The 988,148-nt window shown below is 38.3% G+C and overlaps 4 protein-coding genes across 7 annotated transcripts in view; 1 reads left to right on the top strand and 3 right to left on the bottom strand.

Moving 5' to 3' along the window:
• Window positions 1-19,605, bottom strand: part of Sas10 (UTP3 small subunit processome component Sas10) — a 234,556-nt gene extending 214,951 nt beyond the window's left edge. The window contains exon 1 of the mRNA XM_090383933.1: window positions 19,483-19,605. Coding sequence (XP_090240059.1) covers window positions 19,483-19,502 — 20 coding nt within the window. The 5' untranslated portion in view covers window positions 19,503-19,605. The remainder of the gene's footprint in view (window positions 1-19,482) is intronic.
• Window positions 19,606-70,327: 50,722 nt separating this feature from the next.
• On the bottom strand, window positions 70,328-597,551 carry LOC150079288 (neprilysin-2-like). 3 transcript variants are annotated; one of them, XM_090383670.1, is made up of 21 exons: window positions 597,345-597,551; window positions 389,178-389,320; window positions 382,726-382,851; window positions 378,919-379,080; window positions 371,117-371,200; window positions 356,422-356,633; window positions 340,136-340,315; window positions 305,730-305,816; window positions 304,409-304,533; window positions 288,795-289,017; window positions 253,833-253,931; window positions 234,228-234,305; window positions 219,311-219,414; window positions 203,331-203,395; window positions 183,211-183,262; window positions 166,226-166,293; window positions 133,087-133,217; window positions 110,270-110,335; window positions 104,947-105,042; window positions 88,960-89,036; window positions 70,328-70,948 (listed from the first exon to the last, which is right to left on the bottom strand). In XM_090383670.1, exons 1-21 carry the CDS (start codon window positions 597,407-597,409, stop codon window positions 70,849-70,851), a joined length of 2,343 nt encoding a protein of 780 aa, XP_090239796.1. In that variant the 5' UTR covers window positions 597,410-597,551; the 3' UTR covers window positions 70,328-70,848. The 3 variants fall into 3 exon arrangements, with proteins under 3 accessions (XP_090239796.1, XP_090239795.1, XP_090239797.1); XM_090383669.1 differs by having other exon boundaries at window positions 70,329-70,948; window positions 389,187-389,320; XM_090383671.1 differs by lacking the exon at window positions 104,947-105,042 and having other exon boundaries at window positions 70,329-70,948; window positions 389,187-389,320.
• Window positions 597,552-632,824: 35,273 nt separating this feature from the next.
• Window positions 632,825-650,161, top strand: LOC150079287 (uncharacterized). Its single transcript, XM_090383022.1, has 3 exons — window positions 632,825-634,850; window positions 637,388-637,675; window positions 650,088-650,161. Exons 1-3 carry the CDS (start codon window positions 632,825-632,827, stop codon window positions 650,159-650,161), a joined length of 2,388 nt encoding a protein of 795 aa, XP_090239148.1.
• A 128,032-nt stretch (window positions 650,162-778,193) lies between these two features.
• On the bottom strand, window positions 778,194-900,780 carry LOC150079286 (uncharacterized). 2 transcript variants are annotated; one of them, XR_016547565.1, is made up of 8 exons: window positions 900,266-900,779; window positions 865,308-865,450; window positions 851,527-851,651; window positions 842,586-842,682; window positions 827,366-827,513; window positions 803,516-803,619; window positions 785,911-786,156; window positions 778,342-778,446 (listed from the first exon to the last, which is right to left on the bottom strand). XR_016547565.1 is itself a non-coding variant. In XM_090383567.1 (7 exons), exons 1-7 carry the CDS (start codon window positions 900,303-900,305, stop codon window positions 778,309-778,311), a joined length of 795 nt encoding a protein of 264 aa, XP_090239693.1. In that variant the 5' UTR covers window positions 900,306-900,780; the 3' UTR covers window positions 778,194-778,308. The 2 variants fall into 2 exon arrangements, 1 of the variants encoding a protein (XP_090239693.1); XM_090383567.1 differs by lacking the exon at window positions 785,911-786,156 and having other exon boundaries at window positions 778,194-778,446; window positions 900,266-900,780.
• Between the last annotated feature and the right edge of the window lie 87,368 nt (window positions 900,781-988,148).

Here is a 988,148-nt window from a genome sequence, read left to right as displayed (position 1 = left end):
TATCCATCCAAAATTTATTCTTCTCTTGACTTCCAGGAATTTATCATTATTACAGCTAATAACTTGTCCCAGATAAGTATATGACTCCACCTTTTCAATTACTGCTCCTTCAATCATTATTTCCCTTTCCGTGGCATACTTGTTCATCATTACTTTTGTTTTAGCCATATTCATCTTTAGTCCAAAATCCTTACTAACTGTGCATAACTGATTAAGATTTTCCTCTAATTCTTTGGGATCGTGGCTTATGATCTGCAAATCGTAAATGGTTTAGGTACTCTCCGTTCACATTGACTCCTTTCTGCGACCAGTCTAATCTTCTGAAAGCTTCCTCAAGGGCAGCAGTAAACAGCTTCGGAGATATTGTGTCTCCTTGTCGAACTCCTTTCTCGATTTTAAATTTCCTACTGTCTTTGTCTAGTCTAATAAAGGATGTAGCACTCTCATATATTTTCTTCAAAATCATAATATATGGAGTATCTATGCCTTGTCTTTCCAGTGCCCCAAACATTGCCTTATGCTGTATGGAGTCAAATGCCTTTTCATAATCCACAAATGCCAGGCATAATGGTGTTTTATATTCATTTGCTTTCTCCATTAGCTGTGATATTACATGAAGGTGATCCATAGTTGAGAATCCTGTCCTAAAGCCAGCTTGCTCTTTCGGTTGATTCTCATCAAGTATTCTTTCTAATCTGTTAGTAATGACCCTTGTGAACAACTTGTAGATATGGGATAACAAGCTAATTGGTCTATAATTTCCAATTTCTGATTTATCTCCTTTCTTATGCAGCAAAACTATGATTGCATTATTCCACTGCTTAGGCATCACACCTTTTCTAATGCACTTTGTGAAGAGCCTTGCCAGTTTTTGTGTTATGTCTCTTCCTCCCAATTTTAACAACTCTACAGTAACTTCATCTTCCCCCGGGGCTTTCCGATTCTTCATTTTCTTCAATGCATGTTCTACCTCATCAGGAAGAATATCGGGTATGTCGTATGTGTTGCTACTTTGCAATCCATCTTCCCCACTGCTGGTATCATTCCCTCGCTCCTTGTATAATTCTCTATAGTAGTCTTCTGCTATTTGAATTATGCCTTCTCTGCTGTTTATAAGTACACCATCGCTATTCTTCAGTTTCAGTATCATTTGTCTTTCTGTATTACTGCTCATGGCTGCTGATTTCAATCCTTTGTTTTCCCTTAATGCTTGTTCTACTTTTCTTGTGTTAAATCTTCTTATGTCCTCTCTGAGTCTCTTTATAATGGCTTTGCATAACTCAGTACACTCAATTTTCTCCCTGTCAGTGTTTTTCTTGCTCTTCATTTGTCGTCTTTGGTTCATCATGACAAGTGTTTCTTGACTAATTTTTTTCTTCTTTGGATTTCTGTTTCCCTATAGGTTTCTTGGGCTTTATCACTTTCAGAAAGTTGTAATATTCCTCGTCGATATCTTGGTCCTGAGCAGTCTGCAGAAGCTCAAACTTGTTCTTAAGTTCCAGTACATACTGCTTTTTCTCCTCCTCTGTTATCTCAAAGACCTTTGTATTATTTACTCGAGTCAGTTTTTTCCTTTCCTTTCCTACATCTATATCAAGTGTACATCTTACCATTCTGTGATCACTTCCAACATTTACCTTATTCAGGACGGTAACATCATTCACAATATATCTTCTGTTAGTGAGGATGAAGTCGATTTCATTAGTTGTTAATCCATTTGGACTCTTCCATGTCCACTTTCTGTTCACCCTTTTCTTGAAAAAAGTGTTCATTACTGACATTCCTTGAGATTCTGCAAATTCCACAAGTCTTTCACCTCTTTTATTTCTTTCACCAATTCCAAAATTTCCTATAATTCCTCTTTCTGCACTGTTTTGCCTTTTTCCAACCTTAGCATTGAAGTCCCCCATAATAATAGTGTAGTGGGTTTTCTGCTCATCTAGAAGACTCTCAATTTCAGTGTACATTTCTTCAACCTCTTCATCATCATGGCTCGATGTTGGTGCATAAATCATTATAATCTTTAGCTTGTACCTCTTAGAAATCTTGAGTATTAGTCTTGACACCCTTGGTGATGTACTTTTGAATTCCAAAATGTTGTTTTTAAAATGTTTATGGACCAGAAACCCAACTCCACCTTCACTCCTTTCACTGTTTCCATTGGTGTACAGCAGATTTCCACTTGATAAACTTATAAGTGATTCATTTCTTCTTCTTGTTTCAGCCAAACCGATGATATTCCAATTCACATTTTCTAATTCCTTTTCCAGCTCTAATATCCTGTCTTCACCGATGAGTGATCGTACGTTATAACAGGCCAAGTTCAATTTCCATGCATGGCAGCCTGGTCGTACCCAGAGATTCTTAGCACCCTCTGCTTCCACTCTGATCCTCTCGCTGCCGTAAGAGGGAGAGTGAAAGCTGCTGGGGACTGAGGGCCATTTGTATTGTGCTCTCATTGCTGGAGGGTTTGGTCTTTTCCTCTTCACGCTGACCAGGCATATTGAAGAGAACCACTCTACACGTTCATTGCCACCTAAGTGACGTAACAGGGCTTACCATCGAGAAGGTGTGCATGAGTGGATTTTAGGGGGGGCAGGCCAACCGGACTTCTCCTAAATCTTCTGTAATAGAGAGATATTGGATCCATCAGTGTTTTAGGCTGAGTGTCTGATAACACACAGGATACCTGTTCCCCTCTAAGCCCCCCGTAATACTCCCCCATAAATAGCGTAATGTAGAAGCTAAACTTTGTTGAAGGCAAAAAAAAGCGAATTATGGTAAAACAATAGTATCTTGATATTGCATTCGCAAAACTAATGGCTCAAAAGAAATAAGATATAGGGTGCTAGAATAGTGGAAAGTAATCTGAGGAAGAGGGAATTTAGGTGTGCTTGGGCAGTTCGGGGTTTTGAATCCCATTACTATAGTAGGACCCTGAACATAGTTCTGGGAGCATGCTTCATGTGTTTAAGTCAATTGTGTTAATAATGGTAAAATAATATCACTTAAAATTATAATAATTAATAATAATAATAAACATTATACAGGAACTCGACTTAAGGAAATTCGACTTTTCGTAAGTTTTTCCCGGCCGATGCAAACTTAAAAAAATCGTAGAAACGTATCATGCATGCTGTAAGAATAAATAGAGATATCGTGAAAATATCGTAATGTGAACCCTATATTACATTGTTTTGTTTTTTTTATAATTCGTTCCAAGTCCTTGGAAGTTGAAAATTTTGCTTATTACCAAGCTATTTATCTTTCTAAAAGGTCATATTCATAATGGAAATTGCACTACACTTCATCGTTATCATATGTTCCCGTTATAAGAATCAACTTTGAACGCCTTTGTGATAATTTTCTAAATCATGTTTCTTTCACGATCAAAAAACAATAAAATAATTTGCACTTTCCGGTTTATTGGGATTTACTGTTAATGCATCTAATTATAAACAGGTAGTAAGCTCGATTTTATTGCATTTGCGATAATACCGTTAACTGCAATTGTGTGGATTTTTATGCTATTATGGTGAAATGTGTTCCCCTTCACTGAAATCTTCAATCATATAAAAAACAAATTTTCAGAAACTTCTCTTCATTCCTATTTACGTATTAAAATGATGAAGGGAAAGCAACCAACAAAAAGTGCAAGTGGTGGTAGTGCCATGAAATGAAACAAAATTGATTTAGAAATGAAGATGAAAATGATTAAGAAGTACGAAGCAGGACAAAGTCTGTCATCTATTGCAAGGAAATTATTTCTCGCTGCTTCAAAAGTGAACATTATTTTAAAGGACAGTGTGTGTATAAAAGAACATGTCAAAGGATCAGTGCACTTAAGATAAACCATGATCACAAAACAGCGTTCAGGTGCTATATCAAAAATGGAACAGCTGTTAATAATATGGATGGAAAATCAGATTCAGTATTGAGTGGCCCTGAGTCTAATGACCATTCAAGCAAAAGCAACAAGTATTTATAAATTTATAAAGGATAAGTACGGCAAACCCCAACCCAAGTTCGTGGCAAGCAACAGGTGGTTAATAAGTTCAAGCATCGTGCTGGTTCCCACAATGTTAAAGTATGCAGTGAAGTCGCCAGTGCCGATTCTGTGATGCATTGGAAAAAATTATTGATGAAGGCGGGCAGCTATTCAACACAGCAAATTTTTGACGTTGACAAGACTGCTCTGTATTGGAAAAAAAATGCCGGATCGAACATACACTGCCAAAGAGGAAAATACAATGGCGGGTAGGTTTCGAGGCGCCAAAAGATAGGATAACGCTCTTGCTTGGGGCTAATGCAGAGGGAGATTACAGATTAAAACCACTGCTTCTGTACCATTCTGGAAATCCTTGTGCATTTAAGGGCATCAATAAAGCCACCCTACCCATGCATTTCCGATCAAACCAGAGAGCACGGATAACAATATCTCTCTCTCTCTCTCTCTCTCTCTCTCTCTCTCTCTCTTTGAGGATTGGTTTAAATGCTGCTGCATTCCCAAGGTTGAAAAATATTGTAAAGACAACGAAGTTCCTTTCAAAGTTTGCTTCTATTAGATAATGCTCCTGGACATCTTATGCGTCTAGATCATTTCAATTCAAACATGAGTCATATTTCTACCGCCAAAAACAACTTCATTCATCAAACCTATCAATCAGGGTGTCATTTCGAATATAAAAGCATACTATTTATGCACAACATTTACTCAGGCATTGTCTGCAGTAGGTGATGAGAAAAATTAAGTTAAGAGACTTTTGGAAATCTTACAATATTGACCATGCCATCCCTGGCACGGTCAACATTAATAAAGCCTGGGCGAAAATTACTAAAAGTTGTTTAAATGGCGCATGGAAGAAAATATGCCCACGGCATGTAAAAGGCTTCGAAGGATTTGAAAAAGACGAATAATATGAAGAGGTTACAGATAAGATAGTAAAGTTTGCAGAGCTACTTCAGTTGAAGGTTGATGCCAAAGACGTGGAAGAGTTAATAGAGGAAGAAGAAAAGGAATTATCTAACGAAGAACTTATTGACTTGCAGGCAGCGATAGTGAAAGAAGAAAATGCTGATGAAGCTCAAGGTGAACCAAATGAGGAGCCAAGACGCTTCATCACCAGAGAGATGGCAATGGCGTGGTTTGAGATGGGTCCTGACAGTGAACGATTCTTAAAAGTTAAGAGGGGTCAATGATATGCTTGCTTGCTACAAAGAAATCTACGATGAAAAGAAAAAAGCCACCGTGCAGTCATCCATTAATATGTTCTTTCGTAATGTTGAGTGGCTGATCCCTTCTAAATCTCCACTGTCCTCAACCTCTGCAGTGGTGTACTTATCACCCGAAGACATCTATTCTGGTAACAATGCTCGACAGGTAAAACTTACTGACGTTATGCCTGACTCCTCTCTTTTTTGTAATTATATAATTTTGGAATTTTTTTAAATTGCATGCTTTTGTAATTTTTCCTGCACATGAGATAAATTGAATAAATACAATAAATAATTCTATTTACATGTTCGTCAAACATTTCTTTTTTGATTCAATCAATTCAATGAGCACAACTGCGAGTGCTGCACAAGCATTTAGGGAAATTCTGACTTACGTAGCATTCCGCGGAATGCAACCCTTACGTAAGTCATGGAATTCCTGTATTAATACTCCCTTGGTAACCAATCGGTGGGCACAAGTTTGCCAGACTGTGACACACCAAAGAAGTTAGGGGGTTATAAACTGAACATTATGTACACAGCCTGAATGCAGAGGATGTCAGCTTGCCAATAAGTTATTAATATCAAAGAGGTGGTTAAGCAATTTTTTTGTCTTAATATATGGAGCGCTTTATTAAAATGATAATGAAGGTAGGCTGTAAGAAACATTATCCAACATTTTATTAATAAAATACTGGATAATATGTTTAATGTGCATTAATGTGATAATGTGTATGTACTACTGGGTAATAAACTACTGGCTAATCCTATATAAATATCCATTTTTAATAAATCAGAAATCTATTACTATTACATTATATCAGCGGTTCTTAAACTGTGGGTCGCAAAAAGATTCTGAGAGTCGCAGCAAACATTGATAAACATAAATAAATTAAATATTTATTATAGAACTATTGAAATTATTATACACTACAACCTTTCATTCTATATTTGTTTAGTTTATTGCAGAATAAACATCATCAAGTATGATTACACGAACACAATTTCAATAATCATCCATATAATTAACTCAGATCTTAAAACTAGACTCTAATGTTAGGGTTTTTATACTCCAGTGCAGTGTTTCTCAGCCTTTTCATTGCTGCGGCACACTTTTAAAGGCACTAAAGTTTTGCGGCACACTACAATCTCATATATTCCACAAAAGAGAAGTTATTTCTGTAGGTGTATTTAATAGTACATTTATTATTTGTTTTAAATGCTTTTAATATCTGTTTTTTGAAAATACATGAATTTCATGAAATTTAAATGAAATTTGTTGAAAGAATAAAGTGCACTAAGAATCAAAACGTGATGTCACATTGACTGCCGGGACGAGCAATGTAAATAAATGAATTTTTTGTTTGAATTATTTTTATTTATAAAAATTGGATTTATTAATTTTTTTTTAAATTTGCATTTTCCGTGGCACAATCGAAGCATACTCGCAGCACACAGGTTAAGAAACACTGCTCTAGTGACAAGAGTATAAAAAATCTAAATTTAACCAGTACCAGCTGGGGTCGCTAATTGTCTTATGAAAAGGGATCCCAGATAAAAAAAAGTTTAAAATCTGTGCATTATATACAGTAAATAAACCCCCGCTATTTGCGAGGGTATGTTCCTGAGAAATTCCGCGAATACTGAAAACGCGAATACTGAGTTATGTCTGAGTTATAAGGGGTTCCTTTCCAAAGTATGAAATATATAAGAAAAACTAGTCTAAAATTTTTTCTATGTATGTATTATATGTACCTTCATAATATGACTATGTACATAGACAGTACAGCGAAATGCAAGCATGTGGCATCGAAATGAAAATAAGAAACAATTAATATTAAATGTAATATTTATTAGAAATTTCAAACAAATCTTTCAAACCAGCAACTTTGCTAGCTAAAAACTTATCCTGCCAGTACTATCACCAGTTTCGCTAGTGTTGATAAAGGAGTTTTGTCTTTTCACGAATGATGAGTGAACTTAACGGAATTTTATTTTGAGTTCGGTCTTCTATCCACTGATTTAAAGCTTTTTCCATTTTTACTAATTTAAAATCACGAGTTACAGAGCAAATTTTTGAAGCAATTAGCGTGTTTTCACGGACACTATGGCGGATTTTTTTCTTCCGATTTCTTGATTGATCGTACCGTTGACTCATTGATTTTATAATGTTTTGCCACTGAGGAGACACTCACCATTAGAAATTTTGTCTAATAACTCAATTTTATTCGCTAATGTCATCACCTTCGTTGAACTTTTCACGTTTCCCTTGTTTTCCATTCGTAGCCATATTTTGTACGGGTTAGAAAGAACTTGTCCACATCACTTTCTTCCGTTAACACACTCAAAAAAGTCTGTTTTACACTGCAAACAGGTAGATTTATCACTTTTTAAGCATATAAATTTATAAATTGATGAAATCTTCCATGACAAGCGCATAACACATACTGAACAAGGATTAGTGAGAAACATCCGCGCTCACAATTTCGTCACCCTCCTCCCCCCCCCACGCACTGAGTGCTGTTTTGACAGGGAAAGATAATTTTAGCCATGCCTATGTTTTTTTTATGGTGGAAAATGTTCATAGCGCTTTAAAATTCACATTTTTTTAGGTTTCATTTTATATTAAATCAGCGACCGCGAATACAGATATCGCAAAGAGCAGGTGTTTACCGTATATATATATATATATATAGATAGTTATCTCTTTCACTCCATTCTATTTCCTTTCATGGTTTATTTTCTTTTAGTTATTATATATATACTGACAGAAAGAGAGGAAGAAAAAATGTACTCTACTTTGTCACTCAATTTAATTCTCAATTTATATACAGGATAGGCCATGTGTTAGTTTACCAAGAAGAGATGAAATTTAATGAGAATTAAATTACTGAAATGAAAACAGTTGAACAATTCATTTAAATGTCACAAATAATATCATGTAAATATAATATTAATAAAGTAATATGTACATGATTTATTGCAGAAGCCTAGTGATCAGGAGCAGTAGTGCAGTAGCACCCGCTCTGAGTTCAAACCCCTGACTGCTGAATACAGTCGATCTGCCAGTCCACACTGGACCAGCGAGGCAGATTAAGGTCTTCAACACGAATTGCTGAGGAGGCTTCCATCCTGCAGTGGATTGATAATGGTTGCTGCTTTGCTTATGTACATAATATTGTCTTTATGATTGGAATTTTACAAACTGCAATCTTGGAAATGCTTGTAAAATTTCTCTATAAACTGACATATTGTAAGACGTAAATTTTACATGTATATCTGTAAGAAAATAATTCATGGTGATATATGATTATAGTTGGGTAAAACTGGCAATATATTAAAAAAAAAATATATATATATATATAAATAAAATTTAAGCGAACGTAGTTGAAGAGTAAATTTAATTAATAAAGCGAAAGAGAGAAGAATAAATTCAATTTTATTCCTTAGATATTATAATCCTCTAAAGAGTAGTTGGAAGGAGTTAGTATGTAATAGCAATCAAGAACATGCTGTAGGGAATGCACAGTCGTGCTTAAGGAATGTAATCAGTATTGTATCCAAAAAGATATATCTACCGAGTAGACTCGATGTCCATACCAGTGTGAATAATCAAGAACGCGGTTAGATTGAAGAACTTTCAAAAAAGGAAAATTCGAGAAGGAACCCTTGGTAAGCGGAAGTAGAGAACATGCTGGAGGGAATGCACAGTCACGCTTAAGGAATGTGATCAGTATTGTATCCAAAAAGATATATCTACCGAGTAGACTCGATGTCCATACCAGTGTGAATAATCAAGAACGCGGTTAGATTGAAGAACTTTCAAAACAGGAAAATTCGAGAAGGAACCCTTGGTAAGGGAAGTAGAGGATCGGGTGGTCAGATGCTGGAAAATGAGTGGGCGAGCTTTCGAGTCTACCCTGTGATTGGAGGGGAATCAAGGAAGAGAAGGGGTGAGAAAGATTGAAAGGAGAGTCTGAAGAAGGTTCATGATGTGAAGAGAAGAGAGATAGTTTCTGTGTAAGGGGGAGCGAAGCCTATAGGGAGTGTAAAGCTAAGAAAGGTAATGTGCCTGCAGTGAGAGAGAACCACCGAGTAAAAGTGAAATCCCTACAAAGAGATTAAATCCATGGGAAGTGAGGAGCCAGTCCTCTTAGCCGACCACAGTCTGCCCAGCAGTGCCGACTACCCAACTGGAATAAAGGCCATCTCCTAGAGAGGATAGCTGCCGACACGCAGGAATCGGGAGCCCTTTGGAAAAGTGGAAGTAGCTGAAGTATACACCTGATTGAGATATCGACCTAGGACGAGACAAGAGCGGTATGAGAGTAAAGTAAGTGAACTGCTACTATTCATGCTATGTAAACTATAGGGTGAACCATAAGACTTATATAAGTGGGTCTGTAATTGGGCAGAATACAATAAAGGGTCTGGCAGTGAAAGAGAGAACTTCTAAGGCAATATAAGTGAGTGTCGAAACTAAGGTTCCTATATATTTATATACAGTTGTGCCCCCGTATCTGCTGATACAGTTACCTGTGGTTAACCACGTAAAAAAAAACGAAAAAAACTTAACACATACTACTCGAGTGTCTAATATGATGCTTCGCTTTATTTTTTACAATGTCGCGTATGGTTTGGTCACCAACATTATAATGGTTCTTTAGACATTTAATTAGCACATGCACAGTTTTCAAACTTTTGAATAATTTCAAGTTTTTGTTTAATTTGAAAGCACAACTCTTGCGTTTGCTCATCATTTTTGCGATTTCTAAACAAAAAAAAAAAAAGTTACTATGAAAAAAATAAAAATAAAAATTCCGACATCCCTGGCATAAATAACGAAACAAAATTTGTCCTTTTGCAGTGCGACAGAACACAACAATCAACGCAACGTACTAAATCAAACTAAACATTTGGTCTTTTTTTTTTATTTTTTCCTTTTTTTTTTGTTTTGAGCCGTAGGTGTGAAGACAGCAGGGGTTGCAAGATAATAGGTACACTTATCTCCCAATGACGACTTATAATGCCAGTTCTTGTTGCTTATTTACAACTTGAAAAATATCCCTATTCTAGTTATTACTTGAATTTTATGATTTCTGGTTGATTTTTTTTATTTGGAGTCGAAGTATCCCGGTAAATCAAGAGTTTGCTATACTTTATTATCATATTTAATGTTGGTAATGTCTTACTGTGTGTTTAATATATCAATTAAACTTTATTATATGTATGTACGTACAAGAAAATCACATTATATATTGAGTCAGCAGGTGTTCGCTTATATCCGTGGTTTCAGCCATCGATGGTAGGCCTTGGAACATATCCCTGCAGATACAGGGGTATTACTGTGTGTGTGTGTGTGTGTTATTTGGTTTTTAGGAGCTTAGCAACTAAGGCCATATTGCTTCAGGGATATGCGGTGGTCATTCCCTGACCTTTCCGCATCCTCCGTATTTGGTGGTCACGGGCTCGAACCCCAGTCTAATCAAGAAGCGCGTGATACGCACTGCTGGTCCTGCTCACCTGGCTACAGAAACGCTGTGTGTGTGTGTGTGTGTGTGTGTGTGTGTGTGTGTGTGTGTGTGTGTGTGTGTGTGTGTGTGTGTGTGTGTGTGTGTGTGTGTGTGTGTGTCGAGGTGCATATATCCCTGGAAACAGACAGTGTTTAAGGTGAGAGTGAGAACAAAATGATTAAAGTCCTGTTAACTCAAAAAAGGATTATTCTAAATTAAAGTGGAACAACTAAGAAAAATTGCTATGAGGAGTGTTATATTATTATTAGCCATATGGCGCAAGGAAGCCTGAGGCTTATGCTGCACCAGCCAAAAAAAAAAAAAATTTCCGAGTTACCCTGAGAGAGAGAGAGAGAGAGAGAGAGAAGGAATCATCAAGAAAGAGAAGAATGATGATATCCAGCTCAGGACCCTGGGTGTGCCAAGCCCATACTCACCAGATGTGAGCCCTTGGGGCTATCTGGTGTCTAAGCATAACATGATGTATTTGTGTTCATTAAGAAGGTAGGGAGGCATCCTAATGAACATTTAGAAAGAGGAAGGACAGCTAATGCTCTGTAGAAAGGGAACTTTATATCAATTAGAGAAACATACACATAAAAATATATTTCGGTATTGAAGGTGGAAACTAATATAGATCACAAGATGGTAAGAAAAATGTAGCTTACATCTAGCCATAAACCTATAAGTAATTATAAATATTCTGAGTAGTACTATTGTTGAAATCAATCGGAATAGTTGTAGAAATAGAAGGTACCCGGAGATGTGAATAAATTATATACTATATAAGATATACTTGACCTGTTACAGGGCCAGAATAAGTTTTGGAATTAGACAAGATATATCTATGTTGTTGGCCTAGGGTAAGATAGCCCCATTGTTAAGACCAAATAATTATCTGCTTGGATAATGATTGATCTGTTTTCATTTAAAAAAGAATATACGGAAAAAATTAGGAATTATGAAATTTTGCAACATGTATTAAAGTTGTTTCAAGGGTTTATATTGTCTGTAATTATTCACAGACATGGACACTTGCTTGAGGAGTTATTCAAGGAGAGGGTCAGATGTCAATTAAACTCTAACAGGTAGTTAAATGATTTTATAATAACTGAGGGCACAGTGGAGGAGAAATTGTTGAAGTTAAACATAAGCAAAGCACCTGGGGTATATGGGATCTATCCAGTTAAATTAAAGGAGGTGGCAAAGGAAGTAAGTAAATCCTTAATCATAACCATCGCCTTATACAAAGGGATAATCACCTCCTTGTCTCTGCTAGCAAAATTCCTGGCCCATCTGCACCGCTCAGAGAACTTCATATCTAAGTGCACAATTACCCTCAGGTCTTTTTCATTCTCCACCTCCCTGAGTGTAGTACCACACAGTTGGTACATTTCTCTTGGGTTACTGCTACCCATATGCAGTACTTTGTATTTGTCAGTGTTAAACTTCATTTGCCACTTCTCAGCCCATCTGCCTAACTTTTCCAGATCCTGTTGCAGTAGCATACTATCTTTACTGTCATAACAACCCTACCAACCTTTGTATCATCTGCAAACTTGGACGAGAGAAATATGGATGAGAGAAACTGATTTTCACAATATGACCTCAGAAGTTTCATTTTTATCTGGTATAATTTCTTTTATTAATTAAACGTAATTTGCATTACCACTGGGAAAATTATGTAAAGAAACAAGCTTATGCAGTATTATCAAAAAAATAGAATGGCCAATGTCACCTTTCCTTCATTTCATTTGCTCATTTCTTTTAATATTTGTTACATAATCCCTTCTTAAATTTAGATTAACTAACAAGTTCCACAGGAGTATGTGAGTATTCATTCCAATAGAAAATCACTTTTTGATTTTTGACTAAAGGAAAATTATTGTATATCTATTCTACAATTACCTCCTCTCAATTTGAATAATACTATAGAGTTCAGTGTTGGGTCCATTGTTTTCTATATTTATTAATGATATTGATGATGGTATATCAGGCTTAATGTCCAAGTTTGCAGACGATACGAAGGTCAGCAGAGTTGTTAATGACACTAATGACAGTACGATACTGCAACAGTATCTAGAAAAGTTGAGTAGATGGGCTCAGAGGTGGCAACTGAAGTTTAACATTGACTGACAAATCTAAAGTACCGCATATGGGAAGCAGTAACCCCAGAGTAACGTATCAACTATGTGATAATACACTGACAGTAGTACAGAATGAAAAGGACCTGGGGGTAATTGTGCAGGCAGATATGAAGTTTACTGAGCAGTGCAGATAGTCTGCAAGAGTAGCTCATGGTGTCTTGTCAATGGTATACAGGAATTTGTATAGCAAGGATAAGGAGGTGATTATCCCCTTGTATAAGGCAATGGTCAGGCCACACCTTGGGTACTGTATACAAGCCTGGAGGCCTCATGTTAAGAAGGATGTAGAGCTGCTGGAACAAGTACAGAAAAGGGCAACAAGACTGGTGAGGGGGAACAAAGGGGTGCTCTTACGAAGAAAGGCTTAAGTTCTGCAAATTGCAGCTTCTGGAGACTAAGCACCTGCAAGGTGATCTGATTGAGGTGTATAAGGCCTTGAATGGCTTGAACAGGTTATTTGTTGTTATTTGGTTTTTAGGAGTATTAGCAACTAAGGCCATAGTGCTCCGGGAATATGTGGTGGTCATTCCCTGACCTTTCTGCATCCTCCGTATTTGGTGGTGATGGGATCGAACCCCGGCTTGAACAGGCTCAATGCTGATGGGATTCTTCCACTTGCTCATATTACAAACCTGAGGGGGTCATAGATTCAAACTGAGGAAAGACAGTTGTAGAATAGATGTGCAGAAATTTGCCTTTAGCCAGCAGGTAGTTGATTGATGGAACAAACTTCCATCTGTCATTGTGGAAGTTGATAGCTTAAATAAATTCAAGGCAGAACTAGACAAACATTTGGAATGAATATTTCAGAAATGGGAAAGGCTTTTTTTTTGGCTGATGCTGTATAAGTTGCTTTCTTGCATCACATGCCTCTACTAATACTAATAAAACAGTTTCAATTATTAAGTTATTAATAAGTATATTTTGCTGAGTTAGCTTATAGGAATGGGAAATGGTGATGTGATTGCTAGTCATTATGCATAAAAATACCCAAATCATCAACCTGACAGATGTACAATCCTTTCAATCAATGAAAGACCACACAAAATTGGTCAACTACAGTCAAGTCATAGGGATTCTGGCATATAAAAATCTGCAGACAATTTGGACTTGGTGGAAGAAAGACTGTTAAACAATCCAAGTACAAGGACAGTGATGCACATATGAGAACTTCAGAACACTTTGTGTGGAAAACTTTACTAGAACAAGAAATGCATCCCATTATATCCCATCATGCAACGAGTATATGAGCTAATGCCTACAGACCTTCCAGCACAATAATCCATCAGATAGCCACATATGGTAAGCACTATGTGTGGTTATTACAGAAGTATGCAAACAATCCCATGTGCCTTACAAAAGTCCCACACAGTAGGGAAGCGATTATCAGTCCACATATTTAACAAATACAATAGTTGTATTTAAGCAACAAAAGACAGCATTTATTACTGAGGTGTATTACATAGGTCAGAGGTCGGCAACCTGCAGTTCACGAGCTGCATGTGGCTCTTTGAACATGCAACTGCAGCTCTTTATAACTTTTAACCCACATGTATGACAAGCTATGTATTTCCGCCAGCAAATATTTTCAGACATGAACTACATTAAAAATAAATCAAGAAACCATCTGAACAATGCGAGTCTCTCAGCTTGTTTAAAGATGAAAATCAAGGCATACTTGCGTAATGTTGAGGGACTCGCTAGGAGCTCAGCAGCAAAAGTCACATTAGTTCGTACCTAATTCATGTTTGTTACATTTTGTCAGTATTAATAAATATTTCAAAAAATGTTTTTTTTTTAATAAAACACCTTCTCACTCTATTCCATTTCTTAAAAATCTCCCCCCTCCCTCCACTCATCCCAGTTTGAGCTGAGGTGCGGCTCTTCAGATTCTTTTTTTTTCTTAAATTAAATCAAAAATGGTTCTTCACTCAAGGAATTTTAAGGAACATAGGTTGTTCCTTAAAAGAATATGTATTTTGAAACAATGTTGTAACCTAATCACTTTCATAATGATAAGGGATATTCAGTAATATATGAAAAAAAAAAAAATATATATATATATACAGTTGTGTTCCACTGCAACACAAAAGGACAAATTTTGTTTCGTTATTTATGTCAGGGATATCAGAATTCTTTTTTCAGTTTTTTTTTTTTTTTGTTTGTTTAGAAATCACAAAAATGATGGGTAAATGCAAGAGTTGCATTTTCAGTTAAACAAAAACTTGAAATTATTCAAAAGTTTGAAAACGGTACATCTGTTAAATCTCTAAGGAATAATTATAATAAGGATGTATCAAAATGGCCAAACATTAACAAGTATCGCACGGAATTCAGATTTGTCAATAATAACATGGTAGCAATATGTTATTAGTCATTCCTGAGTTATGTAAAACTTGACGAAGTAAGAAGTCCTGGAACGTATCCTTACGTATGTCGGGGACTTTTGTATTTTTGGATTAACCAGGAAATCGATTATCCGGGATTTGTTTTTTACCATCTATCCTGGAAAATCGAGTCTACTGTAATACATATTGGCATTAACAGACCCAGTAAAAGTATTGTGTCTATAGAGGTGTGTGTTCATGACCCACATGTTGTGTAGGCTGGAAATCCCAGAATAACTCTCAGTGAAACTCATTACACCACCACTTCAAAGCAATTAACTATAGGTGGAAATGAATAGGACTTCAAAAATTCCTCCATTCATCAAAGGGAACTGATCCCAGACCTCTCCAAACAAGTGGTTAGTCCACAATGTATTCTGTCAACTAGGCTGCCATTCAACAGATGGCAATGGGTACTTATTCTTACCCATGTTGTAGATGTGCTTTTGGAAACTGTTACCCTGGACATATACCAATGCATGGAGTTCATACACAGTGGTTCACGTAGACATTTCATCCAACTGGCATGGTGCCTCCTGTACCGCCATTACCCAGAATATTGGTTAAGCCATAGTCATGATGCTTCAATGAAATCATACCTTGCCACCAAATCTAAATCCAAATGATTTTATTCTGAGGTCATAACAAATGCATAGTGTAAGCCACTGAAATGCTCATCAAGCATGTTCAGGATCTGCACTAATACCATTAGAAATATGCCACACATTATGGAGTGTGTATGAGTTTTGCTCAGACAACAAGTATACGTTGCTGCAAATGGTGGTCGCATTGTACATTTATTGCAAATAAGAATTGCATTATCACACGGTGCAAGATTTGCTGAAACATGAATCATCGTCCTACAGACTAAATGCAAGAGGTAGTACCGTAGAAATAACCCCAGGGGCTCACATCTAGTGAGTATGGGCATGGCACACCCAGGGACCTGAGCTGGATATCATCATTCTTCTTATTCTTGGTGACTCTTTTCTACTTCTACTTTCTTTCTCTCTCTCTCTCGGAGTAACTCGGATTTTTTTTTTTTGGCTGGTGCAGCATAAGCCTCAGGCTTCCTTACACCATACAGCTGATGATGATGATAATAATTTCCAATTTTTTAAATAAATTTTATTTTCTGAATTCACTTTGATTAAGTCATAATCAAAGTGGTAAATTTTGGTAAATAATGTTTTACATTATTTACCATATTCCAATGTCATTCTGAATCAATTTCTCTGATGCCAAAAGTGATGTCACAAAATTTTATGTAATTTCTCTTAAAAATTATGCAGCTTCCAAAAAATAAAAAACATCTTTTTTTTAAGATTTTCTATTTTCTCTATTGTCAGGAACCCCACTGTAAAATTTATGACTTGTAATCCTGAAGCAATATATATATATATCAAATACAATTTTCGAAAGAACCACATGACTGAAGTCTGTTACATATTCCTCCCACCAAAAATCATAACTACTTTCCATCCAAATCAGTCATTTGCTAACCCTAGCAAATTAAAATATGCAGAGGCATCCTTGTCTTATTCCTCTGCCTAAATTTTCATATTTCACCTTACACCAACATAACAGAGGCAATACAAAGTAATATTCTTGACAAAGCAATATACATGACAATACAAAGCAATATTCTTGACCTGGTTGTCAGGAGCGATTCATCACATATTGAGAATCTTCAAGTAAAGGAACCTTCAGGTAGCAGTGATCACAGCACATTGATGTGGAATTTATTCAAAGGAATAACTACTGTCAAAGGGTGAAGAGGAAGAGTTTTTTTTTCATAAAAAAGTAATTATAATTGATCCTTACATCATTTTTTTTCACTGTGACTCACTAAATATTGGTCTGTCTCGAACAATATCTCTTATATTGTATAAAATGCTTAGTGGCCTCCATGATTACTTCTCTGAACAGACCCCATTTACAACATCAAGCACACTGTGGATGACCACCCAGGTGTGAACCAATGTAAGTAAGGGTCGAGTTGTAGCACCCCATACCACACGGAGGAATGCCACCCCCTCTGTGTTACCAGGCAATACTAGGTGGTAGATGACTCATCAACCATTGCAATGCCACCACTTTGCTTATTGGAGGCTTGAAGTGGTGGAACCCATGTTTAGTGTCCAGAGCTAAGTTCCGGTCAACCCTCCCCGATCTCTTCCATCATGCAGTATGACTGATGTCTTTGTCTTTTGAGGTTATGAGGAACAACATGGCAAGCTCCAAACTCTCTTACATTTTGAGGGTACAGCTCTAAAACGGTGTTATGCGGGGGGGGGCATTGTCGAGGCCACATTATGTCAAAGATCTGGATATATTCTTACCATGTGTACATCATATCCAAAAATTTCATTAATTCATACAGCGTGTCCCCCCCACTTTTTCTTACTATTGAATATACCATGAATTGTCAAACTAATACAGCAAACTTATCTGCAAAAAGATCTAAACCTCCTAGTTCATTTCATATATATAATATTAGTGTAGATACACCATAGATAACTTTTAAGAAATTACAATAGTAGTGTGGGAGGCATCATTTGCTCTGTATCTCATATTGTGCTCTTCCTTCACAACGAGTTGCCATGGTATTGCACTACCTCAAATAAGTAACGCTTCACTGATTCTTACATTATTTTCTAATTAGTCCTCGGGGTAAAGAGAGGGGCTTTTGTGTTCGTAAAGGTGACTATCAGGGTACCGGCCCACTCATTGATGATAGGCCAATAGCTTTGAAACAGTGCCGTCTGGGTGGTGGTGATACTAACTGAGAATAAGTAACAATAGCCTCCTCTATTAGTGAAGCGTTACTTATTCGAGGTAGTGCAATACCATGGCAACTTGTTGTGAAGGAAGAGCACAATATGAGATACAGAGTAAATGATACCTCCCACACTACCATCGTAGTTTCTTAAGAGTTATCTGTGGTGTATTTAACTCTTACTCTTAACATATTATGCCTTGTTGCATTTAGTTATTTTAAATATATATATTGACTAATTATAATATTAAGAATATTACAAAAATTAAATTGAAAAAAAGTAGGAATAGCAGGAAAGTAGGAATTTTCTTAATATTCTTAACATTATAATTAGTCAATATATTTCACATGGTAGTAGTGAGTCAGTTAGTTAACGCACACTTGTATTGCCCTCTATATTCTAATTTGTTATATATTTCAGTTCAACAGTTACTGTGTCAGTCATATGGTGGCCACATGAGTGCTATTTTCTGTTTCTGTTATAATTTCTCACTGCATAAAGGCTACCATTATTCAAATCGAATGCATCCGTCGATCAATCAGTGTAATGGTTCATGTATGCTTGGATTTGTCTAATGTTCGAAATGCAGTGATTCCCTGACCATTATTGGCCTTGTGGTCCTCTGCCGAGATGTGGCATAATGGTCAGTATTTCATTTTGTTAATGATTTTATTTGGTACAGAACTATAGTTGGCTTTCATTTCATTTTTAGTGATATTTCACATAATTCTGAAAAGGGTGCCAATCTGGGGAGGCTGTTAAATTATCTTAAACTGGATCCTACATTAACTTTTGTTACGTAATATTGTAACATTCGGCTTATTCTAAATTATTTTAGAAATGTTTCCTTCTGCAATATCCTTTCTCCTTCCTCCCCCCATTGTGTTATTTTATGATATATGGTTTATTTTATTTTATTTTTTGTTTATTTGGTTTGGCGTGCTACTGGCAGTGAATTGATTATTTTATTATATATATGTGTTTTTTTCTTAGTAAAAATTTTATACCTTTATTCTGTTTGTTTGGTTTTTTTTTTTTTGCACCAAGCGAGCTTAAAACTTGATGCATCATTTATGCACCAAGCCTGCCTCAAATGTTGGACAGTACTGCATGGATGAACATTTAAAAAGCTTACTAAACACAAACAGGAAAGAAGAATGTAAAACAATCAGCAGAGGAATCGCTTCAGGACCGAAAACGACTGGACATCAAAAAAAAAAGCAATATTTTCTTCCCTTTTTTGGGAAGAGGGTGGCTTTATTACAACCATTGAAATTTTTTTTCTTTTTTTCAGAAAACCCAAAAACAGTGACCTTTGTCGATACGCTTCTTCAAAAACCAATCAACAAAAAAATCATAAACCTACTTTATGGGTTACTACTTTGTTAACCAGAACTGAAAAAATGAACGAATACAATATTCAAAATACACTAATACTAACCGTTTTTTCACCTTGGGCATTTTCTTATCTGTAGGTCTTATTTCAAATGACAACTACAACATTTCTACAAAGTACCAATATTTTGAGATTAAGAAAAAACCCACAAAGACCACGTGCAAATACTATTTTGACAGAATTACAAAATTCAAAAACCATACGCCCTCTAACGAAAACAAATACGAAAGAAAATTTATAACCATAAAATCATCAATTTATTTCTATTATTATTATTATTATTATTAGCTATATGGTGCAAGGAAGCCTGAGGCTTATGCTGTACCACCCAAAAAAAAAAAAAAAATACCCCAGTTACCCTAAGAGAGAGAGAGACAGAGAAATGTATAAGGGAATCACCAAGAAAGAGAAGAATGATGATTTCCAGCCCAGAGCCCTAGGTGTGACAAGCCCATACTCACTAGACGTGAGCCCCTGTGGTTATTTAAAAACATTCCATAAATAGTGATAATTCCCTACCTTTCGGGGACTAACAATCACCTTTCTAGCAAACAAATTTCATGCAATACTAATAACTTTTATACATTTTGATTTTAGGGAATTAACAGAAATCAACGTATTATATTATATTATTATGGAAGTATTATTAACACACGTTCGAATAGTAACTGGCCATGAAAATATGTTCTCGTGGTCAGTAATTAAAATACTGACCTAAAATACTGAAGACAGATGGTAGTAATCAATGGGTGCTGCTCTTCGTGGACTAATGTTATTAGTGGAGTCCCACAGGGCTCGGTGTTGGGTCCACTGTTGTTTTGTATATTTATCAATGATATTGATGAAGGTATATCAGGCTTAATGTCGAAGTTTGCAGATGATACAAAGGTTGGCAGGGTTGTTAATGACAGTAACGGCTACTGCAAGATAATTTGGGCTAAAAAGTGGCAACTGAATTTTAACCTTGACAAATGCAAAGTACTGCATATGGGTAGAAGTAACCCCACAGAAATGTAACAACAGTGTGGTACTACACTTAAGGTGGTAGAAAATGAAAAAGACTTGGGAGTAATTGTGTAGTCAGATATGAAGTTTTCTGAGCAATGCAGACAGACTGCCAGGACAGGTCATGGGGTTTTGTCAATGATATATAGGAATTTTGCTAGTAGGGAAAAGGAGGTGATTGTCCCTCTGTATAAGGCAATGGTCAGGCCACGCCTTGAGTACTGCGTACAGATTTGGGGGCCTCATTTTAAGAAGGATGTAGTTTTACTTGACCGTGTACAGAGAAGGGCAACAACATTGGTGAGGGGAATGAAGGGATCCTTTTACCAAGAGAGGCTTAAGTTCTGCAAATTGCAGTGGCTGGAGACGAGGCACCTGCGCGGTGATCTGATTGAGGTGTATAAAGCCTTGAATGGGTTGAGCACGCTGAATTCTGATGGGATCCTTCCACTTGTTCAGATTACGAACCTAAGGGGGCATAAATTAAAATTAAGAAAAGACAGATGTAGAATAAATGTGCGGAAATGTTCCTTTAGCCAGTGGTTGGTTAATTACTGGAACAAACTTCCATTTGTCGTTGTGGAAATTGATAGGTTGAATAAATTTAAAGAGGAACTGGATAAGCATTTGGAGGGAATGGTGTGATTTTTTTTTTTTTTTTTTTTTTGCTGGTGCTGCATAAGTTCATACACTTGCTTTCTTGCAACACATGCCACTACTACTACTACTACTATTACTAAATAAAGAGATGAGCGAAAACACTATGACCAGAGCGTCGTTATGCAAATCGAAGCAACTACAGGTAAATTACGGTGCATGCGCGCGGCGGGACGCGGTGGGAAAAACGCCTGATACTGAGCTCCGTTAACCAGTGTTACTCTTGTTTTTGAGATGGGAAAGACAGCGGACTTAAGCGATTTTGACAAAGTCAAAATTGCAATGGCCAGACGACTGGTTAGTTCAGAGCATATCGAAAACAAACCAAACTATTATATTTTGGCCACACGAATAATTAAATACATCTGCCGTGCTGTGTCTTATGTTTGTTAATGGCGTGTGTTCTATGGTCGATTTGTCCGTTTGCTGGGCGAAAAACCCCAGTTTCTGGGAGAAAACCTTGTTATCTACCCATCAGACCGACTAACTCAGCCACGGAGTAAAAAAAAAAAACCCATTAAAGTTCCTTGCGTCGTTGAAGGGATTCAAAACCGGGCCTTTACCGCCCGGTGTCGGGCGGACGGTGACGATACCACTGTGCTACTCGCGCAGACAGAGCATAACCGAAACAGCAGAGCTGGTGTGCCCTCACGGTCAGGCGTGGCCAGTGCCTACCGAAAGTGATAGAAGAAAGGAAAACCCACGACCCACGCGAGGTGTTGGACGACAACGGCTCATCGATGCTCGAGGTGAGCGAAGGCGCTCCTGGATGGTACGTGACAACACAAGGGCTGACTCTCCAGTGCATTCCAATTACCGGCAATTCGCCGGTAATTGGAATGCAGGTGACGGGAGTAATGTGTCACAATACAGAGTACATTGAATCCTGCTGAAAATGGGGTTGTGTGGGCACTCGGAGCAGCCTACGTAGCCGCAGGCTGCTCCGAGTGCCCATGCAAATAACGGTTCACCGGCGACAGCGCCTACAATGGGCACGCGACCATAGAAACTGGACCTTGAGTGATTGGAAGAATCGTCTGGTCCGATAAATCACGTTTCCTGTTGCACCATGTGAACAGCAACTTCGATCTGCGGTGTCTCAACTACAGCCCTTACAGGAGTTAAACGATCGGGTGGCTAGGTGTTCGTCACAGACACCAGAAGACACATTTCTAAATCTTGTAGCGTCCATGTCTCGGCGGGTCCCAGCTGTTTTGGCTGCACGGGAAGGACGAAAGTCATATTAGGTAGATGGTCATAATGTTTTGGCCATAATGTTATATATACACTTATTTGGAAATAAGTGTGTGTATACAGGGTGATTCACTACCAGTGCGACAAACTTGCAGGAGGTGTAGGGGGCACAAAGACGAATCGGAATCACATAGCATTGCAGGGTCCGAAATGCCTTCGTCATGCGGTAGAGGACGTTGAATGGGAGGTCGCGTGAACAGCGATCCCGCTGTTCACGCGACCAGTATTCAAATCCAGTGTTCACGCGACGAGTATTCAAACGTTGAACTGGCCGATATGCACCTCGCGTATGGAGCTGCGGACTGTAACAGGCGCGCCTCTCTGCGCTTGCACCAGGAACGTTCCCCCACAGCCGTGCTCCTCATCGTACGATTTTCGCACGTGTGCACAGAAGGTTACGTGAGACTAGTTGTTTCACGAGAGGTACCATGAATCGAGAGCGAACAAACGAGGACGCCAGACAATGAGGAGAATGTCCTACGTCTTGCAGAAGGCAATCCGAGTACGAGTACTCGAGCGATAGGCCAACGATTGGGTATTTCCCAATCCACTGTATGGAGGATACTATCAACAAACCAAATGAGATCATGCCATCTACAACGCGTCCAATCATTGGAGCCTGCGAATTATCCACTCCGGAGGACTTTTGCCACTTGGTTTCTTCAACAGAAACGGTTCGCAAATGCTGACTTCCAGCGGAATCGCTGTTCACGCGACCTCCCGTTCAACGTCCTCTACCGCATGACGAAGGCATTTCGGACTCTGCAATGCTGTGTGATTCCGATTCGTCTTTGTGCCCCCTACACCTCCTGCAAGTTTGTCGCACTGGTAGTCAATCACCCTGTATATAAATATATATATACACACTGGTGTTCAAAAAAATTGCACCACCTAGAAAATTCACATTTCTAACCATTTTCCGCGATGGTATGCTACATTATCGAGTAACATCACAAATAGAAATATAAACAAAAGATATTTATTAATCGTTAAGGAAAAGTTAAGTAATATTGAGAGGTGGTCTCAAAATATTACAAAATGAGCATTTGCAGCCTTTATAAAACAGTTTTGGTAAGCACGACAATTATGGCAGAAATGTTAACAGAAGCACTCAATTTGCTTCAGTCCTTTTAAATAGAAAACAAAATGAAAAGTTCACCAGATGTAAACTGATATTTATTTGAATCACCTCGGGCCCTGATGACAGCAACACACCGTCCAGGCATTGACAAAATCGATTTCTGAACAAAATCAACTGATAGCTCGTGGTTCCAAACACGAATAATGGCTTCCTGAAGTTCACAAAAGGTAGTAGTAGTAGTAGTAGCGGCATGTGAAGAAAGCTTAGGCAGAATCAGCCAAAAAAAAAAAAAAATTACAAAACAATTCCTTCTAAATGTTTGTTCAGTTCCACCTTAAATTTATTTAACCTGTCAACTTCAACAACGACAGATGGATGTTTGATCCAGCAATTAACCACCCGCTGGCTAAAAGAAATTTCAGCACATCTATTTTACATCTGTCTTTCCTCAATTTGAATTTATGCCCCCTTAGGTTCGTAATCTGAACAAGTGGAAGAATCCCATCAGAATTCAGCATACCCAATCCATTCAAGGCCTTATACACCTCAATCAGATCACTTCGCAGGTGCCTAGTCTCCAGCCGCTGCAATTTGCAGAATTCAAGCATCTCTTGGTAAGAGGATCCCTTCATGCCCCTCACCAATCTTGTTGCCCTTTTCTGTACACGCTCAAGCAAATCTGCATCCTTCCTAAAACGACGCCTCCAGACCTGTACGCAGTACTCAGACGTGGCATGACCATTGCTTATACAGAGGGACAATCACCTCCTTTTCACCACTAGCAAAATTCCTATATATCATTGACAAAACACCATGACCTGCTCTGCCGCATGTCTGCATTGCTCAGAAAATCACATATCTGTCTGCACAATTACTCTCGGGCCTTTTTCATTTTCTACCACCTTAAGTGTAGTGCCACAGTTTTTTTTTTTTTTTTTTTTTTATGAAAACCCCAAACACGAAAGGTATCAAAACGTATAGTACTTAGTACCGTGCATGGGTTGAAGGAAAAGTATGGGGGGAGGGGGATACCGGAAACTTTGCTCTAGAGACTAAGCATGGGTTTCACTACTTCAAGCCTCCAATAAGCAAAGTGGTGGTTTTTCACCAGTTGATGAAAGTCATCTACCACCTAGAGACGCTGGTAAGTTTCTCTGGGGTTACTTCTACCCATATGAAGTACTTGGCATTTGTCAAGGTTAAACTTCTCAGCCCATATGCCCAAATTTTCTTGATCCTGTTGCAGTAGCACACTACAATTACTGTCATTAACAACCATGCCAACCTTTGTATCAGCTGCAAACTTCGACACTAAGCCTGATATACCTTCAACAATATCATTGATATATATACAAAAGAACAGGGGACCCAACACCGAACGCTGTGGGACTCCACTAATAACATTAGCCCACGAAGAGCAGCACCCTTTGATTACCACACTCCGTCTTCTCCCACTCAACCATCCTTTTATCCATTGTAGCAACTTACCCTTAATACCATTCTGCTGCAATTTGTACAGTAGTCTTCCATGCGAAACAGGGTAAAAAGCTTTCCTCAAATCCAAGTATATGATATCAAAATTCTTTTTTGAATCCAGTTCCTTTGTTACCCCATCATAATAACCAATCAAATTTGACAGACAAGACTTTCCCTTAACAAATCCATGCTGTGAAGAAGAAGAAGAAGATCCCTACAGCTGGAATGAATATACACCTGATCAACTCGTCTTGCCCAAATTGAAGGACTGAAACGACCTCCATCGCTAATGGGATGTGACCTCTGTCCCATGGATGACAACACTGCTTTAGATCATCTTGATTTAGACTCTTCACAAACTATGATATTATGCAGTGACCAAATGGACAGAAGCCCTGAAGCTGCTGCCATTAAGCTTTCCTTGCCATGCTGTCTTGCGTGGTTCTTTTCTTCCATCACCCAGGCAGGGGGGAGGTTACCCCTGGTCGCCTGCCCCCTTGCCATCCCTCTTTCCCCTCTGGTGGGGCATGGGCCTGCTCCACTGATTTGGGGGTCATCTTCTCTATCTCTGTCTTTTCCCCCAGCTTTCAGTCTCCCTCCCCCTTCTCTAACTTATAACCAGCGTCTGAATCATCTCTAAGTTGCCTGAGCCCTACACCCAAAAACTTAATAACAACGTCAGTTGCATAATCAATAATCCTTTTGGCTGACCCCTATCTGTAGCGGTTTTTTTTTTTTTTCTTTTAGGTCCTAGCCACTGAAATCTCAGGAAATTAGGTGGCAGGACCTGCCAGAGTAAATAACTACAATACTAGTGTACCTGGTCTGCCTCCACGTGGCAGAGTGTGGACAACGTTGGAACCCTTTAGGGGCCCAGCGGCTAAATGACCAGAGGAACAACGGTACACGACACTACACTTATACAAAATCCATACACTTTAAACCTCTGGCTTTGACAGTGTTCGTTTCACACCCACAATGTATACGACGCGGAGATGAGGGAAACCCCTGGTGCCGTTTGACACTAAACACACTCTACACTCTACTACACTACCTAATAGAATCCTAAGTGCAGTGATGCGTATTAAGCTTTACATTTTTACGTTAGAGCTACCTAGTTACCACAATTAAAATTTTCAATTCCCTACCACTCTCTATACAAAAACAATGGCTCCAGGATTCGAACGAAACAACGGTTTTACGTATATTAAGTAGTAATCTACAAAAAAAACTTATCTAAATTAAAAATAAACATAAACAGGGTAACTATAACTATAAGGTTACGTGTAAAGTACAATATAAAATAACAATTAGGTAAATAAAATGGCAAACACTTATCGCTTTTTCGGAACCTCCAAGGTCTTTGATTTTTTTTTTTTTTTGGCAACTGCAGATTCCACACGATGCGAACAGTTCTCTATAGGATTCAGGGCCAAGCTGTTTCCTGGCCAGCTAACAGTTGTAATAGACCATTCTTCCAACCATATTTTCACCTGTAACAAATATAGACACATTACTGTCGAACATCTAATCAGAGGCGGATTTAACGGCGGGCGCACCGGGCGCGCGACCTGGGCCCCGACTTCTGAAGAGCTCACGCAAAACCCCAACTTTATACGCAAAACACCAACAAATTAGTTGAACTAATGTGTTCAACTATTCGTTCAAAACTTTGTGATTATTATTATGCTATTATTAATTATATTATACATATATTATATTCAAATTTTATTGGAAATAAAACATTAATAGCACACAATATTTTTTATTTATTTAAAAAAATGGTTAGCATGTATTTTTATTTTTCCTGTCTCTCTTTTTTTTTAGGGGCCCCAATATTTTCTTCTGCGCCCGGGGCATCAACCGACCTTAATCCGCTACTGCCTCTAATGCAGAAATGAAGCTAAAGTTCCAGCTAAAGAAATAAAGCTAAAGTAACTACAGAAGTGCCTACTTACACTTTTTGCCCAATAACAAGGAGTAGAGTCATCCTGAAAGATGCATTTACTTGTCAGGTTGAAATGGTCTCTAATGGTTGGCACCAATTTGCCTTCCAGTATAGTCAGGTATCAATTGGCATTTACGGAACCTTTTACACACTGCAGATGATACGAAATGCACCCCCATATCATTTGGCTAGTAGGCAATTTCACGGTAGACTCCATACAGTCTGGATAGAATTCTTCACCACGTCTACGGCGAATCGTTTGTCTCCCATAAGAGTCATGCAGTTGAATTTGTTCTCATCCGAGTGAAAATAACTGACTTCTACTGCTCGTGTGTCCATTTGACATGCTCTTTACGCCAAATTAATCGGGTCTTTTTCATTTTTTGTGTGAGGTTTTCTTCTTAGGGCGAGGGGCTGAAAGTCCATTTTTGAAGAGGCGTCTTCTGACTGTTACTGCACTTGCTACCTGGGCACCTCCGTAGCCAGGTGGGCAGGAGCGGCAGTGTGTAGCACACACTTCTTGATTAGACCGGGGTTCGAGCCTGTGACCACCAAATACGGAGGATGCGGAAAGGTCAGGGAATGACCACCACATATCCTCAGAGCAATATGGCCTTAGTTGCTAATGCTCCTAAAAACCAAATAACAACAACAACAGCACTTGCTACCACTCCTGTATTTCTTCCCATTCTCCTTTTAGTTCAGACGAAGAAGCTTTACGGTTTTTAAGGCATAATAGTTTCAAAACGCAGTCCCCTGTGTGCCTGATGCCCAGGAGTGTGCTCTGGCCTTGAGTTGGGCAGCTAAGAGCTTGACGGGCCCTCATATTAATTTTTCGAAGGCATCTACTCTACACCTCAAGCTCTCATTGATGCCCATTAGAACGCTGATTTGACTCCTAATTTCTAGACACTCTCTGCACCTGGCACACACACAAAGACATCATCCTTGGCTAGATCGTAAAGTAGGTGGGAAAACGAGTCTCTATGCCAAAACTGGCATAGACACTCGTTTGCGTACGGTTCCTTTTTTCCTATCAGCAGAACCAGTATTCTTGAGTTTGGAAAGAAATCTACTGACTGTCGACTGATTACAAGACACATCATATAAGCAATATGATGAGAAGAACATCCTTCCTCATGTAAAGCAACAATAGCACTCTTTCTTCGTGGGGTCAAGTGCACATAACTCGCCATCCTGACACAAGCAAGGAATGACTGCAACTCTTGCAGAGCGTGCTTATATAGCTGAAAGTAACAGCTGATGCAATATTACGTTATCAACTATTCGTCTTGCATAGGAAGAAATTAGTTTGTTTTGTTTTTTCACGAGAAGATCACGATAAGGCATCTCCTTCTCGTGATCTGCTCTTGGTGGGGGATGTTGTTCCCTGACGTGCAGAAGCCTGCTAGCCTTCTATCACTGAAGCCTGCTATCACTCTCCCGCTAGCCTTTCCTTATCCATCCCGTGTGGAAGAAAAAAGAATAATTAAAAAACTTTCTTTTTCTTTCTTTTTTTTCCCCATTATTCTGCTTGCTGACATCCTGGCCGACGCGCTCTACTCCTTTCCTTGACCAGGATGTGGGATTTAAAAATTTTTTTCACACAACCATTCCCTCTAAATGTTTGTCCAGTTCCTCTTTAAATTTATTTAACCTATCAACTTCCACAACGACAGATGGAAGTTTGTTCCAGAAATTAACCACCCGCTGGCTAAAGGCAAATTTTAGCACATCTATTCTACATATGTCATGGGACTGAAGTTCCAAAACATACAGTTCTGTATTTCACTGTTAAAATTTTTTCATATTATAAATTTGAACATCACAGATTGCAGTGTATTGTTTCAAATCTCATAGTTAGAGTTCTGCATTGAAAAATGCTCTTCAATGGCCATATCAGATCTACTGAACATTACTGTGTACCCTTTCATAAACAAACAAAAAAAGAATTCTCTAACTTTCTTCATCAAATGTGATTAAAAATCATTATACAAATAATTCAAAAGATAATAAATAAATAAAATTAAGTGATTATGTTGTAATAGGGTTTACGAGCATTTGTGACTAAGGCCATATTGCTCCGTGTATACTGCTGTAAATTGTTGTTTGTTCTCCCATGTTTCCGGGAGAAAGAACCATGCTACCCTTGCCTCAGTCAGACTAACTCAGCCCTGTTGTGAAAAAAAAGGCCCATAAAAATTCCTCCCATCACTGACGGGACTCAATCAGGTCTTTTCCAGTGTGCGGAGGACAGCAATTCTACAAACTGGCTACCCACAAGGTAAGTGATTATAATAATATGTTTAAAAACTAAACTAAGTAGAAAGCATGAAGCAATATTCAAAGCTGAGTAGAAAGTAATGAAAGGTTTAGTCCTTTAATCAGTATAACTTGATTTGTTTACTATATGTATTTTTTGACTAAATGTTTGTTATCAGTTCAATATGAGATTTTTACAATAGTCTAATTTAATTTTTTTGCCTAATAACTTAGCTGAATGTGTCTTCCAAGTGATTTATAAGAAAATATTTGTACACAACCATAATTAGACAATTTTAATTAGTTACCACAGGTGCAATATAACTGCAAAATTTATTAAATTTATAAGGTCATCTTTAATTCCACAAAACAGCTGTATGAAAATTCACAGTACTATTTTTATCTTATTAAGTCGCAGTTCCTTTAAAAGAACCAACAATCTGTGTGAATAAGTGAAAATGTCAGAATAATAAATGTATTGTTTTTTCTTCAGAAAGAATTCACATATGAATGATTATTTAGAAAAGAGATATGTTATATTTTAATAATAACTGATAACATTTCAACCATGTGTGTGTGTGTCTGTTATTGCTGTTATAGTAAATTTTTGGAGCATCAGTTACTATGGCCATATTGCTCCACGTAAACTTCCTACAAATTGCATGTGTTTTGTGGTTGATTTTCTATTTTCTGGACAAAAAAACCAAAGCTTCTGTGAGAAAAAAAACCAAGATACCCATACCTGAAACTGGCTAACTCAGCCACATTGTGAAAAAGACCCATAAAAATTCCTCACATCATCGATGGGATTCGAACGAGAACTGCGATGGAGCTATTGCTGCACCTATTCAATCTCTGCCTACACACTAGCACCTTCCCTGATGACTGGAAAGTTGCAAATATGAAACTGATCCTTAAAAATCCGACAAAACCACCACATCTACCAAGTTCATACAGGTTCATACCAAGTTCATACCATAGCCCTATTGTCCGTATGCAGCAAGCTCCTAGAGCTTCTCCTCAATGTACGGTTCCAAAGCCACTATGAGAAAGCAAACCTAGTATCGCCAAACCAATATGGTTTCAGACCAGGGCGTTTCACGGTTGATGCTCTACAGGCACTGCTCACTGAGGCCCACCAAGCAGACAGGAAATACTTTCTGATGATCACAATTGATTTCGCGGGAGCGTTCGATACCCTTTGGTGGCCGAGTGTCCTCCGCAGACTCAGGCAAGCAAATGTACCGGACAATTTGTTCAATTTCATGAAAAGCTACCTCTTAAATAGGGTGATCACAGTAAATGCACCTTATCAGAAACTCACAAGACGGATACACCGTGGCTGCCTCCAGGGCTCGGTCCTGGGGCCGACCTTATGGAACATGGTGATGGACGAATTTCTATGCCTTGACCTCGGGGAGGTTCGTTCACAAGCATTTGCTGATGACCTCATCCTGATGGTGGCTGCAAATTCCAGGGCCCAGCTTGAGACCTTGGCAAACCATACACTCCAAATCCTCCAGGACTGGGCAAAAACACACTGCTTGACCATATCACCATCAAAAACAAACTCTCTGCTTCTTAAATGAACTCTCTGTATTACAAGCCCACCACAGATTAAAACTGGAAACAGGACCATAAAGTTGTCAGAGCAACTGAAATATCTTGGCATAGTACTGGATAGAAAACTCTCTTTCCAAGCTCATCTCAAATACATCAGAACCAAAGTGAGAAACTATACTGCCATGGTTGCTAGGATATCCCGTCTTGACTGGGGTCTCAGCAAGCGAACCCTCTCGTTGTATTACAAGGCTATCTTCATCCCTGTGATTACGTATGCAGCCGGAATTTGGTTTGGCAAGGCTACGACTCCAGTAAACAGACAAATCCTGGATTCCACTCAACGCACGGTCCTGCTCTCCATCTCTCATGCCTGCTGCACTGTGAGTACTCACGCCCTCCAGGTCCAGGCCCTCCCCCTCGACCTGGAGGGGGTGAGAACTGGAATGTTGTATCATCTTTCTAAGGGCGTGTCTCAGACCTGCTTGGGACTCAAGCTGAATCTTACCAACAACCAAATATTTGAGAAGAGGAGACTTCAAGCAAGCATGCAGCGGGTGTGGCAGGACCGCTGGACAAATTCAACCAAGGGGGAAATCACCAGGAGATTCATCCCCGATGTTAGCAGAATCTATCCAAAATCCCCAATATGGTTTTTTCCAGGCCTGTGTGCCACGTATTTGCTTACTGGCCATGGTTCAATAAAGGCAAAACTAACAACATTTGGCCTAGAAGAGGACCCAACATGCACCTGTGGAGAAATTGAGGACTGGGATCACCTCATGCACGAGTGCCCCCTCTACCATGACCTCCGCTGCCAGCTTATCACAAAGCTGACTTATATACCAAAAGCCAAAGAAAACCACTTACTGGATACTAAGGAAGAGTATCAAGCTCTCACTAACTGCGGACAGCAGCTTTTCTTGAGGAGAAGACAACTAATTGCAGCAACATGATAACCCTCTACTAAATGAACCCAGGGACCCTGATGGTACCGGAACAAGGCAGCTAAACTTGACCAGCATTACCATCATTGGTGTGAACTACCATACATTCTCCAAAATGTCACCCACCAAAGATAACTTCCAAATAACTACCTTTGAATAGAGACAACCCACAAATTAAGACAATCTAAGAAAGACAAAAGGTTCTTATATTTCTGGACTTAACTCTCACCAACGTGACCAACAAGACAATCTCCTAGATAAAGACTGACAACGCCACCAGCGTGCCATTAGATGTAAACTGCTTTTCTTGGCCAACTAGCATTCCAAACCGGGTACCCTAACTTGGTTCACTTTAATACCCCCTCCCCTGGTAGGAAGAGGGAGGGAGGGAGGGGACAGGTTTCTGTCTCCTCCCACTCCCTGCTATCCCCTTTTTTTCTCCAGGTGGGGCCAGTCTCTACTGACCTTTCTGGGGTTGCCTTTCCCATCATCCCCACATTTCTATCTGTCCCCCCCACCTCAGTCTTCACCCCTACTCTAACTAAATATGCATTTTATTTTATTATTTTTAATTTTTATTTTATTATTTTTATTTTATTATTATTATTTTTATTTTTTTATTTATTATTTTATTATTTTTTATTGATTTATTTATTATTTTATTTTTTATTGATTTATTTTTTATTATTTTTATATATTTTTTTTATTTATTATTTTTATATATTTTTTTTATTTATTATTTTTATATATTTTTTCATTTATTATTTTGTTTTATTTTTTATTTATTTATTTATTATTATTATTTTATTATTTTTTTAAAGGCCCTTGCCACTGAAATATTAAGAAATGAGGTGGCAGGGCCTGCCAGAGTACTTCTAATGCGATCCCTCTATGCCTGACCTGCCTCCTCGGGGCTAAGTGTGGGCAACGGCGGGTTCCACTAGGGGCCCAATGACTAAAAGGTCAGAGGAACAACACAACATAAACATGTACCTTACACTTTTTAAAATCGCTGGTCTTCACAGAACAGTGTTTCACAAACAGAGTACACAACACGGCGATGGGGGAAACCCCTTGGGCCGTTAGACAATGAACACTTTACACTTTTGTGCTACCCATGATGGCATGTGTGATCTGATCCCAATAACTCCAAACCCCTACAGAGCTGGTCGAAACTGGTGCTATGAACATGTGACTTGGAGCCCTGACAAATGGGGTACAGTTCTGTTCTCTGAGGAGTCCTGTTTTAGCCTACAAGCAGATTCTAGACATGATTTCATAAGGAGACGAGGAATGTGATTCCATCCCTTTAAGATCAAAGGGAACACCTATCATGGGGCGGCGTTCTAAATATCAACGATAAAGTAGTTTTTTTCTATTTTTTTTTTTTTTCTAGTTTATACCCCGGCACAACAATGTGCTCAGATGCGTCTACAATAAATCATGATTAAAATCACTAATCGTGTTTAGCCGTCTCAGACTTAAATAACGTTCTAGAAAAAGAGCGAGTACTGCTGCGATCTCGGTCTTGACCACCGCACTACGCAACTGATCCGGGTTTTCTTATACTCTGTATCAGACCGCAGACTAACTCACATGCTATCAATGTGGTGCAAATTATTTTTTGCCGACAAATCCCTTCGTGGCTGCAGTGTATCCATCTACAAAGGGTTTATTTCAGTGGGATAATGCGCCCAAGATATTATCCAGAATCACACAGAATTAGTTCTACACTGATGAGAATGAATTCAGCCTACCGAGGTAGCCTATCGCGACACTAGTACTCAATTAAATTGAGCATCTGTGGAAAAAGGAGAAACGAGCTCTTCGGATGGGATGAATTAGCAATAATCCATTTTGCATCAACTGACAAAACCTCTGGGTCAACATAGACAATCATCTCTGTAGCTTGCTTTCCGTAATAAGCAAATGAACATGAGTCGAAGTTGTTCTCAGGACTAAAGAACACCTATCTGTTATTAGATGGTGGGCCGACTCAAATAGACACTTAGTATAAATTTAATGAATATTAGTAACACTTAATTGAAATAATCTGAGAGGTAAAACGATTTAGCATTAGCATCAGTAATGGCATATGTTGCAAGACAGAAAGCTTATACTGCATCAGCCAAACAAAAAAAAAAAAAAAAAAAATTCCCATTCGCTATTCATTTACTCCAAAAGTTCAACAACAAATGACAAATTTCTGCACATTTATCCTGCAACTGTCTTTCCTCAATTTGAATTTATCCCCATGAAATTGCGTGATCTGAGGAAGAATCCCATCGGCAATGAGATTGCTCAAACCGTTCAAACCCATATACACCTCAACCAAATCACCTCGCAGTTGCCTACTCTCCAGATGCTGCAACTTGCAGAACTTAAGCTTTTTTTTGGTAAGAGCACCCCTTACTCGAGCAGCTCTACATCCTTCCTAAAATAAGGATTCCAGACCTGTGTGTAGTACTCAAGTTGAGGCCTGACCATTGCCTTAAACGAAAGGGAAATCACCTCCTTATTCCTGCTAGCAAAGTTCCTGAATATCATTGAAAAGACCCCACGAACTGCTCTGGCTGCCTGTCTGCACTGCGCTGAAAACTTCATTTCTGACTGCACAATTACTTTCAGATCTTTTTCATTCTTCACTACCCTGAGTGTATTAGCTCACTGCACAATTACCCCCAGATATTTTTCATTCTTCACTACCCTGAGTGTAGTAGCACAAGGCTGGTATGTTACTCTGGGGTGAGAGCTACCCATATATAGTACTTTGCACTTGTAAATTTTAAACATCAGCAAACTAAACGGACAGGTTAATGCAATTGCGTCGTTTTAGCGAACAACTGAACTAAATGAAATGGCATCATTTTGATACATCTCATAATAAAGTGTGAAAACCTTCATTAAGTGTTGCCCTGATATTGTACTACCTCGAATTCAATGTTAAAATAGTAGACCAGGCCCAGTACCAAGTGACTATGGGCGGCCATTGGGGAGCAGCTGTCCAGGTGCCAGCTGCTCCCTGGTGGCAAAGAGGCCAGCCATACAGGACTGTTTCACAGAGGTTCTGCATTTCAGTTTATCAGATGGAAATGGACAGAAGTCTAGGTGCCACCTTAGACATCATAATAATACCTCGAATTAGCATCGCTTCACAAATGGAGAAGGCTAATGTTACCTGTTCTCGGTGGATACCACCATCCAGACGACACCGTTTGCAAAAGGGTATGGGATAAAAACTCTGTTATCATATCTCTGTACCTATTAGACCTAAGAGCACAAAAAGTTAGATAAAAGGACCAGTTGAAGAAAACAAGAAGTAAAAACGGCGTTAAAGAATGAAAGGGACAGAAACTCCTCAAACTTACACTACACATGAACTTCTGGCGATTTCTCATTAGGGAAGACTATTGTTACCTATTCTCAGTAACTCTGGGCATAATCGAATTCCCCAGACGGCCGTCTGAAGGCTTTTTAGCCACCCATTGGAGGGTGGGTAGGTACGCTGGTGTTGCAATAAGCAGAAATAGCTGGTGTTGCAATACGTTATGACGTATAACTCCATAAGTTCTCCAAATCGCAGCACATGGAGACTAGGCTCATGTGATGTGATCTGATTGTGGTGTATAAGGCCTTGAATGGGTTGAACAAACTCAAAGCTGATGAGATTCTTCCTCTTGCTCAGATTACGAACCTGAGGGGGAATAGATTCAAAAATACAGTTGTAGAATAGATGTGAGCAAATTTGTCTTTAGTCAGCGGGTAGATTGCTGGAACAGACCTTCATCTCTTGTTGTGGAAGTTGAGAGCTTAAATAAATATAAAGCTGAGGTGAACAAGCATTTGGAGTGAATAAATGGGTCAAATGGGAGTTTTTTTTTTCCTTTATTATTATTTTTTCTTGGCTTAAGCTGCATAAGCTTGCTTGCTTTCCTGTATCGTATGCCCCAACTAATACTAATGCTAATATAACATATGCCAAATGGTGTGCAATAGTCCAGACTAAGACAATTTTTTTGGACTAAATCCTCAAACTACTGAAAGATTCACTAAACGGACAAGTTAGTGCAATTACACCATATTAGTACGTAGTGACCCATAGAACTAGGCGAGATGGCATCTTTCTGGTTATATTTCATATTGTGAAAACCTTAAGAACAAATTTCCCAGATATCGTACTACCTAGAATGATACCGTACCAGAACGATACTGTTACCAGATATCGTTCTGGTACATTGGTGTTGTTGAGGTAGCACGATATCTGGTACAAGGTATCGTACTACCTCAACACCAGCGTACCTATCAACTCTCGATAGGTGGGTAGGTACGCTGGTGTTCCAACAAATGGCAACCTAATTATGAAGTATAAGTTCACAATGTAACCCCATCAGTTCTGCAAATTGCAGCGCCTGGAGACTAGGCACATGCGAAGTGATCTGATTGAGGAGGTTGGGCAAGTCAATGCTGCTGGGATTCTTCCTTTTGCTCAGATTAAGAACCTGAGGGGGTATAGATTGAAATTGTGGAAAGACAGTTGTAGAAGAGATGTGCGGAAATTTTCTTTTAGCCAGCGGGCAGTTGAATTGATTGATGGAACAGACTTCCATCTCTTGTTGTAGTAGTAGTAGCAGTGGCATGTGATGCAAGAAAGCAAATGTATGAGCTTATGCAGCATCAGCCAAAGAAAAAAAAAAAAAATCACACCATTCCCTCCAAATGCCTGTCCAGTTCCTCCTTAAATTTATTCAACCTATCAACTTCCACAACGACAGATGGAAGTTTGTTCCAGCAATTAACCACCCGCTGGCTAAAGGCAAATTTCCGCACATCTATTCTACATCTGTCTTTTCTTAATTTGAATTTATGCCCCCTTAGGTTCGTAATCTGAACAAGTGGATCCCATCAGAATTCAGCGTGCTCAACCCATTCAAGGCCTTATATACCTCAATCAGATCACCGCGCAGGTGCCTAGTCTCCAGCCACTGCAATTTGCAGAACTTAAGCCTCTCTTGGTAAGAGGATCCCTTCATTCCCCTCACCAATCTTGTTGCCCTTCTCTGTACACGCTCAAGTAAATCTACATCCTTCCTAAAATGAGGCCTCCAGACCTGTACGAAGTACTCAAGGCGTGGCCTGACCATTGCCTTATACAGAGGGATAATCACCTCCTTTTCCCTGCTAGCAAAATTCCTATATATCATTGACAAAACCCCATGACCTGCTCTGGCAGCCTGTCTGCATTGCTCAGAAAACTTCATATCTGACTGCACAATTACTCCCAGGTCTTTTTCATTTTCTACCACTTTAAGTGTAGTACCACACAGTTGGTACGTTTCTCTGGGGTTACTTCTACCCATATGCAATACTTTGCATTTTTCAAGGTTAAATTTCAGTTGCCACTTCTTAGCCCATCTGCCCAAATTATCTAGATCCTGTTGCAGTAGCACACTGCCATTACTGTCATTAACAACCCTGCCAACCTTTGTATCATCTGCAAACTTTGACACTAAGCCTGATATACCTTCATCAATATCATTGATAAATATACAAAACAACAGTGGACCTAACACCGAACCCTGTGGGACACCACTAATAACATTAGTCCACGAAGAGCAGCACCCATTGATTACCACCCTCTGTCTTCTCCCACTTAACCATCCTTTTATCCATTGTAGCAACTTACCCTTAAATTCCATTCTACTCCAATTTGTACAATAGTCTTTCATGCACAACAGTGTCAAAAGAGCTCTTGAAATCCAAATATATGATATCAAAATTATTTTTTGCATCCAGTTCCTTTGTAACCACATCATAATATCCTATCAAATTTGTCAGACAAGACTTTCCCTTAACAAACCCATGCTGTGTCTGAATTATTGCTGCAGTCTTGTCTAGATGATCCTGCAATGCATCTTGTGGAACTTGATAGCTTAAATAAGTTTAAGGCTAAGCTGGACACAAGAGCTTATCTCTATCACCCTCCAAGAGTTCTTCTCACACCTCAAATCTTTTAATCTCTCACTCAACCCTTCAAAATCTAGCTGCCTGCAAATTTCGATTAGGAAGAACATCTTTCTGATAAATGCCTAGCTTAATTCTTAAACCGTTCCTATTTCACTGGACCATAAGGATGTGGGAATTTTTTATGACTCCAAATTCAACTTCTGTACTCATTTAAATTACTGTTGAAACAATTCACGACAGTCATTTGGTTGGCAAAACAAAACCTACAAAATATCCACTCTGCCCATATTATAATTCAATTCTTCTCCAAAATGATCAAGCCTAAATTTCTTTATGCTTTCTCTGTCTGGGCTGGTGTGGCCTATGCAAATCTCTTCCCTTGAACACTGGTTTCTCAAATGGACTTTTTTTAACTCCCACTATGAACCTGTTTCTTCTAGATCTTTCATGGCTGACTGTATTAACTACACTGATTTTTTGCTTTCAATTTGGAAAAACAACCTATCATTCTTTGCAAAATTATATAACTCTGCCATTGATTGTCCAGACATTTGGTAAGTCATAGCATGGAGAATTCCTAGAAAAGCTGCGAGATCCAAACCCACACTTGCCCCTCCATTAATCCAACTCTGTTTGACTGAAAAGCACTTTCGCTTCAACACTCTTTTCTTTATCAACACACTGAATTTAGACCCTGTCTTAAAAGGTCAAAAGAAAACTCTTCTGTTGCAAGCAGCTAAACTTATACTAAGAAATCTAAATCAAACAAAAAAATAACTATCATGTTGCATCTTTCCTATTCTCTCACCTGGACTTTACAGTTTAGAAATCACGTGCCTTCTGCATATCACATAAATCTAGTTTTATGTACTACTAAACTACATCTACTGCATTAGCAATGCTAACATCTGGAGTATTATGTGTTAGTATTTTCATGTCATTTGTATGTACTTGACTGTTAGATTTTGTATAATAATTTATTATTACTCCTTTTAGTTGTATTATATTTTAACATATGTTCTTATATGCTGTAAACCCCTATAGCTGTTTCATTGGTTGTCCCAAAGAAAGCTTTCACCTTAATTCTGATCTTTATAGGTGGTACAGCTTGACACATTGGTCCATCACTTTGCCCAGTTTGCCTCTGAATAAACCTGCAACCACTGGTCTGTTCCTCTACATGTTGCCTCTATATTGAATTAACTCCTGATGAAGAGGAATTTATTAAAAGGAATTTATTAAATAGTCGAATTATCGATATCAAATGGAACAATCTCACTCATCCCCTTCCTTCTAGAGTTTACATAAGAAGTCTTTGCTGTTTTTTTTTGCACCCTTTGCCAAAGATTTTTCGAAATCTGCCTTTGCTTGCCTAACCTCCTTTGTGACTTGATTATACACTAGCTCATATCTACATAGGTTCCTGTTACCCGATATATTTTATGCATTCCATGCATTTTTCTTCTCTGCCACAAGTATCATTAGTTCATCTGACATCCATTTAGGCCTAAACTTTGAACAGTGTTTCTTAGTTGATATGAAAAGCCAAGTAGCTTCAAAGATTAATTCCTTGAATGCTTCCCATTTAGAATCTGCTGTTCGTAACATGATCATCTGGTCCCACTGTATAGCATTCAAAACTGTCGAGACCACCATAGTCACCTTTACGAAATCAAACACCCTTCCTTTTAGCCTTGATGGTAGTTATATTTTTAAATAAATTCCACATTAGTACACTGTGATCACTGCCACCAAGTTATTCCTTTATCTGCTGATTGTTAATGCATGAATAATGACTACTAATATGAGATCAAGGGTATTAATCCCTCTGATTTGATATCGATAAGACAATCCCTCTGGTTGCCCCTCAAATATCCTGCTATAAAAAACAGTCATCCAAGAAATCCACAAAAGTCTTGCTAGTATACAAATGACCAACTCACAAGTTCCAGTCAATATCTGGGAAGTTAAAAAATCCCCAATTATAAGACATTCTGATTTACTCGCCCACTCTATTTCTTTGTACAGTTGTTCGTTGTACTCATCAGGGTCATTAGTCATCTCATTTTTGTTTTCACAGTGCTATTGTCACACCAAACTGACTCAACATTGCACTGGCCACTCACATCAACTGAGTGTACTGCCTTAGATTTTGTCTTTCTTAACTAACAGCATAACCCCTCCTCCCTTCCTATCCTGTCAATCCATTCTGTACATATTGTACTCCTCAAATTCAAATTCTGCATTCATTATATCTGTGTGACACCATGTTTCTGATATCCCAACATCTGCCTTTGATGTCTTGACCAGCACTTAAAATTCATCAAATTTATTTACTATACTCCTAGCATTGGTGTCCATGCAAGTTACATGCAGCTGTTCTTACTCTTAGTTACGGAATACATATAAATTAATGGATGACATGGAAGCCTGTGATAGATATAAGTTGGTCTGTAACCTAGTCACAAAAGAGATTAGGCTGGCAAAGGCAGATTAGGAGAAATCTTTGGAAAAGGATGCAAAGAAAAACAGCAAAGAGTTCTTTACCTATGTGAACACAGAAGGAAAGCGATGAATCAGATTGGTCCACTGGATATTGATGGTTCAACTGTTGATGATGCATGGGTTTGTTAATGGGAAGTCTTGTCTGACTAATTTGATTGGATACTATGATGTAGTCACAAAGGAAGTGGATGCAAAGAATAACTTTGATATCATATATTTGGATCTTAGAAAAGCCTTTGATACAGTCACACTAGGCCTCTGTAGCCGAGTGGTCAGGAGCGGGAGTGCAGTAGCACACGCTCTTTGAATAGACCGGGGTCCAAGCCACTGACTGCTGAATACGGTTGATCTGCCAACCCGCACTGGACCAGTGTGGCAGATTATGGTCCATTTCCCTCAGCATGAATTGTTGAGGAGGCTTCCATCCTGCAGTGGGTTGATAATGGCTGCACTTTACTTTTTTTTTTTAATGTTGCACATGGAGACTGCTGCACAAATTGGAGCAGTGTGGCATTGGAGACAAATTGCTGCTATGGATAAAGGGATGGTTGAGTGGGAAAAGACAGAGAGTGGTAATCAATTGACACTGCTCTTCGTGGACTAATGTTATTAGTCTCGGGGTTCAGTGTTGAGTCCATTGTTGTTTTCTGTATTTATTTTTTATATTGATGATGGTATATCAGGCTTAATGTCCAAGTTTGCAGACAATATGAAGGTTGGCAAAGTTGTCAATGACACTAATGACAGTACACTGCTGCAACAGGATCTAGAAAAGTTGAGTAGATGGGCTGAGAGGTGGCAGATGAAGTTGAACATTGACAAATGTAAAGTATTACATATGGGAAGCAGTAATCCCTGAGTAACATATCAACTCTGTGGTACAACACTGACAGTGGTAGAGAATGAAAAAGACCTGGGGGTAATTGTACAGGCAGATATGAAGTTTTCTGAGCAGTGCAGACGGTCTGTAAGAGTAGATCATGGTGTCTTGTCAAGGATATACAGGAATTTTTCTAGCAGGGATACAGAGTACTGTATATAGGTCTGGAGGCCTCACTTTAAGAAGGACGTAGAGCTGTTGGAACGAGTACAGAGAAGGGCAACAAGATTAGTGAATGGAACAAACGGTTGCTCTTACGAAGAAAGGCTTAAGTTTTGCAAATTACAGTGTCTGGAGACTAGGCACCTGCGAGGTGATTTGATTGAGGTGTATAATGCCTTGAATGGTCCTCTTGCTCAGAATCAGAATAATCGCCTGAGAGGGCATAAATTCAAATTGAGGAAAGACACTTATACGATAGTTCGCCTTTAGACTGCGGGTGGATGATTGCTGGAACAAACTTCCATCTATCATTGTAGAAGTTGATAGCTTAAATGGATTCAAGGCTGAACTTGACAAATATTTGGAGCGGGTGGATTGGTGAAATAAGGGTTTTTTTGGCTGATGCTATATAAGCTTGCTTTCTTGCATCGTATGCCTCTACTAATGCTAATGCTAATCCTAACACAGCCATGATAACTTGTTCCATGATAACTCCCAGCAGTTCTTGAAAATGCCAACACCTTGTTTTCCTTGCTGTTGCTCATTGCAATAGAAGCAGTGCAAAGAATCACTTTCGTTTCTGTGTGTGGCTACTGTTAATCTATTATATTAATCCTTCATTGTAGTAAAGATACAATACAATATATATGCATCACGACATGCCAGTAGTTTCAGATAGATAGAAATATGTAAAATAGTAAGTAGAGTACTTCGGTAAACATGGCCTTAATGCTGTCTGGTTTAGTAGTCGGTTCCAGTCGAGTTATAAAGATTCGACCACGAGTCTGAACTGCTGTGATATTGTACGAATTAGCAAGAGTCCCCTTCGAGGAAAGTTCTATGGCATCTCTATTGCTGTGTTGTCTTCCATGTTCCGTGTTCTGAATGGAGGACGGTATATGATACCGACCTCCATTAGTGGACCTTGAGGTTATCACACATTCTCTCAGATATGCCAGACAAGCTGCACTTGCTACCTGGGAGTCTAAAACGCTGATGGAACTGATATTCAGGTGACACTCAAGTCAAGCGGACCCAATTTTGGCAAAGACCGGAAGGTCTGTGACAGCCAAATCCTCTGCTTGCACCTTCACGATGGTGGGACTGTTAGTAATCCTAGGTATAACCTCCACGCTCAAGTACATGGTAGGTGGCCACCCAGGTGTGAACCAACGTAAGCAGGGGTCGAGGTGTGGCGCCCACACCATATGGAGGAATGCCGCCCCTCTATGTTACCAAGCAGTACTAGGTGGTAGATGACTCTCATCAACCGGTGCAATACCACCACTTTGCTTATTGGAGGCTTGAAGTGGTGGAACCCATGTTTAGTCTCTAGAGCTAAGTTCCGGTCAACGCTTCCCTATCTCTTCCATCATGCAGTATGATTGATGACTTTTGAGGTTATGATGAACGTCGTGGCGAGATCCAATATTCCTTACATTTCGAGGGTACAGCTCTAAAATGGTGTTCGCAGACCGGCCGCTAGTTAGTACACTGGACCGAACCTATTGGTAACTCTCTAGGAGGCTTACGGATCAGCTAGTGTATAATCTTGCTACCTCTACTCTGCCAGATAGTGACTGGAGGGAATCCAAGTAGTGTGTATGTGGGAAGCATTGTTGAGGCCACGTTATGTCAAGGATCTGGGTATATTCTTACCATGTGTACACCATATCCAAAAATTTCATTACTTCATACAGCATGTCCCACCCACTTTTTCTTACTATTGAATACACCATGAATTGCCAAACTAACAGAACAAGCTTATCTGCGAAAAGATCTAAACCTCCCAAGCACTTCCTAATTCATTTCACAAATATACGTGGTCTCAATTCTAATCTTAACGATATCCATTTCCACTTGGAGTCTGCCAAACCCATGTACTTTTTCTGACAGAATCTCAGTTATCGGTTGATTCAACTACTGCTCCTCTCAGATGCCCAAATTATTCGCTGCATGATTCCTTTTGCCTCAAAGGTGGTACTTGTGCATTTGTTTATTCTGACATTCCCTGTCAGAGATTTGGCAATTTGGAATCAACTCTCTTGGATCTTCTCTGGCTTAAAATCTCTCTACCTTATTGTGTAAAATTCATCTGTTGTCTCTACCGTTCTCCCAACTCCACTAATCACTTGGAGCTCTTTGACTTCCTTTCTTTGCAACTTGACTTTCTCCAATTCAACTTTCCTAACAGTGAGGTTATTTTCCTTGGTGATTTTAATGTTCACAACTCCAGCTATCTTCCTTTTCTAGTCACACCGACCCAGCTGGTCGAGACGCTGAAGCTTTTGCAATTACTAATGACCTTGCACAGATTGTTCATTTACCTACAAGAATACCAGACAATCCTAATCATACAGCCAACACGCTTCATATTTTTCTCACAAACAACCCTTCTAAGTACACGGTTGAAGTGAGAGGTCCTTTAGGCACTTCAGATCACAACTTGGTGATTGTCTCTTCTCCAATGGAGCCTTTACCTCATGGCTATTCCCAACCTCGTGTTGTTTGGCATTACAAGAATGCAAAATGGGATGACCTGTGAGATTTATTTTCTTCTTTTCCTTGGTTGGATTACTGTTTCAAAACTTCATATGTCAACGTTTGCTCAGATCGTGTCAGTGAAATTATTCTTGCAGGAATGGAATCCTTTATCCCACACTCCACTTTAAAATCTCGTCCTTTATCTAAACCTTGGTTTTCCAATAAATGAGCTAAGGCTGTTCAAGAGAAGAATGTTGCATATCGTAATTGGCTTGTTTCTAATTCTTCAGTTTCATTTTCTGCCTACACCAAAGCTAGCAACAATTGTAAAGCAGTTATTAAGCAGTCCAAACTAGAGTTCAAACAGGCTAAGAGTAGAAAACTTGCTTCTTGCCCTAATGGTAGCCGAGCATTCTGGTCCCTTGCCAAAGCTATTTGCTGCAACTTTTGCCCATCTTTGCTTCCACCTCTGTCCAAACCAGATGGTTCACTTCAGCCAAGGAGAAAGCTGGCCTGCTAGCATCCCATTTTTCTTCCAACTCATATATTAATGATCTTGGTAAAACATCTCCCACCATTCCCAACACGCTCTATTCAATGACTCCTGTGGTCTTCCTCAAAAGGATGTTAGAAGGATTTTGACAAATCCTGATGCTAAGAAAGCTCCAGGTCCCGATGGTATTTCTCTACTTGTTCTCAAAACCTGTGCTCCTGAACTTACTCCTATTCTTTGGTGCCTTTTTCCTTCTGCTTGGAAATTTGCTCATATCCAGCAATTTCCTAAAAGAGGGTGACAAATCCCTCCCATCCAATTATTGTTCCGTTGCAATTAGTTCTACTCTTTCTAAAGTAATGGCGAAATCAATTAACCGCCAACTCTTAAACTACCTAGAAACCTTCCGTCTGATCAAAGATTGCCAGCATGGATTCCGTCAGTGTCGATCCACTGGTGATGTTCTGGCTTATGTTACCCATTTATGCATTAATTCAATGCAATGGTTTGGTGAAACAGAAGTAGTTGCTCTTGACATCTCAAAGGGTTTTGATCGTGTTTGGCATAAAGGTCTTTTAAACAAGCTTCCATCTTATAGTTTGGTAACCGTTTTTAGTTGGTTATCTAGTTTTCTCTCTGATTGCTTACTGACGGTGATGGTAGATGGCTCTCTGTCTTCTAACTTCTGCACTAATCCGGTGTTCCCCAAGGTTCAGTTCTTTCCCCCACTCTTTTCCTCTTGTATATTAATGACCTTCTTCCATTGACTGGAAATCCTATCCATAGTTTTGCCGATGATAGCACATCGCATTCCACTTTCCATTTTGAGAAGCCTTTCCCTGTTCAATCAGCTTCAACTTCTCGAATATCTGCTACCAATTCCCTAAATGCCGATCTTCAGGTAATTCTCCAGTGGGGCAAAGACAACTTAGTTGATTTCAACCCTTCTAAAACTCAGTCTTGTATTATATCTCGCAAAAAGGATTCTTCTGCTCCTATGCTTATCTTTAGTGACACTCCAATTTCTAGGCAAAATGATATATCTCTTTTGGGAATTACCCTGACTTCTAATCTCTCTTTACACAAGCACATTACAAATATTGCTTCCTCTGCATCTAAAAAACTTGGTTTTCTCTTTCACTCTCGGCATTACTTTTCTTCCAAACAGCTGCTCATTCTGTAAAAATCAAAAATCTGTCCTGCAATGGAATATTGTTCCCACATTTTGAACTGAAATTGAAATTTTATTTAAATTAATAGAAATCATGACTCGAATCAGAGCAGCAAAGCAAAAGGTTCAAGCTAATGAAAGTGCTGTGGCTCAGAGGAGAACTGAGGGGGGCAGTTGCCATCTGAATCACAGCCTTTTAAAATGCACTGCTTGCATGATGTTTGTTGAGTATTCAGGTACGGGACATGATATTGCCATGGGGGATGTCTTTCTGTGTGCGGGATGCAAGGAGTGTATTGAAATCAGGCAACAACTGAGCGTTGGGCCTATATGAGAGCTTGAAGAACAGGGTGGATGCCCTCGAAGGAACTAAATTGAGAGGCCCATGAAGCTCTCAGCTGCCCACATCAACGACAGAGCTTGCACTTGGTCATTGTGCAACACAGCAGCAACCCCCAAAGCAGAATGCGCTGGTCCCACAGGAACTAGTAGTTGTTGGTGACTCTATTGTCAGGGAAACGGGGAACATGCTTTGTAAAAAGGATAAGTGGAACAGGACCAGGGTATGTCTGCCAGGGGCAAAGGTTCATGACGTTGTAGAGAGGATATCATCTTTTAAGGACACAAAAGGTGATATAGTTGTACATGTTGGCACTAATGATATCAAGAGTAGGCGACTGGCAGAATTACTTAACAAGTACAGGTCACTGTTGAAAACAAGCCGTGAATTAGGGTTGAATTTGAAAGTGTCTGCAATTCTGCCCAGACACGATAGGAGGGAGTATATGATGAGAACCTTGTCGATCAATTCGGCCCTGGAAAGATTGTCCAAGGCTCAAGGGGTAGAATTTTTTTCAGCCTAAACTGTACTTGTTAACAGGAGAGACTACTTCTACAGGGATGGGATACACTTAAATAGAAAGGGTGCAAGAATATTTGCTGATGCTATTAAGGCAGTGTTAGGTGGGTCGGAAAACTGCTAGCTTGGTGGGAGACAAAGACTAAAAAATTAACAGTAGCCACTGGCAGAGGTGAAAGAGATTCTTGCACTGCTTCTATTGGAATGAACAGAAGCCTGAAAAACAAGATGCAGGATATTTCAGAGATTGCTGGGAGTCATTGCTGTACAAGTAAACACATGGGTTGTGTTAGGGTAGCTAAGAATAGAAACAGGTGCATGTATACTTGCATGTACACCAATGCTAGGAGTTTAGCAAATAAATTTGATGAATTTGAGGTATTGCTCAAAACATCAAAGGCAGATATTGTTGGGATATCAGAGATGTGGTGTCACACAGATATAAAGAATGCAGAACTTGAATTTGGAGAGTACAACGTCTACAGAAAGGATAGACACGATAGGAAGGGAGGAGGGGTTATGCTATTAGTTAAGAAACACATAAAATCCAAGGAAGTGAAGCCAGTCGACGTCGCTGGACAGTGCAGTGTCGAGTCAGTTTGGTGTGACATAAGCATTGGGGCCGACCGGGCTAGCCGGGTGGGTCAAGTGCCTGCCTAGCAACCCAAAGGTCGCGGGTTCGATTCCTGCTTCGGGCTTGGATCAAAGTACTGCAAAAACCTTGGGAGGTGCATTATGGCCACAGAAGCCTATGCGCCAACAACTACCAAAAAAAAAAAATAAAAAAATAAATAAAAAATAAGCATTGGGAGATTAAAATTGAGAGTAGGAGTGTGCTATAGTCCTAATGACTCTTATGAGTATAATAAGAAACTGTACAGGGAAATAGAGTGGGCCAGTAAATCAGAGAGTCTTATAATGGGGGATTTTAATTTCCCAGATATTGACTGGAATTTGGGGGCTGGTCACTCACACACTAGCAAGGCTTTTGTGGATTTATTGGATGATTATTTTCTACTTCAGCATGTTCGGGAGGCAACTACAGGGAGCAATACTCTTGATTTGATTATCAGTAGTGATTCTTCATGCATTAAGAATCTGCAGGTAAATGAACCACTAGGTGGCAGTGATCACAGTGTGCTGAAGTAGGATTTACTCAAAGAGGTAACTACCATTAGGGGTAAAGGGAAGGGTCATTGCTTTCATAAAGGCGACTACGATGGACTGAGACAGTATTTAAATTCTATACAGTGGGACCAACTGATGATGTTACCAACAGCAAATTCAAAATGGGAAACATTCAAAGAACTTATCTTGGAAGCTACTAGGCTTTACGTACCAACTAAGAAATATTGTTCAAAGTTTAGGCCTAAATGGATGTCAGATGAACTAATGAGACACATGGTAGAGAAGAAAAATGCATGGGATACATACAAATTAACACGTGACACAGAAACCTATGATAGATACAAGTTGATCTTTAACCAAGTTACAAAGGAGGTTATGCAGGCGAAGGCAGATTACGAGAAATCTTTGGCAAGGGATGCAAAGAGTTCTTTACTTATGTAAACTCTAGAAGGAAGGGGATGAATCAGATTGGTCCCCTTGATATCGATGGGTCAACTGTTGATGATCCTGCTCGGGTAGCTAACAAACTAAATGAATATTTTGCATCGACATTCACACATGAGGAATTATTCAGCAAGAGGAATGCCAGAGGTGTATTCAACTCTGGCAGTAAGCTAGAGTATCTTGTAATAACTGAGAATAAAGTGGAGGAGAAATTGTTGAAGAAAAAGACAAGAAAGGTACCAGGGGTGGATGGGATCTATCCAGTTATATTAAAGGAGGCAGCAAAGGAAGTAAGGAAACCCTTAGCCATAATTATGAGAGCTTCCTTGGACTCAGGGGAGGTACCCACAGACTGGAGATATCCAAATGTTACCCCAATTCACAAAGGAGGATCAAAGGCTGACACAAGTAAATATAGATCTGTGAGTTTAACTTCTGTTCCAGGAAAATTAATGGAGGCACTAGTTAAAGAAGCACTGCAGGATCATCTAGACAAGACTTCAGTTATAGCTCGGACACAGCATGGTTTTGTTAAGGGGAAGTCTTGCCTGACCAATTTGATTGGATACTATGATGCTGTCACAAAAGAACTGGATGCAGGGAATAACTTTGATATTATATACTTGGATCTTAGAAAGGCTTTTGATACTGTTGCACATGGAAGACTGCTGCACAAATTGGAGCAGTGTGGCATTGGAGGCAAATTGCTGCTATGGATAAAGGGGTGGTTGAGAGAGAGAGAGAGAGAGAGAGAGAGAGAGAGAGAGAGAGAGAGTGGTAATCAATGGGCACTGCTCATCGTGGACTAATGTTATCAGTGGAGTCCCTCAGGGTTCAGTGTTGGGTCCATTATTGTTTTCTGTATTTATAAATGATATTGATGATGGTATATCAGGCTTAATGTCCAAGTTTGCAGATGATACGAAGGTTGGCAGGGTTGTCAAGGACACTACTTACGCTCTGCTGCTGCAACAGGATCTGGAAAGGTTGGGCAGATGGGCTGAGAGGTGGCAAATGAAGTTTAACATTGACAAATGTAAAGTACTACATATGGGAAACAGCAACCCCAGAGCAATGTATCAACTCTGTGGTACTACACTGACAGTGGTAGAGAATGAAAGGGACCTGGGGGTGGTTGTGCAGGCAGATATGAAGTTCTCTGGGCAGTGCAGATGGGCTGCAAGGGTAGCTCATGGTGTACTGTCAATGATATATAGGAATTTTTCTAGCAGGGATAAGGATGTCATTATTCCCTTGTATAAGGCAATGTTCAGGCCACACCTAGAGTACTGTACACAGGTCTGGAGGCCTTATTTCAGTAAGGATGTAGAGCTGCTGGAACGAGTACAGAGAAGGGCAACAAGATTAGTGAATGGAACAAAGGGGATGCACTTATGAAGAAAGTATTAAGTTTTGCAAAATACAGTGTCTGGTGACTAGGCACCAGCGAGGTGATCTGATAGAGGTGTATAAATGCCTTGAATGGTTTGAGCATGCCCAATGCTGATGGGATTCTTCTTCTTGCTCAGAATAATCGCCTGAGAGGGCATAAATTCAAATTGAGGAAAGACAGATGTAGGATAGACGTGCAGAAATTTGCCTTTAGCCTGCGGGCGGTTGGTTGGTGGAACAGACTTCCATCCCTTGTCGTTGAAATTGATAGCCTAAATAAGTTTAAGGCTCAGCTGGACAGGTATTTCGAACAAACAGAGGGGTGAAGTGGAAGTGTTTTTTTTTTTTTTATGCTGCATAATCTTGCTTTCTTGCATCAAATACCTCTACTAATGCTAATGCTAATATCTGGGGTGGTGCTCCCAAAACCTCTCTCAGGCTTCTTGATTCCATTCAGAAGAGGGCAGTCATGTTAATTAATGATTCATCTCTAACAGAGTCTCTCCACTCGCTGTCTCATAGACGTACTGTTTCTGCTGCATGCCTCTTCTACAGATACTTCCATGGGTACTATTCTTCTGAACTGGCTTCTATAATTGCCGCTCTCTCTCTTTCAAAACTGTCCGAACACGTGCAGCCAACATCCATTTACTGTCCAACTTCAAACTCACAGAACCAACTTTTAATCTTCCTCGTTTATTCATTCAACTGCCGTTTTCTGGAACGACTTTCCTTCATACATATTTCCTGAAAATTACAGTCTACAGAAGTTCAAGTCCAATGTCAACAAATATCTTCTTTCGTCTTCTCAACCCCCAAGCACGGTACTAAGTACTATAGGTTCTAATACCTCTCGTGTTTGGGGTTTACGTAAAAAGAAAAATATATATAATGATAATAAAATATGAAAACTAAATTAATAAAATAAAATAAGAACAGATATCATGTAAGCCATTTCTCCATACATCTAGATACGAGCATACGTGGTCCATAGATAGAGTGGCACTGATGGCCATCGCTGGGGTTTGCTGCTCTGAAGGTAATTCGATTCCACATGGCTCATTTAAGTAGCCAAAAATCAGCTGCATATAGTGATTTTAAAGTAGTTTGTTCACAGACCCCAAATTTCTGCTCCATAAAGGATGCATTAGAAAATTGCAGTCTGGATGTATCTCTTTGTAGTGCCTGGGTTTATGATCTACATTTCTTTTGCCATTCAGCAATTTCAACTCAATTTCAGGTGTAGATATTCAAGATGGTATTTGAACCATAACTTTTTGTCAAAGATCACTCCAAGTTCATAATACTTTACGACAATTTTGATTATTTTTCTTTCATGCATAGGCTGAATGATGTTGGTTCGGACTTCAATGAAAAGATTGTGCAAGTGGACTTGTTTGGATCAATTTTCGAACTGAAGAATTTTAGGTAGTTTCCTCGTTGTGTGAGCTCTTGTTAATTGCATTTATGACATCTTGCAGGTTACCCGAAGGTTTGTGGTTAGCATCTTTCAGTCGTCCAGATACGATATTATGTTGGTCGTATTATTTAGAAATGGAAGAATAATAACGGCAGAACAGGAGGCCTGATGAAATGCTTCCTTGTGGTATCCCTGTATTGATGTTCCTTTGATAGTTCTAGCCACCAACAGTCAGTGTAATGGTGCTGCCGGTCAGTAGCCACATCAGGATCTTGAGGGGTTCGCCTTCAATATTGTAGAAGGATTAGAGACGTTTTAGGAGTGCGGAAATGCTGACACTGTCAAAAGCTGCTTCTGAATCGATAAGTTATCAATACTTCAGATCTTTCTTTGAATGCAGTCATGATATGGTTGTTTGTCATTTGGAGGTTACTGATAGTTGATCTATCAGGCAGTGAGTAATGTTTCTGAGGTAGAATGTGACTAGTCACTGTTGTGAGCATTGTTGCCTCTAGCAGTTTGAGGAGGCATGAGAACAGAGAGAGTGGCCTTAAGTGCGTAGCTGTAGTCATTGTATTGATCTTTGGCAATGGCCTTATGGTATAGACATTCCACATGGATGGGAAGAATTCTCCAAAGAGTATGACATTGAATATTGATTAGTGGGTTGAGAATGAATGGGCTCAAGCACTTAATCATGAACTAATGGGTTTGGTCTACCCCCAAAGCATTTATTGCAGGCATGTTGTTGATTGCAGTAATAGGCTGATGCTTAGTAATAGCTATATTACAGAGCATGCTCCTTTGTACTCCGTCATAGGGCATACAAAGCACTGCATCAAGATCAAGGCCATTTCCGTGAAATCTTGTGATAAAATTCATCCACACCTCGAGATTAATCGGTTCTGAAACCTCATTAAAGTATTGAGAATGTGGAGGAATTCCTTCTGCAAGTGTAGCATCCATATGTATAATTTCCATTGATTTAAGGCGACTGAAGTTTGCCCTTGCTCTAGAGTATGTTACCATATGTTACCATGGGTTGTGTTACGGTAGCTAAGAATAGAAACAGGTGCAGGTATACTTGCGTGTACACCAATGCTAGGAGTTTAGTAAATAAATTTGATGAATTTGAGGTATTGCTAAAAACATCGAAGGCAGATATTGTTGGGATATCAGAGACGTGGTGTCACACAGATATAAGGGATGCAGAACTGCAATTTGGGGAGTACAATGTCTACAGAAAGGATAGACAGGATAGGAAGGGGGGGAGGGGTTATGCTATTAGTTAAGAAACACATAAAAACCAAGGAAGTGAAGCCAGTGGACATCGCTGGACAGTGCAGTGTGGAGTCAGTTTGGTGTGACATAAACATTGAGAGATCAAAATTGAGAGTAGGAGTGTGCTATAGGCCTAATGACTCTGATGAGTATAATAAGGAACTGTACAGGGAAATAGAGTGGGCCAGTAAATCAGAGTGTCTTATAATGGGAGATTTTAATTTCCCAGATATTGACTGGAATTTGGGGGCTGGTTACTCACACACTAGCAGGGCTTTTGTGGATTTATTGGATGATTGTTTTCTACATAAGCATCTTTGGGAGGCAACTAGAGGGAGTAATATTCTTGATTTGATTATCAACAGTGATTCTTCATGCATTAAGAATCTGCAGATGGATGAACCACTGGGTGGCAGTGATCACAGTGTGCTGAAGTGGGATTTACTCAAAGAGGTAACTACCATTAGGGGTAAAGGGAAGAGTTATTGCTTCCGTAAAGGCGACTACGATGGACTGAGACAGTATTTAAATTCTATACAGTGGGACCAACTGATGATGTTACCAACAGCAAATTCAAAATGGGAAGCATTCAAAGAACTTATCTTGGAAGCTACTAGGCTTTACATACCAACTAAGAAATATTGTTCAAGGTTTAGGCCAAAATGGATGTCACATGAACTAATAAGGCATATGGCAGAGAAGAAAAATGCATGGGATACATACAAATTAACACATGACACAGAAGCCTATGATAGATACAAGTTGATATGCAACCAAGTTACAAACGAGGTTAGGCAGGCTAAGGCAGATTACGAGAAATCCTTGGCAAGGGATGCAAAGAAAAACAGCAAAGAGTTCTTTACTTATGTAAACTCTAGAAGGAAGGGGATGAATCAGATTGGTCCACTTGATATTGATGGGTCAAGTGTTGATGATCCTGCTCAGGTAGCTAACAAACTAAATGAATATTTTGCATCGACATTCACACATGAGGAGTTATTCAGCGAGGGGAATGCCAGAGGTGTATTCAACTCTAGCAGTAAGCTACAGAATCTTGAAATAACTGGGAGTAAAGTGGAGGAGAAACTGTTGAAGATAAACACAAGAAAGGCACCCGGGGTGGATGGGATCTATCCAGTTATATTAAAGGAGGCAGCAAAGGAAGTAAGCAAACCCTTAGCCATAATTATGAGAGCTTCCTTGGACTCAGGGGAGGTACCCATAGACTGGAAATGTGCAAATGTGACCCCAATTCACAAAGGAGGATCAAAGGCTGACACAAGTAATTATAGACCTGTGAGCTTAACTTCTGTTCCGGGAAAATTAATGGAGGCACTGGTTCAAGAAGCACTGCAGGATCATTTAGACAAGACTTCAGTTATAGCTCAGACACAGCATGGTTTTGTTAAATGGAAGTCTTGCCTGACCAACTTGATTGGATACTATGATGCAGTCACAAAAGAACTCGATGCAGGGAATAACTTTGATATTATATACTTGGATCTTAGAAAGGCTTTTGATACTGTTGCACATGGAAGACTGCTACACAAATTGGAGCAGTGTGACATTGGAGGCAAATTGCTGCTATGGATAAAGGGGTGGTTGAGGGGGAGAAGACAGAGAGTGGTAATCAATGGACACTGCTCATCGTGGACTGATGTTATTAGTGGAGTCCCTCAGGGCTCAGTGTTGGGTCCATTATTGTTTTCTGTATTTATAAATGATATTGATGATGGTATATCGGGCTTAATGTCCAAGTTTGCAGACGATACAAAGGTTGGCAGGGTTGTCAAGGACACCACTGACACTATGCTGCTGCAACAGGATCTGGAAAGGTTGAGCAGATGGGCTGAGAGGTGGCAAATGAAGTTTAACATTGACAAATGTAAAGTACTACACATGGGAAACAGCAACCCCAGAGCAACGTATCAACTCTGTGGTACTAAACTGACAGTGGTAGAGAATGAAAGGGACTTGGGGGTGGTTGTGCAGGCAGATATGAAGTTCTCTGAGCAGTGCAGACAGGCTGCAAGAGTAGCTCATGGAGTATTATCAATGATATGCAGGAATTTTTCCAGCAGGGATAAGGAGGTGATTATTCCATTGTATAAGGCGATGGTCAGGCCACACCTAGAGTACTGTATACAGGTCTGGAGGCCTCATTTCAAGAGGGATGTAGAGCTGCTGGAACGAGTACAGAGAAGGGCAACAAAATTAGTGAATGGAACAAAGGGGTGCTCTTACGAAGAAAGGCTTAAGTTTTGCAAATTACAGTGTCTGGAGACTAGGCACCAGCGAGGTGATCTGATAGAGGTGTATAAAGCCTTGAATGGTTTAAGCATGCTCAATGCTGATGGGATTCTTCCTCTAGCTCAGAAAAATCACCTGAGAGGGCATAAATTCAAATTGAGGAAAGACAGATGTAGGATAGACGTGCGGAAATTTGCCTTTAGCCAGCGGGTGGTTGGTTGGTGGAACAGACTTCCATCCCTTGTGGTGGAGGTTGATAGCCTAAATAAGTTTAAGGCTCAGCTGGACAGGTATTTTGAACGAACAGAAGGGTGAAGTGGAAGTGGGTTTTTTTTTTTTTTTTTGGCTGATGCTGCATAAGCTTGCTTTCTTGCATCAAATGCCTCTACTAATGCTAATGCTAATATCTGCCACAATGCCCAAATTTTTACACCTCTTGGGAAGCAATTATTATTATTAGCCATAGGGTGGAAGGAAGCCTGAGGCTTATGCTGCACCAGACAAAATAAAAAAAAAAAATTTCTGATTTGCCGTGAGAGAGTGAGAGACAGAGAGAGAAGTAGAAGAGAATCACCAAATCACTAAGAAAGAGAAGAATGATGATATCCAGCTCAGGACCCTGGTTGTGCCAAGCCCATACTTACCTGATGTGAGCCCCTGCAGTTAATTGTCTCAGTGTCATTGAGTGTGGGTGTCCAACACCCTTTAGACATTATGAGATTGTATCTTTCATAGAGGCTGCATATTTGGAGATTGCGGCAATCTGTGTCAGGAGTTCGAAGCCCAGTTCATCTGTCAATCCCTCCAAGCTAGCAATTTTGCGACACACCTAACACACTGCCTCTATAGCAGCAGCAAATATTCTTGCACATTTTCTATTTAAGTGTATCACATGCCTGTAGAAGCAGTCTCTCCTGTTAACAAGCACAGACCACACTGAGAAATATTCTATTATATTAGGCTTGCACTATCTTTCCAGGGCTGAACTGATTGACAAGACTCTCGTCATTTACTACCCCCTATTGTGTCTGGGTAGAATTGCAGAGACTTTCAGATTTAACCGTAACTCACGACTTTTTTCAACGGTGATCTTTACTTGTTAAGTAAATTTGCAGATCTCCTACTCACAATGTCATTGGTGCCAACATGTACAATAATATCGCCTTTTGTGCCCTTAAAGTCTGATAGCTGCTCTACAACATCAACTTTTTTCTCTGGCAGACATATCCTGGTCCTATGTCATCTGTCCTTTTTTCACAATACATTTCCCATTTCCCTGACAATAAGTCACCGACAATTAGCTCCTGTGGGTTCAGCATTCTGCCATGAAGATTGTCACTGTGTTTTTTGTCTGATTTACAAAAGTGAGCTGTGGTGCTGAGTTGGGCAGCTGAGAGCTTGATTGGCCCACACAGCCTAGAACCTAAGCTGTGGGCATTGAATCCCAGTAATTAGCATTAGTAGAGGCATATGATGCAAGAAAGTAAGCTTATGCAGCTCAGCCAAAAAAAACCACCCATTTCGTCCCTCCATTCGTTCCAAATGCCTGTCCAGCTCAGCATTAAACTTATTTAGGCTATCTACTTCCCCAACAGAAGATGGAAGTCTGTTCCACCAATCAATCACCTGCTGACTAAAAGCAAATTTCCGGACATCTATTATTATTAATTATTATTATTGGCCATATGACACAAGGGAGCCTGAGGCTTATACTGCACCAGCCAAAAAAAAAAAAAAAATTCTGAATTAACCTGAGAGAGAGAGAGAGAGAGAGAGAGAGAGAGAGAGAGAGAGAAAAAAACAAGAGTCAGAAGTAGAAGGGAATCACCAAGAAAGAGAAGAATGATGATATCCAGCTCAGAACCCTGAGTGTGCCAAGCCCATACTCACAAGATGTGAGCCCCAACTGTTTTTCCTCAATTTGAGTCTATGCCCCCTGAGATTCTTATTCAGAGTAAGAGAAAGAATACCATCAGTAATTAGCTTGCTCAAACCATTCAAGGCCTTATACACTCAATCAGATCACCTCGCAGGTACCTAGTCTCCAGGCACTGCAATTTGCAGAACTTAGGCATTTCTTGGAAAGAGCATCCTTTTATTCCCCTCACCAATCTTGTCGCCCTTCTTTGTACAACAACAACAACAACGTTCTAGCTACTGTACATCCTTCCTAAAATGAGGCTTCCAGACTGTACACAGTACTCTAAGTGTGACCTGACCATTGCCTTGTACAACAGGATAATCACCTCCGTCCCTGCTAGCAAAATTCCTATATATCATTGACAAGACTCCATGACCTGCCCTGGCAGCCCATCTGCACTTCTCAGCAAACTTCATATTTGACTGGAAAATTACCCCCAGGTCTTTTTCACTTTCCTGAGTGCAGTACCACACAGTTGGTACGTTTCTCTTGGGTTACTGCGACCCACATACAGTACTTTGCATTTGTCATTGTTAAACTTCAGTTGCCAGACAAGACCTCCATTTAACAAACCCATGCTGTGTCTTAACTATTACTGCAGTCTTGTCTAGATGATCCTGCAATGCTTCTTTAACCAGTGATTCCATTATTTTCCCTGAACACAGGTTAAACTAAGAGGTCTGTAGTTTCCTGTGTCACCTTTTGAACCCCCTTTGTGAATTGGTGATACATTTGCACACCTCCAGTCCATGGGGAATTCCCTTGAGTCCTAGGAAGCTCTCATAATTATAGCTAAGGGTTTGCTTACTTCCTTTACTGCCTCCTTTAATATAACTGGATAGATCCCGTCCACCCCAGGGGCCTTCCTTATGTTTAATTTCAACAATTTCTCCTCCACTTTGCTCTCAGTTATTACAAAATCACTTAGCTCCCTGTTAGAGTTTGATAAACTTCTGGCACTCCACTCATTGAATAACTCCTCATGTGTGAACGTAGATCGAAAATACTCATTCAGTTTATGAGCTGCCCGAGCATGATCATCAATAGTCAACCCATCTATGTTAAGTGGTCCAATCTGATTCATCCCTTTCCTTCTAGAGCAGGCCTGGGCAAACTTTTTGGCTGAAGGGCCACCTTAGGAATTCAAAAAGAAAGCGGGCCGCACTTAAAATACTATTTTTAGATATATATTATTTGTTATCATGAAGAACAAATATAACAAAAAAAATTATTCTCCAACAACCAAGAATTTAATGAGATGAATGGAACTGTTTTGCATCTTTTAACAATATTTTAATTTTGGTGATGCTTGATCGTAAAGAATTTTTATTTAGATTCATGATGGAAAATGTTTGTTCACATATGTAGGTTGATCCAAAAATAACCAACATTTTTTGGGCAAAATCTTTGTAAGTTCGTCGAATTTGTCCGAATTAAGAGTATTGTAAAATTTCCAGATTTCCTCACATTGGTGCAATTCCCTTAAATCGGTATCACACTGCAGATCTATAATATGAAGTTGTAGTTCACTCGGTGCACTATCAATTTCTATTGAAAATGGGTCGCGCACTATTGCCAAACTTGCCTCAATTTTTCAGAAGTCGCCAAATCTTTGTGAGAAGTCGTCATTCAAAGCGTTGATAATTTCACAATATTTTTCAAATTTATTTTCTTGAATCTTCAGCAACTTCATGGTTGGAAAGTGGTCTACCTTGTTAATCAATAAATGTCGAAGTAACAACTGGAGTTTTAATTGAAATCCATTCAAACTTTTTACCATATCATGGGCGTATAAATTTTTCCCTTGTAACCCGGTGTTGAAAGTATTTAAGTGTGTCATGATGTCCAGGGTAAATGCAAAATCACAAATCCAGTTATTATCAGTTAATTCAGGAAAGTCCATAATATTTTTCAGTTTTAAAAATAGAATGATGTCATCTTTAAGATCCCACACTCGCCAAAGAACTTTTCCTAAGCTAAGCCATCGAATTTGGCTATGATAATGAATATCTGTGTACTCGAATTCAATATCTTGAAGAAAATTAACGAATTGTCGGTGTTTCAGGCCCCTCGATCGTATTAAATTTACTAGTTTAATAATATAAATTGTGACATGTTCAACTTTTAACACATTTTTACATAATACTTGTTGATGTATAATACAATGAACTGTAAATTATAATCAGGATAATTTTCACAAATTTTATCCTGAATTTTCTTTAACACTCCAACATTTTTACCTGTCAAATTTTGTGCTCCATCAGCTGTTACGCTTACCATTTTGTTCCATTGTAAATTATATCTTGTTAAGCATTTTACAACTTTTTCAAATATTTTGTTGTTTGGTCTTTAAGAGATTCCACTGAAAGAAGTTCTTCAATAATTTCAAAATTAGAAGTACATCCACATATGAAAATTAATAACTGTGCAGTATTCTTTTGGTCGTTACTTTCATCGAGAGCTATCGAGTACCATGTTATGGATTCTAATACTGATAATAATTGCTCATTCAAATTTGTATCAATACATTCAATTCTTCTTACTATGGTTCACCGAGATAAACTTATATTCTCAAATTTGTGTTTAATGTTATGTTTGTTTGTTATTTGGTTTTTAGGAGCATTAGGAACAAAGGCCATATTGCTCCTGGAATACGCGGCGGTCATTCCCTGACCTTTCTGCATCCTTCGTATTTGGCGGTAACGGGCTCGAACCCCGTTCTAATCAAGAAGTGTGTGCTACGCACTGCTGCTCCTTCCCACCTGGCTACAGAGGTGCTTTTGTGTTTAATGTCAGGACATATAATTCCACAAGCTTCAGTTATACATTCTTTAATATAGTCTCCATCAGAAAAAGGCTTGTTGCTTTTTGCAATTATATGAGAAATAACAAAACTTGCCTCTACAGTAGCTTCTTGTTCCTTAGCCGCATAAACACATTTTGCTGTCTAGATAAATTTTGAATAAATCCATCAGCAGTTTTTTTTTCTCGTTTCCGGAGTTAAATTGGCATCATATTTGAAATGTTTAGTAGTGAAATGTCTTTTAATATTGTACTTTTTCAACACTGAGACACTCTCCCGGCAGATGAGACAAATAGTCTCGTTATTTATGTTAGCAAAAAAATATTTTGGTTTCCACTCTTCATTGAAGACACGATGCTCTTGTTGAATTTTTCGTTTTTTATTCATTTTTAAAAGGGCGTAAATATTATTTTTATTGCTACTGGCACCAAGATGATAACCGAAGATAACACAAAAAAACTAACTGCGGGATGACCGTCAGAGAAAACAGATTGGAACAGCGGCCAGTCAGCAGTCCTATGCTATTACTCCACCACCACAGCAAAGCCGTTGTCGTCATCACCGGTTGTCTGTGACCATAGTTTCGCATTGTTAGTTTATAACCACAAATTATACCATTATAAAAGCGCCCATTAGCTCGCTCCGGTTCGCGCACAATTTCAAATTCTATAATATATTACATATACAAATTTATTTTTCAAAAAGGCGTCGCAAATGGAATAAAATAAGTAAACTTTTTTTGAAAATATAATAAAAGCCGCGGGCCGCACAAAAATGTGTGGTGGGTCACATGTGCCCCACGGGCCATAGTTTTCCCGGGCCTGTTCTAGAGTTTGCATAAGTAAAGAACTGTTTGATGTTTTTCTTTGCATCCTTTGCCACAGATTTCTCGTAATCTGCCTTCACCTGCCTAACCTCCTTTGTGACTTGATTACTAACTAATTTATATCTGCCATGGGCTTCTGTGCCACCTGATACTTTATATGCATCCCATTCATTCTTCTTCTCTGCTACGAGCTCCATTAAATTCATCTGACATCCATTTAGGCCTAAACCTTGAACAGTATTTCTTAGTTGGAATGAAAAGCCTAGTAGCCTCCAAAATTAAGTCCCCGAAGGTTTCCCATTTAGAACTCAACATTGGTAACCTCATCAGTTGATCCCACTGTACAAAATTTAAAAACTGTGAGACCTCTGTAGTCACCTTTATGAAAGTAAAAGCCCTTCCCTTTAGCCTTAATGGTAATTACATCTTTAAGTAATTCCCACATCAGTACATTGTGATCATTTCACTCAGTGGTTCCTTTATTTGCAAATTCTTAATGCATGATTAATCACTGCTGATAATCAGATCAAGATTATCCCTCTGGTTGCCTCTTGAACATGTTGCTGTAGAAAACAGCCATCCAATAAATCCACAAAAATCTTGCTAGTGTGCGAGTGACCAATCCACAAGTTCCAATCAATATCTGGAAAGTTAAAATCCCCCATTATAAGACATTCTGATTTACTTGCCCACTCTATTTCTCTGCACAATTTCTCATTATACTCGTCAGATTTATTAGGCCTGTAACACACACCTACTCTCATTTTTCCTTTCCTAGTGCTTATGTCACACCAAACAGACTCGACAGTGCACTGTCCACCAACATCAGTTGGATGCACTTCCTTAGATTTTGTGTTTCTTAGCTAACAGCATAACCCCTCCTCCCTTCCTGTCCTGTCTATTCTTTCTGTACACATTGTACTCCCCAAATTCCAATTCTGCACTGCTTATATCTGTGTGACACCATGTCTCTGATATCACAATAATATCTGCCTTTGATGTCTTGACTAGCCCTTCAAGCTCATCAAATTTATTAACTATACTCCTAGCATTAGTGTACATGAGTATACATGTGTCTCTTCCTAATCTTAGTTACCCTAACACAGCCCATGTATTTACTTGTCCCACTATGACTCCCAGCAGTCCTGGAAATCTCCATTGCCTTGCTTTCCATGCTGCTGCTCATTCCAATAGAAGCATGAAAGAATCACTTTTGCCTCTGCCTGCGGCTATTGTTAACCTTTTAGTCTGTGTATCCCCCAAAGCTAGCAGTTTTTCGACCCACCTAACACTGCCTCGATAGCATCAGCAAATATTCTTGCAGCCTTTCTATTTAAGTGTATCCCATCCCTATAGAAGCATTCTCTCCTGTCAACAAGCACAGACTAGGCTGAAAAAAATTCTACCACTTGAGCCTTGCACAATCTCTCCAGGGCCAAATTGATCGACAAGGCTCTCATCATATACTCACTCCTATCATGTCTGGGCAGAATTGCAGACACTTTTACATTCAACCTTAACTCGTGACTTTTTTTTCAACATTGACATGTACTTGTTGAGTAAATCTACAGATAATGCTTTGAGTAATGCTACTCAAAGTGGACAAAGTGGGGTCCCTCAGGGTTTCACAACAGGATCACTCTTGTTTCTGATTTTTTTAATGATGTAAACAAGGGAATAAAGAGTACATTATTGAAATTTACAGATAATACAAAGGTAGGAAGAGTTGTTAACAATGCAAGTCAGACTTGCTACTTGGTTGATGGAGCAATGGAAATTGTTTTAATGGTGCCAAATGTAAGGTTCTACATTTGGAAAACAGTAACACGAAGTTAAGTAAGGCACTATGTGGGGTAGAACTGAAATGTGCAAATGAGGAATGATACTTAGGTATTTTTTTGTAATCGGTTATGAAGGTTTGTATGTATTGTAAGTAGGTGCCCAGGAAGACACAGAGTGTCTTATCAATGATTTACTGTATCAAAGATACAGTAAACCTTGATCAAAGATGAAGGTTATAGTTCCATTATTCAAGTTAATAAGACAGCATTTGGAATGTCGTGTTTAGGTCTGGAAGCTACATTTAAGGAAACTTCTTGAAAGGATCCACTGGAGGCAGCTCATCTGGTGAATATAGCAAAGTGGTGTCCATATGAGGAGAGATTACAAAGGTGTGGGTTACACAGCTTGAAAACAAGGCACCTGAGGAAGGGAGGGGGGGGAGCATTTGAATGATAATGCGATTTATACATAAATATAGGTTGTAAAATCCAAGGTACTTTAAATATAAACTATTGGGGAAACTAGAAGACCTGATCTGTAGAAATTTAAGTTTGGTCAGAGTGCTGTCAACCAACGGAATAAATATTACAGTAGCATACATAGTTCGGTATTTCGCTACTGAAGAAATCCCCATGGTTTTATACCTTAACTCCCCTTAAGTGGCCCACATTCACTGCACAGTGGCAAGTATAGCTAAATCTGTTCAAATAAAAGTTATGTGAATGCAGAGATAAGATGTAAAATCTCTCAGAGGGCATTTTGACCATGGCTCTGTCCACAGTCTAAGCTTAAATGAAGTTTCTTGCTGCTGACCTACCCTTTAGAATTTCCTGGGCGCCTGAAATTGACAGATACTATAAATTTCCATGTTTGTGGTTATAGCAGTTAATTTTTTTTTTTTAGCAAAGGGCTTTAAAATATTGGCTATTTGATAAAGTACATGTTTTCCCCAATCAAGTTTATTGCTTCACTACTGCAAGAAATTCCCATGGCTTTATACTTTCACTCCTCATAAGTGGTCCTCAATCACTGGAAGCATAACTACCACAAATTATTCACTGACTGTGACAAGTATAGCTAAATCTGATTAGAGAAAGTTATGTGAATGAAGAAATAGAATGTAAAAACTCTGGGTATTTTTGGCCACAGCCCCACAGTCTGTGAATTTAAATGGAATTTTTGCTACTGACCCACCCTTTAGAATTTTCCTGAAAGTCGTATGATTGTAAATTTTTAACGTGTGTGTTTGTGTGTGTGTGTATATATATATATATATATATATATTTATTTATTTGATTTATTTTTTGATCACAGTTTGGGTTTTCTGTAAGGTTTGATACTATCACTTCAAATATACTCCTTAAAGATGCCCATTTTTAGGTAGTTTAGTGAGCATCATCAAATGATGCAAAGAAGCAGATTTTTTTCTGCATCAGCCAAAAAAATAAAATAATGATATAAAATAATACTATTGCCCCTAGGTGAGCTTCATGAGATCCAATCTTCTGTTTTTCTAAGACATTTTTATGACAAGTATATTCTTGCACCCTGTTCTGGCATTTGTCTTATGAGGGAAAACAGACCTTCCTCATTATTCCTTTTATTCAACCACTTCAGCACTTTATACACCCATCAATCAGATTTTCCCTTAAATGTCTAGTTGTACAACTTTGCAGTCAACACCTTCTAAGCTCTGTTCTTTATATACACTGATTTGCACTCATCACTAATCCGACTGAGCTTCTTTGAATTCCTTCCAGAACTGCTCTCTGTTTTTAGGTGTGGTCTCCAGACGTGAATGCAATATTCCAAATGCGGTTTAATCATCATTTTACACAGAGGGATAATGACATCCAAGATGTCCTTGCTAATCATAAAGGGCCTAAAAATCTTCTGTTTTTAGGCCCTTTGTCCCACAGATAGGACATTGTCTTTCTAGCTGCCTGTTTACACTGCATTCAAAATTTTATGTAAGATTGAATTGTAACACCTGTCTTTTTCATTTTGAACCAGTTTTAGCTCCACCCCTACCCCCAGCTTATAAGTGACTCAATATATATACTACTGATTCAAGTCTTTTTTGGAAACAGCATGGCCTGACTCAGATTGTTAACCGATATTTCCACTTTCAAATAATGAGAAAATTTTGTAATTATATAAATGATATTTGGAAGTATCTTTTATGAAAATCAGAAATGGAGGGGGATCCATACTGAGCCTTAATGGACCCAACTTGTTACACTGGTCCATTCCGAAGATTGACTATATATGACAACCCTCTGGCTCCCATCTTTTAGCCAACCTGCAATCCACTGCAATCCTACTAGTAACTCCAATTTCTTCTAGTTTCTATTTTATTTCTTCCAGCAGCCTTCCACTAGGGACAGTATCAAAAGCTTTATTGTCTAGATATATAATGTCAAAATTGTTACCTTCATCCAAAAGTTTTAATAATCATATCATAGTAATTTGTCAGATTTACTACGCATGACCTACTATTCTTGCAGAGATGATCCGGAATCACACATTTAAGCACAGAATCCACGACCTTCTATATTTTATGAAAGTAAACTCACTGGCCTATAGTTCAGCATTTCCCAAACTTTTTTTAGTCATGGAACACTTTTCATCTCACAATATATTTATGGAATACAAGTTTAGTGGGAGCCAAAGAACTGTTTCTTAATATTTTATTACATACAACGCACTCTGCATCAGGAGCATCTTTATTTGCAATACATGTAAAGCCGAAATTCAAATACCTATCATCATACTTTCGTTTGGTCTTTTATTAGTTGGTTCCTGTTTTTTCACTTCGGATTTTTGGGAAACAAAAGGCTGGGTTTGTTCGTCCTCACTTTGAAGTGTGACAATATTATGTTTGTTTTCATTGACCACAGTTGCAATCCTTGCTTGAAGTACTTGCTTCTCATTTTAAAGTTCCTGTTTTTTCAACCACAAATTTGTTGTCATTTATTTTAATAATAATATTTTGAAAAACTGATAATAATTATCAAAATATATGGCAAAGGTAAAAAAACCCCACATGAAAAGCACGCAAAAGTTTGATAAATTTACCTGAAAAAGGACTTTGCCGTGATGGCATTGTATTGTTGCTCGCTCAGTAAACATACAGTGGATGTTATCGGTCAGGAGTAGAAAGTGAATCCCATGGGAGATTGACCAACAACTTCGAAAAAGAGTACCGGTGAAACTACATTACGAACATTTTTTACGACGCCAGAACTTCCAATATGACTCTGTTCGTGATTCAATTAGTGATTCTAAAAAAAGATCAGGTTACCCCCCCCCCCACTTCGGGAGGGTTTCAATCTCCCATGGGATTCAACTTCTACTCCAGACCGATAACACCCACCTGTTTACCGAGCGAGCAACAATACAAATGCCATTACGGCAAAGTACTTTTACTGGTAAATTTCATTGAAGTTTTGCATGCTTCTCGTGTGGGCTTTCTTTACCTTAGCCAAAAATATTTATACAAGTGAGTTTAGTTATGCTTACTAGTTTTCCACACTACTACAGAAGTAATCTCACAACTGCGAAGACAGTTCGCACCGCACCACCACCACCAGCACTGTGTAGACTTGCAAATACGTGTCAGTGGAAGGCTACTTTGTTTCACCTACCCGAATGATGCACGATATCGGTTCGCTTCCCCTCTCCCTCAACCCGTGTACTCCAGGCTAAATTGCATACAAATGGCATATTAGATCACCACATTCCTACTTTTTTGTAGTTGTCATTACCTCTACACATACTTCTCTATGCAAAGACCACCAAAATATAGCGTTCCGCAGTCTATTTGATTATTAGTCAATGCCAGTACAGTATATTAATAACCAAAAAAAAAATAATGTTAAAAATTAGAATAATACAAAAGTGGTGTATGCTACAAATATGCAAAATTATTTATTTTATTATTTTTTTTTAATTATTAATTACAATTTTTCACAGAACACTTGTTCACATATCACGGAACACTAGCGTTCCGTAGAACACAATTTGGGAAATGCTGCTATAGTTAATGCCCTCGTGGGTAGCACAGTTGATAGAATCACCATCAACTCTACACTGGGTGGAATAATACTGAGTTTGAATCCCGTTAATGATGGGAGATATTTTATGGGTCTTTTCACAACATGGCTGAGATAGCTGGACTCAGGCAAGGGTTGCATGGTTTTCTCTCCTGGAAACTAGGGTTTTTCAACTAGCAAACAGAAAATCTCCCTCAGAACACAAACAATTAAACTATACACGAAGCGATGTGGCCTTAGTTGCCAATGCTCCTAAAATCCAACAGCAACAACTATAATTAATCAATTCCTATTTTGCACATCCTTTGTGGTCTGGGGAGTCATTAGCATTTATCATTCCAAGAGGATTTCTAATGATGCTCTCATTAGTATTATCAAAAATTTGATAAACTCACATGCAGCCTTTTTAATTACAAAATCTAACCCCCCCCCCCCAGCAGCTTTTCTAGCTTGTTGTTGTTGTTGTTGTTTGGTTTTTAGGAGCATTAGCAACTAAGGCCATATTGCTCTGGGGATATGGGGTGGTCATTCCCTGACCTTTCTGCATCCTCCATATTTGGTGGTCACGGGCTCGAACGCCAGTCTGATCAAGAAGCATGTGCTACGCACTGCTGCTATTGCCCACCTGGCTACAGAGGTGCCGCTTTTCTAGCAAACACTTCTGAGATAATTATATCATTTATTTTACAGCAATATGACTTTATACCATTCCCCAAAGACAGGAGAGACTTTTGACTAAATAACATTGAAAAGTATCTTCAATACATCTGCTATTTCTGCTGGCCTTTCTATACACCCTCAACTACAATCAATTAAGGGGTCTCTCCAATTTTGTATTTTATAGTGATCTATCTGATTTAGTATTTTACAGGTTGTAGTTAAGTGATAGATCACTTAACTGCAACCAGGGAAGCGATTTAATCTCTTCTCTTCAGTATTCACATATGAGAAAAATCCTTATCCCAGTTCTTAGCTCACTTTGCTAGCAATTTTTCATAATCAGCTTTCATCTGCCTTGCCCCATCACTGGTTTTGTTATTTATTAGCTTAAAATGCTCACACAAATCAGAATCATATGATTATTGCATACTTGTTTCTTTTGCTCAATTATATTCATAACCTGATCTGTCATCCATAGGCATCTTACATCTACAGGCCTTGAATATTGCTTACAGCATATTTGTAACTAACATCATATAGTAGTCTCTCCAATTAATCAAGCCCCACAAATATCTGATTAGATTATAATTCTATCTCACGAAATTGAAGCTCCTGCCTTTATCTCTTGATCACAGATTTTTTAAAATACACCCATTTTATGGTATTATGGTCACTTGCTGTTATTGGTTCCTCCATTGTCAAGTTTTTGATATGGTTAGGATGATTAGTGAGAACCAGATCTAGGATACCTTGTAATTCATTGGATGTACTGGAATAAGCACACAGCTTGTTCAAAAACTGTTACCATATTCCATATATCCAGTCCATGAGACAGAGGGGGGGGGAGTGAAGTTGTCCATAATGAGATAATCATACTTATTAGCCTATTCAATGTACCTTAAGGGATTTTTGTCACACTCCTCAGAGTCATTTGGCTTGTAACGTACCCCAACTATCATCTTTCCTCTAATGCAATTATTTCTCATTATACTCACTTGACATCTGCATTACCTTTATCTCACTCACTCACCCTGAGGCAGTTTTTGACAAGAAGCATCTTCCCATTCCTCCATCCCTCTCTACCCCTCTCCTAAGCACACAATATTCACCAAAATGAAATTCATCTAATTATGATTAGTAGTAGCAAATTATGCAAGAAAGTAAGCTTATACTGCATCAGCCAAAAATAAAAACCAGCATTTTCTATTTTAACTATCCATCCCTTCTAACAGTTCAACTAGTTCTTCCGTGAATTTATTTAACCTATACATCTGAAGGCAATTTCATGCACATCTGACCAACTATTCTTCCAGAATTTGAATTTATATTGTATATAGATCATGTATATAGTCTGAGTAAGAGGAAAGATTCCATCAGCATTGAGCTTATTCAATCCATTCTCAAGGTTTAAAACACCTAAATTAGAACTCCTTGCAGGTGCCAAGTCAGGTGCTGCAGTTGCTGCAACTGCAGGTTTGCAAGTTGCAAAACTGAAACCTTTCCTCATAAGAGCACCCTTTTGCTTCCCTTGCCAATCTTTTGCTCTTCTCTGCACCTGTTCCAATAGATCCACATTCCTCCTAAATTGAGGTTTTCAGACCTGCATGCAGTACTCAAAATGTGGCCTAACCATACTTTATACAATGGGATAATCACCTCCTTATCCCAAAAGTCTTGTATCTCTGAGTAACACAAGGTCTCAGTAAGTCCAATTACATTAGCATCAGGTAACTTGATCAAAAACTCAAATTCATTTAATTTGTTTACCTGTAACTATTGCTGGCATTCCTCAAAGACAGGAGAGACTTTTGACTAAATAACATTGAAAAGTATCTGTTCAATACATCTGCTATTTCTGCTGGACTTTCTATACACCCTCAACTACAATCAATTAAGGGGTCTCTCAGATTTTGTATTTTTTAGTGATACCATTCAATTACAAAATACTGAACATATTTAAATTAGAGAAATCATTAATAATAATAAAATTTTATATTTTTCTAGAATTTTAGAGGTCATTCTCCAAATTGAAACAGATGCATGAACGGTGTGTGGAAGACACAATATGAAAATCTGTATTTTTGTCAGCTGTTACATTTAGCTTGTTTGTTAGTTATGTTATTTGGTTTTTAGGAGCATTAGCAACTAAGGCCATATTGCTCCGGGATATGCGGTGGTCATTCCCTGACCTTTCTGCATCCTCCGTATTTGGTGGTGACGGGCTTGAACCCCAGTCTAAACAAGAAGCGTGTGCTACGCACTGCTGCTCCTTCCCACCTGGCTACGGAGGCGCCTGTTACATTTAGCTTGTGAAACTGAAGCTCTACAGCAAGAAATATACAGTAGAACCAGGATAAGAAATTCCCACAAAAGAAGTTTTCCCCTGTACTAGGTTTGGTTTCTTAATTCCCAATTTCAACTCTATATTTGGTAATGTATGATTTTCCCGAGAAAGAAGTTTCCTGGGTAAAACTTTTTGCAGGCGCCTCCGTAGCCAGGTGGGAAGGAGCAGCAGTGCGTAGCACACGCTTCTTGATTAGACCGGGGTTCGAGCCCGTCACCACCAAATATGGAGGATGCGGAAAGGTCAGGGAATGACCACCGCATATTCCGGAGCAATATGGCCTTAGTTGCTAATGCTCCTAAAAACCAAATAACAACAAACAAAACTTTTTGCCTGCATAAAAAGTATGTGATAAACAATACACGGTATATTATTATAATAACGTTTTCTCATTTAATACATTTTTTAAATATAGAAATTCTTTATTTTTATATTATAGAAATATAAAACAATATAAACATTTTGATAATCAAACAAGTTAGTGCACAGCATCATTTTAGTTCGTAGTAAATCACTGAAGTCGGTGAGATGCTTTCATTTTTTTACATCTCATATTGTGAATGGGCAAATTACTGCTATGGATAAAGTAATGATTCATTGGGAGAAGACAGGGGTGGTGTTATCCACCAAGAATCCACTAGTGCAGTGTTGCCTATTCGAAAATCCACTGTCGAAGGTAGTTCAATATCAGGGCAACTTGTTGTGAAGGCATTCACAATATGAGATATAAAAAAAACAATGGCATTTCACCTACTTCAGTGATTTACTATGAACTAAAATGATACTATGTGCTAACCTGTTCGATTAGCGAATTTTCCATAGTCAGCAGCTTTCAGCACTAAATCCTTTTTAGTATAAACATTTATATATATTGGAAGTGACATATTGCAATTGTTTGCATCGATATCTAATTGGATATATCAAGTACGTTAAGAGTTAAGTTCTGATGGTGGTTAACAGTTCTGATTAACTTAGTGGATTGTTGCTCTGTCTTATTGTAATTGTGACCTTTTAAGGTATGTTGAAACTCTAAAGGAGCTCATTCTTCCAACTTGGTAATAGTTTAATGAACAGAATGTTAAGCAATTAGAAATCTTCTGTTTTAAATTTTACAATCCAAAAAGAAAAAGAAAATGTCACTGAACAGAAATATCAATCAAGCAAACTTCATTTCTTATCAAGGTGAAGTGCTATATTTACTATAATATTTATTTATTTAATAGAAATTTAAGATGTTTAAACCTGTGTTTTGCAATTTTATTTGGTTTCTAACTTTTTTTAGTGTTTTACTTACCAGACTGAACATTTTTTTGAGTGCTCTGCCCCATCCCTATTTTTCCCATAAGCCCTGTTGTTTTTAATGCACGAAATACCATAATGTTCCTAAAAATACCATAATTTTTACGAACACATGTGCTGCATTACAGCAGAACTGACTGTATAAACTTTTTTGGTTTTTTGAATTGCTTTCTAGCTTGAGTAAAGAAAAAAAAAAAAAACCACTTAAAAAGGACTAAAATTAATTGTGTTGGCTACTGCAAAACCTGAATTTTTTGTTTAAAACAAATTACCAACATTTAAAGAAAATATCTGTACAGCTTATAAATTATTTTATTGTTGTTCAGTTGTTGTTCATTATCAAATAACAGAATCATTATGTTTACAATTTCATAGTGTTCTCTGTGGAATATTTCACTGTGATAACAACAGAGTTTATCACTTGTACTAGTAAATTAGCCTATGAGTAGGATGAAGGTTGTTGCAAAGAGGAATACCATAAGATAACGTTTATAAGAATACTTGGGCTGTTAATCCAAATGACCTAGTTACTTAAACAGAAGTATATTTGTTAAACAAAAAAAAAAAAAAAAAAAAAGAGAAAAACTCAGAGCTGTGGTTGATACTGAATAAAATACTTTTTCCTGAGCATCCAGCTAAAACTTTGTATCTTTTCATATTTCATGTAAAATGGTCAGTAATTTTTTACTTTTTCAAGATCATCAATTAATAACAACAAAAAGCTTTCATAATGTCCCAGCACAAAAATATACATAAGATGCATGATGCAATATGTTTACTCCATGTCTGTCAACTTTTAGACAGGACTTCAAAATAGTATATATATTTTTTAACTCTATGTAGCGAAAGATTTCATTTGTACATACTATAATACAAGGGCGGACACATGAGGCCATAACCAGAAATTATCTATATACAGAGATCTGGTAGCAGACATGTCTGTGGACTGAAAAATGGAACATTTTTCACACTTTTTCTGCTTCCTCTCATGGATGACATGTTACATTTGCTCTTTTTTTCTCCTCTTCATTCACAGCAGCATGGTCATCAGTATGTGCATGGCACTCTGAGTGCATGGCAGTCAAGTTTGTTTATGAATCACCACACAGAACATTTCCTTCTGGGGTTCATAGGTGAATCCAGTGGGCAGTTGAATTCTTTGGAAAATTCTTGAGAGTTTGAGAGTGGGCCAATTATCCTGAAATGTAAAACAATATTCATGTTTCATCTCTGATGCATATCAGTAATAGGTTACATCAAATTCAGTCATCAAGTTTCTTTATAACAGTGGCAATATTTCTTGTTAATGAAAGTAAACCTTATCTAGATGTTTCTGATGGAGGTAGAGAACTTAAGTAGATTTAAACATGTATTAGATAACTATTTGGAAGAAGCAGATAAAATATAACACTTAGCCTTATTGATATAATAATGTTATTTAAAAGAGAATAAACTATAATTCATAAAACTATAATAACTACTTCTTTTTTTTATAAAACCGCATACACAAAAGATATTAGAACCTATAGTACTATAGAACCTAGAGTATCATGCATGAGTTGAAGGTTATGAAACTGAAATAAGTTACTTATTGACATTAGACTTGAATTTCTAATTTAAGTGGAAGTGGAAGGAAGGCAATTTTCATGAAATACATCTCACAGGGCTTAAAGTAGAGGAACCACTGTCAGGAAGTGATCGTGTAATCATCAGTTGGAAGATGAAGAAAGATGTTGCAGTAGTTAAAGGCATGCATTTTAACTTCAGAAGAGGGAACTTTATGGCATCTAGGAATTGGGCAGATTGCTGAGGGAGGGCAAATACATTTGAATTATGGAATGCTTTAAAAGCAAAAATCACAGAAGCCATGAATGCATACATATCATTAAAAAAATACTTCAGGAGGAGGATGCTGAAATGGATGTCTGTAGAGCTGGTTGGTCAAATAGTGCAGGAAAAGATAGCATGGAATAGTTACAGAGGGATCAAAGTACTGAAGCCCATAACAGGTACAAGTTGATCTATAATAGCACAAATGAGATAAGCGAGGCCAAAGCAGCAGATGAGGAAGCATTGGCTAAGAGAAAAAAAAGATTGGGGACAAGGAATTTTTCATGAATGTGAATACAGTGAAGAAGAAAGCTAATCAAATCACACCCTTGTGCATTGGGTGTGGGAAATTCTTTGACTCCCCCCCCCAGCTGATGTTGTGGATGAACTGAATAGGTATTTTGCACCAGTCTTTACTGACGAAAGACCCTTCATGCTGAAAAGAGGCTGAGCCATATGAAATTAGTAATTTCATAATTACAGATGATTGTTTATTAGAATAACTTTTGAGCATAAAGGCAAGTAAGGCTCCTGAAGTTGATGGCATATACCTGGTAGTTTTGAGGAAGCATGTGAGGGAGTGTATTGAATAATTATGGGGGCATCTCAGATTGAAGAAGTATCAATACATAAAGGCAATTCCAAGAGCAAAGTTGGTAATTACAGACTGGTTAGTCTGACTTTAGTGGAAGGAAAAATCTTAGAGGAAATGATATACAGGTACAATTAGATAGACATGGCAATCTGAAGGACATGGTTTTGTTAAAGGAAAATCATGTTTAATTAACCTAATAGGCTGTTTTGACATAGTCACTCATGAGTTAGATCTAGAGAACAATTTTAACATAGTTTATTTGGATTTTAGCAAAGCATTTGACTCAGTCAGTCCCTCATGAGAGGTTACTTGTATAAGCTTGAACAGGTTGAGGTTACTAAGATTTGAAGGACTGCTGGGTGGCTGCAGGGCAGAAGGTAGCCACCTTCTGCTGAAGGTTGTGATTAATGGATATTCTTCAGATTGGTGTAATGTCAGGAGTGGGTCCCTCAAGGATTGGTTCTTGGATCACTGTTGTTTCTCATTTTCATAAATGAAATCGATGAAGGGATAGAAGGCATGATGTCAAAATTTGCAGATGATGTAAAGATTGGTAGAGTGCCAAGTGCTAAGCAGCACTCAATCATGACTTGAAGAGGCTTCGGGAGTAGTGAGAAAAGTGGCAGCTAAGTTTAATGCCACAAAATGCAAGGTCTTAAATTTCGAGAAGAGCAACCCCAAAATAAATTATACACTTGGTGGTTGAATTAAAAACAGTAGAGGCAGAAAGATATCTGGAAGTTATGATATGGGCAGATATGAAGGTTTCTGAACAGTGTAACCAGGCAGCCAGGAAAGCCCATTGTGTCCTATTAATGATTTATTGAACATTATCCTGTAGAGATAGGCAGGTCATAGTCCCACCATATAAGGCAATTGTAAGACATTTGGAATACTGTGTTCAAGTATGTAGACCTCATATGAAAAAAGACATTGAGCTTCTGGAAAGGGTCCAAAGATGGACAACTCACAAGATGAGATTGGCAAAAGGACAACTGTATGAGGAAAGACTCTGATTATGTGGGCTACAGAGTTTGGAAACCGGGCACCTGACTGAGGGTTATAAGGCACTGAGAGGGATTAGCAAAATTAATGAACATGGCATTTTCACTGTTATAAAGAATTCCAGTACTGGGGCCAAAAATTTAAATTAGAGGAGTTAAGGTTTACATTAAACTGTGGGAAGTTTTCTTTTAGCCAGTGAGTCATTAATTGCTGGAAAAAGTTGCCCTTGCAGGCAGTTGAGGCTGACAGTTAGGATAAATTCAAAAGTCAACTAGATAGTACCCACATGAGGAGGGAAGCATATAATTTGTATTTTCTTATCTAGTTAGTGGGGATTTTTTGTTTTGCCAGTGCAGAAAAAGGCTGTGGCTTTCTTGCACTATATGACAAATACTATTTCTATTACTTGTGAAGGGAAGTTATTCCAGAAAATGGAAGCCGAAGGAATAAATGAGGAAAAAGAAAAATTGGTAGAAGAAAGGTAGACGGTAAAAGGATGCTATGCTCACTGTTTTCTGCATGTGTTTGGACTAGTTTGGAAGAGAGTGGAGAAACTATAGAAGCCAATTCAGAAGAACACTGCCCATGGAAGTATTTAGAGAAAAGGCATGAAGCAGAAGATGGATGCCTGTGTGACATGAAGTTGAGAGACTCTGTAAGAGATTGGTCATTATTTAACCTAACTGCCTTTTGAATGGAGTCTAAAAGCCTGAGAGAGGTTTTGGGGGCATCACACCTGATGATGAAACAATATTCCATGGTGGGATGGATTTAAGATTTTTACAGAGTGAGTAGATGATTAAAAGAAAAGTAACTAAGAGCAAAAGAGAAAACCCAGTTTTTTTTAAATGCAGAAAAAGCAATACTTGTGATGTGCTTATGACAAGCAAGAAAAGAAATCAGGGTAATACCTAACAGAAATATCTGATCTTGTCTAGAAATCTGAGTGACATCGAGGATAAGCACAAGAGCAGAAGAATCCTTTTTGTGAGATATAAGACAAGACTGAGTTTTAGAAGGATTGAATTAGCTAAGTTATCTTTTCTCAACTGGAAAATTACCTGAAGATCAGCATGTAGGAATTGACAGTGGATATTCAAGAAGTTGAAGCTGTTTGTGCAGGGCAAGGTTCCTGAAACTGGAAGGTGAAATGCAATGTGCTATTGTCAGAAAAACTATGGATGGGATTTCCAGTTAATGGAAGAAGCACATTAATATACAAGAGGAAAGAACTGAACCTTGAGGAACACCAGCGTTAGTGGAGAAGTTAGAAGATAGAGCCATCATGCAGTGAGCAGTCAAAGAGAAAACTGGATAACCAACTACAAAAACAGATGGCAAAATGGATGCTTATGCCAAACATGATAAAAGGCATTTGAAATGTCAAGAGTAACTACTTGAGTTTCAAATTTTTTTTTTAATTTTTCCACATATGGATAACATAAGCCAGTATATTTCCAGTGGATCGAAACTGATGGAATCCAAACTTGCATTCATTGATCAGTTGAAAGGATTCTAGATAGTTTAGGAGTTGAGAGTTGATGGATTTCTCAATTACTTTAGAAAGAGTAGAAGATGGTGCAATGGGAAAATAATTAACATTAGCAGAGGCATATAATGCAAAAAAGAAATCTTATAGTATCAGCCAAACAAAAAAAAAAAAAAAAAAACCTTCCCATTTCACCCATCTATTCGATTCGCTCCAAAAGTTTGTCCACTACTTCCTTCCTTAAATTTATTTAAGCTTTCAACTTCCACAATGACCAATTTAAATTTGTTCCAGCAATCAACCACCTGCTGGATAAAGGCAAATTTTTGCATATCTATTCTACAACTGTATTTTCTCAATTTTGAGTTTATGTTCTCTCAGGTGCAAGGAAGTATGCCATTGGCAGAGAGCCTGTTCAAACCATTCAAGGACTTATACAACTCAATCAGATCACCTAGCAGCTGCGTAGTCTCCAGACACTGCAATCTGCAGAACTTAAGCCTTTCTTGGTAAGAGCACTCCTTTGTTCCCTTCACCAATCTTTTCTGTACTCATTCTAGAAACTCTACGTTCTTCCTAAAATGAGGTTTCTAGACCTGTATGTAGCACTAAAGGTGTGGCCTGACCATTGCCTTATACACAGGAGTAATCACCTTATCCCTGGTAGCAAAACTCCTGCATATCATTGACAAGACTGCATGAGCTGCTCTGGCAGTCTGTCTGCACTGTTCAGAAATCTTCATGTCTGACTGCACAATTACTTCCAGGTCTCTTTCATTCTCCACTACCCATTTTGTACGCCATTCTGGGGTTACTGCTACCCATATGCAATACTTTGCATTTGTCAATGTCAAACTTCAGTTGCTACTTCTCAGGTCAGTTGCCCAACTTTTCTAGATCCTCTTGCAGTAGCATACTATCATTATCAACCCTGCCAGCAAACATCGACATTAAGCCCTTCATTAATATCATCGAAAAATATACAAAACAACAATGGGCCCAACACCGAACCCTGAGGGGACACCACTAATAACATTAGTCCACGAAGAGCAGTGTCCACTGATTACCACTCTCTGTCTTCTACTACTCACCATCCTTTTATTCATTGTAGCAACTTGGTCTTAATGCCATACTGCTCTAATTTGTACAATAGTCTTCCAAGTGCAACAGTATCAAAAGCTTTCCTGAAATCCAAGTACATGATATCAAAATTATTTTTTGCATCCAGTTCCTTTGTAACCACATTATAGTATCGAATCAGATTGGTCACAAAAGACTTCCCCTTCAGAAACCCATGTTGTGTCTGAATTATTATGGTAGTCCTGTCTAGATGATCCTGGAGTGCTTCTTTAACCAGTAACTCCATTATTTTTCCTGGAACAGAAGTTAAGCTAACCAGTCTGTAAATACCAGTGTCACCCTTTGATCCCCCTTTGTGAATTAGAGATACATTTGCACAATTCCAGTCCATGGAGACCTCTCCTGAGTCCAAGGATGCTCTCATAATTAGGGATAAGGGTTTGCTTACTTCCTTTGCTGTCTCTTTAATATAAATGGATAGATCCCATCCACCCCAGGTGCCTTTCTTATGTTTAAGTTCAACACTTTCTCCTTCGTTTTGCTCTCAGTTATTACAAAATGATTTAGCTGCCTGATTGAATTTAATAAGCTTCTGTCCTCCACTTCCCTACAGAATTCCTCATGTGTGAATGTAGATGCAAAATACTCATTCACTTTGTCAGCTAATTGACCAGAATCATCAACAGTGGAAGCATTGATAAGAAGTGGATCAATCTGATTCATCCCCTTCCTTCTAGAGTTTATATAAGTAAAGAAGTCTTTGTTGTTTTTCTTTACCAGAGATTTCTTGTAATCCACCTTAGCTTGCCTAACCACCTTTGTCACTTGATTACAGAGTAGCTTATATCTACCGTAGGCTTCTGAGTTGCCTGATAATTTATATGCATCCCAACAGGGACGGACTTTGGCTTAGGCACACTAGGAAACTGCCTAGGGCCCGTAAAATGGTTTTGTTATACATTTTTTCATTATTTTATTTTAAATAAATTTATAATGTTCCACTTGTTTCATGCCGATTAATCAAAGCATTTTTGCATGGCATGCTATCTGGTGAATCATCATGTATACATGATTCATCAGATAGCACGCTTAGGGCTCCGCCACTGCAGCCCATGCATTTTTTTTCTCTGCCACAAGTCTCATTAGTTCATCCAACATCCATTCGGGCCTAACTGTTGAACATTATTTCTTAGTTGGTATGAAAAGCCTAGTAGCTTCCAAGATTAATTCCTCGAAGCTTCTCATTTAGAATTTGATGTTGGTATCATAATCATCAGTTGGTCTCACTGTATAGAAATGAAAAAATGTCTGAGACCACTGTAGTCACCTTTACAAAAGCAAAAACCCTTCCTTTTTCCTCTGATGATAGTTACATCTTTAAGTAAATCCCACATCGGTACACTATGATCACTGCCACCGAGTGGTTCCTTTATCTGCAAATTCTTAATGCATGAATAATCACTGCTGTTAATCAGTTCATGAGTATTACTCCCTCTGGTTGCCTCACAAACATGACGCTGTAGAAAACAATCATCTAGTAAATCTACAAAAGTCTTGCTAGTGTGCGACTGACCAACCACAAGTTCCAGTCAATATCTGGGAAGTTAAAATCCCTCATTATAAGACATTCTGATTTACTGGCCCACTATTTCTCTCTGTAGTTGTTTGTTGTACTCATCAAAGTGTACAACAAGTGTTGTACTCATCATTAGTCCTTTAACACATTACTACTCTCATTTTTGCTTTCCTAGTGTTTATTTCACACCAAACTGACTCAACATTACACTGTCCACCAATCTCAACTGAATTCACTACTTTGGATTTTATGCATTTCCTAACTAACAGCATAACCTCCCTCCTCCCTTCCTACCCTGTTTATCCTTTCTGTACACACTGTACTTGCCAAATTCCAATTCTGCATTCCTTATATCTGTGACACGATGTCTCTGATATCCCAACACTATCTGCCTTTGTTATCTTGACCAGCACTTCAAATTCATCAAATTTATTTACTATACTGCTGGCACTGGTGTACATGCAAGTATATATGCACCCATTCTTACTCTTAGTTACCCTAACACAGACCATGTATTTACTTGTTTCATGATGACCACCAGCAGTTCTTGAAATCCCCAGCAACTTGCTTTCCAGGCTGCTGCTCATTCCAATAGAAGCAGTGCAAGAATCACTTCCACCTCTGTCTACAGCTACTGTTAATCTATTAACTATTAATCTGTATATCCCAACCCCCTAACTCGCATATTTTCCGACCCATCTAACAATGCCTCAATAGCATCTGCAAATATTCTTGCACCCTTTCTATTTAACTGTGTCCTTATAGAAGCAATCTCCCCTGTTAACAAGCACAGACCATACTGAGAAAAATTCTATCCCATGAGCCTTTCACCATGTCTCCAGGTCCAAATTCATTGTAAATTCTCTCATCATATATTCCCTCCTATCGTGTCTGTGCAGAATTGCAGACACTTTCCAATTTAATCCTAACTTGCAATTTTTTTTCAACATTAACCTGTATTTATTAAGTCCGCAGATCTCCTACACTTAAAGTCATTAGTGACAACGTGTACAACAATATCACCCTTTGTGCCCTTAAAAGATGATATCTGTTCTACATCAACTTTTGCCCCTGGCAGACATACTCTGGTCCTATTCCAGAAGTTAAACTAACCAGTTAGTTTAACTTCTGTTCCGGGTAAAATAATGGAGTCACTGGTTAAAGATGCATTGCAGGATCATCTAGACAAGACTGCAGCAATAATTCAGACACAGCATAATATCCTATCAAATTTGTCTTGTCTGACAAATTTGATAGGATATTATGATATGGTTACAAAGGAACTGGATGCAAAAAATAATTTTGATATCATATATTTGGATTTCAGGAAAGCTTTTGACACTGTTGCGCATGGAAGACTATTGTACAAATTGGAGCAGAATGGTATTAAGAGTAAGTTGCTACAATGGATAAAAGGATGGTTAAGTGGGAGAAGCCAGAGGGTGGTAATCAATTGGTGCTGCTCTTCGTGGACTAATGTTATTAGTGGAGTCCCACAGGGTTCGGTGTGGAGTCCACTGTTGTTTTGTATATTTATTATACAAAACAACAGGCTTAATGTCGAGGTTGGCAGGGTTGTTAATGACAGCAATGGCAGTGTGCTACTGCAACAGGATCCAGATAATTTGGGCAGATGGGCTAAGAAGTGGCAACTGAAGTTTAACCTTGACAAATGCAAAGTACTGCATATGGGTAGAAGTAACCCTAGAGAAACGTACCAACTGTGTGGTACTACACTTAAGGTGGTAGAAAATGAAAAAGACCTGGGAGCAATTGTGCAGTCAGATATGAAGTTTTCTGAGCAATGGAGACAGGCTGCCAGGGCAGGTCATGGATTTTTGTCAATGATATATAGGAATTTTTCTAGCAGGGAAAAGGAGGCGATTGTCCCTCAGTATAAGGCAGTCAGGCAATGGCCTTGAGTACTGCATACAGGTCTGGAGGCCTCATTTTAGGAAGGATGTAGATTTACTTCAGCGTATACAGAGAAGGGCAACAAGACTGGTGAGGGGAATGAAGGAATCTTCTCACCAAGAGAGGCTTAAGTTCTGCAAATTGCAGCGGTATGGAGACTAGGTACCTGCATGGTGATCTGATTGAGGTGTATAAGGCCTTGAATGGGTTGAGCAAGCTGAATTCTGATGGGATCCTTCCACTTGTTCAGATTACGAACCTAAGGGGGCATAAATTCAAATTAAGAAAGGACAGATGTAGAATAGATGTGCGGAAATTTGCCTTTAGCCAGCGGGTGCTTAATTGCTGGAACAAACTTCCATCTGTCATTGTGGAAGTTGATAGGTTGAATAAATTTAAGGAGGAAGTGGACAGGCATTTGGAGGGAATGGTGTGATTTTTTTTTTTTTTTTTTTTGGCTGATGCTGCATAAGCTCATACACTTGCTTTCTTGCATCACATGCCACTAATACTACTACTACTACTACTACCACCTATACTTTTTGCACAATATAATTCCTCTTTCCCTGACAGTTGAGTCACCAACAACTAGCTCCTGTGGGACCAAACACATTCAGCCCCGAAGACTGCCACCCTGTTGCCTGATGCACAAGAGTGAGCTCTGGGGTTGAGTTGGGCAGCTGCAAGCTTGATGGTCCTCCCCCCATTTTAATTCCTTTGAGGGCATCTACCCTACACCTCAAACTCTCATAGATGCCCGTCAGAATGCTGAGTTGGTGCCTAATTTCATGACACTCTATACCTGGCATACACACAAAGATATCCTTCTTGGCTAGATCATGTCTTGTTCCAGAAAGTCCACAAACATTTCACATTTTGCACATTTTTTAAGACTGTGATGCATTGGAGAATTGACCCCTTCAGTTTCCCCCCCACAAGCTACAGCGCTTTGTGCTCCCACTTTTGTGCTCATTGCTTTGCTGCTCTAGTCTGGGACATGATTTCCATTTAAATACAATTTAATTAACAATGAAATTTAATAAGAATAAATAAATTAAATTAAACTAAGCTAACAGATTCCTAATTGTTGTTGTTATTTGGTTTTTAGGAGCATTAGCAACTAAGGCCATATTGCTCAGGAGATATGCGGTGGTCATTCCCTGACCTTTCCGCATCCTCCATATTTGGTGGGCACGGGCTCGAACCCCGGTCTAATCAAGAAGCGTGTGCTACGCACTGCTGCTCCTGCCCACCTGGCTACGGAGGTGCCAGATTCCTAATACAGTACTACGTATTACTTTATCTAGTTTTACGTTATAACTTATGCTATCAAGTTTGAGATATATGGTACACTATTCTGAATCGATCTAATATACTACAACAAAGGCAACAAGCTTTGAATGGTACATGGGTCTATGGATACTACATAGTAACCTACAAAATCTCTACCTAAATTCAAAATAAACTAAGGTGCATGACTAGAACTATAAATCTGCTTCTAGAAAATATATTAATGTGACAATTAAGTAAATAAAATGGCAAAAATTTATCTAAAACTTATCCATTTGCTGGAGCTCTAAAACCTTCTCCCACACATGGTTATTCTCGTTCTATTAGATACCCAGAATTTTCATGCCAGGATGTCTATTAAATCAAATATTCGCCTTTGGCGACACTGTTCACAAAGAAATATCCATGAAAAACATTTTGTTCTGTTAATTTTGTTGAGCAGTGTATATAGAGAGATAACTTGAAATTTTACAGAAAAAAAAAAAAAAAAAAAAAATTGAAATTTTTATTGGCCCAACTAATACGATGGCTTGACAAATCTGTTTAGAAGGGGTAGAATGATTTGTCACCCTTTATACAAATTGACTGCATCTGACAAACTTTCCAAGAAGAAGAAAAAACACTACTGGAATAGGAAAGCATAAAAGCTGATGTAGAAAAAGAGTAAGCTTGGGAGCACAGGTTTTGAGAAAAGTGGAGAAATACCATCACATTTCTTCGCATCAAGTCTTAAAAATTCTTCTTAACCTCCTTTTGACAAAAATCAGAGAAGGTATTGATTGAATGGAATGTACCAAAAATGGTAATAGGTGGTTTACCAAAATCATTGATACAAGAATTAGAAAAGAAAAGCAGATGCCAGTAGGTCAGCTTTATCTTTAGCTAAGGTGGCACTAGCACCAATGGATTTTAACAGAGATGGGAATACAGATAGACAAAAGTAGTGGATAACAGCTTTGGCAAGATTACTCAACTGGCATTTGGACAAGAAGCAAGTTTTCTACCCTTAGCCTGTTCAAAATTAAGTGTGGAATTATTAATAATTGATTCACAATTATTTTGAGTTTTAGTATAGGCAGAAAATGAAATTGGAGATGTGGATGCAATCCAGTTGTGATATGCAACATTCTTATCTTGACAAGCCTTAGCACATTTATTGGAAAAATCATGGTTTAGTTAAAGGACAATATTTTAAATTGGAGTGTAGTATAAAGGATTTCATCCCTACAAGAATAATTTCACTGACATGATCTGAACAAATATTAAAAATTAAAAGATTTAAAAAGTTTTAAATCAGATCATCCCATTTTGCATTCTTTTAATGCCAAGCAACATGAGGTCGAGAATGGCCTTGAGAGGAAGGCCCTATTGGAGAAGAGACCATCAAGTTGTGATCAGGTGTCTAGAGGACCACTCACCTTGACCTTATACTTGGAAGGGTCATTCGTGAGAAAAAGATTAAGAGTGTTGGCAGTGTGGTTATAATTGTCTGGTATTCTAGTAGGTAAATGAAAAATATGAGCTAGGTCATTAGTAATTGAACAATGCTTAGCATCTCAACCAGATGGGTTTATGTGACTAGAAAACTGAAGCCAACTGGAGTTGTGAACATTGCAATCACCAAGGAAAATTACCTCATTGTTAGGAATGTTGGACTGGAGAAAGTTGAATCTCAAAGAAAGGAGTCAAAGAGTTCCAAATGATTAGTGGAGTTGAAGAACAATACAGGAAACAGATGAATTTGACAGAATGGGGTAGAGAGATTTTGAGACAGAGAAGATCAAAGAGATGAGGTTCCAAATTAGTAAGTTTTTGATAGGGAATATCAGTGTAGAGATATGCACAGGTACCACCTTTGAAGCAAAAGAAATTGTACAGTGAATAATTAGGACAATATTCTTACTTAAAGTAGAAATAATCACACGAAAAGTATAAAAGTTGCTAAAAATAAATAAAATAAAATTATTAATTTTTTTAATGTATGGTTTCACCCTTTCTTTGCAAAAACCAACAACAGTCACCTATCATGATTGGATCTTGCCTTCCTTGAGAGCACTGTTTCATTATACAGGAGGTCAGAAAAGTCTGGAACCGCTCAGAAAATACTTTAATTACAAAATAATTTACATAATTTGATTTGTTCCATGCCTACCCTCTGTCTCTAAGCATATTTTCAATCAAAACTTTGTTGTTTTGGGCTCTTTATAGCAAGTGTGTTGTAATGAATTTGCAGATTTCTTCAAGTTAATGATGGGGATGATTTGTATTAGAAATATTCAGCCTGTCAACTTGTGACTTTACACAGTTTCAAAAATAATAGTAATAATCTTCACCATATAGTGCAAGAAAGCCACAGGCTTTTGCTGCACTGGCAAAAAGAAAAACAAAAAAAAAAACCAAGAAAGTAGACAAAAAAACAAATTATATGCTACCCTCCTCACACAAAAAAGTATCCAGGTTGACCTTTCAATTTATTCACAATGTCAGCCTCAACTACCTGCGAGAGCAACTTGTTCCAGCTATCAATGACTCACTGGCTAAAAAGAAAACTTGCTAATCTAAATGTCAAGCCCTGTAATTTGAATTTATGACCCCTAGTTGCGGAATTCTTTAGAACAGCGAGAATTCCACCTTCATTCATTTTTACTAATGCCTCTCAGAGCCTTATAAACCTCAATCAGGTCACTGCTGAGAGTACTTTCTATTGGTCCCATTCTATCAATCCAATTTAATTCTAAATTAATTTAAATTAATGTCCTATGGTTCCTGATTTTTGGATATAATGTACTTATATCTTAGTGGAATCTCTTTGATCTTATATATCTCTTTGACCCTGTTCTGGAGCCAAGCAGCACTTAAGTTACTTGAGGGGGAGGAAATCAATCAAAAGTAAAAAATGTATTTAAGAAACATCTGGAAACCTAAATTTGTATAGTTGTCTGACTATACAAATTTAGTATAGTCAGAAAACTATAAACAACTGGTAGACAAACTATACTACAAACTATACTAGTTTGTCTACCAGTTGTTTATAGTTTTTCCTTTTTTATTACCTGAAAACCTGTAAACTAAGAATTTAGAAGACTTCTGTACTCGAATGGGATTTAGTTTTCAGAAGAAATGTTGTAATGCAACAATTTTCTAATTTTCCTTCTTTGGGTTTGTGCCAACTGAGTATTCACTAATTGTACATATTTGACACTTCTGCATTCTCTCAGAAATGAACAATTTTTTTTTTTTTTTTTTTTTTTTGGGCTGGCTGATCCTTGACAACATAGTGCTCTTCTGTTGCTCAACAATCTCACAAGCAGAAGAAAGAGCAATACGTGGTAAATATGTCCCAATCCAATTAAAAGTCCAGTGAACTTAAAATAACTACATAACAGCCAGAATTGTTCCTTATAATTGATTCATTCTGTATTTGGGACATACTCTGGTAAGCTTTCTTCATATTCCAACAGAATTTGAATATAAAAAACTGCCTTTAAACTTTATTTTAGATGAATAATGAATAGCTGCCATTTTCATCATTGTGTTCAAACCTTGAATCTTCCATAAAACTGTTTATATCTGGGTATACACAAAGGGATATCTCATCAGCAAAAAATGTAGACAGTTTTTTTTTTTTTTTTTTTACTTCTGCTAAATATGAAAAATTCTTGTACCATCAGACAGCAAATTCCACGTTTTGTATCATAACCCAAAACTCCTGAATATTGTTTTAAGAGATTTAAATCATGCACTAGATCATTCAGCAACGCTTTTTTCAATTAGAAAAAATTAGTAGGAAGATCTCAATATGGAATTGGCTTCATTGCAGAAACATGGTTGGATCAATAACATTCTTTATTATTTTCAACCAACATACACTGATGAACCATAATGTAAAACATTATAGTTTATCATTGTAAAATTAAAAATGTATATGAAAATGTGTGTATACATGTAGTAACCAAATGAAAACTAAACGAAAATTCTGAAGGAGATAAAATAAATTAAAAAAAATAAATAATAAATAAAACAATGGCAGCTTTTGACATGATAGAATGTTCCTCTCAATTTTAAGTGGAAAAGAATGTTACAATAAATAAAGGAAATGATGCCAGTGCAAGATGGGAGGATCACATCTCTAGTTACTGCTCAGAATATCTTGTTATGCTATCTGCTATCCTTTTAAACAACAATTTGTTTGAAAATAAGTTTGATTCTAAGGCCTGATGTATAATTAAAGCAAGTAGGAATGCTATAATGATTCCAGGCAGAGGCAAAAATCAACCACGTAAACTTAGTATCAGTATTAGCATATAATGCAAAGAAGCAAACTTAAATGGCATCAGTTAGTTAGTTAGTTATTTGGTTTTTAGGAGCAGCATTAGCAACTAAGGCCATATTGCTCCGGGATACGCGGTGGCCATTCCCTGACCTTTCCGCATCCTCCGTATTTGGTGGCGATGGGTTCGAACCCCGGTCTAATCAAGAAGCGTGTGCTATGCACTGCTGCTCTTTCCCACCTGGCTACAGAGGCACCTAAATGGCATCAGTGGGGATCAGGGGAACTTCACACACACACACACACACACAACCTGTCCATCATCACTAATAATTTGCCTAATTCTTCTTTAAATTTATTCAAATTACTCAGTTCCATCACATCAGATGGAAGTTTCTTCTAAAAGTCAACTATCATCTGGCTGAAAGCAAAATTCTGCACATTTTTCCTGCAAATATCCTTACTTTAATTAAATTTATGCCACCTCATATGTGTTATATGAGCAAGAGTAGGAATGCCATGAATGTTTAAATAACTCAATCCATTCAAAGCCTTAAACACTTACATCAGATCATCTCTTCGTAGGCACCTAGTTTCCAGGCACTGCATTTTCAAGAACTTAATTTTATCAAATTAAGATAGGAGAACCCTTCCCCCCCCCTCTGATTAATCTTGTTGCTCCTTTCTACACCTGTTCCAACAGATCTACAACCTTGCTAAAATGCAGGTTGAAGACCTGTATGTAGTATTCAAGATGTGGCCTAACCACAGCATATATGGGATAATCACCTCCTATCCCTCCTGGCAAAATATTGGTATATCATTGACAATAAAAACCTTATGAGCTGTCCTAGTAGCCTGTCAGCAATGTTCAGAGAGCTTCATATCTGACTGCACAATTATCTCTAAGTCTTTTTCATTCTCCACTACCCAGAGTGGTACCTCACAGTTGTTATATTAATATGGGATTACTGCCACCCATATGCACTACCTTACATTTGCCAAAGTTAAAAGTTCAATTGCCATATCTCATCCCATCAGACTAATTTTTTTAAACCTTGTTGCAGTAGCATACCATGATTACTGTCATTAACCACACTACCAACCCTTGTATCATCTGCAAACTTAGATATTAAGCCTGATATATATTTATCAATATCATTAAAAATATAGAAAACAATGAGGGGGGGGGGTTCAACATTAGTCCACTAAGAGCAGTATCCATTTATAACTGCTCCATCTTCTCCCACTCAATCATCACAGTCATAGCATTATCCATAATACCAAATTGCTCCAATTTGTACAGTAGCCTTTCATGTGAAACAGTATCAAAGGCTTTTGTGAAATGTAAGTAGATGATGCCAAAATTATTTTTTGAATCCAGTTCCTTTGTTACTACATCACAGTAAACAGGGTATGTCTGCCAAGGACAAAAGTTTATGATGCTGTAGGGCAGATATCATATTGTTGTACATGTCGGCACTGTTGAAGAGATCTTTAGCCTTATTTAGCATGTAAAAGACAATGTTGAAAAAAAGTCGCAAGTTAGGATTAAATTTGGAAGTGTCTGCAATTCTGCCCAGACATGACAGGAGGGCATATACGTTGAGAGCACTTGTCAATCAATTCAGCCCTGGAGGGATTGTGTAAGGCATATGGGGTAGAATTTTTCTTGTCAATCACTTCAATTCAGCCCTGGAGGGATTGTGTAAGGCATATGGGGTAGAATTTTTCTTAGTGTGGTGTATGCTTGTTAACAGTAGAGACTGCTTCTACAGGGTTGGGTATGCTTAACTAGAAAGAGTGCAAGAATATTTGCTGATGTTATCGAGGCAGTGTTAAGGGGGTTGGAAAACTGGAAGCTTGGGGGATTCACAGACTAATAGATTAACAATAGCTGGAGGCAGAGGTAAAAGTGATTCTTGCACCTCTTCTTGGAAGCCTGGAAAGCAAGTTGTTGGGAATTTCAAGGACTGCTGGGAGTCATCATGGAACAAGAAAATACATGGGCTGTGTTAAGGTAACTAAGAATAAGAACAGGTGAATGTATACCTGCATGTACACCAATGCTAGGAGTATAGTAAATAAATTTGATGAATTTGAAGTGCTGGTCAAAACATCAAAGACAGATGTCGTTGAGATATCAGAGATGTGGTGTCACACAGATATAAGGAATGGAGAATTTGAATTTGGGGAGTAAAATTTATACAGAAAGGGAGAATGGGTTGTGCTGTTAGTTAAGAAACATAAAATATAATTGCAGTGCAATGTCTTATAATGGGGGATTTTAACTTCTCAGATATTGACTGGAACTTGTGGGTTGGTCACTTGCACACTAGAAAGACTTTTGTGAATTTATTAGATGACTGTTTTCTGCAGCAGCATGCCTTCTACACCTCAGATAGTGATCTATCTGAGGTGTATAAGGCTTTGAATGGTTTGAGCAAGCTGATGGGTTTCTTCCTCTTGCTCAGGTTATGCACCTCAGAAGGCATATATTGAAATTGAGGAAAGACAGCTGATGAATAGATGTGTGGAAATTTGCTTTTAGCCAGCAGGTGGTTGATTGCTGCAACAAACTTTCATCTGTCATTGTGGAAGTTAATAGCTTAAATAAATTCAAGGAAGAAGTGGACAAACTTTTGGAGCAAATGGATGGGTGCAATGGGAAGAGTTTTTTTTTTTTTTTTTTTTAGCTGATGCTGTATAAGCTTGTATTCTTGCATCATATGCCTCTACTAATGGTACTGGATTGGTCAGACAAGATTGTTCCTTCAAGAATCCCTGCTGCAACTAGATTCACGAAGAGTCCAGGAGAGGGTGGTGACTGTCTCTACAAATTTCTGCTGTGAATTACAAGCTCCCAAAAAGCATAAGTGTTTTGCTATTTTATTTACTTAATTGTCATATTATAGTGTACTTTATATATAAGCATCTTTATAGTTCTAGTTATGCTCATTATTTTTATTTTTAATTTAGAGTTTTTGTAGGTTACTACTTAATATACATAAAACCGTTGTTTTGTTTGAATGATGCAGCCATTGTTTTCATATAGAGTGAGTGGTAGGGAATTTTAATTGTGGTAAATAGGTAGCTCTAATGTAAAACTAGATAGTGCAATACGTATCATGGCATTTAGTAATCTATTAGATAGCGTAGTATTGATAATTAATTAATCGAATTTATTAATCTTATTAATTTACTGTCATTGTTAATTTTAATATCATGCCTAGACTAGACTAAGATTTAGTTTCTCATTACTTTTTATTATTTCAATTAAGTGAGTTTTATGTTTCAGCAGTGCATGTGCAAGTTATGCAAGTACTAATATGATAATCACCCTTAAATAATGTTTGTGCATATCAGCAAAGAATATATCAGGATAATACAAAGTTGAAGATACACTTTTATTAGGATTACTTACGTTTCCATGGTCAGTGATAAATTCATACAAATATTTTGAATTTTTTTTTTTTTTTTTTTTTCAACACAAAACTGTGATAAGCAATAAAATTTATATCCAGATTGCAGATTCAGAATTATAATTAATTGAAAAAGTCAGTTTTCTTTTATATTACCCAATCTTTGACCAGTGTTATTTTATTTAATTTTTTTTATAGTAGATGCTATACAAGCTTTCTTTTTATAGCAATTTGTTTTTCTTTGTATCACTCTGCCTTCTAATTCTAATAATATGAACCTGACAAATGCAAGTTTTTAAATAACCTGAGTTTATTTGGTTTCTGATGGTAAGTAGTCAAAAAGAATCGTCTTTCTCATCCCAAGAAACTGTGGTGATCACTTTTCCTGCTAATCCCCCTCAATTTCTTTAGCCTTGGAGTCCTGTATGTGCAGTCATAGCTGCACTGAGACCTAGGTACATTACAGTGATGGTCCAGATCCCATTGCACATCAAATTCCCCCATTTTTTTTTCTAACCAACTGGTACTATTCTACCATCTCTTGGAGAAAACTAACTATTCAAAAGTGATGTAAAATATTCCACTACAATACTGATATAACTATCTTACATATGGCAATGGCCTAAATAGAAAAATAACAAGTGACATTACTTTTTGACTGATTTTCATATTTAAATAAAATTAGGATATTTGTACATTATTCTCTATCTACAGAATAAAAAAAATTATTATTATTACCTAAACTCTGCTGGACTATGTGATCCTGTTAAAATCCTAAGTTTAAGAACCTGTGGTCTGTACTTTCCACACCAAACCTATACCAAAATGATGGGAATACATGAGATAAATAACAATTTAAAGCAGTTTACTTCTTAATTAAAAAGTAATCTTTCCTGCTTAATTATCTTCACAGTGCAATACTATGAAGGAGATTAATTAATGAATATTTGCTTAATAAAGCCATTTAGTATTTTTCTGTTTTGATATTTTCCTTATTCAATTTTGGAAAACAAAGTAAGTAATATGGCTGTTCAGGGGTACTTTGTCACAAGGACTTTAACTATGATATTTGAAATGCAATACTGAGTTCTATGCTAATGAATTAATGCATTTTTTTAGAATTTAAACATTTCTTTGTGATCCTTGTATCAGGATGATCAGTCACCAATGTGATGTGAAGGAACTGGTGGCAAACTTGTTCAACTATGCTAGGCATTTTTGGTCTTGTAGTATATTAATTTAATAGTTTTTTTTTATCTCTGAAGCTACTGAAGAACAAAAAAAAATAAATCCTATAACACACAGATGTATATTTTATTATTAAATTTTTATAAAATAGCAGATAGAGATTTAGCTATGTTTTTGTTTTTTTTTTTTTAGTAACTTATCTCTGCATTTTCTGCTTAGTTTAAATGAAGTTTGTGAGAAAGGGAATGAAAAGGAAAAAAAAAAAAGACATCACATGTTAAGATATGCACATCTTTAACAGGTAATACATAATTTTATTTCCTTTCTCATGAACTTCACTTAAACTCAGCAGAAAATATGGAAATAATAAAAAAAAAGGATATGTAATTGTAATTAAATCCATAAGTAAATTTAAGTGAAAATAAGTAAATTTTATGGAATTATAAGAACAGTAATGTTTACTTGCAGCTGGGTTGTCAAAACATGTGAAATAACTATAGATCACTGTTCATTTCTCTAATTTTTTCCTTCACTTTCTGGTGGCAAATGATTGCTGAATGCATCTAATACTAATATTATATTTTTCAATATCTGTCTGTGTCTCTTAAAGAAAACTTTCAGTTCCCAATTAATTAACTTGACAATCCATGTTCCTAATATCTTATTTTTACTTCTGCAGGCATTTTAAATTTAGGGAATATGAATAGAGGAATTTTTTTCTCCTAGAACTACTAATAGTTGCAGTCTATAGTTTTGAGTTACAGTAAAACCTTGCTTAAACAGATTATATGGGGCAAGGTCTGTAGGTTGGACACCAATAAAACAGTGGTGTCCAACCTACAGCCTGAAGGCCATATCCAGTCCTCGAATAATTTTTATACAGCCCATGCTGAAAGTGAACTAAAACAATATTTTAAGACAGTTGTGCCACTGCATGTACAATGCATGCAAGCGCAAGCTCGACTGTGTCAAGCATGTACATGTAGTCCATTGCATTCATATATACGCTAAATACAGTTGTATGCGTATCAATTTTTTCGTATTGTGAAATTTTATTATTTTAATATAACTTGTTCATTGTATTGAATTAAAAAATCATCCTTAAAAATGTTCCAAAAGAGGAAAGTTGATTTGGAGTATCGTGTTTTTAATCAAAGGTGGACTGAAGACTATTTCTTCATTGAGTATGGGGGAAAAAGCAGCGTGTTTGGTGTGTATGGAGACTGTCAGTTTTTAAAGGATACAATTTAAAACGACACTGATTCCCAACATAACTTTTATGATCAATATAAAGGAGTGTTTGTGAAAAGAAAAGTATTCAAAGTTACAAAAAGAATTAAGAAAACAACAAAACATACTGAAAACATATTGGTCAAGAAATTTATCTGCTGTAAGTGCCAGTTATCAAGTTGCACATTTGATTGCTTTTGAAAGTAAACTGTTCAGTGATTGTGAATTTGTTAAATGTTGTTTGTTAAAAGTTTTTGAAGAAATTTGTCTGGAGAAACAAACAATGATACAAGACATTAGTTTGTCTCGACAAACAATTCTGTGAAGAGTAGAAGAAATTGGAAAGAATTTGTTCGAAGAACTTTTGGAAAACATGAAACAAATGAAATATTTTAGTGTGACACTGGATGATGGTACTGGTGTATGTAAATGACACAGCCCAAATCCTTATCTTCATATGTGTAATTAATAATAATTTTGTATCAGTTGAAGATTCAGCTGATCTACAGAGTGCACATAGAACAACTACAGGTGAAAATCTTTTTGAAAATTTTTGCCAATCTATTGAAAAGTTAGGATTAAATATTAAAAACCTGGTGTCACAACTGATGGTGCAAAAAATATGAATGGTAAAAACATTGGGGTTATGGGTAGAATAACCAAGAAAATGATAGATGTCGGAGCTGAATCTGCGATTGGAATTCACTGCATTGTGCATCAAGAAGCACTCTGTGGGAAAGTATTGGATCTCCAACACATTATGAATGTGGTTATTTCAACTGTAAATTTTATAAGATCACATAGCCTTAATCACCCAATATTTCAACAATTTCTTTCAGAAATTGAAGCTGAATGCGAAGATGTAATTTTACATTGTGCAGTGAGATGGCTTAGTCATGGCAAAGTATTATATGATTTCTATTGCATCATGAAATTGATATTTTTCTGATAGAAAAAGGGAAACAAATAAAGCAACTATCAAATATGGAGTGGCTGTTTGATGTTACAATCTTACGGATATTTCTAGTCATTTAAATGCACTTAATTTAAAACTACAAGGGGAAGAAAAAATTGGTCTCCAGTTTGTATGGTGACATCAAATCATTTCTGAATATCTTGTTATCATTTAAATCGGTGGAGTAGGTGGATTTTTGGCTGTTGTAAAGGGATAAGTATTTTTAATTTTTACCGTATTCTTCATTAATTAACATACTACATTGTGTTTTACAGAGATATTATATAGGTTTAGTAGCATTTGTTAGCTTCTTATTTTGAATTTAATTAGAGATTTTTGGAAGTTATAACTCACACTGGCGCCAATATTGTTGAACTAGCTGCCATATTGTAGTTGATAAGAAATAGCGTAATGTATATATATTTCGAACTGATAGCGTAACACGAAGCACTGTATTAGGAATCTGTTAGCTTATTATAGTATTATCAATTAATCAAAAATATTATTAATCTTATTAAATTTCATTGTTAGTTAAATTGTATTTAAATGGAAATCATGACCCAGACTACAGCTGGGTCATGATTTCCATTTAAAGGCGCTGATTCTTCATGCATTAAAAATTGCAGATAAAGGAACTACTGGGTGGCAGTGATCAGAATGTACTGATGTGGGAAGCAAAGATCACAGACTAGTGAGAGTACTGTGACTCAAGGGAGAAAAGAAAGGGACGATTCTCCAATGTATCAGTCTCAAAAAATGTGCAGAATGCCGACCTTTCTAAAACAGGACATGATATAGCCAAGGAGGATGCCTTTGTGTGTGCTAGGTGTCTTAGAGTATCAAAACATTAGGTGCCAACTCAGCATTCTGATGGGCATCTATGAGAGCTTGAGGTGTATGGTAAATACCCTCGAAGAAATTAATATGAGAAGCCCATCAAGCTCTCAGCTGCCCAGCTCAGTGGCAGAGCTCACTCGTGCATCAGGTAGCAAAGAGGCCTGATGCACAGGAGTGAGCATCAGGCCTCTGTTTTCTGCCTTGGATCAGAATCAGGAGATGCCTGATTCTGATCCAAGGCAGAATGCGCTGGTCCCACAGGAACTAGTTATTGTTGGTGACTCTATTGTCAGGGAGACGGGGAATATACTATGCAAGAAGGATAGGTGGAACAGGGCCAGGGTATGTCTGCTAGGGGCAAAAGTTGATAATGTTGTAGAGCAGATATCATCTTTTAAGGGCAAAAAAGGTGATATTGTTGCACACGTTGGAACTAATGACCTTAAGAGTAAGAGATCTGCAGATTTACTCAACAAGTACAGGTCAACGTTGAAAAAAATGTCGCGAGTTAGGGTTGAATGTTAAAGTGTCTGCAATTCTGCCCAGACACGATAGGAGGGAGTATATGATGAGAGCCTTGTCGATCAATTCGGCCCTAGAGAGAGATTGTGCAAGGCTCAGGGGGTAGAATTATTTTCAGCCTGGTCTGTGCTTGTTGACAGGAGAGACTGCTTCTACAGGAATGGGTACACTTAAATAGAAAGGGTGCAAGAATATCTGCTGATGCTATCGAGGCAGTGTTAGTTGTGTCAGAAAACTGCTAGCTTGGGGGGGGGGATACACAGACTAAAAGGTTAACAGTGGCTGCAGGCAGAAGCAAAAGTGATTCTTGCACTGCTTCTATTAGAATGAGCAGCAGCCTAGAGAAAAAGGTAATGGAGATTTCCAGAACTGCTGGGAGTCATAGTGGAACAAGTAAATACATGGGCTCTGTTAGGGTGACTAAGAGTAGAAACAGGTGCATGTATACTTGCATGTACACCATTGCTAGGAGTATAGTTAATAAATTTGATGAGCTTGTGCTAGTCAAGACAGCAAAGGCAGATATTGTTGGAATATCAGAGATGTGGTGTCACACAGACATAAGCAGTGCAGAATTGGAATTTGGGGACTACAATATGTACAGAAAAGATAGACAGGAGAGGAAGGGAGGAGGGGCTATGCTGTTAGTGTAAGAAACACAAAATCTAAAGAAGTGCATCCAATTGGTGTTGGTGGACAATGCACTGTCGAGTCTGTTTGGTGTGACATAAGCACTGGGAAAGGAAAAATGCGAGTAGGTGTGTGTGTTATAGGCCTAATAAATCTGATGAATATAACGAACAATTGTGAAGAGAAATAGATTAGCCAATAAATCATAATGTCTTACAATGGATTTTAACCTTCCAAATATTGACTGGAACTTGTGGGTTGGTGACACACACACTAGCAAGACTTTTGTGGATTTATTGGATGGCTGTTTTCTACAGCAACATATTCGAGAGGCAACCAGGAGTAATACTCTTGATCTGATCATCAGCAGTGATTATTCATGGTGTTGTTGTTATTTGGTTTTTAGGAGCATAAGCAACTAAGGCCATATTGCTCCGGGAATATGCAGTGGTCATTCCCTGACCTTTCCGCATCCTTCGTATTTGGTGGTCACGGGCTTGAACCCCAGTCTAATCAAGAAGCGTGTGCTACGCACTGCTGCTCTTGCCCACCTGGCTACGAAGGCGCTGATTCTTCATGCATTAAAAATTGCAGATAAAGGAACTACTGGGTGGCAGTGATCAGAATGTACTGATGTGGGAATTACTTAAAGATGTAACTACCATCATGGCTAAAGAGAAGGGGTTTTGCTTTTGTAAAGGTGACTACAGGAGCCTCAGACAGTTTTTAAATTCTCGGAAAAGGTTATCAACTGATTATGCTACAAACGTTGAATTCTAAATGGGAAGCCTTCAGGGACTTAATTATGGAGGCTACTAGCTTTTCATTCCAACTAAGAAATACTGTTCAAAGTTTAGGCCTAAATGGATGTCAGATGAACTAATGAGGCTCGGGGCAGAGAAGAAAAATGTATGGGATTCATATGAAGTATCAGGTGATAGAGAAGCCTATGGCAGATATAAACTAGTCTGTAATCAAGTCACAAAGGAGGTCAGGCAGGCGAAGGCAGATCACGAGAAATCCTTGGCAAAAGATGCAAAGAAAAATAGCAAAGAGTTTTTTACTTATGTAAAGTCTAGAAGGAAAGGGATGACTCAGATTGGACCATTTAACATAGATGAGTTGACTATTGATGATAATGTTCAAGTAGCTGATAAACTGAATGAGAATTTTGCATCAACATTCACACATGAGGAGTTATTCAATGAGGGGAGTGCCAGATGTTTGTCAAACTCTAACAGGGAGCTAAGTGATTTTGTAATAACTGAGAGCCAAGTGGAGGAGAAATTGTTGAAGTTAAACATAAAAAAGGCACCTGCGGTGAACGGGATCTATCCAGTTATAATGAGGGAGGCAGCAGGAGGAAGTAAGCAAACCCTTAGCTATAATTATGAGAGCTTCCTTGGACTCAGGGGAGGTTCCCATGGATTGGAGGCATGCAAAGGTATCACCAATTCACAAAGGGGATTCAAAAGGTGACAGAGGTAACTACAGACCTCTTAGTTTAACTTGAGTTCAGGGAAAATAATGGAATCACTGGTTAAAGAAGCATTGCAGGATCATCTAGACAAGACTGCAGTAATAGTTAAGACACAGCATGGGTTTTGTTAAAGGGAGGTCTTGTCTGACCAATTTGATTGGATACTATGATGTAGTCACAAAGGAACTGAATGCCAAAAATAAATTTGATATCATATACAGCATTGGATTTCAGGAAAGTTTTGATACTGTTCCACGTGGAAGCCTGCTGTACAAATTGGAGAGGTATGGCATTAAGGATAAGTTGCTACAATGGATAAAGGGATGGTTGAGTGGGAGATGACAGAGAGTGGTAATCAATGGACACTGCTCTTCGTGGTCAAATGTCATTAGTGGAGTTCCCCAGGGTTCGGTATTGGGCCCATTGTTGTTTTGTTTATTTATCAATGATATTCATGAAGGTATATTAGGTTACATGTCCAAGTTTGCAGATGATACAAATGTTGGTAGGGTTGTTAATGACAGTAAAGACAGTATGCTACTCCAATTGGATCTAGATAAGTTGGGCAAATGGGCTGAGAAGTGGCAACTGAAGTTTTACATTGACAAATGCAAAGTACTGCATAGGGGTAGCAATAACCCAAGAGAAACGTACCAAATGTGTGGTACTAAACTCAGAGAAGGGAAAGTGAAAATGACCTGGGGATAATTGTGTAGTCAAATATAAAGTTTGCTGAGCAGTGCAGATGGGCTGCCAGGCAGGTCATGGAGTCTTGTCAATGATATATAGGAATTTTGCTAGCAGGGACAAGGAGGTGATTATCCCGTTATACAAGGCCACACATAGAGTAGAGAAGACGGTATGCTACTCCAACTGGATCTAGATAAGTTGGGCAAATGGGCTGAGAAGTGGCAACTGAAGTTTTACATTGACAAATGCAAAGTACTGCATAGGGGTAGCAATAACCCAAGAGAAACGTACCAAATGTGTGGTACTAAACTCAGAGAAGGGAAAGTGAAAAAGACCTGGGGATAATTGTGTAGTCAAATATAAAGTTTGCTGAGCAGTGCAGATGGGCTGCCAGGCAGGTCATGGAGTCTTGTCAATGATATATAGGAATTTTGCTAGCAGGGACAAGGAGGTGATTATCCCGTTATACAAGGCCACACATAGAGTAGAGAAGACGGTATGCTACTCCAACTGGATCTAGATAAGTTGGGCAAATGGGCTGAGAAGTGGCAACTGAAGTTTTACATTGACAAATGGAAAGTACTGCATATGGGTAGCAATAACCCAAGAGAAACGTACCAAATGTGTGGTACTATACTCAGGGAAGGGAAAGTGAAAAAGACCTGGGGATAATTGTGTAGTCAAATATAAAGTTTGCTGAGCAGTGCAGATGGGCTGCCAGGCAGGTCATGGAGTCTTGTCAATGATATAGCAGGGACAAGGAGGTGATTATTAGGGCTTGCAAACCGGTTTTATAAAACCGGTTAAATCGGTTTTCATATTGAGTTGTTAAAACCGAAACCGAGCTTCTAAAACCGGATTCGAATATTTTCTTAGTTAGCCCTCGAATATAGTTTTTTGTTACATGCATTTTCTTTTGTTTGTTCGTTTGTTTGGATCGTTCAACTGCTTTATGTTTTAAACATGTTTTTTAATTTATTTTATTTTATGTTTAGGTACGAATCTCATGGGCAAGTGGCCGAAATCTAGGAGGGGGTACCTTTTTATCTTCCTACCTGTATCATGGCATGATGCAGGTGTACTCATTTACGACTGAGTGAGTCAGTCAGAGCGATATCGTAAAAGAAAATGCTCAACATTTCTCCGTTCCATCTATCTTGTTCGCCAGGCAAGTTATGGAACGCACCTTATTGATGGTTACCCACTAGAAACAGATTCGCTGAATATTGCATCAAATTTAATCGTAGAAAGTTTTTTGCTTCTTTATTCCTATTAAATTTGCGATCAAATGTTCTTCAAAAAACAGCTTCACCAAATTTAGCTTTTATGTAATTTTGAAAATACAATAGATTTAATTGGGGAAAAAAAATTGCGAGTAAATAAATAAAAAATTTCTTTCGTGAAAATTTTGAAACTTGCCTCGTTTAGACTCTTCATTCAGTGCTTGCGGGAGTGACGCATAGTATTGTGCCTTTGTTATCTTCAATATTTTTATTTAAAATTGTCGGTGATATAAATTCCTACTAATTAATATTTATTACTCTTAATATGTCTAAGATGAAATCAAATGTATGGAATTATTTTGCTCGAAAAAGCAAAGATGAAGCACAATGTTCAGAATGTCAGAAGATAATGAAGTCGTCTGGAGGATCTACATCATCTTTGATGTTGCATTTAAAGAAAATGCATCAGATTGACATTAAACAAGATAACAGTGAATCTCCCGTAAAAATGGTAAGAACGTTAGAAAACTTTATCGTTAAAAAATCTAGGGAAGAAGAGATTTCAAATTAGATGGATTTTCTTTTAATTCAATTGCCAAGAGTGAGTTTATACAATCAAGCCTTCAGAGAAATAAATACGATAAATGACCATCAGCCTCAGTGAATGGAATTAAAAATATGGTTGTGAATTATTATAAAACTAAGAACGAACTCATTCATCATTTCAAAAATTCATTGGTTTTGAGTGCACGGTATTCATCGACTCTAGACGAATATACGTCTATACAAAATAAAAGGTATATGAATATAAATGTGCATTCAAAAGACAATCATTGGTCGTTAGGTCTTATTGAGATTAATGGTTCACTTGACAGCAGAAGAACTGAGGAAATTGTGAATGGACACTTGAAGGAATTTGGGTTGAACTTGGATGAGGATATTGTTGCCTGCACCACCGATGGAGCAGCAATGATGATTAAGTTTGGCAAGCAAATTACGCCTAATCATCAACAATGTATAGCCCATTGTATACATCTGTCAGTTATAGATGTACTTTATGAAAAATCAATCAATTATGGTGCTACAGTCTCTGAGTCTCCCAAAGACAATGAAGAAAATGAAAATAATGAAGAAAGTAGTGATGATGAAGATGTTGAAGAAAGACAGCAAGGCATGCTTTATCAAACCGACTTTACTGATGACATCATTTATTTCATCAATCCAATGGCCAATTAGCACAAAGTATTAACAAAGTCAGAAAAATTTGCAAGCCTTTTCGCAAATCGCCTACCAAAAATGACCAACCCACAAATTCCAGTCAATATCTGGGAAATTAAAATCCCCCATTATAAGACTCTCTGATTTACTGGCCCACTCTATTTCCCTGTACAATATCTTATTATACTCATCAGAGTCATTAGGCCTAAAGCACACACCTATTCTCAATTTTGATTTCCCTATGCTTATGTCACACCAAATTGACTCGACACTGCCCTGTCCATTGATGTCAACTGGCTTCACTTCCTTGGACTTTATGTGTTTCTTAACTAATAGCATAACCCCTCCTCCCCTCCTGTCCTGTCTATCCTTTCTATACACATTGTATTCCCCAAATTCCAGTTCATAAAAGGCAGATATTGTTCCAACAATATCTGCCTTTTATGTTTCGAGCAATACCTCAAATTCATCAAATTTATTTACCAAACTCCTAGCATTGGTGTACACGCAGGTATACATGCACCTGTTTCTATTCTTAGCTACCCTAACACAACCCATGTGTTTCCTTGTACCGCAATGACTCCCAGCAGTCTCTGAAATATCCTGCATCTTGTTTTTCAGGCTTCTGCTCATTTCAATAGAAGCAGTGCAAGAATCACTTCCACCTCTGCCAGTGGCTACTGTTAATCTATTAGTCCTTGTGTAATAGAGGTGTATAAAGCCTTGAATGGTTTGAGCATGCTCAATGCTGATGGGATTCTTCCTCTAGCTCAGAATAATCACCTGAGAAGGCATAAATTCAAATTGAGGAAAGACAGATGTAGGATAGACGTGCGGAAATTTGCCTTTAGCCAGCGGGTGGTTGGTTGGTGGAACAGACTTCCATCCCTTGTAGTGGCGGTTGATAGCCTAAATAAGTTTAAGGCTCAGCTGGACAGGTATTTTGAACGAACAGAGGGGTGAAGTGGAAGTGGGTTTTTTTTTTTTTTTTTTTTTTTGGCTGATGCTGCATAAACTTGCTTTCTTGCATCAAATGCCTCTACTAATGCTAATGCTAAAATTATTTTTTGCATCCAGTTCCTTTGTAACCACATCATAATATCCTATCAAATTTGTCAGACAAGACTTTCCCTTAACAAACCCATGCTGTGTCTGAAGTATTGCTGCAGTCTTGTCTAGATGATCCTGCAATGCATCTTTAGCCAGTGACTCCATTATTTTACCCGGAACAGAAGTTAAACTAACTGGTCTGTAATTACTCGTGTCACCCTTTGATCCCCCTTTGTGAATTGGATATACATTTGCACATCTCCAGTCCGTGGGAACCTCCCCTGAGTCCAAGGATGCTCTCATAATTATGGCTAACGGTTTGCTTAGTTGCTTTGCTGCCTCCTTTAATAATATTGGATAGATCCCACCCTCCCCAGGTGGATGGGACCTTATGTTTAACTTCAAGAATTTTTCCTCCACTTTGCTTTCAGTTATTACAAAATCATTAAGTATCCTGCTACAATTTGATAACCTTCTGCCATTTTCAAACCTTAATAATTCCTTATATGTGAATGTAGATGCAAAATACTCATTCAGTTTGTTTGCTATCTGAGCAGGATCATCAACAGTTGAACTATCGATGTCAAGTGGACCAATCAGTTTCATCCCCTTCCTTTTGGAGTTTATATAAGTAAAGAAATCCTTGCTGTTTTTCTTAGCATCATTTGCCAAGGATTTCTCGTAATCTGCCTTCGCCTGCCTAACCTCCTTTGTCACCTGATTACAGACTAGCTTATATCTGCCATAGGCTTCTGAGGTCACCGAGACAGGTACAGGTCACTGTTGAAAAAAAGCCGTGAATTAGAGTTGAATTTGAAAGTGTCTGCAATTCTGCCCAGACAAGATAGGAGGGAGTATATGATGAGAGCACTGACGATCAATTCGGCTCTGGAAAGATTGTGCAAATCTCAAGGGGTAGAATTTTTTTCAGCCTGGACTGTACTTGTTAACAGGAGAGACTGTTTCTATAGGGATGGGATACACTTAAATAGAAAGGGTACAAGAATATTTGCTGATGCTATCGAGGCAGTGTTAAGTGGATCGGAAAACTGCTAGCTTGGGAGGAGACAAAGACTAAAAAATTAACAGTAGCCACTTGCAGAAGTGAAAGAGATTCTTGCACTGCTTCAATTGGAATGAACAGAAGCCTGAAAAACATGATGCAGAATATTTCAGAGACTTCTGGGAGTCATTACGGTACAATTAAACACATGGGTTGTGTTAGGGTAGCTAAGAATAGAAACAGGTGCATGTATACTTGCATGTACACCAATGCTAGGAGTGTAGTAAATAAATTTGATGAATTTGAGGTACTGCTCAAAACATCAAAGGCAGATATTGTTGGGATATCAGAGACGTTGTGTCACACAGATATAAGGAATGCAGAACTGGAATTTGGAGAGTACAACATCTACAGAAAGGATAGACAGGATAGGAAGGGAGGAGGAGTTATGCTATTAGTTAAGAAACACGTAAAATCCAAGGAAGTGAAGCCAGTCGACATCGCTGGACCGTGCAGTGTCGAGTCAGTTTGGTGTGACATAAGCATTGGGAGATCAAAATTGAGAGTAGGAGTGTGCTGTAGGCCTAATGACTCTGATGAGTATAATAAGAAACTGTACAGGGAAATAGAGTGGGCCAGTAAATCAGAGAGTCTTATAATGGGGGATTTTAATTTCCCAGATATTGATTGGAATTTGGGGGCTGGTCACTCACACACTATCAAGGCTTTTGTGGATTTATTGGATGATTGTTTTCTACATCAGCATGATCACGAGGCAACTAGAGGGAGTAAGACTCTTGATCTGATTACCAGTAGTGATTCTTCATGCATTAAGAATCTGCATATAAATGAACCACTAGGTGGCAGTGATCACAGTGTGCTGAAGTGGGATTTACTCAAAGAGGTAACTACCATTAGGGGTAAAGGGAAGGTTTATTGCTTTCGTAAAAGCGAGTACGATGGTCTGAGTATTTAAATTCTATACAGTGGGACCAACTGATGATTTTACCAACAGCAAATTCAAAATGGGAAGCATTAAAAGAACTTATCTTGGAAGCTACTAGGCTTTACATACCAACTAAGAAATATTGTTCAAGATTTAGGCCTAAATGGATGTCAGATGAACTAATGAGACATATGGTAGAGAAGAAAAATGCATGGGATACATACAAATTAACACGTGACACAGCCTATGGTAGATACAAGTTAATCTGTAACCAAGTTACAAAGGAGGTTAGGCAGGCGAATGCAGATTATGAGAAATCTTTGGCAAGGGATGCAAAGAAAAACAGCAAAGAGTTCTTTACTTATGTAAACTCTAGAAGGAAGGGGATGAATCAGACAGGTCCACTTGATATCGATGGGTCAACTGTTGATGTTCCTGCTCAGGTAGCTAACAAATTAAATGAATATTTTGCATCAACATTCACACATGAGGAGTTATTCAGTGAGGGGAATGCCAGAGGTAGGTGTATTCAACTCTGGCAGTAAGCTAGAGAATTTTGTAATAGCTGAGAGTAAAGTGGAGGAGAAATGAAAAGTAAAGTGTTGAAGATAAAGACAAGAAAGGCACCTGGAGTGGATGGGATCTATCCAGTTATATTAAAGGAGGCAGTAAAGGAAGTAAGCAAACCCCAGCCATAATTATGAGAGCTTCCTTGGACTCAGGGGAGGTACCCACAGACTGGAGTTGTGCAAATGTGACCCCAATTCACAAAAAAGGATCAAAGGCTGACACAAGTAATTATAGATCTGTGAGTTTAACTTCTGTTCCAAGAAAATTAATGGAGGCACTGGCTAAAGAAGCACTGCAGGATCATCTAGACAAGACTTCACTTATAGCTCGGACACAGCATGGTTTTGTTAAATTCTTGCTTGACCAATTTGATTGGATACTATGATGCAGTCACAAAAGAACTGGATGTAGGGAATAACTTTGATATTATATACTTGGATCTTAGAAAGGCTTTTGATACTGTTGCACATGGAAGACTGCTGGACAAATGGAGAAGTGTGGCACTGGAGGCAAATTGCTGCTATGGATAAAGGGGTGGTTGAGGGAGAGAAGACAGAGAGTGGTAATCAATGGACACTGCTCATCGTGGACTAATGTTATCAGTGGAGTCCCTCAGGGTTCAGTGTTGGGTCCATTATTGTTTTCTGTATTTATAAATGATATTGTTGATGGTATATCAAGCTTAATGTCCAAGTTTGCAGATGATACGAAGGTTTTCAGGGTTGTCAAGGACATTACTGACACTATGCTGCTGCAACAGGATCTGGGAAGGTTGAGCAGATGGGCTGAGAGGTGGCAAATGAAGTTTAACATTGACAAATGTAAAGTACTACATATAGGAAACAGCAACCCCAGAGCAATGTATCAACTCTGTGGTACTACACTGACAGTTGTAGAGAATGAAAGGGACCTGGGGGTGGTTGTGCAGGCAGATATGAAGTTCTCTGAGCAGTGCAGATGGGCTGCAAGAGTAGCTCATGGTGTATTTTCAATGATATATAGGAATTTTTCTAGCAGGGATAAGGAGGTGATTATTCCCTTGTATAAGGCAATGGTCAGGCCACACCTAGAGTACTGTACACAGGTCTGGAGGCCTCATTTCAGGAAGGACGTAGAGCTGCTGGAAAGAGTACAGAGAAGGGTAACAAGATTAGTGAATGGAACAAAGGGGTGCTCTTACAAAGAAAAGCTTAAGTTTTGCAAATTACAGTGTCTGGAGACTAGGTACCAGCGAGGTGATCTGATAGAGGTGTATAAAGTCTTGAATGGTTTGAGCATGCTCAACGCTGATGGGATTCTTCCTCTTGCTCAGAATAATCACCTGAGAGGGCATAAATTCAAATTGAGGAAAGACAGATGTAAGATAGACGTGCGGAAATTTGCCTTTAGCCAGCGGGTGGTTGGTTGGTGGAACAGACTTCCAATCCTTGTCGTGGAAGTTGATAGCTTAAATAAGTTTAAGGCTCAGCTGGACAGGTATTTTGAATGAACAGAGTGGTGAAGTGAAGGTTTTTTTTTTTTTTTTTTTTTTTTGGCTGATGCTGCATAAGCTTGCTTTCTTGCATCAAATGCCTCAAATAATGCTAATGCTAATTTTCAAAGAATCGTTGCCTCTCGTTATTACAATTACTTTTTGAAGAGTTTGAAAATTGATTTGATGATATAAGATCCCATGAAAAAGACATAAGGTTGTTTGAGAATAAATTTTCTTCTATGGCTGAAAACTACAATCCCAATTTGCAACTTAAAATTATTGATCTTCAAGCCAAAACATGGTTCAAAAATAAGTATATGGGCTGTGAAAATAAACTACTTGAATTCTATAAGGCTCTCCTATCTGAATATTTCCTGCTAATAATAATAATAAAAAAATTCACAGGTCTATATTACTTGTGTCAGCCTTGGATCCCCCTTTGTGAATTGGGATCACATTTGCACATCTCCAGTCTATAGGTACCTCCCCTGAGTCCAAAGAAGCTCTCATAATTATGGCTAAGGGTTTGCTTACTTCCTTTGCTGCCTCCTTTAATATAACTGGATAGATCCCATCCACCCCAGGCGCCTTTCTTGTGTTTATCTTCAACAATTTCTCCTCCACTTTACTCTCAGTTATTACAAGATTATCAAGCTTACTGCCAGAGTTGAATTCACCTATGGTATTCCCCTCCCTGAATAAGTCCTCGTGTGTGAATGTCGATGCAAAATATTCATTTAGTTTGTTAGCTACCTGAGCAGGATCATCAACAGTTGAACCATCGATATCAAGTGGACCAATCTGATTCATTCCCTTCCTTCTAGAGTTTACATAAGTAAAGAACTCTTTGCTGTTTTTCTTTGCATCCCTTGCTAAAGATTTCTCGTAATCTGCCTTCGCCTGCCTAACCTCCTTTGTAACTTGGTTACAGATCAACTTATATCTATCATAGTCTTCTGTGTCACGTGTTAATTTATATGTATCCCATGCATTTTTCTTCTCTGCCATATGTCTCATTGGTTCATCTGACATCCATTTAGGCCTAAATCTTGAACAATATTTCTTAGTTGGTACGTAAAGCCTAGTAGCTTCCAAGATAAGTTCTTTGAATGCTTCCCATTTTGAGTTTGCTGTTGGTAACGTCATCAGTTGGTCCCACTGTAGAGAATTTAAATACTGTCTCAGACCATGTATGCTTAACTTACAAAATGAGAGCTCCAGTTATACATGAGTAAGAAAAACTATTGTGAAACTTAAAACACCTTTCTTGCTATATTTTCATTTTCCCATTAGTCTGAGTATCCTTTGTTCATACACCTAACTCTTGAGGAAGAGTGGTAACTCTTTCTCAAGAGTTACCACTTTTATTCTTTGTGTTTATTTTTCATGTTCATGCTTACTTGTTTTCCTTTACCTTTGCAGCTTGCTGGAGATGTTATGGTTACATAATATAATGATATAACGATATAATGTGAACTAATAGGAGATCATTCAAATATGTTTGATATGTTAAATGTATTAACCAATTTATTAAAAAGCCAGTTCTGGCTTTTAACACAACTGTCAAAATGTCAATGACCACAGCCTGAGAAATTTTTAATATTTAGCAAAATATAGTAATTGATCTTTAATAAATATTAAAGATTAATTACTATATTTTGTTTAATATAATGTATAGGAAATATGCATGAATAATTAATATTGCTTACATTTGCAGCACTTATCCAAAATAACTGATTTGGTGTATAATTTAATCCTGGGAGGAGCAATTCATGGTTATTGTTTGCAACCCATTCTTGATATGCCTGCAAAACAATAACCATATATAACATCAGAAGTCATCATATGATAATGATGACTGCCATATACAAGACTGATAATAATCATTTCAAAAATAACTTATATAGAGTACATATGCTGAGAATATATAATTTAAAGTATTAATTTAATTATTAATAATACAAGGAACTTATAGTATTAATTTATTTTTATATTTTTCAATTTCTTTAGGAATTTATCCTTTGGTTTTTAATAGCTACCACATTATTCTTATTCATAACAAAAGGGTAAAGAATTTTACAAATTCTCTGGATAAAATATTTGATTCTGTTCTTTCTCAGAAAATCTTGGCATTTTTCAAAAGGCTAATTGTTCCCCAGCAACACAATTTTTGGGAAGGTGAATCTGTTTTAATCAATCCTAATTTTATTAGAAGCATAACACTTCACTGTACGAGATGTAACAAAGTAAATAAAATATTTTAAAAGAGTTAATTTAACTGCTCTACAGAGATTACAATTCACATGGGAAAGGTTTTGAATTTGATTAACTAGGTAGAACTGAATAAATTCCAAAAATAACAGTTTGCCATACATTACAGCCCATTTTTCTAGGGCCCTTCCTTTATGGCTTAATTATAGAAATAAAAATCAATGTACTTGAATAACCTGCTTCATCTTATATGAGTGTCCTACTTGGGTTTGTTCTTCTAGGTGGTTTGGAAAAGATACTGCTTGATAATACACTCAAGCAGTGTCTTTCCTCAGTACAGCACACAGGGATATAAGTTTGGATGCCTTTATAGTCCTTGAGGTTGTCACAGACATTCTCTCAGATATGCCAGACAAGCTGTACTTGCTACCTGGGAGTCTAAAACGCTGATGGAACTGATATTCGGGTGATACTCAAGTCAAGTGGACCCAATTTCAGCAAAGTCCGGACGGTCTGTGACAGTCAAATCCTATGCTTGCACCTTCACGATGGTTGGAACTGTTAGTAATCCTGGGTATAACCTCCATGCACAAGTACATGGTGGGTGACCACCCAGGTGTGAACCAACGTAAATAGGGGTCGAGGTGTGGCGCCCACACCACATGGAGGAACGGCGCCCCCTCTATGTTACCAGGCAGTACTAGGTGGTAGATGACTCTCATCAACCGGTAAAATACCACCACTTTGCTTATTGGAGGCTTGAAGTGGTGGAACCCATGTTTAGTCTCTAGAGCTAAGTTCCGGTCAACCCTTCCCTATCTCTTCCATCATGCAGTATGATTGATGACTTTTGAGGTTATGATGAACGTCGTGGCGAGATCCACTATTTCTTACATTATGAGGGTACAGCTCTAAAACAGTGTTCGCAGGCCGGCCGCTAGTTAGTACACCGGACCGAACCTATTGGTAACTCTCTAGGAGGCTTCCAGATCGGCTAGTGTATAATCTTGCTACCTCTACTCTGCCAGATAGTGACTGGGGAGTATTGTCGAGGCCACGTATGTCAAGGATCTGGGTATATTCTTACCAAGTATATATCATACCAGAAAATTTCATTACTTCATACAGCATATCCCACCCAATTTTTCTTACTATTGAATACACCATGAATTGTCAAACTAATAGTGCAAGCTTATCTGCGAAAGGATCTAAACCACCCAAGCACTTCCCAATTCATTTCACAAATATACGTGGTCTCAATTCTAATCTCAACAATGTCCATTTCCACTTGCAGTCTGCCAAACCCCATGTACTTTTTCTGACAGAATCTCAGTTATCGATTGATTCAACTACTGCTCATCTCAGATGCCCAAATTATTCGCTGTATGAATCCTTTTGCCTCCAAGGTGGTACTTGTGCATATGTCCATTCTGATATTCCTTCTCAGAGACTTGGCAATTTGGAATCTCCTCTCTTTGATCTTCTCTGACTTAAAATCTCTCCACCTCATTGTGTCAAATTCATCTGTTGTCTCTACCGTTCTCCCAACTCCACTAATCACTTGGAGCTCTTTGGCTTCCTCTCTTTGCAACTTGACTTTCTCCAGTCCAAATTTCCTAACAGTGAGGTAATTTTCCTTGGTGATTTTAATGTTCACAACTCTAGCTGGCTTCCATTTTCTAGTCACACCGACCCAGCTGGTCGAGATGCTGAGGCTTTTGCAATTACTAATGATCTTGCACAGATTGTTCATTTACCTACAACAATACCGGACAATCCTAATCATACAGCCAATACGCTTGATCTTTTTCTCACAAACAACCCTTCTAAGTACACGGTCGAAGTGAAAGGTCCTTTAGGCACTTCAGATCACAACTTGGTGATTATCTCTTCTGCAATGGAGCCTTTACCTCATGGCCATTCCCAACCTCGTGTTGTTTGGCATTACAAGAATGCAAAATGGGATGACCTGCGAGACTTCTTTTCTTCTTTTCCTTGGTCGGATTGCTGTTTCAAAACTTCTGATGTCAATGTTTGCTCAGATCGTGTCAGTGAAATTATCCTTGCAGGAATGGAATTCTTTATCCCACAATCCACTTTAAAATCTCGTCCTTTATCTAAACCTTGGTTTTCTGATAAATGTGCTAAGGCTGTTCAAGAGAAGAATGTTGCATATCGTAATTGGCATGTTTCTAATTCTTCAGTTTCATTTTCTGCCTACACCAAAGCTCACAACAATTGTAAAGCAGTTTATTAATCAGTCCACACTAGAGTTTGAACAGGCTAAGAGTAGAAAACTTTCTTCTTGCCCTAATGGTAGCTGAGCATTCTGGTCCCTTGCCAAAGCAACTTGGCAAGGGCTACAACTTTTGCCCATCTTTGCTCCCACCACTGTCCAAACCAAATGGTTCTGTTGTCACTTCTGCCAAGGATAAAGCTGATCTGCTAGCATCCCATTTTTCTTCCAACTCATATATTAATGATCTTGGAAAAACACCTCCCACCATTCCCAACACGCTCCATTCAATAACTCCTGTGGTCTTCCGACAAAAGGATGTTAGAAGGATTTTGACGAATCTTGATGCTAAGAAAGCTCCAGGTCCCGATGGTATTTCTCCACTTGTTCTCAAAACCTGTGCTCCTGAACTTACTCCTATTCTTTGCTGCCTTTTTTCACTTTCTTATTCCACAGGTGTTTTTCCTTCTGCTTTGAAATTTGCTCATATCCAGCCAGTTCCTAAAAAGGGTGACAAATCTCTCCCATCCAATTATCGTCCCATTGCAATTACTTCTACTCTTTCTAAAGTAATGGAGAAATCAATTAACTGCCAACTCTTAAACTACCTAGAAACCTTCAATCTGATCAACGATCGCCAGTATGGATTCCGTCAATGTCAATCCACTGGAGATATTCTGGCTTATGTTATCCATTTATGGACTAATTCAATGGAAAGATTCGGTGAAACACAAGTAGTTGCTCTTGACATCTCAAAGGCTTTTGATCGTGTTTGGCATAAAGGTCTTCTAAACAAGCTTCCATGTTATGGTTTGCCAACTGTTTTTAGTAAGTGGTTATCCAGTTTTCTCTCTGATCGCTCACTGAGGGTGATGGTAGATGGCTCTCTGTCTTCTAACTTCTCCACTAATGCCGGTATCCCCCAAGGTTCACTTCTTTCCCCCACTCTTTTCCTCTTGTATATTAACGACTTTCTTCCATTGACTGGAAATCCTATCCATAGTTTTGCCGATGATAGCACATTGCATTCAACTTTCCATTTTGAGAAACCTTGTCCTGCTCAATCAGCTTCAACTTCTCGAAAATCTGCTACCAATTCCTTAAATGCCAATCTTCAGGTAATTCTCCAGTGCGGCAAAGACAACTTAGTTGATTTAAACTCTTCTAAAACTCAGTCTTGTCTTATATCTCGCAAAAAAGGATTCTTCTGCTCCTATGCTTATCTTTAGTGACACTCCGATTTCTAGGCAAAATGATATATCTCTTTTGGGGATTACCCTGACTTCTAATCTCTCTTCGCACAAGCACATTACAAATATTGCTTCCTCTGCATCTAAAAAACTTGGTTTTCTCTTTCGCTCTCGGCGTTACTTTTCTTCCAAACAGCTGCTCACTCTGTATAAATCGCAAATCCGCCCTGCCATGGAATATTGTTCCCACATCTGGGGTGGTGCCCACAAAACCTCTATCAGGCTTCTTGATTCCATTCAGAAGAGGGCAGTTAGGTTAATTAATGATTTATCTCTAACAGAGTCTCTCCACTCGCTTTCTCATAGACGCACTGTTTCTGCTGCATGCCTCTTCTACAGATACTTCCATGGGCACTGTTCTTCTGAATTGGCTTCTATAATTCCTGCTCTCTCTTTCAAAACAGTCCGAACACGTGCCGCCACCAGCCAACATCCATTTACTGTCCAACTTCAAACCCACAGAACCAACTTTTCATCTTCCTCATTTATTCATTCAACTGCCGTTTTCTGGAACAACCTTCCTTCATACGTATTTCCTGAAAATTACAATCTACAGAAGTTCAAGTCCAATGTCAACAAATATCTTCTTTCGTCTTCTTAACCTCAAACCCAAGCACGGTACTAAGTACTGTAGGTTCTAATACCTCTCGTGTTTGGGGTTCATATAAAAAAAAAAAAAAAAAATTATTCAGGGCTGGAGTGTGAAAATATGATCCCTAAGGCAAGAAAATAAAATGTCTCCTTATTTATAGTTCTTGCCTCTAGCCAGAGACAAAACTATAAATAACCAAAAATTCCATCTCTTCTCCCCACCTCTCCATAGCAACAATTAAATGTTTCTAGAACAATTAAATTTCCTTACAAAAATATTACCTGAGGCTGTCTCTTCAAATCCTGTTCTATTTTAAACTATGAGAATTGATGTTTAGTGGTAGTGCAATATATAGGAAACTTTCAATGATAACTTTACAGATTGATGAACAAAACTGTAAAAAGACTATTATCATTTTATAGTTGCATCAACAGATTTGAACAATAGTCTTTTCACGTCCTAGTAATTTAAGGCACATAGGTATGTTTTGTTAGTATTTACTATTTTGTCTAGATATAAAAAAAAAAAAAAAAAAAAAATCACCTATTCAGTGATCTGTAATTAAGGAAAACGTGTAGTCCAATCTGGTACAATTTTTTTTTGAATGGGCAGATTTTGTAGTCTTCAATACTCTTGGTATTAGAATTTTTAAAGGTTTTTGTATAATTTGGCTTAATTCCAGGATTTCTCACATTACAAGAACATTATTTTAACACATCCACAAACAAATCACATTAACATACCCTAAAAGCTTCCTTTAAACCACCATTGTCAGCAATATTTTCTCCCTGGGTATTGATACCATTTACCTATTATGAAAGAAAGTGAAAGAGAATTACTTCCTCATTGATATTATCAGAATATGTGAAATATATATTTCGCATATGCTGATAAATGTATTTCAAATATATGCTGATATATACTATATATACAACTCAAATTTATCACATATGCTGATAAATATTATCAGCATATGTGAAATGTGCTGATAATATTTAATCCATACAGGTTATCAAAATACATTCATTTCACATCTCCATATAATATTAAAATAGTATCCTCAAAAAGATTCTACTAGCAACATAAATAGCTACATGTTAGCATTTAATATGTAAATACTATTTACATATTTAACAATTAAATACATAAATAGTATTTAAACATGAAACACAAGGGGGTACAAAATGTTTTTCCCCTGACCATGTTGTATGTGGCCGAGGAGGTTGAAATTTGAAACATATTATTATTATTATTATTATTATTATTATTAGCTGCATGGTGCAAGGAAGCCTGAAGCTTATGCTGCACCAGTCAAAAATTCCCGAGTTACCTAAGAGAGAGAGAGAGAGTCAGAAGTAGAAGTAGAAGGGAATCACCAAGAAAGAGAAGAATGATGATATCCAGCTCAGGACCCTGGGTGTGCCAAGCCCATACTCACCAGATGTGAGCCCCTGGGGTTATATATTTCACATAGGCTGATAAATATATTTCAAATATGTGCTGATATATGTTATATATGCTTGATTATCCTCAAATTTTTTATATGTGGCAACTGAAGTTTAACATTTGAAAAATGCAAAGTACTTCATATGAGGCAGCAATCCCAAAGTAATGTACCAACTGTGCGGTACTACACTCAGGGCAGTAGAGAATGAAAAAGACCAGTGGGTAATTGTGCAATCTGATAGGAAGTTTTCTGAGCAGTGCAGACAGGCTACCAGAGTAGCTCATGAATTCTTATCAATGATATATACAGGAGTTTTGCTAGCAGGGATAAGGAAGTGATTATCCCCTTGTATAAGGCAGTGGTCAGGCCGCACCTTGAATACTGCATACACAGGTCTGGAGGCCTCATTTTAGGAAGGATGTAGAGTTGCTGGAATGAGTACAAAGAAGGGCAACGAGATTGGTGATGGGAACAAAGAGTTGCTCTTACCAAGAAAGGTTTAAGTTCTGCAAATTGCAGTATCTGGAAACTAGGCACCTGTGAAATTATCTGATTGAGGTGTACATGGCCTTGAATGATTTGAACAAGCTCAATGCTGATGGGATTATTCCTCTTGCTCAGATTGCATACTTGAGGAAGCATAAATTCAAACTGAGGAAAGGCAGTTCTAGAATAGATGTGTGGAAATTTGCCTTTAGCCAGCAGGTGCTTGTGGAAGTTGATAGCTTAAATAAATTCAAGGAAAAATTGGACAAACTTTTGGAGCGAATGGATGGGTGAAATGGGAAGGTTTTTTTTTTTTTTTTGGCTGATGTTGTATAAGCTTGCTTTCTTGTGCCTCCACTAATGCTAATGCTAATATATTACTCCTCTCTCTAGTTAGCACCCAAAGCAACACATTTCTCCCATCTTTTGCAGCACTTCCTTATGCCATTTTTATAGAAGCTCTCACTTTCCTCTTGGAACCATGCTTCTGTCAAAGAAATTGCCTCTGCATTGTCAAAAAAAATGCTTTCCGTGCAAGAATGAATTCAGCTGCAGAAAGAGGAAGCAGTCAGAAGATGCCAACTCAGGGAATGAGGTGGGTGTAGCAAGATATGAAGTCCTAAATTCAGGCAAGACGAGTGGTTGCAACAGCAGTGTGAAAAACTAGTTTAGAAGTGTTTTCATCTTTGATGGAAAAAAAAAATTAATTGTTGATCAATGTAATTTGTTCATTTTCATGAAGCAACAGCACACCTTTGCTGAGCATTTGATGTTGCTGTTCCTTAATTGCAGCATGTACTGCTTCAGTAAGTTTCTGCAATAATTATGCATTGATGGTAGTACTTTTCTCCAGTTAATCTATGAGAACAATGCCCATCTCATCCCAGGAAACTGGTAGCAACACCTTCCCTGCAGATGGTTGCACTCTGGCCTTTTTGAGAGTCAGCGATGATGAATGTTTCCATTATTTGGAAACATGTTTTATTTCTGGGTCAAAGTGATGTATCCACAATTTATCCGTAGTCACCAATTGGGGGAAAAAATAGGTCAGGATCACTGTCACACATGAATCAATTCAGCAGAGCAGGCCTGCCTATTTTCTTTCTGATGATATGTGAGCAAGAGAGGAATCTATCATGCTGAGCCCTTACTCATATTCAAATCATTGTGAATTATGTTCTCCACTAATCTATAACTTATCCCACTCTAAGCAACTATCTGTTTAATCGTTATCTTGCAGTCACTGAAGATCAGCTGTTCAATTTTCTACACAAATTCAGCAGTGTGTGATGTGGATGGCCACCCACTTATTTCATCATCATGGATTCTCTCCCAGCACACTTGAACTGTCTCCACCAATGTTTTACAACATTATACGATGAACAGATATCTCTTCATGGATAGTCCTTAGCTGTTTGCCTTGCAAAAACAGCAGTTTGATAATGTATTGATATCCATCTTTATCCATGATGACACTCTGTCAGACATTTAGCTCTGTAACAAAAGAAACATATGAGTTAGAGCACTGAAACTTCTGGTACATGAAAATAGACAAAACAGCAATACAGCCAACAAATCAATATTCATAGAATACACAGAGGCCAGGTTGGAAATGTTTTGATACTTCCCTTTGTATATTCATATCCATTAATATGATATACAGCTAAAACCATTTACAATGAACTTAAAGGAGGTTGAAGAAAACTTCATTATTCTTGTAAAAAATGTATCAATTTCCCATGATACTTTATTTTTATGAGCAGGAAAGGAAAGGATTAACACACAAAGTTCTTAGTATTAGCTTTAACACCCTATACTTAAAAATTTCAAATCTAAATCTAAAGGAACTGAAGCTTATTTGTTATATGCATATATTCTTTAAAAAAAAGGCATCACACTGTATATAAAATTCATTTATTGCCTGAAGATAATTCTCATTCTTGTTAATGTTCTGGGAAAAAAGCTGCTGTGTAGTAGAGATCTGTTAGCTTGCTCATAAATTCAAGACATTTTTGTGATAATTTAGAGATTTCTTGCTTAAAAAACATTGTAATATGTAGTAAAAGAGTAGTTTTAAGTGTGTTAATTACAGAAATTTGTTTATTTTTGTATTTATTTAAATATTTGGAATGTTAAACATAAAAGTAAATTCAGTTCACTGTCATTGTAAAAATCACAATACTGCTGTAGTGAGAAGTCTGTAAACAGAACTGGAGACTAATTACATCTCTTGAATATATTCTTTTGTGAGATTCTGTGGGCTTATAATTAATAATGTGGCATTTTATAAATTTTAGGTAATACATATACTGCCATAGTAGCTCAGAATAGTGTTTTGTTATTACAATTGTACAAGCTTATCATGCAATATTACTGCATAAGTAGTTTGGTATTCAGGTTTAATGGTCTATGACTAGTTCTTGAAATGAGATTATGCCTAGGAGTAGAGCAGCAAAGTATATGATTATGTGACAACATAATCATATACTTTGATTATGACAACATTACCAACAGCAAATTCTAAATAGATAGCATTCAGGAAAGTAATTGTAAACTAGGCTTTTTATACCAACTAAGATAGCTCTTAGTTGGTATAAAAAGCTTGTTCAAGGCTTAGACCTAAATGGATGTCAGCTGAACTGATGAGACTCATGACAGAGAAAGACAAATGCATGGGATGCATATAAATTATCAGGTGATAAAGAAGCCTACAGTAGATATAAACTATTCTGCAATCAAGTCAAAAAGGAGGTTAGACTACCTAAGACATATTAAGCAAAGAAATGCAGCAATGACTTCTTTACTTATGTAAGCACTAGAACGAAGGAGATGAGTCACATTAGTCAACCAGATATTAACTGATGATGATCCTGCTCAGGTTGCTGACAAACTGAATAGGTATTTTGCATCTACATTTGCACAAGCAATTTTTTAAAGGTGAAGATACCAGAAGTTTCTCATTCAAATTCTAATAGAGAGCTAAATGATTTTGTGATCAGTTGGGAATAAAGAAAAGAGAAATTGTTTACTTAATAGGTTTGTATCCTTTCTAAATGTAAAGAAGGCACCTAGGATGGATGGGACCTATCCAGTTATATTAAGGGAGGCAGCAAAGGAGGTAAGCAAACTTTTAGCCATAATTATGAGAGCATGTTTGGATGCAGGAGAGATCTTTTTATGGACTAGAGCTGTGCAAATGTATCACCAATTCGCAATGGAGAGGGGATCAAAGGCTTAACTTCTGTTCTAGAGAAAATAATGGTTAAAGAAGTAATGTAGGAGATTCTAGATGGGAACGCAGTTTTAGTGCAGTCACAGCATGGGCATGGGGAGATTTTGTCTAGCCAATCTGATTGGATGTTGTGACACAGTAACAAAGGAACTAAAAGGAAAAAAATAATTTTGACATCATATACTTAAATTTCTTACTTAGAAAAGGTTTTGATACTGCTGCACATAAAAGACTGATATAAAAATTGGAGTGGTGTGGCATTAAGGGAAAGTTGCTGCTATGGATAAAGGGATGTTTGAGTAGGAGAAGACAGAAGGTTGTTATTAATGGGCATTGCTGCTCTTGGGTGAATATTATTAGTGTAGTCCCCTATGGTTCAGTGCTAGGCTCATTGCTGTTTTCTCTATTTATTACTGATATTGATGAGGGGATATCAGGCTTACTGTCTAAGTTTTCAGACAGCATGAAGGTTGGCAGGATGATAATGAAGGGGCATAAATTCAAATTGCAGAAGATGGTTGCTGGATGGATGTGCATAAGTTTTCCTTCAACCAGTGGGTAGATGATTGTTGGAAGAAACTTCCATCTGATGTTGTAGAAGTAGGTAGTTGGAATAAATTTATGAAAGAAATCAACAAACTATTATAGGAGATGGACAGGTGATATGGGAAGTTTAATTTTTTTTTGTTGATGCTGTATAAGCCTGCATAGTCTACACACATATTTTATCTGCACATTAGGTGCAGAGAGAGAGAAAATTAAGCAGAAGTTTGGCTTTTTGTTGGTCAAATTTGAGTTTGAAGAGAAGGGCTGCTGCTCTCAAAAGAACTAAATCATGGAAATCATCAAAGCACTCAGCTGCCCACCCAACATTAGTGCCTACCCTCATGCAATATGCATGGTGGGATCGCCAGGAGCAGGATGCTCTTATCCCATAGGAGGTGGGAATAGTTATACATTTTCCTGACAATATATTCACTATTCTTGGTGAATATAATGTCAGGGAAATGGATGATAATTTGTCATTGGTGAAATTTTAAAATTTACATGTTGCTACAAATGATGTTTGGCTTAGGCATTCTGAAGCTTTACTTAATAGGTTGAGAAAAAGCTGAAAGTTAGAGCAGAATTTGAAAGCGACTTGAATTTTGGCACAGCACAATAGGAAGGAGTTTATGATGAGAGCCTTATTAATCAATTCTGACCTTGAGTTACTGAGCAAGATTCTTGAGGTAGAATTTTTCTCAGCATGGGCAATGCTTGTTAACAGATGTTACTCATTTTACAAGGATGAGATACACTTAAATAGAAGGGTTGTAAGAATAATTACTGATGCTACTGAATAGTGATGTAACCAGAGTTTCTGGCACCCAGGGCAAATAAAAAATGGTGCCCCTGAACACACACACACACACACACAATTGGAATTTTTGCATTTTTTAACCACAAAAATGGCACCTCTCATTTGCAGGTGGGGCACGTGCCCTGGCATCCAGGGCACGTGCCCCACCTGCCTCACCCTAGTTACACCACTACTATTGAATCAATGTTAGGTGGGTTGGAAAACTACTAGTTTAGGCAGGAGGAGTACACACACACACACTAACAGTTTAACAGCGCCTACGAGCAGAGGTAAAACTAATTTGTGCATTTTTTCTATTTTGACATGTAGTAGCCTGAAAAACATAAATGACAAGTTACATGGCTTTCTTGGGCACCACATGGGACTAGCAATTATATGGATTGCAAAAGGGTTACTAAAAAAAAAAAAACAAACAGGCACATGTTTAAGGTTGTATACTTATTCTGGGTGTATAATAAATAAAGCAAATTTGGTGACTTTGACGTATTGGTTAAGCCATCAAATGCTGGCATGATAGGTATAACAGAAACACTGTGTCACACTGATATTGGGAATACAGAACTCAAATGATTATAAAGTGTACAGAAAAGCCAGATATGACAGAAGAGGAAGGAATTATACATTAGTTAAGAAGCACAGGGTGTAAAATAGTACAAATAGACACAGAGGTACTGTTCAAGGTTTAGACCTAAATTGATGTTGGATAAACTGATGAGACTAGTGGCAGAGTAGAAAAATGAACGGGATTAATATAAAAATCAGGGAATACAGAAACCAGCAGTAATCTCCCATCATGGCAGTATCCCAGAGACATTGGTAACACTTTTCCATTATGAATATGTCATGATGCCCTTGCTTATCACTTATCTCCCAAATTCTGAGGAAAAAAAAAAAACTGATGGCAATGAAAAAATGAATTTTCAAAGATGTTCAGCATCACTTATCTTTATTATATTGAAGTACAGATGACACAGAGATTCATAATTATCTTCTTTCCTTCTTCTAAGAAATCCATCCACAACTGCTTTAACTGATCACTAAGCTGCTAGTTCAGTATCATGTTGCTTTGTTTCAAATACATCATCTTTTGAAGAGTTTCTTTATTTGAGGTCCAAATAAAATTCCTTCTTTCAGTTTGTATCCTTTCTTTCTTTGGTCGAGAAACACTTTCTTTGGTAGCAGAATAAACAACTTTCTTTATCCATCGTTCTTCCCAAGGGGCTCACATCTGGTGAGTAGGGACTTGGCACATCCAGGGTCCTGAGCTGGATGCTGGATATCATCATTCTTCTCTTTTTTGGTGATTCTCTCCTACTTCTCTCTCTCTCTCTCTCTCTCTCTCAGGGTACTAAAAATTTTTTTGGCTGGTGTAGCATAAGCCTCAGGCTTCCTTATAATAATAATAATTCAAAGGAATGGGCCCCACAAGAACCCATGTGATGCCTAGGCAGAGGCCAAATAAAATCCTGTAGAGAGTAACAGACCACCTCAATTGGCAAATAATGCCACATTGCCTTGACAACAATGATGCAATGCTTGAGGCTATCCACACAGCCGTATACTGTGCTGCCATAGCAGCTACTAGGATTAATGGAAAAGAAACCAGAGACCAACAGCAGAAGAACCGAAAACAGAAGGAACCGCCAGCTTGGGAAAGAAGACTTTAGCAGAAGATAGAAGAATTAAGAGTCAAGATAAGTCAGTTGACCCAGTACCAACAGGGTAACAGAAGTAAGAAATTGATTGGAAAGGTGAAGAGCATCCTCAAGAGAGACAGCGTCCACAGCAAACATGAGACCAGAAATCAGAGAATAGGAGAATACTTGGACATACTGAAGCAGAACCTCCTCGCACTCAGCAAGAGACTACATCGATACAAAGAGAGCTCCCAGAGGAAAATAAACAACCGAATCTTTGATGAGGACCAAAGAGGCGTCAACAGGAAACTGGGTGAAGATGAGAAAGCAGGAAATGGACCACCTGAGAAGAAGATGATCGAGGAGTTCTGGGGAAATAACTGGAGCAGTGAAGTAAGACATAACAGCAGAGCACCCTGGTTAGAAGTAGAACGGAAGAAAATCAAGGACATACAAGAGATGAGAGAGTGGGAGATTCGAGAAGCAGTAAAAGAGTCGATCAGGAACACCCACAACTGGCGAACCCCAGGAATTTATAACATCCACAACTACTGGTACAAGAAGCTCACCTGCACACACAAGCACCTAGCAGAGTGGTTCACTCGAATGATAAGGCACATGGAGACAATTCTGAAATTTCTTACTGAAGGAGTCAATATCTGAAGCCTAAAGGCGAAGATTCAAGAAACCTGACAAAATACAGGCCAATCACCTGCCTCCCAACGATGTACAAGGTCCTGACCAGCTGCATAATTAAGAAGATATCAGACCACTTAGAGTGTCAGAACATAATGGCTGAACAGCAGAAAGGATGCAAGGAGTAATTAACCATTGATGCCGCAGTTATGGAGCAAGCCTACAAGAAGCACCGCAATCTATACACGGCCTACATCGATATTACCGCAAGGCCTTCAACTCCTTACCTCATAGCTAGCTAATAGAAACCCTGAAGATCTACAAGGTCAATCCGATAGTGACAAACTTCCTAGGAGCAACAGTGGCAAAATGGAGTACCACCATTAAGGTCGAGAACATCACAACCAGGCCAATCTCCATTAGAAAAGGAATCTTTCAGGGAGATGCTCTGAGCCCACTTTGGTTCTGTCTAGCACTTAACCTGCTCACCATGCTTAACGGCAGCAAGTATGGATATAACCTTAAAGAAGGAAGAAAGAACCTATACACCCTCACCCACCTAATGTACATGGATGACATCAAGCTCTACATGGCAACCAAGAAGCAACTCCAGCAACTACTCCAGATCACCAAAGAATTCAGCAAGGACATCAGGATGGAATTTGGTCTAGGCAAATGCAAGACCCACACACTGCACCAGGGAAAATTAGTTGGCCGAAACTGCCAGCTGCTGACTGGTAAAGAGATCAAAGTTATGACAGAAGGAGAGACCTACAAATACCTACAAATATCAGCAGTTAGAGCACAAGGAAATCAAGAAGTGCCTGACCAAAAAATATCATCAGAGACTCAGAAGCTTGCTGCAACCAAAATTAAACAGAGGGAACACAGTTAAAGCCATAAACACCTATGCAGCTCCAATACTAACATACACCTTCGGGGTCATAGATTGGAATAACACCGAGCTAGAAGATATCATGCGAAAGACAAGGACAGTGATGACCAAGAGCCGTCAACACCACCCGAAGTCAGCAGTGGAGAGACAAACAATTGCTTGGAAAGAGGAAGGAAGGGGCCTGATAGACCTGACAGAGCAACAGAAAGCAGCGATAGTTAACATGAAGGATTACTTCGAGAACAACATAGCACCACTCCACCAAGCCATAAGGAAGATAGATAAGAGGCATAACCCATTCAACCTAAGCGAGGAACCCCCTCCTGCCCAGACAATACAAGAAATGAAGTTAGAAAGATGGGCAAAGAAGACACTCCATGGCAGACACTACAACTGACCGCCATCAAGATCACATCGATAACATTGCTTCCAATGCATGGCTCACAAGCGGGATGCTCTTCCCCGAGACTGAAGGATTCATGCTGGCCATCCAAGACCAGGTAATCAACACCAGAAACTATAGAAAATACATCGTAAAGGAGCCTGGAATGTCAGATGACACATGTCGACCGATGATGCCACCTGGCCTCAGAAATGATTCAATGTATCACTGCGGGATGCAAAGTGATCACTCACACTGAGTACACTCATAAACACGACCAGGCAGCCAGGATAATACATCAGAAGCTAGCGAGGAAATACCAGTTGATCAAAGAAATTGTACGTACTACAAATACGAACCCCAGACAGTACTAGAGACCTTAACTCATAGGCTGTACTGGGACCGCGCAATAAAAATGGATAAGATAATCCTGCACAACAGACCAGACATAACCCTTGTGGACAAGTAGGAAAAGGCTACCTATCTAATTGACATAGAAGTGCCCAATGTTGGCAACCTCCAGAAAACCCATGAAGAAAAAATCAGGAAGTACAAGAACCTGAGACGAGATCAAAGAGATGTGGCATATGCAACAAGTAACGACGATCCCAATCATCGTGTCAACCACAGGTATGGTGCCAAAGACTCTACACAGCAGCCTAGCAGCAATAGATCTCCCAGCACACACCTACAAGGAATTCCAGAAAGTCGCAATCCTGAACACCTGTAGGATAGTCAAAGTTCCTCGACCAACAGTAACACCAGACATAACAACAACTACCCTGTGCACTTGGTAGCAATATCCATCATGAGGTGGAACCCCCAATCAGGGAGAAATAATATAAAAGCAATAATAATAATAATAAAACTCTTCATTAATCAAAGCTTTATATGCAAAAGTAAAAAAAAAATAACTTTTTTGGTCCAACCAGTGGAACAAATTTCGTATTACTTCTCCTTGGTAAAAAGATTCCTCTCTTTTTCCACTGCTGCACAGTATGTTTTTCTGTCGTATGACTGTCCCAGACACATCACAAAACAACAGCAATTTGTAAATTTTCATCCAGACCAGTAAGTAATCAAATTACCTTAAGTAATTAAATTGTGAGTAATTAAATAACCATCAAATTACCTTAAATTATTACAGACGTTCCAAGGAAAGCCATGATACTTCACTGAACTCAGGATCTTGGGCACGTTCAGATATTTCTTTCAAGATAACACACGAAGTAGAGGAACTGAGTGGGAATGCATTTTCATTCTGCAGCAGATTAGCATTTTTTTAGCATTAGTTGAAGCTTACGATGCAAAAAACGAAGCTTATAGAGCATCAGCCAAAAAAAAAAAAACCTTCCCATTTCACCCATCCGGTCACTCCCAATGTTTGTCTAGTTCAGTCTTAAATTTATTTAAGCTATCAACTTCCACAGCAACAGATGGAAGTCTTTCCAGCAATCAACCACCTTCTGGCTAAAAGCAAACTTCCGCACATTTATTCTACAACTGTCTTTCCTCAATTTGAATCTATGACCCCCTCAGGTTCTTAATCTGAGTAAGCAGAAGTATCCCATCAGCACTAGCCTGTTCAAACCATTCAAGGCTTTATACACCTCAAATCAGATCACCTCACAGGTGCCTAGTCTCCAGACACTCTAATCTGTAAAACTTAAGCTTTTCTTCGTAAGAGAAAAGTTTCGTTCCATTCACTTCTTGTTGCCCTTCTCTGTGCTCGTTCCAACAGACCTGTATACAGTACTCAAGATGTGGCCTGACCATTGCCTGATACAAGGGGATAATCACCTCCTTATCCCTGATAGAAAAAATTCCTGTATATCATTGACAAAACTTGATGACCTGCTCTGGCAGCCCATTTGAACTGATCAGAGAACTTCTTGTCTGACTGCACAATTACCCCCAAGTCTTTTCATTCTCCACCTCCCTGAGCGAAGTACCACACAGTTGGTACATTTCTTTTAGGTTACTGCTACCCATATGCAGTACTTTGCATTTGTCAATATTAAGCTTCAGTTGCCACTTCTCAGCCCTATCTACCTAACTATTCTAGATCCTGTTGCAATAGCATACTGTCTTTACTGCCATTAACAATCCTGTCAACCTTTGTATAATATGCAAACTTGGACATTAAGAGACAAATATAACCTTCATCGATATCATTAATAAATAAACAAAACAACAATAGGCTGAGTATCGAACCCTGGGGGACTCCACTATAACATTAGTCCACGTAGAGCAGTGTCCATTTATTACCACTCTCTGCTGTCTCCCACTCAACCAACCCTTTATTCATTGTATCAAATTGCCCTTAGTGCAATACCACTCCAATTTGTATAGTAGTCTTCCATGTGCAACAGTATCAAAAGCTTTCCTGAAACCCAAGTACAGTAAACCCCGCTATTCGATGGGGTTACGTTCCTGAGAAATGCCGCGAATACCGAAAACGCGAATAGTGAGTTATGGCTCCCATAGTAATAAAGGGGTTCCGTTCCGAAGTATGAAATATATAAGAAAAAACTAGTCTAAAATTTTGTCTATGTATGTATTATATGTACCTTCATAATATGACTATGTACATAGACAGTACATAGTGAAATGCAAGCATATGGCATTGAAATGAAAATAAGAAACAATTTAATATTAAATGTAATATTCATTAGAAATTTCAAACCAGTGCCTTTTCTAGCTAAAAAACTTATCCCGCCAGTGCTATCACCAGTTTCGCTAAAGTGTTGATAAAGGAGTTTTGCCTTTTTGCGAATGATGAGTGAACTTAACGGAATTTTATTTTGAGTTCGATCTTCTATCCACAGATTTAAAGCCTTTTCCATTTTTTATAATTTAACATCATGAGTTACAGAGCAAATTTTTGAAGCAATTAATGCATTTTCACGGACACTACAACAGATTTTTTTCTTCCGATTTTTTGATTGATAATACGTTGACTTATTGATTTTATAATGTTTTGCCACTGAGAAGACACTTTCACCATTACAAATTTTGTCCAATAACTCAATTTTATTCGCTAATGTCATCACCTTCTTTGTCTTTTCACATTTCCCTTGTTATTCGTAGCCATATTTTTGTACGGGTTAGAAAGAACTTGTCCACAATAAAGTCACTTTCTTCCGTTAACACACTCGAAAAAGTCTGTTTTACACTGCAAAACAGTAGATTTACCACTTTTGTAAACATATCAATTTAGAAATTGAAAATTTATTCAATTTATAAACATATAAATTAAAAGCAAACAACGAAACTTTCCATGGCAAGCACATAACACATGCTGAACAAGGATTAGCGAGAAACATCCACGCTTGCGATTTTGTCACCCCTCTCCTCCCACCCACTGAGCACTGTTTTGACCGGGAAAGGTAATTTTAGCCACGCCCATGTTTTTTATGGCGGAAAATGTTCACGGCGCTTTAAAATTCACATTTTTTTAGGTTTCATTTTATATTAAATCAGCGACCGCGAATACAGATACCGCGAATAGAGGGGGTTTACAGTATATGATATCAAAATTATTTTTTGCATCCAGTTCCTTTGTGACCACATCATAGTATCCAGTCAAACTGGCCAGACAAGACTTCCCCTTAACAAACCCATGCTATGTCTGAACTATTACTGCAGTCTTGTCTAGGTCAGTGTTTCTCAAAGGGTGTGCTGCGTCACATTAGTGCGGCGCAAAATTTTCCAAGTATGCCACGAAATCTTAAAAAAAAATTAGCGTCGTTTTTATTTTAACATCATTGTCCGAATATAAGTACAATATCATTAATAAGAATAAAGTACATGAAGGATCTTTTTATGACGAATTGAAATTGACATATCCGAATACAGGGGCATCTGCATTCAGGCGCCAACACTATTTGAATAAGACCAATTATCTGTCACCCGCAGACCACGTGAATCAGACTGATGCGATACTATATAAGTGCGCAGCATCCCTGAATTACCTCAAAAAGTCAAAATACGGGATCCCGTCTCTAGTCTCTCTAGTTCTCTGGGAGTTGTACGCATAGGCATGCGGCGTATTACGTGTTTATATATATCGTGTTAATATTGTCATATTAAACTGTGTTTGTGTTGTAAAGTAAATAATTTAGCTTTAGGCAATTTCTTAAGGTAATTTAAATGTATATAAAAATTAAAAATTCTACAAAACTGTTTTTTGTTTATTAGAAAAAATTGAAAATGGATATACGAAAATTTTTAAATAAAAACAAAACTATTGATGTCGGCGACAGTAGTTCTGCAGCAGATACAAATATATCCATTGAAAATAGTGATAATATGAACAGTACCAGCACCAATGAATCTCAGCCAAAAAGATCAAAAATTAGTACAAGAAAATATAATGAAGATTACTTAAATTTTGGTTTTACGTGGACAGGGGACATAAATTTCCCCTTACCTTTATGTGTTGTATGTGGACATAAAAAAGCAAACAGTAGAATGGTTCCTAGCAAGCTAAAACGCCATATGGAAAAAGTTAATCAAAATTTGATGTCTAAAGACAAAGGTATTTTGAACGATTAATGACAAATAGTGCCGAACAAATATAAAAATTGGAAAACACAATAAAAGTGCCTGACAAAGCACAAATTGCCTCCTATGAAATAGCACAACTTATTGCACAAAAAGGGAAACCTCATTCGAATGGAGAAACGTTGATCGGTCCTGCTTGTAATATAATGGTGAAATGTATGTTTGGCAAAGATGCAGAAGCTGAAATAAATAAAATTCCTCTTTCCAACGATACTATAAGTCGAAGAATAATCGATATGTTGGAAAATATAGTAGAAAATGTTCAACAAAAACTTGATGATCAAATTTTTGCTCTGAAAATAGATGAGTCAACAGATATCAGCGGGAAAGCACAATTAATGGGATTTGTTCAATTCATTAACAGAGATTTAATTATGAACCAATTTTTATTTCATCAAGAATTGCCAGGAAGAACGACAGGAAGGGAAATATTTAATTGTAAAGATAACTTTTGTTGAAAATACAAAGTTATCATGGAATTTTTGTACAGGCATTTGTACAGATGGTGCTACATCAATGATCGGACCTGAAAAAGGTTTTGTGGCGTTTGCAAAACAAAAAAATTCAAATCTTATTTCTACACATTGCATTATTCATCAAGAAGCTTTAGTAGGCAAAACTCTCCCGACAGAATTAAGCATTGTACTAGATGACGTAATAAAAATTGTTAACTATATTAAAAGCAGACCTTTAAAAATCACAAATTTTCAAAGAATTATGCGACAGCATGTAACTACAATTGTTTATTACTACATAATGATATTCGTTGGCTTTCTAGAGGAAACGTTTTAGCCTGTGTATTTGAATTGTGAGCAGAACTTTGTACATTTTTTAAAAATGAAATAAGTACTTCAGGAAAACAAAAGAATCGTATGAAATTTTAATTGTTTTAACAATGAATTGTGGTGTGCAAAACTGGCTTACATTGAACATATATTTGCACATCCTAATATTTTAAATACTAGTTTACAAGGGCGAAACGAAAATATAACCAACAGATAAGTTAATTGCTTTTGATAAAAAAATATGCTTGTGGATGAATAAACTTGATGAAAATAATTTAGCTATGTTTCCTAAGATTCCTGAACAGATGAGAAATTTTCTTGCACCAGTGGTGAAAAACCATTTGGATTTGCTTCAAAAGGCAATGAAAACATATTTTCCATCTATTAAATCGGAAAAATATGACTGGATTTGAAATCCTTTTATTAATGATACATCAAACTGGAATCTTTGTCTTGAAGAGGAAGAACTGATTTCCTTTTCATCTGATCGAACATTAAAAATCAAACATTTGGAATTTCATTTGGATACTTTTTTGTAAAATGACAGGAAGGGAAATATTTAATTGTAAAGATAACTTTTTCGAAAATACAAAGTTATCATGGAATTTTTGTACAGGCATTTGTACAGATGGTGCTGTATCAATGATCATAAGAGCAATAAAGATTTTACTCCAATTTTCTACGTCGTATTTATGTGAGTTAGGATTTTCAACTCTCACTAACATGAAAAATAAAAAACGATCAAGATTGGAAAATGTCGAAGATGACCTGCGAGTTGCTCTGTCTGAAATAAGACCTGATATAGCAGAAATAACAAAACATCGTCAATCACATATTTCACATTGACTATAATTTTTTAAATAAAAATTCATTTGATCTCTATCAAATATTTGAATAGTTTAAAGCTTTGCTGAAGGCATACATATTTTCTTTTTGTAATTATTTATTTAATTATTTTTATATTTTATTTTGGTTGTAAGAACTGTTTGCATAGCACAGATATAATATAAGTATAAATAAAAAAATTGTTAATATTATTATTTGTTCTATTTATTTAATTTAGAAATTTCTTCTTCTATGACTACGTAGGTGTGCCGCGAAATTTTTCTTCTTTGGAAAATGTGCCACGAGAGTAAAAAGATTGAGAAACACTGGTCTAGGTGATGCTGCATCACTTCTTTAACTAGTGACTCCATTATTTTCGAAGAGACAGAAGTTAAACTAACAGGTCTATAATTATTTGTGTCACCCTTTGAACCTCCTTTGTGAATTGGGGATATATTTGCACATCACCAGTCCACAGGGACCTCCCCTAATCTAAGGATGCTCTCAAAATTATGGCTAAGGGTTTGCTTACTTCTCTTGCTGCCTCCTTCAATATAACTGGATAGATTCCATCAATCCCAGGTGCCTTTTTTATGTTTAACTTTAACAATTTCTCCTCCACCTTGCTCTCCGTTATTACAAAATCATTTAGCTCCCTGTTAGAGTTTAGTAAACTTCTGTCCTCCCCTTCCTTAGAGAATACCTCATGTGTGAATGTAGATGCAAAATACTCATTGTTTGTAAGCTATCTGAGCAGGATCATCAACATTCGAACCATAACATCAAGTGAACCAATCTGATTCATCCCCTTCCTTCTGGAGTTTACATAAGTAAAGAAGTCTTTGCTGTTTTTCTATCCATTCTTTGCCAAAGATTTCTTGTAATCTGCCTTCGCCTGCCTAACCTCCTTTGTGACTTGATTACAGACAAGCTTATATCTACCATAGTCTTCTGTGTCACCTGCTAATTTATATGCATCCCACACATTTTTCTTCTCTGCCATGAGCCTCATTAATTCATTTGACATCCATTTGGGCCTAAATCTTCAACAGCATTTCTTAGTTTGTATGAAAAGCATAATAGCGTCCAAGATTAATTCCTCGAAGGCTTTCCATTTAGAATTCATTGTTTTTAACATCATCAGTTGATCCCACTGTATAGATTTTAAAAACTACCTGAGACTATTGTAGTCACCTTTACGAAAACAAAAAACCAGTTACATATTTAAGTAAATCCCACATCAGTAGACTGTAATCACTGTCACCTAGTGGTCTTTGATCTGCAAATTTTTAATGCAGAGTCATCATCTGCTGATAATCAGATCAAGAGTATTACTCCCTCTAGTTGCCTCCCGAACACGCTGATGTAGAAAACAATCATCCAATAAATCCACAAAAGCCTTGCATGTGTGAGTGACCAACCCACAAATTCCAGCCAATATCTGGGAAATTAAAATCCTCCATTACATGACTTCTGATTTACTGGCCCACTCTATTTCTCTGTGTAGTTGTTTGTTGTACTCATCACAGTGATTAGTCCTATAATGCACTCCTACTCGCATTCTCCCTTTCACAGTGTTTATGTCACACCAAACTGACTCAACATTGCACTGTCCTCCCATGTCAACTGGATGGAGTACCTTAGATTTTATGCATTTCTTAACTAACTGCATTACCACTCCTCCCTTCCTACCCTGTCTATCCTTTCTGCACACATTGTACTCCCCAAATTCCAATTCTACACTGCTTATATCTGTGTGACACCATGTCTCTGTTAACCCAACAATATCTGCCTTTGATGTCTTGATCAGCACTTCAAATTCATCAAGTTTCTTTATTATACTTCTAGTATTGGTGTACATGCAAGTATACCTGCACCTGTTCTTACTCTTAGTTACCTTAACACAGCCCATGTATTTACTTGTTTCATGATGAATCCCAGCAGCTCTTGAAATCCCCAGAAACTTGCTCTCTAGGCGGCTGCTGCTCATTACAATAGAAGCAGTGCAAGAATTGCTTTTGCCTCTGCCTGAAGCTACTGTTAATATTTTAGTCTGTGATTCAAACACCCCCCCCCCCCCGCCAAGCTAGCAGTTTTCCGACCCAGTTTTCTGAATATAAGAGAGGCAATAAAAAAACAGCAATATTCTTGATCTGGTTATCAGCAGTGATCCTTCATATATTAAAAACTTCAAATAAACAAACCAGGTGGCATATATTGATAATGATATTGAATTCTCTGAGCACTGCAAACAAGGTGCTAAAACAGCCCATGGGATTATGTCAGTGATATATAGAAACTTTGTCAGTAGGGAAATGTGATTATCACATTGTATAAGGCAGCAGTTCTCAAACTTTCTGAGCCCACACCTCTCTTGATCTGTAAAATTTTCCAGACACCTCCCTTGAAGTAAAACATGTATAATTGCACAATACTTATTTTTAATATGTTAATAGAATAATTATTAATACATGAAATAATATTCGGGATATTATTTTATTCTTAAAAAACATTAATGTGATGTTTGTGCTTGCTTTTTATTGCATAATTCATCAAACCTAGGTATAATTTTCGAAATGGTGACACACATTTCTTTTTCAACATTTAATTTTGATCTGTACTTAGATTAGAATGCCAATGCAAAAAACACTTCACAATGGTAAGAACTTGCAAATGGCATTAGTATTAGCATTAGTATTTCAGATGCATTAGTATTGCAAATGGCATTAGTATTTCAGGTATTCATATAAAGATAACGACAGATAGATAAATTTGATATTATTTATATTAATAATACAGATCAAATAGTAGTAGATATCTAATAGTAAAAAAATTCATTCTAATACATTTTTAATATTTGCCATGGTAATCTTACATAAACTATTACATCGTCAGTGAAGCCCCTGGTAAATTATGGCACCTACCCAGGGCATCGCGATGCACAGTTTGAGAACTGCTGGTATAAGGTAATGGTAATGGTAAGATCACATCTGCAGTACTGCATACAGTTCAGAAACTCCATTTTAGGAAGGACATAGATCTGTTGAAAAGGAGCAGAAAAGGACAATAAGAATAATTGGAGGCACAAACAAATATTCTTACCAAGAAAGACTAGATAGTGTAAATTTTTTTTTTTTTTTTTATGTAAATCCCAAACATGAGAGGTGTTAGAACCTAAAGTACTTAGTACCATGCTTGGGTTGGAGGTTGATAAGACGAAAGAAGATATTTGTTGACATTGGACTTGAATTTCTGTAGACTGTAATTTTCAGGAAATACGTATGAAGGAAGGTTGTTCCAGAAAACAGCAGTTGAATGAATAAACGAGGAAGATGAAAAGAGTTTAAAGTTGGACAGTAAACGGATGTTGACTGGTGGCGGCACGTGTTCAGACTGTTTTGAAAGAGAGAGCGGGAATTATAGAAGCCAATTCAGAAGAACAGTGCCCATGGAAGTATCTGTAGAAGAGGCATGCAGCAGAAACAGTACGTCTATGAGACAGCGAGTGGAGAGACTCTGTTAGAGATGAATCATTAATTAACCTAACTGCCCTCTTCTGAATGGAATCACGTAGCCTGAGAGAGGTTTTGGGAGCACCACCCCCAGATGTGGGAACAATATTCCATGGCAGGGTGGATTTATGATTTATACAGTGTGAGCAGCTGTTTGGAAGAAAAGTAACGCCGAGAGTGAAAGAGAAAACCAAGTTTTTTAGATGCAGAAGAAGCAATATTTGTAATGTGCTTGTGCCAAGAGAGATTAGAAGTCAGGGTAATCCCCAAAAGAGATATATCATTTTGCCTAGAAATTGGAGTGTCACTAAAGATAAGCATAGGAGCAGAAGAATCCTTTTTGCGAGATATAAGACAAGACTGAGTTTTAGAAGGGTTGAAATCAACTAAGTTGTCTTTGCCCCACTGGACAATTACCTGAAGATCGGCATTTAAGGAATTGGTAGCAGATTTTCGGGAAGTTGAAGCTGATTGAGCAGAAAAAGGTTTCTCAAAATGGAAAGTAGAATGCAATGTGCTATCATCGGCAAAACTATGGATAGGATTTCCAGTCAATGGAAATTGACTGGAAATCATCACCCTCAGTGAGCGGTCAGGGAAAAACTGGATAACAAATTACAAAAACAGTTGGCAAACCATAAGATGGAAGTTTGTTTAGCTTCTTTTCTGAACTTTTCCATTGAATTTGTCCATAAGCCAGAATATCATCAGTGGATTGACACTGACGGAATCCATTCTGGTGATCGTTGATCAGACGGAAGGTTTTCAGATAGTTTAAGAGTTAGCAGTTAATTGATTTCTCCATTACTTTTGAAAGAATAGAAGTAATTGCAATGGGATGATAATTGGATGGGAGGGATGTGTCACCCTTTTTAGGAACTGGCTGGATATGAGCAAATTTCCAAGCAGAAGGAAAACATCTTTGGAATAAGAAAGTGCAAAAAGGTGGCAAAGAACAGGAGTACGTTTAGGAGCACTGAGCCTGCATCAGAGCCTAGAGCTTTCTTAGCATCAAGATTCGTCAAAATCCTTCTGACGTCCTTTTGCAGGAAGACCACAAGAGGCATTGAATGAAGTGTGTTGGGAATGGTGGGAGGTCTTTTACAAAGATCATTAATACATAAGTTGGAAGAAAAATGGGAGGCTAGCAGGTCAGCTTTATCCTTGGCTGAAGTGACAATAGAACCTTCTGGTTTTGACAGAGGTGGAGCAGAGATGGGCAAAAGTTGTGGCCCAATAGCTTTGGCAAGAGACCAGAATGCTCGACTTCTATTAGGGCAAGAAGCAAGTTTTCTACTTTTAGCTTGTTCAAACTCAAGTTTGGACTGATTAATAACTGCTTTACAATTATTGCAAGCTTTGGTGTAGGCAGAAAATGAAACTGAAGAATTGCAAACAAGCCAATTACGATATGGAACATTCTTTTCTTGAACAGGCAATGTGCTATTGGAAAATGAAGGTTTAGATAAAGGACGAGATTTTAAAGTGGAGTGTGGAATAAAAGATTCCATTCCTAAAAGAATAATTTCGCTGACACAATCTGAGCAAACATTGACATCAGAAGTTTTGAAGCAGTAATCCTACCAAGGAAAAGAAAAAAAGGAATCACACGGGTCATCCCATTTTGCAATTTTGTAATGCTAAAGAACAGGATGTTGGGAATAGCCACGAGATAAAGACTCCATTGGAGAAGAGACAATCACCAAGTTGTAATAGGCGCCTCCCTAGCCAGGTGGGAAGGAGCAGCAGTGCGTAGCACAGGCTTCCTGATTAGACCGGGGTTCGAGCCCATCACCACCAAATATGGAGGATGCGGAAAGGTCAGGGAATGACCACCGCATATCCCGGAGCAATATGGCCTTAGTTGCTAACGCTCCTAAAAACCACATAACAACAACAACAACCAAGTTGTAATCTGAGGTGCCTAAAGGAACACTCATTTTGACTGTGTACTTAGAAGGTTGTTTGTGAGAAAAAGATCAAACATGTTGGCTGTATGGTTAGGATTATCCGGTATTCTGGTAGGTAAATGAACATCTGTGTGAGGTCATTAGTAACTGCAAAAGCCTCATCATCTCAACCAGCTCTGTCAGTGTGACTAGAAAACGGAAGCCAGCTGGAGTTGTGAACATTAAAATCACCAGGAAAATTACATCACTGTTAGGAAAACTGCACTGGAAAAAGTCAAGTTGCAAAGAGAGGAAGTCAAAGAGTTCCATGTGATTAGTGGAGTTGGGAGAATGGTAGAGACAGCAGATGAATTTGACGGAATGAGGTAGAGAGATTAAGCCAGAGAAGATCGAAAAGAGAAGATTCCAAATTACCAAATCTCTGACAAGGAATATCAGAATGGACATATGCACAAGTACCACATTTGAGGAGAACCAATCATACAGTGAATAATTTGGGCAACTGAGATGAACAGTGGTTGAATCAACCGATAACTGAAGTTCTGTCAAAAAAAGTACATGGGGTTTGGCAGACTGTAAGTGGAAATGGACATCATTGGGATTAGAACTGACACCACGTGTATTTGTGAAATGAACTAGGCGTTTAGATATTTTCGCAGATATGTTTGCTGTATTAGTTTGACAATTCATAGTATATTCAATAGTAGGAAAAAGTGGGGGGAGGGGGGACATGCTGTATGAAGTAATGAAATTTTTGGATATGGTGTGCACATGGTAAGAATATATCCAGATCCTTGACATAACGTGGCCTCGACAATGCCCCCTGCATACACTACTCGGACTCCTTCCAGTCACTATCTGGCAGAGTAGAGGTAGCAAGATTATACACTAGCTGATTCTGAAGCCTCCTAGAGAGTTACCAATAGGTTTGGTCTGGTGTACTAACTAGCGGCCTGCCTGTGAACACCATTTTAGAGCTGTACCCTTGCAATGTAAGGAAGTTTGGGTCGCCATGGTGTTCATCATAACTTCAAAAGACATCAATCATACTGCATGATGGAAGAGATGGGGAAAGGTTGACCGGAACTTAGGCTCTGGAGACTAAACATGGGTTCCACCACTTGAAGTCTCCAATAAGCAAAGTGGTGGTATTGCATTGGTTGATGAGAGTCATCTATCATCTAGTATTGCCTGGTAACACAGAGGGGCAGCATTCCTCCATGTGGTGTAGGCACCACACCTCAACCCCTGCTTACACACCTGGGTGGTCACCCATAGTGTGGTTGCACATGGGGGTTATACCCAGGATTACTAAGAGTCCCACCATCATGAATGTGCAAGCAGAGGATTTGGCTGTCACAGACCGTCCAGACTTCGCCGGAATTGGGTCCACTTGATTTGAGTGTCACGTGAATATCAGTTCCATCAGCATTTTAGACTCCCTGGTAGTAAATAAGCAAACACAGCTTATTTGGCATATCCGAGACCTCAAGGACTAATGTTTAAGACATTAAAGTTTATCGTTTAAATGTATGTTATTTCACATCATATGAGGAATTCAGAACAGCAGGATATGAATGGTTCCAAAAAAAATTCTCTGAGAGAATTTGATTGTTTGTTTGTTTAGGGATTTATTAGGCGCATCGGCAACTATGGCCATAGTGCACCACAGAGAGAATTTGATGCTGAAGAAGTGTCGAGAATGTAATGGGAACTACAGTGAAGACAATATTCATTTTCTATATTATGAAATTAAAACATGAAATTAAATTATACTATTGTCTTTTTATATCGGAAAATTTTTGCATTTTTCATTTAAATCACCCTTATAAAACTTTATACTCAATTAAAGAATTAAATTTAACTTATAATTTTAGAACTAACCTTGAGTCCTATCTCTGGTACAGAATAATTACCATATTGATTTATGATGCATGTTGCCCGTTCCCGGAATCTGTGATCTGTCTCTGGATCCCACCAGTTGACATTATTACCTTCTTTGTCAAACTGACGGCCTATTCAGAAGAAACATGACATAATATTAACATTTTTGCTGTTTTACAAGAGGAATACAACAAAATTAAAATTTTGAATGTGACTCATGTATAACTGTGCCTCACCATAAAAGCTACTTTAAAAATAAACAAGGTCTTGCAATCAGCTTATCACAATTTTTTTAAAAGTATATCTCTATTTTGAATAAAATACTCTGGTTATAAAATTATTACAATTCTTTTATAATCCAAATAATCCAAACAAATATGTTTACATTACATCTGACACTCAATAATTTTGGGACTAAAAAAGAGATAAAGCTAGAAATAGTATAAAAGCATGCTTTATATTCTTTATTCTGACACTATATTAGATAATAAGAATAATAGCTTTACTAATGGTAGTGTTGCCGTGAAGGGGGAAAAAATTATTGATCACTCCCAATACAGAGCAATATCAGGGAGAAACCAAAGCCATATGGAAAAATAATAATGTGGTGCATTTTGTATATCAAATTTTCTTTTTTATGGCTGTACTTCTCCAATTAAAAAATAGAAAAATATAACAATATTTGGGATTTTTGGATTTGGTGGGGCATGATGTGAATTATGGGTAACATGTCTGAACTAATATTTTTTAATTTGGCTCTTTATATCCTTTATGTGTATTTTTCTGGAAACTACTTTTTTTTGGGTTGCTATAGTAGGAAAAGCCAAAAATTAAGGGAAAGGGTTATAATAGAAGATTATTTTTTAAAAAAGCATGCAAATCAAGAAATTCAAACCATTGCAAAGTGGGATAAATTAGGTAAATCCTAATTAATAAAAAACAATTTCCATTTCAACAAAAGTTAAAAACAGAATTTTTTTTAATAAGAAAAAATTGTGCCTGTGAAATGCCACAGGGATGGGATTTAGGGATGTAATTGACAGAGATTTAATTTTAGAATAAGAACATCAACAAAATGAAATATATGTTGAAAATTGGTTGTTAAGGATAATCAGTGCTTTTTTTGGGACGGTATGCAATGGTACGGCATACGGCACCTTTATTAACAGTGATGTGGGACATTTGGATGCAGTGCACTTCAAAATTTTAATATTCTGTAAGTTTTTTTTCATAAGCTTGCTTTCTTGCATCAAATGCCTCTACTAATGCTAAATGCTAATGATAATATGTTTATCTCATCATCATCAGCCATTTTCAATCCACTGCAGGATGAAGGCCTCTCCAGCAACTTTCCAGTTCCTTCTGTTTTGAGCACTGGCCATCCATTTACTACCCACAAACTCATTAATTTCATCTATCCATCTCCACCTTTGTCTTCCAGGTTTTCTTCTAGTTCCTCTTGGATACCATTCTGTTATTTTCTTAGTCCATCTGTCATCATGTCTTTGAGCTATGTGTCCTGCCCAAGACCATTTTAGTTCTTTAGTTTTGATAAGAATGTCCTTTACTTGCGTTTGCTGCCTAATCCATGTGTTTCTCTTCTTATCTTACAATCTGATTCCCAATATAATTTGTTCCATTCTTCGCTGTGTAGTTCTCAGCTTCTCTTCCATTCTTTTGGTGAGTGCCCAAGTTTCACTTCCATAAGTCATGGTAGGGAGTATACATTGGTTCATTATTTTACGTTTCAGACAAACTGGGATATTGCTCTTCAGTATGTGACTATATTTCCTGAATGCTATCCATTCAAAATTTATTCTTCTCTTGACTTCCAGCCATTTATCATTATTACAGCTAATAACTTGTCCCAGATAAGTATATGTCTCCACCATTTCAATTACTGCTCCTTCAATCATTATTTCCCTTTCTGTGGCATACTTGTTCATCATTACTTTTGTTTTAGCCATATTCATCTTTAGTCCAAATTCCTTACTAACTGTGCATAACTGATTAAGATTTTCCTCTAATTATTTGGGATCATGGCTTATGACCACAATGTCATCTGCAAATCGTAAATGGTTTAGGTACTCTCCGTTCACATTGACTCCTTTCTGCAACCAGTCTAATCTTCTGAAAGCTTCCTCAAGGGCAGCAGTAAACAGCTTCGGAGATATTGTGTCTCCTTGTCGAACTCCTTTCTTGATTTTTAAGTTTGCTACTGTCTTTGTCTAATCTAATAAAGGAGGTAGCGTTCTCATATATTTTCTTCAAAATCGTAATATATGGGGTATCTATGCCTTGTCTTTCCAGTGCCCAAAATATTGCCTTATGCTATATGGAGTCAAATGCCTTTTCATAATCCACAAATGCCAGGCATAATGGTGTTTTATATTCATTTGCTTTCTCCATTAACTGTGATATTACGTGAAGGTGAGCCATAGTTGAGAATCCTGTCCTAAAGCCAGCTTGCTCTTTTGGTTGATTCTCATCAAGTATTCTTTCTAATCTGTTAGTAATGACCCTTGTGAACAACTTGTAGATGTGGGATAACAAGCTAATTGGTCTATAATTTCCAATTTCTGATTTATCTCCTTTCTTATGCAGCAAAACTATGATTGCATTATTCCACTGCTTAAGCGTCACACCTTTTCTAATGCACTTTGTGAAGAGCCTTGCCAGTTTTTGTGTTATGTCTCTTCCTCCCAATTTTAACAACTCTACAATAACTTCATCTTCCCCCGGGGCTTTCTGATTCTTCATTTTCTTCAATGCATGTTCCACCTCATCAGGAAGAATATCGGGTATGTCATATGTGTTGCTACTTTGCAATCCATCTTTCCCACTTATGGCCTCATTCCACTGCTCCTTGTATAATTCTCTATAGTGTATAACTCTCTTGTATAACTCTCTATTCTGCTATTTGAATTATGTCTTCTCTGCTGTTTATAAGTACACCATTGCTATTCTTCTTTTGGCGCCTCCGTAGCCAGGTGGGAAGGAGCACACGCTTCTTGATTAGACCGGGGTTCGAACCCGTCACCACCAAATAAGGAGGATGCGGAAAGGTCAAGGGAATGACCAGCGTATATTTCCGGAGCAATATGGCCTTAGTTGGTAATGCTCCTAAAAACCAAATAACAAACAAACAAGCTATTCTTCAGTTTCAGTATCATTTGTCTTTCTGTATTTCTGCTCATGGCTGCTGATTTAAATCCTTTGTTTTCCCTTAATGCTTGTTCTACTTTTCTTGTGTTAAATCTTCTTATGTCCTCTCTGAGTCTCTTTCTAATGGCTTTGCATAACTCAGTATACTCAATTTTCTCCCTGTCAGTGTTTTGCTTGCTCTTCATTTGTCGTCTTCGGTTCGTCATGACAAGTGTTTCTTGACTAATTTTTTCTTCTTTGGATTTCTTTTTCCCTATAGGTTTCTTGGGCTTTATCACTTTCAGAAAGTTGTAATATTCCTCGTCGATATCTTGGTCCTGAGCAGTCTGCAGAAGCTCAAACTTGTTCTTAAGTTCCAGTACATACTGCTTTTTCTCCTCTTCTATTATCTCAAAGACCTTTGTATTATTTACTCGAGTAAGTTTTTCCTTTCCTTTCCTACATCTATATAAAGTGTACATCTTACCATTCTGTGATCACTTCCAACATTTACCTTATTCAGGATGGTAAAATCATTCACAATATATCTTCTGTTTGTGAGTATGAAGTCGATTTCATTAGTAGTTAATCCATTTGGACTCTTCCATGTCCACTTTCTGTTCACCCTTTTCTTGAAAAAAGTGTTCATTACTGACAGTCCTTGAGATTCTGCAAATTCCACAAGTCTTTCACCTCTTTCATTTCTTTCACCAATTCCAAAATTTCCTATAGTTCCCCTTTCTGCACTGTTTTGTCTTTTTCCAACCTTAGCATTGAAGTTCCCCATAATAATAGTGTAGTGGGTTTTCTGCTCATCTAGAAGACTCTCAATTTCGGTGTACATTTCTTCAACCTCTTCATCATCATGGCTCGATGTTGGTGCATAAATCATTATAACCTTTAGCTTGTACCTCTTAGAAATCTTGAGTATTAGTCTTGACATCCTTGGTGATGTACTTTTGAATTCCAAAATGTTGTTTTTAAAATCGTTATGTACCAGAAACCCAACTCCACCTTCCCTCCTTTCACTGTTTCCATTGGTGTACAGCAGATTTCCACTTGATAAACTTATAAGTGATTCATTTCTTCTTATTGTTTCAGCCAAACCGATGATATTCCAATTTGCATTTTCTAATTCCTTTTCCAGCTCTAATATCCTGTCTTCACCGACGAGTGATCTTACGTTATAACAGGCCAAGTTCAGTTTCCGTGCATGGCAGCCTGGTTGTAACCAGAGATTCTTAGCACCCTCTGCTTCCGCTCTGATCCTCTTGCTGCCGTAAGAGGGAGAGTGAAAGCTACTGGGGACTGAGGGCCATTTCTTTTGTCATGCTGTCATATTCTGGAGGGTTTGGTCTTTTCCTCTTCACGCTGACCAGGGGTCTTGAAGAGAACCACTCTACACGTTCGTTGCCACCTAAGTGACGTAACAGGGCTTACCATTGAGAAGGTGTGCATGAGTGGATTTTAGGGAGGCAGGCCAACTGGACTTCTCCTAAATCTTCTGTAATACAGAGGTATTGGATCCATCAGTGTTTTAGGCTGAGTGTCTGATAACACACAGGATACCTGTTCCCCTCTAAGCCCCTTTGTTTACCTACTATACAAATAAGCTTAAAATTATTTAAATAAATTTGCATTTTTCACTACCTATTGTTAAGATATTTTCTATATCAAACTGTATAATCATTTTTATAATTCTAAATTACTCAGTCGGCTTCTGTTTAACGAAGTCCTTTTATAGCAAATTATTTTGAATTCCCCTTGGAAGTTACATTTAAAATAGTTTCCACATTGAGTGAAGAAAATTTTCATATAGCGAACGGATTAGGAGAGAATTAACTCGGTACGCCCTGTTCGCATTTCTGGCCTTCAGGCAATTCAGGCAATTAGTGCTGCTGCACGAATTAAGAGAGCTAAAGCATTCTACAACTTAGTGGTATCTGGTAAAACCTATCAGACTACCTGTCCCACATACGGAGGAGTCAGCTAGTCAAGAGTGAGCAGATCAAGGTTTATTCCCAATGGGCTCTGGCCCACCTTCTACTGCAGTGGTGTCCAACCTTTTCCCGTACAGGAGCCATATTCAAAAAAATTCAAATTTAGATTTCTTTAGTGTGTTACATTTTCCATATCTTGTTGCATGTAAAAGTAAAATTGAAAATATTCGAAACTTTTATTAAGTACAAAACACAATTACATTTACTGAACAAAAGATTTAATGAGAAAATTTTTTTGATAATTAACAAAATTTAAAATGCTGTTTTAGTTCACTCTGTGAATCAACACAGAATCCAACCTCTGTGAATCAACTGTAAGAGTCCCGTTCGAGAATTTGGAGAGAGTGATTTTATTTTACCCCAACGAATAATCATCTGTTGATCGCGGAAGTGCGTTATCCACATTTTTCCGTATCTCTGTTTACATGGTCACAGTACCTGAATATCCAAATGACGCTGACATTTTGGACAGTTTCAAAAAAGAAATATATCAAATTTAAGAACTAGTGACAATACCGATGACAAGAGAAGGAAAACGAGGACAAATAAGGTATTAAACCTTCTAAGCATGAATTGTTGGAATTTGGTGAAAATAAAGTTTTTGCCAAATGAAAATTCAATTAGAAAATTACAGTTAAACAAAAGATATACAATTCGTGGATTTCAGGAATACCTAATTGAAAAGATGGTTTCAGAAGAATTGAAGAATTTCGTGAACTCTCTCAGTATAGTACCCATTCCATCGTGTGAATGTGAAAAAGGATTTTCACAAATGAATCTGATCGCCAGTCCAACCAGAGCTTCGTTGATGACAAAAACAGTTTCTTAAAACTGTAGGCCCACTGCTGATTTGCTTCGATCCAGCAAAATATGTCGATTCAGAAACGTCATTCAGCAAAAGACACACAAAGAAGAAGTAAATAAGTCGGCATAGGGTGTTGGCTGAGAACTTAATAATAAAAATTTGGAATATTCTACAAAAACTTTATTATGAAATTATTTTTACTTGTTATTTATTTTTGCTTATTATTTTTAGGGTCTTGTAGTCTAACGAAGGACCCTTATAATGTCACTCGGTCGTCTGTCTGTCCATCCGTCTGTCACAGCATTATATCTCTGGAACCACTCAACCTATTGGATTGAAATTTTGCATGGATTTATACATCATGTGGGCCAACATAATGCCATATTGATTGCTGTTGACAAAAATTTGTCTGAGAAATGGAGGGGTAAAATGTGGGGGGACATAAAATGTCGACAACCTATAGCTTATTATACACTGTTGGAAAGAGCTCAACTAGTAGGTTTAAAATATAATTTTAAAATATTTTTAAAATTAAAAATGTCAGCACCAGACAGAAAAATGTGAGTAATTTTCATGTCCCCCCCATCTATTTCCGTCACTAACGGAGCTAAAAATTTTAAAAATCACATTAGCTATGCATTATTCGATGCTTATCAAAGGAAAACTATTCCGATTGAAATCTATCATTTACTTTTCATGTTAAAATTAAAAAAAAAAGCAATTTTTTATTTCACTTCGATAGCGTGCTTCTTTGTACTAAGTACCTCTCCTTTTGGTGACAAAAAGGTTGCTAAATAGTTGGTTAATAATTCTGTAAACATCATTTATAAATTGTGTGAAGAGAAGTATTTTTTAAGAATTTTCAAATCTGGAGTTGTCCCGGCAAGGAGGTATTCCAAGAGCCAATGTTGAGGCGGCAGTGGTGGGGAGGTGCCTGCACGGAGTCTTGCACTGCCCTCACCTGCCAGTCTCTTTTCCTCCAAGATTTTAATCGCTTCTCCAGGAAGAAGTCGGAGTCACTTCTCTCACCCTTATCATTCACAACAACTGGAAAGACTCAAATAGACAACGTTTGCATTAGTTCCTCAGTTTTAGACCAAGCCAGGGTACTAGAAACTTTTTCAATTACCAAAAGTTCTCTATTTGAGATACTACACTAACGACCATTCGTGACTATGGACCCTTCATCCTGAGTGCCCAGCACTAAGTAGTTGACTGATTTATTTACTTATTTTTTTTATATACTTGAATAATAAATTTATGCTTAATAAACTGTGTTAATATACTAATATACTCCAAAAACATTACTACTAAAGTAAGAATATCAGGAAAAAAAAAATTTTAGAGTACTTTTCAGATCCTTTTAATTTTCAATTTTTCCTGATAGCAAAGAATGAGTAGCGGCACCTATTTTTTATAAAAAAAGCACTGAGGATAATAATAAGTTAGGGACAATAGTAAGCCACAGTAGGCTGGTGGCAAGGGTGTGCTGCCAATTTTTTAACAATGGACTCACTCAAGAAGAATTTTAGTTAAGGAACATGCCAGTTAAAACAGTCTGTTACAGATTATCAAACTATTTTTTTTTTTTTTTTTTAAATGGGCTTGGATAATCTTCAAAAATTTAAAAGGGAGCTTGCATGACTTCCCATCCCTCTCTAAGACTAGGTCAACACCATTAGTTGTATTACAGATATCATGGAAATTAATGGCTATTAATTATATCATAATTAAGAGTCTTAGCAAGTTAATTTTATTTATTTTATTAATTGTAAATATGAAATTAAAAAAAATACAGAAATAAATTACTAATGTAAGCATGCCATAATATTTGCGATATTTTCAATCAATTACAACCATGCAAAGTTTGAGTTGTTAATGTAAGATGAAGGTAATTTTAGAATATATATCGGCGCCTCCGTAGCCAGGTGGGAAGGAGCAGCAGTGCGTAGCACACTCTTCTTGATTAGACAGGGGTTCGAGTGCGTCACCACCAAATACGGAGGATGCGGAAAGGTCAGGGAATGACCACTGCATATCCCGGAGCAATATGGCCTTAGTTGCTAATGCTCCTAAAAAAAAAAAAACCAAATAAAAAATAGAATATATAATATATTGTTGGATTACAATGTTACCTGATATCTTCTTTTTTGTTATTGTTACTTTATAATCTGTTTAACTTTTAATCTCAATGTTATTCTTTCTTAAAATCTAAACAAAGTTTTAATTAAGAGGTTTCTTGATTAGACAGGGGTTCGAGCGCGTCACCACCAAATACGGAGGATGCGGAAAGGTCAGGGTAACTGTAAATACAGAAAACTTTCTATATTTACAGTTTTATATTATATATTTTTTTGTGCTCATACATTTTATTTAGAGTTCAATCCCTGTTTTTTAAGACACTTAGGAAAGGAATAAAAGAATGCTCTTACCAGAACTTCATAAATGACTGCAGTGGTGGTGGGCAGCTTATGAAGTTCTGCTAAGGTTGCCTGAAATGTATTCTATGCATTAAAGAAAATCATCCAGGTTTGGCTTGCACTATTCAATGATTATACTATACTAATCCACTCCCCTGTTGCATACTTTTAATTTTTTCACTGTCTTTTTCCCTCCTTATAGGCTTCAGGTCAGGATTTAATAGTCCCAGAACACAACAATTATTTATTACTGTATTGTTACTTTTCCATAGGTATCTTAATCCAAAATTTACATGGTATAACAGTTTTATTTCTTTAATTATTCTTTGATGATAGCATACTGTGTATTATCTCCTTCAATTTATTAGTATCTAATATCCTCAAAATTTGATCTTTCTCAAATGGTGTTGTTGACCAAATGACCTGCCGACCAAAGCACATGTAAAACTTAAAATGCTTTCATATTTTACTGGCATATTCAAACTTTGCAATGATGAAGTAAAAAACCAAAACTGCCATTTTAGATTAGACATATCTATGACAACTTTGTTAATTTCAAAGGAATAAGTATATTTTTCTGTCATAAAATTTTCTAGCGACAACCGACAAACTGAGTTAAAATAAATTTATTGAAATAAATAAATAATATATACATAAAATACTAAAACAGAGAAAAAATATTAAAAAAAAAAAAAAAAAAAAATATATATATATATATATATATATAAAATAAAATAAAAGCATTAAAATACAATATGATAAAAGTGTTAAAATACACAGCATTCGAGACGAAGTGCCTCTTCATCAGCTTAGTCAGTGAATGGTGTACTTCAGTATATATTGTTGGTTACAACAGCAAAAGTCAGATAAGCATGATCATGCATCACGAGTCCGGTGTTAGTAGAACAGAATTATGTACATGTGATGATCCCCAGCTCTCATCACACTGCAAAACAGTACATTCCATAATGGGGTGCGAGTGCACTCCCCTAGTATGATTCACGATACTATTACTGCTAGCTATGTATAGTGCCTTAAGCCATGAGTGCCGGCGGTAATTACGTGATGATTACGTGGTAATTACGTGATGATTATGCTGCTCAACCCAATAAACCTTGGCAACCACAGAGCATTCAAAATTAGCGGTTCAAAGAGCCACCTCATGTTCAGAAACCCGATCTTTCAATCTTCTGCCGGACTCACCTACATAACACCTCCACAATCCGGACACGTAATGTGGTGTACGGAACCACTCCAAAGGAGAGGGGGAACAAGTGTTTTCACCTTAGAAATAATAGACTGTAATTTCCTCCCTGGGAGTTGCACACATCGTATATGATGGAGACACAAAATCCTAATGAGATGTTCCGATATGCCCAGATAACAGCGAAAGTAGGGGGTAGAAATAAATTCTATGATGCCAGGAGGGTTAGATCGTACAACAAATTCATGAGCCTTGAGCTCACATCTATCTAGAACTTGAGGTGGATAACCACAATTTGAAATTTCTGCCCTAATTTTGGAAATCTCCAATTGCTTGTCACCAATTGAACTGTTGTTGTTGTTGTTGTTATTTGGTTTTTAGGAGCATTAGCAACTAAGGCCATATTGCTCCGGGATATGCGGTGGTCATTCCCTGACCTTTCTGCATTCTCCGTATTTGGTGGCGACGGGACCAACTGAACTAGAGTGTGTCCAAGCATGGGAGAATAAAGTGTTAACAGTGCTATGCAAATGACCAGGCACGTGCACAGACCCATAATTAGTATATTGACCTGCACACATTGGCTTTTTAAAAATGGAAGTTACAAAATGCGAGCCCATGAGTTGGACTAAAACATCCAAAAAAAAAAAAAAAAGGAAGAGTATTATCAACCTCTAGTTCAATCGTAAACTGAATGACAGGCGAGAGGGAATTGAGATATTGCAGCAGTTGAGTTTCTGATCCCTGAGGGACAATAGCAAAGATATCGTCAATATAACAACACCAGAGAGTGATAGGAACAGGTAAGTTCAAGAAAATCTGACTCTCAAGTTCTTCCATGGCAATATTGGCCACGATACGACTAACAGGGGCATTCATAGTTGTGCCCTATATTTGGCGAAACAGAGAGTCATTGAACATGATCATGCCTTCCATTAAACACAGATTGAGAGTGGTACAAATATCCTCTGTAGAGAGCGAGGTTCTGTCTCCCAATGTGGTATCCCTGCTCAAAAAAACATCTCACACAGGCAATAGCTTATTGTACAGGAACAGAAGTGAACAGAGAAACCACATCAAAGGAGTCCATAATCTCGCTCTCAGAAATAGTAAAATCTTTAATAATACGCAAAAAATGCATACTACAAGAAATGGTGTAAACAGTTTTCCCCTTTGAGGCGCCTCCATAGCCAGGTGGGAAGGAGCAGCAGTGCGTAGCACACACTTCTTGATTAGACCGGGGTTCGAGCCCGTCACCACCAAATACGGAGGATGCGGAAAGGTCAGGGAATGACCACCGCATATCCCGGAGCAATATGGCCTTAGTTGCTAATGTTCCTAAAAAACAAATAACAAACAAACAAACAACAACAGTTTTCCCAACAAGGTGCTTCCGTAGCCAGGTGGGAAGGAGCAGCAGTGCGTAGCACATGCTTCTTGATTAGACCTGGGTTCGAGCCCATCACCACCAAATACGGAGGATGCGGAATGGTCAGGGAATGACCACCGCATATTCCAGGAGCAATATGGCCTTAGTTGCAAATGCTCCTAAAAACCAAACAAACAACAACAGTTTTTCCAACCAAAGGAGTGCTAATAACTTGGCAACATATTTAGAAAGTTCATACTCTCTAACAATAGACTGTAACAACAAGAAACAATGGGCCGAAAAGGAATATCAGGTTTATGGATCTTTGGAAGCTCATAAAACTATGGGAGTCGACAAACTGTTGCATGAAGCTTCCAGCAAACATTCTTGGTAATCTTGTTAGCTAAAAACCAAGAATGCACAAGTTTATTAATTTTAGATTCCAACTTCTCCAATACTTTCACAGGGGAGTCTTGCACAGTTTCATAAACCTCCTGATCCTATAATAGAGTGAGGGCTTTACAAATATACTCAGACTTGTCCAGGACAACAGTGCACCGTCCCTTACCTGCAGGCAAGACTACAATAGTGTTGAATTTGCACAAAGAAGAAAGCTTCCCGTTGACATTGTCTGATGTTCGTGATAGGCCAGATGTGTTGCAAAATTGAAGCTGTTTTAAAGCAAATTACGTTAGCAGTTTCTTCAGGTAGTTTGTCAAGAGATGCTTCAACACCCATTGCCAAATGTGTGATGGGAGGTTTACAAGGAAGGAATGCAAACTTCATGCTGAGGGCTAAGAGATCACTTAGCCCTCAGCATGAAGGCTAAGAGATCACTTTGCTCCTTAGGTAATTGTTCACTACTCAAATTCAAAATAAACTGCAAGTTATCTTTCATATGTGTGTTCCTAACAGTATATGCTTCTCATAATAAAATGTTAAATTTATTCTGCTGACGTGCACGATAGGCTTCGGTCACACATGGCTGGTGAACACAAAACACTGTAGAAAATATGGGAGGAGAGACCAAACCTCTTAATTCTTGCATAAGCCTGGATTTATTCATGATGGTCCTTTTCAATTCTTCATGAACACTACTGATTCAGATTCCCAAAGTTTTCAAACCAAAGCCAAAACAGGCATGCCTCATACGGTCACAGGAGAACGGTTCCTTGAATCTAAAACCTCTGGGAATAATACAATTATCTTTACACTGATGTGCAAAGCACAAATGCTGTTTATTATGGGATTCAGAAAAACTGATTTTGCATCTCCATCATATACACCATTTGCAACTTCTGGGCAGGAAATTACAGTCTATTGTTTCTAAGGTGAAAACACCCATTCTTCCTCTCCCATTGATTCCATATATCACATTATGTGTCCGGATTGTGGGGGGGTGTTATGTAGGTGAGTCTGGCAGAAGATTGAAAGATCGGGTTTCTGAACATGAGGTGGCTCTTCAAACCACTAATTTTGAACACTCTGTGGTGGCTAAGCATTATTGGGTTTAGCAGCACAATCTTGATCCCCGATGGAATATTGAAATCATCGATTAATGCTTGTGCTCATGGCTCAAGACACTGCACATAGCTAGCAGTAATAGTACCATGAATTGAACTAGGGGAGTGCACTTGCACCTCATTATGGAATGTATTGTTTTGCAATGTGATGAGATGTACTGTTTTACTGGTGATCATCACGTGTACGTAATTCTGTTCTACCGACACCAGACTCGTGATGCACGATCATGCTCATCTGACTTTTGCTGTTGTAACCAACAATATATACTGAAGTACACCATTCACCGACTAAGCTGATGAAGAGGCATTTCATCTTGAAAGCTACTGTGTATTTCAACACTTTATCATATTGTATTTTAAGGCTTTTATTTTATTATATATATATATATATATATATATATTTTATCTCTGTTTTAGTATTTTATGTATATATTATTTATTTATTTCATAAATTTATTTTAACTCAGGTTGTTGGTTGTCGCTAGAAAATTTTATGATATGCAACCCGAAGTTCGAGGCCTATTTTCCAATATTTTTCTGTGTTTAGATGAAGCTAAAAATTAACAGTAAATGAATTTCCACCCTTTGAAACCTGAACTTTATGCAGAATATGCAATAAATTTCTGTTACCATAAAGTCTAAAAAATCTGGCAGATATCAACATTTTAAAATCTGAAAATATTAAGAAAGTAATATGGCATTAATTTCAATGATTGTATTTGTCTTTAAGAATCCATGCAAAAAAGGGTGACATTTATCTCATTATATGATGCATATACTACTATTTTGTCCCTTAAATCTTGCTGGCCACAAAATATGTTTAAACTGCATTGACAAGTCACTACTTTTAATTCTCACGATAGAACAAGCTTGGGTTTACAATGAGATGCCCGATATTATTATTATTATTATTATTATTATTATTATTATTATTATTAGCCATATGGTGCAAAGAAGCCTGAGGCTTAAACTGCACCAGCCAAAAAAAAAAAAAATTCTGAATTACCCAGAGAGAGAGAGAGAGAGAGAGAGAGAGAGAGAGAGAGAGAGAGAGAGAGAGAGAGAGAGAATCACCAAGAAAGAGAAGAATGATGATATGCAGCTCAGGACCCTGGGTGTGTCAAGCCCATACTCACCAGATGTGAGCCCCTGGGGTTATTGCAGTACTTTCAAAGAGAAGGACTTGCTAAAAGGTTAATTGACCATTTGTTTAAAAGATTACGCTGCTATGAGAGCCTGATTGAGGACCCAACTGGTCCCAAACCTGATTGAAGTGTTTAATGAGTAAATTAAATGCAAATGGCATCTAACTCGTTTGGATGACATGCATAAAGGGGCCTAAATTTAAAATGAAAAAGGATGGTAGTAGGATAGATGTGCAAAAATTTGCTTTAAGCCAAGACAGTAATTGATTGTTGGAACAAATAAACTTCCATCTGGTTGTAGAGGTGGGTAATTTGAATAAATTTAAAGAATAAGATAAATTATTAGAGGGAATGGGGTAGTGTGAATTTTTTTTTTTTTTTTTTTTGTTTTTTTTGTTTTTTTTTGTATACTACCATGTTTACAAAATTGAAATTTTTAAAGTTGTAATATATCTAGAATAGTCATCTGTTTTATCTGAGTATTACCAATAGAGACTCAGCTACCTGATGAGGGACCAGCTAGTCCTGAAACAGTCTGCCATAGCAGTCTCATCTTTTAATCAAATAGTCAATGAAACACTTCTGCTTGAAAGTAATGTAATACCAGTGAAACTTATTACAAAAGCAGGTTTTGAGAGGTAATGAGGATGCTTCTGGCACTAGTGTGTTATAACTGCCCTCAGCTGTGTATAATATATATGCTTTTAGTAATGTTTCCTGCTGAATTTGTGTAGTTTTAATATGAATCATGTTATTTGACATCGATGATTTGACTGTTGATGATCCTGCTCAGATAGAAAACAAACTGAATGAGTATTTTGCATCTACATTCACACATGAGCAATTATTAAGGTTTGAAAATGGCAGAAGGTTATCAAATTTTAGCAGGATACTTAATGATTTTGTAATAACTGAGAGCAAAGTGGAGGAGAAATTGTTGAAGTTAAACATAAGAAAAGCACCTGGGGTGGATGGGATCTATCCAGTTATATTAAAGGAGGCGGCAAAGCAACTAAGCAAACCCTTAGCCATAATTATGAGAGCATCCTTGGACTCAGGGGAGGTTCCCACGGACTGGAGATGTGCAAATGTATCCCCAATTCACAAAGGGGGAATCGAAGGATGACACAAGTAATTACAGACCAGTTAGTTTAACTTCTCTTCCGGGTAAAATAATGGAGTCACTGGTTAAAGATGCATTGCAGGATCATCTAGACAAGACTACAGCAATAATTCAGACACAGCACGGGTTTGTTAAGGGAAAGTCTTGTCTGACAAATTTGATAGGATATTATAATGTGGTTACAAAGGAACTGGATGAAAAAAATAATTTTGATATCATATATTTGGATTTCAGGAAAGCTTTTGACACTGTTGTGCATGGAAGACTATTGTACAAATTGGAGTAGAATGGTATTAAGGGTAAGTTGCTACAATGGATAAAAGGATGGTTAAGTGGGAGAAGACAGAGGGTGGTAATCAATGGGTGCTGCTCTTTGTGGACTAATGTTATTAGTGGTGTCCCACAGGGTTCAGTGTTAGGTCCACTGTTGTTTTGTATATTTATCAATGATATTGATGAAGGTATATCAGACTTAATGTTGAAGTTTGCAGATGATACAAAGGTTGGCAGGGTTGTTAATGACAGTAATGGCAGTGTGCTACTGCAACAGGATCTAGATAATTTGGGCAGATGGGCTAAGAAGTGGCAACTGAAGTTTAACTTTGACAAATGCAAAGTACTGATATATGGGTAGAAGTAACCTCAGAGAAACGTACCAAGATGAAAAAGACCTGGGAGTAATTGTGCAGTCAGATATGAAGTTTTCTGAGCAATGCAGACAGGCTGCCAGGGCAGGTCATGGGGTTTTGTCAATGATATATAGGAATTTTACTAGCAGGGAGAAGGAGGTGATTGTCCCTCTGTATAAGGCAATGGTCAGGCCACGCCTTGAGTACTGCATACAGGTCTGGAGGCCTCATTTTAGGAAGGATGTAGAGTTGCTTGAGCGTGTACAGAGAAGGGCAACAAGATTGGTGAGGGGAATGAAGGGATTCTCTTACCAAGAGAGGCTTAAGTTCTGCAAATTGCAGTGGCTGGAGACTAGACACCTGCGCGGTGATCTGATTGAGGTGTATAAGCCCTTGAATGGGTTGAGCACGCTGAATTCTGATGAGATCCTTCCACTTGTTCAGATTACGAACCTAAGGGGGCATAAATTCAAATTAAGAAAAGACAGATGTAGAATAGATGTGCAGAAATTTGCCTTTAGCCAGCGGGTGGTTAATTGCTGGAACAAACTTCCATCTGTCGTTGTGAAAGTTGATAGGTTGAATAAATTTAAGGAGGAACTGGACAGGCATTTGGAGGGAATGGTGTGATTTTAAAATGTATCTCTGCATAAATGCTTATTTACACAGCATCAAGAAATTTAAGCAGTACTTAGGTGTGTTGTTCTGCTATTTGGATTTTCTCAGTATTTTCAGATATGAAAAGTCAGCTTTCCATAAAGTTGTTCAACTGAACTGTTATGAATGAACAGCAGGATTACAAATTACAAATTAGTCGTGATTATAAAATATAATCTATTTGTTTCTCAACTATACTTGTGTTTGAATTAAAATTTAAGAATCATTATCTGGATTATAAAGCATTCACTTAATGTGGATTAATTTAATTATGAAATTAAATGTATTATGCTAATTCATTACAATAATTTTTACTTATTTATTGTTTAATCAGTTTCACTCTATTTTATATTAATATTCTGTTAATTGTTTAAATCATTCTTCTCTTCCTTGGTGATTTCTCTCTCTCTCTCGCTCTCTCAGGATAACTCAAAATTTTTTTTTTTTTTTTGCCTGGTGCAGCAAAAGCCTCAGGCTTCCTTGCACCATATGGCTGATAAAGATGATGATGAAATCTTGTCGTCTGAAAAAATCAGACGAAAGGATACAACAGCAAACATCTTATTTCTTTGAGGCCATTATAACTTTCAATTTCTCTCTTTTAGTGCTACTTATTATTCAGCAAACTTGTCTTAGCACAAACTCTCTTGCAAATTACAGCTATGTGGCTGGTCATACAACGCTTGTGTGAGCTGGTAACTTCAACATCACTTCAGAATAGCTAAGAGTAAGAGAAACTGAAAAAGCAAAGTGCGGGTAGAGCTGGAAAAGGAATAAAGGAAAATTTAATGAAAAGGAATGCTTCATTAAATCTGTGGTTAATCTCTTCCATAAACAGTGACTTATGATGTGTACAAACAATAGATTTAATTCCACACAACACGGTTTTTTTGCCACCATTATAACTAGATGTACAGTTTGTCAGTGTATGACTAAAGCAGAGAAAAAAGTTGTGCTAGAAATCACCCAGAGTATATTCTTCTTAATACAAGTAATTTGCAGATGTTTAACGTGCTATTGGAAGTTTAGCTTACCATCAAAAATTAGGCATAGGAGACAAATATTGCTCAGAACTGGAAGGATGGTTGGCTAAGTTTAGCTGAGGTTCTGGATGCCTCTTATGCTTGTTGCAGAAATGTATGGCTGTAGATTTCTGGTTAAATAGTCTGCATCCATTTTGTGTCATCCATAGTTCAATGTTATTTATTGACATCTGCAGATGCTTCCCAATGTAATTCATATTTTGGGACTGACAGGATACAACAAGTTCAACAGAGTAGAGGTATGAATTGACACTGTTCAGAATATTGTTTGTAACATAGTTTATTTCTTCTTGTACTATTCATGTACTTAAGAAAGAGAGGAAAAACTTCTGTGGAACTCCTTCATCTTGCATGTTGGTTTGCGAGAGAATCTGCCAGTAGCAAACTTAGAAGAACCTGTGTTGAAGAAAGTTTTAAATAAAATATGGTAAATGACCTCTCAGATCAACAGACTGGAGATCTCTTGATATGCCATAGCACCATGTGCTATCAAAGTCTTTCTATATCAAGGGTACCATAACTACAGATTGATTTCTGATAAAATAAATGTGTTTCTGATGTTTGAGTCAGCCTTTACCATGAAATCTAAGGATAATCTATTTTTCAGAAAGCCAAGCTGATTGTTATTGATCATTTCAGGATGTAAGATACCAAGTGAGTTGATGGTATATTATTTTTTCTGGGGTTTTACTCAAGTAACTGGTAAGTTAAATACATCAGTAATTACGATGAACAGAATGATCTCTTCGTGGTATGGGGATTGCTATTATGTATAAATGATTCGTGGAACTGGTGATCATATATTCACAGAATATCAGATGAAAATGTTTAGCAGTGAGGATGATTTCACATCTATATATTTTGGAGAGTTGTACAGTTCTCCAACATCTAGAGGCTAAACTGCATTATGAAGGGGTCATGAAGTAAATCCCATGAATGGGATTTACTTTATGATCCCTCCATAATGCATTTACTCCATAATAGCTCATGGAATAAATCCCATGAATGGGAATTACTCCATGGGATGTTTGAAACAGACCTCTTTTGCCAAAAGAAATCATAATTTTTAACTGAGGGAAAATGCCATTTTCCCTCAGTTAAAAATTATGATTTTAGATGCTGCTTGAGGTGATAAATTTGTCTCTTGTAAGTGGATGCCCATAGGATTGATTAGTATTAGCATTAGGCATACGATGCAAGAAAGCAAGCTTATGCAGTGGCAGAAGCCAAGAAAAAAACCCTCCCATTTCACCCATCCATTTGTTCCAAATGCCTGTCCAGCTCAGCCTTAAATTTATTTAAGCTATCAACTTCCACTAAAGGCAAATTTCTGCACATCTATTCTACAACTGTCTTTCCTCAATTTAAATCTATGCCCCCTCAGGTTCTTAATCTGAGCAAGAGGAAGAATTCCATCAGCATTCAGCTTGCTCAACCCGTTCAAGGCCTTATACACCTCAATCAGATCACCTCGCACGTGCCTACTCTCTAGATGCTGCAATTTGCAGAACTTAAAAGCCTTTCTTGGTAAGAGCACCCCTTTGTTTCCCTCACCAATCTTGTTGCAATTCTTTGAACTCGTTCTAGCAACTCTATATCCTTCCTAAAATGAGGAATCCAGACCTGTACACAGTACTCTAGGTGTGGCCTGACCATTGCCTTGTACAACGAGATAATCACTTCCCTGTCCCTGCTAGTAAAATTCCTATATATCATTGACAAGACTCCATGACCTGCCCTGGCAGCCCATCTACACTGCTCAGCAAACTTCATATTTGACTGCACAATTACCCCAGGTCTTTTTCACTTTCCACTTCACTGAGTATAGTACCACACAGTTGGTACATTTCTCTTGGGTTATTGCTACCCATATGCAATACATTGCATTTGTCATGCTAAACTTCAGTTTCCCCTTCTCAGCCCATTTGCCCAACTAGTCCAGATCCAGTTGGAGTAGCATACTGTCATTACTGTCGTTAACAACCTTGTCAACCTTTGTATAATCTGAAAACTTGGACATTAAACCTGATATACCTTCATCAATATCATTGATAAATATACAAAACAACAATGGGCCCAACACCGAACCCTGGTATTGGGCCCATTGTTGATGAACTCCACTAATAACATTAGTCCACGATGAGCAGTGTCCATTGATTACCACTCTCTGTCGTCTCCCCCTCAACCACTCCTTTATTCATAACAGCAATTTGCCTCCAATGCCACATTGCTCCAATTTGTGCAGCAGTCTTCCATGTGCAACAGTATCAAAAGCCTTTCTAAGATCCAAGTATATAATATCAAAGTTATTCCCTGCATCCAGTTCTTTTGTGACTGCATCATAGTATCCAATCAAATTGGTCAGGCAAGATTTCCCCTTAACAAAACCATGCTGTGTCCAGCTATAACTGAAGTCTTGACTAGATGATCCTGCAGTGCTTCTTTGACCAGTGCCTCCATTAATTTTCCGGGGACCGAAGTTAAACTCACAGGTCTATAATTACTTGTGTCAGCCTTTGATCCTCCTTTGTAAATTGGAGTCACATATGCACATCTCCAGTCCATGGGTACCTCCCCTGAATCCAAGGAAGCTCTCATAATTATGGCTAAGGGCTTGCTTACTTCCTTTGCTGCCTCCTTTAATATAATTGGATAGATCCCATCCACCCCAGGTGCCTTCCTTATGTTTAACTTCAACAATTTCTCCTCCACTTTGCCCCCAGTTATTACAAAATCACTTAGCTCCCTCTTAGCGTTTGATAAACTTTTGGCACTCCCCTCATTGAATAACTCCTCATGTGTGAATGTTGATGCAAAATACTCATTCAGTTTATCAGCTAACTGAGCATGATCATCAATAATCAACCCATCTATGTTAAGTGGTCCAATCTGATTCATCCCTTTCCTTTTAGAATTTACATAAATAAAGAACTCTTTTCTGTTTTTATTTGCATCCTTTGCCAAAGATTTCTCATAATCTGCCTTTGCCTGCCTAACCTCCTTTGTTACTTGATTACAGACAAGCTGATATCTTCTATAGGCTTTTGTGTCGCCTGAAAATTTGTATACATCTCATACATTTTTTTTCTCTACCACAAGCCTCATTAATTCATCTGACATTCATCAGATTGAACAGTATTTGTTAGGTGGAATAAAAACCCTAGTAGCCTCCAAGTTTAAGTCCCTGAAGGCTTCCCATTTAGAATTCAATGTTGGTAACATCATCAGTTGATCCCACTGTACAGAATTTAAAAACTGTCTGAGATCCCTGTAGTCACCTTTGCGAAAGCAAAAACCCTTCCCTTTAGCCTTGATGGTAGATACATCTTAACGTAATTCCCATATAAGTATAATGTGATCACTGTCACCCAGTGGTTACTTTATCTGGAAATTCTTAATGCATGAATAATCACTGCTGATAAACAGATCAAGAGTATTACTTCCTCTGGTTGCCTCTCGAACATGCTGCTGTAGAAAACAGTCATCCAAGAAATCCAAAAAAGTCTTGCTATTGTGCGAGTGACCAATCCACAAGTTCCAATCAATATCTGGAAAGTTAAAATCCCCCATTATAAGATATTCTGATTTACTGGCCCACTCTATTTCTCTGCACAATTGCTCATTATACTCAACAGATTCATTAGGCCTATAACACACGCACACCTACTCTCATTTTGCATAGTGCTTATGTCACACCAAACAGACTCAACGTTGCATTGTCCACCAACATCAATTGGATGCACTTCCTTAGATTTTATGTGTTTCTTAACTAGCAGCATAACCCCTCCTCCCTTCCTGTCCTGTCTATCCTTTCTGTACACACTGTACTCCCCAAATTCCAATTCTGCACTGCTTATATCTGTGTGACACCACGTTTCTGATATCCCAACAATATCTGCCTTTGATGTCTTGAGTAGCACTTCAATCTCATCAAATTTATTAACTATATTCCTAGCATTGGTGTACATGCAAGTATACATGAACCTTTCTACTCTTAGTTACCCTAACAAAGCCCATGTATTTATTTGTTCCACTATGACTCCCAACAGTCCTGGAAATCTCCATTGCCTTAAGTTTCCATGCTGCTGCTCATTCCAAAACAAGCAGTGCAATACCTCAGACTAAAAGGTTAACAGTGACCGCAGGCAGAGGCAACAGCGGTCACTGTTAACCTTTTAGTCTGAGTAACCTCCCTAAGCTAGCAGTTTTCTGACCCACATAACACTACCTCGATTAGTTCAAAGATATCATCGATGTTGCTTTGCAAGCCTCTACACTTTCATTGTATGATATGGTGCACCATTTGGTTTTACTAGATGAGGATAGTTCTGTCTGCTTTTTTAAGCTCTGATTGTTTATGGTGATTGAGCTTCTCCTTCTTTCTTGAAAAGGCTGTAGTTCGGTGTCCATGTCACTTTCTACTTAAAGATCTAGGATTGGTTCAACTGAGTAAGAACTGCCATAGGGCAAGCTGCCCTTGAAAAAATTATTATGAGGGGGCCCATCAAGCTATCGGCTGCCCAACTCAACACAAGGGCTTACTGCTGTGCATCACGCAACACAGCGACAATCTCCAAGGCAGAATGTGCTGGTCCCACAGGAACTAGTTATTATTGGTGACTCTATTGTCAGGAAGATGGGGAATACATTATGCAAAAAGGATAGGTGGAACAGGAGGACCAGGGTATGTCTCCCAGTGGTGAAAGTTGATGACATCGTAGGGCAGATATCACCTTTTAAGGTCACAGAAAGTGATACTGTTTGTACATGTTGGCACTAATGACCTTAGCAGTAAGAGATCTGCAGATTTACTTAAGTACAGGTCAATGCTGAAAAAAAGTTGTGAGTTAGAGTTAAATTTGAAAGTGTGTGCAATTATGCCCAGACACAATAGGAGGAAGTATTTGATGAGAGCCTTGTCAATCAATTCAGCCCTGGAGAGACTGTGCAAGACTCATGGGGTAGAATTTTTTTCAACGTAGTCTGTGGTTGCTAAAAGGAGAGACTGCTTCTACAGAGATAGGATACACATAAATAGAAAGGGTGCAAGAATATTTGCTGATGCTATAGAGGCAGTGTTAGGTGGGTCGGAAAACTGCAAGCTTGAGGGATTCACAAACTAAAAGATTAGCAGTAGCCACAGGCAGAGGTAAAAGTGATTTTTGCACTGCTTCTATTGTAATGAGCAGCAGCCTAGAGAGCAAGTTGCTGGGGACTTCAAAAGCTGCTTGGAGTTAACAGGGAACAAGTAAATACATGGACTGTGTTAGGGTAACTAAGAGTAAGAACAGGTGCATGTAAACTTGCATGTACACCAATGCTAGAAGTATAGTAAATAAATTTGATGAATTTTAAGTGCTGATCAAGATATGTCGATCAATTCGGCCCTGGAAAGATTGTGCAAGGCTCAAGGGGTAGAATTTTTTTCTACCCCGTGCTATCGAGGCAGTGTAAGGTGGGTCGGAAAACTGCTAGCTTGGAGGGATACAAGGACTAACTTGCACTGCTTCTATCGTAATGAGCAGCAGCCTGGAAAACGGGATGCAGGATATTTCAGAGACTGCTGGGAATCATTGCGGTACAAGTAAACACATGGGTAGCATTAGGGTAGCTAAGAATAGGAACAGGTGCATGTATACTTGCGTGTATACCAATGCTAGGAGTTTGGTAAATAAATTTGATGAATTTCAAGCAGATATTGTTGGGATATCAGAAAGGTTGTGTCACACAGATATAAGGAATACAGAACTGGAATTTGGGGTGTACAATGTGTACAGAACACAAAATCCAAGGAAGTGAAGCCAGTCAACATCACTGGACAGTGCAGTGTTGAGTCAGTTTGGTGTGACATAAGCATTGGGAGATCAAAATTGAGAGTAGGAGTGTGCTATAGGCCTAATGACTTTGACGAGTATAATAAGAAACTGTACAGGGAAACAGAGTGGGCCGGTAAATCAGAGAGTCTCATAATGGGGGATTTTAATTTCCCAGATATTGACTGGAATTTGTGGGTTGGTCACTCACACACTAGCAAGGCTTTTGTGGATTTATTGGATGATTGTTTTCTACATCAGCATGTTTGGGAGGCAAATAGAGGGAGTAATACTCTTGATATGATTATCAAGAGTATTACTCCCATATGATTATCAGTAGTGATTCTTCATGCATTAAGAATCTGCAGATAAAGGAACCACTAGGTGGCAGGGATCACAGTGTGCTGAAGTGGGATTTACTCAAAGAGGTAACTACCATCAAGGGTAAAGGGAAGGGATTTTGCTTTCATAAAGGCGACTACGATGATCTCAGACAGTATTTAAATTCTATACAGTGGGCCCAACTGATAATGTTAACAACAGCAAATTCAAAATGGGAAGCATTCAAACAACTTATCTTGGAAGCTACTAGGCTTTACATACCAACTAAGAAATATTGTTCAAGGTTTAGGCCTAAATGGATGTCAGATGAACTAATGAGACATATGGCAGAGAAGAAAAATGCATGGGATACATATAAATTAACATGTGACACAGAAGCCTATGAGAGATGGTCTGTAACCAAGTTACAAAGGAGGTAAAGTAGGCGAAGGCAGATTATGAGAAATCTTTGGCAAAGGATGTGAAGAAAAATAGCAAAGAGTTCTTTACTTATGTAAACTCTAGAAGGAAGGGGATGAATCAGATTGGTCCACTTGATATCGATGGTCTGTTGATGATCCTGCTCAGGTAGCTAACAAACTAAATGAATATTTTGCATCGACATTCACAGACGAGGAGTTATTCAGCGAGGGGAATGCCAGAGGTGTATTCAAGTTTGGCAGTAAGCTAGATAATCTTGTAATAACTGAGAGTAAAGTGGAGGAGTAATTGTTGAAGATAAACACAAGAAAGGCACCTGGGGTGGATGGGAATCTATCCAGCTATATTAAAGGAGGCAGCAAAGGAAGTAAGCAAACCCTTAGCCATAATTATGAGAGCTTCCTTGGACTCAGGGGAGGTACCCATAGACTGGAGATGTGAAAATGTGACCCCAATTCACAAAGGAGGATCAAAGGCTGACACAAGTAATTATAGACCTGTAAGTTTAACTTCTGTTCCAGGAAAATTAATGGAGGCACTGGCTAAAGAAGCACTGCAGAATCATCTAGACAAGACTTCAGTTATAGCTTGGACACAGCATGGTTTTGTTATAGGAAAGTCTTGCCTGACCAACTTGATTGGATACTATGATGCAGTCACAAAAGAACTAGATGCAGGGAATAACTTTGATATTATATATTTGGATCTTATAAAGGCTTTTGATACTGTTGCACATGGAAGACTGCTGCACAAATTGGAGCAGTGTGGCATTGGAGGCAAATTGCTGCAATGGATAAAGGGATGGTTGAGGGGGAGAAGACAGACAGAGAGTGGTAATCAATAGACACTTCTAATTGTGGACTAATGTTATTAGTGGAGTCCCTCAGGGTTCAATGTTGGGTCCATTATTGTTTTCTGTATTTATAAATGATATTGATGATGGTATATCAAGCTTAATGTCCAAGTTTGCAGACGATACAAAGGTTGGCAGGGTTGTTAAGGAGACTACGGACGCTATGCTGCTGCAACAGGATCTGGAAAGGTTGAGCAAATGGGCTGAGAGGTGGCAAATGAAGTTTAACATTAACAAATGTAAAGTACTATATATAGGAAATAGCAACCCCAGAGCAACGTATCAACTCTGTGGTACTACACTGACAGTGGTAGAGAATGAAAAGGACCTGGGGGTAATTGTGAAGGCAGATATGATGTTCTCTGAGCAGTGCAGACGGGCTGCAAGAGTAGCTCATGGTGTCTTGTCAATGATATACAGGAATTTTTCTAGCAGGGATAAGGAGGTGATTATTCCCTTGTATAAGGCAATGGTCAGGCCACACCTTGAGTACTGTATACAGGTCTGGAGACCTCATTTCAAGAAGGATGTAGAGCTGCTGGAATGAGTACAGAGAAGGGCAACAAAATTAGTGAATGGAACAAAGGGTTGCTCTTACGAAGAAAGGCTTAAGTTTTGCAAATTACAGTCTCTGGAGACTAGGCACCGGCGAGGTGATCTGATAGAGGTGTATAAAGCCTTGAATGGTTTGAGCATGCTCAATGCCGAAGGGATTCTTCCTCTTGCTCAGAATAATCACCTGAGAGGGCATAAATTCAGATTGAAGAAAGACAGATGTAGGACAGATGTGTGGAAATTTGCCTTTAGCCAGCAGGTAGTTGGTTGGTGGAACAGAAATCGATCCCTTGTTGTGGAAGTTGATAGTCTAAATAAATTTAAGGCTCAGCTGGACATGTATTTCGAGCGAACATAGGGGTGAAATGGAAGTGTTTTTTTTTTTTTTTTTTTGGCTGATGCTGCATAAGCTTACTTTCTTGCATCATATGCCTCTACTAATGCTAATGCTAATATCAAAAGCAGATATTATTGGGTTAAAAGAGACATAGTGTCACACAGATATAAGCAGTGCAGAATCGGAATTTGGGGAATATATTGTGTAGAAAGGATAGACAGGTTAGGAAAGATGAAGGGGTTATGGTATTAGATAAGAATCACATAAAATCTAATTAAGTGCATCCAGTTGACATGGATGGACAGTGCAATGTTGAGTCTGTTTGGTGGGGCAAACACTGGGAAAGGGAAAATGAGAGTAAGAGTGTGTTATAGGCCAATGACTCTGATGAGTAGAATGAACAGGGTAGTTTTGCAGAGAAATAGAGTGGGCCAATAAATCAGAATGTCTTGTAATGGGGGATTTTAACTTCCCAGGTATTGACTGGAACTTGTGGGTTGGTCACTGACACACTAGGAAGTTTTTTGGATTTACTGAACGATATTTTTTAACAGCAGCATGATTGAGAGGCAAGCAGAAGTAGTAGTACTCTTGATATGATTATCAGCAATGCAGTTATTCATGCATTAAGAATCTGCACATAAAGCAACCACAAAGTGGGCAGTGATCACACAGTATACTGGTGTGAGATTGAAGAAATGGGAAGTATTCAAGGAATTAATCTTGGAAGATGCTAGGCTTTTCATACCAAAAAATAGTGTTCAAGGTTTAGACCTAAACTGATGTCAGATGAAGTAATAAGGCTCATGGCACAGAAGAAAAATGCATGGGATGCATACAAATTAGCACAGAAGCCTTTGGCAGATATAAGCTAGTCTGTAATCAAGTCACTAAGGAGGTTAGGCAGAAAGCAGATTCAGAGAAATCTTTGGCAAAGGGTGCAAAGCAAAACAGCAAAAAGATCTTTACTTATGTAAACTCTAGAAGAAAGGGGCTGAATCAGATTCATCCACTTTTCATATATGGTTCAACTATTGATGATTCTACTCAAGCAGCTGATAAACTGTATGAGTATTTTGCATCTACATTAACACACATGATGAGTTATTCAAGGAGGAGAATGCCAGAAGTTTAATAAACTCTAAGAGGGAGCTAAGTGGTTTTGCAATAACTGAGAGCAAAGTGGAAGAGAAAACTTTGAAGTTAAACATAAAAAAGGAACCTGAGGCAAATGGAATTTATCCAGTTATACTGAAGGAGGTAGCAAGGGAAATAAGCAAATCCTTAGCCATAATTATGAGAGCATCCATAGATTCAGGGGAGGTCCCCATGGACTGGAGATGTGCAAATGTATCCCCAATTCACAAAGGGGCTTCAAAGGGTGACAAATAATTATAAACCTGTTAGTTTAACTTCTGTATCTGGGAAAATAATGGAGTCACTAGTTAAAGAGGCGCCTCCGTAGCCAGGTGGGAAGGAGCAGCAGTGCGTAGCACACACTTCTTGATTAGACTGGGGCTCGAGCCTGTCACCACCAAATACGGAGGATGCGGAAAGGTCAGGGAATGACCACCGCATATTCCCGAAGCAATATGGCCTTAGTTGCTAATGCTCCAAATAACAAAACGAAAAACAAGCGCGCGAAAAAAGTTAAAGAGGTTCACCTAGACAAGACTGCAGTAATAGTTCAGACACAGCATGGGTTTGTTAAGGGTAAGTCTTCTATGACCAATTTGATTGGATACTATGATGTGATCACAAAGGAACTGGATGCAAAAAATAATTTTGATATCATATACTTGGATTTCAGGAAAGCAAATCCAATTTGTACAGCAGTCTTCCTGTTGCACATTGAAGATTGCTGTACAAATTGGAGCGGTATTGCATTAAGGGCAAGTTTCTGCAATGGATAAAGGAATGGGTGAGTGGGAGATGGCAGAGAGTGGTAATAAATGGACACTGCTCTACATGGACTAATGTTTTTAGTGGAGTCCCCCCCCCAGGAATCAGTGCTGGGTCCATTGTTGTTTTGTGTATTTATCAATGATATCAATGAAGGTATATCAAGCTTAATGTCCAATTTTGTGTATTATACAAAGGTTGGCAGAGTTGTTAAAGACAGTAAAGACAGTATGCTACTGCAACAGGGTCCAGTAAAGTTAGGCAGATGGAATGAGAAGTGGGAACTGAAATTTAACATTGACAAATGCAAAGTACTGCATATGGGTAGCAGTAACCCCAAAGAAACAGCAACTGGGTGGTACTACACTCAGGGATGTGGAGAATGAAAAAGACCTGGGGGTAATTGTGCACTCAGATATGAAGTTCTCTGAGCAGTGCAGATGGGATGCCAGAGCAGATCATGGAGTTTTGTCAATGACATAGGAATTTTACTAGCAGAGACAAGGAGGTGATTATCCCTTTGTATAAGGCAATGGTCAAGCCACACCACGAGTGCTGTATACAGGTCTGGAGGCCTCATTTTAAGAAGGATGTAGAGTTGCTAGAACGAGTACAGAGAAGGGCAACAAGATTGGTGAGAGGAACAAAGTGGCGTGCTTACGAAGAAAGGCTTAAGTTCTGCAAGTTGCAGCATCTGGAGACTAGGCACCTGCAAGGTTATCTGACTGAGGTGTATAAGTCATTGAATGGTTTGAGCAGGCTCAACGGTGACGGGATACTTCTGCTTGCTCAGATTAAGAACCTGTGGGGGGCATAGATTCAAATTGAGGAAAGACAGTTGTAGAAGAGTTGTATGGAAGTTTGCCTTTAGCCAGCAGGTAGTTGATTGCTGGAACAGACTTCCATCTGTTGTTGTGGAAGTTGATAGCTTAAATAAATTTAAGGCTGAACTAGACAAACATTTGGAGCAACTGGATGGGTGAAATGGGAAGGCTTTTTTTTTTTTTGGCTGATGCTGTATAAGCTTGACTTCTTGCATCGTATGCCTCAACTAATGCTAATGATATGAAGCTGGAATAAATGTAATGTCTGCCACTTTCTGTGATTTAGGGAACTGTTGTGAGGATGATGCAAGCATTGTTTGGACTCAATTTGCAAAGAATATGGTTGAGGGAAACAGACTTAAGTTTGTCTTGCCATATTTTTAGATTGCTGCTACACATGGATGTTTGTATTGAGCATAATTTGATTCTTTGTCTTCTGGTAAGTAACATTCCACTCTACTACATATCTGAAATTTTTTCCCCCTAGCTTCCAAAGTTCACAGGACTTGGAGGAAGCTGGATGTTCACCTTTGTAGTCTGTATGATGTTTCAGCATTACAGTCTATTTCGATATGTGCTTTGAGCAGACTGTATCTCCTCAACAAGCTGTTTCAGAGTGACTATGTTTTTGACTCTTGTATCATATTATTGAATTCAGTATGTAAAGTCATATTTGACAATTGAGATAGCTAGCTTTAACAGTGGCTGGAAAGGTAGGTATACCAAAATGTCAAGATGTTCCATGAAAAAATGGAAATGGACTCTGCCAGTATTACTGCTACAATGCCGACGGGGCTAGCCAGGTGGATAAAGTGCCTGCCTGGCAACTCAAAGGTCGAGGGTTCGAATCCCGCCTCGGGCTTGGATCAAAGTAGAAAATGCAAAAACCTTGGGAGGTACAATATGGCCACAGAAGCCGATGCGCCAACAACTAACAAAATAAAAAAAACTGCTACGATGCTGCAGCACATAGTGTTTTCGATAGCCTTATGATTAAAAATAGAACATCTTAGATGCAGATAAAGAAAAAACATGCAGATCCTTTATTGCGTTTTAATCTACATTAATATATTCCACTAATCAGAATCAAAATATGAAAATTATAGGAAATATAGGGAAAAATTGGACAGTATCAGCAAATTAACCCCAGGGGCTCATATCTGGTGAGTATGGGCTTGGCACACCCAGGGTCCTGAGCTGAATATCATCATTCTACCCCCTCTTGGTGATTCTCTTCTACTTCTGACTCTTCTTCTTCTCTCTCTCTCTCTCTCTCTCTCTCTCTCTCTCTCAGTGTAACTCAAGAATGTTTTTTTTTTTTTTTGGTTGGTGCAACAAAAGTCTCAGGCTTCCTTGTACCATATGGCTAATAATAATAAAAATGAACATAATTGCCAAGTAGGCCATGAACTTCATGTTTTTGTTGTTGTTGTTGTCGTTGTTATTTGGTTTTTAGGAGCATTAGCAACTAAGGCCATATTGCTCCGGGATATGCGGTGGTCATTCCCTGACCTTTCCGCATCCTCCGTATTTGGTGGTGACGGGCTCGAACCCCGAGTCTAATCAAGAAGCATGTGCTACGCACTGCTGCTCCTTCCCACCTGGCTACGGAGGCACCCCTGATAAACTTCATGGTTTCAGGCACTAACGTCAGTGAACAAGGTCCAAAAGAACTCAGAGCATCAGACTGTCTCCACCAAACTTCATGATCAAGAAGATGCACTTTTGAGAGAGAGCAGTCGCATTGAAACATGGGTACTTGTCTATTATCTGCCCCAGTGTAAGTTACAACTAAGTGTAACCTAACCAGTGTATATTTATGTTAATTAAATATACATAAATATAAACTGGTTAGGTTAGGTTAGGTTATGTTAGACTTACTTGTAACTTACAATGGCAGGAGGCGCCTCCAAAGCCAGGTAAGCAGGAGCAGCAGTGTGTAGCACACACTCTTGATTAGAGTGGGGTTCGAGCCCATGACCACCAAATACGGAAGATGCGGAAAGGTCAGGGAATGGCCACCGCATATCCGTGAAGCAATATGGCCTTAGTTGCTAATGCTCCTAAAAATCAAAATAACAACAACAACAACAATGGCAGGAGGATAATAGACCCAAACATGTCCATCAGAACAAATCTTTGGGTAACAAGATTAATCACTACACAGCACCTTCTGTCACTATCCTAGGGAGACCATGAATGTTATTTGTTTTTTTTTTTTTTTAGGAGCATTAGCAACTAAGGCCATATTGCTCCGGGATATGTGGTGGTCATTCCCTGACCTTTCCGCATCCTCCGTATTTGGTGGTGATGGGCTCGAACCCCGGTCAAGAAACGTGTGCTAAGCACTGCTGCTCCTTCCCACCTGGCTACGGAGGTGTCACAAACCATGAATGTCAAAACAACACCATTCTAAATGCTGTTTTGCATGCAAGTTTGGTGTCATGATCACTGTGACACTAAACTTATGTGCAGCCATTCTTAGATGTCTCCATGATATTTTCTGTAGATGAAATACACAAGGTAGGACTACCTACTATTTTTCATTCAACATGTTCTGAGTTTGTGAAGTCATCAAAACCCTTTTGTGTAGCTTTTCTACCTATGGTCTTTCATCTTTGAATAACACTCACTACAACAGATTTTGGAAATTTCAAAGTTTCAGTTACATACAAAAAAGGTAAATAATGTGTCATCTCATCATTATCCTAAGTTGACATAATGTCTATAAGTTCTGATTGATGATCTATACTGCTTTTGAACACATACTGCTGCACAGGCAGGCCAATGAGATTTATACTGATAAGTCTGAGTCATCACACATGCATGAGGGACTTCTGGCACAGTGCACAACATTTGTGGAGAGGTGTCTGAATACTTTTGTTCACATAATGTAAATACTGTATACTGTGTATATAGAGTGTCCCTAAAGTCTAAAAAAAAAAAAAAAAAATTGATTAAAGAAGAACTACTAGTCAAAAATGAATGCTATTTTTATAATAATACTCTACAATTTTTTTAACTAATACTAATACTATACAATTTCTATTTTTAAGGAATTAACAATTTAGTTTCATTAAAGGGGATGCTGATGCACCAAGTGATGTCAATGAATCTCTTGGTTTATAGTAAAGTTACAGCAGCAAATGCTAAATGTATTTATTACTACATTCCATCACTAAGTGTAGGCATGGTATTATTCCACTAATGGTTGAAAATAATATATCTGTTGGAATTACTGTAACTGTTTCGCATATTGTTTCTTTCAATGATGGTAGTTCCACAATCAAATATCAGCTGATTTTGCTGGTTGTGGAATATGGTGTGAGGCACAGTGGTGTGTAAATCTCATGGTGTAAAATGTATTTCTTTACTGAAGGGTAAGGATGATCATGTGGCATAAAAGGTTGACATAATGCCAACATACATATCACTGTTTCTAGAAAATATCGTCAAACTTAAATATTACTAGACATCAATCTTCCTTCCTACTGCAGCAAACATTGAGATCCTAGATAATTAGCAAGGGACAATAGTGCATAGTGTTACGAAGTTCCCCCAAAACCAGACAGTTAATGACTGTCTATATTGCCAATGAGGTGGGGATTCTTTAATACAAATATTGGCATGGAATGTAAAATTCACTGCGCCTTAAAATGCTTATAGCATTGGCAGTTATGAAAATTCTGAATAAAAAAAAATTATTTCTGGAAAAATTATCAATGATGAGTAGTATTTTTTTTTCTCTTTTTTAATTAGTATTTATATGGCCAAATGAAAAGACTGCATCTGCCAAAAAAAAAATTAAAATTTATCCATTTAAAATTTTTTCATTTTATTTTATTTTTTAAAATTAATTTCATATAATCTAAATAGTCAAAAATAGTGATTTTCATATACCACTCTTTAGAACATAAAGCATGTGAATATTTCTAAATGAATTTATTTTCTTGGCTGTTAATGTTGACTACTTTAAAAATGATTTGTGATTTTCATGGTTATAGTAGTTAATTTTTTATAAACACTTAAAATAGTATTCTTTTATTTACCTTCTCTTATAGTCACTTTCGTAAGACTAACTTTTCACATAAAATTAATAACATACAGATAACAGAGATCAACATTTCATTAAACTTTGCTAGTGCAAAGCTTATAAAATGTTTCACTGCCTCAAAAAATATAAAACTCTATGGCTTTATATTTTCTTCATCCCTGAAAGCAACACTAGTTACCAGAAAGTGGTGAGCATAATTGCCACAAACAACCCTTTGCATAACTGGGTGCTTCCCACAGTCTGTTCACAAAAATTGCACATGTATTGATGTGGAGTAGAAATGTACCCTGGTCAGAATGTTCTCATGTACCACACCAGTACATGAGAACATTCTGACCATGCTTAATGGGTTGAGCACACTAAAATCTGATGGGATTCTTCCACTTGTTCAGATTACAAACCTAAGGGGACATAAATTCAAATAGAGGAAAGATAGTTGTAGAATAGATGTGTGGAAATTTGCCTTTAGCCAGTGGGTGGTTAATTGCTGGAACAAACATCCATCAGTCGTTGTGGAATTTGATAGCTTAAATAAATTCAAGGAGGAACTGGACAAACTTTTAGAGGGAATGGTTGTGTGAATTTTTTTTCTGGCTGATGCTACATAAGCTCATATGCTTGCTTTCTTGCATCACATGTCTCTATTATTATTATTATTATTATGTATTTGTCTACAGTTGCTTAACTTAAAAGGTATTTATTGTTACTGACTTTTTTTTTTTTTTTTTAATAAAAAATGTTTTTTATGTGTATGGAGCAAATGTTCCATCCCATGCCATCATTGGTGGATTAAAACCATTTCTCATAATTTACTTTTTTTTTGTAATATATTTCGAAATCATTTAATATTTCAATTAAAAACATCATGGTAATACTGCATGGCTGTAACTGTACTCATTAACTGTAATGCACTATATCAGTATTACACTAACAAATTTCAATTTGTTTCTGGAAAACAAAATGCAAAATATACTAACCTCTATCATCAAATCCATGAGTAATTTCATGACCTATGACAAATCCAATAGCTCCAAAGTTTAAGTAGCTGTTAAAATAAGATATAAATGTTAGACCTCTTGTATAGAGAGAAAAAAAAAAAAAAAAAAAGCATACTTTTAAGTAGAATTTGTAGGCCATCATGCCAAATTAAGCTAAAGAAGAAGTTTTAATTCAAGAAATTTCTATTCTTCAGGTATAAGCTGATGAACTGTCCATCTGTATTGACAGAACAGATGAACAGTTCCATCCTTTTAACCAATCCAAGCACGAAACCTAAATCCTACAATTTTCTACCATACAGAGGAGAATAAAGTGGGACCTTTTCAACATAGTGTGATGCAATCATAACCACTGCATGAACTACAAGAGGGCAGGAGGAGCAACACAATTGAACCATCACAGTTTCATTAACAAATCTGTGAATGGAATTCATTATCATAGTTACTATAACAGAAATGCTTAGCACTATTTCAGTAAAGTCACTTCAATATATTCTATCTATTACAGAACCCATTACGAGAACCAGTTTAGCACAGCAATGGCAAACGTGTATTCACAGAGGTCACTCTCTATCATAATCAGTGAAGGGTAGACTTTTGGGTCACTGCTATTATTTTAATAACTGAAGTCCCTCAAAAGGTTTTCGACAGAGAATTATAATGGGAAATACTGCTTTGAGCCTGACAGAACTGTTTAAGGAATAGGATCAAGCATACAGACTGCCAATTGGCCATTAGTAACATAGTAGTCAATATCAGAAACTAGTAAGGCTACAAAAGTTCTTCTTCAGTTGGTATATGAATTTTAAGTGGAAACTGTAAAATTATTTCGATCATGCAGATTTTCAAGTCATTATCTGTAAAATGGAAATTTCAAACTTCAACTTGCATTTCTAGGATATCAAAGTCCATTTTTATAAGTCTTTATCCTTGAGTGGAAAGGGGATAAAGATGCAGCATATCATCACTTCAACTATTAGAGCAGTATAAGAGAAGCCAAAGACAGTACCTAGAAGTTGACAGCTATTGTTCAAAGGAGTCATGCTCTTTTTATTACAATTCTATAGATGAAAGGTTGGTAAACAAGAATAAACTTGACAACACTAAACGGCTAAGTTAAAGAAAGCCAACACGAGAACCATGGGAAACTTTGGGGAAACTTACCAGGCAAAAGCATTTCTTGCTATCACAGTTTCTCTCTGCATTCTCGGTAAACAGATAGTGCATGTTATCGGCAGTGGCAGTAAGTCGATAACGATGTACTGATTGGTTTTTTCTCATTATTAAAAGCAGATTATTGGAGTTCATGAGCATAATGCCTTTGCAGCTGAAATTTACTTATGGGTACACCCTCCAGACTGCCTCAGTCTTAGGGTGTTTATCTCCCCTTCCCGCTGTTTTAACCCAATACAAAAATGACTTCTACAGACTGTGTGTGTTATCGGCAGTGGCAGTAGAAGTTGTTTTGTTATCGGGTTAAAACAGCGAGAAGGAGGGATAAACACCCTAAGACTGAGGCAGTCTGGAGGGTGTACTCGAAGTAAATTTCAGCCGTGAAGGCATTACACTCATGAACTCTGATAATCTGCTTTTAATAATGAGAAAAAACTAATCAATACATCATTATCAACTTCTACTGCCACTACCGATAACACACACACACACACACACACACACACACACACACACACACACACACACACACACACACACACACACACACACACACACACACACACACACACACACACACACACACACACACACACACACACACACACATCATCTGTTTACCAAGAATGCAAGGAGAAACTGCGGTAGTAGGAAACAATTTTGCCCGGAAGGTTTTCTCGAAATTGCCCATAGTTCTTGTGTTGGCTTTCTTTACCTTCGCCCACTAAACTTGCATATTTGTAGGCTGCAGTTTTCAAGAAATGCAGAAAGGATAAATGAAGAAGGAAAAAGTTAGTTTGATAACTTTGAAGTTGAATTGTTAATGAATGGTACCTAGTTAGTACATGTTCTAATGGGTTTAGAAGAACCGATGGAATTACCGATGCTAAACTCAGGCAGAAAAATGCTGACAGTTATCTATAGAAAAAGCAGAAGCTAATTTGCGTGTGATTGGATATTAAACAAATCAGAGGGAGTTATTGAGATAGAATAGGGGGAATGATTTATAAACTTTTTAAATTGAGATGAGAATTACTAGAGCACAAACCCTTATCAGTAGGCAACAACACTGATGCTACTTGATAAATCAAGAAGGTACTCATGGATACAGTTGGAAAAGCAAATAAGAGAAACGAAATTTTTCCCAAACTAAGGATAAATCCGGAAACAAGAAATTACCAACAATCAAGAAAAACTACTGTCAACTACCAAAAGATCCATTCAAAAGATATTACTGTTATGCTTAAAATTAATTTTTGAGTACATTGTATTAATTCTGTATCTCCAATATTAATCACAGTCATGTAATGTAGCTAAGGCACCTAAATAGAAGGGAGTGTATGATGAGAGCCTTGTCAATCAATTCAGCCCTGGAGAGATTGTGTAAGGCTTATGGGGTAGAATTTTTTTCAGCATAGTCTGTGCTTGCTAAAAGGAGAGAGTGCTTTTATAGGAATGGGATACACTTAAATAGAAAGGATGCAAGAATATTTGCTGATGCTACAGAGGCAGTGTTAGGTGGGTCGGAAAACTTGGGGGAATTCACAAACTAAAAGATTAACAGTAGCCACAGGCAGAGGCAAAAGTGATTTCTGCAATTCTTCTATTGTAATGAGCAGCAGCCTAGAGAGCAAGTTGCTAGGGACTTCAAGAGCTGCTTGGAGTCATCATGGAACAAGTAAATACATGGGCTGTGTTAGGGTAACTAAGAGTAAGAACAGGTGCATGTACACCAATGCTAGAAGTATAGTAAATCAATTTGATGAATTTTTAAGTGCTGATTAAGACATCAAAGGCAGATATTGTTGGGTTAACAGAGACATGGTATCACACAGGTATAAGCAGTGCAGAACTGGAATTTGGGGAGTATATTGTGTAGAAAGGATATACAGGTAGAAAGGATGAAGAGGTTATGTTGTTAGATAAGAAACACACAAAATCTAAGGAAGTGCATCCAGTTTACATGTTTTTGTTTTGTTATTTGGTTTTAGGAGCATTAGCAACTAAGGCCATATTGCTCCGTGAATATGCAGTGGTCATTCCCTGACCTTTCTGCATCCTCCGTATTTGGTGGTGACAGGCTCGAACCCCTGTATAATCAAGAAGCGTGTGCTACACACTGCTGCTCCTTCCCACCTGGCTATGAAGGTGCCAGTTAACATGGATGGACAGTGCAATGTTGAGTCTGTTTGGTGTGACATAAACACTGGGAAACGGAAAATGAGAGTAGGAGTGTGTTATAGGCCAATGATGAGTACAACCAACAGGGTAGCTGTGCAGAGAAATAGAGTGGGTCAGTAAATGAGAAATGTCTTGTAATGGGGGATTACATTGGGGGATTTTAACTTTCCAGATATTGACTGGAACTTGTGGGTTGGTCATTCACACACTAGGGAGATTTTTTTGGATTTATTGAATGATTTTTTTTAACAGCAGCATGTTTGAGAGGCAAGCAGAAGAAGTAGTACTCTTGATATGATTATCAGCAGTGATTATTCATGCATTAAGAAACTGCAGATAAAGGAACCACAAAGTGGCAGTGATAGCAGTGTACTGGCATGAGATTTACTCAAAGATGTAGCTACCATCAAGGATAAAGAGAAGGGTTTTTGCTTTCATAAAGGTGACTATCGTGGTCTCAGACAGTTTTTAAATGCTATACAGTGGGGTTAACTGATGATGTATGTTACCAACAGCAAATTCTAAATGGGAAGTATTCAAGGAATTAATCTTGGAAGATGCTAGACTTTTCATACCAAGAAATACAGCAGGCCCCCGTTATAACGCGGTTCGCTTTACGCTGATTCGCTATAACGCTGTTCTTATATTATAACCCGTATCTGACTATAACACTGTCACAGATCACTATAACACTGTCACAGATCACTATAACGCTCTTTTACAGATTACATTTTTGACATATTTAATGAAATTGTTTCGTTTGATGGAGTCGATAGCTTGAAAATGAATAGCAAAACAGCATTAAAACGTTTCCCACGCCGACTTGAGAAATTTTCCCACGCTCAGTGAAATTTTCTCGCATGCTAATTTAATTGCAGTACAGTGGCTTGTTATGTAGTTCCGAGATCAACATTTTAAAAAATGATCAAATATATTGCTTGTAATATTTGCGTTATATGCATTTATACGAAGTCTAGTCATCACTCAGTACAGTATTAGACATCGTGCGTAACGGAAAGTTTACTTGAACATTGTATCATAATTAATTCAACCAACGCAGTTACATTTTCGAAGAGCTAATAATGACCGATAGGAATGAAAAAGCAACAACGTCTGGGCGCAGTACGAAGACTATAAATGTAAGAAAAAGACTGAATTTGAAAATTAAATTAGACGTTTTTAAGCGAATCGATTCCGGTCAACGACCAGCGGATGTGTGCCATAATTTAGGACTTGCAACTTTAACTGTAAGAACAATTATAAAAAATTAAAGAATTAATTTTAGCAGCGGGAAAGATAGCTGTTCCGCTGCAAGCAACTATGACTAGGCTGGCTATTAGGATTGAAATACAAAGACTTTAATTTTATTGAAGATAATATTCCATGCAGAATTCAGTTAAGTTAAATATTAAAAAAAAAAAAAAAGAGAGAGAGAGAGAGAGAGAAAGAGATTAGCCAATATGATGATCTGAAGAAAACTCGCCTAAAAAAAAAAAAATGTGGAACCATTTAATTAAATCTGGTAAGGGCTGGTAGAATAGATTTAAAATCCAGGGAGAAGCCTAGTGCAGATCAAGGAGCCGAAACTTTCAAAAAAGAACTTGTTAAAATTATTGAAAAGGGGTATTATGTGTTATACTTCTCAACAAGTTTTTAACATAGATGAAGTAGGACTTTTGTGGGAAACGAATGCCTAAAAGAAGTTTCATATTGAAAAAAGAAAAAAACATGCCAAGTTTCAAAGCGGCGAAGGATCAGTTGACTTTATTGTTGGGTGGTAACGCTGCGGGCCATTTAAAATTAATACCCCTTTTAGTTTCTTTGGAAGAGGGCCAAAGTTCAACTCAAAATCCACACATTTTTCATGATTAAATTCATCCATTAAATCAATTAAATTCATTATTTTAATTGGAATTTTAAGTTTACTTTTGATACGCAAGTAGTTACCACATAATTATACGTATGTAACGCAGAATATTTTATATGTGCAAATATTTGAATATTAAATATTTTGACCGACATTTGTGCATCTTTTCATTACTGTTTATTATTGATTAGGAAATATCCTATGGCACCGACCGCAGCTCATAAATACATATGTTACCTTATGGGAAAGCGGCGCTCGCTTAGCGCGGATTCACTTAGCGCTCTGTTTTTCCGGAACGAATGATCAGCGTTAAGCGGGGGTCACCTGTAGTGTTCAAGGTTTAGACTTAAATTGATGTTAGATGAACTAATAAGGCTCGTGGCGCAGAAGAAAAAGGCATGGGATGCATATAAATTAGAACAGAGCCTTTGGTAGATATAAACTAATCTGTAATCAAGTCACTAAGGAGGTTGGGCAGGCGAAGGCAGATCAAGAGAAATCTTTGGCAAAGAATGCAAAGAAAAACAGCAAAGAGATCTTTACTTATGTAAACTCTAGAAGAAAGGGGCTGAATCAGATTCGTCCACTTAACATAGATGGTTCAACTACTGATGATCCTGATCAAGCAGCTGATAAACTGAATGAGTATTTTGCATCTATATTCACACATGATGAGTTATTCAAGGAGGAGAATGCCAGAAGTTTATCAAATTCTAACAGGGAGCTAAGTGGTTTTGTAATAACTGAGAGTAAAGTGGAGAAATTGTTGAAGTTAAACATAAAAAAGGCAACTGAGGCAAATGGAATCTATCCAGTTATACTGAAGCAGACAGCAAGGGAAATAAGCAAACCCTTAGCCATAATTATGAGAGCATCCTTAGTTTCAATGGAGGTCCCCATGGACTGGAGATGTGCAAATGTATCCCTAATTCACAAAGGGGCTGCAAATGGTTACACAAATAATTATAGACCTGTTAGTTTAATTTCTGTATCTGGGAAAATAATGGAGTCACTGGTTAATGAGGTGATCAGGATCACATAGACAAGACTGCAGTAATAGTTCAGACAGAGCTGTTGTTGTTATTTTATAATTAGGAGCATTAGCAACTAAGGCCATTTTATTCCGATGATATGCAGTGGTCATTCCCTGACCTTTCTGCATCCTCCGTATTTTGTGGTAACGGGCTCAAACACTGGTCTAATCAAGAAGCATGTGCTACACACTGCTGCTCCTGCCCACCTGGCTATGGAGGTGCCTCAGCCACAGCATGGGTTTGTTAAGGGGAAGTCTTGTATGACAAATCTGATTGAATACTATGATGTGGTCACAAAGGAACTGGATGCAAAAAATAATTTTGATATCATATACTTGGATTTCAGGAAAGCTTTTGATACAGTTGCACATGGAAGACTGCTGTACAAATTGGAGTGGTTCTGCATTAAGGGCAAGTTGCTGCAATGGATAAAGGGATGGGTGAGTGGGAGATGGCAGAGAGTGGTAATAAATGGACAATGCTCTACGTGGACTAATGTTTTTAGTGGAGTTCTCCCAGGATTCGGTGCAGGGCCCATTGTTGTTTTGTGTATTTATCAATGATATCAATGAAGGCGTATCAGGCTTAATGTCCAAGTTTGCATATTATACAAAGGTTGGCAGGGTTGTTAATGACAGTAAAGACAGTATGCCACTGCAACAGGATCTAGAAAAGTAGGCAGATGGGATGAGAAGTGGCAACTGAAATTTAACATTGACAAATGCAGAGTACTGCATATGAGTAGCAGTAACCCCAGAGAAATGTACCAGCTGTGTGGTACTACACTCAGGGATGAAAAAGACCTGGGGGTAATTGTGCACTCAGATATGAAGTTCTCTGAGCAGTGCAGATGGGATGCCAGAGTAGATCATGGAGTTTTGTCAATGACATAGGAATTTTACTAGCAGAGACATGGAGGTGATTATCCCTTTGTATAAGGCAATGGTCAAGCCACATCATGGGTACTGTATATAGGTCTGGAAGCTTAATTTTAGGAAGTATGTAGAGTTGCTAGAATGAGTACAGAGAAGGGCAACAAGATTGGTGAGAGGAACAAAGGGGTGCACTTAAGAAGAAAGGCTTAAGTTCTGCAAGTTGCAGCATCTGGAGACTAGGCACCTGCAAGGTGATCTGAATGGTTTGAGCAAGCTCAATGCTGATGGGATACTTCTGCTTGCTCAGATTAAGAACCTGAGAGTGCATAGATTCAAATTGAGGAAAGACAGTTGTAGAACAGATGTGTGGAAGTTTGCCTTTAGCCAGTGGGTAGCTGATTGCTGGAACAGACTTCCATCTGTTGTTGTGGAAGTTGATAGCTTGAATAAATTTAAGGCTGAACTAGACAAACATTTGGAGTGACCGGATGGGTGAAATGGGAAGGGGTTTTTTTTTGGTTTTTTTATTTTATTTATTTATTTTTTTTTGGCTGATGCTCTATAAGCTTGCTTTCTTGCATCATAAAAAGTAAAAAAAAGTAAACTGCAGCCATTATCAACCCACTGCAGGATGGAAGCCTCCTCAACAATTCATGCTGTGGGAAATAGACCATAATCTGCCACGCGATCTAGTGCAGGTGGGCAGGTCAACCTTAGCAGTCAATGGCTCGAACCCCAGTCTACTCAAAGAGCATGTGCTACTGCACTCTCGCTCATGACACTCGGCTACGGAGGCCTTTCTTGCATCATATGCCTTAACTAATGCTAATGCTAATATGGTGTCACAGGTAGGATTTAGTTTTAGTTCCTATATAGGGAACGGCCTATTGTAGGGATAAAGATGCTTTGATGTGAAATTAAGTGCCTGTTTTTCACTTTTATGTTTCTGGACCCGGAAGATATCACAGAGATGTTAAAGAATGTTCCCCCAAGAGCACTGGCTATTGCAGTTGGCTAAGCAATAGTGCATCTAGTATATTCTAGGATCCATGAAGGGTGATGAGATGTATATTTTCCCTTCATTTTTTTTTTCTGAGATTTTAACCTTGACCACCTTAGTACTAGTGGACTGGATAACTGATGATGTGAAATGGATCCATAATTCCTTTTTACTCTGACGGTGGAAGAGCATGCTTTGCCTCATGCACGTTTAAAGGCTATAAGGTTGGTAGTGGTAGAATATCGTTGCAGGAGTGTGATGTCATGCTACACAGACACCTGCACCACTGCCAGCCCGAATCCAGTCCCTCGGACCATGAGGATAGGGGTGTGGCATTGAAACAGATGACCCTTGCAGGTGGACCCACTAGCTGATTGAACCTGGCAGAGCCATCCAGGACCCCCCATCTTGTCAAAACAGGAGCCAAAGAGGGATGTTGAAGCTGGGGTGCTCAATCACCAGAATCCCCCTTACGAAATTTCCATGGGTTGCAGCACATGGCAAACATGCCAGATTTCTATGGTGTGGAAGTTGGATCCCAGTGATGCTAATCTAGAGGACCAGCAACATCACTGGGAGGTTCCCTTCACCATGTACAGGTGCCCATGTCGAGGGGCTCACAAGAGGACAGTAATTGGTAAACTTAATTTTTGCCAATTCAGTTTCCACATTTGAAATTTCCAATAACTTTGAATTGATTTCAAACCAAGCTGAAGTTTAAAAGATGATCTACTTTCCTAATCTCTTCCTCAACAAGCAAGTAAAAATTTCTCATAAATTTCTTAATCTGGCTTTTCCATTTAATACTTGTCCCCTGGGGGAGGTCCCTAAAGTACTACCCTGTTATCTTTGCTGATCATCTCCTTACTATCTGGCTAAAATCAATATATAGCCAGGAAAATATGCTGAAATTTATCAAAACATATAATGAAGTTTGGTGGTCAAATTGTTCAAATGAATGTTAAATTAAAAGCAAGCCAGACATGGAAATGCTTGACACTTGCCAGATCATAAAATTTTCTGGGTACTCATATCATGGTTTAAAAAAAAAAAAAAAAAAAAAAAAAAAAGGAGAGAGAAAAATAAGTACCTCCCTTTTTTTTTCTTTTCTTTTTTTTTTTCTTAAAAAAAGCATATGTATAATGTATAAAGTGTATGGGAATAAAATTATTTATCCATTAAAAAATGTATTGTAAAGGCTAAAATATAACCAGTTGAGGTTTCCCTTTCTTAATGTTTCCAAATAGAAAAAGTAATCCCTTCATTAAGGGTATGTCCTGAATTCTCCTGTGCTTCTCCTTTTAAGTGCGCACACACACACAACTAATTTTCACCTTACCTTAGTTCAATTCTAGATGGAAATGAATGCTCCAATAATGTTGAACAAGTGTGTATTGTGTAATATGTAATTTATTTGCATGAAGCATATTATGTATCTCCTTCTTCTGGAAGATAAAGCAAGCATATTTTCTCTAAATAGTTCATGAATTACTTTAAACACTTCAAAATTAATTTCACACAAATTAATCAAGTTTTTTCTTACAATTACTCCTACTTGATAAAAATAACATAAAAACAAATTTAAAGTTCACAAACCGATAAGTTTTAACCTTAAAAGTTTTCTTCCTCACTATAACAGCTTTCACAATTCTTCTATTAATATTCTAGCATTCTCAGCTGTTTCCAACAACACATCTGGTTCTCTTATTTCCTTTAAAATTATGTGTGTATAGCACACTATTTCTGCTGGCATAAAAGCTCAGTTCAGTTCAACTGCCATTATGCAAAGAGATACAGCAAAGAATATTTGAAATTTTCATATCTATAAAGCATAAATAAGATGTCTTATAGTCCAACTTTCTATATTATATTTACATTTTACCAAAGATTTGGGTTACAAAATTACCCGATAATTTTAACAAGCTGTTCTTGCAAATGATCATAACTTACTCACTTATGTGTTGAGCAAATGGCTATAAAACAAAACTATTAGAGAATTTCACAAAGCCAGTATTGCAAAATAAAATTTTATATGACTTTAGCTTATCTCATAATTAACAAACAGAGAGGCACATTCTTTTCCTCTTAAATTTCAACTTAACATTAAACAAAAAAATTTATATATTTTTTTTACTTGTGTCTACAGTTAGGTGTCTATGTTGAATTACTTCTCTTTTATTATTATAACTAATATGATTTTGTTGCACAAGTTGGGAGGTGCTGGGTAAAAAAAAAAAAATTCAGAAATCAGTTGAGAAGTGAAGAATAATATTATTTTGCACTTCCTGATTGATTTCTGAATTATCTGCATCCTTATCTTGCTTATCACAATCTTGCACATGATCTTGATTTTGAATTAAATTAATTTTCCAAATTAAAATAATTCATTATCCAGCAGTAGTCTGTATTTGAAGAGATAATCTTGCTCACTTCTGAGCTGATATTGAAAATCCTTTTCAGTTGGTGGGATACACTATTATCTGGCAATATTCTTGGATAATATTGATCCTCACAGTAAAACTTCTGCTGTGATTTGTGAATTATCTGCAACCTCATCTTGTTTATTACAATCTTGCACATGATCTTCTTGATTCTGAATTAGATTAATTTCCAAATTTAAAATAACTCATTACCCAGGCTGTTTTCATTATTCAATAGTAAGTCTTTTGTATTTGATGAGATAATCTTTCTCCCCTCTGAGCTGGTATTGAAAATACTTTTCAGTTGGTGAGATACATTATTATCCAACAGAACTTGTGGGTAATATTGATCCGCATGGCAAAACTTCTGCTCTACCTAAGAAATATTTCTTATTATTGCTCAAATGAGTCAACTGTGAATGAAACAGAGGGATTCTACTATTTCTAACATCCTAAAAAAAATTGGCTAGGTGAGCCTTTCAGTAATTCGAGCATCTTGGCTGTATCCAGCACAGTACATTTAGTTCTCTTATTCCCTTTAAATTATGTGTATGCAGCACACTATTTCTGCTGATATAACATTCAGTTAAATTCAAAGTACAGTAGTTTAGAGCGATATCCCAGAGAAAAGAAAAGCACAAAGGGCCTTCAAGACCCTGTATGAATTTCAGCTATTTTATGCTCTAAATTTAACTACCCTGCTCACACAGCTGAAACTCTCAATAGCTAGCTCTCAATAAAAGTGTTTTCTTTAATTTCTCTACTGAAAATTCCAGAAATCTATTGGTTATCATGCAACAAGAAAAAAAATCAGGATCAAGTATGAAATGATACTAATTCCTGATGTAAGCAAGTGGGAACCACTTCATTTGCTGTATTATTCCAATATATAAGGTAGGGCACGTGTAAGTGCATGGTAGCACTAGTTGCATTCTCCCACACATTTACATGGGATAATTTACATAACGTTTGTTTACATGCAAAGCAAAAAAAGAAGTATGCATTCCTCACAATGAACTGTATTTTTTTTTTAAACAAAATTACATATTCTACAGAATTACTACAACAGCTGCATTATAAATTTCAAAAAACTGGTGTCAAAAAGAAAACACCACTTTGCACACCGGATAAAAAAGTTCACATTATTCATATAGAAGAAAAAAAAAAGAAGTATGCATTCCTCACAATGAACTGTATTTTTTTAAAACAAAATTACATATTCTACAGAATTACTGCAAGAGCTGCATTATAAATTGCGAAAAAAAAAAGTTCACATTACCCATATAGAATTGTTTTTCAAAAACAGTATTGTAACAATGCCTTTATTGGACTTAGCTGAGTGGTCAAGTGTGGGAGTGCAGAATTTCACTCAAATGCATGAGACATGAATCTGAATGGACGTGTGAGTTCACGCTTGTGCAACTACTAGATTTGGTTAACTGTGTTCGTCATCAAAGTGAATAACTGTAAATTACTCTAACTTAATGGTCATGCCAGAGTATAATTTTTGACTCAATGTAGCTGAGTGGTCATAAAAAAGAGTGTAGTAATATGTGTATTTGAGTGGTTCAATCTTGTGTTACAGTTAGCAATTGTATTCATTGCTGAAATGATTAATTGTAAACTCCTCATACTTCATGGTCATAACAGAGTATAAGAAAACATTTTTATTTATTTGACCTTATAACAAAATTTCAAGAAAAACAAACCTCTACTGGTATTCACATTATAAACTGAAAAACGGTATGTAACCTGAAACCTTTGCATCCATTGTTATTTTGTACACAAAAGAAAAAAGCACATGCAATTCATAATGAAGTGCTTTCTGAAATTTTCATTGTTACAAAATCTTGCTTTGATATATATTTGACTTAGCAGCAAATTTTTGTGGGAAAGTTTTCTATTGAAAGCTGTTATAAACTTTAAAAAATCAGCATGAAATTGATAATGAACAGGAATAAATGTGATGTGACCTTCAGTAATATCCAGGGGCTCACATCTGGTGAGTATGGGCTTGGCACACTCAGGATCCTGAGCTGGATATCATCATTCTTCTCTTTTTTTGGTAATTCCCTTCTACTTCTCTCTCTCTCTCTGGGCAATTCAGAAATTTTTTTTTTTTTGCCTATTGCAGCATAAGCCTCAGGCTTCCTTGCACAATGTGGCCAATAATAATAATAATACTAAAAAAAAACTCCCAATATCTTTTAAGGAAAGTGTTTTCTTTGATTCTGTCATTGAAAATTATGGAAATCTTTTCTGAATGCCTCAAAACATGAATTTAAAATTAGCACACATCTCTTCAATAATCCAGTTATTGACGCATGTGCTCTCTGTGCTTTATAGCAGCCTATCTAGTCATTACGCTTTAGTATTGCATCATGGAAGAGTCTGGCTAGCACACAATTATTGAAGCACATGGTTTTCCAAATGACATTTCACTTGTTGTTAATCAAAAATAATAAGGGAGATAATACTTAAATCTCCTAAATAAGAGAGAATAAAAAACATACCTAAAGTGCAGAGGCATTTTATTAAAAAAAATTAAAAAATGTGCTTTTAATATAAAAAATCGATTTTTCATAGTTGCATTCACAAAAGACTGAAAATAAAAGTGGTATCAAAAAGTGAACAATTTTGAATTATTTCTTGCTAATTTTTAAGCCAACCTTGTCCAAAATAAATAATGAACTGTGCATGCATTTCATTTTGAAGAGTCAAACTCTCAGGGATACTTAATTTTCTTTCAGGTAAAATGGATGCAAATTGCTGTGTTCTTTACAAACAACAATTTAAAAGTCCTAAAAATATTCATTAAACAGTAAAGGAATTTAGAAATCATTACCACAGTCTAATTCTTCATTGTTACAAATTATGAAATAAAAAAATAAATAAATGAGCAATCCATCACTTATTATCGATCAGTTTTTAGTCTTTTTCACAAAATAATAATTGGACAATTCCATTATCTAATATATTTCTCAATGTCACTGGAACACAGTAAAAACTTAGGGGAAAGGTGAAATTTCCACCCTTTGAAATTTCAAAATTATGCATATGCACTTATATATATATATATATATATATATATACAAACATTAATATTCATTTGTCTTTAAGGAAAGACAGATGTAGAATAGATGTGCAGAAATTTTCCTTCAGCCAGTAGGTGGTTAATTGTTGGAACAAACTTCCATCTGTCATTGTGGAAGTTGATAGGTTAAATAAATTTAAGGAGGAACTGGACAAACATTTAGAGAGAATTGTTTTGTAATTTTTTTTTTTTTTAGCTGATGCTGCATAAGCTCATACACTTGCTTTCTTGCATCACATGCCACTACTACTACTACTATATATATATATATATATATATATATATATATATATATATATATACACAAATTCATAAATATATAGATATATAATTTTAATTATTATTATTGTTATTGTAGTAAGTGCGAAAGTGCACTAGGAAACACACAGTTCGGATTCTGCAGGGGAAGCAATTTTCTGTTTACAAATATTGCTACAAAGGTGCTATGAACATCAAAAAGACGTGTATATATGTTTTATTGACTACGAGAAAGCCTTTGATTCAGTAGACCACGACCGCCTAATTGACCGACTGAGAAAACTTGGGCTTGAAAACAATGATATCAACTTTATTACAACTCTCTACTGGAATCAAACAGCCCGGCTTCGCTATGACAACGACCTGACAGACCCAATTCCAATAAAAAAAGGCGTCCGGCAAGGCTGTCCATTATCTCCCATTCTTTTTAACATCTATTCGGAAATGATCTTCGACCAAACACTGGCTGACAAGAACATCGGCATAAAAGTTAACGGACACTACATCAATAACTTAAGATATGCCGATGACACAGCACTAATAGCGGATTCAGAACAAGATTTACAGACCATCTTGAATGAAGTGGACATAGAAAGCCAAGCATGGGGGCTACGAATCAACAAAAAGAAAACAAAGGTGATGAAGGTCAGCAGGACTGCAAGCAATATCACGATCAAACTAAACAACGAAAAATTAGAGCAAATACACCGCTTCAAGTATCTCGGAGTACTCATTGATGACCAGCTGAACCATGAGGCCGAAATCAAAAGCAGAATTGAACAAGCCAGGCAGGCATTCACCAAATGGAGAACCCTCCTCACCGACAGAAGCTTGAACATCATGCTCAAATTACGCACATTGAAATGCTACATCTGGCCAATACTGCTCTACGGTGTAGAAACCTGGACTCTAACATCAGCCACTACAAAAAAGCTCCAGGCCTTCGAAATGTGGCTCTACCGAAGAATGCTGAAAATTCCGTGGACAGCCAAGATAACCAACGCACAGGTCCTGCAGGACATGCACACGGAACAGGACCTGCTCAAAACCATCATCAGCAGGAAATGCAAATACCTAGGTCACATCGCTAGGAACCAACAAAAATATCACCTACTACCACTCATCCTGGAGGGAAAGATCGAAGGCAAGAAACGCCCAGGCAGACCGAAAATGGCATGGCTAGATAACAACACCTGGCTTCACATGACAACAGCACAAATTCTACACGCAGCGCTAGACAGACAACAATATCAAAACGAAGTCGCAAACGCCATTCGGCAGCATTAAAGAAGAAGAAGATTATTGTTATTTATTTTTTTTTTCAAAGCACCTGTGATATGCTGCAACAACTATTAAACAAATATAGTTGAAAAAACAGTCATGTGGCACTTGATAGGTGCTGTCAAACAGTTATTCTGTGAAAACCATAATATTTCACTTCAAAAACCACACCAATTAAAATTAAATTGTCTGAAACTTTCTCTAACTTCCTGACTATAGCGGCAATTTTTGCATAATGATTCTTTTTGTGATTGGACCTGCCAGGTTCTTTGCAACCACTGCAGGGTTAGTGTCCGAGTTCTTCCACAGTATAATCACTGAAAGCCATTTTATTTTTTCATTTTTTTCAGCACACTCATGAAATCTCTGAAGTTCTCTTGAAAAATTTAAAGCAAAACTTGATGCAAATTCTTTGCTTCTTCACATCAGCCATTTCATTAATTACAGAATGCACTGGATACAGACTCAAACACAGAAGCATGTTGGAATGCCAAAACTCATCAGACTAACTTATAATGAAGCAATACAATGACACCAATCAATGCAAACCTGTATTGCATGCTATCTGGAACTTTCATATCCTATCTTGATTCCAGAATTCATAAAAACAGAAAGATATACAAACTTTCCAATCATAGTACTCTGCAAAATAATCTCGATCCAGTAAACTAGTTCAATTATGATGCAAGGAAACAAGCTTATACAACATCAGCCAAAAAATCCCTCTAATAATGTGCCGAATGCTTCCTTAAATTTATTCAAACTACCACTTCTACAGCATCTGATGGAAGTTTATACCAGAAATCAATTACTCTACTCCTGAAAGCAGATTTCTGTACTGCAGCCATCCTTTTTCAATTTATGTCCACCTTATGTGTATTATCTGAAGAAGATAAGGATGCCATCAACATTAAGTTCACTCAATCCATTTGAAGCCTCAAATACTTTAATCAGGCCTCATCACAGGTTCCTGTTTTTAAAGTGCTGCAGTTTGCAGAACTGAAGTCTTTCATAGTAGGAATACCCTTTTGTGTCCTTGACTAATCTTGCTGCTCTTCTCTACACTCATTCCAACAGTTCCATGTCTCTCTTAAAATGAGGTTTCGATACCTACAGTACTCAAGATGCGGCCTAACTATTTCTTTACAATGGGATAATCACCTTCTTGTCCCTGATGACAAGTTCCTGTATATCAGTGAAATAATCCCAAGACCTGTTCAAGCAGCCTGTCTGCACTGCTCAGAGAACTTAATGTCAGACTGTACAATTACTCCTAACTCTCTTTTATTCTCCACCACTTTGAGCATGATATCATTCAGTTATGCTATTTTGGATTACTGCTGCCTATATGACACACACAAACACGCACGCGGTTGGTCATGGCATTTCACTTACCCTTAAATCTAGTTGATCTTTACTTTTAAATGTTTCCCCAAAAATTCCTGTTGGAAATTCATTCTAGAAAAATATTTTCTATTAGTTACAGATAAAAATAAAAATTTAATGAAGGACAGTAAATTTTTATTGCACATGAATGTAAAAATGGTTGTATATAAATGGCTTGTATTGTGGAAACTTTCTCAAAAAATTGTTTGGCGAGTTAAGTCCTGGGCTAAAGCAGATGCCTGAATAAGTTTATAAATTTTTTCATGATTTTATTAGACAAGATCTGAATAATGGGTGTGTAAACAAAACAGACTTTTGAAAAAGCTATACAAGAATGTAAATCCAATTCCACTGCATATAAAAAAAAACAAACAAAAACAAAACGGGATGCTTACTTTGGTCGATCTTTATTGAAAAATATTCCCTGAAGAATTCCTGCTGGAAATTCTAGAAAAATATTGATTTTCTGTTAGTACGGATACAACAAAAATGTACAGAAAAAATATTATAGTGTAAAACATCATTACAAATCATTTCAAAAATATAATAAATGTGTATCCACACAGGATAAAGAATAATACTATTAGTATTAATAGTAGCCGTATAGTGCAAGGAAGCCCAGACTTTTGCTACACCAGTCAAAATAATAAAACGTCAAATAATAAGTAAAATCAGCAAAAAATAATAATAATAATTAAACTATCACTACTCATGTAAGTAACTATCCAGCTGATCTTTGTTTACCCGAACTATCAGCCTAGACTATCCATACAGGTGACTTATTCCAATAATTAACAATGTAAGTAATTTGAATTTATTTGAATAAGTAATTTAAATCTATGGCCCCTGTTCTGAAATCATTTATAACCTTGAAAATTTCACTTTTATTCATTTTATGTCCTCTCTCAAAGCATTGCAGACTTCAACGAGCTCTCCTATAAGCTGCCTAATTACTGCGCTTTGTACCCCCCCACATATTTAAACTCTTTCCTCATATGGGTTCCCTTCTGCAGATTTCACCAAGTGGATTGTGGTTCTGGCAGATGTTTTGTGGCAGGAATGGATATGAAATGTACCAGGAGTTGATAAAAATATGCCCCAGAGGTTGATGCTATCATATAGGCCAAAGTGTTACAGTGTATTAGGTTATTGAATTTAAAATCCTTTTTGTAACCACCCATGCAAGACCAAATGCCTTTGGTCATATGGTGTACAAGGTCTTTTAATTTACATTTCACAAATGTTTGATAAATATGAATGATACTGTTTGTACAACTAGCTGTGATGCCATAAGACAGCAGCATTGTGCACACCATAGAATGTTTTTGGCAGCACTGCAAGTGAAGTATGTATGATAGTGAAAATGTTAGTGTTAACGTTGACCACTCTATACAGAAAGACAGAATATTGCTGAAACAATAAAAAAGAAAAACAACTTGACTTACAAGTTATCACCATTGTTTATTATAGGAATGATGTGGTAATATTACTGAAACTTACAAAAAGGGAACTCTAAACAATGAGCTCATGCAAACAGATAAGTTTTTTTGGAAACTTATACCATCTTTTTAATTATTTTGAATATAAGTTGTGTTTGACAGTTTAATAGTGTTATAAAGTTCATTGGCTTATTTTTAAATTTAGCTATTCATTCTGTAAGTTACAATTTATTAATCGTAGAGTTATTGTATCAGTGTTTCGGCACAAATATCTTAGCACATAACTAGTAGTGCAATGGAATAGTAGGGTTTTAATTGTGATAAATAAATAGCTTGTAGCTTCTAATCACCTAGTTTAGCATTTTTTTTTTTTTTTTTTTTTTTGTTATTAGCTAAGAAATTTGAATTTTAGTAATGACATAACTAATTTAAAACTCTGCAAACAAGACAGTATAGCATAAAATATATCTTGAACTTGACAACGCAAAAGGTATAATGTAATGTAAAACTTATAACTGTATTTAGGAATCTGTTATCCTAGTGTAGTATTGTCAATTAATTAATTAAATTCATTAATTTTAATTGTTAATCAATTAAATTGTATTTAAACAGAAACTCATAACCCAGACTACAGCAGCAAAGCAATGGGCAAAAATTGGTGGGAATTTGTGGCCTGGGGGAGAACTGAAGAGAAGGATTATCATATGAATCATGGCCTAACAAAATGTGCAACTTGTGCAATGTTTGCAAACATTGCACAAGTTGCACAAAATACATCCCCTTGTCTGTATCATGGCAATGTTTGCATGGATGTTTTTGTGTGTGTTTGGCGCAGAATGTGAAGAAATTAGGTGCCAACTTAGCATTCTGATGGGCATTTATGAGAGTTTGAAGAGTAGCATAGATTAGCATTAGTAAAGGTACATGATGCAAGAAAGCAAGCTTATATAGCATCAGAACAAAACAAAAAACCCCAAATCTTCTAATTTCAGGCATTCACTCGCTCCAAATGTTTGTCTAGTTCTGCCTTAAATCTATTTAAGCTATCAACTTCTACAATATGTGGAAGTTTGTTCCAGCAATCAACCATATGCTGGTTAAAGGCAAACTTCCACTCATCTATCCTACAACTGTCTTTCCTCAATTTGAATTTATGCACTCTCAGGCAATTATTCTGAGCAAGAGGAAGAATCCCATCAGCATTGAGCATGCTCAAACCATTCAAGGCTTTACACCTCAACCAAATCACTTCGCAGGTGCCTAGTCTCCAGACACTGTAATTGGCAAAACCTAAGCCTTTCTTCGTAAGAGCAACCCTTTGTTCCATTCACTAATCTTGTTGCCCTTCTCTGCACTCACTCCAGCAGCTCTACATCCTTTCTAAAATGAGGCCTCCAGACCTATAAACAGTACTCAAGGTGTGGCCTGGCCATTGCCTTATACAAGGTGATAATCACCTCCATATCCCTGCTAGAAAAATTCCTGTATATCATTGACAAGACACCATGAGCTACCCTTGCAGACCACCTGCACTGTCAGAAAACTTCATATCTACCTGTGCAATTACCTCCAAGTCATTTTCATTATCTACCACTGTCAGTGTAGTACCACAGAGTTTATATGTTGCTCTGGGGTTGCTGTTTCCCATATGTAGTACTTTACATTTGTCAATGTTAAACGTCAGTTGCCACCTCTCAGCCCATCTACTCAACTTGTCTAGATCCTGTTGCAGCAGCGTATTGTCATTAGTGTCATTAACAACCCTGCCAACCTTTGTATTGTCTGCAAACTTGGACATTAAGCCTGATATACCATTATCAGTATCATTAATAAATACAGAAAATAACAATGGACCCAACACTGAACCCTGAGGGATTCGACTAATAATATTAGTCCACGAAGAGCAGCGTTCATTGATTACCACTCTGTCTTCTCCCACACAACCATCCCTTTATCCATAGCAGCAATTTACCTCCAATGCCACACTGCTCCAATTTGTGCAGCAGTCTTCCATGTGCAACAGTATCCAAAGCTTTTCTAAGATCCAAATATATGATATCAAAGTTATTCCCTGCATTCAGTTCCTTTGTGACCACATCATAGTATCCAATCAAATTGGTCAGACAAGACTTCCTCAATTTAATTTAATTGATTCACAATTAATTTTAATTGTTAATCAATTAAATTGTATTTAAACAGAAAATCATAACCCAGACTACAGCAACAAAGCAATGGGAATCATACGAATCATGGCCTACAGTCTTCTCTAGACGATCCTGCAGTGCCTCCATTAATTTCCCTGGAACAAAAGTTAAACTAACAGGTCTGTAATTACTTGTGTCACCCTTTGATCCTCCTTTCTGAACTGGGGTCACATTTGCACTTCTCCAGCCCATGGGTACCTCCCTGAGTCCAAGGAAGCTATCATAATTAAGGCTAAGGGTTTGCTTACTTCCTCTGTTGCCTCCTTTAATATAACTGGATAGATCCCATCCAGCCCAGGTGCCTTTATGTTTATCTTCAACAATTTCTCCTCTATTTTACTCTCAGTTATTACAAAATCATCTAGCTCACTGCCAGAGTTTAATTCACTTCTGGTATTCCCCTCCCTGAATAACTCCTCATGTGAGAATCTATAAAAAAATAAATAAATAAATATAAAATAAAAATAAATATGAATATAAAATAAATATGAAATAAAAATAAATATGCATATAAAATAAATATGAATATAAAATAAATATAAATATAAAATATATAAAATAAATATGAATATAAAATAAATATAAATATAAAATATACAGGGTGTTTCAGTTAAACGTTTCAGAACTTCTAAGAGGGGTAGGGTACATCCTGACAACTCGAAATCATATAGCAATGTGGGGTCGGAAATGCTTTCCTGAAGCGGTGTTGTACACAGAAGCACCATAAAAAGAAAAGAGACCGTAAGTGAGAAATCGTTTTAATAATACATGAAAAGAAGCAAAAGGTACATGGATTAAAGTAAGTGTTCGAAGTTTCTTCAACCTCGTATTGCTTTCGCACAGTGGTACCTTGAAAAATGTGCTACAAATCCCCTTTTTCCTGCTGAAGTGTTGTTTTCCGATGAGGCATCCTTCACAAGGGAAGGAATTTTCAACACGCATAACGACCATATCTGGGCGGTCGAGAACCCGCATGCAATACGACGTCGTGCAGCACAGATTCGATTTTCGGTCAATGTATGGGCCGCTATTATGGGAGATCACCTCATCGGACCTTACCTGTTACCGTGTCGTCTAACCGGACCTATCTACTTGATCTTTCTGCAGCAAGTATTGCCACAACTTTTGAGAGATGAACAGATTTCTGCATCGACGCAACACACAATGTGGTTCCAACACGATGGAGCCCCTGCCCATTATAGCGGAGATGTTCGTAACTACCTGGATGTCACATTTGGTCAACAGTGGATCGGACGTGGTGGTCCCGTGCGTTGGCCTGCTCGGTCACCCGACCTATCATGTCTTGATTTTTATTTCTGGGGTCATATGAAATCGCTAGTTTATAACACCCCTGTTGACAATGCTGAGGAGCTGGTTGCAAGAATCGCAGTAGCTGCCGAAGAAATTCGAAATTCGCCTGGAGTATTCCAGAATGTTCGGATGTCCATGCGTCGGAGATGTGAGGCGTGCATTGTAGCCCGTGGAAGAAACTTCGAACACTTACTTTAATCCATGTGCCTTTTGCTTCTTTTCATGTATTATTAAAACGATTTCTCACTTACGGTCTGTTTTCTTTATGGTGCTTCTGTGTACAACACCGCTTCAGGAAAGCATTTCCGACCCCACATTGCTATATGATTTCGAGTTGTCAGGATGTACCCTACCCCTCTTAGAAGTTCTGAAACGTTTAACTGAAACACCCTGTATAAAATAAATATGAATATAAAATAAATATAAATATAAAATATATAAAATATGTGTGAATGCAAAATACTCATTCAGTTTGTTAACTACCTGAGCAGGATCATCAACAGTTGAACCATCGATATCCAGTGGACCAATCGGATTCATCCTCTTCCTTCTAGATTTTACATAACTAAAGAGCTCTTTGCTGTTTTTCTTTGCATCCTTTGCCAAAGATTTCTTGTAATCTGCCTTTGCCTGCCTAACCTCCTTTGTGACTTGGTTACAGACCAGCTTGTATCTATCATAGGCTCACCCATTAATTTACATGTATCCCATGCATTTTTCTTCTCTGCCACATGTCTCATTAGTTCGTCTAACATCCATTTAGGCCTAAACCTTGAACAATATTTCTTAGTTGGTATGAAAAACCTAGTAACTTCCGAGATTAATTCTTTGAATGCTGCCCATTTTGAATTTGCTGTTGACAACATCAGTTGGTCCCACTGTATAGAATTTAAATACTGTCTCACACCTCCATAGTCGCCTTTACGAAAGCAAAACCCCTTCCCTTTACCCCTGATGGTAGTTACCGCTTTGAGTAAATCCCACTTCAGCACGCTATGATCACTGCTACCTAGTGGTTCCTTTATCTGGAGATACTTAATACATGAAGAATCACTACTGATAATCAGATCAAAAGTATTACTCCCTCTAACAAGCTGCTGTAGAAAACAATCATCCAATAAATCCCCAAAAACCTTGCTAGTGTGTGAATGACCAACCCACAAATTCCGGTCAATATCTGGGAAATTAAAATCCCCCATTATAAGACATTCTGATTTATTGGCCCACTCTCTGCACAATTTCTCATTATATGCCTATTTCTCTGCACACTTTCTCATTATATGCATCAGATTCATTAGGCCTATAACACACATCTACTCTCATTTTTCCTTTCCCAGTGCTTATGTCACAGCAAACAGACTCAACATTGCATTGTCCACCAATGTCAATTGGATGCACTTCCTTAGATTTTTATGTGTTTCTTAACTAACAGCATAACCCCTCCTCTCTTCCTGTTTTGTCTATCCTTTCTGTACACATTGTACTCCCCAAATTCAAATTCTGCACTGCTTATGTCTGTGTGACACCACATCTCTGATATCCCAACAATATCTGCCTTTGATGTTTTGAGCAAGACCTCAAATCCATCAAATTTATTTACCAAACACCTGGAATTGGTGTACACACAAGTATACATGCACCTGTTCCTATTTTTAGCTACCCTAACACAGCACATGTGTATACTTGTACCACAATGAATCTGTGTAGACAGGCTGCCAGGGTAGGTCATGTATCTTGTCAATGATATATAGGAATTTTGCTAGCAGGGACAGGTAGGTGATTATCCTGTTATACAAGGCAGTGGTCAGGTCACACCTAGAGTACTGTGTACAGGTCTGGAGGCCTCATTTTAGGAAGGATGTAGAGTTGCTACAATGAGTACAAAGAAGGGCAACAAGATTGGTGAGGAAAACAAAGTGGTGCTCTTACCAAGAAAGGCTTAAGTTCTGCAAATTGCTGTGCCTGGAGAGTAGGGACCTGCGAGGTCATCTGATTGAGGTGTATAAGGCCTTGAATGGGTTGAGCAAGCCGAATGCTGATGGGATTCTTCCTCTTGCTCAGATTAAGAATCTGAGGGGACACAGATTCAAATTGAGGAAAGACAGTTGTAGAATAGATGTGTGGAAATTTGTCTTTAGCCAGCAGATAGATGATTGGTGGACAGATTTCCATCTTTTGTTATGGAAGTTAATAGTCTAAATAAATTTAAGGCTGAGCTGGACAGGTATTTGGAACGAATGGAGGGGTGAAAGGGTGGGCTGATGTTGCATAAGCTTGCTTTCTTGCATCATATGCCTCTATTAATGCTAATTAGTAGAGTGCTCCAGGTTCAGTGCTAGGCCTATTGCATTCAATATTTATTAATGATACTGATGAAGGTATACATCAGGATTAAAGTCTAAGTTTGTAGATGATACAAAGGTTTGCATTGTAGTAGTAGTAGTAGTAGTAGTAGTAGTAGTGGCACATGATGCAAGAAAGCAAGTGTAGGAGCTTATGCAGCATCAGCCAAAAAAAAAAAAAAAAAATCACACCATTCCCTCCAAATACCTGTCCAGTTCCTCCTTAAATTTATTTAACCTATCAACTTCCACAATGACAGATGGAAGTTTGTTCCAGCAATTAACCACCCGCTGGCTAAATGCAAATTTCCGCACATCTATTCTACATCTGTCCTTTCTTAATTTGAACTTATGTCCCCGTAGGTTCGTAATCTGAACAAGTGGAAGGATCCCATCAGAATTCAGCGTGCTCAACCCATTCAAGGCCTTATAGACCTCAATCAGATCACCGCGCAGGTGCCTAGTCTCCAGCCACTGCAATTTGCAGAACTTAAGCCTCTCTTGGTAAGAGAATCCCTTCATTCCCCTCACCAATCGTGTTGCTCTTCTCTGTACACGCTCAAGCAAATCTACATCCTTCCTAAAATGAGGCCTCCAGACCTGTACGGAGTACTCAAGGCGTGGCCTGACCATTGCCTTATACAGAGGGACAATCACCTCCTTTTCCCTGCTAGCAAAATTCCTATATATCATTGACAAAACCCCATGACCCGCCCTAGCAGCCTGTCTGCACTGCTCAGAAAACTTCATATCTGACTGCACAATTACTCCCAGGTCTTTTTCATTTTCTACCACCTTAAGTGTAGTACCACACAGTTGGTACGTTTCTCTGGGGTTACTTCTACCCATATGCAGTACTTTGCATTTGTCAAGGTTGAACTTCAGTTGCCACTTCTTAGCCCATCTGCCCAAATTATCTAGATCCTGTTGCAGTAGCACACTGCCATTACTGTCATTAACAACCCTGCAAACTTCAACATTAAGCCTGATATACCTTCATCAATATCATTGATAAATACACAAAACAACAGTGGACCCAACACCGAACCCTGTGGGACTCCACTAATAACATTAGTCCACGAAGAGCAGCACCCATTGATTACCACCCTCTGTCTTCTCCCACTTAACCATCCTTTTATCCATTGTAGCAACTTACCCTTAATACCATTCTGCTCCAATTTGTACAGTAGTCTTCCATGCGCAACAGTGTCAAAAGCTTTCCTGAAATCCAAGTATATGATATCAAAATTATTTTTTGCATCCAGTTCCTTTGTGACCACATCATAATAACCAATCAAATTTGTCAGACAAGACTTTCCCTTAACAAACCCATGCTGTGTTTGAATTATTGCTGCAGTCTTGTCTAGATGATCCTGCAATGCATCTTTAACCAGTGACTCCATTATTTTACCCGGAACAGAAGTTAAACTAACTGGTCTGTAATTACTTGTGTCACCCTTCGATCCACCTTTGTGAATTGGGGCCACATTTGCACATGTCCAGTCCGTGGGAACCTCCCCTGAGTCCAAGGATGCTCTCATAATTATGGCTAAGGGTTTGCTTAGTTGCTTTGCCGCCTCCTTTAAAATAACTGGATAGATCCCATCCACCCCAGGTGCCTTTCTTATGTTTAACTTCAACAATTTTTCCTCCACTTTGCTCTCAGTTATTACAAAATCATTAAGCACACTGCTACAATTTGATAACCTTCTTCCATTTTCAAACTGTAATAATTCCTCACGTGTGAATGTAGATGCAAAATACTCATTCAGTTTGTTTGCTATCTGAGCAGGATCATCAACAGTCGAACCATCGATGTCAAGTGGACCAATCATATTCATCCCCTTCCTTTTAGAGTTTATATAAGTAAAGAAATCCTTGCTGTTTTTCTTAGCATCTTTTGCCAAAGATTTCTCGTAATCCGCCTTCGCCTGCCGAACCTCCTTTGTGACCTGATTACAGACTAGCTTATATCTGCCACAGGCTTCTGCGTCACCTGATAATTTATATGCATCCCATGCATTTTTCTTCTCAGTCACGAGTCTCATTAGTTCATTTGATAACCATTTAGGCCTAAACCTTGAACGATATTTCTTAATCGGTATATAAAGTCTAGTAGCTTCCACGATTAATTCCTTGAATGCTTCCCACTTAGAATTTACTGTTTGTAACATCGTCAGTTGATCCCACTGTACAGAATTTAAAAACTGTCTGAGACCACTGTACTCCCCTTTACGGAAGCAAAAACCCTTTCCTTTACCCCTGACGGTAGTTACCTCTTTGAGTAAATCCCACTTCAGCACACTGTGATCGCTGCCACCTAGTGGTTCCTTTATCTGAAAATTCTTAATACACGAATGATCACTGCTGATAACCAGATCAAGAGTGTTACTTTCTCTGGTTGCCTCTCGAACATGCTGCTGCAGAAAACAATCATCCACAAGTTCCAGTCAATATCTGGGAAGTTAAAATCCCCCATTATAAGACATTCTGATTTACTGGCCCACTCTATTTCTCTGTACAATTGTTCATTGTACTCATTCAAGTCATTAGGCCTATAACACACTCCTACTCTTATTTTTCCTTTCGCAGTGCTTATCTCACACCAAACTGACTCAACAGAGCACTGTTCATCTATATTAACTGGGTGCACTTCCTTTGATTTTATGTTTTTCTTAATTAACAGCATAACACCCCCTCCCTTTCTGTACACATTGTACTCCCCAAATTCCAGTTCTGCATTCCTTATATCTTTGTGACACCACGTCTCTGCTATCCCAACAATATCCGCCTTTGATGTCTTGACCAATACTTCAAATTCATCAAATTTATTTACTATACTTCTAGCATTGGTATACATGCAAGCATACATGCTCCTATGCCTATTCCGTGTTATCCTAACACATCCCATATACCCAACTATTCCATGATGACTGCCATCCGTCCCTGAAACCCCCAACACCCCTCGCTCCAGGTCGCTTCTTATTCTAATAGAAGTTGTGCAAGAATCACCTTCACCTCTGCCTGCGGTTACTGTTAAACTATTAGTCTTTGTATCCCCCCAAACTAGCAGTTTTCCGACCCACCTAACACTGCCTCGATAGCATCAGCAAATATTCTTGCACCCTTTCTATTTAAGTGTATCCCATCCCTGTAGAAGCAATCTCTCTTGTTAACAAGTACAGTCCAGGCTGAAAAAAATTCTACCCCTTGAGCCTTGCACAATCTTTCCAGGGCCGAATTGATCGACAAGGCTCTCATCATGTACTCCCTCCTATCGTGTCTGGGCAGAATTGCAGACACTTTCAAATTCAACCCTATTTCACGGCTTTTTTTCAACAGTGACCTGTACTTGTTGAGTAATTCCGCCGGTCTCCTACTCTTAATATCATTAGTGCCAACGTGTACAACTATATCACCTTTTGTGCCCTTGAAAGATGATATTCGCTCTACAACGTCATCAACCTTTGCCCCTGGCAGACATACCCTGGTCCTGTTCCACCTATCCTTTTTACAAAGGATGTTCCCCGTTGTAGATCTAGGAAAACTCTGTGCAGCCATCTAAGCACTGCCATCTTGACGTCACCCAGTTTGGCACTAAGTACAATATTTATTCATTAATATAGGTTTTAACTTTAACATCAAATTGCATTCAAATTAATTTAAAATAATATAATGTAATTTAAAAAATTACAATGTAGGATCCCATAGAAATTCACTGTTCGCGGGACATAGTAGGTGGTACTTATTTGGAGTCAAGGTATATAAAGATAGTTTTAAGAAAATTAGTTGTCAATATTCTTAAACCTGCTTAGATTAAAGGAATGTGAAATTTATATATATATATATATATATATATATATATATATATATATTTAAAAATTGTAGCATTTGCACATCCCCATCTATAAATGGAACCAAAAATACTGTCTCAACATGGTAAAGAAAAGTTAGCCAGTTATAGATATTTGTATTTCATAAAGTTGCCACAGATATGATAACTGACTTTTGGTGATGCAAGAGAAAGGATATATGTAAAGCATGGATTCATGTTAGAAATGGTAAAATAGTCAAGTACATCAGTATGCATTCACATGTCATCTCAGCACCAAAAGGGTAGGGGGGGAGAGAGAGAGCACAGTTACAAAAATAAAATTGTGGAACTGTAGAAAACTGCAGAAACCACAGAAACTGTAGAAAGAACAGTGCCAGTTATCAATGTAAGTTTAAGTAATCAGTTGGAAGCTTGCCAAGGGGGGGGGGGGATGCCTTATCACAGTGGTGTACTGAGAAAACTGGTGAGAAAGAAAAGGAACAAATTAGCGGCATACCCGCTATTCCATCAAACATGGAATCATTACTAATTCCTAATAGTTTCCAAATGTATTCCTGCAATGTACTTGAGACAGAAACCTTTTTGTCTGGTGACAGCAGCGAACAAGTCAAGCAAAATTCTTCTGTTTGGAAGAAAAAGAAATGCATTTTTACTAAAACATTTCAAAAAATGGTATGTTGATGGCACTTTCAAAATTTCACCACTTTTGTTTTCACAGGTCTATGTTATTATGGCAGATGTGTATGGAAGTACATCCAATGAGTATGCTCTTCTCCTAAATAAGCTACAATCTACATATGACAAACTATTTTATTATTATATGGTGCACGGAAGCCTGAGAATTATGCTGCACCAGTCAAAAAAAAATTTCTGAGTTACACCCTGAGAGAGAGAGAGAGAGAGAGAGAGAGAGAGAGAGAGAGAGAGAGAGAGAGAGAGAGAGTCAAAGGTAGAAGGGAATCACCAAGAAAGAGAAGAATGATGATATCCAGCTCAGGACCCTGGATGTGCCAAGCCCATACTCACCAGACATGAGCCCAGTGGGTTAATTTTTTGAAATGATTTCCCAGATTCAAGCCAAGTGTAAACCAGAAATAATTAACTGCAACTTTGAGGTAACTACATTCATGATTATAAAGGAGCATTTTTCACTTGCTGAAATTCGGGGTTGTATTTTTCATCTTGCAAACAACATGAAAAAGCATCTCTCTATGGGGCTTTCATGTCAATACAACAATCATGCACAATTTGCTCTACAAATTAAAATTAGTGCAGTTCCATTTGTATCAAGTGAATACATCAACAAAGCAATTGCACACCTTGCTGATATTCTCCCCGATGAACTGCAACAACACCTTGATTGGTCTTAGGACAACCACTTAGGCAGAAGACACAGACAAGGTAATGGTAGAGGCCCTCTGCTATTTCCACATGAAATGTGCAATTTATATAGAAAAATTTTAATGATGACCGAACTAACAATCATGCAGAAGTGGCACAAAGAAGACTGCAGTGCAAACCAGGAATAGAACATCCCAATATCTGTAAGTTTATCGATGGGTTGTGTAAAGGGGAAGAGATCTTTACGATGAGCAATTAATTGCAGGACAGATTCCTCCCTTGAAATTGAAAAATTACAGAGAAGCAGATTCAAGAACACAAGCCATTGTTAAAAATTTTAATAATTGAATATTTCAGAGGCACTGTCCATAACTTTGAATTGTCAAAATAATTTGCACTATACCCTTTTTTGTACTTTTGTTTTAATGAAATTTTATTCATATATTAAAATCAAAAAATATTTTGATTTTATTTTGGCCTTTATGAGTTTCATAAAATGTACTTGCCATCAAGTTTCTCTATTTAAACCTAAGTCTTTATCTACCGTGACTAAAATTTTTGTATATTAATAAATAAATAATGTACTTAGCGTCAAGTTGGGTGATGCCGAGATAGCTGGTGCTGAGTTCAATCTGCATTGAGGTGGCCATGCTCAGATGGTTGCACTGAATTGTCTGGGCCAAGTTGTCCTATTCTGAGGCAGGGTAGTTAATGACAGTAATCAGGGTGAGCTACTGCAACAAGGTTTAGGGAAATTAGGTTGCTGGGCTGAGATATGGCAGTTGAAGTTTAACATTGACAAATGCAAAGTAATGCATATGGGGAGCAGTAATCCAGAGTAACTTATAAATTATGTGGTACTACACTCAGAGTAGTGGAAAATGAAAAAGACCTGGGGGTAATTGTGCAGTCCGATATGATATTCTCTGAGCAGCGCCAACATGCTGCCAGGACAGCTCATGGGGTTTTGTCAATGATATACAGAAACTTTGCTAGCAGGGATAAGGTGATTATTCCTTTGTACAAGGCCATGGTTATGCAGCATCTTGAGTACTATATACAGGTCTGGGGGCATCACTTTAGGAAGGATGTAGAATAGATCTACTGGAATGGGTGCAGAGAAGGGAAGCCAGATTAGTTAGGGAACAAAAGGGTGCTCTTACCTAGAAAGGCTTCAGTTCTACAAATGGCAGCATCTGGAGACTAGGCACCTGTGGGACAATCTGACTGAGGTGTTTAAGACCTTGAAATGGATTGGATTGGGTAAGCTAAATGTTAATGTCATCTTGCTGAGAGAAAGAAATAACACTGCTCTATATAGGAACAGAAAGAAATAATTTTGGAATCATATGAAGTACACAGCTTGCTGAGATGATCTCTTCTCCTCTGTGGTACATGCTTTTGAATATTTTTGGATTTGTGAACTAGAATGCCAAAAGATAAATGACCAAATACAATTAATATATGTGATGTGAAAAGGATTTTACCTACTCTTTTTATCCAAGTAATTTAAGTTATTTTTTTTACATATACACACACACATAAGAGGATTGCAAACTGTCATATAGTTACAGAAATCCATAATCCTGAGCTACTTGTGTGCTATACTGGAATCCATTTACACTGGTGCTGAGAATGGTAGCAGTGACTAGTGGAGCACAATTTGACAGCACATGTGTAGTCAATCAAATCACAATTCATATTGTTTGGTTAACAGATATGAGAATGTGGAAGAAGTTATATCAAGCAATGATTACCAAATACATTCTGCTGTCTGTACAAATATAGGTATATAATATAGCACCAGCACTCACAGGCTATTTCATTTACCTACTATGGTGGGGGAGCTATGTGGATACTGGGCATGGTGAATTTTCTCAAGTGTGTGTGTGTGTGTGTGTGTGTGTGTGTGCACCGCACATATTGGTTTGTCGCAAAATTCATGACAATGATTTAAAAAAAAATTTAATTTTCTACAAATGAAGGTTCTTTCCTTCAGAGAAGTTACCTTGGGAAATTGCACATTGTCTCCAGTGCTCCTTCCATCCCTGAAAGCAGTCCTGGAAGTTGTCTTCTGTGAGATCCTTCAGTGCATTCACTGCGGTGCTCTGGATATTGTTGATTACCCCAAAATAATATCCTTTCAGGTGATTATTGATCTTTGGAAAAAGGAAAAAGTCACATGGTGACAGATCTGAGAAATATGCTGAGCGAAGGAGTACTGGAATGTTTTGGGAGATCAAAATCTCAATAACAGATATTGCAAAGTGACAGGGCATATTGTTCTAATGCAAATCCATTTTTTTTCATCTTTTTTAGGTTGAACATGCAGAACCCTTTTCTGCAGCGGTTCTAAGACTTCTATCTCATTAGAAAGTTTGGTTGACAGTTTTACCATGAACTCACTGTGCACCACTCCACACTGATAAAAAATAATAGATGAACATCAATTTTCTCAAGTGTGTGCGTGTGTGTGTGTGTGTGTGTGTGTGTGTGTGTGTGTGTGTGTGTGTGTGTGTGTGTGTGTGTGTGTGTGTGTGTGTGTGTGTGTGTGTGTGTGTGTGTGTGTGTGTGTGTGTGTGTGTGTGTGTGTGTTGATTCTGGATTTGCTCATTTGTTTTTGTTTCTGCATCTATCATGCTCAAAAATATGTTTTGTCACCTGTTATCATTCACTGAAGAAACTCTGACTCAGTTTCAACACAATTGAGAAGGTCGAGGCAGATTCTCTTCCAGTTCTGCTTCTGTTCTTCAGTGAGATTTTTTAGCACCATTTTTGCACATGCCCAAATGCACTGTTAAAATGACATATGGATGGTTCAATGACTCGTGTTCAGTTCATCTGCCATCAATCTCACAGTCAGATCCCTTACTATATCTACATTTTACTCTGGTGTTGCTGAGACAGGTCACCCTGCATGTGGTTCATCTTTAAAAGTTTTAAATCCTTCCTATTAGGCCTTATGCAATCAGAAAACTTGAGCTCAAGATAAAACTCAATTTCCATAAGCTCATTTTAACTTCTTGTATGTTTCCATTGAACTTTTAGTTTAGTACAAAATTTGATGGTGTAATGTTGCTCAATATTCTTCCACTCCATTTTTCATGATGCAGTCAATAAATACATGGTGGCTTACTTCATAATGACTTGAGACACTGAATGCGATGAGACGTGACTACTCTCACTGCATAAGGGTGTTCAACTTACATATTATATGTGGTATGACATGCAGTGCTGCCACATCACATTTTTTAAATAAGTTTCATTAATTTTGTGACATACCTTGCACACACACACACACACACACACACACACACACACACACACACACACACACACACACACACACACACACACACACACAATCAGTCACATAAATTTCACAGAAAATTTGGAGTGGTGCAATTAGAATTGAAATAAATGTCTCTATGGCCTCAAATTTCTCATGCACTGTTGTAAAATGATTATACATTTTACTGAAAAGAAAATAAATGAAAGAAAAAACTATTTAGACATGTTTTTACAAATAATCACAGAAATGTACTGTAGGCCATATGAATGCCTTTTCACTGTGATATATCTTTAATTTTTGAAATTAAAATTATGTAATAAGAATGAAAATAGCATACTAGAAGCAAACAAATACAGTTTTGATACCATTAGGTCTTCTATAACAGATAATAGCATTTTTTTATTTTTTTATTTATTTTTTTTTTTTTTTTTTTGCCCACTACACGTTATAATTACTGCCTTGCACCTGACTATCAGGGGTTTTAGACATCAATAATGGACTTTTGCAATGTTATCTTGCTTGCTCAATTTTTGTTTCAGCAGCAATTTTCTGTCCCAAATTTTCTGAAAACTGTTGAAAATTCCAGCAATATTCAGTCAGCTTCAAACCAGGCCTATTTCCTGGCACAATATGGATTGAATATTGCAGCCTTACATAAAAAAAAAAAAAAAACCATTGATAAACAGTCTGTGTTTGAACAAGTTAGAATTAGTATATTATCAATTGTATTAAAGGATTATGTAATGTGCCAACCTTATGTGCACTGTGGATGGTGCTATGTCATACTGGAATACACAATTTTCTGGTCCTTGAAAGGGGACTCCAATGATTTTTGTGTGGTGGTCACCATTAACAGTACCATTTACAAATTGTATTTGGCCCAATGGAAACTTTATTGCTGATTGAATACAGTCAGGGTGGTAAGGTTTGTTAGGTCTATGCTGAATTTAGCATTTACCATCCAACCAACAGAGGTTAAATTGGATTCATCAGAGAATATTACAGATTACTACTGCTCAATTGTCCAATTAGTATGTTCTTTAGTCGAGGTTAGTCGTTTTTTTCCAGATGGATTTTGTCAATACATGCTTTTTATGAGGCCAATAATGAACACAAATATGTGTTCAGATCACTCGTTACAAATCTTCGATGGACAGTTTATCACTTGCTATCATATACTTGTATTTCAGGAAAGCTTTTGATACTGTTGCACATAAAAGACTGCTGAAAAAAAAATCAACGTCGGCTCCATGGAGCCAAAGGTGGATCCGTGAATAACGTCATGTGAAATGAAAAAATACAATTTAAGCTTAATAAAATCAGTTTTATTTTATTCAGTATTTTCATTTACAATCAACAATAAAGGTTTGTGGTAACTAAAGTAGGATACATAGTTGAAACAATTCAAACTATTAACATTGCAATTGAAGACCAAGTCGATACATGATTGACCACGCGTAGTAGATTTTGTAGGATCTGATGCAAGTTTAAGATCGAATGTTGATTCCATGAAGTCAAGGAATGGAGCATTTTCAGGTTTCTTAACATCAATGTTGAACTCACCCACTAAAATTATTGGTATCTTTTGAAAGTTTTATTGGTATCTATTCAACAATACCATTCTGAAACTTGACAAAGCAACTTGATCCCAAAATTGTAATGCAGTTGTAGAGAGTGTTTCCAAACGATGGTTATTCAAACGTTTCGATTCAGTTCAAAGATCTTGCATCTTAGGTGCATTACAACCTCGAGCGTGGTAAAATGTAAAGTGCTCTTTCTGATTTCTGATATACAAGCCATCAATGCTTCTAACTCTCGACAATGCAACGTATACCAGTTGCTGTTCGAGACTCTTATCGTAATCGAATACAATTTCTTTAAAAGTTTCACCCTGAGATTTATGAACCATCAAGGCACAAGCTTTGACCAAAGGAAATTGGATTCTTTTGCATTTAAGCATTTTTCTTTTGAAAGATACTGTGGTGGAACATCTCCTAATCGGAGTCCAGCCAGATTTCAATACACTACGATGCAACAATATGTGTGGGTGAGACTTGAGATGACTCTAAGTTCCAACATTCTTGCTTTTGAAATGTAACCATAATTCTTCAAATAGGCCTCTGGGGTTGGGTATATTCATACTATGATTTTTAGCGTTTCTCACCAACCATTAAAGTAAAAATATAATGAGGCACTGCAGAATAGAAGTGCACTGTTGAGAAAGAAGGCAAAAGCCTTTGAAAGCTTCAGTTATTTTAGCGCTTTTAATCTAGTATATTTTATTGCATTTTAATTCAGTATTTTATTATCAGTAACATTTTATTTGTATAATCATATTTATTTTGTTTGATCTACTGTAAATTTATTGTAAATTTAAATATAAAGCTTTTTAAGATTTTGGTTTTCGTTTTTACTTCAATGGTTGGTGAGAAACACTAAAAATCATAGTATGTAACCACAATCTTTTGATTTCTGTTTCTTCCATCTCAATGTGCTGTAAAGTTCCAATCACTCCATTGACCAAACCATCTTCAACATCAATGTTTGTAGTGATCATGTAAGGTTTTTCAGTAGATAGATGCAATACGTATGGCAAACCTCCAGTCTCTGCTACGCTCATTTGATGGAGTTTTGTTCGCATACTTGTCAACTGTTCATGACTCTTGTAACCAGTGAAGTGATTGTCAGCTGTACAATTGATGGTGGTGTTTCCTTCCAATGCTTGCATGTTATATTGAATAACATCGTTGTTACGATGAAACAAACGAACAGCATTTGGTACTTGTTCCATGACAAAGTCTCATGTTCTAAATCGACTTTCGATTAACTTCTTTTCTTCAACGTCTAATGTTTCACCATAAATGCAGGTAAATAATTACATAGTGATGATACTGGCTGCTGGTGTATACCTGCATAGTATACACCGGCAGGTACTTCGATGAAAGCGAGGAAGACGGCAATAATTGACAAGTGAAGGCACATCCCTTTTCTGATTGTTTTGTGTCCTCAAGGAGGGGTGGGGGCTTAGCTTAGTTAGGGTGTTTATCCCTTCATACCGCTGTTTTAAAATGGGAAAACGAGTTCCCAATTTAAAAACAGTGGCAAATGTGGGGGAAAAACACCCTAGGCATATCAACCTAGGATGGGCCAATCACTTCTTCATTCCTGTCCGTTTGTCGAAATATGGGAGTCACAACTTGTCAATCACTTCTTTCCCACCATTCTGGAATTTTACCGTGATATTTACTGGACCTTGAGAATGCCACGCACTACAAATGCACTGGTAAATAATTACATAGGTCATTTTCTGATTAGATATCGACCAGTGCATTTTGACAGTGTATCTTTTACATAAAAAAGATTTGACGAACTCTGTATACATTTTACAGTACCTCTACATTTTACGTAGAAAATTGTGCATAGGGGTGGGTGAGCAAAGCAAGCAGGGGGCAAAGACCCCCCTAGTAGTATATCAAAATAAAAAAATAAAAGAATTACTTCAAAAACAAACTGCAATGAAGAGCTTCAGAAATATACAGCCACATGCCTTCTTTTTCTAGCATAATAATTATTTTGGTATATAATTTCATTATATTAGCTTTTTGTTTCGCTAGTTTTTCTTAAATACTTAATAGAGAAAGAATCAGCGTACCCAATTGAAAGTGTAGGTGGGCCTGATTTGGCTCACAGGCTGGAGATTGGGTATACCTGATCTAGATGAAATTACCCCACCCTTGTTGAACAGGGCAATTTGGTAGAATTTTGAAAATTAGCTGTCTGTTGTACATCTGCATAAGCATGAAGTAAACCACTATAGTGTATATAATTTTTCTGAAATTACCGCAGAATTGTCTGATTTTAATTGTGCCTGAAGGATATTATGGCCATTAATTTAATGTAAATGATAACAATTTCCATTTGTTTCAGAACAGACTGTACAGAAAGTGGTATTTATGCCACTTTCTGCACAGCACTTGTAACAAGATAATACTTCTCACTTCAAGTGCCAATACGCATTTTTTAAAGGTGACCAAACAAGACAAAGGAACTGTGGAGCGAGCAGTGCTGATTTGAACAGTGCTGCCAAACTTGAATGAAAAAGTTATTAATCTATTTTCAACAAATAAAAACCGAAGAATGGATTTTATTTTTAAATAAAATTTTAAGATTACCCAAGCCTGTTAATGGTAAGTGTCCAGTTAATGTTTTGTAGTATTTTTAACTTGCTTATTATTATTATTACTATCCTTATAACCAAGGCAATTTAATGAAATTTTTTAAGAAACAACACCCCTGTACGTCAGAGTCATGAGCCACCACTGGATAAAACCCTTCTTTTTCCATCACATATTTTAAATGCACAAATCCAAAAATTCAGAAGTACACGCTGCAAAAAGACAAGGTCATCTCAGCAAGCTATGTGTACTTTTGCATGATTCCAAATATAATTTCTTTCCATTTCAATGTAGATTACGAAGGGTCACAACTGACACTGGTTTGCAAACTGTCTTTTCTCAAAGAGGTGAAAAATTTTCCTTTATTTGCATTAATTTTGATATTATTAGTAAACCAATGCAAGGAAATAGTTTATAGTAAAAAAGGCATAAAACTTTTTATAAGCTTTCTTATTACACTCTGTATCAATTTAAATAGCAATAGCAATGAAATTTTCATCAGAAAATAAATTAGAAAGACTTATGCAAAATAATATTTGCATCCTCATTACATAGCAAATAATTAGGTGAACTTACCAATGCTATTTTCTATAGTATTATAATATGCATTCACCACTGCTGTATTGGAACGTCTCTTCCAACTAGGGTACAAAAAGATAGTATCACATAAGTAAAAATTTGTATAATATAATTTTTCAAAAACAATTTTAAATATTTTAAAAATATAACAGCTTACTGCACCCCTTTACTTCTGTAAACTTTCTTATTACTCACACTGCCTGCCCATTATTATCTTGGAGAATAAAATAAAATAAAAAGATTGGCTACGGTAAAGAAAGCCTGAATGAGAAGCATGCAAAAAGTTCGATGAAATTTATCAGTAAAAGTACTTTGCCATAACGACATTTGTATTGTTGCTTGCTCAGTAAACAGACAGTGGGTGTTATCAGTCTGGAGTAGAAGTTGAATCCTGCAGGAGCTTGAAACCCTCCCAAAGTGGAGGGGGGATAACCTGACCTTTTTTTCTTTAGAATCATTAATTGAATTAACTAACTGAATCACGAACAGAGTCATATTGGAAGTTCTGACGTCGTAAAAAATGTTCATAACGTAGTTTCACCGGTAAACTTTTTCGAAGTTTGCCATGCTTCTCGTGTGGGCTTCCTTTGCCTTTTTTTTTTTTTTTTTTTTCTTAATAAACAATTTATCCAATAGTCCACCAGTGATTCTAAAGAAAAAAGTTCAGATTACCCCCTCCACTTCAGGAGGGTTTCAATCTCTCATGGGATTCAATTTCTACTCCGGTCTGATAGCACCCACTGTCTGTTTACTGAGCGAGCAACAATATAAATGCTGTTATGGCAAAGTACTTTTACCGGTAAATTTCATCAAACTTTTGCATGCTTCTCGTTCAGGCTTTCTTCACCTTCACCAAAAAATTAAAATGTCTATTAGAATAATGAAGTTAAAAATTAAAATGTCTATTAGAATAATAAATGAAGGAATGATGTTATATTTCAATGCAGGTGTTGAAATAATTTGATAATAAATGCTTTTCTGTTTTGATATCTTGGGCACACTATTCCCTCCTGTAACAGTCACAGACCTGGGCTTATGCTCATTTTAGAAACAATATTGTTATCCACCGGTTTACCTAAAATTTCTAATATCATTAAATATAATATTGCCAAAAGACAAATCCAGTATTCATTCAAATTCTAAAGCAATATGGCCAGTTTCAGAGCTGAGATTCCTCACCAAACAATAAGTGATCTCAATTAAAAACCTTGTATTGAACAGTGAACAAAAATGCCTCAGGGGCTCAACTAGGGCTTGGCAAACCTAGGGTCCTGAGCTGGATATCATCATTCTTCTCTTTCTTGCCTTCTTGGTGATTCCCTTCTACTTCTGACTCTCTCTCTCTCTCTCTCTCTCTCTCTCTCCTCTCTCTCTCTCTCTCTCCCCCCCCCCTCCTTCTCAGGGTAACATGGGAATTTTTTTTGGCTGGTGCAGCATAAGTCTCGGCTTCCTTGCACCATATGGTTAATAATAATAATAATAATAATAATAATAATAATAATATCTAGTCTGCATGAGCAGCCAAGTGATATGTCTGTCAACTGAGAATATAACAAAAGTTAAGTGAATATTAAATCCCTAATACAGAGCTATGTTGAGCCATTGAAGAAATTAAGTAAAGGAATGGGATTATATTTCAACACAGATTTTGAAATAATTTCATAATAAAGGCTTCTCTACCTAATATTTTTTGGTCTTGGAAACACTTTGTTATCCCCTGTGACAGTAAAGTATTTCATCATCTGTGTTAAAATATAACCCTGTTCCATTACTTAGTTACTGCAATAGGCTAACTCAGCTCAGTACTAGGAGTTTAACATTTATATAACTTTCATTACATTTTTGATAAGATGTTTTTCTTCCACACATTATATAACTGCTCATTTAGGCTCAATACATTGTTCACTGTTGGACATAATATGGCCTTAGTTGCTAATGCTCCTAAAAACCAAATAACAACAACAACTGTTGGACATTAAAGCCAATGTTGTCTCCAACATTGCAGCACTGGCATGTGCCACTTTTCTTATTCTTAAATATCTGAAGTTGTAACTTCTTTATACTTAATGGGAATCACATTTGTTATTTGCAAGTCAAGAGAGATGAGCAAAACAAGATCTCAAAAGAGGCTTACTGGTCAGGTTGTTATTAAAATTATCCCATATTTGAAACAAATTACAGAACAGCATTTCAGTAATGTTATTCATTTGAACAAAGTGCCTTTTGAGGTAACTCGCATGGATACTAAGAGTTCCATCATAAAACCAGTATTTATTTATGGCAGTAAAAAGTCTGCTGGTATCAAACATACAGGAAATTTTAGTCCTCACTTTACAGAATACTGCTTTTCAATTGATGATGGTCCAAAACCCAATTTCCTTTGGAAAATTTTAATGTAAGCCTACAAATACAAAACAAATACAAAATTTACTAATGTGAGCGATTCACAGGAAGACTTTCACAAAAAAAAAAAACAATAAAATTATGCAAGAAGAAAAATTTCTAAGTGCATTGTGAAAAACAAGTAAACCAAAACAAAATTAAAACTACCCATTAAAAATAAATAAAAATATCCATTAGTAAATATAAATTAAAAATATATATGGCAATGTGAATTTTTGTGTCTGCATTCATCAACTGTGTTAGAATTGAAGAAAAATGGCAACAGAAAAATCAGATATGTGCTCTCATGGTTGGCATAATCTATACCTAATATAGTCAAGTAAATAAAATCTAGGTAGATTGAACATACTAATTGTTCAATATGTTCAGTCTACAGAATAAACTATTGCATCTGCACAAAAGTGTGTGTTATGTGTTCACCTACATGAAATTTTCAGGATGTCTATACAAAGGGTTTATCCCAAGCAGACTTGCTGGAACAAAGAATCAGTGCATACTTATTTTAAAATATTTTTTCGATTATAACATTACAATAAAGAATGATATTTGGCACCAAGTACACAATTTTAAACAATTTATTGCCTTCTACTAAAGATGATTAAATGACAGCTTTAGAAATTTTCTAAAACAACTGAGGGGAATTCGTATCATGAGAAGTAAAGAAAGATCTAAGAATTACAAATACAAAACTAAAGTAGTAAGACTATGAGTTATATTTCAATGTAGGCATTAAAATATTTTTAGAATTGCAGGCATTTCTGCATTTCATTTCTATCTTGGGAACGCTTTGGTCCTTCCAGTGAAAGAAATGAACTTTTGTCCACGAAGGCTTACGATTATATTCACACTGAATGTAACACTTTACATAAGTTGACAAAAGTTTCCAATTATGTTTTATACAAAACAGTATCATAAAACAGGTGAACCTGTTATTTGTTAGAATGCCATCATGAGACCAATTGGTTGCTCACTTAGACTCGATACACTATTCACAGGTCAGTATAAGTTTACTAATCGAGATCATGTGTCATCTGAAGAGAAACCCTTTAGCAAGTGCATACAAAAAAGACACACCTGTGGGTGCATTTGAGTATTCTTGATACCAATAAAATGTTTGGAATGAAGGCAGTCAGTAATTTAAGATTGGCAACTTTTTAATGTATTTATTATCTTGACAGTACGAATAAATGATATATATATTTTTTAAGTTGTTAATTTAATTAATTTTTTTATAATTTAACATTGAAAAAGAATAAAAAATCATTAAAAGAGATAGTAGATATTGACATAAGCACATAAATGCACATATTTCCAGCATGAAATACATGATAGAAATATATTTTTAAAATATTTAAACATTTTTTAATAGAGGAATTAAAGTGAGAAACACATTTCCCTGCTGTTTACTTGCATCTGGTTGAATTCCTGCAATCAAGGCTGAAAAATATTTTCTCAACTAAAATAAACTTGGAGAAATAAAATCTTTGACATAGTAGCACAAGTATGAAGTTTAGTATCCCTCCAAGCAATATGGCCTTAGTTGCTAATGCTCCTAAAAACCAAATAATAACAAAATAATTAGTATCCCTCCAATACATATTTGACTCTGGTTCTTGTAATTCCACTAAAATCAGTGAGATTTTAATTTGAATTTAAAAAGTATGCCTACCTATTCCAAGCAATCATACACCATACAAAAGCATATCCATTACAAAACCCCCTGGTAGGTGTACCAAAAATTATACCAGCAAAGCACAGCAGAGTGCATCATTATACTATTCAATATGATTGAATAAAAAACATAATAAAATAAAAGGCAAAAAGTTTAAATTATTGTGCCCTTTTTATTGTATTCATTATCTTAACATAATAGTGGTCAGATGAAGAAATATACACCTTACACTTAAATAATTCAAACTTAAAACAGGATAAAAATCACAACAGGTGCTTTATTTCCATATTAACTTTTGAAACATGAAAAGTAAGTACATAAACTAAGCAAAGCTTTTAAAATTTAAAAATATATTAATAAAATTAAATAATATATATGAATTACAAATTTACATTTTTTTTTTATAAATGAACAATAGGATTTAAAAATAGGAGAATTTGTTATTTCCAAAAAAAACCCCTTGAATATAAGGTGTTATTTCTTTTCAATAAGGTAAGGTAAATTTAGTTTTAACGAAGGGATAAATAGTTAAAGTTTTTTGGATGTTTTAAAAACAATATTAAAAATTAACTTAAATTTTATAAAGTGATTGTGCTGGTACTGTTTTCTTTATAAAACTTTTGCACAATTATTATATTTTACTATGATACATATATATTCTTTAGCTTATTTTCTCATTATTTTCTTCATGGTGTAGAGAAATTTTTGTGTATCTCTTGGTAAAGTACTTATCTGTGTGCACTCCTTTAGATGTGGGATCATTAGTGATAATGTCAGTTTTTTCAAAAAATTCTCTTTAGTGTACTTTTTCTTTAGCCTTATTTGCATGATACAGGATTTGAGCATTTATTCCTGCAATATTCATCATACTAAACATTAGAGCTTATCACTATCTTCTTGTAATATGTGCCACCAAATTTGACCAATTGTGTTGACTGCACCTTAGTGCTATTATAGTTGATCATGTCACATAAACCTGTATTTTAGCCAATTGTGCCTAAATTGTGTGTGTTTGACAACAATAGTACAATTTTATTTCTTTTCAGTATATGAAAAGAGACTGAAAATAGTACAATTTTATTTCTTTTCAGTATATGAAAAGAGACTGACAATAGTACAATTTTATTTCTTTTCAGTATATGAAAAGAGACTGACAATAGTACAATTTTATTTCTTTTCAGTATATGACAAGAGATTGATATCCTTTTGAAAAAAAAAATAGAGACAACTCCTCTTCTCTCCTTTCTGGTATACAACTGCAGAGAAATTTCTCTTTAATTTTTTCTTAGTGTTCCACAGAATGTTATTTTTTTTATGTAGCAAAGATTTTGTTAGAGGGTAACTTGTATATCAGTTGTCCATAATTTAAATTTTATTTGAACCATGAATGTTTTCTGATAGTCTCTTTAAAACTTTAGCTGACCAATCTGACATATCACATGGCCATATCATATTTTTTTAAATTGTTAATTTAACTTAATGAAAAGGTTAGTGCAATTTTATCATGTTTTTTTTTCATAATTGAATTATCAAATTGGTATCGATTTTATCATATCTCATATTGTGAATACCTTCCCAACGAGTTGCCTGCCATGCTATATGCCATGCTGTGCTAGGTGGGCACTAGTACTAGGAAACTGGTAAGAAGGCTTATTTGATTTGCTATTTGTACAAGAACATATTCTAAAAATAAGTCAAATTTTTTTTTTTTGGACAAAAAAAAGTTCACAGGTTGCCAATATAAAAACTGGCAAAAATGTTCCACTTACACGATTAGTTGCACAGAATTTTGTTGGTTGCAATGTGCAACCAACAAAAACATGCAATCAGAATTACATTAGCCGTCAGAAATTTATACTCCAAATAACACAGTTCAAACGGAAACAATGACAATAGCATATTACATCAAAACTAAAAATTAAATTATCTGAGTCCCCTATATCCCTCTAGAGTTAGTTTTTTCAACCTGAGATTTTCATTTTCATTACAAACTCATGGTGTTCTCAACAAGTGATTAAGCCTATTGTTACATGAGCGGACATACTGGCGTGTGCAAAATAACCTAGGGACTCACATCTGCTGAGTATGGGCTTGGCACACCCAGGGTCCTGAGCTCTCTCTCCCCCTCCCCCTTTCTCCTTCCTCCTCCCAGGCTTCATTGCACCATATAGCTAATAATGATAATAATAATAATAATAAAAACACCAAATAATGAGGTCTGATTTCTTTTTACATTCATACTTCTCAAATTCCAAAAAAAATCAGTGCTGGAAATTGAAAGTCAAAACTATACTGAAGGAATATTAAAATTCACATTTATAATAGCCATTTCAAAAATTATCCTTTCAGGATAAATTTCAGGGATTATCTGAGCCACCTGTTAAACAAATTGATTTGATAAAATTCACACTATTTTTAACAGGGCATAAACCCTTAGCTGAAATTCTTGAGGGAGCTTCTTGTTAACAAATTGGTAGTACACTTGTGCTGAGCTTCCAGATTTATTACTCTGTAGGGCATCTACTCACTTTCTCAGATGATTTCTCAGATCAATATCATTGCAACTGAACTTTATTATGATGAATGAGGTGATCTCTCCTTTCTTTCTTTCTAGAAGTGTTTGGCATGATTGAGAGCAGTCTAGCATATTCTTTTATCTAATGTTATATTTCTGCTGATATGTTGTTATTTTAGTAGTAATAGTAGGTGGCAGCAGTGGTTCATGTACCATGCAAGTAGTTTTGAAAAAGTTAAGTGTATTTAATATTGGTAAAGTTTAAGAAAATTTGGGCATCAATTTTTTTAATAATTTTTTTGCCTGTTTTAAAAATGTCGAGTGTCATACAAAATAAAGCTCCACATTACCTCCACATTCATGCATTTTGATAAACCCACCGGAGAGTTAATTACATCAATATACAAATTTAAAAAATTGGAAATAAAGATAACTTCATTGATACTATGTGTGCATAGTATCAATGAACGATAGGATTTCACGATAGGAGGGAGTATATGATGAGAGCCTTGTCGATCAATTCGGCCCTGGAAAGATTGTGCAAGGCTGAAGGGGTAGAATTTTTTTCAGCCTGGACTGTACTTGTTAACAGGAGAGATTGCTTCTACAGGGATGGGATACACTTAAATAGAAAGGGTGCAAGAATATTTGCTGATGCTATCGAGGCAGTGTTAGGTGGGTCGGAAAACTGCTAGCTTGGGGGGAGACAAAGACTAATGGATTAACAGTAGCCACGGGCAGAGGTGAAAGAGATTCTTGCACTGCTTCTATTGGAATGAGCAGAAGCCTGAAAAACAAGATGCAGGATATTTCAGAGACTGCTGGAAGTCATTGCGGTACAAGTAAACACATGGGTTGTGTTAGGGTAGCTAAGAATAGAAACAGGTGCATGTATACTTGCGTGTACACTAATGCTAGGAGTTTAGTAAATAAATTTGATGAATTTGAGGTATTACTCAAAACATCAAAGGCAGATATTGTTGGGATATCAGAGACGTGGTGTCACACAGATATAAGGAATGCAGAACTGGAATTTGGGGAGTACAACGTCTACAGAAAGGATAGACAGGATAGGAAGGGAGGAGGGGTTATGCTATTAGTTAAAAAACACATAAAATCCAAGGAAGTGAAGCCAGTTGACATCGCTGGACAGTGCAGTGTTGAGTCAGTTTGGTGTGACATAAGCATAGGTAAATCAAAATTGAGAGTAGGAGTGTGCTATAGGCCTAATGACTCTGATGAGTATAATAAGATACTGTACAGGGAAATAGAGTGGGCCAGTAAATCAGAGAGTCTTATAATGGGGGATTTTAATTTCCCAGATATTGACTGGAATTTGTGGGTTGGTCACTCACACACTAGCAAGGCTTTTGTGGATTTATTGGATGATTGTTTTCTACACCAGCATGTTCGGGAGGCAACTAGAGGGAGTAATACTCTTGATCTGATTATCAGTAGTGATTCTTCATGCATTAGGAATCTGCAGATAAATGAACCACTGGGTGGCAGTGATCACAGTGTGCTGAAGTGGGATTTACTCAAGGAGGTAACTACCATCAGAGGTAAAGGGAAGGGTTTTTGCTTTCGTAAAGGAGACTATGCTGGTCTGAGACAATATTTAAATTCTATACAGTGGGACCAACTGATGATGTTACCAACAGCAAATTCAAAATGGGAAGCATTGAAGGAACTAATATTGGAAGCTACCAGGCTTTACATACCAACCAAGAAATATTATTCAAGGTTCAGGCCTAAATGGTTGTCAGATGAACTAATGAGACATATGGCAGAGAAGAAAAATGCATGGGATACATACAAATTAATGGGTGACGTGGAAGCCTATGATAGATATAAGTTGGTCTGTAACCAAGTCACAAAGGAGATTAGGCAGGCAAAGGCAGATTATGAGAAATCCTTGGCAAAGGATGCAAAGAAAAACAGAAAAGAGTTCTTTACCTATTTAAACTCAAGAAGGAAAGGGATGAATCAGATTGGTCCACTGGATGTTGATGGTTCAACAGTTGAGGATCCAGCTCAGGTGGCTAACAATCTAAACGAGTATTTTGCATCTACATTCACACATGAGGAGTTATTCAGGAAGGGGAATGTCGTAGGTGAAGTAAACATTGGCAGTGAGCTAGATGATTTTCTAATAACTGAGAGGAAAGTGGAGGAGAAATTGTTGAGGATAAACATAAAAAAGGCACCTGGGGTGGATGGGATCTATCCAGTTATATTAAAGGAGGCAGCAAAGGAAGTAAGCAAACCCCTAGCCATAATTATGAGAGCTTCTTTGGACTCAGGGGAGGTACCCATGGACTGGAGATGTGCAAATGTAACCCCAATTCACAAAGGAGGATCAAAGGCTGACACAAGTAATTATAGACCTGTTAGTTTAACTTCGGTTCCAGGAAAATTAATGGAGGCACTGGTTAAAGAAGCACTGCAGGATCATCTGGACAAGAATTCAGTTATAGCTCAGACACAGCATGGGTTTGTTAAGGGCAGGTCTTGTCTGACCAATTTGATTGGATACTATGATGTAGTCACAAAAGAACATGGATGCAGGGAATAACTTTGATATTATATATTTGGATCTTAGAAAGGCTTTTGATACTGTTGCGCATGGAAGACTGCTGCACAAATTGGAGAAGTGTGGCATTCGAGGCAAATTGCTGCTATGGATAAAGGGATGGTTGAGTGGCAGAAGACAGAGAGTGGTAATCAATGGACACTGCTCAACGTGGACTAATGTTATTAGTGGAGTTCCTCAGGCTTCAGTGTTGGGTCCATTGTTGTTTTCTGTATTTATAAATGATATTGATGATGGTGTATCAGGCTTAATGTCCAAGTTTGCAGACGATACAAAGGTTGGCAGGGTTGTTAAGGACACTACTGATACTATGCTGCTGCAACAGGATCTGGAAAGGTTCAGCAGATGGGCTGAGAGGTGGCAAATGAAGTTTAACATTGACAAATGTAAAGTACTACATATGGGAAACAGTAACCCCAGATCAACGTATCAACTCTGTGGTACTACGCTGACAGTGGTAGAGAATGAAAAGGACCTGGGGGTAATTGTGCAGGCAGATATGAAGTTCTCTGAGCAGTGCAGACGAGCTGCAAGAGTAGCTCATGGTGTCTTGTCAATGATATACAGGAATTTTTCTAGCAGGGACAGGGATGTGATTATTCCCTTGTATAAGGCATTGGTCAGGCCACACCTTGAGTACTGTATACAGGTCTGGAGGCCTCATTTCAAGAAGGATGTAGAGCTGCTGGAACGAGTACAGAGAAGGGCAACAAGATTAGTGAATGGAACAAGGGTTGCTCTTACGAAGAAAGGCTTAAGTTTTGCAAATTACAGAGCCTGGAGACTAGGCATCGCCGAGGTGATCTGATAGAGGTGTACAAGGCTTTGAATGGCTTGAGCATGCTCAATGCCGATGGAATTCTTCCTCTTGCTCAGAATAATCACCTGAGAGGGCATAAATTCAAATTGAGGAAGGACGGATGTCGGATAGATGTGCTGAAATTCACCTTTAGCCAGCGGGCAGTTGGTTTGTGGAATAGACTTCCATCGCTTGTTGTTGAAGTTGATAGCCTAAACAAATTTAAGGCTCAGCTGGACAGGTATTTCGAACAAATTGAGGGGTGAAATGGGAGTAGTGGTTGTTTTTTTTTTTTTTTTTTTTTTTTCTTTTTTTTTGGCTGATGCTGAATAAGCTTGCTTTCTTGCATCATATGCCTCTACTAATGCTAATGCTAATGCTAAATGCATATAAAATGATTCCCCCCCCCTTCCCACTGTGGTGTTTGGCACCAATACAATTTAGAGAAAACAATGCTCACAAAAAACCAAAATCAATCTTCAGGCAAGTTAGCATTAGTAGAGCCATTTGATGCAAGAAAGCAAGCTTATGCAGCATCAGCCAAAAAAAAAAAAAAAACCACTTCCACTTCACCCCTCTGTTCATTTGAAATACCTGTCCAGCTGAGCCTTAAACTTATTTACGCTATCAACTTCCACGGCAAGGGATGGGAGTCTGTTCCACCAACCAACCATCCGCTGGCTAAAGGCAAATTTTCGCACGTCTATCCTACATCTGTCTTTTCTCAATTTGAATTTATGCCCTCTCAGGTGATTATTCTGATCAAGTGGAAGAATCCCATCAGCATTGAGCATGCTCAAACCATTCAAGGTTTTATATACCTCTATCAGATCACCTCGCTGGTGCCTAGTCTCCAGACACTGTAATTTGCAAAACTTAAGGCTTTCTTCGTAAGAGCACCCCTTTGTTCCATTCATTAATCTTGTTGCCCTTTCCTGTACTCGTTCAAGCAGCTCTACATCCTTCTTGAGATGAGGCCTCCAGACCTGTATACAGTAATCTAGGTGTGGCCTGACCATTGCCTTATACAAGGGAATAATCACCTCCTTATCCCTGCAAGAAAAATTCCTATATATCATTGACAATATACCATGAGCTACTCTTGCAGCCCGTCTGCACTGCTCAGAGAACTTCATATCTGCCTGCACAACCATCCCCAGGTCCCTTTCATTCTCTACCACTGTCAGTGTAGTACCACAGAGTTGATACGTTGCTTTGGGGTTGCTGTTGTTTGTTGTTTGGTTTTTTAAGGAGCATTAGCAACTAAGGCCATATTGCTCTGGGATATGCGGTGGTCATTCCCTGACCTTTCCGCATCCTCCGTATTTGGTGGTGATGGGCTCCAACCCTGGTTTAATCAAGAAGCGTGTGCTAAGCACTGCTGCTCCTTCCCACCTGGCTACGGAGGCGCCAGGGTTGCTGCTTCCCATATGTAGTACTTTACATTTGTCAATGTTAAACTTCATTTGCCACCTCTCAGCCCATCTGCTCAACCTTTCCAGATCCTGTTGCAGCAGCATAGTGTCAGTAGTGTCCTTGACAACCCTGCCAACCTTCGTATCATCTCCAAACTTGGACATTAAGCTTGATATACCATCATCAATATCATTTATAAATACAGAAAACAATAATGGACCCAACACTGAACCCTGAGGGACTCCACTAATAACATTAGTCCATGATGAGCAGTGTCCATTGATTACCACTCTCTGTCTTCTCCTCCTCAACCACCCCTTTATCCATAGCAGCAATTTGCCTCCAATGCCACACTGCTCAAATTTGTGCAGCCATTTTCCATGTGCAACAGTATCAAAAGCCTTTCTAAGATCCAAGTATATAATATCAAAGTTATTCCCTGCATCCAGTTCTTTTGTGACTGCATCATAGTATCCAATCAAATTGGTCAGGCAAGACTTCCCCTTAACAAAACCATGCTGTGTCTGAGCTATAACTGAAGTCTTGTCTAGATGATCCTGCAGTGCTTCTTTAACCAGTGCCTCCATTAATTTTCCTGGAACAGAAGTTAAACTCACAGGTCTATAATTACTTGTGTCAGCCTTTGATCCTCCTTTGTGAATTGGGGTCACATTTGCACATCTCCAGTCTGTGGGTACCTCCCCTGAGTCCAAGGAAGCTCTCACAATTATGGCTACGGGTTTGCTTTCTTCCTTTGCTGCCTCCTTTAATATAACTGGATAGATCCCATCCACCCCAGGTGCCTTTCTTGTGTTTATCTTCAACAATTTCTCCTCCACTTCAGCTGTCTCAGTAATTAGAAGATTCTCTAGCCTACTGCCAGAGTTGAATACACCTCTGGCATTCCCCTCACTGAATAACTCCTCATGTGTGAATGTCGATGCAAAATATTCATTTAGTTTGTTAGCTACCTGAGCAGGATCATCAACACTTGAACCATCGATATCAAGTGGACCTATCTGATTCATCCCCTTCCTTCTAGAGTTTACATAAGTAAAGAACTCTTTGCTGTTTTTCTTTGCATCCCTTGCCAAAGATTTCTCATAATCTGCCTTCGCCTGCCTAACGTCCTTTGTAACTTGGTTCAGATCAACTTGTATCTGTCATAGGCTTCTGTGTCACGTGTTAATTTGTATGTATCCCATGCATTTTTCTTCTCTGCCATATGTCTCATTAGTTCATCTGACATCCATTTAGGCTTAAACCTTGAACATATTTCTTAGTTGGTATATAAAGCCTAGTAGCTTCCAAGGTACGTCCTTTGAATGCTTCCCATTTTGAATTTGCTGTTGGTAACATCATCAGTTGGTCCCACTGTATAGAATTTAAATGCTGTCTCAGTCCATCGTAGTCGCCTTTACGAAAGCAATAACCCTTCCCTTTACTCCTAATGGTAGTTACCTCTTTTAGTAAATCCCACTTCGGCACACTGTGATCACTGCCACCTAGTGGTTCATTTAACTGCAGATTCTTAATGCATGAAGAATCACTACTGATAATCAAATCAAGAGTATTACTCCATCTAGTTGCCTCCCAAACATGCTGATGTAGAAAACAATCATCCAGTAAATCCACAAAAGCCTTGATAGTGTGTGAGTGACCAGCCCCAAAATTCCAGTCAATATCTGGGAAATTAAAATCCCCCATTATAAGACTCTCTGATTTACTGGCCCACTCTATTTCACTGTACAGTTTCTTATTATACTCATCAGAGTCATTAGGCCTATAGCACACTCCTACTCTCAATTTTGATCTCCCAATGCTTATGCCACACCAAACTGACTCGACACTGCACTGTCCAGCAATGTCGACTGGCTTCACTTCCTTGGATTTTATGTGTTTCTTAACTAATAGCATAACCCCTCCTCTCTTCTTATCCTGTCTATCCTTTCTTCAGACGTTGTACTCCCCAAATTCCAGTTCTGCATTCCTTATATCTGTGTGACACAACATCTCTGAAATCCCAACAATATCTGCCTTTGATGTTTTGAGCAATACCTCAAATTCATCAAATTTATTTACTAAACTCCTAGCATTGGTGTACACGCAAGTATACATGCACCTGTTTCTATTCTTAGCCACCCTAACACAACCCATGTGTTTACTTGTACCGCAATGACTCCCAGCAGTCTCTGAAATATCCTGCATCTTGTTTTTCAGGCTTCTGCTCATTCCAATAGAAGCAGTGCAAGAATCTCTTTCACCTCTGCCAGTGGCTACAGTTAATTTTTTAGTCTTTGTCTCCCCCCAAGCTAGCAGTTTTCTGACCCACCTAACACTGCCTCGATAGCATCAGCAAATATTCTTGCACCCTTTCTATTTAAGTGTATCCCATCCCTGTAGAAGCAATCTCTCCTGTTAACAAGTACAGTCCAGGCTGAAAAAAATTCTACCCCTTGAGCCTTGCACAACCTTTCCAGGGCCGAATTAATCGACAAGGCTCTCATCATATACTCCCTCCTATCGTGTCTGGGCAGAATTGCAGACACTTTCAAATTCAACCCTAATTCACGGCTTTTTTTCAACAGTGACCTGTACTTATTAAGTAATTCTGCCGGTCTCCTACTCTTGATATCATTAGTGCCAACATGTACAACTATATCACCTTTTGTACCCTTAAAAGATGATATCCGCTCTACAACATCATCAACCTTTGCCCCTGGCAGATATACCCTGGTCCTGTTCCACCTATCCTTTTTACAAAGCATGTTCCCCGTTTCCCTGACAATAGAGTCACCAACAACTACAAGTTGGAAGTTCACATGATATTTTTAAAAACAAACAAAGGAGAATTTGCCATTTACAAGTGCTACTATCCAATTAGTCATTTACCTCCCTGACACTGCTACTGCTAAGAGTGCATGGTTAATATTCTCTGCACTAAACATGAGCAGAGCTGCCCGAATATCATATTCTCTGCACTAAACATGAGCAGAGCTGCCAGTTTGATGTCCACATTAATAAAAAAAGAAACATAACATATACTTTGGCTAAAAAAAATAAAAAATTACTTAAAAATCTGGAAGAAAAATAAGTATGCCAGATAAACATAAAAAGACATGTAAATAAGGAAAAAGCTGACAGGTATTCTTTATATTTTAAAATTACAACTTACTTTTCCCCACCTTCCTCCCTTGAAAAATATTATTGTATGACAATGACTCATGCCAAAATGAATGAATGGACTCTTATGATTTATCCTAATAATTACTATATAATATCGGTATAGATCCACAATAGTTTACTCATAAATTTAACTACATACATAGTGTAAAGGCATCATTTAATTTTATCTCCTATTGTGGTTACCTTCACAATGAGATACCAGGTACTGCACTACTTCGAATAAATAACGTTTCTCTAGTAGAGGAGGCTACTGTTATTTATTCTCAGTGGGCACCACTACCCAGACACGTTTCGAAGCTTGTTGGCTTACTCATCGGTGGGTGGGCAGGTACCCTGGTAATGCAAACATGTTATCACAGTTGCGAAGTTGCCATCAAGGTGCCCACTGAGAATAAATAACAGTAGCCTCCTCTACTAGAGATGTGTTATTTATTCAAAGTAGTGCAATACCTGGTATCTCATGAAGGTAGCCACAATATGAGATAAAATTAAATGATGCCTTTACACTAAGTATGTAGTTAAATTTATGGGTAAACTATGGTAGATCTACACTACACGAATATTATATAGTTAATTTAAATCCATATCATATTATGCCTTGTGCATTTAGTCTTTAAATACAGTATCATTCTATTCACCATTTGGCATCTCATATTGTGGAATTAATTTCTCAACTGTGACAGAATGTTTGCATTTTCAGAGTTGGTTTACTGATGAGTAAACCAACAAGCTTCGAAACGCGTAACAGTAGCCTCCTCTACTAGAGAAGCATTATTTATTCGAAATAGTGCAATACCTGGTATCTTGTTGTGAAGGTAGCCAAAATGTGAGATAAAATTAAACAATGCCTTTACACTACGTATGTAGTTAAATTTATGGGTAAACTATGGTGGATCTACATCGATATTATATAGTTAATTTAAACCTGTATCATATTATGCCTTGTGCATTTAGTTTTTAAATATCTAATAATTACTAGAATAAATTACTTCCTTATATATTTACGGCATGGATTATAACTGTTGTTAACATGTATAACAGTCACCAACTATATCTGTTTTGCAAATTCTGTTCTTGGTTAACAGGATATCCATTTAGTTGTAACAGATATAAAAATCTGTCCACTCGTTGGTATTTAAATTTACATTAGATCTTGGAAAAAGTGTCCAGGATATTAAAAAGCTGAAAATATTTAAAATGAACATAAAAACTGTATAAAAAAAATAAACTTATAAAAGGTTGATTGATTTTTACTGTGAATTTCCTGAAACACTGAGACTATGAGTGAATCAGTTGTTGGGACTTTTTTTTTTTTTTTTTTGCTGTCAATGTACTACTATCAGAAATCTGACTAAAAATAATAAGATGCATCATGACTAAAATATATACTTACTCTCCTTTCAAATTTGGTTGACGAAGCTTGGAGAAGACATAATCAGTAGCCCATTTTCTCAACGACTGAAAATTGCCAAAGTAATCACCCGGACTCAGTGTTAACTGAAATATCAATAGCAAAAAAAGAAAAATAATTCAGCATTTCAGAAGTTGAAAAAAAAAAAGTGAAATACTGGTTTTGCAATACAGAAACTATTTCAATCTCTTGTGTTTTGATATGTACTTGTTCAGCTTTTTCATTCTGCAAGACCATATTAGGAATAATGCTCTCATGTAAAGAGAGAACTAGGTACAATACCAGAAATGTGGTCAAGGACTATGCAACAATTTTTTGGTGTATTCCCAAATGCCACATGCATTTGGGATGGCTTTTTCAAGCTATCTACATATAACAACTTAGCTTCTAATCAATGGATTTTAATGATATATTATATTAGTTCTTTTAAAGTATCTGCCAAGCCAATCTATATTTCATTAAAATCAAACAAATAGAAATCTAAACTTTTTATTTTATATATATATATATATATATATATATATATATCTTGATAAATGGTATTTTATACCTTGTGCTTTCAGAAAAAAGTTAAGCAATTCCAAATTATGTTAAAAATCAACAAGTAGAAAATCAACTTGCCTTTCCCCCCCCTCATTCATATTTCAAGTTATCAAAATATAAATTAACCTAAGCGCAGAAATTATTGGTTTGAAATGCACATATTAGCATTAGCATTAGTTAAGGCATATAATGCAAGAAAGCAGACTTATGCAGCATCAGCAAAAAAAAACAAAAAAAAAAACACTTCTCATTTTACCCATCCAGTCACTCTAAATGTTCGTCTAGTTCAACCTTAAATTTATTTAAGCTATAAACTTCCACAACAACAACAAATGGAAGTCTGTTCAGCAATCAACTACCTGCTGGCTAAAGGCAAACTTCTACACATCTATTCTAAAACAGTCTTTCAAATTGAATCTATATCCCCTCAGGTTCATAATCTGAGCAAATGGAAGAATCCCATCAGCATTGAGCCTGCTCAAACCATTCAAGGCCTTATAATGATAGGAAACATGGTGAAAGTACAGAAAAGAGAAAAATTCTTAGTTCACTGCACTGAAATTTAGTAGAATAATAAAACAGCAAAAATCGTTCTAAAAACCAGTGGCTGCTTTTAGTATTAGTAGTGGCAAATGATGCAAAAAAAAAACGAAGCTAATAAAGCATAAGCAGGGGGAAAAAAAAAATATATATATATATATCATGCATCCATACTCTCTAAGTTTATTCCTTGAATCTAGTTCTTCCTTGAATTTATTAAGACCATCCACTTCCACAACAACAGATGGAAGTTTGTTCCAACAATCAACCACCTGCTGGCCAAAGGCAAACTTGCACACATCCTGCGACCATCCTACCTCAACTTCAGTTTATGCCCATTCATGTATGTAGTTTCAGAAAGAGGAAAAATGCTAGCAAACATTTGGTTTATTCGAGCACTTAAAAACCTCATCAGAGAACCTCAACGGTACCTAGTCTCCAGGTGCTGCAATTTGAAGAACTAAAACCTTTTTTGGCAAGAGCACCATGTTGTTTGCTTCACTAATCTGGTTGCCCTTCTCTGCACCCATTCTAGCAGATCTACATCATTCCTAAAGTGAGGCCTCCAGACCTGTATATAGTACTCAATATGTGGCCAAACCATGGCATTGTACAAAGGGATAATCACCTCTTTATTCCAGGTAGCAAAGTTTCTGTATATCATTGACAAAATTTCATGAGTTGTTCTGGCAGTCTGTCTGCACTGCTCAGAGAACTTCATATCTGACAGCACAGTTACCCCCAGATCTTTTTCATTTTACACTACTCTGAGTGTAGTACTACACAGTAGATAAGTTACACTGGGATTACCTACCTATATGCAGTACCACATGCATTTGTCAATGTTAAACTTCAACTGCCATTTCTCAGTCATTGCTGTAACTTATATAAATCTTAATACTGTCATTAACCACTCTGCCAACCTTTGTAACATCTGCAAACTTAGTCATTCAGTGTGATATATCTTCATAATTATCATTAATAAATATTGAAAAAAACAATGAGCCTAGTACCGAGCCCCGGGGAACTCCACTAATAACATTAGTCCATGAAGAACAGCGCATATTGATAACCACTCTCTGCCTTTTCCAACTCAACCATCCTGTTATCCATAGCAATAATTGGTCCTTAATGCCATGCTGTTCCAGTTTGTATAGCAGCCTATTATGTGCAACAGTATCAAAAGATTTCCTGAAATTCAAGTATATGATATCAAAATTATGTTTTGCACCCAGTTTCTTGGTTGCATAATATCCAATGAGAATGGCCAGACAAGACCATCCCTTAACAAATCCATGCTGTGACTTCAGTATAATTGATGCCTCCATAGCCAGGTGGGCAGGAGCGACAGTGTGCAGCAGACACCTCTTGATTAGACTGGGGTTCGAGCCTGTGACCACCAAATACGGAGGATGTGGAAAGATCAGGGAGTGACCACCGCATATCTCCGGAGCAATATGGCCTTAGTTGCTAATGATCCTAAAAAACCAAATAACAACAACAACAACAGCAGCAGTATAATTGCATTCCTTTCCAAATGGTCCTGCATTATTTCTTTAACCAATGACTCCATTATTTTCCTGGGAACAGACATTAAACAAACAGCTCTGTAATTCAGGAGAGGTACAGTCTTTCTGGACTGAACCTCTCCTGAATTCAAGAATGTTTTCATAATTGTGGCTAATAATTTGCTTACCTATTTTTCTGCTGTTGTTGTTGTTGTTGTTTATTTGGTTTTTAGGAGCATTAGCAACTAAGGCCATATTGCTCCGGGATATGCGGTGGTCATTCTCTGACCTTTCCGCATCCTCCGTATTTGGTGGTGACGGGCTCGAACCCCGGTCTAATCAAGAAGCGTGTGTTACGCACTGCTGCTCCTTCCCACCTGGCTACGGAGGCGCCCTATTTTGCTGCCTTCCTTAACATAATTGGATAGATACCATCCACTCTAGACACTTTTTTATGATTAGCTTCAACAATTTCACTTCCACTTTCCTTTCAGTTATCACAAAATCATTTAGATCCCTGTTAGAGTTTGATAAACTTCAGGCATCCCCTTCCTTAAACAATTCCTCCTGTGTGAAGGTAGATGCAAAATAGTATTCGTGTCAGCAATCTGAGCAGGGTCATCAACAGTTAACCTACTGACTTTAAGTCACCCAATGTGATTCACCCCTTCCTTCTGCTGTTAATACAAATACAGAAGTGTTTGCTGCTGTTTTTTGCATTCTTTGGAAGAGACTTCTCACAATCTGCCTTAGCTTGCTTTACTTGATTACAGACTAATTTATATACACCATTTGCTTCTGTATCACCTGATAACTTATAACCATACCACACATTTTTTTTTTTTCTGCGACAAGTCTCATCAGTTCATGTGACATCCATTTTGGTCAAAGCTTTGCATTAGGTCTAAGCCTTGCAAATTGCATTCAAAATCTGGAAAATTAAAATCCCCCATTATAAGACATTCTGATTTATTCTTGGTTCACTCTATTCCTCTGTATAGTTGTTTTGGTATACTCATCACAGTCATTAGGCCTATGGCAACCTCCTACTATCATTTGTTTTCCCAGGCCTGACACTGTCCATTTATTTCCTTCTTCCATGTTGACCCACAGCAAACCTTGAAATCTCCGGTACCTTGCTTTCTAGGCTGCTGCACATTCCAATAGAAGCAGTGCAAGAATTACTTTCACCTCTGCCTGCGGTTCTAGTTAATCTATTAGTCTGTCTATTCCCCCCAAGCTAGCAATTTTCTGACCCAACTAACACTGCCTCGATACATCAGCAAATATTCTTGCACCCCTTATATTTAAGTGTATCCCATCCCTGTAGAAGCAGTCTCTCCTGTTAACAAGCACAGCCCATGCTGAGAAAAAAATTCTATTCCATGAGCCTTGTGCATTCTCTCCAGGGCTGAACTGATTGACAGGGGTCTCAACATGTACTCCCTCCTATCATGTCTGGGCAGAACTGCAGACACTTTCAACTTAAATCCTAACTCATGACTTTTCCCAACATTGCCTTTGTACTTGTTAAGTAATTCCTCAGATCTACTTATAATATCATTAGTGTCAATGTGTACAACAATATCACTTATGTGCCCTTAAAAGATGATATATCTCTATTTTTGCCCCTGGCAGACACCCTGGTTAGAACCAGGGTGTCTGCCAGGGGCAAAAATAGAGATACCACCTATCCTTCTTGCACTGCATATTTCCCTTCACCGACAATAACTACTTCCTGTGGGACTAGTGCATTCTGCCTGTTCACACCAAAACACTCTTACAAAAGCTCTATGAATAATAAGTTGTAATTTACAAAATCTCTAGCTAAATTAAAAATAAGCTAATGAGTGTGACTAAGACTATTAAACTCTTTGTGAATCAATTTAATATGTTAATTACAGAAGAGAGTAAAAATTTCTGAACTGTTTGCATTTTTATAATCTACTAAATATATTAAATTGAATTACTACTATTTGTTTATTCCAATAATTACATAACATCCGTGAATTATGTATTTCAATTTTTAATAAAATCTAGGTTTGTTATTTGGTTTTTAGGAGCATTAGCAACTAAGGTCATATTGTTCCGGGGATATGAGGTGGTCATTCCCTGACCTTTCTGCATCCTTCGTATTCGGTGGTCACGGGCTTGAATCACAGTGTAATCAAGAAGCGTGTGCTACGCACTGCTGCTCCTGCCCACCTGGATAAAATCCAGGAGAAAATAAGTCATGTACATTACAAGTTGAGTGAATATTAAATTAAGCAGCAAGTGTGATGAAATGAAAACCATGTCATTATATTGATTAACTGCAGAATTCAACAATTATTAATTACCTGGTAATAAATTAATTAGTTATTCACTTTTGACTTTATTAATCCCAGAAAAAAAAAAAAGAAGACAACTAAATAATGACATGAATTTATGATTTATTTATTTTTTCATTCAAATTTATTCTTGTTTTATTCAAGACTACACCCTTGACCCCATAACAGCAGATAAAAGAAAAAGAAAAAAGTATGATAACAATAAAAGATCCCCCCCCCCCAAATGCCTTGAGCACCTCGGGAATCATAACAGTTCATGAATAATTCTACATGATTCTATGAACATAACAGCTCACAGAATCATAGATAATATTAATAGTTACTTGGGTAACTCACTGGGTAGAAAAATAATAAGCACATATAACAGTAAATGTAAAAATAAAATACATCAATACGATTAAATCATATAACAAATTATGATTTTATTTTATACAGTACTTTATTTTTAAGGAAATATTTTATTTTAATTTTTACATTTACATATTAATTTTTTTAACTATAACATTAAACTACTGAGTTTAATTTACAATTAAGTTGTTCAAGCTATGCTCTGTACTTGAAGAGTCACTCTTGCAGGTAATCATAGTACTGAAGGATCATTTCTGTGAACCAGATGCAAAAAATCTGATCTAAAATTAAAACTTGGTGCATTTCCAGAAAAAATTGGATCACTGAGAAAACAGACTGATGTCCTGAAGCAGATTAAAACTGGGGCCCTTGGCAGTTTTACCACTAGACTCAACTGTCTAGTGATATTCCAGCAGAGGCACTCCTGAATCCTGTCCCAGACATTAATCATCAAGAGTAGACTGATTTGGTTCAAGAGGAGGTAATTTTATTAGGGAATACAATTATGAGAGAAAATAGGAATTTATGCTTTCATAAAGATAGAGAAAACAGAACAAGAATATGTCTGCCTGTTGTAGAAATGGATGATCTAACTAACCAGTTGTCAGTTCTCAAGGGGACTAATGGGACATCAGTTATACAATGTGGGTACTAATGATATTAAATGCAAACAAACTAAATACCTGGTTGAAATGTACAGAACCATGCTGAAAAAATGTCTTAAGTTAAGGTAAAATGTAATTATGTCTGAAACCCTGTTCAGGCATAACAGGAGTAATTTTATGATCAAACCGTGTTTATTAACTCCAAACTTCAGGAACCCTGAAAGTCTTTGCGGGCATATTTTTATTTTATCAGTGAGGCCCATCCTAGTTGGGTAGAAGGATTTTGCAGAGCTGCATCATAAGTGAACAGAGGAAGTGCAAAGAAGTGCTGATGTCATTGAAGGAACTATAAGAGTTCAAGGAAACTGGTAGTAGCAGGAGAACAGGAGAGCTATAGATTTTTTTAACCTATATCACTAACCATGCATCAGATTAGTGGTATGATTCAAATTCACATTTGCACTTTCCTTGAGGGTTTGAATTAGAAGCTTCCAGAGGTCAAGGGTGAATTGTGGTCTCAAAGAACCATAGATGATCACTCATCAGTGAATTATATGAAAGGGCATAAAAGAAACAATGCATAACAGGCTAGCGATGATGCAACATTCTTCATTAATTATAAGGGATGTATAAAAAGGGAAGCAATATTAAAAATTTGCTGTCAATAAAATGGATAAATCATTACTAGAATCTACAGTCTGATGTAATGGGATTAACTGAAACTTGGTGTCACTCTGCTACAGGGAATGATGAGTTTATTTTGGAACAAAATATATACAGGGCAAGTCAGAATTAAACTTAACAATGCATAATTTGGGAATCTGATAATAATTTTAAATACTTTTTTTTTTTTTTTTTTTTATTACATAGCTGAATTACATGTTTGACTTCTATTTTAAAGAAAAACTCATTTAAGATATTCAAAATCTCCTCCAGCATGCATACATGCTTAAGCAACATCTTTCTTTAGCACTCCTACATGCAATAGTGCACCATTAATTTGGAATTCTGCATGTTTCCTGCTGTTCTGCCAAACACAGATCCTCCAATGTTTTAGATGTTTGAGCATACATCTTATCTTTCAGGTACTCCCATGCGAAAAAAAAAAAAAAAAAAAAAAAAGAAAGCAAGGGACTGAGATCTGGAAGATGTTGGAAGGTATTAAAAAAAAAGCATTCCTCTGTGACCCATCCACTGTTCATAAAATTCCATGTCCAGAAAGTCATGGGCAGCGGCATGAACATGTGGAGGTGTTGCATTCTATTGAAGAAACACCATATCTGAAAACATGCTTCTGATATTAGGTACTGTACTGCACAATTCCTTAACATTACAAGATAACACTTCCCAATAACAGTGACACTGACTCTATAAAGTCTGATAATCGGACTAGTGGAGATTCCCATCCACACAGTTATCCCTGGCAGGATAACATCTTTCTGCAAGGAGAGATGAGAATTTTCACTGATCCGGTAATCTTTATTCCAGTAGGTTTATTTTAAATTTTTTATTTTCATTCTGTATTCTACCAGTGGTACATTTTCAACATCCTGCATGTGACTGTGTGATATTGAAACATTGGCTGCCACTATTATTTGTTGTGTTATGCGTTTATCTACACTGTCAATGGGTTGGCACCGAATGAGTTTTGAATCAAATGAGATGCAAGTGGTATATTTGTTCCAGTCAACTTTAGTATCCATTTCTTACCTATTTCTATTTTCTTCGACTATCAATTTCAGATGTAGTTATCACTCAGATCTGACAACCTATAGGGTAATGATCACTGCTGAAAGATTCATCCAACACTAACCAATCAGTGCTTTTAAAGAATAGAGAGGAGCAGATGGAAAGGTCAATAACAGAGGTTGCACTCCTTAGGAAAGTGAGTATGTATAGAAGAAACAGCATTAAGAATAGTAAGATTGCACTTGTCAAGAATCACTTTGAGTATTTTTCCTTTGCTTGTCCATTTGAGGTGATCTACAAAGTGGGTAGTGCTCATTTAAATTGCCTAGCTGATAGAATGGGAGTTGGTAGCTGCACAATAAGATCATCTAAGTCTGCTTCAGCATATGTGATTTGATTGGAGATATATACAGACAAGGGTAAATGTGATAGTGAGTGCAATGCACATAATAACTGCTTCTAAGAAAGTACCACAAGGTATATGTTGGGTAATCTAGATTCCACTAAAATGGCAACACCTCCATGAACTGTGTTTGTTTAATCTTTATCTCCTCTGTGAAGGGTGTCATTTTTTACTGATGGACACCCTTCAAACAGTGAAATAGTTGGCCCCAGCAGCTCTTTTATCATCATTTCACCCCCACCCCCAGTGGTAACACATTAAAACACTATCGGTCCTATTGGTGAGCACTGTCTGTTCACCCAGGCAACTGCCACTGCCTGTTGGCTCATAGTGGGTGTTCAGTTCATGTAAGTCATTAATGTTGTACATAAACTGCAACCATTATCGATCCACTGCAGGATGAAAGCCTCCTCAACAATTCATGTTGAGAGAAATGGACCATAATCTGCCATGCTAGTCTAGTGCTGGTTGGCAGATCGCCCATATTTAGCAGTCAGCAGCATAAATCCCAGTCTACTCAAAGAGCGTGTGCTACTGCACGTTTGCTCCTGACCACTCGGCTACATGTTGCACATAGCCCTACAATTCATGGCAGGAAATGGTCCATTATTTAGATTTAGATGGGAAAGGAACTCACTGGGTGGCAGCGATCAGTGTACTAATGTGGAATTTAATTAAAAACATAACAACTGTCAAGGATAAAGGAAAAGGCTTTTGTTTTCATAAGGGGGACTACAGTGGTCTCAGACAGTTTTTAAATTCTATGCAGTGGGATCAACTCATGATGTTACCAACAGCAAATTCTAAATAACAAGCATATAGGGAAGTAATCAAAGAAGTTACTAGGCTTTTCATACCAACAAAGAAATACTGCTTGAGGCTTAGAGATAAATAGATATTGGATGAACTACTGGAACACTTGGTAGGGAAGAAAAGTGCATGGCATGCATAAAATTATCAGGTGATTCAGAAAACTGTGGTGGATATAAATTAGTCTGTAATCAAGTCACAAAGGAGGTTAGGAAAGCTAAGGCAGATTTTGAGAAGTCAGTGCCGAAGAATGCCAAGAAAAGCAGCAAAGACTTCTATGTTTATATTAAGAGCAGAAGAAAGGGGTGGAATCACATAGGGCCACTTGATGTCAATGGGTTAACTGTTGATGACTCTTCTCAGGTTGCTGACACAATGAATATGTATTTTTCATCTACGTTCATACAAGAGGAATTTTTTAGGGACGGGGATGCCAGAAGTTTATGAAACTCCAACAGGAAGATAAATGACTTTATGATAACTGTAAGGAAAGTGGAAGAGAAATTGATGAAGCTGAATTGAAGGTAAATATAAAAAAGGCACCTGGGGCAAATGGGATCTATCCAATCATATTAAGAGAGGCAGCAAGGGAGGTGAGTAAACTCTTAGCCATAATTATGAAAGCATTCTTGGATTTAGGGGAAGTCCATATCGATTCGAGATGTGCAAATGTATTCCCAATTCATAACAGGGGATCAAAAGGTGACGTGAGTAATTACAGACCTGTCTGCTTAATATCTGTTCTAGGGAAAATAATGGAGTCACTGGTTAAAGAAGTAATGCAGGACCATTCTGGACAGGAATGCAATTATACTGAAGTCACAACATGGATTTTTTAAGGGGGGTGTCTTGTCTAACCAATTTGATAGGTTACTATGGTGCAGTGACCAAGGAACTGGATGTAAAAAAATAATTTTGATATTATATACTTGGATTTCAGGAAGGCTTTTGATATTGTTGCACAAAAATGACTGCTGTATAAACTGAATCAATGTGGCATTAAGGGCAAGTTACTGCTATAGATAAAGGGATGGTTAAGTGGAAGAAGATAGAGAGTGGTTATAAATGGGCACTGCTCTTCAAAGGCCCATGTTATCAGTGGAGCTCCCAGTGTTCAGTGCTCAACGCAATGTTGTTTTCAGTATTTATTAATGACACTGATGAAGGTATGTAGCACTTCATGTCAAAGTTTGCAGATGATACAAAGGTTGGCTGGGACAATAATGACAGTATGCTACTGCAACAAGATACAGAAAAATTAGGTTGATGGATTGAAAAATGGCAGTTAAAAGTTTAACACTGACAAATGCAAGATACTGCACATGGGTAGCAGTAATCTCAGAGTAACTTTTCAACTGTGGAACTACACTCAGGCAGGGATGGCTCGTTGATAGGTACTGCAGAACTGCAGCACCACCAGCTTTTTAAATCTAAAAATACAGTTAACAGAGTTATATGAAATTTTGTGAAGAATTCAATGCAATGCAATGAATATTTTTATTAACAGGTTCCGAGAATATAGTATGCTCATCCTCTATTTCCAATAATCATTTCAATAATAAACGAATAAAAACACAAAATCGTTTTCAACATTGAAGTTTAACCGTAGGTGGAACTGTGCACTCCACAGTTCCACATTTTGGCCCCAGTGGTTGAGTCAATGCCTAGTTGGCAGGTTGCCAATACGCATTTTTTAGGTGATAAAATAAATCAAAAGAACGGCGAAGCGAGCAGTGCTGATTTGAACAGTGCACCAAACTTGAATGAAAAAGTTATTAATTTATTTTCAACAAATAAAAACCAAAGAATGGATTTTATTTTTAAATAAAATTTCAAGATTACCCAAGTCTAATGGTAAGTGTCCAGTTAATATTTTGTAGTATTTTTAACTTGCTTATTATTATTACCATCTATGTCTACACGTCTTAAAACCAAGGCAATTTAATGTAACTTTAAGAAGGTAGTAGAAAATGAAAAAGACCTGGGATAATTGTTTGATATGAAATTCTCTGAGCAGTACAGACATGCTGCCAGAACAGCTCATGGGGTTTTGTCAATGATATACAGAAACATTACTAGCAGGGATAATCACCTCCTTAACCATGGCATTGTACAAGGCCATGGTTAGGCGTCATCAGAGCAGCAATCTTCAGGGCAGAATGCGCTGTTTCCACAGGAGCTAGTTATTGTCAGTGACTCAATTGTTAGGGAAACAGGAAATATATTGTGCAAAAAGAATAGGTGGAATAGGATGAAAAAATAATTTGAAAGTATCTCAATTCTGCAGACACTTTCAAATGTCTGCAATTCTGTCCAGACACAACAAGAGGGAGTATATGATGAGAGGCTTGTCAATCAATTCAGCCTTGGAGAGATTGTGCAAGGCTCATGAGGTAGAATGAGATTGTTCTCATGAGATTTTTCTCAGTGTGATCTGTGCTTATTAACAGAAAATATTGCTTCTGCAGGGATGGAATACACTTAATTAGAAAGGGCGCAAGAATATTTGCTGATGCCAATGAGGCAATGTTAGGTGGGTCGGAAAACTGCTACCTTGGGGGATTCACACACTAATAGATTAACAGTGGCCGCAGCACAGGTGGAAATGATTCTTGCACTGCTTCAATTGGAATGAGCAGCAGCCTGGAAAGCAATTTTCCAGGGATTTCAGGAACTGATGGGAGTCATGAAACAAGTAAATACATGGAATGTGTTAGAGTAATTAAGATTAAGAACAGGTAATTGTTTACTTGCATGTACACTGATGCTAGGAGTAAAATAAATAAATTTGATGAATTTGAAATGCTGGTCAAGACATCAAAGGCAGATATTGTTGGCATATCAGAGACGTGGTGTCACACAGATATAAGGAATGCAGAACTAGAATTTGGGGAGTACAATGTGTACAGAAAGGATAGGAAGGATGGAGGGGTTATGCTGTTAGATAACAAACATAAAATTTAAGGAAGTGTATCCAGTTGATATAAGTGGACAGTGCAGTGCAGAGTCAGTAAGGTGTGACATAAACACTGGGAAAGCAAAAATGAGGGTAGAAGTTTGTTATAGGTCTAAAGACTCTAATGAGTACAATGAACAATTATACACAGAAATAGAGTGGGCCAGTAAACTAGAGTGTCTTATAATGGGGGATTTTAACTTCCCAGATATTGACTGGAACTTGTGGGTTGGTCACTCGCACACTAGCAAGGCTTTTGTGGATTTTTTGGATGATGGTTTACTACAGCAGCATGCTACTGGAAACCAGAGGGAATAACACTCTTGATATGATTATTAGTAGTGATTATTCATGCATTAAGAATTTACAGATAAATAGGTGGCAGTGATCACATTTGTGGGATTTACTTAAAGATGTAACTACCATCAGGGGAAAGGGAAAGGTTTTCGCTTTTGTAAAGGTGACTACAGTGGTCTCAGAGATTTTTTAAATTCTACACAGTGGGACCAATTTGTGATGTTACCAACAGCAAATTCTAAATGGGAAGCATTCAAGGAAGTAATCTTGGAAGCTACTAGGCTTTTTGTTCCTACTAAGAAATACTGTTCTAGGTTTAGGCCCAAATGGATGTCAGATGAACTAATCAGACTCGTGGCAGAGAATAAAAATGCATGGGAGGCATATAAATTACCAGGTGACACTGAAGCCTATAGGAGATATAAGCTAGTCTATAATAAAGTCACAAAGGAGATTAGGCAAGTGAAGGCAGGTTATCAGAAACCTTTGGCAAAGGATGCAAAGAAAAACAGCAAAGACTTCTTTACTTATATAAAAAGAAGTGGATGAATCAGATTGGTCCAATTGATATCAGTGGTTTGACTGTAGATAATCATTCTCAGATAGCTGCTGAACTAAATGACAATTTTGCATCTACATTCACACATGAGGAGTTATTCAAGGAGGAGAGGGCCAGATGTTTATCAAACTCTAACAGGGAGATAAATGATTTTGTAATAATTGAGAGCAAAGTGGAGGAAAAATTGTTAAAGTTAAACATAAGAAAAGCAACTGGAGTGGGTGGTATCTATCCAGTTATATTACAGGATGTAGTAAAGGAATTAAGCAAACCCTTAGCCATAATTATGGACTCAGGGGAAGTCCTCATGGACTTGAGATATGCAAATATATCTCCAATTCATAAAGGGGGATCTAAGGGTGAAATGAGTAATTACAGACCTGTTAGTTTGACTTCTGTTCCAGGTAAAATAAAGGAGTCAATGGTTAAAGAATTATTGCAATATCATCTAAACAACACTGCAGTAATAATTCAGACACAGCATAGGTTTGTTAAGGGGAAGTCTTGCCTGATTGGATACTATGATGTGGTCACAAAGGAATTGGATGCAAAAAATAATTTTGATATCATATACTTGGATTTCAGGAAAGCTTTTGATACTGTTGCACACGGAACACTGCTGTACAAATTGGAGCAGTACGACATTAAGGGCAAGTTACTACAATGGATAAAAGGATGGTTGAGTGGGAGAGACAGAGAGTGGTAATCAATGGACACTGCTCTTTCTGGACTAATGTTATTAGTGGTGTCCCCTAGGGTTCAGTGTTGGGCCCATTGTTGTTTTTTATTTATCAATGATGTTGATGAAGGTATATCAATCTTAATATCAAAGTTTGCAGATGATACAAAGGTTGGCAGGGTTTTTCATAACATGCTGCTGCTGCAACAGGACTTTGAGAAGTTGGGCAGATAGGCTGAGAAGCAGAAGTTTAAGACTGACAAATGCAAATTACTGCATATGGGCAGCAGTAACCCCAGAGAAATGTGCCAACTGGGTGGTGTTACACTCAGGGTAGTGGAGAATGAAAGAGACCTGGGGGTAATTTTGCTGTGAGACATGAAGTTTTCTGAGCAGTGGAGACAGGCTTCTAGAGTAAGTCATCGGGTCTTGTCAATGATATACAGGCATTTTGTGAGCAGGTGTGATTATGTGTAATAAGAAGGTGATTATTGCCTTGTATAAGGCAATGGTCAGGCCACACCTTGAATACTGCATACAGCTCTGGGAGTCAAATTTTTGGAAGGATGTAGAGTTGCTAGAATACAGAGAAGGGCAACAAGACTGGTGAGGGGAATAAAGGGGTGCTCATACAAAGAAAGGCTTAAGTTCTGCAAATTGCAGCATCTGGAGAGTAGGCACCTGCGAGGTGATCTGAACACAGGTGTGATCAGATTTGATCTCAATCTGATCAGATCAGATGATTGTGTGATCTGATCTCAATCTGTTCAAGGTTCCCCTTGAACGGATTGAGCAGGCTGAATACTGATGGGATTTTTCCTCTTGCTCAGATTACAAACCAGAGGGGGGCATGAACTGAAATTGAGGAAAGACAGTTGTCGAACAGATGTGTGGAAATTTGCCTTTAGCAAGCGGGTAGTTGATTGCTGGAACAAACTTCCATCTGTTGTTGTGGAAGTTGATAGTTAAATAAATTCAAGGCAGAACTAGACAAAAATTTGGAATGAATGGATGGGTGAAATGAGGTTTTTTTTTTTTTTGACTGATGCTGCATAAGCTTGTTTTTTTGCATCATATGCCTCTACTAATGCTAATTGTATACAGGTCCTAAGGCCTCACTTTAGGGAGGAAGTAGATCTACTGGAACGGGTGCAGAGAAGGGCAACCTGATTGGTGAAGGGAACAAAAGGCTGCTCTTACCTAGAAAGGCTTTGTTCTGCAAACTGCAGCTTCTGGAGACTAGGCACCTGCAGGGTGATCTGATTGAGTTGTTTAAGGCCTGGAATGGAATGCGTAAACTGAAAGTTTACGCATTCCATTCCATATCCCAAACCTTTTGATCATGTCACATACATAAAATGGTTTAATATAACTTTAATAATATATAACATTGATATGAAGTTAATATTAAAAATAATAATTAGAAATATCATCATGAATGAAACCTGGTTGAAGAGTATGCACAGAATTCAGTATCCTGCGGGGAAACAGATTACTTGTTTTGCTACTCATTAAAACTAAACCAGAAAATATTTACACAGAAATACTTCAGTAAGGGCAGATGACAAACAACACATCAGATGTTTTAAAATCTATAAATAAGGATGTTTTGTAATGTAAATTATAACTTACATTTTCATAGATTTCTCCCACTTTTTTTTCATTCAATAATTCATTTGGATAACCAATATAAGTATGCATTGCTTGTGCCTGAAATATATATAAAATATTAGGAATGATTACATGTAAAATGCTATAAAATTTGTAGCACTCTGTAAAAGTGTGAAGAATTATGTTTGCAAAGGAAATTTTACCTACCTATACACACGCAATATCATTTAATATTGTTAATAATAAATTTTAATTGCTTTAATTAATTAAAAATTTTAATTATTTAAGTTAAATCAATATTAATTAATCAAATTTATATTAATATATTATTATTAATTAAATTTGAATTAATAAGATATAATTCATACTGCCGTACAAATATAAAATTATTTTCCATAAATTATTTAATATAAAGTATAAATAAATAAATACCTAAATTATATCTATAAATATTTCTAAAAAATAAATTACATCTGTTCCAAATAAGAGAACTGTCTTCTTATACATTGCAAATATGAACAATGTAACTTATTTATAAAGAATCTTAAGAAACTCAAACCATTTTACATGTTTTAGTTTCCATATTTTCAGGAACTATGCATAATGTATATAAGCTTTATGTGATGAATAATGAAAAACAAAGACCAGAGTATTGAAAGAAATGAACTCATGAGTGGCAACTAAGATTATTTTAGTCTCTCCCCCCCATACTTGGACACAGTATTCCAAGTGTAATCATACAATTGGCTTATTAGCATTAGCATTAGCATTAGTAGAGGCATTTGATGCAAGAAAGCAAGCTTATGCAGCATCAGCCAAAAAAAAAAAAAAAAAAAACCCACTTCCACTTCACCCCTCTGTTCGTTAAAAATACCTGTCCAGCTGAGCCTTAAACTTATTTAGGCTATCAACCTCCACCACAAGGGATGGGAGTCTGTTCCACCAACCAACCACCCACCCGCTGGCTAAAGGCAAATTTCCGCACGTCTATCCTACATCTGTCTTTCCTCAATCTGAATTTATGCCCTCTCAGGTGATTTTTCTGAGCTAGAGGAAGAATCCCATCAGCATTGAGCATGCTTAAACCATTCAAGGCTTTATACACCTCTATCAGATCACCTCGCTGGTGCCTAGTCTCCAGACACTGTAATTTGCAAAACTTAAGCCTTTCTTCGTAAGAGCACCCCTTTCTTCCATTCACTAATCTTGTTGCCCTTCTCTGTACTCGTTCCAGCAGCTCTACATCCTTCTTGAAATGAGGCCTCCAGACCTGTATACAGTACTCTAGGTGTGGCCTGACCATTGCCTTATACAATGGAATAATCACCTCCTTATCCCTGCTGGAAACATTCCTGTATATCATTGACAATACTCCATGAGCTACTCTTGCAGCCTGTCTGCACTGCTCAGAGAACTTCATATCTGCCTGCACAACCACCCCCAAGTCCCTTTTATTCTCTACCACTGTCAGTGTAGTACCACAGAGTTGATACGTTGCTCTGGGGTTGCTGTTTCCCATGTGTAGTACTTTACATTTGTCAATGTTAAACTTCATTTGCCACCTCTCAGCCCATCTGCTCAACCTTTCCAGATCCTGTTGCAGCAGCATAGTGTCAGTAGTGTCCTTGACAACCCTGCCAACCTTTGTATCATCTGCAAACTTGGACATTAAGCTTGATATACCATCATCAATATCATTTATAAATACAGAAAACAATAATGGACCCAACACTGAGCCCTGAGGGACTCCACCAATAACATTAGTCCACGATGAGCAGTGTCCATTGATTACCACTCTCTGTCTTCTCCCCCTCAACCACCCCTTTATTCATAGCAGCAATTTGCCTCCAATGTCACACTGCTCCAATTTGTGTAGCAGTCTTCCATGTGCAACAGTATCAAAAGCCTTTCTAAGATCCAAGTATATAATATCAAAGTTATTCCCTGCATCCAGTTCTTTTGTGACTGCATCATAGTATCCAATCAAGTTGGTCAGGCAAGACTTCCCCTTAACAAAACCATGCTGTGTCTGAGCTATAACTGAAGTCTTGTCTAAATGATCCTGCAGTGCTTCTTTAACCAGTGCCTCCATTAATTTTCCTGGAACAGAAGTTAAGCTCACAAGTCTATAATTACTTGTGTCAGCCTTTGATCCTCCTTTGTGAATTGGGGTCACATTTGCACATTTCCAGTCTGTGGGTACCTCCCCTGAGTCCAAGGAAGCTCTCATAATTATGGCTAAGGGTTTGCTTACTTCCTTTGCTGCCTCCTTTAATATAACTGGATAGATCCCATCCACCCCGGGTGCCTTTCTTGTGTTTATCTTCAACAGTTTCTCCTCCACTTTACTCCCAGTTATTTCAAGATTCTGTAGCTTACTGCTAGAGTTGAATACACCTCTGGCATTCCCCTTGCTGAATAACTCCTCATGTGTGAATGTCGATGCAAAATATTCATTTAGTTTGTTAGCTACCTGAGCAGGATCATCAACAGTTGACCCATCAATATCAAGTGGACCAATCTGATTCATCCCCTTCCTTCTAGAGTTTACATAAGTAAAGAACTCTTTGCTGTTTTTCTTTGCATCCCTTGCCAAAGATTTCTCGTAATCTGCCTTCGCCTGCCTAACCTCCTTTGTAACTTGGTTGCATATCAACTTGTATCTATCATAGGCTTCTGTGTCATGTGTTAATTTGTAAGTATCCCATGCATTTTTCTTCTCTGCCATATGCCTCATTAGTTCATCTGACATCCATTTTGGCCTAAACCTTGAACAATATTTCTTAGTTGGTATGTAAAGCCTAGTAGCTCCCAAGATAAGTTCTTTGAATGCTTCCCATTTTGAATTTGCTGTTGGTAACATCATCAGTTGGTCCCACTGTATAGAATTTAAATACTGTCTCAGTCCATCGTAGTCGCCTTTACGGAAGCAATAACCCTTCCCTTTACCCCTAATGGTAGTTACCTCTTTGAGTAAATCCCACTTCAGCACACTGTGATCACTGCCACCTAGTGGTTCATTTATCTGCAGATTCTTAATGCATGAAGAATCACTGCTGATAATCAAATCAAGAGTATTACTCCCTCTAGTTGCCTCTCGAACATGCTGATGTAGAAAACAATCATCCAATAAATCCACAAAAGCCCTGCTAGTGTGTGAGTAACCAGCCCCCAAATTCCAGTCAATATCTGGGAAATTAAAATCTCCCATTATAAGACTCTCTGATTTACTGGCTCACTCTATTTCCCTGTACAGTTCCTTATTATACTCATCAGAGTCATTAGGCCTATAGCACACTCCTACTCTCAATTTTGATCTCCCAATGCTTATGTCACACCAAACTGACTCAACACTGCACTGTCCAGCGATGTCGACTGGCTTCACTTCCTTGGTTTTTATGTGTTTCTTAACTAATAGCATAACCCCTCCCCCCTTCCTATCTTGTCTATCCTTTCTGTAGACGTTGTACTCCCCAAATTGCAGTTCTGCATTCCTTATATCTGTGTGACACCACGTCTCTGATATCCGAACAATATCTGCCTTTGATGTTTTGAGCAATACCTCAAATTCATCAAATTTATTTACTAAACTCCTAGCATTGGTGTACACGCAAGTATACCTGCACCTGTTTCTATTCTTAGCTACCCTAACACAACCCATGTGTTTACTTGTACCGCAATGGCTCCCAGCAGTCTCTGAAATACCATGCATCTTGTTTTTCAGGCTTCTGCTCATTCTAATAGAAGCAGTGCAAGAATCTCTTTCACCTCTGCCAGTGGCTACTGTCAATCTATTGGTCTTTGTCTCCCCCCAAGCTAGCAGTTTTCCAACCCACCTAGCACTGCCTCGATAGCATCAGCAAATATTCTTGCACCCTTTCTATTTAGTGTATCCCATCCCTGTAGAAGCAATCTCTCTTGTTAACAAGTACAGTCCAGGCTGAAAAAAATTCTACCCCTTGAGCCTTGCACAATCTTTCCAGGGCCGAATTGATCGACAAGGCGCTCATCATATACTCCCTCCTATCGTGTCTGGGCAGAATTGCAGACACTTTCAAATTGAACCCTAATTCTTGGCTTTTGTTCAACAGTGACCTGTACTTGTTAAGTAATTCTGCCTGTCTCCTACTCTTAATATTATTAGTGCCAAACGTGTACAACTATATCACCTTTTGTGCCCTTAAAAGATGATATTCGCTCTACAACGTCATCAACCTTTGCCCCTGGCAGACATACCCTTGTCCTGTTCCACCTATCTTTTTTACAAAGCATGTTCCCCGTTTCCCTGACAATAGAGTTACCAACAACTACTAGTTCCTTCGGGACCAGTGCATTCTGCCTTGGGGGTTGTCTCTGTGTCACGCGATGCCCAAGTGCAAGCTCTGGCGTTGATGTGGGCAGCTGAGAGCTTGATGGGCCCCTCAATTTAGTTTCTTCAAGGGCATCCACCCTGTCCTTCAAGCTCTCATATAGGCCCACAAGAACGCCAAGTTGTTGCCTGATGTCGATACATTCCTTGCATCGCGCACACACAAAGACATCCCCCTTGGCAGTATCATGTCCCGTACCCGATTGCTCTGCAAACATCAAGCAAACAGTGCATTTTATAAGGCTGTGAGTCAGAGGACAACTGCCCCCCTCAGTTCTGCTCTGAGCCACAGCACTTCCATTAGCTTGAGCCTTCCATTAGCTTGGGCTTATACAGGGGATTATAATTTCCCTATTTCTAAAGCAAATGTTTGATAAGTCATTGATAAGACACCATGAGTTTTCCTTTCTGCCTGCCTAGACTGCTCAGAGAACTTCATGTCCTACTGTATTGTAACTCCCAAATCCCTTTCTTCCTCTACTTTTTTTAAATTCAACTGTACAAGAAGTCAGTGTCGGACCAATAAACTATTCATTGTTTTCAGTTTATTTTTGGCTATACTCCATAAATGCCATAATTTCTTGTGCCAATTATGCAGCATTAAGAGTACACTATGTATGTTTGAATATCAGCAGCATTACTATACATATTCACAAAATTTGATTACCAAGGTCTGTTATAAGTTTATCCACATAACATGAGAATCGATTCTATAAACTATTGCAAAAGACTAATATTAATGGCAGGTAATGATGTCAAAGATAACAAGACATGTTAGATGCTTGTGCAGTATTACCATGAGTATTAAATGGCCTACACTGGACCCATTTCAACTGCAATATGCTTGAATGTCCTCACTATGGTCTGCATCTTTCTTTCTTTACCATCTCTTCAGTCACTCTAAAAAGTGGTCTGAAAGATTGGCCTTTTCACACAGATGATGATGATCATGATTGTGTTGAACCTGATGAGAAAAAAATGCCATAGAAGGAAAATAGAAGGCAAAAGAGGAAGAGGACATCCCAGCCAACTGTGGACTGGAAGTGTAGAGTAACTGGAAATGTAGAGTAATGTGGATTGGAAATGTAGAATGAGTTCATGTACAAAGGATTTGCAGGATTAGCTGAAAAGCAAAAAGAGTGGTGATTCTGGCAGCCAACCTTCTGGAAGGATATGCTGTGTAATGGATGACGATGTGAAAAGAATACAGCAACAAGGTAGTTTACACAGTAGTCACCCACAATGTTGGTTCAAATGTCTACACATCAACACTGACTTTGCATTCTAATACTTTGAAACACAAAATAAAATATATTCCATAAATGCCATAACATGGGTACTAATTGAACCAAACTGAAGAAATATTAAATGTCATATTTATTCCTTTAACAGAGAAGATACTCATTCTTCTCACCTCTATTATTTTGTTTTAACATGAACAGCGTGCCACCATACCTACTCAGGGGTAAAGTTTCCAATACAGGAACTCCCTGACTTACATAATACTTGACTTATGCAAATTCAACTTCACGTAAGTTTTTTCCGGCCGGTGAAAACTGAAAAAATATGGAAATGTATTTTGCATCTGTAGGAATAAATGGAGGTATTGTGAAAATATTGTAATATGAACTCAATAATATATTGTTTTTTTCTGTTTTTTTTAATTGGTTCCAAGTCCTTGGAAGTTGAAAATTTCACTATATTACTAAGCTATTTATCTCTCTAAAAGGAAATTGCACTACATTTTCATCGTTATCATATGTTTTGCTATAAGAATCAATTTTGATTCTTATAGTAATATGCTTTAGAAAAATATCACAAATGCCTTTGTGATATTTTTCTAAAGCATGTTTCTGGAGGTCATGATCAAAAAACAATAAAAACATTTGCACTTTCCGGTTTATTGGGCTTTTCTGTTAGTGCATCTATTTATTAATGGATAGTAAACTCGATCTTGTTGCATTTGCGATAGTACCGATAACTGCAATTGTATGGGTTTTTACTCTATTATGGTGAAATGGGTTCCCCTTCACTGAAATCTTCAATCACACAAAAAACAAATTTAGAGAAACTTCTCTTCATTCCTATTTATGTATTACAATTATGAAGGAAAAGGGATCAATGGAAAGTGCAAGTGCTGGCAATGCCAGAAAATGAAACAAAATTGATTTAGAAATGAAGATGAAAATGATTATGAAGTACAAAGCAGGACAAAGTTTGTCATCTATTGCAAGGGAATTAGGTCTCGCTGCTTCAACAGCGAATACTATTTTAAAGGACAGTGCGTGTATAAAAGAACATGCCAGAGGATCAATGCACTTGAGACCAACAGCGATCACAAAACAGTGTTCAGGTGCTATATTGAAAGTGGAAAAGCTATTAATAATACGGATGGAAAATCAGATTCAGTAGCAAGTGCCCCTGAATCCGATGGATTCAGGGGCACTTGAATGTCCCTTAATATCTTATAAAGATATTAAGGATAAATAAAGCAAACCCCAACCCAAGTTCATGGCAAGCAACGGGTGGTTTAATAGGTTCAAGCATCGTGCTGGTTTCCACCACGTTAAAGTATGCGGTGAAGTTGCCAGGCTGATTCTGCAGCCGCAGAGAAATTTTGTGATGTGTTGGAAAAAATTATCGATGAAGGCGACTATTCAACACAGCAAATTTTTAACGTTGATGAGACTGCTCTGTATTGGAAAATAATGTCGGATCGAACATACATTGCCAAAGAGGAAAAGACAATGCAGGGTCAAGGATTAAAAAGATAGGGTCATGCACTTGCTTGGGGCTAATACAGCAGGAGATTACAGATTAATACCACTGCTTATGTACCATTCTGGAAATCCTCGTGCATTTAAAAGCATCAATAAAGCCACCCAACCCGTGCATTTCCGATCGAACCAGAGAGCATAGATAACAATATCTCTCTTTGAGGATTGGTTTAAACGCTGCTTCATTCCCAAGGTTGAAAAATATTGACTGGACGGTGGCTTTCAAGATTTTGCTTCTATTAGATAATGCGCCTGGACATCCTATGCATTTAGATGATTTCAATTTGAACATGAGTCATATTTCTACCACCAAACACGACTTCACTCATCCAACCTATGGATCAGGGTTTTATTTCAAATTTAAAAGCATATCATTTACACACATTTGCCAAGGCATTATCTGCAGTAGACAGTAAGAAACATTTTACGTTAAGAGACTTTTGGAAATCTTACAATATTTACCATGCCATCTTAACCATTAATAAGGCCTGGGCTGAAATTATTAAAAGTTGTTTAAATAGCAGACGGAAGAAAATATGCCCACGGCAAGTAAAAGGCTTTGAAGGGTTTGAAAAAGATGAATCATATGAAGATTGTAAAAGTTGCAGAGCTACTTCAGTTGGAGGTTGATGCCAAAGACGTGGAGGAGTTAATAGAGGAAGAAGAGAAAGAATTATCTAACAAAGAACTTACTGATTTGTAGGCAGTGATAGTGAAAGAAGAAAATGCTGAAGAAGCTCAAGATGAACCAAATGAGGAGTCAAGATGCTTCATCACTAGAGATATGTGGCTATGACCACAATGTCATCTGCAAATCGTAAATGGTTTAGGTACTCTCCATTCACATTGACTCCTTTCTGCGACCAGTTTAATCTTCTGTAAGCTTCCTCAAGGGCAGCAGTAAACAACTTCAGAGATATTGTGTCTCCTTATTTATTATTATTATTATTATTAGCCATATGGTGTAAGGAAGCCTGAGGCTTATGCTGCACCAGGCAAAAAAAAACAAAAAAAAAACTGAATTACCCTGAGAGAGAGAGAGAGAGAGAGAGAGAGAGAGAGAGAGAGAGAGAGAGAGAGAGAGAGAGAGAGAAGTAGAAGGGATCACCAAGAAAGAGAAGAATAATGATATCCAGCTCAGGACCCTAGGTGTGCCAAGCCCATACTCACCAGATGTGAGCCCCTGGGGGTGTTGAACTCCTTTCTCAAGAAAGGTGAGAAAGGTCTTTATTAGACTAGACAAAGCTACTGTCTTTGTCTAGTCTAATAAAGGAAGTAGCAATCTCATATATTTTCTTCAAAATCATAATATATGGGGTATCTGTGCCTTGTATTTCCAGTGCCCGAAACATTGCCTTATGCTGTATGGAGTCAAATGCCTTTTCATAAGTCTTTAGATTTGTAAAAGGAACTGTGAAAGCAGTATCAGTTTTGGTTAATCTAGCAACACAGCCATCCCTTTTATGCATGCCAAGGGTCCTGAGCTGGATATTATCATTCTTATTTTTCTTGGTGATTCCCTTCTACTTCTTCTCTCTCTCTCTCTCTCTCTTCCCCCCCCCCCCCACCTCTCTGGAATTTTTTTTTGGCTGGTGCAGCATAAGCCTCAGTCTTCCTTGCACTATGTGGCTAATAATAATAATAATAATAATAATAAATATGCCAACATGGGGTAGTGGTGGTGGTGGTGTGTGGTCTAACAGGGCCATCTGTGAAAACCTACCTATAAAACATTAATTGCCAGATGAAGGTCAGGTCCTCTGTTTACCATCCTAAATATACACAAAGTTTTACTTCAATAAGTTTTAGAGGCAACATGTTTATGGAGAGTTATTACACAGAACGTGCTGACGGATTGAGGCAAGGCACTCTTTTACTATGTTGCTACTTTTGGTTTCGGCATAATGAAATCTTACTGCTATTACTACAGAAATTAGATTTTTTACATACTGTTTTATGTTCATTACTATTGTCTCAATTATTATTCATGTAAAATAATTTCTTGTCTTGACTGTTATTATTAATATTATTATTACCACATTTTTTTAGATAAGATGTGCCAAGCCATAAGATGCATATAAATTTTAAAAAGCATTTGGGGAAAAAATGCTTGATAACATATATTTGAAACACAGATTCACAACTAATTAAATTTCTTGTTTATACTCTGGCACGACAACCAAGTCAGTAGAGTTTACAATAAATCGCCAATACAAATATTTATCATATTTAGTAGTCACGGGCTTGAACCCCGGTCCACTCAAGGAACACGTGCTATGCACTCTCGCTCCTGACCACTGGGCTATGTCAGGCCTACTTACTAAACAAAATGTCACTATAGAATGAAGCTTTTATTCGTCACAGAATGTCAAATTCTCATTGTCATTGCTATCATACTCATCAATTACTAATATTATGTTAGTGTGTGTGTGTGTGCGGTCTGAACATTCATAATCTTCGGTGCCATCAAGGGAAAGATTTTTGGAATTACCGCTGATTAGATGAAGTTGATATTGTTGAAAAGACGATACTGCTGAAAAGACGAAGTGTCTTATGTTTCATTAACCTCCATGAAATTTTCACTTGTTCACACACTGTGAAATTATTGGTCACTTCATTTGTCCCCTTGGTGTCAAACTGTGTGCCTCCATTCAGTTGTTCCACCACTCATGCATGAAGGCTTTAAAGGGTTTGTTAATTGAGGTAACCAATGGCCATTGGTTAAGAATTGGAATTACAGAGAACTCAATGTTTAACTCGGCAACTATTCTTAATAAATGTCTTTTTGCTGCTCCATTACCTATGATCTTGAGTGATCACACGCTAAATAAACTAGCATTTCAAAACACCACCTGAACATTTTGTCAACACTTATTCTAGCCATAACTAGAGATAAAAACATCACTATGTTTTTATCTCTATCACTGTGTGCATCTAATATATATTTGGACCATAAGATACAGAGAAATTCTGAGCAAAACATTTTTCAAGAAAAAATGTGTCTTAAGGGCCAGAAAATACAATATTTTTTGTTTATTTATATATTTAATTGACAAAACAAAAATAAATATACGTGTAATGCTTTTAATTTTTGCATGTTTAACAGTTTTATGAATTTGAAAATACAAGAGACTAATAATTTCATGTTTATGTTTTATGTTTACAGTATTTTTAATATTTTTTTTTTACCAGAATTTATAGGAGTTTTATTTTGCTGAAAATAAATGTGCAAAATTACATTTTTGAATTTAACTATTTGGAAAAAAAAATTAGATTTGCCCACACCACAATATTTGTTATGACTGTGGATACTGCCACTGGCAAATTAAATTCAAAGTTGTTCTTTTGTTTTTATATAATTTTTTGCATGTCAAATATATCCATTCTTATAATGTATAATTAGAATTAGTAGAGGCATATGATGCAAGAAAGCAAGCTTATTTAACACCAACCAAAAAAAAAAAAAAACTCTTCCTGTTTTACCCATCTATTCACTCCAAAATTTTGTCTAGTTTTGCCTTGAATTTATTTAAGCTGTCAACTTTCACAATGGCAGACGGAAATTTGTTCCAGCAATTAACCACCTGTTGGCTAAATGCAAATGTTCACACATCTTTTCTACAACCGTCTTTCCTCAATTTGAATTTATGTCCCCCCCCCCCTCAGATGTGGAATCTGAGCAAGAGGAAGAGTTCCATCAGCATTGAGATTGATCAAACCATTCAAGGCCTTATACACCTCAATCGAATCATCTTGGAGGTGTCTAGTCTCCAGACACAGCAATTTACAGAACTTCAGCCTTTCTTGGTAAGAGAAACCCTCTGTTCCAGTCACCAATCTCGTTGCCCTCCTCTGTACTCGTTCCTGCAGCTCTAAATCTTTCCTAAAATGAGGCCTCCAGGCCTGTATGCAGTACCCATTGCCTTATACAAAGGAGATAATCACCTTCTTATCCCTGCTAGCAAAATTTCTGTATATCATTAACAAGATCCCATGAGAACAGTTGATATTTTACTCTGGGGTTACTGCTACCCATATGCTGTACTTTGCATTTGTCAAACTTCAGTTGCCACCTCTCAGTCCATCTGCACATCTTTTATAAATCCCGTTGCAGTAGTGTACCATCTGTACAGTCATTAACAACCCTACCAACCTTCATATCATCTGCAAACTTGGATATTACACTGATCAGTCAAAATATTATGACCAATGACTCGTTATGCAAATCGAAGCAACTGCAGGTGAATTATGGCACGTGTGGGGGGGTCGGGACACGATATAAAAAACATCTGATACTGAGCTCCATTAATTAGTGTTACTCTTGTTCTTCAGATGGGATAGGCAGCAGACTTAAGAGAGTTTCACAAAGGCCAAATTGTAATGGTGAGACGAGTGGGTCAGGGCATATCCGAAATGGCACAGCTGGTGGGGTGCTCACGGTCAGCCGTGGTTAGTACCTACCGAAAGTGATCCAAGGAGGGGGGAACCCACGAACCGCCAGTGAGGTGTTGGACGACCACGTCTCGTCGATGCTCGAGGTGAGTGAAAGCTCTCCCGGATGGTATGTGCCAATAGAAGGGCGACTGTGACGCAACTGGCCACTAATTGGAATCCTGGTGACAGGAGTAATGTGTCACAACACACAGTACATCAAACCCTGCTGAAAATGGGACTGTATAGCCGCAGGCCGCTCCGAGTGCCCTTGCTAACCACGGTTCACCGGCGACAGTGCCTAAAAAGGGCACGCAAGCATCGAAACTGGACCTTGAATGATTGGAAGAAGATCATCTGGTCCGATGAATCATCTTGTTGCACCATGTGGATGGCTGGGTACGTGCACATCATTTACCTTGGGAAGTGACGGCGGTGTCATGCTTTGAGTGATGTTATGCTGGGATACCCTGGGTCCAGTCATCCATGTGCCGGGCACTCTGATGTCTAGCACCTACCTAAACATCACTGCTGACCAGGTACATGCTTTCATGGGAACAGTCTTCCCCTATGGCAGTACCATCTTTCAGCAGGATAATGCACCATGCCACTTCATCCAGATTGTTCAAGACTGGTTCACGGAACATGAAGAAGACTTTCAGGTATTGCCCTAGCCTCCAAATTCCCCAGACATCAATCCCATCGAGCATCTGTGGTTTGCGTTGGCACGGCAATTCCAATCTGCAGCTTCTCAAAACGGACCTTACAGGAGTTCAAGGTTCTGCTGGTTACGTGTTGGTACCAGATACCACAAGACATTTATTAAATCTTGTAGTGTCCATGCCTCACTGGGTACGAGCTGTTTTGGCTGCACATGGAGGATCAACATCATATTAGGTAGGTGATCATAATGTTTTGGCTCATCGGTGTATGCCTGATATACCTTCATCAATATCACTGATAAATATAGAAAACAATAATCGGTCCAACATGGACCCCTGGGGAACTCCACTAATAACATTAGTCCATGAAGAGCAGTGTCTATTGATTACATTACCACTCTCTGTCTTCTTCCACTCAACCATCCTTTAATCCATTGTAGCAAATTGCCCTTAATGTCATACTGCTCCAACTTGTACAGTAGTCTTCCACGTGCAGCAGTATCAAATTGTGCAGTATTAGGAAAGCAAAAGCTTTCCTAAAATCTAAGTTCAGTTAGTCCTCGTATAACACGCATTTACGCTATACGAATTCGATCATACATGATTTATAAATAGGGGAATGATGTCCTAAATAACATGATTGAATTTGCATATGCATGATTCATTTTGTTTTTTATATGAGTGAAGATTTCAGTGAAGGGGAAACACATTTCATCACAATAGCATAAAAAATCACATTATTCCAGCTGTATTATTGCAAATGCAATTAGATCAAGTTTACTATCTGTTTACCAGAGATTCCACTAGCAGGAATGTCCAATAAACTGGAAAATGCAAATTGTTTTTATTGTTTTATGGAAGTGACCTCCAGAAATGTGCTTTAGTAAAATGTGAGCTATTATAAGGTGATAATACTGTACTGTGTTTCTACCTTTACTGCGTTGTTTATTCAGTTGCTACATGCGTGTTGCTTTGGTTGTGTATCAAAGCATGCCTCCTAATTTTTGTTCTTTTAATACTGCAATTGTGCTTTATTCCCTAAAAATGAGTAAAATCTTGAAAAAAAGTATGAAAAGGAAGCATTCTGGTGAAGATATACAGAGCAAAAAAAAAAGAAGCAATATCGATGAGAAAAATATGATATTGTAAAATGCTTTAACTGAAATGAAAGAACATGTGATATTGAGCCATGCTACAGGCTTCAAAAAAGCAACACTGAGAACAATTAGAAAGCATACAGAGAAAATAAAAGCAACTTTCATAGCAGGAACAATTCAAACTGTCATTTGCTTAGATAGATCAAACAAAGAACAAGTTTGCTTATGATAGAAGCAAAAGCATTACGAATATTTTATTACGTAATAATCATAATGCTTACATATTTTATTATTACACAAATACAGTACTTATGTAATTTATTACGAATATTTATTGCGTGTGATAATGTTTTGGTTACAAAAGTGTGTTTGATCTTGGGTGGTCGGCACCTAACCCTATTTTTCCCATAGAGCCTGTTATTAACATTGCACAATTTTGCATTACACTAGGGTTTCTAGGAACACAACTACTGGGTTATACGAGGACTGACTGTATATGAAAACAAAATTATTTCTTACATCTAGTTCCTTTGTGACCACATCATAGTATCCAATCATATTTTTCAGACAAGACTTCCCCTTAACAAACCCATTCTGTCTGAACTATAACTGCAGTCTTGTCCAGATAATCCTGCATCGCTTCCTTCTAGTGACTCCATTATTTTTCCTAGAACAGAAGTTAGACTAACAGGTCTGTAATTACTCGTGTTACCCTTTGCGAATTGGGGACACATTTGCACATCTACAGTCCATGGGGACCTCACCTGAGTCCAAGAAAGTGTTCATACTTTCTTTGCTGCTTCCTTTAATATAACTGGATAGATCCCATTTACCTTTTGAGTGCCTTTTGGGTGGGCACTGGCTGTCTTTACAAGTTCCAGCTGCGAATTACAAGCTCCAAAAAAAGCATAAGTGTTTTGCCATTTTATTTACTTAATTGCTATATTATATTGTACTTTATAAGTAGCTTTATAGTTCTAGTTATGCTAGTCTTGTCTAGATGACCCTGGAGTACTTCTTTAACCAGTGAAACCAATATTTTCCCCCAGAACAGAAGTAAACTAACAGGTCTGTAATTACTCATGTCAATTTCGATCCCCCTTTGTGAACCGAGAAAACATTTGCATATCTCCAGTCTGTGGGGACATTCCCTGTCCAAGAATGCCCTCATAATCTTCGCTATGGGTCTGCATACTTCCTTTTTGCCTCCTTTAATATAACTGGATCGATCCCATCCACCCCAGGTGCCTCTGCTGCATTTAACATCAGCAATTTCTCCTCCACTTTGCTCTCAGTTATTACAAAATCATTTAGCTCCCTGTCAGAGTTTGATAAACTTCTGGCATTCCCTAACTCCTTATGTGTCAATGTAGATGCAAAATACTCATTCAGTTTGTCAGCTACTTGAGCAAAATCATCAACAATCGAACCATCATTATCAAGTGGACCAATCTGCTTCATTGCCTCCGTTCTAGAGTTTACATAAATAAAGAAGTCTTTAATATTTTGCTTTGCATCCTTTGCCAAAGATTTATCATAATCTGCCTTGCTTGCCTAACCTCATTTGTCTCTTGATTACAGACTATCTGATATCTACCATAGGCATCTGCGTCACTTGCTAATTTATATGCGTCCCATGCATTTTTCTTCTCTGCCACGAGTCTCATTAGTTCATCTAACATCCATTTATGCCTAAACCTTGAACAGTATTTCTTAGTTGGTATGAAAAGCTTAGTAGCTTCCAAGATTAATTCCTTGAATTTGCTGTTGGTAACATCATCAGCTGGTCCCACTGTATAGAATTTAAAAACTGTCTGAGACCACTGTAGTTACCCTTATGAAAGAAAAAATCCTTCCCTTTACCCCTGATGATAGTTACATCTGAATAAATCCCACATCAGTACACTATGATCACTCTTACCTAGTGGTTCATTTATCTGCAGATTCTTGATTCACGAAGAATTATTGCTGATAATTAGATCAAGAGTATTACTCCCTTTGGTTGCCTCTTGAACATGCTGCTGTAGAAAACAATCATCCAGTAAATCCACAAAAGTCTTGCTAGAGTGCGAGTGATGAATCCTCAAGTTCCAGTCAATATCTGGAAAGTTAAAATTCCCCATTAAGACAATCCGATTTATTGCCCACTATTTCTCTGTAGAGTTTTTGTTGTACTCATCACAGTCATTAGGCCTATAGTACACTCTTACTCTCAACTTTGCTTTTCCAGTGCTTATATCACACCAAACTGACTCTGCACTGCACTGTCCATCCATGTTTGTTTGTTTGTTATTTGGTTTTTAGAAGCATTAGCAACTAAGGCCATATTGCTCCGGGATATGTGGTGGTCATTCCCTGACCTTTCTGCATCCTCCGTATTTGGTGGTGACAGGCTCGAACCCCGGTCTAATCAAGAAGCGTGTGCTACGCACTGCTGCTCCTTCCCACCTGGCTACGGAGGCACCTACCGTCCATCCATGTCAACTGGATGCACTTCCTTATATTTTATGTGTTTGTTAACTAACAGCATAACCCCTCCATGCTTCCTGTCCTTTCTGTGCACATTGTACTCCCCAAATTCCAATTCTGCATTTCTTATCTCTGTGTAACACCATGTCTCTGATATTCCAACAATATCTGCCTTTGATATCTTCACCAGCACCTCAAATCCATGCATTGGTGTACATGCAAGCATACATGCACCTGTTCTTACTCTTATTTACTCTTACGCAGCCCATGTATTTACTTGTTTCATTATGACTCCCAGCAGTGCCTGAAATCCTCAAGACCTCACCTTCCAGGCTGCTGCTCATTCCAAGAAAAGCTGTGCTAGAATCACTTCCACTGCTGCCTGTGGCTACTGTTAATCTGTGAATCCCCCAAGCTAGCCGTTTTCCAACTCACCTAATACTGCCTCGATACCATCAGCAAATATTCTTGCACCTTTTCTATTTAAAGTGTATCCCATCCCTGTAGAAACAATCCCTCAAGTTAACAAGACCACCTAGAAAAATTCTACCCCATGAGCCTTACACAATCTCTCCAGGGCCGAACTGATTGACAAGGGTCTCATCACATGCTCCCTGGCACCTCCATAGCCATGTGGGCAGGAGCAGCAGTGCGTAGCACACGCTTCTTGATTAGACCGGGGTTCGAGCCCATCACCACCAAATATGGAGGATGTGGAAAGGTCAGGAAATGGCCACCACATATCCCAGGAGCAATATGGCATTAGTTGCTAATGCTCCTAAAAAAAAAAAACAAAAACACATGCTGCCTCATATTGTGTCTGGGCAGAATTGCAAACATTTTCAAATTTAACCATAATGAATTTTTTTCAACATTATTCTGTAGTTGTTAAGTAAATCTTCAGATCTCCTTCTCTTAATGTCATTAATGCCAATGTGACACCAATATCACCCTTTATACCGCTAAAACATGATATCTGCTCTACAAGATCACCAACTTTTGCCACGGGCAGGCACACCCTGGTCCTATTTCACCTATCCTTTTTTGCACAATATATTTCTTGTCTCCCTGACAACAGAGTCACTGACAATAACTAGCTCCTTTGAACCAGTGCATTATTCTGCCCTGAAGGTTGCTGCCCTGTTGCCTGATGCACAAGAGTGAGCTCTGGAACTGAGTTGGGCAACTGAGAGTTTGATGGGTCTCCATTTTAATTCCTTCAAGGGCATCTACGCTACTCTTCAAACTATCATAGATGCCCATCTGAATGCTGAGTTTGCACCTAATTTCTTGATGGTCTCTGCACCTAGCATACACAAAGACATCCTTATTGGCTAGATCATATCCTATTCCAGAAAGATCATAACCTATTGCAGAAAGGTCTGCAAACCTTTCACAAGTTACAATTTTTTTAGGATGTGATACGTTGGAGAATCACCCTCTTTGTTTCTTCCCCAGCCACAGCATTCCTGCTAGTTTGCACATTGCTCTAGTCTGGGGCACGATTTCCATTTAAATATGATGTAATTAATTAACAATTAAAAATAATAAGTTTAATAAATTTAATTGATTAATTTACAGTAGTATACTAAGCTAATGCAGTGATACGTATTCTAGCATTAGCATTAGTAGAGGAATATGATGCAAGAAAGCAAGCTTATGCAGCATCAGCCAAAAGAAAAAAAAAAAAAAAACACTTCCATTTCACCCCTCTGTTCCTTCGCAATCAATACCTGTCTGGGTGAGCCTTAAATTTATTTAGGCTATCAACTTCCACAACAAGGGATGGAAGTCTTCCACCAACCAACTACTCACTGGCTAAAGGCAAATTTCTGCACATCTATCCTACATCTGTCTTTCTTCAATTTAAATTTATGCCCTCTCAGGTGATTATTCTGAGCAAGAGGAAGAATCCCATCAGCATTTATCATGCTCAAGCCATTCAAGGCTTTATACACCTCTCTCAGATCACCTCGCCGGTGCCTAGTCTCCTGACACTGTAATTTTCAAAACTTAAGCCTTTCTTTGATTCAATCTTTGTTCCATTCACTAATCTTGTTGCCCTTCTCTGTACTTGTTCCAGCAGCTCTACATTCTTCTCGAAATCAGGCCTCCAGACCTGTATACAGTACTCAAGGTGTGGCCTGACCACTGCCTTATACAAGGGAATAATCACCTCCTTATTCCTGCTAGAAAAATTCCTGTATGTCATTGACAAGACACCATGAGCTACTCTTGCAGCCCGTCTGCACTGCTCAGAGAACTTCATATCTGCCTGCACAATTACCCCCAGGTCCTTTTCATTCTCTACCACTGTCCCTGTAGTACCACAGAGTTGATACATTACTCTGGGGTTACTGCTTCACATTTATTACTTTACATTTGTCAATGTTCAACTTCATTTGCCACCTCTCAGCCAATCTGCTCAACCTTTCCGGATCTTGTTGCAGCAGCATAGCATCAGTAGTGTTCTTAAGAACCCTGCCAACCTTTGTATCGTCTGCAAACTTGGACATTAAGCTTGATATACCATCATCAATATCATTTATAAACACAGAAAACGATAATGGACCCAACACTGAACCCTGAGGGACTCCACTAATAACATTAGTCCACGATGAGCAGTGTCCATTGATTACCACTCTCTGTCTTCTCCCCCTCAACCATCCCTTTATCCATAGCACCAATTTGCCTCCAATGCCATACTGCTCCAATTTGTGCAGCAGTCTTCCATGTGCAACAGTATGAAAAGCCTTTCTAAGATCCAAATATATAATATCAAAGTTATTCCCTGCATCCAGTTCTCTTGTGACTGCATCATAGTATCCAATCAAATTTGTCAGGCAAGACTTTCCCTTAACAAATCCATGCTGTGTCCGAGCTATAATTGAAGTCTTGTCTAGATGATCCTGCAGTGCTTCTTTAACCAGTGCCTCCATTAATTGTCCTGGAACAGAAGTTAAACTCACAGGTCTATAATTACTTGTGTCAGCCTTTGATCCTCCTTTGTGAATTGGGGTCACATTTGCACATCTCCAGTCTATGGGTACCTCCCCAGAGTCAAAAGAAGCTCTCATAATTATGGCTAAGGGTTTGCTTACTTCCTTTGCTGCCTCCTTTAATATAACTGGGTAGATCCCATCCACCTCAGGTGCCTTTTTTATGTTTATCTTCAACAATTTCTCCTCCACTTTCCTCTCAGTTATTACAAAAATCATATTAAAATAAGCAAAGAATTTTTTCTATTCTTTTTTGCATTCTTAGCCAAAAACCTCTTGTAATCTGCCTCAGTTTTATATCCCCATCCTTAGTGACTAGATTGCAGACTAGTTTGTGCTTAATGTAAGGTTTGAGTGTCCCCTGAAAATAATCAAACCTTGCATTTTTCATCTCTGCCACTACTCCCATAAGTTCATCTGACATCCATTTAGGGCAAAACTTTAAACAGTATCTCTTAGTTGGTATACAAAGCTTAATAGCTTCTATGATTACTTCTACATGCTTCCCTTTTAGAATATTCAGATACTTGGTGAAAAACTATAAAAGACAAGGTTATTCAAAGGAACTGATTAGATAGACTGGAAATGAATGGGATATAGGTAGGAGGAAAGCCCAAGACACTAGTAAGGAATAGTACAAGGCAAATATTTAGAAGGATGGAATTCAGAACAAGTCGACATAACAAGAAGCAACAAAATGGACTGATCAAATTAAATGTATAAGAAGAAAGTGTGGCCACCTTCTGGCCATACACACTGAAAGCAAAGATGAAATATCAAAGTTGAACATGTTTAATATGGAAAGGATCTTGTATAGCATACCTTCTCTATGGCAAGTGTTCTAGTTTTCTCATCCATCCAGTCAACTTCATTCAGTATTTTCTGAAATTCTTTATGGATGTATTCAACCATTTCTAAAGCCTGCCAAAATATAGCAACAAATATATTAAGATCACACATATTAAGAAAATAAATAAATACAGCAATAAATTAATATTAAATGCCAAAAGAATTATTCAAAACAGATTTTAATCTAGTTAATAACCTTAATGGAAAACAGATTTTAATATAGTTAATAACCTTAATGGAAAACAGATTTTAATATAGTTAATAACCTTAATGGAAAACAGATTTTAATATAGTTAATAACCTTAATGGAAAACAGATTTTTTTTTAACTGTACTTTTGTATCACTAAAAACTATTTGAACTGTATAAAAATTACACTGATATTTTTGGTAGATAACATTAGTAATGTGAGTGCCACAAATGCAATGATCTTTGTATAGGTTTATAAGACAATTATTTTTTCAATATTGTTGGAAATGATCTGATCAAGGAACTGAAATTTTTTACTAATTTTTAGAAATGAAGAAATTAGAAGATTTTATAAGAATGTTTAGAAAATATTTTTTCTAAACATTCTTCTTCAAATCAAATGGATGATGTACCCAAATTTAAACTCAATAATAGGAATAATGTTACCAACTATTATAACTGCTGCTGCTTCAAACAAGTTTCTCAAAGCTGATTTAGCACAAAAATTATTTGTGTTCAATAGTCAGCGAGACCAGGTATAGTGGAGAGGAGGCTCAATACTACAGGTAGAAAATGAGCTGTGAAAATAAATTAATTTCATAAAAAGTTTGGTGCAAAAAAAAAAAAAAAAAAAAAGGTTAGACAGGTTATTTGTTAATGTTTACCTATATTGGTGCTTAAGGTTCTGGAGTCACATAAATAATTTTAAGATGTATAGGTCTTGAAAATAAAAATCAGTTTAATCATGATATACTGTTTTTTAAATAAAAATTACTGCATTACTTCCAGTTAGTTTTCAGGTAGTATGAAAACTAACCCTGTTACAAACAAAGTAATTTTTAATCATATTGTCTTTAATCAAAAATCAAATTGTCTTTAACCTGGCAGCAATCATGCAATGTTTGTAACAAAAAAAAGTTTTGTGTAACCTGACAGATGATGAACTTTGTGTTTTGTTTCTAGAAAATGTTTTTGGTTTTCTTAAATTTTATTTGTAGTATACCAATATTTATTCATTTCTTAATGGATTGCAGTACTTATTGTATACAATTTTTTAATTTTCAATAAAAAAAATTAAATATTTAAAAATGCTTTAAGTTTTTTAACCTTATTTAAAAAAAAAAAAAAAATATATATATATATATATATATATATATATATATATATATATATATATATATATTAATGCTGCGGAAAATGAAAATACATAGTTACAGTCATAAAACATAAACATGAAACTACAGTCATTTCCATTTTCCAGTTCAGAAATCATTAAGAGCACAAAATTTACATTTGTGCACATACTAATGTGTTCTGTCGAACAAATAATGGGATAAACATAAAACAAATAGGAAATACTTTCTATAGCAGATGCTTCCACCACATGTCAGCCAATGTACTAATTTCAAACTACAAATGTGAGCAACATATTGTTCATGAGACACTTTAATGTGCCAGTTAGCAAAACTGGCAAATTGAAGCGCAAAAGACAAAAACATTAAATAATTGTGTAAAACCTGACAGAATCTTTGTGTTTTTAATTCCAAGTAAACAATAATTTTTAATTTCCAAAGCATCTTGAATAAAAGTTTGACTTTAGAAAGAGAGAAAAAAAAATTCAAATTTTTAATCATTAATTAAGACACTAGCCTACAAATTTAAGTTTGTTCACTGGGGTTTGAATTTCAATAGGTCCTAATGCCGAAATATGTTGCTGTGATTTCAAATATGACAGAATTTTTTCTATCACATCCAGATACATCGCAATTTAAGAAATAAAAAAGTATTGTTTTTTACAAAAGTATATAACTTTATTGTATTTAGTAATGACAAATTGATAGGATTACTTTTTCATATATCAAAAAATACGTAAATACTAACAAGTATTAATCAAAATTCTGAAACTTTCATTAATCAGACCTTCGTCTCTTTGTTTGAAAAGAACATTTAATGGTTTTTCTTTTATGTACAGTGCCAGGTTTCTCTCTTTTTAAACACCAGCAGTAGTCAGCCATCATGCTTGTATTCCACCTTCCCTGGTACCTCTGCTCCATTTCCTTTATGTCCTGATGGAATCTCTCACCTTGTTCTTCGCTCATCTGTGCAAGATTTTCGGGGGAAAAATCAAGATGGGCATGCAAAAAGTGAATTTTGATGCTCATATTGCAACCTAAATTGCGAAGCTTTTCGAGCATATTTTGAATCATTTTCTCACAATACTGTGATTTATGATTTCTTAGAAAGTTTTCCATTACACTTCTAAAAGCAATCCAGGCTTCCCTTTCAACATCTGTCATAGTAGTTTCAAACTGACTGTCTAAAACCAATTTTCTAATTTGGGGACCAATGAAGATACCCTCCTTAAGTTTTGCGTCAGATAAACTGGGAAATTTACTGCAAAGGTATTAAAACAGTTGCCATCCTTATTCAATGCTTTAACAAATTGCTTCATTATGCCTAACTTGATATGTGGTGGAGGTAAAAGTATTTTATCTAGCTTCATCAAACTTTCATGCACAATATTTTTTGACCCCCGGTGTAAGATTGTGCCTCTGAGGCCATTGCTTCTTTGTCCAATGCAGCGCTTTAGCTCTGCTATCGCATTCACAAATAAAGCATGGCATTTTAGTGTACCCACCCTGTTGCCCCAACAAAATACAGAACACTTTTAAGGCTCCACATAGTTGCCATTCGAGATCTTGATATTTAATTTTCTCCAGAAGCAACTTTAGATTGTCATAAGTTTCTTTTAAGTAGACTGAATGAGCAACTGGCACAGATGTGTACTTATCTCCATTATACAAGAGAACACCTTTTAAACTAGTCTTAGAAGAGTCAATAAATAGTCTCCATTCACTAGGAACATATGATGGAGCTCCTAAGACACTTATTAAACCAGCGATATCACTGTAATATACGAGAGGACCTTCTTGTGAAAAATACTGTACAAACTCCCTTTCACAATTTTTGTACCAGGAAAATGATTTATCTGGAGCAAGCAAGTTCTTCGGTTTAAGTTTGGATCTCAGAATTTCAGCAGCATACTTTGGAAGACCTAAGTCTCTTACTAAATCATTCAGTTCGACTTGCGTGAATTGCTGTGGCATTAAAATATTTTCTGGTTGATAACATTCCTCTTCACTAACCTCTAGCTTCTGCTTCGGTGGAAGAAGATGTGGACTCCAAAATTTCTGGTGGAGGTTTTACAGGCAGATCAGGTCCATGCAGAACCGGTCTTATGGCTGACAGTAGATCTGGATATTTGATGTCCTTTTTATTTTTTGAATTGTAACATTTAATGTCACATACACAAAAGTAACATTCAGCAGGCTTACTAGCTCACGCCACACCATAGGAATAGCAAATGGCAAGCACACCTTTTTTCCTCCACTCCATTTTCTAAGATGTTCGACACATGTATGGCATACTTTATGCGGTGCCCACAATTTATCCTGATCGCCTAGTTTTATGTCAAAGTATGCATAATACGATTTTTTTACAAAATCGGTAATATTTCCCCTCTGCTTTACAGGAACAAAACATGTCGGGACTGTTTATACACTTTCTGGTTGCTGTACTAAAAGAAAACTAACACATAATGAGAGCTCATGATGGTTTTTACAGGAGTACTGTGACACATAAGGGATGTGCCACTTATATAGGCTCTGTGGTTGAGTGGCCTGTACAAACAAGTGAGTGCATGCTCAGACAAGTTTAACCCGTAACTACACACAGGAGTCTCCTAGACTCCACTCGGAAAATAAAATTCTGGGAATCACAGATGGGCCGGAAGAGCGTGGCGGGGGGGGGTCTACATTCCTGGGTCAAGGTCGGCTATCTTGCAGTGTGTGTAGTTATGGGTTAAACATGTACAATCTGTTGTATTTGAGGCAAATATTTGATACTGATTACGAATATAGGGGTATAAAACTTGTAAACTATTGCAGAAACTATAGTTATGTTCACATTTGCGTATAATACCTAGGTAATATTTGTTAATGAATTGTGAAAAATATTTACGTGATAGAAACAAACGGACTTCAGTTTAGTAATCAGTAAACATGCATAAATAACTGCCACATACTTTTACTCAAACCCCAGATACACTGCAAACCAGTGTAATTAATGTTCAAGGTATATTTTTCAGGGACACCTGTCAGATCCATCCTGCACAACTACTAGAGTTAAGTGAGGGATAACTGCAGTTTTAATAGCACAAGTGGGATTTCTGAAAATGGTATTAATCTGCTATGCTTCATTTAAAATGGCTTTTCATTCCCCAGTTTGAGAATCACTGGCTAATACTAGCTAAGTGTAACTAGTGGTCAGGCTTGTCACAGCAATACCATAAATAAAGAGCATATTGCTGTACTCTATTTATGGTACCTTTATCAAAAGTACTCCTCCTATAAAAGCAAATTGTAAACAAGCAGAATGTACCTCAGTCAGGTGTCCAGAATGTTTTGCATTTGTTTTCTTTCATGAACAACATTCAAGAGGCAATCACAATCCTTTGTAAGCAGTGTTGTCTATCTTATTCTGGTTTCACTAGAGTTAATAATGCCAGGTGCTTACAATGTTGCCCAGTGCTATGAAAAGTCAGTTTCTGAATAAGGAGGTGATTATTCCCTTGTATAAGGCAATGGTCAGGCCACACCTAGAGTACTGTATACAGGCCTGGAGGCCTCATTTCAGGAAGGATGTAGAGCTGCTGGAACGAGTACAGAGAAGGGCAACTAGATTGGTGAATGGGACAAAGGGGTTCTCTTACGAAGAAAGGCTTAAGTTTTGCAAATTACAGTGTCTGGAAACTAGGTACCAGCGGGGTGATCTGATAGAGGTGTACAAAGCCTTGAATGGTTTGAGCATGCTCAATGCTGATGGGATTCTTCCTCTAGCTCAGAAAAATCACCTGAGAGGGCATAAATTCAAATTGAGGAAAGACAGATGTAGGATAGATGTGCGGAAATTTGCCTTTAGCCAGCGGGTGGTTGGTGGGTGGAACAGACTTCCATCCCTTGTCGTGGAAGTTGATAGCCTAAATAAGTTTAAGGCTCAGCTGGACAGGTATTTCGAACGAACAGAGGGGTGAAGTGGAAGTGGTTATTTTTATTTATTTATGTTACTTTTTTTTTTTTTTTTTTTTTTTTTTGGCTGATGCTGCATAAGCTTGCTTTCTTGCATCAAATGCCTCTACTAATGCTAATGCTAATGCTAATGCTAATGCTAATGCTAACAGTAAGGATGGGAAAATTTAAGTAGTAAAAAAGTAAACATGAAGAAAAATCTTCAACAAGTGGTGTTATTAAATGAATGGCAATATGGTTTTACAAGGACAATTGTAAAACATGAAGTATTGCTTGTTTAAGTCTGCTTGCTTCAGGTAGCATGAAAACTAACACATTCAGGTAGTATGAAAACTAACAATTTGGAAATGAAACATGCTGAGTTGCCAGTAGCCTCATTATGATCTTTCTATACATTAAAATAATTTTCCTCCTAGTGATATTTATTCAGCCAGTGGGAGAAGAGGGATGTGGGTTATTTGGTGGTAATATGTAACAAATACTAAAATACATAACAGAAGCTTGTTTTACTGTGGTAAAACAAGCTTCTGTTTCAGCATGGTCATGCTAGATAAACCTCATGCATGCACTTCATTTAATTAGAATGACCACGTGGTATGAGTCTTGATTTCCATATGTAACATATTTATGTATTCACAGCTCTTCCTCAGCTGTCGAAAGCTTCTGTAAGTATTTTATTTTATTTTATCAAAAGAAGTGAAGCCTCCCTAGTTATTATTTTTTTTTTTAATCAGGAAGTGAAAAAAATCACTGATAAATAAAAGAGAACATCAAAAAACTTATTGTATTTCCATTCTGCATCCTCTCAAGAGTCTTATAATATTGCTAAGTACAAAAAAAAAAAAAAAAGTTCATGCAACTGCTTAGAAGTTTATACTTCTATCCTATGGCAAGTGACATAGTGTCACCTAGTCTGCTGGGGTGAATCACAACTGAAAAATATTTTGTTTGCAAATGACAATATCCTGACATATTTCAGATTTTTCTGAGGATCCTAATGAGTAGTTAATTTGAAGGCAGCACCTGTATGTTGATGAAACCCTTAATGTACATAATATGCATACCATTAGTCTATGTACATTTTGTCAACATCGTTAAGTTTTGAAATTAGTCTATGTACATTTTGTCAACATCGTTCCTATTTTGAAAACCTATCATTTAAGCCAGAAATAGTGTTGACATGTAGTAGCAGATCCAGGAAGGACAAACACTACAGGGTGATATAGAACAAATACTGTGTGTTTGATGATACTGTATGGTAATTATTTGTATTGTACATACATTATACAACCTGGATAAAAATTCAAGCTAAATTTTCACTTACTATCAGTTACATACACCAATGCCAATGGGATTCTTCCTCTTGCTCAGAATAATCACCTGAGAGGGCATAAATTCAGATTTAGGAAAGACAGATGTAGGATAGATGTGCGGAAATTTGCCTTTAGCTAGCAGGTAAAGTTGATAGTTGTGGAAGTTGATAACCTAAATAAATTTAAGGCTCAGCGGGACAGGTATTTCGAACGAACGGAGGGATGAAGTGGAAGTGTTTTTTTTTTTGGCTGATGCTGCATAAGCTTGCTTTCTTGCATCATATGCCTCTACTAATGCTAATGAGCCAAAACATTATGATCACCCACATAATATGATGGTCTTCCATGTGCAGCCAAAAAAGCTCGTACCCAGCGAGGCATGGACGCTACAAGATTTATAAATGTATCTTGTGGTATCTGGTACCAACAAGCAACCAGCAGATCCTTTAACTCCTGTAAGGTCTGTGGTTGAGATGCCACAGATCGGAGTTGCTGTTCCAACACAAACCACAGATGCTTGATGGGATTGATGTCTGGGGAATTTGGAGGCTAAGTCAAACCAATCTGGGCAGTGTCGCATGGCACATCATCCTGCTGAAAGACGGCATCGCCAGAGGGGAAGACCATTGCCATGAAAGAGTGTATCTGGTCAGCAATGATGTTTAGGTAGGTAGTAGACATCAGAGTGCCCAGCACATGGATGACTGGACCCAGCGTATCCCAGGAGAACATTGGTCTGCTGACGAGGCTAGTAGGGGCCAGACGTGTTCAAAGCCGCTAAGTGGATTTTTCTTATTTATTGATTTGAAATTACTGTTTTTCTAAAACTTTTGATTTAAATTTAGTAGTATACCATTATTTTGTGATTTTCTGATTAATTTGGTGTATTTATTCTTTACTCGGCCTTGCAATTGCATAAAAGTATCGGAAAGGGTATCCACGTGTTACAAGTTGCAACTCAGCTGAACAAGAAGTTTTTTAGCCATATTTAGCTGCTTATTGAATATTTTTTACATCAAATTATTTTTTGTAAGTAGCTTATAGACCCAGTAAGGATCGTTAGTTTATTCTGAATTGAGGCAGCGAGATTTGAAAGTTAATTAATACTTAAGTGTCCATAGATTTACCGTCCGTAATTTCCCGCCCTTGTCTTTGTCATACGACCGTTACATATCGAACCTAGATAGCGTTAGTATAGTATAGGTTATAATATTTTCAGTGATCGGTAAAATCTATTAAACTTGTTAAACTTCGTTGGCATTTAAATTGTACTTTTAACTAAATACATATACCGACATAGATTACAAACGTAACATAATTAATTAATACATAACTGATACGAAAGTTATATAAAGGGAACTCGGAGATAATTAATACTTGACACTAAAAAATATATATTCCGTTATAACTGTGTTGGGAGATAAGTTAGGGTTATAAACTGATATTGAAATTTTATTTAAATTAAACGAAATCATGACTCAGTCCAGAGCAGCAAAACAACAGGCTCAAGCTAATGGAAGTGCTGTGGCTCAGAGGAGAACTGAGGAGGGCAGTTGCCTTCTGAATCACAGCCTTCTAAATGCACATCTTCCATGATGTTTGTGGAGCATTCAGGTACGGGACATGATATTGCCATGGGGGATGTCTTTGTGTGTGCGCGATGCAAGGAGTGTATCGAAATCAGGCAACAACTCAGCGTTCTTATGGGCCTATATGAGAGCTTGAAGGACAGGGTGGATGCCCTCGAAGGAACTAAATTGAGGGGCCCATCAAGCTCTCAGCTGCAAACATCAACGCCAGAGCTTGCACTTGGTCATTGCGCAACACAGCAGCAACCCCCAAGGCAGAATGCACTGGTCCCAAAGGAACTAGTAGTTGTTGGTGACTCTATTGTCAGGGAAACGGGGAACATGCTTTATAAAAAGGATAGGTGGAACAGGACCAGGGTATGTCTGCCAGGGGCATTTGTTGATGACGTTGTAGACCAGATATCATCTTTTAAGGGCACAAAAGGTGATAAAAGGTGATTGTACACGTTGGCATTAATGATATCAAGAGTAGGAGACCGGCAGAATTGCTTAACAAGTACAGGTCACTGTTGAAAAAAAAACCGTGAAATAGGGCTGAATTTGAAAGTGTCTGCAATTCTTCCCAATAGGAGGGAGTATATGATGAGAGCCTTGTCGATCAATTTGGCCCTGGAAAGATTATGCAAGGCTCTAGGGGTAGAATTTTTTTCAGCCTGGACTGTACTTGTTAACAGGAGAGTACTTGTTCTACAGGGATGGGATACACTTAAATAGAAAGGGTGCAAGAATATTTGCTGATGCTATCGAGGCACTGTTAGGTGGGTCAGAAAACTGCTAGCTTGGGGGGAGACAAAGACGAATAGGTTAACAGTAGCCACTGGCAGAGGTAAAAGAGATTCTTGCACTGCTTCTATTGGAATGAGCAGAAGCCTGAAAAACAAGTTGCAGGATATTTCAGAGACTGCTGGGAGTCATTGCGGTACAAGTAAACACATGGGTTGTGTTAGGGTAGTTAAGAATAGAAATAGGTGCATGTATACTTGCGTGTACACCAATGCTAGGAGTTTAGTAAATAAATTTGATGAATTTGAGGTATTGCCCAAAACATCAAAGGCAGATATTGTTGGTATATCAGAGAAGTGGTATCACACAGATATAAGGAATGTAGAACTGGAATTTGGGGAGTACAACGTCTACAGAAAAGATAGACTGGATAGGAAGGGAGGAGGGATTATGCTATTAGTTAAGAAATACATAAAATCCAAGGAAGAGAAGCCAGTGGACATCGCTGGACAGTACAGTGTCGAGTCAGTTGGGTGGGACATAAGCATTGGGAGATCAAAATTGAGAGGAGGAGTATGCTATAGGCCTCATGACTCTGATGAGTATAATAAGAAACTGTACAGGGAAATAGAGGGGGGCCAGTAAATCAGAGAGTCTTATAATGGGAGATTTTACTTTCCCAGATATTGACTGGAATTTGGGGGCTGGTCACTCAGACACTAGCAAGGCTTTTGTGGATTTATTGGATGATTGTTTTGTACATCAGCATGCTCGGGAGGCAACTAGAGGGAGGAATACTCTTGATTTGATTATCAGCAGTGATTCTTCATGCATTAAGAATCTGCAGATAAATGAACCACTAGGTGGCAGTGATCACAGTGTGCTGAAGTGGGATTTACTCAAAGAGGTAACTACCATTAGGGGTAAAGGGAAGGGTTATTGCTTTCGTAAAGGCGACTACGATGGACTGATACAGTATTTAAATTCTATACAGTGGGACCAACTGATGATGTTACCAACAGCAAATGCAAAATGGGAAGCATTCAAAGAACTTGGAAGCTACTAGGATACATACCAACCAAGAAATATTGTTCAAGGTTTAGGCCTAAATGGATGTCAGACGAACTGATGAGGCATATGGCAGAGAAGAAACATGCATGGGATGTATACAAATTAACACATGACACAGAAGCCTATGATAGATACAAGTTGATCTGTAACAAAGTTACAAAGGAGGTTAGGCAGGCGAAGGCAGATTACGAGAAATCTTTGGCAAGGGATGCAAAGAAAAACAGCAAAGAGTTCTTTACTTATGTAAACTCTAGAAGAAAGGGGATGAATCAGATTGGACCACTTGATATCGATGGGTCAACTGTTGATGATCCTGCTCAGGTAGCTAACAAACTAAATGAATATTTTGCATCGACATTCACACATGAGGAGTTATTTAACGAGGGGAAAGCCAGAGGTGTATTCAACTCTAGCAGTCAGCTAGAGAATCTTGTAATAACTGAGAGTAAAGTGGAGGAGAAATTGTTGAAGATAAACACAAGAAAGGCACCCGGGGTGGATGGGATCTATCCAGTTATATTAAAGGAGGCAGCAGAGGAAGTAAGCAAACACTTAGCCATAATTATGAGAGCTTTCTTGGACTCAGGGGAGGTACCCACAGACTGGAGGTGTGCAAATGTAACCCCAATTCACAAAGGAGGATCAAAGGCTGACACAAGTAATTATAGATCTGTGAGTTTAACTTCTGTTCCAGGAAAATTAATGGAGGCACTAGTTAAAGAAGCACTGCAGGATCATTTAGACAAGACTTCAGTTATAGCTCGGACACAGCATGGTTTTGTTAAGGGGAAGTCTTGCCTGACCAATTTGATTGGATACTATGATGCAGTCACAAAGGAACTGGATGCAGGGAATAATTTTGATATTATATACTTGGATCTTAGAAAGGCTTTTGACACTGTTGCACATGGAAGACTGCTGCACAAATTGGAGCAGTGTGACACTGGAGGCAAATTGCTGCTGTGTATAAAGGGGTGGCTGCGGGGGAGAAGACAGAGAGTGGTAATCAATGGACACTGCTCATCGTGGACTAATGTTATTAGTGGAGTCCCTCAGGGCACAGTGTTGGGTCCATTATTGTTTTCTGTATTCATAAATGATATTGATGATGGTATATCAAGCTTAATGTCAAAGTTTGCAGACGATACAAAGGTAGGCAGGGTTGTCAAGGACACTACTGACACTATGCTACTGCAACAGGATCTGGAAAGGTTAAGCAGATGGGCTGAGAGGTGGCAAATGAAGTTTAACATTGACAAATGTAAAGTACTACATATGGGAAACAGCAACCCCAGAGCAACGTATCAACTCTGTGGTACTACACTGACAGTGGTAGAGAATGAAAGGGACCTGGGGGGTGGTTGTGCAGGCAGATATGAATTTCTCTGAGCAGTGCAGATGGGCTGCAAGAGTAGCTTATGGTGTATTGTCAATGATATATAGGAATTTTTCTAGCAGGGATAAGGAGGTGATTATTCCCTTATATAAGGCAATGGTCAGGCCACACCTAGAGTACTGTATACAGGTCTGGAGGCCTCATTTTGAGAAGGATGTAGAGCTGCTGGAACGATTACAGAGAAGGGCAACAAGATTAGTGAATGGAACAAAGGAACTTACGAAGAAAGGCTTAAGTTTGGCAAATTACAGTGTCTGGAGACTAGGCACCAGCGAGGTGATCTGATAGAGGAGTATAAATGCCTTGAATGGTTTGAGCATGCTCAATGCTGATGGGATTCTTCCTCTCGCTCAGAATAATCACCTGAGAGGGCATAAATTCAAATTGAGGAAAGACAGATGTAGGATAGACGTGCAGCAATTTGCCTTTAGCCAGCGGGTGGTTGATTGGTGGAACAGACCTCCATCCCTTGTCGTGGAAGTTGATAGCCTAAATAAGTTTAAGACTCAGCTGGACAGGTATTTTGAACGAACAGAGGGGTGAAGTGGAAGTGGTTTCTTTTTTTTTTTTTATTTATTTATTAATTTTTTTTTTTTTTTTGGCTGATGCTGCATAAGCTTGCTTTCTTGCATCAAATGCCTCTACTAATGCTAATGCTAATGCTAACATTGCCCAAAGCATGCCACTCACTGCCAGAGTTTACTTCACCTCTGGCTTTCCCCTTTCTGAATAACTCCTCATGTGTGAATGTAGATGCAAAATACTCGTTTAGTTTGTTAGCCACCTGAGCAGGATCCTCGACTGTTGAACCATCAATATCCAGTGCACCAATCTGATTCATCTCTTTCCTTCTAGAGTTTACATAAGTAAAGAACTCTCTTCTGTTTTTCTTTGCATCCTTTGCCAAGGATTTCTCATAATCTGCCTTTGCCTGCCTAATCTCCTTTGTGACTTCATTACAGACCAGCTTATATCTATCATAGGCTTCCATGTCACCCATTAATTTATATGTATCCCATACATTTTTCTTCTGTGCCATATGTCTCATTAGTTCATCTGACATCAATTTAGGCCTAAACCTTGAACAATATTTCTTAGTTGGTATGAAAAGCCTAGTAGCTTCCAAGATAAGTTCTTTGAATGCTTCCCATTTTGAATTTGCTGTTGGTAACATCATCAGTTGGTCCCACTGTATAGAATTTAAATACTGTCTCAGACCATCGTAGTTACCTTTATGAAAGCGAAAACCCTTCCCTTTATCCCTGATGGTAATTACCTCTTTGAGTAAATCCCACTTCAGCACACTGTGATCACTGGCACCCAGTGGTTCCTTTATCTGCAGATTCTTAATGCATGAAGAATCACTACTTATAATCAGATCAACAGTTGCCTCCAGAACATTATGATATAGAAAACAATCATCCAATAAATCCACAAAAGCCTTGCTAGTGTCTGAGTGAACAACCTACAAATTCCAGTCAATATCTGGGAAATTAAAATCCCCCATTATAAGACTCTCTGATTTACCGGCCCACTCTATTTCCCTATACAGTTTGTTATTATATTCATCAGAGTCAATAGGCCTATAGAACACCCCTACTCTCAATTTTGATGTCCCAATGCTTATGTCACACCAAACTGACTCGACACTGCATGGTCCAGCGATGTCGACTGGCTTCACTTCCTTGGATTTTATGTGTTTCTTAACTAATAGCATAACTCCTCCTCCCTTCCTATCCTGTCTTTCCTTTCTATACACATTGTACTCCCTAAATTCCAGTTCTGTATTCCTTATATCTCTGTGACACCACGTCTCTGATATCCCAACAATATCTGCCTTTGATGTTTTGAGCAATACCTCAAATTCATCAAATTTATTTACTAAACTCCTAGCACTGGTGTACACGCAAGTATACATGCACATGTTCCTATTCTTAGCTTTCCTAACACAACCCACGTGTTTACTTGTACCACAATGATTCCCAGCAGTCTGAAATATCCTGCATCTTGTTTTCCAGGCTGCTGCTCATTCCAATAGAAGCAGTGCAAGAATCACTTTCACCTCTGCTAGTGGCTACTGTTAATCTATTAGTCCTTGTATCTGCCCCCCAAGATAGCAGTTTTCCAACCCACCTAACACTGCTTCGATAGCATCAGCAAATATTCTTGCACCTTTTCTATTTAAGTGTATCCCATCCCTGTAGAAGCAGTCTCTCCTGTTAACAAGTACAGACCAAGCTGAAAAAAATTCTACCCCTTGAGCATTGCACAACCTTTCCGGGGCTGAATTGATCGACAAGGCTCTCATCATATACTCCCTCCTATTGTGTCTGCGCAGAATTGCAGTCACTTTCAAATTCAACCCTAATTCACGGCTTTTTTTCAACAGTGACCTGTACTTGTTAAGTAATTCTACCAGTTTCCTACTCTTAATATCATTAGTGCCAATGTGTACAATTGTACCACTTTTTGTGCGCTTAAAAGATGATATCCGCTCTACAACGTCATCAACCTTTGCCACTGGCAGACATACCCTGGTCCTGTTCCACCTATCCTTTTTACAAAGCACGTTCCCCATTTCTCTGACAACAGAGTCACCAACAACTACTAGTTCCTGTGGGACCAGTGCATTCTGCCTTGGTGGGTTGCCGCTGTGTTGCGTGATGACCAAGTGCAAGCTCTGGCATTGATGTGGGCAACTGACAGTTTGATGGGCTCCTCAATTTAGATCCTTCGACGGCATCCACCCTGTCCTTCACTCTCATTTAGGCCCATAACAATGCTGAGTTGTCGCCTGATTTCCTTACGTCGCGCGCACACACAAAGACATCCCCCATGGCAATATCATGTCCTGTATCTGAATGCTCCACAAACATCAAGCAAGCAGTGCATTTTAGAAGGCTGTGATTAAGAGGGCAACTGCCCCCTCAGTTCTCGCCTGAGCCACAGCACTCCCATTAGCTTGAGCCTTTTGCTTTGCTGCTCTGGTCTGAGTCATGATTTCGATTTAATTTCCATAAAATATCAATTTCAGTACAAAATTATAACAATAAACTTGTATCCCAACACAGTTATAATGCTATATATATTTTTCAGTATCGAGTATTATCTACAAGTTACATTTATATAACTTCCATATCAAGTTATATATTAATTAATTATGTTACGTTTGTAATCTAGTCGTTATATGTATTTAGTTAAAAAGTACAATTTATTTGACAATGAAGTTTAACAAGATTAATAGATTTTACTTATTAATTGACAATATTATATTATATTCTATACTATACTAAGCTTACGCTATCTAGTTTGGGATATAACGTTGTATCGTATAACAATGGCGGCGAGTTACGAACGGTAAATTTACGGACACTTAAGTATTAATTATCTTCCAAATCTCGCTGTCTCAATTCAGAATAAACTAAGGATCCTGACTAGGTCTATAAGCTACTTATAGAAAATAATTTAATATAACAATTGGTCAATAAAGTGGCTAAATATGGCTAATAAACTTCTCGTTCAGTGGAGCTGCAACTTGTAACATGTGGATTTGATACCCTTACTGATAGTAAGTAATATCTACAAAATCTCAATCTAAGTTAAACTTTAAACTAAGTATCGTAACTAGGAATATAAAGCTACTCTATAAAATAAGTTAATATGCCAATTTAAGCTAATAAAATAGAAAAAACCTCTCTATTCCAGGGGCAGTAAAAACTTCGCCTGCACAAGGCTACTCTCAAGTTCAAGCTGAACATAAAAAAAGGCACCTAGGGTGGATGGGATCTATTCAATTATATTAAGATAAGCAGCAAATGGGATTAGCTAGCATTTAGCCATAATTATGAGAGCACCCTTGCATTCAGGAAAGTCCCCTATGGATAGGATACGTCAAATGTATCCCCAGTTCATAAAGGGGAATTAAAGGGTGACATGAGTAATTACAGACCTTTTAGCTTAACATCTGTTCCAGGGAAAATAATGGAGTCTCTAAAGAAGTAATGCAGGACCATCTAGACAAGAATGCAATTATACTGTAGTCACAGCACTGATTTGTTAAGGGGCAGTCTTGTCTAATCAATCTGGAAGGTTACTATGATGCAGTGACCAAGGAAATGGATGCAAAAAACAATTCTGATATCATATACTTGGATTTCAGGAAGGCTTTTGCACATGACACTGTTGCACATGAAAGACTGTTGTACAAACTGGAGTAATGTGGCATTAAAGGCAAGTTACTGCTATGGATAAAGGGATGGTTATGTGGAAGAAGACAGAGTAGTTAACACTGGGCACTGCTCTTTGTGGACTTATGTTATGAGTGAAGTCCCCAGGGGTTTTAGGAGTTATCGGAAAAACTCCTAAAAGTCCTCAGGGTGAGCTACTGCAACAAGATCTAGGAAAATTAGGTTAATGGGATGAGAAATGGCTGCTGAAGTTTAAAATACACAAATGCAAGGTACTGTATATGGATAGCAATAATCCCAGAGTAACTTATCAGCTGTGTGGTACTATACTCAGGTTAGTGGAAAATGAAAAAGACAGGTGTGAAATTCTCTGAGCAGTGCAGACAGGCTGCAAGAGCAGCTGATGGGGTATTGTCAATGATATACAGAAACTTTGCTAACAGGGATAAGGAGGTGCTTATCCCTTTGTATAAGGCTATAGTTAGGCAGCATCTTGAGTATTGTATATAGGTCTGGAGGATTCATTTTAGGATGTAGATGTGCTGGCACTGGTGCAGAGAAGTTCAACCAGATTGGTGAAGGGAATCAGCATTGAGCTTGCTCAATCCATTCAAAGCCTTAAACAGCTCAAACAGATCGACTTGCAGATGCCTAGTCTCCAGTATCTGCAATTTGCAGAACTGAAGCCTTTCTTGGTAACAGCTGTTATTTGGTTTTTAGGAGCATTAGCAACTAAGGCCATATTGCTCCGGGATATGCGGTGGTCATTCCCTGACCTTTCCGCGTCCTTCGTATTTGGTGGTGACGGGCTCGAACCCCGGTCTAATCAAGAAGCGTGTGCTACGAACTGCTGCTCCTTCCCACCTGGCTACGGAGGCGCCCTTGGTAACAGCATCCCTTTGATTCCCCTCACCATCTCATTGCTCTTCTCTATACCCATTCCAGCAGCTCTACATCCTTTCTAAAATGAGGTATCTAGACCTCTGTGCAGTATGCAAGATTTGGCTTGATCATTGCCTTATACAATGGGATAATAACTTCCTTATCTTTGCTAGTAAAATTCCTGTAGATCATTGACAAAACTCCATGAGCTGTTCTGGTAATCTGTCTGCACTGTTCAGAGAATTTCATTTTTGACTGCACAATTACCTTCAGGTCTTTTACATTTTTCACTACCCTGAGTGTAATACATTACTCCAGGATTACTGTTACTCATATGCATACTTTGCATTTGTCAATGTTTAACTTCAATTACCATTTCTCAGCCCGGCTAATAAAAACTGTCCTGCCTAACTTTTCAAGATCTTGTTGCAATAGCATACTGTCACTACTGTCATTCACCACCCTGCCAACCTTTTGTATCATCTGCACTCTTGGTCATTAAGCCTAATATTCCTTCATCAATATCACTGATAAATATAGAAACAACAATGTGCCAAAAGGGGATTCTGCTAATAACATTAGTCCACAAAAAGCAATGTTCATTGATTACCACTCTGTCTTCTTCCATTCAACCATCCCTTTACCCAGAGCAGCAACTTGTCCTTAATGTCACACTGCTCCAACTTGTACAGCAGTCTTTTATATGTAATATTATCAAAAGCTTTCCTGAAATCCAAAAATATGATATTAAAATTATTCTTTGCATACAGTTTCTTTGTGACCACATTGTAGTATATAATGTGGTCACAAAGTGGTTACTAATGATATTAATAATGTGGTTACTAATGATATTAAGAGTAGGAGACCGGCGGAATTACTTAGCAAGTACAGGTCACTGTTGAAAAAAAGCCGTGAATTAGGGTTGAACTTGAAAGTGTCTGCAATTCTGCCCAGACACGATAGGAGGGAGTATATGATGAGAGCCTTGTCGATCAATTCGGCCCTGGAGGGATTGTGCAAGGCTCAAGGGGTAGAATTTTTTTCAGCCTGGACTGTACTTGTTAACAGGAGAGATTGCTTCTACAGGGATGGGATACACTTAAATAGAAAGGGTGCAAGAATTTTTGCTGATGCTGTCGAGGCAGTGTTAGGTGGGTCGGAAAACTGCTAGTTGGGGGGGATACAAGGACTAATAGATTAACAGTAGCCACTGGCAGAGGTGGAAGTGATTCTTGCACTGCTTCTATTGAAATGAGCAGAAGTCTGAAAAACAAGATGCAGGATATTTCAGAGACTGCTGGTAGTCATTGCGGTACAAGTAAACACATGGGTTGTGTTAGGGTAGCTAAGAATAGAAACAGGTGCATGTATACCTGCGTGTACACCAATGCTAGGAGTTTGGTAAATAAATTTGATGAATTTGAGGTATTGCTCAAAACATCAAAGGCAGATATTGTTGGGATATCAGAGACGTGGTGTCACACAGATATAAGTAATGCGGAACTGGAATTTGGGGAATACAATGTGTATAGAAAGGATAGACAGGACAGGAGGGGAGGAGGGGTTATGCTATTAATTAAGAAACACATAAAGTCCAAGGAAGTGAAGCCAGTCGACATCGATGGACAGGGCAGTGTCGAGTCAGTTTGGTGCGACATAAGCATAGGGAAATCAAAATTGAGAGTAGGAGTGTGCTATAGGCCTAATGACTCTGATGAGTATAATAAGATATTGTACAGGGAAATAGAGTGGGCCAGTAAATCTGAGAGTCTTATAATGGGGGACTTTAATTTCCCAGATATTGACTGGAATTTGTGGGTTGGTCACTCGCACACTAGCAAGGCTTTTGTGGATTTATTGGATGATTGTTTTCTACATCAGCATGTTCGTGAGGCAACAAGAGGGAGCAATACTCTTGATCTGATTATCAGTAGGGATTCTTCATGCATTAAGAACCTGCAGATAAATGAACCACTAGGTGGCAGTGATCACAGTGTGTTGAAGTGGGATTTACTCAAGGAGGTAACTACCATCAGAGGTAAAGGGAAGGGTTTTTGTTTTCGTAAAGGTGACTATGATGGTCTGAGACAGTATTTAAATTCTATACAGTGGGACCAACTGATGATGTTACCAACAGCAAACTCAAAATGGGAAGCATTCAAGGAACTAATCTTGGAGGCTACCAGGCTTTACATACCAACTAAGAAATATTGTTCAAGGTTTAGGCCTAAATGGTTGTCAGATGAACTAATGAGACATGTGGCAGAGAAGAAAAATGCATGGGATACATACAAATTAATGGGTGACATGGAAGCCTATGATAGATATAAGTTGGTCTGTAACCAAGTCACAAAGGAGATTAGGCAGGCAAAGGCAGACTATGAAAAATCCTTGGCAAAGGATGCAAAGAAAAACAGAAAAGAGTTTTTTACATACTTGAACTCGAAAAGGAAAGGGATGAATCAGATTGGTCCACTGGATATTGATGGTTCAACAGTTGAGGATCCTGCTCAGGTGGCTAACAATCTAAACGAGTATTTTGCATCTACATTCACGCATGAGGAGTTATTCAGGAAGGAGAATGATGTAGGTAAAGTAAACATTGGCAGTGAGCTGGATGATTTTGTAATAACTGAGAGGAAAGTGGAGGAGAGATTGTTGAGGATAAACATAAAAAAGGCACCTGGGGTGGATGGGATCTATCCAGTTATATTAAAGGAGGCAGCAAAGGAAGTATGCAAACCCCTAGCCATAATTATGAGAGCTTCTTTGGACTCAGGGGAGGTGCCCATAGACTGGAGATGTGCAAATGTAACCCCAATTCACAAAGGAGGATCAAAGGCTGACACAAGTAATTATAGACCTGTTAGTTTAACTTCTGTTCCAGGTAAATTAATGGAGGCACTGGTTAAAGAAGCACTGCAGGATCATCTAGACAAGAATTCAGTTATAGCTCAGACGCAGCATGGTTTTGTTAAGGGCAGGTCTTGCCTGACCAATTTGATTGGATACTATGATGTAGTCACAAAAGAACTGGATGCAGGGAATAACTTTGATATTATATATTTGGATCTTAGAAAGGCTTTTGATACTGTTGCACATGGAAGACTGCTGCACAAATTGGAGCAGTGTGGCATTGGAGGCAAATTGCTGCTATGGATAAGGGGATGGTTGAGTGGCAGAAGACAGAGAGTGGTAATCAATGGACACTGCTCAACGTGGACTAATGTTATTAGTGGAGTTCCTCAAGGTTCAGTGTTGGGTCCGTTGTTGTTTTCGGTGTTTATGAATGATATTGATGATGGGATATCAAGTTTAATGTCCAAGTTTGCAGATGATACAAAGGTTGGCAGGGTCGTTAAGGACAATACTGACGCTATGCTGCTGCAACAGGATCTGGAAAGGTTGAACAGATGGGCTGAGAGGTGGCAAATGAGGTTTAACATCGACAAATGTAAAGTGCTGCATATGGGAAACAGTAACCCCAGAGCAACGTATCAACTCTGCGGTACTACACTGACAGTGGTGGAGAATGAAAAGGACCTGGGGGTAATTGTGCAGGCAGATATGAAGTTCTCTGAGCAGTGCAGACGAGCTGCAAGAGTAGCTCATGGTGTCTTGTCAATGATATACAGGAATTTTTCTAGCAGGGATAAGGAGGTGATTATTCCCTTGTATAAGGCAATGGTAAGGCCACATCTTGAGTACTGTATACAGGTCTGGAGGCCTCATTTCAAGAAGGATGTAGAGCTGCTGGAACGGGTACAGAGAAGGGCAACAAGATTAGTAAATGGAACAAAGGGTTGCTCATACGAAGAAAGGCTTAAGTTTTGCAAATTACAGAGTCTGGAGACTAGGCACCGGCGAGGTGATCTGATAGAGGTGTATAAGGCTTTGAATGGTTTGAGCATGCTCAATGCCAATGGGATTCTTCATCTTTCTCAGAATAATCACCTCAGAGGGCATAAATTCAAATTGAGGAAGGACGGATGTCGGATAGATGTGCGGAAATTTGCCTTTGGCCAGCGGGTGGTTGGTTGGTGGAACCGACTTCCATCACTTGTTGTTGAAGTTGATAGCCTAAACAAATTTAAAGCTCAACTGGACAGGTATTTCGAACGAACGGAGGGGTGAAATGGGAGTGGTGTGTTTTTTTTTTTTTTTTTTTTTTTTTTTTGGCTGATGCTGAATAAGCTTGCTTTCTTGCATCATATGCCTCTGCTAATGCTAATGCTAATGCTAATGCTAAAAGAAATGGGGAAATCTTAAGTCTATATCTTAAGGGAAATCTTAATGGGAAATCTTTTGTGACCAAAAGATTTCCCCTTAACCAGTCTATGCTGTATAGCTAATAATAATAATAATAGCAGCCTTTCCTAGATGATCTTTCATTACTTCTTTTATCAGTGATGCCATTATTTTCCCTGAAACAGAAGTTAAACTAACGGGTCTGTAAGTACTCTTGTGAACCTTTGATTCCCTTTGTGATTTGGCGATAATTCACATATCTCCGCGTGGACCTTCACTGAATTCAGAAATGCTCTAATAATTATTGCTAAGGGTTTGCTTACTTCCTTTGCTACCTCCCTTAATATAACTGGATAGATCCCAGCCACCACAGGCGCCTTTCTTAAATTTCTCTTCCACTCTCTCGGTTATTACAAAATCATTTAACTCCCTGTTAGAGTTTGATAAACCATCGGCATTTCATTCCCTAAAGAATTCCTCATGCGTGAATGCAGATGTAAAATACTCATTCGGTTTGTCAGCAACCTGAGCAAGATCATTAACAGTTGAGCCATCGACATAAAGTGGATCGATTTGATCCCCTTCCTCCTAGTCTTTGCATCCTTCACAACAGATTTCTTGTAACCTGTTTTTGTTTGCCTAAACTCCATTGTGACTTGATTACAGACTACTTTATAATTACCATAGGTTTCTGTGTTTTCCAATAATTTAAATGCATTTAATGAATTTTTTCTTCTCTGCCAAGAGTTTCATCAGTTCATTTGACATCCATTTGAGACCGCTTCCTTGAAGAGTATTTCCTTGTTAGTATGAAAAGCCTGGTAGTTTCCATGATTAATTCCTCAAATGTTTCCCATTTAAAATTTGTTGATGGTGACGTCATCAGTTGATCCCACAGTATAGAATTTAAACTGTCCGAGCCGCTGTAGTCACCTTGACGAAAGCAAAAACTACTCCCTTTACTCTTGATGGTAGTTACATCCTTAAGTAAATCCAAAACAAATACACTGTGATCATTGCCACCTAGTGGTTATTTTTAACTGCAGATTCTTACTGCATTAAGAATCACTGCTGAATCACTACTCCCCATATTCAAATTCTGCATCCCTTATATCTGAGTTGCACCACATCTCTGATATCTCTGCATTCAATGTCTTGACCCAGCACTTCAAAATCATCAAATTTATTTACTATACTCCTAGCATTGGTATACATGCACCTGTTATTACCCTTAGTTACCCTAACACAGTCCATGTATTTACTTTTTTTTTTTTTTTTTTTTTTTATGTAAACCCCAAACACGAGCGGTATTCGAACCTATAGTACATAGTACTGTGCTTAGTTTGGAGGTTGAGAAGACGAAAGAAGATATTTGTTGACATTACACTTGAACTTCTGTAGACTGTAAGTTTCAGGAAATACATACAACGGAAGGCTGTTCCAGAAAGCGGCAGTTGAATGAATAAATGAGGAGGATGAAAACTTGGTTCTGTGAGTTTGAAGTTGGACAGTAAATGGATGTTGGCTGGTGGCAGCACATCTCTGGACTGTTTTTAAAGCGAGAGAGAGAGAGAGAGAGCGGGAATTATAGAAACCAATTCAGAAGAACAGTGCCCATGGAAGTATCTGTAGAAGAGGCATGCAGCAGAAACAGTATGTCAATGAGACAGCGAGTAGAGAGACTCTGTTAGAGATGAATCATTAATTAACCTAACTGCCCTCTTCTGAATGGAATCAAGAAGCCTGAGAGAGGTTTTGGGGGCACCACCACGAATGTGGGAACAATATTCCATGGTAGGGCGGATTTGTGATTTATACAGAGTGAACAGCTGTTTGGAAGAAAAGTAACGCCGAGAGTGAAAGAGAAAACTAAGTTTTTTAGATGCAGAGGAAGCAATATTTGTAATGTGCTTGTGCCAAGAGAGATTAAAAGTCAGGGTAATCCCCAAAAGAGATATCATTTTCCCTGGAAATCAGAGTGTCACCAAAGATAAGCATAAGAGCAGAAGAATCCTTTTTGCGAGATATAAGACAAGACTGAGTTTTAGAAGGATTGAAATTAACTAAGTTGTATTTGCCCCACTGGAGAATTACCTGGAGATCGGCATTTAAGGAATTGGTAGCAGACTTTCGAGACGTTCAAGCTGACGGAGCAGGACAAGGTTTCTCAAAATGGAAAGTGGAATGCATTGTGCTATTATCGGCAAAACTACGGATAGGATTTTCAGTCAATGGAAAAAGGTCATTAATATACAAGAGGAAAAGAGTGGGGGAAAGAACTGAACCTTGGGGAACACCGACATTAGTGGAGAAGTTAGAAGACAGAGAACCATCTACCATCACCCTCAGTGAGCGATCAGAGAGAAAACTGGATAACCAATTACAAAAAACAGTTGGCAAATCATAAGATGCTAAGGTTGGAAACAGACAAAACAGTGCAGAAAGGGGAACTTAGGAAATAGGAAATTTTGGAATTGGTGAAAGAAATGGAAGAGGTGAAAGACTTGTGGTGTTTGCAGAATCTCAAGGATTGTCAGTAATGAACACTTTTTTCGAGAAAAGAGTGAACAGAAAGTGGACATGGAAGAGTCCAAATGGATTAACCACTAAAGAAATCGACTTCATCCTCATTAACAGAAGATATACCATGAATGATGTTACTGTCCTGAATAAGGTAAATGTTGGAAGTGATCACAGAATGGTAAGATACACACTTGATATAGATGTAGGAAAGGAAAGGAAAACACTGACTCGAGTAAATAATACGAAGACCTTTGGGATAACAGAAGATGAGAAAAAAAACAGTATGTACTGGAACTTAACAACAAGTTTGAGCTTCTGCAGACTGCTCAGGACCAAGATATCGACGAGGAATATTACAACTTTCTGAAAGTGATAAAGCCCAAGAAACCTATAGGGAAAAAGAAATCCAAAGAAGAAAAAATTAGTCAAGGAAAAGAGTGGGGCGACAAATGAAGAGCAAGATAAACACTGACAAGGAGAAAATTGAGTATACTGAGTTATGCAAACCCATTAGAATGAGGCTCATAGAGGACATAAGAAGATTTAACACAAGAAAAGTAGAACAAGCATTAAGGGAAAACAAAGGACCCTAAATCAGCAGCCTTGAGCAGTAATACAGAAAGACAAATGATACTGAAACTGAAGAATAGTGAGAGTGTACTTATAAACAGCAGAGAAGGCATAATTCAAATAGCAAGACTACTATAGAGAATTATATAAGGAGTGAGGGACTGATGCCAGCAGTGGGGAAGATGGATCGCAAATTAGCAACACATACAACATACCCGATATTCTTCCTGATGAGGTAGAACAGGCATTAAATAAAATGAAGAATCAGAAAGCCCAGGGGGAAGATGAAGTTACTGTAGAGTTGTTAAAATTGGGAGGAAGAGACATAACACAAACTGGCAAGGCTCTTCACAAAATGCATTAGAAAAGGTGTGACGCCTAAGCAGTGGAATAATGCAATCATAGTTTTGCTGCATAAAAAAGGAGATAAATCAGAAATTGGAAATTATAGACCAATTAGCTTGTTATCCCACATCTTCAAGTTGTTCACAAGGGTCATTCCTAACAGATTAGGAAGAATACTTGATGAGAATCAACCGAGTGAGCAAGCTGGCTTTAGAACAGGATTCTCAACGATGGATCACCTTCACGTAATATCACAGCTAATGGAGAAAGCAAATGAATATAAAACACCATTATGCCTGGCATTTGTGGATAATGATAAGGCATTTGACTCCATACATCATAAGGCAATATTTTGGACATTGGAAAGACAAGGCAGAGACACCCCATGTATTATGATTTTGAAGAAAATATATGAGAACGCTACCTCCTTTATTAGATTAGACAAAGACAGTAGCAAACTTAAATATCAAGAAAGGAGTTCGACAAGGAGACACAATATCTCCAAAGCTGTTTACTGCTGCCCTTGAGGAAGTTTTCAGAAGATTAGACTGGTCGCAGAAAGGAGTCAATGTGAATGGAGAGTACCTAAACCATTTACGATTTGCAGATGACATTGTAGTCATAAGCCACGATCCCAAAGAATTTGAGAAAAATCTTAATCAGTTAAGCACAGTTAGTAAGGATTTTGGAATATAGATGAATATGGCTAAAACAAAAGTAATGATGAACAGGTATACCACAGAAAGGGAAATAATGATTGAAGGAGCAGTAATTGAAAAGGTGGAGTCATATACTTACCTGGGACAAGTTATTAGCTGTAATAATGATAAATGGCTGGAAGTCAAGAGAAGAATAAATTTTGGATGGATAGCATTCAGGAAATATAGTCACATACTGAAGAACAATATCCCAGTTTGTCTGAAACGTAAAATAATGAACCAATGTATACCCCCTACCATGACTTATGGAAGTGAAACTTGGGCACTCACCAAAAGAATGGAAGAGAAGCTGAGAACTACACAGCGAAGAATGGAACGAATTATATAGGGAATCAGACTGTTAGAAGAGAAAGACATGGATTAGGCAGTAAACTCAAGTAAAGGACATTCTTATCAAAACTAATGAACTAAAATGGTCTTAGACAGGACACATAGTTCGAAGACATGATGACAGATGGACTAAGAAAATAACAGAATGGTACCCAAGAGGAGCTAGAAGAAAACTGGAAGACAGCGGCAGAGATGGATAGATTAAATTCATGAGTTTGTGGGTAGAAAATGGATGGCCATTGCACAAAACAGAAGGAAGTGGAAAGTTCCTGGAGAGGCCTTCATCCTGAAGTGGATTGAAAATGGATGATGATGATGACAATGATGATGAAGATGGAAGCTTGTTTAGAAGACCTTTATGCCAAACACGATCGAAAGCCTTTGAGATGTCAAGAGCAACTGCTTGTGTTTCACCAAACTTTTCCATTGAATAAGTCCATAAATGGGTAACATAAGCCAGAATATCACCAGTGGATCGACACTGACTGAATCCATACTGGCGATCGTTGATCAGACAGAAGGTTTCTAGGTAGTTTAAGGGTTGGCAGTTAATTGATTTCTCCATTACTTTAGAAAGAGTAGAAGTAATTGCAATGGGACGATAATTGGATGGGAGGGATTTTACACTCTTTTTAGATTTGCTATATATAAGCAAATTTCCAAGCAGAAGGAAAAACAACTTTGGAATAAGAAAGTGAAAAAAGGCAGCAAAGAACAGGACTAAGTTCAGGAGCACAGCTTTTCAGAACAATTGGAGAAATACCATCAGACCTGGAGCTTTCTTAGCATCAATATTCGTCAAAATCCTTCTGACACCTTTTTGACGGAAGACCACAGGAGGCATTGAATGGAGCATGTTGGGAAGTGTTTTAACAAGATCATTAATACATGAGTTGGAAGAAAAATGGGATGTCAGCAGGCCGAAGTGAAAACAGAACCATCTGGTTTGGACAGAGATGGAAGCAGAGATGGGCAAAAGTTGTGGCCAATAGCTTTAGCAAGAGACCAGAATGCTCGGCTACCATTAGGGCAAGAAACAAGTTTTCCACTCTTAGCCTGTTCAAAATCTTGTTTGGACTGCTTAATAACTGCTTTACAATTGTTGCGAGCTTTGGTGTATGCAGAAAATGAAACTGAAGAATTAGAAACAAGCCAATTACGATATGCAACATTCTTCTCTTGAACAGCCTTAGCTCATTTATTAGAAAACCAAGGTTTAGATAAAGGACGAGATTTTAAAGTAGAGTGTGGGATAAAGGATACCATTGCTGCAAGAATAATTTCACTGACACGATCTGAGCAAACGCTGACATCAGAAATTTTGAAACAGTAATCTGACCAAGAAAAAGAAAAGAAATCTTGCAGGTCATCCCATTTTGCATTCTTGTAATGCCAAACAATACGAGGTTGAGAATAGCCATGAGATAAAGGCTCCATTGGAGAAGAAACAATCACCAACTTTTGATCTGAGGTGTTTAAAGGACCTCATTTCGACCATGTACTTAGAAGGGTTGTTTGTGAGAAAAAGATCAAACGTGTTGGCTGTATGGTTAGTATTGTCCCATATTCTTGTAAGTAAATGAACAATCAGTGCAAGGTCATTAGTAATTGCAAAAGCCTCGGCATCTCAACCAGCTGGGTCGGTGTGACTAGATAATGAAAGCCAGCTACAGTTGTGAACATTAAAATCACCAAGGAAAATTACCTCACTGTTAGGAAAGTTGGACTGGAGAAAGTCAAGTTGCAAAGAGAGGAAGTCAAAGTGCTCCATGTGATTAGTGGAATTGGGAGAATGGTAGAGACAACAGATGAATTTGATACAATGAGATAGAGAGATTTTAAGCCAGAGAAGATCGAAAAGAGGAGATTCCAAATTACCAAGTCTCTGACAGGGAATATCGGAACGGATATATGCACAAGTACCACCTTTGAGGCGAAAGGAATCATACAGCGAATAATTTGAGCAACTGAGATGTGCAGTAGTTGAATCAACCGATAACTGAGATTTTGTCAGAAAAAGTACATGGGATTTGGCAGACTCCAAGTGGAAATGGACATCGCTGAGATTAGAATTGAGACCACTCATTTGTGAAATGAATAGGAAGTGTTTGGGCGGTTTAGATCTTTTCGCAGATAAGCATACTCTATTAGTTTGACAATTCATGGTGTATTCAATGGTAAGAAAAAGTGAGTGGGACATGCTGTATGAAGTAATGAAATTTTTGGATATGGCGTACACATGGTAAGAATATACCCAGATCCTTGACATAATGTGGCCTCGACAATGCACCCTGCATACACACTACTCAGACTCCCTCCAGTCACTATCTGGCAGAGTAGAGGTAGCAAGATTATACACTAGCTGATCAGGAAGCTTCCTAGAGAGTTACCAATAGGTTCAGTCCGGTGTACTAACTAGCGGCCGGCCTGCGAACACCGTTTTAGAGCTGTACCCTCGAAATATAAGGAAGATTGGATCTCGCCACAATGTTCATCATAACCTCAAAAGTCATCAATCATACTGCATGATGGAAGAGATGTGGAAGGGCTGACTGGAACTTAGTTCTGGAGACTAAATATGGGTTCCACCACTTCAAGCCACCAGTAAGAAAAGTGGTGGTAATGCACCGGTTGATGAGAGTCATCTACCACCTAGTACTGCCTGGTAACACAGAGGGGCGGCATTCCTCCACGTGGTGTGGATGCCACACCTCGACCTCTGCTTACATTGGTTCACACCTGGGTGGTCACCCACTGTGTGCTTGTGCATGGAGATTATATCCAGGATTACTAACAGTCCCACCATTGTGAAAGTGCAAGCAGAAGATTTGGCTGCCACAGACCGTCCAGACTTTGCCGAAATTGCATTAGCATTGGTAGAGGCATATGATGCAAGAAGGCAAGCTTATGCAGCATCAGCCAAAAAAATTTAAAATAAATAAAAAATAAAAAAACCACTCCCATTTCACCCCTTCGTTCTTTCGAAATACCTGTCAAGCTGAGCCTTAAATATATTTAGGCTATCAACTTCCACAACAAGGGATTGAAGTCTGTTCCACCAACCACCTACCCACTGGCTAAAGGCAAATTTCTGCACATCTATCCTACATCTGTCTTTCCTCAATCTGAATTTATGCCCTCTCAGGTGATTATTCTGAGCAAGAGGAAGAATCCCATCGGCATTGAGCATGCTCAAACCATTCAAGGCTTTATACACATCTATCAGATCACCTCGCCGGTGCCTAGTCTCCAGACACTGTAATTTGCAAAACATAAGCCTTTCTTCATAAGACCACCCCTTTGTTCCATTCACTAATTTTGTTACCCTTCTCTGTACTCGTTCCAGCAGCTCTACATCCTTCTTGAAATGAGGCCTCCAGACCTGTATACAGTACTCAAGCAGTGGCCTGACCATTGCCTTATACAAGGGAATAATCACCTCCTTGTCCCTGCTAGAAAAATTCCTGTATATCATTGAGAAGAAACAATGAGTTACTCTTGCAGCCCGTCTGCACTGCTCAGAGAACTTTATATCTGCCTGCACAATTACCCCCAGGTACTTTTCATTCTCTAGCACTGTCAGTGTAGTACCACACAGTTGATATGTTGCTCTGGGGTTGCTGTTTCCCACATGTAGTACTTTACATTTGTCAATGTTATACTTCATTTGCCAACTCTCAGCCCATCTGCTCAACCTTTCCAAATCCTGTTGCAGCAGCATAGCGTAAGTAGTGTCCTTAAAACCCTGCCAACCTTTGTATCATCTGCAAACTTGGAAATTAAGCTTGATATACCATCATCAATATCATTTATAAATACAGAAAACGATAATGGACCCAACACTTAACCCTGAGGGACTCCACTAATAACATTAGTCCACGATGAGCAGTGTCCATTGATTACCAATTTCTGTCTTCTCCCACTCAACCATCCCTTTATCCAGAGCAGCAATTTGCCTTCAATGCCACACTGCTCCAATTTGTGCAGCAGTCTTCCATGTGCAACAGTATCAAAAGCCTTTCTAAGATCCAAATATATAATATCAAGGTTATTCCCTGCATCTAGTTCTTCTGTGACTGCATCACAACATTCAATCAAATTGGTCAGGCAAGACTTTCCCTTAAAAAAACCATTCTGTGTCCGAGCTATAACTGAAGTCTTGTCTACATGATCCTGCAGTGCTTCTTTAGCCAGTGCCTCCATTAATTTTCCTAGAACAGAAGTTAAACTCACAGGTCTATAATTACTTGTATCAGCCTTTGATCCACCTTTGTGAATTGGGGTCACATTTGCATATCTCCAGTCTATGGGTACCTCCCCTGAGTCCCAGGAAGCTCTCATAATTATGGCTAAGGGTTTGCTTACTTTCTTTGCTGCCTCCTTTAATATAACTGGATAGATCCCATCCACCCCAAGTGCCTTTCTTGTGTTTATCTTCAACAATTTCTCCTCCACTTTACTCTCAGCTATTACAAGATTATCTAGCATACTGCCAGAGTTGAATACACCTGTGGAATTCCCCTCGCTGAATAACTCCTCATGTGTGAATGTCAATGCAAAATATTCATTTTATTTGTTAGCTACCTGAGCAGAATCATCAACACTTGAACCATCGATATCAAGTGGACCAATCTGATTCATCCCCTTCCTTCTAGAGTTCACATAAGTAAAGAACTCTTTTGTGTTTTTCTTTGCATCCTTTGCCAAAGATTTCTCGTAATTAGCCTTCACCTGCCTAACGTCCTTTGTAACTTGGTTACAGATCAGCTTATATCTATCATAGGCTTCTGTGTCACATGTTAATTTATATGTATCCCATGCATTTTTCTTCTCTGCCATATGTCTCATTTGTTCATCTGACATCCATTTAGGCCTAAATCTTGAACAATATTTCTTAGTTGCTATGCAACGCTTAGTAGCTTCCAAGGTAAGTTCTTTGAATGCTTCTCATTTTGAATTTCCTGTTGGTAACATCATCAGTTGGTCCCGCTGTAAAGAATTTAAATACTGTCTCAGACCATCATTGTCGCCTTTATGAAAGCAAAAACTCTTCCCTTTACCCCTAATGGTAGTTACCTCTTTGAGTAAATCCCACTTCAGTACACTGTGATCACTGCCACCTAGCGGTTCTTTTATCTGCAGATTCTTAATGCATAAAGAATCACTACTGATAATCAAATCAAGAGTATTACTCCGTCTAGTTGCCTCCCGAACATGCTGATGTAGAAAACAATCATACAATAAATCCACAAAAGCCTTGCTAGTGTCTGAGTGACCAACCCACAAATTCCAGTCAATATCTAGGAAATTAAAAACCCCCATTATAAGACTCTCTGATTTACCGGCCCACTCTATTTCCCTGTTCAGTTTCTTATTATACTCATCAGAGTGATTAGGCCTATAGCACACTCCTACTCAATTTTAATCTCCCAATGCTTATGTCACACCAAACTGACTCGACACTGCACTGCCAAGCGATGTAGACTGGCTTCACTTCCTTGGATTTAATGTGTTTCTTAACTAATAGCATAACCCCTCCTCCCTTCCTATCCTGTCTATTCTTTCTGTTCACATTGTACTCCCCAAATTCCAGTTCTGCATTCCTTATATCTCGGTGACACCACGTCTCTGATATCCCAACAATATCTGCCTTTGATGTTTTGAGCAATACCTCAAATTCATCAAATTTATTTACTAAACTCCTAGCATTGGTGTACATGCAAGTATACATGCACCTGTTCCTATTCTTAGCTACCCTAACACAACCCATGTGTTTACTTGTACCGCAATGACTAGTCTCTGAAATATCCTGGATCTTCTTTTCCAGGCTGCTGCTCATTCCAATAGAAGCAGTGCAAGAATCACTTTCACCTCTGCCAGTGGCTACTGTTAATCTATTAGTCCTTGTATCCCCCCCAAGCTAGCAGTTTTCCAACCCACCTAACACTGCCTCGATAGCGTCAGTAAATATTCTTGCACCTTTTCTATTTAAGTGTATCCCATCCCTGTAGAAGCAGTCTCTCCTGTTAACAAGTACAGACCAGGCAAAAAAAAATTCTACCCCTTGAGCCTTGCACAATCTTTCCAGGGCCGAATTGATTGACAATGCTCTCATCATATACTCCCTCATATCGTGTCTTGGCAGAACTGCAGGCACTTTCAAATTCAACCATAATTCGTGGCTTTTTTTCAACATTGACCTGTACTTGTTAAGTACAGGTCAATAAAAAGTACCTGTACTTGTTAAGTACAGGTACTTTTGTGCCCTTAAAAGATGATATCTGCTCTTCAACATCATCAACCTTTGGCCCTGGCAGACATACCCTGGTCCTGTTCCACCTATCCTTTTTACAAAGCATGTTCCCGTTTCTCTGACAATAGAGTCACCACAACTACTAGTTCCTGTGGGACCAGCGTATTCTCTCTCTCTCTCTCTCTCTTGGGGGGTTGCTACTGTGTTGCGTGATGACCAAGTGCAAGCTCTGGTGTTGATGTGGGCAGCTGAGAGCTTGATGGGCCTCTCAATTTAGATCCTTCGAGGGCATCCACCCTGTCCTTCAAGCTCTCATATAGGCCCATAACAACGCTGAGTTGTCACCTGATTTCGTTACACTCCTTGCATCGGGCACACACACACAAAGACACCCACTCCCATGGCAATATCATGTCCCGTATCCGATTGCTCCACAGCCATCAATCAAGCAGTGCATTTTAGAAGGCTGTGATTCAGAGGGCAACTGCCCCCTCAGTTCTCCCCTGAGCCACAGCACTCCCATTAGCTTGAGCCTTTTGGGTCCACTTGACTTGAGTGTCACCCGAATCAGTTCCATCAGCGTTTTAGACTCCCAAGTAGCAAGTACAGCTTGTCTGGCATATCTGAGAGAATGTCTGTGACAACCTCAAGGACTAAACTTGTGTCATGATGACTCCAGGGAATGCCTGAGTGGTCCAATCTGATTCATCCCTTTCCTTCTAGAGTTTACATAACTAAAGAACTCTTTGCTGTTTTTCTTTGCATCCTTTGTCAAAGATTTCTCATAATTTGCCTTTGACTGCCTAACCACCTTTGTGATTTGATTATAGACAAGCATATATTTGCCATAGGCTTCTGTGTCACCTGATAATTCATATGCATCCCATACATTTTTCTTCTCTGCCACGATCCTCATTAATTCACCCATCTGTAACCTCCAAATTCTTGGAGGGTACAGATGTGTGAAATGTGTAGGCTGTTTTTTTTTTTTTTTTGGCTGATGCTGCATAAGCTTGCTTTCTTGCAACAAATGCCTCTACTAATGCTAATGCTAATGCTAACACTTCCGTATGATACTCTCCAGCAATTAAAACGAAAAAATAATAAAAAATCAAATGAACACAATTAAAAATAATTAAAAATCAAATGAACACAATTAAAAATAATTAAAAATCAAATGAACACAATTAAAAATCAATCTAACACAATTAAAAATTAAATTAAAATAAATTTAACGAAAAAATTGCAAAAACGATTTTCCTTCCTGAAGCTTACAATGCTTTTCGACCATATGTCATGATCACAGGATCGAAAATGAAGCGTTGTCAGCTTCAGGAAGGAAAATCGTTTTTTTCAATTTTTTCTTTAAATTTCTTTTAATTAGTTTAATTTTTAATTGCATTAGATTGATTTTTAATTGCATTTGATAGATTTTTAATTGGGTTCAATTGTTTTTTAATTATTTTTAAATGTGTTCAATTGAGTTTTAATTATTTTAAATTTTTTACTGTTATGTAAGATTTGCGATTTTTTTGTTTGAACTGCTGGAGAGTATCATATCGAAGTGTTATACGTATTATATTGAGGTAAACTCTTATTATTTTACAAATATTGATATCAATGTAGAACATATTGAGCATTACAGCTCTGGTTCATACTATGTAGTCATTATGTACAAATGTAATGGCAATGCACTAACCTTCTACATTTAGGGCTATTTTGAGATGAAGAGTATCTGAATGATTGTGAAAGCAGTTTAGAGTCAAAAACAATTCCAAGATAATTGTGAACAAACATATTAAGAATCTAAGTGTCATTACACAGTAATGGAATAACAGGCAGTACTGAAAAAGGTCATTGAAGGTATTTTTGTTGGAATCAGACAGCCAAATTGGCATAAGGTATGCAGACACATCATTTAGTTTGAAAGAAAAACTGTTGTGATAAGATTTATGCTATCTTATAAAATAATACATGCAATTAGCTTGATAACATCAACATAGCAAATTATATCATGCTTCCATCTATCAGAGGAATGAGAAGAAGAGTAAATAACAGGCCTGACAATCATTCCATTTGTATGACAACATGGCCATTGATCTGATTTCTCCACTTTAGAGGGAGTGTCTCATATACTAATCTCAAATGGAGTGAGTGGGGATGCACCTTTCTCAAATTTCAGCAAATATTTCTGCAACATGACCAATATTCATATATGAGACGTGGTAGAAGTGGCATTTTCAAAGTGGAACAGACATTTCCAAAGTGATGCACCAACATCATATTTCTCACATGCTATCTGGCCTGAGAGAGCTTTGTGATATCTCTCTTCTTCTATTACTTAATAATCCCAAATGAACGTTCAGTTTAAGGTGGTTATCATTAAGAATGTTTCCGTTCAATTGGCATAGAAACTCAGAAAGAAGTTTGAGTACTCCAATTATATGCCTATAAAAACACAATATTGAATAAAGTCAGAAGTTCACAAATTAGACAGAATGCAAGACCATCACAGTAGCAGTCAAAGGATGCTTGACCCATGGTCAGTTAAAATGCACATAAAAATGTACCCTTGTGTTTAATCACTCGGCTATGGCAGCTATTTAATGGTGCAGGGAGTGTTTCTGTAGTGCATATTGGGTCCCTTGATACCAGTAGGGAAATATTTGTATGTCACAGATTATCTGTAAATTGTTCTTGTGGATAGCACAATGGTTGCAATCACTGTCTTCCCCATACCAGGTGGAAAAGGCCTGGGTTTTTATCCTGTAAATGACACAGCAAACTCATGAACTTTTTTCACTCTGTGGCTCAGTTAAACAGTCTCGGATGAAGATAGAAAGGTTTCTTTTTCCTGTAAACTTGGGTTTTTCATACACCACAGAACACATGCCATTTATGGAAAACACACACACATGGAAAAATTAAGTTGTTCTTGGGTAATCATAACATGACATTCAGTTATTTATTTATTTTTATCTGTAAATTGATTCTGACAGTGCTCATCCCTTCATGGATACAGTGCATCCAACCATTTTGCAAATGGTTAGATGCACTGTTGGATGCATTAAACTTATGGATACAGAGTATCAATCTGAAAAACAGTTCTTCCAACAGGAAGATATGCCATGTCACAAGACCAAAATTGTGCAGAACTTGTTCCAGGAACATGAGAATGAATTGAGTCTAGTGTGGCAGCCACTCCAGTCACAAAATCTGAATATAATTGAGTGCCTGTGGGATAAAGTGGAATGAGCTCTTAGGAGTAGAGCTTAATTTGCAACTGTTGTGAGAAGAAATGGAGTCATGGTGACTGGATACCTCATTAAGTTCATCACATGATGAATTAATCAGAAATACCTAATAAAGTGGCCACTTCAGTGTATGAAATATTTTCAGAAAGGTGACGTAGTCAACTCCAGATATCAGATTACTGCACTAGTACCCCATAATTCAGATGTTAATAATCTACAACATGACTACAAAATTTAATTTACTTGTATGTACTTACCAACCCTTTGCTCTCCTCCTTGAAGTGGCTCCGAATGTAGAGAGAAGCCAATGCTGTCCCAAGACCTCCAGTGAGGGAACCCAAGCAATGCTCCCAGCGAGATTCTTGCAGGGTTTTGCCTGTTAAGACAGTACTGTATTCTTGACTAATTTCTGCCCATGAACGATGGAGAAGTGGAAACACCTGGCCTATTACTCTCCACACCATGTAGTTTGCTACCACTCTATGAATACAAAAATTGAAAAAAATAACAAAAAATTGTTAATTTAGCAAATAATAATAATAATAATAATAAGTAGGGGGCTTTGTCCCTGCTCACTGCACTCGCTCTTTTGATAAATTAAAATAAAATACTTACAGAAGCTTTCGACACTGTGTGTCTCTTCCTCTGCTATGAATACATAAATACATTACATATGGAAATCAAGCATAGTACTGCGTGGTCATGTTAGATAAACATAGCACGTGATCACGCTTAAACAGAAGCATGTTTTACCACAGTAAAACAAGCTTCTGGTATGTATTTTAGTATTTGTTATGTATTACCACGTAATCTGCATCTCTCTTCTCCCATTGGCAGAATATATATCACTAGGAGGAAAATTATCTTAATGTATAGAAAGATAACAATAATAAACCACCTTGTATAATCGGTAGCAATGCCCGTCACAAGGTGGAACCCCCAATCAGCGAGAAATAATATAAGAGCAAAACCAACAATAATAATAACAGAATACAGATATGAATTTTGTTTTCGTAATATCAAAGTACAAGATAATCATCCTTGCCACTCTGAATATTTTTGTTGAAATTAGGGCAGGCTGCCTTAAATATATAAGATTTTAGCATTCATTTTCAAAATTATTAAGTCAGCATAGCTTAACAACTTTGACTGCCTTTAGGGATGAGCCAATGTGGCAATGGGTCAGGGCACTGAAGTTTAGGGGGGGGGGACACCAAAAATCGAAAAACAAAGAAACCATCACTCTCAATCAACAAGGAACAAGTGAGCAGTTTAAAAAAGGGATTCTATATAGGAAATTGGAGTCACAATTTTTGATTGTTAAAAAAAAAAAACTTAATAAAGTAAATTTATCTGTTGCCTAGTTGTTTGGTACAACATTTTGAACCAAATAAATATTACAAAGACCTCTAAGAGGCCAATTTGAATATGTCACAAGCTGCACCCCCTTGCTTTTCAGAATCAATCAAATATCTTAAAAATTGCAGAACACATGATAAATTTAAATATCTTCTAAAAGATGCAAAAACAGTCGGCAATTGAGCCTGAATTTCAGCTAACAAGAATTTGCTGCCAAAAAAGAATGTTTGATAGTGAACACTAAGACAAGGTTGGAATGTCAAAAAATATCAAAAAAGTGGGTTCTAAAAATTTTAGAACCCACTTTTTTTGATATTTTTTGACAGTTTATCAATGGCAAATTTTTTCACAGCACTGAGATTTCTTGTAACGTTGCCAATATCAGTGGCCAGCACTGAAGGGAACTTATTTAAAGATGAAGTTAATCAAAACCTACCTCTGTTCCACAATGACACAAAGTTTGGATAAACTAGCAACCTTATCAATTAAACATACCATTACCAAATTTAAACTTGGATGAAATGATTTTCATTCAAGATTTACAGCTATTAAAGCCAGAAAAGTTAATCTCTGAAGCAGAAAATTTAATGAATAAGTAATAATTAATTATGCTTGTTAAATTAATAAATTATATATTTTTTATAAGATTTTAATGAAATGAACTGAATGATATAGTCAATAAAATTATCAAAAAATTAATATTTTATTTTTGAACTGAAAAACCCTTTTCAACTTATATGAATGGGATGGGGTACAGGAGCTAAAGCAAAGTTGGCTAATGGAACCATGGTTTTCTGAGCTGGTTCTGAAGCATTTATTTCCGGCAAAAACTCTCCCTTTGTCTAACATGTTTTACCTTAACAACAAGATGTTAAACATTAAATCATATTGAACTAAAAACAAGTCTTGTCACAAAAGTTTTCACATTTCTGTTTCTGATCACAATTTCCGGCAAAAATGATGATGACGATACTCTTGATTCTACTCTATTAGCAGTGTCAATAGGCATCCTTACTCCACTAACCTCTTGCTGCCATACTTTTTTTGTTGTTTTATCTAAATATGCACACAGTGTGCATATTTAGACAGCATATTTATAACTGCTGTGCTACCAGTGAGGGCCAAATTTCGGGATGTACAAACAGAATGTCTCAGGTTCCCACCTCTAATGTAACTCTCTTTCAAATTCACAGTAAACCAGTGCTCCTATCTTAGTCAAGAGTTTAAGACCTCTTTCAACTTTGCTTGTTGTTCAGTAGAAGCTATACACAGAGGGTGGATGATATCTGCCGTCCTTTTTGAGGTGCTGCTCAAGTCATTTCTAATAGAAAATTAAAGCTTCCTGACTTATGCTGATGACTTGAAGTACAGTAGAACCCCATAAATCCAGCATCCTCAGGGACACAGCAGGTTTCGAATTTTTCAAAATTCCAGTCTGTTAAAAGTTAAATGTTCTTGTTTATACTTTGGCTTGGCCACTAGATCAGAGGAGTTTACAATTATTTTGACAATAAACACAATCAGTAACCAAATTTAGCAGTCATGCAGCTTGAACTGCAGTGCACTCAAAGTGGATGTGCTTCTACACTCCTGTACTTTACCACTCAGCTACATAGTTTAAGTATCTGGGGGTAATTTGTTACTTTTATTAGATAATGCAGTAGCTCTGATCCCTATAATCTTCACAGAATGACATTCACCAGGATTAGCATTAGCATTAGTAGAGGCATTTGATGCAAGAAAGCAAGCTTATGCAGCATCAGCCAAAAAAAAAAAACCCACTTCCACTTCACCCCTCTGTTCGTTCAAAATACCTGTCCAGCTGAGCCTTAAACTTATTTAGGCTATCAACCTCCACTACAAGGGATGGAAGTCTGTTCCACCAACCAACCACCCGCTGGCTAAAGGCAAATTTCCGCACGTCTATCCTACATCTGTCTTTCCTCAATTTGAATTTATGCCCTCTCAGGTGATTATTCTAAGCTAGAGGAAGAATCCCATCAGCATTGAGCATACTCAAACCATTCAAGGCTTTATACACTTCTATCAGATCACCTCGCTGGTGCCTAGTCTCCAGACACTGTAATTTGCAAAACTTAAGCCTTTCTTCGTAAGAGCACCCCTTTGTTCCATTCACTAATCTTGTTGCCCTTCTCTGTACTCGTTCCAGCAGCTCTACATCCTTCTTGAAATGAGGCCTCCAGACCTATATACAGTACTCTACGTGTGGCCTGACCATTGCCTTATACAAGGGAATAATCACCTCCTTATCCCTGCTGGAAAAATTCCTGTATATCATTGACAATACTCCATGAGCTACTCTTGCAGCCCGTCTGCACTGCTCAGAGAACTTCATATCTGCCTGCACAACCACCCCCAAGTCCCTTTCATTCTCTACCACTGTCAGTGTAGTACCACAGAGTTGATACGTTGCTCTGGGGTTGCTGTTTCCCATGTGTAGTACTTTCCATTTGTCAATGTTAAACTTCATTTGCCACCTCTCAGCCCATCTGCTCAACCTTTCCAGATCCTGTTGCAGCAGCATAGTGTCAGTAGTGGCCTTGACAACCCTGCCAACCTTTGTATCGTCTGCAAACTCAGACATTAAGCTTGATATACCATCATCAATATCATTTATAAATACAGAAAACAATAATGGACCCAACACTGAGCCCTGAGGGACTCCACTAATAACATTAGTCCACGATGAGCAGTGTCCATTGATTACCACTCTCTGTCTTCTCCCCCTCAACCACCCCTTTATCCATAGCAGCAATTTGCCTCCAATGTCACACTGCTCCAATTTATGTAGCAGTTTCCATGTGCAACAGTATCAAAAGCCTTTCTAAGATCCAAGTATATAATATCAAAGCTATTCCCTGCATCCAGTTCTTTTGTGACTGCATCATAGTATCCAATCAAATTGGTCAGGCAAGACTTCCCCTTAACAATACCATGCTGTGTCCGAGCTATAACTGAAGTCTTGTCTAAATGATCCTGCAGTGCTTCTTTAACCAGTGCCTCCATTAATTTTCCTGGAACAGAAGTTAAGCTCACAGGTCTATAATTACTTGTGTCAGCCTTTGATCCTCCTTTGTGAATTGGAGTCACATTTGCACTTCTCCAGTCTATGGGTACCTCCCCAGAGTCAAAAGAAGCTCTCATAATTATGGCTAAGGGTTTGCTTACTTCCTTCGCTGCCTCCTTTAATATAACTGGATAGATCCCATCCACCCCGGGTGCCTTTCTTGTGTTTATCTTCAACAGTTTCTCCTCCACTTTACTCCCAGTTATTTCAAGATTCTGTAGCTTACTGCTAGAGTTGAATACACCTCTGGCATTCCCCTCGCTGAATAACTCCTCATGTGTGAATGTCGATGCAAAATATTCATTTAGTTTGTTAGCTACCTGAGCAGGATCATCAACAGTTGACCCATCAATATCAAGTGGACCAATCTGATTCATCCCCTTCCTTCTAGAGTTTACATATGTAAAGAACTCTTTGCTGTTTTTCTTTGCATCCCTTGCCAAGGATTTCTCGTAATCTGCCTTCGCCTGCCTAACCTCGTTTGTAACTTGGTTGCATATCAACTTGTATCTATCATAGGCTTCTGTGTCATGTGTTAATTTGTAAGTATCCCATGCATTTTTCTTCTCTGCCATATGCCTCATTAGTTCATCTGACGTCCATTTTGGCCTAAACCTTGAACACTATTTCTTAGTTGGTATGTAAAGCCTAGTAGCTTCCAAGATAAGTTCTTTGAATGCTTCCCATTTTGAATTTGCTGTTGGTAACATCATCAGTTGGTCCCACTGTATAGAATTTAAATACTGTCTCAGTCCATCGTAGTCGCCTTTACGAAAGCAATAACCCTTCCCTTTACCCCTAATGGTAGTTACCTCTTTGAGTAACTCCCACTTCAGCACACTGTGATCACTGCCACCAAGTGGTTCATTTATCTGCAGATTCTTAATGCATAAAGAATCACTGCTGATAATCAAATCAAGAGTATTACTCCCTCTAGTTGCCTCCCGAACATGCTGATGTAGAAAACAATCATCCAATAAATCCACAAAAGCCCTGCTAGTGTGTGAGTGACCAGCCCCCAAATTCCAGTCAATATCTGGGAAATTAAAATCTTCCATTACAAGACTCTCTGATTTACTGGTCCCCTCTATTTCCCTGTACAGTTTCTTATTATACTCATCAGCGTCATTAGGCCTATAGCACACTCCTACTCTCAATTTTGATCTCCCAATGCTTATGTCACACCAAACTGACTCAACACTGCACTGTCCAGCGATGTCGACTGGCTTCACTTCCTTGGTTTTTATGTGTTTCTTAACTAATAGCATAACCCCTCCCCCCTTCCTATCCTGTCTATCCTTTCTGTAGACGTTGTACTCCCCAAATTCCAGTTCTGCATCCCTTATATCTGTGTGACACCACGTCTCTGATATCCCAACAATATCTGCCTTTGATGTTTTGAGCAATACCTCAAATTCATCAAATTTATTTACTAAACTCCTAGCATTGGTGTACATGCAAGTATACCTGCACCTGTTTCTATTCTTAGCTACCCTAACACAACCCATGTGTTTACTTGTACCGCAATGGCTCCCAGCAGTCTCTGAAATATCATGCATCTTGTTTTTCAGGCTTCTGCTCATTCTAATAGAAGCAGTGCAAGAATCTCTTTCACCTCTGCCAGTGCTAGTGTCAATCTATTGGTCTTTGTCTCCGGACCAATTCCTTGGTCTATGTCTCCGGATTAATGGACTAATCTAATGTACTGCTAGATTGGTCTGCCATATAATACACTTGACTAAGAAATAAAGGTCATGGATTTGAATGTTGATTTTTTCATGGGCATCCTAACTGTCCAATATTTTTTATTACGAGGTAGAGATAATGTGATACGATTTTAGCAATTGAATTGCCTTATAAACTAAATACATAATATTATTAAGTATGATATTGTTTGAACTAGTAGTAAATGCCTTGCAAAATGAATGATTTTAGACATTGTAAATACATAATAAACAATAGCATTCTAGGAAATAAGTAAATTAGAAAGAAATTGATGCTTAGGAATTATTAATCAAATATAAACCAAAAATATGGAACTTTTAGTGTTTTTTAAGTCTAGCCAGCCTATTTTCCTTTTGCCCTTGTTCAGTGCCCAGCTTAGCCTAGCGACTAAGGTGATAATCTGGTAAGCCTAGTAAACTGGGGTGAGAGTTCCAAGTGATTGCACAAGAGGCATGTAATTTGACTGCCTTGTTATTTGCTTTTGTTCATAGCCATATAAGCTGGCTTTACCTCCTTGTGGTACTGAGGTGGATAGCCAGAAATTCACTGGCTGGTTAAGAAGGCCATTCAACTATTAGGGAGCACTAAGGGTGATTCCTGGTTGGCTCTATCTGAGCATTTCCATATGCGTGAACTTTGGACTTGCCCTTAATCTCTTCCTAGGTGTCTGGTGACCCATTAAAGTCAAAAATCTCACTCCAAGTCAAACTGGCTCCCTTGGGGCCAATGCTTTAGACTGTGTTTTGAGTAGTTTTCATGTTGAAGATTCCTGTTTCGTGTTATCAAAGACTTCTTGTGTTGGAATTGACTGGATTAATAATGAGGTCCAAGTTATAAATAATTGAAGAGTTTATTTCAGTTGATTATTGGCTGAATTTTTATTATATCATAGCAGTTATTGTTTTAACAATGTATTTTATGAATAACAGAAGGGATCCTTGTGCCTGAATCTGTGACAAAGAAATTGAAATTGTTGAACCAGGCAGGTTCTGTGGTTGATGTTCGTGGAATTGATCAGTAGAGGGAGGTATTCAGAGGGCTCTCATTAAAAAAATAATAAAGGAAATAGAAACTAGAAGGGTTTCACTTTGTGCATGTACTCATCCACAAGCAGGTTCTACTATATCAAACTAGTTAAGGAAATAAATAAATAATTTAAAGTTCTTGAGTAACTTCTAAGGCCATTTCTAATTTCAACAAAGCAATATGTGGGAGATGCTACAAAAAGGTGACTGGAAGAATTAGGAAAGTCATCACTTACGAAGTTAACAGCTGTCAAAGAGCAGCGAGAACAATGGTCCTGGAATGCATTCTGAGTGAAGGAAATCAGATCACTAAAGTACCAAAATATATCTAGAGCAGTAGAGAAGTTTGTAATGAATTTACGTGAAGAAAATCAAAAGCTAGGAGCCAGATTGCAGGAAAGATGAAATTTAGAATCATCAGTCCAAGCCAAGTCAAGCAACAATGGAGTTCTCACATGCTAGCATAGTCAAACAACATATACCCGAGGCCTTGAAGGAAAATGCTACTTAATCAAATGTCATGGCAATATAGAAAAGAGTTTAAAGAGCAAGTTTTAAAAGAAGGTAAACCTCTTAAAGAGGCTAAAATTAAAAATTTCTATAATATGAGAGATTATTATTGTTGTTATTTTTGCTCATATTATTTCTCCCTGATTGGGGGATTCCACTCCATGACAGGTACTGCTACAAAGTACACAGGGCGGTTGTAATGTCTGGTGTTACTGTTGGTCGAGGAAATCTCTGACTATCCTACAGGTGTTCAGGATTGTGACTTTCTGGAGTTCCTTTCTGGGTTGGGGTCTATTATTATTATCATTATTATTGAAACAGATTCAAATAAAGATATCGTGATATTGTTTATTGTAATAAGTTAAAACAAATTGGCTTAAAAGCTGAAAACCCAAAGAGAATATGAAAGGGCATGACTTGGAGTCACCACCAAATACGGAGGATGCGGAAAGGTCATGGAATGACCACCGCATATTCCCGGAGCAATATGGCCTTAGTTGCTAATGATCCTAAAAACCAAATAACAAACAAACAAACAAACATGACTTGGATTCAATTATTACTAAAGAAGAGTTTTGGATGAATTATGCAGTTGGAATAATTGGTATAAGAAAAACTGACTTTAGCAATAACATCAGTATATTCATGTATACTGATGTTATTGCTATATTCATTCAGGCCCAAGTATATTCATGCTCTCAAAAGCATGAATATACTTGGGCCGGTCCTCATATAAGATCAAAGACATCTTTATGGTTGAAAGATGTTACAAATGCAATAGATATGGATACATTTATTGCAATAGCATGTGAGTGTGTGTGGTCAGTGTGACCATGAAGGTCATCTTCAAGAACTGCTCTAAAAGAAATCAAGATCCTGCGTATTGAAATTATAACAAAATAAGATTGTAAACAACATCCTGAGAAGGCATTTGGGATGTTAAAAAAAGAAAACTAATGATAATAATGTACAGCAATGTGATAATGTGTCCAATCAGCAACTTTACAGCAATGCAGAAAAGCATTAAAGTTGTATACACAGCTAAATGGACAGAGATCATGAGAGGCCTTGATCAAATTACTCAGAAAATGGAGGAAAAGGACATCAGTATCCTCCTATTACAGGAGTCATAGCCTGTTAAAGGCCATACAAAGGGATTTCCATTAAGGTACAAATGTTATATATATGTTGTGCTTCAGAGTCATTTCAATCTGCTGTTGTTGTTGTGGGGACTGGTGGAGTGAGAGTAACAAAGCTTAGTTCTCTATCTGATGCCCATTGTGTATGTGCAGAGATTTACATCCTTTGCAACTTTATACCAATATCAATTCCAGTGGCTTTCCTGAACTCCTGGGTGACAGTATTCAATGAGATCTGATGGATTTAAGTACTATTGTTCTGAGTGCCTTCTTGTCTCTTTCCATTAAATTAATACAGTCTATTCAAACATTTTCTGTCTATGGCTAGGAAGTGGTCAAGTAGATTGCAGAAACGGACAGAAATTGACATTGTAATACACTAAACTTGTGATAGAAATTGACAGAAACACCATGGTGCTATGTTTCTAATTGGTGATTGCATCAGACCATGATGATTTCTGGTGCTGCAGTTTTGCAGAAATGGCACAAACAAATTGATTGCTAACACTCCCGGTGTGGGAAATAACTAAGCTAAATGCCTTGACTAATTTATTGTATTCCATTGATCTGCTTATTTCTAGAGGGAACACAATTGTTTCTGTACACATTCGGGACAAGTGGATAGCAATTACAGATTCAACCCCCCCACACACATACACAAAACCAATTGCACATCCATGCATATCTGTTATTAATAAAAAAAAATAGTCAATTATTTCAAATGGTAATTACAGCAATAATTTCATTCATGGTAGATCTAACATGCTCAACAGAACTAATGGAAAAATAACAAAGGCAACTGCCGGCAATCATTAATTTTGTTATAATGAAGAGAGCTAATAATATAAAAGTGAATACAGTATTGAAAACTCATTAAAATTTGCCCTCATTCTAGGTGCCAATGTTCTTCACCCATTTAGAAAAGTTTAAGACAAGTCTAATTTTAATTGGACAAGTCAAACAACATAAACCTCTAAGTAAGAGCATGAATGATGACTAAACAGGATCACGTTATTGAGGAAATGAGGACATCTCTGCTATGTAGGCAAGGTCATGACCTTGAATCATATTCTCTTTGGGTTTTCAGCGTTTAAGCCAATTTGTTTTAACTTATTACAATGCACAATATCATGATATCATTATTTGAATCTGTTTCATTAATAATTATCAGTAGTGATTATTCATGAATTAAGAATCTGCAGATAAAGGAACCATTAGGTGGCAGTAATCACAGTGTGCTGAAGTGGGATTTACTCAAAGAGGTAACTACTATCACGGGTAAAGAGAAGGGTTTTTGCTTTCGTAAAGGCAACTATGGAGGTCTGAGACAGTATTTAAATTCTATACGGTGGGGCCAACAGCAAATTCAAAATTGGAAGCATTCAAAGAATTGATCTTGGATGCTACTAGGCTTTACATACCAACTAAGAAATATTGTTCAAAGTTTAGGCCTAAATGGATGTCAGATGAACTAATGAGACATGTGGCAGAGAAGAAAAATTCATGGGATACATATAAATTAACAGGTGACACAGAAGCCTATGATAGATATAAGCTGGTCTGTAACCAAATCACAATGGAGGTTAGGCAGGCAAAGGCAGATTACGAGAAATCTTTGGCAAAGGATGCAAAGAAAGACAGCAAAAAGTTCTTTATTTATGTAAATCTAGAAGGAAGGGGATGAATCAGATTGGTCCACTTGATATTGATGGTTCAACTTTTGATAATCCTGCTCACGTAGCTAACAAACTAAATGAATATTTAGTTTGTTAGTGAATGAATGAATATTTTGCATAATAACTGAGAGTAAAGTGGAGGAGAAATTGTTGAAGATAAACTCAAGAAAGGCACCTCGGGTGGATGGAATCTATCCAGTTATATTAAAGGAGGCAACAGAGGAAGTAAGCAAACCCTTAGCTATAATTATGACAGCTTCCTTGGACTCAGGGGAGGTACCCATGGACTGGAGATGTGCAAATGTGACCCCAATCCTGAAAGGAGAATCAAAGGGGGAGACAGGTAATTACAGACCTGTTAGTTTAACTTCTGTTCCAAGGAAATTAATAGAGGCACTGGTTAGAGAAGCATTGCAGGATCATCTAGACAAGACTTCAGTTATAGCTTGGACACAGCATGGGTTTGTTAAGGGGAAGTCTTGTCTGACCAATTTGATTGTATACTATGATGTGGTCACAAACGAACTGGATGCAAAGAATAATTTTGATTATTTGGATCTTAGAAAGGCTTTTGATACTGTTGCACACGGAAGATTGCCACACAAATTGGAGCATTGGAGGCAAATGGCTGCTATGGATAAAGGGATGGTAGTAATTAATGTACACTGTCCTTTGTAGACTAATGTTATTAGTGGAGTCCCCCAGGGTTCAGTGTTAGGTCCATTGTTGTTTTCTGTATTTATTAATGATATCGATGATGGTATATCAGGCCTAATATTCAAGTTTGCAGATGATACGAAGGTCGGCACGGTTGTTAATGACACTAATGACAGTATGATGCTGCTGCTGCAACAAGATCTAGAAAAATTGAGCAGGTGGGCTGAGAGGTGGCAACTGAAGTTTAACATTAACAAATGTAAAGTATTGCATATGGGAAGCAGTAACCCCAGAGTAACGTATCAACTGTGTGGTACTACACTGACAGTGGTACAGAGCGAAAAGGACCTGAGGGTAATTGTTCAGGCAGATATTAAGTTTTTTGAGCAGTGCAGACGGTCTACAAGAGTAGCCCACGGTGTCTTGTCAATGATATACACAAATGTTTCTAGCATGGATAAGGAGGTGATTATCCCCTTGTATAAGGCAATGGTCAGGCCACACGTAGAGTACTGTATACAGGTCTGGAGGCCTCATTTTAAGAAGGATGTAGAGCTGTTGGAACGAGTACAGAGAAGGGCAACAAGATTAGTGAATGGAACAAAGGGTTGCTCTTACGAAGAAAGGTTGCTCTTAAGTTTTGCAAATTACAGTGTCTGGAGACTAGGCCTTAGCATTAGCATTAGCATTAGCATTAGTAGAGGCATTTGATGCAAGAAAGCAAGCTTATGCAGCATCAGCCAAAAAAAAAAAAAAAAAAAAAAGTAACATAAATAAATAAAAATAACCACTTCCACTTCACCCCTCTGTTCGTTCGAAATACCTGTCCAGCTGAGCCTTAAACTTATTTAGGCTATCAACTTCCACGACAAGGGATGGAAGTCTGTTCCACCCACCAACCACCCGCTGGCTAAAGGCAAATTTCCGCACATCTATCCTACATCTGTCTTTCCTCAATTTGAATTTATGCCCTCTCAGGTGATTTTTCTGAGCTAGAGGAAGAATCCCATCAGCATTGAGCATGCTCAAACCATTCAAGGCTTTGTACACCTCTATCAGATCACCCCGCTGGTGCCTAGTTTCCAGACACTGTAATTTGCAAAACTTAAGCCTTTCTTCGTAAGAGAACCCCTTTGTCCCATTCACCAATCTAGTTGCCCTTCTCTGTACTCGTTCCAGCAGCTCTACATCCTTCCTGAAATGAGGCCTCCAGGCCTGTATACAGTACTCTAGGTGTGGCCTGACCATTGCCTTATACAAGGGAATAATCACCTCCTTATCCCTGCTAGAAAAATTCCTATATATCATTGACAATACACCATGAGCTACTCTTGCAGCTCGTCTGCACTGCTCAGAGAACTTCATATCTGCCTGCACCACCACCTCCAGGTCCCTTTCATTCTCTACCACTGTCAGTGTAGTACCACAGAGTTGATACGTTGCTCTGGGGTTGCTGTTTCCCATATGTAGTACTTTACATTTGTCAATGTTAAACTTCATTTGCCACCTCGAAGCCCATCTGCTCAACCTTTCCAAATCCTGTTGCAGCAGCATAGTGTCAGTAGTGTCCTTGACAACCCTGCCAACCTTCGTATCGTCTGCAAACTTGGACATTAAGCCTGATATACCATCATCAATATCATTTATAAATACAGAAAACAATAAAGGCCCCAATACTGAACCCTGAGGGACTCCACTAATAACATTAGTCCACGATGAGCAGTGTCCATTGATTACCACTCTCTGTCTTCTCCCCCTCAACCACCCCTTTATCCATAGCAGCAACTTGCCTCCAATGCCACACTGCACCAATTTGTGCAGCAGTCTTCCATGTGCAACAGTATCAAAAGCCTTTCTAAGATCCAAGTATATAATATCAAAGTTATTCCCTGCATCCAGTTCTTTTGTGACTGCATCATAGTATCCAATCAAATTGGTCAGGCAAGACTTCCCCTTAACAAAACCATGCTGTGTCCTAGCTATAACTGAAGTCTTGTCTAGATGATCCTGCAGTGCTTCTTTCACCAGTGCCTCCATTAATTTTCCGGGAACAGAAGTTAAACTCACAGGTCTATAATTACTTGTGTCAGCCTTTGATCCCCCTTTGTGAATTGGGGTCACATTTGCACATCTCCAGTCAATGGGTACCTCCCCTGAGTCCAAGGAAGCTCTCATAATTATGGCTAAGGGTTTGCTTACCTCCTTTGCTGCCTCCTTTAATATAACTGGATAGATCCCATCCACCCCAGGTGCCTTTCTTGTGTTTATCTTCAACAATTTCTCCTCCACTTTGCTCTCAGTTATTACAAGATTCTCTAGCTTACTGCTAGAGTTGAATACACCTCTGGCATTCCCCTCGCTGAATAACTCCTCATGTGTGAATGTCGATGCAAAATATTCATTTAGTTTGTTAGCTACCCGAGCAGGGTCATCAACAGTTGACCCATCGATCTCAAGTGGACCAATCTGATTCATCCCCTTCCTTCTAGAGTTTACATAAGTAAAGAACTCTTTGCTGTTTTTCTTCGCATCCCTTGCCAAGGATCTCTCGTAATCTGCCTTCGCCTGCCTAACCTCCTTTGTAACTTGGTTACAGATCAACTTGTATCTATCATAGGCGTCCGTGTCACGTGTTAATTTGTATGTATCCCATGCATTTTTCTTCTCTGCCATATGCCTCATTAGTTCATCTGACAACCATTTAGGCCTAAACCTTGAACAATATTTCTTAGTTGGTATGTAAAGCCTAGTAGCTTCCACGATAAGTTCTTTGAATGCTTCCCATTTTGAATTTGCTGTTGGCAATATCATCAGTTGATCCCACTGTATAGAATTTAAATACTGTCTCAGTCCATTGTAGTCGCCTTTACGAAAGCAATACCCCTTCCCTTTACCCCTAATGGTAGTTACCTCTTTGAGTAACTCCCACTTCAGCACACTGTGATCACTGCCACCAAGTGGTTCATTTATCTGCAGATTCTTAATGCATGAAGAATCACTACTGATAATCAAATCAAGAGTATTACTCCCTCTAGTTGCCTCCCGAACATGCTGATGTAGAAAACAATCATCCAATAAATTCACAAAAGCCTTGCTACTGTGTGAGTGACCAGCCCCCAAATTCCAGTCAATATCTGGGAAATTAAAATCCCCCATTATAAGACTCTCTGATTTACTGGCCCACTCTATTTCTCCGAACAGTTTCTTATTATACTCATCAGAGTCATTAGGCCTATAGCACACTCCTACTCTCAATTTTGATCTCCCAGTGCTTATGTCACACCAAACTGACTCGACACTGCACTGTCCAGCGATGTCGACTGGCTTCACTTCCTTGGATTTTATGTGTTTTTTAACTAATAGCATAACCCCTCCTCCCTTCCTATCCTGTCTATCCTTTCTGTAGACATTGTACTCCCCAAATTCCAGTTCTGCATTTCTTATATCTGTGTGACACCACGTCTCTGAAATCCCCACAATATCTGCCTTTGATGTTTTGAGCAATACCTCAAATTCATCAAATTTATTTACTAAACTCCTAGCATTGGTGTACACACAAGTATACATGCACCTGTTCTTTTTCTTAGCTACCCTAACACAACCCATGTGTTTACTTGTACCCCAATGATTCCCAGCAGTCTCTGAAATATCCTGCATCTTATTTTCCAGGCTGCGGCTCATTCCAATAGAAGCAGTGCAAGAATCACTTTCACCTCTGCCAGTGGCTACTGTTAATCTATTAGTCCTTGTATCCCCCCAATCTAGAGTTTAGTTGCAAGGTGATCTGATTGAGGTGTATAAAGCCTTAAATGATTTGAGCATGCTCCCAATGCTGATAGGATTTTTCCTCTTGCTCAGAATAATCACCTGAGAGGGCATAAATTCAAATTGAGGAACGACAGTTGTAGGATAGATGTGCGGAAGTTTGCTTTTAGCCAGTGGATAGTTGATTGCTGGAACAAACTTTCATCTGTTGTTGCAGAAATTGATAGCTTAAACAGATTCAAGGCAGAACTAGACAAACATTTGGAGCAAGTGGATGGGCAAAATGAGAAGGGTGCACGTTTTTTTTTTTTTTTTGGCTGATGCTGTAAAAGCTTGCTTTATTGCATCATGATGTGCCTTTGCTAATGCTATGATAGTTACTCTAATTCCTTGTCATAGAGACAAATATTTGAGTACTAAAACTTTTTCTAATATAAAACTCACAAAAGATTTAGGACCGTGGTGATAACAGCCAGATGCAGTGTACAATCCATGGGACCACTAAAATGGTTAACTACATATTATAAAGATAATAATATGACTGTGTAAGGCCAAATCAATGCTGTAAAATGGGAAACGGTATAAGCAAACAGATAAAGAATGTACTTCAGCTGCAATGGTCATACACTGGAAAGAAATGTATGTGAAATGTATTCTTTAACTGGGAAATACTAGTCACAATGACCTGTCCTTTTGAACTCTGTGGCATGTTTTGAATAATAATTCTTACACTCTGAGCAAATTTAAAATAAAAAATATATAGGTAAATGGCCACAATTAAAAGATAACAAAGGAGAATACCAGATTTGATAGAACAAACAATTTTTTAAAATGGAAATGATGAAACAAAACTAAAATTATTTCAACGTGAATTTAAAATTGTTTAATTTCCATTCAAGATCTGAGAGCATAAACTTACACACTTACCTTTTATTGGTTGAGATGATAAGTTTCTCCCACTTTTGGACGAAGTCTGGGACAATAACAATGACTTCCTCTTTGCGACTTATGTGATCCAATAGGAGGCCATTGAAATATCGGTTCCAGTTGACCTGCACATTTATTGTAGTATTAATAACAATCTACCTGGTTTCATAAAATATTTTATTATTTTATTTAAATACCAGAAATTTCTGGTATTTAAATATCAATTAATAAAAATTAATATATTACAACCATATTTAAAATGCAGTGATTACTCTGAAATCAACAAAATGAAAAATAATAAAATATTTTTAAACAAAAATGTTTACCACAATAGATATATAGTAGAACTTCAAAAATCTAGCTTCAAAAGTTTATTGCTATTGGAAAAATATTCAAAAGTCTTTGAATATTTTTCCAATGGCAATAAACTGCACAAGGGTAGAGAGGAAATAGGCTAACTGGACTTGAAAAAAAAAAAAAAAAAAAGAAAGAAAAAAAAAGCAGCACTGCAGGTGGCAGATGTATGCATTACCTTCCATTAATAATTTTAAAACCAATTTCCTTCTATTATATTTATTTCCTAGGCTGTGTGTTATTGTTACTATATATTTACAATGTATGAAATCATTCATTTTGCAAGATATTCAATACTGGTTCACAGTATAGTATGTACTTAATAATACAGTAGAATGTATTTAGATTTTGTGGCAATTTGATTCCTGAAATCATATTGCTCTACCTATAACTCATAGACAATTGGAACATTCACGATAGAAGCAGCATTTGAACTTGCAACCTATATTTCTTAGGCAAGTACATTATCCACTGGATCAATCTGGCAGTTAAAATTTTGGCTTAATGCTAGTCCATTATATTGGACACAATATAATGGACTATTGTTTTTGGAGAATACAGGGATCAGAGCTAGTATATTATCTAATAAAAATAAAGAATTACTATAGAATACTCAAGTACTGTGCATTATTTCAAAGTAACCAAAACTGCCAAAAATGTGGAATGTACTATGTCTATCAGAATGCTGGATTTATGAGGTTCTACTTTAGTTAGGATGGCAAAAGAAAGTGTGAAGGACTATAAATACAAGTATTATACTTTTATATAAACAGCTCTTTTAGAAAGACATAAAAAATAAAAAATAATAAAAAACACACCTGCATACACTCTGTGACAATGGTTTCAAAATCATTATTATTTTCTAGAGTAAAAAAATACATTTATTACAGAAACCTTTGCCAATAAAACTAATAAATGGAAAGAGAATTAAAAATTGCATGATTATGGAATGAAAAAATGCATTTACCTGTGGTGCCAGTTTGTACAATTCATCTACAGTCATCTTATTATACAATCTACTGATGTTTCTCCGCTGCTCCCTTGGAATGGAATACTGAAAGTTAAATTTTAAGAAATTTTAATTGGTCTATTACACAATATAATGGAAACATCACTATTCATTACGAGTAGGCATTGCAGCTCAGTTGTATACTAATTCAATTACAATAAACCCTTACTTTAACAGACCTCAACTGAATGCACTTTGGAAATATTGGACATCAACCACTGAACTAGGCTTTTTTTGTCGATATTTATGGATGCAATAACGTAATTGCCTCAGTGTGGTGGTATTTCCCATCATTTAAAATATATTTACAATAAAGCAGGGTGTCACTAGGACAGGATTTCTTATCCATCACTTTCCACAGAAATAGAAATTGTTGAAGATGGACATAAAGAAGGTGCCTAGAGTGGATGGAATCTATCCAATTATATTAAGGGAGGCAGCAAGGGAGATAGGCAAACCCACAGCCATAATTATGAGAGTATCCTTGGATTCAGGGGAGGTTCGTGTGGACTGGAGTTGTGCGAATGTATCCCCAATTCATAAAGGGGGATTAAAAGGTGACGTGAGTTAAGTACAGACCTGTTTGCTTAACATCTGTTCCAGGGAAAATAATGGAATCAATCACTGGTTAAAGTAATACAAGACCATCTGAGCAGGCATTGCATTTATACTGCAATCACAGCTTGGATTTGTTAAGGAGTAGTTTTGTCTAACCAATCTGACAGATTACTATGATGCAGTCACTAAGGAACTGGATGCAAAAAATAATTTTGACATCATATAGTAATAATATTCACCATATAATGAAAGGAAGCCACAGGCTTTTGCTGAACTGAGAGGAGAAAAAAAAAAAAAAAAAAAAAACAGATAAAAGGAAAGAAAAAACGTAGATAAGGAAACACAAATCATATGCTTCCCTCCTCACACAGGTAAGTATCCAGTAGACCTTTGAATTTATTCAAATTGTCAGCCTCAGCTACCTGCGAGGGCAGCTTGTTTCAGCTATCAGTGACTCGTTGGCTAAAAGAAAACTTCCTACAATGTAATCTAAACCCCTGTAATTTGAATTCATGACCCCTGTAATTTGAATTCATGACCCCTACTTCTGGAATTGTTCAGAACAGTGAGAATGCCACCTTCATTCATTTACTAATCCTTCTCAGAACCTTATAAACCTCAATTAGGTCACCTTGGAGGTGCCTAATTGAGATTTAGTAGTTGCCAAGCTCGCTCTGTAGCTCACATAATAGGAGTCTTTCCTCATATAGTCATCCTTCTGCCATTCTCACCATTCGAGTTGCCTGTATTTGGACCCTTTCAAGAAGTTTGATGTCTTTTTCAGATGATGTCTCCATACTTGAACACAGTATTTCAAATGTGATCTTACAATTTCGTATGCAGTGCGATTATCACCTCCCTATCTCTACATGATAGCATTTCATAAATCATTGATAGGATATCATGGGCTTTCCTGGCTAACTGTTTATACTGTTCATGAAAATTCATATCTACCGTATTGCAACTCCCAGATCCCCTTCCTCTTACTGTTTTAAATTCAACCCCTCCAAGTGTATAATTTATTTGTGGGTTGCTATTTCCCAAGTGTAAGACCTTGCATTTAGCAGCACTGAAATATAGCTGCCATTTCTATGGCCATTGCTGAAGTCTGTTCAAGTCATCCTGAAGGAGTGCTGCTTGGCACTGGTCATTAACAACTCTGCCAATCTTTATGTCATCTTCAAATTTTGACATCATGCCTTTGTCGATGTCATTTATCTACCCCAGGGGCTCACATCTGGTGAGTGTGGGCTTGGCATACCCAGAGTCCTGAGCTGGATATCATCATTCTTCTCTTTCTTGATGATCCCCCCCCCCCCGATCTCTCTCTCTCTCTCTCTCAGGGAAACTTGGAAATATTTTTGGCTGGTGCAGCATAAGTCTCAAGCTTCTTTCACCATATGGCTAATAATAATAATGAAAATGAGAAACAGGGGTCCAAGAACCAATCCTCGAGGGACCCCACTCCTAACATCACACCAATCTGAAGAATATCCATTAATCACAAACCTCTGCCTTCAGCCATCCAGCAGTCCATCTTAGAATCTTACCAATAATCCTCACCTGTTCAACTTATACAGCAACCTCTCATGAGGGACCGAGTCAAATGCTTTGCTAAAATCCAAATGAACTATGTCAAAATTATTCCCAAAATCCAGTTCATGAGTAACTGTCTCAATATAACCTACTAAGCTAGTTAAGCATGATTTAATCTAAACAAAGCCATGTTGTGTGTCCTTCAGAATGCCACATCTATCTAAATCCCTGGATTGCACTCTTAATCAGTGTCTTTAAGATTTTTCTACCAGTGAAATCAGACTAACCAGTCTGTAGTTACCAACTTCTCTTAGAACTGCTTTTGTGTATTGGCAATACATTGGCATTTCTCCAATCCAAAGGAACCTCCTCTGAGTCCAAAGATGCCCTCATAATTAACATCAATGTTTCAATACACTCCCTCACACTCTCTCTCAAAACTACAAGGTATATTCCATCAACTCCTGAAGCTTTAATTTCATTTATGCTCAAAAGTTTTTCTAATAAACAATCATCTGTAATTACAACATCACTAATTTCATAGTGATGTTGTAATTACAGATGCAATTTCAGTAAAGACAGATGCAAAGTTCAATCTATGCGCAACATCAGCTGGGTTGTCTAAGCCTTTCCCACAGCCAGTGCACAAGGGTCCAATCTGATTCACTATTTTCTTTGTATCCTTGTCCCCATTCTTTGCTTTCTTAGCCAATGTTAGCAAATATTAAAGGAGGCAGCCAAGGAAGTAAGCAAACCCTTAGCCATGATTATGAGGGCATCCTTGGACTCTGGGATGGTCCTCAAGGAGATGTGCTAATGTATCCCCAATTCACAAGGGGGATTAAAAGGTGACACAAGTAATTGCAGACATGTTAATTTAATTTCGGTTCCAGGGAAAATAAAGGAGTCACTGGTTAAAGAAGCACTACAGGACCATCTAGACAAGACTGCAATTATGGTTCAGACACAGCATGGTTTTGTTAAGGGGAAATCTTATTTGACCAATTTGATTGGATACTATGATATAGTCACAAAGGAACTGGATGCAAAAAATAATTTTGATATCATATTATTATTATTATTATTATTATTATTATTATTATTATTATTCGCCATATAGTGCAAGGAAGCCTGAGGCTTATGCTGCACCAAAAAAAACATCTGAATTACCCTGAGGGAGTTGTTGTTGTTGTTTTGGTTTTTAGGAGCATTAGCAACTAAGGCCATATTGCTCCGGGGATATGCGGTGGTCATTCCCTGACCTTTCCGCATCCTCCGTATTTGATGGTCACGGGCTCGAACCCCGGTATAATCAAGAAGTGTGTGCTATGCACTGCTGCTCCTGCCCACCTGGCTCTGGAGGCGCCAGGTGGGCAGGAGCAGCAGAGAAAGTAGGAGGGAATTACCAAGAAAGAGAAAAATGATGTTATCCAGCTGAGGACCCTGGGTTTGCCAAGCCCATACTCACCAGATGTGAGCTCCTGGGGTTAATATACAGTCAGTTCTGCTATAACACGATACATGTTCCTAAAAACTCCATGTTATGACATTTTGTTGCATTAAAAACAACAGGGCTTACAAGAAAAATAGGGATGGGGGGCAGAGCACTTGAAAAAAAAAAAAATTGTTCAGTGTGGTAAGTAAAACACTAAAAAAAGTTAGAAGCCCAATAAAATTGCTAACACAGGTTTAAACATCTTAAATTTCTAATAAATATTGTAAAAATGTCTTCATTTTTACTTTTTGTTTGCCTTTGAGGGCTGTTACTTCGCCAAGTTACCTTATACTTTTTGTCACTACTGTACTTGTAGTGTGATATTCACTCCGTGTAGAAGGCTGTTTCTTTTCTTAGGCATACACCTGTTGGTGCAGCACTAGGGAAAACAGCAGTTGAAACACTATTCCATCTTTGAGTCCAGCTGATTCACAGCAAGAGATCGTTACTCAATCGGACGAACATCGTGGATATAATATTTATAAAACGGTGAGAAAGTATATGACTTTCATCAGAGAAAATAGAGTAATGACAATTAAGAAGCATACTTCAGGGTGAAATCTGAACCTTATAACTAAGGGGTGATTGTTGTCTGGAAATCCCTTGTGTAGGAACGAACGGACTTTAGATCTACTGACTACCGCTGGGCAGTCTGGAAATTCCACCCCATGCAGATGAGAAGTTCCTCTTTCTCCTCATAAATTCCATTTTTACTGTGTCAGGTCTCCAAAATAACAGTCCCTGGGATTTTCATTTCCCCACGAAATTAGCCTTTTGACCAATAGAAGCGTTGGAAACCCTAAAAGGGGGGACATATATATATGCAGATCGGAGACAAAGAGAGAAAGGGACGGTGAGAACGAAAAGATCAGAAAGACAGAGAGAGAAGGGAGAAAGTTATAGGGAGAAACCCAGAGAGAGACAAAGAGACGAAGAGAGTCTTGTCCTGAGTGAAGCACTTCTTTTTCTTGAGGTTATCTCGTCAAAACGTCTTGTGAATCTTTTACTGCTGGCTCCTGTTCCTAGGCATCTATCCCTGAATACTGCAAAGTTTATTCTGGTAAGTTTCACCCTATATTTACAACACGATAGTTAATAGAATGAAAGTGTTGGACGTTAATACATAACTCTTTATTTAATAGAGTCCACTGAGAAACAACCCTCCTCATAGGAACACTCACTAAGGTAGCATCTATCTTACAACACTTAGAAATTAGAATTTAAGATTAGTAAGATCTATTTGTATTAATGGAATACCATAAGTTATGACTGTTAAACCTGTATAGTACACTTACACATACACCTAGATACTCGAACTGGAGGATGATTGTTGGCTTCAGAGAGTACGGGCAGCAGTGCCAACTGAAGATCACATGAAGAACACATACAAGTTTGTACACATGTATCATTAGCCTTATATCATTTTTATCCCTTTTGATAAGAAATAGAGCTCTTATATAATTATATAAAAGTATATAACCATTTTATTTTACACCTGTTTGTATGCTAGAGTTAATAAACCATGTTTTGTTTAATCATCCTTGCCTCTTAGCCATTCTCTTGCTACACGTTACCCACAGCACGAGTTTTATAGTAAAAGAGCCATAGTTCTGCGGCATTCTGAGGTCTAACTTATGGAAGGATTTCAGAGTGAATAAACATAATGCCAATTTTGATGTTGTGAATCTATTCTCCACGTTTCAGAATAGATCTTGAGAACACGAGATTGTTGTCCTCATATATATAAACCGCTAGTCGATCATATAAAACACAGGCGTTTTCTGGAACATCAATATTAATGAATAAACTTGCCAGGAAACCTTATTGTACACATTGCATTTTGAATAATATTAAGGGTCAAATGTCTTAATCTTCATTTGAAGAATGATGTCCAGGCGAACCCCTGGGGAACAATATTACAGTAAATATAGCACTAATATATACATACTAATTGATATTTCTGTTCCTGACTTTTTTTTTTTTTTTGGATTGTAAAATTTAAAACAGTAAAAAGATAAGCAATCAATAAGGATGATCATGATACAAACATATTGCACAAGTGAGATATGTGGTAACAATTTTGCACGTTAAAAATAGGAAGCTTAGAAAATAGGAATGAACAAAAGATTGTGAAAATTTATATTTATGTTTTTTATATGATTAAAGATTTTGTGGAAGGAGAAACACATTTCACCTTAATAACACAAAAACCCACAGAATTCCTGCTATCAGTATTATTGCAAATACAATAACATTGCGTTTACTACCCGTTTATTAGATTGCACTAACAGATAAGCCAAATAAACCAGGACCTGCAAATTGTTTTTATTGTTTTATGGTAGTGACCTCTAGAAATGTACTCCTCTGCTCATGCTATCACACCACACGAAATTTCTGTTCAAACTGATAAATGTGAGCTTCTGAAAACATGAGTTAGCCTACAATATCTTGTGAATACAGTGAATGACAGTGTGTCTCCGACCAATACAACTACAATAAATGGGAAATACAGCTCTCACACATTTGATGTTTTTTAAGTTCTGTAAATTAGTTTATGTAGGCATGCGCAATTTGCTATGTTCAGCTTGGTGCCGGGTTTTGTGTTCATCTGTTGTTACTTGCAGATGAAATTGTGCATGAGCCAACGTGAAAATTGCATTAGACTCACATTGTTCCCTAATATATCAGTCGCATTGGAACAAATTCGTGTTGCCAACATGTGCATTATAGCAGAACTGACTGTACTTTGATTTTAGGAAAGCTTTTGATACTGTTGCAGTATGGCATTAAGGGCAAATTGCTGCTGTGGATAAAGGGATGGTTAAGTGTAAGACAGAGTGGTAATCAATGGACACTGTGCTTCGTGGACTAATGTTATTAGTGTGGTCCCCCAAGGTTCAGTGTTGGGTCAATTGTTGTTTTCTGTATTTATCAATGGAGGCATATCAGGGTTAATGTCCAAGTTTGCAGACAACACGAAGGTTGGCAGGTTTGTTAATGACACTAATGACAGTACACTACTGCAACAGGATCTAGAAAAGGTGTGCAGATGGGCTGAGAGGTGGTAACTGAAGTTTAACATTGACAAATGTACAGTACTTCATATGGGTAACAGTAACCCCAGAAAAATGTGGCAACTGTGGTACTACACTCAGGGTAGTGGAGAATGAAAGAGACCTGCAGGTAACTGTGCAGTCAGATATGAAGTTTTCTGAGCAGTGCAGAGAGGCTGCAAGAGTAGCTCATGGGGCCTTGTTAATGATATACAGGAATTTTACTAGCAGGGATGAGGTGATTATCCCCTTGTATAAGGCAATGGTTACGTTGCATCTTAAGTATTGCATACAGGTCTGTAGGCCTAATTTTAGGAAGGATTTAGAGCTGCTAGAATGAGTACAGAGGAGGATAATGAGATTGGCGAGGGGAATAAAGGGTTTCTCTTACCACGAGAAGCTGAAGTTCTGCAAATTGCAGAGTCTGGAGACTAGGCACCTGCGAGGTGATTTGACTGAAGTGTATAAGACTTTGAATGGTTTGAGCTGAATGCTGATGGGATTCTTCCTCTTGATCAGATTATGCACCAGAGGGAGCATAAATTCAAATTGAGGAAAGACAGTTGTAGAAAAGATGTGCGGAAATTTTCCTTTAGTCAGTGGGTGGTTGATTGCTGGACAACTTCCATCTGTAGTTGTGAAAGTTGATAGCCAAAATAAATTCAAGGCAAAACTAAACAAACTTTTGAAGTGAATGGGTGGGTGAAATGAGAAGGTATTTTTTTTTTTTTTGGCTTGATGCTGTATAAGCTTGCTTTCTTGCATCATATGCCTCTACTAATTTTAATGCTTTCTTGTACACAGTCTTTGTCTCCCTAACCTTATTTGTGGTCCTATTACAAATCAACTTTTGCCTGTTGTAGGCTTCAGTACTTTTCATTGCTCTGTAACTGTCCCATACTCTCTTTTTCTGCTCTATCTGACAAGCCAGTGCCACAGTCATCCATTTCAGCATCCTACTCCTGCAATATTTTCTTAAAGCCATGAATGCATATTTTCATATGCGTTTATGGCTTATGTGATTTTTGCTTTAAAAGTATTCTATAATTCAAATGTATTTTCCATCCTTCAGCAATCTACCCAGTTCACAGATGTTATATAGCACTTTAAACTATCAAAGTTCTCTCTTCTGAAGTTAAAAGCCCATACCTTTACCTTTAACTGCTCGAGCATCTCTATATCTTCCAGTTTACGATTGTATGATCACTTTCTGACAATGGTTCTTGTGCTTTAAACCCTTTTATGTCATCTGGATCATCAGTAAGATAGTACTTTCTCTAACATGCTGGTACAAATAATAATCATCTAATCTCTTTAAAAAAGTTTTTCCCCATTGCGAGTATCCCTCCCACTTATTCCAATAAATCTGGGGCAGATTAAAATTGCCCATAATAAGATATTTACACTTGCTTGCCCATTCCACCTGCATGTAAAGACAATAGTCATATTCTTCACAATCTTCTGGTCTATAGATTACTCCCACTCTCATTGTTCCTTTGCTTCCCATTAACTCACACCACAGATTCTATGCTGGCAGATGTAACTTCAGACTTGACAAACGCTCTTTTTGCACTCAGGCTGCTTTTGATTAGAAGCATGATTCCCCCTACCCCTTCTATCTTCCCTAAATACATTATACATACTGTAGCGGAACTCGTCATCACCAATTTCCTGGTGGCACCACGTTTCTGTTAGCCCTATTATATTAGTTGTCCTAACCAATAGTTCAAATTCAGCCATTTTATTGAAAACACTCCTGGCATTATTATAGACACAGTTGAGACTAAGTAATCTTCTATAGTTTACTACCCTGACCATGGCCCAGATTTAAGGTTGTTGTGGCCCCTAAGCTATAACTTTTAAGAGGCCCCCTCTACTGAGTAAATTTTAGGTTTAATAGCATTTCATGTTCATCAAAGGGTGCATATAAAATGCTACATACATAGTAATACATACGTTTTTATTAACTGTTAAAAAACATAACAGATATTTTTGACATTGACAATAATAACAATAATATAATAAAACGAAAGACTTTTTTTATTCATTTTTGTTTAAAACAATAAAATAAAATGATTTTTTGCTTGCAACAGATAAATAAAATAATTTTTTTAATGATCAATAAATAATTTTATTAAAAAAAATTATTGAGTGAAATTATTTAAAATATTTGTTTTCATGATTTCAATATGGCAAAATCTGAAACAATATCTTCAAATGATAAGCTTCTAAGCTTGTCACTTTCCATATCTAAGATGCTCAAGGAAGATGGTTTGTTTCGAAGCATATTTGCACAAGATTCATTTTTTACCCTCTTAAGCCAGCTAAATGATCTTTCTCCAGAGCAATTAGTTATCATGAAGGTAAGAAAAATTCGAAATATAGTTTCAACATTTGAAAAACTGACTGTATTTTGTCTTGAATTATTATATTGCATAAATTTTGATAATTGAACTCATTTGTTTCAGAATAATTTTTCTTTATATAGAGATAAAATGTTTTTTATCTTCGTATGAGTTATCATCTATGTCTTCGGGATAATTATTTACAAAACTTTGTGCATTTTCTCTGAGCTCTTCATCTGTCTGGTCAAAATTTAATAAAAATGAAAATTTTTGAGAAATATTCTTATAATACTTCTGCTCTTCTTTGTAAATTACTGTACTTTCTAAAGAATCAATGGCAGGAATGAAAGATTTTATCCTAAATTTATCTTTTGCAGAAAGATCGTCAATATCAGATACATTTCCATCATTAATCAGCACTTTTCTAGATCTTTTCTTTGCATTCTTATAATCCATGTTATCTGGTAATTTTATGTTTACATTTTGTTCAAATTCATTGAAACTATTTCTGGTTTCTTTTATGAGTTAGTTAGTTAGTTATTTGGTTTTTAGGAGCATTAGCAACTAAGGCCATATTTCTCCGGGATATGCGGTGGTCATTCCCTGACCTTTCCACATCCTCCGTATTTCGTGGTGACGGGCTCGAACCCCGGTCTAATCAAGAAGCGTGTGCTACGCACCTGCTGCTCTTTCCCACCTGGCTACGGAGGCACCTTTCTTTTATGAAATCTGAAAAATATGCATACAGTTTTGAATATGTACTTAATGATGTTGAGGGTCTTGTAATATTTTGCTGGTTTTGTGAAACTGTTTCAATATATAATTTCATAATACAAGCATAAACATAAATTCAAGTTCTTCCATTTCTTTGTGGATAATAGAGGCTTCTCTTTCATTTCATCATTTTTGTATTCATCATCCTGAAATTTAAGTAAAGCATCAATAATTGAATCATAATTATTCATAATTGCTCTTGTAGCTTTAATATGTGCTACCCATCTAGTGTCAGAAAGACGTTTTGGAACTTCCGATTTGGATCTCAAACCTGATTTTAAAATAGACCATTTTGTTGAAGCAGAGAAAAATGTATAGGTTTGTTGCAAAATTGCAAAGAAATTTACTCTGTCTATGCCACAATCAACTGCAGCGTGGCTGACCAAATTTAATGAATGTCCGGTGCAGGGAATATGAAATACATGTGATATACATATCATATGTATTTTTTTCCTGCATACCCTTATATTTCCCAGACATGTTGGCCACGTTATCATAGGACTGTCCTTTACACTCACTAAAATCAATGTTACATTCATTTATAATATAATCAAGTATGGATGGAATCTATACTTGATTGGGGTGGATGAAATCTATCCAGTTATATTAAAGGAGGTGGCAAAGGAAGTAAGCAAACTGTTAGCCATATTATGAGAGCTTCCCTGGACTCAGGGGAGGTACCCATGGACTGGAGATGTGCAAATGTGACCCCAATCCACAAAGGAGGATCAAAGGGAGACACAGGTAATTACAGACCTTTTAGTTTAACTTCTGTTCCAGGGAAATTAATGGAGGCACTGGTTAAAGAAGCATTGCAGGATCATCTAGACAAGAATTCAGACATAGCTTGGACACAGCATGGGTTTATTAAGGGGAAGTCTTGTATATGACTTCCCCAAATATATGATATCAAAGAATAACTTTGATATCATATATTTGGACCTTAGAAAGGCCTTTGATACTGTTCACATGGAAGACTGCTGCATAAATTGGAACGGTGTGACATTGGAGGCAAATTGCTGCTGTGGATAAAGGGATGGTTGAGTGGGAGACCATCATCCTTCTCTTTCTTGGTGATTTCCCCCCTCTCTCTTTCTCTCTGGGTAACTCTGAATTTATTATTATTATTTTTTTTTGGATGGTGCAGCATAAGCCTCAGGCTTCCTTGCACCATATAACTAATAATAATAATAATAATAATAATAATAAAGACAGAGAGTGGTAATCAATGGACACTGCTCATCGTGGACTAATGTTATTAGTGGAGTCCCTCAGGGTTCAGTGTTGGGTCCATTGTTGTTTTCTGTATTTATAAATGATATTGATGATGGTATATCAGGTTTAATGTCCAAGTTTGCAGACGATACGAAGGTTGGCAGGGTTGTTAATGACACTAATGTCAGTACACTGCTGCAACAGGATCTAAAAAGTTGAGCAGATGGGCTGAGAGGTGGCAAATGAAGTTTAACATTAACAAATGTAAAGTACTACATACAGGAAATAGCAACCCCAGAGCAACGTATCAACTCTGTCGTACTACACTGACAGTGGTAGAGAATGAAAAGGACCTGGGGGTAATTGTGCAGGCAGATATGAAGTTTTCTGAGCAGTGCAGATGATCTGCAAGAGTAGCCCCCCCCAAAGTGTCAGTGGGGATAGCCCAGAACTTCAAAGGCTCACTAGATTATAATTATACTACAAACTTGTGGTTAATTATTATACCACAAACTTGTGGTTAATTATTATACCACAAACTTGTGGTTAATTATTATACCACAAACTTGTGGCAGGCACCAATTACCAGCCTTCTCAAAGGCAAATCTTGTTATAGTGTTGTGAACAAGATTTGGAACAGTTCGGATTCGGTAATCCGAACTGTGCCCGATTACCCGGAATACATGCAGATGGAAGGAAAACAAGGTAAAAACAGATACCCTGAGGCAGAGCCAGAATGACAACCCTCTCATCACCATCCACTAACAAGAGGAAGGGTAGGATACCCAATCCAGGGCCCACAACTAAGCAGAAAAATCGCAAACAAATAGTTCCGTAATCTGAATGCAAAATGAGCTCCCAGACAGAGGCCAGGGAGCAGCCAGAAGCACCTTCATTGCAAAAGGACACCAACGAAGACAAGCAGCAGGACCCAACTCTCGACCCTGCCTTACCAGAGGGCACTGTATATGAGAAGACCCTCTTTCCCAAAACTGCACTTGAGAACATCTTCAAAGAGCACCCAAATAGAGTATCAACTGGACTTAGATCACAAACTGTCAATTTTTCACAAGATGGAGACAATACTTCGTGACACACATCTTGAAACTGAGTGGGACACCACACAGCTCCATGCCTATACTGAATGTGGGGCAAGTCAAATGCCACAGCACGCCCCAACATACTCAGAAGCACTGAGGAATAATGGCACCACTGCAGCTGCCACCACGACCACTACAACTACCAATCCTGCACCCAGGAACACATTGCTCCGCACCCAACATCTAGTGGTCCTCAAACCTACCAATACAAACACCCTCAAAACCAGTGAAGAAGTCAAAAAAGACAGGCATTGACTCCCTAACACAGGAGTTCAAAACATCCAGAATCCGATCCATACGGTAGATGTCAAATACGGGGGGGGGGGTAATAATCGAGACAAACAAGAAAGATGCTAATCTGATCATAAACAATACCAAGGTCCCTACACTTGCACTCACTGCTGAACCTCCCATCTTACTCCTGTGACCATCTCTAAAGAAATCTACATGCATAACCTACAACAAGACTTCCCTGACAGAGACTACACCAGTTTATTAAAGCCCAAGCATCAAACAAAGAGTAGGAATGGCAGCTCTACCAACCTGGTGGTCGGATTGGCCCCTGATGCAGAGAGAGTTATTACAAGGCAAGAAAGGATTTACATTAGTTGGAGCTCCCATCGCTTTACCGAACGCATTGTGATACCAAAATGCTTCTGGTGTTGCCGATTTGGCCACACCACCCGCACATGTGTCCAACAGGAACCAACTTGTGGAAATTGTGCCGAGAAGGACATAACTAGGTCTGTACTTGTTAACAGGAGAGACTGCTTCTACAGGGATTGGATACACTTAAATAGAAAGGGTGCAAGAATGTTTGCTGATGCTATCAAGGTGGGTCGGAAAACTGCTAGATTGGGGGATACAAGGACTAATAGATTAACAGTAGCCACTGGCAGAGGTGAAAGTGATTCTTGCACTGCTTCTATTGGAATGAGCAGAAGCCTGGAAAATAAGATGCAGGATATTTCAGAGACTGCTGGGAATCATTGGGGTACAAGTAAACACATGGGTTGTGTTAGGGTAGCTAAGAAAAAGAACAGGTGCATGTATACTTGCGTGTACACCAATGCTAGGAGTTTAGTAAATAAATTTGATGAATTTGAGGTATTGCTCAAAACATCAAAGGCAGATATTGTTGGGATTTTAGAGATGTGGTGTCACACAGATATAAGGAATGCAGAACTGGAATTTGGGGAGTACAATGTCTATAGAAAGGATAGACAGGATAGGAAGGGAGGAGGGGTTATGCTATTAGTTAAGAAACATATAAAATCCAAGGAAGTGAAGCCAGTCGACATCGCTGGACAGTGCAGTGTCGAGTCAGTTTGGTGTGACATAAGCATTGGGAGATCAAAATTGAGAGTAGGAGTGTGCTATAGGCCTAATGACTCCGATGAGTATAATAAGAAACTGTACAGGGAAATAGAGTGGGCCAGTAAATCAGAGAGTCTTATAATGGGGGATTTTAATTTCCCAGATATTGACTGGAATTTGGGGGCTGGTCACTCACACATTATCAAGGCTTTTGTGGATTTATTGGATGATTGTTTTCTACATCAGCATGTCCGGGAAGCAATTAGAGGGAGTAATACTCTTGATTTGATTATCAGTAGTGATTCTTCATGCATTAAGAATCTGCACAGAAATGAACCACTAGGTGGCAGTGATCACATTGTGCTGAAGTGGGATTTACTCAAAGAGGTAACTACCATTAGGGGTAAAGGAAAGGGTTATTGCTTTCGTAAAGGAAACTACGATGGACTGAGACAGTATTTAAATTCTATACAGTGGGACCAACTGATGATGTTACCAACAGCAAATTCAAAATGGGAAGCATTCAAAGAATTTATCTTGGAAGCTACTAGGCTTTACATACCAACTAACAAATATTGTTCAAGGTTTAGGCCTAGATAGATGTCAGATGAACTAATGAGACATATGACAGAGAAGAAAAATGCATGGGATACATACAAATTAACACGTGACACAGAAGCCTATGATAGATACAAGTTGATCTGTAACCAAGTTACAAAGGAGGTTAGGCAGGCGAAGGCAGATTACGAGAAATCTTTGGCAAGGGATGAAAAGAAAAACAGCAAAGAGTTCTTTACTTATGTAAACTCTAGAAGGAAGGGGATGAATCAGATTGGTCCACTTGATATCGATGGGGCAACTGTTGATGATCCTGCTCAGGTAGCTAACAAACTAAATGAATATTTTTCATCGACATTCACACATTAGGAGTTATTCAGCAAGGGGAATGCCAGAGGTGTATTCAACTCTGGCAGTAAGTTAGAGAATCTTGTAATAACTGAGAGTAAAGAGGAGGAGAAATTGTTGAAGATAAACACAAGAAAGGCACCTGGGGTGGATGGGATCTATCCAGTTATATTAAAGGAGGCAGCAAAGGAAGTAAGCAAACCCTTAGCCATAATTATGAGAGCTTCCTTGGACTCAGGGGAGGTACCCATGGACTGGAGATGTGCAAATGTCACTCCAATTCACAAAGGAGGATCAAAGGCTGACAAAAGTAATTATAGACCTGTGAGTTTAACTTCTGTTCCCAGAAAATTAATGGAGGCACTGGTCAAAGAAGCACTGCAGGATCATCTAGACAAGACTTCAGGTATAGCTCGGACACAGCATGGTTTTGTTAAGGAGAAGTCTTGCCTGACCAATTTGATTGGATACTATGATGCAGTCACAAAAGAACTGGATGCAGGGAATAACTTTGATACTTGGATCTTAGAAAGGCTTTTGATACTGTAGCACATGGAAGACTGCTGCACAAATTGGAGCAGTGTGACATTGGAGGCAAATTGCTGCTATGGATAAAGGGGTGGTTGAGGGGGAGACGACAGAGAGTGGTAATCAATGGACACTGCTCATCGTGCACTAATGTTATTAGTGGAGTCTCTCAGGGGTCAGTGTTGGGTCCATTATTGTTTTCTGTATTTATAAATGATATTAATGATGATATATCAAGCTTAAATGTCCAAGTTTGCAGACGATACGAAGCTTGGCAGGGTTGTCAAGGACATTACTGACATTATGCTGCTGCAACAGGATCTGGAAAGGTTGAGCAGATGGGCTGAGAGGTGGCAAATGAAGTTTAACATTGACAAATGTAAAGTACTATATATGGGAAACAGCAACCCCAGAGCAACGTATCAACTCTGTGGTACTACACTGACAGTGGTAGAGAATGAAAGGGACTTGGGGGTGGTTATGCAGGCAGATATGAAGTTCTCTGAGCAGTGCAGATGGGCTGCAAGAGTAGCTCATGGTGTATTGTCAATGATATATAGGAATTTTTCTAGCACGGATAAGGAGGTGATTATTCCCTTGTATAAGGCAATGGTCAGGCCACACGTAGAGTACTGTATACAGGCCTGAAGGCCTCATTTCAAGAAGCATGTAGAGCTCCTGGAATGAGTACATAGAATGGCAACAAGATTAGTGAATGGAACAAAGGGGTGCTCTTACGAAGAAAGGCTTAAGTTTTGCAAATTACAGTGTCTGGAGACTAGGCACCAGCGAGGTGATCTAATAGAGGTGTATAAAGCCTTGAATGGTTTGAGCATGCTCAATGCTGATGGGATTCTTCCTCTTGCTCAGAATAATCACCTGAGAGGGCATAAATTCAAATTGAGGAAAGACTGATGTAGGATAGATGTGCGGAAAAATTGCCTTTAGCCAGCAGGTGGTTGGTTGGTGGAACGGACTTCCATCCCTTGTCGTGGAAGTTGATAGCCTAAATAAGTTTAAGGATCAGCTGGACAGGTATTTCGAACGAACAGAGGGGTGAAGTGGAAGTGGTTATTTTTTATTTATTTATTTATTTATTTTTTTTTTTTGGCTGATGCTGCATAAGCTTGCTTTCTTGCATCAAATGCCTTTACTAATGCTAATGCTAATGCTAACTACACAAATTATCCTAATAAAGAAAAAGAACCAGCCCGCACACAAAGTGCAAGTAGCAAAAACTCCCCCACACGGACTCTGTCATGGGTACATCTCATGAGTCTAAGGAAGCTCTCATAATTATTGCTAAGGGTTTGCTTACTTCCTTTGCTGTCTCCTTTAATATAGCTGGATAGATCCCATCCAATCCAGGTGCCTTTCTTGTGTTTATCTTCAACAATTTCTCCTCCACTTTACTCTCAGATATTACAAGATTATCTAGCTTACTGCCAGAGTTCAATACACCTGTGGCATTCACCTTGCTGAATAACTCCTCATGTGTGAATGTCGATGCAAAATATTCATTTAGTTTGTTAGCTACCTGAGCAGGATCATCTAAATAAGAGCCTATCAGCAATAGGTCTCCCAGAGAACACCTACAAGGAACTTCAGAAAGTCACAATCCTGAACACCTGTAACAGAGCCAGCTTTAGGATAAAGCCATTGAACCATCGATATGAAGTGGAACAATCTGATTCATCCCCTTCCTTCTAGAGTGGTGTGTCCGTATCCAGGTGGGAAGGAGTACACGCTTCTTGATTAGACCGGGGTTCGAGCCCATTATCACCAAATACGGAGGATGCGGAAAGGTCAAGGGAATGACCACCGCATATTTCCGGAGCAGGTGGTAGATGACTTTCATCAACCGGTGACATACCACCACTTTCCTTATTGGAGGCTTGAAGTGGTGAAACCCATGTTTAGTCTCTAGAGGAAAGTTTCCGACACCCCCTCCCCCATACTGCTCCTTCAACCCATGCACGGTACTAAGTACTATAGGTTTTGATACCTTTCGTGTTTGGGGTTTCCTTAAAAAAAAAAAAAAAAAAAAAATATGGCCTTAGTTGCTAATGCTCCTAAAAACCAAATAACAAACAAACAGGGATCCTCCTAGAGTTTCCATAAGTAAAGAACTCTTTGCTGTTTTTCTTTGCATCCTTTGCCAAAGATTTCTAGTAATCTGCCTTCACCTGCCTAACCTCCTTTCTAACTTGATTACAGACCAGCTTATAGCTATCATAGGCTTCTGTGTCACATGTTAATTTATATGTATCCCATGCATTTTTCTTCTCTGCCATATGTCTCATTAGTTCATCTGACATCCATTTAGGCCTAAACCTTGAACAATATTTCTTAGTTGGTATGTAAAGCCTAGTAGCTTCCAAGATCAGTTCTTTGAATGCTTCCCATTTTGAATTTGCTGTTGGTAACATCATCAGTTGGTCCCACTGTATAGAATTTAAATACTGTCTCAGTCCATCGTAGTTTCCTTTACGAAAGCAATAACCCTTTCCTTTACCCCTAATGGTAGTTACCTCTTTGAGTAAATCCCACTTCAGCACAATGTGATCACTGCCACCTACTGGTTCATTTCTGTGCAGATTCTTAATGCATGAAGAATCACTACTGATAATCAAATCAAGAGTATTACTCCCTCTAGTTGCTTCCCGAACATGCTGATGTAGAAAACAATCATCCAATAAATCCACAAAAGCCTTGATAATGTGTCAGTGACCAGCCCCCAAATTCCAGTCAATATCTGGGAAATGAAAATCCCCCATTATAAGACTCTCTGATTTACTGATCCACTCTATTTCCCTGTACAGTTTCTTATTATACTCCTCAGAGTCATTAGGCCTATAGCACACTCCTACTCTCAATTTTGATCTCCCAAAACTTATGTCACACCAAACTGACTCCACACTGCACTGTCCAGTGATGTCGACTAGCTTCACTACCTTGGATTTTATGTGTTTCTTAACTAATAGCATAACCAGGGCCGTGCCGTGCTATGATACAGAGAGGCAGCCGCATCAGGCAGCACCGTAAGGGGGCGGCATAAGCAGTGAAATCAAAATACAATTTGAACCATTAAGGGGTGGCATTTCGAAGACTTGCATCATATTGAGAAAATCTACCGCACGGCCCTGAGCATAACCCCTCCTCCCTTCCTATCCTGTCTTTCCTTTCTGTACACATTGTACTCCCCAAATTCCAGTTCTGCATTCCTTATATCTGTGTGACACCACATCTCTGATATCCCAACAATATCTGCATTTGATGTTTTGAGCAATACCTCAAATTCATCAAATTTATTTACCAAACTCCTAGCATTGGTGTACATGCAAGTATACATTCACCTGTTCCTATTCTTAGCTACCCTAACACAACCCATGTGTTTACTTGTACTGCAATGACACCCAGCAGTCTCTGAAATATCCAGCATCCCATTTTCCAGGCTGCTGCTCATTACAATAGAAGCAGTGCAAGAATCACTTTCACCTCTGCCAGTGGCTACTGTTAATCTATTAGTCCTTGTATCCCTCCAAACTAGCAGCTTTCCATCCCACCTAACACTGCCTCGATAGCACCAGCAAATATTCATGCACCCTTTCTATTTAAGTGTATCCCATCCCTGCAGAAGCAGTCTCTTCTGTTAACAAGTACAGACCAGGCTGAAAAAAATTCTACCCCTTGAGCCTTGCACAATCTTTCCAGGGCTGAATTGATCGACAAGGCTCTCATCATATACTCCCTCCTATCGTGTCTGGGCAGAATTGCAGATACTTTAAAATTCAACCTTAATTCACGGTTTTTTTTCAACAGTGACCTGTACTTGTTAAGTAACTCTGCCGGTCTCCTATTCTTAATATCATTAGTGCCAACGTGTACAACTATATCACCTTTTGTGCCCTTAAAAGATGATATCCGCTCTACAACGTCATCATCCTTTGCCCCTGGCAGACATACCCTGGTCCTGTTCCACCTATCCTTTTTACAAAGCATGTTCCCCGTTTCTCTGACAATAGAGTCACCAACAACTGCTAGTTCCTGTGGGACCAGCGCATTTTGCCTTGGGGTTCCCGCTGTTTGACCTAACAATCCTCCTACATTCAGTTCAACTCTCTGGGAGGCTACTCTGGATGCAACGATGGTTACCAGATCTCTTGCTGGGCACCTAAATGATTGGATGGTGCAGGAAGACTGGACCTCCTCAGACCACCGGGCCATCACTTTTACGATTCACAGGTCGCTTCACCGGGCACCAACAAACAGCTAAAAACTCAAAAAATATGCAGTTTATAAGGCTAATTGGAACAACTTCAAAGTAGCCATAATCAGAAACACAGAGAACCTGTCATCCAATCAGCTCCACAACCAAACAAAGACCCAGACAGTCCTGGCTCCCACCCCTGAGGTTGAACCCATCAGACAACAATGCAGGAAGGCCAGGAACATCTATTCTGCAATGATCAGGCAGCAGAAGAAGCTGTCTTGGGAGCATCTAGTTTCTACAGTTGGTAATGCAGACCCATGGAGCATAATATACAGAATAACCACAAATAAGCTACCGAAGGGAGAGGTCACACCCTCTACCATCACTCCACAAGGTACCATGACCAAATTTAGCAATATTCTAAATGCCACCTTCAAGCCCATCGAGGAAGCCAACAATCCTCAACAGCAACAGCTGTGATATGCCAACAGAACCTATCAGTCAGCCCGAGTGGAACAACTATTCACTCTGCAAGAATTAGAGACCGCCATTGGAAAAATAAGAAACAAAAGAACTCCAGAGCTGGACAAGCTCAAACCAGAACTGGTTAAACAGTTAAAAAGATGGCTGACCACACTCCGAACCTGCTGCTAGATTTATACAACCACTGTCTTCGTCTAGGCTGGTTCCCTTCTGACTGGAAGGTAGCCAGCATAAAATTAATCCTGTAAAACCCATCTAAGCAGCTGCATATACCGGAGTCATACCGACCCATAGCCCTCTTGTCAGTAGCAAAACAACTCCTCTGACAGAGGCTTCAAGTACACTATACCTCAGCAAACAAACAATTTGGCTTCAAACTGGGAAAATCTACCCTTGATGCACTAGAATACAATGTGAACAACATGTAAAACTGGCAACAAAAGTATCTCCTTATCTCTGTAGACTTTACAGGAGCATTTGATGCCCTTTGGTGGCAGAGCATCCTTGAAGACTAAGAGTGGCCCACTTGCCCACAAATTTATATGTGGGTAATTCCAAAGCTACCTGAGCAATAGGAAGGTCCTAGTACAGGCTTCCTACTGCAAGGTCGAGCACCAGGTAAACAGGGGCTGCCTGCAGGGCTCTTTACTGGGTCTTCTCCTATGGAACTATGTCCTGGATGAGTTCCTCTCCCTTGATCTGGGGGGGGGGCATTCAAGCATTCGCTTATGCAGATGATTTCTCCCTAATTCTGGCCACCGACTCAAGACACAATTGGAAACTCTTGCCAACCCAGCACTTCCCACACTACGAGAGTGGACTGAAATACACTGACTCACTATCTCCGCCATCAAAACCCAATCCATCTTACTAAAGGAATATCTAACCCCAACCAGACCACCACAGATAAGGATCCACAATAGAACAATCGAGCTGGCCACAGACCTCAAGTACCTAGGAGTCATCCTGGACAGAAATCTATCGTTTACACCCTATCTAAAATAAATTCAGACAAAATGAAAAACTATGCTGCCAAGCTTGCCAGGATTACTCGCCACGACTGGGGGCTGAAGAGGCACACTCTTGCAATTCTCTACAAGGCAGCCATTATTCCTGCAATTGCATATGCCCTGGTACTATAAGGCCTCAACATCATTCACCAACCCATCTTATTAACCCTCACCAGAGCGTGCAACACTGTATCAACCCACGCCCTACAAGTACTCACCGGAACCTTCCGCCTTGATCTTGAAGTGACTCGCCTAGGCATGCTCCAACAGCTTGGGCACAGAAATGCAACTACTTACCAGGGTTACACTACGGATCCAACAGCAAATTGGACAGTCAAAAAGAAAAGACTCCAGATCTATCTGCGAACAATATGACAACAACGCTGGACGACCTCCACAAAAAGGGAAGTCACGCGGAAGTTGCTCCCCAATCTCCAGCAAATAACCCACAGCATCCAACATGGCTTTGCCCCAGACTATATATCATGTAACTCCTAAAACACAGAGCGATTTGCCACAAATTATACCTTCTGGGACTTGAAGAAACCCCAACATGCACATGTGGCTTCATAGAGACTTGGGGTCACCGGACACATGACTGTGAGCTCTACAAAGACCTACACGTTCAACTGATCACCCAAGTGCACTTCAATCCTAAAAACCGGGAAAACCACCTACTGGAAGACTAGGCATCATACATAGCATTCACCAAGTTTGCCCAGAACCTATATGCTAGATGCCTGACTATTCCTTTGCCTATGAACCTTGAAGAGTTGTGATAAACAGTCTCCTAGAATTCACCCCAACCATACATCAAGGATACCTGCTTGATTCTTCAAGAATGACAAATCTGGAACTCACCCAAAGAGCGGCAAATCTTCACTCTCCCAAATACTGACCCATGGATGGTTGTGCGATTCACTATTAATGACAAACCACAGATATTTAATGATCATGGATCTAAAACCAAGAAGAGAATTTCAGTTCTCCTAAACACTGACACATGGACGGGACTCTGTCCCACATATGATTCTCTACAAATGACCAAGCAGAACCACTACTGACTCGGACCGGTTCTGGTCTGCACAACTGGACATTACCTGGGAGGTGCAGCCCTGACTCTTCATCGACTGGACTGCAACCTCTGCATCTACTCCCTATTGGCGATCTGGGACAGCTCCCTTGTCTAGCCTACTTTTCTCCATTCCCGGGTGGGGGAGACGACTTGCTGTCCCCTCCCCTTCCCACCACCCCTTCTTTACCCTATAGTAGGGCATGCTGCACTGTAAATTGGAGCTGTATTCCCTATCAGCTCCATATTTTTGTCTATTTCTCCCCAACTTTCAGTCTTCCCCCTGCATGCAAGTGAATGCCCCCACACAATTTAAACTCAACAATCTAAAATCAATTTTGCCAATCATTTTGGCCTTCTCCTAGCACTTCCCCACTGCACAATCGCATAATTTTTTTTTTTTTTTTTTTTTTTTTTTTTTTTTTAGGTCCTAGCCACTGAAATCTCAGGAAATTAAGTGGCAGGACCTGCCAGAGTGAACTATATACTACTGGGTACTTGGTCTGCCTCTATGGGGCAAAAGTGGGGCAATGTTGGGCCTCAAGGGGACTGGCGGCTAAATAACCAAAAGAACAATGTTACCTGACATTACACATATACAGAATCCATACACTTTTAAATCTCTGGCATTTCCAATCAACTGATACACCCACAATGTAAACTATGCAGAGACACGGGGGAACCCCTGGTGCCATTTGACCCTAAGCACACTTTGCATTTTATCCACTCTCAACTATACTTTTCACCATTAATTTTTGCTGAGTGAAAGAGTCCTTGTGAGCAATACCTTACTTGATTTTTAAACATCTGTTTTGATTTTTCAAATGAATCCTTCCAGTGATGAAAGTCAACAGGACCTCTCTGAACTCAAAACGAGATATCATTCTTAGTTAAAGTACTCCACAGACCCACATCATTGCATTTTGTATAGATGTTTTGTTGATTCTTTTTTGAATCATAGTCTGAAATATCAGGATCAGATATAGTTCCCTTAAAAATATCTATAATTTCTGTTTTATAGTCTGCAATATCAGGATTAGATATAATTGAACTAGAAATATCTGTAGGAATAGTTGGTACTGATATGTCAGGTTGATCCTCAATAGACGAATCTTCGTTTATTTGTGTTACTTTAAATTAACCCCTGGCTTGTAAATGTGAAGGGTGTTGTGTACAGCAAGGTGCCTTCTGTATACAATAAAGAGTTCTTATAAGTATCCACTTTGGGTAAACTAGATAAAGGAGCTATAATAACTTTTTATTTTTTCTCTTTTGATACCCGCTTGCAAACCGTCTCTTCATTTTTAATCCTAAGCAAAATTTATTTCAGATAAGTAAAAAAATATAAAATCGAAAATTTTGAAATTTTAGTAAATAATAATTATTCACTATTGCTTTTATTACAGTATTACAAATTGACATTATGCATGTTAATTATTTATTCAGATTATTAAATTGATTATTTTATTATTGTCGACAGATTATTTTTATCTGAAAATTATGTTACATAAAATATGTTTCTAACTCATCTCACAATTTAAATAAAGATAATTATTTCATTAAATAATACTGCTGTAATAATATGTATATAATTCTTAAAGTCATGGTCACTTTATCAAGATCACACACACACACACACATATTAACATAAAACACTGAAATCAAACTGTCTGACAAAAGATTAGCTACCCGGTTTTGCCCCACTTTCCTCTATAAGTAAGTAAACAATCTCTGATTTGACGCTCACCATTGGCACAAATGTAATTTATTGATTCTAAAAATAGGCACACGTTGTAAAAACAACCAAATGTATATTGCGATAAATTGTTTTTTAAGACAAGTAAAAGCAGAAAAGCAAAAAAGTCTATAATAACAACAATAATTTTAATTTTTTTTTATATTGATGTTCATTATTAATAAATTATTTATTTTTTATTATTTTTCTATACTGATGCAGAGCCCATTGTAATGTGAGGTCCTAAGCTATTGCTTGTCTAGCTTATGCGTAAATCTGGCCCTGACACATCCCTTGAAGTTATTTAGGTTTGTAACCCAGGCTATATTTTCTCTTTCATTTAAAACATTGCTACCCTCAGAACATCTTATCAACATCAGCTGTTGTGGCAACAAACAGGAATTCATGAGGTGAGTGCAAGAATTACTTTGACCCATATCATCAGATAAATGGGGAACTAAATTACCTTTCTCCCCTCCTAACTAGCAGTTTCTCTGAACCCTTAGGGTATCCTCAATGATACTGGGAAAAAATGCTTGTGCTACCTTTGCTCAAATGAATACCATCTCTATAAAACAGATTCCTACTACCTATGAATCCAGGGCATGCTGATGAATATTCCCTCCCCCCCAAGAGCCTTGCAGATTCACTTAAGTCTTGAGTTGGTCCACAGGGATTTCAGCATATAGTCCCTCCTATTGTGTCTGGGCAGAACTGCAGACACACATTCTGACCTAACTTATGGAATTTTCTCAGCAGGTGGAATATCATTAGTGCCCACATGAATAATAATTCTCTCTTTACCTCCCTTAAAATCTGACAATCTGTTGGTAACATCATCAGTTGTAGCTACTGGCAAAGACACTCTGGTTAAGGACCACCTATCTTGTTATAAAAATGTTACCCATTTCCCTGACAATAGAGTCACTCAATAAAACTAGATCACCTTTGACCAAAGCAGTCTGCTCTTGACTTTTCTTTTCTGTGTCCCAAATCAGAGGTGTATCATCATTTGGCAGGTCAGTAGATACTTGAGTCCCTGCCAAGCTCCCAGTTACATTTGTTTCTAGGGCAAGCACTCGTTTTTTCAGCGATTCAAATACTTCGCATAATGTGGCAATTTGTAATTTGAGGTCAGCACACTCTTTACATCAGTTGCAAAGAAAAGAATTACCATATAAGCTAGGTCTGTCTACTAGACCAGCCTTAGAATACATGCCACAGACTATACAAACGATGAAGCTGCACCTGAAACTGGAAATGCTCACAGGCATTTCTGTTTGAGTCCCGATTCCCTGGACTTTGCATTGTAAGTGGATCTTGTAGCAACCATAATAAGTAAAATTCGAACTTTACAAAGATTACAAAATTAAAATTTACAATATATTACAGTATTTATGGTAATGAAATATTGCAGAAATAAAACTGTTGATAAAACTTAAAATACTAAACAAGTTAAATTTAAGCTACTGAACGAAAGTTATGAAATTCCTGCCAAAATAACAAAGCTATCTGAATAAGCTGTAGCTTTCCAAATATGTACTTAACTAATACAAAAATAAACTAACCTATGCAATTATAGGAATTCAAACTACAGTATATAGTAACTACAGTTTAATATATCAAAATAAAATAAAAACTCAAAATTATCTAAAAAAGCCTTCATACCAGCCTTGGATTTACTCGGATTTCAGGAAGGCTTTTGATACTGTTGCACATAAATGACTGCTGTACAAACTGGAGTAATACAGCATTAAGGGGAAGTTACTGCTATGGATAAAGGGGCAGTTAAGTGGAAGAAGACAGAGTAGTTATCAATGAGCACTGCTCTTTGTGGACTAATGTTGTTAGTGAAGTTTCACAGGGTTAAGTGCTGGGCCCATTGTTGTTTTCGATATTTATCAATGATACTGATGAAGGTATATCAGGCTTAATGTCTAAATTTGCAGATGATACAAAGGTTGGTAGGGTGGTTAACGACAGTCATCAAGGCAAGCTACTGCAACAAGATCTAAGAAAACTGAGTCAATGGGCTGAGAAATGGCAAGGAGAAATTGAAGTTTAACATTGACAAATGCAAGGTACTATATACTGGTAGCTTTGTTTGTTTGTTTGTTATTTGGTCTTTAGGAGCATTAGCAACTAAGGCCATATTGCTCCGGGATATGCGGTGGTCATTCCCTGACCTTTCCGCATCCTCTGTATTTGGTGGTAACGGGCTCGAACCCCGTTCTAATCAAGAAGCATGTGCTACGCACTGCTGCTCCTTCCCACCTGGCTATGGAGGCGGCCTCATACTAGTAGCAGTAACCCCCAGAGTAACTTATCAACTGTGTGGCACTACACTCAGGGTAGTGGAGAATGAAAAAGACCTAGGAGTAATTGTGCAATCAGATATGAAATTCTCTGAGCAGTGCAGACATGCTGCCAGGACAGCTCATGGGGTTTTGTCAATAATATACTGAAATTTTGCTAGTAAGGATAAGGAGATGATATCTCTTTGTATAAGACCATGGTTAGGCTGCATCTTGAGTACTGTATACAGGTCTGGAGGCTTCATTTTAGGAAGGATGTAGATCTGCTGGAACGGGTGCAGAGAAGGACAACCAGACTGGTGAAGGCAACAAAAGAGTTCTCTTACCTAGAAAAGTTTCAGTTCTGCAAATTGCAGTGTCTCACGACTAGGCACCTGCGGGGAGATCTGATTGAGTTGTGTTTAAAGCCTTGAACGGATTGAGTAAGCTGAATGTTAATGGGATTTTCTACCTGCTGAGACTATACACATGAGAGGGTATAAATTCAAGTTGAGGAAGGATGGTTGCAGGATAGATGTGTAGAGGTTTGCCTTCAGCCAGCAGATGGCTGATTGTTGGAACAGGCTTCTATCTGTTGTTGTGGAAGTGGATGGGTTGAATAAATTCAAGAAAGAACTAGACAAATTCTTGGAGGGTACAGATGGGTGAAATGTGTAGGCTGTTTTCTTTTTTTTTTTTTGGCTGATGCTATATAAGGTTGCTTTCTTGCCTCATATGCCTCTACTAATGCTAATGCTAATATTAATCTCAAATATCTACAACTTAAATGCTTCATCCAAAACATCAGAAGTCTCATCAACAAACTAAACACATTACAATCTCTGCTCCTCATGGGAGAATATGAAATTATTTATATAACAGAAACTTAGTTACCCAAGAGTAGGAATTGTTGAGGAGGCTTCCATCCTGCAGTGGGTTGATAATGGCTGCAGTTTACCTTTTTTTTACCTACCTAGACATTCTCACCTAGCCCGGGAGGTATACTGTTCTCTTGAGAACCCCCAGAGATATCTGATGAAGAGGAGGAGTCACCTTAATCATCAGAAAAGGCTATCAAACTAATAAAATTAAAACCATCCTAACACACAACTTTGAAGCCCTATATACAGTGTTATTGAATAAGTATATCCAGACACAAGTTTGCATAAAATACCTTCCCCAAATCACAATGACAAATCAAGAGCAAAACTAAACAACTGGATAGCCACAAACCTGGGGACAGGCCTCAAAAACATAGTGACAGGTGACTTCAACATGCCTATACCATGACAAGAAGCCAGGATAAGCCTTACGCAAATTATTTCTAATCTGACCAGAGGTAACAGCACGCTGAACCTCCTATTCCATAATTTCAATGACACCTCTGAAGAAGAAGCACCTCTTCTTTTAATTTCTGCTCTGATCACAACCCAGTTACATGTGAAACCTCCTTACAGGAAAATCACAATCCAGACAAGTCTGCACAAAAGTGAAAACCAACCAGAGAGAGAAAAACTGATCTTCTTCATAAATTTACAGAAACCAGAAATTATCTTCAGAACTCAGAGATGCTAACTAAACATCTATTCACTATAGCATAGTCTCTCTGAAGAAATGCTAGGCTATTTAGTTGAAGAGCTTTATAGACTAGCCAAAGAGGGAGCTGCAAAAGAAATTTGCATCAAACCCAGAACCTCCACATGGTTTAAAGAAACCATAAAACAAACCTTCCTCAAGAAGTAGAAGGTCAACTGACAGTGAAAGAAAACTATTGATGTTGAACACTTCAATGCCTACAAAGAAAAGGCAACGGCTCTCTTCTAAAGACAAAAAAAGATTAGCTCGCTATTGATAAGTTGAAATGACCAAAAGATTCCAAAAACAGAACCACAAGCAAACCGCTATGAAAGATGAATGGATTTAAAGAATGGACTGAGCCTACTTTTCAACTGGCTGATTAACCACAAAATTGACCCTCTGTTACAAGTGTAGGTCCTCTATGCAAATCTCCAATACTACTCCCAGCATTGCCTGCAATAATCACATTAAATTCATCAAGAAATTACCACTGAAAGCTACAGTGGACATAGAAAAGTGTCCTTTGTTTCTAATAAAAATCTGTAGTACTATAAACCATCATGAACTAAGAACCTGATGATTCTTAGTACATATATTATAGATCTCCTGGTCCAGCAAAATCCTATAAAGTAAAAAGTTCAAGATCCCAGAAATTTGGAAGACATACTTATATGTCTTCCAAATAGACATACTTATGTCTATTTGGTACCTACATGTAGAGACCCCAAGCAGCCACAAGATTTTAGACCTACTGCCATCAGCTGTGGTTTCCTGAAGATATTAAAAAAAAAAAGCAATTCAGCTTCCCATTACAGATCACTGTTTCAACCACAGGCCCCAGTATCTCCACGTGGTGATCAAGAGGAAATCTACCTACAGCAACTTCATGGACACTCTTTATAAGAATCCAGGAAGTCTTCAATGATGTAAAAGCAGCCTATGGCAGAATAGACATAACAGCTCTAATCTCCATTCCCAAGAATTACTTCAATATTGCAGATAATACTTTTAGTATAATTAAATCAATCCTTGGATCAGACATATCATCTCACAGCTACATCAGAACATATACTGTTGATAGCGGGGTACGACAAGGTGGAATGTTGTCATCATCCTTGTTCGCCACAGGCTTAAAGCCATTCCTGGCATCTGAAACTGATTTCCAGTCATTGATGACCTGAAACTTTATGTAGTAGTAGTGGCAAGTGATGCAAGAAAACAAGGGTATGAGCTTATGCAGCATCAGTCAAAAAAAAAAAAAAAATGCAAAACAATTCCTTCTAAATATTTGTCCAGTTCCTCCTTAAATTTATTTAACCTATCAACTTCCACAACGACAGATGAAAGTTTGTTTCAGCAATTAATCACCCACTGGCTAAAGGCAAATTTCAGCACATCTATTCTACATCTGTCTTTCCTCAATTTGAATTTATGCCCCCTTAGGTTCGTAATCTGAAAAAGTGGAAGAATCCCATCAGAATTCAGCATGCTCAACCCATTCAAGGCCTTATACACCTCAATCAGATCACCTCTGTTTCTAGTCTCCAGCCACTGAAATTTGCAGAACTTAAGCCTCTCTTGGTAAGATGATCCCTCCATTCCTCTCACCAATCTTGCTGCCCTTCTCTGTACACGTTCAAGCAAATCTACATCCTTCCTAAAATGAGGCCTCCAGACCTGTACGCAGTACTCAATGTGTGGGCTGACCATTGCCTTATACAGAGGGACAATCACCTCCTTTTCCCTGCTAGCAAAATTCCTGTATATCATTGACAAAACTCCATGACCTGCTCTGGCAGCTTGTCTGCATTGCTCAGAAAACTTCCTATCTGACTGCACAATTACTCCCAGGTCTTTTTCATTTTCTACCACCTTAAGTGTAGTACCACACAGTTGGTACGTTTTTCTGGGGTTACTTCTACTCTACTGTAGTACTTTGCATTTGTAAATGTTAAACTTCAGTTGCCTCTTCTCAGCCCATCTGCCCAAATTTTCTAGATCCTGTTGCAGTAGCACACTGCCATTACTATCATTAACAACCCTGCCAACCTTTGTATCATCTGCAAACTTTGACACTAAGCCTGATATACCTTCATCAATATCATTGATAAATATACAAAACAACAGTCGACCCAACACCGAACCCTGTGGGACTCCACTAATAACATTAGTCCACGAAGAGCAGCCCCCATTGATTACCACGCTCTGTCTTCTCCCACTCAACCATCCTTTTATCCATTGTAGCAACTTAATACCAATCTGCTCCAATTTGTACAGTAGTCTTCCATGCGCAACAGTGTCAAAAGCTTTCCTGAAATCCAAGTATATGATATCAAAATTATTTTTTGCATCTAGTTCCTTTGTAACTGCATCATAATATCCAATAATGTCATCTGACCAAAATTAGTTATCAGCACTAATCTGCAAACAAAAAAAAAAAAAAAAAAAAAATCTATCAATTTATACAATATCTAGTGTCAATCAGACTAGAGATAAGCAAAGAAAAGACAGTTATCATTCACCTGGAAGAAGTTCTGCAATGATATCGCTATCAACATTAATGGATCCTTATTCAAAAAGTAAAAACACACAAAGATCAGGTGTTAATATTGGATGAGGGGCTAATTCCAGGCTTGCTTCCCAAACACCAAAACAAAATTGTTCTCTGCAATGTGGACAATCCACCAGGAATTAATGGGAATACATAATGCTGAATTGATTAAAAAATATATCCTCTGATGTCTGCAATCCATATCTCTATATGCAGCAACTATATGGTCCTCTGCACCTACAACACATTTCAACAAGTTTCTCAGTCTTGAATACTGGCTCCTGAAAAAGACTGGCAACTAGTACACAGCTTTTAGGGCCCAACTCTACATCAAGCTTTAAGTCACCCCAAGTAAATAGCAGATTGTGGCAGCTAACGTATTTGCCCTAGCCAGCCTCATCACATGATGCCTCAACACTCCTGATATCACAGACCTGATTAAAACTTCCAGAACTGTTGGAAGAAGCCCAATAGATTCTTAGCTCCTATCTGAAACAGTCTTAACAACCTCAAAGGAGACACATGTTTCATGGAAATACTAATGACCATATTCATTTGATTATGAATATGGTCATTCATCTCAATAAATTATGTCAACAAAAAGCATACTGATCTGAAGCTAAGGGAAGCATACAAGTTAATCATTATGACTTCAAGGATAACAGCTGAAGAAAAACAAGATGCCAAAGCTACTCATGACAAGTTCAAAATAAATTAAAACAAAAAGTACTAATCTCCACCTTCACTATCTAAAACATCACAAGATGCCTAGCATAGAAAGCTCAGATAGACAGGAAAGAACTGAAACCTAAGATGACAGGCAGAAATGAACTTGAGGCTCAGCCAAAGGAACAGTTTTACTTTAATGAAGCTTTCTTCTTATTAGCCATATGGTGCAAGAAAGCCCAAGGCTTATGCTGTACCAGCCAAAAAAAAAAATTCCCGAGTTACCCTGTGAGAGAGAGAGAGAGAGAGAGAGAGAGAAAAAGAGAAGTAGAAAGGAATCACCAAGAAAGAGAAGAATGATGATATCCAGCTCAGGATCCAGGATGTGCCAAGCCCATACTCACCAGATGTGAGCCGCCTGCAGTTCAATTCTTACACATTATAATTAATATTAACACTGTAATTAAATTGTTCATTGCATGTTTGCATCTTTAAAATGAAACAATGCATATTACTGTATAGTACATTTTAGAGAAAATTAGATATAAAACTGAATTTATAATATTTTGATATTCTAAACTGGAAAAACAAGTATGTATATAAAAAAATAAAAAAAACATTATAAATACTGTATCTTTCATGTTAACCCACTTGTGGTGGGACCTGCCATTTTTAGCAAAAGCAGTGATGGGGCACCTGACAGGTGCACAGTTTTTTTTTTATTTTAAATTTTGGTAAACATTTTGGGATATTTTTGAATTCTTGAATAATGCCAATATTTCATCTTTTTTTTAATGGACTGCAATACTTATTCTATGCAATTTTAAGTTTTAAAACAGTATTTTACATCTTTCATTGAAAAAATATTAATTTTCCTAAAAGTAACAAAAACGTATTAGACATAAAATAGAAACAGTCTTTTATTCTTTTCCAATTTAAAAGACCGCTAAATGCATGGAATTTCAAACTGAACATGCACATATATTTCTGTATGTTATTCATAATAAACAGAATTTAAATTTATAAATATAATATTAAAATTTAAAATTAATTTAATTTAATATAAATATAAAAAAAAACGTGTATTCAAAACTATTGGTTACTTCCATTTTCAGGCTTATTTTAAAGTTTATTTCACAGTGCACGAAACTTAAAACTATGTATGTTGCTCCTGCAGGTTAGCAGCCTTGAGAGAATACCAGGGGTTTCATGTTAACACCCTTATGGTGGTGGAAGGAAAAACAAGTAACCTGAAACTTTAAACAAACAGCATTGGCATTTGTCTGGTACCATGCTATTTTTAAAAATTCATTCTGCAAAACCTAAATAATTAATTAAACAATGGCGGGGCACCTGACAGGTTCAAGCATCCAATTTCTATATGAAAATGGTAAAGAATCACTTCAGAAACTATTCAATAAAAGTTTGACTACATTTAGGAGGGTAATAAATATTCAGAATTTTAATCATTGAGTAACAGTTAATGTGGGAACGTTATTTTCAAGAGGCTCTGTGAGGTGCTGCACCACTATTTCAGGGTTAAGCATACATTGCTCCATGCAACACTGGATACATGTCTCTGCTTTAAACTTAAAATATAAATATCACCTCCCTATAGGTCAGCAACTTAGATGGCAACCCTGACTCAACGACCTTGAAAAATGCCGTTGAGGCAGGATTGAACCTAAGTTAATAAGTCTGCCAATTTCCTCATCAATTTGACTTCTATTTCTCAATATTGGTTTTCAATTCTAATTAAGTGATCCCAACATTTCTTCTATTTATCAGGAGTATACTATCCGAAAAATGTTTCAGCCAATTCTTTAACACCATCCAGAGTGAAAGAAATGTTATTTTCAGCAACTCTACTGTTTAATTTCTTCCCATACAAGTTTGATAGGATTTTGGCATGATAAGGAGGAAGTCAAAATACAATATAACCATGCATTTTCAAAATGTCGTTGATTTTGTATTAAGGTTGTATTAAAGAAACTTTAACTAAATGGAGGATCTCAGGTTTCCTTTAATCACTGAGCACTATACCACTTTCCTGTAGCCAATCCTGTATATCTCTTTTTAAAGTAGCCAAATTTGTTTTTTTATTATACTGTGCAGAATGGCAGCTGGCATTGTCCATTAATATAACACAGCTGGGAGGTAGATTTGGCAGCAGTTTATTTTTGATCCATTTGCTGAAATTCTCAAAGTTTGTATCATCATGATAATCGAAGCAGAAGACTTCATCATGAAGTCTTCTGCTTCCATTTAAAAATTAGTAAGGCATCATTTACAAAGATTTTATCTTCACCAGTATGAATGATAATTTAACATTGACAAATGCAAAGTACTGCATATGGGTAGAAGTAATGCCAGGTAAAAGTACCCACTGTATGGTATTACACTCAGGGTGGTAGAGACTGAAAACGACCTGGAGGTAATTGTGCTGCCAGAGTAGGTCATGGGGTCTTGTCAATGGTATACAGGAATTTTTCTAGCAGGGAGAAGAAGGAAGTAATTATTCCTTTGTATAAGGCAATGGTGCCACACCTGGAGTACTGTGTACAGGTCTGGAGGCCTCGTTTTAGGAAGGATGTAGAGTTACTAGAATGAGTACAGAGAAGGACAACAACATTTGCGAAGGGGATGAAGAGGTGCTCTTACCAAGAAAGGCTTAAATTCTGCAAATTGCAGCGTTTGGAGACTAAGCACCTGTGAGGTGATCTGATTGAGGTGTATAAGGCCTTGAATGGGTTCAGCAGGCTTAATGCTGATGGGATTCTTCCTCTTGCTCAGATTACGAATCTGAGGGGACATAAATTCAAATTGAGGAAGGATAGTTGTAGAATAGATGTTTGGAAATTTGCCTTTAGCCAGTGGGTGGTTGATTGCTGGAACAAACTTCCATCTGTCGTTGTGGTAGTTGACAGCTTCAAGGAAGAATTAGACAAACTTTTAGAGTGAATGGTAGTGAAATGGAAATTTTTTTTTTTTTTGACTGATGCTGGATCTTGCTTTCTTGCATCATATGCCTCTACTAATGCTAATTGATCTTCAGTTCTTCCCGATTGCTGTAATCATACAATATTCATTCTCCGATTGCCAACAACTTCCAACTGTGTGTGCATGCATGGAATGTACACAGCAGGAAGAATGTTTTGTCGAGATATATCATTTGTTTCCCATTACATCTTGCAATTCTTATCTTTCGTAAGTATTGATAATGCAAGGATGCTATTTCCGATTTCTCAATTAATATTTTCTTCTAGGCTGGCATTTTTTCCACTTATAAACCATCTCTTTAATTGTTTTTTGAAGAAGTTTCTTGCTGCAGTCCAAATTTATGTCCTCCTTTACTAGAAGCAAAACGTTTACTTAAAGAAACAGGAATGTTTTTAGCATATAAATCGTGCATTTTGCAACAAATAGCACATTTCATAAAATTGTCCATTTCTATTCTTTTAATGCAGTTATTCTTTTTACCACTAGGAGCAGAAAACTTTATTTTTCTTGGTCATTCCATAGGTTGCTTACATTCTTTTAATGCTTTTTTTAAACTGTAGTTTCACAAATTCCTGTTGCTTCACTTGTATCTGTGATATAATTCTTTATATCAAAATCTGACTTTCTTGAACATAAATACTCGGCAACAATTTCCCAAATCTTGTGTTTTAAGTGATTTTCCTGTACTAGACTTGAGCATTTTCAAGCTTATAGTTTACACAAACACTTCCAGGAAGATGGCTAATTATACCTGATACAATTGATTCAGCATCCATAAAACTGGGCAATGAACTAGATGATGTGTACAAAGCATAGGTGCATGTGCATAGATTGCCTTCTAAGTTGCTGGCCTATACTAATAATAATAAAATTTTTGCTATCTGTGATTTATTTGTTATTATTGTTGCTATTGAAAATGTATCATTACTACTTACATTAGCTAAAGTTATTTCAAAATTCAGGACATCTTTCAACTCTTTTTTGGCCTGAGTTTCATTGGCTCCAAGTAACTTAGCACTGTTTACCATAAGTCGATAATAGGCACCCACCACTGGATCATCAGGTCCTTTCAAGAGGTAATTCCGATCAGGCATACCAAGACTTCCTTCATCCAGCTATAAAAAATGCATATGTTATTATTATTATTATTAGCCATATGGTGCAAGGAAGCCTGAGGCTTATGCTGCACTGGCCAAAAAAAAAAATTTCCCTATTACCCTGAGAGAGAGAGAGAGAGAGAGAGAGAGAGAGAGAGAGAGAGGAATCACCAAGAAAGAGAATAATGATGATATCCAGCTCAGGACTCTGGGTGTGCCAAGCCCATACTCACCAGATGTGAGCCCCTGGGGGAAACATTCATTTGGCATAATGAGGTTTGTGCGTCATATTAGCCACCTGAAAATTAATTCATCTGCCATGTGTACTATGTTTGTAAATTGTGTTCTCTGTTCGATTTGTCTGTTTTGCTTTAAGAAAACCTGCGTTTCTGTGGAGCGGGGGAAATATACCTATGCTGTCTTTGCCTAAGACCGACTAACCCAGTCATTAGTGTGAAAAAGCCCATAAAAGTTCTTCACGTAATTTCCGGGATTCAAACTAGAGCCTTTTCCACCCAGAGTTGGGGAAGGTTATGATCATCACCACTGTGTTACCTGCGAGTGAGCACAATGTGAGGTCTGCAATTTTATATACTTTTGTGTTCAATAGGCTTGTTTATAAAACAACCGAATACGTCCATAGTTACTATTTTTTAACTGCTATACAGGGTGTCCCATAATGAATTGCACTTTTGTTTTCTTTATAACTCGAAAACGAATGGTGGGGGAGCACGTGGCTAGTCCCTACTGTTAGACCAGTTCTTGAAAATTTAGTAGAAATGGATCCCTTCACGGGACCAGAGTGCGCACTTTGTGTATGTACATTTTACCAAAACAATAAAACAGCACACCATTGAGGCATTGACAAGATCAATTTCTGAAGATAATCAACTGATAGTTTGTGGTTCCAAACATGAATTATGGCTTCCTGAAGTTCACGAAGGGTCTTTGGTTTCTTTCTGGCAATTGCAGATTCCACACGATGCCAACAGTTCTCTATAGGATTCAGTTCCGGGCTGTTTCCTGGCCAGCTAAGAGTTGTAATGGCCTGTTCTTCCAACCATTTTGTCACCTGTAACAAATGTAAACACATTACTGTCAAACCTCTAATGCAGAAATGAAGCTAAAGTAACCACAGAAGTGCCTACTTATATTTTTCACCTGATGACAAGGAGCAGTTACTTGCCAGGTTGAAATGGTCTCTAATGGTTGGCAGCAATTTGCCTTCTAATATAGCCAGGTATCCATCGGATTTTATGGAACCTTTTATAAACTGCAGGTGACCTACTTTGTGATACGAAATACACACCCACATCATTTGGCTGGTAGAGAATTTCACTGTAGACACCATACAGTCTGGATGGTATTCTTCACCATGTCTATGGCAAATCTGATGGTATGAAGATGGTTTGTCTCCCATGAGAGCCATGCAGATTGAATTTCTTCTAATTCAAGAAAATAACTGACTTCCACTGCTTCGGGGTCCCTTTGACATGCTCCTTATACCTTTTTCATTTTTTGTGTGAGGAGGGGCTTCTTCTTAGGACGACAGGCTACAAGTCCATTTTTGAAGGGGCATCTTCTGACTGTTACTGCACTTGCTACCACTCCTGTATGTTCTTCCCATTCTCTTTTCAGCTCAGACGAAGCTTTATAGTTTTTAAGGCATAAGTGCTTCAAAACACGGTCCTGTTTTGGCGTAGAGACTGCTTTGCATCCGGTTCCTTTTTCCCTATCAGCAGAACCAGTATTCTTGAGTTTGGAAAGAAATCTACTCACTGTCGACTGATTACAAGACACTCTATAAGCAACATGACAGCAACAATAGCACTCTTTCTTCGTGGCATCAACTGCACGTAACTCGCCATCCTGACAAGTAACGAATGACTGCAACCCTTGCAGAGCGTGCTTATATGGCTGAAAGTAACAACTGATGAAATATTACATCATCACCTACGTGTGTTAAATGTTATTTGATGCAATCCATAAGAAATATTGCCATATACTTATGTTATTCGGACGACAATTACAATTTTAAGGGGTGATGCACTTTCTTTGAACAATAGTGTATACAGGGTGTTTCAAAAATGATGGTCAATAATTTAAAGGTGAAAAGTACAAACTTAAATAAGCAAAAAAGTCCCAGTGAAAATCGGGAGCTGCAAATGAACTGTTTTCGCGATAATGCACATTTTCTGTTAAGATCTGCCACTGACTATGGGAGCACTAGTTTAGCAAAAAAACTGTGAATCCTTTGCTAAAGGTGGTTTTATTAAACATAAGATAATACATTTTTAGTTTTTGGTTTCAACACCACAGGATTTTACAGATGTTACGTGTTACTGGATGTTACAAAAGGAGTTCAAAATGCTGTCCTTGAATCCGTACGCAGCATTGTAGTCTTCTCTGCATTGAGCTGCAAATCTTCTCAGGCATTCCTGGGTCATTTCTGATTTGCTGAAAGGCTCCAATCCGACGCTGCAATTCCTCAACTGTGTTAATGCCAGAAGTGCACACCAAGCTTTTTTCAAGGCCCCAGATACAAAAAAAAAACCATAGGATTTTAAGTACTCTTCATTGCTGTAACCTCTTTCCATGTTGACTATCCCTTGACAAGTACTAGTATGCCTGCTGGATACAAGTACTAGTATCCCCATCTCAGAGCATTGAGAGAAGGGAAAGGGAGAGAATGAGCATAACCTAACCTAAACACACAAGTCAGTGATGGATCTCAACTCTGTACAGTTCACCTTGTCAGTGGTGGATCCCAACTAGAAATGTGCAATACAGTATCTCAAAAACAATTCACTTAAGGACCCATGTTTACTAGGCTTTTTTGCATATTGTACTGTGTACAGTTCACCTTAAATTATTGACCATCACTTTTGAAACATCCTGTATATATCGAGATATATGTAAATTCATTGTCCACTGATTACTGAAGTATAAGATATTACACTATAGATGTTTCCAAGCTATATGTCTACATAATTTACTTTAAAAAAATTTAAGTTGAAACACAATGATTCAAGTATGTCTTACCGTGACACAATAATAGCACACAATTGCCATAACTAACCTATTTATGTGACAAAAATTTGGGTAATTTATGATAATAATATATTGAAATAAAATAAATATTAGTTAGTCTTTACATTTTTGTTGTATTAGAGTTTTAGGAGCATCGGAGACTAAGGCAATATTGCTCCTTATATATAGTGTCTGTAAATTGCATGTGTTCTGAAGTCGATTTTCTGTTTGCTGGACCAAAAAACCTGAGTTTCCGGGAGAAAAAACCATTCCACCCTCGCCTGGGACCGACTAACTCGGCCATTTTATGAAAAAAGCCAATAAAAATTCCTCCCGTGATTGACAGGACTCGAACGCAGGTCTTTTCCTAAGGCGTAGAGAGGACAGCGATTCTACCGACTGTGCTACCCACGAGGGTTTACTGTTTACAATCTGGTACCTCTTCCGATTGATCGTTGCAAGTAGCAGTGATTGACATGCCTAGCCCGCTATGGTTAGTTATCCCCTCTTTCTGCTGTTTTACAATTGGGAACTCGTTTTCCGATTTTAAAACAGCGGCAAGGGTGGCTGGAATAAACACCCTAAGGCTAACCATTGCGGGTTAAGCATGTCAGTCACTGCTACTCGCAACGATCAATCGGAAGGGATACCAGATTGTACAAACTAACCAAAATATCTACCTCTACATTAATTTCCCTGCTTATTTCTTGCCAACATTTCTCCACATTATTTCTGTTTGAACGTAATTTGTCTATTTTGTCCCATATTGGCCGTCTAATAAGAAACCTTCGAAATTAAAGATTCTGTGACCATCCTGAAAACAATGGCTACAGTCGACAACTAGCAAACTTAAAATAAAATTTGTTTCAGCAAAGAGGATTAACATAACCAGCACTAACCAATTCTGACACATTTTTATGGACATGATTCTCCATCTGGGACTTGATGAAGAATAAATTTTTTCGCCAAGATCAAAATCAGTGATTTTTTTAGGAAAGAGTATGATTTCTTCAGGGTTTTTCAAAATTATGTATACACACTTTAAAAATTTATATTTAATACACAATATGCACCAATCAGCGGCCTCCGTAGCCGAGTGGTCATGAGGTCGAATGCAGTAGCACACGCTCTTTGAGTAGACCGGGGTTCAAGCCTCTGACTGCTAAATACGGTCGATCTGCCAACCACGCACTAGACCAGCGTGGCAGATTATGATCCATTTCCATCAGCATGAATTGTTGAGGATGCTTCCATCCTGCAGTGGGTTGATAATGGCTGCAGTTACCTTTTTTTTTATGCGCCAATTTAATTTTCTTGAATTCATTTTGTAGCTTAAAAATGGACAATTTTTTTAGAATAATTTAATTTTTGTTTATTTTATAGATATGTCTAAAACAATGGAGAGTACCCAATTAAGTTTTGAAGAAAGAAAGAAAGGCAATTATAAAATGGTATTGGAAATATGACACCTTTCTGTCTCTTTGGAAATTTCATTGGGCATCACCTACTGTAGAGATCTTCCTACATGGATCAAAGAGGACATCCTAATGATGTTCAGCGTGCTTAGAAATCACGATATAGAACAAAAGCGCCCACACGTTATAAAAATATGTGGTGTTACTCGTTTGCGGGATTCAGAATATCATTGGGTACATCCGGCCAGCCTCCCCGTGGCAGGGGTGTGGAAACGTCAGGTCCCACTAGGGGCCTGGCGGCTAATAGGCCAGATGAACAAAGGGCACAACACATCACATAGCACATGAACCATACACTTTTTTAAACATCTTAGGCTTGCCCGAAACATCGAAAATACGCAGAGATGGGGAAAACCCCAGGAGCCGTTAGACCCTCAACACACCTTACACGTTACCACACTGTTTGCTGCTACGATCACAGCAATCGATCAAATATTTCCGAAGATAAAAGGGAAATCACAGACAACTTTTTCGATGACCCTGTGTTTTGTTACCCTTAACTAAAGCGTATTTTTTGTGTTCAATAAAGCAATATTATATATATTATAACTTAAATATTTACGCTCTTGTAAACGCATGAGATCTTAAAAATATGTGGTGTTAAAAAAAGCGTTGTTGATGTGAAATGGCTCTGAAATAATGCCTTGACCTTTGTATGGCGCTAATTTTGTCACCTTCGCTGCCCCTCAAGGAAAAATCTGGTTGCAGGTGGTAGCGATCACAGTGTACAAATGTGGAATTTAACCAAAGACATAAGTACTGTCAAGGGTAAGGGGAAGGACCTTTTCTTTCGTAAGGGTAACTACAATGGTTTCAGGCAGTTTTTAAATTCTATGCAGGGGGACAAACTGATGATGTTACCAATGATGTTAGCAAATGCTATATAGGAAGCATTCAGGGAAGTAATAACAGAAGCAACCAAGCTTTTTATATCAGCGAAGAAATACCATTCGAAGCTTAGACCAAAATGGATGTCAGACGAACTACTGAGACACGTGGAAGGGAGGAAAAGGGCAAAGAATACATGTAGAGAAGGCTATGGTAGATATGAATTAGTCTGAAATCAAGTCACAAAGAAGGTTATGCAAGCTAAGGCGTATTATGAAAAGTCTCTGGAAAAGAATGCAAAGAAAATGAGCAAAGACTTCTGTACTTATAGTAACAGTAGAAGGAAGGGGTCGAATCACATTGGGCCACTTGATGCCAATGGGTTAACTGTTGATGACCCTACTCAGATTGTTGACAAATTGAATAGGTATTTTCCATTTACATTCACACATGAGGAATTCTTTAGGGAGAGGAGATACCAAAAGTTTATCAAACTCCAACGGGGAGCTAAATTACTCCCCGTTGGAGTGAAAGGAAAGTGGAAGATAAATTATTGAAGATGAACATAAAAAAGGCATCTCGGGTGGATGGGATCTATTCAATAATATTAAGGGAGGCAGCAAAGGAGCTGAGTAAACTCTTAGCATAATTATGAGAGCATCCTTGGATTTATAGGAGGTTTCCATGAACTGGGGATGTGCGAATATATCCCCAATTCATAACGGGGGATAAAAAGGGGACATGAATAATTACAGATCTGTTATCTTAACATCGGTTCCAGGAAAAATAATGGAGTCTCTGGCTAAAGAAATAATGCAGGACCATCTGGACAGGAATGAAATTATACTGCAGTCACAGCATGGATTTGTTAAAGTGCGGTATTGTCTAAACAATCTGATAGGTTATGATGCAGTTATCAAGGAACTGGATGCAAAAAATAATTTTGATATCATATACTTGGATTTCAGAAAGGCTTTTGATACTGTTGTACATCAAGGTCTGATGCATAAACTGGAGCAATGTGTCAAAAGGCAGAGTAGTTATCAATGGGCACTGCTAATTGTGGACTAATGTCATTAGTGGAGTCCCCCAGAGTTCAGTGTTGAGCACATTGTTTTCAGTATTTATTAATGGTACTGATGAAGTTTTAATGTCAAAGTTTGCAGATGATACAGAGGTTGGCAGGATGGTTAACGACAGTAATCAAAAATTGGGTCGATGGGTTGAGAAAAGCTTGTGGCTTCTTTCCACTGTATGGCTAATAAAAAAAAAAAATGCTGTTCATTTGTTTTATAAACGGCCACTGCAGAGCGTATAAAGGATGCAGGGAAATCAGCTTTACGGGGGAATAAACTGGCATCACAGGGCGTTTTTCAATTATATACGTGTAATTAGGAGAAGCTGCAGCTTAATTTAATTTAAGTTATGAACTAATTTAAGCAAGAAAATATCATGCACTGAATTCGAAAATTCATTATAAACTGAATACACGAAGGGATGAGTTAATTAACTAATAATTAATGCATTTGTAATGAAATGAAATGGGTTTATGGCAAAAGCAGTATGCAACGAGAGCTATACAACATCCCTGTACATGAAGGACATGCTCATCCTGTAGAGATGTTGAGCAAACTAACTTTCACACTTCATACTGTTATTGTTGTTGTAGTAGGGTTTTAGGAGCATCAGTCTTTAAGCCCATATTGCTCCGTGTATATTGTATGTAAATGTCGCGTGTTCTGTGGTCGATTTTTTCTTTTCTGGACGAAAAACCTAAGTTTCCGTGAGAAAAACAAAGTAGCTACCCTCAGCTACTTCGTGAATCCACTTCATTATAGTGGAATATACTGTCTATAAATTGCGTATGTTCTGTGGTCGTTTTTCTGTTTGCTGGACGAAAAAATTTGAGTCTCCGGTAGGAGACTCAAATTTGGTCCTTGAGGTTGTCACAGACATTCTCTCAGATATGCCAGACAAGCTGTTCTTGCTACCTGGGAGTCTAAAACGCTGATGGAACTGATATTCGGGTGACACTCAAGTCAAAGTGGACCCAATTTCGGCGAAGTCCGGACGGTCTATGACAGCCAAATCCTCTGCTTGCACCTTCACGATGGTGGGACTGTTAGTAATCCTGGGTATAACCTTCATGCACAAGTACATGGTGGGTGACCACCCAGGTGTGAACCAACGTAAGCAGGGGTCGAGGTGTGGCGCCCACACCACATGGAGGAACGCCGCCCCTCTATGTTACCAGGCAGTACTAGGTGGTAGATGACTCTCATCAACCGGTGAAATACCACCACTTTGCTTATTGGAGGCTTGAAGTGGTGGAACCCATGTTTAGTCTCTAGAGCTAAGTTCCGGCCAACCCTTCCCTATCTCTTCCATCATGCAGTATGATTGATGATTTTTGAGGTTATGATGAATGTCGTGGCGAGATCCAATATTCCTTACATTTCGAGGGTACAGCTCTAAAACGGTGTTCGCAGGCCGGCCGCTAGTTAGTACACCGGACTGAACCTATTGGTAACTCTCTAGGAAGCTTCCGGATCAGCTAGTGTATAATCTTGCTACCTCTACTCTGCCAGATAGTGACTGGAGGGAGTCCGAGTAGTGTGTATGCGGGGAGCATTGTCGAGGCCACGTTATGTCAAGGATCTGGGTATATTCTTACCACATGTACGCCATATCCAAAAATTTCATTACTTCATACATCATGTCCCACCCACTTTTTCTTACTATTGAATACACCATGAATTGTCAAAATAATAGAGCAAGCTTATCTGCGAAAAGATCTAAAATTCCCAAGGACTTCCTAATTCATTTCACAAATATAAGTGGTCTCAATTCTAATCTCAACGATGTCCATTTCTACTTGCAGTCTTCCAAACCCCATGTACTTTTTCTGACTGAATCCCAGTTATCAGTTGATTCAACTACTGCTCATCTCAGATATCCAAATTATTTGCTGTATGATTCCTTTCGCCTCAAAGGTGGTACTTGTGCATATGTCCGTTCTGATATTCCCTGTCAGAGACTTGGCAATTTGGAATCTCCTCTCTTTGATCTTCTCTGGCTTAAAATCTCTCTACCCCATTGTTTAAAATTCATCTGTTGTCTCTACCGTTCTCCCAACTCCACCAATCACTTGGAGCTCTTTGACTTCCTCTCTTTGCAACTTGACTTTCTCCAGTCCAACTTTCCTAACAGTGAGGCAATTTTCCTTGGTGATTTTAACGTTCACAACTCCAGCTGGCTTCCGTTTTCTAGTCACACCGACCCAGCAGGTCGAGATGCTGAGGCTTTTGCAATTACTAATGACCTAGCACAGATTGTTCATTTACCTACAAGAATACCGGACAATCCTAATCATACAGCCAATACGCTTGATCTTTTTCTCACAAACAACCCTTCTAAGTACAAGGTTGAAGTGAGAGGTCCTTTAGGCACTTCAGATCACAACTTGGTGATTGTCTCTTCTCCAATGGAACCTTTATCTCATGGCTATTCCCAACCTCGTATTGTTTGGCATTACAAGAATGCAAAATGGGATGACCTGCGAGACTTCTTTTCTTCTTTTCCTTGGTCTGATTACTGTTTCAAAACTTCTGATGTCAACGTTTGCTCAGATCGTGTCAGTGAAATTATTCTTGCAGGAATGGAATCCTTTATCCCACACTCCACTTTAAAATCTCGTCCTTTATCTAAACCTTGGTTTTCCAATAAATGTGCTAAGGCTGTCCAAGAGAAGAACGTTGCATATCGTAATTGGCTTGTTTCTAATTCTTCAGTTTCATTTTCTGCCTACACCAAAGCTCGCAACAATTGTAAAGCAGTTATTAATCAGTCCAAACTAGAGTTTGAACAGGCTAAGAGTAGAAAACTTGCTTCTTGCCCTAATGTTAGTCGAACATTCTGGTCTCTTGCCAAAGCTATTGGCCGCAACTTTTGCCCATCTCTGCTCCCACCTCTGTCCAAACCAGATGGTTCTGTTGTCACTTCAGCCAAGGATAAAGCTGACCTTCTAGCATCCCATTTTTCTTCGAGCTCATGTATTAATGATCTTGGTAAAACACCTCCCACCATTCCTAACACGCTCCATTCAATGCCTCCTGTGGTCTTCCGTCAAAAGGATATCAGAAGGATTTTGATGAATCTTCATGCTAAGAAAGCTCCAGGTCCTGATGGTATTTCTCCACTTGTTCTCAAAACCTGTGCTCCTGAACTTACTCCTATTCTTTGCCGCCTTTTTTCACTTTCTTATTCCAAAGGTGTTTTTCCTTCTGCTTGGAAATTTGCTCATATCCAGCCGGTTCCTAAAAAGGGTGACAAATCCCTCCCATACAATTATCGTCCCATTGCAATTACTTCTACTCTTTCTAAAGTAATGGAGAAATCAATTAACCGCCAACTCTTAAACTAGCTAGAAACCTTCCGTCTGATCAACGATCGCCAGTATGGATTCCGTCAGTGTCGATCCACTGGTGATATTCTGGTTTATGTTACCCATTTATGGACTAATTCAATGGAAAGGTTCGGTGAAACACAAGTAGTTGCTCTTAACATCTCATAGGCTTTTGATCGTGTTTGGCATAAAGGTCTTCTAAACAAGCTTCCATCTTATGGTTTGCCAACTGTTTTTAGTAATTGGTTATCCAGTTTTCTCTCTGATCGCTCACTGAGGGTGATGGTAGATGGCTCTCTGTCTTCTAACTTCTCCACTAATGCCGATGTCCCCCAAGGTTCAGTTCTTTCCCCCACTCTTTTCCTCTGGTATATCAATGACCTTCTTCCATTGACTGGAAATCCTATCCATAGTTTTGCCGATGATAGCACATTGCATTCAACTTTCCATTTTGAGAAACCTTGTCCAGCTCAATCAGCTTCAAGTTCTCGAAAATCTGCTGCCAATTCCTTAAATGCCGATATTCAGGTAATTCTCCAGTGGGGCAAAGACAACTTAGTCGATTTCAACCCTTCTAAAACTCAATCTTGTCTTATATCTCGCAAAAAGGATTCTTCTGCTCCTATGCTTATCTTTAGTGACACTCCGATTTCTAGGCAAAATGATATATCTCTTTTGGGGATTACCCTGACTTCTAATCTCTCTTGGCACAAGCACATTACAAATATTGCTTCCTCTGCATCTAAAAAACTTGGTTTTCTCTTTCGCTCTCGGCGTTACTTTTCTCCCAAACAGCTGCTCACTCTGTATAAATCGCAAATCCGCCCTGCCATGGAATATTGTTCCCACATCTGGGGTGGTGCCCCCAAAACCTCTCTCAGGCTTCTTGATTCCATTCAGAAGCGGGCAGTTAGGTTAATTAATGATTCATCTCGAACAGAGTCTCTCCACTCGCTTTCTCATAGACGCACTGTTCCTGCTGCATGCCTCTTCTACAGATACTTCCATGGGCACTGTTCTTCTGAATTGGCTTCTATAATTCCCGCTCTCTCTTTCAAAACAGTCCGAACACGTGCCGCCACCAGCCAACATCCATTTACTGTCCAACTTCAAACCCACAGAACCAACTTTTCATCTTCCTCATTTATTCATTCAACTGCCGTTTTCTGGAACAACCTTCCTTCATACGTATTTCCTGAAAATTACAATCTACAGAAGTTCAAGTCCAATATCAACAAATATCTTCTTTCGTCTTCTCAACCTCCAACCCAAGCACGGTACTAAGTACTATAGGTTATAATACCTCTCGTGTTTGGGGTTCTCATAAAAAAAAAAAAAGGAAAAATCATGCCACCATCGTCTGAGACCGACTAACTCAGCCACGTTGTGAAAAAGGCCCATAAAAATTCCTCACATCACTGATGGGACTCGAACTCGTCTTTTCCATCCGTGTGGGGAGGACGGCGATCCTACCAACTGTGCTACGCACCAAGGGCTGTCAGGTGCATTGGTATTGCATTCTAAATTAAACGCACTGCTCTACTCGCGAAGTATATTGTTGCTTTATTTAAAGCGTTTAACAAACTAAGGGCTGGATTTCGATCCTATTTGGTATCTCATAGGTGAATAGATGGGCAATATGAAGACCCGGAAACCAGTGACTGGAAATAGATGCAATATATCATGTGTGCGAAGATGTAGCAAATAAAATGAAGTGAAATGGTTTTATGGGAAAACCTGCTAATGTGAGAGCTATATAACATCATTGTGCATTAAGGGCAAATCCTACTTAGCGTTGAGAAAAGTAAGTTTGCTGCTTAGTGGATCGACAGCATTTATTTACTGCCTTCTCGCAATCACAAATTGTGGATATTTGTTGTCAAAGGCTATTGCCTGTGCGAGAAGTCTTTTGAACGGGGATACCACATTAGGAGACATTCACTCATTTATTAATTACACACAATATACAGTCTCAAGATTATGTACATCAAAGTATATACATGATTTATATACAATATTTATATACACAATATATATATATATTTACATATAATTAGATGCTCTGTACATATCATTAAACACTCGTGTGTGTAAGTGTGTTCTTTAATCAGGGTAACTCCCAAGCATAAGCCCAACTCTACCTTAAGAACTTGTGAATATGTAGTCTTTACAAATCAGGCCTGGAAAAGTATGTTGAATTACCTGGGTCTGATTTTACTGTAGCGCAATTTGCGCATGAAATCCTGCACCCATTGGAGACAAAAAAATTATTATTATTTTAGGGTTGCCCGTAATTAAATACATTAACCCGTATTTGTGTCTGTAAATTGCGTATGTTCTATGGTCGATTTGCCTGTTCTGCTGGACGAACCCCAGTTACTGGGGAGAAAAACCTTGCTATCTACGCCTGAGACCGACTAACTCAGCCACGGAGTGAAAAAAAGTCCATTAAAGTTCCTCGCGTCATCGATGGGATTCGAACCCAGGCCTTTTCCACCCGGTGTGGGGAACGGTGACGATACCACTGTGCTACCATGTTGGTAGCACAGTGGTCACTGTACTTTTCTTACAGCTCATGTATTAATGATCGTGATAAAACACCTAACACCATTCCCAACACGCTCCATTCAATGCCAGCTGTGGTCTTCCGTCAAAAGGATGTCAGAAAGAATTTGACGAATCTTGATGCTAAGAAAGCTCCAGGTCCTGATGGTATTTCTCCACTTGTTCTCAAAACCTGTGCTCCTGAACTTAGTCCTGTTCTTTACCGCCTTTTTTTCACTTTCTTATTCCAAAGATGTTTTTCCTTCTGCTTGGAATTTCTCATATCCAGCCAGTTCCCAAAAAGGGTGACAAATCCTCCCCATCGAATTATTTCTGCTCTTTCTAAAGTAATGGAGAAACCAATTAACCGCCAACTCTTAAACTGCATAGAAACTTTCCGTCTGATCAACTATCGCCAGTATGGATTCCGTCAGTTTCGATCCACTGGTGATATTCTGACTTATGTTACCCATTTATGGACAAATTCAATGGAAAAATTTCGGTGAAATACAAGCAGCTGCTCTTGACATCTCAAAAGCTTTCGATAGTGTTTGGCATAAAGGTCTTCTAAACAAGCTTTTTCAAATGTTTTTTGTAACTGGTTATCCAGTTTTCTCTCTGATTGCTCACTGAGGGTGATGGCTCTGTCTTCTAACTTCTCCACTAATGCTGGTGACCACCAAGGTTCAGTTCCTTTCCCCACTTTTCCTCTGCTGTATATTTCTATTGTATATTAATGACCTTCTTCCATTGACTGGAAATCCTATATATAGTTTTGCCGGCGAAAGCACATTGCATTCCACTTTACATTTTGAGAAACCTTGCCCTGCTCAATCAGCTTCAACATTTCAAATATCCGCTACCAATTCCTTAAATGCCGATCTCCAGTGGGGCAAAAACAACTAAGTTGATTTCAATCCTTCTAAAACTCTTGTGTTATATCTCGCAAAAAGGATTCTTCTGCTCCTATGCTTATCTTTGGTGACACTCCGATTACTAGGAAAGTTGATATATCTTTTGGGGATTACCCTGACTTCTATTCTCTCTCTCTCTCTCTCTCTCTCTCTCTCTCTCTCTCTCTCTCTCTCTCTCTCTCTCTCTCTCTCTCTCTTTCTCTCTCTTGGCACAAGCACATTACAAATATTGCTTCCTCTGCATCTAAAAAACTTGGTTTTCTCTTTCGCTCTCGGGGTTACTTTTCTTCAAAACAGCTGTTCAATCTGTACAAATCGCAAATCCGTCCTACCATGGAACATTGTTCCCACATCTATGATGGTACCCCCAAAACCTCTCTCAGGCTTCTGGATTCCATTCAGAAGACGGCAGTTAGGTTAATTAATGACTCATCTCTAACTGAGTCTCTCCACTCGCTGTCTCATAGACATACTGTTTCTGCTGCATGCCTTTTCTACAGATACTTCCATGGGCACTATTCTTCTGAACTGGCTTCTATAATTCCCGCTCTCTTTTTCAAAACAGTCCGAACACGTGCCGCCACCAGCCAACATCCATTTACTGTCCAACTTCAAACTCACAGAACCAACTTTTCATCTTCCTCGTTTATTCATTCAACTGCCATTTTCTGGAACAACCTTCCTTCATATCTTTCCTGAAAATCACAGTCTACAGAAGTTCAAGTCCAATGTCAACAAATATTTTCTTTCGTCTTCTCAACCTCCAACCCAAGCATGGTACTAAGTACTATAGGTTCTAATACCTCTCGTGCTCGGTGTTTCATTAAAAAATATAAATAACCAAATGTCTAATTCTATGTTGGACAACGCTTACCCGCGACCATCCCCAGGCCCGTATCATTCAGTGCAAAATTCTCAGGTTCCACAAGAGGTAATCTTACTGCAGAATTCAATTGCAAGTTAAAAGAGATAATATATTCTATAATAAAGACAGACTTAACAGGAGGAGATTATGTCTGCCATTAGTGGAAACTGGTGATGTGACTAACTGGCTACAAGTTTTTCAGGGTACTAAAGGGTGATCACTAATGACAAAAAGTAAATGAATTGATGACTTGTTCAGGAAATATAAGGTCATGCAGAGAAAATATAAGGTCATGTTTGAAAAATATTGCGAGAAGAGAGAAAATTTTCTTGTGTTTGTAATTATGTCCAGACATGAAAGAGAATATATGATGAAAACCTTGTGGGCTAACTGTAGTCTTGAGGTTCTCTGCAAGGCTTATGGGAGTATTCTCAACATAGCTTACCTTTCACGGAAGAACAAAAAAAGCACACAAATAAGGGCTCTTTCTTTCTTTTTTTTTCCCCAAAGAGAAAGTCTGGCGAGGGGTGCGCGGTTTTAACCCACTTCCATATCCTGATTCTATCTGGTTTCGTGTAATTTCTAAAATCGAACCAATGGGCGACGTCTGGCCTCAGCAGAGGCCTGGCGGCTAAATGGCCAGAAGAACAACGGTACACAACATTACTCATGTACAATATCCATACACTTTTAAATCTCTGGCCTTTACAGTGTACTGTATCACACGACAATGTAAACTACGCGGAGATGGGGGAAACCCCTGGTGCCGTTTGACCCCAAACACACTTTACACTTTAGTTATCGCACTGTGGCTCTGGAAGCACAAAATCAACCTTTTGGTAATTGCGGGGAAACTACGGCAATGAGACGTCAGTACTGTGCAAAATATCTTTCCTGGTTCGTGCGTGGCACTTAACTTAAAATCTTGTACATAAACTGCATAGCCGGCGTGCATGCAAGAGTGAGGAAACGATCGAATCCTCAGAAAGAAAAAAATCTAGGTTCTTCTGAAACCGGCTGGCTGCTTCCGCGAGTGAAAAACCCTTTATATGGAATCTAGCTTTCTATAATGATCACTTTTATACCACGTGAATATTAAAATAGTTTATTTATCTATTAACTAAATCACTATATATGCAATGTAATGTTTCGGGAACCTTGCCGGAACCCATTCTCAGACTACACAGAAGCTTGCAAGAAGGAAGAAAGAAGCTTGCTGTTGCTGGCAACAGCCTATGTATGGTCTAAGGATGGGTATCGGCAAGGGGTCCCGAAACGTTACCTTAATGTATAGTGATTTAGTTAATAGCTAAATAAACTATCGTTATATTTACGTGGTATAGGAGTAGTCATTATAGAAATATTGATTTCATGGAAAACCACAACGTAACTTCCTTCTAATTATATTAAAACCTTCTAAGTTTTCATAATTGACTTTCTACTTTATGAGGCATTATAGTTGGCACACTATTGCCACAGATGCCGATGCGCCTAATAAATGCCCAAACAAACAAAGAAACCTAAATGGCGCAAACTGCTTTAGTGGTTTCCTAATCATAAATGATTTATAATCTGAAAACTAACATTTTAATAAATACGTTTAATATATGCATTATTTTCTTAATTAGTATATAACTGGTAAATTTATTAAATTTACCTCCATATCCCTTAAGCAACCTGGTCTCTTTTAGGACTGCGCCAACATATAGAATGAAATATACACAAACTGTATATGTATTTGGGGATTTGCCAGTCTAGTCACATCGATTTCCAGCCATGTATAAGCTGCTAAGTGGCCTAAACACGACCTTAAAAATGAAGTTTAGTGAAAAATTACTTTTTTCCTGATATTCTTTCTGTTTGACGCTTAGTAATAAAGCAACTCTTGCAATAATCCCAGAATCCAGCACTACAAATTCTGACTTAAAATTTTCAAGGAAAGGTTTGCCTTAATGTACCAAACGCAAAACTTTTGACCGATATCCATTAAAAAAAAAAAAAAAAAACACGTGAAAATAAAGAGCACTAACAGTTATATTTTAAATTTTTATTACAATACTCACATCTATCACATGCCTACTGTTATTTCTCACATCCGGACCAATGGAAAGAGACAGGAAGATGTTGTGACCAAACCCCAAGCGGCGAAGTATAAATAATAGCTGCATCCAGTCAAACTGAGTTGAATTCCATTTAGATCCTTCCACCACTGGCCATCCTCCGATTTCTTTTAAAACCTCAGTTAGAGGGCTATCTCCAGCTTTTTCGATGTTCGCTTACAAGAGAAAGTGAGAGAGAGTGGTTAGCTGTAACAAACAGACCATGATGATATCCGATAATCAATGTCCTATTTTTAATAGTACAAATACAGGATTTTGTTTCAAAGAAGTTGTTTACTTTTTCAGAATTAACTGTAAGACCAATTATTAATAAGATATTAACGTTATTACTACAGTCCATATTTATTAGTACACGTATATCATTAGTATATCATCATTTTATTATCAGACAATTTGTCATTAACGGTAAAGTGAACTTTTTCCGCTGATGACAAGTTGGCTATACAGTATAATAAATTAATAACAGTATGCAAAAATAAGATTAATAAAAATATTGTAATTCAATGTGGCACCTTGAATTAGTCGGTCTTAAGGAAGGTGGTTTTAATAAAATTAAAAAACCCTTTTCCATTTTTCACACCATTTGATGTAAAAAGAAATTCCGATATTTTGACTCTAACAATTTATTGTACAAAATTCTGTTCTTCTAATAAAAGTATTTCTGCAATATTAGTAGTAGTGTTTTACTTTTCATGCATTATCTCCTAAATTTAATAAAGGCGATCATCAGATTATTAGGAAATTATTATCAAGTGTGCTTCCAGAAGTCATTTAGCCCAACTTCCTTGGCCACATAGCTGCCGATTTTCGATCCCACAGAGCCTGTGTGTGTGTGTGTGTGTGTGTGTGTGTGTGTGTGTGTGTGTGTGTGTGTGTGTGTGTGTTGTCAGGCAGCACCAGGGGTTTCCCTCCATCTCCGCGTAGTATACATTGTCATGTGAAACAGAACACTGTTGAGGCCAGAGATATTGTATGTGTAGTGTATCATTGTTCATCTGGCCATTTAGCCAGTGGACCCCTGTTGGGTCCACTGTTGCCCACACTTGGCCCCGTGGAGGCAGACCAGGTACACCAGTAGTTTTATTTTACTTTGGTAGGCCCTACCAGCTAGTTTCCTGAGATTTTAATGGCTAGGGACTAAAAAAAAAAAAAGGCAGGCGCTAGAATCTAATTAGGCCGAAAGAGTCTATATGTGCAGCTTGAATTTGGATATTTTAAATTTTACATTGTATGGGGTATTCGCAACAATACAGGTAGAGTGGGGGGAAGACTGAAGACTGGGGGTAAAGTTAGAAGAATGAGGACAAAGCCTTTGTGGGATGTAGTCGAAAAGGGTCATTAGGTATATGGACCTCTATTATTCAGGAATGGTGGGGCGCTATTTGATCTGCATAGCTGAATATACTAGAATAAGAGTTGGACATTTTTCCAGTGACGAGAACTTTAAGGATCGCTTTCAGCAATCAGCGGCAGTCAATTTAAATGGAAACCAGCTTTACACAACAGGCAATGAACAAGTACTCAGATGAGAGGTTTCAACGAACTTGTTGGACACAGATTAATTTCAAAATGCAGATGTGAATTTGGGAACAAAAAAGCGAATTTAAAACAACTCAGTCATTGGATGGCGAGTTGAGTGGAATGAATAAGGGATGGGTCACCTATGCCGCTGCCCTTCCGGGTAGCCCAGCGGATATAATCGCCGTCCTCCCCATACCGGATGGGGTGAAGATATACTACCAGTAACCAGATATCTGAGGAGCCTCCAGACAGACTTCCCAAAAAGTAAAATTGTCGTGGGAGCGGATGTGAATTGCCGGTCCCCAGCGTGGTTCAGCGAGACCACGGATAGACGTAGAGTACAGAACGGGCAACAACTTGAAGACTACTTAGCGAATAGTCCGTACACAGTCCTCAACCGGCCAAACAATCTGGCAACGTTCTCTAGTTCGATGGGGGAGGCCACAATCGATGTCTCTCTGGCTACCAGATCCCTCGCTGGCCACCTAACATCGTGGACCGTCCAAGAAAGCTGGACCACGTCGGACCACAGGGCCATCACGTTTGAGCTCCAGCGCTCCCTTAGTCGACACCAAGCAGTGAGGCAGGCACAGCCAAGATATGCCATAGAGAAGGCGGATTGACCACTCTTCCAAGCCACACTGACCACAGCAGCCCAATCGCTGAACATCATTGGACTCAGCCCGGATCAGCACCAGATGACGGTCGCTGGTCTCATCACTGAAGCTGCCAACACCTGTATTAAAAAGAAAAACCCAACCCCGGGGGCTGTACCCTGGTGGTCTCCAGAGCTACAGACGCTTAGGCAGGAGGTGCACAAGAGACGGAAACTCTTCCAGCGGGCAAGGCGCTCCCAGCCGGCAGCAGAAGTGGAGGCACTAAGACAGAACTTCCGAGATGCAAGGAACCTGTACACGGCAACCATACGCCAGCGTAAGATGCGCAGTTGGGAACACCTTGTTTCTACCACTGGAAATGATAACCCCTGGGGTGTGGTATACAGAGTAACCACAAACAAACTCCCCAGGGGTGAGACCATACCAGCGACGAAGACAAGGCAGGGTACTTATACCCGGACCTGGCAGGAAACAATTATTAAGATCATGGATACCATGTTTCAAGACCATCTTGCCCCCCTCTACCCCAGAGCAGATAACCCTCTGTGCGGACAATGAAACCTACTGCACGACTGCAACAGAAGACCCTTTCACCAAACTTGAACTGGAAACAGCTGCCATGAGGATTAGAAACAAGAAGTCTCCTGGTTCTGATCTTTTGGAGCCAGAGATTGTCAAGAAAGCCGTCGAAACCATTCCAGAGGTGCTTCTTAACCTATACAACCACTGCCTCAAAGAAGGCCTGTTCCCCCAGGCCTGGAAAACTGCAAACTTGTGCCTCATTCCCAAAAGTCCCAACAAACAACTGGACCTTCCGGTGTCATACAGACCCATAGCACTTTATCAGTCCTGAGCAAGCTCTTTGAGCACTTATTAAGAAACAGAATAGGGATTCACTACACTGCAGCCGGCCTGCAGTCACCCCAACAATATGGATTTAGGAAGGGATGCTCAACCTTGGATGTCCTGGAAAATATTACTAATGCTGCAACTACCTCAGATCAGAAATACTTTCTAGTCATAGCAATAGACTTTGCTGGGGCTTTTGACACTTTATGGTGGCCAAGCGTCCTGGCCCGACTCCGGAAGGCCAACCTACCATCAAATCTGTATCAAGTCATCAAATCCTACCTGTCGAATAGGTTCGTGACAGTCAGAGCACCATACTGTTCAGTAACAAGAGAAGTATTCAGAGGATGCCCACAGGGCTCAATCCTGGGTCCACTCCTATGGAACTTGGTTCTAGACGGCTTTTTGAACCTGAAACTCGGCGACGTCGTTCCCCTAGCCTATGCGGATGATGTGGTTCTGATGCTGCCTGGGGAATCTAGGACGCAACTGGAGAACACTGCAAACAGAGCAATAGAAACTCTAGAGGACTGGGCTAACAACAATAACTTGAAGATCTCATCCTCGAAGACAAGATCTATATTATTAAAAGGAGCCCTAGATACCAGACGACCCCCTCAAATCAAGATACAAGGTAACACAATTAAGCTTACCACCGAATTAAAGCACCTTGGAGTCGTACTAGACAAGAACCTGAGCTTTACACCACATATAGTGCACTTACGGAAGAAAATTAGAGGATACTCCGCACTTTTTGCGCGAATCACAAGCAAGGAATGGAGTTTGAGGAGGAAAACCCTCACCCTCTACTATAAAGCTATTTTCCTGCCAGCGATTACATATGCTGCTGGAATATGGTATCGCAAGGCGACCACTGCAGTGAACCGGAAAAAATTGGAGACTACGCAGCGACACATACTCATAACCATCTCTAGAGCATGTAACACTGTAAGTACCCACGCACTCCAGGCCCTAACGGGATCCCTCCCTCTGGACCTGGAGATTGTTAAGCATGGGCTACTCTATCAACTGACCAAAGGCAGAATGGCAACATGCCTCGACTACACCATAGATCTGTCAAATGATCCCAAAGCAGAAAGGAACCGTCTCTCCGCTTACCTCCAACAAACTTGGCAGGCCCGCTGGGAGACCTCCAGCAAAGGCGCAATAACTAGAAAATTTCTACCCAACATACGGCTGGTATACCCGAATTATCCAGCGTGGCTTTCACCAGGACTCTACACCACCTACCTGCTGACGGGACACGGGGCCATTGGAGACAAACTACAAGGATTTGGACTGAGTGATACGCCGTTTTGCCTCTGTGGTGAACGTGAACCGTGGGAGCACCTAATGTACAGTTGCCCACTATATGAGGACCTCTATTGTAGGTTCATTACTAGAACACAGCTTAACTTCCGTAATCAAGAAGACCTCACTATAACTGAAGTTGACACATACAAGGCATTCGCGCAGCTGGCCCAGGACCTCTTCACAAGGAGAAGGACGCTCCCACAGCCTCAACCATTGCAGTAAACAACCATGCCGTACACCCAACAGAAAGTCTACACAACCACGGAAACCTTCCCAGATGATGAACTGACACCATGGTGAAACAACCAAGGAATTAAACCTCACAACTGAGTCTACCTGAAGTCACAATTTCTGACTACCGACAGATGTATCCACCTGACGTGACAACCAGATTAGACAACCTCATCCAGCACAGGCATTTGACAACCTGATCAAGACAACAAGACTACCATGCAAGGGCTCAGAGAAATGACTGCAGCACATTGCTGCCACCTAGCCATATGGCGATCTGGGCTGGTAGCCTTGACCAGCCTGCTTTCACTCCTTTTCCTTGGTGGGGGGGAGATGGCTCGCTGTCTTCTCCTCCTCCTGCCATCCCCCTTTCCCTCTGGTGGGGCATGGGCATGCCCCACTGACTGCAGGGGCCATCTACCCTATGGGCCCCTTACTTCTCTTTCTTCCCCCCCCCCCCAGCTTCAGTCTCCCTACCCTTCTCTCTGACTATACACCGCGAAAGCCCCAAGCATCCAAATTTAAATTAGCACCAAAATTATTGCCCGCCCCATTAGGCCTCTAGAACTTGTCATTTTAGCGTACAACCCCATGGTAATTTCGGGGAACAAACCCCACATACTATCTCGTAATAGCGATTTTGCAACTATACCACCGCGATCATTTTTTTTTTTTTTCCCTATAGGACCCAGCCGCTGAAATCCCAGGAAATTAGGCGGCGGGACCTGCCCGAGTATAATAAATTTCAAGGTACACCTGGCCAGCCTCCTTGTTGGCATAGCACGGACAACGCCGGGTCCCATCAGGGGCTCGACGGCTAATAAGCCAGAAGAACAATGGGCACAACATACTACACAACACATGATCCCCACACTTTTAAATCTCTGGCCTTGACAGAGTACTGTCCCTCGATACAGCGAACACTCGCGGAGATGGGAGAAATTCCTGGTGCCGTTTGACCCTCAACATACTTTGTACTTTGTAGACCGGATGGGGTCTGCACGGGTAGCACAGTGGTGTCGTCACCGTTCTCCCCACACTGTGTGGAAAAGGCCCGGGTTCGAATCCAGCGACGCGCGAGGAACTTTAATGGGTTTCTCAGTCTGCGGCCGAGTTAGTCAGTCTCAGGCGTAGATAGCAAGTTTTTTTACCCCAGAAACGGGGGTTTTTTCGTCCAGCAAAACAAGCAAATCGACGGAGGACACACGCAATTTACAAACATAATTCATAAACCGGTATATGTAATTGTTTACGGGAGACCCTAATATAATAATTTGATTTTTTTGATACCGGATAGAAAATGTGCCCGGAGACTTTAACCAAGACAGTAACCAAGATCCCGCAGTTATGCACGCCATGGGCAGCATGTGCTCATATAATCAGCTCTGTCGGCTGCTTATACGCAGTCTCTCTCAACTGCAGACTCGGCGTCGAGATTGACTTCGCCATTACATATCTCCAAGATGTCCAAACTACCCTAGCGGGACAGAGGATCATAATAGGTGCCAACGTCAACTGCCGATCCCCAGTCTGGCACAGCGCCACCCGGACCGGCAAGGCACCAGAAATGGCCAAAGACTGGAAGAGTTGCTGGCTAACTCAATACTGACGGTTAAAAATCAACCTTTCTGCCTCCCAACCTTCTGTTACTGTTACTGTTGTTTGGTTTTTAGGAGCATTAGCAACTGAGGCCATATTGCTCCGGGATATGCGGTAGTCATTCCCTGACCTTTCCGCATCCTCCGTATTTGGTGGTGACGGGCTCGAACCCCGGTCTAATCAAGCAGCGTGTGCTACCACTGCTGCTGCTCCTTCCCATCTGGCTACGGAGGCGCCAGCCCAACCTTCTGTAATACACTTTGGGAGACGACCATTGGCATCACACTAACCACAAGAAATATCGATTCCCACGTGACCGACTGGACCGTGCAAAATGCTTGGACCACGTCGTATCACTGTACCATCACTTACCGAATACAGAGAACCACAGCAAGAACCGCAACAGAAAGGAAGATGCAAAACAGATTTGCAATCCCCAAAGCCAATTGGGAACTCTACCGAGAACAGCTCATCAGTAGAGCCCAACATGATAGAAGAGGGCAAACCAGACACGACGGCCAAGAAATAAGAGAGGACCCCGACGAACTGCAACAAAAAATAACAAACGTTATAACCAAGGCAGCTGAAGTCGCCATAAAAAGAAAAACGCCTTCGAGCAAGGCCATGCCCTGGTGGACCCCAGAGCTGCAAAGACAAAGGAGATTAGTCCAACAAAAAAGGAAGGAATATCAGAGAGCACTGAGATCGTGGCCGCCCGCTGAGGTCACTTACCTGCGCCGACAATATACAATACTGAGAAATACTTATACTGAGAGTATAAAGAAAAGTAAAAATCCTCCTGTGAACGACTGGTCTCAACTAAAGGTAATGGGAACCCCTGGGGAGTGGTCTAAGTAAACTTCTGGAGAGAATACTACATTGAAGAATACTCACCACTACAAAAACGCTAACCTGGAGTCACCCAGACAATATGGGTTCAAACCCGGACTTTTCACCATTGAGGCAATTCGGAATCTCCTAGAAAGCGCAGCACAATGTAACGAAATGTACTTCCTGGTAATTTCGTTCGACACCCTCTGGTGGCCGAGCATCCTGGGCAGACTCCGCAAGGCAAAAATCCCCATGAATTTATATAATTGCATTAGATCCTACCTCTGACAGAAAAATCAGGGTAATTCCACCGTTCTAGAGCCTGACAAGATCGGTCCACAAGGGCTCCCTGCAGGGATCTGTCCTGGGGCCGCTCCTGTGGAACATTGTTTTTGATGAATTCCTGGCATTCGACTTGGGTGATGTCAACGCACAAGCTTTCGCGGATGATCTCGTCCTAACGGTGGCAGGAAGCTCTAGATCGCAGCTAGAAGCCCGTGCGAAACATGCACTGCAAAGTACTCCAGGACTGGGCAAACCTGCATATATTGGAGATTTCCCTGACCAAAACGAAATCAATTCTACTGAGAGGAGCACTCAACATCAGACGACCGTCCCAGATAAAAGTAAGGGGAAGCACAATCAAAAACAATGTTCCACAGGAGCGGCCCCAGGAATTCATCAAAATGAATTCCTGGGGCCGCTCGAACGCCAGGAATTCATCAAAAACAATGTTCCACAGGAGCGGCCCCCAGGACAGATCCCTATTGGAGGGCAGCAGTAACTACCGCTACCGCGACATAGGCGGAGAAGTGGATTCAATTCGGCTCGTTTTCGAATTACTTCAGCGTAGTCGAACCGACGGATGCGGCTGAAGTACTGCGGTGCAAAAAGCAAGGGGAAATTACTGCACTATACTTCCCAAGAATAATCACCATGGCTAGTACAACTAGGGAGATGACCCCGAGTCCCCGGCGTCCTTTAAATGGGACAGGGATACTAAGAATCCCCAGGTGGCAAAAACTTTCAATAGGAAAAATTGGCACATGGAAAGTTAGAACCTTATATGAATCTGGGAAACAAGCGAATGTGGCTAGGGAAATGAAACGTTGTGGAGTAGATATTATTATTATCAGTTTATTTATCTAACAACCCTGTACAGACATTATCTAGGATGGTGGCTAATACAGACACCCTACAACAAATTAGATGGCAACATTGAAAATCAGAAGATACTTAAGAATAAATACATCAACGGTCACTTGACACAAAAATCGTTCATTACAGATAATCAAGAGTTCATAGGCAAATTCCACAGAAATATACACTTTCCTCTTCATTAAATTTGTAGTGTAGAATACAAGTCCGCTGCTATCAGCTTCCTGTAGGCTTTGCCATGGCAGTATCTATTCAGGTCGATTTTGAAGTCTCTCAAAGAGCTCCAGCGTATTAGCATTAGCATTAGCATTAGTAGAGGCATATGATGCAAGAAAGCAAGCTTATTCAGCATCAGCCAAAAAAAAAAAAAAAAAAAAAAAAAATCCACTTCCACTTCACCCCTCTGTTCGTTCAAAATACCTGTCCAGCTGAGCTTTAAATTTGTTTAGGCTATCAACTTCAACAAGTGATGGAAGTCGGTTCCACCAACCAACCACCCGCTGGCCAAAGGCAAATTTCCGCACATCTATCCGACATCCGTCCTTCCTCAATTTCAATTTATGCCCTCTGAGGTGATTATTCTGAGCAAGATGAAGAATCCCATTGGCATTGAGCATGCTCAAACCATTCAAAGCCTTATACACCTCTATCAGATCACCTCGCCGGTGCCTAGTCTCCAGACTCTGTAATTTGCAAAACTTAAGCCTTTCTTCGTAAGAGCAACCCTTTGTTCCATTTACTAATCTTGTTGCCCTTCTCTGTACCCGTTCCAGCAGCTCTACATCCTTCTTGAAATGAGGCCTCCAGACCCTGTATACAGTACTCAAGATGTGGCCTAACCATTGCCTTATACAAGGGAATAATCACCTCCTTATCCCTGCTAGAAAAATTCCTGTATATCATTGACAAGACACCATGAGCTACTCTTGCAGCTCGTCTGCACTGCTCAGAGAACTTCATATCTGCCTGCACAATTACCCCCAGGTCCTTTTCATTCTCCACCACTGTCAGTGTAGTACCGCAGAGTTGATACGTTGCTCTGGGGTTACTGTTTCCCATATGTAGTACTTTACATTTCTCAATGTTAAACTTCATTTGCCACCTCTCAGCCCATCTGTTCAACCTTTCCAGATCCTGTTGCAGCAGCATAGCGTCAGTAGTGTCCTTAACGACCCTGCCAACCTTTGTATCATCTGCAAACTTGGACATTAAACTTGATATCCCATCATCAATATCATTCATAAACACCGAAAACAACAACGGACCCAACACTGAACCTTGAGGAACTCCACTAATAACATTAGTCCACGTTGAGCAGTGTCCATTGATTACCACTCTCTGTCTTCTGCCACTCAACCATCCCCTTATCCATAGCAGCAATTTGCCTCCAATGCCACACTGCTCCAATTTGTGCAGCAGTCTTCCATGTGCAACAGTATCGAAAGCCTTTCTAAGATCCAAATATATAATATCAAAGTTATTTCCTGCATCCAGTTCTTTTGTGACTACATCATAGTATCCAACCAAATTGATCAGGCAAGACCTGCCCTTAACAAAACTATGCTGCGTCTGAGCTATAACGGAATTCTTGTCTAGATGATCCTGCAGTGCTTCTTTAACCAGTGCCTCCATTAATTTACCTGGAACAGAAGTTAAACTAACAGGTCTATAATTACTTGTGTCAGCCTTTGATCCTCCTTTGTGAATTAGGGTTACATTTGCACATCTCCAGTCTATGGGTACCTCCCCTGAGTATTGGCAGGAAACATCTGCCTTAATCTCTCCGTGTGATGTAGAGCACTTCGGAGACTATGAGGGTAGTAGAGCCGAGTCCCAGGGCGTGGCCTGACCTGAAGATTATCATTTTGTGGGGCATCTAAACTCCCAGTCAGAAGTTGTGCTGATGTTACTCATGGTGAGCATCTGTACCCGTGGAGCTACATGAAACCAGATGGGCTAACTCAGGAATTTGCCATTCCGACGGTATTGTCTTATACTATTCTGGGACAGGAGACAATACATATCAAAATGGTGTAGGAATTATGATCCACGATTCAGTAGCCAACTGAAATCAGTAGCCAATTTTATTCCTTACTCGGATCCCATCATTATGTTACATTATGTTCTATGCAGCCCTTTGGTCTGCTCGTCAGGAACTGGTTGGTTACGGCAATAAAAAGCGAATATCTAGATTTATCTAAACTTTTGTTCCCGTGGCTCTCTATGCGTCGGAAATCTGGTCCTCCGCTCCTCCAACCTACCTGCAGCAGTTCTTGGGGCTTGAGTATTGGCTGCTGCGATCCCTCAATAGGTCTTCAGGACATCCCCTTACTATCTCTAGGGCTATACACTCACTGCATGAAATGACCCCTGGAAATAAATAATCACTACTCGCAATATGACTCTCTACAAGCTTATTTCAGGTAGACTTGATGCTCCCATAGTCAACAGGCACATCCTTCTACCCAAAGATAACAGAACAGCAACTAATCATCAAACAATTAGGATCCGACCAGCCCTCAACCAAATCAGCTCATTCAGTCATGTTTCCAGCAAACGATTGGTCTCCTGAACGACCTAAATATTAACCTTGAAGCGATCTATCTCGACAAGGCACAGAACAAAAGTCTTTGCGGATACCTACGCAATACTGCAATTTTAGTTGTTTCAAGTCTCTCCGGCTCTCCGTAGGCGTCTGTGTCTGTGGACAAACTGCACTCCACTCCTGTTCTGGACAGTCTTCTACAACTTGCCTGCTCTCCCGCACCGGGCTTCGAGGGATGCTGAATTTATTTAGAAAATTTATCCTGAATATTGTCTTAGCCTGCTGTAATAAATTTGAGCTGTATCCTTTATATTAATGTATAAATTGTTAATCTGTTATTGTTTACCCTCCTAGCAAATGTTTGCTGTGTAGAGATAGATGTAACTCCTCCTTTTCCTTTACTTGAATAAATAAATATACTCCAGGGTAACCCAGTTAATATTAATTGATACAAATTTATGCATCTACAGAGGATAAGAGTAATGATGTTATTGAAGAATTCTATAGACAATTGAAAGGCATCACAAGTAACACCAAAAAACGTGAAGTAAATATCATGGGAAACTTTAATGCCAATATCGGCAAAGGAAAGGTACTTGACATTGTGGGTGATTTTGGTCTGTGTTTACGAAATGAGCGAGAAAATCAACTCATTCAGTTCTGCCAAGAGGAGAACATGATAATAACGAACTCATGGTTTAAACTTCCCGCTAGACGTCTTTATATGTGGAAATCCCCCCCCCCCTCAAGACAAACCAGGAACTATAATTAAGAATCAGATGGATTTCATACCGATTAATAAGCGTTTTCGGAATAGTCTCAAATGAGCCAAAACTTATCCTGGTGCGGATACTGATTCCGATCATAACTTATTAACAGCTACTATTAAAACAATGTTAAAAACCAGAAAGGAAATAAGACAAAGAGATTAAATTGTGAAAAACTCAGTCTCAACTGTGAAAGAAAAAATGAGGAAAGAGCTGAACATAAAATTAAACAATAGAGAGAGAGCCGAAAACGTAAACGACGAATGGAAGAAGTTTGGTAAGATCGTTATTCGTACTGGAAAAGAAATTCCAAGTCATGAAAACCAATCTGCAAAAAAGAAATGGCTGACAGAAGAGATCGTAAAACTAATGGATGAAAGAAGGAAGTATAAAAATGGTGCTCCAGCTCAATACCAGCAGATCAAGAAAGTAATAAAGAGGAAAATTAAGGAAGCAAAAGAATAGAGATAGAAAAATTAGAAAAGCAATAGAGATAGAAAAATTAGAAAAGCAATAGAGATAGAAGAATTAGAACGAAGGCATGTTATTTTTCATTTATACAAGTTAAAAGAATTAACAGGAAATACAAACAGAAGGATGCCATACACAATAAAGACCGCCCAGAATCAATTACTGTAGTTTTAAGAGGTGATGACAGAAAGAAGGTGTGGAGAAACGTACATCAGGACGTTTTTTGATGATGCCAGACAGGACGTTAGTGTAGAAATACCTAAGGAGGAAGGCTTTGAAATTCTACAATCTGAAGTAGAACATGCTCTGGAAGTGGCAAAGACTGGCAAGGCAGTCGGTCCGAATGAAATTCCAGTTGAAATAGTGAAACTTCTAGATGAAGAAAATCTGAAAGATCTAACCAAAATGTTCATTAAAATAAACCTAAAATGGAACACTACCTAACGATTGGTTGAATTCTTCATTCAACCCTCTTCCAAAGAAGAACAACATCACCTCGTGTAAAAATTTGTCTTATTAGTCTGAAGAGCCACATGTTGAAACTGTTGGTACAGATAATCCAAAACAGTATTTACAAAAAATGTGAATCAGTAATGTCTGACATCCAATTTGGATTCCGAGGCGGACCAGGCACAAGATAAGCTCTCCTAGGTATGAATGTGCTGTTACAAAAATGTAGAGAACACCAGAAGACAGCGTTTATCTGCTTCATAGACTGTGAAAAGGCCTTTGATCGGGTACAACATGCAAAGCTTATAGCACTTAAAAAGCGAGATCTTGATGGACGGAAACAATCAGACTTGTCAAAGAAATTTACTGGAATCAAACAGCCACTATAACTACTAAAGAGGGTAAAACTGATGAGATTAATATAAAAAGAGGTGTAAGTAAGGGTTGCATACTCTCGCCCATGCTATTTATCATCTATTCTGAAGTCATTTTCCATACTGCACTGTGGAAAAAGAAAGAAGGAATAAAAATAAATGATCAGCTGTTAAATGACATATGATACGCTGGTGATACTGCTTATTTGCAGAAAATATAGCAGCCCTTCCAATTGTTTTTGGACCGTATTAACAACAAATTTAATGATGGGTCTAAGGAAATATAGCAGACCTTCAACTGCTTTTGGATCGTATTAACAACAAATTTAATGATGGGTCTAAGAATCAATGCCAACAAGACAAAATATATGATCGTGACAAAAACTCCAGTAAGTTAAGTTCAGCTATTATTGAATGGAACTTCAATAGGGAGAGTGACTCATTTTAAATACCTTGGTAGTTGGATAAATGCTGCTGTAGATCCGGAAGCAGAAATAAAGGCAAGAAGAGAGATTGCGAGAAATGCTTTTACAAAATACAGAACAATACTATGTAACAAAGTTCTAGATCTCTTAGTCAGACTGAAATTCGTTGGGTGATATGTGTGGTCTATACTATTAAACGGAGTTGAAACTTTGATGCTGAAAACATCTAGCAGGAACAAAACAGAGCACTCAATTTCACTTAATTTTCAGCACTCACCACCTAGAGGTGAGTGCTGAAAATTAAGCAAGCTATATCTACGATCTGGTCATTACATCATAGCACATAAGGACTTCTTAATATATCATCAGTCAATTTAACAAAAATCCTTTAACAAATTACCTAATATAGAAGTGATATAGTAGTGTATTGTCTATCAATTCATTACATAATAATGAATAATCACAGACTCCCCTCTTCTAAGTGATTAGAGATAAAATTGTGTTTATTATATGTTAGTGGTAGTGGTGGTCTGGGTGGTGGTACTCAACTGAGAATAAGTAACAATAGTCTTCTCTATTAGTGAAGAGTTACTTATTCGAAGTAGTGCAATATCATGGCAACTCGTCGTGAAGGCAGAGCACAATATGAGAAACAGCAAATGATGCCTACAACAACTACTTTGTAGTTTATTAAGAGTTATCTATGGTGTATCTAAACACCGATATTATATAGATACCAAACTCTTAAAGTATTATGCCTTGTGCATTTATTTATTTTAAATTATATGTTAGAGAATCGACACATAACAATATCAAATGAATCAGGAATATCTGTGTGGGTTGGAATCTGGTCGGGAAGTGTTGTTAATGCTTTCTTTTCTGCTTTACTCTAGTTGATGCGTTGAATTTCCAAGCTATCTGTTTTCAATTCAATTCCTCTCTTTAAGAGATTTGTTTTCCAGTTGTCTTATTACTGTCCTTTCGTTTTGCATGTATTTTATTTTTACTTATCTAAGCAACAAAAAAGATGAAAAAATCATATATATTTTTAATTTCAACAGTGCAGCAAAGCACCAGCACAGTGGCAGCTTCTACTACTTTGTACATCGATAATTAAATGAAATGCGTAAGACGATATTTAAATTCCATTCAATATGTCTATCACTATAAAGTAAGAATAAAGCGATCGTAATTCTAACATAATCAGTGATATAGAATAACAATCTAACCATCATGAAGGAATATTAAAATTCAAATTAATGTCACTCAAATATATATTAATTTTTATTAATTAATAAATTTTTACACTTTATAATCCGCCGAGTCTATTGGAGGAAAGTTTAAAAAAAAAAAAAATTATTCAGGCAATATAAGGGAAAGGATTTTTCCTATAATGAGCCTACAGTTTTTTTTTTGCGTATATATGCTGGTTAGCTAAATTTGCATTTATACATTACTTTGTATAAAAAAAAACTACATCACTTACTCGTATTCATGCAGGAATCGTACATGTGCTTCAAATTCCTAATATGCGGATGGTCATCTTCCGTAATCTGCTGCTCCACCATCGCTAAAATACCGGAAATAATTTTAAAAAATTAATCATGCCATCACATTTCATATCAGCAAAATTTTAGAGTAGGAGCATTGATATAGATATTTTCACTTTGGTAAAATTTATATTTTTAAATCACTGAAATTTATATACAAAGAAAGCCATCGGGTTTCAGTAGCGTTCGACTGCAGTAATGCACCATCATCTGGGGGAAGAAGATAAAAAAAACAAACCAGTGACATCCCAAATCAGAAACATATAACGCGACTGTAGAAGAATTTTTTCATTACTTTTTTCCTAACCAATACTACTTTAGGTATACTGTTAAAGTAAAACATATCTGTAAAAAATCATCGTCTTTAAAGTTATGTCATTTATTAGATACACAATAGCTATATTGCTTATTTTAATATATGATAATAGAAGCTTCTCTTCAGTAGGTGGTAGATGACTTTCATCAACCGGTGAAATACCACCACTTGCTTATTGGAGGCTTAAAGTGGTGAAACCCATGTTTAGTCTCTAGAGCAAAGTTTCCGGCACCCCCCTCCCCCCCATACTTCTCCTTCAACCCATGCACGGTACTAAGTACTATAGGTTTTGATACCTTTCGTGTTTGGGGTTTTCATAAAAAAAAAAAAAAAAAAAGTTAAATGGTAACGGAATTTAAACACCAAATTATAAGTTTCATATGTATTATGTTTCAGTAACTTATAATTATGGTTACTTTTTAATCTATTATACAATTTCCTTAGGCTAATTATCCAAATTGTACAAATTGGAGCAGAATGGTATAAAGGGTAAGTTGCTACAATGGATAAAAGGATGGTTAAGTGCGAGAAGACAGAGGGTGGTAATCAATGGGTGCTGCTCTTCTTGGACTAATGTTATTAGTGGAATCCCACAGGGTTCGGTGTTAGGTCCACTGTTGTTTTGCATATTTATCAATGATATTGATGAAGGTATATCAGGCTTAATGTCGAAGTTTGCAGATGATACAAACGTTGGCAGGGTTGTTAATGACAGTAATGGCAGTGTGCTACTGCAACAGGATCTAGATAATTTGGGCAGATGGGCTAAGAAGTGGCAACTGAAGTTTAACCTTGACAAATGCAAAGTACTGCATATGGGTAGAAGTAACCCCAGAGAAACGTACCAACTGTGTGGTACTACACTTAAGGTGGTAGAAAATGAAAAAGACCTGGGAGTAATTGTGCAGGCAGATATGAAGTTCTCTGAGCAATGCAGACAGGCTGCCAGGGCAGGTCATGGGGTTTTGTCAATGATATATAGGAATTTTGCTAGCTGGGAAAAGGAGGTGATTATCCCTCTGTATAAGGCAATGGTCAGGCCACGCCTTGAGTACTGCGTACAGGTCTGGAGGCCTCATTTTAGGAAGGATGTAGATTTACTTGAGCGTGTACAGAGAGGGGCAACAAGATTGGTGAGGGGAATGAAGGGATCCTCTTACCAAGAGAGGCTTAAGTTCTGCAAATTACAGTGGCTGGAGACTAGGCACCTGCGCGGTGATCTGATTGAGGTGTATAAGGCCTTGAATGGGTTGAGCACGCTGAATTCTGATGGGATCCTTCCACTTGTTCAGATTACGAACCTAAGGGGGCATAAATTCAAATTAAGAAAAGACAGATGTAGAATAGATGTGCGGAAATTTGCCTTTAGCCAGCGGGTGGTTAATTGCTGGAACAAACTTCCATCTGTCGTTGTGGAAGTTGATAGGTTGAATAAATTTAAGGAGGAACTGGACAGGCATTTGGAGGGAATGGTGTGATTTTTTTTTTGGCTGATGCTGCATAAGCTCATACATTTGCTTTCTTGCATCACATGCCACTACTACTACTACTACTACTACCACTTTATTTAAATTTCCTTCTGTTTTTGTTTCATGAAGATTTTACTATTAGGTTGAAATATCAAGCGTAATGCACAATTATATTGTTGGCATAATCTCAGAGTGGCCTTGTGGAAGTGCATGTCGTATATGAATCTGCACAACACCGAAAAAAAATGCAGGTATCATGTGTGTCTGTCACAGCAACGAAGTGAGCACTGCTTTTGCCCAACGGCAATTCAGAAACGAACTACAGCTCCGACTGAATAAGCCTTTATATAAGCTCGTATAAATGTATTAAAAAATACAGACGTCCTTGAAAAAATGTTTTCTGATTTTCTAATTATCTATAAAATATTAACCTACAGTTTATATCCAATATTAATAAATACATAAACAATCTATACTGTTTGTATGGAGGTACACAATAAATCGCTCACTGGCTGCAATTGTGGCATTACTCAAAAATCGTAACTCTGAGATAATCGATGAGAAAAATTTGGCTTTAAAAATTAGTTTCTTTAGAAATGAAGAAATTATGTGATTGTTGAAATATATTGTGATTCATCTCATCATACCTAGTGGTAGTCAAAATTAAGCCGGCATGATCAACATTCCCTTATGGGTAACCAGAAGAATTTCGAAAATTTAACCCCTCTTTTGAGTTGTGCCACTATTGCACCAACAAAGACTCAATTTGTGACTTAATTCTCCTAAAGATCGAATTAATTAGGATGAAGAACAAAAAAACATTAAACAAGAACTTTATTTATATTCATAAACTCGGGAACTTGTATGAACTACATTTTAATCTTTGAGAACTAGATAGTATGAATCAGAGCTGTAATACTCAATCTTTGAGAACATAATTGTGGCAACGCATAAATAAGAACAAGAAGTTAGTATAAAATTATTGGTGCACAAACAAGCAAAAATTTGGAAGAATTGTCATTCTTAGAAAAATTTAATCCTTCCGCAAATTAGCTTTTAGACTGTTATAAAAACCGGCATGGCATTTGGGAATTGTTTTATTGTTCAACAAACACTGGAGATGACTGTTCTTTTTCGAAATCGGATTCGAACTCTTGTAGGCTTTTTCAAATCGAAATCTACATATGACTCCAAAGGTTTCTTGTTTTACTAGCTTTAATACTAACTAAGTTATAATCATCCTGTTTGTATAATGTTTTATAAAAGAGTCTAAATGTTGCTTTTCTGCTTTAAAGATAGCAATATCATTGAAGTTGAACTCCAATTCATTAGTATTTTCATAGAAGTTTATCGGGCCAAATCTTTCAGGTCGTAAAAATTGTAATGTCTTATCTCTGGCACCTTGAAAGGGTTTCCTTGTCCTTCTGGCAATTCTAGCTAATGTAACGTATTAAGATGGAACGAATACAGGACCAGACTTTAGCGATCTTTTAATATTTTTCTATATTAATTTAATCCACACAGTTTAATGCACACAGTCACCCTCGTTTTGCGTGTGATCTACAACAAAAATATTTTGTTGTAATGGTTTTCAGTCTTTTGAAAGTTTGCCACAGAATACAAATCAGTTATAATAAATTTTGAGTACAATAGCGGCTTAACTAAAATAATGCCAGCTGATATTATAAAAAATGTTGCATTACATTCCAATACTGGCACAACTCAAAAATGGTCACTGTTGCAATTCACTTCCAAGTTTGGGTGCACACTGAAGAAGTGTCACTGTTGATGCTTCTCGACGCAATTAAAACTCAAATGGCATAACGACACTTGTGCTGGCGAGCGAAGAAATATTGAACTAACTTTTTACTGCTACTGCGTAAATGTAGAGTCTACTATCCTAACCTCATTAGTTGTATTAACTCAAAAATTAAGAATTTTGAGTTGTGCCACTATTGCAGCCAGTGAGCGAAATAATGCATTTGACACAAAGATGATAGGAGGTCATAATTTTCAGAAAGGAACATACGCAAGAATTGCAACTCACATCTACTCCAAAGAGCAGAGATAGAAGATTACATACACTAAACAAGTGAAAAAAAATATTGTCTTTAAGCTAGGTAACAGTTCTATCTCTTGGAGGTGAATCAGGTGATTCTGTACTGCATGGCAGTCATGAAGTGCAGTGAAGCAATATAATGGTTAAATAAATAAAATATATTTATTCTAATTCTTGCCAGCAAAACATGTCCCATATTAAGGTAAATACCGCCACCTGCCACTAGTACAGAAGTACAGTACAGTACAACAGAAGCAATACAAAACTACTCACACTCAGGAAAATAATTGAAACTGCGGACAATGCGCTGACTCCGGACGAAAAACAACACAGATTGCAGAACGCGATGAGCTTAGGGGCACAAAAATTGTTTTCTGAACCTGAATTAAGCATTTTTTTTTTTTTTCCTTTTTTTTTTAAATTAATTTTTTTCTGGATTAGGCCCCCATGAAAAATTATTTTATCAGAGTTACAGGCGGATTTTTTATTTTACTTAATTTGCTGCCAGTTTTTTTTTTTTTTTTTTTTTTTTTCAGCGTCAGACTTTTTTTTCATATCCAGCATCACGGATGTTTTTTTTTTACTCTGGAATGGGCCCCCAGAGGACCGTGGCCCACCGTCTGTCAACACCAGGTAGGTCAAAGTCTTTTGAAACAGAATGTGCTTTACTGAGACTAGCCCACTTTCACGTGGTGTGGATGGGTACCCAGAATCATCTCTCCAGGTGACTGATGCTTCTGAGTAGCCAAGCATCCAGAACACACAAACCTACACGACTCACATTTCTGGCCCTTTGACAGTGGTACTTCACAGATATACGAGGCGGAGTTGAACTGAAGTTCTAGGAGCTGCCCTTTACATATACACATGTCCATATGAACTAAGAAGCATCAAGATATTAGGCAGCGGCGAGCACCTGAGCAGGGCCGAAACTGTCTTAAAAATGCAGACTTTTTCTTCAGAGGATGGGACGGACTCTTAGGTTGAAAATCAGGGAGCATCTACAGGAACTGTTGCAGATGATAAGGACAGTTATCAGGTTTATTAGCATTTTTGTTGAAATAGTGAGCTAAACGTCAAAAATCTTGCAAATAAAGCATAGTGTTTCTAAGGTAACAAAGAACTTCGTAGTACCCGGGTTCAAGAAGTGCTATCCAACTGCTGATGACAGTGGTGGTTTTTTAATTTAACATGGACTAAGTTGCTGATGCAACTTAGTTCATATTGCCCCATTGTGTATTATGCATGTGCGAGTATGAGTGTTCACGAACTGACTTGTATGTTGTACGGACTTAAAAATCACAAATAACTGAATGAGAAAAACGGTACTCCCTCCGCCTAAGATCGGCTAACTACAGCCGCAACTGAATTAGCCTTTTAAGAATTCCTCCAGTTTAGGATGGGACTCGAACTCAGACTTCTCCAAACAAGTAACAAGGATTACTGTCCAGCAGAGTGGAGTGTTCAGTATTATTTTAGTGACTCAAGAGAGGTTTCAGATCTGAAGCGGTCTATGGACTGGCTTTCTCCACAAATGTTTGTTTGTTATTTGGTTTTTAGGAGCATTAGCAACTAGGGCCATATTGCTCCGGGGATATGCGGTGGTCATTCCCTGACCTTTCCGCATCCTCCGTATTTGGTGGTGACGGGCTCGAACCCCGGTCTAATCAAGAAGCCTGTGTTACGCACTGCTGCTTTTTCCCACCTGGCTACGGAGGCGCCAGTCTCCACAAATCTGAAACGTCTTTTGATTATATGATGGTGGGGAGGGGGCAATGATGAATAATTTATATCTGAAGGGTTTTTTTTTTTTTTTTTTTTTAATTTTTGTGAAAAGCCTTTGCTAGTTGACTTTCAAAGTTGATTTCAAATCCAATGTGAGATGGCTTAGAAGGCCATTCCCTCTCTTTCCCCTCTATCGTTCCCTGTGAAATTCATTTTCGGCTCGTGTAAAACGTCCCTAGCTGACATTTCGAAAAATATTTTAAAATAATTAAGCTCTGAACTGAATGAATTCTGATGGAGTTCTTTGCATTTTATGTCATATGAGCAAAAACCAGTAATGTTCAAGAATAATTTAAATGTGTTTAAGTAGACCTATCAGATGTGCAGTTACCAAGAACTGATCATACAATATACATATGTTATCTGTTATCATATAGTTAGGCCTTACGCAGCCGAATGGTCAAGCGTAGGAGTGCAGTAGCACACGCATTTGAGCCAACATGTTTCAAACTGTGAAATACAGTTAATGAAATTAAAAACACAAATTATATTGAAAATATTATTATACTTTTGGGGTGGGAGGGGATATATCCCCCATCACCTTATTTAAGAATAGGAAACGTGAACGAATCGTTAACGTGGATGATTTTTTTAAATTATTATATTATCAATGGTGTTACAGAAATTCTCTATTTTCGGTTTTTAAGCAAAGTCTCCGAAATAATCCTCATTACTATATTCCTCGTCCAAAAATCAGAATCATATCATGCAACTTATTATTTATCACATGTTGCAAAAAAACACCATTCGTTCAGGTCCAACCAACGTTCTTATTATTGTAGTTTTTCAGCGAAATAAGAATAAAAGCTGTATTCATTACAGAGGCCTTTCACGAATAATGTCCGTTTTTGTCATCAGGCTTTTGTGTTTCATGGAAGTGTAATACATTTTCAAGGCAAATATCAGCTGACGAAATATGCAATTATTTCTGAAACCTCAGTGGAAATAAAGAGTTTATTTTTATTAACTTGGTCTACTGTTATTCTTCTTTTTTCTGCCTATACGATGTTTCTGGAACGCATGTATTGCAGTTCTCTTCCAAAAGAAAATGAAAATCAGTCGAGCCTGACATGACTTTTCAGAAATATACCTAATAAGGGGCAATTGTTAAACTTCCGTACCTTCGCTGCTCAAGTATGTCGGCTTTTATCAAACTTTTTGCAAACAACTAAATGGCTGATTCAGATTAATGAGAGTTCCGGACTTCTCAATTCATTCTGTAATCTCATTAGAGTTTTATAAAAGTATGTACCAATACACTATAACAAGGACAATATTCAATTTCATACATCCAGATGTTATATTATTTTATTTAATAAAATTTATATTTACAAAACTGCAAAATACAAATTTAGCAATCTCGCCCTAGGCACAGCACAGTGCCAGATGGTGTATCATTCATCGCCTTGTCAATGACAGTTTGTGAATGAAGGCTATGTTGCGTAATTTTAGAGCTCAGCTGACCAGTATTTATCTGAATAAGCTTAACATATATCAACCAATGATCGAACAATTTTGATAAAATTGGAAACAGAACCCAGATTTGATGGCCTCCTAACTCACTTATAAATTGTATTTGCAATTTTAATCCAAGTTTGTGATCATTTCTTATTTAAGTCCAACTATTTTCTTAAAACAGCTGGAATTAATGTGTTAATGACTACTTTCTTAAATAGTTACTTAGGTGTATGGGGGGAGGGCTTCCTGGTTTGTTTCCAGCAGTAGTTGTCATACTTACGCAGGTGATTATGCCGCGGTGCTCTCCTGGATGAGTGTACGCCCCTGCTTACTTATTTATTCTGAATTTTAAATTTTATTATAAATTTGGTTTTTATTTTTGATCTTCCTGGTATGTATGCAATAGTAAGCACCTTTCAGCACTGCTTGTTTCAATTCGCAACGATTCCTACAATAGTGTCTAATTTTAGTAAATCATCATTTATACCTACACAAATGATAATAAATTATCATTTGTATAGGTATAATCATAAATTATACCTATGTTAAGTTTACTTTAAATTCTACTACAAAAGTTGATTAAAGCAACATTTTAAAATGTGGAAGACTACTATTTGCGAAACTATCATGACGGATTGGGTTTAACCTTACTTCTTAATTTGATGTCCAGTTCATCTTGCAGGAGAGAAAATACGGACACGGAACTTTTGTCATCAGGCATCACTTGTTTTTCTATCCATCCACCACAAGCAAATTTGTAAAAGTTGTCGCACGGATCTACTTTCTCGTCTATATTTTCCAGTATGGTTGCAGCTAGATTCATTGTGGTATAATAAATATTGATTGAATATCGGTATACAACCTTATATGCATAATACAATAATATATCAATAGATTACAGCCAATTAGTAATAATACAATACAATTTAAACTATTATGTTTGGATATTACTTAACTCGCTGAATTAAGATGCAGCAAGCACTCATCCACGAATTGGAGTAGCTTTAATGTAATTTTTTGTATTTCCAGTAAACAATCACACCGATTTGCTAAATATTACTGCAATGTTGTTATAAATATACTCACTATATTTTCAAATAATTATTTATTTTTTTACGAAATAACAATGAATGTACGATGACAGCACTTCATTATCCCGAAGAACGAATAGCTGGTTGTCAGATTTCCAGAAAATATGAGTGGGAAACTGCAATATTTCACTTTTTATTGATCAAAAGATCCTAGAACAATTTATGCTAATAAAATTTTATAAAATAAAACAGTTTTGTACATTTTGCGTGAGATGTATACGAAGCTGATGTAAGTTTAAAAGTGTGCAGGTAATATCAGGGACATCACAAACAGGAAGAATAAGTTTCAGCAAAGCCTTTAAGATGTTTCAAAGGAACTTACTCATCGGATGCCATATCAGAAATTTGTCACTGCTTGATAATGTAATGAAAATAAAGGGTGATTTAGTTGTGCGCGAATGGTCAAAAAAGAAAAAAAAAAAACTTAATAAATAAGAATCATCAATTCCTGAGGAAAGTGATGCAAACCGAGAGACTTTCTTGAAAGACCTTACATTGGATCCAAGGTTTCCAGGAGCGTCTTTAAGCACTTCCAAGGTCCACAGGAACCTGGACAACATGGGTCATCATAGCAGAGCTACTGTTGCTCACACCAACGAATACCAGACATTTGAGGTGCCTAGCTCATAGTTATTGGATCACAGAACAGTGGAAATAGGTCGTCCCATAAAGCGACAAGTGGAGTTACGGTTTTCAGATCAGACCGTCAAATGCGAGTGTGAAGAACTGCCTGGAAAGTCATATACCATAGTGTACTGTTCCCAAAATCACGATGAACTTCGGAGGAGGTGGGGGTCGTGGTGTGGGACTGCTTCTCGTGGTTCGAATTCGGATCGTTAGTTTGTAGTGCCAAAAAAACTATCAATGTACAGTTGTGAACTGACAACTTGGAAAATTCCGTGGTGCCCACACTCTGACAGTTCTATGGGAATGGGTCCTCTTATGTTTCAGCACAAAATACTCAATATCATACAGCTAGCAAAATGTTAAAAATTTGTTTGAGTAAAACGAAATCCCACAACTCGCCTGGCCAGCCTAGAGTGCAGTTTAATCCGACAGAGCGCACATCATGCTGCAGCCAATACGTCCCTCTTCTCCATTCAAAAAGTTATTAGCTGACCTGATATAAGTAGCCAACGATGCCAATCTATAAATCTATTCTCTCGTTCTGCGAAGCAGTCAGGAATATTTTTTTATAACCCTTCTGAATAATTTTATCGTTCTACCATCACCCAGCTTCCTTTCTAACCCGTGATGGTGCATGCGTGGTGCCCAGTAATGGTTAGGAACACGAATCCTTTTTGAATATGAGATAATTCTACGCAGAAGGCAAATAACACAACTAAGAAAGTAAGGAAAGTAAAGGAAGTAGCCTATTTCTGAGCAGTCCCCACTGTACCAGAAGATAACTCAGTTTCACACCGTAATTAAATTTAATTAGATGGGCACAGAGCAAGCGGAGAAGAAAAAAATATTTTAGTGCGATTTTTCAATATTTAAAGGTTATATCCAATAAATTTCTTTTTCTCCTTGATGTTATCTTCGATTTATTTTTTCCTCTTTAGTACCGCTTGCCTCTATGCAAAACTGTACTAAAAACCGGGAAGAAAACATGTTATTTAAAGATCACCAAAGAAGTTACGAAAGATTTTAAATAACAAAATATCAGTTCGATGCTTTTAAATATCGTTTAATGATGTACAGAGCAGGTTTGCCAGTCCTGCTCTGTACTTCAGCTTGGCCAGAAGCTGGGGAATACGTCAAAGAATTCAGAAAATCAATATACAGTTAAAAAAATGTCCTCGCGGTAGCACAGTGGCTATAACCACCGTCCTCCTCACACCGGGTGGAAAAGTCCCGGATTCGAATCCCGTAAATGAGCGAGGAACTAACGGACCTTTTCAGACCCGGAGTTGGTTTCAGACGAGGATCCGTGTTTTTTCATCCTGCAAAACAGGCAAACCGACACCAAAGGTCAAATGTTCGAAAAATTTGACGACAGTGAGACAGAAGGCAACGCGACTATTCATCCAAAGCTGGAAGAACACCATTAATGATCCCTAGAACATATCGACAAGTTAAACGTAATAATGAGCGAAAATCACATAAACATCCTTAATAAGCCGATTCAAGAGAGCTGACAGGACCAGAATAAGTGGAAGACAAACAACTATCAGAAGAACACTTCACCACAGTCATGAATGCTGCTCGTAAGCAGGAGCTGTTTCCCAAATGCATGTCACCTTGGTTCTCAGACATTACAGCAGTGGCAGAACGTGATATGGAGTGATGACTATCACTCCACAACAAGCTGTTTTGTTTTTGTTAATAATAACAAAAACCTTTACCCCATTACTGGAGAAGGGGAAGGGATTTCTATTTTTCTCAAATAATCTTGAATGTAAACGTTAGAAAACTTAACTTGATAGAGAATTTATCAACAAATTTTATATTTCTTTAGGAAATATAAAATTAGATGATTAGAATTCCACGTTGTTTGGCAATAAAATTTATTTATCATATAAAATGATAAATAAATAAATAAAATTCATTTATCTTTTGCTGTTTTTTTTTTTTTTTTTTTTTAACTACACGCTATTGGCTATGGAAACACCAACCAAAATTCAGAGAATTTATCGTCCCTCGTAGTTTAAATGAGTCTTAATATGATTTAAATTGGAATATTTGGTTAGGGACCCATTCATAAACTACCAAGCGTACAGAGAAATAGGAGGAAAAATAGTATAATCCATTATGAGTGGAAGGGGCCAGCCGGAAAAATGTTATTTGATAGGTTTTTCATAAAAAGTAAATGTGATTTGAATTTTCTGTTGCGTAAAAATGAAGAGAGACGTTGAAGCAGTTAATTATTAAAGGATATGGGAGAGGGATTTTTTTTGCATGGGAGGTCAGATTCAGCTAGTTTTTATTTTCCTATTTGCAGTATTTTCCTCAATATTTTATGACGAAGTGACACGCTTGTGAATTAATAATAGTTCTCTTTGCAGCAATGCTGCATTGTAAATTGATTAAACATATAAAACTAACAAAATTGCTAACGGGTATATAAAATTTAAAACAACTCAGAAAATAATTCTATACAAATAAATTATCAATAGCAATGAAAGAGATAAACATATTAAATATATAACGACTGACAAAATACTTGCATTAGGTCAGACACTAGAAAATAAATTCATTATTTTGAAAGACAAGAGAAATTTTAACAAGTGTCGCATCTTCATATTTACAGAGCCGGAATTACTCTAGCAAAGTGCGTCACACAGACTTGCTTTTTAATTTTCAATTTCACAGAAGTAGTTTAAGTTCAGGAGTATAACGCCAGAAGTAATGTGGAATGTCTCACCTGCTATGACACAGCTTGGGGTCAAACATATTCTCGCTGTCTTGTCGGCTGTTACTTCATTTGGCACTTTGTCACCTTCTACTAGTTTGTCGGCATTACTTGGGAACATAACCCATGAGGACGACACTAAAAGAATAAAAATTTATCATGAACCATTTTTAGGAGACTTTAACTGCTTGTATCATTTGTTTCTAAATGTACTTGCTTCTATGTATCTTCTGCGTACTGCGATTTATGGATTTTAATATGAATATGCATGGGAGGTAAGATTTATGTATTATTATTCATACAATATTCAGGTGATAACCGCAGAAAATTAGGTACTTTTAAATTATGCACACTATTATTCTTCCACGTAGATAGAGTCAATATTTGAATGACAAATACACTGAATGGCAACTTTATTAGGTACACCTATCTAAGAGCATTTAGGTTCCCTTTAGCGCCCAGAATTGCTTGAGTTCGTTCTGGCATGAACTCAGCAAGGCTTCATAAGAATGCCACAGGGATGCTAGGTCATGTTGATTCAATTCCTTCCCACAGTTTCTACAAATTGGATCGTTGCGTATATCCACTCTGAAAAGCTCGTTCCACTTAATCCACAGATGCTCAATTCGAATGAGATCTAGTGTATTCACTATATATGAAAGTGTATTCACTGTATTGCAGTGAATACACTTTCATATTCCTGAAACCAGTTCTGTGCAATTTTGGCCTAGTGACATGGGGTATTATCCTTTTAAATAAGTTTGGAATAGCATTGCATTCATGCCCCGTGTTACTGTAATATTCTCAAAATCCTCACTGGAAGAACCTATTTGCAAAATCATATAATGCAGCCATGAAGGGATGTGCCTGGTCGGAAACAATTTCCAGATAACCTGTAACATTCAAATATTGTTCCATTGGTATATAAATGAGCTCAATGTGCATAAAAACACTTCTCATACCATTACAACGCCGCCATCAGCCTGGCAGGATAAACCCAAACTCATGTTGTTTTAGTAATATTCTAACCCTCTTGTCAGCATGAAACAGCAAGAACTGAGATTCATCAGACCAGGAAATGTTTTCCCAATCCGCTGCTGTCCAGTGTTGATATTCCTCAGTCCACTGTAACCATATCTTCTTGTTCTTTTCCTTACAGGAATAAAACCTGATTCTATGGGCTGCAATACTCCATTCCTGACGACGTATGACGAGTTTTTTGCGTTTCTAAAATGACTCTTTGATTACCACGGTGATACCTGGTCGTTATTAAAATGACTGAAGCCTCTGTTACCGTGCACAAATCGTTTCAGCTTCCCTTGGTTTCTCGAATTAATGAGCTGCTTCCGACTATAGGATCGCTACTGGCTGGATGTTATTTGGTTATTGGTTCTTTCTCGATACATCCAAGACACATTCGTACGTTAAAACAGCCCAGCAGGGTTCCAGTTTCCGAGATACTCATACTGGCGCATCTGGCACCGACTACCATGCCACGGACAAAGTAATATAAATCTTTCATCTTCCTCATTCTCACACTAAAATTCCCATATTAGCATCCCTAAATATATCTGTTCACTTGCTTTATAACGCATGGTGTAAAACACATGGTACTATTACTGAAGGAGCGCTCCTATTCATGAAAAGGGTAGGTGTACCTAATAAAGTGGCTACTCTGTGTACCGAGAGAGCCTCGCATGAAGAAAGATACTTTTTCATTGTTAGATTTTTATTCTGTATGGAACAGCATTCCCATTTATGCCCCCATATTATTGTAATATTTTCTAAATCCTCACTCATTTAAGTTTTCTTCCCTTAGAACGACAAAGAATAAACAGTTGTGATATCATATCGCCAGATATTAAGTATCCAGCTAATTCAGTTGTCTTTAATATTTGGAATATATGCTATAAAAACGGCTGTCTGCAATGCTTTCCCTGTGATGACACTTGGGATTATTGATATAAACGCATTTAGTTACCGGTATAGGAATCTTATTTAAGAGCACACAATAAGATGGCAGTGCCAGTCTGAATACATGACAAAATAAAAAAATCTTGCACTTAGCACTATAACAGTTAATCAGCACAGGGTCTCCTGAGATTCCTGCACCCTACGTTTATGTTTGGATGTCAGTGAGCAACAAAACCTAGATATGGAGTGAACTGTCTCAAGAAGGATTAATTTTCATTAATCCTTCTAAAGGAGCAGAAATTTCTAAAAGAGCAGAAATTTCTAAAAGAGCAGAAATTTTCAGAATATCAATGTACTGCATGACATTCATTGTTTCAGGGACGCCCAAGACGAAACCAAGAGAAAACCCCAGACGGCGACAGCACCTCCACCCAACTTCACAGTTGGTACGACATACTCTGTTACTCCATACGGAGCTCTGAAACGTTGCAGGGACCAATTATAATGGGTTGTGCACCAGGAAAGTTCACGCTGTGATATTTAGTTTGGTTTGTATACTGCAGGTTTCCACGGGAAGTGATATTGGTACAAGAATAAAACGTATATTATCTTTGTATAAACATCAGTTCCTGTGGCCTCCCTGAACTTCTGGTTGACAGTATTCGATGGGGACTGAAAGACAAGATCAACGTATCATTCTTTAGAGCATCCCATGGTCTCTTTCCGTTAATATCTGCGGTCTACAGGAAAGTTTCTCAGCGTTAGTAATCATGACGTTTCCATTTATGGTCATGTCAGGTATTGCAATGGTACGACAGACTGCTAATATGGCATTTTATGATGATCCCCCCCGTATCGGAAGCCGCTAAGCTCAACGCCTCAACCTATATGTTATATATAGTTCATCTGTTTAGTTATGGCCTAAACGCAATTGTTTTTATATCTATTCCTGACAAGTGAACTACGAATATTGTTATTTTTTTTTCTAAATTCCAAGGTAGTCCAGATACTTCTGTCAATATAGCTTTATGTATATTATTAAATATTACAGTCGGAACGGGAAAAAAAGCAAATTTAATTACATGTATCCGATTAATTTGGAAATACTGTTCTTTGCGTAAGGATATTCTTCTTCTTCTGGCGTTATAATCAAGGGTGGGTCTTAGCCTTCTCAACGATCTTTCACCAGTAAGCCCTCCCAGAAGTCAAACTTCTCCAACTTCTTAAGGAAAATTGTATATTAATTCGCTTAAGGATATTAATATATTAAACAAATTGCTTCCTAACAGAAAATAGAGAAAATTTGAATTCGAAGAAATTAATAAAAAAAAAAATAATATTTTCCGATGTTTCGTACGTGATAAAATAGGCTAACGTCAATACTAATCTCTTTCATTTGGGGTCACAGGGAGAGTTGCTAAAAATAGAAGAGCAATTCATTGGCATTTCCAGCAAATAACCTGAACCAATTCTTGACTGCAATTACTTCTGAAATCCTAATTTCGAGGTCGTTTCTGTGGTAGTCGCCGGTAATTAATATCTCATTAAAGATTCACTGTCGGCAGCTAGTTGCACTCTTCCGGTAAAGAAGCAGTTCTCCCACATTTTGTTAACTACGGTTATTAGTGGCCAATACCTTGATCACCGAAAAAATTATTTATTGTGGTTTTGATATTCAACTTGGTGCACTTTCTTTTTCAGTATAACTAATTTTATTTTGTGAAAGTAAAGTTTCTTTCAATAATAACCCACAGACCAACTGACAATTTATAAATTTTTTGAACAGCATGTGTCATATCTAATGATTTATCAATTTCTATTCTGTGTTAATATTTGGGATTGTATGTTCGGAATTCCCATACTTTAAGTCAGACTCCTGTACATTTTGGATTTCCTTTATTTTAGCCTTTCGAAGACAGAGAGAATTTTCTTTCCTGGTCTCGATGGAGTCCCGTTGATATGGAGAAAAATCTTTTGCGCATCTATTTTAAAAGAATTTTAGTTGTTTACTTTAGCAGAAGGGTTTTTTTTTGCAGACAATGAATATAAGGGATATTGGTTTGATTTAGAAAGGAAGACTGACAAACACCGTGGAGTTATTGGCAAGTGATTAATTAATTTCGATGCTAAAATTTTCGAAGCAGCGGGGTAAAATCAATTATCATCTTACATTTTTATGTTAGTGACAAAAGGGCATTATGAGTTTTGTACAGGTAAATCGATTACAATGACCTTGGCTACTTCCCGGCAACAAGTCAATAACGTAGTGATTTAGGTAGTTAAGTCACGTAGAATATACTGACTTAACAAATGCCTTTTAGCAGCGTATGGCAATACTTCTTTATAAAAAAGTTGAAACATCACGAAATATGGGATCCATTATGTACTGAGAAGTTATTATGTACAGCTTTCTTAACGCAAAGGTCTCAGAGTTGCTATTTCTGAAACTATATGAAATAAAAATGTTTTGCTTTGCAGAATTCCGTAAGAATCATCTCGAACCTTGGTTATTTTCTATTTATATAAGACTTTAATATGTAAATACTGAAATATGTAATCCTATGTTCGATCATACCAACTTTACAGATTAAGTTACTTTTAGATTTAACTTTACAGATTTTGTATAGCTGCAGGTAACCGTTTGATCAATTTATGCGCCAGGCAACAGGCGTTTGTGTTAAATGCAAATAAAAGTAAAGCGCCTTATTCTACTGCCTTAAAAATGCCGGCGTAATTCATTATAATAGAAATTGTAACAAAAGAAGACATCAAATTACGTTTAATGAAGCAATAACTAAATTGAACTAAAAGAAGTGACTCCAAAGAAACGAACCCCTTCCCCGCATGGCCGTGGCTAAGATCTGTAGAGATTTTGTAAATTACGATTAAATATTCGTAAAGCCTTCGTATTGGTGATTTGGATCCAATTATCGTATTATCTCGTACCGCGTAATAGGGGGTAAATAAGTAACTCCAAGCTGCTAATGATGTAGGTTGGATTTTTTTTTTTTTTTTCGTTTTTAGCTATGAAATTTTATTTTATAGTAAGGTTATAACTAATTTTAACTTTACGAATGTAAGGGTATAGCGTAATATATACGAAGGGCGTTTGAAAAATTTATGGCCTGAGTATGAAAGGGTAGTGATTACTCAAACAAAATAATCTACAACTCAGTCAGTATTGCTCAGATAATGTTATGGGGAGGGGAAAGCAGACATCCACTTTTTATTGGTGAATAGGACAGCACCGAAAAAACAAATCCAGTCCTAATTTACATTATATACTCTTAAATGAAGATTATCATGAAATGCTACATATCCATTAGTCACAGAAACAAGTCCAATTTGTATAATTTATTCCTGCTTTCTTTTGTATAATTAATTACCATCGACATTAACTATTGTCCCATTTTGAATTATTCTAGGATTCAGTGTGTGCTTCTGTTGGCAGGACAGCATAGTCCTGATGTCATGCGACTTGTACAATAAATCAATCCGGCAAGGTTCATGTATTTCTACACAAAATAATTCAGCGACTATATCATTATTTACACTATTTATTTTTTATTATTTATTTATTTTTTATTTTTTTATTTCCTAATTCTCCTCCTCAAAGAATAATCTGTTTTTTAAACAACAGGCAATGCTTTTTAAACTGTCCTTTGCGAGCACTTGGTAGGTGATCCGTCCATTGATGAACGATCAGGAAATAAATTCTACTTAAAAAAGAAGGCTAGTATTATTTTATAATAAATATTTTCTTGGTAAATATCCGTCTCAATCCGTGCTAATAAAAATTAGCATAATAATAAGTTAAGATTGTTTATATTCATAAAAAAAATAGTTGACATTTTTTTATTCAATTCATAATTATTTTAACGCACTTTTTTGAAAATAAGAACGTCGTCTGAAAAAAAAACAATAAATTTTACATTATGAAGAAGTCTTATTTTATGAAAAATAATCAGAGAGAGAAAGCGGCAGTGGTGTCTTTTATTAAAAACAAACGTCATACCGTTTCTAGAGAACAGTAGTACGCTTGACCAAAAAGCGTGTAGAGCTCGTAAAAGTATACTTGACCAAAAAGAAGATGCAAATAGGTTAATAAAAGTACGCTAGACCTTTTGTTTCTTGCTTTCATAATCAGAAGGAAAAAATATTTCATTTCATAAGCATCTCTTATTATTGTGTTTCGTCTAGCAAACAGGCAAATCTATGGTCGATTTGTCTGTTTGCTGGAAGAAGAACCTGGGTTTCCGGGAGGATTCCTTGCGTCTTGACAGGATTCGAACCCAGCCCTTTTTCTGCATGTGCTACCGCGACGAGGGCTTGTGAACCTCTACACCAAAAGACGTGCTTCCAAAGGTGTTCAGCAATAAATATGCGAAATCTCAGTTATTTTTAAATATGCATCCAAAATGACATGAATTATGTTTTCTTACGTAATGACAGATGACACCACATATGTAAAAATAATATAAATAATAACAACAACAGAAACGGCAAAACCTTTATATTTACATCTTAATTAACCTTTATATCTTATTTACTTTCCTTACCAAATCTATTCTGGTAGTGATAGCCAACTACTGCTAACGCAACAGCCATCGCAGTACACATCACCATTGATATACCGGCAACGGCGCATAAGATTCTTTCCAAACGAGATCTCCTGTTCCACCATGGTGGGTTTCTACATAAAAAAAAAAAGAAAAGAAAAGATATTAGTAAGTGTTAAGTGCTCGTAAATAATGTGCGATGTGTACAGAAAGGACAAACGAACAGGTTAGGAGGTGGGACGAGGAGTTATGATTTTGAAGCACAAATAATTAAAGGCAGAATGCCCAGTATGTTAACGTTAGTCAGTGTGATAAAAGCACTAGATAAACAAAAATGAGAGCAGGAGTACAGTCAAACGACTGAACTAGCCCATTCAAAAAACTGAATGGGCTAGTAAATCCAAATCAATATAATGGGGAATTTTAACTTTCCAGATATTGATTGGAACTTGTGCTCTGATCACTCGCATCAGAACTTCTCTGGATTTATTCGATGACTGTTTTCTACAGGCATCATGTCAGAGACAACGAGAGAACGCAATATTTTTGACCTGATTATATTCTTCATCAGTTACTCTTTATGAATCTCCAGGTGAATGAGCCACTAGGTTACAGTGATCATAACACATTGATGCGGGATTTATTTAGATAAAAACACTGTAAAGGGAAGAATTTCGATAAGGTGACTTTAATGATCTTAGAGAGTTAATTTTTTTTTTAGTAGGCCCAACCGATGATGCTATCAACTGTTGTATTCTAAATGGGAAGTGCTAAGAAAGTAATCGTGTGGCAATAAAATTCCCGGACTGGTGCAATAAAAAAGAGCACCAAGTGAAGGATCTCAAAACGGTTTTATTTTTATTCAAAATAATCACCATCTGATTGAACGCCCGTATTACACCGTTATAAAAAGTTTCTGAAAAGAGTCAGCGAGGCCGTCCAAAGCGGTCATGTTCCGTTCGGCGGTTACGTTTTTCTTTATGTCCTCAACATCCTGAAACCTCTTTCCTTTAAAGACAGTTTTCACTTTAGGAAAGAGGAAGAAGTTCGCTGTTGCTAGATCGGAAGAATAGAGCGAATGGTTGATCAGTAAAATGCTGTTTCATCAGAAATGTCTTCACAACAAGTGAGGACTGGATGAGAGGCATTCTCGTGCAATAACCAGCTGCCTTTCTCTCGAAATGTGGCTTACCCGAGAAATTTGCTTTAATAGTATTTGGATCACCTGTATGTAGAACACAATACTGACTCTCTCCCCTTTAGGTAGAAATTCCTTCTGAATCACATCCTGTTTGACATGATCAGAATCGTCTTGATCCTGGACTTCTGTAAACGAAACTGGGCCTTAGTGATGATTTTGAAATCCACTGCATGCTCTGAAGCTTCGTCTATGAGTCGTACTGAAACACCCAACACTCACATCCAACGATAATACAGTCGAGGAAATTAAGACTGTCTTGACAAGTCCGGTTGAAGTCTTCGGACGATGATACTCTTCGTTGCTTGTACTTATCGTGAGGCTGTGCGGCACAAATTAATTATATTAAAAGAAACAGCAAAAAAATAAAACCTGTAAGCCATACCTGTAAGAGCATAAACCTTCCTTTTCACTAAATCTCCATGCAGAATTTAACGAACCGTCTCTTTATTCTTATTCGTATCCAACTCATTGGCCATTGTTCTGAGGGTCAAACGACAACCTCTTTCCACAATTTCCCGAAATTTTACAACTCTGTCCTCATTTTAAGTTGACGGATGCCCACTTCTTGGGTCATCGCGAACATCCTTCCATCTTTGAACCGCTTATACTATTCAAATACACTGGTATGACAACGTTTCATCACCATAAACAATTTTTAACACTTCATACGTTTCTGATGCAGATTTTTCCAGTTTAAAGCAAATCGTTCGTTGTGCCACGGAACGCTAATGCTACTAACGAAACTGTTACTTTCAACCTCTCAAGCCTACTGGACAATCTCTTGTCCAGTAGGCTTACCACCATCTGTTGGAGGAAGATTGAACTACAACATACCATTACCGTTTATTTTCAAACTCATCGAACGTGAGCACAACAGAACCAGTTCTGGAACTTTTTTCGCCACTCTTTGTATTTTTCACGATCTAAGTGAATGTCAGAAATTAGTGGCAGAGAAGAAATTTACATAAGATGATTATGAATTATCAGGAGATACAGAAACCTACTAAATATAAAGTAGTCTGCAATCAAGTTACCAAGGGGGTTAGTCAAAGCATGGCACAATACGAGAAGCCTTTGGTTAAGAATACGAAGAAAAGTATCGAAGAATTCTTTGCATATATACGTGAAGTTTTTAGGGTGGGGGATACAAGAAGCACACCTAGTTCTACCTGGGAACTAAAGAATAATTTTGTGATAACTGAGAAGGAAGCAGAAGAGAAACTGTTGAAGCTAAAAGTATATAAGGCATTTGAGCCAATTATATTAAAAGAAGCAGCACAAAAATAAGAAAACCTTTAAGCCATAACTGTAAGAGCATCTGTCGATGTCTCTAATGTCTCCTACAATTAGAGACATGTAAATGTCTCTCCTGTTCACAAAGGGGAAGTGAAAGTGAAAGTGAAAGTGTGTTTAGGATCCAACGGCACCAGGGGTTTCCCCTATCTCCGCGTACTTTACATTGTGGGTAAAGCCAGAGATTTAAAAGTGTGTGGGAATTGTATTTGTGTGGTGTCGTTTACCGTTGTTCATCTGGTCATTTAGCCGCTGGACCCCAGCTGAGGCCCAACGTTGCCCCACTTTCGCCCCGTGGAGGTAGACCAGGAACTCACTTGACTTAAGTTACTCTGGCAGGTCCTGCCGCTTAATTTCCTGAGATTTCGGCGGCTAGGACCTAAAAAAAAAATAATAATAATAATAAATAAAAATAAAATAAAATAAATAATAAAATAAAATAAAAAAATAATTGAAGATATATAAGTGTATATATATATATATATACACACATACACATGCAGTTGTAATTTCTTTTTAAATGTTTGCATACAGTGCATAGCGTCCATGCATTCAAACGGCAGGAGCAGGGCAATGCATGTGATAGGCCGAGACTGGGCGAAAATTATTTTGGATTTGATTAATTTAGGATGTAGAGCGTTTGCGTCGTGTATAGGTAGAGTGGGGGAGGAGAGGCAGAAGGCTGGGGGGTAAAGGTAGAAGTATGGGGGCGACAGAGTAGATGTCCCCAGGTGGTCAATGAGTCATGTCCATGCCTCACCAGAAGAAAAAGGAGGGTCGGCGGAGAGAGGGGGGACAGCGTGTCTCCCCTCTTCCCGCCTGGGTTTGGGTTTAGAGTAATCGAGTCAGGTGCTCGATTTTGTTCGCCAATATGGCTTGGTGGCAGCGAACTGCACGGTCCAGGTCGGTGTGTTCCTTTCACAAGTCCAAGGTTGTGGTCATTCTAATGGTTGTAAGCCGTGTCCTTTATTCTTAGTAGAATCGGTTTCCTTGTAGGGTCCACGATGCGGCAGTCATGACACTTCGTCGTTATCAGTTCTCAGCTTGAATTTGTTTTATTGCTGTCGGTCACGGTTTGGTTGTTGTATGATGAGGGTACGTCTCCTCTTGTAGAGGTCTTCTGCGAATTTGGAGAATGAAATGTATTGCTCTTTACTGTCGAGTAGGTGCTTTTCTCTGTCTCTGGGCAAGAAGGTGATCCTGGAGATGAGCTGGCAGCGAAGGTCATCGTAGAGTCACAAAATGGAGGGGGGAAATCAAAGGGCGAAGTGATTATATTACAAACCTGTAAGCTTGACGTTTGTTCAAGGGAAACACTGTCCCTTCGGTTCGCGGACCTCCGCTTGTGTGTTATTTATGTGTATTCAGGGGTCCACCAACAATTCCATGGTGGTCGTGAGGTGGACTCTGCTCATTCTGTGCACCACTAATAAGTTACTCAGCAAAAAAGATAAGCTTACCCGTCTCGCTAATTCTGAAATGTAAGTTGTTCGAGACTTTTTCTTTAGCCTTTCTGGAGGCCGAAATAGAGATTATGTATCGAGCGGACCACGTCCAGAACGACAGGCGGATAAAATTTTAATTTTATTTCTAAATTTGCGTACTTTGAAAAGTGGAAGGGCAAATTTTTGAAAGTGTGACACTGAGCTACGGGAAATGATGCAGAGGCCGTTATAATAGCGCACGAGTGCATTAACCTTAAATTGAAAATGCATCTCATTCAGTTTAAAACGAGATGTCATGAAGAACGAAGCACAGACTCAACAAACAAACAATCAATGCCAAACTGCAGCAATTAAGTGTTAAGCGGATATTACTGCATGGAACAGCATACTGAAATAAAAGACGAAAGAAAACGCAAAAGTTGAATCGTGATGGGGCGTCAACAGCGTGTTTTGAGAGAAAGAGGCGTCACAAAACGTTCAAACGAATTGATAAACAAAAGCATAGCCCCAGGTGCAGCAAAATTATTCAGAAGGGCCAGGAGAGACTGTGTCAGAGTTCAATTAATAATGCTGAAAAAGGTGAAAACATCTTAATGTCCTTCAGACCATTGGGATGGTTTTCACAGATGAGCTTCGGAACCAAACTCATGATTACAAAAGGCAATGCTTAATGACTGTTACAATGGTGCTGTGCCCACAGAAACTGAACAGTGAAGAAATTAAAATACGTTCTCAGGAGTGAAGAATCACTGTATGCACTGTTTGTCTTTTGGACAGTATGATACTATCTATGGACAGTATGATACTATCTATGGACAGTATGATACTATCAAGACTGAAGCACAGTGGTGGAAGTGTAATGATGCTTTTCTAGCACAGTGTTGGAAAGCTGATTTTAGCAGAAGTACAATGAATATCCGATTTCATATACGTATTGTTGTATTGTGATATTCTAGACAACGTTGTTCTTCCTATGTCAATGGAATTATACATTGAAGGGCTAAACATGTTTCAGCTGAATAATGCATTCTGTCATGATAACACGGTTTGAAGAGAACTTGCTACCAATGAAATGGTATACTGACAATAGCGATTTAATCCTAATGAGTATCTGCGCGATAAAATTCAATTTGGAAACGTGTGCTACATCGACCGCGGAGGCAGACTTCACATGCTGCTTTAAAAGATTTTTTGCGCGAGGAATGGTGAAGAATTTCTAGTTACTTTTCAAAAATTGGTGAAAAGACTGCAGCGTCAACTGTACTGAAGGCCACAAGTGCACTTACACAATAGCAAAGCTGCATTTTTAGCTGCTAAAACGAAATGTCTCTTAGTATCCAATACTTTTAGCAACACAATGTATTAATTTTAAATATCGTTCGATATACAGCACTTATTTTGAAAATATATAAATTTTATTTTGAAAAGTTGTTGAATCACAGGTTTCTGCAGTTTTTATAAATATTGTAAAACGCTGTACACTATACAGTTCCATTTTCAGAGTAAACAGAATGCACTAGTCATTACGACTAGTGCACTGTGTTGAGGAAACACTTCCCGTACAGCAAACAATTCGGTAGGGATTTCTTTCTAAAAACCGAAGAAAGAGGGATAAAAAAGGAAGCTTCTGACATGAGGTGTATTCCTATTGAGAAACCGGTACCATTCTTTGATTACATTCTTAGTTGTGACTTGCCTTATGCACTTTTATCTGGACAAAACATAAAAGTGAAAATTTGGCTTCTGCTGCAGTTCAGAATAGGAAAGAAAAAAAACAAAAAAACTTTAAACTGACAGGATAAGCGCTTTTAGCAAATGAAAATGCTTAAAAAAACTTTCAACAATGAATAATCATCTGCTTTGTTGATTTTTCTATACCAGTAATGGCGAACCTACGACACACGTGTCAACGGTGACACGCCAGCGTTCATCAACACCTGACAACAACAACTATTCTCCCTATTTGAGTTCAGTTTTTGCATTCGTGTGAACAAGAAGTGCGTTGAATTATTTTGTGCCAGTTCAACAACACTGCTGCAGAGGTAGGAAAACAGTTATTATCAATAAATATTTCTCATTTCTTGTGAAATTCGTAATTTGTAATACAAAGTTTTTATTTCTTTAATATTCTAGCCCTGTTATGGAGGAATCTCAAATTAAAAAAATCCTGATTGAGTGATAAAGGAAGTGGTCGAAGCTTTCAAAATGCATGGACTGAGAAGTACGGCGTTATTGACAGAAATGGCAAATCATTGTGCCTATTGTGCAATGAAACAGTAGTAAGCAAAACGTGGAATGCAAAAAAGACATTTTGAAACAAATCATCGGTGCCTTTTGGAAAAAAGTGAGGAAGGAAGACGTTTCTCCGCAGCTCCACCGCAAAGAGTGTCAATCAAATAATTCCCTTAAATTGGTAAGGCCTCTTAAGAATTTAACACAGAAAACCACACATTATTGGACTGTATTTTTTTTAAATAAACGAATATGTAAAGAATTTTCTCTTTTGTTCCGGGGGGAGGTGCTGACACGCCATCAGAGTCAAGTTAAGCACCTTCCGAATTTTTGACACGTCGAGCCTAAAAGGTTCGCCATCACTGCTCTATACTGTATTAATTATCTTGATTGTTTTCAGCTTCTTTATAAAATATCCTTAAATATCTAAAGATCTTAAGATAAAATTACGATTAGCAGATGATAAATACTGTTGAAGATCAGAGCGTTATCAATAATTACAGCATAGTAATAAGTGATACTAACCGAGCGTGTTACCAGAAACTTTCCTGTAGAGTAGGCACCCATTTTCACATCTATTCAGTATATTTCATGTGCAGACATGTTTTTTGCGATACACACGCATAAATAGTAATCTTTTTCTTTAAAAAAGCATATACTCAATGGAAGTTTGCTACTTAAACTTTTGAACAGTTCTTTAATTATTTTGTTACATCCGATTTCATACACGTATGCAACTTTTCTTTATGATAGAATAATGAATTACGTTTATATTATTTATTTATAGCAGTTATTCTGAGATGGTGTTACTCTTTGCCAAACCTTGGCCCTTTGTGTTGCCATAACTTTGAAATTATCCACTCTTGATAAGTTTAAGACACTTGGCCATCTCAATAGGCAATTTGTTTTGCCAAAAGAATTCCACTCCGAACCTTCCAAATATCTGCGTTACATTCTACAGAAAGAAAAAAACATATCACATAAATCCGGTGTCCGTTAGATTAGAAAGTAGAGTTTCTGTTGTTCACAGTCCCCTCCACTCATTTGTTTTGTAGGTTCGGGAGCTTAAAACTGTATTTTGTCATTTTTGGATTTATCCTATTAAAATACATCAAGACATATTAAATTTTAAGTAAATATCATGCAATCGTTTTAAAAATGGTCGTATCTTACCTTTTGGATAGTGTACATATTTACAGATATATATTCATGCTGATTATTTTCATAAATTATCCTATTCACCAAATGAGCATAAACTAAGAAGAAATTCTCATCAAGTCTGTAAATGACGTTATTATCATTCACTTGAAAAGTAAGGTTTATCGATCGTACTTGTGAAGCTGCTGTTCCAACACGCCTTACAATAAATGGCAAATGCGTAGTTGTATTCCTGTTTTTCCATACTGTAAGTGCTCGCGTGTATCGTCCAATATGTCGTGTTTTCCAAAATGTTTACGAGAAGTGACTAATCCACACACTTTCACAAAAATTCAAATTCATGCTCAGGATAATGCAACACAGATCACAAGAAGATAAACACGTTCGTGAATGGTCGCTAATTAACTGGGAAATGACTTGTTCATAATTTAGGTGTGTGTTCAGGTTGTTCACCTCAGGAGAAAAAAAAAAAAAAAAAAACAGAAGAAATTACGAAAGATCCTTACAAGCTAATTGACTGAGGTTAAGCTTTACATTAGTGGTTTACTTGAATAGCTTCACTATTGGTGATAAACAAGTCTAAAGAAATCTTGCTAGTAACTCAGTAAGTATTTGCTAAACAAGAACAAAACAAGACTTATCGTATATCGAAAGGAAACTTTGAGAACTTTTGAATAACTAATGATTTGAGAACTTTCAGAAATTGCATTTAACAGCCAATACAAAAAAAAAAAAAAAAAAATTGGTAGCACTGAATACCTTTGCATTGTACTCAGCTTATCAATTCAAAAGCAATAAAAGTTGGGATCAAGGAATTCTCTTCGAGCTTTACGGAGATTATAAAATACGTTGTTAATGCGCATTTCGTAGTGAAGCAATAGCGGCTATTACTTCGTCATGTTTAGCTGTTTGTCCATAGCCATATAACAATGTTGCACTCTAGCAAATATTGATATATCGAATTCAAAAAAGTCTATTAGAGACTACGTTGTACGAACTTTAGTAGTGACTAAATACATGGAAGTGAACTTTTCTGCATCTTCAAAAAAAAAAAAAAAAAACCCTTAATCATTCATATCTTTCCCGTTGCCAAAAAGTGGCTAGCTATCCAATTTCGCTTTGAACTTGACAAAACTCTCCATCTCAATCATAATGGCAGGCAATTCGAGGTTTAGTGTCAGAGACAAAGTTAACTACAAAATCATTTTGTTGTAAGCGTTTTTGTAATTAAACCAAGAAAAAAGTCATTTGACAATTTTCTTGGTTTACCGGAAATGTGCTTATAGCTCAAGCTAACATGTAAACTACGAACGAAATACATTTCTATGACATGACATGCATTGTTATTTGTATAAAATTAAACTACAGTTCTCTCAAAACAAAAATGGAATTTTGTAGTTAACGTTGTTTGACACTACGCCTCGAATTTATTCCAATGACCTACATATTCAATGATCTCCAACAGTCTACTCCATGGGATCTAGCATTCCGTTACTCCATTTCCTCCTAAATTATATATATTTGTTATCTCTACTTTGTAGATTTCCAATCTTTGAAAATCTTCAGTTCATTTTACTGATTCCCTTCAGGCCCTTATACAGGGTGTTTCAGTTAAACGTTTCAGAACTTCTAAGAGGGGTAGGGTACATCCTGACAACTCGAAATCATATAGCAATGTGGGGTCGGAAATGCTTTCCTGAAACGGTGTTGCACACAGAAGCACCATAAAGAAAAGAGACCGTAAGTGAGAAATCGTTTTAATAATACATGAAAAGAAGCAAAAGGTACATGGATTAAAGTAAGTGTTCGAAGTTTCTTCCACGGGCTACAATGCACGCCTCACATCTCCGACGCATGGACATCCGAACATTCTGGAATACTCCAGGCGAATTTCGAATTTCTTCGGCAGCTACTGCGATTCTTGCAACCAGCTCCTCAGCATTGTCAACAGGGGTGTCATAAACTAGCGATTTCATATGACCCCAGAAATAAAAATCAAGACATGATAGGTCGGGTGACCGAGCAGGCCAACGCACGGGACCACCACGTCCGATCCACTGTTGACCAAATGTGACATCCAGGTAGTTACGAACATCTCCGCTATAATGGGCAGGGGCTCCATCGTGTTGGAACCACATTGTGTGTTGCGTCGATGCAGAAATCTGTTCATCTCTCAAAAGTTGTGGCAATACTTGCTGCAGAAAGATCAAGTAGATAGGTCCGGTTAGACGACACGGTAACAGGTAAGGTCCGATGAGGTGATCTCCCATAATACCGGCCCATACATTGACCGAAAATCGAATCTGTGCTGCACGACGTCGTATTGCATGCGGGTTCTCGACCGCCCAGATATGGTCGTTATGCGTGTTGAAAATTCCTTCCCTTCTGAAGGAATTTTCACGGTCATATGAAATCGCTAGTTTATGACACCCCTGTTGACAATGCTGAGGAGCTGGTTGCAAGAATCGCAGTAGCTGCCGAAGAAATTCGAAATTCGCCTGGAGTATTCCAGAATGTTCGGATGTCCATGCGTCGGAGATGTGAGGCGTGCATTGTAGCCCGTGGAAGAAACTTCGAACACTTACTTTAATCCATGTACCTTTTGCTTCTTTTCATGTATTATTAAAACGATTTCTCACTTACGGTCTCTTTTCTTTATGGTGCTTCTGTGTACAACACCGCTTCAGGAAAGCATTTCCGACCCCACATTGCTATATGATTTCGAGTTGTCAGGATGTACCCTACCCCTCTTAGAAGTTCTGAAACGTTTAACTGAAACACCCTGTATACATCAGTCAGTTATCCCCTGAGACTAGTTGCCAGCTTTGCAGTCCGCACCATATATAGGGTATATATATATATTTTTTTTATTAATCTATTATTTATGTTTGACCTCCAAATTAATCCCTTAAAATCGCAGAGAATATATTCTGGCTAAAGGCCGGCCCAACAATGCTAGAGCCTGCGCTCAACGGTTCTTCAATACCAAGATATCAATCAACGAGCACATTAACAATCGAATCTAAATTTCTTCGGTGGGTTGCCAAGTAACAGCTGTTCCACACCAGATACCAACACCTGATATATAAATAAATAAAAAATAAATAAAATAAAAATAAAAAAATATATATCGTATATCTAACTCCACCTCTTATACGCCTCACAGATGTAGACCTCGGCTGCCGAATCCAATATAAAAGAATCTTCGCGACGGAGTTCTGACTAATAGAAAAAAGGCCCTGAGAATTCATAATGAAACAATATTAAAGACTGAGAACTGCATACATAAAAGCGCTAAAATCTGTATACAACAAAATAAAATACACAAACCCAACCTTATGAGAAGCTTTCAAGGCGTTTTTTTCTTTGTCAACTCAAAATAAGAAACACGACAGTAGGTCAATATATTGACAGAAGTATAGCTTTGCACATGCGCAGACATCTTCCAATGCCAACCGTGGTTGGCAGAAAGAAAAAAAAAGTGAGAAATGGAAAGGATTGGTGGGATGTGAAAGAGAAAAGGACATTACTCGCAAGACCCTGCAATCCCAGGCGGGGCGAGAATTCGCGATGCGATTAGCACCCCACTTCTCGTCACACCGTAAAATAACGGTCTTGATAACAGGATACACGTGAGTTCCACCACTACGATTAATGGTTCTTTATAACACCTGCCTTTCAGAGGGGATTTTTCCTCAAATCTGGAAAAGGCAGTTTTGATTGATCCTCAAGAGCAAGGAGAGGTCTGTGGACGAGCCACGTTCATGTCGGCCAATAGCTTTATTACCAGTTTTAGAAAAGTTGCTGGAACGTTCTCGCTCGTGTGGTGGATTACTATGTGGGGCGGGATCTTTCCTCCAGCAATCAGTACGAGTTCAAGAAGGACGCTTCAGCTGAAGATGCCATCACTAGAGTGATAACTTAGACCAATGAGTATGATGGCAGATACGTCCTGGGGTGTTCATGGACTTTAGTGGAGGGGCGTTTGATGCTCTGTGGTGAGGTAGTATCCTCCGCAGGGCTAGGGCGTCCCTCTGTCCCGGAGTGCTCTACCGCTTTCTGAAGGATTACTTCCATCAAAGAAAGGTAGTGGTCAGAATTTTCTATGCACAGATTGAGCGATCTGTGCAAAGAGGATGTCCACAGGGATCAATAATTTTTGATCAGTACAACTATTAGCAAACCGACTAGCACTCACTGATATATTCCTGCCTAAGCACATGCTGCCTTCATTCCAAGGATCGATGGACACCTCCAAAGAGTGGTAAGCAACAAGAAATACTGACAGAAAATCCTCGCTAAACTAAAAATTTAGAAAGCCATGTCCCATTCAACTGTGCCCTTTCCTCCCTAATAGTAGCACCCGTGACTCCACAGACGTGACCTCAAGCTACCAATCACGGTCTGCAACTGTGACCCAGGCCAACCAAGTTTAGCACACCACAAGGACACAGAGAGTTTGTCCAGCTCTGCTCCTAGGTTCTGGCTTCAAACCGTTACTTCAAAAAAACTACTATATCATACATCCCGGATCTGAAACGTTACGTTAAGATCGTACATCATATCAAAGTTACTCTATAAGAATATATAATAATGCATCATTTCTAATACTATAATAATATATCAGTTATTAGTTTATTGTAAGTACGTATGCATTTATAAACCACTGGAACCACCGTGATGGAATTAATTGTGCAAATCTTATACTGCAGTTAAAGATTCTGTAATGTTGTGTTCTACTTAAATGAATTATTAGAAATTATCAGCGTCAAAATGATTTACGATCTGACTATTTTAGTATAAATAATACTGATTTTTGTACAACGCAGTATTCAGTGTTCTTTTTTTAATTTTAGTTGCTAAAGGTGCATAATATCCTTAAGAACTTCATTGACCCAATTAAAATTATTTTACCTCATTAAACTTTGATCTATATCACGAAAATTTTATGTATATCTGTAAAGAATTTCAATATGAAACTTGTGAAAAGGGCAGTTAATTTTTCGATTACTCTATTTGATAACATAGGTTGTTCGGAAGGAGAAAATATAGTTTCTTACCATTAACTCTGTAACTCTATTGATCATACCTCACACTGGTGTGCAAAACTTAAGGACCAACACTATTTCTAAAGATTACAACCACAAAATCTTTACTTAAGGTACTCTTTACCGATAAGAGTAGATTCAGTCTCAGCAGCGATTCTGGACGTCAGCTAATCTGGCGAGAGGTTGCCACACGGCATCACCCCGAAAACATCACTGATATGGCGGTCGTGGTGTTCTCATCTGGGGAGGCGTTATCTTGGATGGACGTACATAACTCCAGATACTGGAAGGCGATACTGTAACCGGTGCACACTAATGTACTGAGATAATCCTTCCCCATGTGCATCTGTTCAGAGGTGCCATTGGCCCCGAGTTCATGTTTATGGATGATAACGCCACAACTCCATCGCACTGCAGCTGTTGATATGCTTTTGGAAAGTGAGGACATTGTTCGTATGGATTGGTCTTCCCGTTTCGTGCGATCTAAATCCCATCGAACACATATGAGATGCTCTGGGGAGACGCCTAGCGGCACGTCCAAACCCACCAGAAAATGTTCCCCAGCTGAAGATGGCGCTGACAGAGGAATGGACGATGCCATCCCAAATGTCGATGCAGGCATTGCACCGCCTGTCCATACTTAGAACAATGTTGTTGATAAGTTCCTGTGGTAACATCGCAATAACATAACAGATGCATCACTGCATCTTTGGCAGTGATGCATCTGTATCATGGCAGCCAGTGCTATGTTGCCATTCTTGAATAAAGTCCCTCTGTACCGTTTTTTTTTCCGTTGTTGTGTCGGTGTTGTTTCCTTCATCATTTCTGTCCCTCACGAGGTTCCTTTGGTATGCTTTTCCCATATCCAGACCACTCCTATGAGAAGCTACAGGTGAAAACCTGACTGGTCCTTAAATTTTGCACACCAGTGTATTAACATCGAAGTTTTTTTTTTTTTCATTAAAAAGTAAATAAATAAAATAGTCGATAGCAATTCAAAGAGATTCTTCACTCAAAAAAGTGTCAAAAGGTCTGCAAATTTTTGTTTGCAAAATAATCCTGTAATCGATATTTGGGATATCTTCATTGTTCTAAATATCGATTACAGGCATTTACTTTACCAAACTCATTCAATTTTATTTTCGAGTCCAGTAAGCCAATCAGTTATAGTTATTAACTGCCATAAAACAAAGGGAATACATCCAGAGAGTCGCAGTTCATATCAGTCTTGTCTCAGTAGCCCTGCAAATGTCACGGCTGTTCAGCTTTTTTTGCAACCAGTGCAGAAGAGAAACCTCACGCCATTCGCGACCCTTAACTGGTGGGGAAGGGGAAAGAATTTTGACAATAAATAACAATATAAATAACATATATTGTTATTTATTTGTCAAAATTCATTTCTCTTTCACAAATAGAAAAAAAAAATTATGTTTTGAATAACTTTATATTAGTGCTTACTCTAATTAATGTAACACAGTCGCAGAAATTTGACATTACGGTTAGGAATAAGAATTGCATTTCTGAGGATACGTCCACAAAAGAATGATATCGGGACTTTGTAACCATCAATGTAACCAACCTGACTTCACACAAATACTTTATAGCACAGGTTCCCAAAAGTGTGGGGTGCGTCCCGTCTGGAGGCGCAACTTGTTATTTGTTGTTTCCAACATTAGCAACTAAGGCCATATTGCTCCGGGATATGCGGTAGTCATTCCCTGACCTTTCCGCATTCTCCGTATTTGGTGGTGACGGGCTCGAACCCCGGTATAATGAAGAAGCGTGTGCTACGCACTGCTGCTCCTTCCCACCTGGCTACGGAGGCGCAACTGTTTTTTGGGGAGTGTTGTTTAAACGAAGCACTTTCTTTAATAAAAATTGAGAAACATATTTCGTTAAAGAACCAAGTAATGTGGATCGCAGATCACTCGGTTGATTTGCAATTTAGGTTCTATAAGTACTTTACAGAGGCAGTGAATGATAAATACAAATGGATCATAGACCCATCCATGCTGTTCTACCTCCAAATAACAACTTTTCTTACCAAGAAGAAGAAAACTAACTGTATTGACGTGATTTCCAATACTTCTTTAAAACTTCATTTTCCTAAAAAGTCAGTCACATAATTTTTGGTGGGCAGTGGAGGGAAGTTCCCTCACCTCACCTCAGTAGGAAAACTGTGAACATCCTCCTTCCTTTCGCAACATCCTGCCTGTGCAAGACTGGATTTTCAGCAGTGACAGTTATCAAAACAAAGTATAGTTCTGTGATGAATCTGGATAAAAAAAAAAAAAAAAAAAACTACTTCAGAGTGGCCATTTCAAAACTCCAACCCCTACCCCGGTATGATAACTTATGTTTTAAGAGGCAGCTGCACCCATCCCAAACAATCCAATATGTAGTATTTTATTTCAGCATTTTAGACATTTTATTTCAACATTACATTTTTGAGTAAATGTAATGAAGTATATATTCATTTATAAAAGTATGTACATCATAGCTAAATTTTATGTAAAATCTGTTAATTTACACCTTTTTTTTTTTTTTTGAAAGAGAGGGGCGTGAAATTTATGAAGTATTTTAAGGGGAACGCAAAGTTTGGGAATCTCTGCTTTATAATAAAGCTTAATTAGATACTTAAACAGCACAATTGAAAAATTCCATGTTTCCTGTCTGACTATGAACCAGAAATTGCCTTTTAAAGTACAAATGTTGTTTTCTCCTCCCATTTTATAGCATACACAAAAAATGCTGCAACTGACATTTTGTTTCCATGTACCATTTATTATTAATAAGCATATGGCTTGTCTCCTGGGGAAGAATTAAAAATCTGAGATCAGTTCACGATCCAAAATATGATTATATTATGACCCCATCTGGGTTCACGATGGAATCATACGGGGTGATATTCTGTCGAACGATTCAATTTGCGTTCAAAAACTTGAGATTACTAGTCTCTTGAGATATTCAGAGAATTAGCCAGACGTTCTCAAAATAATACATACTTCATATTGTTGCCGTCATTGTTATTTGGGAGTTTTTTGTCACATCGATACTTTGGTAATGGTGGGCCAGTTCTAGTAACGAATCCAACAGGTGAGGTTCTCCCCTTCCCCCCCACAGCCTGAGTGAATTGGAACACTGTGTGTTTTATAATATTTAACAGTTATGGTAACCATTCGTTCTGTGTGTGTATTATATAAAAATTATACACACAACGCTGGTTAAAAATTCGAGATAAATTCAAGCTAAAAATTCGAGCTTAATTTTTAATTACTGTCGATCATATATATTATTATCATTATATCGTCTCCCTAGAAAAAAAAATGTCTGGATCCGCCCCTGGCTGCTTAATATGGCATTAAATGCAATTTCTTTTAGCGTATCATGTCTGTACAAGTGTGTGTTCACAGTCAATTTGCATGTTGAAACACTCAGTTGAAACACTGACGGGGAGGGAGAAGATCCTATTTCCTTCACCTGAGATCTGCACCAAATCTACTTACACGTACTAAGACTATATCGAGGGTTTAGAGTCAAACAATGTTAACTACAAAATCATTTTGTAGTTAAAAAGAAAATAATTTGACATTTTCTTGGTTTACCAGAAATGTAGTTACAGCCTAAGCTAACTTGTAAAGTACTAGAGAGAGAGAGATACAGTTCTATGACATGTACGCATTGTTATTTGTATAAAGTAAAACTAAAGTTATCGCAAAAAGAAAATGCAATTTTGTAGTAAACGTTTTTGTAATTAACCAAGAAAAAGCCATTTGACATTTTTTTGGTTTACCGGAAATGCGTATATAGCCTAAGATAACTTGTAAAGTACTAGAGAGATACAGTTCTATGACATTATATGCATTGTATTTTGTATAAAGTAAAACTAAAGTTGTGTCAAAACAAAAATGCAATTTTGTAGTTAACGTTGTTCGACACTAAACTCTCGATTAAATCATGGATTTTCGTATTCCTGTCCATTTTATATAAATGACACGAACACAGGAATCGGTTATCAGCGTAATCTGGATTTAAACGCCGTCTTTTGTGATGAATATTGAAAGACGATTTTCAGATATGGCTCGTTATTCTCAATTAGCAGAAGGCAGAAAATAATTTTTAGCCCTTAACTATCATATAATTTCTATATAAAATAAACATTTTTTATTTATATGTTTATTTTAATTTTTATGCGCATTCTTTATGTGTTTATCTATATATATTTTAATTAACACATTACGAGTATATTACGGTAATAGATTAACATAAATAGTTAAATTAAGATAATATATATATATAAATAAAATTTATTTATTGCTGCTAAGTACAGTACATGTACTAGTGACAATAATAATTCTCATCACGGCGACATGGCCAGGAGTTTTACATTATATATGTGATTAATTGGCAAAAATTACAGTTACATGGGAAATTATGAGTTACACAAAATTAAACATGTAAAAATGAAATTATAATAATAGGAAAATATAAAGAGGAACTGAACGTCATATGGAGGAATTTATCCCAGTTCCACAGATATAATCCACTCGAGGAGCATGTGGCGGTATACATATATATATATATATTATAATTTTACGTATCTGCATAGTATAGAGTGCATACACAACTCGTGGCTAACCCGATATCCTGTTGTATGAGGTATTTGATTGCGTAAGCTTGTACATAAGTTTTCAAGTATGTATAAATTTTATGTATGTTGTTAGTTAGCAGGATCCTTCACAAAACTGGATATCAAAAAATCTAAATTTTATAAAAGTCATTTTTTTTTTTTTTTACAAGGGTGAAATAGTGCCCATGGAATTCCTACTGCAGGTAATCACATCAGAAAATGAGTACATGCCAACGTACACGTGTGTAATGAATAGCGCAAGCACGTGATCTGAGAAAAGTAAAGAGCTCCGCAGTTTCCAGCACACGCGATCTAAGTCCATTAGCAGGTTCGTGTTAATATAATAATTGAAGATAAACTGCGACAAAATGTACAGAAATATGAGGGTGGCTAATGGAACGCCAAAAGTCAAACTTAAGGCCTTTTAACAGCTACAAATATCGAAGAAGCTTAACAGAAAAGTCAATGACCGCTATAACAAACATATGTAAGTAAACGGCATGTTCGTGCAAAGCAAATTGCTTGCACTGATAATCCGGAAGTTTTGTAGGCTGCTACTTCTTTTTGACATATCTGTGCATGTGCCTGTGCCCACTTGGATATATTTTAACTTTTAAAAGCTTAAAATCTAGTTATGAAGCATTTAGATTCGAGAAGTGTTTTTCTCATTTAAACAAGGGAAAAGAAATATTTCTGGCAGAGGTGATACAGATTCATTATCATCCCAATTATTTCAACGCAGCGGCTTCGTCACTCCGAACTCAGACCTATTCCCCTTTGAATAGGTCTGAGTTCGGCTCTCATCTCCAGATCAGAGTGATTTATTCCGGAGTGTGGTGGCCGAAACTTTTAAGGGAAGGTAACTGAATTAGTCCGTCTAGTATGGAAGCGTAATGTTTTAGTCAGCTGTGACTCAGCTTTAAAAAAAAAAAAATGCTGGCCACAGAATAATCGCAATTTACGGACAGAATTACACTAACATGATACTCTCATACACTCTATTAATCATCTACGAGGTATGATCAAAATGTTTATGAAATGTATTAAAAATATCATTTACTGAGTATTGAATGCTTTCATCCTCAAGGTAGTTTCTCGAAAATTAATACAGCGATTCCGGTGATTCTGCCACTGTTAGTTGCATTTCTAGATCTCATGCTTTTGATTCCCCACACACTTCTCGCGATTCTTCATGCATATCCGAAACCACCTCGTGAAATCTCCATATCAAATAGTTTTTAGAGGAAGAAATCAGGGGAAACTAAATCTGAAGAAAAATGGAGAGGGAGGAACCATAGTCATGTCGTTCTTAGCCAGAAATTGTCGTATATTCAGGCTACTCAGAGCGGCCTGAATGTGTAATATTGATTGAATCATATATATCCAGAATTTTGCCAGTTAGTATTTCTACAAAGAAGTTGTCCAGCAGATACTACAAGATGTACTACGAAAATATATGAAAGTTGGTGATTTCTTATTGCATCAAAACAGAGCACCTGCTGTTGCTTGAAAGTGATAGTTTATAGCCAATAATAACATAACTGCTGTCTCCCACCCTCTGTATTCATGAGTCCTACTTCCGTGGGGAACTTGTTCCCAAAACTAAACTTTTGTACCCAAAGAGTAGAGCCTTTGTGATATTTCAGAGATTCAAGAAAAACAACAGAGTGTACTAAAAGAGATCGCAAAATAGAGGTTCTGGAATGCTTAATGAGCTGTATCAAATCTTAAGGGGTATACTTTAGGAATAACATCAAGGAATACTCGGTGAGGGACAGTATTTTATTTTTTACATACATTCCGGTATTTTCTGATCGCACTTTTTATACATTATATTGCAAACTTTACTGGACGCTCCCTTCCGATTTAAGAACGCTTGTACGATGTGACTATTTCCGGTTCAGATCAGGGATAAAATGCGTAATCACGAGTGTGTAATCATTAAATATATTATGAGTTGTCGTATGACCGTACGGAGCTTGAAAGAAGGAGAATAATCTAATGCCATATGAGTCATTTGCGTGTACACAACTGCTCTTTTAAATAATCCAGATTCAATGGAGAATGATGTGATGAACCAAGGAACACTTAGTCATGCAAGCATACTTAAACATTCCCTTTGGCCGGGTACACAGTCAACAGTTATCTATGAAAAAAATTATGGTGGGATGTACACACGTCCACAGGTATCATGGTAAAAAATTCCGCTATTTGAAGAGAACCACATTATCTCGATTTTCATGGTTGAGCTTTACAAGTTCGCAAGTCACCACTTCACACCCTGGAATGCTGGTAATCGCTTATCATGGTGCAAAGCTCATTGTTCTTGGATATGGAGTAGTGGAAACAAGCTCATCAAAGTGGTGAATCACGTTACACAGTGTTTTGATCGGACGACTTGATGTGGTGTAAAGAATCCTAGAGAACACTAGCTATCAAACTGTGTTATTCGAACGATAATGTCTAGAGAAGGTGATGTAGTGGCGTGGAGTCGCTTTTCTTAGTTCCGGTCCATTTCGCAAATGCACGACTTATAGCCTCATGGTTTGCAGAAAAAATATTCATCCCCAAAAATGTTTGTGTGTCAAACGTCTTTTGGGATGAATGAACTGAAACTACAGCTAACAACCTTTGCCTGTCGGAAAGCAGAAGATTTGTCAGAAAAGGCAAGAGGAAAGCAGAATGTTTTTAAAATCAAGACTTTGAACTTCAAATTAAATTTCATTAACAGGGTGCAATATTTTTTATTGATTAACACAACTATGTATTTTTTGCATTAAAATATTATCTTCCTAACTGTGGCAGTTTTTTCATAAGTAATTTTGTAATGTAAATGGCCACAGGTGACTTTTCAAATTTATCAATTTGTAATAACACTAATAACACTATGTATTATTCGATTTTCTTTTCTAGTTAAAGTTTTATGCTCCCCTTAACTTTAACTTATCATATACTGTATTACCTTATTTATATTCTCAGCAATTAAAATTATAAAATAAGCCCTTAAACAACGTTAATCGTTCATATATATCTTCGAAAGCGTGAAGCTTTGGAAGATTTAGAGACTGGCATAAAAAATTGGAGGACTAAAGATAAACAATCTTAGTTATGAAGATGATACTGTGCTAATTTGCAATTCTAAGGATCATCTTAAAGAAACTATGAGGAAAGTATGTGAAGCAAGTATTGTTTCTGAATGTGTGTAAAACTAAAATTATTGTGATTGGTGATAATCTCGGTTCCAGTAAAGTGAAGGTTAATGGGAAAGATATCCAAGAAGTTGATGAATTTGATTACTTAGCATCAAGAATAAATAAACATAGTGACTGCTCAAACGATGTAAGGGGACGGCAGGCAATTGCTAAAACGTTGGTTACTGATCTGACAAAATTATGGAGAGATCAAGATCTGCCGCTAAAGACGAAGCTGAGAATCATTGATTCGTTAATTTTTCCAGTTGCTACTTGTGGATATGAAGGATGGAATCTGAAAAGAGTTGACAGGAAGAAAATTCATTTGAAATGTGGTGTTACTGGAGAATACTGCATATTTCTTACTTGGATCGAAGAACAAATGAGTGGGTATTGAATAAAATTGGCAGGCCTAAAATTCTTCTTCATAACATCAACAAAAGAAAACTCAAGTTTTTTGGTCATCTAGTAAGAAGGGAAAACTTTCTGTTGAAGAATATAATGGAAGGGAATATAGAGAGGAAGAGGTGCAGAGGAAGACCTGAAACTAGATGGAAGGATGGGATCATCCTTGAACTTCTGGGCATGACACTTTGCGATGCCGCTCGTAGAGCACATGATCGATGCAGTTGGAGGAATTTGTTGGTGTCCACAACAGCTCCCCAGGGAGCTATGTGACTGGAAGAAGAATGTATATGTATATATGCATAAGCGTCTATTGTCTTCAGTATACATCTATCTGGCTGTCTGTCCTATCTGACCGTCAGCATATAACAACTCAACACTATCACCTTCACTTTGAAATAGTACATCTATTTTCGCATTTCTTTCTACGCACTATACATTGTTTTTATAAGCATTTATGCAGATGTATGATTACATCGCCTTTTCTACCACTTGAAACGGGGGGAAAAAATAAAAATAAAAATACATCCATGTCGTATATATAGCAAACGTGTTACTTTTCCCAGATTTTATAATACGCAAAATATTTTGTGAATATATTTTTTTAAACATTAGATTGAGATAGGCCAACTGAAGCTGCCAAGACTTGTTCAGAGTAACAGAAGGCTGCATCAGCAAAATAACAATCCAGTGCAACAGTAGTACCAAAGAGGCATTTGAGATGGCACAACACGTCGTACCTTGTCACAGACGTGGTACCGTATCAGACAACCAGGTTTCCTCCTGTCTAAAAAAATAAATAAAAAAAATGCGATTACAGTGGACCCAGGAACACTAATACTGGACAGCATAGATAGCAGAGGGTTGGAAGGTAGTTGCTCAGTCTGTCGAATTCCGTTTCCTGTTGTTTCACGCTGATTGGAAGACCAAACTATGGCAAAAACAAAGTCCATGGACCCATCCTGCCAGGGGTCAGCGATAGCGATACAGACTGAAGAGGAACGTTTACGTGGTTCATATATTGTCCTCCCCTTGATAGTGAAGCAATATTTGGATGTTCTGAAAACTGTTTCTAACCAGGCGTATCCCTTCATGGCTGCAGTGTATCCGAACGCGAATAGTTTCTTTCAGCAGGATAATGCGCTGTCACAAGAACTAAATTGTATAGCACTGTTCTAAGAGCATGAATGATGAATTCATTCATGCTCTTGGAACCAGTGAGACCTTTGAGATGAGGTGGAACGCGCTGCTGAGGTAGCGATCTGCAGTCATCGAATTTGCAACAATTGTGAGAAGAAACATGTACCAGCGCTCCTGTGACACGCTTTTAACACAGCGTTGATTCCATGGCATGCAAGCTACTTCGAGGGCTACAGCAGTCACCCAGTTATCATGAACTTTCAGCCACTACTGGCTGAACATTTATGATAAATAAATAAAAATAAAATCCTTTTCAAATTACAGGACTTCCCCGACTTACGTAAGTCGGGGAATTTCCCCCATGCTTGTACAGAACTCGCAACTGTGCTCGCTGAATTGATTGAATCAAAAAATTCATGTTCGACGAACATGTAAATAGAATTATTCATTGTATTTATTCAATTTTTTATCTCATGCACAGGAAAAATTACAAAAAGCATGCACTTTAAAAAAATTATAAAATTACAAAAAAAAAAAAAAGAGGAGACAGGTATAAAGTCGGTAAGTTTTACCTCTCGAGCATCGTTGCCAGAATCGATGTCTTCAGCTGATAGGTACGCCGCTGCGGAGGTTGAGGGCTATGGAGATTTAGAAGGGGTCGGCCGCTCAACCTTACGAAAGAACATATTAATGGATGACTGGATGGTGGTTTTTTCTTTTCATTGTAGATTTCTTTGTAGCAAGCAAGAAAGTATATCATTCACCCCTCTGTTAACTTTTAAGAATCGTTCGCTGTCAGGATCCATCTTCTCAAACCTCGCCATTGCCGATGCAATTTCACGAAATACCATTGCTATCTCTCTGGTGATGAAGCGTCTCGGCTCCTCATTTGGTTCATCTTGAGCTTCGTCAGCATTTTCTTCTTTCACTATCGCTGCCTGCAAGTCAAATAAGTTCTTCGTTAGATAATTCCTTCTCTTCTTCCTCTATAAACTCCTCTACGTCTTTGGCATCAACATACAACTGAAGTAGCTCTGTAACCTTTTACAATCTTATGTAACCTCTTCATGTGATTCGTCTTTTTCAAATCCTTCGAAACCTTTTACGTGCAGTGGGCATATTTTCTTCCATGCGCCATTTAAACAACTTTTAGTAATTTCCGAACAGGCCTTATTAATGGTTAAGATGACGTGGTAAATATTGTAAGATTTCCAAAAGTCTCTTAACATAAAATTTTTCTCATCGTCTATTGCAGACAATGTCCGAGCAAATGTTGTGCGTAAATAGTATGCTTTTAAATTCGAAATAACACCCTGATCCATAGGTTGGATGAGTGAAGTCGTGTTTGGCGGTAGAAATATAACTCTCACGTTCGAATTGAAATCATCTAGATGCGTAGGCTGTCCAGGAACATTATCTAATAGAAGAAAAATCGTGAGAGGAAAGGAACGTCGTTGCCTTTACAATATTTTATAACCTCGGGAATGAAGCAACGTTTAAACCAATCCTCAAAGAGAGACATTGTTATCCATGATCTCTGATACGATCGGAAATTCACGGGTTGGGTGGCTTTATTGATGCTCTTAAATTCACAAGGATTTCCAGAACGGTACACAAGCAGTGGTTTTAATCTGTAATGTCCCGCTGCATTAGTCCCAAGCAAGATCATGACCCTATCTTTTGACGCCTTGCAACCTGGCATTGTATTTTCCTCTTTGGCAATGTATGTTCGATCCGGCATTTTTTCCAATATACAGTCTTGTCAACGTTAAAAATTTGCTGCGTTGAATAGCTCTCCTTCATCAATAATTTTTTCCAACACATCACAAAATTTCTCTGCAGCTGCAGAATCGGCACTGGCGACTTCACCGCATACTTTAAAGTTGTGGAAACCAGAGCGATGCTTGAACCTATTAAACCACCCGTTGCTTGCCACGAACTTGTGTTGGGGTTCGCCATACTTATCCTTAATATCTTTATAAATACTTGTTGATTTTGCTTGAATGGTCATTAGACACAGGGGCACTTACTTCTGAATCTGATTTCCATCCATATTATTAACAGCTGTTCCATCTTCGATATAGCACCTGAACGCTGTTTTGTGATCACTGTTGATCTTAAGTGCGTTGATCCTTTGACGTGTTCTTTTATACGCGCACTGTCCTTTGAAATAGCATTCATTGTTGAAGCAGCGAGACCTAATTCCCTTGCGATAGATAACAAACTTTGTTCTGCTTCTTAATTAATCATCTTCATTTCAAAATCAATTTTGTTTACTTTCCTGGCATACGACCACTTGCACTTTTCGTTGGTAGCTTTCCCTTCCCTTCATGAAGAGAAGTTTCTGAAAATTTGTTTTTTATATTATAATTATTATTATTAGCCATATGGTGCAAGGAAGCCTGAGCCTTATGCTGCACCAGCGAAAAAAAATTTCTGAATTACCCTGAGAGAGAGAAAGTCAAAATTGGCAGGGAATCACCAAGAAAGAGACGAATGGTGATATCCAGCTCAGGACCCTGGGTGTGCCAAGCCCATACTCACCAGATGTGAGCTGGGGTTAATATGATTGAAGATAATAGCGTAAAAACCCAGACAATTATTAGCAGGTATCGGGATTATCGCAAATGCAATAAGATCGAGTTTACTTCCTGTTTATAATTAGATGCACTAACAGAAAAGCCTAATAAACTGGAAAGTGCAAATTGTTTTTATTTTATAGTCGTGACCTCCAGAAACGTGCTTTAGAAAAATATCACAAAGGCATTCAAAATTGATTCTTATAACGGAACATTTTTAACGATGAAAGGATAGTGCAATTTCCATTATAAATATGATCATCTAGAGAGATAAATAGCTTAGTAATATAGCGAAATTTTAAGTTTCCAAGGATTTGGAACGAATTGCAAAAAAAAAAAAAAAAAAACAATGTGTTATTGACATGACGATATTTTCACGATACGTCCATTTATTCCTACAGGATGCAAAATACGTTTCCACGACTTTTTTAAAGTTTGCACCGGCCAGCAAAAACTTACGCAAAGTCGAAAATCCGTAAGTCGAGTATTACGTAAGTCGGGGAGTTCCTGTATGCAGTACCTGTTGGCGCCTCCGTAGCCAGGTGGGCAGGAGCAGCAGTGCGTAGCACACGCTTCTTGATTAGACCGGGGTTCCAGCCCGTAACCACCAAATACGGAGGATGCGGAAAGGCCAGCGAATGACCACCGCATATCCCCGGAGCAATATGGCCTTAGTCGCTAATGTCCCTAAAAACCAAATAAATAACAACAGTACCTGCAAAAAACAAGAAATTTCTTTGGAAGTCTTTTTTTTTTTTTTTTTTTTTTTTTTGTATTTCATAAATAAAAGTAATAATTTATTATGGAATTTTATTTATCTTTAAAAATTTAAGCAAAAACTACGAAGATTAATAAATATATAAAATAATGTAATAAGTATTATAAAAAAAATTTGTTTCATTACAGTGGGACATCTTTCTATATATTAAAATAATTTTCCTCCTAGTGATATTTATTCGGCCAATGAGAGAAAAGAGATGCAGGTTATGTGGTAATACGTAACCAATACAAAAATACGTAACAGAAGCTTGTTTTACTGTGGTAAAACAAGCTTCTGTTTAAACGTGGTCACGCACTATGTTTATCTAACATGACTACGCGGTACCATGCTTGATTTCCATACGTAACGTATTTATATATTCATAGCAGAGGAAGAGACACACAGAGTGTTGAAAGCTTCTGTAAGTATTTTATTTTACTTTATCAAAAGAAACGAGCAGAGGGAGAAGCCCCTACTTTACATTATTTTAATTATAATTAATTTCTATATAAGATTAGTTATATTATATTATAAAACTATAATAATTTTATATTAAAATATTTAATTAAAATTTGGTATAAACTTGGCAGCCCCCCCCAAAAAACATTACATCCTGGTCCCCGGACCTTCTTGTACAGCCTGAATTCTGCTCCCAATATCTTTCAGAAACAACATAACCATATCCCATACACTTTTAAATCTCTGGCCGCCACAGAGTATTGTGCTTTATGAACAGAGTACACAACGCGGAGATGGGAGAAATTCCTGGTGCCGTTAGCCAGCTAACACACTTTTCACTATCTTTCAGAAAGTATGTCTAGAAAGATCAACACTTGCATTGGCATCCAGTAATTTTTGGTAACAGAGTGTATACACAAGTATTTTATATAGAAAAACAAGAAGAACTATAGAGGCTGATCTGGTCAACACCGGAAAAATATTTTATGCTCATATATACCGCTCACACTGAAACTGTTAGTCAATTCCAAAACTGTTAATATAGCCTATAATAACCTCTGGCTGCTCTAATGTATGTTTTCTATAAAAATTTCGAAATTTTATGTTGTATACAAAGTAAAACTATGTACAATAGAACCCGAATTAGAAGTTTTCCGAGGGACTGGAGGTGTAGAACTTCTTAAGAGGGAAAACTTCTTAGAAGGGAAAATGACCTAAGGGTATGAAATATTAACTACACGAATAAAAATGAAAAGATGCATATACATAAGTTAAAGATAATTTTTAAGTACTATTTCAGAATTTATAAATATTTTACTCTGCCTCCGGGAAACATTTTTAAAATTAAGATTTCTAATTGCTTAACATTCTCTTCATTAAACCCATTGCGAAATACTCATTAACAAGCTGGAATGTGAGCTCCTTTGGAGTTTCAACATACCTTAAACGGTCACAATTACAATAAGACAGAGCAACAATCCACTAAGTAATTCAGAACTGTTCAGAAAAATCAGAACTTAACGGAAAATGCTTCACAGTGCTTCACGTGGTCGATGCTATCCAATTATGGATATCGATGAAAACAATTGCAAAATGTCACTTCCATTATATCAAAATGTTTATACTCAAAAGATTTTAGGGCTGAAAGACTCAGACTACGAAAAATTCACTAATCGAACAAGTTCGTGCCAATCATCATTTTTGTTCGTAGTAAATCACCGAAGTAGGTGGCATCGTTTTTGTGATATCTCATATTGTGAATGCCTTACAACGAGTTTCCCTGATATTGAACTACCTAGAATAAGCAACGTTTCGGATACCTCCAAGAACAGATACCACCACCCAGGAGTAGTGGCATCTGGCTTTGTGAAGGCATTCACAACATGAGATGTAAAAAACGGTACTATTTCACCTACTTCAGTGGTTTACTCCGAACTAAAATGATGCTTGGCACTAACTTGTTCAATTACCAAAATTTATATATTGTTTAATATTTTTTAATATAAAAATAAAGAATTTCTATATTTAAAAAAAAAAACGTATTAAGTGGGAAAGAAAGCGTCATAATATAATACACCATGTATTCTTTATCACGAACTTTTTATGCGGGAAAACATTTTACCCGAGAAAATAATACATTACAGTATACAGATGTGAATTGGAACTTAAGAAACGAAACCTAGTACAGGGGAAAACTTCTTATGCGGGAATTTCTTATCCGGGTTTTACTATATTTTTATACGTTCTGTACATTTTCCCTTAAAAAAATATTATTAGCTAATACCAATTCATCTGTAAATCAAATAGTAAACATAACCCTTGCTAATCTGCTATATGATACGGTCCGTTTATTTTGTAACACAAATATGTGATATACTGTATTTTATTTGACTGTACTACACTGTTAATTTTACATTTAAGCTGAAGGAAGTCCACATGCAAGCTATTCATGATATATTAAACCCTAGCATTTATTAATATTAATATAAAGTCTTCTAACATTAAATCATTATTCTGATCTTAAGAAAGAGGTTCTTATATTATAGTAATTAGGTGACAACTAAAGGACTTCATATCATTCATGTAAATCAGTATTTTTACATTCCAATTTTTAACTATTCTCGAAAGTTTATTATTAGCTATTTCACATAGTAGGTGTATCAAAAGCAGAAACTTGTGGCATCAATGAGTTGGGAATAAAGCTGTTTGAACGCATTTCACTGACACCGACGTTGATTCTTACTAAGAAAAATGTCGAATTTATCTTGGCTACTGTAGAAGATACACAATTCCAAACAAAGGTTTCTGGTGAACGTGATTATTTAATCATTGCGCAATGCGAATCCAAAAATGCTTCACCTGAAAGCTACAGAAAGCGAAATCCCACATTCATTTCGAAAAATAAGCTTTCAGAATATATATGGTTTTTTCCTCGACCGTTTTAAATAAAGTTCTTTGGTTAGTGATTTTCTAATGATAAGAAAAAAAAGGCAGTTTAAAATAACATGTCAGTCTTGGTAGCTGAGTGGTGATTAGCCTCTTCATCGGGACATAAGAGATCCTTTATTGTCACACGTAATCAAGGGTGTCGGAGCTGAACGACGTTGATAATTGCCAACTGCCGTAAGACATCAGACTTGAGAGTTTTTGAAGCTGTGCTCCTCTCAAATTAAGTTTTTATTTGAGAAATCTCTTTGCTATCCCCATTGTCTCGCGCTGTTACAAAGAGGCTCCCACAGCCGGTCACAGTGACAGCCTTAATTACTACTTTTTGATAATAATGATAGAAAAGAGAGCTCTTTGTGAAAACAGAGAAACGAAAACGTACTTAAATGAGAAAGACGCGGTCTTTCGTATCCTGCAGAACAATCCGTTCCGTAGCGAAAAATAAATAAAAATTGACGTAGCAGATGCTGGAAGCTACCCAAAAACAAGAGAGTCGATTTTTTCGATGTTTGTGCTATTTCCATACTTTTATTAACCTTACCAACTCTAATGATCTACACATTGATGGAAACTGGGAACAGCTTCTTGTATTAGCAAAAACTGTATATTAGCAATTGTAAACCAGGCATCGTAACTATCAAATGAACATACATATGTTACTCCAAATGATAATATGAAGCGAAAAGTAAACTGCCAATTCTAGGGTTTTTTTTTTTAAATTTTTATTTTAAATCAGTTTTATTACTGAAAATTTCGGCCGCTGAGCGGCCATCAGGCCAGAGAACGTACGTGCCGAAGCCAAACTTGTCTGTATTTTAATATGCTATTGTTTCACATACACCAACTGAACTTTATCTGCATTATATATACTTTACCTAAAAAAAAAAAATAATTCAAACAAATGCAAAACTGTAGTGGTTTCCAAACTACTGAGATCTACGGACCCTTTCAAAAATGAAAAAAACTTCGCGGACCCGCTATATACAGGGCGTTTAAAAAGTGATCGTGAATAATTTAAAGGTGAACTGTACAGACTACAATATGCAAAAAAAAGCCTAGTAAACATGGGTCCTTAAGTGAATCGTTTTCGAGATATTGCACATTTCTAGTTTGGATCCATCACTGACAAGGTGAACTGTACAGAGTTGGGATCCACCACTGACTTGTTTGTTTAGGTTAAGTTATGCTCATTCTCTCCCTTTCCCCTCTCTCAATGCTCTGAGACGTAGCAGGCATACTAGTACTTGTCAAAGGATAGTCAACATGGAAAGAGGTTACAGCAACGAAGAGTATGCTATAGTAAAGCCAACGGCAGTGCACTCGAGGCTGCACGTTTGTACCAAGAAGCATTTCCCCGCCGAAGGAAGCCCAACAGGCGCACATTCATCAGGGTGCATCAACGCCTTAGAGAACATGGGCGCTTCGCACATGGAGTACGAACAGGTAGGCCCAGAAGCATAACACCTGATTTGAGGAAAGGGTGCTAGAAAGAATAGAACGAAATCCATGAATTTCCACAAGGAGGGTTGCTCTGTAAGAGAGTGTACTGGTCATAGCAGTGTGTGGCGAATTTTAAATCGCCAATTACTGTACCCCTACCATATCCAGCGTGTAAAAGGTCTCAGCAATACAGACTACACTCCCAGAGTGCTCCCATAGTCAGTGGCGGATCTTAACAGAAAATGTGCATTATCTCCAAAACGGTTCATTTACAGCCCGATGTTCATTGGGACTTTTTTGCTTTATATATATATATATATATATATATATATATATATATATATATATATATATATATATATATATATATATGTGTGTGTGTGTGTGTGTTTCCCTTTATATGTATGAACACTTGGTTTTCTGAAAAGAATTCAAAGTTTTATGTTTAAAACAACTCAACTTTATTCTTATTTTTACATAAATATATAATTACTTTATTAATCATCAATTTGCTATACATACAACGAATAATTTGACCAGTTCTAGATGGTCGTTTCGCGGACCCCTGGAACTGGTCTACGGACCCCCCAAGAGGCCCCAGTTTGGAACTGCTGGTCTAGACTATCACATTGTTATTGCACATAAAGTTACATGCAATTAGCATTATTATTACGTACAGAAAAGTTTTTCGCAGTATGCTTTTCACTCGACTATTTGCACAATAACTTATATACAGTTCTCATCAAAGGCAATTCTAGACCAATTTAATTTTCATGAATATTTACAAATTCCTGGATTAGTTGATTCCTTAACCTAATACATAACTTCTACTTTTAAATAGCCACTAACAGGTGTTCTTGTTTATTCTATAGGTTTAGGAGCCTGAAAGTGTATTCCAGAATCTAGATCCTGTATTTTTTGCATCTTTATATATTTTGTTGGATTTATACCAAGTATACTATAACAACGTTTTAAAAGCGTGGTTCCCAATTAACACCAAGATTTAGTTGTCTAAATTATCCTTTCATCCAATAACGTTATTATTTTTCAAGTTGTCTCGGAGGGAAGGGGGATTATGTAATGGGTCACAACTGTTTTCACAGATAATAATTTTAAATAAATTTCATGAAATCAGCCAGAAAGATACCATTACATGTATATGAACAGAGAGCAGACTTACTAATGGACTTGAACAGCAGAAAAAGAGAGCTGTTTGTGATTACGTATCGTCGTATTTCGACAGAAAGCAGATAAAACATAATTACTTGATTATATTGTACGAGGAGGGGATTGAAAAGTTTTTAGCCCAACGCAAAGGTTTTTCGTGAAAGAAAATATTGCCAATTTGTGCTGCGACTATTCTTGTATGTTCACAGAAAATTTCAAGTTTGTAACTATATTTTTTTCCTTTACAGAGGGCGCAGAAGTGTGGAAGGTGAATGAAGATGGCGACTGTTGAGAAAGTCAAGCACCGTGCACTCATTGTGTACCTTCATTTAAAGAGAATGTCGCCGAAAGAAATTCATGAAGACATGCAGCAAACATTAGAGAACTCTTCGCCTTTATTCGCCACGTTGTCAAAAACTGGGTTTCAGAATTTAAGCATAGACGAGACAGTGTCGAAGATGCACCCCGCAATGGGAAGACTGTTACCGTGTCGACATCTGCAAATGTGGATGCTATTCATGATCTGGTCATGCAAAACCGCAGAACAACACTCAAACACATTTAGACAACATTCAACATCTCCCACGAGCGAGCTCATGATATTCTGTTGTCTGTTTTAGGAATGAAGAAGGTGTCGTTCGAGGTGGAACCCTAAAGCATCGAATACAGATCAGAAGCGGGAAAGAGTGAGGTGTTTTCATGAGATTGTGCGGCATTTTTAAGCTAATGAAACTCAGTTTTGGAGGAGGTATGTCATTATGGACGAAACATGGGCGAACCACTTCGATCCCGAAACAAAAGAACAGTCGAAACAGTGGACCCCTCTTCTTTCCCTCCTAAAAGGTTTCGAGTGCAGAAGTCCGCTGGGAAAGATTTCCTGGAGCGAGGTGTCACTATCAATGCCGATTATTATTCTAACCTAATAAGACGTTTCCGCGAAGAATTTAAGCTCAAGAGACGCGGGAAATTGGCCAAAGGAGTCATTTTGCATCAAGACAAGGCACTGGCGCATACATCGTTTGTAACTCAGGCAACACTGCGTGACTGTGGGTTCGAGCTATTACAGTATCCACCCTACTCACTGGATTTGGCTCCACCTGACCATTTTCTATTTCCAATTCTTAAAAAAGGACTTAAAAGAACAGAAATTCGACAGTGACAATGTTGTAATGAATGCAATCAACAATCGGTTTGAATCAAAATCTTCTGAATTTTATTTGAGTGGGTTACCAAAGCTAGTGGATCGTGGCAGATAGTGGATTATCGTCCCATTGCAATTTCCAGCATTCCTTCTATGAGTGGCTAGAAACTTTTCAACGTTCCTTCGTAGTTTAAAAGAGGCAAAAAATCTAGAGCGGTTTCTCTATCGCTACTTCTGGAAATCCACGGCAAAAAAGAAAGAAAAAAAAAGAAGGAAGCCAAAGGCTTTTTCTACAGGAGTCAAAAAAAGAAAGAAACCTAACCTATGCTCCCACCTCTGTCCAAACCAGATGGTTCTGTTGTCACTTCAACCAAGGATAAAGCTGACCTGCTAGCATCCCATTTTTCTTTGAGCTCATGTATTAATGATCTTGGTAAAACACCTCCCACCATTCCCAACACGCTCCATTCAATACCTCCTGTGGTCTTCCGTCAAAAGGATGTCAGAAGGATTTTGACGAATCTTGATGCTAAGAAAGCTCCAGGTCCCGATGGTATTTCTCCACTTGTTCTCAAAACCTGTGCTCCTGAACTTACTCCTATTTTTGCCGCCTTTTTTCACTTTCTTATTCCAAAGGTGTTTTTCCTTCTGCTTGGAAATTTGCCCATATCCAGCCAGTTCCTAAAAACGGTGACAAATCCCTCCCATCCAATTATCGTCCCATTGCAATTGCTTCTACTCTTTCTAAAGTAATGAGAAATCAATTAACCGCCAACTCTTAAACTACCTAGAAACCTCCCGTCTGATCAACGATCACCAGTATGGATTCCGTCAGTGTCGATCCACTGGTGATGTTCTGGCTTATGTTACCAATTTATGGACTAATTCAATGGAAAGGTTCGGTGAAACACAAGTAGTTGCTCTTGATATCTCAAAGGCTTTCGATTGTGTATAGCATAAAGGTCTTCTAAACAAGCTTCCATCTTATGGTTTGCCAACTGTTTTTAGTAATTGGTTATCCAGTTTTCTCTCTGATCGCTCACTGAGGGTGATGGTAGATGGCTCTCTGTCTTCTAACTTCTCCACTAATGCTGCTGTCCCCCAAGGTTCAGTTCTTTCCCCCACTCTTTTCCTCGTGAATATTAATGACCTTCTTCCATTGATTGGAATATCCTATCCAGAGTTTTTCCGATGATAGCACGTTGCATTCCACTTTCCATTTTGAGAAACCTTGCCCTGTTCAATCAGCTTCAAATTTTCGAAAATCTGCTACCAATTTCTTAAATGCCGATCTTCAGGTAATTCTCCAGTGGGGCAAAGACAACTTAGTTGATTTCAACCCTTCTAAAACTCTGTCTTTTCTTATATCTCGCAAAAAGGATTCTTCTGCTCCTATGCTTATCTTTAGTGACACTCCGATTTCTAGGCAAAATAATATATCTCTTTTGGGGATTACCCTGACTTCTAATCTCTCTTGGCAGCACAAGCACATTATGAATATTGCTTCCTCTGCATCTAAAAAACTTGGTTCTCTCTTTCGCTCTCGGCGTTACTTTTCTTCCAAACAGTTGCTAACTCTGTATAAATCGCAAATCCGCCCTGCCATGGAATATTGTTCCCACATCTGGGATGGTGCCCCCAAAACCTCTCTCAGGCTTCTTGATTCCATTCAGAAGAGGGCAGTTAGGTTAATTAATGATTCATCTCTAACAGAGTCTCTCCACTCGCTGTCTCATAGACGTACTGTTTCTGCTGCATGCCTGTTCTACAGATACTTCCATGGGCACTGTTCTTCTGAATTGGCTTCTATAATTCCCGCTCTCTCTTTCAAAACAGTCCGAACACGTGCCGCCACCAGCCAACATACATTTACTGTCCAACTTCAAACCCACAGAACCAACTTTTCATCTTCTTCATTTATTCATTCAACTGCCATTTTCTGGAACAACCTTCCTTCATACGTATTCCCTTAAATATTACAGTCTACAGAAGTTCAAGTCCAATGTCAACAAATATCTTCTTTCGTCTTCTCAACCTCCAACCCAAGCACGATACTAAGTGCTATAGGTTCTAATACCTCTCGTGTTTGGGGTTTACATAAAAAAAAAGTTTTCCTCTTCCTGTAGATAACTAACCAACAGATCTTTGATTTTTCCCAAACCACCTGACTAAACTACCCATGAAGACAATTTATTCCAATGATTGATTAATCACTTGCTGGTTAAAGGAATAATTTCTACCTTATGTCCCCTGGTTCTAGTGCCATTCAATACTTTGAAAATTTCCACTTCATTCACTTTACTGTCGTCCCCAACAGCCTTATAAATCTTAATTGGATCCCTCTAAAGATACCTAATTACTAAGCTCAGTATCTCACATATTCATAGTAATTCTCATATGGGTGTCCTTTTGCCGATTCCACAAGACGCCTTGATTGTCTTTGGACCTCTTTGAGTTTTTTTGGTGGCCTCTACACTTAAAAAATTATTTTTATACAGAAGTTTACAAAGATAGAGATAATACAGACTGCTAGTTTCAAAGATAATATTTAGCAGTCAAATGTAGTCTCAGGCCTTTCTTAGTGCAACTCACAGTGCAACTAAAAACTGCCAATTTCTACAAGCAATTGTTCGAATACCATTGGCCTTCCTTGCCGCTCATCTGCACTGCACAGACAATTTCATATTTCTAGTGACCAATCCTCAGGTTTATCCAAGTCGTTTTGAAGAAGGGCTGCTTGACTCTAGTTATTAACTATTCTTCCAATCTTCATATCATTTCCTATAACCTATCATCATTGTCATTTAAGAAAATCAGATACACTAGTGGTCCAAGCACCAATCCATCAAGGATTACACCTTTAACCCTAGCCCACTCTGAAGAGTAAACAGTAATTACAATTCTTTGCCTCCTGTCATGCAGCCATCCTGTAATCCAATTAAGGATCTTATCTGTGTTCCCAGGATTTTCTAACTTGTACTGCAATCTCGCCAACGCTGTACAGAGCAAATGTTTTGCCAAAGTACAAATAAATAATGTCAAAGTTATTTTCTGCATCCAACTCATAAGTGACACTATCATAATAGTTTCAGGTTGAGTAAACAAGACTTTCCCTTTATAAAACCATGTCGAATTCCTTTCAAAATACAATTCCCTATCTATAATGATCTTGTGTTGCATTCTTAATTAGTACTTCATGGTTTTCCTTACCACCGAAGTCAGACCTAGCAGTTTGCAGTTACTCACTGCGTTTATGGACTGGAGATACAATGGCATCTCGAATTGCCATTGTATCTCCAGTTTTCGAATTGCATAGTCTATAATGAGGCCTTCCTGAGTACAATGAATTAATTCATCCCATTGCCGCTTCCTTTATATGCAATCTATTCAGAACCCTTAGTTGTCTTCAGGGTCAAACGTTTTTGAGCGAACCGAAATCCACAATCGTTCGGAGCCTCCCATACCAGTCATATAAAGCCTCCATGCTTTGTTTTTAATTTATGACGATGCGTCGCCATACTTCCTCAATTAGACTGCAGTGGGGGCAACCTATCAAGAAACCCCCCTGGCTTCAGCTGGCCTATACGGTGTGGGATTAGAACAGAGAAGTACTGTACGTCTACAGTGCCATGTCCTCCTCCACACAGCGCGCTCTGGCTCTATGACTTTATTCCCCTTCAATACCTATTTTCCGCCCCACCTCCCATCCAAACCTTTACTCTGTTGCACTCTATCACCACAAACCCTTCCATGCTCTTAACGTTCCCCTTATGGAGGATGGGCTCCTTTCACAAGTGACACTGTCATAGTTTCAGGTTGATTAAACAAACTTTCCCTTTATAAAACCATGTCGAGTTCCTTTCAAAATACCATTCCTATCTATAATGATCTTGTGTTGCATTCTTAATTAGTACTCCCCCTTTAACTTCCATTTTCCAGGTGGAAGCCTTCCCATCATCCACCTTCTTTATCTTTACCTTTCTCTAATACTCGAACTATCACCCCTGCGCAGCTTTCCCAATAAAAAAACTTCCGTGTTTTTTTGTTTTTTTTGGAAGCCCTCCCTGGCAAGCTTAAACGACGCACAGGGTATCCTCCTACCAGAGACGTTATCTACACTCTGTGCCCGGCCTACCTCCAATGGTGATGGGCGGGGAAACGGAAGGATCTCACCACGGGCCCCCGCGGCTAAATGGCCGCAGAAACAACAGACCAACACAACACTACGAAAACTACACTAAAACTCACACTATCTCTCTGGCTTTTACAGAGTTTGTAATGCACACAGAGTATACTATGCAGAGTTGGCAAGGAGGACACCCGGTGCCGCCTGACAGTAAACCTTATACATTATCCCTATGAGGTTGCCCTTCAGGATAGCACAGTGGTTATAATCACCCTTTTACCCACATCATGTGGAAAAGGTCTGGTTTGGAATCAAGTCAATGACTTGAGGAGCTTTAATGGGCCTTTCTCCAGACTGTGGCTTAGATATTCGGTCTCAAAAGAGGATAGCAAGGTTATTTTTATTACGAGGAAATCGACCAGAAAATACGAACAATTTTAAGGACATAATACACATGTATGTATGAGTTTGTTCTCCCGGATAACCCTAATATGCATTTTTTTTACCGATTTGGGGTACGAAGAATCGCTTTCCACTTGGTGTGAATAGGTGAGCTAATATTGATGCAATTTCTTAACAAAAAAAAAAATGAACTGTTGGCAATATTAAGTGTCGTTTCTTAAAAAAAAATGGATAATGTGATGGGAGCAACCCAACGAAAAGAAACTTATAAGTTAAGACGAAACTTATACACTGTGCTGCCACTTTATTAGGTACACCCCTGTTGTGCACACAAATAGTTCGTTCCACCACGTTGCAAGTCACATGACCACAGTTGTGGATATAAATGCAGCAGAACAACCTTTCTGGTATCAGTTAAGCGTACAAACCATAGCAAGAATGGGGAAAAGGAGTGATCTAACAGATTTCGAACGTGGCATGGTAGTATGTGCAAGAGGTGCTGGACAAAGCATCTCTGAAAAGGCGGTTCTCCTGAACTTTTCACGCATCACAGTTTCAAGGGTGTCTCGAAAATAGTGTAACGAACAGAAAACATCCTCTCAATGGCACTCCTGTGGAAGAAAATCGCATGTTGATGAAAGAGAGAGGTCAGAGGAGGATGGCTAGAATGTGTAAGCAAACAGACGGGCTATAATGTCGCACATCACGTCAGAATACAACCTTGGTGCGCAGAACAAAATATCGCAACGGACCACTAGTCGCACTCAGTCGCGAAGGCTACAACAGCAGACGGCCACATTGCATACCTTTGTTATCAATGAAGAACAAGAGAGCACGCCTCCTGTGGGCACAGAAACACCAGCACTGTTCTATCGAAGATTGGTAAACAGTTCCTTGGGCTGACCAGTCGAAGTTCCTAGTGAATTATGTTGACGGAAGGCTCAGAATTTGGCGAAAACAACATGAATCCACGGGCCTGTCATGTCTGACGACTACTGTGCAAGGTGGTGGGGGCAGTGTTATGGCGTGGGTAATGTTTTCTTGGCACACGTTGGGTCCACTGATAACCATAGATTCACGTCTGAATGCCACATCTTACCTAAACATCGTTGCTGACCAAGTGCATCCGTTCATGTTGACAGTTTATCCTCAGTTAGATGGTTACTTCCAGCAGGATAATGTGTCGGTGCACAAAGCCCGAATCACTATGAAATGGTTACAGGAACATGATAATGACTTTTCTTTGCTGCAGTGACCCGCTCAGTTCCTCGGATCTCAATCCTGTTCAACATCTTTGGGAAGAGCTGGAAAGGGCTGTTCGCTGCAGGCCTACACCTCCATCGAATCTCAAGGAACTGCGTGACACACTCATGAATGCGTACATGGTACTCCATTCCTGCACAACGTTTTCAGCATCTTGTTCAATACATGCCTAGACGAATTCAAACTGTTTTGAAGACTAAAGGAGGCTCAACACACTATTAAGTAGGTGTACCTAATAATAAAGTGGCAGAATAGTGTAAGTTTCGATTATCTAAATTGAAATTATGCTCCTCCATGGGTGTAAATTTAGGGACTGGTACTAATGCTTCCTCTAACGAACAGAGCATGTTAGCTGTCCTGCACGCTTGGGGAATAATGCGCAGCAGCAAAGACAATTTGGCATTCACAGTGATGGGAGCGTCTAAACTAAAGCAGCGTAGTGTTATTTAATTTCTTGCAGCAGAAGGCGTCGCCACAAAAGGGAAATCCATTTGCGTATGAAAAAGGTATGCGTCGGCAAAGGTATGACATGCACACGAATGAAAGAATGGGCAAATCGTTACTGTGAAGGAAGAAAATTTCTGAATTTGTCCTGTAACACTCGTCCAGGATAAGCTGATACACTTGCCGCAGAAGAAAATGTTTCTTGGTAGACAGCATTATCATCACATCATCAGTACACATCACAACACCATAAATCACATGAAACCGTTTATCGCAATTTAGGCACCTTATCGATGGACAAGGTGCCTAAAGCCTAAATTGTGGTATAAATTTTTAAATAAATTTTCTGTTTATACTCCGGCACGACAACCAAGTCAATACAAATATTTATCGTATTTAGTAGTCACGGGCTTGAACCCCGGTCCACTCAAGGAACGCGTGCTATGCACTCTCGCTCCTGACCACTGGGCTACGTCAGGCCTATAGTGTTTAAAAATAAATACCAATTATTGGTAAAAAAAAATGTCATTTTAATCTGGCTCACCTTCGTACTTCTTAAAATTGAGGTTAATTTCACAGTGAAACAAGTACTGTTGTTGTTGTTCTTCCTATTACAACTATACACCGAAATGACATTTAGAAACTTCGTGAGTTGTGAAGTTTATAAAAACAGATTTTGCGTTAACGGTTTGCTAATGCAAAATCCCTACTCACGACTTGCTTTAGTTGTGCTTTCATTGCTCAGATACATCTTTGATAGTGTTCTCTACGAGTACATCAACAATAAAAAAAATCATCACAACATAAAACCAGAAATGCCAAATCAAGTATGCATGGTTGAGAAAGAGAAAGTGAGAGAAATATTAACAGAGAGAACAAACTCACATACCTACATGTATTGTGTCTGTAAATTGCGTGTGTTCTGGTTGAGTTTGCTTCCAGGTATAAAATATCTCATCTGTTGGGAACAACAGATGAGAAAAACCGGGATTCCGGGCTACCTTGACTAAGATCGACTGTCAGCAGCGCTATTAAAAAAAGGGGCATAAACACTTCTCAACTCACTGACGGGATTCAAACCCAGACCATTTTAATGCCGAGAGAGAGAGAGAGAGAGAGAGAGAGAGAGAGAGAGAGAGAGACAGAGAGGTTAGATATGTATTAATAGCCAAAGCAACTAAAGTTATGGGCGTCAATATATTGTGTATGTCATTATTCAGTCGGTTTTCTGAACGAAAAACCCTAGTTACCTGGAGAAGAAACCATGCAATCGTCGCCTGAGACTGAAAAATTCAGCTACATTGTGTTCCCGAGCGCACGTGTGTGTGTGTGTGTGCGTGCGTGTGTTGTGTGTGTGTGTGTGCGTGCGTGTGTTGTGTGTGTGTGTGTGTGAGAGAGAGAGAGAGAGAGATCTCCATATTTAATATATGATGTGGTGTGCTGTAAGAGGCAGCACAATTAACGTTTTCAATAATACTGTATATTAAATTCATATTATCATAAAATATCCTTCATTATATTGCTTGAAATATCTCAACGACAGTTCTTAATTCTGTGATAAAATTCTCTGGCGCACAGTGAAGAAAGTCATCAACGCGCCAAAAAAATTCCATAATAGCTAACCAACAACTAACGAAACTGATTTTCCTAAATAAACCATGACCTGTATAATTTCATGATTTATGCGTTTATAAGACAAAAATAATTCTTACATATCTTTATTTTCAGACCTGTCTCCAAACGTTTTGTTTCATGGACATAGGGACTTCTATTATAAATGACGTTTTAATTGCAGGTTGTAACACCACGTTTCTTCTCTTCCCTACAGTGTACCCATAAAGTTTGGAATCCATGTAAGTGATTTTATTTGAAACATTTTTTTTTTATTATTTCAGTATTATTTTTTCTTTTTGGGAAGGTCTGTGTTTCCCGTAATAATTATGTCGTTAAGCTTGCAACAACGCTTAAATATCCTGTTGTATGGACTTGAAGAATGAACACAGAGAAAAATATCTGCCGAATTCAATAACATTCATCTGGAAAAAATCCAATGCATCTCAGTCAGCAGCAGCAAAATCTTTGAAAAAAAAAATTAAGCAAGGGGTTCGGTTACTGATAAACCTCGTTCTGGTTGTCCCAGCATACTAGAAGAAATTCGCATGACGAAGTTTACGCAAGTCCCAGAAAATCATTAGAGGCAGCTGGAATTAACTAGATATGCCAAAGTTAACTTCATAAAGTATTTGTGAATAAAAGTTTCACCACTTTCTTCCCTTTCAGAAGACGATCCAGACAGACAGAAATGTGTTTGTGGTTTTTAGATAATATTGAATTTAATACCGATTTCCAAAGGGCGGTTGCTTTCTGACGAGACCAACTTTTATGTGATTGGAAAAGTGAATAAAAAACAAAACTATTTGTTCTCAGTTGAAGGAAAACACCACTGGTATACAGGAAGTAAGTAGCGAGGGCAGAGAATTTTATGGTGTTGTACATGTATTTTAAACATTGTTGGACCTCTGACTGCCTGAGAAGTAAATCTGACTGGTTTACGCAAGATGGCGCACCACTGCATTATATACTTTCTATGACTGCATTATATTAAAAAAATTCCTACATTATATATTAAACATTTCCTGCATTATATTAAAAATTTCCTCAATGGATCGGCCGAAGAGGGGAGGTAACGGAAAGGGCTTCGAGATCGCCTGATACGAATCTAAAGGATTTTGCTGTGTGGAGTTATTTAAGTCGAAAGTTTACTCTTTAAAAATTACAAACCTGAAATAGCTTAAGGACCGAATCGTACATACAGGCAGGCAGACAATTGCATCTATCAATGCTGGCATGTTGGAAAATATTCAAAGGATCGTGCTATATCGTTTACAAAAATGTTTTGAATTTGTTGGTATCCATTTTAAAGACATATGAAGAGAAACTATATTTTATATTTGAACAATTGAACCTATTGGAAATGTGTGAGGGATGACCTTGAAAAAACAAACATCATTTGCCCAAATATAAACAGTTCTGCAAGAAGAAGAGAGAAATATCTCCATCGATATGTGGTCTCATAAAGTGATGGGAAGTCTTCCATGAAGATTCCTTTCTATATTACAGGCCAAAGTATTAAAATCAGTGATAGATCAAGGCATTCAATTAATTCAATTAATTCAATTTGATTTAGTTATACTAAATCAAATTAACACATTTATTCTATTTTAATACATATATCTAAAATTTTTAAGCTTTAGAAATGAACTTTTAAGAAATTTTAAGATCTCAATTATATGACTAATTCCAAACTTACTTCCTACAAAACAATTTCCCCTAGTCGAAACCATTAGCAGATTAAGAACAAGAGTTCCTTGCAAAATTGGTTTATAATTGTTTCCGTTTTCCTTGAACGATCTCGCCGTTATACTTATCTGCTAGCAGTTTAAATGTACGCTTATTCTAACTAATAAGTAAGCCGATTATATTTTTTCTACGTGCAATCTCTGTGTTATATGCGCCAAAACTGAATACTGTACTATACTTATTTATGCTAAACACAAATATTTTTGAGAAAGAGAGACAAAATACAAAAATATGTTTTTTACTGGTACTATACTTTTGTATTTTCTGGTGTATTTTGATTGTTAATAAATAATAGCGGAATATAATATCACATTTTTATATCATAGGTTCGATAGACACTTGATTTTGATTATTGTGGCGTTCGAGAATATTGCGTCATTCTATGTAACACTTCTTCTTCTTTGGTCCTTAGCTGGCAGCTGGGGGAGGCGGTTGGCCACGCAACCAGTATGCTGCTGTAGGTGCCGCAGGGTTTCGGACTTGCTCTGTGATGTTCTTCCATACTTTACGATCCATGGCTTCAGTCCTGGCCTGGTTAAGGTCGAGACGTCGGCTCTCTAAGTCATCTTCCACTTGCTTGGCCCACGTTTTCCTAGGCGCGGTCCGTTGGATGCTCCATTGGGTGGGTCGTTGTCTCCAAAGGAGTGTGGATGGTATTCTGTTCGTGCCCATTCTACATACGTGGCCAAACCATCTGAGCCTTCGCTTCTGGATTTGGTCGGCAATGGTTGGTTGCTGTTGGCATCTGGCGCGGATGGTATCATTAGTGATGCGGTCACGAAGAGAGATGCCCAAGATCTGCCGCAGGCATCGCATTTGGAATACCTCAAGTTTGTTCAAATCTAACTTGAGACAAATCCATGTTTCCGATCCGTAAAGAAGAATGGGCAGGATCAAAGTCCGGAAGAGTCGGATTTTAGTCTTTGTGGAAATGTTGGTCCTCTTCCACAGACACCATTTGAGCGAGGCGAACGCAGTGGCCGCCTGTCCAATTCTGCTGTGGATTTCCATGGTGGATGCAACTTTCTTCTCCTGGACCAGCGACCCAAGGTATTTAAAGTCCTGCACTTGCTCGATCTGGACGCCTTCGAGATAGATGGTGGCTTGCGACCCATCTGTTGTCAGGGCCTTTGTCTTACCAGCATTGATCTTCAAACCGTATGGCCGGGCAATGCGGGCAATGTCGTAGAGGATGTCCGTGGCTTCAGCGTCGTTACCGGCAAGGATAGCACTATCATCAGCAAACATCAGGTCAGTCACATAGTGATCCTTGTCATATTGTATGCCCTGTCTGTTTCTGAATGCTTGCCTCATAATGGCGTCAACCACGATGTTGAAAAGCAACGGGGAGGCTACATCCCCTTGGCGGACTCCAGTTTGGATGGTAAATTCCTCTGATAAATCGTTCTGGATGCGCACCTGGCTGGTTAAACCGTTGTATGCAGTTTGGAGGAGTGTGATGACTTTTCGAGGTACATGTTCAACCTCTAGTAGTTTCCATAAGGCAGGCCGGTGGACACAGTCGAAAGCAGACTTAAAGTCAATGAAAACAATGACGGTTCGCTGTCCACACCGGATCCTCTCCTCCATCAGCTGACGAATGGCAAAGATTTGATCACAGCATCCTCGCCCGGGTCTAAATCCTGCCTGTTCTTCTCGACTGGTTTGCTCGCGATGTTTTTGCAGTCTTGACTGGATGATCTTCATAAAGACCTTTCCGATGATGGAAAGGAGGCTGATGCCACGGTAGTTCTTGCAGTCCCGGTTATCACCTTTCTTGTGGATCGGTACGATAATGGCTTTCCTCCATGTTAACGGAATTTGTTCAGTGCACCAGATGGTTTTGAGGAGTGAGTGTAGTCGGCGAAGCAGTACATCTCCCCCGGCTTTGATCGCTTCTGTGGTGACTTGGTCCACTCCTGGTGCCCTGCCATGCTTCAGGGATTGTATGGCTGCTTTCACTTCTTCTACTGTAGGCTCAACATCGACCATGGAGACCTCAGGGGGGTCGATCGAGAGTGCTGTTGCTGGCGGTCCCTGAGGTGGGTCGTGATTATACAAAGCTTTGAAGAATTCACTCCACCGTTGCAGGCGTTCGGATGGTGATCGCACGAAGGTCCCATCAGCATTCTTGATGTTGTCACTAGTCAATTTGGTCTTTCCACTCAGACATCTGAGGGTGCGGTAGAGAGTGCGGTACTCGTTTTTGGATGCCGCCACTTCAAGATCGTCTGCCACTTGGTTCCAGTATGCTTCCCTTTCTGCTGTCATTCTTTGTCGGACTTCTCGGTTTAGCTGCCGGTACCGTTCAAAGTCGACCAACTTTGCCTGTTTCCGTTTGTCCACGAGGTCGAGGCACTCGTCTGATATCCATGGTTGCGTTCGACGTCGGGCAGGTGGACATAGGGGCTTGGCACATTCCAGGATGGCATCAGAGATCTGCTTTTCTTCTTCATTTATATCCTCGGGCACGGCCAGCATCTCGAAGCGGTTGGATAGGGCGATCTGATATGCATGTTTGTTGGCAGCATTCATTAGCTGCCTCCAGTCCAGCTTGGCTGACCGAGATGATCTTTTTGCATGCCGTAATTTGAGCTGCACCTTAGCCCGGATGAGGTAGTGATCAGATCCGCAATCAGGTCCCCTCATGGCACGAACGTCCATGAGTGATGAGCGAAATCTGGCATTGATCAAAATGTAGTCCAGGATTGCTGAGTCCTTGCCAGATGGATTTCGCCATGTAAGTTGATGTTTTTGAGGGTGCTGGAAATGGCTGTTTCCAATGATCAGGTTGTTAGATGCGGCAAAGGACAACAAACGTAAGCCGTTGTCATTGATCTTCCCATGGCCAAACTTGCCCATTGTTGTTTCCCAACCAGATCTGTCCACGCCAATATGGGCATTAAAGTCCCCTGCGAGGATGATCACTTCTGTCTGCGGAATTGAATCCAGCGTATGTTGGAGCTGGTTGTAGAAGTCATTCTTGGTCGGGTCCAGGCTAGTCTCAGTTGGCGCATAGGCGGAGATAATATGGGTCTTGATGGTGCCCTTGACAGTAAGGACTGCCAGGCGGTCCGATATTGGTTGGAAAGCGATCACACTACTGGTGGCCTGAGCATCGACCATAAAGCCCACTCCTGCTTCTCGTTTCTCACCACCAGAGTAGAATAGCATAACCACTTCATTAGGTGCTGGTGGTTGGATGATCATCGTTCCAGACCCGGTGAGCCTTAATTCGGATAATGCCGCGATTGATATCTTGCACCTAAGTAGTTCTTGGGCAATGATTTCCTTTTGTCCAACGTGGTGCCCCGTTCGAACATTCCATTCGCCAATGTTAATTGTCCTTTTTGGCGTAGTAAGCTTATTGCTGTGGCCAGTGATCCACTTCACACCAACACCCTGGGTCCCCAGTGCTGGCGCATCGGCTACCCCGGATGCGGTAACATTGTTATAACAGCTTGTTCTGTGGCCAGTGGTCCACTTCACACCAGTACCCTGGGTCCCCAGTGCTGGCGCATCGGCTACCCCGGATGCGGTAACATTGTTGTAAGAGCTTGTTCCGAATTTCATGCGGTTTCTTGCCTAGTTTACCCGGTTTCCCGGTTTTGGTCATTTCGGCAGGATGACCACCCTCCTCCTTTCGCAGCCGGGCTTGGGACCGTCCATGGCGGAGTTCTATGTAACACTATTAACTGATAAAGGCATAACCAGTTGATGTTCAAGTTTGTTCACGATAGAAGGGCTGAGAGGTTACGCTGCTTCAAAAAAGACAAAGTTTTCCATTGGATCTCATGGAAACAATAGTTTTCCCTCTTTCAACACCAGGACTCTGGCTAGGAGTGATGGGCAAAATGAGTAATTTGACTGATTCGACGCATTACAACCATTACAGAAAAGAAAATCCAGTCAGTCACTTGGTTCATCTAATCACTTCTTCGAAATAAGTCATCATTCAACACAGTAGCAGTAGTCTACGAGTGAGGAATTTAGTCAGCATGACTGATTAGCTCTTAAATGTTCAATACCGAATCCGCAAGTAACTTGGTGTAAATGAACGATTCTATGTAACACTGATATATATTAAATAATTATATAAAAAAATAAAAAACTCGTGGTGTACATCGGTATTAGGAAAATAACAGACATACTACTTAACGCACTCTACACATCAAGTAAGTAGTAAAATCGATTGAACCATTTACTAGTGTATTCAGTTCCTTCTGAGCCGAGTGAAAAACTGCTGAATAATTGTTCGATTGTTTAGGATAAAAAAAAAATTATCATTTGGTAATCCATTTAAGTCGATTGCTCCCATCAGTACCACAAACTTTTCTTAGCTACGGACTATGTCTGGAGCCTTGTGGACACGATTTTTGTTGTGCCTTTGGGAATCGAGTTATTCCCATTTTATTCCCAAGAGCAGGCCAGATTTCTTTCTTTTTTTTTTTTTTTTTTTGGATTGGGGTTTCATGTTTCTATATTTTTTATATACAGTAAATTGTATAAAATCCGGCACCCTACAATAAGGAATTCTTTAAAATTCTTCACATAAAAAACAATATTTTGCAATCCGACAATATTAAGCACGCAATTCAGCACTCGCATCAACGATCGTATTTGTCTTTAACAATTCACAAAAAAAAAAGTGATATTTTTCTCTATAAGATGCTTACAGGACTATCTTTGTCCTTTAATCTGTTTCTGCGACCAGAAAGATTCAAAATGTACAGGAATTCAAAAGAATAGCGGTCTTGAAATAAAAGATGAGACTACTATAATAGCCTGTTTAAGGACTATCTGGTCTCTCATTAGACAGCAGTTGGTCTTTAGTGACAACACGCAGAAAAAAACAGTTGTAAAGAATTTAAAAGATATTTCTTGGTTAAATGCCTAAGAGTATGAAGGAGTTTACTTATGCATGGGTAATGCACACACATCATTTCTACTACCAAGGTAGTTTTAATGCATCGTTTTAATTATATCTCATATTGTGGATACCTTCACAACGAGTTGCCATGGTATTGCACTACTTCGAAATAAGTAACGCTTCACCTATGGAGAAGACTAATGTTACTTATTCTCGGCGAATGCCACCACCCAGACGGCACCGTTTTAAAAATGGTATTGTATAATATACTCGGTTATCCACATACTGTCCCTATTAGACTTAGTAAAGTAAAAAAGGTGGAGGCGAGGAAGAAGAAGGAATGTCGTCGAAAGAGGAAAGGGACAGTTACTCCTCATACTCAAACCACTCAAAAACTCAAACTCCTCGAATAGGCAAGGCTTGCCCAGTAGAGAAGACTGTTGTTACCTATTCTCGGAAAATCTGTGAATATCAGGCTCCCCTGATGACCGTTTCGAAGCTAGTTGGCTTCATCATCGGTGGGCGGGCAGGTACCCTGTTATTGCAATAGTGACAACCCAGTTATGAAGTATAACTGCATAATATGAGAGATGCCTGATGGTGTGCTTGGTTTAATCTAAAAGATATTTCTTGGTTAAATGCTAAGAGTATGAAGGAGTAACTTTACTTATATATGGGTAATGCATACGTAAACTCCTCGAATAACTTATTCGAGGTAGTGCAATACCATGGAAACTCGTTGTGAAGGTATTCACAATATGAGATATAATTAAAACGATGCATTAAAACTACCTTGGTAGTAGAAATGATGTGTGTTCATTAAAGTAAATTCCTTCATACTCTTAAGCATTTAGCCAAGAAATATCTTTTAGATTAAACCACGGACCCCATCAGGCATCTCTCATAATGCGGAGTTATATTTCAATAACTGGGTTGTCACTAGGCAACACCAGGGTACCTGCCCACCCACCGATGAGAAGCCAATCAACTTGGAAATGGTGCCGTCTGGGTGAACTTGAGGTTGCCCAAGTTACTGAGAATAGGTAACAACAGTCTTCCGTAATGGCGAAGCGTTGCCTATTCGAGAGATTTATGAGTAAGGAGTAACTATCCCTTACCACTTTCGACGGCATTTCTTCTTCTTCCTCTCCTACTATCATTTACCCTCTACCTTTTTGATTTCCTATGTCTAATAGGGAGAGACATTCTTTATCCCATATCTTTTGACAAACAGTGCCTTCTGGGTGGTGGTATCCGCAGAGAATGAGTAACATTACTGTTCTCCGGTGAAGCGTTACTTATTCGAGGAAGTGCAATACCACGGCAACTCGTTGTGAAGGTATTCACAATATGAGATATAATTAAAACGATGCATTAAAACTACCTTGGTAGTAGAAATGATGTGTGTTCATTACTCATGCATAAGTAAACTGGCCGACCGGGCTAGCCGGGTGGGTAAAGTGCCTGCTTAGCAACCCAAACGTCGCGGGTTTGAATCCCCCCTCGGGTCTTGGATCAAAGTACTGCAAAAACCTTGGGAGGTGCATTATGGCCACAGAAGCCGATGCGCCAACAACTACCAAATAAAAAAAATAATAAAATAAGTAAACTGCTTCATTTGTAAAGAAATCGGTCGACGTGACCCGCCATGCGATATACGAAATTAGTTTTCAACTTTGCAATATAGCTAACGCTATCTATAGAAAATAGTGTAATATGAATGTAATTCGTTACTAGTCTGTTGCATCACTTTATCGCTCTTACATCTACCCTCTATTGATTTTAATCTATATTTTAATTTTATATTTTAACTATAATTATTTATTTGTATATTTCAAATTTTAATAAAGTTCATATTTCTACAGTTTGTCAGTAGTAGCAGGATTTTTTTTATAATATGCTTATCTCCAAAGTGGTCTTTTGATGCCTTTTTTTCTAATATTTACAGACTTTTATGGCCTTCAGCCTTGTGGGAAAAGAGGATATTTTTTCTGGGGGAAAAAAAACAGGAATTTTTTAAAGTCCACACTGCACTAAAAATTAAATTTCACTGACAACATACACATTTTACATTAAAATACAGCTGTAGGATTGTTTGCCAATGCAGAATGTGTTCAAACATTAGCTTACGCAGGATTTCTCGTTTGTGGATTTCTGTATGGATTGTTTATTAGACAAACAATCACCCGGTTATGATTGCTTCAATAATGATACTGTTGCAGAATTTTGGGAAGTATTTAGTCAAAAGTTTTGCTTACAACAACGGCACTGCTGTTTTGAATTGGCTGTGAAGAGCATTTCCTAAGTTTCATCACAATGAGATCAGAACTCAGTTTTTTTTAATTATTTCCCCCCACCAGGCTGATTATTCACTCGCACTCAACACTGCTATGAGGAACTGCTAAAATTCCAAGCATGATTTGGGAAATTTGTTATATTTCAAGCTTTCTTGTGACTTTTCAGTTCCCCAACCAAGGACCATTCTGTATCAATTGTTTTGTCTTTCATACTAGCGACTGGTAGGTTCTCACACTGTTATTGCCAGAACTAATCTATTTCTTTATTTTCAATAATAATGAGAAGTGCTAGAACCTTCGATTTTTTTTATTTCATTTTTTATGAAAGCCATTCATTTCAATTTGGTTCAAAAATTGTTTCAAAAACACAATGTGAACAAGGTACATAATATAAACCTGAAACCACTTCCAGATGATAGAGGACATCCTCAAGTTTTTATTCACCAATTGTAAAATGTGCGCGATGCAATAGATAGCAGCATAATCGCAAAACTATAATTATAGAAGAATTTACCAATCCTGAGAAAGCTCGGTATGTACTTTGGTTCAATAAGCTACAGTATGTCACCGCTGTTGTGGGTAAATTTTGAACACAATTTAAAGAAACCACATAGTAGACCTACAGCTTTGCAATGCCATGGAAAATTCATAAAATACACCTGCTTGTGCAATCATTCCGGCCGAGGTGGTAGCAAACAAAAGTCAGTGAGGGCGCAGTAGATTTATGGTTCGAAGGAGTTTTTAAACGAAGTCCAGAGAAATCCATACGACGCGCCAGTCGTGAGTTTATCATGTCAAGCTCAACAGCGTGTAAAATATGCTATGTCACCCTCTAAGGATGAAACCATACAAGTTACAGCTAGTACAGAAGCTGTCGGTCGAAGACAAACCCATGATGATGTAATTTTGTTTATAAATTCAGCCATGATTACATTTTCGTGATTATGTTGCCATCTACTGAAGCGTGAATATTTTCCAGTTTTTGAATATAAACTTGAAGATAACCTCTATCACTTGGAAGTGATTTCAGCTTAGTATCATGTTTAGTATCATATGTTATACCCAATTTGGACAATAATGTTTTAGTTTTGTAAAGAAGGTTTTTCGACACATTGTACTTAAGTTAAATAAATACTTAACGCTTCCGAAAACTCGATTAACTTACTATATATAAATTTTGGAATAATGTATATGAATTGATTCATTTGACTTTCGACTAACGTAGGGAAACACGCTTTGGTTTTAGGAATTCAAGACAGAAAGTGAGCTGGTCGCCAAACTAAATCCCAATTTACTAAATTCATTTCTTATTTCTGACACAGCTTCTACTGTATTATGAATATATTAAATATTTTAAGTTGTAATACTTCAATGAATCGTATCTGCACACAAATCATCTCGATGGTACAACATTGGTAGAACTGTACTAACCGACTACATTGTCGGTTAGAGAATTATACGCATGTGATTGCGGAAGAGCTACATCGCTGTGTTCAAAACTAAACAGAATTATCATTTTCATAAGAAACTTTCCAAATGTTGCTCAAAGTATGTTTAAAATTTTTCAAGTAGATGTTGACCTGTAATCATTAGATCGGAACTATACAGCAGACACACAAAACTAAACAACTGAATGGAATCCGTATGACATTTGTAAATCATTCACGTGAAATATCTCCATTATGGTAGTGACAATTTGGGCCAATTATAATTGACTGTATGCAAATATTGAAGAATAATTACTCATAGTGGACGATCATTAATGCCTTGTGATGTGGATTGGACTTTTCTGCCAATGTCTCAATTTTGCATCCATCTAAGCAACTTCCTTATTGTCTACCAATTACAATGATTTATCACAGATTCAAAGGCTTCTGTTATGGGACTAAATACAATACTGTAATATCCGTATACGGTTGATAAAGAAATATGATTATTATTATAGCACTTTCTGCAAACAAAAATGATATAATGCTTCTGTTGTCTGTTCCCTACTCAAGAGCATTGAGCGGAGTTAAAACTTCTAGAAATGCTGTTTATCTAAGGACAGCGCTGTACTCCAGAGCAGTGGTTCCCAACTGCTCTGGAGTATAGCGCTGTGCTCAAGCGTGCCGCGAGATTAGGAAAAACTCTATTAAGTTCAATGGCGATCACTATTTAAATGTGCGTCTCTGAACTACAAGTGCGACTTTGAGTGGCAAAAGATTGGTAACTATTTCTACAGAGGATAGAGGATACCGAATCGTTTTTTGAACATGAGCGCAATGCAGCCTTATATGTGCTATAATGATCAAAAGTTTTATAGATTTCGATAGCAGTCTGCCTTGGGCCGAGTTCGAAGAACAATTTGTAGCTCCTGTAGTGTTCATGCGATATCAGCTATACAGCGACAAGGATTTCTCAAAAAAAAAAAAGAAAAAAAAAAAAACCTTTCAAAAAAATTCTATGATGTTTCTCGTGCTTTATCAGTCAGATAGCATGCGTCTATCTCACTGATAGGTGTAGGCCATGACTCTCCCTCCCTCTCTCTCTCAACTGCAGGCTAAATAAAGAGAAAGAGTTTCTCTTTCTCTCAGTTACAGAGATATTAGTTTCAGAGATATTAATTTTTAATGTGATCAGGTGCTGTATATTGTTCTCTACAAGAGAATAACAGTTGATTTATTTCGACTTACAGCTGTCCCCCCCACAGCGAACGTTGCATTAGTATTCTGTTATATCACTATCAATTAAGACTCTTTCTAACTTGAAATATAATTCTGTTATTCAAGGGCCATACTACATTGCATGTAAGCCTTCTATTCCCTAACCCTCAAAAATCAGCTTTTTTTTGGCTTTATTTCATTATTACACACAACTTCGCCGTAATTTTTTTCCCATTTAATCTTTTCTAAGCATTAGTTCGCACTAGTAGAATGCACCGACCATTTCAGTTAAGAGGCTTAGTGTTATAATAAGATCAGAAAATGCTATTTTCTGCTTCTTTTCTCGCTGTTTTATGTTTGGTTCGAATTTTCATGTCCCATTGGGATCCAGCTTCGTGATGTGTTTCTTTAATGCGTAATTGGATTGCTCTAATATTAATGCAAACAGTATTTTACTGTTTCTATCCAAGACCGTTCGAAAATGGCGTAATTTATTTCATTTAATAATTTTTGAATGATTTTAACAACTTAACACGCAAGATTTTGATGATGTTATTTTTGATTTTGCGCCGAGGCAGTAAGCCCATGAGGCATCAGTGTGTTGTGTTTGTAAACTGTGTATTCTATGATCTTTTGTTGTTCCAAGATGAAAAAAACACACAAGTTTCCGAAATAAAAAAATCATACAACTCTCGTCCGAACGAACTCCGCTACAGTGTCCAAAACAGCCAACCAAAATAGCCTTGAACCACCCAGACAGCGATCTTAATCTCTGTATTGGTAGCGAAAGCAGATGTGGCATGTTCACATGGCAGAAATGAATAAAATACCACGAGGAATAATAACAAATAAGTACATATATCTTTTATATTCTTGGCGACCATACAGGGAATAACTGCATGATCGTATATGTGTTTAAAACAGTTGTTAAATTCGTTTAATTTTTCAGTTAACTACTTAAACTCTTGAATTAATACCACTCTCTCTTTAGAGAAACATTTCAAAATTACAGTTTTAAAAATATTAGTTCTATCTATTGAGAAGGAAAAGAAATATGCCTATAGTGTAGTAACACAAATAATAACGGTGAAGTCAAGACTACACAAAATTGTGTAATCTTGACTGCATAATTTAGCCATTTAATAGGGAGCATGGTATCTCCTGGCAATCAAACAGTTTTCACAAGGCAATCCCATGTTGTTTATAAGGATGATGATGATAAGATCTTATAGTAAGGTCTTAGCGCATAGAGATTCTGGTAAGATATCAACGTACTCGGTTCGTTTAGTTTCTCTGAAGTATCTCAGGCATGCTCAATCGGATTTAACCCATACACAATACTACGTACTATAGGTTCTAATACTTTTCGTGTTGGGCTTTAATAAAAAAAAAAAAAAAAAAACAATTAAATCCGGAACATACTGCGCTTCGGAAAATACTCAGGTATTCAATGAACACGTCCTTTTGGGCAGTGAAAGCGCCTCTCTTGAAGTTATGGAATAGACAAGGCCGTTCATTGTAAACTCGCCAGACTATAAGGCCACTCATACGACACAGGTTGGAAGCATATTGCACACGGACAGATGAGAAAACGTTGATGATCAGTTTCAAGGGTGCATCTCGACTTATCTGTAAAGAGGGCATTGACTCGTTCGTCTTGTATCTAGAGAGAGAGAGAGAGAGAGAGAGAGAGAGAGAGAGAGAGAGAGAGAGAGAGAATTGTCTCCACTAAGTCAGAAAGAGACTGGTCTATATGAGAGAGAGAGAGAAAAGTCTCCACTAAGTCAGAAAGACTGGTCTATATGAGAGAGAGAGAGAGAGAGAGAGAGAGAGAGAGAGAGAGAGGAGAGAGAGAGAGAGAGAGAGGAGAGAGAGAGAGAGAGAGAGAATTGTTTCCACTAAGTCAGAAAGACTGGTCTATATGAGAGAGAGAGAGAGAGAGAGAGAGAGAGAGAGAGAATTGTCTCCACTAAGTCAGAAAGACTGGTCTATATGAGAGAGAGAAAGAGAGAGAGAGAATTGTCTCCACTAAGTCAGAAAGACTGGTCTATATGAGAGAGAGAGAGAGAGAGAGAGAGAGAGAGAGAGAGAGAGAGAGATAGAGAAGAGAAACAAAATCAATGAGCTGAATATTGTTGTTGTTATTTTGCTTTTACTTCAAAACCCAAAGTGTATTGGGTTTATAAATTGCATGTAGTTTACTGTCAATTTTCGGGGAACACCATGAAACCTCTCCCTGAGACTGACTTACCCGGCAATGGGTCAAAGCTACTTGACTTTGACGAGATGGTTATAAATGGGCACTTGCAATTATTGGACTTATGCTTTGTCCAAGTGGAGCGCTGCCCCGCTTCCTGAAGACTTTTGTATAACGGTTGCATTAAACCTGTCCTTCCGTAGGCGATAAGTATCACCACGTTTAACACAATGGGCGTGATAGCCGTCCTTCCACACTCTGTGAAAAGGCCTAGGCTCGGTTCGTCTAAACAGAATTCTTAAATGGTTTTTTGCCCATTTGCTGAATAAACACTCGGCGTAGTTGTCGGGAGTTTATAAGTATGCAAACTGGCTATAGAATACACAGTAAGAATGTAGGCACGCAATTTATAGACGCAATGCATCGATGCTCCACGGCCTTAGTTGCCTTGTCGAACTGTCAAGGCCAGATAGCAATCATCCTGAGATATTGTGGTTTTAGACTTCGAACTTGCATCCACGATAGCTCTCCGGTCTCCTGGTGTCATCAGAAAACCATCTACTGATGTCATCAGAAAACAAGAAACCATCTTCTGATGTCTTCTGAAAGGAGTGAGTGCTATTAGCTTAAATAACCATTTTTGACATGAAGTCCAATCACCTCAGCTTGCGATTGTGTCCTACTATCACCTTGAGAGAGACACACCCATTGCTCCAATCTTAAAAAGTACGATACTGCACTCTGCAGAAATAGAAAACCTAATCAAATATGTTCTGTACTGCATTCGGTTAAAAATCAGTAGTGTTGTTATAGTGCACACTGCTTCATTTGCATATTTCAACTTCGAAGGTAATTTTAGAGGGTAAAATTGTATTCTCAGTTCATATTCGAATTTATTGTGTTAAATTATACAAAAACGTAGCATTTCATGTAAAATCTAACTTTACTTTTGAACACTTGTGTGTATTTTGAGGGAACTTACTCAGGGAACACAGAAACCAGCGGTAAGTACAGTCTTCAGTCAATTCACTAAGGGAGGGTGAGGAATGCTAAGGCAGATTATGAGAAGCCTTTGGCTAAGAATGCAAAGAAAAGTAGCAAAGAATTTCTTTATGTTGACAACTAGAAAGGGATGAGCCACATTAGCTCACTACATTTGAATGGCATATTGTTAATATTGTTTTGTATATTTATCAATGATATTGATGAAGGTATATCAGGCTTAGTGTCGAAGTTTGCAGATGGTACAAAGGTTGGCAGGGTTGTTAATGACAAGTAATGACAGTGTGCTACTGCAACAGGATCTAGATAATTTGGGCAGATGGGCTAAGAAGTGGCAACTGAAGTTTAACCTTGACAAATGCAAAGTACTGCATATGGGTAGAAGTAACCCGAGAGAAAGTACCAACTGTGTGGTACTACACATAAGGTGGTAGAAAATGAAAAAGACCTGGGAGTAATTGTGCAGTCAGATATGAAGTTTTCTGAGCAATGCAGACAGGCTGCCAGGGCAGGCCATGAGGTTTTGTCAATGATATATAGGAATTTTGCTAGCAGGGAGAAGGAGGTGATTGTCCCTCTGTATAAGGCAATGGTCAGGCCGCGCTTTGAGTACTGCGTACAGGTCTGAAGGCCTCATTTTAGGAAGGATGTAGATTTGCTTGAGTGTGTACAGAGAAGGACAACAAGATTGGTGAGGGGAATGAAGGGATCCTCTTACCAAGAGAGACTTAAGTTCTGCAAATTGCAGTGGCTGGAGACTAGGCACCTGCGCAGTGATCTGATTGAGGTGTTTAAGGTCTTGAATGGGTTGAGCACGCTGAATTTTGATGGGATCCTTCCACCTGTTCAGATTACGAATCTAAGGGGGCATAAATTCAAATTAAGAAAAGACAGATGTAGAATAGATGTGCGGAAATTTGCCTTTAGCCAGCGAGTCGTTAATTGCTGGAACAAACTTCCATCTGTCGTTGTGGAAGTTGATAGGTTAAATAAATTTAAGGGGGAACTGGACAGGCATTTGGAGGGAATGGTGTGATTTTTTTTTTTTTTTTTTTTTTTTTTTGGCTGCTGATGCTGCATAAGCTCATACACTTGCTTTCTTGCATCACATGCCACTATTACTACTACTATAACTGCATTCATGCATCTAGAACTATAACTAGTTATAACTGGAAGCTAACTGATTTTTGTAATTTAGTGATAACTGGAAAGAAAGTGGCGAGAAACGTTTAAGCTAAAAGTAATTAAAGCAACTGGGGTTGATGCAATCTATTTCAGTTATATTAAGGGAAGCAGCAAGAGATGTAAGCAAACGTTTTCATAATTATAAAAGCATCCTTATATTCAGCGAAGATCCCTATTGACTGGAGATGTGAAACTGCCTCCCCTATTCAAAAAGGAGGATCAATTGGTGAAGTGAGTAACTACAGACCTGTAATATTGACTTCTTTTCCAGTAAAAACAATGAAATCAGTGGTTAAAGAAGTACTGCAGGATCATATAGACAGAAGTGCAGTTATACTTCAGTCACAGCCTGTGTTCATTAAGGGGTGATCATATCAGACCAATGTGACTGGATACTATTATGCAGTAACAAAGGTATTGAATACAAAAAAATAATTTTTACATCATATACTGTACTTAGATTTCATTGGAGCTTTTGGCACTACTCAACATGAAAGACTGCCGTACAAATTTGAGTAATGCGGTATTGGAGCAAGTTACTGCTATGGATAAAGAGATGATTGAGTGGCAGAACAGAGACAGTAATTATAAATGGGCACTTGCAATTCTTGGACTTATGCTATTAGTGGAGTCATTCAGGGTTTAATGCTGGACCCCTTACTGTTTTCAATATTTATTTATGAAGGTATTTAAGTTTGTAGATAACACAAATGTTGGCAGGGTGGCAGGGTTTCACAGATATCAAGGTGTACTACTGAAACAAGACCTAGAAAATTGGCGGTGCCTCCGTAGCCAGGTGGGAAGGAGCAGCGGGGCGTAGCACACGCTTCTTGATTAGACAGGGGTTCGAGCCCGTCACCACCAAATACGGAGGATGCGGAAAGGTCAGGGAATGACCACTGCATATCCCGGAGCAATATGGCCTTAGTTGCTAATGCTCCTAAAAACCAAATAACAAACAACAATAACAACCTAGAAAATTGGAAAGAAGATAGTGCATATAGGCAACAATAAATCTAGAGTAACGCCAGTTGGGCGGTTCTGTACTCCAGGTGGTAGAGAACAAAAGAGACCGAGGGGTAATTGTACAGTCCGAAATGAAGTTCCTTAAGCGGTGCAAACAGACTGCAAGGACAGCTTATGGGACTCAATGATATACAGAAATTTTGTCAGAGGGAGGGACAAGTAGGTGATTATCCCTTTGTAAAAGGCGATGTTTAGGCCTCATCTTAAGTACTGTATACAGATATGGAAACCGCATTTTATAAAAAATGTGGATCTCTTGGAACAATTATAAAAAAGAGCAACAAGGTTTGAGCAAGAAGAACTTCAGTTCTGCAAATCGCAGCGTCTGGAATTTAGGCACCTGCGAGTAGACCTGATTAAAGTCTTTAAGGCTTTAAAATGGATCGAATAAACTAAATTCTGATGCCATCCTTAAGCCTTTCTCAGACGGCCAGCACATATAAGGGGGTATAAATTTAAATTTAAGGATGGTTGCTAAAATTTGCTTTCAGTCAGAGAGTGATTGATTGCTAGAACAAATTTCTATCTGGTGTTCTGGGTAGCATAAAATAAATTTAAGAAAAAAGTAGACGAATTATTAGATGGATAGATGAGGTGTGTTAGTTTTTTTATTTTTATTTTTGGCTCATTCTGTATAAGCCTGCTTCGTTGGATCGATTGCCATTACTAATACTAACCATAAGTGGAAAGGCGTAACTATGAACTTTTAACAAAACATAGAAAGATACTTTTTAAATGATTTCTTAAAGTTATAAAAAGGGTTTAGGGCTGAAAACATCGGACTACGAGAAATTCACTAGACGAACAATTTAGTGTAAAGCATCGTTTTAGTTCATAGTAAATCACCGAAGCAGGTGAAAGGGCATCGTTTTTGTTACATCTCATATTGTGAACGCCTTCACAGACGAACAAGTTAGTCAAGAACAAGCAAGTTAGTTAAACAAACAACGCATCATTTCAGTCTAGTAAATTTCCCGTAGTGTGAGGCTTTCAACCCTAAACTCTTTTTAGTACTTTACTATTGTATGCTTTACCGTCTAGCATCTCTCATATTGTGGAGTTAAACTTCATAACTGGGTTGTAACTCATTGTATCACTGTGACACCCACCCGCCCATCGATGAGAGACCAACAAGCTTCGAAACGGTGGTGGTATCCGCCGAGAATAAGTAACATTAGTCTTCTTTACTGAGGAAATGTTGCTTATTCGAGGTAGTGTAATAACAGGCAAATCGGGAAGGCGTTCGCAATATGAGATGTAACAAAAACGATGCCATTTCACCTACTTCAGTAATATATTATGAACTAAAATGATGCTTGGCACTAACTTGTCCGTCCGATATTTTAAAATAAATACATTCCTGAATCTTCATGTTAATGTTTACATGAAGCAAAAAAAAAAAATTGAACATTTAGGTAACCTTCTCTGAAAAACCTGAAAAACTCAGGTAACAAAGTAAAACTTGAATTCTTCCAACTGTTTGAGGAAACGTTACTAATACGTCACTTATATTTTGTTAGTAAGCAATTACGTGTATGCAGAATACACGTCTAGGGCATTAACAAATTTATCTGTGTTGGCAGGAAATAATAGATCTAATTTCAGTAAAGCTTCGAGTCATAAAACTCTACCGGGACCAAAATTCTCCTGAGTTTGTTTTCATAAACTACATGTATTTGAAAAATGTACAGAATATTCTTCACTGAAATTTCTGAGAAAGACAACTTTTTTTTTTTAATTTAAGAAAAGTGGTGGGCTCTTCATGTAGTATAGGGTGAATCTTTATGTTAATGTCTAGTTTAATAGTACTGATATAAAAAAAAAAAAAAGTAATTCCTACTTTAGATATCTCTATAGCAGCAGACTAACAGTAAGACCAACTGAATATAGTCAGGTCATTATGACACAACACCAAGAATTGGGTCGGTCGATTAAATCATCGACCCACTACATGGTGCCTTGGCTCCGGCGTTACACAACTAGCCCTTAGTTACGCCTAATTACGTGAAGTAAGTAAGCGGACGAAAGCTGAGAGAATATTTTCCCTGAAGAAAGTTGAGTAATTGGGCGATGCACCTTTATGTGAATTCCAACTAGTTCGTCCTATTTAATATGCATTCAAAATTACTGAGAGGCAATTCCTTCCTATTCTTACTGCAGACACAAATAGCGTTTAAAGAAACACAACTAAAACATTTTAATTCGTTCTCTACAATATAAATTTCAATCTATATTAATAAACTACAAACATCCACTTAAAGGTTAAAATTTATATCTAGGTACTTTTCCGATATTCAAAACGTAATTCGTGCAAGGATAGCATTTTGCCTCTCCGAGTCTTTAGCCATTTTGAATAACTGATATCTTAGGAGCAATGTAACGACATTACCGTGAATTCTGAAAGAAACTTTATAATCACTATAATAAAATGAACCAGTATGAACTATTATAAACTATATATTATAAACTGTATATTATAAACTATTATATTATATTAACCATTATAAAATTTATTAAGGTTTCACAGTTCTGTCTCTCTCTCTCTGCAACATACCAATATAAGAACTGAAAATCAGCATGGACTTTCTGTCAAACACATGCTCCATATTTTCGAGGCCAAACTTTACATAAAGGGGTAGTTTCATTTCCTGTCATCAGCTCCAACACTCACGTCGATAATGAAATGATCGGCGTCTGTTATATAGCATATTGCATAAAGTTGGTTACCGATCCATCTCGGGTGGGAGTTTGTCATCTCGCTTAAACTTCAGCTAACGTGGACACCACTCAAAAAAAAAAAAAAAAAAAGCAAAAAATGATCTATCTCGAAAATGAGTTTCTACTTCAAGCATCACAATATTGCATTGAGGTTGTCTGCTTTAAGAATCAACTATCTTGAAGAGTTGGTATGACAACTCTGCAAGATAATTGGTGGCAAAAAGAGTTGGTATGCCAAAAAAAAAAAAAACCCTCAAGTCTCATAACAGCATTAAAATATCACCATATTGTTATTTTATCCTAAAGGGTTACTTATCAAAGGAGCACAACTTGGTTTTTGTGCAAAAAGTGAATTTGGCGAGAGCGGACCTAGCCATCATATTTTATGGGATAAAATCATCTTTCTGATTGTTATCTCCTAAAATATGAAGTTTCGGAGGAGGGGGATAATCGCATAAGAAACAATTCTATTTATAGAAAATGTGGGTGCAGAACAAGCAAGAATATGCTTTTGTAATAGTAGTTAGTGTCTTATGTAGGACGGCACCTGAACGCTTTTGTAATAGAGAGTTAATAACTTCTTTTACATCCCCTCCCTGGATTCGCCCTTGAATTCTGGGTTTTCATAACTAAACACGAAAAGTGATATTCGCCGAATAATGCAAATCCGCTTGCACAAGTGCAAAAAATTTTCACTGCACTCACTAATTCGAATCAGCTTTGAAGAGTCTCAACTTCAATGTTATCCAGTAGACTCTTCTGTATACTGCCCGGTAGAGTTTGTAATTGGGAGCCGATTAGTCAATCTCGGGCGAGAGCAGCGGAGTCCTCTTTCCCTCAGAAATTCGGATATTTTCAACTAGCAAAACAGCCAAACCGATCATAGAATACAAGAAATTTACAAACTCAATACACCGACTTCATAACCATGGTTGGTTTAGCGAAAAAACAAAACAACCACTGCTTACAACACCAAAGGGTGAACAGGTCAAATAAATTCTACGCTTTCGGTGAGCTGCGAATTTACAACTAACTTAAGCTTATTACTAAAGGTGGAAGCAAGTTTGGGCTCTTCTTCGTTTGCGCCGAGGCAACTAAAGAAGTTGTGTATATATGTGTCATATATATTCTATGGTTGATCTGTTTCATTTGAGGAATTAAAAATCCGAAATTCTCAAAGATAAAACACACAACTCACGTACAAAACCGGCTAAGTTAACTTGACCTCGGTACGAAAATGTTCAATGATTTAAGGATTTAAATTACCTAAATTTTTTATCATGTTTCTTTCAAAGTATTCCCCAAGGAATTTACTAAACCGAGCCCAGCGATTCCGCCATTGTTAGAAGCATGTTTGAAATTCATTTTTCGTAAAATAAGTTCCTGCATTTTGCTGAATCGCAAAGACAGTGTAAAACCATCAAGAAATCTAGAAATCGTTGTTTTTCAGGACACATGAAAAGTCGACTTTCTTTTTATTCATTTACTAACAGACGCTGCATCGTATCCAGATATCATCGTAAGGGGAAGCATGACGACCAGGTTTTTGAGTGTTTTTTTAGATAGACCTAGGAACACTTATATGCACGGTTAAGGGGGGCATATTCCCCCTCTGTCTCCCCCTAAACAGGCGATGAGCCTATTTGGTAGAGATTCTTTGAATGATCAGATCTTTCAATAAAGTATGACACCAACCTCCCAAATAAAGTTTAGTTTTTATCACAAATAATGAAATTCCAGCTTGATGAATTAATTCTCGAACGCTTCCAAAAGTCTCACCTGTTATACTTGTCGATGACCGTTCCGCAATTTTTTTGTCTGCCACAGAAGTTTGTAGACTATTGTAACTTGAAAATTTCCTGACGCTTTTACATGACAATCACTAGTCGTAACATATATTTAATGTAGTATTCAGAAGAACTTTGTTCTTCTGAATACTACATTAAAAACGCACAAGTATTTTACAACTGCTCATTTTTTACAACTTCTATTAAGGAACATTCATCAGCAGATATTGAAAGACTGCTCTGCTAAACAACTATAACTTTTGTATCATGTAGCATGATATAGATATTCTATAGATATATTTTTATAGGCATTATTTTTTATGAATTATAATTTGTAAATTCACTTCGTCCTCTCAATTCAGGCCGAACATGTGCATCAGCTAGAACACCGATTCCAACTTTGTTTTTGTTCATTTATCTTCATATTTATTAATATTTACTGTTCTTTAGAATTCTTCATTTTGCATTTCCTAAATATTATCATATACAGAAGTCTCATCAACAAGTATGTTCTGATTTCTTAATCCTGAATCCAGACATAGTACTGGAGCACTATACATTTCAACACCCTTCGTACTTAAGGTTAGCATGGGGGAAATTAAATAAATAAAAAAGAAAGAAAAATCTTAGTACCTCCTGACAGTTTAATTTAATTTGAGCCACGCGATTAAGGCCATGAGGCGTGGGCATACTGTTTCTATAAAGTCGGTATTGTCGGTTTGCCTTTCTCAATTATTCTGAATTAATTCCATTTTTTTAATTCCATGTGTATTAAAAAAGTTCACAACTTTAAAATGCTTATTAACTAAATCGTATGTATAGCTTAGCTTAATTTTCAGCACTCATCTCCAGGTGAGTGCTGAAAATTAAGCTAAGCTATACATACGATTTAGTTATTACATTACAGCACATAAGGACTCCTTAAAAAATCAAGAATGCTTATTAACTTAAGCAGCCAGATTCCAATCTCAACAGAATAAAATCTATTGCATTTGGACAGAATCTAAACAGATTCTGACCAAATGCAATAATTAGGATCTGCGAAGTGTCATCTTTAAATCTGGATTTGAGGAAGTATGACACCAATTACAAGAAAGAACTTGGTACAGTACCCGAAAGAAATATGCGGGCCGAAGCTGCGCTCACTGACAAGGCCTATTGTAACCCGCAGAGCTATGAAACTGTAAACATCACCATTTAATTTGATCATTTTCTTTAATTTTTAATCATCTGAGCAATACCTGTTTTAAACTAATTGTGACTAAGCATTAGAAGTTCAGCTTTAAAGGTATAATTACCCTCTGTAATTATTTTCAATCCTTCTAAAACTCAGTCCTGTCTTATATCTCGCAAAAAGGATTCTTCTACTCCTATGCTTATCTTTGGTGACACTCCGATTTCTAGGCAAGTTGATATATCTCTTTGGGGATTACCCTGACTTCTAATCTCTCTTGGCACAAGCACATTACAAATATTTCTTCCCCTGCATCTACAGAACTTGGTTTTCTCTTTCGCTCTCGGTGTTACTTTCCTTCCAACCAGCTGTTCACTCTGTACAAATCGCAAATACGTCCTACCATGGAATATTAATCCCACATCTGGGGCGGTGCCCCAAAAATCTCTTTCAGGCCTCTAGATTTCATTCAGAAGAGGGCAGTTAGGTTAATTAATGATTCATCTCTAACAGAGTCTCTCCACTCGCTGTTTCATAGACGTACTGTTTCTGCTGCATGCCTTTTCTACAGATACTTCCATGGGCACTGTTCTTCTGAATTGGCTTCTATAATTCCCGCTCTCTCTTCCAAAACAGTCCGAATACGTGCTGCCACCAGCCAACATCCATTTACTGTCCAACTTCAAATTCACACAACCAACTTTTTCATCTTCGTTTATTCATTCAAACTGCCGTTTTTTGCAACAACCTTCCTTCATATGTATTTCCTGAAAATTACAGTATACAGAAGTTCAAGTCTAATGTCAACAAATATTTTCTTTCGTCCTCTCAACCTCCAACCTATGCCCGGTACTAAGTACTATCGGTTCTAATACCTCTCGTGTTTCGGGTTTTCATAAAAAAAATTACCCTCTGTAATTATACCTTTTACAGTTATTTAAGAATATTCTTATTATTTATGTAGTACTGTATATATACAACGTTATAGCCAAGACATTGCTGCGGATCATTCACTCAGAACAATTCAAAGCGTTTGTACATTTCATTTACAATTATAATTTTTTATAAGTCCTAATTTTACAAATTTCTGTTTGGAATACTGTCCTTTTATTATTATTTATTATTTTTTTCTCAAATTTTATTTTGAGTTTCAATCAAGTAACTGACAATATCATTTGAATATTATCGGTTAATTTAAATTCCAAACAAACGATTCGCTTTCCGGAACTCCTTCCATGATTACTAGCATCTATTAAACATAGATGCTACAGAAATCTGTTGTTTTATTTCGTCGAGAGCATAACCGACTAATTCTTCCTTATTTACCTCTCTCTCTCTCTCTCTCTCTCTCTCTCTCTCTCTCTCTCTCTCTCTCTCTCTCTCTCTCTCTCTCTCCGTCCCCTCCACTTTTTGTTTACAATTCATCTTCATGCTTGCCCCTCTTTCGTCAAGTATAGACGGTAGGTATACTCGTTTGGAATCACAGGGTCATCTTTTTATATTTATAAGCTGACAAAGATATACTCAGAAAATAACCAAAGTATCATGCAGCTCCCAAACCTCCTCAGAAAACCAAAGGAACATACAGCTTCTCTGTGGTTTTTAGTGAGATTTTACTTATGCTTTTATGTTTTATGTGTAAATAGCTATTTTGTGTATTCAATTTTACACTTTATTTCGCATTTGGTATTATTGTTTCCCTTCAATCGGTGCAATAATATTATACAATAAAAAAGAATACCCAAACCTAGTCTAATGGTTTTTGATAGATGACTACTGTACTTCACAACCAGTTCTTTTCCAAAATGTTCACTGAGTTGGCATCTAAGTAAACAAAGATTTATATAACAAGATTTTTCGCGACAGAAAATGCCTTTTCAATCTTTTACAGGAACCTCCCCCAAGAAAAAAAACTATGCTTATTCCTTTGAGGCCATGATTCTGGAGATATAGTGTACTTCTAATTTACTTATAGTGAGAAGAACGTTCACAAAAAACAAATCTTCAGTCACCTTTGAGTGAGTATTTTTTTAATACATTGCGAGACAGTTAAAGTTGTGAGGCATCAGTATGCAACGTCTCTAAATTACGGTCGGTCGGTTTTGTTAGTTTTTCAGAATGAAATAAAAATCGAAATTGTCAAAGGAATAAAGCGGTACAGCTCAGTCTGAGACCGATTGGCTAGACCACCACTTGAAAAATTTATGACCTACTAGAAAACTGCTGTACAAGGGCAAACCTTTTAGATGAATAATAATAATAATGGCTAGCTGAAACTTAACCTCATCAATCAATAAAGGGAATAATCATTCCAGTACAGCAACAGGATTCGGAATAACAGATAAATGGCATAGACATTAAACTGCTAGCATAACATCTAATTATTTTATTCAAGATAATTAAAACCACCCCTTAATATTTTATCGAAATTACCAGAATGATTTCATTAGTATTTTATCAAATATATATGAATATATTATTTCATGTCATTGTGCTAATGTTAGATCCAATGACGTTAATTATTTTCTGCAAAAGTTTTATTTTCTGCGATATAGTCATCAGCATTAATTTTACAGTGCAATTTTACACAGCAATTTTCCCACAATTACAAATGAATGAATGAATAGGCTGATGGGTTAGTGGAACGAGAATTTCTTTTTTCACTTAGATGCTTCCCTTACTATGACAGATCCGGGGAAGGGGAAGAGCCTGAAGTGGTGCTAACTGTGTTACTGGTTTCTCTATTATCATCTGGCGTTCTCCACATCAAATTACCGTTTCCCCTTCTCTTCCTCCACACCTCGTGCACCGCTAATCACGCGCTAAAACTCGTTTTCGTAACTTGGCGGGATAGCTCACGAGGCCGATGGCCTGGTGCCCAGTATGAGCCTTTCCTCACCCCTAATTTCTTCCCACCCTTTTTGAAGAGATCTCCCTCACCTTTCGTTTGTGTATATTAGACGATAAAAAAGGAGTTCCTAAGCGGAATCGAGTTGATGGGAAATGGAACACCTTTTCATTTCCACGCCGATCCCATTATCAATTTCAACTGTTAAAAAAAAAAAAAAAAAAAAAAAACAATGCATGAGTTAACAGTTTCTGTAAGGATGCCTGCTGAAATCAGCAATCAGTCGTTAGTAAAGTGTAGTTGTTAATTGGTACTGGTAACTTAAAAAGAATTGCACATTTTTCTTCTTAATCTACCTTGCATACAATTTACTACAACTAGACAAAATGAGATACACGCTTTTCTTTCCGAAGGGGGGGGGGAACGTATCTCGAATTACAACCTAATGAACCTCTCTAGTCATCAGGATGGATATTTGAGTTGCCCACACACTACATACTATCATTCTCAATGATTTGCTTGAAAGCCCATACTTCAGAATGTGCACATTCACGTTCCCCATTGAAGAGTTTTTATTTATAGTTTTTATTATGTTAATTTCTTCAATAAAATTATGTTAACTATAGAGCCACTTTCATGAGTACCTTTTGAGTTTTAAGCGCAGGGTTGTTGAAAGGCAATTAAGCATCGAGGACGAAAGTAGCAAGAGAAGAAATTTCATCACTGCACCACAGTTCTTGACTGTGTGGTGGCGCTAAATTTTCTCAGTGGAAACACATAAATATTTACATTTCTGTCAATTTTTGTAATCATCCAAATTTATAATTTATGTTCAGATATGATTCGCAGAGAAAGAAAAAAAATCTTTCTGAATCATCAGTTCTGAATTTCTAGTACAATTTGTAAGAGAAAGATAAATTGTGCTATAAAAAAGTTTAAAGTGAGACCACATTCTGAATAAGGCCTGGCTTGTTTTCTTAATAAATTGTTCATAATGAATTTTATCATAACGCGTAACAAAATGCGTTGTCATGCAGTGGCGATGCCCGTACAAATATTAACGTTAAAAGCCATACCAATAATAATGAAATCAAATTTTGCTAAATTATACATTCACACATATCTAACTGTTTCGGCTTTTAATGCTCACATTTACTTACTCGAGAAGCATCAACTTCAGCGACTGTAGTAAGGAGAACAATGCAGTGAACGGATAGTGCTAGTGATCATTTATACTTCCCATTTTTGATTATTGTGATATTATTTGGTCCCCACAACAGGAATATCTTTCTAACAGACTTGAGAGAATTCAAATTAAATTCATTAAATTCTTATGCTACCGATATCGCATTGCCTTTCACCGTCGAAATTATGGAGCTCTGTGGTCGCTTCAGAATCGCTCCTTTTCACTCGAGAGTTTTTTTTTTTTTTTTGTCTACAATATCATCAACTCTGTTATCCATCTCTTCATGAACAAATACCTTTCACTATACCCCGTTTGATTTCTAGTTATAAAATTAATTTCTCACTGCCTGTTCCTCGTACTCCTCACTTACTTGGTAGTCCTCTGTTTCGTTTCCACCAGGTATTGAATAATTACAACATTTATTTTACACTTAATACACTATGTATAAGAATTTGCTTCTTATTCTGTTTTCTTAATCTAAATTTTGTATATATTTTAATTCTAGTTTTAGCGTTCTCAACATTATTAAAGGTCTGTGTGCCTTGTGTGTAAGAAGCCTCTGTATATATATAAATCAGTAGGATCACCGATTTTTCGCTCCGCACCCCGGAATTTGTTTTGCGAAATTTTTTTATAATTTTCAGAAGAAAATTCACCATTGTTAAAGTAATCTTTGGCCAAAATAATACTTTAATATTAATATTTTCCTTATCATTTATTTTAAAATAATTAAAAATAGTTACTAGATAACTTATGATGTCGAGTAGGAATTCATTTCACTCTTGTGATGACTAAACACCAAGTTCACTTTTAAGTCCGATTGATGAGGTGACACATAAAGGTGTTAGATGTCGCATACATTCTGAACGACCTTGACTGCAGACGAGAAAATTATGTTTTTTGTTGTCGAATAGCACAAGGTATATTTGATTATATATAATTTTTTATCTTGAAGTTTAAATAACTTAAATAATCCATTCAACTGAGTCATTAAAAGGAAAAATGAACAAATGCAATAAGACATCTATAAACAATGGTCCGGCTCACAACGTGTTTCAGAATTTGGAGTGGATAAGTTTTTCGTTGAAGGTGCAATGTTTTGGTTCGTTGTCAAGCTGCAACGTGCCTTTAGATTATAGCAAAAAAAACAGCAAGAACGTTTTGCAAAGCGAAAAGCAAAGGATCCGAGTAAAGATCTGAAGCGCCAGACTACGATAGCAAGTTGCCAACTACGGCAAATGGCTGGTGCTACTGAAAAGATAAACTTTGTGATGGATTTGGTTGAGGCATTTATGACAGCCCTTGGAAAATGCTGATAATCCAAAATTACGAGAATTTTTATAAACACATGTCAAAAGGAGTAGGAAACATGACCAAAAGCAAATACATTACGAGAATGTTATGTACAGCAAGTGTCTGAACATCATCAGTCAAATATTGTGGCTAGACTTCAGAATAAAACAAAATTTCTATCATAGTTATGTTGTCAATATCCTTATGCAACCTCTTAATTTTCATGATATGATTCTAGAGCACTTTTAGTTAACACTGAATTTCTTGAACATTATTAACTTGTTTCAATTTCCAAGCTTGTTATAAAGAAATAAATAACTAGCATCGGCATTGACTTTATTGATGAAGCATTAGTTTCAGACAACGCAGCCTATATGAAGAAAGCATTCAGTGGGTTTTAAAAGGCGTGCTTCCGAATGCATTTCAATGCAACCTATTGGGCTCATATACTTTCCCTGCTTGGTGACGAATTTTTAAGTTACCTTGAGTTGTGAGATAATTTGATGGCCGGCATAAAAGTAATTTTTTTCCTAAAGCTGCAAGTCGCCGAGCACGTTATTTGAATTACTTTGCATCAGAAAAACATAAATAGGCCATCTTTTCCTCCAGTTCCAGTGATAACACGCTGGAATACCTGGTTAAATGAGTCAGTTTATCTCGTAAAACATATTACTATGTAAAGGCTTTATAGAAAATGAAATACGAGACAATGCTAGCCCTATGCAACTTAGAAAACTCTTCTGACAGCATGGATATATTGACTGCGGGTCGTGAATTTTGGCTGTTCATGGTGCACATTTAATGAGTACACTTACGCTTTTGAGGCACACGACTTCTTAGCACCTAATGGAGTGGTTTTCAAATCGGGTGCCGCAACAACAATCCACGGGTGCCACGTAATTTGGGTTTAAGTTAAACTTATTATTATTTTTTAATTTATATGTTTATTTCATTATAAAAAGGTGTACAGTATCTTTTTAATTTTGTGATCATCTATAATTGATGTTTACTTAATATCTCTATATAAAGAATAAAATGATATAATGTATATATATAATTTGTATTATGAAATTTAATTTTTATAATTATATTATTGTAATAAATATCATATAACATTTATATTTTAATATTATATATATATATATATATATATATATATATATATAGAGAGAGAGAGAGAGAGAGAGAGAGAGAGAGAAAAAAAAATTGAGTAGGGGTGCCACAAAATGAAATAAATTACTTAGGGGTGCCGCAAAATAAGATAAATTACTTAGGGGTGCCGTTATTAAAATAAAGGTTGAAAACCACTGATCTAATGCGCATATAACAAAGCTGCAGGTCATTTGTTATGGCTCAGGGCTCCAGGTTTTATTTTTTGCAACAGAAAATGTGTTTTTAACAGTAAAAGCAGTTAATTAGTAGTTTTATTACAATTATTTGTTAATAAATAAAATGACAAGTTTTTGCCTCATTATTCAAAATCTAATTCATAAATCTTGATTATTTACTAGCATTTTAAAAGTTCTTATTAAGGTGTTTCATTGTCTATAAATTATAACTGCAAAGGCCACGATATCCAACAGCCACGGTATTTCGCGCCACGGAATTTTCAGTTTTTGCTGCGGAAAATCGCGGGCTCATAGTGATCAGTGCACCGATCTGATATTAAACAGTGTCAATTTATAGGAGAGACAGTGACCTAGAAGCATGGTACTTTGGAAAGGCATGGTATTTAAGGACAAATCACAACCAAAGAATAACTAAATTAGGGTTGCGGCAAGTTTATTAGTATTCGGGTATTGCAATAGGAAGATTGGCACGCGGAAGTCAAATGTCAACGTCACACCAACTAGAATAAATAATAATAATAATAATAAAATATAAATAATAAAATAAATAAATAAAGGAGGTTTATAGAAAAACACGGGGTAAATTTCTTTAAAAATTCTAACTGAATAAAAAAAAGCCATCCCACTGACTATTTCTTTACTGAGTAAAGTGTTACAAAAGTGGCTATCACAGCCGAGTTGTCATTCCGATGGCGCGGAACTTGCAGTGGCATACCCAGGTTTTTCCTTGAGGGGGAGCAAAGGTGACAAAATAGGCGCCACACAAAGGTCAAGGCATTATTTCAGAGCCATTTCACATCAACAACGCTTTTTTAAGACCACATGTTTTTAATGAGTTTTTAAGACCACATGCGTTTTCAAGAGCGCATCTATTTAAGTTGTAATATATATAATGTTACTTTATTCAACACAAAATTACGCTTTAGTTAAGGCTAACAAAACACATACATATATATAAGTTTGTTTGTTTGAGAAATTTCCCTGTTGTTACATTCAACGCCAAAAAATATAAATAAATAAAAAAAAATAGCCTTGGCTCACAAAACACATGTAATATGTTATACAGTCGAACAAATCGGCAGTTAACAGTCTTGAGTCTTAGAGAAATTGCTTGCGTCTTGGTTTCATTGTCGCAAAATGATCTATCATATTGCTGCAGTCAACCTTGCTTGCTAATTCTTTTTCAATGGAAAGGATCGCTAGTTTTTTTTTTTTTTTTTTTTAAGGTTCTAGCCACTGAAATCTCAGGAAATTAGGTGGCGGGACCTGCCAGAGTACTGTATAAAAATACTGGTGCACCTGACTTGCCTTCACGGGGCTTAGTGTGGGAAACGGTGGGTTCCATTAGGGGCCCAACGGCTAAAAGGTCAGAAGAACACCGGTACGTGGCACTACACTTTACAATATCCATACACTTTTAAATCTCTGGCCTTTACAGTGCATTGTAACAGACGACAATACGCGGAGATGGGGGGGGACCCCTGGTGCCGTTAGACCCTAAACACACTTTACACTTAGTCCTGAAAGTCTGTCTTCTATCATAGTAGAGCGTAAGTAATTTTTAATCAGTTTTAGACGACTAAAAGATCTCTCTGCAGAAGCGGCGCATACGAGGTATAGTGAAAAATATTTGATATAGTATTGTACATCTGGATAACTTGAGATCAAATCACTGGTAGTCATAAATTTCAACATTGTTGTGATGGTGAGGTCTCCAAAATTTGTTTCACTACTCATCATCTCTTTCATCAGGGCTTTAAAGGAAAAGTATTCCTGAATAATTTCACTTTGGTCATCAAGGACATTAGCATATTTCTTTGCTAGAAATTCTAATCTGCTACCCTCGTCATCAAAATTCTTGGGATCCAGTACACAAAATTCTTGGGATTCAGTGTGAAACCACATAAAGAAAATCTTTGAACCTCTCCTGTATATTGCTGATTACTGTATCCAAAGACATCATGTAGAGTTCTACTATAAAATTGCAGCGGCTGGAGACTAGGCACTTTCGAGGTGATCTGATTGAGGTGTATAAGGCCTTGAATGGGTTGAGCACGCTGAATTCTGATAGGATTCTTCCGCTTGCTCAGATTATGAACTTGAAGTTACATAAATTCAAATTGGGGAAAGACAGTTGAAGAATAGATGTGCGGAAATTTTCCTTTAGCTGACGGGTGGTGGTTAATTATTGGAACAAACTTCCATCTGTCGTGGAAGTTGACAGCTTAAATAAATTCAAGGAGGAGGAATTGAACAAACGTTTAAATGGAATGGATGTGTGAAATTGGTTTTTTTTTGGGTGATGCTACATAAGCTCATGCGCTTGCTTTCTTGCATCACATGCCTCCATTACTGCTACTACTACTACTACTTTGAAGTAAGTTCACAGGCTTCCTGCTCAATTTCCTTAAAACGACTTTTGTCATTATTTCGCATGGCTTTTAAATCATTGTAAAACACCTTAATTAGGTGAGAAGCTGTCAGGAAGTCGATTTGCTTTCTGCAAATAGTTGGATAAAGTAAGCGCCTTGTTTAAGAGTTCTTTTCATACTATAAGAAAAATCACAAATTCGTACGTTTTAACTGCTGTAAGAATGCCCTTTGCCTCAGCAAGCTGCTGTTGGGTGCTGTTAATATACTCAAGTAATATTCGTTGTAGGGCAACAACAATAGCTGATAAGTTTTGCACAACTGCCTCTACCGCAGATTTCCTGGATGCTCAGCTAATATCAGACAGTTTCTTTAATGTTAATTCAAAAGACTCTAATTGGCTATGTTGCTCCTCCAAAAGCACAGATATAAAGGCAAACTTCAAGAAAAATAAGTGTACAAGCTTTCTAGAATTTGAAAGTACAACCGACTGTGAACAATGCAATTACTGAATCACCTAAGGTGAGATTTAAATTATGAGCGCAGCAATGCGTTATAAAGTGCATGAGGGGCAATTTCTTTTACTCTTGTTTGAAGACCTGTTACTTTACCAGCCATGGTGCTGGCTCCATCATATGCCTGGCCATAACATATTGTGATTGATAGCCCTAGCTCGTTTAAAGCAGCAAGCAGAATACTACAGAAGTCTTCGGCACTTGCTCCAGGCAGTTCAAGAAATCGAACAAAGCGCTCTACAATATCACCTGTTTCTGTCACATATCGAAGTGGTAAGGAAAACTGATCAGTCCTGCTTACATCAATGGTTGAGTCAACTATAACAGAAAAGTATTTGGCAACTTGGACTTCATTCACTATATTTTTTGTGAGCTCAGCTGCCAGAGCGAGTATCGAATCATTTTGTATATTTGAGCTCAAATATGTTGCGTTTCGTTCACTTGGTAACATATACTGACTAAATGCTGTGTCATATTTAACTAGTAGCTTGATGAGTTCTACGAAATTCCCCTCGTTTGCACTTGGGCCACCTAAGCCTCTGTATTCTTGATGACCACGAAATGCTAAGCTTTGTTTTGCCAAAAAACAAAACTACATCAATGATACTTGTTAAAATCAGTCTGGTCTGTTCTTTTCTATTTCTTTCTTCTCTGTTGTCACGAGATTGGGGAAAGACAATTTGATAACGGAATAAGTGAAATTTTGTTAAAAATAAATCTTTTTCTGCTTTTCTGTGTATATCACTTTGTTCCTGTTTTTCAGTTTTGTGTACTCCCTTGGCAAAATTTTTACAACCAACTTTTGGGTTACGTCAAGGATCCAACATATTTGAGGATTTTGTAAACTACCAGCAATAAAAGAAAAATATAGCATTGGCTCTTGATGAATAGATAAGCCACTGCCTAACACTCTAATTGGATATGTTGCTCCTCCTGAAGCACAGATACACGAGGAAAAATTCCAGAAAAAATAAGTGTACAAGCTTATTGTACACTTATTTTTCTAGATGCACTTTTCTAATGCTTTTTTTTTTTTGACACCGCTGTAGTACGAAATGGCGACCAGCTGCATCCTTTGGAAAATTTTGAAAATTGTCCTTGAGACCTGGCTGGCAAGGTTTACATTTAAAAGTACTCGCACAAGAGACGGTGTGATTGGTTTATCACAAAACAAATGAGGGTCTATCGGATAATCTACTTCAACATTAATAAGTTCAGAAAAGACTGAAAAAGTTTCTGCTTGATGCTCTGCATGAGAAATATCAATGTCGGCTATTTATAGTGGTACATTAATTTCATTTTTTTCATCATTTCTTACCAGAGTATAATCCCCAATGTCGACACTGTTACTGTCTTTTTTATCACTAAAATTTGTTGAAATACTTTCATCAATGTGATTGACTTCATCTGTAGTTTGTATATCATTCTCCTCTTCATTCCTATTTTCTTCATTCTCCTCTTCATTCCTATTTTCTTCTTCCATGACTTTAGTAGGACGAAAGGTGTTTAAGCGCGGACATTTTAGCTGCTTCTTTTTCAATTTTTCCTGTTCCTTTAGCTTTATTCTATCCCATCCAGGTAGCTTTTTTTATTTCTCATCTTGTAAATTCTTGTTTAAAATTTTATCCCATAAAAATTTAAATTTCGATGGCTTAAAAACATTTTTTTGGACAATCTCACACATGATGCAATTGTAATTGCAATGGCTCACTGCCGACAACTATTTTTTTTTTACAACATTCATGCTGAAGTTTGTTTCGAAAAAACTTTTACCGATTTTCAAAGTTAAATCAACGCCCTCTATTGGAATATTTTAAACAAAAGTTTAGATCAATTTTTGTGTGACATTTCGAAGAGTAGTGTTTATAAATACAGGCAGTCCTCTACTTACGAACTTTCGAATTACTAACTTTCATAGATAAGAATTTTTTGGGTTCAATTCAAAGCTCGTACAAATCTACATAACATCAAGGTAACTGATGAAGCGGAAAGCGCCGACGGCATTGCTACTGAAGAATTTCCAAAAACACTTGCTGATATTATTGGAGCTTGGGATTACCGGCCACCGCAGATAGAAAGAAATTGTGCACCCTTCCATAGGTGCCATTTAAGGAAAAAATGTTGCAAGGGGAGCATTTGCTCCTCTGCAACTCCTCTAGGTACACTACTGTGCAGACGTATGGCTACTAATTACGGTAATGTTCTCGTATGACTCTTCTGTGGCCTTTCAGGAGTATAAACAGAAGATTTATTTACGTCCAAGGCTCGAAATGGACTAGAGTGCACCGGAATGAAGTTCCGATTTGTCACAAATGCCACAATTATCTTCTAGCGACGAGTTTCAGTGCGTTTTCAAAGGAATAAAAATTAGGCAGTTTTATGAAGAATACAATAAGAACATTTTGACTTTGGTAAGAAATTTTTGACAGATCAGGTTTGATAAAGTTTGGAGCAAGAATTCCTGACAAAATAACTATACGAAAAGATTGTACAAATACCGGGTTGTATAAAGTACACAATCATTTAGCTACAATTTAATCACAATTCGTGCTTTGGCTACTAAATTTGCTGTCCTGAAGTCAATATTTACTGGGAGAAATCTCAATATTCAACATAAAGAGTTCCACAGCCAGTCCAAGGCAATAAGTGGTGTGCCAGAGAGGAGTGTACTTTCAACAGTCTTCTTTGCGATAGCTTTAGAACCATTCTTGCTCATAAACCTCAACCAAAAGATATTCTAAAACTCTAGACATGCAGACAGTCTAAACTTTTCGGCAGTATATCTGGCATACCGACATAGGCCTAATTTAGAATTTCACTCTCACTTCCAGAACCATTTCAAAACAAAAATTAGAGCTAAAACCTTCGCTGCCCTTGCGTGCATCGGAAAAGAACTTACAGGAGTCAATAACTATCTTATTACCCCATCCTCTCGGAGCATACAGCGGCTATGATGGCCGTTCTGTTTGACTCTGTCTAGACGGGAAGAAATTTTATGGGTTTTTCGATATACAATCTCCACAGCCGAGTCCGTTGGCTTTGGTGAGAACTGCGTTGTTTCCAGAAAACAAGCAAACTGACCCCTGTGATGATGCACTATATAAATATAAGGTACAGACGCCTCATGGTCTTGTTTACATTCACACAACGTAAAACAACAACAAAAACAGCTCACTATTCGATAAAGTCAAAGGCGTGTTTACCCATTTGTGCTATATGTTTCAAAAGTAGTCCTCCCCTCCCATTTGGAGAGGTTTCTATGTCTTAAGTTTTGGATCCTTACATGGATGAACGGAAAGGCATGGAATCTCTCTCTCCTCTTGCTAAAAAGAAATGTAATTTAAAATTAATAAAATAAAATAAAAATAAAAATAAATCCCTGCCATTCCGTTCATCCTTACATGGACGAACGGACTTACTGACGCGCACAGATTAATCCGACACAACCAAGGTTTTTGTCGCCATTATTATCATGCAGCTTGTCAGCTGCATGAGAAGTTACAATGGGGGGGGGGGTTAAGGAGAACTTACCGATCTTTGTTATTACGTGCAAGAAATTGATTGAATTTCTCCATAGTACATTATTGAAATCAAAATGTCGTCTTTGTATATGTCTCGTTATAATTATTTCTTAGAAGAATAATTTATTTTTCTTGGGAATAAATACAGTCGAAGCTCTATATAACGACCCCCAGGGGAATGAAAAAAAACTGTCGTTATATCGGAAGGGCTTATAGCAATCCTTCATAAAATAGCATTAGGTTAATGACAAATTGGTCGGAAACAACCACATAGGACTTTATAGCGTGTGGGACGTTAAAATGAGGGTCGCTATAAAGAGCTTCAACTGTATATGTATACAGTACTGTATATACTTATTCTCAAGCGAAACCATTGATACTCTCCGATACTGCATTAGGGCTTAGCAGGGAACAGGCATTCTGTGTATTATCCGACACTCAGTCTAAAACACTGATGTATCCAATATCTTTCTATTTAAGAAGATTTAGGAGAAGTCCGATTGGCCTGACTCCCTAAAATCCAGTCATGCATACCTTCTCGAAGGCAAGCCCTGTTACGCCACTATTGTGGCAATGAATGTATAGTTGAAGAGAACGTGAACGTTCTCTTCAAGAAGCCTGGTCAGCGTGAAGAGGCATATGACAACACGACAAATCAAATGACCCTCAGTACCCAGTGGCTTTCACTTCCCCTCTTACGCCAGGAAGATCAGAGAGGAAGCAGAAGGTGCTGAGAATCTCTGGGTACGACCGGGCTACCATGCACGGAAACTGAACTTAGCCTGTTACAACTATAAAATCGCTCATCGGTGAAGATAGGATATTACAACTGAAAAAGGAATTAGAAAATGTGAATTGGAATATAATTGGCTTGACTGAAACAAGAAGAAGAAAAGAATCACTTATAAGTTTATCAAGTGGAAATCTGCTGTATGCCCGCGGAAACAGTGAAAAGAGCGAAGGTGGAGTTGGCTTCCTGGTCCATAAAGATATGAAAAACAACATTTTGAAATTCAAAAGTACATCACCAAGAGTGTCAAGATAACTTAGGATTTCTAAGAGGTACAAAATAAAGTTTATAATGATATATGCACCAACATCGAACCATGATGATGAAGATGTTGAATACATTTAAATATACATTTGCGAGTATGTTTAAATTTACGTAATTTATCTTAGTTTCTATTTTTTATTATTTTTTTTATTTTTTTTTTTTTTCAATAGAAGCTTCCGCACTCCTAGCAGACACTGCTGTTTCAGGAGTGGGTAAAACGGAATAAAAAAAAATTATAAATTTCTCTGACGGGTCCTTTCAAAAAAAATGTAGTTTGAAAAGTGGCTGACGAGTTGTGTCCGATAAAAAGAAAAAAGTGCTACGGTGATGTGACTCTATGTGTTCTGTCGTGCTCCTGTGTTAATAGAATTGATCTTCAGATACCGAAGAATATTCGGTCTGCAGAATAATTGAAAATGCGGGAGAAGATTCGTCTACACTTTAAAGGAAAAGGGTAAAACCAGAAAACTAAAAATGAAAAGGCTTAGTGGTACTCGATAAGTACAGTTATATGCGTAATGCATCTCAGTAACATTAAAAGATGTGCAAGATGATTATTCAATATTTGAAGCGAATGGAGAACTAGTCGTGCTTCAGACTTTGGGTTCGACTGCAGGCAACGTTATTTTTAACCTAACCTTAAAACTCTTAAAAAGTGAACTGGAAGATCTAGTGCGATTACAATGAACGATGCAAGAGAGTAATCGGAAGGAAATGCCTGGATGGATCCATTGATACTGAGAAAGTACTCTTTAATGCTGGTTCTTCTATAGAGTTTCGGTGATTTTATAGGTCAGCGGCTTCAAGTGAATTTTATTTGGAATCACAAACTTGGACCATTAACTCTTTCAGCCATTTCTATCAGAATCTGCGTACGGTATGTTTTTTTTTAAAGCGGAACTCGAAACGTTCCTTTGAGATTGTAAGTAAGGTCAATATTAGTACGAAGCTACAGGAACATTCAAAATGAACATTGTGAGAATCAAGGCAGTCGAGTGTCAGCACTCTGCACCTATTTAAAAATGAAATCACGAAAGAGAAATCGTCACTGGTAGGTCCGTCAATACTCAGCAGTACTGCAAGTACTTTTTCCCCCATATAGTATTTAATGAATCAAAAAGCAACCGGTAAAAGTCTTTTTATGTTACACCGTATCTTAATACGTAGCTTCGATGAGCCCTTAGTTTCTGATTGACAAAACTGTAAAAACAGTTTTCTCAGAAACTAAAAGCCTGTCTCCTGTAAGCATAATTCACTTTCGCTAAGCTAGCAGGAATTAAACCACCTAGTGAACACATCGCTTACAGCAGAAGAAACTTTGCCTCCACAATGAGTTGCCCTGATATTGCACTGCTTTTAAACAAATAATATTGCTAAAAGGTTAATCTGTCACTTATTTAAAAGATACCATCTGCTGTCTGATGAGGTACGCGCAAGTAACGAAACAGGCTATCATAGCAGAGTCTCATCTTTTAAATTCAGATTATCCATTTGTTTAAAGTACTGCAATAATAAGCAATTCGTTGAGAAGCTATATACATCAGCAACTTAAGCCATATTACGCAGTGTGTACTATGTAAAAGTGTGTGTGTGTGTGTGTGTGTGTGTGTGTTCATAGGTGGATCTGGTTGTTGTGCGGGCCGAAAAACCTGGAACAACGCATGGGAGAAAACTCAATCGCCCTCCTGATAAATCTTCTCCTATGGTGAAGCGTTATTATTCGAGGTAGTGCAACATCATGGCAACTAATTGTGAAAGTAGTTGGCTACGTACAGAATGATGCAATTTCACTAACTTGTACGTTATTATTATTATAAAAACTTTTTCTCCTTTTATGGGTTTTTTTCCCGCCTCGTGACTGGTACTCGTACTAAGTGCACGTGGCGGTTAGTTGTGTCCGGTTACTATTATAATTGTTATTATTACTTTATTTATTTGTTTTTGTCTGATGCAGAAAAAGTTGTACCCTTCGGCATTACTACTACTTCAAACAGCGCACGACAACAAACATAATATCCAGTGATTCAGCTACAATATACTGAAAGCTGGATAGTCTATGTGTGAAATGATATATATATATATATATATATATAAACAAGAAGTTTGAGCAGCACTGCTCCGCTCCATTATTTCTCTACAAGCAACCTGCGGTTTCATGTGAATTCCTCTATAAGTGAATTCTTCCATCACCTCAGAATAGTGTAAAGCTATATTGTCACACCATATGCCAGCGGTTCCCAAACTGGGTGGCGTGGTGTCCCAGCGAACTCGCAGGGCACCGCGAGATATTTTAAATTTTCGAGGGAAACACAGCGATACTCGATATCTCTCGGACACCTCACGAACTACTAGCTCGAGGTAGTTCACAGATTCAACATTACTTGATCAACCTACTTAATAACGGAACTGTTAGGTATTTCTTTTGGCCTAGGGGGCACCCTGAAAAAATTACTGAGACACTAAGGGCGTGTGCATTATAGCCTAAGTTGCTGAAGAACCAACAAATCTAACAACAACAACAATAACTTAGGGCGCCGTGAAAAAAATTACTGAGACACTAAGGGCGCCGTAAACCGAGAAAGTTTGGGAACCCCTACCATATGCCCATTCGCCATTTGTCCCGAGTCCACTCCTTCGCTCTACACTAATGCAGCCTTATCAACGGCATGCAGAGTCGTTTCTGACGGTCATAATCCATTCTTTGCAAAGTGCGCTGCATTATGAAAGTGCTGGATGGATATGTGGTTCCTGCACTGAAAACATCAATCAACTGCGCTGTCATTTAACAACAAAGCCTTTACAAATTGTTCGAAACGTCGCATTAACTCTTTACATAACCCTCAACACTGGAGGCCTCATTTAGCTTCGCCTTTTTTTCATTAGGCACGTTAGACACTGTGCCAAGGGCAGAAGTCCTCAGAGCACATGAAAAAATAAGAGCCCGAAAAATTATAATTTAAATAGAATTCAATGATTTTATTCAATAATAAAATTCTACAAACTAATTTTTAAATATAAATTTCTAAGATAAATTTCGCTTTTTTTTTAAAGTAAAATCATTAACAACGCCATTCAATTCGCATTGCGTATAAGTCAGTGATGGAATGTGTTCTGTAAATAATATCAATAGCAAATTCATAGAAAACGCTTTCGAACTTCTTTAAAAAAAATGTTTAAGGCAGGGGCGCTTTAATATTTGATATAATGTAGTGAAGCTTCGGAATAGAGAGCACCTAGGGCCTACGAACACCAAAATATGGCTCTGCTTCATCTCCTCAGTTAGGTATCTGCGTTTCCTACATTTTTCCATTCTTGGAATACGCAAATAGAACAATGTCTTGGAACACCACAAAGAGCATAACTTCGTATTGTATGCTAGACGCGCACAGTCAATTGTACTTCGGCTGAAGTTGGAGAGGTCTTTGCTCTTCTGTATTTCCAATGATCAGAACATGGCAGTGTCCCACATATTTATCGACGTCTTCTGCATGTGCTAAGCACATGAGGATCATGTGCTTAAACACACACACACACACACACACACACTTATCCCATCCTTCCAGTAGGGCAGTTCGTAATGAATGACAACCTGAAATCTGCCTTCCCCAGAGCATCTCATGCATGCTCAGTGGGATTCAGATTTAGAGAATTGCTGGCGGCTACATTCTAGAAATTATTCACTCTGAAGAAAGTCTTAGACTAGTTTTGCTCTATGGGGAGAGAGAATTATTTGTTTATTTTATTCCAAGTGCACAAAGTTCACTTCATTTATTTACAATAAATTTTAAAAAGAAATGTATATTACAACTGAAACATAAATTGAAAGAAATGCATAGTATAAGTTAAAAAAGGGTTTGAAATTTCAGCAGTAAAACTGTTAGGTTGAATTTGTGTAATATTAATATGAAAAATAAGAATAAAATACAGATAAAGTATCTGATCTCTTCAAGGAAATGTTTCCTGCTATTTACAAGGAAGAACTAACACTATTTACAAGGAAGTATTACGCTGTTTGCAATAGAAAATGGGAATAATAATCATGTCCATTAAATGTACAACTCCGTTCATTTATTTTTAGACATGTATGCATAATGTGCCTATTGCCTTCACCATGTCAATCCGTCCGTCTGCATGTAATAAATGGAATCCTAGTGGATGAATTTTTTATTAAAATTTTTATATCGAGCCATCTCAAGTTTTATTAAATTCAATCGGACTAACAGAAATCTGGCAACTATTTTTTTTTTTTTTTTTTTTTTCATACATATCATATAGGTTTTTCATATACCGTATATTGTGGCTGAAGCACTGTTTGCTGCCATGCGTTCGTTGAAGGAATGAATAGATAATGCGGCGGATGCAGAGAAACGAAATGTTCTCGGTTGGTTTTTGCTCATTTTTTGTTAAAAATCATGAATTGTTAATAGCTAACGAGCTTGAAATGTAATGCACTGCGTATATTAATCAACTTTTGTTTTGTATATAGCGTCGAATAAATGGCATGCATTAATGGGCAGTATGCCTAATGTACTGAAAGTTTTCGGGAAGAAACTGTGATCATATGCAGTTATGGTGAATTGTTTGTTAAAAAATAGTTTTCATTCGAAGACAGATATAGGAATTTGTGTAATATTAATCTGATGTCTGCATGCTCTTTTCAAAATAAAAGCAATAAAACATGCAGGAAAGTAAAAGAGATAAAACAAGCATGCAGAAGCTTTCAAGGATGAGCCTCTTTATAAACTTAAACAAGATAAATACACGATAACAAGTCCTTATATTAGGCAGGGGTAAAGCCTTGCGCATTAGTTAACAACAACAACGATCCACACCTATTGTTTTTAACGAACACTCAACCGACTCTGTGGAATGGTGCGGCATATATGCTAGCCCTGTTGTTAACCCGCCATCTCTCGTCATGATGTAAAATAACAGCCTCCATAATAGGATGTATGCGGATCCCAGCATTGCGATTAATGGTGGGACCCGCCACAGCTATATGGAGGGCCTCCAACCATGAGAGATGGCGAGAATCATGGGCACGGCCTAATATTTCAACATTGGGTCGTGTATTGTAATTAAAATTCATGCGCAAGGCTATATATACCCCTGCATAATTTAAGGACTTCTTATCATGTATCTTGTTTACGTTGATAAAGAGGCTCGTCGCCTTGAAAGCTTCTTCGTGCTTGTTTTGTCGCTTTCATTTTCTTCATATTTTATATTTTCTTAATAGTTTACCTTTTATTACTTTTGTATATTTATTTATTGTATATAATTTCGGTTTTAATTTGAACATAGTGTACTTATTTATTTTTATTTTCTTATATTTTATTTTATCTATCAGCATTATACTTATTTTTAATAAACTTTACTTATTTTGACTGTCTTGTCAGTAGAAGCAATATTTATTTCATTATGACTATTCCTAGGGCTCAAGGCCTCTTCTTTAATATGATGGGGAGTAGCCACATCTAGATAGATCTGATCTTGACAAACTAAACCTTCCCGTCTGTAACAGAATCACAGTGCAACTATACACGACTGAAACTATACCCTTGCCGTGCTATAAAGACGTCCCGGGGCATGTGCAAATTTAAAACTAGTACACTGCCCTCGACACGTGGGTTTTATAAAGACGGAAGTAACCAGTGTGACCAGTACGACTGACCAGAATATCTAAAAATGGATTAACATTATACACCTCCATTTCCATGGTAAACGAGATATACGTACGCCAAGGAATTAAGATATTGGAGGAGCAGCGTCTCTGAATCCCGAGGAAAGAGGGTTTCTTTATAGCCAATGCGTCGTCAATGTATCTTCGCCAGAATCTGGCAGGAAAGGGAAAATCCGCAAATATGACATCCTCTAAAGTTTCCATAACGATATTCGCTATGGGGGGGCACTAACCAGGATAAGGAATCGCCGAACATGATCGCACCACCAGACAGACAAATGTTCAAGGCATGATAATGTCATCAATGGAGAGCGAGGTCCTGTCCAACAGCGGAAACAATCGCTGGCTGTATTGGAATAGATGTGAACAGGGAAATCATAACCTCACTCTCCAAAACATTAAAATCTGATGATTCGCAGGAAATAAGCACTGCTACCAATTGTATACTCTGTATTACCAGTAAGCGGTGATAAGCGAACAGCTATATATTTGTAGAGTTCATAAGACGAAGAGCCACAACACGACAATTGGGCGTTATGGAATATCTAGTTTGTGCACTTTCGGTAAGCCAATAAATTTTGGAAGCTGGCAACCCGTCTCATATAAGAGTGATAGGTTGCTAGTAAACTACTGTCATTCTTCACCATACAGATTTACTTATTTTCTTATCTCTATACCAAAAGTATAACAACTTATTCACCTTGGATTCTAAACACTTACGTATTTTAATATACCTAAAACATTTTCCGTATCTTCAATAGGCTCGTATACCTGCGGATCACATTACAAAGCCTTGACCTTGTTATGAGGGACGATGTCTAAGATTCAGCCTCTAAACCCTCTTTTCAGGTTCAGTCTCGCTGAGCCCTCTTTTTTAGGTTCAGCCTAGCTGAGCAGCATCTCATTTTAATATTTACCCTCACAGTAACAGTCACGATCGCAGTTTATACAAACTTTGTGTGTAAAAGGCATTAATTCTAATCCTATCAATAGGAGAGGGTTTTTTTTTACACAGTGATCGAATTAGTTGTCTCCCCACCAAGGAAATTTGGATTTTTTTATCCAACAAAACAAGGCAAGCGGACCACAAAACACACACAGTTTACAGCAATATGCTGAAGCCTCATAGTTTTTTGGAACAAAAGCAAACAAGCGACATATACACTAGCTCATACCGCAATTTCTTATTATGTGCACGATTTCGAGAGAATACGACAAATTTCACATACCATCGTATTTCAAAACAAAGAAAAAGTAGGTTGTACCTATTTAATCTAGCCATTTTGTGATGTTTGCTTGTCTGTTTTTTTTTTTTTTTTTTTTTTTCATGACTGGATCTCAACAGACCGGAAATTCTGTGCCATTTTTCCAGAATTTAGTTATAGTTTCGAATTCTTTCTCAATTGCATCCGTTATGTACCAATAACAATTTTATTAAAAGCTTGGCAAATTGTCTCTAAGTATAGTTCGTAAGTTCGATACGTCATTAGAAATGAAAGATTAGCATTTATTTATGAGAGAAAACTAACTTATTTGGCAATACTATTTCATGTATTATGTAATCGGTTATCATACTGCATTACGACTCTTTAAAACATAGCAATAAAAAATTTATCCTGTCGTCAATAACTAAATAACTTCGTGTTTGTGTAATGGAGATATAATATGCATTGCGATAAGAAACCGTGAAGCAAAACGTACGCTGATGTTATTTGATAACTTAAAGTTTGAGCTTTGTTGGAAAATACGTTATTTGCATTTGTCTTGCTGGCAGTCCAAATGCAATTGCTCTTCAACGCGAGCAATTCTAGTGTTTAAATTCCAAATGCGACAAAGCTTGTCATTTTATTTATAAAAATAGTCATCAGTTTCGCTGACATTTTTTTTTTAATGGATTCTATTAACCTCTCGTATAGCTCTCAGTAGAGGGAGCTGCTAACACGTCTGACTGGCAAAGTAAGGAAGATGATTCTACAACTCAACAGTTATCCGCGCATAGTTTGCCGAGTGGGTATTCAGGTCACGAGGAACGCCGTACCTGGGGCACTGGCCGAGAGCTTCAAGCATGAGAGGCCATCCATTCGCACTACGGGAGAGAAAGTTCGCGGATGTAAATAGTGGAGAAATACGGAAATGTGTCAGCAGGAATGAGTGGTGACAAGGCCGTAGATGGCCAAAGGGAAGGAGACTACTTCTTCGTGTCTTGCCACCCGAAGAATTATTTTTAAAGACATTGACGATAATATCGATGTCAACAACATCTGGTGTGTTGTATTCCTTTCAGGCGAGATAAAGAGATCACATTTATGTGCATGGAACAAATCCTAATTCCCCTCAATATACTGTACACATACATACATCAAATATCTCGATATTAACCTACTGTAAATGAATTTCACTTTGAAATCAGGCCTAAGTTCAGAAGTTGACGCGCTCTCTAAAAGAGTTTTTGATAGAAAACAGCAAATCATCTATAACTGAATGTGTAGTAAACTATTGTCATTTGACTCTAACATGCCTCCATAAATTTTGGGTTTTAAGTCTATCAAACCATATTTAGATTTCGGGAAAAAATACCTAAAATTACGAGGCACTGCTAGGTAACACATTGTTAATCTCAAGCTGCGATTTGAACACCATTAAGTTCGATTCGGAACTTAATGGTGTGGCCGAGTTATTCAGTCTTTAACGAGAGTTACCCACTTTCATATTCGCGAAACTTGATTCATCCACCAAGAAAACAAGCAAATTGGCCACACATTTTAAATCCACCACCGACCATGCGCAATATACTTACGCCTTATGGCCTTGGTTGCATTGATGCAAACTCAGGACAACAATAACAACATTAAATATAAGAAGCCGTTCTGAAACCACTGCTTACAGTTTTCGTTTTTGTCGGCTTTACACTATTTATAATACAGTAATTAAAGTTTAAGTTATTGCTTACCTTGTTTCAATTTTCGCTCCACTTTTTACGTTAAATTGCCCTCGAACCACACAACATCAGGAACCGGTGATGTAATTACCATTACCCAAGAGCTATCCACACAAAAGAAAAATCTTAAGAACTACCTACAATCAGTCAATCCAGTAATAAACACAGGAAAAAAACGACTGAAATCCCATTTCACCAACATGAAAATGAAGAATGACATTAAAGCCTTCGTTCAGATTTTCATAACGATCTCGGCCTCATCATGGCCAAGGTCGCGGAGACAATCCATAGGACGAGAACCTCACTTTTCAAAAGCATTTTGACCTCTCAGAAACGAAGACTTATTCAGCTGTGTGGGCGTTTAAAGAGAAACTGGTGGGTTGCAAATACCAAGATCAACCATTCTACATACTACAATTTGCATTATGTCAATCCCTTTACATGCCTCAGACGTCTGACCATCAGTATTTGAATCATAGCAAAAGAAATTTCAGTACTAGAATACTGGCTAATATTACGCTGGATAAACATACATACGTAATTAGGATCGAGATTTAGAAGACTGAATGCACAAGGCATAATATGTTATGGGTTGAAATGAACTATATAATATTGGTGTAAATACACTATAGTTTACCCATAAGTTTAATTACATAAATAGTGTTAAGGCATCGTTTGATTTTTATCCTCATACTGTGGCTACCTTCACAACGAGATACCAGGTATTGCACTACTTCGAATAAACAAAGCTTCTCTAATAGAGGAGACTACCGTTATTTATTCTCGGTGGGCACCACTACCCAGACGGCACCGTTTTGGAGCTTGTTAAGAGGGTACTTGCCCGCCCGCCGATGAGTGAGCCAACAAGATCCGAAATGGTGCAATCTGGGTGGTGGTGCCCACTGAAAATAAATAACAGTAGACTCCTCTATTAGAAAAGCGTTGTTTATTCGAAGTAGTGCATAAACAGAGATGCATAAACAGCAGTGTTTATTATAAGAGTACATAACTAATGGACATTTGTTGTTTATATTCTTAGACAATTCTTTATTTTTTGATTTTGCGTGCAGTTGCTTTTAAATCGGCACAGCAGTACAATACGATTTCTTGAACCTATTACTTATATAATATTGGTGTAAATACACCATACCCATCGAAAGAGAAATAAACAGATAATAATAATAATAAAAAAATCTCTCCCGCAACTGAAAAAAAAAAAAAACACAAAAAAAAAAAAAAAAAAAAACATATGCATACAAAATATGCAGTGGTGCGTTATTCTATAGGCAAAAAAGCATCTTCCTGGGGCCCCATCAGATGTGGGCCTCAAAATCACTATATCAAAAACTAATTTCTGTTTTCTAACTGATTTTTATTGGAAACTGAACTTTCTACCTGCCAAGATCAATGAACTTTACTTGAAGATTAATTTGAAAATTACGTTTTTTTTTTTTTTTTTTTCAAAAATGGTTTTACCGATTTTGATGAAGCTTTATATTTAGTTCTTATGTCATATAATTTGCTTTAAAATGAAACTGAAAATGTTTATTAGTTTTTTTCTTTAGATGGGGCCCCTAAATTCCATTTTGCCTTGGGCACCATGAATGTATAACGCGCCACTGGAAATATGCTGTACATAATACATAGCTCCGACTGAATCGAAATACTGCCGTTCCTGTTGATAAGTTTACTTAACTGAAAGCATTCCGTTCGTTAAACTTCCAAAAAAAAGTTTCCAAAACGTTAAGGTCACTACCGATTATAAGAACAAGAACATTTGCAATTAATCGCAACGTTCGAATGTCAAAAACCAATGATGTGTAAAGTTTGCAAATGTTGGACAAACTTGGAACAAAGCATAGGCAGAATTAGTGGAGAGACACAGGGGTACGTGGCCCCCCCCCTCCCAAGTTGGAAATAGAAACAACATCATATTTTGAAGTACTGCTCCGCTGGATAGAAAACGAAAGTGAATTATATAACCCTTTTTATACTTTATATATGTAAAAATGTCAGAAAAAAATTTAAGCTCATAGGATTCTGAATTTGTTTTACTACAATTTCCTGACCCTTGTGATTCTCCTGATATGAAAATAAAATAATTCATTTAAAGTACCGCGTTACACCCTATATATACAGCACCTAGACAGGCCAGACTGTCTTGATTGACATAATAAACCATCACAATTGACTACAGAAAAAATTTCTGGATCCGTCCATGATAAAAAGTATACAGGGTGATTCAGGAGGAATAGTAAATATTTTGGGAGGTTATAGTATCGATTATTCTGAGTAAAAAAGTGCATATAAACATGTGTCCAATTCTCAATGGATACGGAGATACAGCTGTTTCAAACTGGCGCGCACAAAGCCATTATGAGAGGTATTAAAGAACGATAAAGGACTTATTGTGTGTATTTATTGACTTTTTGAATGATACAAAACACAAATGATTGACAAATGTTTTACAGTTCACAATAAATGTTCGAAAATCCCACCGCCAACCTCAATGCACTTTGCAACTCTTGTGGTAATATGACGTGTTGTTTTTCTGAGGTCGTCTTGGCGTTCCTTTATGAGGGGAACAGTATCCAAAATGCGAGCGAGCAACTGGTCACTTGTATTCACTTTTTTCTTTGTATATTGCGCTCTTCATCCATCCCCACAAACAAAAATATAACGGAGTGAAGTCTGGAGACCTTGGTGGCCAATGAACGGGACCACCGCGGCCGATCCATCGTTCAGAGAAGGTTCGATTTAGATATTGTATCACCAGACAGGATAATGTGCAGGAGCTCCGTCATGCTGAAAGTACATACCAATCCTTGTAGCCAAGGGAATATCCTCCAATAGTAGTGAAAGTTTTTTGCAGTAATTCTAGGTAAATGGGCCATGTAAGACGATTTTGTAACACAACGGGCCCAATCAACTGATTGTCGATGATACCGCACCACACGTTTACAGAGAAGCGATGTTGAAAATTTGTTTCTACAGTGGCATGTGGATTTTCGTCTGACCACCTATGAGAATTACGGGTGTTGCTGATACCGTCACGGGTGAAAGTAGCTTCATCGCTGAACAGTATTAATGGAATTAATCGGCGATTAGCATTTACCCACGGCTGCACAAAATTCCAATCGCTGGGTGTCGTCTCCTTGTTGAAAGTGTTGCACCCGCAGTATGTAAAATAGATACAAGCCTTAACGTTCGCCATACTCTTGTCTGTGGAACACCGATACACGTAGAAATTCTTCGTGTGCTAATGGGACTATATTGTACCGACTGAAGAATGTGTTCTATTTCATCCACATTTTGTCCATTTGCACGTTCAGAAGAAATATGAGCGCTGGGAACAGTACCAGTCTGGTGTCATGCAGTTTGGTGTAAATACTAGTAAACGCTCTTGAATCCGGTTAGGAAACTGTCGACGGTATTCTCTACAAGCAGCAGTAGCACTTTCACCACAAAAACCGTAGATAAACACCATATCGGCATATTCAGCATATGTGAAGATGTGAACAACACTTCTAACACCAAAAAGCGTCAGGTTATAACTGCTTCTTGGTCACATTTGATTCAGGGAGCTGTACGCGCTGTTTCAAACAGCTGTATCTCTGTATCCATTGAGAATTGGACACACGTTTATATGAACTTTTTTACTCAGAATAATCGATACTATAACCTCCCAAAATATTTACTATTCCCCTGAATCACCTTGTATACATCTAACCATGTTTTTTTTTTTTTTTTTTTTTTTTAATCTTTAAATATTAGCAGTCCGGCTGTTACTATGCACTTTTCAATTTGGGACCTGTGTATATGTGCAAATGGGTTCTCATCCCACAAGAACATTTTCTGAATATGCTACGGGTGCCAACTGGTAGCATATTCAGAAAGATTCAATGATTACTTTCATTAATTCATTAATTTGATACCAGGCAGCAACAATGGTAAATTAATAAAAGTGGTCCCTAGACTACAGTTATTAATTTACGATACTGATCAATTTATAAGGCTATTTATCATCATTAATATCTAAAGAACTTCGGAATATTCAACAAAGAGGGTGGAAATAAGCAAGATAACAAGTACAGCAGCAGGCTACTCGTTGTGAACATTTTAAGAATTTTCAAGTCAACTTCGCAGTTTATTGCGAAGTTTATCGCAGTTTATAAACTTCGCAGTTTATTGAGTAAAAGTTTTTTTTTTCCTGCTCAGATCTACTGCAGCAGCCAAATGTTTTTTGTGTATTGTCAAGAAATAAAAGTGCCGCCATAAGGCAATATACAAGTAAGAATGTAATCGAGAAAGAGATGGTGCTGGAGTTTCAACAGGAGGGTACCGGATGTCTTTTTTTTTTTTTTTTTCTTTCCTTGATTTTTGGAAAGAAATTCCTCGCGAACTGTTAATGGTACCAGAAATATTTCCTCAACATATTACGACTAGCGCATTCTGTTCACTATGAAAATGGAACCGCGTTAGTACGTTATGGCATTTAGAAAATCCGCAGAAACCTCAGCTTCAAAAACTTTCAGAATAAGTGCTGCAAAATTATTAAACTAGAAACGATTCAATTTAACTAGTCGTGACTTCATAAAGCACGTAAAGTTTATATGAGATATTTATATAGACTGCAAATATTTTATCAGGATATTAATGATATTCCGGAATATTAAACTAAGTATCCATTTATTTATTGATCTCTATAATTGATTCGCGTCCAGTTATGATTACTGCCCCCACCTCCTAAAGTTCACAATGACTTCCTCGTACATTGTTATTTCTTTTTTTTTTTCATACATACCATATAGGCTATCCACATACAGTATATCGTAGCTGAAGCACTGGATATTGTTTGTTGCCGTATACTGATTGCAGGAATGAATAGGCATTATGGTTAATGCGCAGAAACGAAATGAAATCAGTTCGTGAACAAAAGTCATTGCTTTTTGCTTGTTTTTTAAAAATAAAAATCATGTATTATTACTATTTGCTAACACGCTATTACTAACGTTTTAGTAATATAATGGGTAAACAATGCATGGAACCGGAGTTTTTCTGTATCTGCTACAAAAAAGGAAGAAAAATTCTATCATCCATTGCCAGAAAGTGGGTATCCAAATCGGCTTTCAACTTTACCAAATACTCCTCCACGATTATTATGGCAGGAAATTTATTCCAATGATCTACCACACACACTGCCTTCTGTTACTCGTCAAATTTTTTATTTGTGCTTCTGATTCTTCTCTCTTCTGTGCTTCTAAATATACCTCCTTCGTTCATTTTACTGATTCACTTCAGGATCTTATATTATATACCCCTATTAAGTAAATCTTAAGATCCCTTGTTACCCTACTTTGCAGTTCGCATCTTCTAAGCCGTTCTTCATATGGCCATCGATTTGCTCACCTTACCAATCTGGTTGCCCTTTTTGAAATCTTTCTAGAAGCTCTTTGTTCAAGTGTAGCCTCCAGACCTGAACACAAGATTCGAAATATAGTCTTACCATCGTCTTATACAAAGGGTTCAATGGCATCTTTTTCCTTACTTGCGAAAGTCCTATATATCATAGAAAGGACCGTGTTCCTTTCTTGCCACTTATTTATAGTGCATGGAATATTTCATATCTGACTGAATCGTAATCCCTTAGTGTTCTCGTTCTGAAACACTTTTTTTTTTTTTTTTTTAATCTCCACTTTTCATACCTTAAAAGTAACCCACGGATTTCTGTTCCCTAGGTGCAAAACAACTTAGAAGCATTAAATTTCAGTTTCCATTTTTCAGATCTTTTGTGCAACCGATCTAAGTCATTTTGAAGCAAAATAGTCTGGTTCTAGTCGTAAACTACCTTCGTACCTTTAAATTATAAACGAACTTTGACAACTTTCCCTGCATTACCTCATCAATATCATTAAGGAAGATAAGAAACAACAGTGTATCAAACGGAATCCTTGAAGAATTCTGTTTGATACACTGGTCCATCATGAGGAATATCCATTTATGAGCATTCTATCTCGTATCTTTTAGCTATACTTTAACCCAGAGGCGGCTTTAACGGCGGGCGTACCGGGCGCGCGCCCTGGGCCCCGACTTCTGAAAGGCCCACGCAAAACCCCAACAAATTAGTTGAACATATTAGTTTAACTAATAGTTGAACTAATATGTTCAACTATTAGTTCAAAACTTTGTGATTATTATTATGCTATTAATTATATTATACATATATTATATTCAAATTTTATTGGAAATAAAACATTAATAGTACATAATATTTTTTTATTTATTTAAAAAAATGGTTAACATGTATTTTTATTTTCCCTGTCTCTCTCTTTTTTTTAAGGGGCCCAATATTTTCTTCTGCGCCCGGGGCCTCAACCGACCTTAATCCGCTCCTGCTTTAACCCTAGGAAGGACCTTACCAGTAACCCCAATTTGCTCCAATTTATATATATTGGCTTTTCGTGGGGACCGTATCAGAACTTAACTAAATCAAGGTAAATAATGTCGAAGTTGGTTTTTTTGTATCCAACTTTTAAACTTTTTTTTCTCAAAGTAAAATATGTTATCAACATGTGTTTTAGTAGCGAGCACGAATAAACCCTAAAAGGTTTGCTATCACGTTTGATATTTGAGAAAATTAATACGTTTCTTTTACTAATTTCTTAACATATCATTCAAACAAGCTTAACAAAATGTGAAGTTTTGTGAGCTTAAAATGTTCGAGCTCTGATTCCTGTTTGTATGTTGTCTTCCCAAACTTTTTCATATACGTGTCCAGTTGTAATCGGCAAGCTTGTTCGAATTCCATTTACTTGCCTTCATACTATTTTTCTATGTAAGAAATGTCCTGGTGAAATTTTTCCGATGTTCATCGTTGAAATAACCAAAGATCGGGAGAGGGGGATTACATGCGAATGTAGTAAATGAATTTTTAAGTTCATATTACAAACCAGTCCTTCGTACATTTACAAGAGTTGGTCAACAAGCTCCACACAGTTTACTGGTCATAATGGCCAATTCAACTGAAAATATAATGGAAACCCTTTGCTCTGCTATTCCATTCACATAAGAAATAACAAAATTTTGCGAAACCAAGTTGCAAACCCAAGTACAATCACTTTTAAATCAAAACAAGTTTCCAGTTATACTTGTGTAATTAATTAATTTTTTGATGAACAATTCCATATTTTCGTAGGTTTCCTTCAAAAGGGCAGCTTGTGCAATTAATATGGATGAGCGGGTATTTTCGTTATGTAACAGCACGACCTTTAAACTACATTTTTACAAGTCTATAAAAAGCCACCGGTCTTCAGGTTATGTTTGTCAAGAACATCCACTCAGCAGCTATCAATATCATTGCAGACACTGAGATTCCCGTCAGAGAAAAAATTTATATTAAATCCTTTTTGGCAGTTGTTGAAATATCAAGATATTTCAACAACTGGATAGTTGAAATATCAAGATATTTCAACTATCCAGATATCTTTGTGTTGTTCGAACAAGTTTTATCTTTGCAATCTGGAACCCAAGAGTTCAGCTTACGCTTAGAAAAATTTAACTCTCGAATCAGGTCACATAGTTCCAATTGAGTAATCAAATGAGACTGAGTCTCTTGGCTTGATATATAGATTCTACGTCCTGGTCAGACACCACTATTTTTTCATCTTCACACTATGATTGATATAAAGTCGATGTCTGTCATTACCATACGACTAGGTCTAGGATGCCACCGGTCTTCAGGTTATGTTTGTCAAGAACATCCACTCAGCAGCTATCAATATCATTGCAGACACTGAGATTCCCGTCAGAGAAAAAATTTATATTAAATCCTTTTTGGCAGTTGTTGAAATATCAAGATATTTCAACAACTGGATAGTTGAAATATCAAGATATTTCAACTATCCAGATATCTTTGTGTTGTTCGAACAAGTTTTATCTTTGCAATCTGGAACCCAAGAGTTCAGCTTACGCTTAGAAAAATTTAACTCTCGAATCAGGTCACATAGTTCCAATTGAGTAATCAAATGAGACTGAGTCTCTTGGCTTGATATATAGATTCTACGTCCTGGTCAGACACCACTATTTTTTCATCTTCACACTATGATTGATATAAAGTCGATGTCTGTCATTACCATACGACTAGGTCTAGGATGGCAAGGTATGTGAATATGAACTTATTCACATAATATTCACATAAATAAATAATATGTGAATAAGTTCATATTAAAATGAGCGTACAGACGAATTGCTGAAGGCAGATTGGAGTACTGAATCTTTTTCATTTGGCTTTTCATCCTTTTAGATGAAAAGACAAAAGTAGTAGTCCTCAAAATTAAATTTTTTGTTCCTGCCATATCATTTGCGCTGAAAATAGTATATATTTAACTTCTCCATTCAATTATTTTCGAAGGGCACAACAGCTACAAAGGACCCAACGTTTATCTTGATCTGTTTTACAGCCAAGATACAGTTCGTAAGCTTTCTTGATCATTTCTATTCTTTGGTGCTGTTCATTTATATACTCTTCACACAGATGTAACACAAACTGTTCAGTTTAACAACACAGTGACATTTCAGTTCTCACACAATAAATATTTTATTCTCACACGATGAATTGCAAAAACATAGAGAAAAAACAAATTTAGAGTTGTTTCTCTGCTAAATACAAATCATTAATTTCACATATTGAATCTAACGTAATACTGTGCCACTTCATGGTTTAGCACCATTTATATTGTGACGTAACCTATGTGGTCAGAACACGTGAAAATATCGAATTTCACCCACAGTCATTAAAAACTCAATGAATCAAGAACAATAGTGATGGTACTCCATAAAACCTAAATTTTCAAACGCGATATGTAATTTATTTCATGCTATCACATCAGAACAGGTTTACAAAATAACCGAATTTTTCAAAAACCTAACATGATAGGAATATTTTGAAGTTATTTAACGTAATGAGAGACAAAAAAGTGCATTAACATATCTTACTTTACAATAAAATAAAATGTTGTTCAACAGTTACAAGCAATCGTATGACTTGAGACAAAACATGTTTGCTATGTGATTCTGATTTGACAATAACAATATGGACTAACAGCGAAAATATAAACAAAGGAAGAACTGACTGTAGCTTTTGTTTCTTCCAATTTAATTTTCGGACGAACTATAAATCAAGATATTCGAACTGCTGCATTCGATTCGATTAATCAGAAAATTAGCACAAATGTGTGCTAATTTTGCTATTCATCATATAAAACCGAGACATAAGAAGAAGAAGAAGAAGAACTCTTTATTGCATACAAAACGCACATGCCGTACACAATACCCTTCACGGCTAAAAGTCAGGGGTACACATAATGATATGTACTGCATGTGAGATGTGATCAAAAATTTTGGGACTAACTTTGTACCTTAAAGTTGCGATACAGGTAAAATAATATCGTGGTGTGTAGTTGCGACTTGTCGCAGCATGTTCGGTCATTCGAATAGACGCAGCAACACCTGAATTTAGTGCGCAGTAAGGTTTTACTGCGCACTAAATAGGTGTTTTATGTGTTTTGGGCATTTTAAAATGCTATTTTACCGAGAAGCGAGTTGGCATCAAATTTAGATTCAAATTAGGGGGAAATGTAACAAAAATCCACGAAATGTTAAAAACAGCTTTCAAACAGCTTTCGCTCTGACCGCCCTTCAGCTTCAAAAAGTAATGATTCAATCGCTCATGCTCGTGATCTCTGTAGGAGTGATCGATGTTTAACTATCCATTAAGTTGCTAGTGAAACTGGTATTTCCTATGGGATATGCTAATCAATGGATTGACAGATGACATTCCACAAAATTTGGGAATGTGACACGTTTCAGGTAAGGTCCTCGCTGATAATCACAGAGAGCGGCGAATCCTCGCATACTCGTTGATGATCACAGAGAGCGGTGAGTCCTCGCATGCCAGAATCTTCGTTACCGTAATAATGCTAACCAACACTTTGTTTCTACCATTATTGCTAGTGATAACCCATGGGCGTATGGATATGAACTGGAAACAAAGTACCGCTGCCCGCAATGGAAGGCTGCGTCTTCTCCAAGGTCGTAAACAAGCAAGGCAATCTCGATCAAATGAAAATATCATGCTTATCGTGTTTTCTGACTCAGAGCATTGTTCAAAATATGAATTTGTCCCGACAAAAATTCATAATGAACAATGCTCTTCATGGTTAAATAGTGAACCAGGAGTGCTACAAACAGTTCTACTATGTTGGCGTGAAGCTGTTCGGAAAAAACAGCCGGAAAAGTGAGCTTCAGAGAATTAGCACTCCATCACTGTGATCCCGCATTCGCCATATTCATCAGAATTAGCGCCTTGTAAATTTTTTTATTGCTTCCCAAGGTTAAAGCCCCCATTAAAAAGTCATTAAGATTTGCAATGACAGAATGATAAGAAATTATTCAGAACACGAAACGGTTACTATTAACAATTCTAAAAGAAGCCCATCAGGAATGCAGAACTTCTGGAAGAATTCCTAATGAATTTTTGATGCTAACCTATGAATCACTCCACAGTTTAATGCAATGCCCCTTTTTCCTGTAATTCAGCCCCATGTCAAAGTGTACTGTGTTTTCTATTTTGTCCTGTATAAAGGCGATGCTACAAGAGCGCGGCTTCTAACACGTTGGAATGTAACCAACGTATTTCCATGCGGCAGCGTAGACGAGCGTTTTAGACGTCATGTTGGACGGCATTCGAGTCAGTATGCGCGGGTAGAATGCTGAATGTAACGTTCTGCACGCACTCGCTGATGATTTTTGAAACTAAACAAGTGGCCAATATGCTTTCTAAAACGAAGTAGCGGAGTGCTGCTGTATCGACTACGACAACTGAATGTCAACTATGACATTAACAATGTTTGCTACTAAAACATTTACTGAATAACTCAATTTTTTTTATATTTGCTTTTCTATACTATTTGATTTGCATTTCATCTCGATATTATTTTATACAATGAAATAAACATATATAAAACTAAAAAATATTTAAAAAATATATGTCTGGGTTCCAATCACCTCATATACTGAAAGAATCGGGGCTGGGGTTGACCGATTGCAACCGGAGGAGGGTGGGAGTTTTGATCTCAGTTGTTCCGGGGTTTTCAACACACACACACAATGACGTAATATGGTCTAGGTTGCTAATGCCCCTAAAAACCAAAGCAATATTAAACAATTTCACGAGTTTCCCTGATATTGCATTACTTTCAAACAAATGACTAATCTTCCATTTATTTAAAAGAGTGGATACTCTTATGATAATCTCTTTCGAAACTCGTTGATCCCCGTTCAGACAGGAGACGGGGGGGGAAGAAGAACTAATTGGCGATGTCATTTATTGTAACGTCAGGGCAACTCGTTGCGAAGGCAAAGTTTGTTCTGCTGTAAATAAATCCTACTGGCACAACGAAAATGAATTGTTTAGAGAAGACGGTAAAAACAAAACAATGGCGCATCTAGTTTCACAATTTTCTAACTCAGAAATACCAAGAACTCAAAGCTACCTACCAGCATACGGTAATATGAAAAGAATTTTTTGGAATATTTTTGTTCATTGAAATTTATACTGGGAAAAAGTACTTAGAATGCTCCTAAGCATTGGATCCACCCGCCAACGACGATTTCTTTTTTAATGTGATTTCATTTTTAAATAGACACAGAGTACTGACACAACCAATCTGAATGAAATCAATTTGGAGAGTAGTTTGCTGTGTTTGCACACTATAGTATCTGACACACCTACCCAGTGTGTCAGATACTATAGTGTGATATCTGACATGCGCTCGTAGCTTCACACAATATTCATACCGAAAGCGCGCGCTACAAGTAGCGTTTTACACGCTCGTGTAGCATCGCCATTATACTGTAACTTTTTCTTCATTTTTTTTATAAACTTGAACTGTGGCATGCTATTTTCATGTCATGTTGAGATAAGTTAACACGCTGCCTACTACCATCATCAGTGAAAGATTTCGTTAAATGACAGATTCATGTAATATGATTTGACGCTTCCTTAAGGTAGGGAAGAATGCACAATTTCCAGTTTCTGGCACAAATAGGTTGTTTATCCTTGAATTCCGAATGTATGAAGGTTAACCAGTCGTTGTAACTGTCTTCATAAAGATAACTAGTGGTTATCGTAATGGTTCGTTCTCTCTCTCTCTCTCTCTCTCTCTCTCTCATACACACACACACGCGCGCGTGGAAGAGGCCTGAGTTCGCCTTCCATTCCTGGTACAAGCTTTGAAACGCCTCCTCTCCGGATGGAAAAGCTTTTATGGGCTTTTTCAAACTATGGCCAAAAAAAATCGGAAACTCGAGTTTCTGTTCTCGCAAAACAGGACTACTGACATATTATGACTTTAGTTGCCTCAGGGCAAACTCTAAAACCCACATAAACAAACATCAATGGTAACTAGGTGCGATTAGTTAATATTTATATGTTATTACGAACAGCGATTGCAGAACTTGATGATAATGCTGATTAGCATCAAGTTCTGCAATACAAACAATGCTAATTTGGTACATGAATTATAGTAAACTTGCTTTCCGCTTTTGCATGAATTAGCAAGAGTAGAAAGCAAGTTCGCATATACAGAATATATTAATTATCAATTTATCAAATAATTTTGGAAGGTTAATGTGCAATGAATATTGTTTGTATTTCTGAAGTTTAAAAACAGTGCTCAAAGGAACATAAAACTTCAGCGAAATTAAAGATGAAAAATAATATAGGTATCATCTTTACATGTTCTGAATGCGATTCGTCTTACCATATAAATTCAATTCGCTCTACATTAAAGCACCTTAATTAATTAATTCAATTAATTCTAAAGTGCTGAAACTTGTGTACTTGTAAAACATCCGATTACTACTGTAATGGATGTTTCTTAATGGATGTTTCTTAATAGAAATATCCAATTACTACAGTAATGTGGAGTTTTGTGGTAAAGTAAAGTGGATGCTTTATAACCCTGGCTTACCTTTAATCAACGTCCCAGCTCTTTTGGCCACAAAAACGAAACGCAGAGCCTGGATCTAGCTTTGGATTATTGTTTGCTTTTGCACCAAAACAAACAATACGGCAACTTTCGCCAAAACAGCTAAAGCAGCCTGCACCAAAGGGGACCTCTAACTGCAGATCCCATCTTTTCACAAAGATGGCATTGCTTTTCAATTCGGTGCTAGATTTTCATGACATGTAATCAAATCCATCACGCACGTAACTTCTGAAGTCAAATTTAATTAGAGCGTTTATGGGATCATCTAGACCGTCAAGTCTGTGATGTGTGCCCATCTTCACAAAATGTTTGGGAAACCTTGAAGTTCGCTTGGATTAGTCAAGCAGACACTATTATAAAATTAACCGCCAGAATGCAATGTCTGCATAAGGCAGTGATAAAATCTCGTGGAAGGATTTTGATAAAAGTCAGTATAGTTGTTAACATTAATCATTCAATATTTTTGGTTGTATATTTTTCAATGCTTAATAAAAAAAATATATATATATATTTTTTTGTATTAAACCTTACATTGTCATAGCTAATTTAGAGTTTAGCTATTAAAACCTTACACTGTCATATGTGTGTTATATTAACACACAAAACTTATTGTCAAAGCTAATAAAAAAATTAACGAAAACTGTTGTCATACGCTGTGACAGCAAACGTTTAGGCATGAGTGTATGTTATCTTACGAAATCAGAGTTCGTGACTTTGATTTTAATGGTATAAGCGGTTCAAAGACAGCCGTGAGGATGTTCGCGATGACCAAGAAGTGGACGCCGTCAACCTTTCGAAATGAAAACAGAGTTTCAAAAGTTCGGGAAGCTGTGGCAAGAGATCGTCCTTTCTCTGCTTTCTGGTAGCAAACCGGCCAGAAACAGCTAAACAATATACACACACACTACGCAAACATAACACTATACTCATTTCTGGCCATTGTATAGAGTCTTGTATATCATCACAGAGAACCATGGCGGAGATAAACTAAGGAGCCGCCTTGCGAAGGACACCACACAAGTCCACACGTGTTTAACTCTCAGAATTATGACTGATGAGTTGGATATGAATAAGAAGACGATTCATCATATTTTGCATAAAGAATCAGAGAAAAGGAAGGTCTGTAAAAAATTATGCTGCACAGCCTCAAGGATGAGCAAAAGCAAAGAAAAATATCATCATGCAAAAACTTCATCCATCACACAGTTGAAAAAATTAGGATTATCAAGACAATCCTAATCTCTCGATTTTATTGTACTGGAGAGTAATGTTACGTGTTTCAGTATGACCCAGAGACGCTTCTTCTCTGGGTCATACTGAAACTCGCGTCAGAGCATGCAGTGAACTTCAAAATTATCACCAAGGCCCAAAAAGTTTCGTTTACAGAAGTCCACTATCAAGACGATGTTGATCATGTTTTTCGACAAACAGGGTGTGATTTATGAAGAATTTGTACCTGAAGGGGAGTCAATGCTGCGTTCTACGTACAGGTTACTTTGCTGTTATAGGGTTTTAGGTGCATCAACAACTTTAGGGCTTATTGCACCGTACATAATATGTATGTAAATTGCATGTATTCTGTAAAGTGTATTCAGTGTCAAGCGGCACCAGGGGTTACCCCCATTTCCGCGTTGCTTTCATTGTAGGCGTGTATTGTGTGGCCGATTTGCTGTATGCAAAATCCGATAGTCCGGGAGACAAAATCATGCTACCCTCGCCTGAGACCGACGAACTCAGTCACGCTGTGAAAAAGACTCATGAAAATTCCTTGCGTCATTAATGGGATTCGAACTCAGGTTGTTTCCACCCGGTGTGGGGAGGACGGTAGTTATACCAACTGTGCTACCCACGAGGGCTACGTACAGGTTCTTCAAAAACTATTGAAGCGCTTTTTCCGGATGAGGCAATAATTACGGGACAAATTCAGCTGGTTCTTGTTGCACGACAATGCCCCCGCCCATTCTACGCTTGTTGTGAAGATATTTCTGACGACACACGGCGTTGTGCAGATCAACTATCCACCCTGCTCTTCCGATCTAGCACCAGTGGATTTCTTCCTCTTTCCCAAGGTGAAAACTACCTTCAAAGGAAAGAGATTTCAGGATATTGATGGCATAAAGGAAAACGTAACCGCCGAACTGAGCATCATCTCTTTGGACACCTTCGGTGACTCTTTTCAGAAACTTTTAGAACGGTGTAATAAGTTTATTCAATCAGGTGGTGATTACTTTGAATAAAAATAAAACTACTTTTAACTTAAAAAAATATAAATACTTTAACTGCGGCATCTATATTTAAATTAAGTTAAAATATTCCCATCTTACAATCTGGCAAATACATATATAATTTTACTTATAAACTCATTTATACTGTGCAATTAAAATGTATTATGTTAGCAGTTGTGCTTTATCCTTTACAAGTTCTTTGTTAACTAACTACCCAGATACATCAGTGATGGTGGTGTCCAATTTATCATCGAATTTTGCTGACAAAATTGGATTTAAAAGCTGATAAATTTATTGATATCAGTTTTAATTACTGACTGCTATATCATTTCTATTAAATCTGATTTTGCTAGCTCACGTTTTCGACTCAGAAATGTAGAACAGAAGAACCATTAAGGTGCTTCGAAAAAAATAAAACATTAATAAAATTAGAAATGATCCTTATGTATTTATTACACATGATTAACAAATTAAAAAACAAAAAATCATTAATTAAACTACTGTTCATTAAGAACGTTAAAACTAATCAAAATTTAGGGGAACTCCGGGAGAAAGATAAATGGTCGGCCTTTTTTTTACAGAAAAGATCGCATAAGGATAAACCTTGATCGTTCGACGTCACAACCAAAGTCTCACGCAATTAGCAAACCAAATTAATTAATTTCTTTCACTATTGTAATTTGTGTGCTTCTTTGAAAGCACGGATGGGAACTGTGATTGAAATGTTACATGACCTCACGAGCATTCAAAAGTGGTTTCCTCTTATTCACTTATAATGTATAATTTTAGGTTAGCAGTCGTGCTTCATCCTTTACAAGTTCTTTGTTAGCTAATTACCGAAGTAATTAAGTTCAAAAAACACCCACAGAACAGTGGGTGATGAATGCGTAAAGGCATTCTTCTATCGGGTATCTCACATTCTTTTCCCTTTCTTTATCATCTGTAATTCACACGCACACACACATAAAAATCGTGCTCAAAAACTGCACTGAAAATTTCATTATTTCTTAAAATCGTTGATAATTATATTCATTGTTTTGCAGAACTTCGCCCAGACATTCTTAAAATTAACCATAATGCATGTCCTCACAGAACTTTCCTAGTCAAACCAAAACCTTCAGAGGAGGGTATAGCCTATATGGAATAGTCACCCAGACCTCAATCTAATAGGTCATTTCCGAGATGCTCTTGGCAGGAGCCCTCAAAGGTAGCACAGTGGATATAATCGCCTTCCTCTCCACACCGAGTGGCAAAGTCTTTTCCGATTCCCATCAAAGACGCAAGGAATTTTATGAGTTCTGTTCGCAACGTGGTTGAGTTGGTCAGTCTTGGGTAAGGGTTGCGTCGTCGTTTTCCTTTTTTTTCTCCCAGAAACTCAGGTTTTCGTCCAACAAAAAAAGGAAAATTACAGAAGCAATATACTGGCGCCTAATTAAAAAAAACTGTCATATCAGGGCCATCCAAATTCTATCTTATCTGCCTAGGTGTATTATAAACGTCCACAAAATTGTGTATGTTCTCTGGTCGAGTTGCCTGTTTTGCAGGACAAAAATCCTAGTTTCCTAGGGATGGGGGGGAGGTTCTTGTTATCCACACCTGTTCACACACACACACACACACACACACACACACACACACACACACACACACACACACACACACACACACACACACACACACGACTGGAATGTTGTCAGTCACAGGCCCAGAAACCTCACCAAGACCTCACCAGCCCTAATGCAAAGTATGAAATGTATCGATTAGACTTCCTAAATATCTTGAGTAGCAAATGTGTTGCTCTATGAATTCATAGTACTAAGCTACAAATATGATGAGACTATATATTCTTGCAATAAATTCGAATAATGTGAATTTTAATCCTATATATGGTGCTAACAAAAAAAAAAATGTAACCTAGAGTGGTAAGACGTTTGCTAATTTCTTTTTCACTATATATCGATGGGGAAGTCCACCTTTCAATTCGAATATTTAAGTTTCAGAGGTAAACTTAAAAATTATAGTCTTAATAACCATATTAATAACTTAATAACTATATAGCAAATTCCGTGGTTCTACGGAATTTACTAGCAAGTTCAGACACCATATTCTAATATCGAGTCAGATTCCTTTGAGAATGGAGACAGCACAAGCTTTTGTGACATTATAGTCTAAAATTTCCGGGATAATTAACTCTTCTTGTGAAACTTTAGAAATGCATCAAATTCCAAGACTTCTGTTAAACGTAAAATACCTTTATATTTTTTAAAGAAAAATACACTTAACGCCAAACCTCTCTGAACGTAATAACACTAATTAATAAAAGTAACTAATCAAATACTGCTGTTTTCCACGATTTAACATATAAATATTCTCCTTAATCGTAATTTAAAAAACTGAAATTAAAACACAGTAAACACCGATAAATATTAAATAATTAATTGGCAATCTCAAATTATGGCTGCCAGAGCAGAAGCTGCTAAACACTAAAAGCACACTGAGTGGACAGAAATCATGGGATACCTACCTAGTAACGGGTAGGCCCACCTTTCGCCAGGATAAGGGCAGTCACACGGCGAAGCATTGAATTCACCAGGTCACGAAAGCGTTCAACAGGTATTTCCATCCATGCTTGCTGCACCGCTGTCCATAATTCCGTCGCATTCCTGGATGGGGGATCCAAAGCTCGAAAGGACTTTTCCACAACATCTCAAAGATGCTCCACAGGGTTCATGTCCAATGAACGGGAAGGCCATTCCATGGTGGTCAATTCTGCGGAATGCTCTTCGAACCATGTTCTAGTCACCACGGCTATGTGGGGAGGTGCATTGTCCTTCTGGAGGAGTCCATTGCCCTATGGGTGCACGATGATCATGAAAGGATGCAGATGGTCTGCAAGGATGGACACATAATCTCAACGTTCAGAGATGGGTACAAACGTACGTACAAACGTACCAGAAGTCCCAACGTGTACCAGCTGAACACGTTCCAGACCATTATCGACCGTGCACCTGCCTGAACAGTTCCTTGTTGACATGACAGGTGCATAGCTTCGTGCGGTTTCCGCTAGATACGCACCCTCCCTGTCCGCTCGAAATAACTGGAAACAGGACACATCGGACCAGGAGACCCGTCTCCAATCATTCAAGGTCCAGTGCCGATGTTCTTTCCAGCAGTTGAGGCGTACAGTCGTGGTGTTTGCAATAGGACTCTGGTGGGTCGGCGGCTCCCAAAACCTACTGCGGCTAATAATTGCCTGATGGACTTGGTGGAGACGTTTCTGGCACCTCCCTCGTTGAAGTCAGCGGTGATTTGTGCCACTGTCGCTCTCTGGTTGGCTGAAACAATGCGAGACAGAAGTCAACGGCCACGTTCATCCACCACCTTTCTCCGCTCACAGCGCTGTCCACGATGAGATGTTATTCCAGAAATGGCGTATTCCCGATACACTCTTGATACTGTCGAACGGGGACTGTGCAATTTCTGTGCCACTGAAATCGTTGGAAACTAGGTGGCAGGGTCTGCTAAAGTACCAAAATAATCTATCTACTGGGTGTACCTGACCTGCCTCCTCGTGGCTAAGTGTGAGCAACGCTAGGTCCCACTAGGGGTCCAACCGCTATATGGTCAGAGAAACAACAGAACATAACACTACACAACGTAGCCTTATCCCACACACTTTTAAATCTCTGACCACCTCAGACGAACAGAGTACACAACGCAGAGATTAGGGAAACCCCTGATGCCGTTAGACAGCTAACACACTTTACGCTTTACCATCTCGCGATAGAGCGACCCTTGCGTCAGACACCCACTATCATCTCTCTTTCAAAGTCGGGTAACTCACGACGTTTATCCATACTGACATCGAATTATCGTCTACGTGAATATACCTATATATCTGCCAATCGATGGTTTCGTCCACTGGCGAGAGGGGTGACAGCGTCGCTTTGCCCAGGAACCAGTTATCCCATGAATTCTGTCCTTTCAGTGCATACAGTATATGTATATCATTATAAGCGACACCTCGTCCTCCAGTCTTACATAAAAATACACGCGAAGCGTGCACAGATCGTGTGAAGTTAAGAGTACAGCATTAAAACTACATTTATTCTATGAACTTCTTTTTTCAATACATCTGTATGGAACAAGAAATATTAATTTCTTGATTTCTATTTGTTAAATTTTAATGAAATTTGGAATGGCTAGGAAATGTTTTTAAAAGAACCAAATATTAAAGTTTATGAAAATCTATCCACTGGGAGTCCCTCTGTTAAATGCAGACAGACAGATAGACAGGGTGAGGGCGGCAATAGGTGCATATACACTCGGTGATCACTGAATTATGACCACCCCATTCGTAATGGACTATGCTGCATAGCTCGCAGAATAAAAAGCCGAACAGCTTCCTACGCTAGAGCAGTGGTAATCTGCATCTGGTCATGCAAGTCAAAGTGATAAAGTAATAGTTATGGATGTAGTAAAAATATTACGGATTTCAAAAGGGCATGGTTGCGGGAGCTCGTGCGTCGGATGCTTTCGTATCGGAAACGGCATGCCTTGTTGGCTGCTCCCTACCCACCGTGGTTAGGATATACAAAGAGAATGGTGTCAAATTGGTTAAACTACCTCCCGCTAACAGAACTGTAAAGGATTACATAAGGTGGATGTTTGTGTCAGCAAGAGCAGCACGTTGTACGGGCTCAACGGCAGATCACTGTATAACAGTTGACCTCACAATACAATATAGTGAATGCAAAAACAATATCTGAAATGACGATGCACCCCACACTCAGACGTATGGGGTTCCACAGCAAACGACCCAAAACGGCGCATTATAGCCTTAGTTGCTAATACGCCAATAAAACCCAAATCAAATCAAATCAAACGACCCAAAAGACACCCTCTCCTCACCGCCGATCATCGTCAACGGAAAATGATGTGGTGTTAATAACAGGCTAGTTGGACACTGGAGACCTGTAAACGAGTGTGCTGATTGGATGAATCGAAATACCGACGGATGCCTTTGTGTGTGTGGCGCAAGCAACACGACTCCATGTACCCATCGTGCATTGTGCACTGTCCAGGCAGAGGGCGGTGGTTGTTTAAGGCATATAGGCATATTTTTCTGCCAAGAGCTAGACCTCCTGGTGCGTATGGACCAAGTTTCACTGGTGAGGTCTACCTCGGGGAGGCCACTAGTGATATGCTACAGCTCTGTGTGATTACTCAAGGTCATCCTTACCCGCTGAGAACATTTTCAACACTGGATACGAAGATGCAGTTAAGTATTTTTTGACTTATTTTTCGGATAGCAATTTGTACTGTAGTACGTAATGGCGGCCTCCATTCATTGTATTCTTAGTTAGACTTGCTAGGCCCACCAAATGTCACGTGTATTTTGCCTATCTCTTTGCTGTTGCCTACCTGCCAATGTCCCTCTGGTAGGTCATGAATATGCCCCACTGACATCTGATTGAAGTCGCCTTCACTATCGACCCCATATTTCTGTCTTTCTCCACCCAGCCTTCATTCTCCCCACCTTCTCTATCTGCAAGCTAGCGTACGCCCACACGTCAAAATCTAACTTTATCCAAATCACTCTCGTTCACTCTTTCGGCCTTTCATACTTCAAGCGCTCTCCCTTCGCAATCGAACGAAATTTTTTTTTATTATTATTTTTTTTAAGGTCCTCGCCACTGAAACCTCAGGAAACTAGGTGGCAGGACCTTCCAGAGTAAACAAACTACTGTACCTGGTCTGCCTCCACGGGGCGAAGTGTGGGCAACGTCGGGCCTCAGCAGAGGTCTGGCGGCTAAACGGCCAGAAGAACAACGGTACATGACATTACACACCCCAAGATCCACACACTTTTAAATCTCTGGCCTTTACAGTGTACTGTATCACCTATTGACCCTAAACACACTTTACACTTTATACCTGCCAATGTGCGCGACCAAGACTTTTAGACGCGACCAAGCGCCTCCAGCTATACACTTGCTTGCAACTCAGTCCTTCCAAAATAATCCGCATCCCTAGGGAACTTCTGCAACCCCTCTGTTGACTGATAATCATTGTCTCTGTTTTTTCCACGCTGAAATATACAACCAAACAATGTCAAGTGTATTTTAGTATTAAATCAGCACACACCAACCATAAGAATAAGTATTTACTGTAACTAAAATATTTATTTACATATTAAAATAAAATAAATATTTAAAAAAACTGCTATTATATTAAATATACATGTAAAAACATTAAAACTGTGATAAAATCCTTGAGATAAAATACACTAAAATAAACCGGATTAAAAGCGATAAGAATCTCTGGAGCTTTCGGAAGCTTGCGCTCCCTTCCTCAGCAGTAACAAAACTTCCTGCAGCACGTCCATATATATAACAGGCCTACAAAAATATACAAAAATGCCTGTTATATATATGGACGTGCTGCAGGAAGTTTTGTTACTGCTGAGGAAGGGAGCGCAAGCTTCCGAAAGCTCCAGAGATTCTTATCGTTTTTATCGCTTTTAATCCGGTTTATTTTAGTGTATTTTATCTCAAGGATTTTATCACAGTTTTAATGTTTTTACATGTATATTTAATATAATAGCAGTTTTTGTAAATATTTATTTTATTTTAATATGTAAATAAATATTTTAGTTACAGTAAATACTTATTCTTATGGTTGGTGTGTGCTGATTTAATACTAAAATATGAATTTTCCCAACCTCAGAGGCCTTTTTCGGGATAATGTCAAGTGTAAACAAGCGTATACGTGGTAATAACAAGACTGGTACCTGTCACCTATGTAGAACAGAAAAAACGTCGATTCAACTCGTATATCAAATGCACCAGGTGCAATAACCTTATTTTCCGTTCCTTCAGCAAAATTGAACACATAAATAAACTGCCAGCAAAATCCCGGAGTTCTTTTTTATGGGCATGCTGCAAATCAAAGTCAAGGGAACAATAAAAAAAACGGTAAAACCTTAAAAACCTTATACCAAAAGTCGGTCACACATCTTGAATTGCCAGAAATAAACATCTTCCAGACCTCCAGGACACTCCGAACTAAGGATCTGCATCACGGGAACTTAGGGGAAAGTAATGACAATGAAATGCTGTGTGGGGTGCCATACAACAACAACAACAACAATGCGGACGAAGAAAACTAAAGGTCCAGACGTCGGAAAAATCAAGGAGGGATCACGAGATCGTGAAAGTAGCCAGCGAGCATAATATGCCTTCCTCCTCAAAACCAATTTTTTGCAATTAATAAAAGTTCTGTGACCTGTGTGGTCTATACTCCACTGCAGTATGACCACACAGGTCAGAAGCGTAGGATTCTTTTGATTTGCACCAAATGCACCAAACCATTTTAATAAAGATTTGCACCAAATAATTTTAATAATGAACTAGGGGGCTTCGCCCCCTGCTCGCTGCGCTCGCTTCTTTTGATAAAATAAAATTATACTTACAGATGCTTTCGACACTGTGTGTGTCTTTTCCTCTGCTATGAATACATAATGACCATTCGGCTATGACTTCTAAGCTTCCTAAAATGTCTACCTAAATCAAAAATACCAAGTCAGGTATTGGCAGCTAGCAGTCTTCAGTTAATGATCAGATGGAAAAATATTCCTTAAAGAAACTTTCCTGTTATATCGATCTGATTAGTAAATGATAACGCTCGCCTGGAGTTCGAATTAAGTTTATAAGGTTTTTACCGTTTTTTTATTGTTCCCTTGACTTTGAATGGCCTTTCATTTCTTCTCTTACCGGATGATCCCACCATCACATATCCGTTTGTCATGGTCACTTTAGTCACGCGGAGATTGTTATTTAAAACGTCAATTAACCTAAACTCGTTTAAACTGCGTAGGCGACGTGTTTGCGATAATTCTTTTTCCATATGTAAAATAAGAATTTTTGTTTGTTTATATTAATACATAACATAAAACCATATGGAAAATGTTCAACTACTCAGGAACTCTTATGTAGACGAACAGGTAAACTACCTTTGATAAGACCCAGCAGAGCCAATCAAAGTTAAGTTACGATAGTGAGTACCATTGTCTTCCGGATTTTCTTGGGTTTTTCTTTGGATTACTCTGGTTTTCCCGTCAGCTGATAGTAAAATAATTATTTTATGAGATCATGAATAATGTTGTACACGTCACAAGGACACGAAGAAAAACCTTACTCATTACTCAGAAATATATTTTCACAGATTTACAGAACAAAAGCACACAGGTCAATTTACGAGCTTTGTTTACTTTATTTCCAAAATGTATTAATGAGACTGGTAAACGAACAGGTACATTGCCCACTCAAAAGAACTCAGATACTACAGCTTTTCATGAAAATAGATAATTATTCAAAAAATTACAAAAGTGTGAACTACGCGTCTGGCCGAGTGGTCAATGCAAGTCCTGCGTTCTTGGCCAAAAGACAGCATTTATTTGTCTTCTGGCCAAGAACAGGACCAAATAAAAAACAGACTGGCAAAATACTAATAAATGCATAAACAATGCATTTATCTGTCTTTGGAATTAATCAGAGCCATGTTCCTCCTGGGAACAGTTTCAACTAATTTAAAGAAGAGAAGTGAAGCAACTTTCCCCTTTAAAGAAAATTTTGGTTGCACAGTTGAAGAGAGGATATGCTCTTAAAAGCCTGATATGATGTATCAGCTCATCGCAAATATAATCCATGTAAATCAGGCAGGCTGTTGAATATGTTCCTCAAAAAAATTACTGCAATTTTCAGAGGTCTGAAAGTTTTTACTCTAGTATAGAGCTAAGATGAAGCTTCGTGCAAAATTTCATTAAATTTGGTCGAATAGAAGATAAATTATTGTTGCCATCATACAAAAGTATGAATGCAACAATACAAATTACAATAATTCCCTTCTGACGGAAGCTGAAGATGACGTCACTTCCGCAATGCTTTTCGCATGACGGTTTTTCGTTACAAAATTTTTGGAATAACGCTAGTAAAAACGTTTTTAACGTCAAAATTGAGAAAGAGGTGCTCATAAGATGAAGGAAATATGTGGAACAAAACATTGAGTACTCAACAAACAGATATACAAGTCAGTAATCATTGAATTATGACCACCTACCTAATACCGAGTTGGGCCGCTATTCGCCTATGCATCGACTCCAGTAGGTGTTTGAAGGCGTTCATAGGGATCTGCATCCATGCTGCAAGCAAAGCTTTCCACATTATCAGAATAGATGAGTTGCGTGACCATACACCTTACTTCTTGTTCCAAAACATCCCACAGGTATTCAAACGGATTGAGATCAGGCGAATTGGAGGCCAATCAAGATGAGTAATATCTTCACTATGTTCCTCGAACCACTCGTGCAAAGTGTGGCCCTCGTGTGTAGCACAGTTAGTAGAACCGCTGTCCTCCCTACACCGGTTGGAAAAGGCCCGAGTTCTAGTACCGTCGATGACGTGATGAATTTTTAGGTCTTTTTCACAACATGGCTTAGTTAGTCAGTCTCAGGCGAGGGTAGCCTGGTTCTTTTCCCGGAACGTCGGGTCGTTCGTCCGGCAAACAGAAAATCGACCACAAAACACACGCAAGTTACAGTGTACACGGAGCAATAATGTCTTGTTGGTCGCTAACGCTCTTAAACCTTACAACAACAACAACAAAAGCAGCAGCAGCAGCACAGTGTGGGCCCGATGACACGGCGCGTTACTGTCTTAGAAGATCCTGTTTCTGTCGGGGAAAAAATGCAACATGGCAGGGTGCACATGGTCTGCTAAGAGTTGCTGTAGACCTCGCCGTTTCAAATTGAAACTGCTACCAACACCATCTTGGATGATCTTTCAGAGAAACAAACTAACAGTCTCCACCACCAAGACCCGATAAATGCTCATCAAGGGTACAATGAACACCAGGCCACCACCGACAGTAAAGTACAGATATGCCCAGATCAAATACACAGGAATATACAAATACCTAGGAGTAGTACTAGATGACAACAACTCTTTCATACCGCATTGTGACTTCATCAAGGAAAAAATCAAGAATATAACTGGGAAGATGGCTAGAATCACGGGGAGTGACTGGGGTCTTAATACCCTGTACTCTCCGGATATACTACGAATCTCTGTTCCTGCCTACTCTAACTTTTGGTGCTGGCGCATGGGGATACCGCATTGAGAACAAGTCTATTCAGAAAAGCTAACTCAAGCACAGAGGATAATCCTCCTAACAGTGTCCAGAGCCTGCAGAACTGTCTCCACCCCGGCATGCAAGCTATTTGTGGAAAATTGCCCATCCACTTAGAGCTCATGCATTCATATATCAAATATCACCTGAGAACTGGAAATCCGGCAGAAATAAATGGCGTCTCTTTGGACCTGACTGTCGCACCGGCAACTGAATTGAGGAGGATCCGTGACCAGTTTGTCCAAATTTGGCAGCAGAACTGGAACAACAGACTAATTGGTAGAACCACATTCCCCTTCATCCCTTCAGTCAAGGAGCTTAATAAACAGTTCCTCTCCTGGTTCAACCCAGGACTGTATGCGACGTACATCCTCACTGGAAGCTATGCAGCTTGGCATTCAGGCTACCGTGTCCAGTGAGGATGTACGTCGCATACAGTCCTGAGACTGCATCATATAGACTCCAGGGAAAGCTACAATGCTTTCTCACACTATGCTAACAAAGTCTTCAAAGGAAGATGTCATCTGATGCTGAACAACACCACATAACCCTGAATGAATTCTCCTGGATAGCCTGTGTCTTTACAAAGGATATACATGCCTTCTCCACACGGATGTGACAAACACTATCCGAAGAGACCCACCTGAACTGGATTACATCTGAAGGCCTCAGGTGCCAAGCGTTTCCATGGCCAAGAGATTTTCTGAACTCTATAAAGCGATTCAAAACGTTCGCCTTTAGAGGAATCGCTCTTCTCATTAAGTTTCCCGTTAGTTTCTCTTAAGTTCTTTAAAAAAGCACAGTACACTTCATCTTACAAGTTGTAAGTTAAGTCAGGAAAGAAAAAGACACCTTTCCTTTTATTTTTATTAGAGTTACTAACCAAACTAACCTAATATCCGCTTGGCCACTTTTGGCATTACTCCTGCCTCCCCGTGGCGGGGCCGGTAACCTAAGTGGGAAATCAACCCTCGAGGCCAAAAGTAGTACAAAATGGACAAAGAAACCTTTCCTCCACTTGATCAGTTGAGAACACCTACTGATAAGGACCAACCCGATCATGACTCCTGTAAAAATAAAAGACAAAAAACAGATCTATGTCAACAAGATCACCCAGCCTTTCTCCTTATTCATTCTGTATCAGATTTTCCTGTGAGCAAATTATCTCCATCTCTAATCCAGAAATGCTTGGAAAATGCTGCAGGATCACCGAAGATGGTAAAGTGATTACAGTCTGGAGATCTGCTGGTAGAAACAATGAAGCCAAAACACTCAGAAATATAATTGAAATTGACCACATTTGGTGGAATTCCCATGAAAATAATGCCCCATGCCACTCTGAATACATCCAAAGGACTTATAGCAGAGTGGGACCTCATTAACATCTCAGAGGATGAAATTGTGCAAGAATTGACAGATCAAAGAGTAATACAAAGAGTAATAAGACAGATCAAAGGATAATTAAAGCCAACACGGAACATAATACTGAACTTTAGTACCCCAAACTTACCAACAATGGTTAAAGCAGGGTATCTGAATTGTTGTATACGTTCATATATACCGAATCCCATCAGGTGTTATAAGTGCCAGAAATATGGACACTCCCAGATAGCATGATTTGATTTGCCCAACCCGTGGTTCAACAGAACATACTCAAGCTGATTGTACTGTAACCTCCTTCACCTGTCCCAATTGCAAAGGTAACCATCCGGCATATTCAAAAAATTGTGAAATGTGGAAAGTGAAGAAAGAAATACAAAAATACAAAACAAAAAACAAAGTAACGTATCAGGAAGCCAAAAGGTATATTATGCAGTTGATGCCGAAATGCACGTATGCACAAGCAACACAACATAGTCATTCTATTACAACTCAAACTGACATTATAGTCCCTCCAAACATTTATTTTGCAGATTGGGCCAGGTCCGTGCTTAATGCTAAAGCACAACCTGCCAAACACAAGCAACTGGAAGAAGGAATTAATACTCCAATTTCAGTTCCGCCCAACATGCCTGAAACTACGTAAAAAGCAGAGAAAACAGTACCAACAGATCATGCTCAGACCAAGAAACGATTCCCTATACATATGGATGTTGACAACAAAACTAACCCAGAAGGAAAAAAATACTATATTAGAACTTCATGCAAAAGAAAACATGGATAGAGAGCGACCGGATTCCCCCAAAAAAGACAGAAATAAAACAGATCGTTACAAACAAACTGCTCCAAAAAAATGCAGTACATACTTCAATCTGCTGCATTTTCAATGCCTCTGCAATGAACTGCAGAGGCATACGAACCAATACTGATGACATATATGACCTGATCAATAAGTACAATCCAGTGAGTGTTTATGTCTGCAAGAAACTAATTTAACTTCACAGGTAACTCTCTCAATTAGAGACTCTCTCAACTTCAAAATGTACAGAAAACACAGGAATACTGCAAAATCCGCACATGGAGGAGTAGCAATGACAGTTAACTCTAAAATCCCAGCTCGACATACACTATGCTGCCACTTTATTAGGTACACCTACCTAGTAGCGTGTTAAGCCTCCCTTAGCCTCCAAAACAGGCTGAATTCGTCTAGGTATGGATTGAACAAGATGCTGAAAACGTTGTGCAGAAATGGAGTACCATGCAGATATGAGTGTGTCACGCAGTTCCTTGAGATTCGACGGAGGTGTAGGCCTGTAGCGAACAACCCTTTCCAGCTCATCCCAACAAAACCGCGAACTGAGTGGGCCACTGCGGCAAAGAAAAGTCATTGTCATGTTCCTGGAACCATTCCATAGTGATTTGGGCTTTGTGCACCGGCGCATTCTCCTGCTGGAAGTAACCAGCAGACTGAGAATAAACTGTCAACATGAACGGATGCAACTGGTCAGCAACGATATTTAGGCACGATGTGGCATTCAGACGTGAAACTATGGGTATCAATGAACCCAACGTGTGCCAAGAAAGCATTACCCACACCATAACACTGCCCACACCACCTTGCACAGTAGTCGTCAGGCATCACGGGTCCATGGATTCATGTTGTTTTCGCCAAATTCATCAACATGATGCTCCAGGAACATGATGCCTTTCACTGACATGATGCTCCAGGAATTTCGACTCGTCAGACCAAGCAAATATTTTCCAATTCTGGATAGTCCAGTGCTGGTGTTGCTGTGCCCACAAGAAGTGTCTTCTCTTGTTCTTTATTGGGAGGCAGCAAAGGAAATAAGCAAACCCTTAGCCATAATTATTAGAGCTTCCTTGGACTCAGGGGAGGTACCCATAGACTGGAGATGTGCAAATGTGACCCAAATTCACAAAAGAGGATCAAAGGCTAACAGAAGTAATTACAGACCAGTGAGTTTAACTTCTGTTCAAGGAAAATTAATGGAGGCACTGGTTAAAGAAGCACTGCAGGATCATCTAGACAAGACTTCAGTTATAGCTCTGACACAGCATGGTTTTGTTAAGGGAAAGTCTTACCTGAACAATTGGATTGGATACTATGATGCAGTCAAAAAATAACTGGATGCAGGGAGCAACTTTTATATTATATACTTGGATCTTAGAAAGGCTTTTGATACTGTTGCACATGAAAGACTGTTGCACAAATTGGAGCAGTGCGACATTGGAGGCAAATTGCTGCTATGGATAAAGGGGCAGTTGAGGGGGAGAAGACAGAGAGTGGTAATCAATGGACACTGCTCATCGTGGACTAATGTTATTAATGGAGTCCCTCAGAGTTCAGTGTTGGGTCCATTATTGTTTTCTGTATTTATAAATAATATTAATGATGGTATATCAAGCTTAATGTCCAAGTTTCCAGACAATACAAAGATTGGCAGGGTTTTCAAGGACATTACTGAGGCTATGCTGCTGCAACAGGAGCTGGAAAGGTTGAGCAGGTGGGCTGAGAAGTGGAAAATGAAGTTGAACATTGACAAATCTACATACGGAAAAGCCCATCTACATATGGGAAACCGCAACCCCAGGGCAACGTATCAACTCTGTGGTACTACACTGACAGTGGTAGAGAATGAAAAGGACCTGGGGGTAATTGTGCAGGCAGATATCAAGTTCTCTGAGCAGTGCAGACAAGGTGCAAGAGTAGCTCATGGTGTCTTGTCAATGATATACAGGAAATTTCTAGTAGAGATAAGGAGGTGATTATTCCCTTGTATAAGGCAATGGTCAGGCCACATCTTGAGTATATACCTTGTATACAGGTCTGAAGGCCTCATTTCGAGAAGGATGTAGAGCTGCTGGAACGAGTACAGAGAAGGGCATTAGCATTAACATTGGCATTAGTAGAGGAATATGATGCAAGAAAGCAAGCTTAGGCAGCATTAGCCAAGAAAAAAAAAAAGCACTTCCACCTCACCCCTCCGTTCGTACGAAATACCTGTCAAGCTGAGCCTTAAATTTATTTACGCTATCAACTTCCACGACAAGGGATGGAAGTCTGTTCCACCAACCAACTACCCGCTGGCTAAAGGCAAATTTCCGCACATCTATCCTACATCTGTCTTTCCTCAACCTGAATTTATGCCCTCTCAGGTGATTACTCTGAGCAGGAGGAAGAATCCCATCGGCATTGAGCATACTCAAACCATTCAAGGCTTTATACACCTCTATCAGATCACCTCGCTGGTGCCAGACACTGTAATTTGCAAACCTTAAGCCTTTCTTCGTAAGAAGAACCTTTTGTTCCATTCACTAATCTTGTTGCCCTTCTCTGTACCAGTTTCAGTAGCTGTACATCCTTCTTGAAATGAGACCTCCAGATCTGTATACAGTATTCAAGGTGTGGCCTGACCATTGCCTTATACAAGGAATATAATCACCTCCTTATCCCTGCTAGAAAAATTCCTGTATATCATTGACAAAACACCATGAGCTACTCTTGCAGCCCGTCTGCAATTCTCAGAGAACTTCATATCTGCCTGCACAATTACCCCCAATTCCTTTTCATTCTCTACCACTGTCAGTGTAGCACCACAGAGTTTTTACGTTGCTCTGGGGTTGCTGTTTCCCATATGTAGTACTTTACATTTATCAATGTTAAACTTCATTTACCACCTCTCAGCCAATCTGCTCAACCTTTCCAAATCCTATTGCAGCAACATAGAGTCAGTAACAAGATTAGTGAATGGAACAAAGGGTTGCTTTTAAGAAGAAAGGCTTAAGTTCTGCAAATTACAGTGTCTGCTGGAGACTAGGCACCGGCGAGGTGATCTGATAGAGGTGTATAAAGCCTTGAATAGTTTGAACATGCTCAATGCCGATGGGATTCTTCCTCTTGCTCAGAATAATCACCTGAGAGGGCATAAATTCAGATTGAGGAAAGACAGATGTAGGATAGATGTGCGGAAATTTGCCGTTAGCCAGTGGGTAGTTGGTTGGTGGAACAGACTTCCATCTCTTGTTGTGGAAGTTGATAGCCTAAAGAAATTTAAGGCTCAGCTAGACAAGTTTTTCGAACGAACAGAGGGGTGAAGTGGAAGTGTTTTTTTTTTTTTTTTTTTGGCTGATGCTGCATAAGCTTGCTTTCTTGCATCATATGCCTCTACTAATGCTAATGCTAAGGTACGCGATGTGGCCTTCGGCTGTTGTAGCCCATTCGCGACAAAGTGCGACAAGTGGTCCGTAGCGATATCTGCGCACCAAGGTTGTATTCTGACGTGATGTGCGACATTGTGGCCCGTCTGTTTGCTTGCACAATTCTAGCCATCCTCCTCTGACCTCTCTCATGAACAAGCGATTTTCTTCCACGGGAGTGCCGTTGAGAGGATGATTTCTGTTCGTTGTACCATTCTCGATACACCCTTGAAACTGTGGTGCGTGAAAATTTCAGGAGAACTGCCGTTTCAGAGATGCTTTGTCCAGCATGTCTTGTACCTACTACTGCCACGTTTGAAGTCCGTTAGATCACTCCTTTTCCCCATTTTTGCTACGGTTTGTACGCATAACGGATACTAGAAAGGTTGTTCTGCTGCATTTATATCCCCAACTCTGGTCATGTGACGCAACGTTGTGAGACAACCCATTTGTGTGCACAGCATGGGTGTACCTAATAAAGTGGCAGTACAGTGTATCTCTCTACAGACTGGCTTAGAAGCTGTTGCTGTGGTATTGCGCTTGGAATAACACTAACTCTTCTCTCAATATACCTCCCACCAAATAGACTTTTCATGCTAAAAGAACTAGAAGATCTTATAGCACAATTGCCACCTTTCTGTCTTTTTGGAGATTTCAATGGGCATCACCCATTGTGGGGATCTTCACGCATGGATAAAAGAGGACATCTGATTGAGACATTACTAAATCAACAGCATTTAACCTTACTAAATACTGGCCATCACACTTATGTCCATCTACCCCCAGGATCCACTTCGGCAATTGATCTGTCAATCTGTTCTCCCATACTCTTCCCCAGTATGGAGTGATCAATCTTATATGATCCACACAACAGCGATCATTTTCCAGTTATATGTAAAATACAAACAAAAACAATCCCACTGTCCAGATTACAGAGTAAAATGGAAATTCACAAAATCAAATTGGACAAAATATTCAGTTTGTGTTTATTTTGCTGATCAATTTATTAAATCACAGCCAATAGATGAAGTCAATGAGCACATTACCACACAAATCTTTGGCAGCAGCTTCTGAGGCAATTCCTCAATCCTCTGCAAACCAAAAAAGACACGCAAAACACTGGTGGAATGAGGCCTGTAACAGTGCAAAACGAGAAAAAAATAAAGCTTGGAACCTATTTCGTAGGTTTCCTCCAACAGCCAACTTTTATATACAAAACAAAAGGCAAGGGCAGGACAAATCAGAAAAAAATGATACATAGGAGATTAAAATGGATCAAATAAAATTAAACTTCTGCTAAATATCAACCAATATGGTTTCCGACAAAACAGATCCTGCTTGGACCTTATGGTAAGAGCCGAAACTAACATTCGTAATGCATATGTTAAAAATGAACATCTAGTAATGGTGGTATAGATACTGAAAAGGCATTTGATACCACATGGAGGTATGGCATCCTTCGAAAGCTGTATGCTCTAGGGTTGAGAGGACACATAATTCAATTCATCCAGAACTTCCTTAAGTGCAGAAGCTTTCAAGGTCGTCAGCAGAATGTACTTTCACAATATTTTATTCAAGAAGAAGGGGTGCCCCAAGGGTACCCCTTCTTTAGTCCTACTCTCTTTGCAATTAGGCTAAACACCATGACGCAGAATACTCCCAAAACTGTAGAAATATATATGTATGCCGACGATCTTGCTATATCATGCCATTCACCAACCATTAACAGCAGAGAAAGCCAGTTACAACTTTTCATAAATAAGTTAGGTACATGGACTGTACAAAATGGTTATCGCCTGTCAAAGCAAAAGACAATTGCAATTCATTTCTGTAAAAAACGCAGATTACATCCAGAGCCTAAACTTAAATTAAAAAATCGACCAATCCCTCTTGCCAGCAATATCCGCTTTTTAGGTTTAATATTAGATACTAAACTCGAGTTTACCATGCACATAACTTATCTCAGAACTCTCTGCTTTAAAAAAAACTTAATATACTCAGAGCCATCTCTGCCGTGGGTCATCCCTGCATTTGTATCGTTCGCTCATCAGGTCACGTCTAAATTATGATTCAATAGTCTACGACTCAGCTAGGAAAACTGTACTTACAAGACTGAATACCATACAGCACAGTGCTCTTCGCGCTGTTCTTGGAGCTTTTCGAACATCCCCGGTCAAAAGTCTCTATATAGAAACAAACGAACCGCCACTCCACCTCAGAATGAAAATGTTACTTCTCATGAAGCTAGGCTTAAAAGCCTTCCAGATCATCCGAATCAAATGCCATCTTTCAATCTTGAAAGGATAACATTCTATAACAATAAACCCACTGAAAATAGACCAACTGGGATTAGACTACAAGAGTTGATGCACTGCTGGAATGTTCAATTTGAAAACACGCTGAAAGAAACCAAAATACTTGATCTGCCTTGGTCCTCAAACCCACCTTATTGTAACACCTATTTCCAAAAATGGGGGAAAAAAGTCCCTGGAAAACTGTTACATCAAGCAACTTCACGAAGGACATGCTGCCAGCAATGCGCAGAGCTGCTTAATATATACCGATGGCTCAAAATCAAATGCTGCCGTAGGTACTGCAGCAGTCTTTCCCTCATTTATAGTATCTGTATCCCTCCCGGCTGAATGTAGCAGTTATTCTGCAGAATTTTATGCAATCCATCTAGCTATAGACAATATCAATATCTGTCTCAACACTAATAGTTTAATATATACAGACACCATGAGTATGCTTTCCGCAATAAGTAACAATTTCTCAACCCCACATCCCATAGTAAAAGAAATCCGGTCTCGTCTAAATTATTTGAGGAATCTGAATCATACTGTAAGTTTCTGTTGGATTTCAGGGCTGCTAGCATCATAGGTAACGAAACAGCAGACCAGGCAGCCAAGCACCCAAAGAGCAGCACACCTCCATCTTACCAAGTACCCTATATAGATTTCCTAAAATATATCCGACGTATCTGTGGGGAACAATGGTTAAATGTTTGGAAGACACATGCGAACAATAAATTATTTTAAATTAAACCTGAACCACAAATAAGGAGCTCCAGCTTAAGGAAAACCAGGCATGAAAAAGCAGCTTAACGTAGCCGAGTGATCAGGAGCGCGAGTGCGATTACCACACCACTCTTTGAGAGGACTGGGGGTTCGAGCCCGTGAATTAAATACGATTAACAATTTGTATGGATGGATTTATTAGATAGTATGAATCAGAGCTGTAATATTGAGGTAAACTCCTCTTATTATTTTACGGATGGATTTATTGTAAATTCTACTGACCTGGTGGTCGTGCCAGAGCGTAAACAAGAAATTATTTTTTTTTAAATACTGGCAAGATTGCGCATAGGGCACACACACCTGACCCAGTTGTTCCCGCTAATGGGCGATGACCCTCCTATATGTACGCATTGTTCATCACAACTTACAGTTCGACATATTCTGTTAGAATGTTCGTATTATTCCCATATCAGAAATACTACCTTCCTCTCTCTCATTCAAATGCAAGAAACTTTAACATTAACCCACGTATTGGGAAACAATGCCAATCTGTATGAGCTTTTCGCTTATCTCAAACAAATTAGACTTTATGAATATATCTAATATCAAATAAGGCAAGCTCCGGTACCGTTCCAAATATTTGAATAGGCACATTTTGGCCTCTGTTGCCCTTGTGCCGCTACACCACCACCACCACCACCACCATTACATCTGACAAACTTCGATACCCACATAGACAGCCTTCGCTGTCCATTTTAATTGTGTTTACCAACCGGCAGACTCCAATACAATCATTGATCCAAAACGATACTAACCTGAGACTTCACCACCTATAATGACACATCCGGTCTGACTGCTCACTGGACTGAAATTTTGATCCACTTCAGATCACCCGGACTTGTCAACTGCTGACCCCTACCTCCACAGGTGGGAACTCTCTCCTGCTTATCCAGCAATCTAGCTGGGTTGGGTTCTTTTCTGGTTCTGATGCTCGGCTCAGAGCGGGAAGATAGACAACCCAAGGTCAGCTGGTCTCTAAGAGAGACCAGCTGACCTTGGTAGCCTGAGGTGGGACCCTTCTGCTAACCCCTTCGGGGGGAGGGATTAACGGACACCACTGTCCAGACTCTCTTTGCTTTTACTTTCCTTCATTAATCTTGTAACTTCTACTTTTCTTGGGGATGTCTCCTTCTTTCTTCCCCTACCTTTCTGTCTACTCTCTCCCTCCCCTCCATTTTACCCCACTCTTCAACTATTTCCTCTTCTGATCAATGTTTCTTTTGGACTTCTCTAGAATGGTAGATGGCTCTCTGTCTTCTAACTTCTCCACTAATGCCGGTGTCCCCCAAGGTTCAGTTCTTTCACCCACTCTTTTCCTCTTGAATATCAATGACCTTCTTCAATTGACTGGAAATCCTATCCATAGTTTTGCTGATGATAGCACATTGCATTCAACTTTCCATTTTGAGAAACCTTGTCCAGCTCAATCAGCTTCAAGTTCTCGAAAATCTGCTGTCAATTCCTTAAATGCCGATCTTCAGGTAATTCTCCAGTGGGGCAAAGACAACTTAGTTGATTTCAACCCTTCTAAAACTCAATCTTGTCTTATATCTCGCAAAAAGGATTCTTCTGCTCCTATGCTTATCTTTAGTGACACTCCGATTTCTAGGCAAAATGATATATCTCTTTTGGGGATTACCCCGACTTCTAATCTCTCTTGGCACAAGCACATTACAAATATTGCTTCCTCTGCATCTAAAAAACTTGGTTTTCTCTTTCGCTCTCGGGGTTACTTTTCTTCCAAACAGCTGCTCACTCTGTATAAATCTCAAATCCGCCCTACCATGGAATATTGTTCCCACATCTGGGGTGGTGCCCCCAAAACCTCTCTCAGGCTTCTTGATTCCATTCAGAAGAGGGCAGTTAGGTTAATTAATGATTCATCTCTAACAGAGTCTCTCCACTCGCTTTCTCATAGACGCACTGTTTCTGCTGCATGCCTCTTCTACAGATACTTCCATGGGCACTGTTCTTCTGAATCGGCTTCTTTAATTCCCGCTCTCTCTTTCAAAACAGTCCGAACACGTGCCGCCACCAGCCAACAGCCATTTACTGTCCAACTTCAAACCCACAGAACCAACTTTTCATCTTCCTCATTTATTCATTCAACTGCCGTTTTCTGGAACAACCTTCCTTTATACGTATTTCCTGAAAATTACAATCTACAGAAGTTCAAGTCCAATATCAACAAATATCTTCTTTCGTCTTCTCAACCTCCAACCCAAGCACGGTACTAAGTACTATAGGTTCTAATACCTCTCGTGTTTGGGGTTCTCATAAAAAAAAAAAAAAAAAAAAAATGTTTCTTTTGGACTTCTCTAGAATTTTCTGGAAAGTCCGGTGCGAGACCCGTCCTGGATGGTTTCTGGCGCGCCTCCATGTGGCAGCGAAGTCGCCATGTGCCAGCACACAACAAATATAACACTTGCAAACCTACATTACACTTACACAGCCGGCTTTCGAATTTGCGTAGTACAGATGATACAGCGGTGTACGGGGGAACCCTGGAGACCGCAAAAAGAACAAGAATCACAAAAAAAAAAAAAAAAAAAAGACCTCACTGAAACGTTGGCTCATACGTCCCAGTTGCTGCCAGCAAAACATGCCCCATATTTAGCAAACCCCTGCCACTTGCCCAGATAAGTGGGCACCATGCATGATGGGCTCGTGTTGTTTACGCAACACACGAAGGCGTCCGCCGACGGATCGCACCAGGTATTTCGGCTCAAACGACCAGCGTGTTTCTGACAATACAGATTTGCCGTCGACGTTGAGTAGCGGTGAGGAGAGAGCGTCTATAAGATCGTCTGCTTTGGAATCCCATACGTCTGAGTGTGCGGCGCAACCTCATTTGGGATATTGTTCTTGCATTCCACATAATGTATTGCGATGTCAGCTGTCGCACAGTGACTTGCTGTTGAGTTCATACAACGCGCAGCACCCTTCGCACATCACGAACCTGCGTAATTCTTTCGGCGGGAGATGATTTGACCCGTTCGACACCATTCTTTGGACACAACCACAGTGGGCCGTGAGCATCCGAAAAGATGTGCCGTTTCCGATGTGGAAGTACGAGCTCCCACACTCATGCTCTTTTGAAACTTCTTGATATCTTTACTACGTCACATAACTGTAGTTTAACACTTTGACTTGTACGACCAGATGCAAATGACCACTGCTCTAGCGTATGAAGCTGTGTGGCGGATTTTTATATTGCGAGCTATGCGGCAGAGTTCATTACGGTCTGTACTTAGCGTATCATGGCCTTAGTCGCCCTTGCGCCATAAAAAATCAAAATTAAAATCAATCATTACGGTTGGGGTGGTCATAATTCAGTGATCACTGAGTGTGTAGAGCTACTGGGTACCTGGTCTGCCTCCACGAGGCCAACTGTGGGCAACGGTGGGTCCCAATAGGGGCTTAACGGCTAAATGGCCAGAAGAACGGTACATAACACTACACATATACATAGCCCACACACTTAAGTCTCTGGCCTTAACAGTGAATAGTGACACCCACAATGAAAGCTACGCGGAGATGGGGGAAACCCCTGGTGCCGTTAGACACAAAAACACTTTACACTTTTACACTGAGTGTGTATATATATAGATATAATCCAAAAATTAAATAGAGGGGTAAAAAGTAAAAGTAGTAAAAATAAATAAGAAAAAAATAGTAAAAAAGCTAACATCACTGGCAGAAAACCACTACATGTTGCGTATAATAAACAAAAATAAAATATATGCTAGTATAATTTTGTTTATACATATATATATATATATATATATATATACTGTGGAGAGAGAGAGAGAGAGAGAGAGAGAGAGAGAGAGAGAGAGAGAGAAGACCTCTGCAACACCAGACTTTTCTTAGTTTCAAAAGAAATGAAAGAAAAGTCACAGAAGTTGAAAAACAGCTGATAATCGCCCTTTAAAGTTTTATCTTTTTATGTCGTCTTCTCGAAGGGCATCATTTGTAAAACAAAAAAACAAAAAAAAAAAAACTATTTTCAGACATCAGTAATCGTTCAGGTGTATGTGTGCATGTTTAAGTTAAGAGAAATTACTTACATCTCTGCGTGACCTATTTCCATTTGTCGTCCTTCGCCTAGAAGGAAGCAAGGAATAAACGATGTTAAGCCATGCCCAATAATTACCAGCCAGTATTTAGAAAGAGGTGTTTCTTTTTTGTATGAATATGCATAAACATACCCCTCATCGTGTTCTTTGTAATAAATCAGAATAATGGAGAAAACGTTTACTGTTTCCATTTCAATTGGACAATTATGTTCTACAGAGAGTTAAATAAATTCCAAGTCGAATTTCAATTTGACTATTAAAGAAATTTTCGTGGTGAATTGAACCCCAAATTACGTTAATTGTTTTATGTAAACAGAGTATTTTCCTTTTTCTGTTTGGATTGCTTCAAGAAATCCAACGGAGAGAGTATAATGAATTCCAACTGACGGAATATTTGAGTATTATGCGATATACTGTATAGCAGATATACTTTTAGATATGGTTTTTCTTTTTTTTCTTTTTTTGTAATATTTTTGAATTTGAGAGTGGAAACACATCCTCCCATGCAATGTTACTCATGAATGATCTCTAAAATGTACCCAATCGTGACTGCATATAAATGTAAACAGCTGCTTTCCAAAATATGCAAAATTATTGTTAATAAGGCTATAACTGCCAAAACAATTTATGAACAGACACGAAAAACATTTTGCAAAACTTTATTTCTTCATTTCTTGTATTATTTATTATTTTTTTTTAATTCTCCTATTAACCTATCACGTTCAGTTAAGACTAAACAAGGGTATTTAGACTCTCAATCTTTACGTTATTATTCATATGTCATTACATGTTGCCCAAAGCTGTAAATATTGGATATTATTGATTATTGTATATTAATGTTAATTCTTATTTTGTATTTCTGCATATAGTTGAATGTGCTTAAGTAATGTATGCACTAATTCAAATAAATAAAATAATATATAAATTATTCTGTAAATATTTCGTGTATCATTATTTGTTACATTTTCGTTTCCACTTTGTTAGCTATTCCTTTCAAAACTTCATTTCTTCATTATAAACTGTCAAATGTAATATTCCTATTAACTTGAGCACCGGCCAGCAGCGTTTACAAAATTTTCACCCAGCCGCAGAGTTAAACTCGCTGCGCGCCCCGGTTGGTGTCGGCAAAAGGCTTCGACTTCGTATTAGTATTCTTTTATTCCAAAGATATTTCTTTGTTGTTTTTGCACCAAGGCAACTATTGCTATGAAGCATCAGTGCAAACTGATGGTGTAGACTTGCTTGTTTTTCTGGATGAGTTTCTGGAAGGATGCACAATCTGTGCTAGAGATCAACTAACTCAGTCAATGTGCGAAAAAAGCCCAGAAAAATCATTTTCCCTCTCGCTTTCACGAGATTCGAATCCAAGCGTTTCCACAAGCTGCTCTACCCACAGATGTCTTTCATTAAAAAAACGAAAGCAAATTACAATGCGCACTGACTGAAGCTAGAACTGCATTTTGTGACTGACTTTTTGTACTTAATAACACATTGTGAAAATCGCACACTTAAAAAGGAACTTTGGACTTTCTAAGCGCGTTTACATATAAATGCATATGCGCTTATTGTCTTCATCATATCCGTCCGTTCGTCCTCAAAAAACAACTCGACTCACAGTAGGCTGGATTTTCATAAAATTTTAAACTTTGGCCTTTTAAGAATATTTGTTGAGCTATTCTAAATTTCATTAAAATTAGACAAATAGAAATCCATCAATCAGTATTTTTTTTTTTTCCAAACAGTTTGTATATAAAATTGAAATGCATAGATGAAATGTAGTTTAATGCAGTAAATTTGAGACAGTCCGTACACGCTTCGCGTGTATATCGCATGTAAGACTTGTGAATGTGGTGTTGTAAAGAGATACATGTATATGGAAAGAAACGAGAATTTAAAAAAAAAGTATACGGGAAGAAAGTAATAAATATTATGCAGGTGTAATTAAAATAAACAAATCTAATCTATAAATTTTTATTATGTTCCATAAAGTTTTCAAGTTACCTTCTCGTTGATAAAGTTAGTTCAATTTATTACAAGGTAATTAATTGATAAGGAGATAGCTATGTTTACTGTTCACATCAATTAATAAGAAAATAAAACCGAATGTGCCTGAAAGCTAACGCACTGTGCAGTTTAACTTGTTTTTTCTTAATAAAGGATTTTCTCATTCTTGAAGTTTTTGCGCCAGTTTGATCATCAGAGGTAGAATGTATCCAGTGACCGCATACCAACTAATCAATGATCGAGTTGAAACGTCAATGAGCACTAAAATAACTGTAACTCTTGACAACTGTTCAGTATTCTCATATTTCTGCTTTATCGATTTCACTGCGGTTTGATATGGACTGACTGAGACGTTCGATTAGGATTGTCGAGCTAACATTGATCAGAGTATCTCAGGAACCTCAGACAAACAGCTAATAAAAGTGGAACAAGCTGATGGTGTCAGGGACATTACGGGAAATTATATTCACCTGGAAACTGCTGGTGTTTCTCTATCAGATAGATAAGTAAACCCAGCTGAGAACTCGACATTATAAATTTTAAATATTACACATTAAGCGCCTTTGATAACATAAACTCCTCTAACAGCACGGCACTCCCAGTAAAATGAGAATGTATAAAACTTCAGTATAATCCTCACTTACAAAGCTTCAGAAAATGCACTTTCCAAGGAAAACTTTAGCTTCACTCATTTCACTGCATGACAGAACATGCGATGATTTTTTTTATTACTAGAGTAAGTATATATCACATACATCACTACACCACTAGAGTAGTCACACGAATCAAAGTACCGCTACTACTAAATCATACATACCCATAACGCTCACTCCAGCAGGTTGATGGCATGTTTAATTTTCATCCAGGCGAGCCTACTATTCTCTATTTTTACCCTACCATTTTCTCTTAGCCTACAAAACTGCTTCACCCTTTTCATACCCTAAGCCAGAAGCAAAGGGTAGCGTGAAAAGCTTCCTTTGATTAAACCGGCAGACAGTTTCAAGTAACATATTTTATTTTCTTTCTTTTTTTTTTTTTTTTTTTTTTTTTTTTTTCATTTCTAGCAGAACAATAGAATTTTAGTTTCTTGGGAGAAAGCTTGCAAGTACTGTACATCCTCACGAGTCGACATCTGTGTCAGTAGTCCCTATAGAGCAATGTGTAACCTACTTACTAGGGAGAAATTGCTATCTAGTGGAATGATTGCCTTAAAGGCCCGCAGTTGCGTCGTGTATCATACTACCGCCATGCTCATGATCTCCCCCCCCCTCCAACCCACCGACACTTTTTCGGTGTGAGTTTCAGTATTTACTGAGCGAAGTTATTCAGGCATTAAGAGATGGTGACAGGTCGCGTGTCTCTTCTGTCAATGACCGTACACACGTGACTAGAATGTAGCATCGATGCCGAAATCGAAATTTCATCTGAAGTTTGATGGGATTTCACAGTTGGAAGTTGGATGTACCCAAGTTAAAACATAAAAAAGTTGTATCAACTAAAAGAAATAAAAAAGCCAAATCAGTGACCGAAGTATATACCAATAATTTTTTTTTTTGTAACGAAAAGAAAAAATTTACTGTACGGAAAAGCCATTAATATACTGTATAGGTAGTAATCAGAAATCGCTGGAATACTAGTCTATTCAACAGTGAAAAGTTCTGGTTATTATTTTCGTTATTTCACTGACGCTAAACTGAAAGAAACTGAATAAACACTAAGTAAAAATATGAAGTACATATTATGGTACCAGCTTACTGAAAGCAGTGGAACTGTCATTAAATTAACGACACACATGAAAATGTCACTTTGTATGAAGCAGTAAAAGCAACATTAGCCGCCAGATTTTCTTTAAATCTTGCCAACATATCTGTGTAACAACGGATGGAGCGCAAACAGCAACTGGAAAACGTCGTTTGGCCAATTTAATTGAAGAAGATGCATAAGAAAGGGGTAATTTGTTACTGATGAAATATCACTGTATTATGCATCAAGAAAATGTATGTGCAAAGTCTTTAAATAAATAATGTTATGAGTGTTGTTATCAAACTAACGAATCTTATTAAAGCAAAAGATCTTAATTATCGCCAGTTCCAAGAATTTCTGTACGACATACAATAATGTGATTGTATACTTTTTTGAAGTAAGATGGTTAAGTTGAGGGAAAATTCTGAAGCGGGTATACCATTTAACAGACGAGATTCGGTCATTTATGAATTATAACGGCAAAACAGTACACGCATTTTCCCACATTTTCAAGTTTCAGAATTATTTATTCAGAAAAGTATGCAACGATTATCGCCTGTTTAAAAGAATTCCGGTGTAGACTTGATCTTAAACAGCATTCATTGCATTTTAATCTATATAATATTGGTATAAATCAGTGTTTCCCAACGTGGGTCCCACGCCCCACATGGGGGCAATTTGATTGTTCAGGGGGGCAATTCAAAAATTGCTCGTCTAGAGTTTAAAACAACCGCCTACTATGATTTAACTTGTACAAAAGAAGAATTGTTGGTATCTCAATTTTAAATAAGCATTCGTTAAATGTTGTACTTTCTATAGAGCTGCACTTGAAAGTTGGGAGTCATATCAACTACAGTTTGCTCGGAGAGTATTGCTTACTATGCCTAGTGAAGGAATAGTACATACTGTATTGGACGATTGCTTATGGCATATGCAATGTGCAAGCAAAGTGGTTGTCTACTGTAGCCTACCGCAAACTCAGCATGTTATATGAAATAGGTAATTCCTTTCATACAAACGCTCGTTTGGGCATCGTGACTGTACATTTGGATAGGTTTGACGATCTCAGATTAAAATAAAAATTACTTTGTCCACGCACAGAATTATTATTAATGAAGAACCGTGATATACAATGGTATGTATTTGTCATATATGTAATTCTGTGGTCTCAGTAAATAAGCAAATAAGTCCAAAAACTCGAATTTGCAGGAGAGGAAAAATAAACTTCACACTCTCATATAAACACGCATATATTCGAATATACAAATATTTATTACTCACGCTAAAACTACAATAACGAAGATAGCTGCGTGTCACATAATAGTAAATAATAAATACTTTATTATAGTGCACTTATCTCATTTTTGACAAATTAGACTTATCTGCTTGTTCACAGAGACCACAGATTTAATAGCCCGAATTCAGTAATTCGTGTGATTTATTCATTCAAAAAGCGTACTAATAATTAATTTTGATATATTAAAATAAAATTAAATTAACTTTAATGCATAGTTTATTTTTAGTTTTTGATTTATCTTATACTGTATTTATTTCTTTCAGTTGCGCAGTAAAATGAGTAGTGCAAGTAAAAAAAAAGTTCGTCAGTATTCAGAGGAATACTTAAAATTTGGTTTCATACCCGCTATCCACGATCAAAGGTCACCTTTTTGTCTTTTATGCCAACAATGCTTGACCAACGAATCAATGAAGCGAGGTCGTCTTGAGGCGCATTTGAAGGCGAAACATAATGCTCATGTAAATTCAGATTTAGATTACTTTCAAACTTTAAAGAAGAATTTTGAAAAAAGAGCAACATTAAAGTCTCTGTTTATTGCTCATACTGCAACTGTCAATCGTACTCTTGAGGCTAGTTATGAAATTTCTTTACTCATTGCTAAATCTGGGAAAAATCATACTATAGGAGAGAATTTAATCAAACCATCAATATCAGCATTTCTTAAAACAGTTCTGGAAAAAGATGACAAAGACGTGAAAGCTATGCCACTCAATAACAATACTGTTAGCAGAAGAATAGATGAAATGAGTGAAGATATTGAAATACAACTTGTTGGAAAGCTGAAAACAAGAAAATTCTCAGTGCAAATGGATGAATCAACTTTGAGAGACAGTGAAGCCGTACTGATAACTTATGTGAGATATATTGATAAAGGTAATTTTGCTGAAGAAATGTTATTCTGTAAATCATTAGAGAGCACCACTACCTCCAAAGATATATATATAATAAGCTAAAAAATTACTTAGATGACAATAATATACCAATGAAAAATATAACATCTTGCGCTTCAGATGGTGCTCCTAATATGATGGGCAAGAAAAATGGCTGCTTAAAATTGATGAAAGATGAGAATCCAGAAATGCTTCTTGTGCATTGTGTTATTCATAGGGAAAACTTGGTAGCTAAAAATATTTCGCCTGTTCTTCATGAAGTACTAAAATCAGTTATAAAATGTGTCAATGCTATTAAAGCTAATGCCAAATGTGAGCGTCTCTTCAAGCTTTTTTGTGAAGAACAAAATGGAGACCATGTGAGACTTTTACTTCACACTGAAGTAAGGTGGCTCTCGAAAGGGAACTGCTTGAAAAGATTCATGGAACTATTTGATACTATTAGTGACTTTTTAAGTGACAAACCTGAAATGAAGCATCTGTTAACAGTCGATGGTAAAGCATTTGTGAGTTATTTAGCCGATATCTTTGAAAAACTAAATATATTAAATAAACAACTTCAAGGAACAAATAAAACTCTCGTCGATGCAAAAGCGAAGATATTTGGTTTCATTACATTTATTGAATTATGTCAAAAATATATTTGTAACAAAAATTTTGAACAGTTTCGTTGGCTGCAAAAATGTGAAGTGACTGATACCGCTGTACTTGTTATTGTCGATCATCTGAAAATTCTGTCCGCTGATTTAAAAGAAAGGTTTTCTGATTTAAAACAAATTGATTTTCCAACCTGGATGATGCAACCAATGTTAGTGGATGTGTCTGATGTATCAATGCAGTACCAAGAAGAACTCTCAGAAATGCAAAATGATGAGTCAGTTAAAACTTTATTCAATATAAAAGGAGCGATGGCATGGCTTTGTGATGAAACAGAAATTAAATACCCAAATTCAACCAACTTTGCAAGAGAGCTATTGTTACCGTTTCCATCTTCATATTTAGCTGAATGTGGATTTAGTGCCATAAATGATTTGTTCCTAAAGAAAAGAAATCGACTGGATATCACAAAACGGGGAGACTTGAGACTGAAGCTGACTAAATTGGAGCCCAATATAAAATCTCTCTGCGGCAAGCATCAAGCACAAGGGTCTCACTAAATTTAGTGCACTCATCTAGAAGTGACTTCACATGGAATGTTGAAATTATTAAACAATTAAATAATAATTACTAAAAATTAAAATATTATAAAAAAATCTTTCATATAAATTATTTTGTACTTGAATTTTAGTTGTCCATTATATGTTTTGAAAATTTACTTACTGTTTTTTTCTTAATAATTTCCTAATGATTTCTTCCTAAAACCTAAGTTTTGTGTCCTGAACAAGTTGTAATTAGGCTTCATTTAGGGAATAATTCAATTTTTGAATATAAAAAATATGTATATCGGTGTTTCCCAACGTTACATAGGGGGCATCAGAATTTTAGAAAGACTTAGGTGGGGCATGGTAAAAAAAAGGTTGGGAAACACTGGTATAAATACACCATAGAAACTCTTAAACGAAAAAACTACGTTTGTAGTGTGAAAGGGCATCATTTTATTTGTATCTCATATTGTGCTCGTCCTTCACAACGAGTTGCCATGTATTGCACTACATTTTAATATATTTGAAACTCCAATTTCTATGCAACGTGATATGCAACGTAAAGGCAATTTCAGTCAAGTCAATTTTTCGGATTTTTATAAATTGTATGTCTCAAAAGAAAAGTATCCCGAATTACGCAGACATCACCTTTTCATGTGTTCGCTTTTCGGTAGCATACAAGTGAACAACTATTTTCCAGAATGAAGCCTAGCAAATATAGTAAAACAAAAACTAGAATTGCTGACAACCATCTTGAAAGTAGTCTTCGAATTGCAACATCTTCTATTGAACCAGACATAGACTTTTCTTCGTCAGAAACAGTGCCAAGTGTCTCGTTAAAATGTAATTTCCATTTAATTTATAGCTATTACTTTGCGTTAAATATGTTTTGAGAATTAATAAAATCTTAAAATTAACCAAAAAGTTGTTCTTTAACATTACAAATTTATACAAGTAACTTAAAATGGATTTTAGAATATATTGCGCAGGTGCAGCCCGTGACTAGAAGTTTGAATTGGCCCTTTGACTTTAAAAGGTTGGACATCCCTTGACTGAATGCACTGCATGAAAAAAATTCAATTAATCTATTTCTTTAATTCATTCTTTCCCTTTTCTGTGATTAATAAAAGTGAAAAGTAAATAACTATTATCTTGTTATGTTAACGTTGTAGATTAAGCAATTTATTATCGAAATGACACAATTTTAAAGTAACTAAGCCATCTCAATGCCAATCACTTAAACTATTATGGCTACGTTTCGGGGACTCACTGTTCCCTGTCTTCAGACCTGTTAACGTGATCCGCACGGAATTATAATAGTTTTAAGTGTTTAGCATTAAGGTAGTTTAATTCCTTGAAAACTGTATCATTTAGATAATAAATTACTTAATTTAACATATGATATAATAGTGTACTGTCTATCAATTCATTAACATAATGATGAACAACCACGTAAATCCCCTATTACTAAATGATTAACTAATACTATACAAAAAGTAATTGTTTCATTTCGCTCCCATACCTCCCAATATAATATTCACCTCACGTTTTGTAATACTGTACTTTTCAATCAACAGCACGTGAAATGCAACATGTATTTCAGGCTCTGATTTAATAAAGTAAAACATATTATACCGTCAATGCTTTCGGAAGGCATTTGCTTATTCTTACTGGATTTAATACCAGATGAAATATAACACATATTAACGTTTCTGCTGTGATTGGTATAATAAGCAAATAGAAATTACATGATTTATATATATTTTTTTAAACTGATAAAAAAAAAAACGAGTTAAAAGCCCTTTTGTGCACGAATCAAAAACAGAGAGCATTTTACTTCTGAGCATCCACCATATTTCCCATTCATTCCTCCAATCAAAGCACAGAGATATATCTTATATCCAGTGCTTCAGGTCCAATATTCAGATATGATTTCTAGAATTCCACTGTTTCGATTTTATTTTGGTGGCCGTCGTAAGTAGCACAGTTGGTAGAATCCGCCGTCCTACCCACACCCAGTGAAAAAGACTTGAGTTCTAGTCCCGTCGATGACATGAGGAATTTTTATGGGCCTTTTTCACAACATGGGTGAGTTAGTCGGTCTCAGGCGAGGGTAGCATGGTTTTTTTCCTCTCGAAAACTCTGGTTTTTCATCCAGCAAACAGAAAATCGACCACGAACACACTCAATTGAACATCCAATTGCGTGTGTTCGTTTACAGACAGTACACACGGAGCAATATGGCCTTAGCCGCCGATGCTCTTAAAACACTATTACAGCAATCAACCCTTATTTTGGCAGTTATTCTTCGCCCAAACTTCAAAGTAAAGTGGCAAGGATCAATATACAAATATTGCCCAGAAAATGGCGGCAAGTGCTTGCTGGTTGTGTTAATTAGTGCTCTGCAAAGTGTGTTTTTTTAAAGTAGTGCCAATTTATCATTTTGGATTAAATTCAAGTCGAAGTGGATCTGTTTGGTTCGGTGAGTCGACTGATGTTTATTTTATGCCAAAGTTGAACGCTTAGAAACGTTCTCCAGATATGAACGATTTTAAATCTTCACTCTTGTCCTTCATTCACGGCTCGTTCATAAAAGCTACGCCATATAGGTCCGGCCGTTGATTTTAACTATCATCCTTTCCCTTAGTTTTAGACCACTTATCTTTAGATTTCTCTATCTTTGAGCTATATGGATGCCTTAATTAATTTCACATTAGTTGATACCGATTTTATAGTGAAATTGTGTTGATTACTGTGATTTTAAAGAACATATTGTTTTGATGCAATTAATTCGTCTTGTCTTCTTCGGCCATTGCTTCTTCTCCGGTGGGAACAAAGGGGCTCGTTTGAAATAATCCATCTGCTCTGGACCAAGTGGTCTCATCTGGGATCCCACTGTCCAGTATGCTCACCATTCCTAGACCACCTGTTCTGGCCTCCCCTTTTAACGAGGGAGACACCACCTCCCTCGCAAAGGAACTTGGTGGCACTCCTCAATCAAAACCCCAAAAGATTCACAATTTTGGACAATCACAACAGCTCTTCTAATTGAGAATGAGAAGCTAAAAGCTGTTAACGAATAAATCAAGACGAGATCTACAATCTGCGCTAAGCTTCCCCAGTCTTCACCCGATCGGGAACTGGGCCTAACCACAGAACCCGAACCATCTACAGTACCCTTTAATGTACTTCATGAAGCTCATTAAATAACTCAGAATCTGTGACGTAAAACTGGATTTCACTGACACCTTTAACAGGATAAATCAACGTACTTTTGTTTTCTACGACCATCACATCATAGCGCTTCAGCAGCCAAAAGTCACGTGGGTTCTTCTTAGTAGCCGTATTAGCATTTTTTACATCGTTCACTAACTTTTCGGTTAAAAAAACGCAGTTTTTAGCAGCACTGGCTCGAACTTTAGATAGTTCTTCGTAGAATCGTCATTGCATGTCAACATGCCGTGATTCCTGCCTGGACAATGTAGCTTGCTCAGCCATTTTTTGTGCAGCACGGCCAAATTGAAATCGCTTTTTTCTTACCGCCGAACAAAGCCAGCAGTGCAAATGGCGGAAGTGTTCTGGCTCTCTGTCTGAGGAGAGCGTCGAAAGTCACGTGACTCGCCTTGCGACATTACGCGTTACTGCCGGGAGTATTTTATACTTTACATTCACCTTTGTGAGCCGTGCCAGAAAAAACAAAACGGTGTTAAAAAGGGTGTTGTAGTGAAGCCTATGATTTTTTCCGAGTTCAATTCCCGTTGTCAGGTCGATCTCATCGATTTTCAGTCACATCCTGACAGGGAATACAAGTTTATAATGGCATACCAAGATCATCTCACTAAGTTTGTGGTTCTCAAGGCTCTGACATCAAAGACAGCGGAAGAAGTGGCATATAACCTGGTGGAAATATTTACGTTGCTTGGAGCACCATCGATTCTACAATCCGACAATGGCAGAGAATTTGCTAATAATATGGTGAGAAGCCTAAAGGAGTACTGCCCGACTTTGGAGATCGTCCATGGCAAGCCTCGCCACTCACAAAGCCAAGGAAGTGTCCAAAGAGCTAATCAGGACATTGAAAATATGCTGTGTACGTGGATGCAAGATGAAAAAACTGACCGATGGAGTGAGGGACTACGTTTCGTGCAACTTATAAAGAACAGGGTATTTCATTCTGGGATTAAGAGAACACCATATGAAGCTCTCTTTGGCTGCAAAGCTAAAGTGGGTCTCACAACGTCTTCCTTATCGCAAGATGTTTTACAAGACATACAGACTCAGGAGCAACTGGGAAAAAAATGATGGAAAGCGTTCAAACAATACAAGAAGAAACAGATCACCCTATCCAAGAGAAAGAATCTATTGCACAAAACACGGACGCGATTGTAGTGGTGATGAATACATGTCTACCGAAAAGGCTTCCGGTTCTACTACCTGCTGCGTCTGTTTCAAGGAAACCAGTGGTGCCCATACGTACAGAAACTGTCACCGAAACGTTCATGCCGCCTGTAGACATGAGAGTAAAGACGATGGAAGTGAGAAAATAGAAGGTTATGATGTTAATATTTTGTGTACTCTTTGCTTCAATATTGAGAATGCTGTCGAAGGTGAAATTCGATTTAAATTGAATCTGGAAATACAGGCCAAAAAAATGAAAATGGATTCCGACAAAAAATTTCCCCCCGCACCTTTGGGGGCCACTGTGCGAGTTCCTATCCCACACGTCGACAAGGGACGGGGTAACTCGCGCAATCTGCTGCGGTTGTTATGAGTGTGACAGACGATTGTTTTTACCGACTTGGAACTGCTGAAGGAATTTTAAACCAACTCTATGCCGGATCACAATTCACTTTCCAGGAATCTCAGGCGACCTGGAGGGGACTAGCCAGAGAATTATGGGCAGCCTGGCTACCTCCTAGTGGTGTGTGCGGGCAACGTGGGGTCCCACCAGGGGGCCCTGCGGCCAAAATCCAGGACACCCAACAGAACCCAGCAGAATACTTCATTTACAACACAAAAATTTTTCTGGCTTTCACAGTGATACTGTTTGTTTCCACAGAGTTCATATGGCGCAGATGTGGGAAACCACCGGAGGCGCCTTTCCCCCAACACTATGCACACTATTCACTTTATGTCCTAAGCGCTTACTGAGAGTTGGAGACGTTCCTGACCACGAAATAGCTCTCCGGTCAGCAGCTTTCGCTCAGTCCACGGGTAGCAGCCAAGGGTTCGTGAGGTGTACTTGTAAGACCAAGTGCCGAAATTTGAAGTGCTTTTGTATGAAAAAGGCAGTTAAGTGCAATTCAAAATGCCATTCCAGTCTATCCTGTAGCAACAATTAGTTCAGCACTGGTCTTTTTCTCTTTCTGTAGAAAAATCCAGTATCTTACATTTTCACATGCATCTTTTCAACACAAACGTTTTTCACAAACCTTTGCCGAAACAGTATTTATCATTCTATATAATGCCTAGGTATTCTATGCAATGGCTAGGCATTCTATACAATGCCTAGGGAAAGTATGCAAAATATTAAAATAAAACAGACATTTCATACTTTGCCTAAAAACGTAACGCATTGTATAGAATGCCTGGTTTTCACACTTTGCCAGTAACATATATATATAATATAAAAGCGCTTAAGGCTTTAAGCACTTTTATTATTTTGTTTTTTAATTATTATTTAATCATTTTAATTAAATAAAATTATCATAAATTATTATTTTAATTATTTTATTAATTATTAATTATTTTATTTATAAATTATTTTATTTATAAATTACTAATGCTAATTTGATAATTAGTATTATCAGTCTTCTGCGTCTTTTTACTTAACAATAAATACTATAAGATAATAATTTTCCTACTATTCATTCTCTATCTCCAAACGTATTCAATTCAAAAATGTGGAATAAATGAATAAAAATTAAATGATTTTTCGTTTACAGAACCTTAGATGAGATTTTTAATTCCTATCAGTTTCAGATATTTTTAATAGTACTTTGAATAACATAAATATTTATAAGTGGAAGGTAATTAGTATTAGTAATATCAGTAGCAAAATGATGCAAGATTATATTGTACGTACAGTATTATCAAAAGAAAAAAAAAAAAAAAAAAAACAGTACCCACTTCAGTTTTCCATCCCTTCCAGTGATTTGTCCAATCGTTTTTTAAATTTATTCGCACTAGGAACCTTTACAAACACTAAGTGGTAGCCTATTCCAATAACCAACCACTCTCTGACTGAAAACAAAATTTCCAGACACCTATCATGCAATCATCCTTATCCAACTTAAATTTATGTCCTTTTGCGTATGTCGTCTGAGAACGAGTGAGATTGCCACCAGCATTTAGTTTACTTAACACATTTAAAGCCTTAAGCACTTTTATATTATATTATATATATATATATATATATAACATGGAAACATACTGATTTTTTTCCAGTAGCAACTTACTATTCCGAAATTAAATTCTGAATGAATTTGCAGTTGCCTAGTTTCTAGAGGGTGAAATTTTGTTGCTCTTCTCTGCACCCGTTTCAACAGATCCACATCCTTCCTAAAATGAGGCTTCTAAACCTTTACTCAAGGTGTGGTGTAACCATTGTCAACTAAAAATTAAAATTGTGGATAAAAACGACAAATAGGAAACTAATTATGAATATGGAAGAATGAATGAAGCAGGAAAGAAATTAGCGAAAAATGTCTCATTTTTTCTCTCATTTCTTACATGTGCTAAGGAATGAAAAAACTTATATAGGCAGAATGGTTAAGAGAAATATTAAATAGCAAAATACACTAAGACAGGCGATTCCTGAAATTTCAGTAGTACACCTTAGAAGGTTTTAGTAATGTTTGGGTTTTGTCCAACATGTAACCTTAGAAATGTTATATGGGATCAAAAATTGCAGAACGTAACCTGCGGTTTACAGTTTTCTTATAAGAGTCAAAGAATTAAAGGCCTTATTACGAGCATTGGTTTCTAATAAGGCCCAGGGTGTGTTCTTAATAATGTTATGTCTCATTTCCGCTTTGCAGGTGATTCCTCGGAGTGCTTTGGAGAATTTGTAACTGCTTTGCTGCAGTCCTAACCGCTATACCAGCATTTATAGCTAGAATAGAATTTCTGAGTCTCCCTAGGGACCATTGTTCTCTTCTTATCTAATTCACGTTCAATATCTAGGGGGAAAAAACCTCATTCATATTTGAACAATTAAACCTGAGAAACCTACCACAAGTATAAATTTCCTTTTTAAAAGAGGACATGTGCCAAATGAGCCCATCCGGCCCTTTTATGTACCCTTTGGGTGTTCCCTCAATTTTCCACTTTGCCACATGGCTACATTGCCACGAAATAGATCCTTTAAATCTGTTTATAGTCTATAATAAAAAGGTATAATTGCGACATAATAACATATCGACTACTTACCGTTTACCCCGAATATGAACAAAAAAAAAAAAAAAAAAAAAAACTAACATAAAATGTTTGTCCCGTACACAAAAAAAAAACAATAGTCTTCGACGCTTGAATTAAATAGTGGAAACTCACAGCAAATGAACTAATAGCTACATAACAGCAAATAATCAAACCACTATTGATACTTATGAACCAAAATTAACTTCTTAAGGAATCAATGATGGGCCCTGTTCGGCTCACCTACAACAACAATAACAATTATGATTAAAGCGATAACAATAGTTCATCTGTTCGTGTAAAGATACAATATAAGCTAAGGCAGGAGGATCTGCAAAAGGCTCTAACTTCTGAGCAATTCTCCGTTGATTCGATAATGTGCACTAGTAGTGCACATTATCGAACTTCTTTACAAAGGACATGTGACTGTAACCTGTGCATCTCAGTGAGGATGCTTTTATTTAGAATCATTTTCGACTTCCTTTCTAATAAAAAAAGGGACGAGGACAATCATCTGAAAAACGGGAGAAAAATCATTTCTAAACTGATTGTTCTAAGAAAGATAATGAAACCATACTTTATATCCTGTATCTATTAGGTAGTTATATACACTTTATTCATATAAAAATAAACACATATTACATGTGAATATAATAGAAGTGACTGTTGTGACAATATCAACAACAAAAAGGAAAAATATACGGGGGGGAAGAGGGCGTCGTGCACGTTCCCTTCGAAATTATTTATTACAAAATAATTTTTGAAGCGAATATTCGCATTATTAGCGCCTCCTTAGCCAAGTGGGCAGGAGCAGCAGTGCGTAGCACACGCTTCTTGATTAGACTGGGGTTCGAGCCCGTGATCACCAAATAAGGAGAATGCAGAAAGGTCAGGGAATGACCACCACATATCCCCAGAGCAATATAGCCTTAGTTGCTAATGCTCCTAATAACAACAACAACAATTCGCATTATTAAAGTTAAAATTAATATCTAAATTTAAAATGAGAGCAAATAAATGCATTTGTTTGTGATATTGTTTATCTATAGAATATATCTCAAGTAATGCTAGTTAAAATTATTCGAAAATTACCTATAATGTACGGAGGGTTGATTCAGCCTTTTGATAACGATTTTTACAGTTCTTTAAAACTACGAAATTCCGTGCCACCACCACCAGTTGTATTCTATTTGTTTTCCCTGCTCATGGACTATCGCACGGCATCGCAATTTCTATTGAAGTAAAGCCCGCTGCAAAACTGCCAAGTCGATCTTCTTCCATTCCTGCTGGCAGACTTTCCACAAATCTTCAACAGTTCTGGGGCGGCGGTTTCCGAGAGCTCTTTTCAAAAGTCCGAATGCGCAAAAATCCATGGGTGCGGCGTCAGGTGATTTAACAGGTATATGTTCAAACGGGATCGAATGAATACCTGTCACCGCTTCCATTCTCAGCAAAAAAGCACGGGTGGAACGTGACTGTGGCTGGACGCCTTATCCTGGTGCACTCAGACCTTTTCAGTGTCAGAACCGTACAATGTGGGTATTTCACGCTCAAACAACGGCTGTAGAACTTCAGTCTGGTAATACACTGAGTTGGCTTTCACGCAACTCAAATTTGCCGTTACAACAAACACCGACTACAACCATAAAACCTCAACCAAAACTTTCCTTGCACTGATGCGCCCATGTTGGAAAGGCCTTGTCACCCTGTGGACGGTAATAAATTGCCCGAATTTTGTTGCAATAGGAGAGGTACTCCCACGTTTCTTCCAATGTTGCTACGAATTTCCACCTTTCAGCTGCCAGATATTTTTCGTAAAGTTTTCGAGCATTGACCCGCACCTCTGCAATGTGCCTTGCTCCTAGGTGCAACAAACGGTTGACTGGGAGGTTCCCACACGTGACACTATAGCTCTTTGGGTTTTTGGATTTTCACCGACAATGAGCGACTGCACTTTTCGTACTACCTCCCTCGTTCGACTTGGAACAGGTTGCAGTTTATTCGGTGTTGTCCGCCCACTTGCAGCTGCTTCGCGGAATTTTCCTTTGCCATTCAAAACCTTATGGATACCGAACTTCGATACACTAAATTTTTCGACTTGAACCTATCCTATCAATAATTTTCGCATTACTGTACCCTTCTTCGGAAAGTGCGGTTATGTAACCTTCCAACCATGGGTCCAATTTTCGAGGCATGTCGACATTAAAACAATTTGTACAACTGATACACCTGTTCATAAGGTTTGGGACTGCGGCCGAGGGAAAAAAATTTACATTGCTGCCATACGTCACAAGCAGGATTAATATCAAAATCGTTATTAAAAGGCTGAATCAACCCTCCGTATACTGTTTGTAGATATGTCTCCAAGCTATGTAATTAAATACTTTTTATTTATTTATTTTTTTAGGTGAAACTGAGAAAATCAGCCAAACAAACAACTCGAAAGTAATGACCTCTTGTCGACGTAACGGCTGAAATGCAATAAAAACTATAGCTGATGCTCTGAATTTTTTTCTGAAGTTACATCAATTAGAAATGTTAGTATATACAGTATTGCCATATTCCTGAAAATTTACCCGCTCTATGATACTGGATTTCTTAATTAAAATGTTGCCGTGTACAATTTAATGATGCAAAGAAAAGACCAGGCAACAAATTAGCCTTAGGGAATGAAACGAAATTATAAGTAATTATGACAACAATTAAGTAAAAATCAAATGAAACGCGAAACTAACACGTCCCTTAAAGAGCTGCAGTTACACGACTATACCTTAAATGTTCCTTTTAATGAAAGATCAGAATTTATATCTATTCTTCTGCCTAACACATGCACACACATGAATTCTCATCAACCATAAAAGACTCAGCATGAATTAATAAACGAAGGCAAATGATAAAGAATGCAATAAATGGAAATTCATTCAAAAAGAAATAGAACTCTGAAGAATATAGAATACAGTTTTGCTAAGAAAAAATCATATTTAACAACTTCGTTAAATATTTTGTCAAGGTTACTCACAAGCTGGGTGTATAAAACAATTTAGACATTGTTCATTTAGATTTTAGCAAAGCATTCGATTCAATCCCTCATGAGCGGTTACCGTATAAGCTGGAAATGTTGCGGTCACGAGTAAGATTTTAAGATGGATCGCAGGTGGCTGCAGGGCAGGACGCAGAGGTTTGTGATAAGTGGTTACTCTTCAGATTACGCTAACGTTAGAAGCAGTATCCTCCAAGGATCGATTCTGAGACTACTACTGTTTCTGCTGTACAGTATTTAATCTTTGTATAGTTGTATAAGTTAACGAGGCGGAGATGAACTAACGTTCCAAGTGCCGCCCAAGACAAATAAATACATAAATACATACATACTACTGTTTTTGGTTTTGATAAATGATATCGACAAAGGGATAGAGAGCATAATGCCAAAATTTTCCAGATGACGTCAAGATTGGGAGAGTAGTTAATGATAAGCGTCAAGCAGCGCTCCTTCAGGATGACTTGGACACGTATGATCAGAAAAGTCTATAAAATCCTGAGAGGGGACAGTAAAATGAATAAAGGCCGAATTTTCGGTTACCAGTAATTAGTATTAGTATTAGTATTAGTATTAGTAACGGCCGTATGGTGCAAGAAAGCCTATGGCTTATGCTGCACCAGCCAAAAAAAAAAAAAAAAAAAAAAATCCGAACAAAACAATGATAAAAACAAAAATTAAATAAATAAATAATAATTAATAAAGAAATAAAAATAATAAAATGAAATTAAAAATTAAATAAAAAGGAAATTAATCCTATCATCCTATGCGCTTCCCTTACCCGAAAGTACTATCCAGATGACCTTTGAATTTCCCCAAACTGTCGGCCTCTACCACCCATGAAGGCAACTTATTCCAGTAATTTATAACTCGCTGGCTAAAATAAAACTTCCTGCAGTCCAATCTAAACATTTCCCCGCGTAACTTGAATTTATGTCCCCTAGTTCTAGCATCATTTATAATCTTGAAAATTTTGTCCTCATTCAGTTTACTGATGCCTCTCAGAGCCTTAAACACCTCAATCAAATCTCCTCTAAGGTGTCTAGTTTCCAAACTCTGCAACCCACATATTCGAAGTCTTTCTTCATAAGGACGCCCTTTTGCCGATCTCACCAGGCGAGTTACCCTTCTTTGCACCCTTTCAAGAAGCTCGATGTCTTTCTTTAGGTGCGGTCTCCATACTTGAACACAGTATTCCAAGTGTGGTCTAACATAGGCCTTATATAATGGGATTATCACGTCCCTATCTCTACTTGCAAAAGTTCGATAGATCATCGATAGGACACCATGGGCCTTCCTTGCAACCTGTTTACAATGCTCAGAGAATTTCATGTCTGACCGTATCGTAACACCCAAGTCCCTTCCCTCCAGTACTGGGTTTAGTTGAACTCCACCAAGTGAATAAGTTATTTTGGGATTACTGTTTCCCAGGTGTAATACCTTACACTTTGTTGGATTAAAGCACAGCTGCCATTTTTCTGACCATTCTTGAAGTCTATCTAGGTCTCTCTGAAGAAGCTCAGCTTGACAGTGATCATTAACTACTCTACCAATTTTAACATCATCTGCAAATTTAGACATCACGCCCTCTATCCCTTCATCAATGTCGTTTATGAAAATTAAAAACAACAGTGGTCCTAATACTGATCCTTGGGGAACCCCACTTCTTACATCAACCCAATCTGAGGAATAGCCATTTATCACAACCCTCTGCCTCCTGCCCTGAAGCCATCCTTCTATCCATCTAAGGATTTTCCCAGTGATTCCAACCTGTTCCAGCTTATAAAGCAACCGCTCATGTGGGACTGAGTCAAAAGCTTTGCTGAAATCTAAATAAACAATGTCGAAATTATTCCCTAAATCCAGCTCGTGAGTGACCCTTTCGAAATAGCGAACCAGATTTGTTAAACATGATTTTCCCTTTACAAAACCATGCTGAGTATCCTTGAGAATTTCAATTCTATCCAAATGATCCTGAATTCCACCCTTGATCAATGCCTCCATGATTTTCCCTACTACTGAAGTCAGACTGACAGGTCGATAATTTCCCACTTCACTTTTAGAGCCACCCTTATGTATGGGAGATACATTTGCACTTTTCCAATCCAAGGGAATCTCCCCAGAGTCTAGTGATGCTCGCATAACCAGCCTCAGTGGTTCAATGCACTCGCTTGCCGCCTCTCTCAAGATTATAGGGTATATTCCATCAACTCCAGGAGCCTTACTAGTCTGTAGGCTTGAAAGTTTTTTCATTAAATAATCTTGCGAAATTTCAATATCATTAATTACATATTTTTTAACTTTGCTCCCACAATTTCCCATTGCCACAAAAGGCTTTTCATTTGTAAATATCGATGCAAAATAACTGTTGAGTTCATCTGCAACGGCAGCTGGTGTATTTATTACTATCCCCTTTCCCTTACGTAAAGGTCCGATCTGGTTTGTCCTGCTCTTCTTGGCATTTATATATGTGAAGAATTCTTTATCCCCCCTCTTTGCTCTGTTTGCTAGTGATTTCTCATAAACTGCCTTTGCCTGTCGAACCTTTTTCTGTGGCTCTATTACACACCACCTTGTAGCTGTTATAGGCTTCAGTACTTTTTATTGCTCTGTAACCTTTCCATGCCACCTTTTTCTGCTCAAGTAATGCGGCAACTTCACTATTCATCCAACTTGGAACCCTCCTCGTGGAGTATTTTTTTAATGGTATATACGCATTCAAGGCATCTGTGATTAATGTTTTAAAAGCGTACCACAGTTCAATTGTATTCATTCTCTGCGCGATATCTACCCAGTTAATAGAGGCCATGTAGTACCTTAAGGCATCGTAATTTCCTTTTCTGAAATTAAAACCCATTCCTTTGCCTTTTACTTCTGCTACCTCTCTCGTCATCATCCACCGTACAACTCCGTGATCACTTCCTGCTACTGGTTCCTCTACTGTCAGCACTGTTATGTCATCTGATTCATGTGTGATGATGAGGTCTAGGATATTCTTTTCTCTAGTACTTTCCCTGACATGTTGATACAAATAACAGTCATCTAGTTGATTTAAAAATTTTGTTCCCCATGTCGAGTTTCCTTCCCATTTACTCCAATCAATTAGAGGCAAATTGAAATCACCCATAATAAGGCATTGACGCTTACTTGCCCATTCCATTTGCATGTAGAGGCTTTTGTCATAGTCTTCACAATCACCTGGTCTGTAGATTACGCCTACTCGCATTGTACCTTTGTTTCCAACTATCTCACACCATACAGACTCTATACTAGCATGTGAAATGTCTGAATCTGGGAAAGCTATCGTCGCACTCAGGCTGCTTCTGATAAGAAGCATTACCCCACCACCCCTTCTATCTACTCTATCCTTCCTAAATACATTATACAAGCCGTACTGAAACTCATCATCCCCAATTTCCGGGTGGCACCACGTCTCCGTAAGCCCTATTATGTCCGCGTTACTTGTTTTAACCAGCAGTTCGAATTCGCTCATTTTATTGACGACACTTCTAACGTTACTGTATAAACAATTAAGATTTACTGTTCTTGTATATTTAACAACCCTAACACAACCCTTGAAGTTATTTAGGCTCTCTTCCCTGATATTAGCTACCTGCTCACGTGAAACGTCTTTGCCCCCAGAACATCTAGATAATACGTCCAGTTGGGGTAACAGATAAGAACTCTTAAGGTATGTGCAAGAGTTACATTGACCAATATTATCAGATAAACGCGTGTCAGTATTACCCACATCCCCCCTAACTAGCAGTTTCCCTGAGCCTTTAAGGTATCCTCAATAATACTGGCAAAAACTTTTGCACCACCTTTGTTTAAGTGTATCCCGTCTCTACAAAACAAATTCCTTCTACCTACAAGTGTGGGCCATGCTGATAGAAATTTACCCCCTAAAGCCTTGCAGATTCCTTCAAGTCTTGAGTTAATCCACAAGGCTCTTAACATATAATCCCTCCTATCGTGTCTGGGCAGAATTGCAGACACATAGACATTATGGCCTAGCTCGCGACATTTCCTCAGCATGGTCCTGTATTTTTCCAACAAATCGTCAGATCGTGTACGTTTAATATCGTTTGTCCCCACATGAATAATAATATTTTCTTTACCCCCTTTAAAATCTGACAGTCTGTTGGTGACATCATCAATAGTTGCTCCCGGCAGACATACCCTGGTTCTGCTCCACCTATCTTTATTACAAAAAATATTCCCCGTTTCCCTGACAATGGAGTCTCCTAATAAAACAATGTCCTTTCTAACCAGGGTAGTTTGCACTTGGTTTTTCTGTTTTGAGGCTCGAATCGGGTGTGCATCACTTGGTAGATTGCTGGAGTTTTGAGTCCCTGACGAGCTCCCAGAAGCATTATTTTCGAGGGCAAGCACTCGTTTTTTCAGGGACTCAAATTGTTCCATCAGTGCACCAAATTGTAATTTAAGATCGGTGCACTCCTTACATCGATCACAAAGAAAAGAATCCTTTTTCTAATTCCAGAACTAGTGAGTCATAAATTCAAATTACTAGGAAAGGTATTTAACTGGATTAGCATTAGCATTAGTTGAGGCACATGATACAAGAAAGCAAGCTTATACAGCATCAGTAAAAAAAAAAAAAAAAAAAAAAAAACCTTTCCCAATTCACCCATCCGGTCACTCCAAATGTTTGTCTAGTTCAGCCTTAAATTTATTTAAGCTATCAACTTCCACAACAGATGGAAGTCTGTTCCAGCAATCCACTGCCTGCTTAAATTTATTTAAGCTATCAACTTCCACAACAGATGGAAGTCTGTTCCAGCAATCCACTGCCTGTTGGCTAAAGGAAAACTTCCGCACATCTATTCTACAACTGTCTTTCCTCAATTTGAATCTATTCCCCCATAGGGTCTTAGTCTGAGCAAGCGGAAGTATTCTCAGCACTGCGCTTGCTCAAACCATTCAAGGACTTATACACCTCAATCAGATCACCCTGCAGGTGCCTAGTCTACAGATGCTGAAACTTGCAAAACTTAAGCCTTTCTTCATAAGCGCACCTCTTTGTTCCTCTTACCAGTCTTGTTGCCCTTCTTTGTACTCGTTCTAGCAACTCTACATCCTTCCTAAAATGAGGCTTCCAGACCTGTATACAGTACTCAAGGTGTGGCCTGACCTTTGCCTTATACAAAGAAATAATCACTTCCTTCTCTCTGCTAGCAAAATTCCAATATATCATTGACAAAACTCCATGACCTGCTCTGACAGCCCGTCTACACTGCTAAGAGAACTTCATATCTGACTGCACAATTATCTCCAGGTCTTTTTCACTCTCCACCTCCCTGAATGTACCACAGTAGTACCATAGAGTTGGTACGTTTCTGTTCGGTTACTACTACCCATATGCAGTACTTTGAATTTGTCAATGTTAAACTTCAGTTGCCTTTTCAGCCCATCTGCCTAACTTTCCTAGATCCTGTTGCAGTAGCATACTGTCTTTAGTATCATTAACAACCCTAACAACTTTGTATCATCTGCAAACTTGAACATTAATCTTGACATAATACCTTCATTGATATCATTGATAAATACACAAAACAACAATGGGCCCAGCACCGAACCCTGGAGTAGAGCAGCGTCCATTTATTACTACTCTCTGCCGTCTCCCACTGAACCATCCCTTTATCTATTGCAGTAACTTGTCCTTAATGCCATACCGCTCCAATTCAATTTGCACAGCAGTCTACCATGTGCAACAGTATCAAAAGCTTTTCTGAAATCCAAGTATACGATATCAAAATTATTTTTAGCATCCAGTTCCTTTGTGACCACATCATAGTATCCAATCAAATTGGTCAGACAAGACTTCCCCTTAATAAATCCATGCTGTGTCTGAACTACTGCTGATGTGTTGTCTAGGTGATCTTGTATCACCTCTTTAACCAGTGGCTCCATTATTTTCCACCCGGAACAGAAGTTAAACTAACAGGTCTATAATTATTTGTGTCACCCTTTGAACTCCCTTTGTGAATTGGGGATGCATTTGCACATCTCCAGTCCCCTGACTCTAAAGATGCTCTCATATTTATGGCTAAGGGTTTGCTTACTTCCCTTGCTGCCTCCTTCATTATAACTGGATAGATTCCATCTGCCCCAGGTGCCTTTTTTATGTTTAACTTCAACAATTTCTCCTCCACGTTGCTCTCAGTTATCACAAAATCACTTAGCTCCCTGTTAAAGTTTGATAAACCTCTAGCATTCCCCTCCTTGAATAACTCATCATTTATTCTGCCTTTCACAGAATACAGCATTCCAACTACATTTCAAATCTTATTTTCATTTCCTCATCTCCCTCCCTCTCACACCCAACATATCAACAACTGACCCAGTCTTCTGGCAACAATATATCTCGGAAATAGAAACTTACAGACTGAGGGACATTATCTCATGTAAGCAGAATTTTGAGGTTTCTGGGGTACATTGCGTATATTGTGTTGTTGTCTAGGGAGTGCTGGAGATCACCCTCAACCCTGCACAGTGAAGGACTCTCTAAAGCCAGTCTAGTGTGTGTGTGTGTGTGTGTTTTCTGTGGATTAAGTTGTTAGTACTGTATGATTGGCCACTGGGAAGCTGCAATTACCTGGAAAGCAACCTCCCAGCATCTGTAACTGGCACTTGGATTCAGGAGTCTACTATGCATGGACTCTGTTGGGACGTACCTTCAGCTTGCCTGGGTAAGGGTGATGGGTTGCCTAGTGAATAGAAGAGGGGAAAAACCCCACACACACACAACCTTGTTGTCAAGGCAATTCAATTAATTTGTATTTAGGTAAGCTATTGGAAATCAATTGTTAAGTAAACTTAGGTAAGGAATTCTGGACAAATGGGTTATATTAATTGTAGTTATGTGATATAAATATAAAAACAGTTTATCATTGGGCTTGCTATTGCAGCTGAAATGGAACTGATGGATAAAAACAACTAACCCTTAACAGCAACAAAAAATGGTTGACTAACTTTATGCTAAGTTCAATTTGGATTACATTAAGTCAGTTTAAATGTGTATGCAGATTAGATAACAACTAATTGTAAGGAAATATCCATTGGAAATTTACTTAACATGTTCACTGCCAGAACACAAACTTGCATAAAAACAGACAGTAATTATTGTGCCGTGACACAACTTTGTGTCCATTCAATTCCAGCCAATAAATAAGCACCGTGAAAGGAAAGGCACAAGAAACTAACAATTGTTTAATAGCATGACACACTGATTGGAACATAGGCTATTTTCACTACAGCTGGGATTTTTCTGGGATTCTAGGAAGTTTTCTTTTAACCAGCAAGTTGTGTATTTCTGGAATAAGTTACTTCCGTGGGTACCCGAGATTTACAGTTTGGAAAAATTCATAGGTCACTCGGACAGTTTCCATTGTTAGAACATAGAAAGTTTACCATTGAATACAAGACAGTTTTTTTCTACGGTTACCTACTTGAGGGAAACACATAGATTGTTTATTTTCTTTTTTATTTTTGTGAGCCACCTTACATAAGCTACAATACGTGTTCATATATTTATTTCTTTATTTTTATATAGTTTTATTTATTTTTATTATTTATTTATTTAATTTTAATATTATTTGGCTAGTGCAGAAAAAACCTGCAGCTTCCGTGCACTATATGGCTAATACAACCAAGCATGGGGAGTTTCTACATTATTACTATAAAAGTTTTCAGAAAGTAAAAATTAATTTCATGCAGAACTTTTGATTTTGCATTTTAAATGAATCTAAAATTAAATATTAAATCATTCAGCCCATGCACGATATTCAATGCTATAAGTTCTAATTCCTTCGGGTGTGGGGTTTTCATAAAAAAATATTACTGGAACTTATGAAAGTGTGAATAATTATTAAAACATTATCATATAAAAGACGATAGCAAAAAAAAACTCATGTTTCCCTCTCAGAAGATAGCTATCAGATTTAAATATTCCTACTGCTTGAAGGTAATCATCAAGTAGTAGTTAAAAAAAACACAGATTCTGTACTTTGAGAGCCTAATATAAGTTTTTCCCTACCAATATCAGTTGCAAAATGAGATTCTCCATCGTTCTATCCTCTCATATCAGATCATAATGGCATAATACTTTTAGAGTATCATATTACTGTGGTCAAATTTCTGATACATATTTAATCATGACCTGAAATATCACCTTAAAATGATCAATTTTAAACATGGAGGGATTGGATGGGTCTGGTAGAAGTTTTCCTTTGCTCATCTAAAATGTGTTAGGAGAACGAGTAAGAAAGACAAATACAGTAAAGGGAACATAAAGCGTATTGGTGTCAAGATAATTCTCTAAGAACAGGTTTCAAAAGGTTCGTGTTTGGAAACACGGTTGACTTTCTTCTGTTGAGCGCCTTGCTTTACCGAAGGATTTTTATTTGCCTAACAGCAACTGAACGACGGCTGCGTAATGGTGCGTAATATCTTTGTGCGAAAGGAAAGCATCAGTGGATTCATTCTTCACTGTTATTCAGCGTATAGATTTATCTGCAGCAAAAACACGGTTCTTGTGGAAACGGAAACTGCAGTTGTTTTCTTACATCGTCTATACTTAACTGTGTTTATCTAGAGAAATTGTATAATGCAACTACACATCATCAACGATAACGAAATAAGACATTCGCTTAGAACAATTTACAAACTAATGGAACTTCAAAAAACAGCTAATGGTGATTTTATTGGGCATAAAAAATATACATAATTAAATACGATAAAACCATTACCCCGTTTCAACTTAAAATTCAGCACCATAACGGTAATAAACATTTTGCTTAATGTTATCAGGATAACACTACTACTGGTGTTGCTTCTGAATAAAAATAGTGTCGGCTAATGAAGACAAGCAGCTGGATTTATGAAACGCATGAGCACACGTAATGAAATCTACAGTCGAGTGACTGCGACGTCCTGATTTCGTAGGTGAAAGCTGCAATTGTAGTACGACCACGAATACATTACACAATGACGTCAAGAGTAGAAGATATTCCTGGCATCAGAGTAGGAAGATTTAATGTAAATAGAAATTTGTATTGTTACTATGCAAACTGAAAAAATAAACAGTGTCACTTGAAAGTTAACTAATTATGCTTGACTGAGAACGGGCTATAATACTTTTAAATTGCGTCTCTCTCTCTCTCTCTCTCTCTCTCTCTCTCTCTCTCTCTCTCTCCTGGACATATGTGGAAAGCAAAAGCGGAGGACCTGTGGACAGTAGTCACAAAGGAAAGTTCCTCATGAAGACTGTGCCTTCAGAAACGAACACTCAATTAATACTTTTCCTTATCAAGATATCTGTCGAAAGAAATGTAAAACAGAAATAGCAAAAATATCTTACGCACATATCTGGTGTTTGAACACCTTATCCTTCTGTAGCACAGTTCCACGAGGAAATCAATAAAAAAAAAAAAAATCGGTTCTCAGACTTCTTATCTTGAACTGTACCTGAACGGTTTTTAGTTACTTGATTTTTATTTGGTAACTTTTTTTTAATTACTACAACCTACATTTGGTACATTAACTGGCTGCAGCGACTTCAAACAAGAGTAGGAGGTGTTAAGACAAACTGGGTAAAATGCAACTGTACATCTGAGCACTTGTGAATAAAGTTCACGTGAAGGGTACAATCTTATTACTTCCAGCTACTTTTTACGCCAGTTGGAGTAAATGACTTCATAATGCAGCACAACATAAGCTTTCCACCGAGAAAGCCACAGAGCTATCTCCCAGACAGCTATGATGATTTTAGGAAATAAGATGAATATATTTAACTGATTAAACTGTGTTCAGTAAGACTGGCATGTGGCCTCTTAGGCTAGTTCAGTAGTTTTCAACCGGGGTGCCGCAACAACATTCTTGGGGTGCCGTGTAATTTGGGTTTAAGTTACTTAAAATTATTATTATTTTTTTTTAAATTTATATATTTATTTCATTATAAAAAGAGTACAATATAAAGGGTACGGTACAATATTCATTGTACCGTATCTTTTTAATTTTGTGCTGATCTATAATTGATCTTTATATAGTGCCTCTATATATATATATAAAGAATAAAATTATTCTATAAGTATATATTAAAAGGTCGAAAACCACTGTGTTAGGTGTTTCTTTTGGCCTAGGAGTGCGGTGAAAAAATTACTGGGACAGTAATGGCGCCGTGAACCGAGAAAGTTTGGGAATCTCTGGGCTAGTTCAAGGTTGGGTGGTTGGTTGTTGTGGGTTTAGGCGCACCAGCGGCTTAGGCCATATTACACCGTACATAACATATCTGTACATTGCGCTTGGTCTGTGGTTGATCTGCTCTTTGCTGGACGAAATATCCCAGCCGGAGAAAAAAACCATGGTACCCTCAATCGACACCGGCCAGTTCATGATTAAAGTTGTTAAAAGTTGTTTAGTAAGAGGTACTAAAATTAATTTCTAATGACTGTTTAAACTTTGTACGAAATACGTGATACATTTTATGCACATCTTTAAAGGTTAAAAAAAAGCAAGTATTTGTTACATTGCACTGTGAATTAACGAGAAATGCTTTAATTCTCCCTTCAACTCTTCCTTATATTTTAATGCAAATTTAAATCTTGAACTCTTCAAATAAGCTTCTGGGGTCAGGCATGTTCTGATTCATAATAACTGTAATAATACATCAACCGTGTAACTAAAACTTTATTAAAATAGGAATAATATAGTATAAAACCGGATAAAATTGAAATGATAAAATAAAATACATTGGCTGTACAATATAAACAATAAAATAAAATATAAAGAATAGCAATTATTGTTTTATCGCTTTTAATAAGTTTTATCGCTTTTAATAAGTTTTATCGCTTTTATTCCGTGTAGTGTAATTGGTATTCTTTATATTTTATTTTTATTTTGTCATATTGCTTTTATTGCACGATCAGCGTATTAAATACGGTAAAAAACGTATTAAATACTGTAAAAACGTATTAAATACTGTAAAAATACGTAAAAAACACGGAATAAAAGCGATAAAAACAAACGTAGCTTTCAGAGGCGACTGCCTCCTTTATCAACAGTAAGACTTAACTTGCCATGGCACATCCTTAAATAACTGCAGGATCACGGCTCGCAGCACGTGTTACCGTAGGAGCATGGGCAGTATCCTCCATACCCTCCATACGTGCACTGAAACCGGAAATGGCTCGGGAGCATGCCAGGCGGAACCGTTCGTCCCGTCCCAGAATTACGTTTCAAAGAGGGGATGAATACGACTTCCCCTGTCTCTATTAATGGTATTATGCCGTTTATAATCGACCGTTCGCACGGATTTTGGAACGGCAAATGGCTCGAGAGTTTGTGGATTTGCTCTTCTGAGCATAATAACATTAATAGAGACAGGGGAGGCGTCTCCGTAACCAGGTGAGAAGGAGCAGCAGTGCGTAGGTAGCACACGCTTCTTGATTAAACCGGGGTTCGAGCCCGTCACCACCAAATACGGAGGATGCGGAAAGGTCAAGGGAATGACCACCGCATATTCCCCGAGCAATATGGCCTTAGTTGCTAATGCTCCTAAAAACCAAATAACAATAACAAACAACAGAGACAGGAGAATCCGTATTCACCCCCTCTTTGAAACTGTAATTCTGGGACGGGATGAACGGTTCCTCCTGGCACGCTCACGAGCCATTTCCAGTTTCAGTGCACGTGCCCATGCTCCAACGGTAACACGTGCTGCGAGCCGTGATCCTGCAGTTATTTAAGGATGTGCCATGACATGTTAAGCCTTACTGTTGATAAAGGAGGCAGTTGCCTCTGAAAGTTACGGTTGTTTTTATCTTTTAATAAGTTTTATCGCTTTTATTCCGTGTAGTGTAATTGGTATTCTTTATATTTTATTTTTATTTTGTCATATTGCTTTTATTGCACAATCAGTGTCTTTTATTTTATTTTATCATTTTAATTTGATCCGGTCTTATAATATATCATTCCTATTTTAATAAAGTTTCAGTTATACGGTTGGTGTATTATTGCAGTTATTATGAATTAAATCTTGAAGTACTGTTTTGAAGTTCTGTATTTCTTCATACGTAACATTTTGAGTTCTTTAGCATATTTTTATTATTAACTACAGTAAACTGTCGAAATAACGGCACATTCGAAATACAATAACAGCACAGTGATATAGGATGTATACATACAGCGCAGATGTCTTGCTGTGCCGAAAAAAGAAAACGCAAGTCACATGACTGCTGTATTTGTTTACGATCGCCATTTTCAAAGTGAATTCTGTACTGATATAACGGATTATACCGCTGTTTTACATTTATTTTAAATTAAAAACCTCTCTCTATGGCTCTTAAAATTAATCAACTTCATACAGACAAGAAAAGAACAACATTAAAGCTCAGTGAGAAACTTGATATAATCCAAACTATTATATTAGTTTGGATTATATCAAGTTAGGGCCACCCGGAATGTTAATTCATATACCCATGTGTATTGTGTCTGTAAATTGCGTGTGTTCCCTGCTCGATTAGCCTGTTTTGCTGGACGAAAAACTCCAGTTTCTGGGGGAAAAACATTGCGATCTACGCCTGAGACCCACTAACTCAGCTACGGAGTGAAAAAAGCCTATAAAAGTTCCCCGCGTCATCGACGGATTCGAACCCGGGCCTTTTCCGGGTGACGTTCTATTTTCTTTATTATATCAACTTTAGTCTGTGCGGTAGCACAAACTAAAGTTGATATAATAAAGAAAATAGAACGGGGCGTAAGCAAAAGTGTATTAATGGCAAAATATAACATTGGATCGTCAACATGTTTATATTTTTCATGTGCAGTTAATAAAATTGCATTCTTAAACTCTCTATTTCTTATTTTCCCTCATTATTTCTGCATTAAATACATTAATAAATAAAAGTTTCTAAATAACGGAAAATTTGAAATAACGGCATCTTGGATCCCCGAAGGTGCCATTATTTCGAAACTCTACTGTAGTTCTGTTATAATTATATTATCATGTATATTTTGTTTAACCCCGCCCCCCACCCTCCCTCCTATCCTGTCTCTTAGGAAAACGAAAATAAAATTAGAGAAAAATTAAAGGAAAGTAAAGCACAAACAGTTGTGTTTAATAATTTATATGCTCCGAAGGAATAATATAAACAATACTTCAAAAGATCCCACATTCAGTACGTCTTTTTCTATCAAGATTAAGCAGCTAATGCTCCTTCAGCTTGGTAAGCAATCATGTATTACGACTGGTTTAGAAAGTTGATGGCTTCAAAAAGTTTCAAAAGTGAGGTGTAGAATACCGAAGGAATTTGAATAACTCTAAAGACAGAAAGGGGTCTAGCTTTCGACACGAGCTACATCGGAGGTGACTAATCTTAATAATGTTCCCAGCTAGTTGCTTTCGGCTCCCTTACAATCAACGGTTCACGTTCAGTGTAAATCTAAAGACAAAAGTAGAGAAAAAAAAAAAACTTTGAAGATAATAAAGCACTCAAAATCTTCGTTGGTGTTATTATGTTTATTTCAGAATTGGAAATATGTACATACAGTGGCGGACAAAAAAAAAAAAAAAAAAACTACATCACTTGTGAATTTTGCAAATAATGTGTTTTGCGCTGCATTGTGGTTTGTAGAAATGTTCGAAATGCATTTGTTAGATGGGATATATATCTCTGTGAATGAAATCGAATAAAAAGACTCCATCTGATATACCTAATTGCCATAAATATCTTCCCAAAGGATAAAATGCGCAATTAATGGAAATATGAGAAATCGTGCAAATGGCAATCATGACAACCAAACATACATTTACGTGTACAAACTGAAATGACAAGTTAATGTAATAGTTGTTGTTGTTTTGGTTTTTAGGATTGGCATTGGCAACTAAGGCCATATTGCTCCGGGATATGTGGTGGTCATTCCCTAACCTTTCCACATCCTCCGCATTTGGTGGTGACGGGCTCGAACCCCGGTCTAATCAAGAAGCATGTGCTACGCACTGTTGCTCCTTCCCACCTGGCTACGGAGGCGCCTAACGTAATAGTATTATGTACTGTAAATCAGCAAAATAAGTCCTCAGTATTTTGTTTTTCCTCCTCGAGCTGCAATTGCAGCCTTGCAACGATCTGGCATAGAGTTAATCAATTTCTGGATATACGGTTGCCCAATTTCGTGGTACCACACCCTTACAATACTCTCCTGCAGCTGAATCTTACTTGTTGGCTTCTTCTGAGCAATTTTAGACGACATTATGTACGAGCAATTTTCAATAGGGTTCAAATCTGTATTGTTGCCGGACCAGTCCAACACTGCAATGCCAGCATTTCTGAGGTATGACTGCACCTTAAGGGAGAAAAGGAGGGAAGACATTGGTGTAAATATGTTTTAAGCCTTGTAAGACAAGAAGACAAATTCATCATTAAATCTAAATAGCATAAACTTACCAATTTTGCTGTCTGGCAAGGTGCTGAGTCCTGTTGAAAAATGCAGTTTTGGACGTCTGTGTGGTGATCCCTAATAACGAGTTTCAGGCACTCCTCCAAGATAGCAATGTAGGTTTCTGATTCATCATTCCGTTAATAAACTTAATTCGCCACACCCCTTTGCTTGTTATACATCCCCACACCATCTGATCGGCGGGGAAATTTACAGTCGGTTTTATGCAGTCAGGATGGTATGCCTCCGATTTTCATCTTCTGACATATAGCTTACCACCCGAGCCATGCAGGTTGAATTTCGATTCGTCAGAAAAGATGACTGTGTCCCATTGCTCTTTTGTACATGAAACATGCGTTTTAGCCCAAGCAAGTCGCTTCTTCCTCATTTGTTGGGTCAACAAAGGCTTCTTCTTGGGCCGATAGTCATGCAGACCACATTCTTAAACAGGAACTGTACAAACAGTGGAAAATGACAGGACTAGCTCCGGACCGAATTGCGTACTCCAAAGGACGAGCAAGCTTCAACCGCCTCAAGTCTCAAGCCATAAAACATCACATTGAAACCACACTTCATAAGGGCTGTCCATCATACCGACAGAAATACTGTGAACTCCCACCACAGTTTGATCCTGAAAGGTGGATGGACTTTATTGCACGAGTTCAGCAAAACCAACATGAGCCCAGTGATATTCCCATGTCTGATGATGATGTGCCCAGACATGCACTTGAAACCATTAAATTAACAAGACAAGACCTTTTATCTGCGATTAATAAGTTACCTGCAACTGGTACAGCGGGAATCGACAAAGTACCACAATTTATCATTAAATGTTTGAGCCCATTTCTAAGTGATCCCCTCCTAATAATTTTCAATAGCATATTAAAAGGAGAATTTTTCCCTCCAATATGGAATTTATATTCTGTTAGGCCACTCCCGAAAGTTTCCCAGCCAACTGAAGCCAGGCACTTTAGACCCATCTCTCGTTCCTCGTGTCTATTGAAATTACTTGAAAAAACAGTACTGAAAACACTTACCACGCACATTCTCCCGCACAGGCCCCAGCAAATTCATTATTCGTTGCAAAACAGATCAACAGTTAGTAACCTAATTATGACTACTAATGCAATCCTTGGATCATTTGAGGAGAAAGAAGAAATGGCAATCACATATCTTGATTTACAAGCTGCGTTCGATAGTGTTCACATCCCAGCCTTGCTCAAACTCCTTCGAAATTACTATCACATCACAGGCCCAGTATTGAAGTTTCTGACATCCCTTCTTCAGAATAGAATCACCCAAATGTACATAGGAAAACAAAGGTATACTAGACAAATACATGCAAGCGTTCCACAAGGAGGAGTCCTGTCCGGAATTCTTTTCACTGCTATCATCTACCCACTAATACACAATAGAACAGTTATGATATCATATGCAGATGATTTGAAGATCTTCACAAAAATAAATTTGACCGATGAATCCAAAAACGCCACAGTAACTATCAACAAGACCTTATCAGAAGTACAGCAGTACCTCAAGAATTTTGACCTGCAAGTGAACCCTGAGAAATCTGCCATCATGGTATTCTCTCTTAAACCATACCAACCATAATTCAGCCTGCGATTGACGGAGTCCCGATCCCCTGCGTTGAAAAGCAAAGAGATCTGGGTGTAATCTTCGGCAGAAAATTACGATTCCATCACCATATAGAAGAACTCTGTGCTAAATTCAACAAGAAACGGTGGGTTGCCAGGCAGCACTTGCTACACATTCACAACAGTAACCTGATAAAAATGTATATCAGGATGATGATTTTTGGAAGTGTACTGTATGGAGTAGAGTTGTGGGGCTCAGCTGCAGACACCACAATTAAACCATTAAAAGCCGCTGAATACTGGCTCCTGAAGTGGGCAACCTGGAAGTGTCATCTCCCACCACAGCAGCGCACAACACCGATGGCCAACGCGCTGAATTTAACCAGGTTTTCAGCATTAATGCACGAGAGAAGACTCATCTTCACCGTAAAAATGATTGCCGGGAGAGTCTCAGCACCTAACGTTTGGGACACCGTGTGCTGGCGGATTCCCCAACCAGGTCTCCGCTCCACTCCCAAGCTTCTTGCTCTTCCTTCGAGACTACATTTGAAAGATCGGTTCCTCCCTTATCAGAAGCTCCATCTGGTTCAATCCCTGGATGCGGACTTGTTTAAAATCATAGATGATAAAAAGTATAGACAGCTCATCCTGGATCTCCACGTGGTCTGCACAACTACCAACTGATCTCAGATCGTTATGGCGGGGCAAGAGACTCTCAGAAAACTGGACTTGAGGAAAAGTTTTTGTTATCACAATTTGTTATTTTTGTTATTTTGTATTAGTTTTCCATTCAAGTCAATGTTATCTGCTATGAGAACTTTTTTTTTTTTTTTTTATTATATAATTTGCTTATAATTAATCTTTACAATTCCTTTATTATCTCTGCCGTTTGTTAACCCCTGTAATGATGCCGTGAAGGGTATTGTATGGTCGTGGTACCTGCGTGTACCGGTGAACTGTACAAAAAAGATCTTATTTATTTATTCCGAAAGTCGTCTTTGGATAGTTCGTACACTTGTTTCCACACCAGAGGCCATCTCAAAGTCCAGTTTTAGATCAGGAGCACTAGCATGGCGATTACGAAGGCATAGCCGCTTCAAATATCGATCTTGGGAAGGCGTAGTCACTCTCTTACGGCCTGATCCAGGTCTTCTCTTCACATCACCGGTTTCACGCTTTAATTTCAGCACCCGGGATTACTGGTGGCAGCCTTTTTTTATCAGCGATAGCACGAGTAGAAAGACCTTCCTGGGACAAAGAAATAGCTACACTGTTTTTTCTTGGTGTCAACTGAACATATGGAGCCATGCTTACACCTCCGAAAAGCAAGATACTAATGAGCGTGTATACCCTTCCAACGCCGTATTTATAGAAACGGCTTATGCAATACCTTGCAATTATTGTCTGATGCAATAGAAGCGCTATCTGACGCAAAACCTTTTGTTTTGCGACAAACAAAACGACTGTAATCAAACAATATCTTATAAGTTTCACTACAAATGTTACTTTTTTTAAGGTGACGCAGGTTTTTGTCCGCCACTGTAATAGGTCAAACGTTTCGTGGCATTTTCTTACTACTTCTTCAGTAAGAGCTGTCTTTGCAATATCACCGTCACAAAAGATCACTTCGGTAATAGTAATTTGTTCGTGTGGCCGAAGTGATCCGAAGAAACATTTGGTCCCATTATGTACATATTTACAATTCGGAAATAAACATAATAATACCAACATAAGTTTTAAGTGCTTTATTATTTTCAAACAACACAGTTTACTCACGCATTATGCAGCCCGAGGAATACCTAAAAAACTTTTTTTAGAAGAAAAAAGGCGCGAACATATTCATTAAATTAATAAGAAATCTGGTATTTGATATTTTGATATCGTTAACTCTTTTAAACAATCAAGTGATTAAGTTCATAATCAGTAACAGGCAAATTTAGGCAGTCGAAATGGTTATCCACGTGGATAACCATCTTCTGGAGCAAAACTAAACCATAGTAAGACCAGTTGTGTATGGACTGGCAAATAGAGCGCTAGAACCGACTCCCACATCCAAAGGAGCAAACGTATCTAGGTGTGTAACATAGCAATGTCCAGAACTATTCTTAAAAGAAATGGCCCAATTTGATGAGTAAATTCTTGTAAAATGTGCGCAACTAACTCACTCAGAGGAAAAGTTTTAACTGTTAATCAGATGGTAGCCAGTGTGCATTGGCACAACCTGAAAGTGCTAACTCCAGCCTTAAGCCTTAATCTCCGGCTTCTTCCATCAAATGCAAGTATCCATCTGATTCTCTCTCTCTCCCTCGAACAAAACTGGATTTCCTTCTCAAACTCTGTACCTCATTCATGGGGGACAGGGGCTGGTCGACCTTAAAAACAAGATTAAGAATTCCAGAACATTTTCCTTCCTTTCAAAAGCGCTTACCTATATCGCATTAACACTATGAATTGAAAATGTTACCGTAATTTCACCTGCTCAGACATTTCAGTTCATATAACGAGAAACCATAGTGTCTCTGTTGTTTAAGTGTTTTGGATGCAGCAAGGCTCACCTGCCTTGAGGCATTCGTCAGTGTATCCTCATATGATAATTAGCTATAATAATTTTAATAATAGTTGTTATTTTATTATTATAATTTTTGGGCTTCTCTTTTGTTTATAACTCAGGCACACGTACTTTTTCTTTCAGTATTAACCTGTTTTCCATTTTTTTAAATATTCTTCTTCTTCGGTGTGCCATCTCTTTGCAGAGGTTGGCTGTCATCGTCGTAATGGACGAACGTAAGGTAGAAGCCCTAAACAAACCCTCGTTACTTTGATCATACCACTCTCTGAGGTTTGCCAACCAAGATTTCCGTCTTTTCCTTCGACTTCCTTTTTCATTGATCTTGCCCTGGATTATCAATTGCAGCATCTTATATTTGTCATTCCTCATCACATATCCTAAATATTTTAGTTTCCTCTCCTTAATGGTGTTAGTTATTTCTGTCTTTTTCTTCATCCGTCTCATGATCTCATCATGAGACGAATGAAGAAAATAGAATATTTTTATTCATATAATTTTCGTTTTAAGGAAGGCTGCACGTGTTTGTTCAATTCTTGAGCGTACTTCAATAGAATGGTCCCAGTCCTCGCTCAGTATATCCAAGATAGCGATAACTTTTAAGTCTTTCAATTTCTTCATTATTGATTGTAATTTTTGTTTGCACTTCTTTTTTACTGATCACCATAAGTTTTGTTTTCTTGATGTTTAACTTCAGACCAAAATTTTCACTTATTCTATTAACTCTATTGCTTGTAAATCCTTCTCAGAGCTGGCCAGCAATATAGTATCATCTGCATATCTGATCATATTTATTGTACTGCCATTAATCTTTATCCCTCCTGTACATTCCTCTTTAGCTTCTTCAAAAATTTCTTCAGTATACACGTTGAATAATATAGGGGATATAACACAATCTTGACGAACTCCTCTTTTAATTTCTATCTCTTTCGATTTTTCTCCTTCTATGCATATATGTATACCTTTGCTGATCGTCCCCAATACAAATTCACAGTTATTTTTTAAATATATATATATACTGTATATCTATAATTCTCCATATTCTATATTCTTTAATATCACAGTCTGACATAATATTTAATCGTTTATTCCATGACATTAATCACTTCTGTTAAGTTTAAATTTATTTTTTACATATTATCATCCTTCATTTATACTGTATTCCTTTGCTCCTTTTCTTGAACTTGGTTCAACAATTGTCTGGCTGTTTATTTAACGGGACGCGAAATTAGGAAAGTAATTAGGATAAAAATGGACACTCCTGCCCTCGTAGTACACAAATAGCCCAGAGTGCGGAAAATTTTAGTTGTAGGAACATGTCCAGGGCCGTTACTAACATGGAACGGAAACTGCGCTCCCTGATAACCCGAGCACCAACTTTATATTCTTCAATCATATAATGTTTACTTTCCTACAACTAAAATTTTCCCCACTCTGGGCTATTAATGTAATACGAGGGCAGGAGTGCCCATTTCTATTCTAATTACTTTCTTAATTTCGCCACCCGTTAGCTAAACAGCCAGAAAATGGCTTATAACTATAATACACAACTAGGGGGCTTTGTCCCATGCTCACTGCGCTCGCTTCTTTTGATAAAATAAAATACTTACAGAAGCTTTCGACTCTGTGTGTGTCTATTCCTCAGCTATGAATACATAAATACGTTACTATATCTGTATAATATCGGTGTAGATGCACCATAGACAACTCTTAAAGAAAATCTACGTTAGTAGTGTGATAGGTATCGTTTCATCTGTATCTCATATTGTGCTCATCCTTCACAAGTTACCATGACTACCTCGAATAAGTAACAACACTGCCTCGAATAAGTAACGCTTCACTAATAGAGAAGACTACTGTCACTTATTCTCGGTGGGTATCAATACCGAGACGGCACCGTTTCAAAGCTAGTTGGCTTTTCATCGGTGGGTGTCTTTCACACTACGATCGTAGTTTTCTTTAAGAGTTGTCTATAGTGTATCTACGCCGATATTATATTGATATAGAATCTTAAACTCTTAAAATATGAACCCTGTTGCATTTAATTTATTTAAATAAATACGTTACATGTGTAAATCAAGAATGGTACCGCGTGGTCATGTTAGATAAACATAGCGCGTGACCACGATTAAACAGAAGTTCGTTTTACCACAGCAAAACAAGCTTCTGTTACGTATTTTTGTATTTGTTACGTATTACCACGTAGCCCACACTCTCTTCTCCCATTGGCTGAATAAATATCATTAGGGGGAAAATTATTTTAATGTATTAGATAGTATGAACCAAAGCTGTAATGCTCAATACGTTCTACGTTGATATCAATATTTGTAAAATAATAAAAGAAGTTTACCTCAATATAGTACGTAGAAATGTATATAAAGGTATGTATACAAAATATAAAATATATATACCGGGTGGTTAGAAAATAAGTTTTCCTATTCAGGAGACCATAGTGTCAAAACGGTTAGAGCTAGCGCTGTGAAAATCGGTGGGTATGTCATTTAGGGTATGGGGAAGCGATTTGTAGAAGAAAAAAAAATTTGTTCAAATTTTGCCACCAGGGAAAAAACGGAGCTGCACACATGTAAACGTTGTCATTTACTTAAAGACACGCTGCTTACGCAAATGACATCCTGTTAGATAAAAGCAGAAAGGCCAACGCCACCGTCAATAACCATTATTGCTCTAACAAAAAAGGAACGTGCGCTTTTAGTAAAACTGTTCTACCAGAATAATAGTAACGCTAATTTCAGCACTTCGTGAATACCAGAAACTTAGAAAGGTTTGCGTAAAGGACTTTTGACGTCAGTGGAGCTTCGAAAACTAATAAAGAAATTTGAAGCGACCGCCCGGGGAGTTAGGTGTAATTCCAGGCAGAGGACGACCACTTATAGGAACGGAGGTAGTAGATGAAGTGGTGGTCGCAATGGTCAGAATGCGAAACTTGTTATTTTTTATTTTATTTATTTTTTTTTTTTTTTAGGAGCATTAGCAACTAAGGCCATATTGCTCCGGGATATGCAGTGGTCATTTCCTGACCTTTTCGCATCTTCCGTATTTGGTGGTGACGGGCTCGAACCCCGGTCTAATCAAGAAGCGTGTGCTACGCACTGCTGCTTCTTCCCACCTGGCTACGGAGGCGCCCAGAAGAATACGAAACACTACCAGTCAGTAGTGCCAGGGTGTGTCAAGAGACTTGAACCTTTCTTGGTCTACTGTACGTAAAGTGCTTCGAATAATTTTACGCTGGTTCCCGTATAAGATTCTCGTAGTGCAAGAACTAATCTTGTGATCAGCAACAACGAATAGAGTTTGCTCAACGATTTCTGGCTCGTATGGAACTTAACGATACATGGGCTCGAATGATCTTGTGGTCTGATGAGGCACATTTCACTCTTCATGGGGCTGTAAATACACAAAACTGCCGAATATTCTGGTCCATCTGCTGTGCATGAAAGACCATTACAAAGTCCATACGTTACAGTATGGTGTGGATTCACAGCAGAGTTTATAATCGGACAATTTTTCTTTGAAAAGTCTACACCTCATGGTCCCGTAAGGTGTACGGTAACTAGTGCCCGGAACTGCGCTCTTCTAAGAGATCACATTATTCCCGCTCTGCAAGAAAGGCAATGATTGTCGACCACGTTGGTCGACAAGTGAAGGAACTACTCCGCTCAACATTTGGAAATGATCGCATCAATTCTAGACACTTTCCGCAGTCCTGGCCAGCCTTCAATTCTAACAGATCTCAATCCTTGTGATTTCTGGCTATGGGTATACCCGAAAGACAGAGTTTACAGACGCTTATCGATTTGAAAGCAAGCATTAAACAGCATGTAGCCAACATCCCCAATGAGATGCTACGCGAAACTGGGTCGCACGCAGTCCTCCGTTTTCAGAATGTCATCTCAAGTGAAGGAAAGCACATAGAACAATATTTGTAGATTTCTATGTTCTGATATTAAAATCTAATCATAAGTTAAGTATTCCGTCTCCAATTTCTACCCTGGTCGTGTAAATTTGAACTAATTTTTTTCTTCTACAAATTGCTTCTCCATACCCTAAATGACATACCCACCGATTTTCACGCGTTATCTCTAACCGTTCTGACACTAGGGTCTTCTGAATAGGGAAACTTATTTTATAACCACCCAGTATATACTTACTAGCTCTATGTATGCAGTCAGTGGCAACATAGGCGAGTAGTTTCCCGCAAATTTCGAAAGCACTTATACAGAAACCAATAACATATATATATAAACTAAGCAACTAAAGTAAAACGTATGCCAGTAGTATGGCAAATCAGCAGAGCGAAAATGAACTTAACCGATAAGACAACACAAAATAAAAGAAAAAGAGGAGGGGGGGGGAATAATGAAGAAGAGGGTACTGTGGAAGGAGCGCTTCTAGTATAATTCAGAATATAAAAACCAATCAAAAAGAAATTTAATCGCGCCCCTCGATAGCACGTATGTCCGAACTGCGTGAAATATCACTAAGATGAAAATGCAAACTACCAACACAATACGTGACCAATTAAACTAAAGATAATAAATAACAAGATAAAATAGACTGACCATTATGCCACAACTCGACAGAGGACCGCAAGGCCAATAACGGTTATTCATAATCCCCCTCCGCTTCTTATTCTTTTTTTAAAATTTTTAGATTATATATATATATATATATATATATCCAAGTATAAAAAAGCAAATATTAAATGTTATAATAAATATAAGTATTATAATAAATATTAAGTAGTAACATAACCAATTAATGCCATCTAGGACGATTAAACATTACATCGGTCTGTATGAATATGAGTTAAGTTAATAATGGTTAGAGTTTTTTTAAAAAATAAAATATGATATACTAGCTTATCAGGTAAACCATAAACCATGGTGAGCACTCAACGTGACCTGGAAAAAATCAATCTATGCCATGACATAAGCAATAAAAATATATAAAAATACCATTAAAATGTTAGTTATGGCAATCAGATACATTGCAAGGGACTTTTTCGAGGGCTAACCCTTACAATGTATCAACCATAATTAACGAGCTATCCGTTTCTGTAGTCATCGTCCAGCATAACTATGTCCTAATATACGTAAAATAGTATTAAGTTAGAGCCAATGGTATAAATATAAATATAAAATTAGTAGTAATTTAGAGCCAAATAGTAGTAATAAATCCAAATTTAGCAGTTAACTGGCAAGATGACTGTTAGCCCGACGGATAGCCAAAATATTAAGTTAAATTAAAATTATAGAAAGAGCTATAGTGACAAATGGGCCTGGAGTACTGGGGTCCATAGTTTAACAGATATTTAATTTAAAGTATACCCAGTAAAATAAAATAAAATAAAATATTTCCTGGAAATATTTTATTTTATTTTATTTTATTTTACTGGGTATACTTTAAATTAAATATCTGTTAGAAAGAGCTATAATTATTGTTAGGCATATGTGCGTAGTTGATAGTAAATGCTGCCACGGTAGTCTCATCAGATTAATAAAAATAGTAACAGTGTGAGCTATAGCTAACTAAGGCGAACGGAACAAAGGTATAAGAATAGATATAGTACCTCAATCCCCCTCGAATACTCTAATAGTTCATGAGGTATGAAAAAATAGGGATAAGAAAGTGAAAGTAAAACAGAAAAGAAAAAGCAAAATAATTAACATAGGATGTACCTTATAGTAAGGTATCCTGGTTAGAATGATTTAAGAAGAATACATATATGTAACCAGACAGATTATATAATAGATACACTCATTGAATTCAGATCCAAGCTTTTAGAAAATTACTTCCCACACCACATAATTACTAGATATATGTATAGAGCTTTATTGATAGCTAACAACAAGGGGAACTATAATCTTAACGCACAGAATATTATAGATAAAGTCCTAAACAGGCGCTAATATAACATAGCCGTTGTAATAAAAAATTTTCGTAGGTGTTGCTTTGGCTTAGATAAATTTCGTTGGATATGTAATTATGTAAATAGTAGGCACTGCCCATGGAGTAAGTTACATATAGCTTACTCGCATTAAAAACCTGTACCTATATTTGCTCCATGGGTAGGAACTTATTCTGTAAACTTCTATTATTACTTCGAGATATACTTATTTGACGGCTTTTCTATGTGTAATACTATACAGTATATTAAATAACAGCAGAGGGCGCTGTATGTAATTATACTTATTTTATCACTTAACTTTACTATTACATTTCCTAGGGGGGGCTGCGATCGGTAGTTATATATGCTACACGCGCCAATACATGTGGTTTTCTAGTACCTTGGCCATACGGTGGTAAGCATTCTAATTTTAATCTTAAATCATTCTAACCAGGATACCTTACTATAAGGTACATCCTATGTTAATTATTTTGCTTTTTCTTTGCTGTTTTACTTTCACTTTCTTATCCCTATTTTTTCATACCTCATGAACTATTAGAGTATTCGAGGGGAATTGAGGTACTATATCTATTCTTATACCTTTGTTCCGTTCGCCTTAGTTAGCTATAGCTCACACTGTTACTATTTTTATTAATCTGATGAGACTACCGTGGCAGCATTTACTATCAACTACGCACATATGCCTAACAATAATTATAGCTCTTTCTATAATTTTAATTTAACTTAATATTTTGGCTATCCGTCGGGCTAACAGTCATCTTGCCAGTTAACTGCTAAATTTGGATTTATTACTACTATTTGGCTCTAAATTACTACTAATTTTATATTTATATTTATACCATTGGCTCTAACTTAATACTATTTTACGTATATTAGGACATAGTTATGCTGGACGATGACTACAGAAACGGATAGCTCGTTAATTATGGTTGATACATTGTAAGGGTTAGCCCTCGAAAAAGTCCCTTGCAATGTATCTGATTGCCATAACTAACATTTTAATGGTATTTTTATATATTTTTATTGCTTATGTCATGGCATAGATTGATTTTTTCCAGGTCACGTTGGGTACTCACCATGGTTTATGGTTTACCTGATAAGCTAGTATATCATATTTTATTTTTAAAAAAAACTCTAACCATTATTAACTTAACTCATATATATATATATATATATATATATATATATGCATGCTGGAGAGATATTTCACACATACTTTTCTGAAAAAAATTATTGTAGGAAAAAATAAAAACACAGAGATAGGCGCTTTCATCTCATAAGTTAGTTGTCTTTCAACGCGTATGTTTTTGTTTTCTTTCTGTCTAGTGATGATATGGACAAGGTCAACGGCGAACTTCCTTATCTTTGTTCATGCTTAAGAAAGTAATTTATGACAATCTCATCTCCATTTCCTCTATAGAAAATTTATAAATAGCTGCTACATAATTTTTAGTTTACTGTTAGCACTGAACCTATCTTGGGGTCTTTCCCACAAGACCTTCCTCTTCGGAGGTCAACACTTTAAATAGCATTTTTTATCCGCCTATTATCGCTTCAAGTAATTTGAGTGTGCTTGTCAGTCACAGTCCACCTGCATCATTTAGGTAACCATCATTAGTAGCATCAATATCTGAATAAACTGCCTCACTATAGCATCTTAAATATTGATGTTGTGATAAGGATCCAAAAAACTAGCAGAAGCTTTTTCTTAGTATTGACTCAGCCATTCAGAGGGAAAATATTCGCATTCCACAAGACCTTTTAACTCCGGACTTCCTTGTTAATCTATGATACAAGTATGCAGCTAGAGGTCACGGCGGACATGTTTTATGGGATATTGATCAACTGCAGAAACACTTTCGGATGAGCAGCCGCGTATTTTACTAACCTATATATAAAAGTAAAGAGGAATATAAAATGATGAAAGGTTAGAAATAAGTTACCCTTTATGCATCTGTCTCAGAATCTTTGCGAAGTAAGTCATAAACAGAGATTGATAGCGAATTTTGATTTTTTTTTTTTTTTTTTTTTCTCCTTTTAAGAAACTTCATTATATACGTCTTAACTTTCGGGTTCACCATGGAGAAAGAACAGGCGGAAAATGGCTCTTTATATCATTAGTGGACACCTGACGAAACCACCGAAACTTCTTCAAGGCATAAAAAAGCTCCAATTGTACTTAATGTAAAATCCTGAAATAACAGTTTGTATGTTTGAAGTGTAATAAATATCGTAGTTAGTATCAGCTTGACAAAATGATGCAAGGAAACATGGTTATACAGAAAACTGATTATACAGGAACTCCCCGACTTACGTAAGGATTTCGCTCCGCGGAACGCTCCGTAAGTCGGATTTTCACCCATACTTGTGCAGCATTCGCAACTGTGCTCGCTGAATTGATTGAATCAAAAAAGAAATGTTCAACGAACATGTAAATAGAATTATTTATTCAATTTTTTATCTCATGCGCAGGAAAATTACAAAAGCGTACGATTTAAAAAATTTCAAAATTATAAAATTACAAAAGAAGGAGACAAGCATAACGTCAGTAAGTTTTACCTCTCCAGCATCGTTGCCAGAATCGACGTCTTCAGCTAATAAGTACGCCGCTGCGGAGGTTGGGGCTGTGGAGATTTAGAAGGGATCGGCCGCTCAACCATACGAAAGAACATATTAATGGATGACTGGACGGTGGATTTTTCTTTTCATTGTAGATTTCTTTGTAGCAAGCAAGCAAGCAAGCATATCATTCACCCCTCTGTTAACTTTTAAGACTCGTTCGCTGTCAGAATCCATCTTCTCAAACCTAGCCATTGCCGATGCGATTTCACGAAATGCCATTACCATCTCTCTGGTGATGAAGGGTCTTGGCTCCTCCTTTGGTTCATCTTGAGCTTCGTCAACATTTTCTTTTTTCACCGTCGCTGCCTGCAAGTAAAATAAGTTCTTCGTTAAATAATTCCTTCTCTTCTTCCTCTATTAACTCCTCCACGTCTTTGCATCAACCTCCAACTGAAGTAGCTCTGCAACCTTTACAATCTTATCTGTAACCTCTTCGTGTGATTCGTCTTTTTCAAATCCTCCGAAGCCTTTCACGTGCCGTGGACATATTTTATTCCATGCGCCATTTAAACAACTTTTAGTAATTTCCGCCCAGGCTTTATTAATGTTTAAGATGGAGTGGTAAATATTGTAAGATTTCCAAAAGTCTCTTAACGTAAAATTTTTTTCATCGTCTACTGCAGACAATGCCATGCCTGAGCAAATGTTGTGCATAAATAGTATGCTTTTAAATTCGAAATAACACCCTGACTCATAGGCTGGATGAGTGAAGTCGTGTTTGGTGGTATAAATATGACTCTCACGTTCGAATTGAAATCATCTAGATGCGTAGGATGTCCAGGAGCATTATCCAATAGAAGTAAAATCTTGAAAGGAACGTCGTTGTCTTTACAATATTTTTCAGCCTTGGGAATGAAGCAGAATTTAAACCAATCCTCAAAGAGAGATATTGTTATCCATGCTCTCTGGTTCGATCGGAAAGGGTGGAACGGGTAGGGTGGCTTTATTGATGCCCTTAAATGCACGAGGATTTACAGAATGGTACACAAGCAGTGGTTTTAATCTGTAATCTCCCACTGCATTAGCCCCAAGCAAGAGCGTGGCCCATCTTTTGAAGCCTTGAAACCTGGCATTGTCTTTTTCTCTTTGACAATGTATTTTCGATTCGGCATTTTTTTCCAATACAGAGCAGTCTCGACAACGTTAAAAATTGGCTGCGTTGAATAGCTGCCTTAATCAATAATTTTTTCCAACACATCACAAAATTTCTCTGCAGCTGCAGAATCGACACTGGCGACTTCACCGCATACTTTAACGTTCATACTTCACCGCATAATTTAACGTTGTGGAAACCAGAGCGATGCTTGAACCTATTAAACCACCCTTTGCTTACCACGAACTTGGGTTGGGGTTCGCCGTACTTATCCTTAATATCTTTATAAATACTTTTTGCTTTCGCTTGAACGGTCATTAGAATCAGGGGCACTCGCTTCTAAATCTGATTTTCCATCCATATTATGAACAGCTGTTCCATATTCGATATAGCACCTGAACGCTGTTTTGTGATCACTGTTGATCTTAAGTGCGTTGATCCTTTAACATGTTCTTTTATACGCGCACTGTCCTTTAAACTTGTATTCACTGTTGAAGCAGCGAGACCTAAATTTCCTTGCAATAGATGACAAACTTTGTCTTGCTTCGTACTTCTTAATCATTTTCATCTTCATTTCTAAATAAATTTTGTTTCGTTTCCTGGCACTACCATCACTCGCACTTTTTGTTGGTCGCTTTCCCTTCATCATTGTAATACGTAAATAGGAATGAAGAGGTTTCTGAAAATTAGTTTTTTATATGATTGAAGATTTCAGTGAATCTTCAATCATATAAACCCACACAATTGCAGTTATCGGTATTATCCCAAATTCAATAAGATCCAGTTTATTAGGGCTTTCTTATTTTGTTTCATAGTGACCTCCAGAAATGAGTTTTAGAAAATATCACAAAGGCGTTCAAAATTTATTCTTATAACGGGAACATCTGATAAAGATGAAAGGGTAGTGCACTTTCCATTATAAATATGACCTTTTAGAGAGATAAATAGCTTAGTAATATAGCGAAATTTTCAAGGTCTTGGAACGCATTAAAAAAAAAAAAAAAATGTGTTATTGGGTTCATATCGCGATATTTTCACGATATCTCCATTTATTCCTACGGGACGCAAAATACGTTTGCACGATTTTTTTAAGTTTGCACTGGCCGGCAGAAACTTACGTAAAGTCGAAATTCCGTAGGTCGAGTATTACGTAAATCGGGGAGTTCCTGTATAGGAATAATTATACGGAAAACTGCTGATATCGGAAACATGGTTATACAGCGGCTTAGGCCATCTGAAGCACTCAGTTCTGAAACAACTGCCACCACTTAAGAAAAAAGCTTAGAAAACAGAAGGATTAAAATTTCTGAACTTGTAAACGTACATACCATTTTCCATGGATGCATTTTAACGATAAATCATGGGAATTTGGAAATGTCCGAAGTGTGTGCAAGACGGGTTCCCAGAAATCTGGTGAGTATGGGCTTGGTAGACCCAAGGTTCTAAGCTGGATATCATCATTCTTCTCTTCCTTGGTGATTCTCTCTCTCTCTCTCTCTCTCTCTCTCTCTCTCTCTCTCAGGGTTACTTAGATTTTTTTTTTTTTTTTTTTTTGGCTGGTGCAGCAAAAGCCTCAGGCTTCCTTGCACCATATAGCTAATGATAATAATAATAATAAGTTTACAATTTATTTACACGGTAGTAGTGAGACGATATGCTAACGCAGCGCTCGTCTGCCCTCTATAGCCTAATTTTCCGTATATATATTCTGGTTTGATAGTGATTGTCAGTCGTATGGTGTTGCCATGTGAATGCTAGGCTCTTTTCTATTATAATTTTTCACTGCATAAGGGCTACCATTATTCAAATCCATTGCATTTGCGGATCGATTTCTGTATCGGTTCGCCTTTGCATGGATTTGTCTAATGTTCGAAATACAGTGATTCCCTGACTATTATTGGCCTTGTGGTCCTTTGTTGAGATGGGGAAAAATAGTCAGTCTATTTTATTCTCATTTTCAGTTTTGTTGGTCCAGTGTTTAGTTAGTTTCTGTCTCCATTATTAGTGATATTTCACATAATTTGGACTTGGTGCCATCAAGGGGGCGCCGCTAAATTTTATTTAATTGGCTTATCTAAAATACTTTTGGAGCGTTCCTTCTACAATACTCTTTACCTGGATTGGTTCCCCCCCCCCACTTTGTTTAATTTCATTATGTCAGTTTTATTTTTACTTTTGCTCTACTGATTTTGCTCTACCATGCTACTGGCATATGTTTTATTTTACCATTTCATTTACCCTTATTTTAGTTTAAATATATATATATATATATATATATATATATATATATATCAAATTCCATATGAATGCGGCTATTCAGGCCAATGTAGTTGAACATCACCCTGACATTAATCCAAATTGGGTCACAGTACGCCTCTAATCCCCCACTAGTCCCCCGAGTTTATTACGCTCAGACAAGGTTCATTGACTGACCGCACTGTAACCTGGATGTACAAATTTTAAGCCCTATCGTAACTAATCCTACAATTCACTTTATAAATCAGTAATTCTCTCGCTGATCCCATCTGGATTATTCCACCCACTTCCCCATTTTTCCTTTTTTTTTTACTTTATAAATTTCTCCACAAATTTCTCTCAATAGTTTAAACGTATTATTTCCAACATATTTTTCTGGCATATTATTTGACATAAACAAAATCATATCACAAATATACACCACATACATGCTTCACCCCACTATTCGATTCAGTCTAATTAATTATATACAAAAAATTTCAATGCACCACAGGTAGGGCTAGGAAAAAAAATCACCACTGTGGGAAGATGTAAATATGTAAATAATTATCCCACTGGGCCAGAGCCGGCGCAAGTGTTTCAAGGGCCCTAGGCGAGACTTAAAATTTGCGCCCCAGTTGTATTCTGCACTATACATCCACCTATCTATCCATCACCCTGCCTACCAACAAGCTTACCTATTTCCACCCATTCATCTGTCTATCCATTTATCTATATTTATCTGCTCTTGCTGTATATTATTATGATTTATTGTATGATGTGATAATGACAATACAGTGCACGAATACGACATGGAACATTATCATAAAATAAACATATACTTGATAAAATACTAAGATAATGTTATTTCGTTATTTAGAAATAATTATTACCTTATTTAATTTAATTAATTATTTATTTTAACCACTAAAAAATTACATTTTGTTGAAATGCGTCCCTAGGACCTTTGCGCCCTAGGGGACCGCCTACTTTCGCCTAATGGACGGACCGGCTTTGCGGTGGGCATACGTTTACTGTTATACTGTAGAAGCAGCCATTGATAGTGGATAACATTACAATTTAGTATTATTATAACATTATAATTTGGTATTAATATTACATTATTTATCACAAAACTTCTTATTTATTTTTTATTCCTCTCTGTATCTACCTTTAATCCTTATCTAATCAAATATGACTTTACATTAACATTTTTAACATTTACAAATTTATTAATTAATAACAAAATGATCCATTAAAATAAAAATGATTCGTTAATATCTAAATTTGTCATTCATCCAACATTTACTTAGAGTAGTGAAAGCTTAGAATTAGATAAAATAATGATGATGTCTATCAGATGGGTCCCTACAACCTAAAAATTCAGTCGCAGACAGATAATACGTTCTCCTCTCCTACCGACCGCCACCCACAATGTTTTGGTAGATTTCAGGTAAATATTATAACATTTTATGCTGATGCATACCCGCTGGGCTTTGGGTTCCAATACCAGTTTGCTGTAAGTACCAAACATAAAATAAATTTAACTTTCTGTCACATATCAAAATTAATTGGGATACACCAAAATTAAAAATAGGTAATTAATAATAGTAAAACTATTATTGGGACTATAGAAATAGGTATGCATTAAACATTCATTTCGTATGGCTATCTGTCCGTTCAAAGCCCCTGACGAAGTAGCGGAGAGTGATGACCAAGTGGATGAATGTAATTTTCCATATCCTCCCTTTTATATTCCTTTTCAGTTTGCTCTTTTCTTTATTTTTATTTTATTTTATTTTTTTAACATCGTTCTTTAGCTATAAGATCATACAAATTTAGTATGTAACTAGCAAAATTAGGATTTAACATTAATAATAATAAGTGGGAGATTCGAGAAGAAGAAGTAAAACAGTCGATCAGGAACACCCACAACTGGCGAACCCCAGGAATTGATAACATCCACAACTACTGGTACGAGAAGCTCACCTGCACATACAAGCACCTAGCAGAGCAGTTCATTCGAATGATAAGGCACCTGGAGACAATCCAGAAGTTTCTCACTGAAGGAGTCACATATCTGAAGCCTAAAGACGAAGATACAAGAAACCCCGCGAAATACAGGCTAATCACCTGCCTCCCAACGATGTACAAGATCCTGACCAGCTGCATAACCAAAAAGATATCAGACCACTTAGAGAATCAGAATATAATGGCCGAACAGCAGAAAGGATGCAAGCGGAGGAGCAAAGGATGCAAGGAGCAATTAACCATAGATGCCGCAGTTATGGAGCAAGCCTACAAGAAGCACTGCAATCTATACACGGCCTACATCGATTACCGCAAGGATTTCGACTCCGTACCTCATAGCTGGCTAATAGAGAACCTGAAGATCTACAAGGTCAATCCGATAGTGATAAACTTCCTGGGAGCAACAATGGCGAAATGGAGTACCACCATTAAGGTCGAGAACATCACAACCAGGCCAATCCCCATTAGAAGAGGAATCTTTCAGGGAGATACTCTGAGCCCACTATGGTTCTGTCTAGCATTCAACTGGCTATCCACCATGCTTAACGGCAGCAAGTATGGATATAACTTCAAAGAAGGAAGAATTAACCTGTACACCCTCACCCGCCTGATGTACATGGATGAAATCAAGCGCTCTACGTGGCAACCGAGAAGCAACTCCAGCAACTACTCCGGATAACCGAAGAATTCAGCAAGGACATCAGGATGGAATTTGGTCTAGACAAATGCAACACCCACACACTGCACCAGGGAAAATTAGTCAACCGAAACTACCAGCTGCTGACTGGTAAAGAGATCAAAGCTATGACAGAAGGAGAAACCTACAAATACCTAGGGATGATGCAGGATCAGCAGTTAGAGCACAAGGAAATCAAGAAGTGCATGACCGAAAAATACCATCAGAGACTCAGAAGCGTGCTAAAAGCAAAACTCAATGGAGGAAATATAGTTAAAGCCATAAACACCTATGCAGCTCCAGTACTAACACACACCTTCATGGTCATAGCTTGGACTAACGCCGAGATAGAAGATATCATGCGAAAGACAAGGACAATGGTGACCAAGAGTCGCCAACACCACCCGAAGTCAGCAGTGGAGAGACTAACAATAGTTCGGAAAGAGGGAGGAAGGGGCCTGATAGACCTGACAGAGCAACAGAAAATAGCGATTACTAACCTGAAGGATTACTTCGAGAACAACACAGCACCACTCCACCAGGCCATAAGGAAGATAGATAAGTGGTATACCCCCACTCAACCTAAGTGAGGAACCCCATCCTGCCCAGACGACACAAAAAACGAAGTTAGAAAGATGGGAAAAGAAGACACTCCATGGCAGACACTATAATGACCTCCATCAAGATCATGAATGGCTCACAAGCGGGACGCTCTTCCCCGAGACTGAAGGATTCATGCTGGCTATCCAAGACCAGGTATTAAACACCAGAAACTATAGAAAATACATTTCCAAGGAGCCCGGAGTGTCCGATGTCACAGGTCGACGATGCCACCTGGCCTCAGAAACGATCTAACACATCACCGCGGGATGCAAGGTGATCACCCAGACTGAGTACACTCATAGGCACGACCAGGTAGCCCGGGTAAGCATTAGAAACTAGAAAGGAAATACCAGTTGATTGAAGAAAGTGTACCATACTACAAGTATGAATCCCAGGCAGTACTAGAGACCCCAACCCACAAGCTGTACTGGGACACCGCCATAATAACGAATAAGACCATCCCGCACAACAGACCGGACATCACCCTTGTAGACAAGAAGGAAAAGGCTACCTATCTGATTGACATAGCGGTACCCAACACTGGCAACCTGCAGAAAACCCATGGGGAAAAAATCAGGAAGTACACTAACCTAAGATAAGAAATCAAAGAGATGTGGCATATGCAACAAGTTACGACCATCCCGATCATCGTGTCAACCTCCGGTATGGTGCCAAAGACCCTACATAACAGCCTAGCAGCAACAGGTCTTCCAAGGAACTCAGAAAGTTGCAATCCTGAACACCTGTTGGATAGTCAAACAGTTCCTCGACCAACAGTAACACTAGACATAACAACGACCACCCTGTGCACATGGTAGCAATACCATGTACACAGGGTGTACATGGTATTGCTACCATTCCCGTCACGAGGTGGAATCCCCAATCAGGGAGAAATAATAAGAGCAATAATAATAATATGCAACAAGTAACGACCATCCCGATCATCATGTCAACCACCGATAGGTATGGTGCTAAAGACCTTGCATAACAGCATAGCAGCAATATGTCTCCCAGAGAACAGCTACAAAGAACTCCAGAAAATCGCAATCCTGAACACCTGTAGGAGAGTTCAGGGGTCAGAGAGTTCCTCGACCAACGGTAACGCCAGACATAACGACCACCCTGTGTCCCTGTGTAGTTGGCAGCAATAACCTCGTCACGGAGTGGAACCCCCCCAGTCAGGGAGAAATAATATAAGAGCAACAATATAATAATAATAATATTATCAATTTATTAGCCAGAAAAGGAACATAGAAACCAATCTTTCTAAAACAGCCTCAGGTAAGCAAGGTTTACAAAGAAAAAAATTAATTAACATTGAGTTGTGAATTAAACAGTAAACTAATAATCTAATAAACAAGGTGGTATCATAAGACTAAAAGGATAAATCAAAACTGAAAAAAAAAAAAAAAAATCCAGGACGACAAACGGCTTCCAAAGTAACTGCTAAAAGAGTAGTCTGTATAGAAATAGTAATAATACATCTCATTAAAATGAGGGTAGCTTGTCTCTAACAATCAGTTCAATTTCAAGAAAAAGATGTGATATTACTCAAGTGAAAAATAATATGAAAAGATATAAACGTTTTCATCGAAAATATTTTTCTAGTGTAAAAAATATACAATCACATTAATAGCGAATACTGGCTGTAAACAATATGAACTTAAGAATTCAAGTTTAAAAAGATTTTTAAGCGCGTTGGCATGCATAATGCGTCTATTGTTTTCACTATGTCCGTCCATTCGTTCGTCCGCATGTAACAACTGGACTCCTAATGGGTGGATTTTCATAAAATTTTATGTCTGCGCAGAAAGATTTGTCGACCCTTCACAATTTTATTAAAATCGGACAAATAGTAATCCGGTAATTATTATTATTATTTATTTATTTTCTTCCTTACATATTACATAGACTATGCATATATCATATACTGCATCTGAGGCACTATATATTATGTTTGTTGTCATACGCTGTTTTAATCAATAAAAAGACAATGTGGTGAATACGCAGAAACGAAATTTTCTTGGTTCTCTCATAAAAGTCACTGTTTTTTTTTTTTTTTTTTTTGCATATATATGCATATATGCATAGGTGTTGTCTTCCCCACGTCCGTCGGTCCGGCACAGAGAGAATCGTAGTGGAGGAATTCATATTATACATTTAGGCGTTTTAAAGATATTTGTCGAGCCATTCCAAATTTCATTAAAATCGGATACAGAAATCCAGCTTGCTTTTTTTTTTCTTAAAATTTATGTGAAAAAAAGAAATTCCTAAATTAGCATCAGACAGTCGAAGTCCATGCACAAGAAGCGTGCACGGACTGTCTAAATAAGCTGCTGCAACTGTTAAAGAAAGCTTTAATCGTTTGAAATATATGACTTTCATCAACCGGTGAAATACCACCACTTTGCTTATTGGAGGCTTGAAGTGGTGAAACCCATGTTTAGTCTCTAGAGCAAAGTTCCCCCCCCACCCCCCTCCCATACTTCTCCTTCAACCTATGCATAACCCAAGCACGGTACTAAGTACTATAGGTTCTAATATCTCTCGTGTTTGGGGTACACATAAAAAAAAAAAAAAAATGATGATATATGGTTCTCACAAGTAGCACTTTGTGATAAGATTAAAGAAATCGAAGAAGAATAAATAATTACGTTCTAAAAGTCATTAGTTATTCTGAAGTTAATTTGATATTTAGCGTGAATTTCATTAAATTTTAATTATGAGACTTCGCTCGAGAAATGACTAGCGAATTTACTTATACAGTATTATCAAAATCATATTAATGATTTAAAGGTATAAAACCTATGATCTGTATCCAAGTAATGATTGTCACGAAGTTATTTCTGACATCAGGTGAAACAAATGAAGCTGAGTCATCAGCTATGAGCTGCAGATGTTGAAAAATACTCGCAGATCGTAGTTCTGAAGAATCAGGTTAATAAGAATAAACTAGGTTGTCTGACTAAGTTCAATTGACCAATATGGATTAAAGTTTACAAAATATGGGTAAAGTGAGCTACATAATGAAATGTCATCAGAAGACGCTTGTTCTGCATAAATCTGTGAACTAATAATGGGAAATAACTTAGACGCCTTATACCTCACAGTTATATTAACAACAACACTTACACTGACAATAATATAATTAGGCCAAACTTCAGGAAAGTGTTCTTAAGAAATGATTTGGAGCACTAAGTTTCCTATAACCAATAGTTCTTCTAATCGATATCGTTATCGAGTTTAACGCTGGCGCAATGCAGCAATGAATATAGAATAAATTTTAAATTCACCTTTATTATCATCTTAAACGATTAGAAATAATTACATAAAGTTTTCAATTAACAATTAAGTTTATCATTATCATCTGAAAATTTACATACAATTAAATTCAATTTTCCAAATTACCTTTGTGAATGCGTGCAGATTTGCTCCACTGAACGTCTCCATTGCATGCTTGCTTGTATTTATTTTGCTTATTTGTATGCCAACTTTGGTTTTGTCTCTGACTCTCTGTAGTAGTATTCCCTGCATTGCATGTAACCACAGAGGAAGAAATCTAAGTGTGAGTGTATCGAGTGACTATGCCTCCAGTTTTCCTTGAATTTTCTTTCATGAACGCATTAACTTTTCTGATGAAATGTGGAGGTGCTACGTCGTCCTTTTCCACATTCGCACTAGTGCGGCAAGAGGTATATCCTCAAAATACAGCAGTAGTTCATTTTCTGTCAAAGTCCTTTAATACGCAGTTGTTAAATGTCCATCGAAGAAAAAAGTGGTCCAAGTAGGTTGTTTCCCAATCAATATCGCTGTTTTAAAATTTCGTTAAGAGAGAGAGAGAGAGAGAGAGAGACTTGGGTGCATCAAAATCGACATGAAGTAGCATCTTGTGTTGCTAGATCATTCCGGATAAATTGAGCCTCATTCAAGGACAGAATTTCTAACCATGTTGCGATGTGGAATCCCACGATATGAATATCACTCCTGGTAATCTGTTTTACTCCATTGCAAGATCCGCATACACGTATAATGCATATTACTGTAGTCTTCATTAAGAAATATTTGCGGCATTGTGAATAACTATGGAGCACAACACAAACACATTAGTCGAGAAGTACAACCTGACGAAGAGCCACAGCTACTGCAGTGTCAGTTCACTACACTATACTGAACATGATTTATAAGAAAACCTTTGCTTCAAATCAGATGTAGAACAAGTTCCTGAATTATAGTCAAAACGTGGCGGAACATCCTGTGTAATCTAATTGTAATGATGAATTAATTTAATTAATTAATAAAACTTGCTTATAACAATGTGTTATCATTGTATAACTAATGCAATATGTAAATTATGATACGAAATTTCTTAAATGTGCTTTATGCCTTTCTATAGAGAAAATATTTAAACAAAATCATTTCATTCAATCGTGATATGAAATCGTGGGGAAGACAAATCGAGCTAAACGGAAAATAACTTTTTGTATTTTCCATTTTAACGGACCTACTGCCTAAATTCATGTAGTTGCCATGTAACAGTTTAGCTGCCTTAAGTTATCGTATATGAAAAGACGTGAAATTTCTGAACTGAAGCTCAGCTTCCGTGCACGTAATCAATCTAACGGTTGGCTCTTCATGTGCAAAAATAGCATAGATCGGAATACAGCATGCAAATCACCTATTTTAAAATTTCCAAACACTGCTTTTCCTGAATAGGAAATTATTGAATGAGGATATATTGTAGTAACTGCTTCTAGAAAAATCTCCGTATGTCTGACCCAAGTAGCACACAGTTATTTTCTACTCCAATGGATACTAATTGCAGCTAATAGTCAAGAACGCTCATTGAAAATTTGCTACATTCTGAGATATATCTAAGAACTACTTTTCCTATAAATCGAGTTGCTTTAGTTTCACCTGATTCTCCTGTTTCTGGCATGTATTAACGAAGACGAAAGTTGATTTTCAGTCAGACATCTGACTACGGAATATTTGCAGAAACATACGACAACCATTATTCAGTGTAGCTTAAGTTAAAAACACAACAAAACCAAACAGAGTGTATCACCGAGAACAAGTTCATTTCTTGTCACAGGCGAGAACCTCTCAGTGAGAGGCAAACAATAAAACATACAGCAAAAAATAAGAAAATAAAAAGGAGGAAAAAATTCTGGGCACGTTACGACTTTCTAAGTAATTTGTTATAACCTTTTGATATATATATTTTTTTATGTACAACCAAGATGTGTTTTTTATGTATAATCTTAATATATATATTTATTTATTTAAATATTTAAAATCTTTGATATTACTAATGACATAAATTTAATTGCTATTCCATCATTTCATGAAAAACAGCGTTTCTGCTCCCATGTATTTTCATATGAAAAATCACGAGCTCATATAAAAAGAATGAGGGTGTGTAGCGCGAGAGTGAAAAAGAAAACGCATCTGAGTGGACAGTGGCTCAAATTCCAATAAATGATAAATACGGTTTACGATTGTATTCATTATCCAAATCATTACCGTATTTTCCGGACGAAAGACGCACACTCACATCTTATAATTGAAATTTTGGGAAGAACATTTTATTGTATATATTTTAAACGCAAACTGACAAGTACTTAAGACACACAACTCCTGTGTAAAACGAAGATTTTACTAGTGACAAATGGGCCTGGAGTACTGGGGTCCATAGTTTAACAGATATTTATTTAAAGTATGCCCAGTATAAAATAAAATAAAATAAAATATTTCCAGAAGCTTTCGGAACTCGTGTCCCTTTCTCAACTGACAGAATTTTTGAATACATTACAAGCAAAGTGTGGCACGTTACTCATTCGTCATTGTTGTAGCACGGACGTGTGCTGCCTTGCGCCAGTGATCATCCATCAATAAAACGGTTGTCTCCAGGATTGGATGTATACGCATGCCTTTCTGGCGATTTAATGCCTTAGGGTTGTTCATTATGTTTAGTGACTCTAGCCATAGGCGGTGGCGAAAGTGTCGCGCGTGGTCCACTATCTCAAAGTCGCGCTTGGGGTCAAGATCGTGGTTGGTAGCCCAAAAATGTTCTGCAAGCGCGGACTGGTCAGTTTCGGCAAGCCGGATTGCTCTGTCGTGTTCCGTGAGGCGATCCTGGAGACGTCTCGATGTCTCACCTACGTAGCAACTGTTACAGGCCCTACAGGTGATACGGTACACTACATTGCTGCGTAAGACAGGTGTGACAGGGGTCTTCACACTGGAGACAAGTGAACGTAGGTTCCTACCTGGTAATTGTACACATTTTATGTTGTAACTTCTCAGGATCTTCGAGATACGTCCTGACACTCCTGGATAGTACGGAATGTAGGCGGATGATATGCCAACTACGGGTCCGGCCACGCTCCAAGCCATCTCAATAGCACTGCCCGCACCCTGTTCTCCAGGGCCTGGAGCCATTCCAGCACCGACACAATTAGACGTAACGAGATCTCCCGTGTGAAGGCGGACCTAACCAGATGCGGTTATCCATCCCATGTACTAAACAGATGCTTGTTACAGGCACAAGAACTTACTTCCAACCCAAGACCTCCGAAGCAAGTCGGCATATCATCCGCCTACATTCCGTACTATCCAGGAGTGTCAGGACGTATCTCGAAGATCCTGAGAAGTTACAACATAAAATGTGTACAATTACCAGGTAGGAACCTACGTTCACTTGTCTCCAGTGTGAAGACCCCTGTCACACCTGTCTTACGCAGCAATGTAGTGTACCGTATCACCTGTAGGGCCTGTAACAGTTGCTACGTAGGTGAGACATCGAGACGTCTCCAGGATCGCCTCACGGAACACGACAGAGCAATCCGGCTTGCCGAAACTGACCAGTCCGCGCTTGCAGAACATTTTTGGGCTACCAACCACGATCTTGACCCCAAGCGCGACTTTGAGATAGTGGACCACGCGCGACACTTTCGCCACCGCCTATGGCTAGAGTCACTAAACATAATGAACAACCCTAAGGCATTAAATCGCCAGAAAGGCATGCGTATACATCCAATCCTGGAGACAACCGTTTTATTGATGGATGATCACTGGCGCAAGGCAGCACACGTCCGTGCTACAACAATGACGAATGAGTAACGTGCCACACTTTGCTTGTAATGTATTCAAAAATTCTGTCAGTTGAGAAAGGGACACGAGTTCCGAAAGCTTCTGGAAATATTTTATTTTATTTTATTTTATACTGGGCATACTTTAAATAAATATCTGTTGAAGATTTTACTCATTATATAATGCCAATCACGCTTCGTCAATACTCTGACACTTGTCATTATTATGGTCTGGACATTCACTTTCTTCAAAGAGCGTGTTATCTTCAGTGCCACTAAGGACATCGCTAATTCCACAATTCTTGAAAGGCATGGCAAATGTCTCATATTGCAATAACTCACTAATTTTTAAGCCATTCGCACCTGGGAAATGGTTGGTCCTTTCATTTGTCCTTTTGGTAGAATATCGTGATTTTGTGCCTCCATCCATTTGGTCCACTGCTAGCACATAAACACTGAAAAATAGCCTGTTAACTGAGATGTCAAATGACTCCAGAGATAATGTCTCCTCGAAATACAGCTGACTCCGTGTTTAATTCAGAAACCATCCTTTTAGTTGCCTTCGTTGTGTGAGATCTGAAATGGTCACAAAATAATAAAAGAGCTAGCTTTTTTAGGCCACCTTGACATTTTGACTATACTGTCTCTGGCCACTGGTAAAGATAAAGGCATTACTACGTACAATCAGTACACCTTCGGACCCAAGACTGTAATTTTGGGCAACATTTTTCAGAGAAAAAAGTACATAGTCAAAAATATATGGTAATTGTAAACTCCTCTGGCTTAGTGGTCGTGCTGGAATATAAACAGGGCATCTATGGCACACATGTAAACATAAGACAGGAGAACGTATCGAGTTTTAGCACGTGGATCCTTAAAAATGTTTGTATTCTGACTACTAAAGGAATAACGATACTGGCTTTCAATTTTAAGCGCTGTTAATATTAATATAAATCTTCTTACGATAATATACAAATTTTATGGTTTTCATAATTTGCCATTCTTTTAATATAAGCATTTGTGTGAAAGGTGTCAACAGAAGCAGATAAAGCTACAAACCGACTGCCATAAGAAACGCGTGATCTGAACTAATTGAACACCTCCTATTTGCCATAACTTGACCCCCCCCCCCACAAGTGCCTTCAGCTTTAAACTCCTTGGGTTGTATTGTAGTGACATTCTTTTCGACAGTTCATGGTAATTGAGCTATAAGAGCCTTACATATGCAGCTTAAAATGCTGATCTACTCATCTTTACAAGTTCATGATGCTGCCCTACACAGCTTTAATTTTGCTAGTGCTGTTTTTCCTTGGGACAAATGGTGCTGCCCTATACTACTTTCTTTGACTTTACTGGCTGCTCATTGTGCTGCTGCTGTGTTGCTAGCAGCTCATGGTGCTTCACAATGGATCATGTGTTCGACGGATCGTCTGGCAGTTCATAGTGCTGCCTCGGTTCTTAATTTTTTTTTTTTTTTTTTTGGTAGTTGTTGGCACATCGGCTTCTGTGACCATGCACCTCCCAAGGTTTTTTCAGTACTTTGATCCATGCCCGAGGCGGGATTCGAACCCGCGACCTTTGGGTTGCTAGGCAGGCACTTTACCCATCCGGCTAGCCCGGTCGGCTCGGTTCTTAAGTTGCGGATATCAATATGTTACGGGTTCGAATATCTACAGACGGTGTTCATGATGAAGACTGTGTTCATAAAGCTGTTTACAGTATGCCACACTATAATGATAGTAAGTAAACCTAATAGTAGTTTCTTGAGCTACAGTAATTACTAACATCCAAGAAGCAGCTTGGGCTTATTTATTTTTATTATTTTTTTGCCAGTGCAACAAAAGCTGTGGCTTCCTTGCACTATATGGCGAATACTACTACTATTTGGGCTCCATGATCTGATTAATATATTCCTCATCAGAAACCATCTTTTTACTGGCTTTTATTTGACTAACAAAAGAAAGGGAATAAAATAAATAAAAAAATGCTCATAAAACTCCGTCCCCGGAGACGATAAAATGGTTTTAATCTGTGTTTCCCCACACGGGGTGGAAAAAAACCCGGATTTGAATCTCGCCAATGACACGAGGAACTTTTATTTATTTATTTATTATTTTTTCCATTCAGTGGCTCAGTTAGTCGGTCTCAGGTGGCGTGGACAGCAAGTTGTCCCCCCCCCCACGGAAACCATGATTTTTCGTGCGTCCAGCAAAACTGTCAAATGGACCAGAGAACACACGCAATTCATGGCCAGATGAGTTCGTCTTCGGATGGCCCTAATATGACACTAATTGTTCTGTTTTTTTTTTTTGTTTTTTTTTTTTTTCCTTTTGGTCCATAAAACTTTCCCACAGTGGTGTAGTCAGCACAGTACATCGCCATCTGCCATTCATTTAGAGAGAGCTCTTGGTTCAATTTCCATCAACGATCGAAAAATCATCACACCGATTATCATTCGATTTCAGGAGGTGTACATTAATTCCCATCTTTAGTTATTAGTGTTTTCCAGCTCGTATAAGATCGGAAGGTGAACGCAAACTTATAAAAGACAAAGTACAGAAATACGAATATGGTAACAAGCTACCGTGCCGTTAAAATAATAATTTGATTTTTTTTTCTTTTGTTCATAAAATTAAAGATACATTACGAAAAGGAGATTTCGTAGTTATCAGGTAGTGATGTCTGCGAGCACTTGTAAGATATTGTGAAACCAAAACAAAGAATTTTTTCAAGTGGAATGCAGGCTTTGAAACGATACTAGACTAAGTGAATATCAACTCTTGTGTACTATTTTGAAATATTAAAAAAAATCATTTATATACACACGATTTTAGGTATTAAAAATACAAACTTTTTAAAAGACTATAATATGTATTCAAATCAGCTCCAGTAGAAGTGATGATAGTTGACAAAAAAACAAAATCCGCAAAGATCACTTTTTTCCCATTTTTCAATTGTGAACGTGCACGTGAAGAAAGTGAAACAATGGAAAGTGAAGCCATGGGAAAAAAATCGTGAAAAGAACGTGAAAGAACAACGTAGTCACTTGTTCTTTTTGTGGCGGTGAGAGGTCGAGCTTGTACGCTGCCACATAAAGTGCATTTTCATACATGAAGAATTTAAGTGCAGTAGAAGCGCTGTTAACTGACCCCTTATTGACTCGTCAGATTAACAATGCTTTTCCTTCTTTCTTTAAAACATAAGGTCAGATGCTCAAAGAACGCTGAAGTGTGCTGTGGGCACTAGTCCAGTATGCTTGTGGATAATGAAGTACACCACGCCCGCCTGTTGAGTTGTATGCTCCCGGAGAGTTTGTTTGTTATTTGAATTTTAGGAGCATTAGCAACTATGGCCATATTGCTCAGGGGATATGCGGTGGTCATTCCCTGACCTTTCCGCATCTTCCGTATTTGGTGGGCAGGGGTTGGAACCCCAGTCTAATCAAGAAGCGTGTGCTACGCACTGCTGCTCCTGCCCACCTGGCTACGGAGGCGCCGCTCCCGGAGGGGCCAACTGTGTATTTGTTATTAACCGTATCTCACCAGTAAAAATATCTGATATTGTAATTACAGGATGTAATGATGTATGGCAGGGGTCGGCAACCTTTTTGAGTGAAGGGCCATTTTTGATCTAATTAAAAAAAAAAGAGAGAGTATCCGAAGAGCCGCACTTCAGCTCAAGCTGAAGGGGAAGGGTGGGGGAGTTTTTTAAGAAATGGAACAGAGTGGGAAGGTGATTTATTAAAAATATACACCGATAAGTCAAAACATTATGTTTTGACTTATCGGTGACTTATCGACGCACATATACCCAGCGAGTCGTTATGCAAATCGAGCAACTGCAGGCGAACTACGGCGCATGCGCGAGTCGGGACACGGTATAAAAAACACCTGATACTGAGCTCCGTTAATCAGTGTTACTCTTGTTCTTCAGATGGGAAATGCAGCGGACTTAACCGAGTTTGACAAACGCCAAATTGTAATGGCCAGAAGACTGAATCAGAGCATATCTGAAACGGCACGGTTGGTGGGATGCTCACGGTCGGCTGTGGTTAGTACCTACCGAAAGTGGTCCGAGGAGGGGAAACCACGAACCGCCGGCGAGGTGTTGGACGACCAAGGCTCATCGATGCTCGAGGTCGAAGGCTCTCCCGGATGGTATGTGGCAACAGAAGGGCGACTGTGGCGCAACTCGCCGGTAATTAGAATGCTGGTGACGGGAGTAATGTGTCACAACACACACAGTACATCGAACCCTGCTGAAAATGGTGCTGCGTAGCCGCAGGCCGCTCCGATTGCCCATGCTAACCACGGACCACAGGCGACAGTGCCTACAATGGGCCTTGAGTGATTAGAAGAAGGTTGTCTGGTCCACATGTCCACATGTCCTCATACACCATGTGGACGGCTGGGTATATGTGCGTCGTTTACCTGGGGAAGTGATGGTGCCTGGATGCACCGTGGGACGAAAACAAATAAGGATATTGCAAATAAATGGTCAACGTTCAAAATTGGTAGCAATCGAGATTAAACAAATATCTGAAGAAAAGCAAGTGGATGTGGTATCAATCCAAGAACCGTATTGGGCTATAATTCAATCTGATCAGAAATCTAGAATATTAGGATATCCCTTATATTCAAGAGTAATACGCTCAGTGCTAGATGAGCCTAAGACGTATATTGTAATCTTTAATGGAGAATTGGATGTAGTGATTGTACAAGGTTTATGTAATTTATATGCTACTTGGGTAATGATGGCTTCGGTGTCAATCCCGTTTTATCTCATATCTGCGTATTGCTCTCCTTCCATGGACTTCAATAATTTTCTAGGCTACTCGGAGCATGCTTTACTAATATTAAGACTACATAATGTAATTACAACAACTGATGCTAATGCCAAATCTAGCATTTGGCATAGTTCAATAAATGATACGAGGGGTTTGATGTTGGAAGATCTTATTTATAGTCATAATTTATATGTGGTAAATAAACCCAGTCAGCTATCAACGTTTAGTGGAGCAATGGGAGAATCTAATATCGATATAACTATTACAACGGCTGGGTTACGGAACTGTTTGTACGACTGGCGGGTATTTTCGGACTGGACTTCTAGTGATCACCTGGCTATTTCATTCTACATTGATAGTGTACAGCCATCCCAGAATGTACAGGATCGAATTCCGGAACTAATTAGATTTTCACTTAAAACAATGAACTGGTCAATGTCTGAGGATTCTGTATGTATGGATTTTCTGACGCATAAGCAACAAGAATTAATAAACCTAACTGCATTAGTTGTAGTTAGGTATATTCAAGATTCTATTTCAAAGGCGGCCTATATGTCTGCTAGAAAAAAGATAAGTTCTACTAAATCAAATCCATGGTGGTCACGAGATTTAGCGTTGCAACGTAGATCGGTACATCGTGCTAGGAGGCAATTTCAGCGGTATCGACACTGGTCTCCCAGTGAGGTTACTAGATTACACCAAGAGTACATAGCACTGAAAAATGATTACAGAAGAGCAATAACAATTCGTAAGAGGAAAACATGGAAATTATTCGTCCAAGAGTCGGGGAATTCGAATCCATGGGGTCTGTTTTATAAAATTACAAGAGACAAGCTATGCAATTCGGATGTTTTTAATTGTTGTTTGTTTGTTATTTGGTTTTTAGGAGCATTAGCAACTAAGGCCATATTGCTCCGGGTATATGCGGTGGTCATTCCCTGACCTTTCCGCATCCTCCGTATTGGTGGATCACGGGCTCGAACCCCGGTCTAATCAAGAAAGAAGCGTGTGCTACGCACTGCTGCTCCTGCCCATCTGGCTACGGAGGCGCCGATGTTTTTAATACTGTGCGTACAAGTCCGACAGAAACAATAGGATGGATGGATTCTATTGAAGCTATAATTAATAAACTGTTCCCACAAGATGATTCCTTGGAAGATACGGCAAATCAGACTTCAATAAGAAGAGAAAATTCTTTACGTGTAACTCAGATAACTACGGAGCCATTTACACTTAATGAATTAGCATGTATAATTGGAAAATTAAATTTTAAGAAATGTCCAGGATATGATTTGATAGAGAATGAATTTATAGCACGGTTTTATAAATTGTTTCCGCAGTTGTTACTACTACTATATAAAAAATGTCTTGCAGAAGGATATTTTCCACCAGATTTGAAGGTAGTTTTATTGAAGCTAATCAAAAAGCCTGGTAAGCCCCTCTCAGATCCTGGATCCTACCGGCCAATAGCCCTTCTAGTTAAACTTGGCAAATTACTGGAAAGGTTGATGGTTCTGCGCATTACGCAGTTAATAGAGCAGCGTGGAATGATTTCAAATAAACAATATGAGTTCACATCTGGAAAGTCAGCAGAGGATGCTTTAGTGGACTTTCGAATACACATAGTTCTGCTTCAAAGTATGAATTGGCCATTTTTGTGGATTTTCAGGGTGCCTTTAACTCAGTATGGTAGGAGGATGCTCTTGCTCAGTATGGTAGGGGGATGCTCTTGCTCCGTATGGTAGGAGGATGCTCTTGCTCAGTATGGTAGGAGGCTACTCTTGCTCAGTTTAGAATAGCTGGATGTTCTCAAGAATTATATAAATTGTTTAGAAGTTATTTTAGTGACAGATACGTAATTGTTAAATCTAAAATAAAACCTTTTATATTAAAAAGCAAGTTTATCGTGGTTGTCCCCAAGGTTCAGTCTTAGGTCCTTTCATATGGAACCTTGTCTTGCAAAATTGGTTAGCTCGCTCTTTTTCCAACTGTAGGACAATAGCTTTGCCCGATGACTTAACAATTATAGTGGCTGGGAGTTCGAGGAGTAATCTTGAACGTAATACTGATACTGTATTGATTGATTTGCATCTCTGGGCAGAAAACTATAGTTAAGAATTAATCCGCATAAAACTAAAATGATGCTTTTTAAAAGCAAATTGGACCCTGGTCGACCTCCACAAATAACGTTAAATGGTATTCAGCTACCAATGACATCTGAAGCTAAATATCTAGGAACAGTAATAGATTATAACCTCTCGTTTTTTCCACATCTAACATATTTAGGAGCTAAAGTGAAAAGGTTCTCTGGTGCAGTTATTCGTGTTTCTAAGTCCTGGGATTTATCCCGCAAGACGCTCTCATTATACTCTATTATAAGGCAGTATTTCTCCCCATGAAACATATGCAACGGGCGCTTGGTTTCATCGTGCTGTGTTGACGTTCCAAACAAAACTCAACTCTATACAATGCTTCTCAGCATGTTGAGAGTGTGTGTAGGACTGTATCTACTGCAGCAATTCAGGTGTTGGCCGGGGCTATTCCTTTGGACTTGTTCATGATATACCGAGGACTATGTTATCGGATTAAAAAGATTCCCGATACTTTTCATAACATTACATTTAATACTCAGGCAGATGTTAAAAGGGAAAAGAAACGGTGTATAAAGGAGATAATTAACCGATGGCAAACGAGATGGGACACAGGAACTGCGGGAAGGGTGACAAATTTATTTCTTGCAGAGGTGACGTTTCTCCTAGATAAAAGGGTAGCTGAAGGGTTAACGCCTGGATTACAGTTGCTATATATAATAACAGGCCATGGCTCATTGAATGAGAAACTATTTTCACTAGGATTACAAATACCGAATTGTGTTTTTGAGAAGCCAAGGAAAATTGGTTTCGCATTTTGTGTGGATGTAATATTTATGATAGTGCGCGATCAATAATTAGTGATCTCCTGGCGAATGTGATTCCTGGACAGCAGTTTCATCTCTTGATGGAACGAGATAAACTTCCACAGTTAAGAACTGGTTTAACTTTGGATAATTAACTGGGATTAACGTGGTGTTTGTAGTTACAGTTGGCGGGTTTGTTTTTTTTTTATTTAATTTTATTTTTATTATTTATTTATTTAATTTTATTTTTATTATTTATTTATTTTATTTTATTATTTTATTTTTATTTTTATTTTTTTTTTCCTCTGGAGTGGGCCCCCAGGGGTGTTTTTTGTTTTTTTTTTTTTGTCTTATAAACTGAGACATAAGGCGTCCCATCTACTGGAACTGGCCCACCTTCCCGTGGTGTGGATGAGTATCTGGAAGCAGCCTTCCCGGAGATCGCTGCTTCTAGGCAGCCAAGAGGCCAGCACATCACAACAACACAACATACATAAAATACACAAACATCACACTACTCCACGTCTGGCCTAGTTTATAGAGTCTGTTAAAACCTAGAGTAATACGAGGCGGATTTTAACTAACGTTCTAGGAGCCGCCCTAACAATAACACATGTCCACATGTCCTCTTGCACCATGTGGACGGCTGGATATGTGTGGGTCATTTACTTGGAGAAGTGATGGCGCCTGGATGCACCGTGGGACGAAAATAAGCTGGTGGCGGCGGTGTCATTCTTTGGGCAATGTTCTGCTGAGATACCCTCGGTACAGTCATTCATGTGCCGGGCACTCTGACTTCTACAACACCTACAGCGGAAACACAAATCATTGCAGGGGTTCTTCCACTGGACCTCTTTGTAGTTTATAGGGGACTATGCTACAGAATACGAATGAGGATTCCTGCAGCAATCCTAGGCATTCAGCTTAACTTAGACACGGACGTGAAAAGAACGAAGCTGCACTGCTATAATGAGCTAGTTCATATGACAGACGCGATGGGACACAACCAACAAGGGACTAGTCACGAAAAACTTCATACCGGATGTTACCTTTGCAGTGGCAAAATCTGTTGCGAAATGGTTTACTCTCACGATGGAAACGTCCTATCTAGTCACAGGACATGGAGCCCTCAGTGAGAAATTGTTTCAATTTAGGCTTTCAGACCTTTGTTTCTGTGGAGCGAAGGAGAACTGGTCCCACATACTCATCGACTGTGAAATATATAATGAATCCTGAGAAAAGCTGAGGAATAACGTCCAGGGATTCTCCTCAACTGCAGTGGAACAGCTAATTCAAACAGCAAGTAATCTTGCAGCACTCCAGGTTGCAAAAGAAGTTTTCCTTGAAGGAAGAAGCTTATTCTGGGGACGAACCCGGATCTGCCCCAGATCAATCAAGTCTGAAGATAAAATTGGACAATAAGATTCGTTTCACCCAGAAGACCTGGACAATACTTAGAGTTTAAAAGTCTGTTTTTGATGTTAGAGTTTTTGATAGCCATAATTGTTTAAGATATGGATGAGTTGCTAGTGTAAATTTTATGCGTTGTTGTTGTTTTTTTTTTAAATTATTTTATAAATTTTTTAATTAATTTATATATTTTGCGTTTTTACAATATTGTATTTATTTATTTATATTATGAAAGATGTAAGATACTCAGTTGAGAGCTGTTAGGCGGATTTCAACTTATGTTCTGGGTGCCGCCTTTATTTTTTAAAAAAATAAAAAATACCTAAACATCATTGCTGACCAGGTACACCCTTTCAGTCTTCCCCTCTGGCGGTGCCGTCTTTCAGCAGGATAATGCGTCATGCCACACCGCCCGGATTGTTCGAGACTGGTTCGCGGAACATGAGGAAGACTTCCAGGTATTGCCCTGGCTTCCAAATTCCACAGACATCAATCCCATCGAGCATCTGTAGTTTGTGTTAGAACAGAAACCTCAGTCTGCGCGGGTAGCACAGTGGTATCGTCACCGTCCTCCCCACACCGGGTGGAAAAGGCCTGGGTTCGAATCCCGTCGATGACGCGAAGAACTTTAACGGGCTTTTTTCACTCCGTAGCTGAGTTAGTTGGTCTCAGGCGTAGATAGCAAGGTTTTTCTCCCCAGTAACTGGGGTTTTTTCGTCCAGCAAAACAGACAAATCAACCCTAGAACATACGCAATTTACAGACACAAATACGGGTTAATGTATTTAATTACGGGTAACCCTAAAATAATAATAATAATAATAATAATAATAATAATAATAGAACAGAAACTTCAATCTGCGGCGTCTCAACCACGGGCCTTACAGGAGTTAAAGGATCTGCTGGTTACGTGTTGGTACCAGATACCACAAGATAAATTTAGAAATCTTGACGCGTCCATGCCTCGCCGGATACAAGCTGTTTTGGCTGCACGGGGAGGACCAACATCATATTAGGTAGGTGGTCATAATGTTTTAGCTCATTGGTGTATATATTTTGAAATATTATTTATTAATAATATTTCTAATTAATATGACTTTTGCTGCTGAACTTCTTGAGCGAGTCGCTCAACATCAGGGAAGTATGCCGTAATTTTCATCTTTAAGCATGCTCAGAGACTTGCATTGTTCAAAAGGTTACTTGATTTATTTTTAATATAGTTCATGTTCGAAAATATTTGCCAGCATAAATATGCCGAACCAAAAACTGACAGAAGTCCAAAGACAAATATTTTCAAATTTACATAAGTGTCCGGTAAGCTACACCACGCATCGAATACAATTTGGTCTTGCTTTTTCAACTCATCTATCGGCATCCATTTATGTAGAATTGCAAGGGCAGCCTTTTGCCTCTCAAAACCTCAATTTCAGTTTTAAGACTAAAGTCTTGCACTCCACATGTCCTTGATTTTTAAGTCGTCTAAGTCCATTTCAAACTTTGCTTCATGTGGGCTAAAAGTTAAAGAGCCGCACGTTGCAGACCCCTGATATATGGGCTAGAAAAGATGGAGAGTTGTAGTTTCTACGAAAACTAAGTTGGATGCTCTGGAAATACTCGATAAAGGTAGGTCGCTAAAAATGCTGTTGAATTAAATGTGGGCGCGACAATTGTGAAAGATTGGGGGGGGGGGAGAATCTAGAGGAATTTTACAATCAGTTTGTTTCACAAAAGCAGTTATATTCTCGCTTCACTTTAAAGAAACCAAAAGAGTACTAGACAGTGTATTATGGCTGTGGTTATGTAAGAAAAGCAAACGGAAAGTCAAATCAGCGGACTTGAGTGAAAAAAGCTCAAAGAAGTTCTGCTGTTACTGACAGGATTCTAACCCGGACCTTTCCTACGCGGTGTGTGGGGAGAATGTTTATTATAACCACTGTACTACACCGAAGACAGTCCACATTATAAGATGTTACCTAGAAAAAGGATGGCAAAAAATTGGAGCCTGCAGCACCAGAATACAAAAAATCCAGAGAGAGAAAGAATCATGGCAGCTGCATGCATCAATGCAAACGGAACTCACAAATTGCCTTATTTTGGTGTTAGCAAATAAACTAATCCTAGAACTTTTAAAATTATAAACTGTCCAGCTTTACCAGTTTACACAAATAATTCTGCATCATGAATTTGTACCTTCTGTAAAGAAATACTTGAAGATAAACTTTCCTGAAAAGGCTATTTTCTTTCTGGATAAGGATTGTGAGGAAATTAATAAAGGAAGAGTTTTAGGAGGACATATGCGAAAGTTTCTGCGTTCTATTTTGGAAAAATAGAAGAGACGAACCGAATCGTCTTCCAGATTCGATAATTCCTACATACCGATGATTTTTGATCTACCTGTGATCTTTTTCTGAGGAACAACACTTCCAAACTCGGTCGAGGTGAGTGGTCCTATACGCACCTCACATCACAACTTGGTTATGGTCTCTTCTCCAACGGGACCTTTCTCTCGTGACCATTCACAGCCTCGTGTTGTTTGCAAAATACGATAATCTCCGAGAGATTTCTATTCTTGTTTCCCTTGGTTGGATTACTGTAGTAAATATTCTGATGTGAATGTTTGCTCAGATCGTGTCAGTGAAATTATCTTGTCGGGATGAAATCCTTATTCCTCACTCCAGCTTAAAATCTCGTCTTTCATTTAAACTTTGCTTTCCAATAAATATGCTAAAGATGTTCAAGACAAGACAAGAATGTTGCATATCACAGTTAGCTTGCATCAAAATCACTATCTTCATTTTCTGCCTACACCAAAGCTCGCAACATTTCTAAAGCACTTAATCAGCCCAATCTAGAATTTGAACAGGATAAGAGTAGAAAACTTGCTTCTTTCCCAAATGGTAGTCGAGAATTCTGATCTCATGCCAAAGCTATTGCACATCTATACTCAGACCATCATTAAAACCTAATTTTGAACAATTTTGATGCCAATCAAGTTCCAGGTCCTGATGGTATTTCTTAATTTGTTCTCAAACCTGTGCTCTTGAGCTTACTTCTGTTCTGTATCGCATTTTTGCACTTTCTTATTCCACTGCTGTTTTTTCGTCTGCTTGGAAATCTGCTCATATCCAGCCAGTTCCTAAAAAGGATAACAAATAGCTCTCATCCAATTATCGTCCCACTGCACTTACATCTACTCTTTCTAAAATAATGGAGAAATCAATTAACCGCCAACTCCGAAACTATTTTAAAACTGAGAGAATCTATGTTGGCGATCAATGATCTCCAACACAGATTCTCTCAGTGTCGACCCACTGATGATATACTAGCTTGTTACCCATCCATGGTCAAATTAAATTCAATGGAAAAATTGGTGAAACTCAAGCAGTTTCTCTTGAGATTTTAAGGCTTTTTGATCGTGTTTGATGGAAAGGTCTTCTCAGTAAGCCTCCATCCTATTAATTGTCAAATTAATTTTGCAATTGGGTATGAAATTTTCTTCTTATCGGTCCCAGCAGTTATGGTAGATGGCTCTCTATCTTCTAACTTTTTCACTAATGTTAGCGTTCTCCAAGATTCTGTTCTTTCTTTCCCTCTTGTATATTAATGACTTTTTTCGATTGACTGGTAATCCTATCCATAGCTCCGCTGATGATAGCACATTGCCTTCCACCTTCCATTTTGAAAACTCTTGCCCTGCACAAACAGCTTCAAGTTCTGGGATATCATTACCACATCCTTAAATGCTGGTCTCCAGGTAATTTTCCTTTGGGATAAAAATAACTTAGTTAATTTCAATTCTTCTAAAACTCAGTCCTGTCTTATACCTCACAAAAAGTATTCTTCTGCTACTAGGCTAATCTTCAATTACATCATATTTCTAGACAAGATCATATCTCTCCAATTGGGATTACTCTGACTTCCAATCTGTTTTGGCATAAGAACATCACAAATATTGCGCCCTCTGCATCTAAAAAACAGGGTTTTCTCTTTCGCTCTCGGCGATACTTTTCTTCCAACCAGCTACTTACTCTTTAAAAATCTGAAATCCGCCCCATGGAATTTTGTTCCTACATGTGAAGCGGTAAACCCATAACCCATGGACTCATCGTGCATGTGCCCACTATCCAGGCAGGTGGCGGTTGTTGCTTAATATGGGGAATGTTTTGCTCTCAAGAACTAGAACCCCTGGTGGGTATGGACAAACATTTTACTGGTGAGGTCTTTTTGTTTCTTGTCTGCGCGGTATCATTACCGTTCTCCAGCACAGCAGTATCATTACCGTTCTCCAACCAGTTTTTTACGGGGATAATGTGCACCTTGCGATCTACGCCTGAGTTTCTCTAGTGGGTAGCACAGTTGGTAAAATCACTGTCCTCCTCACATCAGGTGGAAAAGACCTGAGTTCGAGTCCTGTCAATGATCTGAGGAATTTTTATGGGCTTTGATCACAACGTAGCTGAGTTAGTTGGTCTCAGGAGAGGGTAGCACGGTTTTTTCTCCCGAAAACTCGGGTTTTTCGTCCAACAAATCGACTACAGAACACAAGCAATTCACAGATAGTATATACGGAGCAATATGGTCTTAGTTGCCGATGCTCTTAAAATCCTATTACAATAACTACGCCTGAGACCGACTAACTCAAACACAGAGAGTGAAAAAAGGCTATAAAAGTTCCTCGCGTCATCGATGTTATTCGAGCCTGGCCTCTCCCACCCGGTGTGAGGAGGACAGTGATTCTACCAACTGTGCTACTCATTAGAGCAAATCAGGCGTAGACAGCAAGGTGTAGATAGCAAGATAGCAAGATAGCAATTTACAAACACAACACATATGGGTAATTGAAATTAAATTCCCAGGTGACCCTAATAAAATAGGTTAGTTTTTTTTTTTCTTGTTCGCGGTCTCCAGGGTACCAGCCATACGCCGCAGTATCGTCTGTTAACTGATGAGATCTACCAGTAGCTCTTAGAGACCATGTGCACCTTTGCCATGTTGCATAATTTCCCTGACAGAAACGGGATCTTCCAAGACGATAATGCGCCGTGTCATCGGGCCCGCACTTTCCACAACTGTTTCGAGCAACACATTGAAGGTATCATCCATCTTGATTGTCCTCCAAATTCGCTTGACTTCAGTCCACGTGAACGCTTGTGGGATGCTTTGGAACGGGAGGTGAGGCTATGTACACGCAACCGTCACCGAATCGGAAACTGTGGAAAGCCTTGCAGCCAGCATAGCTACATAAGTCTACGGACTAACATCTACAATCCTCGACAAAATTAACAGAACAAAATCTTTTCATGAATATTTTATTGTGAACAGTGTCCCTGAAGGCGAATATTTGATATAATAGGTATTCTGACATGTAAATTCCGAGTATCCAATAGTAAATTCAAGGAGGAACTGGACAAACTGGACTGAATGGCTGTGTGAATTTTTTTTTTTTTTTTTTGGCAGATGCTACATAAGCTCATACACTTGCTTTCTTGCATCACATGCCTCTATTACTATTATTTTGGTATCTGGAGAACGGGTGTAGACTTGGTTTTTGGCCCCCGTTCTTTTGTTATAGCTATGTTATAACCAGGGCTGTAGTGGAGGGTATATTCTGTATACCCTCTAGATTTTTTTAGTGAATAATGTATATCTTCTGGTTTTTGAAAGACATGAAAAAGCAAATATGATTTTAAAATATTTACTGAAAAATTAAAGAATAAATATTTTAGAATGTGATTCTTTGGCAATACAGTACTTATAGTTTTATTATTTTTAATATATATGCCATATATATAAGTAAGTAAATATTCCGTGTGTATGTATACACGAGTGTACGCCGTATACCCTTTGGAATTCGATTAGTAAGCCTGATATGCACATACTCTGCTTTTTCGTAACATTCATAGGTATACCTTCTGCTAATTTTACGACTACGGCACTGGTTATTAATATTGTTCTTTTCTTCTCTCTGTCAGGTTTATTAACTTTAATAGCCATAGTGAGGGGTTTTTAATTTAAAATAAATGTAAAACAGTGGTATAATCGGTGGTATTTTTAGCTGGTGCAGCATAAGCCTCAGGCTTTCTTGCACTATATGGCTAGTAATAATAATAATAATAATAATAATCGATCTATCACCTTACAGAGTGCACATTATGCAAATTATTCATGCCTTGAAAAACACTGGTTGCGACCACATTACTTCATTCCCGTACTTGGATTGATCTTTGGATATCATTTACAGTACTCAGGATAGCAAGTCATTGTCGTTTAGATGATTCTTTGAGATGGCGGGACCTTAGACAACTTGAAGCCGGGCAGTCGAAGGTAGTACGTTCGTTTAATGTGTCACGCAGTGTAGTCTCGGCACTATGGAAGCAGTTTCAGAAGATTGGAACCATTACAAGAAGAGCTGGCCAAGATCACCGAGGACTATGTCAACCAGAACAGACTACTATCTGGCTATAATAGCAAGACAGAACCCTACGATGTTCCAATCTTCTCATCAACTGTATCTTGATTGTTGCAGCCACAGGTGAAAACATTTCCACCGGACTGTATTAAGAGGGCTCAATTCAAGTGGACCCTACGCAAGGAAGCCAGCCAGCGGTTTGTATCCGATTAATCGAAAACACCGCAGACCTCATCAAAACTGGTGCCATGAATATGTGATCTGGAGCCATGAATATGTGATCTGGAGCCATGAATATGTGATCTGGAGCCCTGACAAATGGAGTACAGTTCTGTTCTCTGATGAGTCCTGTTTTAGCCTACAAACACATTCTAGAACGTTATTTCATGTGGAGACAACGAGGAATGCGATGCCATCTCTCCAACATCAGAAAAAGAGACACTTAAGGTCTTAAGAGACATCATAAGTGTTCACGTGTGAGACGGAATAATGATCAACGGCCACAGCCGTCTTTCATCTCTCATGTTATGGAGTTATACCTCATAACTGTGTTGTCACTCTTTGTATCACCCGAGTACCTACCTGCCCACCGATGAGAAGCCAACAAGCTTTGAAACATTGCCGTCTGATTGGTGGTATCAGCCTAGAATAAATAACATTAGTTATTCTCTAATGGCGAAGCGTCGAGGTAGAGCAATAACGGGCAATTCGCTGTGAAGGCGTTCACAATATGAGATGTAACAAAAACGATTCCATTTCACCTATTTCGGTGATTTACTACGAACTAAAATGATGCTTTGCACTAACCTGTTCGTCATTTTAAATGCTTATGAACGTTTATAAGTGCTTGGAAATATTCAGAGACACAGCTCTATATTGAAGTGTACATTTCAGATAATCAAGAGAACGGTAAGCCGTATATGATGAAGCAACGAAATGTGTGCCTGGGTAAATCCTGGAACGACCTTTTGTGGGCACACAAAACTTTAGCAATTTTCTTTTTTTGTTAGTAGCAACTTATCAACTTTCTGGTTGCTAATAACAGACTTCACGGCTATGTGTTATTTTTGTAAATATAGAGATCTATTCCAGCAGCTGCCATTACAGAGGGATATGTTGATGGGAGGATTTTTCTAGTACTTTCAGATTTTTTCAATGTAATTCCACTGTGAAATGACACACGCTACCAGTGAAGGTGAATATTAGTAACAATGGCCAGCGTATTCTGTATCTCTTTTTGGCTTTGTGTGTGTGTGTGTGTGTGTGTGTGTGTGTGTGTGTGTGTGTGTGTGTGTGTGTGTGTGTGTGTGTGTGTGTGAATTGTAAAAATTGAATCATTACGAGCTTTTTTTAAGAATTTATCTATTTCCTATAGACATATTTAATAAATTTTTATCTTGTCATTTATTTTTTAACCTTACTGCATTTTGCATATTTTATACTAACCTCATACGAATAAACTCAAGACAGCCTTGACTGTATCAGAAGTCTTGTAATTATAATATATGTGGGTCTCCCTGGCTATTATTAGCAGTGAATGAAAAAAAAATGTTTAAGTATAATCTTATTTAGTATAAAATAAATATTAAGGGTATCAGCATCCCCAATCCAGGTAAAACTTCAGTTCCGATCATAACTCTAGCCCTTCCCACATATGGAAGAGCATGTCATGTAAAATTTGGTTGTTTTAACTACTGTAGAATCTGAATGCATAAACTAATGGACAGTCAGTCACTTTCTATTTTTTTAATGTAAGAGAATGCTCATCCAGCACTTTTTTTTGAACAGATAAATCTTGTCGAAGAAGATCAACTTAAATGATATGCAAAAATTATTTGAAATATTCCGAGAAAGTCTAAACGTTTACTGAAGTGTCTGAATTTACGCATTTACACTTAATTCCCTGCCATAAATCACCGTGCGTGTTTCGTAATATACTTGCATGTACTATACAAGCATGTAATTGCAGGTGATGAGAAGTGGAAAGAACTCTCTCTCTCTCTCTGACTATAAAGCGGTGAAAACTCCGATGCTGTAAAAAAATTTCGATTCAATGCGCAGATTTTAGTTACTTTTTTTTCCCATAGTCCCGTGTTTTCTGCAAGGAGCAACAATCAATAGAACATTAAATTAACTGATTGTGCAAGTTCACCAAGATGAAGGCATTCCCCGTCGTTTATGCTAATAAATATGACATGGTTTCAAATACGCTGTGCAGCCTTGACGATCAAGGTGTCGTTGGAATAATAAGACTCGCCTACTAGCTCACAATAGTATGGCGAAATAAGCACTGCTACAGCTCCCAATGGCCATGACTTCGTCCATCTGTGAACAACATCGTAAAAAATAAAGGTCTGAGTAGTTATTTGCATCTACTGTGTGTCTCTTCATATTAAGACAATTAGCATCCACTATCATAAATAAAAAACTACTAATAATCATTATGAAATAATAGAAAAATTATGCTTCTTTTTTTTTTGATTCACCGAGGGCATTTTCAATCCGCGCAACCGTGCAGAATTTCGTAACAGGTTGAATAATAAGCAGATAGCAATCTTCTACTGAGTAGTTTTTTAAATACAGTACAATCATATGCAGTAGATCGGAATACCTTTAACAACACCATATCAAAAATTAATACATACCTTTTACAACTTTTTTTTATCCTCGCCTTTTCCCATTATTATATGGGGTCAGCGTTTTTATTGTTTTGGCTTGCAATTTTTACGGCCGGATGCCCTTCCTGACGCCAACCCTCACCCTTTATGCGGGCTGGGAATATGCGGTGGTCATTCCCTGACCTGCCGCGTCCTCCATATTTGGTGGGTACGGGCTCGAATCCCGGTCTAATCAAGAAGCGTGTGCTATGTACTACTGCTCCTGCCCACGGAGGCGCCACATACCTTTTACCACACCATATCAAAAATTAATACATACCTTTTATTAAATTTGGTGTTTCTGTATTACAAAAGAGTGGTTGTCAAACTTTTTTGTCCTAAGGCTTGACTTCCTACCCTACCTTCTCTCTATCAACAAGGCCAAGCAACTTAATTTGAAGAATAATTTTATTTCGTACAATTTTCGTGCCCTTCCGTCCCAAACGGGATCGCCACCCAAACTAACATAGAATACTTCTCGGTAACAGTGAAGAAAGGACATACGTTCTACTCAATAGAGGTGGGACAGCGGCAACAGAGCCCTCAGGTCAAAAGTCTTGACAACCAATGCTCTTTTGCAATACAAAGACAGCAAATTTCTTTCAATAATAAAAGATATTCTTTTCAAATTTCCTATCTAGCGTTTTCTCCGAATATCAGCTTTGATTTTCTCTTTAATTGTAAGTTAGGGATACCAGTTAACCTATACAAGAGCAATATCCGCCATTTCATTAAATATTAATTTTTCAGCATCCATGTGTGACCAACTCCACTTCATATCATGCAATTTTTATATTCAATATTGTTTTAATAACTGGCAGGGGTGGCCATATGGAATAGAGAAGACCCCACATTGGACGGAACTTTCAAGGTCAAATGAAGCCGGCCATTTTTTACGAATATAACAAAGCATATACATTAAAAAGTAGAGGGAAATGTATTAATACAACAAATCAGTGGTGAGACTACTGTTAATATTAACATCATTTATTTTAAGTGAGAATAGAGCAACAAGATTAGTTAGGGGTGTGAGAGGGTTTTCTCATAGAACTGCAGCTTTCTGGTTTGCAAAATCTGGAAATAAGCATCTGGGAGGCAACTTGATTGAAATATATCAGATACTTAAAGGCTTAAGTAAGCCGAATGCCGGATATTTTTTCTGATTCTGAAAGGACAAGCACAAGTAGGCATAGTTTTGAACGTCTGCTTCTTTTTGAATGGATGAAAATCCGTTTATTCACCATTAATGGCATCACTCTTGGGGAGTCCATCGGCTAGGAACTTGTTACATACATAAAAATTTCAAAATTAGCTATGAAATGAGGAATTACCTCTATGATATCCTGCAGAACACTTCAATACATATTCTCTCCGTAGTTACAATGAGTATAAAATATATTAAATGAATTCTAATCACTCGAAGACAAAACTAATAATCCAATGCACCAGGAATCACGGTCCAAGAATCCCCAACCTGACCCCAAATACATCAAACTATCAACAAAAATCACTGAGTGAAAGACGACATTAAGCCCGTACGTAAAAACCGAGTGCTAAAATAATTTTTTAAAATTTTTTAAAATTTTATTAAATAATTTTTTAAATTCCCACCAGCAACCATTGCCCGGTGACTGGGTAACTGTGGTGTAAATTTTCATCTAAAGGTATTATCGGCCCATAATGTTTGAAGGTGATAATGGAAAGACAACAATTGAGACGTCAGGTCGTTATGCTAACATGATTGAAACTTTTTTTTGACTGATGAACCAGTTACTAGGTTTCCTCAAGTTATTGAGGCCAGTTGGTTTCAACAAGATGGCGCGACGTCTCATACCGCCAGGGACGCCATGCTACCGTTTTTTTTTTTTTTTTTTTTTTTCATATCCACAACATCTCCAGGAATAGTGACATTTTTTGGCCTCCAAGCTCCCCTGTAAGCATATGACTTTTATAAGTCATATGCTTACATGCTTGATGAGATGACCAAAATATGGGGAAAAGTATTAGTCCATAGAGCCATCCTGCTAGGTATGGAAGGATCCATCCACAGACTAATTTAAGGAAGTGATGGTCGTCGTGTAATAGTGTGGAGGAGTATTATCGTGGTGAACATTTGGATGCCACAGGCTGTCTGTAAATTTGTAACTTGTTTTCAACCAGGTGCATTTCTCTATGCTGCAGTGTGTTCATGGGCAAATGGATTCTTCCAACAAAATAATACGCCAATGTTACAAGGCGACAATTTTACAGAACTTGTTTCAAGAATGTGGAGTGAATTCAAGCTACTGTCGCGGCCTCCCCAGTCAGATCTCAATTCAATTACCAGTCAAGCTCTTCGCAGCAGAGATCTGCAATCATCCAATTCGTAATAACTGTGGGAATCAATTAAGTCAACAGTATTGGTCAGCATCCCTGTGGCATGCTTTGACACTTCGTTGAGCCCATGCCAAGACAAAAAATCTAAGCCGTTCAGCAGGTCAAATGAGGGGGCCACACTCTTAAGCTCACACTGATAAAGTACTTAATAAAGTGGCTACTCAGTGAATATTCTTATCCTCCTCTAACATTATTCTCCTAGTGAATATTATCCTCCACTGGGACACCTAAATCAAAATACATCTAGTTATAAAGAAGATAATTTTAATATAGACTATAACGCTCCCCCATGGGCTTTAATGAAATCAACAACCCTGTGCAGGAAATGTTTTACACGTTTTAATATGTGAAGACTGGAATCTTCCTCCACTCTTCGCATGAGGCTAAGACTAGTTTTCTACTTGAACTAGAACGTCTTCCCCTGACTCTCAATTCTTGCTTCAAAACATCTGGAAGTTGTTCAGTTTGGTAGGTTCTGAGCAGAAAATGGCAGGTTCAGTACATTATTCTTTTCAAACCCACCGCTGTACTGAGGTGCATTGTGACATCATGTCTCCCCTCTCCAAAGAACTGTCAGAATGCAAGTAAGGCACCCTTAATGAACGGTGCCTTTGCGATCTTCTCTCACCATCCGTATCAACTGTCGACATGTGCGGTGGTAATTAATGGTGATCTATCGACCTGGCTTTGGATGAAATAACGCAGTTAATCTTTTATTGACATACGATGTTTCCAATAGCTGAATTTAAGTTTCCCCTTCATTCCGTTATTTGTCGAATGGGCAGGCCTACTTTTTGTGACAACCTACGATTGGACCTCTTCTGAGGAATCTAAGTTCTTTTCCTTTCCCATTCTGTTTCATTTACCTGCCATCGAGCGTGTATGCCTTATATACCCTTCTTTTGAATGGTACTGCTATCTACTTTTTTTTTTTTTTTTTTTCATGTGACTTTTGGAACTTTTACTTTTGGAACTATTACTTTTACTATTACTATTACTTTTGGAACTATTACTTTTATTTATTTATTATTTTTTTGATACTGTAAGGGCTTCATATAAATATCTTAAAATACAGTGATTTTTCTGCATACAATTATTAGCATTAGCATTAGTACAGGCATATGATGTAAGAAAGCACTTATACAGCAGCCAAAAAATAAGTAATAATAAAAACTTCCCATTTCACCCATCCATTTGCTCCAAAAGTATGTCCGGTTCTCCCCTGAATTTATTTAAGCTATCAACTTCCACAACGACAGATGGAAGTTTGTTCCAGCAATCAACTACCCGCTGGTTAAAGGCAAATTTCCGCACATCTATTCTACAACTGTCTTTCCTCAGTTTGAATTTATGCCCCCTCAGATGCGTAATCTGAATAAGACAGAGAATCCCATCAGCATTGAGCTTGTTAAACCATTCACAGCCGTAAACACTTCAGTCGAATCACCTTACAGGTGCCTAGTCTCCAGACGCTGCAATTTGCAGAACTGAAGTCTTTCTTGGTAAGCGCACCCCTTTGTTCCCCTCACTAATTTCATTGCCTTTCTGTACTCTTTTCAGTAGCTCTACATCTGTCCTAAAATGAGGCCTCCTGAGCTGCATGCAGTACGCAAGATGTGGCCTAGCCATTGCCTTTTACAAAGGGATAATCACCTCCTTATCCCTGATAACAAAATTCATGTATATCATTGAAAAGACCCCATGACAAAACGTACCGCACGGCTATACGTTTCTCTGGGGTTACTGCTACCTATATGCAGTACTTTGCATTTATCAATGTTAAACTTCAGTTGCCACCTCTCAGCCCATCTGCCAACTTTTCTAGATCCTGTTGCAGTAGCGTACTGTCATTACTATCATTAACAACCTTTCCAACCTTGGTATTGTCTGCAAACTTGGACATTAAGCCTGATATACCTTCATCTATATCATTGATAAATATAAAAAACAACAACGTGCCCAACACCGAATCTGGGGGATTCCATTAATAACATTAGTCCAAGAAGAGCAGTGTCCATTGATTACCACTCCCTGTCTTCTCCCACTCAACCATCCCTTTATCCAAAGCAGCAACTTGCTCTTAATGCCATACTGCTTCAATTTGTACAGCAATCTTGCATGTTCAAGTGTATCAAAAGCTTTCCTGAGAATCAACTGTATGATATCAAAATTACTTTTTTGCATCCAGTTCCTTTGTGACCACATCGCAGTATCCAATGAAACTGGCCAGACAAGACTCCTCCTTAACAAACGCATGCTTGTGACTGAACTATAACTGCAGTGTTGTCTAGATGGTGCTGCAATGCTTCTTTAACAAGTGACCACATTATTTTCTCAGGAACAGAAGTTAAACTAATATACGGGGAATTAACTGAAATTAAGGAAAACTAATTACAGAAAACAAAGTGGACTGCATACTAAAAAATAAAAGCGCAAAAGCGCGTTTAAAAGTTCGTGAAACATCCAAAAGGTTATCTGAGAAACTTAGTAAAGCAGCATTGCAAAAATCTTTCTCAAAGAACAGAATTACACTCAATTGATAATTGTTATCATGCATAAAAAATCGGTTTATCCTACTAGAAAGGAAGCAGAAAGTGTCTTGTATAACATTGCATACTTATTTAATATCCATACTACGACTATTACCAATAATCTTCATTGCACTGTTTAAAGAAATAGCTAATGCATGAAATGCCAATAATATGAATTCCAAGTTTAGTAAATACCAAAAAATACACCAGAGGGCGTTACTGTCAGAACATTAAGTCAAAAGACTAAATAATTTATAATTCTTTTTTATCTTTTTACTTTTCCCCATAGCAACAGCCAATCCGGATTTATTAGAGATTGTGTATTGGCTATTATGCAATGGTTGCGTGCTGGCATACGTAGATGATGATGGGTTCATTGTGTCTCAGAAACGGTACTAGGCAAGTCGATGGCACTGCACGACATATCAAACGTCTGCAAACAGAGAGCAACACCTGCTTTCGGATGGAGTAAGCACGTTATGAATTATTGCAAAAGGGGCAAAACAGGTGAGCCAATGACCCGATGGTCAGTAAATCCCCATGGATTAATTTCAAGTAATTCAAGTTCAACTATTCGTAGTCTCTGTAGCTTTAGGGTTGTTCTCTTCATCGTTTTATCCGGATACTACTTTATTACGATTACCCAATGAAAAGCAATAACATTTTTCGAAAACAATTTAATAAGGTCTTTGTTTTTTTACTGTTTTCTTATAAAACCGAAAGTAATTTATGGTTATTAAAAAGCAATGAATTGCAATAATATTAACAACTGCAAACAGAATCTGTTAATAGCATCTAGTATTCCACAAAACGTAAGCATTTCCTAGTTAAGATACCACTAAGCAGTAATTCAGATTTAACATCAGAGATCAGAATAATCGATTGTTTCACAATTGCTAAATCCTAACAATTAACGCAATTATTAAATAATGAAACGCATGACCGTAATAGCTAGTTTGGTTTAATTCATTTTGTTACCATGCTTAATAGTAAACAACATTAAATTTTACTTTTAAGTTTACGCTTGATTATTAATGTCTTATTCTAAAAGGTAATATCTGTACAGCATGCAAATGTCGATCAGCCAGAGAAGTCTGTCCGAAATATCCAGTAATGAAAGATGCAGATTAGCAAGGTTGAAATCTAAATCGATAGGAAATAGTTACAGCAATAATCAGTTAAAACTGGTAGCCACTGCTAAATTCAAGCTGAAAAGAAAAATTTTTATTCAGCAACCTGCTTTTAAACACTCAAACAGCAACCGACAAAGTACATGTAGTTCAAGGCAAATGTCTTGATTTTATTTTCCATTATCATGAAAGAAGGCTGTCTGAATGACAAAAAACTTATCCGGTTCTCAAGTTTGTTTTTTTTTATGTTTGAATTTAAAAGGAAGCCAATTCGTGTTTATTTTTTTACCTGACCATTACGCCCTTCTAAGAATCTAACTGGGGTCATATGGTAGCGTCGAATTCGAAGCCAGCATATTGCGTGTTCCGACCTGCACAGTCTCAAAAATACGCGGAGAGTGTTGACTGCGTGTTGTGTCATTCTGTCGAAGCCGTTAACACCCCATCTCTTGACGTCTTGGAGTATAAAAAGGAAATTTTTTTTTTTTTTAGTTTCGAATGCCAAAAAATTCATAAGAATTTTGGGCTTATGGAGATAATTATCCAAATATTATGATCGAGTAATGAAAACTTCAGCTTCAAAGAATAAAGAGTAATTCACTCTTCTTTAGTGCAGAGATCTCTCCAAGGAATTCTCCACTGCTGTGAAAAGATTAACTTGCATCATTCTATTAAACGGATAAAAGTGCCGATAATTATGTTGTTAAAGATAACGGTTTTTATGATACAAATTCCCTCAAAACACCTGCTGATGATTTTATAATTTTAATACCACTTTATTGCTTCTGGCTTCTCAGTTTTACGGATGAGAGATATCGCCGGGCATTATAATTTTCTGCTTTTCCTCTCACAGTAAAAATAAGAACCATTATTAATACAACTAATCTGGGTTTTGCTGAGGATCTGCAATCTTTTTGACACACAACAACGATAAAGCGGATTAACAGTATTCATATGGGGATTTACAAAATTTGTAGACTCCCTTAAATGTCTGAATTGACAATGCTATAAAATATTTCTTTTAAGACACAAAAGCATATATTGTTGATTATAAGAAGTCTGGTCTAAATTTCTAATAATACTGTACCATTGAACATTTTTTTACACGTTCTATACGTTACTATTTAAATTTGTATAAAACGTTATCTACAGCGAGCTTTGATAAATGCGACAGAAACAAATTCCAGTTATGTGCCTGATGCTAACAGTACACACGTTTATCAACAGTTCTTCTATCTTTATCAATTAATTGAGACGACCACGATTCTATTGTATTTTTAGCTTCACCTTGGAAAATACGTGTATTGTACATTGCCGATAAGGAATCTAGGAAAGAATGAGCAACATACTCAGAGGACTTGTTTCGAATTAATTCGAAATATAACTTCAAAAACTCTACTGAGTTCCTAGACCACTGCATTAAAAGTCTAATTTCATCCCTTTCATAATTTGTTAACCAGTTTTAGTTCTTTTAAAACTGATATAGTTAAACACAGTTATTGTCATTAAACAGAATAGGTAAAGGAACAATTCCAAAATAGAGCAAGGCCCATATAAAATATCCTCTAAGTTAATTTACCCGTCCCACAAAGATGATATGTAATAAATAGTGCAATATTACTCTCGATCTTTATTTTTCTCTCGATTATTAGTATTATTATTGTTTCTCTTATATTATTTCTCCCTGATTGGGGGATTCCACTCCGTGACGGGTATAATAATAATAACAATTATTATTATTATTTTCTCCTAAGAATTGATTAGTCAGCGATATTCCTCCTCTTCTAATGCAATTCGCGAGAATGAATATTTGACATTATCGAATTAAAGTTCTCGCTTTTTTATGTAATATACTGATATAAGAAGCATTTTACAATGACTTCAACTGTTTAAATCTTTAGATATCAGTCTTTTTGTGATTAATAACATAGTAGTCTAGAGGCATAACCTATCATATGGCTTTGCTACTTTTCAGGCGCACTCTTTCAATAAGTAACGAATGCAGTCATGTTTTATGGTTAACTTATTCGTTCTTTCACAAGCAGAACTGTATTGATTACGGTTTTTATTTACCACACGTGCCACGCAAGTAAATCTAATCCTTCCTCTAATCACTACCTCGTTATATAAGAATGTTGATACAATTTCCCCAGTTCCTTATCCGCGCTGACACCATTTCTTTTTCTCCGAAAACATTTCCTGTATTTGTTTGGGGAATTCTTCTGTCAGAGAAACGATGTTCAAAGACAACTTCCCTCCTCCCACGAAAGTCCACAAATATTACCTAAAGTGCGAGGACCGACCGCTACAGGTGAAATAACGTTCGGAAGACTCACCTGAACCGGTCTCTCTCCTGCGCGCTGGTGAGCGTCAGTTGGCTCTGTGTCACAGTGACGGGCATTGAACTTCCTTGATGGCGGCTTCACGGCACAGCTGACTTGCGGTCTGTGCGGCAGAGTAAAGTTAACAAGTGTTTCTCTACCTTAGAGCGTGACAAGAACTCGCGGAAAACAAAATTCTCTTCTTCCTCAGTAAACGAATGTTAAATGGAAAGGCACAGCACCCGTGTTTATCTTTATTCTGACATCAGAGAGTTCCGCCTTCTTATGTCAGAAGCCACACCTGATTGGATAGTTTTGTGGCGACTTCACCAACGTCACAGAAACGAGAAAGTGATGAAGAAGACCTAGATACAAAGTAGTAGAGTACGCGCAGTAGAGAATGCTTTCCTCGTAGAGAATACAAACTTACTTGCACCGCTTTCTCTCTTAGTGCAGAGAAAGCGAGTATGTCTGTGTGCGCTCACATTTTAATGAATGTTAGGTGAAACCGAATTAAAACACTCAGAAATTTTTAAAAAAAAGTACTTTTTTTTTTTTTTTGAAAAAGCCAGTTATTGCACTATGAAAAGTTAAATGAGATAAAAAGGCACAAATGCACGGGGCAGAACGATTTTCAAAATACTAGTTGTGCAGCATGCTGCCACCTATAGGGAAATTTCCGAGTTGTAGTTGTTGGGTTTTATCAGCATCAGCAACATAGGCCAATAGTGTGTATATAATATTATATAATATTTTCATCAAAATTGCATGTTTTCTTTGGTCGATTTTAAAAAAACATGCTACCCTCGCCCGACTAACTCATCCACGTCGTGAAAGAGGCTCATAAAAATTCCTCGTGTCATTTACAGGATTTCGAACTCAGGTCTTTTCCACGCAGCGTGGGAGGAGGCTGATTATACCAACTGTACTACCAAGCTGCCTAATAATTTCCAAAGTAAATCAGATAAAAACTGACAAAATCTGACACTGGAAAACACCAATATAAAGGTTCATTCCTTCATTCAGCGATATAAAAAGGAGCTGATTCTACTCTTAATTCTTTTTCTATAGATTCCTCTGTGTTACAAACTTTAATTTTACAATTACATATTTTGAAATCAGTTCTAGATATAATGCACAGAACATTCTTTTTTTTTTTTTTTTGTATTAGACTACATCAGAGTAAAGCAGTAAATTGCAATCCTATCTAGAGAAATAGCTGAAATAAGTGCAGAAACGAACATTTTTTATTGCAGAGAATACAATATATACTTGCATGCTCTACAGCTCTTAATAAGATTATATCTCGAATATACTCCGCAATTTAAAAACTAGGATTTGGGCTATATGGATTATCAGCAAGGACTTCGCTATGAAAAATTGGTCTGTCGGATTTGTAAATTTATATTTTTGTTACAAGGCCAGCTGGCTGTTTATAGGATAAAAAAATTGAAAATTTAAGAAAACAAGAATTATGGGTTACGATTTAGGACATGAAACTTTCTATGCAGCGTTAGCAGGCAACCAGAAAAGTACATGGTGTCCTGTTAATGATATACACTCATGAGCCAAAACATTATGATCGACTACCTAATAGTTGGGTCACCTTTCGCCATGATAACCACTTGCACCCGGCACGGCTTCTATCCACAAGATCACGGAAGGCTTCAGGTATCCTGAACCAGGTGGACAGAAGGACATACTGGAGTTCGGCAGCGAAGCCTGGCAGTGGCATGGACTGGCGAATGATGTGTTCCACCGCATCCCACAAATATTCAATGTGATTGATATCGGGGAAATTTGGCTCCCGGGAAATGCTTGGACATGATCCTTGAACCATGTGGGCCTTGACACGGGGCTTGTCTTGTTGGAAGAGTCCAGTGCCATTTGGAAACATGGACTCCATGTAGAGCAAAACTTGGTCCAAAACAATTCCGAGGTAGCATCTGGTGGTGAAAAAAAAAAAACAAACTATTATTTTTAGTACACCCGAATAATTAAATTCATCTGCCGTGCTGTGTCTTATGCCTGTTAATTGTGTGTGTTTTATGGTCGATTTTTCTTTTTTGAGGAACAAAAAACCCCAGTTAGTTTCTGGGCGGGGGAACCGTGCTATCTACGCCTGAGACCGACTAACTCAGCCACGGAGTGAAAAGAGCCCATTAAAGTTCCTCACGTCATCGACGGGATTCGAACTGGGGCCTTTTCAACCCGGTATGGGAAGGACGGTGACGACACCATGTACTATACGTGCAGACCACCTGGTGGTGAGAGTGTTCAATGGGGATGAAGAACCCAGTGATGTCCAAAAAAATAAAAAATATATTATTTTTAGGCCACCCGAATAATGAAATTCATCTGCCATACTGTGTACCTTTTGTCTGTTCATTGCGTGTGTTCTATGGTCGATTTGTCTGTTTTGTGGACGAAAAACCTCAGTTTCTGGGGGGGAGAAAGCCTTGCTATCTACGCCTGAGACCGACTAACTCAGCCCGGAGTGAAAAAAAGCCCATTAAAGTTCCTACCCAGTGATATCCATGAAAAGATCCCTCAAACTAAACAGTACTGCCGCCGGCCAGTTTTCGCCAATCATGAAGTACGATTGCAGCTGTTCTTCTGCTCGCCGCTGTAGAATACGCACCAATATATCGGCCTGATGGAGCTAGAACCTCCATTTATCAGACCAGGGGGCTCTTTCCCAGTCAACCAATATCCTGGAATGGTCCTCCAGTGCCCACTGCAAGCGGAGGTGGTCAGTTAACATGGGCACATGAACAAGTTGCCTACTCCGTAGACCTAGCTGCAAGAGTGTCTGCTGGATGGCGTACACTCTGTGCGCCGTGGTTGTAGTCTGCCTTTAATTGAGGGATCGTGAGCTGTCTGTTGTTCCAGACCGCACGTACCAACCGCCGATCACCTCGACTGTCAACTAATGGTAGTCTCCCTGTCCCGGCAGGTTGGGTGATTGTATCCTTTTTCGGATCATTCCTGCCTTACCTTCACTACGGCGGCCCTCGAACAGACGAAAACGTCTGCGGTTACTGAGATGCTGGCCCCCCGCCTTCCTAGCGAAGGAAATCATTCCCCATTCAAAACCGACGAGAAAAGCCTGGAACTAATCACGTGAAATGAAATGGAACCCCCAGTTTCCTATCACAGACGAGACCCCGACTGAGGTCAAATAGCAATCCATGAAGCAGGAGAAACAGCCTCCTACTATAAACACAACAAAAGAATAGATAAACATTCGGGAATTGCCCGTACGGACGAGACCCCGACTAAATACAAACCGGACTGGACTGGACTATGGGTACACCGACTGTGACAATGATGAACGAAGAACAAGAAGTGAACTTGATAATGAACACCCACGAGATAGACGATCTAGTCGCCTACATTCACGTAGCTGGAACAAAGGGATCCTTGCTCCTGTTCCAGGACAAATACCGGACCGACAACTCGGACAGAGTGTGTGACACGCAGCCCAGCTGCCAACGCCACATGGCGATCTGAGCCGGGCAACCTATCCCAACTCTCTTTAAATCGAGGTGGGGGAGGGTCTCCACCCCCTCCTTTCCTTCTGGTGAAGCATGGGCATGCCTCACTGATCTACTGGGGTCGCCTACTCTTATGTCCTTATACTTCTGCCTTACTCCCCCAGTCTACAGTTTTCCCCCCTCTATCTTTACGCAAGCGCATGCCCCCACACCAAAACCTTAAAAACTCCAAATTAATTACGTCCATTTTCGGCCTTTTTAGATCTAAGCGATATACCGGAACTCCCCGACGGACGTAAGACTTGCGTTCCGCGGTACGATACGTAAGTGAATTTCCTCCATGTTTGTGCAGCACTCGCAACTGTGCTCGGTGAATTGATTGAATCAAAAAAGAAATGTTCGACGAACATGTAAATAGAATTATTTATTGTATTTATTCAATTTTTTATCTCATGCGCAGGAAAAATTACAAAAGCGTGCAATTAATGCACAAGCTAGTGCAGTTGCATCATTTCTGTACACAGCCAACTACATAAGTAGTTATAAATTGGTATCATTAAGTATATCTCATATTGTGAATACCTTCACAACGAGTTGCCGTGATATTGCACTACCTCGAAGTGTGCAATTTAAAAAAAATAATAAAATTCTAAAATTACAAAAAAAGACAGGAAACAGGCATAACGTCAGTAAGTTTTACCTCTCGAAGATCATTGCCAGAATCGACGTCTTCAGCTGAAAAGTAAGCCGCTGAGGAGGTTGGGGGCTGTGGAGATTTAGAAGGGGGTCGGCCGCTGAACCTTAAGAAAGAACATATTAACGGATGACTGGACGGCGGCTTATTTCTTTTCATCGTAGATTTCTTTGTAGCAAGCATATCATTCACCCCTCTGTTAATTTTTAAGAATCGTTGCTGTCAGGATCCATCTTCTCAAACCTCGCTAGTGCCGATGCAATTTCACGAAATGCCATTGCCATCTCTCTGGTGATGAAGCGTCTCCGCTCATTTGGTCTATCTTGAGCTTTGTCAGCATTTTCTTCTTTCACTATCGCTGCTTGCAAGTCAGTAAGGTCTTCGTTAGATAATTCCTTCTCTTCTTCCTCTATTAACTCCGCCACGTCTTTGGCATCAACCTCCAACTGAAGTAGCTCTGCAACCTTTACAATCTTATCTGTAGCCTCTTCATATGGTTCGTCTTTTTTACATCCTTCGAAGCCTTTTACGTGCCGTGGGCATATTTTCTTCCATGCGCCATTTAAACAACTTTTAGTAATTTCCGCCCAGGCCTTATTAATGTTTAAGATGGCGTGGTAAATATTGTAACATTTCCAAGTCCCTGAACGTAAAATTTTTCTCTCCGTCGCTGCAGACAATGCCTGAGCAAATGTTGTGCGTCCTTAACGCGATTGGGCTCTCCATTAACAACGAAAAAACTGCTCAACTTACTATAACCAAAAAGAGAAATATAAACGATGTGAACATCATGATTGGCAACTCCCTAGTTAAAAAAGTCACCCAGCATAAAGATTTGGGCCTCACCTGGGACAAAGACCTTACGTTCTTGCTTAATTGTAATGCCACTCGGAAAAAAACATACGCTACTATATGGGCAGTGAAACAGGAGATCTCCAACTTCCATAACCCACATCTTATCACTAACTATATTCTCCGTTGCATAACCCCAATTCCATTGTATGCCTCAACGATATGGTCCTCGACACTTCCAAGTTACCAAACCAGGTTCCTATCCCTGGAATACTGGATTTTAAAATGGCTAAATAAGGTCGCATGCCTACCATATACAATCTCAAAATCTGTCATGCTCTCTAATCTAAATATGCTACCTCGAAGTATCATATAATCTCCAGGAACCTCGTGATCTTCGCCCAGCTCCTCTCCAGAAAATTAAGCTCGCCTGATAGCTGGGATATCAATTCTAGACCGTCAGATCGTAATAGAACTCATACCAGCGCACTGCCATTCAGATCCAAGCTGCGCAGCATGAATTCCCTGGATAAAATGTTTCCATCTAATTCCATGGAAATATTTAATAGGTTATCCATTGACTGTCTCCGTAGCCGAGTGGTCAGGAGCGGGAATGCATAGCACATGCTGTTTGAGTAGACCGGGGTTCAAGCCCTTGACTGCTAAATATGGTCTATCTACCAACCCGCACTGGACCACCATTGCAGATTATCAGTATATGTATAGCAGTATATCTCCACTCAGTGTATATAAACTGAGTGGACAGAAATCATGAGACACCTTCCTAGTAACGGGAGGCCCACCTTTCGCCTGGATAAGGGCAGTCACACGACGAGGCATTGAGTCCACTAGAAAGCGTCCCACAGGTATTTCCATCCATGCTTGTTGCACCGCTTTCCATAATTCAGTAGCATTCCTGGGTGGACAATCTACAGCTCGAACAGACATTTCCACAGCACGTCCGGTGAATAGGAAGGCCATTCCATGGTGGTAAAATCTGCAGGAGAAGAAGAGCATTCCGCAGATTTTACACACAGACTAGAACTGGTGACTAGAACCACGGCTCTGTGGGGAAGGGCATTTTCCTGCTGGAAGAGTCCATTAACCTGTGGATGCACGATGACCATGAAGGGATGCAGATGGTCTGCAGGGATGGACACGTAATCTGGACCGTTCAGAGATGCGTCTAGACGTACCAGGGGTCCCAACGTGTGCCGGCTGAACACGCCCCAGACCATTACCGAATAGTGCCTGAATAGTTCCTTGTTGACATGACTGGTGCATAGCTTCGCGTGGCTTCCGCCAGATACGCACCCTTCTGTCCGCTCGAAATAACTGGAAACGGAACCCATCGGACCAGAAGATACGGCTCCAACCATCCAAGGTCCAGTGTAGATGTTCTTTCGCCCAGTTGAGGCGTAAAGTCCTGTGTCGCGGTATTAGCAATGGAACTCTGGTGGATCGGCGGCTTCCATAACCTACTGCGGCTAATGATAGCCTGATGGTCTTGGTGGAGACATTTCTGGCACCTCCCTCGTTGAAGTCGGCGATTTGTGCCACTGTCGCTCTCCTGTTGGCCGAAACAATGAGAGACAGACGTCAACTGCCACGTTCGTTCCCCACCTTTCTCAGCCCACAGCGATGTCCACGATGAGATGTTATTCCGGAAACGGCGTATTCTCGATACACTCTTGATACTGTCGAACGGAGATAGTTCAATTTCTGTACCACCACCCATTTGGTTCAATTTCTGTACCACCACCCATTTGACTCTTTCAAAGTCGGTTAACTCACGACGTTTATCCATACTGACATCGAATTACCGTGTACGTGAATGCAGTGTACCTATATACCTGCCCATTGGTGGGATCGTCCGCTAGCGAAAGGGGTGACTGCCTCGCGTTGAACAGGAACCAAGTATCCCATGAATTCTGCCATTTCAGTGTACATATGGGTTATAAAAATTTTGTCGATAAGCAAAGTAAATGCCTAAACAGTAAACAAAGAAATCTCGTTTTCATTTGACTCACGGTCATAAGTTTACCAGTTTCATCTAGCTGTAAATTTGTCTTTATGTTCCTTGAAGTTTTAAAATACACTATAACTGAATGAGCTATACGTTTTATACTCAGGTGAGCATAAAATATATGATCATGTTGTTATGCGAAAGTGAAGTTACATAACATATATAAAACCACATTACTGTTTCCAGTGTGTGTGTGTGTGTGTGTGTAGGTGTGTGAAAGCAGGACAACCAAATCCATAAAACGTCACTATATTGTAACCGAAATATAGGTATTCTCGGTCAGTTTTCCAGTTTACCATCTGAAAAACACCAGTTTACGGGAGATAGCCGCGTGGGGCAAACTGATTTGTTTCAGCATCTTCTGAAAGTGCCTACATAACATCGATGTTAAAGGACAAAATCTCTCATTACATATAAAAATCATTTCATACCTGCTCTGTAGTGAAGGAAGAATCACAGTTAAAGCAAAGCAAGGCGAAAAAAGGAACTCCTTGAAAATTATTAGGATCGAATAACAGCTGCCATTTTAAGAAAGTTTTCAAAAGCCAGCTGCTAATAGGAGCGACGGTTTTGTGGAAAATCACTGGCACCGCCCGACAAACACTATGTCCACTATGCTAGTAAGAGCACATGAATTATCTGCAAAAGACGTAATAAAATAGATGGAAATTTTCAATTGCAACGCAAGGAAGAATTCAGCGGAGGCTGCTTCGCGATATAATAAAGCAAATATATTGTAAGGTAGTAAATTTTTCAAGGCAATATAAATCCTAAATACATAATGCATGAGCCATTAACGCTAAACGATTAAGAATAATTTCTAGTTCTTACGGGCCATCAGAAGATACCCTGGCTTTCTTTACTAACCTATAACTCTTTTGAGTCATAAAGACGGAATATTAACCCAATACAAATTGATCTCATTTCACTAATCAAAGGAATCTGCATTATTGCCTTAGGACGCATATAGTCATAATCAGAGAAAGCTATGATTCCCCAACTGGAAAAGAGGATGTTTTGTTAATGTACAAGTGAATAAATAGGTCAGGAACAATAAATATTAAAATCAAAATGCATGTTTTCTCAGAGACCATTTTTAAAGTTTACTTTGAAAATTTAGTTACTTTCGCTTAAAATATATACAAACAGTGTATCTTTAAAAGACTTTACAGAGTTAAATAGGAAAAACCAAAAGTCAGGAACCTTTTACTTTTATTTATACCATACTAGAAGAGTACCCTGCTCGGGTTTCCAAAATATTTACATAAATTACATGATCTTCTATGATACCTCCTTATAATCATCTTTCCAAACGTCACTCCTACAGTACAGGGGCGGCCAAGCTTAGTAACCCTAAAAGAAGCACTGAGAACTGTAAGCCTTCAAAAGTGCATACGTGACTTTTATTAAACAAAATTTATTATTCATGTATACAAGAAGATTTTACTTTTCAGATCGAATCATTTCAAAATCACTAACTTCATTTGGCGTACGTTACTGAATAAAGCAGAACATTATGAAAATACTGTCGTATCCTCAGTAATGAAATGATGGAAAATACTATTATTAAAAATTCAAATAATGTACGCAGTGTATTACATTTTAGGTGCGTTCAATTTGTTTCTTAAATTAAGTGATTTTTTTTTGTAATTAATAGAAGTGAAAAGTAAACATTGTTATTTCCTTATCAATTAATTACTAAGACTAATTTTATAGAACACTTATTAAAATTTCGAAGTGACAGTTTTGCGTTCTAAGCTTATCCGTTCAGTTTAACTACAACTGTATAATATTAGCATCAGTAGAAGCATATGATGCAGGTAAGCAAGGTACGTAGTCTTAGTTATCAGGATGCTTCGGAGATCCTCGTAGTATTCACATTCATACATTGTGCTACCAAGTTTTTCGAACTCTTTGTGGATGTAGAGGGTTAGAGAAAGTCTAAATCTCTACATCCACAGTTTTGGTCGTCTACAATTCTCATATTATTTAGCTTGGCATTTATGGCACCATGGCCCGTTAGTAGGTATGCAGTATGTAATCCTAGGAAGAACCAATATGGAGTCCTTGGGTAGACTCTGCCGACTTAGGGTATGAATTTTCTTGTGCGTTCTCCTTTACAGGAGTTGGACCATCTCTCTCTCTCTCTCTCTCTCTCTCTCTCTCTCTCTCTCTCTCTCTCTCTCTCTCTCTCTCTCTCTCTCTCTCTCTCTTGCCATGCCTGCCGCAGGTGCAGCACCAGCCGCGTTTTTTCCTCTTTCCGATTATTCGCCAGATCTGTTGTGTACCCTATGAACGTCGTTTGGATTCCTCTAGAGAGCATGTACATTAGCCCACAACGCACCACCTCTCAAGGGGAAGCACGCCCGCCAGAGTATGTAGGGTATGGGTGCTCACCGTACATCAGGCACGAGTTACAGTTAGCAGAATATTTCTCTGGATAGTGTCAAGAGTTCTTTTGTTAACGGCTGTAGCTGCCTTGAAAAACCATACGGGCGAGCCGTAGGTTATTGCCAGGATAAAAATCGCTTTGTAGTAGAGTGCTAGAGTTCTGCGTTTTAGTCCTTAAAGTCTTTTCTAGTAATTCTTGCAATCATGGCCGTGTATTTTCTAAGTTTCTCCATGCGGTAGAGGATATGCTGCTTGAAGGATAAGTTTGAGTTTAAAATGATTCCAAGATACTTTAGTTGCGTGCTAAGCCTGATGGTTGTGCCCTCAATTTTAATCTGTGGGGCCAACGAGTGTTTAGTGTCCCTTTTAATAGGATACTGGTGGGCGTGCTTCCCCTTGATCTAGAGGTGGTGCGTTGTGGGCTAATGTACATGCTGTCTAGTGCATGTAAATGCAGACCAGAGTTCGGGTCTACCCCAAAATAAAAATATTTTTTATAAAAATTATGTGGCTGTCATTCAGTAGCAAAAAAAAAAAAAAAAAAAAAAAAAAATTTAAAATACGCAGGGGATCACGAGAGCCAAAATCGGTTCGTATAAGGATCACGTGATTTCACCGTCGTGACACCTTTGTCTAGTAACAATCAAGGGTGGGTGTTCTAGTAAAGTGGTGCCTCGACTTACGAAATTTCAGACTAAAATTCCAATTAATTTTCTAATATCCTTTGCCTCAGACAGGAGATCTGTAACGAGGCTGCTAACTCACAAATAGTTTAACGCGCGGATTACTGCGCAAGTGCCGAGCCGCTTCAGTTCAGTTTGTCTACAATGTGGCATGTTGTTCAATACATTTGCGGATTCTCTTATAGTTTCAATAGATTTATAGTGATTTCGAAAATAATTTTTATAAATATGGGGCCTAAAAGAAAAATTATCAGTAAAGTGATAAAAGAAAGTTAAGGACAACCAGAAAAGTGTTAAATTTAAAAAATAAATTAAAAATTATTCAAAGCAGTGAAAATGGCGAGCATACAGTTGATGTTTAGGTTCAGCGTGGACCACAGTTCATACTGTGTTATTACTGCTCGGATAGCTGATTAATCTGAATGAGTATTTTGCATCTACATTCACACATGAGGAGTTATTAAGGGAGGAAAATGCCGGAAGTTTACCAAACTGTAATAGGGTGCTTAATGATTTTGTAATAACTAGAGAAAAGTGGAGGAAAAATTTTGAAGTTAAACATAAGAAAGGCACCTGGGGTCGTTCGGATCTATCCGGTTATATTAAAAGAGGCGGCAAAGGAAATAAGCAAACCGTTAGCCATAATTATGAGAGAATCCTTGGCCTCAGGGGAAGTCTTCACGGACTGGAGATATGCAAATGTATCCCCAATTCACAAAGGGGGATCCAAGGGTGACATGAATAATTACAGACCAATAGTTACTTTTGTTTCGGGGAAAATAATGGAGTCACTGGTTAAAGATGCATTGCAGGATCATTTAGACAAGACTGCAGTAATAATTCAGACACGCCATGGGTTTGTTAACGGAAAGTCTTGTCTGACAAACTTGATTGGATATTGTGATGTGGTTACAAAGGAAATGGATGCAAAAAGTAATTTTGATATCATATACGAGAGGGTATAAAAAAGTTCGTACCCTGACCTAGATAATACATCAGTAGGAAGTTGCCGTTTTTAATATAAGTTGTCTACATATTCAATAATTAACATGTGAAGTTTCATTCCCGTAAGCGTTCGCACACCAGAGATGGAGCCCGGAATCTGAAGAAGGACGCTATGGTTGACAAAGTGGAGTATCGAGCAGTGATCAAGTTCCTGCATTTTCAGGGCAAGAAAGTTCAAGAAATTGACGAAGAAATGAAAGCTGTGTGTGGGCAGAATTGTCAATCCTATACTGGTGTGCGAAACGTAAGGACCAACGCCATTTCTAAAGGTTACAACCACAAAATCTTTACTTAAGATACTCTTTACTGATAAAAGTAGATTCAGTCTCAGCAGCGATTCTGGACGTCAGCTAATCTGGCGAGAGGATGGCACACGGTATCACCCCGCAAACATCACTGAAAGGGATCGATGTGGCGGTCCAGGTGTTCTCGTCTGGGGAGGCGTTATCTTGGATGGACGTACATAACTCCAGATACTGGAAGGCGGTACTGTAACCGGTGCACGTTACTGTACTGAGGTAATCCTTCCTCATGTGCGTCTGCTCCGAGATGCCAATTGGGCCCCGAGTTCGTGTTTATGGATGATAACGCTACACCCCATCGCACTGCAGCTGTGATATGCTTTTGGAAAGCGAGGACATTGTTCGTATGGATTGGCCTGCCCGTTTCCGCCGATCTAAATCCCATCGAACACATATGGTACGCTCAGGGGGAGACATCTAGCGGCACGTCCCACCAGAAAATGTTCACCAGCTGAAAATGGAGCTGACAGCGGAATGGACGATGTTACCATAAGAACTTATCAACAACATTGTTCCAAGTATGGACAGGCGGTGCAAAGCCTGCATCGACATTACGGATGGCCATATCTCCTACTGAGGACCACCTCTTCCCTTTCTTCCATCTTTGGCAATGATGCATCTGTATCATGGCAGCCAGTGTTATGTTGCCATTTTTGAATAAAGTTCCTCTGTACCGTTTTGTTTCCGTTGTTGTGTCGGTGTTGTTTCTTTCATCATTTCTGTACCTCACGAGGTTCCTTTAGTATGCTTTTCCCATATCCAGGCCACTCCTATGAGAAGCTACAGGTGGAAACCTGACTGGTCCTTAAATTTTGCACACCAGTGTAAGACACTGAAAAAAAAGTGGAAACGGGAGTTCCAGTGCGGTAGCACAAGTGTCTTGGACGAACCAAGAGAAGGAAGGCCATCAATATCCACAGACAGTGAAACGGTTGCAAAGATTAAGCAGCTGGTGCTGAGTGACAGACGTGTGTCAATTCATTTCATCACAAATGCAGTGGGAATTAGTTATTGGTCTGGCTACAGAATTTTACATGACCAAAAAAAAATTATGATATTAGATTCCCCCATAAATGATTATATCTACCCATATTTTTATTTTGTCTGTAAATTGCGTGTGTTCTCTGGTCGATTTGTCTGTTTGCTGAACGAAAAAAAACCCAGTTTCTGGGTGGGGGAACTATCTACTCCTAAGATATTTTACATGAGGTTACATGACGAAAAAAAATCAAACTGTTATTTTTAGGCCACCCGAATAATTAAATTCATCTGCGGTGCTGTGTGTCATGTCTGTTAATTGCGTGTGTTCTATGGTCGATTTGTCTGTTTTGCTGGACGAAATTTACACCCGGACCGACTAACTCAGACACGGAGTGAAAAAAGCCCATTAAAGTTTCTCGCGTCATTGACAGGATACGAACCTGGGCCTTTTCTACCTGGTGTGGGGAGGACGGTGACGATACCACTGTGCTACCAGCGCAGACCATTTTACATGACCATCTACACATGTCTAAGGTCTCCGCTCGATGGGTCCCAAGATTGTTGACGCCTTTGGAGAAGCAATGTTCTCATCAACTGCTGGATTTGTGTAATGTGGATGTTGAGAACTTTTTTAATCGGTTGGTGACAGATAACGAATTCTGTATGTACCCGTATGATCCGAAGACTAAAGACATGTCACAAATATGCATGGACGCGCTTTGAATCGTCTCAGGAAGTCATCAATGAAGTGGAGTCGTGGTTTCAGGAAAAAGTGCGGAATTCTTCAATAAAGACATTAAACAACTGATTCATAGATGGAAGAAATGTGTTATTAAACATGGAGAGTACATAGAAAAGGATTAAAGTTCCTGTGAAGTTTTACTTTTCTAGGGCTGTTATTTCTAGGTAAGGGTGCGAACTTTTTGATACTCCCTCATACTTGGATTTCAGGAAAGATTTTTGACACTTTTGCACGTGGAAGACTACTGTACAATTTGGAGCTGTATGGTATTATGGGTAAGTTGCTACAATGGATAAAAGGGTGGTTGAGTGGGAGAAGACAGAGAGTGGTAATCACTGGAAGCTGCTCCTCGTGGACTAATATTATTAGTGGAGTCCCTGTGGGTTCGGTGTTGGGCCAATTCTTGTTTTGTATATTTATCAGTGATACTGAAGGTATATCAGGCTTAATGTCGAAGTTCGCAGATGATACAAAGGTTGGCAGGGTTTCATCAAAGTTGACAGTAATGGCAGCGTACTACTGCAACAGGATCTAGAAACTTTGGGCAGAGGAGCTGAGAAGTGGTAACTGAAGTTTAACATTGACAAATGCACAGGACTGCATATAGGTAGCAGTAACCCGAGAGAAACGTACCAACTGTGCGATATTACACTCAGGATAGTGGAGAATGAAAAACACCTGGGGGTAATTATGCAGTCAGATATGAAGTTTTCTGAGCAATGCAGACAGGCTGCCAGAGCAGGTCATGGAGTATTATCAATAATATACAGGAATTTTGCTAGTAAGGAAAAGGAAGTGATTATCCCTTTGTATAAGGCAATGGTCAGGCCACGCCTTGATACTGCATACAGGTCTGCAGGCCTCATTTTAGCAAGGATGTAGAGGTGCTTGAGCGTGTACAGGAGAAGAGCAACAAGATTGGTGAGGGGGACGAAGGGGTCCTCTTACCAAGAAAGGTTTAAGTTCTGCAAATTGCAGCGGCTTGAGACTAGGCACCGGCAAGGTGATCTGATTGAGGTGCATAAGGCCTTGAATGGGTTGAGCACGCTGAATTCTGATGGGATTCTTCCGCTTGCTCACATTACGAACCTGAGGGCCATAAATTCAAATTGAGGAAACACAGTTGTAGAATATAGATGTGCGGAAATTTGCCTTTAGCCAGCGGGTGGTTAATTGCTGGAACAAACTTCCACCTGTCGTTGTGGAGGTTGACAGCTTAAATAAATTCAAGGAGGAACTAAACAAACTTTTAGAGAAAATGGATGTGTGAAATTGTTTTTTTTTTTTTTTTTTTCGGCTGATGTTTCTTGCATCACATGCCTCCATTACTATTACTATTAAATCGAGAAAAAACAAGAGTCGGCCAAAACTGGTTCTGGAGAGGCCATTGTAATTCATTAACATGCTGATATTGTAAATAAAATGGAGTCAGAATTGTCTTGGTGGATTCGAAGAAAACACGATGGAGGCTAACAAAACCGACAGTTAATTAGCAAGACAGCCAGAACTATTTTCTCTAGACATAAAAAGTGGCAACTGGCAATTAATGTGGAGTTCAATGCTAGCAGAGGTTGATTTCATAGATATAAAACTATAACAGGCGCGCTAAACTGCAGATGCGTCATGATGAAGCTTTTTCGGCTGACAAACAAAAGGCTGATGCCTTTGTGGAAGATTCTGGTGATTTTATGGAGGAAAACGTAATCTCACAAGTCAGGTATTTAACTTTGATGAAACCGGATTGTGTTGGAAAAAGTGTCTAAAAGAATCTACATTATGGAAGATAAGAAAAAATTACCAGGCCATAAAGGCTCAAAAGACAATTACTCTGATGCTTGGATCAAATGCTTCTGGGGATTTTAAAATAAAAGCACTTTCAGTTTATCATTCTGCAAACCCCAGATCATTAAAAAAACTTCAGTAAAGCATATCTCTACATAATTTTTAAAGGAAGTCGAAATGCATGTGTCACCAGCTATATTTTTGATGACCGGTTTAAATATTATTTTACACCAGCTGTGGAAAGATATCTTAAGAGCAAAGACAGCACAAAAAGCCATTTTAGTTCTGAACAATGCTCCGGCTAATGGGAAACATTTAATTCTGCCTGGTTTTATCAAAATTAAGTTCCTTGCATCAAATATCCTTTGATCCAGCATATGGATTAAAATGTCATTGCTAACTTCACGCAAAAATATCACTAGTTTACTTTTAGGCAATGCTTTCATGCTACTGATGGTGATGAAAACCTACTCTCAAAGAATTCTGGAAATCTCATAATACCAAAGATACCATAAATAATATTTTAAAAGCTTAGGAGGATATGAGCACCAAATGTCTGGCATCAAGATGGAAAAATTTGTGGCCTGACATTTATGCACATTTTGAGGGATTTCAGCCAGAGGAAGAGACAGGAACAAGAAGAAATTCTGCATCTAGGTGAAAATGATGGTCTGGGGGTAACATAAAGATGTGGATGAGCTTGTGAGTTGTTATTCTTCAGACCTGTTTGAGAAAGAAATAGAAGCCATTGATGAAGCTGTTAGGTGTGAATCACTGAGCGAGTAGCACAGTGGTATCGTCACCGTCCTCCCCACACTAGGTGGAAAAGGCCCGGGTTCCAATCCCGTCGATAACGCGAGGAACTTTAATGGGCTTTTTTCACTCAGTGGCTGAGTTAGTCGCTCTCAGGCGTAGATGGCAAGGTTTTTCTCCCCAGTAACTGTGTGTTTTTCGTCCAGAAAAACAGGCAAATCGATCATAGAACACATGCAATTTACAGACACAAATACGGCTTAATATATTCAATTACACGCAACCCTAAAATAATAATTTAATTTGTTATGTCTGAATCAGAAGAAGTTCCCCCAGCCTGAGTCAAGATTAACAGCAGAAAATATTATTAAGGTTATTTGAAGTCAACCAATTTTGTGGATTCTGCCGTGGAACCTCACAGGGTTATTTTGCATGAGCTTCGGAAACCCAAAGAGACAGTTGGAGTCCTATTTCAAGAAAACCACTATTTCAGCCACAAAGGAGCTACAGACTCAATCTTCAATATTAAAATGATCTAATTTATTATTTTAAACATAAGTGAATTTCATTATTTTTTTTAGTGCAAAACCACACTTTTTTGGAATTTCTGAGCTTCCATGACCATCAGTGGTAATAAGTACTCCTCAATTACTGGACTTAAAGAGAGTTTCGAGATAAGAATGTTTTTCTGGAACCAACTAATCTCGTAAGTTGAGACATCACTATATATATATAAATAAATATTTCTTGCTTCAACAAAAGGGTCACTTACACAAAATCAATACTGTATTAATGAACGAGAAATACAGATTTTCAAAGTACGAAATTATTATTTGGTATCCTCATATACATTTACGTGTGTGTCTGTCATGCTGAAAGCTGAATCCACAAAAAGCACAATGACCGGCAATAACGGTCGCGACATATTTGCGTAGTTGGAGACAAATATATATTTCGAAAGTTTTATATCACAATCTCAGTAAAGCAAGCTTCAGTCAGATTTGTTTAATGTTGTTGAAGAAACTACATAGGAACTTCTGTCGAAATCCGTTCTCTAAATAACTAAAACTGATAACACGATTAGCATCCTTAATAAGGTGTCCACAGACAATGTAAACAAAGCTAAACACTATATAGCAACATTCAAAAGAAATGCACTGGTAGAAACTGAACAAATATAGCTGTAGGCTAATAGATTATTATATGGCGCAAATCAAACTGCAGAATTTTATGCATAGTTTCATACATGAAAATTATATTTTCATGTATGAAACTTAATATATCAAACATCATAAGAAAACCAAGTGCAGAGGCCTGTGACGGATTTGTTTAAGGTTTTGGTGCCCTTAAGCGTTCATAGTTTCCTATTTCCTATTAAATTAAAAGTTAAACTTTTTTTATTCATATACATGTATATTATAATTTATTTCTCTCTTTTATTAAAAATAAAGAATGCAACATACAAAATCACACAAGAAAAATTAATAAATCTTTACCGTCTAAAGAAATAGAAATTAAATCTTCCTCCAATAATGCCCATAACGGGAAGACGATACCAGCGCTTTTTACAATAGAAATTATAGCCCACTTGGTACAGAAGCGAATGGGAGGCGTAGCTCACACATACACACAAGCTTGGGGGCATTTACATGGGGTGGTGAATAATTAATTTAGAGATGCATAAATCATTGCTTACAGACAATTACCATAGCAATAAATTTAAAAGAAGAAACATAGCAGAGAAACAAGCAAGCACATACTTATGAACAACACAATTGCATATATAATTAAATAACACAGTGTTTGTGCTGTTATTATATAGGGCGGCAGTCTTACCCACTAAATTATATTAAATATCTGTGCTATAGAAGAGATACGCACAAAAACTTCATCAGCATTTTATAGCAGGCATTTCTGCAGAGAGTCGGTAGAGGTTAAGCAGTTTCATGTTAAGGCTTCGTGTTCTGAGAGGGAGAATAAAAAGCTCCAAATGTAGTTGAAAATTTTTCGCCTGTACGCCTTATTTGTCGGCAATAGTCAGCAACAAGATCCTGAATTCTTTGAAGGAGTTGGAAATTATAATAATTATGTTAACCATCCCAAGCGTAACTTATATCCGTATACTGTATAATACTATACACTGAAAGGACAGAATTCATTGGATACCTGGTTCCTCGGCAACGCGAAGCTGTCAAAACTCTCGCTAGCGGACGAACCCACAGCTTGGCAGGTATATAGGTTGTATATACATTGCATCACTGCATTCACGTAGACAGTAATTCGATATCAATAGGGATAAACGTCGTCGTCAGTTAACCGACTTTGAAAGAGGGATGATAGTGGGTGCCCAACGCATGGGCTAACCTATCGCGGAGGTGGTACAGAAGTTGCACTTTCTCCGTTCGACAGTATCAAGAATGTATCGGGAATACGCCATGTTCGGAATAACATCTTATCGTGGACAGCGCTGTGGGAGGAGAAAGGTGGGAAATGAACATGGCCATCAACGTCTGTCTCGCATTGTTTCAGCCAACCGGAGAGCGACAGTGGCACAAATCACCGCCGACTTCAACGAGGGAGGTGCCAGAAACGTCTCCACCAAGACCATCAGACGATCATTAGCCTCAACAGGTTATGAGAATCGCCGACCCACGAGAGTCCCATTGATAACACCATGACACAGGACTCTACGCTTCAACTTGGCCAAAGAACATCGGCACCGGACCTTGGATGATTGAAAACGGGTCTCCTGGTCCGATGAGTCCCGTTTGAGCGAACTGGGGGGGTGCGTATCTGGCAGAAACCGCACGAAGCTATGCGCCGGGCATGTCAATAAGGAACTGTTCAGGCAAGTGGATGGTCGGTAATGGTTTGTTATTGTTATTTGGTTTTTAGGAGCATTAGCAACTAAGGCCACATTGCTCCGAGGATATGCGGTGGTCATTCCCTGACCTTTCCGCATCCTCCGGAAATCTTTGATGGTCACGGGTTCGAACCCCTGTCTAATCAAGAAGCGTGTGCTACCACTGCTGCTCCTGCCCACCTGGCTACGGAGGCGCCTGTCGGTAATGGTCTGGGCGTGTTCAACTGGCACACGTTGGGACCTCTGGTGCGTCCAGACCCATCTCTGAACGGTCGAGTTTATGTGTCACTCCTTGCAGACCGTCTGCATCTCTTCATGGTCATCGTGCACCCACAGGACAATGGACTCTTCCAGCAGGATAATGAGCCTCCCCACAGAGCCGTGGCGACTAGAACATGGTTCGAAGTGCATTCCGCATATTTTTCCACCATGGAATGGCCTCCCCGTTCATCGAACATGAACCCTGTGGAGCGTCTTTGGGTATGGAAAGGTCGATTTAAGCTTTAGATCCTCCAATCAGGAATGTGACGTAATTATGGACAGCGGTGCAGCAAGCATGGATGGAAATACCTGTGGAATGCTTTCGTGAACTAATGGACTCAATGCCTTCGCGTGTGACTGCCCTTATCCGGGGGAAAGGTGGGCCTACCCGTTACTAGGTAGGTATCACATGATTTCTGTTCACTCAGTGTACACTTAAACAGATATTCAAGGGAGAAACCCTACTTCTACCTGAAGTCAGCTAGCTACAGCCTCAACTGAAAACGACTTTAGAAATTTCTTCCAGTCATCGACTGGAATCGATCCAGACCATTTGGAAGCCAATCAAGGTAGGTAATATCATCACTGTGTTCTTCGACTCCTCTGACCATGCTGTCTGGAACGGAATAGACGACGATTTCGTATCCACACACTTCATTTCTCTTTCTAAAACATTTCACAGGTGTTCAATTGAAAGCCGACCCGAACGTACTGCAAGATAAGACAATTAAAATAATCACAGATATAAACAAAGAAGCTATCAAATAGAAGAACCCGAAACCTGCAGCCATCCCCTGGTGGACTCCAGAAATCAACACCCTCCGCAAAGTGGTAACCAAAAGGAGAAAGGAGTTTCACGAGAGCGCAGGACGTGGCCGGAAGCTGAAGTGAAAGTCCTCAGGAAGCATTATAGGGAATGCCAGAAACCAATACACGGACGTCATCTGGAAATTTAAGGAACCAACTTGGTAACACTTAGTGACAACAACCGGAAATGATGACCCCTAGGGTTGGTAATAACCCTGTAGACCCTAAGGTCTACAGGGTTTTTACCAACAAACTCCCTGGGGGGAGGTAGTGACTACCACACAAACCCCACAAGATCAAATGACAACAATTTGGGAACAATCGGTGGACAATATTTTTAATGCCATATTCAAGGAACCGGCAGTCCCAACTCTATAAGAACAAAATCATCTCTGTCAAGAAAACCGGAGCTCCCTTCACCATAGAGGAGCTCAGTGCTGCTGTCGCCCGGATAAGAAACAGAAAATGTCCTGGTCTAGCCATGATAGAAACCGAAATACTTAAAAAAGTAATAGAATATACACCACAACTTCTAGTCAACTAATCAGACTTGAGTATATACTAGGGTTAAGCCAGTGTTTACATAATACTACTGTACATTGCACCAGCTGCTATGCAACAAAATATCGCATAGAATTTCTGTTCAACAGACCGATTCAACAGATGCCTAGAGGAGGGAAATTCCCAACAAAATGGAAAACGGCCAACATCAAACTCATCATCAAGAATCCGACTAAGAAATCAGAGTGCCCGAAATCCTACAGGCCTATCGCACTTCTTTCAGTAGTTAGCAAATTGTTTGAGAAGCTACTGCACAAACGAACACTCCAACATTACGAAGTAGCTAGCCTCCAAGCTGGGAATCAGTTTGGATTTAAACCGGAATCCTCCACAACAAAAGCCCTCAGAAACCTACTTAACAAGGTCAAAGAATGTGACAACAAGTATTTCCTCGTAATATCCATTGACTCTGCCGGAACGTTCCACTTACTCTGGTGGCCGAGCGTTCTGGGCAGACTCAGGAAAGCTAAAGTACCCATCAACCTCTATAAAGTCATAGAAACCTATCTCTCACAAAGAAAAATTGAGATAAACACTCCATACAAAAAGATCGCAAGAACGGTACACAGAGGATGACCACGGGGATCTGTATTGGGCCCACTACTCTGGAACTTGGTATTTGACGAGTTCTTGAGGACGGATTTAGGAGCGGTGGGGGTGCAGGCCTTCGCAGTGACCTGGTTTCGACAGTGTAAGCAAACTCCAGAGCCCAATTGGAAATCCTAGCTAATCAGGCCATGCAGATACTCCAACAGTGGGCCAAGAAGAATTTCTTAACAATGTCACCGAAAAAGACATTGTTAATCATCGGCGCTGCTTATAGGAACCCTGCGACTGAGACGAACATCCCAGATTAAGATTGATGGGACAAATATTAAGTTCGCCAGTCAATTAAAATACCTGGATATCATACTATACAATAACTTATCCTTCCAACCACATCTCAAATTCCTAAGACAAAAGATCAGAAACTACTCTGCCATGGTAGCTAGGGTCACAAGGCGAGACTGGGGTCCCAAAAAGCGTACCCTAGCCTTATACTACAAGACAACCTTCCTCCCAATAATTACATAGGCTTCAGCAATCTGGTACGACAAAACTGCCTTGGTCTTAAATAAGAGAACCCTGGATGCAATTCAACGCACCATCCTGCTCACTACCACCAGCGCCTGCAGAACGGTGAGTAACCATGCGTTGCAGGTGATAGCAGCAGTACTTCCACTTCATCTTGAAATCGCAAGAACAGGACCCCTTCTAAGGGAATAACTACCATTTCCTGAAATTTACAGCAGACCCAGCAAACAACCACAAGGCAGAAAAGATCCGGCTTCAGTCTCACCTGCTGCAAGTTTGGCAGGGCAGGTGGGCAGAAACAACCAAAGGAGCCATTACCCACAACTTCTTGCCACAACTTGAAAACATTTATCCAAAATCGCCTACTTGGTTCTTTCCGGAGTTGCAAACAACGTACTTACTGACTGTACCCGGCCCCTTCAACGCAAAGTTAATGGACTTCGCCCTCCTAGAGGACACATGCTGTAAATGTGGGGAGATTGAAATCTGGGAGCACCTCATGTACGGCTGTCCGCAATACGAGTAGGATCTCAGGTGGATCCTAATCACGAGTATAAGATACCTCCCCAAAGGGCAAGAATTTCACCTACTGGATTCAGAGGAGGAATACAGAGCCCTGACCAACTTCACTCATGAACTCTTCTCAAGAAGGAGAACGCTAAATGCAATACACCAGGAGTGAAAGACGACCAGCCGGATAACAAATCAAAACATCCTTTCGAACACACCCCGGAATCATAATTATGCGGAAGATACTAGCTGTCTTGCCAAAGAATAGTGACAATGCACTTCCTACAATGATACGAACCAACACTGGAACCAAGAAACCCTGCCTATGTACCAACAAATGTGAGACCTAAGTGAAATTGACAAATGTACTAACCGAAGATAGCGAACCAAAGACAAAGACATTCAACCTGGACGGGACACTGTCCCACGAGAAACTACTATCGGACATGATCTTATATGACTACACTACGACTGCTGCAGCCTCGATGCCGTGTAGCCAAATGGCATTCTGTACCAGCTCCCTTGTATGGTACAGGGGAGGAGGTACCAGACGGTACCTCCTCCCCTGCTGGGGAGGAGGAGACGGTCTTCCTGTCTCCTCCCTTCCCTGTCACCTCATATACTTCGCCTGGTGAGGCATGGGCATGCCTTATTTACCAGCTGGGGTTGCCTTCCCTATCAACACCATTCTTCTGTCTTTCGCACAGTCTTCAGTCTCTCTTCCCCACTCTGACTAATACGCCAGCGTAGACCCCCACACAACTAATCAAAATTAACGATTTCTAAATTGAAACCTCAATCACATCGCTTTTTCTATAGTGTCCCCCGTTTTTTTATTTATATATATATATATATTTTTTTTTAGGTCCTTGCCTCTGAAATCTCAGGAAATTAGGTGGTAGGACCTGCCACCTAATTTCCTGAGATTTCAGAGGCAAGGAACTAAAAAAAATAATAAATTTTTTTTTAAATAATAATAAAATTTAAAAAAAATTCCAGAGGAACAACAATACACAACACTACTCTTATAAAATCCATACATTTTTATATCTCTGGCCTTTACAGTGAACTAAACCTACAATGGCCTGCGCGGTAGCACAGTGGTATCGTCACCGTTCTCCTCACACCGAGTGGAAAGGGGCTCGGGTTCGAATCCTGTCAATGACGCGAGGAACTTTAATGGGCTTTTTTTCACTCCGTGGCTGAGTTAGTCAGTCTCAGGCGTAGATAGCAAGGTTTTTCTCCACAGAAACTGACGTTTTTTCGTCCACCTAAACAGTCAAATCGACCATAGAACACACGCAATTTACAGACACAAATATAGGTTAATGTAAAGTGTATAAGTGTAAAGTGTATTAGGGTCATACGGCACCAGGGGTTTCCCACATCTCCGCGTTGTTTACATTGTGATGGGTGTGCCAGTTTGCTGGAAATGCCAGAGATTTAAAAGTGTATGGATATTGTTCATATGTAGTGTCGTGTACCGTTGTTCATCTGGTCATTTAGCCGCTGGACCCCTACTGAGGCCCAACGTTGCCCCACTTTCGCCCCGTGGAGGCAGACCAGGTACACCAGTATTATAATTAATTTACTCTGGCAGGTCCTGCCACCTAATTTCCTGAGATTTCAGTGGCTAGGACCTAAAAAAAAAAAAAAAAAAAACATTTTGCACGTTGTATGTTAATAACATACATGTTTCCCGGTTTGAGGGGGTTGCATTTGAAAATTTAATGGCCGAGGAGAGGGCGAAATAATTTAAAGAAGCTAGAATTTTGGTGTGGGTCTTGCGCTGGCATACAGATAGAGAGGGGAGGAGACTGAAGGCTAGGGGGAGGGGAACAGCTAGGAAAGACTGGGATCAATAGAGTAGACGACCCCAGCATGAGCCAGTGGGGCATGCCCATGCCCCACCAGAGAGAAAGATGTGGGATGGCAGGGGGGAGGCAACAAGAAGGCTGTCGCCTCCCCCTCTGCCAGGGAAGGGAGGAAAGTGTGCCCGGCAAGAGAGCCGGCACAGGTCGCCGTATGGCCTGGCGGCTGCATGTCTGCTTGAGTCAGGCCCTTGGTTGGGTCCTAGTTGTCCCATTCGTGTGTAGGTTCCCGTCTGTGGTTGTCACTTGGCAGCAGGACAGGTGCCTTAGTCAGGTCCGTAGTTGTGGGTATTTAGTCCGTGCACCTTATGTGGTTACTTATGTCTCTGATCTGTCTGGAGTCATGGTCATTAGTTATTGGATACTCGTCCATTTGTTGGATCCGAGTTTGTCGAGCCCTGGTGTTTTTTTTTTTTTTTTTTTGCTGTTTCTTCCTGGGATGCAATCCCTTTGTGGATTGTCTTGATGGTGACTGTCCGTGCACCTTATATGATTGTTGTTTGCAAAGTCTGGGCCTGAGAATCGCTATTGTGGCTGTGGGGGCGGAAGAGTACGCCTTCTGTCAAAAAGATCTTGTGCAAAGTTTGCCAGTGCTTTGTAGCTGTGCTCCTCCTCCAGTAAGTGTTCCTCTTGACTCTCTGGTACATAATGTAATTCTGTAATTAGTCGGCATCGGAGGTCTTCATAAAGCTTGCAGTGGTACATTAAATGCTCCCACGTTTCCACTAAGCCACAATGGCAGAGGGCAGTGTTGCTCAGTGCAAAGGTCATTAGTTTGAATCTGATAGCGCCGTGGACAGTTAGGAGGTACGCGGCCAGCAATCCTGGGAAGAGCCAGCTTGGGTATACGGCCGAGACAGTTGGGAGGAATTGTGTGGCACCTCCGTAGCCAGGTGGGAAAGAGCAGCAGTGCGTAGCACACGCTTCTTGATTAGACAGGGGTTCGAGCCCGTTACCTCCAAATACGGAGGATGCGGAAAGGTCAGGGAATGACCACCGCATATCCCGGACCAATATGGCCTTAGTTGCTAATGCTCCTAAAAACCAAATAAAAAACAAACAAACATGGGTTAATGTATTCAATTACGGGCAACCCTAAAATAATAATTTTATTTTTTTAATTTGTTACACCTACAATGAAAGCGACGCGGAGATGGGAGTAACCCCTGGCGCCGTTAGACAAGAACACTATACACCACCTTTTGTTGGCTACGCTTCAGGAACGTGTTTTCCTATTCCAACTCTGCCTGCTACGAAGAACACCATCAGCAAAGCATTATTACTTCAAATCAGGATGCTGTACTGAAGATGCTATCAATACTCTAATCGACCAAGCGACGCACTCCCCTTTCAAGTACTCCTTTGCAATTATGTGGACTTTGCAGGGGCTTTTTGATCGGCTATGGTGGCCTAGTGTTCTATGGAGGCTTCGCTTGGCCAATGTTTCTAAAAACCTTTCCAACAGTCTAAAAGTAACATAAAGTTTCAGATTATCAACAAGTTCCAAACAGTATCCAGATACCTCTCGAGCTGCCCGCAGAACTCTGTCCTTGGCCCTTTTCTCTGGTCCACAGTACTTGATGATTTCGTGGGATGGACCTGGAAGAGGGTGATTCCCTGGCCTTCGCGGATGACTTGGTCTTGATTATACGTGCGGATAACAGAGAGGCGATGGAAGCAATAGCTAACAGAGCATTAGACAAACTCCAAAACTGGACGGCAATGCATAAAGTAAGATTTCAGGAGAAAAAACTAAATCAATCCTCCTAAAAGGGAGACTTCAAATACGAAGACTACCAACAATTAAACCAAATGTCACCCACATACGTCTATACAGGGTGTCTCAAAAATATTGGTACAAAGTTTAGGGGAGGTAGGTAACATCTAAAGGAATGTGAATCGCATAGGAACTCATAACCGAAAACGTCACGGGAAAGTAGTAGCAGAGGCACAAGAAGCAGAAATGACACAAGACAGTAATTAGTGGCAAACATTTATTTGACATAATATTAACAATGGAGTACGAGATGGATGCATTTCATGATGTTACAACAGATGTTCCACCATGAGACGCGATGCATGCGTAACACCGACGCAGCATGGATTGGCGGACACGGTCGAAAACAAATGGAGTTACTTTGACAGTAGCACCAGCGCAGACGAATCTCGCCACGAGATCCATTTCCGTCTCCACAGGCGATTCATACACGATAGATTTGAGGGCCCCCACAGAAAGAAATCAAGGCTCGATAAATCAGGTGAGCGTGGGGGCCAGGCAACGGGTCCACCACGACCAATCCATCGACCCCCAAAACGCCTGTTCAAATGGTCACGAACACACCTTCCACAATGGGCATGCGCCCCGTCAAGTTGAAACCAAATGTTGCGTCTCACATTTGCTGGAACATCGTCAAGTAACCCTGGTAGAACTTGTTCTAGAAAGATCCGATATTTAGCGGAGTTCATGCGGGATGGTAATAGGTATGGGCCGACTAAGCAGTCACCGACCATACCTGCCCACACATTTATTGCGAAGCGATGTTGTGCCGCATGGGGGCGCACACCGTGTGGGCCCTCTGCTAATCTATACACCAGGTGCATGTCTGCCAGCTCACAGTTCGTATATAGATGCATGCCCTTTGTGCGGCGACTACTGCTTGAATGAGTAAACCAGAAATTTTCCCTCTCGCGAACTGATGAACTGCGCCGTGTACCGACTTACGGTGACGTTTCCGGTTATGGGTTCCTATGCGATTCACATTCCTTTAGATGTTGCCTACCTCCCCTAAACGTTTGTAGCAATATTTGTGAGACACCCTGTATAGAGAAGTAAAGTACCTAGGAATCTATATTGACTCGGGATTCACATTTCACTACAATCTCAAGCATTTATCAACAAAGATACAGAGGTATGCTGCCATGATAACACGGGTTGGCAGGGAGGATTGGGGGCTGAAGCACAAAGCCTTGGCACTTGTCTATAAAGCCAGCTACGTCTCAATCATCAGTTATGGAGCATCCATCTGGTTTAAACAAGTCATGCTGGAGAGAAACAAGCGAAAGCTAAACTCAGTACATACATTTATGCTATTATCAATCTGCAGGGCGTTCCGCACTGTCAGCATCCGTGCATTGCAGGTGCTCACTGGATGTCAACCATGTACCTTGAGGTAGTCAAAAGAGGCTTATTCTACCGGTTAAAAAAAGGAGTGAAATAAATTTTCTGTTTATACTCCGGCACGACAACCAAGTCAGTAGAGTTTACAATAAATTGTCAATACAAATATTTATCGTATTTAGTAGTCACGGGCTTGAACCCCGGTACACTCAAGGAACGCGTGCTATGCACTTTCGCTCCTCACCACTGAGCTACGTCAGACAAACTTGCCTTATAAATTTACAGCTAGATCTAACAAACGACGTGAAACAAAAGAAAAGGCGCATCACTCAACACCTACTGGAATTATTACAACAATCATGCAAAACTTCACCGAAAGGAGAAATCACCTGACGATTCATGCCAACAATCAAAGTAACCCACCCAAAGCCTCCCCCCCCCTGGTACTCGCCTGGGCTTCAGTTAACCTTCTTAATCACAGGGCATAGTCCCTTCCGACAAAAGGTGACAGCCATACCCATAGAGAGAGACACCCGACATGCCACTGCGTCGAAGAAGTCCTGGGGCACCTCACGTATGAGCCCCCATCTACGAAAACAGCAGGGTTAAGTTCCTCACAGAAATACAGAACAATCCACTAAACAATAAGTCCTCTTTCCTACTAGAAGAAAGTTCCTATAAAGCGGTTGCAATCTATGCGTAGGAAGTTTTTGCCTCAAGAAGAGCCAGAATAGCAGAATCCAGCAAGACATTGAACACCACGCCCTTGGGAACAAATCAAACTTGAGCAAAAAAATTTCAAACCTCTGACATAACACTGAACTCAAGCAAACCCATTTACGGTAGTATATACTGGCGGCATCCTAGGTGAGGGATTGCTGGTAACCCTCGGAGTGCGTGATTCCCAAAGCTCACGTTAATCGATTATGGGTAGGATTCTCTGCTGGCACCATCAATTGCTGGCACTCCTTGGAGTGCGGGATTTGAAAAGCTCAGGGCCAATGGCACTCACACAAGGGCATCTGCTCCTGTGTTTTTCAACCCTCACACAAATCCCTCATTTCGTCTAAACTTGGGTGGATTAACTCTTAACTGTCTATCCACCAACAACTCTTTCCCCTTTAATCCCTTCTTTTTCTATACCCCATTCTTCATGTTCTCCTACATTTTTTTTTATTATTACTATTATTTTTTTAATTTGGTCTCTGTCAGGAAGCTCAGGCGACCCTGGCGTAGGCTAGCCAGAGTATGATGGGCAGCCTGGCTCACCTCCCAGTGGTGGTGACGGGCAACGCGGGGTCCCACTAGCGGTCCTGCGGCCGAGAAGCCAGAGACACAACAACAAGACATAACACTATTCTGACAGAAACCAGACATTGCACTTTTTCTGGCTTTTACAGAGTTTCTGTACTTGTTCACAAAGTACCATGGCGCAGATTCGAGAAACTACCGGTGGTGCCTTCCACAAAACACTATCTTGTGTAGCTAATCAAAACCCTATAAGCAACATACGATCTGAACATAACCCCATCATTCTTTCTGTGCAAACAGAAACGCCCATCACTTCTGATAGAAGGAAAGTCACAACCAAAACAATTACAGCCCTCAAATACCTCAATCCTGTAAAGAGTGTTTATGCGGGCTCAAGCAATCCCATGGGATGTCATTGAGGATTTTGACCCCGAACTCGGAATTGACCTGATGATAAGATGGATAACCACCGTTTCTCTCTCTATGCTGCACGAAGAAACTAACCATCACAGAGCATTCAAAGGCCTGGTGGAATCCAAAAGTCTCTGAAAGCTTCCACGTTAAACAGAACATGCACAAAAAGTGGAAATACTCCGGCTTCCCCTAGGACAGAACTGCCTTCTCCTGAGCTAGGGCGCTTTTTATTAGGAACAAGAGAGAGGCGATTAAACTTCACCTACAGGCAACCATAAATAAAATTATTATATTATATTAAGGTCACCCGTAATTTCTTACATAAACCTGTATTTGTGTCTGTTAATTGCGTCTGGTTGAGTTGCCTGTTTTGCTGGACGAAAAAAACCCAGTTTCTGGGTGGAAAACCTTGCCATCATCTACGCCCGAGACCGACTAACTCGGCCACGGAGTGAAAAAAGCCCCTTAAATTTCGTCGCCTCATCGACGGGATTCGAACCCGGGCCTTTTCTACTCAGGTTGGGGAGGACGGTAACGATACCACTGTTCTACGACGCAGACCAACCATAAATAAGGGGAAGCCCTTCCATAGAAGCCAATCAGAGGACGCCATTGACTCACTCAAGCTGAGCAGTTGGCTCGACTATGTAACGGAATTCCAAACCAATCCGATTTCAACAGACCCCTTAAATTCAGTTCACCTTACCAAATATCAGCTGATCGACGCAATAAATAGCTTAGCACCTAAGTCGCCGTATCCGATGCCGATGGGATTCCTCGGTTTATGCTGAAATGCCTTAGTACACTTGTTGTTGATCCCATTCTGTCGTTATTTAACAAGATCCTTCATCAAAATATTTTCCCACTTATGTGGCATGTCTATCTAGTAAGACCGCTGCCGAAAATACACTCTGCTTCTCAGCCCAGTCACTTCCGTCCAATTTCTTCTGCATCAAGCCTATTAAAGTTCTTTGAGAAATCTCTTCTGAAAACGTTAATCACCCAAATTATGCCACAACAGATACCGCAGACCAACTATGCTATCCAGTCAAGCTCCACCTCTACAAATCTAGTCACCACCACTATCAAGATCCTCAAGTTATTTGAGCACGGTTCAGAAATCACCGTTACGTATATCAACGTCCAGGCGACATTTGATTCCGTATCCGTTCACAAGTTGGCAAGGCTACTAGGTGAGTATTACCTCATTGGTGGAGAGGTGCTCTGGTTTATTCAGACAATGCTTGAGAACAGGACAATGATTGAGACAATTCAGTCAATGCTTGAGACAATTCAGTCAATGCTTGAGACAATTCAGTCAATGCTTGAGAACATTGTTCGCGATGGCAATATGCGCTACACCAAAACTATTACAGCTGGAGTCCCGCAAGGCAAGGTCCTGCCTGAAATCTTGTTCTCAGCTGTTCTTGTGCCGTTCGTAAAGGGTCGAACTGATATCATCACTTTTGCTGATGACATAAAACTGTTTACTCCTATCAGCCCTGGAGACACTGCTGAATACATCACTGGCATAATCTTACAGAAAACTGAGAACCTCGAAGCTTTCTTTTCCGGTTTCGGTCTATACATCAAACCTGAGAAGCCGAAACAGTTGATTTTCTCGCTCAAACGAAACCAGTAGGGAAGGTTGGGGTTCTAACCGAGTACGGCTCTATGAATTTTGGCGTCAATTTTCGTGTGTGCTGCCGCCTCGGTCGTTTGTTTTGCCGTTTCGGTTTTGAGCGTGCTCCGGTGAGGCGAGTCGAGGTTTAGGTTTAGCTGTTGCGCCGAGGCTTAGTTGCCGATTCGGAGGAAAAATATATTTTAGTTCTTATTTCGCCCGCTAGATGGCGCCACTTATTTTCGACATTAAATTAAAATTATTTTTTTACTTTACGCAGGCTCGAACCCAAGTCATTGCTACTGATGGTCCGATGCTTATCCCCACGGCTACCCTTTCAGTTATAAGAATATGTGTAAATGTAGCTGTTATAGTAAAGAGTGGTGTGAGTGTGACGTAGGAAGTTGTATTTCGCCTTGTTCTGATTGGAGGGGGATACGAACCGATATTCTGATTGGTCTGGGGGGGGGTATAAACCGACTACGTCTGTGACTTTGCTGTGATTTCTGGCCTGTTGATGCCGTAGAAGTCGTCTGTTTTACCGCGTTGGTTTTCAAGCTACCGTGTTCGCAATGAATTGTGGGTTCGCTCACGCACACACACACACACACACAAGCCCGAGCTCTCCCGCTAGCGCGCACACACACACACACACACACACACGGAGATTGCCACGACATCGTAACTACCAGGAAACTGTGTCGCCATCTAGCGTGTCATTCTGAAAGCTGAAATTAATGATTTTATTTAAGATGTTTAAATAAATATATATTTTTTCCCCACATACTTGGGGACCACAACAGTTTGTGCACTGAGATTACCACGACAAAGTAAGACCTAGAAAACTGTGTCGCCATCTAGCGTGTCATTCTGAAAGCTGAAATTAATGATTTTTATTTAAGATGTTTAAATATATATATTTTTTTCTCACATACTTCTTGAACGGAGATTGCCACGACATCGTAACTACCAAGAAACGGTGTCGCCATCTCTGGAAGCATTCTGAAAGCTGAAATTAAAGATTTTATTTAAGATGTTTAAATATATATATTTTTTTTTTTTCCCACATACTTGGGACCACAACAGTTTGTGCACGGAGATTGCCATGACAATGGAAGACCTAGAAAACTGTGGCTCCATCTAGTGAATAATTCTGAAAGCTGAAAAATCTGAAATTAAGGAATTTATTTCATTTTATGTCCTTTTTTATGGTTAAATTTATATGTATATATTTTTTTTTTACCCATAACTATTTGTGATGGTTCCTCTGGAATTTGTATTCTACTGTTTACCATCTATGGGAAAAAAAAACTTAAGTTGCTTTTGATATTTATCAAAAAAGAAACTTTGGCTCCATCTAGTGAATAATTCTGACAGCTGAAAAATCTGAAATTAAGGAATTTATTTCATTTTATATCCTTTTTATGGTTAAATTTATATGTATATATTTTTACCCATAATTATTTATGATGTTTCCATTTTTTCTCTGCAAGTTGAATTTGTATTCTAAACAGGGAAAAAAAAAAAAAACCTGAAAAGTAAAATGTGTTTATATTTATTTACCGTCTTCGTGAAGCACTGGCGCCATCTTCTGTTTCTGTCTGCAAGTTCGATTTTTTTTTTTTTTTTTTTTAATATATATATATATTTGAAATCATTTTCTTTCCTAAAAAAGGTTATTGATTAATGGAAATTAAAACTTATTTTCTTCTTTCTTTTTTTAATATATATTTGAAATCATTTTCTTTTCTAAAAGTAACTTCTCAATTTTAAAAAGGTTATTGATTAATGGAAACTTATTTTCTACTTTCTAAGAAAAAAGACAGACAATATCTTTTTCAAATAGACATACTTTTATTTGTAAGTTTTACAGATGTAGTTACTAATCACAAAATCAACACTTACATATATACATCGCTTTGATCAGAACGGATACTTCGTATATTTCGTCGTGTAAGCAGTTTGAAGTTCTTCGATCATCGAAACTACAGCATTGTACAAAGCATAAGCGTTGAACTCAGTAACTACCCCTTCTTTCGAACACTTAGCAATAAAAATTTTAACACTTGTAGATGGTTCAGCGTTTCTTACGTAATATGCATAGACGTCGTTAAAGGAAACATCGATAGAACCAGTAAACACGTCGTTCTTTATACGTTCTCTAACACAATCAAGATGTTCTAGTATAACTGACTGCATTAACAGAAATGCGGGTTTTTCGTCTTCTAGACGTTGAAGAAAAGAATCTATGTCTATGATTCTATTAGATATAGCTTCAAGTTCAGAAAGGTGGAGAGTCATTCGTCGTTCTCCTGATAGCGAGAATTGTTTCCAATAGAAATCACAAACACCACCATCTGTATTGATTCGGATCCCCGGTATATGGATTTCATCTTTAGATCTGGCTCTTACGGAAAGCAAGATATCAGTCATTTTGCTTTTGAATTCTTCCCACTGGTTTCTCGACAGCATCATGTGCGTATTAGATGTCTCGATCGTAATATGTGGCTCGAATTCGTGACAATAAGCACGAACTGTGCTGCTGTGGCTTAGACGTCTGTAGAAAGTTACGTTTGGTCGTCTTATGTCATCAAACATTTCGTGGCGTGACATTTTTTGTGGGGAAAACAGCAGCGGAAAAAAAAAATTACAACCGCACTGAGAAAGTTCCAAACTGCAAATGTGGTCTATTGGATTATAACATCAGATGCTTAGAATCTACTAGTCTTGTTATTGGTTCATAACATCTGATGCTTAGAATCTGCTAGCCTTGTTATTGGCTCATAAACTCGTAACGTGCCAGGAGCAAGTAGGTACATGAAGACTTTGTTCAGTATGAAAAAAAAAAAAAAAAAAAGATAACTTATCTTCAAGTGTGTGGGAGACATTGAGTCCGCTAGTTCACGAAAGCATTCCACAGGTATTTCCTTCAATGCAAGCTGCACAGATGTTCACAATTCTATAGCATTCCTGAGTGGATGGGAAAAAAAAAAAAAAAACAGATAACTAGCCTTCAAATGTTGCTGTTGTTGTTTGTGACATGTCGTACAAAGGACATATAATCCCCCATAACTAACGTTGGTATCGTCCCCAAAGCTTTTCTTCAAATTTGGTATGAAAAAAAAAGATAACTTATCTTCAAATGTGGGAGACATTGAGTCCGCTAGTTCACGAAAGCATTCCACAGGTATTTCCTTCAATGCAAGCTGCACAGATGTTCACAATTCTATAGCATTCCTGAGTGGATGGGAAAAAAAAAAGATAGCTCACTGTCAAATGTGTCTGTTTGTGACATGTCATACAACAAAAAGATAACTTGCCTTCAAATGTTGCTGTTGTTGTTGTTTGTGACATGTCGTACAAAGGACATAATCCCACCATAACTAACGTTGGTATCGTCCCCAAAGCTTTTCTTCAAATTTGGTATGAAAAAAAAAAGATAACTTATCTTCAAATGTGGTTGTTTGGGAGACATATAATCCCCCATAACTAACGTTGGTATCGTCCCCAAAGCTTTTCTTCAAATTTGGTATGAAAAAAAAAGATAACTTATCTTCAAATGTGGGAGACAAAGATAACTTATCTTCAAATGTGGTTGTTTGGGAGACATATAATCCCCCATAACTAACGTTGGTATCGTCCCCAAAGCTTTTCTTCAAATTTGGTATGAAAAAAAAAGATAACTTATCTTCAAATGTGGGAGACATTGAGTCCGCTAGTTCACGAAAGCATTCCACAGGTATTTCCTTCAATGCAAGCTGCACAGATGTTCACAATTCTATAGCATTCCTGAGTGGATGGGAAAAAAAAAAAGATAGCTCACTGTCAAATGTGTCTGTTTGTGACATGTCATACAACAAAAAGATAACTTGCCTTCAAATGTTGCTGTTGTTGTTGTTTGTGACATGTCGTACAAAGGACATAATCCCACCATAACTAACGTTGGTATCGTCCCCAAAGCTTTTCTTCAAATTTGGTATGAAAAAAAAAAAGATAACTTATCTTCAAATGTGGTTGTTTGGGAGACATTGAGTCCGCTAGTTCACAAAAGCATTCCCACAGGTATTTCCTTCAATGTCTTTTGCATTTCACCATCATACCGTAGTGATTTCCTATAGGCTGTGACTTTAACTCTCATACTGTAGTAATTTCCTATTGGTTGTGACTCTTGAATCTAAGCACTGATTGGTTGTCGTCAAATGTCGTTTCAATCCACGAGTTTGCTTTAAAAGGGGGTCAATACGACCACATATCACACCTGCTTACAAGCTATCATTATGAACATGGAAGAAGTTTTACTAGCAATGGATGACGATTCATCATTCCTAAATGATGTTATGAAGATTGAAAAAGAATACGAGGAAACTGAAATGATGAAGGCGGAAATTGACTACTGTCAAAGCTTAGTGTACACTAGTGTGAGTATTTCTTTTTTCATTACTGAAAAATTTTTATTTGATTTTTTAAAAAAAAAATGTTTATAGAATTATTGTTTAGTAACTGTGTTTTCTTTATGCTACTCTTTCAGAATGCCGAGTTCTTTAATAACTACTACTACTACTACTACTACTACTACTGATAATGTTGAGGCTCGACCCGGATGCTCTAGTTTAGAAGGTGCTGGTAAAGATGAAACTGAGCTCGATAGTTCATCTTTACTGTCTGCTACTACTACTACTACTACTACTACTACTACTACTGATAATGTTGAGGCTCGACCCGGATGCTCTAGTTTAGAAGGTGCTGGTAAAGATGAAACTGAGCTCGATAGTTCATCTTTACTGTGTTTTAACGCCGAGGACGATGATGTAAGTATGTCTATAGATTTTTTTTTTTTTTTTTTTTTTTCACGAAAACAAATCCCTAAATCTTATGCGACACTTTTTTTTAAATTTTAGATGGAAGAAAGAGAAGCAGACTTCCAGAAGAACAACAACTACCAGATACAGGATGGGGTAGTTCGTTTTTCACAAAAATATCGGACCTTGTTTAAATCTTACGAGGTCCGATTTAGAAACTTGGCAGATTTAGCAGACGGGGATCTGTTTTTTTCGAACTTTCGACGGATGCTAGAGGAAATAATCGCCAATTAAACAGTCAAGGCGATTATTCCCACGTTAGATTGTGTTTAGATGCACCTAGCCTAAAAACCCCCATAAATTTACCTTTTATGCCCCTAACGGATCTAACGTTTGACCGTGTGATGGCAGCTTTTATAGCAGTCGATCAATCAAATAGTGAATTTATGATAACGGACGACTTGAGTCTGGACGTAATTCTTATTAATATCACGAATAGGGGGGAGGGTGGTAATCGTTCTGAGAATATAAAAAAACGGGCAATGTTGAATTTGAATGATTTTTTAAAAAAAAAAAAGCTGTCATTCAAATCAACAATACCGATAGTTTATGCCTCGCCCGAGCTATTGCAGTCGGTATTTCTGCCCATCAGGACGATGCTAAAACATACAGACAGGTGCGAGAGGATAAATGTAGCATGCAAACTATCAGGGCTACAAATTTACACGGAATTGCAGGGGTTGATTTAGAAAGTTGTGGCTTGAATGAAGTTGAACTGTTTCAGCGTGCGATTCCCGATTACCAACTTGTTGTAATTTCCGCTGAGTGCGGTTTTGAAGTTGCGTATCGGGGCCCCGCTGCTGATAAACCGATATTTCTACTCAGTCACGACAGACATTATGATCTTGTGCGATCTTTGAAAGCTCTGTTTGGCAGTGATTATTATTGTCCCCTCTGCCTTAAAGTCTTACCTACTCGCGAGAGACTAAACACACACAATTGCCCTTTCAAGTGCAATAGATGCAGAGCTGTCGCCGTTCATAATGAAGACAACCTTCTCCTGTGTAATTTGTGTAATCGATTTTTCCAAGGCGAAGCATGCATTAATGCTCACAGGGCAAACAAAACCTGCTCAGAAGTGCATCGCTGTAGCATTTGTATGTGCACTTTTCTTACCAATACAGCACACAAATGCATCCACCCCGACTTTTGCAGCCATTGTAAAACTGTGCACAAAACACAACATTGTTTTGTTAAAAAACCTGAGGACCCAAAGCACGATGTTTCTGTTGTCTACTTTGACACAGAAACAGTCTTGCTGGATGGTGAACATGTGGCTGTGCTCTGCGTTGCTTCTTTTGACAACCAAGAACGCGTTTACTGGGGCCGAAATTGCATGGCTGAGTTTTTGGATGAATTGTTAGGAGTCCGAGAGACCTTGAAACGAGGTAGTGATGGCCGAAAACTTCGACGCACAGAGCCAAAATATAGGAATGTGCGAGTAATCGCCCACAACCTTCGCGGTTTTGACGGCTACTTTGTGCTTTCTTATATTTTTGCGAAACACATAGTTCCTCGCACTATCTATGATGGGTCAAAGATTTTGGGCATCTTTCTGTCATCGCTAAACATAGTCTTCTTGGACTCTTATTCCTATCTAGCAGTTCCACTCCGAAAACTGCCAGCTATGTTCGAGCTGCCAGAGGTGCGTAGGGGCTTCTTCCCTCACGAATTCCACAAGATAGATACATTAGATTATGTGGGAGCTTTGCCCGACCAAAAATATTTTAAACCGGAATTCATGAGCGAAGAAACCCGTACGGAATTCGTGTTATGGTACCAAGAGAAGTCACGAGATACCTACAACCTGAAATGTGAACTTTTGGCCTATGCCTTAGACGACGTGAGGGTATTGCGAGATTCCTGCAATAAGTTCCGTTCTCTCTTCATAGCAGTCTCGCAAGTTGATCCTTTCTGTCAGGATGTTACTATAGCCGGTGCTTGTAGCAGGATCTTTGCCAGAAACTATTTAGAACCAAACACAATGGCTATCCTGCCACCTGGCGGCTACATAGGGAGTAACACACAGAGTAGGAAGGCGTTGGCTTGGCTTTCGTGGCTGGAACAACAGAACAACATTAAAATTCAACACGCTCGGTCGCAGGGTGGGGAAGTTAGAGTAGGTCCTTTTTTTTTAGATGGGGTATGTGATAGAACCGCTTACGAATTCTATGGTTGTTACTATCACGGGTGCAAGAAGTGTTTTCGGTCTAGCACTATACAGACACAGAGATACAAACCTATGGGTGCCCTATACGCTGAAACCATGGATCGTGAGGCCTTCATTAGGGCTCAGGGATATGATGTGGTTTCCGTATGGGAATGCCAGTTTGACAACCAACAGAAAAACGACCCTGCCATGAAAGAATTTGTTGCAGCATTCATAACGCACGAATCGATTACCCCTCGTAGCGCTCTCAGAGGTGGTAGAGTTGACTGTTTTAAACTTTACCACAAGGTGGCGGATAACGAGGAGATTCACTATGTGGATTTCTGTTCGTTGTATCCGTGGGTTTGCAAATACGGCGTATTTCCTCGCGGTCACCCTGAAGTCATTCTTAGCGACTTTGACTATAGTCACAATGCATACTTTGGTATAATCCATGCTAGGGTGACAGCGCCCGAAAAGGAGTTCTTACCTGTCCTCCCAATAAGCTCCAATGGCAAGCTAGTGTTCCCACTATGCGGTGCTTGTGCCGAGCAGATGTCGCCCACTTGTAATCACGAGGATCGGAGCTTTTCGGGAATCTGGTGCACGCCTGAGTTTTACCTGGCTGTTGAGAGCGGTTATAAAATTGATAACATCTACGAAGTTTGGCATTTCAAAGAGAGCCATAAGTCGTTATTTGGTGGCTACATAGACACCTTCTTGAAAATCAAACAGGAGGCGTCGGGCTGGCCCGAAGGGGTTGAACCCGATGCATACATTTCCGATTTTAAAAGTAGGGAAGGTATTTCTATGGACAGGCACGAAATAAAGGCGAACCCCGCTAAGCGTGCACTTGCAAAATTATGTCTCAATAGTCTCTGGGGACGGCTCGCAATGAGAACTAATAGGGTGAGCACTGCAGTATGTAACACTTACGAAAGCGTTGTAAAGCTTTTCATGGATGACACAAAAATCATCCACGACGCCATGTTAGTGTCGGAAGAAATAATGCAAGTTGCATTTGCCCCGATTGACGGAACGGAAGAAACACACCGTCGGGGCAATGCAGTCATTGGCTCTTTCGTCGCTTCCTATGGCCGAATAAAGCTCTACAAAGCTATGGCCCCCCTACGCCTATCTCTTTTATATTGCGATACCGACTCGATGGTGTTCGTCCAAAAACCGGGCGACGAACGTCCACCCATAGGTCACTCGCTGGGTCAGCTCAGAGACGAATTGTCTGGGGACCACATTGTTGAGTTTGCCTCGACCGGTCCCAAATCTTACTCCTTCCGCACCCAAGGGGGTAAAACAGTGACCAAATGCAAGGGTGTGACTCTTAATGCCAAAAACGCGAAGCTGATCAACATGGACGTTATGACTGCTGCTGCAAAAGGCCAACATGTTGACGTTTCTGTCGAGGTACCGTTTTCTGTCCGGAGAGACAAACGTACTTCTCGTCTCCTTGAGTCCTCAGTAACAAAAAGGTTTGGATTTACTTTCGCTAAACGTGTGGTAGGAGACGACACACGCACTTACCCTTATGGATATTTCCAAGACACATAGCGAAAGCTAACCACCTAATCATCATACTTTCAACATTAGAAAAAAAAACCCAGTGAAATCCCCATGTTTTTGACACTAAGCAGTTTTTCAATGGCTACCTCTGGTGACGTCTCCTTTTTTTTTCAGGATGTCGGCGAAGTCGATCGGGCACGTCTTCCCCATCCTATTCCCACCGACGTCACATTCGTGACGGCACTCGGATGGGAATCGCAGGGCGCCGGAGCGTGGGGGGATCGCGGCACCCCTCCCACCCATCACGTTGTGATGGGCGCGCACACGGGGGGATCGCGGCACCCCTCCCACCCGTCACGAAGTGACGGGCGCGCTTAGATGAAGGGGAACACCTTTTTTCATAACTCACAGTTTTTTTGTTTTTTTTTAAAAAAAAGGGGACAATGTTTCGTTTTTTTTCTGGAGACGTCACCTTCTGTCTTTTACCGTTACTAGTCCTGCCTCTCGCATCGGCGCGCGAACACACATAAATACATGGTCCAGACTTGCGCGCGATCATTTACATAATGTTTCATCATCCCTTCACAGCGATAGTCTCGGGAGCGACACAGAGCGGCAAGACAACATTTGTGTTGTCTCTATTAGAAAATAGTGAACATTTAATTTCGCCACCACCTCAAAGAATCGTCTATTGCTATTCAGAACTTCAAGATAAGTTTCAGTGTTACCCGCAAATCGAGTTCGTGGATGGTTTAAACATCCCCGAATTCGATCCAAAAGTAAACAATTTACTTGTTTTAGATGATCTTATCAGCCAAGTAAAAGATAGTATTGTTGTGTCAGAGATATTTATTAAAGGATCGCATCACAGAAATCTGAGTGTAATATTATTAACGCAAAATTTGTTCTCCCAAGGTACACAGTTCCGTACAATTAGCTTGAATTCACACTACTTGATTGTTTTTAAAAACCCTCGCGACTCGCGACAAATCTCACATCTAGCTAGCCAAGTGTTTCCCGGAAGGACACGAGTTTTAGTCGACATATATAAAGATGCCACACGCGATCCGCATTCATATTTGCTGTTTGATTTTCGTCAGGAAACTGCAGATATACTAAGGCTGCGCTCACACGTATTGCCAAGCGAAGGATCTACTATAATCTATGTGCCCTCATGGCTAAGCGTCTAAAAAACAACGCTAATTTCATAAAGTATCTGGCGGAAGCTCGACCAAAACAAGCATCCACTCTGCTAAAGAGCTCAGACCCCACACAAATAAATTTGCTCTGTGAAATCTGCAAAAATATAATCAAAGGCTGTATTCCTTTGCCTGACAGAGTGAAAAACAAGTTACAGCGCAAAAAACGTCTGCTCAGAACACTAGCAGATAAAAAAGTGGCATTTAAAACCAGACGGAAGTTAATAATTCAACAAGGAGGTGCTCTGTTCCCATTATTGGCCAGCATCGTAGCCCCACTAATTGCAAGTTTGATTCGAAATGAACGAGTCTTTACGCAAATTCTTGCTTGTAGCTGCACCGCCAGAACAAAAACAGATGCTTTCTTTAGACGAGCAAATGTCTCAAATCTTAAAAAGGCAGGATTTACCGCCAGAGTCAAAAGTTAAAATGTACCTTCAGATACTGCAAACATATTTAGGTCTGAAAAATAATGCCGCAAAACAGCCGTCTCCGACGGCATCGAATGACATCGAGGGTACCGTATCAGCAGCCGCCACCGCCGCCGCCGTCTCACTACCCAGAATTCCCGATTCTGAAGCGCAGCAACAACAGCCCGAGGGCGGAGTGAAAAAAAAATCCCGTAAGCATGTCAAAAGCCGATATACTGCTCTGATATCACCGCGTCGTTTGAGAAGAAAACACACTTGGATATCGTTGTGGTAAGTTTTTTTCAATAAAACAGACACTTTTAAAATAAAATAAAATTTTATTTTGCAAGTAAATGTTGAAGTACATGTAATGTGGCTCTAACATCATTTGCCCACAAATCTTTACAATAATATTTGTTTACAATCTTTGACATAGAAATATTTCTACACCTATGTATTAGGAAAAAAATACAGTGTAGTCCACAAGCTATAGATTCTGGATGTTGAATCACCACTTTGTTATAAGTCCATTTCTTGCTGTTTTGGTTAAGGAACTCTGCAATGTCCTGTGTCGGCGCTCTTGCAAAGCTGTCGAAATATTGACTGCTGTTTTTTCCCAGGAAGATGCAAATCCAGTGAGTGCCTGGCATATACGAAAAGTCCGTATTGATGACTAACAATGCTGGTTTTCTCTGTATTCTTGACGGTAACTCGTCCCTGGCACAGACACCTATCAGATGTTTTCTCGATTCACTGTCTGCTTCTAAAACCTTTAATATATCTCTAGTGTTCATAATTTACGATTATCGAACGGTCTTTAGTCACAGAAAGAATGTTTTCGAATTCGGCATACAAGATCACTGTAACGTTTTTGGGTAGAGGTTCTGCGAATTTCAGTTCGAGCCGAACTCCACCTCGTCGTAAAGAACTAATATGTGCGCCCACCGCATTACTGTCTGGAGTTAGATCAAAAGCATAAAGCACGTTCCCTTCTGTATAATCCAAGATTGATATGTCGTTACCGCAGTCGGAATTCCATTTATTTAGCGATGTAAACAGTGATAGGTAGGACCGCGTATAATGTCCATTCTTATAATCGGGTGTTAGCGGAATGGAAGGGTACTGCACACCATCAGCAGTCAGAAGTAAATAACACAGGTTGTAGTGACCAAAATTGAATGGGTTGGTTTTGAGGGAGCCGTTGAAACTATCACTGGACACAATACCGACTATTAAACGAGCGGGGATCTGGCCTAGATATATATTGTCTCGGGTACAGTCTGACATGCCTTTTGGAATTGAATAGTAACTTACATCAACTCTGTTAATGGGATATACAAGGGGATGTTTTTCAAGAACACTCATGTGCGCTAACTGTATGCTGGGGTTAAGTTTAACTTTACGCACAAAAAGACACGCCTCGCATATATGAATTTTAGCAGTATTGTCGAGAGACAGCAGACAGAACTCGGGCGAACTGCGAACCATTCTAAGACGGATCGATACGCTGTTAATAATATATTTGGCCTGATGACACAAATCTAGTCTGAGACGACCCAAAAGTTCCACAGTTTTGGTTTTCGAAAAAAACTTCATACGTTGATTCATGCCGCTGTCGGCCTGAGAAAACATTTGCGGAACATCGGGAACATTGTCTTTTACGAACAGTTCTGTAGTGAGCTGGGATTTTTTTGCTCCTCTGTCAAAATTCAAAAGCGTTTCTAAATAAGCTCTATACGGATATGTGTCGCTGCTTGGATTAATTAATTTGTCTTGAACGAAAAGATCCACATGTTTAAACATGGAGTGAAAAAAGTTATTGACAACGCCGACACTCGATGTTAGTTCTTTTCCATCGCTTTGAGTTAACTGTACTTTGAGTCGCAAATAAGTTTTTCCCAGGTCCAGATATTCTTCAGATGTTCCGGGTATGGAAAATTCTATTGGTCCCGGCGTATCCACGGATGCTAAAGGCAAGAATGTAACGTATGAAGATTGTTCGATGCATAGATTCGTAGCAGGCTGTGCAAACAGGTCTAATTCTGACATCATAACCTCGCCCATCATTGAAAGATGTCCTGATATTTTTTTTTTTTCGAAGCTTGCCTCCACTCTGACTACGGACTTTTTGCTTAATGGCCTGTCCTACTTCAGAAGCTCGATTTATAAATGATCGTTTCACGGGTGCCCCCGAAATGACATCATCGATCATATTACGACCTGCCGACAACACTTGGCGACCTATGAACTTGGCAGCGGGTTTCAAAAGTGGAGAAAGAAATGTAAATGCTGATCGGAATATACTGCCTAAACCCTGGCCCCTCTGGATCACTGCTCCTGCAAAGTAGGGATTTCCCCCCCGCCTGCACTTTGTAGTATTCGACGTACGCGTTCATTGAGGCCGAAAATGCAACTTAATTAGAGTTTTACCACCTCTGAAAGGAAATAACTGACCTGTGTCTGTGCGAATTTGAATAGAAACGGACTGAATGCTTGAGAGAAGCACAGGGTAATAATCCAAATGTAAGAATTCACCACTGCTTCCGAACGGTACTACTCGCAACAGAGGCGCTCTAGTATCGCCTACAAACTGGTCCTCAATCAAGGCACTATAAACGAAATAAGACCCGACCCCTCTATTTATATCACCCGGAAATTTCGATCTCACCGTTCCTTCGAAACCATTGGGCATACGTTCAAAACCGAGTAAATCGCCGAGTCCAGTCTCAGGGAAGCAAAGACGCACACTACTTTCTATTTCGAAAGAAACAAAACCATGTGCATTAACAGAACCTTTAATTTCGGGGGCTATAAAAGTCATAACCTTTAGAATTTCGGAGACGCTATTGTAACGACCATAAGGAATTTTATGCTCGCGAACATCACGAGTCGGCGGTTGTACGAACACAAGCTTCCTGTCAACAGACTCACTGTCAGTTTTTATTGATGGTATCACTATTTTACCTTTAGCTATCCACTTTCTGATGTGCTCTCCTTTGAAATTTCTATATTTGTCAACAATATCACCCCTCACTGCTACCTTGTGGGCTAGTCCTAGAATTCGAGCTGTTCGTAAAGGCATACGCAACTCACAACCATTTTTAACACGAATTGTGAATCTCTCTTTGAATTCTGTCTCTTCTACTTTAAACTCTAAATTGGCATTAAGACCATACATATGCTCAATCAATTTAGTCGAATTTTCGTACTCGTCGTGCAACATGTAAACCTCGGGGTTCCTAATTGTCGGTTCTTTCTGTAGAATTGCAAACTCGGCCCAACCTTCGGAAATATTGTCCCAGGACTTAGGTACGTGTATTTCGGCAAGTGCTACCTGCCACTTGCCTTTCAGCGATATAGTGTCGGGTAAGACGATGGTAAAATTAGATTGCGTATTCTGGGGATGGAAAGCCATACAGGCATTACTAGGTAGGGTTAGGAAGAACATCTTTAGCCGAAACCCAACTGTTGTAGGAAGCTGGATATCCTAGCCACTTAACACGCAATTGACGCTCTCCTCCCACACGTCGCTCCTTAAGTACTTTTTCAATAAGATACACGTCGATTGGTAACGAGTCGTGAATATTAACAAGCTGAAGCTGTTGTTCGTAAAAGGTACCTTCGATCGTTTCGCCTGTTTTGTCTTGTACTCTGTACACAACTGGTTTTCTTCGTTTCAATACTTGAGATATAGTAAAAATCTCACGCGTCCAATTGCCCCAGAATCCTTTGCGGAATAGATGTGAACCTGTACTTAGAACGACACGATCCCCCAGTTTAAATTTAGGAATCTGTTCTTTGGTTTTTTTCAAGTACAATTTCCTGTAGACGTCTTCTTCATTATGCAAAGTGACATCGGCAGGTGGCATTCCTATGGCTCGATGTGGGGTTCGATTATAAGTAGCTACAATGTCGGGAAGAACATGCACATATTTCTTACTTTCAGAATAAGTTATCCATTTAAATATTTTTTCTTTCAGAGTTCGAATAAAACGTTCAGCGATTGCAGCCTTTTTCTCCGATCTAGTAGTATAAAAATTAATGTTGAGAGATTTAAATAGAGCCCTCACATCTTTGTTGATAAACTCTCTGCCTCTGTCGCTGTTAAGACTGAATGGCGTTTATTGCTTGAAAATTGATTTGAATGCTTTTACCATCTGCTTCGATGTTTTATTTCTAAGTGTTCTCACCCAGGCGTATCTAGAAAAAGCGTCTATACAGACGAGTAAATAACGCACTCCGCCATTAGCATCAGACAGATTGGAAACCTCTGCTAAGTCACACTGAAACGTATGGTGTAATCCAGGAACTATTATTTGGTTTCTAGGAAAATTAACTCTTTGAGGTTTGTGTCTGACATAAGCAGGCTGAGATGACAAATACTCTTTCACGATACGCCGGGATAATTTTGTATGCTTTTGTAATGCATTAATACCACTAAAACTCCCAACGACGCGCGGATCGTTGTAATCTTCTAACATTTCTTTTTTTTTTCCAGACGGAGTTCTACGAAAACCAGGAACACTTATGGAACGACCCATGTTTCTTGGCATCTTATATGGATGCTTTGGATGCTAATGACCCCACTAAGTTGTAAACCCCACTAAGTTGTAATTTTTATTTTTTATTATGTATATATGTAAGTGTTGATTTTGTGATTAGTAACTACATCTGTAAAACTTACAAATAAAAGTATGTCTATTTGAAAAAGATATTGTCTGTCTTTTTTCTTAGAAAGTAGAAAATAAGTTTCCATTAATCAATAACCTTTTTAAAATTGAGAAGTTACTTTTAGAAAAGAAAATGATTTCAAATATATATTAAAAAAGAAAGAAGAAAATAAGTTTTAATTTTCCATTAATCAATAACCTTTTTTAGGAAAGAAAATGATTTCAAATATATATATATATATATTAAAAAAAAAAAAAAAAAAAAAATCGAACTTGCAGACAGAAACAGAAGATGGCGCCAGTGCTTCACGAAGGTGGTAAATAAATATAAACACATTTTACTTTTCAGGTTTTTTTTTTTCCCTGTTTAGAAAGACTCTACACATCAGAATACAAATTCAACTTGCAGAGAAAAAATGGAAACATCATAAATAATTATGGGTAAAAATATATACATATAAATTTAACCATAAAAAGGATATAAAATGAAATAAATTCCTTAATTTCAGATTTTTCAGCTTTCAGAATTATTCACTAGATGGAGCCAAAGTTTCTTTTTTGGTAAATATCAAAAGCAACTTAAGTTTTTTTTCCCATAGATGGTAAACAGTAGAATACAAATTCCAGAGGAACCATCACAAATAGTTATGGGTAAAAAAAAATATATACATATAAATTTAACCATAAAAAGGACATAAAATGAAATAAATTCCTTAATTTCAGATTTTTCAGCTTTCAGAATTATTCACTAGAGGGAGCCACAGTTTTCTAGGTCTTCCATTGTCATGGCAATCTCCGGGCACAAACTGTTGTGGTCCCCAAGTATGTGGGAAAAAAAAAAAAATATATATATATTTAAACATCTTAAATAAAATCTTTAATTTCAGCTTTCAGAATGCTTCCAGAGATGGCGACACCGTTTCTTGGTAGTTACGATGTCGTGGCAATCTCCGTTCAAGAAGTATGTGAGAAAAAAATATATATATTTAAACATCTTAAATAAAAATCATTAATTTCAGCTTTCAGAATGACACGCTAGATGGCGACACAGTTTTCTAGGTCTTACTTTGTCGTGGTAATCTCAGTGCACAAACTGTTGTGGTCCCCAAGTATGTGGGGAAAAAATATATATTTATTTAAACATCTTAAATAAAATCATTAATTTCAGCTTTCAGAATGACACGCTAGATGGCGACACAGTTTCCTGGTAGTTACGATGTCGTGGCAATCTCCGTGTGTGTGTGTGTGTGTGTGTGTGTGTGTGTGTGTGTGTGTGTGTGTGTGTGTGTGTGTGTGCACGAACCCACAATTCATTGCGAACACGGTAGCTTGAAAACCAACGCGGTAAAACAGACGACTTCTACGGCATCAACCGGCCAGAAATCACAGGCAAAGTCACAGACGTAGTCGGTTTATACCCCCCAGACCAATCAGAACATCGGTTCGTATCCCCCTCCAATCAGAACAAGGCGAAATACAACTTCCTACGTCACACTCACACCACTCTTAACTATAACAGCTACATTTACACATATTCTTATAACTGAAAGGGTAGCTGTGGGGATAAGCACTGGACCATCAGTAGCAATGACTTGGGTTTGAGCCTGGGTAAAGTAAAAAAATAATTTTAATTTAATGTCGAAAATAAGTGGCGCCATCTAGCGGGCGAAATAAGAACTAAAATATTTTTTTCCTCCGAATCGGCAACTAAGCCTCGGCGCAACAGCTAAACCTAAAGCTCGACTCGCCTCACCGGAGCATGCTCAAAACCGAAACGGCAAAACAAACGACCGAGGCGGCAGCACACACGAAAACTGACGCCAAAATTCATAGAGCCGTACTCGGTTAGAACCCCAACCTTCCCTACTGAAACCCAACAATAGTGCAAGCCATTTTAAGAGGATCCGCGATTTCTGCCGTCCAACAACGTACAGACCTGGGCGTTATTTTTGATCAAAAAAGCTCTCCTTTCTACAGCACATAGACCACCTGCAAATAAAGTTCTGTCGACTCCGGTGGATGATTAAACAACAACTTATACACGTCCAAGACCAGGACGTTGGGTGTACACACATTAAGACATGTGTATATCCGGTCATACTCTATAGCGGTGAAGTCTGGACTTCAACTGCTAAGACGGATTTTCGCCGGGGAATTCTGCCTATTGAAGTGGGCCATATGGAAATTTCGGCTGCCCCTTTGCACCAAGGATCACCCAGATGGCGGCAGCTCTCAGCATCAGACACCTTCCTGCCATCAGTCACGAGAAGATCGTCTTTGCCGTTGAAATGATGGTTGGCATTATTTTGGTAACATATTTCTGGGCTAAATACGGATGGAGGATCCCGGTCCCAAGCCTTAGGGCCAATCCAATCCTTCAGGCCATCAAAACCGGTTAAAGTTCTCTGATCGGTTCTTACCAGTGCAAATGCTGCAGGACATACACTCCTTGGACAGCGACCTCTACAAGTTTGCAGTCGATAAGAAATATAGAGAGAACGCACTCGATCGACTTCATTCTCAGGACCGCGTCACAAGACATTAGAACCTACTCCCGAGGACCTATCCATCACTGCCATGGATCCATCGCTCTAGTGTTCAAACCTTTCTGAAGTCATGATTTTTTTCCCATCTTTCTTTATTATGTTATATAATTTCTTTTATATAAACCTCTGGCTTGCAGCCGTGAAGGGAGTTGTATACAACAATGTGCTTTCTGTATACAAAAATAAAAATAAAAATTATTATATTACGGCCACCCATAATTTCTTACATACTATACCCGTTTATGTAATATGTCTGTAAATTGAGTGTGTTCTCTGGTCGATTTGCCTGTTTTGCGGAACGAAAAAATCCCCACTTTCAGTGTGGGGGGGGGGAACCTTGCTATCTACGCTTGTTATCTATTGACTGACCATTAAAGTTCTAGCGTAAGAAGCTGTTCGGCCTTTTATACTGGTAGCTATGCTTCAGAGTCAATTATGGATGGGGTGGATAAAATTCAAAATTTAAATAATTAAAAATTTAAATTCCACGATTGCTCTGTGTGTGTGTGTGTGTGTGTGTGTGTGTGTGTGTGTGTGTGTGTGTGTGTGTGTGTGTGTGTGTGTGTGTGTGTGTGTAAAAGAGTAATAATGTGTATAAGTTAGAAAGGATAAAGTTGTAGCCTTTTTTTTGCGTTGCGAAATGCTCAGTAAATTAAGAAACAGTAAGTCACGCCATATCGTTAAAAATGTAAAGTATAAGGTATCAGTATGTATTAATGCGTAAGTGTAGAGACGTGCAAAAGTTAAGTATTCCAGCTTGATAATAATTCGTAAAAATATTTATATTGAATGTGAGTTATCTGCTTAATTTATGTTGGGTGTTCTTTGTTTCAATCTACTGTTTACACTAATGTTTATAACCCCGAAACTGGAATATTGTGAGGTCAGAGGCCAATAATCACTGAACACATAGGCGACCACCTGCAACTAGCGATCAGTTACATACATATAGAACACCGCTTTACCACATGGGATGCGCATCCACAAAATATATTTTCAATGGTTGAATAAACTATAAAGCTCGCTGTTACAACGAGTTAGTAAAGACATAGCAAACTCGCTGGGATAATTCGCCCCATGGTGCTGTAACCAGGACGTTGCACCCAGGCGTTACTTTCACGCCTTCTAAGGCTGTCAGAAATTGGTTCTCATTGAGTCCTCATTCCTCGTCACTGGACATGTCTCGCTGAATGAAAAACTCCACCAATTTGGTGGAGTTTTTCATTCAAGAGCAGAGATCCGTTACAACGGATCTCTGCTCCCTATGAAGACCTAGCACGTACACTGCACGGCAAAAAAAAACAGTTGGATGTATTGCTCCAGACTCCAGCGAACTTCAATACAATACAATACAATACTTCAGAGCACTTCAATACTTTGCAGTTACAGCTTTCAAGCTTTAAAGACAAATCCTCAGAGAGGAACTCACCACTATCTCAGCGTCCAACATAGATATTTTCTTTTTAGGGTCCGTAGTCTAACGAAGGAACCTTATAATGTCACTCGATTGTCTGTCTGTCCGTCCGTCCGTCCGTCTGTCACAGCATTGTATCTCTGGAACCACTGAACCTATTGACTTGGAATTTTGAAAGTTTATTTTAAATAAACTATTTAATATTAAATTTTGAAATTAGATTTATTGTAAAAATGCAATGAAGGAAATATGGGGCCAACATAATGTCATATTGATCGTTGTTGACAAATGGGGAGGAGTAAAATGGGGGGAAACAAATGTTGTTGACAACCTATAGCTTATTATATACCGTTGGAAAGAGCTCAACGAGTAGACGTAAAATATAATTTTAAATATATTTAAAACTAAAAATGGCAGCGCCAGACAGGAAAATGTGAGTAATTTTCGTGTCCCCCCCATATTTCCGTCGCTAATGGAGCTAAAAATTTAAAAATCACATTAGCTATGCGTTATTCGATGCTTATCAAGGGGAAACTATTCCGATTGAAATCTATCATTTACTTTTTGTGTTAAAATTAAAAAAACAATTTTTTATTGCACTTCAATAGTGCACTTCTTTTTACTAAGTAATTCTCCTTTTTGTGACAAAAGGGTTGCTAAATAGTTAGTTAATCATTTTATAAAGGTCATTTATAAATTTTGCGACGAGAAGTATTTTTTAACAATTTTCAAAGCTGGAGTTGTCCCAGCAAGGTGGCACTCAGAGAGCCAGTGTTGAGACGGCGGTGGGGGAGAGACGCCTGCGCGGAGTCTTGCACGGCCCTCACCTGCCAGTCGCTTCTCCCCCAAGACTTTAATCGCTTCTCCAGGAAGAAGTCGGAGTCGCTTCTCCCGCCCTTTTCATTCACAACAACTGGAAAGACTCAAATAGACAACGTTTTCGTTAATTCCTCAGTTTTAGGCCAAGCCAGGGTACTAGAAACTTTTTTCAGTACCATAATGCTCTCTATTTGAGATACTATACTAACGACCATTTGTGACTACGGACCCTTCAACCTGAGTGCTAAGCACTCAGTAGCTGACTGATTTATTTATTTTATTTTATTTTTTTTTTTTTCTCTCTAGTGTATGTTGACTTTTTTTTTCCCCTCGCATTCTGTCCGAAGTCAGCCGTCACTCTAATGCAGTGAATTTATTTATCTATTTTATATATATATATATATATTGTTATTAATTTTTTTGTCCTGTTTTGCCTTTTTTCCCCTCGTGTTCTGTCTGCATTAGCCATTGTAGTGCAGTTTTTTTTTTTTTAACCAGCACCATAAGCTTTTTTTTTTTTTTTTGTCATAATCTACACCACAGGTGGGTTTCCCCAGCCTCTAGAATGGGCACCAGGAGGATCCTGGCCCACCTTCCTGTGATGTGGACAAGTACCCAGCATCATCTCTCCAGGTGACTGATGCTTTTGGGTAGCCAAGCGGCCAGACCACAACAGAACATGCACACTTTTCACATAAACCTACACCAATCACATTTCTGGGCCTTTTACAGTTGATTCTCTTCTTTACAGTGACTCGAGGTGGAGTTGAAGAGACGTTCCCGGTGTCGCCCTTTACATATATACGCATGTCCATCTAAACCATAAAATTCTAGCTAACTTAGATTTATAACGTCAACCTATTATAAGCAATGGTTAATAAAAGCACAGGTTCCTACAATTGAACAATCCTACAATAAAGGCAATTTTTTTTGGCTTTAGCTAGCCAGGATTTCAAGGCGGTTGAGTAAATCGGTGGCGAAATAAGAAAGAAAGAGAAAGTAAAGTTGTACAACTGGCAACAAATTTGTCGAAGCCTGAGTATTACTTTACTTCGTACTGACGATGGGAATTGAACTCAGTCCTCTTTCGCCTAAGTGATATGTGATGTAACCACTCAACCTTCAGGGATACCCTCCTCCTGCTAAATTTTTTTTTAGCTGCAGTCTGTTAATTAGGTGGGCAGAGTGGTACTGTGTGTGTGTGTGCGCGCGCGCTAGCTTAAAAATAATGACTGCAATTGTGCGACAAGGATTATGTATGAGTAGATATGTAGATATATGATGTCATAAACGGTGACATAAAAATGTCATCAGAGCTTGGCTAATTAAGGGTTTGAAATATTAAACGAAATGCGAAGTCATCAAAATTTATGGATTTTTATTAAATCGAACTGCAGTTGGCCTGGTTTATTTTATTATTTTTTTCTTCTTCCGACTGTACAGCCGAGTGAGAAATTACTCTCCAGTTATGCCTGGTAAGAAAAAAGAAATGTTCGATTAACCTTTTAATAATTCAGATTTTTATTACTTGAACGTCCAGTTTATCATACAATCTAAATAGACGGAGACAAGCCATAAAAATCTTCCAAACTTCATGAGCGTGATAAGTCATGAATAACTGGAGGTCGTTGAGGCGAAATATTTCAGACAGACTCTTATTTTCCTAAGTTTCATAAAATTTAATTGATCACTTGTAGAGAAAATTCTGATGGCACTCTGCCAAACTCGTTATGTTGATACCAACGAAAAGATATAGGGTTTGAATTACAAATTGATTTTTACTTTGCTAAGGACAAAAAAAAGTGTAAAAATTTCGTATAAATGGTGTATTAAAGATTTCTGGTTTCGCAATGCAATTAACACACTACATATCTAATCAAGAAATGTGGGTTTCCAATAGTGGGCCAAAGCTTCTTGCAGAAATCTCCTACTGGTGGCTTCTGCAAGAAGCTTTTGGCCCACTATTAGTAGATCCAGGCGAATAATTATTTCACAGCAATTAAAAACTCATTTTGACAGTCCGCAGGAAAACGAACCATTAACGTTACCCTGAAGAGAAGAGCAAATAAAATAAAAATAATAATAATTAAAAAAAAAAAAAACAATCCTTTACAAACCAATTTCATAGCGGGATCCCAAAATGTTTATTTTAATGCTACAAGTTCTAGTGCACTACATTTTCATTTTAGATTGCCGACTTATCCGATAGAAGAGTAAAAATCAGTAATAACTGTTCTCATTACGATGACTGTTAAATACCCAAAGAAGTTCCCTAATATTTTTTTACATAACAAAACAAGAAAGGCATCGTCTCATTATTGCAGCTGCAAGAATAGCATTTTATTATCGAAAATATTTTAGAGTAAATCAGGAAGTGTTAATGCCTTGAGCTGTTAAAAATGTGAACTTATGTCACATAAGATCTAATCTTTCGAAAGTCAACTCTTAAGTTTCACTGTCACAGGTGATTCAAAAGTGAAAGTGTATATTTGGTGTGGATGTTCTGCAAAAATATACACAAAATGAAGTACATGTACTTTGAATTTAAAGCACTTCTATCGAAGGCCGACCGGGCTAGCCGAGTGGGTAAAGTACCTGCCCGGCAACCCAAAGGTCGCGGGTTCGATTCCCGCCTCGGGCTTGGATCAAAGTACTGCAAAAACCTTGGGAGGTGCAATATGGCCACAGAAGCCGATGCGCCAACAACTACCAAATCAAAAAAAAACTTCTATCGAAACATATGACCTCACCCTTGCTGACGTCACTTCCGCTCTAACAGATTCAATATAAAGCTCAATGTTCAAACGCTCAGGTAATTCGCGTGGCGCGATCGAGCGAGCAGTCATATACAATACCGATTAACACTAAATTACACTTGAAATCAGGCTTATCCGATAATGTGTGAATATGCCACTGATCAAAAATTTAAACTATTTATGATAAGCAGTTCTTGGCGTGAAAAAGTCGACTCGTTATTTCTCGATCCTTCTCATCGATGAGAAGGTCCGTATGGTGAATATATTTATGTATGATCCACCAACAAAACTTAAGTCGGATCTTTCTATCTCCTGTCTGAAGAGTTTGAATTCTTGTGGCATGAGCCAAAAGGAAGTGACTCAGTATGATATACGGAGTATTTCAATAAAACACATTCGGATATCTCACTTATTTTTAGGTTTAGACTATTTGTCGGCCGACCTTTGTCATACTGGACTTAAGTTTTTAGATCGTACGTTAAAATTTAACTAAATATTACCGTTTAGAATTTAAGATTACTAAATTTAAATTTTACCCAACCGTTGAAGTTTTCTTAATGGAAAAGTTGTTCTCCGTTAAATGTCATCAGTGCAATTCTGAAACGAACATAAACCGATTTTATTTAAAAAAAAAAAAAAAAGCCGAAAATGTAACGGTTGTATGTGATGTTCACTCTTTGGAAATTGATACATGCATTTAGTTGTACAAGGGTAGTTATGTCGCATTTACTCATACTATAGCCGCTGTATTTTGTTTTGTTTCGTTTTTTGTTTTTTTTTGAACTCATTAAATAAAATCGATTGCGTTTCCTGCAGAAGATACAGAGGCTGCGTATAAAAATACAACTTATTCTGTTCCTTTCACTTCGCTTTCACTCTCTCTTTTCGATTAAATACAGGACTGACTAAAAAAAAAAAAAAACTATCCATTACTCAGTGCCTTAATTTTGCTGAACATTTTGTCCCTCCCCTTCACTTACCGAGAAGGGAAGGAACAACTCCCCCACTGAGAGAAAAAAGCAGCTGATTAAGCAAAATTTAAATTTAGAAACTCTAAAATCTAAACGGACGTAATTGAATTATAACACCAATTTCAAAAATTTTTGTCCAAATCCGACAAAAAAGATCCAGACGACAAAAAGTCTAAACCTAAAAATAAAAGCGATAGACCCCAGTGTTCTTTGAATTGAAACACCCACTACAACGAATAGTTATCGAAGAATCCATAGACACAGGATTCAGGACGGCCAGAGCTAGATTTAAGCTTAAGCAGAGAACCAAACCATGGAGCCTCGCAGTTTCCTTTTGTGAGGATAAAAATCTATAATTACATATTTTTGGGTCCCTCTTCACGTGCTTTGGCTTAGGGCCTTATCATGTCAAAGTAAATGCCCAGAATACGGCTAGTTGCGATTCTAACTGTCGTCTTGAACGAGGTTGATCGCAGTCACTTCTTCCTGTTATAAAGCATCATTCCGAGATTCTTGGAATGATGTGGGAGATAATGGCCAAAAAAAAAAAAGAGAGATATCGACAGAAATCATAGGTGGCGTTCGTCGATTTAACATTTCGGAATGGCCATACACAAAATGCATCTCGACAAAATTCCCGTCACTTGACTGATATGAGCATTCTGTGCCCCATCTCTTCTGCATTGTTTCGATATATCAATAGATATTCACGTCAAAAAATATTCAAGAAATTCAAGTTAAATTTTCTCTAAAATGATTTTATTTTTAACTTTTAGCATTAGCATTAGCATTAGTAGAGGCATTTGATGCAAGAAAGCAAGCTTGTGCAGCATCAGCCAAAAAAAAAAAAAAAAAAAAAAACCCACTTCCACTTCACCCCTCTGTTCGTTCAAAATACCTGTCCAGCTGAGCCTTAAACTTATTTAGGCTATCAACCTCCACCACAAGGGATGGCAGTCTGTTCCACCAACCAACCACCCGCTGGCTAAAGGCAAATTTCCGCACGTCTATCCTACATCTGTCTTTCCTCAATTTGAATTTATGCCCTCTCAGGTGATTTTTCTGAGCTAGAGGAAGAATCCCATCAGCATTGAGCATGCTTAAACCATTCAAGGCTTTATACACCTCTATCAGATCACCTCGCTGGTGCCTAGTCTCCAGACACTGTAATTTGCAAAACTTAAGCCTTTCTTCGTAAGAGCACCCCTTTGTTCCATTCACTAATCTTGTTGCCCTTCTCTGTACTCATTCCAGCAGCTCTACATCCTTCTTGAAATGAGGCCTCCAGACCTGTATACAGTACTCTAGGTGTGGCCTGACCATTGCCTTATACAATGGAATAATCACCTCCTTATCCCTGCTGGAAAAATTCCTGTATATCATTGACAATACTCCATGAGCTACTCTTGCAGCCCGTCTGCACTGATCAGAGAACTTCATATCTGCCTGCACAATCACCCCCAAGTCCCTTTCATTCTCTACCACTGTCAGTGTAGTACCACAGAGTTGATACGTTGCTCTGGGGTTGCTGTTTCCCATGTGTAGTACTTTACATTTGTCAATGTTAAACTTCATTTGCCACCTCTCAGCCCATCTGCTCAACCTTTCCAGATCCTGTTGCAGCAGCATAGTGTCAGTAGTGTCCTTGACAACCCTGCCAACCTTTGTATCATCTGCAAACTTGGACATTAAGCTTGATATACCATCATCAATATCATTTATAAATACAGAAAACAATAATGGACCCAACACTGAGCCCTGAGGGACTCCACTAATAACATTAGTCCACGTTGAGCAGTGTCCATTGATTACCACTCTCTGTCTTCTCCCACTCAACCACCCCTTTATCCATAGCAGCAATTTGCCTCCAATGTCACACTGCTCCAATTTGTGTAGCAGTCTTCCATGTGCAACAGTATCAAAAGCCTTTCTAAGATCCAAGTATATAATATCAAATTTATTCCCTGCATCCAGTTCTTTTGTGACTGCATCATAGTATCCAATTCAAGTTTGTCAGGCAAGACTTCCCCTTAACAAAACCATGCTGTGTCTGAGCTATAACTGAAGTCTTGTCTAAATGATCCTGCAGTGCTTCTTTAACCAGTGCCTCCATTAATTTTCCTGGAACAGAAGTTAAGCTCACAGGTCTATAGTTACTTGTGTCAGCCTTTGATCCTCCTTTGTGAATTGGGGTCACATTTGCACGTTTCCAGTCTATGGGTACCTCCCCTGAGTCCAAGGAAGCTCTCATAATTATGGCTAAGGGTTTGCTTACTTCCTTTGCTGCCTCCTTTAATATAACTGGATAGATCCCATCCACCCCGGGTGCCTTTCTTGTGTTTATCTTCAACAGTTTCTCCTCCACTTTACCCCCAGTTATTTCAAGATTCTGTAGCTTACTGCTAGAGTTGAATACACCTCTGCCATTCCCCTTGCTGAATAACTCCTCATGTGTGAATGTCGATGCAAAATATTCATTTAGTTTGTTAGCTACCTGAGCAGGATCATCAACAGTTGACCCATCAATATCAAGTGGACCAATCTGATTCATCCCCTTCCTTCTAGAGTTTACATAAGTAAAGAACTCTTTGCTGTTTTTCTTTGCATCCCTTGCCAAGGATTTCTCGTAATCTGCCTTCGCCTGCCTAACCTCCTTTGTAACTTGGTTGCATATCAACTTGTATCTATCATAGGCTCCTGTGTCATGTGTTAATTTGTAAGTATCCCATGCATTTTTCTTCTCTGCCATATGCCTCATTAGTTCATCTGACATCCATTTTGGCCTAAACCTTGAACAATATTTCTTAGTTGGTATGTAAAGCCTAGTAGCTTCCAAGATACGGTCTTTGAATGCTTCCCATTTTGAATTTGCTGTTGGTAACATCATCAGTTGGTCCCACTGTATAGAATTTACATACTGTCTCAGTCCATTGTAGTCGCCTTTACGGAAGCAATAACCCTTCCCTTTACCCCTAATGGTAGTTACCTCTTTCAGTAAATCCCACTTCAGCACACTGTGATCACTGCCACCTAGTGGTTCATTTATCTGCAGATTCTTAATGCATGAAGAATCACTGCTGATAATCAAATCAAGAGTATTACTCCCTCTAGTTGCCTCCCGAACATGCTGATGTAGAAAACAATCATCCAATAAATCCACAAAAGCCCTGCTAGTGTGTGAGTAACCAGCCCCCAAATTCCAGTCAATATCTGGAAAATTAAAATCTCCCATTATAAGACTCTCTGATTTACTGGCCCACTCTATTTCCCTGTACAGTTCCTTATTATACTCATCAGAGTCATTAGGCCTATAGCACACTCCTACTCTCAATTTTGATCTCCCAATGCTTATGTCACACCAAACTGACTCAACACTGCACTGTCCAGCGATGTCGACTGGCTTCACTTCCTTGGTTTTTATGTGTTTCTTAACTAATAGCATAACCCCTCCCCCCCTTCCTATCCTGTCTATCCTTTCTGTAGACGTTGTACTCCCCAAATTGCAGTTCTGCATCCCTTATATCTGTGTGACACCACGTCTCTGATATCCCAACAATATCTGCCTTTGATGTTTTGAGCAATACCTGAAATTCATCAAATTTATTTACTAAACTCCTAGCATTGGTGTACACGCAAGTATACCTGTACCTGTTTCTATTCTTAGCTACCCTAACACAACCCATGTGTTTATTTGTACCGCAATGGCTCCCAGCAGTCTCTGAAATACCATGCATCTTGTTTTTCAGGCTTCTGCTCATTCTAATAGAAGCAGTGCAAGAATCTCTTTCACTTCTGCCAGTGGCTACTGTCAATCTATTGGTCTTTGTCTACCCCCAAGCTAGCAGTTTTCCGACCCACCTAACACTGCCTCGATAGCATCAGCAAATATTCTTGCACCCTTTCTATTTAAGTGTATCCCATCCCTGTAGAAGCAATCTCTCCTGTTAACAAGTACAGTCCAGGCTGAAAAAAATTCTACCCCTTGAGCCTTGCACAATCTTTCCAGGGCCGAATTGATCGACAAGGCTCTCATCATATACTCCCTCCTATCGTGTCTGGGCAGAATTGCAGACACTTTCAAATTCAACCCTAATTCTCGGCTTTTGTTCAACAGTGACCTGTACTTGTTAAGTAATTCTGCCGGTCTCCTACTCTTAATATTATTAGTACCAACGTGTACAACTATATCACCTTTTGTGCCCTTAAAAGATGATATTCGCTCTACAACGTCATCAACCTTTGCCCCTGGCAGACATACCCTGGTCCTGTTCCACCTATCTTTTTTACAAAGCATGTTCCCCGTTTCCCTGACAATAGAGTCACCAACAACTACTAGTTCCTTCGGGACCAGCGCATTCTGCCTTGGGGGTTGTCTCTGTGTCACGCGATGCCCAAGTGCAAGCTCTGGCGTTGATGTGGGCAGCTGAGAGCTTGATGGGCCCCTCAATTTAGTTTCTTCGAGGGCATCCACCCTGTCCTTCAAGCTCTCATATAGGCCCACAAGAACGCCGAGTTGTTGCCTGATATCGATACACTCCTTGCATCGCGCACACACAAAGACATCCCCCTTGGCAGTATCATGTCCCGTACCCGATTGCTCTGCAAACATCAAGCAAACAGTGCATTTTATAAGGCTGTGAGTCAGAGGACAACTGCCCCCCTCAGTTCTGCTCTGAGCCACAGCGCTTCCATTAGCTTGAGCCTTTTGCTTTGCTGCTCTGGTCTGAGTCATGATTCTATTAATTTATTAATTAATTATAATTAATTATGTTATTAATTATGTTAAATATAATTAATTATATTACGTTTGTAATCTAAGTCGTTATATGTATTTATTTAAACGTACAATTTAACTGCTAACGAAGTTCAACTAACGCTATCTAGTACGGCATACAACTATCGTATCACAATGGCGGGAAAATTACGAACGCTAGCGGAGTTGAAACACGTGGAAACCTTTACTGATACTTTTATGCAATTACAAGCTTAACATGCAATTCCATTAAAATATCATTTATCGCCACAAAACAATGATTCTTTTGGCTTGAATACAATAGAATATAATTTAAATGAAATATTTTGCAAAACCTAAGAAGGAATTAACCATTGTTTTTGTTGTTTTGGAAACTAGCGCAAGTGGCGCATTATCTTTGGGAAAATGACAACGCTTCATAACGGATATGACTTCGCGAAATTTCGAGGTTGCATAACAAGACAACGAGGCTTTAAATCAAAAAACTCCTGAAGACTTTATTTGTATTATTTTATTTATTTATTTTTATTTTTTTGTCGAACGCCCTAGTGAAATATTGACTGCCTCATATGAATCATCCTGTATGACTACCATACCACGTTCTTAGAGAAGAATCATAGCACACCATACCTTCGCAAAGAAGTATAGCGTCTTCAAAATTAACTGCCTGCTGAGTATAATTAGATTACAGATCTATTAGGGCTGAGCCCGTACGCAACCATAACCTGATTGATATTTCTCACTAGTAGTTTAACAAAAGAAGTGATAACAAATAATAGCAAAGCATATTCTTTGTCACTTTTACGAATAATTTTAGCGCATAAAAGTATCGAGCATGTTAGGGAAGGGAAGTGGTCCGCAGACTTCAATTACAGCTTGTATTGGTTTCAGCACGAAGCTTAAGGAGTTTCAGAAAAGTTTGGTTATCATATGCTATATCACTTATTTGTCCTTAAGTGCTACTGAACATTCGATTCTATCCCATCCATTTGAGCCTTCCAAAATGAATTACAGGCAATTAATTTTAATGTCTAAATTTAGAACGTTGTCTAGATCGTAGATAATTTAAACATTCTAAAACAACAGAAGAACAAGTAAATAATGGCCAAGAAGCGATTCAGTAGGGAAATTACACTTAAGCAAGAGGAGTCGACGATACCTGAAGAGGATAGATATATCATCCTAACAGTCATTGTCGACCCCTCTGCAAACAATGAGGTTATAGAAATCCGGACATCAACAGCAGTGACCGTACGCATGTCACTATCTTACAGCCCTAATGCCAAACAAACACAGTGCTGCCGTAGCCTAGTGGTCAGGCGCGCGGGTGCACAAGTACACGTGCCTTGAGTGACCGGGGTTCAAGCCCGTGACTGCTGAATACGGTGCTGTTTCTTGTATTCTGTCTATCTTGTGAACTCCTCTGATCATTTGGTCGTCCCGGAGTATAAACAGAAATTTTATTATTTATTTATCTCATTCGCTTAGAATAACAGGTTGCAGATTAGGGGGAAAGAAGACTGGTGGCTGTAGAACCTAGAAGCCTTGCAGCAATGTCTTTCATTTACATTTCGAAAACCGCTAGGTGGCAGAAGTTTGCAAAGGAATGAATCATATACATTGCTTTAAATAAATATAAAATATGAGTCCTAAACCAGTCATATTTAGTATTCTTAGACAGCTTATAATGGTAAGAAGCTTCCTGAGACAGGTACTATGGAGAAGACGAACAGAGCAGGTAAATACTGTTTTCTTAAAAGTTTAAAGAGAAACGATAGGCGGTGCGCATATTAGTATATTTGAACTTATACTTAACATTTTGCATTAAAATTCTTGTCTTCTTATAACATAAAATATACATCATATACTGTTCTATCTTTGAAGGTAATTTTGCATATGCCGTAACACTAGATACATAGCACACAATACCGCCTCACATGCCTTTTAACTAAACGTCACCATATGCAGTTACGGCACATGCAAAATTACCCTCAAAGATAGAGCAGTACCTGCACTCCTAAAATTGAATATATAAAAAAAATGGTATAAATTTTCTGTTTATACTCCGGGACGACGACACAATCGGAGGAGTTCATAAAATCAAAAGAATACAAGAAACAGCATCGTATTTAGCAGTCACGGGCTTGAACCCCTGTCATTCAAAGCACGTGTACTTATGCACCCTTGCACTTGACTACTCGGCTACGGACGAATCATTGAGCAACTTCTGTTACAAAGATCCCTTGCGCGGAATATTAGGTGGCGCAGTTATTGATTCTCATTTAGACTATTTAGCTAAATTGGATTCGATATCTTTAAAATTCAATATATTCAAATGACTCGTTTAGTAAACGAGATGTAAGCTTTTAAGATCAGAGAACTATCAAAAACGGATCTAAAGCCCATTTACAGTCGGAACGAAACCGATTCGGGAGATCATCAGGTGAAAGCCGCCACGACATTACAAATGACTTGGTCCTAGTTAGTGATCGTTACTATTTCTTATGTTCTCTATCAAATTCATGGCAGGTATACAAAACTCGTGCCATTCGATCACATCTTTCCATACTGATGTTCAGAGACGTCATTTTTGTAAGAGTGTTTCGTGTACTTCCATCGCACACATATCCACTATATTGAGTAGAATCTGAAAGTCGGGGTGGCGGATGGCGGAAACTTCAGCATCTGAAGGGAACTTTAACGTTGATGTCCCTCCTGTTTTGGCCTTGTTTTCATATATATTATACCCCTAATACCCACTGAAATTATATCCCCTGTAAATCAAGCATCGCCTGGCTCTGTTTGAAACAGTAAGCCAATCTAGCATTCGACAGCAAAACTTTAGCATCTGAAGCGAACTTTAACTTTGGTGTCCCTTCTGTTTTGGTCTTGTTTTTATGAATATTATACCCCTAATAGCCACTAAAATTATATCCTCTGTAAATGAAGCGATTTCCCTAGTCCTTTAAGCATCGGGGTGGCTTTGTTTGAAACAATAAGCCAATTTAGCATTGACAGCAAAAACGCTGTTTCATAGTCCTAATTAAATCTGGCATATACTAGCGCTATTACTATTCAGACAGTAGCGACTGCGTTGACTATTAGCAAAATATAAACAGCAGGTTTAATTTAAAATTTTAATAGTGTACTGGTTTTTTAAAACAAGGAAATATTTTCCATCTCATCCACTTTGAAATTTTCGCATATCAAAGTTTGAGAGAGAATGTATAGGGTAGTGGTGCACAAACTGTGTGTCTCGACCTTTGTGGGTCGCAAAATACTTTGACACACATTCTAAAATGTCCTTGAATGCAGGTGATCTTTCAAAAATGAGCCAGGAAAGAAAGTGTGCGATAGCCTAGTTACCTAAAAAGTCAATGAAAGGAGGAAAAGTGGACGGCAGTGCAAAATTTAAAAAATATTTCCTTCCAGAACAGAAAGAGTAAAGATATTAATATTGGTTCATAATTAAATAAACATTTTATATTGCCTACGTATATTAATAATAATTGTCTGATCAATTTTTTATGCTAGCCTTCATAATTTAATAAATTGATTTCATTGTTGTCTTTAAGTAAAAACTTATACTCGCATTCACGCATCCTTACACACAATCTCATGCACAAATGCAATGAGAGTAAACTTTTAAGCAGGGGTCACTAGAAATATGTCAACTAATTTTGGGGTCGTGACAAATATGCCAGTAAATTTTGGGGTCGTGGCATAAAAATGTTTGCACACCACTAGTTTATGATATAAGAATCGTCTTTTACTAACCTTTTGGTTCTCAAAAGAATGCAAAATTAGAACGCGAGTAAGATTTAGTACAATGATGTGATGACAGTGCTTAAATTACAGTAAATCAGTCATAATTGTACATAACAATTTGATCTCGGCGTGCGGCCAAGCAAAAGTAAAATTACTGTTTCGCATGTTGTGCACTATATTAAAACAATACTAAACTTATAACCTTAAAATCAACGTTTAACATTTACTAGAACACACATTCTAAAATGTCCTTGAATGCAGGTGATCTTTCAAAAATATTTTATAACCATATGACAGTTACTCAGTAATTATTATTGTAAAATAGTAATAGCAACATATTTTGGGTATAATGATTTAATTTTAGTATGATTCGTTTACTTAGAATGCATTACTTAATAAAACGTCTTGGTAGACAATATTTTTGGTGAGACTTTTCTTGATTGCCGTTGGAGCTTACCGCGTGTATTACATTCAAAAAATATTTAATACCATTTTCTTGAAGTTGTGCTAGAAAATTCGACATAAAGGGGACCATTAGCAACACTAGGTTCAGCAGATACAGTTAACTTCATCAAGTAACTGACCATATGATTTGCTAATTAATTACCATTGCAACGCCAAAACGACTTAACGCACTCGAAGACAACAGTGCCCAGCGTGCTTGATCTGTCATTCGAGTAAGAATGGCCTAGGTTCGATTGCCATCGCCGACGGAGTTGGAGGGTCAATTTTGCCTAAACCGAAAGAGAGTTTATGGGATATTTGCAGTCAGCGGCTGAGTTAGTGTCGAGATCTTACGGATTCCTCCCACCTCCTCATAAAATTTCAGTTTTATTGCGACAGGTAAGAGGAAAAATTAACCACACAATAAATACAGCCTACAAAGAGACGGACAAATTTTCAAGCATTAACAATGTGTAAGCGTTTCCCCTACTCCCCCCACAATCTTCACTATAACGTTTTGGACGGATAAATTCTGCGGAATTATTCGTCCAAATCATTATAGCGAAGAGCATCACTAATGACAGAATCAAATTAAAATTCAAAGTATTATTCTCAAAGGTGTTGCTAATTATTATCCCACAGAAGCTAATCATAATTAGAACAAAATTTAATATTAACTCTGAAAAAAATTACTTTAATCTAAGATCTGTTTCCAGGATATAACAATGATCAAGCTTCTTTTGCTGGGCAGTGGCTGGAAGATTTAATCGACTAGCTTGAAAAATTCATGCTAGTCGATTAAATCTTCATCAGCTAACAAATAAAACCACAATAAGTAGCAACTTTATTAGGTATACATACTTAATAGCGACTGTCCACCCCCCCTTTGCCTTCAGAAAAGCCTCGATTCGTCATAGCACAGACTCTACGAAATGTCGAAAGTGCATCACAGGTACGCTGGAACATGTTCACTAAATTGCTTTCCAGTTGTTAAAATTTGAATAGTTGTACATCCTTACTTCGAAGAGCTCGTTACATCATAGGTACTCAAGTAAACAGATTTGTGACTGGGGAGGCTAATGCAGTAAGATGAATTCACTTTGATTTCCTGAAATCAGGTCTGTGTAATTCTACCCTTGAGACATCGCTCATTATCCTGTTGGAAGAATATCACATTGGGCAACGGACTCGCCTGGTCGGAAATAAGTTCCTGATAACCTGCGGCATCTAAATGATGCTCCACTGGTATCAAGGGACCCAACGGGTACAATGAAAACACTCTGAACACTATTACAGTAACAACTGGCAGGAGAGTTGCATGAATCCTTGGATTCATGCAATTTTCGCCATAATCTAGTCCTCCCACCTGTGCGAAATAGCAAATAGAAAACGGGGTTCGTCAGACAGGCAACGTTTATTTAATCTCACACTGTTGCTATTCCTGAACCCACTGTAACCATACCTTCTTGTGTTTTGCTAACAGGATAGGAACCCGACTCGGCGTCGGCTGCAACGTTGAAATAACCCATCCGTGACAACGTATGACAAGTTCTACGTTCTGAAATGACTCTTTCTTTACCACTGTAGTACTAGGTTTTTTTTTTTTTTTTTTTTTTTCCGGCTGGTGCAGCAAAATCCTCGGGCTTCTCGAGAATTTTGCTGCACCAGCCGAAAAAAAAAAAAAAGTTATGTATACAGTGCGTTATATTTCAGGTGCCTTCGATTTTTTTTCTTTAATTTTTTTTTTTTTTTTTTTTTTTGTGATTGACAGAAATAAAAAGAATATAGTATCGCCTTATCAATTAATTACCAAGATTATAACTTCATAGAACACTTAATAAAGTTCTATAGTTTTGAGTCTAACCTTAGTCGTTCAATTTAATTACAACCGTATAATACTTATTACTCTTCTCTACGTAGGTACATATCCAGCTAACCTTTAAATTTGCCCAAACTTTCAGCCACCCACAAAGGAAACTTCCAGCAATTAACAACTCGCTGGCTAAAAAAATGTTCCTGAAATTCTAGTTTAGGAACTAGAATTACTTCCACACCAATTTGAATTAATGACCAAGAATGTTGGGATAAATTAAAACAGCGAAAATTTCACCTTCATTCATTTTCTTATGGATTCTTTTCCCGGAATTTTACTTTTACTGAGCCATATAAATCTCAATCGGGTTCGCTCTAAGATGCCTAGTTACCAAGCTCCGTGTCCAATGATATATTCGGTCTTTTGTCATTCGGTCGCCCTTCTGCCAATCTTACCAGGCGCATTGCCCGTCTTGCACCCTGTCAAGAAGTTTCTCATCTTTTTAGATGAGATCTACATAGTTGAACACATTATTCCAAGTGCAGTCTTTCAATTACCTTATAGTGTAAAATTATGACGTCAATATCTCTATAAGCAAATGTTCGATAAATCATCGAGATGATACCTTGGCTTCTCCTTGCCCCCTGCACTGTAAGCCGTATTATAACCTCCAAATACCTTGTCTTATCTAGTTTTTTTTAAATTCAAGTCCACTAAGTGCACAAGTTATTTTCCGTTGTTATAACCCAAGACCTTCATTTTGCTGCATAAAAACGTAGCTTCCACTTTTCTGACCATCTCTGAAACCTATCTAAATCATCCAGAGCTTTTGCGAGTAGTACATTGGTTAAAATCACCACCCTCCCTATACCGAGAAGAAAAGGCCCGGGTTCGGTACTGCACTACCTCTGGTGGGTGCGGGATCTGTGCAAAAAAAAAAAAAAAAAAAAGCACATACAGATGATAAAAGAACTCACTACTCCTAACACCAAATACTAACACTTTATCAGGCTCGCTATACGGAGTTTCTGTACAATCAGAGGAGGACAAGGTGGAGATGGGCATATGCCAAGGAGCCACCCCGATACCGAAATATGTACACCCTTAGGATGGATATATTGAGAATGTATATAAATTAATTGTATATTTATCTTGGATGTGTGTGTGTGTGTGTGATCACTGGGTCTCCTCAGAGTTACCACTTTGTTCCTTTCACTGGATTTAATTCTCCCCATCCAAGCACAGATTCATACTAGGCCGCTCCTGCGATGAGGCCCTCTTTGATCTGGTCCGGCACCTGGAGAACTCTACCTCTAAATACGAACTAGCTATTTTCATTAACTTTGACGGGACCCTTCGACACTTTTTGGTGGGAAAGCGGCCTTGAATGACTCCGTGATGCTAGATTCCCTTCCAATTTGTACAAGCATGTTCCGGAACTACTTTTCAGAGCGCTCCGTAATAGAAAAATCAAATTCTTCAGATCACCAGGCCTGTCTACCGGGGTTATCACCAAGACTCCTGGAACCCCTGGTCTGGAACATGGATCTCCAAAATTGGTTTGCTAACTATTTTAACAACACTAAAATTGTAGCATTTGGCTTTCAAACATTTGGTTCTCATTTGTAGAACCAAATGCATTTGGTATTTGGTTCTCAAACACGTCGTCATCAACGTGTTTGAGAACTCCCACTCTTCTCTGGAAGCTAATGCTCAGCATGTTTTGTCCAATCTCTCCATCTAGATCAGGTTAAAAAAAAGCTTGTTACCTCTGAGAGGAATCCTTTAAGGATTCCTCCCCGAGGTAACAAATTCAAAATTATCTTCAAGAACAAACTACTCCTTCGGAGATCACCTCAAGTCAAGACATCGGGTGTGCAACTGCCCTTAGTTAGGCAAGGGTCTTACGCAGGCAAGGGTCTTACGGGTCATAATAGACCACAAACTCTGCTTCTTCCCACACCTCCAACATCTCAGCACCAAAGTGAAATGTTTCTCTGCAGCCATTCTCAGAGTCTCTTGAAGTAATTGGGGTTTGTCCAGGAGAACGCGATAGCGTTCTCCTGGACAAATATATCGCTATTCCTACCCATCGTAATTTATTCCGCCAGTGCAGTTAATTCAAAACTGAGAGACAAACTCGGCACAGTAATCAAAGGATTTCTCCCAAAGGTAACGTTTGCAATGTCCAAAACAGCAAGATCCTGGTTCTCTCACATCCTTGAGACGTCCTTCTTGGTGACCGGCCACGGCGCCCTGAATGAAAACTGGGGCTTGTTATGAGGATCTCAGAGACCAACTTCGAAGAACAATTCCGAACTTCTCCCTAAGCCAGGTGGATCAACTGATCCAGATTCTGGACAATCTTTTTTCCCTGCAGGCCTTTGCATCTGGAATTTTTTTTTTTTTCAGTTTTTTTTTTTTTTTTTTTGCTTTGGTTCCCTACTGGTCCAGGTTCCAGTTCGGAATTCTTACTAAACCCAAATTCCTTTTTGTTTCGTGCTTTTTCCTTTTATCAGCACCACTGCTTTTCTTTCCTTTTTTTTTTTCATAACCTGCACCTGGTTCTCATTCTCTTTGGAATGAGCCACAAGAACAGACGATACGTGCTTTACTGGAACTGGGCCACCTTTCCGTGTTGTGGACAAGTACCCAAAATTTCCATGTGATTTTTGCATGGGCGGCTCCAGGATTCACCTCCGCCTCGTTGCTCTGTTCAGTTTTTACAGACTCTGTCAAGGTAAGGCCGTGTGTGTCGTGTAAAAAAAAATTCATCCCACATATATATATATATAGAGAGAGAGAGAGAGAGAGAGAGAGACGACTTCCTCCAGATAAGCATCCCTAGCAGACGGAGGGCAAGGCCTCCCCTACTATCTGCATGCCCTCCTCCTTGAGGAATAAGTTTCCCAGGGAGGAAAGAAAAACTTCTCTTCAGGTGATGATGCTTCTGGTTGCCAAGGGACCAGAACGCAACAACAAAACATGCACACTTCTCACACAAACCTACACCAATCCCATTCCTCGTCCTTTTACATTTGATTCTGTTCTTTACATATGCCCATGTCCACCTCAGCATTGTTTCGGACAAAGTTTTGCCCTACATAGTGGCCGTGTATCCAAATGGTACTAGGCTCTCTCATCAAGATAACGCCCCATGTCACAAGGCCCGCATTGTGCAAAGAATGGTTCCAGGATCTGTCCAAGCATTTTCTGTGCACTCCTGTTTGCCAAATTCCCCGAACATCAATCCATTGAACATTGTGTAATGCGTTGGAACGCAGCTTTCACCAGTCCACGCTCTGTTGCCGAACTCCGGACGTCCTTCTGTCCAGCTGGTCCAGGATAGCTGAGAAGACTTTCTGCGGTCTCGTGGAGTCGATGCTATGCTGGGTGTAAGTGGTTTTGACGGTGAAAGGCGGCCTAACACGCTATTATGTAGGTAGCCATAATGTTTTGGCTCATGGAATATGTTAGATCACTAAATCAAAATTACAAATAATTGACACTTTAACTTTACTTGAGATTTAAGCTTAACAGAGATTTGAGGGAGTGTGGTTGTTTATCAGGGGAGCTCCACCACACTCAATGACCAAATGAAGTAGACTCCGTACTCAACCATTAGGATAGTCCCCCCCCAACAATGACGACACTCCAAACTCAACACAAGCGCCCTCTATCAAGTCCCTGAAAAGCGCCCCCGCACACAGCGAAGCTAGTTGGCACTTGAGTGTCCATGGGCATTGCTAGGACACTCAGGCATCCCCATCTCCTCGCAAGACACCTGGCATCCCTCCAAGACCCAGCAACAAACGCCGCCACTAACCAGGCATGTCCGCAAGAGCGGCTGGGCATAGAACCGACTTCGCCCATTCGTCAGTCACCAAATCGACAGAACTCTCGACAACCCATAAATCACAATTAAATCCAAATGATATTTTGAGCTTGAATGTCTATTACTTTGCAATTTTGATTTAGTGACGTATGATGAGGGAACATTTTCATTCACATTGTACGCTCAAAATGACTACTTCACCTTACATCCACATTATGTACTTTCACATTCATATTATAATAATTATTAAATTTTAACGAAATATTGTATTCCGGCTGTTGTGACATTTTGCTACTTTCTAATATTTATGAAGTAAGCAAGATATTCGCTTACTAATGTTATTAGATAATACTTGGTTTATACTCAGGGATGATCACACAGTCAGAGGAGTTGACAAGATAGAGAGAATACAAGAAACAGTACCGTATTTAGTAATCACGCGAGCTGGAACCACGGTCACTCAAAGCATGTGTAATTATGTACCCACGCACTGACCACTCTGCTACGGAGGGTTCGTAATACTTTGATATAATGATATGTTGCTCGAGTATGATAAGGCTCTAATGTTCATATACCTACTATTAATAGAAAAAATTTTACTGATTTCTTATCAGTAATTTCTAATCACATTTAATCATTGTGTACCATTACAGACCACGTGATATAGTACGTAATTATGAAAATTATTCCGTCTAAAGTGAGTAGCAGCCATCAAAACCATTAAAATAAAATTAAAGATCTTTAAATTTGTGAGTTGCCTACTAATGAATGTTTCCCGCGATTAAACTTGTTCTTTTCCTAACTTCATCTTATGCCTTTTTCTTGTTCTCGTCTCACTCGCTGTTAATTTATCTCAATTCATGTCCTGTGTTTTTACATGGCCAAGCGATGTATAAATGAACCAGTGCAAGAATGTTTAAAAAACCTGAGCATATTCACTAAGGATATGAATGCTGCATAACAAGTGATATATATTACCTTGAAAAATGATTTAAATAATTCATTAGGGTTGTTACACAATTTATCAAGCAATGGAATAATAAACAAGATGATTTAAAGACGTAAACTTCAAGTGATTCCAAACATCGCTTGTTACGTCATAAGACACACCAACGAAATGACGGCGCCACTTTTTTTTTTTTTTTTTTCCCTTACTAATGATACTGCTTTTTTTTTTTCTTTTTTTTTTTCTTCGACTTGAAAAGATTGCTGAAGGTTGTACGTATTCACCAGATGTAATGAAAGTGCTCTCGAAAGATATTGTAACCAAGTGAAGAATCGAACCTGAATGGAAAGCTTCATTCAATGTGTTGTATGGTTACCGTATTCAAGAGTTATCTATCCCACTTTTCGCCGAAACGCGCTACTGCAGTTGACCTGCTGAAATTAAGCTTATGAACATCAATCTTCATTCTATTATACTACTATAACAGAATGAAGAGCCATACAAACATATGTGCTTTCGCCCATTGTTTTGATAATTTCTTTGTTCAAAAGATAAGCGCATGATAAACACGACTTAAAATACATATTTATTTGGAAGATGTAGGGAGAGAAAAGCACAGCAGCGTAACTAGAACTTCTTTGTGCCAGTGCCTGTGGCCAAAGGTCAAACACATATCTTTGCAATCATTATTTTTCAATTAAATTGAAATGTATTTAATTACACTGATAAACAAAAGAATGGTTTTTTTTCTGTTACATACATCAAAATAAGTGAATTCAAAAGCACTTCAGGCTGATTTCAAATATTAAATCAGTTTGTGCCCATCACCCACGCTTTTAACATAATTTCAGTTTTTTATACAAACATTAGAACAGATGACGCTAATTTTTTTTTTTTTTTTTTTTTTTTTTTTAAGATGCTATCTTTAACTGAAACTAGAATGTAGCTCCTGATAATTTTCTGTGGTATTTCACCTGTGGAACATACCTTCTGAGCGTCCAACAGTAATCAGTCATCATGCTTGGTCTCCACTTGTCCTAGTCGCTCTTTTACATTGTGGAAATAGCTTGATGGAAATGCTTCCTGTGCTAATCACTAACAACTCCTTGGTTTTCTGGGAATAACTCAAATGTGAATCCAAAAAATGAATATTCAGGCATATTCGAGTCATTTGGTTCATTTTCATCCAAATTGTAAGTTTCCGGCGATTTTGATACAGGTGATTCTCAACTGTATGTGTAAAAGAGCCCTTATTACTGATGGTTAATTTGAATATTTTCTATGTTTAGATTAAGAAGTAATCCCTGAACTTTTTGTTAAACAAAAATAACAATCTGTAGGATGATCTTTTGGTTCCCTTCAAATTATAGGAACAGACTGCTGAATATGGTACTGTTTCTTGTATTCTGTCAACCTTGTGAACTCCTCTGACCGTTTGGTCGTCCCGCAGTATAAACAGAAAAAAAAAAAGTCACATGACATTGAGATACATTAAATGAGGCAGTAAGTTATTTAACACGACTGATGTAGCAGAAATGAGTGGCCCAAGACTTACCTCAATCACCCACTTTGCATCCGAAATAAAGTTCGTAAGCTTCTTTTAACTATAAGAGTGAATTTTGTCTCTATGATATAAAAGTTAGTTCATTACATATACAGGGTGTTTCAGTTAAACGTTTCAGAACTTCTAAGAGGGGTAGGGTACATCCTGACAACTCGAAATCATATAGCAATGCAGGGTCGGAAATGCTTTCCTGAAGCGGTGTTGTACACAGAAGCACCATAAAGAAAAGAGACCGTAAATGAGAAATCGTTTTAATAATACATGAAAAGAAGCAAAAGGTACATGGATTAAAGTAAGTGTTCGAAGTTTCTTCCACGGGCTACAATACACGCCTCACATCTCCGACGCATGAACATCCGAACATTCTGGAATACTCCAGGCGAATTTCGAATTTCTTCGGCAGCTACTGCGATTCTTGCAACCAGCTCCTCAGCATTGTCAACAGGGGTGTCATAAACTAGCGATTTCATATGACCCCAGAAATAAAAATCAAGACATGATAGGTCGGGTGACCGAGCAGGCCAACGCACGGGACCACCACGTCCGATCCACTGTTGACCAAATGTGACATCCAGGTAGTTACGAACATCTCCGCTATAATGGGCAGGGGCTCCATCGTGTTGGAACCACATTGTGTGTTGCGTCGATGCAGAAATCTGTTCATCTCTCAAAAGTTGTGGCAATACTTGCTGCAGAAAGATCAAGTAGATAGGTCCGGTTAGACGACACGGTAACAGGTAAGGTCCGATGAGGTGATATCCCATAATACCGGCCCATACATTGACCGAAAATCGAATCTGTGCTGCACGACGTCGTATTGCATGCGGGTTCTCGACCGCCCAGATATGGTCGTTATGCGTGTTGAAAATTCCTTCCCTTGTGAAGGATGCCTCATCGGAAAACAACACTTCAGCAGGAAAAAGGGGATTTGTAGCACATTTTCGAAGGTACCACTGTGCGAAAGCAATACGAGGTGCATAATCCTCCGGTTGCTGTGTCTGGACACGCTGCCTGGAGTATTCCACAATGTTCGGATGTCCATGCGTCGGAGATGTGAGGCGTGCATTGTAGCCCGTGGAAGAAACTTCGAACACTTACTTTAATCCATGTACCTTTTGCTTCTTTTCATGTATTATTAAAACGATTTCTCACTTACGGTCTCTTTTCTTTATGGTGCTTCTGTGTACAACACCGCTTCAGGAAAGCATTTCCGACCCCACATTGCTATATGATTTCGAGTTGTCAGGATGTACCCTACCCCTCTTAGAAGTTCTGAAACGTTTAACTGAAACTCCCTGTATATAAAAAAATCATTGATACACTTACGAAGCATCTCAGGTTGTAAACGCACATAAACATTTAAAAAGCATACACAACACTTAAAAGGATCACAAACAATAATGACCTTAACAAATTGACTTCCGGCACACAACTAAGAGAACAGTCTACTATGGGGAAGTAAGCAATATTACGTCAGGTCTGAATTTGAACAGCCATCTGCTACAAGAATTGAGTTTAAAGGAAGGGTTGAACGTATCTCAGCCTGTCAGACCACACAGAACATTCCACACTGTAAGATGTAAAATCTTACATGTTTAATATTTTAGAAAAAAAAGTGAGATTAATGTAAAATAAAGATTAGGAAATGGCAATATGGGACAGCAGAACAGTACTGGTCACAAATACTAATTAGATAATGGGTCACAGGCAAAGGGATTAAATGTAGACAAGGTAACGTGTAAAGGTTAGCGTGGGAGACTACGGGCCGAACGTAGCTATGGCTACTGGCGAGGAGGTGCGAACAATTTAGGCTAGGACAGAACAATGCGAGAAGGACACAATCGGTCGGGCATTCCTTTTGATCAGGGACCCCCGGAGACCAGCCAGGTGGTAAATAGGGGTCAAATGCTCAGGTGATATTTTAAAATTGGCGTCCGACTGTCGGCGATCGCAAGTTTAGAAGATAGTGTAAAACAAATTCGTTAAAAGCACAAATAAAGTAGCGGCGCGCTTCAAAGGAACAGACAATCTGGGAAAATTATAATTTATTAAAATAAGAAGTTGGATAGGGCACTAAATAGACACCGTGAGAAAGATTAAAATGAGCTCTGAATATACAGCTTGAGAAATTTTAAAGGACGAATAGGAAATGATGAAAGTTGATAAAATGAGAAGATTGGGTAAACTCAGAAAAAAGGCACGCCGGAATTATGAGGGGCGTTGCTGAATTCAGAGTAACAAAAAATGAGTGAGCAGGGGGAAACAGACACAGATCCCTCAGTTGAGCTTTATGTGGGTGGTTATGAAGATGAGTTAGAAACAGTGAGAACCCCGAGTTGAGTATGAGAGGGTGAGTCTTCTTGTGGTGGTTTTGTAAAAATGTGAGTTGGAGACAGAATGGAGTGACGTGGGTATTAATGGAAATGGGTTAATGTTATACTAAGTTGAGTTTTTGTCGGTGTTTGATAGGTGGGTGAGATAGTTTGGACACAACACACAGTTGACAATTTGGGAGTGTTTTGAGAAGATGAGTTAGTAACATGGACAGTTGAGGGTTCTGTTGTGGCAGGAAATATGTGTCAGTTAACAGTTGAGTGTTTGGTCGTGGTGGGAAAAGAGCAGGGTAGCGCCCTGGGAAACTTTCTTCTTGAAAGAGTTCTTAATAGGTGGAGCGAGAAAACGAGGGTAGCACCCTATGAGTTTTTCCTTGTGAAAGGTTTTAATAAGGTGGAGAGAAAGGGAGCGAAATCCGCAGAATCAGTAGCTCGAGAGAAAGGAGCGAAAACTCGGAATTAGTAGCTCGATAAAGTGGCGAATGGAAGTAGCCCGTGTAAGTTGGAAAAAGGCCTCAGGATGGAGATAGCAGTCCCCATATCGACGGAGTATGATAGTATGCAACGTGCCAGCCCAGTTCAGGTGTACAGTGAGTCCATCAGAATACCAGAATTGTGATCCTCACTAGAAAATTCGTTAGGAGTTCTAGAATGAATGCCCTAATATACGATGATGACATTTCCAACTAAGAGTGGGAGGATCCAAAACAGCGAAGCCGCCTAAGAAGAAATTAAGTAAGTGACTAACATAGTATTCTCGTTACCTTAAAGGACTTTAGGACCCTAATAACAGATTAGTAGAGATTTAAGAGATATTTATACATGTATAAAAATATATACGTAGCGTAGAGAGAGAGAGATAAGTTAAGTAATAATAATAGAAATTTGACAGTTATAACCTTGTAATTAGTGAAAGGAACTAAAGAAGAAGGAAAGGGTGTTAATGATAGTAGTGGTTTTGATTAATAATAAAACATATGTTATGTTATAAGCAAAGGAGGGAAAAGGAATATATGTCATAAGTTGTTCCCTGAAAAATGTAAGTATGATTAGCATTTTGGAAGGGGAGGGTAAAGTCCTAAACCAGTGTATAAGGTAAGAATTATGGAACATGTAAGGAAATTTATGGATCATGTGCTAGGAAGAAACTATAACAGTTGCTGTACTAATATTGTTGTGTTGTAAAGGAAGGGATAACATTAATAGAGTATAACCAATGTACTTAGTTATATATATATATATATATATATATATATATATATATATATATATATATATATATATATATATATATATATATATATATATATAACTAATAATAAGTAGACAAAGTTGAATATTAATAGTACTTGCCTCAGTTTGTTCATTTTTTTTATGTTGTGTATATATATATATGTAAATAAACTATGTTATATTATATATTTGTGTGTGTAGTTTGTCATCCTGGAACACCCATCTCTTCCGAAGGGAATTATAATTAATCGAGAGGTTCCCTTGAATTTGGAATTCTCCTAGGAAGTAAAAGTCAGATGCGTAAGTGGGGGAAATAAGAATAAAGTGGATAAACATAATAGGGAACAAACAAAACTAAATAAAAAAAATAAAGAAACAAATAACTAAATATAAAAAAATCATCATCCGTTAAATTCCACCCCCCACAACACATTCAATCTGTTTGAAAAACCACACTCTCTACTACTATTTCATTATTGTATTATTTATATTCAAAATTTGTGTCACATGAAAATTGCGCATGATAGAGAAATGAAATGCTGTTTGCGTTTTTGAATTCGGCAACAAAATAAGAAAAATTTTCATGTGACAAAATGTATGACTAGTGTTATTGAATAACTGGATAAATTAATTTAAATATATTATATAAGTTAATTAATATTATATTTATTAACATAAAATAATAGTATTAATATATTAAATTAATTTATTATTAATTAAATAGTAAAATAAATTAAATTATCAAGCATTAAAGCTAAAAAATATGTGGAGGTCCTAAAGTCTCGAAACTTTATTAGACAGTTGGACAGACAACTTGAGTAGCCGAGACCCGCTAATTTTCGTAAAGGCGAACAAATGCTAATAATTTATTGTAATATTTCCTTGTAGAGGATCTGCGATCTCATTATGGATTTAAAATAAAAACTTCGTAGATTTTTTGAAAAGGGTAGTATAGTCTGTTTTTGGAAATTTTAAAGGAATATTAAGTTTTAGGAATATTATATAATTTTATTTTAAGGCAGAAGAATACTCTTACGTGGGGTTTTCTTCAGGAACGGCAGCATCCGGGTGAGTTGTAATTCAGAAGGTGTTGAAATTGCAGTTATATGGAAGGAGGACGAAGGAAAAAGCCAGTTTTTGTCCTAAATCCATCCTTGCATGGGGAATAATTGTAGGCATAAAGGGAGATGATGTCCTGAAGCCTGATGGGGCTTTTCGTTAATACCATCTTCAAATGAGGATAAATACATGTCGAGGCCGTCTTTTATAGATCGGGCACGTTCCATTGGCATGGAACGTGCCCGGGTACGATGGTATTAACGAAAAGCCCCCATCAGGCTTCAGGACATCTCCCTTTATGCCTACAATTATTTCCCCATGCAAGGATTTAGGACAAAAACTGGCTTTTTCCTTCGTCCTCCTTCCATATAATTGCAATTTCAACACCTTCTGAATTACAACTCACCCGGATGCTGCCGTTCCTGAAGAAAACCCCAGGTAAGAGTATTCTTCTGCCTTAAAATAAAATTTATATAATATTCCTAAAACTTAATATTCCTTTAAAATTTCCAAAATTCCAAAACAGACTATTACTACCTTTTTTTTCAAAAAAAATCCAGTTTTTTTTTTTTTTTTTTTTTAATTTTTTTTAAATCCATTAATAATGAGATCGCAGATCCTGTACAAGGAAATATTACAATAAATTATTAGCATTTGTCAGCTTTTACGAAAAGTAGCGGGTCTCGGGTACTCAAGTTGTCTGTCCAACTGCATTAAAGCTAAAGGATAATAACAATAAAAAGAGATAATAAAGATTATTTTCTTTAACTCCATCCAGCGTCTTTCTTTGGCGAGCCCTCATGGGTAGCGCAATTTGTATTATCACCATCCACCCCACACAGTGTGGAAAAGACCCGAGTTCGAATCCGTCAAAGACGAGAGGACTTTTTATCGGCATTTTTCACATGACTGAAGTCTCAGGCGATGATAGCATAGTATTTTTTTCCTCTCAGAAACTGTTTTCGTCCAGCAAACAGCAAATCAACTACAGGACACGCAATTTACATATTATAAACGGCACAATATGGCCTAAGTTGCTAATGCACCTAAAATACGTCTACGGCGAATCGGCGCGTATGGCCGAGGCCACATTACTTACTTAGTAAGCCACTGGAAAAGCAAAACCTCAGGTGAAGAATTTACACCAAACTGAAAGGTTGGTTTTTTTTTTTTTTATTTATTATTACTGGAATTGACTATGTACTAGTCTTAAGGAAAATTAATGAAATGTGATATTTTGGATGCTGTACGATTATTTGTATTATTCTGTTTGAATTCACTATGCATTAAATGCATCACAATGCAAATTAAATAAAAATTAAATCAAAAAACAATTTAATTAAATAGCAATTCGAATTCTCTTCCCCTGGAGCATTCAGAATCAATAATAAAGGGAAAAGTTCAAACATGGTTCCCCCCAAAACATCTTGATGACAATTTGCTAGTTAAATTAACTTTTTACATAAAAACTCATGTGCTTAAAATGGACAATTTCACCCTTTCTGCATAGCTCGCACCGACAAACAAGTGAATTTCAGAAGGCTGTAAATGCCATACAACGCAATGTAACCGCTTTTGCGCGTCCTTGGAAACTTTGCGTACGGCGACTGACCGATGCTCTCATTAGCGCCGAAAGTGGGCCAACAGCCTATTCATTTGTTGATTAAAACTCCAAATATCCACAGAAGTGTCCCTAAGTGCCCACGGTCCGTTGGAAGCTACACGGAGTGGAATTTAATGGCGGAGATGCTTTCGAGACCCACATCACACTAATGAAGTACAGAATTCATTGTGGGTACAATACACTGCGGCAGATATATATATTTTTTTAATATATATATACTTCAGGACGACCACGCAGTCAAGAGTTCTCAAGATAGAAAGAAAAAAATACAAGAAACAGCGGTATTTAGCAGTCATGCGAGCTTGAAGCTAGGTCACTCAAAGAGCGTGTACTTATGCACCCTCGCGCCTGAACACTTGGATGTTCCCCAGAAATTCTCCACACTCACGCTCGACCGTCCAATCAGAAAATTGTGTAATGCGACTTGTCACTCCACATGATCTGTTTCTACTCTTCAAAGATCCAGAGCAATGTGCTAGATACTGTTACAAATGGCATCTAACTTTAGTAGTACAAAAACATCAATGCAGAGTCGAACATTGGTATCTTGTAAAATTTACCGGTGTTTACACCTGGCAGCTCTGTGGAAATAGAGCAGTCGGCACGATATACATCTGTCTTCCACCTATTTGGAGAGGTCTGGGTTCCACTGCTATCAACAAGCAGGGGAATTTAAAGTCCTCTTCATTCGAAGGTGTAGTCAGCTGATCTCAAGGAGTGGGCGTAGAGTTCGCCCCCTACTGTGAGTTATTCTGGATTTTTCAGCCAGAACGACATGCAGATCGGCCCGTGAACATAAACCTATACTGACACAACCGTAATTAATTACCAATATATTTTACATTGAAATGGGGCTCGCAATGTTCTAGCATTATAAAGCTCCATGCCTTCCATACAGCGAGTAGTGTGTATAAAAAAAAAACTAGATTTGAGGGACTCTTAAGTCCAACAACTTTCCTGGTCGGCGCTGAATCCAAATAATTCCCAACGCACACTTTTGAGGGGAACTAGAATCAAGATACCTCCAATACATCCCTGTTGTACTGGTGACTGCACTCAAGATGATGGCCAAACCACTGGAGCGTCTACTCTTGTTTCGACTTTCTGCCTGCTACGAGGAACACCAACTCTCCTCAGAAAAACAATATGGCTTTAAAAAAGGCTGCAGCACTGAAGACGCTATCAACAATCTAATCACCCAAGCAACGCACTCAGCTTTCAAGTACTCTCTTGCTATATTGGTGGACTTTGCTGGAGCTTTCGACCGCCTGTGGTGGCCAAGCGTTCTTCGGAGACTTCGGCACTCAAATGTTTCTAAAAATCTATATAACAGTTTGAAGTCTTATCTAACCAACAGAAAAGTACGAGTTACTAACAAATATCAGACAGTTACCAGATTCATCCACAGGGGATGTCCGCAGGGCTCTGTGCTTGGGCCGTTCCTCTGGTCTATTGTCTTGGACGAGTTCCAAGGCTTGAACCTTGGGGGAGGGGCTGAGCCCTTGGCCTTTGCGGACGACCTTGTCCTGTTGGTGTGTGCGGACACTAGGTCGTCCTTGGAAATTATTGCAAATGTGGCGCTTGTGAAGCTCCAGAACTGGGCAGCCTTGCACAACCTTACCATCTCGGCAGAAAAAACAAAATCCATTCTCCTCAAAGGCAGACTACAAATTAGAAGACCACCTGCGATGAAATTAAACTTCACCCCATCCGACTGTACACAGAGGTTAAATACTTAGGTATTTACATTGACTCGGGTCTTACTTTCCATAACCACCTGAAATATCTAGCCACCAAAATCCGGAAGTATGCCGTCATGATCAGAGCCGACTGGGGCCTGAAGCACAAAGCTCTGACCCTCATTTACAAAGCAGTATATGTCCCGATTGTTTGCTATGGTGCCTCCACCTGGTATAGACAAGCTACACTAACAAAAAACAAACAGAAGCTGGATACAATTCAAAGGTTCATGCTGCTATCAATTAGTAGGGCGTGCCGCACTGTTAGCACCCCTGCCTTGCAAGTTCTAACAGGTTGTCAGGCGAGGCCTATATTACCACCTTAGGAAAGGAACACCAACTGAAATAGTAAATCTCCAGCTGGATCTTGCAAATGACCCCAAGATAGAGAAGAGGAGAATCACCCAACACCTACAAGCGATATGGCAACAGAGCTGGGAAACCACGCAGAAAGGAGACATCACGAGGCGATTCCTCCCAACTATAAACCATACTCACCCAGAGCCTCCTCCCTGGTTCTCACCTGGTCTGCACATGACGTTTATTATCACTGGACAAGGCCCCTTCCGTCAGAAACTCACAGCTATGGGGATTGAAAGAGACCCGCGGTGCCATTGTGGAGAAGAAGAGTCCTGGGGAAATCTCATGTATGAGTGCCCTGCCTATGACAACAGTAGAATCAAGTTTGCTACCGCAATTCAAAGGAATCCACGTAACCAAGAGTCCTCGCTGCTGCTCGATGAAAACCCATACAGGGCACTAACTGGGTATGCGCAGGAAATCTTCGCACTGAGGCTAGCCAAGATTGCTGAAATGAGAACAACATTGGATCATGCTGCCCAAGGTCTGAATCAGACTGGCGTGGGTTAGCTCCTTCTCCGCTAGAGGACACTGCCTTGACAACTTGCTAATCCTTTAAGGGTAGGAACACTGCTGGTACCATTCTGGTGCGGGACTGCTGGCACTCATCGAGTGCGGGATACTGCTGCAAACCCCTTATAGGGTAGGATCAGCCGGCACCGTTCTGGTGCGGGATTGGTGGCACTCTGGAGAACTTCTGAGTGCGGGATACACAGTCCATTGGCCTCTGGTGATCATGCAGAGGCACCCGTCCCCTGCTACTTTAACTACCACTCCCAGACCCCTATTTTCACCTCACAAAGAGCGGACTGCTCCTTAACTTCAGTCCGTCCTCCTTTCCCTCTTTCTGTTCCTTCTAACTCGTACTCCTGCTCTATTTTCTCCCCCCCCCCCACTTTTTTTTATTTTTTTATTTATTTATTTTATTTATTTTTTTTATTTATTTATTATTATTATTTTTTTATTTATTTATTTTTTTTACTTGACCTTTGTCAGGAAGCTCAGGCAACCCTGGGAAAGGCCAGCCAGAATATAATGGGCAGCCTGGCTCACCTCCCAGTTGTGGTGGCGGGCAACGTGGGGTCCCACTCGGGGCTCTGCGGCCAAGCAGCCAGAGACACAACAACAAAACATAACACTACTCTGACAGAAACCAGACATTACACATTTTCTGGCTTTTACAGAGATTCTGTACTTCTTCACAAAGTACCATGGTGCAGATGAGGGAAACCACAGGTGGCGCCTTTCACAAAACACTATGCCACTATGCACTCAAGGAGACCAATTCTATATAGACAGTATATCAGGCAGTTTTTAAAAGGAAGCCTACAAAGTGTATCAAGATGCCTGTAAAATGAATTGAGCCCTATAAAATTAAAGGAATTTAATGTAATCAGAATAATTAATGCATGGTGTAAATACAATATAGTGTGAAGTGCATGTATATCGTATAGATATGTAAGAACCCATTTCTTACACTCATCCTATGGAAATAAATAACGTAACAAGAAAATATATTACAGCTTGGCCCCGCATAACGCGAGTTCGATTAACACAATATTCAGTTAACGCTATTTGAAAAATGATACCAGTTTTTACTTTACACGATGCAAATTTCCAGTTAACGCGATATTTTTTTTTTTATGCGATAGTCGAAAAATATTTGAATCGCGCGTTAAGCTTATCGCGAGTCGTAAGGTCAATAAACAAACGTTTGCCTGCTGCCCGCCTCGGTGTGTTCCATCAACCATCGGAAGAAGACGTGTTTGTCTCCTGCTATTAAAGTCAATGCAGACTTGCATTTAAAAATTCAAATTTTTAAATTAGCCAGATGAAAATGTTACCGCGAAGGAGCTAACGGTGTAAAAGAATTAGATGAAATCTTTCGTATCGCATAGAACCTCAAACAAAAGGTTTGATGTTCTCTGCTATATTTATTTCGCCAGGGCCCAGAGAAGATTGGTGTCGGCTATCGGAAATTGATTGATGAAAAGTGAAAGTCAACACTGTTCAAATATTTCCGCATCATTGTGTATTTTATGTCAGAGGTTCCCAACGTTTCTCAGTTAACGGCGCCTTTAATGTCTCAGTAATTTTTTCAAGGCGCACCCAGACCAAAAGAAAAACCTAACAGTTTCGTTTAGTAATTAGGTCCAAACAACTTAAGAAATGCTGAAACTGTGAAGTACCTCGAGCTAGTAGTTCGCGCGGTGTCCGACAGATGTCGAGTATCGCTGTGTTTCCCTCGAAAATTTAAAATATTCCGCGGCGCACAGTTTAAGAACCGCTGTTTTATGCAATAAATATTTAATTCCATAATTATTTTCATTATCTTTTACATTATATACAGTTAAAAAGTTATTTAAAAGGAATTTTTAAAATTCTTTATGGACATTCCAGAAGGTCAAGGACCAATTATAATTTTTCCTATTGATTATTATATTCGATTAATGCGTTTCCGTTTTGCGCGATGCATTTGCGGCATGAATTAATCGCGTTAATCGAGGCCAGACTGTATTTACATAGGACGATTTTCAGCTTAGATTGCGCTCGCTCTGTATTGCAGTTAAGTAGGGGAGGATTATCGTAACAACGGGGGGAGCTGGATGGAGCACAAAAGTACTATGGGAGCACTGTAAAGGACAGTTCAAGTCACGATAAACAGAAAGTGGGCAGTTCTTTGGAAGAAAAGAACAAGGGGACCAAATCCCCCTTCTGAAGAGGAAGAATTTTAAAGACTAAGAGGGGGAGGAGACCCTTGATTTAATATACACCATGTGGAAATGGCTAGCCGCTGGATGAAACAGACAGACTCCTTGAGCACTTAATAATTTCAAGGAGCGGTAGAGAAAAAAACAGTGTGGACTAAAAGGGGTAAGTGCATCGGAATGATCACATAGAGATATCTAGAAATTTCTAGGCGTCCGGAAGTTCATCGAAGCTTCTAGAAATTTCGAGAAGCCGGAAGTTCCCTCAGGAAAGGAAGGGCCACGAAAACGGAAGAAGTGGGTGAGGGCGAATGAGGATGAATCGGATGATGAAGAACGAACTATGATTGGACCAGAATAGAAGGGGTGGCGGAGAACAAAAAGGAGATGCAACACAAGGAAGAGAGAGAGTTTTGGAGTTTTTGGGAGAGTTGTGGGAAAGTTTTGAAGAAGATGGGAGTTCTTGAATACGAGAGAGTTGGGTGAATCGCTGGAATGTGGTAGTGGGAATTGAAGCAGTTTGTTGCAAGGACAGTTCATTAGGCAAGTCCTGGGAGAGGTCAGCTGCAATATGAAAGTGGGAAGTGGTTTTTCCAATGAAAGATGGAAACATATATGCTGGAGCTGAGTGAAAAGGATCTCGGTATAGAGAGATAAGGAAGAGATACCCCTGAAGAAATAGAGGTAGGGAGAGAAAGAGACTGATGAGGACCCTGTATAATCTGGCTTCTTGATAAAGCAGTAAGGAGGGACTTGATAATTCTATTGTGCACCCCAGTATCGACTAGCTGATCAGACACCCAAAGCGGGCCGGAGCAACACATTAATACCCCGACTAGGAATCGCAGTGTCGTATGGAGAGATGAGTGAGTTCCTGAAGGAAGGCGAATTCCTGTAGATGAGCAGCAGTTCCCCAGCCGATGGCTAATTCCAGTAGGAGCCTGACAATGCCCTAAGCTGATGATGATGGCCACCCTGAGCTGAGATAAAGGTTGTGTAAAGAGTAACCCCTTAAGTTGTTATGTAAGTACTAGATAATAGCTTTAAGCTAGATTAGAAGGAAAGGACTCTAGAGAATGTTTTAATTAGTTGATAGATGATTTGATATTGTTTTAGCATAAAGGGAATGAGAAAGTCCGTAAAATAAATTAAACTGATCATAAAGATAAGTTTAATAAGCAAGGTAGATATGTTGTTGTTGTTGTTAGGTTTGTTGGTGCATCAGCAACTGTGGCTATAATGCACTGATTTCTGACTAGTATATCTTTGCTGTTGATGCTGATTCTGATAAAAATTTAAACAAGGTGTAGGTAGATATAGATATATGTATTCGTGAATGCTATGTTTTATGTTGAGACTAAAGAGTGTTCTACGCACATGTAGTTTTTGGAAGGGATAATTAAAAAAAGAATTTAGCAGGGACTTATAAACCTAGGAAAATACATTATAGGTGTTATGCTCACTGCTGTAATCCCAGTTGGGAAGTTTAATTGTTAGAAGGCTAGAGAATGATTTGAGATGTAAACCTGAACCAGAAGGAGAAAAGGCCGAAGGACACGAAGAGACACGATAAAATATGAGTTGTGATTGTCTTTACATCTTAACACACATATAATGCTAGTAGTTAACATTATACCCAATTAATGATGTATGCTATATTCTTCTAATGTATATACTGTGAATAAACAATATTGTATATGTTTACCAAGTGTAGTACGAGTCATTCTGAATACTCAGCCAGTCCAGAGGAGACATACATGAACTACTATTTCCCCAGAATCTGTAATCTTCTGTGCGGTACACCAGTCAGGCGCAAATGTGGAAGGGGGTGAATTGGGGGAGATAATTGAGTAATACAAATTCAAGAGAGGTGGGTCTGAAAGTTAAAGTGATTTATTAATTGATTAAACACCAAAGAATATAATAAACTATTACACAAAAAAATAAGAGAACCCGCCCCACAGATTAAGAATGTAAACGTACAAATGTATATAGTCATGTAAATAGCTATGAATTCTAAATAGTATAGACAATACATGTTTTATGTACCCTTCAACTTTTGTGTTAAACATTATATCCATGATGTTTTCTGAATAATACTGATAAATTTCTGGTAGATTGTTGTATTGAGGTGTCCTTGATTTTCAAGTGTATGTAAAGGCTGAACTGTACAATGTTATGCTAATGTCTTACAACAACGATGTAATTGCGTGTGGATGTCAGTTCAAAAAGCACTATTGTATGGTTAAATAAAAGAGAAAAAAAAAGCACTCAGGAAAAAATTTATACAAACTGATGCTGGCTGCTACACGAAACTGGATGAACGTGTTCCGCGATTAACCGATGCTGTCACTGGAACCAACGATAGGACTACATCTTATTCGTTTCTTGATTAAAATTCGTGGTTTTCCAACCAGTTAGTGTTCGAATACTTTTTGTACAGTAGCGTGTGTGTGTTTGACGTGCTTTATATAATCTCCATATGCCTTCATATTCATGTGGAATTAATTTTTATACGACTAGCCTAAGTAAGGTCATGTTATATTAGGATATAACCTCGTAAACCGGGTTCCTGGTGTTCAGAATTGGGAGGGCGGCGGTGGTGGTGTTAGTGGCTCTGAGGTACTATTTCGACTTCTCATTCTTCTAAATGATTACTTTTGCCTTGTCAACCTAGTACACTTCACGCCTCATCCAAAATAATATAATAAAATGATGTGCTTATTGGAGGACTGATTGAACTACTGGAGAGGTGGGTAGGAAGAAAACTTGTCTATTGTCATCTTCCGGGCATGATATTAATATGGCAAATACTAATTAATCGCATTTAGCGATCTACAAAATCTCTTCACTAATATTATTACTAATTAATTTAAAGTCGATCAGAAGACAACAAATTCTGTTCTGAATTACTAATAATTATTACCAATATGAAGAGAGATATGAACTATTACCTTAGTTCACTTGTATACATCAGATATCTTCTTATCAGTTCCTAAATACCGCACTGCAAATTACCACTTTTTTATATATATATAAATACCTGCTTATACACAGCACTGTAAACGGATGTTATCTACAACAAAACTTTCCGCTTTCGTATTTAATAAAATGGTTTCAGATAACAGCTCTAAAAAAACATTCTTAAAGTTTAACTTCACCCTTGTGAAGTTAATCTGATAAATAAAAAGGTATCCATCTTCGTGAACAAATTATAAGGTTGGACATTCTGGATATAAAATCCCTTAAATCAAAATCCCTTGGGAGAAAGAGAAACTATTATAAATAGAAGAATAAAACTTCAATGCCAATCGCGATGATGTACTCATTAGGAATTATTTTGCCTAGAAAGATGCTTAAATTACTCTTTTTTTTGAAAGACGGATTATGCTATATTTGCATTTATCTTTTGAGAAATTATTTATTGGATCAATTCATAAACTAGATTAAAGACCTCAGAATGAAATATCAGCCAATTACTCTGTTAAATTGCATACTCAACACGTTCGATACAATTATTTACATCAAACTGTCATGCTATTATTACACCTGAACTACACGATTTTCGCGCTGGGATCTTAGTAAGAGTTTTGGCTTCGTGAATTATTATTTAATTTAATTAATTTTTGATTAATTTAATTAATCAAAAATTAAAGTTAAATTTAATTAAATAATCTACATTATCATGTGCACCTAACTAATAGCGAGTAGGTCAACCTCTGTCCATCAGAACAACCTTGATTCTTCTTAACATGGCCTCAATGTGGTGTACAGGCATGCTTTCAACACCCCGTTGGCAGTGCCAGGGACTTACAAATACATGGTTCTTAGATGCTAGTCCATTTTGAATAAATTATCTACAGTACATCCTACTTGGCATCTCTCATATTGTAAAATTAATTCACAACCGGGTTGTCAGTTGTTATACCAACGGCGTACCAAACCTACCCACTCACCGATGAAGGACCAAATAGCCCTGAAATGGCCGTCTGGGTGGTTACATCCACTGAGAATAAGTAACAATAGTCTTCTCTACCAGGGAAGCGTTACTTATTCGAGGTATAATATGAGATATCCACAATATGAGATGTTAAGTAATGATGCCACTGCATAACTTCGGTTGGTTTACTGTGTATAGAAATCATGCTATTGCACTAAATTATATGACAGCAAACTCTTCTTGCAGTTTGAGTCTTTTTAGCCCTGAATCCTATATGTATCAATTCAGTAATTATCTTTATTTCTTAGCACTGATGATTCAGCCTCGTCAGCCTTAGTTCTTCGAGACGACGCCACTTTTACAAAACTTGTTCACTTATTTACATCAAACTGTCATGCTCTTATCCAGTTTTTACACCTGAACTGTACGAAAATTAAGTAATGATACTAAGGAGAAACAAAGGAAAATAAAATATAAATAAAAAGTAATAAGCATATAGGGAAGCCCACCACAGAAAGATCGTTACGAACCTGCTTTAGATCTGGCAGTCGGTTTATAATCGAAATCGGTAGGCGAAATGTGGCTAAACTTTCCACGGCTTTGACTCCGTCAATAAGACTACTGAAAATAAAACAAGTTAACTGTGGTGACCAAAATCCCTTATTAAGCTGGCAAAGCCGCCGTAGCCTAGTGGTCAGGCGCGCGGGTGCATAAGTACACGTGCCTTGAGTGACCGGGGTTCAAGCCTGTGACTGCTGAATACGGTGCTGTTTCTTGTATTCTGTCTATCTTGTGAATTCCTCTGACGTTTGGTCGTCCCGGAGTATAAACAGATAATTTATTTAAACACACCCTGTCAGAATTGTTTCCAATCCATTTACAATACCAAAATATACACAGCAATACATTCACAACTTGTATTCTCCAGTAATTTACATTGAGTGATCACTGAATTATGACCACCTACCTAATACCATGTTGGGCCACCGTTCACACAAATAACAGCCGCTATTCGTCTAGGCCAGGGGTCGGCAACCTGCGGCTCTTTAACTTTTAGCCCACATGTAAGACAAGCGACGTATTTCCGAGAGCAAATATTTTCGAACACGAACTATATTAAAAATAAATCAAGAAACCGTCTGAACAATAAGTCTCTCAGCATGTTTAAAGATGAAAATTACGGCATGCTGGCCTGACGTTGAGAGACTCGTTCAAGGAGTTTAGCAGCAAAAGTCACATTAATTCGTACTTAATTGGATATTTGTTACTTTTCTACAGTATTAATAAATAATATGTCAAAAAACATATTGTTTTAATAAAACACCTTCCCACTTTATTCCATTTCTTAACCCCCCCTCATCCCAAGCGCTTGAGCTGAGGTGCAGCTCTTCAGATTCTTTTTTTTTTTTAATTAAATCATAAATGGCTGTTCACTCAAAAAAGGTTGCCGACCCCCTGGTCTAGGCATTGACTCCACTAGATGTCTGAAGACGTCTGTAGGAATCTGCAAATACGCTGCATGCAAGTTTTCCCACAGTGTCAGAATAGATGACTGTGTATCTATAAGCCTCATTTCACGTTCCAAAACATCCCACAGGTGTTCAATTGGATCGACGTTAGGCGAATTTGGAGGCCAGTCAAGATGGGTGATAGTTTCACTGTGTTCCTAGAACCACTCGTGCAAAGTACAGGCCCGATGACACAGCCCATTATCGTCCGTGAAGATCTAGTTTCTGTCCGGGAAAAAAATGCAACATAGCAGGGTACATATGGTCTCCTAAAGCTGCTGGTAAACCTCAAGAGTGAAACGTTAGTCCATACGCACCAAAATATGCCTCATATTAAGCAATTACTGCCACCTGCCTGGACAGGGTGTCAAGGTGTGTTTGTTTTTATTGTAGTCTCCAGAGTTTTCCCTATATGCCGTTGTAGCATCTGAAAATGCAAAAGCCTAGGCCAGCAAGTGTAATGTATGTAGGGTGCAAGTATGCAGTGTTGTTATGTAGAGTGCTGAGTGCCGGCACCTGGTGACTTTGCAGCCAGGGGGAAAGGGAAATCTGGTCCCCTGACTCCTAACCTTGGCCACGAGGAGGGGGCCAGGGACTACCCTTTACGTGAAACCCTTACTGGGGCTATCAGGCAAGCCTGGGAGACCCAAGGTATTTGGGAGAAAGGAAGTGGAAATATGAATGAAAAGTATAGGGATTGAAAGGGAAAGCTGGATAGAAGATAAGGGGGCAGAAGAAATAGGCATCCCCTGAAGTAGAAGAGAAAAGTTTATAGAAAAAAGTGGACTATATTCTATTTATGTTTTTAAAATCTAATCTTATGATTCTTAGGTAAATTTGATAATAAAACATAATAAAACCAGGTTTTGAAAAGAAAATGCTTAACAAGTTTTTTGCTACAAATCTATCAATAGATACTATTGGTAGATTGGTAAGCAAATCTATCTATCAATAGTAGCTATTGATAGATAGATTTGCTACCAGTATATTCAAATAACAAAACCTCAACAATCTAACCATTCAATTCTTCCCATCAAACAGACAATTGATTTCACCCACATTTTCATAATATACAGATTATATTCGCAAAAGCCAGCCACGCTAAAATGTTTGTTCAGCTATGGGATAACAGCTATAAGAACTAAACGATCAAGTAGAACACCTGGTGACACAGTAAGAACTATGTCAGCCAGTAAGAATTTCCTTTCCTATAGCCTGAGTGCGGCCCAAGTACAAGAACAGCAGTTGATTTACATCCAATTAGCAACGCAATCGTAAACCATAATACAAACTTCATATGTCTCATTATTCAGTATGAATAGTTCAAAACCAGTTTATAGACTGCAGTTTACCTTGAACTTGAGATCTTTAAGAACATATCCTGAGCAATGTCCAATTAAAGTTTATGGTGGTACATTAAGTTACACGTATCAAATTGACACGCAATGAAGGGCAGAAAACCAGACACATTCAGTTCATTTACATTCAATGTCCATCAACACTAAACAGAATCAGTGTATATCTCAGTAAGATATAAACTAGCTACAGAACTTTTTTTTTTCTTTACCAAAACTAATGGTAGGCACATCAATCTAATAATTCTTAACATACTGGGTCCACAACATTGCCTGGTAAAGGGAAACTCCTTTCAAAAGAGGTAAACGAATTGTTGTTAATCTCAAAACAGAAAGAACCAAAGTTAGCATTCCACATTTAATTAATACACCTTTAAACAAACTATTAACATAAAATCTCAGACGGATTCAACCATCTTCCTCTAATACATTATTATAAAAACGTTTCCTTCGTCTGAATAATTTATCTGCAAAGTCAGAAAAAGCATTAAAATTTTCCCTAGAGACTAAAAATTGAGGCATTTCGTCCTCATTATATACATTTGTAAGTAACTGGAGTTGAGCCTGAGGTCTAGATACAAATAATAATCAAAGATAAGATGTTCAGCTGTCTCCTGAGCCCCACATTTACACAATGGGGTAGCAGACAGTCGAAGAATATATAACTTATAGTTAAGGCTACGTAGTCTGCTGTGTAACCCGATATATATGTGTGTGCTGGGCATCGTCATTTCGGATATTGTTCTTGTATTCCCCGTATTGCGATGGCAACTGTCACACAGTTAGCCGCCATTGAGCCCGTAATCTTTTACAGTTCTCTGGGCGGGAGGTGGTTTGACCCATCCGACTGTTCTTTGTACGCCTTAATCACATAGTGGACATAGTGCTATTGTTATACGGTTCCCGTGGTTTCCCACAAATCCGCGTTAAATACTCTGTTAACATAGCAAAGCCAGTCAATGTGGGTTATGTGTGTTGTTTGACTGGCCTCTTCGTTACTGGGAGGCGCAATCACCAGGAAGGAGCCTCCCAGCATCCGTCCACTGGCACGAGGAGCCAGACCAGGGAGTAAAAGACATCTGGCGGGTCGTCCACACTCCTGCAGGAGCGAGAGTGGGGAGGGCCAAGGAAAGAGCAGAGAAGAGACAGGAAAGTGGAAGACAGGCAAGATAGCGAGGATGACAGAGCGTAGGCATCCTCCCAAGCGAAAAGGAGCAGGAAGAGTGCTAGGTGCAGTTATGGGAGTCCTGGAGAAGGACTGTGGGTAGGAAGAAGAGGATGGGTAAAGTTCAAATTAAAGAGTCCAGGATCGTCACAATGGCGAATCACGGAGTGGCGTCGACAGGGTTGGCCGCAATTTTCAGTTTCATGTCTGGAAGTTTCCGGTGCTGGATATCAGTTGCTGTCTAGAGGAGGTTATCCAGGAGTAGTGTTCGGGAGTTGCAGGTGATGCCAGCGACGACGAAAGACCTCGTTGGCATAACCGGTCAGTGCACGGAAGGCATCATTAGATTCCAATAACTTGGTTTCTGGCCGAAGTGATGTAGTGTGGAGGTCTAGGAGTAGTTCGATTCTTAGATCTAAGTATACGTTGCATGAGTGCATCACGTGATCCCAGTCTTCAGGTTCTCCGCAGGTACAAAGGGCATCCTCGACTAGGCCGAACTCTAGAAGGCGTCACTTGAAGGACCCATGGCCAGTTAATAGGAAGGAAGCAGAGACGTTAGGAAAGAACCAAGTGGAACGTTGTTTGTTTATGTACGTTACCTCAGGAAGGAAAAGGTTAGTAGTTGCACCAGTTGTGGAGTTATTCCAGCGCGTTTTCCATAGGTTTATCAATTCTAGCCACACACGTTTATGTTCCTGTTTGATGTCGGTATCGGTACGGGTTTGAATAGTGAGGAATTCAGCTTCCTAATTCTTCTTAATGGCATGAGAGAGTCCGATAAAAGCGACGTGGAGGTCCAAGGGGAGGCGGCCTGTTAGTAGCTGTAGGGCAGCAGTTGATGTCGTTCTACATGCGCGGGTCATTTGTAGTAGCATAAGTCGTTGAATTTGCTGAATTTTACGTTGAACATGTACTAAAGTCATTCGGTGGTACCATACTGCAGCTCCATATGTGACAATTGGTATAAATACTGCTGAGTATAAAAGGTGTTGAGTTGGTCCTTTAAGGCCCCAGTCCTTGCGGGTAAAGCGTGCTAACATAGTGATGTAATTTTTTATCTTTTCTTTGATAGCTTGGATATGGGGGATGAAAGTTCTCCTGTCGTCCAAACTTAGGTACTTCACCGATCGGTAGTTTTTCAGTGGGCGGCTATTAAAACATATGGTAAGAGGTCTGGAGAAGTCTAGTTTGCCTTTTAATAGGAGGGTTTTGCTCTTCTCAGTGGAGACTGAGAGTTTATTTTCCGTGGCCCATACGGACAGAGCAGAGAGAACAACCGTAGCCTCGGTTTCTATGGTGGCGCGGGTGGGGCCCTCGATGATGATAACCATGTCGTCGGCGTAAGAATGCTGAGTAGTGTGTGGGTGGTCCCTCAGGAGCCAGTCGTCGAATATCATATTCCAGACAGCTGGCCCCAGGATGGAGACTGGGGACAGCCTCGGGTTAGATGTCGGGTAATGCAGTGATATTTTGTTTTGATGCTGATCTGGCGGTTAGAGAAGTAGCTTTTGAGGCAGTGGTAAAAATTCCAGGTACAGTTAGAGACTCTGGCCCTCTGAATAATGCCCGGCCACCACACTGTGTCAAAAGCTCCTTTGAAGTCAATGAAGATTGCCAGTACATAAGTTGCATCTGACTGTTCTGCAACTTTGAGGGTTTTAGATAGAGCATCAATTGTGGAGCACCCTTGTTTGAATCCAAATTTAAGCGAGGATGCCAAACCACTGGCTTCATACCGGGGTTGGAAGTGCTTCCCATTCTTGCCAAGAATGGGAAGCAGCGCAATCGGGCGATATGCTTTGGAGGTACCTGTGCGATCCTTAGGTAAGAGCCTCAGGTTAGCATGCTTCCAACGTGATGGAAAGTTACCCTCATTCAAACAGGTGTTGAAGAGCTGAAGAAGTATCATTGGAGCTATGGCCCAGAGACGTTGCACAGTCTCGCCTTCAATAAAATTCAGACCAGGAGCTTTACCTTTTTGGATTTTTTTAATTGCTGCATCGACTTCCTCCTCTGTGAATGGTTCCTCCATAATGTCTGGCTGGAAGCTGGAATTTTGTACTGCTATGTTCCTGTGGATGTCAGTGTCAGAGTTGGTGTTGTCCTGATATATTAGTTCATCCAGAATCCGGTTGATTGTATCTTCCCAGTGTGTAGTCTCAGATGAGTCATCAGAGCGGACAGAGCGTATGACATCCGTGGATCCCAGCTTATTCCTCACGAGTTTGTGTACTAAACCCCACGGATTCCGGTTCCCCTCAGTCTCGACAAGGGAACGCCAGGAGCTTTGCTTGGCATGGTAAATTTTGTTAGTATATTCACGGCGGACTGCTTTGAATCGGTCTCTATACTGTTCTACGATGTGAGCAGGTTCAGTTCTTCTCTTGCGTTGGTACTCTTTGCGAGCGCGCTTCAGAGAATTGCGCAGGTTAGTGAGTTCCTGCGACCACCATGGTACAGATCTTGGGTTCCTGGAACATTTTTTCATAGAAGCCTCTGAAGCTTTGAGGAGCAGACTCTGCACAAAGTCTGTTTTCTGCGCACTGTTCATTGATTGGTAGAAGTTGCTAGCTGGGCCATGAAGAACATCTTGAATTACAGTGTCAAACTGGTCCCAGTTCGCTGTTTTAGTAGAGAATCTTACAATATCCTGGATAGGCACTTGACGAGGGAGGGCAGAATCGGTGACACTGTAAGTGATGAGGCGATGGTCGCTAGTAGTGGCCGTGTCATTCATCTGCCAATGAAGGAGTCTATTGCGAAGAGAAGAAGTAGTCAGTGTGATGTCCATGTTAGACTCTCCAGTTCCCGAAGAGTAGGTGGTTGGTTGTCCTGGTCTGTTGATGATTTCAAGGCCGCGTGAGGCAATGAATTCATTTAGCATGTCTCCTCTTGCATCGGTAGAAGTGTTGAACCATTGTGTCGACCGGGCATTCGAATCTGCTGCTATAATGACATCAGTGTTCTCCAGGAGGTCAAGAGCTTGTTCCAGTCGAGCTATGTGCGGGAAGAGATCTGTACCAAATTGGAAATATGCTGTTAGGACCGCAATACGGCCGAAGCTGCCTTCTATTGTAGCCCCCGCTAGGTGGGGAGTGCAGAGTGATTCTATCTGTGTTACTACTAGGTCTGGATTGCAGACGATGATAGCAGCGAGGCACAATTGTTTGTCGTCTGGATTTTCCTGAAAGCCAGGGGGCGCCTTAATCACAGTGGACCGTGAGCAAACCGACAAGACGTGCAGTTTCCTATAAACCCAATCCTAGTGTTTTCTTTTTTTTTTTTTATTATGTCCTAGCCACTGAAATCTCAGGAAACTAGGTGGCAGGACCTGCCAGAGTACTATAAAAATTACTGGTACCTGAGCTGCCTCCCAGGGGTATAGTATAGTAAACAGTGGGGCCCAATGACCAAAAGGTCAGATGATTAACGGTACACAACACTACCTCTACAATATCCATACACTTTTAAATCTCTGACCTCTACAGTGTTCTGTATCACACTACAATGTACGCTACGCGAGGATGTGGGAAACCCCTCGTACCGTTAGACTCCAAATACATTATACACTATACGGAAGCACCTTTTATCTGCCGTTAGATTTATATGTGATCTATCGGGCGTTTTGTTACTTCATTAGAAAGGGCAATGAATTTCAATTTTTGGATATAAGTATTGATGTTAATAATGATGACAAAAAAGAAAAGAATTTTAGAAAAGTTAGTTGATATATGGCAGGACAGGTGGAATAATAGTCCTACTGGGGTTACTACTAGGATGTACATACCTGATGTCCGGTTTCTGTTTAACAATAAAAAACGTAGTTTGTTTTTCCCTAGTATGTCACTGTCATATTTACTTACTGGACATGGGGCCCTAAAGGCCAAACTTTACTATTTTGGGTTAAAACCTGATTATTTTTTCCTTATGTAAAGCCGCAGAGACCTGGCAACACGTGTTGTACTACTGTGGACTGTAGAAATAAACTGTCATTAGTTATATATAATTTGCATAGTGGTCTTTAAAAAGACCACTATGAAGAGAAGACTTGAGTTTTGAAAATTAGTGTTTAGGACCGAGACATCTGTGGATAACTTAAACAAGAAGGTAAGGTCGTGAAAGTTTTGAGTAGTGAGGGCATTTTTACACTTATTCATGTGAAATACACAAGGGGCATAATCTTGAACTGAGAGGAGGTAACTATAGAGTAGATACCTGAAAAATTTCCTTCAGTCAAAAAATAATTGACAGTTGGAATAAACTCCCGTCTAGCCTTGCAAATGGTGGAAATTTATTGAAAATTCAAGGACTGGATAAATACTTTAGCATTAGCATTAGTTGAGGCATATGATGCAAGAAAGAAAGCTTATACAGCATCAGCCAAAAAAAAAAAAAAAAAAAAAAACCATTCCTATTTCACCCATCCGGTCACTCCAAATGTTTATCTAGTTCAGCCTTAAATTTATTTAAGCTATGAACTTCCACAACAACAGATGGACGTGTGTTCCAGCATTCAACTACCCGCTGGCTAAAGGCAAACTTCCGCACATCTATTCTACAACTATCTTTCCTCAATTTGAATCCATGCCCCCTCAGATTCTTAATCTGAGTAAGCGGAAGTATCCCATCAGCATTGAGCCTGCTCAAACCATTCAAGGCCTTGTACACCTCAATCAGATCACCTCACAGGTGCCTAGTTTCCAGATGCTGCAACTTAAAGAATTTAAGCCTCTCCTGGTAAGAGAACCGCTTTGTTCCTCTCACCAATCTTGTTGCCCTTCTCTGTACTCGTTATAGCAACTCTACATTCTTCCTAAAATGAGGCCACCAGACCTGTATGCAGTACTGAAGGTGTGGCCTGACCATTGCCACACAAAGGAATAATCACCTCCTTGTCTCTACTAGCAAAATTCCAAAATTTCGTTGACAAAACTCCATTACCTGCTCTGGCAGCCCATCTGCACTGCTCAGAGAACTTCATATCTGACTACTACATAATTACCCCAGGTATTTTTCATTCTCCACCTCCCTTAGTGTAGTACCACACAGTTGGTACGTTTCTCTTGGGTTACCGCTACCCATAAGCAGTACTTTGCATTTATCAAAATTAAACTTCAGGTGCTACTTCTCAGTCCATCTGCCTAACTTTTCTAGGTCCTGTTGCACTAGCATACTGTCTTTACTGTCATTAACAACCCTGCCAACCTTTGTATCATCTGCAAATTTGGACATTAAGCCTGACGTACCTTCATCGATATCATTGATAAACACACAAAACAACGATGGGCCCAGCACCGAATCATGGGGGACTCCACTAATAACATTAGTCCACGTGGTGCAATGTCCATTTATTACCATTCTCTGCCGTCTCCCACTCAACCATCCCTTTATCCATTGCAGCAACTTACCCTTAATGCCATACTGCTCCAATCTGTACAGCAGTCTTCCATGTGCAACAGTATCAAATGTTTTCCTGAAATCCAAGTATACGACATCAAAATTATTTTTTGCATCCATTTCCTTTGTGACCACATCGTAGTATTCAATCAAACTAGTGAGACAAGACTTCCCCTTAACAAACTCATGCTGTGTTAAAATCAACTAAGTTGTCTTTGCACCATTGGAAATCGGCATTTAAGGAACTGGTAGCGGATATTCGAGAAGCTGATTGAACAGGGCAAGGTTTCTCAAAATGGAAAGTGGAATGCAATGTACTATCATCGGCAAAACTATGGATAGGATTTCCAGTCAATGGAAGAAGGTCGTTAATATACAAGAGGAAAAGAGTGGAGGATTAAGAACTGAACCTTGGGGAACACCAGCATTAGTGGAGAATTTAGAAGACAGAGAGCCATCTACAATCACCCTCAGTGAGCGATCAGAGAAAAAACTGGATAAATATAATTCCTATAATGAATATAATGGCTTCTATAATTCCCGCTCTCTCTTTCAAAACAGTCCGAACACGTGCCGCCACCAGCCAACATCCATTTACTGTCCAACTTCAAACTCACAGAACCAACTTTTCATCTGCCACGTTTATTCATTCAACTGCTGTTTTCTGGAACCTTCTTTCATACGTATTTCTAGAAAATTAGTCTACAGAAGCTGAAGTCTAATGTCAACAAATACCTTCTCTCGTCTTCTCAACCTCCAACCCAAGCACGGTATTAAGTACTATAGGTTCTAATACCTTTCGTGTTTGTGATTTTCATAATAATAAAAAAAAAAACACCTGGTAAGTTACAAAATGAGTTCGAAATACTGTAGCACGCTTCACACAAAGAGTACAGTGTCATGCCAAAAGTCGTGTACACCCCTCTAATTACAGAAAATTGTGTGTGCCTACATAATATGCAAATATTTTGCTTATAAAGTTAATCTGCAGTTAACCTGAATTAATTTTAACTGATGAATGGGCAGCCGGAAATAGCTAATAGTTTCAGAGGGACATCAGCGGAATGGTCAAATGCGAAAAATGTCACAGCGTACCACTGCTCAGGAATACTTTTTAAATAAGATGGAATGACCAACATATAAAATAACTGTTGGAAATCTACTTTCATATGATACTGTGAATAATTTCCTCTTTTAATTTTGTCGATAATTTCATTCTTTAAATAATACTGTAAATGGTTTTCACTTTTGTAAATATTGTAAATAATTGTACTTTTGTTTAAATTGTAAATAATTGCACTTTTATAAATATTGTAAATAGTTGCACTTTTGAAATATTATAAATATTGTATTGTAAAAATTGCTATTTCTGCGTTTTGGTACGTCCTCCTAGGTGGTCGGCTGTGTAAAAGGAGTGAAAGCAATCACTTGAGATAATAAGAAACGGATTTAATAATAATAATAATAAACACCTATGCAGCTCCAGTACTAACGTACTCTTTTGGGGTCACTAATTGGACTAACACCGAGCTAGAGGATATCATGCGAAAGACAAGGACGATGACCAAGAGCCGCCAACATTACTCGAAGTCAGCAGTGGAGAGAATAACAATAGCTCGAAAAGAGGGAGGAAGGGGCTTGATAGCCCTGATAGAGCAACAGAAAACAGCGATTACTGATCTAAAGGATTACTTCGAGAACAACACAGCACCACTCCACCAGGCCATAAGGAAGATAGATAAGTGGTATACCCCACTCAACCTAAGCCGTCTGGGCGTGGAGCCCCCCTCCCGCCCAGACGGCACAAGAAACGAAGCTAGAAAGATGGGCAAAGAAGACACTCCATGGTAGACACTACAATCACCTCCATAAACATCACATCGATAACACTGCTTCAAATGCATGGCTCACGAACGGGACGCTCTTCCCCGAGACTGAAGGATTCACGCTGGCCATCCAAGACCAGGTAATCAACACCAGAAACTATAGAAAATACATCGCAAAGGAGCCCGGAATGTCAGATGACACATGTCGACGATGCCACCTGGCCTCGGAAACGATCCAACGTATCACAGGGGGATGCAAGGTGATCACCCAGACTGAGTACGCTCATAGACACGACTAACTAGCCAGGATAATACATCAGAAGCTAGCGAGGAAATACCAGTTGACCAAACAAAAGTGTACTATACTACAAGTACGAACCCCAGGCAGTACTAGAGACCACAAACCACAACTGGGACCCCGCCATAATAACGGATAAGACCATCCCGCACAACAAACCGGACATAACCCTAGTGGACGAGGTGGAATGCCTATCTGGTTGGCATTGTGGTGGGGGCCCAATACTAGCAATGTCCAGAAAACCCATGAGAAAAAAATTAGGAAGTACACGAACCTGAAACATGAGGTCAAGGAGATGTGGCATATGCAAAAAGTAACGAAAAATCCCGATCATCGTGTCAACCACCAGTATGAATGTGACCCCAATTCACAAAGGAGGATCAAAGGCTGACACAAGTAATTATAGACCTGTGAGTTTAACTTCTGGTCCAGGAAAATTAATGGAGGCACTGTTTAAAGAAGCACTGCAGGATCATCTAGACAAGACTTCAGTTATAGCTCGGACACAGCATGCTTTTGTTAAGGGGAAGTCTTGCCTGACCAATTTTATTGGATACTATGATGCAGTCACAAAAGAACTGGATGCAGGGAATAACTTTGATATTATATACTTGGATCTTAGAAAGGCTTTTGATATTGTTGCACATGGAAGACTGATGCACAAATTGGAGCAGTGTGGCATTGGAGGCAAATTGCTGCTATGGATAAAGGGGTGGTTGAGGGGGGAGAAGACAGAGAGTGGTAATCAATGGACACTACTCATCGTGGACTAATGTTATTAGTAGAGTCCCTCAGGGTTCAGTGTTGGGTCCATTATTGTTTTCTATATTTATAAATAATATTGATGATGGTATATCAAGCTTAATGTCCAAGTTTGCAGACGATACAAAGGTTGGCAGGGTTTAAAGGACACTACTGACGCTATGCTGCTTCAACAGGATCTGAAAAGGTTGGGCAGATGGGCTGAGAGGTGGCAAATGAAGTTTAACATTGACAAATGTAAAGTACTACATATGGGAAACAGCAACCCCAGAGCAACGTATCAACTCTGTGGTACTACACTGACAGTGGTACCACTGAGCAGTGCAGAACGGCTGCAAGAATAGCTCATGGTGTCTTATCAATGATATACAGGAATTTTTCTAGCAGGGGATAAGGAGGTGATTATTCCCTTGTATAAGGCAATGGTCAGGCCACACCTTGAGTACTGTATACAGGTCTGGAGGCCTCATTTCAAGAAGGATGTAGAGCTGCTGGAACGAGTACAGAGAAGGGCAAAAAGATTAGTGAATGGAACAAAGGGTTGTCTTACGAAGAAAGGCTTAAGTTTTGAAAATTACAGTGTCTGAAGACTAGGCACCGGCGAGGTGATCTGATAGAGGTGTATAAAGCCTTGAATGGTTTGAGCATGCTCAATGCTGATGGGATTCTTCCTCTTGCTCAGAATAATCACCTGAGAGGGCATAAATTCAAATTGAGGAAAGACAGATGTAGGATGATGTAGGAAGGCAGATGTGCGGAAATTTGCCTTTAACCAGGGGGTAGTTGGTTGGTGGAACAGACTTCCATCCCTTGTTGGGGAAGTTGATAGCCTAAATAAATTTAAGGCTCAGCTGGACAGGTATTTCGAACGAACGGAAGGGCGAAGTGGAAGTTTTTTTTTTTTTTTTGGCTGATGCCGCATAAGCTTGCTTTCTTGCATCATATGCCTCTATTAATTCTAATGCTAATAATGCTAATGCTAATAACCCTTGTGGACGAGGTGGAATACCTACCTGATTGGCATTGCGGTTCCCAATAATCTCCTGAAAATCCATGAGGAAAAAATTAGGAAGTACACGAACCTGAGGCATGAGGTCGAGATGTGGCATATGCAAAAAGTAACGAAAAATCCCGATCATCGTGTCAACCACCGGTATGGTGCCAAAGACTACATAGCAGCCTAGCAGCAACACCTACAAGGTACTCCAGAAAGTCGCAATCCTGAACACCTGTACGATAGTCAGAGAGTTCCTCGACCAACAGTAACACCAGACATTACAACCACCCTGTGTACTTGGTAACAGTAACTGTCACGGAGTGGAATCTCCCAATCAAGGAGAAATAATATAAAGGGCAATAATAATAACAAATGTAACTGGACACCTGGATGTTTAAAAAAAAAAAAAAAACCTTTTACTGCTACTGTTGGCCTGCTTTTGACCATAATTACACACTATGTCCATGTCTAGACACTCCGAACCAATTTTTGATAACAACAACGGTATTTTGGTCTTCTTCCTTCAACACAGCTGTAAATAGAACTAGTGAAAGCGGGAGTGTTGGCCTGGGCAGAAATCAACTTTTCAATTCATCTCAAATGCGTTCAGGGGAGCTATGATAGGGGCTCTGGGCAAGACAATAATAAAACTCTGCCTAGCCTTTGTTCAAAGACACTACAAGCTGTGGAGTATTACATGGTGCACTGTCATGCTGAAATAGAAAAGCTCTTCCCATACTGTTTCCAGCTTAGGAAGAATGGAATTGCTCAGAATGTTCATGTACTGCATGACTTCCATCAGCGACTTATGATCCAATCCTAAACCATTGGAGAAACAACTTCCAGGCGGTGACAATACTTCCACCAAACTTCACAACTGGAACTGCATGCTCTGGTAAATAACGTTCTCTGGGCATTCGCTAGCCCAAACCTGGCCATGAGATCAATAAACAGTGTGCGTACCTTGACTGGTCACTCGAAAATACAGCTTTCCAACGTTCCAATGACCAATTACAATGGTATGTGCACTCGGCAAGTCAGAGAGAGAGAAAATCTTTACAAGTCAGAGAAAATATTTACTGCAACTTAAGAAAAGAAAAGATGGTTATAGAGAACTTAATACTGGCATATGCCGATGATTTAAAGTTATTTATAATCTCCAAAGCCAGTGATGATATTCGCAAAGTTATCAATGATGCGAATTCACAGATTTGTGAAATCATCAAGTACCTGCAAGAACTCAATCTGACTATAAATGCAAGCAAATCTGCTCAAATTACTTATTCCCTTCAGAAACAACCCAACCACATAGAAATAAAAATTGCAGATGTCCCAATCCCAAATGTTTATGCTCACAAAGACCTTGAAGTTGTTTTTGATAAAAATCTCTCCTTTAATGCCCACTATTTATATGTTGCTCAAAAAATTCAAAAAGCAAAATGGTTAATCAAACAAGAAACAGCAGCAATTCAAGACAGAAAAACAATCATTAAGCATGTTCAAAGATGCATCTTTCCCATTCTGTCCTATGCTTCCGAAATCTGGTTTGGTGCTCCTCAAGTAACCGTCAAGAAATTCCTTGCCCTAGAATATTGGGTTCTTAGATGGCTCAATAGTAAGCTTCGTTTTCCCCATACAATATTCAGGCAACAGTTTTATAAAAACCTAAAAACAAAGCCTCTGTAACAAGATCAAGGATCAACGAGTCTGGAGTCATGCTTCTTGCAAAGTTAATCACCTCTGCATGCGATTCACCAAACTTGGCCAATATAATAGCTGCCCCCAACAGGGAAAATTCAAGAAACCAGCGATTCAAATCTAACCTCTCCAGGCTCAAACAAGTGGACAGAATGTTCCCCAATGCATCCCTTCACCTCATAAATTATCACAACATTGATTGCAAAGGATTAATCAACTCTGAAGCCTACAGGAGTCAGATCTCCGATGAAATGAAGAAAAATAATCCAACCGAGTAACTGCAACTGAAAGCCAAATGTCCTGTTCTTCAATATAGTTTTTAAATTCATAACTAAAATTCCTAGTCACTGTTAATATCTCTATAAAATCTGCTATGTACATATACTCGATTATTTTATGTCATTTCATTTGTATTTTTACCTGCCCCTAGTCATGTGCTGTGATGGGCTTGCTGCATTTGCAATAAATGAATATTTATTTATTAATATTAGTCCGCACTCTGCATTGTGTGCTTACGTTTGATTTGTCCACTACAGTTCTCCCGTAAAATCCGCCTGCTGTGCAACTCCCTATGTATCATCCTTGTATTTATTAATATCAGTTCTTGTAGCTTCCTTAACTGCTGGTTGAGAGTATTTGATGAGGACTAATGGGAGTTAAGTACCAGTCTTCTGGGCACTCTCCGGAATCTTTCTGTCGATTTCTGTGGTCTACTTGAACTTTCCCGACTGTAGTAGAAACACGACGTTCCCAATTGGTTATTATGTCAGCCACCATGGTTCTAGTGCAGTGGTTTTCAACCTTGTTTTAATAACGGCACCCCTAAGTAATTTATTTTATTTTGCGGCACCCCTATTCAATTTTCTGCATGTTAGATCCGATTCTCTCTCTGCATATATATAAAATATTAAAAAAGATATATATAAAAAATATACATGTTATATCAGTTATTACAATAATATAATTATAAAAATTACATTTCATAATACAAATTATACATGTACAGTATATCTTCTTCAAGAGGAGTGTTTCCATTTACAATGGGTTTCCTCAGCCTGCAAGTTATTTCTTGTTAGGAATTTTTTCCCGCCATAAAGTGCGGTTCAAGGCGTCTTGGTCGGTTAAGCCTCGGGCTGTCATGCACTCCCGTACTCCATCCATCCATGTCCTCCTAGGTCTTCCTCTTCTCCTTCTTCCAGGAGGTATCCATTCCAGGATAGCCTTTGGATATCTGTTTTCTTGCATCCGTTTTACATGTCCATACCATGTTAGACGCTTTTCAATAATAGTCTTTTTCGCATCCATTTTTTTCTCTTATGTCTTCATTCCGTTTTCTGTTTCTTCTAGAAGTTCCTGCTCAGCGTCTCCAAAAATCCATTTCTGTGGAGAGCAATTTGTTTTCCGCTCGCCTATTCAATGTCCAGGTTTCCGCTCCATACAATAGAAGACTTTGTACAATCGTTTGAAATATAAGTTTCTTTGTTTTATTTAGGATATTTTTGTCCACAGAACAGAGTTTAACATGCCGATAGCCTTTCTGCCGTCTGTAATTCTCTTATTGATCTCTGCTTGGGATGATCCATCACTTTGTAAGATTGATCCTAAATATTTGAATTTATCGACTTGTTTGATTTTAAAACCTGCAATATTTAGAACGTGTCCTGGCCCTGAAGACAACATTTCAGTCTTGCTAAAATTGATTTTTGACCCCATTGTTTATATTCCTCAAACAATTGATAACATGCATACTTTGCATCTTCTAAGTCTTGTGCTATCACCACCTGATCATCTGCAAAAAGTAAATTGTGAATATAGGTGTTCTTATTAATCGGCAATCCCATTTTATTACATTTTTTGACCAGGATCTTAGGCAGATGTCGATATAAATTTTGAAAAGTGTTGATGACATGCAACAACCTTGTAATAAGCCTTTTGAGGTGTGAAATTCAGGTGACAAAGCTGATCCCACTTTAATTCTGCATTTATTATTCCTGTAAATTGCCTTAATAATGTTAATCAGTTGTCCATCAATATTTGCCTCTTTCAGTGCTTCCCATAAGAGTTTTCTTGGAACACTGTCATATGCCTTTTCAAGGTCAATGAAAATCATAAAGATTTTTTTTCCTTTTGATTGGCATTTTTCAAGGATCTGTCGTACTGTTGAGATATGATCTATACATGACCTCCCAGCTGAAAAACCACTTCGTTCTTCTGATACCTCGATTCGGGCTTCTAAATGGTTCCTGATCCATTTTCCAAGGATCTTTAACAGCGGGTTCAGGACGCATATTCCTCTATAATTTAAACAGCTTTTCCGATCGCCCTTCTTATAAATTGATGTAATATATCCTGTTATCATTTCTTTCGGTATTTCTTCTCCTCTCAGTATACTGTTCAACAGTTTTTGTATCAGAACAGCCACTCCTCTTCCTCCATATTTCAGAAGTTCCATGTAAACTCCTCCAGGTCCAGGTGATTTAAATAAATAATAAATTTTCTGTTTATACTCCGGGACGACCAAACGGTCAGAGGAGTTAACAAGATAGACAGAATACAAGAAACAGCACCGTATTCAGTAGTCACGGGCTTGAACCCCGGTCACTCAACGCACGTGTACTTATGCACTCGCACGCCTGACCACTAGGCTACGGCGGCCTAGTTTTGCCATTCCTTCCTTCCTTTAGCAGGAGTTCCACTTCCCTAACAGAAACTTTTAAGCCCGAGTCTTCTACAACAAAATCCTCCATTGTCTTGAACTCTTCCCGGTCTTCTTTTAAAAGTCCTTCATAGTACTCCGTCCAGTCTTTCAAAGGTATTAATTGCAAACCAGCATTGTGTTTTCTGTTTTTCTGTTATTCTGTTTTCTCAAATCTTTAAGGACCTTCCACGATTCCGCTGATTGCTTGAAGCCCAATTTGCTATTAATAGTTGGGCATTTCCTTTCCCATTCTTCATTTTTCGCTTCTACTACCAATCGATTGGCTATTTTCTTTTTTTCAACATAAATGTTCCTATATGCATCATTCCTATCACCCAGCCATTTCTGATATGCAAGTTTCTTTTCCTCTACAGCAGCTCTTACTTTCTCTGTAATCCAGGTCTTTTTTGATCTTTGGCTCTTGTTTTTGCCTAGGATTTCATGAGCTATTTTTTAACAGTATTTTTTAATGTACAGTATATAATAATTTTATTCTTTATATAGAGGTACTAAGTAAACATCAATTAAACCACAAAATTAAAAAGATACTGTACACCATTTTATAATGAAAGAAACATAAATTTAAAAAATAATAAGTTTAAGTAACTTAAACCCAAATTACGTGGTATCCCTGGAATGTTGTTGCGGCACCCTAAGATGCCGCGGCACCCTGATTGAAAACCACTGTTCTAGTGCGTGCAGTTTTGCTGTAATAACACAGACTGACTGACTACGGACATGGCATCTTACGATCAGTCCTTACTGGAAATCGCTACGCTCAATGCCTTGATCTATCTACTATATTTCTTTGTTCTACTTGCTTCTAACATGAACTCAGTTGCTTTTATACCTGTACGTAACAAGTGGATAGCGGTAACGGTTTATTTATTTATTTTTTCCAATCTGTGGAATGTCCCAATACTTTTGGCAATACAGTGTACATTTCAAAATCGATAACTGGTAACGCGCTAAAGAAATGACCAGGCAGGTGAAAAATACTAGCTGACAGGAGCCATCGTGCCTTGAGATGGCTGGTTATCTCCCCTTGTTCTAGAGAATGTCCATTTAGAATCGTGAGTGGCCCACAGGCAATCCTGTAAATTTAAATGTTTGCGATGAAGCTTAAAGGAAGAGCTTCAGCCTACAAATCCTTGATAACATAAAGAAATTCGCTCCGTCGACTGGCATGGTGTAAAGCACACTAGACGCTACATAAAGTCTATTCGACTTTTATTTTTTACCAAGGCAACTAAGGGTATCGGAATAGTACCCTCTCTGCAAATTTCGTGTGTTTTGCGATCGGTTTGCCTATTTCGCTTGCTGAAAAATCCGAACTTCCAGAAGATAAAACATGCAACCTCCGGCTAACTTAGTCATGGTGTGAAAAAAGCACATACATATACAGTGTACATGTTTTGGGAGGGGCGCCACCAGTGGTTTCTCATAACTGCGCTATAAGTACTCTTGTGAAGCATACGGTACTCTATAAAAGCCAGACAAAAGTATTATGTGTGGTATGTGAGAAGTATTATGTTGGTTTCCGTTGTTGTGGTCTGGCTTTTGGACGCAGGACCCCTAATGGGACCCCCCACGTTGCTCGTACACACGGCTAGTAGGAAAGCCAAGCTGCCCATTATTCTCAGGCAGGTCCTGCCACCTAATTTCCTCAGCTTTCAGTGACAGGACCTTAAAAAAAAAAAAAAAAAAAAACAGAGAGAGAATCTGGAATGTGAAAGTCTAAAAAGCACATACAAATAACTCCCGTCTAGACTGGATTTGGAACTCAAGAATCTTTTATGTGATATCAAAGAACTGCAATCGTAACAATTGCGCTGTCCGCGAGGGCTTCTGAACTTGGGTACAAATGAAATTTATCGCATCGAACTGTAATCACTATAATTAGATTATAAAATAGTTTGAGAACTTTCCTTTAAGAAAACAGAAAAATCGCGTCACAAGGCACTGAGAGTGGAATTGGGTCCAACATTTGATAAAACCTGAGCGCACAACCTTAATAACAATTTAATATTCTTCGTTCAGTTATACCGTTGACAGTTGGAGTCCTATGTAATGTTTGTTAGAAGTTATATCAGCTTATGCATTTCATTTTATTATCAGAAATAAAAATTAGATTGTCAGTTATCAAATAAACTCATTCTACATAGTAGCTACCATTCTTCTCCTCCTATTTTGTTGCAAAATGTTAGCTACTATATAGAATGAGAAGCCAAAGAATAAAAAGGAAAGAGAAAAACAAAACAAAGAGAGGAGAGGGAGGGAGAGAATTGAAAGAGACTTCACAATTGATCCCAATCCATTTCCAGCATCTTTTCCCATAAAAGCTCTCCTTATTTTGGTTGCAGGAAAAGAAACCAAATAGCAACGTGATTTTCTGCTCTGTTGCTTTTTGACATGTCCTCCATACAGCGACCGTGATCTGGTGGCACCCCATCAGAGACCACTATTGGCTATCTGAATCTAACCAGTCTAGTAGAAAGAAGAGCGCTAAGTGAAGTTTTATTCCCAAGGATCAATAGGTAAGCAGAGCAGCCCGTGATGCCATTGCCGCTGGCAGGCGAAGATGAAAGCAGCAACAGGATACGCATTGTGAAACCACACTGCGTCATTCTGACCAGTAGTAGGATTTGTAGGTGCTCGTGATATAAAGAAATGTGGGTTTTTTTTTTTTTTTTTGTTATGTGCTTTTCGTCCATTTGTTTTTGATCAGATGGCTTTCAAACATTTCAGTTCACAGAAGCTAAAACGATATAGCTGTCATTATCGAACTTTGCATAATCTGTAGTACGCCAATCAAAGTTGTTAATGTATTTTTTAAATTGTATGGTGCAAAATATTTCTTCTTATTTCTCTGCAGATATCAGGTTCTAAACAGTTTTGGAACAGAAAACAACTAACACTGAACTGCATTATTTGTGAAGATTTAGTTTATCCATTTGAGAAGATTTAAGTTCGATTCCCATGCTGAAAAAAGTCGATATTTGAGATTTCACACTAAGATTTTAAAGCAATGCATTTCTGTTGCTCTCTCATTTTTATACTCAGATACATTTCATTTTTTTTTTTTTTTCATATTGTATAAAGGCGCTCAAAAGTTAAGAAACAGATATGAAAATGTAAAAAAATCAAAAACCTTTTAATATATTATGACACGTCAATTGTGACAGCGCTAACTTTTGCAGTTTCCTGTATAAATTTGTAATATTGCACAATATTTGCATAAACAACTTACATAAACTGTGCTTATTATTTAGTGTTTCAATACTCTATAAAGTAGCATATGATTTTAGTGGTTATTTTGACAACACAACTACTGTATGAGACGGCGGATATTAAAACATCTGATTATATTTTACTAGATTGCTACTAGACATGTGGTGCAAATCTGAGAAACGCAAGGGAGCAAGAAGGCACTAGAAGAGCCTACGATGAACAACAAAATCGACAACTCATTCAGTGCCCAGTGCAACCATTTTTTGTTATGGGCCATCGTAGCACGACAGTAACTGTATCACTTGCCATCCTTTTTGGAATGGACGAATAGAATATTGTGGATAATGAGAGGAACTCGTTCAGATTTTTAAAGTGAGTTGAGCTAAGCGGCTCTCGAAGATAAGAGTTCACCCGGAAGTTTTACTAACGTTTTCATTGCAAACAGATCAACACATCTCTTAACACATGCAAATACAAACGACGCATTTAGTATCAGTAATATTAGCAGTGGTAAATGATGGAAGAAAGCAAACTCCTACAGCATCAGATAAAAAAAAAACTTCCCAAATCCGACCTTCTAATAATTCGTTTAATTTCTCTTTAAATTAATTCAAACTACTCACTTCTGCAGAATTACATGGAAATTAATTTCAACAAACAACTGCATGCTGGCTGAAAGCAATTTCAGAACCTCTATCCTTCTTCAATTTAAATGTATGCCCTCCCCTCATTCGTGGTGTCCGAGAAAGAGGAACGATGCCATTGGCATGTAGCTTACTCAATCCAAATATCTCAGTCAGATCTCCTAGCAGGTGCTAGTTTCCAGACGCTGTAATTTACAGAACTGGAGGCTTTCTCGGTAAGAGTAACTTTTTCTTCCATTCGCCAATCTCACTACCAGTCTTATTGAGGGGTACGCCTCCATGGCACTACGGTAAAACTGCAAGCCCAAATGAAATACCTTAGAGTAGTCATTGACAAAAATCTATCTTTCCTACCGCATCTTGTCAACCTACGTAAGAAGATCACAAACTACACTGCCCTAGTGGCCAGGGTAACTCGGCGGGACTGGGGCCTCAAAAAGCGCACCCTGGCGCTCTTCTATAAGGCAGTTTTCATCCCTGTCATCACTTACGCCTCCGGGGTGTGGTTCGCAAAGACGCAGACCGTCGTCAATCGCCGAAAGCTAGACATCGTCCAGCGCTCTATCCTCCTAACAAAAACACTTGTCGCACAGTCTCAACCCATGCCCTGCAAGTCCTAGCAGGTGTACTACCTTTAGACCTAGAAATTGTCAGCACAAGTCTACTCTATCAACTCTCCTAAGGAAAATCAGACACAATATTAGACTTCATCTTTGATCCACCCAACAACAAGACTGCAGAAGAAAAGAGACTTATCACCCATTTAACGCAGGTCTGGCAGATTAGGCGGACGGAGTCTACAAATGGTGCCATAACCCGAAAATTTCTTCCAGAAGTCCAAACAGTTTATCCCAAATGCCCAACGTGGTTCTCCCCAGGCCTACAAACCACCTTCCTTCTCACGGGGCACGGTTCCATTCATGCAAAAAACTGACTTATTTACATATAACGGACAATCCTCTGTGGATCCCAGGAAACCTGGGACCACCTTATGTAGCACTGCCCGCTTTATGAAGACCTTCGACGCATTCTCATTACACAGACTGATTACCTTCCGCAGGATCAAGAAAATCATCTTCTGGAACACAAGCAACACTACCGCGCCTTTTCCAAGTTTGCCCAAGACCTTTTTGTCAGGCAACGAACTTTACCTCAACCATAAATCTCCGCAGGAATGGTGCCATACAACTCCTTCCTTGATTCGTCCCAGGAGTGAGGCGCATTATAGCCTTAGTTGCTAATGCGCCAATAAAACCCAACAACCAACCAACCCAGGAGTGACAACCACCAGCACAGCTCAGATGCTGCCATTAGGCATAGCACACGCTTCTTGATTAGACCGGGGTTCGAGCCTGCCCACCAAATATGGAGGATGTGGAAATGTCAGGGAATGACCACCGCATATCCCCGGAGCAATATGGCCTTCGTTGCTAATGCTCCTAAAAACCAAATAACAAACAAACAAACAAACTGCCATTAGGCCTTCCTAGCCATGCTCCCTTGCATGGTCCTTTGCCTCCACTCCCGGGCGGGTGGGGGAAGTGACTCGAGTCCCCCCCCTCTTTTCCCTCTGGTGGGGCATGGGCCTGCTCCACTGATTTGGGGGTCATCTTCTCTATGGACCCCTTATCTCTGTCTTTTCCTCCCAGCCTTCAGTCTCCCCACCCCTCTCTCTAACTTACAACTACTAGTGTCCGAATCATCTCTGAATTGCTTGAGCCCTACACCAAAAAACTTAATAACATCAATTCGTATAAATAGTACTCCTTTTGGCTGACCCCTATCTATAACGGTTTTTTTTTTTCTTTTTTTTTTTTAATTTTTTTTTTTTTTTAGGTCCTAGCCACTGAAATCTCAGGAAATTAGGTGGCAGGACCTGCCAGAGTAAATAATTAATAGTGGTGTACCTGTTCTGCCTCCACGAGGTGGAGTGTGGACAAGGTTGGGTCCCATTAGGGGCCCAGCAGCTAAATGACCAGAGGAACAATGGTACACGACACTACAAAAGTACAAAATCCATATACTTTTAAACCTCTGGCATTGACAGTGTTCTGTTTCACACCCACAATGTATAGTACGCGGAGATCGGGGAAACCGAACTCCTGGTGCCGTTTGACACTAAACACACTCTACACTCTACCGTTCTCTACACTCGTTTCAACAGATCAAGCCCTTCCTAAAATGAGGCTTCCTTCCCAAGTTGTGTTGCAGTACTCAAGATGTGGCTTAACCATTGCTTTATACATCGGGATAATTATCTCCTTATCCCTGCTGTCAAAATTCCTGTAGATCATCGATAAAACCCCATAGCTATTCTGGCACCTTTCTGCACTGCTGGGAAACCTTCATGTCTAACTGCACAATTACTCCTCCCCCACAAGTCTGTTTCGTTCTCCACTACCCTCAGTGTTGTATTGGATAGTTACTGCTACGCATGTACATTACCTTACATTTGTCGATGTTAAAAGTTAATTGCTACTTCTCATCCCCATCCACCTAATTTTTCTAGATCTTGTTGCAGGACCATACATTGATTATTGTCATTAACCACACTACCAACCTTCGTATCATCTGCAAACTTAGAAATGCCTTCATCAGTATTATTAATAAATCTGCAAACAACAAGCCCAACACAGAACCCTGAGGACTCAACTGATAACGTTAACACAAGGAGAGCAGCACTCATTGATTAAAAAAAAAACTGTCATTAGAGCCACCCAAGAACTAACTTATATGCCCATTTCCATTATGTCCAAAAATTGAGTGTGATCTCTCTTCAATTTTCCTGTCTTGCTAAACAAAAACCTGAGTTTCCGAAGGGAAACCGTGCTGTCCAAGCCTGAGATCGACTAACTTAACCACAGAGTGAAAAAAAACCCATAAAAGTTCCTCGCCTCATTGACAAGATTAGAACTCAGGCCTTTTCCACTCGGGTTCGGGAAGACGGTGATTATAACCGCTGTGCTACACGATCAGACAGTACTCACTGACATTTTTTTTTTTCATTTATTAATGTATAATTAATGTATATACACAACTGTATATACATTTTCAAGATACCTATTAATCAATTTATATACAAGATTTATATACAAATTTTATATACATACTCTAAATGCTGTAGCCCTAGTGTACATATGCGTTTGTATGTGTCTTGGTACGAAGGGAGGCTCCTAGACAAAAGCCCATCTCTATCTAGTACTCCTATGATAGCTCAGAACATCTGCGAGACAGGCCTGAAAAAAGTATTGTGTCAAGCCATTTCGCCACCAGGAAGCAACCAACACCTGGATCAACCATTCTTTGTGTGTGCTATAATGCACAAATACCGCACCAACTGGATGAAGAGCTATACCGGTAGATGCCAGCAATCCTGCCCCCAAGGTTGCCCAGACCTCGGGACCAACTGGAAAAAAAAAAAAACAGAAAGAAAGAAAAGAAACGGTTCCAACTAGGAACAATTGTTGAAACGAAAGCAATGTTATACAGTTACTTACATGTAAAAAGCAAATACATACAGGGTGGCCATAATTAAAGTATCCCTATTCAGAGCTGTATATAGCTCTAAGTAATAAGCGGAATGCCACCAAAATTAGTAAGGTAAGTAAATTTCTTCTGCGGGATCCTTCTGCCCATGTTCAAGACATGGGCAGAAGGATCCCGTGGGACAAAAAAAAAATGTTCCAAAATCTTCCGATAGGGGATAATATGGCGCTGTACAACAGGAAAGACATGACAAAGTACCAACAAATAAATAACTAAGATAACCATTAATGAAATCAGAAATTTTTATTTGTGCTCGGCAAAAAAACCAGAAAGAAACTGAACTGCACTAAAGTTTTAAATCCAGACTAAATAATAAGATATCTAAAAGAGCAGAAAATTTGCATGAATCTGTTAATTTAATTTTCCCAGCAGCAGAGAGCTACAAAAGCACAACGCGAACGTCCCAAGGGTATCTGCAAGTTTACTGTTAACAATGCGTCTCACTCTGCCTGATCGCGCTCGAATTGTGAAGTTCTACATTAATGGATGCAATGCAGCAGACGCTCTGCGTGAATTTAGACGCTGTAAGAACTTGCATTAAGGTCCTTTATCAGCTGCGGCAGTTAGAAGGATGATTAACAAATTTGAGGAAACTGGGTCCTTTGTTTTTAAGCCTGGGAGAGGAAGGAAGCCTGTTTCAACTCAGGTAGCAGAGGATGTTGCAACGGCTATCGTCGACCGATCCACCGATCTGTGCACTGCTGGAACTAGTAGCAGTGCAAGGGGAGTAACGAGACAATTGGATGTCCCATATTCCACTATGTGGAAAATTCTTCGGAAACTAATCCACTATTATCCATACAAGATCAGTCGCCACCAGCTGCTGCAAAGAGATGAGCCTGAAAAACGAATGGCATTTTCTAAAACGTTTTTGGCTAGAATGGAAGTGGACGATGCCTGGCCAAGAAACATCCTTTGGGGAGATGAGGCTCATTTTTTTCTCGATGGGATTCTCAACACTCAAAACTGTCGAATATGGGCTTCAGAAGCACCGCATATTCAGCAAATCCCATTGCACTCGCCGCCGAAAATCACCGTCTGGTGTAGTGTGAGTTCAAATTTCATCCTAGGGCCATACTTTTTCAAGTAATTGCACCCAGAGTGCTGGGTGCAGGAGAAGCCACCTGTTCCGTTACAGCACAAAGATATCATCACATGCTGAGCCGTTTCATTATTACCCAACTGCAGCAAAGAGGATGCATGGATGAGACAATTTTTATGCAAGATGGGGCTCCTCCTCATATCGCACGACCAGTACAGTACAGCAGCTTGTCCGCCATCACTTTACTGCAGAAAGAGTCATTAGTCGTTTGTTTCCCATTGCATGGTCGCCACGTTCGCCTGACCGTAAACCGTGTGATTTTTGGCTGTGGGGTCACCTCAAGGCCAATGTCTATCGAGGAAGTGTCCCGAACCTGGCTGTCTTAAAGGACAACGTAACGCAGCATGTGCTTAACATTACTCCAGAGATGTTGCTTTCTGCAGTCGAGCACACTGTGCATCGAATGCAATTTCTGGTCAAAACAATGGTAATCACATCGAAAACCAACTCTCCCATCAGCAACATCATCGACCATCGAGAGTAAACTCTGAATGAATTTGAAGCTGTGAAACCATTTCTTCTGGCGGTTGAGTTGTTTCTTTCTGTTTTTTTGCAAAAAAAGCACAAATAATAATTTGTAATTTCATTAAGGTTTGTCTTAGTTATTTATTTGTTGGTACTTTGTCATGTCTTTTCTCTGGCACAGTTCCATATTATCCCCTATCCCCTATATTATCCCCACAGGGACCTCTCCTGAATCCTAGGATGCTCTCATAATTACGGTTAAGAGTTTGATGCCTCTCTCAATAGAATTAACTAGGTCGCTTCCGCTCCCTGGTGCTTACTTATGTTTAGCTTCAAAGATTTCTCTTCCACTTTCATCTCAGGTATCATGAAATTATTTTGCACCTGTAATTTGTACACCTGTACTTCTGGCACCAATTCAAATAAATCAAAATTCAAATTATTATATTAGGGTCACCCGTAAATGATTATATGTATATACCCGTTTATGTATTGTCTGTAAATTGCGTGTGTTCTCTGGTCGATTTGCTTGTTTTGCTGGACGAAAAAACTCAGTTTCTGGGGGAAAAACCTTGCCATCTACCGACTAACTCAGCCACAGAGTGAAAAAAGTCCATAAAAGTCCCTCGCGTCATCGAACTCGGGCCTTTTCCACCCGGTGTGGTGAGGACGGTGACGATACCAGTGCTACTCGCGCAGGCGCAGACCATTCAAATCAACCAGAACGGTAACCACAACGAACAGTCATAATTAAACAGCAAATACATGTAAATGCATTGTTGCTTATATTGAATCATCGCCAATACCACAACAATAGTCTGAAACCGACTCTGAGCTACGTTGTGAAAAGAGCCCATAAAAATTCGTCGTGTTCGGTAATACGAAAACTCCAAACACGAAAAGGTATTAGAACGTATAGTGTTCAGTACCATGCGTGGGTTGAAGGTTGGGAAGATAAAAAAAATACTTGTTGATATTAGACTTGAATTTCTGTCGACTTCAGAATTCCTCCCAACAAGAATAATTTTCAGAAAACGTGTCAAGGGAGGTTGTTCCAGCAAAAGGAGTTGAAGGAATAAAAGAGAAAGAAGAAAAGTTAGTTCTGTCAGTTTGAAGTTGGACAGTAAATAGGTGTTGATTGGTTGTGGCACACTTATTCGAACTGGCTTCGAAGAGAGTGGAGGAATTATAAAAGCCAATTCAGAAGAGCAGTACCCATGGAAGTATGTACAGAAAAGGCATGGAGCAGAAAGGGAACATCTATGAAACAGAGAGTGGAGAGGCTATGTAAGAGATGACTCATAAATACCGCTTTTAAAGGGAGCCTAGAAAACTGACAGAAGTTATGGAGGAACAGGACCAGATGTAGGAATAACATTCCATGGCAGGGCGGATTCTGATTTTTAAAGAGTGAGTAGCTGTTTAGAAGAGATGTAACGCCGAAAACGAAAGAGAAACCCAAGTTTTTCTGATGCAGAGGAAACAATATTTGTGGTATGTGTATGCCATAAGAGTCGTTGTTGAGTTTTAGGCGTATCAGCATCTTAGGCCATATTGCGACTAGATCATAGGTTGTTAAAAACAGACAGAAAATAGATAGATACAAATAAAATTTCAACACTTTATTACATATTTCAGCTTACAAAAAGAAGCGACAAACAACCCCCAACCATTGCGCAACTTGACTGATCTACGGGGAGAGGCGAATATCTGTGGAGCATGTCGCGGATGTCATTGTTTTGTACACACATTCATTCAACTAAATCCGCATTCGTCTATACACAAACATGAACAGTGCCAAAGATCTAATCTGGAGCAAAATTCTTTTACTTTCACTTACGTAATTCTTTGCGTAATACCATTAACTCAAATAAACCAAGGTCATTTAAGAATCGACATAGTTATGAGGAAGCCGTTGTGTTATCGTTGAAAGGGGTAATGACGTCAAATTTATTCAGTTCCTTATTTATTTTTTCACCTTTAGTATATGCTAAACAAATTGTATTGGTGAATTCTCTCTATCCAACGATACTCCAGTCTTTTATGTCATTTTCTGATACTTTTATTCTCAGAATACGTTTTATACTAGACAAACGCACTCAAACGTTTATATCGGTGTTTCCCAACGTGGGTCCCATGCCCCACATGGGGGAAATTTGATTGTTCAGGGGGGCAATTCAAAAATTGCTCGTCTAGAGTTTAAAACAACCGCCTACTATGACTTAACTTGTACAAAAGAAGAATTGTTGGTAAAGTCTCTGTTTATTGCTCATACTGCAACTATCAATCGTACTCTTGAGGCTAGTTATGAAATTTCTTTACTCATTGCTAAATCTGGGAAAAATCATACTATAGGAGAGAATTTAATCAAACCATCAATATCAGCATTTCTTAAAACAGTTCTGGAAAAAGATGACAAAGACGTGAAAGCTATGCCACTCAATAACAATACTGTTAGCGAAAGAATAGATGAAATGAGTGAAGATATTGAAATACAACTTGTTGGAAAGCTGAAAACAAGAAAATTCTCAGTGCAAATGGATGACTCAACTTTGAGAGACAGTGAAGCCATACTGATAACTTATGTAAGATATATTGATAAAGGTAATTTTGCTGAAGAAATGTTATTCTGTAAATCGTTAGAGAGCACCACTACCTCCAAAGATATATATAATAAGCTAAAAAATTACTTAGATGACAATAATATACCAATGAAAAATATAACATCTTGCGCTGCAGATGGTGCTCCTAATATGATGGGCAAGAAAAATGGCTGCTTAAAATTGATGAAAGATGAGAATCCAGAAATGCTTCTTGTGCATTGTGTTAGGGAAAACTTGTGTCTCTTCAAGCTTTTTTGTGAAGAACAAAATGAAGACCATGTGAGACTTTTACTTCACACTGAAGTAAGGTGGCTCTCGAAAGGGAACTGCTTGAAAAGATTTATGGAACTATTTGATGCTATTAGTGACTTTTTAAGTGACAAACCTAAAATGAAGCATCTGTTAACGGTCGATGGTAAAGCATTTGTGAGTTATTTAGCCGATATCTTTGAAAAACTAAATATATTAAATAAACAACTTCAAGGAACAAATAAAACTCTCGTCGATGCAAAAGCGAAGACATTTGGTTTCATTACATTTATTAAATTATGTCAAAAATATATTTGTAAAAAAAGTTTGAACAGTTTCGTTGTCTGCAAAAATGTGAAGTGACTGATACCGCTGTATTTGTTATTGTTGATCATCTGAAAATTCTGTCCGATGATTTAAAAGAAAGGTTTTTTGATTTAAAACAAATTGATTTTCCAACCTGGATGATGCAACCAATGTTAGTGGATTTGTCTGATGTATCAATGCAGTACCAAGAAGAATTCTCAGAAATGCAAAATAATGAGTCAGTTAAAACTTTATTCAATATAAAAGAAGCGATGGCATGGCTTTGTGATGAAACAGAAATAAAATACCCAAATTCAACCAACTTTGCAAGAGAGCTATTGTTACCGTTTCCATCTTCATATTTAGCTGAATGTGGATTTAGTTCCATAAATGATTTGTTACTAAAGAAAAGAAATCGACTGGATATCACAATGTCTATTATATGTTTTGAAAATTTACTTCCTATTTTTTTCTTAATTTTTCCTAATGATTTCTTCCTAAAACCTAAGTCTCGTGTCCTGAACAAGTTGTAATTAGGCTTCATTTAGGGAATAATTCAATTTTTGAATATAAAAAATATATAAATCGGTGTTTCCCAACGTTACATAGGGGGCATCAGAAGTTTAGAAAGACTTAGGTGGGGCATGGTAAAAAAAAGGTTGGGAAACACCGGTTTATATTGTACAAGTAAAATCGAAATTCAAAGATCCATATTACAAAGCTTAAAAATTAATAGTAAATAAATACTTTGAGTCAGAAGAGTTTACAAGATAGAGAGAATATTATCGTATTTAGCAGTCACATGAGTTGAAACCACGGTTAACTGAAATGCGTGTATACTGTACCCCCACATATTTGACCATTCGATTACAAATCTAGCATTTTCAAGTTCAATTCAAATTCTTTCGTTTATCAAATGTTTTGCTAATTCACTTCACAGTATATGTTATGCAAATAAGTTACTAATTATTTGGGTAAACACAGTAACTGGTTTAATGAGTATACGAATACACAATAAATGGGTATGTACAATTGATCATCTGCGGGCTGAAGGCAATTAAACAGTTTATTAAACCAGATTCTCTAATTCAAAAGAAAGGATCAGCTCACGTGTGCTATCTTACATTCGATTTCTTCTCCTCCACCCATGAACTAGAACCACTTCCTAGAGGAATCATCTTGGGCAGTCTTGATAGCTCTCCATTAATGGAGACCATACACAGACATAGTAAAAGCTCCATTTTTCTCGTCAGATTTGTCCGAAACCTTGAAGGGAAGTTGATACAGATTCATTAGTTTTCTTGTTAACGCTACAAATTCTTGAAAAAATTCGCAGTTCCAAACAACAACCGGAGCTTGAAAGAAAAGGGTCACATAACCATGTGGGTCGATTTCAGTAAATCGACTATATAAAAGTCGATAAAAAAAATAATATATAAAATCGACTATATCGAGTATCGAATTTCAGTAAATCGACTATATTGGGTATATCTTGAAGAAATAAATTTCGCTCAAACGAAGAATAATGAGGTGTGGTCCATTCCACCTGACCTCCATGAAAATTTCCCATTCTCCCTGTAGAACTTGAGCTGCCCTTCAGACTTGGTAGATAGGTTTTAAACTTATCTCTGCAAATTACAGATTCATCCAAGGGAGGACCGACTATTCACAATTAAAATCTGATCCAGGATTAGCATGTTTATCAGAAGGACTGACCCAAAATACACCCACCTCAGGAATTCAGAATTTGATTTTCAGTAAAACGATATCCAGGGTTTTACACGCCAATGTTTGCAAAATGTGCACAAAATACAATACACATGCATCCTTCGACATACCATGTTGTCTCTCTGGTTTAGCTGGTATACTTAATCCGTCCATACCGTTTGCTCCTTGAATCTGTGGTCGGAAATTAAGGGAAAATGGCAAACGTTTCTGAATAATTCCTCAAAGAACGTGAACAGCATCTAAATACACTAACCTCCAAAAGTACCCGAGCACACATCACACTGACGTCAGTCACTCCCTTCAATAGCGGGTCAATCCCTCTCACCGGCAGCTATGACATACTCCACCCTCCCGTGTAGATGTTTAATGATTGACATTCAATTTGTACATACAATTGCTTTGTTGCTTTCCACCAATGAAGGATAGATGCAGCGGATACAGTCCTCCAATGTTCCTATAAAACAGTGATCAGAGACATGATAAGAGCTCCGTTTCTCGGCTACCGTTGTGGGACGTGGTCTGTCCCTTCCCCAATATTCCCGTTCATCCCATAGGTGTTACACAGACTAAAATTGGTACTCTTCAGCGATTAATCCAACTTTTGGATATTTATGCCAATAAACTATTCTCGAACAGCACCAGCAGTATTGCATGGAGCATTATTCTGATGAAACAAACTTGAGCCTGTACCGAAGATCTGCCACATCATAGGGAGCATGGATCTTCAAAAATATTAAGGTAAGCATCGGCATTAATAGTTCCCGACACAACCATTAAAGGTCCTAGGTCATACTATAAGCAACGGTGCCATGCTATAATCCACCTCCTCCAAACTTCACTGTTGGCTGCAGATGTATTTTGAAAACATTGCATTTGTTTCCAGAGGTCATACTGAATATGTACAATAAATACTTCATTAAGGGAGTTTTTTCTGAGTTTTGGAAATTGGCCCTTCTGAAGCTATTCAGAAATCAGGTAAGTCTATAACAGATCCTGGAGGATACAGACCGATTTCCTTACTGTCCAATTTTGTAAGGTGTTTGAGAAGCTGATACTGATGAGGTTGGAAACTTTATTTTTGGAATTCAGAGTTCCAATATCAATATGGATTTAAGCAGAAATGCTAAACTGAAGATGCAATCCATGACTCGGTTGAACACAGTTTGCAGTCTAACTGTAAATATGTCTTGGCCCTTTTTGTTGATTTTGAAGGGGCCTTTGACACTGCCTGGTTTGAAAATGTGTTGTTATCTCTAGGGTTGTTAGTTGCCCAGATTTGATTTATAGAATAGTCAGGGATTATTTAACTAATAGAAGGATTGTAGTAAGGTCGCAACATTTAAAATTTGAGCGATGTATAAATAGAGGGTGCCCTCGGGGGTCGGTGTCGGGGCCAGAATTTTGGAATCTGGTCCTTATATGTGGTTAGCAAATGACAGGTCAGATTGCCATATAGTTGCCTATGACCTAGTATTGTGTGTGCATGGTTGGTCTAGGGAAGACATTGAAAAATAAAACTGGAGTGGTTGTGGATAGCTTAGTAACTAAAAAAATTATTTATTAGGGTCACCCATAATGTTAATTCAACTACCCATGTCTGTAAATTGTGTGTGTGTTGTTTGGTCAATGTGCCTGTTTTTCTGGACGAAAAACCTTGTTATCTACGTCTGAAGCTGACTAACTCAGCCACGGAGTGAAAAAAAAACCCATTAAAGTTCCTCGCGTCATCGACGGGATTCGAACACGGGTCTTTTCCACCGGTGTGAGGAAAAAGGTAACGATACAACTGTGCTAACCGTGCAGATGGATAGCTTAGTAAGGTGGGCGACATATAACAAACTTAAGATATCCCCTAATAAGACGGTTATGATGCTTACTAAGGGTAAGCTTGATTGCAACAGACTGCCTAGAGTCATTATTGATAAAAAGCAGATACCTTTGGTTCCTGAGGTTAAATACCTGGGGATCATTTTGGATGACAATTTTACATTTACAGCTCATCTTGAGTACCCAAGTGGAAAAGTAAAAAATTTCACCGCTTCAATAGTTAGAATTACTAGGAAAGATTGGGGGTTAGGCAGGAGGGTTCTTAGGTTATATTCCTTCCGATAGCAGCTTATGCTGAGTCTGTTTGGTTTAGACGCACAAGTACTGTAAAATTCAGGAATAAGATTAGCTTATGCTGCGTCTGTTTGGTTTAGATTAGACGCACAAGTACTGTAAAATTCAGGAATAAGATTAATTCGTTGCAAAGGTCTGTATTGTTAACTATTTTAAGGGTATGTAAAACTGCCCTGCAAGTCATTGCAGATGCCCTTACTTTAGATTTATATGTTGTGTTAAGAGAATTTAGTTATTTTTTAAGAAAAGATAGACAGGTATCATTCATGGGACTAACTAACGGCATACTGACTGACAGGAAATTTTCAGAAAAACAAATCACGTCTAAGTTAATTGATGACTGACAAGAACGTCGGAATTCTAGTAATACCGGAACTCTAAGTAGGTTGTTTATTTGTAGTGTTAAGTGTAATATGAATAATAAACTTAATAAATGGTTTTATCCCAATATGGAACCGTCTTTTTTGATAACAGGGCACGGGTCGTTTAGGAATAAGCTGTGTGAATTAGATTTAGAGATATATCCCTCTGTGCTTGTCAAGCAATAGACTCATGGGATCATGTACTGTTTGACTTTTCTATTTATGAGGAGTTTAGGACTGGTCTTAGAACTGCTATAGCTGAACTATGTAGGGGTACTGAACACTATGGTCGTCAAATTCTCAGCATTTTTTATTATTTCAGGACTTTTGCATAAGAGTTTTTCAAAAGAGAAGACAGTTATCTGTTCTAGTTGATATATATTGAGCTTTGTGTGATTTAGTAGAATGTTTCTGTACACTTCTGTTTTGACTGAACAATCCAGTCTGGGAGGGGGAGTTAAATTTTTTTTTTTTTTAAACTGGATTGTCAGGTCTTCTTTTTTCTTTCTTTCTTTCTTTTTTTTTTTCTTCCTCCCTGTCTGAGTACAGGATGACTTTTTTTTTTTTGCTGGCACTCAGTAATTTTTTTTATGCTTCCAGATGCGGGGGAGCGGCGGACGTTGGCACCCATCGGTATTGCACTACATCCTGTGGGTGCGGGAGTTTTGTCCAAGTTGCACAGGCAGTGAAATACCCAAACCCGGCTCCGCATACCTGGGGCGGGCACCAGGAGGCAGATACCTGGGCGGTTCCTGCTCCCTGGTGGCGAAGAGGTGTTTTTTTTGTTTTTTTTAAGAACATTACACACACATGTTAACACAGGTACTACACTGTGGGCCCATTTGTAGAGATTCTACTTAAATACAGAAGATACAGGTGGAGATGGACATCAGTCCGGGGACAACCTTAGACATATACAATGAAATGTGGGATCCTCCAAGAGCAGGTGTTCCAAATGTTAGGGGATGATATCTGGTCAGTGAGGAGTTTGGCTGTGAAGCTTAACCTCTTTTCCATGATCAGGGACTTCGCCTTCCGCATTTTTAGTGCTTGTGCCATCTTGGTAGTTGTAGTGGTGGGATACTGACGAAGCTTGGTATTGGCCCATTTCAGTAGTCAGTATTCAGCATTTCAGTAGTCAGTATACACTCGCTTAAGGTTTGTGGGCACGGCTGAGGCCCATATTTCTGCACCATAGAGAATGGCGGGTTAGATCATGGAGATGATGAATCTTTTAACAATGAGGGGACGTTAAACGTGTAGCAGCTGCTGCTTTGAGATCCACCTAAGACGAGAAATTTTGGAATTGTTGTCGATCTGGGTGACAAAGGACATCTTTTGGTGAAACAGAATGTCGAGGTCTGTGTGTGAGAGCACGTTTACTAATGGTACCCCTCCTAGTGAAACGTTGAGTAGTGTTGGTACGGATTTAAGGGAGAATAACCTGAGCAGACTTCTGTGGGTTGATTTGAACACTGTGAAGCTTGCCAGGTACAATTCAAGATCCTTAATTTGCGAATTGATCCTGTCACTGCGCTGACCATGGTTGTCGCCAGTGTTAACTTGCGTCAGCAGTTTGAGGTAATCAGCATAGCATAAGAGGCCATTCATGGAGGCAGTAATGTCCACAATAATAGCTGCGAAGAGAACACTAGATAGGGCACCCCCCCCCCCCTGCGGTAATCCAGCAGTAATGTCACAGGATAGGGAGTGCTGTTCCCGATGGAGAATAAGTGTTCTGTGACAGAGCAGAGATTTGAGAAAGCATAGCATATCACCTCGAATGTGAAATTTTCTTTAAGTATAAGGAGCAAGGCAGGGATTGACACAGCATCAAAGGCTACACTTACGTCGAGATATGTGGTTGCAAACTCGACTCTTTGTTCGAATGCTGAGAGGATGCGTTCGGTGGTAGCTGCCAAGTTAGTAACTGATGATTTTCCTTGGATGGCGTGAGTCTGGAAGATTTGGTGAGTAATTGTGGGTAGTAAAGTCTTTTCGAGTTTTTAACAGACTGGAGGCAACTGAGATGGGTCTAAACTGGCTGACCTGTGTGGAAAATTGGTTTTTAGGGATAGGGTACCCTCTATACTTAATTCCATTGGAAGTGGGAAATAATTATCAACGAGGCATCTGTTGTAGCTCGAGAGAAGGGGGATCTATGATAAATGTGCTCAAATATTTGACCATTAATTGCGGAATTCCGTCATCCCCAGCGGTGGCTGTTGTGGGAAGGGAATTGATGGCATGTATGAGCTGCTGTTTCGTGATCTGAATGGTCCCTAATATGTCTGAAGAGTTTGTAGTCATATTGGACTGAAGACGGGACTATTGTTGTATTTGAGAATCTGGCGATGTGTTCGAACCATTCTGAATTGCTTTTGCTTCTTTGTGGTATCACCTTTAAGCGGTTTTGTGTGAAACTACTGGTACCGCTGACAGATATACACTATGAACTATGGACGAAAATCCCGAGTTTCCGGAAGAAAAACCATGCTGTTATCACCTAAGACCGACTAATTCAGCCAAGTTGTGAAAAATACCCATAAATTTCTTCGCCTCATTGCCTGGTTCGAACTCAGGTCTTATCCACCCAATGCAGGGAGGACGGTGATTATACCAACTGTGCTACCCACGAGGGCCTTCAGAATGGAAGAGTATAGCAATTGTCAGGGCTCCATACCGGGTCTCTTCCTATTTTTAATTTTCATAAACGATATGACATGGATATTAAAGCGAAGTTGTCAAAGTCTGCTGGTGACCTGAAGGTGGGAAGATAGTAAACGATTCACGCCAGGTTGCTTTAAAAAGACTTGGATCGATTATACTGTATATAATAGTCGAAATGGCAACTAAACTTTAATGCTTCTAAATGCATAACCTCTCTAGGAGTCACGTATAAGCTACGGGAAGAAGACTTGAAAGTTGTTCAAGACGGAAAAATAAAAATGATAAAATTCAATTTAACATGAAATTTTTCATGCAGCGTCAAGTCTACTAGAAAGTCACATAGTGCCCAGTCCATGCTAATAGCACCTCTGCTAATAAGGAGAAGGACGTCATTATCCCTCTATACAAGACGATAGTTAGAATTCATTTGGAATATTGTGTTGAGGCATGGAGACCGCACCTAAAAAAAATAATAATAACATAAAACTTTTGGTGAAGGTTGAAAATGAGGGCGACCAGAGTAGCGACGGGTGCAAATCGGTGCACATATGAAGAACAGCTGAAAAGGTGTGGATTGCAAAGATGACAACTTGACATCTAAGGAGAAATTTGACTGCGATGTACAAGGCGCTGAAAGGGTTGAGTAAAAATGAAGGAGGAAGCTCTGTTCTGCCTCACAGGTGAGACAAGAACCGGGAGGGAGAGGGGGGGGGGAATATAAAATCTCGGGGAATAAGAGAAGATTAGATCTCATGAAGTTCAGTTAGTGGTTTGTCGAACACTGGAATAAGCTGCCTTCCAATGTGAGAAAGAGAGGCACTGAGTTTGGCTTTGTTCTAAGCGGAACTCGATGGTAACCTTGTGGAAATGGGAACAGCATGAATATTGTGTGTTATTTTAATTTTATTATTATTATCTAATATTAACTATAAATTCTGCTTCTCCACAGTCCAGATTTTCGAATAGTTTCCTAGACAGTGCTTTCACAAGTCTATAGATTTACAAAAATAAAATCTCAAAACTGCTACTTTATAATTAAAACTGACGAAATATCGGTACAAATACACTAGTGAAATAAAATAATGTTTATACATCACTTAATTATACAATAACGATTGCACCAACATGAATTTAAGTAGGAATGAATTAAGGCCTCAGCCGGAAGAAACTTTCCACTTTCATTTCCTTAAATGATTTCATAATATAAGAAATGAAAGAAAACAAGATCAAGGACAGAGACCTTGATCTTGTTTTCCGATCAGTGACATACAATGTTGGTTACATAAAAAACTTATTACAGGTGTGTTATTAAGAACAGCCTATTCACCTGACTACGCAAACAACATCAGGTGATTAATATTTCGAAACGCTATTTTGCATTTTAAGCTGTTTACGTTAAGAAATTGTTTTACAGAAGGGTTTATTTTAGTTAATTATTATTATTTTTTCATATGATGTTAACACAGCGTTTTCCAACCCTTACAGGAGCTCCTACAGTCCAGACGAATACTACAGGAGTGGTGGAAGTCTAAAACTGAGTTACTGGGGCGTAAAAAGTGAAAGTGTCAGGGGGGGATAAAAGCAATGCTTCTTTTCATGTGCAAATATTTTTTTATAAATGTTAATAGAGCCATACGTAAAACATCGGATACGGGTAAATATACTCTCCTGTACGTCAAATGAGTTCAACACCGTTCGTAACCGATCATCTGAAAACAAAGGTGTGTGGAGGGGCAATGAAGCATTTTTTTTCCTTTTTCTCTTTTTTTTTTATATTTTTTATATTTTATTCTTTTTATATGGATTAGAAATATGTACCCAAAAAAAGACTGATTTCACAGCTGCAAGCAAAAATGTCATCAACAGGACACTCGTCTCTCCCTGAATCGGCACAACACATAAAACTGGCCTAATCAAAAAGTTTGTGACGATTGTAGATAAAGGGGGAGACTCTTTTACATTGTTTCAATTTTTCATGTGATAAGTATTGCCCAAATCCACACTGGTGTGTTTGACAGACCACAACCATACTCCCCGCTCTCATCCAGCATATGTTTGGCCATACACCTCCATAGTATACTACCCGGACGATCCACTATCAACAACCTCACGGGCACACTTTTCAGAATAGAACATACCTTAAGCAACAAAGAGCAACTTGATATTATTTTAGTATTATTATTATTATTATTATTATTATTATTGTACTAGGCGGTCCCAGTCAGCTTTCCTGGCATCCCCGCCACTAATCACAATACTGTACAGATAATTACAGACTTACAGCACTAATTCCCACTCCATTACAAGATATTGACGTTCTGTGCTTCATGTACCCTTACCATTATAAGACATTGAAGCGCTGCAGTTCACATAAAATTAATTTGGAGTCCCTGCCAAGAAAAGTAGTTAGTGGGAAATTGCTGTCACTCATACAATTTTAATGTAATGTCCAGTCTGATAAAAAGTCTTTTTAATAAATGAAATATAATCCGGAAAGTTGAATTCCACACAGTAGAAGTATTCTCCAAAGTAACTACAGTCAGACCGTGGAAGTAATCTCGTCAAATTGTAGTCAGAAGATGAACACAAATCTGTTGCAAGTGTCTCATATTCATAAGCGCTGAAATATGCTTAGTTAGGACTAGGCATATTTCAACTAAGCATATTGTGTTCCTCGACATTAAAGCAGCTTTTGACAACCTGTCCATCCCTGCACTATGCGCCATTTTATGTGATTACTTAAAAATCTCTAGCCACCTATTAGATCTTCTTAAGCTCTTACAGTCCAGGATTCTATTGATAAGAAATCAGAACCATCATCACCGAATCGTCTGCTCCAGAGGGCTCCCCCAAGGGGGTGGCCCTTCTCTCTGCGCCCCACTTCACCGCATCTTTAGAACCATTCCTCGCCAATCATGCTCAACTTTACCCCGTACGGAGATGATTTAAAGTTCTTTATTGTCACAAAATGCCTCCAGTCTCTCTAGTCTACCATTGTGACCTCCAACCGACAGATATAAGAACTTGAAAATTACCTCCATGCGATTGGACTCTATAAACAAAGAGAAAACTGCTCAACTTACTATCACCAAGAAGAGAAATATCAATGATGTGAAATATGAATGATGTAATTGGGAACTCTCCAGTTAAAAAAAATCAACCAGCATAAAGATTTGGACATTACCTGGGACAAAGACCTTACGTCCTTGCTTCATTTTAATGCCACTAGGGAAAATATATATGCGGCTATATGGGCAAGGAGAAAATGGGCAATATAAAAGAAGATCTCCAACCTTCATAATCCGCACCTTATTATCAACTGTATTCTTCGTTGCATAATCCCTATTCCCTTATGTGTCTCTACTATATGGTCCTCGACAACCCCATCATACCAAACCAAGTTCTTATCCCTGGAAACTTGGTTTTAAAATGGCTGAATAAGGTTGCAGGTCTACCACCTACTATCTCAAAATCCTGCTCTTCAATCTAAATATGCTACTATGGAGGCTCCACATCATCTCTAGGAACCTCGTTATCTTCGCTCAGCTTCTGTCAGGAAAATTAAACTCTCCTGATATCTGGGAGATCATTGCCAGACCGTCAGATCGGATTGAAGCCTTACCATCGCACTCCCATACAAATGTAAGCTGCGTAGCATGACCATCCTGGACTATATGTTTCCATTTAACTGCATAGAAATATTTAATAATTTATCCACAGACTTCCAGAAGCTGAGCAATGACAAAACCTACAGATCTTCCACTCTTGCTGAGATGTACATCCTCGTTAAGCTCTAAGACAGATTATGTCTGTGTGATGCTATGTTCCATGCATTGTTGTATTAATGTATATACATAGAGTTCTGTTTAAGGCCATGTATCGTGTTAACCCACCTGAGTACTCTGTACATAATCTATAAATAGTTTGTCATTTTTATCGTGTAACCCATGTTCTCTAGCTGCATAGCCGGAAAGGGACATTCCTTTGGAAATAAACTAATAATAATAATAACCATAATAATGAGCAGTGAAGTCAAACATAACAGCCGAGGCCCCTGGATAGAACTAGAAAGGAAGAAAACCGAGGATGTACAAGATATGAGAGAGTGAAAGTCAATCAGGAACTCCCACAACTGGCGAACCCCAGGAATAGTTAACGTCCACAACTACTGGTACGAGAAGCTCACTTGCACACACACAAGCACCTAGCAGAGCAATTCACCCGAATAATAAGGTATCCAGAGACAATCTCGAAGTTTCTCACTCAAAGAATCACATATCTGAAGGCTAAAGACCAAGATACAAGAAACCTGGCGAAATACACGCCAATCACCTGTCTCACAACGATGTACACGCTCCTGACCAGATGCATAACCATGAAGATATCAGACCACTTGAAGAGCCAGAACTAATGGCCGAACTTCAGAAAAGATGCAAGCGGATGAGCAAAGGATGCAAGGAGCAATTAGCCATAGATGCCGCAGTTATAGAGCAAGCCTGAAAGAAGCGCCGCAACCTGCACTCAGCCTATAACGATTACCGCGCGGGCTTCGATTCCGTGCCTCATAGCGGCTAATAGAGACGCTGAAGACCTATAAAATCAATCTGACAATGACAAACTTCAAAGAAGCAACGATGGTGATATGTACTACCACCATTAACATCACGAACATCACAACCAGACTGATCCCATCAGGAGAGGAATTTTTCAAGGAGATGACATGAGCTCACTGTGGTTCTGTCTAGCACTCAAGCCGTTATCAACGATGCTCAACAGCAGCAAGTATGGATGTAACCTCAAAGAAGGAAGGAAAAGCCTGTACACCCTCACCCATCTGATGTACAAGGATGACATCATGCTCTAAGCGGCAACTGAGAAGCAACTAAAGCAACTACTCCGGATCACCGAAGAATATAGCAATGATATCAGAATGGAGTTTGGTATAGACAAATGCAAGACACACGGATTGCATCAAGGGAAATTAGTCGGCCAAAACTACCTGCTGCAGACTGGTAAAGATATCGAAGCCATGACAGAGAGAGAGACCTACAAATACCTTAGGATGATGCAAACTCAGCAGTTACAGCACAAGGAAATCAAGGCCTACCTGACCGAAAAATACCACCAGAGACTCAGAAGCCTGCTGAAAATAAAACTGAACGGAGGGAACACAGTTAAAGCCATAAACACCTATACAGTCCAAGTGCTAACACACTCCTTCGGGATCATAGATTGGACTAACACCAAGCTAGAGGATATCATAAAAAAGACAAAGACGATGACCAAGAGCCGCCAGCACCACCCGAAGTCAGCCGTGGGGAGACTGCCAATTGCTCGGAAAGAAGGAGGAAGGGGCCTGATAGACCTCATCGACTAACAGAAAACAGCGACAGCTAACCTGAAGGATTACTTCCAGAAAAACACAGCAGCACTCTACCAGGCCATAAGGAAAATAGACAAGCAGCATACTCCACTCAAACTAAGCAAGAAGTCGCCTCCCACGCAGACGGTACAAACGAAGCTAGAAAGATGGGCAAAGAAGACACCCCATGGCAGACACTACAATAACCTCCATCAAGATCACATATATAAAATGGCTTCCAATGCATGGCTCACGAGTGGGATGCTCTTCCCCGAACCTGAAGGATTCATGCTCGCAATCCAAGACTAGGTAATCAACACCAGAAACTAAAAAAAATACATCGCCAAGGAGCCCGAAGTGTCAGACGACACATATCGACGATGCCACCCGGCCTCAGAAACAATCCAGCATATCACCGCGAGATGCAAGGTGATTACCCAGACTGAGTACGCTCGTAGACACGACCAGGTAGTCAGGATAATACATCAGACGCTAGCAAGGAAATACCAGTTGATCAAAGAAAGTGTACTGTGTTACAAGTAAGAACCACAGGCAGTACTAGACCCCAACCCACAAACTGTACTGGAACCGCGCCATAATAACGAACAAGGAAATCCTACACAACAGACTGAACAAAACCCTTGTCGACAAGGGTTATATCAGAGAGTTCCTCGATCAACCGGAACACCAGACATAACAACAACCACCCTGTGTACTTGGTAGCAATACCCGTCATGAGGTGAAACCCCCAATCAGGGAAAAATAATATAAGAGCAAAAAAAAAAAAAAAATAACATAATAATAAAACTAAAACCAATGCTATTGAAAGATAATTTCACAAATTCTGTATCTCAGAAAGAAATGAAAGCTTGGTTAGCATTCAAGGGTGTTGTGAAAACGTTTTACGCATTCATACATCAAGGGACTACGAGAAGACTATCAATAACATGCTTAGTAGTTTAAAAAAAAGAAGTTTAAACATAAGTTTGAAGGTTTATCTTCTGCGCAGCAACCTTGAATTCTTTGTATAAAACCTTTGTGCAGTTAGCGAAGAGTATGGTGAGAGATTTCACTAAGATATAAGGACTGAAAAAATGATACTACGGTAAATAAAGCAATAAAAACAGGCTATTGTTGGAGTTTGAAAACTGATTCATCTGATAAGCATAGTAGGTTAAAAAAAAAGCGAAAAATCATTTATTTACCAAAAAAAAAAAAAAAACGTGGAACGACTAAATAAAGTATGGAAATGCAGATGACTGGGTACCTGCATCATTACTCAAGGGCCCGTGCCCAGTTCAATAGAAGCAAATCTGAAGCCATGAAAGCCTACATCGACAAAACAATCAAGATCGGGAAGGCACCGTTTGAGGCAAGGCATGATGAATTCCTTCAACAACTTAATCCCATCGAATGGCTAGACTACATCACAAGATTTAAGCCAAAGTCAGCGTCAGACATTAAGAGAATTCACAACAGTTGTCAGCGAGATGTTCTCGCTTCCATCATCATCACAAAAAGAGAGCTCATTCAGGCCATCAATAATATCCCACCAACGTCTTGCACTGGATATCATGGGGTCCAACAATTCATTCTTAAGAGGGTTAGTGTTTTCATCATTGATGCACTCCTAGGTATGTTTAATGGAATCCTCACAACGCAAACTTTCCCAACAGCCTGGAATCAATATGTTGTCCAACCAATCCCCAAAACACAAGGAGCGACCTCAATTTCACAGTTCAGGCCAATAATGAAAGCCTCGTGTCTCCTCAAAGTCATGGAGAAGTGCCGTCTTCCCATCCTAACCAACCAGGTTCTGCCAAGTGAATTCACTATGCCTTGAAACGCTGGTCCACCATTACCAACCTACTGCAAACCACCAAAACCATTCTGGGAGCTCTACAAGATAGGGCTGAGATGGCAATTGATTATCTGTTGCAGGAGGGGCTGGATGTTCACCAGCCCTTCCTGCAACTTTGTGAGGACGGATACCAGATAAAAGGCAATATACTGGAATTCTTGAAGTCGCTATTTACGACCAGGGTCCTTCACTTGACTGTGAATAAAAAATCTTTCACAAGGAAAGTTTGTGTAGGTGTTCCCCCAGGGCGGAGTTCTTTCAGGGCTCCTCTTTACTGCTGCCATCCACACATTCCTGTGCCAGCAAACAGAATTTATCAGTTATGCAGACGACTTGAAGCTCCTCTATCGGATCAACGGGACCGCCCGACCTGATTCTGTTTCTGAAACCATTATCAACAGCCTTAAAAATCTGATTATATACTTGGCACAGTTTTCTCTTAAGATAAATCTAAACAAATCAGCACAAATGGTGGTTTCACTCAAATCAAATCAAACCCAACGCAACTAAGCCTGGAAATCCACGGAACCCCCATCACCCCAGTCACCAAGCATAGAGATCTCGGCATTATATTCGACCCTAAACTCAGTTTCAAACACCATGTTGCAGACATTCACAACAAGGTCTGCAGATCAAGATAGCTTGCCAAACAACACCTCCTTCGTGTCACAGAGCCTGAGTACACGCTCCAATACATATAACGGTTTCTGCAGCCAGTCATCACCTACGGTTCAGAAATCTGGGCGTCGGCAACTAAAATAACCCTAAAAACCATTGCAACCGATGAGTACTGCCTTCTTCGGTGGGTCCTCTTCAAGCATAAACTGCCACCACTCACACATACTTCAGATATCACCCAACTTCTAAATTACAGAAAAGTCTCCAAACGGATATTCACCCTCTGCTTGCTCGTGTCAATTAAAATGATAGCGGGTGAAGTCAATACGCCAAGTTTTTGGCAGATGTGCAATTGGATGATCCTCCCCCCGAAACCCTTAAGAGCCCTCCCCTCTCTGCAGTCTGTGGCGTGGAGGCTCAGGATAGGGGATAGAGATGCTCCACAACGTCCAGGAGATGGATGTGGACTACAAAAAGTACATAGAGGACAAATCGTACAGAAGACGCATCATCAGGGAACAGCTTTCGTCTTCGGCCAAGTGTCTTTTCATCGCTTTTCATGCTCTTTCATTTCCCATGTTAATATCGATTTTATATGTAAAATATGTTAATTATACGTTTTATGTTTTATGTAATTTTTCCTGTATCTAGGGGTTTAACATTTCATGTTAAACCCCTGTATCTTTCATGTTAAACCCCTGTATCTAGGGGTTTAACATTTCATGTTTAACATTTCATGTTAAACCCCTAGCATTGTCGCTGTTATGGGTATTATTGGATCGGGCAATCATGTAACCATTCACTGCAATAATGATATTAAATATTAAATAAATATTCCTTATGGGAAACTGTCTGCTGAATTGTTTAGGACAAAAAAGCACTCAAACTTACGTTGATATTATCATGTTTATTTCCAATTTGGAAGTATGTACATAATAGAGTCAAACGTTTCGTGGTATTTTCCCAAACTTCTTCAGTGACTGCAAAGACAGTAAATAAGGGTTATTATTATGGAATACTTAATAATTTAAGTAGAATTAAAAGTTTTAGTAAGTCAAACTTAGATCTAAATCGAAGATTTGATTTTCCAAAACTTTTAATTCTACTAAAAATTTTAAGAATTCCATAATAATAACCCTTAGTTACTGTCTTTGCAGTCACTGAAGAAGTGGTAAGTAAATACCACGAAACGTTTGACTCCATTACGTGTATATTTTCAATTCTAAAATAAACATAAACGTAGGTTTTGAGTGCTTTATTATCTTCAAACAACACAGTTTATATACGTTAGATTGTCTGCTGAATATTTGAAATATTTTGCTATACAATACTCAGTAAATTTTTCATTATTTTCACTATTTTACTGTTATAAGATTTTTGTTAAAAAATATTGATTTCATAAATTCTAGTTATTTTTACTACACTGTGGTTCTCTGACAATGTCCCTCTAAGTTGACGTCATTTGTTTAAAAATAAGAAAGTAATTAGAATTCTTGAAAACCAATGAAAGAGAAGCAGCAGTAACCGCTTACTCCGACTATCAGTCAGCGTATTTTAATTTTTAGCCTTGAAAGCGGAGTTACGAAAGGTGGCGCTCACCAGTTTATTGTTATGCATTTTCTTCCAAATCAGCGTTGGTAGATTACTTTCGCTAAAATAAGACATGACAAGGCAATTTACTTGTTAAAAAAACAAATGTGTATATAAATGTGTTATCAGACACTCAGTCTGATAACACACTGATAAAACACTGATGGATCCAATATCTTTCTATTACAGAAGATTTAGGAGAAGTCCGGTTGGCCTGCCTCCCTAAAATCCACTCATGCACACCTTCTCAATGGTAAGCCCTGTTACGTCACTTAGACGGCAACGAACATGTGAAGTGGTTCACTTCAAGACGCCTGGTCAGCGTGAAGAGGAAAAGACCAGACCCTCCAGCACATGGCAGCACAACGAAACAAATGGTCATCAGTCCCTAGCGGCTTTCACTCTCCCTCTTACGGCAGGGAGAGGATCAGAGTGGAAGCAGAGGGTGCTAAGAATCTCTGGGTATGACCAGGCTGCCATGCACGGAAATTGAACTTGGCCTGTTACAACGTAAGATCGGTCATCGGTGAAGACAGGATATTAGAGCTGGAAAAGGAACTAGAAAATGTGAATTGGGACATCATTGGTTTGGCTGAAACAAGAAGAAGAAATTAATCACTTATAAGTTTATCAAGTGGAAATCTGCTGTACACCAGTGGAAACAGTGAAAGGAGCGAAGGTGGAGTTGGGTTTCTGGTCCATAAAGATATAAAAAACATTTTGGAATTCAAAAGTACATCACCAAGGGCGTCAAGACTAATGCTCAAAATTTCTAAGAGGTACAAGCTAAAGGTTATAATGATTTATGCACCAACATCGAGCCATGATGATGAAGAGGTTGAAGAAATGTACACCGAAATTGAGTCTTCCAGATGAGCAGAAAACCCACTACACTATTATTATGGGGGACTTCAATGCTAAGGTTGGAAAAAGACAAAACAGTGCAGAAAGGGGAACTACAGGAAATTTTGGAATTGATGAAAGAAATGAAAGAGGCGAAAGACTTGTGGAATTTGCAGAATCACAAGGATTGTCAGTAATGAACACTTTTTTCAAGAAAAGGGTGAACAGAAAGTGGACATGGAAGAGTCCAAATGGATTAACAACTAATGAAATCGGCTTCATCCTCACTAACATGTTACTGTGAATGATGTTACTGTCCTGAATAAGGTAAATGTTGGAAGTGATCACAGAATGGTAAGATGCACACTTGATATAGATGTAGGAAAGGAAAGGAAAAAACTGACTCGAGTAAATAATACGAAGGTCTTTGATATAACAGAAGACGAGAAAGAGCAGTATGTACTGGAACTTAAGAACAAGTCTGAGCTTCTGCAGACTGCTCAGGACCAAGATATCGACGAGGAATATTACAACTTTCTGAAAGTGATAAAGACCAAGAAACCTATAGGGAAAAAGAAATCCAAAGAAGAAAAAATTAGTCAAGAAACACTTGTTATAATGAACCGAAGGCGACAGATGAAGAGCAAGATAAACACTGACAAGGAGAAAACTGAGTATACTGAGTTATGCAAAGCCATTAGAAAGAGGCTCAGAGAGGACATAAGATTTAACACAAGAAAAGTAGAACAAGAATTAAGGGAAAACAAGGGACCTAAATCAGCAGCCATGAGCAGTAATACAGAAAGACAAATGATACTGAAACTGAAGAATAGCGATGGTGTACTTATAAATAGCAGAGAAGGCATAATTTAAATGGCAGAAGACTACTATAGAGAATTATACAAGGAGCGAGGGAATCATGCTAGCAGTGGGGAAGATGGATCGCAAATTAGCAACACATACGACATACCCGATATTCTTCCTGATGAGGTAGAACAGGCGTTGAAGAAAGGAGATAAATCAGAAATTCGAAATTATAGACCAATTAGCTTGTTATCCCACATCTACAAGTTGTTCACAAGGGTCATTACTAACAGATTAGAAAGAATACTTGATGGGAATCAACCGAAAGAGCAAGCTGGCTTTAGGACAGGATTTCAACTATGGATCACCTTCACGTAATAACACAGCTAATGGAGAAAGAAAATGAATACAAAACACCATTATGCCTGGCATTTGTGGATTATGAAAAGGCATTTGACTCCATAGAGCATAAGGCAATCTTTCGGGCACTGGAAAGACAAGGCATAGATACCCCATATATTATGATTTTGAAGAAAATATATGAGAACGCTACCTCCTTTATTAGACTAGACAAAGACAGTAGCAAATTTAAAATCGAGAAAGGGGTTCGACAAGGAGACACAATATCTCCGAAGCTGTTTACTGCTGCCCTTGAGGAAGCTTTCAGTAGATTAGACTGGTCGCAGAAAGGAGTCAATGTGAATGGAGAGTACCTAAACCATTTATGATTTGCAGATACATTGTAGTCATAAGCCACGATCCCAAAGAATTAGAGAAAAATCTTAATCAGTTATGCACAGTTAGTAAGGATTTTGGACTAAAGATGAATATGGCTAAAACAAACGTAATAATGAACAAGTATGCCACAGAAAGGGAAATAATGATTGAAGGAGCAGTAATTGAAAAGGTGGTCGTATACTTATCTGGGACAGGTTATTAGCTGTAATAATGATAAATGGCTGGAAGTCAAGAGAAGAATAAATTTTGGATGGATAGCATTCAGGAAATATAGTCACATACTGAAGAGCAATATCCCAGTTTGTCTGAAACGTAAAATAATGAACCAATGTATACTCCCCACCATGACTTATGGAAGTGAAACTTGGGCACTCACCAAAAGAATGGAAGAGAAGCTGAGAACTACACAGCGAAGAATGGGACGAATTATATTGGGAATCAGACTGTTAGATAAGAAGAGAAATACATGGATTAGGCAGCAAACTCAAGTAAAGGACATTCTTATCAAAACTCAAGAACTAAAATGGTCTTGGGCAGGACACATAGCTCGAAGACATGATGACAGATGGACTATGAAAATAACAGAATGGTACCCAAGAGGAGCTAGAAGAAAACCTGGAAGACAACGATGGAGAGGGACAGATGAAATTCATGAGTTTGTGGGTAGTAAATGGATGGCCATTGCATAAAACAGAAGGAACTGGAAAGTTGCTGGAGAGGCCTTCATCCTGTAGTGGATTGAAATTGGCTGATGATGATGATATAAGAGTTTGCCACAAACCCTTCATATTACAATAATTTTTAATTTTCACATAATGTTATGTTTTTTGTTGTTCATATTGTTATAAAAAATATTTTAAATAAATATTCAACTATATTAATTGGTGGTATAAATTGGACTTCCTTAATTTCAGGGAAGTCCTTTTTTTTTCTTTTTTTTTTTCTATTTTTGGCTAGCGGTCAGAGCAGAAAATGCTGGTCCCGGAACGCAAGAACGGTTCCTTGCCACTAATCCTGCATTTTTAGAAACAGAATTTAATTTCTGTTACCAACGTTTATATTTACAGTTAAATTATTTACATTTAATATCTAAATACGAAAATCTAACAATTACAATGAACTATTAACTTTGTTAAATACCGAAAAAGATACATCATAAAAAAGCAATACAAAACATGGAATATTACTGAAATGGATATTTTCAACCGTCAGTGTCAAACTATAGTTTGTGACACTAGTCTTAAACTTGGGGGGATGGAAGCGGATTGTTTGGACTCAGTGGCAAAGAATGAACTGGCCACAGTTGGACACCCCCGTTATAAACATGTGCCTTTTAACTTACTTAAAAAATAAATAAAATAAAATAACACACACACATTAAAAAGTTCGCAGATTCGAAATATCTAATTCGATTCATATAATTCTGATCTAATTTTGAATATCTGGCTTTGAAAGATTCAGTGATCTAAAAGTGTAGGTTATAACCCTCACCCTAGGAAATCATGAACCCATTCAAAGGAGAAGAATCGCCATGGCTGCCTCAAATTAAAACTGGTTCAAATAGAAGTTGATGGAGGGGAAGTGGATTTCAGCGAAAAAGCAATTAAGGTTAGGAAGCATGAGAATATTGTCGCGTTAACTGCGTGTATTCTTCGATCGGGTTGCTGTTTTGCTGAAGGAAAAACCGAGTTTCCAAGAGAAAAAAGGCGCCTCCGTGGGCAGAAGCAGTAGTGCGTAGCACACGCTTCTTGATTAGACCGGGGTTCGAGTCCGTCACCACCAAATACGGAGGATGCGGAAAGGTCAGCGAATGACCACCGCATATCCCCGGAGCAATATGGCCTTAGTTGCTAATGCTCCTAAAAACCAAAATAACAACAACAAGAGAAAAAAGTCAGTGCACAAACTCTGCCTGACATCAACGTGACTCGGCCACCTTAAAATTGCCAGTCTGTGTAGAAAGATGGCGATTATGTTGATCACAATACTACCGACGAAGGCTTGATAGTAGGGGCAGGAGGAGTTTCGTGAGTAGAAAGGATTCCCAAGCGTAGCTGGATTCGGAAGGAAGATTTTTAGAGAGGCCGCAAAACAAAAACTTGGGGAAACTGCCGATATAATCCATTGAAAATCATATTACATTTTCCAGCCTACAGAACTGTTCCTACAGAACAGTTTTGTAGGCTGTTCTGTAGAAACAGTAGCGCTGCGATCCTATGTACAGCTATCAAGGCGAAATAAAATATGCCACCCTAAATGTTGAATACTGATAAACGTTAACCAATCAGAAAGCAATGTCAAAAAAATATTTAGCACCCTCCTGAACTGCCGCCCGTGGACAACGCCTACCTACCTATGACAGCCCTGTGTAGGAACCAAAGTTAATTGCAGGCAATAATGGAAATAGGTTTCTAGAATTGGAAGTAAGTATTAAAGTAAAAAAATATATATATATCTATCTGCAGAAATGGAAGAGCGTACAAAGGGAAATCTTACTGCAGGAATCACGTCAATTCGTTATACAACAGTTCGGTGTGCGAGACAATTTGATGAATGACATTTCGCTGTATGTGACAATTTGGTGAAAAACAACTGGTGGCTACAACAATTCGGTGAATTATTTGGGAGTGTATGGCAAAGCAAGATAGAAAATGCAAACTTTAAACATACCTGGCTGTAAACTGTGAATTTAGTGATCATACTGTACTTAATATTTTATGTTTTTGATGGAGAGTACTATCCACCTTCATTTTTTTTATCAGTCAATAAATTTCTCGCAACTTCCCAATCCCTCATAAATCCATGTTGATAGAATAAGGCAGGCTTCGGAGTTCTACGTAAAAGAAAAAGGAATCTACCTTCATTACTTTCCTTTCCTGTTATTTCTGTGTAACTGAGGTTCTTCTGGCTTCACAATCCTCAACCAGTCCATGTTACTGAAAAAGCTTTAATAACTTTCACAGTTATAATCTTCATTTTCATTCCTTCCAGTCGTAATTTTCTTTCCAACCCTCAACCAATTCATGCTCCTGGTAAAGGATAGGATTCAACTGAGTAAGTATGTTAAAAAAATAATAAATAATCTTATCTGGATTAAAGATGTTACAATATGGACAGAATCAGACTGAAATAGGCATGCACTCACTTTCCAATCCGCCTATGAGAAGGATCGATGCGAATCCTTTTATACAAAATAAAAAATTTATTTTTATCCACTATATATCCATTAAAATTATATAGCCACCAATTGTTCTCCAATTTGTCACATGCAGCGAAATGTCATTCACCAAATTGTGAATCCTGTACTTTCCCTGAGAGGGCAAGTACAGGATGCAGCATGAATTCACGCAAACAATGGCAGCTATGGTTAGCGCGCAAGGCCACAAGTAAGGAGGGGTCCAGCTCGTACGCTGCCACAAAATTGTATGGCTCATTGCACTGTAGCGCTGAAATAGTTCAGTATGTATGTAGTCACAATGAATATATGTATTTTTTTTTTTTTTTTTTTACCGTGGCTCTCCAGAAAACAAACGGAAATTTTTGTTTACTTGTTTTATGCGTAGTGGAAGGTAACACTGCACTACTCGTAGCGATTTAATGGAAATTTTTAAACATTTTTTGTCTTAAAAACAATCCCAAGCGTACTGACAACAATAGAAAAAAAAAAAAAACTATTCCTCCTTAGTGGGGCCTACAGTTTTCGAGTTACAGATCATCCTGCATATTTATTTATTTTCAATAACATTTTATATTTGTTTACTTTTGAGGTTATTTTCCTAACAAACTTTAGATAGTAATGATTCTTTGATGCTGGCCAAGTCCGCATAAATATGATTTCCAAGCCAGCTGAAAGGTCAGTTAACACCTGCCAAACAAATATGGTTAATAACTCTAAGACTATCTGAATATCCCTGGACAACACGCGAATGTAACAAGAACAGCTCTTATTGCGTATCTTTCACATTGAAACATGTATATAGTTTGAACCCGATACAGCGATGAGCGGTGATAGATAATTAAACTTGTCAGTAATTAAACTGTTTGCGAACACCTAATCGCAAACAGTTCGTATGCAGATTAAGAATGATAAACTGAAATTCGATCATTGCGAAAGGTTACGATTGCCAAAAACAAAACGGAAGTATCAAACGTTAGCCTTTATAAGGCATTTAAGAAGTTATTTAATTCGCAAACAATTCTCGAAGAGGATTAGGAGGAAGATGGACAAGAATATCTTGAGTGGTGTCACCAATACTAACAATTATTAAATATACAAATTTGTACATTAAAAAAACAGTTCCGAAACTAAACTGAAAGAAAAAAAAACCTTTTTCTCCGTGAAATAAGTTTAGTTTATTGAAATAGTACCGTTTTATAACCAAAGCAACGGTAATATTTCAATTAACAAAATGAAGTAAAACGCATCTTCCATTAAAATATATTCCAGAGATGTCACTTTGTTTCTCTAATATCACATAAAGTATAGACTGAGGTTGATGAAAATGACACTGGAAGAACTCGAATGCACTGGTAGAACTCTTAAAATCTTATTACAATAACTTAATACACGCATAGGAAAACCTTCCATAACTTATAAATTAGATTTTTAAAAAATACATTTGGCACTATATTTATAGTCAAAAATAAATGGACTGAATTAAAGACTGTTTTCCTAGAATGAAATGAATTTAGTTTACTGAAATATTTCTAGATGTTTACATAAATCCCCTACTACCCAAAACGATCAATTACTAAATCTCTATACAAATAGACTACGTATCTATATCCTCTGGAAAATCCTGTCATTAGATAAACGTATAAGATTGAACGAACTATTCTTTCAACCCATTCTTATTGATGGCAGAATTCCAAATTGTAGGTTTAAGTTACTAATCAGCGGTTATGTAACCTAATTTAATTATATTTATTTCCCCCTTCACTGAAAGCATCTTCGCATACTTACTTCACATAATTAGCGCAAAGGAACTTCGTATAAACTATATTTATAGTAAAACATGGTAGTAGACAAAATATGCCTCAAGATAACTTTTTTTTATGAACCGAAATACTGAAAAATGAAATTTTAATATATTAAAATATCATTTAAATATAATAAAATATTTAAATTCGCCTAATATTAAAATTTTATTAACATTTTAATATTTTAAAAATTTAATAAAATAGGGCTTGATATTAAAATTTTATTAACATTTTAATATTTTAAAAATTTAATAAAATAGGGCTTGATATTAAAATTTTTATATCAAGCCAACAGTTCTAATATATAAAGACATAATTTGGCACAATGATATTTAATAAAATTATTTACAAAGAAAACTTACATTCATTAAGACTGCAGCTCCAGAACCAGTATCACTTTTATTATGTTTTCATAAGCATACTGCGTCACTGTAATATTTTTCACATGTCAATTAGTTGCACAATTTCAAAATGATATTTTTTAAATAAAATTAATTATTATTTTTGAAAACATTATTTTATCGGAATTAAGACAAATTGGTGTTCGACACAAATAAAGTGTAAATAACCGTAAACGGTCCTATTACAAGAATATAGATGAACTTATGTCAAACATAAAAAAATATTTTAATGTTTTAAAAATGACTTGTATAAATCAGTATTAAAAACAGCAGTAAAGTCTACTGTTACCGAAAACAGTAATAAACATTTTACCGACGTAAAAAACCTGTGTAAGACAAAGCACTGAAAGAATTACGCCAATTGGTTTTACTGTATCTTCATTTTGGTTTGAGGCGTTGCCTTTTACTGAAGGTGGCTGGCAGAGCAAAGGTAGTATAGATCAGCGTTTCTAAACCTTATTATCAATTGCACATTGCAAAAATATACAAACGGACGGATTAAGTTATGTTAAAAGAACATACTTGATAAATGCATATCGTTAAGAAAAACTATTAAATTGACTTGATTATTTTTTTTTTAACAAAGGTCTAGAAATCTGGTATAGATGAGTCTGATCAAAAGATACGGACAGACAGACAACATTCGGCACGCAGCGAGCACAGCAACGACTGTCATACAAGTTGTGCGATCTGTAAAACAGGGCGCGTGAACGCAGAGCCAGCTCAACGACTACCTAGCGATCTATCCGGATAGGGAATAACTTCTCCTATATGCCTAATACTGTACGACCCTGGAAGCATCTTTTACTACACATTTTACAATCTTCTATTCTCATTTCTTCCTTTAACGCTGGAAGGAAGGGGATAGTAACTCTCTACTTCTTTCTATTTTGCCTATTACTCTTCCCACTCTTCAATTATCTGCCCTCTTCTTTTCTTTATAATTTTCAAGGGGGATAGCCTCAGCAATCCATCCCTCATTTGCGCGTAGTTTTTGCCCCTTTCCACAACCACATGATTGGAACACGCGGCCCAAAATATAGCTGTCTTTTAAATAGATGGCCTGCCTTCTCTCATGGCAAGGACGAAACCAGCTAGCAGCTTTCCAGGTGAGACGGGGCCGTGCGGCACGAGGCCCGTCACACAACATAAAAACACATCGCTCAATACATAAATCTACACAGCATATATGACCGGCTATGCAGATACTCATACCAAACACAAGAGGTAGATTATGAGAAAATCCTTACAAACCAAAATAAAAAAATTATCTATATAAAAAAAAAAAAAAAAAAGTAAAGTGCAGCCATTATCAACCCACTGCAGGATGGAAGCCTCCTCAACAATTCATGCTGAGGGCAATGGACCATAATCTGCCACGCTGGTCCAGTGCGGGTTGGCAGATCGACCGTATTCAGCAGTCAGGGGCTTGAACCCCGGTCTACTCAAAGAGCGTGTGCTACTGCACTCCCACTACTGACCACTCGGCTACGGAGGCCATCTATATACATGGCTGTTTTATAAAGCCATTCACGGACACATGACATTTCTTTGGCTGGGCGATCGATTTCTTGGATTATGTGAGGGTACCTAATAAACTAGCAAATTAGTGTACTTTAACTTCAATATTTTTTTTCAACCAGTTTACAGCAGGTTTTAATGAAAGAAATTTATTTTTGTTTTGATACCTATGATAATCCGACAACTTCCATTTTATGCTTATAAAATGGAATTTAGGATCATAGGAAATTAAAGGAAAGTGAGTCGTGTAAAAAATTCAACAAATGTGTGCATAAGTGAAGCACGATGAAAAGAGTAGAACGACGCACTACTTTTGTTCATTTTAGGTGAACGCAGCGGATAAATCATCTTAGTTAACGCAATTATCACGTGTAAAAATTACGCGTAAAACTTCAGTGAATGTAAGTTAAGTTAGTTCAGTTAAGTGTCGAACGTTTATGGAAGTAAACTAGTAAAATTTTTCATTATAAAAAGAAAATAGCTCAGGAAAATGCTATTCATACTGGATATAAATTTAATGGATGTGACTGTAAAGTTATATGAAGGCAGAGATCAAAACAAGTTGAAAGCGTTATGCGGCTCAGTAATTCTCTAATTAAAGTATTTTGTTTTTGAATTAACGGCGTCACTTTTATAAGAAGTCCTTTTCGTTGTACTTCACACATTCGAAAGCGATTTTTAAACAGTCTTTGGTCCTCTGTATTAAATGGAAACACATAGTCCAGGAAGGTCATGTTACGCAGCTTAGATCTGTATGGGAGTGCACTGGTAAAGTGTGGGGGTGGGATGAAAAAATGTTATTTTATGGGGAATATAATTCTTTATTTATTATTATTAATTATTATTTTTATTGTAATTAATAAATCTCTTTGATCTTTCAGACCCACCTCTCTTAACTTTGTATTTCCCCGTTTATTTTCCCCCTAATTTACACCCTCCCACATTAACACCTGACTTGTATATTGCACAGAAGATCACAGATTCTGGGGGAATAGAAGTTCGTGTATGGCTCCTCTGGACTAGCTGAGTATTCAGAATGACTCATACTACACTTGATAAACATATACAATATTGTTTATTCACAGTATATACATTAAAAGAATATATCATACATCATCGTTTTGGGGATTATGTTAATTAATAGCATTATATGTGTGCTAAGATGTAATGATAATCACAACTCATATCTTCATGTCTTTCTGCCTTTTCTTCTTCTGGTTTAGTTTACATCTTATAACATTCTCTTGTCTTCTAACAATTTAAACTACCCAACTGGGGTTACAGCAGTGAGCAAAATATACTATATGTGTATTTTCCCAGATTTATAAATCCCTGCTATAATCTTTCTATACTTATCCCTTCCAAAATAATTACATGTGCATAGAACATAATCTCAACTTAAAACACACTAGTCTCGAGTACATACATCTAAATCTTCCTTGCTTAATAAACTTATCTTTGTGATGAAGTACATATATCTATATCTTATGAACTTTTTCCTTCCTTTTATGCTAAACAATACCAAATCTACTATCAACTAAATAAAGACATTTCCTAAAGTCCTTTCCCTCAATTCAAGCTTAAAACTATTATCTGGTACTTACATAACACCTTAGGGTATCACGATTTACACAGCCTTTTTCTCACTCAGGTCAGGGGCGGCCATCATCATCATTAATATAGGGCACCATCAGACTCCTACTGGAATTAGTCATCGGCTAAAGAACTGCTGCTCATCTACAGGAATTCTCCTTCGTTCAGGAACTCTCTTTTCTCCATAAATGGATTGCTCTGGCCCGCTTTGGGCGTCTGATTAGCTCGACGATACTGGGGTGCATAATAAAATTATCACGACTCTCCTTACCGCTTTATCGAGAAGCCAGACTGTATAACTCTTCCTTATCTTTCTATACCGAGACTTTTCGTTCCTTATCACTCAGCTCCAGCATATGTGTTTCCATCTTTCATTGGGCATCTCCTTCATATTTCTACGTTGCGGCTGACCTCTCCCAGAACTTGCCTAACGAATTGTCTTTGCGACAAACTCCTTCAATTTCCACTACCACATTCCAGCGATTCTCCCGGCACTTCTCGGGATTTCTTTCCGGCCGCACATCACTCAGGCACACCCACAGGAACTCTCAAACTTCCAAAACTCCCAAACTGCCAAAAACTGCCCTCCGTCCTCTCTCTTCTGTTGCATCTCCTTTTGTTCCAGCCACCCCTCCTATTCTGATCCAATCGCAGTTCGTTCTTCATCATCTCTATATTCTCATTTGTTCTCTCCCACTTCCTCCGTTTTCTTGGCCCTTCCCTTTCCTGGGGAAACATCCGAGTTCTCGAAATTTCTAGAAGCTTCGATAAACTTCCGGAAGTCTAGAAATTTCTAGATATTTCCTTGTGATCATTCCCGATTCACTTACCGCTATCAGTCCACTCTGTTTTTTCTCTACCGCTCCTTGAAATCAGTAAGTGCTCAAGGAGTCGGTTAGTTTTATCTAGCGGCTAGCCATTACCACAGGTGTATGAGGCATCCAGGGTTCCCTCCACCCTCTTAGTCTTTAAAATTCTTCCTCTCCACAAGGGGGAGTCGGTTCCCTTGTTCTTTTCTTCCAAAGAGCTGCTCACTTTCTGTTTATAGCGACTTGAACTGGCCTTACGGTGCTCCCATTGTACTTTTGTGCCCTGTCCAGCTTACCCCCCCGTTGTTACGCTAATCCTCCCCTACTTAACTGTACGGTACAGAGCGATCACAATCTAAGCTGAAAATCATCCTATGTAAATAATATTATTTAAAATATACATATATTTTCTTGTTATGTTATAATATTTATTTCATAACATTCCTTGGGATAAGTGTAAGAATTTGGTTCTTACAAAAGCTTCTATTCCGCCCTGACGGTCTGGCAATGACCTCCCAGATATCAGGCGAGTTTAGTTTTCCGGACAGGAGCTGAGCGAAGATAACGAGGTTCATATACATGATGTGATACCTCCATGGTAGCAAATTTAGACTGGAGAGCATGACAGATTTTTAAATAGCAGGTGATAGAACTGCAATCTTATTCAGCTTTTTTTTAAAAAAAGGAGTATTCCAGGGATAAGAACCTGGTTTGGTATGATGGGGGTGCCGATGACCATATTCTTAAATGTATTCTGATTTTTATCCTGTCCTATATATATATATATATACAGGTAGAAATCACAGTATTGTTTGCATTTTCGGATATGACTCGTGAAGAAAAAGTCGAATCGACAACAAATTTTCAGCAATCCCCTATTCATCCACTGAAAGGATTTAGGTTCAAAACTGATTTAACAGCCCCCTCCTCCCTCACTATTCCGAATCCCCTAAAGAAACAATTTTATAAATTTGGAAAGGCAGCACCAATCTATCTCAAAATTCAGGATTTATTTAAAATATGTAATTTTTTCCTCACTGTATTTCAAGTAAAAAGGCTTCAAGACTTTCTTTTTGCTTCTCTGCCGAATCATTTTATAGGCGCAAATGCGTACAGCGCCTATAAAATGATTCGACATCATTTTATCATCGTCGAGTCGCACATAACTACTCGACTCCCAGTGAACAGAGTTTCATGAAATTTTATATTTGAGTCTTTCTTTTATCGAACCATACCAAATGTACTTAAAATCGGACTAGTGGAAATTTGGGGTCTTCTTTTTTTTTTTTTTTTACATAAAATTTTGAGTTACCGTATACGTTTGAAGCAGAAAAAAAAAAAAAAAAAAAGTCTAAAATTTTAAGGCTAACTTAAACGTTGGGTATAAAATCCTAAGCTTGAAATACAGAAAAGTGTTATGTTAGAAAAAGTTGAATTAATACCAAAGTTATTTACAATTTACTGCTTATATATTTTTTACACAAATATGCATTGTTGTTCATCTTTCAAAACCTAAGAATTTGTTCGTCTTCCTTATCGCAGAAAAACAATTCATGGAATAGGTCGGGAATTATGTTTAAGGATTTACTTGATATTAGCCATATGCTGGAAGAAAGCCCCAGGCTTTTGCTGCGTCAGTCAAAAAAAAAGAAAAAAACATACACCACCCGTTTCTCTTCTCATGCAGAAAACTATCCAGCAGGCATTTTAATTTCCACAAGTTGTCACCCTCAACCACACATAACTTATTCCAGTAATTAACAATTCACTAATTAATAGAAAACTTCCCACAATCCAGTCTAAACTTCTTCCTCTGTAATTTGAATTTATGACCTCCAATTCTGGAATCATTTATAATTCTCTCAGATCCCAAGAGACCTAAATCAGTCCCCCCCCTTTAAGACGCCGAGTATCAAGCTCTGCAGCCCACATATTCGAAGTCTTTCTTCATGTGGACGGAGGGCCCTATCTTAAGCCTAGGCAAACTAGGCATGTGCCTAGGTCCAGTACTCTTAGGGGGCCCGTAAATGGCAATGGTCACAGCAAATTCATAACGCGTGACATTGTAGGAGCTGCGATGGAATTCCGAAGGAGTGTTGCCAATTAAAAATAAATGAATAATTACATTGTCGACATTTTAGTAACAACAATGTCAAGCGATATGATAAAAGTATTATGTTTAGGTCTTATTTCTCACTTCCTCGCGACCCCTCGAACTTCTTTTCTTTTTTTTTTTTTTGCTCAGCAAAATTCGCATACCGACTACAGAACACCGGCAATTTATGAATAATACATCTGGGGTGGGATAAGTTTGTTCTCTCTAATTATCCTAATATGAAATATTTATTTATTTTTTTAACCATACAATTTGCAACAACTGTGGAAGGCAATTGAGATAACATGGACCAGCATCCACTAAGTCAGCATGGCACAGCAGGCTGTTCACATCTTGAGTCCATGTTACGACGAATTTAGGCTGTTTGGTGGCTAAAGGGGCAATTCTCGCTATTAGGCAGGTGTACCTATTAAAGTTGCCATTCAGTGTATTTTCGGATCTTACTCGAGAAGGAAAAGTGAAACCGACTTTTTTAGGAAAAGGCTGCCGATTAACGGTTTAAAAATTACGTAAAAGGTACAAATATTAAATAGATTCGTAATTTATTTTCAGGGAAAATAAGCACAATAGCGGATCTATAATTTTTCCCCACAGAAATCATCTACATAAATTAAAGTAATATTAAAAAATATATATGCAGAAATCAACACATATATCGTATATGGAAGTACGTTTCGACCGTTACTCGCAAAGGGAACTTATCGTTGGATCGATAAGTGTTTGATTCCTTGAAAATTTTAAGGCCCCACAAAATTTGAAGACTCGTTTAAAATTTTCTTAGGGACTTCTGTATCATATTTTATGCCGATCTCTCAACTCATTTGTTCTGTGATTCTGCCCTCATCCTCTCCCACAAAAAAAATTACGGGTTTTATGCATAATCTCACCCAAGAATAGTGACACAAGTCCAAAATGAGAGGCACCATTCTGTGGATTCATAGTTGACCAAATAGTAGTAATAGTAGTAGTAGTGGCATGTGATGCAAGAAAGCAAGTGTATCAGCTTATGCAGCATCAGCCAAAAAATCAAAAAAAAAAAAAAAAAAAAAAATCACACCATTCCTTCCAAATGCCTGTCCAGTTCCTCCTTAAATTTATTCAACCTATCAACTTCCACAACGACAGATGGAAGTTTGTTCCAGCAATTAACCAACCGCTGGCTAACAGCAAATTTCCGCACATCTATTCTACATCTGTCTTTTCTTAATTTGAATTTATGCCCCCTTAGGTTCGTAATCTGAAAAAGTGGAAGGATCCCATCAGAATGCAGGGTGCTCAACCCATTCAAAGCCTTACACACCTCAATCAGATCACTGCGCAGGTGCCGAGTCTCCAGCCACTACAATTTGCAGAACTTAAGCCTCTCTTGGTAAGAGGATCCCTTCATTCCCCTCACCAATCTTGTTGCCCTTCTCTGTACACGTTCAAGCAAATCGACATCCTTCCTAAAATGAGGCCTCCGGACCTGTACGCAGTACTGAAGGCGTGGCCTGACCATTGCCTTATACAGAGGGACAATCACCTCCTTTCCCTGCTAACAAAATTCCTATATATCACTGACAAAACCCCATGACCTGCCCTGGCAGCCTGTCTGCATTGCTCAGAAAACTTCATATCTGATTGCACAATTACTCCCAGGTCTTTTTCATTTTCTGCCACCTTAAGTGTAGTACCACACAGATGGTACGTTTCTCTGGGGTTAATTCTACTCATATGCAGTACTTTGCATTTGTCAAGGTTAAACTTCAGTTGCCACTTCTTAGCCCATCTGCCCAAATTATCTAGATCCTGTTGCAGTAGCACACTGTCATTAACCCTGCCAACCTTTGCATCATCTGCAAACTTCGACACTAAGCCTGATATACCTTCATGAATATCATTGATAAATATACAAAACAACAGTGGACCCAACACCGAACCCTGTGGGACTCCACTAATAACATTAGTCCACGAAGAGCAGCACGCATTGATTACCACCCTCTGTCTTCTCCCACTTAACCATCCTTTTATCCATTGTAGCAACTTACCCTTAATACCATTCTGCTCCAATTTGTACAATAGTCTTCCATGCGCAACAGTGTCAAAAGCTTGCCTGAAATCCAAATATATGATATCAAAATTATTTTTTGCATCCAGTTCCTTTGTAACCACATCATAATATCCTATCAAATTTGTCAGACAAGACTTTCCCTTAACAAACCCATGCTGTGTCTGAATTATTGCTGCAGTCTTGTCTAGATGATCCTGCAATGCATCTTTAACCAGTGACTCCACTATTTTGCCCGGAACAGAAGTTAAACTAACTGGTCTGTAATTACTCGTGTCACCCTTCGAATCCCCTTTGTGAATTGGGAATACAATCGCACAACTCCAGTCAGTGAGAACCTCCCCTGAGTCCAAGGATGCTCTCATAATTATGGCTAAGGGTTTGCTTAGTTGCTTTGCCGCCTCCATTAATATAACTGGATAGATCCCATCCACCCCAGTTGCCTGGCAACCCAAAGGTCGTGGGTTCGATTCCCGCCTCGGGCTTGGATCAAAGTACTGCAAAAACCTTGGGAGGTGCATTATGGCCACAGAAGCCTATGCGCCAAGAACTACCAAAAAAAAAAAAAAAAAATCCACCCCAGGTGCTTTTCTTATGTTTAACTTCAACAATTTCTCCTCCGCTTTGCTCTCAGTTATTACAAAATCATTAAGTACCCTGCTACAATTTGATAACCTTCTTTCAACCCTTAATAACTCCATGTGTGAATGTAGATGCAAAATACTCATTCAGTTTGTTTGCTGTCTGAGCAGGATCATCAACAGTCGAACCATCGATAGCAAGTGGACCAATCTGATTCATCCCCTTCCTTTTAGAGTTTATATAAGTAAAGAAATCCTTGCTGTTTTTCTTAGCATCTTTTGCCAAGGATTTCTCGTAATCTGCCTTCGCCTGCCTAACCTCCTTTGTTACCTGATTACAGACTAGCTTATATCTGCCATAGGCTTCTGAATCGCTTGATAATTTATACGCATCCCATGCATTTTTCTTCTCTGTTACGAGTCTCGTTAGTTGATTAGATAACCATTTAGTTAAGCCTAAACCTTGAACAATATTTTTTAATAGGTATGAAACATTTTGTAGCATCCACGATTAATTCCTTGGATGCTGCCCACTTAGAATTTACTGTTGGTAACATCGTCAGTTGATCCCACTGTACAGAATTTAAAAACTGTCTGAGACCACTGTACTCACCTTTACGGAAGCAAAAACCCTTTCCTTTACCCCTGATGGTAATTAAATCTTTAAGTAAATCCCACATCAGTACACTGTGATCACTGCCACCTAATGGTTCCTTTATCTGCAAATTCTTAATACACGAATGATCACTGCTGATAACCAAATCAAGAGTATTACCCTCTCTGGTTGCCTCTTCGAACATGCTGCTGTAGAAAACAGTCATCCAATAAATCCACAAAAGTCTGACTAGTGTGTGAATGACCAACCCACAAGTTCCAGTCAATATCTGGGAAGTTAAAATCCCCCATTATAAGACATTCTGATTTACTAGCCCACTCTATTTCTCTGTACAATAGTTCATTGTACTCATTCGAGTCATTAGGCCTATAACACACTCCTACTCTTATTTTTGCTTTCGCAGTGCTTATGTCACACCAAACTGACTCAACAGTGCACGGTTCATCTATATCAACTGGGTGCACTTCTTTTGATTTTATGTTTTTCTTAATTAACAGCATAACACCTTCTCCCTTCCTATCCTGTCTATTCATCCTGTACATATTGTACTCCCCAAATGGTCAACTATGATTCCACAGAAGGGTATAGAAGAAAAGTGACACTGTGCTCCTAATTAGAGGGCTTCTGGTGGTGGTAGCACAGTTGATAGAATCGCCGTACTTCCCACACGTGTCGAAAAGACCTGATGACGGGAGGAATTTTTATGGGCTTTTTTCACAACGTAGCTGAGTTAGTCAGTCTCATGCGATGGTAGCACATTTTTTTTTTTATCCTGGAAACTCGGGTTTTTCGTCCAGCAAACTGAAAATCGACCACAGAACACAAACAATTTACTGACAGTATATACGGCCATAGTCGCTGATGCTCCTAAAACTGTACTACAACAACTAATTAGTGGCGAATAATGCAGTTACTTGTGACTATTTTAGATAAATACTAAACGTTTTGAAAAATTAAAACTAATTTAAAAATTTGAAAAAAAATAATAATTTAAGAAAATTAGGAAAAAATTAAAAACTAATTAAAAAGCTAACTTCCAAAAAGGTAATTAAAAATGTCGCTTCTGACGTGTCATTTTTCTTTAGATGACGTCACACCTTGGGACTCCATCACTTGAACATATGTGGTAAACCTGTTAAACTCTTTTTGATTATAGTATACAGGGTGTTTCAGTTAAACGTTTCAGAACTTCTAAGAGGGGTAGGATACATCCTGGCAACTCGAAATCATATAGCAATGTGGGGTCAGAAATGCTTTCCTGAAGCGGTGTTGTACACAGAAGCACCATAAAGAAAAGAGACCGTAAGTGAGAAATCGTTTTAATAATACATGAAAAGAAGCAAAAGGTACATGGATTAAAGTAAGTGTTCGAAGTTTCTTCCACGGGCTACAATGCACGCCTCACATCTCCGACTCATGGACATCCGAACATTCTGGAATACACCAGGCGAATTTCGAATTTCTTCGGCAGCTACTGCGATTCTTGCAACCAGCTCCTCAGCATTGTCAACAGGGGTGTCATAAACTAGCGATTTCATATGACCCCAGAAATAAAAATCAAGACATGATAGGTCGGGTGACCGAGCAGGCCAACGCACGGGACCACCACGTCCGATCCACTGTTGACCAAATGTGACATCCAGGTAGTTACGAACATCTCCGCTATAATGGGCAGGGGCTCCATCGTGTTGGAACCACATTGTCTGTTGCGTCGATGCAGAAATCTGTTCATCTCTCAAAAGTTGTGGCAATACTTGCTGCAGAAAGATCAAGTAGATAGGTCCGGTTAGACGACACGGTAACAGGTAAGGTCCGATGAGGTGATCTCCCATAATACCGGCCCATACATTGACCGAAAATCGAATCTGTGCTGCACGACGTCGTATTGCATGCGGGTTCTCGACCGCCCAGATATGGTCGTTATGCGTGTTGAAAATTCCTTCCCTTGTGAAGGATGCCTCATCGGAAAACAACACTTCAGCAGGAAAAAGGGGATTTGTAGCACATTTTCCAAGGTACCACTGTGCGAAAGCAATACGAGGTGCATAATCCTCCGGTTGCTGTGTCTGGACACGCTGCACGTGAAACGGATGCATGTCTTGTTCTCGGAGAATCCTCCAGACGCTGCAATGGGAAACCCCGACTGCGTTTGCTAGACTTCGTGTACTCGTTCTTGGATTCCCCTGTACATGCTGCAGCACATTCTGTTCGACGGCTGGAGTCCGTGCTGTTCTTACCCTGTCCCTGTCAGCTCTTTCAAATGAACCTCTCTCAGCTAACCTCTGGTGCAGTCTTGCAAAGAAATTATGACTGGGAATACGCCTCGTCGGATATCGTTCCGCGTACAAACGCTGTGCGGCTGGCCCACTACAATTTGCAGCCCCGTACGCCAAATGCATATCGGCTAACTCTGCGTTCGTGTAATCATCCATCCTACTAACTTGGCGTTCTTGTTCAAGAAATTCGAAATTCGCCTGGAGTATTCCAGAATGTTCGGATGTCCATGCGTCGGAGATGTGAGGCGTGCATTGTAGCCCGTGGAAGAAACTTCGAACACTTACTTTAATCCATGTACCTTTTGCTTCTTTTCATGTATTATTAAAACGATTTCCCACTTACGGTCTCTTTTCTTTATGGTGCTTCTGTGTACAACACCGCTTCAGGAAAGCATTTCCGACCCCACATTGCTATATGATTTCGAGTTGTCAGGATGTCCCCTACCCCTCTTAGAAGTTCTGAAACGTTTAACTGAAACACCCTGTAGAATTTTCTAACCACAGAGGTACGTACATTATTGACAATCATATGCACCTAAAATGCAATATAATTGCGTACATTTAGCTGTTGTGACATTTTCTTTCTTTTTTTTTTTTTTCATTACACTAATATGACTACAATATGTACGATTAGTACATTCGTAAATTTTATTAAACTGAAATCAGCTTAATAACATCGTGTACAATTTCTAAACAGCATATTTATGTATTTAGATATATAAAATACAAAAATTAATATATAAAAATATAAATATTTTATATACAATTTCTGAATAGCTAAAAGAGTATTCAACTTTTAACTTCATCATTATTAATACGTTATAAAAAATTAAGATATATATCTGGCACTTCTCTTTAAACCGTTCTGCAGAATATTCATTTCTCGAATTGTAATTTAAAAATATAAAAACAGGGTTAGATTGATTCCACCACTATAGTTACATCCCACTTTGTCATCACAATAAGCTAAAGATTAGGCGACTACAAAAATACTATTTCATTGTATTCCGGTGCAAACCGCACATTCAATAGACGCAATATGAGAGTGCGTAACTAAATTTAAGTTTAATAGATGATTAAAAAAGGCATATTAAACCGGCGTTATTTTCTTTTACCACTAGCTTGATAGCAAAATAAACTGGCTTAGCTAGTATTTATTTAACACAACACAGAAAATATGTAACCGCCAAATACATTATAAAATGAGCAAAACTAAATTCCAAACCTGATAAATAATAAAATTCCACCAAACATGAAGAAGGAATGTTATCTTTTGCATATATCATAAACGCTACCTAGCGTTTATGATATATGTACTGCAGTTGTCGATAAAGAATTATATTTACAAAAATATTTATAAAATATAAAATTTTATTAAATATAAAACATTTCTAATATATAAATATATTTATAAAAATATAGTTTACTGAAGAATCCCAATGCTAGAAATCTAATTCACATCTTTCGTAATTTAATTTTCATATGGTTCACAAAAGAGATTTTTGCTATTACCCGCGAAGAGAATCGATATGTTTTGTTGGTCACTGGGGGGAGTTTTAGAGCAATTCTGATTACATATTTCCAGAGATGCCAAAAGTTGAAGACTCATTTAGAACCTTATTAGAGACCTGTAAATGGGTCGATATCTCAAATAACGTGAGATTATTAATAAATTTGTTCCATCCATAATTTATTGACATTATTATTGAACAATTTCAAAGCCTTTTCAAAATTTCTCACCACCTTTGCCACATTTTCAAAATCTCTAACCAGGAGGTGATCGTGGTAGGGGCGGATTGTGAAAGCAATCCTGAATATTTTCCGACTACTTTCAACTAAAATAACTAATTTTTTTTATTTAAAGTTTGTTTATCAGGAAAAAGCTACCAAAATGACTTGTGATGACCTGTACAGATTTTTAAGTTATATAATTTTGGATCTTATCGAATCCACAGTTAAAAAGAAAGATCTCAAATTGTCTATTGCGCAACACGGAAATAAAAATATAATATAGTTTTTTGGAGAATAGCAATCCTGAATGCCAAAAATCGCATTCGTTTCTTGACAAATTTAATTTTCAGGTTTACTTCAAATTTTTATGCAACTTCTTACATAATGTGTTTTTATAATAAGAAAAATTATAATAAAACATATACATTGGTGTGCAAAACTTAAGGACCAACACTATTTCTAAAGGTTACAACCACAAAATCTTTACTTAAGGTACTCTTTACTGATGGGAGTAGATTCAGTCTCAGCAGTGATTCTGGACGTCAGCTAATCTGGCGAGGGGTTGGTATACGGTATCACCCCGCAAGCTTCACGGAAAGGGATCAATATGGCGGTTGAGGTGTTCTCGTCTGGGGAGGCGTTATCTTGGATGGACGTACACAACTCCAGATACTGGAAGGCGGTACTGTAACCGGTGCACGCTACTGTATTGAGATGGTCCTTCCCCATGTGCGTCTGTTCCGAAGTGCCAATTGGGCCCCGAGTTCGTGTTTATGGATGATAACGCCACACCCCATCGCACTGTGGCTGTGATATGCTTTTGGAAGGCGAGGACATTGTTCGTATGGATTGGGCTGCCTGTTCCGTCGATCTAAATCCCATCGAACACATATGGGACGCTCTGAAGAGACGCCTAGCATTTTCTGGTGGGTACGTTCATACCCACCAGAAAATGTTCACCAGCTAAAGATGACGCTGACAGAGGAATGACGACGTTACCGTAAAAACTTATCAGCAACATTGTTCTAAGTATGTACAGGCGGTGCAACGCCTGTCCATATCTCCTACTGAGGACCACCTCTTCCCATCAATAGCAGTGATGCATCTGTATTTCGGGCAGCCAGTGCTTTGTTGCCAATTTTGAATAAAGTCCCTCTGTACCGTTTTGTTTCCGTTGTTGTGTTGGTGTTGTTTCCTTCATCATTTCTGTATCTCACGAGGTTCCTTTGGTATGCTTTTCCTATATCCAGGCCACTCCTATGAGAAGTTATGGGTGAAAACCTGACTGGTCCTTAAATTTTGCACACCAGTGTTTAAAAATATTGTGTTCGGTCAATCTCGCGACCTTCTTAATTTTCATAGTAGCTTACAGAGTGTGAAATACTGCCTACCCATGGTTTAAAGCATTGTGGTACATGATACAAGTATTAAATAATTTCGTAAACTATGTGCATTCTAAAAAAATACATATAATGACATTCAGTCATACAAGTATTAAATAATTTCGTAAACTATGTACATTCTAAAAAAATACGTATAATGACATTCAGCAATATCATATTCGCCTCAAAATGCAATGGAAATTTATTCTATTATATTCTATGACCTGGAGAAATCATAACAAAACTTAGAATATGGCATGCTGAAATCCAGAGGAATTGCAATTCTAATTATGACCAGTGGCAGATCCAGTGAAAAATGACAGGGGAGCACCATTTTGTGCACCAGAATGGCGATTACATTAGCATCAGTGTTGCCAACTGTAGTCAGTTGAAAATAGTTGAGCCACAATGCAAAAATAGATAAAATCCTATGTTAATAATGAAAAAAAAAAAAAAAAAAAACTTTTTTTGTAGCTAAAGGGAATTTAAACAATTGGTGTGTATTTTACGAAAAACGACAGGGGGGCACGTTCCTCGGTGCCCCTACCCTGAATCCGCCACTGATTATGACGATGATCCTTTACATAGATTACGGATGACAATTTCTTTAAAAGGAACTTGATAGTATTCTTTGTAGTAAAAAGAGTTATTAATTTATTACCGGTACCAGTTCTTGGTAATAAAGAAATACCAACAGTGATAAAAGTATTGCACCTTTTATTATTGATATATTCAGAAAATTTCTTCCTGTGATGTACTTCATAAAGAACTGAAACTTCGAAGGAAGTTTTCATGTTTGTTTATACAAATATCGAATAAGAACTCAACATTCTGGACTTATTAAAATCACCTTCGTCACTCGGTACCAATAATTAAAATTATTATTATGCATGTAGATATAATAAATTGTTATTAAGCTTATTATATTGAACTTTTTTTATACTTAAGAGGGACATTGAATAAGTCAGCTACCTTGACTATAAATGCGCTTGATATATAAAACGCTGCAGCCTTATTATACTCTGACAGATGTTTTTTCCTTATTTGCGCAGGTTCACCCTCAATACAATGATGTAATGAAGAGCAGACGAAATTTAAAGTAGCTAATCCAAAGGAAAACAAGGATTTCCCGAAGTTGGTGGGCCATCATCAAATTTTTGACAAAAGAAAGTAATCGACCAAAAGTTATTCCTTAATGTATGAAACTTGTATATGGTTATGACGCCTCATCTGAATACCAGATAAAATTTTGGTCTGAGCGGTTTAAAATAGAAAACTGAAGATGACCCCTGTTCGAAACAACCAGTGAAAAGGAACAAGACAAAAAACTGAACTCCAGACGAGACAAAAAATTGAAGACCTGTTTGTGCCGATAGACATACAGTATTAGAATGTCTGTGATTTTTAGAGAATATAATATTTCAGGAATATGAGTACTGACCTTCCTCCATGAACACTTGGCCATGTCAAAGGTCAGTTCTCACTGGGTGTCAAGAATGCTCACATCTCTTCAGACACAGTATAGGCTATACTGTGTCTAAATAAACTAATAGTGCCTAAATAAACTGAAGTAGCGTAGCCAGAGGGAGAGCGAATAATCCTCCTGTTGTTGTTGTTGTTTGGTTTTTAGGAGCATTAGCAACTAATGCCATATTGCTCCGGGGATATGCGGTGGTCATTTCCTGACCTTTCCGCATCCTCCGTATTTGGTGGTCACGGGCTCGAACCCCGGTCTAATCAAGAAGCGTGTGCTGCTCCTGCCCACCTGGCTACGGAGGCGCCAATAATAATCCTCCTATCATATGAAAACTATAAAAAAATGACATCCAAACAAACAAGTGGCCCTCTTTTATCCATTTCTTTCCCCTCAATTCAAAATCTGGCTACGCCTGGGTACACTTGGCAGGTGTACCCTATACTGTATAGCAGGGGTCCGCAACCTTTTTTGAGTGAAGAGCGATTTTTGATCTAATTTTAAAAAAGAGAGAATCGGAAGAGCCGCACCTCAGCTCAAGCTGGGGTGAGGGGGAGTTTTTTTTTTAGAAATGTAATAAAGTGGGAAGGTGTTTTATTAAAAAATATATAAATTTTGAAATATTATTTATTTATTAATAGTGAAACAATGTAAGAAACCTTCAATTAGGTACGAATTAATGTGATTTTTGCTGCTGAACTTATTGAGCGAGTCTCTCAACATCAGGCGAGTAAGCTGTAATTTTCATCTTTAAACATGCTGAGAGACTCGCATTGTTCAGACGGTTTCTTAATTTCTTTTTAATATAGTTCATGTTCGAAAATCTTTGCTCGCAGAAATACGTCGAACAAAAAACTGAAAAGTCCAAACTCAAGTATTTTTAAAATTTATTCTTGCTTTTTCAACTCATCTATCGCCGTCTATTTGTGTAGAACTAGAAGGGCAGCCTTTTGCCTTTCCAAAACCTCCATTTCAGTTTTAAGGCATTTTAGTCTTGCACTCCACATGTCCTTGATTTTTAAGTCCTCTAACTCCATTTTAAATTGTGCTTTGTGTGGGTTAAAGAGCTGCAGTTACATGTTCAAAGAGCCGCAGGTTGCCGACCTCTGCTGTATAGGGTACAAATCTGTGAGAAAAATTTACACATGCATGATGCAGATTCGCAAATATTTTTATCAAGAGTTTACTGTGATGAATGTGCATTCCTCACTAGGATCTGAAATCAATACAGGGTCCATGCAATGGAAACACCATGGATAATTAGTGCCCAAAAAATTCAGGACTTAATTCTCTGCTAGGAAGATCATGGCCATCATTTTCCTGGATATGGTAGGAATTATTTTGATAAACTATATGCTACAGAATAAAACAACGATCACTAGACAAGCCTGCTGTGCTCAAAAACTTAAGAGGGGCCATACTGGGAAAGTGAAAATGAAATATTACATGAAGTATCTTGTTTCTTCGTGACAATGTTGACAGATTGCGGATTCCAGGAGTTACACACACCCTACCCCCTTCCCCTCCCAGTGATTAATTTCTCTTCGAAAATCTGAAGAATTACCTGCGTCGGCATCGATTTTGTTTTTCAAGTGATGACGATTTTTAAGAAACTGTTTAGTGGCTTTTTCAGATCTCAGAGCAAATGCTTTTTTTTTTTTAATTCCTTCGGGTATTTCCTATTTGCCCTTTTTGAGTAGCCCTGTTATGTCATTTTATCTTTTGCGATAAAAAGATTTGTATTTACCGTATAACTTAGTCTTTCTTACACTGCTCCCGTGTTGTAATCTGTTACCTTTTATCATTATGCTATCTAAGAGTGCCTAAATAAACTGAAGTAAATAAATGAAATAATCCAATTTTTTTTAAAGCTGTTCGAGCTCTACAATATTCAAGGACGCGATTACCAATAGACACAATCACAATTCAAACGATGTCATCTAATTCGCTCTCGACTTTTTCTTTCTTTTTTATCATTTATCCTGGTCGCCGAAATGCAACACGTGATCTTTAATTCATATAAAACCAGCCAATCCTAGCTGATCGACCACTGAACACTTACAGACATAATACATACCGAGCATGGGCGTCCACATAAAATTTTCCAGGGGGGGGGGCAAAGCTTGGAGACAAATAATTACATCATTAAATTTATTTAATTATTTAAATCTTCTTCTTTATCTTCGCCTTCTTCCCACGTTTATGGGGTCGGCATTTCCGTCCTTAATTCTTTTCCACCATTCCTTCCTATCCTGGGCTTCCTGTCTCCTCCATCCTCTCTTTTAAATCCTCTGCCACCTTGTCCTTCCATCTCAGCTTAGGTCTCCCCCTCTTCTTCTTCCCTATCGCCTCCAACTTTTCACACCTCTTCCCCACATACTCCTCACTTCTTCGTTCCACATGTCCAAGCTACCTCATCCTAGATTCCTGCATTTTTTTTACTGAGGCCCCACCTTAACCGTACCTCTGATGTAGTCATTTCTTATCCTGTCCTTCCTCGTCACACCACACATCCATCTTAGCATCCTCATCTCCGCCACTTCCATCTTCTTCTCCTGGGCCCTTGTAATCGCCCATGTCTCAGCACAGTACATCAATGCGGGTCTCACCACAGTTTTATACACTCTTCCCTTCATTCTACAATTTACTTTCTTATCACACAGCATCCCACTCATCTTTCTCCAGTTCAACCATCCACATTGCACTCTATGCTGTATTTCTGCACTCAATCCACCATCCCTCTCAACGTTCGATCCTAGATACTTAAATTTCGAAACTGATGGTAGTTTTTCCTCCTGCAGTTTTATAGAACTCTCATCTTCTCCATTCAACCTCGGTCCTTGAGGTTGTCACAAACATTCTCTCAGATATGCCAGACAAGCTGTATTTGCTACCTGGGAGTCTAAAACGCTGATGGAACTGATATTCGGGTGGCACTCAAGTCAAGTGGACCCAATTTCGGCGAAGTCCGGACGGTCTGTTACAGCCAAATCCTCTGCTTGCACCTTCACAATGGTGGGACTGTTAGTAATCCTGGGTATAACCTCCATGCACAAGTACATGGTGGGTGACCACCCAGGTGTGAACCAACGTAAGCAGGGGTCGAGGTGTGGCGCCCACACCACATGGAGGAACGCCGCCCCCTCTATGTTACCAGGCAGTACTAGGTGGTAGATGACTCTCATCAACCGGTGAAATACCACCACTTTGCTTATTGGAGGCTTGAAGTGGTGGAACCCATGTTTAGTCTCTAGAGCTAAGTTCGGGTCAACCCTTCCCTATCTCTTCCATCATGCAGTATGATTGATGACTTTTGAGATTATGATGGACGTCGTGGCGAGATCCAATATTCCTTACATTTCGAGGGTACAGTTCTAAAACGGTGTTCGCAGGCTGGCCGCTAGTTAGTACACCGGACCGAAGCTATTGGTAACTCTGTAGGAGGCTTCCAGATCAGCTAGTGTATAATCTGGCTACCTCTACTCTGCCAGATAGTGACTGGAGGGAGCCCGAATAGTGTGTATGCGGGGAGCATTGTCGAGGCCACGTTATGTCAAGGATCTGGGTATATTCTTACCACGTGTACGACATATCCAAAAATTTCATTACTTCATACAGCATGTCCCACCCACTTTTTCTTACTATTGAATACACCATGAATTGTCAAAATAATAGAGCAAGCTTATATGCGAAAAGATCTAAACCTCCCAAGGACTTCCTAATTCATTTCACAAATATACGTGGTTTCAATTCTAATCTCAACGATGTCCATTCCCACTTTCGGTCTGCCAAACCCCATGTACTTTTTCTGACAGAATCTCAGTTATCCGTTGATTCAGCTACTGCTCATCTCAGATGCCCAAATTCTTCGCTGTATCATTCCTTTCGCCTCAAAGGTGGTACTTGTGCATATGTTCGTTCTGATATTCCCTGACAGAGACTTGGCAATTTGGAATCTCCTCTCTTTGATCTTCTCTGGCTTAAAATCTCTCTACCTCATTGTGTCAAATTCATCTGTTGTCTCTACCGTTCTCCCAACTCCACCAATCACTTGGAGCTCTTTGACTTCCTCTCTTTGCAACTTGACTTTCTCCAGTCCAACTTCCTAACAGTGAGGTAATTTTCCTTGGTGATTTTAATGTTCACAACTCCAGCTGGCTTCCGTTTTCTAGTCACACCGACCCAGCAGGTCGAGATGCTGAGGCTTTTGCCATTACTAATGACCTAGCACAGATTGTTCATTTACCTACAAGAATTCCGGACAACCCTAATCATACAGCCAATAAGCTTGATCTTTTTCTCACAAACAACCCTTCTAAGTACACGGTTGAAGTGAGAGGTCCTTTAGGCACTTCAGATCACAACTTGGTGATTGTCTCTTCTCCAATGGAACCTTTATCTCATGGCTATTCCCAACCTCGTGTTGTTTGGCATTACAATAATGCAAAATGGGATGACCTGCGAGACTTATTTTCTTCTTTTCCTTGGTCGGATTACTGTTTCAAAACTTCTGATGTCAACGTTTGTTCAGATCGTGTCAGTGAAATTATTCTTGCAGGAATGGAATCCTTTATCCTACACTCCACTTTAAAATCTCGTCCTTTATCTAAATTTTGGTTTTCCAATAAATGTGCTAAGGCTGTTCAAGAGAAGAATGTTGCATATCGTAATTGGCTTGTTTCTAATTCTTCAGTTTCATTTTCTGCCTACACCAAAGCTCGCAACAATTGTAAAGCAGTTATTAATCAGTCCAAACTAGAGTTTGAACAGGCTAAGAGTAGAAAACTTGTTTCTTGCCGTAATGGTAGCCGAGCATTCTGGTCTCTTGCCAAAGCTATTGGCTGCAACTTTTGCCCATCTCTGCTCCCACCTCTGTCCAAACCAGATGGTTCTGTTGTCACTTCAGCCAAGGATAAAGCTGACCTGCTAGCATCCCATTTTTCTTCCAGCTCATGTATTAATGATCTTGGTAAAACACCTCCCACCATTCCCAACACGCTCCATTCAATACCTCCTGTGGTCTTCCGTCAAAAGGATATCAGAAGGATTTTGATGAATCTTGATGCTAAGAAAGCTCCAGGTCCTCATGGTATTTCTCCACTTGTTCTCAAAACCTGTGCTTCTGAACTTACTCCTATTCTTTGCCGCCTTTTTTCACTTTCTTATTCCAAAGGTGTTTTTCCTTCTGCTTGGAAATTTGCTCATATCCAGCCAGTTCCTAAAATGGGTGACAAATCCCTCCCATCCAATTATCGCCCCATCGCAATTACTTCTACTCTTTCTAAAGTAATGGAGAAATCAATTAACCGGCAACTCTTAAACTACCTGGAAACTTTCCGTCTGATCAACGATCGCCAGTATGGATTCCGTCAATGTCGATCCACTGGTGATATTCTGGCTTATGTTACCGATTTATGGACTAATTCAATGGAAAGGTTCAGTGAAACACAAGTAGTTGCTCTTGACATCTCAAAGGCTTTTGATCGTGTTTGGCATAAAGGTCTTCTAAACAAGCTTCCATCTTATGGTTTGCCAACTGTTTTTAGTAATTGGTTATCTAGTTTTCTCTGTGATCGCTCACTGAGGGTGATGGTAGATGGTTCTCTGTCTTCTAACTTCTCCACTAACGCTAGTGTCCCCCAAGGTTCAGTTCTTTCCCCCACTCTTTTCCTCTTGTACATTAATGACCTTCTTCCATTAACAGGAAATCCTATCCATTGTTTCGCCGATGATAGCACATTGCATTCCACTTTCCATTTTGAGAAACCTTGTCCTACTCAATCAGCTTCAACTTATCGAAAATATGCTACCAATTCCTTAAATGCCGATCTTTAGGTAATTCTCCAGTGGGGCAAAGACAATTTAATTGATTTCAACCCTTCTAAAACTCAATCTTGTCTTATATCTCGTAAAAAAGGATTCTTCTGCTCCTATACTTATCTTTAGTGACACTCCGATTTTTAGGCAAAATGATATATCTCTTTTGGGGATTACCCTGACTTCTAATCTCTCTTGGCACAAACACATTACAAATATTGCTTCCCTTGCATCTAAAAAACTTGGTTTGCTCTTGCGCTCTCGGCGTTACTTTTCATCCAAACAGCTGCTCACTCTGTATAAATCGCAAATCCGCCCAACCATGGAATATTGTTCCCACATCTGGGGTGGTGCCCCCAAAACCTCTCTCAGGCTTCTCGATTCCATTCAGAAGAGGGCAGTTAGGTTAATTAATGATTCATCTCTAACAGAGTCTCTCCACTCGCTTTCACATAGACGTACTGTTTCTGCTGCATGCCTCTTCTACAGATACTTCCATGAGCACTGTTCTTATGAATTGGCTTCTATAATTCCTGCTGTCTCTTTCAAAACAGTCCGAACACGTGCCGCCACCAGCCAACATCCATATACTGTCCAACTTCAAACCCACAGAACCAACTTTTCATCTTCATTTATTCATTCAACTGCCGTTTTGTGGAACAACCTTCCTTCATATGTATTTCCCAAAAATTACAATCTACAGAAGTTCAAGTCCAATGTCAACAAATATCTTCTTTCGTCTTCTCAACCTCGAACCCAAACACGGTACTAAGTGCTATAGGTTCTAATACCTCTCGTGTTTGGGGTTCACATTAAAAAAAAAAATATATATATATATATATTCTGTCTTTGTTCTACTTATCCTCATGCCTCTCTCTCTCTTCGAACGCTTTCCTCCATTCCTCCAATTTCTTCTGTTATTTGGTTTTTAGGAGCATTAACAACTAAGGCCATATTGCTCGGAGATATGCGGTGGTCATTCCCTGACCTTTACGCATCCTCCGTATTTGGTGGTGACGGGCTCGAATCCCTGTCTAATCAATAAGCGTGTGCTACGCGCTGCTGCTCCTTCCCACATGGCTACGGAGGCGCCCCAAGTTCTTCTTTACCTTTCCTTGGGATGGTTCACACAGTACGATATCATCCGCGAACAGCATACTCCATGGAGCTCTTCTCTTCACTTCTCTCGCCATTACCAGATCAAACAGATATGGGCTAAGAGCTGATCCCTGGTGCAGTCCAATTTCTACAGAGAACCCCTCGGCCATACCTACACTACTCTTAACCTGAGTCACCGCTCTCTCGTACATTTCCTTCACAAGCTTTACGTACTTTTCTGATGAACCCTTCTCCCTCATGCATCTCCATACCTCTTGTCTGGGCACTCTATCATATCCTTTTTTCAGGTCTATGAATACCATTTGCAACTCTATTGCATCTCCCTCTATCTTTCCATCATCTGCCTTAAAGCAAAGACCGCATCTGTTGTTCCTCTTCCCGGCATGAAACCAAACTGGTCCTCTCCTATTTCCGTCTCCTGCCTTATCCTTCCTTCAATTCTTTCCCAGATCTTCATCGAATGAGACATTAACTTTATTCCCCTGTAGTTCCCAAATTCCTGCACATCACCCTTCCCTTTATAGATTGGCACAAGTACTTTTTCCCTCCACTCATCGGGTATCCTCTCCTGCTGCCACAGTTTTTCCATAAAGTCCCATAGGATATCGATACCTTCTTCTCCCAGACTTCTCCATACCTCTACTGGTATCTGATCAACACCTACTGCTTTCCCCTCTTCATTTTCCTGAGTGTGCTTTCCACTTCTTTCCTACTTATGCCTTCCACTACTCTTTCATTTGTCTCTCCATCCTCGCATAATGCTCTTGAATTTTCCTCATTTAATAATTTCTTAAAATAGTCTTTCCACCTTTCCTTAACTTTCTCCTAGTCCTGTATAACCACTCCCCTCTCATCTTTTATCTGTTTTATTGATGAGAAGTCGTTTTATGCCTTGTCTCTCGCTTTGGTTAGTCTCATCTTTGCCTATCTCCATCTTTCCTTTCCAGTTCCCCATAGGCCTTGTCCACTTCCCTCGCCTTTGCTATTGCCACAGCCCTTTTTGCTAATTTATATGCTTCTTTATCTTCCTGGCTACATGTTAAATCCCATCTTTTTTTCATCTTTTGTTTTATCACCGATTGCACTTCCTTATTCCACCACCAAGCCTCCTTTCTCTCCAGCACCCCCTTTCCTGAATTTTTTTCCAACAACTCTTCAACAACTTTCCTTATGATACAACTGTTTAACTTCCACCACTCTTGCACGTCTTCCGGTAACTTTATTCCTTTTAGCACCTTTCCCTAAAGTCCTTCCTCAAACCCTCCTCTTTCAATCTCCACCATTTTATCCTTTTCTCCTTCTGTTTTGAATATTTCCTACTTTTGTCCACTGCAACCTCCCAATCGACCACAAGCAATTTTTTAAACAATTATTTAATTAAACAAGTAGATTATAGAATACAGTATTGCATCAAAACAAAAACACATACATAATGTATATCAATTTATAATATAAACAAACAAGAATATAGATATATATATATAATAATTTCAATAATCACATATCGTATAAGAATTGAATTCTCCGTCTATCGCTTGCAAACCTATTGATGACATTTTCAATAAATTTCTTCTTTACTAATCATACATAATCCTGATAAGCGAATTTCTGAGATAATGGACACCTTAACCATGTTTTCACGCGTCTCAAGGTGCTGAAACCTCTTTCAATGGTACAGATAAACAGGTAATATCATTCCAATAGTTATCGCCGATTTAATAGAGGGAAATAGTCGCAATGTTCCGAAACTTCTGGTAAATTTTGGGGAATATCAGTCGATGAACCAAAAACAGGAACACGTGTTTTACTGCTGTAATAGATGAAACATGTGTTCTATGGTTACCCCGCCGAATGCCGAAACCGGCCAACCCGTAATAAAATTTTAAGGCAGACAAAGCGTCCCATGGTCGAGGGTGTAAGATTACATCTCAATCACTTTTACGATTATAATTTGTAGAATTTTTTACTCGATCACAGGGAGGGGCAAATGCCCCGTTTGCCCCCCCCCCTCTGCGGACGCCCATGATACCGCGTAATGCGGCCTGAAAAACTTCATAACAACAACAACAAATCAACCGTCGGGATTCCTCAGGCCCTCACTGTGGCGGACCTGGTGGTAATTTCCCCACTCATCCTTTGGAAATCGGCTAAGCTCTCAAAGCCTGGCCCCATTCATTGTTTTCGTTGCCTTCTTACTTCTAACGTGAACACTGTAGTAGTCATGGCTCATTTTACTCAAATCCCAGGGGTGATCTGATACTTTTGGCAATATACTGTATACGAACAGCTGTTTGTAGCATATCATTTTAATTCCTATCTGTGTAGCTAAAAAAATATTGCCATCATTCCATTAACATTCCGTGCAATCAGGGCTGGCTCTAGCCTTAGGCAAGAGGCACCGGCCTAGGGTCGCAATGGCTTTGGGGAGCCAACATTGTAAAAAAAAAGTAATAGTATTAAAGAGGATCAGAGAGTCGAATCGTTGGTGGTACGAGAAGTGCCCCCCCCCCCCAAAAGCCGTATTGCAATGGGGCGTCGTTTTTAGCATTTTTTGTTTTTGGTTTGCCTATTTGATTTTTCGTACCAGGTGCCGTATTGCATGGGGTTCCGTTTTGATCAAAAATTTTATTTTTGGGGCGCCTATTTTACTTTTCGCACCCAACCCGCGAAAATTCTTTAATTCATTTGTGATCAGCAATTAACATCTTCCTTACCAAACTTATTCATTGGTATCCGCATTTTCCTAACGTTGCTTGTCTCTGTGGCTAGCGCGGAAGGGAGTTTTTCGAAACTGAAATTTATTAAAACTGATTTGAGAACAACTATGAGTCAGGAAAGGTTAGACGGTTTAACAATATTATCGATTGAACGAGATATTTTAAAAGAATTTAATATGAAAGAATTGATAACGAATTTTGCGACAGTAAAAGCCAGAAAAGTTTTAATTTAGTTAAAAATTTGTTTTTTGCTACGATTTTCAATAATTATTCTTATACTTTATATACACAGCTTATATACTTTATTTAAGATTTTTTTGCTTTGTTTTTGCAAAATTATTACATTTATTATTATTATTATACACCTATTTTATAAGTATAATTTTAAATATTTTATTCAAGAATTTTTTTGTTTAGTTTTCGAATAATTTATTGTTGTATACCTTTTGTAAATAAAAGTTTGTAAATTTAAGTTTATGTAAGATTTTTTAAATATGTTCTATTACGACATGCCCCTTTCGTAAAATTTATAAAGCTTAAAAATTTAAAATAAAAAAAATGATCAGGCGCTGAAACAAACTGGCCTAAGGGTGCCACATACCCTCGAGCCGGCACTGCGTGCGTGCAATTAGTCTATTATTTGTATAAACAGTCTTGTTTGTATTTCAATTAGCTCTTCCAAGAAAGTTATGAAACTGAGTCCTTAATAGTCAAAAGTTTAGTAAGTAGCAAACGACATTTTAGATTCTCATGTAAGTTCAAGGACAAATTATTATTTATATTTAATTTCGAGGTTACATTGCATTGAAATACAGTTTAAAAATCAAAATCAAGCGTATCTTCTCACCCGTCTGTCTGCATTTTAGAATTTCGAAAGGTATTTGAAGAGATTACATTTAAAATTATTTATAGATTATGATAACATCTTGATGATATAAAATTCACCTTGGTATTCGAGGCTATATATTTGCCATAATTAGCCTGTTCATGCGCAATAATAAATTTCAATGACCTATAGTTGAATACGGATGCCTGGTGTCTTAATTATTATTATTATTATTATAGCTATATTGTGCAAGGAAGCCTGAGGCTTATGCTGCATCAGCCAAAAAAAAAAAATTCCCGAGTTACCTTGAGAGAGAGAGAGAGAGAAGTAGAAAGGAATCACCAAGAAAGAGAAGAATGATGATATCCAGCTCAGGACCCTGTGTGTGCCAAGCCCATACTCACCAGATGTGAGCCCCTGGGGTTAATGGCCCTCTTTTGATATTTAGGAATTCATTATACAATGCTACATCATACAGTGGAATCTTAATCCACTCGTTTTAAACCACACTAGTATACCCGTGGCGAATATTTCGCCAAAACAGTTTTCAGAGAAGCAAATGATTAATTTCGAAGTCATTGCAAAAACCTCTCCCTCGCTTCCTTCGCATCGAATCCCGGAAAAAACATCTCCGGTAAAAATATCCCATTTTCTTGTTAAGATACGCAAACGTTTGATTATAATTTGTATGATTTTTTGCAAATTTTAATTTGTGATTTTGATGTAATTAAACTCCGATTATTGTCAGTAATGTGAAAATGATTATTATGTGATATAAATTTGAAAAGATGAACAATTCGTAAATAAATTAATTTATAGATATCTAATAACAAAAACGACAATTGTAATTTTATATTTATTCAAATAAGAAAAATAAAAAAAGCTATGCATGGATATTATTATTATTATTATTATTATTATTTGTTTATTTCTCTTTCGAGACACCCATAGACAGCACGTGTCTAAAAATCTCCCCCGAAAATCCAATTGAGCCAATTGGCACTTGAGACTTGGTTCTTCCCTGTTTATTCTCGGTCGTATCATCCGAGGGCGAGTGATCACGTTTCCCACTTTCGGCGCATCTATTCTCTCAGTTAGCAGCTTTGCCAGAGTTAGGATGTTTCTGGTTATGATGATATACAGTACTTCCAGGGTGTGATGTCCAGATTGGGAGACAAGACCGCTCTTGAGATGGTAAACGGTTTCCCGGCGATCTTGTTTAGTCATCTCAGGAGCCAGTATTCTACTCCAAAGCAGGCCTTGATGGTGTTCTCGGGGGCGGATGACCAGATAAGCGATGCGTACAACGGAATCGGTGTAACGCATTTAAGGATGTATTGAATCATAAGATGAAGGCTTCGGAGACCAGTGAGTTCTTGTCTAGTGCTCCAGAGTGCTGCGTATATCTTTTTCCTAATGTGTTCGAAGTGAGGTATGACGTTTAATCCTTCATCCCACTTAAGGCCAAGGTCAACATGTGCGGGAGATTTTTGGACTCTGGTGTTGTTCACAAAAATCGTAATTTCATTTTTCTTCTTTTTGTTGGTGAAGGTAATTTGGGCAGTTTTCTTTTCATTAGGTTTCAGGCCAATGTAGTGCAGATATTCTTCTAGCTTCCTGATTGTCTTGTTTGCTTCCTCTGATAGATGGGGTGCAGTTTCTTGTTCTTTAGAGGTTACAAAAAATTTCAAATCGTCAGCATAATTGTATACAATTTATGTTAATAAAGAATCTTATTATTATTAGATGGGCTGAACAATGGCATTTGAAGTGTAATGTTGACAAATGCAAGGCACTTCATATGGGGAGTAATCCCAGCTGTGTGGTACCATACTCAAGACAGTGGAGGAAGAAAAAGACCTGAGGATAATTGCACAGTAAGATATGACATTCTCTAACTGCAGTGCAGACTAGCTGCCATGAGAGTTCATGGGGTTTTGTCAGTGATACACGGTAATTTTGCCAGCAAGTTTAAGATTATTATCCCATTGTATTAGGCAATGGTAAAGCCATCTCTAGAGTACTGCACACGGGCCTGGAAGGCTTGTCCTTTTAGGAAGATCCACGTTCTTTTATGGATGTGGATCAGTTAGAATGGGTTCAGAGAAGAGCAACAAGATTGGTAAGGAGAGGAAAAGGGTTTGCTGACCAGGAAAGGTTTTTTGTAAATTTCAGCATGTGGAGGCTGCACCTGCAAGGTGATCTGATTGAGGTGGTTAAGGTATTGTTTGGATTAAGCCCAAAGCTACACACAATGAGGGTACATAAATTCAAATTGAGGAAAGATGGTTGAAGGGAAGAAGTGTGGAAATTTGCCTTCAGCCAGGGGATGGTTGATTGTTTCAACAAACTTCTATCAGTTATCATTCATTATAGTTTGAATAAATTCAAGGGAGAACTAAGGTAAACTCTTAGAGGGGATGGACTGGTGAATGGGAAGTGCTGGCTTTTTTTTTGGCTGATGCCATATAATGTATTTTTTTTATCATTTACTAATACACTGGTGTGCAAAATTTAAGGACCAGTCAGGTTTTCACCTGTAGCTTCTCAGGAGTGGCCTGGATATAGGAAAAGAATACCAAAGGAACCTCGTGAAGTACAGAAATGATGAAGGAAACAACACCGGCGCAACAACGGAAACAAAACGGAACAGAAGGACTTTATTCAAAAATGGCAACATAGCACTAGCTGCCATGATACAGATGCATAACTGCCAAAGATGGAACAAAGGGAAGAGGTGGTCTTCAGTAGGAGATATGGTCATGCCTAATGTCGATGCAGGCTTTGCAACACCTGTCCATACTTAGAACAATGTTGTTGATAAGTTCTTGCAGTAACATTGTCCATTCCTCTGTCAGTGCCATCTTCAGCTGGTGAACATTTTCTGGTGGGTATGGACATGCAGCTAGGCGTCTCCCCAGAGCGTTCCATGTGTTCGATGGGATTTAGATCGGCGGAAACGGGCAGGCCAATCCATATGAACAATATCCTCACTTTCCAAAAGCATATCAAAGCTGCAGTGCGATGGGGTGTGGCGTTATCATCCAAAAACACAAACTCGCTGCCAATGGCATCTCGGAACAGATGCACATGGGGAAGGATTTCCTCAGTACAGTAGCGTGCACCAGTTACAGTACCGCCTACCAGTATCTGGAGTTGTGTATGTCCATCCAAGGTAATGCCTCCCCAGACGAGAAAACCTCAACAGTCATATCGATCCCTTTCAGTGATGTTTGCAGGGTGATACTGCGTGTCAACCTCTCGCCAGATTAGCTGATGTCCAGAATTGCTGCTGAGACTGAACTAGTCTCATCAGTAAAGAGTACCTTAAGTAAAGATTTTGTGGTTGTAACTTTAGAAATAGTGTTGGTCCTTAAGTTTTGCACACCAGTGTAATACTACTAACTTTTTTTTATAAATTGGGAGAGCTCTCTTAAATCGAGATGTATGGACACCTACTCTACTTGAAAGCTAGTTTGACCACTTCTGCTTTAGGGCTTTCTGAGTCCATTGGCACTTAGTGGGAATTACTTTATACAACAAGCTATATGTTGGGCAAAATAAATGGAGCCTTTGACCCTGTGTAATTGAACAATTTAATAGGCAATTTTGTCTTGCCGGTATATTTGAGAATTTGTTACAGCAAACATTAAATAATCAGAGGAGAGACATTCATTAAATGTCATTTAGTTTTATAACAAATAGATTCAAAATTGACAGTGTTAAGAGTCATTTGTTTTGTGCTTTCTAAAAAATATATTCATGTCATTCAAGATTTACATTAGATTGGATGGCTACATGTTCGTTAACCTATGACCACAGATTCTGGACATTAGGAGTCCTTCTATTATCTTGCAATATTAATATTAATTTGTATAGCTCTTCCTTGAATTTATTCAAGCTATCCACTTCCACAACAACAGACGGATGTTTGTTCCAACAACTAACCACCCACTGGCTGGAGGCAAACTTCCACATATCTATCCTGCAACCATCCTTCCTCAGTTTGAATTTATGCTCCCTCCTGTAGTCTGAGCAAGAGGAAGAATATCATCAACATTGAGCTTATTTAATCCATTCAAGGGCTTAAACACCACAATCATCATTCTTCTCTTTCTTGGTGATTCCCTTCTACTTCTGACTTTCTCTCTCTTAGGGTAATTTGGAAATTATTTTTGGCTGGTGCAGCATAAGCCTCAGGCTTCCTTGCACTATATGGCTGGTAATAATAATAATAATAATAATCAAATCTATTTGCAGGTGCCTAGTCTTCAGATGCTGCAATTTCTGTAACTTAAGCCTCTCTTGGTAACAGCACTCTTTTGTTCCCTATACCAATCTCGATGCCCCTCTCTACACACATTCCAGCAGATCTGTATCCTTCCTAAAATGAGGCCTCCGCACCTGTATATAGTGCTCAAGATGTAGTCTAACCATTGCCTTGTACAAAGGGATAATCATCTATTTATCCCTGCTAGTAAAGTTCCTGTACATCACTGACAGAACTCCATGAGCTGTCATGGTATCCTGCCTGCACTGCTTAAGAGAACTTCATATCTGACCACACAATTACCCCTGAGTCTATTTAATTTTTCACTATGCTGAGTGTAATATCACACAGTTGGTATGTCATTCTGGCATTATTGTTACCCATGTGCAATACCTTGCATTTGTCAATGTTCAACTTTAACTGCCATTTCTCAGCCCATCAGCCTAATTTTAATAGATTTTTTTGCAGTAGCTTACCTCGATTACTCTCGTGAACTACCATGTCAAAACCTTTATATCATCTGCAAATTTAGACATTAAGCCTGATATATCTTCATCAATATCATTAACAAATAACGAAAACATCAATGGGCTAAACATTGAACCACAAGGGACTCCACTAATAACATTAGTCCGCGAAGAACGGTATCCATTAATAACAGCTCTGTCTTCTTCCACTCAACCATCCCATTATCCACATCAGCAACTTGCCTTTCATGCCACATCATTCCAGTTTGCACAGCAGCCTTCCATGTGCAACAGTATCAAAAGCCTTCCTGAAATCCAAATATATTTGACAGACTTAGTTTTGAATTAAAACTGTAAATTAGTTGATTGCAATTTGCTTTCCACCTAATCTCATTCTTTACAAGAATAAGTGATGATTTCTTAATATAACCCTAAGATAGAAAGTTGATCGTAAGACATTATAGATCACAAATAATTTTTTTATTAACTTTAATTTTGGAGTCCAGATGATGCAAATGACACCAAGTCAAATTCCAATTAATAAGTGAAATTCTAATTGCAATGGCAACATTGGGAAGACTTCCACAAGTGGACCAAGTGATAAATTCTTGCATTCCAATCTATAACTCTTCCTCAGTTAATTTCAATTTATGCTCCATCTTCTAGCATAATGCAACACTTGGAGAATAGCAACATCAAAATAACATACATTTGACAGGGTTGATTTAAAAACAGTATAGGAAGAAAGGGAAATAGGAGTTATGATATGGGCAGATATGAAGTTCTCTGAGCACTATATACAGGTGGCTAGGAGAGCCCATGGTGACCTATCAATGATATATTGAACAGTACCCTGTGGAGATAGGGAGGTTATAATCCCACTGTATAAGGCAATTGTAAGACTGTATTTGGAATTATGTGTTGAAGTATAGAGACCTCATCTGAAATAAGAAATATGCTTTCTGAAAGGGTCCAAAGATCGGTAACTCACAATGTGAAAATCACCAAAAGGTCAACTATACAAGGAGACTTCAATTATGTTGGCTATAGAACTTGGCAACAAGTTCTGTAGCAACATAATTGAAGTCCCCTTGGTGGGGAACCTTACAAGGCTCTGAGAGGGGTTAGTGAAATGAATGAAGGTAGAATTTTTACTGTTATAGAGAATTCCAAGAGTAGGGGCCATAAATTCAAATTACAGGGGAAGAAAGGTTTAGACTAGACTGCAGGAAGTTGTCTTTTAGCCAGCAAGTTAATTACTAGAACAAGTTACTTCTAGTAGTTGAGGCTGGCAGTTTGATGAAGTTTAATGGTCAACTGGATAGTTACCCACGAGGAGGGAAGTGAATGATTTGTATTTTCTTATCTACTTTTACATTTTTTTTTTTTTTTTTTGTGGGCAGTGCAGCAAGAGCCTGTGGCTTCCTTGCAACATATGTCTAATACTAATAATTTAATACCCTGAAAATTCCATCATTTATTTTACTGTTCAATTTTCAAAGCCATCTAAACCTCAATCATGTTAAGGCATGTAGTTATGAAGTACTGCATATTTGAGGTCTTTCCTTATGTGGATTCCTACAGCCAATCTCACCAGCTGTGCTGCCTGCCTTTTTCAAGAAGCTAAAATTACGAGGGTGGTTTCTTCTGCAATGGAGTCTGTCCCATGGCCATTCTCAGCCTCAAATCATTTGGCATTACAAGATTTATCAACATGATTTTTCCTTCTCTTTTCCTTAGTTCAACTACTGTTTTAAGTCTTTCAATGCTAATATTTGCTCATATAAAGTCAGTGATGAAATCTGTATTCTAGTCTAAACTGTAATCCTTATATAAACTATCATTTTCCAATAAATGGATAAACCTGTTCAAGGTAACAATATAGTATATAACAACTGCCTTATATCCAAATCACCAGTTCATTTTCAGCCTAAACTAAAATTTGCAACAGTTGTAAATAAGTTATTAATAAATTGAGTTATGATTTTGAAAAGGCTAAGAATAGGCAACTTGCTTCTTTTTTAAATGGTAATCAAGCCTTCTGGTTTTTTACCAAAGCTAATGGCAGCAACTTTTTTTTTTTTTTTTTTTTTTGTAAATAGTTAGCCAGTTTAACTGCTTAACCTATCTTAACTGCTTGTTGTGTATGACAGCACTGTCTCCTGAATGCTCCATACATATTTCCACCTCTGTTGTGTCCTGGATGTTGTATTGCAAGATAAAGCTGAATTACTGTTATCTGACTTTTATTCTACCTATTGCATTGATAATCTTGGTAAATCTCCTGTCAACTAATGCATTGCCTGATTTTCTAACAGAAAGCCATTAGAAGAGTGCTAAACAATCCTTACAATAACAGGTCTCCAAGTCCTGATAGCATTTCTCCACTTGTTATTAAAACCTGGGCACCACAAGTGAACTCCCATTTCATGTCACATATTTAGTCAATTTCTAAAAAGTGTTATAAATTCTTCGCTTCCAATTATCATTCCATTGCACCGACGTACAAGTTAGTGCAATTGCAATATTTCTGTACAATTTACAACTTAAGTAGTTGTAAATTGGCATCATTTTCAATATCATGGCAACTCATTGTGAATACCTTTACAATGAGTTGCCATGATATTGCACTACCTCGAATAAGTAACGCTTCACCATAGGAGAAGACTATTGCTACTTATTCTCAGCGGATACCATCACCCATACGGCACCATTTCGGAGCTTACTGGCTCCTCATCAGTAGGTGGGCAAGTACCCTGGTGTTGCAATGATGACAACCCAGTTTAAAGTATAACTCCACAATATCGTGGCAACTCGTTGTGAAGGTATTCACAATATGAGATATACTTAATGATGCCAATTTATAACTACTTAAGTAGTTGGCTAAATACAGAAATTATGCAATTGCACTAAATTGTATGTCAGTTAACCCCCTACGTAACCTGATGCTTTAGCCCTAAACTATTCTGTAATCTAAATTATTCCACACCATCAGGCATCTCTCATATTGTGGAGTTATACTTCGCAACCGGGTTGTCATCATTGCAATACCAGAGTACTTGCCCACCCACTGATGAGGAGCCAATAAGCTCCAAAACAGTATCATATGGGTGATGGTATCTGCTGAGAATAAGTAACAATAATCTTCTCCTATGGTGAAGCGTTACTTATTCGAGGTAGTGCAATATCATGTCAACTCATTGTGAAGGCATTCACAATATGAGATATACTTAATGATGCCAATTTATAACTACTTAAATAGTTGGCTACATACAGAAATGATGCAATTGCACTAACTTGTACATCAGTTAACTCCCTATGTAACTTGAGGCTTTAGCCCTAAACTATTCTGCATTCCATTGCACTTAACTCTTTCCATAGCAATGGAGAACCAACAAATCTGATTTTTTTTCATTATCATTATTAGCCATATGGTGCAAGGAAGCCGAGGCTTTTGCTGCACCAGGCAAAAAAAAAAATTCTGAGTTACCCTGAAAGAGGGAGGGGGGGGGGAGGAAAATCACCAAGAAAGAGAAAAATGTTATCCAGCTCAGGACCCTGGGTGTGCCAAGCCCATACTCACCAGATGTGAGCCCCTGGGGTTAAATTTTTAAACCTTTTCCCTGATTAATGATCACCAATATAGATTCCGTCAGTGTTGATGCACTGGTAATATCTTGGCTTGCATTGCTCATCAAGAAGTTGCTCTTGACATTTCTAAGACTTTTTATTGTTTACCATAAAGGCCTTCTAGACAAGTTTTCATCTTATGGTCTTTCTGGTTTTTTTTTTTTTAAATGGTTTGTAAATTTTCTGTCTGACTGCTTGCAGTGTGTGATGGCAGATAGCTTTGTTTTCTGAACTGCTCAATTTAACAGAGCAATTCCCCAGGCTACTTCCACTGAGTGGAAATCCTGCCTAATTTTGTTGATGATAGTATTTGTATATGCCTCCTACCCACTCATTAAACTATGGTCTCCACAAACAGATGCTACTTTTCAAATATCCACCACTAAATGCTGATCTTCAGGTAATTCTTCAGTAGGGAAAGGTAAACCTAGTTAACATCAATCATTCTGAAACCCAGTCCTGTATCCAGTTTCATGTAAAACAGTCTTCTGCTCCCATGGTGATGTTCATGATTTATAGACATAATCATATATCTTTACTGTTTTCTATTTATGAAGTAGCATTTGTGATATGCTTATACCAAAGAAAAGTCAGAATCCTGATTATCCCAGACTTCTGACCTTTCTTGGTATAAGAATATCCCAAATATTGCTTCCTTTGGATGGAAAAAATACTTGTTCTTTTCTCTTTTGCTCTTATTGTTAGTTTTCTTAACAGCTGACAGTACAAATTAAAATCCGCCCCCAATGGAATACTGTTCCAACAACTGGGGTGTTTCCCTGAAAGTTCTCTTAAAGTCCTGGACTCCATAAAAAAAAGAGAGCAATCAGATTAATTAAAAATTGCTTACATCTTCTGACTCCACTCCTAACCACACAGACAGTAGTCTTATTACAGATATTTTCTTGGGCACTGTGCTTCCATCTTTCTTTTAACCCAATCTGATCAGGTACATCAACCAGTTAATGTCCATTCATAGTTTAACTCAAAATTCACTTAAATCCTCCTCATTTATCCCTTCTACTTCTGTTCTTTGGGAACCTTCCTTTGTATGAAAATTAAATCTACAAAAATTCAAGTCCAGTATCAAAAAAGTATCTTGTTTTTAATCAATCAACACACTGTATTGGGGCACTACAGATTTGATAATGAGTTTAAATGCAATGCAATGCTATGCTTTGTGTTGTATTGCTTGAGCTTAATCCCTCTCAAATTGTGCAGTTGATGTAATTTATGGGATCCTGTCATCTACTCATACAGACCACGACAACACCTACTATTATCTACTGTTAAATCATTGGACCCACAGAATGCAATGGTGCAGAATTAAGAGACACTGCAGGCAAGGTAATTGAGGCTTGTCACAGATATTCTCTCAGGTATGACAAGCTAGAGTTCGCCATCTGGGAGTCCAAAATGCTGATGGAACTGATATTCAGATGACACTTGTGAGTAAAGTTGTTGAATTTTGGTGAAGTCCAGTTGTTCTGTCACAACCAAACCCTCTGCTTACACCTTCATGACAGTGAGACTAGTAGCAACCCTGGGCATACTCACCATGTGCAAACTCGGAAACACTGCACCCAGTATATTGGAAGGGACCACCCAGTGTGAACCAACATAACCAGGGGTTGAGGTGTGATGTCCACAGCACACAGCGGAATGTTGACCTTCTGTGTCACCAGGCAATACTAGGTGGCAGATCACTCTCTCATCAACCAGTGTAATACCACCACTTTGCCTACTGGAGGCTTGAAGCGGTGAAATCCATGTTTAGCCTCCTTACATTTGAAGGTTAAAATGGTGTTCACAGACCAGCTGCTAGATAGTCCACTAGACTGAACCTACTGGTAACTCTCTATGATCAGCTAGTGTATGTCTTGCTGCCTCTATACTGCCAATAGTGAGTAGACTAAATCTGAGTAGTGCATATGCAGGGGGAATTGTTGAGACTACATTATGTCAAGGAGCTGGATATATTATTGTTGTGTACACCTTATCCAAAAATTTTATTACTTTGCGCAACATGTCCACCCCTCTACCTTTACTTTATTTACTGAATGCATCATGAATAGTCAAACTGATAAAACAAACTTATCTGTGAAACAACCTAAACCAAACATTTCGTCATCCATTTCACATATATATGTGGTCTCAGTTCCAACCTCAATGATGTCCATTTCCACTTACAGTCTGCCAACCTCACATTTTCTGAGAATTCAAACTACTGGTTGCCTAAACAATTGCTCATTCTCAGTTGCCTGCCAAAGACAGTAATTTGGAATTGAATCTTTTCAATCTTCTCTGGCTTAAAATCTCCATACCCCATTCTGTCAAATTCATCTGCTGCCTCTGTCATTCTTCCAACTTCACAAATCACTTGGAACTCTCTGACTTCCTTTCTTGAAACTCAGTTTCCTCCAGTCTAACTTTCCTAACAGTGATATAATTTTCCTTTGTGAGTTTAACATTCACAACTCCAAGCTTCTTCAGATTTCTAGTCACATGGACCCAGGTGGTTGAGATACTGAGGCTTTTGTAAAATCTAACACAATCTCACATACGTTGTTCATTTATCTACTGGATAATCCCAACCACACACCCAATACTTTTGACCTTTTTGTCAAAAACAACCCTTCAACATACACAGTTGGGGTGGGTGGTCCTCTAAGCACTTCAGATCACAATTTGGTGATGGTCTCTTCTACAATGGAACCTTTCCCCCATAGCCATTCTCAGCCTTGTGTTGTTTGGCATTACAACAATGTGATATGGGATGGTCTGTGAGATTTCCATTTTTTTCATTGGTTAGATTACTGTTTTAAATCTTCTAATATTAATGTTTGCTCAGATCACGTCAGTGGAATTATTCTTGTAGGGATGAAATCCTTTATTCTACACTCCACCTTAAAATCTGGTTCTTTATTTAAACCTTGGTTTTTCAATAAATGTGCTAAAGCCATTCAAAACAAGAATGTTGCATACTGAAAATGGTGTTCACAGACCAGTTGTTAGATAGTCCACCAGATTGAACCTATTGTCTTGCATTCAAATCTCCAGGTTCATTTTCTGCCTACACTAAAGCTTGCAACAGTTATAAAGTGGTTATTAATCATTTCAAACAAGATTTTGAACAGGCTAAGAGTAGAAAACTTGTCTTGTCCAAATTTTAGATGAGAATTCTGGTCTATTTCCAAAGCTATTGACCCCAACTTTGCCAATCTATACTTCCACCTCTGTTAAAGCCTAATGGTTCCATTGCCTCCTCAGCTAAAAATAAAGATGACTTACTAGCATCCTTCTTTTCTTCTAACCCTTGTATCGATGATCTTGGAAAGCCGCTTCCTGCCATTTCCAGTACACTTCATTCAATGACTTCTGTCAAATGGATGTCATTAGAGAATTTTGAACAATCTTGATGCCAGGAAAGCTCCAGGTCCTGATGGCATTTCTTCACTTGCTCTCAAATCCTGAGCTTGCTCCTGTTGTGTCAGCTTTTTACACTTTCTTATTCCACTGGTATTTTTACTTCTGCTTGAAAATTTTCACATATACAGACGTTTCTAAAAAGGGCAACAAATCCCTAACATCCAATTACTGTTCCATTACACTTACTTCTACTCTTTCCAAAGTAATGGAAAGGTATGTTAACTTCCAACTGATTCCTTAAGTGGTATTCTCCAGGTAATTCTCCAGTGTGGCAAAGACAACTCAGTTAATTTCAATTCTCCTAAAACTCACTCAGTCCTATCTGATATCTCACAAAAAGGATCCTTCTGCTCTTAGGGTTATCTTCAGTGACTCAGATTTCTAGACAAGATCACACATCTCTATTAGGGATTATTCTGACCTCTTATCTCTCTTGGCATAAGCAATAACAAATATTGCTTGCTCTGCATCTGAAAAAATGGGTTTTTCTCTTTCATTTTCTGTTTTACTTTTCTTCTATACAACTACTTTCTCTGTACAAATCTGCCTATCAAGGAATATTATTCCCACTTCTGGAATGGTGCCCCCAGACCTCTCAGGCTTTTAAACTTCCATTCAAAAGAGGACAGTTAGGCTAATTAGTGACCCATCTCTTACAAAGTCTCTCCACTCTATCTTATAGGACGTTCTGTTTCTGGTGCATGGCTTTTCTACAGATATTTCCATGGACATTCTTCCTCTGAATTAGCACCTAATTTCTCACCTCTTCTCCAAATCCTGTCTGAACACATGCCACAACCAGTCAGCATCCATTTACTGTCCAACTTCAAACTCACAGTACCCAACTTTTAATTTTTCTCTGTTTTCTGGAACAACCTTCCTTCACATATATTTTAATATCAATAAATACCTTCTATCTTCTCAACTTTCAACCTACACACTATTAAATTGCTAAAGGTCCTAATACCTTTTGTGTTTGGGTTTTCATATTAAAAAAAAAAAAAAAATGGAGATTTATGAGATTTGATTAAAAAGTCTGGTGAATGTTACAAGAATTTAAAGCTGAATTGTGCAAAATCAGAAGAGTAGGGTAAGTGTGGTACAGTGCACTGTCGTGGTGAAGGAGAAAACCATTTTTCAGATCATTTATGGTAGGCTGTACTGCTTAACAATTTTAAAACTTCTTGGTTTTAAAGGCTGTGTTAATACTTACACCTTGAGAAATGATTTCTGATAACGTCATTCTATTGCCAAAATATGCAATCAGCATGACCTCCATGTATGATTTTAAATGCCATACCTTTTATGACCTTGGTGACAATGTTGTTTTCCTTTGGGAGCTTTTGAACCTTACTCTCCCGGTCATATACATACTCCCAAGGCTCATCACCTGTTATAATTTTTGATAAAAATACAGGACCAGACACTGCTTTCTTAAGCAACTCAGATAAATTCAGAACCTGACACTCTTTTTAATGCTGATTGAGAACGTGTTTCTAAAATTTGTTCCATCAACAAATGTTGATGGAACAAATTTGCTGCTCACTTGCCTCATGTCCAAATAAATACTCAATCAAATGGCTTGAACTAAATGACAGCGATGTCTCCTCAGCAATTTCCCTAATGGTCAGTTATCAGTCTGATTAAATGATACGGCAGACTTCATTGATGATTTGATTGTTTTTGGGATGTTGATGAAAAGTTTTACCTCATGATATAACCCGAATATATATATATATATATATATAGGGTGTCTGTAAATGATGTTTCTGATTTTGATATTTTTTTATTCAGAAGTATTTCAAGCTACACTCATGAAACACATAACAGTTGAAAGATCAATTCAATAAGTTTTATGAAGATACATAAAGTCATTGGTAAAGTTCAATGCGAGCACCATGAGTAACTCGAACGATATCACAGCGATATTCAATCTCCTGCCACATACTGTGCTTCATTTCGTGATCACAAAGGCCTCTGTGATCCATGCCTTCAGCTCCTGCAGTGTTGTTGGTAGTGGAGGGATGTACACATTGTCCTTCACATAATTCCACAAAAAGAAATCCAGATTTTGTTGCATAAAATGATAACACACAGAACACTTTCTCCGGCCTGGTCACCATTTTGCCATTCTGGCAAATGTAGCACTGCATAGTGAGTAGAATGGCAGTCGAATGCCAATTTAAAAAAAACTTATTGAATTGATCTTTCAGCTGGTATGTGTTTCATGAGTGTAGCTTGAAGTAATTCTGGATAAAAAAATATCAAAATCGGAAACATCTTTTTCAGACACCCTGTATATATATATATATATATATATATATATATATATATATATATATATATATATATATATATATATATTTTTTTTTTTTTTTTTTTTTCCATAATCTCTGTAAACTGTAATGAGCATTTCATGTGTTTCAGTGGCTGACTTTTCAAGTTTACAACAAAATTCAATGTTTGTATTTTGTTCTAATTTTGAGAGTTTCAGTTATACAAAACAAATGAGAAAAGTGTTCACCCAAAGTATCTTTCTGCTAGAGGGGTACATAACAAAAAGTTAAAACTTTGGTATATGCATACTCAAAAGACATTGCTGTAAACCCCACTTATAATGTTTTAGCTATTGCTATGCATTGAAGAATCATTAGTCATTCACCAAGCTTTTTGATCAGACCTTGTCAGCTGTTCACTGTTAAATTCAGGTTTCTGCAATGGATATAATGATGGAAGGCTAGGTGTCTGGAGGAAACCACATCACAGGTTTCTTTTTAATAATAAAAAATATAAAAAAACATCTTGAATATATTATTATTTTTTTTAATGTTCTGCTACTATGCAAAGTGTAAATCTGAAATCTGATATAAAAATCACAAACATGCATAATTTTTACACTTATATATTTTATTTCTACTCATTACAAGTAAATCAAATATACCAAATCTAAGTGTAGTAGTAATATCTTATTAACATGAGATTTTTAAAGTTTCCTAAGAAATTACAACTGTTCAACCTTCTTAATATTATTTCCAAATTACTCCAAATAATCAAATAGTATGAAAATAAAAAATGCCATTTCTTTACAGAAGAATAACTTTGTATCTACATTATGTTATCTATGCCATATTTTTGTTGAAATATAAAAATATAAAATATTTTAAAATTTTTGTGTAAAGGACTATCAAAGTGACTGAATTATTCTTTGATATTCATAGCTGATTGATAAGCATTAACAATGTAATCTGCAACTTCTTTAATTCCTATCAAGTGGCGAGCCTGAGTAAACAATGTTGGTCCCATTTCTCGCATCACAGCTGCATCATTCTTCATAACCTGAAAACAATACTAGTAAGATTACTGCTAATACATTCAATATTCATGAATTAAATACAGAATTCTGGGAATTTATATAAGTTTATGAAAATTTCTATATGGGTTAAGTTTCTTTTAACATTAAATTAATTAAATTAGAAATTAGTTTGTATCCACTCTAAGGTTCTATAAACTGTTTAAAACAAAACTATAGAATATTATAAAAGAATTATTCCTACTTTGACTCAGAATATGGACAACAGCAGAACTAGGCTTAGGATGTGTGTACCCCTCACATGGAGCTACAAGAAGGCCCAAGTGATAGGGACAGCAGAAAGTGCCACTGTGCTGAAATTATTTTTACCACATCATTATCATTTACAAAACTAATATCTTAGTAAAAATGGTACCCAAGCCAACACTCTTACATGCATTATTCTTCTAAAAACATAACACCTCTTTTTGCTTTAAGATCACAGCCTCAATCTACTGCCTGTACTTTAAGACCTAGTAGGGCTATTTACCACCTCTGCTCTGGTGAGACAGATCTTCCGCTATATAGAACATATCCTCAGAAAAGTGTATTAAACTATTCCACACAACACCCCACCATAAAATTGTACAAATTAAACATGCATGATTAAAAATGGCTGTTTACATGAGGTGGCAATAAATTTCTCAGACTGGTGCTGTTGCAGTCATGTTCAATAAGTTTGAAAATAAGTGCAAGTGGTACGTTGTAGTTCAAACTTCCTCAAACAGATAACAGTACACCATCCAGTAGGCTGACAAGTTGCAAGTAACAACCAGTTTCGTTATTAGTGTTAACATTCTGTGTCACGATTTTTGCAATGAACAAATATCAAATTTTGCTTTAAACTAGGAAAATTTGCAACAGAAGCATTTTGTGTCTGTTGAAAAATGATATAAAAATCTGCAACAGAAACATGAAATGTTAAACTGTTTATGATGATGAAACGTAAGTCATACCCGTGTGTTTGAATGGTGTAAACAGATAAAAGACACACATGAAGATGTTCGCAAGGAATCAAGAAGTGGGTATTTGTCAACCTCTTGAAATGAGGACAGAGTTGCAAAAGTTCACAAAATTGTAGAAAGAGATCATCTTTTTCCCCTCAGAATAATGACTGATGAGTTGGATATGATTTGTCAAATTCTGTATGAAGATTTAGGTAATATGCCCCCTTAACCAAAAATTCAAAACTAAAGAACAAGAATGCAAAAGGCATTTTGCTTCTCTATTTTCTCAAGGGGTTCAATATGTTGACTAAATGTCACCATGATTAGATGTCAAAAAAAAACTGTATAACAATGACATAAATATAGTGCATGAAAGAAATTGTTCTACTTTGCAAGGTATTTTGCAATTGATAATTAAACAGCCTTAGAATTATATTTTGTCATCATTCAAATAGATTCAAATGGACTCCGAAAGGAATTAAGTTAATAATTATTGTGATGAATTGCTGTAATAATTCATGTATCTTTCAGTATTGGTGAGATAACAGTGAGTTTTTCAGTTTTTTTTATTAATTGTATGAAGTTACCAAATAAAACTTATATAATATAATCTTATTTTCTGTTTTGCAAAAGAGGCTGAAAGTGCAAATTATGCATTTTTTTTGCCTGCACCCCATTGCCTTAAGATGTTGTAGAGTCATTGTTTAAAGATAACTGTTGACCACTGTAGTGATAAGGGTATTGCCACAGTCTGTGCTTCTTATGAACAGCTTGTATTTCGATGATATCAAGCAATAATCATAAGATCACGTTGATAAATGTAAGTCCTGTTATATTAAATTACACTTTTAATAATAATGTCATGTCACATTAAAGTGGATTTTATTAAATGTGCAATTATAAGTAAAGTATTTTAAGTAAATATTTTCAGATGACTGTGATATGGAAAAAAGAAAGAACTATTCTTCTCTATTAACTTATTTTTCACAAAAATGCAGATTTTCTGATGAGGAAGACGAAGAAAACAATGACGTAAAGGAAGAAAAAAACTACGCTATCGATGTTGAAAATGGTAACTGTTGACGACAATGATTTTGACATACGGGTCTATGTTAACAAAAAATTAAGTGATGAGGAGAAAATAAATTTAACTGAAAAATTCTGGAAACTGAAGATTTCAAATGCACATTACCATTTGATGGGAACAAGGGAAAGAGAAGATTTAACTATAAATGGCTTGTTCATTATTCTTGGCTTGTTCATTTAACATCTCAAGACGGAATCTCATACTGTAAATATTTTTTATTTGCACAAGAATGCATTGGTAAAAATAATCAATTTCTTGGGTAAGCTTGTTAGGAAACCTTTCTCTAAGTGGAGAATTGCTGTCAATAAATTCAACACTCAAGAGAATGCAGAGTAACACAAAATGTCTATGCTAAAAGCAGAAACTTCCAAGAGATTGACAGGAAAAAGACATTCAGTTGTTCAACTAGCGGATACAGCTCGTTTGGCACAAATTAAAGAAAATCATTTAAAATTCATATCAATTATAAAAACAATCATATTTTGTGGCCGAAACAGATTGGCACTCAGAAATTACTGTGATTCTGTACTGATTGATGAAACAGACAGTTTCGAAAGCAAAGCTCATGAAGGGAATTTCCGACAGTTGTTAAAATTTAGAAATGATTCTGGAGATGATATTTAAAAAAATCATTTAGAAATGAGTGCAAAGAATGCTTCATACATATCACCAATAATTCAAAATGAAATAGACTACTGTAACCAAAAAAAAATGTGGCACATGTGCCAAGCACGCATGATAGATGGTTTTATGTGAAACACCCTTTGCGTTTCTTTTAGGTTATTTTGATTTGTATAAATTGATGACGAAATAAAAGAGCTTTTGTATTGTAAAAATTTTATTGATCATTTACAAATTTCTATAATTTCAGCTGGAAGACAAGATATAACGGATTTATGGTAACTAAAGAGATGTATACGATTGCAATGTATCTAAATATCTCAATTGAGGTACCTGATCTTGTAGTTAAAATTGAGGGATTCGTGTTTAAAGTTAAATCGAATGTTTTTTTGCAGGAAAGTAATTACTGGTTTAGTTTCTTCCAATCAGAAGTTAAAGTTGAAATCAACACTCATGATCATAGGTATTTTATGTAAATCTTTCTTTAACAGTGTTGCACCTTGAATTGAGTATGGCAGCAGAACGAAATGAATGAAGTCAATTATATCCTGTATGTCACTGTTAGGAGAAATATAGACAACTGTTGTATCACTTGGCTGTCGAACCAGATATCTGTCGATAGATGACATCTAAATATGGTGTAACAATGCGTATCTCATTCCATCTGTTGTGATATATTGCTACCCCAGCTGTCCGTTTGGTTTCACGCTTGAATTGAACCACACAATCGAAGTTCAGGATGCTGAACTCTTGTTATTGTCTAACCAAGTCTCAGATAGCAGCAAGATTTGGCACTGCTGTGTATGGTGTTGGTGAGGTCAGCATGGTGCGGCTGTAGGCTTTGGCAATTGAGTGAGAACTGAGAGTTCCTTCCTATCATGGATGAATTTGAGCAAGGTGTTCTGTCTTGTTTGTAACCGATTAGTTGTGAGCCTAGCAAACTCATTTTGTAGATCGATGATGGATATAGCATTCCTCGGGCCATGGTAGAATCTCTTGTTGCTGGTTGGCCCGATGATTTAAAGTCCATTGATATCAGTTATGCATGACAGAGCAACATAAACAAGCTGCTGTTCATGCCTCTTTTCATACTCGTAAACCACTGTATTGACTGTGCCGCCTTGTGTGACTTCTGTATCTTCAGTGCACAAGCCGGTATGAGGGAAAAGAAATTTCTTTTGGCACAGATTGTGCGGTTCTTGTTCAACAACATAAATAAATTTTTGTGCAACTTCCACTGATAGAGACAGATTTATTGGATATGTTGAGGGCAGTGTGGTTCTGTATATTGCAACGGCAGCCTTATCAGTTGAAGCAGGAGGCGTCTCTGTAGCCAGGTGGGAAGGAGCAGCAGTGCGTAGCACACGCTTCTTGATTAGACCGGGGTTCGAGCCCATCACCACCAAATGTGGAGGATGCGGAAAGGTCAGAGAATGACCAATGCATATCCTGGAGCAATATGGCCTTAGTTGCTAATGCTCTAAAAAAAAAAAATAAATAAATAAATAAATAAAATAAATAAGTTGAAGCAGATATAATGTAGGCATTACAATACCCACCTGTATTGCTTAAGTGTTGTATATTTTCACCAAGAGGCAAATCAGAAACATTTTGCCACAACCAGTTGGGTCAGTCAAAAATATCTGAATTGGTTAGCGATTGGGAGATAACAGACTCCAAATTATATGCATTAGTAAATTCTTTTGCTTGTCAGCTATTCTCATTAAGTTACAAAAGTTCTTGGTCATTAAGGTTTTGCATTTCTTTCCAATTGCACTGAGTTGGTTGAGCACGGTAAGCTTTAGATCCTCATTCATCTCACTGTCTGGACGATTGTAAAAGTCTCGAAAGGGGTCTTCTTCTCGCAGTTGCATAACAATGCTATGCAGATCATTACTGTATGCTTTGTCAGGGTAGCCTTCATTGTTGTCTTGACACATCGCCTTACAAATTTCCATCATTTGTTAATTCATACATTCGTACAATTTATGCTGTTCTAGTATGAGCTCTTCATTGTAGTCATCTACCTTGACATATGCCATCTTTGACAGTATCTGTTTCCTCATTGCAAAATGAAATGTGCAGCATTACCATCTAGTGCTTGTACTTGTAGAGATACTGAGCCATGTCATAATTTCGATAACATATTATGACTGGACACTATCATTTCTTGCAGATCTCAGTGCTGCAGGCATGTGTAATTTTCAACAAAGCATGATAGATTAACATGATCTAAGTGGTGTGGTCAATTCTCGTATTTGTCAAAATTCTCTTTCCACGTGTCACACGAATCCTCAGAAAGGTTCTCCTCGTTCATCTCTTCGTTGGACTTCCTCACTCTCTGTTGCTCAGTTGGCCAAACAGTGGGAATGTAAACTACTACTGCGAAGCTCTCCAACATGGGCTGATGTAGCAAGTACCAGGTGAATTCTTGACTCGTGTTCTCGACACTGTCGATGGATAGTTTTCTTGTGATTTCAACAATGTCAAAATCTGGGTGCTCATTCGTGATCACAATGATCTATTGATGTAAATTGCTGATCCCTCGGTTTGTTTTGTTCACGTATTCAACAACATGCAGCCCAAGAATATTCCTCCGTATTGAACTGAATGTTCATGTTGATTTCAAAATGTTACAGATGAACAGGTTGAATGGATTGTGCCACTTTGCTTGGTTGACGTTTGAGAAATACCTTGGGCCGATTTATGCCAGCTCTGAGCACATCCAAGTAATATTCATAGGAGTTTACATTGTTCACCCCGAAAAAGGCATCAATGTTGGCGTAATCGTTATCCTGTAGATTTTTCCATATCTTGTAGTGAGTTCCATATTTTACTTTGCACCCATCTATCTTATGCAGGGACACTAATACAGTGGTTGAGTGACAAGGCATGAATGGTGCTTCAAATTGATATGTCTGTCATTTATCCAGCATTATTTTCTTGTAACCTGTGAATGTATGTTATTCCCAGGGGTTCGTATCTGGTGAGTATGAACTTGGCACACCCAGGGTCCTGAGCTGGATATCATCCTCCTCCTTTTTCTTGGTGATTCCCTTCCTTCTCTCTCTCTCTCTCTCTCTCTCTCTCTCTCTCTCTCTCTCTCTCTCAGGGTAACACAAAGTGTTTTCTGTTTGGTACAGCATAAGCCTCAGGCTTCCTTGTATCATATGGCTAATAATATAATATAATAATATAAAAATGTTTGTGAGTTTAAAGCTTGATGCTCCCTGAAGCCTTGCTAGCAGAGACAGACAATAACCTGTCGATCATTGCAATGCTGTCATCTTTGTTCTCGCCCAAAGTTTTTTTGGAAGCATTATTTAGCCACAGTGTGTGGACTACTGCGATGTTGAAATTCTATGCGCTTCAAAAAGTTGCCCACGTAAAATTGACCAAATGGGCTATAACATTTCGACTGCAATATGTTCATAATTACATCAACAATCTTCTTGAAGTATATCACACATGTTACAGCATCTTCATTTACTAGCGTCACCTTGTGCATGAAGTCCATGTCGCTTGGGTTGTCCTCACACTGTGCCCATTATTCTGTAACTTGTACAATAGCTGAAGTAAGCGTGGCTGACCAATTTCATTGGCACTCATAGTCAGGAACACTAAGTTTACTGAGCTATCTAATCACAGTGAATAGATCGTACTATGTTGGGCCCAGTAGTAGGTCGAGTTTGGAATTGTCCTTAAGAAGGCCAAATTGTTTTCAATGCAGCTGTAATGTATTCTTTGGACTGAACTTGCTCGTGTGTCAGTATAGTACTTTTACCACTGTATTTGAAAGCCACTGTCAAAGAGTCTCTTGTTCTCAATATCATTATCTTCATTGCTACGTAAAGGAGATGATATGGAGTAACACCAGATTAGTCAGATCGTCTGAGCTTGCTTGTTGCCATCATGAACGGAGTCACATGTAAATTCTCTCTGAACATTCTGAATTGTCCAAGATAAATGCTGGGAAAGGAGTTCTTCTGTGTGCTCATCAAACAGTAAGCTCTGCAGTGCGTTGGTTTCTCCTGAGGCGATTCTAAGATATTTATTGTCACTCCACAATGTTTGCTGTTGGGCGATGAGACTTTTCTTGATTGGAACTGCTTTTCTTATGTTGTCTTTAGCCAAATTAATTCCATGTGACTGTCATCAAAGAATGACTGATCTATTTGATACAATCAACAAAGAGGTGTGTGGACCAATACTGAAACCACACTTTAACCACTCACTTTCTTACTAACCCGATTAAATAGCTGGACTTGCGTATTTGCCTGCATATTATATGCACATTTATGCAATGATTGTTGCCAATCTCCCTTGGCAAGCGATAGAACATCGTGTTGACTAAAACAGGCACATTATGTCGTATGCACATCTCAGGCACCTTATCTGCATGAACAGTAAGTGAGGAGAAGTGAGTCTCTCTGTCCCTAAATCCAATTTCGAGTAAATGCGATGGAATTTCTGGGCAGACAAAGGCATTCAACTTAGTGCTGGAATGTTGTTGTTCTTAAGTGATCCATTACAGCTATTACACACAAGGATCCAGTTGATGTCACATCGAGAAATGCAGTGCATATCGATGGTGTTATCTTTAGCAGCTGGTTTCTTTGTGGCATTTTGGAACTATAGACAATCGCAAATGTAGCATACAGAACGGAAATCATTTTTCATAAATCTATCAAACTCTCAATGCATAGACAGTAGTTGACATAAGGAAAAGGAGCTTGTTCATTTAAACTCATCTGCTCCACAAGAGAAATGTTCCATTGTACTTAATTAATACTCACTTCGGGTACATCATTGTTTGATGGAGCAGCGGCATTGCTAAATCCAATTGATTTTTTGTTTGTCTTTTAAGCAATCTCGATAATCTTTTTTTGTTCTCGCGCACTCATTTCTACCTTCGTATTTATTTTCTTAGGTCTTGTCCCTTTCATTCTTGCTTGATACTCTCCAGAACCCTCTACACATGACTGTGGAATCGTTGAACACCTTTTCCAAAATTATTGATGTGTAAACTTCTACGGCAGCATCTAACATGTGAGATGAAAAAATAAATTATTAATAAATACAGGGTGTTTCATAAAGGATGCAACCATATTACAGGAATTTTAACAAATTACACAAAAGGGAAATAAATTACACATACTTTTACTTTTACGATGGAAAAAAATTACACCACCTTTATAAGAAGCATTGGAAATGGTTTCCACTTGCCTGTATGCTGGTTCACACCTTTTTTTTTGACATTTGCAGCCCCCTTACGTAATGTTTGCAATCTCTTTTTCAATGTTGGCCTTCAATTCGTCAAGGAGTATGAGGATTGTTGTGAAACACTTCACCTTTTAATTGTCCCCAAAGAAAACAATCTGGAGATCTTGGGGGCAACAAGTTTTTTGAGATCAAGCGATCTCTGAAAAATTCCTGTAACATGGCTATCGTTTCATTTGCTGTATGGCAGGTTGCACCATCTTGTTGAAACCGACATTCTCGTTCATTCACCTCCAACAATGCAATAAACTGTTGGATTATGTCATGATAAATTTCTCCATCCACAGTTTTGTTGTTGTTATGTTATTTGCTTTTTAGGAGCATTAGCAACTAAGGCCATATTGCTCCGGGATATGCGGTGGTCATTCCCTGACCTTTCCGCATCCTCCGTATTTGGTGGTGACGGGCTCGAACCCCGGTCTAATCAAGAAGCGTGTGCTACGCACTGCTGCTCCTTCCCACCTGGCTACGGAGGCGCCCCACAGTTTTGTCAAAAAAATATAGGCCCTATAACACGATGGCGCAAGATGGCACACCAAACCCAAAATTTCGGGGTATATAATGATTGTTTGTGATATGCATGTGGGTTTTCACTCCTCCATATTTGGCTGTTCTGATTATTCACATAACCATTCCAGTGGAACCAAGCCTTGTCACTAAAATAAACACGATCCAACACCTCAATTCCATTTTCATCAAAAAAAAAAAAAAAGAACAAAACCAATGACAATACCATACACATTTTTCATGGTCAGGTCCTTTTAGTTCCTGAACTACACCAATATGGTAAGCATGCAATTTTAACTTCTTTGTAGCCCTGAAAACAGTAGTTGGTGACAGTCCGGTTTGAGAAGATAACTTCCTAAGCGATTTTCTTGGTGAGCGGGTTAAATGTTCATTCAGATCGTCCAGAACGTTCGCAGTTAACAATAATGGCCGGCCTGAGCTCTTTTTTGTCCTCCATGCTCCCAGCCTCACGAAATTTCGCAATTATATGCGATATTGTTGACTTGTTGGGGGAAAATGACCGAGAAAATTTCATCTGAAACTCCTCTTGCACATGTTTATGAGATTTATACGCGAAGTAAGACTCCACAATAAACACACGCTCATTCTTGGAAAACGGCAGGGCAGACCCAACTGGATGCCTGCCCAAAACTAATGAATGTCACGGTCATTCAACTGCTTACCTAGGGTAACTTTGGGTGCAGTGCTGCCACTTACACTTCAAACTTGACAAACCTGCCCATAAGTTCTACCTTCTTCATTTTAGGATTGCGTCCTTTATGAAACACCCTGTATTTGTATTGTTGCAGATATATGAAAATACTTGTATTGTTGCAATCGTACTATTCAACGATTGGCTACAATCAAATAGGTAATTAGGCTATTGCTTGGATATTGATGAAGGTATAGCAGGCTTAATGTCCAAGTTTGCAGATGATAAAAAGGTTGGCAGGGTTGTTAATGACAGTATGCTACTGCAACAGGATCTAGAAAAGTTTAGCAGATGGGCTGAGAAGTGGCAACTGAAGTTTAACGTTGACATATGGATAGTACTGAATACAGGTAGCAGCAACCCCAGAAAAATGTACCAACTGTGTGGTACTACACTCAGGGTAGTGGAGAATGAAAAAGACCTGGTGGGTATCTGTGCAGTCAGATATGAAATTTTCTTAGCAGTGCAGATAGGCTGCCAGAGCAGGTCATGGGGTCTTGTCAATGATATACAGAAATTTTGCTAGCAGGGATAAGGAGGTAATTATCCCTTTGTATAAGGTAATGGTCAGGCCACACCTTCAGTACTGCGTACAGGTCTGGAGGTCTCATTTTAGGAAGGCTGTAGAGTTGCTAGAACAAGTACAGAGAAGTGCAACGAGATTGGTGATGGGTACAAAGGGGTGCTCTTACCAAGAAAGGTTTAAGTTCTGCAAATTTCAGCATCTGAAGACTAAGCACCTGCGAGGTGATATGACTGAGGTGTATAAGGCTTTGAATAGTTTAAGTAGGCTCAATGCTGATGGGATTCTTCCTCTTGCTCAGATTATGCATCTGAGGGGGCATAAATTCAAATTGAGGAAAGACAGTTGTAGAATAGATGTGTGGAAATTTGCCTTTAGCCAGTGGGTAGTTGATTGCAGAAACAAACTTCCATCTGTTGTTGTTGAAGTTGATTGCTTAAATAAATTCGGGGAAGAAATAGACAAACTTTTAGTACGAAAATGGATAGGCAAAATGGGATTTTTGTTTTTTTTGGCTGAAGCAGTATAAGCTTGCTTTCTTGCATCATAATGCCTTTACTAATGCCAATTATTTGTGTGCATATAAATGTTCCTAGGTCTATCTAAAAAAAACAAAAAATACTCAAAAAGCTGTTCACTATGTCCCCTTTACAATGACACCTGGATCAGCCACTGCTTTCAATTATATTAAAGGAAGCAGCAAAAGAGGTCAGAAAAATTTTAGCCATAATTCATCCTGACAGTATTGTTGGATACAGAGGAGATCAAATGGAAAAATGAGGAATTACAGACCTGCAAGTCTTACTTCTGTACCAAGAAAAATAATGGAGTCAGTGGATAAAGAAGTAATGCAGAAACGTCTTGCCTGGACCAGGATTATATGGCAATCACTGCAGGATTTGTTAAGGGGCAATCTATTAGCTAGTAAAATGAAGTCACAAAGGAACTGGATGCAAAAAAATTATTTTTACATATATCTAAATTTCAGTAAAGGTCTGATACAATTCCATATGGTGTGGCAATAGGTGCAATTACTGCTATGAATATATAATATTTATTAACAAGTCCAAATGGTGGCTGAGTGGCAGGACACAGAGTGATTATTAGTAGTCAACTGCTCTTTATGAACTATGTTACTAACAGAGTCCCTCGAGGTTCAGAATTTGGGATCCTTACTGTTTTCAATATTTATTAATGTTACTGATGAAAGCATATCGAGTTTACATCTAAGTTTGCTAATGATACAAAAGAGGGCAGGATGGTTAATTACAATAATTATGATATACTATTCCAACAAGAGCTGTATAAATTAGGCAGATTGGGCTGATAAGTGGCAGATGAGGTTTAACACTGATCTAAGTTAAAGTTTAACTTAGATAGAGATTTTGTAGGTTATTACTTAGTATCGGTAATGGTATCCAATCCATGTGTTACAAGTTTTGCAGCTCCGCTGAACGAAAAGTTTTTTAGCCACATTTAGCCACTTTATTGACCAATTGTTATATTAAATTATTTTCTATAAGTAGCTTATAGACCTAGTCAAGATCCTTGGTTTATTCTGGATTGAGAAAGTGAGATTTTGGAAGTTAATTAATACTTAAGTGTCCGTAGATTTACCTTTTGTAACTTTCTGCCATTGTTATACTATACAACGTTATATCCCAAACTAGACAGCGTTAGCTTAGTATAGTATATTATATTATATAATATTATCAATTAATCAGTAAAATCTATTAATCTTGTTAAACTCCATTGTCAATTAAATTGTACTTTTTAACTAAATACATATAACAACTTAGATTTTACAAACGTAACATAATTAATTAATACATAACTTGGTATGGAAGTTATATAAACAGAACCCGTAGATAATACTCGATACTGAAAAATATATATAGATATATAATATATAGTGTTATAACGGTGTTGGTATATAAGCTTAGGGTTATAATTATGTACTGAAATTGAAATTTTATTGAAATTAAATCGAAATCATGACTCAGACCAGAGCAGCAAAGCAAAAGGCTCAAGCTAATGGGAGTGCTGTGGCTCATGGGGAGAACTGAGGGGGAAGTTGCACTCTGAATCACAGCCTTTTAAAATGCACTGCTTGCTTGATGTTTGTGGAGCAATCGGGTACGGGACATGATATTACCATGGGGGATGTCTTTGTGTGTGGTGATGTAAGAATTGTAAGGAAATCAGGTGACCACTCAGGACCTATATGAGAGCTTGAAGGACAGGGTGGATGCCCTCGAAGGATCTAAATTGAGGGACCCATCAAGCTCTAGCTGCCTGCATCAACGCCAGAGCTTGCACTTGATCATCACGCAACACAGTGGCTATCCCCCAAGGCAGAATGCGCTGTTCCCACAGGAACTAGTAGTTGTTGGTGAATATTGTAAGGGAAACAGGGAAAATGGTATGTAAAAAGGATAGGTGGAACAGGACCAGGGTATGTCTGCAAGGGGTAAAGGTTGATGATGTTGTAGAGCGGATATCATCTTTTAAGGGCACAAAAGGTGATATTGGCGTACACGTTGGCGCTAATGATATTAAGAGTAGGAGACCGGCGGAATTACTTAACAAGTGCAGGTCACTGTTGAAAAAAAGCCATGAATTAGAGTTGAATTTGAAAGTGTCTGCAATTATGCCCAGACACGATAGGAGGGAGTATATGATGAGAGTCTTGTCGATCAATTTGGCCCTGGAAAGATTGTGCAAGGCTCAAGGGGTAGAATTTTTTTCAGCATGGTCTGTACTTGTTAACAGGAGAGACTGCTTCTACAGGGATGGGATACACTTAAATAGAAAGGGTGCAAGAATATTTGCTGATACTATCGAGGCAGTGTTAGGTGAGTGTGAAAACTGCTAGCTTGGGGGGGGGATACCAGGACTAATAGATTAACAGTAGCCACCGGCAGATGTATAAGTGATTCTTGCACTGCTTCTATTGGAATGAGCAACAGCCTGGAAAACAATATGCAGGGTATTTCAGAGACAGCTTGGAGTCATTGCGGTACAAGTAAACGCATGAATTGTGTTAGGGTAGCTAAGAATAGGAACAGGTGCATGTATACTTGCGAGTACACCGATGCTAGGAGTTTGGTAAATAAATTTGATGAATTTCAGGTATTGCTCAAAACATCAAAGGCAGATATTGTTGGGATATCAGAGACATAGTGTCACACAGATATAAGGAATGCGGAACTGGAATTTGGTGAGTACAATGTGTACAGAAAGGATAGACAGAATAGGAATGGAGGAGGGGTTATGCTATTAGTTAAGAAACACTTAAATCCAAGGAAGTGAAGCCAGTCGACATAGCTGGACAGTGCAGTGTCGATTCAGTTTGGTGTGACATAAGCATTGGGATATCAAAATTTAGAGTAGGAGTGTTCTATAGGCCTAATGACTCTAATGAGTATAATAAGAAAGTGTACAGGGAAATAGAGTGGGCCAGTAAATCTGAGTGTCTTATAATGGATGATTTTAATTTCCCAGATATTGACTGCAATTTTTGGGTGGGTCACTCACACACTAGCAAGGCTTTTGTGGATTTATTGGATGATTGTTTTCTACATCAGCATGTTCGGGAGGCAACTAGAGGGAGTAATACTCTTGATGTGATTATCAGTAGTAATTCTTCATGCATTAAGAATCTGCAGATAAAGGAACCACTAGATGGCAGTGATCACAGTGTGCAGAAGTGAAATTTACTCAAAGAGGTAACTAGCATCATGGGTAAAGGGGAAAGGTTTTTGCTTTCGTAAAGGCAACTACGATGGTCTGAGACAGTATTTAAATTCTATACAGTGGGACCAACTGATGATGTTACCAACAGCAAATTCAAAATGGGAAGCATTCAAAGAATTTATCTTGGAAGCCACTAGGCTTTACATACCAACTAAGAAATGTTGTTCAAGGTTTAGGCCTAAATGGATGTGAGATGAACTAATGAGACATATGGCAGAGAAGAAAAATGCATGGGATACATATAAATTAATGAGTAACATGGAAGCCTGTGATAGATATAAGCTCGTCTGTAACCAAGTCACAAATGAGATTAGGCAGGCAAAGGCAGATTATGAGAAATCCTTTGCAAAGGATGCAAAGAAAAACAGAAAAGAGTTCTTTACCTATGTAAACTCTAGAAGAAAAGGGATGAATCAGATTGGTCCACTGGATATTGATGGTTCAACTGTTGATGATCCTACTCAGGTGGCTAAAAAACTAAACAAGTATTTTGCATCTACATTCACACATGAGGTGTTATTCAGGAAGGGGAATGCCACAGGTGAAGTAAACTCTGATAGTGAGCTAGATGATTTTGTAATAACTGAGAGGAAAGTGGAGGAGAAATTGCTGAGGATAAACATAAAACAAAGGCACCCGGGGTAGATGGGATCTATCCAGTTATATTAAAGGAGGCAGCAAAGGAAGTAAGCAAACCCTTAGCCATAATTATGAGAGCTTCTTTGGACTCAGGGAAGGTATCTATAGACTGTAGATGTGCAAATGTGACCCCAATTCACAAAGGAGGATCAAAGGCTGACACAAGTAATTATAGACCTGCGAGTTTAACTTCTGTTCCAGGAAAATCAATGGAGGCACTGGTTAAAGAAGCACTGCAGGATCATCTAGACAAAACTTCAGTTATAGCTCGGAAACATCAGCATGGTTTTGTTAAGGGAAAGTCTTGCCTGACCAATTTAATTGGATACTATGATGCAGTCACAAAAGAACCGGATGCAGGGAATAACTTTGATATTATATATTTGGATCTTAGAAATGCTTTTGATACTGTTGCACATGGAAGACTGCTGCACAAATTGGAGCAGTGTGGCATTGGAGGCAAATTGCTGCTATGGATAAAGGGATGGTTGAGGGGGAGAAAACAGAGTGGTAATCAATGGACACTGCTCATCGTGGACTAATGTTATTAGTGGAGTCCCTCGGGGTTCAGTGTTGGGTCCATTGTTGTTTTCTGTATTTATAAATGATATTGATGATGGTGTATCAAGCTTAATGTCTAAGTTTACAGAAGATACAAACGTTGGCAGGGTTGTTAAGAACACCACTGAGATTATGCTGCTGCAACAGGATCTGGAAAGGTTGAGCAGATCCTGTTGCAGCAGCATACTCTCAGCCCATCTGCTCAATCTGGAAAGGTTGAGCAGATGGGCTGAGAGGTGGCAAATGAAGTTCAACATTTACAAATGTAAAGACGACATATGGGGAAACAGTAACCTCAGAGTAATGTATCAACTCTTTGGTACTACACTGAAAGTGGTAGAGAATGAAAATGACCTAGGGGTAATTGTGCAGGCAGATATGAAGTTTTCTGAGCAGTGCAGATGGGCTGCAAGAGTAGCTCATGGTGTCTTGTCAATGATATACAGGAAAGTTTTTCTAGCAGGGATAAGGAGGTTTTTTTTTTTTTTTTTTTTTTGATTTGGTAGTTATTGGCGCATCGGCTTCTGTGGCCATATTGCACCTCCCAAGGTTTTTGCAGTACTTTGATCCAAGCCCGAGGCGGGAATCGAACCCGCGACCTTTGGGTTGCCGGGCAGGTACTTTACCCACTCGGCTAGCCCGGTCGGCGATAAGGAGGTGATTATTCCCTTGTATAAGGCAATGGTCAGGCCAAACCTTGAGTACTGTATACAGGTCCGGAAGCCTCATTTCAAGAAGGATGTAGAGCTGCTGGAACGAGTACAGAGAAGGGCAACAAGGTTAGTGAACGGAACGAAGGGTTGCTCTTACGAAGAAAGGCTTAAATTTTGCAAATTACAGTGTCTGGAGACTATGCATCAGCGAGGTAATCTGATAGAGGTGTAAAAAAGCCTTGAATGGTTTGAGCATGCTCAATGCTGACGGGATTGTTCGTCTTGCTCAAAATAATCACCTGAGAGGGCATAAATTCAAATTGAGAAAAGACAGATGTAGGATAGATGTGCGGAAATTTGCCTTTAGCCAGCAGGTAGTTGGTTGGTGGAAGAGACTTTCATCCTATGTTGTGGAAGTTGATAGCCTAAATAAATTTAAGGCTCAGCTGGACAGGTATTTCGAACGAACGGAGAGGTGAAATGGGAGGTGGTTTTTTTTTTTTTTTGGCTGATGCTGCATAAGCCTGCTTTCTTGCATCATATGCCTCTACTAATGCTAAATATGCAAGAAGGATAGCTAGAACAGGACCAGGGTACGTCTGCCAGGGGCAAAAGTTGATGATGTAGAGCAGATATAATCTTTTAAGGACACAAAAGGCGATAATGTTGTACACATTGGAACTAATGACATTAAGAAGAGATCTGCAGATTTACTCAACAAGTACAGGTCAATGTTGAAAAAAAGTTGCGAGTTAGGCTTGAATGTGAAAGGGCCTGCAATTCAGCCCAGACACAATAGATGGTAGTATATGATGAGAGCCTTGTCGATCAATTTGGCCTTGGAGAGAGTGTGCAAGGCTCAAAAGGTAGAATATTTTTCAGCCCGGTCTGTGCTTGTTGACAGGATTGACTGCTTCTACAGGGATGGGGTACACTTAAATAGAAAGGGTGCAAGGATATTTGCTGCAGTGCTTCTATTAGAATGAGCAGCAGCCTGGAAAGCAAGGCAATGGAGATTTTCATGACTGCTGGGAGTCATAGTGGAACAAATAAATATATGGGCTGTGTTAGGATAACTAAGAGTAGAAACAGGTTCATGTAAGAGTAGAAACAGGTGCTGTGGGTGACCACCCATGTATGAACCAACGCAAGCAAGGGTTGAGGTGTGGCACCCACACCACATGGAGGAATGCCACCACTCACTGTTACCAGGCAATACTAGGTGGTAGATGACTCTCATCAACCAGTGCAGTACCATCACTTTGCTTATTGGAGTCTTGAAGTGGTGGAACTTATGTTTAGTCTGCAGAGCTAAGTTACAGTCAACTCTTCCCCACCTCTTCCATCATGCAGTATGACTGATGACTTTTGATGTTATGATGAACATCATGGCGAGATTCAATCTTCCTTAGATTTTGAGGGTACAGCTCTAAAACGGTGTTTGCAGGCTGGCCACTAGTTAGTACACCGGACTAAACATATTGGTAACTCTTTAGGAGACTTCTGGATCAGCTAGTGTATAATTTTGCTACCTCTACTCTGCCAGATAGTGGCTGGAGGGAGCCGAGTGGTGTGTATGTAGGGGACGTTGTCGAGGCCACGTTATGTAAAGGATCTGGGTATATTCTTACCATGTGTACGCCATATCCAAAAATTTCATTACTTCATACAGCATGACCCGCCTCCCCACTTTTTCTTACCATTGAATACACCATGAATTGTCAAACTAATAGAGTAAGTTCATCTGTGAAAAGATCTAAACCTCTCAAACACTTCCTAGTTCATTTCACAAATATACGTGGTCTCAATTCTAATCTCAACGATGTCCATTTCCACTTGCAGTCTGCCAAACCCCCATGTACTTTTTTCTGACAGAATCTCAGTTATCGATTGATTCAAATACTGCTCATCTCAGTTACCCAAATTATTCGCTGTATTATTCCTTTCACCTGAAAGGTGGTATTTGTGCATATGTCCGTTCTGATATTCCCTGTCAGAGACTTGGTAATTTGGAATGTCCTCTCTTCGATCTTCTCTGGCTTAAAATATTTCTACCTCATTGTGTCAAATTTATCTGCTGTTTTTACCATTCTCCCAACTCCACTAATCACTTGGAGCTCTTTGATTTCCTCTCTTTGCAACTTGACTTTCTCCAGTCCAAATTTTACTAACTGAGATAATTTTCCTTGGTGATTTTTAATTTTCACAACTTCAGCTGACTTCCGTTTTCTGGTCACACCAACTCAGCTGGTCGAGATGCTGAGGCTTTTGTAATTTCTAATGACCTTGCACAAATTGTACATTTACCTACAAGAATACGGGCCAATCCTAACCATAAAGTCAACACGCTTGATCTTTTTCTCACAAACAACCCTTCTAAGTACACGGTTGAAGTGAGTGATCCTTTAGGTACATCTGATCACAACTTGATGATTGTCTCTTCTCCAATGGAGTCTTTATCTGATGGCTATTCCCAACTTTGTATTGTTTGGCATTACAAGAAGGCAAAATGGGATGACCTGCGAGATTTTCTTTCTTATTTTTCTTAGTCGGACAACGGTTTCAAAACTTCTGATGTCAACGTTTGCTCAGATCATGTCAGTGAAATTATTCTTGTAGTAATGGAATCCTTTATTCCCCATTCCACTTTAAAATCTCGTCTCTTATCTAAACCATGGTGTTCCAATAAATGTGCTAAGGCTGTTCATCAAGAGAAGAATGTTGCATATCGTAATTGGGTAGTTTCCAATTCTTCAGTTTCATTTTCTGCCTACACCAAAGCTAGCAACAATTGTAAAGCTGTCATTAATCAGTCCAAACTTGATTTGAAACAGGCTAAGAGTAGAAAACTTGCTTCTTGCTCTAATGGTAGCCGAAAATTCTGGTCTCTTGCCAAAGCTATTGGCCGCAACTTTTGCCCATCTCAGCTCCCACCTCTGTCAAAACCAGTTGATTCTGTTGTTACTTCAGCCAAGGATAAAGTTGACCTGCTACCATCTCATTTTTCTTCAAACTCGTGTATTAATGATCTTGGTAAAAAACCTCCCACCATTCCCAATACACTCCATTCAATGCCTCCTGTGGTCTTCCGTCAAAAGGACGTCGGAAGGATTTTGACGAATCTCGATGCTAAGAATGCTCCAGGTCCTGATGATATTTCTCCACTTGTTCTCAAAACCTGTGCTCCTGAACTTACTCCTGTTCTTTGCAGCCATTTTTCACTTTCTTATTCCAAAGGTGTTTTTCCTTCTGTTTGGAAATTTGCTCATATCCAAGCCAGTTCCTAAAAAGGGTGACAAGTCCTACCTATCCAATTATTGTCCCATTGCAGTTACTTCTACCCTTTCTAAAGGAATGGAGAAATCAATTAACAGCAAACTCTTAAACTACTTAGAAACCTTCCATCTGATCAACAATCGCCAGTATGGATTCCGTCAGTTTTGATCCACTGGTGATATTCTGGCTTATGTTACTCATTTATGGACAAATTCAATGGTTGTTGTTGTTGTTGTTGTTGTTGTTTGGTTTTTAGGAGCATTAGCAACTAAGGCCATATTGCTCCGGGATATGCGGTGGTCATTCCCTGACCTTTCCACATCCTCCGTATTTGGTGGTGACAGGCTCGAACCGCGGTCTAATCAAGAAGCGTGTGCTACGCACTGCTGCTCCTTCCCACCTGGCTACGGAGGTGCCACAAATTCAATGGAAAAGTTTGGTGAAACACAAGCAGTTGCTCTTGACATAGTTGATTTCAATCATTCTAAAACTCAGTCTTGTCTTATATCTTGCAAAAAGGATTCTTCTGCTCCTATGCTTATCTTTGGTGACACTTCGATTTCTAGGCAAAATGATATATATCTCTTTTGGGGATTAACCTGACTTCTAATCTCTCTTGGCACAAGCACATTACAAATATTGCTTCCTCTGCATCTAAAAAACTTGGTTTTTCTCTTTCACTCTCAGCTTTACTTTTCTTCCAAACAGCTGTTCACTCTGCACAAATATCAAATCTGCCCTACCATGGAATATTGTTCCCATATCTGGGGCGGTGCCCCCCAAACCTCTGTCAGGCTTCTAGATTCCATTCAGAAAAGGGCAGTTAGGTTAATTAATAACTCCTCTCTAACAGCCTCTCCACTCTCTGTCTCATGGGCCGGCGCATCCGTAGCCAGGTGGGAAGGAGCAGCAGTGCGTAGCACATGCTACTTGATTAGACCGGGGTTCGAGCCCGTCACCACCAAATACGGAGGATGCGGAAAGGTCAGGGAATGACCACCGCACCGGAGCAATATGGCCTTAGTTGCTAATGCTCCTAAAAACCAAATAACTACTACTACTGTCTCATGGCTTACTGTTTCTGCTGCATGCCTTTTCTACAGATACTTCCATGGGCACTGTTCTTCTGAATCGGCTTTTATAATTTCTGCTCTCTCTTTCAAAACAGTCTAAACACGTGTCGCCACCAGCCAACATCCATTTACTGTCCAACTTGAAACTCACAGAACCAACTTTTCATCTTCCCTTGTTTATTCATTCAACTGCTGTTTTCTGGAACAATCTTCCTTCATACGTATTTCCTGAAAATCAGAGTCTACAGAAGTTGAAGTCTAATGTGAACAAATATCTTCTTTCGTATTCTCACCCTCCAACCCAAGCATGGTACTAAGTACTATAGGTTTTAATACCTCTTGTGTTTGGGGTTTTCATAAAAAAAAAATAAAAAATGTATACTTGCATGTACACCAATGCTAGGAGTATAGTTAATAAATTTGATTAGCTTGAAATGCTAGACAAGACATCAAAGGCAGATAATGTTGAGATATCAGAGACGTGGTGTCACACAGACATAAGCAGTGCAGAATTGGAATTTGAGGAGTACAATGTGTACAGGAAGGATAGACAGGGCAGGAAGGAAGGAGGGGGTTATGCTGTTAGTGTAGAAAAACAAAATCTAAGGAAGTGTATCCAATTGACATTGGTGGACAATGCAATGTTGAGTCTGTTTTGTGTGACATAAGCACTGGGAAAGGAAAAATGACAGTAGGTGTGTGTTATAGGCCTAATGAATCGGAAGCTTTATTAGGCCTATAACATATATAATGGGGGATTTTAACTTTCCAGATATTGACTGGAACTTGTGATTTTGTCACTCACACACTAGAAAGATATTTTTGGATTTATTGGATGACTGTTTTCTACAGCAACATGTTCGAGAGGCAACCAGAGGGAGTAACATTCTTGATCTGATTATCAGCAGTGATTATTCATGCATTAAGAATTTGCAGATAAAGGAACCACTGGGTGACAGTGATCACAATGTACTGATGTGGGAATTACTTAATGATGTAACTACCATCAAGGCTAAAGGAAAGGGCTTTTGCTTTCGTAAAGGTGACTACAGGGGTCTCAGAAAGTTTTTAAATTCTGTACAGTGGGATCAACTGACCATGTTACCAAACATTGAATTCTAAATGGGAAGCCTTCAGGGACTTGATTTTGGAGGTTACTGCTTTTCATTCCAACTAAGAAATACTGTTCAAAGTTTAGGCCTAAATGGATGTCAGATGAACTAATGAGGCTCGTGGCAGAGAAGAAAAATGTATGGGATGCATATAAAGTATCAGGTGACACAGAAGCCTATGATAGATATAAACTAGACTGTAATCAAGTCAGGAGGTTAAGCAGGCGAAGGCAGATTACGAGAAAACCTTGGCAAAGGATGCAAAGAAAAACAGCAAAGAGTTCTTTACTTATTTAAATCCTAGAAGGAAAGGGATGATTCAGATTGGACCACTTAACATAGATGGGTTGACTACTGATGATCATGCTCAGGTAGCTGATAAACTGAATGAGTATTTTGCATCTACATTCACACATTAGGAGTTATTCAATGAGGAGAGTGCCAGAAGTTTATCAAACTAACAGGGAGCTAAGTGATTTTGTAATAACTGAGAGCAGTTATTACAATTTTGTAATAAGTGGAGGAGAAATTGTTGAAGTTAAACATAAAAAAGGCACCTGGGTTGGACAGGATCTATCCAGTTATACTAAAGGAGGCAGCAAAGGAAGTAAGCAAACTCTAAGCCATAATTATGAGAGCTTCCTTGGAGTCAGGGCATGACCCCATGGACTGGAGGTGTGCAAATGTATCAACAATTCACAAAGGGGGTTCAAAAGGTGACACAGATGACTATAGACCTGTTAGTTTAACTTGTGTTCCAGGGAAAATAATGGAATCAGTGCTTAAAGAAGCACTGCAGGATCGTCTAGACAGGACTGCAATAATAGTTAAGAAACAGTATAAGTTTGTTAAAGGGCGGTCTTGTCTGACCAATCTGATTGGATACGATGATGTGGTCACAAAGGAACTGAATGCCAAAAATAATTTTGATATATACTTGGATTTCAGGGAAGCTTTTGATACTGTTTGACATGGAAGACTGCTGTATAAATTGGAGAGGTATGGCATTAAGGGTAAGTTGCTACAATGGATAAAGGGATGGCTGAGTGGGAGACGACAGAGAGTAGGTAATCAACGGACACTGCTCTTCGTGGACAAATGTTATTAGTGGAGTTCCCCAGGGTTCGGTTTTGGGCCCATTGTTGTTTTGTATATTTATCAATGATACTGATGAAGGTATATCAGGTTTAATGTCCAAGTTTGCCGATGATACAAAGGTTGACAGCATTGTTAACAACAGTAAAGACAGTATGCTACTCCAACTGGATCTAGATAAGTTGGGCAAATGGGCTGAAAAGTGGCAATTGAAGTTTAACATTCACAAATCCAAAGTACTGCATATGGGTGGCAATAACCGAAGATAAACGTACCAACTGTGTGTTACTACACTCAGGGAAGTGGAAAGTGAAAAAGACCTGGGGGTAATTGTGCAGTCAAATATGAAGTTTGCTGAGCAGTGCTAAGGGCAGGGCAGGGCAGGGCAGGGCAGGTCAGGTCAGGTCATGGAATCTTGTCAATGATATATAAGAATTTTGCCAGCAGGGACAGGGAGATGATTATCCCGTTATGCAAGGCAATGGTCAGGCCACACCTAGAGTACTGTGTACAGGTCTGGAGGCCTCATTTTAGGAAGGATGTAGAGTTACTAGAATGAGTACAAAGAAGGGCAACAAGATTGGTGAGGGGAAGAAAGGGGTGCTTTTACCAAGAAAGGCTTAAGTTCTGCAAACTGCAGTGCCCGGAGAGTAGGCACCTGTGAGGTGATCTGATTGAGGTGTATAATGCCTTGATTGTGTTGAGCAAGCTGAATGCTGATGGGATTCTTTCTCTTCAGCCCCCTCAAGTTCAGACTAAGAACCTGAGGGGGCACATATTCAAATTGAGGAAAGACAGTTGTAGAATAGATGTGCAGAAATTTGCCTTTAGCCATCAGTAGTTGATTGGTGGAACAGAATTTCATCTTTTGTTATGGAAGATGATAGCCTTAATAAATTTAAGGCTGAGCTGGACAGGATTCGGAACGAATGGAGGGATGAAATGGGAGGTTTTTTTTGGCTGAAACTGCATAAGCTTGCTTTCTTGCATTGTATGCTAATGCTAATGCTAAATGTATTTGGACAGTAGTTATCCTAAATTTATATACCAACTGGATGGTAGCGAGAATGAAAAAAACCTATGGATAATTGTATGGTCTGACGTGAAATACTCTGAATAATGCAGATTGGTTGCTAGGACAGCTCATGAGGTTCTGTCAGTAATACTCAGAATCTTGCCAGGAGATACAGAGGTGATTATCCTGTTGTATAAGACAATGGTTACGGTGCATACTGAGTACTCTATATATGGGTTTGGAAGCCTCATTTTAGGGGGGATGTAGATTTGCTGTAATGTAGATTTGTTGGAACAAGATTAGTAAGGGCACAAAAGGGTATTCTTATGAAAAAAGACTAGAGATCTCTGTCAGGCACCTAGTTTTAGCATCTGAAAAGCAGGCACTTGTGAGGAGACCTGACTGAAGTGTTTGAAGCTTTAAACGGGTTGAGTACATTCAATGCTGATGGTATCCTTACCCTTCCTTGGATAATACACACACACAAGGGAATATAAATTTAAATAGTAAAAGGATGGCTGTGTAAAAGGAAGGAGTAGATGTGTGAAAAATATGCTTTCAGCCAGATAATACTTGATTGTTGGAATAAACTAACATCTGGTGTTGTGGAAGTTCGAATAAATTTAGACAGACTGGATAAATTACTGGAAAGGATGGACAAATGAAATGGGTAGGTTTTTTTTGGTCAACATGCTTGCTTCCTTGCATAATTTTGCCATGATTAATATTAATGCTCATGCAAAATCTTTTGCAAATTTTTATCCAGAAACTAAAATGAACATGCAGAGCTGAGGAACATTAACTCTTAAGTGCATATCACCAATGAATTTTCAAATATACACAAAATTACTAACTTGTTTCAATTTTTGATCATTTACACTCTACATTTTCTCTCTCTCTCTCTCTCTCTCTCTCTCTCTCTCTCTCTCTCTCTCTCTCTCTCTCCAAACTTTCCCAACTTTTGTTTCTGTGTAACAGATTTTCTTGCCAAGTTCTTTATTTTATCCAGACATTCCTGAAGATCTCACAGGATATTATTTAATAGAAAAATATCATCCATATATTATAACTCTCAAATTTTTACGTCTTAGACTAAACTCAGTTGGCAATTACCATTCTTTCATTAAATAGAACAGGTAATATTCTTTTATAAAATAGAAAAGATAATTTAATAAAATTAAATTTTATGATATAATCCATGAAAGTTATAAAAAGAAATGGCAAATAACGTACAACTCTGTGTCACTCAAAGTTTAGTCAATCCATTCTCTAATGCTTTCTTCAATTGTGATTGTAGATTTTCTATTTTTATACAAACTTTTTATTTCCTTTAAACAATATTTTTAATGCCATATTTTTCTAAAATTTGAATGAACACATTTTTAGGTGAATTGTCATATGCTTTTTGAAAATCATCAAATCCTAAATACAGGTCATTACTACAAATTATAATAAACTCATTTCCCATACTATACAAATAAGGAATTAAGAAATTCCTTAATGTGCACATTAAGGAATGAAATTCCTCTTTAAATAAGTTATGTTGTAAATATTCTAAAGTTAGTCTAAAAAGTGGTCTGAACACTGCAAAGTGTTCTAAAAGATTTTTTGAACTCAATTAACGATTTGTAGGGTGAAAAACTAGTTTCCTAATGGAAAGGACGTTTAACAAAAGAGAATGAATAATTCAGCTCTAGACAATAATTCTAGAAGAAGTCTATCCAGTCACTTATGGGAATAAAATCATAATTTCAAATTATAAGCACAACTCATTAATGACCAAGCTATGGAGGCCCATTTATTCTAAAGGTCACATGTAGTTTATTAAAATTCCTTGCAATGATTAGTAAGGACTTCTATGGATACATACATAAATATATGATAGTGAGTTAAGAAAAGGACTATAAATTCTCTTAATGCTAATAGAGGCATTACTGAATTATGGCATGTGTATCTCTCCATACACTTTTCTGCATAATTTATTATGTTATTTTTATCACAATGTAAGAAAGGAAGATATAATTATTCTTCAGCCTTTTTCATGAAATCTTCTGTCAACTTGATTATTAATAAAGAAATTGATCAGCATAATCATCAACATAAGCTGGAAACATGTTTTAATCAACGTTTTCATTTACATCCTACATAAAATTTCAGTTATATATACTTTTATGATATTATTAATAGTAATAGGATTACATTCAAATCTGCACCAACTGCATCTGCAAGATCAGTTTTATTGATGATCAGGAGATCACTTTCAGTGATACCAGGTCCCCCTTTGCGAGGAATTTTATCACCACCTAATTAGAACAAAAATCTTTATGAGAAGAATAAATTAAGTAATTCTTTCAATATAATCATTTATCCACTGAAATATTGATACAAACAGGATGAATCCAGTTACATTGCATGGAACATATACCATTATACATGAAGATATATTTTAGGCAATTTTATCTTTACAATTCATGTTGACAATTTGTAAAATTTGACAGTTTTCTAGTCTATATATATATATATATATATATATATATATTAAAATCCCATTAAATACACCAAATACACAAATTTCAAGTTGAAAATATTTACAGATCCTGAATTATTTCCTTTATTTAACAGTGCTTTGTAAATCTTGTCTGAACAAAATACTTGGTGAAAAAAATTCACTACAGTAAATATTTTTTCACCCTATGCATAAAATGCATTGGTTTATAAAGAAAGAAAAGCTTTATGTAAAAATCATTAATAATTAGTGCAGGAATTAATGAACTGTAGTCTTGTTTTGTTAACCATGTTTGAAACAAATTCAATTGTATTCAGTAATAGCCGTATTATTTTTTAAATTTAATTCTCACCTTAATAATGGTTGCTACAAGCAACTCTAAATGTTTATTGCAGGATATTATGACTCTGGTGGGAATGGATACAGGCAATTCCCTTGTGAGTAATGAGTTCATACAGGTTGAGCATGAATTCCAAGATTTATCTAGCAGATAATCCTAGTTCAACTGATTATTTGTTTCTTTGTTACCAATGTAAGAAGTGTACCAATCTTAAATTAAAACTTATTACATTACTAGATGAAACTGAATCACTGATAAAAGCAAGTGGATGCCACAGAGAGACAGCAATGCCTTTGATGGCAATGAAGGATTTATACCCTTTGAAGAATGGGAATTTTCACACCATATTAGTAACAGATGAGTGTGATAGCACTAATGATGAGTTTTTGGCATTCTACAACAAATAAAACTAGATTTTACATTAAAATTTAGCTTATTAAGCACTACTCAATCTGTTTCATATACATATATATTTTTTCAAATATTGTTTTTTGCCAAAATTTGGCTTCTAAAATGTGAGCACATCTTACTGTCCATTGTGTCTTGTCATTTGGAAAATCAGTATATAAAGATCCAAGCATGGCCTGGATAGCTCAATATACATGCATCTGGATGGTACAGGAGGGAAAATAAAAATCTCATAAAGTAGTAAGTATAAAGGGAAGGACCACTTGGTGGAAGTAACACCTGAAGTGAAAGTGGATGTTTAGTATGTGAACAGAACACAACATGAAAGCAGAATTAAATGTGTTTATGGTCAAGTCAAGTAAATTTAGAAAAAACTTTTAGAAGAAAATTAAAGTTAGAATTAAAATAACAAAGCCAAGATAAGTTTATGTGTGTATGTAAAGTGATTAATCAGTGGATCTGTGGTACTAATATGAGTAGCACACCATAAAAACCTAAAGAAAGTATAGAACATGATATATAACTCTTGATTTTGAGGTAAAATACTGCAGATTAGGGACTCAAGTATCTAGTGGCCTGCCAATTGATGTACTCCTGATTTGGGCTTCAGAACAAAACAGAACAGCAAAGTGAAAATTGTTCTGGTTCAAAATGATTTAATTTTATTGGAAGACTCCATTGTCATGGAAATAGGTAATGCTTTTTGTAATGAAGACAGTTGAACTAGAATCAGAGTGGATCTGCCAAGAGCAATAACTGATGGTGTTGCCAACAGAATGTGAGTTTTTAAGGGGGATAAAAATAACATTATTATTCATATAGGAACTAATGATATTAAGTGCACATGAACTGATGATATGTTGAAAAAATGCAGTGGGTTAGATCACAATGCATTTGTGTCTGCAAATTCTACCCAGGCAAGATAGGAAGATCTGAAAGCCTTTCAAATTATTCAAGGATAGGATTGAGGGACCCTGCAAGGCTTTGGGAGCAGGCAGGTGAGAGAGAGATTTGTTGAACTTGGCTTGCCAAGGAAGGAAACTGTTTTGTATAAAATGAATATATTTGAACAAAGGTGGTGCAGGCATCTTTTTCCAATATCACCAAGGAGACCTTAAGATTTCAGGGAAAGGTAAAACTCAGGAGTTCATGTATGTGGGCAAAAAAGCCGATGATATTTACAAGATGTGCGAAGGGAAGTGATGTTTCAAATGAATAGTAAGTTAATGGTAAAAAAAAAAAAAAAAGAGGTAGCAAACAATGCAAGAACACTTAGTTTTAACTGTGTTACAGTAATGTCAGGATTGCGTTCAACAAAATGAGTCAATGTCATTAAAAATAAATCCCCAAAATGTCTAATGTAGACATTTTCGAGATTTTTGTATTTCTTAGTTTTATATTTCTTAACTATTTATGTTATTATATAAATTTAATTAATTCAAATTACTGTGCTTTCTCAGCAGTGCAGAGTGTCTTTTTTTATATTAGTTTTTTCTCAGTTTTGCATCATGTCCTTCAACTCCTTTCTACTGAACAAAAACAACCTTCTCTATTTCAATGGGAACATAAATAACCATCTTCTTTCACTTTTCCTCCATTAAAATTCTAAACACAACTCTATATAAAAATAAAACTCCACTATTTTGACAAACTATGTGCCGACTTTCCTTCTCCAGTATTCCATTACAATTCCCTTGCACATTTTATCATCTTCAGGCATATAACCAGAATACAAACTACAAGGGGTGTTCAATAAATTATCTATCTAAGGTACTTTCCATGGTTATATTTCAATGATTTGTAATTTATCAGGTTCCTACATATCTCAACTTGAATCATAATACACTGGTGTGCAAAACTTAAGGACCAACACTGTTTCTAAAAGTTACGACAAAATCAAACGAAACAGCCTGTAGCGGTTTGCATAACTGTGGCCATTCAGTAGAAAGCTGGTGCACATGCAAAAATTTGAATTGTGATGAGAGGGCTCACATAAAACCAGCAGTTCAGCAGTTATATGCAAATTACCGAATAGTGAGCACGATTGTCACAGACGTTTGACTGGTTTCATACAGTGCTACAGACAACGAAATTGCCAGTAGACAACATCTGGATGACTTTACCCGGGGTTGAATAATTGGGAAGTTCGAGGAAGGTCAAAGTGCGAGGAGTATGGCCGCAGAGTTCAGTATCGCCCATAGCATCGTCTTGTGTGTGGTAGGCCTTCAGAACGACAGGTTTGTTAGTTATTTGGTTTTTAGGAGCATTAGCAACTAAGGCCATACTGCTCCGGGATATGCAGTGGTCGTTCCCTGACCTTTCCGCATCCTCCATTTGGTGGTCACGGGCTTGAACCCCGGTCTAATCAAGAAGCGTGTGCTATGCACTGCTGCTCCTGCCCACCCGGCTAAGAAGGTGCCGCAGAACGACAGGTACAGCTGTTCGAAGGACCAGTAGTGGTGGTCCACGAAAAACAACGCCCAATGATGACTGCTATATACTCCTACAGGCCAAGAGGGACCGACACCGGACAGCGGGATCCATTGCAAACCAGCTGCACAGGATGTAGGATATCACGGTTTACTGTGGCCAGGTGACTCCACAAAGGTGGACTGCTTGCCTGACAGCCAGTACGTGGTGTCCCTTTAACACCTGCCCATCAGAGACACCATTTACAATGGTGTATCGAACACAAGGACTGGACAGCAGCGCAAAGGTACTCTTTACTGATGAGAGTAGATTCAGTCTCAGTAACGATTCTGGATGCCTAATCTGGTGAGAGGTTGGCACACGGTATCACCCAGCAAACATAACTGAATGGTTTTGATATGGCAGTTGAGGTGTTATCTTGGATGGATGTACACAACTCCAGATACTGGAAGGTGGTACTGTACTGAGGTAATCCTTCCCCATGTGCGTCTGTTCCGAGGTGCCACTGGCCCCGAGTCCATGTTTATGGATGATAATGCCACACCCCATTGCACGGTAGCTGTTTACATGCTTTTGGAAAGTAAGGACATTGTTCGTATGGATTGGCCTGCCTGTTCTGCCGATCTAAATCCCATCGAACACATATGGGATGCTCTGGGGAGATGCCTAGTGGCATGTCCATACCCACCAGAAAATGTTTACCAGTTGAAGATGGCACTGACAGAGGAATGGACGATGTTACCACAAGAACTTTTCAACAACACTGTTCTAAGTATGGACAGGCAGTGCAAAGCCTGCATCAACATTAGGGGTGGCCATATCTCCTACTGAGGACCACCTCTTCCCATCTATGGCAGTGATGCATCTGTAATGGCAGCCAGTGCTATGGTGCCATTTTTGAATAAAGTCCCTCTGTACCGTTTTGTTTCTGTTGTTGTTGTTTCCTTCATCATTTTTGTACCTCACGAGGTTCCTTTAGTATGCTTTTCCCATATCCAGGCCACTCCTATGAGAAGCTACAGGTGAAAACCTGACTGGACCTTAAGTTTTGCACACTAGTGTAATTTTTATACCACTATGTTTTTAGGTTGTGCTTCATGATGCAGAGGAAGAAGTATTTCTGATGTGCTCCTTATGCTAACAGAGTTTAGAAGTCAGGGTAATCCCTAATGAATCAAGAGATGTGATCTAACTAAATTTTTTATTTGCCCAAGTAAAGAATTAAGGAAATAAATGATGGTGAATATCTGAGAAGTTAAGGCTGTTTCTCAGGTGAGTTTCTGAGTGTTTCTCAAACTGGAAGGTGGAATGCAGTGTGCTATCATCAGCAAAACTATGGATAGGATTTTCAGTCAGTGGAAGGTCATTAATATATAAGAGGAAAAGAGTCAGAGAAAAAAATTGAATGTTGAGGAAGAACAGCTTTTGTGAAGAAATTAAACGGCAGAGAGCAATCTAACACTAGCTGCTGTGATCGGTCAAAAAAAAACTGGACACCCAGTTTCAAAAAACAGTTGACAATCCATAAGATGGGAGTGTGTTTAGAAGACCTTTATCCCAAACACAACCAAAAGCCTTAGAAATGTCAAGGGAAACTGCTTGAGTTCCACCAGACACTTCCATCAAATTTATCCACAGATGCATAACATAAGTCAAAATAACACCACTGGATCAACACTGACAAAATCCATATTGGCAATAATTGAGACAGTTCAGGAGTTGATAGTTGATGGATATCTCTATTACTTTCGAAGCAGATGTAAATGCAATTGGTATAATAATTGGATCGAAGGGATTTGTTACCCTTTTTAGGCAATTACTGGATATGAGCAAAATTTCAAGCAGAAGGAAAAACAACAGTGGAATAAGAAAGTGTAAAAAAGGTGGCACAGAATAGGAGCAAGATCAGAAGCACAAGTTGTGGGAACAAGATGCCATCAACCTGGAGCTTTCTTAGCATTAGCATTAGTTGAGGCATATGATGTAAGAAAGTAAGCTTATATAAAATCAGCCAAAAAAAAAAAAAAAAAAAAAACCCTTCCCATTTCGCCTATCCGGTCACTCCAAATGTTTGTCTAGTTCAGCCTTAAATTTCTTTTAAACTTCCACAACAACAGATGGCAGTCTGTTCCAACAATCAACCACCCACTGGCTAAACGCAAATTTCTGCACATCTGTTCTACAACTGTCTTTCCTCAATTTGAATCTATGTCCTCCCCTCAGGTTCTTAGTCTGAGCAAGCAGAAGTATCTCATCAGCATTAAGCCTGTTCAAACCATTCAAGGCCATATACACCTCAATCAGATCACCTCGCAGGTGCCTAGTCTCCAGATGCTGCAACTTGCAGAACTTAAGCCTTTCTTTGTAAGCACATGCCTTTGTTCCTCTCACCAATCTTGTTGCCCTTCTCTACTCGTTCTAGCAACTCTACATCCTTCCTAAAATGAGGCCTCCAGACCTGCACACAATACTCAAGGTGTGGCCTGACCATTGCCTTATACAAAAAAATAATCATCTCCCTGTCCCTGCTAGCAAAATTCCTATATATCAGGGGTGGCCAACGAGTCAATCGTGGATTTAATTTCGGTCGATAATGACAAATTTTAAATATACAGTCATCCCTCGATTTGTGCACCTTGTGCAATGAAATTTTTGAGATGATAGATCGCGGCACATTTTGAAGGAAAAAAGTAAATCGCACCACATAAGTTGGCCACTTCTGCTGTATATCATTGACAAAACTCCATGACCTGCTCTGGCAGCCCGTCTACACTGCTCAGAGAATTTCATATCTAACTGCACAATTACCCCCAAGTCTTTTTCATTCTCCACCTCCCAGAGTGTAGTACCACACAGTTGATACATTTCTCTTGGGTTACTGTTACCCATATGTAGTACTTTGCATTTGTCAATTTTAAACTTCAGTTGCCACTTCTCAGCCCATCTGCCTAACTTTTCTAGATCCTGTTGCAATTGCATACTGTCTTTAGTGTCATTAATAATCCTGCCAACCACAAATTTAAACATATACACCAATTGTTTATAACTGATTTAATAATAAAATAAAATAAAATAAAATGATACAAAAGACTGTAAAATAATATTTGCAAAAAATATGATTATTTACAAAAACTAATTTACAACAAAAATAAAATAAAATAAAATAAGTAAAAAAGTTAAAATGCATTAAAATATAAATTTAAAATCGATAAAAACACTATTAAAGCTTTCGGAGGTCTACCTCCTTCCTCAGCAATAATGAATATTTAGGCGACACATCCTTAAGTACCAGGTTGTAAATAATCATATTTTTTGCAAATATTATTTTACAGTCTTTTGTATCATTTTATTTTATTTTATTTTATTATTAAATCAGTTATAAACAGTTGGTGTATATGTTTAAATTTGTGGTATGAATAATCCCAACCTTAGAGGCCTTATTGCAGATATAATCCTGCCAACCTTTCTTTCATCTGCAAATTTGAACATTAAGCCTGATATACCTTCATCGATATCATTGATAACTACACAAAATAACAATGGGCCCAGCACCCAATCCTGGGGAATCCACTAATAACATCAGTCCACATAAAGCAGTGTCCATTTATTACCACTCGCTGCCATCTCCTACTCAACCATTCCTTTATCCATTGCAGCAACTTGCCCTTAATGCCATACCGCTCCAATTTGTATAGCAGTCTTCCATGTGCAACAGTATCAAAAGCTTTCCTGAAATCCAAGTATATGATATCAAGATTATTTTTTGCACCCAGTTCAGATAAAGGAACCATCTAGTTGTTCCTTTATCTGCAAATTCCTAATGCATGAATCGTCACTGCTGATAATCAGATCAAGAGTATTACTCCCTCTGGTTGCCCCTCGAATATGTTGCTGTAGAAAACAATCCTCCAATAAATCCACAAAAGTCTTGTTAGCATGCGAGTGACCAACCCACAAGTTCCAGTCAATATCTGAAAAGTTGAAGTCCACCATTACAAGGCATTCTAATTTACTGGCCCACTCTATTTCTCTGCACAATTGTTCATTGTACTCATCACAGTCATTAGGCCTATAACACACTCCTACTCCCATTTTCCCTTTCCCAGTGTTTATATCACACCAAACAGATTCAACATTGTACTGTCCACCCATGTGAATTAGATGCACTTCCTTAGATTTTGTGTTTCTTAACTAACAGCATAACCCCTCCTCCCTTCCTACCCTGTCTATCCTTTCTGTACACATTGTACTCACTAAATTCCAATTCTGCATTGCTTATATCTGTGTTATACTATGTCTCCGATATCCCAACAATATATGCCTTTAATGCCTTGATCAGCACTTCAAATTCATCAAATTTATTTACTATACTTCTAGCATTGGTGTACATGCAAGTATATATGCACCTGTTCTTACTCTTAGTTACCCTAACACAGCCTGTGTATTTACTTGTTCCATGATGACTCCCAGCAGCCCTTGAAATCCCCAGCAACTTGCTGTCTAGGCTGTTGCTCATTACAATAGAAGCAGAATTCAAGCATCACTTTTGCCTCTGCCTGTGGCTATTGTTAATCTTTTAGTCTGTGAATCCCTCAAGCTAGTGGTTTTCTGACCCACCTAACACTGCCTTGATAGCATCAGCAAATATTCTTGACAAGAATATTTAGAATCCTTCAAACATCTTCCCATGGAGGCAGTGAGTGGAGCATATTGGATATAATTGGATTAGTTTTCCAAGGCCGTCAATACAATGTTAGCAGGAAAGCAGGACGAAAGTAAATCAGCTTTATCTTTAGCTGTGAAATGAATAGAAAGATCAGGTTGTAACAAGAAGTAAAGCGTAGTAACAGACAGATGTGGCCAATAGTTTTGGGAAGAGACCAGAATGCTTGCCTACCATTTGGACTAAAAGGAAGTTTTCTACACTTAGCCTGTTCAAAATCAGGTTTGGAATGATTAATAATTTTACAATCGTTGCAGGTTTTAATGGCAAAAAATGAAGCTTGAGATTTGGTTACAAGCAGAAAATGAAGCTAGAGATTTGGATGCAAGCAGAAAATCAAGCTGGGACACAAGCTAATTGCAATATGGTACATTCTTATCTTGAACCATTAGAACATTTACTGAAAAAAACCAAGGTTTAGACAAAGTATAAGATTTCAGGGTAGAATGTGCTGTAAAGGATTTCTGAAATTTTTATTATAGGGAGCGATAATAAAAATTTCACTGCCACAATCTGAGCAAATACTGGGATCAGAATATTTAAAACAGTAATCCAGCCAAGGAAAAGAAGAATAGAAATCACACAGATCATGTGAAAACTAATATACTCAAGACATAAAATTTAGTAGGAGATGAAACAAAAAAAGAAAGGCAGTTAGGTATGAAGTATACATGTTTACTTTCTCCAGTTCTACCCAATCATCCTCTTTATGTAAGATCCCCATTCATGCTATCATGAAGAACTCTCATAGGAGGCATACTAACACTTATGGTAATTACTCCAATCATGATCACAACAAATAATAATACAGTATTTATTTCAATTATATAATATAATGGTAAATAAAACAAGTATACAGTAAACTCCTGTTATGACATTTCATTTGTAGAACTGTTCCACTATTAATATAATTTTTTTTCTGGTTTCATCATCAATCTTATGAAGTGCCATGCATTTTTGAATGGTTACAGCACTCCCAGTTAAGAAGGGATATAATTGGGTTTATATATGATATAAAAGCCTGTGGTAGATATAAACTAATCTGCATCAAGTCACAAAGTAGATTAGGCAAGCTAAGGCACATTATGAGAATTCTCTGTCAAAGAATAGAAAGAAATACAGCAAAGACATCTTTACTTGTGTAAACACTAGAAGAAGGATATGCATCACATTGTTCATCTAGAAATGAATGGTTTCACCACTAGTGCTCTGCTCATGTTGCTGACCAACTAAATATGTATTTTCAGTCTATATTCACACTTGGAATTTTTTAAGGATGGGGATCCAGAAGTTTATAGAATTATGACAGGGAGCTAAATGATTTTGTTAAAACTGCAAGGACTGAAGTTGTAAAAAAAGGTGCCTTGGATGAGATCTATTAAGGGAGGGAGCAAAAGAGGCAAGAACCTTCAGCAAAAATTATGAGAGCATCTTTGAATTCAGGGGAGGTCAAAGGGGAAGAATCAAAGGGTGACACGAATAGTTATAGCTCTGTTAGTTTAACTTCTGGTTCAAGGAAATTAATGGAGTCACTGGTTAAAGAATTAATGCCAGACCATCTAGACAGGAATGCACATATAGTGCAGTCACAGCATCCCTTTGTTAAGAGGCAATCTTCTCTGACCAATCTGATTGGATACTATGATACAGTAACAAAGGAACTGGATATTAAAAAATGTTAATAAATAATGACATCATATATATAGATTTCAGTAAACCTTGTGACACCGTTCTACATGAGAGACCATTGTAAAAATTGGAGCAATAGGCATTAGGGGCAAATTATTGCTATAGATAACAGGATGGGTGAGTGGGGGGGGGGGAGAGAGAGAGAGAGAGAGAGAGAGAGAGAGAGAGAGAGAGAGAGAGAGATGGTCACTATTCTTTGATTTATGTTATTAGTGGAGTTCCTCGTTCGTTACAATCTGCAAACGTGGTTAAGAAATATATACATACAATGATAACCCAGTTTAATATAATATAATAAAATATATAATAATAAGTAGCAGTAGCTTTCAAGACTAATGAGTCTCTTTTTCAACTGATTTAAATACAACGGATAAGTGCAATGAGCTGAGAGTGAGGCACGTTATTCATTTTCTATTGTTGTTGCACGGACGTGTACTGTTTTACTCCAGTGTTTATCCAGCATTAAAATGGTTGTCTCTAGGATGGGGTGTAGATGTATGCCTTTGTGGCAGTTTATCACCTTTGGATTGTTTAATATGTTAAGTGACTCTAGCCATAGGCGGTGGCGAAAGTGTTGTGAGTGGTCTACTATTTCAAAGTCACGTTTGGGATCAAGATCGTGGTTTGTGGCCCAAAAATGTTCCGTGACTGTGGACTGGTCAGTTTCGGCAAGCCGGATTGCTCTGTCATGTTCCGTAAGGCGATCTTAAAGACGTCTTGATGTTTCTCCTATGTAGCAGCTGTCACAGTCTTTACAGGTGATGCAATATATTACATTATTGCGTAAGAAAGGTGTGACAGGGGTCTTCACACTGGAGACAAGTGAACGTAGGTTTCTGCACGCATTTGATGTTGTAATTTCTGAGGATTTTTGAGATCCATCCTGACACACCTGGATAATAGGGAATGTAGGCGGACGGTATACCGTCTTGGTTCAGTGGTCTTGGGTGGGATGTGAGTTCATGTGCCTGTAATAGGCACCTGTTTGGCACATGGGATGGATAACCACATTTGCTTAGGTCCACCTTCACATGGGAAATCTCGTTATGCCTAACTGCATCAGTGCTGGAATGGCAAGATCGTGGTTTGTGGCCCAAAAATGTTCCACAACTGCGGACTGGTCAGTTTCAGCAAGCCGGATTGCTCTGTCATGTTCTGTAAGGCGATCTTGAAGACGTCTTGACATTTCTCCGTTATAGCAGCTGTCACAGTCTCTACAGGTGATGCGATATATTACATTGCTGTGTAAGAGGTGTGACATGGGTCTTCACTGGAGACAAGTGAATGTAGGTTTCTGCAGGGTAATTGCACGCATTTGATGTTGTAATTTCTGAGGATTTTTGAGATCCGTCCTGACACCTGGATAATAGGCAATGAGCTGAGAGTGAGGCACGTTATTCATTTTCTATTGTTGTTGCACGGACGTGCGCTGTTCCAGGACACGCCTGGATGATACCAACCGTTTACGCCAACAGTGCAAATTCATAAACATAAGCATAGAAACTAACTCCTTAAAGGCAAGCACACGTTCAAATGATGCAACTTCCTTCATCTTGAACCTAAGCAACAAACAACTATCCATTGAACAACTCAATGTCTTATCCAACGGCATGAAGTTCGCTGTCATACCATCTAGACCTCCACTCAAACAGCTCGCTATGGGTATAGAAGCCAGTATTACCAACCTTCCCGAAGAAACTTGCAACGAGATCCATTTCAGGACTGCCGCAATCCTTCGCAGCACTCGGCAAACTTACTCAAACCTTAACCATTGTCAACATGCCGCTCTATCATCTATAAGAAAAGACAACTCCATCGTCATACTTCCTGCTGATAGAGGGCGCCGGACCATTGTATTAGACCGATCAGCCTACCGAGAGAAAGCCCTGGTCCTACTACTAGACCCAAACGTATATGAACCTCTGTCTGATCCACCCATTAAGGTCTTGAAACGTCTAGAGACACATGTCAATAAACTCGTCCACACATGGTTTAAATATAAGAAAATCTCGACTACAACTCAGTGTCTTCTACATGCTACTGGCTGCCAACTACCGCAATTCTATGGATTGCCAAAGATCCATAGTGTCGTGCTGCAATACCCCAACATATGAACTATCCAAGCATATTGTGTGCCTCCTCTCACCTCTTGTAAGAAATACCACACACACACTGTCAAAAATAGCAGTGAATTCATCCTCCTCATTAAGGACCTTTCAATCCCTGACAGCATCATCATGGCATCATTTGATGTGGTTTCTTTATTCACTTCAATTCCCGTCCAACAGGCCGTGCACTGCGCCAGAAGGCTCCTCGAGAACGACTTATGCCCCCAATCCAGAACATCACTCCACTGATGACATCTGCACAGCCCTCAACCTATGCTTATCAAGCAGCATCTTCACCTTTGAGGATTCAGTCTACCAGCAGGTACATGGCACTGCTATGGGTGCCCCTGTTAGTTTTGTAGTAGCCAACATCGCCATGGAAGCAGATACACCTGAACCCACCTGTACCTATTACAACATGGTGCAGATATGTTGACGATATTTTTACTGTAATACCACGTGGCTCTGAAACAGCACTACTGGAATACTTCAACTCCCTGTCTAATTTCATCCGGTTTACTATAGAGTTAGAGGTCAACGACGCACTCCCATTCCTGGATGTCTTAGTGCATCTAGAGACTTCGGTATACCGCAAACCTATGTGGTGCGAACAATTTACTAACTACAGATCCAGCCACGCACCCAGTCATCTCAACAGCACTGCCCACACCCTATTCTCCAGGGCTTGGAGCCATTCCAGCACTGATGCAATTAGGCGTAACGAGATTTCCCGTGTGAAGGCGGACTTAACCAAATGTGGTTATCCATCCCATGTGCTAAACAGGTGCCTATTACAGGCACATGAACTCACATTCCACCCAAAACCACCGAACCAAGACTGTATACCGTCCGCCTACATTCCCTATTATCCAGGCATGTCAGGACGGATCTCAAAAATCCTCAGAAATTACAACATCAAATGCGTGCAGTTACCCTGCAAAAACCTACGTTCACTTGTCTCCAGTGTGAAGATCCCTGTCACACCTCTGTTATGCAATAATGTAATATATCGCATCACCTATAGAGACTGTGACAGCTGCTACATAGGAGAAACATCAAGACGTCTTCATGATCGCCTTACGGAACATGACAGAGCAATCCGGCTTGCAGAAACTGACCAGTCCGCAGTCACGGAACATTTTTGGGCCACAAACCACGATCTTGATTCCAAACGTGACTTTGAAATAGTAGACCACTCACAATACTTTCGCCACCGCCTATGGCTAGAGTCACTTAACATATTAAACAATCCAAAGGCGATAAACCGCCACAAAGGCATACATCTACACCCCATCCTAGAGACACCCATTTTAATGCTGGATAAACACTGGAGTAAAACAGTGCACGTCCGTGCAACAACAATAGAAAATGAATAACGTGCCTCATTCTCAGCTCACTGCACTTATCCGTTGTATTTAAATTAGTTGAAAAAGAGACTTGTTAGTCTTGAAAGCTACTGTTACTTATTATTATATATTTTATTATATTATATTGAACTGGATTATAATTGTATGCATATATTTCTTAAGTCTGCAGCCAATCTAAGGTTAGCAGGGTGGTTAATGACAGTAACCAGGGAATGCTACTGCAACAAGATGTAGAAAAATTAGGCAGATGAGCTGAGAAGTAGAGTTGAAGTTTAACATTGACAAATACAAAGTACTGTAATGTGCTGTAACAGTAATTCCAGATTAACATACCAACTGTGTGGTAACACACTCAGGGCAGTGGAGAATGAAAAAGTCCTGGGATTAATTGTGCAGTTAGGAAGTAAGCAGTGCAGACATGCTGCTAGAACCGCCCATGGCATTTTGTCAATAATGATATATAGGAATTTTGCCAGTAGGGATAAGGAGATGTTTATCCCATTGTATAAGGTAATCATTAGGCTACATCTTGAGTACTGCATACAGGTCGGAAGGCCTCATTTGCAGAAGGATGTGGATCTGTTAGGATGGGTGCAGAGAACGGCAATGAGATTTGTGAAGGAACAAAAGAGTGCTCTTAACGAGAAAGCTGCAAAATGCAGCATCTGGAGACTAAGTATCTACAAGGAGGTATATGCTTCCTGCATCTGATTCAGGTGCTTAAAGCTTTGAAAAGATGATTGAAGGATAGATGTACAGTTTGAATAAATTCAAGGAAGAACCAGACAGACTTTTAGAAGGGATGGACAAGTGACATAGGAAGTTTTGTTTTTTTGTATCATTTGCCACGATTATAACTACTAACATTAATACCTCTTCCACCTAATTTTTCACTTTATGAAAGGAATAACAAAGACTAACTAAGAATCATTAATTATGCAGTCTGTTTACTTCATATTTAATGTGTGTGCACACGTGTGTTCAACATGGCACCAATAAATTTTATTAAAGACAGCATAATTATTATTAGTTTTAGTAGAAATGAAAATACCAAATGAAAATTGTTCTAACAATCAATTATCTGCTAGTTGAAAGCAAATTCTGCACATCTAACCTTTCCTAATTTAACACACATTCCTCATGTGTGTTGTCTGAGCAAGGGGAACGATGGCATCAGCATTTAGCTTACTCAAACCATCAACACATCAAACACCTCAATCAGACATCCTCACAGAAGTCTGTTTTTCAGACATTATAATTTACAGAACTGATGTTAGTGAGAGAAACAAAAGGTTAAGAGTACCTTTCCCCCACTAATGTAGTTGTTCTTCTCTGCACCCATTCTAACACATCCACGTGCTTCCTAAAATTAGGAAACCATTACCTTATACAACAGTGTAATCACCTTCTTATCTTTACCAGCAAAATTCCAGTACATCATTGACAAAACCCCTACAAGCTCTCCTAGCAGCCTATCTGCACTGCTGAGAGGAGTTTATATCTGACTTCACAATTATCCAACAATTACCAAGGTCTTTTTTATTCTTCACTGCCTAGGTGTTGTACCACATAGTATGTTATTCTGGGAATACTGCTACCCAGATGCAGTACCTTGCATTTGTCAATGTTAAACTTCAATTGCCACTTCTCAGCCAATCTGCCTAATTTTTATAGATCTCGTTGTAGTAGCATTCCCTGGTTACTGTCATTAATCACTCTGCCAATCTTCATATTATCTGCAAGCTTAGATATTAAGCCCCATATGCCTTCATCAAACATCATTAAGAAATACTGAAAACAACAATGGGCCTAGCACTGAACCCTGGGGAGTCAGCTAGTAACATTAATCCAAGAAGAGCAGTGCCCATTGATAACCACAGTTTGTCTTCTTCTACTCATCCATTCTGTTATTCACAACAGTAACTTGGTATTGTGTCAATTTGTTGCACAACAATTCATTGTATAACAGTTCTGTGCACAAAAGTTCAGCGTATGTGACAATTCAACGTATGACAGTTCGGTGTATGTGACAAATTAGTGAATGACATTTTGCTGTATGTGATGATTGATGGCTACAACAATTCAGTGAGTATGATAATTCAGTGAATTTTTTGGAGGAATTTGACATATGGAAAATAATGACAGAAAGTGCAAACTTTTAAAATGCCATGCTGTGATTTTAGTGATCATGATATCACTCTTAATATTTTATATTTTTGATGGAATGTACTATCCACCTTTGTTTTTTTAATGCACATTCTACTTTTTTTTAGGAGATCCTATTAAAAAAGTGCCACAGACAGGTTAAAGATTAGGATATAAGAGAACCTTGTTTGCATTTTACTTTCACTTCTGTAAGTTTCTTTTTTTTTAGAAATACACATAAGGAGGGAGAGGTGTTCGAGGACCAAAAGTAGAGATTATTAATGGATGCCAACTAGGTAATGCACATCTTCTGACATTTAGTTTGCGACCTGCACTATAGTTTTTATTGAAAAAAGTTAGTAGTAGGCTAGTATTGTGGATGGGTTAAGGGTAGGCAGCAATCTACCTTTATTAACTTGTCTTTGCTCTGGTTTCTGTTTAAATGAGCTTCTTCTGGTTTTGCAACCCTCAACTAGTCCATGTTACTAAAATAGTGTACAGCTTTAACAACTTTTACAGTGATAATCATAATCTTAATTTCTGTTCCTTTCACTTGGTTTATGCACCTGTAATTTTCTTCTAGCTTCCCAATCCTCAATTAAATTCATGCTCCTGGATAATCATAAAATTCAACTGGAGTAGGTACATTTACGATTTTCATTGCAAATGAACCTGATTTAACGCCAAACTTACATATTAGTCTGCCTCATCTTTTTATTTATGTGATATAGTCATCAAACAATATTTTTCAAACCATCATGAAAATCATTTTTGGCCTTGTACATAAGAACTCAGGGAATTCTCCACCACTCAGTTCTCACTATTTTCACATTTTTAAGAATTCCTTGCACTTGTCTCATACTGCAGCAATAATTCAGACACAGCATGGGTTTGTTAAGGGAAAGTCTTGTCTGACAAATTTGATAGGATATTATGATGTGGTTACAAAGGAACTGGATGCAAAAAACAATTTTGATATCATATATTTGGATTTCAGGAAAGCTTTTGACACTGTTGTGCATGGAAGACTATTGTACAAATTGGAGCAGAATGGTATTAAGGGTAAGTTGCTACAATGGATAAAAGGATGGTTAAGTGCGAGAAGACAGAGGGTGGTAATCAATGGGTGCTGCTCTTCTTGGACTAATGTTATTAGTGGAGTCCCACAGGGTTCGGTGTTAGGTCCACTGTTGTTTTGTATATTTATCAATGATATTGATGAAGGTATATCAGGCTTAATGTCGAAGTTTGCAGATGATACAAAGGTTGGCAGGGTTGTTAATGACAGTAATGGCAGTCTGCTACTGCAACAGGATCTAGATAATTTGGGCAGATGGGCTAAGATGGGCAGATGGTTTTTAACCTTGACGAATGCAAAGTACTGCATATGGGTAGAAATAACCCCAGAGAAACGTACCAACTGTGTGGTACTACACTTAAGGTGGTAGAAAATGAAAAAGACCTGGGAGTAATTGTGCAGTCAGATATGAAGTTCTCTGAGCAATGCAGACAGGCTGCCAGGGAAGGTCATGGGGTTTTGTCAATGATATATAGGAATTTTGCTAGCAGGGAAAAGGAGGTGATTATCCCTCTGTATAAGGCAATGGTCAGGCCACGCCTTGAGTACTGCGTACAGGTCTGGAGACCTCATTTTAGGAAGGATGTAGATTTACTTGAGCGGGTACAGAGAAGGGCAACAAGATTGGTGAGGGGAATGAAGGGATCCTCTTACCAAGAGAGGCTTAAGTTCTGCAAATTGCAGTGGCTGGAGACTAGGCACCTGCGCGGTGATCTGATTGAGGTATATAAGGCCTTGTATGGATTGAGCACGCTGAATTCTGATGGGATCCTTCCACTTGTTCAGATTACGAACCTAAGGGGGCATAAATTCAAATTAAGAAAAGACAGATGTAGAATAGATGTGCGGAAATTTGCCTTTAGCCAGCGGGTGGTTAATTGCTGGAACAAACTTCCATCTGTCGTTGTGGAAGTTGATAGCTTGAATAAATTTAAGGAGGAACTGGACAGGCATTTGGAGGGAATGGTGTGATTTTTTTTTTTGGCTGATGCTGCATAAGCTCATACATTTGCTTTCTTGCATCACATGCCACTACTACTACTACTACTACTACTTTCATGCTTCAAATACCTTACTGCATTCACTGAGGTGCAATATGGCCTAAGCAGCCATTGCACTTAAAACTCCATCAACAGCAAAAACTGCAATCACTACAGCTTTAAACAGGCATTTTTTTTTAATATTATAATTAAATGTATTTTGGTCTTATTGCTATTAAATATCAAGGTTACAGAGTAACTTTTCCTCTGTTTTCATCAAAGTTAATTCAAGAGTACTGACCTTCACAAAATGAGGAAGAGAGCAGTGTTGAATATAATGGAAAAGAAAGAGGTGTGTAGTTGCAAAGAAAAATATCCTGGTAACAGCCAGCAGATGATTGGGGACCATTTTTCTGCTGTATGCGGTACATCAGTAAGTTGGCACCGTGTTGGAAACATTCTAAGTGAACAAAAGAAGGCTGAACACAAGTGCCGAATCAAAAAAAGTGAATCAGTGAACAGCTTAAGGAACCAAAAGCTGGAGGATGCATTAGTTATTTGGATTGGACAGTTTAGTGTGAGAAATGGAACAGTAACTAATTATGTTATTAAGAAGCAGGCAAAATTAATGGAAGAACAGATGGGAATCAGAGATTTTGTGTACAGCAATGGTTGACTGCATTATTTTAAGCAGTACCATCAATTGATTCAATGAAACAGATATGGAGAAATGGCTGAGGTTGACAAGGAATCAGTGGAATGAAATTGTCAAAGAATTTGATATTTTTAAAAATATACAATCAACAAGACATTCATAGCATGGATGAAACTGCTCTCTTTTATAAAATGCAAGTAGACAAAACAATATCAAGTGGTACTGTGAAAGGGTGTAAAAAACTAAAAGCAAGAGTCATCCTTGTGTTCTGTACAAATGAAGACAGGAGTGACAAGGGGACTGTTAGTGTAATTGGAAGGGCAGCAAAACCTCAGTGCTTTAAGAATTTCAATACATCAATTTATGTGAATTAGATATAATGGTGAAGCGTGGACGACTGCAGTAGAATTTTGTGAATGGCTGCAAAATTTAAACTAGGAAATGAAAACTGCAGTGTGCTTTTGCTCTTAGATAATGCTCCTTGCCACAAAGCAGTTTTTTTTTTTTGTTTGTTATTTGGAGCATTAGCAACTAAGGCCATAATGCTCAGGGATATGCGGTGGTCATTCCATGACCTTTCTGCATGCTCCGTATTTGGTAGTCACGGGCTCGAACCCCAGTCTAATCAAGAAGCGTGTGCTACTCACTGCTGCTCCTGCCCACCTGGCTACGGAGGCGCCGCCACAAAGCAGTGGTGCTCAGTAATGTGCAATCAAGTTCATGAGCTATAGGAAACCTGTTCAATTAGGAGGTTTCCACAAGTTTCCTACAGCCTCTTGATGCTGGAATTAAGAGTTTTAAGGTGCATTATAGGCAACATCAGATGAAGAAGATAGTAGAGAGCAGGGCTCCCACTCACAAATTTTAAAAAAACTTAGACTGCAACTTAAATAAACCCAAAAAAAACCTAGTTTTCATCATATAGTATAGCAACACAAATAAGATAAAACTTACCATGCAAAAATATCTTTTATTTAATTGTAATCAGAATTTTCATCCCATTCAGTTCCCTCCACATTTATTTTTTGAAGTTCTTTCATTTTTTTCAAACGTTCTTCGTATGTTTTATGACAAGTTCCTTGTATGACTTCTTTTATCAATTCTGATTTAGGTTTCCATGTATAGCAATTTTGATTAGATCTATTTATCGCCTGTTTTGCTATTAGTCGATTTTTCACAGTTTCTGGTTTAAGGGAGTTTGTGGCTTTTGTTTTTATATGGTTTACTTGGGAGAAGATTCTTTCTACGCTTGCCGAAGAGTGAGGTAAAATAGTTAGACTGGTCATAAAGTTAGATAAAATCTCATATTTAGAATTATTAAAGCCATCTTTTACATTACGTAACAGATACCAAAACTCAGAGATGGTTTTGTAAGAGAAATCTAAATCTTGATTTAAACGAAATGATCTCCATTCATCATCTAGAAGATCTAGTTTGTCTTCAGAAACAAGGTGAGGGAACTGCACATTGCTAAATGGAAAATTGGGGATGGCGAATTGGCACGATCATGTATCACTGCTGGGTCAAGAACATTGAGACTGGCGATAATTCCATCATCATTTAGAGGAAATCTTTTTCTGATTTCCATACAAAGTTCAACAAGAAATTTTAAACAATCATTTTTAAACCTGCTTTCACTGTCACCAAGTGGTGTTGAATTTAATAAGGCCATACAACGGCCTCCCAAATATATTTTATTCAGAGGCTTATGATTTATTGCATTGCTTGGATCAATTTCAACCAGCTTGCACGAAGTAATGACTTCTTCTTTTATGAAAAAACTAAGAATATTTTTATACTCAATTGAAACCATTGAATGAAGTAAGTGCAATCTGAAATGTTCAGATTGAAATTCAATATTCAGGCAGTTTATTTTCTCCAGTACATATCCTAAAAACAACAACATATGCTTAGTTCCTTTGGTGATCATAGTATTGTAAATATTCCCTGCACCATCGATTTTGTCAATTTTTGATTGAGACTGAAAATAAAGAACTAACGCATCCCACTGCTCAATAATAATTTTTATTACATTGCCATGGGATAACCAACATGTTTGTGCTAATTTGGGGATTTTATGCTTAGCAGTATCTACAACGTCTTGAATCATTTTGAACTCGTTTAATCTTTTACTACTACGGGAAAAATAACAAGAGATATCTTTTATAAATATATCTAGATATGATGGTAGTACCTTGACTGAATGACTAGCACATAATGCAGAAGAATGACAAACACATCCCATTATAAATACTGATGGTACATCCTTTTTTAGCAATGACTGGAACCCACTCTTAGTGGCACAATTATCACTTCTAAAGCCAACAAGATTACTTATTTGAATGTTTTTTTCTATGAAAAGATCTTTTACAGCTTGATAAAGCCCTTCTGAAGTACCATTTTCGACACAAACAGTGTCAAGTAACACATCTACAACATCAAGTTTTTGAATATCAAAATATCTAACAACTACAGCTAGAACTTGCGATAAAGATAAATCTGTACTTTCATCTATTATCATTGAAAACTTGTTGTTTCTGCATATGTTAGAAATGTATATTTTTTCATGATAGGCTATGCCATCTTGTATAAGATAAGAGACTTTAGTCGCCTTCATCTGAACTTGTTTTGCAATATTGCTATCATGAAATGCTTTCTTACATGCTTCTATAAGGTGATTACATTGTGCAAATGGAATATTATTCTCAGAAATGAGTGCAGCAATTGTTAACTCTGCCTTTGCTACTTCTTCATTCTCCGTAGGTTTACGTTTTGTGAAGAACGTGTCTAACGTTGAACTTGTCTTAGCAATATTTGCACTTTTTTTATGTTTAACTGTATTTTTATGCGCTAGTAACATCGATTTATTGGCATTCTTTAATTTTATTTCACAACAAATACAGTAAGATGCACCTTTTTCATTACTGTCTTCTTTCAACCAATCCTTTAATTCCGGATCTTCTAACCATTCATTTCTAAAATTTTAAGTATACCACCGTTTACTCATCTTTCTCTGTGGAGAACAAGTTTCAGACATTGTGGGCAATTTGTGGGTATGGCTAATTAGCAGTTATCTTATTTAAAATGTTCTATAAAATAAAAAATAAATCACTAATCCATTAACATAAAATAGAAATAGCCCCTACAATTTAAATTTATTATATCGCTGTATGTAGTACATGCATAAATGTAAAAATCACACCAAATAATGCAATAATATCACGAAAGACTGTGCAGTAAAGACCGCCTTCCGCCTGCTCAATAGGCTGCGCATACATGTTAGTAACACGAACATGTATGCTTACATGTATGAACATGTAAGCATAATTTCATAGTGTAGAACCCTGCGAAAACTTTGAAATCCTTTTACATTTGTAGTATTTTGTACAAGCACTTGAGATATTACAAATTATGATCAGTATTGTTAGAATATAAAATTAAGAAAATTGTAAACTGTTATTAAATGTATTAAATTTTATTGTATTTACAAGAAATAAAAATAAATTTTGACTTAAAATTAAAAATTACCAAAAAAAACCCAGATAATGAGATATTTTTGTGAAAAAAACCTATCAACCCAGATGACAATCAAAAAACCCAGATCTGGGTGGAAAAACCCAGCAGTGGGAGCCCTGGTAGAGAGCATCAATAATAATTATTCTCCTGAATTGTCCTTGAAAGACACATTGTACATGATCAAACTATCATGGGATGAAATTTCACCACGAACAATAAGTAAATGTTGGACTCACTGGGCTTATCAAAAAAATTTATTTAGATAAACAGAAGCTAATCCTACCCAGGAGTTGCAAATAGCCATGAATGATCTTTCAATTGTGAATGCATCTGTCTTCTGAAAAATTTCTAGCAGTCGACCAAGAAGAACCTGCTTTTGAAGAAATGACAACTGAGAAAATTGTGGAATTAATACAAAGAAATGAGCTATCATTTGACAGTGATAGTGAAGAAGATGAAATGGAAGCTTGTAAAAAAGTGACAGCTAAGGTATTTCTTTAAAAAATTTGTTGATTCCTTGAAAAGAACTCAGATAACAAATACTTAATGAAATGTGCTGAAGCTCTGGATATTTCTATAAGTAAAATTGATTAAAAAAAGAAAATTCAGACAAAACTGGACAAGTATTTTGAAAAAAATTAATTTTAATATATTTTTATTTTCATTGTAAAATCCTGTAATGCATGACTCATGTTTTTTTTTAATATACTAGATAATTATTGTAATTATTGTAATTATTATTAAACTTTACTTTGCGTATCCAGGTAATTCCTAAACATTTTTCTATCTTCATTATATTTCTTTATATTGTTCATATGCACAAATCGTCTTGTTTTTGTTATATCTCATTGCAAATGTCTTCACAATGAGTAGCCCTGATACTGCACTGCCTCGAATAGGCAACACTTTGCCAGTGGAGAAAACTAATGTCACTTATTCTAAGCAATTACCACCAGCACCCGAGTGGTTGTTGGTATCTGCCCAGGATTGGAGCGGTGGTATCCACCGTTACTTCTTCTGGGTGGATATGGAGATGTTACTTATTCTCGGCAGATATCACCACCCCAATCCTGGGTGGTATCCACTGAGAATAAGTAACATTAGTCTTCTTAATTGGCATAGCGTTGCTTATTCGAGGTAGTGAAATATCAGGGCAACTCATTGTAAAGGCATTCACAATATGAGATGTAACAAAAACAATGCCATTCAACTACTTCGGTGATTTACTACGAACTAAGGTGATGCTGTGCACTAACTTATTCGATTGGTGAATTTTCCATAGTCTGAGGCTTTCAAGCTCTAAAACCTTTTTAGTATAAACATTTTGATATAATGGAAATGACATATTGCAATTGTTTTCATCGATATCCATAGTTGGATATCGTCAATCACGTGAAATGTTTGCCATTAAGTTCTGATGGTTTTGGACAGTTCTAAATTACTTAGTGGATTGTGTCTTATTGTAATTGTGACCTTTTAAGGTATGTTGAAAGCTGAATTTATAATACTTTATTTATTTCTGTAAATTGCCATTAGTATTTTTTGGCAATTCTTTAAAGAAAACCGTATTTTTGTCTATCTACCGTATTGGCCCTAATTATTTGTCCCTCCTTGGCAGTTTTATTTTAATGCTACAAATATTAATTATACTGATTATATTATACTGATTATATGATATAATAATTATTAATTATATCGATTATACTAATTATATTATATTTTTCTAATTTGAAGGGTTATTGGAAGGATGAACTCCTTCCAACTATAACCTTCATCCTTCCAACTTGGTAATGAGTTTAATGAACAGAATATTAAGATTAGAAATCCACAGCTTAAAAATGTTTCCAACAGGCAGAGTAAAACATTTATAAATTCTGAAATAGTACTTAAAATCATCTTTAACTTATGTATGTGTATCTTTTCATTTTTATTTGTGTAGTTAATATTTCATAGCCTTAGGTCACTTTCCCTTCTAAGAACTGCTAAACCTCCAGTCAAACTTCTTATCCAGGTTCTACTGTAATACTTTAAAGCATTTTCACCAATATATCCAAAACCAAGTTATCATCATACACTACTATTTTGATAAATTATTTTTACTCACCTGCTACATCAATAACATAGATTATGTAGTCTGCCAGTTCTCTGCTGAAATTTGCTGCCAAGTTGTCTCCACCTGATTCAAGCATGATTATACTTGGAGAAAACTGATTAGATAGGTTTTTTATTGTCTCCATGTTTGTAGAATAATCCTGTTTGAAATATATTAATGATTACTTTTAAATTAACTAAATTTCTTTCTTTAAATGAAAGCAAGAACAGATAACATTTGAAAGATAAATTTAACTTCCACAAATGTTAAATGATTCAAAAATTAACCCATTCAAACTTTTTTTTTCCTTCTTCCATACCAGTATAATTTTTCATTTGTTAAAAAAAACAAAAAAAAAAAAAAAACAGCAAAACACAAATGCATATTTTGATAACAGTGTATAGGATGATGAAAAAGTCATCCAACTCACAAAGGTGTTTTTTAACTTATTTTAATATTTCTATAACATGGTAATGTATACAGTCATAAAAGATATCTCAAGCGGCCTCTTTGTAAAATAAATACACTGCATTACATTGGAAAGGCATATTAAATTTAGAAAACCGTAAAAATTGCATATGGGTATGAACTGTTTTGGAACTGTGGTTCTTTTGTCAGTAGTGAATAACATAAAGATAAAATTTTGACAAGCATTTGCATAACTCATACAGAGAGGGAAGATTTAATAAAGTGATGTGGTACAACACACAATTAGAGAAACAAGGCTTCAACGTCTCCAACACAAAACCCTGAATGTCATACCACCATAAAAGAAGGGACTTTTTGGAAGCATATCGCATTCAGAAAGACTTGACCAAAACAGTAAGGAAAACATCTGCAGAATTTCCATCCTTCCTCTAGTAAGGCTCACATGGTAGAATTTTTCTAAGAATAGCATGTGCCTTCTGTTGATTGTGATGAGCACATTCTGTACAGAAAGAAGAGACATGACAGGAAGGGAGTAATACAGGGTATTTATAAATGGTGGGAACACTTTCAGTGATTTATTGCACAAAGACTAGGACGGATATCAATGTCATATCTGTCATACCTTGTGAAAGAGAAAATGTCAAAGTTTTTTTTTACATCACATCACAACGATTCAATGTGGGAACCACATGTGACACAGCAAATGTCCACATGGTAATCGAACTCTTGACATACCCTGTCCAGCATATCCTGTGTGACTGTGGTGGTAGCTTCTTCAGTTCCCTGCTTTAGTTCCTAGACATCATGTGGCAAAGGTGGTACACAAACACGATCCTTTATATAGCCCCACAAGATGAAATCACACAGAGTTAAGTCTGGTGATCGGCGGCCATTTCAAGAAACATTCATCCCTTTCTCCAGCATGTCCAATCCAGTGCTTGTGTAGCTCGGTATTAAGGTAGGCTCAAACATCATTATGGAACTGGAGAGGGCCCCGTCTTGCTGGAAAAATAAAGTCATCACTATCTTCCTGAACTTGCATCAACCATTGCTGAAGCATATCGAGGTAAGATAGCCCAGTTACAGTGCCCTCAGCAAAGAAGAAAGGTCCGTACAGTTTTCGGTGTGACAAGGCATAGAAAACATTCACCTTCGGCAAATCACGCTCATATTCAATTATCTCTTCAGGTTTCTGGGTACCCCAGATTTGACAATTGTGTTGGTTGACTTTCTCATTGGTGTGAAATGTGGCCTCATCACTAAACACTACGCGATTAAAGAAGTCTTCATGTTCTTCTTTCAGTCCTTGCAGTTCACAACAAAATTGGAAACATTTCTCTTTGTTATCTTCCTTTAACATATGCATCAACTGCAATTTATACGGCTTCATAGAAAGTTTTTTACAAAGAACCTTCCATACTGCCGGGGCTGGCATTTGCAGCTCACGTGATGCTCTTCGCACTGATTTATTGGGGCTCCTTGTGAATGTCTCTCTCACTCATTCCACATTATCAACGGTAATACTAGGCCAGCCACTGCTCTTTGCCAAACACAAGCAACCTGTGTTTACAAATTGCTTATGCCACTTGTAAATAACCTTCCTGGTTGGTGGCTCTTTACTGTATACACTTTAAAATTTCCTTTGAATATCTGCTGCACACTTGTTCTTATCAAATAGTAGCACACAAAATACCTTCTCATGACTGGAAGCCACCATCTTTCAACAAGGCTATGCATGTGGTAGAGGTGCGACAGGCAACGCCAACTGGCGGTGAATGGTGGAACTACACGCCTCGGCAGTAACAACTGGGAAACTTTCATGTTTTCTCTTTCACATGGTATAAATAAGTTAATGACATCTCTCTTACTCCATATGCAATAAATTACTGAAAGTGTTCTCACCATTTATAGACACCATATAGTTATGCTTTTGGTTTAAGAACAAACAGATTCTAAGCAGTACAAACAATAAACACAAGCTGCTGGCATAATATTGAGTCAGTCTCTGGTGAGACATGGCACTGTGGAAAATAATGAGAGGAGTATGTTATAGGCCAAATGACTGATGAGTATAATGAAAACCTATACAAATAAATAAAATGGACCAAATGCCAAATGGAAGGCATTCATGGAAGTAATCACAGAAACTACTAAGCTTTCCATACCAACTAGGTGATACTATTCAAGATTTAGACCAAAGTGGACGACAGATGAACTGATGAATCCATTTGCACAGATGAAAAATGCATGAATCGGGTAAAAATTTTCAGGATACAGAATCCTTCAATAAGCATAAATTAGTCTGTAATCAAGTTACTAAAGCTGTTAAATAATCATCATTCTTCTCTTTCTTGGTGATTCCCTTTTACTTCTGACTCTCTCTCTCACTCTCTCTTGGGGTAATTGAGATTTTTTTTTTTTTTTGGCTGGTGCAGTATAAGCCTCAGGCTTCCTTACACCATACAGCTAATAATAATAATATGCTAAGGCAGATTATAAGAAGTCTTTCGCAAAGAGTGCAAAGCAAAGCAAAGCAGCAAAGAATTCTTTGCTTATGTCAACACTAGAAGGATATGAAAAATTGGTTCACCTGATATGAATGGCATCATTATTTATAATCCTGTACAAGCTAGTGACAAACTGAATAAATATTCTGCTTTTATATTTATACAGAAGGCGTTTACACTTGGGATACCAGAAGCCTATTTAACATTGAAGCTAATAGTTAAATTATAGTAATCTTATAATACGGATAAATCTGACTAAAAAATGAATAGCAAATGCTTAGAAAAAGGTACTCACCTTGTATAAATCTGCAATAAATTTTTTGGTAGATGGTGGCTAAATTTAGGTTGGAAGAAGCATTAAAAAGAACTAAGGTGGGGGGGAATGGGGTGAAAATATTTTAAACAGATTTTAAAATGAGCGCAAGGAAGATATCCCCACTCACTCAATTCTCTACATTCAAAATTAATAATACCAACCAAGCATTCCAAAAAATCAGCAACACCACCATATCCGATGAAGACGTATTAGCTTCTTTTGACGTCATATCCCTATACACTAATGTGCATATCCCTTTCAACCTACAAGCATTACGCGTACTTCTAACAGCTGATGACACTTTAACGAAACGTACCTCTCTTTCAGTTGACCACATCCTTGAACTTACCACTCTTTTACTAGAAGCTAGATACTTTAGATTAAATAATAAAATTTATTGACAAACATTCGGTTTACCAATGGGTTTAGGCATTTCTGCCCCCCCCCCTTCTGAAATTTATCGACAAACATTCGGTTTACCAATGGGTTTAGGCATTTCTGCCCCCCTTTCTGAAATTTATCTCACCACTATTGAAAACCAAATTTTACAACCTTTCCCCTCTGAAATTAAATTATACATCCGCTACGCTGATGATATCCTAATAATAGGCAACAGAACAACCATAGACAATTTTTTTTTAAAATTCAATACAATACATGACAGGCTAAACCTTACCCTCGAAATCGCAATGGAAAACCAGATTAATTTTCTTAATCTCACTATTTATACAACAGACACAAATTTAAATACCAAGATTTTCAGAAAAAAAAACGCACACCGGTAAATATCTACATTTCACTTCACATCATCCCCTTAGTACCAAAAAAGCCATCCTACACAACCAAATCTACAACGCTATCAAATTCAGCTCTTCACAAAACGATCTACACAATGAACTTCAATACCTTACTGATAAATTCATAGCCAGGAGCTACCCCTCAACTCATCCAACACACAATATCCACCTTTAAAAACAGTGTTAATAACCCTACCAGACACAGTAACAAGACAAATACTCGCATAGTTCTCCCTTACCATAGTGAACTCGCAGCACAATTTCGACGTACATTCAAAGATACTGACATCTCCCTCACCTTCTCCACTTACAATAAACTAGGTTCCCTATTTAATTCTTATAAAGATACACACAAATATCCCATCAATGATCTCAATAATATAATATATCTCAAAAAATGCCAACCAAACTGCAACACCTGTTACATCGGCAGCACTACCACCAAATTCGGTTCCTCCACAACTTCCAATACCCATGCATACTACCACTTCAACAGTTTCAGGACAAGTCAATCCTGCACTGAGTTAACAACCCATGCTCAAACCCACAACCACACCCCCTTGTTGACTCTGCCATCATTATTATTAAACTTAGATCGAGCTACAGAATTCTTCAATATGAAGCTCTCACCATCGAATGGTACCGACACCATTCCGATCTCAACATTATTAACGCTAAACTTCCCTTCAACCTTTCACCGGCTTGGAACCTCTCACAGCTAAAGTTCCCACGTGTCAAAAAGAGCATCATGAGAGTATAGATAATCTTTAAATACAACACGCGCTCACTTCTCTCCCATTTGCCAACTGATGACGGTTTATTCAAAGAAAGTCGCTCGTAATGACTATTGGCACCGCCGGTCTTCTCTCTTTTTTTCATTTTTTCATTTGCGTCTTTTAACCTCTTTATGACAACCAAGGATTGGAGATCTGCATTTCATTTTAAAATCTGTTTAAAATATTTTCGCCCCATTCCCTGCCTTAGTTTTTTTTAATGCTTCTTCCAACCTAAATTTAGCCACCATCTACCAAAAAATTTATTGCAGATTTATACAACTGTTTTCTAAGCATTTGCTATTCATTTTTTATTGAAGCTAAATAATTAACTTGCACTCATTTTAACTGAGTGCAAGTTAAATAATTTTATGATAACTGAAAAGAAGCAGAAAGAAAAACTGCACTTGGAACTGATGGAATCTATCCAATTATATAAACTGAGGCAGCAAAAGCTATAATAGTTATAATAATGAGAACAACCTTGGATTTAGCAGATGTAGCTACAGACTGGAGATGTGCAAATATCTTTCCTATTCACAAAGGGCAAAGTGAGTAATTACAAACCTGCAAGTTTGACTTCTATGCCAGGGAAAATAATGGAACTGTGGTCAAAATCATCTCGATAGAAATGGAGCTATAAGACAATTGCAGCATTGGTTTGTAAAAGAGGATTATTATGCCTGACCAATCTGATTAACTACTATGCAGGTGTCATCAAAGAGTGAGCTGGATGCAAAGAATCATTTTGACATTATATACTTAAATTTCAGTAAGACTTTTGATACTGTTCCACATAAATGATTGTTATATAAATTCAAGCATTGTGGCATTATGAGCAAGTTAGTACTACAGATAAAGGCATTAAGTGGTAGGAGACAGAGAATAGTTATAAATGGCCACATGGATTAATGTTATGAGTGGGATATTATATTAATAACATTAATCAAAGCATGATACTTCAAACAGATTTAGACAAACTAGGCAGATAGACTAAGAATGGTAAATGGGGTTTAACAATGATAAATTCAAGGCACTGAATTTGGGTAGCCCATAATCCCAGAATAGTATACCACTTGGGTAGTACCAAACTCAGAGTATATAATGAAAAAGACCTAAGGATAACTGTAAAGTCAGCTGTGAAATTCTTGAGGCAGTGAAGACAAGCAACTAGAACAGCTCATGGAATTCAGTCAATCAAAGATATACAAGAACTTTGATGGCAGGGACAAAAAGATCATCATCCCACTGTATGAAACTGTGACAAGGCTGCATCCGGAATATTGCATGCTGAAAAACAAGGTGTTGGGGATTTCAGGGACAGCTGGGAGTCATCGTGGAACAAGTAAATACATGGCCTGTGTTAGGATGGCAAAGAATAAGAACAGATGCATGTATATTTGAGTGTACACCAATGCTACAATTTTAGTAAATAAATTTGATGAATTTGAGGTGCTGGTAAAAACAACAAAGGCAGATATTATTGGGATATCAGAGACATGGTGTCCCACAGATATAAGGAATGCAGAATTGGAATTTGGGAAGTACAATATGTACAGAAAGGATAGACAGGATAGGAAGGGAGGAGGGGTTAGTTAAGAAACACAAAACCTAAGTGCATCCAGTTGACATAGATGGCCAGTGCAACATTGAGTCAGTTTGGTGTGACTTAAGCACTGGGAAAGCAAAACTGAGTAGGAGTGTGTTATAGGACTAATGACTCTCGTGAGTATAATGAACAACTGTACACACAAATAGAGTGGGGCAGTAAATCAGGCATTATAGCCTTAGTAGCTAATGCGCCAATAAAACCAAACCAAGCAGTAAATCAGATTGTCTTATAATGGGGGATTTTAACTTCCCAGATATCAACTGGAACTTGTGGGTTGGTCACTTGCACACTAGCAAGGCTTTTGTGGATTTATTGGATGATTGTTTTCTACAGCAGCATGTTTGAGAGGCAACCAGATGGAGTAATACTCTTCATTTGATTTATCAGTAGTGTTTCTTCATGCATTAAGAATCTTTAGATAAAGGAACCACTAAGTGGCAGTGATCACAGTGTGCTGATGTGGGATTTACTCAAAGATGTAACTACCATCAGGGTTAAAGGGAACGGTTTTTGTTTTTGTAAAGGTGACTACAATGGTCTGAGACAGTTTTTAAATTCTATACAGTGGGACCAACTGATGATGTTACCAACAGCAAATCCTAAATGGGAAGCATTCACAGAATTAATCTTGGAGGGTACTAGGCTTTTCATATCAACTAAGAAATATCAAAGAAGAAATACTGTTCAAGGCTTATCCTAAATGGATGTCAGATGAAGTAATGAGACTTATGGCAGAAAAGAAAAATTCCTGGAATACATATAAACTATCAGATGACACAGAAGCCTATGGTAGATATAAGCTGGTCTGTAATCAAGTCACAAAGGAGGTTAGGTGGGTTAAGGCAGATTATGAGCAATCTTTGGCTGAGGATGCAAAGAAAAACAGCAAAGACTTCTTTACTTATGTAAACTCTAAAAGGAAAGGGAGGAATCAGATTGGTCCACTTGATATCAATGGTTTGACTGTAGATGATCATTTTCAGATAGCTGCCGAACTAAATGAGTATTTTGCATCTATATTCACACATGAGAAGTTATTCAGGTAGGGGAATGCCAGAAGTTTATCAAACTCTGGAGGGGAGCTAAATGATTTTGTAGTAACTAAGAGCAAAGTGGAGGAGAAATTGTTGAAGTTAAACATAAGAAAGGCACCTGGGGGGGGGGATCTATCCAGTTGGATTAACAGAAAAACAGCAAAGACTTCTTTACTTATGGAAAATCTAGAAGGAAGGGGACGAATCGGATTGGTCCCTTGATATCGATGGTTCGACTGTTGATGATCCTGCATATGTAGCTGACAAACTGAATGAGTATTTTGCATCTACATTCACAGGAGGAGTTATTCAGGTAAGGGAATGCCAGAAGTTTATCAAACTCTGGAAGGTAGCTAAATGATTTTGTAGTAACTGAGACCAAAGTGGAGGAGAAATTGTTGAAGTTAAACATAAGAAAGGCACCTGGGGGAGGATCTATCCAGTTATATTAACAGAGGCAGCAAAGGAAGCAAGCAAACCCTTCGCATTAATTATGAGAGATTCCTTGTACTCAGGGTAGGTTCCCATGGACTGGAGATGTGCAAATGTGACCTCAATTCACAAAGGAGGATCAAAGGGTGACAAGTAATTACAGACCTATTAGTTTAACTCCTGTTCCAGGAAAAATAATGGAGACACTGGTTAAAGAAGCATGGAGGATCATCTAGACAAGATTGCAATTATAGTTCAGACATAGCATGGATTTGTTAAGTGGAAGTCTTGTCTGACCAATATGATTGGATACTATGATGTGGTCACAAAGGAACTGAATGTAAAAAATAATTTTGATATATACTTGTATTTTAGAAAAGTTTTTGATACTGTTGCAAATGGAGGACTACTGTACAAATTGGAGCAGTATGGCATTAAGGATAAATTGCTACTATGGATAAAGGGATGGTTAAGTGGGAGAAGACAGAGAGTGGTAATCAATGAACACTGCTCTTCATGGATTAATGTTATTAGTGGAATCCCCCAGGGTTCGGCATTGGGTCCATTGCTGTTTTGTGTATTTATCAATGAAGGTATATCAGGGTTAATGTCCAAGTTTGCAGACAATATGAAGGTTAGCAGGTTTGTTAATGACAGTATGCTACTACTGCAACAGGATCTAGAAAAGTTGAGCAGATGGGCTTAGAGGTGGCAACTGAAGTTTAACATTGACATATGTAAAATACTGTATATGGGTAGCTGTTATTGTTGTTATTTTGTGTTTTAGGAGCATTAGCAACTAAGGCCATATTGCTCCGGGGATATGTAGTGGTCTTTCACTGACCTTTCCGCATCCTCCATATTTGGTGGATCACGGGCTCAAACCCCGGTCTAATCAAGAAGCGTGTGCTATGCACTGCTGCTCCTGCCCACCTGGCTACGGAGGTGCCGTATATGGGTAGCAGTAACCCCAGAGTAATATATCAACCATGTGGTACTACACTCAGGGTGGTAGAGAATGAAAAAGACCTGGAGTAATTGTGCAGTTAGATATGAAGTTTTCTGAGCAGTGCAGACACTCTGCAAGAGTAGCTCATGGTGTCTTGTCAATGATATACGGGAATTTTTATAGCAGGGATAAGGAAGTGATTATCTCCTTGTATAAGGCAATAGTGAGGCCACACCTAGAGTGCTGTATACAGGTCTGTATGCTTCATTTTAAGAAGGATGTAGAGCTGCTGGAATGAGTACAGAGAAGGGCAATGAGACAGGTTTAATGGAACAAAGGGTTGCACCTATGAAGAAAGGCTTAAGTTCTACAAATTTCAGTGTCTGGAGACTAGGTATCTGATTGAGGTGTTTACAGCTGTGAATGGTTTGAATGGCTTCAATTAAGATCTTGAATGGTTTAAGCAAGCTCAATGCTGATGGAATTCTTCCTCTTGCCTTGATTATTCACCTGAGGGGACATAAATTCAAACTGAGGAAAGACAGTTGTAGAATAGATGTGTGGAAATTTGCCTTTAACCCAAGGATGGTTGATTGCTGGAACAATCTTCTATCTGTCATTGTAGAAGCTGATAACTTAAAAATAAATTCAAGGCAGAATTACACAAATATATGGAGTGAATAGATAGATGGGTTAAATGGGAAGGGTATTTTTTTATTTATTTTTTATTTTTTTGGATGATGCTATATAAGCTCGCTTTCTTGCATTATATGCCTCTACTAATGCTAAGTTTGAAAAACTCATTTTAGGAAGGACATACAGGTAGTCTCTGATTTATATTAGGGAAGTATTTCTATGGATGGTGACATAAATCTAGATCTGGTTAAAGTAAAACAAACAAGTTTTTTTACATTTTTGTTTTTATGCCAACCCCAAACACAAAAAGTATTAGAACTTTAGTACTTAATATCATGCATGGGTTGAAGGTTGAAAAGATGAAAGAAGATACTTGCTGACATTAGACTTAAATTTCTGTGAATTGTAACTTTCAGGAAATATGTGATAAGGGAACTTGTTCCATAAAACTGAATTTGAAGGAATAAATGAGGAAGAAAAGTTCATTCTGTGAGTTTCGAGTTGGACAGTAAAAGGATGCTAACTAGTTGCGGCACGTGTTCGGACTGTTTTGGAAGATGGTGGGGGGGGCGAAATGGTAAGAAGCCAATTCAGAAGAACAGTACCCATGGAAGTATCTATAGAAAAGGGATGCAGAAGAAATGGAACATTTATGAGACAGAGAGTGGAGAGACTTTGTAAGAGATGGTTCATTAACTGCCTTATTTTGAATGGAGTCTAGAAGCCTAAGAGTGTCTATGGGGATTCCAACCTGCATGTAGGAACAATATTCCAATTGAGTTTTGTGCATAGTGAGTAGCTGTTTAGAAGAAAAGTAATACTGCAAGCAAAAGAGAACCCAGTTTTGTAGATGCAGAGGAAGCAATCTTTGTGATGTGCTTATGCCAAAGAGAGATTAGAAGTCAGGGTAATCCCTTATAGAGATATGTGATTCTGTCTAGAAATCTGAGTCTAACAGTTTTTAATGTGAATTAATAAAAACAGCAATTAAGTCATGAACTGTTATAAAACGAATTTTATTGTGTACAAAGGGGTCAGTTTACTATTAGTAAACTACAGTAGACTGTTGAAATAATGGCACCCCAAATAACGGAACATTCGACCTAATGGCACATTGAGATCGGATGTTTACATACAGCACAGATGTCTTGTAGTCTGAAAAAAGATAACGGCAAGTCATGTGATTACTGTATTTGTTTTATGTTCGCCATTTTGAAAGTGAATTCTTTACTGATTCACAGATTATACCGCTGTTTTACATTTATTTTAAATTAAAAACCCCTCATTATGGCTCCTGAAGTTAATAAACCTCATATAGAGAAGAAAAGAAGAACAACACTAAAGCTGACAAACATATATAATCCAAACTATTACATTAGTTACTTGGAAAGTTAATTCATATACCCATGTGTATTATGTCTTTAAATTGCGTGTTCTCGGGTCGATTTGCCTGTTTTGCTGAAAAAAACCCCAGTTTCTGGGAGGAAAAAACCTTACTATTTATGTCCGAGACCAACTCAGCCATGGAGGAAAAAAAGCTCAAAAAAAGTTCCTCGCATCATCGATGGGATTCAAACCTACGCCCTTTCCACCTGGTGTGGGGAGGATAGTGACGATACCACTGTGCTACCTCTGCAGACTAAACTCAATGTAATAAAGAAAATAAAACAGGGCGTAAGTTGGAGTTGTTGTTATTTGGTTTTTAGGAGCATTAGCAACTAAGGCCATATTGCTCTGGGAAAATGCGGTGGTCATTCCGTGACCTTTCCGCATCCTCCGTATTTGGTGGCTCACGGGCTCGAACCCAGGTCTAATCAAGAAGCATGTGCTACGCACTGCTGCTCCTGCCCACCTGGCTATGGAGGTGCCCTGTAAGTTGGAGTGTATTAACGGCAGAACATAACACTGGATCATCAACATGTTTATGTTTTTTATATACATTTAATAAAATTGCATTCTTAATCTCTTTATTTCTTATTTAGCCTAATTATTTCTGCATTAAATATATTAAAAATAAAACTTTCTAGATAATGGAAAAATTGAAATAACGGCACCTTGAATCCCTGAAGGTGCCGTTATTCTGGAAGTCTACTGTACTTAATAAGTGAATTCCATGTTGAATCCAGTCATCAGGCCCAATTTAGAAAAGGTGAAAGCTGGAACAGTATGTTCAGGGAAGAAAACTCTGGTATGTATATGGTGTATCTTCCGTGCAGGGGAGAAACCTCAGGTGCATCCTCAGTACAGGATAGAAATCTGAGCACATTACTACACTTTGGTGTGCTTCTTCTACTTTACTACTTTTAGGGGTAGAATTTTTTTCAGCCTGGACTGTACTTGTTAACAGGAGAGATTGCTTCTACAGGGATGGGATACACTTAAATAGAAAGGGTGCAAGAATTTTTGCTGATGCTGTCGAGGCAGTGTTAGGTGGGTCGGAAAACTGCTAGTTGGGGGGGATACAAGGACTAATAGATTAACAGTAGCCACTGGCAGAGGTGGAAGTGATTCTTGCACTGCTTCTATTGAAATGAGCAGAAGTCTGAAAAACAAGATGCAGGATATTTCAGAGACTGCTGGTAGTCATTGCGTTACAAGTAAACACATGGGTTGTGTTAGGGTAGCTAAGAATAGAAACAGGTGCATGTATACCTGCGTGTACACCAATGCTAGGAGTTTGGTAAATAAATTTGATGAATTTGAGGTATTGCTCAAAACATCAAAGGCAGATATTGTTGGGATATCAGAGACGTGGTGTCACACAGATATAAGTAATGCGGAACTGGAATTTGGGGAATACAATGTGTATAGAAAGGATAGACAGGACAGGAGGGGAGGAGGGGTTATGCTATTAATTAAGAAACACATAAAGTCCAAGGAAGTGAAGCCAGTCGACATCGATGGACAGGGCAGTGCCGAATCAGTTTGGTGTGACATAAGCATAGGGAAATCAAAATTGAGAGTAGGAGTGTGCTATAGGCCTAATGACTCTGATGAGTATAATAAGATATTGTACAGGGAAATAGAGTGGGCCAGTAAATCAGAGAGTCTTATAATGGGGGATTTTAATTTCCCAGATATTGACTGGAATTTGTGGGTTGGTCACTCGCACACTAGCAAGGCTTTTGTGGATTTATTGGATGATTGTTTTCTACACCAGCATGTTCGTGAGGCAACAAGAGGGAGCAATACTCTTGATCTGATTATCAGTAGTGACTCTTCATGCATTAAGAACCTGCAGATAAATGAACCACTAGGTGGCAGTGATCACAGTGTGTTGAAGTGGGATTTACTCAAGGAGGTAACTACCATCAGAGGTAAAGGGAAGGGTTTTTGTTTTCGTAAAGGCGACTATGATGGTCTGAGACAGTATTTAAATTCTATACAGTGGGACCAACTGATGATGTTACCAACAGCAAACTCAAAATGGGAAGCATTCAAGGAACTAATCTTGGAGGCTACCAGGCTTTACATACCAACTAAGAAATATTGTTCAAGGTTTAGGCCTAAATGGTTGTCAGATGAACTAATGAGACATGTGGCAGAGAAGAAAAATGCATGGGATACATACAAATTAATGGGTGACATGGAAGCCTATGATAGATATAAGTTGGTCTGTAACCAAGTCACAAAGGAGATTAGGCAGGCAAAGGCAGACTACGAAAAATCCTTGGCAAAGGATGCAAAGAAAAACAGAAAAGAGTTCTTTACATACTTGAACTCGAGAAGGAAAGGGATGAATCAGATTGGTCCACTGGATATTGATGGTTCAACAGTTGAGGATCCTGCTCAGGTGGCTAACAATCTAAACGAGTATTTTGCATCTACATTCACGCATGAGGAGTTATTCAGGAAGGAGAATGATGTAGGTAAAGTAAACATTGGCAGTGAGCTGGATGATTTTGTAATAACTGAGAGGAAAGTGGAGGAGAGATTGTTGAGGATAAACATAAAAAAGGCACCTGGGGTGGATGGGATCTATCCAGTTATATTAAAGGAGGCAGCAAAGGAAGTATGCAAACCCCTAGCCATAATTATGAGAGCTTCTTTGGACTCAGGGGAGGTACCCATAGACTGGAGATGTGCAAATGTAACCCCAATTCACAAAGGAGGATCAAAGGCTGACACAAGTAATTATAGACCTGTTAGTTTAACTTCTGTTCCAGGTAAATTAATGGAGGCACTGGTTAAAGAAGCACTGCAGGATCATCTAGACAAGAATTCAGTTATAGCTCAGACGCAGCATGGTTTTGTTAAGGGCAGGTCTTGCCTGACCAATTTGATTGGATACTATGATGTAGTCACAAAAGTACTGGATGCAGGGAATAACTTTGATATTATATATTTGGATCTTAGAAAGGCTTTTGATACTGTTGCACATGGAAGACTGCTGCACAAATTGGAGCAGTGTGGCATTGGAGGCAAATTGCTGCTATGGATAAGGGGATGGTTGAGTGGCAGAAGACAGAGAGTGGTAATCAATGGACACTGCTCAACGTGGACTAATGTTATTAGTGGAGTTCCTCAAGGTTCAGTGTTGGGTCCGTTGTTGTTTTCGGTGTTTATGAATGATATTGATGATGGGATATCAAGTTTAATGTCCAAGTTTGCAGATGATACAAAGGTTGGCAGGGTCGTCAAGGACACTACTGACGCTATGCTGCTGCAACAGGATCTGGAAAGGTTGAACAGATGGGCTGAGAGGTGGCAAATGAAGTTTAACATTGACAAATGTAAAGTACTGCATATGGGAAACAGTAACCCCAGAGCAACGTATCAACTCTGCGGTACCACACTGACAGTGGTGGAGAATGAAAAGGACCTGGGGGTAATTGTGCAGGGAGATATGAAGTTCTCTGAGCAGTGCAGACGAGCTGCAAGAGTAGCTCATGGTGTCTTGTCAATGATATACAGGAATTTTTCTAGCAGGGATAAGGAGGTGATTATTCCCTTGTATAAGGCAATGGTTAGGCCACATCTTGAGTACTGTATACAGGTCTGGAGGCCTCATTTCAAGAAGGATGTAGAGCTGCTGGAACGGGTACAGAGAAGGGCAACAAGATTAGTAAATGGAACAAAGGGTTGCTCTTACGAAGAAAGGCTTAAGTTTTGCAAATTACAGAGTCTGGAGACTAGGCACCGGCGAGGTGATCTGATAGAGGTGTATAAGGCCTTGAATGGTTTGAGCATGCTCAATGCCAATGGGATTCTTCATCTTTCTCAGAATAATCACCTCAGAGGGCATAAATTCAAATTGAGGAAGGACGGATGTCGGATAGATGTGCGGAAATTTGCCTTTGGCCAGCGGGTGGTTGGTTGGTGGAACCGACTTCCATCACTTGTTGTTGAAGTTGATAGCCTAAACAAATTTAAAGCTCAACTGGACAGGTATTTCGAACGAACGGAGGGGTGAAATGGGAGAGGGTTTTTTTTTTTTTTTTTTGGGCTGATGCTGAATAAGCTTGCTTTCTTGCATCGTATGCCTCTACTAATGCTAATGCTAATGCTAAAACTGTAGCCCTTTGTACACAATATAATTCACTTCATAAAAATTCACTTGGTTTAATTAGTGTTATTCTTACCTCACATTAAATCTTTATGAACAACATTGGGATGTAGTTCTCTTAACATGTTAATTCTAATATTTTTTGTTCAACTGAGATATGTCTAATAGTTATGTTATAAATAGCAATTATAATTCAGAAACACCCTGTATTTTAGAGAATAAAATGAGAAAGTAAAAATACCTCTCTTATGGCAGCATGTGGACAACCTCCAGTTTCAACTGCTTTCATTCGTTCTAAAGGCAGTGCTTCATTTCTGACTAGGAACTCCCAATCCTCTCTATACATATAATAAAATGTTCTTGGCTGAATTTTTATATCATACACATTAGTTTGCTGAATTTATAATCAAAAGAAATGTGTATTTGCAATGAAAAATAATTAGACAGTAGTTCTGAATTATATATAAATATATTTTTAATTATATATTAAACTGTGAAGAATTACGTAGTATAACTTTTTTGTAATTACATCTTGGATTTCTCCATTGTAACAACGGTTATCCTAGACCTAATTTTTTTTTCTTTTTTTTTTATATTTTAATTTTGTTCCTCCACTCTTTCCTGTCCTCCTAGTACACAATCTTCAATTTCCTCTTTTCTACAGCTGCACTCATTCCCTCCATTCATGTGCTTCTAGGACTTCCTCTCTTTTTCTTTCTGGGGGGGGTATCCATTCCATTGCTTTTTAAGGTAGCCTCTTTTCCCCCATTCTCATAACATTACCATACCATTCTAATCTTTTCTGTTCTATTCTGTCTATGATGTTTTTTTGAACATCCATTGCTTTTCTTATATCTTCATTCCTGACTCTTTCCAATTTAGATCTTCAGGCTGATCTCCAAAAATCCATTTCGACCGCTAGCAATTTCTTCTTTTGTCTTTCCTTTATAGTCCAAACCTCAGATCCATATAGTAGGATACTTTGGAAAATTGTGCTATATATTAATCGTTTGGTTTTTGGAAGAGGGGAACAGGTATCCTGTGTGTTATCAGACACTCAGCCTAAAACACTGATGGATCCAATATCTCTCTATTACAGAAGATTTAGGAGAAGTCCGGTTGGCCTGCCTCCCGAAAATCCACTCATGCACACCTTCTCGATGATAAGCCCTGTTACGTCACTTAGGTGGCAACGAACGTGTAGAGTGGTTCTCTTCAAGAAGCCTGGTCAGCGTGAAGAGGAAAAGACCAAACCCTCCAGCAATGAGAGCACAACAATACAAATGGCCCTCAGTCTCCAGCAGCTTTCACTCTCCCTCTTACGGCAGCGAGAGGATCAGAGTGGAAGCAGAGGGTGCTAAGAATCTCTGGGTACGACCAGGCTGCCATGCACGGAAATTGAACTTGGCCTGTTATAACGTACGATCACTCATCGGTGAAGACAGGATATTAAAGCTGGAAAAGGAATTAGAAAATGTGAATTGGAATATCATCGGTTTGGCTGAAACCGAGAAGAAGAAATGAGTCACTTATAAGTCTATCAAGTGGAAATCTGCTGTACACCAATGGAAACAGTGAAAGGAGTGAAGGTGGAGTTGGGTTTCTAGTCCATAAAGATTTAAAATGATGTTGGTGCATAAATCATTATAATCTTTAGCTTGTACCTTTTAGAAATCTTGAGTATTAGCCTTGACACCCTTGGTGATGTACTTTTGAATTCCAAGATTTAAAAAACAACATTTTGAAATTCAAAAGTACATCACCAAGGGTGTCAAGACTAATACTCAAGATTTCTAAGAGGTACAAGCTAAAGATTATAATGATTTATGCACCAACATCGAGCCATAATGATGAAGAGGTCGAAGAAATGTACACTGAAATTGAGAGTCTTCTAGATGAGCAGAAAACCCACTACACTATTATTATGGGGGACTTCAATGCTAAGGTTGGAAAAAGGCAAAACAGCGCAGAAAGAGGAACTATAGGAAATTTTGGAATTGGTGAAAGAAATAAAAGAGGTGAAAGACTTGTGGAATTTGCAGAATCTCAAGGACTGTCAGTAATGAGCACTTTTTTCAAGAAAAGGGTGAACAGAAAGTGGATATGGAAGAGTCCAAATGGATTAACAACTAATGAAATCGACTTCATCCTCACTAACAGAAGATATATTGTGAATAATGTTACCGTCCTGAATAAGGTAAATGTTGGAAGTGATCACAGAATGGTAAGATGTACACTTGATATAGATGTAGGAAAGGAAAGGAAAAAACTGACTCGAGTAAATAATACAAAGGTCTTTGAAATAACAGAGGAGGAGAAAAAGCAGTATGTACTGGAACTTAAGAACAAGTTTGAGCTTCTGCAGACTGCTCAGGACCAAGGTATCGACGAGGAATATTACAACTTTCTGAAAGTGATAAAGCCCAAGAAACCTATAGGGAAACAGAAATCCAAAGAAGAAAAAATTAGTCAAGAAACACTTGTCATGATGAACCAAAGACGACAAATGAAGAGCAAGAAAAACACTGACAGGGAGAAAATTGAGTATACTGAGTTATGCAAAGCCATTAGAAAGAGACTCAGAGAGGACATAAGAAGATTTAACACAAGAAAAGTAGAACAAGCATTAAGGGAAAACAAAGGATTTAAATCAGCAGCCATGAGCAGTAATACAGAAAGACAATGATACTGAAACTGAAGAATAGCGATGGTGTACTTATAAACAGCAGAGAAGGCATAATTCAAATAGCAGAAGACTACTATAGAGAATTATACAAGGAGCGAGGGAATGATACCAGCAGTGGGGAAGATGGATTGCAAAGTAGCAACACATACGACATACCCGATATTCTTCCTGATGAGGTAGAACATGCATTGAAGAAAATGAAGAATCGGAAAGCCCCGGGGGAAGATGAAGTTACTGTAGAGTTGTTAAAATTGGGAGGAAGAGACATAACACAAAAACTGGCAAGGCTCTTCACAAAGTGCATTAGAAAAGGTGTGATGCCTAAGCAGTGGAATAATGCAATCATAGTTTTGCTGCATAAGAAAGGAGATAAATCAGAAATTGGAAATTATAGATCAATTAGCTTGTTATCCCATATCTACAAGTTGTTCACAAGGGTCATTACTAACAGATTAGAAAGAATACTTGATGAGAATCAACCGAAAGAGCAAGCTGGCTTTAGGACAGGATTCTCAACTATGGATCACCTTCACGTAATATCACAGCTAATGGAGAAAGCAAATGAATATAAAACACCATTATGCCTGGCATTTGTGGATTATGAAAAGGCATTTGACTCCATACAGCATAAGGCAACGTTTCGGGCACTGGAAAGACAAGCCATAGATACTCCATATATTATGATTTTGAAGAAAATATATGAGAGTGCTACATCCTTTATTAGACTAGACAAAGACAGTAGCAAATTTAAAATCGAGAAAGGAGTTCGACAAGGAGACACAATATCTCCGAAGCTGTTTACTGCTGCCCTTGAGGAAGATTTCAGAAGATTAGACTGGTCGCAGAAAGGAGTCAATGTGAACGGAGAGTACCTAAACCATTTACGATTTGCAGATGACATTGTGGTCATAAGCCACGATCCCAAAGAATTAGAGGAAAATCTTAATCAGTTATGCACAGTTAGTAAGGATTTTGGACAAAAGATGAATATGGCTAAAACAAAAGTAATGATGAACAAGTATGCCACGGAAAGGGAAATAATGATTGAAGGAGCAGTAATTGAAAAGGTGGAGTCATATACTTATCTGGGACAAGTTATTAGCTGTAATAATGATAAATGGCTGGAAGTCAAGAGAAGAATAAATTTTGGATGGATAGCATTCAGGAAATATAGCCACATACTGAAGAGCAATATCCCAGTTTGTCTGAAACGTAAAATAATGAATCAATGTATACTCCCCACCATGACTTATGGAAGTGAAACTTGGGCACTCACCAAAAGAATGGAAGAGAAGCTAAGAACTACACAGCGAAGAATGGAACGAATTATATTGGGAATCAGACTGTTAGATAAGAAGAGAAACACATGGATTAGGCAGCAAACTCAAGTAAAGGACATTCTTATCAAAACTAAAGAACTAAAATGGTCTTGGGCAGGACACATAGCTCGAAGACATGATGACAGATGGACTAAGAAAATAACAGAATGGTACCCAAGAGGGGCTAGAAGAAAACCTGGAAGACAAAGGCGGAGATGGATAGATGAAATTCATGAGTTTTTGAGTAGTAAATGGATGGCCAGTGCTCAAAACAGAAGGAACTGGAAAGTTGCTGGAGAGGCCTTCATCCTGCAGTGGATTGAAAATGGCTGATGATGATGATGAATACTGGGTTCAACATTCCCAAGACAGTTCTTCCCTCATTAATTCTTCTTACAATCTCATCTTCAGATGAGCCGTCCATCTGCACAATAGCTCCTAGATATTTAAACTGCTTCACATTCTTTATCTGTGTTCCATTTATATTCAAAATGTCCATTGTTGAATTCATATATTCTGTCTTATTGAAGTTTATATCAAACCCCATATTTTATATTGTACCAGTAGCTTTCTACACATACGAGGGGGGGTATCAAAAAGTTTGTACCCTTACCTAGAAATAATAGCCCTAGAAAGGTGAAACACTTCACTGGAACTTTAATCCTTTTCTATGTACTCTCCATGTATAGTAACACATTTCTCCCATCTATGGATCAGTTGTTTAATGCCTTGATCGTAGAAGTCTGCACTTTTTGCCTGAAACTACGATTCCACTTCATCGATGACTTCCTGAGACGAATCAAAGTGGCATCCATACACCATCAGACTTGTTCTTCATTTCTTGAAATGAAGAAACCATTGAAGAACAAGTCTGACGGTACTAGGTCAGGAGAACAGGGTGGGTGCTGTAGTAGTTCGAAGCCACAGTGAGCAATAAAGTTGGTGGTGCAAACAGTCATGTGAGCCGGTGTATTGTCTGACAGAAGACCTTTGGTTAACATTCCATCCACGCCTTTTCACCTTCAAAGCATTGTGTAACGTTTTCAAAAGATTTCTTTAGTATTCTCCGGTAAGTGTAGAACCATGAGGTGGGTAATCTGTCGGAATAACCCCATTTCTGTCCCAAAACACGGACAACATCACCTTCTTTGCAGATGAAGTAGTCTTTGCCTTTTTGGGAGGTGGGGAGGAGGTGTGCTTCAACTGCTTTGACATGTCTTTAGTCTCCGGATCATACTGGTACACCCAGCATACGGCATTTGTCACCAACCAATCAAAAAAAGTTTTCAACAGCCGCATTACACAAATCCAACAGGTGGCAAGAACACTGCATTCAACATTGCTTCTGAAAAGGTGTCAGCAATCTGGGAATCCATCGTGCGGAGACAGACATGTGCAGATGATTATGTAAAATGCTGTGGGCAAACTCATAATTAATTCCCATTGCATTTGGAATGAAATGAATTGTCACACATGTCACTCAGCACCAGCTGCTCAACCTTTGCAACTGTCTGTGGATGTTGATGGCCTTCCTTCTCTTGGCTCATCAAAGACACTTTGTACGACCGTACTGGAACTCCCATTTCTACTTTTTAACAGTGTCATAGGAATGGACAATTCTGTCCATACACAGCTTTCATTTCTTTGTCAATTTCCTGAGCTTTCTTACCCTGCAAATGCAGGAACTTGATCACTGCTTGATCACTTCACTTCGTCAACCATAGCATCCTTCCTCAGATTCTGGGCTCCACCACTGGTGTACAATCACCTACAGGAATGAAATTTCACATGTCAGTTATTAAATATATAGACAACTTATATTAAAAACGGCATCTTCCTACTAATGTTTTATCTACATCAGGGTAAAAATTTTTTGATACCCCCCCCCTCATATAGTCAGCATCCTCTGCATCCTGCACAACCAGTACTTGGTCATCTGCAAACAAAAGATTTGAAAGGTGAATGTTTTGTTCCATTTGTAATTACATAATTATTAAAAACTTTCTAAGAATAAAAATGTCTTTTTTTCTGATATAAAACTACTTGCAGAAACATTCCAACAATATAAATGTTAATGTCAATACAGTTAAAGAAAGAGGAAGAATACCATCAATATTGAGCTTGCTCAATCCATTCAAAGCCTTAAAACCATGATCAGACCACCTCACAGGTGGCTAGTCTGAAGATTGTTGTTGGTATTGGATTTAACGACACAAGGGCTTCTTCTTCTTCTTCTTTGGTCCTTAGCTGGCAGCTGGGGGAGGCGGTTGGCCATGCAACCAGTATGCTGCTGTAGGTGCCGCAGGGTTTCGGACTTGCTCTGTGATGTTCTTCCATACCTTACGATCAATGGCGTCAGTCCTGGCCTGGTTAAGATCGAGACGTCGGCTCTTCAAGTCATTTTCCACTTGCTTGGCCCACGTTTTCCTAGGCGCGGTCCGTTGGATGCTCCATTGGGTGGGTCGTTGTCTCCAAAGGAGTCTGGATGGTATTCTGTTCGTGCCCATTCTACATACGTGGCCAAACCATCTAAGCCTTCGCTTCTGGATTTGATCGGCAATGGTTGGTTGCTGTTGGCATCGGGAGCGGATGTTATCATTAGTGATGCAGTCGCGAAGAGAGATGCCCAAGATCTGCCGCAGGCATCGCATTTGGAATACCTCAAGTTTGTTCAAATCTAACTTGAGACAAATCCATGTTTCCGATCCGTAAAGAAGAATGGGCAGGATCAAAGTCCGGAAGAGTCGGATTTTAGTCTTTGTGGAAATGTTGGTCCTCTTCCACAGACACCATTTGAGCGAGGCAAATGCAGTGGCCGCCTGTCCAATTCTGCTGTGGATTTCCATGGTGGATGCAACTTTCTTCTCCTGGACCAGCGACCCAAGGTATTTAAAGTCCTGCACTTGCTCGATCTGGACGCCTTCAAGATAGTCAAGGGCTACTAAGGCCAAATTGTGTCTGTTCATCGTTTATTCACAAGAAGCATATCGTTAGAGATATTAAATTATATGCTTCTGTACAAGCCAATATGTTTTAGATACATTAAAAATTCTTCAATATTTGCTTCATTTCCTAAGAAATTAGATAAATTAGGTAATATATTCAATATGGAGAGTGAATGAAAAGTGTTTGACCAGATGGTTGAACGTAAGGGACAATCAACCAGAAAATGAGGACCATAAGTTGCGTCTGACAGGATAGGCACTGAGGTTGGTTTTCTCCCAATAATGGGAAGAGATGAGTAAGATGAGTGTGTCCAATTCTCAGTCTTGCCAATACCACTTCTCGTCTGTTTCGTAGGAAGCCAGACAGCCACAGCTTTGGAACTTCTTTTATCTGGTAAAGTTTATTGTTTGTGTTACTTTTCCAGATCTGTGCCCATTTATCATAGCACGCTTTGCGTATGACAAACTTATAGTCAGTGTAAGGAACTTGAGGAAGTTGTGAGGGAGTGGGTTGAGGATGTTTAGCGGCAAAGTCAGCACTTTCATTTCCCAGAATGCCAGAATGGCCAAGCATCCAGCAAAAACTGATTGACTGATTGGACACACTGCAAGCGTATAGTTGGGAATGAATCTGTTTCAATGTAGGATGAGAAGAGGATAAATTCTTCCTTATGGCAGAGACAGCACTAAGGGAATCTGTGTAAATTATGGCAGATGAGATGGAAAGCTCAATAATCTTACTAAGCACTAACTTAATGACATATAATTCAGCTGTGAAGATGCTGCAAGCAAGCAGTAGTGTGGCTGTTGTAGCATACTCTCAGTTTTGGAACCATCCGTATAAATTTTACAGGCATGGTTATTCATAGTAGCAGGAGCTGAATGTAACTGCTTGATATTGCAGGGAGGTATAATATTTTTCCCCCACTAGGGGAAGTGTATATCTTGAGAGATAGACACATATGTCCAAGGAGCAACAAGTGTAGTTGTGTCTCGGAAAATTTCATTTAAATTGACATTCCAAGTCTGAACAAGCTCTCTGATCCTGAGCGAGGTTTATAGTCTGAAGATGCTGCAGTTTGCAGAACTGATGAGGCCAGTCTTGGTAAGACCACCCTGTGTTTGCGACTTGTGCTGAAACTAATGCTATATTCACATTGCTGCCTGCTCTCACCGTGCTTTTCATCCACATGTAGCTAACGAACCGCAGGTTGCCGACCCCTGCACTAGAGCATGGGTGGAAGTAGATATTTCTCATGTAATTTTTTTCTGGTTGGTCAGTAGTACTATATGCTTTATATACTCAACAAATTGAACAAAAAAAGGCCTCATGCTATGGGAGCTATAAAACATTACTGTGCAGGTAGGGCATAATCTCAGTCTGTACTTTTGGCACAGTAAGTTTGCCACTAAGTGCATGAATCTCATATTGTGGAGGAACTTCACCACAAGTTGCCTTTGTACTGCACTAAGCACTTTAAATAAAAAGCACTATTCCAATGGAGAAGCACATTGCTATTTATTTAAAATGTATTTCATTCCATAATTCTGACCCTTCTTGGATCTGATCAGTGGGGAAGTAGTAAATGCCATGAGTGAATGAACTGACAATCCAGTGATGATATATGTTTACAATACATGAGATGACTGACAATGCAGAAATTTTAAAAAGCTGAACAAATGTCTTACGAAAAATGGGGTATCAAATTTACAACTATAGTAGTAATTTTTTTTTTATAAAAATCTAAAAACAACTCAAGGAGTTTTTATTATACAGCTGTTAAATTTTCTTCAATTTTGTTCTGTGCTAGTGAAAAGCATCATGATTATAAAATGTCATGTTCATAATTGCAAGTTTTTTTTTTTTAATTTAACATCCTACAAATCCTTTTTAGAAAATTCATCTGCTAGTCTGAAGAACCAATTTCAATAAGGAACACTATAAATAAACAAACTAATGAAAAATCAATTTCTCTAAATCACAACAAACAGTGTTCTTTCTGTAGAAACACAAGTTTAAATTAAGTTCTATAACAATTGGGCAATTTCAATAATAACTGGCATTACTTCAAAATGATGAAATTATATTTGTGTGATAAGGCAGTTGAAATTAGACAGGTTAAATCTTGCCAGCCACAAAAACACAAGAGAGGATGATCAAGACCTACTTCTCATAATTTTGAAAAGGTCAAAACAGCATTAAATATTCATAATTTAAAAAATAGGCATTACCTGGTGAATATATCATTAGTAATCACACACATACTATATCTGTCTCGAAGTAACTTGCACAATCCCAAGACTAAAGCTGTTTTTCCAGAACCAACAGGACCTCCAATTCCTACTGTAAATGCTCTCTAGAGAATAATAATAATAATAAATAAATAAAAACACATATATGACTATTATAAATATTCTTTATCATTACAGAGCTGAGATTCTCAAAGTATGGTCCAGTGACCTGTATTCTGTGAGTTTTATTCAAGTGGTCCATGAACAAGTGGAATTACAAAAAAAATAATATATAAAATAATTTCAGGGGAAAATATTCCCCTGAAATTATTTTTAACAGAAAAGATAATATATCTATAAGGAAGGCATAAAGTAGACAACATCATGAGATAGGACATTATTTAGCAGGAACTACCAAATTGCTGTGAGAAAGGTATCTCATGGTAGGGAAGATCTGAGATTTAAAGAGACTTGACAAATGATATCAGAAAATGCCTAAACAAAGCTATTTTAATTTGTCGCTAGTTGCAGAAAAATATGAAATTCCTCTGTATGCACAAAAATTTTTAAAACCAGTAAAAAATAATTCAAAATTGTTCAATTTTTTGATACCACCTATATTTTCAATATTTTCTGAACACAACTACGAAAAATCCATGTTCTACATTAAAAACATATATTTTAAATTAATTTTTGAAAATTAAAAGGCTTTAGACCTGTTGGTGAGTGAATTAAAATTTAAAAACCACACGTTTCAATGAGTGCTTTGAATATATGCTAGCCTGTCAGTAACAGGAGCACTTGTTGCATGAAATATGAAGTGCACATGTCAACAGTTTAATTCTAGAGACACATCAATATCACAAAGCCAGAGAGCATTACTGATTGGAAATAAACATGTGAGAGCAAACACAGCATGCTATCAATAAATGTATATATGTTAATCAACATGTGCATATGATTAAGTTTAACTTAATCATGAATTGTTTCTAATTGTGTAATGATTAACACATATTTCTGGAATTTTCAGCAGAAAATTCAAAGAAAACATTTCCAAAAAAAGCTATTAGAAGTTTGAGCTGTGTGGACAGAGTAGACGAAGCTTGAATTATTAATAAATATTGTTGGGGTTGAATTGACCCTGCATCACTAAGTTAGGGTTAAAGTAAAAAACTGGATATCATAGTCAAGCCCCTTGTGAGTTTGGCTTTTATTTGCACTTTCCTTTAACCGCCGCCTCCGTAGCCAGGTGGGAAGGAGCAGCAGTGTGGGGCACACGCTTCTGGATTAGACCGGGGTTCGAGCCCGTCACCACCAAATATAGAGGATGCGGAAAGGTCAGGGAATGACTACCTCATATCCCGGAGCAATATGGCCTTAGTTGCTAATGCTCCTAAAAACCAAATAACAACAACAACAACAACAGCACTTTCCTTTTCTTGCTTCAAGACGAGAAATCTTGTTCAGAATGAACAAGATTACTTTTAGTGCACAAAGTATGCTACTTTTCTATATAGAAAAACTAGCATACTATGTACCAACTGGGACCAACTGATGATGTTACCAACAGCAAATTCAAAATGGGAAGCATTCAAGGAACTAATCTTGGAAGCTACCAGGCTTTACATACCAACCAAGAAATATTGTTCAAGGTTCAGGCCTAAATGGTTGTCAGATGAACTAATGAGACATATGGCAGAGAAGAAAAATGCATGGGATACATACAAATTAATGGGTGACATGGAAGCCTATGATAGATATAAGTTGGTCTGTAACCAAGTCACAAAGGAAATTAGGCAGGCAAAGGCAGATTATGAGAAATCCTTGGCAAAGGATGCAAAGAAAAACAGAAAAGAGTTCTTTACCTATTTAAACTCAAGAAGGAAAGGGATGAATCAGATTGGTCCACTGGATGATGATGGTTCAACAGTTGAGGATCCAGCTCAGGTGGCTAACAATCTAAACGAGTATTTTGCATCTACATTCACACATGAGGAGTTATTCAGGAAGAGGAATGTCGTAAGTGAAGTAAACATTGGCAGTGAGCTAGATGATTTTCTAATAACTGAGAGGAAAGTGGAGGAGAAATTGTTGAGGATAAACATAAAAAAGGCACCCGGGGTGGATGGTATCTATCCAGTTATATTAAAGGAGGCAGCAAAGGAAGTAAGCAAACCCCTAGCCATAATTATGAGAGCTTCTTTGGACTCAGGGGAGGTACCCATGGACTGGAGATGTGCAAATGTAACCCCAATTCACAAAGGAGGATCAAAGGCTGACACAAGTAATTATAGACCTGTTAGTTTAACTTCGGTTCCAGGAAAATTAATGGAGGCACTGGTTAAAGAAGCACTGCAGGATCATCTGGACAAGAATTCAGTTATAGCTCAGACACAGCATGGTTTTGTTAAGGGCAGGTCTTGTCTGACCAATTTGATTGGATACTATGATGTAGTCACAAAAGAACTGGATGCAGGGAATAACTTTGATATTATATATTTGGATCTTAGAAAGGCTTTTGATACTGTTGCGCATGGAAGACTGCTGCACAAATTGGAGAAGTGTGGCATTGGAGGCAAATTGCTGCTATGGATAAAGGGATGGTTGAGTGGCAGAAGACAGAGAGTGGTAATCAATGGACACTGCTCAATGTGGACTAATGTTATTAGTGGAGTTCCTCAGGGTTCAGTGTTAGGTCCATTGTTGTTTTCTGTATTTATAAATGATATTGATGATGGTGTATCAGGCTTAATGTCCAAGTTTGCAGACGATACCAAGGTTGGCAGGGTTGTTAAGGACACTACTGATACTATGCTGCTGCAACAGGATCTGGAAAGGTTGAGCAGATGGGCTGAGAGGTGGCAAATGAAGTTTAACATTGACAAATGTAAAGTACTACATATGGGAAACAGTAACCCCAGATCAACATATCAACTCTGTGGTACTACGCTGACAGTGGTAGAGAATGAAAAGGACCTGGGGGTAATTGTGCAGGCAGATCTGAAGTTCTCTGAGCAGTGCAGACGAGCTGCAAGAGTAGCTCATGGTGTCTTGTCAATGATATACAGGAATTTTTCTAGCAGGGACAGGGATGTGATTATTCCCTTGTATAAGGCATTGGTCAGGCCACACCTTGAGTACTGTATACAGGTCTGGAGGCCTCAATTCAAGAAGGATGTAGAGCTGCTGGAACGAGTACAGAGAAGGGCAACAAGATTAGTGAATGGAACAAAGGGTTGCTCTTACGAAGAAAGGCTTAAATTTTGCAAATTACAGAGCCTGGAGACTAGGCATCGGCGAGGTGATCTGATAGAGGTGTATAAGGCTTTGAATGGCTTGAGCATGCTCAATGCCGATGGGATTCTTCCTCTTGCTCAGAATAATCACCTGAGAGGGCATAAATTCAAATTGAGGAAGGACGGATGTCGGATAGATGTGCGGAAATTTGCCTTTAGCCAGCGGGCAGTTGGTTTGTGGAATAGACTCCCATCGCTTGTTGTTGAAGTTGATAGCCTAAACAAATTTAAGGCTCAGCTGGACAGGTATTTCGAACGAACGGAGGGGTGAAATGGGAGTAGTGGTTGTTTTTTTTTTTTTTTTTGGCTGATGCTGAATAAGCTTGCTTTCTTGCATCATATGCCTCTACTAATGCTAATGCTAATGCTACACTATATTACTAAAAGTATCTGAACACCTGAATGTTTCAGAGCCTTTTAGTGATATAATAATTAACAATATCTGCCCACACACTATATCCAATTGGTAGACTGAACCAATTTTTGATAATAAAACAAAGTTTGGTCCATTCCTCCTTTGACACAGCAGGCAATTTAGCTACTGATTTAAGATGTGGTGGCCTGGCTCAAAGTTGACATTCCAATTCATCCCAAAGATGTTTAGTGAGGTTAAGGGCCTCTGCACACAAGTGACTTTTTGGGGTCAGACTTGACTGCACAAAAAGTGGCTGCAGTTGCTGGCTTGTGGGCAAGGTGCAGTCCAGTAGCATAGCTACCCTTTTTTGGGCCCGGAGGCAAAGAACATGTTCGGGCCCTTTCTTAAGTAATGAAAATTGAAAAAGGAGGAGACAGCCAAAGATGCCAGGCCCATAAAGGGCCAGGGACTGGAAGCAACTGCCTTGCCTGCCTACATGGTAGCTAGGCCACTGGTGCAGTTGCCACTCTATTACATAAGGAGTCACTGAACCTGTGCACATGAGCATTTTCCCAACCACTATCCAACTTCTGCTGCTGAGCAGTGGCCGATCCCTGCCACCAACCACAGCATTTTCTCATAAGCACACACAACCACTCTTGTGCCACTTGCAGTTTTTTTCTGTCTCGTAATTTGCAAAGTTGTTTTCACATGGAGTCATTCAACACTAATATTTTCATTAATGAAATACAAGTTCAACCTACTATTTAGAACTATACATATGAAGGATATAATAATAAAATAGAGATGACAAAAGCCTGGGAGAAAGTATGTGAAGTTTTTTGCAGCAATTTTAAGGAACTGAATAATGAGAAGAATGAAAAAAGTATAATTAATTATACTTTTTATTAACAGAATGACAACAAAATTTTTATAATAAAAACAAAATAAAAAAAATAATAATAATACAAAAGAAAAGTTTCTAGGAGTTCAAAAATAATAGATTTTTATTGGAAATTTTAATAAATTTCAAAAATTATTTAACTAACTACAATTTGTTTACTTATAATCATAATTTTTAAAAATTTAACTCTAAACTTTTGTTACTTCAGGGAAGTGTGGCCCCGAATTTCTTATATTTTAGTTTATTGCTGTGGAATTTCTCCTTCTTTGCTAAAGAGTATTCTACAATAAGTTAACACGATCCTCTTCACGGACTGTGTTCGCATTTCTTCTGCCATGCATTAGACTTTGATTATATCATATAAACCTTCCATAGATAGAGTGTTTTCAAAATTGTAACCATCCCTCTGATGTATAAAATTATGGAGAATGCAGCAACCTTTTACAATATTAACAGCAAAATCAATGGTTACAATTAGTGGTCTATGAAAAGCTCCACTTATTTGCCAATATTCCAAATGAACATTCAACATATTGCCTTTGCCCTTGTCAAAGATAATTAAATATCTTTTTCTCGTCATTTAGATTTTTGGCAGAAAAACCTAAGTGACAAGTAGTGGGAAAGGCAGAAAGCTTTCTCTCCAACCAGTACAAAGGTAATCAAATCCATTATCAGATATTGGTCTTGAATTGGAATATCTAGAGTTATAATTTGAATCCCATACTGCTAGGCATCTTTGTAGCCAGGTGGGCAGGAGCAGCAGTGCATAGCACACGCTTCTTGATTAGACCGCGGTTTGAGCCCGTGACCACCAAATATGGAGAATGCAGAAAGGTCAGCGAATGACCACCGCATATCCCCGGAGTAATATGGCCTTAGTTGCTAATGCTCCTAAAAACCAAATAACAAACAAACAGACCATACTGCTAATAGCATTATTGAAAAACAATGATTCACTGTCAGTAGTTTAATTATTCTAATGTGATTTTCATGAATTGCTCAGATGCAATTTGGGTTGTTTGTTTGTTTATTTGGTTTTTAGGAGCATTAGCAACTAAGGCCATATTGCTCCGAATATGCGGTGGTCATTCCCTGACATACCGCATCTTCCGTATTTGGTGGTGACGGGCTTGAACCCCGGTCTAATCAAGAAGCGTGTACTACGCACTGCTGCTCCTTCCCACCTGGCTACGGAGGCATGCAATTTGGGAAATCTGCTCTTTATGAAACCCATCAGTGATTTCCAGCCAGGGCTGCTGCAAATGGGCAGGCGAGGTAAGTGTCGCTTAAGGGCGGCAAAATATTTTTTGACATATACAAGTCGGACCACTGTTTAATGAACTTCTTCATAGAGAAATTTTCTGTTTAGCGATATTTTTCAAATTCCTCTTGGTAATTACATTTAAAATAGTTTCCATAGAATGAAAAAAATTTCAATATAATGAACAGATTACGAGACACTTAGTATTTATAGACATAGTAAATTTTATCATAAACATAACTAAAAAACTTACATTTTTACTCAATTAATTTTTATTCTGTTTCGGACAGGAGGGCAGCAGACCCCAATGCAGCACTGGCATAGTTATGCCACTGACCAGTATTCAACACGGCAGGCAAATACAGGCGGGCCTCGATTAACACGATTAATTCGTCCCACGAGCACATCGCGCAAAGTGGAAACGCGTTAATCAAATATAATAACCAATAGGAAAAATTATAATTGGTCCTTGACCTTCTGGAATGTCCATAAAGAATTTTAAAAATACCTTTTAAATAACTTTTTAACTGTATGTAATGTAAAAGATAATGAAAATAATTATGGAATTAAATATTTATTGCATAAAACAGCGGTTCTTAAACTGTGCGCTGCGGAATATTTTAAATTTTCGAGGGAAACACAGCGATACTCGACATCTGTCGGACACTGCGCGAACTACTAGCTCGAGGTAGTTGTTGTTGTTGTTGTTATTTTGGTTTTTAGGAGCATTAGCAACTAAGGCCATATTACTCCGGGGATATGCGGTGGTCATTCCCTGACCTTCCCGCATCCTCCGTATTTGGTGGTGACGGGCTCGAACCCTGGTCTAATCAAGAAGCGTGTGCTACGCACTGCTGCTCCTTCCCACCTGGCTACGGAGGCGCCCGAGGTAGTTCACAGTTTCAGCATTTCTTATTAAGTTGTTTGGACCTAACTACTAAATGAAACTGTTAGATATTTCTTTTGGTCTGGGTGTGCTTTGAAAAAATTACTGAGACATTAAAGGCGCCGTGAACCGAGAAACTTTGGGAACCTCTGACATAAAATACACAATGAAGAAATTACTGTTGCGGAAATATTTGAACAGTGTTGACTTTCTCTTTTCATCAATCAATTTCCGATAGCCTCTTTTCATCAATCAATTTCTGACAACAATCTTCTCTGGGCCCTGGCGAAATAAATATCGCAGAGAACATCAAACCTTTTGTTTGAGGTTCTATGCGATACGAAAGATTTCGTCTAATTCTTTTACCGTTATCTCCTTCACGGTAACATTTTCATCTGGCTCATTTAAAAATTTGAATTTTTAAATACAAGTCTGCATTGACTTTATTAGCAGGAGACAAACACGTCTTCTTCCGATGGTTGATGGAACACACCAAGGCGGGCAGCAGGCAAACGTTTGTCTACTGACCATACGACTCGCGGTAAGCTTAACGAGGCAATTCAAATCTTTTTCAACTATCGCATAAAAAAAAAAAGATCACGTTAACTGGAAATTTGCATCGTGTAAAGTGAAAAGTGGTATCATTTTTCAAATAGTGTTAACTGAATATCGAACTCGCGTTATGCGAGGCCTAGCTGTAATTCATTTGAAATAAATACAGTACATGAAACTGCAGACTTATGTTAATTTGCTTATTATCTGGATCTCTGTTTCATATTTATATTTCACAGGGTTATACTGAAGAACATGGGTACAACCCTGTACTTCAGAGAGGAAGAAGGCAGTGATAGGATGTGAAGGCACCTCCCACTCACTGCTTTTCCCCTTTCCTCGCCCTGCATGTGAATGTTACTGGGGGATGGCATGTGACATCACTGAAATGAAGAAAAAGAAACTGCAAAACGGCAATTTTTTTGAAATAACAAAAATGAACAATGAGAATTGCTCATGCACGTCAACAGAAATGCTTTTTATTTATTTATTTTATTTTATTTTTTGTTCTGGGGACTGCTCGGTCTCCACACCCCTACTTTTGTGGCTGTACGTTACTAGACAATTTCACGAGCATGAACAATGAGAATGGCAGATGCACGTCAACAGAAATGCTATTTTTTTTTTATATTTTTGTTCTGGAGGCTGCTGCCCCCCACACCCCTGCTAATATAAAAAGAACCTGATACTAACAACTCATACAATTCCTGCCAAAAACATCAAATCATCAAGAAACAACTTGAAAACAAACACACACAAAAAAAAAATCATCCCATCAGTCCTCGCATTCTGGCTAGTACACTTCGTCGAACATCCACACTGAAAACACTTGTATTCTGAAGCTATCAAATTCACACTCATACACCATTCAATTACAGTCCATGAATTACACCACCCATTTGCATTCAAATAAATTCAATTACCATTTCAAGTATTATGAGCCAATGACCATTCAATTATATCCATCCTTTTGCAAATGGAATAACATACAATAACTGAGGGCAGCACAGCGACACGACAACTAAATAACAGCATGATAATTTTGCATTTCCCGCTAAAATCAGAAGCAAATTTGCATCCAATCAAACAATCAGAAACGCAAAATGAGGTAAATTATGCATTCCCAATAATCACACAATTCAACCGGGCAATCACTCCGTCCGATCTTTGGCCACACACACACACACACACACACACAATGGAGATATCCATGTTCTGGAGTTGAGCCAGAATAATGTATATGATACCATTTTTAGAAAGGCAATGTATAGCATTCAGGGGATCTTCAAAAGATTTATATGAAAATGACAATGTTAACTTTTTAAATCTTACTGAAACAAATGCTAAATTTGATTCAGTTATAGCAGAACATATTCGCCATATTCAGAAATCTGAATTGAAAAATATCGTGCATTATTTGGGTTATCAAATACAAAATGAAATTATTAAAATAATTTCACAAAATATTACAGAAAAAATACTACAAGTGACTAGAGAAGCTAAATATTTTGCTATAATCACTGAAGCTGAAAATAAAGATATGGATATAAGGAATCATGCTAAATCAATAGCCTTAAAAAATCTTATAAGTTTCTTTGTTCAATTATAATTTGGCATGATATTTTAAATAAAATTAATCCGGCAAGTAAAATGCTAACAAAACAAAACAAAAAAAAAAAAGGATTCTCATATACACGAAGCTCTTAAGTATCTACAAAATATCATGGAATATTTTAAAGAAAATAGAATAGAGGAAGCAGTCCAAAAAATTCTCGAATCAGATAATAAAAAATAATGGGATATCATTCGAAAGATAAGGACAATGATGACCAAGAGCTTCCAACCCCACCTGAAGTCAGCAGTGGAGAGACTAACAATAGCTCGGAAAGAGGGAGGAAGGGGCCTGATAGAGCAACAGATAACAGTGATTACTAACCTGAAGGATTACTTTGAGAACAACAGAGCACCACTCCACCAGGCCATAAGGAAGATGGATAAGTGGTATATGCCACTCAACCTAAGCGAGGAGCTCCCTCCCACCCAGACAGCACAAGAAACGAAGCCAGAAAGATGAGCAAAGAAGACACTCCACAACAGACCCTACAATGACCTTCATCAAAATCACATTGATAACACTGCTTCCAATGCATGGCTTACGAGCGAGACTGAAGGATTCATGCTGGCCATCCAAGACCACGTAATCAACACCAGAAACTATAGAAAATACATCGCTAAAGAGCCCGGAATGTCAGATGACACATGTCAACGATGCCACCTGGCCTCGGAAAAGATCCAACACATCACCGCAGGGTGCAAGGTGATCACCCAGACTGAGCACACTCATAGACACAACCAGGTAGTCAGGATAATACATCAGAAGCTAGCGAGGAAATACCAGTTGACCAAAGAAAGTGTACCATAATACAAGTATGAACCCCAGGTAACCCACAAGCTGTACTGGGATCACGCCATAATAACAGATAAGACCATCCCGCACAACAGACTGGACATAACCCTTGTGGACAAGATGGAAAAGGCTATCTACCTGATTGACATAGTGGTGCCCAACACTAGCAATGTCCAGAAAACCCATGAGTAAACAATTAGGAAGTACACAAAGTGTACTTCCTAATTGACATGAGACATGAGGTCAAAGAGATGTGGCATATGTAAGAAGTAACGACCACCCCGATCATCGTGTGAACCACTGGTATGGTGTCAATGACCCTACATAGCAGCAATAGGTCTCCCAGAAAACACCTACAAGGAACTCTAGAAAGTCGCAATCCTGAACACCTGTAGAATAGTCAGAGAGTTCCTTGAACAACAGTAACACCAGACATTACACCACCCTGTGTACTTGGTAGCAGTACCCATCATCGAGTGGAATCTCCCAATCACGGAGAAATAATATAAGAGCAACAATAATAATAATAATAATAATATGCAACAGTATCAAAAGCATTTTTAAGATCCAAATATATGATAGCAAAATTATTCTTTGCACCCAGATCCTTTGTGGCCACATCATAGTATCCAATCAAATTGGTCGGACAAGACTTCCCATTAATAAACCAGTGCTGTGCCCGAGCTCTAATTGAAGTCTTGTCTAGATGATTCTGCAGTGCTTCTTTAACCAGTGCCTCCATTAATTTCCCTGTTACAGAAGTTAAACTAACAGGTCTGTAATTACTCGTGTCGCCCTTTGATCCTCATTTGTGAATTGGGGTCACATTTGCACATCTCCAGTCCATCGGTACTTCCCCTGAGTCCAAGGAAGCTCTCACAATTATGGCTAAGGGTTTGCTTCTTCCTTTGCTGATTCCTTCAATATAACTTGATAGATTCCGTTCACTCCAGGTGCTTTCTTATGTTTAACTTCAACAATTTCTTTCCCACTTCTCAGTTATTACAAAATCGTTTTGCTCCCTGCCAGAGTTTGATAAACTTCTGGCATTCCCCTCCCCGAATAACTTCTCATGTGTGAATGTAGATGCAAAATACTCATTCAGTTTACCAGCTATATCAGCAGGATCATCAACAATCGAACCATCCATATCAAGTGGACCAATCTGATTCATCCCCTTCTTCAGCAAAGAGTTCTTTATGTAAAAAACCCTTTGCTGTTTTTCTTTGCATCCTTTGCCATAATCTGTCTTTGCCTGCCTAACCTCCTTTGTGAATTGGTTACAGACCAGCTTATATCTATCATAGGCTTCCATCTCACCTGTTAATTTATATGTATCCCATGCATTTTTCTTCTCTGCCACATGTCTAATTAGTTCATCTGACATCAATTTATGCCTAAACCTTGAACAATATTTCTTAGTTGGTACGAAAAGCCTAATAGCTTCCAAGATTAATTCTCTGAATGCTTCCCATTTTGAATTTGCTGTTGGTAACATCATCAGTTGGTCCCACTGTATAGAATTTAAATACTGTCTTAGACCACCGTAGTCACCTTTACAAAAGCAAAAACCCTTCCCTTTACCTTTGATGGTAGTTACCTCTTTGAGTAAATCCCACTTCAGCACACTGTGATCACTGCCACCTAGTGGTTCCTTTATCTCCAGATTCTTAATGCATGAAGAATCACTACTGATAATCAGATCAAGAGTATTACTCCCTCTAGTTGCTTCCCAAACATGCTGCTGTAGAAAACAATCGCCAATAAATCCACAAAAACCTTGCTAGTGTGCGAGTGACCAACCCACAAATTCCAGTCAATATCTGAGAAATTAAAATCCCCCATAATAAGACACTCTGACTTACTGGCCCACTCTATTTCTCTGCACAGTTGTTTAATATACTTATAAGAGTCATTAGGCCTATAACACACTCCTACTCTCAATTTTGCTTTCCCAGTGCTTATGTCACACCAAACTGACTCGACACTGCACTGTCCAGCCGTGTCGAATGGCTGTACTTTCTTGGATTTTATGTGTTTCTTAACTAATAGCATAACCCCTCCTCCCTTCCTATTCTTCCTGTACACACTGCACTCCCCAAATTCCATTTCTGCATTCCTTATATCTGTGTGACACTATGTCTCTGATATCCTAACAATATCTGCCTTTGATGTTTTGACCAACACCTCAAATTTCATAAAATTTATTTACCAAACTCCTAGCATTGGTGTACACGCAAGTATACATGCACCTGTTTCTATTCTTAGCTACCCTAACACAGCCCATGTATTTACTTGTTCTGCAATGATTTCCAGCAGTCTCTGAAATCCCCTACACTTTGTTTTCCAGGCTGCTGCCCATTCCAATAGAAGCAGTGCAAGAATCACTTTCACCTCTGTTAGCGGCTACTGGTAATCTATTAGTCCGTGTATCCTCCCCCCCAAGCTAGCAGTTTTCCGATCCACCTAACACTGGCTCAACAGCATCAGCAAATATTCTTGCACCCTTTCTATTTAAGTGTATCCCATCCCTGTAGAAGCACTCTCTCCTGTTAACAAGCACAGACCAGGCTGAGAAAAAAATTCTACCCCTTGTGCCTTGCACAATCTCTCCAGGGCCAAATTGATCAACAAGGCTCCCATCCTATACTCCCACCTATCGTGTCTGAACAGAATTGCAGGCACTTTCATTTAAATAAATATAGTGGATAAACTAATATGTAGGGTGATTCAGATCCTCTCCTGTTGAATTTTGGGAGCAAGTTGAGAAACTAATAATAAAGAAAAAGATTCATAAAAATGGGACGGAAAATTCCACTTTGCTTAGTAGCTTCCTGAAATTCTCAAGTCTAACAATATCAAATACTTATTGTTTTCTTACTTATTTACATAGCACAAGCACAGATCATAATATCTGTTGATTAAAGATGTAGTGCCAGCATGAGAGAGCACTGAGGATATGGGAGGCAGCCATGTGAAAATAATACTCAACAGTGAACTGCTCATATGGAAGGAAATCAGTGACATGGCTTACTGTCAATATAAATACATTAGGTTTTTTTTTTATTATGAGAACACAAAGCAATTGGACACAGGACTGAGATGTTGTCTTGGCCAAATTACTTCAACATACTCACATGATGTTGAAAGGATATGACACAGCAATAGAACCTCCCCGGATATCACTTATTTGTCAATTCAAGATTGAAGATGGACATTTCAAGCAATTATGAATTTTGCATACAAAAAATGAAATAAATAAATAAATAAATAAAAAAAAACTGCTCGAGTGCTACTTATTTGAATAACAAATTTTCAGACAGCTTTAATATTGAAAGAAGACATTTTCAGCTCATCTTGCTAGACTTTGGCAAAAAGAGAGTTCCAGATCACCATGCATACTTAAATCATTAAATATTGGTGTAGATACACCACAGATAGCTCTTAAACGAAAACTACGATAGTAGTATAAATGCATTGTTTCAACTGTATCTCATATTGTGATCATCCTTCACAATGAGTTACCATGTATTGCACTACCTCGAATAAGTAACACACTTCACTAACAGAGAAGACTTGTTACTTATTCTTAGTGGGCACCACCACCCAATAAGTAACAATAGTTGTGTTACTTATTTGAGGTAGTGCAATACATGGTAACTCATTGTGAAGGATGATCACAATATGATCATCCTTCACAATGAGGGATGATCACAATATGAGATACATCTTTTCGACTGTATCTCATATTGTGATCAGCCTTCAACTGTATCTCATATTGTGAAGGATGATCACAAAGAAGGATGATCTTCTTCAACTGTATCTCATATTGTGAAGGATGATCACAATATGAGATACAGTTGAAAAGATGCCTTTATACTACTATCATAGTTTTCGTTTATAGAGCTATCTATCTACACCAATATTTAATAGATAATTTTAAGCTCTTATAATATTATGCCTTGTTGCATTTAGATTTATTATAGTTAAATCATTAAATGAAAATTTAATATAACCTTCAAATAAATGAAATTTTTTTGTGAAGTGAAACAGAAGCCAACAGGAAACTGTTTTCATATTTGATTCACAATGTAAAAAGTAATAATCATAATACAATTACCTGATTAAAATCGGTACGTGTCTTAGGCAATGCCCGTCCTAAAAAACTTCCTGGGGTTGTCAAATGCTCATGGGTATGACCATGTTCCCCATCATGGCTATGACCATGTTGAGCGTCTCGTGCTACAGGATTTATTATCCCCACTGAAAATAACAATAAGATAATGCAATCATCTTAACAGAATTATATCAGTTAATTAGCCACTGAGATATTATGTCACCGTTACCGGAAATGATGTAATATTTGAATAATCATATTCTTCTCTTTTAGTTTAACACCACATTCACCTTTACATATATAAAAATGAAATACCACTATAAGTGATGTGTCGCAGCACACATCTGAGTTAAAAAGGCACCCAAGCACTGTGCCATAACACATATGACTAGTCATTCTTAAGTGGTCAACCAACAAGTACTGTAAACATAAAGGCACATGAAATTAACTACTCGGTAATGGCATACTGAATGAATGCTTTGCAGTAATGCATGGCATATGTTTATAGACTTGGCACACAGTTTTATTTGTTCTTTGCTTCTGTTATGTTAGTTTATGTACATGAATAAACTTTTTATAAAACTAAGGCTTATTCTGATTTTGAGCTTAACATAAAAGTGTGTGCTTTTAGCAATGAATTCCAACCTCTTAATTTTCAACCATTATTTATGAATTTTTGGAATTGGGGATGTTGGAATATTGATTTTTTTAAACATTCTGAAAATTACAGCACCTTTAATGGGTTCTCTCAAATTTAGGTGGCAGCAGGCATATTAATCTCATAATTTAAACTAGTGGCATGCAAACTGGGAATCACATGGCTCTTTTGTGGTTTAAATCATAGTTTCAAGGGATTTAAAAATAATTATGTACTATCACAGTTGTAAATAAAATTTCAGTAAAAGGAGGAAAATCATACCACATAAAAACTTTCTTTGTGAACAGAAAGTATAAAGTTAATGTTTTGTTTGTATTAACTTGCATTTGGTTGTAACAACAGTGATTTTTCATTCCTCACAAACTAACTCAGTTAATGGAATAAAAAATTACTCCAGTTATAGCTTTAAAAATTGGCAAAGAATAATTGGCTTTTTGGTGCCACTTTTATTCCCAATTGTTTCTGAACACAAAAGGAAAAAAATACTCTTTATATTAAAAACATATATAAACATAATAAATTTTCAATTTTTTTTTTGAAAACAACACACCTCTTCAGCACTTTAGACATGTATTTTATCCTCTTTGACTAACAAGTGAACTGTTAATCGAAAAACATAATGCATGTCAAAAACTGGATACCAGACTCTTCCACAACACAAAACCAGAAAGCATTACAATCTGATGGATTGCCATGAAGTGCAAAGAGCACATGCTTCAATAACTGAACATAAGAAATGTGTATTGATTTTAAATTTGTGTTTTTGGCTTAAGCGAGAAACATTACTTGAGAATAGGCTAAATTTCGTTCTGCATTTTTACTTTTTCTGCAATAACTAAAAAATATTTCAGGAATTTTCAACGGCAAAACAAAGAAAACTTTTACTGAAAGGTTTTGAGAGTGTCAGCTGTGTAGAACAAGTAAATGAAGGACATGACATCACTGAAGGTCATGTAGTATCTTGATTGCCCGACACACTTGGCTCAGGTTAAATAAAGTCCTATATTACCTATATAATATTATATTAGTAATAATATTTTTGGCTGTGGTACTGTAGTAATGCATGTAATAGTATACCCCTTAAGGTATACAACTTTGTCTTATACCAGCGTCATTACTACCACCCCTCTTTCCACTCCTCTACTTTCATGTTGCTTCACTGTGTCACACATGGCCCTGCTCGTTACTTCAAGAGTTAGTACGATGGAACGTTTTACGTATGCTGGCTGATATGCAGCTTGTTTATGGTAGAACTGATTGCAATGAGAGATCTGCTAGACGATGCTATTAAGCGAAATATCTGTTGCGACAGCATCCTCATCACAACACATTTTTGTCTGTAGACCAATGACAAGAGGCTGGATCATTCCGCGTTTCTATGTTCGATACTGGTCATCTGCGGCACATTCGAACACCTCATTTGGATTTGGAAGAAATGATTCTGCATATATTTGCCGACATCCCCTCTACAAGTACTCGCTGTGTTGGATGTGCCTTAAACATAAGTCAATCAACTGTTTGGAGGGTTGTACATGAGCAACAGTTGCACCCTTACCATCCTCAGAAGGTGCAAACACTCCTACCAGAAGATTTTCAGCACAGAATGGAGTTTGCAAATTGGTTTCTTCAGCACTGTGCAGTAGACTCCAGTTTCCAGCTTATGTATTACACACAGACGAAACAGTCTTCCCCAAGAGAGGGAATGTTCAATAGCCGAAACAGCTACATATGGGATGAGGAAAACTCACATGCAGTCCTGTGTCAGTCCTACCAACATACATTTGCTGTTAACATCTGGGCAAGTATCGTACATGACTATGTGATAGGACTTTACATGCTTCCCTGCAGATTGAATGGTATTTTGTACATAGTTTTTCTGGAAGAAGTCCTTCCCGAGCTGCTAGAGTATGTGCTGTGCGTCTGGCGATCTGAGGGCATATGTGGTTTGAGCATGATGGAGCACCACCACCCTTTGCCGTCGATGTTAGAAATCACCTCAAAGAAAGGTTTGGACACCAATGGATCGGTTGTGGTGGTCCTGTCGCATGGTCAGCAAGGTCCCCTGACCTAATACCGCTGGACTTTTTTTTATGGGAGCATATCAAAAATTTGGTGTACGAGACTCCTGTTCAAACTGAAATGGACCTTGTTGCTAGTATTATTGCAGCCTGCGAGGAGGTGTGCACAACCCCTGGGATGCTACAGCGAGTATGTCAGTTGATGGTGCGGCACCGTACATTTCGTCGCGATCTTCATGGTCGACATTTTAAACAACTACCATAAAGCATGTTTATTGTAATAATTAAATGCACCATAATGCAATTATCATGTCTTATTGACTTGTATATGGCCCAGCACATTTTGTTTGATTACATAGTAAGGAGGCTTCACCGCCCAGACCCTTAAAGGCTCAGCTGGACAGGTATTTTGAACAAACAGAGGGTTGAAGTGGAAGTGGTTTTTTTTTTTTTGGCTGATGCTGCATAAGCTTGCTTTCTTGCATCAAATGCCTCTACTAATGCTAAAGTTTGTCGGTAAAGTTCGGAATCATCCTGTCTACAGATGAAAATATACACATTGTGAACTTCAGCCTCTGATTACCAAAAAAATTTTTTAAAAATTAAATATATACACAATCTATTATTAACTGCTCTGCTGATATACCAGCTGAAATAAAAACAATCACAATATAAACTCCTCAGGGAACTTAACTGAACAGAGTGTAAACCAAAATTATGGTTTTGATTCTTTTCTGATTTTTTTATTTTCATGAAGCACTTTTACAAAGCAATTGAATTTTATGTTGTCAATTTTAAATGTCACAAAAAAAAATTGCATGTATTCCACAAAATCTTTGTTATGGGATATAGAAATTAAGTGTTCATAATGAAATTTATTTCTTTATTAAAAAGGAATCCATAACGAATTAATTTACTTTTTGTCTTCTATGATAGTTAGGTGCATTTGCATATTTATATGTGTAAGCACCTACTGTCAAATAAATAGAAATCTGGCAATTATTATTTCTTTTTTCCCCCCTGCACAGTTTATATGAAAAAAAAAAAAAGAAATTTGTATGTTAAATTCAGATTGTTAGCTCCACAGAGTTCGTGCATATTGTTATGCAAGATTCATTAACATGGTGTCACTTGTAAACACACACACACACACATACATTATTTATAAGGTTTTCTGTGTATATATGGTTTTGTTATTGAGCAGATCTACTGGCCTATCATGCATCATGCTGCAAAGAAACTTAGTAGTGTTACATGTATATATTCATTTTGGGTGCATGTTGCGTGATTTGGTCACAGGGAAAACCCTTTCCCATTTCACCCATCCGTTTTCTCCAAATGTTTATCTAGTTCTGCCTTGAACTTATTTAAGTTGCTGACCTCCACCACTACAGCAGATGGAAGTTTGTTCCTGCTATCAACAACGCACTGCCTAAAGGAAAATTTCCGCACATCTATTCTACAACTGTCTTTCCTCAATTTGAATTTATGCCCCCTCAGGTAAGAAATCTGAGCAAGAGGAAGAATCCCATTAGCACTGAGCTTGCTCAATCCATTGAAGGCTTATATACTTCAATTAGATCATACTCCAGGTGCTTAGTCTCCAGAAGCTGCAATTTGCAGAACTTAAGCCTTTCTTGGTAACACCAACCCTTTATTCCACTCACCAGTCTCGTTTCCCTTCTCTATACTTATTCCAGCAGCTCTACATCTTTCCTAAATTGAGACTTACAGACCTGTATACAGTACCAAGGTGTGGCCTAACCATTGCCTTATACAAGGGGACAATCACCCACTTATCCGTGCTAGCAAAATTCCTGTATATCATTGACAAGACAACATGAGCTACTCTCTTGCAGCCTTTTTGCACTGCTCAGAAAACTTCATATCTGATTGCACAATTACCCCAGGTCCTTTTCATTCTCCACTACCCTGAGTGTAGTACCACCCAATTGGTATGTAACTCTGGGGTTACTGCTACCCATATGCAGTACTTTACATTTGTCAATGTTAAACTTCTGTTGCCACCAGTCAGCCCATCTGCTCAACTTTTCCAGATCCTGTTGCAGTAGCGTACTATTATTACTGATTACTGTCATTAACAATCCTGTCAACCTTCGTATCATCAGCAAACTTAGACATTAACCTGATATACCTTCATCAATATCATTGATAAATATTGAAAACAACAATGGGCCCAACACAACACTGGAGGGACAGAGCCAGAACTAGGCAATCCTATGTCTGGAGCAAAAGTGTTATAAGTACGCCCCCATTATATGCATTAGCGTAACTAGGGTCATCAACGCTAGTGGGCAACATGTCTTCCTGGCACCCCTGATTGTGATAGATAATTCTTTCAGTTTGCACCCCTGAAGCTTGGTGCCCAGGGGAAATTTGTCCCTATTCATCCCCCTTGCAATCTTTATGAATTTATAAAAATTACTATTGCAACGACCTGTGATTTATATATATTTATTAATAAAATAATTTAAATAATACAATGAATATATCAAAACAAAAATACCAAAGAAAAAGAAACTTACAAATACATTCATTTATATCTACAGAGGATTTAATTCTATATAAATTACAAAGGAAGTACATATAACTACAAAGAAATTAGAAAACCAGATAGTTTATGTTTATATATCTAGTATAAAATCATAGAAACAAAATATTGTGAAACATAGTACTTTTAACAATATAACATAAACTAAAAATATGCAATGAAGGTGTATTATTTTAATTGAATTTTTCATGCTTTGAAGGACCTTTCAAAAGACCCTACTGTTACAGGCAGGGTAAGAAAAATTCAAAGCGCAATTTCTATATTTGTTTCTATTACTATATCGATTGGGAACGAGAGTTTTTTTTTTATGAGAACCCCAAACACGAAAGGTATCAAAACCTATAGTACTTAGTACCGTGCATGGGTTGAAGGAGAAGTACGGGGAGAGGGGGATGCTAGAAACTTTGCTCTAAAGACTAAACATGGGTTTCACCACTTCAAGCCTCCAATAAGCAAAGTGGTGGTATTTCACCAGTTGATGAAAGTTGGTCAGGCAAAGTTTTTACTGCTCCTGGAAATACAGAAGTTTTTTCTGTTTTATTAGCTTAAATTGGCATATTAACTTATTTTCTAGAGTAGCTTTATATTCCTAGTCACGATACTTAGTTTAAAGTTTAACTTAGACAGAGATTTTGTAGGTTATTACTTAGTATCGGTAAGGGTATCCAATCCACGTGTTTTGCAGGTCTGCTGAACGGGAAGTTTTTTAGCCATATTTAGCAGCTTTATTGACCAATTGTTATATTAAATTATTTTCTATAAGTAGTTTATAGACCTAGTCAAGATCCTTGGTTTATTCTAATTCAGACAGCGAGATTTTAGAAGGTAATTAATACTTAAATGTCAGTAGATTTACTGTTCATAACTTGCCGCCATTGTTATACAATACAACGTTATATCCCGAACTAGATAGCATTAGCTTTTTTTTTTTTTTTTTTATGAAAACCCCAAACATGAAAGGTATCAAAACCTATAGTACTTAGTACCATGCATGAGTTGAAGGAGAAGTATGGGGGGAGGGAGATGCCGGAAACTTAGTATAGTATAGTATATAATATTGTTAATTAATCAGTAAAATCTATTAATCTTATTAAACTTCATTGTCAATTAAATTGTACTTTTTAACTAAATATATATAACAACTTAGATTTTACAAACGTAACATAATTAATTAATACATAACTTGATACGGAAGTTATATAAACGGAACTCATAGATAATACTCAATACTGAAAAATATATAGATATATAGTGTTATAACTGTTTTGGGATACAAGTTTAGGGTTATAATTTTGCACTGAAATTGAATTTTATTGAAATTAAATCGAAATCATGACTCAGAATAGAGCAGCAAAACAAAAGGCTCAAGCTAATGGGAGTGCTGTGGCTCAGGGGAGAACTGAGGGGGCAGTTGCCCTCTGAATCACAGCCTTTTAAAATGCACTGCTTGCTTGATGTATGTGGAGCAATAGGATATGGGACATGATATTACCATGGGGGATGTCTTTGTTTGTACGCGCGATGTAAGGAGAGTAAGGAAATCAGGCGACAACTCAGCATTGTTATGGGCCTATACGAGAGCTTGAAAAGTATAGGGTGGATGCCCTCGAAGGATCTAAATTGAGGGGCCCATCAAGCTCTCAGCTGCCCACATCAATGCCAGAGCTTGCACTTGATCATCGCACAACACAGCGGCAAACCACAATGCAGAATGTGCTGGTCCCACAGGAACTAGTAGTTGTTGGTGACTCTATTGTCAGGGAAACGGGGAACATGGTATGTAAAAAGGATAGGTGGAACAGGAGCAGGGTATGTCTGCCTGGTGCAAAGGTTGATGATGTTGTAGAGTGGATATCATCTTTTAAGGGCACAAAAGGTGATATTATTGTACTGTTGGCACTAATGATATTAAGAGTAGGAGACCAGTGGAATTACTTAACAAGTACAGGTCACTGTTGAAAACAAGCTGTGAATTAGGGTGGAATTTGAAAGTGTCTGCAATCCTGACCAGACATGATAGGAGGGAGTATATGATAAGAGCCTTGTCGATCAATTTGGCCCTAGAAAGATTGTGCAAGGCTCAAGGGGTAGAATATTTTTCAGCATGGTCTGTACTTGTTAACAGGAGAGACTGTTTCTACAGGGATGGGATACACTTAAACAAAAGGGTGCAAGAATATTTGCTGATGCTATCGAGGCAGTGTTAGGTGGGTCAGAAAACTGCTAGCTTGGAGGGATACGAGGACTAATAGATTAACAGTAGCCACTGGCAGAGGTGAAAGTGATTCTTGCACTGCTTCTATTGGAATGAGCAGCAGCCTGGAAAACAAGATGCAGGGTATTTCAGAGACTGCTGGGAGTCATTGCAGTACAAGTAAACACATGGGCTGTGTTAGAGTAGCTAAAAATAGGAACATGTGCATGTATACTTGCGAGTACACCAATGCTAGGAGTTTGGTAAATAAATTTGATGAATTTGAGGTAATGCTCAAAACATCAAAAGCAGATATTGTTGGAATATCAGAGACGTGGTGTCACACACTACGAGGCGGTGTTAGGTATCATTCAGATACCCAACACTGCCTCGTAGTGTTTCAGTCTGAATGAACAGTATCATTCAAACTGAAACTGGGAATCATTCCCCCACCCAGCTAGACATTATAAAAGAAAACACTGAATGTGACAATGCCAATATTAAACCTCTGTTCACCATACAAGACTTAGAAATAGCACTATCTAAAACCAAAAACAATAAATGCCCAGGTTTTGACGTCTTAGAGGTTGAGGTTATCAATTAGCACTATATAATAACTGTATGACAGAAGGTATATTCCCAAAAACATGGAAACAAGCTGTGTTAAGATTAATTCTTAAAAACCCTGAAAAACTCCCTACTGATCCCAAATCATATAGACCTATAGCCCTACTCCCTGTATTAGGGAAAATATATGAAAGGCTAATATATAGCAGATTAGCTCAATATTACACAGAAGCAGGTTCACATTCCAACAATCAGTACGGTTTTAAGCAGGGCAATTCCACGGAGGATGCCATGCACCACCTACTGACAACAGTTAAAAACACAGAGGAGAAATATATGCTGGCAATCTCCATTGACTTTGCTGGGGCATTTGACTCACTCTGGTGGCCTAGTGTCCTTAGGAGACTTCACCAGGCAAATGCCCCACAAAACCTCTATAAGGTAATAAACAGCTACCTTACAGACAGAAGTGTCTCAATACGCACAAGGTTCCAGGAATTGACACGCCCTGTGAATAAAGGCTGCCCACAGGGTTCAATCCTTGGCCCTTTCTTTTGGAACATTGTTCTGGACGAATTTCTGGCCTTGGATCTGGAAAGCCTGGCCTTTGCAGATGACATGATTTCACTTGTAAAAGGTAACTCACGAGTGGTTGTAGAGCAAAGAGCAAACGCCGCCCTCTTGCAGCTGCAGAAGTGGGCACAAATGCACATGCTCAAAATATCACCTGAAAAAAACCAAACAAATATTTCTGTATTTGTTTGGTTTTTTCAGGCGATTTGGACATAAGCAGACAAATCAAAATTAACACAACCACTATAAAAATGGTAACAGAACTAAAATATCTTGGAGTGGTCTTTGATTCAAAACTAACTTTTTATCCCCATTTGATCTACTTGGTGAAGAAAGTGAGAAATTATGCAGGTATGATTGCCAGGATCAGTCGAACAGACTGGGGGCTCAAAAGAAAGACCCTGGTGGTCATATACTGTGCAATGTTCCTACCTGTTATCACCGATGGAGCCGGTGCGTGGTTCATCCGCTCGGCCATAGTAAGAAATAGGAATGAATTAGAATCAATACAAAGGACAATACTACTAACTATTACCAGAGCATGTCGCACAGTAAGCACACCTGCACTACAGTTGCTGGCCGGAACTCTCCCACTTTACCTGGAAGTAGCCAAAAGAGGCTTATATTATAGATTTAAAAAGGGCATACCCACAGAATTTTTGGGGATAGCCCTTGACACAACCAACAGCTTCAATAATGAAAGAAAAAGAATAGCCACAAAGCTCCATGAGTTATGGCAAACAAAGTGGGAGCAGGAAACAAGAGGTCTGGTTACCAAACGGTTTCTGCCGCGGGTGTCAATGGTTAGCCCAGAGCCACCTAAGTGGTAGGCCCCTGGACTTTTTACAACATTTATATTGACAGGTCACGGCTCCCTAAAGGTGAAACTAACCTCCTTAGGCCTGACCGATGACCCAAACTGCACCTGTGGTGAAAGTGAAAACTGGGCACACATTCTATATGAATGTATAATATATGACATCCCCAGAACAGAACTAATAGCACAGATTGGTCCCTTTCCCAGGGGAGAAGAACATCTGTTCATCATAGAAGAGCAAAATTATAAAGCTTTTACATCTTTCACACAGAAAGTACCTATTCGAAATGCGCAGAGCAATCCAAAGAATGGCAATTCAGCCCCAGCAATTAGACAATAATCAATAGTAAAATTGTCCAAGTTTCCCACCACGCCCAGACGATGATTTAAAAACTGTTAGGACAACAGTATTCTGCACTCTGACAGAAACCTGATATAACAAAACTCCCCAGGACTACCTTGTCATGTATAGGAACCTAGGGCCCCACACCAAATAAGTAACCATGCAGGGGAGGGAGATGTACAGGCAGACAGGGAAGCAGATTAACTGAAAAATATCAGTAAGCTAGTAGCAAGGGGATCCAACGTAGAATGAAAGAAGAATGAATGAATGAAAATGAAAGATAAAATGAATAGGCTGGGCACTGAGTGAACTAGAAATTATGGTAAAAGGGAATAAATGGCAGTTTTGGTGAAAGAAAGAGTGACCTAGCATGAGGGAAAGAGAGAGTGAATGGGAATGAATGGAAGAGCAAATGTAATTGGCCGAAAGAATACAAAGTTAAAAATAACTTACATTACTTGACATATACTGTACTAACAAACATTTACTAAGTACATAAACACTATCTCTGCATCCTCCCCTGGCCTGCAAAAAAAAAAAAAAAAAAAAATATATATATACACCTAATTCTGTTTTTGCACGAACTTTTTTTACACGAATTTGATTTAACACGAATTCAAAATAAATATTTCAATCTCTTTTTACGCGAGTCATTTTGATTTAACACGATTTCTATGAATTTTTTTTGCCTAAATTCTAAGATTTTTTTTTATTTGTGGCATATTAGTATCATTTCTATATTATACGCACCAATCGATTAGTGTGATTATCAGCTATTTATTAGTGTGATAGATTAGCTAGTGTGTGCGTTTTGAAATGCGTGCTTTTGTTTACCAATGTGTACGTCTAGGTATCTATGAATCATCAACGTTTTTATTGAATTTGGTGCACATCTACGGTATTCGTGCATTGTATCTTCGAAAGACATTTAGTAGTAAGCTCTATTTCAAAGTGAAAGAATCTTTAGTGAAATTTGTGCACATATAAATTTATTAATTTTGCCTATAGTCAATAAATTGTAAGTTTACAAATTTTTCATACTTTTTTATTAACTATAACTGAGATATTTTTCGGTAGCCCTTATATAATGTCGAATAATTCGCCTATTACCAAAATGAAAAGGAAAGCGAGTTCTTTGGAACTTAAAATTCAAATTTTAGATCGTCTTGCAACTGGACAAGGGGCTACGTCTGTAGGAAAGCATTTTGGTGTACATGAAGTTACCGTAAGAACTATTAAGAAAAATGACGCTGCAATTAGGAAGTCGGTATGTTCTGGAACAAAAGTAAGTGTTAATTCATCATCATATACAAGAGATATTGTCAAGGGAAAAATGGAAAAGGCTCTGGTAATATGGATAGAAGATCAGTCACAAAAAAGAGTACCAGTAGATGGAAATGCCATCAAGCAAACAGCACTAAGAATTTACAGACAGATTAAAGAAAAGAAGCCAACCACTTCATCTCAAACAAAAAACAGAAAGTTAAACAGAAAGTATGAATTTTCTGCGAGTACAGGTTGGATGATAGGGTTTCTTAAAAGGAATGCTCTTCCTAATATAAAAATTAAAGGTGAAACTGCATCTGCAGATGAACCGGCCACTAAAGTATTCCCACAGGAACTTGCAAAAATTATTGAAGACGGAGGATACACTCCTGATCAAGTGTGGAATGCAGATGAAACTGGTTTCTTCTGGAAACGAATGCCGAACAGAACGTATGTAGCCAAATCGCAGAAAACTGCTGGTGGTTTTAAGGTAGCTAAGGATCGTGTGACCTTGTTATTTTCCTCCAACGCTTCAGGAGATCGTATGTTGAAACCACTGCTGGTAAATCGAGCCCTAAACCCACGTTCAATGAAAGGTGTAGATATCAATAAACTGCCTGTTCACTGGATGTCAAACAAGCAGGCCTGGGTGACAACTGCTATCTTTACAGAATGGTTCAACAAATGTTTCGCCCCAGAAGTCAGATGTTATATGAATTTGAAAGGTCTCGAATTTAAAGTTCTTCTGATTTCTTGACAATGCACCCGGCCATCCTGTCTTGGAACACCCAAACATACAAATTTTATTTCTGCCACCTAATACTACATCTTTGATACAACCGCTAGACTAAGGTATAATTGCGACAATTAAAACATACTACGTAAAACGAACATTCTAACACGTTTTGGACAAACTGAATGATGAAACACTAACAGTCATTAATGTGTGGAAGAAATTCTCAATTATGGATTGTATTAATTAAGTTGGATTAGCGTTAACTGAATTAAAACCAGCAACTTTAAATGCGTGTTGGAAAGCGGTTTGGCCACAATGTGTAAAAAGCAAAGATCCCATCATCCCTAATACGACCGAATTTCCCTATATCATTACAATGGCACACAAAATTGGTGGAGAAGGATTCGATGATCTATCGTTTGAAGATATTGATGAATTGTTAACCGACAAAGCCCTAAGCGAAGATGAAATATTAGAGGTTGTCCTTGGGACTCCTTATCCCACAGAACGTAGTGATAATGAAGAAAATGATTCTGTTCTAAATGCAGATTTAATAAAAGAAGGTCTGGAACTGGCCAGAAAATTAGGTAATCATTTTGTCAAACATGACCCTAATGAAGAATGCACTGGGAAGTTTCAACGTGAACTGAAGTTGTTGACAGCCTCTTACAGAGAATTATATAACGGCCTAACCAAAACACGAACACAATGATTAATAACTGAATTCGTTCGTAAAAACCGGTGAAACATCAGCACCAGAGGAGACTCGTGCTGATTTTTCTCAAGAGATCACAGATAGAATTTCATAATAGAGGAAGAAGACCATGTCCACAACATTTCTAGTGATATTCCAGTCGTACGCAAACGTATGCGCCGTTTATTATCAGAAAGTGAAAATGAATAAAATCTTGTTATGTGTAAAACAGATTTTTTTTGTTCATGAAGAATTTTTTTCATTTCATATGCATACAAATTTACTTTAATACATTTTCATTACATATTATTACATGTGTATTTTGTTGAAATAAAATAATAAGCTTAAAACGAATATTTTTATGTGTTTTTTTTTAAATTATTTTTACGGATTTTTTAGATCCGGAACCAATCGTCTTTCCTTCCATAAATACAATGTCTTTTTTACACGAATTTTTTTTACACGTATTTTTCAGGAACGTATCTATCGTGTAAAAACAGAATTAGGTGTATATATATATATATATATATACGTATATTGGATCCCTTTTTTTTATATAAATATATATAAAAAAATGCAAGTAGAGTGAGAATGCGGATTATGAATGAAATAAATGTCTCTACCACCCCCTCGCCTGATGGGTTCCCCACTGCCAGCTAACATATCCCCCCCCCCAGAGCGGGATGGGCAGCTTGACCTTCATACCGGATTTGACACTGCTTGAACATGACCCTGACGAAGACATTCTGTGGCTTTGCTGCCAATACACCATTGGCGATCTGACTGGGTACTCTAACCTGGTTCCCTTTAAAACCCCATCCCCAGGTGTGTGTGTGGGGGGGGGAGATGGATCTCTGTCTCCTCCCTGCCTACCTCCCATATTTCGCCTGGTGGGCTCGTCTCCACTAACCGTTTTGGGGATGCCTACTCTATCATCCCTCTTCTATCTGTTTTCCCCCCAGTCTTTAGTCTCCCTCCTCACTAAATCGACCAAGGTACACGTTTAATAATGCCGCCAAATTCTAATCAACATCTAAATTCCACAGGTTTCGTCTAAATCTCTAAGACAACAAACACTATTAGCTTTTATATAGCGTATAGCCTCACGTCTAAATTTAATAACACCAAACTTTTGCCCGACCTATTAGGCCTTTAACACATCTCTTTAGCGTTAAACCCCAACCAGCGATTTCCAAACAGCAATCCCATTAAGCACTAATGTCAAATGCGTAAATTTTTTTTTAAAGGTTCAAGCCGCTGAAATCCCAGGAAACTAGGTGGCAGGACCTACCTGAGAAATTGGTTGTGATACTGGATACACCCGGCTAGCCTCCACATGGCAGGGTATGGGCAATGTCAGGCCCCACTAGGGGCCTGGCAGCCAATAAGCTGGTCAAACAATGCGCACAACATATCACACTGCACAGACACGGCCCACACACTTTCAAGTCTCTGGCTTGACAGTGTACTGTCCTCGATACAGCGAAACACACGCAGAGTTGGGAGAAATCCCACGTGCCGTTTGACACGAACATACCTTATACCTTGTCACACAGATATAAGGAATGCAGAACTTGAATTTGCAGAGTACAATATGCACAGAAAGGATAGACAGAATAGGAAGGAGGAGGGGTTATGATATTAGTTAAGAAACACATAAAATCCAAGGAAGTGAAGCCAGTCGACATCGCTGGACAGTGCAGTGTCGAGTCAGTTTGGTGTGACATAAGCATTGGGTGATCAAAATTGAGAGAAGGAGTGTGCTATAGGTTAATGACTCTGATGAGTATAATAAGAAACTTTACAGAGAAATAGAGTGGGCCAGTATATCAGAGAGTCTTATAATGGGGGATTTTAATTTAACAGATATTGACTGGAATTTGTGGGTTGGTCACTCACACACTAGCAAGGCTTTCGAGGATTTATTGGATGATTGTTTTCTACATCAGCATGTTCGGGAGGCAACTAGAGGGAGTAATATTCTTGGTCTGATTATCAGTAGTGATTCTTCATGCATTATTAAGAATCTGCAGATAAAGGAACCACTAGGTGGCAGTGATCACAGTGTGCTGAAGTGGGATTTACTCAAATATGTAACTACCATCAGGAGTATAGGGAAGGGTTTTTGCTTTCGTAAAGGCGACTATGATGGTCTGAGACAGTAATTAAATTCTATACGGTGGGACCAACTGATGATGGTGCCAACAGCAAATTCAAAATGGGAAGCATTCAGAGAATTGATCTTAGAAGCTACTAGGCTTTACATACCACCTAAGAAATACTGTTCAAGGTTTAGGCCTAAATGGATAGATGAACTAATGAGACATATGACAGAGAAGAAAAATGCATGGGATACATATAAATTAACACGTGACACAGAAGCCTGTGATAGATATAAGCTCGTCTGTAACCAAGTCACAAATGAGATTAGGCAGGCAAAGGCAGATTATGAGAAATCCTTGGAAAAGGATGCAAAGAAAACAGAAAAGAGTTCTTTACCTATGTAAACTCTAGAAGGAAAGGGATAAATCAGATTGGTCCACTGGATATTGATGGTTCAGCTGTTGATGATCCTGCTCAGGTGGCTAACAAACTAAACGAGTATTTTGTATCTACATTCACACATGAGGAGTTATTCAGGAAGGGGAATGCCATAGATGAAGTAAACTCTGACAGTGAGCTAGATGATTTTGTTATAACTGAGAGGAAAGTGGAGGAGAAATTGTTGAGGATAAACATACAAAAGCACCCGGGGTGGATGGGATCTATCCAGTTATATAAAAGAGGTAGCAAAGGAAGTAAGCAAACACTTAGCCATAATTATGAGAGCTTCTTTGGACTCAGGGGAGGTACCCATAGACTGGAGATGTGCAAATGTGACCCCAATTCACAAAGGAGGATCAAAGGCTGACACGATTAATTATAGACCTGCGAGTTTAACTTCTGTTCCAGGAAAATTAATGGAAGCACTAGTTAAAGAAGCACTGCATGATCATCTAGACAAGACTTCAGTTATAGCTCGGACACAGCATGATTTTGTTAAGGGAAAGTCTTGCCTTACCAATCTGATTTGATACTATGATGCAGTCACAAAAGAACTGGATTCAGGGAATAACTTTGATATTATATATTTGGATCTTAGAAAGGCTTTTGATACTGTTGCACATGGAAGACCGCTGCACAAATTGGAGCAGAGTCGCATTGGAGGCAAATTGCTGCTATGGATAAAGGGATGGTTGAGGGGCAGAAGACAGAGAGTGGTAATCAATGGACACTGCTCATTGTGGACTAATGTTATTAGTGGAGTCCCTCAGGGTTCAGTGTTGGGTCCATTGTTGTTTTCTGTATTTATAAATGATATTGATGATGGTATATCAAGCTTAATGTCCAAGTTTGCAGATAATACAAAGGTTGGCAGGGTTATTAAGAACACTACTGACAGTATGCTGCTGCTGCAACAGGATCTGGAAAGGTTGAGCAGATGGGCCGAGAGGTGGCAAATGAAGTTTAACCTTGGCAAATGTAAAATACTACATATGGGAAACAGTAACGTATGAACTCTGTGGTACTACACTGACAGTGGTAGAGAATGTAAAGGACCTGGTGGTAATTGTGCAGGCAGATATGAAGTTTTCTGAGCAATGCAGACAGGCTGCAAGGTTAGCTCATGGTGTCTTGTCAATGATATACAGGAATTTTTCTAGCAGGGATAAGGAGGTGATTATTCCCTTGTATAAGGCAATGGTCAGGCTACACCTTGAGTACTGTATATAGGTCTGGAGGCCTCATTTCAAGAAGGATGTAGAGCTGCTGGAATGAGTACAGAGAAGGGCAACAACATGAATGGAACAAAGGGTTGCTCTTACGAAGAAAGGCTTAAGTTTTGCAAATTACAGTTTCTGGAGACTAGGCACTGGCGAGGTGATTTGATAGAGGTGTATAAAGCCTTGAATGGTTTGAGCATGCTCAATGCTGATGGGATTCTTCCTCTTGCTTAGAATAATCACCTGGGAGGGCATAAATTAAAATTGAGGAAAGACAGATGTAGGATAGATGTGCGGAAATTTGCCTTTAGTCAGCGAGTAGTTGGTTGGTGGAACAGACTTCCATCCAATGTTGTGGAAATTGATAGCCTAAATAAATTTAAGGCTCAGCTGGACAGGTATTTAGAAAGAACGGAGGGGTGAAATGGGAGTTTTTTTTTTTTTTGGCTGATGCTGAATAAGCTTGCTTTCTTGCATAATATGCCTCTACTAATGCTATTTGGATAAGATTCTATTAGACAATACTCATGAACAATTTGGAGAAGTTGTAAAGGGGTTACAGATTTTATATTCTGCAGAATTGATAAAACATGATTTTTCAAATATCTGTTGAAATATCTGACGCATTTAAATCTTTTCTGTATTTTAATGCAAGGTCAGAAGCAGCCTTCTGCAAATCAGATTTATTAATTAATGCAAGTGAAGTTCCAAATATAAAATCAAAATCTGAAGAAATAGTATTCAGTTTTTCAAATCTAGTGCTTAAGCCATTCATAAGAACATCCAAAACATATTTAATTTCAATACAAAATTGTTGTTCGGCAGATGAATTTAAATTGTTTGAAGATTTGTAAAGTGTCATTCTTTTTACTTTTTTCTTCTTTCATCTGAAAATGTAACCAGTATATCCATTTTTTCTGCTGTGGTAGCTGCATATCCAAAAATATCTTGAAATTCACTTTCCTGTATTTCTTGGAGATTTTTTTTATCATTCTTATTAATTGGGAAGAGCATGCAAGGCTTTGTAGATTGCATTACTTTACTTATAGTCAATATTATAAAGAATTTTATTCCATATAGCCAATCTTCATAAAAATGGATAGTCTATTTGTAAAAGCAGACAGAGCAATTCTGATAGTTCTGCATTTGCAGACATATTAATATTAATTTCAATATTAATTAAGACTTCTTGAACTTTTGATATTTTTAAGAACAAAGATTTTATAACTCATTCTTTGGTTGACCATCTTGTGTCTGTATGTCCTTTAACTGAAATCCCCAAAGTATTCGTTAAAATTTTCCAGTGACTAGTGGAACCAGAAAAAAAAGAGAATATATCCTTTGAACAAACCAAAAAAACTTATCATCCCAGACATTCCTGATGCTGCATGTATACCACCTAATTAAGACTGTGCTAAACATGGTACAAACGTGGGAAATTAATTTTTTTACATTTTTTATTATTGCCTGTACGACTTATATTTTATTATTATTATTATCTACATGGTGCAAGGAAGCCTGAGGCTTATGCTGCACCAGCCAAAAAAAAATATCCCTGATTTACCCTGAGAGAGTTAAAAGTTTTCCTACCATATTGGTCCCATTATCGTATCCCTGCCTCCTTACATTTTTAATGTCAAGCCCATCCTTTTCTAATTTGGCAAATTAGAGAAGGATGGTACAAATGTGGCAAATTCATTTTTTTTAAATTTTTTATTATTGCCTGTACGCCTTATATTTTATTATTATTATTATCTACATGGTGCAAGGAAGCCTGAGGCTTATGCTGCACCAGCCAAAAAAAAAAAAAAAAAAATTCCCTGAGTTACCCTGAGAGAGAGAGAGAGAGAGAGAGAGAGAGAGTTAAAAGTTTTTCCTGCCATATTGGCCCCATTATCATATCCCTGCCTCCTTACATTTTTAACGTCAAGCCCTTCCTTTTCTAATTTGGTAAAAAATTTTTGTCGCCAATCCAATGGCAACAGATTTATTTGGCAGAATTTTCTTTACTTTTTACAAAATCAGTGAAACTCTCTTCTATTGATATTTTTCCGTCAATAATTTGCATATATCTACTCATTTGGGACATTTGTTCATGATGTGATAAAATGGGTGTGCAATCAATTAACAATGAGAAGTACAGTACTTAGCTTTTAATTTTTGAAATAATACTGGTCCAAATTTCATTTCCAATTAATTAATCATATAAATTAGTCTTGAATTTTATGTGATAAATAATTCACAGTTCCTTTATGAGGATTTGAAATTTATTCTGCTAGTTTTTTATTATAATGACTTGTAGGTTCAATGATATTCCAGCTTTCGGATTCCCAACTATCTCTTTTGAACCTCTTAATATAAGATTATTTTTTTCACAAAATAATACTGCGTCCAGAATAATTTTTAAAATTCTTCTCCATTTTTCTTTCTATTAAAATTGCTTTTTGTAGAGTATCATTAAGTTAAGAATTTTTTAAACTCTTTTCCATTGATTTCCATTGTAGAAAGTGTTCATGGTGTTTTAATGAATTTTCGTGATTTGAATACATCGACATATGTGTTTCCAAGACGAAACGGCTTTCTGTGAATTGACTAGTGAAAGCACATTGCCAGTATTTTTATTACTTCCAAATAAAATGCATGGAAAACAATACAAAGATTTAGTTTCTTTGGAGTAAATCAGCCAATTTCTGTCTAAAATTCTCCATTAGCAAGTTTTTTTTTCAAACCATTCAACAGAAAATCTATGTAAAACCTCGGATAAAGAATAACGAAATCCTCATATTTGCCTTGATCCAGTCAATTTTATATTAAAAAGCATCTTATTTTGTCAGAAATATTCAATGGCCAAGATGTGGGATTATTTAAGTTAAGCATGATATGATTATTATTATTATTTTCATTTTTTACAATCTGAGGGGACTTATACTCTAACTCAGTTTTCTGGTCATTTTCAGAATTATTATTGTTATAATCTCTGTTTCACTACAACTTTCTTCAGCTTAAAAAATGACTGAATTGCAGCTAAGGTCATTGTGGTCAGTGATCTCCATTGGCACAAACCAATTCTGAAAATTATCGGACAATTTCTTGCTTCTTCCGCCCTCAACTTTTTCTTTTTTTTAAAATGTTTTTCTTTTTTTAAACATTTTTAAAAATTGTTTCATTCAGGCATATGCACAAACTGCAATAAAAAAAAAAAGACAAACTTGATAATACATTATTTTAAATAGGAGTTTGATCACAATCTGCATTTTTGTAATATAAAAAAGTATTTTAACAAGGAAAGTGTTCTCCTCAAAAAATTATCAAGGGGAACTGAACTCTTTACTCAAAAAAATTAACAAGGAGAACTAGGTCCTCTCAATTTGATTACTCTGTCTAAAACTCATTTTAAAAATGAGACAAAAATCAAATTCGAAAATATACAGTTTAAATAACTAATAATTACATATAATGTTATAACCTATAACATTATATGTAATTACTAAAATAAAATATATGGTTACAGTTCAACTAAAGGAAATCAAAATACATAAAAGAAATTTGTTGATGACAATTTATTAAAATTTACTTTTTTAATGTGGAGACAAAACAACTGAATAACAAAATTTGAATTACACTTTTATTTCTTTTAACCTGCAACTACTCACACTTGAGCATTTGTGCAATTCAAGAAAAATACAACTGCCAACAGTCTAGCACTGGAGGATAAGCCAGCTGGTTAGCACTGGAGGATAAGCCAGCTGGTTAGCACTGGAGGACAAACCAAAAAGCTCAGAGGTGTGATGTCACAAAATGGGCCATACTTTATAGAAGTTTGTAATTGGAGTTGCTCTGTTATTTTAGAAATTTGTAAAACACTGTTCCTCCCTGATATTTTTTTCCGTAACTAATTGAAATTTAAAAAAAATTATAAATCCCGAATTTATAATTTTTTTCACTCTTACAAAAATTTCTGGAATCAAAAGTAGCACATACAAATATAATACGCTAATTTCTTTTAATAAAATTTTTATTTTTATTTTAAACAAAGAACACTAATTGACCAGAAGCAATTATCCATGTCAGGAATATGCCTTAATCTTTGACTGGATATAGAAAGCAGTTGACTAGCATGACTTCTCGGTATGTGGGATAGGTGGCTGCATACGTTTTATGTTCCATTTAGATTGTGGAATGGTCCGAACAGTAATCCCTTGAACCCTTAATTTGTGCTTTCTAATTGCTTAAATTGGCTAAAAGCCAGAGGTGAAAATAAAGCATACAAAGTTAAGTCTCTCGTAATCTGTTCGTTATACTGAAATTTTCTTCATTCTACAGAAACTTTTAAATGTAATTACAAAAGGAATTCAAAAAATTCGCTATAAATAAATTCATTAAACACAGGTCCGACTGTAATTAAATCAAAAATAAAGCAATTTTAAAATATATAACTAGTTGAATGCACCCTTAAAATGTTGCACCCTGCTCGCCCCACCCTAGTTCCAGCTCTGCTGGGGGACTCCACTTTAACACGAAGTGGGGCACTCCACTTCATGGACTAAATAATAATTAGTCCATGAAGAGTAGTGTCCATTGATAACCACTCTCTGTCTTTTCCCACTCAACCACCCTTTCATCCATCGTAGCAACTTGCCATACTGCTCCAATTTGTACAGTAGTCTTCCATGTACCACAGTATCAAAAGTTTTCCTAAAATCCAAGTTTATGATATCAAAATTATTCTTTGCATCCAGTTCCTTTGTAACCACATCATAGTATCCAATCAAATTTATCAGACAAGACTTCCCCTTAACAAACTCATGCTGTGTCTAACTATAACTGTAGTCTTGTCTACATGATCCTGCATCACTTTCCTAACCAGTGAGTCCATTATTTTCCCTGGAACAGAAGTTAGACTAACAGGTCTGTAATTACCTGTGTCATCCTTTGATACCCTTTTGTGAATTGGGGACACATTTGCACATCTCCAGTCCATGGGGATCTCCCCTGAGTTCAAGGAAGCTCTCATAATTATTGCTAAGGGTTCGCTTACTTCCTTTGCTGCCTCCTTTAATATAACTGGATTGATCCCATCCACCTCAGGTGCCTTCCTTATGTTTAACTTTAACAATTTATCATCCACTTTTCCTTTAACTTTAACAATTTATCATCCATTTATCATCCAATTTATCATTCGCTCGGTTATTACAAAATCACTTAGCTCCCTGTTAGAGTTTGATAAACTTCTGGCATTCCCCTCCTTGAATAACTCCTCACGTGTAATGTAGATGCAAAATACTCATTCAGTTTATCAGCTACCTGAGCATGATCATCAATAGTCAAACCATTTATGTTAAGTGGACCAATTTGATTCATCCCTTTCCTTCTAGAGTTTTAGAGTTTATATAAGTAAAGAACTCTTTGCTGTTTTTCTTTGCATCCTTTGCCAAAGAATTCTCATAATCTGCCCTCGCCTGCCTAACCTCCTTTGTGACTTGATTATAGACTAGCTTATATCTGCCGTGGATTTCTGTGTCGCCAGACAATTTATATGCATCCCATGCATTTCTCTTTTCTGCCACGAGCTTCATTAATTCATCTGACATCCATTTAGGCCTAAACCTTGAATGGTATTTCTTAGTTGGTATGAAAAACCTACTACCCTCCAAGATTAAATCCCTGAAGACTTCCCCTTTAGAATCATAAGTTGATCCCACTGTATAGAATTTAAAAACTTTCTGAGATGACTGCTGTCACCTTTATGAAAGCAAAAACCCTTCCCCTTACCCCTGATGGTAGTTACATCTTACACTGTTATGTCTCAGTACACTGTTATCACTGCCACCTAGTGGTTCTTTTATCTGCAGATTCTTAATGCATGAAGAATCACTGCTGATAATCAGATCAAGAGTATTACTCCCTCTGGTTGCCTCTGAACAGGGCCTATGAGAGAGGGGTGCAGGGAGTACATTGTACCTGGGCCCGGGAGCCAAAGTATTAAACTGTAACCTATATTACAGAGGTTCCCAACTGGTGTGCCGTAGAAAGATTACTGATGTGTTGCGAGAGGTTAGGGACAGGGGCATGTTTGGGGGGGGGGAAGGCATATTCCTTTCCTTAACCAAAAATTTGAAATTAAGGAAAAAGAACGCAGGAGGCGTTTTGCTTCTTTTCTATTTTCTCAAAGGGTTTTCAGTGTACGAAGAGCTAACTGAAAGACAATCTCCAGAAAAACCAATGATTTTGTTCAGTGGCATAACTCTTCCAATGCAGCTTCATTTGGGCCCGACCTTGAAAGGGGATTGTTAAATTTAGAAGACAATTCATTTTTAAGACAATTAACAAATTTCATTAATAAATGAGAATTTTTTTTTTTTAATTAAATGTAACACATTCTTATCAGCACAGCGACTGGCCATCAAAGTATTGTTTTGACTGTGCCACGCTTATGGAAATAGTAGCAAATAAAAGATAGTCATGAAATATTCAGTAAAACCAGTGCCAAATATACATATACAACATGGGTATATCACATCTGATTTTATTCTAGTGTTGAATTTATTTTACATTTTTCGTGTGTGTGGGTACACTGATTGTTGTCGCTGGGCAATATGTTTTATTTTACAATACACAAATTTGTCACGTAACAGGATAGCTATGGCCAGTGTTGTCGTTTTAGTACCTTAGATTTGTTTCTTTATTTTCTATTTTTTTGTTTATCTGAAATGAAAAACTGCAAGGACTACGAATGAGTTATTACTATGCTAGCTAGAGACACATCTAAATTGCTGATGATCCTTTGATCCTCGCGTAGCTTGACGACATTCTGTGTAAGTGACCGATGCAGTGGGAGGAACCCTTCGTGTAATTAGCATTTATCTCATGGTGTTCAGAGAGCGAATTAAACAATGACAAGGAAGAGTAAAAGTCTACTTCAGTCACCCCAAAACTAGAGGGTTTCGATCACACAAGTTGTTTGTCGAATATGTCACTCCAAAGCATGCAGTTTCATTAAATTATGGTTTTGAGGTCATTTGCCATTTTCACAACAACAACATTGGTAGCCTTGTCTATTGCTTTCTTTCTATACAGCCAACAAAGACTGGACTTTCTCGCTTCTAATACATTTTATAACCGTTTTATATGTATCTGTTCTGTTTTCGCTTGGGGTGGGAAAATTTGTTGCAAAGTTACTTTAAGAAGAAACTGGGGAAAACGAGAGTGGGAAACGAAACAATAAAATTCAGTCAATCAGATATTTTCGTTTTGCTTTATTGGCACAGAAAGAAAGTTCTGCAGCTCTTATCATGTACTATTCTGTGATTCTGCATTGTCAAGCAAAGTGATTTTACATTTTCGAGTTTCTCAGAGCAGAGTTTTACATTTCTCAGTTTCTCAGAACCTGTGATAGAAAGGCTGAAAATGTAAGAATTTATTATTTCAGTTTTCATTGGTTTACACAGGATGGACAATTCACAAACAGAGGCAGACTGGCCATAAGACTTACCAGGGGAACCCCAGTAGGCTGGAGACCGATATGCAATTGCATGCCCATAAACACTGTTGTGAGGCTGCTAAAAGTTTTCCCCTGTTAAGTATTTTTGACCCAGTCTGCCTCTGTTCACAAATGTTGAATGATCCTTAATGTCTGCAATAGTCAAAAGTTGTCCAGTTTTGATAATAATGTTACTCATTGCTGTAGTTTTCTTATTTTTTTTTACTATTCTTTGCATTTTGTTACAACTTCACAGAATGATCTGTAATGTTGTTACTTTGGTGTAAACATTTTTTTTTTATTGAAAACCCGTTGCTGGATCATTTGCAGATTATAGAAAGATGAAATATGAATTTCAAAAAGTCATTTTTCGTGATTTCAAAAATTTGAAAAGATTTTATTTTGAAGTTTTGTATGAATTGAGTATTAAATATTTAATATCTTCCATAATATTTATATTTTACTTTTCTTATCATAATTACATATAATGTAAAAAATGTAATACATTTTTTCACAAAGACCTTATAGACACCCCAAAATCTGCTCCAGTTTATCTCTGTGTGACGTACAAAAATTATAAATTCCCCAAGTATGCCATGGCGTGAAAAAGATTGGGAAGCACTGCTATATTACACATTATTGCAATGGTTTTCAACCTTTTTTTTAATAATGGCACCCCTAAGTAATTTATTTTATTTTGCGGCACCCCTACTCAATTTTATGCCTGTTAGATCCGATTCTCTGTGTGTGTGTGTGTGTGTGTGTGTGTGTGTGTGTGTGTGTGTGTGTGTGTGTGTGTGTGTGTGTGTGTGTGTGTGTGTGTGTGTGTGTGTGCATATATATATATAAAATGATAATGATGCAATGAAATTACGGCAGTCTTATCAAACAGGAATGAACTATATGAGTTTATGCAAAATTTATAAAATGTACATAAGCCAGAGTTATGGATTTGGGTACTATGGCATTAGCATTAGTAGAGGCATATGATGCAAGAAAGCAAGCGTATGCAGCATCAGCCAAAAAAAAACCAAAAAAAAAAAAACCACTTCCACTTCACCCCTCCATTCGTTCGAAATACCTGTCCAGCTGGTAAACAAAAAAGGACCGGCAACCATAATGAATAATAGACAAATTGCTGCCAAGGATTTGCCCGCACATTTAATATGTCAACTCTCGGTAAATACATATGGGTGACACGTCCTTTCACTCGTGTCCCACCTCTGTTGCCATACAGCCATCAGTTCATTTTTAATTCTTGCCTTCTTCTTTATAATCAGATCTTGAGTATATCCTATTTAGATCTGGGCAAGAGGAAACTCCCAACACAGTTTTCCTGATGTTCTTTCTAGTACAGTATAGTAACGCCGACAAGATGGTCTGCAAATCAGCTGGAAATCGCCCAGCCAAGACCTGCAGAGCATCTGTCAACACTGTTCTGCAGGCCCGTGTTGTGCATAGGAGAGCGAACCTCTGCACTTGGAGCAAGTATTCCTTTCAACACTATTAGTTATTCGGTGCAACCAAGCCACAGAAGAATATGTGATTATGGGGACAAATACACAGTCATAAAGGAGATTCAGCGCTCTTCCTTTTATCCCCCAATCAGTTCCAATCATTCTTCTCAGCTTGGCATACAGCACTCGAACTTTATTTTTTAAATACTTCATGTGCTCCAAAAACGCCATCCTCTCCCCTACACACACACACACCAAGGTACTTTACAGAGGTCACATACCTAATTGACATATCAAATGCTTTAACAACTGGAATTCTATTCATACTCAGTCGTCCTTTAAGCAGCAACAGTACAGTCTTTGTTTTTGAGATCTGTAACTTATACAATCTGGACCACTCTATCAATTCCTCCATTATTTGAGAGGCATGTGCCTCTAGTTGGGACCTTGCGTTGCCATAAACCAGAATTAACAAATCATCGGCATATGCCACTACATTCACACCAACGTGATTTCTTCTCAAAAAGTCAATTATAACTATTGTCCAGGCATGAGGACCAATCACCGAGCCCTGTGGACAACCTCATTTAACATTCCTTTTTACTTCAGTATATTTTGTCCTGATAATTATCTTTCTATTTGAAAAATATTCTTTAAAAACTAAATACAATTTTTCAGAACATCCAATGGTTCCAATCTTGGAAAGGATTCCCCCCCACCAAGGCATGTCGAATGCGCCGTGAAAATCAACAAAAATTCCAAGAACGTAACCCCCTCATAGCTCTGAACGTATGTTGTCATCTGATAAATAGCGTCCTCGGTAGACTTACCTTTCAATGTGCATACAGTGGGTCTATGGACTCGTGTTGCTTGCACCACACACAAAAGCATCTGTCGGCATGCTATACAAGGTATTTGGACTCATCTGACCAGCACACTAGTTTCCAATCCTCCACTGTCCAAACAGTGAGTGTGCTGATACCACACCATTCACCTTAGATGATGATCAGCAGTGAAGAAAGAGTGTCCCTTGAGTTGTCAGCTGTGGAACCCCATACAACTGGTGTGCAGTGCATCATCATTTGGGATATTGTTTTTGCATTCCCCATATTGTATTGTGATGTCAACAGTGGATCTATGGTATGTCTGTCAGGGGCAAAGGTTGATGACGTTGTAGAGCGGATATCATCTTTTAAAGGCACAAAAGGTGATATAGCTGTACACGTTGGCACTAATGATATAAAGAGTAGGAGACCGGTGGAATTACTTAATAAGTACAGGTCACTGTTCAAAAAAAAGCCATGAATTAGGGTTGAATTTGAAAGTGTCTGCAATTCTGCCCAGACACGATAGGAGGGAGTATATGATGAGAGCCCTGTCGATCAATTCGGCCCTGGAAAGATTGTGCAAGGCTCAAGAGGTAGAATTTTTTTCAGCCTGGTCTGTGCTTGTTAACAGGAGAGATTGCTTCTACAGGGATGGGATATACTTAAATAGAAAGGGTGCAAGAATGTTTGCTGATGCTATCGAGGCAGTGTTAGGTGGGTCGGAAAACTGCTAGATTGGGGGGGATACAAGGACTAATAGATTAACAGTAGCCACTGGCAGAGGTGAAAGTGATTCTTGCACTGCTTCTATTGGAATGAGCAGCAGCCTGGAAAATAAGATGCAGGATATTTCAGAGACTGCTGGGAGTCATTGGGGTACAAGAAAACACATGGGTTGTGTTAGGGTAGCTAAGAAAAAGAACAGGTGCATGTATACTTGCGTGTACACCAATGCTAGGAGTTTGGTAAATAAATTTGATGAATTTGAGGTATTGCTCAAAGCATCAAAGGCGGATATTGTTGGGATATCAGAGACGTTGTGTCACACAGATATAAGGAATGCAGAACTGGAATTTGGGGAGTACAACGTCTACAGAAAGGATAGACAGGACAGGAAGGGAGGAGGGGTTATGCTATTAGTTAAGAAACACATAAAATCGAAGGAAGTGAAGCCAGTCGACATCGCTGGACAGTGCAGTGTCGAGTCAGTTTGGTGTGACATAAGAATTGGGAGATCAAAATTGAGAGTAGGAGTGTGCTATAGGCCTAATGACACTGATGAGTATAATAAGAAACTGTACAAGGTAATAGAGTGGGCCAGTAAATCAGAGAGTCTTATAATGGGGGATTTTAATTTCCCAGATATTGACTGGAATTTGTGGGTTGGTCACTCACACACTAGCAAGGCTTTTATGGATTTATTCGATGATTGTTTTCTAAATCAGCATGTTCGGGAGGCAAATAGAGGGAGCAAAACTCTTGATTTGATTATCAGTAGTGATTCTTCATGCATTAAGAATCTGCAGATACAGGAACCACTAGGTGGCAGTGATCACAGTGTGCTGAAGTGGGATTTACTCAAGGAGGTAACTACCATCAGGGATAAAGGGAAGGGTTATTGCTTTCGTAAAGGCAACTACGATGGTCTGAGACAGTATTTAAATTCTATACAGTGGGACCAACTGATGATGTTACCAACAGCAAACTCAAAATGGGAAGAATTCAAAGAACTTATATTGGAAGCTACTAGGCTTTACATATCAACTAAGAAATATTGTTCAAGGTTCAGGCCTAAATGGATGTCAGATGAACTAATGAGACATATGGCAGAGAAGAAAAATGCATGGGATATATATAAATTAACATGTGACACAGAAGCCTATGATAGATATAAGTTGATCTGTAACCAAGTTACAAAGGAGGTTAGGCAGGCAAAGGCAGATTACGAGAAATCTTTGGCAACTTTCTGAATAACTCTGAGGAGTTATTCAGAAAGGGGAATGCCATAGATGAAGTAAACACTGGCAGTGAGCTAGATGATCTTGTAATAATGGAGAGTAAAGTTGAGGAGAAATTGTTGAAGATAAATACAAGAAAGGCACCTGGGGTGGATGGGATCTATCCAGTTATATTAAGGGAGGCAGCAAAGTAAGTAAGCAATCCGTTAGCCATAATTATGAACGCTTCCTTGGACTCAGGGGAGGTACCCACAGACTGGAGATGTGCAAACATAACCCCAATTCACAAAGGAGGATCAAAGGCTGACACAAGTAATTATATACCTGTGAGTTTAACTTCTGTTCCAGGAAAATTAATGGAAGCACTGGTTAAAGAAACACTGCAGGATCATCTTGACAAGAATTCAGTTATAGCTCAGACACAGCATGGTTTTGTTTTGCATGAACAATTTTATTGGATACTATGATGTAGTCACAAAAGAATTGGATGCAGGGGATAACTTTGATATTATATATTTGGATCTTAGAAAGGCTTTTGATACTGTTGCACATGGAAGACTGCTGCACAAATTGGAGCAGTGTGGCATTGATGGCAAATTGTTGCTATGGATAAAGGGATGGTTGAGTGGCAGAAGACAGAGAGTGATAATTAATGGACACTGCTCATCGTGGACTAATGTTATTAGTGGAGTCCCTCAGGGTTCAGTGTTGGGGCCATTGTTGTTTTCTGTATTTATAAATAATATTAATGATGGTATATCAAGCTTAATGTCCAAGTTTGCAGATGATACAAAGGTTGGCAGGGTTGTTAAGAACACTACTGATGCTATGCTGCTGCAACAGGATCTGGAAAGGTTGAGCAGATGGGCTGAGAGGTGGCAAATGAAGTTTAACATTGACAAATGTAAAGTACTACATATGGGAAACAGCAATCCCAGAGCAACGTATCAACTCTGTGGTACTACACTGACAGTTGTAGAAAATGAAAAGGACCTAGGGGCAATTGTGCAGGCAGATATGAAGTTCTCTGAGCAGTGCAGATGGGCTGCAAGTGTTACTCATGGTGTCTTATCAATGATATACAGGAATTTTTCTAGCAATGATAGGGAGGTGATTATTCCCTTGTATAAGGCAATGGTCAGGCCACACCTTGAGTACTGTAAACAGGTCTGGAGGCCTCATTTCAAGAAGGATGTAGAGCTGCTGGAACGAGTACAGAGAAGGGCAACAAGGTTAGTGAACGGAACGAAGGGTTGCTCTTACGAAGAAAGGCTTAAGTTTTGCAAATTACAGTGTCTGGAGACTAGGCACCGGCGAGGTGATCTGATAGACGTTTACAAAGTCTTGAATGGTTTGAGCATGCTCAATGCTGATGGGATACTGCCTCTTGCAAAGAATAATCACCTGAGAGGGCATAAATTCAAATTGAGGAAAGACAGATGTAGGACAGATGTGCGGAAATTTGCCTTTAGCCAGCGGGTAGTTGGTTGGTGGAACAGACTTCCATCCCTTGTGGAAGTTGATAGCCTAAATAAATTTAAGGCTCAGCTGGACAGGTATTTTGAACGAACGGAGGGGTGAAGTGGAAGGGGTTTTTTTTTTTTTTTTTTGGGTGATGCTGCATAAGCTTGCTTTCTTGCATCATATGCCTCTACTAATGCTAAGTGCGTGAGTCGTCTGACGGCACCAGGGGTTTGCCCCATCTACACGTTGTATTCTTCGTGAGTGACATAGAACTCTGTGGAGGTCAGAGATTTAAAACGTTTGTGGGGAGTGGTCTGTCGTGTAGTGTTATGTTCTGTTGTTTCTCTGACCATTTAGCCGTTGGGCCCCTATTGAGACCCACCGTTGCCCATACTTTGCCACGAGGAGGCAGGTCAGGCACCCTGTAGATTATTTAATCCATGACCCAATGTGTATACAGTGGGTCTATGGACTCGTGTTGCTTGCACCACACACACACAAAAGCATCTGTCGGCATGCTATACCAGGTATTTGGACTCATCTGACCAGCACACTAGTTTCCAGTCCTCCAGTGTCCAAACAGTGAGTGTGCTCATACCATGCCATTCACCTTAGATGATGATCAGCAGTGAGGAAATAGTGTCCCTTGAGTTGTCAGCTGTGGAACCCCATACAACTGGGTGTGCTGTGTATCATCATTTGGGATATTGTTTTTGCATTCCCCATATTGTATTGTGATGTCAACCATTGCACACTGTTTGTTTATTTGGTTTTTAGGAGCATTAGCAACTAAGGCCATATTGCTCCGGGGATATGCGGTGGTCATTCCCTGACTTTTCCGCATCCTCCGTATTTGGTGGTCACGGGCTCGAACCCTGGTCTAATCAAGAAACGTGTGCTACACACTGCTGCTCCTGCCCACCTGGCTACAGAGGCGCCCATTGCATATTGACCTGCAGTTGAGCCTGTACAATGTGCTGCACCTTTCACTCACCACAAACATCTACCTTGTATAATTTTTTACAGTTCTGTGGGAGGTGGTTTGACCCATTCAACACCATTCTTTGTATACGTTAACCACAGTGGGCCATGAGAAAGTGATAAGACATTTCTGATTTTATCATTTCTGATATGTAAGCAACTTGAGTAAGATGAATGTGAATGGCAATCTTCCTCTTCTGGGACTACACATGTGGGAGCATAAATTTAAGTTGGGGAAGGATTGTTGCAAAATAGATGTGTGGAAGTTTGCCTTCAGCGATCAGGTGGTGGATTGTTGGAACAAGCTTCCAATCAAAAAGTTCCCAGACTTGCATATTAATGTAACTAAATCTCATATTGTAATTAAACTGAATGCCAAAGGTTAGAGAATGTAAAACTATAGAGCTTCATTAAGTGTTCTATAAAGTTATAATTTTGTCAATTGATAAGATAACTATATATATATATATATCGTGACACAGTCACTCTCAAAGTACTCTCTTTGTGCAGTAATGTACTTATTACCCTTGAAACTCACAGAACCAACTCTTCTTTCTCATTTAGTCATTCAACTTCTGTTTTTTGGAACAACCTTCCTTCATACGTATCTCCTGAAAATTACAATCTGCAGAAATTCAAGTCTAATGTTGACAAATATCTTCTTTCATCTTCTCAACCTCTAAGCCATGCATGGTATTAAGTACTATGGGTTCTAATACCTCTCTTGTTTTGGGTTTTCATAAAAAAAAAAAAAAAAGTCTGAACATGTGCAACACTCAATCGGCATCCATTTACTGTCCAACGTCAAACTCGCAAAACCAACTTTTCTTCCTCATTTATACCTTCAACCTCTGTTTTCTGGAACAACCTACCTTCATGTGTATTTTGTGAAAATTACAATCTACAGAAATTCAAGTCTATTGTCAACAAGTATCTTCAGTCTTCTCAACCTTTAACCAATGCCGAGTAGTTTCATATATATTTGTAATTATTAATAGAGATCTTTTATATTGTTGTTTATGTGAAGTAAAACTATCCGTAACACTGTAAAACAAAGAGAACTGCAAGAGTGATAGCTGACTGCACAGGAAATTTTTCTCATTTTCATATTCAGAGTAATTTGCAAGTATAAGTGTAAATGTTTTGACATTACTACAAGTTTTCATCTTAGAAGTTGTGTCAGGAAAAGAATAGAATCTTATTCTCAGTATGGCCAGGACTATTTTCATATTACCTCAGTTTTCTTAAGCTTGAAAGCCATTTTTGGGTTAATCTGATATAATCTGTAGGTAGTTTAATCTTGCCAACTTTGTTGCCAAATAGTTTACAGGATCTCTGAATTACTGGTCCTGGTCATAGTTGTTTTCACTACTTGGTTTATGCTTGTTCATTTCCATTTATTCCTACATGTCCAGAATCCAGAAAAAAAAAAAAAAGTGTGTGTGTGTGTGTGTGTGTGTGTGTGTATATATATATATAAAATATTTATTATTATTATCTTCAATATTTTATACACATTATGGTTGTAATGCACGATTGCTCTGCAACTGCACTGACCCATAAATATTAGTTACAGTCATTATAATTATTAATTTTCTTTTTTATTACTGATATAAATATATATATATACTAGATAACCAGATCAAGAGTAATATTCTTGATCTGGTTTTCAGCAGTGATCATTCGTGTATTAAGAATTTGCAGATAAAGGAACCACTAGGTGGCAGTGAACACAGTGTACTGATGTGGGATTTATTTAAAGATTTAATTACCATCAGGGGTAAAGGAAAGGGTTTTTGCTTCCGTAAAGGTGAGTACAGTGGTCTCAGACAGTTTTTAAATTCTGTACAGTGGGGTCAATTGACGATGTTACCAACAGTAAATTCTAACTGGGAAGCATTCAAGGAATTAATCGTGGATGCTACTAAAAGTTTCATACCTATTAAGAAATATTGTTTAAGGTTTAGGCCTAAATGGTTATCAAATGAACTAATGAGATGCGTAACGGAGAAGAAAAATGCATGGGATGCATATAAATTATCAAGCGACTCAGAAGCCTATGGCAGATATAAGGTAGTCTGTAATCAGGTCATAAAGGAGGTTAGGCAGGTGAAGGCAGATTACGAGAAATCCTTGGCAAAAGATGCTAAGAAAAACAGCAAGGATTTCTTTACTTATATAAACTCTAAAAGGAAAGGGATGAATCTGATTGGTCCACTTGACATCGATGGTTCGACTGTTGATGATCTTGCTCAGATAGCAAACAAACTGAATGAGTATTTTGCATCTACATTCACACGTGAGGAATTATTAATGTTTGAAAATGGCAGAAAGTTATCAAATTGTAGCAGGGTACTTAATGATTTTGTAATAAGAGAGCAAAGTGGAGGAGAAATTGTTGAAGTTAAACATAAGAAAAGCACCTGGGTTGGATGGTATCTATCCAGTTACCATCAAGCGAGGCGGCAAAGCAACTAAGCAAACCCTTAGCCATAATTATGAGAGCATTCTTGGACTCAAGGGAGGTTCCCACGGACTGGAGATGTGCAAGTGTATCCCCAATTTACAAAGGGGGACTGAAGGGTGACACGAATAATTACAGACCAGTTAGTTTAACTTCTCTTCTGGGTAAAATAATGGAGTCACTGGTTAAAGATGCATTGCAGGATCATCTAGATAAGACTGCAGCAATAATTCAGACACAGCACGGGTTTGTTAAGGGAAAGTCTTGTCTGACCAATTTGATTGGTTATTATATGTGGTTACAAAGGAACTGGATGCAAAAAATAATTTTGATATCATATATTTGGATTTCAGGAAAGCTTTTGACCCTGTTGCGCATGGAAGACTATTGTACAAATTGGAGCAGAATGGTATTGAGGGTAAGTTGCTACAATGGATAAAAGGATGGTTGAGTGGGAGAAGACAAAGGGTGGTAATCAATGGGTGCTGCTCTTCGTGGACTAATGTTATTATTTGAGTCCCACAGGGTTCGGTGTTGGGTCCACTGTTGTTTTGTATATTTATCAATGATATTGATGAAGGTATATCAGGCTTAGTGTCAAAGTTTGCAGATGATACAAAGCTTGGCAGGATTGTTAATGACAGTAATGGCAGTGTGCTACTGCAACAAGATCTAGATAATTTGGGCAGATGGGCTAAGAAGTGGCAACTGAACTTGAACCTTGACAAATGCAAAGTACTGCATATAGGTAGAAGTAACCCGAGAGAAAAGTACCAACTGTGTGATACTACACTTAAGGTGGTAGAAAATGAAAAAGACCTGGGAGTAATTGTGCAGTCAGATATGAAGTTTTCTAAGCAATGCAGACAGGCTGCCAGGACAGGTCATGGGGTTTTGTCAATGATATATAGGAATTTTGCTAGCAGGGAAAAGGAGGTGATTGTCCCTCTGTATAAGGCAATGGTCAGGCCATGCCTTGAGTACTGCGTACAGGTCTGGAGGCCTCATTTTAGGAAGGATGTCGATTTGCTTGAGCGTATACAGAGAAGGGCAACAAGATTGGTGAGGGGAATACCAAGAGAGACTAAAGTTCTGCAAATTGCAGTGGCTGGAGACTAGGCACCTGTGCGGTGATCTGTTTGAGGTGTTTAAGGCCTTGAATGGGTTGAGCACTCTGAATTCTGATGGGATCCTTCCACTTGTTCAGATTATGAATCTAAGGGGGCATAAATTCAAATTAAGAAAAGACAGATGTAGAACAGACGTACGGAAATTTGCCTTTAGCCAGCGGGTGGTTAATTGCTGGAACAAACTTCCATCTGTCATTGTGGAAGTTGATAGGTTGAATAAATTTAAGGAGGAACTGGACAGGCATTTGGAGGGAATGGTGTGATTTTTTTTTTTTTTTTCTGGCTGATGCTGCATAAGCTCATACACTTGCTTTCTTACATCACATGCCACTACTACTACTACTACACACACACACACAGACATATATATTTTTTTTTTGTGAGGTTTATTACCCCTCATGGATCTCTTGATTGTGGAACAATCTTCCATCTAGTGTTATAGAGGTGGGGTAGTGTGTTTTTTTTTTTTTTTTGTTTGTTTGTTTTTGGCTGGTCTTCTTTCCTTGCTCACATCTGGTGAGTATGGGCTTGGCGCACCCAGCTGGATATCATCATTCTTCTCTTTCTTGATGATTCCCTTCTCTCAGGGTAACTCGGGAATTTTTTTTTTTTCTTGGCTGGTGCAGCGTAAGCCCTAGGCTTCCTTGCATCATATAGCTAATAATAATAATAACGCACAAGGGGAAGACAACCGGATAAAATATTTTAATATATTACAACTGGGATGGGAAAAGGACAATCGCATAAATATGCAAGTTTCCTTCCCCCATAAGACGGAATGACGTGCACTGGAGTATTACATTATGCAATAATGGGAAGAGGAAACTATTATTACAAAGTGTTTTCATGTCTTTAACTCCATACCTGCTCCCGGGAGTGTAGGGAATTTTAAAAAAAAATGTGCTATGTAATTGGCGAATGGTCCTAATAGAAAAGTAAATAAAGTAATAAATAAATTAAAACTTTAACACGTACTTATCTTAATATATCATACTAACCTTGCAAGAACGTGCATTTTTCGTCCTTTCCTTGATCCATATCCCAAAATATACATTAATAATTCCACTACTATTGAAAATCTGGTTTTGGCCAATTATCATTTAATTAAGAAAGCGGCGATAAAGTCCACAGCATTTGGTCAGTTCATATTGCTCACCCACGTGATTTACACGTGCACGAAGAGCTGTAACTATAAACCGACTATGCCCTGTTTTAAAGTAATTAAACAATAAACCTATAAAGCGAGCCTGTTGAGTACATAAAAGTAAATACAGTACGCTATGATGTAAGTGCTTCTGCTACAGAAAAGTAAAAGTCAGTCGTTACCCAGTTTCTTAACAAGTGCTTCGTTTTGATATGTTGTTATGTTTTACTGTGTCTAAAAGAATACCGTAGTATCCTTTTAGAAACAATAAAGCATAACAACTGCAGTTTTGTAATTGTTCAACAACCGGTTCTTCTATTCAACCAGCTGGACCACCACGGATGAAAACACTCGCAGCTGGAACTGGGACAAAACAAACGGTTGATAACGCTTACTTTTTAAAATTAAAAAGCGTGCCGTTTGTTAAACTGCAAAAATTTAAATTAAGAATAATAATAAATAAACAAATCCAAATGCTATGATTATTTTGTAATTAATCGCAGCGTCCAAAGGTCAGACAGAACTAATTGAGAACTGGTATATATTCTCACAAGTTGAATGAACCTTTTGCCAAACAATATATTTAAATCTTGTTTTGTTGCCGTATAATATTTTCGGTTGTAAATATTTTCCGATTACAGTACTAAAAACATTTTTACTCTTTAAATAAAAAATGCTTTTCATTGTTTCAGTAAGCTACCATATCATCGAGATTGTCATAGCCGAGGATGGTTATCGCCGAGGGTAGGCGCTGATTGTAAGGGCCTATAGAGACGGCAAATATGCATTTCGCTGTTACATTAGAAAACATTCACGTTTTTAAAATCATAACAAGAAACAATATACAGTATACAAAATATCAGGCGTATCACGACGTGATACACTGCTAGTGTTAAGTGGACGCAGTAGTGTATCGCAAACTTATGACCCAGAGACAACTTTTTCATTTTTGTCATATCCTTTTGGGACACTCCTGAGCTCAGATTCCCAGTGCAGCTGCACCTTTACCGTGGAACGAGATACCAATGGACGAGCGCAAGCGGGCTTTATTAAATGAAAAATAAAAAAGTTTCATATACCTATAAATAAACCCCCTTCCCCCAATGTATGTGAGAAATTTTCCGTATTCACAAAAACCAAATTATGATATTAGGGTCCCCCATAAATGATTACATCTATCCATATATTTATTTTGTCCGTAAATTGCGGGTGTTCTATAGTCGATTTTCCTGTTTGATGGACCAAAAAAAACCCAGTTTCTGGGAGAAAAAAACCTTGTTACCTGAGACCGACTAACTCAGCCACGGAGTGAAAAAACGCACTCTAAAGTTCCTCGCGTCATCGACGGGATTCGAACCTGGGCCTTTTCCATCCGGTTAGGTGAGGATGTTGACGATACCATTATGTTACTATTGTTACACAGTAAGAAAAAATTAAAAATTACTTTTTTTAATGCAGTTAACATTGTTAATTTTAATTTCCTGCGCTTGCAGTGGTCAAAATATCGCTGATATATCAGCAATATTTTGACCACTGAACCAAATAAATGAATACAATTTTAGGGTTTCATATCATGGAATATTATATGGACAATGCATATGTCCATATACATAATGTTTTGACTGGAACGTGTATATGTCCAGTAAAAACATTATACAGTCCGTGTTTTTGCCCTCGTGGGTAGCACAGTTGTAAGAATCGCCATCCTGACCACACACAGGGTGGTAAAAACCTGAGTGCAAATCCTGTCCATGACGTCAGGAATTTTTAAGGGACTTTTCACAATGCGGCTGAGTTTTTAGGCGAGGGTAGCATGATTTTTCTCCTGGAAAATCGGATTTTTCGTTCAGCAAACACAAAATCGAACACAGAACGCACGCATTTTAGAGACAATGCATACGACACAATATGGCGTTAGTCGGTAATGCGCCTAAAACCTAATCTAATCATAATATAAAAATAGCCATGTGTTTGGGTCGGCCGTTCCTCCCCACCAGAAGGCACAGGTATCGATGTGAGAACCAGTAAATTTGATAATGCAGATTCATGGCAATGGGTCAATACAAAGTACTTAATCGACATGAATCTAATCTAATAGACTCCAAAAACGAGATGATTGTCGGGTATCGGTGAAGGGTCATCACAGTATTGTGGAAACCGCAAATCTTCTGGGCTATTCGTGAAGTGTTGTAGTTAAGGTGTTCCAAGAGTGGGCGGGTAGTGCACGATTCAGTAGTCGCTGAGCCAATGGCGGCCTCCCACTCCTCACAGATTATCGAGTCATTCGGTAATCGATTTAGCAACCATCGAATCAGTGAATCGATGGTCGCTGTCCAGACTTGTGAAAACTGAGAGACAGAAAATGTGGAAAAGCTGACTAAACTATTATTTTTAGGCAACCCGAAAAAATTAATTCATCTGCCGTGCATTGTGTAATATGCCTGTAAATTGCGTGTGTTCTGTGGTCGATTTGCCTCTTTTGCTGGACGAAAAACCCGAGTTCCCGGGGGGAAAACCCTGCTATCTATGCCTGAGACCGACTTAACTCAGCCACGGGGTAAAAAAAAAGCCCATTAAAGTTCCTCGCGTCATCGACGGGATTCGAACCCGGGCCTTTTCCACCCAGTGTGGAAAGGACGGTAACGATACCACTGTGTTACTCACGCAGACTTAGAAAGGCTGACCATGGACTTTTTAACCAGGAAACAAATCAAGAATCAAATGAACAATCCTCCGTATGTGCAGCTGGAGTAGGCGCCCGGTCACAGTGTTCACGCTAATGGCTATCCGTTACCAGTGACGCCTAAAGCTTGCATCTGAACGGCGTCATTGAACCATTGTCGACTGGAAATAACTTGCTTTTCTGATGAATAACGTTTCCTGCTGCGCTGTGTAGGCAGTAGATATAGGGTACGGCGACAAATACGGAGTGGACTCATTCGGATATCCTGGTACAAGACAAGTGGAGTTAGGGTTTTGGTATGGGAGTGTTTTTCTGGGAACCTCTTGGAGCCCTCATACCCCTAGACCACATTCAAAATGATAAAAACTACCTGTCCATGTTGATGATCAGATACATGTCTTCACGTAAGGGTCTTCTCAAATGGTACATATGTGTTCCAACAGGACGGCAAGGAAGTTGGTGTTGTCAGAAATTTTTGCTGCTATGGCGACATGCAAATAGGGTATCCTTTGTACCACTGCTCTGTTTAAAGCTGAATTTTTTTTGCTGGTTATAAGTTAATCAGCGTATATCGCAGTGGGACGACGCTCAGCCCAGAACTCATAGCTTTTATTCAGCACTGGAATTAGTAAGATGGCTCTGTATGTTTCTGGTATTCCGGAGATTTATTTTTTATTTTATTTTACAACGTCATACATATCAGCAGTGCTAATAGCAGCATGTGATACAGAGTTCAAGATAAATAATTCTGTATCGTACAGATACAAAGTTCTTTATTTGCCCTCGTGGGTAGCACAGTGCAAAAGACTTCAGTTCCAATCCTGCCAACAGTGTGAGGAATTTTTATGGACACTTTTGCAAAAAAGGGCTAAGTTATTCAGTCTCAGGCCGGAGTATCAGGGTTTTGTTTCACTGGAAACTCATGTTTTTCTGCTAGCAGAGAGCAAATCGATCACAGTACACAGACAGTTTACAGACATATTATATCCGGCGCAATATGGCCGATTTGCCGAAGTGCTTGAAACTCTATAAGAACCATCCAGTTCTTTATATCAAAAATTAATATATTAATAATAAATACAAATGTAAGAATATAAAAATAAATAAATATAAAAAATTAATATACAGCTTAGAGGGGCTTAGAGGGGAACAGGTATCCTGTGTGTTATCAGACACTCAGCCTAAAACACTGATGGATCCAATATCTCTCTATTACAGAAGATTTAGGAGAAGTCCGGTTGGCCTGCCTCCCTAAAATCCACTCATGCACACCTTCTCGATGGTAAGCCCTGTTACGTCACTTAGGTGGCAACGAACGTGTAGAGTGGTTCTCTTCAAGACGCCTGGTCAGCGTGAAGAGGAAAAGACCAAACCCTCCAGCAATATGAAAGCACGACGAAACAAATGGCCCTCAGTCCCCAGCAGCTTTCACTCTCCCTCTTACGGCAGCGAGAGGATTAGAGTGGAAGCAGAGGGTGCTAAGAATCTCTGGGTACGACCAGGCTGCCATGCACGGAAACTGAACTTGGCCTGTTATAACGTAAGAACACTCATCGGTGAAGACAGGATATTAGAGCTGGAAAAGGAATTAGAAAATGTGAATTGGAATATCATTGGTTTGGCTGAAACAAGAAGAAGAAACGAATCACTTATAAGTTTATCAAGTGGAAATCTGCTGTACACCAATGGAAACAGTGAAAGGAGTGAAGGTGGAGTTGGGTTTCTGGTCCATAAAGATTTTAAAAACAACATTTTGGAATTCAAAAGTACATCACCAAGAGTGTCAAGACTAATACTCAAGATTTCTAAGAGATACAAGCTAAAGATTATAATGATTTATGCACCAACATCGAGCCATGATGATGAAGAGGTTGAAGAAATGTACACCGAAATTGAGAGTCTTCTAGATGAGCAGAAAACCCACTACACTATTATTATGGGGGACTTCAATGCTAAGGTTGGAAAAAGACAAAACAGCGCAGAAAGGGGAACTATAGGAAATTTTGGAATTGGTGAAAGAAATGAAAGAGGTGAAAGACTTGTGGAATTTGCAGAATCTCAAGGACTGTCAGTAATGAACACTTTTTTCAAGAAAAGGGTGAACAGAAAGTGGACATGGAAGAGTCCAAATGGATTAACTACTAATGAAATCGACTTCATCCTCACTAACAGAAGATATATTGTGAATGATGTTACCGTCCTGAATAAGGTAAATGTTGGAAGTGATCACAGAATGGTAAGATGTACACTTGATATAGATGTAGGAAAGGAAAGGAAAAAACTGACTCGAGTAAATAATACAAAGGTCTTTGAGATAACAGAAGAGGAGAAAAAGCAGTATGTACTGGAACTTAAGAACAAGTATGAGCTTCTGCAGACTGCTGAGGACCAAGATATCGACGAGGAATATTACAACTTTTTGAAAGTGATAAAGGCCAAGAAACCGATAGGGAAAAAGAAATCCAAAGAAGAAAAAATTAGTCAAGAAACACTTGTCATGATGAACCGAAGACGACAAATGAAAAGCAAGAAAAACACTGACAGGGAGAAAATTGAGTATACTGAGTTATGCAAAGCCATTAGAAAGAGACTCAGAGAGGACATAAGAAGATTTAACACAAGAAAAGTAGAACAAGCATTAAGGGAAAACAAAGGATTTAAATCAGCAGCCATGAGCAGTAATACAGAAAGACAAATGATACTGAAACTGAAGAATAGCGATGGTGTACTTATAAACAGCAGAGAAGGCATAATTCAAATAGCAGAAGACTACTATAGAGAATTATACAAGGAGCAGGGGAATGATGCCAGCAGTGGGGAAGATGGATTGCAAAGTAGCAACACATACGACATACCCAATATTCTTCCTGATGAGGTAGAACATGCATTGAAGAAAATGAAGAATCAGAAAGCCCCGGGGGAAGATGAAGTTACTGTAGAGTTGTTAAAATTGGGAGGAAGAGACATAACACAAAAACTGGCAAGGCTCTTCACAAAGTGCATTAGAAAAGGTGTGACGCCTAAGCAGTGGAATAATGCAATCATAGTTTTGCTGCATAAGAAAGGAGATAAATCAGAAATTGGAAATTATAGACCAATTAGCTTGTTATCCCACATCTACAAGTTGTTCACAAGGGTCATTACTAACAGATTAGAAAGAATACTTGATGAGAATCAACCGAAAGAGCAAGCTGGCTTTAGGACAGGATTCTCAACTATGGATCACCTTCACGTAATATCACAGCTAATGGAGAAAGCAAATGAATATAAAACACCATTATGCCTGGCATTTGTGGATTATGAAAAGGCATTTGACTCCATACAGCATAAGGCAATGTTTCGGGCACTGGAAAGACAAGGCATTGATACCCCATATATTATGATTTTGAAGAAAATATACGAGAGTGCTACCTCCTTTATTAGACTAGACAAAGACAGTAGGAAATTTAAAATTGAGAAAGGAGTTCGACAAGGAGACACAATATCTCCGAAGCTGTTTACTGCTGCCCTTGAGGAAGCTTTCAGAAGATTAGACTGGTCGCAGAAAGGAGTCAATGTGAACGGAGAGTACCTAAACCATTTACGATTTGCAGACGACATTGTGGTCATAAGCCATGATCCCAAAGAATTAGAGGAAAATCTTAATCAGTTATGCACAGCTAGTAAGGATTTTGGACTAAAGATGAATATGGCTAAAACAAAAGTAATGATGAACAAGTATGCCACAGAAAGGGAAATAATGATTGAAGGAGCAGTAATTGAAAAGGTGGAGTCATATACTTATCTGGGACAAGTTATTAGCTGTAATAATGATAAATGGCTGGAAGTCAAGAGAAGAATAAATTTTGGATGGATAGCATTCAGGAAATATAGTTACATACTGAAGAGCAATATCCCAGTTTGTCTGAAACGTAAAATAATGAACCAATGTATACTCCCCACCATGACTTATGGAAGTGAAACTTGGGCACTCACCAAAAGAATGGAGGAGAAGCTGAGAACTACACAGCGAAGAATGGAACGAATCATATTGGGAATCAGACTGTTAGATAAGAAGAGAAACACATGGATTAGGCAACAAACTCAAGTAAAGGACATTCTTATCAAAACTAAAGAACTAAAATGGTCTTGGGCAGGACACATAGCTCGAAGACATGATGACAGATGGACTAAGAAAATAACAGAATGGTACCCAAGAGGAGCTAGAAGAAAACCTGGAAGACAAAGGCGGAGATGGATAGATGAAATTCATGAGTTTGTGGGTAGTAAATGGATGTCCAGTGCTCAAAACAGAAGGAACTGGAAAGTTGCTGGAGAGGCCTTCATCCTGCAGTGGATTGAAAATGGCTGATGATGATGATGATGATGATTAAACTGTTATTAATTAATAAAAGGGGAAATGGCAAAAAAAAAAACAGTATAGTAACATAACCTTAGAGTCCTGGAAACCAAGATAGGTGAGTTTGGATTTTGCACGTACAGGATCCTGATATCACCATTCTTCTTTTCCTTGGTGATTCCCTTCTACTCTCTCTCTCTCTCTCTCTCTCTCTCTCTCTCTCTCTCTCTCTCAGAGGGGTAACGCAAAAGTTTTTTTGGCAGGTACAGCATAAGCCTCAGGCTTCCTTGCACTATATGACTAATAATTCTACTATTCAGAAAGCACTTCTGAGTTGGATCAACTCCTGAGAGAAGTCAGTCTGCAACTGAAATATATCTAATTCAGATATATTTGCAATATTTATTAATCAATTGATGATGCTGTTCTTTCCCAGATTATTCAGGAAAGCATTATTCTTGAAAGTATTCCTTTTAAGACCATAATTGCAACGAGCAATTAAGGTGAATCTTCTTTAGCAATTTAGGTTTAGCATTTTGTCAATATGTGATCAAGCGATCAAGGAGTTTAATATCGACCTTCTTTCTGCTAGTAATCAGAGACCAAAAATTAAAATAGTTCAGCAGCGAGTTGCAGTGCTTGCTACTGTAAAACAGTAGATTTCTGTCAGACAGGTATCATACACTGCATGATGGGTACCAAATATTATTCCAGAATGGGCAGTACCGTCATCTTAAACAACATACAGTAATAGTAAATTTTGGATTACAGTACATATACGAGTATAGGTTTCTTTTTATAAATCCAATTTTGCCAATTGGCTTTTTAGACTTTTACTTGATGTCGTCAATGAATGTACAGTTTGTGCAGAATGTTTCTCTCGAGTCTTTTAATTTGAGGTCTGCTGATAATGGAGTCAGTTATGGTAGTCATAATAGATAGATTTCCGTCTTCTGGTGTTGTGGTAAGTAATAGTTGTACATTTAGCTCAGTTCATATTAAGGCCGTTGGCGGCTGTACAGCTTGAAAATTCAATTATCAATTGCAGTATCAGCATCTTCTTGATTTATGAAAATTCCGAATAGTTTCACATCTTCTTCATAAATACAAAGTTTCGGTCTTTGTGAGTGATGCCAAAGGAAGATCATTCACAAATATTGCGAATAACAATAAGCCTAAAGCTGATCCCTATGAAACTCCTCTCTCAGGAAAGTACACATTGGATATCACATTTGTTATACAATATATTCTATGATGTTTATCAGTAATCTGGTAGCCATCCTTGAAAAGGCCGCGGGATACCAATCTGGCAGGGTTTTCGTTTTAGATCGTCATGGGACGCCTAGTCAAAGGCTTTTGCTAGGTCTGTATATACAGTATCACCTTGATAGCCCATAATTCAGTGGTCTCCAACGTACTGCCTGCGAGCCGTATCCGGCCCACGAATAATTTTTGTACGGCCCTCGAAGAAAGTGAACTAAAACAGAATTTAAAATTTTTTAAATTATTTCAAGAACCGTGTACATTCGACGCTAAAATAAGTGGAAATATACGAATATAAAAGACTGAGACGCTTGTTGCAGCGAATATGTGAGAGCGTTGAAGATACGAAGCCATGTGTTTATGTTGTGAATTCTGTTTCTTTTATCTATGTTTGTATCAAATATGTGCATGCCCGACGAGAAACGTGCATATCCGAGGTGTTATCAAAATGTTCTTGACCTTGGTGGCTGCGAAAAAGTGTATGCGCAGTGCACTTCATTAAATATTTAACACACTATTTTTTCTCGAATCACTCAGTGCGGCCCACGAAACAAATCTGACTTTGTACGGTCCCTGTACGGGAAAAAGTTGTACACCACTGGCTCAGAGTAGCATTAGCAAAGGCACATGATGCAAGAAAGAAAGCTTAAATAGCATCAGCAAAAAAAAAACAAAAAAAAAACCCTTATTTCACAAATCCACTCACTCAAAATGTTTGCAAGTTCTGCCTTGAATCTATTTAAACTATCAACTTCTACAACGACAGATGGAAGTTTGTTACAGCAATCAACCACCCCTGGCTAAAGGCAAACTTCCACACATCTATCCTACAACCACCTTTCCTCAATTTGAATTTATGCATTCTCAGGCGATTATTCTGAGCAACAGGAAGAATCCCATCAGCATTGAGCAGGCTCAACCCATTCAAGGCTTTATACATCTCAATCAGATCATCTCGCATGTGCCTAGTCCGCAGACACTAATTTGCAAAACTCAAGCCTTTCTTCGTAAGAGCAACCCTTTGTTCCATTCACTAATCTTGTTGCCCTTCTCTGTACTTGTCCCAACAGCTCTACATCTTTCTTAAAATGAGGCCTTCAGACCTGTATACAATACTGAAGGTGTGGTTTGACCATTGCCTAATACAAGGGGATAATCACCTCCTTATCCCTGCTAGAAAAATATCATTGACAAGACACCATGAGCTACTCTTGCAGACCGTCTGCACTGCTCAGAAAACTTCATATCTGCCTGGACAATTACCCTCCAGGTCCCTTTCATTCTCTACTACTGTCAGTATGGTACCACAGCGTTGATACGTTGCTCTGGAATTACTGCTTCCCATATGTAGTACTTTACATTTGAGCAAGGTTAAACTTCATTTGCCACCTCTCAGCCAATCTGCTCAACTTTTCTAGATCCTGTTGCAGCAGTGTACTGTCATTAGTGTCATTAGCAACCCTGCCAACTTTTGTATCGTCTTCAAACTTGGATATTAAGCCTGATATACCATCAACAATATCATTCATAAATACAGAAAACAACAATGGACCCAACACTGAATAGATTTCCCTGAGGGACTCCACTAATAACATTAGTCCACGAAGAGCAGTGTCCATTGAGTACCACTCTCTGTCTTCTAACACTCAACCATCTCTTTATCCATAGCAGCAATTTGCCTCCAATGCCGCCCTGCTCCACTTTGTGCAGCAGTCTTCCATGTGCAACAGTATCAAAGGCTTTTCTAAGATCCAGATATATAATATCAAAGTTATTCTTTGCATCCAGTTCCTTTGTGACTACATTATAGTGTCCAATCAAATTAGTCAGACAAGACTTCCCCTTAATAAACCCATGCTGTGTCCGAGCTATAACTGAAGTCTTGTCTACATTATCCGCCATTGCTTCTTTAAGCAGTGCCTCCATTAATTTCCCTGGAACAGAAGTTAAACTAACAGGTCTGTAATTACCAGTGTCTCCCTTTGATCTTCCTTTGTGGATTGGGGTCACATTTGCACTTCTATAGTCCATGGGTACCTGTCCTGAGTCCAGGGAAGCTCTAATAATTATGGCTAAGGGTTTGCTTACTTTCTTTGCCGCCTCCTCTAATATAACTGGATAGATTTCATCCAACCCAAGTGCCGTTCTTACGTTTATCTTCAACAATTTCTCCTCCATTTTACTCTCAGTTATTACAAGATTATCTAGCTTCCTGCCAGAGTTGAATACACCTCTGGCATTCCCCTCCCTGAATAACTCCTGATGTGTGAATGTCGATGCAAAATATTCATTTAGTTTGCTTGTGAACCTGCTCAGGTAGCTAACAAGCTAAATGAAGATTTGGTATCTACATTCACACATGAGGAGTTATTCAGAGAGGGGAATACCAAAGGTGTATTCAACTCTAGCAGTAAGCTAGATGATCGTGTAATAACTGAGAGTAACGTGGAGGAGAAATTGTGGAAGATCAAAGGCTTCAGTCAAAAACTACCAACAGAAGGTGAGATTTGGCACAACCTACCGTCCACTAACAAATCCGCGTTGCTGTTCTTCTATGTAAACTTCAGAGTATTGGGAAAGATATTTGTCAATTACTTTGTCAAATGTTTTTGCTACAGAATTCAGGATTGATCATCATCATCATCATCAGCCATTTTCAGTTCACTGCATGATGAAGGCCTCTCCAGCAACTTTCCAGTTCCTTCTGTTTTGAGCACTGGCCATTCATTTACTACCCAAAAACCCATGAATTTCATCTATCCATCTCCGCCTTTGTCTTCCAGGATTTCTTCTAGCTCCTCTTGGGTACCATTCTGTTATTTTTTTAGTCCATCTGTCATCATGTCTTTGAGCTATGTGTCCTGCCTAAGACCATTTTAGTTCTTTAGTTTTGATAAGAATGTCCTTTACTTGAGTTTGCTGCCTAATCCATGTGTTTCTCTTCTTATATAAGAGTCTGTTTCCTAATATAATTCGTTCCATTCTTCGCTGTGTAGTTCTCAGCTTCTCTTCCATTCTTTTGGTGAGTGCCCAAGTTTCACTTCCATAAGTCATGGTGGGGAGTATACATTGGTTCATTATTTTACGTTTCAGACAAACTGGGATATTGCTCTTCGGTATGTGACTATATTTCCTGAATGCTGTCCATCGAAAATTTATTCTTCTCTTGACTTCCAGCCATTTATCATTATTACAACTAATAACTTGTCCCAGATAAGTATACGACTCCACCTTTTCAATTACTGCTCCTTCAATCATTATTTCCCTTTCTGTAGTATACCTGTTCATCATTACTTTTGTTTTAGCCATATTCATCTTTAGTCCAAAATCGTTACTAACTGTGCATAACTGATTAAGATTTTCCTCTAATTCTTTGGGATTGTGGCTTATGACCACAATGTCATCTGCAAATCGTAAATGGTTTAGGTACTCTCTGTTCACATTGACTCCTTTCTGCGACCAGTCTAATCTTCTGAAATCTTCCTCAAGGGAAGCAGTAAACAGCTTCGGAGATATTGTGTCTCTATGTCGAACTCCTTTCTCGATTTTAAATTTGCTACTGTCTTTGTCTAGTCTAATAAAGGAGGTAGCACTCTCATATATTTTCTTCAAAATCATAATATATGGGGTATCTATGCCTTGTCTTTCCAGTGCCCGAAAGATTGCCTTATGCTGGATGGAGTCAAATGCCTTTTGATTATCGACAAATGCCAGGCATAATGGTGTTTTATATTCATTTGCTTTCTCCATTAGCTGTGATATTACGTGAAGGTGATCCATAGTTGAGAATCCTGTCCTAAAGCCAGCTTGCTCTTTCGGTTGATTCTCATCATGTATTCTTTCTAATCTGTTAGTAATGACCCTTGTGAACAACTTGTAGATGTGGGATAACAAGCTAATTGGTCTATAATTTCCAATTTCTGATTTATCTCCTTTCTTATGCAGCAAAACTATGATTGCATTATTCCACTGCTTAGGCGTCATACCTTTTCTAATGCGCTTTGTGAAGAGCCTTGCCAGTTTTTGCGTTATGTCTCCTCTTCCCAATTTTAACAACTCTACAGTAACTTCATCTTGCCCGGGGCTTTCTGATTTTTCATTTTCTTCAATGCATGTTCTACTTCATCAGGAAGAATATCGGGTATGTCCTATCAGGATTGATACAGATCTATAATTACTTGTGAAATTTTCAGCACTCTTCTCATGGATGGCAAGTAAAAAATCATGTTACAGATGCTTAAGATAATATTGAGTTTTGTAATGAAGAGTTCATCAATAATTACTTGTGAAAAGAAAGATCTATAATTACTTGTGAAATTTTGAGCACTCTTCTCTCATGGATGGGGATTATTAAAATCTTGTTACAGATGCTTAGGATAACATTGAGTTTTGTAATGAAGGGTTGTAAAGCTTTAAGAACGAGTTGCTTTATTACTTGAAATCACTGCTCCCAAAAATGTAGTAGGAATTCCATCGATACCTAATGAATAATTGTTCTGTATTATTCTAAATGCCTGATGCAAGTCTTTTCTTGTGATTTTTATATAAATGTCACACAGTGCCCAAGTGTATTATGTTCTTGAATTGCGTGTATTCTCTTGTCAATTGGCCTGTTTTTGCTAGACGAAAAACTCGAGTTTCCGGAAAATAAAACTTTACTATCTACGCCTGACACCGACTAATTCAGCCACGGAGTGAAAAAAGCAAATAAAAGTTCTTTGCATCATTGATGGGATTCGAACCCAGGGCTTTTTCAGCTGGTATGGGAAGGGCGGTGACTATTCCACTGTGATACCGCACAAACTCTCTTGGGACATTAAATATTGAGTATATCCACATTCCGATTCAGAAGCTACAATTTTAGTAGAAGTAGAAAGTATTAAGCCATTATTCACCAAAAAACCGAACAAAATTATGATATTAGGGTTCCTCGTAAATGATTACATCTACCCATATATTTATTTTATCTGTAAATTGCATGTGTTCTCTGGTCAATTTGCCTGTGTGCTGGTCGAAAAAACCTCAGTTTCTAAGGGAAAAAACCTTGCTCTCTACGCCTGAGACCGACTCACTCAGTCACGGAGTGAAGAAAGCCCACTAAAGTTCGTCCGCGTCATCGGTGGGATTCGAACGCGGGCCTTTTCCACTCGGTATGAGAAGGACGGTGACGATACCAATATGCTACCGCGCAGCCATTATTCACCAGAGACAGTAGCGGATTAAGATCGGTTGAGGCCCCGGGCGCAGAAGAAAATATTGGGCCCCTTAAAAAAAAGAGAGAGACAGACAAAATAAAAATACATGTTAACTATTTTTTTAAATAAATAAAAAATATTATGTACTATTAATGTTTTATTTCCAATAAAATTTGAATATAATATATGTATAATATAATTAAGAATAGCATAATAATAATCACAAAGTTTTGAACTAATAGTTGAACATATTAGTTCAACTAATTTGTTGGGGTTTTGCGTGGGCCCTTCAGAAGTCGGGGCCCAGGGAGCGCGCCCGGTGCGCCCGCCGTTAAATCCGCCTCTGACCAGAGAAACTAATGTGTACATCTTGTTTTGGGGAGGGAATGAAAAAAATAGAAATTAGTGTGCTGCCAAAGGAATAGCGCTACGAACTTTAAAAAAGGTGGCTTCAAAACTTTCAGTTTTCAAACTAACGTTACCTTAAATTTTAAAGAATTTTTTGAACAGGCTCAAGATTACTCCATCATTTTTTATTCTTCTGTAAATTCACAAATAATAAAATCAAAAGTTTATTTGAATCTTCACTAACCCAAACTTCAGGTTCACAGGGAAACTTCTTTTAAAGTGCTCTTGTGGGTAGCACTGCGAATATTAACGCCGTACCTTACTCACTAAGCAAAGTGGAAAACTATATCAGAATCCCTCAATGAAGCGAGGAATTTTTATGGGCTTTTTATGATTTTTTTTTTTTTTTTTTTTTTTAAATTGGCAGGATTAGTCTGTCTCAGGCAAGGGTTGGTTTCTTTCTTCTCATGTAAAATCAAGTTTTTCATCCAAAAACAAATAAATCAACAGCAGAATGGATGCAATATACAATGTACGAACGCGTCGTAGTTGCTTTGGTGAATAACAAACAAATGAACTACATTCTGGAGTAACCATTGTTGAATATTAATTATTTAACTTTTAAGCTCATGAAATTTTGTCCAAAAAAACTCAATTTGGAAAAAAATCTTCATTGTCAGTTGTGACCAGATTGGAAGCGGAATGTTGATCGCCATGAGCGAGTTGCACACAATAATTTTGTCAACGCAGTCTAGCCAACAATCAGCAATAGCTAGGAAAAGAGGAGACAGTAGGAAGTTTAAAGACTTGGTTATCTATTAGATGTATCGAATTCTTTAGGCATACTTGAGTGTTATCTTCCGCAACTTCTTTTCTTCTCTTAGGACCAAGAAAGCATCCTGTATAGCTGGCTGGTGAAACTTATGAAACTCCCTCCACTGGCAACAACTACTTGTGACGCATTTCAAAAATCTCAGACTTCGAGTATCGTAGCATGGAGAACTGCAAAAAGCAATCTAAAAGTAAAGCAGATAAAAAAAAAAACCACCCGTCATGTCAGAAGCATTATAATAGATGGATATTTTATAGCAGATTTTTCCTTAGGGCCCATTTGTATGGCCCTTAGTATGGATTTTGCATCAAAGGATCTGATGCAAAATCCATACTAAAAAACCTTATTACCAGTTCGCGAGTAGCGAACTGGTAATAAGGGGCTCACATCTGGTGAGTGTAAAGTGTAAAGTGTATTGATGTCTAACGGCACCAGGGGTTCCCCCATCTCCGCGTTGCTTTCGTTGCTTTCATTGTAGGTGTATCAGTTCAGTGGGAAGGCCAGAGATTTAAGTGTGTGGATTTTGTATATGTGTAGTGTTGTGTATCGTTGTTCATCTGTCCGTTTAGCCGCCGGACCCCTAAAAAAAAAAAGTAAAGTGCAGCCATTATCAACCCACTACAGGATGGAAGCCTCCTCAACAATTCATGTTGAGGGAAATGGACCATAATCTGCCACGCTGGTCCAGTGCGGGTTGGCAGATCGACCGTATTCAGCAGTCAGGGCCTTGAACCCCGGTCTACTCAAAGAGCGTGTGCTACTGCACTCCCGCTCCTGCCCACTCGGCTACGGAGGCCCCTACTGAGGCCCAACGTTGTCCACACTTGCCTCGTGGAGGCAGACCAGGTACACAGAATGAAATTTTACTCTAGCAGGCCCTGTCACCTAGTTTCCTGAGATTTCAGTGACCAAGGCCTAAAAAAAAAAAAAAAAAAACTCTGTAGGGGTGAGAGCTGGAATTAGAAAGACCAATTGAGGTTTATGAGGTTTAATTTGGACGAAGTTAAGATTTCGCAGTTTGTGTGGGGTTATACGCTGGCGTATTAGGCAGAGTAGGGGTGGGGAAACTGAAGGCTCGAGGGAAAAGACAGAAGTATGGGGACGATAGAGAAGGCGACCTCAGGATTTTCAGTGAGGAAGGCCTAAGCCCCACCAGGAGAAGAATTAGGGTTGGCAGGGGTGGAGAGGAGACAAGACTGTCTCCTCCTCCCCCCACCAGGGGAAAGGGAGTAAAGGTACCAGGCAAGGGAGCCCGGTACAGATCGCTATCAGGCATTGACAGTTGTGAGCACGTGGGGGTCCAAGCGATCTGAACCGGATCTTCTTTGGTGATCTTTTTCAATGTAGGAGTCAAATCCCAGTCGCAGGGGGGGGAGGGTCATACATGAGCAGTCTGGTCCTATGGTTGGTCATGTAACCTGTTCAGGACCTTATTGTGCATGTTATGAGGATGCAGCATTGGGTCGTGGTGAAATCATTTTCTCTGTTCGTGCGTTGGTCATTTGGTTTAGTCATCCAGTTAGTCGTCCAGTGCAAATAATTTGTAGCCAGTTCATATCAAGTCCTGTCAGTTTGTCTCTGGTTCAGACGTAGGTCTTCCTGGTTGTCAGTTCACTCGTGAACAAGGCTAAATGATGGTCATATTCGTGGTTGTGGGTTATTTGGTACAGTTTTCTTGTGTATTCCGGTTTTCTCTAGTCCTGGTTTTGGGATTCATCATCAGCTTCTGGGTTCTGTGCATGGTGGTTTGCTATAAGTGCTCGCCTTCTAGCAAAGAGTTTCTGTGTAAAAATGGTAAGGGCTTTGTATTCTTGTTCCGAGTCGAGAAGATGCTGTTCTATGTTCTGCGGTAAGTAGGTGATAGCAGTGGTGAGCCTACTGGTGGCAGTCATACATGAGATGTTGCCATGTCTCGTCGCGGCCACAGAAACATCGGGGATCCTCAGTGATTCGGAAGCTAGATAGTTTTGCATTAAATGGCCCATGCCTGTGAGCAGAAAGGTCACGTGGAGCCCTGGTTGGAACCAACTCGGGGGTTTTTGAAAAGACTCTGTTTACGCTAGAGAGGAACTTGTTGGTGATTTCCCCTTTAGTGGATTCTGTCCACCGATCCTGCCATTCCTGTTACATCTGGTGAGTGTTTTTTTTTTTTTTTTTATTAACACACAACTGTATATACATTCTCTAATATACATTAATCAATTTATATACAATATTTATATACATTTTATATACATACTCTTATATATACTGTAGTCTTTCTGTACATTTGATTGTGTGTGTCCTGATAAGAAGGGGGGCTCCTAGACATAAGCCCATCTCCACCTTTTACTCCTGTAAAATCTCAGAACGTCTGCAAAACAGGCCTGAAAAAGAGTGTTATTTCAGGCCATTTCGCCACCAGGAATTAACCAACACCTGGATCAACCATTCTCGGAGTGTGCTATAATGCACAAATCCTGCACCTACCGGAAGTAGTGCTATACTGGTAGGTGCCAACAATCCTGCCCCCAAGGCTGCCCAAACTTGGAGGCCAGCAAAAAAAAAAAAAAAAAAAAAAAAAATTCCAACTAAGAACAATGTATACTTGTTGAGACAAAAGCAACATTATACAAATATTTACATGTAAATAGCAAATACATACACTTAGAATGACATTAACTTAACAATAACACTTAGAAACATTAACCTGTTTCTATACCCAAAAGAGAAAGTGCAATACTATTGACATAAAGCTTCCAGGTCTGAGGCTCCCAAGCCCAGATGCAATAAAGCAAAACTCCCAACATACACTGCCAGTTCATTTTTCTGATAGGTTCCTTATAATTGATCTCTTAGAGAACACTGCAGCAGCAAAAACCTGCAATGCCTGAAAATGCCTGAAGCTCCTGCACGTTGTTTTCAGCTAGATCGGGAATCAGTTCGAAAAGACGACGCCTCTCAACATTATAAAATGGGCAATGAAACAGTGTATGCAGCCAAGTTTCCGCCTCACCACAAGAACACCACGGATCTGGCTCCAGACCCCATGAACATAATTTGTCTCGAAAGGACCCATGTCTTGTCAGCACATAGTTGGTGAACATTGAAGGATAAAACCATGACGAAACTGTTTTAGAAGTAGCAAAGTCCGCAGCAGGAATAATATTCCTAGTTATTACTCCCACCTACGACGAAATCCACCGATTCCTCCAAATCTCTATTAGTTCATTCCAGATTCTAAGTTTCTCCTCCTTAACACTGGCATCCAGGTTGATGGAAACGTCCAAATAATTAGCAGGGATTTCCTTTCTCATAGCATATAACATTCCACGATATGCAATGTAGAGATCAAGAGGAATAGATCCAGCAATTACCTGTAGCGCAGCCGTAGATACCGTCCTCGGAGCATGCAATAGGGCCAACAACGATCTTTGTAATGACATGAGTTTGTTTTTTATTTTTACTTTAATCACTGATCCCGACCACACACCAGCCGCATAAGCAACAGTTGGCAGGAAGATAGTTTTGTAATACAGTGACATCGTTCGTTTGTTAAGTCCCCATTCTTTTTTGGACATTCTAATCACCGAAGACGTGAATTTCTTGATTTTATCATTGAGGTGTGACACGTGCAAATGGAATCCCAACCTATCATCCAGAATAACTCCTAGGTATTTAGTGCTAGACACAAAAGGAATTTGTCTTCCATTTAACAATACTCTGGGCGGACGGTTATAATCAAAATATTTTTTTTAAATAACATGAAGTTAGTTTTCTTAGATGAAATTTTTAATTTGTTTAAGGAGGCCCACTCAGAAAGGTCCTCCAGAACATCTCGTATTCTCTGCTCCAGCATCAATCTAGACCCACCAGGAACTCCAACAACCAGGTCATCCGCGTACGCCACCTGCAGGCATCTTGAGGCACATCTGGTGAGTATGGGCTTGGCACACCCAGGGTCCTGAGCTGGATATCATCATTTTTCTTCACTCAGAATTTTTTTTGGCTGTTGCAGCAAAAGCCGCAGGCTTCCTTGCACCATATGGCCAATGATAATAGTAATAATCACACATCTGGTGGAAAAGGCCTGTGTTGGAATTCCGTTGATGAAGCCAGGAATTTTTATAGGGTTTTCTTTTTTTCACAATGTGACTGCGTTAATCAGTCTTGGGAGAGGGCTGCTTAGCTCTTTTTCTAGAAAACTAGCATCTTCATTCTGCAAACACCAAAAAGACTAAAGATACACCTGATTACAGTCACAATAGGCGACCACACGAATGATTTTCCCATTGATCTGGGCCACCACAGATTTTGTACATGCAGCACTTTCATGTTAAATAATTAATTTTTTTGAACTTTAAAAATTGAAGATTTAAAATTATAAAAGTTTTTTATATATATAATCGCCCTCATACGACAGTTTTTAGTTGGCTTGGACTGCATCCGAAAAAGGCAATCGAAATATGCAGGAAAACCATTACTGTATACATGATCTTAGTTTCTTTGGTGCTTAACACATATCTGATCTGATCTGATCTGTCTGAGGATATTTTTCTGTGGTCCGCAAATTTATAAATGTTCCTTTGATTCTGCCAAAAATAGATGGGATTTTGTCACATCATGACCAGTTGGAATCTGAATTCCATTTGGCCACCATGGTATGAAAAACTGATATATAATATAATATCACAAGATTTACTGACGGAATTCATTGATACCTCAGACACTTAGTTGTCTCGGCGCAAAATGAAACAAACATATTTCTGAATTGTAGGAATAAAAAATTGGGAATTTTTCGAATTGAGTATAAAGTACAAAACTTTCCTAGTACCCTTTGTATAAAATATTAAGTCGCCTCCTGTAAGCATTGTCAGTTCCATATTTATTCAAGTGAGTTCCGATGACATCCACATACTGGATTAAAGGCAGTGATTATGTTGTTAAAACCTGTCACTAATTCTTAACCGATTTATCATAGGGCAGAACGTTGGTGTTGATGGCAAGGATTATAAGACAATCCTTAGGTAGCACAAGTGCCAGAAACTGATGATGCCCGTTTAGAGTTTTATTTTTGTTGAGTGCCTTCTGTTCTTTAGTGTCGTCATTAATTGAGGAAATTTCATTTGTGTATTCATCTCAGTTATTATTATTATTATTATTATTATTATAATGCCAGGTGGTTATTATCATTATTATTATTATTATTAGCCATATGATGCCAGGAAACTTGAGGTTTATGCTGCACCAGCCAAAAAAAAAATTTTCTGAATTACCCCGAGAGAGAGAGAGAGAGAGAGAGAGAGAGAGAGAGACAGAGAGAGAGAGAGAGAGAGAGAGAGAGAGAATCACCAAGAAAAAGAAGAATGATGATATCCAGCTCAGGACCCTGGGTATGCCAAGCCTCAGCGATTTAAGGCATATTGCTCTGTGTATATTGTCTGCAAATTGCGTGTATTCTGAGGTCGATTTTCTGTTTTCTGGATGAAAAACTCGAGTTTCCAGGAGAAAAAAAACCTAACCATGCTACCTTTGCCTGATACCGACTAATTCAGTCACGTGTTGAATAATGTCCATAAAAATTTCTCATATCATGCACGGGACTCGAACTCAGATCTTTTTCACCTGGTGCGGGAAGGATGCTGATTCTACCAACTGTGCTACCCACCAAGACCACAGTTGTGCAAATATATGCTAAAATTGATGCTTGAATGTATTTCATTTGATCTGCCAATATTCTTGTCTGCGCGGTTAGCACAGTGTCGTGGCATCCGTCTTTCCTACGCCGGGTTGAAAAAGCTCGGGTTGGAATCCTATCGATAACGCGAGATACTTCAATGGGCTTTTTTCACTCATGGCTGAGTTAGTCTGTCTTAGGCACAGATAGCAATTTTGTTTTGCTCGGAAACTGGGTTTTTTTCGTCCAGCAAAACAACCAAATCGACCATAGAACACACGCAATTTACAGACACGAAATACTGGTTTATGTAATGAATTACCGGTGACCCTAATACACTAGTGTGCAAAAATTAAGGACCAACACTATTTCTAAAGGTTACAACCAAAAAATCATTATTTAAGGTACTCTTTACTGATGAGAGCAGAGTCAGTCTCGGCAGCAATTCTGGACGTCAGCTAATCTGGCGAGAGTTGGCACACGGCATCACACCGCAAACACCACTGAAAGGGATCGATTTGGCGATAGAGGTGTTCTCGTCTGGGGAGGCGTTATCTTGGATGGACGTCCACAACTCCAAATACTGGAAGGCGGTACTGTAATCGGTGCATGCTTCTGTACTGAGGTAATCCTTCCCCATGTGCGTCTGTTCCAAGGTGCCATTGATCCCGAGTTCGTGTTTTCGGATGATAACGCCACACCCCTTCGCACTGCAGCTGTGATATGCTTTTGGAAAGTGAGGATATTGTTCGTATGGATTGGCCTGCCCGTTTCCGCCGATCTAAATCCCATCGAACACATATGGGACGCTCTGGGGAGACGCCTAGCATCACGTTCACACCCACCAGAAAATGTTCACCAGCTGAAGATGGCGCTGACAGAGGAATGGACGATGTTACCGCGAGCAATTATCAACAACGTTTTTCGAAGTATGGACAGTCAGTGCAAAGCTTGCATCGACATTAGTGGTGGCCATATCTCCTGCTGAGGACCACCTGTTTATTTTTGAATAAAGTCCCTCTGTACCGTTTTGTTTTCGTTGTTGTTTCCTTCAACATTTCTGTACCTCACGAGGTTCCTTTGGTATGCGTTTCCCATATCCAGGCCACTCCTATGAGAGGCTACAGGTGAAAACCTGTCTCGTCCTTAAATTTTGCACACCAGTGTATAATATGATAAAATATAATAATTTTTGCGAGTATTCTTCTGAGAATATTTTCTTCACTGGATTTGGGGCTGCAGAGGCCCATGTTTCACTATATACATTATCAAGGGATAATGTACATAAATTACAGCTAAAAGTTTTGTTATTTTCGCACCCTTTACATGCAGGAGATTCTGATTTGCACACCATCTCATGGCCGTGATTCGTTTGTGTAATGTAATCATGAAAAGACTTTTCATCAGTTTTTGAATCAAAAAGATTTTTCATGATTTGAAACTATCTTTTCAGAAAATTGTTGGATTGCTTTGGGTTTTTAGGAGCATCAGCAACTGAGGCCATGTTGCTCCATGTATATTGCTTGCAAATTGCATGTGTTCTGAGGTCGATTTTCTGTTTACTGGACGAAAAACCCATGCTGCCCTCGCCTTAGACCGACTAATACCCCAGGGTCTTCCATCTGGCGAGTATGGGTTTGGCAAACCCAGGGTCTTGAGCTGAATATCACCATTCTTCTCTTTCTTGATCATTTCTTTCTACTTTTGACTCTCTCTCTCTCTCTCTCTCTCTCTCTCTCTCTCTCTCTCTCTCTCTCTCTCTCTCTCTCTCTCTCTCTCTCTCTCTCTCCCCCCTTTCTCTCCTTCTCTCGGGGTAACTCGGGAATTTTTTTTTTTTTTGGCTGGTGCAGCATAAGCCTCAGGTTTCCCTCCATTATATGGCTAATAATAATACTAAATAAAACTCAGCGACATTTTGAAAAAGACCCATAAAAATTCCTCCCGTCATGGAGGAGATTCGAAAGGAGGTCTTTTCCTCCCGGTGTGTGAAGGCAGCGGTCCAACTGTGTTACCGACGAGAGTTTTTCAGAAAAGTCAGTTTGAAATAAAATAGTCCGAGGTGTCTGTGTTTCTTGATGGCTGGGATTTGTTTTGCTGGAGAAATCGTGGTTAGATTGGAGTTAAGAGAGTAAATCATATCGTCGGTTTTGTCTGGATCCAAGAGGAATCCCGACTGCTCACAGTAATCTGAAAGGTGAATTAAAATCTTGCCGTCACTGAAAGCCCTATTCACGTTTTTTTTTTTTTTCTTTATTTGTACATTGTGGCCGAGTTAGTCGGTGTTTTCCAGGAGTTTCAAGTTTTTTTTTTTTTCCTTTTTTTCTCTGTTGGAAATTTTATTTCTTCGTCCAGCAGAAAAGCAAATCAATTAGAAAACACATACAAAGTACATACAAAATAGAGTTGGGTGTATGAACTGCCGTTCTGGTAACCCGTAATGTTGAAAACGTTTTTTGTTGGCCCTTGTGTCGGGACGGGATTGAATCGTAGTCTTTTCCAAATTGGCAACAAACGGTGTAGCCGTTAAACTACTACTGTGATTAAGGATGATTGCTAACTGATTAAGAATGAAAGTAATCAGGAAGCCAGTTTTAATCAGTGACACTTTTCACTTGAGAAATTCCTATTGTATACGAGTGATATATTCAAATATTGTTATCATATTTATTTCCTTAAATTCGCAGTTTCATACTAATTTTGATATAAAATGACTTTCCATAAATACAGCATAGTATTTATACCGTGAATAATATAAATTATTACTCTCTTACCGAGAGAGAAGTAAAATAAAAAGAAACTTATTTGTTGGTATATGTAAAACATTCGGGCGTCATGATCACGTCATATGCATAATATTGTCGCCATGTTGGTTTGCCGTGTACTATAACCAATCTTCAAATCTGGTGTTTATAATTTGATTTCTTGTGTAATCATTAGTGTAAAACATATTTTAAAGTTACTGGCATGGCTTTAATTATGTTGAAAAACTCATAGGATGAGTATACCTGTCGAGAAAATAACCGAACTAGTAAAAGTAAATTGCCATTGAAAGTAAAGTTTTCGTCACTTGCGGTAAGTTGCTAGAGATTGGGTCACTTTTTAGTTTCAAGAGAACTAGCAGACAAATGTGAGAAAAAAAAAAAAAAAGTGAGAAACAAACAGACAGACAAAAAAGCGTTATGTATAATTATCCTTTAGGTATGTGTAGGAAGTAAACATTTTGTAACTTGGCATCACATCATTAGCTAGTTTGAAATCGCAAATTTTATGACGGATCAGTTATATCTGAAGTACATGCATAAATTTTCAGTGTTTAGATGAATACTACACTAGTAAAAGTAACCGTTAGAAGACCAGTGTTCAATGTAAATTAATATAGCCCGCAAAACTCAGAATAATAATTTGTATTATGCCGATCATTTTCGCCGTCTTACTAAAATATGTCATTATCCAGATGTCGGCTCAAAATAACCTTTCAAGACCGAAGATTAGACAGTTAAAATGGTATTTTGTCAAGTCATGCTATGTTAATTTTACCAGCCCATTTCCTGTACCTAATTTGGCATTGAAATGTCGTTCCTTCGATCTTATCAAAGCTAGTGAACTAAATTTTAATTATTTCAGTGTGGTGGTGTTTAGACTATATATATATATATAGTCTAAACACCACTTAACAATACTCTGAACACTGTTAGACTATATATATATATATATATATATATATAGTCTAAACACCACTGAAATAATTTCTATTAGTTAATATGTTAAACATTTACTTTGAATACAGTATTGCAGCAGTAGTAATTTAGGATGATAATAATACAAAACAGTTTTAGCCACCTGTCCAGATAACCAGATATGTATTTTGAATGCAAGTAGTTGTGCAATTGCATCTGAAACATAAAGAATCATTAAAATTATAGAATGGCAAAGTAATTACGCTGATGTTAAAATGGTAAACATATCTACAATTAAAACAGAAAATATGTACAATTAAAGACAATAAACATAAAATAGTAGACTGTAATTAAAATGTGCAGTGAAATATACCTTAAAAACTGAAAATATATACAATTAAAAGTGCCAAATGTAAGTGCCAAATGTAAGATAACTTAAAATAAATTACTGGTCATAGAGTATGCAACAAAAAACTTTCAAGGTGGCAAGCTTCTTTCTCAACTTAAATGAGATCAATGAGAGTGTACTTGCCCAGATTATGAGGTTTGCTTTTTGCTATATCTGTAAATCTAAATGTAGATAGTGTGATAGGGTATCTGAACATGAGGGAGCCATCTGCTGGGCTGATTTTGATGACTCAGCCATTGCCAGACATTATCGTGGCAAGTAGCATTTTAATTATAATTCCCAATCTAATACTAAGATGAATTGTATTCAAGACTTATGCCATCTTGTATGGTGGGAAGTCCTCCATATACTGGCAGTAGGTTCCACCATGAATCGTAATGCTGGGGCCTGCATGCACTCTATTGTGGAGGCCATTATCTTACATCATTACTATTATTATCAGCTATATGGTGTAAGGAAGCCCGAGGCTTATGCTGCACCAGCCAAAAAAAAAAAAAAAAAAAAAAAAACCCGAGTTACCCTGAGAGAGAGAGAGAGAGAGAGAGAGAGAGAGAGAGAGAGAGTGAGTGTGCGAGTCAAAAGTAGAAGGGAATCACCAAGAAAGAGAAGAATGATGATATCCAGCTCAGGACCCTGGGTGTGCCAAACCCATACTCACCAGATATGAGAGGTGCCTCTGTAGCCAGGTGGGCAGGAGCAGCAGTGTGTAGTACACGCTTTTTGATTAGACCGGGGTTCGAGTCCGTGACCACCAATACGGAGGATGTGGAAAGTTCAGGGAATGACCACCGCATATCCCTGGAGCAATATGGCCTTAGTTGCTAATGCTCCTAAAAACCAAATAACAACCAGGTATGAGCCCCTGGGGTTATCATGAAGAGAGAGATGGCGAATAAATGGTAGAAGTAACAGGCACTGCAGTATACTCACAATCTGATGAATCTCGTTATCAATTCCTCTCTTGTCTCGTGTTATTGATTCCTCTCCTCCCTCCCTCCCTCCCCATTTGCTGTAACTGATTTACAGTTGTCAGCCATTTACGTATGAGTGGGTTTTTTTCTGTGGTATATTAAGTTCACTGCTGTTGATCTTGTTGAAGTTGAGAAAGAGGCTCACCACCTTGAAAGCTTCTTGTCCTGTGCTCTATAATTTTTTTTACATTATCCTACATTTATCTCTTTTAATTGTATATATTTTCAGTTTTTAAGGTACATTTCGCTGTGCATTTTAATTGCAATCTACTGTAATATTTAATGTTTTTAATTGTACATATTTTCAGTTTTAATTATAGCTGGTTTATCATTTTAACATTCATGTAATTAGTTTGCCATTTTAATAAACTGAAGTCAGTGGAAATAGTATATTATTAATATGTTTAATCCTGATGCTCAAAGCCTTTTCTTTAATTTCTTTGGGCAGTTAACAAAATGGAATAGTAACAAACAGGAGGAAATGAACACATGGGTATGACAAGATATATCACTAACAAGTTAGAGAAATGTGCACATTGGGTGCAAAATGAATAAATAAATTTTTATTTACTGAATAAAGGTTATAATGTAATACCCATAATGGCACATAGGCCTTCACTGAAGTATTCTTGCACCTGTATGCGAAATACGTTTTGCGCCCCTTTCCTTTTCATTATTGAAACCTACCAATTAAGAGCTTTAATGTGGAGGCACATACATTACTTTGCAATTATAATTATTTGTTACTGAAAACAGTTATTACATAAAACTGTACTTTACATATACCAGGTGGTTATAAAATAAGTTTCCCTATTCAGGAGACCCTAGTGTCAAAACAGTTAAGAGTTAGTGCTGTGAAAATCGGTGGGTATGCCATTTATGGTATGGGTAAGCGCTTGTAAAAGAAAAAAAATTAATTCAAATTTCCACCACCGGGGGAAAAACGGCACTGCATGTATCTAAAAGTTGTCATTTACTTCAAGATGCTGTTTACACGCATGACATCCTGTTAGATAATATAATAATAAAATTCTTTAATAAAATTAACTGGTATATATTTTTGATTCTCTGCACAGATAACCAGAGAAATCTTACACAACATTCACTATACAAGTGACAAATCACAAAAATACAAAGTTCAGCTGCAAATTAACCATTAAATACAAAATATCTGAACAGGGAATTAATCTTAATAAAAACAAGAATACAAATTTAGCATAATATAGAATGACATTGGCATACTAGGGCTGGCATTTGCAAACTTGGCCTTTACATACAGTAAGATAGCTCTTTGTCATCTCAATATGACTTGTCAATCGACCATAGGTCCAAGTCGATGTTGAGCAAGTTGAAGGTGTCCAAAGTCACATTTGGGTAGTGTCTGTTGAAACTTTGTAGCCTCTAGCACAAAGTGGGAGTACTGCGAAAGTGTATTCCTGGCAAATGCTAACCAACCGTGTTCCAGATGTTCATATGATCATGCTTAGATGAACACAGATGAAGGGACGCCATTATTTTCTGCATGTGGGCTCTGTGGACTGCGGGCGTGTATTGCAGGTTGGAGCATAGTACAGATTTGGATGTTGTGTAGATCTGGTGAGACCACTTGTTGGTCCACTTCAGCACCCAGAATTCTAGACCCCATAGTTTCTTGAGGCTGGTGGGAAGTGCGGCCGACCAAACTTCCATGGCATAGGAGAACATGCTACTGAAGTAAGTTTTGAGATATTTCCTGATTATTTTTTTATTGTGAGTTCTGCATAAATCTATTTTCATTCCCCAGATAAAAGTAGAAAGGCCAATGCCGCCGCTATTAACCATTATGGCTCTTACAAAAAAGGAATGAGCTCTTTTAGTAAAACTTCTGCCAGAATCATAGTAATCCTAATGATACACTATGTGAATATCGGAAACTTAAAGGTTTGTGTAAAGGACCTTTGATGTCAGTGGGACTACAAAAACTAATAAAGAAATCTGAAGCAACCGTTGGAGTTAGGTGTAATTCCAGGCAGGGGACGACCACGTATCGGAACAGAGGTAGTGAATGAAGTGGCGGTTGCAGTGGTCAGAATGAGGAACACTATCAGTCAGTAGTGCCAGAGGTGTGTCAAGGGACTTGAACCTTTCTTTGTCTACTCTACGTAAAGTGCTTCAAATATTTTTACGCAGGTTCCCATACAAGATTCACATAGTGCAATAAGTGGTCAGCAACAATAAATAGACTTTGCTCTATGATTTCTGGCTCATATGCAACTTGATGATACATGGGCCCGAATGATCTTGTGGTCTGATGAGGCACGTTTCACTCTTCATGGGGCTGTAAATGCAAAAAATCTGCCGAATATGGGGAACTTCTCATCCATCTGCTCTGCATGAAAGACCACTACAAAGTCCATATGTTACAGTATGTGTGGGTTCACAGAGTTTATAATCGGACCATTTTTCTTTGAAGAGTCCACATCTCATGGCCCCATATATACGGTAACTAGTGCACGGTACTGCGCTCTTCTAAGAGATCATATTATTCCTACTCTGCAAGAAAGGCAATGCTTGGAGACCGTGGTGTTCATGCAAGATGGTGCCCCTCCCCACGTTGGTCGACAAGTGAAGGAACTACTCCGTTCAACATTCGGAAATTATCCCATCATTTCTAGAGACTTTCTGCAGTTCTGGCCAGCCCAATCACAGATCTCAATCCCTGTGATTTCTGGCTATGGGGATACCTGAAAGACAGAGTTTACTGTGGTGGCATACAGATGCTTGTCGATTTGAAAGCAAGCATTAAACAGCATGTAGCCAACATTCCCAATGAGATGCTTTGCGAAACTGTGTTGCCTGCAGTCCTCCATTTTCAGAATGTCATCTGAAGTGAAGGAAAGTTCATAGAACAATATTTGTCGATTTCTGAGTTCTAATATTAAAATGTAATCCTAAGTTAAGTATTCCATCTCATGTTTACAGTGCCAATTTTTCCCCTGGTGGCAGAAATTTGAACTAATATTTTTTCTTTTACAAATCACTTCCCCATACCCAAAATGACATACCCACTGATTTTCACAGTGCTATCTCTAACCATTTTGACACATGTCTGCGAGACAACATGCGAGTGAATATTGTATTAATTATGTAAATAAAAATTTTGATTTTTATCGAATTGTAAACACTATTCTATTAATTATTGTTTGCTAAATGCAGTTACAAAATATTGAATGAAAATAAACAAGAAACCACCATAATGGTAATATTTTTGCTTTCCTTTTTTTGAATTTTCAAGGTCATTCATCTCCTGAATTGCAACTCAGACACTCACATGGTGTCTGGCAGATGTTATGTGAATGGCTGTGTTTTTATTAGCTGTTCACATTTAATCAACAAAACTAAAACTGTACAGCAAGATTAGACAACTTTCACTGGCATTACACATACTATGTGAGAATAGGAATTGCCTAGAAGAAAGATTGATGCATTTGCACACCTTTTTAAATGCCAAACAAAAAATTAATTTCCTGTAATTCATAGTATATTTGAAATGAAAATACTTTATAAGTTAGAGAATATTGGGTTAAATGACATTTAATTTCTGAAATAACTAATTTTCATTATTTTATTTATTTATTTTTTAAAATTTTTGGTTTTGAAGGCTTGACAGCTTCCTTTTAATTGTGCAGTATATCTATTAAGGCACACACTTCTTGATTAGACTGGGGTTCGAGCCCATCACCACCAAATACGGAGGATGCGGAAAGGTCAGGGAATGACCACCGCATATCCCGAAGCAGTATGGCCTCAGTTGCTAATGCTCCTAAAAACCAAATAACAAACAAACATATCTATTAAGGGGTTTCTTATTAATAAATTTATCTCATAGATAATAGTAATAATACACAAAGGATTAATAAAACTGCTTTTATAATTTAAAAATTAGGGAACACATACCGTTGTGATAATTTTGGTTGGCTGTTTCAGTAAAGAAGAAACAGCATGAACAATCTGATTTCAAGTGTACATCAGTTAGGTTTTATTATTAAATTTAAAAACAATAAATAAAAGTGGCATTTGTCAGAGACCACATTAGTGGCAGAAGGTTAAAGAAAGTTTGTTTTTCTGGCTGTGGTTAAAAAATTGTCTCCCCTCGGTAGCACAGTCAGAAAAGGGCCTGAGTTTGAATCTCATCGGTGATTCAAAGAATTTTTATGGACATTTATTCATAATGAAACTGAGTTAATCAGGCTCAGGAGAGGGGTGCATGGTTACAGACAATATATTGACACCTCATAACCTTAGTTGCTTTGGTGCTTAACACACACACCTAACTTAACTATAAAAATCATCTAATAATTACATGCAGATCACAGTCATTGCATATTTCATTTTATATAGATCTTATTGCCAACTTTGATAACTTAGACTGAAAATAAATTTTTATTAATAAAAAAAAAAAATCATTCTCCAGTGGCAATAGTCAAACGAAGAGTTCAAAGAAATCACAATATTTGGTATGTAATTGCTGATGTAACTCTTCTGTATTTTTTTTTTTTTTTAATTTTTATTTTTAATTGTTGATTTTGATAGCTTGGCAGCTTTGTTTTAATCAGTTTAGCGACATTTATTAAGGGATCTCTTATTAATAAATTTAACTCATAACTAGTAATAATAAACAGATGATTAAAAAAAACATCTTATAATTTAAAAATTAGAGAATGCATAGTGTAATAATTCTGGGTGGAATCATAGTAAAGCAGAAACAAGAGCAATCTAAATTCAGTAAGTATATTAAAATAATAATTCTATTAATATTAACAAATTAGTCTCTCCCTCCCTCCCTCCTTCTTACTGATATCTAAAACTAATAACTAATTTCACTTAAATTTACAAAAAGTACACTTATTCACTCAATTACATTCATCCTACAATTCATTTATTTCACAAAATTTTCAAACATTGCTGATAACAGTTGGCATTGCACCAATAAATTCAGTTACACCAAGAACATGCCATTTCCACACATTCAAAAATTACAAAAATGTTGATTTTCCTTTTCAAGTGGCTGTCAGTGAAATTTTTTGCAAATTACAATTCCACAGTACAGATAGTTCTCGACTTTACGAGTTAATTCGTTCCTAGCTCACTTCTAAAGTGAGAATTCATTTCCCCTAGACATAATGTTAAAAATTGGGGTTACGTTATCAACAATGAAATTAGTTAGCTAATTAGTTTGTTTAAACAATGATTGATTTATCTAAAGAAATGAAAATGTAGCCTGTAAAATCAATCAAATTATAATAATAAAGAAATTATTTATGACTTACAAATTTTAAAGAATGTTTATTCTTCATCATCGGCTCATTGATCATTTATTATTGGCTCAGCACTCATTGATTAACACAAGGAGTCTTCTTCTTCAGAAATGCTTCAAGAGGCATTTGTTTCTAAGATAAGCTTCTATTTTCCTTATAAATTTCAATAGATGCATAAGTATTTTTTTAACGGAACGCACAAATTGCAACTAACACGATTTGTGTGGAGTGACAAGTTTAAAGCTGAAAAATAAAAAAAAGGAATGAAGAGAAGATTCTGAAAATTTATGTTTTTTATATGATTGAAGATTATCGGGGAAACACATTTCACCATAATAACGCAAAAAAACCATACAACTCCAGCTATCGGTATTTTGGCAAATGCAATAACATTGAGTTTACTATCTGTTTATAATTGCCTGCAATAACAGAAATGCCCAATAAACCGGAAAGTGCAAATTGTTTTTGTTGTTTTATGGTCGTGACTTCCAAAAATGTGCTTTTGAAAACTGTCACAAAGGCGTTCAAAATTGGTTCTTATAACAGAACATATGATAAGACATAGGAAAGTGTCATATGAGCAGAACATATGATAACGATGAAAGTGTAGTGCATTTTAGTGATTTGAATTGGTAACTAATACAATTTGCACTATAAAAATGACCTTTTAGACAGTTATATAACAAAAATTTCAAAATCTGAGGTCGTGGAATGAATTACAAAAAAACAATGTGTTATTGGGTTCATATTACGATATTTTCACGATACGATGGTGTCTCTGGAACGGATTAATATCATAAAGCTGGGTACACTGTATTGTATAGCTACGTGCATGGTTTGGAATGCGGTATTTATGAATGTTTAACGTTCATTTTTTGCAATTAATGTTCATATTTTCGATTTTGTTGATACTTGAAAAAAAAAAACTCGTAAAGCGAGAACTACCTGTACTACCTGCCACTTAACATATTTTTCCCCAGAGGCTCACATCTAGGGAGTATGGGCTTGGCTCACCCAGGGTCCCGAGCTGGATATCATCATTCTTCTCTCTCTCTGTCTCTCCCCCCTCTCCCTCCCTCCCTCCTGCGGTGTAGCATAAGCTTCAGGCTTCCTTGCACCATATGGCTAATAATAATTAGCGTGAAAAAGCAAATCATAACTATTGTAACTACCTCCAGAATCCTAGTACCTGTGCACTGTTGTTGTTGTTGTTGTTATTTGGTTTTTTAGGAGCATTAGCAACTAAGGCCATATTGCTCCAGGGATATGCGGTGGTCATTCCCTGACCTTTCCGCATCCTCCGTATTTGGTGGTCACGGCTCGAACCCCGATCTAATCAAGAAGCGTGTGCTACGCACTGCTGCTCCTGCCCACTTGGCTACCGAGGCACCTGTAGATTAAGTAGAATAACTTGGAATGCTTGGGGTTTGTAGGTTTTTTTTTTTATTTATTTTTTTTATGAAATTTTACAGCCCCAAACATGACTTATCAAAACCTATAGTACTTAGTACTGTGCATGGGTTGATGGGGAGGGGAATTTTTGGAAACTCTGCTCTTGTTATTAAACATGAGTTTCACAACTTCAAGCCTCCGAGAAGCAAAGTGATGGTATTGCACCGGTTGATGAGAGTCATCTACCACTGGTGTTAGTATTAGCATTATATATTTGAATTAGATCTCTAGAACAATGATACAGTGAAGGCTATTTACAAAGAAAGTTTAAATAATTTACATAATTTTTATGAACAGTTATTGGATGATTTACAGTTAACAAATTTTGCCAGCTCATTTGAAGATGTGGCAGATTTCTGCCAGAAATTTCTTCACATTTTCTCTGTTCAGTCCACTCTTGATTGCCAACTGAAGAGTGCAAATACCACATCTTATCAGTTGGACTTTTGATTCTTTCTTAAGTAGCCATGTTGTAAGTATGAGACTAGGATCATTAACCCATTGTGCAGGAACATCCATGTTGAATCCTCTTTTACCTCTTTCAGTACCTTCATCAAACATCTCATCATTAGAGGTAGAAATGGTTTCGTTATCCAGTTACACAAACCATTTAAAATTATTTACATTATATTCTGTAGATAAATCTTCTCTGTTTAATGCAGATTCACTTAGTGCTCTGTTTTTCCATCCTCAATTAAGAGCTCTGAGTGGGGGATGCCTGTACTTCAAGAGTTTTTGATGTCCAGAATATTGACCTGGAAAAAGGTATTTTCAAACATGTAATTATTTAGTCATCTTTCTGGAGACATTCTAAAAACTGTGGGCTATTCAGAAACAGGCTGTCCAATCTGGAGATCTCTGGTAATCCTATTCCTAACTATTTTTAAATACTACTCACCTTATAAACCAGTGGTATCAAACTCAGAATGAAATGATAATTTGAAGGGAGGGATTTGTCATTGTTTTAAGGAACTGGTTGGATGTGAGCAAGTATTTCCTAGCAGAAGGGAAAACACCAGTGGAATAAGAAAGTATACCTGCCAGCTCGCTGGTTTATGATCTTTTTGAATCAATTTGACACCTTTTCTATCTCACCATCATGATATAGTTGGTACCATAGAGTTTCTCCTCCTTTTTTGCAAAAACAGCTTTTCTCCATTTTTTCCATACAAAATAATAAAACCACATTAAAATTTGAACTTTAAAAAATTCTACAAATTTCTTATTTTCATTAATGAATACAGCAGTGATAAACACCCGAGAATAGCTTGCTATAACTGTTCAGTTAGCCATTAAAAAGAAGAAGAAGAAATAAAAAAAAAAAGGTAACTTTATTTTGCTGGTTTTTCATTTCCAGTGCAACACATATCTCAATTTAGAAAGAAATAAAAGCCAAAGGAACTTAAACTTTATAAATGTAATATCATTAAAGATTTCAAAAACAATAAATGTATGTAAAAGCTTGCATTGCTGATGTCTAGAAATATGACCAAAAACACTGCTCTCCACATTCAGTAAATTAGTAAAGACAGCCTTCCTTCCTTGCCATCACAGTTGCAAAAGACCAATGAGAGATAAGTGCAGAGCCAATACATGATGAATGTCAAAACAGGTTGTTGCAGCAAATTTTACCATAGTAAGCTGTTTTATACATATGATAAAAAATACAGTAAATAAAAATAAGTGTCGGTGAAGTTCTGTTAATACTGTGCTGCTGAGATGATTTGTGTGCTTATATGATCCAATAGTGTTAAACTTCAAATATTTAGTGAACTCATAGCAAAACTCTATGACTTAAAGAGTAAATTTGTTAAATTTTTGACTTTGTTTACTAGGCAGCTGGTTTTTTATCGTAAATTCCTCACACCAAAGCATGTTATTGTACGACAGTTGAAAGTCTGCTAGCTTCATACAGAATTCATAGATAGCAAGTTTCCTAGATGAGTTTTTGGAAGCATTAAGTTAAATAGTATTTAATTTTAATTTGAATATAATCTATCTATGAATTCTGCATGAAGCTAGCAGACTTTCAACTGTCATACAATAACATGCTTTGGTGTGAGGAATTTACGATAGAAAACCAGCTGGCTAGCAAACTGACAAGTGTACAAGGGAGGATGAAAAATAACAAATTTCCACAAGTTATCCTTGCCAATTTAATAATTCCTCATAGCAATGCTGGAGTATAAGAGCATATTATTAAATGAAGTGGAAACAAAAAAAGCTGAAATAGATCTCTTTCTGATGAATCTTTGGAAATGCTGTTGACAGCAAAATCTGAACAGCAATGCGATAAATATAACTTTGACTTGACATTTCTAAGAGAACAAAGTCTACAATACTATCTTTATATGTATAATAGACTGTCTGAAACAGAGATCCACATAGTAAAATCCTAGGTAAGCTAATGTTTGAAAGCATAACTGCACTGTTAAACAGTCCTGTGGCTGCAGTTTAATATATACAATCAGTGAAATTTACTTTCTACTGCAGAGTAGACTTTTAAAAAAATCCTGTTTTTTCTGAAAAATCTTGTTTTCCTCCTGCTTACAAGTACCTCATCTCCAGCCAGTGGCAGACTGGGTTAAAAATTCTTATTGGGGAAAACTTGTAGTGGCCTCATACTAGTGTTTATGGCCGAAATCACACCGGCCTCCATCGGTATCTGGCCCACCAGGGTTTCTCCGGTAAGTCTTATGGCCAGTCTGCCCCTGTCTCCTACTTTCAAAAGTCAAAATTTGACAGCTGTGAAGAAACTCTAAAAAGGTGGCGCAAAAGAGGAGCACAGGTTTTGAGAACAAGTGGAGAAATGCCATTAGGGCATGGAGCTTTCTTAGCATGAAGATTGTTGGGAATTCTTTACTCTTTCTTTTGTTGGAAAGAAAGAAAGAATACTATGAGAGCCATAGGGTGGAGTGTATTTGTTGTGGTGGAAGGCGATTCACCAAGATTGTCAGTATAAGAGTTAGAAGAAAATTGGTGGTAAATCAGCTTTATCTTTAGCTAAAGGTGCAGTAGAACCATCAGTTTTTCATAGAGCCTGGAGGATAGATGGACAAAAGTTGAGGGAAACGACCTTGGCCAGAGACCAGAATGCCCAGTTCCCATTTGAACAAGAATCAGGTTTTCTGCTCTTAGCATGTTTAAAATCAAGTTTGGATTGATTAATGACTGTTTTACAATTGTTATGAGCTTTATTTTAAACAGAAAATGAAGCTGAAGTTTTGAATATGAGCTAATTGCAGTATGGTACATTATCTTTAACTGCCTTAGCACACTTATTAGAAAACCAAATTTTGAATAAAGGATGAGATTTTAAGGTAGAATGGGGAATAAAGGTTTCATTACTGCAGAAATACTTTTACCAACATGATATAAGCAAATATTAGGATCAGTAGATTTAAAACAGTAATCCTACTAAGATAATGAGGAATAGAAATCTTTCATATTATCCATTCTTATAATGTAAAATGATATGAGGCTTAAAATGGCCATATGAAAGGGGGGGGGGGTGGCTCCATTGGAGAAGACTATCAAATTGTTATTAGCATTAGTAGAGGCACATGATGCAAGAAAGCAAGCTTATATAGTATCAGCTACCCCCCCCCCCCAAAAAAAACCTCCCCTTCCCACTTCACTGATCCATTCATTCCAAATGTTCGTCTGGTTCTGCCTCGAATTTATTTAAGCTATCAACTTCCATTCTCTGAGACAACTAAAGAACAACTAATATTGGCTGTCTACTGATCCTAATATTTGCTTATATCATGTTGGTAAAAGTATTTCTGCAGTAATGAAACCTTTATTCCCCATTCTACCTTAAAATCTCATCCTTTATTCAAAATTTGGTTTTCTAATAAGTGTGCTAAGGCAGTTAAAGATAATGTACCATACTGCAATTAGCTCATATTCTAATAGATAAATGAACAAGTTGTGCAAAGTCATTAGTAATTGTCAGATCTTAGCACCTTAAATAACTGGCTTTAACTAGAATAATGAAGCCAACTGGGTTTTTAAATTTTTGATTTGTGAACATTAAAATCACCAAGGAGAATTACCACTCTGTTAAGGAAGTTGAGTAGAAAGCAAGCTTATACAGCATCAGCCAAAAAAAAAAAAAAGGAAAAACACACTTCCCATTCACCTCTCTGTTCTCTCCAAATGTTTTTCTAATTCTTTCTTGAATTTATTAAGCTATCAACTTCCACAACAAAAAATGGAAGTTTGTTCCAGCAATCAACCACTTATTGACTAAAGGCAAATTTCCATAAATCTGTTCTGCAACTGCCTTTCTCCATTTTGAGTTTATTCTCCCTCAAGTGCGTAATCTGAGAAAGAGGAAGAATCCCATCAGCATTGGGCTTGGTCAAACCATTCACAGCCGTAAACACCTCGGTCGGATCACCTTGCAGGTGCCTAGTCTCCAGATGCTGCAATTTGCAGAACTGAAGTCTTTCTTTGTAAGAGCACCCCTTTGTTCCCCTCACCAATTTCATTGCCCTTCTGTACTCTTTCCAGCAGCTCTACATCCTTCCTAAAATGAGGCCTCCAGACCTATATGCAGTACTCAAGGTGTGGCCTGACCATTGCCTTATACAAAGGGATAACACCTCCTTATCCTTGCTAACAAAGTTCCTGTATATCCTTGACAGAACCCCATGAGCTGTCCTGGCAGCCTGTCTGCACTGCTAAGAGAACTTCATATCTGGCTGCACAATTACCCTAGGTCTTTTTCATTCTCCACTATCCTGAGTGTAATACCACACGGTATATTACTCTGGGGTTACTGCTACCCATATGCAGTACTTTACATTTGTCAGTGTTAAAACTTCAGTTGCCAATTCTTAGCCCAACTGCCTAACTTTCTAGATTCCATTGCAGTATCCGTCGAGGATTGCACTAGTGCTTGTCGCGGGGAATCCCAGTTACCATCTTTGGACATACCAAATCATAAGTTGACTGTAAGCAAGAAAAGAAGAAACTAGCTGCAATGCTACTACAAATCTGGCAGACAAGATGGGAGGAGACGGACAAGGGCCTAATAACTAAGAAATTCATCCCGGATGTCAAACTAGTTTATCCAAAGTCGCTGCCTTGGTTCTCTCCTGGCCTCTACTGTACATATATTATAACTGGACACGGCTCTATAAATCATAAGTTGACTATCTTGGGAATCATCAATAACCCCTACTGTACATGTGGAGAAATTGAAGATTGGGACCACCTTCTTTATAACTGGCCAATTTATGACGATCTTTGAGGAACACTGTACACCAGACTCCATCACATACCTCAAGGACAGGAGCACCTGTTCATTTCTGATGAACAACACTACAAATTACTAACGGAGTACATACAGAACCTCTTTGCTATGTGCAGGACTCTACAACCAACTCAAGCTAGGGATACAAACCTGTGAGGGACTTGCTCAGACTTGAAATAAAAAATCTGTACTTGACTGTTTTACCAGCATTGACTTACTAAACCTGGAACATCCAGGGTAGGATTGTCTGCTAACTTGCCACATGGTTGGGTAGGCTCCAGTGGTCTTGACCACTCCACTGCAAAATATAAGTCCACTCAGCACTCTTGCTGAGTGGCTTTTCTGCTCTTCTGGAGTTATCCCCACCCCCTTTTCTCCTGTTGGGGCATATGCTCTACTGTCAATTTAGGGGATGCCCTCACCTACATCCCCTTACTCTTACTTTCATCCCCCATCTTCCGTACACCCTGTACTGCCGCACTCTACCTTATTTTTTATTTTTTTATTATTATTGTTATTTATTTTATTTTTTATTATTTTATTATTCTTTTTTTTTAATTTTAATTTTAATTTTTATTATTTAATTTTTATTTATTTCATTATACAGTGGTACCTTGGTTTGCGAGCATAATTCGTTCCGGAAACGTGCTCGTAATCCAAAGCACTCGTATATCAAAGCGAATTTCCCCATAAGAAATAATGGAAACCCAGATGATTTGTTCCAAAACTCAAAAATATTCATATACTGTAAAAATGATTAATACAAAATACATACCTTTTTTATATTTTTAATTAAATTTAATATACATAAAGCAATCGAATTTATTAATTATTGGGTAGGACGACTTTCACTGTCTCTAACGGAATCACTGCTATCTGTTGATTTTTTCTTTTTGTGCGACTTTAACAAGGAATCTTTCCAATGACACTTGCTTTTGCCTCCTTTTTTCACGGAAATCAGATTCATCGCTCGCACTATTACAAAACGAGGAGGCACGCTTGATACACATAAACAAAGCTGCACGCGTGTAGCCCGGTGGGCCGGAGGCCGGTGTGATTTTGGCCATAAACCGTAGTATGAGGCCACTATAAATTTTCCCGGGTAAGAATTTTTGACCCATCCGCCTCTGTTTATCGATATTGCTTTTTTTTTTTTTTCTCTCTGAATCTGCAGTGTCTTCGCCAGGATGCTTCCTTTTCACACCTTTTAATTATTTTACTCATTTTTAGGGAATAAAGCACAACTACAAAACGAGGAGGCACGCTTGATACACATAAACAAAGCTGCGCGTGTAGCAACTGAATAAACAACACCGTAAAGGCAGAGACAACTCTATTAACACCTCACATTTTACTAAAGCACATTTCTAGGGGTTACTACCATAAAACAATAAAAACAATTTCTAGTTTCTTGCGAGTGGAATCTGTTATAAACTGGTAGTAAACTCGATCTAATTGCATTTGCAATTATACCGATAACTGGAATTGTGTTAGTTTTTACGTTATTATGGTGAAATGTGTTTCCACTTCACTGATATAAAAAACCATAAATACATTTTCAAAATCTTCTCTTCATTCCTATCGGGTTGCGTTCGGTTGGGGTGATTCTGCGTTCGACTGCCATTTCTTGTAAACACAAGGGCTAATTGTGCATAAGCGAATTCGGTTCGTGTTATATAAGATATCGTTCCCCTATTTATAAATCGTGTATGATCGAATTCGTGTAGTGTAAACACGTGTTATACGAGGACTGACTGTACTCGTATTGCAAGACCTCGCTCGTTTATCAAGTTAAAATTTATTAAAAATTTTTGCTCGTCTTGCAAAACACTCGCATACCAAGTTACTCGTAATCCAAGGTACCACTGTATATATATTTTTTATGATTATTATTATTATTTTTTAAATTGGTCTCCGTTCAGGAAGCTCAGGCGACCTTGACAGAGACCTGCCAGAGAATAATGGGCAGCCTGGCGATGTCCTAGTGGTGTGTGTGCGGGCAACGTGGGGTCCCATCAGGGATCCTGCCGCCAAATGCCAGGACACACAACAGAACCCAGCACAATACTACACATTCAACATACTACACTTTTTCTGGCATTGACTGTGTTCTGTACTTCTTCACAGTGTACATATGGTGCAGATGTGGGAAACCACAGGTGGCACCCGAACACTATGCACTATGCAGTAGCATACTGTCATTAACCTGGGAGTCTAAAATGCTGATGGAACTGATATTCGGGTGACACTCAAGTCAAGTGGACCCAATTTTGGCGAAGTCCGGACGGTCTGTGACAGCCAAATCCTCTGCTTGCACTTTCACAATAGTGGGACTGTTAGTAATCCTGGGTATAACCTCCATGCACCAGTACGTGGTGAGTGACCACCCAGGTGTGAACCAATGTAAGCAGGGGTCGAGGTGTGGCCCACACCACATGGAGGAATGCTGCCCCTCTATGTTACCAGGTAGTACTAGGTGGTAGATGACTCTCATCAACCCGTGCAATACCACCACTTTGCTTATTGGAGGCTTGAAGTGGTGGAACCCATGTTTAGTCTCTAGAGCTAAGTTCCGGTCAACCCTTTCCTATCTCTTCCATCATGCAGTATGATCGATGACTTTTGAGGTTATGATGAACATCATGGGGAGATCCAATATTCCTTACATTTCGAGGGTACAGCTCTAAAACGGTGTTCGTAGGCTGGCCGCTAGTTAGTACACCGGACCAAACCTATTGGTAACCCTCTAGGAGGCTTCCGGATCAGCTAGTCTATAATCTTGCTACCTCTACTCTGCCAGATAGTGACTGGAGGGAGTCCAAGTACTGTGTATGCGGGGAGCATTGTCGAGGCCACGTTACGTCAATGATCTGGGTATATTCTTACCATATGTACGCCATATCCAAAAATTTCATTACTTCATACAGCATGTTCCACCCACTTTTTCTTACTATTAAGTACACCATGAATTGTCAAACTAATAGAGCAAGCTTATCTGCGAAAAGATCTAAACCTCCCAAGCACTTCCTAATTCATTTCAGAAATATACATGGTCTCAATTCTTATCTCAACGATGTCCATTTCCACTTGCAGTCTGCCAAACCCCATGTACTTTTTCTGACAGAATCTCAGTTATTGCTTGATTCAACTACTGCTCATCTCAGATGCCCAAATTATTCACTGTATGATTCCTTTCGCCTCAAAGGTGGTACTTGTGCATATGTCCGTTCTGATATTCCCTGCCAGAGACTTGGCAATTTGGAATCTCTTCTCTTTGATCTTCTCTGGCTTAAAATCTCTCTACCTCATTGTGTCAGATTCATCTGTTGTCTCTACCGTTCTCCCAATTCCACTAATCACTTGGAGCTCTTTGACTTCCTCTCTTTGCAACTTGATTTTCTCCAGTCCAGCTTTCCTAACAGTGAGGTAATTTTCCTTGGTGATTTTAATGTTCACAACTCCAGCTGGCTTCCGCTTTCTAGTCACACCGTCCCAGCTGGTCGAGATGCTGAGGCTTTTGCAATTCTGCATTATTGTTCATTTACCTAAAAGAATACCAGACAATCCTAATCATATAGCCAATATGCTTGACCTTTTTCTCACAAACAACCCTTCTAAGTACATGGTCGAAGTGAGAGGTCCTTTAGGCACTTCAGATCACAACTTGGTGATTGGCTCTTCTCCAATGGAACCTTTATCTCATGGCTATTCCCAACCTCGTGTTGTTTGGCATTACAATAATGCAAAATGGGATGACCTGTGAGATTTCTTTTCCTTGGTTGGATTACTGTTTCAAAACTTCTTATGTCAACGTTTGCTCAGATTGGTTTGTTTCAAATTCTCCAGTTTCATTTTCTGCCTACACCAAAGCTCGCAACAATTGTAAAGCAGTTATTAATCAGTCCAAACTAGAGTTTGAACAGGCTAAGAGTAGAAAACTTGCTTCTTGCCCTAATGGTAGCTGAGCATTCTGGTCTCTTGCCAAAGCTATTGGCCGCAACTTTTGCCCGTCTCTGCTCCCACCTCTGTCCAAACGAGATGGTTCTGTTGTCACTTCAGCCAAGGATAAAGCTGACCTGCTAGCATCCCATTTTTCTTCCAACTCATGTATTAATGATCTTGGTAAAACACCTCCCACCATTCCCAACACGCTGCATTCAATGCCTCCTGTGGTCTTCTGTCAAAAGGATGTCAGAAGGATTTTGACGAATCTTGATGCTAAGAAAGCTCCAAGTTCCGATGGTATTTCTCCACTTGTTCTCAAAACCTGTGCTCCTGAACTTACTCCTATTCTTTGCTGCCTTTTTTCACTTTCTTATTCCAAAGGTGTTTTTCCTTCTGCTTGGAAATTTGCTCATATCCAACCAGTTCCTAAAAAGGGTGACAAATCCCTCCCATCCAATTATCATCCCATTGCAATTACTTCTACTCTTTCTAAAGTAATGGAGAAATCAATTAACCGCCAATTCTTAAACTACCTAGAAACCTTCCGTCTGATCAACGATCGCCAGTATGGATTCCGTCGGTGTCGATCCACTGGTGATATTCTGGCTTAGGTTACCTATTTATGGACTAATTCAATGGAAAGGTTCGGTGAAACACAAGTAGTTGCTCTTTATATCTCAAAGGCTTTCGATTGTGTTTGGCATAAATGTCTTCTAAACAAGCTTCCATCTTATGGTTTGCCAACTGGTTTTAGTAATTGGTTATCCAGTTTTCCCTCTAATCGCTCACTGAGGGTGATGGTAGATGGCTCTGTCTTCTAACTCCTCCACTAATGCCGGTGTTCCCCAAAGTTCAGTTCTTTCCCCCAGTCTTTTCCTCTTGTATATTAATGACCTTCTTCCATTGACTGGAAATCCTGTCCATAGTTTTGCAAATGATAGCACATTGCATTCCACTTTCCATTTTGAGAAACCTTGTCCTGCTCAATCAGCTTCAATTTCTCGAAAATCTGCTACCAATTCCTTAAATGCCGACCTTCAGGTAATTTTCCAGTGGGGCAAAGAAAACTTAGTTGGTTTCAACCCTTCCAAAACTCAGTCTTGTCTTATATCTCGCAAAAAGGATTCTTCTGCTCCTATGCTTATCTTTAGTGACACTCCGATTTCTAGGCAAAATGATATATCTCTTTTGGGGATTACCCTGACTTCTAATCTCTCTTGGCACAAGCACATTACAAATATTGCTTCTTCTGCATCTAAAAAACTTGGTTTTCTCTTTCGCTCTCAGCATTACTTTTCTTCCAAACAGCTGCTCACTCTGTATAAATCGCAAATCTGCCCTGCAATGGAATATTGTTCCCACATCTGGGGTGGTGCCCCAAAACCCCTCTCATGCTTCTTGATTCCATTCAGAAGAGGGCAGTTAGATTAATTAATGATTCATCTCTAACAGAGTCTCTCCACTTGCGCTCTCATAGACGTACTGTTTCTGCTGCATGCCTCTTCTACAGATACTTCCATGGGCACTGTTCTTCAGAATTGGCTTCTATAATTCCCGCTCTCTCTTTCAAAACAGTCCGAACACCTGCCGCCACCAGCCAACATCCTTTTACTCTCGAATTTCAAACTCACAGAACCAACTTTTCATCTTCCCCTTTTATTCATTCAACTCCCGTTTTCTGGAACAACCTTCCTTTATACATATTTCCTGAAAATTACAGTCTACAGAAGTTCAAGTCCAATGTCAACAAATATCTTCTTTCTTCCTCTCAACCTCCAACCCAAGCATGGTACTAAGTACTATAGGTTCTAATACCTCTCGTGTTTGGGGTTTACATAAAAAAAAAAAAAAAAACCAACCCTGCCAACCTTTGTATCATCTATAAACTTGGACATAAAGCTTGATATATACTTTTAACAATATCATTGATAAATATAGAAAACAACAGTGAAAGTTCATTGTTGTTTCTCTGGAGGTTCTCCAGATCATATTCAAAAAAAGGAAGTCAGAAAGTTCTGAATGATTTGTAGAGTTGAGAGAATGATAGAGGCAACAGATGAATTTGACTGAGTGGGGTGGGGAATTTTAGCTGGAAAAGATCAAAAAAGGCAATTCCAGATTTGGAAGTCTTTGACAAGGAATATCAGAGTAGACATATGCCTAAATAATTATCTTTGAGGCAAAAGGAATAAAAGAGAGAATAATTAGGGAAATTGAGATGAGTGATAGCCGAGATATCTGATAATTGAGCTTCTCTCAGAAATAATATGTAGCACTAGGCATGTTTTAATGGAAATGGACGTGTTTGAGATTGGAACTGAGGCCACATATTTTTGTGAAATGAATGAGGAATTTATTTAGAATTTTAGATTTTTTTTTCATAGATTAGGTTTTTCTGTTAGTTTTGCTACTCGTTCGTTGAGTAGAGAAAGTGGGAACAGTTATGAATTAACAATTTTTTGATATTATGTACACATAGCAAGAATGTACCAAACTCTTTTACATAAAGTAACCTTAAGAGTACCTCCATAACAGCACCCAGTCTCCCTCCAGTCACAGTCTGCTAGAAAACAGGTGGTAAGATTATACACTTGCTGATCCGGCTGTCTCCTAGAAAGTTACCAATAAGTTTGGTCTGGTGAACTGTCTAGTGACAAAGAACCTCACAAGGTCTGCCTTTCATTTCCAGTTTTCTGTAATGTATGGCAAAGATTTTTAACGTGGGATGGCCATTTTTCCCAATGGGGAGAACTACTTAGGAGGGCATTGGATATTTTGGTAAAGTTACATAGGTAAATTTAATTGACTGTAAATCAGTCCCAGTTGATCATAGAAAAGGAACTGAGTTGCCATTTTGTAAATGAAAACCATACATTATTATGAAACTTCTGAGGTAAGGCACACATTACAAGTTAATTCTCTCTCACTAACCAATTTTTTTTTTTTTTTTTTTTTTTTATGAAAACCCCAAACACCAGAGGTATTAGAACCTATAGTACTTATAACTGTTCATGGGTTGGAGGTTGAGAAGACAAAAGAAGACATTTTACTTGAACTTCTGTAGACTAATTTTCAGGAAATACATATGAAGGAAGGTTGTTCCAGAAAACAGCAGTTGAATGAATAAATGAGGAAGGTGAAAAGTAGGTTTTGTGAGTTTGAAGTTGGATGGTAAATGGATGTTGGCTGGTGGTGGCACATGTTCGGACTGTTTTAAAAGAGAGTAGGAATTATAGAAGCCAATTCAGAAGAACAGTGCCCATGGAAGTATTTGTAGAAAAGGCATGCAGCAGAAACAGAATGTCCACCTCTGTCTATTCATATTGCTTTTCTTTTTCTCTCTGAATCTGTAGTGTCTTCACCAGGACGCTTCCATTTCACACCTTTTAAGTATATTACTCATTTTTAGGGAATAAAGCACAATTACAAAATGAGGAGGCACGCTTGATACACATAGACAAAGCTGGCATGTATAGCAACTGAATAAACAACACTGTAAAGGCAGTGACACACTATTAACACTTCAATAGCTCATATTTTACTAAAGCACATTTCTGGAGGTCACTACCATAAAACAATAAAAACAATTTCCAGTTGCGTTCCTGCTGGTGGAATCTGTTATAAATGGGTAGTAAATTCAATCTAATTGCATTTGCGATAATACCGATGGCTGGAATTGTGTCGGTTTTTACGTTATTTTGGTGAAATGTGTTTCCCCTTCACTGATATATAAAACAAAAATACAATTTCAGAATCTTCTCTTCATTCCTATTGTGTTGCATTCAGTTGGAGTGATTTCATATTGGACTGCCATTTTTTGTAAACACAAAGGCGAATCGTGCATAAGCGAATTCAGTTCGTGTTATATACGATATCGTTCCCCTATTTATAAATCATGTATGATCAAATTTGTGTATTGTAAACACGTGTTATACGAGGACTGACTGTACTTGGATTTCAGGAAAGCTTTTGATACTGTTGCATATGGAAGACTACTGTACAAATTGAGGGCATTAAAGGCAAGTTACTACAATGGATAAAAGGATGGTTGAGTGGGAGAAGACAGAGTGGTGATCAATGGGTACTGCTCTACGTGGACTGATGTTACTAGTGGTGTCCCTCAGGGTTCGGCCCATTGTTGTTTTGTATTTATGAATGATATTGTTGAAGGTATATCAAGCTTAATGTCAAAGTTTGCAGATGATACAAAGATTGGTAGGGTTGTTAATGACAGTATGCTGCTGCAACAGGATCTGGAAATGTTGGGACTGAGAAGTGGCAACTGAATTTAACATTGACAAATGCAAAATACTGCATATGGGTAGCAGTAACCCTAGAGAAATGTACCAACTGGGTGGTATTACACTTAGGGTAATGAAGAATGAAAGAGACCTGGGATTAATTGTACAGTTAGATATGAAGTTTTCTGAGCAGTGCAGAGAGGCTGCCAGAGTATGTAATGGGGTCTTGTCAGTGATATACAGGAATTTTGCCTTATACAAGGTGATTATTCCCTTGTATAAAGCAATGGTCAGGCCACACCTTGAGTACTGCATACAGGTCTTGGAGCCTCTTTTTAGGAAGGATGTAGAGTTGCTAGAACGAATACAGAGAATGGCAACAAGACTGGTGAAGGGAATAAAGAGATTCTCTTATGAAGAAAGGCTTAAGTTCTGCAAATTACAGCTTCTGGAGACTAGGCACCTGCGAGGCGATCTGATTGAGGTATATAAGGCCTTGAATGGATTGAGTAGGCTCAGTGCTGGTGGGATTCTTCCTCTTGCTCAGATTACAAACCTGAGGGGCCATAGATTCAAACTTAGGAAGGACAGTTGTAGAATAGATGTGCGGAAGTTTGCCTTTAGCTAGTGGGTAGTTGATTGCTGGAACAAACTTTCATCTGTTGTTGTGGAAGTTGATAGCTTAAACAAATTCAAGGCAGTACTAGACAAACATTTGGAATGAATAGATCAGTGAAATGGGAAGAGTTTTTTTTTTTTTTTTTTGGCTGATGCTATATAAACTTGCTTTCTTGTACTTGTGCCTCTACTAATGCTAATGTGAAGTCTGTGTACTTCATGATCTTGTGTGTTTTCTGGAGGATACCAGTGTTGGGCACTGCTATTTTGATCAGGTAGGTAGCCTTTTCCATATTGTCAGAGGGTTATGGTCTGTTGTGCAGTATTGTCTTGTTCATTATTATGGCGGGTCTGAGTACATTTTGGCACTTTGGCTTCACTGGCAACTGTGGGTTTGGGTCTCTAGTACAGGTTGTGGTTTGTACTTGTAATATGGTATACAGTAGTGTCAATAATCCGAACTAATGGGGACCGGAGGTGGTTCGGGTTTTCAAACTTATCAAAAATACTGTTCTGGAGACAAAAAAAAAAAAAGGGGTTTAGTAAGTTTAGAAATAAAAATACTAAGTTTTATTTACATATTTTTATTCATAGGTAACAAAACAAATGGAACTTTCAGCCACAATAATGCATATATATATATATATATATATATATATATATATATATATAGGCCTTTAACGAAAATAATAATGGTGCCTCCATAGCCAAGTGGGAAGGAGCAGTAGTGCGTAGCACACGCTTCTTGATTAGACCGGGGTTCGAGCCTGTCACCACCAAATATGGAGGATGTGGAAAGGTCAGGGAATGGCCACCCGCATATCCCGGAGCAATATGGCCTTAGTTGCTAATGCTCCTAAAAACCAAACAACAAACAAACAAACAATGAAAATAATTACTTATTTTCTGCTGTACCATTTTTGAACTTCTTTCGTTATTGCTAGATCTCTCACTCTTTTCAATTTTGAGTTGGACAGCATTCAGTTTTGTTGATTCGATTCATCATTTAGTTTGTTTATCAGTTTTGTTGATTTTCATTTAATTTTGTTAATTGGTAAGGTAATAAAAACGTAAATTGGTGTGCTTTATTTCTTTATTTTTATAGCCTGTAAATAATTGTTCTCCGATTTTCGCTTATTAGAATTTTTGTTTAATAGAATAAAAACTAAATTTTTCAAAAAAACAAGGTTGAAGATTGGAGGAAAATTAATGTGGAAAGAATCCACCCTGTAGAATGCTGGATGACACAATTAACTTCTTCTTGAACCATTTTTGAAATTGAGAAGAAACTGTTTAGAAGAGAAAGTGGGAAAACTGTATCAAAAGCAGAGTTAATATAGGCATAAATAATTTCTATTTGACATTTATGATTTTAGGATGTAAAAATTTGTAAAAAGGAGGTTAGTTACAATTGAATGATTCACGATACCATAATGTGGGTAGTTTGTATGCATTGGAAAGAGTTGATTGGTAAGGTAATAAAAGTGTAAATTGGTGTGCTCTATATCTTCATTTTTATAGCCTGTGAATAATATTTCTCTGATTTTCGCTTATTAGAATTTCCGTTTAATAGAATCAAAATTAAGTTTACAAACATGATCAATAGAAATGCCGCTTACCGTAATTATTTTATGGTACCAGCATAAAAAAAATAAATGATAGCTCGTTCAGATTATTGATGTTTGGATTTTCGATGCTCTACTGTACTTTCTCTGATGAACTGGTATTGCCTTGCTAGCTTCTGATGTATGATCCTGGAAACCTGGTTGTGTCTATGAGTGTACTCTGTCTGAGTGATCACTCTGTCCTACGGTGATGTGTGGGATAATTTCTGAGGCCATGTGGCATAGCCGACATGCATCATCACCCTGAGTTCCTTGGCAGTCTGTTTTCTCTAGTTCCTGTTATTGATTTCCTGGTCTTGGATGGTAGGCATGAATCCAATCCTTCAGTCTTGGAGAAGAGCGTCCTGCTTGTGTGTTGTGTGTCTGAAGCTATTGTATCTCTGTACTCTCAGTGGAGGGATCATTGATCATTGTTTGCCATTTTTTTCTTTGCTCATCTTCCTATCTTTGTTTCTTCTGTTCGGGCAGGAGGGGTCTCCTTGCTTAGACTGAGGAGTATGCTCAGGGGTGTGCTGGGAAATTTTTAACAACCAGCTCTCTGAAAGAAAGTAGGGATACTGGTGATTTGAACTGATTTTAATTGCGGCAGCCGCCGCCATCTATCTCCCACGATCCTTTGCACAGATGACATCATCACTCATGTGACTTGCCTCTCCTTGACCCTGGTGTGTTTTTGCTGCCAGGGGGTGTTGGCTGCTTTCCATGATCCTTTGCACAACCATGTGACTTTCTGCTCTGTGCTCTGATATTTTTTTCTTATGTCTGCTTCCCATAATCCTTTACGCAGGCTGGACTTTAGTTTTTTTTTTTTTTTTTTATTTTGCTGCTGGATGGCACCCCATGTTTTGTTTTTTTTTTTTTTTTCATAAAAATAATTTCATTTGGTTGGATTTGAATTGAGATCTGAGCTTTATGGGCAAGTACCCTAACTGGAATATTATGTGAAATAATAAAGTTTTGAAATTAATTTCAGTGAGATGAATTTTTAAATTTTAAGGAGAAATGGTAATAGTAATCGTGGCATGTGATGCAAGAAAGCAAGCATATGAGCTTACGTAGCATCAGCCAAAAAAAAAAAAAAAAAATTGCACAACCATTCCCTCTAAACGTTTGTCCAGTTCCTCCTTAAATTTATTTAACCTATCAACTTCCACAACAACAGATATAAGTTTGTTCCAGCAATTAACCACCCGCTGGCTAAAGGCAAATTTCCGCACATCTATTCTAGCTAACGGTTTGCTTAGTTGCTTTGCCGCCTCCTTTAATATAACTGGATAGATCCCATCCACTCCAGGTGCCTTATGTTTAACTTCAACAATTTCTCCTCCACTTTGCTCTCAGTTATTACAAAATCATTAAGCACCCTGCTACAATTTGATAACCTTCTAGCATTTTCAATCCTTAACTCCTCATGTGTGAATGTAGATGCAAGATACTCATTCAGTTTGTTTGCTATCTCAGTAGGATCATCAACAGTCCAACCATTAAAAGTTAAATGAAATTTCCTGACTGTGGTTAAAGTTTGAAAACAAATGTCTGAAAATTATAGGGTAAACATTGTAATTTCCAAGCTATAATTATAATGGTCTTATTAAAAATCTAGTTAAAATTCGAAAACCATCAATAAAGACACAGTTTTAAAGAATGAAAGTCTTTTATTTGAATAGTAAAGAGACAATATCAGTGTGCACAGATCTTTACAAATATAAAAAAATTCTCAATTCAGATAACATACCATTATGAGGACAGTCCATTTTTTTTTTTCCACTTTATCTATGAAGTCTTCAAGTATTATTCAAGGAAGTGTTTATCATTTGTTTGCAGTATTGAAAAATTTTTGAATTTCACCTCGTGGCACCGAAGTAATTTTGATGTCATTAAAGATGGACACCTCCTCTAGTAAAACCTATGACTGCTTTTCAACAGATAGTTTCTCTAACAGGGTGCTACTGTAAGTGCCCTGTTAGAGAATTTGGGAATACTCCTTGACCTGCTCAATGTTTACCAGTGCAACTTCTCAGTACGTGGGACAGGTGGTCAGATAAATTTTACAAGTACCACTAAGTTGTAGAATGGTAATCCCTTTAGCTGTCTTAATTTGTGCTTTGCAGCACCACTAATTGCCTAAATTACCTGAAGGCCAGAAGTGTGAACAGTGCATACCCTTAAGTCTCTCCTAATCCATTCATTAATGAAAATTTTCTTCACTCAACAGAAACTATTTTAAATGTAATTATCAAGGGAAATTCAAAAAAATTTAATAAATAGAAAAATTAGCTGCAAAGGAGTTTGTTAAACAGAGGTCCAATTGAGTAATTTAAAATTCTAAAAATGGTTATAAAGTTTTATATAGCAAATATCTTAACAATAGACAGTGAAAAATGCAAATTTAGTTAACTATAAGCTTATTTGAATAGGTAGGTGAACATATGAAATAAATTTACTGAATATTAAAATTTTGAAGTGTGCTGTATCCAAATGTCACACACGTCACTGTTAATAAAGGTGCCCGTACACCGTACCGTTTCATACCATCCCAAAAAAAAGCACTGCCTGTACCTATCGATGTGGTATACTTGTAGATAGTGAAAACCTAACTACTATATATAAAGTGCCTCCGTAGCCAGGTGGGCAGGAGCAGCGGTGCATAGCACACGCTTCTTGATTAGACCGGGGTTCGAGCCCGTGAGCACCAAATACGGAAAGGTCAGAGAATGACCACCGCCTATCCCTAGAGCAATATGGCCTTAGTTGCTAATGCTCTTAAAAACCAAATAACAAAAACAACAACAACTATATATAAGAAAAGATATTTTGTATTTGGGGTAGAGAGAAAGTAGAAATTTGGTATTGAATGTTGAATGTAAAGCATTAACGACGCAGCACCTGTGGCAAGTGCTTCACTTGTGCACCCCTGGTGCCGGCCCTGACTTTTGGTAACAAAAAGGGTAACTTCTTCCTGTTTGTTTGCAGGGGACTTTTCAGGAAAAAACACCTATTGTTACTGTCTTCATGCCACTTGACATTATTTCCAGATGGAATATTGAAAAGTACTTTCCATCCATTTGAAGCAGGAAACATTCTCCACTACCCACACTGTAAGGATTACTTTCCATGCAATAAAGGATTAGTACTGTTCAGTGGTGTAGCCAGTGTAGGGTCAGCAGGTACATTGTACCCTCCCAGTACTGAAATCTGGTATTGTGGCACATTTTTAGAGAAGTTATACCACAATATACATTGTACAACTTAAGTATTTATTCAATGTTTTTAAAAATATTAACTTTTATTAACTCTGTAAGTCATGTCATCGTTTATGTATTATTTTTGCAGTTCACATTTTGTTTCACGTGTTAATTTTCGTAATTGTATAGGTACTGCTTATATTTTATACGTCATATATATATGACGTATAAAAAAAACATACTAAATATATTAATGAAATAATCATTTATAAAATAGTTTGTTATTATTTACACGTTTAATGTAATGTTTTTGTAATACAGACATATACAGATATTCAGGCACCTCTTATTTAAAACCAAAAATAACAGGTATTAGCATTAGGCAAGTGGCACCTTTCTTGTGAATGTGTGACAAAACATCTTGGTTACGGAACTGCTACTGTTCGATTTTTATGAACGTTCATGCGAAGTTCCTTTGACACTGGTTTTTGAAGTTTATAACGCAGCTATCAATAGAAATATTTTCTGGAAATTTCATTATGAGAAAAAATATATCCAGAAAATGTGCTGTACCGTTATTGTTCCCTAAAAACAATTACAATAAATCAAACTTTTCTTTTATTAAATGTGCTGTGCAGAGTTACCAGTTTAACACCAGTTTCTGTTTCCAGTGTGGCTTCCAATAGATGAATTTCCTTGATTTTGTGTTAGTAGATGCAATACACATTGAAGGAAGGAAGTACGATCTTTTCTTTTTCAAAAACAATTCGTTACAATTCTTTTGATTATGTTTCTTGTGCCAAGAAACAGTTGCATGCTTTTTGTTTTTTCCTGTATCATGCTCGTGAGTGACGGGGCCTTCTTGTCCCTCACTGCTCCGTATAACTTAATTTACTTTAGCCACTGGCGGAGAGCACACTTTGGAAATTCAGTGATGTGTTCTATAATCAAGGTCAATGCCTGATTGTTTTTCTTGAAAATAATTAGAAAATGCATACTTGAATGTACGTTTTTGCTGTTTGCACGTTAATTAATAGATTTTTCTGAACTTTAAAGTTGGGACATGAAAGAAAAAACTTCTGTTTATGTATATTGAGAGTTTCAATTTTGTAGATAGAATAGAAATTGTAGAAATAATTAGCTGATTTCACTATGATAATTTTCAGCCTACTAACAACACTGGAAAATAGGACAGGACTGAAGCAGGATGTTTGTTGGAAATAATATTCCTGTAAAATTGCTAACTGAGATCCCTACACAGGCTGCTGCACAGGAAAGGGGGTGGGGGAAAGAAAGCACAAAGGATGCTCGAATAAGTGCCCAGGCTGGATTTTCCATGTCGCCATATACAAGCTTATCGCCCAAATGTCACTAGCCATTGTGAATTGAAGCGTGTTCTGCTCTACGGTTTTATAGCCATTGTCGGTTTAACAACTGACTCGGAAAATCCTTGAAAATTTGACAACTGGCTCACACTGAGTATGCTGCTTGGCTATCTTCCTTTTGGCCTTGTAGAGTGGCATTGTGTTTTTTTTTTTTTGGAAGTAATCCTTCAGGTTCTCAATTGCTTTGTTTTGTTGCCCAACAAAATTCCATGCCCAACTTTGGGTGGTGTTGGCAGCTCTCCATCATCATTGTCCTTCTTTTTCTCATGATCTCCTCCAGCTTAGTGTTCTCCTCCAGTGTTCAAGATCATTCTATGATCTTGAAGGAGTTTATTAGTACCAGGACTGCATATGTGTTTATGGTTTTAACTGTGTTGAGCAAGTTTCTGAATCTGTGCTGGTATTTTTCTGTCAGACTGGGCTTGATTTCCTTGTGTTCTAACTGCTGAGCCTGCATTATCCCCAAATACTTGTAGGTCTATTCTCCTGTCATGGCTTCTATCTCTTTACTAGTCTGCAGTTGGTTGTTTATCAGCCAACTTTAATTTTTCCTGATGCAATCCATGGGCCTTGCATTTGTCTAGTTCAAATTCTATCCTGATGTCATTGCTGAATTCTTCGCTGATCCAGAGTAGCTGTTGAAGTTGCTTCTCAGTTGTCACATAGAGCTTGATATCATCCATGTACAACAGGTGGGAGAGGGTGTATCCTTACTGGCTGTTGTTCAGCATTGTGGATAGTGGTTTGAGTGCTAAACAGTACTGCAGTGGGCTCGGGGCATCTCCCTGAAAGATTCCTCTCCTGATGGGAATCAATGTGGTTGCAACGTCAATTCCCATCAGGAGAGGAATGTTCTTGACCTTGATGGTGGTATTCCATTTTTCCATGAATTTTGCCTAGGAAGTCTGCCATTGATTTTGTAGTTATTTGGTGTCTCTGTTAGCCAGCCTATGATGCGTTGAAAGCCTTGCGGTAGTTGATGCAGGCTGTGTGTAGTTTCAGGTGCTTCTTGTAGACTTGCTCCATAATTGCCACATCAGTGGTTAATTACTGATTGCATTCTTTGCTCATCGGCTTTCATCCCTTCTACTGCATGGCCACAATGTCTGGCTTTCCAAATGGTCTGATATCTCCTTGGTTATTCATCTGATCAGGATCTTTTACATTATTGGGAGACAAGTTTTGAGCTGTATTTTGTCAAGTTTCTTGTATCTTCGTTCTTAGCTTTCAGGTATATGATTCCTTTAGTAAGAAACTCTAGGATTGTCTCTGGGTAACATCATCTGGATGAACTACTCTGCGAGGTGCTTTTGTATGCAAGTGAACTTGTATTAATAGTTGTGGATGTTATTTATTCTAGGGATTCATCTGTTGTGGGACTTCCTGATTGCCTGTTTTACTTCCTAACGAATCTCCTATCCTGTCATCTCTGGTATGTCCATGGTTTTCTTCCATTCTATTTATATCTGGGGGAGGGCCTCATCTGTTATGTCTTACTTCACTGCTTCATATGTTGCCCAAAAACACCTCAGTTGTCTTCTGCTAAGGTGGTTCATAACCTTCTTTCTTCTCTCATCTGATATTCCTGTAGAAGGCTCTTTTGTTTTCCATTTGAAGCTGTCTTTGTATCGGCGTCGTCTCTTGCTGAGTGCGAGTTGGTTCTGCTTCACTGCGTTTAAAGTATTCTCTTATTTTCTGATTTTTGATCTTGTGTTTGCTATGGATGTTGTCTTTCTTGAGGATGCTCTTCACTTTTCCAATCATCTTCTTACTCCTTTTATCCCCTTGGTGCTGGGTCAGTTGACCTCTCTTTGACTCTTAGTTCATCTATCTTCTGCTGAAGCTTCTTTCTCAAGCTGGCAGTTCCTTGTTTTTTTGTTTCTTTTCCATTGATACTGGAGAACAACCACACAGTACATGGCTGTGTGATAGCCGGATGGCATCCTCTGCTGGGTTAGCATTAGCAATCCCACATCATTAATAGATAATGTTAGCAGTCGAGTCTGATGTTGGTTAGCCTAATCGGAAATAATATTCAGCAGCCTGAATACCATGGGTATCAGTTGGGTTCAGCTTTAGTCAAGTCTGGTGAAGTTAGGGCAAGTAACTGAAGCCAGAGCCTGGGAAGACAACCAAGGACTTTATCCCTGGGTAACAGGATTAGTTGTGCTGGCTGTAATCCTCAGAAGGTTGTTGCGATGGGCAAAGGCGTCATGAGTGAAGTGAGATACGGCATTATAATATTCCTTTTTGTGGATAAATTCGTATTCCGACCCAATTTGGAGGACATGGACAGTGGTGATGAGCTTGGCTGTAAGGTCTTCATGGTGGAGGCAAGAATAGAGGATGCGCTCCCAATCCTCCATCACATGTATGGGGGGGGGTCATCGATGATACTGTGGTTAGCAAGCTTAGATTTCAAGGAACCATGTCCTGTCAGGAGGAATGAGACATGTAGACCTGACATGAACCAGGGAAGAGGTTTTGGATAAGTAATAGTGAATTGTGCTAAGAATCTTTTTGTGGTTGTACCTTTCATAGTATCAGACCAGTGTTGCCAAATTGGAGGAGCTGATATTCTTCCTCTCCTTTGAAATAAAATACTGTTAGTCACATTAATGGAAATATCCAGGATTGTGGGGGATTGCTTTGTGCAGGCAGTAGAAAAGCCCATAGCTGATGACTTCAAGATAAGGGGAGAGGGGCTGGCTTCCACCAAGACCTGTAGAGCCAGGGTGCCAATAGTGCAGCACACCTAGGATAATATGAGAAACATGGTCCTCTGTATAGACTGGGGTTTTCTGGAGTTCTTGGCAAGCTTGGCCTTATAGCACCAGGCACCAGCACTTTAACACACAATGCGGAGAAAGTTGGCCTTATATAATAAATTCAAGGTTTTGTTGTGCAGCCCCCTAGTCAGAACGAGTAAAATGCTTGAGCACAGAGAAATATTTCCTAATCTTGGAGCTGAGAAAGTCAAGATGTGCACTAAAGATGAGCATGTTGTCAGTGACTATACTGAGGTATTTGTAGACATGTTTAGTATATTAATCTGAACATCGGTTTAACTGAACCCGAGGTTCTTTTTCCCCTGTTTTCTTCTGGTATATTAACCTTCTTCCACTGAATGGAAATGTCATCTGTAGTTTTACTGGTGTTAACACACTGTATTTCACTTTCCAATTCAAGAAGCTTTGCCATGCAGAAGCAGCTTTAACTTACTGAATATTAGCATTAGCATCAGTAGAGGCATATGATGTAAGAAAGCAAGCTTATGCAGCATCAGCCAAAAGATAAAAAAAAAAAAAAAAACCCACTTCCATTTCACCTCCTCCGTTCATTCGAAATACCTGTCCAGCTGAGCCTTAAATTTATTTAGGCTATCAACTTCCACAACAAGGGATGGAAGTCTGTTCCACCAATCAACTACTGGCTGGTTAAAGGCAAATTTCCGCACATCTATCCTACATCTGCCTTTCCTCAATTTGAATATATGCCCTCTCAGGTGATTATTCTGAGCAAGAGAAAGAATTCCATTGGCATTGAGCATGCTCAAACCAATCAAGGTTTTGTACACCTCTATCAGATCACCTCGCCAGTGCCTAGTCTCCAGACACTGTAATTTGAAAAATTCTTAAGGCCTTTCTTTGTAAGAGCAACCCTTTGTTCCATTCACTAATCTTGTTGCCCTTCTCTGTGCTCGTTCCAGCAGCTCTGCATCCGTCTTGAAATGAGGCCTCCAGACCTGTATACAGTACTCAAGGTGCAGCCTGACCATTGCTTTATACAAAGGAATAATCACCCCCTTATCCCTGCTAGAAAAATTCCTGTACATCATTGACAAGACACCATGAGCTACTCTTGCAGCCCATCTCCACTGCACAGAAAACTTCATATCTGCCTGCACAATTACCCCCAAGTCCTTTTCATTCTCTACCACTGTCAATATAGTGCCACAGAGTTGATACGTTGCTCTGGGGTTACTGTTACCCATATGTAGTACTTTACATTTGTCAATGTTAAACTTCATTTGCCACCTCTCAACCCATCTGCTCAACCTTTCCAGAACCTGTTGCAGCAGCATAGCGTCAGTAGGGCCTTAACAACCCTGCCAACCTTTGTATCGTCTGTAAACTTGGACATTAAGCTTGATATACCATCACCAGTATCATTAATAAATACAGAAAGCAACAATGGACCCAACACTGAACCCTGAGGGACTCCACTAATAACATTAGTCCACGATGAGCAGTGTCCATTGATTACCACTCTGTCTTCTCCCCCTCAACCATCCCTTTATCCATAGCAGCAATTTGCCTCCAATGCCACACGCTCCAATTTGTGCAGTAGTCTTCCATGTGCAACAGTATTAAAAGCCCTTCTAAGATCCAAATATATAATATCAAAGTTATTCCCTGCATCCAGTTCTTTTGTCACTGCATCATAGTATCCAATCAAATTGGTCAGGCAAGACTTTCCCTTAACAAAACCATGCTGTGTCCGAGCTAGAAATGAAGTCTTGTCTAGATGATCCTGCAGTGATCATCTAGACAAGACTTTAACCAGTGCCTCCATTAATTATCCTGGAATAGAAGTTAAACTCGCAGGTCTATAATTATTTGTAGTAGTAGCAGGAGTGGCATTTGATGCAAGAAAGCAAGTGTATGAGCTTATGCAGCATCAGCCAAAAAAAAAAAAAAAAAAAATCACACCATTCCCTCCAAATCCCTGTCCAGTTCCTCCTTACATTTATTCAACCTATCAACTTCCACAACGACAGATGGAAGTTTGTTCCAGCAATTAACCACCCGCTGGCTAAAGGCAAATTTTCGCACATCTAATCTACATCTGTCTTTTCTTAATTTGAATTTATGCCCCCTTAGGTTCGTAATCTGAACAAGTGGAAGGATCCCATCAGAATTCAGCGTGCTCAACCCATTCAAGGCCTTATATACCTCAATCAGATCACCGCGCAGGTGCCTAGTCTCCAGCCATTGCAATTTGCAGAACTTAAGCCTCTCTTGGTAAGAGGGATCCCTTCATTCCCCTCACCAATCTTGTTACCCTTCTCTGTACCCGCTCAAGTAAATCTACATCCTTCCTAAAATGAGGTCTCCAGACCTGTACGCAGCACTCAAGGCGTGGCCTGACCATTGCCTTATACAGAGGGATAATCACCTCCTTTTCCCTGCTAGCAAAATTCCTATATATCATTGACAAAACCCCATGACCTGCCCTGGCAGCCTGTCTGCATTGCTCAGAAAACTTCATATCTGACTGCACAATTACTCCAAGGTCTTTTTCATTTTCTACCACCTTAAGTGTAGTACCACACAGTTCGTACGTTTCTCTGGGGTTACTTCTACCCATATGCAGTACTTTGCATTTGTCAAGGTTAAACTTCAGTTGCCACTTCTTAGCCCATCTGCCCAAATTATCTAGATCCTGTTGCAGTAGCACAGTGCCATTACTGTCATTAACAACCCTGCCAACCTTTGTATCATCTCAAACTTCGACATTAAGCCTGATATACCTTCATCAATATCATTGATAAATATACAAAACAACAGTGGACCTAACACCGAACCCTGTGGGACTCCACCAATAACATTAGTCCAAGAACAGCAGCACCCATTGATTACCACCCTCTGTCTTCTCCCACTTAACCATCCTTTTATCTATAGTAGCAACTTACCCTTAATACCATTCTGCTCCAATTTGTACAATAGTCTTCCATGCGCAGCATTGTCAAAAGCTTTCCTGAAATCAAGATATATGATATCAAAATTATTTTTTACATCTAGTTCCTTTGCAATGACATCATAATATCCAACCAATTTGTCAGACAAGACTTTCCCTTAACAAACTCATGCTGTGTCTGAATTAATGCTGCAGTCTTGTCTAGATGATCCTGCAATGCATCTTTAACCAGTGACTCCATTATTTTACCCAGAACAGAAGTTAAACTAACTGGTCTGTAATTACTCGTGTCACCCTTTGATCCCCCTTTGTGAATTGGGGATACATTTGCACATCTCCAGTCCGTGGGAACCACCCCTGAGTCCAAGGACACTGTCATAATTATGGCTAAGGGTTTGCTTAGTTGCTTTGCCACCTCCTTTAATATAACTGGATAGATCCCACACACCCCAGGTGCTTTTCTGATGTTTAACTTCAACAATTTCTCCTCCACTTTGCTTTCAGTTATTACAAAATCATTAAGTATCCTGCTACAGTTTGATAACCTGCCATTTTCAAACCTTAATAATTCCTCACATGTGAATGTAGATGCAAAATACTCATTCAGTTTGTTTGCTATCTGAGCAGAATCATCAACAGTCGAACCATCGATGTTAAGTGGACCAATCAGATTCATCCCCTTCCTTTTAGAGTTTATATAAGTAAAGAAATCCTTGCTGTTTTTCTTAGCATCTTTTGCCAAGGATTTCTCGTAATCTGCCTTCACCTGCCTAACCTCCTTTGTCACCTGATTACAGACAAGCTTATATCTACCATAGGCTTCTGGGTCGCTTGATAATTTATATGCATCCAATGCATTTTTCTTCTCTATTACGAGTCTCATTAGTTCATTAGATAACCATTTAGGCCTAAACCTTAAACAATATTTCTTAATAGGTATGAAACTTTTAGTAGCTTCCACGATTAATTCCTTGAATGCTTCCCACTTAGAATTTACTGTTGGTAACATCGTCAGTTTATCCCACTGTACAGAATTTAAAAACTGTCGGAGACCACTGTACTCACCTTTATGGAAGCAAAAACCCTTTCCTTTACCCCTGATGGTAATTAAATCTTTAAATAAATCCCACATCAGTACACTGTGATCACTGCCACCTAGTGGCTCCTTTATCTGCAAATTCTTAATACACGAATGATCACTGCTGATAACCAGATCAAGAGTATTACTTTCTCTGGTTGCCTCTCGAACATGCTGCTGCAGAAAACAATCATCGAATAAATCAACAAAAGTCTGACTAGTGTGTGAGTGACCAACCCACAAGTTCCAGTCAATATCTGGGAAGTTAAAATCCCCCATTATAAGACATTCCGATTTACTAGCCCACTCTATTTCTCTGTACAATTGTTCATTGTACTCATTCGAGTCATTAGGCCTATAACACACTCCTACTCTTATTTTTGCTTTTGCAGTGCTTATGTCACACCAAACTGACTCCACAGTGCAGTGTTCATCTATATCAACTGGATGCACTTCTTTTGATTTTATGTTTTTCTTAATTAACAGAATAACACCTCCTCCTTTTCTATCCTGTCTATCCTTTCTGTACACATTGTACTCCCCAAATTCCAGTTCAGCATTCCTTATATCTGTGTGACACCATGTCTCTGCTATCCCAACAATATCCACCTTTGATGTCCTGACCAACACTTCAAATTCGTCAAATTTATTTACTATACTTCTAGCATTGGTATACATGCAAACATACATGCTCCTACTCCTAATCTTAGTTACCCTAACACATCCCATATACCCACCTATTTCAGGATGACTGCCATCCGTCCCTGAAACCTCCAACACCCCACGCTTCAGGTTGCTACTTATTCTAATAGAAGTTGTGCAAGAATCACCTTCACCTCTGCCTACGGCTACTGTTAAACTATTAGTCCTTGTATCCCCCCAAGCTAGCAGTTTTCCGACCCACCTAACACTGCCTCGATAGCATCAGCAAATATTCTTGCACCCTTTCTATTTAAGTGTATCCCATCCCTGTAGAAGCAGTCTCTCCTGTTAACAAGTACAGTCCAGGCTGAAAAAAATTCTACCCCTTGAGCCTTGCACATTCTTTCTAGGGCCAAATTTATCGACAAGGCTCTCATCATATACTCCCTTCTATCGTGTCTGGGCAGAATTGCAGACACTTTCAAATTCAACCCTGTCGGCCTTTAATCCTCCTTTGTGAATTGGAGTCACATTTGCACATCTACAGTCTATGGGTACCTCCCCTGAGTCCAGAGAAGCTCTCATAATTATGGCTAAGGGTTTGCTTACTTCCTTTGCTGCCTCCTTTAATATATAACTGGATAGATCCCATCCACCCCAGGTGCCTTTTTTATGTTTATCCTCAACAATTTCTCCTACACTTCCCTCTCAATTATTACAAAATCATCTAGCTCACTGCCAGAGTTTACTTCACCTCTATCATTCCCCTTCCTGAATAACTCCTCATGTGTGAATGTAGATGCAAAATAATCGTTTAGTTTGTTAGCCAACTGAGCAGGATCATCAACTGTTGACCCATCAATATCCAGTGGACCAATCTGATTCATCCCTTTCCTTCTAGAGTTTACATAGGTAAAGAACTCTTTTCTGTTTTTCTTTGCATTCTTTGCCAAGGATTTCCTATAATCTGCCTTTGCCTGCCTAATCTCCTTTGTGATTTGGTTACAGACCAGCTTATATCTATCATAGGCTTCCATGTCACCCATTAATTTATATGTATCCCATGCATTTTTCTTCTCTGCCATATGTCTGATTAGTTCGTCTGACATCCATTTAGGCCTAAACCTTGAATGATATTTCTTAGTTGGTATGTAAAGCCTAGTAGCTTCAAAGAAAAGTTCTTTGAATGCTTCCCATTTTGAATTTGCTGTTGGTAACATCATCAGTTGGTCCCACTGTATAGAATTTAAATATTGTTTCAGACCATCGTAGTCACCTTTACAAAAGCAAAAACCCTTCCCTTTACTCCTGATGGTAGTTACCTCTTCGAGCAAATCCCACTTGAGCACACTGTGATCACTACCACCTAGTGGTTCCTTTATCTGCAGATTCTTAATGCATGAAGAATCACTACTGGTAATTAGATCAAGAGTATTACTCCCTCTAGTTACCTCCCGAACATGCTGATGTAGAAAACAATCATCCAATAAATCCACAAAAGCCTTGCTAGTGTGTGTGAGTGACGAACCCACAAATTCCAGTCAATATCTGGGAAATTAAAATCCCCCATTATAAGACTCTCTGATTTACTGGCTCACTCTATTTCCCTTGTACAGTTTCTTATTATACTCATTAGAGTCATTAACCTATAGCACACTCCTTCTCTCAATTTTGATCTCTCAATGCTTATGTCACACCAAACTGTCTCGACACTGCACTGTCCAGCGATGTTGACTGGCTTCACTTCCTTGGATTTTGTGTTTCTTAATTAATAGCATAACCCCTCCTCCCTTCCTATCCTGTCTATCCTTTCTGTACACATTGTACTCCCCAAATTCCAGTTTTGCATTCCTTATATCTGTGTGATACCATGTCTCTGATATCCCAACAATATCTGCCTTTGATGTTTTGAGCAATACCTCAAATTCATCAAATTTATTTACCAAACTCCTAGCATTGGTGTACATGCAAGTATATGCACCACCAATTCCTTAAATACCACACTCAGGTAATGCCTCCAATGGGGACAAAGAAAACCTAGTTAACTTCAGTTCCATTTAAAACAGTCTTATTTCTAAAACTTTAAATCCAAAAAATCTGTCTTATTTATCACAAAAAAAGGGTCAAACATGAGCATTAAAGTAGTAGACTACTTTAATGCTCATGTTTGATGATATTTCAAATTCTAGTCAAGAGCACATTGTTCTATTTTTGGATGACTCTGATTATAAGCACATCACATATATTTCTTTCTCTACATCAGAGAAAATAATATATGTGATGTGTTTATAATCAGAGTTTTATTTTTTACTCATGCATTACATTTCTTCATCTAAACAGCTACTGACACTGTACAAGTCTCTTTTAAATAATTAATGACCCATCTTTTATGAACTCTACAAGAACAATTTACAAGACAGAAGAATCGCCATCGTCATTATTTGACCAAATCACAGTGTGATCATCACATAAAGCCATATTCATTGTAATACAACTCTATAACCAAAGAAATGTATTGTCAGGTCAAAATTGACCTGATTTGCAAAAATGTACCATACATAACATAACTTAATTCTGTTTTTTCCTCAGAAATCTCCTGCTTTCCTTCTGATTTGCTCAAAACATTTCTTGCTTTCCTCTTGCTTATAGTTACTTGATCTCCGGCTTTCTGAAAGCCAAATGTTACCAGCTATGATAATGTTACATAAAAAGATATGTAATCAATTTTTACCTCCTTACTTCTCTAATCACATTATAGCCTTTACTGTTAAAATGTTTTGTGTTTGTTTGTTTAACTACAGAATCAATCCAAATAGCATACCTTTGGAAAGATGCGCCGTCTATGTCTGTGTTAAGCATGACAAGTAGATCACAACAGAATTCTTCCATAACCAGGGGCTCACATCTGGTGAGTATGGGCTTGGCACACCCAGGGTCCTGAGCTGGATATCATTATTCTTCTCTTCCTTGGTGATTCCCTTCTACTCTCTCTCTCTCTCAGGGTAACTCGGGAATTTTTTTTGGATGGTGCAGCATAAGCCTCAGGCTTCCTTGCACCATGTGGCTAAGTAGCAATAATAATAATTATGTATAACCTTCATAGATTATGAAAACATTCAACTCAGTCACAAAACAAACAATAATCGATGCTCTAATCAATCAAGGTGTAGACAGAGACTACATCAGTATTCTCCAATCAATATATGAAAAGGAAACTGCATCAATACAGGTCAACAATGATAAAGTTTATATCAACATAGAAAAAGGCATCTGCATGTTTAGAAGAAATTTTTTGCAAGCTAAATTGGGATAATAAAGGACTCAAGATAAATGGAGATTACCTGAATAACTTATGATTTGCGGATGGTAACATTCTCTATACCAGGAGTGGCCAACTTAATTTGTGATGCGATCTACTTTTTTCCTTCAAAATGTGCTGTGATCTACCATCTCAAAAATTTCATTGCACAAGGTGCACAAATCGAGGGATGACTGGATACTTAAAATTCATTGTGATTGACTGAAATTAAATCCGCGATCGGCTCGTTGGCCAACCTTACTCTATGGCAACAATCCGGAAGAATTTCAGCAAAACATTGAAGAACTGAAGCATGAAAGCAAGAAGTTCGGTTCAAGAAAACACAGGTTATATTCAAAAAACTTTAACCAGACTAAAGAAAATCATGGCCAATGGAGAAGAACTGAAAGTGGAAAGGTATGTTTACCTTGGACAAGAAATTTTAACAGATGGAAAAATCATGATGGAAATTGAATAGTGCATAAAATTTGGATGGCAAGCATTTGGAAAGCTTAATATAGTCTTCAAGACAAACTTGCCACTCTGTCTCAAACAAAAAATTTTGATCTCAATATCCTCCTAACATATGGTTGTAAAACATGGACACAATGACACAGCTATACAAATACTTAGGGTCACACAGAGAATTATGGAGTGCCAAGTTTTGAACTTAACCAAAAAAGACGAAAAAATGTGCATGGATTCACAAACAAACCAAGTTCTGTGACATCATTGAATGAACAAAGTACTTAAAATGGAAATGGGCAGGTCACACAAATCAAGAAGAACCGACGATAAATGGACCAGGCGAATTTTGGAATAGATACCCCTCGAATTTGCAGTGTACGATGGCAGCAGAAAGCACAGGATTGCAGTTGCTGGGAACTTGTTGAGGAAGCTTTCATCCTGCAGTGGATTGACAATGGCTGAAGATTATATTGGTGATATAAAAAAAAAAATTTTGTTTTTACTGATTCATGCATAAGAAGTTACTTTAATTACTAAATTTATTTTAATTTTTTGCATTTTGTTGTAATTTACATCCTATTACTGAGAAATGCCTTTTTTTTACTACTGATAGATGATTGCCTGATATCTATTACAACAATAGCAGTAACAAAAAGATGCTTATAAACAGGATGAATGAGTGTAACATAGGATTTTGTGTTCTATTGGTAGTAGGACAAAAATTTAAGGTAAGAAATTAATCAATGTTTAAGTAAAAAATATCCAAACTTTAAAGTGCAATGTATGCCTTTTCAATTGTTTTTATATGGAACAGAGGTTTGTGGGTACGTTCTATGGGTACAACTCACTGATACAGATGTTTATGTGAATGTCTGATCCCTCAGGTTAAAGGACCTTAACCTGTGCAGTTGGTGAAAAAATTGTGTGTGTGTATATATATTATATTAATACACAAATATTTTATTTAACTTCTACAAATACTATCATTACAGCTATCTTTGAGGGGAACAATAGAATAAGTTGAGGTTAATTCTTAAAATTAGAATTTCTTTTCTGCTGATCTTGCAAACTACAGTATTTACTTTAGAATTTCAAATGTTTAACTCGATAAAAACAGAATAATGGTCTTTTTGATAAATTTCCCTTGACATGGCCACCTATACACTGTGCTGCCACTTTATTAGGTACACTACCTAGTAGCATGTTGAGTCTCCTTTAGCCTTCAAAACAGCTGGGATTCGGCTAGGCATGGATTGAATAAGATGCTGAAAACGTGCAGGAATGAAGTACCATGCAGACATGAGTGTGTTATGCAGTTCCTTGAGATTCGACAGAGGTGTAGGCCTGCAACAAACAACCTTTACCAGCTCATCCCAAAGATGTTCAATAGGATTGAGATCCGTGGACTGAGCAGACCACTGCAGCAAAGAAAAATCATTGTCATGTTCTTGGAATCATTCATAGTTATTTGGGCTTTGTGCACAGTGCATTATCCTGCTGGAAGTAACCATCTGACTGAGGATGAACTGTCAACACGAACGGATGCACTTGATCAGCAACGATGTTTAGGTATGATGTGTATTCAGACGTGAATCTACGGGTATCAATGAACCCAACATGTGCCAAGAAAACATTCCCCACACCATAACACTGCCCCACCACCTTGCACAGTAGTCGTCAGACATGACGGGTCCATGGATTCATGTTGTTTTCCCCAAATTCTGAGCCTTTCATCAACATCATGCACCGGGAACTTCGACTCTTCAGACCAAGTAGCTGTTTTCCAATTCTCGATAGCCCAGTGCTGGTGTTGCTGTACCCACAGGAGATATGCTCTCCTGTTCTTCATTGATAACAAAGGTATGCAATGTGACCGTCGCTGTTGTAGCCCATTCGCAACAAAGTGCGACTAGTGGTCCGTTGCAATATTTTATTCTGCGCACCAAGGTTGTATTCTCACGTGATGTGGTGCCTCCGTAGCCAGGTGGGCAGGAGCAGCAGTGCGTAGCGCACACTTCTTGATTAGACTAGGATTCGAGCCCGTGACCACCAAATACGGAGGATGTGGAAAGGTCAGGGAATGACCACCGCTATATCCCCGGAGCAATATGGCCTTAGTTGTTGTTGCTCCTAAAAACCAAATAACAATAACAAGTTCTTCTATTCTCCTAGTAACAGTCATTTGAGACAAGCTTATCTTTTTGAAGGCATCAGCTTTATTTCAGCATACAACTTCAGCTGCTACTACAAGGCACTCCTTCACAAATTCTCCATCAGAAAATGGTTTCAACCTTTTGGCAATTTTTTTGAGCAATGATATAACTAGCTTTGATATAACTCTCAGCATCCTCTGATACTTTCTTAAAAACTGATTTTTGCGAGTTTAATTAATTTTTTTTGAAAGGTTCAGTTTGTCTGTGTGTACCTGACCCTGGAGACTGATGAACTTGTTTGCATGTTTCGTGTCATAATGTCTTTTCAAATTGTATTCCTTGACAGCAGATATTCATTTCTGACATATTAAACAAACAGACTTTCTATCATTTTCCACTAAGAAGTATAATTCAGTCCATTTTTCATTGAAATTGCAAACTTCACTATAAACAAGTTTTTTCCTGGTACCCGCCATTTTGAATTTACTAGGGCCTCTTATTACGTTGTTTTGTTTTTATATAACAGAGGTAATAAAAACTTCACTAAATGATTAAATTCACTTAGCTTTATTTTTACAACACTCAAACAATGTAATAAAAACTAAAGAATTATTAATATTAGTCTTTAATAATCGAAAGTTCGGAAAGGGCGCATCGTGAGATAGAATTCTAACTGGCTGGATGACTAAAATCCATGTAAGCACATGTATATATATAACTTGACAATTTCTAGGAAGGTCCAGAGACTCGAGAATACTTTTCTGGTAAACACTAGAACTAGAAAGTACCACACGTATGCACTCGTTGAGAAGCTGAGCTTTCCTGCTTAACTGATAGGTGGTGCAGGAGTTGCTACACTCCATTTTGCACTATTATATATATTTTTTGGAAACTTTGTTGTGTTTGTGGGCCACAAGTGGCCCGCAGGTCATGGTTTGAGCACCCCTGCTCTAGATATTGATCTTTATACTTGGCTATGTTTAGCCTTAACTATTATGGTTCTATTGGTAAAGTAATTACGGATTAAAAAGTAAAGGTGGTTGGAGCACCTAGCCGATTGCAGATGCTCGAGGACACTCTCCCACCAAAGGGTGTCGAAATGGAAAGAAATTTCTAGTGGTCTCGCCCTTGAGCTCTGTGGACCAGCCAGACTGCCAGACGTTGGAAACTTCAGATTGGAGTCTCTTCTTCTCAGTTTGCAAGGTTGGCGGCAGTAACAGCAGAGATACCGATGAAGGTAGTTTGTAAGTTCTTTCTGGAGCAGTGAAAGAGGCCCCAGTAAGCAAAGTAGAGGTCTAAAAGTAGGTTTCCAGAAATGACCTGCAATGCTGGGGTGGGGTAGTTCTGCAAGCTCTTGTGAATTAAAGGAAAAAGAGACATTGAATGTCATCTCAACCCTGCAGAACCAGGCAGGGGCACCATATGAAGCAATTGGGAGGAAGATTGCAGAATACAAGAGTTTGAGAGTCCTGCCCTTTAGGCCCCAGTGTGTTCTGGTCACGCTGGCTAGCATGGCCATGTATCTCTTGATCTTGTCCTTGATGTAATTGAGATGTGGCATGAAGAACCACTTATGATCGAGGAGGACGCCAAGGTATTTAACAGTTGTGTGCATTCTGATAGATGTGCCTTGAAATTGGACGATGGGTGGCCTATGGATATGGAGGGGTACCTTTAATCAGCAACATTTTGGTTGGGGAAATGGTAACTTTGTGAGTCTCATCCCATTCAGTGAGAGCATTCAAAACAGAATTAGCTTGCAGCTCCAGGGCGGCCCCGGGTGGGACGCTTGACGATTAGAACAAGGTCATCCACATACAAGAACATGGTTGTCCTATCGAAGTTATTGGAGAGCCACTCACCCAACACCATGTTCCATAAGGCCGGGCCCAAGGTGGAACCCTGGGGACAGCCTCTAGATGTAGATCTGGTGATTTGATGATAAAGGGTCTAGTTAGTAACCTTCCTATTGGTGAAGTAGCTGTTGATACATTTGTAGATTTAGGGCAAGCATTCTGCCAATCTGACCCGTCTGATGATGCTAGGCCACCAGACCGAATCAAATGTTGCCTTAAAATCTGTGAAGATAGCAAGGATATATTTAGAGTTGGAGCTTTCTCTAACAGTGCAAAGTTGCAATAGGGCATTGGTGGTGGAACATCCTGGTTTAAAGCCATACTGGTTAGAAGCTGTGAGACCTTTATCTTGGTAGTTGGCTTGGATTCTGGTGAGGCAGTCTTTCCAGCACTTTCCCAAGGATGGGAAGGAGTGCAATGGGTCGGTAAGCAGTTATGTGGTTAGCAGAAGCAGCCGGAGACTTAGGGATGAGACGGAGATTTGCATGCTTCCAGGTGTCTGGGAAGCAGCCCTGACTTGCTCATTTATCTCCTGGTAGTCAGAGTAGTTGGAAAGGCTTCTAGCATATAATTCCTTGACAAGATCTTGCCTGGCAACTGAGTTTTCCACATTGAAGATGAGTAGAGCTGGTCCACGCTGTTTTGGGACCTCTGCAGTTAGGCCCCGTTCGGTAATCCCATCACAATTTCTGATAGAATCAATGTCCTCTTTAGTGGCAGCCTCGATAATGACGCCTTATCTTTAATGGTTGTTGTGGTTTTTATCTTGATGTTAGCTGCAGCTTGATTGAGGATAGGACTTTGCATTTTACCCCTTCACTATTACTAAGAGGGCAGGTTTGACTGGCCTTTATGAAGACAACGTGCTTATGACTCTGGACATGAGGAGGCAACGGCTGCTTCAGTGCAGTGGCATATGAAATGATTGGAGTGGGATTGAGACTCTGTGCAGGTTCCATTCTTGTTGTCAAGGCTGTCAGCAAGCTTATGAAAAATAGTTTTGTGCTCACAGTTGTTCATTCTCCATCAGGAGCATGTAGGCCATTTTATCCATGGTACTCCAGGCCTTGAAGAGATTGAGGAAGGGCTCCCTGGAGAAGACTGGCTGGCTTGCTCGCTAGCGAGGGTAAGCTCGACTTTTCGACACAGACACATCATATCAAGATATGGTCCATCTGCCAAAGAGGATGGTGAGGATGATGCAGGTTCTGAAGTAAATTTGTCTCTCTTTGTTGGCGAAGTGGACTTACTAAACTTCTTAATAAGTTTCCCAATCTTTGCCTTCTTTTTTAAGGTACGGTTGAGACCTCAGCCGAATGCCCCAGAGGCAATCCCTGAGTCAGACGTGACAGGATCAATCATGGAAGCAGATTGCGAACAGGGCATAGTCCTATCAGTCTGTACGCTGGCAGGAGAGCTCTTGGGGTTTTGTCAATGATACAGGAATTTTTCTAGCAGAGATAAGGATGTGATTATCCTAGTGGTTCCCAAACTGTGTGCCATGGCGCTCCGTGGCACCTCAGTGAACTCACAGGGGCGCCATAGCATATTTTGAATTTTCGAGGGAAACACAGCGATACTTGACACCTGACAGACACCCTGCAAACTACTAGCTCGAAGTAGTTCACAGTTTCAACATTATTTATTAAGTTGTTTGGACCTAACTACTGAGTAAACGGAACTATTAGATATTTCTTTTGGCCTAGGGGTACCATGAAAAAATTACTGAGACACTAAGGTCGCTGTGAACCAAGAAAGTTTGGGAACCTCTGGATTATCCCATTGTATAAGGCAATGGTCAGGCCACATCTTGAGTCAAGTCAATTCATTCTGTAAAATTCATTTGTTCATCTGACATTCTCTCAATTCCACTAATCACTTCAAACTCTTTGACCGTCTTTCTTTGCAACTTGACTTTCTCCAGTCCAACCTTCCTAACAGTGAGGTGATTTTCCTTGGTGATTTTAATGTTCAAAACTCCAGCTGGCTTCCATTTTCTAGTCGCACAGACCCAGCTGGTCAAGGTGCTGAGGCTTTTGTAGTTACTAATGACCTTGCCTAGATTCTTCATTTACTTACCAGAATACCAGACAATCCTAAGCACACAGTCAACACTCTTGTTCTTTTTCTCATCAACAACCCTTCCAAGTACATAGTCGAGGTGAGTGGTCCTGTAGGCACCACAGATCACAACTTGATGATGGTCTCTTCTCCAATGGAATCCTTCTTGTGTGGCCATTCTCAATCTTGTGTTGCTTTGCATTAAAACCATGCAAAACAGGATTAGCTAAGAGATTTCTATTCTTTACATTGGTTGGATTACTGTTTTAAATCTTTTGATGTTAATGTTTGCTCAAATTGTGTCTGAAATCCTTTATTCCACACTCCACCTTAAAAACTCATCTTTTATCTAAACTATGGTTTTCCAATAAGAACGTTGCATATCTCAATTGGTTTGCATCCAAATTTGCAGGTTCCTTTTTCTGCCTACACCAAAGCTCGTAACAATTGTAAAGCAGTTATTAATCAGTCCAAACTAGATTTTGAACAGGCTAAGAGTAGAAACTTGTTTCTTGTCCAAATGGTAGTCAGGCAATCTGGTCTTTTGTCAAAACTATTGGCTGCAAATTTTGCTCATCTCTACTCGCCATCACTGTTAAAACCAAGTGGTTCTGTTGCCACCTCTGCTAAAGAAAAAGCTGACCTGCTAGCATCCTACTTTTCTTCTAACTCTTGTATTAATTATCTTGGTAAACCACCTCCTTCCACTCCCAGTGCACTCCATTTTTGGGTGTGACCAGGGCATGCAGGACTGTCTCTGAAGCTCTACAAATAATATCAGGGAAGATGCCTATTAAGTATGTTATATTATTGAGTGGCCTGTTGTATTATACCAAGAAAAATATAAGAAAGACCATTATGGGTGTGTCATCTTGCCCAGATGAAAACCAAGTGTATTTTTGACCAGATGGCATGAATACTGCAGGAATTGATGACTTTCTAGCAAAATGATTGGCAAAACTCTAATAAAGGCAGGCAAACATACTTGTTTATGCCTCAGGTAGGAATTGTGAATAAAAAGAAGACATGGCTACAATTTGGCTTAAATGCAACTTTCCTAATAACTGGACATGGCATTTAAACTGTTCCAATTTAGAGTAAAAGAGCAAGGAACCTGTCCATGTGGACAGGAGGAAATTTCCCAACATATAATGCTGGAATGTGGAAACTGTTGATATAAGTATTTTTAATTTTTACCGTATTCTTCGTTAATTAACATACTACATTGTTAATATGTTATTAAATATAAGATATTAAATAGGTTAAGTAGCGTTCATTAGCTTCTTATTTTGAATTTAACTAGCGATTTTTTGAAGATTCCTGTTGTTGGCGCCAATATTGTTGAACTAGCTGCCATATTGTAGTCGATAAGAAATAGCGTAATGTATATATATCTTGAACTGATAGCGTAAGGTATAAAGTAAAACTAGATAGTGCGATACGAAGCACTCAGTTAGGAATCTGTTAGCTTATTATAGTATTATCAATTAATCAAAAATATTAATTTTATTAAATTTCATTGTTAATTAAATTGTATTTAAACGGAAATCATGACCCAGACTAGAGCTGCGAAGCAAAGATCACAGACTAGCGAGAGTGTTGTGATGCGGGGGATAAACGAAGGGAGCAATTCTCGAACGCATCACAGTCTCAAAAAATGTACAAAATGTGAAATGTTTGCTGACTTTCTAAAACAAGACATGATTTAGCCAAGGAGGATGCCCCTGTGTGCTAGGTGTCTAGAGTGTAAAGAAATTAGGCGCCAACTCAGCGTTCAGATGGGAGTATATGAGAGTTTGAGGTGTAGGGTAAATGCCCTTGAAGAAATTAATGAGGGCCCATTAAGCTCTCAGCTGCCCAGCTCAATGGCAGAGCTCACTCCTGTGCATTACACAACACAGAGGCAATCTGCAAGGCAGAATGCACTGGTCCCAAAAAAACTAGTTATTGTTGGTGACTCTATCAGGGAGATGGGGAATATACTATGCAAGAAGGATAGGTGGAACAGGAACAAGGTATGTCTCCCAGGGCCAAAAGTTGATGACATTGTAGAGCAGATATCTTTTAAGAGCACAAAAGGTAATATTGTTGTACGCGTTGGAACTAATGACATTGTGTAACAGATCTGCAGATTTACTCACTCAACAAGTACAGGTCAGTGTTGAAAAAAAGATTGCGAGTTAGGGGTGAATGTGAAAGCGTCTGCAATTCTGCCAAGACACGATGAGAACCATGTCGATCAGTTCGGCCCTGGAGAGATTGTGCAAGGCTCAAGGGGTAGAATTTTTTTCAACCTGGTCTGTGCTTGTTGACAGGAGAGATTGCTTCTACAGGGATGAGATACACTTAAATAGAAAGGGTGCAAGGATATTTGCTGATGCTATTGAGGCAATATTAGGTGGGTCGGAAAACTGCTAGCTTGGGGGGGGATACACAGACTAAAAGGTTAACAGTTGACGCAGGCACAGGCAAAAGTGATTCTTGCACTCCTTCTATTAGAATGAGTAGCAGCCTGGAAAGCAAGGCAATGGAGATTTCCATGACTGCTGGGAGTCATAGTGGAACAAATAAATACATGGGTTGTGTTAAATAAATACATGGGTAACTAAGAGTAGAAACAGGTGCATGTATACTTGCATGTGCACCAATGCTAGGAATATAGTTAATAAATTTGATGAGCTTGAAGTGCTAGTCAAGGCATCAGAGGCAGATGTTGTTCGGATATCACAGACGTGGTGTCACACAGACATAAGCAGTGCAGAATTGGAATTTGGGGAGTACAATGTGTACAGAAAGGGTAGACAGGACAGGAAGGGAGGATGGGTTATGCTGTTAGTTAAGAAACACAAAATCTAAGGAATGGCATCCAATTGATGTTGGTGGACAATGCAATGTTGAGTCTGTTTGGTGTGACATAAGCACTGAGAAAGGAAAAATGAGATTAGGTGTGTGTTATAGGCCTAATGAATCTGATGAGTGTAATGAGCAATTGTGCAGAGAAATAGACTGGGCCAGTAAATCAGAATGTCTTATAATGGGAGATTTTAACTTTCCAGATATCAACTGGAACTTATGGGTAGGTCACTCGCACACTAAAACTTTTGTGGGTTTATTGGATGACTGTTTACTACAGCAACATGTTCGAAAGACAACCAGAGGGAGTAATACTCTTGATCTGATTATCAGCAGTGATTATTCATGCATTATGAATTTGCAGATAAAGGAACCACTGGGTGACAGTGATCACAATGTACTGATGTGGGAATTACTTAAAGATGTAACTACCATCAAGGCTAAAGGAAAGGGCTATTGCTTACGTAAAGGTGACTACAGGGGTCTCAGACAGTTTTTAAATTCTGTACAGTGGGATCAATTGATGATGTTACCAACGTTGAATTCTAAATGGGAAGCCTTCAGGGACTTGATTTTGGAGGCCACTACGCTTTTCATTCCAACTAAGAAATACTGTTCAAAGTTTAGGGCTAAATGGATGTCAGATGAACTAATCAGGCTCATGGCAGAGCAGAAAAATGTATGGGATGCATATAAAGTATCAGGTGACACAGAAGCCTATGGCAGATATAAACTAGTCTGTAATCAAGTCATAAAGGAGTTTAGGCAGGTTACGAGTAATCCTTGGCAAAGGATGCAAAGAAAAACAGCAAAGAGTTCTTTACTTATGTAAACTCTATAAGGAAAGGGATGAATTCAATTGGACCACAACATAGATTGGTTGACTATTGATGATCATGCTCAGGTAGCTGGTAAACTGAATGAGTATTTTGCATCTACATTCACACATCAGCAGTTATTCATTGAGGGCAGTGCCAGAACTTGATCAAACTCTAACTGGGAGCTAAGTGATTTTGTAATAACTGAGAGCAAAGCGGAGGATAAATTGCTGAAGTTAAACATAAAAAAGGCACTTGGGGTGGACAGGATCTATCCAGTTATATTAAAGGAGGCAGCAAAGGAAGTAAGCAAACCCTTAGCCATAATTATGAGAGCTTCCTAGGACTCAGGGGAGGTCCCCACGGACTGGAGATGTGCAAATGTATCACCAATTCACAAAGGGGGTTCAAAAGGTGACACGAGTAACTATAGACCTGTTAGTTTAACTTGTGTTCTGGGGAAAATAATGGAATCACTGGTTAAAGAAGCATTGCAGGATCATCTAAACAAGACTGCAATAATGGTTAAGACATAGAATGTTCGTTAAAGGTTAAATAGTTAAGACATAGCATGTTTGTTATCAGGTTTGTTAAAGGGAGTTCTTGTCTGACCAATTTGATTGGACACTATGATGTGGTCACAAAGGAACTGAATGACAAAAATAATTTTGATATCATATACAGTCATTCCTCGTATAACATGTGTTTATACTACACCAATTCAATCATACATGATTTATAAATAGGGGAACGATATTGTGTATAACATGAACCGAATTCGCTTAGCACGATTCGTCTTTGTGTTTACAAGAAATGGCAGTCCAATGCGGAATCACCCCAACTGAATGCAACAAGATAGTAATGAAGAGAAGATTCTGAAAATGTATTTTTGTTTTTTATATCAGTGAAGAGGAAATGCATTTCACCACAATAACGTAAAACTAACACAATTCTAGCTATCGGTATTATCGCAAATGCAATTAGGTCGAGTTTACTACAAGTTTATAACAGATTCCACTAGCAGGAACGCAACTGGAAGTTGTTTTTATTGTTTTATGGTAGTGATCTCCAGACATGTGCTTTAGTAAAATGTGAGCTAGTCTGGTGTTAATAGCGAGTCTCTGCCTTTACGGTGTTGTTTATTCAGTTGCTACACACGCTAGCTTTGTTTATATGTATCAAGCGTGCACCCCATTTTGTGGCCCCGAGTGCCAAGCGATATTTTGTGTGATACATAGCGTTCTTTCTCAGCGGATTAGTTATATTTATTTTCCAGTGTCACTATTCTTCTTGTTTTTCATAAGTGATTCTTTACTTAAAAGCTTTGAAGTAGAAGCCAGAAAGGAAATACACCTTTCTTTCCTTGTGTATATATATATATATATAATCCGTACTAACCTAACTAAACCTCTAAACCGTTTGGTCACTGGTGGCACCGCTCCTGCCTCCAAATGGCGGGGCTAGTAACCTGGGAGAAGAAAAACACTCTCCCAGGGCAAAAAGGAGCAAAGATGGACATGCCACTTATGGATCTCATGATCCAGATCTCTCAAACAGAGAAGACTTAAATGCAGGTAATGCAAAACGGCAGAAAAAAGAAGGAACAGAAACCCCTGCTCCTCTTTTTTTGATACTGCATTCTTTGACTGACAATCCTTTGAGTAAGCTCTCCCCATTCTTAATACAGAAATGTCTTGAGAATGTGGCGGGCCCACCAAAAATGGTTCGAAGATTAAAATCCGGAGACATTCTAGTGGAGATGAACGAGAATAAACACTCGGAAAAACTATTAAAAATATCGACTTTTGGTGGAATTCCCACAAAGGTTACCCCGCACGCCACCTTAAACTCCTCTAAAGGGGTAATAGCCGAGTGGGATCTCCTTAATGTATCTGAGGAGGAAATCGTTCAGGAATTAGGTGATCAAAATGTAATAAATGCCAAAAGGATAGTCATTAAGAAAGATGGAGTTCTTACTCCTACCCGAACGGTCATTCTTACATTTAAAACACCAATTTTACCAACAACTGTTAAAGCTGGATATTTAAGGTGCAAAATTCGACCTTATATTCCAAACCCAGTCCGGTGTTTTAAATGCCAAAAATTTGGACACTCACAAACAGTCTGCAGGGGTGTAACCACTTGTGCCTCCTGTGGTTCAAAAGAGCATGTTCACACAGACTGCCCCACTGAAATACAAAGCTGCCCAAACTGTAAGGGGAATCATTCAGCATATTCAAAGGAGTGCATCCAGTGGCAGACTGAAAAGAATATACAAAAGTACAAAGTGGAACACAAGGTGCCATACCAAGAAGCAAAAAGACAGTTTAATTTCAAATAAATTGCCATCTTATTCTTCATTTGTAAAAAAGCAACGATCCATAACAGTACAAACAGATTGTTCAGTTCCGCCAAGCATCTCAATTTCTGATTGGGCCAGGTCAGTCCTCTCTACACTAAAAGAACAGCCTACCCAACAGCAATCAACTCATTCGGTAAACACACCATTGACAATACCTCCAGATAAAAATTCTGTACAACAGCCAGTTAATCAAACAAGCTCTGAAAGAAATAATCAAAAAACCAGTACTGATACCATGGACATAGACAGAAATTCACACCAAGATGATCCACTTCTTGAACTTCATGCAGAAGAGGAGGACATGGACGTCACTAGACCAAAAAGGGAAAAAAGACTAGACAGGCGCAAACAGACCACATCCCGTAAGCAAGCAGACACACCCGATAATCCTCAATAATGCATAGAATCATTCAGTGGAATTGTCGCGGACTCCGAGCTAACTTAGACGATGTTTATGACTTAATTACCGAATATAAGCCTGTTGTTCTTTGTCTACAGGAAACAAACCTGACCCCTAAAATAACTATGAGCATAAAACATCATATAATGCTTAGAAAGGATAGGAACGATTCTAATACAGCACATGGAGATGTAGCATTGCTAGTAAACTCCAGAACTCCTTTCAGACCAGTCCCACTGCAAACAACTTTAGAAGCAATTGCTGCTAGAGTTATGGTTAAGATAGCGGTAACAGTTGTTTCCATATACCTTTCGCCAAACTATTCATACTCTCTAGCAGATTTGAATGATTTAGTTACCCAGCTTCCACCACCTTTCTGTATCTTGGGTGACTGGAATGAGCATCACCTTCTATGGGGTTCCTCGCACCTTGATAAGAGAGGTCAGTTAATCGAAAAATTTCTTGAAAGGCACAACTTAACATTATTAAACAATGGGACTCACACGTACGTGCGTCTTTCCTCAAGGTCAACTTCTGCAATTGATCTTTCAATATGCTCGCCAAACCTCCTTCCTCTTATTGATTGGACGGTCACTGATAACCTGTGAAATAGTGACCACTTTCGAGTAATATGCACACTATCGGCTAAATCTCCTCCTCAAACTGAGATAAAAACTGTTTGGAAATTCGACAAAGCTAACTGGAAGAAATATCAAGAGCTGGCACATCTAGATATTCAGATTATTGAGACCCTCACCATTGACTCTGCCGTAACTTACATAACTCAGCAAATGATAGCAGCTGCAGAAACCAGTATACCCAGATCATCCATGAAAACTCGCTCTCACCCAAAAATATGGTGGAATGAAGCCTGTAGCAGTGCGAAAAAAGAGAAGAATAGACACTGGAACTTATTTCGTAAATACCCAACCACAGCTAATCTCATACAGTTCAAGAAATCTAGAGCTAAATCTCGTCACATACAACGAATAAGCAAAAAAGAGACATGGTCTAAATATGCCTCTTCTATAAACAGGACCACAAATATCAGAACTGTTTGGACTAAATTTCGAAGAATTAATGGAAAATATCCACCTATAACCACTCCGATAATATATCTAAAAGGCAAAGAAATCTGCAATCCTCTCGATATTTCTAATACATTAGGTGAAACCTTTGAAAAAATCTCCGCTGTAACCACATTTGAGCCAAGTTTCCAGGCACATAAAGTACAAGCAGAAAAATATAATCTCAATTTCAGTACTTCATGGCAGCATCCATATAATGCACCCCTTACCATGGCAGAATTACGTAGCGCACTTGCAAGATCCAAAATTCTTCACGATCTCTATGAATCTGGTATTCGTGGTCATTTTCCAAAATTTATCCAGAACTTTTTGAGCAGTAGGACCTTTCAGGTACGATTTCACTCTGCTCTCTCGCAAACATTTGTGCAAGAAGAGGGGGTCCCTCAGGGTTCTGTGCTTAGCGCCACGTTCTTCTCTCTCAGGATTAATTCCATTACCAAATGTATTCCCGACACAGTTGAAACTTATCTGTATGCCGACGATCTGGCAGTCTCAAGCCACTCACAAAACATGCGTTTCATTGAAAGGCAGCTTCAAGGTACAATTAACAAGCTTGTTCAGTGGGCCAAAAATAATGGATACAGACTTTCAAAACAAAAAACAACAGCAGTTCATTTTTGCCGTAAACAGAATTTACATCCAGATCCCGATTTACATCTTGATTTTCATCCAATTTCTTTTCAACAGAGTATTAGCTTTCTTGGACTAATTCTGGATAAAAAACTTAGTTTCTTAGAGCATATTAAGCATATTCGTACAACCTGTCTAAAGAAGCTGAATCTCCTCAAGGCAATTTCCGCTATGTCATGGGGTGTAGATCGGAACATGCTGCTGCACTTATACCGGTCGCCCATAAGATCCAAACTATGGATCACCTGCATATGCCTCAGCTAGAGAAAGTGTATTAAAATGGCTCGACCCAGTACATCACAATGCTCTCCGAATTGCACTGGGAGCTTTTCGTACATCGCCAGTTCAGAGTCTGTATATGGAAGCACATGAACCACCCCTATTTCTTCGTCGGCAAGCTCTGTTATTAAGTTATGCAGCAAAAATCAGAAGTTTCCCACATCATCCTATAAAGCAGTATTTATTCACCCTAAAATGGCATAATTTGTACCAAAATAAACCTTTGCAGAATAAACCATGTGGCATTAGATTACAAAGCATAACTACGTGCTGGGAACTAAATATGAATGACATAATTCTAGATATTAGCACGGCTATGCCACCATGGCAAATACCCTTGGCCAATGTTGACCAACATTTCCAATAATGGCGAAAGAATGCACTTCCAAATTTCAGTATTCAGCAGATCCATGCAACTCACTCTTTTCAGTTCTCTAGTTTTACCCAAATTTACACTGATGGTTCCAAGACAGATAGTAAAGTTGGAGCAGCTGCAGTTCTACCAAACATTACAATATCCCAGCAGCTCACTTTGGAGTACAGTATTTACTCCGCAGAACTGTATGCTATCCTGATGGCTCTAGACAATGTAAAACAGTCATTATATCCTCAAACTATTATCTACACCGATTCCTTAAGTGCTGTATCTGCTCTTCAGTGTAAATTTCCTTCCAGTCATTCGTTTCTACGACAAATTCAAACCAAGTTAGTGCAGCTTCTTGCAAACAGGCAAATTTTAATTTTCTGTTGGATATCTGGGCACTCTGGAATCAGAGGAAACGAACAAGCGGATCTTGCAGCCAAGAACGCCAGTCACATAAAATCAGACATGCAGATACCTTACACGGATTTAAAACGCATCATACATAGTAATGTTAGAAAAAAATGGCTATCCATTTGGCAGGGAGAAAAAAAGCAATAAGCTTTTTCAGATTAAAAACAATCACAAGAAGTGGTTATCAAGCCTAACAGGCAATAGAAAGGAAGAAGTAGTACTTGCTAGAATTCGAATAGGACATACTCACCTAACTCATAGTTATTTACTCAGTCAGGATGACCCTCCACTATGCAGCAACTGTCAAACTCAACTCACAGTAAACCACTTGATCATTGAATGTCCATTATATCTGAGAGAACGAAAAACAGCTTTCTCTTCACATCTATATTCTTCTAATAAACTTACCTTACAAACAGATTCTCGGAGACCGACAAGATATTAATGATGTTTTTACCTTCCTCAAAATGATAAACAAATATCACTTGATCTGAATCCTTTTATTTAATATAACAATCATGTACCAAATAAGATTGAAATAGGTGCATTATGGCCTTAGTAGCCCTTGCACCAATAAATCCAACAAACAACAACAACAACCTCATTTTGTAATTGTGCTTTATTGCCTAAAAATGAGTAAAATACTTAAAAGGTGCAAAAAAGAAGCATCCTGGTGAAGACACTACAGATTCAAAGAGAAAAAGAAAAGCAATATGGGGATAGACAGAGGTGGACTGAGTCAAAAATTCTTACCGGGGAAAATTTGTAGAGGCTTCATACTAGCGTTTAAGGCCAAAATCACACTGCCCTCTAGCCCGCCTGGGTTTCTGCGGTAAGGCTTATGGAGCAAAATGAAAGAACATGTGATATTGCACGTGCTACAGGCCTAAATGCGGCAATGCCGAGAATTAGAAAGAATGCAGAGAAAATAGAAACAAACACTTTCATAGCAGGAACAACTCAAAGTGTAATAAAGTCCATTAGATCAAGACACAAAGAATCATCTGTTTGGATAGAAAATCAAACAAAGAACAATTTTGCATGCGATAGAAGCAAAAGCATTAGCAATATTTTATTACATATTAAAATATATGTATTTTAAAATATAAAAAATATACGTATTTTATTACGATTATTTATTGCGTTTGGGTTACAAATATGTGTTCAATCTTGGGTGTTTGGCACCTAACCCTTTTTTGCCCCATAGGGCCTTTTATTTTTATTGCATGAGGGTTTCTAGGAATACAACTATCGTGCTATACGAGGACTGACTGTACTTCAATTTTAGAAAAGCCTCTGATACTGTTGAACATGGACGACTGCTGTACAAATTGGATAGGTATGACATTAAGGGTAAGTTGCTACAATGGATAAATGGATGGTTAAGTGGGAGATGACAGAGAGTGGTAATCAATGCACACTGCTCTTTGTGGACAAATGTTATTAGTGGAGTTGGGCCCATTGATGTTTTGTATATTTATCAGTGATATTGATGAAGGTATATCAGGTTTAATGTCCAAGTTTGCACATGATACAAAGGTTGGCAAGGTTGTTAACGACAGTAAAGACAGTATGCTACTTCAACTGGATCTAGATAAGTTGGTCAAATGTGCTGAGAAGTGGCAACTGAAGTTTAACATTGACGAATGCAAAGTACTGCATATGGGTAGTAGCAATAACCGAAGAGAAACCTAGCAACTCTGTGGTACTACACTCAGGGAAGTGGAAAGTGAAAAAGACTGGGGGGTAATTGTGCAGTCAAATGTGAATTCACTGAGTAGTGCAGACGGGCTGCCAGGGCAAATCATGGAGTCTTGTCAATGATATAAAAGAATTTTGTTAGCAGAGATAAGGAGGTGATTATTTCCTTGTATAAGGCAATGGTCAGGCCACACCTTGAGTACTGTATACAGGTCTGGAGGCCTCATTTCAAGAAGGATGTAGAACTGCTGGAATGAGTACAGAGAAGGGCAACAAGATTAGTGAATGGAACAAAGGGGTGCGCTTACGAAGAAAGGCTTAAGTTCTACAAATTGCAGCGCCTGGAGAGTAGGCACCTGCAAGGTGATCTGATTGTGTATAAAGCCTTGAATGGGTTGAGCAAGCTTATGGGATTCTTCCTGTTGCTCAGATTAAGAACCTGAGAGGGCATAGATTCAAATTGAGGAAAGACAGTTGTAGAATAGATGTACGGAAATTTGCCCTTAGCCATCAGGTAGTTGATTGGTGGAACAGACTTCCATCTTTTATTGTGGAAGTTGATAGCCTAAATAAATTTAAGGCTCAGCTGGGAAGGCATTTGGAAAGAATGGAGGCATGAATATATTTTTGGCTGAAGTTGCATAAGCTTGCTTTCTTGCATCATATGTCTCTACTAATGTTAATGCTAACATGTTAAAGGATCAACGCACTTAAGATCAACAGCGATCACAAAACAGCGTTCAGGTGCTATATCAAAGATGGAACAAGGATCAACGCACTTAAGATCAACAGCAATCACAAAACAGCGTTCAGGTGCTATATCAAAGATGGAACAACTGTTCATAATTTGGATGGAAAATCAGTTTCACAAGCTAGTGTCCCTGAGTCTAATGACCATTCAAGCAAAAGCAGCGAGTATTTATAAAGATATTAAGGATAAGTACGGCGAACCACAGCCCAAGTTCGTGGCAAGCAACAGGTGGTTTTATAGGTTCAAGCAACGTGCTGGTTTCCACAACATTAAAGTATGCAGTGAAGTCACCAGTGCCGATTTTGCAGCTGGAGAGAAATTTTGTGAAGTCTTGGAAAAAATTATTGGTGAAGGCGGCTATTTAACGCAGCAAATTTTTAACGTTGACGTGACTGCTCTTTATTGGAAAAAAATGCTGGATCGAACATACATTGCCAAAGAGGAAAAAACAATGCCAGGTTTCAAGCCATCAAAAGATAGGGAATGGTCATATTTTTTCTGCCAAAAACGATGACTTCATTCATCCAACCTATGGATCAGGGTGTTATTTCAAATTTAAAAGCATACTATTTACGCACAACGTTTGCTCAGGCATTGTCTGCAGTATGATGTGTTCCTGGAGCGCGCCAGTTGCAAGAGTTCTTGATTGTCTGTTTTACTTCTGCTTCCCGAATCTCCCACCCTCTCATTTCTTGTATGCTCTTGGTTTTCTTGCATTCTAGTATTATCCAGGGGGCTCGGCTGTTATGTCTTACTTTCCTGCTTCACATGTTTCCCCTGAAAACCTCAATTGTCTTCTGCTCGAGTGGTCTGTTCCCTTCTTTCCCATGGCGCCTCCGTAGCCAGGTGGGAAGGAGCAGCAGTGCGTAGCACACGCTTCTTGATTAGACCGGGGTTCGAGCCCGTCACCACCAAATACGGAGGATGCGGAAAGGTCAGGGAATGACCACCGCATATTCCCGGAGCAATATGGCCTTAGTTGCTAATGCTCCTAAAAACCAAAATAACAATAACAATAACCTTCTTTCCCGTCTTCTCCAAGACTCCTGTAGAAGCCTCTTTGGTCCTCATCGAAGGTTCGGTTTTTTATTTTCCTCTGGGAGCTCTCTCGTTTTATTGGCGTGTAGTCTCTTGCTGCCTGCAAGGATGTACTGCTTCAATGTGTTCAAGTATTCTCCTATTCTCTGATTTTTTGTCATGTTTGCTGTGGAAGCTGTTTCTCTTGAGGATTATTTTTCCAATTAATTTCTTACTCCTATTGCCCCATTGGTACTTGTAATTTGGCCTATCTTGACTTTTAATTCTTCTACTGAAGTCTTTCCCAAGCTGGCGGTTTCTTCTGCTTTGGTCTCTCGTTTCTCTTCCATTAATCCTCGTGGCTGCTACTGCAGCACAATACTTGGCTGTGTGGATGGTCTCCAGTGTTGCACCATTGCTGTCAAGGTAATGCAGTATTATGTGCTGATTGAGGTGGTCTGTAACTCTCCACAAGCTTCTATTCGGCCTCTGCTTCGGTATCACATGAGTCTTGGTGGGGTCCATTCCTTCAAATTCTGTTAGGGCCTTCTTCCACTCGTCCTCTATTCTGGATATCATGACCTTGTCTCTCTCCACTTCATCTGCAGTGGGTTGTATTTCTTCTTTCTCTTCCTCCTCTGGTTCTATATTCTTTATAGTTGATTGCTTATGTTCTGCTTGGTTTTTTCCAAGATTGCATCAATAAATTTTTATTTAATTTTTTAAATAATTATTTAATTAAACAAGTATATTATAGAATACAGTATTGCATCAATACAAAAACACATACATAATGTGTATAAATTTACAATATAAAGAAAACAAGAATTAATATATATATAACAGTTTTTTTTAGTTAATTATAATACCAACTGGATAAATTTTAGAATTTAGCATAAAGTATTAGGAGTGCAAACTATACTCATTTCTGTCATTTCATGGCAAACAGAAACAGATAGCTTCAGCTAATTATTGATGGGATATATTGAGTGGATGGAGCTAGTTCTAGTTCCATTCAATGTATCCATATATCTATAATTAGCTATATTATCATTTTAATTTTACTATTTTATATTATTTTATTTTATGTGTTTATTTATAGGGTACAAGAAAGAAGTCCAGCTTAGGTTACCTAAACTTGGCCCCTTGAACTAATGAGTATAGTTTGCACCCCTAATACTTTTATGCTAAATACTCCAACTTATCTAGTTGGTATTATAAATTAACTCAGAAACTGTTATATACAGACAGATGTAATGTACAATCATAAATTTGATGGCATAAATCTGTTCTGTCACTCTTTCTCCTTTTCTACTTCTTATATTCTTTTACATAACTTCATATATATATATAGATAATGATAATAATAATTTCAATAATCACGTATCGTATATAAGAATTGAAATCTCCGTCTATCGCTTGCAAACCTATTGATGACATTTTCAATAAATTTCTTCTTTACCGTTTCCTCTTCTAGTTTCTTCCTGTGCACACTAATCATACATAAACCTGATAAGCGAATTTCTCATATCTTGATCACTTTTACTATTATAATTTGTGGAATTTTTTACTCTATCCCAGGGAGGGGCAAGTGCCCCGTTTGCCACCCCCCCCTCTGCCGATGCCCATGCCTGCATACTATGATGCTTGACTGCTAATTTGAATACTATTTCTATAGTCAGTTTTGAAATATTTCCGAAAATGGATTTTTTTTTTTTTTTTTTTTTTGATTTGGTAGTTGTTGGCGCATCGGCTTCTGTGGCCATATTGCACCTCCCAAGGTTTTTGCAGTACTTTGATCCAAGCCCGAGGCGGGAATCGAACCCGCGACCTTTGGGTTGCCGGGCAGGTACTTTACCCACTCGGCTAGCCCGGTCGGCTTCCGAAAATGGATGAACTAATTGAATTGGTAACTAAAAATGAAAAATTATATAATATGCAGTGTGCATGATACAGTGATATTAATTATAAAGAAGTAATATGAAAAAAATATTGAAATAAAACTAAATAAAAAGGGTACGTACTAATCTTTATATTATGAACCCAAAAAGAATGTTTTCTTTTGGCAGATTCATTTCTTAAGCATTCTTTCTTCTCATCTAGAAGTAAAGCTATGGCAACAAGGTCTTCAACTTCAAAGATTTTAAACTAGGCTCCTGCGAGGTGATCTGACTGAGGTGCATAAGGCCTTAAATGGTTTGAGCAGGCTCAATGCTGACGGGATACTTCCTGTTGCTTAGACTAAGACCTGAGGGGGCATAGATTCAAATTGAGGAAAGACAGTTGTAGAATAAATGTACCTAAGTTTGCCTTTAGCCAGTGGGTAGTTGATTGCTGGAACAGACTTCCATCTGTTGTTGTTGAAGTTGATAGCTTAAATAAATTTAAGGCTGAACTAGACAAACATGTGGAGTAACTGATGCTATAAGCTTGCTTTCTTGCATAGCATCAGTTAGGGCCTCAACTTGCTTTCAGTTTGGGTAATGTTATTCAGGTTGTCAAATGTAAATTATGTGGAAATTGTAAAGCATTGTAATCGATATGATAAATAATTTCCGTTATAAAAATTAGTTTCTTTTCATATGTGGTGAAAAATCTTTTTAATTTATTTGTTTTATTGATTTTATTCATATATATATATATATTTATGGCATTTGGAGTGGAATGGGGGCTCCACTATGACAGGTCCTAGTCCCATCTCACTTCTCTCAGGCAGTGCATGTGTGTATTAATGAAAGTTGAAGGGGAGATGGAGGTAGGACAAAGGGAGTAGAAGTATAGATATGTAAAAAGCATAATAAAACAAAATAAATCATATTTTATATGTAAAATAAAATATATATATAAAGATATCATCCCATATCGTACAAAGCACTGTTAATAAAGTAAATTAAGGGGATAAGGATTATTTAAATTTAGAGTAGAAAATTATTTAGAAATAAGTAGCATGAGAGGTATGGGGGAGGATTATAGAGTAGACATATATAAATATATTTCAACCATGTGTCTCTTTTGACCCCGGGCTCCGTCTTATGATATTAGTTCATGTTAAGTTCTTTAGCTGCTCTATCTGTACATTTTTCTTTAGTTCCTCTGGTGACCCTATACCTACATGTCACTTAATTCTAAATAGTTTCATACTCCAAATTTAAATCCTCCTTATTTCCCCCTAATTCACTTCATTAATAGTGCTTCTATGGCATATACTTTACCTTGAAATTTTGGTGGTTGACACATGAGGAGACGCCGTGGTTGTGCGATATGCGACAAGTTAGCATTAGCAGTGGCAAATGATGCAAGAAAGCAAGCTTATACAGCATTAGCAAAAAAAAAAGGGTCGTTGGGTGCTTTCTGCCTATCAGTGACGCTTGTCCGTAAGTCTCCCTTCCATCTTTCTTTTCCCTTCCCCTCTAATATACAGTATATATATATTAGACACACACGTATAAAAAACGAACCGGATATGGAAATAAAAGCAAAGGTTAAAGGAATGGCCAGGCAGTATTTTCTTAAATTGAGACCTGCCTTGTGCAGTGGAAACTTGGATCTCCACCTTAGAATCCGGTGATGAGATTTTACTTTTGGTCAGTTTAGTTATGGTTCCGAGACATGGACGCCGAAAACTTAACACCCTGAAAAAAGCTAGAAGCATTCGAAATGTGGAACATTTCGAATGCTTCTAGAGGAATGTTAAAGATACCATGGACAGCAAGAGTGACCAATGAGTGTCCTGCAGAGAATTGGAAAAACACGTGAATAGCTCAAGGACACAAAGAAAAGGAAAACGGCATATCTTGGGCACCTGATGAGGAACAACAAATACTGAATTCCACAGCATTAAGGGGAGAATTGAAGGAAGAAAAAATCCTGGGAGAAGACGTTGTTATTTGGTTTTTAGGAGCATTAGCAACTAAGGCCAAATTGCTCCGTGGATATGCGGTGTTCATTCCCTAACCTTTCCGCATCCTCCGTATTTGGTAGTACGGGCTCGAAACCCGGTCTAATCAAGAAGCGTGTGCTACGCACTGCTGCTCCTTCCCACCTGGCTACGGAGGCGCCATGGGAGAAGACGTACATCATGGCTTGATAACATTTAAGAATTGGACAGGACTGTGAACACCGAGCGGCTGTTCAGAGCTTCCAGAGACAGAGAGAGATTTGCCGAGGTGGTCGCCGACCTCCGTTAGGAGACGGCACACAGAGAAGAAGATATATACATACTCCTTTTGTGTATGTATATATAATTATTTAAAATTGCTATGTGTTGCCGTGACCACAACACATTTGTTATGGTCACAGGCAATGGTATAGCAGTTTACCTAACAGGAGGCAAAATTAGGATAGAAATACTCCTGCCCTCGTATAAACTAACAGCCCAGAGTTGAAAAGTAGTGTTAATACTACTTATAACCGTAGCTTTTTAATTAACAATTGGTAAGTTAATATGTGATTAGCTAATACCACCTTATAACCATTACTTTATATTTCAGTGATTGCCGTAAAATTTTAGTTCTCCGATATTTTTCAGTTAAACGAATACGTGCCTTGTTAACAAATAAGTGCTTTATTAATTCTATCTGAACATACGCTAATTATATAAATTCAAAGGTAATGTAAAGGTGACATAACGTAGATGCCACAGTTGCCTCTATATAAACCCATGAAAATTAATTTCAAATTGGTATTTAGATTTTATTGGCTAAACAACAAGGATATATGTATAGGAAGCTATTGAAAGCTGCGTATATGAACTATTGCAGTATATATTATAGTGAAATGGGTTGCATCCTGATGAGCTACCGTTTCACATATATCAGTTAGTTACCTCTAAGTGTAAGATTATTATAAGATTATATTGAAGGATAAGTTTAGTATATATTTGTATACATGCAACTATTTACTGACCCACATGGCTACAATTTCCAGGGCCGTTACTAGCACGGACTGGAAATCGCGCTCCCGAATAACTGGAGCATTAATTTTATATTCTTCACTCATATACTGTGCACTTTCCTTCAACTGATTTTTGTCACTCTGGGCTATTAGTTTATACGAGAGGAGTGTTTGTTTCTATCCTAATTGCTTACCTAATTTTGTCTCTCGTTAGCTAAACTGTTATACCATTGACTGTGACCACAACATGTACACACAATGGGTACATGTAAGTGATACTACCAAGCTCCGTCTTTGCAGCGAATTGCAAGATATGCCAGTAGATATACTCAATTATAGAACCCACATACACAGAAAAATCTCATAACACACATGATGCATATTATGAGGTGTATTAATAGATTTTTTCCTTCAGTTTGTCGTTTTGAATATAGTGTAATTGTTTGTGATGTTATCACTGTAACTCAAATTCTTATTTCTACCTCTGAAAATTAATTCTCTTACTATGTAAAATCATCGTTGTCACCGTG

This window comes from Mastigoproctus giganteus, chromosome 10, assembly GCF_048544385.1.
Source record: "Mastigoproctus giganteus isolate SK-2022 chromosome 10, ASM4854438v1, whole genome shotgun sequence".
Lineage (NCBI taxonomy): Eukaryota > Metazoa > Arthropoda > Arachnida > Uropygi > Thelyphonidae > Mastigoproctus > Mastigoproctus giganteus.
This window is presented reverse-complemented; position numbering and strand designations above follow the sequence as displayed.

Coding starts and splice junctions, on each gene's coding strand:
- LOC150079288 (XM_090383670.1), bottom strand. CDS start 597,409: ATGCCCGTCACTGTGACACAGAGCCAACTGACGCTCACCAGCGCGCAG. Junction 340,316..356,421: donor ACAGTAGGCATGTGATAGAT/GTGAGTATTGTA, acceptor CATTTTTTATAG/CTGGATGAAGGAAGTCTTGG. Junction 89,037..104,946: donor TTTGGATAAGTGCTGCAAAT/GTAAGCAATATT, acceptor ATTTTGGTATAG/GTTTGGTGTGGAAAGTACAG.
- LOC150079287 (XM_090383022.1), top strand. CDS start 632,825: ATGCAAACTATCAGGGCTACAAATTTACACGGAATTGCAGGGGTTGAT. Junction 634,851..637,387: donor CCTCCCAATAAGCTCCAATG/GCAAGCTAGTGT, acceptor TCTTGCTTGTAG/CTGCACCGCCAGAACAAAAA. Junction 637,676..650,087: donor CGGAGTGAAAAAAAAATCCC/GTAAGCATGTCA, acceptor ACTTATTTTTAG/GTTTAGACTATTTGTCGGCC.
- LOC150079286 (XM_090383567.1), bottom strand. CDS start 900,305: ATGGATCAAGGAAAGGACGAAAAATGCACGTTCTTGCAAG. Junction 827,514..842,585: donor CACATGCTGCCATAAGAGAG/GTATTTTTACTT, acceptor TATTTCAAACAG/GATTATTCTACAAACATGGA. Junction 778,447..803,515: donor CAGTTGGTGCAGATTTGAAT/GTAATCCTATTA, acceptor TATTGTTTTCAG/GTTATGAAGAATGATGCAGC.